Raw genomic sequence first — 1,124,583 nt, 5'->3', positions numbered from 1 at the left:
CTTCGCTACCAGATTGTAGCAGTCCGAAAGTTACGTCGAATGAGCCCAACGGCGTATTCAGGGCTATTGTATTTTAGGAGATATTGGCAGATTTAGCAATTTTGGGGGGTATGAAAATTTATGAAAAGTTCAATTATACCAAGATTTCTTTATGTTCCCGAGGGCCTATAGCTACAACTCCGCTACCAGATTGTAGCAGTCCGAAAGTTACGTCGAATGAGCCCAACGGCGTATTCAGGGCTATTGTAGTTTAGGAGATATTGGCAGATTTAGCCATTTTGGGGGGTATGGAAATTTATGAAAAGTTCAAATATACCAAGATTTTTCGATGTTCCCGAGGGCCTATAGCTACAACTCCGCTACCAGATTGTAGCAGTCCGAAAGTTACGTCGAATGAGCCCAACGGCGTATTCAGAGCTATTGTAGTTTAGCAGATATTGGCAGATTTAGCCATTTTAAGGGGTATGAAAATTTATGAAAAGTTCAATTATACCAAGATTTCTCTATGCTCCCGAGGGCCTATAGCTATAACTCCGCTACCAGATTGTAGCAGTCCGAAAGTTACGTCGAATGAGCCCAACGGCGTATTCAGGGCCATTGTAGTTTAGGAGATATTGGCAGATTTAGCCATTTTGGGGGTATGAAAATTTATGAAAAGTTTAATTATACCAAGATTTCTCTATGTTCCCGACGGCCTATAGCTACAACTCCGCTACCAGATTGTAGCAGTCCGAAAGTTACGTCGAATGAGCCCAACGGCGTATTCCGGGCTATTGTAGTTTAGGAGATATTGGCAGATTTAGCCAATTTGGGGGGTACGAAAATTTATGAAAAGTTCAATTATACCAAGATTTCTCTATGATTCCGAGGACCTATAGCTACAACTCCGCTACCAGATTGTAGCAGTCCGAAAGTTACGTCGAATGAGCCCAACGGCGTATTCAGGGCTATTGTAGTTTAGGAGATATTGGCAGATTTAGCCATTTTGAGGGGTATGAAAATTTATGAAAAGTTCAATTATACCAAGATTTCTCTATGTTCCCGAGGGCCTATAGCTACAATTCTGCTACCAGATTGTAGAAGTCCGAAAGTTACGTCGAATGAGCCCAACGGCGGATTCAGGGCTATTGTAGTTTAGGAGATATTGGCAGATTTAGCCATTTTGGGGGGTATGAAAATTTATGAAAAGTTCAATTATACCAAGATTTCTCTATGTTCCCGAGGGCCTATAGCTACAATTCTGCTACCAGATGTGGAAGTCCGAAAGTTACGTCGAATGAGCCCAACGGCGGATTCAGGGCTATTGTAGTTTAGGAGATATTGGCAGATTTAGCCATTTTGGGGGGTATGAAAATTTATGAAAAGTTCAATTATACCAAGATTTCTCTATGTTCCCGAGGACCTATAGCTACAACTCCGTTACCAGATTGTAGCAGTCCAAAAGTTACGTCGAATGAGCCCAACAGCGTATTCAGGGCTATTGTAGTTTAGGAGATATTGGCAGATTTAGCCATTTTGGGGGGTATGAAAATTTATGAAAAGTTCAATTATACCAAGATTTCTCTATGTTCCCGAGGGCCTATAGCTACAACTCCGCTACCAGATTGTAGCAGTCCGAAAGTTACGTCGAATGAGCCCAAAGGCGTATTCCGGGCTATTGTAGTTTAGGAGATATTGGCAGATTTAGCCAATTTGGGGGGTACGAAAATTTATGAAAAGTTGAATTATACCAAGATTTCTCTATGTTCCCGAGGGCCTATAGCTACAATTCTGCTACCAGATTGTAGAAGTCCGAAAGTTACGTCGAATGAGCCCAACGGCGGATTCAGGGCTATTGTAGTTTAGGAGATATTGGCAGATTCAGCTATTTTGGGGGGTATGAAAATTTATGAAAAGTTCAATTATACCAAGATTTCTCTATGTTCCCGAGGACCTATAGCTACACCTTCGCTACCAGATTGTAGCAGTCCGAATGTTACGTCGAATGAGCCCAACGGCGTATTCAGGGCTATTGTATTTTAGGAGATATTGGCAGATTTAGCAATTTTGGGGGGTATGAAAATTTATGAAAAGTTCAATTATACCAAGATTTCTTTATGTTCCCGAGGGCCTATAGCTACAACTCCGCTACCAGATTGTAGCAGTCCGAAAGTTACGTCGAATGAGCCCAACGGCGTATTCAGGGCTATTGTAGTTTAGGAGATATTGGCAGATTTAGCCATTTTGGGGGGTATGGAAATTTATGAAAAGTTCAATATACCAAGATTTCGATGTTCGAGGGCCTATAGTCAATCGTTTTGGCTTGAGAAGTTAATTGTGAGTTCGATGTAGCAAATGGGGTATTCAGAGCTATTGTAGTTAGGAGTATTGGCAGATTAGCCATTTTAGGGTCGAAATTTATGAAAAGTTCAATTATACCAAGATTTTTCTATGCTCCCGAGGGCCTATAGCTATAACTCCGCTATCAGATTGTAGCAGTCCGAAAGTTACGTCGAATGAGCCCAACGGCGTATTCAGGGCCATTGTAGTTTAGGAGATATTGGCAGATTTAGCCATTTTGGGGGGTATGAAAATTTATGAAAAGTTTAATTACACCAAGATTTCTTTATGTTCCCGAGGGCCTATAGCTACAACTCCGCTACCAGATTGTAGCAGTCCGAAAGTTACGTCGAATGAGCCCAACGGCGTATTCTGGGCTATTGTAGTTTAGGAGATATTGGCAGATTTAGCCAATTTGGGGGGTACGAAAATTTATGAAAAGTTCAATTATACCAAGATTTCTCTATGATTCCGAGGACCTGTAGCTACAACTCCGCTACCAGATTGTAGCAGTCCGAAAGTTACGTCGAATGAGCCCAACGGCGTATTCAGGGCTATTGTAGTTTAGGAGATATTGGCAGATTTAGCCATTTTGAGGGGTATGAAAATTTATGAAAAGTTCAATTATACCAAGATTTCTCTATGTTCCCGAGGGCCTATAGCTACAATTCTGCTACCAGATTGTAGAAGTCCGAAAGTTACGTCGAATGAGCCCAACGGCGGATTCAGGGCTATTGTAGTTTAGGAGATATTGGCAGATTTAGCCATTTTGGGGGGTATGAAAATTTATGAAAAGTTCAATTATACCAAGATTTCTCTATGTTCCCGAGGACCTATAGCTACAACTCCGCTACCAGATTGTACCAGTCCGAAAGTTACGTCGAATGAGCCCAACGGCGTATTCAGGGCTATTGTAGTTTAGGAGATATTGGCAGATTTAGCCATTTTGGGGGGTATGAAAATTTATGAAAAGTTCAATTATACCAAGATTTCTCTATGTTCCCGAGGGCCTATAGCTACAACTCCGCTACCAGATTGTAGCAGTCCGAAAGTTACGTCGAATGAGCCCAACGGCGTATTCCGGGCTATTGTAGTTTAGGAGATATTGGCAGATTTAGCCAATTTGGGGGGTACGAAAATTTATGAAAAGTTGAATTATACCAAGATTTCTCTATGTTCCCGAGGGCCTATAGCTACAACTCCGCTACCAGATTGTAGCAGTCCGAAAGTTACGTCGAATGAGCCCAAAGGCGTATTCCGGGCTATTGTAGTTTAGGAGATATTGGCAGATTTAGCCAATTTGGGGGGTACGAAAATTTATGAAAAGTTGAATTATACCAAGATTTCTCTATGTTCCCGAGGGCCTATAGCTAAAATTCTGCTACCAGATTGTAGAAGTCCGAAAGTTACGTCGAATGAGCCCAACGGCGGATTCAGGGCTATTGTAGTTTAGGAGATATTGGCAGATTCAGCTATTTTGGGGGGTATGAAAATTTATGAAAAGTTCAATTATACCAAGATTTCTCTATGTTCCCGAGGACCTATAGCTACACCTTCGCTACCAGATTGTAGCAGTCCGAATGTTACGTCGAATGAGCCCAACGGCGTATTCAGGGCTATTGTATTTTAGGAGATATTGGCAGATTTAGCAATTTTGGGGGGTATGAAAATTTATGAAAAGTTCAATTATACCAAGATTTCTTTATGTTCCCGAGGGCCTATAGCTACAACTCCGCTACCAGATTGTAGCAGTCCGAAAGTTACGTCGAATGAGCCCAACGGCGTATTCAGGGCTATTGTAGTTTAGGAGATATTGGCAGATTTAGCCATTTTGGGGGGTATGGAAATTTATGAAAAGTTCAAATATACCAAGATTTTTCGATGTTCCCGAGGGCCTATAGCTACAACTCCGCTACCAGATTGTAGCAGTCCGAAAGTTACGTCGAATGAGCCCAACGGCGTATTCAGAGCTATTGTAGTTTAGGAGATATTGGCAGATTTAGCCATTTTAAGGGGTATGAAAATTTATGAAAAGTTCAATTATACCAAGATTTTTCTATGCTCCCGAGGGCCTATAGCTATAACTCCGCTATCAGATTGTAGCAGTCCGAAAGTTACGTCGAATGAGCCCAACGGCGTATTCAGGGCCATTGTAGTTTAGGAGATATTGGCAGATTTAGCCATTTTGGGGGGTATGAAAATTTATGAAAAGTTTAATTACACCAAGATTTCTTTATGTTCCCGAGGGCCTATAGCTACAACTCCGCTACCAGATTGTAGCAGTCCGAAAGTTACGTCGAATGAGCCCAACGGCGTATTCTGGGCTATTGTAGTTTAGGAGATATTGGCAGATTTAGCCAATTTGGGGGGTACGAAAATTTATGAAAAGTTCAATTATACCAAGATTTCTCTATGATTCCGAGGACCTGTAGCTACAACTCCGCTACCAGATTGTAGCAGTCCGAAAGTTACGTCGAATGAGCCCAACGGCGTATTCAGGGCTATTGTAGTTTAGGAGATATTGGCAGATTTAGCCATTTTGAGGGGTATGAAAATTTATGAAAAGTTCAATTATACCAAGATTTCTCTATGTTCCCGAGGGCCTATAGCTACAATTCTGCTACCAGATTGTAGAAGTCCGAAAGTTACGTCGAATGAGCCCAACGGCGGATTCAGGGCTATTGTAGTTTAGGAGATATTGGCAGATTTAGCCATTTTGGGGGGTATGAAAATTTATGAAAAGTTCAATTATACCAAGATTTCTCTATGTTCCCGAGGACCTATAGCTACAACTCCGCTACCAGATTGTAGCAGTCCGAAAGTTACGTCGAATGAGCCCAACGGCGTATTCAGGGCTATTGTAGTTTAGGAGATATTGGCAGATTTAGCCATTTTGGGGGGTATGAAAATTTATGAAAAGTTCAATTATACCAAGATTTCTCTATGTTCCCGAGGGCCTATAGCTACAACTCCGCTACCAGATTGTAGCAGTCCGAAAGTTACGTCGAATGAGCCCAACGGCGTATTCCGGGCTATTGTAGTTTAGGAGATATTGGCAGATTTAGCCAATTTGGGGGGTACGAAAATTTATGAAAAGTTGAATTATACCAAGATTTCTCTATGTTCCCGAGGGCCTATAGCTACAACTCCGCTACCAGATTGTAGCAGTCCGAAAGTTACGTCGAATGAGCCCAAAGGCGTATTCCGGGCTATTGTAGTTTAGGAGATATTGGCAGATTTAGCCAATTTGGGGGGTACGAAAATTTATGAAAAGTTGAATTATACCAAGATTTCTCTATGTTCCCGAGGGCCTATAGCTAAAATTCTGCTACCAGATTGTAGAAGTCCGAAAGTTACGTCGAATGAGCCCAACGGCGGATTCAGGGCTATTGTAGTTTAGGAGATATTGGCTGATTCAGCTATTTTGGGGGGTATGAAAATTTATGAAAAGTTCAATTATACCAAGATTTCTCTATGTTCCCGAGGACCTATAGCTACACCTTCGCTACCAGATTGTAGCAGTCCGAAAGTTACGTCGAATGAGCCCAACGGCGTATTCAGGGCTATTGTAGTTTAGGAGATATTGGCAGATTTAGCCATTTTGGGGGGTATGAAAATTTATGAAAAGTTCAATTATACCAAGATTTTTCTATGCTCCAGAGGGCCTATAGCTATAACTCCGCTATCAGATTGTAGCAGTCCGAAAGTTACGTCGAATGAGCCCAACGGCGTATTCAGGGCCATTGTAGTTTAGGAGATATTGGCAGATTTAGCCATTTTGGGGGGTATGAAAATTTATGAAAAGTTTAATTACACCAAGATTTCTTTATGTTCCCGAGGGCCTATAGCTACAACTCCGCTACCAGATTGTAGCAGTCCGAAAGTTACGTCGAATGAGCCCAACGGCGTATTCTGGGCTATTGTAGTTTAGGAGATATTGGCAGATTTAGCCAATTTGGGGGGTACGAAAATTTATGAAAAGTTCAATTATACCAAGATTTCTCTATGATTCCGAGGACCTGTAGCTACAACTCCGCTACCAGATTGTAGCAGTCCGAAAGTTACGTCGAATGAGCCCAACGGCGTATTCAGGGCTACTGTAGTTTAGGAGATATTGGCAGATTTAGCCATTTTGAGGGGTATGAAAATTTATGAAAAGTTCAATTATACCAAGATTTCTCTATGTTCCCGAGGGCCTATAGCTACAATTCTGCTACCAGATTGTAGAAGTCCGAAAGTTACGTCGAATGAGCCCAACGGCGGATTCAGGGCTATTGTAGTTTAGGAGATATTGGCAGATTTAGCCATTTTGGGGGGTATGAAAATTTATGAAAAGTTCAATTATACCAAGATTTCTCTATGTTCCCGAGGACCTATAGCTACAACTCCGCTACCAGATTGTAGCAGTCCGAAAGTTACGTCGAATGAGCCCAACGGCGTATTCAGGGCTATTGTAGTTTAGGAGATATTGGCAGATTTAGCCATTTTGGGGGGTATGAAAATTTATGAAAAGTTCAATTATACCAAGATTTCTCTATGTTCCCGAGGGCCTATAGCTACAACTCCGCTACCAGATTGTAGCAGTCCGAAAGTTACGTCGAATGAGCCCAACGGCGTATTCCGGGCTATTGTAGTTTAGGAGATATTGGCAGATTTAGCCAATTTGGGGGGTACGAAAATTTATGAAAAGTTGAATTATACCAAGATTTCTCTATGTTCCCGAGGGCCTATAGCTACAACTCCGCTACCAGATTGTAGCAGTCCGAAAGTTACGTCGAATGAGCCCAAAGGCGTATTCCGGGCTATTGTAGTTTAGGAGATATTGGCAGATTTAGCCAATTTGGGGGGTACGAAAATTTATGAAAAGTTGAATTATACCAAGATTTCTCTATGTTCCCGAGGGCCTATAGCTAAAATTCTGCTACCAGATTGTAGAAGTCCGAAAGTTACGTCGAATGAGCCCAACGGCGGATTCAGGGCTATTGTAGTTTAGGAGATATTGGCTGATTCAGCTATTTTGGGGGGTATGAAAATTTATGAAAAGTTCAATTATACCAAGATTTCTCTATGTTCCCGAGGACCTATAGCTACACCTTCGCTACCAGATTGTAGCAGTCCGAAAGTTACGTCGAATGAGCCCAACGGCGTATTCAGGGCTATTGTATTTTAGGAGATATTGGCAGATTTAGCAATTTTGGGGGGTATGAAAATTTATGAAAAGTTCAATTATACCAAGATTTCTTTATGTTCCCGAGGGCCTATAGCTACAACTCCGCTACCAGATTGTAGCAGTCCGAAAGTTACGTCGAATGAGCCCAACGGCGTATTCAGGGCTATTGTAGTTTAGGAGATATTGGCAGATTTAGCCATTTTGGGGGGTATGGAAATTTATGAAAAATTCAAATATACCAAGATTTTTCGATGTTCCCGAGGGCCTATAGCTACAACTCCGCTACCAGATTGTAGCAGTCCGAAAGTTACGTCGAATGAGCTCAACGGCGTATTCAGAGCTATTGTAGTTTAGGAGATATTGGCAGATTTAGCCATTTTAAGGGGTATGAAAATTTATGAAAAGTTCAATTATACCAAGATTTCTCTATGCTCCCGAGGGCCTATAGCTATAACTCCGCTACCAGATTGTAGCAGTCCGAAAGTTACGTCGAATGAGCCCAACGGCGTATTCAGGGCCATTGTAGTTTAGGAGATATTGGCAGATTTAGCCATTTTGGGGGGTATGAAAATTTATGAAAAGTTTAATTATACCAAGATTTCTCTATGTTCCCGACGGCCTATAGCTACAACTCCGCTACCAGATTGTAGCAGTCCGAAAGTTACGTCGAATGAGCCCAACGGCGTATTCCGGGCTATTGTAGTTTAGGAGATATTGGCAGATTTAGCCAATTTGGGGGGTACGAAAATTTATGAAAAGTTCAATTATACCAAGATTTCTCTATGATTCCGAGGACCTATAGCTACAACTCCGCTACCAGATTGTAGCAGTCCGAAAGTTACGTCGAATGAGCCCAACGGCGTATTCAGGGCTATTGTAGTTTAGGAGATATTGGCAGATTTAGCCATTTTGAGGGGTATGAAAATTTATGAAAAGTTCAATTATACCAAGATTTCTCTATGTTCCCGAGGGCCTATAGCTACAATTCTGCTACCAGATTGTAGAAGTCCGAAAGTTACGTCGAATGAGCCCAACGGCGGATTCAGGGCTATTGTAGTTTAGGAGATATTGGCAGATTTAGCCATTTTGGGGGGTATGAAAATTTATGAAAAGTTCAATTATACCAAGATTTCTCTATGTTCCCGAGGGCCTATAGCTACAATTCTGCTACCAGATTGTAGAAGTCCGAAAGTTACGTCGAATGAGCCCAACGGCGGATTCAGGGCTATTGTAGTTTAGGAGATATTGGCAGATTTAGCCATTTTGGGGGGTATGAAAATTTATGAAAAGTTGAATTATACCAAGATTTCTCTATGTTCCCGAGGACCTATAGCTACAACTCCGTTACCAGATTGTAGCAGTCCAAAAGTTACGTCGAATGAGCCCAACAGCGTATTCAGGGCTATTGTAGTTTAGGAGATATTGGCAGATTTAGCCATTTTGGGGGGTATGGAAATTTATGAAAAGTTCAAATATACCAAAATTTTTCGATGTTCCCGAGGGCCTATAGCTACAACTCCGCTACCAGATTGTAGCAGTCCGAAAGTTACGTCGAATGAGCCCAACGGCGTATTCAGAGCTATTGTAGTTTAGGAGATATTGGCAGATTTAGCCATTTTAAGGGGTATGAAAATTTATGAAAAGTTCAATTATACCAAGATTTTTCTATGCTCCCGAGGGCCTATAGCTATAACTCCGCTATCAGATTGTAGCAGTCCGAAAGTTACGTCGAATGAGCCCAACGGCGTATTCAGGGCCATTGTAGTTTAGGAGATATTGGCAGATTTAGCAATTTTGGGGGGTATGAAAATTTATGAAAAGTTTAATTATACCAAGATTTCTCTATGTTCCCGAGGGCCTATAGCTACAACTCCGCTACCAGATTGTAGCAGTCCGAAAGTTACGTCGAATGAGCCCAACGGCGTATTCTGGGCTATTGTAGTTTAGGAGATATTGGCAGATTTAGCCAATTTGGGGGGTACGAAAATTTATGAAAAGTTCAATTATACCAAGATTTCTCTATGATTCCGAGGACCTATAGCTACAACTCCGCTACCAGATTGTAGCAGTCCGAAAGTTACGTCGAATGAGCCCAACGGCGTATTCAGGGCTATTGTAGTTTAGGAGATATTGGCAGATTTAGCCATTTTGAGGGGTATGAAAATTTATGAAAAGTTCAATTATACCAAGATTTCTCTATGTTCCCAAGGGCCTATAGCTACAATTCTGCTACCAGATTGTAGAAGTCCGAAAGTTACGTCGAATGAGCCCAACGGCGGATTCAGGGCTATTGTAGTTTAGGAGATATTGGCAGATTTAGCCATTTTGGGGGGTATGAAAATTTATGAAAAGTTCAATTATACCAAGATTTCTCTATGTTCCCGAGGACCTATAGCTACAACTCCGCTACCAGATTGTAGCAGTCCGAAAGTTACGTCGAATGAGCCCAACGGCGTATTCAGGGCTATTGTAGTTTAGGAGATATTGGCAGATTTAGCCATTTTGGGGGGTATGAAAATTTATGAAAAGTTCAATTATACCAAGATTTCTTTATGTTCCCGAGGGCCTATAGCTACAACTCCGTTACCAGATTGTAGCTGTAGCAGTCCGAAAGTTACGTCGAATGAGCCCAACGGCGTATTCAGGGCTATTGTAGTTAAGGAGATATTGGCAGATTTAGCCATTTTGGGGGGTATGAAAATTCATGAAAAGTTCAATTACACCAAGATTTCTCTATGCTCCCGAGGGCCTATAGCTACAACTCCGCTACCAGATTGTAGCAGTCTGAAAGTTACGTCGAATGAGCCCAACGGCGTATTCAGGGCTATTGTAGTTGAGGAGATATTGGCAGATTTAGCCATTTTGGGGGGTATGAAAATTTATGAAAAGTTCAATTACACCAAGATTTCTTTATGTTCCCGAGGACCTATAGCTACAACTCCGCTACCAGATTGTAGCAGTCCGAAAGTTACGTCGAATGAGCCCAACGGCGTATTCAGGGCTATTGTATTTTAGGAGATATTGGCAGATTTAGCAATTTTGGAGGGTATGAAAATTTATGAAAAGTTCAATTATACCAAGATTTCTCTATGTTCCCGAGGGCCTATAGCTACAACTCCGCTACCAGATTGTAGCAGTCCGAAAGTTACGTCGAATGAGCCCAACGGCGTATTCAGGGCTATTGTAGTTTAGGAGATATTGGCAGATTTAGCCATTTTGGGGGGTATGAAAATTTATGAAAAGTTCAATTATACCAAGATTTCTCTATGTTCCCGAGGACCTATAGCTACAACTCCGCTACCAGATTGTAGCAGTCTGAAAGTTACGTCGAATGAGCCCAACGGCGTATTCAGGGCTATTGTAGTTTAGGAGATATTGGCACATTTAGCCAATTTGGGGGGTACGAAAATTTATGAAAAGTTCAATTATACCAAGATTTCTCTATGTTCCCGAGGACCTATAGCTACAACTCCGCTACCAGATTGTAGCAGTCCGGAAGTTACGTCGAATGAGCCCAACGGCGTATTCAGGGCTATTGTAGTTTAGGAGATATTGGCAGATTCAGCCATTTTGGGGGGTATGAAAATTTATGAAAAGTTCAATTATACCAAGATTTCTCTATGTTCCCGAGGGCCTATAGCTACAACTCCGCTACCAGGTTGTAGCAGTCCGACAGTTACGTCGAATGAGCCCAAAGGCGTATTCCGGGCTATTGTAGTTTAGGAGATATTGGCAGATTTAGCCATTTTAGGGGGTTGAAAATTTATGAAAAGTTCAATTATACCAAGATTTCTCTATGTTCCCGAGGGCCTATAGCTACAACTCCGCTACCAGATTGTAGCAGTCCGACAGTTACGTCGAATGAGCCCAAAGGCGTATTCCGGGCTATTGTAGTTTAGGAGATATTGGCAGATTTAGCCATTTTGGGGGGTATGAAAATTTATGAAAAGTTCAATTATACCAAGATTTCTCTATGTTCCCGAGGGCCTATAGCTACAATTCTGCTACCAGATTGTAGAAGTCCGAAAGTTACGTCGAATGAGCCCAACGGCGTATTCCGGGCTATTGTAGTTTAGGAGATATTGGCAGATTTAGCCAATTTGGGGGGTACGAAAATTTATGAAAAGTTCAATTATACCAAGATTTCTCTATGATTCCGAGGACCTATAGCTACAACTCCGCTACCAGATTGTAGCAGTCCGAAAGTTACGTCGAATGAGCCCAACGGCGTATTCAGGGCTATTGTAGTTTAGGAGATATTGGCAGATTTAGCCATTTTGAGGGGTATGAAAATTTATGAAAAGTTCAATTATACCAAGATTTCTCTATGTTCCCGAGGGCCTATAGCTACAATTCTGCTACCAGATTGTAGAAGTCCGAAAGTTACGTCGAATGAGCCCAACGGCGGATTCAGGGCTATTGTAGTTTAGGAGATATTGGCAGATTTAGCCATTTTGGGGGGTATGAAAATTTATGAAAAGTTCAATTATACCAAGATTTCTCTATGTTCCCGAGGGCCTATAGCTACAATTCTGCTACCAGATTGTAGAAGTCCGAAAGTTACGTCGAATGAGCCCAACGGCGGATTCAGGGCTATTGTAGTTTAGGAGATATTGGCAGATTTAGCCATTTTGGGGGGTATGAAAATTTATGAAAAGTTGAATTATACCAAGATTTCTCTATGTTCCCGAGGACCTATAGCTACAACTCCGTTACCAGATTGTAGCAGTCCAAAAGTTACGTCGAATGAGCCCAACAGCGTATTCAGGGCTATTGTAGTTTAGGAGATATTGGCAGATTTAGCCATTTTGGGGGGTATGGAAATTTATGAAAAGTTCAAATATACCAAAATTTTTCGATGTTCCCGAGGGCCTATAGCTACAACTCCGCTACCAGATTGTAGCAGTCCGAAAGTTACGTCGAATGAGCCCAACGGCGTATTCAGAGCTATTGTAGTTTAGGAGATATTGGCAGATTTAGCCATTTTAAGGGGTATGAAAATTTATGAAAAGTTCAATTATACCAAGATTTTTCTATGCTCCCGAGGGCCTATAGCTATAACTCCGCTATCAGATTGTAGCAGTCCGAAAGTTACGTCGAATGAGCCCAACGGCGTATTCAGGGCCATTGTAGTTTAGGAGATATTGGCAGATTTAGCAATTTTGGGGGGTATGAAAATTTATGAAAAGTTTAATTATACCAAGATTTCTCTATGTTCCCGAGGGCCTATAGCTACAACTCCGCTACCAGATTGTAGCAGTCCGAAAGTTACGTCGAATGAGCCCAACGGCGTATTCTGGGCTATTGTAGTTTAGGAGATATTGGCAGATTTAGCCAATTTGGGGGGTACGAAAATTTATGAAAAGTTCAATTATACCAAGATTTCTCTATGATTCCGAGGACCTATAGCTACAACTCCGCTACCAGATTGTAGCAGTCCGAAAGTTACGTCGAATGAGCCCAACGGCGTATTCAGGGCTATTGTAGTTTAGGAGATATTGGCAGATTTAGCCATTTTGAGGGGTATGAAAATTTATGAAAAGTTCAATTATACCAAGATTTCTCTATGTTCCCAAGGGCCTATAGCTACAATTCTGCTACCAGATTGTAGAAGTCCGAAAGTTACGTCGAATGAGCCCAACGGCGGATTCAGGGCTATTGTAGTTTAGGAGATATTGGCAGATTTAGCCATTTTGGGGGGTATGAAAATTTATGAAAAGTTCAATTATACCAAGATTTCTCTATGTTCCCGAGGACCTATAGCTACAACTCCGCTACCAGATTGTAGCAGTCCGAAAGTTACGTCGAATGAGCCCAACGGCGTATTCAGGGCTATTGTAGTTTAGGAGATATTGGCAGATTTAGCCATTTTGGGGGGTATGAAAATTTATGAAAAGTTCAATTATACCAAGATTTCTTTATGTTCCCGAGGGCCTATAGCTACAACTCCGTTACCAGATTGTAGCTGTAGCAGTCCGAAAGTTACGTCGAATGAGCCCAACGGCGTATTCAGGGCTATTGTAGTTAAGGAGATATTGGCAGATTTAGCCATTTTGGGGGGTATGAAAATTCATGAAAAGTTCAATTACACCAAGATTTCTCTATGCTCCCGAGGGCCTATAGCTACAACTCCGCTACCAGATTGTAGCAGTCTGAAAGTTACGTCGAATGAGCCCAACGGCGTATTCAGGGCTATTGTAGTTGAGGAGATATTGGCAGATTTAGCCATTTTGGGGGGTATGAAAATTTATGAAAAGTTCAATTACACCAAGATTTCTTTATGTTCCCGAGGACCTATAGCTACAACTCCGCTACCAGATTGTAGCAGTCCGAAAGTTACGTCGAATGAGCCCAACGGCGTATTCAGGGCTATTGTATTTTAGGAGATATTGGCAGATTTAGCAATTTTGGAGGGTATGAAAATTTATGAAAAGTTCAATTATACCAAGATTTCTCTATGTTCCCGAGGGCCTATAGCTACAACTCCGCTACCAGATTGTAGCAGTCCGAAAGTTACGTCGAATGAGCCCAACGGCGTATTCAGGGCTATTGTAGTTTAGGAGATATTGGCAGATTTAGCCATTTTGGGGGGTATGAAAATTTATGAAAAGTTCAATTATACCAAGATTTCTCTATGTTCCCGAGGACCTATAGCTACAACTCCGCTACCAGATTGTAGCAGTCTGAAAGTTACGTCGAATGAGCCCAACGGCGTATTCAGGGCTATTGTAGTTTAGGAGATATTGGCACATTTAGCCAATTTGGGGGGTACGAAAATTTATGAAAAGTTCAATTATACCAAGATTTCTCTATGTTCCCGAGGACCTATAGCTACAACTCCGCTACCAGATTGTAGCAGTCCGAAAGTTACGTCGAATGAGCCCAACGGCGTATTCAGGGCTATTGTAGTTTAGGAGATATTGGCAGATTCAGCCATTTTGGGGGGTATGAAAATTTATGAAAAGTTCAATTATACCAAGATTTCTCTATGTTCCCGAGGGCCTATAGCTACAACTCCGCTACCAGGTTGTAGCAGTCCGACAGTTACGTCGAATGAGCCCAAAGGCGTATTCCGGGCTATTGTAGTTTAGGAGATATTGGCAGATTTAGCCATTTTAGGGGGTTGAAAATTTATGAAAAGTTCAATTATACCAAGATTTCTCTATGTTCCCGAGGGCCTATAGCTACAACTCCGCTACCAGATTGTAGCAGTCCGACAGTTACGTCGAATGAGCCCAAAGGCGTATTCCGGGCTATTGTAGTTTAGGAGATATTGGCAGATTTAGCCATTTTGGGGGGTATGAAAATTTATGAAAAGTTCAATTATACCAAGATTTCTCTATGTTCCCGAGGGCCTATAGCTACAATTCTGCTACCAGATTGTAGAAGTCCGAAAGTTACGTCGAATGAGCCCAACGGCGGATTCAGGGCTATTGTAGTTTAGGAGATATTGGCAGATTTAGCCATTTTGGGGGGTATGAAAATTTATGAAAAGTTGAATTATACCAAGATTTCTCTATGTTCCCGAGGGCCTATAGCTACAATTCTGCTACCAGATTGTAGAAGTCCGGAAGTTACGTCGAATGAGCCCAACGGCGGATTCAGGGCTATTGTAGTTTAGGAGATATTGGCAGATTCAGCTATTTTGGGGGGTATGAAAATTTATGAAAAGTTCAATTATACCAAGATTTCTCTATGTTCCCGAGGACCTATAGCTACACCTTCGCTACCAGATTGTAGCAGTCCGAAAGTTACGTCGAATGAGCCCAACGGCGTATTCAGGGCTATTGTATTTTAGGAGATATTGGCAGATTTAGCCATTTTGGGGGGTATGAAAATTTATGAAAAGTTCAATTATACCAAGATTTCCCTATGCTCCCGAGGGCCTATAGCTATAACTCCGCTAACAGATTGTAGCAGTCCGAAAGTTACGTCGAATGAGCCCAACGGCGTATTCAGGGCCATTGTAGTTTAGGAGATATTGGCAGATTTACCCATTTTGGGGGGTATGAAAATTTATGAAAAGTTTAATTATACCAAGATTTCTCTATGTTCCCGAGGGCCTATAGCTACAACTTCGCTACCAGATTGTAGCAGTCCGAAAGTTACGTCGAATGAGCCCAACGGCGTATTCCGGGCTATTGTAGTTTAGGAGATATTGGCAGATTTAGCCAATTTGGGGGGTACGAAAATTTATGAAAAGTTCAATTATACCAAGATTTCTCTATGTTCCCGAGGACCTATAGCTACAACTCCGCTACCAGATTGTAGCAGTCCGAAAGTTACGTCGAATGAGCCCAACGGCGTATTCAGGGCTATTGTAGTTTAGGAGATATTGGCAGATTTAGCCATTTTGGGAGGTATGAAAATTTATGAAAAGTTCAATTATACCAAGATTTCTCTATGTTCCCGAGGACCTATAACTACAACTCCACTATCAGATTGTAGCAGTACGAAAGTTACGTCGAATGAGCCCAACGGCGTATTCCGGGCTATTGTAGTTTAGGAGATATTGGCAGATTTAGCCAATTTGGGGGGTACGAAAATTTATGAAAAGTTCAATTATACCAAGATTTCTCTATGTTCCCGAGGACCTATAGCTACAACTCCGCTACCAGATTGTAGCAGTCCGAAAGTTACGTCGAATGAGCCCAACGGCGTATTCAGGGCTATTGTAGTTTAGGAGATATTGGCAGATTTAGCCATTTTAGGGGGTTGAAAATTTATGAAAAGTTCAATTATACCAAGATTTTTCTATGTTCCCGAGGGCCTATAGCTACAATTCTGCTACCAGATTGTAGAAGTCCGAAAGTTACGTCGAATGAGCCCAACGGCGGATTCAGGGCTATTGTAGTTTAGGAGATATTGGCAGATTTAGCCATTTTGGGGGGTATGAAAATTTATGAAAAGTTCAATTATACCAAGATTTCTCTATGTTCCCGAGGACCTATAGCTACAACTCCGTTACCAGATTGTAGCAGTCCAAAAGTTACGTCGAATGAGCCCAACGGCGTATTCAGGGCTATTGTAGTTTAGGAGATATTGGCAGATTTAGCCATTTTGGGGGGTATGAAAATTTATGAAAAGTTCAATTATACCAAGATTTCTCTATGTTCCCGAGGGCCTATAGCTACAACTCCGCTACCAGATTGTAGCAGTCCGAAAGTTACGTCGAATGAGCCCAAAGGCGTATTCCGGGCTATTGTAGTTTAGGAGATATTGGCAGATTTAGCCAATTTGGGGGGTACGAAAATTTATGAAAAGTTGAATTATACCAAGATTTCTCTATGTTCCCGAGGGCCTATAGCTACAATTCTGCTACCAGATTGTAGAAGTCCGAAAGTTACGTCGAATGAGCCCAACGGCGGATTCAGGGCTATTGTAGTTTAGGAGATATTGGCAGATTCAGCTATTTTGGGGGGTATGAAAATTTATGAGAAGTTCAATTATACCAAGATTTCTCTATGTTCCCGAGGACCTATAGCTACACCTTCGCTACCAGATTGTAGCAGTCCGAAAGTTACGTCGAATGAGCCCAACGGCGTATTCAGGGCTATTGTATTTTAGAAGATATTGGCAGATTTAGCAATTTTGGGGGGTATGAAAATTTATGAAAAGTTCAATTATACCAAGATTTCTTTATGTTCCCGAGGGCCTATAGCTACAACTCCGCTACCAGATTGTAGCAGTCCGAAAGTTACGTCGAATGAGCCCAACGGCGTATTCAGGGCTATTGTAGTTTAGGAGATATTGGCAGATTTAGCCATTTTGGGGGGTATTGAAATTTATGAAAAGTTCAAATATACCAAGATTTTTCGATGTTCCCGAGGGCATATAGCTACAACTCCGCTACCAGATTGTAGCAGTCCGAAAGTTACGTCGAATGAGCCCAACGGCGTATTCAGAGCTATTGTAGTTTAGGAGATATTGGCAGATTTAGCCATTTTAAGGGGTATGAAAATTTATGAAAAGTTCAATTATACCAAGATTTCTCTATGCTCCCGAGGGCCTATAGCTATACCTCCGCTACCAGATTGTAGCAGTCCGAAAGTTACGTCGAATGAGCCCAACGGCGTATTCAGGGCCATTGTAGTTTAGGAGATATTGGCAGATTTAGCCAATTTGGGGGGTACGAATATTTATGAAAAGTTCAATTATACCAAGATTTCTCTATGATTCCGAGGACCTATAGCTACAACTCCGCTACCAGATTGTAGCAGTCCGAAAGTTACGTCGAATGAGCCCAACGGCGTATTCAGGGCTATTGTAGTTTAGGAGATATTGGCAGATTTAGCCATTTTGAGGGGTATGAAAATTTATGAAAAGTTCAATTATACCAAGATTTCTCTATGTTCCCGAGGGCCTATAGCTACAATTCTGCTACCAGATTGTAGAAGTCCGAAGTTACGTCGAATGAGCCCAACGGCGGATTCAGGGCTATTGTAGTTTAGGAGATATTGGCAGATTTAGCCATTTTGGGGGGTATGAAAATTTATGAAAAGTTCAATTATACCAAGATTTCTCTATGTTCCCGAGGACCTATAGCTATAACTCCGCTACCAGATTGTAGCAGTCCGAAAGTTACGTCGAATGAGCCCAACGGCGTATTCAGGGCTATTGTAGTTTAGGAGATATTGGCAGATTTAGCCATTTTGGGGGGTATGAAAATTTATGAAAAGTTCAATTATACCAAGATTTCTCTATGTTCCCGAGGGCCTATAGCTACAACTCCGCTACCAGATTGTAGCAGTCCGAAAGTTACGTCGAATGAGCCCAACGGCGTATTCCGGGCTATTGTAGTTTAGGAGATATTGGCAGATTTAGCCAATTTGGGGGGTACGAAAATTTATGAAAAGTTGAATTATACCAAGATTTCTCTATGTTCCCGCGGGCCTATAGCTACAACTCCGTTACCAGATTGCAGCAGTCCGAAAGTTACGTCGAATGAGCCCAGCGGCGTATTCAGGGCTATTGTAGTTTAGGAGATATTTGCAGATTTAGCCATTTTAAGGGGTATGAAAATATATGAAAAGTTCAATTATACCAAGAAATCTCTATGTTCCCGAGGGCCTATAGCTACAATTCTGCTACCAGATTGTAGAAGTCCGAAAGTTACGTCGAATGAGCCCAACGGCGTATTCCGGGCTATTGTAATTTAGGAGATATTGGCAGATTTAGCCATTATGGGGGGTATGAAAATTTATGAAAAGTTCAATTATACCAAGATTTCTCTATGTTCCCGAGGACCTATAGCTACAACTCCGCTACCAGATTGTAGCAGTCCGAAAGTTACGTCGAATGAGCCCAACGGCGTATTCAGGGCTATTGTAGTTTAGGAGATATTGGCACATTTAGCCAATTTGGGGGGTACGAAAATTTATGAAAAGTTCAATTATACCAAGATTTCTCTATGTTCCCGAGGACCTATAGCTACAACTCCGCTACCAGATTGTAGCAGTCCGAAAGTTACGTCGAATGAGCCCAACGGCGTATTCAGGGCTATTGTAGTTTAGGAGATATTGGCAAATTTAGCCTTTTTGAGGGGTATGAAAATTTATGAAAAGTTCAATTATACCAAGATTTCTCTATGTTCCCGAGGGTCTATAGCTACAACTCCGCTACCAGATTGTAGCAGTCCGAAAGTTACGTCGAATGAGCCCAACGGCGTATTCCGGGCTATTGTAGTTTAGGAGATATTGGCAGATTTAGCCAATTTGGGGGGTACGAAAATTTATGAAAAGTTGAATTATACCAAGATTTCTCTATGTTCCCGAGGGCCTATAGCTACAACTCCGCTACCAGATTGTAGCAGTCCGAAAGTTACGTCGAATGAGCCCAAAGGCGTATTCCGGGCTATTGTAGTTTAGGAGATATTGGCAGATTTAGCCAATTTGGGGGGTACGAAAATTTATGAAAAGTTGAAATATACCAAGATTTCTCTATGTTCCCGAGGGCCTATAGTTACAATTCTGCTACCAGATTGTAGAAGTCCGAAAGTTACGTCGAATGAGCCCAACGGCGGATTCAGGGCTATTGTAGTTTAGGAGATATTGGCTGATTCAGCTATTTTGGGGGGTATGAAAATTTATGAAAAGTTCAATTATACCAAGATTTCTCTATGTTCCCGAGGACCTATAGCTACACCTTCGCTACCAGATTGTAGCAGTCCGAAAGTTACGTCGAATGAGCCCAACGGCGTATTCAGGGCTATTGTATTTTAGGAGATATTGGCAGATTTAGCAATTTTGGGGGGTATGAAAATTTATGAAAAGTTCAATTATACCAAGATTTCTTTATGTTCCCGAGGGCCTATAGCTACAACTCCGCTACCAGATTGTAGCAGTCCGAAAGTTACGTCGAATGAGCCCAACGGCGTATTCAGGGCTATTGTAGTTTAGGAGATATTGGCAGATTTAGCCATTTTGGGGGGTATGGAAATTTATGAAAAGTTCAAATATACCAAGATTTTTCGATGTTCCCGAGGGCCTATAGCTACAACTCCGCTACCAGATTGTAGCAGTCCGAAAGTTACGTCGAATGAGCCCAACGGCGTATTCAGAGCTATTGTAGTTTAGCAGATATTGGCAGATTTAGCCATTTTAAGGGGTATGAAAATTTATGAAAAGTTCAATTATACCAAGATTTCTCTATGCTCCCGAGGGCCTATAGCTATAACTCCGCTACCAGATTGTAGCAGTCCGAAAGTTACGTCGAATGAGCCCAACGGCGTATTCAGGGCCATTGTAGTTTAGGAGATATTGGCAGATTTAGCCATTTTGGGGGTATGAAAATTTATGAAAAGTTTAATTATACCAAGATTTCTCTATGTTCCCGACGGCCTATAGCTACAACTCCGCTACCAGATTGTAGCAGTCCGAAAGTTACGTCGAATGAGCCCAACGGCGTATTCCGGGCTATTGTAGTTTAGGAGATATTGGCAGATTTAGCCAATTTGGGGGGTACGAAAATTTATGAAAAGTTCAATTATACCAAGATTTCTCTATGATTCCGAGGACCTATAGCTACAACTCCGCTACCAGATTGTAGCAGTCCGAAAGTTACGTCGAATGAGCCCAACGGCGTATTCAGGGCTATTGTAGTTTAGGAGATATTGGCAGATTTAGCCATTTTGAGGGGTATGAAAATTTATGAAAAGTTCAATTATACCAAGATTTCTCTATGTTCCCGAGGGCCTATAGCTACAATTCTGCTACCAGATTGTAGAAGTCCGAAAGTTACGTCGAATGAGCCCAACGGCGGATTCAGGGCTATTGTAGTTTAGGAGATATTGGCAGATTTAGCCATTTTGGGGGGTATGAAAATTTATGAAAAGTTCAATTATACCAAGATTTCTCTATGTTCCCGAGGGCCTATAGCTACAATTCTGCTACCAGATGTGGAAGTCCGAAAGTTACGTCGAATGAGCCCAACGGCGGATTCAGGGCTATTGTAGTTTAGGAGATATTGGCAGATTTAGCCATTTTGGGGGGTATGAAAATTTATGAAAAGTTCAATTATACCAAGATTTCTCTATGTTCCCGAGGACGTATAGCTACAACTCCGTTACCAGATTGTAGCAGTCCAAAAGTTACGTCGAATGAGCCCAACAGCGTATTCAGGGCTATTGTAGTTTAGGAGATATTGGCAGATTTAGCCATTTTGGGGGGTATGAAAATTTATGAAAAGTTCAATTATACCAAGATTTCTCTATGTTCCCGAGGGCCTATAGCTACAACTCCGCTACCAGATTGTAGCAGTCCGAAAGTTACGTCGAATGAGCCCAAAGGCGTATTCCGGGCTATTGTAGTTTAGGAGATATTGGCAGATTTAGCCAATTTGGGGGGTACGAAAATTTATGAAAAGTTGAATTATACCAAGATTTCTCTATGTTCCCGAGGGCCTATAGCTACAATTCTGCTACCAGATTGTAGAAGTCCGAAAGTTACGTCGAATGAGCCCAACGGCGGATTCAGGGCTATTGTAGTTTAGGAGATATTGGCAGATTCAGCTATTTTGGGGGGTATGAAAATTTATGAAAAGTTCAATTATACCAAGATTTCTCTATGTTCCCGAGGACCTATAGCTACACCTTCGCTACCAGATTGTAGCAGTCCGAAAGTTACGTCGAATGAGCCCAACGGCGTATTCAGGGCTATTGTATTTTAGGAGATATTGGCAGATTTAGCAATTTTGGGGGGTATGAAAATTTATGAAAAGTTCAATTATACCAAGATTTCTTTATGTTCCCGAGGGCCTATAGCTACAACTCCGCTACCAGATTGTAGCAGTCCGAAAGTTACGTCGAATGAGCCCAACGGCGTATTCAGGGCTATTGTAGTTTAGGAGATATTGGCAGATTTAGCCATTTTGGGGGGTATGGAAATTTATGAAAAGTTCAAATATACCAAGATTTTTCGATGTTCCCGAGGGCCTATAGCTACAACTCCGCTACCAGATTGTAGCAGTCCGAAAGTTACGTCGAATGAGCCCAACGGCGTATTCAGAGCTATTGTAGTTTAGGAGATATTGGCAGATTTAGCCATTTTAAGGGGTATGAAAATTTATGAAAAGTTCAATTATACCAAGATTTTTCTATGCTCCCGAGGGCCTATAGCTATAACTCCGCTATCAGATTGTAGCAGTCCGAAAGTTACGTCGAATGAGCCCAACGGCGTATTCAGGGCCATTGTAGTTTAGGAGATATTGGCAGATTTAGCCATTTTGGGGGGTATGAAAATTTATGAAAAGTTTAATTACACCAAGATTTCTCTATGTTCCCGAGGGCCTATAGCTACAACTCCGCTACCAGATTGTAGCAGTCCGAAAGTTACGTCGAATGAGCCCAACGGCGTATTCTGGGCTATTGTAGTTTAGGAGATATTGGCAGATTTAGCCAATTTGGGGGGTACGAAAATTTATGAAAAGTTCAATTATACCAAGATTTCTCTATGATTCCGAGGACCTGTAGCTACAACTCCGCTACCAGATTGTAGCAGTCCGAAAGTTACGTCGAATGAGCCCAACGGCGTATTCAGGGCTATTGTAGTTTAGGAGATATTGGCAGATTTAGCCATTTTGAGGGGTATGAAAATTTATGAAAAGTTCAATTATACCAAGATTTCTCTATGTTCCCGAGGGCCTATAGCTACAATTCTGCTACCAGATTGTAGAAGTCCGAAAGTTACGTCGAATGAGCCCAACGGCGGATTCAGGGCTATTGTAGTTTAGGAGATATTGGCAGATTTAGCCATTTTGGGGGGTATGAAAATTTATGAAAAGTTCAATTATACCAAGATTTCTCTATGTTCCCGAGGACCTATAGCTACAACTCCGCTACCAGATTGTAGCAGTCCGAAAGTTACGTCGAATGAGCCCAACGGCGTATTCAGGGCTATTGTAGTTTAGGAGATATTGGCAGATTTAGCCATTTTGGGGGGTATGAAAATTTATGAAAAGTTCAATTATACCAAGATTTCTCTATGTTCCCGAGGGCCTATAGCTACAACTCCGCTACCAGATTGTAGCAGTCCGAAAGTTACGTCGAATGAGCCCAACGGCGTATTCCGGGCTATTGTAGTTTAGGAGATATTGGCAGATTTAGCCAATTTGGGGGGTACGAAAATTTATGAAAAGTTGAATTATACCAAGATTTCTCTATGTTCCCGAGGGCCTATAGCTACAACTCCGCTACCAGATTGTAGCAGTCCGAAAGTTACGTCGAATGAGCCCAAAGGCGTATTCCGGGCTATTGTAGTTTAGGAGATATTGGCAGATTTAGCCAATTTGGGGGGTACGAAAATTTATGAAAAGTTGAATTATACCAAGATTTCTCTATGTTCCCGAGGGCCTATAGCTAAAATTCTGCTACCAGATTGTAGAAGTCCGAAAGTTACGTCGAATGAGCCCAACGGCGGATTCAGGGCTATTGTAGTTTAGGAGATATTGGCTGATTCAGCTATTTTGGGGGGTATGAAAATTTATGAAAAGTTCAATTATACCAAGATTTCTCTATGTTCCCGAGGACCTATAGCTACACCTTCGCTACCAGATTGTAGCAGTCCGAAAGTTACGTCGAATGAGCCCAACGGCGTATTCAGGGCTATTGTATTTTAGGAGATATTGGCAGATTTAGCAATTTTGGGGGGTATGAAAATTTATGAAAAGTTCAAATATACCAAGATTTCTTTATGTTCCCGAGGGCCTATAGCTACAACTCCGCTACCAGATTGTAGCAGTCCGAAAGTTACGTCGAATGAGCCCAACGGCGTATTCAGGGCTATTGTAGTTTAGGAGATATTGGCAGATTTAGCCATTTTGGGGGGTATGGAAATTTATGAAAAATTCAAATATACCAAGATTTTTCGATGTTCCCGAGGGCCTATAGCTACAACTCCGCTACCAGATTGTAGCAGTCCGAAAGTTACGTCGAATGAGCCCAACGGCGTATTCGGAGCTATTGTAGTTTAGGAGATATTGGCAGATTTAGCCATTTTAAGGGGTATGAAAATTTATGAAAAGTTCAATTATACCAAGATTTCTCTATGCTCCCGAGGGCCTATAGCTATAACTCCGCTACCAGATTGTAGCAGTCCGAAAGTTACGTCGAATGAGCCCAACGGCGTATTCAGGGCCATTGTAGTTTAGGAGATATTGGCAGATTTAGCCATTTTGGGGGGTATGAAAATTTATGAAAAGTTTAATTATACCAAGATTTCTCTATGTTCCCGACGGCCTATAGCTACAACTCCGCTACCAGATTGTAGCAGTCCGAAAGTTACGTCGAATGAGCCCAACGGCGTATTCCGGGCTATTGTAGTTTAGGAGATATTGGCAGATTTAGCCAATTTGGGGGGTACGAAAATTTATGAAAAGTTCAATTATACCAAGATTTCTCTATGATTCCGAGGACCTATAGCTACAACTCCGCTACCAGATTGTAGCAGTCCGAAAGTTACGTCGAATGAGCCCAACGGCGTATTCAGGGCTATTGTAGTTTAGGAGATATTGGCAGATTTAGCCATTTTGAGGGGTATGAAAATTTATGAAAAGTTCAATTATACCAAGATTTCTCTATGTTCCCGAGGGCATATAGCTACAATTCTGCTACCAGATTGTAGAAGTCCGAAAGTTACGTCGAATGAGCCCAACGGCGGATTCAGGGCTATTGTAGTTTAGGAGATATTGGCAGATTTAGCCATTTTGGGGGGTATGAAAATTTATGAAAAGTTCAATTATACCAAGATTTCTCTATGTTCCCGAGGGCCTATAGCTACAATTCTGCTACCAGATTGTAGAAGTCCGAAAGTTACGTCGAATGAGCCCAACGGCGGATTCAGGGCTATTGTAGTTTAGGAGATATTGGCAGATTTAGCCATTTTGGGGGGTATGAAAATTTATGAAAAGTTGAATTATACCAAGATTTCTCTATGTTCCCGAGGACCTATAGCTACAACTCCGTTACCAGATTGTAGCAGTCCAAAAGTTACGTCGAATGAGCCCAACAGCGTATTCAGGGCTATTGTAGTTTAGGAGATATTGGCAGATTTAGCCATTTTGGGGGGTATGAAAATTTATGAAAAGTTCAATTATACCAAGATTTCTCTATGTTCCCGAGGGCCTATAGCTACAACTCCGCTACCAGATTGTAGCAGTCCGAAAGTTACGTCGAATGAGCCCAAAGGCGTATTCCGGGCTATTGTAGTTTAGGAGATATTGGCAGATTTAGCCAATTTGGGGGGTACGAAAATTTATGAAAAGTTGAATTATACCAAGATTTCTCTATGTTCCCGAGGGCCTATAGCTACAATTCTGCTACCAGATTGTAGAAGTCCGAAAGTTACGTCGAATGAGCCCAACGGCGGATTCAGGGCTATTGTAGTTTAGGAGATATTGACAGATTCAGCTATTTTGGGGGGTATGAAAATTTATGAAAAGTTCAATTATACCAAGATTTCTCTATGTTCCCGAGGACCTATAGCTACACCTTCGCTACCAGATTGTAGAAGTCCGAAAGTTACGTCGAATGAGCCCAACGGCGTATTCAGGGCTATTGTATTTTAGGAGATATTGGCAGATTTAGCAATTTTGGGGGGTATGAAAATTTATGAAAAGTTCAATTATACCAAGATTTCTTTATGTTCCCGAGGGCCTATAGCTACAACTCCGCTACCAGATTGTAGCAGTCCGAAAGTTACGTCGAATGAGCCCAACGGCGTATTCAGGGCTATTGTAGTTTAGGAGATATTGGCAGATTTAGCCATTTTGGGGGGTATGGAAATTTATGAAAAGTTCAAATATACCAAAATTTTTCGATGTTCCCGAGGGCCTATAGCTACAACTCCGCTACCAGATTGTAGCAGTCCGAAAGTTACGTCGAATGAGCCCAACGGCGTATTCAGAGCTATTGTAGTTTAGGAGATATTGGCAGATTTAGCCATTTTAAGGGGTATGAAAATTTATGAAAAGTTCAATTATACCAAGATTTTTCTATGCTCCCGAGGGCCTATAGCTATAACTCCGCTATCAGATTGTAGCAGTCCGAAAGTTACGTCGAATGAGCCCAACGGCGTATTCAGGGCCATTGTAGTTTAGGAGATATTGGCAGATTTAGCCATTTTGGGGGGTATGAAAATTTATGAAAAGTTTAATTATACCAAGATTTCTCTATGTTCCCGAGGGCCTATAGCTACAACTCCGCTACCAGATTGTAGCAGTCCGAAAGTTACGTCGAATGAGCCCAACGGCGTATTCTGGGCTATTGTAGTTTAGGAGATATTGGCAGATTTAGCCAATTTGGGGGGTACGAAAATTTATGAAAAGTTCAATTATACCAAGATTTCTCTATGATTCCGAGGACCTATACCTACAACTCCGCTACCAGATTGTAGCAGTCCGAAAGTTACGTCGAATGAGCCCAACGGCGTATTCAGGGCTATTGTAGTTTAGGAGATATTGGCAGATTTAGCCATTTTGAGGGGTATGAAAATTTATGAAAAGTTCAATTATACCAAGATTTCTCTATGTTCCCAAGGGCCTATAGCTACAATTCTGCTACCAGATTGTAGAAGTCCGAAAGTTACGTCGAATGAGCCCAACGGCGGATTCAGGGCTATTGTAGTTTAGGAGATATTGGCAGATTTAGCCATTTTGGGGGGTATGAAAATTTATGAAAAGTTCAATTATACCAAGATTTCTCTATGTTCCCGAGGACCTATAGCTACAACTCCGCTACCAGATTGTAGCAGTCCGAAAGTTACGTCGAATGAGCCCAACGGCGTATTCAGGGCTATTGTAGTTTAGGAGATATTGGCAGATTTAGCCATTTTGGGGGGTATGAAAATTTATGAAAAGTTCAATTATACCAAGATTTCTCTATGTTCCCGAGGGCCTATAGCTACAACTCCGTTACCAGATTGTACCTGTAGCAGTCCGAAAGTTACGTCGAATGAGCCCAACGGCGTATTCAGGGCTATTGTAGTTAAGGAGATATTGGCAGATTTAGCCATTTTGGGGGGTATGAAAATTCATGAAAAGTTCAATTACACCAAGATTTCTCTATGCTCCCGAGGGCCTATAGCTACAACTCCGCTACCAGATTGTAGCAGTCTGAAAGTTACGTCGAATGAGCCCAACGGCGTATTCAGGGCTATTGTAGTTGAGGAGATATTGGCAGATTTAGCCATTTTGGGGGGTATGAAAATTTATGAAAAGTTCAATTACACCAAGATTTCTTTATGTTCCCGAGGACCTATAGCTACAACTCCGCTACCAGATTGTAGCAGTCCGAAAGTTACGTCGAATGAGCCCAACGGCGTATTCCGGGCTATTGTAGTTTAGGAGATATTGGCAGATTTAGCCAATTTGGGGGGTACGAAAATTTATGAAAAGTTGAATTATACCAAGATTTCTCTATGTTTCCGAGGGCCTATAGCTACAACTCCGTTACCAGATTGTAGCAGTCCGAAAGTTACGTCGAATGAGCCCAACGGCGTATTCAGGGCTATTGTATTTTAGGAGATATTGGCAGATTTAGCAATTTTGGAGGGTATGAAAATTTATGAAAAGTTCAATTATACCAAGATTTCTCTATGTTCCCGAGGGCCTATAGCTACAACTCCGCTACCAGATTGTAGCAGTCCGAAAGTTACGTCGAATGAGCCCAACGGCGTATTCAGGGCTATTGTAGTTTAGGAGATATTGGCAGATTTAGCCATTTTGGGGGGTATGAAAATTTATGAAAAGTTCAATTATACCAGTGGTTCCCAACCGGGGAGGAATTCCCCCCTTGGGGGGAATTTTGCAATTTTTAGGGAGGAATTCCACTTTAGAATTATAAAGGATTTCCCAAATTGTTCATGTCCGAACTGTCATGTAGTCAACCTGCTATATCCGAATGTATGCTCCTTATGGCTTTTTTTTGCTTTAAGTATGTTCAAATGCTATTTGAAATCTCTTTTTCACATACAAATTCCTCCTTGTTTTTTTTTAAATTAGTTCAGATGTGCTGCAGCTCGCAAGGCAATTTTGTAGGCCAGCGACGTCCTCTCAATCAAATATATCCTAAGCGAGCAAATGTCGTGCCGAATCTATCGCAACCAGGCCTCTAGTGAAGGTATTTATCTTATATTTTCAAGTCAACATTTTCAGACAGTGACAAAATATTCCAACATCATCGATTCAAGTCAAACAGATTGCTAGACTTGCTTTATTTTTATTGAACAGCTCCCCGATCGAAAAAAGACATGTTAAACTTGGTGCGACGTTGCAGAAACGTAATGGGTTTCCTAAATATCAATGAGCTCCAGCAGGAAATCTCATCGCGTGTATGTTATATATCAGGGCTGTAACCTAGTCACGATGCTCCGAGTCACAAGTCAATCTCACTTCCATAGTTTTGACTCGAGAGTCAAGTCGAGTCATTTTCAATTCAGCATTGAGTCAAGTCCGACTCCAAATCATCGAGCAGAGGGATCGACTCCGAGTCATTGTAATGGTATTATGACTCGAGCCCGAGTCCAAGTCATTGTGTTGACTGCTCAGTTTCCAGTTGAAGTCTTGTTAAACCCACTTTTTATAATTGTTTGGTGATATTGAATAATTTGGATTTATATTATACTAATTTCCCTCACTTTGGGCAGTTTCTTGTCGCATTTTCAAGTATCAAGACCAATAGACGAAATTGCAATCGGGTGGTCACTTTACTGTTCTTCGAAATTACAATGAAATGTCGGTTTTTGCCGTCTATAGTCTCGAGTCATATGGCTTGGTTCGAGTCATGCGCAAATGCGCAATGACTCGAGTCCAAGTCGAGTCAATACAAAGATTGTCTTGATTCGAGTCGTTTCCGTATTTTTGAGAAAATGACTCGAGTCAGGTCGAGTCATCAGAAAATGGTGGCTCGAGTCGGGTCAACCCTGCTATATATGAAAGTAACAATATTATTGATCAAATGCATAGGCAAACTTGGAGAAAAAAATCGCGAGACCAGTAAATTTATGCATACTGATTTTTCACAGCAGTTGTATTAGCGATTGGTGCATCGTAAGCCGAAAACACAAATGGAAGTTTGGCGGTCTGTTGAGACAAGTCTACCAGAATTTGTTTGATTGGGACCGAGACCATTGTTTTTGGAGGTCTACAAAGTGAGTGTTGTGTCAGCCCTGCTAGAAACAAACACTCGGTACCCGCCCGTCTTATTCTCTTGGTCAATAGGTGTTTGCGCGGTAAAAATTACCTTTTTTAATCATCGGGCAGATTTCTCCTAAGGGGGGAATTTTGGCTCAAATTTCGGCCAAGGGAGGCACGAGACGAAAAAGGTTGGGAACCACTGAATTATACCAAGATTTCTCTATGTTCCCGAGGGCCTATAGCTACAATTCTGCTTCCAAATTGTAGAAGTCCGAAAGTTACGTCGAATGAGCCCAACGGCGTATTCCGGGCTATTGTAGTTTAGGAGATATTGGCAGATTTAGCCATTATGGGGGGTATGAAAATTTATGAAAAGTTCAATTATACCAAGATTTCTCTATGTTCCCGAGGACCTATAGCTACAACTCCGCTACCAGATTGTAGCAGTCCGAAAGTTACGTCGAATGAGCCCAACGGCGTATTCAGGGCTATTGTAGTTTAGGAGATATTGGCACATTTAGCCAATTTGGGGGGTACGAAAATTTATGAAAAGTTCAATTATACCAAGATTTCTCTATGTTCCCGAGGACTTATAGCTACAACTCCGCTACCAGATTGTAGCAGTCCGAAAGTTACGTCGAATGAGCCCAACGGCGTATTCAGGGCTATTGTAGTTTAGGAGATATTGGCAAATTTAGCCATTTTGAGGGGTATGAAAATTTATGAAAAGTTCAATTATACCAAGATTTCTCTATGTTCCCGAGGGTCTATAGCTACAACTCCGCTACCAGATTGTAGCAGTCCGAAAGTTACGTCGAATGAGCCCAACGGCGTATTCCGGGCTATTGTAGTTTAGGAGATATTTGCAGATTTAGCCAATTTGGGGGGTACGAAAATTTATGAAAAGTTGAATTATACCAAGATTTCTCTATGTTTCCGAGGGCCTATAGCTACAACTCCGTTACCAGATTGTAGCAGTCCGAAAGTTACGTCGAATGAGCCCAACGGCGTATTCAGGGCTATTGTAGTTTAGGAGATATTTGCAGATTTAGCGATTTTGAGGGGTATGAAAATATATGAAAAGTTCAATTATACCAAGATTTTTCTATGTTCCCGAGGGCCTATAGCTACAATTCTGCTACCAGATTGTAGAAGTCCGAAAGTTACGTCGAATGAGCCCAACGGCGTATTCCGGGCTATTGTAGTTTAGGAGATATTGGCAGATTTAGCCATTTTGGGGGGTATGAAAATTTATGAAAAGTACAATTATACCAAGATTTCTCTATGTTCCCGAGGACCTATAGCTACAACTCCGCTACCAGATTGTAGCACTCCGAAAGTTACGTCGAATGAGCCCAACGGCGTATTCAGGGCTATTGTAGTTTAGGAGATATTGGCAGATTTAGCCATTTTGGGGGGTATGAAAATTTATGAAAAGTTCAATTATACCAAGATTTCTCTATGTTCCCGAGGGCCTATAGCTACAACTCCGCTACCAGATTGTAGCAGTCCGAAAGTTACGTCGAATGAGCCCAACGGCGTATTCCGGGCTATTGTAGTTTAGGAGATATTGGCAGATTTAGCCAATTTGGGGGGTACGAAAATTTATGAAAAGTTGAATTATACCAAGATTTCTCTATGTTCCCGAGGGCCTATAGCTACAACTCCGCTACCAGATTGTAGCAGTCCGAAAGTTACGTCGAATGAGCCCAACGGCGTATTCAGGGCTATTGTAGTTTAGGAGATATTGGCAGATTTAGCCATTTTGGGGGGTATGAAAATTTATGAAAAGTTCAATTATACCAAGATTTCTCTATGTTCCAGAGGGCCTAAAGCTACAACTCCGCTACCAGATTGTAGCAGTCCGAAAGTTTCGTCGAATGAGCCAAACGGCGTATTCAGGGCTATTGTAGTTTAGGAGATATTGGCAGATTTAGCCATTTTGTGGGGTATGAAAATTTATGAAAAGTTTAATTATACCCAGATTTCTCTATGTTCCCGAGGGCCTATAGCTACAACTCCGCTACCAGATTGTAGCAGTCCGAAAGTTACGTCGAATGAGCCCAACGGCGTATTCAGGGCTATTGTAGTTTAGGAGATATTGGCAGATTTAGCCATTTTGGGGGGTATGAAAATTTATGAAAAGTTCAAATATACCAAGATTTTCCGATGTTCCCGAGGGCCTATAGCTACAACTCCGCTACCAGATTGTAGCAGTCCGAAAGTTACGTCGAATGAGCCCAACGGCGTATTCAGGGCTATTGTAGTTTAGGAGATATTGGCAGATTTAGCCATTTTGGGGGGTATGAAAATTTATGAAAAGTTCAAATATACCAAGATTTTCCGATGTTCCCGAGGGCCTATAGCTACAACTCCGCTACCAAATTGTAGCAGTCCGAAAGTTACGTAGAATGAGCCCAAAGGCGTATTCAGAGCTATTGTAGTTTAGGAGATATTGGCAGATTTAGCCATTTTAGGGGGTATGAAAATTTATGAAAAGTTCAATTATACCAAGATTTCTCTATGCTCCCGAGGGCCTATAGCTACAACTCCGCTACCAGATTGTAGCAGTCCGAAAGTTACGTCGAATGAGCCCAACGGCGTATTCAGGGCTATTGTAGTTAAGGAGATATTGGCAGATTTAGCCATTTTGGGGGGTATGAAAATTTATGAAAAGTTCAATTATACCAAGATTTCTCTATGTTCCCGAGGACCTATAGCTACAACTCCGTTACCAGATTGTAGCAGTCCGAAAGTTACGTCGAATGAGCCCAACGGCGTATTCAGGGCTATTGTAGTTAAGGAGATATTGGCAGATTTAGCCATTTTGGGGGGTATGAAAATTTATGAAAAGTTCAATTACACCAAGATTTCTCTATGCTCCCGAGGGCCTATAGCTACAACTCCGCTACCAGAATGTAGCAGTCCGAAAGTTACGTCGAATGAGCCCAACGGCGTATTCAGGGCTATTGTAGTTGAGGAGATATTGGCAGATTTAGCCATTTTGGGGGGTATGAAAATTTATGAAAAGTTCAATTACACCAAGATTTCTTTATGTTCCCGAGGACCTATAGCTACAACTCCGCTACCAGATTGTAGCAGTCCGAAAGTTACGTCGAATGAGCCCAACGGCGTATTCAGGGCTATTGTATTTTAGGAGATATTGGCAGATTTAGTAATTTTGGAGGGTATGAAAATTTATGAAAAGTTCAATTATACCAAGATTTCTCTATGTTCCCGAGGGCCTATAGCTACAACTCCGCTACCAGATTGTAGCAGTCCGAAAGTTACGTCGAATGAGCCCAACGGCGTATTCAGGGCTATTGTAGTTTAGGAGATATTGGCAGATTTAGCCATTTTGGGGGGTATGAAAATTTATGAAAAGTTCAATTATACCAAGATTTCTCTATGTTCCAGAGGGCCTAAAGCTTTAACTCCGCTACCAGATTGTAGCAGTCCGAAAGTTTCGTCGAATGAGCCAAACGGCGTATTCAGGGCTATTGTAGTTTAGGAGATATTGGCAGATTTAGCCATTTTGTGGGGTATGAAAATTTATGAAAAGTTTAATTATACCCAGATTTCTCTATGTTTCCGAGGGCCTATAGCTACAACTCCGCTACCAGATTGTAGCAGTCCGAAAGTTACGTCGAATGAGCCCAACGGCGTATTCAGGGCTATTGTAGTTTAGGAGATATTGGCAGATTTAGCCATTTTGGGGGGTATGAAAATTTATGAAAAGTTCAAATATACCAAGATTTTCCGATGTTCCCGAGGGCCTATAGCTACAACTCCGCTACCAGATTGTAGCAGTCCGAAAGTTACGTCGAATGAGCCCAACGGCGTATTCAGGGCTATTGTAGTTTAGGAGATATTGGCAGATTTAGCCATTTTGGGGGGTATGAAAATTTATGAAAAGTTCAAATATACCAAGATTTTCCGATGTTCCCGAGGGCCTATAGCTACAACTCCGCTACCAGATTGTAGCAGTCCGAAAGTTACGTGGAATGAGCCCAAAGGCGTATTCAGAGCTATTGTAGTTTAGGAGATATTGGCAGATTTAGCCATTTTAGGGGGTATGAAAATTTATGAAAAGTTCAATTATACCAAGATTTCTCTATGCTCCCGAGGGCCTATAGCTACAACTCCGCTACCAGATTGTAGCAGTCCGAAAGTTACGTCGAATGAGCCCAACGGCGTATTCAGGGCTATTGTAGTTAAGGAGATATTGGCAGATTTAGCCATTTTGGGGGGTATGAAAATTTATGAAAAGTTCAATTATACCAAGATTTCTCTATGTTCCCGAGGACCTATAGCTACAACTGCGTTACCAGATTGTAGCAGTCCGTAAGTTACGTCGAATGAGCCCAACGGCGTATTCAGGGCTATTGTAGTTAAGGAGATATTGGCAGATTTAGCCATTTTGGGGGGTATGAAAATTTATGAAAAGTTCAATTACACCAAGATTTCTCTATGCTCCCGAGGGCCTATAGCTACAACTCCGCTACCAGATTGTAGCAGTCCGAAAGTTACGTCGAATGAGCCCAACGGCGTATTCAGGGCTATTGTAGTTGAGGAGATATTGGCAGATTTAGCCATTTTGGGGGAATGAAAATTTATGAAAAGTTCAATTACACCAAGATTTCTTTATGTTCCCGAGGACCTATAGCTACAACTCCGCTACCAGATTGTAGCAGTCCGAAAGTTACGTCGAATAAGCCCAACGGCGTATTCAGGGCTATTGTATTTTAGGAGATATTGGCAGATTTAGCAATTTTGGAGGGTATGAAAATTTATGAAAAGTTCAATTATACCAAGATTTCTCTATGTTCCCGAGGGCCTATAGCTACAACTCCGCTACCAGATTGTAGCAGTCCGAAAGTTACGTCGAATGAGCCCAACGGCGTATTCAGGGCTATTGTAGTTTAGGAGATATTGGCAGATTTAGCCATTTTGGGGGGTATGAAAATTTATGAAAAGTTCAATTATACCAAGATTTCTCTATGTTCCGGAGGGCCTATAGCTACAACTCCGCTACCAGATTGTAGCAGTCCGAAAGTTTCGTCGAATGAGCCAAACGGCGTATTCAGGGCTATTGTAGTTTAGGAGATATTTGCAGATTTAGCCATTTTGGGGGGGTATAAAAATTTATGAAAAGTTTAATTATACCCAGATTTCTCTATGTTCCCGAGGGCCTATAGCTACAACTCCGCTACCAGATAGTAGCAGTCCGAAAGTTACGTCGAATGAGCCCAACGGCGTATTCAGGGCTATTGTAGTTAAGGAGATATTGGCAGATTTAGCCATGTTGGGGGGTATGAAAATTTATGAAAAGTTCAAATATACCAAGATTTTCCGATGTTCCCGAGGGCCTATAACTACAACTCCGCTACCAGATTGTAGCAGTCCGAAAGTTACGTCGAATGAGCCCAAAGGCGTATTCAGAGCTATTGTAGTTAAGGAGATATTGGCAGATTTAGCCATTTTGGGGGGTATGAAAATTTATGAAAAGTTCAATTATACCAAGATTTCTCTATGTTCCCGAGGACCTATAGCTACAACTGCGTTACCAGATTGTAGCAGTCCGTAAGTTACGTCGAATGAGCCCAACGGCGTATTCAGGGCTATTGTAGTTAAGGAGATATTGGCAGATTTAGCCATTTTGGGGGGTATGAAAATTTATGAAAAGTTCAATTACACCAAGATTTCTCTATGCTCCCGAGGGCCTATAGCTACAACTCCGCTACCAGATTGTAGCAGTCCGAAAGTTACGTCGAATGAGCCCAACGGCGTATTCAGGGCTATTGTAGTTGAGGAGATATTGGCAGATTTAGCCATTTTGGGGGAATGAAAATTTATGAAAAGTTCAATTACACCAAGATTTCTTTATGTTCCCGAGGACCTATAGCTACAACTCCGCTACCAGATTGTAGCAGTCCGAAAGTTACGTCGAATAAGCCCAACGGCGTATTCAGGGCTATTGTATTTTAGGAGATATTGGCAGATTTAGCAATTTTGGAGGGTATGAAAATTTATGAAAAGTTCAATTATACCAAGATTTCTCTATGTTCCCGAGGGCCTATAGCTACAACTCCGCTACCAGATTGTAGCAGTCCGAAAGTTACGTCGAATGAGCCCAACGGCGTATTCAGGGCTATTGTAGTTTAGGAGATATTGGCAGATTTAGCCATTTTGGGGGGTATGAAAATTTATGAAAAGTTCAATTATACCAAGATTTCTCTATGTTCCGGAGGGCCTATAGCTACAACTCCGCTACCAGATTGTAGCAGTCCGAAAGTTTCGTCGAATGAGCCAAACGGCGTATTCAGGGCTATTGTAGTTTAGGAGATATTTGCAGATTTAGCCATTTTGGGGGGGTATAAAAATTTATGAAAAGTTTAATTATACCCAGATTTCTCTATGTTCCCGAGGGCCTATAGCTACAACTCCGCTACCAGATAGTAGCAGTCCGAAAGTTACGTCGAATGAGCCCAACGGCGTATTCAGGGCTATTGTAGTTAAGGAGATATTGGCAGATTTAGCCATGTTGGGGGGTATGAAAATTTATGAAAAGTTCAAATATACCAAGATTTTCCGATGTTCCCGAGGGCCTATAACTACAACTCCGCTACCAGATTGTAGCAGTCCGAAAGTTACGTCGAATGAGCCCAAAGGCGTATTCAGAGCTATTGTAGTTTAGGAGATATTGGCAGATTTAGCCATTTTAGGGGGTATGAAAATTTATGAAAAGTTCAATTATACCAAGATTTCTCTATGCTCCCGAGGGCCTATAGCTACAACTCCGCTACCAGATTGTAGCAGTCCGAAAGTTACGTCGAATGAGCCCGACGGCGTATTCAGGGCTATTGTAGTTAAGGAGATATTGGCAGATTTAGCCATTTTGGGGGGTATGAAAATTTATGAAAAGTTCAATTATACCAAGATTTCTCTATGTTCCCGAGGACCTATAGCTACAACTCCGTTACCAGATTGTAGCAGTCCGAAAGTTACGTTGAATGAGCCCAACGGCGTATTCAGGGCTATTGTAGTTTAGGAGATATTGGCAGATTTAGCCATTTTGGGGGGTATGAAAATTTATGAAAAGTTCAATTATACCAAGATTTCTCTATGTTCCCGAGGGCCTATAGCTACAACTCCGCTACCAGATTGTAGCAGTCCGAAAGTTACGTCGAATGAGCCCAACGGCGTATTCCGGGCTATTGTCGTTTAGGAGATATTTGCAGATTTAGCCAATTTGGGGGGTACGAAAATTTATGAAAAGTTGAATTATACCAAGATTTCTCTATGTTCCCGAGGGCCTATAGCTACAATTCTGCTACCAGATTGTAGAAGTCCGAAAGTTACGTCGAATGAGCCCAACGGCGTATTCAGGGCTATTGTAGTTTAGGAGATATTGGCAGATTTAGCCATTTTGGGGGGTATGAAAATTTATTAAAAGTTCAATTATACCAAGATTTCTCTATGTTCCCGAGGACCTATAGCGCTACCTCCGCTACCAGATTGTAGCAGTCCGAAAGTTACGTCGAATGAGCCCAACGGCGTCTTCAGGGCTATTGTATTTTAGGAGATATTGGCAGATTTAGCAAATTTGGGGGGTATGAAAATTTATGAAAAGTCCAATTATACCAAGATTTCTCTATGTTCCCGAGGGCCTATAGCTACAACTCCGCTACCAGATTGTAGCAGTCCGAATGTTACGTCGAATGAGCCCAACGGCGTATTCAGGGCTATTGTAGTTTAGGAGATATTGGCAGATTTAGCCATTTTGGGTGGTATGAAAATTTATGAAAAGTTCAATTATACCAAGATTTCTCTATGTTCCAGAGGGCCTATAGCTACAACTCCGCTACCAGATTGTAGCAGTCCGAAAGTTTCGTCGAATGAGCCAAACGGCGTATTCAGGGCTATTGTAGTTTAGGAGATATTTGCAGATTTAGCCATTTTGGGGGGGTATAAAAATTTATGAAAAGTTTAATTATACCCAGATTTCTCTATGTTCCCGAGGGCCTATAGCTACAACTCCGCTACCAGATAGTAGCAGTCCGAAAGTTACGTCGAATGAGCCCAACGGCGTATTCAGGGCTATTGTAGTTAAGGAGATATTGGCAGATTTAGCCATTTTGGGGGGTATGAAAATTTATGAAAAGTTCAATTACACCAAGATTTCTCTATGCTCCCGAGGGCCTATAGCTACAACTCCGCTACCAGATTGTAGCAGTCCGAAAGTTACGTCGAATGAGCCCAACGGCGTATTCAGGGCTATTGTAGTTGAGGAGATATTGGCAGATTTAGCCATTTTGGGGGTATGAAAATTTATGAAAAGTTCAATTACACCAAGATTTCTTTATGTTCCCGAGGACCTATAGCTACAACTCCGCTACCAGATTGTAGCAGTCCGAAAGTTACGTCGAATAAGCCCAACGGCGTATTCAGGGCTATTGTATTTTAGGAGATATTGGCAGATTTAGCAATTTTGGAGGGTATGAAAATTTATGAAAAGTTCAATTATACCAAGATTTCTCTATGTTCCCGAGGGCCTATAGCTACAACTCCGCTACCAGATTGTAGCAGTCCGAAAGTTACGTCGAATGAGCCCAACGGCGTATTCAGGGCTATTGTAGTTTAGGAGATATTGGCAGATTTAGCCATTTTGGGGGGTATGAAAATTTATGAAAAGTTCAATTATACCAAGATTTCTCTATGTTCCAGAGGGCCTATAGCTACAACTCCGCTACCAGATTGTAGCAGTCCGAAAGTTTCGTCGAATGAGCCAAACGGCGTATTCAGGGCTATTGTAGTTTAGGAGATATTTGCAGATTTAGCCATTTTGGGGGGGTATAAAAATTTATGAAAAGTTTAATTATACCCAGATTTCTCTATGTTCCCGAGGGCCTATAGCTACAACTCCGCTACCAGATAGTAGCAGTCCGAAAGTTACGTCGAATGAGCCCAACGGCGTATTCAGGGCTATTGTAGTTAAGGAGATATTGGCAGATTTAGCCATGTTGGGGGGTATGAAAATTTATGAAAAGTTCAAATATACCAAGATTTTCCGATGTTCCCGAGGGCCTATAACTACAACTCCGCTACCAGATTGTAGCAGTCCGAAAGTTACGTCGAATGAGCCCAAAGGCGTATTCAGAGCTATTGTAGTTTAGGAGATATTGGCAGATTTAGCCATTTTAGGGGGTATGAAAATTTATGAAAAGTTCAATTATACCAAGATTTCTCTATGCTCCCGAGGGCCTATAGCTACAACTCCGCTACCAGATTGTAGCAGTCCGAAAGTTACGTCGAATGAGCCCAACGGCGTATTCAGGGCTATTGTAGTTAAGGAGATATTGGCAGATTTAGCCATTTTGGGGGGTATGAAAATTTATGAAAAGTTCAATTATACCAAGATTTCTCTATGTTCCCGAGGACCTATAGCTACAACTCCGTTACCAGATTGTAGCAGTCCGAAAGTTACGTTGAATGAGCCCAACGGCGTATTCAGGGCTATTGTAGTTTAGGAGATATTGGCAGATTTAGCCATTTTGGGGGGTATGAAAATTTATGAAAAGTTCAATTATACCAAGATTTCTCTATGTTCCCGAGGGCCTATAGCTACAACTCCGCTACCAGATTGTAGCAGTCCGAAAGTTACGTCGAATGAGCCCAACGGCGTATTCCGGGCTATTGTAGTTTAGGAGATATTGGCAGATTTAGCCAATTTGGGGGGTACGAAAATTTATGAAAAGTTGAATTATACCAAGATTTCTCTATGTTCCCGAGGGCCTATAGCTACAATTCTGCTACCAGATTGTAGAAGTCCGAAAGTTACGTCGAATGAGCCCAACGGCGGATTCAGGGCTATTGTAGTTTAGGAGATATTGGCAGATTTAGCCATTTTGGGGGGTATGAAAATTTATGAAAAGTTCAATTATACCAAGATTTCTCTATGTTCCCGAGGACCTATAGCGCTACCTCCGCTACCAGATTGTAGCAGTCCGAAAGTTACGTCGAATGAGCCCAACGGCGTCTTCAGGGCTATTGTATTTTAGGAGATATTGGCAGATTTAGCAATTTTGGGGGGTATGAAAATTTATGAAAAGTTCAATTATACCAAGATTTCTCTATGTTCCCGAGGGCCTATAGCTACAACTCCGCTACCAGATTGTAGCAGTCCGAATGTTACGTCGAATGAGCCCAACGGCGTATTCAGGGCTATTGTAGTTTAGGAGATATTGGCAGATTTAGCCATTTTGGGGGGTATGAAAATTTATGAAAAGTTCAATTATACCAAGATTTCTCTATGTTCCAGAGGGCCTATAGCTACAACTCCGCTACCAGATTGTAGCAGTCCGAAAGTTTCGTCGAATGAGCCAAACGGCGTATTCAGGGCTATTGTAGTTTAGGAGATATTTGCAGATTTAGCCATTTTGGGGGGGTATAAAAATTTATGAAAAGTTTAATTATACCCAGATTTCTCTATGTTCCCGAGGGCCTATAGCTACAACTCCGCTACCAGATAGTAGCAGTCCGAAAGTTACGTCGAATGAGCCCAACGGCGTATTCAGTGCTATTGTAGTTAAGGAGATATTGGCAGATTTAGCCATTTTGGGGGGTATGAAAATTTATGAAAAGTTCAAATATACCAAGATTTTCCGATGTTCCCGAGGTCCTATAGCTACAACTCCGCTACCAGATTGTAGCAGTCCGAAAGTTACGTCGAATGAGCCCAAAGGCGTATTCAGAGCTATTGTAGTTTAGGAGATATTGGCAGATTTAGCCATTTTAGGGGGTATGAAAATTTATGAAAAGTTCAATTATACCAAGATTTCTCTATGCTCCCGAGGGCCTATAGCTACAACTCCGCTACCAGATTGTAGCAGTCCGAAAGTTACGTCGAATGAGCCCAACGGCGTATTCAGGGCTATTGTAGTTAAGGAGATATTGGCAGATTTAGCCATTTTGGGGGGTATGAAAATTTATGAAAAGTTCAATTATACCAAGATTTCTCTATGTTCCCGAGGACCTATAGCTACAACTCCGTTACCAGATTGTAGCAGTCCGAAAGTTACGTTGAATGAGCCCAACGGCGTATTCAGGGCTATTGTAGTTTAGGAGATATTGGCAGATTTAGCCATTTTGGGGGGTATGAAAATTTATGAAAAGTTCAATTATACCAAGATTTCTCTATGTTCCCGAGGGCCTATAGCTACAACTCCGCTACCAGATTGTAGCAGTCCGAAAGTTACGTCGAATGAGCCCAACGGCGTATTCCGGGCTATTGTAGTTTAGGAGATATTGGCAGATTTAGCCAATTTGGGGGGTACGAAAATTTATGAAAAGTTGAATTATACCAAGATTTCTCTATGTTCCCGAGGGCCTATAGCTACAATTCTGCTACCAGATTGTAGAAGTCCGAAAGTTACGTCGAATGAGCCCAACGGCGGATTCAGGGCTATTGTAGTTTAGGAGATATTGGCAGATTTAGCCATTTTGCGGGGTATGAAAATTTATGAAAAGTTCAATTATACCAAGATTTCTCTATGTTCCCGAGGACCTATAGCGCTACCTCCGCTACCAGATTGTAGCAGTCCGAAAGTTACGTCGAATGAGCCCAACGGCGTCTTCAGGGCTATTGTATTTTAGGAGATATTGGCAGATTTAGCAATTTTGGGGGGTATGAAAATTTATGAAAAGTTCAATTATACCAAGATTTCTCTATGTTCCCGAGGGCCTATAGCTACAACTCCGCTACCAGATTGTAGCAGTCCGAATGTTACGTCGAATGAGCCCAACGGCGTATTCAGGGCTATTGTAGTTTAGGAGATATTGGCAGATTTAGCCATTTTGGGGGGTATGAAAATTTATGAAAAGTTCAAATATACCAAGATTATTCGATGTTCCCGAGGGCCTATAGCTACAACTCCGCTACCAGATTGTAGCAGTCCGAAAGTTACGTCGAATGAGCTCAACGGCGTATTCAGAGCTATTGTAGTTTAGGAGATATTGGCAGATTCAGCTATTTTGGGGGGTATGAAAATTTATGAAAAGTTCAATTATACCAAGATTTCTCTATGTTCCCGAGGGCCTATAGCTACAACTCCGCTACCAGATTGTAGCAGTCCGAAAGTTACGTCGAATGAGCCCAACGGCGTATTCAGGGCTATTGTAGTTTAGGAGATATTGGCAGATTTAGCCATTTTGGGGGGTATGGAAATTTATGAAAAGTTCAAATATACCAAGATTTTTCGATGTTCCCGAGGGCCTATAGCTACAACTCCGCTACCAGATTGTAGCAGTCCGAAAGTTACGTCGAATGAGCCCAACGGCGGATTCAGGGCTATTGTAGTTTAGGAGATATTGGCAGATTTAGCCATTTTGGGGGGTATGAAAATTTATGAAAAGTTCAATTATACCAAGATTTCTCTATGCTCCCGAGGACCTATAGCGCTACCTCCGCTACCAGATTGTAGCAGTCCGAAAGTTACGTCGAATGAGCCCAACGGCGTCTTCAGGGTTATTGTATTTTAGGAGATATTGGCAGATTTAGCAATTTTGGGGGGTATGAAAATTTATGAAAAGTTCAATTATACCAAGATTTCTCTATGTTCCCGAGGGCCTATAGCTACAACTCCGCTACCAGATTGTAGCAGTCCGAATGTTACGTCGAATGAGCCCAACGGCGTATTCAGGGCTATTGTAGTTTAGGAGATATTGGCAGATTTAGCCATTTTGGGGGGTATGAAAATTTATGAAAAGTTCAAATATACCAAGATTTTTCGATGTTCCCGAGGGCCTATAGCTACAACTCCGCTACCAGATTGTAGCAGTCCGAAAGTTACGTCGAATGAGCCAAACGGCGTATTCAGAGCTATTGTAGTTTAGGAGATATTGGCAGATTCAGCTATTTTGGGGGGTATGAAAATTTATGAAAAGTTCAATTATACCAAGATTTCTCTATGTTCCCGAGGGCCTATAGCTACAACTCCGCTACCAGATTGTAGCAGTCCGAAAGTTACGTCGAATGAGCCCAACGTCGTATTCAGGGCTATTGTAGTTTAGGAGATATTGGCAGATTTAGCCATTTTGGGGGGTATGGAAATTTATGAAAAGTTCAAATATACCAAGATTTTTCGATGTTCCCGAGGGCCTATAGCTACAACTCCGCTACCAGATTGTAGCAGTCCGAAAGTTACGTCGAATGAGCCCAACGGCGTATTCAGAGCTATTGTAGTTTAGGAGATATTGGCAGATTTAGCCATTTTAAGGGGTATGAAAATTTATGAAAAGTTCAATTATACCAAGATTTCTCTATGCTCCCGAGGGCCTATAGCTATAACTCCACTACCAGATTGTAGCAGTCCGAAAGTTACGTCGAATGAGCCCAACGGCGTATTCAGGGCCATTGTAGTTTAGGAGATATTGGCAGATTTAGCCATTTTGGGGGGTATGAAAATTTATGAAAAGTTGAATTATACCAAGATTTCTCTATGCTCCCGAGGGCCTATAGCTACAACTCCGCTACCAGATTGTAGCAGTCCGAAAGTTACGTCGAATGAGCCCAACGGCGTATTCAGGGCTATTGTAGTTAAGGAGATATTGGCAGATTTAGCCATTTTGGGGGGTATGAAAATTTATGAAAAGTTCAATTATACCAAGATTTCTCTATGTTCCCGAGGACCTATAGCTACAACTCCGTTACCAGATTGTAGCAGTCCGAAAGTTACGTCGAATGAGCCCAACGGCGTATTCAGGGCAGACATGGGGTAATCGCGATTAGTAATCGTAATCGATTACGACGATTACAGCATTTTCAAGTAATCGTAATCGCAATCGATTACATTCGAGAAAATTACGAAGTAATCGTATTCGTAATCGACTACTTCCCATATTTAATCGATTTCTTTGTGAAAGAACGATTACTTTTTATTTGCACAAGACTATGAAATAAACTGAACATTGGTGAACAAGGAAGAGGGATTATACCAGTTAGTGATAGCGCAAACGTCAGATTTTCAAATGCCACTGCTCATTATTACGTCAGAAATGGCCAATGAGCTTTGCTTGTCATTGCGTAAGAAGTATACAGCCATCCACACATAGTGAATAAAGATATTCGATGTACATTGTACATTAGTGTGAGTGTAAAAACACTCACTGTGCTGTATATAAGATTATCAATACATTCCAGGCGCCACTACCTCGCAGCAGAATCACCACTCCGCCTAGTCTAATATAGTAACTTTTGTATTGATGTTTCGTTATGCTTAGTTAAACGCAGTTTGACAGATGCTGCTTGGCGAGCAATAGGCCTATGTAGTACGAACGTACAGCGGACAAAGGTTTGAAATTTTGTGGCCCACTCGTCAAATAAAATATTACGGTTTCCACGACGAAGCATTAAAAATCAACAGCGGCTGATATATATCATAACCGAGCCGTTTCTCGTAATGGCCGCTTGCATCACATTATCTGTACTAAGTTGAAGGCTATTTTTTGTTCACTTTCTCTCATTCTCATATGATTCTGCTTGAAACGGGCGCCAATCGTTATTACACAATTCTTTACCCAACATTTGGACCTGCCGTCATAGCCATCGGCTCATATACGATGTTATCGGGGCTTGTAGCTAGAATCAGGACAAAAACATCAAATCGTCCCCCACTACAAACGTTGGTCTTGGGCCCCCATAGGGTAGTTAATTTTCCAGTTGAAGATTTAATTCCGTCAATAATATTGGTAATTGCATTATATCACTATTCATTTTTAATCCTATCTCAGCCCCCGATGGTCAGATTTACCTGAAGAGCTTGGAGCACGTAATTCATATTTATAACATCTGGTATGTTAATAATTACTTTAGGGTATGTCGTTAATTCGTGACCACCGGTCTTTTATATAATCAAAAGATATTGTGGTGGCTAAAACGTTGCAGACTAAAAGAAATACTTGCGTGAGACGCACCTAAACGCCTGCTACTATAAATTATGCATGCTTTTTTTCTTAAAGAGGAGACGTAGGCTGTGTATTTCAAAATTAAGCTATCTAGAGACATTTAAATCGCGATGCTCGTAGACAATTTTCAAGTTCATGAAATCCCTCGAAAATAGTCTATAATTTGTTTCCTTATACGAAATACTTTTGAGTGACTTTCGAGCTCGCTCCCCACTCCATTAGGAAATTTGGGGTGTGGCAGTTGTGGACCTGGCAAGAATGCAAATCGTTGGGTGCGATAAATCGTTCAATATAAAATGGGTCATGGGTACTTTATGACGTAACAAGCAAATGTCGCATCTTTTTTAAAGAAAGTTGTTATCTCATTAGGCCTTTTCAGCGCGATCCATATATTGTCATTCAATATAACTTCTAATATGCAAAATAAATGTAATCGTGAGTAATCGTGATTACTTTTCCAATGTAATCGTAATCGTAATCGACTACTTCCTGATTTTGCTGTAATCGTAATCGTAATCGTAATCGCGTCATTCAGAAGTAATCGTAATCGCAATCGATTACATTCACGAAGTAATCACCCCATGTCTGATTCAGGGCTATTGTAGTTTGGGAGATATTAATAGATTTAGCCATTTTGGGGGGTATGAAAATTTATGAAAAGTACAATTATACCAAGATTTCTCTATGTTCCCGAGGACCTATAGCTACAACTCTGCTACCAGATTGTAGCAGTCCGAAAGTTATGTCGAATGAGCCCAACGGCGTATTCAGGGCTATTGTAGTTTAGGAGATATTGGCAGATTTAGCCATTTTGGGGGGTATGAAAATTTATGAAAAGTTCAATTATACCAAGATTTCTCTATGTTCCCGAGGGCCTATAGCTACAACTCTGCTACCAGATTGTAGCAGTTCGAAAGTTACGTCTAATGAGCCCAACGGCGTATTCAGGGCTATTGTAGTTTAGGAGATATTGGCAGATTTAGCCATTTTGGGGGGGGTATGAAAATTTATGGAAAGTTCAATTATACCAAGATTTCTCTATGCTCCCGAGGGCCTATAGCTACAACTCTGCTACCAGATTGTAGCAGTCCGAAAGTTACGTCGAATGAGCCCAACGGCGTATTCAGGGCTATTGTAGTTTAGGTGATATTGGCAGATTTAGCCATTTTGGGGGGTATGAAAATTTATGAAAAGTTCAATTACACCAAGATTTCTCTATGTTCCCGAGGGTCTATAGCTACAACTCTGCTACCAGATCGTAGCAGTTCGAAAGTTACGTCGAATGAGCCCAACGGCGTATTCAGGGCTATTGTAGTTTAGGGGATATTGGCAGATTTAGCCATTTTGGGGGGGGGGGTATGAAAATTTATGGAAAGTTCAATTATACCAAGATTTCTCTATGCTCCCGAGGGCCTATAGCTACAACTCCGCTACCAGATTGTAGCAGTCCGAAAGTTACGTCGAATGAGCCCAACGGCGTATTCAGGGCTATTGTAGTTTAGGAGATATTGGCAGATTTAGCCATTTTGGGGGGTATGAAAATTTATGAAAAGTTCAATTATACCAAGATTTCTCTATGTTCCCGAGGACCTATAGCTACAACTCCGCTACCAGATTGTAGCAGTTCGAAAGTTACGTCGAATGAGCCCAACGGCGTATTCAGGGCTATTGTAGTTTAGGAGATATTGGCAGATTTAGCCATTTTGGGGGTATGAAAATTTATGAAAAGTTCAATTATACCAAGATTTCTCTATGTTCCCGAAGGTCTATAGCTACAACTCCGCTACCAGATTGTAGCAGTTCGAAAGGTACGTCGAATGAGCCCAACGGCGTATTCAGGGCTATTGTAGTTTAGGAGATATTGGCAGATTTAGCCATTTTGGGGGGTATGAAAATTTATGAAAAGTTCAATTATACCAAGATTTCTTTATGTTCCCGAGGGCCTATAGCTACAATTCCGCTACCAGATTGTAGCAGTCCGGAAGTTACGTCGAATGAGCCCAACGGCGTATTCAGGGCTATTGTAGTTTAGGAGATATTGGCAGATTTAGCAATTTTGGGGGGTATGAAAATTTATGAAAAGTTCAATTATACCAAGATTTCTCTATGTTCCTGAGGGCCTATAGCTACAACTCCGCTACCAGATTGTAGAAGTCCGAAAGTTACGTCGAATGAGCCCAACGGCGTATTCTGGGCTATTGTAGTTTAGGAGATATTGGCAGATTTAGCCATTTTGGGGGGTATGAAAATTTACGAAAAGTTCAATTATACCAAGATTTCTCTATGTTCCCGGGGTCCTATAGCTACAACTCTGCTACCAGATTGTATCAGTTCGAAAGTTACGTCTAATGAGCCCAACGGCGTATTCAGGGCTATTGTAGTTTAGGAGATATTGGCAGATTTAGCCATTTTGAAGGGGGGGTATGAAAATTTATGGAAAGTTCAATTATACCAAGATTTCTCTATGCTGCCGAGGGCCTATAGCTACAACTCTGCTACCAGATTGTAGCAGTCCGAAAGTTACGTCGAATGAGCCCAACGGCGTATTCAGGGCTATTGTAGTTTAGGTGATATTGGCAGATTTAGCAATTTGGGGGGTATGAAAATTTATGAAAAGTTCAATTACACCAAGATTTCTCTATGTTCCCGAGGGTCTATAGCTACAACTCTGCTACCAGATTGTAGCAGTTCGAAAGTTACGTCGAATGAGCCCAACGGCGTATTCAGGGCTATTGTAGTTTAGGGGATATTGACAGATTTAGCCATTTTGGGGGGGGGTATGAAAATTTATGGAAAGTTCAATTATACCAAGATTTCTCTATGCTCCCGAGGGCCTATAGCTACAACTCCGCTACCAGATTGTAGCAGTCCGAAAGTTACGTCGAATGAGCCCAACGGCGTATTCAGGGCTATTGTAGTTTAGGAGATATTGGCAGATTTAGCCATTTTGGGGGGTATGAAAATTTATGAAAAGTTCAATTATACCAAGATTTCTCTATGTTCCCGAGGACCTATAGCTACAACTCCGCTACCAGATTGTAGCAGTCCGAAAGTTACGTCGAATGAGCCCACCGGCGTGTTCCGGGCTATTGTGGTTTAGGAGATATTGGCAGATTTAGCCATTTTGGGGAGTATGAAAATTTATGAAAAGTTCAATTATACCAAGATTTCTCTATGTTCCCGAGGGCCTATAGCTACAACTCCGCTACCAGATTGTAGCAGTCCAAAAGTTACGTCGAATGAGCCCAACGGCGGATTCAGGGCTATTGTAGTTTAAGAGATATTGGCAGATTTAGCCATTTTGGGGGCTATGAAAATTTATGAAAAGTTCAATTATACCAAGATTTCTCTATGTTCCCGAGGACCTATAGCTACAACTCCGCTACCAGATTGTAGCAGTCCGAAAGTTACGTCGAATGAGCCCAACGGCGTATTCAGAGCTATTGTAGTTTAGGAGATGTTGGCAGATTTAGCCATTTTGGGGGGTATGAAAATTTATGAAAAGTTCAATTATACCAAGATTTCTCTATGTTCCCGAGGGCCTATAGATACAACTCCGCTGCCAGATTGTAGCAGTCCGAAAGTTACGTCGAATGAGCCCAACGGCGTATTCAGGGCTACTGTAGTTTAGGATATATTGGCAGATTTAGCCATTTTAGGGGTATGAAAATTTATGAAAAGTTCAATTATACCAAGATTTCTCTATGTTCCCGAGGGTCTATAGCTACAACTCCGCTAGCAGATTGTAGCAGACCGAAAGTTACGTCGAATGAGCCCAACGGCGTATTCAGGGCTATTGTAGTTTAGGAGATATTGGCAGATTTAGCCATTTTGGGGGGTATGAAAATTTATGGAAAGTTCAATTATACCAAGATTTCTCTATGCTCCCGAGGGCCTATAGCTACAACTCCGCTACCAGATTGTAGCAGTTCGAAAGTTACGTCGAATGAGCCCAACGGCGTATTCAGGGCTACTGTAGTTTAGGAGATATTGGCAGATTTAGCCATTTAGGGGTATGAAAATTTATGAAAAGTTCAATTATACCAAGATTTCTCTATGTTCCCGAGGGTCTATAGCTACAACTCCGCTAGCAGATTGTAGCAGACCGAAAGTTACGTGGAATGAGCCCAACGGCGTATTCAGGGCTATTGTAGTTTAGGAGATATTGGCAGATTTAGCCATTTTGGGGGGTATGAAAATTTATGGAAAGTTCAATTATACCAAGATTTCTCTATGCTCCCGAGAGCCTATAGCTACAACTCCGCTACCAGATTGTAGCAGTTCGAAAGTTACGTCGAATGAGCCCAACGGCGTATTCGAGGCTATTGTAGTTTAGGAGATATTGGCAGATTTAGCCATTTTTGGGGGTATGAAAATTCATGAAAAGTTCAATTATACCAAGATTTCTTTATGTTCCCGAGGGCCTATAGCTACAACTCCGCTACCAGATTGTAGCAGTCCGGAAGTTACGTCGAATGAGCCCAACGGCGTATTCAGGGCTATTGTAGTTTAGGAGATATTGGCAGATTTAGCCATTTTGGGGGGTATGAAAATTTATGAAAAGTTCAATTATACCAAGATTTCTCTATGTTCCCGAGGGCCTATAGCTACAACTCCGCTACCAGATTGTAGAAGTCCGAAAGTTACGTCGAATGAGCCCAACGGCGTATTCAGGGCTATTGTAGTTTAGGAGATATTGGCAGATTTAGCCATTTTGGGGGGTATGAAAATTTATGAAAAGTTCAATTATACCAAGATTTCTCTATGTTCCCGAGGACCCATAGCTACAACTCCGCTACCAGATTGTAGCAGTCCGAAAGTTACGTCGAATGAGCCCAACGGCGTATTCAGGGCTATTGTAGTTTAGGAGATATTGGCAGATTTAGCCATTTTGGGGGGTATGGAAATTTATGAAAAGTTCAATTATACCAAGATTTCTCTATGTTCCCGAGGGCCTATAGCTACAACTCCGCTACCAGATTGTAGCAGTCCGAAAGTTACGTCGAATGAGCCCAACGGCGTATTCAGGGCAGACATGGGGTAATCGCGATTAGTAATCGTAATCGATTACGACGATTACAGCATTTTCAAGTAATCGTAATCGCAATCGATTACATTCGAGAAAATTACGAAGTAATCGTATTCGTAATCGACTACTTCCCATATTTAATCGATTTCTTTGTGAAAGAACGATTACTTTTTATTTGCACAAGACTATGAAATAAACTGAACATTGGTGAACAAGGAAGAGGGATTATAACAGTTAGTGATGGGGCAAACGTCAGATTTTCAAATGCCACTGCTCATTATTACGTCAGAAATGGCCAATGAGCTTTGCTTGTCATTGCGTAAGAAGTATACAGCTATCCACACATAGTGAATAAAGATATTCGATGTACATTGTACATTAGTGTGAGTGTAAAAACACTCACCGTGCTGTATATAAGATTATCAATACATTCCAGGCGCCAGTAGTATAGTAGATCGCTCGTGACTTGGTGTTTTTTGCATGGGGTAGTATAGGCGGGGTCGCATGCTAACGCGAAAACCGGGGGTGGCATGCTAACGTTTTCGTCTTATGGCGGGGGTGGCATGCTAACGTTTTCGTCTTATGGCGGGGGTGGCATGCTAACGTTTTCGTCTTATGGCGGGGGTGGCATGCTAACGTTTTCGTCTTATGGGTGCGGTCGCATGATAACGCGAAACTCGTGGTGGCATACTAACGTTTTCGGGTATAGGCTCCGGTCGCATGATAGCGTTACAGAGATAGGGATCGGCCGCATGCTAACGTTTTCGGGTATAGGCGGCGGCGGCATGCTAACGTTTTCGTCTTATGGCGGGGGTGGCATGCTAACGTTTTCGTCTTATGGTGGGGGTGGCATGCTAACGTTTTCGTCTTATGGCGGGGGTGTCATGCTAACGTTTTCGTCTTATGGGTGCGGTCGCATGATAACGCGAAACTCGTGGTGACATGCTAACGTTTTCGTCTTATGGGTGCAGTCGCATGATAACGCGAAACTCGTGGTGACATGCTAATGTTTTTGGTATACGTGCGGCGACATGCTAACGACGATAAATGTGTCTGTCGTGTATTCTTACGGTATCTGTGGTGATTCACCATGTGTTCTTATGGGTGCGGTCGTGATTCGCACTTTCAGGCATCTCTCGCGTGGTGTTGAATATGCACGAGTCACCAACAATAACCGCACAGACGGAAACGTGGCTTGTTGTGAGGATTAAGCAGTGCGACCTATATTTCGAATGACCTGCGCGCTGAATTGTTTCCGTGCAGCCGCTACTATCGATTATTACACTAGACCGGTCAGTGTGAAATAGTTTGATCGTAAATTATGATATATGATGTCGTAGTTTAGTCGTGTCAAATGACCGATCGTGTTCCTCTCTATTGATTGCCACCTGAATAATACTTTCGGCTTATTCGCTGTTTCGCGCCTACAAAATAATCTGCTGTTCACCGTCGCAACTTCATCGCGATAGCACAATTTTCACACCTCGATCAGTAGAACAACACCGCGCTAACCCAGTTGTCGAAACACATAGGTCATACATTTTACGTGAAAATGAAATATTGTATTGTGGTATACAAATATGCAAACTATTCTTTCAATTCATCAAGTCTAGTTAACGGATCGATTTTCAAGCTGCCGACACAGTTTTTAACACGAGTGAGTTGATATTTCTTCCCGGGTACGAGCGAGGCTTTGCTCCATTGATCCAAAACCACCTCACCAGTATCATCCTTCAATGTAAAACTGTATAATTTCAACTCCTTTCCGGCACCAGAATTGACCGTCTTCTCCTCTCGAGAAACACAAGTAGCGGCAATCGAGACGTATTCATCTTTATTTCCGTATACCGATTCACAGGTCAATAATGGGTATTCTTCAGTCGTATGTCTCGATTTTCCATGTAGAGTTACTGACGAAGCCCGACCAAGTAATACAGCGGGTTTTCCAGTAAATTTATCAATTTGAACCCAACCGGATTTGACCATGAGTTTTTTTCGTTTGGTGAATGCTTTCTCAATGTTCCCGAACAAATCACGATTGAAACACGTGAAAGATATCTCTTCGTTATTGCCATCGATGAATATACCTTTGAGATATTGGCTAACGCCACCTCTTTTGGGCGATGAGACGAATTTGACGCCGACGTGAAAATTTGAAGTTGCTCCGACTTGCATAGTGTTGACGCTGTTCGATGTCATATCGTTTGATAAAGTGTCAACTTGAAATGTAACTCACTACACAAATCGAGTTGAATCGTATTTGAATGTATTGATTCGACCCAACTCAAATCCTATTAACGCGATCTGTTGAATCGAACGTAACCTGAATATTACTGACGCCAACATTCACCCGCATCGGATCATTCACACATTCCACGCCGCTGTTTTAACACTTATAGAATCAATACCAACTATCTCTAACCCGATAATATTCAATCATTTTGGTAATTTGCCAACTTTAAATCCATTCGCGGGATGTACTAAAGGTAAATCCAAATAATCCAGAATGAAATATTTGGACTTTGACATTGCGTGAATTGAAATAGGTTTGACAAACATGACTACCAACTTTGATCCAGCCACATTTCAAACTCAAAAGAATTATTCACAACATTAACAATTGTTAAAACTCTAGTTTCACTTACTTGATTATATCATTACAACTCACAAATTTGAATTAATTCATCCTGGTTGTATTCGTATGCTCTATCTTTTTATTCAATTGTAAAGGTTGTTACTATTCTGAAGACAAAGTATTTACTAATCGGCGCATATACGATTTGACTTGGACATATTATATTTTGAGTATACGAGATTTGAATGTCTGAACAATAACTGAGAATTAATTTATCACAAATAAATCCGTATATTACAGCATAAAAGATATTGGGGTGTCAGCAACTCTGTACGGTCGTAGTTACAACCACATTAACTAATCTACCCAGGCAACTCGTCATGATCATTCCTGAAATCAACACAAACACGACCACTGACTTGAGTTAACCGCGAAACACCATCAAGTTTTAAATCCGCTTGCAGCTGACGGATTATTCGAATGCATCGATGGGGAATATTATTGAACTCGTCGGTATTGTTACTTCAACAAATTACACCGACTGCGAAAGTTAATATCGAATGGTAAGACTTGATCACATATTTGTTGATCACAGACATGACGAAAAAAAAACATTACCGAGATTTTATAAACTAGTCATATTACTCTACACATCTATCAATATCAAAATGCGAGTCATCCAATTTTTCTACTAAAGTAACATTGCACTTTCGGATTCGAATTCGGTATAGTCATACAAATTGTATTAAATCCAACATCAAAACAAAAGGAATTTTTTTTTAGTTTATTGAAATCAAATCATTCGTCTTCGACTTGTGCTTTTCTAGATTACCCGCGACAATTCGTTTCGAGTGAGTTGTAACCAAAGTCAAGATATCTTTGTGTCCACAGATATGGAAGATGAATATAGCTAACACAATCACGAATCGACGTTTCAGAGTATTTCACGGGTGTATTAAACTTGTTAGTGTCACCTATCTAAAAGTACGCACGCGTTCGATTTCCATACCGACTGTTGCGATGTTTAGGATTCACTTACAATAACCACGGGTGAGGATTTAACATCAATGTCGTTACTGTCGGAATTTGCGACAGAGAATTGAAACATATGCACTTTACAGAGTGTGAAAATATCACTTTGAGTATCGAGTACCGTTCGAAGCTAGCGATCAATTCTTCATCATTTCAGTAACTCCCCATTGTGCGTGCTAAATGTAAAATATCGCGAGGTTATACACTCTAAGACTTTGATTATTGTAAAAGTAAATTGTGATATGTTTGTTAGATGCATCCAATTCAACTAGAAGTGTCTAGTATCCAACACTCGTAATATCAAAAAAGTACTTGCTACACTGTTATTTGCTAAACGTGTTTTGCATTGTTGTTCATTTCTAGTATTTATTGAAATTGTTTTTGAACCCTCAAATAATAATTCCCGACATGAAACTAAGCCGCCGAAAGTCGTTACCATCACAAAGAAACAATTTGCACGATGTTTACTAAATGTATCCTATAGTTAGGTGTACTGGAATTATTTGTAAAACACACACACACACACACACGATCAGAGAAATTGGAAATTTTTCCGTTGTCATTCGCTAAAGTAAATGTCATCACAATACTCTGTCACTAAAAGACGTTACTTGGACGTGCTTGCATTCTAGACATAGTTCTGATTTACCCAACACAAGACCCAAGGACAACCCTAGTTTCAGCCGAACACAGATATCCAAAATATCACACACTTCGCTATTCCTAAAGCACAAACACACGATACAAAATAATACTTGTTGTGTTGTTGCGGCATCATCTTCACAATATCACCATTTTGTTTGTGTCAATTAGTTACTTTGTATGTTATCCCACAACTCTTACAAAAGTACGAAGGATATTAACATCGCACTAAGTAATTAACTTTACTCGATATTCTCACATTACGAAACTAAAGAATGGTTGGTTAGACTCTACAAACTGTTTCGATATCACAAGACCTTTATTGTCTGAATGGGTGTTCATGTATCTTAATAATCAAATAGTTCAACACAGAACTAGTACTAACAGAAACATCAGAGTTGTTTACACAAAAGTTTGTATGTGTACAGTATGCGAATACCATGTGTAAGTCCAGCACAATTGCAGTATCCATTCGAGTTTAGTCAACACAAATTTATTACAACGGAGCCAAGTAAACTTTCGTGAAAGAAAAGCATACTCACTTCCAGAGGGTTATGTCAACACCATAGCAGTTCCCCAACAACAAAGTACATATGTTTCTAGCCACGGTCCTTACATCTTTCACATAGATCAATCTACTTTGCTAACGAAAAGTGCTGAGTCATCACATGATCGCTCTCACAACAAAACAGCTAGTAGATATTATCATTCAAAATATTCCTAACCCTTTACACACCAGTGACAAATCATACAACGAATATGCTTTGCGGGTCGAATTGTTGTTCAGTGTCAAGTCTACCTGTTGAAACGTACATTAAACAGCGCAATCCAATTAAAACCACGAATCTATTTTCATTTCGTCACATACAGAAAAATAAATTTTCTTTCTCCAACACATACTTGTAACCAATCGCTTTCATTAAACACACAACACCATAAAAGTATTTACTTTCTACAACATAGACATTCCGATGTAGTCAAGAAATATTTTTATTAATCAAAATCATCGATTTCTGTTCACGGCGTTAGTGTGTGCATGTCATACCTGTGGGCCGCGTATTAAAATGGACACGACACGCTTGACTGTAAGGAGATAGAAGTCTATCACATCGATTTACATGTGGTCTTCGCTACGGTTTCAAAAAACGAATCATCTCTTTTGCATTGATCTAGACCGAGCAAGTTAGTTAATGGTCATGATTGTGTTTGTCATATGCGAATGATAGGGTTACTGTCAAATCTACATACAACAATCTTCTGACGATCATAATAGCAATTTCATTTTCCGCCCCTTCATAATTGTACAACTCGGTAACTACGTTTAACAAGACCAATCACACTACCGGCGTTGAACACAAGATACCTACCCAAGTAAAAATATCATTCTGGTTTGGACAACTGACGTTTACCTGTGTAAAATTATCATTTTCACTTGGAGATCCACCGTTACCTAACTAAAATACCATTGTCCTTTGGAGATTTATCGTTTACCCAGTGTAACAATCCCCTTTTCACTTGGAAATCTATTTTTGGCCTGAATAACAAACCCCTTTTCATTTGGAAATATATTTTTTCTCTTGGTAACAAACCTTTTTTTACTTGGAAATATATTTTTTCTCTTGGTAATAAACCTTTTTTCACTTGGAAATATATTTTTTCTCTGAGTAACAAACCTTTTTCACTTGGAAATATATTTTTTCTCTTGGTAATAAACCTTTTTCACTTGGAAATATATTTTTTCTCTGAGTAACAAACCTTTTTCACTTGGAAATATATTTTTTCTCTTGGTAATAAACCTTTTTCACTTGGAAATATATTTTTTCTCTGAGTAACAAACCTTTTTCACTTGGGAATATATTTTTTCTCTGGTTAACAAACCTTTTTCACTTGGAAATATATTTTTTCTCTGGGTAACAAACCTTTTTCACTTGGAAATATATTTTTTTCCCTGGGTAACAAACCTTTTTCGCTTGGAAATATATTTTTCCCTGGGTTACAAACCTTTTTCACTTGGTGATCCGTCGTTTACCTGAGTAAAAATATCATTTTCCTTTGGGGATCTGGCGTTTACCCAGTGTAACAATACATTTTCTCTTGGTCATCTAGCTTTTCCTAGAGTAACAAAACCATTTTCATTTTGAAATCTGACAACCACACCGACAATTTGATATTTTTGTATTTTCTTACAGCGAACAGCGACAAAATATACACCAACAACGACTCCGATACATTTGTCTAATCAAATATTCACTTGTGTTGGTGCATCCCATCAAAATCGTCGGTTACCCACATGCAATGCGCTCCTGTACACAGAAATGCATGTTTTGGAAAATTGGACAATAGGCTTCGATAGTTCTGTGATGTCCGGGTTCGTGCTTTGGATTTTCCAGAGTCAAAATGTCTGAATAAAACACCTCCTTGACGATGGTTGGTATGTGGATAACGGTGTTCGGAAAACGGTTGGATTTATGTCACCCATCGCGATAACAATTCCAGGTCGAGTTTTCCCCCGCGTGTTTACTATATTGTGTCTTTATTGGTCATGTATGTCTCGACATTCAGTTTGAAATCGGAAACCCTGATAAAGTATGTAACCGGATCCGGATATCAACTCTGAATCGATAAACCAATGAACAATATTCAAAGTAAACATGTTACACCCTGTGTTTCCACGAAAAAATACCATCCAGACATACGTCGCGCTTGTTTGCCCACATCAGTATACGCGTAAATGGAGGTGTGTGACATTGCATGCAATGTGTTGGTATACAAACATCGATCCACAGACATTATCATAGCCGGTAGTTTTGATGTAGATCGAATGTCATCACACCCGATAACAATGTCATACCAATAAGCCACATTGCAATGACTCTGAGTCCGCGCTATTACATCGATATTTCGACACCGTTCACTGATTTACTCGATGGTGTTATCGCAAGATAGTCATGGCCCTATCTCCGGACAGACCACCCAGACCAATTGGATACATCGATCAATGTGTTGTCCACACCGAAGTTTTCTGCTGCAGCGTTTGACCATGGTGAACAATCGAAGTGGTGCTCGAAATGATTGCGATCAGTCTTTCAGTCACGATGCATGGATGTCGCTACTCCCACATAACGACTCCAGACAAATATCGTGAACAGTGATTATGCAAATCTCGGACTGATACTGTGATCCAATAAGGTGTGTTTCTGAGGAATGAAGACTGCAATCGTACACCACAATAGAACACTACCTCGCGATTTCACACGCAATCATAAAACACATCATCGTAAGGATTCAGTTCGTCCGGTGACATTTCGAAACGGTCATCGCCACAAGAGATCGGTATCATTTTGAAAAGACATCGTCACAAGGCTATTGACGTCGATTCTGTTGGTCATGTCAATCCGTTTCACAATCCGCCGTTTTTCAACTTCCCGCACCATAGTGTTACGACACAGACAAGAAGCGTCGGTGGAAATAATAAAACACGGAAAGCACACTTTGGTGTTATTTGACATGGATTTTACACCCGACGAACCTTACATTCGAGCGATGCATTGGAATGACGCTTGTATTATTGACGTAGAAGGAACAGAAATGTATCGATTTATTGGTTTCGTACATATCCAACAAAAACCAGGGTATGTGATTGTGCGTGGTTCGCATATTCGACTGTGAACGCTCTATTGGTATATGCTGTATAGTTCACTTTCACCGTCGTGCGAATAACCCATGTTACGGTTCGGTTCGATGTTTGTGTGTCTATATGTCACGCTTCAGATTGACTCAGAGTCATTGCAATGTGGCTTATTGGTATGACATTGTTATCGGGTGTGATGACATTCGATCTACATCAAAACTACCGGCTATGATAATGTCTGTGGATCGATGTTTGTATACCAACACATTGCATGCAATGTCACACACCTCCATTTACGCGTATACTGATGTGGGCAAACAAGCGCGACGTATGTCTGGATGGTATTTTTTCGTGGAAACACAGGGTGTAACATGTTTACTTTGAATATTGTTCATTGGTTTATCGATTCAGAGTTGATATCCGGATCCGGTTACATACTTTATCAGGGTTTCCGATTTCAAACTGAATGTCGAGACATACATGACCAATAAAGACACAATATAGTAAACACGCGGGGGAAAACTCGACCTGGAATTGTTATCGCGATGGGTGACATAAATCCAACCGTTTTCCGAACACCGTTATCCACATACCAACCATCGTCAAGGAGGTGTTTTATTCAGACATTTTGACTCTGGAAAATCCAAAGCACGAACCCGGACATCACAGAACTATCGAAGCCTATTGTCCAATTTTCCAAAACATGCATTTCTGTGTACAGGAGCGCATTGCATGTGGGTAACCGACGATTTTGATGGGATGCACCAACACAAGTGAATATTTGATTAGACAAATGTATCGGAGTCGTTGTTGGTGTATATTTTGTCGCTGTTCGCTGTAAGAAAATACAAAAATATCAAATTGTCGGTGTGGTTGTCAGATTTCAAAATGAAAATGGTTTTGTTACTCTAGGAAAAGCTAGATGACCAAGAGAAAATGTATTGTTACACTGGGTAAACGCCAGATCCCCAAAGGAAAATGATATTTTTACTCAGGTAAACGACGGATCACCAAGTGAAAAAGGTTTGTAACCCAGGGAAAAATATATTTCCAAGCGAAAAAGGTTTGTTACCCAGGGAAAAAAATATATTTCCAAGTGAAAAAGGTTTGTTACCCAGAGAAAAAATATATTTCCAAGTGAAAAAGGTTTGTTAACCAGAGAAAAAATATATTCCCAAGTGAAAAAGGTTTGTTACTCAGAGAAAAAATATATTTCCAAGTGAAAAAGGTTTATTACCAAGAGAAAAAATATATTTCCAAGTGAAAAAGGTTTGTTACTCAGAGAAAAAATATATTTCCAAGTGAAAAAAGGTTTATTACCAAGAGAAAAAATATATTTCCAAGTAAAAAAAGGTTTGTTACCAAGAGAAAAAATATATTTCCAAATGAAAAGGGGTTTGTTATTCAGGCCAAAAATAGATTTCCAAGTGAAAAGGGGATTGTTACACTGGGTAAACGATAAATCTCCAAAGGACAATGGTATTTTAGTTAGGTAACGGTGGATCTCCAAGTGAAAATGATAATTTTACACAGGTAAACGTCAGTTGTCCAAACCAGAATGATATTTTTACTTGGGTAGGTATCTTGTGTTCAACGCCGGTAGTGTGATTGGTCTTGTTAAACGTAGTTACCGAGTTGTACAATTATGAAGGGGCGGAAAATGAAATTGCTATTATGATCGTCAGAAGATTGTTGTATGTAGATTTGACAGTAACCCTATCATTCGCATATGACAAACACAATCATGACCATTAACTAACTTGCTCGGTCTAGATCAATGCAAAAGAGATGATTCGTTTTTTGAAACCGTAGCGAAGACCACATGTAAATCGATGTGATAGACTTCTATCTCCTTACAGTCAAGCGTGTCGTGTCCATTTTAATACGCGGCCCACAGGTATGACATGCACACACTAACGCCGTGAACAGAAATCGATGATTTTGATTAATAAAAATATTTCTTGACTACATCGGAATGTCTATGTTGTAGAAAGTAAATACTTTTATGGTGTTGTGTGTTTAATGAAAGCGATTGGTTACAAGTATGTGTTGGAGAAAGAAAATTTATTTTTCTGTATGTGACGAAATGAAAATAGATTCGTGGTTTTAATTGGATTGCGCTGTTTAATGTACGTTTCAACAGGTAGACTTGACACTGAACAACAATTCGACCCGCAAAGCATATTCGTTGTATGATTTGTCACTGGTGTGTAAAGGGTTAGGAATATTTTGAATGATAATATCTACTAGCTGTTTTGTTGTGAGAGCGATCATGTGATGACTCAGCACTTTTCGTTAGCAAAGTAGATTGATCTATGTGAAAGATGTAAGGACCGTGGCTAGAAACATATGTACTTTGTTGTTGGGGAACTGCTATGGTGTTGACATAACCCTCTGGAAGTGAGTATGCTTTTCTTTCACGAAAGTTTACTTGGCTCCGTTGTAATAAATTTGTGTTGACTAAACTCGAATGGATACTGCAATTGTGCTGGACTTACACATGGTATTCGCATACTGTACACATACAAACTTTTGTGTAAACAACTCTGATGTTTCTGTTAGTACTAGTTCTGTGTTGAACTATTTGATTATTAAGATACATGAACACCCATTCAGACAATAAAGGTCTTGTGATATCGAAACAGTTTGTAGAGTCTAACCAACCATTCTTTAGTTTCGTAATGTGAGAATATCGAGTAAAGTTAATTACTTAGTGCGATGTTAATATCCTTCGTACTTTTGTAAGAGTTGTGGGATAACATACAAAGTAACTAATTGACACAAACAAAATGGTGATATTGTGAAGATGATGCCGCAACAACACAACAAGTATTATTTTGTATCGTGTGTTTGTGCTTTAGGAATAGCGAAGTGTGTGATATTTTGGATATCTGTGTTCGGCTGAAACTAGGGTTGTCCTTGGGTCTTGTGTTGGGTAAATCAGAACTATGTCTAGAATGCAAGCACGTCCAAGTAACGTCTTTTAGTGACAGAGTATTGTGATGACATTTACTTTAGCGAATGACAACGGAAAAATTTCCAATTTCTCTGATCGTGTGTGTGTGTGTGTGTGTTTTACAAATAATTCCAGTACACCTAACTATAGGATACATTTAGTAAACATCGTGCAAATTGTTTCTTTGTGATGGTAACGACTTTCGGCGGCTTAGTTTCATGTCGGGAATTATTATTTGAGGGTTCAAAAACAATTTCAATAAATACTAGAAATGAACAACAATGCAAAACACGTTTAGCAAATAACAGTGTAGCAAGTACTTTTTTGATATTACGAGTGTTGGATACTAGACACTTCTAGTTGAATTGGATGCATCTAACAAACATATCACAATTTACTTTTACAATAATCAAAGTCTTAGAGTGTATAACCTCGCGATATTTTACATTTAGCACGCACAATGGGGAGTTACTGAAATGATGAAGAATTGATCGCTAGCTTCGAACGGTACTCGATACTCAAAGTGATATTTTCACACTCTGTAAAGTGCATATGTTTCAATTCTCTGTCGCAAATTCCGACAGTAACGACATTGATGTTAAATCCTCACCCGTGGTTATTGTAAGTGAATCCTAAACATCGCAACAGTCGGTATGGAAATCGAACGCGTGCGTACTTTTAGATAGGTGACACTAACAAGTTTAATACACCCGTGAAATACTCTGAAACGTCGATTCGTGATTGTGTTAGCTATATTCATCTTCCATATCTGTGGACACAAAGATATCTTGACTTTGGTTACAACTCACTCGAAACGAATTGTCGCGGGTAATCTAGAAAAGCACAAGTCGAAGACGAATGATTTGATTTCAATAAACTAAAAAAAAATTCCTTTTGTTTTGATGTTGGATTTAATACAATTTGTATGACTATACCGAATTCGAATCCGAAAGTGCAATGTTACTTTAGTAGAAAAATTGGATGACTCGCATTTTGATATTGATAGATGTGTAGAGTAATATGACTAGTTTATAAAATCTCGGTAATGTTTTTTTTTCGTCATGTCTGTGATCAACAAATATGTGATCAAGTCTTACCATTCGATATTAACTTTCGCAGTCGGTGTAATTTGTTGAAGTAACAATACCGACGAGTTCAATAATATTCCCCATCGATGCATTCGAATAATCCGTCAGCTGCAAGCGGATTTAAAACTTGATGGTGTTTCGCGGTTAACTCAAGTCAGTGGTCGTGTTTGTGTTGATTTCAGGAATGATCATGACGAGTTGCCTGGGTAGATTAGTTAATGTGGTTGTAACTACGACCGTACAGAGTTGCTGACACCCCAATATCTTTTATGCTGTAATATACGGATTTATTTGTGATAAATTAATTCTCAGTTATTGTTCAGACATTCAAATCTCGTATACTCAAAATATAATATGTCCAAGTCAAATCGTATATGCGCCGATTAGTAAATACTTTGTCTTCAGAATAGTAACAACCTTTACAATTGAATAAAAAGATAGAGCATACGAATACAACCAGGATGAATTAATTCAAATTTGTGAGTTGTAATGATATAATCAAGTAAGTGAAACTAGAGTTTTAACAATTGTTAATGTTGTGAATAATTCTTTTGAGTTTGAAATGTGGCTGGATCAAAGTTGGTAGTCATGTTTGTCAAACCTATTTCAATTCACGCAATGTCAAAGTCCAAATATTTCATTCTGGATTATTTGGATTTACCTTTAGTACATCCCGCGAATGGATTTAAAGTTGGCAAATTACCAAAATGATTGAATATTATCGGGTTAGAGATAGTTGGTATTGATTCTATAAGTGTTAAAACAGCGGCGTGGAATGTGTGAATGATCCGATGCGGGTGAATGTTGGCGTCAGTAATATTCAGGTTACGTTCGATTCAACAGATCGCGTTAATAGGATTTGAGTTGGGTCGAATCAATACATTCAAATACGATTCAACTCGATTTGTGTAGTGAGTTACATTTCAAGTTGACACTTTATCAAACGATATGACATCGAACAGCGTCAACACTATGCAAGTCGGAGCAACTTCAAATTTTCACGTCGGCGTCAAATTCGTCTCATCGCCCAAAAGAGGTGGCGTTAGCCAATATCTCAAAGGTATATTCATCGATGGCAATAACGAAGAGATATCTTTCACGTGTTTCAATCGTGATTTGTTCGGGAACATTGAGAAAGCATTCACCAAACGAAAAAAACTCATGGTCAAATCCGGTTGGGTTCAAATTGATAAATTTACTGGAAAACCCGCTGTATTACTTGGTCGGGCTTCGTCAGTAACTCTACATGGAAAATCGAGACATACGACTGAAGAATACCCATTATTGACCTGTGAATCGGTATACGGAAATAAAGATGAATACGTCTCGATCGCCTCTGCTTGTGTTTCTCGAGAGGAGAAGACGGTCAATTCTGGTGCCGGAAAGGAGTTGAAATTATACAGTTTTACATTGAAGGATGATACTGGTGAGGTGGTTTTGGATCAATGGAACAAAGCCTCGCTCGTACCCGGGAAGAAATATCAACTCACTCGTGTTAAAAACTGTGTCGGTAGATTGAAAATCGATCCGTTAACTAGACTTGTTGAATTGAAAGTATAGTTTGCATATTTGTATACCACAATACAATATTTCATTACGCGTAAAATGTATGACCTATGTGATTCGACAACTGGGTTAGTGCGGTGTTGTTCTACTGATCGAGGTGTGAAAATTGTGCTATCGCGATGAAGTTGCGACGGTGAACAGCAGATTATTTTGTAGGCGCGAAACAGCGAATAAGCCGAAAGTATTATTCAGGTGGCAATCAATAGAGAGGAACACGATCGGTCATTTGACACGACTAAACTACGACATCATATATCATAATTTACGATCAAACTATTTCACACTGACCGGTCTAGTGTAATAATCGATAGTAGCGGCTGCACGGAAACAATTCAGCGCGCAGGTCATTCGAAATATAGGTCGCACTGCTTAATCCTCACAACAAGCCACGTTTCCGTCTGTGCGGTTATTGTTGGTGACTCGTGCATATTCAACACCACGCGAGAGATGCCTGAAAGTGCGAATCACGACCGCACCCATAAGAACACATGGTGAATCACCACAGATACCGTAAGAATACACGACAGACACATTTATCGTCGTTAGCATGTCGCCGCACGTATACCAAAAACATTAGCATGTCACCACGAGTTTCGCGTTATCATGCGACTGCACCCATAAGACGAAAACGTTAGCATGTCACCACGAGTTTCGCGTTATCATGCGACCGCACCCATAAGACGAAAACGTTAGCATGACACCCCCGCCATAAGACGAAAACGTTAGCATGCCACCCCCACCATAAGACGAAAACGTTAGCATGCCACCCCCGCCATAAGACGAAAACGTTAGCATGCCGCCGCCGCCTATACCCGAAAACGTTAGCATGCGGCCGATCCCTATCTCTGTAACGCTATCATGCGACCGGAGCCTATACCCGAAAACGTTAGTATGCCACCACGAGTTTCGCGTTATCATGCGACCGCACCCATAAGACGAAAACGTTAGCATGCCACCCCCGCCATAAGACGAAAACGTTAGCATGCCACCCCCGCCATAAGACGAAAACGTTAGCATGCCACCCCCGCCATAAGACGAAAACGTTAGCATGCCACCCCCGGTTTTCGCGTTAGCATGCGACCCCGCCTATACTACCCCATGCAAAAAACACCAAGTCACGAGCGATCTACTATACTACTGGCGCCACTACCTCGCAGCAGAATCACCACTCTGCCTAGTCTAATATAGTAACTTTTGTATTGATGTTTCGTTATGCTTAGTTAAACGCAGTTTGACAGATGCTGCTTGGCGAGCAATAGGCCTATGTAGTACGAACGTACAGCGGACAAAGGTTTGAAATTTTGTGGCCCACTCGTCAAATAAAATATTACGGTTTCCACGACGAAGCATTAAAAATCAACAGCGGCTGATCGGGGCCTACGATATTTACGGCCTTATCTGGTACATTACACTTGCAAGAGCTAACAGGCCTATGCTCACAAAACAGAAATTCGCGATTACTCTTGACGTAATAATGGGCGAAAGTTTTGATAGGACTATTACTCTCAACGTGACAATCGGCGATTGTCTCGATTTCGCTTCCCATACCGGACTCTTCGCATTTTGAAGCGAGTTTTCGAGTTTAAGGTTGACAGCTATGTTTTAAGCTGCCGTTTTTACCGTCTTATACTATCAGGCAGGCTACAGTAATGCGATTGAAATACTCTGTAGCAGACCCCTCAAGTTTGAGTTGAAGTTTTTGAGCTCGTCGCCGCGTTAGAAATGATACAGGATGATGCCGTGATTAGCTAAATGCTCCAGGGACGATATTCCGTATATAGTGTAGTGGAAAACGTTTAGCTTTCGTTTTGACCGGATTACAGCGTGACGTAGGATACCGCTATGCAGTGGTTTAATAATTCTTTATGGTGCGTATTATGTATGTGGTGAAGAATTTGTGGCGAGCTTCATGTGGCGTTTCTTCCAGTTAATTTTGACTGATTGTATATACTTGGTGACTCAGGTTTAGCTTACGGTAAAATAATTGTAATGGTCAATAAATGCTGTGCTTATGGTTTTATGGCTGGATATTTGACAACTAAACAAAAAGTTTCAATTTCTATTTGAGGATTTGGAGTTACAAAAAATGTATATCTTTCGTGAATGGACGTGATTGGAAGCCAACGAAGAATTCTGTAATTTGTGCGTTGCACTTCGAAGAAGCAAAGTACATTAAAGACTGATGATTTCGAAAAAAAACTGCTCTTGGATAGAAAACCAGTTCCTACCATCCGATCGGAGCCTGAGCTGCAACGGCCTTCATTGATCCCGACTATGACCCCTTGCAGAAAACCATCGAAGAGAAGGATATTTCAGAATGATCAGTTGAAAGATTTTGAGCTGTCTGATAAAATGAGCAGTTTCTAAGATTTGACCGAGTCCCACACTCCAGAAAGCTATATACCATGTACAGAAGAGGGTAATCAATATGTAATTTTCTACCGTATGGAATTCAATGATGACTAGGTGTGGCGTGGCGCATTATTCAACTTCCTGAAATATCTCAAAAATGTATGAGACAAATCCGAGCACAATTTACTGGAAGAACTTTTCTAGCCAAGAAATTTGTCTTTCCTCCATTCTCATTCGCCGTTGATTCTTCAGGTGTATCATTACCCGTCAGATTTATTGCATGGAGCGATCTTCACAAAATCAGGGAATCTCATGATAATGATTCGAATTTGCGCAAAGTGCCAAAAGTGATATATGCCTCGTTACATCCAAGCAATAACAAGCAGAATGTCAACTTAGCTCTTGCTCCATTCTATGAGTCGACTATTGCAGCTTGCAAAAGTTACTTGCCTCTCACGGAAGATATGGCTTCATTCTTGAACCTGATTAATGCTTGGTTGACGATTCTCACGGTATAGGCAAATGTGTGGGGGGGGGGAGGTTTCTGGTTGGTTCAACAGAAGTTACCAATTCTGAAAAGATAATACTGCTCTGTTCCATCCTAAAAATTGACATCAAGCTCAAGTCATTTTTACCATTTCAAAAAAGTAATTGAAGAAGTGGCTATTGAAATTACCGAATCATTTCTATCTCCTTACAGTGAGACGGTGTCGTGCGTAGTTGCTGGGTAAATTGTAAAGCAAGTTCACGCTATTCCGACTTACTCGATCGTGAGGGACTGCTTATACTCCCTCAGAACCACTTTCCGAGTTTGTTTCATCCAGTTTTTTAATCCTAGATTGTTCTGATAAAATCATCTGCCCTCACCCCAAGTCGCAGTGAATAAGTTTTGCATCGTTTTTTATATGGGGGGGGGGGGTGCTTTGCACTTTGCATGTTATGATAATTGAGATCAAGCTTTGAAATTGGCGACAAAATCATTGTGAATATATATTACAATAACAAGCAGAAGCTAGTTAATGCCTCTGAGAAAATGCTTTAAAAACGGACTTTAAGACAACGACAGTTGAGCAAGACGTAGCCTGCATTCTTCGGTGATGCATTTCATTCTCATTACAGGTACTTATGGCCGTAGCTTGTGTGCTGCAAGTTTGTTTTTGATACAAGTCGGTTATTGCAAGTAGTTTCTAATATGACATGTGTACCAATTCTTCTTCACGTGCTTGAATTGATTTTACCATGCAATAAAATGGTTTACATGAGCATGTCGGTGTTTTCTCACTACTTAGCCTAATCGGTGGATAACTGCATCTACGAGGTTGTCTCTTGTCACTTTCTGACGGTAAGGTACTGATTTGACCTGTTGTACGAATATATACAGCTTATCTGAGGCGATGCGTCTGGTAGCGAGAAGCGAAATCGCGAATTTCTGTTTTGTGAGCATCGGCCTGTTAGCTCTTGCAAGCAAAATGTACCAGATAAGGCCGTGAATATCGTAGGCCCCGGGCTGATATATATCATAACCGAGCCGTTTCTCGTAATGGCCGCTTGCATCACATTATCTGTACTGAGTTGAAGGCTATTTTTTGTTCACTTTCTCTCATTCTCATATGATTCTGCTTGAAACGGGCGCCAATCGTTATTACACAATTCTTTACCCAACATTTGGACCTGCCGTCATAGCCATCGGCTCATATACGATGTTATCGGGGCTTGTAGCTAGAATCAGGACAAAAACATCAAATCGTCCCCCACTACAAACGTTGGTCTTGGGCCCCCATAGGGTAGTTAATTTTCCAGTTGAAGATTTAATTCCGTCAATAATATTGGTAATTGCATTATATCACTATTCATTTTTAATCCTATCTCAGCCCCCGATGGTCAGATTTACCTGAAGAGCTTGGAGCACGTAATTCATATTTATAACATCTGGTATGTTAATAATTACTTTAGGGTATGTCGTTAATTCGTGACCACCGGTCTTTTATATAATCAAAAGATATTGTGGTGGCTAAAACGTTGCAGACTAAAAGAAATACTTGCGTGAGACGCACCTAAACGCCTGCTACTATAAATTATGCATGCTTTTTTTCTTAAAGAGGAGACGTAGGCTGTGTATTTCAAAATTAAGCTATCTAGAGACATTTAAATCGCGATGCTCGTAGACAATTTTCAAGTTCATGAAATCTCTCGAAAATAGTCTATAATTTGTTTCCTTATACGAAATACTTTTGAGTGACTTTCGAGCTCGCTCCCCACTCCATTAGGAAATTTGGGGTGTGGCAGTTGTGGACCTGGCAAGAATGCAAATCGTTGGGTGCGATAAATCGTTCAATATAAAATGGGTCATGGGTACTTTATGACGTAACAAGCAAATGTCGCATCTTTTTTAAAGAAAGTTGTTATCTCATTAGGCCTTTTCAGCGCGATCCATATATTGTCATTCAATATAACTTCTAATATGCAAAATAAATGTAATCGTGAGTAATCGTGATTACTTTTCCAATGTAATCGTAATCGTAATCGACTACTTCCTGATTTTGCTGTAATCGTAATCGTAATCGTAATCGCGTCATTCAGAAGTAATCGTAATCGCAATCGATTACATTCACGAAGTAATCACCCCATGTCTGATTCAGGGCTATTGTAGTTTGGGAGATATTAATAGATTTAGCCATTTTGGGGGGTATGAAAATTTATGAAAAGTACAATTATACCAAGATTTCTCTATGTTCCCGAGGACCTATAGCTACAACTCTGCTACCAGATTGTAGCAGTCCGAAAGTTATGTCGAATGAGCCCAACGGCGTATTCAGGGCTATTGTAGTTTAGGAGATATTGGCAGATTTAGCCATTTTGGGGGGTATGAAAATTTATGAAAAGTTCAATTATACCAAGATTTCTCTATGTTCCCGAGGGCCTATAGCTACAACTCTGCTACCAGATTGTAGCAGTTCGAAAGTTACGTCTAATGAGCCCAACGGCGTATTCAGGGCTATTGTAGTTTAGGAGATATTGGCAGATTTAGCCATTTTGGGGGGGGTATGAAAATTTATGGAAAGTTCAATTATACCAAGATTTCTCTATGCTCCCGAGGGCCTATAGCTACAACTCTGCTACCAGATTGTAGCAGTCCGAAAGTTACGTCGAATGAGCCCAACGGCGTATTCAGGGCTATTGTAGTTTAGGTGATATTGGCAGATTTAGCCATTTTGGGGGGTATGAAAATTTATGAAAAGTTCAATTACACCAAGATTTCTCTATGTTCCCGAGGGTCTATAGCTACAACTCTGCTACCAGATTGTAGCAGTCCGAAAGTTACGTCGAATGAGCCCAACGGCGTATTCAGGGCTATTGTAGTTTAGGAGATATTGGCAGATTTAGCCATTTTGGGGGGTATGAAAATTTATGGAAAGTTCAATTATACCAAGATTTCTCTATGTTCCCGAGGGCCTATAGCTACAACTCCGCTACCAGATTGTAGAAGTCCGAAAGTTACGTCGAATGAGCCCAACGGCGTATTCAGGGCTATTGTAGTTTAGGAGATATTGGCAGATTTAGCCATTTTGGGGGGTATGGAAATTTATGAAAAGTTCAATTATACCAAGATTTCTCTATGTTCCCGAGGGCCTATAGCTACAACTCCGCTACCAGATTGTAGCAGTCCGAAAGTTACGTCGAATGAGCCCAACGGCGTATTCAGGGCTATTGTAGTCTAGGAGATATTAATAGATTTAGCCATTTTAGGAGGTATGAAAATTTATGAAAAGTACAATTATACCAAGATTTCTCTATGTTTCCGAGGGCCTATAGCTACAAATCCGCTACCAGATTGTAGCAGTCCGAAAGTTACGTCGAATGAGCCCAACGGCGTATTCAGGGCTATTGTAGTTTAGGAGATATATTGGCAGATTTAGCCATTTTGGGGGGAATGAAAATTTATGAAAAGTTCAATTATACCAAGATTTCTCTATGTTCCCGAGGGCCTATAGCTACAACTCCGCTACCAGATTGTAGCAATCCGAAAGTTACGTCGAATGAGCCCAACGGCGTATTCAGCGCTATTGTAGTTTAGGAGATATTAATAGATTTAGCCATTTTGGGGGGTATGAAAATTTATGAAAAGTACAATTATACCAAGATTTCTCTATGTTCCCGAGGGCCTATAGCTACAACTCCGCTACCAGATTGTGCCAGTCCGAAAGTTACGTAGAATGAGCCCAACGGCGTATTCAGGGCTATTGTAGTTTAGGAGATATTGACAGATTTAGCCATTTTGGGGGGTATGAAAATTTATCAAAAGTTCAATTTTACTAAGATTTCTCTATGTTCCCGAGAGCTTATAGCTACAACTCCACTACCAGATTGTAGCAGTCCGAAAGTTACGTCAAATGAGCCCAATGGCGTATTCAGGGCTATTGTAGTTTAGGAGATATTGGCAGATTTAGCCATTTTGGGGGGTATGAAAATTTATGGAAAGTTCAATTATACCAAGATTTCTCTATGCTCCCGAGGGCCTATAGCTACAACTCCGCTACCAGATTGTAGCAGTTCGAAAGTTACGTCGAATGAGCCCAACGGCGTATTCAGGGCTATTGTAGTTTAGGAGATATTGACAGATTTAGCCATTTTGGGGGGTATGAAAATTTATGAAAAGTTCAATTTTACTAAGATTTCTCTATGTTCCCGAGGGCTTATAGCTACAACTCCACTACCAGATTGTAGCAGTCCGAAAGTTACGTCAAATGAGCCCAATGGCGTATTCAGGGCTATTGTAGTTTAGGAGATATTGGCAGATTTAGCCATTTTGGGGGGTATGAAAATTTATGGAAAGTTCAATTATACCAAGATTTCTCTATGCTCCCGAGGGCCTATAGCTACAACTCCGCTACCAGATTGTAGCAGTTCGAAAGTTACGTCGAATGAGCCCAACGGCGTATTCAGGGCTATTGTAGTTTAGGAGATATTGGCAGAATTAGCCATTTTGGGGGGTATGAAAATTTATGAAAAGTTCAATTATACCAAGATTTCTTTATGTTCCCGAGGGCCTATAGCTACAACTCCGCTACCAGATTGTAGCAGTCCGGAATTTACGTCGAATGAGCCCAACGGCGTATTCAGGGCTATTGTAGTTTAGGAGATATTGGCAGATTTAGCCATTTGGGGGGTATGAAAATTTATGAAAAGTTCAATTATACCAAGATTTCTCTATGTTCCCGAGGGCCTATAGCTACAACTGCGCTACCAGATTGTAGAAGTCCGAAAGTTACGTCGAATGAGCCCAACGGCGTATTCAGGGCTATTGTAGTTTAGGAGATATTGGCAGATTTAGCCATTTTGGGGGGTATGAAAATTTATGAAAAGTTCAATTATACCAAGATTTCTCTATGTTCCCGATGGCCTATAGCTACAACTCCGCTACCAGATTGTAGCAGTCCGAAAGTTACGTCGAATGAGCCCAACGGCATATTCAGGGCTATTGTAGTTTAGGAGATATTGGCAGATTTAGCCATTTTGGGGGGTATGAAAATTTATGAAAAGTTCAATTTTACTAAGATTTCTCTATGTTCCCGAGGGCTTATAGCTACAACTCCACTACCAGATTGTAGCAGTCCGAAAGTTACGTCAAATGAGCCCAACGGCGTATTCAGGGCTATTGTAGTTTAAAAAATATTGGCAGATTTAGCCATTTTGGGGGGTATGAAAATTTATGAAAAGTTCAATTATACCAAGATTTCTCTATGTTCCCGAGGGCCTATAGCTACAACTCCGCTACCAGATTGTACCAGTCCGAAAGTTACGTCGAATGAGCCCAACGGCGTATTCAGGGCTATTGTAGTTTAGGAGATATTGGCAGATTTAGCCATTTTGAGGGGTATGAAAATTTATGAAAAGTTCAATTATACCAAGATTTCTCTATGTTCCCGAGGGCCTATAGCTACAACTCCGCTACCAGATTGTAGCAGTCCGAAAGTTACGTCGAATGAGCCCAACGGCGTATTCAGGGCTATTGTAGTTTAGGAGATATTGGCAGATTTAGCCATTTTGGGGGGGTATGAAAATTTATGAAAAGTTCAATTATACCAAGATTTCTCTATGTTCCCGAGGGCCTATAGCTACAACTCCGCTACCAGATTGTAGCAGTCCGACAGTTACGTCGAATGAGCCCAACGGCGTATTCAGGGCTATTGTAGTTTAGGAGATATTGGCAGATTTAGCCATTTTGGGGGGTATGAAAATTTATGAAAAGTTTAATTATACCAAGATTTCTCTATGTTCCCGAGGGTCTATAGCTACAACTCCGCTACCAGATTGTAGCAGTCCGAAAGTTACGTCGAATGAGCCCAACGGCGTATTCAGGGCTATTGTCGTTTAGGAGATATTGGCAGATTTAGCCAATTTGGGGGGTATGAAAATTTATGAAAAGTTCAATTATACCAAGGTTTCTCTATGTTCCCGAGGGCCTATAGCTACAACTCCGCTACCAGATTGTAGCAGTCCGAAAGTTACGTCGAATGAGCCCAACGGCGTATTCAGGGCTATTGTAGTTTAGGAGATATTGACAGATTTAGCCATTTTGGGGGGTATGAAAATTTATGAAAAGTTCAATTATACCAAGATTTCTCTATGTTCCCGAGGGCCTATAGCAGGCCTGGGCAAAGTGCTGCCCGCGTGCCAAATGCGGCCCGCCGAGCGATTCTGTGCGGCCCGCGAAACGCTGCTTGAAATTTAAAATATCAAACCTAGCCTAATTTTTATTGATGCTGCGTGGACTAAAACCATACGATGTCTAAACTGGACCAGAAATTCGTTTACTATCAAGCCTGTTAATTAATATACCGTGATTACGCAGCCTACGTACCTCACATGCCTAATCCAGACTAAAACTAAAGTCAATGTAGCAAGTTATGCCGTTAGAGTTAAAGTCACAAAAAAATCACCTAACCTTCTTTGGTGCCATTGTCACATTACGCATTACACGGTCTGTGTTTCAAATTATTACGTGATGCGTTTCCAAATCCATAATTCATGAAACAAGTGAATCAATGCCCATGATTTCTATGAATATATCACCACCCATAAAGGATGTCAAGAAAAAGAAAGCCGAAAGTTGAAATTCAAAGATATTTAATAACTGCAACCTTCGCTAATCAACAAGGCCATTTTGGCATGCTGCACACTTCTCAGAAACCAGCTACCGAGACAATAAGCTATATATTATCCTTAGGACCGTAACTACCGCACCTCAAGCCCCCAATTGCGTGGCGAGCTCGACGGGCGCCCAAAATTATTTCATGAGTGAACATAAAGTATGGGGTATTTTTTTGAAAATTTATGCAAATTTATTCAATGGTTTTTAGAATTGGCATTTCGGCGTTAGCCATTACCGTGCCACGACGCACCAAGATAAATAAACTTTAGGCCAACACGGGATTCCGAGAAGGCACTGCAATTGCAACTGCTCATCAAATTATCTAAGTAAAGGGAATAAAGCTCGCAGCGACAAAACCTTGGCCGAAAATGGCTGCCCTTATGTTGACCGAAAACCACAAAGTCCAATTGTCCATGGGTAATATTTGCCAGTGAATAAATACCAATCGGGAATCGGGGTCGTCTTTTTAGATTGGTACGCTTCGGCGATTTCAATAACTTTTTGCATAGCAGACGGGAGGTCACGAAATAACAACATGTAACGAAGTAATTATACCAACGGGCCCTCCCGAATATTTCCAAGACTGTACCTCACTCAGCTCAAGCGGTAAAAACTGAGTAGGCCACTACGTGGCCTGGGCTGAAAGAGGTGAAAAAATATAGCAATATATTTGAAATCACCAATATTATTGACCGGTTGAATCATGAATCATGAAAAAATTCCACGCTTAACGCGTACGTCTCCTCCATCATGCATCTCAATGGGGGCTGGTATTGATAGAAAAACGCGGATAGCGGTTTAAAAAGAGTTCAAAATGTATCATGTTTAACATTGTTTCAAAATATGACGACAAATAGATATTTTATCGGGTGATTAACCGTCACTTTGTCATTCCTCAATATCAACACATATACTGAGCACCAATTCGTGTAATACACTGCTTCCAATTTAGAAATAAAATCAATACGCTGGATATTCTATATTTTTGACTCGGCCCGCCAACATATTTCTGCTTCTCATTAGACCCGCGGAGAAAAATAATTGCCCACCCCTGGCCTATAGCTACAACTCCGCTACCAGATTGTCGCAGTCCGAAAGTTACGTCGAATGAGCCCAACGGCGTATTCAGGGCTATTGTAGTTTAGGAGATATTGGCAGATTTAGCCATTTTGGGGGTATGAAAATTTATGAAAAGTTCAAATATACCAAGATTTCTCTATGTTCCCGAGGGCCTATAGCTACAACTCCGCTACCAGATTGTAGCAGTCCGAAAGTTACGTCGAATGAGCCCAACGGCGTATTCAGGGCTATTGTAGTTTAGGAGATATTGGCAGATTTAGCCATTTTGGGGGGTATGAAAATTTATGAAAAGTTCAATTTTACTAAGATTTCTCTATGTTCCCGAGGGCTTATAGCTACAACTCCACTACCAGATTGTAGCAGTCCGAAAGTTACGTCAAATGAGCCCAACGGCGTATTCAGGGCTATTGTAGTTTAAAAAATATTGGCAGATTTAGCCATTTTGGGGGGTATGAAAATTTATGAAAAGTTCAATTATACCAAGATTTCTCTATGTTCCCGAGGGCCTATAGCTACAACTCCGCTACCAGATTGTACCAGTCCGAAAGTTACGTCGAATGAGCCCAACGGCGTATTCAGGGCTATTGTAGTTTAGGAGATATTGGCAGATTTAGCCATTTTGAGGGGTATGAAAATTTATGAAAAGTTCAATTATACCAAGATTTCTCTATGTTCCCGAGGGCCTATAGCTACAACTCCGCTACCAGATTGTAGCAGTCCGAAAGTTACGTCGAATGAGCCCAACGGCGTATTCAGGGCTATTGTAGTTTAGGAGATATTGGCAGATTTAGCCATTTTGGGGGGGTATGAAAATTTATGAAAAGTTCAATTATACCAAGATTTCTCTATGTTCCCGAGGGCCTATAGCTACAACTCCGCTACCAGATTGTAGCAGTCCGACAGTTACGTCGAATGAGCCCAACGGCGTATTCAGGGCTATTGTAGTTTAGGAGATATTGGCAGATTTAGCCATTTTGGGGGGTATGAAAATTTATGAAAAGTTTAATTATACCAAGATTTCTCTATGTTCCCGAGGGTCTATAGCTACAACTCCGCTACCAGATTGTAGCAGTCCGAAAGTTACGTCGAATGAGCCCAACGGCGTATTCAGGGCTATTGTCGTTTAGGAGATATTGGCAGATTTAGCCAATTTGGGGGGTATGAAAATTTATGAAAAGTTCAATTATACCAAGGTTTCTCTATGTTCCCGAGGGCCTATAGCTACAACTCCGCTACCAGATTGTAGCAGTCCGAAAGTTACGTCGAATGAGCCCAACGGCGTATTCAGGGCTATTGTAGTTTAGGAGATATTGACAGATTTAGCCATTTTGGGGGGTATGAAAATTTATGAAAAGTTCAATTATACCAAGATTTCTCTATGTTCCCGAGGGCCTATAGCAGGCCTGGGCAAAGTGCGGCCCGCGTGCCAAATGCGGCCCGCCGAGCGATTCTGTGCGGCCCGCGAAACGCTGCTTGAAATTTAAAATATCAAACCTAGCCTAATTTTTATTGATGCTGCGTGGACTAAAACCATACGATGTCTAAACTGGACCAGAAATTCGTTTACTATCAAGCCTGTTAATTAATATACCGTGATTACGCAGCCTACGTACCTCACATGCCTAATCCAGACTAAAACTAAAGTCAATGTAGCAAGTTATGCCGTTAGAGTTAAAGTCACAAAAAAATCACCTAACCTTCTTTGGTGCCATTGTCACATTACGCATTACACGGTCTGTGTTTCAAATTATTACGTGATGCGTTTCCAAATCCATAATTCATGAAACAAGTGAATCAATGCCCATGATTTCTATGAATATATCACCACCCATAAAGGATGTCAAGAAAAAGAAAGCCGAAAGTTGAAATTCAAAGATATTTAATAACTGCAACCTTCGCTAATCAACAAGGCCATTTTGGCATGCTGCACACTTCTCAGAAACCAGCTACCGAGACAATAAGCTATATATTATCCTTAGGACCGTAACTACCGCACCTCAAGCCCCCAATTGCGTGGCGAGCTCGACGGGCGCCCAAAATTATTTCATGAGTGAACATAAAGTATGGGGTATTTTTTTGAAAATTTATGCAAATTTATTCAATGGTTTTTAGAATTGGCATTTCGGCGTTAGCCATTACCGTGCCACGACGCACCAAGATAAATAAACTTTAGGCCAACACGGGATTCCGAGAAGGCACTGCAATTGCAACTGCTCATCAAATTATCTAAGTAAAGGGAATAAAGCTCGCAGCGACAAAACCTTGGCCGAAAATGGCTGCCCTTATGTTGACCGAAAACCACAAAGTCCAATTGTCCATGGGTAATATTTGCCAGTGAATAAATACCAATCGGGAATCGGGGTCGTCTTTTTAGATTGGTACGCTTCGGCGATTTCAATAACTTTTTGCATAGCAGACGGGAGGTCACGAAATAACAACATGTAACGAAGTAATTATACCAACGGGCCCTCCCGAATATTTCCAAGACTGTACCTCACTCAGCTCAAGCGGTAAAAACTGAGTAGGCCACTACGTGGCCTGGGCTGAAAGAGGTGAAAAAATATAGCAATATATTTGAAATCACCAATATTATTGACCGGTTGAATCATGAATCATGAAAAAATTCCACGCTTAACGCGTACGTCTCCTCCATCATGCATCTCAATGGGGGCTGGTATTGATAGAAAAACGCGGATAGCGGTTTAAAAAGAGTTCAAAATGTATCATGTTTAACATTGTTTCAAAATATGACGACAAATAGATATTTTATCGGGTGATTAACCGTCACTTTGTCATTCCTCAATATCAACACATATACTGAGCACCAATTCGTGTAATACACTGCTTCCAATTTAGAAATAAAATCAATACGCTGGATATTCTATATTTTTGACTCGGCCCGCCAACATATTTCTGCTTCTCATTAGACCCGCGGAGAAAAATAATTGCCCACCCCTGGCCTATAGCTACAACTCCGCTACCAGATTGTCGCAGTCCGAAAGTTACGTCGAATGAGCCCAACGGCGTATTCAGGGCTATTGTAGTTTAGGAGATATTGGCAGATTTAGCCATTTTGGGGGTATGAAAATTTATGAAAAGTTCAAATATACCAAGATTTCTCTATGTTCCCGAGGGCCTATAGCTACAACTCCGCTACCAGATTGTAGCAGTCCGAAAGTTACGTCGAATGAGCCCAACGGCGTATTCAGGGCTATTGTAGTTTAGGAGATATTGGCAGATTTAGCCATTTTGGGGGGTATGAAAATTTATGAAAAGTTCAATTATACCAAGATTTCTCTATGTTCCCGAGGACCTATAGCTACAACTCCGCTACCAGATTGTAGCAGTCCGAAAGTTACGTCGAATGAGCCCAACGGCGTATTCAGGGCTATTGTAGTTTAGGAGATATTGGCAGATTTAGCCATTTTGGGGGGTATGGAAATTTATGAAAAGTTCAATTATACCAAGATTTCTCTATGTTCCCGAGGGCCTATAGCTACAACTCCGCTACCAGATTGTAGCAGTCCGAAAGTTACGTCGAATGAGCCCAACGGCGTATTCAGGGCAGACATGGGGTAATCGCGATTAGTAATCGGTATCGATTACGACGATTACAGCATTTTCATTTTCTGCCTAGTCTAATATAGTAACTTTTGTATTGATGTTTCGTTATGCTTAGTTAAACGCAGTTTGACAGATGCTGCTTGGCGAGCAATAGGCCTATGTAGTACGAACGTACAGCGGACAAAGGTTTGAAATTTTGTGGCCCACTCGTCAAATAAAATATTACGGTTTCCACGACGAAGCATTAAAAATCAACAGCGGCTGATCGGGGCCTACGATATTTACGGCCTTATCTGGTACATTACACTTGCAAGAGCTAACAGGCCTATGCTCACAAAACAGAAATTCGCGATTACTCTTGACGTAATAATGGGCGAAAGTTTTGATAGGACTATTACTCTCAACGTGACAATCGGCGATTGTCTCGATTTCGCTTCTCATACCGGACTCTTCGCATTTTGAAGCGAGTTTTCGAGTTTAAGGTTGACAGCTATGTTTTAAGCTGCCGTTTTTACCGTCTTATACTATCAGGCAGGCTACAGTAATGCGATTGAAATACTCTGTAGCAGACCCCTCAAGTTTGAGTTGAAGTTTTTGAGCTCGTCGCCGCGTTAGAAATGATACAGGATGATGCCGTGATTAGCTAAATGCTCCAGGGACGATATTCCGTATATAGTGTAGTGGAAAACGTTTAGCTTTCGTTTTGACCGGATTACAGCGTGACGTAGGATACCGCTATGCAGTGGTTTAATAATTCTTTATGGTGCGTATTATGTATGTGGTGAAGAATTTGTGGCGAGCTTCATGTGGCGTTTCTTCCAGTTAATTTTGACTGATTGTATATACTTGGTGACTCAGGTTTAGCTTACGGTAAAATAATTGTAATGGTCAATAAATGCTGTGCTTATGGTTTTATGGCTGGATATTTGACAACTAAACAAAAAGTTTCAATTTCTATTTGAGGATTTGGAGTTACAAAAAATGTATATCTTTCGTGAATGGACGTGATTGGAAGCCAACGAAGAATTCTGTAATTTGTGCGTTGCACTTCGAAGAAGCAAAGTACATTAAAGACTGATGATTTCGAAAAAAAAAACTGCTCTTGGATAGAAAACCAGTTCCTACCATCCGATCGGAGCCTGAGCTGCAACGGCCTTCATTGATCCCGACTATGACCCCTTGCAGAAAACCATCGAAGAGAAGGATATTTCAGAATGATCAGTTGAAAGATTTTGAGCTGTCTGATAAAATGAGCAGTTTCTAAGATTTGACCGAGTCCCACACTCCAGAAAGCTATATACCATGTACAGAAGAGGGTAATCAATATGTAATTTTCTACCGTATGGAATTCAATGATGACTAGGTGTGGCGTGGCGCATTATTCAACTTCCTGAAATATCTCAAAAATGTATGAGACAAATCCGAGCACAATTTACTGGAAGAACTTTTCTAGCCAAGAAATTTGTCTTTCCTCCATTCTCATTCGCCGTTGATTCTTCAGGTGTATCATTACCCGTCAGATTTATTGCATGGAGCGATCTTCACAAAATCAGGGAATCTCATGATAATGATTCGAATTTGCGCAAAGTGCCAAAAGTGATATATGCCTCGTTACATCCAAGCAATAACAAGCAGAATGTCAACTTAGCTCTTGCTCCATTCTATGAGTCGACTATTGCAGCTTGCAAAAGTTACTTGCCTCTCACGGAAGATATGGCTTCATTCTTGAACCTGATTAATGCTTGGTTGACGATTCTCACGGTATAGGCAAATGTGTGGGGGGGGGGAGGTTTCTGGTTGGTTCAACAGAAGTTACCAATTCTGAAAAGATAATACTGCTCTGTTCCATCCTAAAAATTGACATCAAGCTCAAGTCATTTTTACCATTTCAAAAAAGTAATTGAAGAAGTGGCTATTGAAATTACCGAATCATTTCTATCTCCTTACAGTGAGACGGTGTCGTGCGTAGTTGCTGGGTAAATTGTAAAGCAAGTTCACGCTATTCCGACTTACTCGATCGTGAGGGACTGCTTATACTCCCTCAGAACCACTTTCCGAGTTTGTTTCATCCAGTTTTTTAATCCTAGATTGTTCTGATAAAATCATCTGCCCTCACCCCAAGTCGCAGTGAATAAGTTTTGCATCGTTTTTTATATGGGGGGGGGGGTGCTTTGCACTTTGCATGTTATGATAATTGAGATCAAGCTTTGAAATTGGCCACAAAATCATTGTGAATATATATTACAATAACAAGCAGAAGCTAGTTAATGCCTCTGAGAAAATGCTTTAAAAACGGACTTTAAAACAACGACAGTTGAGCAAGACGTAGCCTGCATTCTTCGGTGATGCATTTCATTCTCATTACAGGTACTTATGGCCGTAGCTTGTGTGCTGCAAGTTTGTTTTTGATACAAGTCGGTTATTGCAAGTAGTTTCTAATATGACATGTGTACCAATTCTTCTTCACGTGCTTGAATTGATTTTACCATGCAATAAAATGGTTTACATGAGCATGTCGGTGTTTTCTCACTACTTAGCCTAATCGGTGGATAACTGCATCTACGAGGTTGTCTCTTGTCACTTTCTGACGGTAAGGTACTGATTTGACCTGTTGTACGAATATATACAGCTTATCTGAGGCGATGCGTCTGGTAGCGAGAAGCGAAATCGCGAATTTCTGTTTTGTGAGCATCGGCCTGTTAGCTCTTGCAAGCAAAATGTACCAGATAAGGCCGTGAATATCGTAGGCCCCGGGCTGATATATATCATAACCGAGCCGTTTCTCGTAATGGCCGCTTGCATCACATTATCTGTACTGAGTTGAAGGCTATTTTTTGTTCACTTTCTCTCATTCTCATATGATTCTGCTTGAAACGGGCGCCAATCGTTATTACACAATTCTTTACCCAACATTTGGACCTGCCGTCATAGCCATCGGCTCATATACGATGTTATCGGGGCTTGTAGCTAGAATCAGGACAAAAACATCAAATCGTCCCCCACTACAAACGTTGGTCTTGGGCCCCCATAGGGTAGTTAATTTTCCAGTTGAAGATTTAATTCCGTCAATAATATTGGTAATTGCATTATATCACTATTCATTTTTAATCCTATCTCAGCCCCCGATGGTCAGATTTACCTGAAGAGCTTGGAGCACGTAATTCATATTTATAACATCTGGTATGTTAATAATTACTTTAGGGTATGTCGTTAATTCGTGACCACCGGTCTTTTATATAATCAAAAGATATTGTGGTGGCTAAAACGTTGCAGACTAAAAGAAATACTTGCGTGAGACGCACCTAAACGCCTGCTACTATAAATTATGCATGCTTTTTTTCTTAAAGAGGAGACGTAGGCTGTGTATTTCAAAATTAAGCTATCTAGAGACATTTAAATCGCGATGCTCGTAGACAATTTTCAAGTTCATGAAATCTCTCGAAAATAGTCTATAATTTGTTTCCTTATACGAAATACTTTTGAGTGACTTTCGAGCTCGCTCCCCACTCCATTAGGAAATTTGGGGTGTGGCAGTTGTGGACCTGGCAAGAATGCAAATCGTTGGGTGCGATAAATCGTTCAATATAAAATGGGTCATGGGTACTTTATGACGTAACAAGCAAATGTCGCATCTTTTTTAAAGAAAGTTGTTATCTCATTAGGCCTTTTCAGCGCGATCCATATATTGTCATTCAATATAACTTCTAATATGCAAAATAAATGTAATCGTGAGTAATCGTGATTACTTTTCCAATGTAATCGTAATCGTAATCGACTACTTCCTGATTTTGCTGTAATCGTAATCGTAATCGTAATCGCGTCATTCAGAAGTAATCGTAATCGCAATCGATTACATTCACGAAGTAATCACCCCATGTCTGATTCAGGGCTATTGTAGTTTGGGAGATATTAATAGATTTAGCCATTTTGGGGGGTATGAAAATTTATGAAAAGTACAATTATACCAAGATTTCTCTATGTTCCCGAGGACCTATAGCTACAACTCTGCTACCAGATTGTAGCAGTCCGAAAGTTATGTCGAATGAGCCCAACGGCGTATTCAGGGCTATTGTAGTTTAGGAGATATTGGCAGATTTAGCCATTTTGGGGGGTATGAAAATTTATGAAAAGTTCAATTATACCAAGATTTCTCTATGTTCCCGAGGGCCTATAGCTACAACTCTGCTACCAGATTGTAGCAGTTCGAAAGTTACGTCTAATGAGCCCAACGGCGTATTCAGGGCTATTGTAGTTTAGGAGATATTGGCAGATTTAGCCATTTTGGGGGGGGTATGAAAATTTATGGAAAGTTCAATTATACCAAGATTTCTCTATGCTCCCGAGGGCCTATAGCTACAACTCTGCTACCAGATTGTAGCAGTCCGAAAGTTACGTCGAATGAGCCCAACGGCGTATTCAGGGCTATTGTAGTTTAGGTGATATTGGCAGATTTAGCCATTTTGGGGGGTATGAAAATTTATGAAAAGTTCAATTACACCAAGATTTCTCTATGTTCCCGAGGGTCTATAGCTACAACTCTGCTACCAGATTGTAGCAGTCCGAAAGTTACGTCGAATGAGCCCAACGGCGTATTCAGGGCTATTGTAGTTTAGGTGATATTGGCAGATTTAGCCATTTTGGGGGGTATGAAAATTTATGAAAAGTTCAATTACACCAAGATTTCTCTATGTTCCCGAGGGTCTATAGCTACAACTCTGCTACCAGATTATAGCAGTCCGAAAGTTACGTCGAATGAGCCCAACGGCGTATTCAGGGCTATTGTAGTTTAGGAGATATTGGCAGATTTAGCCATTTTGGGGGGTATGAAAATTTATGGAAAGTTCAATTATACCAAGATTTCTCTATGTTCCCGAGGGCCTATAGCTACAACTCCGCTACCAGATTGTAGAAGTCCGAAAGTTACGTCGAATGAGCCCAACGGCGTATTCAGGGCTATTGTAGTTTAGGAGATATTGGCAGATTTAGCCATTTTGGGGGGTATGGAAATTTATGAAAAGTTCAATTATACCAAGATTTCTCTATGTTCCCGAGGGCCTATAGCTACAACTCCGCTACCAGATTGTAGCAGTCCGAAAGTTACGTCGAATGAGCCCAACGGCGTATTCAGGGCTATTGTAGTCTAGGAGATATTAATAGATTTAGCCATTTTAGGAGGTATGAAAATTTATGAAAAGTACAATTATACCAAGATTTCTCTATGTTTCCGAGGGCCTATAGCTACAAATCCGCTACCAGATTGTAGCAGTCCGAAAGTTACGTCGAATGAGCCCAACGGCGTATTCAGGGCTATTGTAGTTTAGGAGATATATTGGCAGATTTAGCCATTTTGGGGGAATGAAAATTTATGAAAAGTTCAATTATACCAAGATTTCTCTATGTTCCCGAGGGCCTATAGCTACAACTCCGCTACCAGATTGTAGCAATCCGAAAGTTACGTCGAATGAGCCCAACGGCGTATTCAGCGCTATTGTAGTTTAGGAGATATTAATAGATTTAGCCATTTTGGGGGGTATGAAAATTTATGAAAAGTACAATTATACCAAGATTTCTCTATGTTTCCGAGGGCCTATAGCTACAACTCCGCTACCAGATTGTAGCAGTCCGAAAGTTACGTCGAATGAGCCCAACGGCATTTTCAGGGCTATTGTAGTTTAGGAGATATTGGCAGATTTAGCCATTTTGGGTGGTATGAAAATTTATGAAAAGTTCAATTATACCAAGATTTCTCTATGTTCCCGAGGGCCTATAGCTACAACTCCGCTACCAGATTGTGCCAGTCCGAAAGTTACGTAGAATGAGCCCAACGGCGTATTCAGGGCTATTGTAGTTTAGGAGATATTGACAGATTTAGCCATTTTGGGGGGTATGAAAATTTATGAAAAGTTCAATTTTACTAAGATTTCTCTATGTTCCCGAGGGCTTATAGCTACAACTCCACTACCAGATTGTAGCAGTCCGAAAGTTACGTCAAATGAGCCCAATGGCGTATTCAGGGCTATTGTAGTTTAGGAGATATTGGCAGATTTAGCCATTTTGGGGGGTATGAAAATTTATGGAAAGTTCAATTATACCAAGATTTCTCTATGCTCCCGAGGGCCTATAGCTACAACTCCGCTACCAGATTGTAGCAGTTCGAAAGTTACGTCGAATGAGCCCAACGGCGTATTCAGGGCTATTGTAGTTTAGGAGATATTGACAGATTTAGCCATTTTGGGGGGTATGAAAATTTATGAAAAGTTCAATTTTACTAAGATTTCTCTATGTTCCCGAGGGCTTATAGCTACAACTCCACTACCAAATTGTAGCAGTCCGAAAGTTACGTCAAATGAGCCCAATGGCGTATTCAGGGCTATTGTAGTTTAGGAGATATTGGCAGATTTAGCCATTTTGGGGGGTATGAAAATTTATGGAAAGTTCAATTATACCAAGATTTCTCTATGCTCCCGAGGGCCTATAGCTACAAATCCGCTACCAGATTGTAGCAGTTCGAAAGTTACGTCGAATGAGCCCCACGGCGTATTCAGGACTATTGTAGTTTAGGAGATATTGACAAATTTAGCCATTTTGGGGGGTATGGAAATTTATGAAAAGTTCAATTGTACCAAGATTTTTCTATGTTCCCGAGGGCCTATAGCTACAACTCCGCTACCAGATTGTAGCAGTCCGAAAGTTACGTCGAATGAGCCCAACGGCGTATTCAGGGCTATTGTAGTTTAGGAGATATTGGCAGAATTAGCCATTTTGGGGGGTATGAAAATTTATGAAAAGTTCAATTATACCAAGATTTCTCTATGTTCCCGAGGGCCTATAGCTACAACTCCGCTACCAGATTGTAGCAGTCCGAAAGTTACGTCAAATGAGCCCAACGGCGTATTCAGGGCTATTGTAGTTTAAAAAATATTGGCAGATTTAGCCATTTTGGGGGGTATGAAAATTTATGAAAAGTTCAATTATACCAAGATTTCTCTATGTTCCCGAGGGCCTATAGCTACAACTCCGCTACCAGATTGTAGCAGTCCGAAAGTTACGTCGAATGAGCCCAACGGCGTATTCAGGGCTATTGTAGTTTAGGAGATATTGGCAGATTTAGCCATTTTGAGGGGTATGAAAATTTATGAAAAGTTCAATTATACCAAGATTTCTCTATGTTCCCGAGGGCCTATAGCTACAACTCCGCTACCAGATTGTAGCAGTCCGAAAGTTACGTCGAATGAGCCCAACGGCGTATTCAGGGCTATTGTAGTTTAGGAGATATTGGCAGATTTAGCCATTTTGGGGGGTATGAAAATTTATGAAAAGTTCAATTATACCAAGATTTCTCTATGTTCCCGAGGGCCTATAGCTACAACTCCGCTACCAGATTGTAGCAGTCCGACAGTTACGTCGAATGAGCCCAACGGCGTATTCAGGGCTATTGTAGTTTAGGAGATATTGGCAGATTTAGCCATTTTGGGGGGTATGAAAATTTATGAAAAGTTTAATTATACCAAGATTTCTCTATGTTCCCGAGGGTCTATAGCTACAACTCCGCTACCAGATTGTAGCAGTCCGAAAGTTACGTCGAATGAGCCCAACGGCGTATTCAGGGCTATTGTCGTTTAGGAGATATTGGCAGATTTAGCCCATTTGGGGGGTATGAAAATTTATGAAAAGTTCAATTATACCAAGATTTCTCTATGTTCCCGAGGGCCTATAGCTACAACTCCGCTACCAGATTGTAGCAGTCCGAAAGTTACGTCGAATGAGCCCAACGGCGTATTCAGGGCTATTGTAGTTTAGGAGATATTGGCAGATTTAGCCAATTTGGGGGGTATGAAAATTTATGAAAAGTTCAATTATACCAAGATTTCTCTATGTTCCCGAGGGCCTATAGCTACAACTCCGCTACCAGATTGTAGCAGTCCGAAAGTTACGTCGAATGAGCCCAACGGCGTATTCAGGGCTATTGTAGTTTAGGAGATATTGACAGATTTAGCCATTTTGGGGGGTATGAAAATTTATGAAAAGTTCAATTATACCAAGATTTCTCTATGTTCCCGAGGGCCTATAGCAGGCCTGGGCAAAGTGCGGCCCGCGTGCCAAATGCGGCCCGCCGAGCGATTCTGTGCGGCCCGCGAAACGCTGCTTGAAATTTAAAATATCAAACCTAGCCTAATTTTTATTGATGCTGCGTGGACTAAAACCATACGATGTCTAAACTGGACCAGAAATTCGTTTACTATCAAGCCTGTTAATTAATATACCGTGATTACGCAGCCTACGTACCTCACATGCCTAATCCAGACTAAAACTAAAGTCAATGTAGCAAGTTATGCCGTTAGAGTTAAAGTCACAAAAAAATCACCTAACCTTCTTTGGTGCCATTGTCACATTACGCATTACACGGTCTGTGTTTCAAATTATTACGTGATGCGTTTCCAAATCCATAATTCATGAAACAAGTGAATCAATGCCCATGATTTCTATGAATATATCACCACCCATAAAGGATGTCAAGAAAAAGAAAGCCGAAAGTTGAAATTCAAAGATATTTAATAACTGCAACCTTCGCTAATCAACAAGGCCATTTTGGCATGCTGCACACTTCTCAGAAACCAGCTACCGAGACAATAAGCTATATATTATCCTTAGGACCGTAACTACCGCACCTCAAGCCCCCAATTGCGTGGCGAGCTCGACGGGCGCCCAAAATTATTTCATGAGTGAACATAAAGTATGGGGTATTTTTTTGAAAATTTATGCAAATTTATTCAATGGTTTTTAGAATTGGCATTTCGGCGTTAGCCATTACCGTGCCACGACGCACCAAGATAAATAAACTTTAGGCCAACACGGGATTCCGAGAAGGCACTGCAATTGCAACTGCTCATCAAATTATCTAAGTAAAGGGAATAAAGCTCGCAGCGACAAAACCTTGGCCGAAAATGGCTGCCCTTATGTTGACCGAAAACCACAAAGTCCAATTGTCCATGGGTAATATTTGCCAGTGAATAAATACCAATCGGGAATCGGGGTCGTCTTTTTAGATTGGTACGCTTCGGCGATTTCAATAACTTTTTGCATAGCAGACGGGAGGTCACGAAATAACAACATGTAACGAAGTAATTATACCAACGGGCCCTCCCGAATATTTCCAAGACTGTACCTCATTCAGCTCAAGCGGTAAAAACTGAGTAGGCCACTACGTGGCCTGGGCTGAAAGAGGTGAAAAAATATAGCAATATATTTGAAATCACCAATATTATTGACCGGTTGAATCATGAATCATGAAAAAATTCCACGCTTAACGCGTACGTCTCCTCCATCATGCATCTCAATGGGGGCTGGTATTGATAGAAAAACGCGGATAGCGGTTTAAAAAGAGTTCAAAATGTATCACGTTTAACATTGTTTCAAAATATGACGACAAATAGATATTTTATCGGGTGATTAACCGTCACTTTGTCATTCCTCAATATCAACACATATACTGAGCACCAATTCGTGTAATACACTGCTTCCAATTTAGAAATAAAATCAATACGCTGGATATTCTATATTTTTGACTCGGCCCGCCAACATATTTCTGCTTCTCATTAGACCCGCGGAGAAAAATAATTGCCCACCCCTGGCCTATAGCTACAACTCCGCTACCAGATTGTCGCAGTCCGAAAGTTACGTCGAATGAGCCCAACGGCGTATTCAGGGCTATTGTAGTTTAGGAGATATTGGCAGATTTAGCCATTTTGGGGGTATGAAAATTTATGAAAAGTTCAAATATACCAAGATTTCTCTATGTTCCCGAGGGCCTATAGCTACAACTCCGCTACCAGATTGTAGCAGTCCGAAAGTTACGTCGAATGAGCCCAACGGCGTATTCAGGGCTATTGTAGTTTAGGAGATATTGGCAGATTTAGCCATTTTGGGGGGTATGAAAATTTATGAAAAGTTCAAATATACCAAGATTTCTCTATGTTCCCGAGGGCCTATAGCTACAACTCCGCTACCAGATTGTAGCAGTCCGAAAGTTACGTCGAATGAGCCCAACGGCGTATTCAGGGCTATTGTAGTTTAGGAGATATTGGCAGATTTAGCCATTTTGGGGGGTATGAAAATTTATGAAAAGTTCAATTATACCAAGATTTCTCTGTGTTCCCGAGGGCCTATAGCTACAACTCCGCTACCAGATTGTAGCAGTCCGAAAGTTACGTCGAATGAGCCCAACGGCGTATTCAGGGCTATTGTAGCTTAGGAGATATTGGCAGATTTGGCCATTTTGGGGGGTATGAAAATTTATGAAAAGTTCAATTATACCAAGATTTCTCTATGTTCCCGAGGGCCTATAGCTACAACTATGCTACCAGATCGTAGCAGTCCGAAAGTTACGTCGAATGAGCCCAACGGCGTATTCAGGGCTATTGTAGTTTAGGAGATACTGGCAGATTAAGCCATTTTGGGGGGGTATGAAAATTTATGAAAAGTTCAATTATACCAAGATTTCTCTATGTTCCCGAGGGCCTATAGCTACAACTCCGCTACCAGATTGTAGCAGTCTGAAAGTTACGTCGAATGAGCCCCACGGCGTATTCAGGACTATTGTAGTTTAGGAGATATTGACAAATTTAGCCATTTTGGGAAGTATGGAAATTTATGAAAAGTTCAATTGTACCAAGATTTTTCTATGTTCCCGAGGGCCTATAGCTACAACTCCGCTACCAGATTGTAGCAGTCCGAAAGTTACGTCGAATGAGCCCAACGGCGTATTCAGGGCTATTGTAGTTTAGGAGATATTGGCAGAATTAGCCATTTTGGGGGGTATGAAAATTTATGAAAAGTTCAATTATACCAAGATTTCTCTATGTTCCCGAGGGCCTATAGCTACAACTCCGCTACCAGATTGTAGCAGTCCGAAAGTTACGTCAAATGAGCCCAACGGCGTATTCAGGGCTATTGTAGTTTAAAAAATATTGGCAGATTTAGCCATTTTGGGGGGTATGAAAATTTATGAAAAGTTCAATTATACCAAGATTTCTCTATGTTCCCGAGGGCCTATAGCTACAACTCCGCTACCAGATTGTAGCAGTCCGAAAGTTACTTCGAATGAGCCCAACGGCGTATTCAGGGCTATTGTAGTTTAGGAGATATTGGCAGATTTAGCCATTTTGAGGGGTATGAAAATTTATGAAAAGTTCAATTATGCCAAGATTTCTCTATGTTCCCGAGGGCCTATAGCTACAACTCCGCTACCAGATTGTAGCAGTCCGAAAGTTACGTCGAATGAGCCCAACGGCGTATTCAGGGCTATTGTAGTTTAGGAGATATTGGCAGATTTAGCCATTTTGGGGGGTATGAAAATTTATGAAAAGTTCAATTATACCAAGATTTCTCTATGTTCCCGAGGGCCTATAGCTACAACTCCGCTACCAGATTGTAGCAGTCCGACAGTTACGTCGAATGAGCCCAACGGCGTATTCAGGGCTATTGTAGTTTAGGAGATATTGGCAGATTTAGCCATTTTGGGGGATATGAAAATTTATGAAAAGTTTAATTATACCAAGATTTCTCTATGTTCCCGAGGGTCTATAGCTACAACTCCGCTACCAGATTGTAGCAGTCCGAAAGTTACGTCGAATGAGCCCAACGGCGTATTCAGGGCTATTGTCGTTTAGGAGATATTGGCAGATTTAGCCAATTTGGGGGGTATGAAAATTTATGAAAAGTTCAATTATACCAAGATTTCTCTATGTTCCCGAGGGCCTATAGCTACAACTCCGCTACCAGATTGTAGCAGTCCGAAAGTTACGTCGAATGAGCCCAACGGCGTATTCAGGGCTATTGTAGTTTAGGAGATATTGACAGATTTAGCCATTTTGGGGGGTATGAAAATTTATGAAAAGTTCAATTATACCAAGATTTCTCTATGTTCCCGAGGGCCTATAGCAGGCCTGGGCAAAGTGCGGCCCGCGTGCCAAATGCGGCCCGCCGAGCGATTCTGTGCGGCCCGCGAAACGCTGCTTGAAATTTAAAATATCAAACCTAGCCTAATTTTTATTGATGCTGCGTGGACTAAAACCATACGATGTCTAAACTGGACCAGAAATTCGTTTACTATCAAGCCTGTTAATTAATATACCGTGATTACGCAGCCTACGTACCTCACATGCCTAATCCAGACTAAAACTAAAGTCAATGTAGCAAGTTATGCCGTTAGAGTTAAAGTCACAAAAAAATCACCTAACCTTCTTTGGTGCCATTGTCACATTACGCATTACACGGTCTGTGTTTCAAATTATTACGTGATGCGTTTCCAAATCCATAATTCATGAAACAAGTGAATCAATGCCCATGATTTCTATGAATATATCACCACCCATAAAGGATGTCAAGAAAAAGAAAGCCGAAAGTTGAAATTCAAAGATATTTAATAACTGCAACCTTCGCTAATCAACAAGGCCATTTTGGCATGCTGCACACTTCTCAGAAACCAGCTACCGAGACAATAAGCTATATATTATCCTTAGGACCGTAACTACCGCACCTCAAGCCCCCAATTGCGTGGCGAGCTCGACGGGCGCCCAAAATTATTTCATGAGTGAACATAAAGTATGGGGTATTTTTTTGAAAATTTATGCAAATTTATTCAATGGTTTTTAGAATTGGCATTTCGGCGTTAGCCATTACCGTGCCACGACGCACCAAGATAAATAAACTTTAGGCCAACACGGGATTCCGAGAAGGCACTGCAATTGCAACTGCTCATCAAATTATCTAAGTAAAGGGAATAAAGCTCGCAGCGACAAAACCTTGGCCGAAAATGGCTGCCCTTATGTTGACCGAAAACCACAAAGTCCAATTGTCCATGGGTAATATTTGCCAGTGAATAAATACCAATCGGGAATCGGGGTCGTCTTTTTAGATTGGTACGCTTCGGCGATTTCAATAACTTTTTGCATAGCAGACGGGAGGTCACGAAATAACAACATGTAACGAAGTAATTATACCAACGGGCCCTCCCGAATATTTCCAAGACTGTACCTCACTCAGCTCAAGCGGTAAAAACTGAGTAGGCCACTACGTGGCCTGGGCTGAAAGAGGTGAAAAAATATAGCAATATATTTGAAATCGCCAATATTATTGACCGGTTGAATCATGAATCATGAAAAAATTCCACGCTTAACGCGTACGTCTCCTCCATCATGCATCTCAATGGGGGCTGGTATTGATAGAAAAACGCGGATAGCGGTTTAAAAAGAGTTCAAAATGTATCATGTTTAACATTGTTTCAAAATATGACGACAAATAGATATTTTATCGGGTGAATAACCGTCACTTTGTCATTCCTCAATATCAACACATATACTGAGCACCAATTCGTGTAATACACTGCTTCCAATTTAGAAATAAAATCAATACGCTGGATATTCTATATTTTTGACTCGGCCCGCCAACATATTTCTGCTTCTCATTAGACCCGCGGAGAAAAATAATTGCCCACCCCTGGCCTATAGCTACAACTCCGCTACCAGATTGTCGCAGTCCGAAAGTTACGTCGAATGAGCCCAACGGCGTATTCAGGGCTATTGTAGTTTAGGAGATATTGGCAGATTTAGCCATTTTGGGGGGTATGAAAATTTATGAAAAGTTCAAATATACCAAGATTTCTCTATGTTCCCGAGGGCCTATAGCTACAACTCCGCTACCAGATTGTAGCAGTCCGAAAGTTACGTCGAATGAGCCCAACGGCGTATTCAGGGCTATTGTAGTTTAGGAGATATTGGCAGATTTAGCCATTTTGGGGGGTATGAAAATTTATGAAAAGTTCAATTATACCAAGATTTCTCTGTGTTCCCGAGGGCCTATAGCTACAACTCCGCTACCAGATTGTAGCAGTCCGAAAGTTACGTCGAATGAGCCCAACGGCGTATTCAGGGCTATTGTAGTTTAGGAGATATTGGCAGATTTGGCCATTTTGGGGGGTATGAAAATTTATGAAAAGTTCAATTATACCAAGATTTCTCTATGTTCCCGAGGGCCTATAGCTACAACTCCGCTACCAGATCGTAGCAGTCCGAAAGTTACGTCGAATGAGCCCAACGGCGTATTCAGGGCTATTGTAGTTTAGGAGATACTGGCAGATTTAGCCATTTTGGGGGGGTATGAAAATTTATGAAAAGTTCAATTATACCAAGATTTCTCTATGTTCCCGAGGGCCTATAGCTACAACTCCGCTACCAGATTGTAGCAGTCTGAAAGTTACGTCGAATGAGCCCCACGGCGTATTCAGGACTATTGTAGTTTAGGAGATATTGACAAATTTAGCCATTTTGGGGGGTATGGAAATTTATGAAAAGTTCAATTGTACCAAGATTTTTCTATGTTCCCGAGGGCCTATAGCTACAACTCCGCTACCAGATTGTAGCAGTCCGAAAGTTACGTCGAATGAGCCCAACGGCGTATTCAGGGCTATTGTAGTTTAGGAGATATTGGCAGAATTAGCCATTTTGGGGGGTATGAAAATTTATGAAAAGTTCAATTATACCAAGATTTCTCTATGTTCCCGAGGGCCTATAGCTACAACTCCGCTACCAGATTGTAGCAGTCCGAAAGTTACGTCGAATGAGCCCAACGGCGTATTCAGGGCTATTGTAGTTTAGGAGATATTGGCAGATTTAGCCATTTTGGGGGGATATGAAAATTTATGAAAAGTTCAATTATACCAAGATTTCTCTATGTTCCCGAGGGCCTATAGCTACAACTCCGCTACCAGATTGTAGCAGTTCGAAAGTTACGTCGAATGAGCCCAACGGCGTATTCATGGCTATTGTAGTTTAGGAGATATTGGCAGATTTAGCCATTTTGGGGGGTATGAAAATTTATGAAAAGTTCAATTATACCAAGATTTCTCTATGTTCCCGAGTTCCTATAGCGACATCTCCGCTACCAGATTGTAGCAGTCCGAAAGTTACGTCGAATGAGCCCAACGGCGTATTCAGGGCTATTGTAGTTTAGGAGATATTGGCAGATTTAGCCATTTTGGGGGGTATGAAAATTCATGAAAAGTTCAATTATACCAAGATTTCTCTATGTTTCCGAGGGCCTATAGCAGTGGTTCCCAACCTGTGGTACGCGTACCACTAGTGGTACGCGAAGGTCGTCCGGGTGGTACGCGAGTAGATTCTGTTTTTTTAGACCGAAGGGAGTAATTAGTTCAGGTGAGGTTGATTTTAAGTTTATTGAAGCCGTCGTCTCACGCTATTTCCCATCTGCTAATTTTCCCTGATACGTGAGAATGCGAGCAACGATTTTCATTCCTGATGACTATCAAGTCGAAGAAACGAAACCGACTTGTTGCGCCTATACATGACTTTCGATGCGCTGTAAGCAAACGTATGCCACGTATCGACAAGCTAGGGGAAAATAAACACATGCAGCCATCGCAGTAAATAAATTAAGTTTTGTTGTGTGTTTTTATTGTGGTGAAAAAACCCACTCCATACATCCAGGGCCGTAACAGCACTTCGTCAGCCCCCCCCCCCAAACTTTGGTCTTAGGCCCCCCATAGGATTATTGACCGAACTTCTGGGGGCATCGCCCCCCAGACCCCCTCCGCCGATACACTCTTTACTGCTATTCATCTTATTCATTGGGAGTTTGTTTAGTGAATCAGCTTTTGCCGCCTAAGCGCGCGGAGCGCGGAAAATTACTAGAATTCATGATTTCATCGGTCAGTATGATCGGGAATTGCATATATTGTTATCAATTTTTATCTTCTCTCTGCTCACGTAATCAGATTTGCCGGTAGAGCTGATTGAGGTGTGTTTGAAAAGGTAGGACCACTCAATAATAATTAAACATCTCCGGGCGTATACCCGTTGGCAGGAACGAAACAGCACCTCGTCAGGCCCCCAAAACATGGGTCTTGGGCTCCCATAGGGTGATAAAACGACCCCCCATCACGTTGTTCGCTTTTGTCACGAAATTATCTGTACTGTATTGTGAGCCAGCGCGAAGCGCGAAAATTTTCGATGATTTATGATAAAATCGGTCAATCAGATCGGCGATTGTATATATAATATGCTATCAATTTATTGTCCTCTCTACTCACGTAATTCGATTTACCGGTAGAGCTGAGTGAAGTGTCTTGAAAACGGGAGGGCCCGTAAATAATGATTAAACATCTTCCGGCGGGCGGACCCGTTGATATGACTTCGTTACGTGATGTTATTTCGTGACTTCCAGTCTGCTATATCAAAAAATATAGAATCGCCCAAACGTAGGCTTCTAAACTAAGAGACGCACACGATTTCAAATTGGTATTTCTTCACTGGCATAAAATTTTTCCCAGCGGGATGGTATTTGTCTTGTGAGGTTCAGATTGCAAAGACAGGAACATTCGGCGCCAGTCATTTAGGCGCCTATGGACAATTAAACCTATATGTGTTTTGTATATATAACGAAGTCTTCGGTCTGCATAAGGACATAGACCTTTTCGGCCAAACTTTTCTCGCTGCCGATCGTTCTGGCACACTTCTTGGAGTTGCATGTTATATGGCCTAAAACTTTATTGTATGTCTTGGTGGGTCGTGGCACGGTAATGGCCCAATACCCAATAATACAGATAAATGGCTACCTGAATTCGCGCGCAGCGCGAAAAAAATTTGAACAAATTGCATAAATTTTCAAAAAATACTCTATGATTTATGCTAATTCACGAAATAATTTTGGGCCCCCTTTGAGCTCGCCCCCCCCAATTGGGGGGTTTGGGGTGCGGCAGTTACGGTGCTGCATGATTCGAGCAAGAGCAAGCAAAGATGGACAAACATCTAAACAAGGCAAATTTCACCAAGAGTGGATGCGATATGGCATCATTCGGGTCGTAATTGGCCATTTTTGAGCCAACGAAAGCGAGTGTAATGCTGCAATTTTGAAGGACATCATCCAAATACTTTTCCCAAGTTGAAGATGACAAAAATTGATATCTAGCACTGTTATTGCCTAAAAAATCACGCATAAACTGTTTTTGTTGTCCATATGGTAGGCTTACCATACGTCCTCTTTTAAGAGGATTTGTCCTCTTTTTTGACTTTTTTGAAAGTGTCCTCGGAGGACGCCCTTTTGTCCTCTTTTTTGAGATTTTGTCCTCTTTTTTGAAAAGTTAGGTCAGATTTAGATGAAATTGCGAGCGATATGCCGCAAATTAGCCGAGAAGTGACGCTCTGGCGGGTATTTCGGAGGGAAAAGCGGTGATTTTAGCTCTGAGCGAAAAGAAGACTTTTTTTTTTTTAGTCAACCGATCACGTAGTGGGAAAAATTTACCGGTTTTTGAGAATTCTTCTCCAGTTTTGCATGTCTGAAATTTCTGAAAAAGTGTCCTCTTTTCACATTTCCAAAATATGGTAAGCCTACCACATGGCTATTTTTTCATCGATCTAGTTCTGTACAGTTGCATATTAATGTTACTTTTTTCAAATGCATGCATCATTATTTCGGTCATATACACATGAATTAGGGATTTGAGGATTAAATTATGTATTCGTAAATGTTCCATCTGTGAAGTGTATGTATCTTGTTTCATCATTCCTCATTTCTTTACATAACATGATGGAATCCTGAAAATTCAATTCTGTATTGTAAGGCATCGAGATTTTGTGGAATGATCATGGATGGGTGACTTTTTTCAGAGGTGGGTGATGTCTGCAGCGTTGCTACTGAAGTAGTGGAAGTATTGCTACAATGATTTACTCAGGTTCAAATAGAAGTAGCGAAAATATAAATATGTAGAGTACGTACTTTTAAAAAGTTCTAAAATTAGATTTGGTTGTTCCTTGTTCGCTCGGAGTCAGTTGGAAATAGTAACTTTTGAAATTGCAGGGTGAAGCTTAGTGACTACCGCAAAATGACCATTGCATGTGTGGGTGCTATTTTCAAAAACCTTCAAAACCCAGAAATATCTAGATATCCCTGGCAAAAACCAAGTTGTGATGTTTTTGTTTGGTAAGTAGTATGAAAACACAATCAGTCGAGGAAGTAGGCAAACCTACTCGAGTAGCCTACTTAAAATGACTAAAATTACTTCTCTAAAACTACGTCTGCTTGATATTTAATTATATATGATGTTATAGATTTAGCAGATGGAAAAGCGACACCTCAAGTTGGAGTGAAGGTTGTGTCACTTGCATCAATGGTTGAACGTCCGCGACTGTGTGAACATAAGCCTCGTTGGTCGTCACAAGGCTACTTCACGGGGATTGCGTATAATTGCGAGTCGTCAATGTGTGAATTGGATTTGCGATACGCGCAAGACACGTGAAATTTATCTTGTGAACTAGGTGTACGACTGTACGAAGTATGTGTACGTGAATCAACGTTTATATGGCAGCGGTCCGCTAGCATATTCAGAAAAAAAATCCCAGACGCGAGAAAGAAATGCGCTTTTAAAGCTATTCAACACGTTAACGCTAATCGACACTGATAAATATACCCAATGAATTATATATCATCGCTAGTTCCTCAAGGAAGTATTGCTGAGGAAGCCTTTGTTGACTGCACAACTGTGTATGTGATGAAGCGTGACCAGGAACACGCTGAAACCAGAGCTCACGGTAGTTTCCAATCATTGTATATATATCATTGGTTTTAACTAACTCGCGGAATATACCGTTAGCTTATAAAATTGCGATTACAATTAGACTTACTTCAGTAAATGATGTATATTTAAATTTATTTTTGATTGCATCTTTGCGAGGGTGGTGCCTGGTCCCCATATAATAACATCAATATACGTTGCATTACCTCGCGCGCAGCGCGAACAAAAATTTCGAATAGCATAAATCTGCTTGAAAATAATAATGTTTATGTTGATTTACAAAAAACCTTTGAGTCTACTTCAAGCCTTCAAAATTCCGGACATTTAGGCATATTTTAGAAATTCCTACCGGACGCAGTTTTTACAGTGAAATTCAGGACATGTCCGGGAAATTCAGGACGTATGGCTGGCAACCCTAGAGTAAACCACAGAGAGATAGTCTTTATTTTCATCAAACCAAAATACATAACACGCGGCAGTGGTGGTGGTACAGAAAATATGCATGCACAGTATTCGGTATTAGATAGGAATGATCGATAAGACCGTGAGGGTCATCTACTCTGATCACACCAGCATCAAACAGGTACACTTGACTCTAAGCAGGCTGGCTGTAAAAAAAGTTACAGTAGTTAAAAAAATAAAATCGAAGAAAAATTAAACGATGGTAGCAAATGATCAATGAAGCAATGTCTGGGCGAGGTAGGGCAACAGTGTTAGTGTAACGATAAGAGGTGATCAAGTAGGGCTTTTTTGAATCTATTATAGGGCAATTCACGGATATGTGGTGGTAATGCATTCCAGATTATAGGTCCCGAGTAGTCGATGGACCTCTTAGTTAAGTTGCTATTGGGTGGGGGTAAGTAGATATTTCCTTTAGACGAGGATCTCGTGTGATGGGAGTGGACATTTTTAGCAGGCATGAAAAAGTCATCAAACACAGGAGGCAAACTATTGGAAAAAGATTTGTGAATGACTTTTGATACTTCGAAGCGATATAGGTCGTCAACTTGCAAAATTCGGTGCTTACGGTAATAAGGCGATAGTTCGGTACGTAAAGGTACAGATGAGATAAGCCGTATCGCACGGTTTTGCAGGGTTCGAATTCTGCACAGAAATGTTTTGCATGCACTTCCCCATACTACGATTCCATATTGCAGGTGAGAGTGGAAAAGAGAAAAATATATGGTTCGTAGTATTGATCTGGAAACCAAAGATTGCAGACGGGTCATTATTCCCACACACCGAGCTAGTTTTGATATTGTGCATTCAATATGCTGCTTCCAAGACATTTTAGCATCAATAGTGACACCGAGATATTTTGCTGAGTCACATATGGAGATTTGTTTATGATTGATGTTCACAGTGAAACTATGATTGGCATTATTTAAAAGGAGGATCTCGGTCTTATTTGCATTCAAGCTTAGTTTGTTTGCTTGCAGCCATCTCGACACTTTTGGGAGTTCCCTATTCACGGATGCATGCAAATCATTGACAGTGTTGGAGGTTATGAAGAGGTGAGTATCATCAGCAAATAGGGTTGTGCGGAATAAAGATGCATTAACAATGTCGTTAATATAAATGAGGAAAAAAGTCGGTCCAAGGACTGAGCCTTGTGGGACTCCACAAGTTATATCTCTGGTAGTCGATCTTAATGTCCCCAGTTTAACAAATTGTTTGCGATTTGCCAGGTAGCTTTCAAGTAGAGTTGCTGCAATACCCCTGATTCCATAGTGTTCTAGCTTGTATCTTAAGATTCTGTGGTTAACTGTGTCGAAAGCTTTGCGGAGGTCGATAAAAATGCTGCAGCCACTTTTTTTTTTTGCTTGATGGCTTTGTAATAGTCCGTTACAATTGATAGTATTGCATGGTTGGTGTTGTGGTTTGATCTGAATCCATGCTGAGTCGGAGACAGTACTGCATTCAATTCAAAAAAAAATTTGAGTCGGCAGTCAATCAGTTTTTCAAAAACCGTGGCAAGATTTGGCAGAACAGATATTGGTCGGTAGTTAGAAATTAGCTTTTTACTGCCTTTCTTAAACAATGGCATTACTCTGGCAGTTTTCAGTGCATCTGGGAAAATGCCCAGAGGTATCGACTCATTAAAGAAAATGCATATAACATCACCAATAATATTGAAGACTAGCTTCAGAAAGTGCGTTGGGATGAGATCGGGTCCTACTGCTTTGCTACTTTTCATTTCAGATAGTATGATGGCAACTTCTCCTTCACTTGTCGGCTCAAGAAAAATGGATTTCTGAGGGCCAGGACTCAAGTACGAGAGAAAGTCATCGGAGGAGTTTGGTATTGAAGCTGCAAGATGCGGACCAATGTTGCAAAAATACTGATTGAAACTTTTCTGCTACTGCAAGCTGGTCTTTGATCATGCTGCTATAGCGTGCTCTATCGTGGGCGCGCGTTCTTCTTGGTCCGCGGCTCGATAAGTCAAAGTAGACAAGTCAGCATTGCTCTTTTAATAAAACGACTAAAACATGACGATGCTCATCCGACGGATACTAAAAGACGACTGGCTCGGACGGTGACTAAAAGCGACTCGTTCGTAAAATAGTACAACACAAGACGTAGCCTAGCAGTAACATAATCTGTGATCAGCGGGGATAATTACAGGTTAATCGTGGAGCGGTACGCTACAAGGGCCTCCCTGGTTGGTAAAAGCTTTAGGATATAATATGGACATTACATCAGTCGGCGATTCAAGTATATACGAATGAAGGACACTACCAGCATGACAAGGTAGTGATTACAGTTTAGGTTTCGAATACGAGTTCAATTCTAAATGTTCTAACGACTAATGAAAGTGAGATGGGCGTGGTGGTAAAGCTATAAACGACACAATTATTCGTTTAGCGATAATGATGCACTTTACAATGTGAAAGGCTCAAGACACGATTTATAGAACATACAGGAGATGAAGGAGCCTATTGCGAAAAAATACAAGTGATGGCGGAAAAGTGAATGAGTAACACACTAAATATCCATATTAAATACTGGTGACAACACAAAATCATTCAAGTGATGTGGAGTACGAATAATACGGCCACTGGCCGACACAGAGTTTGTTCGCGAAGTGTCAACTTGCGGTGGCGTCAATTCGTCGAGACGCTCGATGGGAAGTCTGCCAGGTATAAGCCTGTCGGTTGAGGCGTCATACGGACCCTTATTCGTTTGAATTGTGAAATATTTATGAGTGCGTTTTAAAACTTGGTGTGGACCAGAATAAACCGGATCGAGTGATCTACGATGACCATCTATCCGCAAGAAAACGTGCGTGCAATTATTCAAATCGTTCGGGACATAAGATTTTTGATTCGAATGAAACCTAGTCGGCATCTCACCCAAGGCAGAGAAAAAGCGCTTCAATTCACCGACGTAGTTACACTCATTAACGTTATTACCACTGGAAGAGGGATTGACTAATTGACCGGGTAATCGAAGGGAAGTGCCATACACAAGCTCTGCTGGTGAATAACCGAGATCTTCCTTGACAGAACATCGCAGCCCTAAAACAATTAAGCCTAAATGATGATACCAATTATGAGGACTTTCTAATGCGCGGAGGGAGGCTTTCAAAGTTCTGTTATAGCGTTCGACAGGAGAATTTTGTTCCGGCTTATACGCCAAGGTTGTGATATGGAAAATACCCAAGAATTGCATATACTGAGTCCATTCCAGCGAGGTAAACTGACTTCCTCGGTCGGTTATGACTTTACGGGGTGAGCCGAAATTCGACACCCAGCCAAAACTAAACGCATCAATAACAGTTTGGGCACGAATGTCCAACATTGGAACACATACAGGCCAGCGAGTATAGCGATCAACAAACACACATCAAAATATACGAGTAGCCGCAACTATTCGGGAGTGACAAAATGTCCACGTTAATCGTATGAAAGCGCTCGGAAGGGACGGGAAGATTATTAATTGCAGTTCGAGTATGCCTATGAATCTTCGATCGTTGACGCTGCTGACAATGACGGACGAAATCGTTCACATGTCGTTTCATGCCGGGCCATACATAACGTTCAGCTATTAATTAAGTGGTCGCGCGTATACCGGGGTGCGAAATATCATGCATATCATGCATTACAGCAGTGATTCCCAACCGCGGCCCTGAGGGCCGCATGCGGCCCCCAGCTAGCCTTCTTGCGGCCCCCACAAAAATATTGAGAAATCGATTTATGAAAAAAATTATATTTATAAAATACTCTTGCTTGGCTTGGAGTCTGGAGTTTTCCATTAGGATTGCAGGAAAGTTGTGAGTAGAATGCTAAGATGACGTCACTGCTGTTCCAATACAATATGCCCTAACTTTCCAGTTGAACGGGTAGTACCTATAATGATGATCGGCAGCGAGAAAACCTTGGCCGAAAAGGACTGCCCTTACGCTGACCGAAAACTTGGTTATGTATATTCAAAATACATATAGGTAGGCTATAATTGACCATAGGCGCCTAAATGACTGGCGCTGAATGTTCCTGTCTTCGAAATCTGAACGTCACGAAACAAATAGGCCACCATCTCGCAGGGAAGAATTACATGCCAGTGAAGAAATACCAATTTGAAATCGTGTGCATCTTTTAGTTTAGTATGTTTGGGTGATTCTATATTTCTTGATATAGCAGACTGGAGGTCACGAAATAACAAATAACATCATGTAACGAAGTCGTACCAACGGGTCCACCCGTCCGAATATGCTTAATTATTATATACGGGCCCTACAGTTTACGTGAGCAGAGAGGACAAGTAATGGATAGCAATATATATGCAATTTCCGATCTTATTGACCTATTTTATTTTGAATTATCAAAAATTTTCGCGCTCCACGCTGGCTCACTAATCGGGGTCCTGATTTCGTGGCAGAAGCGAACAACGGCACGGGGGGTCGGTTTATCACCCTATGGGAGCTCAAGACCTAAGTGTTTTGGGCGGCCTGACGAAGTGCTGTTTCGTTCCTGCCAACGGGTATACGCCCGAAGATGTTTAATTTTTATTGAGTGGTCCTACCTCATCAGACACAACTCACTCGGCTGAACCGGTCAATCTGATTACGAGAGCAGAGAGAGGATAAAAATTGATACCAATATATATGCAATTCCCGATTATATTGACCGATTCAATCATGAATTATAGAAATTTTTCGCGCTTCGCGCGATTAGTCGCCCGATTTAGATGACAAATAGCCTTAAACAGCCATCTAGCTTGAGGGGGTCTGGGGGCTTCAAAGTTCTGTTTATCACCCTATGGGGGGCCCAAGAGAAACGTTTTTGGGGGGGGGCTGACGCAGTGCTGTTACGGCCGTTGGTATTGATGACTAATTTACGGATAGATGTGCAACAAGTGACTTACGATTGAATACGCCGAGATGCGTACTCCTTAGCCTAAAAAAAACAGCATAGTTGGCAGTCCTATAGCTCGCGACCCAAGCGTCCGAATAATTTGATATGTCGGTGTTCATCGAAAGCAAGTGTCGGACTGACTCCAAAAATACGAAACGGCAATAAAACTACTCCGAAATAGCTATCAAAGGTTGATTGTTCTGAACAACGGGAGCGCGGCAACGCAATGACCAATGCCGTCAAGCGAATGATCGGAACAATGCCAATTTTCATATTTTGGTGACTATTTTGGGTTCCTTACATTGCCTTGATATTCGTGCGGCCCCGGCCGTACTCTGAAATTCTAAATTTGGCCCTGCCACCGAAAAAGGTTGGGAACCCCTGCATTACAGTCTCTCGAAGCGCTGCAGGAACGTAGGGACGTTCTCTACCAGGTAACGACTATGGCGGATAGGTGTACCGCACATACCCTCTCGACGTCGGATGAACAATTAACAATCATTGCTGATCATTGTGCGCGACGGTGTCTGCATTCCGACTATATAAAGAAGACCTTCGTTAGATGCATGCCGGCTTTTTATCTGACGATCGACCGACGCTGCACGACCAACGCTGTTTATTTTATCCAATGTTTTATCCTTAGTCTGTTCGAGTTTATGTTGTACAATATAGTGCTGGCCAACGTATTCGCCGACTCTCTGTTGCGGACCCTAGAGGGAACGCGGCGTATAGTCCATACTCAGGTAGCGCGTGCCATAGCCGCGCCATACTTTTGGTGACCCCGACGTGATCAGAGCCCGACGTGATCAAAGCCAGACGTGATTAAAGCCCGACGTGATCTACCGCCTGACGTGATCCAAGCTTATTCTTGAAGACAACGTGATTACAGCTTAACGTGATGTCTACAAGAAGTCGCCGACGACGAGCCGTGCACGATGAACGAGGGGAGCTTGCTGCCCAACCTTCCAACGCCCATCTGCGGGGAGCTATGCCTGTGGTGCAATTCTGGTCGCATGCACCGGAGTCCTGGTTTGTGTCTGCAGAAGCTGGATTCCAGTCTTATGGCGTCGACGATGATGTTGCTCGGTACAACTACGTTTTGCGCTGCCTTGACGGAAACCAACTTGAATCTATCCGAATACGGCTTCCTGGCATCGAGAACCCCGATTGCTTTGTAATTTTACGCCAAATCCTGCTAGATGAATACACTGTCCCGCTACGAGATCGTGTTCAAGAGCTATATAGTGGACGCTGCCGTGGTTTGAAACCGTCAGAGATACTCAAGAAGCTGAGGAGTGCGACGGGAATGCTCCATGGAGGGCCTGGTGTCGATTGTTACCTCCGGGAAGCCTTCCTGCACCACTTGCCTGATTCCTTGGCCAATATTTTATCATCACACGTAACTGATACCGCGGATGAATTGGCTGTACGAGCTGACAATATCTACGCCCGTGGGTCTCATACTAATCACCAAGCGCCCGGTAACGTTGACTTGTATCAGATGCGAAGAGAAATTTCAAGCCTGAATCGTGAAGTTAGACAGCTTCAACCTCGACCGCCTGTACGGGATACACTTCCTGTCCATGAGCCTCCACGACCGACCTATGCCGCTGGTGCGACGACTCGTCACCACCCTCGATTTGAAGACGTGCATACTGACTCTGGGCATCGATATCCCGTTTCTCGTAATGACTGGCGTACCGACGTCCCTCCGCGAAGCCGGGAATGCGGTCTCTGCTATTATCACGAACGGTTTGGTGATCGTGCACGAAATTGTCGCCCTGGTTGTGTTCACTACGAATCTGCCCGTCCTTTTTTAGACAGAGGTACGGCGTAGGATTTCGTCCGCGCCGTACAGATCCATTGGTTGTTTCGCACAACTCTCGTGATGTCTCTCTATTACATGTACAGGATGAAATTTCAGGAACTCATTTCTTAGTAGATACAGGCGCATCCGTTTCACTCATGCCCAGCGCATGGCACGATCGTCGTAACAAAGACCGTGGACCAAACCTGTATGCAACGAACGGCACCGCTATCCCGACTCGTGGTACGAAATCTCGCAAGATCCGATCTCAAACGGGCACACGTATGATTTTGTATTCTACGTAGCTGATACAAAAATTGCGATAATAGGAGCTGATTTCCTGGAGGAGTTCTCTTTTGTAGTCGATATTAGAAATAACGTAATGTTGGACCCAAATTCGAACACTCTCGTGAGAGGTAGGAAGAAACCTGCGTCTGTTTTCGGCCTCAACTTGGTCTCACCCCACCATAAGCAACCATATGCCGATATCTTGAAGGAATTCAAAGATTTGACCACACCAAAGATTGCGTCCCTACGTGGTAAGCATGACACTGTACACCGGATATTAACTACTGGTGGTCCTGTTCGTTCGCGTTGTCGCCCATTACAACCGCATTTGAGACGCAAGGTAAGGGATCGATTGGACGAGCTTTTAGCGTCCGGAGACATTGTCCGTTCAAAATCGCCGTATGCGTCCCCTATTACCGTTGTTCCTAAAGGTGAAGACGATATTAGGATTTGCGTCGATTACCGTAAGTTAAACAATCAAACAATCAAAGATCGATGGCCAGTCCCCTTTTTACGAGACTTCACTAACGAATTGCACGGTTGCAGCATATTCAGCAAGATTGATTTACAGAAAGCGTACCGTCAGATTCCTCTCCATCCACAGGACCAAGAGAAGGCCGCGTTTATTTGCCCTGAAGGACTGTTTCAACCAACTACCATGCCGTTCGGCTTGACGAATGCATGCAGCACTTTCAGCCGTTTTATCTCCGAGGTTACATCCGGAATCGAACATATTTTCGTGTTTTTGGATGACATTTTAATCGCCTCCTGCACTGAACAGGAACATTTGACGACGCTCAGAACACTGTTTTCGAAGCTACGTGAGTTTAGTCTCGTTATTAACGTTGACAAGTGCGAATTTGGTAAAAAGGAGATAGAATTCCTTGGACATTTAGTTGGTCTCGAAGGAATCCGTCCCCTGCCTGCAAAGGTTGATGTGATAACAAATTACCCTCGCCCAGATAACGTAAAGCAACTACGATCCTTTCTTGGACTTGTGTGTTACTATCATCGATTTGTGAAAGACTGCGCAACTATATTGAAGCCGCTCTACGATATAGCAAATCAATCATCCAGCAAACGCAGACGTATTGTATGGTCGGACTCCGTATTGTCAGCATTCGACCGCATCAAATCTGATCTATCGGGTAATGCATTACTTGTCCATCCTATTCATGACTCGGACCTCTCTCTAGTCGTGGATGCAAGTGAAGTTGGAATGGGTGCAGTTCTGCAACAGCAACACAAAGGTATATGGTCACCTCTTGGGTTTTATTCGAAGACCCTTAATCGTACCCAACGAACGTATTCAGCATTCGATCGCGAGCTCTTAGGAGCGTATTCTGCTATCAAACATTTTCACGTACAATTGAAGGGCAGGAAATTTCAACTAGTCACAGATAATGATGGTCTTGTCAAAGCGTTGCAGAACCCTACTGAAAGACTCATTGCGCGCCAATCAAGACAATTAAGGTTCATCACGGAGTTTACGAGCGACGTCCGCCACATCAAGGGGTCGCTGAACACTGCCGCCGACACTCTTTCAAGATTAGAAGTCAATGTGGTTTTCCCGGATACCGTACCGATTTCTCCACAGATGCTGTTTGACGCCCAGAAAGACGACGACGAATTGCGAGATCTACTGTCTAACTCCGACGAACATTCTTTGGATCTTGTGGAGGTAACAGTTGAAGGGTTGCATGACCCCGTTCTTTTCGACAGGTCGCTGCCTGGCAAACATCGCCCGTTCGTACCGCATTCTTTGCGCGACGCAGTGCTCAACGGACTTCACAACATTTCTCATCCTAGCATTAGAGCGACTACGAAGCTGATAACGGACCGGTACGTATGGCCTCATATGAAGCGGCATATAACCGAGTTTGTTCGACAGTGTCTCCCGTGTCAACGCTCGAAGATAACCCGACATACTCGAACGCCAATAACCAACCTTCCAGTGCCCTCTGAACGTTTTCATACCGTAAATGTTGATATCCTTTCTTTGCCTAACAGTTGCGGTTTTTCATATTTATTGATGTGCATTGATAGATTTTCTCGTTGGCCGGAGTGTATCCCTATGTGTGATATGCGCACCCAGACAGTCATTGACGCTTTTAACCTCGGTTATATATCTAGATTCGGCCCACCCAGGAAACTTATAACTGATCGAGGTAGCCAATTTACGTCTAGCGAATGGTCCCAACTTATGCAATTGCTTGGAATTCATCATATTACTACCCTAGCCCGTAAACCTGAGCAAAATTCAATGGTCGAAAGATTTAATCGCACGTTAAAAGACGCGTTGCGTACAAAGGAGAGCCCGTCCGATTGGTATCATAATTTAGGCTTAGTACTCTTGGGGTTGCGTTGTGCAATAAAAGAGGATTTAGGGTACTCGTCTTCCGAATTGACTTATGGTACTTCATTACGCTTGCCTGGTCAATTAGTTGATCCCATTCCGTGTAGGAATAGCACCGACAATCCCACCTTCGTGAGCAATATGAGACGATTCTTTTCGACCATTGGTCAAACCTCCACTAATTTCCACTGTAACCCAAAGTCACACGTTCCGAATAATTTAACCACTTGCACCCACGTTTTTCTAAGGATCGACGGCTCACGCCGATCACTTGACCCCGTTTATACTGGTCCGCACGAAGTGTTGAAGCGCACTCCGAAGTGTTTTACTATCGAGACTAGTAAAGGTCCTTATGACGCCTCAACTGATCGTTTGATTCCGGGTCGGTTGCCCTTGCAATGTTTTGAAAACTGCCAATCTAATGATACCGCTCAAAACGCAACCCTTCCCGAATCTCAAACTACAACGATTACGAATAGTGGTCGTGTTGTCAGAACACCCAGTCACTTGCAGAATTTCGTACTCGCACCAGTGTTTGAAATGCAGATTTGAATTTTTTTTTTATCGCTTTGTGGTGTCTCACTGTTATCACCCTTCGGTTCGTACTGAACATGTATTGTTTATTCGATGTGTGTATTACATGCCAGATTGCTATGCTATTTCACTCCGTTCTAATGATTTTTTATTGTCGATCTGAATCGCTCTCGTCCTGTACCTAAAGCTTTTCCAAGCGGGGGGACCCTTATGGCGGATAGGTGTACCGCACATACCCTCTCGACGTCGGATGAACAATTAACAATCATTGCTGATCATTGTGCGCGACGGTGTCTGCATTCCGACTATATAAAGAAGACCTTCGTTAGATGCATGCCGGCTTTTTATCTGACGATCGACCGACGCTGCACGACCAACGCTGTTTATTTTATCCAATGTTTTATCCTTAGTCTGTTCGAGTTTATGTTGTACAATATAGTGCTGGCCAACGTATTCGCCGACTCTCTGTTGCGGACCCTAGAGGGAACGCGGCGTATAGTCCATACTCAGGTAGCGCGTGCCATAGCCGCGCCATACGACTTGTCGAAAATGATAGGATCGTTCAACTCTACGAAGTGTACTTCCGCGAGATGCAACGAATGGTCACCAGCGTTAGCGAGGAGTTCTTTGAGCTCATCATCGTCTTTCTGGGCTTCTAGTAATGCTTCCGCTGTGATGGGAAAAGTGTTCGGAAAAATCGCGTTCACCTCGAGTCTGGAGAGAGTATCCGCAGCCGTGTTCAGAGTCCCTTTGATGTGTCTAACGTCGTCGGTGTATTCCGTGATGAATTCCAACTGTCTTGCTTGACGATCCAGAAGTCTGTCGGTCGGATTCCTCAACGATTTTACAAGGCCGTCATTATCGGTAATCAGTTGAAATTTCCTACCCTTTAGCTGGACATGAAAATGCTTTATTGCTGAATAAGCCGCTAAAAGCTCGCAATATCTTCCATCGATTGTTGTCGTCGTCGTCGTCGAGAAGACATTTCAAATACAGCAGAGAGTGAGCAAGGGATTCGAGTCGGCTAGTGCACGTTGGGTTCGAGTCGGCTGGCGAATCACGTCGGCTAGGATGGCTAGCGAAATCACGTCAGGGTCACCAAAATATAGCGTGCTCTATCGTGGGCGCGCGTTCTTCTTGGTCCGCGGCTCGATAAGTCAAAGTAGACAAGTCAGCATTGCTCTTTTAATAAAACGATTAAAACATGACGATGCTCATCCGACGGATACTAAAAGACGACTGGCTCGGACGGTGACTAAAAGCGACTCGTTCGTAAAATAGTACAACACAAGACGTAGCCTAGCAGTAACATAATCTGTGATCAGCGGGGATAATTACAGGTTAATCGTGGAGCGGTACGCTACACTGCCATTTTCGAGTAGCTCGATGTCAGCAGCACTCTTGGGAGCATTACCTTTAGTTAGGTTGATAATTTCTCCAATTGTTTTCCATGTGTTCTTGGGATCCTTGGAGCACTCTTCGAATCTTTTTTGGAAGTATGCTTTTTTGGCATTTTCTTTCATATGCGTCACTTGGTTTGCATATTTTTTGTACACTTTTTTGCCTTCGCTTGTGCCTTGCAAATAGTAGTGCTTATGCATCCAATCCCTTGTTTTGATCGCAACTAGTATGTCATGACCAATCCAGGGTTTTGATTTCAAGCGCCTTGCATTGCGGTTGACTTTCCTAATTGGGAAAGATGTGTCGAGGGCTGCCCGCAGTTCCTCAATAAATTTTTCAAAGTGGCGATTGTAGTTCTCAATTGTGAGTGGAGGAATTTTGTAGTTGTTGAAGTTATTGCTGACAATTTCAATATACTCCTCAATACCGCGTGGGTTCAAGGGCGTTCGAGATTCAAATTCTTTAGCACATTGAGGCAGGGCCAATTTCATGTGGCAGATGATGGGATAGTGATCAGTCATACTGTGTTGGAGCACAAAAGGGGACAGCTGATATTGATGAGTGTTGCAGTAGAAGTGATCTAGTAGAGTTTTGGATTGGGCAGCTATTCTTGTGGGTTCAGTAATTATCTGAGCTACTCCATAAGAATCAAGCATTTCACGGTACCTTGTGTTGAAGTTGGTGGTCTTCAGCAAATCAATATTTATGTCTCCCATAATAAATATTTGTTCGTTAGCTGCCGTTAGCGTTTCCAGTATATTTGAGAATTCGTCAAGAAAAGTCTCTTGCTTTGTTCCTGGGTGTTTGTAGATGACTGCCACTGTGAGAGCTTTTTGTACATGCACTCTGACAAATATATATTCTACGCCTTCGGTTTCAAATTTTACGTCGGGCATCATGTCATATCTCACACCTTCGTTGATGTATAGTCCAACACCTCCAGCGTTCGTTTTAGATGGCGAGTGTAAAAAGTTGAAACCTGTCAGGTTGACATTACTTGTTGGATGTTCTTTCAACTTGGTCTCAGAGATTCCGATGATGGTTGGTGAGCAATTAAACATCTCAAACAGGGGGGGAATTTCATCTAGATGAGCTTGGAGGGATCTTGTGTTTAAGTATAGAAATTAAACATGGAACGGCAACGACCGATTTTGCAGCTTCGTTCCGCTTCGCCGAGGCTGGAGTGGAGAGTGGTTTTGCGTAAAGGCCTCTGCACACTGAGCTCGCGACCCGATAAAACGAGAGAATCGCGCCTGTCTGCGACTGGACCATGCAGACCGGAGTCGCCGGCAACTCGCAACATGCCGTCTGCGACAGGGTTGCGCAACTCCGCGACAAAGTTGAAAATTTTCAACTTTGTCGCGAGTTGCGAGCGACTGGTCAGCAGTTACTGATCGTTAGCTCTATGTCACCGCAATAGTTTGTCCGGGTATTGCGTGTTTTGGCATCTATAATTGTTTCCTCAATGAATTTAGACTGATTTGAGGCCATCTTAACTGCAAGAGCGCATTCTACTGTAAGCAGTACCGGTACTTGGTAATTACCAAAGGCCAACCAGCTCCGGCAGTACCGATACCGCGAAACTCTCAGTCATTGTATGTCTACAGGTGGATTTATTATATATATATACCTTGTCTGGTTCATTTTAACCTGTACAGTGTACAATGTACATTGGTTGGAAACTGGGATAAGCAGGCACATATAATCGTGGTATGTCATGGGTTCACTGATGTATATTTCAGAAACCGGTACATCTCAGAACACGACGTCTGAAAATCTTTTTGATGACTAGGTAGCAGCAGTGTAACTCTTGATGTTAGATTTCGTCTATTCTCCTCCTTATGAGACTTCGGTACGAATTGTAGTGGCTAATATTATAAGTCAGAAATGGACTACGCATCATTATGGAGAATGAATCAACCAGGCCTACGGATCAGTTTCCATGCTTGATACCTGAGGGCGAATCGAAGATTGAAAAGGAAAGAATCCCAGAGTTATATTTGAATATTGTTAAGACTCAATTCATTTACAATAAAATTATAATGCATTTGAATGTTGTTCTCTATCATATCGAGAAATTAATGTATGAGTGCTTGACAGTTGATGCAGTCACTGAGGCAGTGGAATACAGAAAGGCTTGGTGTTTGTAGCATAATAGGCTACAGCTAGAACACCAGAAATTTGGATCGGCAACCGGAAATAGCGCCTTTAACTGGGTCACCCAGATTATGCGTTATCAGCATTGAAATATGATATTGGTTCGTTAATAGAAAAGTGTGTGCATATAAGACGTCATCTTAATCATTGACAAACCCATGTATACCCATCGAAATATTCATTTTGCGATCTATCGGGAGCTGTGCAATGTGTATCCATTGCGAGACTTCGGACAGAACGCGCAAGAGCTGTAGTTGCCGCTTGTGGGCACTGCCGGGACCAGTGTGCATTGCTTCGCGACTTACGACTCGCAACTCGCAACGCGCAACTCGCGATGTTGCGTCGCGAGGTCAGTGTGCAGAGGCCTTAAGCGACTGTAGGATTTCTGGCAATCCAAAAGCTATCTTCCCAAGCACAGAAATTATTGAATATGGTCTTGATCGAAAGCCACTGCTGCATCGATTACGAAAATATGAAGTAAAATAATGATCAGGCACTGATCCACCTAGAACCCGTCCTCCAAGTCGAAATATCGGCATTGTTCGAACAATCGGAGAGTCGCAACGGGTCATTGTTATGGTCATTGTGTTGCGGTTATCTGATTGTTCTGAACAATGCCGATATTTCAGACTTGGAGGACAGATTCTAGGTGGATCAGTGCCTGATCATTATTTAAATTTCTATTTTCCGAATCAGTGCAACAGTAGCTTTCGATCAAGACCAGATTCAATAATTTCTGCGCTCGGGAAGATAGCTTTTGGATTGCCAGAAATCCTACAGTCGCTTACGCAAAACAATTCTCCTCTCCAGCCTCTGCGAAGCGGAACGAAGCTGCAAAATCGGTCGTTGCCGTTCCATGTTTAATTTCTATAGTTTAAGTATAGATAACTAACCTACGGATAGATGGGCAACACGTGATTCACGCTCGAGAGACCGGATGCTCGTCAGATTTGTTGTCGCTTCCTAGCATGAATCGGGCAAAGCGGCAGGTTGTCGGCCAGATTGACTGTTAAAAATGCAGGTATGTTTGATGCGAATAGGATATAGGGCAATCAGAACAGGTTATTTAGTGATACAGTACATAGCCACTGGCGCGGCTATCAAAGCATTAATATCAGGAGTATATTTAAGGAGCAAAAGAAGTCATGATATTCACTCTTATTCAGGTTATCAATTGGTTTCAATATTGAATCCAGCTGAGGTTTCCTTGAAATAGTTAGGTTTGTATATTCATAGATAGGTTGTATTATATATTGGTAAATGAAGACAAGACGTTTTCATAACCAGGCATAATTAAGATGGGAAAATTAGATTTCGAATTACTGACTAAGGCCGGTAATCAGAGACGCCTCAAACTCAAGTCTTGCACAACGGAGTAAAGGCTTCGTTGAACTCCATTGGAGTAGAGGCTTCATATTCAAAGACATTTTCGACATGTCTGGCATTATTCGCTACTGTGCGTTCGCTCGATATGAAATGTTAAGATACCCTCCAGGGTGGTATGTTTAGCGTAATATATTTGGTGTGCAGTATCACACCGCGTGTACAATTAGTAGGATCTTTGGTGTGCACGAGGCACCGATTCCATATCGGCAGACAGGCATACGGTACGTGTTTCATTCCTTTCAGATAAAATGGATATTGACATAGATATGTTGGAATATTACATGCAAGTGGATGGAAACAGGCTGCAGCAAGTACAGAAGTAACTTACAGATTTTGATAATCCCTTGGAATACCTCACTGAGGAACTATGTTCTGATCGCTATAGGCTTAACGAAAGCCGGTGTTAGTGGATTTATGGAGGTCCTACAGTGTGACCTTACCAACCCATCCAACAAAGGTCTACCCCTGCCCCCGTTGTTGAAGTTCCCTGTTGTTTTGCACTGTTCGCCACAGGAAGCTTTCAAGTTGTTGCTGGGGAGCTGGAACATGAACCTGGACAGTATTGCCATAGCTCATAAAAGCTCAACATACATCAAATTCCCACAAGGTGAAGTTGCAGCCAATGGGGCCTCACGATTTTATGACAAATAGCTGCTGAACGTCGATATAACAAGGTTCAAATATCCTGCAGAATAACTATAGAACGGATTTTTTGGAGTGTGGAAGAACGTGTTTCCCTGCTTATCACTGGGTCTACGGATAAATGTCGACACAGCAATGGCTTTAATTGTTGCAACAGCAGTGTTATACAACTATGCCAGAAAACACAGGTAATATATTTCTTGATTTTCTTGAAATCAAGCGCTTAACTCCCTTCAAATTTAGGTGCATTATCAACAATGAAACTGATGTCCCTGTCATCCCGCAAGAAGTTGTAGAGGCACCAAGTTATGTACGAGGATCCCTGAGAGGCCTACCTAGCTCAGAGACGCCGGATCGTAGAAACCCACTTTAGGAATACAATTTAATTTATCATAAATAAAGAAACTGCAGTGAAACTTGTATAAAACCGAACGAAATGGAACAGCGTAGAAAGGAAGTGGAACAGTACCTATCAATAATGCACAGTTACATGGCCATGGCCAAAGCAAAAAAAAAGCATTAATATCGCGGTGCGGTGTTGCAAGTCGAGGCTTATGCAGTTAAATGGTCATAGCAAAAGAAACGTATTCATGTCTTGATACTGCAATTAGAGGCATAGTAACTATCAATAATGGGAATACCACAAAAATATTTGCATCTCGGTGGTGTAAGCAGAAGCAATGAATCTTAAATTGAAAGCTTTTATAAAGTAGGTAGACTAGTTTCAACTAGGTCTGGTGAAGGCGAGCCTTCAAGCTTTTGCCTTACATCTGCTATCAACAGGTGCTTGGTCACAAGTACCAACTGCAGATCAGCAAGGGACTGCTGCTCCTCCACTAAGAGCCTTTGCTGTTGCAAGCAGTCAATTTCTAATTCAATCTTTTCCACTTTCAGCTCATGCTCCAAGAACATGGTATCCGATATGAAGTTATTAACTTCAGCTCTTTTTGGTTTCTTTCTTGGCAACCCTGTCTTTTCCGTTTCTTTTACCACCGGAGTTGCAGTCGTGAAAGTCACATCTGAAATAGGGACATATGATATAGAAAGCCCACATTGCATAGCAAATGTGTATAAATTCTAATAACTTCTATACGGTATGCTTATGAAGCTATGCTCATGTTAGTCATGTATCTATATATATTTACACAGATTTTAGTTAACGCTCATTAATAATAAACAATATCGATGACCACACCACATCGAGGATATGTCCTAGACCCTGATCACCATTGACTGGCTATGGTCCTCAAGACTATCAATCACTGTGCTTTGCTAATTCTGGTCAGTGTTAGCTTTCGGGTTTGCGAACCTATCGTTTTACAGTTATTTAGATGGAGCGATTTTGGAGGTTTTACAGCTAAGCGGTAACCCAACACGCAACAAAACCTACATAACCAGAGTCAGCGATGCTCACATATCAACAGCGAATACCGTTGACTATACTAATTTGTGGGGATCACTGCTTGATAGGTGCTTTTATCCATGAAGTGTCCATTGTTATGGCATACCGTACCCGAAGATGTTGATGAAGATGTGGCTCGAATTGTTCTGGTATCATGCTATGGATCATCTGTGACATATATGGTAGGCTACTGCCTTGGTTGGAGGGCCTCCAGTTGCCGCCATGTGGGTCCGTTCCTCTGTAATATCTTCTTTCGATCTGATGAAATGCATACGCATTAGAACTGGCCTGGCACATTCCTAGAATTCCATCAAAAAGCTTACCTCGTCTTCATGTTAGTCCAACATTTTTTAAGCTGCTTGGATGATACCTTTCGAGCATCTGGGAAGGAATTGTATTGAATGGCAAGATCTTCCCATGCACCATTTTTCCTTTGGATAGAACTTCATCATTTCTTTTATTTAAGTACATCCAGCTTTGCACTTACAAGAGTCATAAGACGGCTCTAGTCAGCCAAACTAAACCTTTTTTGACATACTGTAACTGAAAAAATGATCCTGTTGATATCCAACAAGTTTGTCACATGATAATGTTCAGGTAAAGCAGACACATCGAGTAACTTTTTCTCTTTATCTATGATTATACAAACCAAACTATTTCAAGGAAACCTCATGCAGCTGGATTCAATATTGAAACCAATTGATAACCTGAATAATAAGAGTGAATATCATGACTTCTTTGGCTCCTTAAATATACTCCTGATATTAATGCTTTGATAGCCGCGCTAGTGGCTATGTACTGTATCACTAAATAACCTGTTCTGATTGCCTTATATCCTATCCGCACCAAACATACCTGCATTTGTAACAGTCAATCTGGCCGACAACCTGCCGCTTTGCCCGCTTCATGCTATGAAGCGACAACAAATCTGACGAGCATCCGGTCTCTCGACCGTGAATCACGTGTTGCCCATCTATCCGTAGGTTAGTTATCTATAGTTTAAGTGTGCAAGTAAAATTCCTTGAGATGATGGGATGTCACTACTATTCGTTGAATTGATAGATCTGCAGTTGCTCATGTTGAAAAAGTTTTGAGCCATTTTTTTAGTGTGGGTTGCGTTTGCAGTGAGAGAGCAGTATAGCAGCTTCTATTTGAGTTTATTGAGGTCATCCTTTGACTCAATGTGGATTCTGGGTGCGCCATCATTCTTTTTCATGTAGATATTCCCATTTGCAGTCCAGAGGTATTTGAAGCTTTTTTCTTTTTTCGCAGCTCGCGCTTCAAAGAAGACATCTCTTCTGTAATTTGTTCAATTTTCGTTTAGGAAGAGTTGTTCCATTCCTTCAACACCGAAGTCCTTGATATCCTTTTTGCCCTTTCTCACTTTGAGGAATTCTTTTTTTGGTTGGTCCGAAGAGAATTTAGCTACAATGGGTCCTGTTTTGTCTGGATTTTTGAAGCGCACTCTATAGCAGTGCACAATCTGTGGCGCAGTGATGTCAGCTTCCAGGGCGTTAGCTATTTTCATGATGGTCTCCGGCAGATCTTCTTTTTTGGAGTAGGGGACACCATAAAATTCCAGGTTGTTGTTTCGAGATTGCTGCTCCAGGTTGTCATTGGTGCGTACTAGGCCAGATATTTTTTTGTTCAGGATACTCATAGTTGATTCAAATTTGTCGTGTTCCTTGAGCATGGTTTCTTGCGAGGCTAGTTTTAGATTTTCTTTGTTGCTCTCAAATTCTGCATTCATGAATTCCATTCCAGTCTTGCAATTTCTATCTCTTTCCGGAGTTCCTTGTTCTCTTCCTTTAGTTTCCTAACCTCTAGGTTGGTCTTATCAAGCTCAGATTGCAATATTTCATATTGCTTTTGCAGTGTTATATTCAGCTGTGTCAAACCTTTGACTTCACTGAGCGTATCTTCCAGTTTACTGTCCATCTTCTTCAGTCTCGCCAAGATGGCATCTTCATGTGTTCCAGACTTTGTCATTTTGTTTCTTGGATGGATCTATACTACTATAGCGTAGGTTATAGCCTAGATTACTTAATACAACCAAATACTCCTTTACTCCAGGACACAGTAGACTCGGAAATTCATTTCATGGGGAAGAACCATAGCCTTTATAAGATAGTCATTACACTCCATTGTTTTCTGTGGCAACTATCGGCGGGGTAGCGACTCCTGGTGGTGATTGGTAATAACTTTATTTTGAGTACAGTGTTTCATTATAGTTTCAGTTATATATGTTGCACAGCAAGTTATTTCTACACATTTCAAGCCTCGAGAAGTAAAATTACTGCGAAATCGGGAACTAGTAAGTTAGCGAATGGGAAGTATTGCTGTATTCCGCAATGTTGTAGTTCTACTGCAATCGGACTTCGTCTGTACCTTGTTCCAACTGGTGACAAACGTCCCAGAGAAGACAAAAAAAGCTATCCGTTATGAAAGCATCGATGATATCTTTTCAACGTACCTGTTTAATCAGACCAGTTGACATCCAAGCTCGTAGCGATCATTCATATGATATCTGTTCCTGGATGCATATTTTATGTACCACCATTATTGCTGTATCCTGTTATGTACAGAGGTGGTCAAAGTAGTCAAGAAATCTACTCAAGTAGAAGTAGAAGTAGCGACGAAAATATCTACTCAAGTACGAGTAGAAGTACTTCTTTCATAAGCAACCTAAAACTACTTGAAGTAGAAGTAGAATTGACTTACTTTAAAAGTACTCAAGTAAGTAAGTAGTTATGAAAACGATCCTAATTCGTTCACATGGATTGTAAAAAGGTGCAAATTGAACTATGCGATAGGTGACGACTGACGAGTTTGATTCATATTGATGCATACTAGCAGGTATCCAATTTTCGATAGCATAAGTATTCGTCCACATCATGGGATGAAAATGATTGTATTGATATGGAAATGCGATGCTAATCCTCTGTTTTCTCGAACAGTACGTTTTAGAAAATAGCATGGTATGGCCCCATTCCCCATATTATAAGGCCCGTAGTTTAGTCGAAGAGCAATACGGAGAAGTTGTATAGGATACGGTGTAAACACTTTGCGTGAATAGTAAACGTTAATAAAAAATATGGTGGACCGTAAAAATGCCATATTGTGTAGCTTTATTTCCAAAAATTAAAGGCATTACTACACTTGCTTTTATACTTCAACATGTATGTTATCCAGACAAAAGAACTGATAATAATTATAACTCAAAGTATATGATACTGGGAATTGAAAGTGAAATATAAATACTACTTCTAAAAGCAGAACATGTATTTCATGTTTTTAGTCCAGAAAGTCTCAAAGGTGGTATGCTAAAACTTCTCTAAAACTAAAACAAAGTCAGAGTCCACTTCTCCAGATTTGGACACGCCATGGACATGCTAGATTACGATATGACCAGTAAATGCTAGATTGCGAAACATCAGTTTCAAACGTTGTGATGAGCCATATATACTGAGATGAATTATTTGATATGGACGAAGGGCGAAAATGTGGTGTGAACGGAACCACGTCAACCCTCCACCTAAATTATATTCACCGATACTTTCGTGAAAGCAAACTGGTCACTCCGCATCCAGTACTGCGCGCGAAGCGCGACGAAAATTCTGGGATTTACTAAACTTTTATGAAAATTTAATGTTGATACTCCGTGAAAACAGCCCCGAAATTCCTCGGCTTATCTTCCTGATTGGAAGATTGAACTACTTCTACTTGACAAACTGAAAATAGCGAAAAGTAAGTAAGTAGATCACAAAATATTACGAAGTAGAAGTAGAAGTAGCGAAAATCAGATCTACTTGAGTAAGTACCAGAAGTAGAGGAAAACTACTTGAGTACTTCAAAAACGTAAAAGTACTTCGTTACTGACCACCTCTGGTTATGTAACGATAATAAAGACTCTCTCTCACCGGATCTAATACTATTTTGAACATAATGTAGTCCAAGGAGTTAAATCACAACAAGATTGTGATATAACGGAAAGACAGGGCGGTGCAGAAACGACTTGGAGTGGTATTTTAATTAGACACCCACCTTTGGACTAAAGCATGTAAATAAGAGGCATGCACACTGGTATTAATATAGGATAACATGAAAATAAGCAGTAAAGCATGTAAATAAGAGGCATGCACACTGGTATTAATATAGGATAACATGAAAATAAGCAGTCAAGTCAAGACTCGAGTAATCTCAACACTGCTTATTATTAGGTAGAACATTTCTTCAGCCTTTCGCGAAGACTTGCCAATGATGAAAACGGTGTTATCGTACGTGTACGACAGTGAATATACGCTCTGGCTCTAATAGCCTATATTTCCGAATCATAGCTTTCACCACATTCCGGTCTCTATCATTATAATAGTGATGCCAGTCCGTTCCACACAAAATAGTGCGCATATCAATGAATTTGGCAGGTAACTGTTTTCGGAAATTGCGTTCTACTTGTTTAAACATGTGGAAGTACTCATCCTTTGCGACTATCAAACTTCCCCTGTTTCTTGACTCGTACTCATCTGGTAGCCAACCTTTTTTGAGATTTGATTTCGGCACCATTGGTTGTCTTCCCCCTGAAATTTCTTTAAACCCCATCGAAGAGTTGCCCCCGGGAGATATTTCATAACTTTTTCATCATCGGCGGTCACACCAATCTATCGAAGGCCCTTGCCTTTTTTCCAGGAAAGTTGTTGTTGAATAATAATCGGGCAGCATTCCTTCAATACACGTTTAACGGCCGTTTCTTCAGCCAAGTCATTTGGACAATATTGCTTTTGCAGTTTACTTGAGTACTCAAGCATCATCATTTGCTTTGTATGGCACTCAGCAACATGACACACGTCTTTTAGAACTTCATCATGAAGAACAGATGTTAATTAAATATTCAAATTTTTTAGAACTTCATCCACGGTTTTTTGACAGTAAGTCTTATCGCAGCCCATCAAAACCTCAACAACGTCACAAAATGGATTGGCTGTATCTTCTGCAGAAACCGAAAGTCCTGGGTCCCCTATGCAAACATCTTCTTCTTCTTGGTCCTAAAATCGAAAATGTTCAGTGAATGTAGATACATTCCGCGGTATGCAAGGGAAATGAGAGAGTTGAAGTAAATAGGAACAGATAACTTCAGACTTGGACAACTAGAAAATTGCAATTGATTTTCCTGCACAAGAGGCATTTTCTTGTTAACTTGTGCAAAATGCATCGGACTAAGAGACAATTCGAGGAAAACCACAAATTAGATTGGAATTAAAATAAGAGCATATTAACATTTCACAAATAAGACTGGAATTAGAGCATAGAAACATTTCACAAATTAGGTTAAAATTACACTACTGGCATTTTGCTCTAATTTAGTCTTTAGTCAAATTAGACTAGAATTATCTAGTTGTTCAAGTCTGCATTAGACGGCGCTAAAAAGAATGGCCAGCAATAGCAACAACAAAAGAGTTCATAGCAAGTGATAAAGTGATTTCGTTTTTATTGGTACTGGCATAGCCGTTATGTAGGCTATACTACAGGTATACGAATATACCGGTATACAGTATCGATACCTGTACCTGTAAGGCAACAATTTTACAGTTTTTGGTGATCAACATTATTGTCAGGTAACGCATATACTCAGTACTCACGTCATCAAACAACTGCATAAGCTCTTCATCTGACATATCCATCGTTAACAGTAAATCAATATCCGGCAATATAGGAAAATAACACTGCGTCGCATGTAACTATAGTTATCTTTCAGGTAACAGCTGTCAGGTACAAATCCACCGCTAAGTGTCGCCGTCCCGCCCTAGTTGACAATGGAGTGTAACGACTATCTTATAAAGGCTATGGAAGAACTATCCAATACCGATTTTGTGATGGCTTATTTTTTGTATTTGAAGTCACGCAAGACTTTTAAATATGAGGTTGAAAGTTAGGTATATTCCTAAGGCGCGTGTCGACATCGAATAAGTGTATATACCAGAGATGAGCGGATTGGGAATTTCTATGTCCTAATCCAATCCAAATCCGAAACCACAAATCCTAATCCATAGCTTTTGTATACCCAAATCCATGTCCAATCCTAATCCGATTCTAACTTGAAATTCAGTAGAAATGCTAATTTATGCTAGGGAGGAATAGGAACTTTTTTTTCGCAACCAACAATTCTCTTGATTTAAGAGAACTTAGCATAGCGCTGCACCTCTCAAGTACATTAATAACGGATCTGAATAAAGTTGGTCACCATTCACCACACGGCATATCAATCCCCCAGAAAATCGGTAAATCCAATCCAAATCCTAATCCATTCTAAAATAAATCTCTAATCCTAATCCAATCCAAATCCGATTCACAAATCCGGTTTTTTCAAATCATAATCCTTATCCATGCTCATCTCTGGTATATAACGGCATACTTTCGCCTCAAATTGTAGGTAAACCCGGACTCAGTAGACTCTGAAATTCGTTTAATTTTGAAGAACTATCTAATACCGATTCCGTGATGGCCTAATTGGTGTATTTAAAATCGCGCAATACTTTTAGATATGAGGTTGAAAGTTTGTATTCCTATAGACGCGTGTCGGCATCAAATAAGTGTCTATACGCGCAGACTTTGGTTTCGAATTGTGAGTAGACCAGGACTTAGTAGACGCTGAAATTCATTTCATGTGGAAGAACTATTCACTACCGATTTTGTTATGGCTTATTTTTTGTATTTGAAGTCGCGCAAGACTTTTAAATATGAGGTTGAAAGTTAGGTATACGCGCACGCTTTCGTTTCGAATTGTTTGTAAACCTGGACTCAGTAAGGTCTGAAAATATTTGATGGTGAAGAATTATGCAATCCCGTGATCTTGATGGATTTGTTGTGATATCTGAAAGCGCCCAACACTGAAATAGAATCAATCAATCAGTCAGTTATATTAGTATTCATCGAATATATGAACGTATATATATGAACGTATATTGCTCAATATAGTTGTGAAAATAATGTGCCAAATAACGATATTGTATCACATTCGGTCCTAAAGTTCAGATATTCAGAGGTAGACTCATTCCCAAATCCCACCCTCGAAGTCGAAAGTCTGTTGACACGCACAGTTCGTTACAATTCGCTCTCAACAATGTTTCACTTGGTCGTTCGCGGTGTTTAACGTGTGTGCAAAGATTCCGCCAGGATGACTGCAGTACCTGGATGATACAGCTGATACAGCTTTATATCCACAGGGCCTTATAATTGTTTGTGTGTTTGCAGTTCATGGTCTATATGTGTTGAAATCAAAAGTAGTGTGGGGTGGATTGGCCATTGGCCTTAGAGTAACGATTACTTTAATCAGGCTGACTCTAATTCTATGAAACCGAATGTAACTCAATTCATGATCATGCACTTGCAAGTTGCAAGCTGTGTTGCTGCATGCGAAATTTGGCATAGGCTGATACGAACGACCCTTATGCGTCTGGGGCACGCTAATCAAGCCATGGACTTGGCCACCGATTCCATACTGGCCTCAGTGGCCTGTATGGATTTGGTGTCCTGTGGTCACACTTTGTTGTATTTTTTTATTAAATTACATCAACTTGGAAAATCATCACTGCTCAGTAAACGGCCAGCGATTCTAGTCAGGCATACTGGCAGCCGGCAGGTGGGATGTGTCGGCTATCTCATAATACCCTATGATCCATGATGATATCAATGATCATATTGATGTCCATGTCAATTTGTTTCAATGTTTAGAAGTTCCATATTCTAACCGAGTAGTTTGGATAAAAATTATCGACTTAAGGCTTGAGTTAGTCATGTAGATTCACATTTATACTATTCTTCTTAGTTTGAGTGATTCAGCGTCCTTCCACATTCGCAACTCAATTCAAGATAAATACATGACTGGGCATATGGTTTGACTCGGACTTGTTTCCAATACTTATATATCCTTCTTTATCCTGCAAAGGTACCCAATATCCCAAAGTCTCTTCTCACTTGGGTTACCTTTACTGGTAAGATGCGTTTAGACGGGCCCTGTGGATATAAAGCTGTATCAGCTGTATCACCCTGTGGATATAAAGATGTATCAGCTGTATCACCCTGTGGATATAAAGCTGTATCATGAATTAGTGAAAATTTTTGATCTTAACGCTGGCTCACTAAACAGTACAACAATAATTTCGTGGCAAAAGCGAACAAGGTGATGGGGGACTGTTTATCATAGGGTTACCATACGTCTTCTTTTGAGAAGATTTGTCCCATTTTTTGACTTTTTCGAAAGTGTCCTCGGAGGACGCCCTTTTGTCCTCTTTTTTGAAAATTTAGGTCACATTTAGAGCAAAATGCGAGTAATATGCCGTAAATTAGCACAGAAGTGACGCTCCGGCGGGTATTTCGGAGTGAAAAACGGTGATTTCAGCTATGAACGAAAAGTTGGCCTTTTTTTTTAGTCAACCGATCACAAAGTGGGAAAAATGCACTGATTTTTGAGAATTCTTCTCCGGTTTTGCAAGTCTCAAATTTCTGAAAAAGTGTCCCCTTTTTAGATTTCCAAAATATGGTAAGCCTAGTTTATCACCCTATAGGAGCCTGACGAAGTGCTGTTTCGTCCCTGCCAACGGGTATATACACCCGGAGATGTATAATTAATTATTATTCGAGGGGTCCTACCTTTTCGAACACACCTCATTCAGCTCTACCGGTCAGTAGCCTAAGTTAGATTGCGTGAGCATATAGACGTTAAAAAAATTGATAGCAATCTATATGCAATTCCCGATCATATATTGACCGACTCAATCATGATACAGCTTTATATCCACAGGGTGATACAGCTGATACAGCTTTATATGCACAGGGCCGTTTAGACGGGTGCGGGGTTTGTCCTCAAGGAAATTGAAATTGTTTTTAGAACGCCCAAATATCCTCCTTTTTTGCAATTCATTCTACTTTACAGCTTTCACAGTTAGGATAATCGATAGGGTCAATTGAAAATCGGCATAAATGACCTGAAATAGGTTATATGGATGTTCGATCGGGTCATTCGGAAGTCTAGGGCCTAAGGGAAGCCCTGGATTACATTTTTGAGTAATGGTGTATGCTTTCTGGATTCCCAAATATGGTAACCCTATACTTAACAACTCAGTTAACACCAAATGCTTTTTTTCTCAGAGATGTTTGATTCATAGCAATAATCGCAGTAGTCGGCAAGCATGACAACGTCAAGTCAAGTCATACGATGTTACTTCACCAAAACTGTGATTTCCTATCTGTTTTTTGAGTATGTTTTCCAACATGTGAGCGTCCAAGTCTTGCAGAGTTTTCCAGCAACGAAAAATTTTACATCCCAGCAAAAGTTGGATTTCCGCTCAAGGTCGGTCAATATTTTTGCTGATTTCATCATATTTAGATGAAAATTTGGCACTTTTTCGATACTAGGTAGAGATCGAAAAGTGTTTACCATGATCACCAATAAATGTTTCCCATGAACACAGACTGGGTAGGGTATTCAAAGATTAGGATTGTGGGAGGGGGGATATTAGGGTTGGGCGAAAGGGAGGTTGGAGGTGGGTTGGGGTCAAAGTTGGGGTTAGGGTAGGCTATCCCGAGACTAGGGCTGGGGGATATTAAGGCTAGGGCAGGGGGAATATTAGGATTGGGGGAAAGAGGGATATTAGGGTTGGGTGAAAGGGGTATTGGAGGTGAGTTGGGGTTAGGGTATCAAAAGATTACGGTTGGAGGATATTAGGGTTGGGGTGACGGACATATCTTGGGATACCCTAACCCCAACTTTGACCTTAACCCACCTACAATCCACCTTTTCCCAAACCTTAATATCCCCCTCCCATAACCCTAATATATCCCAAGCCTAATCTTGAGATACCCGAAACCCAAATTTGACCCTAACCCACCTCCAATCTCCCTTTCCCCCAACCCTAATATCCCCTCCCATTACCCTAATTTCCCCCAAGCCTAACATCCCCCTCCCCAACCCTAATATCCCCTTTTCCCACCCCTAATACCGCACCCGGCCACCCTAACCCTAATATCCGTCTCTCCAAAGGCACAAAAAAAAACAGTTTATTTCGACGTTTATAAATTTTTGTTCGTGTTCATGGGAAACATATATTGGTGATCATGGTGAACACTTTCGATCTCTACCTACTATCAAAGTATCGAAAATTTTTAGGACATAATTTACTGCCCGCTGATGATTATTGCTATACTTTTTCAAGACAGTGGTTCTCAGACTGGGGGTCTTGAAAGCATCTGAAGTGGGGTGCGAAGCTTCGGTAAACTTGGAATGAGTTCTCCCACTCTTTACAATTTATCCCGATTCATATCTGCGTTGCTCTCTGTGTATATATAGTCCGAATTTCATATTCGAGAATTGTCTCGTCAACAGTCATAGCCTTCCATGTCATCAAACTATCCGTTGGGATTGCTAGCATACTGGTTGCATTTTGTGATATGATGACAAGGGGCGCGCAAATTTTTTTACTATCATGAAGGGGGCATGTCTAGAAAAATTTGAGAACGTCTGGTTTAAAAGTTTTACAACAATATCCCATTGCAAGACATCGTTTATTCAGGTATTGTTTTCACAATCTTGAAGTCCTGTACCTTAAATCAAATCTTTTCAACAGAATCTTTCGCACACCGCAGGGTCTACCAATATTTCTGAAGGGCGTACCACGTTTCATAGGGTGCACTGCACAGGGATGTAACAGATACAATAGCTGCTGTTACAAAGAATACGCATCGTTATGTGTAGGCTATGCTTGAGACCAGTTTGACACAATATTTGCTACATAACCGACTATTCCTCACAATAATTTAAACATTGTTAGTGGTTGGTTTAGCAGTAGTACAGGGCTCATCTACTCAGTTCCTGTCTGGCTGTAGGCCTATATCAATACTGTTAATGCAGTTGCAGTGTAAATGCAGTGCCGTTGCCAGTGAGGTTCAAACTTTTAACTGTAATTTGGAGTTGTAGCAGAGGTTGACAAGTATTGACTTTAATAGCTTGGTTCTCTGACAAGAAATATATTGACACGGTTGATGCCTAACCGAATTTTTAATACTTTTATAAAAATGAAGAATTGAACCACAGTAATAAAAGCAATTGATAAATAAATTTGATGAAGACTTGAAGTGCTTCCTGTTCACGAATTTTCTTACCTTGAGTATAATATCTCAATATACAGAGTATTCATTGCTGAGGAGATCAGCTCCGTAATTTTGTAGAAATTTTCCATTAGGCTAACTTGATACTATTGTGTTTATATGTTCTAATTCTAGCGTCAGTGTGTATACTGCTTTTATCATGTTGTAATTAAATATGAAAATCTTGTAAGGTCAATATATCCATTAGATATGTAAAAATTTGGTGCTTTCGACTATTCTGAATTTTCCTGGTAGGCCTACGGGGTTTTCCAAGAAGCATGCAGTAAGGATTTGTTGACACCATAATTTATATGTTATGCATTATTTTGCAAACCTTGAGACCTTTTGATACTCACGCGAGTCTGGATAGACACATTCAGCAATACCAGCCTACACAAGATGACAGTATCTCGTGCATTCATTTCCTAGGGTCACTTCAAATATTCATGCACTATTGATGACAGCTTCAAGTATGTATGCTCTTCTATCTGAAGGAAATGCAAATGAAAATAAGCTATGGTGAGATATTTTGACTTCATTCATAAATAGTATTTATCTTGTCTGTTTTCGTGCCTGCTCATGCTGAATCAAAATGCAGTTACTGGCATTATATTCCTTTGGGTAAGGGGTCACCAACTAAAAATGGGTCATGTGCCACTTTTCGAATACTGTAGAGGCCGCGGGAAGCATTAATTCCATATCGAGATGAAATGAGCCACACAGTTAAACTGCCCGTTTTAAAAACTTCGCATCAGTACAACGCTACGCTCTCTAAGATGGGCGAGGGGGTTACCACAAAAGAAGTAATATCTTATTAAAGAAGTACAAATGCAAAAAAATATTGTCATGATCATCACTTTCATTCTATTTTGAACTATTAGCTGAGCACATTACCTGAAAACACTTTTCAGCGACTAGAGAATCGATGTTTGGGTTCTCTGGACTGGACATGGTAGGCCCTACTTGCTGGAAAACTAACTCCTTGTAAATCTTGATCTTGTGGAGAAGCTTTGAATCGTTTTCTGAGCACCCAGTCTTGACCGGTAACCTGCACGTCGAGACAAGATGCCCGTTCCCGTTCGTATCACCCAATTCTTCCTCCATGGAAAGCTATTACCATGGCCGTAGTCGTGTCAGCTAGTGGGGTATACTGATGTTGGTCAGAGGAGAATACAGGAGCTTCTTTTCAACTCAACGTCAATATTCTTGAAGTGAATCATGTATCAGCATTTCAAAATCTGGTCATGTGCCGCAAAATATGGGCCCTGTGTTGGTAACCTCTGCTTTAAGAGGTGTAAAAGGTACACATTTGAAGTTTAAGCATCTTTCACACTGTACCCGGGCCGGAGATGCTGGTGTGCATGCCGGAAAATGAGAATTTTCTGTTCTTGGTAAGGGACAGAAACCCTGCCGAGTGCTTTCAATGTCCAAGTGAAGAAATTCACCTTTGCACGGATAAACGGTGGGAGTAGCTGCTAGTCCGTCGTATTAATTAGTAGGCTACCCAAGAAGTTGCTCAAATGGTTTCAAAAAGGTTGGTGACCCTTGATGTGCAGTGTGTAAGCCCTTCTTGTTAGTTCCCCTGTGCTTACATTGTGATTGTGCAATAAACAGCCAAATTTTGATCTAGCGGCGCAGCTCCTTTGGGCCATGGGTGTGAGTGGTGTTTTATCGAAGAACCGTATCATAATGGTTCCTACTAGGCTACTATCTGGGGTAATCGTATAGAATAACATAGTCTCTGTTACAATTTAGAACTTCTTTCATTTTTAGTACGGTAGTGGATGTAATGAATTAGCCTACTTTCAAAATGCACAAGGGGATTGCACTGGTAACACGAAAGGGAAACTCAGCACTAAACGAGCATGCACCTTGCCAATTTCGAGCATTATTTGCTCAAAAGTTTGCTTGAAATATTCGGCTTCTGTGTGTCAATTTTTAGTGAGTCTCTGAGTGTGAGCGTTGCCCGCATTCACACAGCAATAGCAGGAACGAAATACTCTGTACGTGTAGGAATTCAGCGAATTGTGCTTGGTCAACGAAATTGATATAAAAATGTATCAATGTCTTGTGTAAAAAATCTATCATTTGAAATTCGTCTGATGGGGGTGTTGCTACTGTGAGCTACAACTTGCTTTGGAGATATCTGACGAAAGTATAGAAACCCGTGTTTTACTCTTGAAAATAGAGCTGTCCGGCCTAGCTGAGTCTTCGTACAAATTTGCATTAGATCGTTCCAGTTAATTAATTAGGGGTGGAGGCCAAAAATATAGATCAAGGAACAGATCTGTGGATTTTGCACATCTCTGGATTTTCTGCGGACCAGAAAGGTAGATTAGTAAGATTTTGCCAGAACTGACCGAGTATAGGCTACTGCTTCTTGATCCTGCTCGCCACCAGGATTAAAGTCTGGATTAAGGGACACACACAAGCATTGAAATTTGGCGAGGTTTGTAATGTTAGGACATTGTAGGTTTGATTTGCTTGTCTGAGTTTCGTTGTAAAGATAGCGAATATTACTAGTCGGCGATATTTTGTTACCGCTACTCTATTGTGCTTCACTTTATTGATTGATGAGATTATCAGGTTATTACAGATTGTTTAATGATAGTTGCACAAACTATGGGATAAATGAGTTTAGCCGTTCTCTTGCATTGGCAACAATTAACCAAGCCGTGAAATGCTTTCTCACCAATCATGGCAATAGAACAACAATTGAAGGTTGCTTCAAAAACAAGAGAAGTGCCAAAACTGAAAGTGCCAAATGGCCTTCAGAACATTCGACTGGAAGGGTGACTGCAGATATGGTAAATGACCTAGTGATCGTGTTATTTGAAGGTAAGCATGTCAATAACAATCATATCCATAATATGGCGCATATCAGTAGAATAATGGCTATAGCTGTCATACCAGCACAGACTCATCAACATGAACAACATTTTGAAAGTGATTCCCCCGTGTTGTCTGTAGTTACTGCATAAAATCAATCATGTAGGTTATATTGCGAGAGAGTAATGAGAACTTGTACGATACATGGTCCACATCGAGCAGTGATCTCCATCATCATGATCGGTTCGTCTCAGATGCAATTCTTCACGTTGTGTTCATCAATGCTTTTTGCTAACATCTCAATTGTACAAGAGTAGATGTATATTATATCGAAGTCCTACCCAGTGGTGTATTAAAGAAAATGCATTCACGCTACCGGTATCAAATGTTCTAGTCATATTTACAGGAATTTTGTAATGAGATTTTTGCTAGTCATCGAATGATCGGTTCCAGTATTTTCCAACATCACTAGCAAATATGCGTGTGCATTGTAGCCTACATGTGTAAACAATAAACATGCATATAGCCTCGAATATTTCTGAATCATTCACATTTTTCAGAAACAAGCTACATGGAATCACAGTCAACATGTGTGACAAAGACGAGCAATCTACCATCTGGTATGTAGCTTATATTCATTGGAATTTCAAGTCGAGTTGATATTTTAAAATGTACAATCTTGCAGTAAGAGTATGGCAAACTTTCACTCCACTGCCACAACCATTGTTAGATGAATAATTCCCACTTTTTTGTGAAGTGTATCTTGCAGAAGATAGAGGGGAAATGGTGTTTTACTGCTCCAAAGATTGCTAATTACCAGTGCAGTGTGCATAGTTTAAACCCTGTAACAATTCATATGAGATGGTATACAATAGAGCCCGACCGATAATCAGTTTGACACCGATAATATCACCACTGGAGGTGAATAAATATCGGCAATTTTGGTGATGGGAAGTCCAAAAACTCATATGAGAATATTGATATATTTCACATTATTATACTTTACAGGTGTCCAGACGCAGCCATTCTAGTTTATTTCCTATCCAAGTACAGCAATGGCTGTAAAGCTGTTCTGAAGTTTTTTCGTTTTTCAAGGTAGATTCCACATCTTTTGAATATCGGCTGAATGTATATGGGTTATCGGTGAAGAAGTCAGATATCGGTATCGGCCCAAAAATCCAATATTAGTCGGGCTCTATTATACAATACAATGAAGACTACCAATTCTGCACCTTGTGATCAGCTGGTTACACAATATAAGTTTTTAGTGAATTGCAGGTAGCTCATAGAATTATCATGAACTTCTATCATTTCAGACAGAAAATCTCAACCGGTTGTAAAAGGAGCTGCGACAACATAGGATCTCAGCTGATGCAGGCCCAGATTTAGGATGAAGAAACATTCTTGAGAAAGCAAGAATTCCAAACTCCTATGTAAGAGCATGAGATCAAAATGGAAAAAAATTGATTGGAACTTGAAAAAGAGTGTTATACCGCCTCACTGCCAAGTTACAATAGTAACATTTCATTTCACATTTCGGTCAATTTGAGTAAATAGGGAACCTTTTCTTTCCTTATTATTTATCTGCAGTGTAATTTGTGAGGTAATTCTTTTATTCTGCCTTTGATATGTAATGCAAAATAATTTCTTCATTTTATATTTTCACACATGCAGATAATTACCGTCTTCTAATTTTCCAATAAACATTATCAGAAAAATGTATTGATTGGATTATCAGAATAAGTTCTTGCGTAAGCGGATCCAACTTCACATGCGAACCTCTGTCAATACTAGGAACTGGCAGATTGGTTTTAGGTAGCGAAACTGTAATGATTGCTGAAATGGTGTTCTCATTTCGCATATGATCTAGCTATTCTAGCAGCATCTGGAAGCACTGTTCAAGAATGTCGAAACATTGCTCCATTGGCGTACAAGTCTTCCAATAATAGTTGTTCTTCTTTAGTAGATGGTGGTTTGTTAATGAAGTCATCGGGTGTAGCCTCTGTCTTCCAACATGATATACCATTGTATTTCTTCTGACCGATTTCGTAATTGTTACATGAAAGTATTCGCGATTCACACCATCATTAGTCATGTCATCGGGATATGGGTAACCTGATGACATGGGGGAGCGTCAGTTCAGTGTATGCTTTGGCGTGAAGTTGTCTGATTGATAATTCCTCATCATGGGTTTGGTGCCAATAACTAGTTGCAAAAAATCGCAGCACACAGATTAATTGCATCATGGATGCAAAGCATGGCACCGGACGTTCAACCGTGGATTGTCTTCGATCATATTGAATAAAATCAACGTAGTTCTCGTCGAAAATCTGTTTCGATGACCGAATTCCTTATCTGAGCAATGGATCCAATATGTCTACCAAGTGATGCCTTGTCACAGCCATTGTACTCTTGTCGTCGGAATTGTCATTAAGCATATCCAAAATATCCATACTGCAGTCGTACCGTACCATTTCGTGATGCCGTGATGCTTATAGAACTATGTATGTATGTTATAGCTGCAATAGGGTAATGAATTACAGTAGTTTTACCAGGAAACAACGGCATAGAAAGAACACAGCTGAAGTCGTCTATATCAAGTAGGCTACCCACAAGCAATATAAGCAGACAGTAATAATTACAGGACCAGTTTGCAATGCCGTCCTTGGAACTTATAACTTTGAATAAACTACAGAGTAATATGCATTAAAGCTGCAAAGTAGCTTAATATCAATTGCAAAAGTCTACCTAGGAAACGACGGCATCCATAGCACATGACCAAAGTAGACGCCATTTGCAATCAGCATTGCCAAAGCAATATTTACTACGAAGTCGATGGGTTGACATGGCAGCCTTCCACGGATCACTACATTTTGTGTCTTTTCGATGCAAAAGCGTCCTACATCCTGGATTTGTAGATCCACTAATTTTGCACGAGGATCCAATGTTTTGACGTACGGATCATCTACTGCTAAATCGGGAAATCTTGGAACTCGCAGGTTAAGAAAAAATCCAGGATGTTTTTACTCAGCTTTTCGGCCTCTACCCTAAGTGACGCTCAAAAAGTTACTATGAAACACATCTCAAAAATCTCCATTTGCCTTGAGTGATTAATTATTTTCCATTGCCAGGGGAGACTCGCCCTTGATCCGATCAACTTTAGCCATTTCGATTGGATATTTTCTATCAGGTGGGCATGTTGCAAATGTGTATAACGGTGGTGATTTTTAAAAGGCGCTTCTCATTGATATCTTTGCAGATCTGATGTACATACTAAAAGATGTCAAAAACAGCGGTGGATGGGGTTACGTCTGCCATCACGTTTGCGCCATTTGGCCCTATGCCGTAGTAGTGGTAAGGAAGTTCGACCGATTTTGAAAACCCTGTGACATCGCTATGTATTTTCTGTTTGTAGCATTTGGGCTGCCTACAATTCTACGCGAATTTCAGGCTATTGGCAGAGGCATCGACTCCTTTTGTTAACGCCAGGTATTTATATTGTCGTGTCAAATGATTTTTGGTATATCTATGTTAATGAAAATTTTTTTTAGGGAATTTATTGTTTTATTTAATTATTGGCGGTTACTGTGGTTTTCAGTGCTCAATTTAGCCAGTTTACATTTGTGTCTGAAGGAATAGGCACCAAACCTGAGTATTATAAGAAGGGTTAGGCTACCAACCATATTTTGGCATCCGGAAAGAGGGAACTTTACAGATCACAAAAGATAGATTACCAGATTCAAAAACTGCTAATTCTTACAGGAAATCCTCTTTTGTTGACTAAAATAGTAGTTTGTCCGGTGCTGCTTCCGTTCATGCTTCCGGTCCATGCATGAACATGAACATTCACATCATTTTTAGGAGCTTTTAGTGACCTGGCTACCATAGCTTTAAAGGAAGACGATTTCTCAAAAGGGAGGACATTTAAAAGAGTAGGCCTATATATCAGACTTGGACAACTAGATATTTCTGCATGTAATCTAATTTTAATCCAATTTGCGAAATGTTTCCATGTTCTAATTCTAATCTAATTTGTGAAATGCTCTAATTCTAATCTAATTTATTTTTTCCTGAAAATGCCCTTTTGTCATTTATGTCATTTTGCAGCGAGATAACAAGTATATCCCTCTCGCGCAGGAAATCCAGTGTCAAGCCGCCATCGCCATACTAACACCGAACAGTCATAGTAGTTATTGTGATGAATAATAGCCTGCTAGCAATAGTAGCTTGTAGTCTGCGAACAACATTCAAGTTTTTTAAACTTTACGTTAGTACAACGCCATGCTGACTAACATGGGTGATGCTTATGGTTACCACAAAAGAAGTAATACGTCAAGAAATATCACGATCATAAACGTAGGGTTACCATATTTTGAGAATCTGAAAAGAGGACACTTTTTCAAAGTTTTCAGACTTGCAATACCGAAGGACAATCCTGAAAAAATATCAAATTTTTGTACTTCGTGGTCGGTTGACAAAAAAGGTAAACTTTCCGGCTCAGCTCCCGAAATAGTCGCCGGAGCGTTAATTCAGTGCTGATTTACAGTATCTCAACCAATTTTGCCATTTATTTGACCAAAATTATAAAAAAGAGGACAAAATCTCTAAAAAAAGACACTTTCAAAAAAGAGGACATATCCTTTTAAAAGAGGTCGTATATGGTAACCCTACATACACGTCATTTTATTTTGAACTATGAGCTGCGTGCGATTCCCGACAGCTCTTTCCAACGACTAATGAATCGATATTAGGGTTAGCCAGACATTTTACTAGCTGAAAGACTATCTCATCCTATACAGATTGATCTTGTGGGTACGTCCTATGACGTTTTCGAAGCGGCTTCATCTTGGCAGTGTCAGGGGCACTGCACGCCAAGGCAATATGCTTATTGATATCAGCTGACTGTCCATCGAGGGAATGCTGTCGCCGAAGCGGTTTAAATCTAACTCCAATTCGGAAAAGCTGAAAATTTTCTTGTCGTCCAAGTTTACTATATATAGTTACCCTAATAATAGGGTATGCCCATGCTGTGTATATCTTTCGAATATCGTGGCTATGTGGCATAGGCCTATACACAGTGTGGGGGAAGTGAAAATGACGTGTTTTTTTTTCAAATATAAAAAAGGGGTTCCTAAATCCGGACAAATGACCTGAAACTTCGATAAAAATTGGTTTTAGGGGATTGCCCTCATTTTCTAGTCAACAACCCCCCAATTTCTCTGCGGGAGGGGGTAAAATTGCCAAAACATGTTTCTATATGTCTTAAGAATGAAGTTTTCTCTATTGTGAACACACAACGAGTTATAGCCAAAAACACTAAAATTTTTGTTATGTGAATAAAGACACAACAATAATCAAATGCAATAATGCTATGCGGCCTTTAGTCGCCCGGAAAATGTAGCATCTCAGCACGTAGCCCTATTGCAATCAGCTAACAATTGCTGTGCTGTAAAAGCAACTTAATATGAAGTCAGAACCAACTGTGTTGGCCTAACAGAGGAATTACATGGGTCTTTTCTCAGAATAGTATTTGTAATCTTTTGTTTTGTCTCAATTCTTGTCTGCTGGATAAGGTGCGTACTCCCATATTGTCACACAATGTTACTTGTTGGTGTGTGGTTGGCTCTCACAGTACATTGTGCAAGTGAACAACCTTAGATTAAGCATAATTTGTCAAATAATGATCCACCTCCATCAACCTAGGTGAACCTGGCTCTGTTCTAGTCAGTAACATGATTCTAAGCATGAATGGTTGAACTGTGTTGTACAATCGCTGTGTCACACGTTTTCTCGCCATGAAAAGCGACTAGTTGATAGATTTGACATCCTGTGTATCGTATTGCACATTGTGTGTCTCGAGTAGATGAAAATATAAATGCCTATCATTATTTCCAGATTCTCGGTGGCCCAAATTCTGCACATTTTCCAATTGTTCCAGATTGAATGTTAAATATAACTTCATCATCAATGCTGGTATAACACCTAGGAAACTGAATGCTTCTAGTTGTGTTAAAGTGGTTCGATGGCATAATGTTGCATCGCGAAATTCAGGTATTGTCGACATAACAGCACATGGCCTGAACAAACCTTTGTTTTGCAGATGGTATTACGACATCACTGGTCAAAAGTGTGGGAAAAAATATTTATACAACGGAGTTATTCTGGCGTTTACCTTTTTCATTACACGGATAGCTACAATTCCATACTATTATAAACTTGTCTATATTGCATCATTTTCTCCTGAATTTGACAGGTAAGATTTCGAACTTGGGTCTTGTTTTTCTAATCTATTCTGAAACTAGCGTATCCGAGTGTGATCCGGGATTTTGGACTTTGTCCTTGTTTGGCTAGGACCAATGTGTAAATACAATATTTGTAGAACCTAATCTCGATCAGGGTTTAAAGTCCATGCAGTAGTAACATCAAAATACAAAAACATGTTTGCTGATGCTGAGTTTATATTTACATGTGGTAGATCTTCTAACTTGGATGAACCTGAGCCTCAATTAACTCTCTTCATTTCTCTTACTATTGATCAAATATTGTGTGAAAAATGTCGCCAATGGTACCAATGTACAACTAGAACAAATAATTCACATATTGTTTAGATTACTTCAGCAATATCCCTCCTAGCAGTCCTAGCCATGGACAACTGTTGAATATATTTGTCGAATGTGCTGATTCAGGGGTAATGAATATCTTGAGAAGTATTTCGTTTCACAGATACGTAGTTGAATTAATAGCATGTGTCTCCATTCAAATTCAATAATATAAAATCCCCCGTAGGTAGCCATATGCCGCATTACGATGTCAGGTGCCGAGATTTAAGTTGAGATTGGAAAGTATAATTTGGTGTCCCACTGGTATATACGGATCGATATCTCTCCATTTATAAACTGCTGGATGCTGCAGTTGGTTTTGTTGCAAACCTGCAAATATTGATACATCAACAGTAAGTATCCGAGTTTTAGATGCTCAATTGATGATAATTTTCAGCGGAAAACTTATGATTGTTGATCCATGATATATTCTGTGAGACTATGTGGCTCTTCAGGCCCACATATTACACATCCCGTGCCTGGTGGTTATTGGAGTAGTGGCATGATATAACATGTGGAGAAGGTGCGGTTGGTAGTTGTATTTCTCCATTTAAAGAGTGTTGTCAGCTTGAAATTAGGGTCATAAATACTCCATCCCAAGAAACATTTCTTCATTTCTTGGTTGCTAATGGATTACGATCATGTTTGGACAACCGAAGCCCTGATTCAGCATTGCTTGTGTAAGAGTCGCAAGTCGATTCTAATCATCATTTTCGAGCGTAAACCTTCATATGACACATTCAGGTATCGCTGCACTCGAAAGCATTGCATAATAACATTGAGTTGCTGTCAAATTTAGCCTAATCTGGCACAGTTATTGTTCAAAGTTCATGGAATTTTTGAAATTTCGTTTACATTTCATTAACAGGCAGTTCTATACCACAAATAGGCTATATGTCTTGTCAAACCATATCTCATCCTTAAAAGTCCAAATTAAAATATGAGCTTTTATCCTACTTGAAAATTGTTGCAAAATTACGCTTCAAAGCTCAAGTCCTTCTCATGGAGGTTCAATTAAGGCAAAACCAAATCAATTTTGCTGGAAAGTGACTCGCTTGGTCCGCATTTCTGCCATTGAGTTATTCCCATTCATCAACTCAATCATCTTAATTTTTTTTTCCGACAGGCTCACGCTGTGGGTTCAAATCTCGTGGATATTGCCCTGCATCATTCTCGATGTACTGAATGTAATCTGGTGTTGGAAGATATTCAAGGGAGCAAGAAAAGTGCTGTTGCAGCAACAAAATGCGCGTAAACACGATCCGCGGGCCATTGGGAAATCGAGCGCTCTTGCCCAAGAAGTGTCTGATAATAAAGTGAAGGAAGAGTAATGAAAGAGAAGTCATCAACTTCACTGTTCAGTGACGCTGTATCAACTATCCTGTGACATTCACTGCTTCCTGTGACCCGTAAAGAAGCAATAATCCTGTCTGAGATTATCTTCTCTGTCTAGTAGGGTTGTTCAAAAATAACTTTTTTTCAAATTTTTGAGACTATTAGCTTAAAGGTTGGCTAAAAAATGTTGCACACCACATCCGGCTCCATTCCAACGAGTAGAAGTGAGGCTATTAGAGTCTGAAAACTTGCAATTATTATCAAAAATTGAAACTTTTGTTTGCATATCATACTGGCTAACCCATGAAATTGTCAGGTTGTCTTGAAAAAATTATGCACGACAATGTGAAGTTATTGCAGTTGAGAGTTTTGGATTTGAATGGCATCCCAGAATTAGATAACTTTGTTTCTATGGGCTGGAATTAAGTCAAATTGTTTTGCATCGTTTTTTGTACACAACATAACAATTTCGTGGGGTACCCAGTAAAATTCGAAAACAATTTAATTCAAAGTTTTTATTGAATTCAAAATCTTCTCATGTGGCATCATTTCTGCTGGTTGGAATAGATTCGAATTTGGTGAATGGTGCGCATCGTTTTTTTTCGGCGACCTGACAATTTAATCACCTAGCAAGCTAGTTTTAGGAAACAAAGATTTTTTTTGAACAGTCCTATATTGTCTATTTTACTTCACTGTCTAAAATCACGCCCTCCTAGTTCTGAAACCGATTCATGTTCTTTTGTGCTATTAGTGTGCCACGAATTGTGCGTTGCAAATTATAACACTACCTTTTTCGGACGGTCTGCGGCGTTTCGGCTCAGTTCCGTTTTGTAAACTCGTTGTTATTGATGTTGCCATAAATCATTGCTTAAAGTTCTGCCATTCGAAAAATGAGAGATTTAAATATATAATAATTTATTTGAGATGTAGCAGTGGTAGGGTTACCGTATTTTTGGATCCGGGATGTAGGACACTTTTTAATAATGATAGAAGTTAGATTACCGGACTAGAAAACACCATTGACTGAAAAAAGGTTATTTTTCCGGCCCGACTCCGAATGACCGCTCAAAAGGTCCTTATTACAGATTTTGCGTCATGTAGGGTGTTTTTAAGTTGTCCAGTGGCCTGCTTTCAAAGCTATAATGTAGGACTAGGTTATTTAGGGGTCCTAAGAGGTCATTTTCGATGTCCTGAAAAAGGAGGGTAGGATAGGGTTACCATACGTCCAGTCATGTCCGGAATTTCACTGTTAAAACTGCGTCCGGGAGGAATTTCTAAAATATGCCTAAATGTCCAGAATTTTGAAGGCTTGAAGTGAGCTCACAATTTTTTCGTAAATCAGCATAAACAACATTATTTTTGGGCAGATTTATGCTACATGAAATTTTTCTTCGCGCTGCGCGCGATTTAGTATCATGTATGTTGGTTTTAATATGGGGACTAAACACCCTCGCAAAACCTGCGATCAAAAATAAATAAAAATAACATTCATTTACAAAAATAAGTCTAATTGTAATCGCAATTAAAAGATAACGGTATATTCATACAGTCGGTTAAGGCCATTTGGATGCTTTATACAAATATAGACGTTCTAAACCTGGGGTAGTTTGCCTTTATTATGGGGTAATCAGCTTCCGAAACAGACCATGAGTAAGTCTGGAGAAATATGCCAACCTTTAATTATTAATCAGCTCATCAAATTTTGAACTGGACCACGGAACATTTTCGAATTGGAAATGAAATCGCGACCATAAAAGGTCGGAAACCACCGGATGTGCGGCGTTTATATAGCTCGGTGGTAGGGAATAGGGATGGTGTGAACCTCTGAAAGGTTCAGGTTCGTGTGAACGCGAACGTGAACCTCATGACGTCACGTGACGTCATATTGCTAATTCCAACCCTACATTTCAGTAAAGTGATATACTATATTGATGTACAGTGTACACGATACCTAACGACGACTCAGGCCACATAATGCCACAATGCTGAATTCCATTTTGACGTTGAAAACTTCGTCAAATGTATCAACCAGGGCAATCAAATGATATAATGATCCCATAAAACCAATATCTTCCGTCGCTTTGCGAACAATTTCGACGAGGACTTGCAAGGGAATACAAGCTTACGCCTTAACGGTCAATGTATTCGGCGTCTGAGTATTGCTACGTTGATATTGAGCAGAGTGTAAAACGGGTTTCTATACTTGCTACCCCAGTCGCACGGATTTGGTTTTTATGATACTATGAACATATAAAGAATGACACCGTGCGCCTGCTGGATTTATTTTTATATCGAATAACGGTATCAAGTTTCTTGATTGGTAGAATAAGCATCATTCGCTGACTATAGTGTATTTGGTCTTGATGTTGTGTGATTTCGGGTCAAGCTAACAGCAGAGAGTCACTAAATATTCACAAACGGAAAGCTGGACATTTCGAGCAAACTTTTGAACAAAGCAAGTAAGATTTTTAAGATTGCCAAGGTGTATATGGTCGTTTAATGTTGATCTTTTTATGCTGCCAACGCCATGCATAGAGTGGCCCGCGCAGTTGAAATGCAATAAATTTCAACCAAAAATGTTATAATGAAGTCAAAATTGTAATATATAAAAAAGAAGGTTCACAGTGCAGAACCTACCAAGGTTCGTTTGTGAACGTGAACCTCTAAATTTCTGAGGTTCACACACAGAACGCGAACGTGAACCTAGCGTTCACAGCATCCCTACTCGGTGGTGCAGTGCGCATAATCTTATCGGTGTGACATGAACATGAATTAGCGATGTACATTGTACAATTACGCTCCTTACATTTTCGAAGACATCCTCCTCCACCAGGTCCACCGCTAACTCGCTGATCATGTAGTATATGGAAGAACCAATAATATTGATATAATTCATTCAAATAATTTAACGGCCAAATGCATTTAGTAAGCCCCCAGAAGTTGCATCGATTAACTGACGGTGGACCCAAGATCAGTGTTTATTTTGTCGGGAAGGGGGCTGAAAAAAGTGTGGCTTCGGCCCTAGTTACAACTTAGCCTACAACATACAACCACATACTCCTGAACTGGATCATGACCACTGACCACCTCTAGTTGATAGACAAAGCTTTGCTTGTGTGACGTCATCTTGATCGACAATGTGCTCATACCTCATTTTGACATCCGCTAGGGGGCGCTAAAGAGCGTCCGGAATTTGTTAAACCAATATATGGCAACCCTAGGGTAGGATGTCTGATTTATTTTCGCAGCAATGGATGCTGAGCGCCCAGCGAGATAGCCGCGGATAGCAGCTTTCGAGCCCTTGATGTGAGTTTGTGACCCAGCCCGAGATACATGTCGCATCAACTCGCTCGGCTCGACGAGTACTTAAGTAGGACATGTCGTCAGACTCGTAACTCTATCTAGATCAGGGGTGTGCATTGTGCAAGCTACGGCCCGCAAAACCGTTTAGTGCGGTGTGGAAAAGCCTCAAGAACCGTTGTAAAAATATTGATAAAATGCATACTAAGATCTAAATTACTGTAGATATTTGGTTAAACTTTTTCCCAGCAAACACAGAATATATTGCATATATATTGTGTATATGTCTCAACTACTTCAAAATATATCTAGTCATATGTATTGTTTATATAAATCTGTCGACACATTTGCACATATATAGGATATCTTCAAAGATACCTGTATGACATTGTCATGATATCTTGCCTGACCCCAGATGACCCCTGACCCTAGGTGACCCCTGACCCTAGTTAGGTACCTGGACCTGCCACATCCTGCACTGCCCTTATCAAGGAAGACTGACTGATAATTTTACAAATCATGCATGGCTTTGTTCGTGTATTAAATCAGCACAGAACTGCGCAATCACTTCAGCAAATATTGCTGCCTAAGCATAAGTTCGAAATCGTTGTCGGAATTGTCAGACTCAGTGATGACAGCCTTGTTCCTGTTATCTTCTTCATCGCCTCCCTATAACATAAACGAGTAGATTAGTACAATTGATTATTATCACTGTAGAATAAAAGTTGTTCTGTGTTTGGTTGTGAGTAAAGTGGGATGGTGGTCTAAGTCACATTCACCAAAAGACGTGAAGTCCTCTTTCAAAAGCGACATGACCTTTACTTTTACACTGAAAATATAATCAACGCAGTTACGCTGTCAAGATGAGACACCAGAACCTGTTCAATAATGCCTGTCATTATAGAGATGATTTTCATGCTATTGGCGTCATGAAGTGACTGCTGCTGGAAACGGATTTCAAAACCTATAGTTTGGGCACGGGGTGAAGATTGTTCTCCACATTATTATTTTAATATTAATATGGTAATAGTTGCCTGTGAGAGGCTGATGTGATATTGATCGCTCCTTCCATGCACGACACAGCAAATATATGCAGTGGTTCCCAAACTGTGGTCAGCGAGACAATTTTTATGACTGCGTAGTACCTTCCAGAAATTCACACGATCCAGAAATTTTCAGAGATTTTAATTCCTTGAGTATAAAAATCTTTAGACAGGTTATTGTCTAAACCAAAATCGAAGTTGCTTAAAATTATTTTGTAAATCAACACAAAGTAGAGTTATTCAAATTAAATTTTAATCTCCCCGTGCGAGACAAATGCGACCCGCGGAGGGAAATTGTAAAGGTCTGTCTCGTAAATTTTCTCGTAAAGTTTGGGGACCACTGATATACAATGTTCTGAAGATGAGCGGTAACAACAATTCACTTACAGTTCAATAATATCATCAAAGACACAACTGTCACACCACACAGGCTTAACTTAACAACAAAATTACCTTGCAAGATGCAGCAACAGTTAGAGATCTTGCAACCTGATCTTTAGTTCTTTTATCTGGGATCTCGAGGTCAGGATGAGCCGATCTGCATGCTCCTAAAAAGAGATATAACTAGATGAAGATGTCCACTGTCCAGTCATGGTATATTATACATCAGACAACGAACAAGTTTCATTGATATAAGAGACTGTTGGAGGTATAGAATTCCAATATACTATTGAATAATATATTCATATTGCAGTAATATATTCAATTGCAGCTGAATATTTTCTGCTAAAACTCATTAGCAACTAGAGTACTGAAGTAGGTAACTTAGCACATCACGACATCAGTATTCTTATTACCAAATATGACGTCAAACGATTAAAATGTTGAAAAATCGAGGCTAGGGCTCAACTTTTTTTACGTTGATTACGTTTAATTTCCGTCAATGACCGTTGATAACTTACGTCTAATAGTCTTTTCAAGTGTCACTCTTGTTGTTTTGACCCTTAAGACTAGGATTTTCATACTTTCTTTACAGCTATGCTGGTCATCATATTTCCGGCAATTGTACACCCCGGATTCCCATTAGAGCGGCTACCTGTAAAACATTATATTAGTGGTACACAATACAGATGGTACTGCCTTGCATTAATGGTTTGCACCAGAATTAACAATAACATTTATGGGCATTCTAGATAAAACCATCCACACCATAAATTTCATGGTCACGCTAATCAAAGGCTTGGTTGACTTTGCGATTTCGCAATAAATCACATTGGCAATTCAATTTTTGATAATAGAACTAATTTCGAAAAGGACCCCTGCTGTGTCTGAAAATGATTCCTTGGTGTCGGCGGACACCCCTGATTCAGACTGTCAATCGCTTTGTTTGAATGAGAAACAAAAACATACCAGCGCAGACTTTGCCGTTGTTCAAAGGTGTTCCAGCTGTGACCAGGTTTCACAGGGATCTTCAATTATATCTTCCAGCAAAATTTGGGCACTCGATTGAGGTCTTCTAGAGTCATTGTCGATATGATGTCTGAGGAAATCCATCATCTGGTTTTTCTGCAACTTTATGTCTTTGATGCACAAGCTAAAAAGGATTCGATTACAAGAAAGTCAGATTGACCATCATATGTGATATACTTACCATTACTTTATGACAGGCCACATTGTTGATGGTCAAAATTTTGTAGTTCAACGATGATTTTAAATGAAGGAGCATCTGAAAAACAGAGAGACTTTATTCTCAAATTCGAGAACGCATCAAAGTGCTAGGAACTTACTGCAGGACTTAGATCTCTGGCCGTTACATTCAATGTTGGGATCATAGATCATGCCATTCTTTAACACTCTTTTCGCTAAATGATGGCAAACTTGCATTGCGAGCATCATTGATATCACTCCTGCTTGCCACACTTTCATTGCCAGAATCATAAGATGACCGCATTCTTGAAATTGGCATGTCTTGTATCTGAATACTTGGATTACGTTTCTTCCTTGCAGTGCAGGAAAAACATCATCTACAAATTATAAACGTTTTACATATATGTACCATATTTCACGGAATAAAAGGGTATACCTTGAGTCCTTGACCATCAGTTGACGCCGAATTATTCAAAAATTGTTTGTTCAGCTGACGTTTTCGTTTTGGCCGCTGCGCTTCATTTTCAGTCCAGACAATGACGTGAGCAAGCCACTACTCTCCGCAGCGTTTATTATATCACTAAAAGCTACCTTCAATACATCTAAAACAGATGGATAATGTAGATGGCAAAGGTAGGCCCACTTGGAAAACAGTACGCTAATTCTGAGTTTATAACTTACTGGATGAGCATTTCACCTGTATCTTTTATACAGAGACCGATTGCGATTATCATATTATGGTTGCTTTTTATTCTTAGCCTTACCGTGCTATTTGCATTCTTACGCAACCACCAGACATGCAATACTATTATAGATACAAACAATTTCACACAATTCACAATTCATAAGATATAAGCTAGTCTGAATCAATGAGATCACTTCTACATCGGTTTTCCAGCTTTTATGTATTACAGCAACAGCAACCGATTGTTCTTGTTCAACAAAAAGCACAACAGCAAATGATTGCTCGATTTATTGATCGACTAATACCCACCTATATTCATTTACAGCAAATCCTTAAAGTAAGGTTGGAGTAAGTTGATATCCAGAAAATGTGCTCATGATTAGCCGCACAAGTTCTATAGTTTATTAGTTGGTTTGATATGAATCAAAGAATTATATTCAGACATAGCCGCCCAGTTATGATATGGACACCATATTACCAGAAAGACTAGACTAGTTCTATGAAGTTATATCGTATTACCTCAAGTCAAGTCCTTAACTATGATTATATAAGAAGCATAGCCTATACAGTGCAGTTTTCGGTATTCTTCTATAGAAATATGCTTGGATTAGCCTCAATTAACTGCGATTTCCCTGAACGCAACTAAAACCAAAACGACAACGATATCTGCACTGCAAGCCGCCATTATCAGAGCGCTTCTGTCTTTTGTCTGACGATTTGAAACCTGCGCGCCGAAACGGGTGTTCGCGTGGGAGAAAATGCCTCAAGCCATTGAGTCACTCGGCTCCGACGGCTAGACGGCTAGATGGTTTTCAGCGTAGCCGGAGTGGATCCGGATTCTGAATTTGGTCTGACCATAGTGTCCTATATGGTGTCGACACAAGCAAATCGCACGGTTCAATGAAATTGTATCACGTCACAGTTTCCATTTGGCTACAGGCAATTTGACGGTGATTTTGACCGACTTGCCTAGCATTAAATTTGATGAATCGGGTATCAATCGAAAGCTGACGCTGTACTTCTTGCGAAAATATAAATTTTATTCCACTCATGGCCCTGGAACCCCCACAATCTGCCCCAAATTATTCATTGTCGAGTAGATTGGCAGTGTGACGCAACAATGATGTCTGGCGGAACGAGAGACTAGCTCAAGAGCAAGGATGCGGCCGAGCGGCGAGAGTGGGATCAGCTGACGTCGCGGCAATAGCAATGTGCAACCGCGCCACAGAGAAACGCTGCGCTGTTGATACTTTTTCTATGCGTTTCGGTACAAGCGAGCACACACCTGCCTTTCCTTGACTTGTAAGGGTAGAACTGGGTCCACGGAATGTATTAGGGCCCTACCAATTTTCGCGCAATATCCTTCAGCTGATAGAGATATGTAGGCTACATTGGATATGTCAGATTATTATGATATCGATTGCCTTAGCCCCCTTGTTGCGTAGGGCTCCAGAGATGCGTGGCGCTGTTGATACTTTTTCTATGCGCTTCGCTAAAAGCGAGCACAAACCAGCCTTTCCTTGACTTGTAATGGTAGAACTGGGTCCACAGAATGTATTTGCGGTCCCTACCAATTTTCGCGCAATCCTTCAGCTGTTAGAGATATTTCTAGTAAGAAAAATATACTTTCAAGTAATAAGATTCACTCAAGACAGCAAATTTAGATAATGTAAATATATCATATTGTAGTAATACAACTACAGTGTTGAGTTTTCACCACGTCGGTGACCTTGCCAAATTCCGAGAAGGCGAAAAAGTGCAAACTCTGTTGGGCCGAATGGACAATGGACATTCAGTTATTCACAGATGCGAAAAAAATACTGCAAATCCGTTTTACGTAAGTTACATTAGGAATATATATACAGGCTACAGGATGAATATAATTCAAATATCTGCGATACCACTGTATTACTTTTGACGCTAAAGGTCCCCGGCATTCAAAAACGCTATTTGGTGATTGAAAAATGCTAAACCAAATTCCAACGTCAACGTTTATAGTGATATCAGATATATTCCAGTGAAAAACAAAGGTATGAATTTGGTGGTAACATTTTGGAATCATTTGGCAGGTATGGCCCGCAAGCTTTCTAGTAACGGATTGAATCGCGACTAGGGCTGGGCACAATGATTCGAGTACTCGAATCTGAATCGAGTATTAATTTCAATGATTCGAGTCGAGTAGTAAAAGACGATTTTTTCGAGTACTGAAAGTATACGCCCCACACAGCTGAAAATTATTTTTACTAACGAGAATTATAGTTTTGATACTATTGATCCACTGAGGAAGTCCTGAAACCTTGATCGGCCGTGTCGCAACATACCAGGCATGGTACAAAGCTGCGAACGTTACTGGAAATAACACATTTCTGAAGTCATGATTATCCAACAACATTGTCAAAAAGTGCAATGAAATCGGTATGGTCGAAAAAAATACCGAAGTATATTTAATGTGATGGATAACAGGCATTATGTTCTTTGTGGTGACATAAAAGGTACATATTTGAACTTTGACATGGTACATTCTCTTGTGACGTCATAAGGAGTGATACTCGATTACTCGACTCGACTCGAAGCATATTACGTGATTCAGAATCGAATCACTCAGGTACTCGATTTTGCCCAGCCCTAATCGCGACAGCGATACCAGTTTAATTCGACACTCCTGCTGTTAAACTTTATTCAACAATCAACATTTTACCTGCTGCATTCGCGGACCAAGTCCTACCCATACGGATCAAATAAAAGCTTGTAATGTATGCTCATGGTCAATGATCCTTGCTCACACTTAACCATAAAAGCGACTATAGAAAGTATCGACACCCGCCATCAACAGCGCGACGTGTCTCTGGAGCCCTACGCAACAAGCGGGCTAAGGCAATCGATATCATAATAATCTGACATATCCAATGTAGACTACTTAGACGTAGCCTACATATCTTTATCAGCTGAAGGATATTGCGCGAAAATTGGTAGGGCCCTAATACATTCTGTGGACCCAGTTCTACCCTTACAAGTCAAGGAAAGGCTGGTGTGTGCTCGGTTGTACCGAAACGCATAGAAAAAGTATCAACAGCGCAGCGTTTCTCTGTGGCGCGTTTGCACATCGCTATTGCCGTCACGTCAGCTGATCCCACTCTCGCCGCTCGGCCGCATCCTTGCTCTTGAGCTAGTCTCTCGTTTCGCCAGACAGCTTTGTTGCGTCACACTGCCAATCTACTCGACAATGAATAATTGGGGGCAGATTGTGGGGGTTCCAGGGCCGCGAGCGGAATAAAATTTATATTTTCGTAATCAATGCAGAGTCAGCTTTCGATTGATACCCGATTCATCAAATTTAATGCTCGGCAAGCCGGTCAAAAATCACCGTCAAATTGCCTGTAGCCAAATGGAAACTGTGACGTGATACAATTTCATTGAACCGTGCGATTTGCTTGTGTCGACACCATATAGGACACTATGGTCTGACAGTCGGATTGTAGCAGGATTTTTCTATTGAACTTTCAAATAGTATAGCATTATTTTGGCAGCAGTTTTTCGGATTACCCAGAATTGGAAATTCATAAGACTTTCAAATTGCCGCCTGGAGCCGTAATGGATTCGGATTCCAAAATTTGGGATGGCCAAGAATCAAAATATCTGCAAAATCACGCGAAAGCGGCGTGTGACAAAAGGAAAAACATTCGATCATAGCAATTTACAACGACGTAAATTGCTATGATTCGATAGTGGCAATAATTACGGTGACATATCACCCCATAAGAGTAAGACATCAATAAAATTGATAGTAGATAAATTATACCATAAAATGAAACAATAATCGAATTTGATTCCTCACAAATATATTTTCGGCATTTTGACGAAAGTTGTTGGATAAAAAAAAGATGTATTCAAGATACGTTTCCGCACAAGATATGCATAAACACAATTTTGAGATAATTAGGATAACAAAAAGATATCCGAACATGTCCTGAATATATCTCGTGTTTGCTGGGTTCTTGATATATTTCAGCACGATGAAGTTACAGCTCAAAATCTGCCGACACATCATGTTTCTACCTGTCCTAAAAAATGTCTTCTCCATTGTGAACACAAAACGAGTTATAGCCAGAAAAACAAAAGTGGTAGTGGAGTAAATTATCACAGAAGTGCGGCCTGTTCTACAGCCCTGGACCCCTCATGCCAGCCTGGGTTCTCTGATACTCTTTAAATCCTTAATCCAATCGAAGTTACAATATGGCAACATTTGTTGGGGTAGAACTTCACTCGAGCCACTGCAAAAACTACAACATAAGCTGCTCCGTATCACAGCCAGACTTGGACAACCAGAAAATTTTCAGCTTTTCTAAATTAAAATAGAATTAGAGCTACATAGTTTTTTCCAAATTAGATTAGAATTAGAGCTACAAAATTTTTCCAAATTAGATTAGAATTAGAATTAGAGCTTCGCATCTTTTTCCAAATTAGATTAGAATTGGAATTAGAGCTACACAGCTTTTTCCAAATTAGATTATAGAATTAGAATTGGAATTTCTGAATTCGCAAAACGTTGAAAATTGAATGAAATTATGACTTATAAATAAATACAGCGAAAATCAAGATCAGTTCATATCAAATCACATTGCGCATTCTCATAAACATGAGAATGGTTAACGTCTGTAAATCAAGCTTTTCTCGTTTTGCACTATACCAGGGGTCACCAACACGTGGCCAACGATCTGATTTGTGATTTTGGAAGAACGCGATAAACAATTTGAAATGCTGAAATTGATTTCAAGTAACAAATTATTGTATTTGTTTCAAAGTAATTCATTCGCCTGTGCCAAACACCACTATTCCTCACTAGCCGAAATGGCTTCGGCTTCGGCCAAAAACATCAAGCACAAAAACAAACTACGTACTTTCCTTTCATGGAAACGTCGTTGGAGAGTATAAGCTGATATGAGCATATTGCCTTGACGTAAAATCGCCCAGACACTGCCAAGACCGAGACACTTAGAAAATGGCATATAGGGCTTTCCCACAAGATCAGTCTTTGGGATGAGATAGTCTTTCGGCTAGTAAAACATGTCCGCATATCCCCAATATGGATTCATAGTCGCTGAAAAGCCTGGTCAGGTATCGTGCGCAGCTTTTAGTTCAAAATAAAATGAAGTTTATGATCATGATATTTCTTGTTTTATATGTACCTCCTTAATAGAATATTACTTCTTTTGTCGTTACCACGCCTATCGCCCATGTTAGTAAGCACGGCGTTGTAATAACGTAAAGCTTTAAAACATGATTGCACGACTGTGTGTGGGCTATTTCGTCACGATATTGCATTATTGCATGGCTCTCTTGCATGGCTGCAAAAAAGATAATATTGCCGTCATGCCTACGAGTTCTCGAGCAGCCGCCTTGAGATGAGGAAAATGATTTTCTCCTTTCCAGTAACTCCAAACATCGCAGTCCATGATCATGCTCTTCTTCAAAATCCCGTTCCACTTCATTCTCTAATATATTTTCTTTGGTTAGATCTAATGCAATCATCATCATTTTACTAGATGTAGTTATGGGCATGAAGGTGAACAAGCCGGTGTTAACTGTCTTTTTTTTCTTCGCTGCTGTACTCTTTGTGATCGAAACTATAATGTTGTTCGGAGACTACACGCTTCTATGCCATCATTGCTATTATTCGTCACGATAAATACTATATGATGGTACGGTGTATGCAAGTAATGCGATGATTGCGATGCGCCTTGACACTGGATTTCCCTGCGGGAGAGGGATATTCTTATTCACTCGGTGAAAAATGCCGCGAACAAAGAGGCATTTTCAGAAAAACAATAAATTAGATTAGAACTAAAATTAGAGCATAGAAACATTTGACAAATTAGAGTAGAATTAGAATTAGAGCATAGTAACATTTCACAAATTAGATTAGAATTAGAGCATAGCAACATTTCACAAATTAGATTAGAATTAGATTACTGGCATTTCGCTCTGATTTAGTTAAATTAGACAACTAGAATTATCTAGTTGTCCAAGTCTGATCGCAGCGAGAGTCCCGTAGGGGCCAGGTTACCCAATGTCCATCCAAGAAGTCGCTGCTTAAGAGATTCGGTGTCCTAAACATAGATGATGTGCGGAAACTAGGTATCAGTTCCACTGCGGTCGTTTCCCCGAATATTTCAATGACTTTTTTACCTCGGAATCAAAAGCGCACCAAGTACAACACACGCGCGTTCACGTCGTCTAATTATCATATGATCAACCGAAAAGATCATCGCTCCATCAAATATGCCGTACCTGATGTGTGTACCAGTATCCCGCCGGCTATCCGACAGTCGACGAGCATGTCCACATCATTCAAGTCGAAATACAAGCAATTACTACTAAATGAATACTCACTCGTGCATCCTCAAGATAACCGGACCACGACTGACCTATCGATCTCGCCTTCCATGCCACCCCATTTTGTCGCTTGCTGTTTTCTATACTATCTTCTTTACTTTTCATTCAGTGTGCAATGTGCATGCCTCCTCTTTACATCGCCTAGGGCAGAGGTTTCAAACTCAAATGTGCTCGCGGGCCAATTTCCTAGTTTTGATGACGCCGCGGGCCGCACCATCAATAATAGGGGTTTTCAATACAATATCCATTGTATAATAATATTTATTAACTCGAAGACTTTTCGGGTGCCTCTTTTCAAGAGTTAACGGCACACTAAAGGGATTTAAACAGATTTAAAAGCAAAACCAAAAAGGCAAAGTATGACGCAACAATCAAAATCACAGACCATGAAATTCGCATTGTACCAATGGCAACAATAACAAACTATATGAAGTATACGGACATACGGTACCAGTGATGAGCGGATGTTGGATTTTGAGAATCCGAATCCGTCCGACAGTTTTGGTGTCTGCGGAACTATCCGTCCGACTCCGGATAATCTCATCCAACTATCCGAATTTATCCGGAAATCTCCTACAAGAATCCGAAAAATCCTTATCGAATAATGATATCGCAGAATATCAATTGTACAGCTGAGCTTAGTTACAGTTCTGCACTAGAAGATCACTAATTGTATCTATGGAATGAACAAAAATTGGAATTTCATTTATAGGAAAGTTAACGCAAAGAAACAACGCTACTAATTTGAAGTAAGTGTGCGAATGAAAGTGGTATCTCGATCAAAAGCAAATGTAAAATGACAAAGATTATTAGGCCATGGCCATATGTAACAATCAGTAGGCATTTAACCATATCACCCAATATATATCAAGAAGTAATAGTAGCAAGTTGTGACCATGGAATTTCACTATCGGGAGATGGTCAATGTTAGATGCAGATAAGCCACATTTTGCCCACAAGTGCTGGAAGGCGTGAAGGCCTGTTTAGTAGCAACTTGCTGATGCTTATAATACCTTTGGTCAATCAGTTCAAAGCTTCGAGCATGACGCTTATAGTCGTGTCACACAAGATGTGAATAATAGCACCATCCTGATTCCTGAATGTCCCACAATCTGTCCAAATTTCCTCTCCAGTAGCTGGTTAGTAGTTGTCTTGCCGACTTGTTTATTGGACGAGAAGAAACTCATCTTCAACTGTGCTGTATCCTTGGCCTTTTGGATATGGTTTGTAAGGTTCATTGTACCACTTGATAACGTGTGGTGTTTCAATTGAACATAGAAATTATAGCATTCAGCAGAGCCAGTGGGCCCCGTGGATATACTCAGCTATCGCAGCTATCACTTGTGGATACACTCAGCTATCACAGCTATCGCAGCTATCACCAAAAATCGCAGACATACAGGTCATTTAAAGGTCACGTATCGTTTAGGACGCAGCTATCAATCAGCTCCGGAGCACGTCTGGGTTCAAATAGTGCGCAGCTATCAGCTTCGGAGCACGTCCGGGATGAAATAGTGCGCAGCTATCAGCTCTGGAGCACGTCTGGGTTCAAATAGTGCGCATCGGATCATCCGTATCATTGCCAAAGCCCCACGGGGGCCTGGATGTGCAACTGATAAATCGCTTCTCAAAAGATTTGGTGTTCTAAACTTAGAAGATATGAGGAAGCTAGAAATTGCCAAGTTTATGTATCAGTTCCATTGCGGTCAATGTCCCTCAAATTTCAAGGACTACTTCACCTCGGAGACAAAAGCGCACAAGTACAGCACACGCGCGTCAACGAAGAACAACTACCATATGATCAGGACTGAATACAAGAAAACGCATTGCTCTATCAGGTATGCCGGACCTCAATTGTGGAACAGCATCTCGCCGGCTATCCGACAGTCGTCGAGCATGTCCGCATTCAAGTCGAAATACAAGCAATTTCTTCTAAATCAATACTAGCCAGTCTTCAGGTTTACCGGACCACGACCTAACATCGACCTCGCCCTCCGCCACATGCCACCCCATTTCGTCGCTTGCGTCTTATATTCTCTGCATTACTTTTCATTCAGTGTGCATGCCTCTTATTTACTTCGCCTAGGCTAAGGTGGGTGTCTGATCCTAATGGCTACTCCAAGTTGTTTCGACACCTTCCTATCTTTTCATTGTATCGCAATCTTGTGATGTTTTGAAACGATGAAAATATTAATAAACCTGACTGACTGACTGACCGGAGCACGCCCAGATGCAAATACTGCGCAGCTATCAGCTCAAAAGCACGTCTGGGTTCAAATAGTGCGCAGCTATCAGCTCAAAAGCACGTCTGGGTTCAAATAGTGCGCAGCTATCAGTTCCGGAGCAAGTCTGAGTTGAAATAGTGCGCAGCTATCAGCTCCGGAGCAAGTCCGGATGCAAATAGTGCGCAGCCATCAGCTCCGGAGCACATGTGGACTCGAATTATGCGCAGCTATCGGCTCCAGAGGTAGTCCGGGTTGAAATAGTGCGCAGCTATCAGATCCGGAGCACGTCCGGGATGAAATAGTGCGCAGCTATCAGCTTTGGAGCACGTCTGGGTTCAAATAGTGCGCAGCTATCAGCTCAGAATCACGTCTGGGTTCAAATAGTGAGCAGCTATCAGCGCTGGAGCTTGTCTGGGTTGAAATAGTGCGCAGCTATCAGCTCTACGAGAATACCGTACTGATGATAACCATGTCAGGCGAGCTCATGTCCAATCATACCATCTTTTATCAGTTCACATATTATATATCGTTAGACTGGCAATAAGTATGGTATTATTATTATTATTATTATTATTGGAATAGTGGCGCTTATAACCGATTAGGTCTTTTGCGCCACGTACGAGATGATTAGCGTAAACAATATTTCAAAGATATTTCGCACACGACAGAAGTAAGTATGGTATACTTTGTGTTTTAGCTAATAAATCTGATAACATGGCTGATCTTATAGTATTGTCTATTCTTGAATGGTTAGAATGGTAGTGGCAATAGTTGATCTATATTATCTTGGACTCTTGACAAACATTTTTAGACTGCTACCAGTCATATCGCAAGGTGTCAGCTGTATGTAATTGGTTATTGAATTGATGACTTCTTTCTATAGGCCTGTAATCAAATCTCACATTAGGTTACAACTATCCGGAAATATCCTATCAAAAGTTACAACTATCCGACAATATCCGAAAAAATATTTGTGATAATATCCGAGTCCTATCCGACTGCCACAAAATCGTCTAATATCCGGTCCGAATGCCATCCGAGTCCGTCCGATGCTCATCACTGTACGGTACTAAAATAGCAACGCAATTCGTAAATAAACAGTTACACACACAAAACAAGCACTAATGGGAAATTTGTAGGTTATTGAGGAAATCTTTCTGTCTACATAAAATAGGTTTGTTCAACTGAATAATAGTAGACTCCAACACTTTTAGATGAAACAAAGACCTACTACGCGCAATGACAGTGAACATATTGTCATCATAGTGCTGTGCACAGGCGAGGTTTTCACTCAAATGCTGACCGATTGACGAAGCATAAGCTTGATAATCGTCATAGCAGTCTGTTTTGGCAGCCAATTTGCACTGACGTGTGAGCTCCGTGCGAGTATTTGCGCATGTTTTTGACCGAATCAATTTTGGGATATGCTGCTTAATACGCTCAAACAATCTTTGAGATGTACGTCCTACACACCTACTATCACAGTGGCACTTGTATTGGTAAACAATATTACTTGCATTAAAGGCAGGAAGTACATCTTTTCGAGAGTTGGGCAACATGGGTTTCGTTGTGTACACCACATGCGTGTTTACGCTGTAATAACAACGGTGAACAGCCGATTTAATGAGTTTTTCAAAACGGTTGGACGTAGTACGGGGAAGAATATCATAGTGAATCTATCGAGTTATAAACTCAATGATATCGAAGATTTCGTCTTGTCACATGGATTGAATTTCTGTTTGCCTCCCAACAACGTAAAGAGAGAAGAAATATTCGCCGATTTCGAGGTATTAATTGGTCAATTACAACACCATAAACCAGTATCTCCGGAATGTTTTTCCGCAATGAAAGCAAAAATCAGTGATCTTGCACATGCGTATATTGTGGCACCCCAGTGGACGCCGGTGATTTTCTGATGAACAAGGATTGTCTTAAAACCATCAAATCTTTACGTTCAAATGAAAAGATTGTCATCACAAAACCTGACAAAGGCTCTGGAGTTGTGACTTTGAACCGGGCAGATTACAACATGAAAATGGAATCCGTTCTCCATGATTCGTCCAAGTTCACCAACCTGGGTCCTGCCGATGTGAACGACAACACGCGCAAGTTAGAAATGAAGCTGCAACGTCGCCTTCTGAAACTAAAAAAGGATGGAGTCCTTTCCTCTAATTTGTACGAGTCTCTACGTCCGTCGGGATCGCAGCGGCCGCGTATGTACGGTTTACCGAAAACACATAAAGATAACGTACCTCTTCGCCCCATACTGTCTATGTGTGGATCGGCACAACATAATTTAGCTAAATGGCTTAACACCGTCATTGAACCAGTTCGATCCTTGTATACGCACCACTGTCTTCGCGACTCGTTCACGTTTGTAGAAGAACTAAAGCGCGCTAAATTAAATCCGTCCAATCTATTTCTTAGCCCATTTGATGTGAAAAGTCTTTTTACCAACGTACCACTGTCGGAAACTTTTGAAATCTGCGCAGACGCACTTTATGATGGCACGCTTGAACCTCCGAAATTACCACGTGATATATTTCTTGAATTGTTCCAAACTGCTACTAGCTGCGTTGAATTCAGCTTCAATGACACGATAGTAGTAGGATAAAGCAATTTTGTTGCCGGCCAATCCCAGAAGGCCACGTCGCCTTAATTGCCACGCCTACATTGCCACATCATCCTAATTGCCACGCCCCTTTTCATGCCCAACCCTAATCACCACGCCTATATGACGCCCATTGCCAGGCCTAGATATTCTAATGTTTTGTGAATTTCAATACCGATTTTCCATGTGTATTTAGCAATATGTATTGAATAACTTGCTTCCGAGAAATAAATATCATTCATTATACGTTAGAATTCAGCGCTTTTCATATCTTCTAACACTTTACTCAGTCTCCTTGAAATAGCATTGTATAGTGTACGAGTTCATTTTATTTCGTAAAAAGAGCATATCAATGATATCGTTGATCGTTATTGCGTCGATTCACTAGCTGAAATCCTCCAGATCGGTTGATGTTTCGAGGTACACCGCTTTGCTGCCGTCCGACACTGCGATCCGAGTTCCTGCGTTCGATCTGTCCGTTTTGTTTGATGTAGCGATCACTGGCTTGTAGTATATACGATACGAGCGGAAGGTTGGGATTAGCAACAACTACGCTGGGCGAATAGATGACGAATTCATCAGCTCGCAGTATAACCGCTACCTGTATAATGTTTGCATGTCGAGTATAAGGGTATTTAACTCAGCACTAAAATGCCAACGGCTAGCCGCAGGGGTCCGGTTCTCGTTGCTATAATTAAACGAACACCTTCGCCGCAGGTACGCGATCACCGACGTTATAATGATAAGGACAAATTAGCCGCATGAAAGCGAGTCTAATGAATATAACGACAGACAACAAGTTAGTTGAAAAGTAAAACTAATCGTGACCGATGCAAGACGACGTGAAACAGCGCTTTCGCTCGATTCTTGTAGTGACCACATTTCATACGATTCAGTCCTTTTCATGTCACTAGAATAAGGGTGATTAAACCGACAGTGAAACGCCGCCGACGTCTTATAACGTAATAATGTAAGCTGCGTCGGGTGCTGCTATAATGTTCGGAGCGAATATAGTAGAAAGTCCACGTCTGGACACCTATATGCAGATGCGCATACTACCGTAGTAAAACACATAACAGAATGCAGGCAAAATTCGATATTGCTTTGTGATGATTTTGATGTTGTTCCATACCGATTAGGAAGATAGGACTCCTAATTTCCTAACTAACTACAAAATCCCTAGTAACATAGTCGGACGCATAACGGAATTTACGCAAAATCGGTATTGCTCTGCGATAATTTTGACCACTATGTTTTGATAATAACTTGCTTCCGAGAAATAAATAACATTCATTATACGTTAGATGATACCTTTCCTTGATATTCTATTATGTGTATTTAGGGCTTATGCGACATCACTATGTTGGCGACAGGCCTGATTTGAACACACTAATTTTGCGAATTAAACTTATCGCTCAACACGGACACTCAATGAAGAGCACCCTGGAGACCCACATAAATGCTCCACAATTCTTGACATATAATATACTGAGCATATAATAAGATGACAAAACCTATACTTGAGTACTCCGAAATGTACAAGTACTTTACCTTTTCACGACGTTTTTGTAAGATGAATACTAATTTTATTGAAAAAATGAAATTTATGTTCTCAAGTAGGTTTTTTGTCTACACGCACCAACAACTCAAGTATTTATGACACAGGAGTGATTCATTAAGTATAGCGCAAGCAGGCCAAACCTATAATTGAGTGCTCCAAAATGTACAAGTACTTCGCTATGTACTCCCTCCACGTAAAAAGTGACAGATTTAGGCAAAAGTTGCTATAGAACTGCGTTAGTTTTAAAGTTGTTCCATCATGCAATGTGTGATGAAATTTGGTATGCTGCATAATCACAATGCCCTGGAGCTCATTTAGATACGTTTTTTTAATGTAGTTACACATTCTAGTTGTTTCGATGTAAGGAAAAAATCATTCGATAACTCGATAGTTAACACGCGTTGATGTAACTTTCCTCATTTGTATGCATAGCCTACGCGAAATTATTATTAGCATCTTCGAAACTTTTGGTCTAGTTCATCCGCTTGCATTTCGAAACGGACCATCACGACAAGACTCTAACCCACCACATCCGAGGTTTCAGTTGATCATATCGAAGAATATCATGTCCATTCGTGTTACCACCCACAGATTTCGCCATCCTCACACGGTAGTGCTAAGACACAGACAAGATGCGGTGCTGGAAATATTGAAAATGAGAAAGCAGACCTTGGTGTCATTTGATTTGGATTTTACACCCGATGAACCCACCATTCGTACTGCGCATTGGGATGAGGATTCTATCATTGATGTCGAGGGAAAGGAGATATACAGATTTGTTGGTGTCGTGAATATTCAACGAAAGTCGGGGTATATGCTTGTGCATGGTTCGCGTATTTGACTGTGAAGATATCGCTATACATAACGTGCTGTTCACCGTATCGATAGCACCAACGAATATCCGTGAAAGGGTTGTAATCTCGGTGAAATAGTGTGCGACACATTTTTCATGATTATTCGCTGCGCACTATAGATCGAATATGTCCAAGATTACTGCTAGTGATATATACGTCATAATGGATCGGATTGACCCGATGAACTGGTATAGGTTTGCACGAGAAAAACTTGAGCTATCTGACAATGAAATTGCCGAATGCCAATACATGGATTGCTATAACTTAACTGAGCAACGATATCAAATGATACAGTTATGGATTCGTAAAAATGGTCGTTACGCTACGATGAACAAACTTAAAGAATTAGTTTACAGTTGTCTGTATCAGATACCTTCGAATGGATTGAGAGACATAACGTACTAAGAGGAAAATAATATTGTGTAGACTGGAGAATAATGAAGATGCTCTCAGAAGACTTCAATATCGGTTTATACGCAATCATATGCTCATGTATGCGAAGCTGGTATTGCTTTTACATCGCAAATCAAAAAAAGGATTCTGATATCAAGAAAGTATGCCAAGATCTGAAAGAAGCTCTACACCTTGTTCTGGACGAATAGTTAATGTGCTTGCCCGTTATTACCTCAAATAAACTGAACATGTGTATTTAATTGTGTAAAATGTGTTATAAAAGTCGGTCTACGGAAGTGAATAGACAAGTCTGGACCTGTCTATATTACAGCATATTGGAGATAGATTGTGAATGCGTGAGCTGGACTAACTTTTTACGTAGTTCGAAATCGCCACTTCTATACATTAATTCAAAGTATTTGTCAGTCATCGCAGCACCGCTCATATTGCGCACCATCTATTTATTTCACGGATAACAAATTACTCTTGCTTTTATCAGAGGATACTTTCCTAGGGTTTGCTTACTAACAGTACTTAGTTTTGATTAATGAAAAAATATAGTGATTGAAAATAGATCACTGGATTATAGTTTACAGAAAACTCCACAATTCTATGTGACGTCCTTGCATGCCAACAACCTTCGAACTATTCGCCACCTCATAAACACGCAATTTTTACAGGCTCACACACTTTGCGGCGTCTGAAGTAGAATTTCAGCGTCGTTGTTTGCTATAAGCCGGGAAATTAGAGTCGCTGCTTCGCGCAATTTTACAGGCAGTCTCACACACTTTGCTGCATCTGAGCTTCATACTAATACATGCATAATTTTTTGCATGACGAGAAAACGGGTAATTAAATCATCAATAAACGCCTCACCACAATTCTTGACATATAATATACTGAGCATATAATAAGCTGACAAAACCTATACTTGAGTACTCCGAAATGTACAAGTACTTTACCTTCACACGTCGTTTTTGTAAAATGAATACTAATTTTAATGAAAAAAGTAAAAATTATGTATATATAATTTATGAGCTATTCTAAAATTCGCTACGCCTGATCGTATCAAAGTCGCTCAACTATAGCATAGATTGTGCCAGCAAAATGCAAATTCGTATTAAGGGTAGCCTGCCTGGTCCCGCTTATTACTCGTAGATAGAATCGAAAAAACTAATCGAAAATATTTACGGAGTTTGGATGCGGCATATTCGGGCTTTTAAAACTTATTCATACTCATGATTCGAAATACTTTAACTAACTTATGTTTTCGACATAAGATAAGCGCGAAGTGTACAAATTTCGAAGTTGCGCAAATACCACAAACTTTGCTTGCTTTCAGAGCCGGCACTAAATGCAAGACAGACTTTACGCAAAACTTGCTATTCTGAAAATTTTGTCAAGGTAATGCTTTAAAAACTTATACTTGAGCACTACGAAATGTACAAGTACTTTATCTTTACACGACGTTTTTTGTAAAATGAATACTAATTTTATTGAAAAAATAAAAAATAAAAAAGAGCGAAAAATTACATTTTATCCCGGAACGCAACAATAAAAATCGTATGAATTTGTAAACTACTTATTCATGACATGATAATAATTCTACTTGTACACTTTTTTCCCATTTTATAACACTTTAAGTAGTACTTAACAGTTTCAGTTTAAATAAATTACGGAATATAAACTAATCGAAAAATTCGGTAACCAATTTCACGTAGGGTATGCATACAAATGAGGAAAATTACATCAACGCGTGTTAAACTAGTTGTATCGAGATATCGAATGATTTTTTCCTTCATCAAAACAACTAGAATGTGTAACTACATTAAAAAACGTATCTAAATGAGCTCCAGCGAAGGATTGCCCCATATGGAAACCTTCTTTATACTTTTAATTTTTCAAATTTCTACAGCTACGTAAGGAAATTGTTAGGGTTACCCACAATACATTACAGGTCAAATTTGATTCGATTACGGGCATTATACCGACAGAGATTTACGATAGTGTAAAATGACCTACCTTATGACATCAAATTTCGTCTTCTCTCCAAGTGGAAATCTCATGTTCTATAATATTGTCCATACCGAACAAATATAAATTTGCCTGCGCTGCTGCTTTGCATGAATACTTCGCTCACATAGTAACCAATTTCTGGTGGATTCCGAATCGATATAGACAGAAATGCGGAAAGTTACATTGGCATGTCTTAACTTCTACCAATATGTAGGCCTACCTACCTATAATCTTATCGGCCGTAGCGCTCACGCAAAGCATTATCAAGTAAAGGAAAATCTCCTAATTCTCATCTAGATACATATTTATTCGGACAATATCTCCTTACAGGGTGAGAACAGTTGTTTTCTCAAGGTCTTCATATCTTCCTCACTCAAGCGCGGTAAGACTAGTTTGACTTTGCGGCATTCAGGATTATATCTCACGAAGCTCTGAATGGAATTCACGTATTTCTCATCGATTCTCGTTCTATCGCTATCACTGAGGTCGATTGCCTTTAGCTGTTAATTGAATAATAGGAGATTTATATCAATTTAAAAATGCAGAAACGAACTACATCGCTATATCGAGATCTATGATTGAGCAGAAAGATCTTACCGTATCGCATCGTTTTCCCATCTCTTCGCTCAGATTCCTGATTTGCATGGAAAGCATCTTGCAATTACACAGATTAAATTCTTCCACACGGGAATTGCACAAGACTTTAGTTACTGTTTTGTAGCAGGATGAAATGCCAGGATTTCTACTTAAATCCAGCGAATGCAGCTAAAACGTGGTGTGATGTTCAGATAGTTTACGAGACTACAAACGGCTCGAAGGCCGTAATAGATTAGTCATAATATTATTTACCGACGGTTGAGCAATTTTTTGCGATTTCTACTCCTAATAGCAAAAACTTATTCAACACCGAAGAAGATAATGAAGCTCGTGACCAGAAACACTTTATTGATGATGAAAATTCTATCGAACAATGAAATGTCATGCTTCAATATGACTAAAACTCACATAAGGCTAATTCCATTATAATTTAGCAAATTTTTTGAGATTTGTAATGCATACTCTCAGAATTGTCCAATATTTATATATGTTGTTCTTTTTTGAATTCCAAGTTTATTAAAAAAAAAAAAATTGAAAAATGTTCAGCGGTTCAAAAGATATTGCGATTTAAAATCCTCTCGTCACTAGGTGGCGCTACTTTCAAAAATCTTTGAAATCGATATTTTTCGCTTAAATGATGGTAGAGAACCAATTAAAATGTCCAATTAACCAATTCTGGGGCCAAGGAATTCAATAAAACCAACTGTTTCGCCCTAAACTCAATGAAAAAAAAGTTACGGATGAAAAAAAAAATGGGGGGGACGGGCTTGAAAATGTCTGTGGGATACGGCCTACACAAAAAAAAATTATTGTGAAATGTGCTTTCAAGGAGTATGGTTGATAAAAAGCTTGATTTTAAATTCCCCAGTTATTCCACCGTGAAATATGCATTACATAAAAATTTCATGGTCCCAACCCATATCCCTGCTCACCGTAAATACTATTATCACCAGTCAAATATATGAATAAATTTATTAGTTTTGGTTTTTGAAATTTTTCAAGTAGAATCCGTGCTGAACCACCGCATCAACAATAATAGAAGCAAGTAACAAAAGACATATTTACAATTGATCTTGAAATGTGGCAAGTCGACGATCCAAAATGCATGCCAAACACGAAACAATAAATATGTTCGGATTTTTGACTTTTGACTATACTAAGAGACAAAATGCAATTTCAACATATTTATTGTTTCGTGTTTGGCATGCATTTTGGATCGTCGACTTGCCACATTTCAAGATCAATTGTAAATATGTCTTTTGTTACTTGCTTCTATTATTGTTGATGCGGTGGTTCAGCACGGATTCTACTTGAAAAATTTCAAAAGCCAGAACTAATAAATTTATTCATATATTTGACTGGTGATAATAGTATTTACGGTGAGCAGGGATATGGGTTGGGACCATGAAATTTTTATGTAATGCATATTTCACGGTGGAATAACTGGGGAATTTAAAATCAAGCTTTTTATCAACCATACTCCTTGAAAGCACATTTCACAATAATTTTTTTTTGTGTAGGCCGTATCCCACAGACATTTTCAAGCCCGTCCCCCCCATTTTTTTTTTCATCCGTAACTTTTTTTTCATTGAGTTTAGGGCGAAACAGTTGGTTTTATTGAATTCCTTGGCCCCAGAATTGGTTAATTGGACATTTTAATTGGTTCTCTACCATCATTTAAGCGAAAAATATCGATTTCAAAGATTTTTGAAAGTAGCGCCACCTAGTGACGAGAGGATTTTAAATCGCAATATCTTTTGAACTGCTGAACATTTTTCAATTTTTTTTTTTTTTAATAAACTTGGAATTCAAAAAAGAATAACATTTGTAAATTTTGGACAATTCTGAGGGTATGCATTACAGCCCCTGTTAAATTATAATGGAATTAGCCATAAGCATTACACTGTGATTGAATATTTCAGTTAGAAAACAAAACAGATCTAGTTCAAATGATCACCTCATAAATTCCGAGACCATTATTTAACGAGATTAGTGAGTCTTCATCCAATTCGCAAGCTGAAAGTCGAACTGTTTTCGTGTAATGCTTTCTTACGAAGCATCCAATTTCTTTCAAGCCCTCCGGTTCCAATTCGGTATTGTAACTCAGATCAAGGCTTTCAACCTATAAATCCATCAATTTATATCAAAATGATCCACAAAACTATAGAAACGAGCGAGTACCCCGATATCAGCAAAACTTTCAAAAGCGCGAATTTCCTCAGGTGTAAGGTCACATCCTTTCATGATAAGAGTAACCGCCTTGTCTTTACAAAGTAAGGCAGGCAGCGCGATCATACACTCTTCATCCAGCTGATTGTAACTAATGTCAAGATATTGGAGCTAAAAAATATTGGAAACTGTAAATTTACGATCAGCAATGATCAGCCATAAAAATTCAAACTTATAACAGAAAAAAATGTTGTTTGGTCACTCACGTCATATTATAGGCTAAATGTGCTAAGATTAAACTAGAATTTCCCTCATTCATCTCTACACAGCCGCTCATACAGAATGTGATCATTAACAACTGTACCCAGCAATAATCGCACAGACCTTAATGTTTTTGAGCTGCATAGCAATGAAATCTGTTGACTGCAAGCGCGAGTTCACAACTGACAAATATGTTAGATCGCTCGAAATAGTCCCGAGTTGCGTAAAGTTAATGTTCTCCCTGTAGCTGAGATCGAGGTTTTTCAATTTCACCTACGGAAATGAGGTATTAGGAAATATCACTTCGAGAGGCTCTATACTAGATTAGCGCCTAGCTTTTTCCATCACCAATACCTGATGGTGCTGGATAAGTTTACTCAAAATAATCAGAAAATCTTCGGATCCACCACTTTCTTGCAGATTGAGCTCTGTCGAAGCACACTGCTTCATCAGCTCGCAGATTAATGGAATGAGTTTCTCAATGTCGTTGTGTGCTGTAACGCTGAGTTTTCTTATTTCGACCTGAACGAGCGCAAAACTTAACGCATAAAACGCTAAATGACCTATGAACAACCTAACACTGATCAACTCTGACTATAGTCTATCTAGTAAGGCTATCGAGACTAATGCCTATACCAGTAGCAAATGAGCATTATTCGCTGCGATACCAACAATTCGCGCCTTAACACATTAGTAATACAGAACAATGCGATAACGATAAAGCTGTATCTCAATATTTTACGGATAACATATACTGAAATAGAACGTGAATTTATAATGATCAATGACTACGAGTGGGATGTGCGAAGGCGTATACCCCAGATTCAAATCCGCGAATTTTATCCAATAGAATCTTGAGGAGGTTTTCATTGAGATGACATTGACGAAATTCTAACTCATACACGTGAGATTGGCGAATAAGAGAATTCGCGATATTATTTATGTCCAATTCAGTCATAGTTTGGTGATAGAGCCCATAAGGAATTTTCACTTCATCATGATCCGTAAGTACTAATTCATGGTACATCCTCTTTTCAGCTTGATGATGTAGATTATCCTACAATTATTTACTTTAATAACTCTATATTCTATGATGTAAAAGTAGTATCATAAACGCTATCGGATGATATTCAACGTCGAGCAATTCTTCTCGAATATAAGTACAAGTAGCGATTTGAAGGTGCGTAAGTAAATGTTTGTAGACTCAGACATTCAAATTATATTATCACCTAATACAGAAGTTAACACACGTCAATGTGCTTCGGAATTCACGAGAAATAAGAGAAGTATATTCATGTGTACACAATAGCGGAGAGAATATTTAAAATGTAGTAAGCAGGCCGATGGATATTCATTGAGTTGTATAAGCATAAAAAAACATTCCCGCGCGCTCCTAAACTCAACCCTGCCTAACCCTACCACCTAATCCTAAGACGCGCGCGGGAATGTTTTTTATGCTTATACAACTCAATAAATATCCATCGGCCTGCTTACTACATTTTAAATATTCTCTCCGCTATTGTGTACACATGAATATACTTCTCTTATTTCTCGTGAATTCCGAAGCACATTGACGTGTGTTAACTTCTGTATTAGGTGATAATATAATTTGAATGTCTGAGTCTACAAACATTTACTTACGCACCTTCAAATCGCTACTTGTACTTATATTCGAGAAGAATTGCTCGACGTTGAATATCATCCGATAGCGTTTATGATACTACTTTTACATCATAGAATATAGAGTTATTAAAGTAAATAATTTTAGGATAATCTACATCATCAAGCTGAAAAGAGGATGTACCATGAATTAGTACTTACGGATCATGATGAAGTGAAAATTCCTTATGGGCTCTATCACCAAACTATGACTGAATTGGACATAAATAATATCGCGAATTCTCTTATTCGCCAATCTCACGTGTATGAGTTAGAACAGGGGTGGGCAAACTTTTGAGCTCGCGGGCCGCATTCAACTTCTGAATCCATTCGCGGGCCGCACCAAAACGCAACATTGGTATTTGATCACATAGCGAGGACATGGAGATAATATATAGGCTTAAAACCAAACATTGCTTTGATGATATCGTACACGCGTCAGAAACAGTGGCGAGATTTCATAGGCTGGTCGAACTCAATAACCAATGTGTCAAAACTGTAGAGATGAAAGTCGATTGTCCCTATTCTTAGAACAGGATTGAAATTTGAATATGTGAGCACCTAACTGCTCATAGATTTACTAATTCCACTTTGGTTTAATGCCAGAACACACAATGCTGACAGCATCATAACCATGTTAGCATCAAACACGCTTGCACTATGTGTGATAAAATATAAACACCCTAATTCTACGCATACAAAGAACGAATCGGATAGTTAGATGGCATGAAAGATGACGACTGTGAATGAGAGATTTTTGAATATGAAATTGATACTAAACACAGAGCCATAACTGAGATTGGATGTAAATCGCGCGAAGCGCGAAAACATTTTTCATTTGAGATCAGCTACGCGGCCCCTTTTAGATGCTTTCACGCCCCCAAGGGGGCGAGCTGCTCAGTTTGAGAACCGCTGCCTTAGAATTATCATGTTGCAATATACTAAGAAAAAGTTGCATTAATTCGATTTTTAGTAAGCATTTTATCAATATTTTTAATAAGTTTCTTCAGACTCTCGCGGGCCGCACAGAACGGTGTTGCGGGCCGCATGCGGCCCGCGGGCCGTAGTTTGCCCACCCCTGAGTTAGAATTTCGTCAATGTCATCTCAATGAAAACCTCCTCAAGATTCTATTGGATAAAATTCGCGGATTTGAATCTGGGGTATACGCCTTCGCACATCCCACTCGTAGTCATTGATCATTATAAATTCACGTTCTATTTCAGTATATGTTATCCGTAAAATATTGAGATACAGCTTTATCGTTATCGCATTGTTCTGTATTACTAATGTGTTAAGGCGCGAATTGTTGGTATCGCAGCGAATAATGCTCATTTGCTACTGGTATAGGCATTAGTCTCGATAGCCTTACTAGATAGACTATAGTCAGAGTTGATCAGTGTTAGGTTGTTCATAGGTCATTTAGCGTTTTATGCGTTAAGTTTTGCGCTCGTTCAGGTCGAAATAAGAAAACTCAGCGTTACAGCACACAACGACATTGAGAAACTCATTCCATTAATCTGCGAGCTGATGAAGCAGTGTGCTTCGACAGAGCTCAATCTGCAAGAAAGTGGTGGATCCGAAGATTTTCTGATTATTTTGAGTAAACTTATCCAGCACCATCAGGTATTGGTGATGGAAAAAGCTAGGCGCTAATCTAGTATAGAGCCTCTCGAAGTGATATTTCCTAATACCTCATTTCCGTAGGTGAAATTGAAAAACCTCGATCTCAGCTACAGGGAGAACATTAACTTTACGCAACTCGGGACTATTTCGAGCGATCTAACATATTTGTCAGTTGTGAACTCGCGCTTGCAGTCAACAGATTTCATTGCTATGCAGCTCAAAAACATTAAGGTCTGTGCGATTATTGCTGGGTACAGTTGTTAATGATCACATTCTGTATGAGCGGCTGTGTAGAGATGAATGAGGGAAATTCTAGTTTAATCTTAGCACATTTAGCCTATAATATGACGTGAGTGACCAAACAACATTTTTTTCTGTTATAAGTTTGAATTTTTATGGCTGATCATTGCTGATCGTAAATTTACAGTTTCCAATATTTTTTAGCTCCAATATCTTGACATTAGTTACAATCAGCTGGATGAAGAGTGTATGATCGCGCTGCCTGCCTTACTTTGTAAAGACAAGGCGGTTACTCTTATCATGAAAGGATGTGACCTTACACCTGAGGAAATTCGCGCTTTTGAAAGTTTTGCTGATATCGGGGTACTCGCTCGTTTCTATAGTTTTGTGGATCATTTTGATATAAATTGATGGATTTATAGGTTGAAAGCCTTGATCTGAGTTACAATACCGAATTGGAACCGGAGGGCTTGAAAGAAATTGGATGCTTCGTAAGAAAGCATTACACGAAAACAGTTCGACTTTCAGCTTGCGAATTGGATGAAGACTCACTAATCTCGTTAAATAATGGTCTCGGAATTTATGAGGTGATCATTTGAACTAGATCTGTTTTGTTTTCTAACTGAAATATTCAATCACAGTGTAATGCTTATGTGAGTTTTAGTCATATTGAAGCATGACATTTCATTGTTCGATAGAATTTTCATCATCAATAAAGTGTTTCTGGTCACGAGCTTCATTATCTTCTTCGGTGTTGAATAAGTTTTTGCTATTAGGAGTAGAAATCGCAAAAAATTGCTCAACCGTCGGTAAATAATATTATGACTAATCTATTACGGCCTTCGAGCCGTTTGTAGTCTCGTAAACTATCTGAACATCACACCACGTTTTAGCTGCATTCGCTGGATTTAAGTAGAAATCCTGGCATTTCATCCTGCTACAAAACAGTAACTAAAGTCTTGTGCAATTCCCGTGTGGAAGAATTTAATCTGTGTAATTGCAAGATGCTTTCCATGCAAATCAGGAATCTGAGCGAAGAGATGGGAAAACGATGCGATACGGTAAGATCTTTCTGCTCAATCATAGATCTCGATATAGCGATGTAGTTCGTTTCTGCATTTTTAAATTGATATAAATCTCCTATTATTCAATTAACAGCTAAAGGCAATCGACCTCAGTGATAGCGATAGAACGAGAATCGATGAGAAATACGTGAATTCCATTCAGAGCTTCGTGAGATATAATCCTGAATGCCGCAAAGTCAAACTAGTCTTACCGCGCTTGAGTGAGGAAGATATGAAGACCTTGAGAAAACAACTGTTCTCACCCTGTAAGGAGATATTGTCCGAATAAATATGTATCTAGATGAGAATTAGGAGATTTTCCTTTACTTGATAATGCTTTGCGTGAGCGCTACGGCCGATAAGATTATAGGTAGGTAGGCCTACATATTGGTAGAAGTTAAGACATGCCAATGTAACTTTCCGCATTTCTGTCTATATCGATTCGGAATCCACCAGAAATTGGTTACTATGTGAGCGAAGTATTCATGCAAAGCAGCAGCGCAGGCAAATTTATATTTGTTCGGTATGGACAATATTATAGAACATGAGATTTCCACTTGGAGAGAAGACGAAATTTGATGTCATAAGGTAGGTCATTTTACACTATCGTAAATCTCTGTCGGTATAATGCCCGTAATCGAATCAAATTTGACCTGTAATGTATTGTGGGTAACCCTAACAATTTCCTTACGTAGCTGTAGAAATTTGAAAAATTAAAAGTATAAAGAAGGTTTCCATATGGGGCAATCCTTCGCTGGAGCTCATTTAGATACGTTTTTTAATGTAGTTACACATTCTAGTTGTTTTGATGAAGGAAAAAATCATTCGATATCTCGATACAACTAGTTTAACACGCGTTGATGTAATTTTCCTCATTTGTATGCATACCCTACGTGAAATTGGTTACCGAATTTTTCGATTAGTTTATATTCCGTAATTTATTTAAACTGAAACTGTTAAGTACTACTTAAAGTGTTATAAAATGGGAAAAAAGTGTACAAGTAGAATTATTATCATGTCATGAATAAGTAGTTTACAAATTCATACGATTTTTATTGTTGCGTTCCGGGATAAAATGTAATTTTTCGCTCTTTTTTATTTTTTATTTTTTCAATAAAATTAGTATTCATTTTACAAAAAACGTCGTGTAAAGATAAAGTACTTGTACATTTCGTAGTGCTCAAGTATAAGTTTTTAAAGCATTACCTTGACAAAATTTTCAGAATAGCAAGTTTTGCGTAAAGTCTGTCTTGCATTTAGTGCCGGCTCTGAAAGCAAGCAAAGTTTGTGGTATTTGCGCAACTTCGAAATTTGTACACTTCGCGCTTATCTTATGTCGAAAACATAAGTTAGTTAAAGTATTTCGAATCATGAGTATGAATAAGTTTTAAAAGCCCGAATATGCCGCATCCAAACTCCGTAAATATTTTCGATTAGTTTTTTCGATTCTATCTACGAGTAATAAGCGGGACCAGGCAGGCTACCCTTAATACGAATTTGCATTTTGCTGGCACAATCTATGCTATAGTTGAGCGACTTTGATACGATCAGGCGTAGCGAATTTTAGAATAGCTCATAAATTATATATACATAATTTTTACTTTTTTCATTAAAATTAGTATTCATTTTACAAAAACGACGTGTGAAGGTAAAGTACTTGTACATTTCGGAGTACTCAAGTATAGGTTTTGTCAGCTTATTATATGCTCAGTATATTATATGTCAAGAATTGTGGTGAGGCGTTTATTGATGATTTAATTACCCGTTTTCTCGTCATGCAAAAAATTATGCATGTATTAGTATGAAGCTCAGATGCAGCAAAGTGTGTGAGACTGCCTGTAAAATTGCGCGAAGCAGCGACTCTAATTTCCCGGCTTATAGCAAACAACGACGCTGAAATTCTACTTCAGACGCCGCAAAGTGTGTGAGCCTGTAAAAATTGCGTGTTTATGAGGTGGCGAATAGTTCGAAGGTTGTTGGCATGCAAGGACGTCACATAGAATTGTGGAGTTTTCTGTAAACTATAATCCAGTGATCTATTTTCAATCACTATATTTTTTCATTAATCAAAACTAAGTACTGTTAGTAAGCAAACCCTAGGAAAGTATCCTCTGATAAAAGCAAGAGTAATTTGTTATCCGTGAAATAAATAGATGGTGCGCAATATGAGCGGTGCTGCGATGACTGACAAATACTTTGAATTAATGTATAGAAGTGGCGATTTCGAACTACGTAAAAAGTTAGTCCAGCTCACGCATTCACAATCTATCTCCAATATGCTGTAATATAGACAGGTCCAGACTTGTCTATTCACTTCCGTAGACCGACTTTTATAACACATTTTACACAATTAAATACACATGTTCAGTTTATTTGAGGTAATAACGGGCAAGCACATTAACTATTCGTCCAGAACAAGGTGTAGAGCTTCTTTCAGATCTTGGCATACTTTCTTGATATCAGAATCCTTTTTTTGATTTGCGATGTAAAAGCAATACCAGCTTCGCATACATGAGCATATGATTGCGTATAAACCGATATTGAAGTCTTCTGAGAGCATCTTCATTATTCTCCAGTCTACACAATATTATTTTCCTCTTAGTACGTTATGTCTCTCAATCCATTCGAAGGTATCTGATACAGACAACTGTAAACTAATTCTTTAAGTTTGTTCATCGTAGCGTAACGACCATTTTTACGAATCCATAACTGTATCATTTGATATCGTTGCTCAGTTAAGTTATAGCAATCCATGTATTGGCATTCGGCAATTTCATTGTCAGATAGCTCAAGTTTTTCTCGTGCAAACCTATACCAGTTCATCGGGTCAATCCGATCCATTATGACGTATATATCACTAGCAGTAATCTTGGACATATTCGATCTATAGTGCGCAGCGAATAATCATGAAAAATGTGTCGCACACTATTTCACCGAGATTACAACCCTTTCACGGATATTCGTTGGTGCTATCGATACGGTGAACAGCACGTTATGTATAGCGATATCTTCACAGTCAAATACGCGAACCATGCACAAGCATATACCCCGACTTTCGTTGAATATTCACGACACCAACAAATCTGTATATCTCCTTTCCCTCGACATCAATGATAGAATCCTCATCCCAATGCGCAGTACGAATGGTGGGTTCATCGGGTGTAAAATCCAAATCAAATGACACCAAGGTCTGCTTTCTCATTTTCAATATTTCCAGCACCGCATCTTGTCTGTGTCTTAGCACTACCGTGTGAGGATGGCGAAATCTGTGGGTGGTAACACGAATGGACATGATATTCTTCGATATGATCAACTGAAACCTCGGATGTGGTGGGTTAGAGTCTTGTCGTGATGGTCCGTTTCGAAATGCAAGCGGATGAACTAGACCAAAAGTTTCGAAGATGCTAATAATAATTTCGCGTAGGCTATGCATACAAATGAGGAAAGTTACATCAACGCGTGTTAACTATCGAGTTATCGAATGATTTTTTCCTTACATCGAAACAACTAGAATGTGTAACTACATTAAAAAAACGTATCTAAATGAGCTCCAGGGCATTGTGATTATGCAGCATACCAAATTTCATCACACATTGCATGATGGAACAACTTTAAAACTAACGCAGTTCTATAGCAACTTTTGCCTAAATCTGTCACTTTTTACGTGGAGGGAGTACATAGCGAAGTACTTGTACATTTTGGAGCACTCAATTATAGGTTTGGCCTGCTTGCGCTATACTTAATGAATCACTCCTGTGTCATAAATACTTGAGTTGTTGGTGCGTGTAGACAAAAAACCTACTTGAGAACATAAATTTCATTTTTTCAATAAAATTAGTATTCATCTTACAAAAACGTCGTGAAAAGGTAAAGTACTTGTACATTTCGGAGTACTCAAGTATAGGTTTTGTCATCTTATTATATGCTCAGTATATTATATGTCAAGAATTGTGGAGCATTTATGTGGGTCTCCAGGGTGCTCTTCATTGAGTGTCCGTGTTGAGCGATAAGTTTAATTCGCAAAATTAGTGTGTTCAAATCAGGCCTGTCGCCAACATAGTGATGTCGCATAAGCCCTAAATACACATAATAGAATATCAAGGAAAGGTATCATCTAACGTATAATGAATGTTATTTATTTCTCGGAAGCAAGTTATTATCAAAACATAGTGGTCAAAATTATCGCAGAGCAATACCGATTTTGCGTAAATTCCGTTATGCGTCCGACTATGTTACTAGGGATTTTGTAGTTAGTTAGGAAATTAGGAGTCCTATCTTCCTAATCGGTATGGAACAACATCAAAATCATCACAAAGCAATATCGAATTTTGCCTGCATTCTGTTATGTGTTTTACTACGGCAGTATGCGCATCTGCATATAGGTGTCCAGACGTGGACTTTCTACTATATTCGCTCCGAACATTATAGCAGCACCCGACGCAGCTTACATTATTACGTTATAAGACGTCGGCGGCGTTTCACTGTCGGTTTAATCACCCTTATTCTAGTGACATGAAAAGGACTGAATCGTATGAAATGTGGTCACTACAAGAATCGAGCGAAAGCGCTGTTTCACGTCGTCTTGCATCGGTCACGATTAGTTTTACTTTTCAACTAACTTGTTGTCTGTCGTTATATTCATTAGACTCGCTTTCATGCGGCTAATTTGTCCTTACCATTATAACGTCGGTGATCGCGTACCTGCGGCGAAGGTGTTCGTTTAATTATAGCAACGAGAACCGGACCCCTGCGGCTAGCCGTTGGCATTTTAGTGCTGAGTTAAATACCCTTATACTCGACATGCAAACATTATACAGGTAGCGGTTATACTGCGAGCTGATGAATTCGTCATCTATTCGCCCAGCGTAGTTGTTGCTAATCCCAACCTTCCGCTCGTATCGTATATACTACAAGCCAGTGATCGCTACATCAAACAAAACGGACAGATCGAACGCAGGAACTCGGATCGCAGTGTCGGACGGCAGCAAAGCGGTGTACCTCGAAACATCAACCGATCTGGAGGATTTCAGCTAGTGAATCGACGCAATAACGATCAACGATATCATTGATATGCTCTTTTTACGAAATAAAATGAACTCGTACACTATACAATGCTATTTCAAGGAGACTGAGTAAAGTGTTAGAAGATATGAAAAGCGCTGAATTCTAACGTATAATGAATGATATTTATTTCTCGGAAGCAAGTTATTCAATACATATTGCTAAATACACATGGAAAATCGGTATTGAAATTCACAAAACATTAGAATATCTAGGCCTGGCAATGGGCGTCATATAGGCGTGGTGATTAGGGTTGGGCATGAAAAGGGGCGTGGCAATTAGGATGATGTGGCAATGTAGGCGTGGCAATTAAGGCGACGTGGCCTTCTGGGATTGGCCGGCAACAAAATTGCTTTATCCTACTACTCACGATGTTCCGTCAATGCAATGGTATTGCTATGGGATCGCCGTTGGGACCTAGTTTGGCCGATATATTCGTGGGATACCATGAAAAGAAATTGTTTGAAAACGTCGCAAAACCTCTCCTCTATTTTAGATATGTCGATGACACCTTTGTTGCCTTTAAAAATGAGCGAGAGTGTAATAATTTCTTCGAAAAATTGAACTGTCTCCATCCAGCTCTACAATTTACCGTGGAAAATGAAACTGATGCTGCCCTTCCCTTTTTAGACGTCTTAGTAGAGAGATCAGGACAAACGTTTTTAACGTCGGTGTACAGAAAACCGACCTTCACTGGTCATTATATCCGTTGGGATTCATTTTGCCCGAAGCGGCGTAAATTAAACCTTATTTCATCTCTTGTCAATCGGGCCTTGCGCATTTGTTCACCGGAAAAACTGTCACGCGAATTGGATGATATCCACTTGATTCTGTCCAAAAATGGCTATCCAGACCAAATATTAAAATGCTCCATCTCCAGGGTTTTGAAAAAATCGGATACAGCTCCCAAATACGGACCAGAAAAATGCCCGGCATTTTTACACTTACCTTGGATAGGTAACGTGTTTAACCGTTTTGAAAAACTCATTAAATCGGCTGTTCACCGTTGTTATTACAGCGTAAACACGCATGTGGTGTACACAACGAAACCCATGTTGCCCAACTCTCGAAAAGATGTACTTCCTGCCTTTAATGCAAGTAATATTGTTTACCAATACAAGTGCCACTGTGATAGTAGGTATGTAGGACGTACATCTCAAAGATTGTTTGAGCGTATTAAGCAGCATATCCCAAAATTGATTCGGTCAAAAACATGCGCAAATACTCGCACGGAGCTCACACGTCAGTGCAAATTGGCTGCCAAAACAGACTGCTATGACGATTACCAAGCATATGCTTCGTCAATCGGTCAGCATTTGAGTGAAAACCTCGCCTGTGCACAGCACTATGATGACAATATGTTCACTGTCATTGCGCGTGGTAGGTCTTTGTTTCATCTAAAAGTGTTGGAGTCTACTATTATTCAGTTGAACAAACCTATTTTATGTAGACCGAAAGATTTCCTCTATAACCTTCAAATTTCCCATTAGTGCATGTTTTGTGTGTGTAACTGTTTATTTACGAATTGCGTTGCTATTTTAGTTGATTGGAGTATTTGGTTGTATTAAGTTTACAGGAATATCGAGTACCGGTAGCCTATATTAGAATATCTTGATATATCTAATAGTTGCAACAGCATTGAGAGGAAACCGACGCCCCGTCAATCACCTGATTGTTGATCTGCCAAAGACAATGTCGTGCACCAGGAGAATGAGTACCGGTAATTTCACAAGAACAGGCATCACATCAGCCTTAAAGAATACACTAAAGAGTTTGAACATCTATAAATACCCCAATCCAGCTAAGCGGGGACCAACAATATCTCTTAACCATATACTCCACAGGATGGGATGCAGTGATTCAGCACCATCCGGAAATGTTCTGAATCGAAAATCCATCAGAGACCAAGACAAAAGATACTGGAAATTTGGAACTATAAATGTCAGAACCATGAGAGAGGACGAGAAAGCATACGAAGTCGTCAAAGCAATAGGCGATGCAGGCCTAGACATCGTCGGTTTACAAGAAATCAAACGACTTGACAGCGGAGAAAAAGTTATTGAGACGAATGGATGTAAATACAAATTTTACTGGCAAGGGCACAAATCCATTCGAAAACATGGCGTCGGCATATTAATTCGACAATGCAGCTTCATAAAGATTCGAGACGTAATTAACATATCACCCAGATTGATTGTGGCAAAAATTAACGTACACAACCTTGACATAAAATTTATTATCACCTATGCCCCGACGGAAGATAAAGCGTCATCAACCAAGGCCGATTTTTACAATAGTCTCTCCAAAGTCTGCCAAGCAGATGACGGTGAAAAGCATCGAAAAATTATTGTAATGGGAGATATGAATGCAACGACGAACCAATGCGAAACACACAGCTCTTTCAATGGCAAGAATGGCATAATGAACTGCACATACAATGATAACGGTGATCGCCTGATCAACTTCTGCAGAGAGAAAGACCTATGCGTTTCTAGCACGTTCTATATACATCACGAACGGAAGAAAACAACATGGACAAGCCCAGATGGCAAAACGCGAAAAAAATTGGACTACATTCTTTGTGAATCCTGGATGAGGCAATATATGGCCGACTGCAGTGCAAAAAGATCTGTTCAAATAAATTCAGATCATACAATTCTAGTGGCAAAAATGAATACACCATTTACTAGACAAGAACGTTTCAGACCACGGAAACTTAATAGAGAAAAAGAGAGCGGGGCCCCGGACCTCGGCTACCTAAATAATACCGACTACAAAAACAGGCTAATCGAAGATGTAGAACAATCTCTTTCAACTGACTGCCAGCAAAATGACGTGGACGCACTATACGAAAAGCTAGCAGTATCGATGCAAATGTCCACGGAGAATATACTTCCGAAATATAATAAGGAAAAATTCGGAAACATATGGGAAAGTGATCGCAAGCCCTGAACGATTTGCTACAGAAACTGAAAGACGTGGGACGGAACAATCCAGACTCTCAAAGTGCCATAACACTCCTCAGAAAGAAAATTAGAAAAAGGAAAAACTTTTTGATGAACAGGCACTGGAAAACTGAAGCAGAAAAAATAAATCTAAATGCGATAAACAGGGAAACCGCAACTCTGTTCAAAAACGCTAAAGCACACGGTTGTACTCTGGGTAAAGGCAATACCACAATTTCCTGCCAAGCCAGTAAACTGGCTGAATTCTTCAAAAAACATTTTGACGCTCAAGGAAATGAGAAATCGGTTGGGATGCCAAATGATCTGGAAAACATTCCAAATGCTTTAAAATTGATGCGAGAAAATAGCTCTACTATCGATGAAGACCCACCAACACTCGAGGAAATTAGACGAACTATTGAAAAACTGAAGCGTAAGAAATCCAGTTCAGACGTTCCACCGGAGATTTTGAGAGCAATGGCGTCATCAAAATTGATCATGGATAAAATTACAGAATTGTTCCAAACAATATGGGAGATTGGCTATAGCAAGCTAACTGCCATATGGAAAAACAAAGGAAGCAGAACCGATCCATCAACATATCGCGCTATTCAAGTTGGAAGCGTATTCTGTAAACTGTTAATACAAATAATCATATCAAGAATAGAGGAATGGTATAACCAGCAAATTCTCGAATTCCAATGTGGCTTTAGAAAAGGGAAGGGAACCACCGACTGTATATATGTCACGAAGCAGTCTCAAATCATTGCTGAAAAAACTGATATCCAAACATATGCCTTGTTTGTCGATCTCTCCTCTGCATTCGACCACGTCAACAGAACCTGGCTAATTCAGTCGCTACGAAATCGAATCGGTGAGGATAAGGGAACCAAAATCGTGAACTTACTTGCCTCTCTATATCGATCCACAACAACCGAACTGAAAAGCCACCCTAACCAAACTTTTTCCCCAAAATCTGGAGTTCGACAGGGCGGTCCCGAATCCCCTATCCTCTTCAATCTTTACATGGACTATGCCGTGAGAGTTTTCCTACACAGATCGGTACTAACTGATATCGCTTTCAGCCAGTATCATTTTCGCACACCGGACTATGCACGAGAAAATAAAAGGGACAAAAACTACCAAGGAACAGCTGTCAACACGGGCTCAGGCTATGCGGACGATCTTGAATTCTTTTTCAAAGACCAATCTTCTCTCCAGGAAGGCCTGAAACTGCTATCAGAAGTTCTTACTGATTTTGGATTACAAATTATTGAGTCGAAAACAAAAACTATGATATTTAACCACACTGAAGAACTGGCTTACCCGACTTCAATCTGCTCTCTGCATAATCATCATATTGAAAACGTGAAAACTTTCAAATACCTTGGGTGTATCATTCACTATAAGGAAACGAATGTGGGAATATCCGAAATCAGCAACAGGATCAGTTCGGCTCATGCAGCTTTCCAATCCTATAAATACCTGCTTCGAAACTTCAGAATTTGGATTGGTACAAGAATAAAATTTTTAAATGCTTTTGTGCGAAGTCGACTCACATATGGCTGCAGCGTATGGTCTCTTTCAGAAAATCAAAGAAACGTCCTGGATGTCTGCTACAGACAATTTTTGCGAAAAATGATACATGTGGGGAGGCTACACTCGAAAGGGAACCGACCACGCCTTCAAAATTAGCAATAAAAATCTTCATAAAATCTGTCGCACCGAAGATCTCTCATCATTTATTGATCACCAACAAGCTAAATTTCTTGCCCATATAATTCGAAAACCTAATGATAGTGTCGTGAAGTCAATAACCTTTGAAGATGAAAGGAGAACCAAAAAAGGAAGACCCTCTGCAACGCTGATGAACAATGTCCTTAATCGGAACGATACCGACATCAGGACATTATCGAAAGCAGCATTTTCACGCGAAATTTAATTTATATTTGAAATCTTTAATGCTGTGTCTTTTTTCGATGGATACTTCCATCACCTCGGTGATGGTGCTCTTAGTCTGAATGCAGACAGAGCTAGACCTATATATATATGTCCGTATACTTCATAGTTTGTTATTGTTGCCATTGGTACAATGCGAATTTCATGGTCTGTGATTTTGATTGTTGCGTCATACTTTGCCTTTTTGGTTTTGCTTTTAAATCTGTTTAAATCCCTTTAGTGTGCCGTTAACTCTTGAAAAGAGGCACCCGAAAAGTCTTCGAGTTAATAAATATTATTATACAATGGATATTGTATTGAAAGCTATATTCAAGTTCTGTACCACAAACCAGCTATTTAAATAATAGGGGTATTCAATGTATAATTACCAAGTAGGTTTTAATATATGGGACGGGATCAAGAAGCCTATTCTCGTAAAATCGTGCATAGTGCGAAGAATATATTTATCAGTTGAATAAATTAGCCCTGAAAAGATTCGACTTTTGGTTGGTTTGCAACATAACTTCAAGTTCTAGATAGCATATAGGCTAGGGTTAACATATTTCTGTTAGCCAAATTCCGGACACTCTTTATCGCCAACTAGTGGATTTCGAAATGAGTACCGAGCACATTGTCATTCAATATGACGACACACTAGCGAAACTTTGGTTATAAACCAGAGGTGGTCACGACACGATGCGGCTTAGGACTACTTTGGCGGTAGAGCTGGTGGAGGATAATGACTTCAAAATTTCAGGGAGCGTGATAAACACCCCACAGCCAGTGGTGTCCAACCTTTTATGGTCGCGACTCTATCTCCAATTTGAAAATGTTCTTGGGTCCAGATCAAAATTTGATGAGCTGGTTACTAAAAGAAGTCAGCACCTTTGTCTATTTTGGAAGTTGATTATACGTTCAACATCTTTGCAATCCCAGAATAAAGGTAAACGACCCCAACGTTTGGAATAAAGCATTTAAACGGTCTTAACCATTTCTAGGAATATACCGTTATCCTATAATTGCGATTACAATTAGGCTTATTTCAGTAAATGAAGGTAATTTTTATTTATGTTTTATTGCAGTTTTTGCGAGGGTGATAGTCCCCATATTACAATAAACGAGTGTTGGGATGACTCGAGTCATGACTTGACTCGAGTCGGACTCGAGTCACCTTTTTGGTATGACTTGACTTGACTCGAGTCACTTTGCTAAAATGACTTGACTTGACTCGGCGTATCAGAAATGTGGATTGACTCGTGACTCGGAGCAAAATTCACGAGTCAATTTCAAGTCATTAAGTCATCGGTGTCGATCAAAATCACTGTATTTTGCATATATTCGGATTGTTCGCAAAACGCTAGTGTAACCCGTGAGAGCGACCAATCATTTATTGATCGTGCGTTTTACTGAACCTCCATTGTTCTCTCACAAATAAATTGACCGCAAACGAAGTGATCGAAGCTAACAGCTTACGTTGTCGTAAACTAGTATAGTAAAGTAATTTCTGTTCTCTGTTTTACCTTAACAAAACCTCCTGTTTTATTGAAACTGAATTCGAATATAGTTGATACAGTCCTCAACCATTGGCGCAGGCTCGAATTGTATCATATCGATTTGTAAATGCGTAATATATTGCATCTTATCAATTCGTATCTATTCTCTGTCATGGCTGGTAACTATTAACTGAGGTTTAGCAGTTCTACGTATATGTGAGCGATACTGTGCCTTCTTGCGTGTATATTTACCTCTATATTCGTTCATTGGTTGAAAATCAATGATCACCCAATCTGTATTTCAGACAGATAGCAAAATGCAATCACGTTATCATGCCTCATAGTTCGAAAAGACAACTTGACTTGAATTGTGACTTGACTCGTGACTTGACTTGACTTGACTCGACTTGACTCGAGTCACCTCCAAAAATCGAGTGACTTGACTTGACTCGAGTCATCTTTGAAAATCGATTGACTTGACTTGACTCGAGTCAAAATATGTAATGACTCGAAATGACTCGTGACTCGAAGGTAGTGACTTGATCCCATCACTGCAATAAACAAATGTGATGATAAATCGCGCGCGGCGTGAAGAAAAATATAATGTAGCATAAATATTCCCCAAAATAATGTTATTATATTGATTTACGAAAAAATTATGAGCCTACGTCAAGCCTTCAAAATTCCGGACATTTAGGTAGGGGAGACCGGGGACAAATGTAACTAGGGGCAAATGTAACAATCGACCTCACCGCTAGTAGGATGGAGAAATCAGCTTGATATTTTAAGTGCGCACTGCGCATGAAGTAGTTATCTCTCCTATTATACCGGGAGCTACGTTGAGCTACGATGCGAAACCCCGGAATAATTTGCAAAAAACGAAATTTTTGACCCTTGACTAAAGTTTTTCTGGTCTGTAATAATTTGTCTAGACGAATAGTACCTCAAGTAGTTACAACGTTATATATGTAGCTGGAACAATGTTACTATAGTCTACCGTGATGATAGAAAGAATAGGACTTGCATCGCCGGGAAGGTACTATACTGAGACACTAATCATGGTCGAGCGTGTCAGGGGCAATCGTAACACTCTGTTACTTTTGCCCCGTTACAATATGTTATCAATTCTGAATGTCTTTGTTCATATGTTGGTATTATCATTCATCTACTGCAGAATAATCTTGCAACAGCCAGAAGTTCACCAGAACAGATACTACCTTGCGATACCAATTCTAACAAGATCATCTGTCGAAACGGCCATACAATAGTGGTGATGTGAATCTGACGGTTCGGTTATTTTCGTGATTCAACCACCCTTTCTCATGTTGATCGACTTTTGGTGTGTCGAACTTCAATGGTCATGACTGAATTCTCGTCCTCTGACTTTGATCATGGCCCAATTACATTTTGATATTTGATGTGAACAATTTATTTTAATTTTGTACAGCACAGAAGAATGCCATTATAGCTTTGACGCCACACAATGTTGCGTCCTCGTTTTGCTATACTATCACCGGCCCATTCAACCAAGATATGTTAGCCAGGTCGGTTTCGCACCTTCGCAGGTGACCGAATGACCAACCCATTATGCACGCTGAACAACAGAACCTTGGTAGAAGAGGCCGAATATGTGTAGGGAGATGATGGAATGAATGTGTCTCCTTGTACACTTTAAGCTAGAACAAGACACGAAGGGTGATATTGATATTGCATTTAGATGCCACAAATGCGATGGGGCGTAGCCTGGAAGCGTTCAAACGTCTCTTCCTTTAGTTTCATGCAATATTACAATTTGTGCTTCCGTTTTCGTTATTCATTTCGTTTGCGTTTAGTTATAAATAACACTGTTACAATTGCCCCGCAGGGGTGGTACAATTGCCCCTGGGTACGGGGCGATTGTAACATTTGAGCAGCGATTTTGGCGACCCAAAATTTCCATGATTGATTGTTGATTGAGTTCCAATTTAGTTTTTGTATCCACTATCGAGTTGTTGGCTTCTTTGGATAAAACTCTGGAAGTGAAATTTCTACGAGTAAAACGCGTAATGTTGGAAAATACAAAAAGTGTTACAATTGTCCCCGGTCTTCCCTATATTTTAGAAATTCCGCCCAGATGCAGGTTTGAACAGTGAAATTCGGGACATGTCCGGGAAATTCCGGACGTATGGCAACCAGAGTTGGATCAATTGTAATTTGTAATTGACCTGAATGTAATTAAATACATTTTTTCATGTAATTGTAATTGTAATTGAAGCATTTCCATTTTGTGTAATTATAATTGCAATCTCAATTACATTTTAATGGAAACCGGACAATCACAACATAAAATAATCATTTAATCAATCATTTATTCGTTGCACCAGTGAAAATCCGGTACGAACCAGGATGACGATGATGGGCCTTATAAGACCTTAGTAAACAGTCACCACATGTAATAATTAGCCTATTTACATCGGTGTTTTATGCGTGCTGCGTTATAACTATTAGATAATTCAGTCACGCTAAACTGTTTCCCATATTTCAGTAGCAACAGAAAACCTTGGGAATTACAATATAGGCTAAACCAGTGGTTCTCAAACTGGGGGCGTGTCCCCTTGGGCGGCGTGAAAGCATCTGAACGGGGCGCGACGCTCCAGTGAACTAAAATCTTTTCCGCACTTGGCCCGATTCACCTCCGTTTTATGGTTGTTGCTCGGTGTATACTATAGTCTGAATTTCATATTGGAGAATTCTCTCATCAACAGTCATAACCTTCCATACCATCAAACTATATGTAGGGACTGCTAACTTTCTGGTTTCATTGTGTGCTATGACGATAAGGGGGGCACGAGATATTCACTGTCATAAAGGGGGCGTGTCTAAATAAGTTAGAAAACCAGCGGGCCAAATTAAATATTAATATTTCAAAAATGGATGAACAGCAAATAAACTCTTCTGAAACCTGTGCTGAACCCTTTCCTACACCACGGTCAAAGTTTTTTTAAATCTCTAACCAGTACCGAGGCTTATTGCAACAATAGCAAAAAAAAATCAAGTTTCCAACCAAGGCTTCATCAAACTTGATCACGCATTTGCAGAGATGTTATCCCAATATTACCTCCAATCTTGGCCAAATTTACTGGGGCCAGAAACTTTTCGCACCCTAATGTTTATCAAATGCAATCTAACAGTTTCCGAGCAAGGGAAAATGTAAATGCGAACCAAAATATTTTACTTCTTAGTTATCAGGGGGTTCTTTCCTTTTGCATTCATTTTAATTTTGCGCACCTAATCGGTATCATCCTTATCTCTGACGCCTTACCAATTACATTTCATTATCCTGGCTCAGCTCTGAGTAGCCTAATCATTTGATTACATTTCATTGACTGTCATGTAGCCTATTCGCTGTTAGTCGCTCAAACCTTTGGTTCTTAACAGTTGCTTGAAACATTTTTCTGTGCTTGTAGTTTTCAGTACTTAGGATAGGAATAGTTCGAATACGGACGAGGTTTTTAAATTAAAGGGTATTCTACATATCAGGAATGAAACATGAATAGCTTGAGATTGTTGCTAATTACGTCGCTACGGTTGTCAAAGAACACCTCTTTTCAGAATCAATCACCTGTTTAAAAGTAATTGTAATTGTAATTAATTACATGTTTAACAGTAATTGTAATTTGATATTTTTAGCATTGAGTAATTGTAATTGTAATGTAATTGAAGCATGCAAGGAAGTAATTGTAATTGAATTAAAATCTTGTAATTGAGCCAACTCTAATCGCAACCCTAATATAGGCCTATAATTCCACACTGCATCTCGCACCCCCTGATGCGGTGCTTCGTACCCCGAAGGGGTTCACAGACCCCTGGTTAAGAACCCCTAGAATAGAAATATCCAATCACTGAATAATCCATTGATGGTACAGCTGTGAAGCGTACAACTACCTTACCCGCCACCGGCGATAATAATATAGATGAAGAAACCAAAGATCGCCGAGGATGTATAACTATAACTATACAATGGATTCCATGTTGACTTGATTAAATAGCTATATACGCTACGTAACGCAAGTAACGACATCTTGAAATATCAGGCTACTATTTACCATGACAGTTTAATAGTTTGTTACATAAGTGGTCGTACCAATTAGTCACGACGTTCCGAGTCACAATTCCTTCTGTGATTTTACCGTTTAACTAGACTCGAGTCATTTATATTTTATAATCCAGTCAGTCCGAATTCGAGTCATTTTACAAAATGTTGGGCCTAAGTCCCAATCACAATTTTCAGTCACGAATCATCAACAAGTCCTGTTTTATCATCATGGTCTAGAAATGTGACCTAATAGCTGATCTTCCAGCGCATAATAGAATGATGTGATAGTGGTGATGGTGAGATTTCCGGTTTTTGGAGTAGTTTTAGAGTGAGCTCTAAGTTCTTAAATCGATCAAAGATCTGTGGCAGTTTAATAAATTGTCGAATACTTAAAAATCCAAAATGACGCCGCGGGCCGCGTGTTAGAGACCTCTGGCCTAGGCCCTAGGCCAAGATGGGTACCTGATTCCATAGACTACTCCAGGTCGCTTTGACACCTTCCTATCTTTTCATTGTATCGCATTTTTGTGGTGTTGAACTGATAATATTGCTAATATAAACCAATGATGATGATGATGAGGATGAACACATTTTTGTTAAAATTCACCATTTATTCTGACCAATTGTGATCCGTCATAAGTTTTTTGAAAAGAAAACGGATATGTTATAGTAAGTTATAGTAACACAATGACGATACCGAAGATTGGGCTCATAATACAAATATATTCACACTGTCCCTTTAAATCGGTTCAAAACATCATAATGAAGCATTCACATTGCACGACTTATATATATGTCTTTTTGTGGCAATTTTTTTCATCAGTTTACTAGACTTAATTATTTGGCGAATGAGGCCATCTAGTCTTTCAAGTCCAGGAACTTGTGCTGATGCTTCTCTTATGAGCTTCACACGTCGTTCCACTGTTTGATTGTGGCCCTGATAAATCAAAACCCGAGGCTTCTCGTGGCATTGTTCCAGTTCAGAATTGCAGAAAATGGCCGAATCTCGCCAGAATGTGTGAAAGGTATCAATCATCGGACCGAGCTGCAGCTGCTAACAGTAGGGTTGCCATACGTCATCTTTTAAGAGGCTTTGTCCTCTTTCTTGAAAGTGTCCTCGGAGGATGCCCAAATGTCCTCTTTTTAAAGATTATCCTATTTTTGAGGAATTTTGGTTAAATACCGGTCAAAATTAGACTGAGATACAGTAAATCTGCACTGAAGTAGCGCTCCGGCGGCTATTTCTGGAGCTTAGCCGGAAAGTGGACTTTTTTTTTAATCAACGAATTGATAATGTGAGAGAAGAACTGTATTTTGGGAGCTGAGCAAGAAAGTTGCCAGCAGACATGGGGTGATTACTTCATGAATGTAATCGATTGCGATTACGATTACTTCGGAATCACGCATTTACGATTACGATTACGATTACAGCAAAATCAGGAAGTAGTCGATTACGATTACGATTACATTGGAAAAGTAATCACAATTACTCACGATTACATTTGTTTTGCTTCTTAAATGATATATTGGTAGACAATACAAGGATTGCGATGAAAAGGCCTAATGAGATATCAACTCTCTTCATACATCATGCGTCATTTGCTTATTACGTCATAATATACCAATTGCCCAACTTTATAGTGGATGATTTATTGCACCCAACGATTTGCATTATTGCCAGGTCTTTACCTGCCGCATCCCAAATTCCTTAATAGGGTGGGGAGCGTGCTCGAAGGGGACTCAAAAGTTTTTCGTAGACCAACATAAATTATAGAGTATTTTCAAGAATTTAATTAATTTTTGAAAATGTTCTTCGAACTTTGCGATTCAAATGTCTCTAGTACAGGGGTCACCAACGCGGACCAAATGAGTCGCCCGCGGTCGCTGTAGCGAATATCCAAATAAGATATTTGAAAGTTGAAGCTGGTTTCATATGAGCAGCAGTTGAACATGGGTCGGCCGATCCCAAGGAACATACGATCGCAGTCACTCGGGGCATTGCTTGTCTTCGCCCACGCGGCGGCTCAACGGGAATCTATAGTTAATATTCCCGAGTCTCGACGCGGAGATTGGCGCTTCGGCGCGCACTGCAGCAACGCAACTGAACCCGGAGGAGCTGGTGTGAGTCCCGGCGAGTGAGCTTTTTTGTTCTTGGTAAGGGGCGGAAGCCCGGCCCAGTGCTCTGATTGTCTTACTCTAAGTGAAGAAATCCAACTGAACCCGGATAAACGGCGGGACTAAGTGGTAACCCATCGGTCGTCGCAATAATAAGTAGGCCTACACACTACACAATAAGTAGCTTTTCGTTTCAAAACGGTTGGTGACCCCTGCTCCAGTAGATAGCTGGGTTTGAAATTCATACCTCGTCCCCTCAAGAAAAACATGCATGGGCTATTTTATGGGAACAGGCATTTCGGATCTGGTTATTACCGCGCCACGATCCCACAACACACCAAAAGACATACGCAGCAGTTTCGGCCAACACGCAACTCCACGGGATGTGATACCAAAGAAATACCATGGCCGAAACTTGAGGTATTCGTCCATTGGCAATAGTCGCGCTGGGTGGGCGTAACTAATAACTCCTGTCCTTCCAATCTGGGCCCAAAATGCAAATGCCACCCGGCGCACCCACATAGGAATAAAGTCATGACAATTTTTGTGTGCGTCTCACGAGAGATATTCTTTTAGTCTGCTACGTTTGGGCGAGTACAATATCTTTTGATTATACAACAGACTGGAGGTCGCGAATTAGCAACATACAATAAAGTAATCATAACAACATACCAGATGCTATGATTATGAATTACGTGCCACAGCTCTACAGGTAAATCTGACACTCGGGGCTGAGAGAGGTTATAAATGAATATTAATATAATGCAATTACCAATATTATTGACGAAATTCAGTTTTGAAAATTGACCAACGGTTGGACAGGGGGACGAATTGCTGTTGTGGCTGAATTGGCAGAATTGCTGATTCTAGCTAAAACCCACGCTAACATGTCAAGCTATATAAGCGGATGGTTATGGCGGCAGGTCCAAATGCTGAGTAATGAACTGTGAAATAACGATTTACGCCCGTTTCAAGTAATTATATGAGAATAAGACAGTGGTCGGGAACCTATGGCTCGCGAGCCATATATGGCTCTTTTGGGCACAAGATATGGCTCTTTGCGAAATTTTTATTTTTGTGCTTAATTTATCTATATTGCAGCAACTTGTTTTTAAATCTTCAGCACGACCAGTATAATTATTCTTGTGGCAGTATAAGCATATCTTTGAGAGGTTAATACAGTGGCGTATTTGGGGTTAGGGGCTCGGACCCCATTTCAAAAGGATACGCGGCAGCACCTGTATCACAATGCAGTTTTCAAACACACATTGCCTTCCTGATCTACGGCGAGATATGAACCCCGTGGAAGTGACACTCTTAATTACAAATTCAAATTACAAACAGCGCCATTGCTATCCACGTTCTTGATTGACAACGTAGCTTTGTAGTCGCTGTTAAAATTTAGGCGTGTGACGCTACGTTATGTCACCGCCGAATACTTTGTGAATTGAGAAGCCGAATCGGAATCAGTGCTACAGCCACAGTCCTTGTACAAACAAAAAGTAATCGTTCTTTCACAAAAAATCGATTAGATATGGGAAGTAGTCGATTACGATGACGATTACTTCGGATTTTTTTCGAATGTAATCGATTGCGATTACGATTACTTCAAAATGCTGTAATCGTCGTAATCGATTACGATTACTAATCGCGATTACCCCAAGTCTGGTTGCCAGGCGACCACAAAGTGCAGAAATTTACCATTTTCAGGATTGTCCTCCGGTATTGCAAGTTTGAAAATTTTGAAAAACGCGTCCTCTTTTCAGATTTCCAAAATATGGTAGCCCTATAGCTAACAGCGGATCATAATTGTGAGATTGACCGATGAAAGTTACAAAAAAAAACGTTACAGATGCAGGGATGCACTATCATCTCGCAAGATGCAAGGACTTATTGGACCATTCCTCGTACTGCGGAAATTCATCAACACTTATAGTGACTTGACTCGAGTTATCTCCAAAACAGAGTGACTTGACTTCAAATGTTCAATGACTCGAATGGACTTGTGACTCGCAAGTATAGGCATAGTGACTGGATGCCAACACCGCACTGGTACAAGTCAAAAAAGTTGAAGTAGAATTCAATAACACGGAAAATTTGGAAATTGTATGGCTAACATTGACGGGTTGAATAATAAAGCAATTTTCCGACTCGACGCCCGAAAGACCGGTCCCCACCAGACATGGGGTGATTACTTCGTGAATGTAATCGATTGCGATTACGATTACTTCTGATTTACGCGATTACGATTACAGCAAAATCAGGAAGTAGTCGATTACGATTACGATTACATTGGAAAAGTAATCATGATTACTCACGATTACATTTATTGTGCATCTTAGAAGTTATATTGGAATACAATACATGGATTGCGCTGAAAAGGCCTAATGAGATAAAAACTTTCTTTAAAAAAGATGCGACATTTGCTTGTTACGTCATAATGTACCCATTGCCCATTTTAGAGGACGATTTATCGCACCCAACGATTTGGATTCTTGCCAGGTTCATAACTGCCGCACCGCAAATTCCTAAATAGGTTGGGGAGCGTGCTCGGAGGAGACTCAAAATGATTTCGTAAACCAACATAAATTATAGAGTATTTTTGAGAGATTTCATTAACTTGAAAATTATCTTTGAGATTTTCGATATAAATGTCTCTAGATAGTTTGTTTTTTAATTGCATATGTCTCCCCCTCAAGAAATAAAGCATGCATAATTCATAGTAATAGACATTTAGGTGCCAGTCAATGCCGCGCCCCAACACAAAAGACATATGCAGTTTCGGCCAACATGCGACTCCACAAAGTGTGCTACTAAAGAAAGACATTGGCCGAGACTTAGGGTATGCGTCCATTGTCGATATTCGCGCTGGGTGGGCGTGACTAACTGTCCGGTCCTTCAAATCTGAGCTCACGATGCAAATGCCACCCGGGCACCCTCAGAGCATTAGACATGACAATTTGTGTGTGCGTCTCACGCAAGTTTTTCTTTTAGTCTGCTACGTTTGGGCCACTACAATATCTTTTGACTATATAACAGACCGGAGGTCACGAATTAACAACATACACTAAAACTAAAGTAATTATTGCAAGATTCCAGACATTATAATTATGAATTACGAGCCCCCTGCTCTTCAGGTAAATTTGGTCTGAGATAGGCTTAAAAATGCAATATAATGCAATTACTAATATTATTAACGAAATTAAATCGGAGGCTGAGATAGGATTAAAAATGCAATACAATGCAATTACCAATATTATTAACAAAATTAAATCTTCAACTTGAAAATTGACTACCCTATGGGGCCCAAGACCAACGTTTGGAGTGGGGACGATTTTGCTGTTTTGATCCTGATTCTAAAGCTACAACCCACGCTAACATGGTATATAAGCCAATGGCTATGACGGCAGGTCCAAATGTTCAGTAAAGAATTGTGAAATAGCGATTGGCGCCTGTTTAGAGTAGAATCATATGAGAATAAAAGAAGGTGGACATAAAATTCTGCCTTCAACTTAATACAGATAATGTAATGCAAGCTGTCATTACGAGAAACGGCAAAAAAACGGCTCGGTTATGATAGGCCTATATATCAGCAGCTGTTGATTTTTAATGCTTCGTTGTGGAAACCGTGATGTTTTATTTGACGAGTGCAAAATTTCAAACCTTCGTCTGGTGTGCGTTCGTACCACATAGGCTTACTGCTCGCCAAGCAGCAACAGTCAAACTGCGTTTCACTAAGCATAACCAAACATCAATACAAAAGTTGCTATATTAAAAAAGGTAGAAAGGTGATTAATTATCCTGGTGCGAGGTATTGGCGTCTGAAATGTATTGATAACCCGATATACAGCACGGTGGGTCTTCTTACAATCACACGAATGTACATCGAATATCTATTCACTATGAGTGGATACTTCTTAAGCAAAGATCAGCAAAGCTAATCGGCTACTTCTGACGTAATAATGAGCAGTGGCATTTGAAAATCAAACGTTTGTGCTCTCAATAACTGGTTTAATATCTCTTCCTTGTACCATAGCAATTTACAGCGTAGCTGCAGCGTACGCTGTAAATTGCTATGCTTGTACAGTGTTCACGAATGTTCAATTTATGTCACAGTCCTAGCTTTTACAAATAAAAAGTAATCGTTCTTTCACAAAGAAATCGATTAAATATGGGAAGTAGTCGATTACGATTACTTTGGATTTTTTTCGAATGTAATCGATTGCGATTACGATTACTTGAAAATGCTGTAATCGTCGTAATCGATTACGATTACTAATCGCGATTACCCCATGTCTGGTCCCCACATGCATAATCGGTTAGAGTTGACCTTTTTGTAGTAAACCTTGCCGCCGAAATCCGGATTTCACGTCTATTTTGGCATTTTTATCTGTGTATGACACTCAAAGTTCTAGAGGACGAATTGCGAGAAAGGAAGACATTTTGGATATATTGAAAAAGTAGGACATATGGTAACCCTACCTAGTAGCTACACTGACTGTTTTGACCGCCCTTACTATTCCACAAAACTCTTGCTCCCAATAAAAATGAACTAGGGTAGTAGTACCAAAGGTATATTATGCTTCATAAATCTAATTTCATGACTTGACCCTGGCACGTAAATGACCAAAAATGGTCCGAATCCAACTCTTCAATCATGATGCCTGCATCACACGACACGGCCATTTCATATCAGACACACAACATCTCATCTTATAACATTGTTTACTCAAAAACAATAATAGTATACAAGACACTATGAAACAGTGTACTTGATGAAGGGGCATCACGCTGTTGCCTCTACCAGAATGGACACCTGTCAAAACAGAAGGGGCGTGTCAAGGGAATTCAGGACTAGACAATGCATCAAGCAATCACCATCCAATGTAGCATTGACAAAGGTTCTCGTGAGATGTGGCCTGCTGGATAAGATATTCGACTTGAGCAGGAATGTCGATTCCTACGGTTTCATTCGGGAGATCACGACCTGCAAATGTGAGACGTGTCATTATAGGTATTTCACAGATTTTGTATGCATTAGCGACAGGCTTGTGATGACTCGTGTCGCAAATGTTCATTGATTCGACTCGAATTGAGTCAATTTGCGTATTGACTAGACTTGGACTCGAGTCACTCACTCGGTGATCTTTGAACTCAGATCTCAACACTATGAATCGGGACTCGACCCATTGCTCCGTGACTTGGACTTGAGCTACAACTATTCAAGTAAAATTGACTTGTGACTCGGAACCTTGTGACTTAGTTACTTACTGAAGTAATGGACCTACTTTTTGCATTTTGAAATTGAGATAAAATTCAGATATTTTGACCATTTGACCAAACGCAATGTAGCGCAATATGACTTACCGAGCACGAAATTTGAAAAATCCGCTAGGAATCAAAATGTACTGCGGTGATCATAGGCGCCGACTTACGCGGTTAAGAGGTGGCGCAGCCACCTCGTGACCATATTTACGAGGTGGCGGCCACCTCATACAAAATGCCCAAACGTCCAAGTGATTTGTGACCAATAATTAATAATCAGGCAAACCGACGCAACCTCGATAGCGACGTCGTCGAGTTCGACACGCGCGTGTGCCAGGCGCGAAGCCAGGGGGCTTTCGGGGACCGAAATCTTTTGAAACGCCAAACCACGTCATTTTGAAACGACCATTCTCACTCTAATATTCAGTTGCAATTCAATAATTGTATTTTCATTGTTCCACGGGGCCGATTTACGAGAAGCATGTTGTCAATTAGTGAGAAAATTCTGTGATGATATCCCACTGAGATGGTTGCGAGATTAGGTCATTCATTCCCGTGCGCGTGGCAATCGTCGATAGCCCGATTTATCGCGTCTCCAACAAGCCTGCATCTGCAATAGGCCCAGTTCACACTATACCATCGCTTGCCTGCGCAATCGCATCTGTATTGGCGGCTTCGGCCTGACATGATATCATCGCTGGCATATACATGAGCATGAGCAATGAGCATCTGAGACAGGCCCGGTGCGAAAGATACCATTGCTGGCTTACCTATCGCGTCTCGGGCCTAGCATGCTTTGGCTTCCTATCGCGTCTCGGGCCTAGCATGCTTTGGCTTCTATCTCTCGCTGGTTTGGAGACAATGCGGTCTAGTTTACGCTAATTGGTGATTGATTTATGTTTCATTGATTGAAGAGCGACATCGCAAAACTGAATAACATCGAATCGCTGCAAAGAGACTTCAACGTGCGTAATTGATTCCCGCTAATACTTGAACGCAACGATCAGAAGAAGTGTATCATGGCTTGAGTTCTAAAAGACTACACAGGTCTGAACCACCCGAAATCAGTGCCGTCAAGTTCGGACATTTTGATTTGCCAAAACTGTCATTGAGGCTGCGTAATACGCGCGCATATTTAATTGTTCACCAGAGATCAGGGACTCTCTAATTGACAGCACTTCCGGACTCTTCGGCAAGCTTATCATACGCGTAAAATCGTCAACATGAACACCATCCTAGATCTCCTCTCCCGACCATCCGCCCAAATATATGATCTGCTTTTCTAAAATCTAAATGATGTGCGCCCACATTCATCTACAAAACCATTCTTAAGCTAGCTAGCTGTGATAGTCTTCGTAATCAGAGCGTGAAATTGGAGGGTGTGTTGGTGTGTGCCTCCAAATTGGAATTCATTTCTGTCCATATTCGTTTCTCTTAAGAAGGCTTTGCCAGTGAGATTAATCGGGAAATGCAGCAATATAATGAGAAAACAATTGACGCGACGGAAGCTACTCAATACTATGTCAAACTCAAGATCCATTCGTAGTGATACTGATTAGAATACACGCTTTCTCGTTTGCAACCATCCATATGTTTTGTTTTCTACTTGATACATTCGTACTCCGGAATTGTCGCACGAAGTCATTTTTCAGTGTTCCTTTCGTTATTATCGTGCAGTAGGCGATGCCATGCCATTGTCAAATATTGACGCATAATGAGATTCTGGGTGGCATAAATTCTGATTTTATTCGATCATTTGAACAGGGAACCTTCTATATTCCGATCGACTTGATTGCTGGATGTACTCGTATCGAGAACAACAATATCGAATAATAAACTATTGGGCATTTGGTAGCCGGTGAATTTCGATTGACAAGATCGCGGCATGCGCACGGAAGTGGAATTAGTTCTAGCCCAGGGGTAGCCAACCAGCGGCCATAGAAGGAAATTTGTGCAGCCGTCAACACGTAAGTCAATTAGTATGTATTGGCGGCCATCGACATGCAAATTGAATTTACGAATTGACCGATGTACTCCCAAAATGCTTCGCGAACGTAAATCGGGAATGTACCAATGCCGCCAAAATCGCTGTTTTGATCTGCAAACAATTGCCGCGATGCGAGCTAATCAACGCAAAGCTAGAAATCGCAAGAGTCAACTAAATTGATTGGCTGCGCGATTTCGCGTTTGTCTGCTTGAAACCTCATGTTCGAGAGTTGTCATGTGTTGATTGCGAACTTGCCAGGCCAGTGCGTAGCGTATTTAGTTACTCACACCACAGGGCATTGCGCATGAATAACATTGATACAACTCCAAATTCTCAGTGACGTAAATTCTGATTTCTGTTCGGTGCATTCCGTCAGACAGACTAGTAGCGCAGTTATATATTCGTACGATCGTACTCGTACCGTTTTAAGATTCCATTTAATAACTCGACTGCATGGTTTGATATTAATGATCACAGGGCCGGTATTAAAACGCCACGCGGCATGTAGTAAAGTGCGTTTTAGTGCAACGATGACGTCATCGATATGGAACAATTATGACGTCACAAGACTTCGCCACCTCGTACAAAAATAAAAGTCGGCGCCTATGGCGGTGATAATTACAAAAAATAAATTTTGTGCTGCTTATGGCACAGGAAAAAAACATTCTCGCTTTACGAATCCTGATGAAATAGTCGGCACTAAAGAGTGTCCGAGTTTGAGGCCATGAAAATATGGAAACCCCTGCAAGACTCCAAAATCCTGATATACATCATTATTACCACCACATTTTCAATCATAGAAATGAAGTTATCCAAAACTTACCAGTGAGTTTGTCTCGCACTCTGTTTATGATAGAGATCGCCTTTTTATTCATGACTTCCGGCCTCGTTTCGCTGTCATTGACAGCAGGGTTGCTCAAAATGCTTGGTCGGTCTGTGACGCTATTTTCACCACTTGCCACAACCAAGCCGTTTCCGCCGACGATGTCAGACGGTGTGGAGTCTGCCCGCATTGAATTTCTCTCTTCCGTGCCTGAACCAATGAACATTTGCAATCAAAAGATGGCCGAAAACTAGCTAAACCCGCAGATCTACGAGAGCAGCATGCATACCGGGGGTCTCAAACACGCGGCCCATTATGTTTGTACTGCCTGTGTCAATTTGTGTATTCGCACAACTTGTGCTTGAGTCATTATGCAAGACTCGAATAAAGTCATATGACTCGAGACGAGGCTGGCCAAGACAGACATTTCATGGTAACTTTGAAGAATAGTAATGTCACCACATGATTGGCGTTTCGTCTTTCAGTTTGGAATAGGGCAAGAAACTGTTAGGGTTGAGGAAAATTAAGATATTATGAATGCGAGTCATTCTCCATCACTACAGCACAGTTGAATAAAGTGGCTTGAACTGGATTGAACTCAAACCTGAACAGTGAACACATTTACTGCGTTTCCATGCACGGCCGATGGGCCCATTTTCGAGAGATTCGGCCGACGACCGAGAGAATTTTGTTGCACATGCACAGATTGCACACCCACGTCGAGTGAATCCTTCGGCTTAGCCCTTCGGCCATGCTTGCGCTGTGTCTTGGATTAGCGAATTGGTATTCGATACTTACAATACACTTTTCGTATCAAATTAACTATGGCTGCACTCCGGACGGATCTTGGACGCCTTGAAAAACCCGGAATTTAATTACGATTGCAATGGAATTTAGTAGTACCGGTACTGCTACGAATTACCCGTATCTTCGCGATCTGATCACATACGCTGCTGCCACAATTCGAGGGTTTGTGTTCTGGTGCATGGGTACAATACAAACTATAGCGTTTGACCACAAACTAGGTGAACTTATTCACATTCCCCATGTAACAGGGCACTGGAAGTTCATGTCTGAATCATGACGACGAAACAGTAGTACCGGTAGAGTACTGGACAAGTTACTATTCTGCGCCCGAAATTATTGGACCACGATATCCCATATCTATATCCCCACATACTAAGATATGCCACCTAATTTTCATCTTTTTTCCATTTTATTTTATCTTCTGTTAGTTTTAAGGAATTGGTTCATCATGACCATTTTACATGTTGGATGGATTTAGGCCTACGTGTTCAAGGTCAAAGCGTGTTGTTTGACTGAATGACCGCTACAAGTCATCTCGGCTCATTCCTACCGAGTCATTTATCGCAATCTTGTGATTATTATGAAATTATTACATAAAGTAAGCCAAAAACGTCATTGCGATCGCTTCGCCCACCAAGTTCGGCCAAGTCACGGTCGGATTACGCCTGGTCATGGAAACACGGCCGACATGTACAACGCATGCGTCATGGCCTTTCGGCCGACCGTCGGCCGAGCATGGAAACGAAGTAATTGACTTGGACTCGTGTCACAACAATATGACTTGGAATCGACAATCTACTATCTGACTCGGACTTGAACTCGGTGGTGAATTGAAAATGAATCGACTTGACTCGAGTCAAAACAGCAGAAGTGAGATTGACATGTGACTCGGAATCTTGTGATTTGGTTACAAATCTGCGCGTCGGACATAAGTCATAAAACCATTTTAATCAAATGTTTGAAAATGCGTTTTTTTCGTGCAAGGCGTGAAATCCTACTCAGTAAATCACATTTTCGCATTGAACTGTCATTCTGCAAGGTCCCTTCCAACAACACCTACTTGCCTACTTGAAAAGACATGGAATTATCCTGATATTGATGCTGCGGCCTATGGAGTCATTATATACTAGGAAATTAACCAATGAGCACATTTGAGTTTGAGACCCTGCATGTATACAAAATTGAATAATATATTGATGTTGAAATAAGCCCGAATATTTTGTATTTCTCAAACCAAACTGTTGAATTAGAAGTAGCAGCCTATGCGATCAAAACTAAACGAGTAAGCACTACCAGCAGATAAAACTATTTCAAGAGACTGTAAGAGGTCTAATTAAACTAATTCAAGCAAAATGCAATCTAATCATAATCGAATTTGTGAAATGTGTCTGTGCTCTCAATCTTATTCTAATCTGATTTCAGGTTGACTAGAAAACGCGCGCAAGAGAACCGTATATCGCAAAAGGAGACAAGTTTACTGCACAGACATTCCCCATTCTCTTGTCTAAGCGAACGAACTCGAATTTGATAGGAACTGATTTTGATGAAATTTATGTTTTTTAGCGAATTCAGTAATTCTAATTCTGATCTAATTTGGAAAAGCAGAAAATTTTAAAGTTGTCCTACTCTGGTCAGACAGGAGTCATCGTCAGCAACTAGTAGAGAATGAAACAGAACACTGCGTGTCACTTACTTTCCATCAACCTCCAATTGAGCAAGGGATCATAGACGAAAGCTTCGAGCACGGTCAATACGCTCTCCGCGTGCTCGCGTAGCACCGACATGACGACGTGGCAAGTATTCCGGAAGTTGCCTTCAATACCGGTGACCTGAAAGAGAAATTGCTAGCAACTCGCACAGAGGGATGTTCAAAAATAACTTTTTTCCCGGATGCCGGGGATTCACTGATTATTTTGCCAGTATTTTTACCTAAAAAGCGGTAGATTTTGACCTTAAACACTTCATTTTGACAGAATTTTCCCCTCATGTATGTAAATTAGGTGTTTTCGCACATAATGTAAGAATTGTACTACTTATGTTCATTTCTCGTTGGAACTGACTGTCCTTACGAGGTAGTTAGACCTGAAAAACTTTTTCGACTTAAAACTGACAAATATATTACAATTAAAAGCTTTACTTCACGAAATCGGGCCCCATGAAGAATTCCATCACATATTACGCCAGCAATAATTAGGATTTGATGTAGTACAACGAAACATACTTTCCTACATTCTTGGGTAGAAAGTGTCTGTCCTCACTAAGAAGCGCTGTAAAATGTCAAATGATAAGTTCACCGACATCTACAATACAAACGAAACGCAGGCTGCCAGAAATTTGTGGCCTTCTAAACAATTTTTTGTCCTAACCCTAAAAATTTGACATGCAAAAAAAATCGCTCTAGCGATTAATATTGTTTGGTTGCCTAAAAAAACGCCGCACACCAAATTTGGCTCAATTCCAACTGGTGGATGTGAAGGCACAGGTTGAAAGTAAGCATCGTTCCTTTTAGAGAGACAATTCATCAATTTCAAAGGACAGTCAAATTTGAAATTCTTTTATGGCTTTTATTTTTAATAAATTCAAAATTCTCAAACTCCCGTTTGTTCACATCGACGAGTTGAAATCGAGCCAAATTTGGTGTGCACCATTTTCTTAGGTCACCTGACAATATAAATTAGTGAATCCCCAGAATCTGGAAACAATTTTTTGGAACAAATCTAATATCCATTTTAAGAACATCTACTGAATATGCAATAGGCAAGCGTTGCATTGGAGTTAAAAACCCTTACCTCCATCGCATTTATCAGCATCCTAGTCAAACGGAACGGAATTTTCTCCGGAAATTTTTCACGAGCCATCGCGACCTGACAAGGAACGATTTCATGACAATCTCGACAGGTGATAAGACGCAGAAACGTTACCTCGAAACAATCGCCGAAATCGATATGAAGAACCTTCCCGCTGATCCGGTCCAGCATGAGATTGCTCGGGTGCCGATCCCCCAGTCCCAGTATGTGACCGACCATGGACATTGTCGCCAGCGACCGCGTGTAGTTGGTCCTTCGGTCAAACCAAATCTGTGATTCGCAGATTTGGAAGTTTGGTTGTAAAGCTTGGTGGGACCAAGAGTTGAACAGATTGGAAATTGTCATCTTTTCCAGAGTAGATTAGAATTAGAATTATTGAATTCACAAGCAACCTGTTTTCTATATCTAGATGACACAGATCATATCAGATTGCATTATGAGTAGTAGCTCTGGGCATAATCATTAGAGTAATTGAATGTGCCTTGGCTTCGTCAACGAATATATTTAAAGTATATACAAAGTGTGGCAGGCCACTCTACGTAATTAGAGTTCGATTTCGAAGGATTCATGATACTTATGGCGACATATTGAGTGCCACTCGACTCGAAGCCTAATTTGGAAAATGACTCGACACGACTTGAGTCAATTTGTGTATTGACTCGACTTGTACTAGAGTAATTATGCAAGATTCGATCAAGTCACATGACTCGATATTGGGATTGCCATTTCATTGAACCTTCGAAGAATAAGAAGGTTACCACATTATTGGTATGTCGTCTACTAGTACTGGTATCTGTAAAATAAGGCCAGAAACTGTGAAGAGTGAGAAAATTAAAAAGGTAGCGCGTTAACGTGAATTTAATTTCAAACTGAACAATGAAAACAATGACTAGGACTCGTACTTGAGTCACAGCACCATTCTTTGGAATTGACTTAAGTCAAAACTACAAATTAAGATTGACCCGTAACTCGGGACCTTGTGACATGGTTACAATCCTGGTTTCTAGAAGCTCCCACGGTGTGAAGAATGTGTCAAAACTATTATTTATTGTTGACAATAAAACTCGTAACGGAAAGCTGCGTATAGTTTCAGAACCCAAAAAATCCTCATGTATCGTTTGTATATTTCTCGTCGATGAAATAGATCGCCGGACCCATGGATCGTTAGCCAAATTCCTTAACACAATCTCGCTAATCAAGTCGCGTTTGATGTGTACTTGCCAGGCTTAGAAATAACATCACGAATTTGTTCTGCTCCGGGATAGGAAAACGTAACAACTTACCTCTGACGTTGGACTCTTGAGCCATAAGAGTTTCGCCAAATCATCACCGGCAGTATTGTTAACGGCATGCTCGAAAACTTCCACTTTTTGCATAGGAGTCAAGTGCTCATAATCAGGAGCCATCTGCGGGAGCGACAAAATATTGGATTAATCATTATGTTACATTCATTATTAACAGCACAACTGGGAAATACACACATAATCTGGGTACCAGCCTGCCCCCTGGAGAAAATGACGAGATGGAAGTAAGCTTTAAACATATCAATAACACAGACAAATTGTGATTCCTATGCAATGCATGAAGAGGTCAGATTACAGAATTGTGGCAGATGAAGAATTGGCAAGGGTTGCAGAGGTAAAGATGATTAAAATGAAGAAAACAAAATTAAAGAAATGATGCTGCGATTTACGAGAACAAATGTTATTTAATCCAGCAGTGCATTTAAGGCAGTGATTCCCAAGCGCGGCCCCCAGATAGCCTTCTTGCGGCCCCAAAAATATATTAAGAAATCGATTTATGACAAAAAATAAAATTTATATTAATAAAATACTCTTGCTTGGCTTGGCCTCTGTAGTTTTTAATTATAGAATTGCAGGAAAGTTGTGAGACTACTAACGTTACGTCACTGCTGCTTCAATGCAATGTGCCCTAACTTTCCAGTTGAACGAGCAGTGTCTATAGATTTAAATAGGTATTGATAACTTTCAAAACCGGAGGAAAATCCTGAAAAAATGGTAAATAATTTCGAAATAACAAAAACTTCGTCATATATACAAAATACATATACGTTTAATTGTCCATATAGGCGCCTAAATGACTGGCGCCGAATGTTCTTGTCTTGGCAATCTGAACCTCACAAGACAAATGATTACCAGTGAACCCAGCCCTCGGTAAACCCAGCCTTACAAACCCAGCCCTCGGTAAACCCAGCCCTCGGTGAACTCGGCCCTCGGGAACTTTTGTAATTAAGTGTATTAATAAGTATTATTATGAATTATTAAACTAATAATGTTATTACCAACTGATTTGTCGATCTTGTAAGGAGGTCAGGGCATGCGTAGATCACGCAGTCACGGCGTGATCAGATCACGTGATCACGATTGCACAAGCGCCAAGCGCGGCCTTACAAACTCGACCCTCGGTGAACCCGGCCCTCGGGAAATTTTGTATTCACCGGCAACTCTAATATCCCCCTCCCCCAACCCTAATATCCCACCCCCGGCAACCCTAATATCCCACCTCCGGCAACCCTAATATCCCACCTCCGGCAACCCTAATACCCCCCTCCCCCAACCCTAATATCCCACCCCCGGCAACCCTAATATCCCACCTCCGGCAACCCTAATATCCCACCTCCGGCAACCCTAATATCCCACCTCCCCCAACCCTAATATCCCACCTCCACCAACCCTAATATACCCCCTCCCCCAACCCTAATATCCCCCCTCCCCCAACCCTAATACCCCACCTCCCCCAACCCTAATATCCCCCCTCCCCCAACTCTAATATCCCACCTCCCCCAACCCTAATATCCCCCCTCCCCCAACCCTAATATCCCACCCCCGGCAACCCTAATATCCCACCTCCCCCAACCCTAATATCCCACCTCCACCAACCCTAATATCCCACCTCCACCAACCCTAATATCCTACCTCCGCCAACCCTAATATCCCAGCCCCCAGCTTTAATTCAGAATTGTTCGGGGGCGGAATTCACCGAGGTCCATAGCATTCGAGAAACACCATGAATACCACAAAACAAACAAGTAGAGTATGTGAGCGTCGCGTTATCTCCCCCGCTTACTCAATCCGTGAATACAAAATTTCCCGAGGGCCGAGTTCACCGAGGGCTGGGTTTACCGAGGGCTGGGTTTGTAAGGCTGGGTTTACCGAGGGCTGGGTTCACCGGCAACCAAGACAAATACCATCCCGCAGGAAAGAAAATTATATGCCAGTGAAGAAATACCAATCAGAAATCGTGTGATCTTTCAGTTTAGTAGGTTTGGGCAATTCTACATTTTTTTGATATAGCAGACAGGAGGTCACGAAATAACATCATGTAAAGAAGTGATACCTAGGGGTCCACCCCCGGAGATGTTCAATTTTACGGGGTCTGCAGTTTCAAAGACATCCTCTCACTCAGCTCTACCGGTAAATCAGATTACGTGGGCAAAGAGGACAACCATACAATTCCCGATCTTATTCACCGATTTTATCATGAATTATCGAAATATTCGCGCGTCGCGCTGTCTCACTAAACCAGAGGTCTCAAACACGCGGGCCGCATGCGGCCCGCCAGAGCATTTCGTGCGGCCCGCGACGACATTTTAGATTTTTATTAATTTGACAATATATAAGTGTCACATATATCTTTTCAGGTTATAAAGTGAAAATTCCCTCTTAAATTGCTCCGAAAGCCTCTAACTATTCATCAAACTTCACTATCACATCAATTGCAAACGCTACCATGCAGTGGAAGATTCACTAATTCGCCACATTTCCAATTCGTGATGACAAATCGCGACCCTTAGACGATTCGTGACTGAAATTTGTAAGTTGGACTTGGACGCGAACTTTACTACATTACTCAGACTCGGGCTAACTCGATGGCAAAATGAAAATGACTCGAGTGGACTTGGAGTGACTTGGAATGCCGTGAATTTGTTAGAACCATGGACGCAACAAACTTCGCGTATCAGGGGAATAATAGATCAGAAAGTCGCAGCTTGGTATTTCGCTAACTAAGCAAGTTGTTATGGCAACCATAGGCAATCTGTTAGTTACATCTTTGGTCGCTAAACAATGTTATTAAGGCCACTTAAAGGTATCGAGTACCGTAGTGGGACGCTCCAACGATGTAACAGCAATGGGCCATTCGGCGTTCCGACATTTCAATCACTGGGACACATTCATTAATATATTTATATTATATTTATATTTTTTCTGCTCCTATATTTGAAGATATATGGCCATGAGATTAATAGCCTATATATCAGAAGTATACCCGAATCATGGATTGGAATTACAATGCTCAACTATTGTTTGATATCAGATCAATCTCTATTATCAATCTGTTAAATTCGAAATATTCATAGTAGCTAAAAATAATAATGATAATAATTATGATGGTATCATACATTTGTCCGCCATATGGTGTGTATATCTTATAATTATTATATATCTAGTAGCACAACAATTAGATTCAAATAGTTATAAATCTGATGATTCTATTCGTGCCAGGCCTAAATTGACATTAGAGTAAATCATATTTTGACATGTGTGTTCACTGTCAGTCTGTTGGATCGGCTCACTTTCAATAGGAAAATTCATTCCCGCCAAATAAGGCCTACTTGGAAAGACATAGAATAACCCTATAAATGCTGCGGCCCGCGGCGTCGTCAAAACTGGAAAACTGGCCCGCGAGCACATTTGAGTTTGAGACCTCTGCACTAAACAGTACAACTTGAATTTCGTGGCAAAAGCGGACAACGTGATGCGGGGTCAGTTTATCACCCTATGGGAGCCCGGGGTCCTGCTGAAGTGCCGTTACGTTCCTGCCAACGGGTATACCCCCGGAGATGTTAATTACTATTGAGGGGGGCTATACCTTTTCAAACACACCTCACTCAGCTCTACCGGTAAATCATATTACGTGAACATAGACAGGATGAAAATTGATAGCAATACATGCAATTCTCGATCATATTGACCGATTCAGTCATGAAACTGAAGAAATTTGTCGCGTATCGCGCGTTTAGGCGAAAAAAGCTGATTCACTCAACGGACATACCCAATGCAGCAGAGAAGTAGCGGTAAACAGTGTACAGTTTTGAAATCTCGCCAGGGCAATAAAACTACTCCGAAATAGCCATGATGACTGTTTGGGTCCGTTTCATAGCCGTATAGTATTCGTGCGGTCCCGACCATACTCTGAAATTCTAAATTTGGCCCTCACACCGAAAAAGTTTGGGAACCACTGATTTAAGGTCTTGCAAAGAATATGCACAGTTTCCAATAAAGTGAACTTCAGAATCATGACAAATGGAAAGTTTCCCGGAAAATTTTCTATATTTCTAAAGAGTTTTGGTTCTGTACATCTTCCATTCGCATTGCCACATTTTTTACATTCCGTTTCGAGGTCTGCGTATTTTGATTGTTTTTCTGATTCCTTTTGTTGTACGTTTTGATCATCAGAGACGAAAAATTGATTGCATTACCTTTTCTGTCTTAGTATTTTTTACTGACAGCATGATAGTAATTATATTTCTAATGTTGCATTCACCGAATGCCGAGTAGTAGGTTACAATTACGACTTATATTCATCACTTATACATTCATGTAGTGATTTATTAATACAATATCAATGCACATATTAGCAGTTATTGCATTACTAAATGCCAAATTCACACGTTCCGCATACACTGTACCACAATTCTCTCTCATATTCGGTGAAATATTCATTTCCGTATTTATTATTACAATATTGATGCATCATCTTCATAATAGTCATAGTTATTACATTTCTAATCCCGCATTCATTAGTAACCATTTCACTCACCCGCAACATAATCCGGTGTTCTATGTTGAGCAGAATCTTTTTCTTGTCACGGTAGTCCCTGATAAGCGCATGCAGCGTGTCTGAATGCGGGACCCAGCCGATCAGCCCCGAGTTGGTTGATAACGGGATAACAACGTATCTTTGAATGCTGAAAATGGATCTCGGTAATGTGAAATGATGTCGACGCACCTTCACAAGTAGTGAGAGATGCTTACTGCTCCTAGCAAGTAAGATTTTATTAATAAATGCCAATTCTAGTCTCAAGACTATTTTCCAGGGTTGTAACCAAGCCTCAAGGTTCCGAGACAAGTCAAGCTCACTTTTATAGTTTTGACTCAAGTCAAGTCAAGTCGAGTCATTTTCAATTCACTGTCGAGTCAAGTCCCAGTCCAAGTCAGTGAGAAGAAGGTCTAGTCTGAGTCAAGTCATTGTGTTCACTGCTACAGTTTCAGTTCAGGTTTTTTTAACCGATTGGCACCCGCTGCCATTTTCGAAAAATTTTACTTCATTTTTCAAAACCGAAAAATGGTACCTTCCTGGGATCCGAACACTGTAACCAAGGTGTCTTTCGATTCAAAATATCAACGCGCAACCGATTGCGCCATCCAAATCGCTACCGACGCCGTGTCTGATTACTTATATGAAGAGCAAGCCGAGGAAACGTTGGTTGTGAACAGACATGCTAAATTGCGTACTTTATGAACCTTAGTATAGGTATTTGGCGACGATAGAGTCTGGTGTATTGTATAGGCTCAGAATCCATCGTTCTAGAGAGCCCTGAGTCGACGGTCTACGTCTAGCAGGCGCTAATTTCTAATCAAAACAATACCGACAGTTGTAGTCAGCTCGCGGCAGGCCGCCGAGAGAGTGCGTCATGGCGAGTGATGCGTGCGCGTATGGTAACTTCTAAGGCTTATAACTCAAACTGTTGTGACCCTATATTAGTCATTTTAGTATTCGTAGACGGATATTTACAGTCCTTAGCATAATGATTTACTGCAAATGCTTATCATTACTACAACGTAAGATATATATCGATGTACGACAGCTCTTTGTATACCCAGACGCACGCTTTTGCGTAGGTATAATCGCTGAGTAATATTGTATGTATTCCGAATTATACTTTACCATTAGCCGTTATTTTGAATCATATAGGCAACAACAATTCACAGACACAATCTATGAAAGTTTATTATTAGGCAACAACAATTCACAGACACAATCTATGAAGGTTTATGGCTATTAGAACACGATATATTTCACGTTATGTGACGGGTATTCAGCCTTGTGCTTGAAGCTGGTACGGTAGTCGGATGGAAATCGCTGGCCGGTTTTCAAATGAAACCTTGAGCGATATATAACTAACTAGTATAGTTGCTTTAGCAAAATATAAACAGAAACTGACAATCGCTATTCATAGCAACAAACTACAGCTGGTTATGACGAATAAAACCAACTGAACGACAGTGTACATGGCGGGTATGAGGAACGCGCGTGTCTGCGAAATGCTTCGGCGGATATTTTTGTCACGCGGCCTATCACATGGCTTTTGATCAGCTTAGATGTAACTAATATCAGATATGAAGATACGTGTGGACTTGTATGCACACTAGCTATTCACATAATGAAACAACTATGCCCGAAGACGGCTAGAACGAAACATACAGAACGTTATCTGAGAGTGGTCAATGACGCGCGAATTGCCGACACAGTGTATTTTGCAACATATTTATCTACGGTGTTTGATGTATGATTTTGACGTCTTCTATATAATAAATATCAAATAACAAGGTATCAATGAACTTGTACGAACAATATCTATTCACAGAAATGAACAGCAACGACCTAGCACGATTAATATGTAATATATCGTGGTTTCAATTACGGTACTCTTCTCTCGTACCGGCATGTCGAAAAATACGACACGCCGGTGCCAAACGGTTAAACACACTTTTTACAACTCTGTTTGGTGATATCGAATGTTTCGTATTCATATTATACTCATTTTCTTCACTTTTCACCGTTTTTAATCGCATTTTCAAGCGCCAGTACTAATTGACGAAATACCAAGTGTGGTTGCTTTACGTATTTCCGAAATTACCATGAAATTTTGGTCATGCCAGTACTAGTCTCGTGTCATATGACTTGGTTCAAGTCATGCGCAATAACTAAGTCCAGTCAATACAGAAAGTGACTCGAGTCGAGTCATTTTATGCACCTGAAAAAATGACTCGAGTCAAGTCGAGTCACCAAAAACCGTGACTCGAGTTATTGTAACCCTGCTTTCACCGTACCTCAAGTTCTTGCGACTTGACGTTTGATCATTAGCAAGCAGAGTGTTGACGAGACCAAAGAGCTGCATCACCCGCTCGTCTTGACGCAAGTCCTCATGTCCCTTCAGTAGGAACGTATATTCCTTTCCGTTGCTGCCTGCAAAATTCACTTAGTGTCAGTACACGACTCGTTAGAATAAGTAGATTCAGAAATTCCATACCTTGAATTCTCAATTTTCTAGGACGTTGTTTGGACGTGATCACTTGAAGTGTGGAGTTCACCGACTGAATTTTAATAATATTCTGATGCGGATTGTACGTCCCCGGTACGGCCAGCTCCAAGTCGTGACAGCTCATCAGCTTAGGCGAGACGTATTGCATTTCCAATGACGTGAGCTGAAAGACACAGCTTAAGTAGCAAGCGAGAATGTAGGCACCTACAACACAAACCTGCGGAAGCTGCTTCGTGATTCTACGGAAAACGTGATAGTACAAATCCCACGCTTGGTTCAATTCCTTCACGTTATTCGACAGCGCGTATTTTCGGCACCATTCTTGCGCCTCCTGGAGGTCCCTACCGTATGCCTGCAATTGTGAGCATGCGTGTAACTATCATTTCGGACCTATAATGGACATAGTCAGATAGACTCTAGTTCTGGGGTGTCAAACTCAACTACATCGTATCAGCCAAATTATTCCAAAATGTTACCTCGAAATCCATGCCTTTGTTTGTCACTTTATTACTTTATTAATTATCAAGCATATACACATGACGGTATATTAGATCATATCACAGATTATAAGTTGAACAAGATTTTGTTGCAGTCAAATCCGTGGCAAGTTGCACTTATTTTTCACAAAAGTTGACCTAAAAAGTTGCATTTATGGACAAGTCCCTTGAAATTATTGGGGTATGAGATACTCGAATCGATCCGTATCCAAGGCACTGTAGAAAAACTCAGTGTTGGCAACTTGAACAAAATCAATAGCCTGAAAAAATTGACCCAGTGAAAATATAATTTTCGGCAGTCTAGCCTGAACTTAGATCAAATCAGAAAGGACCTCAAATTTAAATGACAGTGAAATAATCAAGCGAATTATTTACAAATAGTGCCAAATATTTCCAGTTGGTTTCATGAAAAATAGAAAAGACCTGCAAAAAGTTTCATGAAAATCGAAAACAGTTGCAAAACGTTTCATGAAAAATCGAAAAAGCTACATGAGAAGATAGAGAAAAGTTGCTATATAAGATTCCTCCAAACGGCTTAAAACATTATACTACATAGCTCCCAAGTTTCTAGGAAGCTGCTGGAAGCTGTAAAAAAAAGTTGCTAAGGCTGCAAAAACTTGCCTTAATTATAAAGATACTATTCCCGTAACACTTTATTAAAAACAATTGAATCGCCAGAAGTACTATGATTGGTCGCATCAAGATATAAACAGCTAAAACAGTGGCTCAAAAGACAATATAATTTGGCATATATGGGTTCTTCTTTTGGCCGTGCTCTGGCACTAGACATGGGTATGTGTTATGAGGAATACAGGAGATTCAACTCCAAACGCGTAGATTGGAATTGAGTTCCTCAGTATTAAAATCATGATTCGGGTTTCTTTGAAGGTCGGTATAACGGAATATATCTCTTTAGTATCTTGAAACGTTATCCAGGAAGGGAATTGTCCATACGAAGGAATACAAGTAAGATACATTGTGTGCGACCTCGTATTTGTACGATACATATGTGTGTGAGACAATATATAATAGGGTATTCAACATTAAATTTTGGAAACGATTCTTATATCGTTGGTAGGATTGGCAAATTACTAGAACAGAAACAAAGAAAGCTGTCCGTGTGATCTTGAAATACGTGTGTACTGTTCAAGACAGAGTCTGTGGTACGTCAGCAAACAAGGCGTTCGCTGCCACTGGCCGCCGATCCGTCGAAAGAGAGACACACGCAGCGAATAGTACAAGTATTAGATTCAGTATCAGAGTCAGATTACCAAACATCACGAAGACATTTGCCCTGCGTTATAGCCTAGGACCTCATACGAAACATGTAGTGCGAGGCTACACAAGTCACACATTAGTGGAAAGGAAATATCGTTAAGGTCGTAATCAGCCTTCAGCGCTGCCATTAAGTGCATTGTAGGAAGCATGCTAGGAAATATTCCAAGTTATTTCAAATGTGATGAAAAACTGGATTACAGTCTGTGTTATCACATAAAAGGTATATATTTGAACTTTGCCAATCTGTCATTCTGTCATGCTGTCATGATGCCATAATGAGCGATATTAGATTTTGCCCAGCCCTAATCCACAGCCACACCACTAGCAAGAGCCATTCAAAAGCGGGTTTCGCACCTGATTGAAGCTGATTTCTTTCAAAGTCTGCGGGCCGCGTTCCAGTTGCGCGTGTAACGGCTCCAACGTAGCGAGCATACCCACGACGTCCCTCTCCCCGAAATATAACCTGGACGCTTCCTCCAGGCCTTCGTGCCAGTGCTCGTGCCAGAGAATGGCGACACGGATCAATTCATCAGATACCTGAGCAAACGATAAGAACAAGGTGAACTGGTGTGGAACTACACTGGTCAACCAAAAGGAAAAAAAAAATTTGGCAGAATATCTTATTGTGTTTACTGAGGCCTTTAGGGTCACTGATTTTCAATTTGATAATACTTTTGCAAGATTGACTCTAGTTTTCGAGATATGTATGCTTCTAAATAATCCTAACTAACTGTATTTACCTCCTTTTTCATTTAGTAGGAAGTAATTCTGAGCTTTTTTACTTTTATACTGCCCACTAATAGATAATTAACTTTGCAGAACCAGTATGTGGTGCTCAGTTATTCAACCTGGACCGACCTGGTGCAATATCTTTGTTTGTCAAAAGAGCAGTCTGTCAAGCCTAAAAATTAATTTAGGTTTGCAGAGTTTTTCAGGCCACCCAACGATGTCAGACCTGGCCATTTTAGGACTCACGGACCGAATAAAGCCAGAAACCCTATTCTAATCGTTCAAAAGAAGTTGCTTGGAATCACGAAAATATAATGTGTCATCATTATTCAGAACAATATCATATAATAAATTTTCTTTTTAATTACCTAATATTCCCACATACACTTAGCAGCTTGTGTACACTGATTTCAATGTAGAAATAAAATTAATACTACACAGGATACAGTTCATTCTTTTTGCTTGGCACAGCACAATATTTCTGCTTCTCATTTGGCCCCCCTCGGTAAAAAATATTAGTCTGTTCTAGGCCAAGGTGAGTGTATGATTGAAATACTACTGTAAGTGGTTTCGACTCCTCTACACGTAGCTTTTTGTAATTTATAGACATCATGAGGTGTTTTAAAATGAGGAAATTATCATTGAAACTGAATTGAATAGGCAGAGAATAGCGCACCGACTGTCAAACAAGATCTCACCATAACGGCTTGGTTTACTAACGCGCTCGAGTGCTCACACATTTTTGAAAGGATCGCGTTAGCAGCTTTTTGACGCGGTACAGCCGTCGACTTTGAAGCTACCGTCAGCGGATAGATCAGCGCCTGAGAAAGAAGAAAATGTCACGAAACACTGGAAACCGGTTTCAATAATCATGAAATTAACTTTTGAATAGTATATTGTTATTGAAATAACCCCGAATATTTTCGGTTGACACTCGCTAGGGGTAGTCGTCAGCAACTCGTGGAGAATGAAGAGAACAATCGTATAATTTTAGATAATATATTGATCTCTTCGCCCCGATGATTCGAATTTTCATGCTGATGACGTCATATTTGGTGATACAATTGTTGATAACCAATGTTTTTTCCAATTCTCCATTAGTTGCTAACGATTACGCAAATATTCGGGTGCATTTCAATATCAATATACTATTTAATTTATAAACGCAAACAACAGTTAGCCTACTACTTTATAAAAAACAATACAGCCAAATATTATATGGTACCGTGATATTGTAGATGGTAATTATCTGTGTAACATATACAAAATGGCGCCTTGGACTTACCTGAGGATGGTATTTTCCAATATCGTTCAATAGCTGGTGGATAGGCCGCGCCACCAATTGCCGAGGCGTGTCGATTCGAGCTATCAGTTGTGGAATCACCTGCAAATAAAAAAAAATGTTGTTTGCAGGGTTGCAATAACTCAAGCAATTCCTATGATTTGAGACAAAAGAATCTGTTACTAGCAGTAGTCATCCTTGGCACTGAAGCCGGCTTTTAACCACGCCATAAGTCAATCTCACTTCTATGATTTTGACTAAAGTCTTCGAGTCATTTTCAATTCACCACCGAGTCAAGTCTGAGTACAAGTCAGGGAGCAGAGGGCCGAGTCCAACTCATAGTGTTGAGACTCGAGTCCGAGTCCAAGTAATTATGTTCAGCTGTTCAGTTATGAGTTCAAGTCATGTTTACCTTAACCTTTTAACAACTCTGCTTTGGTGATATCAACTGCCTCATATTCATAATATACTTAGTGACAATATAGTATGTAAACTGTCCTACCTAATAGCCCTTTCACTGTAACGCCTATCAGAGAATTCGCACTCCTGCAGAATCGAATAATTTATAAGTCTTGTTCTAATCAAACTTTCGATCTGGTGCACATGGCCATAGTAGTCGACCACCCTTAAAAAACCTTACCAACCAACCAACCAACCAACAACGATTTCAAAGTAAGTAAGAAGTATTTAAGCCTTGGCTATGCCTAAAAAACATAACATTGTGAAGTAATAGTTGTCCAAAACCTAGGGCTATAATGACTCGAGTCGCAAGTTTTGGATGACTTGTCTAGACTTGAGTCATTTTTGAATTATGGAAAATAACTCCACTCGACGGAATTTGTGTATTGACTCGACTTGCACTCGAGTCATTGCGCATGACTCGAGATTTGGACAGCAAAGACAGGCATCTTGTTGTAATTTCGAAGAATAGTAAGCTACCGCATCATTGGTATTTCGTCAATCAGTACTGGCGTTTGTAAAATAGGGCCAGAAACTGTGGAAAGTGAGAAAAATTGTTATAACATGAATGCGAGGAATTTAATATCACCCAAAAAGAGTTGTAAAAACGCGAGTTGAACAGGATCGAATTCGAAAATGAACAGTGACTCGGACTCGAACCTTGACTCGATGGTGAATTGAAAATGACTAGACTTGACTCGAGTCAAAACTATAAAAGTGACTTGTGACTCGAAACACTGCGACTCGGTTACAAAACCTCGGTTGGCTGGTCACTTTTGTACGGAAAAACTTGATCATTACCTGCAGCCAGTTTTCGATCTGAATCATTTTCAGCCCTTCGATCACAGATTCCGCGATTCTCTGCTTGTCACCGTAATCAAACCACACGGACAGGACCCTGAACAATTAGCAAAACCAAATTTAATTACGAGCTTAGCAATTCATGACCACTATCGACACATACTTTACAAACTAACCAATGTTTTTAGGAGTTCTAGTTCTAGTTGGGGATTTTCAAAAGGGAGTAGTTGTACTTCTCGTTGAGCATTAAAAAAATTAGTTGCTGTACAACTAGAAATCAGGTGCCGTCGTTTAGTGTGATTCGTGAGACCGGTGCTCTGTTGTGTGATGTTCTTGCTGCCATTGCCACCTCAGAGTCAGCAATCCTACTGATGCCGTAGCCAGAGTGGGTATTGGGGGTTAAAATACAGTTCCTTTTAAACCAGAAACCACGATATTTTCGAATACCGAATCCATTTCTAATATTCCTTAGCTCATTTGCAAGAAAGCCAATCAGATTCCGATAACATATAGATCCCTGCATCATTACGAGAGTGGTTGTTGATATCTTAAGAGTGAAATTCTAAATTTTAGGACTAGCGGCGACAAACAGTTGAATTGATGACATCCCACACACACCTCAAAGTATCCTGCAATGAGTTTCCTTGTGAGAGAGCGATAGAGCGGAAAAATCCACGAACAGCTTGCACTGCGTGTTGATGAAGACGACCCCAACAATCCTGAAACAAAACAGCAGCGTTTCAGAAAAATATTGAAAAAAATTTGACACCTCTTTTTTCAATGTCAATCTCTGATTAAAATTTTGCTAATATCATACATCACACAGAGCAAAGCACACACCGACACTCTCGGAATCAAAAGTTTAAACGATGACTGAAAGAAAACTGGCAGGGTAAAGGTATACCAGTACTCGCCTTAATCAGGGTCATTCTCTTGAGCTCGGTGTCGTGCGTTTCAGAAGAATGGCCACCTTCATGCTCGGAACTCTTTCCAGACACTAAAAGAAACGCATTCGACTTTCGAGCGATGAAGATTGAAGAAAACAATCTGGCAATTCAAGCCTTGTGAGTATGTGATCAAAGTCCAACCTATTATAATATTGTTTCCAAAGTAAAGATTTTTTTGCAACCTTCATTTGGAGTGTATTGTAGATTTTGCACTGTCGGTGAACTGACATTTTACAGCTTTTAGCCTACTTTACAGGCCTACCGGTGTACACGGCCCATTGTGTGCTCATTGTGAATCATAAACAGTGAAATGAAACAAATAGGTTGACATGGTGTTATGCTCAACGTACCGCAGTATCCTAACTGAAGCAAGACTGCGTGGGCATTGCGTGGTTCTTATATCAAGAAGCGCATGATGAAAAATTGTGATGTAGACACCATTGTGATGTAGACATCACAAGACTGCAATACAATGAATAATAGGAAAATAGGAAGATGCCGAAACGACTAGGAGTAGTCTTAAGATCAGACACCCATCTGGGCCTTGGCTATGTAAAGAGGAGGCATGCACACTGAATGAAAGTAAAAGAAGATGATATAAAGTGGCAAGTTTGTGAGTCAAAAAAGTTTTTTCAGGTCAAACTACTTCGAAAGGACAGACCAGGGCCAGCCAACCCGTGGCCCGCGAGGTAATTTTCGAAATTAGTAATATTATCAAAAATGGATTGCACAGATTGTGAACTTGCAAGGCCAACCAAAAATTTGATTAGTCTGGCCGCCACACTTGAGATGTGATGACTAAAATATCAGTTCCGACGCATTAGCAGGTCCATGAGCCAGTCACATTTTGGTAGATCTTCGTACACCACAATATAGCAGAATAATTTGCGATAGATTTATCAGAAGTAAGAAACTTCTACACGCTTCGCGTAACATGTTGCCACTCGATTTCTTGCTTTTAATATTGTTACCCCTATGTGAAAATGAAAGAACGCCTAATGTATCAGATTGAGTCGAACTATATTCGCGATTACGAGACAAAGTGTCGTTCAACATATGCGACCTTGCATTTGCGCTCGCAGAAAGACCATCGACTATGAAACCTAGGCGCAAAATGATTGACGCATGTTTGGTCGAAGCTTTCGATATCGTTATGTCCGGGCGCCTTATAGCCCATTCCTTGCAAACTGAGCCCAGCGATATAGCCTACAGCAGGCCCGCAATATAGTCAAGTGACAATATTTTTGAACTATGAACTTCGAAAAATTTTCGCGCTTGGCGCGGCTAGAGGCCCGCGCAATAGTTCGTCAATCAAATGTGGCCCTTTGGCTGAAAAGGTTGGCCAGCCCTGGGACAGACAGTTCCAACCAGAAATGAAGATAGGTACCGTAATACAATTCTAACATTATGTGGAAAAACACCTAATTTGCATAGGTTAGGTCAAAATGTTGTCAAAATTAGATTTTTTAGGTCAAAATCTTCTGTTTTAGGTAAAAAAAAATCGCCCTACTCATAAGCCTCTTTGATCATCCACTTGATTAAGAAATTATGTCCATCAGTGACATTTCATGTTGTTTTATCAGTACAGGTAAGTTAAGCGTTGGGAACCTCATGCTACGTATAATATGCATGACATGGTTCCCAACCTCAATGACAAAATCCGAACGGCGAAAGACTTGCCAAAAATTGTGGAATTACACATCAAAAATCGACGTTTCATAAATCTGAAACAAACCTTTGTGATGCAACTTCTTCTTCCCGCTCTTGTAGGCTTCGATTTTTCCCTTGTAGAATTGCACGCATTCAAAATTCATCACGGCCCAGCAATGCCAGCCCTTGGGAAGAATTGAGATATACATTGTTGTCGAAACAATCGTGGATCAGAAACGATTACCTTGTACCATCCTTTGTCGTGCTCTGTAGCCAACTTGAAATATGCCGATATCTCGTGAGCACGCTCCTCCGTGATTCCGTAAATTTCTTGCTGCCACTCACCAAGTTTACGGTAACATCTGAAGGTACATTTGGAAAACTAGAAAATTTTCAGCTTCCCAAATTATCTTAGAATTAAAATTATCATCGATAAATTTTTTCCTTAACTAGATTTTGATCAGAATTACTGAAATTGCATAAACTTGAAATTGAATCAAGTTGCGAATTAGAACGAATTACAACAAAAGCAAGTCCAGTTTATATAAAATCTGAGGTCATTTCATGAGCACAGCAATGGCAAATGTCTGTTCACCAAGCCTGGCCTGTTTCGCATTATACATTACTCCTGTAGCATTTTCAGCAAAAGCAGAAATCAGACTAGAATTAATCACAAATTAGATTAGAGTTAGTTTATGGGCATTTCGCCGTAATGAGTCTAATTACCAAACCAGAATTATCTATTGTTACAAGTCTGATCTGTAGGTGGATTTGCGGATGGATGATTTGTTACAATAACTGACATTGTTATTCGCCATTCGAATTATCCCGATATATTCGAATGTTAGCCATGAATGGTGAAAACTTGAAACAAAATTTGAAATATCGCAACAGGCATCAATTATTTTACACTATTAGCAGATAACGGATTGAAATTCTGCCGTGGAAGAATTTTTCAGCAATTGAGTTTACACCATTGAATAGTGTATTGATATTGAATTGGCCCGAATATTATCGGCTAACACTCTTCAGGGGCCATCGTCAGCAACTAGTAGAGAATTAAAAAGAACAATGTCTACCGACAATCGTATCACAAAATATGACATCATACTACCGAGTGTAAGCCGGGTTTCAATATCAATGAACTATGCAATTGGATACTGACGTTTTGCATCTCCAAGATTCTCTAGCTAGTTTCTTCAAATATGAGCATATTGTTAGTTGTGATATTGAAGTTTTGTCCTAAAAGCCAATTCAAATCTTGATATCTACTACTCCCATGTCCAAGACATAGCGAAAATATCACAAGTCATAGTTGCCGGAAAATGCGAGTCTTCCACTGCACCGGGCCATACCTTGACATCAAGTGATTCAATTCGGCTTTACGAGCTTCCGTCAACGTTTGAGGCATGACTTGCATTTCGGTGACAAACTGTTGCAGGTTGCGAACCGCGTCATTCTGTTGGCATTATGAGAAAAGCCGAGTTAAAATATATTTCATTCGGCAGGAATAATGGAAAGAAGTTTAAATATGTCAGGGGCTAGGCTACGCATCAAAATAAAAAATCAGTCATACACCTAAGGCCCATATCTTTAAAACTGATGGAGTAATCTTTCTGGAATTTGGACACAAGGTGCTTTGGTGAACATCCTAACTTTGGTGAAAAATTGGTAGGGATTGGTCGACATTTTTCCGACTTTCATTCGATTATATGATTTTTGAAACTAATTTTTGGCAAAAGTTTTCAGTGATTCTAGTCAATTACCGGTTGAAATGTATACCATATGCCCCGTAATTTGTAGTTCGCACACACTTACATGTTGTCCTTGCCTCCACATATATTTCATGTAGTTGTAGGACACAAAAGGGTAGGTGGTTGGCAATGGCGCTTTGGGGTCCACACTCGGATCGACCTCTAGTAGATTGATGAGAACTTTCTTCGCTAATCCCTGCAGACAAAAGCATATCGTTATCATCTGGCATTCTAGAAGTTACCTATGATAAGTATCCTGTTTCAGTAACAATGATGGAGATGCAACGCTAAAACAGGTTTTTTAGAAGTACAGAACTTCGATATTGCAACAAATAATATGTTGATATTGCCAAATTTATCCCACTTTTCGACTGACTCACCAGAAGGGAAAGTCAGCATAAGCAATGTAGCTAAGTCGATCACATTCCCACAGCATAACATTACAATCCAATCCAGACTGACCTGTCCCGTAGGGTTGTTCAAAATTAACTTTTTTTTTTCAGATTGCGGGGAACCACTGATTTGGCTAAATTCCAACTGTACGATGTGAACGCACAGGAGTTTGAAAATTTTGAATTTATTCTTATAAAATAATTTTAAAAGAAATTTAAAATTTACTATCAACCCCATGAAATTGTGAAGTTGTCGTCTAAAATAACGATGCTCAACAATTGCTGTTCATTCGCAATTGCTGGATTCGCAAAAAATAACTTGGACAGCAGGTAAAACCAGAATTATTACTGAAAAACTCAAATAACTTCGCTTCTACGGGCAGGAATTGCGCCAAATTTGTTTTGCATCGTTTTTGTGGACAACTCAACAATTTCATGAGGTTGACAGTCAATTTGAAAAAAAAAATTCGAAAATTTTGATTAGCTCTGCGTCGGCTCCTACTTGTTGGAATTGAGTCAGATTTGGTGGGCAGCGGTGTTTCATGCAACTCAACAATGGAAACAGAGAATCCCAAGGAATCCAGAAAAAAAGTTATTTTTGAACAACCCTTCCAATCCAGCCACTAATGCTACCGACAGATTGTAGGATAACCTATTTCGGAAGGCAGTATTTTGTTTAATTTTTCACTACAATCTTAACATGACACAGTTGAATAATTGACGATCGAGTAATGTATTCATATTGGAATAAAAACTTTACGTTGACATTACTCAGGGGTAATCATCAGCAACTAGTAGAGAATAGGAAAGAACATCGTCAACAATCGTATCAGCAAATATGACATCACCGGAATGAAATTTTGAATAATTGTGGCAAAGAAAACGCTTAAGCTCAATGCACTATTTTTAGATCGTACACAATCACCCTGTGTTGGCACAAACTTGGTTGGTGCAATTTGATAAAAGTCGACTCCAAGGCACACAAATGAAAGCGTCTGTCACGAAATCTGTCGTTTCGATAATTTTTCGCACACACAGAATTATGAAACAAATGTTCTCTACTAGTTGCTTAAGATTACCCCTGACATGTATCAACCAAACGTTTTTGGGGTGTATTCCAATATCAGTAAATTAAATTCTATTCTTCATACCATCCGTCCATTCTTCTTACAAAGGCTGACGAACTTTAACCACGAGCGAATGTCATCATGAGGCGACAAAACAAGAGAACGAACTTGAATGATGCGTTGCCAATCCTCAAGCTTCTTCTCGCAACCCTGTAAATTTAGACCACAATGTACACCAGGCTTTCGTTATTCGAGAGAGTGAAAGAAATATGGCAACACAAGAATGCAATTTTACATTAAATTGAATGTTAACTTCAAGAAATTGTTGAGTTGTCTAAAAATGAAGTAAAAGATTGTGGGTTTCAGACTATACGAATGGTACATGATTGCAGTTGAACAATCGTTGGCTAATAAAATTCTTCGATCAAAATATACAAATGGGATCTACCTGAAGCCTATCCCACCAAGACTGTCTGATGAGCTGTCTGCGTTCCGGCACTAATTTATAGCAAACCACTTCTTCCAATTCCGCCAGCATCTGGCAATTTACGAGGGCAGAGTACGCGCGGTTGTAGGACTCTCCCGCCAGGGCCGTCAATTCGCTGTCCAGTATGACTCTTGCTTCTTCGATGCACTGAGAAATAAAACAAGGAAGTCTTGTCAAGCAAAGTGATTTCGTTACCACAACACATTGTACTCGTCATTCACTGAGAACGCACAACTTCAGTGTTACCAGCCAACAACCGCTGCTGTTGAACGGTCATTCTACATTCTTGGCAAGCTACTTAGTAAGAACAGACACTTTCTTCCCGATAATGTAGGAAAGTATCTTTCGTTGTACTACAACAAATCTGAATTATTTCTACCATAATGCATGATGTGACTACTGGTATTCTTCATATGCCCAGATTTTATTAAAATAACGTTTTTTCATGTAAAACTTTGTCAGTTTTCAAGTCAAACAGTTTTTTCAGGCTAAACTACCTCGTAATGACAGACAGTTCCAACAAGAAATGATGATAAGTAGTAGGCCTACATTTCTAGCACGAAAACACGTCATTTACATACATGAGGGCGAAATTTTGTCAAAATTAAGTTTTTAATTTGAAAAAAAAAAGTCAAAATTTCATTTTTTTAGGTCAAAATCCTCTGTTTTTAGGTCAAATGTGTTTTATCTATATGTCCATAAAGAATGTAACATCAGTTCTGCATCACATTAAATATTTTTTGATATTTTTCGACCAAATCTAATTCATTGCACTGCCTTCAACAGTGAAAACAGCGTCAAAAACTATATTTCTTGTTGATAAATTCACTGTTAGCACTCAAAACAATCATCTCTCAGCACTCGACCAAAATCATTAGAATTAACTGTTATGTTCTTGATCTTGTTTGAACAAGAACTCAATACGACGAGGTTGCAATACGAAATCAGTATATATTAACAGCAGAATAACTTCAAGGCAGGCGACACGATCCAGAGTTCAGTTAAATGAAAAGACCACGAGACAACAGAACACAGGGTATAAATACAAAGCACGACACACGAGGAAATAATGATTGGCGGTAATTACTAATCCTAGACAAATAAGAGTGAAACGATACCAACGTAAATACACGAACATAACATTACCAATCGATTTAAATTTGAATATTCAAATCATTGTGCTCAGCCCTAGTCACAGACCCCTACATAGAACTATTTATGAAGTCATTTGGGGAGTTTGATGACTACAAACTTAAAAATATAATATTAACTTAACAAGTCACCTCTTTTGCCTGAACGAAATGATTCTGATGAATGGCCATCACGGCTCTGTAAAACGGACCGTCGTATTGCTCTCTCGGTATCATGCAAGTGTATTCGTCCATGCAGTCCCACTTTCCGAGGCCCCACGACGCGGCAACGGCGAGGCGGGCCATTTTTCTCTGGTATGGCTCGTCTGGGTTAAGCGACCATTCTTGCTCCACAAAAGTGTGCAGATCATCCCTATGTAAATAAACTACTTCAAGAAATGGCAAAATCCAGTGCTGTGAAAAGATCAGACGGCCAAAACCAACATTTCATGGTCATTTCGAATAATAGTGAAGAAACCAAAATATTGAAATTTCCTCTATTGGTACTGGTACTTGAAAATGCTACCAGAAACTGCTAAAAGTGAGGAAAATTAGTTCATCATGAATGCGAACCATTCGATATCACCCAACAGAGTTATAAAATGTGGGTGTAACAAGACTTTAACTGGAAACTGATCAATCAACACAATGGACTCGAGTCATAATACCATGACTCGGACTCGAGCCTCTGCTCACTGACTTTGAACTATGACTTGACTGAGTGGTTAATTGAAAATGACTCGACTTGACACTGAGTTTATAAAAGTGAGATTGACTTGTGACTTGGAGCCTAGTGACCTGGTTACAACCCTGGTACAGCCCTGGTCAACGCACAGAAGTTTGAAAATTTGGAATTTATTATAGATTTTTTTTTTTAATTTCATTGTCATTGAGTTGTCTACAAAAACAATGCAAAACAAATTTGACGCAATTTCAACCCGTAGAAGCAAAGTTAGTTGCGTTGCTCCGGTTTAAATGAAGTGAAGCATCGTTCTTTTAGACAATTTAACAATTTCATGAGGTTGAGTGTAACAATTCCATTTCATTTTCTATTCTGTTATAATAAAATCAAACTTTTTAAACTCAAGTGTCTTTACATCTAGCAGTTGGAATAGAGTCAAATTTGGTGTGCAGTTCCTCTTCTATTCTATAGTAATGTATTTGTGACGTATAATGCTGTGTTTTCGAGCCTAGGCGAAAATCTTGGATGGTTATTTAGCCAGGTTAGTTAAGGTTCTTCCCGAGGCCTAGTTTTCTGGGAACCAATATTAAAGTTTATCGAGACATTGGCTGGGCCAGAGTGCTACGTTCAGAGTAAAAAAAAAATCAAGGTTCCATCGAGACGCAAGATACAGCCTAAATGATCAACTTACCATTGTCCGAGTGCCTCGAGACAACGCATGTAGCCGAGCTTAGTTTCATGGGAGGTGGAATCTTCCGAAGCCTTCGGATTGGTCGAAGCCGCATATTGCAGGCTGTACCAATAATTGTCCTTGGCCTCTTCCCACTTGTGAAGTCGTTCGTACCAGGCCATTTCAACACGCTTGGGAATCGCAGAAAATCTCTAAAAATTATATCACGACCATGTACGCTGCTTTTTTCATGTCATTACAGTATGCGGACTTGGATATACGTACTGAGTATGTGATATACTCAGGGTTTGGCTTATAGGATATAAGCTAGTGGTTCTTGAACTGGAGACTAAAAAGTGCAAGAGCAGTAAGTTGACAACATTGTCGTATAAAGCAACAGGTCTGTTACTCGCGGTCCAGCAGTACACACCAAACTTCAATGTCGCCGTTGGACGTCTTTTCTCTATTCTTGCCAAGCTACTTCCTAACGACACACAGTTCCAACCACAAATGTAGAAAAGTATCACAATTTAAATAGTTCGGGCAAAATTTTATCAAATTAAATTCGTTAATGTCAGAAAATATCAAGATTTTCATTCTTTAGAAGAATACAAATGCAACGAGACAAATACCACTTCAGCCGAGTCCCTGCCACTGTAAGAATCATCACCGACAGTTGAGATATTCGAAATCGGAGCTGTCTTCTCATGATACACAAGAACGCCTTCGGCTGCGTCCGTCTGCCCGAGCTTGCTATTGATACTGAAAAAGAAAGATGTGATTTACAGAGTGAGAGTTTTTTATTTCATCCAACCAAAATACATAAACTGAAAGCACCAATGATGGCACCAAAAAATGAGCATGCAGTATTCGGTATCAGATAGGTATTATCGGTACGACCTCGAAGGTCAACTAGTCTGATCACACCCCTATCAAACAGGTACTTGTCTCTACAGTCTGGCGGTAACAAATGTTAGTCGAAAAATTAAAAGAAGAAAAAGGAAAGGATAGTATCAAGTGACAAAGCCATTTGTCGGCATGGTAGGGCAACAGCGGTAATATGTTAGTTCTAGTATCCCGTGATGCTTTTTTAAATCTATCATACAACAATCCATATGTATGATGTTGTGTTAATGCATTCTAGATGATAAGTCGTGAGAGGTCAATATATCTTATAGTTAGGTTATTTCTCTTCAACCCGCTGGTGGGTTTTTCCGAAATATTCTGCTTCCCTTATGAAAGCAGTAAAACACGACCTCAATGGGATGTGATACCAACAATTAATATATCGTTGGATTCCGAATTTCAACACCTTCAGACTGCGTATTCATGGTGAAACGCTCTACCGTGTAATGATAGTATTGATCGAATTAGTTAAGCAAAAGTGGTCAATCATGGCTTGTTTGAAAGTAGACATCTCTGTCACAGGGAATAGCACATAGTTATTTACACTAGGTAGGCCTATACGTTGTGGACTATATAAGGAAGTCACCAAAACATGTACATTTTTATAACAAGGTTATCTCCTATTCCTGATTTTATACACGCTCGGCTGCCCTGCTCTCGTCAGGCTTTGTAGCGTAGTTGGATAGGTGTACAAATTTTGTATTCACCGAAATAATACTTGTTGGTTTCGAATCCAATTGAGGTCCGTGTTTTGCAGTTTTGAAAAGTGAAGTAAATTTTTTTGAAAAACCCGCCGGTGCCGGCCGGTTAACGAGGACATATTATTATGAAAGTGAGTACGATTATCAGGTATGAAAAAGTCGTCAAACATATGACGCAAACTATTGGAAAAATATTTTTTTTTATATAACTTTTAATACAATACAGTCCGTCAACTTGCAAATTTAATGTGCTGTGTGGGGATGTAGAGACGAAATCAACCATATTGCACAAATGTTGCAGCGTTTGAATTCTGCACAAAAATGATTTGCATTCATTTCCCTACACAACGGTGCCATATTGCAAGTGAGAGTGTAACAGTGAGGGGGGAGATGTCCGTAGTGCTAATCTCAGCACAAAGATTCGATGCGAGTCATGATTCCTGCACAGGGAGCCAGTTTTTGATGCTGTGCGTTTAATATGCCGCTTCCAAGATACGCAGTGAACAGAGTGCGGGACAGTTTAACTTACTTGATCAGGTCGCCGATGACTTGGGAATTGATGCCCTTGTAAAATTCAAGCTCCTTATAGTGCAGGGCTTTGGCAAAAGCTCGACACTTGGCAGCTGTTTCACCGAGCAGCTTCACGCCGTTATTGTCTCTTAAGGGCAATGGTCCCTGTTGAGTAGTAAGCAGTGGTTAGTGATTGGGTAACAGATTCAAATCACAGTACATGAGGATATACGGCATTTTTGATGGCCACATTAAAAATTTAAAGACTTAACATAACGTACCAAAATACCAATAAGAAAATAACAATCCACCTTATCTGTGTGTTCCATGAATTCAGCCAAGTTCAGCAAGGTATGCGTCACTTCCGCGGGCACGTCGGGCGATTGCAAAGCGGTCTCGACAACGAGAACCAATTCGTCTTGTTGAGATTCGTTTAGCTCCGACCAGCAAGACAGGAACGCGGCGTTGAAGAGAGCTCTGACAATTAAAACCATACGATACATATGGTCAAAGATTAAGAATCAAAGAAAAAAAGACAAAGCTCTAGGTTGGAAGCAAATCCTCTGAAAGAAATGAGAGCTTGTCATCTTGGGTCTACTTAATTTTACTTTTTAAATAATACCCACAGGTGATCACTAAGAATGTAACCCTACTTTTTACAGAATCCAAGTAGACTCAGCCTACTTTCACTACTTACTGAAGTTGCTATGTTTTGGACTGCTTCCATTTACACTAGAACTAGATTTTGAGGGAAAAACATTTGATTTTAACAATTTCGATTACAAAAAGTAGACGGTAGTTTTGAGATCACTTTACATCATTTTCATGAATGAAATGAATTGTCACGAGAATCGCATGAAATAGCCTAAACTGCCTAATCATCATTTATCACTAAAACTGGATCTATTCTGTAAAACTACAGCGATTTCAAACTTCATCAGTAATTTTTCATTTGTCGCGAGGACACTTCTTAGAGTTTCACATCCGATTAACTGCTCAAAGTAAGCGACCAAGCTCGATGTTACAATATGTGATCACTACAAAACTTCAAGTAACTTGAAGAAATGACGATCACTATGTATGCAAACTTTCACAATAACCCAACATAGAACGAACTTACCTTGCTAATGGAGGATACGAATTGGCCAGTGCACCGCACGCTTTCATTGCATAGGAAGGAGATTCCTTCAATAGTTCCACACTCAGTCGTCTCAACCATTCCAGCCAGTCGTCTTTGGATACGCGTCTGATGATTTTCCAGGCCTGTGCACAGATAAGGGAACTTACTTAAAGCCATATAATTAATACCTGCTAAAATGTAGTGTGTAAATGCGATGGTGCATTTTGCCATTTCAAATTTGAGCATTTCCGATTTACTTCTAAACTACGAGCCCGCTGACCAAACTTTTTATAACTACAGACCTGATTACTTTTCAAACCATTCCTTTTTTAGTCGTAATTGAATTAGCTTTGGCATGTCTTGAAAATAGTCCCTGTAATGGTATCCTAATGAGCAGAGTCAGAAATAGAAAAAAGTTTGTTTTCCATATCTTGCTTGATAGGCGATTGAATCGTCAGGTTCAGGTTGCATTTCGAATCCGTCCCTACCCATAATCGGAAGTTATCACAGTTCAAATTTTGAATTTAATATAGAAATTTAAAAATATTGCAGTTGGAAATTTTGGATTTGAAAAAGTAGCATTGACGGTGGGTAATCCCAGAATTATCAACGAAATACTCAGAAAACTTCGCTTCTATGGGTTTGAATGGAGTCACATTCGTTTTGCATCGTTTTTGTAGACAACTTCATGGGGTTGCCAGTAAAATTTGAAAAAAAAATTCAAATATTGTATATTAGATTAAAAATTTCACGATTACCGCTTGGACTGGATTGAAATTTGGCGTGCATCATTCTTTCAGGCAACCTGACAATTTAATTGCCTAGGACGTAAGATTTAAAAAAAAGTTTTTTTAACATCCCTTATGGACATGAAAAGGATTGAATTACACAGTACTAAATCGTAGATCACAATATTACAATATTGTCAGCACCAGAATACAGACCATCATTCACAATGGTGACTACACACACAGTTACTCACCCTTTGCAGATTTTGGGTGCTAACATGCTGCCTGCTGCTAGCAATGGCGTCCGTCGACCCCTGATTCGAGTTTTCATGAGCTTGGTTTTGCCTGGACCACGAAAAGAACCCCTTGCCCAATCCGTCTTCAGCCTGTAAACAACAAAGGCCGTTGCAATGTTGCAAAACAGAAGTCGTTATTTTTCTAGTATTTGAATAGTATATTCAATTTAAATATACTATTCAATTGTATATTGAAGTTGTGTACCTCCAAGAAGCTTTTCTAGTATTTGCAGAGCCGATTAAACTGAATTCATATAAGTATGTCCTTCATCAAGAGATCTTTTGAGGTACGGAACTTCATCATACAAATTGAATAATATACTCATATTGAAATCGTCATCCGAATATTTTCGGCTGACACTCGCCAGGGGTAATCGTCAGCAATTAATTAGGAATTGGAAAGCACATAGTATGTCAACAATCCTTCTTCAATCCAGTGCATTGGAGTTGGCTTTATTCAAAATATGTCAACCTATTTTGTGCCAACAAAAGGAGTTAGTGTATTATTCAGAAATAGTACACTGAGCTTAAGAGCTCTCTTAGCGCCAATTATTCAAAATTTCATGCCTGTGAAGTAATATTTTGTGATACGATTGTTGTTCTTTCTAATTCTCTACTAGTTGCTGAAGATTACCCCTGACGAATGTCCCGCTGAAAATATTCGGGTTCATTTATTATCAATATGTATGTATGATGTAAAAATGTTGTTCTGGGCAATAATAGGCATATTATTTGAGATATCACATAACAGATAACAGTAATCGTTACAACATCAGAACCACTTCCATATTCCACGTCAAACTATGTTTTGTGCTGATACAACTTGAGAAAACAGTCCTTACCAGCATGACTTTGGAAACCATCATGTCATAGTTTGGATGCAGGATCTTGTGCTTTTCGATCAAACCACTCAGCATCGGCACATAGACGGAGTACCTGATAGAAGTATCCTCAATAAAATCAATTGCTCAAAATTTGAAATCTGTACAAAAATAACTTCATTTTCCAAATCTTACTTGGCTACTTGATAAAATTGCCGGGTTGGTTAAACAAAAAAACGCTGTAGGGTAAATCAATGTTGACTCAATACCAACCTGTAGAAGCAATGCTATACTGGTGGACAATTTCAGATTCATTACAAAAACATACAGAATATTTGGTGTCAAATTGTTACCGGTGGGTATAAAAAAATGATACATAACAAATTTGACCCAGTACTAACCCGTAAAAGCGAAGTTAGTAGGATAGATTATTTTACGTTTCCCAAAAAAATGGTGTGTATAGTAGGAAATTTCATGTTTATTAATTGTAGAATTAAAATTATTAACCATAAATACTATTTTTTATCAAATCCAAAATTTTCAACACGAATAACTTGGTTTCTACAAGTTGGAATCGCACCTAATTCTTTTTATAATAAATCAGAAATTTTCTACTTTTATAGCCACACTTCTGCATGACGGGATTAGAGCATATTTGAAGTACAGCGTGGTGTTTAGCCAGCATAACAATTCTATCAAGTAGATCCAGTACAATTTGAAAAAATACCCATTTATGCACAAGCCTACAGTATAGAAATACCTTTTACCAAACTGTCGTATTAACGACGTCAGTATATCCATGCACGTGCCTCGCAAGTCTGGATACATCATGATGACGCGGGTCAGTGGCAAGACAATCTGCGACATGTGCTCACGAAGATCCACGCATTCTGACCATTTCTCCACTGTGGTCAAAGCCATTCTGTAATAAGGACATAGATCAGGTCACAATTAGTATCAAGGAGACAATCGAGATCTTGGAATTCGCAACACTATATATTTGAATATCGCTTTTAGGATTATGTTCAATGCAGTATAATTTTTAGAACATCAAAACTTTCCCTGTGTCTGAAAACAATGCTCAAGTTTATTACTGTCGGTAGGGTTATGCACGGTGATTCCAAGTATTTGTATCAGAGTATTATTTGTAATGATTTGAGACTTATTTTTTTCTAGGTATCACACCTATCAGGTCGCTAACGCACTCACATTGTAAGTCACTAAGGCTAAATGGACCCAATTGAAACTGTGGAAAACCTATGCCAAATTTATGTAACACTGATCAGCAGTTCAATTCCTGCGACATGACTTACAGAAGGACAAGACGCAATAAAACAGAAACACTCACTTCCGAATATTGGCCGGCACATCCGAAGAATCCACCAGCTTCATCACAGGCGGCAAAAACAAGTGAATATACGAATCCAGATTGCTACCAAACACTTGTAGCGCTTTGAGCATCTGAAAACCAACAAGTAACGATAATCTGGCTTATCAAAAACAGGCACTCGATAAAAACCTTCAAAGTAACGGCTCGATCCGAAGTGTCGTCGTAAATGAACACCTTGAGTGCGAAAGGCAAAATTTGCGGCAAGTAAGCTTTGAAATCACTGGCAAGGGCGAGAGCGATTTGCTCGCACAACGATATCAGAGTTTCTTGAAAGGGTGTCACCCAATACTCCTGTAGAAAGGAAATAAAATTCAAAAAACACTGTGGTAACAAAACTTTTGATGTGACTACCCACGATGCTCGCGAGTCACGTCAGACGTCAGTACAAATTCCGACTCGTAAATAAATACCTTGATCAGCTCAAAAATATCATCCATGAAACCTCTGGCGTGTTGCTTCACGGTCAGCAGAATAGAACCCAAGTTTTTGAAAAGGAACTGAAACAAAATAGATATGTGAAATTTTCAAAATATATAAAATAACTAGAAGCAGGGGTTACACTCCCCTCGGACAGTGTTGAAGATTTTGGAGGTCAACACTCTGATTAGGAGTAGAGTTTCTGACTCAAATATCAGTCATTGACTTCGGCACCAGCCAATTCTTGCTAGGCATGATTCTCAACAATGTCATAATTAGAAGATTCCGCTTACGCTGGCCAACCGCCTTCAGCGAATCGATTTGAAAATCTGATTAATTTTAATCACAAGCCACAATTGAGCAATGAGCATACCATAATGTTTGTGCCATAAGGTCATTACTTCAATACACAATTGAATAATATATTCATATTGACATAAGCCCGAATGTTTTTGGCTGACACTCGTCAGGGCTCATCATCATCAGGTGCTCTACTACTTGCTGAAATGAGCATAGTCAATTGAAATATAAATCTATTTATCATTTAATTGTATAATGAGGTTCTGTGCCTCCAGGTCATTACTCGTTAAAATAATTTTTGTAGCTATGAACATAAAACATTACTGTTTCACTTGTACAACATAGTTTTCAATCTTGATTTATTCCTCTAATTAGATTATCAAATCTTCTGATATATTTACAGGTACACTAAACATATTCGTGGTTCCACATGAGAGGATAACGCATACCACCAAAGATTGGTAAGCACTGCTGTAAATGTTACTATCGAAACGGCTGCTCGGTTTCGACACCATAGGCGGTGATAACTTGGAGATTTCAAACGTACGTACGTCCTTTTCAAATTCTAAATATATTCCAATGGATTTCTTTTCCAGATCATTACTTGATCTCAAAATTTACAAAAACAATTCCACAAAGAGCTTTCCTTACCTCCCGAATATTAGAATCGCAAGATCGTATCGTCGCGAGGTACGTCGGTATGATTTGCGACAGGTACGGAACGCACTTCAAATTCAACGTGTTGATCATATACTCGATTGCCTGTCAAGTGACAACCCGACAGTATGAGTTGAAATATGTATTGTTTGCGCGACTAAAATGAATATAACGCCGGTTCGACATCACATTAAAGATAACATGGTCGATCTATTTCGTTGCACTATTTGAGAAGCGTTGATAAAAAAAACGATTTTTCCAAATCTTGCTTGCTAGGTGATTAAATTGTCAGGTTGCCTAAAAAAACAATGCGCACCACATTTCAATCCATTCCAACGGGCAATCGCAAAGCTCTGATAGTTTGAAATTTATTTTAATATGCATTTTAAAAAAAAATCATATTTTACTCATCACCCCATGAAATTGATACAGTGTCTACAAAAACGATGCCAGACAAATTTGACGCAATTCCAATCAGTTAAACACTCGACACAGATTTAAGTGCTATTGCGGCCAACACTACAAAACCAAATCATTCCACCTGAATGACATCCATATGATGCCCCGACAACAAGGGATCTTTCAACACTTTCATCAACGTTGAGACGGCGACAGCCAGATAAAAATCTTCCGATGAGTTTCCGAGTGAAATCAGAACGTCGCTGGTTCCTGATCCAAACGCTGCAAATAGTTTCCAGTTACCATAAATCATAGTCAGACTGTAAGTACCAGTGGTAGTCAGTAATGGAGTACTTGTACTTATTTGGAGTATGAATTAGGTTTCTGCCTCCTTGCAATACTTACTGAGGCACACAAACTTTCTTATCTGTTGAACAAACATGCTTAGTGTAAAAAAATGAGTATATTACGAATCCCAGGCTTCCGATATCACCCAAGAGTTTCACAGAAGTGAGTAGAGCCTGACTTGAATCCCACAATGTCTTGGACTGCTTATGTTAACAGACTTTGGCAGATTTGTAGTCCTGTAATGCTTCTACTTTGTATATTTCAGACCGAAATGAATATCGCAAATAGTTACTTGGTGATTCTCTTAGAGATACAGAACTTCAATATACCACTGAATGAAATATTTGTTTGAAATAACGCCGAATATTTTCAGCTGACACTCGTCAGGAGTAATTGTCAGCAACTAGTAGAGAATTCATAAGGACTTCGACTTTGTATTACCCCGGATAAGTGTCAGCCGAAAATATTCGGGTTCACGTCAATAAGATTGTATTATTCAACCGCACAAATAGTTCCGAGATTGAAAAAAGCTAACCAGAGTCTCCCATCTCCTTGCGTTCCGGCACGGACATTCCGTCGGCGGGCTGATTCCCGCTCTTGTATACCTTGTGCTTGAAAGGATCCAACGCGCCGATGAGTCCAAGAACTTTTATCACCTGAACGAACGGTAGGAGTGAGCACAATGATTCGGGTACTCAAATCTGACTCGAGTATTTTTTCTTATGATTTGAGTCAAATAGCAAGAGATTATTAGTTTGCGTGCTAAAATCAGGGCATGGTATGGTATGGTATGGTATGGAAGTATGGTATGGTATGGATCGATATTTTGGTATGGAATATGGAATAATGCAAGTATGGTATGGAATGGAAGATTTTAATCTATGGTATGGAACAACATTTCCATACTTCCATACTTTGATGTTTCATACATTTTATCGTGATCTGTGCAAGCTTCATGAAGCGTACGTTGTTCACTGTTCACGGAATACGATCGCTTTTGTTATGTGTGAACGTGAACTATTGAACGCTGTGTAGGAACAAATAGGCCTACACGCTTGTGCAACGGTTTTAGGAGCATTTGGAATGACATGATTTAGTGATGTAATAATGACAACAGTAATGTTGATCCTATATTCTATTGAGACTAGACACGACGTCTCCGAGCATAGTCTATCATGTGACGCAATAATTGTAACGTAGGCTACTCCAACTACAGTACCTCATTCCTTGAGTGACGACAGCTTACAAGCAATCATGATGCAACGTACTAAATGCTCAATGTGATTGATAATTACATTTCTTCTGAAACATTGTCCGCACATTTATACTATTTACATACCGAGATAACTTATTGGTCATATTTCAAACGCTCTCGCATTAGGATTATAGATCAGGAAGTGGGGTAGATATATAGTTTGAAATTCTCGCCACGCTAACCCCGACCAAATACTGTACTAATAATCACGCAGATCGCTGCAGTATTGATCGCTTGCAGCTGGGATATTTTATGGGTGCGCCTATATTATACATTATTGTGCGAGTAGTTACTTCAAACTTGCATGTGCCTCATGCCAATGTACCGGAAATGCGATGATATTCTTGTGGAGCAGGGGCGGGTAACTTCTTCAGTTGGCGGGCCGGATATAGGAAAATTAAGGAACTTGGCGGGCCGGATTGCTGAATGGTTAAATTATTCGCCCATATACAAGGAATAAATGATATTTAATGGATGTATTTTATCGACTGCAATGTCACATCAAAGCCATTTCTCGCCGATAATGACAATACAATATGGATTTGAGAACAGCATTGTCGTACAGGCGCCGCAATGTCTGCTTCTCTCTGATCAACTAACTCACGGTGCAATCCTTAATTAAGATTTCAAACGTTTGATAAGACCGGCACCCAAAATTTACCAAGATATCAATTCATTAGGGTTGAGTGCATCGTAAATGCCGATAATGCAAGTCTTCTCGCTTCGACGAACTTACGCGTAAGCTCCACTCTCGCACGCTGCGCAGTGCGCACACCTGCCACACCTATATAATAACATACAGTCACTAAAATTTGACGTTTAGGCAAGTAGTGGGGAATCTCGGCAGACTGGGGCCGCGGGCCACATTATCATGTAAGACGGGAAAGTGTCTGCGGGCCGGACAAAATCTTGTTGGGGGGCGCATCCGGCCCGCGGGTCGTATTTTGCCACTCTTTTTTATGGACGGTCCTAGATAACAGTCAGCTGACTATCTCATTTTTCTCGTGGAAGCTGTAGAGTAGACGTACACGGCACCTCACCATCGTTAACTAAACCTCACCAAAACAGACTCTGTAAAACTATTACCAGGAATTAGATTCGCATCATGGCTAGTTTAAGCAATAGTGACATCCGAAATATCAATAATACAGGTGCTATAAAAGGTACTATACTTATGATATTGAAGTATTTGAAAGTATGGAATATGTATCAAGTATGGTATGGAACAATGTTGGTATGGTATGGAAAATTGCAAGTATGGTATGGAGAGAGTAAGGCAAGTATGGAGTATGGAAAATTCTCGTTCCATACCATACCATACCATGACCTGGCTAAAATTACATGCTAGTTACAACACGTCTCTCTATCCCTGTCTGTCTACCTCTTTCCGAAAGTGCAGGGATTTTTCCGTTTTCAGGAAGCTCAGAAGCGTGTCCAGCAGCGTCGGGTATTTCTCGTAAGGCTCCACCACGTACCCGGTACTCTGGACCAGTTTGCCAAGACAAATCAAAGCCACCTGAAAGCAGAGTTGAAAAATTGGAAAAAAATGCTTCCCCGAAGTAGATTACGATTATAGCGACACATCTATTGAAATTAGACTATACCTAGAATTACTAAAATCGCTGAAACTTAGAATTGAACTCAATTTGGGATCTGAAAGAAATACCACGAAAATATAGCTCAGTCCATATCAAAGCAGATTTCATCCTCATAAACACTCTAGAATGACATTAGATTAGACAAGTAAATTACTTTTAGTTCGAATTAGTCTACTTACAAAGCCAGTTCGACTAACGGAAGGATAAACGGATATCACTCAAAACGTCACCTCGCGCTTCGCAAAACTCGAATGAGCTTGGAGCATCTCCAGAATGATTGGCATCAGCTCGTCGATCACCGATTCCACCCCGATTTCAGATCCTCCCACTTCCGCGTACTCTCCGATAGTTTGCATGATGCTGACGGCGACCGGGGAATTGGATTTGTTTTCTTTGAGTTGCCAGATCAACGCCTGCACGGGAGAAACGTTTATTAGAATCTGTCTCGCGGCTAACTATATACCCAAAAGTATCCAAAAATCACAATCAGTGATTCACATCCACAAGGCTCACTAAGCCAGCCTAAGGGCTTTGTAACCAAGTCACAAAGTCCCGAGTCACAAGTCAAATCTACTTTTATAGCATTTATTCGAGTCAAGTCGAGTCATTATCAATTCACAATCAAATCAAGCCAGGGTTCAAAGGTTCGAGTCCGCATCACAGTGTTGAGATTCGAGTCAAGAGTCCAACCCATATATCATAGTTGAACTAAAAACTAAATAATGCAGACCTAAATCCTCATTCATTATACAATAGTATTAAATTTCTACTGATAAATTCAGATAGCATGCTACAACATAGCCTGCATGCCGGGATCCTATCTCTATACAGGCCACAATCTCATCACAACACGTTACCTGCATAATCGTATGAACGTAAGGCCGAATTAGCAGAGGTGCTGTAGATGCCAACTGTCCCAACAATCTCGTCGACTGCATCTTATTCTTCCCGATACCGCTGTGCTGAAGCTCGGCTAGAAGCTGAGAGAGATTCACAGGTTACTAGACTTGTACAAACTATTAATCTACTTAGCAGACGGTAAACTGACAAGTATTTCTAGTTCTAGTTGCGGATTTTGAAAAGTGGCTAGTTCTGATTCTAGTTGAGAATTAAAGAAAAAAAGTAGGTGTGCCAATTCTTCAGAAATAAATCTAGTTATTTGTGTTTTAGTTTGTTAGTTACGGAATTTTGAAGGTCAATAGTTCTAGTTCTAGTTGCAAGTTTTGAAAAGTGAGTAGTTCTAGTTCTAGTTGAGACTTTTGTTAAGTGTCAACTTGTAGTTCTAGTTGCGAGTTTTGAAAAGCGGGTAGTTCTAGTTGTAGAGGAAAGTTTTGAATAGTGACCTGTTCTAGTTCTAGTTGTGCATTTTCAAAATCAAGTTATTGATAAGTGTGCAGGCTACCAAGGCATCAGTCACCACCGATTCTCAATCCGGCCCACCTCAATTAGAATCTTTCTCAACGACGGCATTACATAGGCAGGGTTATGTTCCGCTAAACGACCCATCGTAGAAATGGCGGCCTCCCGAACTTCGAATACTTCATCGTGATTGGCCGTAAACAGAATACAAAGATTTTCGTGCTGCAAAGCAATGGAAACATGAGATAGATTTCAGGAATGTCGCGACAGGACGCTCACCTGCGCCAAGTAGCAGTCAAATCGATCACCTAGCAAGTACAGAATTTCCACTCTGACATCGGAATCTAGAGAAAACAAAATGAAAATCCAAGTCTCAAAAGGTAGACAAGACATACTAGACAAGGCCTATCAAGTGATGTCATCCTGAATATAATGTTATCTTGTATCCGTATGATGATACTAAAAAAACTTGTATACAAATGAATAGTATATTCATTTTGAAATAAGCCAGAATATTTTCGGCTGATACTCGTCATGGGTAATTGTCAGCAACTAGTAGAGAATTGGAGAGAACGTTGGATATCAACAATCATATCACCGAATATCATGTCACCGGCAGGATATTTGGAATAATCGAGGAGAACAAAATTTATCTCCGTTGCAACTGGTTCGAAACTGGCCACAAAAACATCCGTATTAACATCGACACTGAGGGCCGAGACCAATTTCTCTGCTGAGTACCGATTCTCTACTCAGCAGCGAATTTTTTACTCAACTCGCGCCAAAAAGTATACTCACACTCGAATGCGTTTGAATCGGCACTCAAATCTAAGTCAGCGGACCACCAGACTTAAGTGTCAATTTTTGCGGTCGAGCAGCCAACTGTAGGCATTTTAGGCAACAGTCGCTGCGGGGTTCGCCAATTACCGGAGTACCGTACACTGGTACGGTATAGTATTCGATAATGAAATACTCTATTGCTTTCTGCTGAACGGAGTGGTGCCTGTGTGGCTGTGCGCCCGTCAGTGGCGCCTGCTGTACCATTTCGGCTTCTTGTACGGTATCTTGATTTACGGGAATGGTAACTTCTGCTGTATGAATTCGTTATAGGCAAGTTTCGTTGAGTGAATGAGTGCACTGAGCTGGCGCTTGGGTGGATTTTGTTCCATAAAATTTTATTATACATACCGTAAGTCATGTCAACTGCCATTTGAAATTTATAGATACAGAAATGGCGACAAAGGTTGATCGTCAAGCAAAACCGACAAGTTTTGGGCTGCTGCTAGCGATTGAATTTAACGCTGCCGGCACTTTACGAATGCTTATCTCACAATTAGGAAGATGCAGCATTTTGAACCTGAACTGATAGAGTTCTTGGTGATATCCGTGTTGGGATGGAGTCACTATACCTTCAGGCCTTTCAATATTCAGACGAGACTCCCCGTCATTGGCCGTCAACAGACCAGCAATAAGCTTTTGGAAACAAGAAATGCTGAATATATCAGGGAGAAAATGTAAGAGTGTATATGGCAAAGTATGGTAGAGGAGCTAAGTGATTCGTGCATGGACGAGCTACGATTGGAAAGAAATCCTGAAGAAATGTCAACTTTCAATTTATTTACACGATATCGACGCATTCATTTGTTCTTAGAGGCCTGCACTTACGTTATTGTGGCCTGTTGTGAAACTTTATAAATTTCGAATGGGTTTGTGGCGTCTTGCGAATATACTTCTGTGGGGCAATGAAACGTTGTGGGTATCTTCAAGGACTTCTAATATTTCTAATGGGTCATCTTCAAAGGGTATGGATAAGGTAAATCAGTGAGATCGACATATACGTAAGTGAGTTTTGTGACGAAATAACGAGGAAAGCGTCTCGTTGTCATGACAAAATCGTTCACGCGTGTCTGGTTCAAGGCTAAAAAAATCTGGCAACACAACTTCGGAAAATGACGCCTGGAAATCGATAATCAACTGAGTTGAGAGAATTGGCGCGCACTCAACGCTGAGTGTCGATCGATACTTAGTTAGAGTGGAGATACGCATTTAAGCACTACTTAGTTGAGGAGAAGAATTGGGTTCCACCCTGAGAACAGTTGTTCTCAACCTATTTAGCTCGGGAAAATTAAAATCACAACATAAATTTTCCAGACATGTGAACCTTTGATAAATGTATGCAGGTCAAGAACAATATAGCAACATTGAAAACTTCAATTTTATGAGATATTTGCTGCTGCTTTTTTGACAGTAAATGTGGTTCTATAAAAGTTTGCGCAAGGCAAACTCCTGTTAAAAATATCGATTTAATTTTAATTTCGGGAGGCTTTTTCAAAGAACTGCGACTTTGCTGTTTGCTACCCTCAACTACACTGCCAGATTCTACCAAATTGTGCTGTCAAAATGTAACGAAATTTGTTTAAAATGTCAACTTGACTTTTACATATACCGTGTTATATGCTACAGTACTTTTGAATAGTTCCGTACAGCACTTGTGGTATTGCGGTAGGTAAAGTAGACCAGGAACTGCATATTACGACACGATGTAGAAATACATGTTCCAATTGCTATATTAACTTAATATTCGATGTTCCAATCCTTTAATTAATGCACACGCGTCCGATTCCCTTCAGTTTGCAATTGATATATAAAATCGCAATATATTTGTCCGACCAACAGAAATGTTGACACAGAACGACACAGCTCCACAGAACGAGGGTTTAGAACCACTGTTCTAGAGCAGGCTAATTCATGGCGTTGGTTGGTACGACCGTAACCAGATAAAAATTTGATGAATCCTTTTGTTAAACTAACCCATGCAATTGCCTTGACATAAAATTCAATTCCTTAATTCAATACCCATATCATACCTCTTTCCGTGATGACGAGATTCAAAATGTCCTTCAGAACCTTTGCGATATCAGGAGAAAGGTTGGGATAAATCTGAACGTAAGCAGTTAATGAGCAATTCATTTCCACAGAGCAGCTAACAGATAGGGACGAGCGGCATGATACGAGTATTCAATCACGAATCTGGCATTAATTGTAATGATTCGTGTAGAGTAGCGAGACAATCAAAATTTGTAAACGGAAAAATAAATTCTTTTTCGTGTTGGGATTAGCATGGAATTGGAGTTGTGGGTGCTGGATATTAGGGTTGGAAGTGGGTTATGCCGATCAAGATAGCGTAATGGTTAAGCGTCCGGCTTCTTGATCGGTAGGTCGTGGGTTCGATTCCCGGCCGGGTCAGACCAAAGACCTGATTAGTAACACTGGTATCCATGGCTTCCCTGCTTGGCGCTCATGCATTACTGGGATAGCATGGAGGGGTGGTGCACGACTTAGAAAGTCGTAAAGGCTATATCTGCACTTCCTTGTCCAGCGGCATATGCACATCATGCACTCACGGTATGCATATGCGCAGATCGTGTGTATGTATATCATGAGTCGGTGTATATGCCGCAAAAACATCAAGGACAAAAATAAACTACGTCCTTTCCTTACGTCCTTATGGTTATTGTATCCCAATATTAGGGTTTTGGGTGGGAGATATTAGGGTGGTGGGGGAGGGATATTAGGGTTGTGAGTGGGAGATATTAGGGTTGGAGCCTGACGAATGTTAGGGTTGGGGGATAAACTATAGTTGGGTTGGGGGTTCCGGACGCTAGTTCGTGGATTTTACCACCCCTAACCCTAATATACGTCATTCACACAACCCTAATATCTGTCATCCCCTAACTCTAATATCTCTCACCCACAATCCTAATATCTCTCACCCAAAACCTTAATATTGAGATACCCCAACCCTAACCCACTTTCAACCTTAATATTCCGTACCCAACATGAAATAATAATTCATTTTTCCGTTATAAATTGTGATATGTTCGATCTCGGGGGTATATCGAAGAAGCGCCAGAAAATAACTATATTATGAATGCGAGCCATTTTATATTACTCAAGCAGAGTTGAAAAAAGTAGGGGTTGAACCGGATTGAGCTCAATACTGAACACAATATAATGACTTGGACTCGGACTCGAGTAAAAACACTAAGACTCGGTGAATAGAAAACGACGCGACTTAACTCGAGTAAAAACTAGAAGAGCGAGATTGACTTGTGACTCGGAACCTTGCGACTTGGTTAAAACTCAGCATTGAGCTAACAATTCCAATACTCGATTCAGATTTGCGGATTCGCATCATAGTGTGCCGCAAACCTGCCAATCAACTCACTCGTATATTATTGGCTGTAGTAACATGAGGCGGAATAGACGGGCGCAACAATATCACGACCGTACGGACGGCTTCGATTCTGACTTCGGCGGCGTCGTGTCGCAAAAATTTCGCAGATGAACATTCCTTCACAAACGACAAGACCAGTCGCGAAGGGGTCTTTTCCCATATATTATTGTGATCGCCCGAATCCGCAGAATGGAACATGGCCAAGGAACGCAGCGCGATCACCAAATTCGTCGCGTTGTTTGAATCCACAGTCTGCGTTAGCACTGTAAAATGATAACAACACTGTAAATCGCGGATAGAAGCGAGATTTGTACGAAACAGACCTTGACAACTAGATAATTGTAATTGTCTATACAGTGAAATGTTTCTTTGGAATATAATGTTGTGTTGCATTCATATGATTATAATGACTCAAGTCATGACTCTCGAAAAAAGAAAATGACTCGACTAGAGCCAATTTGTGTATCAACTCGACCTGTGCTCGAGTCATCACGGAAGACTGAACGAATCATACCACTCGAACCATCATAGTGACTTATTCAAGTCCAGTACATCAGGACCGATACTTGAAATATAAGCCCAGAAACTGCTTTTCATCCGTTAGAACAAACATGTCTTTGTGAGATAAACATTTGAACAGCTTCTTGGAGGTACAGAACTTCAATATACAATTGAATAGTATGTTCATATTGAAATGAACCCGAATATTTTCGGCCGACACTCGTCAGGGGTAATCGTCAGCAACTAGTACAGAATTCAAAAGAAGAGCGTACATCAACAATCGTAACACAAAATATGACGTCACCAGCACGAAATGTCGAATACGAGAACGTTCAATGTACCATCTTCAGATGATACACAAATTCTTTTTGTTGACTCAGCCTTGGCTGGTGTATTTTGATAAAGTCGACTCCAAGGCACACAAATGAAAGTGTGAGCGACCCTTTCCGAGTATGCGAAATCTGTCGTCTCGATAATTTTTCGCACAGTCGGGATTATCCAACAAGTGTTTATTCCCTTTGATTGTTCCGCATCAATCTTGAGCGGATGAGTTAAGGGTGAGCTTTTCACCGACCGTGTTCTAATGAATCTAGGGACATGTTGATTTATGCGTTCCTGTAAGCGCTTTGACGCTCTTCCCACGTAGCCACAATCACAGTGACACTTAAGGGAATTACCAATGATCTAATTCTAATCTAATTTGTGACATATTTGTATGCTATAAGTCTAATTCTAATCTAATTTATGAAATGTTTCTGTGAAACGAGCCTAGCTTGCTGTAGAGACATTTGCCATCCTCATGCTTGATTTGATATGAATTGAAATTGTGAAGTAATTCTAATTCTAGTCCAATTTGGAGAAAATCTGTGAAGCTGTATTTCCAATTATAATATAACTTGGAAAAGTTGACAATATCCTAGTTGTCGAAATCTGATAGGGACCCCAGCTTTAAATCACGAATTGAGGCAAAATATTACTGGATACCTACCCACTGTGGTGCTGGAATCGTGATTACTCTGTGTGTGAGCATGGTTGAAGAGCACAAGAGACAGGACTTCAACAACGCCGTTATAAATTGTCTTTCTCAACGAAGGGATCATCAAGCTGAGGTCGTGTAGCGCGACCATCAGTGCAGGACTGAAATAAACGCAAGATGATTTGAAGACCTTCTTGGAGGTACAGAACTTCACTATAAAATTGTAAGTTATATTGATACTGAAATGAACCCGAGTATTTTCGGCTGACACTCGTCAGGGGTAATCGTCAGCAACTGGTAGAGAATTGGAAACAACATGGTATATCAACAATCGTACCACCAAATAGGATGTCATTGACAAGAAATTTCGAATAATCGGGGTGAAGAGATCGCAGTGTACCATTTCTAGATAGTATACGAGCTTCTTCTGTTAGCACAAACTAGCTTGGCGACTGTTTGCCGATGGCAGAATTCATGGCCATCTACACATGCACCATAAAACGATCTACTCAATATTAGAGAAGGATGGAAGAACGATACTCACAACAAACCGATACAAATCATGGACTGCACGAATCTTGAATCCACATAGGACGTGACGGCATCCACATCGGCCGCCACCATCATGGAGATGCAGGCAAACATGGCAGGTTCGAAGGTGTAATTTTTCTGTTTCCTAAAAGTTGAAACGGTGAGGGAGAGCCAGACTCGTACAAACTACCAACGTAGTTTGTTGACGCTCAACTAACAAACGTTTTGTTTTAGTAGTTCTAGTTTAACAGAAATGTGATTAGTTCTAGTTCTAGTTGCGAGATTTGTTAAGTTAGTATCAGTAGTTTCACTTCTCCTTTGAGTTGCGGAATTTGAAAAGTTAGTAGTTCTAGTTGCGAACTTTTAAAACTTGAAGCTCTAGTTATAGTGTATGAATTTAAAAAGTGAATAGTTCTAGTTTTAGTTCGGCAATTCGAAAAGCGAGTAGTTCTAGTTCTCGTGTTGACTTGTGGAATTTGAAATGTCTGCAGTTCTAGTTCTAGTTGTTCGATTTGAAATGTGAGTAGTTCTAACTCTAGTTATAGCTGCAGAATTTGATAACAAAGGAGTTATAGTTCTCATTGCACATTTTGAAAAGTGATTAGCTCCAGTTCTCGTTCTAGTTGCGGAATTCGAAGCGAGTAGTTCTAGTTGCGCACTTTGAAAACTTCAGTAGCTTTAGTTCTAGTTTCTGAATTTAAAAAAGTGAGCACACGTAGTTCTACTTGCACATTTTGAAAAGCGAGTAATTCTAGTTCTAGTTGGAGAATTTGAAAACTATAGTTCTATAGTTCTAGTGTCTGAATTTGAAAAGTGAGTAGTTCCAGTTCTATTTGCCGAATTTGAAAAGTGAGTAGTTCTAGTTGGTGCATTTCAAAGCGTGAGTAGTCCTAGTTCTAGTTCTGCTTCCAAAAAAAGATTGAGTTTCCAAACATCTAGACAACATGTGTCGTCCTTGGCCGTGAATCAGGGTTGTAACCAAGTCACATAGCTCCGAGTCACAAGTCAATCTCACTTTTACAGTTTGACTCGAGTCAAGACGAGTCATTTTCACTTCACCACCGAGTCAAGTCCGAGTCAGAGTCATGGTGTTAACCGTTCAGTTTCCAGTTAAAAGTCTTGTTAAACCCAATTTTTATAACTATGTTTGGCGATATCGAATACTTCGCATTTATAATATGCTAATTTTCCTTAATTTTAGCAGTTGCATTTCAAGTACCTGTGCCAATAGACAAAATCCCAAGAGTGTGGTCACTTTACTTCTCTTCGAAATTACTATGAAATGTCGGTCTTGGCCGTCTGAGTCTCGAGACATATGACTATGTTCGAGGCATGCACAATGACTCGAGTCCAAGTCGAGTCAGTACACGGATTGACTCGAGTCGTGTCGAGTCATTTCCGTATCTTCAGAAAATGACTCGAGTCATCAGAAAATCGCGACTCGAGTCCGACTCGGGGCGAGTCATTACAACCCTGGTGTGAATCCTGACACGGATGCAGACGTTGGGATTTTTAAGGTCGTCACTTCTAGTTCTAGTTATATATATTGAAAATCCAGTAGTTTGTAAAAGACTGTAGAGAATCTATATATTTGAAATCGATTACCTGCTCGGAAGCTCTTGACTTGGAAGACCGGCCTTGATCACGTCCAAAATGAGCGGAATGTATTTTGACATGGACTTTTTCAGAGAAAGCAGCAGAAGGCCGAGAGTGTAGTAACCGTACGAACGCTCTCGGTCCTGAACAAGAAATTGACTTCAAATCGAAGCAAAATATACAGTTTGCAAATAATAACAGTCCCGAATATTTCGAGTCGTGACCCAGGCGGTATGCTGGAAAAATATCGTTCATTGTCACTGAGTCTCATGTAAACAATCTGAATAGACAAAAATGGAAATAGATTGCACCAGCAGCCAATCTCATGGGTCCCAGAGTGTCTAGTTCAGCATGATCTTTCCCCCACGACAATGGCATTTTGAAAAGTTTACGCGAAAAAAAATGCTCACCTTTTTGAGTATATTCATAACATGCGTGATTGTGTCGTCCAAAAACTGGGCTGCAAATCGGTCTGGGTTAGCAGCGGCAAGACGTGGGATCAGTGACAGGAACGTGAGTTGTACATGCGGACTCTTTGTGGCTCGGCAATTCAATACTTCTTCGCAAATCTGAAAAGTGACGACGGCTGAATAACAGCTACCTGTCAGAAAACTTGGACGGCTAGATAGTTTTAGTAGTCCTATCAGAATAAATAGAGCAAAATGCCACTCATTTAATTTGTGAAAGATTCTAATTTTAATCTTATTTGTTAACTTTTTCTTTATTTTTATGTTAATTCTAATCTAATTTTTACATGTTGCAAGTAGCCATCTTCGATCACCCTGGACATCTAGATAATTCTAGTTCTAAATCTGTCTGATTGTAGGCTACTAATTTAAGCGAGTAATACAAATCTAATCTAACTTTGGAAATGCAGTTATTTTAATCATAATCAAAATTCTGGTTTTCTTCTTATAAGGACGAACTCTGATTTGATATAAAATGAAATTGATTTTTTTGTCAACTCCTCCTAATCCAGTATAGGCCTCAGTTTTACAAAGCCAGTAATTATAATTATAATCTAGTTTGGAGAAATAGACATTTCCAATTCGCTTTTTAACTCTGATTGGATATGAATGGAACTTATTATATTTCTTCCTAATTTGAGATTTAATTCAATTTCACGTAGATTGCCGTTCAGAAATTCTACACCAAACCTAATTTAGATAAAAATGTGTACCTATAATTCAATTCTTATAGGACTTATTGCATTTCATTCGAATTTGAGATGTTATTCAATTTCATGTTTTTGTTTTTTGCGAATTCAGTAATGCTACGTCTCATCTAATTTGGAAAAACTGAAAATATTCTATTTTTCCAACTCTTGACTGCTGGTTCTAGTATAAAATAAGCAAAATGCTTGTTTCTAATAACTGAAAAACCTCTGACACCACTGCTGGACTTACAAAATTTCATATGGAAATCAGTACAAGTAATTTCACAATGTTTGTTTCATTAAAACAAACAACCTACAATCTCTACATAAAGTATCATCATATCATACCGTGTCAAATCGGTTCAAAATCAGGTGCCTACAATAGGCACTCTCCATGATTGCGGCATTGCTGTTCGATTGTTTGGCTGACCTGGGTATGGAGGAGCTTGACGTCGGTCCAGTCCAATACTCGGTGTAAGTATCGGCCAGTTTGGCGACGCTGTGGGATCCTACAATACATTGTTATGCTTGAAAGTAGACATTATCTTAAAAAGTATTGAAGTAAATAGGCTTTTAGAATATCTTCATATTCAAATGAACCCAAATATTTTCGGCTGACACTTGTCAGGGGTGATCGCCAGAAACTAGTTGAGAATTGAAGAGAACATTGTACATCAACAATCTTATCACGAAATATGACTTTACCGGCATGAAATTTCGAATAATCCAGACAAAGAGAGAGTATAAGCTTAATTTGGGCTGTTATATAAATGCCGGTGAAGTCATATTTTGTGATACGATTGTTGATATACAATGTTCTTTCCAATTCTCTACTAGTTGCTGAGGATTACACCTGACGAGTGTCAGCCGAAAATACTCGGGTTCATTTCAATATGACAATTTGGTTTTCATTTGAATCTCTTTCTGTATGCTTGTTCTTGTGCTATCAACTCTTGATAATGGGCACACGAAAAGTCTTTGAGTTATTAAATTCTTTACTGCAATGAATGTAGTTGTGAAAGCAATACTCAATTGTATAAATATAGTAGTATTTGGAAATGCTGGCAACCAGGAAAGATATTCAAGGCCTGAGTTCATGTGACTAATAACAACAATACAATGCCGTGCTGCTAAAAAATTTTCAGGAATAAGCTATCTAGCAATTTAACATGCTGTTTTCAGATATTATGTTAAAATACATGCACCGAAGGAGCACTCAAAACACACAGATGTGGAGAATTCATGCCTCAATATTGAGTTCAGACCAGGTTCTATCAATGGGAACACCCAAATACTATTTGGGGTGCCATTACAAGTTAACATACCGGTAATATGAGTTGAGACCGTGAAAACTAGAGACAACGATCCTTAAGACCTTACATGTTGTATCCCTACAAATTTATCAAGTCGAGATAACCCTAGTGACCTAACAGCAAAATACGCCATTTTAAATGAACGATGTGAAATATAAGTGATCTTGCAATAATGTTTAAAGAATCTCTCGGAGGTACAGATCTTCAGAATACGATTGTATACTATACTGATTTTGAAGTAAACCCGAATATTATCGGCTCACACCCATCAGGGGTGATCGTCAGCAACTAGCACAGAATTTAAAAAACATTGTATATTCAAGATCGTAAGATCTAATATGACATCACCAACACGAAAATTCAAATATTCCAAGCAAACAGATGGCTTCAGCTCAATGTAGACTACTATTATTATATTAGACATAAACTCCGTCTGTTGGCGCAAACTAGCTAAATGTCGACTCCAAGGCACACATACAATTTTTGATTTACATATAGTTCTTTTCAATTCTAAAGCAGTTGCTGACGATGACCCATGACAACTGACAAGCGACTGGGGTTGTAATCACGTCACAAGATTCCGCGTCACAGGTCGATCTCACTTTTATAGTTTTGACTTGAGTCAGGTCGAGTCACTTTCAGTACACCATCGAGTTGAGTCCAAGCCCAAGTCAATCAGTTGAGGGGCGATTCTGAGCTATAGTGTTTTGACTCGAGTCCGAATGTTCACTGTTCAGTTTTCCGTTCAATTCAGTTCAACTCACTTTTTTCCAACTCTGCTTGAGTGATATAGAATGGCTCGAATTCATAATATAGCAATTTTCCCAAGTATTACAGTTTCTGGCCTTATTTTTCAAGTATCAGGACTGATAGAGGAAATACCAATCATGTGGTGACTTTACTCTTCTTCGAAGTTACAATGAAATGTCTGTCTTGGCCGGCTTAGTCTTGAGTCAAGCATAATGACTCGGGTACAAGTCGAATCAATATAAAAATTGACTCGAGTCGAGTCATTTTACGTATTTGAAAAAATGACCAAAAAATCGCGACTCGAGTCATTACAACCCTGCGAGCGTCAGTCAAAAATATTCGGGTTCATTTCAAGTTATCAAAATACGCCAACCAAGTCTGTGCCTGCAGAAGGAGTTCATGTAGATGTAGGTTACCAATGTAACCATATAAAAATAGTGCATTAAGCTTAAGCTCTCTCTTTGCCCCCATTATTCAAAAATCCATGCTTATGATGTCATATTTGGTTATATAATTGTTGATATACAATGTTCTCTCCAATTCTCTACTAGTTGCTGACAATTACCCCTGACGAGTGTCAGCCGCAAATATTTTAGTTCCTTTCAATATGAATTCACTATTTTAATTTCAATATAGTATATTCAGGAATTGAAATATGGCATTATATGATTTAGAAATACCTGGAGTTGGCTTTGAAGATGGCAAGAGTAATGTAGACTGACGTTGGTAGTTTCGCTTGGACGAATGCATGGAAGACGACAGTTTGGAGAAAAACTAAATATATATTAAAACGGTTCAACATCGAACAACGAAATTTTAAACATCCAGCTTACCTTTCCGGACTTCCGTGGACAATAGCGCATCCTCGTGACCTTCACCATCGCCTCCTCCAATACTATCTGGCCTGAACGAAGACATTGCTTGTAAGTAACATTACAAAACGCCAGAAACTGGAAATCATTAGTGCACAGCTGAAGGAAGCATCGTCACAAATGCTGAAAATATGGTTATATAAGGTTGCTCATCACACAAACTTTTTCACCACAATACAGAAATTGAACAAGCCGTTCGAGTACAACACAAAAGAATAGGCCTACATTAATTTGGTCATTTATTAGAAACTTAGGGAAATTTAGAAATATGAAGGCAAAATGTCAGTCAAAAAGCTTTTGGCGAATAAAATAAATCTAAACATATTGTTTTGTGTTGATAAAAATCTTATAAAACACTTGCGGCATACATGCAAGAGAACAAAGTTTTTAAAAAAATACTAATTATTTTCACGTGTTGTAATTAGAGTAAGGAGCATATTGGTGCATCGATAATATTGAGCCAAGCATTAAAAAAATCATGTCTCACTATTCAAGTCTTTAGAATTGTTACTCTATTCAGATATGAGTAGTTGAATAATTGTGCCTAGCCTTAATCGCACCACAGCCAAAGGATAAGCCTACTTTGCTTTGTTCCAATCCTCACGAGTTCGTTAAGTATCAGGAGGGAAGCGTGGATACGATCATCTTTACTGGAGCCCAACAACTTGTCTTTCGTTTCCCTGAAACCGTTCATGGCTTCGTCGAATGTTTGCTGAAAGAGAATAACGTGATAACAATTGCAACATGAATTCATAAACTTCCGGACAAGATTACAATTTGCATTTTCGGAATCACTGCAACACTTTCTTTCGATTAAGACCAATTATACAAAATTCCAGCGCCCGGGTCACCACCTATAGCACTACCAATTGCACCACTTTTAGATTGTTCAGCAAATGGGAGTTGTGTTTTTATTGGTAGGTTAGTAATCTATACCTAAACCTTATTTTACCTGTTAAAATAAAGGTGCGTAGGGTGAGAAAAAGGAGTATATTATGACATATTATAACTTGGACTCGGGCTTGAGTCTCAACACTAGGCTATGACTCGGACTTGACTCGGTGGTGAATTGAAAAAGACTTGAGCGGAACCTCGTGACTTGGTTACAACCATTCTCTGAACACTGGTCCAAATTTTGCAACATACCCGATACCAATGCGGCTTTTGCTCGGAGTCTTTGGTCTCCCTGTGTACTGTTAGCTGCAGTGCAGCACTCAACGCCATGACGGCCGCCTCCCTGATAGACAGCTGCAAAGCAATGGTCTGTTCGTGTTGTACGGCACATCTCGCTATCACAGACAGTCTTTACCTTCGGGTCTCTAGCCGCGTTGAAAATTTCGTCAAAAAAATACTGAATGTGGAGATAGAAGATAGTAGGCGCATTCACGGCGAGTTCGCGCAGTATTAGGACCTGAAGATAAAATAAAAGTTTTGTGTTCAAAGTGAAGCTTATCAGTGAATGCATCTTGACTAGTAAGGTTTAGAGAAATCGAGTACCGTAAAGCGTAGTTACTTTGAACAAATTTTCACAATTTCGGTTTATATGTTTGAAATCTTTAAGTGCAGGGAAAGTAAGTTTCGTATTTCAGGGCTATGGAACAAATATTAAAATCACCTAAATGACCTAATCACCAATCGTCAATGTCATGAATGAGTAGGCTACCACACTTTTTGAATTAACTGTGTCCAATGTCTGCACGTCTATTATTCATAACTTGTTTAAAATACCGGGTACCTCTCAAATGAGGCAACAAAATAGTATAGGTCTGGACTGTTGTACGTTTTACCTAATTTCGGGGGGCATGGCTCGGCTCCCGTAACAGTTAATTGAAATAATTGTATTTCTCTTTTTGAATTACAATTTGAAACATAGGGTCAATATGGCTCTTTTTACGAAAAAGGTACCCGACCCCTGACATACAAGGATGAAAGAGCAAACCCACCGCATTCTGTCTTTTCATTTCATTCCTCGGAACGCCGAGCCATTCTATCCCTCTGCGGACGTGAAATTCCAGATGTTCCGTCCTCTGATTGCCACCAGCTGCAGCAAGACGCCCTAACGCCTGAGCGGCCATCTCCATGGTAACTATCAATGCAGAAAAGAAAGGTTGAATTAACATCCCGGTCAGAGCTTCTCTCATCAAACATACAGGAATACAGTCAATACCTATCAGGTTGCTAGTTGCTAGTTGGAATATTCTATCAACATCTTTGAGGAGTTGTTTGAGATTGTTTTTGGACAAATAATAAATTAACGGTAATATAATATATCGATAAAATATGTAAGATAATACACATTAAATATAAAAATATTCGAAATAAAATGATACCGTACATACATACCTACATCATTAGTTGGGATCAAGGTTCTCAGGTAATTCACGACACGCCCCAGCGGGAAGTGAGTTCCTTCATCCATGCTTATTTGACTCACTAAATAGAAAAATATGAATCAATCATTTACATCATTTTAAGTAACAAAGTAGAATATATTGCTCTAGGAACCCAGGATTCTGCAGCTATTCCTACACGATCAGAGCAGAAATCAAAATGGAAAACAACATTGCCTTTGATAGCATCATCGTTTCCATTATATTAATGCAACACACCAATCGCGAGAATGCCGCCTTTCTTTTCATTGTTGTCGGAACTTGACACCATTTCAAATATATGAGAGTTCAACTGGTCGATGAATTTTGCAGAGTGATCGCTGGAAAGCTCTCTCATTTCTGAAAAAAAGTGATGGTTAATCCGGATATGGCAAAATTAGCTATTTTCAGCTCGTTTGGTGAAATTACTCGGTCACTAGAGGGCACACGAGCCTGAAATCATGATAGCAGTTATTCATTTTATATTTGGGACCAAATATCAAATGCATTTTTTGAAATTAAAATTTTTCTTTTTATTCACTCCACCCTAAGGCTATATCCATCATCCAATGCGGCACACTTCAATAGTTTGATGATAAGCCCAGGAGCAAACTAATTTATTCTAGTTAACTACCGTAAACCGGGGTAACTTTGGACAATTTTTGCGAACTTTGCTTGATAACTTTTTTATACCAGTCTCCAGGGGGAATATTTTTTTTGTACTTTTTGGGTCATGAATTGAAGATTCGAATTAGCTTCACTCAAAACTTTATTTTCACAAATAAGTACCTTTTTTTCTTGTTTTTCCTCTGTCCAAAGTTACCCCTGCATGTGGGGTAACTTTGGACAGGGTTAGAATCTTACTTTATTTCGTCGTGTCTAAATTGCTGTGCCTTCGTGTAGCTCCTGCTTAGTGTTGTCTCGGCTTCTGAGTATCACACGTGAGATTGACTGATTGCTTACGTGTTGATTTGAGTTTAGGCAGACGGAAGTGTACAATTATTCGGCACATCACATGCGATGGTGGAGAGAGAGGTCGACTTTTCATGTTGCGTTGCAGTTGTGCCAATTCCTGTTTTAATCTTTATAATAAACTTCAATCATTATCCCACCAATTAAGGCTTTTTTGGAAGAGTTCAGGTTTCAAAACCCATCATTTATTAAAGAAAGTTGCAAAGAAAAGTGTCTGAAAATGGAACGAAATATTCTAGGCCTTTCCTGCAGGTGGATCCCTCATAAATTATCCCAAAAGTCTTCAAGGTGATCGGAGAAGGTTAATGCACCCTGTTGACGCAGCAAATTACCCCGAATTACATCTGTGGGTACACCCAGCGTTTTTACAACTTGTTGTAAGTCGATGTTTGCTACATCTTTAATAGCTGGCCAGCAAAATTCGTAAGTTTTACCCCGCCTTTCCAGAAAGGAAACAATCAGATCACCATCTTCCGGCTCGCCATCCAAAACCGCAATTACTTCTCCAATGAAATACTTGGTCTTTTTCCTTGCAGAAAAAGAGGTCAAAACCCACGCTCCTCTTCTAATCTGTTCTTTGTCTTCTCTAGCAGATCTCTCGTCATCATCACCAGTCATGATCATATCTTCTTGTTCGCTATGATCATTAAGTTCAATCACCAAGGCACTGTCCGCTTCCTGGGGCGATAATCTCGTTGTCATTCTCAATCCGCTCGGTCCTGGCTGATCATCGGAATCTAAAATTTCTGGAGTAACACCCTTTCCAGGAGTAACACTGATTCTTGATTTCCGCTTCTTCTTGGTAGTGTCCTGATTGAACCTTGCAGCTGATAGAATGTCAATTACAGTGCTAGAAACCAGTTGTGCTGTCTCATGAAGGTCACCCTGATCTCCTGTGGCATCTGGAATCCTTTTTATTACTTCCTGAGGATGAAATGGGAAAATTCCTGTCTTTTTGAAGCCACTTTGCAATGTGGCTTTTGAAGAGGCTTTCATTGCATTGACCAATTTTTTTAAAAGTACAGGGAAGCAATCTTTAGGCAGTATGGTGAATTTACGTCCGGATCCTGATTTCCACTCCAATATGATTTTTCGCCAGTTTTGCTTCAGAGATCTGAAGTATGACACATCAAGTGGCTGGCAAAGGTGTGTACTATTGGGGGGTAGACAAACAAATGCAATGTTATTATCTTCACATTTTTTTTATCACATCGGCAGAAATGTGGCTAGACAAGTTGTCACCAATGAGAACTTTTTTCCCAGGTAATTTTCTGCAATACGGCAATACTAAACTCATAAACCAATCTTCAAAACAACAGCCATCAAACCACCCACTTCTTGATCTGTTGTAACGAGTCCCTTTTGGCCCACCTTGCATCCATGTTGTCCATAAATGTTCAGACTTGTATACAACATATGGTGGCAAGATTACCCCACTGGCGGTCCCAGCAAACATCAAACTTGTCGCAGATTTTGAGTGATTTATCACTCTTTCAGGATACTTTACTCCTCTTCTAAATACACACTTCTTCTTTCCTGGATCATCAGATAAATTTGTTTCATCGTAATTTATTATATTTTCAGGTGGCACGTCTTTCAAGGTTGTTGTTAAATTTTCAAAATATTTGGTTATAATCTCTCTGCTTATGGCAGCCCTGTTCCTCTTTATATTTTGGCAAACTCTCAGTCCAATTACTCTTTCATTTCTCCTTAAAAATCCCTTCAGCCACTCTTCGCCAGGAAGGTTGTTTTTGAACAGTGCAAGTTTTCTACCGGTTTTGTCGAGATAGAGTTTTACTAACCTCCGCACCTCATACATGTCAAAAGGAAACCCCCAACTGTTCATGACCAACAAGTGATTGATAATAGCTCTCTCTTCTACATCTGAAAGGGCTCTAGGTCGACCTTGCGACAGTCCATGAAGACTTCTGAGTCTATTGTTCAATGTTCCTCTCCTTACTCCATACTTCTCACAGGCCCTTCTTATTGATGAACCTGCCTTGCATGCATCAATTGCCTTCTCCAATTGACTTTTGGAATAATTCTGATAAGGTCTAGCACCTACACTAGCCTTGTACTTGCGCACCATTGCTAAGATCTGAAAATAGTTGAGAATGCACCTAAATGAAGCTAAAACAACAGAGTTTGAACACTTATTGTAAACTGTCCAAAGTTGCCCCCTTTTCATTAAAATTCATGGGGCAACTTTGGACATGACCATATCAGATATCGATCCAAGGCAGATCCCACTGAGCTTTGTTGTGTGGCTTTGGAGAGCTAACAGCTCTCTGCTGCCAACTTTTGAATCTATGGCTCACATGTCTTCAATGTTTGGTGGTAAGAAGTTTGGTGACCATCAATTTTGCAGAAATTGACCCCTGTCGTTAATTCATCAACGACGGGTCAAGTTTATCCAGTAGGGATATTAATCCACCTTTTCTTGAAATTACTTGTGGTACCTTCTCCCCCTGAAAAAGAATTAGACTTCCAGCAGCAACACGTTTCCATCAATAACCAATTAAATCTTTTACTGCTTACTGTCCAAAGTTACCCCGGTTTACGGTAGTTAATTCTAGTTGTCTTGTTAGAGCAAGGGTTCCGAAATATTGTTGTTGTTGTTCTAAGTTAGCTATTCCCCACCCCCAGCGCCCAACATCACTTTTCCTCACTAGCTTAAACTGCGACAGTGAACAGCGATGGCAACAGAATTGCATCGAGAGAGAATCATCTGACATGAATGGGCATTCTGGCATATTGCCTTGACTTGCAATGGCCCAAACACTGCCAAGACCGAGACGCTTGGAAAACGGCTTAAGTGGCTTCCACACAGGATCAATCATTGTGAGGTGATAGTTATTCAGATAGTTTGATGTCTCACTAGCCACAATATCCATTCTGTAGTCGGTGAAACACGTTGACAGTGTGTTTCTCACAGTTCAAAAGTGAAGTGATGATCATGATACTGTTTGTTATGTTTTCAATTTTTCATAAACATTATTTCTTTAGAGGTAACAATGTCCGTCGTCCATGTTAGAGAGCAAAGTGTTGTACTCAACGTAATGATTTTAAAATAGGCCTATGGTTGCTAAGCAGTGTCACATAGTTTCTCTGGTATCCCATTCTTGCGACCGTGAACTCTAAGAAAAATAAATCTAATTGTCATCTAATTTGTGATGTGTTTCACTCTAATTTTAATTCTAATCTAATCTCTGGTTTTCCTGAATATGCAACAGGAGAAATGGACAGTGACAAACAAGCCGAGTTTAGTGTGATTTCTTATGAACTTGACTTCATTTTTATTCTATTGATCATAACTACTCCGTAATTTAGTTCAAATTCTGGATTTTGCGAATTCAGCAATTTGAATACTATAATCTAATAAGGAAAAACTGTATAGTTAAAAATTGTAATCTAACTTGGAAAAGCTCTGTCAACTATAGTACCGTAATGAAAACTGAAATTCTGCTTGTTCGAATTACCATAATAGGCTAAGTCTTGTTCAGGCGAAGGCAGACCTGACTAAAATTTCTGAAATATTTTCATCACCATGAGTACTGTAGCCTTCAAAGTGGTATTTCATTATCATTATATAATTTCAATATTTGAACGGTTGGCTTACAAAATACTGACCTGTATTTATGTAACGCTGCAGCTGTATTGCAGCATCGAGGCGTGTCTCCTCATTTCTGCTCCTCAAGCCTTGCAGAAACTGCGGCAGCGAATTCATTTGTACGTTAGTGCTTTACAATCAAGCATTAATATTCAGAGCAATTGTATATAGACCGAAAGAACTGTATAATCATAAATATTGATACAATAAATTTTGCTTAAAATCAGAGGCTCAGAAAACTGATCAATGTGACCAAAAAACCAAAGCATTAAAAATTGTCTCAACGAGCTAGATATGTCTAATGTCCGATCTCAATTTTAAGACCACATGCTATGTTTTTTTCTTGATTAGCAAAATTCGTCATAAACACTAGACCAGTGGTTCCCAACCTTTTTCGACCCATCGCCCCCTTTTCAAGGTCAACACCTATCATTGCCCCCCAAATTTTGTGTACCGAAAATTGGGCATACAAACTGTAATCACCGGCTACTGCTAGAGATGGACCAAAGGGGATCACAGCCTCGGAAATCCAGCCTCGGAAAATGACGGGGAATCCGAGCCTCGAATCAGTAAATAAACGCGGGCACACTACTCCCGCGCAGGCTAGATGCCAGTTCGCCGCGTCATTATTATATACTCGATTTTGATAACGAATTACTACTCCGTTAATTGAGACCCAATCACGAAGCTCATAAGAGTGTTAGCTAACATCATTAAGGTGTAGCATACCAAATTTCGTCAACCATTTTAAGATGAAACGCCTCCAAAACCAACGCCGTCCAACATCGACTTTTCCGTTAAATCTGTTTGCGGTAGCATAGCACGCACCTATACATAGACATAGTCAACTTCAGAAGCGGAATTACCATGCTAAACATTGATTCCCCAACTCGAAACTTGGTACGCAGTTGTAGGACATTATGACAATGCAACATACCAAATTACACTACACTACACTATGGAGTCACAAACACGAATGAAGCAAGAAGCTTGGTCTCTTTTGCTATCTGCTATCTCCACTCCGAGTTGTGCCTAATCCGAGTCCGAAAATAACACAATATACATAACTACTACCGGTACCGGTAAACCATGATATAAGTTCAAAAACAACAAACACACTGGCTGCCTCACTCAACACAACACTGGTACTATAGAGTCATACTATAGAAATTAAACTGTTTAATTTACTAATTAACTAGTTTAATTTCTATAGTCATACTCTATACTGGTACACTATGCGAGGCGGGTTGGTTCGATTTGTTTGAAATACGGTCAGATTTGTTTGAAATGAGGTCAGTCTCATGTTTGAAATGAGGATAGTCATGTCAGAAATAAGGATAGTCATGTTTGAAATAAGGATAGTCGCTGTATTCACTATAAAGTCAGTTGCAGTACCAGGCACGACTTCCCAGTGGTAACCCAGTCCGAACACATCCCAGACATGATGTCCGAACACGCCCCAGACACGATGTCCTAGCGTCAACACAGTCGTAACACACCCCAGACATGATGTCCGAACACGCCCCAGACACGATGTCCGATTGGCAGCACAGGCCGAACACACCCCAGACATGATGTTCAAACACGCGCCAGACACGATGTACGAGTGTCAATACAGGCCTAACACGCCCAAGACACCATGTATTAATGGTGCGGGGATGAAGAGCGGTCTGTCAGTCTGCGATTGTATACGGGAAGTCCGTGGTCTACGGATAGCAGCTTATAGTATATACTTAACTGGCAGTAGCTGACACGAACGTCCTGTGTAGTTCTTGACTGTAGTTCAATACACACAAACAATTGCCTTTTCCAGATATATTGCACGGACGGTATATCAATTCGGGTACAAGCAGTAGGTTAGCGTACATGAGTCTCTGAGTAAACTTGGATATGCACTGGGTTATAACTATGCGATAAGTCACGTGATGTAGTATTATACCATAACAGATATAGGAGAGAGAAGGAGCCAGGGCTCCACACTGTCCCATCAAAGACGGAGTGATAACGATATTCAAATCATACAGGTAACTGAATAGGACAGAGGCACGAATGTTAAGGGCAATAACTACAAAACAGTAACTGTACAATGAGCGGATTGAAGGCAGCACGTGTTCACCATGAGAGGTCGAATCCCGTGTCCAAGAAACCATTAGATAGCGGCATGGGTGGAAAAGGCAAAAGGTTTTTTGTATTATTATAAGAAACAAAGAGCAATAAAGTAAAGGGCGAGTAGCGTCATAACCACCGCGCCATGCGTGCGTAATGTTAATGGGTACGGCGTGGCAGATTGGAAAGACGGTTTTAAGGAGTCATCGGAAATCCCGTATCGGCGAGTCTGGGACGATTTGAAGTTAGAAAAGCCGAATTACTCAAGTCGTTAATCGACGATTACTGGGGAATAATTTTCGGAGATCTGAGTGTGGAATGATACATGGTGAAGTCATATTATGCGAATTTTATGCCAGAGTTGTGAGAACTCGTTAACAGTAAAATCCGGGGGCTTGAGAACGCGGCGTGAACAAAGCCGTGTCAGAGTCTAGTCATAACTAAAAAAAAAACCGAAACCAAATCCAATTAATGACGCGGGGTTGCCGACAAAAGAGCGGTGGTTATGGTCGCCAAGCAAAATACATGCAAGCATAAAAAGGAATAATAAAACACATTAAAATTGGTCCTCTGAGGGATAAATCAATGTCCAGCCATCCGGCATCCATTAGGGGATGTGACGATCACATGTGCCGCTAATGGCGCGAACGGGAAAGTCAGTCCGTCATGTTAAGCGAAAGAACGAAGTTATTTAACAATTAGCCGTGTGGGAAAAAAACCGCCAAATTGCCGAAATATTTACAGAAGTCTATGCTCATTTCATGTATTGATAACCCTGCCAATGTAATGACCATATATAATCGCGATATGGCATTAAAGACCAACCAGGTTTGTAGATTTCGATGCGCGAGACACGAGCGCGAAGCGTAAATGGTGCGGTAAGATTCCGGTTGAAACAGCATCCTTAGAACTGGACGTTGTAATCGTGAATGCGATTCATTCAGGCAGGTCCCTCTCGAGATAAGCGATTCAGCGCAGCTTTTTGGGCATCGCGGGCAGGTAATGTCTCTCGTGAGCATTCGGTGATCGGCAATTTGGTGCGGTTACGGGGCGTGAATACGATTTCTAGAAAGAAAGTCGGCAGCAGTATCAATGAAACCAATACATGCTCGCGCAGTAAACACGAGTAACAATAAGCACATAATAATAACAAAAGCATGGAAACAATAATAAGGCAACAATTAAGAAACGTGTGGCAGGCAGCGAAACAGATGATGATTGGCTCCTTCCTTTGGGTAGGAAATAAGTAATTCTATCCGCGGCAATCAACTCAAGTGGTGGGGGTGACGTCATCTATGTGACGTAGGCAACCACTCGTAAAAATAATGAAAAAGAAAGGTAGAAATCAAACTGGTCAGCTAAGTACATTGAAACATGGGTATTGTGGTAGCAAGTCAAGTCTAGTGTCGATATAAAATCAACGGGATTAGCAATGTTGACGTGATTTAATCAAGAATTTGGTCTACTAACGGATCGAAAGAAAGGGATAACAATTGCAATCAAACATCACTGCACGCCACTTAACATATCGCAAGTGAAAAACGTGCGCCCGCTACTTCAATAATTTGCTTCGAAGACTTACACAAGGCTATGCCTTACATAAAAATGATGTATCGACCGGTAGATACATCGTACACAGTAAGTGTTGGATTAAATTTTCTCCAACACTGGATAATACTTTATCCAAAAACTGTATTAAATATTATATACACTATATCAGTGTCCGGTCGTGGATCATTTCGATAAAAAGGCGTACGGGTGAGACAGGGTAAGCGGAACTCTACTTCTGCTTCGTTATGCAATAGCGTGAAAGTAAATAGAATGAGTTTTAAACTGGAGGGTTGCAAATCATAAATTCCATGCGCATTAGAATTGCCGAATTGCGCACCAACAATCCCCATATCTAAAAACGGTTTGGCGAGATGTCAAAACCAACACAAGAACAATTACTTGGACACGTAATTTCCCTGCTCACAGCATTACACACGACCCGCGGGCAGAAAGCGAAGACCTATACAGACCCCGTACTCCAACCGTATACCTAATTAACGAGTTCCCCAAGTAGCTCTAAAATGGGCAACGTGGTATTTAATATTAACAGATTCGTGACTATACAAACGTTTCACGAATCTAGGTAAGTAATAGTAAGTAATAGGTAAGTAAGTAAGTAAATACGTAAGTAAGAAAGTAAGTAAGTAATATAAGTAATGAATAACTAGGATATTCCTCGCTACGTCATCTGCGTAAGCGGTGTATTACAAAAAGCTCAGAAGTGGGCCGCGCTCGAAGCTGGCAGCCACGGGATAAAAACGAAGAATATCGGCCAGGTGTAAATGACTATAGTAGCCGACAAACATCATGAAAACCTCAAAACAAACAAACAAATAATGACTAATGAGTGAGAACAACGAAATGAAAGAAACCAAGGCCACGCGACGTAATCAAGACGATCATCGCGGGGTTAACGAAGCAAAAATGAGATGAAAAATAAGCTAGTTTTATGCAAAAATGAATGAAGACATACAAATGCGGTATGCTCAGTTCGGAGTCAAAAAGCGCTTATTGGTAGCTTGATATAGGACGCCGCCGTACGGTAATTAATACAATCTGAAGTTACGTTAGATAGCAAATCGAATTATGGGCGTCTGAAAGAGCTGAGATCGTTATCTGATTGTATTCATCTCTAATCGTACGCTCGCGAACGTTTAAAACAACAAAGGGAGTCGGAGGCAATTATTCAATAGGGTAGCGATGCGATCTCAAAAATGAAGTTATATACAAGCGAAGAACTAATAAATTGCATCGTCAATTCCGATTTACCGTTACCGAGAAGTATTGTACAATTTTGGCAGCAGAACACAACGGTGTAATTAACAAACGAATTAGTCAAAGCTTTTATGAAGCACGTGTCAATTCCCGAATCAATTAGGAATACTCGGTTAGTTCCATAGTCAAAAACAAATATCAAGTAAAATGCAGTAGAATAGTGTAATGTAGAGCGTGCAAACTGTGATGTAATATTGAAATTTTCGAAAAACCTATTCAAATTAATGAAGCATAAAGTGGACGATTTTCGATCAAAAGTTGCGTCTTTAAAATAACTAAAAACGAGTCAAATAATCAAATTAGTAGGTTACGGATGGGATCACGGGTATATGCTGTGCATTCCGGGGAATTCCATCGTTCACTCGGCGGGAAACGACATCATTATGGCCGGCGTCTGCCAGATGAGCGGACTGATCAACAATTTGATTTTCATGATGTAAGCCTATATCGGTTTGAAGATTATCATTGGATATGCCGAAGCCAATAGAAGGTTCATCACCGCGGTATCTAAGATCGAAGTTATGCGCTATTTTATAAGCTACACCCGCATCTGATTCGCTGTTGGTTGCCATAATCACAAAAACCGCAATAAATTTACGAATATAATTGAAATATTAAAAAGCGAAATTTTGTAACACGGAAAATTACGGTCAAATGTATATACGAACTGCCAGCCGACAAACAAATCCAGAAATCGTATAAAAGGGGTAAATACCGGATGTGTCTTGCAGTCCTGGTGTTTTCGTGAATATTCGTATCGTTGCAAGCGAATGCTAATAGTCCGATGATGGAGCGGCAAAGAGTCTTTTCGTTTGAACTAAGTCACGAACGTCGGGGCGCCATGCGGGGATGAAGAGCGGTCTGTCAGTCTGCGATTGTATACGGGAAGTCCGTGGTCTACGGATAGCAGCTTATAGTATATACTTAACTGGCAGTAGCTGACACGAACGTCCTGTGTAGTTCTTGACTGTAGTTCAATACACACAAACAATTGCCTTTTCCAGATATATTGCACGGACGGTATATCAATTCGGGTACAAGCAGTAGGTTAGCGTACATGAGTCTCTGAGTAAACTTGGATATGCACTGGGTTATAACTATGCGATAAGTCACGTGATGTAGTATTATACCATAACAGATATAGGAGAGAGAAGGAGCCAGGGCTCCACAATGGCAACACAACCCGAACACGCCCCAGACACGATGTCCGATTGGCAGCACAGGCCGAACACACCCCAGACATGATGTCCAAACACGCCCCAGACACGATGTCCGATTGGCAGACCAGGCCGAACACACCCCAGACATGATGTCCGAAAACGCCCCAGACACGATGTCTGAATGACAACACAGGCGTGTTAGGACATCATGTCTGGGGTGTATTCGGCCTGTGATGCCAATCGGACATCATGTCTGGGATGTGTTCGGACTGGATCTGGGATGTGTTCGGACTGGGTTACCACTGGGAAATCGCGCCTGGTACTACAACTGACCTCATAGTGAATATATAGCGACTATCCTTATTTCAAACATGAGTATCCTCATTTCTAACATGACTATCCTCATTTCAAACATGAGATTAACATTATTTCAAACATGACTATCCTTATATCAAACATGACTATCCTTATTTCTAACATGACTATCCTTATTTCAAACACGAGACTGACCTTATTTCAAACATGACTAACCTTATTAACATCGTGTCTGGGGCAGTGTTGCCAATTTAGCGATTTTCGCGCTAGATCTAGCGATTTTTCATCCGGTTTAGCGCCAAAAAATATGGATCTAGCGCCTAGCGATAAATCTAGCGATTTTTGTAAAAGAATTTAGCGATTATTTGGCGCTTTTTTACCGAAAATATCCAATAAATATCAGTTCTGGTCGACGACTGCATCGGCTATACCGGTCACCAGAGTGCGGACTCCGATGATATATAATTATAGATTACTAACCTACCTACGGATACATCATAGTGTCCTATATGGTGTCGACACAAGCAAATCGCACGGTTCAATGAAATTGTATCACGTCACAGTTTCCATTTGGCTACAGGCAATTTGACGGTGATTTTTGACCGACTTGCCTTGCATTAAATTTGATGAATCGGGTATCAATCGAAAGCTGACGCTGTACTGCTTGCGAAAATATAAATTTTATTCCACTCATGGCCCTGGAACCCCCACAATCTGCCCCAAATTATTCATTGTCGAGTAGATTGGCAGTGTGACGCAACAATGATGTCTGGCGAAACGAGAGACTAGCTCAAGAGCAAGGATGCGGCCGAGCGGCGAGAGTGGGATCAGCTGACGTCGCGGCAATAGCAATGTGCAACCGCGCCACAGAGAAACGCTGCGCTGTTGATACTTTTTCTATGCGTTTCGGTACAAGCGAGCACACACCAGCCTTTCCTTGACTTGTAAGGGTAGAACTGGGTCCACGGAATGTATAAGGGCCCTACCAATTTTCGCGCAATATCCTTCAGCTGATAGAGATATGTAGGCTACGTCTAAGTAGTCTACATTGGATATGTCAGATTATTATGATATCGATTGCCTTAGCCCGCTTGTTGCGTAGGGCTCCAGAGATGCGTGGCGCTGTTGATACTTTTTCTATGCGCTTCGCTAAAAGCGAGCACAAACCAGCCTTTCCTTGACTTGTAATGGTAGAACTGGGTCCACAGAATGTATTTGGTCCCTACCAATTTTCGCGCAATCCTTCAGCTGTTAGAGATATTTCTAGTAAGAAAAATATACCTTCAAGTAATAAGATTCACTCAAGACAGCAAATTTAGATAATGTAAATATATCATATTGTAGTAATACAACTACAGTGTTGAGTTTTCACTCTAGTCCCCATAAGCACCACGTCGGTGACCTTGCCAAATTCCGAGAAGGCGAAAAAGTGCAAACTATGTTGGGCCGAATGGACAATGGACATTCAGTTATTCACAGATGCGAAAAAAAAATACTGCAAATCCGTTTTACGTAAGTTACATTAGGAATATATATACAGGCTACAGAATGAATATAATTCAAATATCTGTGATACCACTGTATTACTTTTGACGCAAAAGGTCCCCGGCATTCAAAAAAACTATTTGGTGATTGAAAAATGCTAAACCAAATTCCAACGTCAACGTTTATAGTGATATCAGATATATCCCAGTGAAAAACAAAGGGATGAATTTGGTGGTAACATTTTGGAATCATTTGGCAGGTATGGCCCGCAAGCTTTCTAGTAACGGATTGAATCCAGACAGCGATACCAGTTTAATTCGACACTCCTGCTGTTAAACTTTATTCAACAATCAACATTTTACCTGTTGCATTCGCGGACCAAGTCCTACCCATACGGATCAAATAAACGCTTGAAATGTATGCTCATGCTCAATGCTCCTTGCTCACACTTAACCATAAAAGCGACTATAGTAAGTATCGACACCCGCCATCAACAGCGCGACGTGTCTCTGGAGCCCTACGCAACAAGCGGGCTAAGGCAATGGAGATCATAATAATCTGACATATCCAATGTAGACTACTTAGACGTAGCCTACATATCTTTATCAGCTGAAGGATATTGCGCGAAAATTGGTAGGGCCCTTATACATTCTGTGGACCCAGTTCTACCCTTACAAGTCAAGGATAGGCTGGTGTGTGCTAGCTTGTACCGAAACGCATACAAAAAGTATCGACAGCGCAGCGTTCCTCTGGGGCGCGTTTGCACATCGCCATTGCCGCGACGTCAGCTGATCCCACTCTCGCCGCTCGGCCGCATCCTTGCTCTTGAGCTAGTCTCTCGTTTCGCCAGACAGCATTGTTGCGTCACACTGCCAATCTACTCGACAATGGATAATTGGGGGCAGATTGTGGGGGTTCCAGGGCCGCGACCGGAATAAAATTTATATTTTCGTAATCAGTGCAGAGTCAGCTTTCGATTGATACCCGATTCATCAAATTTAATGCTCGTCAAGCCGGTCAAAAATCACCGTCAAATTGCCTGTAGCCAAATGGAAACTGTGACGTGATACAATTTCATTGAACCGTGCGATTTGCTTGTGTCGACACCATATAGGACACTATGGATACATAGTAGATATGCAACTCCTAGCGGTTACGCATGGGCAGACAGTGTCTCTTCTTGCTGAGTAATCTAAAAGTAGCATAATTGGCAGTGCTACATCTGGCGACCTGAGCGCTGAAATTCAATATGATTGGCCACGATCGAAAGCCAATGTCGCAGTGATTCCGAAAACAAAACACACAAAACAAAATCTCGTCAGGACAACGACACCATGCACCCCGAAACAGCCCCAAAGTCTGAAAACCGGCATTGCTCCAACAATGGCACCGCTGCAACTCAATGAACATAATAATGACCAATTTCGTCCAGCTATTGTTCTGATCAATGCCGATTTTTATACTTTGGGGGCGTTTCGAGGTCGTTCCACTGTCTTGACAAGAACTTAATTCGCATTGTCGGAATCAGTGCGACACCAGCTCCGTCCACGACCAGATTAATAAAATTTCATACCCCGGGTTGGTCCTCGGATTATTTTCTTAAGGTCTCTACTTATAGTGGCTGGCGAACCCGGTTCAAGTCGGGTCAAGTCGCATGTCGTGTTGAAGTACTCCAACACAGTTTAGAGAAGTCAAGCGCATTTCCACAGTAGATCGCATCACGTATTCACGGACTATCGAGCAAGGCACGCACCCACGCTTATATAGTGAGCGGGTATGCCTGGTTGCCTGCAAACCTGGTTAGTGGTCACGTCTAGCGATCATTGCGCAAAGTGATCTGCTTTATCGAAATGCATCGAACGTTTTGTCCCGCTTAGAGATGACTATTACGTATTATGAGCTAGAAATATGATAAGTGACTTTGGCCCCAGACGAGTAAAATATAGCTGAGAAGAATGTATCGATATTATGGTTCAATTAACATCTTTAGCAATTAATGCAGATTTAGCGCTATTTTTTAGCGCTTTTTTCTCAATATTTAGCGACATCTAGCGATTTTTGACACCAGTTTTAGCGATTTTCTTCCATCCGGAGTTGGCAACACTAGTCTGGGGGTGTTAGGACTGTGTTGCCAATCGCACATCGTGTCTGGGGCGTGTTCCGACATCATGTCTGGGTTGTGTTCGGCCTGTGCTGCCATTCAGTCATTATGTCTGGGGCGTGTCGGCCTGTGTTGACACTCGGACATCGTGTCTGCGGCGAGTTCGCATAGAACAGGGGTGGGCAACATACGGCCCGCGGGCCGGATACGGCCCGCGAAGGGATTTTGTCCGGCCCGCGGATAGTTTTCCGTCTTACATGATAATGTGGGCCGCGACCCCAGTCTGCCGAGATTCCGCACTACTTGCTTACTACTTCAAATTTTAGAGACTGTATGTCATTATACACGTGTATGCGCAGCGTTGCGAGGGTGCAGCTTATGCGTAAGTTCGTCGAAGCGAGAAGACTTGCATTATCGGCATTTACGATGCACTCAACAATAATGCCGTCTGAGGTTATCATGATTTTTGTCGACTACAATGGCCATTTGCACCAGGCTGATATTTCTTCACGGCGCACTTCTAGGTAAGGCACCGCTTATGCCAGGGGTCGCCAACTCAAAACGGATCGCAGGCCACTTTTCAAATTTCGCAGAGGACGCGGGCCGCATGAATTCAATATCGAGATTAATTGGCCACACGCAGTTGAACAACGACGCTATCCCGTCGCCTACTCAACCTTAATGAATCTTGGATAATTAATGTAACCGGGCCTATCGAACGCCTTGAAATCTTACTTAGGGATTGCACCGTGTGTTGATTGATCATGATCAGTGAGATGCAGACATGGCGGTGCAATGGGTGCATGTATGACAATGTTATTCTCAAATCCACATTCTCTTCGCCATTATCGTTGTCGTTAAAATACATTCATTAAAGACGATTTATTCCTTGTATATGTGGATATATGGGCGAATAATGTATCGATTCAGCAATCCGGCCCGCCAAGTACTAAATTTTCCTATATCCGGCCCGCCGACTGAGGAAGTTGCCCGCCCCTGGCATAGAACTTGGCACAATGATTTGAGTGCTTGAATCTGAATTGAGTATATATTCTAATAATTCGGGTCGGCGAATGACAGATGATTTTTATACCAGCAGTGAAATGATCTACTACTTGCCACGAAGAGGTAATTTATCAATGAGAATTATAGTTGTGGTTGTATTTTCCACTGTGGAAGCCTGTAAACATCGATTGCTCGTTTCACATTCTACAGAACATGGAGCACACAAAGGTACTCGCATTGGTAGAAATGGCATATTTGTGAAATCATGGCTAAGACACCAGGGTTGCAACCAAGTCACAAGGCTCCGAGTCACAAGTCAATCTCATTGTCATAGTTTTGACTCGAGTCATTTTCAATTCACGACCGAGTCAAGTCCGAGTCCAAGTCATCGAGCAGAGGGTCGAGTCCGAGTCATGGTATTACGACTCGAGTCCCAGTCATTGTGTCCACTGCTCAAGTTTCCAGTTAAACTCTTGTTAAACCCACTTTTCATCGAATGGTTTGGACTTATAATATACAAATTTTCCTTACTTTTAGCAGCTTCTGGTCACATTTTCAAGTATCAAGACCAATAGAAAAAAAAACAGTAGTGTGATTACTCTACTATTCTTCGAAATTAGGCTACAATGAAATTTCGGTCTTTCTATGTCTGAGTCTCGAGTCGTATGACTTGGTTCGAGTCCAAATCGAGTCAACACACAGATTGACTCGAATCGAGTCATTTCCGTATTTAGAGAAAATGACTCGAGTCAAGTCGAGTCATCAGAAAATCGTGACTCGAGTCATTACAACCCTGTAAGACACATCATGCGGGCATCATGTCTGGGGCGTGTTCGGCCTGTGCTATTGCCATTCAAACATGGTGTCTGGGGCGTGTTCGGTCCGTGTTGCCATTCGGACATGGTGTCTTGGGCGTGTTCGGCCTGCGTTGATACTCGGACGTAGTGTCTGAGGCGTGTTTGGACATCATGTCTGGGGTGTGTTCGGCCTGTGCTGCCAATCGGACATCGTGTTTGGGGCGTGTTCGGCCATTTAAAAATGGTATCTGGGTTGTGTTCGGACTGACTTGACACTCGGACATTGTGTCTGGGGCGTGCTCGGTCTGTGTTGCCATTCAAACATGGTGTCTGGGTTGTGTTCGGACTGAGTTGACACTCGGATATCGTGTCTGGGGCGTGTTCGGTCTGTGTTGCCATTCGGACATGGTGTCTTGGGCATGTTCGGTCTGTGTTGCCATTCGGACATGGTGTCTTGGGCGTGTTCGGCCTGCGTTGATACTCGGACATAGTGTCTGAGGCGTGTTTGGACATCATGTCTGGGGTGTGTTCGGCCTGTGCTGCCAATAGGACATCGTGTTTGGGGCGTGTTCGGCCATTTAAAAATGGTATCTGGGTTGTGTTCGGACTGACTTGACACTCGGACATTGTGTCTGGGGCGTGCTCGGTCTGTGTTGCCATTCAGACATGGTTTCTGGGGCGTGTTAGGCCTGTATTGACACTCGGACATCGTGTCTGGCGCGTGTTCGGACATCATGTCTGGGGTGTGTTCGGCCTGTGCTGCCAATCGGACATCGTGTCTGGGGCATGTTCGGCCATTCAAACATGGTGTCTGGGTTGTGTTCGGACTGAGTTGACACTCGGATATCGTGTCTGGGGCGTGTTCGGTCTGTGTTGCCATTCGGACATGGTGTCTTGGGCATGTTAGGCCTGTAGTGACACTCGGACATCGTGTCTGGCGCGTGTTCGGACATCATGTCTGGGGTGTTTCGGCCTGTGCTGCCAATCGGACATCGTGTCTTGGGCGTGTTCGGCCTGCATTGACACTCGGACATCGTGCATGGGGGTGTTCGGACCGTGGTGCCAATCGGAAATCGCGTGTCTGGGGGTGTTCCGACATCATGTCTGGAGTGAGTTCGGACTATTTTTCCACTCGGACATCGTGTCTGTGGCGTGTTTGGACATCATGTCTGGGGTGTGTTCGGCCTGAGCTGCCAATCGGACATCGTTCTGGGCATGTTCGGCCATTCAAACATGGTGTCTGGGTTGTGTTCGGATCTGAGTTGACACTCGGACATCGTGTCTGGGGCGCGTTCGGTCTGTGTTGCCATTCAGACATGGTGTGTTAGGCGTGTTAGGCCTATTGACACTTGGACATCGTGTCTGGCGCGTGTTCGGACGTCATGCCTGAGGTGTGTTCGGCCTGTGCTGCCAATCGGACATCGTGTCTGGGGCGTGTTTAGACATCATGTCTGAGGTGTGTTCGGCATGTGCTGCCGACCGAAAACTTTCTTTTTTATTGTTTCCTTCATGAGATCGATTATTTCTTCGGCCGTTGCGTATTGATTGATAATATCCATGTGTCTTTTGAACCTCCATATTTCGCATTTTGCGCTCGTATATGCCACTGTGGTGGATTTCCAGTGTCGACCGGAGTATCTGTTTTTGTATGTTTGCTCTTTGGTTATATCGATGTCTGCTCTGATTCTTTCCTGATAAAATAAAAGATTTCTTTGTATGTTTGGCATTCTACATATATGTGCTTTATCGTGTCATTCTCTATTCTAGTTTGCATTGGCTTATATTTTTCCTGTGGGTCCATTTTGCCTTTTTCATTCTAAATCCTGTAAACATAGCTTCGGTTACTATTCGGTATGATATTTCTCTTTCTTGGTTATATTAATATATATTTAGTTATGACCGAGGATCTTAGCCTTATATTTCCTCCCAGTGTTTCATTTCTTGGTTGGTCTCTGTTACGGTATTTAGCAATATTTCATAAACTTCTTTCTTCGTGATTCTTTCAGGATCCTCGCACTCGGCTATTAATGTTGCTGGTTGTGATTTCTTCCGTATAGCTCTTCGTTAGCTTGTACCTGTGTGGCATATTATTAATACGATATACCGCTGGGTTTATTTTTTATACTAGTGCCCATGTTATATATTGCTTCTTGATGCATATTTGCTCTGGTTCGGTTATTATACTTAGAATTTTGGCTCGTTTGAATCTTTTTGCCTTGATAAGGGTCACTTTATCAATTCCTATACCTCCGTGTTTTCTTTCTTTTATAAGAGTACTCCGGCTTTTTGCTTCGATCTTTTCCGGCGCCCAGAGCATTCGGAATAGTTCTCCTTGTATCTTTCATACTTGCTATCGGCAGTTAACGACGATGCATAAGCTGTGTATATATTATCTTTGGTGCAATCATCGCTTTCGTTGCTTTTATTTTCCCGATCCAGCTTAATCGTTGCCCTTTACTTTGGTTTACGTTTCTTCGGATTCTGTTGATTAAATTTTCGTAGTTTAGGTTTTGTGCATTCTCTCGATACCTTATTCCTAGTATCGTTATGTTAGTACGAGCTTTGTCGTTGTGCCTTGTTTTCTCTATTATCCTCCTCGATTTCGGATTCAGCGGGAGAACTTACGTTTCGTCGGGTTGATTTCTTTCCCCGTTGCCTCTTGTAATCTGTTGTGCTCGTTGAGAATATTGTTGATAAATTCTAGCGTTGGTTACGTAACACGTGGTGTCGTCGGCGAATTGATCTATTTTTTTGCTCAAAACTCCCGATTTAACACGTCGCGACTTGACACATTTTTACACGACATGCGACTTGACGCGACACAGCACGACTTGAACCGGGTTTGCCAGCCACTATAAGTAGAGACCTTAAGAAAATATTCCGCGGAGCAACCCGGGGTATGAAATTAAATAAAGCTGGTCTTAAACGAAATCTAGTGTCACACTGATTCCGACAATACGAATAAAATTCTTGTCAAGACAATGGAACGACCTCAAAACAACCTCCAAAGTCTGAAATTCGGCATTGATCCGAAGATTCGCTGGACGAAATTGGTCATTGTTATGTTCATTGTGTTGCGGCGGTGCCATTGTAGGAGCAATGTCGTTTTTCAGACATCGAGGGCTGTTTCGGGGTGATTCCATTGTCCTGACGAGATTTTAATTTGCATTTTCGAAATCACTGCGACACTACCTTTCGATCAAGACCAATTATATTAAATTTCAGGAATCAGATCGCCAGATATAGCTCCGCTAATTGTGCTACTTTTAGATTACTCAGCAAGATGAGACACTGTTTACCCATGCGTAACCACCGCGAGTTGCGTATATCCGTAGGTTAGTAATCTATAATTTATCATTGGAGTCCGCACTATGGTGGCCGGTATAGGCAATGCCGTCGTCGGCCAGAACTGGTCTTTATTGGTTATTTTCGGTAAAAAAAGCGCTAAATAATCACTAAACACTTTTTAATCATCGCTAGATTTCTCGCTACGCGCTAGATCCGTATTTTTTGGCGCTAAACCGATTGAAAAATTGCCAGATCTAGCGCGAAAATCGCTAAATTGGCAACACTGCTGCAGATGCCTCTTTTGCGATATCGTATTTTTATTTGAATTCAAGGTTTTTGCAATGATACCCGGTTTAAATAGTACTAAAATATAATAACTAGGGCAAGTTCTTGTTGCAGTCAAATCAGTGCAATGTTACATTTATTTTTTACAAATGTTGCAGTAAAAAGTTGCATTTAATTTTCAAGAAAGCTGCACTAAAAATTTGCATTTATGGACATGTTCCTTGAAATTATTAGGGTATGAGATACTCGAATCGAATTGGATCCACTGTAGCAAAACGACTTGAACAAAATCAATAGCCTGAAAAAATTGAACCAGTGAAAATATAATTATCGGCAGTCTAGCCTGAATGTACTTCAAATCAGAACGGACCTGAAATTTAAACGACAGTGAAGAAATCTATTTACATATAGTGCCAAATGCTTCCAGGAAAAGTTAGTTGCATGGAAAACATTTGAAGTAGCAAACATTTGCATGAAAAATTGAAAAAGGTTTCATGAAAAATCGAAAAAGTTACTAGGAAAGGAAAGGACGGAGTTTATTTTTGTCCTTGATGTTTTTAGCGGCATATATACCGACTCATGATACACATACACACGATTCATGCATATGCATACCATGAGTGCATGATGTGCATATATGCCGCTGGACAAGGAAGTGCAGATATAGCCTTTACGGCTTTCTAAGTCATGCACCACCCGTCCCATGCTATCCCAGCAATGCATGAGCGCCAAGCCACTGTTAGGCCTACTTATCAGGTCTTTGATCTGACCCGGCCGGGGATCGAACCAACGACCTACCGATCAAGAAGCCGGACGCTTCACAATTACGCTGTCGATAATTACGCTATATTGTAGGCCTGCCACTAGAAGTTGCACGAAAAAATGGAGAAAAGTTGCAATATAAGAATCCTCAAAACAGCTTAAAACACCATTCTACATAACTTCTGAGTATTTAGGTAACTGTCGGAAGCTGTAAAAAAATTGCAAAAGTTGCAAAAAGTAGCCCTAATAATAACACTGTTGAAATAAAGCACTTACAACTAACCAAGAAATCATAATTTTGTTAAATGGCGCTCAGCCCAACAAAAGAAGGTAGAAGTTAATATGTTACACTATAGATACGCAAACAATATAAGATAGAAATGATCTATGCTGACAACATAAATGCCCCTTTAAAGATTCTCTCCTCCGTGTTTGGAGTTATGTGCGGATGTCTCTTCAAGCCCCAACGGCAGTCTGCAAACATGATCACGTACGTGTATCCTTGATACATATCTTCCATGTGGCGAACGTCTTGATGGAATCTATCTCCTTATTCTTCACTGTAATCACCAGAGTTGACTGGAAAGTAATCCTAATGAGAACTCAGAAAGTGCATCGTAATCAGGGCTTTTATGCTTTCCATGAAAGTTTAAATCACTCCTCGAAAAGCTATCCCTGGTCCTAATTTTACTATTCTGCACACATGTGTGCAGTGAAAAGTTCTTCTTCAATCAGTTCACCTATCTGTGGCCTATCAAAGACATCTTTTGATCAAGACATCCTTTGATCGTGTAGCTTCGCTTCAAAGATACGGGAATTTTAATTTGTAAGAACTCAAAGGTTGGGCCATCTTTATCAAGTATCCAGGTATAGTTTTTATGATACCAAGTTTAGTGTGGAGAGGTGCTAAAAGAATATTTTGTGGATTAACCAAGTAAGAAGATTTGACATTTTTAAAACCAAGTGTACAGCTTGTTCTGTGTGGCCAGCTAATCTGTGTGTAGATGAGGTGGTCAGTAACGAAGTACTTCTACATTTTCAAGTACTTGAAGTAGATTTTGCCTACTCACACTACTTTTTAAGTAGGTATGATTTTAGACTACTTCTACTTCTACCTGACAGTTTTCAGTTTTGCAGTCAAAAATAAGCGTGGAATACCTACTTACGTACCTGTGAACCACCACTGCTACTTCCACTTGAGTAGAAATTCCGGCGTTACTTCTACTTCTACTTGAGTAGCAATTGTTACTACTTTAACCACCTCTGTGTAGCCTATGTGTAGTGGTGATCATCAAGGGTTGTAACCAATGTTCCCTCTAAGCTGCGCACGTGCGCAAATGCGCAGTGCTGAAGCGGTCTCTGCGCACAGAAAATCTAAGTTGCGCACAAAAAATCCGAAGTGATGCTTATTTTAAAGTCATTGCGCACTGTTGTCCAAGGGACCACGCAGGCGCGCAAACTCGTGAAAAATTAGAGGTAACATTGCCAGGGGCAAATAGTGTTATCGCTGAAGTCTGACACCGAGGTACAAGTGCGGCCCGCAAAGGTAAATATTGCGCTCCGCGAAGAAATGAGACTTTGCAATCACGTGCGCCTATCGAAAAATCATTTCTTTTAGTATGGTCTCGTACGCGTGAGCGATACTGATATCATTTCAATAGCGCATTATTTTCTGGGAATGGCGAAATAACATGGTTTAACAAAGTTATAAATAACAATGGGGTAGCTCGAAGTTAATCTGCGAGAAACTAGCCGTAGTCTTCTCCGCGTGGCATGAACATTGCGCAAGATTTTCTCAGGACCGTAACTGCCGCACCCCAAACCGCCAATTAGGGGGCCGAGATCGAAGGGGGCCCAAAATTATATCGTGAAATAACATAAATTATGGTGTATTTTTTGGGAATTTTTCAAAATATTTTTCGCGCCATGCGCGAAATAATTTTGTCGAATGTCTTGATTATTGGGTACCCTTCCCACAACAAAAAATACCCGTGATAAAGAGAAATGGGCACTTGGGCGTCGGCCATTACCTTGCCACGACGCACCAAGACATATGAAGTTATAGGCTATGTGACATGCGACTCCGAGAAGTGCGCCAAAACGATAAACAGCGAGAAAACCTTGGAGAAAAGGACTGCCCTATATGCTGACCGAAAACTTCGATTTTTACATATAAGTGTAATTGTCCATAGGCGCGTAAATGGCTGGAACTGGATGTTCATGTGCTGGCGATCCGAGTCCCACAACAAGGCAAATGGCATGACGAGGGGACATTATTTGCCAGTAGAGAAATACCAATTTTAAATCGTGAGTAGTATATAGGATCGGTCTGGGGGTGGCAGGGGTTCTTATGGGCGGGGTGGCGAGCTAACGAGAAACCGGGGGTGGCGAGCTAACGTTTTCGTCTTATGGCGGGGGTGGCGAGCTAACGTTTTCGTCTTATGGCGGGGGTGGCGAGCTAACGTTTTCGTCTTATGGCGGGGGTGGCGAGCTAACGTTTTCGTCTTATGGCGAGGGTGGCGAGCTAACGTTTTCGTCTTATGGCGGGGGTGGCATGCTAACGTTTTCGTCTTATGGCGGGGGTGGTGAGCGGCTGTTATGTCTTATGGCGGGGGTGGCATGGTGCCATTGTGTCTTATGGCGGGGGTCGCATGGTTACCTTTTCTGATATAGGCGGCGGCGGCATGGTGCCGTGAAACCGGGGTGGCATGGTCACCCTTATGTCTTATGGCGGGGGGTGGCATGGTGTCATTGTGTCTTATGGCTGCGGTGGCATGGTTACCTTTTCGGGTATAGGCGGCGGTGGCATGGTGCCGAGAAACCGGGGGTGGCATGGTGACCCTTATGTCTTATGGCGGGGGTGGCATGGTGCCATTGTGTCTTATGGCGGGGGTCGCATGGTTACCTTTTCTGGTATAGGCGGCGGCGGCATGGTGCCGTGAAACCGGGGGTGGCATGGTGACCCTTATGTCTTATGGCGGGGGCGGCATGGTGTCATTGTGTCTTATGGCTGCGGTGGCATGGTTACCTTTTCGGGTATAGACGGCGGCGGCATGCTAACGTGAAAACTCGTGGTGGCATGCTAATGTTTTTTGGTATACGTGCGGCGACATGCTAACGACGATAATGTGTCTGTCATGTATTCTTACGGGATCTCTGGTGATGTGTCATTGTTTCTTATGGGTGCGGTCGTGAATCGTACTTTCTGGTATAGGCATCTCTCACCAGACATGGGGTGATTACTTTATGAATGTAATCGATTGCGATTACGATTACTTCGGAATCATGCGATTACGATTACGATTACGATTACGATTACAGCAAAATCAGGAAGTAGTCGATTACGATTACGATTACATTGAAAAAGTAATCACGATTACTCACGATTACATTTGTTTTGATTAGGACTATAATCTTAAATGATATATGGGAAGACAATACAAGGATTGCGATGAAAAGGCTTAATGAGATATCAACTTTCTTCATACATCTTGCGTCATTTGCTTATTACGTCATAATATATCAATTGCCAACTTTATAGTGGATGATTTATCGCATCCAACGATTTGCATTATTGCCAGGTCTTTACCTGCCGCACCCCAAATTCCTTAATAGAGTGGGGAGCGTGCTCGAAGGGGACTCAAAAGTATTTCGTAAACCAACATATATTATAGAGTATTTTCGAGAATTTAATTAATTCTTGAAAATGTTTTTCGAGCTTTGCGATTCAAATGTCTCTAGTACAGGGGTCACCAACGCGGATCAAATGAGTCGCCCGCGGTCGCTGTAGTAGTGGTGGCTTTTGGGGAGGGTGAGTTGGGCGGTCGCCGGGGGAGGCGGCTGGTCGAAGGGCTCCCCATTTTGGATTATACGCTTTTTCCAAGGATAATAACGAGTATACATGGAAATCCGTGTAAAGCAAGAATCGGATGCCGTACAGATGTGTCAATCATCATCAAATCTCTGCATTTGTTAGAAAAGTACCATATCCCGATAATCATCACGTCTCTGCATGCGGTAGGGTTACTTAGTTTTAATGCAGTCTATCCTTGCACACATGAAAAAATAGACATGACCGAATTCAGCACCTCGCCAAACCTTGATAGATAGATAATAATAACAGATGCGAAAGGGGGGTCTGGGGGGCGAAGCCCCCCATAAGTTACGGATAGATACTTATAGGGGCCCCCTGGTAAGTCTCGCCCAGTCCCCCCCCCCCCCGTTCGTATGGCCACCACTGCGTTGTTGCAAATATCCAAATGAGAGATTTGAAAGTTGAAGCTCGTTTCATATGAGCAGCAGTTGAACATGGGTCGGCTGACGCCAAGGAACATACGAACGCAGTCGCTCGGGGCATTGCTTGTCTTCGCCCACGCGGCGGCTCAACGGGAATCTATAGTTAATATTCCCGAGTCTAGACGCGGAGATTGGCGCTTCTGCGCGCACTGCAGCAACGCAACTGAGATTGGAGGAGCTGGTGTCAGTCCCTGCGAGTGAGCGTTTTTTTTTTCTTGGGAAGAGGCGGAAACCCGGCCCAGTGCTCTGATTGTCTTACTCTAAGTGAAGAAATCCAACTGAACATGGATAGACGACGGGAGTACGTGGTAACCCGTCGGTCGTCGCAATAATCAGTACACACTACACAAGAAGTAACTTTTTGTTTCAAAACAGTTGGTGACCCCTGCTCCAGTAGATAGCTGGGTTTGAAATGCATACCTCTTCCCTTCAAAAAAACCATACATAGGCTATATTTTATGGGAACAGGCATTTCGGAGCCGGTCATTACCGCGCCACGATCCCACAACACACCAAAAGACATATGCAGTTTCGGCCAACACGCAACTCCACGGGATGTGATACCAAAGAAATACCTTGGCCGAAACTTAGGGTATTCGACCATTGTCAATAGCCGCGCTGGGTGGGCGTGACTAATAACTCCTGTCCTTCCAATCTGGACCCACAATGCAAATGTCACCCGGCGCATCCACAAAGGAATAAAGCCATGACAATTTGTGTGTGCGTCTCACAAAAGATATTCTTTTAGTCTGCTACGTTTGGGCGAGTACAATATCTTTTGATTATACAACGGACTGGAGGTCGCGAATTAACAACATAAAGTCATTATAACAACATACCAGATGCTATGAATATGAATTACGTGCCCCAGCTTTACAGGTAAATCTGACACTCGGGGCTCAGAGAGGTTATAAATGAATAGTAATATAATGCAATTACCAATATTATTGACGAAATTCAGTTTTGAAAATTGACCAACGATTGGACAGGGGAATTGCTGTTTTGGCTGAATTGCTGATTCTAGCCACAACCCACGCTAACATGTCAGGCTCTATAAGCGGATGGTTATGGCGCAGGTCCAAATGCTAAGTAACGAACTGTGAAATAACGATTGGCGCCCGTTTCAAGTAGTTATATGAGAATAAGATATAGTTAACATAAAAATTCTGCCTTCAACTTAATACATAACAGCGAGCTGCTGTTTATTTGTAATGCATCGTTGTGGAAACTGCAATGTTTTATTCGACGAGTACAAAATTCCGAATCTTCGTCAGGTGCACGTGCGTACGTAGGCCTCCTGCTCGCCAAGCAGCAATGGTAAACTGCGTTTAACTAAGCACAACCAAACATTAATACATAAATTACTATTTGAAACTATAGGCAGAGTGGTGATCAATATCCTGCTGCGAGGTAGCGACTTCTGTAGTGTATTGATAACCTGATATACACCACGGGAGGTGTTCTTACAATCACACTACAATGTCCATCGCATGTCTGTTTACTATGTGTGGATACTTGTTACGCAATGACGAGCGGAGCTAATACTTCTGACGTAATAATGAGTCAGTGGCGTTTGAAAACAGACTTTGTGCTATCGCTAACGTGGTATATTATCTCATTCTTGTTCACGAATATTCAGTTTATGTCATAGTCCTAGTACAAACAAAAAGTAATCGTTCTTTCACAAAAAAATCGATTAGATATGGGAAGTAGTCGATTACGATTACGATTACTTCGGATTTTTTTCGAATGTAATCGATTGCGATTACGATTACTTCAAAATGCTGTAATCGTCGTAATCGATTACGATTACTAATCGCGATTACCCCATGTCTGTCTCTCACACGGTGTTGAATATGTATCAAGTAAAGAGTCACGAGTATCGCTAAACAGGAAATTCACTAAACCGCAGTGCAATGCGCGATTTTGAAAAGGATTATCGCGACCGCGTTTTGATATGTGTGAACCACTAAATACATCCGTTTTGGAAACGCGACCTGATGTGAGGATTTCGAGCGCGCACTATCGTATCGATTATTACACTAATCCGGTCAGTACTATCACATTCAGGAGTATTCAATATTCAGCAGTGACACAAAAAGCAACCAACAAATAACCACGCTCGTAAATTAACACTTCAAAAAGTGTAAAATAGATTGCAAATCCCGCGATCGCTAACAAGATAATGTCTCGGGCATAACCATTTTAGTGACTTGGTGTTAAAGACATACCGATCGCTCACAAGGTAATATTTCGGTACTTAGTTTGTCACAGAGCCGTCGCAGACGGTGATTCGAAAACCAACAATTTGACGCTTTCTGGTGCTTGCTATATGTTTTTACACTTCGAACGTGGTGGACTTTAGTTGCGTGATAAGAATATTCAAGCAATGTATCAATTTGTCAACTCGAAATGAAACTTACTACACAGCTCAAGTTGATTCGTATCTGAATGTATTGATTCGACCCAACTCAAATCCTTTGACAAATCCTATTAACGCGATCTGTTGAATCGAACGTAACCTGAATATTACTGACACTAACATTCACCCGCATCGGATCATTCGCACATTCCACGCCGCTGTTTTCACACTTATAGAATCAATACCAACTATAATTCTACATGAATCAAGAATCACAAGTATGTGCATTATACAGTTATTGTCTTTATCAACACGAAATCAAACTCTTAACAAAAACACGCATCTTATCACTCGTCAACTCTATCATGAAAAGCCTCGAGTCCTTATTATCAAAAATGTTATAGCGCGGTGTCGGAATCCATTCGCGGGATGTACTAAAGGTAAATCCAGATAATCCAAAATGAAATATTTGGACTTTGACATAATCTGAATTGAAATATATTGACAAACATAACTACCAACTTTGATCCAGTCACATTTCAAGATCATACTTTGAAACAATCCTTGAAACCTACAACTCTATTCACGATCCTGCTTTCCGTTTGTCAAAGAGATATTTCAACATCGTACCATACTCAAAAGAATTATTCACAACATTAACAATTGTTAAAAATCTAGTTTCACTTACTTGATTATATCACTACAACTCATAAATTTGAAATAATTCATCCTGGTTGTACTCGTATGATCGGTCTTTTTTTATTCGATTGTAAAGGTCGTTACTATTCTGAAGACAAAGTATTTACTAATCGGTGCATATACGATTTGACTTGAACATATTATATTTTGAGTATACGAGATTTGAATGTCTGAACAATAACTGACTAATAATTTATCACAATTAAATCCGTATATTACAGCGTAAAAGATATTTGAATGTCAGCAACTCGGTAAGGTCATAGTTACTACCGCTAATTTACCCGACCAACTCGTCATGATCATTCCTGAAATCAACACAAACATGACTACTGACTTGAGTTAACCACAAAACAGCATCAAGTTTTAAATCCACTTGTAGCTTACGGCTTATTTGAATGCGGGTTATGTTTTGTTGTAATTGAGTGTACGGAAATAGTATTACGTCTCGACATCTCACCATCTTACCATATTCAAAGAGTCAACCACGAAAACATTGTCAAGTAAATCCGTTTGTAACTTACCCTACCAACTCAAACAGTATCAGTATGAAAAACAGCCAAACATACACGAATCCATACAATCACTAAAACCTAAAGTTCATAACAAGCTTGGTTGTATTCATATCCATACACATCTTTTTTTATTCAACTTGAAAAGTCGTTACTATTCTGTAAGATAGAGGAATTACTACGCGGTATGTTCTGCAAGACAAACTAATTACTACTCGGTATATTTTGTAAGACAAAAGTAATTACTTCTCAGTGTCGGCGACTTGAGATTAACATAATATGTTTGAGTATACGAGATTTGAAAGTCCGACCAACGTAGTTGAGAATTCATTTCTTACAATCGAACGATGGTGTTATATTCAAAGTTATCATGCTGTGAACATAAGGATTGACACATTGATTTGACATATGAGATTTTGTAATAGTTGATCATTACTTTATTATTAAATTATTTGCGTTAATTAGACCCGGCGTTGTGGTAAATGTTATGACAGCAACAAACTTTTCAGTACCAATGTTATTAACATATTAAGCTGTAAAACTATGTGTGTCTGAAATGTTCTTGATAGGAAAATTACTCCACCTTGGTAAAAATCACTCTGCGTATCGCGGATATCAGAAAATATTTCCAGTAACCAAGACTAAAGATGAAACGACAATATCGGTATTATTACATTCAACAATCAGTACAATTATTAAAATCTATCGTTTGCGATAAACAGCACTAAAGATGTAATAATTCCAGTATTCATACATTAAACCTCCGATACAAAATGCTTTATTATCCCGATTCCCAACGGGTAATTGAAACGACTAAGTGTAGAATCAGTATATCACAGTATCGTTACTATTGAATCCAACGATTTATTGTCGGAATTTGTGACAGAGAATTGAAACATATGCACTTTACAGAGTGTGAAAATATCACTTTGAGTATCGAGTACCGTTCGAAGCTAGCGATCAATTCTTAATCATTTCAGTAACTCCCCATTGTGCGTGCTAAATGTAAAATATCGCGAGGTTATACACTCTAAGACTTTGATCATTACAAAAGTAAATTGTGATATGTTTGTTAGATGCATCCAATTCAGTTAGAAATGTCTGGTGCACAACAATCGTAATATCAAAAAAGTACTTGCTACACTGTTATTTGCTAAACGTGTTTTGCATTGTTGTTCATTTGTAGTATTGATTGAAATTGTTCTTGAACCCTCAAATAATAATTCCTGACATGAAACCAAGCCGCTGAAAGTCGTTACCATCACGAAGATACAATGTGTACGATGTTTGTCAAATGTGTCCTACCTGGCCAACAGAAAACAATTTTCACTCACTTGAAATGAAACCAATGTGATGGTCTCCATTCGATATTTTGTTTGTGTCAAATACTTTGCAATGAACACATTTGCGTGGTTGAGCTTTACATCATCAAGCTGTTATTTGTAAATCAAGATTTCGGTAAACTTGTAAATGTATCGTTTAACTAACCGACATTTAGTGATTGGGGAACATACCAGACGATAGACATCCATCTCCGAAATACTGCGTTGATCTTAATTTCCATCGTCGTGATAATCGAAGTACATTTCTTTCGAATTCGTAACAACCGACTATGACATGATAAATTTTTGACAAGTTATGCTTAGAAGATTGGTTGCATATCGCGAAAAAAATAATATACCACTCATATTGATACTGTTACTCCATTGATCGATATTTTCAAACGAGTAAAATTTATTACTTGAGTTTCCCCGCTTAATGTAAATGAAAACTCAACCGTCTTTTAACATCACAAAGACATTGATAAAAAGTAGGCAATCAAACACAACACTTTGTACGACACTAATTATTGTTCCACACATCTCATTTCATACTAAGTGTATACGAAAGATATTCATGACACATGAAAATATTCCCATGCTACAAACCTGTACAATGATTGGTGGTGCTTTCAAACTGTTTCGATATCACAAGACCTTTATTGTCTGAATGGGTGTTCACTGTTCATGTATCTTAATAATCAAATAGTTCAACACAGAACTAGTACGAACAGAAACATCAGAGTTGTTTACACAAAAGTTTGTATGCGTGCAGTATGCGAATACCATGTGTAAGTCCAGCACAATTGTGGTATCCATCCGGGTTTAGTTAACACAATTTACGACACCGAGGTCACCTCATCTTTCGTAAGACAACAAACCAACCAAGGTTTCAGGATATGTCCATGTCATAGCAATAAATCAGCTACTCCAACAACAGAGTACATATGTTTTCTAGTTACGGTGCTTACATCTTACACACAAATCAATCTACTTTGCTAACAAAACGTGCTGGGTCATCAAGTGATTGCCCTAGCAACAAAACAGCTAAACGTACTGTCATACAAAATGGCCGTTATAGTCACCAACGGTACATGGTACAAGTAACAAGTCTCGAGAATCCAGTTATTGAAAAAACATGAAAGTGTTTCTCCTGCGCCAAGTCGTTATGTTGACGAAAGCGTATATTGTAGTATCATGATCGATTTGCATTCGTTGGTCACAAAATGTCACTACTCTAAATAATTATTTTTCACTCAAACACAAACGCATACTTGTCACCAATCGTTTTCATCAAGCACGAGTTCAAGAAACTTACTGCGACATGAATTGTTATTTTTATGTAGTGTAAATACATAATAATTAATTTTAGTAACACTATATCAACATCATCGAGTTGTGCGAATATATTTACATGTAGTCTTGTGGTTTTAATCGAAGCACACAGCGTGCTCTAATGTAGAGTCATCTCTATTGTACAACAACTCGGTAATCGAAATGTATGCATTAACATTTAAACAGCGATCTTGTTTCGTCACGCGAAAAATATGTTCACTATCGCGATACTCTGCACAGGGAGTGCAAATCCTTTTCACACTCGTAATAGTATACCAACGGCTACTGGCGACAACGTTTAACAATACCAACGACACTAAACATACGATACCTACCCAAGTAAAATTACCATTTTCACCTGGAGGTCAGGCGATACCAGAGTAAAAAATATCATTGTCCTTTGGGGATTTATCGTTTACTCAGAGTAGCAATACATTTTCACTTGAGGGTCTATCGTTTCCTAGAGTAACAAACCCCTTTTCCTTTGGAAATATATTTTTTCTCTGGGTAACAAACCTTTTTAACTTGGAAATATATCTTTTTCCCTGAACAACAAACCTTTTTCACTTGGAAATATATTTTTTCTCTGGGTAACAAACCTTTTTAACTTGGAAATATATCTTTTTCCCTGAACAACAAACCTTTTTCACTTGGAAATATATTTTTTCTTTGGGTAACAAACCTTTTTAACTTGGAAATATATTTTTTCCCTGAGCAACAAACCTTTTTCACTTGGAAGTATATTTTTTCTCTGGGTAACAAACCTTTTTAACTTGGAAATATATTTTTTCCCTGAGCAACAAACCTTTTTCGCTTGGTGATCCGTCGTTTACCTGAGTAAAAATATCATTTTCCTTTGGAGATCTGGCGTTTACCCAGTGTAACAATACATTTTCTCTTGGCCATCTAGCTTTTCCTAGAGTAACAAAACCATTTTCATTTTGAAATCTGACAAACACACCTGACAATTTGGTATTTGTTGTATTGACGATAGTTTGAAATAGATTACAACGAACAGTGACGGAAATATACACGGACCACCGGTTTCAGAGTATGCCCCCATCAGTCGTATCACATCAATATCATCGGTTAACTACATACAATATGCTCTTGTACACCGAAATGCATGTTTTTGGAAAATTGGACAATAGGCTTCGATAGTTCTGTGATGTCCGGGTTCGTGCTTTGGATTTTCCAGAGTCAAAATGTCTGAATAAAACACCTCCTTGACGATGGTTGGTATGTGGATAACGGTGTTCGGAAAACGGTTGGATTTATGTCACCCATCGCGATAACAATTCCAGGTCGAGATTTCCCCCGCGTGTTTACTATATTGTGTCTTTATTGGTCATGTATGTCTCGACATTCAGTTTGAAATCGGAAACCCTGATAAAGTATGTAACCGGATCCGGATATCAACTCTGAATTGATAAACCAATGAACAATATTCAAAGTAAACATGTTACACCCTGTGTTTCCACGAAAAAATACCATCCAGACATACGTCGCGCTTGTTTGCCCACATCAGTATACGCGTAAATGGAGGTGTGTGACATTGCATGCAATGTGTTGGTATACAAACATCGATCCACAGACATTATCATAGCCGGTAGTTTTGATGTAGATCGAATGTCATCACACCCGATAACAATACCAATAAGCCACATTGCAATGACTCTGAGTCAATACAAAAAATATTTATGGACGTTCAAAATTTGTTGCTCGAACGTGTCATCGGTCCCCACCCGGTGGGTCCAATGACACACGACCCGGGGACCTATGACACATATACCCTAAAAAACTCAAATGTGACTACTTTTCTTGCTCAGTATTATAATCTAAGCTGCAGCAAGCCAAAGAAGAATATTTGGTCGCAACTGTCAAAAAATAGAATTAATATTAACTCAAATGTTGTCATAAAATCACGTTTCGATTTAGGCTCGAACTTATAAATTTGTGGGTACATACAAATTGCCCGAAAATCGACAGTGTGACTTCCAAATACCTCGTTATAGCGATAAAACATCATATGCAATTATTAGATAAAGATTTTCTGTACGTAGGCATGTTTCATTGATTTCATGATTAGTATGCTTGATTATTTTGCTTGATTTGGCTATTGTATCATTGGTCCCCACCCTACGAATTTTATACATGAATCCAAAAAAAGTCCACTCAAGGAAAGTACTGCAAAAATAATAGGTGCCATTATATAGCCTGATACAAGCCCTACACTTCACAATAAAAATTATTGCTGGTTTGTTCGTGTTGAAGGTTACAAAGAAAAATGTATATGTCGATCTAAATTTAGTTCAGACCCCCCAAAACAAAAATCATCTGTGAGAGACCCCATAGCTCGCCCACGTCGAATTTTTTTGTATGTGAGGAAAGATTTTGCCAGCATGCATTTGTAGGCAAGTTCACGGAGTGTAATCATGGAATTATCATGGAGAATTTTCAAAGTATTTTCGGTCCCAGTGATCTATCGGTACCACATCTCCCCTACCGAAATATTACCTTGTGAGCGATCGGTATGTCTTTAACACCAAGTCACTAAAATGGTTATGCCCGAGACATTATCTTGTTAGCGATCGCGGGATTTGCAATCTATTTTACACTTTTTGAAGTGTTAATTTACGAGCGTGGTTATTTGTTGGTTGCTTTTTGTGTCACTGCTGAATATTGAATACTCCTGAATGTGATAGTACTGACCGGATTAGTGTAATAATCGATACGATAGTGCGCGCTCGAAATCCTCACATCAGGTCGCGTTTCCAAAACGAATGTATTTAGTGGTTCACACATATCAAAACGCGGTCGCGATAATCCTTTTCAAAATCGCGCATTGCACTGCGGTTTAGTGAATTTCCTGTTTAGCGATACTCGTGACTCTTTACTTGATACATATTCAACACCGTGTGAGAGATGCCTATACCAGAAAGTACGATTCACGACCGCACCCATAAGAAACAATGACACATCACCAGAGATCCCGTAAGAATACATGACAGACACATTATCGTCGTTAGCATGTCGCCGCACGTATACCAAAAAACATTAGCATGCCACCACGAGTTTTCACGTTAGCATGCCGCCGCCGTCTATACCCGAAAAGGTAACCATGTCGCCGCAGCCTATACCCGAAAAGGTAACCATACCACCGCAGCCATAAGACACAATGACACCATGCCGCCCCCGCCATAAGACATAAGGGTCACCATGCCACCCCCGCCATAAGACATAAGGGTCACCATGCCACCCCCAGTTTCACGGCACCATGCCGCCGCCGCCTATACCAGAAAAGGTAACCATGCGACCCCCGCCATAAGACACAATGGCACCATGCCACCCCCGCCATAAGACATAAGGGTCACCATGCCACCCCCGGTTTCTCGGCACCATGCCACCGCCGCCTATACCCGAAAAGGTAACCATGCCACCGCAGCCATAAGACACAATGACACTATGCCACCCCCCGCCATAAGACATAAGGGTCACCATGCCATCCCGGTTTCACGGCACCATGCCGCCGCCGCCTATACCAGAAAAGGTAACCATGCGACCCCCGCCATAAGACACAATGGCACCATGCCACCCCCGCCATAAGACATAACAGCCGCTCACCACCCCCGCCATAAGACGAAAACGTTAGCATGCCACCCCCGCCATAAGACGAAAACGTTAGCTCGCCACCCCCGCCATAAGACGAAAACGTTAGCTCGCCACCCCCGCCATAAGACGAAAACGTTAGCTCGCCACCCCCGCCATAAGACACAATGGCACCATGCCACCCCCGCCATAAGACATAAGGGTCACCATGCCACCCCCGCCATAAGACATAAGGGTCACCATGCCACCCCCGGATTCTCGGCACCATGCCACCCCGCCCATAAGAACCCCTGCCACTCCCAGACCGATCCTATATACTACTATCGTGTTCGTCTTTTAGTTTAGTACGTGTGAGCGATTTCAATGTCTTTTGACATAGCAGATAGGAGGTCACGAAATAACATCATTTAACGAAGTCATTATACCAACGGGTGCGCCCGAATATGTTTAATTATTATTTAGAGGACCTACCTTTTCTAACACACCTCACTCGATCAGCTTTACCGGTAAATCTGATTATGTGAGCAGAGAGAGGATAAAAATGGATAGCAATAGATATATGCAATATCCGATGATATTGACCGATTTAATCCTGGATCATATAAAATTTTCGCGCTTCGCGCGTTCAGGCGACACAAATCGAAGTAGATGATAAGTATCGGCAAAAAGCGCAGAGCCCGAGGGGGTTCGGTTTATCACCTTATTGGGGGGCTGGTTGCGCACTATTGTCCAAGGGCCTGCGCAGTGAGTTGAAGTGTTTGCGCAGACTCGTGAAAAATTAGAGGGAACATTGGTTGTAACCAAGTCACATGGTTCCGAGTCACGAGTCAATCATACTTTTGTGGTTTTTACTCGAGTCGAGTCGAGTCATTTTCAATTCATCACAGACTCGAGTCCGAGTCCAAGTCATCGTTTAAAGGGTCAAGTCCGAGTCATGGTGTTATGACTCGAGTCGAGTCCAAGTCACAGTATTGAAGTCATATTCAACTCATGTTTTCAATCCTGTTTGGGTGATATCGAATTCCCTGTTTGCGAAACATGCTCATTTTGTCCCCATGATCAGAGTCTTGGCACGTGTTTATTTAGGCAGATAACGGACAGGTCCTGACCTCATTTACCGATGCTAAAGATAACTTTACTAATCTTAGAATTTAAAATCAAATATCTCTCTTGTCAGTCTGATACATCACCAATACAAGAATTCAGTTTTTATTATGAACACATCGACGATAGCTCACGAATAGCTGATAGAGAACCAACGAATTCACGTCTACATATAGAGAACCAACAAATTCACGTCAAGATACTAGTTGATAGAGAATCAATAGATGCATGTTTATGGAGAGGTATTTACAACAGGCCAGCATGCTGTAAAAGCGTGCATGCAACTATGTGCATAGTGCAGTGATAACAGAACAGATACCTTCTGATTATACTAAAGGTTTTCCCAATTGCATTACAGACTACATCGCAGTTACAGCATTGGAGAAATAATTGTACAATGGGGCTGTTCAAAAACATTTTTTCAAATTTTCCGGCTACTTCTTAAAATTGCTAGATTGCCTAAAAAATCAAATTTGGCTCAATTCCAACCAGTAGAAAGCAATGCTATGAAAGAAAATTTTAGGCTAATTACAAATAGAGATTTTCGAATTTTACCGGCTATCTCATGATATTGTTACATTGTGTAAAATATGATTCATAGCAAATTTGACTCAATTCCAACTAGAAAACGTGAAGTTATTAGAGTAGAATGGTTTGGATATGAAAAAATAGTCGGCTTACTACTATGTAATTATATTATATGAAAGAATTTCTCACTAAAATACTACATTTATTTTCAAATCCAAAATATTCTCCTCTCACATCATTGATTCCACTTTTTCAAATTAAGTCAGATTCAGTGTTCCTTTTATGCAACATAACAATTTTATCAAGTAACCACCCAATAAAATAAAAAAGAATTTATTTTAGAACAGCCATATTGTACAAACATCACACAACATTAGCCATTCATTATTACTCACGTGCACAAGGCACATAGGGGAGATGTGGTACCGATGGATCAAAAATTGCAAAATGATCTCTGGCCCATAAATCTTAAGCCAAGAAAAGCAGATCTTTTGCTGTCTTAACACTTCGATACAAGCTCTACCTATCGCGGACATTTACATGAATATCCGCCTTTTCAAAAAATATTTATAAACGTTTAAAATTTGTTGCTCGAACGTGTCATCGGTCCCCACCCGGTGGGTCCAAAGGCACACGACCATGGGACCTATGAGACATACGTTCAAAAACTCAAATTTGTTAACTTGTTTTGTTGTGTACTATAAGCTAAGCTACAGCAAGCCAACGAAGAATGTTTCGTCGCAACCTTCAAGAATAAAATAGGTTATATCAACTCAAATGTTGGCATAAAATCATGTTTTGATTTACCCCTAAACTTACAAAATTAATGCCACATACATATTACCCGAAAATCGACATTTTGACTTTCAAATACCTTGTAATAGCAATAAAACACCTCAGGTACCTATGATATACAGCCTAAATATATGTAGGCGACTTTCTGTTGTTAAGTGATTAGTTGGTCCATATATTTTGCTTGACTTGGCTATGGTGCCATAGGTCCCCCACCCCATAAATAATGTAATTGACTTGAAAATAGTCCACTCGGGGATGGTATTGATTCAAAAAATATGTGCCATTATATACCCTGATACAAGCCCTATACTTCACATCAAAAATTATGGCGGGTTTGTTACTCTGAAAGGTGATATAGAAAAATGCAAATGTCGATCCAAATTTACTTTACACCCCCTAAAACGTAAATCATTCGTCGCAGACCCAATAGCTCACGCAGGTCGAATTTTTTTGCATGTGAGGAAAGTTTCTGTCAGCATGTAATTGTAGACAAAATCACGGAGTGTAATCATGGAATTATCACGGAGAATTTTTCAAGTATTTTCGGTCCCAGTGATCCATCGGTACCACATCTCCCCTACCTAACAAAACGTCAAATGGACGAGGGGCATTGTGTGTTTTCACAGACAGCAGATCAAATCAATGAGTTACACCTCAAAAATGCTAATGTGAAAAGGAGATCCTCAAATATGTTAAAGCGGCATGGCCGTAGAATGACTACACATCTACTGAATACACGTTCCACTAGTGCACTAGATTAGGGTTGCCATACGTCCGGAATTTCCCGGACATGTCCGGAATTTCACTGTTAAAACTGCGTCCGGGAGGAATTTCTAAAATATGCCCAAATGTCCGGAGTTTTGAAGGCTTGAAGTAAGGTCATATTTTGTTATGTAAATCAACCTAAACAAAACTATTTTTGGGCAGATTTTTGCTACATGAGATTTTTCTTCGCATTGTGCGCGATTTAGTATCATATATATTGGTTTTAATACCGCCCTAGCAAAAACTGCGATCAAAAAAAAATAACATTCATTTACAAAAAGAAGTCTAATTGTAATCGCAATTACAAGATAACGGTATTCATAGAGTCGTCGTTTTAGGTCGTTTGGATGCTTTATTCAAAGATAGTGGTTCTAAACCGGGGGGTAGTTTGCCTTTACTATGGCGGTTCGCGAAATGTTGAACGTAATTAACTTCCAAAATAGGCTGTGAGTAAGTCTGGGCAAATGTGCCGATCTTTAATTAGTATTCAGCTCATCAAATTTTGAGCTGGGCCACGGCACATTTTCAAATTGGAAATGGATTCGCGACCATAAAAGGTTGGAAACTACCGGATGCGCGGTGTTTATATAGCTCAGTAGTGAAGTGCACACCCGCAGTAGGCTGATAAATAATCTTATCGGCGTGACATGAGCATGACCTAACGATGTACAATAACGCCTCTTGCATTTTCGAAGTCATCATCCTACACCAGCTCTATTCTATTGCTGACTCTGATTATGTGGGCGGAGAGAGGATTAAAATTATACAGTAATATATGGAAGAACCAATATCATTGACACAATTCATTCAGATCATTCAACGACCAGATGCATACAGTAAACCCCCAGAAATTGCATCGAATACCCTACGATGGGCCCAAAATCAGTGTATATTTGGGCGGGACGGGGCTGAAAAGATGTGGCTTGGGCCCAGGTTACAACATACAATACACAACCACATACTCCTGAACGGGATCACGACCACCTCTAGTCGATAGACAAAGCGTTGCTGGTGTGACGTCATATTGATCGACAATGTGCTCATACCTCATTTTGAAATCCGCTAGTGGGCGCTGAAGAGCGTCCGGAATTTGTGAAACAAAAATATGATAACCCTACACTAGATGCAGGAATTGACAAGCATTTTTGATCGAACCACACTGAAGAGCATTGAATACTCATTCTTTCTAGTCGCCCAAAAATGCAAAGAATCATCGCCGTCAAGTCTACACATGAGCTTATCAATCTCTTCACCGTCTGAGTCATTTCATTGGCTCTAATTGAACTTTGATTCAATTGTTTGCTTGTATAATTGAAAAGTCTTGAGTACACCACTGGACGATTTTGTACAATGCATTGCTACTATGTATCATTTTCTGTTGTTTTTACGGCGGCATATCTGATATCAGACAAGTGCAACGAAAGCAGTGGTGACAAATAGCGATGTCGGCAGAATTCGTCGGATGCGTTGATCTAGCCATTATGATTCGCCAATTTCTTCATCTTCAAGTCATATAAAATAAGCCGAGTCAATGACTTGGGTCGAGTCATGCGTAATGACTCGAGTACAAGTCGAGTCAATCCAAATATTGACTCGACTCGAGTCGAGTCATTTTCCCATTTCAAGAAAATGACTCGAGTCAAGTCGAGTCATGAAAATATCCTGACTCGAGTCGAGTCATGACTCGAGTCATTACAACCCTGTCATCAGCTATCGAGTTCCATAGAAATGGATGTTTAGCGTTACAGGCCTGTGACCATGTGAAGAAGTATAAAGCAGTACGTGATAACACACCGCAGACATGATGTCCGAACACGCCAAAAACACTATTTCCGATTGGAAACCCAGTCCGAACACACCCCAGACACGATGTTCGAATGGCAACATAGTTCGAACACACCCCAGACTTGATGTCCGACCACCACCAGACACGATTTCTGATTGGCAACACAGTCCGAACACCCCCATACACGATGTCCGAGTGCCAATGCAGTCCGAAGACGCCTCAGACATGATATGTCCGATGTATAATCGGACTGCATTGCCAGTTCGCAATAAGGTCAGTCATATTTAAAATAAGAACAGTCTCATGCTCACAATAACAGCAGTCTCGTGTTCACAATAAAAACAACCATGTTCATAATAAGAATATTCTCATGTTCACAATAAGAACAGTCATGTTCACAATAAGAACAGTCTCATGTTCGCAATAAGAAATGTCATTATATTCGCAATAACGTCAGTCGCAGCACCAACATATCCCAGACACGATGTCCGAGTAGCAACACAGTCCAAACACACCCCAGACAGGATGTCCGAACACTCCCCAGACACAATGTCTGAGTACCAAAGCAGCCCGAACACTCCCCAGACACAATGTCTGAGTACCAAAGCAGCCCGAACACACCCCACACATGATGTCGGAACACGCCCCAAACACGATTTCGAATAGTAAATACACTCCGAACACAGCAACCAAGACACGATGTCCGAGTTGCAACTGTCCGAACACACCCAAGACATGATGTCAGAACTCACCCCAGGCACGATGTCCGAATGACAACAGTCCGTAAGACACCCAGTCAGACATGGGGCAATCGTGATTAGTAATCGCAATCGTTTACAGGATTTTAAAGTGATCGTAAAGGCAATCGATTATTTCACGTAATCGCGATTTCTTTGTAAAAAACGTTTTTGCTTTTTACTTCTACGAGGACTATATGACAACACTGAGCAAGTTAGCATTCGTGAACAAGGACTAGTGCGACATTAAGTATCAGATTTTTGATCGCAGAAACATCGGATTTTCAAACTTCACTGTCGATTTATTACATCACAAGTATCAGCTTTGCCAGTCATTGAGTACCGAATCATCTACACGAAGTAAATAGATCAGAGGTGCTTCGCTGGTGTTCAGCGGTGGTCAGTAACGAAGTACTTCTACTTTTTCGATGTAATCAAGTATTTTCCCTCTACTTCTGGTACTTACTCAAGTAGATATAGTTTCCCTACTTCTACTTCGTAATATTTTTCGATCTACTTACTCAATTAATTTTCGCTTTTTCCTGTTGGTCAAGTAGTAAAGAGAAACTGTGGAATTCTCGGGCTGTTTTCACGGAGTTCTAACTTTCAGTTTTAAGAAAATTTAAGTCTAACCCGTAATTTCCGTCGCGCTTCACACGGAGTTACAAATATGTTTTCACAAAACTGAATATTATTTAGGTAGCAGGTTGGGTGGTCCGCTTCGCACCGCATTGTCACCCATATGACATATTTCATCACAGTAAATATGGCCCATCATAACGTTTGAAACTACCGTTTCGCAATCTAGCATTTACCCATCATGTCTTAATTATTCTAGCAGCCCATGGCGTGTCATAATCTGGGAAGACATGAAATAGATTTTCTTCTTTTCTGAACTAGTATTGGTATTTCTCGATCAATTCGCAGTATCATTACTTAAACTATTAATTAATTTACGTTCTTTTGTCTGGAGAACCATACATACTGAAGTGTAAAAGCAAGTGTAGTAATGTCCTAAATTTTCGGAAATAAAGCTACACAATATGGCATTTTTACGATCCACCATAATTTTTATTAACGTTTACTAACCGCGCAAATGTTTACACCGAATCCGATACAGCTTCGCCGTATTGCTCTTCGACTAAACTAAGGGCGTTACAATATGGGGGAGTGCACCATACCATCATATATTCATCCCATCATGCGGACGAATGGTTATGCTGTCGAAAATTGGTTAGGCGTACATCCTGGTAAGCATCAATATGAATCAAGCTTAGCAACTTTCGCATAACTCGATTTTCAGCTTATGACAATCGATGCGAACGAATGACGATCGTCTTCGACTACTTTCTCACTTGAGTAGATTTAAAGACAGTCAATTCTACTTCTACTTCAAGTAGTTTTAAGTTGCTTAGGGAAGAAGTACTTCTACTCGTACTAGAGTATATTTTGTCTCTACTTCTACTTGAGTAGCTTTTTTGACTACTTTTGTCGCTCTGCTAATATTCAGCCAGACTGTTTAGAGTCAAGTGTACCTGTTTGATGCTGGTGTGATCAGACTAGATGACCTTCACGGTCTTATCGATCATTCCTATCTAATACCGAATACTGCGCAAGCATATTTTCTGTACCACCACCACTGCCGTGTGGTATATGTATTTTGGTTAGATGAAAATAAAGACTCTCTCTCTCTCTCTCTCTCTCGGCTTTTATAAGACACCTATTTCAGTACTCAAATCAATGTGCCCGCAGCCCTAAACATGATACTGACCTTATTGTCAATGCGACCGACCAAGACGAATAACAACTACCATGATCAGGACGGAATAAAAGAAAACGAATTACTCTATCAAGTATGCCGGACCCTAATTGTCGAACAGCATCTCGTCAGCTATTCGACAGTCGTCGAGCATGTCCGCATTCAAGTCGAAATGCAAGCAATTTCTTCTAAATTAATACTAATCTGCCTTCAGGATTACCGGGCCGCGACCTAACATCGATCCCGTCTTCCGCCGCATACCACATCATTTTGTCGCTTGCCTTTTACATTTTCTGCTTCAATTTTCATTCAGTGTGCATGCCTCTTCTTTACTTCGCCTAGACCAGGGTGCCTGTCTGATCTCAAAGACTACTTCAGGACGTTCCGACACCTTCCTATCTGTTCATTGTATCGCAGTTTTGTGGTGAAATGATGAAAATATTAATAAAACCTGATTGATTGATTGATTGATTGCAAGGGGTTCCGATTTCGAACCCAGTCACTGCACACGATGTACCACCACACGTAACGCGTGTCGTGACGAATTATTTGTATGAGTGGTGAGTTAACAACAGAGATGGTCAAAGTAGTCATCGTCGCTACTCAAGTAGAAGTAGAAGTAACGCCGAAATTTCTACTCAAGTAGAAGTAGGAGTGGTGGTTCACAAGTAAGTAAGTAAGTAGGTATTCTACGCCTATTTTTGCCCACAAAACTGAAAACTGTCAAGTAGAAGTCGAAGTAGTGTAAAATCATAACTACTTAAAAAGTAGTGTGAGAAGGCAAAATCTACTTCAAGTACTTCAAAAAGTAGAAGTACTTCGTTACTGACCACCTCTGGTTAACAACCTCTGATCTATACACTTACGGTAGATAATTATACTCAATGAAAGCAAAGCTAATACTTCTAATGAAATAAATCGAGCAGTGGAGTTTGAAAATCCGACGTTTCTGCGATCAATAACCTGATTGTTAATCGCACTAGTCCTTGTTCACGAATGTTCAGTGTGTGTCATGGTCCTGGTCGAAGTAAAAAGCATAATCGTTATTTTACAAAGAAATCGATCAGATATGTTATCGATTGCGATTACGATCACTTGAATATCCAGTAATCGTTTATGATTACTAATCACTAGGGCAAGTTTTTGTTGCACAAAAAACCTGAGAAAGTTGCATTTATTTTTCAAATTTTAAGAAAAGTTGCAGAAGTTGCTGCATTTATACAATTTTTTGAAATCATGAAGGTATGAGATACTTGAAAGGCTCCAGCAGTTTAAAATTTGCATGGTGTCTGCTTGTTCCGTTTCTTCCTTCGCTATTCAATCGATCATGGTTACATTTTTATTTACATAGGGTTCGCACAATTTACCAGTTAATTCAGGGAGTTTCATGACTAACGGAATAGTGGGTAGCCTATGCCGCATACCCGAAAAAATTGCTAGGTAAACACGGCATACCCAGTATACCTGCGTCCGGCGCCTATGGTGGGCCGCATTGTCACTTGAAATCCAATAATTTAGTCTTTATTATAGTTTTATAGCATATTTTGCGCAATATTTGATAAAAGCTGCAGAAAAAAGTTGCATGAAAAATATAGACTAAAGCTGCAAAACGTTGCAACATAACTCCGCCAAACAGATTAAAACACCATAACCTACTATACATACATTATGAGTATTTACGAAGCTTCCAGAAGCTGTAAAAAAAGTTGCAAGAACTTGCCTTACTAATCACGATTACCCCATGCCTGCCTGGGTGCGTTACGGACTGTGTTGTCATTCGAATATCGTGTCTGGGGTGAGTTCTGGCATCATGTCTTGGGTGTGTTCGTACAGTTGCCACTCGGACATGGTGTCTCGAGTGTGTTCGGACTGTGTTTCCAATCGGAAATCGTGTCCGACATTATGTCTGGGGTGTGTTCGGACCAGAGGTGGTCAGTAATCAAGAACTTCTACTATTTGGAAGTAGGCTACTCAAGTAGTCTTCCTCTACTTCTGGTACTTACTCAAGTAGATCTACATTTCTCTACTTCTACTTCGTAATATTTTGTGATCTGCTTACATATTTTCGCTAGTAACAGTTTGTCAAGTACAAGTAGTTTGACCCCCTAATTCGAAAGATACCCTGAGGAATGTCGGGGCTGTTTTCACGAAGTACCAATATTTATTATTCATAAAAGTTAAATAAAGCCCATAGCAAGCATTGTCGCCCATATCAAACATTTCATCACAGTAAAATATGGCCCATATAACGTTTGAAGCTATACCGTTTCGCAATCTAGCTAATCTAGCGGCCAATGACGTGACCTGCTAATCTGGTAAATCCGGATTTTTTTAACGTTACACCTGTTTTTGCTGATCACTTTTGTAGCTGTATGAACAAAAGACTTGAAATACATTTTCCGCTTTTTAGAAGTGGTATTTGTATTTCACTTTTTTCTAAATCGTGCTTGGGCGTGTTCGGAGTTCGGACATCATGTCCGGGTTGTGTTCGGACTGCTTGGCACTCGGACATCGTATCTGGGGTGTGCTTGGACTATGTTGACACTTGGACATCGTGTCTGGGGTGTGTTCGGACTGAGTTTCCAATCAGCAGTCGTATTTGGGGCGTGGTCGGACATCATGTCTGGGGTGTGTTCGGACTGCGTTGACACCCGGACATCGTGTCTGGGGGTGTTTGGACATCATGTCTGGGGTGTGTTCGGACTATGTTGCCACTCGGACATCGTGTCTGGGGTATATGTTCGTGCTGCGACTGACGTTATTGTGAATATAACGACTGTTCTTATTGTGAACATGAGACTGTTCTTATTGTGAACATGACTGTTCTTATTTTGAACATGAGACTGTTCTTATTATGAACAAAACTGTTCTTATTGTGAACATAATCGAACCAACCCTCCTCACCGGGCAGTGCCGGCGGGCACTCTAGGCCGAGGTGCATCTTAGACAAAGTCACTCAACTAGTTGAGTGACTTTGATCTTAGATTGAAGAGTAGCTACTGATGCGTGTCGTTCGACATCCTCCTATCTGTTCATGACATCGCATTGCGTCTTATCGCATTGTACCTTGTGTATGACTTGCTCAGATGAAAAATAGAACGCAACGATAATAATATTAATATAATTATATTATAAAGAGTGGAGACTCTCTCTGTCTCTCTCTTATTTATTGGCCGGGGAACTCCCAAATCCGATATCACCACATTTAACTGCTCTGGCTCCGTCACGTCGCGGCAACCTCTATGTTCCGTACCACACCACAAGGAAGACAGGCCATGAGTTCCGTCGTTCGAACCAAGCGCTTCGATCCAAACCTGGAATCGACGAAGCTTAACAGATTGAACGACAAGTATTCCACAATTTTAGCGAAAATAAGTGCGTTGGAAGTGAAGAAAGCAGCCGTGCTAATTGCCATTTTTGAGTATCACGAAATACCTCATGTGATATTAACGGAGCGATCGCGAAATCTCCGCACGCACGCTGGTGATGTTTCACTTCCCGGGGGTAAAGTGGATGACACAGATAGCAGCGTTTCGGACGCCGCCCTGAGAGAAGCAGAGGAAGAAATTGGATTGCCTAGAAGTTGCGTCAAAGTACTCGGAACATCTTTTCCCGTTTACAGCAAGATCGCTAAAGTACTTGTTGTGCCGGTAATAGGATTTATTAGTAACATGTCTGATGTAAGACTATATTTAAACCGTTGTGAAGTTGAAAGTGTTTTTGCTGTACCTCTGACTGTATTTAGTGAAACTACCCACTATACATCTTATCGCAATACACGTTTTCCAAAGGTTGAATGGGATTGTTATAATTATTTCACTAATAACAAATTCGTCATGGATGAATCTACAACTATCCAAAAGCTGCTTGGTAATAAAAACACGTATAAGATATGGGGTATCACAGCTGTGATTCTAGATGTTTATTCTGCGATTGTCTTCAACCGCCAAGCGAGGATTACGATGCAGGATTTTGACACCAGTGCCTTGTTGCGCAAAATCCCTAAGCTGATCTCATCAGCAAAACTTCCTTCTGCAAAACTGTGAATGTAGCAGTTAGTTAATTGATTGATGATTTGGTTGTTGAATGCTGGCTATATGCTATACTTCTGTTAGCTATGTGCAATAAATCTTGAAACGCAAATCTAATACTGCACAATGCTCAGTAGGGTTTTTCAAAATAATTTTATTTCCAAATTCCAGGGATTCACTGGTTAAATTGTTAGGTTGCTTAAAACACACTGCTCAGAAAATTTGAATCAATTTCAACCAATGTACATCAATCCGTAGAAGCGAAGTCATTGGAGTTTTTAATAAAAATTCTGGGATTTCCCTCCATCAATGCTGTTATTGCAAATTTATCCAAAACTTTCAACTGCAATAAATTTGCTTTAACCTGTTGGAAGTGAGCTAAAATTGTTTTGCATTGTTGTTTCTGGCAACTTAACGATTTCATGGAGTTGACAGTCAAATTTGAGAGAGAGAGAGAGAGAGAGAATTTATTCGGTCCATGAACATTGATAATACACAGATAGATAAATACATAGCAAAGTATATATAATTCAGAACCAGGCTGTAGCGAAGGGATCGGGAGATCATCAAGTCAGCTACAGCCTGAAAGGCTGGTTGTAATATGAAACTTATCACATAATATAACACATTTGCAAGCAAAAAATATAACATATTCGCAATGTATCAGAAAGAATTTAAAAAAAAATTTATATAATAAATTAAAATAATTTATATAATAAATCAAAATATTTCAATTGGCTCTGCATCAGCTTCGACTGGTTGCAATTGAGCCAAATTTGGTGTGCAGCGTTTTTTTTAGACAACCTAACAATTTAATCACTGAATCCCCGGAATCCAGAAACAAAATGATATTTTTGAACAACCCTACTGCACAGTGCACAGTGATCGTAATGATTGCAGACAACTGGTCAATGCTTTCAAGTTAGAAATTAATGACGTCACATGATGCAGTTTATCTAATTTCCAGCATGTGTTAGTGTTGCCATCGAACATCATTTGGTATTGTGATATGTACTCAAATCTTTTGTTGAGATAATAAACACTTGCTTAGGGTGCGCTAGTGAATGATAAAGATATATCATGCTTGATGATATTTTGAGATGATGTACCAAGATGTTCTGATTTGATGATTTGTGACGTCATTGGAGATTGATCATTGTTGCGTTTGAAAGTGTTGGAATCAACAATTATTCAACTGACCAGTTTATGTAGACAGGTACAAAAGATTTTCTGTGTAATTAGTGTTCTTTTTGTGTGACATCTGTGCTTAGCGTTGCTTTTAGCGTTTCTATTATTATAATAATTTTTATACCATATTCTTCGAAGTTTGTTGTTGCCATTGTTACAATGCTAGGATCATATTTTGGCATCAGGAAAGGAGGACATTTTTTCAAAATTTTTAAACTTGAAATAACGGAAACAAATCTGAAAAATGGTTAATTTTCCCCATTTTGTGGTCGGTTGACTAAAAAAAAGGGTCAAGTTTCTCGCTCAGCTCCCGAAATACAATTTTTCTTTCACGTTTATCAGTTGGTTGACTAGCCTAATAAATAAATAAAGGTTAAGTTTTTGACTCAGCTCCCGAAATAGCCGTTGGAGCTTTACTTCAGTGCTGATTTACTGTATCTCAGTCGAATTTTGCCCTATATCTAACCAAAATCCTTGAAAAAGAGGACAAAATCTCAAAAAGGAGGACATTTTGGCATCCTCGGAGGACATTTTCAAAAACCTGAAAATTAGGACGTATGGTAACCCTATGCAATGCCAGTTTCATGGTCTGTGTTCCTGATTGTTACATGGTATTACTTTCTGTTATGAATCTGTTTGAATCCTTTTAGTGCGCTTATAACTCTTGATAAGAGACACCCGACAATTCTTCTAAGTAATAATGAATATATTATCGCAATGGATGTTGTGATTAATGCAATCTTGAAGTTCTTTACTGCGGACAGCTATTTAAATTTAAGACTCTATTGTTTTTAAGACAAGCGTTGTCGAAACTTAATTGCTCTACTAGGACCATGGCATATTTTATCTCCGGATAACTTGTGCTTGATGACATGTTGAACTCTTGGCCCATTGAAATGTGACGTTTTTGGATGACATGACTCATCTTCATTAGAAAGTTGTGTTGCACTACTTGAAGTGTAGTAATGTAGTGTATTATGATACTTCAGTACTCGTTTACAGTTCATGTAGGCCTACAGGAAATGCAATTCGGTTTTTCTGTGGAATGGTGACCAAAGTGCTGACTGAATCGTCGTTCCTATTCAGAACCGACAAACATCAGATTTGTGTTTGTGACTAATGAAAACATTGTTTCATGAAATTTCCAGGCTTTCTATTATTATAATTGCCAAACTAATTCGGCACATTGTTTGTATAGCCTACTTTAGCAACAACTTTCGTCCTTATAATGAATGATTAAACGATACCGTACCTAGCAAAGATGAAAAAGCAATTTAATCAGCGACTATTTTATTTTCTGTTCTCACAAATAGGCTCGTAGAAAACTTATTGACCGGAATGTCGGCAGCCAAAGCCAATTCTCTCATGAAAGTGAAGAGAAGGAAAGTACAAGTTTTGGATGAAGTCACTCCGTATGCAAAGTGGGAACGAGTGTTTGCCTCGAGAAAGCAGACGCTGATGCTGAAAGCGTGCGAATTGGAAATTTCGACCGGATCAGAAGTATGCAATAATATTTCTTAAAATGATGCGAATTAGGTCCTACCACACCCTGACTTGCCCGGCTTCCCCCAACGTTCGACACCCGAAGAACTCTAGATCAGTGGTTCTCAACCTTTCTGACCTCGCGGACTGGTAAAACTTCAAACAAATCTCACGTACCGCTGAACCTTCAAAAACTAAAATTTACCATAAATTTAATTAAGGCAACTCCATTTAACGATGTTTTCTGATGAACCTACTAGATATTCATTTATACGTGATTCTAATAAAGTTTCTGCAAAGCGAAGCTCTCGAAGTCTTGTTGAAGACCACTAAATTGATTAATTGTTCAGTGTCCATTGAGAGAAATGTAACTGAAGTTTGTTTAAAAGTTTAGAAGCGGAAGTTTGATAAAATTTCCGTGGTTTTCACAAATAAATTGTAGACTACTTTTTGACAGTTTCTTATAACACTTGCACCATTGTGACAAACGCCTGAAGTAGACCATGAACTCTCTATTACGACACTATGCAATAAATACGTTTTACACTTCAATATATTTAGAATAAATGTTTATTTCACCAATTGATGGACAAGCACACAACTTCTTGCATTTTGAAATTTCGTTATAACATTCTGATCGGCCGGCACCGGTTGAGAACTCCTGCACTAGAAGGTAGTTGCCTGAATGACGTCTTGACGCTGGCAACCACGTCGACGCACTGACAGACTCTGCTAACTAGATAATCCTAGTTGTATAATTAGGCGGGAGTGAAATGCCAGTACCGTAACCTAATTATAATCTAATATAAACCGGCAAACTGTCTCTGTGATCGATTTTTAATTCTAATTTCTGACATTCCATAAAATGCTACAGACAAACTGTATAGTACGGAACAGGGCAAACGTAGGGTGTACATCACCATCAATGCCGTGTGTTATGTATTTTGGTTGGATGAAAATGAAAACTCTCTCTCTACAAACATTTTCCATTCTCATGCTTATGCAAATGAACTCTGATTTGATGTGAACTGAACTTGATTTTATTTAAATTTTTTCTAATTCGAGAGTTAATTCAGCTTCTATGTTTTTGTGATTTCACTAATTCTACTTCTTCAGAATCTAGTTTGGAAAAGCCGATATGTTTCTAGTTGTCCAACTTTACACACTGATGCATTGATTTTGACTATCTGATGCCATCTTGGGCGTCAGCCATAAAGAAATCTGGGAGATTTCGATTTTCTGAAAAGAAATTTGAAAAATGTCGGTTTATAATACACCCAAGACATCCACTCGTTTTGTGAACCGTCGGAGAAATCGGTTAAATCAACCTTATGGCTCACTAGCAAGGCTGACGTCAAATTAGTTGTCAAATTTTATAAAAAGTTGTCCTCTAAACACCTTGGACAATTAGGCCTGCATCTTAGGTTATTTTGAAATTTTGACGGTCCACAAGATATCTTTTGTAATTTTACCGTTCCGTAAGCTAAAAAGTAGGGATGGTGCGAACCCCAAAAAGGTTGAGGTTTGTGTGAGCGTGAGCCTTTTTAAAGATTCTGTGTGAATGCGAACGTGAACCTTATGACTTCACGTGACGTTATATTGCCCATTCAAACCCTACTTTCCGGTCACAGAAGCCCCAGTGCCTAATTAAGTACTTGCTGACGTTTTAAATGTCACAAAAATGTATCAACTCGAGCAATCAAATGCTATAATTGGATGTTGTGTTATTGCGGGTCAAGCTCACAGCAGAGTCACTAAATATCCACAAACGGGAAGCTGAATATTTCGAGCGAACTTTTGTATCAAAGCCAATAAAATTTTCGAGATTGGCAAGGTCCATGTTCGTTTAGTGTTGATTTATTTATGCTGCCAGCGCCATGCATAAAGTGGTCCAAAGTTGAAATGCAAATAATTTCAATCAAAGATGTTATAATTAGAGCCCGACCGATATTGGATTTCTGAGCCGATACCGATAAGACCGATATCCAGTACCTCCACCGATAACCCCGATATATTCAGCCGATATTCAAAAGATATGGAATCTAGCTCAAGGCCCATATTTAACACCTCAGAGCATTTCTTTCAACAACTTTACAGCCATTGATATGCTTGAACATGAAATAAATGATCAAGGAACTATAAAAATGTATCAAAAGCACCAATCCAGCAGTTGCAGATTACAGTTCACGAAGCACAATTTCTCGGCCCTTTCTCCAAGGAGTGAACTTGTGTGGTCTTCCATAGATGATGTATATAGTACTTAACACAGTGAGCAGTCTTTCACTTGGTAGCATAGTTAGTGGCACAGCAGGAAATCTTTCTTCATTTCGGTTCCACCGCTCCCTTGCAGGGGATCTTTTCTTCAATGGTTTAACCAAATATTGATATTGATATTCTTCTGACAATGCACCTGGAGCCTTCAGCACATCATTAACAAATAGCTGATGAGAATGTGCAAAACAACTCAAATTGTCCACGTCTGCAACTGCTCCACCCATCCCCCATGGGCCTTTGACCAGCATTTCAACAATCAATTGATCAATATTTTACAGTCTTTTGTCAGAATTGGCCAATGTCATCATGGAATCAAAAATTTTCGTACCAATTACTGGCTTTATTCCACGTTTGCTTGATTTTCTTGCCCTCTATGCTCGCATATTTCCTATCATGGTGGCTCCGCAGCCGCAGGCCTCAGTCAGACGACTTCATACATTACTGGTATAATTAGCTCTGTTGGTACCGAACCGGGAAATATTTCGACGCGACGCTTTTCTCTATCATTACGAGGGTCAGTCCAGCATGATTGAAGTTCTCATTTCTCTTACTGATTGAAATCTTCTGCAGACAACTATCCATCCAGCTGCTCTCTGTCTTTGGTGATCGATTACTGCAGGGGGATTCCCACGAAGTCAGTGGGGCATAACGGTGGTTGGTTATCTATTAATTAGTTATTATTTATTTATTAGTTAGTTATTATCTATTAGTTAGTTAGTTATTAATATTCAGATAGACACGCCTACTGCCCTGTATGCAGTATGCACTATATGCAGCTTGGCCATTTATTTTTATAATTGACCGTCCTCACGTCTTTCACCGACTTCTCTTGACTCCCTGCCACCATGTTGTGACGTCACGAAAATGGCCGATATTTTTTTACCTTCAATGGCCGATACCGATATTTCTCTCCAAGCGTGATATCGACTCGATATTATCGGCGAGCCGATAATCGGTCGGGCTCTAGTTATAATGACATGTAATGACAAATGTAATATATGAAAAAGGTTCACAGTGCAGAACCTACCAAGGTTTGTTTGTGAACGTGAACCTCTAAATTTCTGAGGTTCACACACAGAACATAAACGTGAACCTCGCGTTCACTCCATCCCTACTAAAAAGGCGACTATTGATGTCCTGATATCTTTGTACGCCATGGTTTTGCCTCGTTGCAGTCTATTGTTTTATGTATCTATAAAATAGTGTACCACAGAACGAAAATACTGGCTATGATTCTATTAGGAAATGTTGATTCATAATAATGTCTGATATTATTCCTTGCAGGTTACAATTATAATTCGGAATAAATACGGGGATTCCTGTTGTTACACGGCTTCGGATGATCTCTACAAGAAACTTATGAAAACTCAAGTTATACTGCAAACCTGCTCCAGAGTCAATAATGAGGTTCTGTACAAGAATTATTACCGCATGGTGAGTATCTTCTTCACACGTTGAACGTTGTTGCGGGTGATGTGCTAGTATTATTCATGAATGTCCTGTCTATTCAAATCTGCTATAACTGGATGGAGCACAGTACTGAGCACAATAAAAGTAACCAAGTCAATTAGAACAATTATTTTTGCAAAGTGGTATGAGAAATGTTGAAACATGATTACTTCTTTAAAAAGCTGGATAGACTGATGAAAACTGATAGTTGCCAGCTTAACATTTGAAATTTAAGCACTTTCTAAAACAAAGACCAGTAATATCTGCGGTGTATTTCTGTCTGTTATTTTTGTAGTAATGTGAGCAATGTTCCTGCCATTGGATCAATAGGCCTATACCTGTAACAAATTAACCGTCACAACACCTTCTATTGAAATGATATTATTTGAAACTTGAAAAACTTTTTGTTCGCCATCATTTAAAGCAGGGGTCGCCTACTCAAAACAGAGCGCATTCCGCTTTTTAGATCGTGGGCAAGGTCCAAGTCGTTTTTAAGGCTCTCGGTCTTGACAATGTCTGGACCTTTACACATCAAGGCAATATGCCGAATAGGGCTATGACTTGAAAAAAAATTGACTGTAGCAGGAATTATTGAACATTTTGGTATAAAATAATAAAATTATAATTACCATATTTTGTTTAAATCGTAAAAAATGTCCTGCACAAACTGACTTCGATTTTCGACATTGGTCCATATATAGAAAAAATTTACAATTCAAAGGCTACTCTTTGCTACAAATTTAATCTTCCAATATTTGTCCTTTTGCGCTTCAGGTAAAGTTCTTCCGTCAATTCGACTTCCCTTTCTGCAATTATGTTAGTGCCAGGGACACGTACGGACTCATCCGACTTACAATGGGGTTTTAACCCTTTTAAAGGGGGGGGGGGGGGGTCACTGGTGACCCAAGTTCAAGTTCATCTCTCAATTTATCCAAAGATATATGTCGTAGCGGGTACTTTTGGTTTCTATGGAAAGCCAGCTATCTTCTGATTTATAGAATACCTAATTTTAAGGTATTAGGCATCACAATTTTCTAGCACCGACTTTCAACATGAGGAGTTCGGTCGAATATACGCATGCAGAAAAGAGTGGTTATTTCCAGATATTTTCCAATTGGGAAATATAGTCATAAATTCTGGCAGAACATCAGAAGTCGACTTGTACGGTATTCTGCGTAATTTTTCACCGTTTCGAATATCAAACCTTGTTCTGGGGAGTTTTCTGAGGGCGTTTGTAAATTATGGTCACGCTTCGGTGATTTTCAAGAACACAGTCAAGTTAAAGTCCAAGTTCGTGACGGAATATGAGGCATAAACTGGTTAACTATGCCTGCAAATGGTTGGATATGACAAGAGAAAGTATACCACATTGTTTCATGCCATTAACTGGACGGTAGAGGTTCGATTTGATATTGATCGTGAACTTGACCATTATGACCACTCACTGATCACGCCCATCTGGCGAGCCGCGCGGTTTACGGCTACGGTTGACGGCTTGTTCGAAACCAGGCAACGATGCCTACGCACTGAGGCATGATTGTTGACTCTCTGACGCCATCCTGGGGGTCAGTCTTGAAAAATGAGAGAGAGAAAGAGATTTTTCAGAAAAAGTTTGGTTATTTAGACTTATAAAAAACCTTAGACATGTCATGGGGTGTCGATCGACGCCGGAAACGGTAGAAGGCGATACTCGCCCACTTCTAAACTGAAACAGCTCCGATTCAATATTGGTGAGGCCACGGTATGAATTTGAAAAGTGATGGTCAGTTCTGCAAAAATTGACCCCCCGTTAAAAGGGTTAAGGCACTTTATCGCTACAGGACATTCGAGCTCAAAGATAGCAGCAAATAATCTTTGGTATATTCTAGATCCCGACCGATATTGGATTTTTGGGTCGATACCAATAAAACCGATATCTCACACCTTGGCCGATAACTCCAATGCATTCAGCCGATATTCCAAAGAAGTGAAGCATACCATAATAGGCACATTTTCAAATCTTCAGAGCATTTATCTGAACAGCTTTAGAGCCATTGTTATACTTGAACAATGAACATGAAATAAATTAGAAAGGCTGCATCTGGTCACCTGTGAAGTGTAAGCTTTTTGAAATATATCAATCTCAGTCTAGAGCAGTGGTTCCCAACATGGGCGATTTGTCGGTCTAGGGGGCGAAAATAACGAAGGGGGCAATCGCGCAATAAAACGGCTATTTTGGAGGCAAGTCGAAGAAATTACCTTTTTTTAGTCAACTCATGAAAATTTAGCTGTAAAAGTGTAATTTCGAGGTCAAGCCTTTTTTTATTCAACTTGCCGGTGATTACAGTTTGTATGCCCATTTTTCGGTTTGGGGGCGATGATCGGTGTGGAGCTTGAAAAGGGGGCGATGAGTCAAAAAAGGTTGGGAACCACTGGTCTAGAGGTCAAAGATTATAGTTTTCTTGCTTCCTACCGCCATGTTATGACGTCACCAAATTGCCGATAATGTTTCACCTCCAATGGCTGATACTTAAAATTCTTACAAAGTGTGATATCGTCTCGATATTATCAGCGAACCGATAATCGGTCAGGCTTAGTATATTCCACCTTTAGACATCTGGTTAGAATACCAGGCTTCCTGACACACGTTTGCGATGAATAAGCATGATATCTCCAGAGTTACTCTTGATCTGGGGATTTGGAAGTCCGCAATCATGACCTTTAAGCTCAATCTCACATTGTGTAGAGATGTAGGATTATGCCATTTGAATAGAGGTAATCTACTATTTTCTTTCAAATAGCGGCATGCTCCGCACAGCTCAAAGATGAACTTAATATCATCCCACCAACCTCAGTTTTCTAATATTTCCATCCGAATTTCTGGATTGTTGGATTGTACCAAGTTTTTGTAATGTTAGGCCACATCATCTTCAAATTTGTAGCTGAGAGTTGGATTTGTTGAAGACGTTGGATTGAAGAACTCTGACATAGCCTATGCTTTAAGACTCGATAATATGATGTTGACAACCAATATATTGTGGTTTACGAAAACCCTTGCTCATCATTGCGTTTTGCAATTTCACAACAACGCCGTCCGGTATCAACAGATGCTGCGTCACATATGATATGACATTTTGAAATTTTCCCCTGCATCATACCTTGAATCGCTTTTCCAGACCGATCAAAATATCCTTCATACAGAGAAAACTCAAAAATTTTTGAGCGGGAGGTTTTTGTTTAAACAGTCTCAACTTTTGTGAACTTTCAAATCAGGACACAAAAGTTCATCAATTGCGACTACAGGACATAAAAAATTTTGATTTTTCTTTCAAGTCATACCGGTGACCCTAATGCTAAATCATATCAGCTGATTCTCCATAGCCGATGCCGTTTCAGCTAGTGAGGAATAGTGAAGTGATGTTGGGCACAGGAGAATAGCGTATTCTGAACAATAACGCCAATATTTCAGCATTTCAAAATGATTTACTAAGCTTTGTTCTTAAATAATCAGATCGCTATCCCCCTACATTTTGTCATGAGTGTTGGCATTATTGTGAATAATTATTACTTGAAAGGCTTGGCTGCTGCTCTCAGTCCCATCTAATTTTATTGTGCGCATTTATAGTTGTTCATGTTGATGTTTCTTCGCAGACTGGTATTCATCATAAATCACTGGACATCAATTCATCTCCTACTTTGTCTGTAACACAGTCCGACTCATCTCCGATATTAATTCCCGACGAAGAGGAAAGTTGTGAAGCTTCAAGCACATCCGCAGAAGCTTCTCCAAAGCCAAATGTTGAGGCTGCGTGTAGGAGCAAAACCATAAATGGCAGTGTGGGGACTCTAAAAAGAACTGATGAAACTATGAACAAAGCTAAACAGCCAGATAAGGAAAAAAGGACTCTCCGATCAAGCAATGTGGTCGAAGTCCCACAAAAAGAAGCAGTGATCTGTAGTGGGACAAAAAACATTCTGAAGCAGTATAGATCTCCAACTGTGGTGCTGGAAAGAATGACAGTTCGACCTGTGAACACATGGGAAAACACAACCGTAAAGTTGTCTGGACATGACACAGCAAAACCGGAACCAAGGCGTTTAACGTCATGCGGCGGATGCAAAGACCTTAATACTTCCGGTTCAAAAATCCCACCCAAAACTCCATCTGTAATCGGCTTTGCGACAATATTGAAAAATGCAACCGAAAAGCACTCACGCCACGACGCACCAAAACCAGAACCTAGTCGTTCAGCATCATGTGATGACAGCTCTGTTACTAGTACTGCCAGTACAAAATCTCTAATCAAATCTCCGTCTACAATCGACAAAATGTTGGAAGCTACAGTCCAAAAGTACTCTCAACACGACACAGCAAAATTGGAGCCGACTATTACAACGTCATGTGATAGCAGCGCTGTACCTACTACTGCCAGTAAAAAATCTCTAACCAAATCTCCTTCTACAATCGACAAAATGTTAGAAGCTACAGTCAAAAAGTACTCTCAACACGACACAGCAAAATTGGAGCCGACTATCACAACGTCATGTGATAGCAGCATCGTTACTAGTACTACCAGTACAAAATCTCTAACCAAATCTCCTTCTACAATCGACAAAATAATTGAAGCTACAGTCAAAAAGTACTCTCAACACGACACAGCCAAACCGGAGCCGACTATTTCAATGTTATATGATAGCAGCTCTGCAACTACTACTGCCAATACAAAATCTCCAATAAAATCTCTGAACAAGCATGTCATACAGACTAAGACAAGAAATTATGAAACTCCATCGTCTGAAATCATGGATGATACCGATAAAAGTAACAAATCTTCCTTTAAAAGAATGGCAATCAAAGTTTCCACACCAAAACAAACACTGGAAAATCGTTCATTATCTTTGAAAAACAATGCTAACATTAGAACGGCAAGTGTGGCAGCGCCACAGAAAGACACCAGTCACACAAAATCAAACAGTAACTACTCTTCCAAAATTCAACAGCAAGTTTCAAGATATCTGAAAAAGAGCGAAATGATTGCGGCGGAAAGTGTGAAAAAACCTGTACATATTATATTTGACGACAGTGACGATGAGCCTATTGTCGCCGCTAAGGAAGATTCGAGTGAAAACAATGTTCTCAAAGTTAGCTCTGACTCTGATTCCGGTACCAGCTCTAGTTCGTCATCTGGTTCTGATTATGATATTTCTAACTCGACCAACGGTAATCGCACGATCCTCACAACAACAGTAGAAACTCTAACGAGTATCATTGCCGAGAATAAAATACCGAAATCTCGAAAGAGAGTCGTCGAAACTGTACCAAACTCTTCTGATTTACAATTGTCGAAAAAGACCAAGACCGACGGTAATGACTCGTCTTCCAAGATGAGTCAAAAGCAGCCCAAGTCACCGCTCGTCAAATTGTCAAAGCAAAAGAGCCCTTCCCAGTTAAAATCAGAGTCTGCTGACTCTGAATCTTTGCGTGGCGAAGCAGTCAGCAAAAATGCTCTGTCGAAAATAGAACTTTGCTCTAACTCTGGTGCTTATGATCGACCGAAAACGAGCGAGTCTTCAAACCTGAAAAAACATGGAAAACAGACGACCAGAAAGTCATCAAAGATGAAGTCTGAAAAGACTAAAAAATTTAAGTGCGCGAAAACAGATACCGGGGAAAAACACAATGTTATTTCCAAAAAAAGCAACAAAATACCCAAAAAACGCTTGAGTGGTTGTCGAAAAGTTCCAGAAAATCAAGAACAGGTAAATGAAAAACAAAAAAGTACCAAGATCGAAGACGCTGATAGAGATCTCTCCGACAAGTCAAAAAATCAAGAACAGCCGACAGAAAATTGCAAGAATCCGATCCGAGCGAAGGAGAAAAATGTTATGACAACTGGTGCTGATCATACTGACGAAGCCCACGCTTCCAAAACACAATCTGTGAACCAGCAACATGTCCGCCCTTCTTCACCGAGAAACGCGGATAATAGCTTCCGCCCTACAGGCCCGGTAGCTTTTGACAGCGAAACGTCCACTGTAAAGATTGAAAATATAAAGATTGAGCCCCAATTTGACAGAAATATATATTGGAACGATTGGAAGTCTAACTGCGGAGAGTACTATCGTGATCGAGGTGTCAGGACGACTGCCGTCCATGAGGTACATGACTCGAAATCACATCCGAATCGAATAGGCTCTTACCATCCGACCCACGGACCAAACACACCGATGGAAAGAGAGCGAAAGTTTTTTTTTGAAATGTTTTTATGCTCTAATGTTGATTCTGATCTGATTTCTGAATAGTGCAAAACGTGCCAAGCTTGCTGTACAGACATTTGCCATTATCTTGTTGATGAGAATGAACTGTAATTTGCTATGAACTTAAGTTGATCCAATTTCGAAGTTTTCGCGAATCTAGTAAGTCTAATCTAATTTGAAAAAGCTGCCTAGCCATAGTTCTAATTGTAATGTAATTTGGAAAGCTGAATATTTTCTAGTTTTCCAACTTTGCCTGGGCTGTGTCTGTTTAAATTTAGATAATTCTGAAGACCAATAGGATATTTTCAACTCCAGATACCTTGAGTGCGGTTTTTCTTTGCCCTAAAAAACAGAAGAATTGGTACTGAAAAATGATAATTTTGACAAAATTTTGCCCTCGAGTATTGAAATTAGGCATTGCTGCAAATCATGTTGGAACTGAGTGCTTTTCTATGTTGTTTTTCGTTAGAACTTATGTACTGAATGTCCTCGCGCTGTAACTTGGCAAGAATAAAGAAAAACGTTCAACAGAAGCAGTTGTTTGCTGGCAGCGTTGAAGTTCGAGTTATGCTGCTGGCGTGTCAGTGACAAACCTGTTGCTTTATACCGACAATTGTCTGCATCGCCCAACGTCGAGAACCACTGTCATATAAGGAAGGAAAGGAAAGGACGTAGTTTATTTTTGTCCTTTTTGCGGCATATACACCGACTCATGATATACATACACACGATCTGCGCATATGCATACCATGAGTGCATGATGTGCATATAAGGACCAACCAATGCCGACCACACTGCTAAGATTCCATGAGATATCGGCGTGAACTTGGAAAAACTTCGCAACTCGGTGTTGGGATGACTCGAGTCGACTTTTTGGTATGACTTGACTCATCGCTTCAGAAATGTGAATTGACTCGTGACCCGGAGCAAATTTCACGAGTCAATTTCAAGTCATCAGGTGTCGATTAAATCTCTGTATCTTGTACACACCAGAGTTGGATCAATTGTAATTTGTAATTGAGCTGAATGTAATTAATTACATTTTTCAATGTAATTGTAATTGAAGCATTTTTATTTTGTGTAATTGTAATTTGACAAAAATTTTGCTCAATTACAATTTCAATTACATTAAATTGCTATTGAGACCTGACAAGCACAACATAAAATAATTGACTCATAATGCATTCTCTTTAAATGTCGACAAGGAAGTTGGTGGATCCATTCGCGGAACCCCTTGACTGCGCCCTTGCGGGCGAAGTTTTTTATTTTTACCTCGGCTGCCATTGTATACAATTATTAGATTACTAACCAATGGATGGATTCGCAACACGTGACTCATGATTGAATACGCCGAGAAGCGAACTGCTGAGTCGGCTAAAAGCAGCAGAATTGATAGTCCCATAGCTGGCGATCTAAGCGTCGAAATTTGATATGTATGGTCCGAATCGAAAGCTATAGTGTCGAACTGATTCCGCAATAAAAGTATATTTCCAGGCAATGGTACCATCCCAAAATAGTCGTGAAAGTCTGGGAATCAGCATTGTTCTGAACAATCGCTGGGCGTAATTGGTCATTGTTGTGGTCATGCTGCTGCGGCGCTCTCACTTTTCAGAACAGTCGGCCTTAAACGGCTATTTTGGAGCAGTTGCATTGCCCTGACGAGATTTTAATTTGTATTTTCGGAATTAGTGCATCAATAGCTTACAATAAAGACCATATGCATCAAATTTGGACGCTTGGATCGCCAGCTCTAGGACGACAAAGTTTGCTGCTTTTAGCCGGCTCTGCAGTACGTTTGTCGGTGCATTCATCCGTGACTCACATCTTGCGCATCTATCCGTGGGTTGGCAATCTACAATACGATTTCAGATCACGATGCTGCATCGTTACTGTTGTAATGTGAATGATTGATGATTAATTGATTGTGCTAGACAGCAACCTTTAGTGTTGCACCTATTCGTTACTGTGCACTAGGGCTGTTCAAAAATAACTTTTTGCTTTGGATTCCAGCCATTCACTGATTAAATTGTCAGGTTACCCTATGAAACGCTGCACACCAAATTTGGTTCGATTCTATCAAGTATAGGACTCCGCAGATCCAATTAAAATTTTTAATTTATTATGGAAAATTTAAAAAAAAAATTCTCAATTTTCCTGCCAATCCCGTGAAATTGTTGAGCTGTCTTCAAAGACGTTGCAAAACAAATTTGAGTCAATTCCGACCAGTAGAAGCGGAGGTATGTAAGTTTTTCGTTGATAAATCGCGGATTATCCACCAATCAAGGATAATCCGAGAAATTTCAACGAAAAACTCCAATAACTCCGCTTCTACTGGTCGGAATTGACTCAAATTTGTTTTGCAACTTCTTTGAAGACAGCTCAACAATTTCATGGGGTTGGCAGGAAAATTTGGAAATTTTCTTTTTTGAATTTCCCATAATAAATTAAAAATTTTAATTGGATCTGCGGAGGCCTTTACTGGTTGGAATCGAGTGAAATTTGGTGAGCAAGGTTTTCTACTGCAACCTGACGATTTAAGAGGTGACCGGCTTGAATCGGGAAAAAAAAGTTATTTTTGAACAGCCCTACTGTGCACGTGCTACTATGTAGTCTGGATTATTCCTTGTATTCTGCTGCTGTGTGAGGAACTCGCGTTCCTGCCTTGACAATAAACCGGCTCACACTTGGTAGTTGTGGCGTGTCTGCTGTTAGAATTCAACAGGTTATGGGCCCAGCACGCTTCCGCTGCGGCAAGTAACGAGTTCGGGATTCCGAAGAAGAAGAGATATTGAGAATATAGGATCGTACGGAGAGCTTACAGTTTCTAAAATTTGCGTTGGAGCCTAATGACTACTATGGCGTCCGGTGAAGTACAGAAATTCACGGCGGACAAACTGCATAGTGATAACTGACTAACGTGGAAATACCAGATAACTTGTTTGCTGAAGGCGAAGGAATTATTCCAATATGTTGATGGATCGGAAGTGTTGCCAGGAGGCGCTAATCAGCAGCAGACAAGGGAACATCAGAAGAAGTTAGATAAGGCGTTAGCCATCATAACTTTGGCTGTCTCTACGTCGCAACTGTATTTAATAACGTCCTGCGATACGCCTGCGGATGCTTGGAATGCCCTGAAGGAACACTTTGATGGTGACTCCGCAGGTAATAGACTTTTGCTAATGAAGTCGTATTTTCGATGTGAAATGAATCAGTCTGACTCAGTCGAGAGTCATTTGAAATATATGAAGAAATTGACTGATCAAATGGCTGCTCTTGGCTCGCCAGTTGAAGAAACACTGCAAGTTGTAACGTTGCTGGGAAGTTTACCTAAGCCTTACGCAACCTTGGTCACTGCCCTGGAAACTCATAGCGAACCAGGTCTCAAGTTGAAATTTGTTCAAAGAGCAATTTTGAATGAAGAAGATAAGCTGTATGGCAAGCAAAAAAGGCGTAAACAAAATCGCTATGAACTGGAAGAATCGGCAATGGTGTCGATAAAGAAATTACGATGCTATAACTGCGACAAATTTGGTCACCTGTATCACGAATGTCAAGAGTCTGATGACAGTGATGAAGAATACACATTTTCTGTTGGTGGTCAAGAAGAATACACATTTTCTGTTGGTGGTCAAGAAGTTTGTGATGATGCTGATCCAAGCTGGAATGTAGACAGTGGTGCATCAAAGCACATGTCGAAAGTGAGAGAATCAATCTCGGACTACAAAGAATTTGAGGTTCCTTGACCCATTCACTTAGCCGATGGTAGCACCGTTTCAGCCTTTGGAATTGGAAAAGTAAACCTTGAAATGTTTCTTGAAAATGAAGAAAATGTAACTGTGACACTGGAAAAGGTTTTATATGTTCCGAAGCTGGCAAGCAACCTTTTTTCTGTGCGAGCAGCAAGTAAATTTGGTGGCAAAGTTGCATTTATTGGAGATGAATGCAGAATCTACAATAAACATGGAAGGCTTTGTGGAACTGGCTCAGTGGCAGGAAGACTGTACAGATTGTGTTGCCGTCATGTTATATCTGACACCAGTGGCGTATCCAGGGGGGGGGTTTTCGGGGGTCGGAACCCCCCCCCTTTTCAAAATCCTAAAAATTGATGTAAAATATAGCCTCTAATATTTGCTAATTTACTAAGTTAACATATTCGTTTTTACGTATGAGAAGGCGAATATGACGTGTTAATGTTATTTAAGGGGACTAAAACCCCTACCAAATCTTGGAATCATGCGCCGAATTAGTCGAAAGGATAAAATAGGTCATTATATTTCGCTAATTCCATACGAATTCTGCGCTTGTTCAGCTACATTTCAGCGGTAGTTGCTGACGTTATCAACTTTCTTCCCTCGATTTCTCTCTCGCCTTGCTAAAACGAGAGACGCATTTTAGGAAAATCTAATCTAATTGGCCGACGCGATACGTAATTGCAAAGACGAAGTTGTCGGCAATCAACATCGCCCGCGAATTCGCTGCACCTGCTCGCCTTGAAATCCTAATTAAGAATTGCACGGCGTGTTGATTGATCAGCGAGACGCAGACACGGCGGCACCAGTACGACAATGCTATTCTCAAATCCACATTGTCTTCGCGATTATTGGCGAGAAATGGTCTACGATTGACATTCACATTTCAAAATACAAGCCTAGCAATCCACGTTCCCGATTGTTAGGTGGCTTGCTGGCGTCCAAATACAGGCCTGTGTTGTCGCTGAACGGGAGAATTGAGTTGGCCTAGTAGTAAAGTTAACCTAATTATATCGGCTGACAAGTTTCTCTGCCGATCAAGTTATTATCCCAGTGTGTACTCTGTATTAATTGACTGACTTGCGTACTTGCAATTAAGGTCTAATTACCTTCGCGCGTACTACACATTCAGCCGTACGGCTAGTAAAGCCATCGAAAAGCACACATTCGTGTACGACGTACACTGTTCACACCACACCTCTCTGTGGCGATTGCGATCGCCCTCGTTTATGCTACCGCCTTATTGCGCGCTTGTTCGTCCGCTGCGATACTACCGACCGTGCGCATAATATCGTCAAAACCCAACAAAATCGCTTATCTCTGGCCGGAACTAGGCGCTTGGAGACGGGCGGCGTTTGCTGGCTCATGACTAAATGTGAGCAATTACGAATTTCTTTCAATCATACCGTGAAAGAAACGCGATTTTCGGGCAATGTCTGTATCGTATTCGTACATCTCCCACTCACCGCAAATCTCTTTTTATTATTAAACTATACAATATCGTAAATATTCGCCATGGCGTGGAGACGAGTGATCCTAATGATGACGTCATAATAGCCAATTTCGTAATGCAAAACCCCCCCTTTTTTGCGCTCTGGATACGCCCCTGTCTGACACAGAAAATATTGCCAATGGACATGTTGAACCAGTGGGAGAAATGATATCTGAAAACCACCCTACTGGAAATGGATATAACCAATTATGATGATGTGCCTGATGAATCAACTGATGGGAGGACTGGTACTGAACACACTGCATTTGCAGCTGCTGGAATATGTGAACCTATAATCTTTGATGAGGGTATGAAATCACCACATTCAAGTGAGTGCAAAAAAGCTGCTGACAGGGAATACGCTTCTCTGTTGAAGAATGAAACCTGGAGTGTTGTGGAGCAACCACAAGAAACTGCACCAGCTGAATGCCCCTCGGTATTCGAAATAAAATGCGGCATAAATGATAATGAGACATATTCACCAGTTGTCAGATTTGTCTCGAGTCGAGCTGTGCTATCTGTAGCACCTGAAAACGATATGTTACATCAGATGGATGTTGATACTGCATTCATGAATTGTCTGCTTGAAGAAGACATCTATATTAATCGAACACCTGGTTATATTGCATTTGGTTCTGAACATTTGGTGTGTAATCAGTCTTTGTATGTATTGAAACAGCCGCAAAGCTGTTGGAACATTGTGCTTAATCAGTACTTTGAGTCGATCGGGTTCAAACACTGTTATTCTGACTCATGCGTTACATGCACTGATAAGAATCTGTTCATTGTTGATGATGTCATTTTGGCTTCGCCGTCTTATGATCGACTAACTGAAGTGAAGTATAACTTCGGCCCTGAATTTTGCATGGCGGGTATCAGTGAATCGCATTACTGCCTTGATGTTTGCATTAAGCAAGAGCACACTGAGAAGTGTATCTATTTGCATCAAAAACGATACATTTGCAATTTGATTGATAGATATGGTTAGTCTGATACCAAAATGTGTTTCCACTATCTGTGACACTTTCTGTAACTAGAAAGGGATAATGGCTCTCGAAATGCTTTAGCATTGAAATATCAATCAAGTGGGAGTGTTGTAATGTGAATGATTGATGATTAATTGATTGTGCTAGACAGCAACCTTTAGTGTTGCCCCTATTCGTTACTGTGCACGTGCTACTATGTAGTCTGGATTATTCCTTGTATTCTGCTGCTGTGTGAGGAACTCGCGTTCCTGCCTTGACAATAAACCGGCTCACACTTGGTAGTTGTGGCGTGTCTGCTGTTAGAATTCAACAGTTACTTGGTCTGGCTAACTAACCAGACCACTGGATATTATATAACGTCTTATTCTTATCTGACAAAGCACGGTTTTTTTTTTACTCATCCTAATTCCTACGTTCCTCGATAAAATGATATTATTTCTTTAATTATATACTATATACGCAAATCCAACACGTGCATATATTATAATACTTTTTTCAACGACATACTGCATACTGGAATAGTTCGAAAACGTTTTTCTTTTTATTAATTAACGGGTCAAGGAGCACGGTTGAATTTATGATTATTCAATTACATGTTCAACAGCAGCAATTGTAATTGTAATGTAATTGAAGCATGCAAGGAGTAATTGTAATTTGATATTTTTAGCATGGAGTAACTGTAATGTAATTGAAACATGCATGAAAGTAATAGTAATTGAACTGAAATAATGTAATTGATCCAACTCTGGTACACACCCGGATTGATACGCCGGTGTCACTGGTGAGAGCAACCTGTCATTCGATGATTGTACGTATCACTGATCCGCCAAATCTAAATTGACCGCAAACGAAAAGATCACAGCTTGCTTGTCGTAGTAGTAGTAGAATAATCTAATAGCAAACGTATGTCTGTTTCCTAGACGGCTAAGTAATTACATTGCACAGCGCTCCCCTTTGCCAACTCTCTTGTATGATTTAAATCGAACAAATATAGTTCATGTGCTTATACTCTCACGGATGTGCAGATGGGTCTGAGTACAGGTAGGATCCTGTATTGTACGACATCAATTTGTGTCAACTTCTCGAGGATTCGTATTCGATTCTCAATTTTGGATGATAATAACGGACTGCATCATATAGCTATACAGTAACTCGCATATTTTATTAGCAGTTCTACGTGAACGCCGTTTTGTATTCATTGACCTTTATATTCGTTATTTGATTCAAGATAAATGGCCAATTAATCTGTCCTTCACACAGCGAGAAAAATGTAATGAGAATGACTTTGAATCATCATATAGGCTACTTCATACTTGAATCATCACTCATATACTTCGAAAATTCAATTTAACTTGAATGGTGACTTGACTCGAGTCACCTTCGAAAATCGACTGACTTGACTTGACTCTAGTCAAAATGTGCAAGGAGTCGAGATTACTCGTGACTCGAAGATAGTGACTTGATCCCAACACTGTTGCAACTCAGGGATATATAGAACTATGTATCCCTGTTGCAACTACTAAAATTTTTACTCGTTTTAGGTGTAGCGAGGGAGATAGCGTAGTGGTGACGATAAGCGCGTAACCGCCTTACGCCCGGGCGGCCCGGGTTCTACCCCGCGTCGGAGATTATTTTGTGCTCATTCTCCCCCGCGTTCGCTGTTCTCACGGCGACAAAAAAGACCCGATGAAAGATCGCACTCACAAAGAATGGAAAGAGCCTCGAAATAGAGACTGCAACCCCAACTGGTCGTTCGGCATCCTTAGACATTTGGGGGCACTTTCTCCTTGCCCGTCGCCTACTATGCCAAGATTTTTCGGCAAATTATTTAGATATTTTAGCTTTTTTGAATCACTGCTGTCCGACATGAACACATGGCAATGATACATGTGTATCAGGGTTAGATATGCAATGTGCGTCCTTATATTGTCTGATGCAGAATTCTGCAAACATTCAGCAAACTCACTATATATCAAGCAAGACACGTAATGGGCTCCTATAGATTACGATATGATAGGTAATTGCTAGATTGGGAAACGGTAGTTTCAAACGTGGTGGGCCATATTTACTGTGATGAAATATTTGACATGGGTGACAATGCGGTGAGTGAGGATTGGGGAACAAAGCAATCCGGTGCCTAAAGTATATATTCACTGATACTTTCGTGAAAATACTACTATGCGCGAAGCGCAACAGAATTTGTGGGCTTTACTTGACTATTATGAATATTAAATGTTGGTACTCCGTGAAAACAGCCATGAAATTCCTCAGGCTATTTTTCGTATTGGGGATTAAACTACTTCTACTTGACAAACTGAAAATAGCGAAATGAACTGAGTAGATCGATGCAGTACAACCAGTTCAAGATCAAATACCGCAATTTTCTTGTTGAAAAATACTGAACTAGTTATAATTTGTAATGGCTGTGATGTAATACTGTTCCACTTGCTACACCTTCCTCTATTGTTGTTGTTGTTGTTGTTGAAATATACTGTCATTGTTCATGATTTGCAATGACTGTGATGTAATACTGTTCCACTTGGTATGTCTTCATTGTTCTTGCTATGATGCATATTTTGCTGTGCACACTGTGTACAGTAGTACACTGTGTATTGTATACCCGTACTATGCTTGGATGTTTACTGCTGATTTTCCATGATTTTTATCTTTTGTTATTTTTATGACCACTGGTTAGTGGTTAACCGCCATAATTGTTAGTTTTGATAGACTTACATCTTGCCATATTTACTCATCATTTATAACTCCGCTGGGTGGCGACTGAATCTAAGACCTTCCGGTCCCCCGTCGTCTCCCAATCCATACCAATTTACATGTTGTGTTTGTTGGTGAGATGAATAAAAGCATATACTGACTGACTGAGATCAAAAAATAATACGACGTAGAAGTAGATCGAAAAAATATCAGATCTACTTGAGTAGGTACCAGAACTAAAGGAAAACTACTTGAGCACTTCCAAAAAGTAGAAGTAGGCCTACTTCTTTACTGGCCACCTCTGGTTTTTCATGTATTTTAGTTGGATGAAAATAAAGACTCTCTCTCTCTCTATGGCATCCTCTGTTGTGGGGCTGCTAGTAAAACTGCACTCGAGCCTCTGCAAAAACTACAACATAACGTACTCGATCCGTATCACAGCTAGGGTCCAAAGGGGCCATGGTTGTCCATCCAACAAGTCGCTGCTGAAGAGATTCTGTGTCCTAAACATAGAAAATATGCTGAAACTAGAAATCGCCAAGTTCATGTATCAGTTCCACTGCCGTTATTGCCCCGAATATGTCAATGACTTCATTACCTCGGAATCAAAAGCACACAAGTACAACACATACGCGCGTCCACGTCGTCCAAATATCATATGATCGACCGAAAATATCATCTCTCTATCAAATATGCCGGACCTGATGTGTGGAACAGTATCCTGCCGGTCATCCGACAGTCGACGAGCATGTCCAATTGTCCATGCTTGCATGTCCATTGTCCATATATGCTTGTATGACCATGCTTGTATTGTTCTATCCTTACTAACTTGCTAAGGATACAGACAAGTGAATACACGCGTCTTTTACATCCAAGATATTGCTATTTACAGAATACCGTGCATACTTCAGTATCGCATCAGCTCGACTCCCAGACAGTCCCATGTGCACTGCCCAGGTGACACACTAACTAGATATGTCATGCAATGAACGTAAGTAGAGTCAGTACACAACAACTCCTCCTCCCCTTAATGGATGAGAGACACACAACAACAACAACAGAGAGAATAATAAAACAAAACACACAAGCAAGCATTTACAAGGCAAAAAACGCTCACTGGTGACAAACTAATCCGACAAGAAAAAGTCCAACACGAGATTTAGTCACCAGACAAAAATCAGAGATTCAGTCTTTCAGGAGGTTTACAGATCCTGCCCGATCTGGTAACTGTGGAACTCCCACCAGTAGATGAAGGAGGTCCTCGTACATCGTCATTCATCATTTCAATCTCACGATCAGAGGTAGGAACAGGAACTTGTCTCTCCTCGCTCGAACCGCTGGACTCCAATGGAGTAGACTCGTAACTTCTCTCTGCATTTTCCACTACCGGTTCTGGAATGTCGTCCATTTCAATTTCGTCACGAACAACCTGTTCTTCTTCGACTGTATAGCGAGGTCGAATATGATCCAAATGTCGTCTGAAAAATCTTCCATCTTTCAGTTTAATCCTGCAACATTGACCTTCACATGCCATAACTGTACCAGGCAGCCATTTGTACTGAGAGCCAACAATCTCAGTAAGGTAAACAGGATCTCCAACTTTGAAAACCCGACTTTCTCTCGGTTTAAATATTGTACTTGGTTTCGAGAACCGAGATGAGGAGACCGCCAAGTCCAGGTGAGTCCTGATTTTTCGGCGATACATCATTTCCGACGGCGTTTGACCAGTAAAACTGTGAGGTGTATTCCGATAACGGAAAAGCCAACGGTGCAAGCGCACTTGCAACGGCGCTGCTTTTTGCTTCTTCAAACCAAGTTTACACTGTTTTACCATGGACTCTGCCTGACCGTTAGAAGCAGGGTGCCTGGGAGGTGAAAACAGATGCTTTACCCCATTCAGCTTCATGAACTCCGCAAATTCGGATCCAGCAAAACAGCCTGCGTTATCCGTAACGCATACTTTAGGTAGACCAAATGCCGCAAAACCACCTCGCAGACTGTTAATAGTCTCTTCTGCGGTAACACCATTGGTTATATAAACTTCCGGCCATTTGCTGTATGCATCCACTGCTATCAACAGCATTTTCCCATCTACAGGACCACAATAATCCAAATGAATTCTTTCCCAAACAGCATCAGGGTATGACCATGAGCTCATAGGAACCTTGGAAGCTTGCGGTTTCAGCTGTTGACACTGGTTGCAGCTTTTCACAAAATCTTCAATATCTGCATCTAATCCAGGCCACCACACGTAACTGCGTGCAATCTTCTTCATAGCACAAATTCCAGGATGACCATCATGCATCAGAATCAACATCTCATTTCTGCATCGAGAAGGAACAACGACTCTGCCTCCCCAAAACAGACATCCCTCATGAACACTGAGTTCTGCTTCCTTATTTCTGTACGGATGCAACTCAAATTCCAAGTCTGACGCTTTTGGCCAGCCTCTCTGGCTGTAAGACACAGCTGCTGACAACACTGGATCCTTCATCGTACAGGATCGCAAGGTTTCCGCCTTGATCAACTGAGCATCCATAGTTGACAACAACTTCACGACTTCTCCACATGGCTCTATCTTCCCATTCACCGGCAGCGGCAGTCTACTCAACGCATCGCTGTTGGCTTGCTGGAGTCCTGGCTTATAAACCAACTTGTACTCGTGCCCATCAAGTAGAACTTTCCATCGTATCAAACGAGGAGATGCGTTATCAGGAAGAGGTTTTTCCTTGCCCAGCAAACCCAAAAGAGGTTTGTGATCAGTCACGAGGGCAAACGATCTTCCGTAAAGGAATGAATGAAACTTTTTCACGGCAAAAACCAATGCCAACGCTTCCCGGTCCAACTGACTATAATTGCGTTCCGCCTTTGTCAAAGAACGTGAGCCATACGCAACGGGCCTTTCTTCTGCACCATCAGTAACGATCGACAAAACCGCGCCAACCCCATACGGCGAAGCATCTGCGGAAACGATAACTGCGGCACTCATATCAAAATGAGCGAGGACTGGCGCTCGACACAAGCACTTCTTTGTAGAAGCAAAAGCGTCTCTTTCTTCCTTGCCCCAAGTCCATTTAACATCACCACGTAACAGCTTGTATAATGGTGCGGCAATCGTCGAAAGGTTGTTGATGAACTTTCCATAATAATTCAGCATTCCCAGATAGGATCGTACTTGTGCAACATTTTCAGGTTCTGGCGCCTGAAGTACTGCTTTCAAGTTATCCTCGGTCGGACTAACTCCATCTTTGCTAATGCTGTAGCCCAGATACTTGATCTCTGGAGCCATCCATTTACACTTCTCTGTGTTGATCTTCAAGCCTTCATCTTCCAATCGTCTAAATACTTCTTCCAAATTCGCCATGTGCTCAGCATCGTCTTTTCCTGTGACTCCAATATCATCCAGAAAAACTCCCACATGGGGTAATCCACTCAGCAGTGTTTCCAAATACCGCTGAAATATCGCTGGAGCACTGGATATTCCGTATACCAGACGATTTGTTGAAAACAACCCCTTAGCAGTATTGATCACGGTGTACTTCTGACTCTCTTCTGCCAAGGGTAACTGAAGATAAGCTTCCTTCAAGTCAATAACAGAGAATTTCTGTCCACCAGCAAATGTCGTAAGCAGTTCATCCACTTTCGGTAGCGGATACTGTTCCAGTTTACTTGCTTTGTTCACTGTAAGATCATAACTCCCACACAAGCGCACTGACTTTCCATCAGACTTCACAACTGTAACCACTGGCGCAGCCCAATCTGCAGTTTTCACTGGTTTCAGTACTCCCATCTTGACCTGTCGGTCAATCTCCGCATCATATGCAGCCTTCAAAGCCAACGGTACTGGACGAGCTTTGAAAAACTTCGGAGATACTGATTCATTAATCTCCAGCTTAGCTGTCGTCTTAGCACAGCCTAAAACAGGAGTTGATATGCCAGGGTATTTCTTCAGCAGCTGCTGTACATCCATATCAGACTTTCCAGCCTGTACATCGACTTTGTCAATCGATATCCAACTCGGTTTGATGCTTCTTATCCAATTCCTACCCAACAACGGTCGTTCGGACAAATTGGGCATGTCGACAACGATCAATGGCAAATATCCAGCAAAGTTTCCATATCTTACAAACACATCCATATATCCAGCGACCTTCAGTGGTTGCCGCGTGTAAGTATACAGCTTCCTTGGTAACGCCTTCAGTTGGGCATCGGGCCACAACTCTCTGAAGACATGCTGTGGATACACTGTGAGAGCAGCACCACAATCCAATTCAAGCTCTTGCTGTTTATTGTCAACTTCCAGATAAATGAAGTAGGGCTTTGTATCTCCCAAGTCCAAATCAGCAGAATCTGCATTTTCTTCTTTGCCAATAGAATTCAGGAAGCCACCGTCATCGTACTCTTCCAAGGCTTCACTCCTCGTTTCTTCCGCGCTAAGCGTTTTCACTTTATTCTGGCTGCTTGAGCCAGCCGTTTCTCGATAAGATTGATTCGAATCTTTCGAACGACAAGCCTTCTCACTGTGCCCTCGTCTTCCGCAAAACGAACAGTCTTTTTCTTTGAACGGGCACGCCCGAGCAAAATGTTTTGTACTGCGACATCGGAAACAGGCGTGAGCGTAATTTCTCTGCTTGTTCATACTTTCGCCATCGGATGGCACTGCTTGACGTTGTGCATTTACCTGCATCTGTGCGTCAGGCACTTCTTGGTGGTGGTTTTCAATCTGCCTCGATTGATGCCTTGATTGTTCCAGACTTTGTGCATAGTCGTACAATTGCTGCAAAGACATGTCACGTCGCAGTGCCTTCTCTCTAACACGGGAATCGCAACCACAAGAGACTATCTGCTGCACAATCTCTTCATCGGTATTGTGAAACTGACATGTTGCAGCTAATTTCCTCAGTCTCGTAATGTACGATTGAATGGGCTCACCAGCATTTTGTCTTGTTTGCCGGAAGAGGTCTCTTTCAAAGATTTTATTCCGCTTCGGGATAAAATAGTTCGTAAGCTGCTTCTTAGTCTTCACATACGCATCCTCATCCCCCTCAATGTCAGGCAAGGTCTTAAGAATGTCATACACGTCTTCGCCGGCCTCATGTAGCAGTTTTGCACGTTTCTTGCCAGGGTCTGTAATACCCTCTGCCACCATCCAAATCTCAAATCTATCAATCCAGCTCGGCCATCCAGCAGCTTTATTCGTATTGAAGTAAGACAAACCTTTACCCGTTGAAGCCATTGTTCCTCTGTTCTTCAGCAATTCTTCTTCGGCCAAAATCGTAATCCAACTAACTTGGCAAGTTTAATCCTCGTCGCCAATTGTTCTATCCTTACTAACTTGCTAAGGATACAGACAAGTGAATACACGCGTCTTTTACATCCAAGATATTGCTATTTACAGAATACCGTGCATACTTCAGTATCGCATCACCACTGTGATGCTAATAGCACATCAGCAGAAATATCATGACCGGGTGAATCATTGTAAATGTACATGGAAATAACGTATTTTTTCCGCATATAAAATTTAGGAATAACTGGAATATGGGTTGCCAGATCTCAAAATTCTCTGGAAAACCAGTTGCCAGTTCTTGATGCTAAGAAACGTGAAATTTCAAAAATCAGATTTACCCCCTTGCAGTCTCAAAGGAAGAACTATACCGTGCTGCAAGTCGAGATGACTATCCCAACATTACCAAAAATAATATTTAAATCTTCGGAACACAATAGATTACCCACCAAAGTCCAATGAAAATGGATCATTTATCAGGAAATAGAAATTCCCGCACTGATATTATAACGGAAATTTGAAAAATCATATTCACTACCCTGCGGCGTCAAAGGCGTGACTACATATTGCTACAAGTCAAGAGGAGTATCCAAACATTACTTTAAAAAATATTTCAACCTTCGGAACACAATAGGGGACCCACCAGAATCCAATGAAATTAGCTGGATCATTGTTCAGGATATAAACATGCTCGCATTGATAATATAACGGAAATTTGAAAAATCATTTTCACTACCCTGCGATAAACATACCAGTATTGATATTATAATGGAATTCCAAACCTAATTTTCACTACCCTGCGGCGTCAAAGGCGTAACTACATTATGCTACAAGTCGAGAGGAGTATCCCAACATTACCCCCAAAAATATTTAAGCCTTCGGAACACAATAGGGGACCCACCAGAATCCAATGAAAATGGATCATTTTCAGGAAATAGACATACCAGTATTGATATTATAATGGAATTCCAAACCTAATTTTCACTACCCTGCGGCGTCAAAGGCGTAACTACATATTGCTACAAGTCGAGAGGAGTATCCCAACATTACCCCTAAAAATATTTCAGCCTTCGGAACACAATAGGGGACCCACCAGAATCCAATGAAAATGGATCATTTTCAGGAAATAGACATACCAGTATTGATATTATAATGGAATTCCAAACCTAATTTTCACTACCCTGCGGCGTCAAAGGCGTAACTACATTATGCTACAAGTCGAGAGGAGTATCCCAACATTACCCCTAAAAATATTTCAGCCTTCGGAACACAATAGGGGACCCACCAGAATCCGATAAAAATGGATCATTTTTCAGGAAATAGACATACCAGTATTGGTATTATAACGGAATTCCAAAAATCATTTTCACTACCCTGCGGCGTCAAAGGCGTAACTACATATTGTTACAAGTCGAGAGGAGTATCCCAACATTACCCCCAAAAATATTTCAGCCTTCGGAACACAATAGGGGACCCACCAGAATCCAATGAAAATGGATCATTTTCAGGAAATAGACATACCAGTATTGATATTATAATGGAATTCCAAACCTAATTTTCACTACCCTGCGGCCTCAAAGGCGTAACTACATATTGCTACAAGTCGAGAAGAGTATCCCAACATTACCCCTAAAAATATTTCAGCCTTCGGAACACAATAGGGGACCCACCAGCATCCAATGAAATTGCCTGGATCATTGTTCAGGATATAGACATGCCCGCATTGATATTATAACGGAAATTTGAAAAATCATTTTCACTACCCTGCGGCGTCAAAGGCGTAACTACATATTGCTACAAGTCGAGAGGAGTATCCCAACATTACCCCTAAAAATATTTCAGCCTTCGGAACACAATAGGGGACCCACCAGAATCCAATGAAAATGGATCATTTTCAGGAAATAGACATACCAGTATTGATATTATAACGGAATTACAAACATAATTTTCGCTACCCTGCGGCGTCAAAGGCGTAACTACATATTGCTACAAGTCGAGAAGAGTATCCCAACATTACCCCTAAAAATATTTCAGCCTTCGGAACACAATAGGGGACCCACCAGCATCCAATGAAATTGGCTGGATCATTGTTCAGGATATAGACATGCTCGCATTGATATTATAACGGAAATTTGAAAAATCATTTTCACTACCCTGCGGCGTCAAAGGCGTAACTACATATTGCTACAAGTCGAGAGGAGTATCCCAAAATTACCCCTAAAAATATTTCAGCCTTCGGAACACAATAGGGGACCCACCAGAATCCAATGAAAATGGATCATTTTCAGGAAATAGACATACCAGTATTGATATTATAATGGAATTCCAAACCTAATTTTCACTACCCTGCGGCGTCAAAGGCGTAACTACATATTGCTACAAGTCGAGAAGAGTATCCCAACATTACCCCTAAAAATATTTCAGCCTTCGGAACACAATAGGGGACCCACCAGCATCCAATGAAATTGGCTGGATCATTGTTCAGGATATAGACATGCCCGCATTGATATTATAACGGAAATTTGAAAAATCATTTTCACTACCCTGCGGCGTCAAAGGCGTAACTACATATTGCTACAAGTCGAGAGGAGTATCCCAACATTACCCCTAAAAATATTTCAGCCTTCGGAACACAATAGGGGACCCACCAGAATCCAATGAAAATGGATCATTTTCAGGAAATAGACATACCAGTATTGATATTATAATGGAATTCCAAACCTAATTTTCACTACCCTGCGGCGTCAAAGGCGTAACTACATTATGCTACAAGTCGAGAGGAGTATCCCAACATTACCCCTAAAAATATTTCAGCCTTCGGAACACAATAGGGGACCCACCAGAATCCGATAAAAATGGATCATTTTTCAGGAAATAGACATACCAGTATTGGTATTATAACGGAATTCCAAAAATCATTTTCACTACCCTGCGGCGTCAAAGGCGTAACTACATATTGTTACAAGTCGAGAGGAGTATCCCAAAATTACCCCTAAAAATATTTCAGCCTTCGGAACACAATAGGGGACCCACCAGAATCCAATGAAAATGGATCATTTTCAGGAAATAGACATACCAGTATTGATATTATAATGGAATTCCAAACCTAATTTTCACAACCCTGCGGCGTCAAAGGCGTAACTACATATTGCTACAAGTCGAGAGGAGTATCCCAACATTACCCCTAAAAATATTTCAGCTTTCGGAACACAATAGGGGACCCACCAGCATCCAATGAAATTGGCTGGATCATTGTTCAGGATATAGACATGCTCGCATTGATATTATAACGGAAATTTGAAAAATCATTTTCGCTACCCTGCGGCGTCAAAGGCGTAACTACATATTGCTACAAGTCGAGAGGAGTATCCCAACATTACCCCTAAAAATATTTCAGCCTTCGGAACACAATAGGGGACCCACCAGAATCCAATGAAAATGGATCATTTTCAGGAAATAGACATACCAGTATTGATATTATAATGGAATTCCAAACCTAATTTTCACTACCCTGCGGCGTCAAAGGCGTAACTACATATTGCTACCATCATATTCACCCCCTTCTCCTGCGGCCTCACAGGCAGAACTACACTGTGCTACAGGTCGAAATGACTATATATCCCAATCATAAACTTTTCCGAAAAAAAACACAGGAATAATGTCGAGCCTTGTCATGTTCGTTGATGTTCGACTAAAGTCAAACATTCACGTTAGATCGTAAATGCGAATGCAAACCAGGGTTATATAGAGTTCGTCGCAAATATATAGGATACAAGTAAAAATCGGCGATCAATTATAAATATGAAAGCAATATCATTCGAAATCAGTATTCGTTCATAGTATAAATACAAAAATATCATATTACGAGTCCATCATCGCTTTAGCTGCAATGTAGTTGAGGTTGCGTGTGTGCATTGCATATTTAATGCAGACCTCTTTGAGTATAACGTGTCGGAAGTATTCATCTGCACGAAAATCGGGCTCCAACACTTTCATCAGTTCACAATCTTTTTTGATGACCGATGGATTGAACACATTCGTGATACGTGGTGCTGAGTACGCGTGCACACTGCACAGTGACAGTCGAATTGACACATTTTCTGAAGAGTTTCTTATGCAGGCATAACTTCGACATCAAATCTAGGGATGGTGTGAACGTGAGGTTCACGTTCGCGTTCTGTGTGTGAACCTCGGAAATTTAGAGGTTCACGTTCACAAACGAACATTGGTAGGTTCTGCACTGTGAACCTTTTTCTTATTAATATTCACTTCAATATAATATCTTTGGTTGAAATTTATTGCATTTCAATTGCGAGCCACTCTATGCGTGGCGCTGGCAGCATAACAAAATAAACTCTAAACGACCATTCATCTTGACAATCTCAAAAAATTTACTTGCTTTCTTACAAAAGTTTGCTCAAAATATCCAGCTTTCCGTTTGTGAATATTTATTGACTCTCTGCTTTGAGCTTGATCCGGAATCACACAACGTCAAGACCAAATACACTATACAGTAGGGATGGTGTGAACTTGAGGTTCACGTTCGCGTTCTGTGTGTGAACCTCAGAAATTTAGAGGTTCACGTTCACAAACGAACCTTGGTAGGTTCTGCACTGTGAACCTTTTTCATATATTACAATTTTCACTTCATTAGAACATTTTTGGTTGAAATTTATTGCATTTCAACTGCGGGCCACTCGATGCACGGCGCTTTGCAGCATGAAAAAATCAACACTAAACTGGCTTGCACCTTGCCAATCTCAAAGATTTTACTTGCTTTGTTACAAAAGTTTGCTCGAAATATCCAGCTTTCCGTAGTGAATATTTAGTGACTCTCTGCTGTAAGCTTGACCCGCAATCACACATCAAGAGCGAAATACACTACATGTAGGTAGTCAGCGAATGATGCTTATTCAACCAATCAATGAAATTGATATCGTTGCCTGATGTAAAAAATCTAGCAGGCGTACGGAGTCAATCTTGACTTCATATGTTTAATGTATCATAAAAACCAAATCCGTGCGATTTGGGTGTTGGCTACTGCTGTATAACTTGTTAATGGGGTAATATTAGTAGCAAGTATAGAAACCCGTTTTACACTCTGCTCAATATCAACGTAGCAATACTCAGAGGCCGAATACATTCGCCCGGTCTGGCCTAGACCGTTAAGGTGTAAGCTTATATTCCCTTGCAAGTCCTCGTCGAAGCGACGAAAGATATTGATTTTATGGGATTATTATATCATTTGATGGGCCCAGTTGATACATTTGGCGACGTTTAAAACCACTTCATTGTACTTCAGCATTGTGGCATAATGTGGCCCGATCGTCGTTGGGTATCGTGTACATTATAGGCTATCACTTCGCTGAAATGAAGGGTTGGAATTAGCAATATGACGTCACGTGACGTCATGAGGTTCACGTTCGCGTTCACACAGAACCTTTCAAAAAGGTTCGCGTTCACACGAACCTGAACCTTTTAGAGGTTCACACCATCCCTACTATACAGTAGTCAGTGAATGATGCTTATTCAACCAATCAATAAGATTGATATCGTTTTATGATGTAAAAATTCGAGAAGGCATACCGGGTCAATCATGACTCAATATCTTTACTACATCATTAAAACCAAATCCGTGCGATTGAGGGGTTGAATACTGCAGTATAACTTCTTAATGGGGTGATATTGGTAGCAAGTATAGAAACCCATTATACACTCTGCTCAATATCAATGTAGCAATACCCAGACGCCGAATTCATTGTCCGGTCTGGCCTAGACCGTTAAGGGGTAAGTGTATATTCCCTGATAAGTCCTTGTCGAAATTGTTGGCAAAGCGACGGAAGATATTGATTTTATGGGAGTATTATATCAATTGATTGCCCCAGTTGATACATTTAGCGACGTTTAAAACGCATCAGCATTGTTGCATTATGTGACCCGAGTCGTCGCTAGGTATCCTGTACAACTGTACATTAATATAGGCTATCACTTCATTGAAAGAGAGGGTTGGAATTAGCAGTATGAAGTCACGTGACGTCATGAGGTTCACGTTCGCGTTCACACAGAACCTTTCAAAAAGGTTCACGTTCACACGAACCTGAACCTTTCAGAGGTTCACACCATCCCTATCAAATACCAATACAAGTTTCCAATTTGATCTTCTGGTAATAAGTCTGCCGGCGCTTTGGACGGAGTACGCTGAGCCAATCTGGATTGCATCATCATCAATTTCTTGTTGATAAGAAAAGATCTGTGAGTTTGATGATTTGGCTCCTGGCACGCGTTTCGAGGCCTTTCACACAAAGCTGTGAAGTACGAAACTAAACCGTCAGCAAAGATTTCGTCAAATTCTTGTGGTATTTTAAACATTATCATTTGGAACTCCGTCACATTTTCCATCCTGATTTCCAGATTTTCAATTGGTCTCATTCTTTTCCTCTTCACAATTTTTGGTTTTGGAGTCTCATCTTCGTCGGCGGTAGAATCATCGTCGCTTATAATCAGACGCTTATCTGGGCGTCTTACATAAAAAAATATGTTTCCATTCTGAGTCTTCACAGTAGATGAAACGTGACGGCCGTCTGCCGTCACATGGAAGGTGATATAGAAAAATGTACACGTCGATCCAAATTTATTTTACACCCCTAAAACATAAACCATCTGTCACAGACCCGATAACTCACGCAGGTCGAAGTTTTTTTGCATGTGACGAAAGCTTCTACCAGCATGTACCAGCAATTGTAAACGAATTCGCGTACCGTAGTTAATGGATGCAGTTGGGTTCCCTGATGTAATCCGAAGACTGAAATATTTAGGGGGGTAATGTTAGGATACTTATCTCGACTTATAGCAATATGTAGTTACGCCTTTGACGCCGCAGGTTAGTGGAAATTATGTTTGTAATTCCGTTATAATATCAGTACTGGCATATCTATTTCCTGAAAATGACCCATTTTCATTGGATTCTGGTGGGCACCCTATTGTGTTCCGAAGGCTGAAATATTTTTGGGGGTAATGTTGGGATACTCCTCTCGACTTGTAGCAATATGTAGTTACGCCTTTGACGCCGCAGGTTAGTGGAAATTATGTTTGTAATTCCGTTATACTATCCGTACTGGCATATCTATTTCCTGAAAATGATCCATTTTCATTGGATTCTGGTGGGCCCCCTATTGTGTTCCGAAGGCTGAAATATTTTTGGGGGTAATGTTGGGATACTCCTCTCGACTTGTAGCAATATGTAGTTACGCCTTTGACGCCGCAGGTTAGTGGAAATTATGTTTGTAATTCCGTTATACTATCCGTACTGGCATATCTATTTCCTGAAAATGACGCATTTTCATTGGATTCTGGTGGGCCCCCTATTGTGTTCCGAAGGCTGAAATATTTTTGGGGGTAATGTTGGGATACTCCCCTCGACTTATAGCAATATGTAGTTACGCCTTTGACGCCGCAGGGTAGTGAAAATGATTTTTGGAATTCCGTTTTAATATCCGAACTGGCATGTCTATTTACTGAACATGATCCATTTTCATTGGATTCTGGTGGGTCCCCTATTGTGTTCCGAAGGCTGAAATATTTTTTGGGGTAATGTTTGGATAGTCATTTCGAATTGTAGTAATATTTAGTTCTGCCTTTGGGCACGCAAGGGGGTGAATCTGATTTTTCGGTTTTATTGGTAAAATGTAGGCATTTGCATGTCTACTTGCCGGAATAGGAGCCTTTTTGTTGACTACCTCTAAATATTAAGAGCTGGCAACCGGTTTTTCTGGGAATTTTGAAATCTGCAACACATATTCCAGTTATTCCTAAATTTTATAGACCGAAAAAAATCATGTTGTCCATGTACATTCACAATGATTCACGCGGTCATGATATTTCTGCTGATGTGCTATTAGCATCACAGTGGTATCGCATCAGCTCGACTCCCAGACAGTCCCATGTGCACTGCCCAGGTGACACACTAACTAGATATGTCATGCAATGAACGTAAGTAGAGTCAGTACACAACAGTATTACGACTTGAATGCTACTAGTCCATCCTCAAGATTGCCGGACCACGACCTGAGCTATCGATCTCGCCTTCCATGACATGTCACCCAATTTTGTGTCGTTTGCTTTTACTTTTCGATCATTCAGTGTGCATGCCTCTCCTTTACATCGCCTAGGCCAAGATGGGTGTCTGATTCCATAGATTACTCCAAGTCGCTTCGACACCTTCCTATCTTTTCATTGTATCGCATTTTTGTGGGGTATTAAACCGATAAAATTTGCTAATAAACCAATGGCGATGATGATAAACATAGAGCAGTTGGGGCATTGGACTATACGTTTTCAAGGCTATATATACTTGTGAGCGACATTAGTTTTGTGATACTCATTATCGACACCCAATCGTGCGAAGCGCGAAAATTTTCTATAATCATGATTGAATCTGTCAATAATATCGGTAATTCAATATTTATTGCTATAATTTTTTTGTTCTTCTCTGCCCACGTAATCAGATTTACCGATGGAGCTATAAGTGAGGTGTGTTCTCTTGGAAACTATAGGGTCAGTAAATAATAAATAAATATCTTCGGGCGGGCCCGCGTTGGCATAATAATGACATCGTTGCATGCAGGGCTTTGGAGCCGGAGCCGCGGAGCCGTGCATTTTCACCGGAGCTGGAGCCGGAGCCGGAGCTCTACATAAAATTTAGCCGGAGCCGGAGCTGGAGCCCGTTGTTTGAGGAGTAGCTCCGGCTCCGACCTATTTCATAAGATGCTATTATATATGCAACAACCACATCTGCTGATTTATCATAATTGAACACCAGGCCTGAATTTTAATGCTGTGCACAGCAATGGCATGGAGTAAATTGCGTTCTAGTACAACTATGATGTTGTGGACAATTGACAAATATTCAGTATGAAGTCACAAGCCGGCACGGCGGCACCTATATGTCTTTGTTGCTACATCGGATGTGACTGACGGCTGACGGACTCAAGATTACTATTGATAACTAACCTATTATTAGAATAGCAATCTATATAGACCAGGAATGGCTACCCTTTTCGGCTAAAGGGGTACATGCAATTGACGAACGAGTGCGCGGTACACTAGCCACGCCAAGCGGGTAAAATTTTCTAAGTTAATAAATAAACTAGGTGAGTATTGCGGGTCTATTGTATACCACCCGCTAGGCTCAGTTTGCAAGGACACAACTATTCGGCGTCTGGACACATCGATATCGAAGGTCTCCGATAATATGCGACAATCATTTTGTGCCAACATTTCACCGTCGACGATTTTATGCGAGCGCAAACGCGAAAAGATTTCCTTCCGAAATTGCGAATACAGTTAGACGCAATCGGGTAAATTAGGCGTTTTTTTCATTTTCAGTAGGGGGTAGGCTACCAAGCAAGAAATCGTGTAACAATTAAACACGCGAAGCGTGAAGAACAATTTCGCTACTATTTTAGTTTATTGTGATGTCCGACGATTTACAGAAAATGTGACTGGACCCTGGATCTGCCAATGCGTCGGAACTGATATTTTAGTCATCAACATCCCAAGTGTCGCAGCCAGAATTGTAATTTTTGGTTGGCATTGCAAGTTCACAATCTGAGCCATTCATTTTTGATAATAAAATAGGACATTACCTCGCGGGCCACGCAAAACCCTCTCGCGGGCCACCCCTGATATAGACAGGACCATTCGATAATTTCAGAGCCGGAACCGGAGCTGGAGCCGGAGCAGTGGTTATAATGCGGCTCCGGAGCTGGAGCCCGAGCTAATGTATGATAGAAGAGAGCTCCGGAGCCGGAGCTGGAGCAGTTTAAATTTACGGCTGCTCCAAAGCCCTGGTTGCATGTTATTTCATGACCTCCAGTCTGCTATGTTGAAAGACATTGAATATATATATCGCCCAATAACGTACTAAACTAAAAGACGCACACGATTTCAAATTGTTATTTCTTCACTGGCAAATTATTTTTCTCTGCGAGATGGCATTTGTCTTGTGGGGTTTGGATTGCCAGGACACGAACATTCGGTACCAGTCATTTAGGAGCCTATTGCTCATACCCAAAAGTGCCATTATGGCTCGCGAACCATAGGTTCCCGACCACTGGTGTAGGCCAAAGTATTCAAATGAAAAACAATGACATTGATTTTGAGGTAATATTTTGGAATCCTTCAAATAGTGTGGCCCCGCCGCGAGCTATCTGAAGGTTTCAATCCGGCCTGCGACGTCATTTGAGTTTGTCACACTTGTACTAAGCTAAAAGACGCATAAGACGTATTTTTTCTTGGGTGAAGAGCAATGTTCCCTCTAAGCTGCGCACGTGCGCAAATACGCAGTGCTGACACGGTCTCTGCGCACAGAAATTCTAAGTTGCGCACAAAAAATCCAAAGTGACGACCTTTTTTTCAGTCGTTACGCACTGCTGTCCAAGGGTCTGCGCAGTAAGTTGGTGAGTGTGCGCAGACTCGTCAAAAATTAGAGAGAACATTGGTGAAGAGTACCCATACCCAATAATGAAGATATTTGGCTGCATAAATTTTCAAATAAATAGGCCTACTCTATAATTTATGCCCATACACGAAATAATTTAGGGCCCCCTTCGAGCTCGGGTGACCCCAATTTGAGGGTTTGGGGTGCGGCAGATACGTATAATGCCCGCGTGCGTTTATGCGTATATACTATATAGGCCTCCTATTATAATATACCTACAGACTATACAATCACACAAGTCCCGGGTCCCGTAGGCCCTGGAGTTCACACACGAAATTCGTGCAGGTACAAACAACGCGTGACCTTTATATTACCTCTACGTCAGTCGTTTTTGTGATATCTGCGATATCTGAGTATATAGATGAGTAGCTCAGTGGTATATATCCACAAGGCATCCGGACATGCTCCGGAGCTGATATTTGGGCACCCCCAGACACGGCTCGGACCTGATATCTGAGCACTAAATGAACGCAGGTATAGTCCAGACCGGGTGTCTGTGCACTCGTTATAGCGCCAGATATGCCCGGGAACTGATATTTGCGCAACAAAAGCTGATATATATTAGGGTTGTTCATATTTGAAAAATTGTCAGGAAACTTCGATGCTTGTGACCCAAATGAAGGTTTAGTACATAAAAACACTTTTATGAACAATTTTGGTCATCTTCGTCGTGGTCTTCTATCCCCGAAACCCCCTCAAATATCCACGGGGCAATTCTCCTTACTACTGGACAATATATGCGCTCTGTTTGACGCCCGACATGCTACGGAGCTGATATCTGCACACGAAACAGCGCCAAACATGCCTCAGACCTAATATATGCGCACTATTTTTATGTGGACATGCTCCAGAGCTGATATCTGCGCAGCAAATACCCCAGAGATGGTCCGAACCTGATATCTTCGCACTGAATGGACCCAGTCATGCTTCAGACGTGATTTCTGTGCCCTAGATCACGTTGCACACAACGTGTGACCTGTATATGACCTCTATGTCTGCTGTTTTTGTGATATCTGCGATATCTGAGTATATCCACAGTGATATCGGCGATATCTGTGATATCTGAGTATATCCATAGTAGTGATATCTGCGATACCTGCGATATCTGCGTATCTGAGCATAGTGTCCTATCGGACAAGATCTGAGCATAAAGGAAAGGACGTAGTTTATTTTTGTCCTTGATGTTTTTGCGGCATATACACCGACTCATGATATACATACACACGATCAGCGCATATGCATACCATGAGTGCATGATGTGCATATGCCGCTGGACAAGGAAGTGCAGATATAGCCTTTACGACTTTCTAAGTCATGCACCACCCCTCCATGCTATCCCAGTAATGCGTGAGCGCCAAGCAGGGAAGCCATGGATACCAGTGTTACTAATCAGGTCTGGCCCCGTGGATATACTCAGATATCGCAGATATCGCAGGTATCGCAGATATCGCAGATATCACTACTGTGGATATACTCAGATATCGCAGATATCGCAGATATCATTGTGGATATACTCAGATATCGCAGATATCACCAAAATCCGCAGACATCGAGGTCATATAAAGGTCACGCTTCGTTTAGAGCGCAGATATCACGTCTTAAGCATGTCTAGGTCGATTCAGTGCGCAGATATCAGGTCCGGACCATGCCTGGGGGAATTTTGTGCGCAGATATCAGCTCCGGAGCATGTCCGAATACAAATAGTGCGCAGATATCAGGTCTGGACCATACCTGGATTCTTTTGGTGCGCAGATATCAGGTCCGGACCATGCCTGGGGGAATTTTGTGCGCAGATATCAGCTCTGGAGCATGTCCGGATACAAATAGTGCGCAGATATCAGGTCCGGACCATGCCTGGGGGAATTTTGTGCGCAGATATCAGCTCTGGAGCATGTCCGAATACAAATAGTGCGCAGATATCAGGTCTAGACCATACCTGGCGCTGTTTCCTGCATTGATATCAGGTCATCATCATTGGTTTATTAGCAATTTTATCAGTTCAATACACCACAAAATGCGATACAATGAAAAGACAGGAAGATGTCGAAGCGACAAGGAGTAGTCTATGGAATCTGACACCCACCTTGGCCTAGGCGATGTAAAGAGGAGGCATGCACACTGAATGAAAGTAAAGAAGATAGTATAGAAAAAGAATGCGACAAGAAATAGGGCGGCATATGTCATGGGTCCGCAGCATGTCTGACGCCAAGCGATACGCAGATATCAGACCCGGAGTATGTATGGATACAAATATTGCGCAGATGTCAGGTTTGGACCATGCCTGAGCGTATTTCTTTGGTCGATATCAACTCCACATCATGTCTGGATGGAAATGGTCAGGCCTGGTCACTGGTCAGAGCTGACCAGTAACAAACCACTTACAGTTATTTTGGAGTCCTCTGGCAGATTTTGCCTGCTTGCATCACTTAGGCTACTCTAGTGCAGGGTTGTCAAACTCAAGTTGTTTCGCGGGCCGCATTCAAACCTTCAGAACATAGGGGATTAGGGGTTCTATTCAAGCGACACGTTTATTCGCAAACAATGGAATTTGCAAAAATACAAATATTGACTGGTTGAATATAGTTACAAACCGCTAAAACAGGGGCTCTTACGACGACATCAGCATATTTCTATGATCGCCTTGTTTCAGTCGTAATCTGGCGTTAACTCTGCGTATGCGTTGGGAGGAATACAAGAGATTTAACTGTAGACGTGGCCGTTGGAATTCGGTTCATTTAAATCGCGATTCGTTTTCCTCTGGTGGTCGGGAACCTTTTCAGTCAGAAGTGATACAGTAGTGCGAACGCAGGTATTTGAATTACATTTTTGTAACTACTATATTCTCCATATATTCATGCATGCAACGATTTCACATTGGCGTTTTCGCTTCTTCTAGGTCAATTCTAGGTCAATTTTTCCATAAAACTCTGAACTCAGTGTTCTCCATTTTGGCTTCCCGGAATTGCGTGTCAATGTCACCGAATTTTTGCTAATACTGCTAGAGTGAAACCACAAAATAATAGGTAAAATGTGGCCTATGCACATATTTTACCTTTGCTGCATTGAGGGATTATTTAATAGAAGTTTCACGGACTAAAAATCTCAACATTTGTCAGAAATATGCAGGATAATACAAGCTTTTTTCCATCAAATCGAAATTTTTTCGCGGGTCGGATAAAATCGTCCGGTCGTATGTTTCACACCCCTGCTCTAGTGGTTATATATCTTTGTACTACATCCAATTCTACTTGAAAAAATTTTAAGGAAATAATAATACTTTTTTACACTTTGTATTTTGTAAAGTAGAGAGTAGCATTGGCACATGTTTCTATCACGTTTATAAGAATAATTGCCATGATAAATGTTCAAATAGCCTCACACTCCTTGCGAAAAGAGTGTGTATTCACACCCGAAGGGCGGAGAAGAGTGGTACAAGAAAACATAACCTAACTAAGAATTATATAGCGGTCATAAATCCTACGTGCCTATACGTGCATACCATTCTACGTTACTATGAGCATGCAGAATTTAGATTAAAATGTTATAGGCTAGGCTACTGTATTTATACCGCGGTTTAAATCTGAGGTACTTTCAGGTTTTGTGTGTCATGAGTACAGTGTCGTTCAAAAATAACTTTTTTTCCGGATTCCAGCCATTCACTGATTAAATTGTCAGGTTACCCTAAAAACCGTTGCACGCCAAATTTGGTTCAATTCTAACAAGTATATAAGCCACCGCAGAGCCAATTTAAATTTTTAATTTATTAGAAAATATGTTTTAAAAATTTCAAATTTTCCTGTCAACCCCCCGAAATTGTTGAATTTTCTTCAAAGACGATGCAAAACAAATTTGAATCAATTCCAACTAGTAGAAGCGGAGTTATTTGAGTTTTTCGTTGATAATTCTCGGATTAACTACCAATATACACAATTCCCGAAGAATCCGACACGGCTCGGATTTCGTGCTAATGCGTGAGCCGAACAAAGCGCAGATGGTCGGAGTTTCTCATTTAGCTGTTTAAACAGTATTTACCATGTTTGTCGACTAGCCCTACCTGCGTATTCGATTAAGTTGACCGTCGCAACGCTCTATTTGTATCCGGACATGCTCCGAAGCTAACATCTGCGCATGAAAAAGACGCCAAACCTGATATCTGCGCACTGGTTAGGGCATTATATGTTCAATGCTCATATAGGTGCTGATATCTGCGCACCATTTGTATCCGGACATGCTCTGGAGCTGATATCTGCGCACCAAAAGTACTCAGGCATGGTCCAGACCTGATATCTGCACCCTATTTGTATTCGGACATGCTCCGGAGCTGATATTTGCGCACCAAAAGAGCCCAGGTATGGTCCAGACCTGATATCTGCGCACTATTTGTATTCGGACATGCTCCGGAGCTGATATCTGCGCACCAAAAGAGCCCAGGTATGGTCCAGACCTGATATCTGCGCACTATTTGTATTCGGACATGCTCCGGAGCTGATATCTGCGCACCAAAAGAGCCCAGGTATGGTCCAGACCTGATATCTGCGCACTATTTGTATTCAGACATGCTCCGGAGCTGATATCTGCGCACCAAAAGAGCCCAGGTATGGTCCAGACCTGATATCTGCGCACTATTTGTATTCGGACATGCTCCGGAGCTGATATCTGCGCACCAAAAGAGCCCAGGTATGGTCCAGACCTGATATCTGCGCACTATTTGTATCCGCACATGCTCCAGAGCTGATATCTGCGCACAAAATTCCCCCAGGCATGGTCCGGACCTGATATCGCGCACTCAATCGACCTAGACATGCTTAAGACGTGATATCTGCGCTCTAAACGAAGCGTGACCTTTATATGACCTCGATGTCTGCGGTTTTTGGTGATATCTGCGATATCTGAGTATATCCACAATGATATCTGCGATATCTGCGATATCTGAGTATATCCACAGTAGTGATATCTGCGATACCTGCGATATCTGCGATATCTGAGTATATCCACGGGGCCTCAGGTCTTTGGTCTGACCCGGCCGGGAATCGAACCCACGACCTACCGATCAAGAAGCCGGACGCTTAACCATTACGCTATCTTGATCAACGTTGTAAATTGCTATGATCTGAGTATATCCACGGGTTGAACTTCCCCGGTGGCCAAGTCCTTGCCTGTTGTATCAAAATTGCCAAACTAATCCGACACACAGTCCTATCTGCTTTGGCAACTAGTATAGACTAGAGTCCTTACGATGCATGATCGAACGATGTACGTCAATTACCTAGCCTAGCAAGGGTTATAAGAGATGGAAAAGCAATTTTACTCAACGACTCTTTTATTTTCTCTTCTCACAAATAAGACTCGTAGAAAACTGACTGACCGGAATGGATGCAGTGTTTATGCCGAGACCTTTTGGAATGTCGGCAGCTAAAGCCAATTCTCTCATGAAAGTGAAGAGAAGGAAAGTACAAGTTTTGGATGAAGTCACTCCGTATGCAACGTGGGAACGAGCGTTTACCTCGAGAAAGCAGACGCTGATGGTGAAAGCATGCGAATTGGAAATTTCGACCGGATCAGAAGTATGCAATAATTGTTGGTAAAATGATGTCAAGTATGGCCTACCACACCCCAGTGTTGGGATGACTCGAGTCATGACTTGACTCGTGTCAGACTCGAGTCAAACTTTTTCGTATGACTTTTCATCATCATCATTGGTTTATTAGCAATTTTATCAGTTCAATACACCACAAAAAATGCGATACAATGAAAAGAAAGGAAGATGTCGAAGCGACTAGGAGTTGTGACTTGACTCGAGTCACTTTGCAAAAATGACTTGACTTGACATAACTCGGCGCTTCATAAATGTCAATTGACTCGTGACTCGAAGCAGAATTTGCGAGTCAATTTTGAGTCATCAAGTAAACGGTGTCGATTAAATCACCCTATCTTATGTATGTTCGGATTGTTTGCGGTACGCCGCTGTCTTCTGAGGGCTGAGGCCAACCATGTCATTCACTGATTGTAAATTGACCGCAAACGAAGCGATCACAGCTTACGTTGTCATAGTAATAGTAGATTAATCTCATAGCAACGTATCCTTGTTTCTTAGACGGCTCAGTGCTCACATTACGCAGTGCTCACCTTTAATCAAACCTCTTGTACGAACATAGTTCATGCATTTATATATTCTCACGGATGTGTAGATGGGTAGTGTATTGTACCATATCAATTTGTTTCAACTTCTTGAGGCTTCGTATTAGATCTTCTATTTTGGTGTAACACACAGTAGCATGTAGCTTTACGCAGTTATAATCGGCCCTGTGGATATAAAGCTGTATCAGCTGTACCAGCTGTATCAGCTGTATCACTCTGTGGATATAAAGCTGTATCACGCTGTGGATATAAAGCTGTATCAGCTGTATCACCCTGTGGATATAAAGCTGTATCAGCTGTATCACCCTGTGGATATAAAGCTGTACCAGCTGTATCACCCTGTGGATATAAAGCTGTATCAGCTGTATCACCCTGTGGATATAAAGCTGTATCAGCTATCAGCTGTTACACGGCTCTATCAGGTGTATCACTCTACCTGTATGCTGTATGGAATCGGTGTCTTGTGTTCAAACAATTCTTGATTTTCAATTTTCAAAAATGTTCAATAATTCATGATAAAATCGGCCTATAAGATCGGGATACAGCTGGAACAGTGGTTCTCTACCTTTCTGACCTCACGGACTGGTAAAACTTCAAAAACTGAAATTAACCCTAAATTTAATTACGATTACGACAACTCCATGATTTTGTAGATATTTATTTATACGTGATTCTATTGAAGTTTCTGCAATGTGAAGCTCCACTAACTTGATTGTGATTGTTTGGGGTCCTTTAGAAGAAATGTAACTGAAGTTTGTTAAAACGTCTCCGGGGTTTTCACAAATGACTTGCAGACTACTTTTTGACAGTTACCATTGTGACAGACGCCTCAAGGAAACCACAAACTCTCTATATATTGCGACAGCATGCAAAAATACGTTCCTTCTAAATAAATTTAAAATTGGATATTTATTTCTCTAATCAACAAGCACCCAATCATTTTGGAATTGAGATATAACATTCTAATATATCTGGCGGGCCGGCAGAAGACTTGTGATGGACTGGCACCGGTTGAGAACCCCTGCACAGCTGCACTAGAAGGTAGTTGCCTGGTTGACATCCTGACCCTGGGTCCCTGGTAACCACGCTGACGCACTGACAGACTTTGACAATTAGATAATCCTAGTTGAATAATTAGACTGGAGTGAAATGCCAGTGATCTAATCATATTCTGATATATACCGGTAAACTGTTTCTATGATCGAATTTTAATTCTAATTTCTGATTTTCCAGAAAATGCTACACAAGAACTGTATAGTGCAAAACAAGGCAAACTTCGTATACAAACATTTGCCATTCTCATGATTATGCAAATGAACTTGAATTTAGTTAAATTTTTTTTATCATTCGAGACTTGATTCAACTGCCATGTTTTTGTGAATTCACTAATTCTACTTCTAATCTAGTTCGGAAAAGCTGAAATGTTTCTAGTTGATCGACTTGACGCACTGATGCATCGATTTCGACTATCTGATGCCATCTTGGGCATCAGGCGTAAAGAAATCTAGAAGATTTAGATTTTCTGAAATGAAATTTGAAAAATGTCGGTTTATAATAGACTCAAGACATCTCCTGTTGTGAACTGTTGGAAAAATCGGTTAAATCAGCCTCCTGGCTCACTAGCAAGGCCGACATTAAATTAGTTGTCAATTTTAGAAAGAGTCGTCCTCTAAACACGTTGCACAATTGGCGTACATCTTCGACTGATCTGAAATTTTTTACATCAACCGATCTGCAAATTATTTTTTGTAATTTTGCCGTTCCGTAAGCTGAAAAGGCGACTATTGATGTCCTGATATCTTTGTACGCCATGGTTTTGCCTCATTGCGGTCCATTGTTTTATGTATCCATATAATTGAATTAGTATACTCATATTGAAATGAACCCGAATATCTTCGGCTGACACTCGTCAGGGGTAATCGTCAGCAGCTAGTAAAGAATGGAAAAGAACATCGTATATCAACAATCGTATCACAGAATATGACTTCACCAGCATGAAATTTCGAAAACGAGAGCGTTCAATGTTGGTCTATTTTTTAGATGGTGCACGAACTATCTGCTGACGGCTACCCCTGATGAGGGTCAGCCGAAAATATTCGGGCTCATTTCAATATGAATTTACTATTCAATTGTGTATTGAAGTTCTGTATCTCAAGAAGCTCTTCAAGTATTCATATAATAGTGTGCTGCAGAACAGAAATAATGGCTATGCTTCTATTAGGAAATTTATGTTGATTCACCATAATGTCTCAAATTGTTCCTTGCAGGTTACAATTTTGATTCAAAATAAATACGGGGATTCCTGGTGTTACACAGCTTCAGATGATCTCTACAAGAAACTTATGAATACTCAAGTTATACGACAAACCTGCTCCAGAGTCAATAATGAGGTTCTGTACAAGAATTATTACCGCATGGTGAGTATCTTCTGCACACGTTGAATTTTTGTTGGAGTGATGTGCTTGTGTTATTCATGAATGTCCAATCCATATAATTCTGCTTTAACTGCTTGGGTATAGTTAGAATGGAGCGTCCAAACTGTAGCACTGTACTGAGCACAATAAAAGTAACCAAGTGAATCGGTGCAAAGTGGTACGAGAAATGTTAAAACATGATTAATTAACTTGGACAGCTAGAAAATTTTCAGCTTTTTTGTATTAGATTAGAATTAGAGCTACTGTACGCAGTTTTTTCTAAATTAGATTAGAATTAGAATTATGGTACTGAATTCACAAAAACTTGGTAATTGGGACTATTGGGAGAAATTGTGGATGGGAAATGAATACAGCAAAATTCAGTCCACATCAAATTACAGTGCATTCCCATAACCATGAGAATGGATAGCGTCTGTACACCAAGCTTGGCTCGTTTTTTACTATACCTGGGGTCACCGCAATCGTGGCCGGCGATCTGATTTGAGATTTTAGAAATAGGTGAAATGAAGCATTTTAAAATGCTAAAATTGATTTCAGTTTCAAATTATTGTTGTTCCTTCAAAATAAGCTATTAGCCTGTGCCCAACAACACTATTCCACACTAGCTGAAACAGCTTCCGTGATGGCAAATGCATTCCATCGATAAAGAGTCAGCTGATATCAATAAGCAGTTATGAACATTGCCTTGACGTGAAATGGCCCAGACACTGCCAAGACAGAGACGCTTAGAAAACGACATAGGATGTTCCCCATAAGATCAAACTTTAGGATGAGATAGTCTTTCAGTGAATAATATGTCTGGCTAGCCCCAATATCGATTCATTAGTCGATGTAGAGCGTTGTCTGGTATCGTGCGCAGCTCATAAAAATAGCTTAAAATGAAATGTTTACGATCATGCTATTTTTTGTTGTAATTGTACTACTTCAATAAAATATTACTTCTTTTGTGGTGACCATGAGTATCGCCCATGTTAGTCAGAACGCTGTTGTACTAAGGTAAAGTTTTAAAAAGTAGAACATTGCTCGTGGACTACAAATTAGATTAGAATTAGAATTCGCGCATGAAACCATATCAAATATCAATTAGAATTAGATTACCGCAATTTCGCTCTAGTTTAGTGAAATTAGACAACCAGAATTATCTAGTTGTCAAAGTCTGATAATTCTTTGAAAAGATGAATAGGCTGATAAAAACCGCTAGCGAGTTCAACCTTTGAAATATGAGTATTTAGTGCGTATTAGTATAGATAAATAACCTACGGATAGATACCCAACACCCGTCGTCACGCTTGCTTGCCCGGAGGAAATTACTGCTCAGCAATCTGAACGCAGCATAATTGCTAATCCCATAGCTGACGACCCGCGTGCCTAAATTCAATAAAGTTGGTCTTATTTGAAAGCTACCGTTGCACTAATTCCGAAAATATACATTAAAATCTGATCAGGGCAATGAAACCCCCTTGAAATACACCTCAAAGTCTGAAAATCGGCATTGTTCTGAACAATCGCAGCGACGCATCACAATGACCAGTTCGGTTTAAAACAATGACTCTTGGATCCCGATAATCCAGCGCTGTTTATCAGTAGCACCAGTACCGTGAACCGGGGCCTACGATAAATTATCGTAGGCCCCACGAGAACTATTCTCGGGAAGAGTGTATTGAAAATCCTCCAAGCATAAATATAGACGAATTGTCATCACTACGGTACCATTTTATCATGAGCGCTGCAGTTATTGGGAATAATTATTAATGTAGAGGCTAGATTCCTACCTTTAGTGCCATCAAAATTTTAAGCTGCCAATTTATAGCTGTTCATTAGGGTTGTCCAAAATTTGGAAAATCTTACAAATCCTCCGTTGTAATGTCTTATTCTATAGATTATTGATAAAAAACGACATTAGACCTAAAAGAAGCTCACAAGGAGGCCGTTAAGATTTCGTGCAAAGCGTTTGAAAGTAGCTGCTGAAGAATGGGCGTGCCACCGACCATAGAACGGCGAGAAGACAAGTAATCACGAAACCACGGCTCTTGATTGGCTAATTTGCTATGCTTCAATGACCACGACAGCAGCAGCTTGCTGATTAGGTGATCAAGTAGTCTGCTACCGGCGGCGATTCTGAAAGCGCATTGTATGTAGGTTGACAGATTATGATTTAGGATTGATTCAGGGTATGTTGAGGTACGAAATGCATGATGAACAAACCAAATACATGATGAACAAACCACAGCTGCTTCACAAAAACGTCTAAAGCATGACCGCTTTACTGTGAAGGAAACCGCCGTAGCCTATATGCCTTGTTTTCAACGAGGGAAAGCATAGGTGCTTATGGAAGTGGCGATGGATTCCTAGTTTCAGAACGGATATATCATTATTGAATACAAATATAAAGAATAACAACGACACTATAATTTGTGTGATCTTATTGGGCTCAGGTTGTAGTACATAGTTGAAGTTGTGAATGCTCTAGGGATCCGCTGAATCAGACGGTTAGGCCTGGCACTTATCAGATGTTTACAGCAAATTGAATTCACTTGTAAGTGTTTTCAAAGTCCCAAATGATGCCGCAGAAACGAGGTGTAAATGTAAGTACACACATACTGTGCTTGATATGATATACAAACTATGCTGGATACTATGCACTATGCAGTATTTTCTGTGCTTACCTTTACATTCCTTTTCTGCGCGTTTATTAAGGACTTTGCCATATCATTGACATATCATATCCAGCATAGTATGTACTTACTATTACACCGCTTTCCTGCGTCATCATTAAGGACTTTGACAACACTTGCAAGTGAATACAATTTGATGTAAGCATCTGATAAGTGCCAAGCATAACCCGCCGATTCTTAGAGCATTCAAAACTTCAACTATGTACTACAACCTGAGCCCAATAAGATCACACAACTAATAGTGTCGTTGTTAAGCTTTATATTTGTATTCAATAATGATATATCCTTTCTAAAACTAGGAATCCATCGCCACTTGCATAAGCGCCTATGCTTTCCCTCGTTGAAAACAAGGCATATAGGCTGCGGCGGATTCCTTCACAATAAAGCGGTCATGCTTTGGACGTTTTTGTGAAGCAGCTGTTGTTTGTTCTTCATGTATTACGTACCTCAACATACCCTGAATCAATCCTAAACCATTATCTGCCAACCTACATGCAATGCGCTTCCACAATCGCCGCCGGTAGCAGACTTCTTGATCACCTAATCAACAAGCTGCTGCTCTCGTGGCCATTGAAGCATAGCCGATTAGCAAATCAAGAGCCGTGATTTCGTGATTACTAGTCTTCACGCCGTTCTATGGTCGGTGGCACGCCCATTCTTAGGCAGCTACTTTCAAACGCTTTGCACGAAATCTTAACGGCCTTCCTGTGAGTTTCTTTTAGGCCCGTTGTCGTTTTTTATCAATAATCTTTAGAATAAGACATTACAACGGAGGATTTGTAAGATTTTCCAAATTTTGGACAACCCTACTGTTCATGTTGATGTTTCTTTGCAGACTGGTATTCCTCATAAATCAATGGGCATCAATCCATCTCCCACTCCGTCTGTAATACAGTCCGACTCATCTTCGATGTTAATTCCTGGCGAAGGGGAAAGTAGTGAAGCTTCAAGCACTTCCGCAAAAGCTCGTCCAACGCCTAATGATGAAGATGCATTTCGGAGCGAAAACACAAATGTCAGTGTGAGGATGCAGACTCCGAAAAGAACTGAGGAAAATATAAACAAAGCCAAACAGCCAGATAAGGAAAAAAGGACTGACCGTTCGAGAAACGTGGTCGAAGTTCCACAAAAAGAAGAAACGATCTGTAGTGCGACAAAAAACATTCAAAAGGAGTATAGGTCTCCGACTGTGGTGCTGGAAAGAATGACAGTTAGGCCTACTACACACGGGCAGGTGAAAACATTGGAAAACACAACCGTAAAGCTGTCTGAACATGACACACCAAAACCAAGACGTCCAGTCGCTAATACTTCCAGTTCAAAAACCCCAACGAAAACTCCATCTGTAATCGGCTTTGCGACAATATTGAAAAATCAAACTGAAAAGCACTCTACGCACGACGCACCGAAACCGGAAAAGAGTCACTTAAAGCCACGTGGTGACAACTCCGATATTACTGGCGGTACAAGAAATCGGACCAAGTCTACGAGCAAAGATGACGTGCCGACGAAGAAAATGAAATTTAACGCACCATCCACTAACTTCTTAACAGATACTCATAAAGGTGTCAAATCTTTTAAAAAAACGCCGGCCAAATTTTCCACTCTGAAAAAGGAAGCTAACACGATCGCGCCAATTTTGCTAGTGCCACCAAAACACGCCGCTTGCACGAAATCAAACGGTAACTGCTCTTCCAAGATCCAACAGCAAGTTTCTAGATATCTGAAGAAGAGGGAAATGATTGCGGCGGGAAGTGTGAAAAAATCTAGTCTAGTTATATTTGAAGACAGTGACGACGAGCCTATTGTCGCAACTAAGAAAGATTCGAGTAAAAACAGAGTTATCGATGTAAGCTCTGACTCCGATTCCAGTAGCAGCTCCAGTTCGTCTTCTTCGTCATCTGATTCAGATTCCGATATTCCAAACTCGATCGCCAGTAATCGCACTCACCTTACAAAAACCAAAACAACAGCAGAAACTCTAACAACGAGTATCATTGCTGAGGATGCGTCTATTGTCGCCGCTAAGGAAGATTCTAGTAAAGACAGAGTTATCGATGCAAGTTCTGACTCCAGCTCGTCCAGTAGCAGCTCTAGTTCGTCTTCTTCGTCATCAGATTCGGATATTCCTAACTCGACCACCAGTAATCGCACTCGCCTTACAACAACCAAAACAACCGTGGAAACTCTGAAAACGAGTATCATTGCCGAGGATAAAATACCAAACTCTCGAAAGACACCACAAAAACGAGCTGCCACAACAGGATCAAACTCTTTCGATTTACAATTGTCGAAAAAGACCAGCACTGACGCTAATGACTCGTCTTCCATGATGAGTCGAAAGCATAGTACCACGGCCAAGGGCAAGTCTGAAAGGCAACCCAAGGCGCAATCCGACAAATTGTCAAATCAAAAGACCCGCCGCCGGTCAAAATCAGAGTCTGCTGACTCTGAATCTTTGCGTGGCGAAGCCGTCAGCAGAAAAGCTCAGACGAAAACAAAACTTTGTTCTAAATCTGGTGCTTCTGATCTGCTGAAAACGAGCGAGTCACTGGCACCAAAGGCTTCAAACTTGAAAAAACATGGGAAACAGACTACTGCAAAGTCGTCAAAGATGAAGTCTCAAAAGACTAAGAAATTGAAAAATTGCACGAAAACAGACACCGGCAAACAACCCGATGTTATTTCGAAAAAAGTCAAGAAAACACCCAAAAAAGACTCGAGTGATTGTCGAAAAGTTCCGGTAACGGAACAGAAAAGTGCCAAGATCGAAAACACAAACACATATCTGTCCGACGAGTCAAAAAATCAGGAACGGCCCACGAAAAATCGTAAGAATTCGATCAAAGTTGTGGAGAAAAACGTTACAACTAATGCTAATCGTACTGGCAAAGAGCAATCTGTGAACCAGCAAGATGTCCGCCCTTGTTCACCGAGAAACCGGGATATTAGATTCCGCCCTACAAGCCCGGTAGCTTTTGGCGGTGAAACGTCTACCGTAGGGAATGAAAATATGAATACAGAACCCAAATTCGACAGAAATATGTACTTGAACGATTGGAACGCAAACTGTGGAGAGTACTATCGTGATCGAGGTAGCAGGAGCACTGCCGTCCATGAGGTACATGACCTGAATTCACATCCGAGTCAGACACGTTCTTACCATCCAACCCATGGACCGCCGATGGAAAGGAAGCGAAAGTTGTCAGAACCGCCAGATCCAACAGTTCAAAAAAGGGCTCGCAACAACAGTTTATCCGGCGAAGGTTATCCCGTAAATGAGCGCCCACCTCAATCCGATTATGATCAGCAACACCGACATCACCATTTGAGCATGCAGCGCCGTGATTATCATCTGCCTGCAAGGTATGACCGTGTGCCGGCTCACAGGCCTGCAAGTTTCCTTGACAGCAGAGGCCGAAGATGGTATAAAACAGATGTAAACGTGATAGCACAAAGACCATTCCCTCGAAATGCAAAACATGATCTTCACCGCCGTTCTCACCATGAGAATCGTCCGCCACCATTATTGCCTATTCCTGACGTGGTCCCGCCACTGCTGGCGTTAAATTGCGAGCCTCCTCGTCCTGATGTCAAGAACGGGGAGAGATATTTCGGCGCTATGCCTCCGGCACCAATTATTGCTACCAATCCTGTCCCAGAGGTGAGGGATCTTACTGGGTTCATATTTTTAAAATTGGGGAATGATCGTCCTAATCACATTATCTTAAACGATTCATAATTTTTGGATAAAAACCGCAAACTGGACGGTTAGAACAGGTGTTCTGGAACCCAGTTGGGCAACTTATTTTTCTGGCACTGTGACAATATTCTGCAGCAGTCACTTTAACGTGTATGTGACTTGATGCAAATTCTTATGGCTAAAATTTCTAATGTCACTGACCTTACTATTCGCAAGGTAATTAGCTTGCCATCCTGGCCTGTATAGCTAATCACTTAGCAAGCAATGTACTTGTTAGAATTCGGTATTCGTTGACTTGGAATGTAGTTCAAGTATCACATAAACCTTGTCCTATCTAGGTCCTTGGTTCCCAAACGTTTCATACATCAATGAGCTATTGTCCTGCATAAAGATTGCTTGATTCCCTGCTGTCAAATGGACTAACTATCCATCTAAAACTCTGAGCAACAAATCGTGAGAAGTAATATTGCAATGCCAGCTGAGGTGCTGGCAGTGTGCTCAAGTTTTGTGGAGTAATTTATTTGATTAATAATTGATTTACCCGAGGGTGGAACGAAGTAAACACTATCTTCGACACATAGCAGCAGTTGCAGCACATTTATGATATGAGACTTACCCCTGCTAATGTGCCACTGCACACAGTTTGGGAATAACTGCTCTTGGAGCTCGTTAACCAAAAGCATTCTCTGAAACTGTTTTGAGAACCATTTACCCGGATAATGGTCAACATTTATGGGGGAATACACAGCAAGATATTCGAATGGTATGGTCACGATGTAAGAAACACGAATATTTTCGGCTGACACTCATCAGGGGTTAACTTCAGCAACCAGCAGAGAATCGGGAAGAACATCGTATATCTTTCCAATTCTCTACTAGTGGCTAACGATTACCATTGACGAGTTTCAGCCAAAAATATTCAGGCTTATCTCAATAATATATACCAGGGGCGGGCAACTTCTGCAGTCGGCGGGCCGTATATGGGAAATGAAGTACTTGGCGGGCTGGGTTCCTAAATCGCCACATTAAACGGGTATTTATCCACCTAGGAATATTCGTATGTGATGTAAGTTTGGAGCATCAAGACTAAAACAGTATTCAATGTATTTATTAACGTAATGTACTTCAATAGCCATTGAAGTCAATAATGCAAGCCTTCCCGTGTTGACGAACATGCGCGTAAAATCCATTCTTGCACGATATACACACACGCATGCCATTTAGAATAACCTACAGCCACAAAAATTTGACGTCCCGTAGTAACCTTGTAGTGGGGATTGCGTCATACTGTGGCCGCGTGACACAATATAATGTACGACCGTAAGGAAACTGTTCTGCGGGCGGCTTAAAATCACGCCGCGGGCCGTATGTAGCCCGTCCCTGATATTTACTATTCAATTGATGTATGCTACCTCCAAGAAGCTCTTCAAACAAGATATTTTTATGTAAAAATGTTAATGCTTTGCTGTGGAGCTTCTTCACTGATATTACTCAACACTATTGTGTTGGCATTTCATGTAGACGAAAGAATCCAAGCCTACTGCAACCAGCGAAAGGCCACCTTACCGAGCATCACATACACATGGGCCGGAAGATGCCAACACGCATTCAACCAACAGAAGGCAGGTTTATCGTGGTCCGTGCACACGTGATCGCCAACAATTTAGAGAAAGACCGGTACTAAAGTTTTTGCTTCACTCGCTTCCAATGCTAATATTTTCCTCGTTACAGGGATGGAGGCATGTGCCATAGACCGACGGTGTTATTCTGTTCAACCTACCTAGGTCGGATCGGTTCAAGATGGGAACTGGTTATGTTATTGTCCACGCTGATGAGACGGTGTGTAGGCGAGAGTGTTGCTCTGCTCTCCTGTGCAATGGTGCTGATCCATGCCGTTATCACACTCCATCAACCACTGAGGCCATTATGTTGCCATGAACAACTCACCTTGTGAGATTTTCCTTTTGCTGTATGTCTAGTGATTTGAGACACTGTACATTGTACAATCATGTTATCAATCATACCTTGGTTGCTGTTACCTTGTTACTGGTGCAAAATTGTGACTTCTGCCTTTTAACATGAAATCATCAAGATTGAACATTCATGTCCAACGATAGTTTTGGATTGACATGTGCTCTTGGTAATAACATGGGAGAATACTTGAGTTGTAGCTTGCAAGGTTTCTCTTAACTAATGCAGCGTTTGCTCCTTACTAATTCTACGCATCTGCGGTGTAGACAATACCAGATGTGTGTAGGTTCTGTAGGTGATCTTGGCTTATGCGCAGGATATTTGCAGAATTGCAGTAGCTCCTAGTTTTCAGATGGGAAATTGGTAGCTAGTTCAAGCTCTGTGGCAAGAATAGCTACAGATCAGCATTCTGCTTCCAGCCATGCTCAACATTATGTGACGTGATCCAACCAGTTGTGAAATGAGGTAGGCTCTTTGTTGCAACAACTTTTTCTCTTAGAAATCCTTGGGATTTTTGTAATGGCTTTCATTTCAAATTTAATATTTATGAACTGTAATTCACTGCAGCAATACACTTTCCACATATCAAGGTTAAATCAGCCTGTATTTGGTAGCTACGAACGGGCTGGACTGCAATTCGAAGTAGGAAATTTAATTAAACTGCTTTTAGTAGCACTTGATGAATGCACTGTTAACCGCGGGCTGTCAAAGTAGTCATTGTCGGTACTCAAGTAGATTCTGAGGGGACATTGCTTCTCAATCACAAGAGACAGTTCCCAAAATTCAAAGATGTGCCTTCAAGATCAACACAGAATGGATTATAGCACCACTAATGAGTATAATATTATAAAATATATTATACTACTGTGATACTGTCCACGCCGCTTCATTTTAATGATATGTGCACTCGTATGATTGCTACAAATCCATCCAAACAATACTTAAAAAAACGTAGAAGTAGTTTGAGCTTGCCCCCAATTTACAAGTTGCTATCTAGGGATAGCTTTGCCTGGTCTCTCAACCTGGGGGCACTGAGCCCTTTTCAGAAAGCCATGGAAATATTTGATTAAGTAGTAATATTTGTCAACTTAACATCTCCGAATCTTCGCCACCTGTACTGTACAAGTGTACATAACACTTTTTTCAATTAAAGTGATGTTGGCTGGCTGCGTAGTGATGAGCTTCCGCACCATCTACGTAGGCGGCGAAGTCACGCTGCCGGAGGTTGTTCTGGGCTCCTCATCCCCGTGTCGCTGTTCTTACAGCAACAAAAAAGACCTGATAAAAGAAGAAAACAGCAAGAAATAGCCGATGTACTGGTCGTCCGGCATCCTATCCCCCTTGGGGATCGTATCACAAACACAGCAGGAGATGTCTATCACTCAAGATTGAAGAAAAAATTCGCATTTTATAGAGACGGGGTTTGCCCCTTAAAAACCCCCCTCTGACTAAGCATCGCCATTGTCATTCCCTGAATCATATCAGGCACATCACAATTCACTATAAATCACATTAAAACTATGTAATTCAGCTAGTGTCATTGATAAGCAAACATACAATTCATGAAAGATGATATCTGCAACTGAAATAGGGCAAGGCAGAATGCGTAAATGAATTTCAGTTGAAATATTTAAAATAACTTTACTAGACGGCCAGGCAAGGTAGGTCAACATCTTCATGCAAACAGTTTGAGTCGGAAACAGGATCTTGATGAATTCTTTTCCAGAAAAATGATAGCATGCACACCGGTACTTTCCATCTCCATTTGCAACATGTTCAACTCTACAGAAGTTGGATATGTTTTGTGTATATTCAAACACTGTAGGTAGACATGGCCTGGTGCATTCCCATCATGTGATGCAAAAAGCAGTACTCCATGGTCATCCACTCAATTTCTTCATTTGAATCGTCCAACGAGATTCAGGCGTTTCCAAACAGCATTGCATTTTGTAGCATTACTTTGGCACTGAGGTAAATATTCGTAAACCATGCAGTTTTTTAACTTCATCTTTGAGGGCTTTCGTCACAAGCTTATGTTGAGCTATTGTTCTCATGTTGTGGAAGTCTTCCGATTCCACGTGTATTTGAAACATGCTCCCGCATCCGCCCGAAATATCTTCCACTTCAATCATTTTTGCTTTAGGAAATGAAGTCTCGAGTATGGTTTTGACTTGCTTTTCATCAACAGAGTAATATGGTGATGTGGATATACGTCTGACCAGTGCAGTTTCGACCAGTTGCTTGGTCAAGTCACCATACCCCGGGCGATATAGGAGAGATGCCACAGGTATCGATAATCTCCCAATCCAAGACATAACAGTATACACGTAATATTGATAGGCCTCTAATCTTTTGCTTGCTACTAGATTTCCAGAAATACATTACCACAATCAGTCAGATTCCAAAAAAGAACATATTTCTATTGTGTGGTAACACAATTGTATTTGTGGCGGTATAAAGCAATTCAATTTGTTTTACTATAATTTCATATTCTGATTCTAATCGAAGCTCAGTCTTTGAACTAGTCCAACAAAAAGTATAAGTACCGGGTACTGCGTTAAAAATGATCTGTGGCTTTTATAGGAGGGCATTAACAAGATATGTAGAGCGTGGAAGGGGAAAATGAGACTTCAAAAAAGACTTCAAATCAAACGAAAAGTGCCAGAAATCAGTGTGAGAGAAACAGACATTGCCCTTGACCCGATATATCTATTTGGTGTATTGGCCTCAAGCTTTTGCATGTCGTTCATTTTGATCATAACTTGAACAACTGTGTAGCGACGATATATCTGAAAATATACTAGCTTCCACGATGTCTTGCAGCCTGCATGCAAGTATAAGGGCAGATTCATGGTCTTTACCGACCGAAGCTTGGATAAAAGTGCCTCTTCCGCTTCTATAACACTATATCTATATCCGATTATAAACCACAAAGATGTTGGTGTTGGGTCACTAGTGGATGCTTTTGTGATCCCCCTAAGGAGGTCATCGTACTGCAATTTGGTAAGCCGTTCCCAATTTTCCCCGCCTGTACCCCCTGCAGTCATTGTTTACATTCGTATCTAGACAGATGTCACGACCTAATGAAGCCTGAAGCGTGACGGCAATAAGGCGAAAAACTATAGAATTCTATATAAAAACCAAAACATGCACGTTGTCTTCTATTGTGTACGGGATTTGCTGACGATCTTGCGCAATCATCAAACTTCCACATGTGTTCGAATTCTTTTTACTGAAAGCACTGCCTACTCAAACGGAGCAAGGTAGGGGAGGGGAGCAAGGTCGTGACGATAGGTAAAATCCACTGAGCAGTTGAAACAATCATATTTATATATTGTACAATTTGTATATGTCATATGCAATGATTAAATCATGAATTAGAGGCAAAGATACTTTTGAGCTTATCAATGACCGTTTTTGAGGGGATAAAATACTCAAACTGATGATTATGACCGGTGCACAGGTCAGAATGTGAACATATCATTGGCGTGCTCTCAAGCACGCTGATATTATCCAATGTAAACATTTTGACACATGTTTACATTCGATACTGATATTACTATAGTACTACAGTCTCTATAATATTACGACCTTCATACATACCATAGATAAGGTGCTGGCTAACAAAGGCCATCTACTTTTTCTACTTGAAGTAGTTTAGTAGGGTTACCATACGTCCTCCCTTAAGAGGATTTGTCCTCTTTTTTTGACTTTTTTTAAAGTGTCCTCGGAGGACGCCCTTTTGTCCTCTTTTTTGAGATTTTCTCCTCTTTTTTGAAAACTTAGGTCAGATTTAGAGGAAATTGCGAGTGAATGCCGTAAATTAGCACAGAAGTGACGCTCCGGCGGGTATTTCCGAATGAAAAACGGTGAATGTAGCTCTGAGCGAAAAGATGACCTTTTTTTTATTTCAGTCATCCACGTAGCAATGTGTAGAGAAAAACGGTATTTTGAGCTCTGAGCGGAAAATATGATCCTTTTTTTAGTCAACCGATCACAAAGTGGGAAAAATTCACCGGTTTTTGAGAATTCTTCTCCGGTTTTGCAAGTCTCAAATTTCTGAAAAAGTGTCCTCTTTTTAGATTTCCAAAATATGGTAAGCCTAAGTTCAGGCCGTTTCTAAAAGCGCCATTTGTTCTGATACTTTGGTAGAATTTCCCGTACGTCGCTACTTCTACTTAAGTAACTTTCTTGTCTACTTTTACCACCTCATAGTCGATTGCTGCTCGGAATGCAGCATGCTCAATACATATTTTCGAGATCCAAACCCCATATTCCTCTTGTTGAAGCTTGCCGTTCAAGTCTGCTCAGTCTATCATGATTTAAAAGCCGTAGCAGCCAGTCATTCAGTATTAACGTACTGACGGTAGGAATCAAGTAACAAAGTACTCCTACCTTTGAATTAGGCTACTAAAGTAGGTTTTGCCTACCTTCATCTCTGCTTGAAGAGTTTCTACGCAAAAAATACGTTTTTTTTACACACAGGACTTTAAAAAGTAGAAAGCATTTGAGTGAAATAACCACCAGAGCAAATGATAAATATATTAGTGAAGATTGTGCCTATTTCCGGCATCAATTATCTATTTTGCTATAAACGCTAAGATGCAATGTCGCAATATCAAGTAGCCACCTCAAATTAACTATAAAGGGCATGCTAACCTGCAAACCAAATTCAGTCCTCTAAATTACCAGATACATTTCATTTACTACTTCTACTCTTAAGTTTTCATTACTCTCCCACCAAGTAGCTAGCACAAATTAATTGGCAAAAGTATTCTAAACATTCTTTTACATAACTACCAACATAAGTACATTTCGTTCCACTTAAAGCAGTTTTGATGTCTGTGAAAAAATCACTTCTACTCGAGTAACTACACTGCCTACTATGACACCCTTGTCACGAATACAGGGCCGTAACAGCACTTCGTCAGCCCCCCCAAAAAACGTTGGTCCTGGGCCCCCCATAGGGTGATAAACCCAGACCCCCTCAGTCCGTCCGTTCTTCACCGCTGCTTATCATCTATACTGGGTGTCCGTTTCGTGAGTCAGTTTTTATGGCATAAACGCGCGAAGCGCGAAGAATTTCTATAATTCATGACTGAATCGGGCAATATGATCGGGAATTGCATATATATTGCTATCAATTTTTATCCTTTCTCTGCTCACGTAATCAAATTTACCGGTAGAACAGAGTGAGGTGTGTTTGAAAGGGTAGGACCCCTCAATAATAAATAAACATCTCCGGGTGTATTGTATACCCGTTGGTAGGAAAGAAAAAGCACTTCGTCCGGCCCCAAAAACTGGAGTCTTGGGCTCCCATAGGGTGACAAACCGACCCGCCAGACCGCCACCACGTTGTTCACGAAATCACAGATGTACTGCTTAGCGCGAAAATTTTTGATAATTCATGATAAAATCGGTCAATAAGATCGGGAATTGCATATATATTGCTATCAATTTCTTGTCCTCTATGCTCAGTTGCTCACGTAATCAGATTTACCGGTAGAGCTGAGTCAGGTGTTGTCTTGGAAAATGTAGAGCCCGTAAATAATAATTAAACATCTTCGGGCAGGTGGACCCATTGGTATGACTTCGTTACATGTTATTTTGTGACCTCCTGTCTGCTATATCAAAAATATACAAACGTACTAAACTAAAAGATCACACGATTTCAAATTGGTATTTCTTCACTGACATATAATTTTTCCCTGCGGGGTGGTATTTGTCTCGTGAGGTTCAGATTGCCAATACAGGAACATTTAGGTGCCAGTCATTTAGACGCCTATGGACTATTAAACCCACATGCATTTTGTATATATAACGAAGTTTTCGGTCAGCATAACTTTCGGCCAAGGTTTTCTCGCTGCCGATCGTTCTGGCACACTTTTTGCAGTCGCATGTTACATGGCCTAAAACTTCACAAGTCTTGGTGCGTCGTGGCGAGGTAATGGCCAACGCTGATATGCCCATTTCTATAAATCTTGCGTATTTTTTCTTGTGGGAAGAGTACCCAATATTCAAGATACTTGGCAACTTGACATCGCGCGCAGCGCGAATAATTTTTGATAAAGTTGCTTAAATTTTCAAAAAAATACTCTATAATTTATGCTAATTCACGAAATAATTTTGGGCCCCCTTCGAGCTCGGGCCCATAATTGGGGGGTTTGGGGTGCGGCAGTTATGGCCCTGCACGAATACATAACCTGTTTCGACTAGTTCCTTGCTTTACGGTTCTATCCAATGAAATGATCAAAACATGACCGGTGGCAAAGCTGGCTGAAAGTCAACAACATATTCCTTTTTGCAAATTATTTAATTTCAAGTCAACTAGGATGCAAGATTGGGTGCATCCTCCAAAATGAGCGTGCGATGGAAAAATCCGGATCAAACAAACTCCAATAACTGCATGATCTCAAAAACCCACAGACCAATGTGTACGGCTTGCCGAAAAGAGAAAAACGTCTCAGGTCTGCAACGATCACGACTCCAAGACACGGTGGCGATCTAGTTTCAAACACCTTCGTCTTTAGAAGCCTCGTCAAAGTTCTCATCCAGATCTGGGACTTCCTCGTCGACCTCTTCGGGAATAGTAGCCGGGGTTTCGTCGGATTTGGGGCTCGCGAATTTCTGCAGACTGTTGATGCTCTCGGATCCAAGCTGATTCAAAATATTGGGCAACATGTCGGCCAATTTTTTGTTCTCCCCATGTCCGGTGACGGAAAATAAATTCGAGGACGGCGCGGCCTGTACTTTGGGATTGACGAAATGCAAAACGGTTCCGTCATCTTTGATCATGTTGACTTCTTCGATGCCGGGTATGTTGTTGGCGTACAGTTTTTTCAACTGTCCCTGGAGTTTCTTGTCGTCGGTTTGTGCGGTTTTGTGAATGACCTTCTTCTTTCTTCTGGCTGTGCCTTTCCCTCCGATACGGACATCTTTTTGCATTTGTGCCAACTTATCCGGATGCATATTGATATGTGTAATGGACCAAGGCAATTTAAATTCTGTGGAATAAATGTGTATGTTTGAATATAGAACAAGGCTTTTAGAAGTACAGAACTTCAATATTGCAATATACAAAATGAACATGGAACAGGAATGGACTCTTGGAGGTACAGAACTCAAATATTTTCGGTTGATGTCACATTTGCTGATACGATTATTGATATAAAATCGTCTTTCCAATCCTCTACTACTGACAATTACCCTTGACGAGTGTCAGTCGAAAATGTTCGGGCTCATTTCAATGTGAATATACTAATATATTGTAAATTCTGCACCGCCAAGAGTCACTTCAGATTCCACTATTCGTTCATTTTTTTTATAAACTGTGGTGGTGTGAACATCAGAGTCAAAGTTTTGGAATGGCCCTCTGATGCCAAATCCCATGCCAACATCAGGCAAGATACCATTCTCTAATTTCTATGGATCGTTTTTCCGGGCAGTAGAGGACCACTCTCGCGTCACAGGTAATAATCAGGACCAAGCAATGGTGAGTTCTGTTTTTTGGTTAAGCAGCCTATTTATCGGTAATGGCAGTATTGATCACTCACAGAAAAACGTCTGTGCATGACAGACATTATCGCTGCTCCCTCTTATATTAGGCAAAGTTTACCGAGATTCCGGTAGGGCAATTTATTAATTGTCTATATCGCACATTCAAGTTCGTGTAAGACCAGTACTTGGAAAAAAATTAACCGCAAAACCGGTCTGGTTGCCTGTCCTAAAACACAGGAACAGCTGAAAAGCCGACGCTTCTTCGTTTCATGATCATGACAAGACAGTGTTCCCCCTTGACACCAACCAATGTTTCCCATGAGCTCTAACAAAAATATATAAACGGCAAAATAAATTGTTTTTTTGTGCCTTTGCAGAGACGGATATTAGGGTTGGAGGCCTGACTGGAATCGCTGGTCGTTTTGCCCGATATATCAGGTGAGCAGCGATGATTTTCCAAGTTCAAGTAAATTAATAAAAAATAATTGAAAAATAAAACATAGTGAGCACAGGACACCGATTCCATACAGGGTTGGAGGTGGGTTAGGCTCAAAGTTTGGGGGACATTAGGGTTGGGGTGATGGATATGATGTCCAACCCTATCCCAACCCCAACTTTGACCCTAACCACCTATAACTGTAATATCCCCCTCCTCCAACCCTAATATTCCCCCTTCCCCAACCCTAATATCCCTCCTCCCCAACCCTAATATCCCCTAACAAAAATATTTCCATTCCGCCAACCCTAATCCGTATCTTCGAAGGCAACAAAGAAAATTAATAATTATTTTTTTTTGTTCGTGTTCATAGGAAACATTCGTTGGTGTCTTGGGGGAGCACTGGCTTGTCATGATCGAAGCGCTGAAAAGCCAACCTTGCGAGCTCAACACCGATTAAGCGGTAGTTCAGCGAACAAGATCTGAATTTCACCGGATAGTCCCTTGTCCGTAATAACTATGCAAGTTGAAGACGAATTTGACAGAAAATTAGCTATATATATATCATGGCAAACTTCAATAAAGACGAATTTGACGGAAAATTAGCTATATATATATCATGGCAAACTTCACCAAGACGGCAAGATGGAGCCCCGGGTGTATCCATTTTGATAATATCGCCAATTATTCTACTTGAGTAGAATTATTTAATCAGAATTAGCTACACAATGTTTGATAAATTACGTTCACCAAAGAAATTAGAATTATATTAACGTTAGATTTGAATAAGATTACAGGGATTATCGGACAACTATGGCCTTGTCATAGTTACCCAAGTCTGATTCCAATGCTATGAAGCCAGAGTGGAATCGGTAGCAGCGGCACGTACAATGTCACGCGAGCATTTATATCTGATCACGCCGATTAATGAATTATGCTGACGTCACAAAGCGATACCAGATTCTAGATCCAGAATAAGGCGCTTGTGCTTTGCAAGGAATGCAAGCAAGCGTGGCATTTGCGCAACAGCGAATATACGGCGTAACTGTATAAAGTTTAATTTATAAGCGTAACCCTAGTCCGACGTATACCAGCCTACCAGGTCTGTTTTAGCACATTGTGTCGTTCAATAAGCAATTCAGTATCGAATCAGAGCGAAAAATATTTCCGTCACCCGGATGAAATTTTCCAATCACGCGAGAAATCCGTCTGTCACGCACAACATGTTGTCGAAAACAGCCACCGATTCCAGTCTGGCTATTAAGTAGAATAGTTACAGACATTGACATAATAGATCACTCGATGAAGCCCCTCAATCGGAGACCGGTACATTGATAGGTGCATCATCCATCAGGGCTCCTCATGAACATGTCAAAATTAATGAACGGTGTGTTTCAGCAAATTTGGCTACACAGGGCTGGACAAGATATAGGCCTACCAAACCAATGTACTTTTACAGGATAATATCGGTGACCGGTGAACTCGGCCCATGACGAACTCGGCCCACGGTGAATTTGTTAATAAATATTATTATAAATGTCGTGAATTGTATTATTTGTGTGGAGACAATGGTGAATTGGTGGTGATGGACATGTCGTATGAATGTTATTACCAATGGGGGCAGTATCGTCAAGGAATAGGGCCTAGACCAGTGGTTCCCAACGTGGGCGATATCGCCCCCAGGGGGCGATTTGGCGGTCTAGGGGGGCGAAAATGACGAAGGGGGCGACAGGGGGCGATGACGCGTCAAATCGGCTGACCTTATTTTTTTTTTTTTGTCAACCCACGGAAATTTCGTTCCAAAAGTGTGTCAAATTAGACATCGATCCGAAAATTTGACCTTTTTTTTTTCTCGTCAACCCGCCGGTGTTGACCTTGAAAAGGGGGCGATGGGTCGAAAAAGGTTGGGAACCACTGGCATAGACAGAAAAAAAAACCTCTTCGGACCAACTCAACTATTAATGTGAATTATATTATATAATTATATTATTATCAAGTGATTAGGCTAGGGTTATGATTAGGGTTATGATTAGGGTTAGGTTAGGGTTATGATTAGGGTTAGGATTAGGGTTAGGTCAGGGTTATGATTAGGTTAGGTTAGGGTTAGGCTAGGGTTAGGATTAGGGTTAGGATTAGGGGTTAGGGTCCAACACTCCCAAATTAACCATTTTCTCCGACAAATAATACAATTTACGACGTTTATAATCATTAATACTAAGAAATTCCCCACGGGCCGAGTTGGTCATAGGCCGAGTTTGTCATGGGCCGAGTTCGTCATAGGCTGCGTTCGTCATGGGCCAAGTTCCTCATGGGCCGAGTTCGTCATGGGCCGAGTTCACTGGCAATCCCCACGTGTTATGACGGCGGCAAGTAAAACTTCCAATTCCGAGAACTGCAATGCTGCCCCCTCCCCCCCAGCATTCGTACGACATGTCCATCACTCCCTAATCAACCATTTTCTCCAACAAATACTACAATTTACGACGTTTATAATCATTAATACTAAGAAATTCTCCACGGGCCGAGTTGGTCATGGGCCGAGTTCAATAGGCCGAATTCGTCATGGGCCGAGTTCACTGGCAATCATAATATCACCCCTTATTTTAGAAATATGCTGGCCATGTTATCGAAATCTGAATGAATATAGATAGAAAGCATAAAATAGTGGATAGCACAGTGGATCAACCCCAAATTTCGTGAAAATTGGTTATAGGTAGGTATTCAATATCAGAACGAGTTTGACCGAGTGGAGGTTTCTTATCGGACATAGCATTAAAAGCAGCAAATTTATATGTGGCAAAGTGGAAAGGTTCATTCAATGAGACTGTGATGAAGATAATATATATATAAGATGAAACCGTTTTCAATTTCATTCAATTTTCAACTCGATTGGCCAGCTACCAAGCTAACCCTTTTCCCAAACACGTGAGTTTAAATTCTCCACGTTCTAGAGCTGCGATGCAATGCTTACATAAAGTTCAATAAATGAATGCTCTGCTACCGGCAATTTTAGCGTTTCAAGAATGAAGATTTCACGCTTTCGGCTTCCTCCTGCCCCGTCGTCGTTTCAGACGTTGTCAATCTTTAGTACTAGGTAAGTATTTGGCGACATCATACATCCCTGAATACTTGGGTTATCTTATCTAAATATTTCTGTATATATGAATTGCAACATAACATATTACGAAACGACGCCCAATATCTCTAATGCAGTGCAACAAGACAACAAGAAATCATCAAGCCAATCACCATCACGTGTAGTGCAAAGAAGAAAGTCGTTTGAAGAGCTTATTCGTGCATGACGGTTTAGCTCTTTATCACCGGATGTGGATTTGATTAGACAATGCTTCATGACTTGTGGAAGTGGGCAGACAGTATAGCAATATTCATTTATTACCTCATCTAGTATTTTTTATCATTCTTAAACACCGGAGGGGGGATGGGCTCACTGAAAGGGGGCTCTCTGGACTTGAACATGTCCTGGAAAAGTCACATCCCGTCTCTAAACACAAATTTATCACGGAAGTAGCTGTGGTGTGGGGGTCTGTTTTGCAGCTTCTACGCTTCATGCCGCGCTGGATCCTTCTCTTCATATACTTATTCCAATCGAAATTACAATATGGCATCGTCTGCTGGGGAGCTGCTCAAGCCACGAGAGCGAGAGCTATGTTATTCTTTTTCGCCTGCACCATTGAGCTGCCTTGAAGACGAGATGTGATACGAACGTAAGGCCACCTAGTCTGCGCCCCCGTTTTTTCTCCTCTATGCTGTTCGTGGGCACTTTGCGATTATAGCAAGATAGCTGCAGATTCCAGTTTTCGAGTATTTGGTCTGACCGGGCCGGGGAGCGAACTCACGACCTACGATCAAGAAACAGGACGCATCACCATCACACTATCTCAAAAGATTCAGTGTCCTATACATAAAAGATATACGAAAACTAGAAATTGCCAAGCTTATGTATCAGTTACACGGTGGTCACTGCCTAGGCTTACCATATTTTGGAAATCTAAAAAGAGGACGCTTTTTCAGAAAGTTCAGACATGCAAAACCGGAGAAGAATTCTCAAAAACCGGTAAATTTTTCCCACTTCGTGGTCAGTTGACTAAAAAAGAAAAAAAAAAAGGTCATCACTTCCGCTCAGAGCTCAAAATACCGTTTTCCTCTCAACATTGCCAGGTGGATGACTAAAAAAAAAGGTCATCTTTTCGCTCAGAGCTCAAAATACCGTTTTTCTCTCCACATTGTCAGGTGGATGACTAAAAAACAAAACAAAAAAGGGCATCTTTTCGCTCAGAGCTAAGATCACCGTTTTTCACTCCGAAATACCCGCCGGGAGCTTAACTTCTGTGCTAATTTGCGGCATATCACTCGCAATTTCCTCTAAATCTGACCTAAATTTTCAAAAAAGAGGACAAAATCTCAAAAAAGAGGACAAAAGGGCGTCCTCCGAGGACACTTTCAAAAAAGTCAAAAAAGAGGACAAATCCTCTTAAAAGAGGACGTATGGTACGCCTAATCACTGCCCCGAAAACTTCAATGACTTTTTTACCTCGGTATCAAAAGTGCATAAGTGGGCTCAGGGCAATAACAGCACTTCGTTAGCGCCCCCCCCCCAAAAAAACGTTGGTCTTGGGCCCCCCATATCATGATAAACTGGACTTATGGGGCTTCGCCCCCCAGACCCCCCTAAGGCTATTAGCCGTTTACCGCTACTTATCTTCTACATTGGGGTCTTTTACTGAGTCAGCTTTTCTGGTCTAAACGCTGTAGGGCTCTGGCCCCTTCTCTCTCATGTCTGTATATCACGTGTCTGATATCTTTCTTCTCGCTACTACGTGACTTACCATTTATTAGCTCGTGCATTTCAATTACAAGCAGACTCATCTGCGATATCCTACTGTATATTCCATGCATATCCGACCAATATATCTATCTGAGGCAATCCTGTCGTTGCATTCGCGTTGAAGTTGTCAGATCAAGGACTTAACGCAGGAACGTGCGTCTTACTACCCACGAGCTAAGTATATCCACCCAGCCACACAGCACGTGGGACTCAGGTTACAACTCTAGCAGGTATCAGACGACACATCTTCCTATAACGCGCGAAGTGCGAAGAATTTATATGCTTATGATTGAATCGGTCAATATTATCGGGAATTGCAATGCATGCATATTGCCATCAATTTTTATCCTCTCTCCGCTCACGTCATCAGATTTACAGGTAGAGCTGAGTGAGTTGTGTTTGAAAAGGTGCAACCCCTCGATACTAATTAAACATCTTCGGGCGTATGGGTACCCGTTGGCAGGAACGAAACAGCACTTCGTCAGGCCCTCCCAAAAACTTGGGTGTTGGGCTCCCATAGGGTGATGAAGCTACCCCAATAACATTATTGGTGAGCCAGCACCAAGCGCGAAAATTTTCGATAATCATGATAAAATCGATCAATAAGGATCGGGAATAGCATACATATTGCTATCAATTTCTTGTCCTCTCTGCTCACGTAATCAAATTTACCGGTAGGCCTAGAGCTGAGTGAGGTGTCTTAGCAACTGTATGGCGCGTTGGTATGACTCCGTAACCTGATGCTATTTCATGACATCCTGTCTGCAATACCAAAAAATATAGAATCGCTCAAACCTAGGCTACTACACTAAAAAACACACGATTTCAAATTGGTATTTCTTGACTGGCATATAATTTTTCCCTGCGGCATGGTGAGGTTCAGATTGCCAATACAACAACATTCGGCGCCAGTCATTTAGGTGGCTATGGACAATTAAACCTATGCGTATTTTGTATATATAACGAAGTTTTCGGTCAGTATAAGGGCATAGTCCTTTTCGGCCAAGGTTTTCTCGCTGCCGATCGTTGGCAAACTTCTTGGAGTCGCATGTTACATGGCCTAAAACTTTATGTGTTGGTGCATCGTGGCGTCTGACGGACCGGGTTCGAATCCCGTCAGAGGTTTATCTGGGCTCCTCTTCCCCCGCCTTTGCCGTTCTTACGGCGACATAAATCCCAGAAAAAGACCCGACGAAAAAAAGAACTCACAAGGAATGGAAAGAACTAGTAGAAAGGGCCGCGGCTTCAATAAGATCAACATCGAAAAGAACTGTGACATCGGGCACTCAAGGCCGAGGAGGATGTTACCGTAAAAGGATCTCTACTGATGCGTGTAGTTTGACTTCCTCCTATCTGTTCATGACATCGCATTGTGTCTTATCGCATTGTACATTGAGTGTGACTTGTTTAGATGAAAAATATAACTCAACGATTATTATTATATTATTCCGACGTTGAGCGTGATTTTTCGTCAAAGTCCGGAGCCTGACCATATTTTCATTTATATTTTTGGAATCAGTGCGACGAAAATGGTATTGTTACTCTAGGAAAAGATAGATTTCCAAACGAAAATGGTTTTGTTACTCTAGGACAGGGGTTCTCAACTTCCCTCGTATAACGGGCCGCATTGTAACAACAAAAGACGCCGCGGGCCGCAGAACATTATCGCCTTGTATATTGGGCTACTATTAAATTTAGGCTACTGTAGCCTATTTAACAGTGTTATACGGAAATTTAGTACATTTTAATGCATTCTAAAGCAATAATGGACAGCGTTCGAAAGTTTGCAGTTGCTGTTTTTTTGTGACAATATCCATCTTTCAGCCGCGCAAGTAAATCCCTTCACGGAGAGTGTGCATAGCATTCGTTGCAAGTCGGTATATGCACCTTCAAACCTTTCCACCATAGAACTCTCTGTTTCAATGCGTGAGCGAGCGAGTATAAAATGACGTTCAGATTACGTTATTCGTTACAGAGGCCATAATAACTTCGAGCTCTCAGTGATACGAGAAGAAGTCTGGTGTGTGACAGTGTTGGGATGACTCGAGTCATGACTTGACTCGAGTCAGACTCGAGTCACTTTTTCGTATGACTTGACTTGACTCGAGTCACTTTGCTAAAATGACTTGACTTGACTTGACTCGGCGTATCAGAAATGTGGATTGACTCGTGACTCGGAGCAAAATTCACGAGTCAATTTCAAGTCATCAAGTAATTGGTGTCGATAAAAATCACTCTATCTTACATATGTTCGGATTGTTCGCGCAACGCTGGTGTAACCCGTGAGAGCGACCAATCATTCAATGATCGTGCGTTTTACTGAGCCCCCATTGTTCTCTCACATTGATCGCAAACAAAGTGATCGAAGCTGACAGCCTACGTTGTCATAAACTATAGTATAGTAAAGTAATTTAATAGCAAAATGTCTATTTCTGTTCTGTGTTCTTAACTTAACCAAACCTCTTGTTTTATTGAAATTGAATTCGAAAATAGTTCATATAGTCCTCAACCATTGGCGCAGGCTCGCATTGTATCATATCAATTTGCAAAAGGGTAATGTATTGCATCTTATCAATTCGTTTCTGTGTTCTCTATTTTGGCTGGTAACTATAAACTGAGGCTGTTCAATTACTTACGTAGTTTATTAGTTTATATGTGAGCGATACAGCGCTTTACTTGCGTGTATATTTAACTCTATGTTCGTTCATCGGTTCAAAATCAGTGACCACATAATGAGTATTTCAGACAGCTATGAAAATACAATGACGTAATCACGCCTCATACCTCGAAAAGGCAATTTGACTTGAATTGTGACTTGACTCGTGACTTGACTTGACTTGACTCGACTTGACTCGAGTCACCTCCGAAAATCGACTGACTTGACTTGACTCGAGTCACCTTCGAAAATCAATTGACTTGACTTGACTCGAGTCATAATGTGCAATGACTCGAAATGACTCGTGACTCGAAGGTAGTGACTTGATCCCAACACTGTGTGTGGGGTTATTTCTGAGCAAAGCAATCAACCCATCATATTTTTTCCATGACTGGAGCGCAACACCAATAGTTACAGAAGTCAGCTTTGTCAAGTTGATGTTATTCACTGGTCCCCTTCGCACGTTTTCCCCGTCAGCATTTCCTCTGGAAATATGTCCATGTCCAATCTGATAAAACGGACCTGGATAATTAGCTATGCAATGTGTGTGAGTCGGTGGATTCGTCCAACGCTAGAGGCTGAACTAATCTACGTGGCAACGTGTTTAAGAGCACGCGATTAAACTTCGACTTATACTGCGCTGTTACTCTTCTGGTGACGGTTGAATCAGACAACTGTAGTTTCGAAATTTGTCAGGTGAAGTTGTGTTCACCGTGCTGCTAAAAGTTGCAGAAACAGCGAATATTCGCACAGTACGTTGAAGTTTTATTGCAGTCACACCTTCTCTCGCAGATTCTTGGGTTTAGCGATATTCTAAGAATTTTGAACAATGCGTCGGTAACGTCGTCGGCAATTTTAACAATGCCTCGAAATATGGATTGCTGGGCTTGATATCTAGCTAGCAAATTTTTATGTCTAAGATCAGGCGATATGTATAACTCCAGAAGAAACTATCGTGGTATCATTTTAAGCTTCTACGCTTCGTTACAACAACTGCTCTTCGACAAATATGACACATTGGTCTTCCATAACAATACTGTGCCAGTAGCAATTGCGTTCATAATGGAAGATGCCGCGGGCCGCAAAATAATCGTCTGCGGGCCGCGGGTTGAGAACCCCTGCTCTAGGATAAAATATATTTCCAAACGAAAATGGTTTGTTACTCTAGGAAACGATGGATTTCCAAACGAAAATGATATTTTTACCAGGGTGAGCGTCGTGTGTTCAGTGTTACCAGTGTCATTGACCTTGTAAAACGTTGTCACCGGTACTCGTTGGCTAGGCTTACCATATTTCGGAAATGAAAAAAGAGGACACTTTTTCAGAAATTTCAGACATGCAAAACTGGAGATGAATTCTCAAAAACAGGTAAATTTCACCCGCTTCATGATCGGTTGACTAAAAAAAAAAAAAAAAAAAAAAAGGTCATCACTTCCGCTCAGAGCTCAAAAACACGTTTTTCACTCCACATTGCTGGGAGGATGACTAAAAAAAAAAGGTCTTCATTTCGCTCAGAGCTGAAATCACCGCTTTTTCCTCCGAAATACCCGCCGGAGCTTCACTTCTGCGCCAATTTGCGGCATATCACTCGCAATTTCCTCTATATCTGACCTAAATTTTCAAAAAAGAGGACAAAATCTCAAAAAAGGGGACAAAAGGGCGTCCTCCGAGGACACTTTCAAAAAAGTCAAAAAAGAGGACAAATCCTCTTAAAAGAGGACGTATGGTAAGCCTACCGTTGGCATACTATTATGAGTGTGAAAAGGATTTGTACGTCTTGTGCAGAGTATCGCGACAGTGAAGATATTTTTTTCACGTGGCGAAACAAGATCGTTGTTCAAACGTGAATGCATGTATTTCGACCACCGAGTTGCAATACATGAGAAAGAGCCTACAGTAAGACCATTCTGTATGCTTCTATTAATACCACAACGAAGACTTGACGCTGAACAACAATTCGATTCACAAAACATATCCATTGCACAATTTGTCAGTGGCGTGTAAAGGGTTAGGGACATTTTTAATACAGTTCCATCTGCTGGTCGTTTTGTTATGAGGACAACCATGTGAGGACTAAGCACTTTTCTTTAGCAAAGTAGATTGTTTTGTGTGTAAGATTTAAGGGTCGTGTCGAGAAGCATATATGTACTCTTCTGTTGGAGCAACTCGATTATCGCTATGACATTGGCATATCCTTCAATCGTAGTTGTTTTTTTACGAAAGATGAGGCGATCCCGGTGTAATAAATTGTGCTAATCAAACTTTGATAGATGCCGCGGCTGTGTAGGACTCACGCATGGTAATTACATACTGTACACATACAAACTTTTGTGTAAAGAACTTTGATGTTTGTGTAAGTGTTATAAAGTTATGTTTTAAAACTATTGGAATATTAAGATACACGAACATCCATTCAGACAATAAAGTTCTTGACATATCGAAACAGTTTGAAAACGTCACCAATCATTGCACATGTTCGTAGGATGAGAATATCGAGTATTTTCGTGTGCCATGAATATCTTTCATATACCTTTAGTATATGAAAGATAAAATGAGTTGCGTGGAATAATAATTAGTATCCTACAAAAGTAAAACTTGTTGTGTTTGATTGCATACTTTTTATCATTGTTCATTGTGATTTTGAAAGACGGATCAGTTTACATCTAAATGTAGTAAGCCTAGTAGCCTCAGGTAATAAATTTTCCTCGTTTGAAAATCGAGACGTACAAATAAAATACCTACCGGTAGAGTAGCAGTATCAATATGAGTGGTATATTATTTTTCGCGATATGCAACTTTTCAAAAATTCATCATGTCATAGAAAATTCGGTTGTCACGAATTCGAAACAATTGTACTTCGATTATCACGACGAAGGAAATTAAGATCAACGTAGCATTGCGAAGTGGTATGTTCACCAATCACTAAATGACGAAGATATCAAATTGCGCATGCAACTCGGGAAGTTAAACGATACAGTTACAAGTTGGATGTAATCTTGATTTACGGATGACCGCTTAATGTTGTAATGCTCAACCACTCCAGTGTGTTTATTGCAAAGTATTTGACACAAATAAAAATATTGAATGAAAAATCACACATTGGTTTCATTACCGAGCGAGTGAAAATTGTTTTGTGCTGAACAGATAAGATTTACATTTAGAAAAAACTATCTACACCGATTAAGCGACACTGTTTAATATCTGATGACTATGATGAGTGAGTGAAATTTCCTTAGGGTTTGATTTAGCGAGTTAATTGCCGGTGACTCAATCACCTACAAGTAAGGTCTTTTAGTTACTGAGTATTGTGATGACATTTACTTTGACGAATGACAAAGCGAAAATTTCCAATTTCTTTGATCGTGTGCGTTCTACAAATAGGCCTAGTTCTAGTATGCATTCATCGAACATCATACAACTTGACAACGACTTTCAGTACATTGGTTAGATGATCACAATTATTCTAGAAGGTTCAAATCGGTGATGTATTATCACTACTATGAACAACAATTCAAACACATTTTTGCAGATTTCATTGTAGCGTGTAATTCGATATCGTTGATATTATGGGTTTTGTGTAATAGACAAGTCTAGTTCAATCGGAGGTGTCTAGCCAACATATAGCAATTAGTTTTTGTAATGATCAAAGTCTTAGAGTGTGAACAGAGTTTAACACGGTTTAAATGATGCCTCGAATTCCAAAGTGATATTTTCGTACTGTGTAATCTACGTATGTTTCAATTCGCTGTCGCGGATTCTGAAAATAAAGTATTGTACCGGTTGTTGATCAGCAAACGAAATTGTTGTTTCATCTTTAGTCTTGGTTACGGGAAACGATTGCATATATAAAATATTTTCTCATATCCGCAATACGTAGAGTGATTTGTACCAACGTGGAATAATTTTCCAATCAAAAACATTTCAGACACGCTAATCTAGTTTTACAACTCAATATGTTAATAACAATGGTACTGAAAAGTTTGTTGCTGTCATAATACCCTTTACCACAGCACCGGGTCTAATTAACGCGAATAATTTAATAATCAAGTAATGATCAACTATTACAAAATCTCATATGCCAAATCAATGTGAAGGATGCTTACAACACGATAACTTTCAATATGACGCCAGCGTTCGATTGTAAGAAATGAATTCTGAGCTGCATTAGACAGACTATACCAAAAACGTAATACGTTAATCTCAAGTCGCGCGCTAAGTAGTAATTACTTTTGTCTTGCAGAATATACCGCGTAGTAGGCTAATTACTTTATCTTACAGAATAGTAACGACTTTTAAATTGAATAAAAAAGACGCGCCGTCGGAATATGAATATAACCGAACTTCTTATGGATTTTAGGTTGTAGTGATTGTATGAGAGAGAGAGAGAGAATCTTTATTCGTATACATTACATATCAACATAACACTACACAAATGTAACAGTGAAATGTGACATGCAAGGTAGACGGGAGGCTCGATATGACATAGTCTTCAGAGCCGAGCCACCCGGGACAGGAGCAATTTTCACAGTCGATAACTAAAAAATAAAAAATGAAATTGAAATAAACTAACGAACGAAAGGAAAAATAAGACACAGTATCATGGACCAATTTGAAATACAATGCAAATACAATTCAGTGGTAGTTAGAGATAAGAGAATGAAAACATTGTTTTTTAAAAGCACAAGAGTCTAAATAGCGGAGATTAGGTGGCAGCTTATTCCAAACATCGACACCAATAAAACTGATCGAATTTTGTACTAGACTGGTAGAGTGGTGTTGCACAGACAGAGACAAGTTAGAAGAAAATCTGGTATGATGTTGGTGGGTATCTGAAGGTATCTTGAACAGATTATCAAAATATAGTGGCAGTTCACCCTCATGATAGCCATGCATAAATTTCATTACCTCAAATTTGAAAATGTCTTCCACTTTCAATATTCTAACGCTACGATACATGCTATTACAATTTTCATATCTAGATTTCCGACAGAGAATTCGTATGGCTCGGTTTTGCAAGACTTGCAATTTCTGCAGATGTTTTTTCGTAGCAGGTCCCCAAACTAGGATCCCATAAATGAGATAGCAGTGAATTAAGGCATAGTAGACTGATCTGAGTGTTTGATGAGGAATTAAATTTTTAAGGCGATAGAGAGCCCCGACACCACGCATGTATGTACTCGCGTAATTTTGTTGACTTTTCATACGGATCCTGTTGAGTTGGTCTGGTACGTTGCGAACGGAATTACTTGACAAGGTTTTCGTATTTGACTCTTTTGAGTATGATAAGATGTTAAAATGTCGAGATGCCATAGTGATAGTATTTCTGAAACTCTCTTTGACAAACGGAAAGCCGGATCGCGAATAGAGTTGTAATGTTTCATTACTTGTTTCAAATAAATGTGCGTATAATATCGAAATGGGACTGGGTGAAAGTTGGTATAGCCAAAATTTGATTAGTCTGACCGCGAAATTTTGAATGTTGATGACTAAAATATCAGTTCCGACGCATTGGTGAAGCCAGGGGCCAGCCACATTTTTCGTAGATCGTCGTATATGACCATAAAGTACAATATTTCGCCTTTTAGCACAATTCCTCGATATTTATAAGTCCAAGCGCCGGATAATCCTGTCCTTGTCAAATGAGACCAGTGGCAGTGGCAGTGGTGGCCCGTAACATATGCAAGTAACATTATTATCGACCAAATTCTTTCATTAACTTTAAGCATTTTCGCGCTGCGTGCTGCTAGCTCGTGGATACACACTCAGTCATCATGTCATACGACATTATAGATTTGTTATTGATTTTGAAGCGTCTTATTATAAGTATTGTTTTCATCGTTACCTAATCCGGTTCGCTACTATCCGAAGACTAGAAAAGGTCATCAACATTCAAGTGGCCCGCACCATGGTTTGTAAATCTTATGTGACCATTTGACCGAAAAGGTTGGCCCCCCTGCTAAAGGGTTGGTATATCATTTGGTCTGCGACAGACTTCTTCTCAGACCTGATGAAATCGATTGACTGGCCTTCTGTTTGACATATCTGATTAAAGACAGTTAAATGCTTCAAGTACTGTGCAATATCAGCTCCTTCCCGCCCAAAAAAACGCTGATCTGGGGCCCACCAAAGGATGGTCGACGAAACTTCTGGAGGCTTACCATGTGCACCTGGTTTAGTATAGTGCCAGGCGAGAAAATTGTTTAATTTTGTGAACGAATTCTGTCAATAATAATATATATTATAAATTGTATCCTCTCTACACCCACGCAACAATCTTTATTCACCCGTACACTAGAAATAAAACGGCAAACGGAGAGAGGGATACCGCCAACACTATACTATTTCTGCATCCCTAAATGCTGACTAGATTAGAAATAGAATCATACTGGCAATAGTTTATAGCATGGTTTTAGAATTATTCCTACACATTTGGCGCAATACTTCATAAAAGTTGCTGTAAAAGTTGCATGAAAATAGAAAGAGTTGCAAAAATTTGCCACATCAAATTCCTATAAACAGCTTAAAACATCATAACACATCAGGGGTGTCAAACTCAACTTGCGTCGCGGGCCAGATTCAAACCTTCAGATCGCTCGCGAGCCGCATCACTCGAATGATTCCAAAATATTACCTCAAAACTCCTGCCATTGTTTATAATTTGAATACTATCAAGTCTCTATACATACCATAGTTCGCGCCTATATTACATCATATGACGGATCATAGGGGTTCTATTCTAGCTACACTTTTATTCACAAATTATGGTAATAATACACAACACCGCTGTCGGATGGTTATGGCCTATGAACATGAATATAAACATACTGTACATTTGCTGTTGGGAGGGATTATTTAACGGAAGTATTTCTTACTAAAATTACCAACATTTGCTGTTAATAATATGCTCGATCGTATACACACATTTTTCAATCAACTCAAAATTGCTTCATATTCGTTAGTCTTAATAGACCTGCATCTTGTCATATTTAGTCGTTTATAACTCCGATAGGTGGCGACTGAATTCCAAACCTTCCGGTTCCCTGTCGCCCCTTATTCCATACCAATTTGCCTTTTGTGTAAATTGGTGGGACGAATAAAATCATACTGACTGAAGACTAACTGACTGTTGTTCCAATCTCGATCGTAATAGTGCGTTTAGGTTAGTGTCGCAAAAATCGCTACTTTCAAGCTATACTTTCTCCGTTCACGGGTTCAATACACTACAGTAGATGATTATAATAGCAGAGTTCCCTTCATATTTAGTGTGATAACTTTTCATAGCTGAATTGATTTAACTTTTCGACATGGAAATTGCACTTGGTAATAGACCAGTGGTTCCCAACGTGGGCGATTTGGCGGCCTAGTGTGGCGAAAATGACGAAGGGTGCGATAGGGGCAGAGGTGGTCAGTATCGAAGTACTTCTACTTTTTCGAAGTACTCAAGTAGTTTTCCTCTACTTCTGGTACTTACTCAAGTAGATCTGATTTTCGCTACTTCTACTTCTACTTCGTAATATTTTGTGATCTACTTACTTACTTTTCGCTATTTTGAGTTTGTCAAGTAGCAGTAGTTCAATCTTCCAATCAGGAAGATAGCCTGAGGAATTTCGGGGCCGTTTTCACGGAGTATCAACATATAATTTTCATAAAAGTTTGTAAAGCCCAGAATTTTCGTCGCACTTCGCGTGCAGTGCTGGATACGGAGTAACCAGTAACATTTCTCGAAGTATCGGTGAATATAATTTAGGTAGAGGGTTGGCGTTGCTCCGTTCACACCACATTGTCGCCATTCGTCCATATCAAATAATTCATCACAGTATATATGGCTCACCATAACGTTTGAAACTGATGTTTCGCAATCTAGCATTTACTTGTCATATCGTAATCTAGCATGTCCATTGTCCATGGCGTGTCCAAATCTCGGAAAGTGGACTCTGATATTTTTTTAGTTTCAGAGCTATTTAGCATACCACCTTTAAAACTTTCTGGACTAAAAACATGAAATACATGTTCTGCTTTCAGAAGTAATATTTATTTTTCACTTTCAATTCCCAGTATCATATATTTTGAGTTATAATTATTATCAGTTCTTTTGTCCGGATAACATACATGTTGAAGTATAAAAGCAAGTGTAGTTATGCCTTTAATTTCTGGAAATAAAGCTACACAATATGGCATTTTTACGGTCCACCATATTTTTTATTTACGTTTACTAATCGCGCAAAGTGTTTACACCGTATCCAATACAACTTCTCCGTATTGCTCCTCGACTAAACTACAGGCCTTGTAATATGGTGAATGGCGTCATACCATGCTATTTTCTAAAACGTGCTGTTCGAGAAAACAGTGGATTAGCATCACATTTTCATATCAATACTATCATTTTCCTCCCATGATGTGGACGAATACTTATGCTATCGAAAATTGGATACCTGTTGGTATGCATCAATATGAATCAAGCTCGTCACCTATCGCATAGCTCAATTTGCACCTTTTTACAATCCATGTGAACAAATTAGGATCGTTTTCATAACTACTTACTTACTTGAGTACTTTTAAAGTCAGTAAATTCTACTTCTACTTCAAGTAGTTTTAGGTTGCTCATGGAAGAAGTACTTCTACTTGTACTTGAGTAGATTTTTTCTTCGCTACTTCTACTTCTACTTGAGTAGATTTCTTGACTACTTTGACCACCTCTGGATAGGGTGGGGGGGGGGGGCGAAAATGGACAAAGGGGGCGACAGGGGGCGAAAATAGCGAAGGGGCGATAGAGGGGCGATGACGCGTTAAAACGGCTATATTGGAGTCAAGACGGAGAAATGAAAAGTGTAAAATTCGACAACGAGCCGAAAAGTTGACCATTTTTTTATTCAACCCGCCGAGGATTACAGATTGTATATCAATGTTTCTCTGCACAAAATCTGGGGGCGATGATCGGCGTTGAGCTTGAAAAATGAGCGATGAGTCAAAAAAGGTTGGGAACCACTGTAATAGACAATGCAAAATTCTCCAGGTTTATATTGCAATGTTTATAGATATTGCGTTCTCGCCACGCAATCAATATTCTCCTATAATATAACCACTAAATAACTTCAAGATGCGATGCTAGATAGAAATGACTAGGCGGGTCGTGATATGCTCATTAAAAACTCACACCAAAAGCTGTCGTCGGGAACGTTACGCGTTAATACTACATTCTCCACCAAGATATCTTTGTGGAAATGGATTTTCGATCAGAAGTTGTTCATATCAAATCGAGGACGTGGATTTTCAAGACAATAAATACAGCTGCGAAGTTCGCTTCGAAATAATAAAAGTCTACCCAATTTCTATGCATATAGGTCGATGTTATTTTCCAGAAAAGTCATTTTGTGGCTGTTTAATTATCACTAGCCTACAATTAATATTTGCACAAGACATATGACGGTTGCACGATGATTAAGCTAATTTTGTTCGAAAACCTGAGGGGGTCCGCGGGGATCCGTGACGGTCCAAAAGGGGTCCGCAAACACAAAAAGATTGAGAACAACTGCCCTAAGCCGTTTCCTGAGCGTCTATCGGTCTTGGCAGCGTTTGGACCATTGCACGTCAAGGCAATATGCGCATGCCCAATGCTCATTCATATCTGCTGAGTCTACCTCGGCGGAATGCAGTTGCTATCGCCAAAGCCGTTTTAGTTAGTGAGGAATTGTGATGTTGGGCTCGAAAGAATAGTTTACTTTCAAGCAGGGCTGCGGAGTCGGTAAATTTTACCACCGACTCCGGCTCCGACTCCGACTCCACACATTTTCAATATGTCGACTCCGACTCCGACTCCGACTCCTGAGTCTTTAAATGTACCGACTCCGACTCCGACTCCGACTCCTGGGTCTTTAAACGTACCGACTCCGACTCCCGACTCCGACTCCGACTCCAGCATTATTACCAATTTACTTCGAAAATTATATGCCACATTGTCGGTTGAATGACTATCATACAACCATTGAACACATGTAAACATATGATTAACTGTGGCATGCTAAATTGTTTCATCGTGGCACAGCTCGAATTATCCACTATGCAATTAACATGAAATAAAGATTTGCTAAATATGAATATACTATTTAATACTATTTAATTGTATATTGAAGTTCTGTACCTCCAAGAAGCTCTTTAAATATCCTTCCTTATTCAAGTTTTTATAACATGGACTCTCTAATATCCTGAAATGTATGAATCATTCAAATATGGCAGATATCCAATCCTGTATAATAGAAATGTAGATAAAAAATCCCAAGTGTAGCTCTTGTGTATGACTCAGCAACTAATAAAGAAATTGAACTTACTAATTTTGTCATTGCACACTATCCTGATTACAAGCACTAACATTCTTACTACTAATAAAAGACATTGGTCATAAATGGAATTTAGTTAAGTAGTCAAAGACCATAGTCTATGTCTAGTCTACATGTACTTAATCAATTATTCAAGGATTGAGACTTGCAGTCTTTCCTAATCATTTGTTCGACCCAAACAGCTCAGCTACACCACAAATATTTTAAATTTTGTCAAGTGGGAAGCATCGTTTGGTCATGTTTACATCATTTTTACAATTTTACAAATCCAGCCGAAGCATTTTCTCTGTCACAGTATCATGGTATAATTCCAAAAATTACATCAATTTTGAGTGCATTACGAAAACGCACCTTGTGATTTTCTTTCCCTCTGCAACTGAGTTGTAATTTGCAAGCAATGTCCAATTTTATCTATATCAGGGGTGGGCAACTTTTTCGGCGAAAGGGACGCCTGAGATTTACGAACCATTGCGCGGGCAACTGGAATGTTGATAACCTTTTTTTAGTCGTCGATAGGAGCGAACCGAATTAGGTAACATTGCAAACAAGACTTATATTAATACGCTCTAAAATTGATAACAATATGTCATGCAACTGTGCAGTTCGCAATCAAGCCCTGGTCGCGCGAAGCGCGAAATTTTTTGGACGACTGAATTAGGCTATAGCTATATTAATAAATATGTCACTAACATACATTGGGGGTCGCATCTGTATACCACTGGGCTCATTTGGCAAGGACAGGATTATTCGACGTTTAGACATAGCAAAATCGACGGTATCAGTGAACATGCCTCTATCATTTTGTGCAATTGTTTTGTCGACGATCTCGCTGCGAGTGCACATCACAAGCAAAGCCGTATCTCCTAATTGCGAATATAGTTAGACTCAATTCTGTGAATAATATGTATTTATAATTCTCAGAAGGGGGCTCGAATACTGAATGCAAGAAATCTAGTGACAATGAATCATGCGAAGTATACCAAGAAAAATTTCAAGTCAAATAAATCTGCTATGAAATATTCTACTTCATGGTCATATACGAAGATCTGGGATAAATGTGGCTGACCCCTGGAAACGTCAATGCGTCAGAACTGTTGTTTTAGTCATCATCAAATTTCGCGGTCATGCTAATCAAATTTTGGTTGGCCTTGCAATTGTACCTGATGTCATAAAGAATTTCGAGAATTACCTCGCAGGCCACACCTAACCTTCTCGTGTGCCAAATTTGGCCTGCGTGCCACGGGCTGGCCGCACCCGACCTGTATGGTTAATAATAAAAGTGATTGGTGGTACATAAAAATTCTATTGAATTCTTTGAAAGCAAATGTTTTCATGATAGAGAAGTTGGAGTCGGAGTCGGAGTCGAAGTCATAGTCATTCTCACAAACTCCGACTCCGACTCCAGTCAGTATTTTCCCACCGACTCCGACTCCGACTCCGACTCCAGCTACTATAGTTTTCACGACTCCGACTCCGACTCCGACTCCATCAAGCGAAAATTACCCCGACTCCGACTCCGACTCCACCGACTCCGACTCCGACTCCACAGCCCTGCTTTCAAGCAACAACAACAATATGTTGAAACTGAAACAATTTCAGTATTTCATAATGCTTTTCTTAGCATTCTTACGAAATCTGAAATCAAGTCGCGGGCCGCAAATTATGAATCGCGTGTTGGTGACCCCGCCTGCCGTAAAGTATAACAACATGTAATAAAGTAATTATAACAACATACACAGATGTTATGATTATCAATTACGTCCCCCAGCTCTACATGTTAATGTGACCGTCGGGGAGCGAAGAGAGGATCACAAATGAATAGTAATATAACGCAATTATCCATATTACGGACGGAATTCGCAGGGCTCAGGAGCTAGAGCAATTCAACATTCCGGCCTGCTTCAAAGCCGTGTTATAGTGTCATAAAGGCCTACACATCACGTAATCCCGTTCCATATGGTGCACTAATATTAAGTTGGTAACAATAGATGCAAAAGGGGGGTGTGAGGGAGGTGGAGCCCCCCACAAGCTGTGATTACATACTTATAAGTAGTCTCCCGGAAGTCTCGTCCATGTCGCCCCAATCGTAAGGCCATACTACTGGGACTACTAGCTTATAAATCCTCGCCAATGTTTCGGACTTGAGTTCGTTATCATCAAATCAATGTTTGGGTATAGTTTTAAATATACAATTAGATATATATTATTTCCATGCCGTCGGTCACTATATGATCAAATAACGACATTGAATTTTGCCGCCGGCCATCCGACAGTCGACGAGCATGTCCACATTCAGGTCGAAATACAAGCAATTACGACTAAATGAATACTAGTCGATCCTCAAGATTACCGGACCACGACTGACCCATCCACCTCGCCTTACATGACATGCCACCCCATTTTGTCGCTTGCTTTTTTATATACTATCGTCTTTACTTTTCATTCAGTGTGTATGCCTCCTCTTTACAACGCCTAGGCCAAGGTGGGTGTCTGATTCCATAAACTAATCCAAGTAGCTTCGACACCATCCTATCTTTTCATTGTATCGCATTTTGTGGTATATTGAACTGATAAAAATTGCTAATAAACCAATGATGATAAATTATCTCTTCACTCTAGTTCAAAGGTCTCAAACTCAAATGTGCCCGCGGGCCAGTTTCCCAGTTTTGACGACGCCGCGGGCCGCAGCATTTACTATTCAGGCTTGGCACGAAAAGAATCATCACATTTATAACTATTTGAATAGAATTGTTGTTGTACTTGATATAGATTAATTATAAGATATAGACACCATATGGGCGGACAAATGTATGATGCCATCATAAAAGCTATCGGGTTATAATTTTGCAGCTACTATGAATATTTTGAATTTGACAGATTGATAATAGAGACTGATCTGATATCAAAACATTTTTAGGTTGAGCATTGTAATTCCAATCCAGGATTCGGGTATACTTCTGATAAGTAGGCTAATAATCTCATGGCCAAATATCTTCAAATATAGGAGCAGAAACAAATATAAATATAATATAAATTTAATGAATGTGTCCTAGTGATTATTGAAATGTCGGGACGCCGAACGGGCCATTGTTGCTACATCGTTGGAGCGTACCACTACGGTAACCGGTACTTGTAAGTGCCCTTAATAACATGGTTTACCGACCAAAGATGTAAGTGACAGATTGCCAATGGTTGCCAAAACTACTTGCTTAGTTCGCGAAAAACCAAGCTGCGACCTTCTGATCTATTACTATTCCCCTGGTACGCGATTACTTTGTTGCGTCCATGGTTCTAACAAATTCACGGCATTCCGAGTCACTCCGAGTCCACTCGAGTCATTTTCATTTTGCCATCGAGTTAGCCCGAGTCTGAGTAATTCTAAGAAAGGTCGCGTCCAAGTCCAACTCACAAATTTCAGTCACGAATCGTCTAAAGGTCAGGTTTTGTCATCATGAATTGGAAATGTGGCGAAATAGTGAATCTTCCACTGCATGGTAGCGTTTGCAATTGATGTGATAGTGAGGTTTGATGAATAGTTTCCGTCTTTCGGGGCAATTTAAGAGGGAATTTTGACTTTAAAACGTGAAAGATATATGTGACACTTATACATTGTCAAAGTATTAAAAATCTAAAATGTCACTGCGGGCCGCACAAAATGCTCTGGCGGGCCGCGTGTTTGAGACCTCTGCTCTAGTTGAAACTGGCTATTGCAAAGACGGGAATGGTTTGTTCACATGTGATGCCAAGTGAAATGCCAAGTGACATCCACGCCCCACTGGGTGTCAGCATTTTGATGTTTATTTGATGAATGCATCACAATTAGGTTCGTCAAAATTGAAGCTCCGACCGCCAAATTATTGCATATTTTGTTCTCCCCCAACCATGAAACACACTTTACATAGCATGCGACAGCAACGGCAATGAAACATAGCAGCATTGTTATTAAAATAGATTTATAGTGTCTAATTACAGAATAGAAGAATTGAAAATTGTTTCTCCAACTAAATCCGGTCATTGGTCAAAACCAGCTTTAGCAATAGTTTAGCAACAGCAATAGTTTTCAAATCCAGTCATGCATAATAATTCTAGCGCAATTTGTCATAAGGCTACCCGAAAATTGAAATGTAACATATCAAACGAAAGTTGATCTTCAAGAGGGATCTACCTGACGTATCCTAGTCATTGATGTTTGATTTCTAGTTGGTCTCAATTACCTTGCATAAATACCTTTGAATCTAAGTATTTTCAGAAAATATAAGGTGTACGATCAATTGAAAGGTACCGAATAGTGACGGATATTTAGATTTTCGAAATTATCATCCTATAAAACATGAAGGTACATAAAAAAAACGAATAACAAAACAAAAATACTGCTATTAGGGTATTGAGACGCACTCATTTCTTGACCTAGAACCGTGGTTCGCAACCTTTTTTTACTCATATCCGCCTTCTCAATCTTGACACAAATTTTCGCCCCCCCCATATATTTACGGAACCGTAAATGAGGACTTATAATATGGAATTTTCACTTTACTCTGATCGCTAATGAATTAACTAAAAAAGGCGGTTTTTCCGAGGTGGTAGGTTTGCGCGTATACCTTCCGTCGAGTTGACCTTTTATCGCTTAATGTACAGAATAAGCCGTCTTCACTTGCATTTTTTGGCAGTGTTAATTAAATATATCTCACAGGACGTTCTAATATCTTCCCTCCCCTATCGCCCTAAATCACCACCTTTGATATTTCACCCCCCCTTTCTCAAAATCGCCCACGTTAGGTTGTGAACCACTGACCTAGAAGAACACGTAGGGGTAGGTAGGACCAGATCACCACTATGTCAATCCCGAAACCGTTGCTTTCATGTTAACGTTTGACAGTTGGACAGTTGCACAAAATAGATCTGATGGAGGGTCGCATATTCTTGGCGCTCAGCAATCACGGATAGCATGGAGGAGAAAAATGGGCATGCTGACCAGGTGACTAGATGATACAGGCGGTATCGCATCTCCGCCGTCAAAAGCATCTCGATGGTGCAGGCGAAAAAGAATATCATCTCTCTCTCTCTCTACAAATAGGTGCAATTTTCGGAAATATACCCGGGCTATTGAACCCACCCAATTGGAGCTGTATTATACCAGGGAGAAAGCCTACATCATCACCCAGAGGTGCCAGAAATTATTGGCTTCATCTTAACCTTAACGCTACTTGCTCAGCAATAAATTAACGCCGCATATACAATTTACAGCTTAACGAAACGATATGGTAATATCTCTCACTGCATTCCAAGTTGCACCCAGAGAGCTGAAAATCACCTCTAAAAGACTAACATCAGCAAGAGTTGATAATATGATCGTCTTACTCTATATCTAGACCAGAGGTCTCAAACACGCGGCCCGCCAGAGCATTTTGTGCGGCCCGCGGCGACATTTTAGATTTTTAATACTTTGACAATGTATAAGTGTCACATATATCTTTCAGGTTTTAAAGTCAAAATTCCCTCTTAAATTGCCCCGAAAGACTGAAACTATTCATCAAACCTCACTATCACATCAATTGCAAACGCTACCATGCAGTGGAAGATTCACTATTTCGCCACATCTCCAATTCATAATGACAAAACCTGACCTTTAGACGATTCGTGACTGAAATTTGTGAGTTGGACTTGGACGCCACCTTTCTTAAAATTACTCAGACTCGGGCTAACTCGATGGCAAAATGAAAATGACTCGAGTGGACTCGGAGTGACTCGGAATGCCGTGAATTTGTTAGAACCATGGACGCAACAAAGTAATCGCGTACCAGGGGAATAGTAATAGATCAGAAGGTCGCAGCTTGGTTTTTCGCGAACTAAGCAAGTAGTTTTGGCAACCATTGGCAATCTGTCACTTACATCTTTGGTCGCTAAACCATGTTATTAAGGGCACTTACAAGTACCGAGTACCGTAGTGGTACGCTCCAACGATGTAGCAACAATGGCACGTTCGGCGTCCCGACATTTCAATAATCACTAGGACACATTCATTAAATTTATATTATATTTATATTTGTTTCTGCTCCTATATTTGAAGATATTTGGCCATGAGATTATTAGCCTACTTATCAGAAGTATACCCGAATCCTGGATTGGAATTACAATGCTCAACCTAAAAATGTTTTGATATCAGATCAGTCTCTATTATCAATCTGTCAAATTCAAAATATTCATAGTAGCTGCAAAATTATAACCCGATAGCTTTTATGATGGCATCATACATTTGTCCGCCCATATGGTGTCTATATCTTATAATTAATATATATCAAGTACAACAACAATTCTATTCAAATAGTTATAAATGTGATGATTCTTTTCGTGCCAAGCCTGAATAGTAAATGCTGCGGCCCGCGGCGTTGTCAAAACTGGGAAACTGGCCCGCGAGCACATTTGAGTTTGAGACCTCTGATCTAGACCATGTTGGATCGCCATTGCAGTACTCGGTTAGACAATTGGAACGGAATTATTGTATTTAACTCCAAAGACACCGAGCACACCTTCAAATCAATAGTCAAAATAATTTCAGAATTTATGCTACATGTTTAATTCACTGCTGTGTCTTGTGCGACGGTTTTTCATTGTGCTTTGAATATCGTCATAATCGCGGGATTCACGCCTGTATTTCGCATACACCTCCCAAAAGTGTGTAAGATGACCACGTATCGAAATATCCTTGACCATCACTTTTGTTGTCAAGGTTTACATGCATTCCTATGTATGGCCTTGGCGAGGAATAAGGCCGGTTCGGAATCCATTTGGTAAACGGGGCCCATTGTCCGTTGGAGAGTTTCACCCGCCTGGTCTAAAGATATAAAACAGATTCGTAATACTGCATCAGTTGCCAAGATCAGTAAATGAAGATCAGGATAAGGTGAATAGGGATGGTGCGAACCCTTTAAAAGTTTCTGGTCCATGTGAACGAAAACATTTTTGAAAGGTTCAATCAGGGTTGTAATGATTCGACTCGATTCCGACTCGAGTCACGGTTTTTGGTGACTCGACTTGACTCGAATCATTTTTTCCAAATGCGTGAAATGATTCGACTCGAATTAATTTGTGCATTAACTCGACTTGTGCATGACTCGAACCAAGTCATATGACTCGAGACTAGGACGGCAAGACATACATTTCATTGTAACTTCGAAGAATAGTGAAGCCATAACGTTAGTGGTATTTCGTCTATCAGTCCTGATACTGGGGAAATAGGGCCAGAAACCGTTAGAATAATTGAGGAAAATTACAACATTATGAATGTGAGCTATTCTATATCACTCGAGCAGAGTTGAAAAAGTGGGTTGAACCGGATTGAACTAAAAAATGAACAATGAACACAATGACTTGGACTCGGACTAGAGTCACAACTATCCCTAGCACTCGATCTTCTACTCACTGACTTGGACTCGGACTTGACTCGATGGTGAATTGAAAACTATAAAAGTGAGATTGACTTGTGACTTGGTTACAACCCTGGGTTCTATTACTTCTGTGTGCGCGCTAATTTCAATCCTACTTTCCGTAATGTCATATAGTAATGTACGTACACTATAGGCCACAGTGTGAATAAAGTGTACACGATATTTATCGAAGATTCACGCCACATTATACCACGATGAACAAGTAAAATGTTGACTTTTTAAGCATCACCAATTGTACTAACTGGAACAATCAAATGCTACAATAATTCAATAAAATCACTCTATATCTACCGTCACTTTGCAAACAATTTCCACGTGGACTTGCAAGGTAATATAAGCTTAACGGTCTAGGCTAGACCGAGCCATGTATTCAAGGCGTCAGACTATTGGGAGAGAGAGAGAGAGAGAGAGAGAGAGAGAGAGAGAGAGAGAGCGATTGGGGTGTTGGCCACTGCTGTATAACTTGTTAATGGGGTATAGTACAGCAACCCGTTTTACACTGCAAACAATATCAACGTAGCAATACTCAGACGACGAATACACTGTCGGGCGTATATAAGCTTATATTCACTTGCACGTCCTCGTCGAAAGTTTGGGCAAACCAACGGAAGATATTGATTTTATGGGATCATTATATGATTTGAGAGAACCAGTTGATACATTTGGTGACGCTTAAAGCGTCAGTATGTACTCCAGCATTCTGGCATGACATGGTCCGAGTCGTTGCTAGGTATCGTGTACATTAATATAGGCCAGTGGCAGTAGCGGCTCGTGACAATATCTGGTGGTGGGGCAAGGGGTACATGCGATGTTAATAATCTAAATGACGTCACAATAATGTACTCCGAAGTGAAAATGTGACTTCGTGGTCGTCACACACAGTTTGTATGGTGTATAGATATTAGGCATGGTTAACTAGGCTTACGCATTTCAAATTTTAATAATATATTCATGACAGAAATATATTAAAACCCGAAGCTTTTCGAGCAGACACTCTTCAAATTATTCAGAAGAAAATATGAAGTACAGTAGTTCATACCTGTAACGTACTTTTGATCGTAGCCTAGTTACGATAGTACGTTATATTTGGCTCGATTAGAGACTTGGCTGTATCAACTTAGACTGATCGAGTAGCTTGCTAACTCGATTCCAACCACTACCTAGTTTCTATGCGTCCTATTATCCGAGCCTACCCCTGAGACACGGTCAAAGTAATTCAAGCAATTACAGAAATAGGATCACAAATTTATCAAATGAAAGTCCACGTCAACTTCAAGGCAGCGATTACAAATCGGTTAACAACAGTTAACTCTCTAGGCTAAACTTATAATCTAAATGAATAATCACAATTATCTCAATGATGCACCAAACAATACAATAATCGAATCCCTTATACCCCTAATCTTGGCTAATTTGAATCACTGACAAAAAACTTATTATTACCAGCACCAAGCGACTAATCTTCAACAAGTGTCTATAAAGACACGAGGGTGAACATCTCCCCAGAGAGGGCACTATTGAGCTGTGACAATTGACAATTTCTCGTGTTACAATACCTGCATATTTTAACGTTTGTATCAGTAGACGTATTGCGCGCGGCGTGATTTCATAGTTTCAAGATGTTCAATGACGAATTCATTGAAATCTGGAATACCCATAATGACAGCGCCGATAATCCTGAGCACATCTACTATAACTCATCGAGCTTATATCTTTACACATCCCGATTCTAAGAGAAGTCTCGATGCGTTTTAATGTGCTGAAACCACGCTTGGATTGTTCGGATGAAATCGGAGTGGCCAATATGATATCAAAAAAGCCAGTTACTACAGCAAAGTTGATAGAAAGCGATTTTTCAACTGTGGGAATTTTGAAAGTTCCCCACTGGTTACTACTTCGAAAAAAAAAATGCATTGGGATATAAGCCAGTCAACTCTAACCGAGTAATGTCGACGATCGGGTAATATCGAGAGACCGTTTGCAGTAGAGACCACATGATTCAGATCACGATACCCAATTTTGTTCCAACTAGATAAACTGCCTCTGACACCAGCAGTGTAAAAGTGTATAACAAGGCGTCCTTATCCTCGCTTATACCTCAGCCCTTCATTTTCATCGAAATATGTCGGGTAAAAGGTAAGAGTGCGCTTTCCTCCCGCGTACAATAGATCAATGGACAATTTTTAGGCTGAGGCGTAGAAATTCAACACGATTCATGTTTGCAATTGACCGCTGGCTAACAATCTGCAGACATAAGACTATAACCTATATAGCAGTGGTTCCCAACCTGTGGTACGCGTACCACTAGTGGTACGCGAAGGTCTTTCAGGTGGTACGCGAGTAGATTTTGTTTTTTATCGACCGAAGGTAGTTGAAAGTTTTTGACTAGTGGTGAAAAAACAATTCCATGCATCCCATCAACCCTAACTGATAATGCCTAGTTTAATAGAATTTGTTATTACTTGGGCAATTTTTTGACATGTCATTCTCTGCTCATCGTGAATCATAAACGGTCAAACTGGGTGGCGAGATAGCGCAGTGGTATAATCCGCGGCTGCAACACCAATGGGTGCGGGTTCGAGTCCGACCGAGGTCGACTTCCGAATTCCGATACCTAAGTGTTGGAGGTTTACCTAGGCTCCTCCTCCTCGCCACCTCATCCGCGTCAGCGGTGTCTTACAAAAGCCTAGAGGTGGGCCGTGCTATAAGTCGGCAGTTACGGAAAATTAGAAGAATATCGGCCTGGTGTAAATGACCATAGTAGTCGACAAACACCATGAATACCCCAAAAACAAAACAAACAATAAACGGTCGAACGAAATAAATACGTTGACATTTGAAATGGTGTTATGGTCAGCGTACCGCAATATCCTAACTGAAGCAAGACTGCTTTGGGCATTGCACGGTTCTTATATCAAGATGCGCATGATGAAAAATTGTGATGTAGACAGCATTGTCTTAACGAAACATTTTTTTTACAGCCAGACTGGTGAGAGTCAAGTGTACCTGTTTGATGCTGGTGTGATCAGACTAGATGACCTTCACGGTCTTATCGATCATTCCTATCTAATACCGAATACTGTGCACGCATATTTTCTGTACCACCATCACTGCCGTTTGTTATGTATTTTGGTTCGATGAAAATAAAGACTCTCTCTCTCTCTCTCTCAGAATTAAGCAGCAGTCCGGTGTGTCACCAGCAGTGTACGCACAACTTCAGTGTTGTCAGCCAATAACTGCTGCTGTTGAACGTTCTTTCTCCATTCTTGGCAAGCTACTTTGTAAGGACAGACACTTTCTACTCTAGAATGTAGGAAGGTATCTTTCGTTATACTACAGCAAGTTTTAATTACCTCTACCATAATACGTGGTGTAACTACTGAAATTCTTCATAGGGCCAGATCTCATTTAAATAAAGTTTTAACATGTAAATACTTGTCAGTTTTCAAGTCAGAAACGCTTTCTCAGGCCACACTACTTCGTAAGGACATAGACTCCCATCAAGAAATGAATATAAGTAGTAGCCTACAATTTTAACATCATGTGCGATAACACCTAATTTGCAAACGTGAGGTCAAAATTTGGTCCAAATTAAGTCTTTTTTGGTAAAAATCCTCCATTTATTAGGTAAAAAAATCGCCATAGTTAACATACCCACCCAGGTCAAATACGTGGTTATGACGTAATAAATGGTGGGAACATTTTTGACTGCTTATGGCGCGCGTAAATTATGTAGGTGGTACGCGAGCACTGCATAAAACCTCGAAGTGGTACGTGGGTGAAAAAAGGTTGGGAAACACTGCTATATAGCCTAACCGCAAAGGTCAACGAGTTCAGACACAAACGCCATTGTTATCTCATAGATTGGACCTGCCATATTGAATCCAACACATCATTTTAAATTTGAAGAAGTAAGACGAAAGCAGCCTCGGAATTTCGATCTCTGAACAACATAGGAGATTTTGGCCTTGAAACTGAAGACTGTGACATAGGCTAACACAGTGGTTCCCAACCTTTTTCGACCCATCGCCCCCTTTTCAAGGTCAACACCGATCATCGCCCCCCAAATTTTGTGCACCGATAATTGGGCATACAGGCTGTAATCACCGGCGGGTTGACTAAAAAAAAAAAAAAAAAGGTCATCTTTCTCTGCTCAGAGCTGAAAATTAACGTTTTTTCTCTCCGAATTGCTAGGTGGATGACTAAAAAAAAAAAAAAAAAAAAAAAAGGTCAGCCGTTTTCACGCGACATCGCCCCCCTATCGCCCCCTTCGCTATTTTCGCCCCCCGTCGCCCCCTTTGTACATTTTCGCCCCCCTATCGCCCCCTTCGTCATTTTCGCCCCCCTAGATCGCCAAATCGCCCCCTGGGGGGCGATATCGCCCACGTTGGGAACCACTGGGCTAACACAAATGGCTTACTGTCTAGAAGCCTGCTGCTAAATCGGCATTGGAAAATATATTACCGAATAAAAATACGTGAATGAAAGCTGTAAACTTAGTACACTGTTACATCATCGAGAAGTAGCCTCATGAGTATGACCCTTCTCGGTATGGTACTGTCAAAATTAATACGAACAGCCTGTTCGGAACAGACCAACACCTAATTTTGCGTAAAATTTACTGAAGAAAAGGCTGATCAAGTGATCAGATCAGCTGTTAGCCGTCATCGAAAACGAAATAGCTTTCGCGCATGACAGGGGTTGTAAGTAAATGGCTTGAAGACCACAATTTCACGGTGAAATTGACATTGGAGACATTGAGACTTGGCACAGCGTTCGATACTAAAATCAAGACATACCGTGCAAAAGCTAATGACGGATCTAGGTAAGGAGCATCGTTTAAATCAATAGAGACCAATACCGGCTTTGCGTAAAATCTTTTAGCGATAAATGACGAGTCAGCTCTCACTCGAATTAGGAAACGAAATTACCACTAACACAGTTCAGTGACAAACTTAAAACTTGGTACAGCGTTCGATACTAACATTAGGACTTACCGTGCCAGATGTCATTAGCTCATTACCGATCTCGGTATGGAACGTCGTTAAAATCAATGGACACCAATACCGGCTTATGAGTAAAATCTGTTTGCGATACATGACGGATCAGCACACACTCAATTTCGGAAACGGGATTACTGCCCTAATCTTTAAGTACCAACTCTGAAACGTGGGGCGGTGTTAAATACCACCATCACGACAGAACACACCAAGTTTCAAGAATTATCATGGTGTGAAACACCGTCAAAATGGACCTATATCAGCAAAGACCGACTCCACGCATATGACGGTAACCGAGTTCAGATATAGATACGATTGTTACATCACACGTTAGGGGCAACGAGGCTATGATGCCCTACCTGCTCGGTAATTTTATGAATAGGAGAGAGTAAATCACTGTTTCTTTATTGTGCGCGGCTTTGAGATAATAGACAGTGAAAGCTTGTTTTGAGCGCTACCGGGGCATGCCCCGGCTAGCCATTCGCAAAGCGAAATCGCGGAAGAAAATTCGATTTTCGCAAAGACTTCGTTGTATATGGGCATTTACAATCGAAAGCACAATGCGATTGCGTTGGGATGTCGGTATATATTGATTGCTGTGCGTCTATAAATGATAAATTATTGTTATTGAACCGAATTTTAGGTGGGGTAATGCCCCAGTTGCCCTATAGGACGAGCCGCCTCTGGCCAGTGGTTCCCAACCTTATTCTACCCACGTACCATTTCGAGGTTTTATGCAGTGCTCGCGTACCACCTACAAGTTACGAGCGCCGAAGGCGGTCAAAAAGTTTTCCATCATCTATGACATCATAGGCACGTATTTGATCTATGCGAGTTGTAATAACAAATTCTATTCAATTAGGCATTATCAGTCAGGGCTGATGGGATGCATGGAATTCTTTTTTCACCACCAGTCACAAGAAGAACAACATAATGAATTAATAAAAAAAGGCCAATTTATTTGTTGCGATGGCTGTATTTGCTTATTTTCCACCAGCTCAGGGTCGGCCAACATTTTCGACTAAAAAATGGACAAATGAGATTGCGCGGGCCACTTGAATGTTGATGAACTTTTTTGTAGCCACCCGATATAGGAGCGAACCGGATTAGGTAATGATGAAAACAAGACTTATATTACTACGCATCAAAATCGAAAATAATTATGTCACGAAAAGTCAGTGTGCATAGTGGACTCATGAAGTAATCGCGCGAAGCGTGAAAATTTTTCAAAGTTAGTGAACGAGTTCGGCCAATACTAATGTCACTTACATATATTGCGGGTCACCTCTGTATAACTGGTATCACTTGGCAAACATATGATCATTCGGACATATAAATATCGACGATTTCGGTGAACATGCGGCTATCATTTTGTGCAGAAATTTCATCGCCGATCATCTTCATCTTTATCATCATCTCTGCGAGTGCAGACGCAAAGTCGGATGTTGGACGGCACGTTCTCTCATAATTGCCAATATAGCCAATTAAGTAGATTGGGCCTATTTTTATATTCAGGAAGGGCTGGAAAAAGCTAGAAATTGAGTGACAACAAATCGCGCTAAGTGCCAAGAAAAAGATCAATTCAAATAAATGTACCACGAAATATTCTAATTTATGGTCATACAGGGAGATCTACGGAAAATGTTGCTGGTCCCTGGCTACGCCAATGCGTCCGAACTGGTATTTAAGTCATCTAGATCCCAAATTTCGGGGTCAGACTTATCAAGTTTTTGGTTGGTCTTGGAAGTTGACAGTAAATGTCTTGAGTAATTTATTATTTATTATTATAAGTAATTTCGAGAAATATCTCCCGGGCCACTCATAATCTTCTCGCGGGCCACATTTGACTCGCGAGCCACGGGTTGGCCGACCCTGCACTAGCTGGTCGATGTGTGGTATACCTCTGCTCACAGCGCATCGAAAGTCATGCATGGGCGCAACAAGTCAGTTTCGTTTCTTCGACTTTATAGTCATCAGGGATGGAAATACTTGCTCGCACTCCCACGTAAAAGGGAAAATTACCAGCTGGGGAATAGGGTGAGAATAGGAGGAGGCGATGCTACAAAAAACTCAAAATCAACCCCGCCTGAACTAATAACTTTCTTTGGTCGAAAAAAACAGAATGGACTCGCGTACCATCTGGAAGACCTTCGCGTACCACTAGTGGTACGCGTACCACAGGTTGGGAACCACTGATATAGGCTATCACTTCACTGAAATGTAGGGTTGGAATCCGCAATATGACGTGACGTGACGTCATGAGGTTCACGTTCGCGTTCACACAGAACCTTTCAAAAAGGTTCGCGTTCACGCGAACCTGAACCTTTCAGAGGTTCACACCATCCCTAGTATAGCATTCCATATGACAGGACCGGCTTAGTCGATCGATTTCTTTGTAAGGTTACTGGTGGTTCGATGAAAATAGCTGTTGTCCTGGGAAGAAAATCTGGTATTGTGTGAGTGAACAGTTTGAGCAAGGACGAAGAAATCATTAAACACAGGAGGCAATTCATTTGAAAAATATTGATGTATAAATTTAGCTACTTCAAATATAAAAAATTATTCATATTGATCAGAATAAAAAAACATGTTTATATACTTGCTCCGGATAATACATATGAACAAGATATAGCGTACAGCAGGTGTGGGCAACATACGGCCCGCGAGGGGATTTTGTCCGGCCCGCGGACAGTTTCCCGCCTTAGTTGATAATGTGGCCAGCCGGCCCGTGTCCGGTAAATGCCGATACTGTAAGTCTTCCCGCTTCGACGTACTTACGCGTAAGCTTCACTCGCTCACGCTGCGCACACACGCGGATTGTATTGTATTGATAAAACAGAGGTGCTTATAGCCTTATAAGGCTTTGTGCTCCACGACAACGGTACTATGGCAATTTTAAGAGTTCAATGCATTTTCTTTTATTGGCGACTTTTCTTGCTCTCTTTCTTTCACGAGTCAGTTTCTCTCTCTTCCATACGCATTCATTCATCGGTTCTTTGCTGCCGACTTTCAAGTTCGGCTCACTGTACTTTCTTGGCTTTTTAAGTCACTGAAATCGCAGTGAGGTCGGCGAAGAGGAGCCAGATAAACCTCCCACACATAGAAACTTGGTAGAGCCGAGACTCGAATCAACAACCATTCGTGTCGTGACGGTGTCGCTTATAGCACACTACGCCACTCGCTTCCCCACACACGCAGATAATAACATACAGTCACTAAAATTTGACGTAGTAATCAAGTAGTGGGGAATCTCGGCAGACTAGGGCCGCTGGGGTTCTATACCAATACCGAGAAAATCATTGCCGAGAATGCGTGCGAGAGTGGAACTTACGCGTAAGTTCGTAGAAGCGAGAAGACTTTCATTATCGGCATTTACGATGTACTCAACCCTAATGAATTCATATCTTGGTAAATTTTGGGTACGGGGCTTATCGAACGCCTTGAAATCTTAATTAAGGATTGCACCATAGTGTCCTATATGGTGTTTACACATCGAGAGTGAACGGCTCACTGCATTTAGGATACGTCATACTTTCCATTTGACCAAAGGCAAATTTACGGCTATTTTTTACCGCCTTGCCCAGCGCAAAATTCGATAAAACGGGTATCAATGGAAAGCTGCTGCTGTACTGACTACGAATATATAAATTTTATTCTGTTAATGGTCCTGGAACCCCCCAAAATCAGCCTTGTAATTTCATTGTGATCGAGTTTTGGCATTGTGACGCAACAATTCTGTATGGCAAAACGAGAGTGAAGCTGAGAAAAAAGAGCCAGGCAGTCCAGTTGCGTGACAAAACTCAATACCAATGAAAATTTCTAGGCTTATTTTAGGGGTTCCAGGGCCATGATCAGAATAAAATTTACATTTTCGCGATCAATACATCAGCAGCTTTCCATTGATACTCGTTTTATCGGATTTTGCGTTCGGCAAGCCGTTCAAAAATGGCCGTAAAGTCACCTTTGATCAAATGGAAATTATGACGTAATGCAAATGCAGTAAGCCGTTCACTGTCGCTGTGTCCACCAGTGTTGGGATGACTCGAGTCGTGACTTGACTCGAGTCAGACTCGAGTCACCTTTTTCGTATGACTTGACTTGACTCGAGTCACTTTGCTAAAATTACTTGACTTGACTCGACTCGGCGTATCAAAAATGTGGATTGACTCGTGACTCGGAGCAAAATTCACGAGTCAATTTCAAGTCATCAAGTCATCGTGTCGATAAAAATCACTGTATCTCTCGTATGTTCGGATTGTTCACGAAACGATGGTGTAAGCCGCGAGAGCAACCAATCATTCAATGATCGTGCGTTTTACTAAGTCTCCATTGCTCTCTCACTCTAACAACTATATTGACCGCAAACGAAGTCGAAGCTTACTGCTAGCTTTGTCGTAAACTAGTATTATAAAGTAATATAATAGCAAAATTATATTTGTCTTCTCTGTTCTTAAATTAACCAAACCTGTTGTTTTATTGAAATTGAATTCGAATATAGTTTACATATAGTCCTCACCAATTGACGCAGGCTCGAATTGTATCATATCAATTTGTAAATGGGTATTGTATTGCATCCTATCAATCCGTTTCTCTATTCTCTATTCTCTATTTTGGATGGTAATTATCAACTGAGGCTATGCAATTACTTACTTAGTTTAGCAGTTCTATGTAGCCTATATGTGAACGATACAGCGCCTTCTTGCGTGTATATTTAACTCTATATTCGTTCATCGGTTCGAAATCAATGACCACTCAACGTGTCAGACAGCTAGCAAAATGCAATGACGTTATCATGCTTCATACTTGGAAAAGGCAACTTGACTTGAATCTTGACTTGACTCGTGGCTTGACTTGACTTGACTCGACTTGACTCGAGTCACCTCCGAAAATCGAGTGACTTGACTTGACTCGAGTCACCTTCGAAAATCGATTGACTTGACTTGACTCGAGTCAAAATGTGTAATGACTCGAAATGACTCGTGACTCGAAGGTAGTGACTTGATCCCAACACTGGTGTCCACACGATATAGGACAGTATGATTGTATCATGTGTTTATTGATCAGAGAGAAGCAGACATGCCTGCTCTTGTATGACAATGGTGTTCTCAAATCCACATTGTCTACGTCATTATCGGGGAGAAATGGCTTTGAAATGACATTGCTGTCGTTACAATACATCCATTAAATGCGATTTATTCCTTGTATATGAGGACAAATGGGCGAATAATAAATCGATTCAGCTATCCGGCCCGCCAAGTACATAATTTTCGTATATCCGGCCCGCCGACCGGAGAAGTTGTTTTTCCCAGGCATACAGTATTCAACACCCCAATCGAACGGATTTGATTTTCATGATACAATACACATAACAAATCAAAACAGATCGCGCAGGTTTACTAGATTTTTTACATTAGACCAGGGGTGGGCAAACTACGGCCCTCCACACCGTTCTGTGCGGCCCGCGAGAGTCTAAAGAAGCTTATTAAAAATATTGATCAAATGCGTATTAAAAATCGCATTATTGCAGGGACTTGATTAAACTTTTTCTTGGTGTACTTCACCATGATAATTTTAGGGCAGTGATCTCAAACTGGCGGCGCACCTCTTTGGGGGCGTGAAAGCATCTGAAGGGAGGCGCGAAGCTGAGCTCAACTGAAATTATTTTTCGCGCTCCGCGCGATTAACATCTCGTTCATAGTTATTGCTCTGTATTTAGTCTAAATTTCATATTCAAAAATTTCTCATCCACAGTCGTAACCTTCCTTACCATCAAACTACCAGTTAGGATCGCTAGCATCTTGGTTTCGTTTTGTGATATGACGAGGGGGGCGCGGAATCTTTTACCATCATAAGAGGGGGGTCTTAAAAAGTTTGAGAACCACTGTTTTGTTGTAAATACTTCCTATATTATTTTTTATGTTTAATTCCTGGCGGTACAGCCCGATCTCAAGTCCCACGCAGTTTAAAAGGTTGCAGCTTCTAAACATCACAGAAATCCTAATAGAGATTGACATAATTCGGATTACGAGTGTGATTTCAGATTGACCACTCTATCAGTTTTAATTATTTCAGTGATGTGCTTATAAAAAATGATTCGCGCGTGTCTTTGGTAGATTCGTTCTCTGTATGCGTAAAATTATGGTATTCATGTTTTATCCACACATATGGTAGAAGCGTGTTTGAAGCTAACATGGTTATGAATGCTGTCAGCATTGTATGTCCTCGAACTGAACCCAAAGTGGAATTAGTCAATCTATGAACAGATCGCTGCTCACAGATATAAATTTCAATCCTGATCTAAGAATCAGGACAACCGTCTTCCATCTCTATAGTTTTAACAAATTGGTTATTGAGGTCGACCAGCCTATGAAATCTCGTCACTGTTTCTGACGCGTGTACGATATCATCAAAGCAATGTTTGGATTGTTTTAAAAAAACATATATATTATCCCCATGTCCTCACTATATAATCAAATACCAATACTGCACTTTGTTTTATAATCCTAATTTTATATAGTGCGGCCCGCGAATGGATTAAAATGTTGAATGCGGCCCGCGAGCTCAAAAGTTTGCCCACCCCTGCATTAGACTATGATGCATTTCGTTGATGTCAATAACTGATTAGTTGAATAAGCACAATTCGGCGACTATACCAACACTACATGTAGTGTTTTTATTGTTGTTTGTGCTATTCATGGTGTTTTTTGACTACAATACTCATCAGTCATCATTTATATCAAGCCGAAATTCTTTATAATGATTTCGTATCCGCCGGCTTGTGGCACGGCTCATTTTTAGAATTTTTTGTGACCACGATTACGCGGATTCGATGACGAGAACACTCAATAATTGCAATGAGATTCTGTAGTCGACTTTGGTCAGACTCGAAACCGCAACCTTTTCGTTATTCGTGTTGGCGCTGCCGCTGATACCACTGTGTATATTGCAGAGTCAAATGCACCTGTTCGATGCGGGTGTAATCAGACTAGTTGTCCCGTAAGATCGTACCGATAATTTCTATCAGATACCGAATACTGCATGCGTATTTTCAGTGCCACCATCATTGCTGTCTGTTTGATATGAGTTTCGATTGGATGAAAAATAAATAAATAATCTCTCTCTCTCTCTCTCTCTCCATCTCTCTCTCTCTCTCTCTCTCTCTCTCTCTCTCTCTCTCTCTCTCTCTCTCTACGCTATCTCATCACATATTGTGTATTTCGCTTTAGATGTTACGTGGCTGCGGGCCACAGCAGAGAGTCACTAAATATTCACGACAGGAAAGCTGATTATTTCGATCAAACTTTCCTGACAGCGCAAATAAAATTGTTGGAATTGGGAAGGTGCATGCTCGTTTAGTGCAGGATTTATTTTCATGTTGCAAGCGCCATGCAGAGAGTGGTCCGAAGACAGCAACGCGAAGGTCAGCCTCACGTTCACACCAACCACAAGGTGAAACTCACAACTGGTAATGACACGTACTGACGAGTCAATGTGCATTTTAGTTATAGATGATACTGCTATTGTATCAATCCTCATGTATTTGCCAACATCAAACCCCTCCAGGCTCCAGTTCTGAATTTTATGACAATAAACGATCAAAACGCATATCCAGAGTTACAAATACAGCTGTGATTTTTCTCATTTCCACGAAGTGGATTATCTTTACTCCTGCTTCGCGCTGTCAAACTAGAGAAACAGAAACAGTGTCCAAACTACGGAGCTCGAGCCATAACCATGTCCAGTTGCATATTTCGATAATAAAACTGAAAATAGTCAAGCAAGTTCACATTTTGGCTAACATTCCGTGTTGTATATTGGATTCAAAATGAGATTAACACATGCCGTAGAAAATTAGTGCCACGCACTCACAAGAATGCTGTAAATCAGGACATTTTCCTCCAATTCAACGGAAATATATACCAAATGAAAACATATTAGGGATGGTGTGATCGTTCGTTCCCTACATTTCCGTACCATGATAACTATAGCGACATCATCGTCATCTGTAGTGTGCAAATGATGACTGTATAGGCTAGTGATAAACAGCAACCAAATTATTTTTCTTGAAAATAACAGCATTCTATGTATGCAGAAACTGGGTTGACTTTTATTATTTCAAAGCTAATTATTTAACTGCATTTTTTGAAATACGTGGTCGTGTCTTTAAAATCTACGCCTTCGATTTCATATCAACGAGTGCTGAAAATCCATTTAGACAAAGAAAGGTGGTGGCGAATGTAATAATATGGCATGAAGCTTCCGACGACACATTTGGGTATGATCGCAACAATGATGACACCAAAATTGACAAACATTTTTTATTTATTGAACATATAACGTCAAGCCTGTTAATTTATATCTAGCAGCTCACCTTAGAGATATTAGAGAAAATGGTTATGTACGCCTATATCACAGGTGAAAACGGATTTTCGCGAACATTTCGAAATCTTGGTGATTGACTTTACTAATACAACCATTTTATTTTTACACAATGCCCAACAAAACACGTTTATACAGCCAAATAGTTGTATCAGTGGGCTATTGGCAATTTAGCAACTAAAATGAGTCCACACAGTAGGATATTCCATCTCAGACGGCCATCCTGTTGATGTGAGTTCTACTGTAATGAAGCAAAACTGCAGCCTCGTGATTTTACTAATTTGTAAAATATAAATAAGGTTTTCAACTAATTTGTACATTTAGAGGCTTCGCGGACCCCCGGAAAACGAGGACCCCCGGTAGAGAACCACTGAACTAGAGTTTGTAGAAGTGATTGGTGTTGCTACTCAAGTAGCACAAGTAACGACCTATATTTTCTACTCAATTAACAGTTTAAGTAGTAATTTCTAAGACACGTGAAAATGACTTCAAGTGGCAGAAATATCTAAGTATACTTGGTCGGGGGGAGGGTGGTCGCATACTTTCAAAAGTTAGTCGGAGGTGGCTACATACGAAATCGCAACATGTATCTTCTCGGCTAACGCAAAATGTTTATAATGACACAATACCCATGCATTGGTAGAATATTCGAAAATATATTCAGTTACCGTGCTTTAGGGGCTGGTAAAGTAGGCTTACCATACGTCCTCTTTTACGAGGATTCGTCCTCTTTTTTGACTTTTTTGAAAGTGTCCTCGGAGGACGCCCTTTTGTCCTCTTTTTTGAAAATTTAGGTCAGATTTAGAGCAAATTGCCAGTGATATGCCGCAAATTATCACAGAAGTGACGCTCCGGTGGGTATTTCGGAGTGAAAAACGGTGGTTTTAGCTCCGAGCGAAAAGATGACTTTTTTTTTTTTTTAGTCATCCACCTGGCAATGTGGAGAGAAAAACGGTATTTTGAGCTCTGAGCGGAAAAGATGACATTTTTTTTAGTCAACCGCTCGCAAAGTGGGAAAAATTCACCGGTTTTTGAGAATTCTACTCCGGTTTTGCAACTTGCAAATTTCTGAAAAAGTGTCCTCTTTTTAGATTTCCAAAATATGGTAAGCCTATGTTAAGGCTACCACATTTAGGAAATCACATGCAGTCAACATCGTCGCGGAGCGGAGCTTTGTTTGGAATACATTCGTGTTAAAATTAATAACTGGGTGCAGTACCAAATTCAATGTGGTCAGATATCTCTATGACATTCCCAGTTGATTTACTATAGTCACACAAAGCACTAAAACAGAGCCCAATATAGCCTACATTTAATTTCCCGTATTGCCAATCACAGATGGGAATTCGGATTGCGTACATCTGATTCAAAGCACATGGTATGAGCCCGACCCCGATGGCTGTTTTAACAACCTTGATGTGACCCCGAATATACCACATACAAATAATATATATATATATATTATATATATATATATGCGATTGAAGCGCAAAATATTTCCAATAGTCAAATCTCAACCAAAAAACAGCGACCGGACTTTGACCTCTTACCAGGACCGTAACTGCCGCACCCCAAATCGTCCAATTGGGGGTCCCGAGATCGAAGGGATCCAGAAATTATGTCGGGGAATGAACATAAATTATTTATACATCACTTATTGACTATTTATAAAACTCGTTTCAATTTTTTCCGCGCTGTACGCGATTTCATGTTGCCAAATTTTTGATTATTGAGTACCCTACCCCCACGAAAAAAGCATGATCTATTGAACATAAAAACATGCATTTCGACGTCGACCATTACCATGCCGCGATGCACGAAAACATACGAAGTATTCGCCAATATAGTAATCCGAAAAGTGTGCCAATAGATCGCCTGCGAGAAAACCTTAGCCAAAAAGGATTGCCCTTATGTTGACCGTGAACTTCAAAATAAATATAAGCCTATCTAATTGTCCATAGCTGCCTAAATGGCTCGTGTCTAATTATTCTATCGTGACAATCTGAACCCCGCAGTTCAAATAACATTTCTCAGAGAAAAATTATTTGCAAGTGAAGAAATACCAATTTTCGATAAAGCCACCACAAACGTTTCTTCGATCTCGCATGGTTTCCCAATAAATTACGGCATGGTGTGTGGATGTACGTAATATGGCCATTTTCTTAATTTTTCTGAAAAGTTGCGATCAGCGTTTCACAATCCAGTTTCAAAGAATAACCAATTATAGTGTCCAAAGTAGGGTTGCATTTAAAAGAAACGCTGTTTAAAAACAATTTGTTTAAAAATTATTTTAAACAAATGCCTTATTAAAAAAATAAAATTGTATTTTTTAAAGTTATAAAATTATGCCATAATTGTGTGAATACTTTCCAAAACCTGTTGTATGAGCACACGGACAATTACCACCCAATTTAGCTTACGTATATCGTTATGGGATGGTTGGAAGTTGGAACCCTCAAAATAGTCGGTTCAACAGTTGTAGCTCATATATTTCGTCAAAGAGGCTATATTTACCCAATATTTTCAATGGTCAATTTCAATCCATGACGTCACAATTGAATATTCGTGACGTCATGTTTTAAAATAAAAAAAAACATGTTTTAAATTAGGGCCTTGTCTTAAACATGTTTGTTTTTAATTCATTTTAGCTTTAATGCAACCGTAGTGTAAAGGGTGTGTGGTACTATCACTCTCGCAAAAATAAGCTCCCACGTGACACAGGGAATCTCCAGTCCGATATCCTTTTCTACACTTAACACAAATTGCTGTTTCTTTTTGACTAAGCACTATTTAAAAAAACAAGCAAGGTAAATGAGACGGACCATAGTAAGTAAACAATAACATAATGAAGTTATACGAACAACGACAGCTCTACTTTCGCCCACCCCCATACCCACTCTGTCTTGCTCACTCTTACTCCCTGAAACAGATATATAATTCAATTTTTGTTTTCATTTACTCCTTTTGCATCTGTATCCAGCTTTCCTGTTGATAATGCATTAGTTTCTAGCCTTTTGTTCATATTTTTATGTTATTTTCTCCCTAATTTCAATTTTTAACCCTTGGAACGTTTTTGGTCATAACTTTTCTTCCCCAAGGTAAAAAAAGTGACAAAACCTATCATTGAAAAGCTGGTAAAATGATCTTTCCAACGGTATATAATACGTCTTTATAAGAATTTTTTCTAGGTTGACCCATTTTTTGACCAAATTCTACGGGACTATACCTAGCTTGAAACCGCCAAAGAAACATACAATTGTAAAGAACTGATTTACAGTATATCGCGCCGAGCGCGAATTTTTTTCAGTTGACCGCAGCTTCGCGCCCCCCCTCAGATGCTTTCACGCTCCCCAGTTTGAGTATCCCTGTCTAGAGGGTGGGCGCCGGGCGGGAGAGTTAATTGTCATTTATTGCTGTTACTTCATGACTTACGGAGAAAGCTGTCGCAGTATAAAATTAGAAAAAAATACGATTTTCTTCCTACAAAGTGAAATATTTAAGGGTAATAAATACAGTAATTTTTAGGGGTATAAATATCTTCTGACAAAGAGCCAATCTGACAAAACTAAGGTGATATTCGTAATCAGCAACCTCAAAAACCCCAGAAACTCTTCTCAGATGTTCTGCCTATTTTTTTTCCATTTTTTTGACCAGTGTTATACGAGCGTCGTATCTGATATTAATGCAATGAAGAGTTCCTACCTCGACATCAAGCAGTAGTCCAAGCCATACGTGATTGTAATCATGTTTAATCGGTGTCCTTGAACGAATAAGGGCTCTTATTAGATGAAAATGCTCTTCACTGTATATATTAGCCAATCTCCCTTTTGCACTTTTGCAAGCAGATTGAGCTTGCGACAGAACCATTCGCGCCATTGACATGATCAGTATGTAGCACTTGCCTCCATATAGAACCTCACATCGTCCTGGACAGAATATGCCTTAATTCTGTCTTCCTCACAAAGCATGACTAGCGAATATACGCACCCACATTTTCGTGTGCAAAGGTGGTGTGCCGGCTCTTAAAGCCGAAAGACGTTTCGTTGCGATTGGCTATGTAGTTCTCTGAAAATGTAGAATTTAGGGAGGGTGCAACTTATGACATGTTACAGCACTTGTAAACACCAAAAAGAATATACAACGTTGCAATGATAATTTCGATACCATTCATCCAAATTCATCTGCACAAGGATGCGGTCCAGTCAGAAGAACGTCGCGCAAACACCGTTCAAGCAAGATAAAGGTATATATCTGGAAACAGGCTTGTACAAACTACGGTATTTTGAAAATGCTCAACTAGAACAAGAATTAACTATCTTTAAAAAATACCACTGACTACCGTAAAAACCCACAACTAACTAACTAGAACACAGCTAGCCAATACCTGATATTACAAATTACTGAGCTGCTAATGAAATAAAGATGTTGGAGATATCGGTAGGCTATTTCAAAAGGACTCGGTCTCGAGTTTCGATACGCCACTATTAGTCGTGGTGAGTGGCGACTCTGAGCTAGCAATCGCTGCTTGAACATCACACCGCGTGAATATCGATATCACAATCCACGCCAAACGACGTGTTCTACAACCAAAATTGCTTAAAATGCCCAACTAGAACTAGAAATATAGAGCGAATCAAAAAGTCAGTAGATTATTTAGTTGACCGTAAACTAACTAGATTGGTAGCTTGTACAAGTCTGTCTGAAAACCCTCTATGGGGAAATCCTAAACTGGGAAGCAAGAGTTTTTCTCTCACCCAGGCTACGGAGTATATTAACTTTAATATTATATAAAATCAGGTTATTTGTCGGCAGGGCTTATAATGAAGGCCAGCGCCATGCTGGTTTATTATTTGGACTTATTAGCTTAAAAATTGTCGAATTCCCACGTCGATACAAACGTGGCCCTAAGCTCGCATCATCCCAGTCTGAAGGCATTTTGTGAAAACACTCCCAGTGATCAATCCCGATTCCTGTCCCACATATATTACCTATATCGCCCATTTTGGGTTCCCCATCCGAGTAAATCAGTGGTTCTTAACCAGTGGCGATTTGGATTTTGAAGCGAACGGAAACGCTCGGGGGCGAAATGGGGGGGGGGGCGCTGGTCTCAGAGGGACGATATCGGGGCGCTGAAGAAAAATGGCATCGCATTAGATCGTGTAGTATGGGCATATGATTATATGGTAGAACAATAGTTCTCTGTAGCCCCAAGATCTCGTTGCAAACTAACATTCGGCAAAATCCGTCAAATCACAACGCTTTGCGTTGCGCTCATCACAAAATATCTACCGACCCTGTTTTCGTGAATGCAATGACTCATTTTAATTCTTGTAAAATGAATTTGGCGTGCTGTTGGATTGCCAATGCCCCGTCATAACACTCCCGTCACGCTAGCTACTCCAAGTCGTTTCGACACCATCCTACCCTTTCCTTAATGTATCGCAGTTTTGCGGCGTTTTGAAATGATGAAAATATTAATAAATTGATAATATTGATAACTGGGGTTATTTTCCACAAAATTTTTTGAACTAGGTATTGTATCCTGTAGCGCACTGCGTGTTGAAATCGAAAAGCCACTGCAGGCTACTGTACAACTTTTGAGAGTGATGCCCTTTGTACTCTTTTTTTGAAGCTTTTTGGGCAAAATGATTAACTAAATATACTTGTATTTGAGAGTTACGAAATTATATCGTCAGAGTATTTCTTCATCGTATCATAAAGGATGACACTGCTTAGTGTTGTTACCGATTCATGTTAAAGTTTATAGCTTGGTGCAGTACTAAATGTAATTTGAGCAAATCTCTGCCACATTCAAAGTTGATTTAGTAGTCACACAAAACAATAAAACAAAAATTTATACAATTAACTTCCCGGCCCGTATTGCCAGCCGCAGAGGAGAATTCGGGATGTGTACATCGATTTGGAACCAAATGCTATGAGCGCATGAGCTCGTAGGCCTTACCCGATGGTCGTTATGACAACCTGGATTTGATCTCGAAAATAGCATATACAATTATACCGTTAATTAATCGAGTGGTCTAATAGTGAAGGCCCAACCCGAAACCAGACTTCGACCACATGCCTATGTTTTTTTTACTACAGTTCTTAAAAGAGGTGGTCGCCAGATCAAGGCAATTTCTGAAAGGGGGCTCTGGAGAAAAAAGAGGTTAAGAGCCACTGGAGCAATTGATAGGCCAACAGCTCTCCAAATCTCGAAGCTTTTATGGAATGGTTTACTCGTTTTGAATAAACAATCTTGCAAAATTCAATTAAAGAATGCGACTATAAAGCATAGACATAACCGATTCAAACTGCATAATGAATTATTCTAATTCAATTTCGACTCACTCCACTATTATAACTGACCTAGATTCGTCGATGCAGTTGATTCGATTCTTGCGATAATACTGCAGGTCATCAGAATCATAGCAACACTTAGGTTGCTCATCGCCATTGTATTTAGTAGCTCCTATTTTACAGATGATAAATATCGAACCTTAGAAATGATTGAGTATAATACATTATTATCCAAAGATCGAATATCCACCAGATATTAGAACAGCGATTCTGATTTCATGTATCGGAACCATTCTCGGTCGTAAACAGCCGTTAAATACGCTCGGGTATAAGATATTCATAGCAGGTACTCAACTATAGACAGACGAGACTAGGTCAATCAATAGGGATGTATTCGAATTCGAAGTTATGCGGGATAATATTAGATGTTAATGTAAATAATATTGACAACTTATGTCAAGAGTTCATTGCACTATCAACTATCAAGGCACTATCAAGTACATTGCCCAATGTTCATCGATACTCGACCTAACTTGCATGTAATGACGAATATGTTGGAGGCTAAACCGGTGTCCTGGTGACCACGACCATGGTCAGTTTAGTTAGATGCTAAAACTAACCAGGAATCCTTCCGTCAATGTCGTTTCATTTATTGCACTATTTTGAGGGTTCCAACCATCCCATATCGATATGCGTCTGCTATATCGTATGGTAATTGTCCGTAGGATCGTACATGTTTTTTTGGAAAGTATTTTCACAATTATGGCATGATTTTTACACAATGTTTTTATAGGCCTTTTTTTAAAAACAACGTTTAAAACATGTTTAAACCAAGTGTTTAAAACAACGTTTGTTTCAAATGCAACCCTATCTGGGAGGCTACGAACTAAAAACTACCAAATTATATTTTATGTATTATGTAAAATTGGCATTATTTACTTTAAAATTTTATTTGGCCGATAACAGACGGTAGGGTTTTAATTAGTATATTGGTATATGCATGTCTTATTTAACGGCCACTCACAAAGTAATAAGCTTATTTGTTGCACGAACTCCTTCATCACGTATAAAAGCGAAAATTACTTTGCAAGTGGACGTTACATAAGGTGCGAAAGCTTACAATATTTAAATTATTATCTTTGTATTAGCATAAAGAAATACATATTGCTTTTTTCACGTAATTCATACTCATATTACGTCATATACCGAGTTCTATCAATGCCTACTGGCCTACTTCCCATGTTGATACTCGAATATTAATCGATTGAACTGAAAGTCCTTTACTCAATTCACAATCGAATTAGCCAGGTACTCGATTTTTCTCTGCCCAAATAGACCGGTCACCTATATCACCAATATTGTGCCCTTAGTTAGTGGGATCTCACCCTAAGCACATTCACGTTGATTGTATTAATCGCCCATGCCCCGATTGTATAGGCCGATATAGCCTACCCAAGGCCATAATAATACTTTGTCAGCCCCCACCCCCAACATAGAATTAAAAACCGCGGTTTCATGATCTCCATAGAGTGTTCGACCGACCACGAGCCGTCCCTTCCTCTACGGGAAATTTCAACACCTATTAGCATCTAATTCACAAACACGCACATCCTCTCCGCAGCAAACTGAAACAGGTGGTATCCTATTCACGAACGAGCCGGAACTATAAGCAACGAATAACCCCGGACTTTCGGCTTACTGCACACCACAATCGCGAGTATTATCGGTCAAAAATTAGTCTTGATGTGTGTTCTTGCCACGCGAAATGAGTACTATACTTCGGGAATATCTCTTACAGACAGGGTTTGGACAGAAAGGATAGGATCTTTCCGCTGTAACTCCAATCAAATGAAAACAAGTGTTACAGGACTTTTGGTAATTCCGATAAGCGACGCCAAAATTACAATATTAATCAATTCTAAATAAACATATCTGGATAATGGAGATAAACGTATAGCCTATACTTGGAATTACCGTTTTTACGACCTTGTTCACAGAGAACCTTTGATAAAAGTTCATCTCCACCGTGACCAAATCCTTTCAGGGATTCACAAAATCCCAATTACTCACTTAGTTGAAGCATAAGTTAATATTACCCAAAACTTTCTACTTGATGTTGATTTACGAAATGATTTGGAAGCAACCATGCAAGCCCATTAGGGGTTTGGGCTGTGATAGTTACGGGCTCGAAAACAACTAATTGCCGACCATGCCTACCAAACCATTAGTGGCATTGCCAAATGAGCTACTTTCTGATGCTGTCTTCAAATGAGGACTGCGTAACAGGTTTTTAGTTTATATAATAGCTACCGCACTATTGGTTTTGTTAAATATAGGCGAAATGGCCGATATCATCCGCTTGGTAGTTGAAGTTCACAGGTGTAGCTAAGGTATACAGGACACGTTATTGCCTGCTGCGTTATTGCCTATGCGTGACATGATAATAATCAGTGTAGTATATCATTGCTCGTAATAAATAAATTTATTTTTCAGAAACTATAAAACATTTATATGGTCGCACGTCAAGTAATTTTGATGAACACTGGTTTAATAATATTGCTTAGAAGTCGTATTCGCTCAAATGTCACTAACGAACTCCACGAAATGAAAGTAGATCTATTTTTGGACGGTGATATCTCTGCTATTGATATTTTCGGCGGTTTTCAATATTTGCGGTCACCTCCACTCACCAGTTACGCTTTAGTGTTTTAAGCGACAAAGCACGTTTGGTATACGGCCGCCATTCAACCTTAATTAGGCGAAGAGATGTTGCCGGGAATCATATACATCTCAAATAGTTCGGATCAGCCGCATTGTTTAAGTACGTGATTGATGACTAGGCCTTTACCGCAACGAATCAACACTTTGTAAGCCTCCTGCAGAACGCTGATCACGTGTTCACGATGGTCACACGTCTCAGGTGAATTGGTGCACCAAAACAAGCAAATAAATGGTCCGTGACATCGGTCATCTCAATCTGGTTAACTGGAAGTTTGAGAAAAAGTATTAACTGTATGTTCGTATTTTCTTTTCTCTTTTGTTAACGCGACCTTGGATTCACGCGTTTGTTCACAAAAATTTATGAGCAACTGCCACGATCATTGGTTGTCTTCACGCGGGTCGTCACTATCAATCCTGTGACGTCTTAACTTTCATCAATAGACAGTGCTTACATAAAAACTTATACCGAATTTTATCGGAAGGATCACTTTTAAGGGTAGGATAGGAGGGATTAAGGTTAGGGGGAATGAAGAAACGGAAATAAAATCAGTAGTGGGTAATTAAGGGAAAAGGTTGGAAAGGGAAATAAGTTATCTCTATGTGTAATGTGGTAGATCTTTATTTTTATGATAGCGCGAAAATTTGAGTTTCCCAGAATACTTGCAGATTAGCGCAATCGTTCCGCAACTTCGAAAACATTAAGAACCGCTGGCCAATACGGTAAAGTATTGGATATCCGACGAAAATGTCAAACTCAATTATAGACACCCGTACTATTGCAACGAAGATCGTAATCGACCAGCTCTTCATACAGAAGACGCTGAAATTGATGCCGTCCTACGAACGTAATCAGTAAAGGGACACTGGTTCCAGTATGCCTAATGCGAAAGCAGATACAGTTCTCAAAGAAAATCGAAAGCCTTACATGAATATAACTAGGGTGCTATTAACATGGCCGCTACATATTAAATTAAACAACATGTTTCCCCATCTCTCGAAGATGCTACCATTGTGACTCATTTCTGCAAAAATGCGCTTTGCATATGTTTCCAAGGCAAGGTCAGTCTTAATTGATGTGTAACCAATCCCCTTTGATGCAACATCTCCCATTTCTATGCGCATACATTGTTTGCTATTTGACAATATTTTTATTTGGCAAGACAATAAATCTGTGTATCTCCCTGTAATATATGTGAAACAGTCTCCCTCAAGTTGATTTGATGATCATTGAAGAGTCACGCGTCTTTGCAAGCAGACGTGTGGTGTCGCAGCATTCTTAAATATTTCTGTCATAATATTCATACATTCTAACAATCAGACACAATATATAATGCGGAACAGAAGACACAAAGAGATAAAATGGTCCGTGACATCGGTCATCTCTATCTGGTTAACTGGAAGTTTGAGAAAAAGTATTAACTGTATGTTCGTATTTTCTTTTCTCTTTTGTTAACGCGACCTTGGATTCACGCGTTTGTTCACAAAAATTTATGAGCAACTGCCACGATCATTGGTTGTCTTCACGCGGGTCGTCACTATCAATCCTGTGACGTCTTAACTTTCATCAATAGACAGTGCTTACATAAAAACTTATACCGAATTTTATCGGAAGGATCACTTTTAAGGGTAGGATAGGAGGGATTAAGGTTAGGGGGAATGAAGAAACGGAAATAAAATCAGTAGTGGGTAATTAAGGGAAAAGGTTGGAAAGGGAAAAAAGTTATCTCTATATGTAATGTGGTAGATCTTTATTTTTATGATAGCGCGAAAATTTGAGTTTCCCAGAATACTTGCAGATTAGCGCAATCGTTCCGCAACTTCGAAAACATTAAGAACCGCTGGCCAATACGGTAAAGTATTGGATATCCGACGAAAATGTCAAACTCAATTATAGACACCCCTACTATTGCAACGAAGATCGTAATCGACCAGCTCTTAATACAGAAGACGCTGAAATTGATGCCGTCCTACGAACGTAATCAGTAAAGGGACACTGGTTCCAGTATGCATAATGCGAAAGCAGATACAGTTCTCAAAGAAAATCGAAAGCCTTACATGAATATAACCAGGGTCATATTAACATGGCCGCTACATATTGAATTAAACAACATGTTTCCCCATCTCTCAAGGATGCTACCATTGTGACTCACTTCTGCAAAAATGCGCTTTGCATATGTTTCCAAGGCAAGGTCAGTCTTAATTGATGTGTAACCAATCCCCTTTGATGCAACATCTCCCATTTCTGTGCGCATACATTGTTTGCTATTTGACAATATTTTTATTTGGCAAGACAATAAATCTGTGTATCTCCCTGTAATATATGTGAAACAGTCTCCCTCAAGTTGATTTGATGATCATTGAAGAGTCACGCGTCTTTGCAAGCAGACGTGTGGGGTCGCAGCATTCTTAAATATTTCTGTCATAATATTCATACATTCTAACAATCAGACACAATATATAATGCGGAACAGAAGACACAAAGAGATAGAATGAACATATAGAAGGATGTAGAAACGATCCAGTGCGACCAATCAATCTATTATTCCCGTGATTCTACTGGACGTTTTGCATAGTTGCTCTCTTTCTAAATGGTGCTTGAATCAACCATTATAAAGTGACAAAACAGATTCTCTGCCGGCAGAAAGAACATCTATACACTCTGGGAAAACTTCATTAGTGTTGTAATGTCATCCGGTTAATTTATTGCCAAATTTATTTATGTTATAGCCTACCCATTACCCATGGATATCTAGACTAGATCTAGTCTAGATATCCCTGGTTATACCGTATTTGCAGCGAGTCCGTATACTGCATTTGTCATTATTTCGTCCTAGAACGACAATATTCCATCCATATTTCGAATCGAATTTACTGACGTTCGCTCCTGATTATAATCAGTTTAAAAGCTTTCAGTGGAATAAATCTGGCAATATGACGTTGTTGTGATATAATGAAGCTTTGTCCGTGGAGAAATATTTGCAGTATGATATATTATTGTGACGTTATGCTATGCCTAGATGGCACCCTAGAGCTTCGAAAGACATTGATTGCGGTCGGTCTACATAGTCTAAAAACTCTAAGAGATCTCCAAATTTCTTCACAAGGACAACATGAGTTTCGCTGTCAAGGTTGATCGATATTCACTCATGCATTTCGCCCCCACGATACCCGGATCTCTCGGGGCCAACTCAACCTCTTTCTCGGAGATCCGCTTATTGACGATAGTCAACATGCTGGTAACGTCTTCATCATGGTGATACTTCCGGAACACATTCATCAATTCCTTAACTTTTTGCGTCGCGAACATAATCAACGTATCGCTTACTTCGGGCAGAGTTTCTGCTTGGTGAATGCCAGCCGACGCAGCCACTGATGCCTGTACTCCCTTATCGACGAGGTCACCACGACAGCATTGAAAGAAAAATAGCTTTGGAATCCCATGCAGTTTGATATTGTTGTTATCAAAATGTGACAGTATCTCATCGAACGAAACATCCTCTTCGTCCGTGCCTAATATTCGATCGCCACATATCCCGTGGGATAATATAAAAACGGCACAATATTGTTCTTCTCCAGTCAGTAGCTCTGAGAAGCCTTCGCACTCATTAAGGATACCTTCGGCGGTCAAATTCTTATTACTGAAAAAGTGTGTTTTGAAATATGATTTCCACATTTCTTCCAGGCTTTTGAGGTCTTTCTTGTGGCCCATCAACTTCCCAGATCGATCAAACTTATAGTTTGATATGACAAGGGTTTTAGGCTTTCCTGTTTTATCCGTATAGTATAGACTTGGATCTTTGTAACAGTCCGCGCCGTCACTTTCTGTTCTTGTTTCTGTCCGAGATTCATCATTGTCAGGGGAATCCTCAGCTCCTGTTCCCACCATAATTTGCCCGATAGTATTATTTTCCATGTTAATGGTAATTCCAGCCATTTTAGTCGAACGTTGGCAGAATTGTTTTGAGATTTAGTACCGATTTAGAAATTATTCGTACAACTCTAAAGCTAAAGTTGCAAATTGCAACTCCTAGACCGAAAAGACGCCCTGATAAACATTTTCAGAGTCAATAAATCGATTGCGTCGACACAATGAGTAAGTGAGTGAGATATATGACGATGCAAACCTCTGCAAGGTTCTAGAGATCGTGTGAATACGGACGTTTTTGAAAGGTTACATCTGAACTAGTGCGGGACGGATTGGCAAATTCTCTGGACCGAGTCCGATCCTGTTGCTTGTGTTCCCCGGCCCGACTCCGGTCCGACTCCGAGGCGGGATTCTTGAAATGGCCATCATCTGATAAAAAAAACTCCTATATCATCTAGCTAGCATTTCCTATTCCTATAGTAAACTATAGATTATACGACACGGGTTCAGGTTCTGTATTGAATATTGCAACAACAACAAACATAAATGATAATAAAAACTCAGTTTTGTATTAGTCACACAGATTTGTGTTGGCGGTTACTGGCGCTTAATTGTTAACAATCATGCTCATCAATAGCCTCAATAGCGATTATGGACATGTCAAAAAATTTCGATCTGACTCCGGCCGCATCAGAAAAAAATATGAATCCGGCTCCGGTCAAAAATTAAAAAGTCCGGCCGGATATCCAGTCCGGTTCCGGTCCATGCCCCGTTCGCTCAAATGTGAACGCGAACGTGGACACGAGCCTATGGCGTCACGTGACGTCATATAAATAATTCCATCCCTATACATTACCACACAGTACAAAATAGCCTACCTAGCGACAATTTGGGGCTCGTTACGCCGCAGTGCTGAAGTATGTTTAGTCTTTAAGAATCACCAAAGGTATTCTACTGGAACAATCAAATGTTATAATAATTCCATTAAAATCAATATATTCCGTCGCTTTGCCAACAATTTTGGAGACGGACTTTCAGCATTCCCGTGGCCACTTACTGGCCACGGATAATTTCGTGGCCGGCCACAGATATTCCGTGGCCGGCCATGAAAAGTGCTATTTTATGGCCGGCCATGGTGATTTTCATGGCCGGCCATGAAATTTCGGTATGGCCGGCCATGAAATTTCCATGGCCGGCCATGTCAAAATCATTCTCATGGCCGGCCATGGCTGAATTTCATGGCCGGCCATACCGATATTTCATGGCCGGCTGCAATATATCAAGTTAGTATTGATTGATAAGTACTGTACGTGACCCAATCGTGGTCAAATGTACGATCAATTATGTTCTGTTATGGGCGTACTGTAACTAGAGCTAGGCGTGGGCGAGAGTTTAGCTCAGTTTATAAGCATTTTCACCCGAAATACCAGAGGAATAGCGATACAATGAAACGATAGGAAGAAGTCGAAACGATCTGGCATAGTCTCTATATCAATTAGAAGCACACAAAATGATGTGAAGAATGCATTAAAAAGGGAGATATCCGTCAAATGAAACAGGAAATAATGACATAGAAAGCTAGAAGCAATGAAGACATATCAAACTGGTAACTGGTAAGTGTTGATTTGGATGCTTTTTTGTAGAAATAGCCCAAAATATGCGGCTGAGACTCGTCACAGCTAATCGTAAGCAACTGTATAGAATTGGAAAAAAACAATGTGTACCAAATATATGTCAGAAAATCTGTATAAGTTCTCCAAAAGCTGTGAAATTCACATGACATTGTGTGGCCGGCCACAGAACAGCTCGGAGCTCGCTGTGGCCGGTGCTTCCCCCGATCTGATATTGATTTTCTGCCATAAGATGTGCGCATTGTGCAGTTGCAATCGTATGTATGGTTGGTTATATTTTGTAAATATGCAAATGATCGATTAAACAATATGATCTTGATAATGTCCTTCATTTTTCAACCATGTTTATCGTTTATGATAAGTCTGCGATGAGAAGTTATACGTATATATTGGATCAGATGTAGTTCAAGGATGTAGGAGCAGTTTAAAATCTTTCGTGAATTGCCCTCGTGAATTTATGAATAATACAATACTGCACTGGAAAATTGTGTTACTTCACTGCAGATTTGTTTGATTTACGCTCAAGTGGACTCGACTATATACCACCTTGAATCAGGGCTTCGGAGCAGCCGTAAATTTGCATTGCTCCAGCTCCGGCTCCGGAGCTTTCTTCTATCATACATCAGCTCCGGCTCCAGCTCCGGAGCAGCATTATTATGGCTGCTCCGGCTCCAGCTCCGGCTCCGGCTCTGAAAACTATCGAAGGTGTCTGTCTATATCAGGGGTGAGCAACCCGCGGCCTGCGGGCCATATGTGGCCCGCGAGAAGGCTTTGAGTAGTCCGCGAGCTAATTTCCCATTATATTATCGAAATTATGTTATATTATCTTATCGAAATTGAATTGCTCAGATTGTGAACTCGCTAGGCCAACCAAAAATATGATTAGTCTGGCTGCGGCACTTGGGATGTTGATGATGGGACTAAGATATCAGTTTCGACGCATTGGCAGATCCAGGGTCCAGTCACATTTTTGGTAAATCGTCGTCTATTACAATAAACTAAAAAAGCACTCTACTCCGTGCCACAGCATTAAAATTCTGATGCGACGTTTAAACACTGGCCCTGTACTCATTGCCATTAGGCCATACAGCTCAATTCAATCTTCAAATGTGCGATTATTATTGAACTGTAACTGTAGTAAGGGCAAAATGGGCGGATATAACGACGTGATAAATAGAAATTCGATTTGTACCAAATGGCCTATGGTTTGACGCTCGATATTGGTGCGCTCGTTACCAGTCCATCCGGTGTTGATCAAGTTTATCGGAATAATATTTTCCCGTTGAAATGAATCGAATAATCGAAATAAACACTGTTTGTACATTTACAAGTTTACGAAACAGATGATTACAAATTGGAAATCGCGTATCAAATCTGTAGTTTGTCTCCAACATAGAATACCAACGGGTTTTGGCCTATACTCTTCTGTCATTGTCATCCCCTATTTAAGCTCGAAAATCCTTACTGGAGTGAATAACAATGATGCGCAGTAATGAATTGTACTCGCAATAACACTGTCCACTTTCGCGGCCCGACTAAGGGACCATCACGAAAAAACGAGTATTTGCTTATCCGATTCATAATAGCAACGATGAGATGGAATTTCTCGGCTCGTGCTCGTCATATCGAAATGTGCAACGAAATCACGTTTTTATAATCTCTCCCTTTTCGCGTAATACATAGTGATCATTATTTTCGAACCGTATACAATTGGCTAACATGGTTGTGCTGCGATGAAATTGCGGGTATGCCGAATACCCACAATATTGACAGGCATATGTCGCATACCGAGGTTCGGCTCTCATGTATGAAAATTGAACATTGAACATACGACTGCTCTACTATGAAATCCCCAGGAACATGGTTAGCGCCAAAGAGGAAAAGATTCTTGATTTGGCGAAGGTTTGCTGTTGAATTCGGTGAACTCGGCAGATATGGTTGAAGCATATATAATAGCATCTTATGAAATACGTCGGAGCCGGAGCTACCGCTCAAATAACTGGCTCCAGCTCCGGCTCCGGCTCCGGCTGAATTTTATATAGAGCTCCGGCTCCGGCTCCAGCTCCGGTAAAAATGCACGGCTCCGGGGCTCCGGCTCCGGGCTCCGGCTCCGGCTCCAAAGCCCTGCCTTGAATACATAATAATCTATATGTTTCATCGAGATACGGGAACGGTCAATATGCGGGCATTTAACCTGTTTCTCGTTTTCAGTACTAAATATCGTAATCACAGTACCCGAACGAAACAATTAGGGAATCAAAGAACAACGAATATGTGGAGATAACTCTTTTAAGTTCCAGAAAATCTGTGAAATCTACATCACATTCTGTGGCCGGCCACAGAACAGCTCGCGGCTCGCTGTGGCCGGTGCTTCCCCCGATCTGATATCTCTTTTCCAACAGTATGGGATATGTAGTTGCAAACAACTACGTAGTTTGTTATCGTTCGTATAGCTCAGGGGTTCTCAGCCCTTTCTTGGCCGTGGCCCATTTTCCAGTTTAAAAATGTGCTGTGGCCCACCTGATATCTTAGAGTCATAATCCTGTTTAATGCGTGATCATGGACAGCGCAGATATGCCTATTTCTCTAAAATATGTACTTTTTTCTCTAACTGATGATATTTAAATCTGGATCTCCCGGGTTATGAAATCGCGCGAAGCGCGAAAAAAAATTCAAGTGGAATAAATATCCTCCAACAAACGACCAACGAAATAATCTTGGGCCCCTTCGAGCTCCCCCAATTGGGGGTGAGGGTGCGGCAGTTACGGCGCTGGTAGATCTTAAGCTAAAACTCATAAGTAGATTATTTTCGTCAGCTGCTCCATTCGCGTCGCGAAACACAATAATCAGATCCCCGCACTGTGTGATTGGGACTTTAGTGATACTATTGTGGGGAATATTATAATCATTCTGGGCCAGCATCGAACAATTCATTGGTGAATGGGGTACTACAGAGAAGTGAAGAAAGATTTTTCAATCTGCATGATGTACTTCGTATGTCTTGTACCAAAACATCTGAAGTTCCGATGTCAGAATATTCAATCCAATGATAGGCCTACAATCAATTCCTATGACTCTTTCATTCTGTACAATGATTTGCAGGCCGGACATTTTAAACCGACTTCAAAGATTAATGCGCTCCGATAAATCCTTAATCCATCAAGATTCGTTGCGGTGGTGCAGTATACCTCCGCCAGAAGTTGCTAATAATTTGCAATTATGTATATTTTTAGCTTACAATAATACGGCCTGCCGCTGTACATCAATTGCACTTCATTGCATACCCCTTTCAACGGCATACGACATATGACCCTGCTGGAATACTTGGTCACTTCAGCATTATCTTCCAGTTATTATACGCTTGAAATTATTTTAGTTGCTGTCAGCCGTAGGTTGTCATGGCCAGTAGAAAAAGCCACCGTTTCTCCCTAACGTAACTTTTGATTTGTATATGCTGACTTCATACGTGCCACTACGTCTAATCAGAGTCGGATGAAAAGCATTATGCAGCCTACGTATAATTTGAAAATACGAATATATTTTTAGCGAATAACATAAGAAATATACCTAAACTTACATTAATTCTGAAATTTTCTAAATAGCTCTGTGGCCCACCTCAAAATGCTCTGTGGCCCACCAGTGGGCCATGGCCCATACCCTTTGAGAACCCCTGGTATAGCTGAATAGCTGTGTATTGCGTAATGCCGGGCTGATACAATCCTTCTTTTCTGTACCAGGTCTACGATAAGTGTGCGATATGAGGTTATATGCATGTCTATATCGGATGATCATCATCCTGCTGTATATACCATGTTCGCCACCATCAACCTCGACGGACCTGGCGTTAAAATTGTTGGAAGATGCGGGGGTAATCTAAAGTGCCCTGTGAATTGCGCTGACGAATTCATATGTAGTACATTACTGTACCGACACCTGGACTTAATTCATTGCAGATTTGCTGTATATGTAAGAGAGGACAAGGATTGTGATGCAGGTACGTAGCACTGGTTTATATTGGCAGGGTTCAAGCACATCTTTTGTTGTTTCCAGAAGTTTGCTTTCGATCTTTTTGTCCGATACCGTTGAGTTTCATTTTATTTTCAAATTCCAAGTTGAATATTGAAATCCAAATTATTGTTGGACATAATGTTGATGGATGAGCAGGGTAATTTGAATATTTCCCTCTTTGAATTCTTCTATTTAGGTGCTGTCCTTCCATGTCGTAATGAGTCGTGTACGAATGAAAGGGGTAAAAGTAAATGCCGAAAGTTTATCTAGATATATTCATTTCAGACAGGTAGCAGCGAGATGTACTTGGATTGCCAGTACTCCACGTTGTGGTGGTGTGATGGTAGATACCGTGGAACCCGTCACAAGAAATTGGAACGTAATTAACAATTTTGATAGAAACAATTTTTCTTCTCCGAATTAATCGATACAGAATATTTCCAGATTCATCAATCGTTGACTTGCTCCTTCATCACAGCGTTGCATGTCGTCAATGATTTTACTGGTTGGACTTATTTATGATAACAATACTAGAACGATACTTGCATCTACCTCGACTTCAAGTAACTGATGAATTGGATACAAAGATGGATAGGCCGATAATAGCTCGGTTTATAGATTCATCGGTCACACCAAGGAAAAGGGAAATATGATGAATGCCCTACAAGGAAGTGACTAGGGGCCTTACGGCTTATTGGTGTGTTCATAATTAAATCAAATGTATTTTTGGCAGGCGACTAACCGAAATTCAAAAACACTCTACTTATACGACCCCGTGGGCAATGGGGAACACTACCGAAGACGCTTGGAGCGTAATTGGAAGTAAGTAACTGAGATATTACTTATTGTTGAGACTCTGCATATCTCTATGCTCCCTGGGGATTCTGGAAGTACCATACAAATAGTTCTGCCACTGGGTGGGAAATCGTATCCAGGACTCATAGTCAACAGAATGACTCTTATGACTGCGGGGTCTTGGTATTGAAGGTAACTCAAAATTTCAAAAGACTCTTCATCTGTAATCGCAATTGCTGTTTCAGTTTGCCGAGCACTTTCTGAATGGTGACGAGGAATTCGACTTTTCTGCGAGCACTGAGGGTTGCCTTCAATATCGTCAGGCATTCGGGAACATGCTTTTAGATTTTACTGGTAAATTTGGGTATTATTTGGTTGGAAATTTAGCTTATTTATAGTTTCTTTTACCACAGAAAAGGACGTATTGCAGAGGAGACGCGTCGGGTAACGCCTCGAAATACATTCTACTGGTTTTCTTGATTCGTTAATCTGTGTATCAGACTAATAAAAGCAATTCGTTTGTATAATAATTGATTCCTTGTGTACAATACGTCAGTGCGGTGATAATCCGAAAGAGTTCATCTAACCGCCGTTTTAGCGATGGGGCGGCGTGGCTGGCAGTTCGCAATTATGATTTTATTTACTCTCCTTTATATGAAACTGGAATAGGAACGAACTTTCCGATGTAGAGCAGAATGATTTCAAGACAAGTGGACAAGTAGGTTTAAGGAACTTCTGTTTGGGTAGTAGCACTAGTAGAGTTTACATCGCTCCTCGCCGTAAATTTGTGATAGTCAGAGAGGATAAAATACATTTCTACAACGCATGCAGGAAAAGGGTAAATATGCGCCGAGCCAATGAAATTTTAGGCCCTTCCCGACGACATTGAGTAGTAGGTTTAGTGATATAATTTGATAACTGACGATATTCGTGTAATTATACTTCACAAACCAATCCGACGCAGTGCAAATAGAGATGATCTGCTTCAGATAGTCACAGTGGTTGAAAGACGATAGTTTCAATCAATCTAGACGAGCAAAGATCATTAAAGAGCTTCTTAGAAGTACAGAACTTCAATATGATATTCAAAAATCATAAACTGGCCACGAACCTGTGGCCGGCCACGATGAATCATTATGGCCGGCCATGAAATTCGCTGTGGCCGGCCACGAAATACCGCTTTTCCATGGCCAACCACAAAAATTTCGTGGCCGGCCACAGAAAAATCTGTGGCCTGTAAGTGGCCACGGGAAAGCTGAGACCCCTACTGCAATTTTGACGACGGCTTGGAAGGGAATATAAGATTACGCCTTGAAGGTATAGGCTAGACTGGACAGTGGACATGGTATAGGGCTAGGCATTATCAGACTATTGCTACGTTGACCTTGATAAGAGTGAAAATCCGGTTTCTATAGTAGCTACTCGTTGCCTTTTAAACAAAAGGTATTTTACAACACCGTGTTTAAACATGCTTTAGATTTAGACAGTGTTTTAAAAAATGCCTTTAAAAACTAATTATTTTCAGACGCTATATAATTATGCCATAATTGTGTAATTACTTCGGAAAAAAACACGTGGTATGAGCCTACGGAAGATTTTCGCCCGACATATTCGACGTATACGCGATATGGAATGGTTGGAACCCACGACATCGTCGTCGGTTCAACAGTTATTGCACGTAGATATAGATGTTAATTGGGGCGGAGTGGGTGTTCTGATGATGATGATCGCCCACTGTTAAAATGCTGCATAACGATGTAGTCCTGATTAAAGATATTTTTGGTCCGTTTATGAAAGGGTGGGAAGCCTTTTTCGTCAAGGGAGTCATATTCACGCTATATTTCCAATTGACAATGTCAACCCACTGTGATGTCACAATTAAAGATTCGTGACGTCACGGTCAAACAACGGCACTTTTTAAACACGTTTGTTTTAAATTGACATTTGTTTCAAATACAAATCTACGGTAGCCAACCCCCAATCGGATGAATTTGGTTATATGATACAATAAAGATATCAAATCAAGATAAGATCCCGTACGCCTGCTACATTTTTTACATTAGACAGCGATGCATTCTTTATATGTTTGATTGGTTGTATATAGCGTATTTAGTTCTTGCTATGGTATGATTGCTGGCAAAGCTCACAGAAAAGAGTCACTAAACATTCACAAACGGAAAACTGAATATTTCGAACTCTCTAACAAAGGAAATAATTTGTGAAATTGACAAGGTCCATGCTCGTTTAGTGCTGAATTTCTTTTTCATGATGCCAACGCCATGCGGAGGGGACCCGACGTTGAAATGCGAATAATTACAAGCAGATTTTATATAAACATGAAACATTTTAGTATATGAAAACGGTTCACTGTGCAGAACCTATCAAGGCTCCTTTGCGACCGCGAACCTTCAAATTTCTGAGGTTCGCACACCGAACGATAGCCTCACGTCCACATCATCTTCAATAGCTGTCACATAAACTCGTGGATAAGATCAATGTTGAAATTGCGATCCAGCAAACGCATTGCAAGATATAAACAGTCGTGCACGATTGCTGAACAATGAACATATCCGACAACACAGCCATGGATCTTGAATGACGAGTCTTAGGCTATTAATTTGGAAGTTGTAAAAAGGTTAAATTAATTTATGTGATTAGTACGGCCATTTTTATATGACCTTAAAAAATCAAATATATGACTTTATTTTTTGGAAAATATGACTTTATATGACTTTATGTGAAAATCGTGTATTTTTACATGTAACCAACTCATGGAACTGACGAGTAAAGCATTCACAACATCACAGTTGCAGAAAATGCTTGTTGGAGAACAGAGGAACGGGTCGTTCTTGTTTCAATCCATTTCTTATGCTTGACTGTTGCAAGATCCTGATCAACAAATAAACATTTCTCATGCTTCACAACGGGGCATGGGGCAACAGGGCAGTTTCTCTGTAGGGGAGATTTTGAAGTCCTTAAATTCAGTTACAATAGCTTTGACTTTCGCTGCATTCGATTCTCTCACTTTTGGCATGCTGAACCAGATATTTTCGCTATGTCTAAGCATCTTATGTATAAACTTGAGGTGAACCGTATATATAGAATTGTTATGTTCATCAGTTTGTTACTAGTTGTACAGTATTTGCACATTAGTAGACCATGACTGAGCTTTTTAGCTTGCCTACCCAGTAGCCTACCCATTGATTGAACTTCAAATGACGTCCCACAGAAGTAAAACAAATTTTGTAGCAACATGATGCAATATGTGACCACATAATGCACTGTGTGACCTCACAGGTCTGTGACTGTAATGTTATGTATGCTAACCTTATAGTTTGACTTCGTTCAATCAGAAATTGCCTTACTTACTTAGTGCTTAATTGGTTCACTGCTTAAATTGGCCCTTATTATTTAAATTAAAGCATACAACAATATGACTTTATAACTCAAATATGACCTAACCAGGAAAATATGACTTTATATGACTTTATAAGTTTCTTAATATACCCCATAGGGATGCGGTTTTTACGTTAAAATCGATTGCACGACTTACTGATGCATAGAAAAAAATATGACTTTAATGACTTTAAATGGCCCTAGTGATTAGGATATAGATGATGTAGCGGCGCTTGTATAGATCGATATACCTTCTAAACCTGGTGAGAAACGCGCTACATGTCAGTCGAGTGAAATTTACTTATACAGTTTTTATCAATGTTTTCTACAAATGACGGGGCTGATACGATGAAACTTCTTAATCTCCGGTTCGCCAAATATATTATTGTTGGGGTTCGGCGGTCCGCAGCACTTATTTTGATATTTTGCCCATCCGCAAGGTCTAAAAGGCTGAGACCCACTGGTCTGGAGTTCAAATTCAAGAACTTATTAAAAGGCTATTTTCGAAGCATAAAGTTTCCAAACATTACCAAATAAATTACAGCTAGGAATATATCGTAACTGAAAGCTCAAATTTCTACGTAATATTTTATTGGCACCTCTGGGACTCGAGAGATCGCATTGCATTGATGTAGTTGTTGTTTGTGATATTCATGGTGTTTACTACTACAATGGTCATTTAGACCAGGCCGATATTCTTCATTGTGATTCCTTATGCTGTTCCTTCCGATTTGTAGATCGGCCCACTTCTAGGCCTTTCAAGACACTGCTTATACACACGGAACGGATAACGAAGAGGAACCTAGATAAACCGCAAGCAGGGAACCGTAGGGATTCTGCTGTCGGTAAGAAGTTAAGTTTTGTTCGTCTGATTATTCTAGCAATCAAATATTCATGTTTCGAAATTTGTATAGTAATCGATGTAATATCAAACGATAAACATCATTGAAATAAAATCTTCCACCCGAGTTTACTTTCCATGCACCTTCAACGCTTGCTTACTTGCCAGTACGACACTTGGCGCATGCTGCAGTCGAGACTAGAACTCACGACCAGTAGTGCCGCAGCGGTGGCTTTAACCAACTGATGTGTTAACTCGGCTTGCACTTCATTCTTGTTATTGTCGGGAACCCTTCTGAACTAAAATACTGACTCACGCGATCCATCGGCTATTCCCGCTGATTTGGCCTTTAATAAGCTGATTTGATGGCGTGGGAATGGTTTTTACTCTATTCCAGGGGTGGGCAAACTACGGGCCGCCAGAGTCTAAAGAAACTTATTAAAATATTGATTAGATGACACTAATAATCGAATCATCGCAGGGACTTGAGTAAACTTAAACCAGGAAAATTCTAGGACATTGGATCTAAAACTGGGATGCGCACCCCCTAGGGGGCGTGAAAGCATCTACAGCGGGCGCGAAACTGCGTTTTGGTCTATAATCCCAATTTTATATAGTGCGGCCCGCGAGTGGATTCAGATGTTGAATGCGGGTCGCGAGATAAAAAGTTTTCTCACCCATGCTCTATTCAAATCGAATCAGCCAACATTACACACATTTTTTAATCACAGATTTCCATTGACCGTATCTGATTGCGAGTGTTGTTAACAGTCAACTGCATGCACAGCAAAACTAAATTCATCTAAATTCATTCTCATTTACTGTAAATTATAGACCAAAGCCCTTAATCGTAAGCATAAAACAATCAATTAGTTCAGGGGTCGTCAAATCAAAACGGGTCCCAGGCCACTTTTCAAATTTAGTAGCCGCCGCGGGCCGAGATAAAATTGGCCACAACGTTAACAACAACGTTATACCGCTGTGCTCTATAACATGAGCGACGAGCATAGTTGCCCAAAAGAAATAATATTTTATTAAAGAAATACGAATACAACAAAAACATCATGATCATCACTTTCATTCCATTTTGAACTATTAGCTGCGCACGATGCCTGACAACACTTTTCAGCCAATAAACCAGTGGTTCCCAACCTTTTTCGACCTATCGCCCCCTTATCAAGCTCATCACAAACTTTCGCCCCCCAATATTTACGGATTCGAAAAAGAGGACATATATATATATATACGGGAAATATATTCAATTATTTCTGATCGCTGGTGAATTGACTAAAAAGGTCATTTATCCCAGTAGGTGCGAGGAAACCGGGTTTCCCGTCTACTTTCCGTTGGGTTGACCTTTTGGAGTCAACTTTCTCGTCATATGCAGAACAAGCAGTTTTCACGTGCATTTTTGGCCGTGGTACCGTAATTAAATAGGAGGAGATGAGGTACAGATGAAACCCTGAGACTGAAAATACTTGAAAAATTCTCTATGAGAGTCCTTTGATTACACTCCGCAAATTTTTCTACGATTTCATGCTGGCAGTATATTTCCTCACATGCAAAAAACGTCGACCGGCATGAGTTATGGCGTCTGTGACAAATGTTTTCTGTTTATATAGGGTGTAAAATAAATTTCGATTGACCCATTCATTTTTCTTTGTAACATTCAACACGAACAAACCTACAATAATTTTATTGTGATTGTAGGGCTTGTACCGGGCTATATAACGGGACGTATTTTTATTCAATACCATCCTTGGTTGGATTTGTTTTGAATTAAAATACATAATTTATACAGTCGAGGGCAATACCAGAGCCAATTCAACCACAATATTTGGACTAACTAGTCATGCAACAACAGAAACACGCCTACACACATAGACGCTGTATTTAATAATTACCTGTGATGTTTTATCGCTATAATGTGCTATTTTGAAGTCAAAATCTCGATTTACGGGCAATGCGTATGTACCCTCAAATTTTTAAGCTTGTGTTTATATCGAAACGTGATTTCATGGCAACATTTGAGGTATTATTTATTCTATTTTCTCGACGGTGACGACCAAACAGTGTTTTGGCTTGCTGTAGCTTAGATTATTCTACACACCAAGAAAAGTTGGGACATTTAATTGTATGAGCGAATGTCTCACAGGCTCCCAGGTTGCTATTCCTTCCGACCCACCGGGTGGGGACCGATTATACGTTCAAGCAATAAATTTTGAACGTCTATAATTATTTTTGCAATTGGTGGAAATTCATTATTCATACATACATATCCGGTGAGTAGAGCTGTGTTGAGCCAGCAAAAGATCTTCTCTTAGCGGCTGATGATCTGGCGGTCATGCAGAGATCATTTTGCAATTCTTGATCCATCGGTACCACATCTCCCCTATCTCACAGGACGTTCTAACATTTTCGCCTCAATCGCGCCCCCTCCAATCGCCCCTTTCGGTGTTTTAGCCCCCTTGTTTCTCAAACCCCCCCTGGAGGCGATATCGCCAATGTTGGGAACCACTGGACTAAACCATTAATTTGGCGTCAGCTAGACACCGTATCTGCTGGAAACCTATCTCTTCGTGAAGCTTGATCTTGTGGCGAATCTCAAAGTCATTGGCTAAGTGTCTCGGTCTTGGCAGTGTCATTTAGGGATGGTGTGAACGTGAGGTTCCCGTTCGCGTTCTGTGTGTGAACCTCGGAAATTTAGGTTCTGCACTATGAACCTTTTTCATATATTACAATTTTCACGTCATTATAACATTTTTGGTCGAAATTTATTGCATTTCAACTGCGGGCCACTCTATGCATGGCGCTGGCAGCATAGAAAATCAACACTAAACGAGCATGCACCTTGAAAATCTCAAAAATTTGCTTTGTTACAATTGCTCGAGATGTCCAGATCTCCGTTTGTGAATATTTAGTGATTCTCTGCTGTGAACTTGACCCGAAATCACACAACCTCAAGAGCGAAATACGCCATGTAGTTAGTCAGGAACTGATGCTTATTCGACCAATCAATGAAATTGATATCGTTGTCTAAAGTAAAGAACTAGTAGGGTACTGCTGCATAACTTGTTTGAAGTAATATCGGTAGCAAGTATGGAAACCCGTTTTACACTCTGCTCAATATCAACGTAGCAATACTTAGATGCCTTATGTACTGTCTGATCTGGCCTAGACAGTCGAAATCGTTGACACGGCGACGGAAGATATTGAGTTGATGGGATTCCTATATCATGTGATTGCCCCAGTTGATACATTTGGCGAAAAATGGCTTCGCAGTAGATGATGTGGTGGTAGGACATCTCCCTAATGAGTATTAAGAGCAAATTAACACCGAAAACTTCGACATATTGGTTTAATTGTCCATTGGCGCCTGAATGACTGGCACCGAATGTTCCTGTCTTGGCAATCTGAACCGCAGAAGACGAATTCCATCTGGCAGGGAAAAATTACATGCCAGTGAAGAAATCCCAATTTGAAATCGTGTGCGTCTTTTAGTTTAGTACGATTGGGCGACAGGGATATCTAAAGCTAGATATTCCTGTTGGACGATATCCCTGTTGGGCGATTCTATATTTTTTGATATAGCAGACAGGAGGTCACGAAATAACATCATGCAACGAAGTCATACCACCGGGTTCGCCCGCCCGAATATGTTTAATTATTAGTTACGGGTCCTACAGTTTCCAAGACACCTCACAATCTTCGCTCTACGTTTTGACGAGTCTGCGCACACTCAACAACTCACTGCGCAGACCCTTGGACAACAGTGCGTAACGACTAAAAAAGGTCATAACTTCGGATTTGTTATGCGCAACGTAAATTTTCTGTGCGCAGAGACCGTGTCAGCACTGCGCACGTGCGCAGCTTAGAGGGAACATTGCACCTCACTCAGCTTTAACGGTAAATCTGGTAACGTGAGCAGAGAGGACAATAAATTGATTGCAATATATATGCAATTCCCGATCTTACTGACCGATTTTATCATGAATTATCGAAAGTTTTCGCGCTTCGCACTGGCTCGCTAAACAGTACAGCTGATTTCGGGGCTAAAGCAAACAACGTGATGGGGGCGGTTGGTTTATCACCCTATGGGAGCCCAAGACCCAAGTTTTTTTCGAGGGGCCTGACGAAGTGCCTTTTCGTTCCTGCCAACGGGTATACGCCAGAAGATGTATAATTATTATTGAGGGATCCTACCTATATATATGTGAAATCCTACTCATAATGTCCGTTAACTAGAACTCGACGATTATCGGTTCGCAGATTAAATCGAGTCAATATCACACTTTGAAAGAAATCTAGTAATCAGCCATTTAGAGGCACACAATTATCGGCCAAAATCCCCGGAATGAAACGTTTCATAATTACCGTCGTTAGGTTTTGACACAATGAACATTACTTCGTCCATTCTAACACAAGACGGGTGGTCAGCTCAACACTGATTGTCGTGAGACAAAGACGATCCATGCATGTGCAATGTGGATCAACAATCGACAATGAACTCATATTAGGCCGTGTCAGCTTCATAGTCGCTTTCATATGGGTACAACTCGTTGCATCTAGTAGCCTACAACAGATTGGTACTGAAAAGTTCAGCAGAAAAAGTGAAATTACTCACTAAAGTAAACGAAGAAACAACAGCTGTCGTCTTGCCATATTTAGATGTCAATAGAAGCCGCAAGAGCCGTATGCGACTCTGAGAGCCGTGGTTGGGAATCACTGCTGAAATCTATATTCATTTAATCGAGAGGGTTGTTTAAGGGGAGCTGTGACCACGGAACAATGTGAGCGGTCTATAGAGCAGATATACATGGCTACTAGATTACAACTAGTTAATTACGACAACGTAAGTTCTGATCACTTCGATTACGGTAAATTTATTTCTGATAGCAATGAAGGCTCAGTATAACGCCCCATCGAGAAATCTACTCAAGTAGAAGTAAAAGTAGCGACGAAAAAATCTACTGAAGTACGAGTAGAAGTGCTTTTTCCATAAGCAAGCTAAAACTACTTGAAGTAGAAGTAGAAGTGAATGACTTTAGAACTACTCAAGTAAGTAAGTGAAAAAAAACGTAATTCGTTCGCATGCACTGTAAAAAGATGCAAATGGAGCTATGCGAAAGGTGCAAAGCTTAATTCACATTGATGCATACCAGGAGGTATCCAATTTTCGACAGCATAAGCATTAGGGTTGTCCAAAATTTGGAAAATCTTACAAATCCCCCGTTGTAATGTCTTATTCTATAGATTATTGATAAAAAACGACAATGGGCCTAAAAGAAGCTCACAGGAAGGCCGTTAAGATTTCGTGCAAAGCGTTTGAAAGTAGCTGCCAAAGAATGGGCGTACCACCGACCATCGAACGGCAAGAAGACTAGTAATCACAAAACCACGGCTCTTGATTGGCTGATCGGCTATGCTTCAATGACCACTGCCGCAGCAGCTTGCTGATTATGTGATCAAGGAGTCTGCTACCGGTGGCGATTCTGCAAGCGCATTGTATGTAAGCTGACAGTTAATGATTTAGGATTGATTCAGGGTATGTTGAGGTACGAAATACATGATGGACAAACAACAGCTGCTTCACAAAAACGTCTAAAGCATGACCGCTTAATGTGAAGGACACCGCCGTAGCCTATATGCCTTGTTTTCAACGAGGGAAAGCATAGGCGCTTATGCAAGTGGCGACGGATTCCAAGTTTCAGAAAGGATCTATCATTATTGAATACAAATATAAAGCTCAACAATGACACTACTTTGTCTGTGTGATCTTATTGGGCTCAGGTTGTAGTACATAGTTGAAGTTTTGAACGCATTAATCGTCAGCCTACATACAATGCGCTTTCAGAATCGCCGCCGGTAGCAGACTCCTTGATCACATAATCAGCAAGTAGCTGCTGCCGTGTTCATTGAAGCATAGCCGATCAGCCAATCAAGAGCCGTGGTTTCGTGATTACTAGTCTTCTCGCCGTTCGATGGTCGGTGACACGCCCATTCTTTGGCCGCTACTTTCAAACGCTTTGCCCGAAATCTTAACGGCCTTCATGTAAGCTTCTTTTAGGCTCAGTGTCGTTTTTTATCAATAATCTATAGAATAAGACATTACAACGGAGGATTTGTAAGATTTTCCAAATTTTGAACAACCCTAATAAGCATTCTTCCGCATAATGGGATGAAAATGATACTATATTGATACGGAAATACGATACTGATCCTCTGTTTACTCGAATAGCCCGTTTAAAAAAATGTCATGGTATAGGGCCCGTCCCTATATTATAAGGCCGGCAGTTTAGTCGAAGAGCAATACAGAGAGGTTGCATCGGATACGATGTAAACACTTCGTGCGATTAGTAAACGTTAATAAAAAATATGGTGGATCGTAAAAATGCTATATTGTGTAGCTTTATTTCCGGAAATTATAGTCATTACTACACTTGCTTTTATTCTTCAACATGAATGTTCTCCAGACAAAAGAACTGATACTAATTAGAACGCAAAGTATGATATTGGGAATTGAAAGATACAGATAAGTACTACTTTTAAATGCGGAAAATGTATTGGATGTCTTTAGTCCAGAAAGTTTCAAAGGTGGTAAACTAAAACAGGTCTACAGCTAAAAAAAAAGTTGGAGTCCACTTTTCCATATTAGGACACGCCATGGACTGGTAGATTACGATATGATAAGTAAATGCTAAATTAAGAAACATCAGTTTCAAACTTTATGATGGGCCATATAGGCTATACCAGTGGTTCCCAACGTGGGCGATATCGCCCCCCAGGGGGCGATTTGGCGGTCCAGGGGGGCGAAAATGACGAAGGGGGCGATAGGGGGCGAAAATGGACAAAGGGGGCGACAGGGGGCGAAATTAGCCAAGGGGGCGATAGGGGGGCGATGACGCGCCAAAACGGCTGACCTTTTTTTTTTTTTAGTCATCCACACCTAGCAATGCGGAGAGAAAAACATTATTTTGAAGACCTTTTTTTTTTAGTCAACGCGCCGGTGATTACAGTTTGTATGCCCATTTTTCGGTACACAAAATCTGGAGGGCGATGATCGGTGTTAAGCTTGCAAAGGGGGCGATGGTTCGAAAAAGGTTGGGAACCACTAGGCTATACTGTCCTGAAATATTTCATATGGGCGACAATGCGGTGTGAACGGAACCATGCTAACCGCTACCTAAATTATATTCGCCATTACTTTCGTAAAATCATATTGGTCACTCCATATCCAATGTGGGCGAAGCGCGACGAATATTCTGGGCTTTACTCAACTCATATGAGAATTACATATTGATACTTCGTGAAAACAGCCCCGAAATTCATAACTGGAGGAATAAACTACTTCTACTTGACAAACTGAAAATAGCGAAAAGTATGTTAGTAAATCACAAAATATTACGAAGTAGAAGTAGCGGGAAATTATATCTCCTTGAGTAAGTACCCAAGTAGCCGAAAACTGCTTGAGTACTTTGAAGAAGCACTTCGTTACTGACCACCTCTTCCCCTGACCCCAGTAAAAAATATTTAGTGCTCGAAACCATCTTTGAATTTCAGCTTTGGCTTTCTTCTTTTGACATGCCCGTTCATCATTCATCGGTTATGATGACACATAGCAATCACGGGTACTGAGCCACTGATTGACTTGTTTTACGAAATAAGGATTTGGAAACGTATCCCGTATCAATTTGAAGCATGGACAAACCCGTGTAATCTGTAATACGTAGCCTAATGCGAGGGAGTTAGCGTAGTGGTGGCGATACGCCAGGGCGACCCGGGTTCGATTGAAGAAAGAACTGTGACATCGGGCACTAGGCTGAGGCGGATGCCAGTTTAAGACACCGCAACTGCTACCGCAACTGGTCGTTCAGCATCCTCCTATCTGTTCATTACATCTTGTTCAGATACAATGTAATCAGGCGATTATTATCATTATCATGCATTGAATGAAAACAAAGAAGAGATGCCGACTTCTTGAGATTTAAATTGTTACGACATAATTTGCTACATTGACTTTGTTTGGAATCTCGATTACACATGCGTAATCGCCTCATAATAATGAACAGGCTTGAACGTCGAATTTTCGGTACAGTTTACAGCCTATGGTTTACTCCACGCAGCAACATTAAAAAGCAGGTTTTATGATTTGTCCACGGTTCACGGTAAAATCGACATTGGTAAACATAAAATTAAATAAACCGAGAAACTCAGTAAACTGTTCCATGAGATCATCGACATATGCCATTCGAAATACCAACACCTATGTCGGTATGGAACACAGCTAAAATTAGCACATGCCAACACCAGTTTTCGCGGTATATAAGTGTCAGATCAGCGCACATCTCTACCATACTCGACCTTGATAACGTAATTACTGCCCTAATCATTGAGTGTCAACGTTGAAACTTGTCACAGCGTTCGATACTAAAATCAAGCCAAACCGTGCAAAAGCTCGTGACAGATATAGGTATGGAGCATCGTTAAATCAATAGAGACCAATAGAGGCTTTTGCGTAAAATCTGTTAGCGATAAATGACGAGTCAGCTCTCCCTCGACTTGGGAAACGAAATTACCACCCGCATAGTTCAATGACAAACATAAAACTTGGCACAGCGTTCGATCCAGGGCCGTAACAGCACTTCGCCAGCCCCCCTCAAAAAAAAAACTTTGGTCGTGGGCCCCCCATAGGGGTATAGACCGAAATTCTGGGGGGCCTAGCCCCCCAGACCCCCCTACGGCGATACCATGTTTACCGCTATTTATGATTCGCGTTGGGAGTTTGTTTGGTGAATCAGCTTTTGTCGCCTAAGCGCGCGAAGCGCGGGAAATTTCTAGAATTCATGACTGAATCGGTCAGTATGATCGGGAATTGCATATTGTTATCAATTTTTATCTTCTCTCTGCTCACGTAATCAGATTTGCCGGTAGAGCTGAGTGAGGTGTGTTTGAAAAGGTAGGGCCACTTAATAATAATTAAACATCTTCGGGCGTATACCCGTAGGTAGGAACGAAACAGCACCTCGTTAGACCCCCAAAAACGTGGGTTTGGGGCTCCCATAGGGTGATGAAACGACCCCTCCATCACGCTGTTCGCGTTTGTCACGAAATCATCTGTACAATTAAATAGTATATTCATATTGAAATGAACCCGAATATTTTCGGCTGACACTCGTCAGAGGTAATCGTCAGCAACTAGTAGAGAATTGGAAAGAACATTGTATATCAACAATCGTATCACAAAATATGACGTCACCAGCATGAAATTTCGAATGAGAGAGCGTTCAATGTACTATTTTTAGGTGGTACACGAACTCCTTTTGTTGACAGAGTTTTGGTTGGTGTATTTTGATAAAAGTTGATTCCAAGGCACACAAATGGAATTGTGAACGGCCTCGACCTACGATTCGAAATCGGTCGTCTCGATAATTATTCGCACAAATCGGATTATCCAACAGATGTTTGCCGATGGCAGAATTAATGGCCTTTGATCGATCAGCATCAATCTTAAGTGGATGAGTTAAGGGTGAGCTTTTGACATCGCGTGACGCACGTGTTCTGATAAATCTGGGGACATGTTGGTTTATGCGGTCCTGCAGACGTCTTGACGTTCTTCCCACGTAGCCACAATCACAGTGGCACCTATATTGGTACACTACATTACTTTGTTGAAGTGCAGGAAGCACGTCTTTGCGTGTTGAAGGGAGCAGTTGTGTTGTTGTAAAAATCACATTGGTTTTGACTGTGTCGTAACATTTACCGACAGCAGAAATCAATTGTTTTTCAAAGCGGGTGGAAATGGGGCCAATCCACGGTAGATGGATATAAACATCTTTTATTGTTCGTGCAGTGGGCTCTGTTCGTTTTTCTGCGTTGAATTGCGTTAATTTCCTCTCCATGCCGCGGCTGATGACGTGTTCAGGGTAACCGTTATCAAGTAAGATTTTCCGGATGTAGTCAAGTTCTAAACTCAGTTTGTTACCCGAACATATCATCAACGCTCTATGCACGAGTGTGCCTATGAGGTTAATTTTTCTGCGTCGAGGACTGAATGAATTCCAGCGAAGGTATTGGCCTGTGAATGTCGGTTTCCTGAAAACAGTCGTTTCAAATTTGTTGGTATTGCGCTTTTTAACTAATACGTCCAGAAATGATAATGAGTTATTGCGTTCTTTTTCTATTGTGAATTGCAAGGCCGGGTGAAGCGAGTTTAAGCGAATGAGAAATTGGTCACACTCCGATTCATTCCTGAATATGACAAATGTATCATCTACGTATCGGCGGTACAATAGTGGTTTGGCGGACTCACGCTGGGAGAGAAGCTCGCCCTCGTAATACCCTACGAAAATGTTGGCCAAAATAGGTCCCAGGGGACTACCCATGGCTAAGCCGTCTATTTGGCGAAACATGACCTCGTTAAAGCTAAATTCCACGGAGCAAGTTGCGGCTTGTAAAAGTTCAACAAAGACGTTACGCGGGATTGATGGTGGTGGTAACTTACCACCGTACAGCGCGTTGGCACAAATATCAATAGTCTCATGCAGCGGAACGTTCGTAAAAAGACTAGAGATATCGAATGAGCTCAGAAACACGTCTGGATTCGGCAAATCCAGGTTTCGTATTTCACCAGCGAACGTGAACGAATCGCGAACACATTCCGTGCCGTACAATTCCCGAACCGGTTCCAAAATGTCAATAAGCCATTTTGCCAGCTGATGGTGAGCAGACCCGATCATGGAAAGTATAGGTCTCACTGGGACATTGTCTTTGTGAGTTTTTGGCAGTCCGTACATGCGTGGTCTTTGCGATCCCGTCGGTCTGATGGCGCTGTATGTTTCTGCCGTTAGGACACCGTTTTTCTTCAATGTCAGCAAACGGTTTGTCAGTCGTCTTTCAATTTTAGGTGTATTATCAAATTCCGAAACCGAACCAAGCGAGATAAATTTGGTTTTGTCATGCAATATTGATTCCATTTTCGAAATGTAGTCAGCTTTGTTCAGAATGACAACACCGGATCCTTTGTCTGGTTTGGTGATGTGGATTTCAGGGTTGGATCATCTGTACTATATTGTGAGCCAGCGCCAAGCGCGAAAATTTTCGATAATTTACGATAAAATCGGTCAATCAGATCGGCGATTGCATATATATAATGCTATCAATTTATCGTCCTCTATACTCACATAATTAGATATACCGGTAGAGCTGAGTTAAGTATATTGAAAACGGGAGGGCCCGTAAATAATAATTAAACATATTGGGCGGGCGGACCCTTTGATATCACTTCGTTACATGATGTTATTTCGTGACTTCTAGTCTGCTATATCAAAAAATATAGAATCGCCAAAACGTAGGCTTCTAAACTAAGAGACGCACACGATTTCAAATTGGTATTTCTTCACTAGCATAAAATTTTTCCCAGCGGGATGGTATTTTTCTTGTGAGGTTCAGATTGCAAAGACAGGAACATTCGGCGCCAGTCATTTAGGCGCCTATGGACAATTAAACCTATATGTATTTTGTATATATAACGAAGTCTGCCGATCGTTCTGGCACACTTTTTGGAGTCGCATGTTATATGGCCTAAAACTTGATTGTCTGTCTTGGTGGGTCGTGGCGCGGTAATGGCCCAATACCCAATAATATTAATATATGGCTACTTGAATTGAATATATATTATGTCATTAAACCCACGGCCTTGTGAAAGACTGTAAACGACTCTCGGCGATAGCACGTTTATCTGGACAAGGCAATTTTACCTCGAGTCGGCAGACTCACTACCATAAAATCACATGGATGCCATCATGAATATAATTAAATACGATCAAAACCCTCGAAATGTCACTCTCTAGCATCATATAATTGCAAAAAAAATGGTTGCATACTTTACATTTTGGCTTCATTTCAATTTTGACAGTTCACCGGTCCGCCAGACATTTTTGGAAATTTTACCGGTCCGCGAGGCGAAAAAGGTTGAGAACCACTGGTATATACGATACAATGTATGTTGGCCACACATGATAGTCCTAATAATACTCTAAAGTTCAATTCACGTTGACAGAGTCAACTATAGTGTGCAAAGAAAATGCTCTCTATACCCGTTGCTATTGTTACGTGCGTGCGTGCGTGTTTGTGTGTGTGTTTATGTGGGGATGGGGGGGGGGGGCGTGCGTCACCAGCCATGAACCTCACCGCACGTCACTGGGCCCGAGAGCTCAAAAGTTTGCCCACCCCTGGTCTGCACATTTACGAAGACACACGCGCGATTACCGTTACCAGTTAATTGCTCCGGAATGGATGTATCGAAAAGTATTTGTTCACACAAACTAATTATTGAACTCTGGATAACAAATCATGGCGTTACAAACACATGCATCACGCTTAATATGACGTGATGAAACGCTTTTGCAAAATTTTGAGAGTTACCGGTATCAGTTCACAATACGTTTTATGTTGAAGTTATAGGCGATTGTCTTGCGTACTGGTGTGATTTTCCAATAGCAAGTCCTCATGCTATAAACTTCTGGCCAAATGTTATGGAGGCGCATTTTTAAAGGAGATTCAAGAGTTTGGGGTAGTGGGGAATTAAGACTCAGAATAAATCTGAATTGGGGAATGAAGCCAAAAAGGTCGGAAACCACAGCTGCAGACGCTTCGGTAGAAGCGAGCACACATTACCAGCCTTTTCTTGACTTGAGGGTAGAGAAGTGGGTCCATAGAATGCATTAGGGCCCTACGAATTATCGCGCATTATCCCTTAACCTGTTGTAGTTACATTGTTACATCACACTGGCGGAACGAATCGCAAAGTTGCCTCGCTTGCTAGGTAATTTGATGAATAGAGAGAGTAAATCACCGTTTCTTAATTGTGGGCGGCTTTGAGAGAACAGACAGGAAAGCTGGTTATGAGTGCTATCGGGGCAAGCCCGGCTATGTTCTCAAAATCACCGAAGCGTGACCACAATTAACAAACCCCCTCAGAATACATCCCACAACAAGGTTGATGTTTGAAACGGTGAAAAATTGGCACTTCTTCGATAGTAGGTAGACATCGAAAAGTGTTCACCATGATCAACAATGAATGTTTTCCATGAACACGAATAAAAATTTATAAACGTCAAAATATATTGTTTTTGCGTTTGGAGAGGGTTAGGGTCAAATTTGGGTTTAGGGTATCCTAAGATTAGGATTGGAGCATTAGGGTGGGAGGGGGATATTAGGGTTGGGGTTAGGTGGATATTGGGGTTGGCTTGGGGATATTAGGGTTGTGGGAGGGGGATATTAGGGTTGGGTTAGGGCGATATTAGGGTTGCGGGAGGGAGATATTAGGGTTGTGGGAGGGGGATATTAGGGTTGCGGGAGGGAGATATTAGGGTTTTGGGAGGGGGATATTAGGGTTGTGGGAGGGGGATATTAGGGTTGGGGTTAGGGGTATATTAGGGTTGCGGGAGGTGGGATATTAGGGTTGCGGGAGGGAGATATTAGGGTTGTGGGAGGGGGATATTAGGGTTGTGGGAGGGGGATATTAGGGTTAGGTTCAACGTTGGGGTTAGGTTACCCCTAACCGGGGTCTAACCCACCTCTGCCACAGCCCGAATATAGCCTAACCCAACATCCCACAACCCTAATATCCCCCCTTCCACAACCCTAATATCCCCCTCCCGCAACCCTAATATCCCCCCTCCTGCAACCCTAATACCCCCCCTCCCGCAACCCTAATATCCCTCTTCCTAATCTTGGGATACCTAACCCCAACTTTGAGCCTAACCCACCTCAAATCCCCCTTTCTTCAAACCTTAATATCCCTCTTTCTCAAACCCTAATGTCCCCCTCCCATAAGCCTAACATCCCCTCCCAAGCCCTAATATCTCTCTTTCCCCAATCCTAATACCCCCGAACCCGACCCTAATATCCGTCTCTCCAAAGTCACAAAAACACAATTCATTTTGACGTTTATAAATTTTTATTCATGTTCATGAGAAGCATTTATTGGTGATCATGGTGAACACTTTTCGATGTCTACCTACTATCGAAGAAGTACCGAAAAATTACACAGAATACCGTACAAGTATACTTCTGATGTTCTAGCAGAATTTCTGACTATATTTCCCACTCCGAAAATATCTGGAAATTTGAGGTGATAACCACTTTTTAGGCATGCGTATTTTCGGCCGAACTCCTCATGTAAGATCGACGGTACTTGAAAATTGTCATGCCTTATACCTTCAAATTAGGTATCATATAAATTGATTGCTAGCTTTTTGCACAGACCAATATGAGGCCTGGACGTATACGAGCCAAGATAAGACCAGATGAAGTTAGACGAAGCCATCAGAGGCTGCAGATTTCAAAAGGGTTGAGACGGAAAACTGTCCGCGGGCCCGACAAAATCCCTTCGCGGGCTGCATCCAGCCCGCGGGCCGTATGTTGCCCGCCCCTGTCCTAAACTGATATTTTAACTTATCAGTACTATCCTGGTAACCAACGAGACCAGCCGTATAGCCATATCCTTACAATATAATATAATGGCTATGAGTGTTGCTTTCACAACTACATTCATTGCAGTAAAGAATTTATTAACTCGAAGACTTCGTGTGCCCCTTATCGAGAGTTAACGGCACAATAATAAGCATACAGAGAGAGATTAAAACGAAAACCAAAAAGGCAAAGTATGACGTAATAATACAATAATAAAAAATTGACGCTAGGCAAAGTCAGCTGTACCGGTAGTCATAAAGAGACGAGAGAAAATCAAATTATACTATAATACACGGAAGACAACACACAGACAAATAGCGGTATATATTAATGGGAAATTTTGAGATTATATAGAAACTCTTTCTGCCGACATAAATCCGGATTGGTCAATTTTATTATAGTTGACTCCAAGACAGACAGATGGAAGGCAGATCTGCATTTAGCAATCACAGTGAACATACTGTCATTGTAATGACTGCGGCACACACCGGGTAGTTCATTAAATGTTGACCAATTGCGGAGTTGAACGCTGAGACCTGGTTATAGGAAGTAGAGTCAACCGCTTCCTTACACCGACGAACAAGTGCAGATCGATCGATAGGTTTGTTTACTGACCTAATCGATTTAGGCACATGTTGGTTCACTCGTTCAGACAACCGCAAAGATGTGCGACCCACATACCGACTATCACAGTGGCTATGGTGGCTGGCTATGGTGGCTATGATGGCTATGGTGTACCACATTAGCTACGATTGTCAGTTGTTTCTTTTACGATAGTATGTACTTTACTGAAATTGGTACTAGGGCCAACAATTTCCGTATGATAGACCCCAGTCTCGCGAACGTGGTTGAATCAGGTCAAATCACCACAAAAATGATATCAGGTACATTCAGTTTCACGTATAACATTGGCCGCAGCGATTTTCAAGCTAATCAATTTTGCCAATAGCCTGATAAACTGCAGGAACGAGTAACTGCCAGTAATTTTGCGAAGAAATTCTGGTAACTTGACTTTACAGCTAAATTGAGGTAATATTACATATCGAAATGTAAAATTACAAGCTACTCACAGTTATTGGCTGCGACAGGTAATTCGTTGCAAAATTTACAGAGATTTTCCAGTAAATGTACCAGATTTTTTTTCAGTGTGAATGGAGAATTTACCTGTCCCTGTGTTAGATGATCCCGTGTCAGAATCGACCGACCCCTCCATAAGCGCCGAGCAAAAAAGACAGGAATAGCGAAGACTGTTTCAGAGCGTGAAATCACGTTCCGGTTTAGAGTGTCGTATCATGGCATCTACGGTTTACCTTATTTGTGAAGGGACTGACATATGTCTTCCCTTAGAGATACCATTTCTCCCTATAATCGCTCGAGGAGATCCAGCCCAAACGGAGATAAGTGACCCAGAGATGAAAATGGATTTGGATTTGGACTTGGATATAAAATTTCTGATACGTACAATTTTTGTGCCACAGTTTTGAATACATTTCAGCCATTATCGGATTTAGAGAGCTTCTTGGAGATACAGAACTTCAATATACAATTGAATATATTTAGCAATTGCCGGAGTTGCACTTAGATTTAGTCATTTAGACAGGGACGAAATGAATTCGGGATTTGGAATTGAATATACAAATCAGCTCATCAAAAATTACTCCTAAAACATTACACAGTATCAATCGAATGCAAATAGTAATAATTACAGGGAAACAGGAAAACTCTCAAAACCGTCAATGAATGTGGAAATCGGCTTTATTGCGTGCAATGGCGGCGCAGTGACGCATCGTTGCAGAGCGAGGCGCAAATAATTCTGTCGCGCCAATTGTTGGACTGATATTCCGACAATCGCAGCGCAGTATAAAAAATGCGCTATATCGGTTATCTAATTCGCAAAGCAACGGTGTGGTATGAATTGTGAAGATGCGACGAAAAAACTGTAGAGCAGTGCGAATCTTCCTAATGATATCTATTTTATGGATTTTCTATGCCTACTTCCGCTGACGTGCGGTTAGGCTCATGGTTGGTGAAGCACTGAACCACTTGCAGTCTGATTTACAAATTTACAAACCCGAAACGGTAACTTATCAATTGGCTACTGGATGTGTCAGATCTCATCAGCATTCTTTACACACAAACACGCACATACATGTACGTAGGGGTGTTCAAAAATTACTTTCTTTCTCAAATTGTACTGGCTACCTGATAAAATTGTTTGGTTACCTAATTAAAGCCTTCACGCCAATTTTGGTGTAATTATAGCCAACAGTTGCATTGCTACGGCGATTTAAAAACCCGGAAGTTATTCCTAAAAATACCATCATTCACTAGCATCAGTGTTGCTGAAATAACTGTGAATTTGGATTTGAATAAAATATATTTCCGGTGACTAACTCTTTAATTATTTATTACAAAATCATGGAATTAGAAATTTTTCTACTGCAATAACGTCGCTTTTAGTGGTTGGAATTGAGCCAAATTCGGTGTGAATCATCTCTACTGATAGCCAAACAATTTTATGGGGTTGAATGAAGTTGACTGATTTCCAGCAAATCCAGCGTTATCTCAAATAATTTTTCATTAATTAACAATGTTTTTATCAAAACTCAATCACATGACCTTCTGAAGATATAAGCATGTGAAAAAGCATCATTTGTCCGTTTAGGCATGCATGGAACACGATAGCGAAGTGCAATCTATTGATGTGATCACATATGCAAGTGCGAAAGAAGTTTTATCGAACAGCCTTATAGTACAGGGTATAGATAGGTGATTTGGTATTTTATAATTCCGAGAACTCTAATGATGCCCATTGTATATTTTTATAGGATCTGTTTACGGAGATCCTACTTTATTTCTGATGAACCAATAATTAAAGATAATCAATGTATGTGAGCGATTAAACTCAGCTGTTGAATAGAAGAACAAGGGTAGATGACGGTTACAGTTGCAATGAAATAGAGATGATATCAGGAAAAAAGCTCAACCCCACATCATCGCATTATCACCATGCACTGTAATATAATTCTCTTGCGAAACGCGAAAGACAGTTAGCAGGAAGGATTTCCGTACATATCCACCCTTTCACTTTCTATTCTTATGAAGTGTATACTATTCAACTAATGGACTGACGATGTAACTGCTATCAATACCTTGGTAATTTGAAGTTAACGTTATTTACGAAACATTCGGGAGAGAAGGTTTCCTTCATTTGTGTAGTCGTCGTGTAACCGAGATAACAATAAACGCATTGTTACCTGTATATATTGTATACTAACCTACTGTTCACAATCGACTTTTTTATCGTAGAATAGGCTACTCTTGCTGATTGGTGCACTATTGCATGCAAGGGCGTGAGAGATACCGTATCTCGTCGATGCTGGACAGATGGCATTGGATCTAAATATGTCATCGACCGCAAGGGATATTGGTGCTTATTGCCAAAATGCCTTAGTAGAAGAAAGACAGTTTAATTTGGAACAGATATTGACAAGTGCAGATGAATATATCGAATCGATTATGGAAGGAAATGCAGCGAAACGTTCATCAACGTTATGTCAAGTGAAAGACGAGCCGCTACCGCAAATATCAGGCAGTTACGTCGCCGAAATATTAGAAACTTCAGGAGACGATATTTGTATGGAGAGTCGTGACGTTTCGTCTGCGGAAAATAGTAGTAATTACACATATTATCCAGCTGACTACAGTGAAGACCTCGGATACCAAACCTGTAAGCGAAATTGGGAAATATCTTATCACAAGGCGCAAGTGACTACCATAATGACCACCAGTATACAACGAGGAAGCTATTCACCATATTCAGACTTACAGTTTTCGCAGAGATGCACGCGCGGTAAGTGTGGTTTATATTTCTTGGTCTAGTTCTACAAATCTACTATACCTTCGAATGTTCTGGACCTGCAGATTTGCGACCAAAACTGATATCTCTTACATGACTTACAGCAACACTTGGCCTATCGCAGTGATAGCCTATATATAGTCTTTGACAATTATTTGGCGATATATATGCAATATGCCTATAGAGCTGACAACAAAGTCGAAATATTACAATATCACAGCATACGTATATTTTGATGGAATTTCAAGTCGAAAGTAACGAATACGAAATTCCCTCATTAATTTATTACACAGTCGGAATATTAATTTGACCGCAATCCAAGTACATGATACGTCGCGTGCTCTTCTCTATATACGAGCTAAACTTTTAAAGGTGACTTCAAAACTGAACTGTGGGAATCTTTGCGAAAAATTGACTGCAGGAGTTTGAAGCAGTCCGACGACAGCAAACTTGATTGTACCCGTTTCGAGCAGCGACAACCTAGCAATCCACGACCTATGTGTATATCTTACCAGCGAGGTCGGAGAGACAGTATGAAAGACCTGCGTGAAGATGACTACAGAGTAAGTTCAATCAATCCGCGTGGTGCCAGTACTAGAACTAAATTAAACAATACCCGCTTATAGGATTTTACACAAACGCACAACGTTCGGTCTAACGGCTATGGAAACATGCGAATTCTTTTTTATGTACGCTGTACACAAAAATCGTTCTTTCGACCGATTTCCGCCATGTTGCAGGGAGCAATCGGATGAACAGTCCTTTCTGGTACAAAATTCTGCATTATAACCCATTTTCGTCGCTTAGTATGAACCAGATATACCAATTCATAGGATATACGTACTGCCCATTGGTGGAGTATGTTCTAATTGCGTGTAGGCTACTGCTAGACCATGGCTACATTGCTGATACACAAAAAAAGCTTTATGTTAAGTAGCATTGTCCCATGAACAGGATTACAGATTGTACGTACATTTTGTACAATTATAGCCTACACCTACTGGTCAATATCTAGCAAATATTTGTTGTTGATGAAATCACGGAATGTTTTTGTTTACGCTATCAATTTGGATTGATTGTGATTTCCAAATTTTTAGTATAAATTCTGAACTCGGCGTTTCCGATAGCAATCGCCAATTTCATACTGTTTGCAATCCTTGAATTTGGATTGCGATATCAATAAAAAATCTGTACGGTGTATGCAATGAGGATTGATTCCGCATGCTATCGACAAACACAAGCGTTCGATATTGCGGCACGCAAATCCTAATTGGGGAAAGAACCTAGAAATGGATATTAGTTTGCGCTCGAGATTTACCAAACCACGATCTGAGATATCTATTTCACCTACTGACATAGGTCATTTCAATTTCATCACATTTTTACGGGTCTGGTAGGACCGCAGCCAAACTGCTCTCCCTGTGGAATTAAGTGTGCCTAAACTGTGGTATTTCACACAGTGTCGCCACACCCCCGATAATAGGGCTACTATATGTGGGCACATAGCACCCTTTTTGAAGGTATTTCTCTCGTGGTATAGTTTCACTCGTGGTGCGTCCAGTCAGGTTGTTCGGAAACACCGAGTAAATCCTACATGACTACGTGCATACCTTGCTACGTTACTACGTACATGCGTAATTTGGATTAAAATGTCGTGCTCGATTTATACCGCGGTATAAGTCTCAGATGTTCTGGTTTCGTGTGTTATGGTCGTATATTCACACCCGTATATCAGGGTGGTACATGGGCGAGGAATGAGGATAACAAACACTTTCGCTAAGAGTGTATTCCAAGTCGTTTCGACTCTTTCATATCGTTTCGCTTTCTCACAATCTTACGCTGTTTTGACATAAATATTATCCAAAAACACAACTCCACTGGGCCTGGAGTAAAATTATATTATTGCTATAATCAATTATGGATCGCATACTTAGGCGCGATACAGCTAATAACAATTAATTCACAATAAATGCCATAAGACTGTATGTCGTTCAATCACCAAGCCGCATGCGTAGCCGCTTGAGAATGTCATATATGAGAGTTTTCCGTTTCTCGAAATTGGAGTTGCGTCGTTCGACTACCGAGTCAGAATATCCACAATAAATACCCAATACGGAAACTATGAACTCATGTACTGAGTTTCGGACCCCTATCCGGTAAAAACCACAGCGATATCTCCGGGACGTTTGCGAAATTCATGTCGATTCAATGACCAGCAGACGAGATCAGAAAATTTAAAGAACTGAAGACTAATCAATCCTGTATTACGTATAGATTATTTTTACTGTCGTGTTTACTTGTATTGTGTATTTGGAGACAACGCGTCTCCCAGTAATAACTCATTTTGCGGGAACGACGACGAGGTGACTTAACGAGGAATTTAACCCCGTGTTAAATCCGACTGATAGAGCGATAATTATTTCAGTATAGAACTATGCGGCTCTCATCAAAATCCCAATGTGATGGAAGTGCTGTTAATACATCTTATTCGAAGTAGCAGGGAATTAGGTGTACGTCACGAGTAATTAGACGATTTACGTCGGAGGTAAACGACTGCAATGCAGGTGACTGTGGTTAATGCGTTACGCGCAATTAAATACGGGTTCGGACACAATCGTTCCAAACAAGTTGATAGGAGCAAGTCTGGCACGCGACATTCGCACGTTTGAACCCTTTCATCTTATTATCGAGTACGACGCATAGCGATATAGGCCTATCGGCCATGAGACATAGCAAATTGATGCCTTCCGCAGTATCAAGTTTCAACAAATGTCACGAGGAAGTGAAAGCTCCTAATTTGATAAACGATGGAGCTTAGCGGCTTTTTGTCCACTCACCGTAAGCCTTTTGGCGAAGCTGCAATAATTCTAGGTTGAATGCAGTCTAATATCGCGAAATTCGAGGTACACTACAATGGCTGCATACAATATTCCCTTTAATTTTTCACGAGTGTGCGCAAACTCACCTACTCACTGCGCGGTTCCTTCGACAAAAGTGCGTAACATAGGGTTGTCACAGCTGGACTCCCGATTACCCGCATATTTACCGTAAAAAAGGTCATGACTTTGACTACAAAGATGATCTTGGTCGCTGCCTCATGGTAGTGTGGAGCTTGGTGAATTAGCCTTGTTGTTGACGGAAGCTAGCAGTGCTCCGCAAATTCACCCTCCAAATTCACCGAATGTCTATCGATCATCGTGTATTTTTAATCATAATTCCTAATTAAATTATACTCCGCGGCGACCTACTCGCCACAAACCAACTAAAGAGACGGCTCCACCACTGACTCTAGTAAACAAATAGTGATCTGAATCTTCTTGACATTTCGGTCATAGGCCCTCAGCACCTTTTTTACGTGCGTCTCATTCGTACTCATGCGGCGCTCGTAGCCTACGTTATCGCAATACTTAAATGAACAGGCTTCATAGCGAACGAATGTCCGGTTCAGTTTATAAGACTGTGATTATATAGTCCACGGCTTAACATTCAAAGTAGGTTTTATGTTCCGAATTCCAGGTAACTGTTCGCGGGCCGCTCAGAATCGCATCGCGGGCCGCACAGGTCTGGATTATAAGGTATAGAAATGATGACATAATTAGTAAATGCCGCTAGAAATTTTTCCATCGTAATAGATATTGTCTGAGTTTATGACATCAATGAATTGAAGAGCGAAAAGGTTTCATTCTCGCCCACCGCGCATCTTTTACAGCTGTTACTACATCGAATCCCCAATGTCGAAAGAATTTTCCCTATGGTCACAATTATTATATTCGTATCACTAGGAGCCAAGCCAAATACAACCGTCTGCGGATGTCCCCGGAATTATACAGACAAACACCGGCAAACCGATCAATAGCAAACGGAAAACGACAATCCACGTCTGCCAACATGATGGATGCGGCAAAACATACACTAAAAGCTCTCATCTCAAGGCACACGCGAGGACACATACCGGTGTGAAACATGTTATAATTTATTGCGTGGAGTGTTTGCATTGCATTTTATAGCTTTCCGTACACAACACATGTATAGTAGGCCGTGGCTGTTGCATTGGAAATAAGTTTAGACTAATAAAAGAGCGATGTAATTTGATTAGGTCCCGACCGATTATAGCGGCAATTTCCTTTAGGTCACAACACGGTTGCCGGTGGCATGGATTCGGAGAATTTTATAATCTGTGACTTATATGCCGGAAATACAATGATAGATTACTCAATTATATATTAGGCCGACAGGTATCCAGATGCAGCTTTTCTAGTGGGTCCATCTCTAAGCATAGCAATGGCTGTCTGGATGTTCAAATAAATGCTCTGAAGTTTCGCAGATGCGCCTAAGGCTAGATGCCATATTTTGTGAACATCGGCCGAATATATCGAGGTTATCAGTGTGGTTTCAAGTTATCGGTAAAAATCCGACATATGTCGGGCTCTAAATATGATAGCAAAAACATAATCGCAATCGTGCCTCTATCATATCAAATATGTGGCGCGACCAAGTAAAATCCCGGATGAGTTTGAACTATTTTGAGAATAAATGCTTCCCTTTAATACAGTGGATATCATTCGGTAGGTAGTGTTTGCAGGACAATAATAGGTTTCGGGACAATAATATGTTTCGAATATTATGAAATTTGTGTGCAATTTCGGTTCGCTCGTCATACTATTTCACTATTTATTTACTTCAAGGTTTTCGAATATATCTCATTCTAATTAGAGGTGGGCAGGATGATTTGAGTACTCGAATCTGAATAAATATTAATGCTATTGATGTGAGTCTAGTAGTGACATATGCTTTTTCCGAGTACTGAATGTATACGCACCTTGTCACTTAGAGATTATTTATCAACGAGGATTCTAGTTTTGATACTGTTTTCCACTGTGTAAGGCTGTGAATCTCAATTGGTCGTATCGCGGCATCCGAACCATGTTGTTATTCTTGTGGCTGCTTGTGATATTCATGGTGTTTGTCGACTACAATGATCATTCACCCCAGGCCAATACTCGTTATTTGTGATTCCGTAACTGCCGATATGTAGCACGACCGACTGGTAGCGAGGAGGAGCCTATATAAACCTCCAACAATTAGGTGGGGAGGAAATACCATGGGTTACTGACATCATAACATGCATTCAGGTGAAAAACCATACAGCTGCACTTGGCCGGAATGCGAATGGAGGTTTGCTCGTTCCGACGAACTGACCCGTCACTTCAGGAAGCACACGGGATATCGTCCATTCAAATGTGTTCTTTGCGATAGATCGTTCAGTAGATCGGACCACCTCTCTTTGCACATGAAGCGTCATAACTGAAACGCGCGTCGGGAGGATCTCCTCAGGCATTATATTGTACCATGAGGAAAAAACCGTGGCGCGAGTAATATTCGACGTAATATGCTCAAACATCGCATGATGCGCCATCGCTTGTGTCTCGATTGCCCTGTTAGCCATAGAGATGGAAGATGCTGCAAACGTGTCGGACATATCCATGCAATATCGCGAAGATATATGTCTACGCAGTGTTATATATTTCCACATCATAGGTTATCGACGTTTCCTATCGAATCGAAAAAAATTGTCACATATGTTACTCAAGTTTTACAGCTGGATGTGCAGTGCAGTCAAATTGGGTTAATCGGCGTATGCAGGATTGATATTGGGTATTAATATTGGTGTAAGTACTGGATGTTGGTATTTGATATAGGCATATACTACTATTTGAAGAGATGCAATTGAGAACCTCCAAATGGGTGTGAAAAACTACCATGGGTTACATTCAATGAAGTGGCAGAGACGTGAAATCGTTACCATGAAATGAACACGAATATATTACAATATCGCTATTCGTCTCGCACACCAAGCTGCAATTTTCTCGTTGTCCGACTCTGTCGCATACCTTCAATTTAATACAGTACAGTTACAAGCGTCATTATTTTGCATGTGTGAATCCTTGTTGCCTAGAGATGATGCATTGTGATACTTCACGGCAAGGATTTCCATAACTGGGTACCGCAGCACAGCTGTGTGCTGCCACAGATTCTTAGGTGTGCCGCGAGTCTTTCGGAAAAATACTGCATATTATTTAAGATGAGGCATGCAGACAAGTATATGCGTCCAACTTCTTCAGCAGGCTGATAGATAAGAACATGTGGCCATTCCACGAAACCAGTCATGGTATTGACGATGAGTAGTAGTTGACATCATAATTCGGCTGCTAAGTCTCGAAGAAGATATCTGTTTCGTTTCAAATCAACCCATCCGTGCCGCAAATCATGAGCACAGTGTTTGTACTTCTTCAACTTACACTTCAACAATACTTCTCATGTATTGCTGTAACAAATATAGGTGGGTAGTTCATTCGGACGCCATGCATAAATCAAACAATCGTTTTGTATAAGAAGGCAGCTCATTGATTTACGAAACGACCGTATTGGAAAATGCCGTTTTCACAAAACGTTATCGGTTTTGGAAGTTTTCTTTTCAAATCCTATTCCATTACCGCAATCGATATTTATTGTCTTCTGCACCGTAATGGATATGGATATATGTGAACAATGAACATGTTTATTCTTCGTTTTGACTAAAATTTAAAGCTGTAACCTAGAGCTGAGTACTGCTTAGAAAACGACAAAATGCGGATATAGGCTATTTGTCAACAGTTAAACCTTGTTTCAGTCTAATATATGTTCGTATAAACAAGCATATCTGTCACATTACCGCGTGAATAGATTTCAAGTAACTTTTTTGTAAGTGTACCGCGATCGTTTTATAATTCTTCTACCCGTGTGCCACAAGCCAAAAATGTTTGGGAACCACTGCTTTACGGTATTAATCAAGCAATATGTAGGCTACCTTCGAAATGAATACTTCCACGTAAATCTGACACTCGGGGCTCAGAGAGGTTATAAATGAATAGTAATATAATGCAATTACCAATATTATTGACGAAATTCAGTTTTGCAAATTGACCAACGGTTGGACAGGGGAATTGCTGTTTTGGCTGAATTGCTGATTGTAGCTACAACCCACACTAACATGTCAGGCTATATAAGCGGATGGTTATGGCGGCAGGTCCAAATGCTCAGTAACGAACTGTGAAATAACGATTGACGCCCGTTTCAAGTAGTTATATGAGAATAAGATATAGTTAACATAAAAATTCTGCCTCCAACTTAATATATATACAGCGAGCTGCTGTTACGAGAAACGGCTAAGCACGGCTCGGTTATGATATATATCTGTAGCTGTTTATTTGTAATGCTTCGTTGTGGAAACTGCAGTGTTTTATTCGACGAGTACAAAATTCCGAATCTTCGTCAGGTGCACGTGCGTATGTAGGCCGCCTGCTCGCCAAGCAGCAATGGTAAACTGCGTTTAACTAAGCACAACCAAACATCAATACATAAGTTACTATTTGAAACTATAGGCAGAGTGGTGATCAATATCCTGCTGCGAGGTAGCGGCTTCTGTAGTGTTTTGATAACCTGATATACACCACGATAGGTGTTCTTACACTCACACTACAATATCCATCGCATGTCTGTTTGCTATGTGTGGATACTGGATACTTCTTACGCAATGACGAGCGGAGCTAATACTTCTGAAGTAATAATGAGTCAGTGGCGTTTGAAAACAGACGTTTGTGCTATCGCTAAAGTGGTATATTATCTCATTCTTGTTCACGAATATTCAGTTTATGTCATAGTCCTTGTACAAACAAAAAGCAATCGTTCTTTCACAAAAAAATCGATTAGATATGGGAAGTAGTCGATTACGATTACTTCGGATTTTTTCGAATGTAATCGATTGCGATTACGATTACTTCAAAATGCTGTAATCGTCGTAATCGATTACGATTACTAATCGCGATTACCCTATGTCTGGTTATAAGTGCTAAGAAACATGTCCCCAACTGAATCAGCTAACCTTTTGAGTTTCTATATTTGTAAATCCGCCTCACCAACCAAGAAGCTCACCTCACATTACTGGTGTCCGCACGCAAAAGATAGATATATCCAAAGGAATTTTCTGGATAGTATCCGCTGTGAACATAGATCATACGCATACACAAACGTACTTCCTTCCATGCTTGTGAGCTTTCGGTCGCGACGTAGACCACGCGTTGAGCTTTGTGGCCCAGCACTTCTCGACTTCGATAAAATATATCTACCAAGTCCATGTATTATGTCACTTCATGCTTCGCAGCCTCTCGGCCTATCTTGTCACCCCAACGAATATGAATTCTAGAATGCGACTTACAGTAAAACTCGATGTCTATATGAATTTCAGTAACGGATGAAAGTTTACATTGCCACAAACGTGTTCGAATTTACAATGTAACTTTGACCGTACGTACGACTTGGCCGATTCATTCTCAAAGACTTAGGTATACACGTTGGGTGAATACACAAATTGGCCAAGTCGAGTCGAGTCATTTTTCCGTATCTTAGGAACCCTGGCTGGGACTTACCCAACCACGTTCCCATTATGGCCGATACGGTTCCCAATAGATTGAACCTGCTGCTCGAACCAGGGCTGTAATCGAAAGGCGTAAGCGATGAACTGTGCAATTCACCAAGCGAAGGGATCAGGTACTGACCAATCGACATCCGATATATTACGTCCCGATCGGACGATTCGCTCGTTTTGTGTCTTTTCTGGATGAAAATTGAGAAAGGTTTTTCACGTTCGGAACAGAATTATGGCTTTATCTCTCCTTATATAGTGTACGAAACTCTTCACGCAAAATTGGAAATTTTACCAGCTGATGGTGAATTCTAATCTGTAGCAGAGAGATAGATAGAGAGAGAGAGATTTGATATTCTTTTCGCCTGCATCACCGAGATGCTATAAAACTGTAAGGTCACCTAGTCTGCAACAGCGTTGGGATGACTCGAGTCAACTTTTACGGATGACTTGACTTGACTCTCGAGTCATTTTGCAAAAATGACTTTACTTTACTCGGCGCTTCAGAAATGTAGATTGACTCGTGAGTAGGAGCAAAATTCACAGGTCAATGTCAAGTCATCAAGTAAATGGTGTCGATTAAATCACTGTATCTTGTGTACGTTCGGATTGTTCGCGATACGCCGGTGTCACTTGTGAGCAACCAGTTATTCACTGGTTGTACGTTTCACTGATCCGCCATTGCTACATCATAAATAAATTGACCGCAAACGAAATGATCACAGTTTACGTTGTCGTAGTAGATTAATCTAGTAACAAGGTATATCTGTTTCTTATAATGCTCAGTGCTTTCATTGCGTAGTGCTAACCTTTACCAACCCTCATGTATGATTTAAATCAGTGTTTCCTGAACTTTTTCACACAACGTCCCTGTGAGTCGCAAACCAGATATCGAATGCCCCTTAACCTCCTACTTCCGACAAAGAATTGATTGCATAATGCACAGTCACAACCTTATCGTGTAGACTAAGTGTGTTGATCAAATTGGTTGGCAGTCCCATATACGCTATGTGCGCTATGTCAGCATCACATTTGTAGGACTGGCACAATCTGTGTAAACAATCGTACAAGCCAATTTCTCATCCAAATCGTTGCACTTCGCTTTGTGCGATATGCGCTTAAAACTATATCGTCCTCGTTGTACATGCCTTTGAATGTTTGCTCATGATCAGTAAGGGTCACTTAGTACTTAGTCTATTCGTTGTTTGATTGATTTTTTTATACTCTAATTCAGTGATTTTCAACCTGTGTGACAATATGCACTAGTGTAGTGGTTCTCAACCTGGGGGCGCGGGAGGCTCTCAGGGGGGCGCGAGAAATTGACAAAGTAAGTATGAATTCTGACTAAACATTTGTTTCACAACTATTCTGAGAAGACGATTGTTGAAGATGAAACTTATTTCGTATTTAAGAAAGCTCGCCAAATTCGAACTCCAGCAGTAGCAGTCAACGTAGTACAGGCTGATTTCAACTTCATTCGAGAAAACTTTTGATATTCATTGAAGATTTAGAGCAGTGGTTCCCAACCTTTTTCAACCCATCGCCCCCTTTTCAAGGTCAACACCAATCATCGCCCCCCAAAATTTTGTGCACCGATAATTGGGCATACAGACTGTAATCACCGGCGGGTTGACTAAAAAAAAAAAAAAAAAGGTCATCTTTCTCCGCTCAGAGCTGCAAATAACGTTTTTTCTCTCCGAATTGCTAGATGGATGACTAAAAAAAAAAAAAAAAAAAAAAAAAAAAGGTCAGCCGCTTTGACGCGTCATCGCCCCCCTATCGCCCCCTTCGCTATTTTCGCCCCCCTTCGCCCCCTTTGTCCATTTTCGCCCCCCCTATCGCCCCCTTCGTCATTTTCGCCCCCCTAGATCGCCAAATCGCCCCCTGGGGGGCGATATCGCCCACGTTGGGAACCACTGATTTAGAGCAATTCCCACGTGTAAGTAAGTCATAACTTCAAAGCTTTGGCAGTAGCCTAAAGCTCGGTGCGCTGGATAGCTGTTGTTAATAGCTGGAGTTAGTAGCTGGAGTTAGTAGCTGGACCGTTTTTGAAGCAAAGGAAGAACACCTTTATTGTCACACCCCGTTAGAGTGGTAAACCCTTTAAAAAAAGTATGGAACACCTTCGGTTGCGAGATACACCCGATTGATAAGCACTGATCCAGTCTATAGTATATCTCCATCTCCTACTTCAACCACCTTCGTTTTATTGAAAAAAATCCTGCGAAGGTCTTTACATATCCAAGGTCACTGTGTTGGGTACTTTAGCCAATAAGCGAGACACGCAGAAAATACGGCTTTATCATGACAATTCATGATAATATTTGTCCGACTGGTGTTTCTGGAAAACATGGTCGAAGCGCGTTAAGAGGAACTAGTGTAGGGGCGTGCAACGGGCGAGTTCAGGCCTATGAGACGCATTAATTTCGAAGCCAACCCCTTCTGCGTCGGGGCACATGAAGACGTAAAGTTTTGGCCAATAAACCGCTAAAAAATGCGGTGGCAAAAACATAAGCGGTGACAAAACCGTGGCCCAAAAATTACCGATGCTGGATAGCAGAGGTGGTCAGTAACGAAGTACTTCTACTTTTTGAAGTACTTGAAGTAAATTTTGCCTACTCAAACTACTTTTTAAGTAGTTATGATTTTTGACTACTTCTACTTCTACTTGACAGTTTTTAGTTTTGTAGGCAAAAATAAGCGTAGAATGCCTACTTACTTACTTACTTGTGAAACACCACTCCTACTTCTACTGGAGTAGAAATTCCGGCGCTACTTCTACTTCTACTTGAGTAGCGACGGTGACTACTTTGACCATCTCTGCTGGATAGCCAAACCTTTCGATATGGATATGCTCCGTTGTCGGCACGGAATAGTCCCGTTCTTGCTATTCGAGTACACAGTAGTACAACCGCGACACGCAGAGGAATTTAATTCACCCTAATTTCAAATTGCGTGCGTCAGACATGTTTTGTAGAGCTTTGTTGGGTAGTGCGTTCTGTATGTCATATATGCCCGTGAAATTGTAGTATTCTGCTGTAATAGTAGAAATGAATTCCTTTTCTGTGGTGAGGCTCGGGTCGCGAGTTGTCGCAAAAACTCAGATTTTGGAAGTAGTCTAAAAAGCAGCTTTATCGTTATTCAACTGCTATGAATTGTCATGTTAAATTGAGCTATTGGGCAGAACACACAGTATCGTGAGTTTATTTGCTCTTTTTCATATACTCGCGAAACATAAAATGTGGAATCGAAAAAAAAACAGAACACGAGTTGGAGCAACGTATCATGGCCTACTCTCCTTGATCGTGTTGGACCTTATTTTCCACGACGTAAGGCAAAATCCTCAACACAAACATGTGGGGTTTTCACCCTTTCGACAAACGATTGTGTCAGCTTTAAAAAACGATTTCTGCCAGCAAGCATTTTTCACTCGCGAAATATACGCTGTAATTTTTATAGGAATGCAGAGCAGATTTTAAAACCTGGCCATCCAAGCACTAGTAGACGTTCTGGTACAAAACACTAAAACTTGTTTGGCGGAGAAGGGTTTTAGTAAAAAATTTGAAATCAAAACGAGCGAAAAAAGTAGCCTTTTTAATGAGACACTTGATAGCTTGAGCTACATAGTAGCCAATTTGTTGCACATCTGAACAAAACGTTTTTAAGTATCTTCACCTTCTATTTGTATAACAATTTTCGGTTAGTTTGTGCGAATGAAATTTATTTTACAAAATTAGTGCGAATGAAGCTCAAAACGGTTGAAAAGCACTGCCTAATTGATTAGAAAACTCAATATTGTATAGCAATGAACATCTGCCGAGGACATTGGTGACGATCTTCGATTGAATGCATCTGCTACGACCGCAAACGACGTGATTACATATTCATAAATCTGACTTTGATGCACGGGGAGAGCTTATTAATTTTCCCAATAAGTTCCCCGTAACCATAGCGCCCAGGTTTACCCCCCACCCCCACCCCATCACCCAATTTGTAGTTAGCGCCCCCATCGAGGTGGAAAACGCCCACTTCGGGAACCGCTGATTTAAATCGAACGCCCCTTTATATTCTCACGGATGTGCAGATGCGCCGGGTATTGTACCTTACATATTGTAGCTTATAGCTATACAGTTAAGTATTCTATTAGCGATACAACCCCTTTTCGCATTTATATTTAACTTTATATTCGTTATTTTAATCAAGGCAAATGGCCAGTTAATATATTTTTCACACAGCTAGCAAAATGCAATGGCTTTGACTCATCCCTCATACTTAGAAAATTCATTTTGACTTGAATTGTGATTTGACTCGCGACTTGACTTCAAAACGATTGACTTGACTTGACCCGAGTCACCTTCGAAAATCGACTGACTTGACTTGACTCAAGTCAAAATGTCAAATAAATCGAGATGACTCGTGACTCGAAGTTAGTGACTTGATCCCAACACCAGTCTGAACCATCTGCACTCTAATAATAAGGATATGTGAATTTTTCCCATAGCCACACCACATCCGAGTTGTAACGAATTCACAAGGTTCTGAGTCCAATGTCAATTTTAAGTTTTGTCGAGTCATTTGAAATTCACAATCTAGTCTAAAAATGGACGAGTCCGAATCATAGTGTTGAGAGTAAAGTCCGAGCCCAATTAATTGTGTCTATTGCTCAGTTTCTATAGTTCAAGCCATTTTCCACCCACTTTTATAAAACTCTGCCTGGCTGATATCGAATTCCTCGCACCCATAATAGTAATTTTCCACGTTCTTTAGACCAGGGAGGGCGCAATTTTTCGGCCAAAGGGTCACATGATATTTACCAACCATTGCGAGGGCCACTTGAATGTTGATGACATTTGTTTTAGTCGTCGGATAGGAGTGAACCGGACTTTTAGCAGTTCCTGGTCGCATGTTCAAGTACCAGTACCAATAGCCGGGGTCCCAATAGTGTGATTACTTTACTATTATTCGGAATTACAATGAAATGTCGGTCTTGGCCGTCTAAGTCTCGAGTCATATGACTTGGTTCGAGTCATGCGCAATGTCTTGAGTCCAAGTCGAGTCAATACACAAATTGACTCGAGTCAAGTCGAGTCGAGTCATCAGAAAATCGAGTCTGTCTTAAGTCGAGTCAATGCAACCCTGTCTATACCGCTCTTAAAAATGCTGTGACTTCACAATGTTTATCCATTGATCAGGCAGTTGTGAACTATTTTTTTATTTGACAGAGTGCCGCGAGGTCAGAACGGTTGAAAACCGTTGAATTATACGCTGACAGGGAAAGGTACTCATGCGACTAGTTTTGGATTTTGACAACGTGATGATATCTCAGTTCCAATGTCACATGAGCTGACACGTCATTGGGTCATTCGTAATGCATGTTCTTCAAAAAGTGGACTGAATGCTACCGGACCTGAACAACTATATACACTTGTTTGATTAGATTAATTAGAGCAAAATGCCGCTAATCTAATTATAATCTAATTTATGAAATATTTCTATGCTTTAATTGTAATTCTAATATAACTTCTAATTTACCTGAAAATGTTGCAGGAGAACTGTATAGTGCGAGACGAGCCAAGCATGGTGCATATGTACATACATTTGCAATGCTCCTTATGGGATGTAGTCCGATTTCATTAATATGAACCGAACATGATTTTTGTTGTATTTTTTCGCATTCAGAATTTAATTTACTTTCCAAGTGTTTGCGAAATCAGCAATCCTAATACTAATTTAAATTGGGAGAAATTGTCTAGCGATAATTCTAATGCTAATCTAATTTGGAAAATTGAAAAATAAGGTCTACTTGCCAAACTCTGTATGCTGCATTACTTTAATGTGATCGCGACACACGTATAACAATATCCAAACACATACTCGCTGGTTCTTCGCATGCGGTCCTTTATATTTGCAAAGTCAGAATGGAAATTCATATACCCGACAAACGCGGAAGCGCGTTCATTCTTTTTTCGTATTTACACTTTCCAAACGGCTGCAAATAATATTCCCAATCCTCTTCCTCGTATTCCCAACCGTTGGACTTCAGCACAAATGTCCGGTTGGAGTATATGGAGCGAATGAACTCCATGACAATCATCATGCATCTTGCTTCCGAATCCGGATCGTCGGCTATATATGTCGAAGACAAGCATCTTCGCCGTATCGCAATCAGGTGGATTCTAAATGAAGCCAATAGGGGTAGGCTACAATTGAGTCTGATCATCGAATTGTGAATGAATGAAAAGTACTATTTTATTCGCTTAAGTGTCATATCATTCGAGTGGGAGGATAGTGTTTCAGGGAGTGTATGAATAAGACATTGAAAAGTGCACTGAAATTGTTTCGACTGACACACATTGGCTCGATCTATTTGAATCAATCGAGTTCAATCCGTAACTCAACGCCTAACCCTAACCGGTGTCACTCAAATGAACAGTGAGTAAGCCCATCTACATGGTGAAGTCGTCTTGTAGTGATGTCACGAGACGGCTTACCTAAGTACTGAAAATTCGATTTAGTTTACATGGGCAAATGTTTGCCACAATTAAAGTGATACAGTCGTCTGAGATTGAGCTCTGGGACTATGCTATACGCCAGTTGCGATAACCATAAGTCCATGACGCGGAGCAAATAGGACCACCGAGGGAGTGATTTGCCGGTCTAGGGGGCGAAAATAACGAAGGGGGCGTCAGGGGGGAGAAAATGGACAAAGGGGGCGACGGGGGGAGAAAATAGCGAAGGGGGCGATGACGCGCCAAAGCGGCTGACCTTTTTTTTTTTTTTCTCAGTCAACCCACGGAAATTTAGTTACAAAAGTGTGTAAAATTAGACATCGTGCCGAAAATTTGACCTTTTTTTTTATTTTTTTTTCAGTCAACCCTCCGGTGATTACAGTTTTGTATGCGCAATTTTCGGTATACAAAATTTGGGGGGCGATGATCGGTGTTGACCTTGAAAAGGGGGCGATGGAGCGAAAAAGGTTGGGAACCACTGTTCTAAATGTTGGTAGAAGTAATAGAGTCTGGATTCATTTTTAAGTACCGGTACCGCTCAAGCCGTCTCCCAGCGACTCTGCGGAACGAAGTTAACCGAAGACGGTTGAACAGTTTGCCTTTTTCTCTTTTTCAAATATGAGAGAGTCGGATTGACAAGTGAGTTTTGAAGCTGTAAATCAGAGGTCTCAAACTCAAATGTGCGCGCGGGCCAGTTTTCCAGTTTTGACGACGCCGCGGGCCGCAGCATTTATAGTGGTATTCTATGTATTTCCAAGTAGGCCATATTTGGCGGGAATGAATTGTCCTGTTGAAAGTGAGCCGATCCAGCAGACTGACTATAAACTCACATCGTCAAAATGTGATTTACTCTTGTATCAATTTCAGACTGGCACGAAAAGAATCATCACATTTATAACTATTTGAATAGAATTGTTGTTGTACTTGATATATATTAATTTATAAGATATAGACACCATATGGGGGGACAAATGTATGATGCCATCATAAAAGCTATCGGGTTATAACTTTTCAGCTACTATGAATATTTTGAATTTACCAGATTGATAATAGAGACTGATCTGATATCAAAACATATTAAGATGAGTATTGTAATTCCAATCCAGTATTCGAGTATACTTATGATAAGTTATAGGCTATTAATCTCATGGCCAAATATTTTCAAATATAGGATCAGAAAACAGTATAAATATAATATAAATATATTAATGAACGTGTCCCAGTGATTGAAATGTCGGAACGCCGAACGGCCGGCCAATTGCTGTTACATCGTTGGAGTGTACCACTACGGTACTCGGCACCTTTAAGTGGCCTTAATAACATGGTTTAGCGACCGAAGATGTAACTAACAGATTGCCAATGGTCGCCATAACTACTTGCTTAGTTAGCGAAATACCAAGCTGCGACCTTCTGATCTATTACTATTCCCCTGACACGCGATTAGTTTTTCGCGTCCATGGTTTTTACAAATTCACGGCATTCCGAGTCACTCCAAGTCCACTCTAGTCATTTTCATTTTGCCATTGAGTTAGCCGAGTCTGAGTAATCCTAAGAAAGGTCGCGTCCAAGTCCAACCCGCAAATTTCAGTCACGAATCGTCTAGCTAGGGTCAGGTGTTGTCATCACGAATTGGAAATGTGGCGAAATAGTGAATCTTCCACTGCATGGTAGCGTTTGCAATTGATGTAATAGTGAAGTTTGATGAATAATAGTATAAGGCTTTCGGGGCAATTTAAGGGGGGATTTTCACTTTATAACCTGAAAAGATATATGTGACAGTGTGACACTTTGGCCTATATATTGTCAAATTAATAAAAATCTAAAATGTCATCGCGGGCCGCACAAAATGCTCTGGCGGGCCGCGTGTTTGAGACCTCTGCTGTAAATTGACTTACTGGAACCAACTTGAACCCAACATAGGGTTACCATACGTCCTCTTTCAACAGGATTTGTCCTCCTTTTTCACAAAATTGAAAGTGTCTTCGGAGTTGTCCTCTTTTTTCAGAAAAAGTAATAATATGCTATGAAAAAGTCGACTTCGAGGCAGAAGTTGTGAGCAGAATGGCAGAAAAGCGGGTAACGCGGGAGACGATCAAACTGACGACCTTTTTCTAGTCACCACCACAAAAATATCGCAAACAAGTGGGTTTTTCGGGAGTCCAGACAATGTGATGACTTTTGTCATTTTAGTCGACAGAGAAGTTTTGGTACACAAATTTCCAAATTCACCAGTTTTCTTAGCCGGTACTAGAACTTCCAGAATTTTTCAAAAGTGTCCTCTTTTCGGGTCTCAAAATGAGGTAACTCTACCCAACACAACTCATATTATTTGTCAATCAAATGAACTGTGTCTTAAGTGAAATTGATCATACTTGGACTAGAATTATTTATCGCTCAAATCAATGCCATAATCATTTTCCATCCACATTGGCTGTCATTTAGTGCAGCGTCCACGAAAACATAGTCCATAACACATATCGACGTCCATTACTAGCAAATAGCAATATGCCAGTAATAGAACGAGATAGCACACAAATAGGAAAAATAGTATGGACACTTATAACGAAACAAAATTAGGATGATAAAAAAACACAACCGCTGTTCGTGTTCTATCGGTATTTTGAAGAATTCTACCTGTATTTTGACTATGCGCTCGCGCACAGCTTTTGAGAGTTCATTTAATCGTGACCAACGTTGGCTTTCGGACCAGCGAAACATTTTTCGTGCTTGATTACTGAGGTATCTGAAAAGATAACACTGGATGAATTGCAGGGATGTTCATCCCAAGCAGAATGAATGCAATGATTTTTGCCACACATAAAACCGTAGTTCATTCGGTTACGGCGATGGTTCTCTATTTTCTCCTCGCGGCCCTCTAGCGATTGGAGTGCCACGATTGCAAGATTTGAGAGCCTGATGTCATTGTTTTTTAGTCATGAGCTTCTCAGGTGATACTCAGATTTTGTAGGCCCGTAATTTTTGGTATATGTCGAAGGAAATCTTCATTGCCTAATTTTCAGACGGCACCCCTGAGTAGTTCAATCGGCACCCCGCTGAGCCGCACCGTGTTAAGATACCATCTTCACGTCAGATACTGGCATTCCGATTAGTTTACCGAAGCCAGGAACTCTGATCACGAGCACACCTCTAACAATATATTTATCTGCCTTTAAATAATGTTAATTTAAGAGTTGGTCGGAGACTACACGATATGGAACTTATTGTTAATCACGTTTCACACTGATATATAGGCTACCTACCGTCGGTTGGTGGCGTGGACATCAACTACGGTTACACTGACTTGAATGGCATTTATATATAGTCCACGCCGGGACAAAGTCCGAAGCAGGTGTGTTCACGCAAGGGAATGTTGTGACTGGTCTTCGCGGTATTTTCGTAATGACTGATGTCTTCTATTGTTGAGTAAATGGTCTACGTAATTTATGGCGAAATTACATTTCGAGGACTTGGTATTTATTGTTTGCTTTCCTTTTCTATCCATCGATTGTTTTTTTGAAATGATTTCTGCGCTCAGTAGGTTATATGTTATGAAACAGTGAAGATAGACGTGATTTTTACGACAACCCAACAGCTCGCTGCAACACGTCAAGTCGTTTTTCATGCACTTCAATAACGTAATATAGTATTGCGATTGTTGCTACGTGAGAAGAACAGCACGGCGCGTGCAGGATCGCAAAAAGCTGCATTTCCCTCAATCAGACCTGGGCAAAGTTCGGCCCGCGGGCCAAATGCGGCCCATGAAGCTATTTTGTGCGGCCCGCGAATGGTTGCGTGGAATTCAAGACATAAAACTTGCTGTTTGATTGACAAAAACCATAGGCTGTATCAAATGAACAGGAAATTCGTTTACTTTGAAGCCAGTTGAATGCCACGATTGTGTTGCCTACGAACCTCGCATGCGTAATTCAGATTCAAAATTAAGGCAATGTGGCAAAGTATGAGTAGCAAATGACACAAGAAATCACTTTTTCCATATAGTTTAGTTCAAACCTTCTTTGTTGCCATTGTTACTGCGACAATGTCACATTACGCATTATACGGCATGTGTTTCAAATTGCCACGTGATACGTTTCCAAATCCCCAATTCGTAAAACAAGTAAATCAGCGCTCGCGATTACTATATTACTCGGCATGTCTATCATCCATAACGGATTAACGGGCATGCCCAAAAAAAGCCGAATAAGGTTTAGGTTCAGACTAGAGCACAAAATATTTGTTTACTGGTTTCAGGAGTAAACTCGTCCTTTTAGTTGTTGCCGAGCATGTCGCCGAGATTAAGGATATTAATTAAAGTTGGTCTTATAACAAAAACACGAAACACCTGGTCAAGGGCGGGCGAAGTTCAGAAAAACTGCAAGCTTCGCGCAACATAAAGGCTTTCAAGCTGCACACTGCTCGGAAGGTAGCGACCATGGAAACGAATATTGTACTATCACATATACATTTCAGCGCAGTGGTTCTCGAACTGGGGGCGTTATAAAGTATCAGAAGGGTGGTGCGAAGCCGGATGTCAACGAAAACAATTTTGGCGCTCCGCGCCATTCTCTCCAAACATATCATTTATGCTCTGTGAATTCTCCAGCTTCTATATTTCAGATTTCTCTCATCAACAGCCAGATGCTTCCATGCCATCAGACTATCCGGTGGGATTGCTAGCATCCCGGTTAAACTTTTTAATATTTGGTAATGAGATGATAAGGCGGGCGCGAAATTTTTCACTATAATAAAGGAAGGCGTGCTTCAGTACCACTGTTTTAGAGTCTTAATATGGAGAACGTGGTTAGGGGCTTGAAGAGAGTTGGAATGTATCATGTTTAACATCGTTTCCAATTATGACGGCAAATGGATATTTTTTAATTAGGTAAATTTCTCATTACCTAATATCAATACATCCACTGAGCAGCAATTACTAACAATGTAATTTAAAACTAAAATTAAAATACGCTGGAGAATATAGCTAAAAAAATCACTCGGCCCGCCAACGTATTTTCTACTTCTCATTTGGCCCGCGGAGGAAAGTAATTGCCCACCCCTGCCCTGGATGTATTAGAACCATGGGCTGTGGAGTCGGAATCGTAGTTTTGCTCATTTTATCTTGATGTAGTCGGAGTCTCTTTTCTTTTTAGCACGTCTTGGAGTCGGAGTCGGATTTGAGAAAAAACTGACTGGAGTCAGAGTCGGAGTTTGTGAAAATGCTCTCGACTGCGACTCCAACTTCCTTAATATGAAAACAAGTGCTTTCAGAGTTCTCGTAAAATTGCTAATAATAAATAAAATAGGGTTTGTATGTATAAACAATCACATTTATTAATAACTATATTGATAAAACTGGATATTTATTGCAAATTGTAATTCAATTGGTTGGAGGAGGACATTTCAACCAAATCGCGACCGTCACAAAATTACAGATGCGGTCACAAATTAGTTCAATTTTTGCAATTACACGATGACATTATGAAACCTTAAATACATCGTCCGGTTTTGTAAGTTATATCATCACATTGATGAAAATATAACGAAACACTGCTTCCCACTAGACCAGAGGTCTCAAACACGCGGCCCGCGAGACCATTTTGTGAGGCCCGTGACGGCATTTTGGATTTCGAAGTATTCGACAATATTTCACTACTTTTTTAAAATTTCACCTATAATTGCGGCACGTCAAGTGTCCGCTAGCTGCAAAATCACAACGTTGATAGCTTTTACGATGTCCTGATGCATTTGTACTCTCGCATAGTATCTACAACTAATAATTTTTACAAACTATGCCAAGTACAGCAACAATTTTATTCCAATATCTAAAAATGTTATTTTTTCCGTGCCAGGCGTGAATTCACAATAGTAAATCACATTGTTACGATGCGTGTGGAATGTCAGTCTGCAAGGTCCCATCAAATAAGGCCTACTTGGAAATTCATTGAATTCCTCTATTATTGGTGCTGCGGCCCGCGGTGCCATCAAAAAGTAGGAAATTGGCCTGCGAGCACATTTGAGTTTGAGACCTCTGCACTAGACAAAATCTGAAGTATATGTCAGCTAAATAACTCAGCCACATGGGTCGAACAAATGTTGAAGAAGGGATGCAGTTGTCCTAGTCCATGAATACTGGACTAAGTCCATGTAGAACAGTGATTTCCAACAGTGCTTCTCAGAGCCGCATGCGGCTTCATGGTAGCCTTCTTGAGGCTCTGATTGCCCTCTAGATATGCTACAAAAAATAATGTAAGCCCTACGACAGTTGTTGTTTGTTTCTATGAATAGGTATAGTCAATTTCTGTATAGTCTATGACTGCTAAAATGAGGGATATTAGTTATGTTTAAAGTCGTCAAAGGCCGCTTCTGAAAACCGGGAAAGAGAATGCTTGCGGACTATCATCAAACGCATGGATGAATACCCGTCAGACAATGATATATATCTCGACTTTTTTGGTCATAGACCTTTATATATCGTCTTTGTGAAGAATAAATTTCGACATAATTTTAGTAACATCAAAGTAACGGCTCATAGTCAAGTATAACTTGCAATAAGTCCAATATTACTTGACGTATAATCCCCCGCAAACTCGTGCATCAAGTGCTGGAATGTATGAAGACTGAAGGGCTATCACAGGGGTGGGCAAACTTTTTAGTTCGCGGGCCGCATTCAACATCTGAATCCATTCGCGGGCCGCACTATATAAAATTGGGATTTTAAACCAAAACACAATATTGGTATTTGATTATATAGCGATGACATGGAGATAATCTATATGCTTATTTAAAACCAACCAAACATTGCTTTGACGAAATCGTACACGCGTCAGAAACAGTGGCGAGATTTCATAGGCTGGCCGACCTCAGAAACCAATTTGTCTAAACTATAGGGAAAAAGTCGGTTGTCCCGATTCTTGGAAAAAGGGATTGAAATTTAAATCGGTGAGCAGCTATATGTTCTTAGATTTGCTAATTCCACTTTTGGGGTCAGTTCCAGGACACACAATGTTGACAGCATCACAACCATGTTAGCTTCAAACACGCTTCTACTGTGTGTAGATAAAATATAAATAGCCTACTTTGACGCCAGGTGTGGCCAACCTTTTGGCCATTCACGGCCGCATTTCGACTACTCATGTAGCCTAAGGCCGCGTTCAAAGGCATATTCGTAAAGAACGAGCGGGGCGCCTATAATACCCATGTTACAGTGTCTAGGCCTATGTCTATTTACGGTGAACTCCGGACTCGTCTATTTAATGATATAGGCTGATATAGGCTTATTATATACGAACCTAAATCGCGAGTGGGCACTGGAAATGGCAAGGTACTGTTTGTATTCGCGCCAAGCGCGAAAATGTTTTCAGATTTACTAATGAATTTCGTCAATAATGTTGGTAGTTTTACATATTACTATAAAACTTTAACCTTTCTCAGCCCACGTGATCAGATTCACCGATCGAGTTGATGGAAGGGGTGTTTTCGAGAATTTAGGACAAGTTATATAAATCATGATGGGTGGGCCAATTGCTGTTAGACACTTTGTTGCATGCTGTTATTGCTTTACCTGGCGTCGGGATTGCCGGTATAGTGAGGAGCACACGATTCCGAGTTGGTATTTCGATATCAGACGCGTCATTTTCCTCTGCTTTTCGCATCTTTGTGGGGCTCTGATGGCAAAGAGCGCTACTATATTAAAATCTAAAGTGAAATTGAATCGCGTGGAGCGCGAAGAAAAATTCACGACCAATTGAAATCTTTCAGGAAATCGGGAGTCAATTCGTAAATTCAAATTGCATGTCGACGGCCGGCAACACATACTAATTGAATTGCGTGTCGACGGCCGCACAAATTACCTTCTACGGCCGCGGGTTGGCCACCCCTGTTTTACGCATACAGAGAACGAATCTACCTAATACACCCGCGAATCGTTTTCTTCAAGCACAGCACTAAAATTATTAAACGTTGCTGGAGTGGTCAATCTGAAATCACACTCGTGATCCGAACTATATCAATCCCGTTTAGGATTTCTGTGATGTTTAACAGTTCGAACCTTTCAAAATGCGTGGGCCTTGAGGTCGGGCTGTCGCGCAAGAAATTATACATGAGGTCGGGCTGTCGCGCGAGAAATTATACATAAAAATAATATAGGAAGTATTTATCCAGGAATTAACATGATAGAAGTAATATGGTAAAATGTATTAGGAAAATATTTAATTAAGTCCCTGTAGATTTTTATTGAGACTTTCGCGGGCCGCACCAAACGGTGTTGTGGGCCGCATGCGACCCGCGGGCCGTAGTTTGCCCACCCCTGAGCTATCACATAACGATATAATAATACGTTGTACTAATGATATGTATGATCAGTTTATTACCATGTATAGCACTTGCCAATCAGCGCCTATCAATGCTAAAATAACCAATATAGAATCTATAGAAGTATATTGCGCATGCATTTGAATTAGCTGAATGGTACGATCCAGAGATAGGCAAGCTACCTTTCGATTTTTGTTGTAAGTCGCTTACGTGTTTTCACGCGGTCCCATGCTGCTCCGACATCCAAAAAGGTTCGGAACCACTGATTTAGGCACATGTTATTGGACTACTCCCTAGATTTCGATTCTGACCATCGTTTATTGGTAGTGAGAGAGTGTGTACTTGCCATCATGCAGTATAGTGCTTAGTGATAAAATTTGTAGATCTCTGTATTAGTTGCTGAGTCATACACACGAGCTACACTGCTATTGGTTATATCCACATTCTAATTATACTAGGGTTACCATATTTTTATGGATCAAATTCCAGACACTCGTCAGCGCCCACTAGCGGTTAATACAATGAGGAATGAATACATTGTCAGTCAATATGACGTCGCAGTAGCAAAGCTTCGCCTATCGAATGTATACAGGAGTGGCCAGCCACATAGGTTTTGCATTGGGGTACCTCTAATGTGAGCTCTGGTGATTGCTTCTGGTGGACCTTATCTGTTCTGTCGGTTGTGTGTCTGACAGCAAGGCTGTAGAGTCGGTAAATTTTACTACTGACTCCAACTCCGACTCCGACTCCACACATTTTCAATGGACCGACTCCGACTACGACTCCGACTCTGGAGTCTTTAAATGCAACGACTCCGACTCCGCATCCAACTCCGACGCCCGAGTCTTCAAATCTACCAACTCCGGATCCGACTCTGACTCCAACCCTGACTCCAACAGTATTACCAATGTACTTTGAAAACTATATGCCACAGTGACGGTTAGATGACTATCATATAACCATTAAACATATGCAAACATATGATGAACGATGGCATGCAAAATTGTTTGATTGTGGCACAGCTCAGATTATTCACTATGCATGAAAGATTGCCTCTTAACTATCCCTCCCTTTTTTCATATTTTATCAGTTTTTATAATATGGACTCTCTAATAACCTAATATGTATGTATCATCCAAACACGACGTATAGCCCATCCTGTATAATTAAAATGTAGATAAAACATTCGAAGTGTTGCTCTTATGTATGAGTCAACAACTATTACAGAGATGCTTTTGTGGTCCATCAGCTCAAAAATGATAGGCTAATTAACAAAAAAGTCAGCTTGCCCAGACTTAAGGCCTATTTTGGAATCTGATGACGTTCAACATCTTCGCGATCCCCAGAATGAAGGCAAATGACCTCTAGGTTTAGAACAACTGTCTTTTGACTAAGCTAAAGCATCCAAACGGCCATAACCAACTCTAGGGATATTCCGTTATCTTATAATTGCGATTACATTTACACTCATTTCAGTAAAGTATGGTTATTTTTATTTATTTCTATTGTATTTTTGCGAGGGCGGTGTGTGATCCCTATATTAATATCAATATACGTCGTATTAAATCGCCCGCAGCGTGCAGAAAAATATCAAATAGCATAAATCTGCTTAAAACTAATATTATTTATGTTGTAAAAATTTTGAGCCTACTTCAAGCCTTGAAAATTGCGGACATTTGGGGATATTTTAGAATTTCCCAACGGACGCAGTTTTTGCGGTGAAATTCCAGACATCTCCAGGAAATTCCGAACGCATGGAAACCCTAAATTATACATGATGGGATATATCATGTTTGATTGATTCATGCATTTTAAAGTATCCGTGGCTTGTCCATGTTATAAAAACTTGTAGCATATGAATAAGGGGAAAATGAATACTTTGAAATGAAATCAAATCTTCCATGTAAATTTATCAATGAATATTTCGAGATGTGCATACTACAATGAAGCAATTTGCGTGCCATTGAGAATAACATGTTTGCATATGTTGAAAGGTTATGTGAAAGTCATTTCACAGTCACCGTGGCATATAATTTTCGAAGTAAATTTGTAGTACTATTTGAGTCGGAGTCGGAGCTCTGTGAGGAAAATAGTCGGAGTCGGAGTCGGTTCGTTTAAAGACTCTGGAGTCGGATTCGGAGTCGCTCTATTGAAAATGTCTGGAGCAGAGTTGGATCAATTACAATAACTCAGTTCAATTACAATTACAATTACAATTACAATTACTCCCTTGCATGTTTCAATTACATTACAATTACAATTACTCAATGGTAAAAATATCGAATTAAAATTACAATTGCTGTTAAACATGTAATTTATTACAATTAAAATTACAATTACAATTACAATTACTGGTAGACATGTAATTGATTCGGTAGAGAGGTGTTCTTTGACAACCGTAGCGACGTGATTAGCAGCTATCCCAAGCTATTCAGTATTCCTGTTTCATTCATGATACGTAGAATTCCATTGTAATTTAAAAAAATACTCGAACGTATTCGAACTATTCCTAATCATGAGTACTGAAAACTACAACACAGAAAAATGTTTGAAGCGACCGTTAACAACCAAATGTTTGAGCGACTAACAAAGAATAAGCTGCAGGACAGTCAATGAAATGCAATCAAACGATTAGGTGGCTCAGAGCTGAGTGAGGACAATGAAATGTAATTGGTAAGGCGTCAGCGATAAGGATGATACCGATAAGATGTGTAAAATTAAAGTAAATGCAAAAGGAAAGAACCTCCTGATAACTACGAAATACAACACTTTGGTTCTCATTTACATTTTCATTTGCTCGGAAACTGTTAGATTGCATTTGATGAACATTAGGGTGCGCAAATTTCTGGCCCCAGTAAATTTGGCCAAGATTGGAGGTAAAAGATTGGGATAACATTTCAACAAATGTGTCTTATCCTTACTTAACCTTAAGCGATCGCACCTCTTGTGCTTTCAATGCAATTTCTGATGGTAGCTATATAAAATTCAAAAATCAAAATCACAAAAAATCGCGCGTTACGCGAATAATATTTTTCAGTTGAATCAATTAGTTCAGAAAATATTCCACTTTCTGTTGGTTTGCAAAACAATTTTAAGCTCTAGATAGCATATAAGCCTAATTCCACAACATGGGTATCGTACTTCTGATTAAGAACCCCTGGAATATAAATGTCCGATTGTCGAAGAATCCATTGTTGTTACAGCTGTGGAGCGTACCACACTACCTTGCTTGCGACAGGCGATGATAGCATGGATAAAGAGAGCAAAGATCAAGCAAGTAGTATAACTAACTATACATCATGGGGCAACAGAATGCCAATGATTTTCATACGGACCTGATTAGATAGCTATTTACGCTACGCAACGCAAGCGGCTGCATTTTTATATATTACTATCCCCAATGACAGTTTGCTAGTTTTTTTGCCTCCGTGACCAATGCTTCGTCTAATTTTTGATGAGTCTGCGCACACTCACAAACTCACTGCGCGAACCCTTGGACAACAGTGCGTAACAACTAAAAACTGTCATCGCATCGTATTTTTGTGCACAACTTAGATTTTCTGTGCGCAGAGACCGTGACCGTACCAAAGTCATGGCGTTCCGAGTCACAAGTCCTTCTCTGATTTTAAAGTTTTGCCTGAATCAACTCGAGTCATTTTTTATTTTATCACCCATGCAGTCGGTGAGGATTCGAGTAATTTTACGAATGGGCCCAAGTTCAAATCATCAACGGGTCCTGTTTTATCATCATGAAGTATATATGTGACATATAGCTGATATTCCACCGCATGGTAGCTATTGAAAGTGATGTGATAGCGAAGTTTGATGAGATTTCAGGTTTTTGGAGTAAAGTTTTAGAGTGAATCTGTAAAAGATAAGTGGCAGTTGAAAATATTGTAGAATACTTGAAAATGTAAAATACGGTCGTGGGCCGCCCAAATGTTCTCGCGGGTCACGTGTTTAAGACCCCTGAACCAGGGCATGATATGGTATGGTAAATTTCCATACTCCATACCAGTGTTGGGATCAAATCACTACCTTCGAGTCACGAGTCATTTCGAGTCATTGCACATGTTGACTCGAGTCAAGTCAAGTCAATCGATTTTCGAAGGTGACTCGAGTCAAGTCAAGTCACTCGATTTTTGGAGGTGACTCGAGTCAAGTCGAGTCAAGTCAAGTCAAGTCACGATCCAAGTCACAATTCCAGTCAAAAGTTGCCTTTTCGAAGTATGAGGCATGGTTATACGCAGGGTTGCCATCGACATGGACCCAAAAATAAGGACAGTCGGAAAATTAGGTTAGCATGTAAAAGCGTTTTTGTACATAGGCTACTTTGTATTTATGCGAGCCGTGGCATATCACATTCCATACTTTTCACCAGAAACAGTCAGCACCAGCAACCCCTTGTTATTAGAAAGTGCTTTATGGATCTCACGACAGCTCAGGTGTAGGTTTACCTTTACTCAGGGCCGAAACAGCACTTTGTCATCCCCCCAAAAACCGTTGGTCTTGCCCCCCACCCCCTAGGGTGATAAACCAAACTGGATGGAAACCAAGATCGAAAAAGTCTGAACACCAAGTTCTGACAAAATCATTTTTGAGCGTATGGAGCAAAAACTCCAGTAACAATGCTTGTATACTTGGTCCTGGCCGAAGAAAACTTATTTGCAATGTTTGAATCGGGGAATATTGCTTCGAACAATTGCGATGTGCAATCGTTGGTGAAGAATAATTGCTGGTGTTTGACAGTATGGAATGCCCAGGTACCCTCTGCAGCAGCTGCCTTGTAGTCTGTGGTCGTTGGTGCTAATCTACTTGTGGAAAAATTATTCATCGACTGGCTCAAACTAATCATCATGGCACACTTGTTGTGTTTTGGGGTATCAATGTGAGTTAAAAGAGCGGTCTTTCATATGGTTATTGTCAAAATTGCAGATATTGCTATGTGCGAGACACTCGCCCTTCAAACTTCGTTAGATACCCTTGAATTCTCTCTCATAATCGTCACGGAAAACGTTTTTACGCCTGTTCATTTAAACTAATCAGATTTAGCCTTTTTTGTAGCTAAGGGTGGATTGCACAGATGCCGATTGAAAAGTAATCACCGATTGCCTTAATCGGCGATAATTTAATCAGCGAGCAAGGTCACCTGGCGACTCTGTGGTACAGATACGGATTCGCCTGTGAGTTATCTTATCGCGGATTACTGACGCAAATCGACGCAAATGACGTACGTTAGCAATCAGCTGTTTTCGTTCGGTGGCGATATGAACTGTGTCGTCATAACGGAGAGATGAGCTCTTCATAGATATGTATGTTTAGTTGATGTCATGTGCGTATAGCAGCTAACTAAGCTGTTGCTACTGCACAGTGTAAGGTTATGAACGTCAGAACCCGTCAGAACAAACGTTTTGAGGTTATGAAAAGAGGTATTGTAGGAATAGCGTACCGAAATCTTCGTCTTATACCGGTATTGCTGTGCCAGAAACTCTACTACAAATTTCGTATATTGCAGGACATTTATCTCATTACTCAGGGATCTAGATCTAGATAGATACTTTTCAGATAGAACTATATTTTCCGTTTATTGGTGCATTAGTCATGATAGCCGCTTTACCAATGTGAAGATATACAAATTGAGCTCATACACACACATTTGCATACCGTACCATTTTGATTTCTCCATACCAATGACAATTGGCTCTGCGGGAGTGTAGAAGTAAATTTCAGCCATTGCAAGGATCTAACTGTTGTGCAATGTGACGATGTTATCATATAATAAGTCATATGCATACATGTGTTCAAGTGCTGTACCAACAGTAATGCATTTATGTTACAATTTTGCAATGCAAAGTTATCTGCTGTTACCCAGTTGAGTAATCTTGTTTGTTGACAGCCAAACCCCACTTCAGTTTATCAAGAATTTGGTCAACCATAAAATTCAATACAACCTGTTTTATAGAGAGCTACATTAATATAGTGCAATATCGACTGAGAATAGCAATGGATCCATACCTCAATGTTCTTGCTACCCTCCAGATGTTAGAGAGCCTAGCAGAAGAGAGAGTGCCAAGAAGATTGGTCAAAGACCGAGCAAATCCATCGGAATATACCCTGGAGGTTAGCGACACGATAACGTGAAGGCACAACCGAGCACGACTTCAGCGCAGATAGATTGTTCAAAATCACTTCTCTACAATGTCTTGAGTATTTCATCTCGTGTTTGAACACCAATAACCACACATTCAATTCCTCTTCAATTATTTTTATTACGAGATCCAGTAACCTATGCTGTAGTCAGAATTGGACAACTAGAAAATCAGATTTTCAAAATTATTAGACTATGATGATAATTATGGCTGCATATTTTTCCAAATTAGAATAGAATTATAGACACAGTAGTCATTTTTCAATTAAATCAAAATAGGGATTACTGAATATGTGAAAATTTGGAAATCTGCACAACTCTACTAAGTATTGTAGAGTTCTACTGTAGAATTTTCAGCAAAACCATAAATTAAGTTAGAAATATATTACTGGCATTTTGCACTTACTATTCTAATTATACAGCCAATTAACTAGTTGTCCAAGTCTGGTTTTTGTGCTATTTCGATTTGTTGCTGTATTTTCTCAATTTTGCAGTTCTTTTTCCATTTCCAGTTTCTGGTACTTGATATGCATCTGTAATTCAAAATATTTCATTCTGATATCATGCTGCTTCTTTGCCATTTCCAGGACGCTCATTTCTGAACACCACATTTTGATCACCAACATTATAGTTAAAATATGATTTTTCAGCAACACACCTGGCTCTCTTTTTCAAGACAATTGCCGTTGAGCTTTTTGTGTTCTCTGTTTCATCTTGCATATCTGAATGTAGTAATGAATAAACTGTGGGTTGCATCACCATCTTTGTATGCTAACACTTACCGGTCTGGTGTTCCATCCTGAAGTCTGTCGAGGGAACTGAAGGAAGCGTCACATCGCCATCAGCAACGAAAAGGCAGCAATTTCATTTGCTGCAAGAAAACTATGGTTAACAACAGTTGTATTGATTCAATAGAGTTCAAATTCAATAGAGCAATGTTAATGTCAATCAAAACAACCCGCAATGTTCTATTTGAAGTATTCGTGTGGCTATGTTAGTACCAACACTATTCATATGGATTTCAAATTAGTACCTCAACTTACCATCGCTGTTGTGACATAAAGAACCAGCCTCTGTGTTCACATCCTCGTCGATGATGAAGGTGCAAACTGAATCTTCGGAATATGCATCTGAATAAACATTTTATTTAAAAATGTTAGTTAGAAATACATTAGATAAGTTACTTTCAAATGATTTTTTCACGGTTTATCTTAACCCCGCGAAACATAGGAAGCATGGAGGACTAAAATCATGACTTGACTCGAGTTGTAATAGGATGAATGGATTTGACTCGAGTCACTGCTTCAATATGACATACGGTATGAGAAATCCTGACTCGAAGTCAAATCTTCAAGTCAAGTTGCAAGCCTAACAATAATAATGGCCAACGATACTGCTCAGGCACCTGCACACGCACAGTAACAAAGCCAGACTGTTGCAAGTTAAAATTGGATGCAAGTTCCTCTGCCGTTGGTTGTAACATATTAAAAAAGTTGATGTCCTAAATGCACTCACCATCATGTGACTATCGAATACGCAATCGTAGTCATACCGATGTTTCAAACATTCAATTTGAGATGGAAGAAGGTCTGAAAAGTGATAATAAATATACCAGTGCTATAAAAATCAATTTCAGATTAGGAATTTGCCGAGCAGTGTTCCCCATGTGTCGTTTTCGTATAGCTGATGACGTGCAGCAGTCTCTGGCTATGGTTAGTTTGTTGGGAATTACAAAAATACAATAAATCCATGTTTTCATGATCATCAAAATTTGTCTATTCAGTTCAAAACGAGCGTTAAAACGTGAGTATGAAGCACGCAGAGAGTCACGATACACACGGATGGAAACAATACATCTCCTACTGCGAATTTTAAAGAATTGCCAGTAAAATTTCCTATCAAAAACCTTTTCCAAGGAGTTCGTCAACTGGAGGTGGGCCAGTTTTGGCCCGTTCGACGCGTTGTGATGCATATGTCTTTTTTGCTTTTCGTTTCAAATTTTTCAATACATTCTGGATTTGGCCAGTTGTACGGCTGCACGCGCAGGACTAGTATTCATAGCTGCATATTTCTTACTCATTACATCTCAGGCCGCATCTTTTGTTTTGCCATCAGTCTTTTTGTCTTCCTTGGTTTCAATATATTCTTCTATCAATTCAATTATTCTAAACTCTTCTTGTCTGTTGCAATTTTCCGTCCTCGTATTTTATTACCAAAGTATACTATCGAATTCTGTACAGTGTACAGTCTGTAAAAAATGTCATACCGGTAATCATAGCATAAGGTACTATCGGCTGTGGTAGGCCCACGCCCATAATATGCGCCAACAGTTGTAGTAGTGTCTGAGTACAATATTTTCAAGTAATACCGCAACTGCACGTCAGAGCATCCAGTTAACACCATCTCAATACCAAATACTAGTGTACCTATAGCCTGCCCGGACCGCAGTCAACGCGAAGCACACAGCCGATTAACTTTCTAGACACCTCTCTCGGCGGATAACATTTGGCCGATTAAAATTCACCGATTAGTTGCAGATCGGCATCTGTGCCACGGAAGCCAGCCGATTACTGACGTTTAATCGGCGATTAGGGATTAATCGACATCTGTGCAATCCACCCTAAAACTACATGCGCAAGTGCAATATAATTTGGAAAAATTTATCAATGATTTATAGCATTACTACTTTTTAACTAATGTGTCGACTGCACTCCGCCTTTTTTCACTACGCAATAAATGCCGCCTTCCCCACAGGTTGAGCTTATTCTGCTGTAGACCAAACAGCAGGAACCTGGTACTGCTGTTTACTGCTACAATAACGTCCGCTGTGGTAGCTTAATACCAGGGTTGTAATGACTCGAGTCATGACTCGACTCGAGTCCGACTCGAGTCACGATTTTCTGATGACCCGACTTGACTCGAGTCATTTTTTCAAAATACGGAAATGACTCGACTCGACTCGAGTCAATCTGTGTATTGACTCGACTTGGACTCGAGTCATTACGCATGACTCGATTCAAGTCATTGACTCGAGACTCAGACGGCCAAGACCGACATTTCATTGTAATTCCGAAGCCAACACACTATTGGGATTTCGTCTGTGGGTACTGGTACTTGAATATGCGACCAGAAACTGCTAAAAGTGAGGAAAATTGGTATATTATAAATGCGAAACATTCGATATCACCAAACAGAGTTATAAAAAGTGGGTTTACCAATACTTTAACTGGAAACTGAGAAGTCTATACAATGACTTGGACTCGGACTCGAGTCATAATTCCATGACTCGGACTCGACCCTCTGCTCGCTGACTTGGACTCGGACTTGACTCGGTGGTGAATTGAAATGACTCGACTTGACTCGAGTCAAAACTATAAAAGTGAGATTGACTTGTGACTCGGAGCCTTGTGACTTGGTTACAACCCTGCTTAATACAGACGAAATTGCTATTACCACCACTCACTGCCCTAGCTATCTCACCACATAAAAGTCAAATCTTGTGGTGTGTACGTCACGACAGTTTCTTTCATTTATGATGTCATAAAATCTCGACGAAAAAGCATAATTTTAGAATATTATGCAACACAGATACCAGAGGAAAACAATCGAAGTTCTGTAGCGGTTGAAAATAAGACAAAATAAGGACTCAAGTCGAAAATAAGGACATTTCTTAGAAATAAGGACAGTCGAATTTTCTAAGACGTGGCTCTTCAAAATAAGGACAAATCTTAGAAATAAGTACGGTATGGCAACCCTGGTTATACGTCATTGCATTTTGCTCGCTGTCTAAAATACAGATTGAGTGGTCATTGATTTTGATCCGATGAACGAATATAGAGTTAAATATACACGCAAGAAGCCGCTATATCGCTCACACATACGTAGAACTACTAAACTACGTAATTGCATAGCCTCAGTTTATAATCACCAGTCAAAATAGGGAATAGAGAAACGGATTGATAAGATGCAATACGTTATACCCATTTACAAATTGATATGATAAAATTCGAGCCTGCGCCAATGGCCGAGGACTATATAGACCAGTGGTTCCCAACGTGGGCGATTTGGCGGTCTAGGGGGGCGAAAATGACGAAGGGGGCGACAGGGGGCGAAAATAGCGAAGGGGCGATAGGGGGGCGATGACGCGTCAAAACGGCTGATCTTTTTTTTAGTCAACCCACGGAAATTTAGTTCTAAAAGTGTGTCAACTTAGCCATCGAGCCGAAAGTATGACTTTTTTTAGTCAACCCGCCGTTGATTACAGTTTGTATGCCCAATTTTCGGTACACAAAATTTGAGGGGCGATGATCGGTGTTGACCTTGAAAAGGGGGCGATAGGTCGAAAAAGGTTGGGAACCACTGATATAGACTATATTCGAATTCAATTTCAATAAAACAATAGGTTTGGTTAAGGTAAGAACAGAGAACAGAAATATACATTTTGCTATTAAATTACTTTTCTAACCTAGTTTACGACAACGTATAAAGCTGTAAGCTTCGATCACTTCGTTTGCCGTCAATTTATTTGTGAGAGAACAATGGAGGCTCAGTAAAACACACGATCATTGAATGATTGGTCGCTTTCACGGGTTACACCAGTGTTTTGCGAACAATCCGAATGAATGCCAGATACAATGATTTTTATCGACACCGATTGACTCGAAATTGACTCGTGAATTTTGCTCCAAGTCATGAGTCAATCCTCATTTCTAATACGCCGAGTCAAGTCAAGTCAAGTCATTTTAGCAAAGTGACTCGAGTCAAGTCAAGTCATACGAAAAAGGTGACTCGAGTCATCCCAACACAGCTCCATACTCGCCCTATTCGTCCCTCCATACCATACTTCACAATTTTCCACACCATAGCAACATTCTTCCATTCCATATTTGATACTTTTTCCGTACTCTCACAGCTTGCCCAACCTCTCAAGCAATATTCTATTTTTGATGTGTGGAAATATCCCGGCGTTTATATTCTAATATGGATGAAATATTCATTTGAACAGCCCTGATTCACCAGTGATATCACCAGTATCTTTATATGATATATCGTCAGCGGTGCAGGTTGTCTAATCATGGAGGACGGAACGTAAAATATATAGACGGTATACACACGGGATTATTTTGAAATCACAACAGAATCTCATGGCATGTAAATCAAGTGTGGTAACGCACCGCTAGCAGTAACATCATCTATAAAATTACAATTTCAAATTAGAATAGTGGTTCCAAATCTTTTTTTTTTGCATTCCCAATAGCCTGAAATCCCTATATTTCCATCCTTTAGAATTGCCCTCGTCCAGTAATATTTGAGAAGACTTGGTTTTGTGAAGACTTGCTATTGGCGAAAGTTAAGACCCCAGAATTACGACTCCGTAAAATGTAGGCTAGTTGTAAGCCGACAGAAAAAGAATAGGAAAGATTTGGAATTTTTTCAAATGTAGCGAGGTAGCATCAATTTACATCGGTAAATGCCGAAGAATGCATAGGTCATATAAACTTCCTGGTGTTGACGAGCTTACGCGTATGGTACATATAAGCCGCCATAAGCTACAATTTCGCACGCTATACTATATAGCTCGAAAATAAATAAATGTGTTATTTCATCTCTAACGAGTCCAGCTATGATGTCAAGTAGCGAGTTGTTCACGATCGCCCATAAATACATATGAATGTACATATGAGCTCTTATTATAACAAACCAGGAAATTTCAATCACACTATTTCGCATACAGATGAATAACAACCTATATGCGCAAGATCCCGCCTCGCTGTCACTTCCAGTCGGTTTTCGCTATTTGGAGGCACTGATAATACGAATTGCTGAATTGCAAATGAGCCTAGAAACATTAGAGATACGAAAGGCATTTCATAAAGACATTTAAAAAACGAGGTTAACAATGTAAAGAATTTTTCTCAAATGTGTCTATTCCCAATCAGAAACCCCTAAATTCCCCACCGTTTGGAAACCACTGAATTAGAATATATCTTAGAATATAATTTTACATCGCTACAATCATTTAGCGACAGCGTATCAAATGTTCAATTTCCCCACCAATCTCTGGGTCAAACACTCAATCATAATAGCTTCATTAGCCAACAGCAGGGTGTTACTTCTTTTATTATGATGACCAGACCAGCTACATATTTTTGAATTACAATGATGCTGGTTATGTGAAATAGATATTGCGTGATGATGATCCGACCAAAGGGCCGACCAATGCTGCAAGTGTAGAACAAATTGATATAATTATTTATATAACTGGTAATTACATTCTTCGAGTCTACGAAAACTCCCTTGCTGGTTTACGGAGTGGAAGCTACGATAACCGAAATTCAAGTTGTGACGTGACAGCGGATAAATATCATTCGTTTTTTATTTAGATTGAAATAATTATCTGCGCGTTGCGCAACTTTTTCTTGTCGACCGGGGGGAGGGGGGAATCATGAATCGCAATTTGAGGTATGAACAATGAACATAGACAGAGAGCCCTTATCTGAGGTTTGCAATCAATTCAACAAATCGAAAGTAAGGTCATTGTCATGGTTTTGACAAATTGTCAAAGTATGGAAAAACAATTCCATACCGTACTTGGGAAATCTCCATACCATACCATACTTGCACATTTCCATACTCCATACCGAAATTTCGTTCCGTACCATACCATACTTCCATACCATACCAAACTATGTCCTGCCCTGTACTAGATCAGCGAAGTCCGACCCATGGCCCACAGACCTAACTGCATGCGGTGTTATATTCTTCTAAAGGGGTGTGGGACCGATATAACCACGCTCGTCTCTAAGATACAGGTAGACATATGTTGATTGGTGGTGAAAACTTCTACGTTACAAGCAATTCCCCTCTAATTTTTGATGAGTCTGCCCGCACTCGGCAACTCACTGCACGGTCCCTTGGACAACAGTGCGTAACGACTAAAAAAAGCCATCACTTCGAGTTGTTTGTGCGCAGCTTAGATGGAGCATTGGCTGTAAACATCTTCGCAAATAACGCAGCATGACTAATGGTAGGATCTCACGACCAAGCTGCGAACTCCTTTCTAATTGATAGTAGGCTACATTTTACGAGCGAGATGCGGTAGTTTTTCGATCCGTACAGTATACCATAATAATATGCTACGGCCGACGTACACTTACAACGAATACGCGCAGAGAGTACAGTATTAATTACCCATGAAAATGCATATATCATGTGGCTGTACGACGGGGTTTTATTCCCCGGAAACGTCTCCTGCTACAAACTTTACTGTAGATAGGTATGAATCCACGTTCCGTAACATATAGCAAACTTTCTGATGAACTCGTATACTACTGTTTTAACTCAAAAACGTCCGAATGAAGCGTATGTGCTCTGTACACAAACGCCAGCCAGTCACCACACCATATTAGTTGTCCCAGCACGACTACCGACCGTGATCACACCGGTCGTCAATGTATAGTCATATCACAATTAAAGGCTTGGAAGATCGTGCCAACACTGCCACGAATGTATGTTTCTCTCCAAACCTCATACAGAAGATTACAATGGATTTTAAATCGTGATAGTCATGCTGCTTGCTATTGGCAACTTCTAATTCTGTGGGGGCCATATGTTCACGACGCCTGTTCTACACTGTGAACATTTTTGTCAAGTATAGCTGAATTTTACAGTAATTTTGTCATCTTTGATCGTAGGTCATTGAATTGTAACTTTCTATTACTCTCCGCATGACGGTGGCTGCAAGAAGGTATGCATGAACCTGAACAGTACACGTTCACTGCTACGGATTACCGGGCCACGACCTAACATATTGATCTCGCCTTCCGCCACATGCCACCTCATTTTGTCGCTTGCTTTTTATATTTTCTGCTTTATAAAAAAAAGAGTACTCTTCATTCAGTGTGCATGAACATGAACACGAAGCTAAAATATACCTAAATGATATAGCATAGTCCGAAACTTTCATCCAGAATATCCCTAGCGATATCACACCACAACCGGTGTGAATAATATAATGACACAACCCAGTCGTAGCAAAGTGCTAGCTTCCGAAAACAGGCTATAGAATGAGAGCATGACATTTTGGATGAAAGTGCAAATGATATTTGGTCTCACGATGCCAAATTGTACCTGGGCGCAACATATTGAACAGTTAAACCATTGCTTTCTGACCTGAGCACCATACCGATTTTTTTTTTAAAGAAAAACTCATCCCAACAAACCTACGAGTAGCCTATAGGGGTCACCAACGCGAAGATTGGCGCTCAGCGCACAGTGCGGCAATTCAACTGAGCTCGGAGACACTGGTGCCAGACCTGTTGAGTGAGAGCTGTCATTTCTTGCTAAGGGCGCAAACCCTACCCTACTGCTCTGAATGTCTACCTCATGACGTCACGTGACATCATTTTGCTAATTCCAGCCTTATCTTTCTATGAAGTATCAGCCTATGTTAGTGTTCAATTGTACACGATACCTAGCGACGACTCGGGCCACATAATGCCACAATGCTGAAGTACATATTGGCGTTGTAAATGTCGCCGAATGCATAAACTGCGATGCAATCAAATGATATAATACTTCCATAAAATCAATATCTTCCGTAGCTTCGCTGACAATTTCGGCGAGGACTTGCCAGGGAATATAAGCTTACGCCATAACGGTCTAGGCCAGACCGTGCAACGTAGTCGGCGTCTGAGTATTGTTACATTGATATTGAGCAGAGTGTAAAACAGGTTTCTATACTTGCCCGCGATATTACCCCATTAACAAGTTATACGGCAGTAGCCAACACCTGGATCGCACGGATTTGGTTTTAATGACACATTACCATATGAAGTCAAGATTGACCCCGTGCGCCTGCTTGCTTTTCTACATCAGAAAACGATATTAATCTCATTGATTGGTCGAATAAGCATCATTCGCTGACTACATGTAGTGTATTTCGCTCGTGATGTTGTGGGATTGCGGGTCAGGCTCACGGAATAGAGAAAGCTGGATATTTCGAGCAAACTTTTGTAACAAAGCAAGTAAAATTTTTGAGATTGCCAAGGTGCATGCTCGTTTATTGTTGATTTGTTATGCTGCCAGCGCCGGGCATAGAGGGGCCCGCAGTTGAAATGCAATGAATTTGAACCAAAGATGTTATAATGAACTGAAAATTGTAATATATGAAAAAGGTTCACAGTGCAGAACCTACTAAGGTTCTGTTGTGAACGCGAACCTATAAATTTCCGAGGCTCACACACAGAACGCGAACGTGAACCTCACGTTCACACCATCCCTAGTATTAAACCTTATCACTTCGTTTCTTCATTCTGTATTTTGGTTGGTGACTATTAACTGAGGCCATGCAACAGTTCTACGTATACGTGAGCGATACAACGTCTTCTAGCGTGTATATTTACCTCTATATTCGTTCATCGGCTCGGAATCAATGACCACTCAATCTGTATTTCAGACAGCTAGCAACTTACAATGACGTAATCATGCCTCACACTTCGAAAATGCAATTTGACTTGAAATGTGACTTGACTCGTGACTTGACTCGTGACTTGACTTGACTTGACTCGACTTGACTCGAGTCACCTTTGAAAATCGATTGACTTGACTTGACTCGAGTCAAAATTTCCAATGACTCGGAATGACTCGTGACTCGAAGGTAGTGACTTGATCCCAACACTGATGTCCGGTGACCAAGAAGTAGCCCGCCATTGATTTCAAAAAGGTTGGCGACCCCTGCGGTAATAATAAATGCTTATTTACTCAGTTTAGCGGCAGATCGCAGAGTAACCTATATTACTCGCCGGTATACAGCAAACTGATTGATCAAACAGGAAGGTAGGCTGAGGCCTTAGAAAACAAACGGAAAAATCAAATATTACAACATCTTCCTTCCATTAGTTTAGCAGGGGTGGGCAACATGTGGCCGTAGAAGGGAATTTGTGCGGCCGTCGACCCATAATTCCAGTAGTACGTGTTGCCGAGTTGAGCGGATTTGAAATGTTTATGGTCAAATCCAATCCCAAATCCGGAGCTTCAAATCATAATCCTAATCCTAATCCGATAAAACTTGGAATTCCGTTTAGAAAGCCTACATTTTATGCCCATAATTCTGGTAAAGACACAAAACGCATAATACGTAAAATCACATCATCGCATAATCAGTGCCAAAGTACATGAAGTAACTTTTGTAGGACGAAGAACCTTATGCCATTCACCTCTCTCCGAACATAAATCTCTCCGAAAATCGGCAGCTATAATCCTAAATTCTGAAATCCTAATCCAGTCCAAATCCGACAAAATTTCCCAAATCCGGTTTTCCTAAATCCTAATCCATGCTCATCTCTGATGTGTTGGCGGCCGTTGATAAGCAAATTGTAATTAAGAATTAACTTAACAATAGAGGATCAGTGTAACGCACAATCAGTGAATGACTGGTTGCTCTCACAATAACACCGGCGTATCGTGAACAATCCGAACATACACAAGATAAAGTAATTTTATCCACATCGTTTAGTTGATGAATTGAAATTGACTCGTAAATTTTGCTCCGAGTCACGAGTCAATCAGCATTTCTGAAGCGCCGAGTCAAGCCAAGTCAAGTTATATTTGCAAACTGACTCGAGTCAAGTCAAGTCATACGAAATAGCTGGCTCGAGTCAACTTCGAGTTATCCCAACAGGCCAACACTGCCATTTAGTTCATTACGGTTGCGCCCTGGAATCCAGCCGTAGGCTACACAAGTAATCGAAATGAGGCCGTGATTACCAAAAAGGTTGCCCACCTCAGGTTTAGAAGTAAGAATGCCACAGTGACTGCAATACTACACGAAGAAAAGTCAGTCAGTTAGTCGGCCTTGATAAGCCTGCCAGATCTTGTGGTAATTGCTCGAATGTTGTCAAAGTACTGATTGTTGCGGCATCACCAATATCCATATCGTTTGGCTTGGATCGAATCGGAGTCTTGATATACCTTGTGGACGTGTGGTAATGGCTGGACTTCCAACATTTATAAAAATATTTCACGAACTCGTATCTCAACTGGATGAAAAGGAGAGCCTTATCCTTACATGATAATGCTTTTCCACGTGGTCTTTTTTGTTCAGCGTCACGAATTGTGAAGCGCGTATAGCCAACAATATACCTTGCACAACTCAACAACACAAAAATACGTTAGGCGTGATTGCCCTTTCTGGAAATGCTTAAACGTATTTCTGGTTATTATTGCAACTAGCGTAGCATACTCCCAGAGTTCAATCTCAAACTGGTGCATCACTTAAGCTGTGACAAACATAGGCCCATGTAAACTCAATCGGAATTTCATCACTTCGGCAAGCTGCCTCATGACGTAACTCCGAGACAGCTTATCTCCGAGACGACTTCGCCATGTAAATATAGGTCTAGTAATTTGTTCTGATGATCAACAAGTAGGCTACCGGTTCCCATTTTCTGTGTCGGGAGTAAATGAGTAGAGCAAAGAAAGTCACGTGTGTTTGGCTCTTTAGCTCAATCTAACTTGAAAGTTCATAGCAGTACAATAACCTCATAGCAGTTGTTCTTCCACTTTTTCGACCACGACCGGAATGTGAATTTTAGTGGCATGGCGCGATTCAAGTCTCACACATAAAAAAGGATGCATTTTTAATATTATAACAGTAGGCTACTATTTTGCGGGCAATAGGGAGAACGCGCAGACAACACAACGAAACATGTCTGACGCACGCGATATCATATTCGGGTGAATTACTTCCCCCTGGGCGTCGCATTTTTACTACTGTCTATACTCAGATTGCGAGGACGGGACTATTCGCTGACGACGGCCGACCATTTCGAAGACCGAGCATACAGGATTGTAATCCGAGTCATGACTCGACTGAGTCCGACTCGAGTCACGATTTCTTGGTGACTTGACTTGACTCGAGTCATTTTTTCAAATGTGTAAAATGACTGGACTCGAGTAAATTTCTATATTGACTCGACTTGTACTCGTCCAAGTCATATGACTCGAGACTAGGCGGGACAAGATAGACATTTCATTGTAACTTCGAACAGTAGTAAAGTCACCACATTATTAGTATTTCGTCTATCAGTCCTGATACATGGAAAACAGGGTCGGAAACTGTTAGGACTGAGGAAAAGTACGATATTATAAATGCGGATTAGACTAAATCACTCGACCTGAGTTGAAAAACTTGGATTGAACCGGATCCAAATATAACTCAAAACTGAACAGTGTAAACAATGACGTGGACTCAGACTCGAGTCACAACACTACGACTCGGACTCGACTTGTACTCGGACATGACTCGGGGTGAATTGAAAATGACTCGATTTGATTCGAGTCAAAACTATATTAGTGAGATTGACTTGTGACTCGAAAACTTGTGACTTGTTTACAACCCTGCCAGCATATATTAAGGTCGAAAGTTTTCGCCAACCAGTGACTGTCATTTTCGTCCCGACGCAGAAGGGGTCGATCTCGAAATGGATGCAGTGTCTCATATGCACACTCCCGCTCGTTGCCCAGCGCTTTAGACTAAACTTCTCAACGGTGTTCGACGGTGTATGTTTTCTTGAAGAAAAAATACCAGTCAAACAAATCTTGCCATGAAATCAAGCCAATTTGTGTAATACAAAGGTCGGCGCATTTTCATGATTAAGGTATATTTTGTGCGTGTCTCGCTTGTTGTCTACTGTACCAACACGGCGCTCCTGGATATGTAAAAGCAATTGACATGAAATCGCGCGAAGCGCGGATAATTTTTTTGCAAGTGATTCAACAAATATTGCACCATAATGAACAGATCTACCCAAGATTGTACCCTTGGCGACCAATACTTTCGGTAGCCTTAAAAGGTAAAATTCACATCATTGCACTTTGTGACAATGATGTAGATCAGGGGTTCTCAACCCGCGGCCCGCGGGCCGCATGCGGCCCGCAGACGATTATTTTGCGGCCCGCGACATCTTTCATTATGAACGCAATTACTAATGGTACGGTATTGTTATGGAAGACCGGTGTGTCATATTTGTCGAAGAACAGTTGTTGTAACGAAGCGTAGAAGCTTAAAATGATACCACGATAGTTTCTTCTGGAGTTATACAAATCGCCCGATCTTAAAGAAAACGTTACTAGCTACGTAGCTAGGTGTCAAGCCCAGAAATCTACATTTCGAAGCATTGTTAAAATTGCCGACAACGTTACGGACGCATTGTTCAAAATTGCTTGGAATATCGCTAAACCAAAGAATCTGCTAGAGAAGATGTGACTTCAAGGAAATTTTAACATACTGTGCGTATATTCCCGGTTTCCGGTGTTTAGCAGCAAGGCCAACATCACCTGACAAATCTCGAAGCTACAGTTGTCTGATGCAACCGTCACCAGAAGTGTAACAGCGATGTCAGTCGATGTTTTGTCGCATGTTCCTAAACATATGGCAACGTAGACTAGTTTAGCCTAGCATTGGACGAATCCACCGACTTCACACACATTGCATTGCTAATCATTCAGGTGCATTTTATTAGACTAGACATATTTCCGGAGGAAATGCTGGTGGGGTAAACGTGGATGGGGACCAGTGAAAAACATCAACTTGACAAAGCTGACTTCTATAACTATTGGTGCAGGGCTCCAGCCATGGAAAAAAAAGGAGAAGGGTTGATTGGTTTGCTCAGAAATGAGCCCGAACGCCTGACTTCTGATATTACTGAGAGCTCAAAGTGAAAATGGTTTCTGTAACGAAGAAGTTACCGTAATTTTAGTCTTGCTCGCTCACGCATTGAGACAGAGAGTTCGGTTCTCTGGTGGAAGGGTTTGGAGGTGCAAATACCAACTTGGCAACGAATGCAATGCACGCTCCATGAAGGGATTTGCTTGCGCCGCTGGGGAGATAGATATTCTCACACACAAAAAAAAACAGCAACTGCTAACTTACGAACGCTGTCCATTAATGCTTTAGAATGCATAAAAATGTACTAAATAGCCTACCCGTATAAGACAGTAGCTAAAATTTAATAGTTGCCAACAAATAGCATTATAATGTTAATGTGATAATGTTCTGCGGCCCGCAGCATCTTTTGCTGCTGAAATGCGGCCCGTTATACGAGGGAAGTTGAGAACCCCTGATGTAGATTGATCACTTTACATGTAGCCTATATGTCACGTCCATTAGCGTGTGCAATAGCTTTGTACTACATGCTACGTATTCCGCGACATGACCAATTCAGTATTACGGACTTCCACAGTAGTAAAGAGTATTGAAACTATAATTCGTGCTGATATATTAATTCTTATTAAAAAGCACATAATAGGCCTATACTACTCGAAAAAATTGCCTCTTACTAAACTCGAATCATAGAATTATTTGATATTCTAGTACTATGTCCAGCCTTCTGTATAGCCTACAATGCTATACACAAGACACAATGCGACGTAATGGACAAATCGGCTCTCTTCTCTCCTGAACATTATGCTATACGCTGTTTCAACATCTCCACCAAATACTTTTGCAGATACACCGCAGCATGTATAGATGCCGATGGTCGCCCTCGCTATAGTGGACGCAACATTGATCCCAAGTGGAAGGGACTCTTACTTGTCACCCATCATCGACCGACAAGGGTCTCTAGATTACAGCCATTGACATATTTGTCTGAATTATGATTTCGACATTTGCAATAACTCCGCATATGCATATCTTCCAAGTTCTCCAGGTGTGAATGATAGTACAATGTGTGCTGGTTTAAGGGGGGGGGGACATCTACAGTCACAGAAGCAGTAGACCTATTGAAATGTTGACTACTAAGGAGATATGTGTGTTGCACTCATTGTCGGCGGGTTATGCAATGCTCTATGGTAGCATGCTGCAAGCTGCACCCATGTACTCCATATATCTAATTAGCCAGAGGAAACTGTGCAATCAATAGCAATACGGAGGTACACATTCTGCACCATAGAAAGTAACTTACGGGGTTGTTATGTTGTATTATGGACTATCGGTGGCAACATTAACAATGACAATACAATCTTTCTGCAGTGCTACTAAAACCAACAGAACAGGCTTCAAACTAGCACGACAGCAAACTATCATTCGCTGCAATTATCGCTAATTCATTCTGTCAGTCAATCAAGAGCTTTTTATTACCAGCTGCTACCAATCAGAACTCTTCATCGATTCCCCGTTCAACCAATCGCCGACGGCTTTCCTTTCAGTTTATTGCAGGCTCATTGATACTATTTAATAATGTTCTACAGCAGGGGTGTCAAACATACGGCCCGCGGGTCGTATCCGACCCGCGAGACCATTTCTGGATAATTGAAAAAGACGCATGCTCAGATTGCTCAATTTTAGCAATGCTTTGTATTTGTCATATAACATTACGAAAGCAATCAGTCAAACGTGCCGTAGCTAGGGCTGGGCACAATGATTCGAGTACTCGAATCTGAATCGAGTATTAATTTTAATGATTCGAGTCGAGTAGTAAAAGACGATTTTTTCGAGTACCGAAATTATACGCTGCTCGCCGCTGAAAGTTAATTTATCAACGAGAATTATAGTTTCGATATTAATTTTCGCTGCTGAAGCCTTGAAACCTTGATTGGCCGTATCGTAGCATACGAAACATAAAATTCAAAGCTGCGAACGTTACTGAAAGTCATGATCATCCGACAGCATTGTCACTAAGTGCAATGAAATCGGTATGGTCAAAAAAATACCAAAGTATCTTTAATGTGATGGATAACAGGCATTATATTCGTTGTGGTCCCATAAAAGGTACATATTTGAACTATGACATAATTAATTATGTTATGACGTCATAATGAGTAATACTCGATTACTCGACTCGACTCGAAGCATATTACGTGATTCAGAATCGAATCACTCAGGTACTCGATTTTGCCCAGCCCTAGGCCCGTAGCGCGTTGCTCTCAATTGTTACGTATGAATGCTGCTAATCAGCAGGAATGAACAGTACACAGTTGTACGCAAATTCGAGTGACTGGCATCAGCCGGATGGTAATATGATACGCTTGTTGTTGACATCGCATCTCGCTGGTAATAGACACAAGTGACGACCGAACGAAATTACACTTTGCTAGTTGGCAAGCTCTTATCTCAGCGTGGGTCACTGGAGATCGTTACGACTTAACGACAGTCATATTCTTAACCGACCCTGTTACTATTATATCACGATATTCGTGGCAAGGAAATCCACATTCCGAAAATGGGAAAAGTTAGAAGAGTGGATACCGAGTGCCGAATATTCAAACAAAAATGGACTGAGAGTTTTTTATTCGTAGAGGGGGACGCGAAGCCAGTATGCTTGGTTTGTAATCAGCAAGTGTCTGTCCTCAAAGAATATAATATTCGACGCCACTACGACATTCACCATAAAAAGAAGTACGGAGAAGTACGCTAGCAAGCGAATTACGAATTGTAACTTATTTTCAATATTCATTCATTATATTTTCAACACTCATTGGAGACACATTATCCTCTATGCCAGTGGCACACTATATAGAAAAATTATTATTAAATCCTCGTCGTGGCACAATTACAAGAAAATTGCCTAAAAATCTATTCACGTGACAATGCGATGGCTATTTTTGTTTAAACGAACATATATCCGACTGAAACGAGGTTCAATTGTTGACAGTCATACCCGAAGTTCGTCATTTTCCAAGCTGTGCCGCTCGGTAACAGATTTAAATTGCAATCAAAACCAACAAAACAAACATATTCACATACCCAACTAGATTCAAATCACAAAAAAATTTGAATTGAAGTTATCATGAAATAGTATTTGGATGAAGGAGACATACAAAACTCATCACTTTGTTTGTGAAAACAGCGTTTTAAAAAGTGGGGCGTTTCGTTAATCCATTAGCTGTTCTTCTTCTGCAAAACGAATGCTGGATTAAATGGCTCTCAATGAACTGCCCACTATGAAACTACCACATATCCTGAGAAGTATTGCTGAAGTGAAGACGATTAGCTCATGCTTTGGTGTTTCTTGTTTGTGAGTTGATTTGATAGGAATCAAAGAATTTCATCGAGTCATAGCAGCTTGATTACGATGTGGACAATACCTTTCTACTCATCGGCAATTTCATGATTGGATTGATGGTCATAGTCCCGCGTGCTTATTTATCAGCTATTGAAGAGGTTAGTTAGACCACTCCGAAGTCGGATATGATTATCTGCGTGCCTTATCGTCAATATTATGCTGTTCTTTTTCAACATTCCAGTAAGACTAGCGGCACACCCGACAACCTGTGGCGGCACACAGTTTAGGAATCGCCCACTCAATGTAGTTAACTGGGTCATCGAATGATAGGATGTTCGAGAAATCACGTGTCATCCGAAGGTTGAGAATCACAGACATATGCCTATCTTTTCCTGTGAATATTCAAGGAAGCGTGCCATAAATCGGTTCCCTGTATTTCAAAAGCGGGTGGCAAAAATAATATTGAGTAATTTAATACCTGTTCCGCAAAGACCGTTACCAACCATTGAAATGACGTCACGACTTCCGTGAAGTAATTTCCGCGCTAAACCGATGTATAGTTGGTTTCGTGAAAAAGCTCAATTGTCCAAAATGAAGTCTGTCGATTTCTTCGTCATTTTAATTTCAGCATTTAACAAAAATCATATTTTACCTTCCCGTTGGAGGTATAAAACATCAATACCGCAACAAACAATATGTTTATATAGCCTATTGGCAATTTTGCTACATGCGATTAATGAGAGTAACAAAATTTTCGAATATCCTTGTCGATGTGACAGTCGGTATATTGGTCGTACATCTGAGCGAGCGTTTGCAACAAATAATTTGACAATTCTATCCCAGTATCACATATATGATTAGACATAACGACTTGAAATTATGCCTTCAGAAAACAACTCCTAAAACGCCCTGAATGTGTCATATACTATAGTAGCAATCAGTGTACCATAGTTGCTCGTATTGTCACTCTCCTTTTCATATTGAGGTCGTTGATTAAGTCATTAGAAAGTTGCTGTAGCAAATCCTCTGCCGCCAGGAAGTATATCCCAATGCTCTGGGAATATTTCATCCATTTTGTGTTGGTATTGGGTTATTTTTATGTCCAAGTTGGTCTCTGTCTGTGTGACTGTGATTGCCCCTGTGTCAGCTCAAAAAGATTTGGGTTTAAATATATTTACGTTATGGATGTATTATTAAAATATATTTTAAGGTTCTGTACCCCCAAAAAGTATCTTTTAACTGTGATTTGTTATATGCTGTTCCAGACTCTGTATATAGGCTACCTTTCACTATTACGTCGCACTGACAAAATTTGATCTATGTAGCCTATATGTAGTCATCCGCAATTACTGACTTTCACTCAGGATGAGAGTCATTTGAAATGATTCGAGTGGACTAAACTTGGAAATAGGAATATATTGTTTTCTGCGAAATCCATACTTTCTTCTTTGATCCGTCATGTTTCCTCGTGTCGAAATATCAAACCTGATGTCTCCTCGGGAGCGAGCTTCCTATCAAATACGGTTCCACGTATTTCATAAATGGTTATCATCGAACTGACTTCCTCAAAATTACTGCGAAAGCAGAAATATGTCATTTAGGGATAGCAAACATGTTGCAATTCATGGAAAGGTCGATTCTGTAAATAAAATTATTATTCGTAATAAATTAGTCAACACGGAACTAAAAGACATTTGCTTATGTGGCTCAGTTGACGTTGGTGGCTATATCTCCTGCACCTATACAATACATCCACTTACCTACCTACCTGTATCAGTCTATCCTATTAAGGTCAGTAGGATACGCATCGTCACGTCAGCTGAAAATGTCCATCAATATTTGGATACTTCTGATATTTGGATGGGTGAATTACTCGCATTCGTCAGGTAGGGCCTATATATACGAAGGATACGAGATCAAATTTCAATCGGATTGTATATAATTTCTCTTTTCTAGCGAAATTTTGCATGAGAAAATACGCTGGTGGTAAATGGGTAACGACTGGAGATTGTGGGGTTGGTATACAAGTAATTTGACGTCACGACTGAAGATTCTATTATGTGTATTTTCATGAAGGGCCCAGAGAGAAAGTTGGAGATAAAGAAGGAAAATCGAGCAGAGAATGAGAATAAATGGACCGTGAGTAGAAATCGTATACTATTGGAGTAATCCAATGATGGAGTTTTGCAACGAGCATTCTTCATAAGCAAGATCGGTTAAGACGAACAAGGTATAGGATTAAGGTGGCGTACAAAACCTCGACCTCGAGATCAGACAAGAGTATGAGATTTCTGCAACTTTGATTGTTTCCTAAATTGCGTTTCAGGTGTTCCAGCGAAGAATGAACAAGGACGTGGATTTCGATAGAGATTGGGATGATTACGTAAAAGGATTCGGCAATCCCGAAAGAGATTTCTGGCTCGGTAAGGGGTATTTGAATCAAATGTGATTACTTCAAGTTTGTAGGATTTGGCCGATCACTCGAGCTTGACTTGGTTATTATGTGAGTAATAAAGCTCATTCTGTAACGTAGAATCCTTTCTACATCTTATAGAGTAGAGGTTTACGGTTTAAGGCATTTTTGTCTGGCGTGGTAGTTTGATTCATGAACCACCGACTTCTACAATTTCACATCGCATATCTTCAGGACTAGAGGAATTGCATTACATGACAAAGGAAGGATATATGGAATTGGAAATCAACATGATCGGGAAAGAGCACGGAACTCATTGGGTTGCTAAATACAGGCAAGCATAGAAAAATGGACGTTAGTAGTTATGTAGATCGGTCGTGAGCGGCTATTGTGGCTTATGGGCCCGCTGGTGAGGTGCCGCGAAACTCGTGTTGGTGATGGCACCCTTTTGACCCCCCCTTCCGCTGGTGAGGTGCCATGTGTTCTTATGGGATCTCTGGTGATGGTACCCTTTCGGGTATAGGCTTCGTCGGTGATGTGCCGTGAAAACTCGTGTTGGTGATGGAACCCTTTCACACCCCCTATCGCTCGTGATGTGCCATTGTTTCTTACGGAATCTCTGGTGGTGTACCATTGGTTCTTATGGGATCTCTGGTGAGGTGTCATGTGTTCTTATGGGTGCGGTCGTGATTCGCCTTTTCGGGTATAGGGCGTGGTCGTGATTCGCCGTGAAAACTCGGGGTCGTGACTCGCCTTTTTTTTCTATAGGCGGTGGCGGCGATTCGCCTGTCGTGTATTCTTACGGGATCTCTGGTGATTTACCATGTGTTCTTACGGGAGTGGCGGTGATTCGCACTTTCGAGTATAGCCATCTCTCGCGCGGTGTTGAATATGTACGAGTCACCAACAATAACCGCACAAACGGAAACGTGGCTTGTTGTGAGGATTAAGCAGTGCGTGCGACAGACGGCGATTCGAATATCAACAATAGTCGCGTTCGCAAACTAACACTTCAAAAAGATGTGAAATATTTGTAAAATCCTACGATCGCTCACAAGATACCACTTCCGGCATATCAATCTATCACTCAATACACAACCGAAGTTGAATTGTAATTGAATGCATAAATTTATCACCTCGACATCAAAATTCGAAAACAACAACTTGATGCTTTATGTTCTCACTCTAATTTCATGATAAGTGTAATAAGTGCCGAATAACAGATACACCACCGGCGAGACTTGAATACCAACAAATTGTCACTTATTTCTATTCTAGCCGTAATCCTTTGTGAAGTTAACGCTTATTCAAAAAGGTGTGAAATATTTGCAAAACCCCGCGATCACTGACAAGATAATGTCTCGGACATAACCATCTTTCACGACTTGGTGTCATAACCATACCGATCGCTCACGCGATGAAATTTTAGTAATCAGTTTGTCACAGAACTTGATTTCGCTGGTAAGATTTAACAAGTAACGAATAATAGACCGCCAGTGTCGGTAACTTGAATAGCGACAAATTGTCACTTATTTCCGCTCTAACCCTAATCCTTTGTGAAGTGAACGCTTATTCAAAAGGGTGTGATATCATTTTAAAATCCAACGACCACTCACCGGATAATGCTTCAGACATAGCAATCCCTCATACCCGCTCACAAGGTAATATTTCGGTAATTAGTTTGTCCCAGAGCCGTCGCAGACGGTGATTCGAAAACCAACAATTTGTCACTTTCCCGCGATCGCTATACGTTTCACGCCTCCCGAATAGTGGCTGACTTTAGTTGCGTGATAAGATCCATGAAAATATTCAATCAATGTGTTAGTTTGTCAACTTGAAATGTAACTCACTACACAAATCAAGTTGAATCGTATTTGAAAGTATTGATTCGACCCTACTCAAATCCTTTGACAAATCCTATTAACGCGATCTGTTGAATCGAACGTAACCTGAATATTACTGACGCCAACATTCACCCGCATCGGATCATTCACACATTCCACGCCGCTGTTTTAACACTTATAGAATCAATACCAACTATCTCTAACCCGATAATATTCAATCATTTTGGTAATTTACCAACTTTAAATCCATTCGCGGGATGTACTAAAGGTAAATCCAAATAATCCAGAATGAAATATTTGGACTTTGACATTGCGTGAATTGAAATAGGTTTGACAAACATGACTACCAACTTTCACCCAGTCACATTTCAAGATTATACTTTGAAACAATCCTTGAAACTGACAACTCTATTCACGACTCCGCGTTTCCGTTTGTAAAATAGAGTTTCAGAAATACTATCACTATGACAACTCAACATTTTAACATCTCGCCATGCACAAACGAGTAAAATACAAAAACCTTGGTAAGTCAATCCGTTTGTAGTAACTCACCAAACCAAAACAAAAAGTGTCCGTATGAAAAGTAGACAAGACTACGCGAGTAATCACTACAACCCACAAACATACCAACTCAGTTGTATCCATATCCCATATTTTTTATTCAACTGTAAGATGAAGTAATTACTACTTGGCGCGCGGTTTGAGATTAACACATTACATTTGAGTATACGAGATTTGAATGTCTGACCAACGTAGTTGAGAATTCTTACAATCGAACGCAGGTGTTATATTGAAAATTTTCACGAATTGACACATTGATTTTGACATATGAGATTTTGTAATAGTCGATCATGAATTGATTATTAAATTATGACATTATTAGACCAGGGTTGTGTTGAAGGTTATTACGATACCAACAAACTTTTCAGAAACATTGTTATTGACATATCGATTTGTAAAACTAGATTAACATGTCTGAAATGTTTTGATTGGGAAGATTAAGCCGTGTTCGTAAAAACCACGCAGCGTATTGTGGAAATCAGGAAATAATTTACAAATGTAATTGTCTCCAGTAACCAAGACTAAAGATGAAACAACAATTTTCTTTGTTGAACAATAACCGGTACAATACTTTATCGTCGTAATCTGCAGTGGGAATTGAAACACTTTCGCACATTTCCCGGTGTCAAGATATCACACTAGGTGAATTGACATATCGCCGCTTGATTAATGCTTAATCCGTTCGCACCATTTCACATACTTTGATCATTACAAAAGTAAATTGGAATATGTTTGCTAGATGCATTCAATTCAGTTAGAAATGTCTGGTGCACAACAATCGTAATATCAAAAAAGTACTTGCTACACTGTTATTTGCTACAAAAAAGTACTTGCTACACTGTTATTTGCTAAACGTGTTTTGCATTGTTGTTCATTTGTAGTATTGATTGTTCTTGAACCCTCAAATAATAATTCCCGACATGAAACCAAGCCGCTGAAAGTCGTTACCATCACGAAGATACAATGTGTACGATGTTTATCAAATGTGTCCTACCTGGCCAACAGAAAACAATTTTCACTCACCTTGTAATGAAACCAAGCGGTGGGCCTTCGTTCAATATTTTGTTTGTGTCAAATACTTTGCAATAAACACACACACTGGAGTGGTTGAGCTTTACATCATCAAGCTGTCATCTGTAAATCGAGATCACATCCGACTTGTAACTGTATCGTTTACCTAACCGAGTTGTATGCGCAGTTTCATATTTTTATCATTTAGTGATTGCTGAACATACCAAACGATACACATTCACTTCCGAAATACTGCGTTGATCTCAATTCCCTTTGTCGTGATAACCGAAGTACATTTGTTTCGAATTCGTAACAACCGACTACGACATGATAAATTTTGACAAGTTATGCTTAGAAGATTGGTTGCATATCGCGAAAAAATAATATACAACTCATATTGATACTGTTAATCGGTATTTTCACGCGAGTCGATTTTCAAATGAGTAAAATTTATTACATGAGTTTCTCCGCTTAATGTAAATGAAAACTCAGTCGTCTTTTAACATCACAAAGACATTGATAAAAACTAAGCAATCAAACACAACACTTTGTACGACACTAATTATTGTTCCACACATCTCATTTCATACTAAGTGTATACGAAAGATATTCATGTTACACGAAAATATTCGCTCATGCTACAAACCTGTACAATGATTGGTGGTGTAAGGCTAGCACAATTGTGGTATCCATACGAGTTTAGTTAACACAATTTACGACACCGAGGTCGCCCCATCTTTCGTAAGACAACAAACCAAGGCTTCAGGATATGTCCATGTCATAACAATAAATCAGCTACTCCAACAACAGAGTACATATGTTTTCTAGCACGGCGCTTACATCTTACACACAAATCAACCCACTTTGCTAACGAAAAGTGCTGAGTCATCACAACAATACAACTAAAATATACTATCATACAAAATGGCCGTTATAGTTTGCACACCAACGATACATCGTACAAGTAGCAAGTCTCGAGAATCCAGTTATTCAAAAAACGTGAAAGTGTTTCTATGCCAAGTCGGTATGTTGACGAAAGCATATATTGTAATATCATGATCGATTTACATTCGTTGGTCACAAAATGTCACTACTCTAAATAATTATTTTTCACTCAAAACCTACTTGTCACCATTCGTTTCATCAAGCACGAGTTCAAGAAACCTGCTACGACATGAATTGTTATTTTTATGTTGTGTAAATAGGTAATAATTAATTTTAGTAACACTATAATCAACATCATCGAGTTGCGCGAATAGATTTACATGTGGTCTTGTGGTTTTAATCGAAGTATACAGCACGGTCTAATGTAGAGTCATCTCTACTGTACAGCAACTCGGTAATCGAAATGCATTAAAATTTAAACAACGATCTTGTTTCATCACGTGAAAAATATGTTCACTATCGCGATACTCTGCACTGGGCGTGCAAATCCTTTTCACACTCGTAATAGTATACCAACGGCTACCGGCGACAACGTTTAAAAACACCAACGACACTAAACATACGATACCTACCCAAATAAAATTACCATTTTCACCTGGAGGTCGGTCGTTACCCGAGTAGAAATACCATTGTCCTTTGGAGATTTATCGTTTACCCATTGTAACAAACCCCTTATCCTTTGGAAATCTATTTTTTCTCTGGGTAACAAACCTTTTTCACTTGGAAATCTATTTTTTCTCTGGATAACAAACCTTTTTCACTTGGAAATATATTTTTTCTCTGGATAACAAACCTTTTTCACTTGGAAATATATTTTTTCTCTTGGTAACAAACCTTTTTCACTTGGAAATATATTTTTCCCCCAGTAACAAACCTTTTTCCCTGAGCAACAAACCATTTTCACTTGGTGGTCCATCGTTTACCCGAGTAAAAATATAATTTTCTTTTGGAGATCCGGCGTTTACCCAGTGTAACAATACATTTTCACTTGGAAAAATACTTTTACCTAGAGTAACTAATCATTTTCTCCCTGGGTAACAAACCCTTTTCGTTTGGAAAACTATCATTTACCTGAGTACCAATACCGTTTTAACTTGGCAGTCCGTCGTTTACCTGGCTAAACATATCATTTTCACTTGGAAATCTATTTTTTCCCAGAGTAAGAAACCTTTTTTCACTTGGAAATCTATTTTTTCCCTGGGTAACAAACCTTTTTCACTTGGAAATATATTTTTTCTCCAGGTAACAAACCTTTTGCACTTGGAAATATATTTTTTCCCTGGGTTACAAACCTTTTTCACTTGGTGGTCCGTCGTTTACCTGAGTAAAAATATCATTTTCCTTTGGGGGATCTGGCGTTTACCCAGTGTAACAATACATTTTCTCTTGGTCATCTAGCTTTTCCTAGAGTAACAAAACCATTTTCATTTTGAAATCTGACAAACACACCTGACAATTTGATATTTTTGTATATTGTTACAACGGATAGCGACAAAATATACACCAACAACAACTCCAATACATTTGTGTAATCGCATATTCACTTGTGCTGATCCAACCCATCAAAATCATCGGTTACCCACATGCAATGTGCTGTTGTACATCGACGTTTATGTTTTTGGAAAATTGGACAATAGGCTTCGATAGTTCTGTGATGTCCGGGCTCATGCTTTGGATTTTCCAGAGTCAAAATGTCTGAATAAAACACCTCCTCGACGATGGTTGGTATGTGGATAACGGGGTTCGGAAGACGGTTGGATTTATGTCACCCATCGCGATAACAATTCCAGGTCGAGTTTTCCCCCGCATGTTTACTATATTGTGTCTTTATTGGTCAATGTATGTCTCGACATTCAGTTTGAAATCGGAAACCCTGATAAAGTATGTAACCGGATCCGGATATCAACTCTGAATCGATAAACCAATGAACAATATTCAAAGTAAACATGTTACATTCCACGGAAAAAATACCATCCAGACATACGTCGCGCTTGTTTGTCCACAACAGTATACGCGTAAATGGAGGTGTGTGACATTGCATGCAATGTGTTGGTATACAAACATCGATCCACAGACATTATCATAGCCGGTAGTTTTGATGTAGATCGAATGTCACCCGATAACAATACCAATAAGCCACATTGCAATGACTCTGAGTCAATCTGAAGCATGACATACAGACACACAAACATGGAACCGTAACATGGGTTATTCGCACGACGGTGAAAGTGAACTATACAGCATATACCAATAGAGCGTTCACAGTCGAATATGCGAATCACGCACAATCACATACCCTGGTTTTTGTTGGATATGTACGAAACCAATAAATCGATACATTTCTGTTCCTTCTACGTCAATAATACAAGCGTTATTCCAATGCATTGCTCGAATGTAAGGTTCGTCGGGTGTAAAATCCATGTCAAATAACACCAAAGTGTGCTTTCCGTGTTTTATTATTCCCACCGACGCTTCTTGTCTGTGTCGTAACACTATGGTGCGGGGAGTTGAAAAACGATGGATTGTGAAACGGATTGACATGACCAACAGAATCGACGTTAATAGACTTGTGACGATGTCGTTTCAAAATGATACCGATCTCTTGTGGCGACGACCGTTTCGAAATGTCACCGGACGAACTGGACCGTTACGATGATGTGTTTTATGATTGCGTGTGAAATCGCGAGGTAGTGTTCTATTGTGGTGTACGATTGCAGTCTTCATTCCACAGAAACACACCTTATTGGATCACAGTATCAGTCCGAGATTTGCAGAATCACTGTTCACGATATTTATCTGGAGTCGTTATGTGGGAGTAGTGACATCCATGCATCGTGACTGAAAGACTGATCGAAATCATTTCGAGCACCCGTAATTCGATAGTTCACCTTGGTCAAACGCTGCAGCAGAAAACTTCGGTGTCGACAACACGATGGATATTGACCGATGTATCCAATTGGTCTGGGTGGTCTGTCCGGAGATAGGGCCATGACTATCTTGTAATGTTACAACACGATAACACCATCGAGTAAATCAGTGAACGGTGCCGAAATATCGATGTAATAGCGCGGACTCAGAGTCATTGCAATGTGGCTTATTGGTATTGTTATCGGGTGACATTCGATCTACATCAAAACTACCGGCTATGATAATGTCTGTGGATCGATGTTTGTATACCAACACATTGCATGCAATGTCACACACCTCCATTTACGCGTATACTGTTGTGGACAAACAAGCGCGACGTATGTCTGGATGGTATTTTTTCCGTGGAATGTAACATGTTTACTTTGAATATTGTTCATTGGTTTATCGATTCAGAGTTGATATCCGGATCCGGTTACATACTTTATCAGGGTTTCCGATTTCAAACTGAATGTCGAGACATACATTGACCAATAAAGACACAATATAGTAAACATGCGGGGGAAAACTCGACCTGGAATTGTTATCGCGATGGGTGACATAAATCCAACCGTCTTCCGAACCCCGTTATCCACATACCAACCATCGTCGAGGAGGTGTTTTATTCAGACATTTTGACTCTGGAAAATCCAAAGCATGAGCCCGGACATCACAGAACTATCGAAGCCTATTGTCCAATTTTCCAAAAACATAAACGTCGATGTACAACAGCACATTGCATGTGGGTAACCGATGATTTTGATGGGTTGGATCAGCACAAGTGAATATGCGATTACACAAATGTATTGGAGTTGTTGTTGGTGTATATTTTGTCGCTATCCGTTGTAACAATATACAAAAATATCAAATTGTCAGGTGTGTTTGTCAGATTTCAAAATGAAAATGGTTTTGTTACTCTAGGAAAAGCTAGATGACCAAGAGAAAATGTATTGTTACACTGGGTAAACGCCAGATCCCCCAAAGGAAAATGATATTTTTACTCAGGTAAACGACGGACCACCAAGTGAAAAAGGTTTGTAACCCAGGGAAAAAATATATTTCCAAGTGCAAAAGGTTTGTTACCTGGAGAAAAAATATATTTCCAAGTGAAAAAGGTTTGTTACCCAGGGAAAAAATAGATTTCCAAGTGAAAAAAGGTTTCTTACTCTGGGAAAAAATAGATTTCCAAGTGAAAATGATATGTTTAGCCAGGTAAACGACGGACTGCCAAGTTAAAACGGTATTGGTACTCAGGTAAATGATAGTTTTCCAAACGAAAAGGGTTTGTTACCCAGGGAGAAAATGATTAGTTACTCTAGGTAAAAGTATTTTTCCAAGTGAAAATGTATTGTTACACTGGGTAAACGCCGGATCTCCAAAAGAAAATTATATTTTTACTCGGGTAAACGATGGACCACCAAGTGAAAATGGTTTGTTGCTCAGGGAAAAAGGTTTGTTACCGGGGAAAAAATATATTTCCAAGTGAAAAAGGTTTGTTACCAAGAGAAAAAATATATTTCCAAGTGAAAAAGGTTTGTTATCCAGAGAAAAAATATATTTCCAAGTGAAAAAGGTTTGTTATCCAGAGAAAAAATAGATTTCCAAGTGAAAAAGGTTTGTTACCCAGAGAAAAAATAGATTTCCAAAGGATAAGGGGTTTGTTACAATGGGTAAACGATAAATCTCCAAAGGACAATGGTATTTCTACTCGGGTAACGACCGACCTCCAGGTGAAAATGGTAATTTTATTTGGGTAGGTATCGTATGTTTAGTGTCGTTGGTGTTTTTAAACGTTGTCGCCGGTAGCCGTTGGTATACTATTACGAGTGTGAAAAGGATTTGCACGCCCAGTGCAGAGTATCGCGATAGTGAACATATTTTTCACGTGATGAAACAAGATCGTTGTTTAAATTTTAATGCATTTCGATTACCGAGTTGCTGTACAGTAGAGATGACTCTACATTAGACCGTGCTGTATACTTCGATTAAAACCACAAGACCACATGTAAATCTATTCGCGCAACTCGATGATGTTGATTATAGTGTTACTAAAATTAATTATTACCTATTTACACAACATAAAAATAACAATTCATGTCGTAGCAGGTTTCTTGAACTCGTGCTTGATGAAACGAATGGTGACAAGTAGGTTTTGAGTGAAAAATAATTATTTAGAGTAGTGACATTTTGTGACCAACGAATGTAAATCGATCATGATATTACAATATATGCTTTCGTCAACATACCGACTTGGCATAGAAACACTTTCACGTTTTTTGAATAACTGGATTCTCGAGACTTGCTACTTGTACGATGTATCGTTGGTGTGCAAACTATAACGGCCATTTTGTATGATAGTATATTTTAGTTGTATTGTTGTGATGACTCAGCACTTTTCGTTAGCAAAGTGGGTTGATTTGTGTGTAAGATGTAAGCGCCGTGCTAGAAAACATATGTACTCTGTTGTTGGAGTAGCTGATTTATTGTTATGACATGGACATATCCTGAAGCCTTGGTTTGTTGTCTTACGAAAGATGGGGCGACCTCGGTGTCGTAAATTGTGTTAACTAAACTCGTATGGATACCACAATTGTGCTAGCCTTACACCACCAATCATTGTACAGGTTTGTAGCATGAGCGAATATTTTCGTGTAACATGAATATCTTTCGTATACACTTAGTATGAAATGAGATGTGTGGAACAATAATTAGTGTCGTACAAAGTGTTGTGTTTGATTGCTTAGTTTTTATCAATGTCTTTGTGATGTTAAAAGACGACTGAGTTTTCATTTACATTAAGCGGAGAAACTCATGTAATAAATTTTACTCATTTGAAAATCGACTCGCGTGAAAATACCGATTAACAGTATCAATATGAGTTGTATATTATTTTTTTCGCGATATGCAACCAATCTTCTAAGCATAACTTGTCAAAATTTATCATGTCGTAGTCGGTTGTTACGAATTCGAAACAAATGTACTTCGGTTATCACGACAAAGGGAATTGAGATCAACGCAGTATTTCGGAAGTGAATGTGTATCGTTTGGTATGTTCAGCAATCACTAAATGATAAAAATATGAAACTGCGCATACAACTCGGTTAGGTAAACGATACAGTTACAAGTCGGATGTGATCTCGATTTACAGATGACAGCTTGATGATGTAAAGCTCAACCACTCCAGTGTGTGTGTTTATTGCAAAGTATTTGACACAAACAAAATATTGAACGAAGGCCCACCGCTTGGTTTCATTACAAGGTGAGTGAAAATTGTTTTCTGTTGGCCAGGTAGGACACATTTGATAAACATCGTACACATTGTATCTTCGTGATGGTAACGACTTTCAGCGGCTTGGTTTCATGTCGGGAATTATTATTTGAGGGTTCAAGAACAATCAATACTACAAATGAACAACAATGCAAAACACGTTTAGCAAATAACAGTGTAGCAAGTACTTTTTTGTAGCAAATAACAGTGTAGCAAGTACTTTTTTGATATTACGATTGTTGTGCACCAGACATTTCTAACTGAATTGAATGCATCTAGCAAACATATTCCAATTTACTTTTGTAATGATCAAAGTATGTGAAATGGTGCGAACGGATTAAGCATTAATCAAGCGGCGATATGTCAATTCACCTAGTGTGATATCTTGACACCGGGAAATGTGCGAAAGTGTTTCAATTCCCACTGCAGATTACGACGATAAAGTATTGTACCGGTTATTGTTCAACAAAGAAAATTGTTGTTTCATCTTTAGTCTTGGTTACTGGAGACAATTACATTTGTAAATTATTTCCTGATTTCCACAATACGCTGCGTGGTTTTTACGAACACGGCTTAATCTTCCCAATCAAAACATTTCAGACATGTTAATCTAGTTTTACAAATCGATATGTCAATAACAATGTTTCTGAAAAGTTTGTTGGTATCGTAATAACCTTCAACACAACCCTGGTCTAATAATGTCATAATTTAATAATCAATTCATGATCGACTATTACAAAATCTCATATGTCAAAATCAATGTGTCAATTCGTGAAAATTTTCAATATAACACCTGCGTTCGATTGTAAGAATTCTCAACTACGTTGGTCAGACATTCAAATCTCGTATACTCAAATGTAATGTGTTAATCTCAAACCGCGCGCCAAGTAGTAATTACTTCATCTTACAGTTGAATAAAAAATATGGGATATGGATACAACTGAGTTGGTATGTTTGTGGGTTGTAGTGATTACTCGCGTAGTCTTGTCTACTTTTCATACGGACACTTTTTGTTTTGGTTTGGTGAGTTACTACAAACGGATTGACTTACCAAGGTTTTTGTATTTTACTCGTTTGTGCATGGCGAGATGTTAAAATGTTGAGTTGTCATAGTGATAGTATTTCTGAAACTCTATTTTACAAACGGAAACGCGGAGTCGTGAATAGAGTTGTCAGTTTCAAGGATTGTTTCAAAGTATAATCTTGAAATGTGACTGGGTGAAAGTTGGTAGTCATGTTTGTCAAACCTATTTCAATTCACGCAATGTCAAAGTCCAAATATTTCATTCTGGATTATTTGGATTTACCTTTAGTACATCCCGCGAATGGATTTAAAGTTGGTAAATTACCAAAATGATTGAATATTATCGGGTTAGAGATAGTTGGTATTGATTCTATAAGTGTTAAAACAGCGGCGTGGAATGTGTGAATGATCCGATGCGGGTGAATGTTGGCGTCAGTAATATTCAGGTTACGTTCGATTCAACAGATCGCGTTAATAGGATTTGTCAAAGGATTTGAGTAGGGTCGAATCAATACTTTCAAATACGATTCAACTTGATTTGTGTAGTGAGTTACATTTCAAGTTGACAAACTAACACATTGATTGAATATTTTCATGGATCTTATCACGCAACTAAAGTCAGCCACTATTCGGGAGGCGTGAAACGTATAGCGATCGCGGGAAAGTGACAAATTGTTGGTTTTCGAATCACCGTCTGCGACGGCTCTGGGACAAACTAATTACCGGAATATTACCTTGTGAGCGGGTATGAGGGATTGCTATGTCTGAAGCATTATCCGGTGAGTGGTCGTTGGATTTTAAAATGATATCACACCCTTTTGAATAAGCGTTCACTTCACAAAGGATTAGGGTTAGAGCGGAAATAAGTGACAATTTGTCGCTATTCAAGTTACCGACACTGGCGGTCTATTATTCGTTACTTGTTAAATCTTACCAGCGAAATCAAGTTCTGTGACAAACTGATTACTAAAATTTCATCGCGTGAGCGATCGGTATGGTTATGACACCAAGTCGTGAAAGATGGTTATGTCCGAGACATTATCTTGTCAGTGATCGCGGGGTTTTGCAAATATTTCACACCTTTTTGAATAAGCGTTAACTTCACAAAGGATTACGGCTAGAATAGAAATAAGTGACAATTTGTTGGTATTCAAGTCTCGCCGGTGGTGTATCTGTTATTCGGCACTTATTACACTTATCATGAAATTAGAGTGAGAACATAAAGCATCAAGTTGTTGTTTTCGAATTTTGATGTCGAGGTGATAAATTTATGCATTCAATTACAATTCAACTTCGGTTGTGTATTGAGTGATAGATTGATATGCCGGAAGTGGTATCTTGTGAGCGATCGTAGGATTTTACAAATATTTCACATCTTTTTGAAGTGTTAGTTTGCGAACGCGACTATTGTTGATATTCGAATCGCCGTCTGTCGCACGCACTGCTTAATCCTCACAACAAGCCACGTTTCCGTTTGTGCGGTTATTGTTGGTGACTCGTACATATTCAACACCGCGCGAGAGATGGCTATACTCGAAAGTGCGAATCACCGCCACTCCCGTAAGAACACATGGTAAATCACCAGAGATCCCGTAAGAATACACGACAGGCGAATCGCCGCCACCGCCTATAGAAAAAAAAAGGCGAGTCACGACCCCGAGTTTTCACGGCGAATCACGACCACGCCCTATACCCGAAAAGGCGAATCACGACCGCACCCATAAGAACACATGACACCTCACCAGAGATCCCATAAGAACCAATGGTACACCACCAGAGATTCCGTAAGAAACAATGGCACATCACGAGCGATAGGGGGTGTGAAAGGGTTCCATCACCAACACGAGTTTTCACGGCACATCACCGACGAAGCCTATACCCGAAAGGGTACCATCACCAGAGATCCCATAAGAACACATGGCACCTCACCAGCGGAAGGGGGGGTCAAAAGGGTGCCATCACCAACACGAGTTTCGCGGCACCTCACCAGCGGGCCCATAAGCCACAATAGCCGCTCACGACCGATCTACATAACTACTGACGTTTACGTCTTCATGGTAGCGGCCAACACAGTTTTGAAATACACAAGTATTCTGGTTCTAACTTTAGAAATACAGCTCACTATGCTAGTACTGTGAATTACCATTGGCACGTAGTCTACGCATTTATATCTGCGCGAGGTCAGGTCATTATTACAAGTAAACGGACATCGAATATGGAGAGCGAACTGGGGATTGACAATCTTTATATCGATGTGTCAATCAATATAATATAATGTTCATTTGAAAAAATTAATTCTACCAATTAAATGACAAACAAAACAAAGCAAACTACTCAAACGTTACGAACTATATTGACTAGGAGTGGATTAATATGAAAGAATATTAGCCTAGTCCTAAGTTTTCAACTCAATTGAATTTGTATTGAGAGCATTAACGAAATACCCAAGCGATTGGACGACGTAACGATGAGAGTAATGTAATGCAAAAATTTAAAATATTTTCACGAAAAGGATTTTGAAAAGGAAGATGATCTCGGAATTGGTTCTGAAAATAAGATCTCATTGTGAGGTTTGGCAGATAAATTTGCACACTTATTTTTCTGCAATCATAACACTCGTGACAATTCTTATGCAGCAAATTCCAAATCGGACCCAGTTCCGACAAGTACAGGCTGACCGTATCCGGATACTCTGGGAACGTAACCCACGATCGTCTCGCATATAACAACATCCAGCAATTCTCAACAAGAGATGATGATAACGACCGCTGGCCAGCAGTGAATTGTGCTGCTCGTTTCGAAGGAGGCTGGTGGTATAAGAGCTGTGGCAGCAATTTGAATGGAAACAGAACCAAGCCAGGCAAGAATGGGATTTGGTGGGATGGTTCACCCGCCAACAACAGCTTCCTGCGCTACTCGGAGATGAAATTTCGCAAAACATTCTGAATGATGGATGGACTTCAAAGTGCTCTACTAAAAAACTAGATGTAATGGACTTTTGTCGATAAATCCATAGTCGTTTACAGCTGTAAACGACTATGATAAATCTGTACACGTCATTAGAACCGTGGCACTCCCCCACCGCGTTGCATTTTATTTTTAGAAATGTTAAAATCAAGGGTGGAGATCATAAAGTTAGCTAATCTGCGAAAATGAAAATCATTTGATTATGAACTCTTATTAGAGGCAACATATTCGCTGGATTAAAAGTTTTACCAGACGACTCACGATCAGGGCTGGGAACAATTATTAGAGTAGGCCTACTCGAATCCGAATCGAGTATTAATTTTATTGGTTCAAATCGAGTATTAAAATACGATTTTTTTGAGTACTGAAATTACACGCTACTCGCAACTGAAAGTTAATTTACTAACAAGAATTATAGTTTTGATAGAATTTTCCACTGAGGAAGCCTTGAAACCTTAATATTTGCCGTCATACGAGACATAGTACAAAGCTACGAACGTTACTTGATATAACATATGTTCGAAGTCATAGTCATCCCACGACAATGTCAAGAAGTGTAATGATATCAAAATGGTCGAAAAAATACCAAAGTATGTTTTTCTACTTTGACATAGTACATTCTGTTGTGACGTCATAATGTCCTCGAATACTCGACTCGACTCGAAGCGTAATAATCACTCAGTTATTCGATTTTGCCAAGCTCTATTCACGATAATCCTTGCGTGAACTCTTGTCCAACTTCATGAGCGAGCACAATTAACAGATAGGCCTAAGTTTACTGCCAAATAAGCTAACTTTATAATCAAACGAAGCCCTAAATTGCGAATGCCATCAAATTCAGTTTCAGATTTCTTTTCGTTCGAACATAACATCGTTTGGGTGCATGCTATTGGTACTTTTATGTGGATTCTGAAAGTAGTAACTTAGGCACCGCGGAGCACTCAGTGGCTCGCCGCTCCCGGTTTAAACGACCCACCAGAACATCCCTGAGAGAGAGAGAGAGATATGGTATTCTTTTTCGCCTGCACCATCAAGATGCTTTGACGACGGAGATGCGATACGGCCGTTATAGTAAGGTCATCTAGTCTGCACCCCCGTTTTTTTTCTCCTCCATGCTATCCGTGATTGCTGAGCGCCTAGCAGGATAGCCGCGGATACCAGTTTTTCGAGTCTTTGGTCTGACCCGACCGGGGATCGAACGCACGACCTACCGATCGAGAAGCCGGACCATCTCGAGTTTGGCAGACTTACTTTATTTTAATTTAACTGAATCATCAGTTGTTTAACTTACAAGAAATTCCCAATTATTGAATAAACAAGTGACGTCACACTACCTTGCTGGTCCTATAATTCAGTTGCTTTTGTGGTAGGGAAATGAAGGACACATACCGGTGTAAAAGTGAAATATGATATTATTTATTGTGTAGAGTGTTTACATTGCCTTGAATCTCGCACCTCTTCAGTCCAGCACTGTACAAGTGTATATAGTGTAAAACTGTCATTATATTGCATGCTTGAACCAGGATTGTAACGAAAGCACATGGCTCCGAGTCACAAGTCATTGCATTTATCGCAATCTCGTGGTCTATTGACCTGATTAAATTAAACTGCTACTAGGTGGCTCGGCTCTGAAGACTTTGTCCTATCGAGCCTCCCGTTTACCTAGCATGTCGCATTTCACAGTTACATTTTATCTCTCTCTCATTCTCTCTCTCTCTCTAATCATAGCAATTTACAACGTACGAGATACAACGTACGTTGTAAATTGCTATGCTCTAATGCAGGGGTTCTCAACTTTCCTTGCGTTGCGGGCCGCATTTTAACAGCAAAAAGCGCTGCGGGCCGCAGAACATTATTACCGTATATTTGTGGACTATACTATTATATTTAGGCTAATAGCCTATTTACCAGTCGTGTATTGGCATTTAGTTTGTATGCATTCTACAGCATAATGGACAGCGTTCGTAAGCTTTCAGTTGCTGTTTCTAGTGAGATTGTGTCATCTTCCGACAGAACAAGTAAATCCCTTCATGACGCGTGCATTGCATTCGTTCCCAAGTCGGCATGTGCACCTTCAAACCCTTGCACCAGAGAACTGAACTCTCTGTTTCAATGCGTGAGCGAGCAAGTATAAAACTACGGTAACTTTTTCTTTACAGACGCCATTGTCACTTTGGGCTCTCAGTGATATGAGAAGAAGTCTCATGTCCGGGGTAATTTCTGAGCAAACCAATCAACCATTCTCATTTCCTTCCATGGCTGATGCCGGCACCAATAGTTACAGAACAGCTTTGTTAAGTTGATATTGTTTGCTAGTCCCCTCTCCCCACGTTTGCCCAGTCAGCATTACGTCTACAAATATATCCACTCTGATAGAATACCCCAATACAATTAGCGTTGTAATGTCCGTAGATTTTGTCCAATGCTAGGTTAAAGTAGTCTACGGGGCAACGTGTTTCAAAACATGCGACAAAAGATTAACTGACATTGCTGTTACTCTTCTTGTCACGGTTGAATCAGACAACCGCAGCTTCGAAATTTGTTAGGTGAAGTTGTCCTTGCTGCTAAATTCCAGAAACAGCGGAGATTCGCACAGTATAGTGACGTTTGGTTGGAGAAACACATTTTCTAAGATTTCATGGGTTTAGCGATATACCAAGCAATTTTGAACCATGCGTTTTAACGTCGCCGGCAATCTCAACAATGCCTCAAATACGGATTGCTGAGCCTAAGACCTAGCTAGCAACGCTTTTTTCTAAGATCAGGTGATATGTGTAACTCGAGATGGAACTGTCCGAAGACCTATTCAGAACAATAAGAATCTAAACTCGATCATATATCAAGAAACCAGAAAACATTGAAGAATGAGGATAAATCAAACGAAACAGAGACGGAGCGATAAGAGAGCTTTAGTAGCAAAATTGATACCGTATGCAACAATACTGTGACGGTAGTAATTGCGATCATATTGAAAGATCTCGCGGGCCACAGAAAAAGCGTCTGCGGGCCGCATGCGCCCCGCGGGCCGCGGGTTGAGAACCCCTGCTCTAATGTTAGGCAAATTCTGTAATCTGAGATGATCCATACGTTTCAATGCGTACGTTACAAAATGGAAATAGCGCGCAGATATCTTTCAGTTTTCCTTGTCGCTGTTTAGAGTTAGACCAGTGGTTGTTAATCTGGGGCCGCTGGGGGTAATAATTTACCGATTTTCGGGGATAATTCAAATTGACGTTTTTTGTATACTTATAACGCTGCACTAAAGAATTTTCGGCGCTTCTTCGTTTTACGATCAGAGAGAACCAGTGCTCCCCATGATACCGATCAACAATGTTCCCATTGAACATGTCACTATGTAACGTGTTTCACATGATATCGAGCTGTGCTTCCCCTAAACCTGATATTTTTTCTGCGCAGGAGACCCTGGTTCGATTCTCGCCAGTACCCTCTTTCTGTGAGTCGCTGTCGGGATATCCGGTGATGGGCAACGAGATTTAAGCGAACGTAAAGCAGCATGGATGAGTCTGAATGACGATAGCCAAGAGAATTTGTTTTATATTCACTGAACACTGTGTGAAAGTGGTTTTTACCCGTATTTTGCATAGTTATTATATGCTGTAACGATTTTATACATTAGGGTCATATTGGAAGTACTGTACCTCGTATCAGTTATTGGTTCTCAGAAGACCTAGAACGTGACAGTTCGTTCTTGCTCACATTATCGCTAGTCAGGTAGAGGTAGATGACAGGGCTATAATGACTCGAGTCAGACTTGAGTCGCGATTTTCTTGTGAATTTTTCGGAGATTTAAGCGAATGAAGAGCAGCAAGGATTAGAGTCTGAATGAAGATTGAAGAAATATGATAACAACATTAATTGATGCAGCATCTTCTGCGGAGATTTTAGTAAAGCATCGTGGCTAGACCAAAGAATGGGTTAACAAAATAAGAAATCGTTTGGCATTGCTAGCATTCTGGTTGTAGGCTACTTAGTACTTATTAATAATTTGTGATATCATGATAGAGGGAGGGGGCGAAATTTGTCACTATCATAAAGAAAGGCGTGCCTAAAAAAGTTTGAGAACCACTGTTTTAAAGTCTCAATAGAAAAGCGTATTTCCTACTTCTCATTTGGCCCGCAATAGCCGAATGCAACGACAAGCCTTAGAGAAATAGACATGCTTTGAAATGGTAAAAGTATCGTTACAGTCTTAGAACCCAACAGGATAATCTGGCTAATGATATACTCGAAAGCAATCGGGAAGAAACATACAGTTTACTAAGCCAGTGCTTCTCAACCTCTTTTTCAGTTCACGACCCATTTCATACAAATTCCATTGCGCGATCCACCTGACGCCCTTTCGCGACTAACGTTTAAACCAGTTTTTATGTTTCCGTGCGTTACAGTTATCTGGTCGCGCCTAGCGTGTATATTTTCTCGAATTCATGATGACATTCGGTCAATGATATTGACAATTGCACATACTAAGCTACTATGAATTATTGGCGGCAGCAATATTCGGAGACAGACATTGGACAATTTTAACAGCAAATGTGGATCTTTCCTTGTGCCACTCAATACGTAAAATACATCCACCCTCCAACCGATATCAGAAAATCAATCTCATTAAATGATATATATATTCTCTACATAACATAGCTGTACTCCGAATTTCACAGATGGATCTAAAGACTTCCTATTTTTAGTATTCTTATCTGAACTAATAGCTACTTCAGATGCTTTATCTTTGATGCTGAATAATACCATCAGAAGATGGCAATACTCAGTGGTTGTTTGAGCGCATTAACATGTCTAGCGAATTTCAATTTCGCAGCTCCTCTTCTCATTACCGAGATGACCGAGAAAATGTCCTAAACATAGAAGATATGCGGAAACTAGAAATCGCCAAGTTTATGTATCAGTTTCACTGCGGTCGTTGCCCCGAATACTTCAATGACTTCTTTACCTCTGAATCAAAAGCGCACAAGTACAACACACGCGCGTCCACGTCGTCCAAATATCATATGATCGACCGAAAAGATCATCCCTTTATCAAATATGCCGGACCTGATGTGCGGAACAGTATCCCGCCGGCCATCCGGCAGTCGACGAGCATGTCCACATTCAAGTCGAAATACAAGCAATTACTACTAAATAAATACAGTCCATCCTCAGGATTACCGGACCACGACTGACTTATCGATCTCGCTTCCCATGACATGCCGCCCTATTTCTTGTCGCTTCTTTTTTTCTATACTATCTTCTTTACTTTCATTCAGTGTGCACGCCTCCTCTTTACATCGCCTAGGCCAAGGTGGGTGTCCGATTCCATAGACAACTCCTAGTCGCTTCGACATCTTCCTTTCTTTTCATTGTATCGCATTTTTTGTGGTGCATTGAACTGATAAAATTGCTAATAAACCAATGATGATGTACCAATTGAAACAACACGAGGTCACACTATCTCACGTGTGCGGATTCTAGCGCACCGTGGCATTCAACTCAATGCAATCGCCGAGCAATTTAGCAAGAAATGCTGCATCATCAGAAACACCGCCTCGCTCACAGTTGGACTTCGTTTCCATAGGGGATGCGAAGGGGATGACATCATCACTAACTAATTAATATAAAATGTGATTTCGGGCGTAGAGAGATATCGCGGTTTCGATTTCTGTATAAAAAAGTCGCAAAAGTTGGAAAACTTGCCCTAGTAATGAGCGATTTCGTAAATGCGATTTCGAGTGTAGAGAGGTATCGCAGTTTCAATTCTGAGGGTATACACGTTTAGATACTTTCCTCAGATATTCTATTATGTCTATTTAGGACTAATGCGGATGGTACTAAAAATAACTGTGCACCGTTTTTTATGGCCACATATTGCAGTGTTGCGATATAAGCCTGATACGTTTGTCCAAGCTCTGAAAGCTAGAAAAGACACTCTCATATTATTTGATTGCGATTTTAATCCCACGTAATCTCAAGTTATTCGTAGTCAGACATGGGGTGATTAATTCATGAATGTAATCGATTCCGATTGCGATTACGATTACAGTAAAATCAGGAAGTAGTCGATAACGATTACATTTCAAAAGTAATCACGATTACATTGGTTTTGCTTCTTTAGAACTAATTTTAGCGTTTCGTGTGCACATTGGTCAATTCGTAAATTCAATCTGCATGTCGACGGCCGCCAACACATGCTAATTGAATTACGAATTACGTTACGAAATTTCGTTGTACGGCCGCGGGTTGGCCACCCTTGGGCTAGAATTAATTCCACTTCCGGACGCATGCCGCGATCCTACCAATAGAAATCCACTGTCTGTGTAATGCCTAATAGTTTAATTTTCGATAATGTTGTTATCGATCCGAGAACATCCAGCAATCAAGTTTATCGGAATGTAGAAGCTTCGAACGAATCGAATAAAATCAGAATTTGTGCCACCCATAATCTTGTGATGCATCACGTAAATAATGATAGGAAGACTGAGAAATGACATCGTGCGATAATTTCGGAGTACGAATATATCAAGTAGATAACAAGAAATATGGATGATCTCAAATGAGAAAGCGTGTTAGTCTGTAATCTAATCAGTATCGCCACTAATCGGTTTTGAGTGTAACACCGTATTGAGTAACTTTCGTCGCGACAATTGTTTTCTCATTATGTCGGTGTTTAAGCTGTATTTCTGCATTTTCCGATTAATGTCAATGGCCTTGTTAGAGAAACGAATCTGCGCAGAAATGAATGGTTTTGTAAACGAATATGGGTGCACATAATTTAGATTTCAGAAAATCAGAACGTATATCTGGGCGCCTGGTCTTTTTTCTTATTTACCAATATAGCATCAATTCAATTAGGGTCACACGACACGTTTCCAGCGCTCCCGTAAATGTAGCCGTAAATGTAGCTATGATAATTGGCGAAAATCCAGGACTCTAGAAGACAAGAAGTCGATTTATCTAGTTAGATAGACAGAATTTTCACCAACCAAATTGATACACCAACGATACAGCAAGAAATCGGTTGAAGACGCAAAAAGTTTGATGAACTGGATATATCATTTGGAGATAGGATATCAAGACTGAACAGAACTGTGGTTGCTACATCGGGAAATTTGCCATTGGCTGCAATACTTCACCAACCGTCAGACCGTCAATACCGATTTGGACCCAGCTTCGCCAACCGTTGGACAAAATACATAGCAATTTTGAACCGAAACTCTACTTGATATTATTCATCCAAAGGTTTGGTGCCAATATATTTCGATATATGCTACTGTAAAATCGCTATTTGTAGCGCTCTTCGCCCTCATAATTGGATTAAGCCAGCGTTGCGTGACGCGAATCGAACTGCGCGACCGCATAAGTATCTCCATTCACTGACAAGCTAACATGGGAATTTGGGTCAACTCGGAATCATGACGAATAAGAATAGTTTCCCACTGATCAGAAAGTGTAACTCAATATCGATCAACGAGACGGCATCAATTCGGCAAGCCCCGAAGGGTAAACAAATTAGTTTGATTCATACAAATATCAGAGGATTGCAATCTAATTCCCACCATGATGAGTTAAAAGACCTTATCGTTGACCTGAAGTCACTTACCTTCGTAGCAATTTCAGAAATAAACTTTTCAACCAAACCCACGCAAAACGTTGATATATCGGGCTACAACTTCGAGTATACTCCGGCACCGAAGTCAAAGAAATCTTACGGAGGTGTTGGTCTTTACATTGAAGAAAAAATTCCTTACGAAATTTGCACGGACTACGATCTGAATGTCAAAGATTGCGAAGAGCTATGGCTGGAAGTTGATCACCCAATTGGAATTCACAAATCTTTTCTTGTGGCCGTATTATACCGACATCCCACGAAAAACATGAACCAATTCGCAAAAGCGTTGGAGCGCTCACTGGACAAAGTCAACAGCGACAAAAAGATGTGTTTTATTGCGGGAGATATTAACATAAACCTTCTAAAACACAAAGGCAACGCATACTTCAACGCCGTCAAATCCGCCGGTCTCTACCAAATGATCACCGAGCCTACACGCATAACCGAAAAGTCAAGGACTTTAATCGACCACATATATACCAACTCGCGCGACATGGAAATCATTCCATTTGTCATTTCGGCAAAAATCAGTGACCACAACCATATTGGTTTTCTATCACAACAACAACAAAGGACACCCCCCGAAACATATCACCTCTGCAGACGACGAGAGTTAGTGGACGAAGAAGCGCTCGATGATGCCGCATTCAATCAATTTAAAACATCAGCCATCCCCCACATCTCGGTAAACAACTTTGACGAAAAATTTGTTGAGTTTATGTCTGCTATCAAATCACTGCTGGGACAATTTGCACCTCTACAGCGCCTTTCGAGAAGTCAAAGAAAAATGAAGCGAAATCCGTGGATGACCACAAAGCTGATTCAACTTATCCGTAAACGAAACCGGTGGCATAACCGAATAGAAACCAAGAACTGCCCAGAACATGAACGAGAAAGATTTCGACGTTTCAGGAATCGCACCGTGCATCTTATTTCCAAGGCAAAAGCAAAATACAATGAGAGATTTTTCAACAGACACATAAAGGACACTCGAAAAACATGGTCAGGACTTAACTCTCTCCTACATCGAAAAAAAGGCCATAAGTCTGTTTCGGAAATTGTGAATTCGGATACCGGAAACAAACTTTCAGACCCGGCGGCGATCGCGAATCACTTCAATGAGTATTTTTGTAACGTAGGCCCAAATATTGCTTCTTCTATTACAAAACCTGTGTCGGCCAGGTCAGAGGTGAGATCGATATCCCAGTCAATTGTGCTTGAACCTACGACCAAATACGAAGTAGAAGTAGCCATCCACAAACTGAAATCGCACAAGGCCGACGGCTATGACCAAATCCCATCATGGTTTTTAAAAATGATAAGCCTGCATATCGGTCAATATATGGCCCATTTTTTCAACTTCATGATAGAAAATGGAGTCTACCCATGGAGTCTAGCTATCTAAAAAAAGCCAGAGTAGTCCCTGTACACAAAGCTGGGGATAGAACTAATGTCACCAACTACCGTCCGATATCCGTTCTCCCATGCATCGGGATTGTATTCGAAAAGTTGCTCCTCTCCCGCCTGTCCTCATTCCTCGCCAAAATGTCTGTCATTTCCCCTCAACAATTTGGCTTCCGAAACAAACACCAAACCGCTCATGCCCTCCTAACAGTGGCCGAACAGTACTATGATATCTCAGAGAAGCGAAATGTGGGATGTAGCATTTTTCTCGACCTAAAAAAAGCGTTTGACTGCGTAGATCATAAAATTCTCATCTCGAAATTGGCGCGTTACGGACTTCGGGGCCCACAACTTGAGCTCATGAAAAGTTACCTCACTGGACGCCAACAAATGGTTGCGATCTCAGACACCTTGTCTTCTCCTCACCCGGTGACCTGTGGTGTGCCCCAGGGCTCAGTACTTGGACCGGTCCTTTTCACCTTATATGTCAACGACATTTTTGAAACCTCCTCATTGAACACCACACTGTTCGCTGATGATACTCACCTCCTCTCTTCCGCATCTTCGACGGCAGAGCTGGATGCCCTGACTGGTGACCAAATGCCCAAAGTCCATGAGTGGACGGCCCAGAACAACCTTTGCATAAACGCCTCGAAATCGCAATTGCTGACAGTAAATTCAAAAAATAACCTAACCGTTAATATCGCTGGTCAGCCCGTTTCCAACACAGATAATGCCAAATATCTCGGAGTTTTACTGGACTCGAACATGTCCTGGAAGAGTCATATTCAGTCCCTAGAAACTAAATTATCACCGAAGTGCGGCCTGTTCTACAGCCTTAAGCGCTTCATGCCAGCATGGGTTCTTCTGATACTCTTCAAATCCTTAATCCAATCGAAGTTACATTATGGCATCCTCTGTTGGGGGGCTGCCAGTAAAACTGCACTCAAGCCACTGCAGAAACTACAGCACAAAGTACTCCGAATCATAGCTAGGGCCCCAAAGGGACCTGGCTGCCCATCCAATAAGTCGCTGCTGAAGAGATTCGGCGTCCTAAACATAGAAGATATGCGGAAACTAGAAATCGCCAAGTTCATGTATCAGTTTCACTGCGGTCGTTGCCCCGAATATTTCAATGACTTCTTTACCTCTGAATCAAAAGCGCACAAGTACAACACACGCGCGTCCACGTCGTCCAAATATCATATGATCGACCGAAAAGATCATCGCTCCATCAAATATGCCGGACCTGATGTATGGAACAGTATCCCGCCGGCCATCCGACAGTCGACGAGCATGTCCACATTCAAGTCGAAATACAAGCAATTACTACTAAATAAATACAGTCCATCCTCAAGATTACCGGACCACGACTGACCTATCGATCTCGCTTCCCATGACATGCCGCCCTATTTCTTGTCGCATTCTTTTTCTATACTATCTTCTTTACCTTCATTCAGTGTGCATGCCTCCCCTTTACATCGCCTAGGCCAAGGTGGGTGTCAGATTCCATAGACAACCTAGTCGCTTCGACATCTTCCTTTCTTTCATTGTATCGCATTTTTGTGGTGTATTGAACTGATAAAATTGCTAATAAACCAATGATGAAGTACATGTGTAAATGGGGAAATGGCGATTATATAATATCTTCGTATCGACGGTTTTAGGCGTATGATAAGCTTGCCAAAGAGTCCGGAAGTGCTGTCAATTAGCGAGTCTCGGCAACAGTTTTCGCGGCTAAGAACGGCTCGGTTTTGAGATATATCAGCAGCTGTTTATTTTAACCATCGTAATGTTTTATTTATCGAGTACAAAATTTCAAATCTCTGTCCGTACGTACACTACTACTACACACGCCTACTGCTCGCTAAGAAGCAGCGACAAAACTGCGTTTAACTAAGCATAAGCAAACATCAATACATAAGTTACTATTTGAAGCTACACAGAGTGGTGATTATTATCTTGCTGCAAGTTAATAGCGTCTGGAGTGTAACCTGGTATAGCATGTTCTTACAATCACACAACAATGTACATCGAATATCGATATTACAACGTGTAGGTAGATGCTTCTTGCGCAATGACGAGCACAGCTAATAATTCTGACGTAAGCAGAGGCGTTTGAAAATCAGACGTTTGCGCTATCAATAACCTGGTATAATATCTCTTCCTTGTTCACGAATGTTCGGTTATGGGTCGGCAACCTTTTGCTAGTCACGGGCCATATTTCGAATGCACAACATTTTGGCGGGGGAATTTTTCTTAATACAATATTTATCGCTTACGTCGGTCGGTATATTATCCTACAATGCCGCGATCTCAATCATACAAATCACAAAAAGAGCAAAACACATGTTTTTATTTACACTTCAACAACGCAGGATAAATGTGACACTTGGTGCAGCTTGCTTTGTGAAAGGTTTTCAACTTCTGGTTACAAGTCAGATAAAGCAAGAATCAGACCATATTCTAAATGGGCGTTGGAATACGTGATCTTAGCTTGCTCTTCGTGAATTTCATTGTTGAAAACAAAAGTCGATGCTATTTCTTTTGCATTGCTGGTCAAGCTGGGATGAAGACCCATTTCAAGAACGTAGCCTACTCTGTGTCAAATCATTCAGCGATATGCTCTTTGTATGAAATTTGTCATTCAATTCAACTGCGTCGCATTTCAAATGGGCCCATTTGAAATTTTCTGGCAATGGTTTTGGCGTCCACATTAAAAAGAGTACTGAGTATAGTCAGAATTTATTTTGTACATAACGAATGTCGGAAAACCGGGGGGAATTTCAGTAAATAAATTTCGTATATCACAGTTACTAATGTATAGTGCTGCTACTATAGGCTTACTCTCCTGCAGTATAGGAAAGTGAGCATAATTTTCTTTGTACTGTTGACATTCCCATAGTCGCAGTTTTGTTTCGAATGCGTTTCAACATCTCATGTATTTAGTTGTTTCCCCCTGAAGTTGCAAATTCAATTTGTTTAGATGTGACGTTAAATGTACCAGGAAAGCTAGATTAGATACCCATTTTCGATAGCAAGATTATGAGCCGGCGGTGTTTGTATATTCAAGGAAAGTTGCTATTTCATTTCTCAGTTCATACACTGCAAGTGCAAGCATAGCTTCTCGACTTAATGTGCAAACATGGCAGATATACAAGACATCGCCATATTGATGCTCTGCTTCTAGTGATATCTGAGGTAGGCTAACTGTCCGTGATACAGTTTGTGAGACAAAATCAGCTTTCATCATTGTGTCCAAAACACTATTCAGGTTTGTTGTCTTGGCGTAAAATGTCTTCTGGTGAATTAAACTACAGATGACTAACCTACGGATGCTAGTTATCTATAATGCAACTAGTCGACTGCATTCGCACCAGTTTTATGGCGTAGGATACGACGTAGGATACTTTATATCGGAGCATTCTTTACAAGCAGTGCTGCACTGCAGATTGGAACTCATTACGAAACGGCGGGCCGTATTCTCGGGGTAACTAAATACTGTTGATTTCTGGTTGTAAACGTTTCGGAAATTTGTTGTAGAAGTCATCAGAGATTCACCTATGCTAGATGTCAATGCTGTACAGAGCATTTAGAATGATATCGTCAGAATTACGCAGAAATCCATCGGTAACGTAGCCGTATTACGGTACTCAACTCTGATCATATGTACTTAAATTTATGCATTTGAAGTAAAGCGATTGGTTTATATTCTGGTAAGAGTATTTGTTAGTTTAAGCAGTACTATTTGTCTGTTGTAGAGCCTGATTTTGGATGAAGATATGACTGAAGCAGCCGGGGCCCGCAAGGATCAGGATATACTGTCTGCTGGCGTGCTGCTATAAAACAAATGTCGTTGAACACATCGGAAGTATCTTTTGGGAGAACCTGCCATCAAGACTAAGCAAAGCAGTGCACTTTATTGTTGCCTTATACAATGCCGATTTTATTAGCACTACTTCGCAACTGCGATTGAACTGGATTTGACAAATCACACGCGATTTTGATAAATAGTTGATATCACATATATGCGCTATTTAGAATCTTCATTCAGACTCTAATCCTTGCTGCTCTTCATTCGCTTAAATCTCCAGAAAAATTCACAAGAAAATCGCGACTCAAGTCTGACTCGAGTCATGATAGCCCTGTCATCTACCTCTACCTCACTAGCGATGATGTGAGCAAGACCGAACTGTCACGTTTTAGGTCTTCTGAGAACCAATAACTGATACGAGGTACAGTACTTCCAATATGACCCTAATGTATAATATCTTTACCGCATATAATAACTATGCAAAATACGGGTAAAAACCACTTTCACACAGTGTTCAGTGAATATAAAACAAATTCTCTTGGCTATCGTCATTCAGACTCATCCATGCTGCTTTACGTTCGCTTAAATCTCGTTGCCCATCACCGGATATCCCGACAGCGACTCACAGAAAGAGGGTACTGGCGAGAATCGAACCAGGGTCTCCTGCGCAGAAAAAATATCAGGTTTAGGGGAAGCACAGCTCGATATCATGTGAAACACGTTACATAGTCACATGTTCAATAGGAACATTGTTGATCGGTATCATGGGGAGCACTGGCTCTCTCTGATCGTAAAACGAAGAAGCGCCGAATTTTCAAAAGTATGAATGTAGGCTAACATGTATTTTCGGGAGCTTGTATATATTTCGTTTCACTCAACAGTCAACATCATGCCTGCTGCGATATCTTAGTAACCATTGCCATTGGTGTGATTACGAATAAAAGTGTTGAATGTATAGTGCTGGGTAAGTCATATTTATTTTGCGGTAGTGTGGATCATATATTGTTGCACATGCAGGCATGTTGACAAATTGAAAGACAACAAGGGGCGTCAAAGTTTAGCTTAACACCTAATGCAATAACAATATCTTGTAGACATATAGTTGTTAGTATTGAAAAGTGTAGTGGTGGTCTATTCTAGTCAGACAAATTAAGTCTGAAATCATCAAAATGACTTCGAAGAAACGAGGCAAAGATTTTGGAACCTTTTGGGTTCGCTTTCACAAAATGAACAACCAATCTTTATCATAATGGCATTGAACGAAGTACTTTGCAATGATGGTAGGTGGACTTTCTGGCGTAACGTTTGCAGATTCTGAAGTTTTACAGTTCAGTTTATTATTAATAATTTCATCAGATTAACGCTGATACTGATTGATATTTGATTACAGTACAGCACGTATAGTGACTGCTGATTTGGTATTAGTAAACAGCTACAAGTAAGGTGTTATCAGATAGCCTAAGTCAACATCACAACATCAAGCGCTCTGAATCAATCATGGCTACTGGAGTTCCCGTGGTCTACTATAAAGAAGCAATGGAGCAATGCCACTCCTTCAATTCCCGTCTCATGGCCGAGAGAAGGGTCCGACTTCCCTACCTTGACTCTCAAACTGGAGTGGCTCAAAACAACTGCAATTTGATGTTCGAAAGGTGGCAAAGAAGCCCCGGACTCGAAGACGGCCAGGTGTACTCGTATCCGAACAAGCGCTGGAAAAAAAGACCCAGAACTTCCGGAACTGCGGCTACACTTTTGGAAACACCGTTCTGTCCATCTGGTGGGAATAAAACTACCGGAAATGTAGTGCCTGTCGTAGAAAATATCCCACACGCTCTGTTAAATGAGAATTCGAACAGTTCTTCGAGTCTGCCTGTGGAATATGACGTAATCGGCGATTTTCACGATTCCGCCTCTGTTGAATACTTTGACGAAGATGATGATTATTACGACGATGATTCTAGAAAACGTAAAACAGGACGTAGAGCTCGTGGCCGCGTCAGAGGTCTTAGACGGCTCGATAAAGAAGACGAGAAAGACAAACCGTACCAATGCACATACTGCGGAAAGAGATACAAAAATAAACCAGGATTAAATCACCACGTGCAACGCTCTCACCAAGATGAAGAGGATATTGACGAGGATTATAATCCAAGGATATCAGCGCCCGCGTCTGGAATCTTGGATCAAGATTCAAATGCTGTAATCGCGTCTAAATCAGGAGGGGCTGCGTCTACGTCTGGTAGTGTAGCGGGATCTAATGCCGGTGAAGATTTTGAAGAAGATGAGAGACCGTCCAGGAGTCGTAGAAAAAAGCAGACTGTGAGTAGCGCTTATTGCGATTTCTGTCTAGGAGACGCGGATGAAAATAAGAAAACGGGCGGACCAGAGGAATTGGTATCGTGCGCTGATTGTGGAAGATCGGGCCACCCCACTTGCCTTCAATTCACGGATATCATGACCATGAACGTGAAGAAGTACAAATGGCAATGCATCGAGTGTAAGTCGTGCCATTTGTGTGGTACGTCGGATAATGATGATCAGCTGCTGTTTTGTGATGATTGCGACCGCGGATATCACATGTATTGCCTCACCCCGCCCATGTCTGAACCGCCTGAAGGCAGCTGGATATGCTCTCTGTGCGAGGCTGATAAGAAAGAGAGAGAAGCGGCCGAGTAGATGGATGTAATGGACACGTTGACAACTTTAATTCAATTGATCGTTTTTAACGCTACGGTGCCCAATGAGATAAAATTAGGGCTGGGCACAATTATTTGAGTATTCGAATCCTAATCGATATTATTTGTGGTGATTTGAGTCGAGTAATGAGAGATGATATTTTACGCTTTACGCTTCTATCCATTGAGGGGTAATTCTTCAACGAGAATTACATAGTTCAAGATATCTCTATTGGTTGCATTACAGCATCCAAAACACAGTACCAAGCTACACAGGAGGGCTGTTCAAAAATAGCTTTTTTGTCCGGATTCCAGGGATTCACTGATCAAATTGTTAGGTTGCCTAGAAGAACGCTGCACAATTCCAACCAGTAGAATTTACATTTTTGAATTTGATATAATTTTTTTTTCAGTTTCACTGTCAACCCCATGAAATTGTTGAGTTATCTACAAAAACGATGCAAAACAAACTTGAGACAATTCCAACCCGTAGAAGCGAAGTTCTTTGAGTTTATCATCAATTTTAGCTGGGATTTTCCACAGCAATGCTATTTTTGGATATCCACTAGTTTCGACTCCAATAACTTCACTGCCACCGGTTGGAAGTAAGCAGAAATTGTTATGCATCATTGTTCTTTTAGGCAAGTTAACAATTTCATGGGGTTAACAGTCAAATTTTAAAAAAATTCCAATTTATGATGTATTCAAAATTTCAATTGGCTCTGCGGCCTCTCCTACCTCTTGCTGTGCAGCATTTTCCGAGGCAACCTAACAATTCAATCAGTGAATCCGGACGATGAAAGTTATTTTTCAACAATCGTACTACGCACGTTAGTGGAAATGACTTTGTAGCTATTGATCAATCTACGGAAATGGTTCTCAATCAGGGGTCTGCGAAACCTCCAAATTTGCAAAATGGTTGGCATTATTTTTAATTGGAGAAATCACAAACCAGTTTCGCTTCATAACTGCTAAAAACTCAGGACTCGCATCGACAGAATGGCCGTCTGAGATGAGAAATTCTACTGTTCAAACTCATTTCAATTGCCAATAACATACTGATTCATACATATTGCTGATTTCCGAGACATAACCGTGGATTTCAAGAAATGCAACTACAGAATTCGCTTGAAAATAATGAGACTGCCCAATTTCTATATTAATAGTGTGATGTTATTTTCATAAAAAGTCATGTTGTTGCTGTTTATGACTAGCCTACAGTTAATATTTACGCAAGACATATGGTAATTGAGCTAAATTTGGACTGAAACGGGGGATCCATGAAGACCAAAATGTTGAGCACCACTGATCTTCAGCATTGTCACAAAGTGCAATTGATTAGTTGTGGTCGGAAAATACGGAATAATCTGTAATGTAATGTAGAACTGGTATTATTTTTGTGTGGTCGCAAAAAGGATATGTTTTTCACCTTTAAAGGACATTGCTGTTATGACTTATATACTCGACGCAAAGCTTGATGCTCAATTTGTAATCGAATCAGTCTGACACTCGATCACGCCCAGCCCTGATAATAATGCACCATTTCATCTTTTTCTTAATCTCATGAGCGTTTTGTTGTAATAGCAACCAACTGGTAAAATTGATGTTGACTGTCTGCATATTAACTTGAAGTTGGATCCATGATCCATGGATAACGTAGATTACTGGTTTACAAACTGGTGATCAACTGCAAATTTATGCGGCTATGTATTTTGTGAAGTAATGAGATGCTACTGTCTACAAAGTTTTGAATTGCAATTATTCATTTTTTTCTTGTGCTTTTAAAAAACTCTGAACATCATCTCAGACAAAGTTGTGCTGATATTGCAATGAGGTTATCCCATCTACTCCAGATAGATTGATTTCCTGCTGCTATATCAGATTCACATTCTACATGAGGGTCTGCCATTCCATGCCTGGCATGTCACCCTTGATTTTCAATCATAAGTCAGTGAATTTATTTATGTTGAAGTGTCACAATGAAATGTCATTATGCGTTTACAGTGCATGTAATATGAAAACAGACTCAAACTGTTGTGTAATGGTTTAATGCTTGACGTATGGTCCTCCCGAATTTGGTCAATGAAAAACAAATACATTTTCTTACAAATATCATTGCACATTGAACACTAGTCGATATAATGAGCTTTAAGAGTCTGTCAATTGGAGCGCTTTTTCATATTTGCTTGTGAAGTAACCTAGCTACTTTCAGTGTCTCCTCGAAAGGGCTTGGCTAATAATTTCTACTTATTTTATTGATATGGGTGAAGTAACAGCTTACAGCTACAGTCACTCACTTCTTTTAATATACTATGTAACATTAGGGTTACCATATGTTCTCCTTGAAGCGGATTTGTCCTCTTTTTTGACATTTTTGGAAGTGTCCTCGGAGGACGGCCAAATGTAACCGTAAGTCCTCATTTTTTAAGAAATCGAAAATATCGTCCGAGGACCCCCAAATGTCATCCTTTTGGTAATTCGTAATCCTTGATAGCATTGAGAGCCAGGCGATTGTATACAGACAACTAAAAAATGCCACAAATGACCCTAAATCTGAATTCAACAGCAGTGACGGAAAGGTTCATTAAAAAAATGATGAATGAGCCGAGTCGAGTTGGGAAAACAACCTTTTTTGTTAATCAATCCAATAATATTTCTGTGAAAAATTTTGAACTACCCTTTTTCTGGTCCGCTACTATATCCTTTGTGACTTGTAAGAAGTGTGCTCTTTCACGGATCTCAAAAAATATGGTAACACTCTGTAACATGTTGAGGATTGAGAGGCAATAATTATTATAATATGCCGGATTTGTGAAACACGTATGAATTAATGAAATCTATATGGTTTTTTGAATGTGGAAGAATTTACAAAAATCCACACCTTGTGATGCGTTTAGGGACTGTAAAACTCGGGATTAGGATTGATTTTTCAGATATTTTACACCCAACTATACCCAGCTGACCCAAGTGCCTCTTTTGAGAACGCGTTGTGTTGGATGCAGTGATATTATGGTACTGAATATTTTGTTGCGAGATTGATTGAATGACAGCAATACTTCACTATTTAATCATGTTAACTCTCTTTCAATCAGATTCATATTATGAAATGTGGATTTTGGAGGATTTGAGTAAAGGGACCGTGTATGTGTTGCCATGCAATAAGGCGATTTCCGTTGGAAGAAAAAGTGTAGACGTCGTTATATCTGGAGATTCCTCAGTTAGCCGGAACCACGCCACTATTCGTATAGTTCATTCAGCGGAAGACGTTAAGAAAGCAAATGGTGTTGGTGAAGTCAAACTTGAAGATTCGTCAAAGTTTGGAACTACGGTGAAAAAAGGTTCTAATCGACCTGCCGACATCAAAGTAAAGCAATGCTGTGAGCTAAAACCAAACGATCGGATTGAATTTGGCGTGCAAGGCAGTGTTTTCAAACTCAGTAAAAGAAACTTCAACGTCGCTTCTTCCATGTTAGATAGCGCGACGAAGGCAGATTTGCAAGAAGCACTGAAGTGTATTGGTGGGAATTTCATAAATAACTGGCACTGTGATGTAACCCATCTTGTCGTGCAAGGTTTCAAGTTGAACGTGAAAGCGGTCAGGGCGTTAGTGAACCAATGTCACATCGTCACCCCTGCTTTTTTGCTGAATCTGAAACAAGAAATCGCGGCCAATTTGGACAAAGTGGTAATTGAACCCGGTAAATATCTCCCCGCATTTGACGAGCCTTCGTTGTCTGTGGCGAATAGCTGTTTACTCCTCAATGTTGGTAGAAAGAGTGTTTTCAGTGGTAAAAAATTCGTATTCTTGGATGAAAAACAATTCAAACGAATGGGCCCTGTTGTGTCGTCAGGCGGGGGTGATGTTCTGCAAACGGTTGATGTTGACAAGTTGGTTTCAGCAAGCAACACATGTTTCGTCAAGCCTAGCAAATCTACTGAAGTAAAATTGATCGTGTCTACTGCTGAGGTAGCGGGGATTCAAAATCAGTTGTCACGTGCAGGAAGGAGAATGATCGAAGAATATGAGATTGGACTTGCAGTGCTATACTGCGATTCTTCCGTGTACTGTAATTCCATGTTTGATCTCAACTCGCAAAACGCATACACGCAGGCAACCGTGGCGGAATCGGAAAATGAAAGTCTGGCCACGCAGACTCTCGGTCATGGTGATGTGCCTGCGATCAAAAAAGAATCGAATCGACAGGATCAGAAATATCCAGAGGTGCTGCAGCCTAGTGGCTCGTTAAAATTGCCGCAATATTCAGAGTGCGAAACTCTCGAGAAAGAAGAAATGGAGGTTGATAGTAAAGATGAGGTCAAGACTGCCTTCGCAGGGCATGCTGTGGTAAGCAACAGTTTGCGTCAAGAAACTTTCGATTTGAAAGAACCTTCACTGCCAATAACCGCACGTGTGTCTACAGAAATACACTCTGTCTCTTCAATTCCCCAAAGAAATAAGTTACCTGGTTCTGACGTTCAAAAAACTTCCGATATTAAAGAATATTCACTGCCAACAACGAGACTGTTGTCTACAGTAATGGACTCCGTCACCTCTATTCCGCAAAATAATAAGTCACCTCGTACTGATATTAAAGTGTCATCCAGTAGCGTTCCAAGTTGTACTGCTAAAGAAGACACATCTGCCCAAACATCGGATAGCCATGATCTTTTCGAGAAGCACGAACGTAGTTCATCTACAACAAAGGTTTCCGAAGAACAAGTGCAACCCTTTGTTACATTCGCAACCCGACAAGCGTCTCCCTCTTTAGTAGTCGAAAAAGGACTGCTAGCGAGACGGAAAAGGCCGCACGAGCCGGACATTGTCATCGGTGTGAAAAATTTCAAAAGATTCCGTAAAGTCTGGCCCACTTATATGTCGGTTCATATGTCATGTTCGACTGTGCCGTCGTGTCCAATGGTCCCGCGGATCATCGGTGGCAGTGATTTGTTTGTGAATGGGGAAGTGGAAGATACCCAATTTTCATCTCAAACGCGACATTTCGCCGAGTCCCAAGATTCTAACCCGTTTCTGTGCAGTTAGTTTCATTTTCTTGCTTGTTTAATAAAAATATTTCGTTCTTTTTTGGACCTATCAATGGTTAAGAATTCTGTGTATATAATGAATAGTGAGTAGTGCCTAGCACCATGATGTACTCGAATCTGATTTGAGTCAATAAGTGAGGGAAGAATTTTTCAAGTACTGAAATCATACCCTCATTTCCACCAACAAGGATTTTAGTTTCAATACAATTTTCCACTGTGGATGTCCTGAAACCTCGGTAGGTTGTATCGCAGTACACGGAACATGATCGTGTTGCAAATCTATGCGCAGCACATTAATGGAAATGACAAATCAGTTGAGTCGTGATCAACCCACAGCAACGTCTCAAAGTGCAAACCACACTACTGTGATTTCGTCAAATGGTACGGGTACTTGAAAATGCGAACAGAAACTGCTAAAAGTGAGGAAAATTAGTATATTATAAACGCGAACCATTCGATGTCACCGAACAGAGTTATAAAAAGTGGGTTTAACAAGACTTCAACTGGAAACTCAGCAGTCAACACATTGACTTGGACTCGACCCTCTGCTCGCTGACTTGGACTTGACTCAATGGTGAATTGAAAATGACTCGACCTGCCTCGAATCAAAACTATAAAAGTGAGATTAACTTGTGACTCGGAGCCTTCTGAATTGGTTACAACCCTGGTGAGGCTAGCCAATTATATTATATGCGTGTAATACAACGTATACATTATTCATTCACTTCAATTCATGATCGGGAAGCTATTACGTAGTCGTACGTTGATTCAATAAATTTGCAAGTCGTGGAGACAGAAACAAAAAGAGTTCTCCGTGTGATCTTCGAATACGCCTGAACTAGACAGGCATCGTAGTACGTCAGCCAACGAGCCGTCCAGGCGTGGACGCCGGTCCATCAAGGGAAAGATATACGCAACGAATGCTACAAGTAGCCTTCTGGAGTCAGATTACACAAGTATAACATCAACAAACATTCGCTCTGCGTTAAACCAATATTCATTTATCTACATTCGCACATTAAATCGAAAGACTTAATATTGAATCGAAAAATTTAGGATGAGATGACTCGAAGGTATTTAACTGATTCCACCACTGGTTCGGTCGGCAGACACCTCATTAGTTGTTAGGCTCCATCTGCTTGTGTACATAAACTTTCATCTGCTTTTGTCAGTCAGTCTCATTGATATGATCTACGCCAGTCATGGTGGCGCTGCGTATGTATCCTATACGAGTTACGAGTAGGTTTTGAACTACTTAACGAATCCTTGGCAACGTCTGTTATGCAACCATAGTAAACCAAGGAAGACAGGGCATAAGTATTATTGTCCATTAACGTATTATAAAGTCATCTTCAAATCAATTCCTTTGGATCGAAAACTCAGGGACTAAAAAGAAGTTTCATATCCACTCTACCAAGGAATAGCTACCTTTTGTGGCCCACTTGCCCTGTACCAGTGATGAGCGGATAGTGCTTTTCGAGACTCCGAATCCCTCCGACAACTTTAGTATCTGAGGAAAACTCCCTCCGACTGCGAAGAGCGCAATCCCAGACTCCGAGATACTCCAAAGAATCTCCTCAAGTATCCGAAACATCAGACACTGTTCAACGCTAGATCACTAGGTTATAATCATCATCATCATTGGTTTATTAGCAATTTCATCAGTTCAATACACCACAAAAATGCGATACAATGAAAAGACAGGAAGATGTCGAAGCGACAAGGAGTAGTCTATGGAATCTGACACCCACCTTGGCCTAGGCCAGAGATCTCAAACTGAGATCTGCTCGCGGGCCAGATTTCCAGTTTTGACGACGCCGCGGGCCGCAGCATTTATAGGGGTATTCTATGTCTTATTTTGCGGGAATGAATTCCTATTGAAAGTGAGCCGATCCAGCAGACTGACAGTAAACACCCATCGTCAAAATGTAATTTTACTCTTGTATCAATTTAGGCCTGGCACGAATAGAATCATCACATTTATAACTATTTGAATAGAATTGTTGTTGCACTTGATATATATTAATTATAAGTAGGGCGATTTTTTTTTGACATGTCAAAAAAAGTCAAAATAAGGTCAAAATTTTAGCGTTAGGTCAAAAAATGTCAAAATTGACAAAATTTTTCGCAACCTGCATTTTATTTGTATCGTAGATTTTGCGAAATCGGTGATCTTATCGCTTGACATTTTACAGTTTGTAGCCTACTTTATAAGCCTACCGTGGCAGACGGCGCATTGTCTGCTCATTGTGAATCATAAACAGTCAAATGAAACAAATAGGTTGACACGGTGTTATGCTCAGCGTACCGCAATAATCTAAGTGAAGCAAGACTGCGTGGTATTGCATGGTTCTTACAAAAGTTGAGATGTACATCATTGTCAGAATGAAGCAACACGGTGTGTCACCAGCAGTGTACGCACGCACAACTTCAGTGCCAGCCAATAGCTGCTACAGTTCAACGTTCTTTCTCCATTCTTCTTGCTGTTGTTGTTTGTATATTCATGGTGTTGTCGACTACAATGGTCATTTACACCAGGCCGATATTCCTTATTTTCGATTCCGTATCCGCCGAGTATTTGCCGACTTGTAGCACGGCCCACTTCTATGCTTTTTGTAAGACACCGCTTACGTGGATGAGATGGTGAGGAGGAGCCTAGATAAACCTTCAACACTTGGATAGAAATACTGGAGTCGACCTCGGTCGGACTATAACCTAAAACCCATTGGAGTTGTAGCTGTGGATTATTCCACTACGCTATCTCGCCTTCGCCAAATCTTCATCCTTGGCAAGCTAGTTAGTAAAGACAGACACTTTTTACCCGAGAATCAGGGATATCTAGAACTAGATATCCCTGCCGAGAATGCAGGAAAGTATCTTTCGTTGTACTACAACAAATGTTAATTATTTTCACCATAGTACATCATGTACTGGAATTCATGATAGGGCCAAATTTTGTTAAAATAATATTTCTTCATGTAAAAATTTGTCAGTTTTTGAGTCAAACAAGTTTTTCAGGGAAAACTACTTCGTAAGGACAGACAATTCAAACCAGAAATGAGGATAAGTAGCAAAATTCTAACATTTTTTGGGAAAACACCTAATTTGCATACGTTAGGTCAAAATTTGGTCAAAATTTAGTTTTTTAAGGTCAAAAAATGTCAAAATTTAGATTTTTTAGGTCAAAATCTTTCGTTTTTTAGGTCAAAAAAAAATCGCCCTAATTATAAGATATAGACACCATATGGCGGAAAAATGTATGATACCATCATAAAAGCTATCGGGTTATTATTTTTCAGCTACTATGAATATTTTGAATTTAACAAATTGATAATAGAGAGTGATCTGATATCAAAACATTTTTAAGTTGAGCATTGTAATTCCAATCCATGTTTCGGGTATACTTCTGATAAGTAGGCTATTACTCTCATCGCCAAATATAAATATAAAAATATAAATATAATATAAATATATTAATGAATATGTTCTAGTGATTGAAATGTCGGAACGCCGAACGGCCCATTACTGTTACATCGTTGGAGAGGCCCACTACGGCACTCGATACCTTTAAGTGGCCTTGATAACATGGTTTAGTGACTAAAGATGTAACTAACAGATCGCTAATGGTTGCCATAACAACTTGCTTAGTTAGCGAAATACGAAGCTGCGACCTTCTGATCTATTACTACTCCCCTGATACTCGATTAGTTTGTTGCGTCCATGGTTCTAACAAATTCACGGCATTCCGAGTCACTCCAAGTTCACTCGAGTCATTTTCATTTTGCCATCGAGTTAGCCCGAGTCTGAGTAATTTAGGAAAGGTCACGTTTAAGTTCAACTCACAAATTTCAGTCTAAGGGTCAGAATTTGTCATCATGAATTGGAAATGTGGCGAAATAGTGAATCTTCCACTGCATGGTAGCGTTTGCAATTGATGTGATAGTGAAGTTTGATGAATAGTTTGAGGCTTTCGGAGCAATTTAAGAGGGAATTTTCACTTTATAACCCGAAAAGATATATGTGACACTTATATATTGTCAAATTAATAAAAATCTAAAATGCCGTCGCGGGCCGCACAAAATACTCTGGCGGGCCGCATGCGGCCCGCGTGTTTGAGACCTCTGGCCTAGGCGATGTAAAGAGGAGGCATGCACACTGAATGAAAGTAAAGAAGATAGTATAGAAAAAGAATGCGACAAGAAATAGGGCGGCATGTCATGGGAAGCGAGATCGATAGGTCAGTCGCGGTCCGGTAATCTTGAGGATGTAATAGCTCATGGGCAATCATACCATTTTAACCATATCATTAGAGTAACAAGGATCATGGTACACTTAATAATGTGTTTTACTAAATAAATGTGGTCATATGGCTGGCCTTATAGTATTGTCTACTCTCCAGTCCCCAATTGCAGTGCAGATGGCTGATTTTTATGCACCTGGCAATCATTTTTTCATGTTACACGTCATAATACAACTTTACAAGGTGTTAACTGTCTGTGTTTTGGTTTGTAATCAATAGTGTCTCCTGGTCAGAGCTATCCAAATATATCGGGGACAAAAGTTGCAACACTGCGAAAATCTCTGAAAAAAAATATCCGTAGTAGCCTAAACTCCAACTCAGCTCCGACTTCCACAAAATCGGCAAAACTCCACTCCGAATAGACTCCGATGCTCAACACTGCCCTGTACTGCACCTAATGGCTCGAGTGTTAGCAAGCCGCGAGCATCCTTGCTACCATAGGGTTTATGCCTCAAGATTCATAAAAGGATGCACAAGAACTTTTTCACACCAATTTAAACGAAAACTCTATCCCAACCTTCAAATGAACCGCAAATCGCAAAGAAACAGACACAACTTCAACCAGAAGATTTCTTGCACTTAAAACAAGTCCAGATGCTTACATAGACTCAAAATCATAGGGCAGGCAAGCTACAAGATCTACCATCTACTACATCCCTGTTGACATAAACGTACGTCCGTGCGAATCCAAAATTGCTTCATAACGATGACAAGGGTACGTACACTTTTCAGCCTTCTACTGCATTCGTGAAGGGTGCGGGAAGTAAAATTAACAACCAAAACGTGTAAAAAGAGAACTGACAGGACCTGGATCGGAGCGCAATTTCAAATGAAGATTGGGTCGTAGAAAGAATGCTCATGATGATAACAAAAAGCTTTGGGGCGATGATGTCGCATAAATAACTAGCAATCAACCAGTACAGGAAACAGTGTGCCGTGATGTTGAGAAATCTGCATCATCGTCGCCAGTACGGGAAAGTGGATTTACAATTCATCTTTGCCTTGCTTCTCTTCTTCGTCTTCCTCCTCGTCTGGTGTTTCCTCTTCTTCCTCTTCAGGCTCCTCCTGCGTTAAAAAAAAATCATTTGTAAGCTTCAAGTTTGGTTCTATAACGAATCTTAATATACATTATATTCATTATGTAAATGGATTATACAATTAATTTTTTAGAGCTGCCGGTACAGAGGAGGATCCAGAAAAGGCACCAATTTAAGGCTTGGTTGGACTTGACAAACATGAAACGGGATTTCTAGTTTAGTTAGATTAGGATTTTGATTTCAGCAGAACCGGATTAAGGATTTGTAAGAGTTTTTACCTGTACCACAAGGCAATGTGAAGTGAGGGTCACGAATCGAAGAAGATATAAAAACTGTGAACTACCGATCCATATGACTTCATGAACACGAGAAGATTGATGTTGCATGAAATTGGTTGTAACCAGAGGAGGTAAGGTTGTGTCTGCTTGTTATGCTTCCAAGACTATTCATATTTTACCAGCAAAACCGACTTTGAAGACTTTGGATTTTTAAAATTGGAAAGTAGTTTCGGGTTTAAGTGGTTGGCATCGCATCCGAGTGAAATTGCCACAAGAACCGAAATAAAATATCATACGTCACCAGGGTTGACTCGAGTCATTTTATCAAAATACGGAAATGACTCGAGTCAATCCGTGTACTCGACTTGGACTCGAGTCATTGTGCATGACTCGAACAAGTCAAATGACTCGATAGTCAGATGGCCAGGACCGACATTTCATTGTAATTTCAAAGAATAGTAGAGTAACCACACTATCGGGATTTCGTCTATTGGTACTGGTACTTGAAAATGCGACCAGAAAGTGCTAAAATGAGGAAAATTAGAATATTATAAATGCAAACCATTCGATAACACCAAACATAGTTATAAAAAGTGGATTTAACAAGACTTGAACTGGAAACTGGTCAGTCAACACAATGACTTCGACTCGACTCGAGTCATAATACCGCGACTCGGACTCGACCCTCAGCTCATCGACTTGGACTCGGTGGTGAATTGAAAATGACTCGACTTGGCTCGAGTCAAAACTATAAAAGTGAGATCGACTTGCGACTCGGAGCCTTGTGACTTGGTTACAACCCTGCACGGAACTCAGCTGAAAAGATTTTAAAAGATTGCACTTATCCGTACTCATTTTGCATTGGTTGTGAAAATGCACCGTGCAACCTGATTAACTGCTAAAATACAATCCCTCGGCCTAATCTACTTTTTGTAACTACTTACTTTATAGACCTTCATATTTCTACTTGAAACATAAGTAGCTTGACCATTATCTGACCAAAGATATAACCGGTTTGAATCGATCAAGAAATTTGTCATCAACAGAAAAAATCATTATCAACATACAATTTCATCCTCTTCTTCATCCTCTTCTTCTTCGTCATCCTCAGCTTCTGCATCGGCCGCTTTCCGTTCCTCTTCTTCCTTTGCTTCCTTCATCTTCTTCTCGCCAGCCACGGTCTCCTTCATGATCTTGTCGCACTCTTCCTTGGCCAGGGCCACGTCGTCCGTCATCAGGAAGTTGTCAAAGACGGTGCCGGATTTTACCTGGAAAATTTAGACGTTCTCAAAAATAGGATTTCTAAAAATGTGGATAAGGACCTAAAACTAGAAAATTACAACGAATATTTTTCGCAAATCAATGCGACTTCTGGTGACATATTGCAAAACAAATCAGGATTATCGTATAACCCAGTAAGATGATAAAATCCAACAAGAGTCGCATTTCAGAGACCACAAAATCTAGCCTCCATGATTCGATACCTGATGAGATTCAGGCGTAGAGTATTACACATTGTGAGTTATTTTCAGAGGATGGATACAATATACAGTATAAATATGTACCTTCACAAGACTACGTACGAAGTAATAATTCTGGTTCTAAATTACATTCAAGAGCTGGTTCTACATGACAATCAAGAAGATTCAGTAGTTTTTCAACCATACTTTATGCACATTGTGGCAATGCTATGGGTTTATCACGAATTCAAACGTGTAGTGGTGGCATTTTCTTACATAATTTGTGTGATGTGACAAGGCCAATCTAGAGTTGCAAGGCATCCACCATGAAAAATAAAACAATAATAATCGTTGAGTTGAAACAACAGATTATCATACAGTACTCAAAATAACGGACTCGCTACTCTAGTCATTCTGATTAGCCCTAATAACGAGGTAACGATACTCTTGAATCCATTATAAGGTTTCACATTACTAATACACTACATGCATTTCCGACATGCGCCCAAATCGCGTGGGAAACAGCAAGACGCCTTCAGCAAATATCAAATTACGGCGCTGGCTCAGGAATCAGTAAGAATCAGAGCGGGGCTTCAGGCCTAGATACAATGGCAGATGTATTTCCGCCAACCATCAACCGATACATAGAATCTACAACAACTGCTTCCCTCACACTAAGCCTTTATGCAGAGGATGTGACACACGACAGGAAGTACCACACAACATGGCAGCAGAAAAAGCAGTGAACTCGCACTGACTTGCCACAGATCGAGACCGATCGCTCCAAAGTCTTGGTACATGTACAGTTGATCGTCGGCGACGTAATCCGGATTGGGAATCATGGGATGAACCCACTTGCCCTTGTAGTCAGGGTTGTCGACCATCGGAGCGGACCATTCGCCTTTGTATTCGGGGTTATCAATCATCGGCGGCTCCCATTCACCTAAACAAATATTTTGTATCAAGTCAAGTCTGCCAACTCCAATTTCACAAACGGTAAACCAACTATGCCAATCCGATACTTGATTATGAGACACTGGGACAGGAGGCAATGTTCTTACACTTGATAGTAAATGGTTAGTCAAAAGCCAAGTAATATTCTTCATGTGAATGCTAAGAAACTGTTAACCTATAACACTGACGAATTGATCTTAGATATCAACCCACAAAGGAAACAACACACAATGTATAAATCTCTTTAAACTTGAATAGGCTTTTGGATGCACAAAACTTCAGCATCATAAAGAATGAAGATCACTACTTTTGATAGTGTTTTGTTGTTATTCGTAACTATTTATAGCAATATTTGTCCGTTATACCATGTCTGAAAGTTGCAGCATGCCGTAATCATTTCTTCGCAAAAATCATCTTTATTCAGAATTTGGTTAACCACATTTACCGATAAAAGCTTCGAGTGAATAAATTTAGCACGATCCACATATTGTTTCTTGCATTATTTTCAAACTCACCGTCCATGTCTTCGTCCCAATCTTCTGGCATCTTGGCGTCAGGGTCAACGATGTGTTCGGGCTGATCCCAATCCTGTACACAACACAGCAATGCAGATTGGTGGCTTGACAATTCTACTTTAAATGAGTGGCCGCACCCAAACTTTCCAAATCACAAAGCATGCCAAGCACAGCAAGAATATGTACCTTCGATTTCAAAACCCAACACTTTTGACAGAAGGTTATCACCTAATTGACACAGCACAAATGAGAATGCCAATGAGCATGTTAATCAGACCCGTGCAAACCCCCAATTTAGTTGGTTGATGGTCAACTAACGAACATTCTCAAGAGTATTTCAAGTTCTAGTTGTGTATTTTAGAATGCGAGTAATTCTGGTCGAGCATTTTATACATAATTTAGTTGTAGAACAACAAAAAAAACATGTGTCGCCGTCTGTCATGATAATGGTATTCTGTTGTGTGATGTTTTAGCAATTACTAGCTCAGAGGGGCTCAGAGTAACCACTACTAACAGTGGCGTAGCGAGCAGGTGGGTTTCGGAAATCTGCACCTCACCCATTTCAAAGGAGAAATCCTGTATTTTTGAAATGACAATTCTATATGCAATATTTCTTAGGCAATTGCGATTCAGTAGTTTGTATTAGGAGTTCATAGTTACATTTCTATTTCAAGTTGTGCATTTTGAAAATACAATAGTTAGTGCAATTCTGCTAGTAATCAGTCGCACATATTCAAATTTGATTTCGAGCGTACATATTCCTCACCTCTGGTTTCTCAGCTTTGGGGTCGGGGATCTTCTCCCGTTCATCCCATTCTTCCTGGGGAGGTTTCTTCTGGTCTGGGTCTTTGATTTCTTTCGCCTCAAGGAAGTCCCAATCCTCTTCCAAACTGCCCGACTGCGCTTTGCTGTTATCGATCAATACTTCGTAGGTGTTGTCGGGTTTCACGATGAGTGTGTATACGTGAGTTGTTTCATCATCTTTGCATCGAATGTCTTTCTTTATTAAAAGATTCTTTCCCTTGTATTGAAAAATAACGTGCACTTTCTTGGTCCCGGGACCACAAATGTCAGGTCCTGTAAATGTGTAACGAGACTTGTTAGTAAATATGACATATTAGAGATCAGACTTGTGCAAACCACCAACCTAGTTGTTTGAGGGTCAACAAACTTTTGTAGTAGTTCTAGTTGCAGATTTCAAAGTGTCAGAAGTTCTAGTTCCAGTTGTGCATTGTAAAAACAATTCAGTTGCCGAACAACTGGAAAAAATTTGTTGGTAGTTCGGCTATAATTGTAATACAGCTGATTTATTGTGTGATGTTAGCGTGACCATGGTGTCGGGTTACCAATTTTTGAAATTCGAGAGAGAGAACACTTTTTACGAGATTAACATACATTAGACATTATAATGGTATATCTTTAAAAGAATAGGTGATCATTCGTAGGCTGGCTAAAAAAGCACATTTCACTCCTAAAAACAGGATTCCGAGTCCAATTTTGGTTAGGTTCATTTTTTCAGCCGAACTTCCCATTAATAACTATACAAACCGTGCTCTTTTTTGTGTGAAATGACATTCTTGGGTTGTGCCGGTGTACTCGTTCAACAATCAACATAGTAGAATAGGATGAATCGCGAAAAAAAGAGGATATTTGGGTGTTTTCGAAGGAGGATTCCTCTTGAAAGAGGAAATATGGTATCGCTACATTACGAGCTCAGAGTCATCACTACTAACAGTGGAGTAGCCATTAGTGAATTTGGGGGTCGGAACCCCATCCTTTTGAAATGATGATTCAATCTCAATATTTGTTAGCTCAGTCTCAAATTTAGTTTGTCGTGTTTTAGTCGAGTTAATATTTTAAGGATCGTTGGTTCTAGTTCTTGTTGCTAGTTGTAAAAGAGTGAGTAGCTTCAGCTCCAGTTGCGCAATTTGAAAATCCAGTAATTTCTAGGAGTCTGTAGCACACTGCTTACCGAACATGATGTTATATTGAGAATCTCCGTGCATTTCTTTTCCTTTGAGATCCGACGGGAATACTTTTACGTAACCACCACCACAGTCGATATTTTGCTCGTGTTTGACAGAGAATTGAATAACAAGGTCTTTTCCCTCATTTGTGAATTTATCGAAGGACGACGAAATTGCATAGAATCTGAAAAATAGAGCGAGAATTTATAATGCATGTAGGCTATTTTGTACAGATGGATAGCCTATACACTAGAGATTTTGATATAAAATAGGATCCATGCAAACAATACCACCAAGGTCTGCGGCACACTGTTCACTATCACCAACCCAACCAAGCTAGGCCAATATCCAATTCTTATTATCATAACATGCGACTAGTCCAAAACATTTAGGCACGGCTTCCAAAGGATTTAGGAATTATGAACAAAATTATACTTACTATAATCCATTTGCCACAAGAACTTTTCAGGATTATATGATACTTTCACATCCAGTCCACAGTTACAGAACTATTGAGTCTAGTTAACAAACAGAGCTTTTCTAACAACCATAGGCCTACCGCAATAGTCTTCAGTAATTGCTAGCAATCCAGAGTTATATTGGTGGCCCTGTATGGAATCGGTGTCCTGTGCTCACACTATATTTTATTTTTTAATTATTTTTTATTAAATTACTTCAAGTTGGAAAATCATCGCTGCTCACCTGATATATCAGGCAAAAAGGCCAGCGATCCCAATCGGGTTGGTGGCAACGTCACGCAGAAATTTGTTCAATTACTTGATTATTCTATGCAGAAAAGCTCTCATCACGCAGAATTTATATCAAAAATGAACCGAGATCCCATAGGGGCTAGCAATCACAACCTAGGACTATTTTTTCGAATGAATAGCTATTGGTTAAGTACGCAAATTGCACAATGGAACATCACTTTTAGGAGCATATAATTTACAAGTAAAGGCAGTTCAAATTGATTCGTGTTTGCAGAGGAGACGTCTGGTAAGGGTTCAATGATTTCTTCTACAGACGATATCATAACAGCATCCCTACTGGAATCTCGGTACGTTTTGCCTATAACATGTGAGCAGCGATGATTCTCCAAGTTGAAATAATTTATTAAATAATAATAAAAAATAAAACATAGTGTGAACACAGGACAACGATTCTATACAGCAGGGGTTCTCAACTTCCCTTGTATAACGGGCCGCATTTTAACAGCAAAAGACGCTGCGGGCCGCAGAACCATGTTACCTTGCATTCATGGGCTACTATTAAATTTAGGCTATTTTAGCCGATTTACCAGTCGTATACCGGCATTTAGTACATTTCTATGCATTATAAAGTAATAATGAACAGCGTTCGTAAGTTTGCAGCTGCTGCTTGTGAGAATGTGTATCTTCTAGCGGCGCATGTAAATCCCTTCACGGAGCGTGCATGACATTCGTTGTCAAGTCGGTATATGCAACTTCAAATCCTTCCACCAGAGAGCCGAACTCTTTGTTCCAATGCGTGGGCGAGCAAGTATAAAATTACTATAACTTTTGCGTTACAGAGACCATTATCACATTGAGCTCTGAGTGATATGAGAAGAAGTCTGTTGTTTGGGGGCATTTCTAAGCAAAACAATCAACATTTCTCCTTTCCGTTCATGCCTAGGGCACTGTACCAATAGTTACAGAAGTCAGCTTTGTCAAGTTGATATTTTTCGCTGGTCCCCTCCCCACGTTTGCCCAGCCAGTATTTCTCTGCATATATGTCCACTCCGATGAAATTCAACCAGATAATTAGTTATACAATGTCGGTGGATTCATCCAAGGCTGCGTAAAAGTAGTCTACGCGGCAACGTGTTTCAGAACAGGCGATAAAAGATTGACTGATATTGATGTTACTCGTCTGGTCAGGATTGAATCAGACGATTGCATCTTCGAAATTTGTCTGGTGATGTTGTCCTTGCTGCTAAGTTCCGGAAACAGCAAATATTCGCAAAGTATGTTACGATTTTATTGAAATCACACCTTCTATATCAGATTTCTTGGGTTTATCCATATTCGAAGCAATTGTAAACGATGCGTCTGTAACGTCGTCGGCAATCTCAACAACCGTTCGCAGTGAGTCAAACACTCTTTAAAAGTGTAGGCCTACTAAGTAGCGGGATTCTCTTGAACCAGAGTCCAGCCGAATAATGATTCAAAACAATAACAATCTGAATTCGAGCATATATCAAGAAACGAGAGCACATTGAAGCAGTGGTTCTCAAACATTTTTTAGTCACGCGCCCCCCCCCCCTTTTTGATGGGGAAAAATTTCGTGCCCCCTTATCGTCATATAACAAAATGCAACCAGAATGCTAGCAATACAAACGGCTAGTTTGATGGCACGGAAGGTTATAGCCGTTGATCAGAGATTTCTCAAATATGATATTCGGACTATACACAGAGAAATAACAGTGAATTAGGGATAAATTGCGCGCAGCGCGAAATTTTTTTCAGTTGACCGCACCTTCGCGCCCCTTCAGATGCTTCACGCACCAAAGAGGGCGCGTGCCCCCAGTTTGAGAACCACTGTTTTCAAGAATGAGTAATCAAACGAAACAGAGACGGTGAGATAATAGAGCTAAGTATCTAAATAAATTTGTAACAATACCGTGTCATTAGTAATTGCGTTTATAATGAAATATGTCGCGGGCCACAAAATATACGTCTGCGGGCCGCATGCGGCCCGCGGGTTGAGAACCCCTGCTATACAGGAACAGCATTAAAATTGATGCGGCGTGAAATTTTCTATCAGTTTTATCGCATTAAAATCAATTGTCCGAGATAATACAACAAACATAAGACTGAGCCTTTCCTAAAAAATTGCACACGTCTGCATGCACATACTGGAGTAGGCCTATAGCCTACTTCCAATACTCACTTTGCATCTTCACTAGTTTGCAGACCTTTGTCCTGTTCTTCGTCATTATAATATTTACCCGCCGTCAAAACCCATTTTCCATAATCTGATTTATGTTCGGATTGTGTCCACCTAGATTCCCAATCTCCTAAATAAAATATGACATGGATTGAATATTGAAATACAATATTTCACTAAATACCTAGGCTAGCAATCTAGCATTTAAAATGCATGAAAAATTTTTGCTACATATACACCACACCACACATAGCTAACGAATTCAATGTGTGAAATAGCTTGGAAAGGAAGGGTCGCTGTCCCATCCCCATTGCTATAAACGGTACCACCGTACCCGCAGACCAGTGCCGGTGGCAAATGAAGCATAGCCTACATCCACTCTTACCATAAATATACCATAAGCTGATAACATGTATAAAATCGCACTCTCAACATTAGTAAAAGTTACCCGAAAATCGTAAACTGCTTGGGGACAATGGTAGTAGCTCAATTCTTACCGTCGGTGAAATAATCCTTGAAGTAGACTTCTGCATTCACAGCAACCACTCCCAGTATTAATACCGCAAATAGCTTCATTATATATATGATTCAAAAATGACTAAACAATCTGCGAAGCATCAAGGAAATCTCGTATAAGACAATGCTACACAGAGTAAAAAAACAACTCTCTGAGCAGCACAAGCACAGTCTATATGAGTATCGGCACACTGCTGCACAAGCATTTCCGTACTGATTGCCACACGACACGTACAGATGTGGCACACGTCACGAATCGATATCTATCTGGCTTGCTATCATTGGTAGAAGCACCGGGTTTTCAGCCAATCAGCGTCTGCCACAGTTATACAACTTCGTCGCGGGGAGGCCTGCCTGCAAACCGTCATGTTTGCTTTGGTTCACTCTGTAGCGATTTTAAAGAGATTGGAATACGAGGCATTTCGTTCCCATTCGTGAGACAGGACATACTTATTGTGATATGTCACAGCATTTATGATGTCATTTCTATTTCACAGCATATTATATACGTCTTTGCGGACAGCTGAGTCGGATCATGGATCCGTTCGGTTGTACCATTTCATTCAGTCAGTAACATGCCGTCATTTGTTGAATATTTGTTAGATACAAAACAACAGAAGATTACGATATAATAAAAAAATACGGGTGTGTGAAAACGACTTAAAGAATAGGCTAGGACCTTATAACAGCAGTTTGTCAGCCCAGTCTTGTGCAAATATTATTAGGCTAACTGTAGGTTAGCGTTAGGGTATAATCTGCAAAAACTGCCCCTTTTCATGAAAACGCGCGAAATTGGTGGCCGACTTTTATTTTTTCAGGGCGAAATTGCTTGATGGGATTTCTGCAGCCATGTCAGACTTCGGGTTCGATTTTATATGGACGCGAAGTGCCGAAAATTCACTTTCCCAAATATGTAGCAGGCGAGCAGAGTAAAGACGAGTATAATATATCGCTTTTGACAATAGCGCCTTTGGGTATGAGAAAGATTTCTCAATGAAGATATTATATTTCCAGCCTATATTCCTTCATATTCAACATCTCTTTCTTAAAGTTTTTCTTAAATGGTGATATATTTATAGGATGCATTGCATAGCCTTCGCGGAAGACCAAATATTCGTTCAGTTATAAAAAAAAATACTACAAATACACACATCAAACTATATCCAACAGCAGAGAATAGGCTACTCTATACATTGAATGAACTACATGCATTCAACATAGTGTTAAAAGAATAAAACAATTAAAAACATTTAGAGTTCGGTTCGGTTCAGCTCATTATATATAGCAATTTTTATCAGTTCAATACCGCAAAAAAATGCGATACAATGAAAACATAGGAGGTGTCGAAATGACTTGTAGTAGTCTTTGGAATCAGACACCTACCTTGGCCTAGGCTGTAAAGCAGGATAGGCATGTACATTGAAAGGTAATTAAATGCAGTAATGCATTTTCAGTTTATTTCAGTATAGCACTATCGCCATCATCGTCTATCAATGCTATAATAAGCGATAGAATCTATATAAGTTCGTGGGCAATTTGTGCATGCTTTTGAGTTAGCTGGGAAATGAGATCCAAAGGTAAGCTTGATACCTTTAAATTCGTTATAAGTATAGCCTTACTCCAGTGTTTTCATCCGGCTCCACACGTACTCTGAAGTTTGAAATGCGCGCGGCTCCGACATCCAAAAAGGTTGGGAACCACTGGTCTTGACCGTGTAGCATGAACATGACTTAAGATGTCTAATTATTAATTTCCTTCCCTTAATCTACGAAGAAACCGCTTCCATCATCCCCACCGCTAAATCGTAAATCGTATAACGTGGATTAGGAGAAGATCCCAATTGGATATTGATATATGCAAGTTCCAATAATATTTACAACATTCATTCGTGAATTTCAAAACGTCCCCGACATTCACGTGACTATATGAGTCAACGAATTCGCATTGAAAACTTACTTTTCACAACATGAATACTCGCGATTTCGGTGCATGGAAAAGGTGATCGATGAGTCTCGGGTGCAAATGGTTCGCACGCTCACACTATATGTTTTTCGAAAGTAGTTACACAATTACGTAATAACTATTCAACGCTTGAAATAAAAATATTTTGTTTTTAAGGCATTTTTTTAAACCCTATAGTTGCAGGTAACGAGGCCAGATCAAAAGTCGAATTGTGACGGTTGTGGCAGCACGTCGTGTGCAATGGCGTACAGGGTTCTAAATCGAAACCCCGTCTTTCTGAATTGCCAATTCAATTCTGAGAGGTATCATGCAGTTGTGATTCGACTGGACATCAATACGATGACAACTTTCAAAGTGTTTGAACCGGTTTCTGAAATGGAACAGCAGACGTAACATTACTGATATGCAACACATATTCATTATAATATTTTCGTTTTGTATGAAAATTATATTTTAATAGTTTGTTTACCAGTTTAACACTTAAAGTTCAATATGTACACCAACAGTGGCCAGGGTTTTGGAGCCGAAGCCGGAGCCAGGAGCCGGAGCCCCGGAGCCGTGCATTTTCAGCGGATCCGGAGCTGGAGCCGGTTCTATGACCAAGCTCCGGCTCCGATGTATTTCATAAGATGCTATGCTTTTACTGCTGACTAAATTCACATAATTTTACGATAATCGTTAAAAAAATTGAGAATTGTTGACTCGTTGGCACCACCTTTTCTAGCTAACCAGTAACCATGTTTAATTGTTTATACACATGCGCCAAACCTGGATAGGCTGGATTTACCGCGCTTACTTAATTACTGTATTATAGATTACCCTCAAATTCGTAATCAGCAAAACATTGCTGGCCAATTGTGTTGTTCGAAAAATAATGAAAACTCTGCATGTCACAAAACGAGATTGATGCTTATATTATGTGAGACAAGCAATATTGGCCTACCTAATTAGTTTTGAGACGAATATATAAGCGACGTCATAGGATATTACCAGAAGTGGTCAAAGTAGTCAAGAAAGCTACTCAAGTAGAAGTAGAAGTAGCGACGAAAAATCTACTCAAGTACGATTAGAATTAATTCTTCCATAAGCCACGGCATTGCTGCACATGTTGATTTGGAGGCGCTTGGGGTTCCGCGAAGGCTTGCAAATTAGCTTAAGTGTTTTGCAGAATAAGAACCACTGTCTTGGTTACAACAACGTAAGCCCTATTTAGTAGGGCGGCACACTGTCCTGGCGACCAGGCGGCCTGAAAATGTGCACATCAACTACATAGCACGGCCGTTACAAAGAATATATTGACCGCTCGTGGAAACGTAGGCTATTACTGGTCACTGGTCACTCTTTACACATATATCACGCGATGCACGTTGCAAAATTCTGGAAAATGATACTTATGGGTTCGCATGTCAAACGACGAGCAGCCCAAAAGATGGATAAGAGATTTCGAAAAAAATGAATACGTGGTGCCGAGTGCCTTGGCGTGATTAGTGCTAACATTTTCAACCACAAAAAAGATATAATATATTCATTTGTTCATGTTTTCCTATGATCCTACTATGAATTCGAATATACCGCCATGCAACCATTGGCCAGCACTAACATAGGTCACGGGTTTTTAAACTTCAGGTTTTGTCGGCGGTATCGCGTACCAACAAAATTTCAGAAGTCGATCAGTAAAAGGAAATAAGGTTATTACGCCAATCTCTACTTTATTTCGGCTACTCTATGCATAAAATAAGCCAACTGACGATTAGAGAAAGTTACAGTTCCACTTACGACGGCATTGCCGAAGGAAAATAATCTGGTTGTGTAATAGCTTCTCGTGAAGTGGTAGCTCAACTTTGCCATTCGCGGATATCCTAAATCTATAGTTTACGGACTTCGGTTAAGAGCCCCACGCATCGAAAATATAACGAATATTGTCTGGGGCGAGAAACCGTTATCGACAATGTCATGCAATATAGATATATGGTGACGTTACATGCTTATAACATCACACTTTCAAAAAATTTGTTCTCTCATGATGCAGTCTAATCGCAATCATTGTATTATTTTCGATATGTAGGCTATTCAAGGCCCGTAATTCTCGACTCCTATAGTTACTTTTCCATATATTCGAAATGACCGCGCGACTACATACAGAGAGATGTAGTAGGCTAACCGTTTTTTAATCGTAATCGATCACATTGATACAGTGTAATCTAGGGTTGCCATATTTTTGTGAAGCAAATTCCGGACACTCTTAAGCGCCCACTAGCGAATTTTAAAATGAGATGTAACACATTGACCGTCAATATGACGTCACACTAGCAAAGCATTGCCCATCGACAGTATACACCGGAATGAAGTAGAACATAGGTCGTGAATTGGGCCATCTGTAATGTGAGCTCTGGTGATTGCTACTTGCTAGGGTTTGCAATAGATTCCTCCACGGGCCGGATGAAATCATCTATGGCGGGCCGTGTCTGGCCTGTAAGGATTGTGTTTGACAGCCCTGTTATACAGTTAGGTCGGTGCGGCTATCTGTTTATGTGTTTTAATCAGGTCCGAAACAGCATTTTTCTCCCCCCCCCCCTTCCGCCCAAAAAGCACTGATCTTGGGCCCGCCGTAACTTGTTGGGCACTTACTATATGCATTTGGCTGTTGAATTTTATGTATGAATTCTGTCAATAATGTTGATTCTTCGGTATATTAGGCAGTGTTGGGATCAAGTCACTACCTTCGAGTCACGAGTCATTTCGAGTCAATGCACATTTTGACTCGAGTCAAGTCAAGTCAATCGATTTTCCAAGGTGACTCGAGTCAAGTAAAGTCACTCAATTTTTGGAGGTGACTCGAGTCAAGTCGAGTCAAGTCAAGTCAAGTCACGAGTCAAGTCACAATTCAAGTCGAATTGCCTTTTGAGGTATGAAGCATGATTACGTCATTGTATTTTGCTAGTAGTCTGAAATACAGATTAAGTGGTCATTGATTTTGAACCGATGAAGGGATATAGAGTTAAATATACACGCAAGTGAGGCGCTGTATCGCTCACATATATATGTAGAACTAATAAACTACGTAAGTAATTGCACAGCCTCAGTTTATAGTTACCAGCCAAAATAGAGAATAGAGAAAGAATTGATAAGATGTAATAAGACAACGTCGGCTGTAAGCTTCGATCACGTCGTTTGCGATCCATGTATTTGTGAGAGAACAATGGAGGCTCATTAAAACGCACGACCTTTGAATGATTGGTCGCTCTCACGGGTTACACCATCGTTGCGCGAGCAATCCGAACATATGCATTGTTTTTATCGACACCGATTACTTGATGACTTGAAATTGACTCGTGAATTTTGCTCCGAGTCACGAGTCAATCCACATTTCTGATACGCCGAGTCAAGTCAAGTCAAGTCATTTTAGCAAAGTGACTCGAGTCAAGTCAAGTCATACGAAAAAGTGACTCGAGTCTGACTCGAGTCTGACTCGAGTCAAGTCATGACTCGAGTCATCCCAACACTGATATTAGGCTACTATAAAATGCACCAGCAAGTTGCACATCCGGTGATTTCCAACCTTTTATGCTCGCCACCTCATTTCCTACTTGAAAATGTTCCGTGGCAAAGCTCAAAACTTGATAAATAATGCTGTTTTTGTTGATTTACGAAAAACGTTTGAGCCTTCAAAATTCCGGACATTCAGGCATATTTCAGAAATTCCTCCCGGACGCAGATTTTTCAGTGAAATTCCGGACATGTCCGGGAAATTCCGGACGTATGGCAACCCTAGTGTAATCGCCCCGTGCTTATGGTTGAATTCGGTCAATGGGATTGGAATTGCATATAGGCCTATTACTGTCGAATTTTAAGCTACTAGCCCACGTGCTCAAATTTACCGTTAGTACTGACGGAATTGGTGTATTTGAAAATTTAGGGTTCATCCTATACGTCTGCGGGAGGGGCCGTTCCTATCAATTACTTTGTTGTGTGGTTATCCGTGACCTTCCGCCGGCTATATAGGGAAGGTGGGGCACAATGGGCCAAATCACATGTGTTGCAATAAATATACTTCGAATTCAGAATTAGGCCTACCAATGAACTGAATTAGGCCTACCAATGAACTTTAGCAAAACGATGGATGGACATAAAACGCATATTTTCAAATCAGAAAGATTTGAAAATACGAAGAAACAACCAAAGGACAGAGCCGTTTCAAAAACATACCTTTTTGCCAAGATTTTTGGCATACACTTCGCAGAGTCGCATGTTAGCCGAAACGTCAGTCGGCGCGGGAATGGCCGACGCCGAAATGTTTATCTCTATAAAATATTTTTTTCTCATGGAGGGCACCCGAGACACATGTTAATATCAAGACAGCTAGCGACAATGAATCGCACGGAGAAATTTGAAAAAAAGTTATATAACTATTCAAAAAAATACTCTATAATTTATGAATTAATTTTGGCCCTCTCGAATTCGGAGGTTTGGGGGCGGCAACTACGGCCCTGACTAGACCTAATTAAAAATCCGAAAACCATATATTTTGTTCGCTTGCCAGTCAAATCCATCACACAAAAGCTGATATGTAGGGTGTAGAGCTGAAAGCCTGCAATCGGATTTTGTCGAGTCTGTATATGGCGATGGACATAGGCGCCAACTTTTTTTTTTACGAGGTGGCGAAGTCTTTGTGACGTCATAACTGTTCCATATAGATGGCGTCATCGTCCCACTAAAACGCACTTTTATTACTACATGCCGCTGGTGTACGTGCAGCGTTAAACCATTCGCGTGACGTTTTAATATCGGCCCTGCAGGCTGGAGCCTGCACTCAATAATATCAAACCATACAGTCGAGTTATTAAATGCGGAATCGTAAAACGGTACGATCATTCGAAAGTGTAACTCCGGCCTGCGCTATCAGTCCGTCCGAATGCATCGAACAAAAATAAGAATTTAGGCTACGTCACTGAGAATCTGGAATTGCATCAATTGATGTCATTCACGCCCAACGCGCCTCGCGAGTAATGAAATACACTACGCACTGGCCTGCCAAGTAGCATACGACAACTCTCGAATATCTCAAGCAGACAATAATGATGATTACCGGCGCGAATTCGCGCAGCCAATCAGTAATTGTCTCCTGCGGTTTCTTGCTTCGCGTTGACCAACTCGCATCGCGGCAATTATTTGCAGAATAAAAGAGCTCCGCGGCATTAATGCATTTCCCGATTTACGTTCGCGGAGCATTTCGGGAGTAGGCCTACATCGGTCAATTCGTAAATTTAATTTGCATGTCGACGTCGACGACCGCTAACACACGATAATTGAATTACGTGCAGACGGCCGCACAAATTTCCTTCTACGGCCGCAGGTTGGCCATCCCTGGGCTAGAATTAATTCCACTTCCGGGCGCATACCGAGATCTCGTCAATAGAAATCCACTTTCTACCTAATGCCTAATAGTTTAATATTCGATATTGTTGTTCTCGATACGAGTACATCCTGCAATCAAGTTTACCGTAATGTAGAAGGTTCCATGTTTAAACGAATCGAATAAAATCAGAATTTGTGCCACCCAGAATCTTGTGATGTACCAATATTTGATAATGGCATGGCCTACTGCACGTTAATAATGAAAAGAAGACTGAAAAATGACTTCTGTTCGACAATTGTGGAGTACGAATGTATCAGGTAGATAACAAGAAATATGGATGATGGCAAATGAGAAAGCGTGTATTCTAATCAGTATCGCCACGAATGGGTTTTGAGTCTGACACCATATTGAGTAGCTTTCGTCGCGACAATTGTTTTCTCATTATATCGGTATTGAAGCTGTATTGATGCGTTTCCAGAATAATGTCACTGGCAAAACCATGTTAGAGAAACGAATCTGCGCAGAATTGAATTCCAATTTGCCGACACACACCCTCATATTTCGGGCTCCGATTACCAAGACTATCACGAAGCTAGCTAGCTCACGAATGGTTCTGTAAACGAATATGGGCGCACATAATTTAGATTTCAGAAAAGCAGAACGTCTATTTGGGCGCCTTATCGGGAGAGGAGATCTAGGATGTAGGGATGGTGTGAACGTGAGGTTCACGTTCGCGTTCTGTGTGTGAACCTCGGAAATTTAGAGGTTCGCGTTCCCAACAGAACCTTGGCAGGTTCTGCACTGCAAACCCTTTTCATATATTACAATTTTCACTTCATTATAACATCTTTCTTTGGTTCAAATTTATTGCATTTCAATTGTGGGCCACTCTATGCATGGCGCTGGCAGCATTATAAATCAACACTAAACGAGCATGCACCTTGACAATCTCAAAAATTTTACTTACTTTGTTACAAACGTTTGCTCGGAATATCCAGCTTTCCATTTGTAAATATTTAGTGACTCTCTGCTGTGAGTTTGACCCGCAATCACCCAACATCACGAGCGAAATACGTAGTCAGTGAATGATCTTGTTCAATGTTCAACCAATCAATGAGATGATATCGTTTTCTGATGCAAAAAATCTAGCAGGTGTTATGGGGTCAATCTTTACTTCATCATAACCTAATCCGTGCGATTGAGGTGTTGACTACTGCTATAACTCGTTAATGGGGTCGAAATTGTTGGCAAAGCGACGAAAGATATTGATTTTAAAGGGAGTATTATGTCCTTTGATTGCTCAGTTGATACATTTAGCGACGTTTAAGACGCCAATATGTATTTCGGCATCGTGGCATTATGTGGCCCGAGTCGTCGCTACGTATCGCGAGCATTAATATAGGCTATCACTTCATTGAAAAATAGGATTTGAATTAGCAGTATGACGTAACGTGACGTCATGAGGTTCACGTTCGTGTTCATACAGAACCTTTGAAAAAGGTTCGCGTTCACACGAACCTGAACCTTTCAGAGGAACCTGAACCTTTCAAACCAGCGAGGGTTTGGAGCCAAAGCACGCTATGCCCGAGACGCGATAGTTAGGCCAGCAATGATATCGTGCACACCAGGCCGAAGCCGCCAATGCAGATGCGATTGCGCATGCGCAGGCAAGCGATGATATCGTGTGAACTGGGCCTATTGCAGATGCGATTGTTCGAGACGCGAATAATCAGGCTGTGATTGCCACGCGCACGGGAACGAATGACCTAATTTCGCGGCCATCTCAGCGGGATATCATCACAGACTCTACTCGCTAATTGACAACACGTTTCTCCAGGGTTGTAATGACTCGAGTCATGACTCGACTCGAGTCAGACTCGAGTCACGATTTTTTTAAGACTCGACTTGACTCGAGTCATTTTCTTGAAATGGGAAAATGACTCGACTCGACTCGAGTCAATATTTGGATTGACTCGACTTGTACTCGAGTCATTACGCATGACTCGACCCAAGTCATTGACTCGGCTAATTTTATATGACTTGAAGATGAAGAAATTTGCGAATCGTAATGGCTAGATCAACGCATCCGACGAATTCTGCCGACATCGCTATTTGTCACCACTGCTTTCGTTGCACTTGTCTGATATCAGACATGCCACCGTAAAAACAACAGAAAATGATACATAGTAGCAATAATGCATTGTACAAAATCGTCCAGTGATGAAGAGGTAATAGATCCTCCGCAATTAAAGTACTCAAGACTTTTCAATTATACAAGCAAACAATTGAAGCAAAGTTCAATTAGAGCCAATGAAATGACTCAGATGGTCAAGAGACTGATAAGCTCATGTGTAGATTTGAAGGCGATGATTCTTTGCATTTTTGGGCGACTAGAAAGAATGAGTATTCAATGCTCTTCAGTGTGGTTCCAAAATGCTTGTCAATTCCTGCATCTAGTGCACTATAGTGGAACGTGTATTCAGTAGATGTGGATTCATTCTACGGCCATGCCGCTTTGACATATCTGAGGATCTCCTTTCCACATTAGTATTTTTGAGGTGTAACTCATTGATTTGATCTGCTGTCTGTGAAAACACACAATGCCCCTCGTCCATTTGACGTTTTGTTAGGTATGTGCATTGTGCACGTGAGTATAATAATGAATGGCTAATGTTGTGTGATGTTTGTACAATATGGCTGCTCTAAAATAACTTATTTTTTATTTTACTGGGTGGTTACTTGATAAAATTGTTATGTTGCATAAAAGGAACACTGAATCTGGCTTAATTTGAAAAAAGTGGAATCAATGATGTGAGAGGAGAATATTTTGGATTTGAAAATAAATGGAGTATTTTAGTGAGAAATTCTTTCTTATAATATAATTACATAGTAGTAAGCCGACTATTTTTTCATATCCAAAACATTCTACTCTAATAACTTCACTTTTTCTAGTTGGAATTGAGTCAAATTTGCTATGAATCATATTTTTACACAATGTAACAATATCATGAGATAGCCGGTAAAATTCTAAAATCTCTATTTGTAATTGGTCTAAAATTTTCTTTCATAGCATTGCTTTCTATACTGGTTGGAATTGAGCCAAATTTGATTTTTAGGCAATCTAGCAATTTTAAGAAGTAGCCAGAAAATTTGAAAAAATGTTTTTGAACAGCCCCATTGTACAATTATTTATCCAATGCTATAACTGCGATGTAGTCTGTAATGCAATTGGGAAAACCTTTAGTATAATCAAAAGGTATCTGTTCTGTTGTCACTGCACAATGCACATAGTTGCATGCACGCTTTTACAGCATGCTGGCCTGTTGTAAATACCTCTACATAAACATGCATCTATATTGATTCTCTATCAACTAGTATCTTGACGTGAATTTGTTGGTTCTGTATCAGATAGTATGTAGACGTGAATTCGTTGGTTCTCTATCAGCTATTCGTGAGCTATCGTCGATGTGCTCATAACAAAAACTGAATGCTTGTATTGGTGATGTATCAGACTGACAAGAGAGATATTTGATTTTAAGTTCTAAGATTAGTAAAGTTATATTTACCATCGGTAAATGAAGCAAGGACCTGTCCGTTATCTGCCTAAATAAACACGTGCCAAGACTCTGATAGGGACAAAATGAGCATGTTTCGCGAACAAGGAATTCGATAGCACCCAAGCAGGATTGAAAACATGAGTTGAACATGACTTCAATACTGTGACTTGGACTCGACTCGAGTCATAACACCATGACTCGGACTTGACCCTTTAAACGGTGACTTGGACTCGGACTCGAGTCTGTGATGAATTGAAAATGACTCGACTCGACTCGAGTCAAAACCACAAAAGTATGATTGACTCGTGACTCGGAACCATGTGACTTGGTTACAACCCTGCGTTTCTCGCAAATCGGCCGCGTGGAAAACTGATGACACAATTATTGAATTGCAACTGAATATTAGAGTTAGAATGATCATTTCAAAATGACAGGGTTTCGCGTTTCAAATAGGGAAGTTCGACCCCCGAAACCACCGTGGCTACGAGCCTGGCACACGCGTGTATCGGAATCGAAGACGTCTCTAACGAGGTCGCATCGATTCGCCTGATTACTAAGTAGTAAGTACTGGTCAAAAATCCCTTGGGCGTTTGAGCATTTTCTACGAGGTGGCAGCCACGTCGGGGCCTATGGCGATGGACATTGCACATTTAATGCATCTTTATACCGACGAATGTCATATCAGTTAGCTAAATTCTATATTGGAACGCAAGGCCGAAGACTCGACGAGATACACGCAAAAAGAAACCATTATTTTCCCCATCTCATTAGGACGATAATTCGATAGGCCTACCAGATGTGGTCCTTACAAGTAACACGTCTTAAATTTATACTCGCGATTACAAGTAACAATTTCCATAACTATATTCAAGCAAATTACGAAAGTATTAACGTAGCCTACGTAGGGTTGCATTTAAAACAAATGGTTGTTAAAAACACTTTGTTTAAACATGTTTTATACAGTGTTAAACAAGAGCCTTTAAAATGGGTCCTTTTCAAGTTGTAAAATCATGCCAAAATCGTGTAAATACTTTCCAAAAAACATGTTGTATGAGCCTACGAACGACGATTACCACCCGATCTCTAGCCGACGTATACGATTTGGGATGGCTGGAACCAGGGTTAATGACTCGAGTCATGACTCGACTCGAGTCACGATTTTCTGATGACTCGACTTGCCTCGAGTCATTTTCTCAAAATACCGAAATGACTCGACTCGAGTCAATCTGTGTATTGACTCGACTTGGACTCGAGTCATTGCGCATGACTCGAACCAAGTCATATGACTCGAGACTCAGCCGGCCAAGACCCACATTTCATTGTAGATTCGAAGAGAAATAAAGTAAGTAAAGTAACCACACTCTTGGGATTTCGTCTATTGGTACTGGTACTTGAAAATGCGACCAAAAACTGAGGAAAATTAGTGTATTATATATTCGAACCATTCGATATCACCAAACAGAGCTATAAAAAGTGGGTTTAACAAAACTTTAACTGGAAACTGAGCAGTCAACACAATGACTTGAACACGGACTCGAGTCATAATACCATGACTTGCACTCGACCCTCTGCTCGATGACTTGGACTCGGACTTGACTCGGTGGTGAAGTAAAAATGACTAGAGTCAAACTATAAAAGTGAGATTGACTTGTGACTCGGAGCCATGTGACTTGGTTACAACCCTGGCTGGAACCCTCAAAATAGTAGGTTCAACAGCTATAGTACGTAGATATTTCGTGAAAGGAGCTATATGTACCCTATATTTTCAATTGTTAATCCACAATGACGTCACAACTGGATATTCGTGACGTCATGGCTTAAAAACAAAGCCTTGTTTTAAACATGTTAGTGTTAAGTTGATTTTTTATATGCAACCCTACAAGTAAGTAGTTTTTGACAAGGCGTTGCATACCTTCGGTAGCAAATCGACGATGTGGGCTATTTTCGAAATCGCGAGATGTATCTTCGAGACGAACGCAAAAACTGACTATTTGGAGCCTATCCGAAAATTTATTACATTACCAACTTACCAATATCTACCGGAGCTCTTTCACAAGTGCTCCCCAGAGAATTCCGCTCTTAGAAGTGATGCAAACATATCCTATAACTACTTCATACTTTTCGAAATCCAATTCGTCAAAATTGAGTAGTTCCGCCTCAAAACTGTTTTCGCGGCGACATGATAATAATCACAATTTGCAGCGTCCTGTACTTATTATTGTAGATGTTTCGTAATGTCTTGGGAATTGCTACAATTATTATTTGAGTAAATTACAGTTGTTTTGGGATATATATTTCGGTTGAGAGAAATTAAGATTTGTCTTTAAGACAAATTGTTTAGCACCGATACTTGAAGAACATAACCATAAACTCCATTTGTCCTGTTTTAATCAACACGTTAAGAGTGAGAAAAATGAGGCCTGCCGTATATCATGAATGCGGGAGTTTCGATATCATCCAAGAGTTCCAGAGAAGTGAATTGAACCTTCTTTGATCTCAATAATTATGTGAACTCTATCATTTGGACGCTTTATGTCAGACCGACCCGTTGAACCCTGACTTCGGACCATACTTGACTCGGTGGTGAAGTGAAAATGACTCGAGTCAAAACTATAGTAGTAAAATTGGCTTGTGACTTGGTCACAACCCTGGCTACACCCCTGCAGAGTGTACACTGTATAGTACACCCTTGAAAAAATTTTGGTAGAGCCGGTTGAGCACTGATATAGAATGTCACGACTCGAGTCAATACACAAATGGACTCAAGTTGAGACGAGTTTTTTTATATTGATAAGAAAACGACTCAAGTCACTGAAAAATTGCGACTCGAGTCGAGACAATCTTGGCTTTGCCATGGTTGGCCAGTACACATGTACCTAACTAAAATAAAATAAAGTAGTTCACACCTTGAAGCTGGTGTAATTTAGCAGATGTTCTCAAAGTTACTACATTGTAAAATCGGAACTTTCTAAGCGTAAGCCTACTTTGTCTTGCTGTATTACTATGGACAGGATAAACAGCAGGTCTGATTCTATACTGATTTACCGCAATATATGCTTGAATTTAGAAACACATTTTATTATGGAAAAGAGTGACAAGACCAATCCTGCTAATTAATGTTCGTGGTGTGACAAACTAGAATAAGCTCCAATATGCAAGAAACTGGATTTTAGTAAACTGAAAATTGGGCTTGACTGTGCGTCTCAAGGAAGGTTCTTTGGCATCAACAATCTGCTTCAAACCGCCTCATGATATCGATGTTTCTTCACCCTCATTGACATCTTCACAAAGGGCTATATTGTCGCTCGTCAGTGCGGTATGAGTTACGATAAATCCGGGCCTTCACCCCCAGGAACCAACATAGTAATGTTATTCCCATTCAGTAGAATTTGTTCGAGTCTTGTAATTTTTCTTCCTTCGGCAGTTGTTTCGTATTCTGTGACATCCTCCAAGACCATATTCACAAAATCGTCAAATCCCAGTAACGTGCCAACGATCTCTTTTTCACTTTTCATTATGATGTGAATCTTCGACCCAATACATTTGTCCACTAATTCGAGCGGTAACAGTTGGGAAGTCATTGTTAGGATTATGGAATATTGAAGAACTCTGTGAATACAAATCGAAAAGATATCGTAGTAATTATTATTGAAAATACAAAAAACAACAACGCCGGGTTGGAATAATGATACGTTTTGTGCAATATATTTGGTGTGACAACACGGACACGGTTATCAGTATCAAACATTGTGTGCGGTGAGTAGAAATTCTGGTGTGCACGAGACATCGATTCAATACTGGGAAAAGTGAAATGACTCGGAATTTCAAATTGGCAGTCGGAGCAAGATGCATTCCGATTCCAAAATATGGGAATGCTGATAAGAGCAGTGTTAGTGTTGGGTATTTGTCCATTTCGGCAACTATACAGAATAATATTTGTGACCTCTGTTAACAATACTTTATGTGGACTGGCGGAGAGCTGCAAACAAAACAGCATGTTCGATCAGTCAGCATAGCACTGACGGCAGTGTTGTGATTGTGACAATATGATCATTTTGTAACAACAATCATTAATCGCAATATACATGATACAGTATGGAAGATTCACTGTATTTGAACTATAACAGCCAGTTAAAAATCAGTCATACAACCAACAGGTATTCCATTCCAGTTTTATCAGAAGAAATGATGGCCGATGGGCTTCCCTCTGCGATTCTTAACAAAAAATCGTTGGCTATATAGGATAAGTTTTCAAGTCACATGAGATATAGCTAACTAGATAATTCTCAGCTTTTCCAAATTACAGTACAGAATTAGAATTATTCAATTATATTTTTCCGAATCAGAACAGAATTAGAATGATTGAATTCACACACACAAACTACCACCGTGATTCTATCAAGCGGTGCGCATCTCGTATTCCCAATGTTGTCTCCAGCGGAGACAATTGAAGCGTAGCCATTTTGTCTCCTTGGCTACCTAGTCGTCGGAAATTTTACCTGGGCGCTTATGGGTTTACGCATTGTACCTTCATAAAACGGACTAATAATCAGGTACTGTTAGTTATCAGCCGTCCATCTTTTGATATTGCGTTTATACTAAACCATTTATTACTATAACTTACAGATTATAACATCGGGAATTCTGGGAATAGAATAAGAAGTACGATAGAAACAGGAGATAACTCAGATGGCAGAACAGCAGTTAGCTATAGAAGTAAGATTCACAACTCTGAACTAATATCACTGATCACTGGGTGATCCTTTTAAATTTTTTATCCATATGCATTTTCACATCCATGTACAGTTGATTCCAAGATAATGTCGATGGTGGGGGGGGGGGGGGGGGATCAGTCGGTCAGGTGTGCTGTGCTTATAAGTTATAAGCCTATGGCTGTACAAAACGTTTGAAGGCAGTATCGAGTTTGTGAGGAGTTATAGCGAGGATGAGGAAATGCAGTGTAAGCGGCGATATCCACTTTTTATCTGTGAAATTTTAGCATTTATAAGGGAGAAAATTTTTCATCTAACACTTTGCTTGAAGCCAGCTTGACACTTTGAAAAATTTTATATTTACAGATACATGAACAGACGATTGTATTATGCATTAGTTTGCAGCTGAAGGAATGCTTAAGAACACCTGATTATTACTATGGTATGTGTTCAGTTTCCCTTGGAAGCAATGATGCTCTAAAGAACGAATGGATTAGAGACATCAAGAGAGAAAATTGGAAGCCCTCAAATATTAAAGGATCTGCTCCAAAGTCCAAAGAATGGAAAGAGCTGTGAAACAATGGAATGAGCAAGAAAGAGCCGCGGAATAGAGACTAACACCGAAAGGAACTGTGACATCGAGCAGACGAGCACTAGGCCAAGGTGGATGCCAGTTTGAGAAACTGCAACTGGTCGTTCGGCATGCTCCTATCTGTGTGTGTCTTGTTCAGATGAAAATATAATCTGACGATTTTTGATTTATTTTCACCAGCGGCCTGACTTTTCCGTGCTTAGTAGCAATTTGGTCGAAAAGCTGTCACAGACCCAATGAAATCGTCTCGAGACCGTCACTTAAATAGGGGGTGGAATTTCTACGGAAATCATTAATGTATAATTATTAGGGCGTGTTTTGACATGTCAAAATTGTAGCGTTAGGTCAAAATTTGTCAAAATTTTTTCGACGTCTGCATTTCGTTTGTATCGTCGATTTTGCACTGTCGGTGTACTCATCATTTGATATTTTACAGCTTGCAGCCTATTTTATAGGCCTAGCGTTGTAAACGTCTAATTGTCTGCTCATTGTGAATCGTAAACGGTCAAATAAAACAAATAGGTAGACATGGTGTTATGGTCAACGTACCGCAATATCCTAACTGAAGAAAGACTTCTTGGACATTGCATCATTCTTACATTAAGAAGCGCACGATGAAAAATTGTGATGTAGACAACATTGTCAGAATAAAGCAACACTGTGAGTCACCAGCAGTGTACGCACAACTTGAGTGTTGTCAGCCAACAACTGCTGCTGTTAAACGTCTTTGGCAAGCTTCTTAGTAAGGACATGCACTTTCTACCCAAGAATGTAGGGAAGTATCTCTCGTTGTACTACAACATCTTTTAATTATTTCTACCATAATACATATTGTAACCACTGGAATTCTTCATAGGGCCAGATTTCGTTAAAATATTGTTTTTTTTTCATGTAAAAAGTTGCCTGTTTCTAAGCCAAAAACGGTTTTTTCAGGCCAAACTGCGTCGTTAGGACAGTCAGTTCCAGCCGGAAATGAAGATTGAGTGGTACAATTTTAACATTATGTGGGAAAACACCTAATTTGCATACGTTAGGTCAAAATTTGGTCAAGTTTCAATTTGGTCAGCCCTATTAATTATACATACATACATCTAGCCAAAAATCGCCAAAAGAAAATACTATTGTACAGAACTAGTTCCATATATTTCAACAGTTCTACCATAAAAATCTTAAAACCTCGTATACCCAGTGTGTCTTCCGATACAACCCTAAAGCCAGATTTCACCCAAAAGATTTCAATGTTGACAATCGGCAACTATATCAGCTCCACCAGGAATTATTTCAGTAGCATCAATGTCAACATGTTTCTTTCTTGGCTAGTTCTGTTTTACATGCAAGTGTTCAGCATTCCTGACACTCAAGCAATTACATGAATTAGTTTTGTTGTTCTGTTCCTGATATTTTGGTTTTACAGTGTACCGTATTCAATGACAAGCCTATTTGGTCATCTCAATCGGCAAGAAACTAATTATCCTTCTTTATTTCGGTGTCACAAAAGACTGGCATATTTCCGGCAACGTTGAAAACTATTTATGAATTGCCCAGTTGAACCATACTCTTTCTATACTATGTGGATCGCTAAAATAAAAATACCGTACATCACAATGATCTCGTTGATATATTTCTGGTGCATAGAACCGTATAGTCATAGTGCAATTACAGTTTAATAACCATGGCAAAATCATGGACAGGGCAGAAGCAGTTTAGGTTTCGATAACTTCTTTGAGACATCGAGAGCAAACTTGATGTGTTCCTGCACTCGCAAGCAAACATCACCGAAGTCGATTAACATCACTGCTACTCAAGACTGCTTCACGTTGAGTTTGATGTAGTCAGAAGCTAATCGTTGAAATATTCACGTCGGAATGTCGTCGCAATGCAGTATCCCTTGAAGTTACACACGAGTCTTCGCCGTTTTAGATCCATCTATGGATACAGAAGTCGCAAATGCAATCCATGGCGTCATTCCAGGCTGACATACCTATTAGAAAGGGTAAACTATAGTTCATTAATATGGTCTGTGTTAGTTTTGTGATAAAACATACTTATTCCAGACGAAAACCCCTCGAAAAGCGTAAAAACACGGAAAATCCCAGTAGTTCACCATAAGCACCAGTGCGCAAGTAGGTAGCCAGAGCTGTTTTTCAATTTTCTCCGCCGTCACGGTAAGTTGCGCACTCCAGTGTTTATATAGCTCAGTGGATTCTATTAGAAAAAGTACGCCATATGGGAAGCACTGATTATTACGATGGGAGCATTATATATTTCAGATTGGAAAATTTTCGAATATTATGAAAAGCGGTTGCCAGATAATTTTAACCTGCATTTATGTCGTGTTTAATACATTATAGCCAGAGTTGGAATGGCTTTGTATCCTTTGACGAATACTAGGTATCCTAAACAACATATTAACAGCCGTTTCAAACTTCGGAAGATGCTTGGAGCTGAGAACCATCGAAATATATCGCGGAGGACATAGCGTAGTGGTGACGATAAGCGCCTACCAATCTGGGGACCCGTCGGAGGTTTATCTGGGCCCCTCTTCCCCGCTGTCGCCGTTATTACGGCGAAAAAAGCCTCGACGAAAGAAGTCACTCACAAGGAATGCGCAAGAACTTGTAGAATGCGCCACGACTTCAAAAAAAAGATCAACATCAAAGAGAACTGTGACATCGGGCACTCTAGGCCGAGGTGGATGAGAAATTGAAAGGATCACAACCGCGTGTCGTTCGACATCCTCCTATCTGTTCATTACATGGCATTGTGTCTTATCGCATTGTACATTGTGTGTGGCTTGTTCAGTTGAAAAATATAAGTCAATGATTATATATATAGCCGCATATAACGTCGGAAATTCCCTAATGCACGAATTCAGATTTGTCGGACTTGATGTCGTTTTTAACATATCAGAGTCAAAGAAAGAAGAACTTCTTACCTTGCTATGAATAGAAATGTACTTAAATATCACTTACAAAGTCATATTAATCTTCGGAAACCCTTCCGTAGATGAGAAATATCAAGATATATGTAGCTGCAAATTATATCTGAAATTGCTTAGTACCCGAATCCAGATGTGGTAGGGGGGACTTTTCACCCTTATATGAATAGAAGGGGTCCCTAATAACATTTAAAAATCACTTTCAAACTTCGGAACCATCTTGGAGATCAGAACCATCGAAATATATCCAGGCGCAAGTTATGTCGGAAATTGCGCCTAATACGCGAACTGACATGTGATGTCGTTTTTCACCTATAATAGCATTGGTAGGAAGAACTTTTCACCCATATATCAATAGAAGGGGTCCCAAAGAACATTTGAAAAGCAATTTCATCCTTCGGAACCTGCGTGGAGACGAGAACCATCGAAATATATCCAAGCGATAATTATGTAGGAAATTGCCTAATATGGGAATTCAGATGTGCCAGACGCGATGTAGTTATTAACCTTTAATAGAACTGGTAGGAAGAACTTATCACCCTATTACGAATAGAGGGGGTCCCAAAGAACATTTAAAAAGCAGTTTCATGCTTCGGAACCTGCGTGGAGACAAGAACCATCGGAATATATCCAAGCGTAAATTATGTAGGAAATTGCCTAATACGGGAATTCAGATGTGCCAGACGCGATGTCGATTTTCACCTTTAATAGAATTGGTAGGAAGAACGTTTTCGCCATATATGAATAAAAGGGGTCCCAAAGAACATTTAAAAAGCAGTTTCATCCTTCGGAACCTACGTGGAGACAAGAACCATCGAAATATATCCAAGCGTTAATTATGTAGGAAATTGCCTAATACAGGAATTCAGATGTGCGACACGCGATGGCGATTTTCACCTTCAATAGAACTGGTAGGAAGAACTTTTTCCCCATATATGAATAGAAGGGGTCCCAAAGAACATTTAAAAAGCAGTTTCATCCTTCGGAACCTGCGTGGAGACAAGAACCATCGAAATATATCCAAGCGTAAATTATGTAGGAAATTGCCTAATACGGGAATTCAGATGTGCCATACGTGATGTCGATTTTCACCTTTAATAGAACTGGTAGGAAGAAATTATCACCCTATTATGATTAGAAGGGGTCCCAAAGAACATTTAAAAAGCAGTTTCATCCTTCGGAACCTACGTGGAGACAAGAACCATCGAAATATATCCAAGCGTTAATATGTAGGAAATTGCCAAATATGGGAATTCAGATGTGCCATACGTGATGTCGATTTTCACCTTTAATAGAACTGGTAAGAAGAACTTTTTGCCCATATATGAATAGAAGGGGTCCCAAAGAACATTTAAAAAGCAGTTTCATCCTTCGGAACCTACGTGGAGACAAGAACCATCGAAATATATCCAAGCGTTAATATGTAGAAAATTGCCTAATATGGGAATTCAGATGTGCCATACGTGATGTAGATTTTAACCTTTAATAGAACTGGTAGGAAGAAATTATCACCCTATTATGATTAGAAGGGGTCCCAAAGAACATTTAAAAAGCAGTTTCATCCTTCGGAACCTACGTGGAGACAAGAACCATCAAAATATATCCAAGCGTTAATATGTCGGAAATTGCCTAATATGGGAATTCAGATGTGCCGTACGTGATGTCGATTTTCACCTTTAATAGAACTGGTAGGAAGAACTTTTTCCCCATATATGAATAGAAGGAGTTCCAAGGAACATTTAAAAAGCAGTTTCATTCTTCGGAACCTGCGTGGAGACAAGAACCATCGAAATATATCCAAGCGTTAATTATGTAGGAAATTGCCCAATACGGGAATTCAGATGTGTCATACCTGATGTAGTTTTAAACCTTTAATAGAACTGGTAGGAAAAAATTATCACCCTATTACGAATAGAAGGGGTCCCAAAGAACATTTAAAAAGCAGTTTCATGCTTCGGCACCTGCGTGGAGACGAGAACCATCGAAATATATCCAAGCGTAAATTATGTAGGAAATTGCCTAATACGGGAATTCAGATGTGCCAGACGCGATGTCGATTTTCACCTTTAATAGAATTGGTGGGAAGAACTTTTTCCCCATAAATGAATAGAAGGGCTCCCAAAGAACACTTATAAAGCAGATTCAAGCTTCGGAACCTACGTGGAGACGAGAACCATCGAAATATATCCAAGCGTAAATTATGTAGGAAATTGCCTAATACGGGAATTCAGATGTGCCAGACGCGAAGTCGATTTTCACCTTTAATAGAATTGGTAGGAAGAACGTTTTTGCCATATATGAATAAAAGGGGTCCCAAAGAACATTTAAAAACAGTTTTAAACGTCGCAACCTTTCCGGAGGACCACTCCCCATTTATTGATCGAGGTAGTATACTAAGTCTAAAACTGGTTTCAAACGTCGGACCTTATTTCTGGATCTGGTAACTATCAGCAATCATCTTGATAACGTCCGTGGTGCACAAGGCCGGAAACGGCGGCACGCGCCACTTAAAACTCCTCATTAATATTAATAATAATAATAATAATAATAATTCTCAGCAATCATCATACATATCGATACAGCAGGTATAAGTCACCAGTTAAAGATGCAACGAATTTAATATGTACATTGTAGCAAAAGAAACATGAATTATTTTTAAAATCCTCATGAGATTTCCAGTCGTCACTCATGGCTGACAAATAGGACAGAATATATTTCCATTAACTGTGTCCCTTGCGCATGTCGCGTGATATTTCCGGTTGCATCCTTGGCACATCTCCTGTCAAACATTTTATGGTATATAGAAATGGTCATTGTATCGTAGAGGTATATTTCAGATATATTGATGATATGTTTTTAAATAATATTGTCATAATTGGAGTAAATAATGGAAGACTCATACCCAGGATGAATCAAGCGTTGATGCGTCAGCACAAAAGCTGCAGATATCGGCGATCGGATCTGAATGTGGAATGCATAAGATTCGTTAGCATAGATATATTACTCGCAAAACAAAACAAGAAAATATGACCCTGTAACAATCGAAGAAACCGATTAACTACGTATGATGTTGATCGATATAGAACTACTGTTTCCATCTATCTAATTCGATATAGATGTCCTTACCTGATTCGTCTAATATTTGCCTTGCGATTTCGTGCCGAAATCTCCGAAGGTCAGTCTCTTCATTCGGAATACTTGCCAATGATAAAGCTGTGCTTCCCAAAACTTGTTCTGCAAACTTTTGAAAATCTGATCTATGACGGGCACTTCGTAAAATGAAATCTTAACTTTTTTACCTTCAAGACATACACGCCACAGTTGTAACCATCTTGCTGAATGGAATGATCGTACATTCTGATACTCCATTGCTTGGACGTCATGGATTGGCAATCGACCGATTCGCTCCTGATTTGCAGATACCTCCTAAAAATGAATGTGGTATTCTTATGTACAATTGATATGATAGGCATGACTAAGTAAAATAATCTTACTTGAATTTCTCTGCCGCAGCTACGGTGCTTTTTTTCGTACTTCCGAGTGGATTTAGTAATGAAATTTCGGCATCTGATATATTAATTACCTGTACATACATAAATGCGCTTTATTGGAATTGCCGAACGATCATATGCAATTCGAAATTCGTGACCAACCAGCAGCATCCAGTGTTGGAACTTATTCACTGCAGCAATGATCTTTTCGTAGTGATCGAATTTCACCTATTAATATATGTAGATGATTGCAAAGTGCTTTCAGTGTACAATGCTCCGTGTATTTCAATAGCATCGTTATCGTGCGCACAAGATCACAACGATTTCATTGTATATTGGCGTACTGATAATCATCGTCATAGATTTATTTATTTAAATAATAGGGATGTGTGTGTATTGTGTACCTTTCGCAATGATTGCCTTCGGATTAGCTCTTCATCCGAGCTGAAAATGATATGAGTCGCTACATTGCAATCCAGCACATATGTTTTCGAGTCAGCCAGCATATGCAGATAGTAATCAATGACCTGCGTTGTAAATAATCACCATACGAGTTCGAACTGAAGTAATAACTGCTCTTAGTTCTAGGTACATTCAATAGTCAATTACTTTAATACGACTTACTTCACCGCTCAACCATTTGTCTGGACGCAAGGTTCCCAAATCTCCCGTGAAGAGCGTAGTTGAGGAAATATATGCAGCTACCATTTCAACTTCATTTCCTTTCGTCCAAAGTAATTCTAGTTCCTAGGGTTATAAAGTATATTGTACAAAAGTTAACTAAAATACCACGACGAACTTACTTCATTTTTTCCTTTGCCGATCTTTCTACAAGGCTCGTTGTCGAATTTCAATGTTTTTGATAGTTCTCCGGAGGTAAAGCAGCCAGTCTGCCTTCTTTTCCTTTTTTTGAAAGTCGACTTCACCAATTGTTGTGTTTCCTTCGACAGTTTTGTTTTCCTTCTTCTTTTGAAACCGCGATGTAATAAACTATCCGCGAATATTTTAGATGACGTGACGATTTCTTTGTGGTATTTCAAAATGAATTTGTCAATTTTGCTACATCTTGTATTGTCCAAATATATGTTTTTCAGTTCATAAAAATGCTGCTCTATAATACCCTGTGTGCGGTTACAATCACAAATTGATTGCAAATTATTTTTCATACTTGCAGAGCGAATTTTTTCAAATTCCCTGCCGAATCTTTGATAAACAGCATTTGGGCAATCAGTTCCTGTGGCGTGGCGATCAAGATTGCCGAGTAAAAGTCCAGATGTAGCACCAAGTCTTGGAAATATTACGTTTTCAATTTTGGTAAAAAATGACTCTGAAAAATATTTGTTGGTTGTTGGCCATAGTCCGGGGTCATTTCCTTCTTGATAAGTTATAGATTTTTTAAATAATTCAAGTTTGTTTTTGTACCTCAGATAAAACGGGGATTTGTATTCTTGACTCTTGTCGTGTATAATAAAATTCGCGAATACGTCATCGTCCTTTTGATACTCATAAAACTGATCCGGTAAATTTTTGAGGCTTTCATTTTTGGTCATATGAGATTGTAGCGCTCGGAAACTTTTTTCAACCCCGGGGGAATTTTGTCGCAGTAAAAGCACAACAAATAAGTGGTTAATAATGGCATCCATTTCGTGAATAGTTGAGGCTAGAAATATCATTGCCATCCAATGCATAGCATCGCGGTAGTACTTCTTAATGTAATATCTTTTGCACATAGTGGACGCGGCCTTCATGCAGTGGCTCAGGCAGTTGACAATTAGGGTTAAACACAAGTCATTACCCGACGCTTCACCCGTTACTATCCGGTACACACGATGATAATATTGGAGTCTGGTCTCACTGCAAAAGACTGAGAGAAAAGCGTTCCATAGGGCGACTGCGCCATCAAGTATTACCAATCTCGGTACCAACTTCGTCGAGCATGCATCTCTAAAACACCCGAGGAAATGTTTTATACTCTCAGTCGTATGGCACGTTGTAACGTAGCTTGCTACCGGTATCCCTGGCAGATCTTTGTAAGGGCTTCGGACCAAAATCGAATATATTTGAAAAGCTTTTCCTCCATCCGACCGAATAATTGTCCCAGTGGCATCAAAATACAAAATGTCTTTCTGGCACAAATCTTTGAATAATTCCAATTGAAAGGTTGAGAATAATGTGACGCTTAAAGGACAGCCTTGCCAGCCTCTAATGAATTGTGTTCCATCTTCCTCGTACATCTTCCTCAACAACTCAATGTTTCGGAAGACATCGGAAGTCCAGCCACAAGGCACACCAAACTTTGATTTTATTTTTCTTAAAACGTCCAATGACGGAGCGTATGTATGAGCTCCCGAAATCCGTTCCCTTTCGGTTTGGGCAACCCGGAGCTCTCTATGCAGCTTGGAAGGTTTTTTGCAGCTCAAATCTTTGCCAAGACCTTCACTGTCCGACCCTCTCACCGGTCTCGATCGTTTGCACCCTATATGCTTTCGGCGTCCAGCAAGTTCCAGGTTACATTTTATTCCAGTTCCTTGGCGCACAAACAAGATTTTGCCTTCCACAGTGCAATTACAGCATGTGTGGTGAGCACAGCGAAAGAGAACGTATCCTTCGTTGTAATTTTCAGGGGGGTTCAGCATTTGATTTTTCAAGTATTGATTCTTCACCACGGGTACGCAACGGTCATAATATTGTGTCAATTTTTTGAAAATTGGAATGTAATAATACGATTTTTTATTAAATCTGTTTTTCAATCTGTTCTTTGTCAATTTCGCCCAATCATTAAATTCGATGGTCCAAGTTCCGGATATTGCAACTTCATCTTCGTTAGTATTAAAAACATCCTCTCCAAAGCAGCCCAACCCAACAATCGTCTCCTGCCGTATCCAATCCTCGGATTCGCAAGTAGCGGAGAGGAGCTCAATACCGGTCTCAGCAGTGGAAGTAGCAACGCTGGCATGATCCCTAAGGAGATTACTATCGGCTAAATTTAGCGGAGTTATCGAAGGATTGGTGTATTCGGCTTCCACGCGATGGTGGAACAGATCAACGCCGAATCGAAAATCCGGCAAAAGATTAATATCCAATGGATTTGATTGAGTTTCAGAAGGATTGGTGTCATCTCCTCCTTCCACTGGTGGATGGTAAAATGAATGATCGAAGGTCGCATGAAAATCCTTCGCACCTTCGCACACGAAATGACATCGTTCCCATTGAGTCACACCAAAGCTCATCTCTAAACTTTGACGGTGAAATATGCATCTAGGATGAAACCACTCGGAACATATGTCGCAGCCTACCATAAATTCACTTGCGTTATACGGTGTCTTACAAATGCAATAGCGATTTCCCAACGCGTCGGACGATTGGTAAGGACAAGTTGACTTCCCAGCGCTCGTGCCATTATTATCGGACATAACGATTGCCGGATCTAGGTGCGCAGAACTATGATAGGGAACAGAAGGAGCTTCTACATCGACTTCCTCAGCCACTTCACACGTTTTTTCTATCTGGAAGAATCTCGTTGGGTCTTTATCAAACAACCAACAAATTTTTTTCATTTGTCCAATTGATGTGCTTAAATGATGGGCCTTTGCATATTTGAGTATAAGTTCCCACTTTCCTATTGTAGGCAAGCAATTACGCAATTTTGAATTCAAATATTCCTTATGGCGATTAAGGAAGCCTGTCAGTTTCGATTTCCTATCCTTGACTTTTTCCCACCTTTTTGTTTTAGCCAAAAAACCATCCATGTCCCATTCACTAAAATCGCATTCCTTCAGTCCCCTTTCTTTACAATACTTGAGCAATTCATTACAAATTCCATCCAGAGCTCCTCTGCGCGGTGGCTTGGTACCAAGAGGCATTTTCAAATCAGAGTCTTCCATTCCTGAAAAATGTATAATTTATTGATAATATATATATATATTTATATGTCCTCATTTACAGTACACTTCTTTGATTTTTCAGCAGGGGCGGAAAATTATGGGACGAACGTTTTTGACTTACAGCACAAGAGTTGATAGATAAAAAATCAGATAAACTATGTTAGGGCAAGGTAGCTTATGCGCACAACAATCGACTCAAAATTATTGCTCAAAAATAGGCAAGTACATTCTGAAGTTAGGCGAAAAGAGAGACATAGACGCGCCAAGCGGTATATGTGATTGCACAATGCGTAATTCACCTTAAACATGGCTGTTGAGACATGGCAATGCGTCTGTTTGCAGACTACAGATGCGTTTATACGTTGCATGACGAAATTGGTTTCAGTAATGGAATATGAAACGGCAATAAAACAGCACAGTCGAGGCACAAAGTCATCTCCCGCACAAAATACACCACAGTGGTTCAAACTTCGTGAAATTACGACGGACCCTTATTTTAATAGAGCAATGCTCTCCAACCGACTGTATCGCACACTCCGGGGTGTACCAATATTTTCACAGGGTGTACCACTTTAATGGGGTGTATTACAAAAGATCAATGACCGAGTGTCACAATAAATATGCAGGTTTATGTTTCAGACCTGTTTAGCTGATGTACAATTCATGGCACCACGGTTATCTCAATGTATGAAGCTTGTAACTTGTAAGTTATTATATTTGCGATGTCACAATCAAAATATCTCTCTTGAAACCATTTGCAAATGTTACTTTTGCACTAGAACAGGGGTCACCAACACGCGGCCCGCGAGGTTATTTTGCGGCCCGCGACCTGACTTGAAAAAAATCGGAAGAACGCTTAGTAAATCATTTTGAAATGCTGAAATTGATTTCAGTTTAAACATATTGTTGGTGTTGTTAAAAGTAAGCCATTCTACTGTGGCCAATATCACTATTACTCATGAGTTGATACGGCTTTGGCATGGTAATAGGAATATCATTCCATGGATGAAGAATTTGCTGGTATGAATGGGCATATCGCCTTGACGTGCAATGGCCCACCACTGCCAATACCGAGCTGCTTGAAAAACGACTTCGCACTCTCTAAAAGACCATGCTTTACGAGGAGATAGTTGTCCAGCAAGTAGGCTAACCACAATATTGATTCTTTATTCCAGGGGTGGCCAATCTGCGGCAGTAGAAGGGAAATTATGCGGCTGTCGACACTTTTAATTCAATTAGGACGTGTTGGCGGCCGTCAATATGCAAATTGAATTTACGAATTGACTCTTTAATTAATTATAGGCTTGAATTATTCTTGAAATTTTCTTCGCCTTATCCGCGGTTCCATGCGAGTTGATTTTCGATTTTAATATACTAGTGTCTTTGTAATCTGAGTTCGACAGTACAGATGCGAACAGCAGCGGAATTTGATGCATGCGCCCCATAAAGAAATACAAATTTGTAATCGTGTTCTCCTCATCACGAATAAATTGTATTCTGGTAGGCCTGCGTTTCCTGCGAATCCAATATATTTCCACTACCGACAAATCCGATGGGAGGTCAAGAAATAACTGCATGCAACGAAGTGGACTAATAAGAATTGGCTTAACCAAAGATAGATGCAGCACAGCATTAATAACTACCCTAATTTTTCGAAGACACCCCCTGCATCAGCTCTATCGGTTAATCTGATCACATTTGCCGAGAAAGGATAAATATTTTATTTTAATATGTGAAACTATACTAATATTTAATGACGAAATTTACACATGAACATGAAAATTTTTTCGCGCTTCGCGCGACTACAGAACGTCGTACTGTAGTCGCGCGACTACAGAACGAGTGTACCGGCAGGTTACATGAGTAATTGAAATGCAGCTGTGAATAGCAAAAAAGTTGGCCACCCCTATTTTAGCGGCTACCGAGTGTTGTCAGGTATCGTGTACATCTCATAGTTCAAAATATAATGAAATTCACGATCATGATATTTATTGTGGTATTTGTGTTTATTCAATAAAATATTATTTCATTTGTGGTGACTATGCCCGTCGCCCATGTTAGAGGGCACATCATTGTAATAACGTAGAGTTATCAGACGAGGTTGTTAAACTGCATTGCCTACTTTTATCTCTCATGCGGCCCACGGCCTCTAGGAATCTGGAAAAGTGGCCCACGACCCATTTTGAGTTGGTGACCCCTGCACTAGAACATGAGTTTCGCTTGCGATTTCTGTCTTCGATTCTCGAAGGAGCCACCGCGATAGCTCTGACTTCTTGAATGGATACTGGATAGCCTACATTCTGCCTGGCGTTTATAAATAGTGCAATATACATCAATGCGATTCAAGTTCATGTTACAGTCATCACTTAGTTGTTTGCCGGCACGTAAGAATAATCTACATACACTATTCGCGAAAATAGTGTGCATACGGGTGTGTATAATGAATATACACAACACATCCATGGCGCATGATACCGGAACCTACCTCAGATTTATACTACGAGTACATCTTAGGGTTACCATACGTCCTCTTTTAAGAGGATCTGTCCTCTTTTTTGACTTTTTTGAAAGTGTCCTCGGAGGACGCCCTTTTGTCCTCTTCTTTGAAAATTCAGGTCAGATTTAGAGCAAATTGCGAGTGATATGCCGTAAATGAGCACAGAAATGACGCTCCGCCAGGTATTTCGGAGAGAAAACCGATGATTTTAGCTCCCTTTTTTTTAGTCAACCGATGACAAAGTGGGAAAAATTGACCGGTTTTTGAGAATTCTTCTCCGGTTTTGCAAGTCTCAAATTTCTGAAAAAGTGTCCTCTTTTTAGATTTCCAAAATATGGTAAGCCCATCTTAACCCAAATTATGCGTGCGCGTAAGAACGTAGTAAGGTATCCAAATACACGTAGGATTTATGGCCGCGATATAGTTCTGAGATAGGCTCTGTTCTTATGTAGGCCTACCACCCGTTTAATCCCTTTGGGTGTGGACTGTGCATACACAGTACACAATTACACACGCTTTTTGCTAAGAGTATACGTATGTTTGTCAAGAAATACAGTGTTGGCATAGAAAATGTGAATTAGAGACGTAGACACTTATTAAAAGTAACCGAAGATAACTTGAAAAGTTCGAGCGATGGAAATGAAGTAGCATGTATATCGTATAATTAGGTGAGGTCTATATTTCTACACCTTTCAGCCTTGCCTATTCCGATTAGTATTATAATGGATTTGTAATATTTTGTGGACTGGAGTGTACCAGTGAGTAAACGTTAATAGGCTGTACCATTTCGGAGAAGGTGAAGAGCACTTTAATAATGTAAAATAGAAGCTATTTTAAAACGCAACACCCCATTCCTTTCAACGCATATCAAACAATCACAATCAAGTAAATCAGGGATGTCAAACATACGGCCGATTTCATCCGGCCCGCGAAGCAATTCTGAGTAGGTTGAAAAATTCATCGCTCATATAGGTCACATTATAACCACCCGACTACTGGGTTTTAGTTCCACTCAAGTTACCACACCAGATACAAGCCGGTGAAATTGACGCCCAATTTCGAGACGGCAAAAAGTGCACACCTAGCTCGAAGGTTTATGGGAAATTGGTCCTACAAGTAGCTAGGCTATTCACAGAAGTGAAAACGCCAATGCGAAATCGTTATATGCAGTTCACACAAACGTATAATTCAAATATCTATGGTCGCACTGATGTGTCAATATCCGACCCAATAGGTCCCCGGATCGCTATTTAAAAAGAATAAACCATTCTCCGTCGTCCGCGTTTACAGTTAAATATCTTGTATTCCTCACGACGCATACCGCCAGATTACGACTTAAGCAAAGGGTGCATATAAATACGCCAACTTATATCATCGTTAGAGACACTGTTCAATCGGTTCTTAACTGCATGTATTCAACCGGACAAGCATCACATTTTTGCCAGTTCCATCGCTCGAGAATGAAGGTGTTACGAATTGCTAGAATGCAACCCCTACGGCCAGTGCATATGCTTGTCAATAAACATTAAAGTGAAAAGCATGAGCACGAGGTAACATTTTCTTCTAACAATTCTTGAATCCGGCCTGCGACTTAATTTGAGTTTGACACTTCTGAAGTAAATGGTATTTTACATGACTTCGAGAGTTTCGACATGCTGAAACCGTGACATGGTAGCGCAGTACCAATGGGTTGCGGGTTCGAGTCCGACTTAGTTCGAGTCCGACCTAGGTCGACTCCGGAATTACTACCTAAGTGTTGGTGGTTTATCTAGGCTCCTCCTCGCCATCTCATCCGTGTGAGTGGTGTCTTATAAAAGCCTACAAGTGGACCCTGCTGTACAAGTCAGCAGCTACGGAGTAGCCTACAAATGAAAAAAATTGGCGTGGTGTAAATCACCATAGTATTCGACAAACACCACGGATAGGCTACCACACACAATAACAACACCAACTCGATGAAACTTCAACAGATTCACGTACAAATTTACAATACAAAAAGACAGCATTAAGTGAGGTTCCGATGTTACAATTGAGTTTCATGCATTCGTCGTGATTATATTTCAGGGCAATTTTGATTTTTGAAGTTTACCTATGGTCCACAAGGTCAAAGAGGCCGAGACACCCTGGTACAGATACATTTAAACAGTACTCACCTTCGTCAGAAACATTCGTTCCGTTGTGTTTTGTCGCCGCAATGATATATATACATAATATATAAATGTATAAGGTCGCCATCACCATAATTAGCCTTTCGTAGTATTCACGATGAGAGATCCTTTGCAAGACAAACGCGGAAGGCCGAATGGCGTTGCGAGATATGTGATATGTTCAATCAAATGTAGTGTGGACACGTGCTTTATGCTTGAATATAGTTGGCTTATTTTATTATCTCGCGGTGTAAAAAGAATTGTATCATTTTCGTTCTGATGTCTGATTCTCTAAGATTAATCAACACACGGTGCAGTCCTTAATTAAGATTTCAAGAAGTGCGATATGCCAGGCGCAACGAATTCGCGGGTGATTGTTGATCGCTGGCAACTTCGTTTTTGCAATCAACTGTAGGCTATACGAATATCGCGTCCACTAATCAGATTTTAATACCACGCGTCTCTCGTTTTTGCAATGCGAGGGGAAAATCGAGGGAAGAATGTTGATGTGTTGGCAGCAACTGTCATACTGATAGCTGATGTGTCGATTAATAGCGAAGGGTTTATACAGAACTAGCCACTTTTTTATCGTTTCGACTCATTCCGCACATAATTTAACCATTTCAAACGGGTTTTCGCCCCCTTAAATATCATAAAGGCACCATATTTTCCTCACTATGCAAAAAAATACTATATTTGAACAGACAGCAAATATAAGAGGCTATATTTGTCATATATTTTAGGGATTTAAAAAGGGCGCCCTGCATTAGCGTCGACAATATCAGCCGGACTGTATAGGCTGAGATCGTGGAAATTTGAAAGTGTTTTTTGTTCTTCCACCAGAGTCACAACGGTTTCACAGCTGAGATGTCGGATCGACATCGCTTTGAGAATCATTGCTCTATTCCAGGGGTTCTCAACTTTCCTTGCATAACGGGCCGCATCTAAACAGCTAAAACCGCTGCGTGCCGCAGAACATTACTACCGTAACATATATTTGTGGACTACTCTTATATTTAGGCTAATATAGCCTATTTACCAGTCGTATATGGGCATTGACATCACGTATGGCACATCTGAATTCCCGTATTAGGCAATTTCCTACATAATTTACGCTTGGATATATTTCGATGGTTCTTGTCTCCACGCAGGTTCCGAAGGATGAAACTGCTTTTTAAATGTTCTTTGGCACCCCTTCTATTCATATATGGGGAAAAATTTCTTCCTACCAGTTCTATTAAAGGTGGAAATCACCATCGCGTCTGGCACATCTGAATTCCTGTATTAGGCAATTTCCTACATAATTAACGCTTGGATATATTTCGATGGTTCTTGTCTCCACGCAGGTTCCGAAGGATGAAACTGCTTTTTAAATGTTCTTTGGGACCCCTTCTATTCATATATGGGGAAAAAGTTCTTCCTACCAGTTCTATTGAAGGTGAAAATCGCCATCGCGTGTCGCACATATGAATTCCCGTATTAGGCAATTACCTACATAATTTACGCTTGGATATATTTCGATGGTTCTTGTCTCCACGCAGGTTCCGAAGGATGAAACTGCTTTTTAAATGTTCTTTGGCACCCCTTCTATTCATATATGGGGAAAAAGTTCTTCCTACCAGTTCTATTAAAGGTGGAAATCACCATCGCGTCTGGCACATCTGAATTCCTGTATTAGGCAATTTCCTACATAATTAACGCTTGGATATATTTCGATGGTTCTTGTCTCCACGCAGGTTCCGAAGGATGAAACTGCTTTTTAAATGTTCTTTGGGACCCCTTTTATTCATATATGGCGAAAACGTTCTTCCTACCAATTCTATTAAAGGTGAAAATCGACATCGCGTCTGGCACATCTGAATTCCCGTATTAGGCAATTTCCTACATAATTTACGCTTGGATATATTCCGATGGTTCTCGTCTCCACGTAGGTTCCGAATCTTGAATCTGCTTTTTAAATGTTCTTTGGGACCCCTTCTATTCATATATGGGGGAAAAGTTCTTCCTACCAGTTCTATTAAAGGTGAAAATCGCCGTCGCGTGTGGCACATCTGAATTCCCGTATTAGGCAATTTCCGACATATTAACGCTTGGATATATTTTGATGGTTCTTGTCTCCACGTAGGTTCCGAAGGATGAAACTGCTTTTTAAATGTTCTTTGGGACCCCTTCTAATCATAATAGGGTGATAATTTCTTCCTACCAGTTCTATTAAAGGTTAAAATCTACATCACGTATGGCATATCTGAATTCCCATATTAGGCAATTTTCTACATATTAACGCTTGGATATATTTCGATGGTTCTTGTCTCCACGTAGGTTCCGAAGGATGAAACTGCTTTTTAAATGTTCTTTGGGACCCCTTCTATTCATATATGGGCAAAAAGTTCTTCTTACCAGTTCTATTAAAGGTGAAAATCGACATCACGTATGGCACATCTGAATTCCCATATTTGGCAATTTCCTACATATTAACGCTTGGATATATTTCGATGGTTCTTGTCTCCACGTAGGTTCCGAAGGATGAAACTGCTTTTTAAATGTTCTTTGGGACCCCTTCTAATCATAATAGGGTGATAATTTCTTCCTACCAGTTCTATTAAAGGTGAAAATCGACATCACGTATGGCACATCTGAATTCCCGTATTAGGCAATTTCCTACATAATTTACGCTTGGATATATTTCGATGGTTCTTGTCTCCACGCAGGTTCCGAAGGATGAAACTGCTTTTTAAATGTTCTTTGGCACCCCTTCTATTCATATATGGGGAAAAATTTCTTCCTACCAGTTCTATTAAAGGTGGAAATCACCATCGCGTCTGGCACATCTGAATTCCTGTATTAGGCAATTACCTACATAATTTACGCTTGGATATATTTCGATGGTTCTTGTCTCCACGCAGGTTCCGAAGGATGAAACTGCTTTTTAAATGTTCTTTGGCACCCCTTCTATTCATATATGGGGAAAAAGTTCTTCCTACCAGTTCTATTAAAGGTGGAAATCACCATCGCGTCTGGCACATCTGAATTCCTGTATTAGGCAATTTCCTACATAATTAACGCTTGGATATATTTCGATGGTTCTTGTCTCCACGCAGGTTCCGAAGGATGAAACTGCTTTTTAAATGTTCTTTGGGACCCCTTTTATTCATATATGGCGAAAACGTTCTTCCTACCAATTCTATTAAAGGTGAAAATCGACATCGCGTCTGGCACATCTGAATTCCCGTATTAGGCAATTTCCTACATAATTTACGCTTGGATATATTCCGATGGTTCTCGTCTCCACGTAGGTTCCGAATCTTGAATCTGCTTTTTAAATGTTCTTTGGGACCCCTTCTATTCATATATGGGGGAAAAGTTCTTCCTACCAGTTCTATTAAAGGTGAAAATCGCCATCGCGTGTGGCACATCTGAATTCCCGTATTAGGCAATTTCCGACATATTAACGCTTGGATATATTTTGATGGTTCTTGTCTCCACGTAGGTTCCGAAGGATGAAACTGCTTTTTAAATGTTCTTTGGGACCCCTTCTAATCATAATAGGGTGATAATTTCTTCCTACCAGTTCTATTAAAGGTTAAAATCTACATCACGTATGGCACATCTGAATTCCCATATTAGGCAATTTTCTACATATTAACGCTTGGATATATTTCGATGGTTCTTGTCTCCACGTAGGTTCCGAAGGATGAAACTGCTTTTTAAATGTTCTTTGGGACCCCTTCTATTCATATATGGGCAAAAAGTTCTTCTTACCAGTTCTATTAAAGGTGAAAATCGACATCACGTATGGCACATCTGAATTCCCATATTTGGCAATTTCCTACATATTAACGCTTGGATATATTTCGATGGTTCTTGTCTCCACGTAGGTTCCGAAGGATGAAACTGCTTTTTAAATGTTCTTTGGGACCCCTTCTAATCATAATAGGGTGATAATTTCTTCCTACCAGTTCTATTAAAGGTGAAAATCGACATCACGTATGGCACATCTGAATTCCCGTATTAGGCAATTTCCTACATAATTTACGCTTGGATATATTTCGATGGTTCTTGTCTCCACGCAGGTTCCGAAGGATGAAACTGCTTTTTAAATGTTCTTTGGCACCCCTTCTATTCATATATGGGGAAAAATTTCTTCCTACCAGTTCTATTAAAGGTGGAAATCACCATCGCGTCTGGCACATCTGAATTCCTGTATTAGGCAATTTCCTACATAATTAACGCTTGGATATATTTCGATGGTTCTTGTCTCCACGCAGGTTCCGAAGGATGAAACTGCTTTTTAAATGTTCTTTGGGACCCCTTTTATTCATATATGGCGAAAACGTTCTTCCTACCAATTCTATTAAAGGTGAAAATCGACATCGCGTCTGGCACATCTGAATTCCCGTATTAGGCAATTTCCTACATAATTTACGCTTGGATATATTCCGATGGTTCTCGTCTCCACTTAGGTTCCGAATCTTGAATCTGCTTTTTAAATGTTCTTTGGGACCCCTTCTATTCATATATGGGGGAAAAGTTCTTCCTACCAGTTCTATTAAAGGTGAAAATCGCCATCGCGTGTGGCACATCTGAATTCCCGTATTAGGCAATTTCCGACATATTAACGCTTGGATATATTTCGATGGTTCTTGTCTCCACGTAGGTTCCGAAGGATGAAACTGCTTTTTAAATGTTCTTTGGGACCCCTTCTAATCATAATAGGGTGATAATTTCTTCCTACCAGTTCTATTAAAGGTTAAAATCTACATCACGTATGGCACATCTGAATTCCCATATTAGGCAATTTTCTACATATTAACGCTTGGATATATTTCGATGGTTCTTGTCTCCACGTAGGTTCCGAAGGATGAAACTGCTTTTTAAATGTTCTTTGGGACCCCTTCTATTCATAATAGGGTGATAATTTCTTCCTACCAGTTCTATTAAAGGTGAAAATCGACATCACGTATGGCACATCTGAATTCCCGTATTAGGCAATTTCCTACATAATTTACGCTTGGATATATTTCGATGGTTCTTGTCTCCACGCAGGTTCCGAAGGATGAAACTGCTTTTTAAATGTTCTTTGGGACCCCTTCTAATCATAATAGGGTGATAATTTCTTCCTACCAGTTCTATTAAAGGTGAAAATCGACATCACGTATGGCACATCTGAATTCCCGTATTAGGCAATTTCCTACATAATTTACGCTTGGATATATTTCGATGGTTCTTGTCTCCACGCAGGTTCCGAAGGATGAAACTGCTTTTTAAATGTTCTTTGGGACCCCTTCTATTCATATATGGGGAAAAAGTTCTTCCTACCAGTTCTATTGAAGGTGAAAATCGCCATCGCGTGTCGCACATCTGAATTCCCGTATTAGGCAATTTCCTACATAATTAACGCTTGGATATATTTCGATGGTTCTTGTCTCCACGCAGGTTCCGAAGGATGAAACTGCTTTTTAAATGTTCTTTGGCACCCCTTCTATTCATATATGGGGAAAAAGTTCTTCCTACCAGTTCTATTAAAGGTGGAAATCACCATCGCGTCTGGCACATCTGAATTCCTGTATTAGGCAATTTCCTACATAATTAACGCTTGGATATATTTCGATGGTTCTTGTCTCCACGTAGGTTCCGAAGGATGAAACTGCTTTTTAAATGTTCTTTGGGACCCCTTTTATTCATATATGGCGAAAACGTTCTTCCTACCAATTCTATTAAAGGTGAAAATCGACATCGCGTCTGGCACATCTGAATTCCCGTATTAGGCAATTTCCTACATAATTTACGCTTGGATATATTCCGATGGTTCTTGTCTCCACGCAGGTTCCGAAGCATGAAACTGCTTTTTAAATGTTCTTTGGGACCCCCTCTATTCGTAATAGGGTGATAAGTTCTTCCTACCAGTTCTATTAAAGGTTAAAAACTACATCGCGTCTGGCACATCTGAATTCCCATATTAGGCAATTTCCTACATAATTATCGCTTGGATATATTTCGATGGTTCTCGTCTCCACGCAGGTTCCGAAGGATGAAATTGCTTTTCAAATGTTCTTTGGGACCCCTTCTATTGATATATGGGTGAAAAGTTCTTCCTACCAATGCTATTATAGGTGAAAAACGACATCACATGTCAGTTCGCGTATTAGGCGCAATTTCCGACATAACTTGCGCCTGGATATATTTCGATGGTTCTGATCTCCAAGATGGTTCCGAAGTTTGAAAGTGATTTTTAAATGTTATTAGGGACCCCTTCTATTCATATAAGGGTGAAAAGTCCCCCCTACCACATCTGGATTCGGGTACTAAGCAATTTCAGATATAATTTGCAGCTACATATATCTTGATATTTCTCATCTACGGAAGGGTTTCCGAAGATTAATATGACTTTGTAAGTGATATTTAAGTACATTTCTATTCATAGCAAGGTAAGAAGTTCTTCTTTCTTTGACTCTGATATGTTAAAAACGACATCAAGTCCGACAAATCTGAATTCGTGCATTAGGGAATTTCCGACGTTATATGCGGCTATATATATAATCATTGACTTATATTTTTCAACTGAACAAGCCACACACAATGTACAATGCGATAAGACACAATGCCATGTAATGAACAGATAGGAGGATGTCGAACGACACGCGGTTGTGATCCTTTCAATTTCTCATCCACCTCGGCCTAGAGTGCCCGATGTCACAGTTCTCTTTGATGTTGATCTTTTTTTTGAAGTCGTGGCGCATTCTACAAGTTCTTGCGCATTCCTTGTGAGTGACTTCTTTCGTCGAGGCTTTTTTCGCCGTAATAACGGCGACAGCGGGGAAGAGGGGCCCAGATAAACCTCCGACGGGTCCCCAGATTGGTAGGCGCTTATCGTCACCACTACGCTATGTCCCCCGCGATATATTTCGATGGTTCTCAGCTCCAAGCATCTTCCGAAGTTTGAAACGGCTGTTAATATGTTGTTTAGGATACCTAGTATTCGTCAAAGGATACAAAGCCATTCCAACTCTGGCTATAATGTATTAAACACGACATAAATGCAGGTTAAAATTATCTGGCAACCGCTTTTCATAATATTCGAAAATTTTCCAATCTGAAATATATAATGCTCCCATCGTAATAATCAGTGCTTCCCATATGGCGTACTTTTTCTAATAGAATCACGGTGGTCACAAACTTGGTATTTTGATTGAATTCAGAATTACAAGAAATACTACAAAATCAAGTTCCGTTCAGATCAAATCAGAGTATATTCTCATGATGAGGGTGAGAATGGCAAATGTCTTGAACATCAAGCATGCTTAGCTCGTTTTGCACTCATGACTCATACAGTTCTGTAGCATTTCCATGAGCAGATTATTTAGACTAGAAGAAAATTTTAGCATAGATACATCTCACAAACTGCATTAAAATTAGATTACCCGCATTAGTATTAACAAATTAACTAGTCTAATTATACAATTATTCATCTATAGGTGCCCAAGCTTGACTGCTTCCCATTCCCATGTTCCAGTCCCAGACCCACGAGTAGTTTTCGAATACATAAACAATGGGGAGCCACTACAGTATCGGTGGTAGCGACGGGACATTGCACAAACGACGAGGGTGACGACGGATGAGGCGTGATAAGTTGGGGAGACGCAATTGCCAAAACCGAGATCTCACTGATAAGCGGTAACAGCGCCTATAATTTTGATGGTGGTGCTGTACGATACGATCAGTGTCCCAATGTTTTGAAGATGCGGTTCGGGCATCATCAGAATCAAGATTTGTGAAGAAAGATGAATTTTGCAGTGATGCACATTCAAAATCATCAGCTACAAATTAGTCTCGCACAACTGAAATTAGAGTCTTTTTATGCAATATTTTTCTGCTAACTTATTGCAATATATTCAAAATGTTTGATCATATATTCGAACATTTTCAGAAAATTGATTTTTTAGCATTAACATCTGTTTTTTCTTCCTCACAATATCGCAGTGATTTATGGTAATGGATCTGCGACTCTCGAGTATCATGTCTGTGATACTCTTTAACCATAGTAAAATAATTTACCGCAGGGGTTTTTCCTTTTATTATTTTGGAATCCCTGATTCCTGCTCCGTTCGACAAGAAACAAAAAACACAAGATCGAAACTGGTTATTTCAAAATATGTTTATCAATTTTCATGACCGCTCTGTCCAAATTTTACTCCTTTTTTCTTGTTTCTAAATCTAGATTCTAGACTCTGGGAAAAACGATATTATTAGCCACGTAAAAGTTTCTTAATCTACTGAATGAACCCGCGGACAGTGTTCGGTCTTCATCATTTTATAGCCGCTTTTTTTAAAACTTTTCCTTGTCATTGGCAACTTTGTACGTCGTAATAGGATATGGTTTGTATATGTTTTGGACTTTTGGAAGAGAGCATAACCTTAGGGTTACCATATTTTAGAATCGGGTCAATTTTCCGGCTCAACTGCCGAAATACAGTTTGTTTTCACATTTTCCGTTGGCTTTGACTAAAAGAAAAAAAAATTGTCATCGCCTACGCTCGAGTCACGAATTTCCTATTTAGCGTCATTTATACCAATTTTCACTCGAATCTATTAATCATATCAGCTCTAAAAGCTGTAAAGGAGGACGAATTGCCAAAAAGGAGGACATTTAGGCGTCCTCGGAGCTTAGATTAAGAAAAACCGAGGACATTTTCAAAAACCTGAAAAATGAGGAAGTATGGTAACCCTACATAACCTGGAAGTTCAAAATGCTACTTTCTCCATGTTTATTATATACATTGATCATATATTTATATCTTTGCTAGCTTCATAATCTTAACTTCGAAGTAGAGCACGTATAAATGTCAGTCGGCAGTAATCGTGTCATCACAGGTCCGCGGTATCATATCTACATCGGCGATATTGATGATACATTAGGTCAAAATTTTTATGTCGGTCGGGGTTCAAAGTAGTCAAGGTTGCCGTAGAAGTAACGCCGTAAATTTCTACAAGTTCCAGCGATTTCCTAAACATTTCAAAACTACCACGTAAACATAAAAGTTGAAGACCTGAAAAGAATTGGCCTAATGGCCTATAGGCTACTCAAGTACTTTAAAAAAGTAAATTTGGCCAAGGAGTCGCATAATCGCAATACATGCAATCGGGCTTTATCAGTGAATTTAGCATTAGAAAAGTAATCACAATTATTATGACTGTGATGCATCAGTATTGTATTAATTCGAAAATGAAAAAATGGAGTTATTTGAGTTTTTCGTTGATAATTATCGGATTATCCACCAATCAAGAATAGCTTCTTTGAGGTACAGAACTTCAATATACAATTGAATAGTATATTCATATTGAAATGAACCCGAATATTTTCGGCTGACACTCGTCAGGGGTAATCGTCAGCAACTAGTAGAGAATTCGGAAGAACAGCGTATATCAACAATCGTAACACAATCAAGAATAATCCGAAAATTATCAACGAAAACTCAAACAACTCCACTTCTACGGGTTGGAATTGAGTGAAATTTGTTTTGCATCGTTTTAAAAGACAACTCAACAATTTCAAGGAGTTGACATGACAATTTGAGATTTTTTTTTTGAATTTTTCGAAATAAATTAAAAAACTTAAATTGGCTCAGCGGCGGCTCATACTTGTTACAATTCAACCAAATTCGGTGTGCAGTGTGTTTTTAGTAACCTGACAACCTAATCAGTGGATGGCTGGAATCAGGAAAAAAGGTTATTTTTGAATAACCCTACTGCACACGCACAGCAAGCTTGGCTCGCTTCCCACTATACAGTCCTCCCGCACCATTCACAGGAATACCAGAAATTAGATAAGAATTAAAATCAGATTGCACAAATTAGATTAGAATTAGATTGCTTCAATTATTCTAATTTGACAACTGGTGTGCTGTAGCATAACACTATCTTGAAATTACTCTCAAGTTTCCCTGTTCGGCGACGCTAGCGAAGTAAGCAACGTGCTTGTCAAATTACAATTTTGTTCACTTTCACATAACAAATTCGCACATCTGCCCACAGATGTGCTGAACTTTTATATTGTGTCCACTGTTAACGGAATTGTGACAAAATCTGTCTATAGCTATAATTCAATGGCGCGTTGAGCAAGCACGACCACTTGAGCAGCGTCGATGCATCTTCTCCGCTTGCAATGTGCCCGACAGACGACATCTCCAAATAATATTCGACGAATTAATGGAGAGGGTTCATTCACTGTTGCTTGTCACGGGCAATCACTTTCTCCTCGAATTTTATCATGAGCGTCGTTCCTTTATGCCAGTGTGTTGTAACCTGAATCAAAGTATACACATGAGTATACCAAACGATGCTGCTACGGAATTATAATGATTTCGCAACAGGTTCTTAGGTCGGTCGATATCAGCGGTTCTCAACTGCAGGTCAGCAATAACCTTCCTAATATATTTCAATTCTATTATCAATTGCAAAATCGAAGAGCTTGTGCATTAAGTAGAGAAATAAAACATTGAATGTAAAACTGATTTAAAAATTTATGATCATTAATTTAGCTTATCCGGGAGAATACTAATCGTCTGATTAAAACCCTAATTTCGTGGATTAAAAGTTTCACCAGACGACTCTGGATAACATAATCGTCACATGACATCATATCCAACTTTATGCGTCACGGATATCAGTTTTAACCTAGCGATTAGCATTATCCGGGATAAGCTAACTTTAAGATCTCAGCCTTTAGAAAGTAGGTTAGAATGCTCTGTAGCGTGATATAGTTTCCATGTTCTACTTTTCACCTATACTAAGTCAAAATGATGCAACTACTGTATCAAACTGTTTAAAAGTAGCCTACAAGTAGTTTAGGACCAGTAATATGTGAAAACTAATCTGATTACTCCATTTAGTAGGATTTGTTCTCCTTTTTAATTGAATTGAAGTGAAAGTGAATTGAAAATGACTTAACTTGACTCGAGTCAAAACCATAAAAGTGAGATTGACTTGTGACTCGGAGCTTTCTGACTTGGTTACAACCCTGTAACAGAGTTGCATCGTTTTAAAAATAAACCCAATAAACAGTCAAAATAGAGTTGGTGGTTAAACATGACTTTGCCTTGCCAAACTTCAATTGAACCACACATATCAGGACCAAAAAAAACTTCAGCATACTTTGGACGACATTACATTGTCTTGACTTCGACTTTGAAATTCCTGCCGATGCCCAAGCTTGATAGGTTGAGATTTGCTGGTCTACACTATTCCAGCATAGTGTTATACACCACGTTACAATTACGGTATACGGTGAGGTGATTATTTCTTGGAACTGAGTTCAGGTTTAGGCTACTCATTGCTGCCGTGACAGTTTGAATCGACATACTAAATCACAAACCTTTGCAGGAAATCCAGTGTCATTCAAAACTGCCTCGACAATCCCCGCAGCAAAAGCGGCGCAATTCAGAGAACTCTGAAAACAAAAAAAATGAAATGCAATTTATTGGATTAAGATACGAAATAGCGTTCACACATGGAACATGGGTATGTGAACAAAGGTGTGGTCAAAGTAGTCAGCGATCCTATGTTTTAGGTTGTTCGGAGCAATTTTATCAAGTACAGCGAAAAAGGTAAAGGAGTGATTTCAAAAACATACTACAAAACTATTTCTAGTATGGTTCAATTCTCTTTGATTTGCATAATGAAATGCTACGTGATGAATTAGCTGCATCTCAATGTTATCTATGAGGCAACAGTTGGCTTGCAAGTTACAAGTCCAACAACCCCAGTTAATCACGACATTGCCCATACTAAATCAGAAGTATGACTTGTCTTCGAGGTCAAGGCTTGTTGAGATTGATTAGTTAGCTAAACTGTGCGTTTATCAAAGTAAATTAGTTATTTTGCCAAGTAACAAGCGATAAACTGTTAGGATTACAGTCTATAGAGGGGATGTCCTATCTGCGGCCCGCCAGATATTCTCACTCCAAGTAGTACTTTGAACTTTCAACCTTACCCTAATGAAAATGTAACTGTCAGCATTTAGGGTTGCAGTAATGGTGTATAGTATGGGAGCTGTTGGGTTATACACCAGAGACTTTCCAGTATCTCATACCTTAACTTGTGCATGAATGCAACTGCTTATTGCAAATTTTGTTAAAATGAAGCGCAAGTTTCTGACGAGTTAACGGCAACACAACTCTGCTGTGTCCTGCTATGAGACACTAAAAATAGACAGAATGTTCTGAAATATATTCAGTCACTGCGACACCGGTGATGTCAAACGATTCTGATTATGAATTTCACTCATTAAAAGTGATACAAAAATATACCAAAAGTACTTTCAACTTTTTAAAATCTAAATTTGAAAACGAGTTGCAGAAAAAATTGTACGAATTGAAAGTAGTCAAAAATACCCACTGAGTGAATAAAACCTACCTCGTCACTGACCACTAACCTATAACCACCTCCAAGCGTGATATAGTTTTAGTTCGATTATCAAGATGATACAGAAGAGTAAAGACTGTACCATTTTGAGGTTGAATTTATTATTATTTATCTAAAACTAAGACTCTGGAAAACTGTGGCAAAATACAGAAAAGAAGATTGGAATTAGAATGAATGTGCCACAAACATGAAACAGATGCTACAATATCAAACAACTGTTAGGAGTAATGCTATGCATTGGAGGGAATTACGTCCAGTTCCGGTTCAGATTTTATCACTTCAGCGAATATCGGAAAAGACTCTTGGAGACACAAAGCTTCAGTATCAATTAAATAATATATTCATATCGAAATATATCCGAACATATTTGGCCGACAACCGTCAGGGGTAACAGTCAGTAGAGAACTGAATAGATATACAATGTTCTTTTCAATTTACAACTAGTTGCTGACAATTATCCCTGACAACTCAGCCAAATACATTTGGTTTGTATTTCAATATCGATACATTATCCAATGAAAGCGGGTACAAATCATAATATTGTAACATACCTTATCCTTTGGCGCTGAGATATATTTAGTGATTATCGGCCCCTTTTCAATGATGTAGTAGGTCTTATCATCGTCACTGGCTTGTTCTAGCTTGTCAGCCTCTTTGCCGAAAAACGCTTTCCACAAAGGCCCCTATAACGCAACAGGGTGATGTTAGGGTGTATATCGTATTATTACTAGGGCTGGGCAAAATCGAGTACCTGAGTGATTCGATTCTGAATCATGTAAAATGCTTCGAGTCGAGTCGAGTATTCGAGTATCACCCATTTTGACGTCACAACAGAATGTACTATGTCAAAGTACAAATATGTACATTTTATGCCACCACAAAGAACATAATGCCTGTTACCCGTCACATTAATGATAATTCGGTGTTTTTTCGACCTTACCGATTTCATTGCACTTCTTGACAATGTTGTGGAACGATCATGACTTCGGAAATGTGTTATTTTCAATGACGTTCGTAGCTTTGTACTATGTCTATTATGCTGCGACACGGCCAATCAAGGCTTCAAGGCTTCCTCAGTCGAAAATAGTATCAAAACTATAATTCTCGTTTGTAAATTAACTTTCAGTTGCGAGGAGCGTATAATTTCAGTACTCGAAAAAATCGTCTTTTACTACTCGACTCGAATCATTAAAATTAATACTCGATTCAGATTCGAGTACTCGAATCATTGTGCCCAGCCCTAATTATTACCGACCGAAACGCACTGATAGCGCATAGATTACCAGAAACAGTAGCTTGAAGTACTTATTGCCTTGTGAAAATATATCAGGGTCAGGACGCAGGACACTTCATTAAAGTTTGATCCGGGAGGGTCGAGCAGTCATGGTATAAAATATTGAGTACAAGTAATGGTTCTCCAACATGAGTCGTCCTCGAGTCATTTCTTATAATAATGTTCCAACTACGTTACATCACATTTTAGTCTGCACTAGGTGATGAGGCAATGAAATACTTGAAATATTCTGTTGCCATGTGATTCAGCTTTTACATTATGATGACACTTGTACTAGATAAATGAAGACATCATTATTTATGTTATTATCATAGAATTTTTAAAATGGACATCTTCGTGGTATGTCACACCATGTTTAACGTCAACTTTCGTGAGAATCATGAGCATAATAGGACAAAGAAGACACCGAGATCTCAACAATCTATTACACATCATCTCCGTCAAGTCATGCCCTATCTTGTTCAGTTTGAGTTCAATTAAAAAACTCAATTGACCTTAGTCATTACAGCCCTGCATCAATACCGAACCTTTAATGTGTCAACGCTGCTTAGATATTCGGGATATTGATTTTTCCAGTTGAAATTGTATGTGTGTTACACTCACTTTTGCAAATAGCAGAATATTCAGCACTTTGATTTCTCTCTTGCTCCCTTTCTCTCTCACGAACAGTAGGTCAACCATCTTTGATCCGACAACATGGCCGAAGTCTGACAATTTTGTCTGAAGAAATCAGCAATAAATAACCCTTTTCAGGAACACTAGAGTTACACAGAATGTTTTTCAGTCACGATTCACTGCTTGCGCTACATACTCAAGTGTTGTTTTTAGACTACTTCGATTTCCTATTTAAGTTTTTAATGGAAGCTACTTACTACACAATTTGGATTATATAATTTAGGAGTAGTTTTGGGACCGGTATTTATATCTTTTACAAGTGAAATCGTTTAAGCAACCGGATGGAATAGCTCATGTGTCAAGTGTCATGAATTTAATGTAACTGAATATATTCTCAAAAATACACATACTTGTAGTATCATTAATAATATTGTTTAGTTGCGAAAACTAGGGTTACCATATATGCTTCTTTAGGATTTGACCTCCTTTTTGGCAATCCGTCATCCTTTACGGCTTATACAGCTAGGATAATGAACTGAGTCAACTTAAAATCGGCATAAATGACGCGAAATAGGTTATGCGAACGTTCGGGGGGGGGGGGGGGGGGGTCACTTGGGACTCGAATCAAAGTGATGACTATTTTCAAGTACACACAAGATTTCCAGTAAATCAAATTTCTGGAAGTACCCTCCTTTTCGGATTTCAAAATATGGCCACCATAGAATCTTCCATCTTCACTTGAAGTAGGCTAGTTTTGTATTTTAGTGAAGATTTAAGACATCACATGTACTCCTATTCAAATACGACGGCCAATAATGACCACTTCGAGCACCCGTATCACTTGCTACTCCAGTTTTCTGTCATTATGACTGCATTTACTCCACAGAGAGCCAGTATTACATACTTTCATTAGAGTTTCGTGGATTTTTTTTACAGAACTACGGCTGCACGAGAATTACACTGGAAGCACACACTGTTGGAAAAATGGTGTAGCTGCCAATTCATCTTGAGGTAAATCAAATAAATACAGTGCCGTACTAGAACTGAAATTCTGTACCTGGAGTTCAGCCACTGAGCGGACTCGATCTTGAGAGTACTGCACCATTTCGCTGAAGAGCAAGGCAAACACGCTGAGACACACTTCTTGCCTTCCTTTGCTCAGGGGTCGATCAATGATGAGTGATCGAGATCTTTTACCGGAATCCATTTCGTCAAATTCCTACCGAATACGCATAATATTTGGTCAGAAACTCACATCTTACATCGTAAAGATTGGAGCTCGGGCTGATTAGAGTACTCGGATCTGAATTTAGTTGAGTAGTGTGATATGATTTTGTAGGGTCCTGAAATTACCTGCCGCTTGCCACTATGAGTAAAATTATAAATGAAAACTATATTTTCCATACTATTTTCCACTGTGGAAGCCTCAAGACCCGGATTGGTCGTATCGCAAATCTAGTAGGCCTACCAGTAGCACAAATCTACGGAAGTTAGTGGAAATGACATATCTGTCGCGATCAAACCACAGCATTGTCACAAAGTGAAGAAACAAAAAATTTTGTTCTCAAAAATTGAAATTTCAAAACTAGAAAACAAAATTTTGACAAAATTCCGCCCTTGTGTATTTAAATTAGGCATTGCTGCACATAACGTTACAATTTTGGTGCTTTTCCAGATTTCTGGTTGGAATTTCATGCCCATAAGAAGCAGCTTGGCAAGAATATATAAAACAAAGTTCGACAGCAGCAGCTGTTGGCAGCATTGAAGTTCAGTTTATACTTCTGGGGTGGTTGTTACACACTTTTGTCGCTTCATACACTGTTGTCCACATCAAACTTTTTATACTGCAACCAAAATCTGAGTTTTGTTAACATCTCGCGATCTACCTATAAATTGATAACCACTGTGCTATAAGAACCAATGCCCGCCACACAGTCAAGTATCACATCAAGATTAAGATTAAGATTTTGTGAACACTTTGGATTTACTAAAAAATTCACTCGTTTTCAAGTGTGTTGATCATCACGCCATGTCAGCTTATTTGTTCCATTCCGTGGTTTATGATTCATAATGAGTAGACAATGGGCCATGTACAACAGCAGACTAGCAGACTACAATGTGTAAATGTAAAACAATAAGTTCACAGACAGTGCAACCTTTACGACACCAACGAAGTGCAGTGCGCAGAAAATTATTACCTTTGTAAACAATTTTGACAATGTTTGAATTCGACTCTACACTTTTGACTCATTTTTTGCAATGTTAAAAACTAATCGGCCTAGTTATCACGTCATGATTGATACCCGAATATTGATGCTCGATTTTGCTTAGCACTAAATGGAACACGAAATTGTAGCAAATAAATCATTTCTTACCTGTTACAATAGTGCAATGTTTGTAGTTTACTCCAGTAGTCTCGTTACCATAAAATTAACTGAGTATTGTCTACTTAATAATAGTAAAGGCAGAACATACTGTTAAATTCTATCGATCCATTGTAATCAAACTTACGGCGCCATTTAAACTTAAACACATTGATACTATTTGCAACAGTACACAATGATAGCGGACAACAACGCGCTCAGGCCGATCACAGCATAACCAGATTTTTTCAAGTCGTTCATCTGAAATCCCCTGCCAGTGTCCCAGGCTAAGTGCCGGAGCCCGTTCATAGTATGAAACATAATACACCACACAATCAAAAATTTCGCGTCCATCAGAACAAAGTATCCCAGCCAAGTGTCCGTGAAAGCTTGAAGACCGAGTACAGCTTGATCCAGATTGGCCGGAAGAAACGGTGTCGCAAAAGCGAAAGCTGATGTCGCGCCGGCAAGTGTTATCCCCGTGGCACGATGGGTGAGAGACAATGCAGACGTGATGTCGGTTAGGTTGTAAACAGTCATATGCGGCGACATAGGTCGATTCAATTGCTTGTTCTTATCCCAGAAGCTGTCCATTTGTTCTTGAGCTGTCCCCGTGGATTTAAGAGCCGAGTTTCCTCCAACCACACCGAATATGCTCGGTCGCAGTCCGGTTGCAATCCTGGCGTTATAGCGACTCAGTAAAGAAAGGAGTGCCATGACTGAAATATTTTTACACTAATCGGTGAACTCTACCAACTAAGAGACAAACAGAACATGTTTGAAACAGTGCGTTAACCATTCATCAATATCAAATGAGACTACAAGCCATGGTTTTACACGCATTTCGTGTCGCGATACGGCATGTGAAATAATGAAGCAGATAGGAAGGATTGAGAACTTTCGCAGAAGACATATATTTCAAAATCGTTCACGGTGACTTATTACCAGTAGGCTAATAGATAGCGATTCAAACCAGTGTCAGATGAAGAACTGAAATCCAACATGATATTAGCCAGGAGTCAATAACACGAATTAATTAAATCATCGATATATTTCTGACAAATAGTGGATTGTACAAGCACAGTACATGCATATCAAGTTCTGCTTCGACAAACTCCAAGTTGAAAACAAAAACTAATTAAATTAAGATTTTCATTTTATATCCTTAATATATTTCTGATAAATCATGTATTGTTTCCGTACAGTACATACATATGCACATGAAATCACAATTTCAGAAAATAGACTAGCAAATTCAGTCATGAGACGCCCGGTTGAGTATCCATAAAAATCAAAGTTGCTTTCCAAAACTAGTGGACTTCAGATTCCCTACAACAGCGCTCAATAATTGTTTCAAATCTTCCATCTGCCAATTGGACAACAAAGCATCAAGCTGCAAAAACGTCCCTTGCAAAATTTCCACCACACGTTCTTAAGCTCATTTTCTGCTTTGTGGAGGCATTAAATTAATGATCTACATCAAGTATCAAGTAACATTAGTAATTGGCTTGGCACGGTTATAAATTTGTTGTTAATATACCTAAGAGTTGTGAAGAATCTAAATACTATACCATGCAACTCATCCCTAGTTGGGTTCCTATATTTCAAGACAGACATAATTGAGCACTACAAAGCTTTCACAATAGCTGCTTCCAGCTTGCCTATACCGCCGACATTATCATGCAAGGTCCAAGTGTTATTATCCAGGTTCATCATCTCAACAGATATCATCTCGGCGTTGCTCTCATCCCTAGAACCGCCGACCGCAAACAGCTTGTCGTTGAATATAGCAGCATCGAAACGAGATCGCGAAGAAACCATCCTCGCGATTATAGTCCACGTGCCGACCAGTGGCACATAATATTCCACGGAATTGGTGATCTTCCCAAGTGAAATCTCCCCGCCAAGGACATAAATGCGCCCGCAATGCGACACGGCAGTCGCATCCGCCCGAGGCCGATTCATAGGATGATTTTCACATTTCCACACGCCCATATTCGGTTCAAATTTTTCCATCGTATCCAGAATAGCGTCGTCAAACCCACGGCCACCGATGCAGTATAAAAATTCACCGCATCCAATCACCACATGGCTATAACGGGGTGTCTTCATGTCTCTCATTGCTATCCACGCGTTCTTTGAACTGTGATAATATTCGCCATGACAGCTTGCGACTGGCACTGTGCCATCTTTGATATTCATACGACCGCCGACAACGTACAGGTAATGATCGAGCACACCACATTTGATCTGTCCATGTCTTTCGTGAGGCATATTCGCGACTTTTACCCATTTAGAAATCCTACTGGTGGTATTCAGTCTGTGCACGACGTCGCCTTTCAAAACGTAGATATATTCCTCCATACATATCGCGGCACAATTTTCGTAGATATCAGGATCCAGCGGGCGCATGCGGCATTTTCTTTTCGTTTCGATATTGTACGCCTTCAAGCACGCGTGGGCGCTATCGAAAAACACAATCGTCGGGGACAGCTCCGTTTTTGAGAGCCGCGAAAACAATTCGCGTTCGATCAGCCGCCTGGACTCGTCGAAGATGCTGAATATCGGCTCGTTGCGAATGGTATGCAAGAAGAACTTGTTGGAGAACTGATTCAACTTGATGTATTTTAGGAGATACGGAAATTCCCCGGATCTGTCTTTGAAGTCGTGATTTATCCACTTGATGACTGCATCGTACAAAACAGTCGCGGGCAGGTTTTCATTGCGAGGCGAATCCATGAAAAACGACAAATCAACCCGGTCAAGTTCCAGATACTCGTCATACTGTATTATTTCCTCCAAATGATCCAAACCATATTCGTCAGCGGCTTTCTTCAATCTTTCGTGATCAAATTTTATCGCGAGGTTTCGAGCCATTAAGCACCTCGGCCCGTCCATCGACGTCAGAAGATATTCCGCACACTGATCTGCAATATCAGGTAGTTGAAGTTTAGCGCAAGCTTCCCATAACGGCTTCACATCTTCATCGTTAACGTCGGTCACTCCAGTGTAAATATATTCGATGCATTGCCTTATAATTTCCGGCCTGGTGTCGGTGATTTCGACGACTTCTTCTTTCTTATCTTCCGAGAATAAGTTTCTAAAGTATTCCGACGATACGGCCAGCACATATCGGTGCGCGAGATAGGTTTCTCCGCCGACGAGAATCGTGACGTCACACAGCAAGCCTTCTTTCCGACAACGATTCAGTGATTGTAGCGTTGCAGAAGCATGGCGAATTACTCTTATCTCATTTTCCGTCATAATAGAGCGGCTAATTATCTAGTGATGAAAAGGAACACGTCAATCAGACATATTTAGCAAAGGAGCACACATCAATGTAGGGTATACTTAAAGAGCAATTGTAGCTAATATTGATGTCGTATGGGTATAAACTGATCTCCATTGAACAAGGCATGAATCTAAACCAGTACTTCACAAGGTCCCAGTCCTGATAAATCTTAATTCGACTATCAACAGTATGTTTATGGGGATTATAAGCCTTTATATAAAAACGACAACAACAAAATACACAACTTACATTTCAACGAATGCAATCACGCAATATATTACAGGTAGCAGTGAATGGCACATATTGTAATGAAATGAAAGAAGACCATCACCATATTATTTTCATAATTGACCCTTGAAGTTTTTGTATATGAAATCGGTTCTGGGACTGAAAACGGGTAGAGGTATAGGTTCAAACATCTCAACGCGAAGCAGCATCATGTCTAATGCCACGATTCTAACCAAATGCTTGTAGCGAGCTATAATTAATCTGTCCTCCTGCAGAAACGCACGTACACCAGGCACATATCTTGTGGTGCTTGACCTATAAATGACTTTATGTGCACAAGAAAGCAACCCCAGCAGCATATTCTTCTTTTAATTGACATGTCCTATAGAAGTTCAAAAACACATGCATTCAAAGAAATTAATTTGCAGATACACCGATCCCTCAGTGTTATAAACATTAAACAGGGTTGCCATCGACATGGATCAAAAGCTAAGGACAGTTAAACGCTTCAAGTAGCTAATCATTAAATTCCTGACACCGATTGAGCCTGTGAAATGAGTAAATTGAAGGCATTGCAGCAGCTGATACAATGAGAGGCGCCCCGAAATAAAGTTGGAATAAGTGTCAACAATTCTGATATACACGCATAACGTTGTCTTCTATCGATCAACATATGATTGTGCTGTTACACATAAAACAACATTATATGACAAGGAATCAATGAATTATCAAAAACTTTCGCGATCCATACTATGATAGCCTATGGCATCGAATTCAGATAATAATCTGGGATTCATATGTGAAGCATTGTATTGATAGTGAAGTAACTTGAACCAAATTATTATTCTCTAAATTGGTTCCCTTCTTTTCCAAAAAACAAACATAATATTATTGCACAAACACAAAATGCTAAGGCATTGAATCATCAAGTTACATACCCATAAACCAAGTTGACTGAACTGAATTTGGCAGACTTGATTCACATAGCCAACAAGTATCAACAATGAATATAGGCCTAGATCATAAAGCTTATCCACAGTAGCAGTGGATCCACAATCGAATATTGAGTTTCCCCCAGTTAACATGGAGCATGTGAATCAAACCATGAACGGACTCAGAAAAAAACAACTCAGGTAATCAGTCCCCAGACAGGGACAGATGTGTTTAATATCAATCCTTACTGGGTTACTGCTATCATAGTAATATGGATCCTTACTTCTACTCGGATGGCGCAAGTTGCATATTTATTTAAATCTGGCCATCAATGGATTCAGTGTTATCCAAAATAATGTTACAGCTGAGCAGACACAGCTTTTGTCAATTATTGTTAGCGCGTATCACAGATCACAATATAACTATGAAGAGCATCAGTCAGTTCAAAATCCTTTTACACGTTAATCAACTTCTGATTGATGTAATACATTCATTTGTTCTATTACAGGAGGTTTCGATATATATCAGATTTGCAAATTGAAATCACGGCCACATAAAATCTGGCAACCATATGAAACCGCTCAAGAGAGATGGGACAGTAGATACACTGCTGTTTAGCTTCAGCCCGTAAATCTCTGTGTAGAATCTTCAATTCTCCGCGATTGATTCAAGTGTTGGGCATCGCCTTTTCGCCACAGAGTGATTTCTTGTTGCTTGAAATATCTTCGTTCCTCTTCGTCGATGAGCACAAGATTTAGTAGATAATGCACAGAGAATTTCTTGTAGATATCTCTCATCGTTGGGGTTAAGCTATAACCAGCGAGAAAAAGACGGATAGGTATCGATTCACCTTTTACAGGAGCTCCATCCATAATCTCATACTTGGCAATGGTTTCTTCATCATGGAAAACAGTCGGACCATTACCCATCGTTTCGCGTTTGATGACATGAATTTCCATGTGTTTGATCTTCACTCTAACAAGTAGATAATAGATTTTACCGATGATCGCATCTTTCAAGTGATATTTCTGTTTGTTGTATTCGAATTCGATGTGTAAGCAATCTTCAATGCCGACCTCCATTTTGATGCTGTTGTTTTGCTCTGGATAAGAGCTCAGCATGTGAACAACAAACTCTTGCTCTTTGGTTTGGTCTGTCAATCGACGGCCGATTGTGACACGGAGAAAATATCGCAGTCGTACATTGGCGCTGAGATAAGACTCATACGGCTTTTCGACGTGAGGAAACTCAAAACTGAAGGTCTTATTTTGAGTCAAAACGCCGGCAGGAGACAACTGTTTAACCAGGTTGATGAAGTCATGTCGGCTGGACCGATCGTACAGAATCTCAATCTGACCGACTAGTTCCACCTTTATTCCCTTGTGCTCTAGTTTCCCGCTCTTTATAGAAATATCGACAGTTCCAGATACTGTTTCTCCATCATAATACACAATCAAAGGCTCTTTATGGTCACCGTGAGGTACTTTTTCTCTGCTTTCCACGCCACATAGATTGATTTTGATGTCAGCGCTTTGGCCCAGACCAAAGAAACTCATATTCACTATGATTACCGTCTGACAAGAAGGAATCAAGGTTGAATATCAATAAAGAACAATTTTGTTCTATAAGACACATAAAAATTACAAACAGATGGTTCTGTATAGGTACAGGAATATCAAAAACTCTACACTTCATAGAATCAGTGACATTTTGATTTTGACCCGGCAAAACTACAAGATAACATGGAAATGGTAGGCCTATTCTACCGTTTTACAGGGAAATGTTTGTAAATAGTTGTCTATTCTTCCTTGCGTACCGTACAGGTACATTGAACAGTAATGACCAGATTAGACTATACTGGTTGATAATATTTAGGTATCAAAGTTACAATACGGCATGCTTTGCTAAGGTGACGCTAGTAAGAATGCACATGATCGACTGAAATCACTACGACATTAATATGTACTCTTTGTCATTGCCAGGGTTATCAAACGGAGCTATAGATGCGTAACCAGCAATTCACTGCTAAACAGATTTTGTTTTAGACATAAAAGATTTGAGTAAGCTAGAAATTGCCAGGTGGTCACTGTCCTAGGCCCTAGGCAAAATTTAAAAAACTTCTTCACCTACGACTCTAAAACGCAGCACATGTATGTCATCGCCATCCAGCTACCATCATGTCCAGCACAGCACTACAAGAATCGTTCTATCCCATACGCTCTCTATATGCAAGACCTTTACTGTAGAACATTAACGTGTAACATATATCTACGGCTATCGGACCGTCGCGGCGTCACATGTCCAGTGTCCACTTTCAAATCGAAATACAAGCACTTTCTGCGGAATAAATACTGGACATCACCAGAAATTGGCCCTGTGGATATAAAGCTGTATCAGCTGTATCACCCTGAGGATATAAAGCTGTATCAGCTATCAGCTGTATCACGGCTCTATCAGCTGTATCACTCTACCTGTATGGAGTCTGTGTCTTGTGTTCAAACAATTCTTGATTTTTTTTAATTACTTTCAACTTTGAGAATCATCGCTGCTCCCATATTATAGACCAGGGGTTCTCAACCTGGGGGGCGCGCCCCCTTTGGGGGGTGTGAAACATCTGAAGGGGGGCTCGAAGAAGCGGTCACCTGAAAAATGGAGCGCAATTTGCCTCCAATGCAGGCGTGTTTCTCTCTATATAGACCCAATTTCATATTTTTTATTCTCTCATCAACATTCATAACCGACCATACCATCAAACAATCTGTTGGGGTTGCTAGCATCCCAGTTGGATTTTGTGATATGACGATAAGGGGGGCGCGAATGACGATAATGGGGGGGGCCCGAAATTTTTCACTATCAAAAAGGGGGGAGCGTCAAAAAAAAGGTTGTGAACCACTGTTATAGACAAACCGTACCGAGATTCACCCAGGTATCACTCTGCAATTAGTATCAGGTCTATACTATGTCTGCGATGCGCGAAATAGTCTAGTAGGCTGTCACACATTTAGTGAGTCAGCTCTACTCGCGTACACGCGCGAAATTTCTATATTTGATGATTGAGTCGGTCAATATATGATCGGGAATTGCATATAGATTGCTATCAATTTTTATAACGTCTCTCTGCTCACGTAATCTAATTTAGGCTACCGGCTGATGCTGGTAGAGCTGAGTGAGGTGTGCTTGAAAAGTTAGGAGCCCTCGAATAATAATTAATCAAACATCTCCGGGTGTGTATACCCGTTGGCAGAACGAAACAGCACTTTGTCAGGCTCCCCAAAAACCTGGAATCTTGGGCTCTTATACGGTGATAAAATGTCCCCCATCACGTTGTTCACTTTATGGCCACGAAATTATTGTTGTAATGTTTAGTAAGCCAGCGTGAAGCGCAAAAATTTTCAATAATTCATGATAAAATCGGCCTATAAGATCAAGATACAGCTGTGATACAGCTGATACAGCTTTATATCCACAGGGAGATACAGCTTTATATCCACAGACAGAGTGATACAGCTGATACAGCTTTATATCCACAGGGTGATACAGCTTTATATCCACAGGGCCCCAGAAATTATAGCATTTCGACTTCGCCTATCTATACGGACACATGGATGCCGCTTCATTTCTATATCGCTTGTCTTTTCTCATCTTGATTTAGCTTACTTTTCATGCATCTCTCCATTTATATACTGAAGGTGGGTGTCTGATTAAAAATACCACTTTCGGTCGTTTTCGAACAGATGAAAATTCTAAGCATATACGATTACGAGCAAATGTATAAATACACCGGTATATTATGTTCAGACTTCAGACATAAAACTAGACTTACCGCTTACCGGTATAGGCGTTCGTTATATATATCATTAACCCGGGAATTCTCAGTACTAGAATGATTCCATTGATCACACTAAAAACTATATAAATAGTGGTGTACTAATCCTTAAAATTCTCGCTGTGTATACGGGTTACTGCGCAAGTAACCTTATCGGACATACCGGCAGTCAGTCACCTGACAAACCGACTTCTAGGGATTTGCAGGATCGGTTTTAGTTAAAACCGGACACGAACCGGAAGACTTCAAGGGTGCGTTCACGCCTAATATCATTTCATGAACATATATTTTCAGTAAAAGTCACAGAATTTAACCTGATCCAAGACAGGTCAGTGACGCCTGTCAATCGTAACATTTAAACGAGTCATGTCAAATTGAATTTGGGTCGGTAGCCGGATTCGAACATTTTAATCAGAGCCGCTACTACCGCACCCAAAACGCCCCAAATTAGAGAGGAAGGGAGCGAGGGCCCGTAGGGGGAATCAATATAGATTGATTGTGTGACTTAATGTTGGTAGATGTTTTGATTTTATTATTATTGGTACGTCTCGCTATCCCCCCCCCCCAAAGCCTGCGCGAGCTGCAAAAAAGTCGGCGGCGAGAAAACCTTGGCCGAAAATCATCATCATCGTCATCATCATCATTAGTTTATTAGCATTTCCAAGACCGGAATCGATCTTATGCCGCCTGGGTGAAAGCCATAGGATCACGCGGCAATATCGAATTCATAATTCCATATTGGTTTAAAATACATTACAAAATATTGACAGGATTCACAGTATGTTTATGATTCGGTTATGTGCCATCGTACATTGTTTGAAAAGAATTTTAGTCAATGGCGTTGTTTCGCGATAACGCAAAATAGCTCTTCCCAGACCGGGAATCGAAACCGGGCCGCCAGGGTGAAAGCATAAAGCCCATTCACATGAGTCTCGACATTATCACGACAAAGTCAAATGAAGCGAAGCGGCTGACCTACTCTCACGCTTCAGTAGTAAAAGTCCCGGGATCTGCCGAGTGATTTGCAACTTGGGTTTTCACATGACGCATTGGCAGCCGCTATCATCATAGCACGATTTTCATATAAACGGAAGTAAAAATTGATCCACCATGAACATAACAATGCAAAATGTGATGAATATAGAATAGAAGTACTAAATATAAGTGTTTCTCTACTAGGATATAGCTTACAAAATTAGCAGTCTGTCGTTTTAAGTCAATAGAAACCACATTCACCTCGAAAAAGTCGTGTATGAATTGCGCTGAGGACTGGCGCGTTTACACCTTTTTCAAATTTCAACTAATGTCGTCCAGGGCCCTTTTCATACCGGATTTACGAAACTCTTTCGGGAACAAGTTCCGAAACAGGCGATGTTCACATAGAGAAAAAATTACCGAAACAGTTCCGGGAAAAGAGCGCGTTCATACCTATTTAGAGTTACCGCGAACTACTGCTATCATCGTAGCACGATTTTCATATAAACGGAAATAAAAAATGAGTCACCATGAACATGAAAATACAAAATGTGCTAAATCTACAATAGTAGGACTATTATAAGTAGTTTCTCGATTAAGATATAGCTTAATAAATTAGCACTGTCGTTTTAAGTCAACAGGAATCAAATACACATCGATAAAAAAGTCATGTATGAATTGCGCTGATGAGTAGCGCGTCTGCATATTTATCCAATTTCAGATAAAATCATCCAGGAACGTTTTCCAAGGACCGCTCTGATTCTAATATACTCATCTAATTATATACTTTAAGATAAGGGTAAATTTGTACATTTTTAGGTACGACACGATGTCCAACTATCACTTTGAATATGCCCTATCAATACGCGTAAATTGCGATTACCAGCCGCGCCTATGTGCCTTTTTCAAAGTTCATTTAGCAATACCCTGGACAGTTTCCCGAGGACCAATCTGGTTTTAATATACTCCAATGATCATAAACGTTGATATAAAAGTAAATTCAAACAATTCCAAGTCCGACACGATGTCCAACTATCACTTTGAATATGCCCTATCAATACGCGTAAATTGCGATTACCAGCCGCGCCTATGTGCCATTTTCAAAGTTCATTTAGCAATACCCTGGACAGTTTCCCGAGGACCAATCTGGTTTTAATATACTCCAATGATCATAAACGTTGATATAAAAGTAAATTCAAACAATTCCAAGTCCGACACGATGTCCAACTATCACTTTGAATATGCCCTATCAATACGCGTAAATTGCGATTACCAGCCGCGCCTATGTGCCTTATTCAAAGTTCATTTAGCAATACCCTGGACAGTTTCCCGAGGACCAATCTGGTTTTAATATACTCCAATGATGATAAACGTTGATATAAAAGTAAATTCAAACAATTCCAGGTCCGACACGATGTCCAACTATCACTTTAAATATGCCCTATCAATACGCGTAAATTGCGATTACCAGCCGCGCCTATGTGCCTTTTTCAAAGTTCATTTAGCAATACCCTGGACAGTTTCCCGAGGACCAATCTGGTTTTAATATACTCCAATGATCATCAACGTTGATATAAAAGTAAATTCAAACAATTCCAGGTCCGACACGATGTCCAACTATCACTTTGAATATGCCCTATCAATACGCGTAAATTGCGATTACCAGCCGCGCCTATGTGCCTTATTCAAAGTTCATTTAGCAATACCCTGGACAGTTTCCCGAGGACCAATCTGGTTTTAATATACTCCAATGATCATAAACGTTGATATAAAAGTAAAATCAAACAATTCCAGGTCCGACACGATGTCCATCTATCACTTTGAATATGCCCTATCAATACGCGTAAATTGCGATTACCAGCCGCGCCTATGTGCCTTTTTCAAAGTTCATTTAGCAATACCCTGGACAGTTTCCCGAGGACCAATCTGGTTTTAATATACTCCAATGATCATAAACGTTGATATAAAAGTAAATTCAAACAATTCCAAGTCCGACACGATGTCCAACTATCACTTTGAATATGCCCTATCAATACGCGTAAATTGCGATTACCAGCCGCGCCTATGTGCCATTTTCAAAGTTCATTTAGCAATACCCTGGACAGTTTCCCGAGGACCAATCTGGTTTTAATATACTCCAATGATCATAAACGTTGATATAAAAGTAAATTCAAACAATTCCAAGTCCGACACGATGTCCAACTATCACTTTGAATATGCCCTATCAATACGCGTAAATTGCGATTACCAGCCGCGCCTATGTGCCTTATTCAAAGTTCATTTAGCAATACCCTGGACAGTTTCCCGAGGACCAATCTGGTTTTAATATACTCCAATGATGATAAACGTTGATATAAAAGTAAATTCAAACAATTCCAGGTCCGACACGATGTCCAACTATCACTTTAAATATGCCCTATCAATACGCGTAAATTGCGATTACCAGCCGCGCCTATGTGCCTTTTTCAAAGTTCATTTAGCAATACCCTGGACAGTTTCCCGAGGACCAATCTGGTTTTAATATACTCCAATGATCATCAACGTTGATATAAAAGTAAATTCAAACAATTCCAGGTCCGACACGATGTCCAACTATCACTTTGAATATGCCCTATCAATACGCGTAAATTGCGATTACCAGCCGCGCCTATGTGCCTTATTCAAAGTTCATTTAGCAATACCCTGGACAGTTTCCCGAGGACCAATCTGGTTTTAATATACTCCAATGATCATAAACGTTGATATAAAAGTAAAATCAAACAATTCCAGGTCCGACACGATGTCCATCTATCACTTTGAATATGCCCTATCAATACGCGTAAATTGCGATTACCAGCCGCGCCTATGTGCCATTTTCAAAGTTCATTTAGCAATACCCTGGACAGTTTCCCGAGGACCAATCTGGTTTTAATATACTCCAATGATCATCAACGTTGATATAAAAGTAAATTCAAACAATTCCAGGTCCGACACGATGTCCATCTATCACTTTGAATATGCCCTATCAATACGCGTAAATTGCGATTACCAGCCGCGCCTATGTGCCATTTTCAAAGTTCATTTAGCAATACCCTGGACAGTTTCCCGAGGACCAATCTGGTTTTAATATACTCCAATGATCATCAACGTTGATATAAAAGTAAAATCAAACAATTCCAGGTCCGACACGATGTCCATCTATCACTTTGAATATTCCCTATCAATACGCGTAAATTGCGATTACCAGCCGCGCCTATGTGCCTTTTTCAGAGTTCATTTAGCAATACCCTGGACAGTTTCCCGAGGACCAATCTGGTTTTAATATACTCCAATGATCATCAACGTTGATATAAAAGTAAAATCAAACAATTCCAGGTCCGACACGATGTCCATCTATCACTTTGAATATGCCCTATCAATACGCGTAAATTGCGATTACCAGCCGCGCCTACGTGCCATTTTCAAAGTTCATTTAGCAATACCCTGGACAGTTTCCCGAGGACCAATCTGGTTTTAATATACTCCAATGATCATCAACGTTGATATAAAAGTAAATTCAAACAATTCCAGGTCCGACACGATGTCCATCTATCACTTTGAATATTCCCTATCAATACGCGTAAATTGCGATTACCAGCCGCGCCTATGTGCCTTTTTCAGAGTTCATTTAGCAATACCCTGGACAGTTTCCCGAGGACCAATCTGGTTTTAATATACTCCAATGATCATCAACGTTGATATAAAAGTAAAATCAAACAATTCCAGGTCCGACACGATGTCCATCTATCACTTTGAATATGCCCTATCAATACGCGTAAATTGCGATTACCAGCCGCGCCTACGTGCCATTTTCAAAGTTCATTTAGCAATACCCTGGACAGTTTCCCGAGGACCAATCTGGTTTTAATATACTCCAATGATCATAAACGTTGATATAAAAGTAAAATCAAACAATTCCAGGTCCGACACGATGTCCATCTATCACTTTAAATATTCCCTATCAATACGCGTAAATTGCGATTACCAGCCGCGCCTATGTGCCTTTTTCAAAGTTCATTAAGCAACACCCCGGACAATTCACAATCCTTCGATCATATACAAACAGTAGAATTCAGGCAAAGCAAAACAAAATGGTTTTAATAAAGAAAACACAAAATTTAAAGAACCGATTCCGACGCAAATCAGTTCTCGGAAGCAGGTGCTTGACATTCCTCATGCCTAAATGGAATTATATAGATGAACCACAGTTTGATTGAATATAATACATGTGACTTCACATTACCTCTCGTAGTTCAGAATTATGTTACCAAAGTGTTCCCTATATTGGTCGCAGCTCTTTTCGTCATGGGGGAAGTCAATTGGGAGACCTCTCAAAAGACGCTCCGCAAACTGTGTAATATTGAGATAGTGAGGAAATTAATTTCGTTGTACACTTCATATCATTAGATTACTTTTAACACCAATACTCCACAATTGAATCCATCCTGTTGTTGCTCGTGGTGATAAATGTTCTTTTGCAAAGAATGGCGATGTGCAGTGTAGAGGTTGAGAAAGTTCCTGATAAAAAAATAGTTTAAATGGTAAATTTATATTGTATAATAAATGTACACCAAATGACCATATTTCATGATTATCGTTATTTTATACGTCAACTAACCTGCAGTTTTTCGTAATATTTTCTTCATAATTGTCTTCATGGCCCATGGGATCGTAAATTGTTATTTTACCGCAATCAAAATCAATTCCCTATTAAATGCAATAACATATTGTTCGATGTAGGCCTAAACTATGCAGGTCACAAGACAAATTCAATGCACAATGCTCATACCAAGAATATCCAATGGTTTCCATGGACCATAGGTGTATGGGAGGAAAAACTTTTGGGGATGCGAAATATTTTTTGCCCAAATAGACGGTGAGCGACAAAAGTAGTTATAAAGCACCTAATAGTGTAAATGACGCACTGGGAAGAACTTTACCCATATTTAGGACAAACTGCAATACAGTCAAAGCAAAGATAACCCATCACTGAAGCGAAATCCGAAATTATTTCAAGGCTCGGATATTTATGAGCAGTCAGTATCACCAATTCAAAAAAAGTATTTGTCTCTGCCATGATGCATACCAAATAGGCCTACATCAATGATGTGCTCAATATTGAAGATAGGTAAAATAACGCCATATTGGTAAGTCGTGCCTGACCCATAGTCTATCTGAGATATGTTTTTAGTCTTTTCAACTTCGAAAGTGCACTTTCAGAACTGTGGTCAAGAATTTTTCCATCGCTGTAAGATGAGTCTTGTACTTTGCATGATTAACAAATTTATGAGGCATTCTCCATTGTGAATACTTGAATCCAGCATTTGATTTGTTGAATTTCAGGCATAGACAGCATTTCATAGTCTTGTCATTTTTATTACAAGTTAACCAGAGATGTGTTTTGAAGACTTGAGATTTCGTTTTGAGGAGCTGGATTGAAATCTCTTGTTCCTCATTGCCGTGGGCTATTTCTTTGGATTGTAGCATTGTAAAATTTGTCGATGAGGCTCAATGTTGTCGCCAGCAGATCTTTTGAAATCATTGCTCATTGCCGGATCAATATTTGATAGTAATTGTGTCAAGATTTGCTATCACACATGTTTCTGGCACTGACTGAAGAAAGAGACACTTGCACAACAATCGCTGCAACAGTAGTTATATCGTGAGCAGGAGTTTCCATGGGCTTGTGCACTGTCAATTGGTATCATCAGTACTAACGGCTATGAATGTTCCATTCTAATTGGCCGAGAAATGGGTGCAAATGTTAACTTTCTTCGTTCAAGCTGATCTTCAGCACTAAATTCAATTGAACAGTTAGCAGACTTTATATTCTCTTCTTTGTAGGATGCAGCATGCAGATAGGGATTGGCGGCAGTTTTTGCATGTCGGTTGATGTCCGAAAACTTTCTCTTTTGATGCTTATCCATTGATTACCTGGGTAAAATTCAAAAACTTTACTGACTTTTTAGTAGTTACACTATTTTTTGCTATTTCTCAAGTTAGCAAGCAACTGATCTCCACTTACATGGTAGACAATAACTGTATACCTGATAGACGAAAACTACAAGAACTAGTTTGGATACTGCTTATCATCAAAGCGAACATAATTTCATGCAAAATCCAATTAAAAGAAATATACAGCTCACCTGATTTCTGTATAAATTTCGAATCCAACAAATTCCCGACATCGCGACACATCTTATTCTCCCTAAACCAACACACCCTCAGGCTCAGCTTAGAGCTTATACAAAACACAATGACATTTTTCATTGCAATTCGACATGACTAAAGTGGCAGGAGCCAACAAACCAAACATATATTCTGCAGGATTAGTGTGCGATGAACCATAGCTGCAATAATAATGCCTGTGATATTAGATTGCTTTTTCCAATATATGATTTAACGATATGATATCATTTTTACTATATGCAGAAATTATCCCTTGTTTTATGCGACCATTATCTCTGTCTATTAGTCGTGTTCATCTCATATCCGGATTGATAGACTGAATATGTTGGTTCACCTATGACCTCAAATGTTTTGTTCCAATCCAGTGACCACAAATGACGAGTCTACTACGTTCAGGTACCACTGTGATGCTAATAGCACATCAGCAGAAATATGATGACCGCGTGAATCATTGTGAATGTACATGGATAACATGTTTTTTTTCGGTCTATAAAATTTGGTAATAACTGGAATATGTGTTGCCAGATTTCAAAATTCTCAGAAAAACCGGTTGCCAGCTCATAATATTTGGAGCTGGTCAACAAAAAGGATCCTGTTCCGGCAAATAGACATCCAAATGCCTACATTCTAACGATAAACCCAAAATTCATATTCACCCCTCTGCGACCCCAAGGGCAGATCCACTCCTTGCTACAAGTCGAAATGACTATCCCAACATTACCCCAATAAATATTTCAGCCTTCGGAACACAATAGGGGACCCAGCAGAATCTTTTGAAAATGAATATTTTTCTAAGAAATAGATATGAACATGATGATATTATAACGGATATTTAAATATTCATTTTCACCCCTCTGCGGCCCCAAGGGCAGATCCACTTCTTGCTACACGTCGAAAAGACTATCCCAACATTACTCCAAAAATATTTCAGCCTTCGGAACACAATAGGGGACCCAGCAGAATCTTTTGAAAATGGATATTTTTTCAAGTAAGAGAGATGTACATATTGATATCATAACGGATATTTAAAATATCATATTCACCCCTCTGCGACCCCAAGGGCAGATCCACTTCTTGCTACACGTCGAAAAGACTATCCCAACATTACTCCAAAAATATTTCAGCCTTCGGAACACAATAGGGGACCCAGCAGAATCTTTTGAAAATGGATATTTTTTCAAGTAAGAGAGATGTACATATTGATATCATAACGGATATTTAAAATATCATATTCACCCCTCTGCGACCCCAAGGGCAGATCCACTTCTTGCTACACGTCGAAAAGACTATCCCAACATTACTCCAAAAATATTTCAGCCTTCGGAACACAATAGGGGACCCAGCAGAATCTTTTGAAAATTGATATTTTTTCAAGTAAGAGAGATGTACATATTGATATCATAACGGATATTTAAAATATCATATTCACCCCTCTGCGACCCCAAGGGCAGATCCACTTCTTGCTACACGTCGAAAAGACTATCCCAACATTACTCCAAAAATATTTCAGCCTTCGGAACACAATAGGGGACCCAGCAGAATCTTTTGAAAATGAATATTTTTCTAAGAAATAGATATGAACATGATGATATTATAACGGATATTTAAATAATCATTTTCACCCCTCTGCGGCCCCAAGGGCAGATCCACTTCTTGCTACACGTCGAAAAGACTATCCCAACATTACTCCAAAAATATTTCAGCCTTCGGAACACAATAGGGGACCCAGCAGAATCTTTTGGAAATGAATATTTTTCTAAGAAATAGATATGAACATGATGATATTATAACGGATATTTAAATAATCATTTTCACCCCTCTGCGGCCCCAACGGCAGATCGACTTCTTGCTACACGTCGAAAAGACTATCCCAACATTACTCCAAAAATATTTCAGCCTTCGGAACACAATAGGGGACCCAGCAGAATCTTTTGAAAATGAATATTTTTCTAAGAAATAGATATGAACATGATGATATTATAACGGATATTTAAATAATCATTTTCACCCCTCTGCGGCCCCAAGGGCAGATCCACTTCTTGCTACACGTCGAAAAGACTATCCCAACATTACTCCAAAAATACTTCAGCCTTCGGAACACAATAGGGGACCCAGCAGAATCTTTTGAAAATGGATATTTTTCGAAGAAATAGGGATGCCCGTAATGATATTATAACGGATATTTAAAAATTCATATTCACCCCTCTGCGACTCCAAGGGCAGATCCCCTCCTTGCTACTAGTCCAAATGACTATCCCAACATTACCCCAAAAGATAATTCAGTCTTCGGAACGCAATAGGGGACCCAGCAGAACCTTTTCAAAATGAATATTTTTTAAGAAATAGATGAACATGATGATATTATAACGGATATTTTAAAAATCATTTTCACCCCTCTGCGGCCCCAAGGGCAGAACTACTCTTTGCTACAAGTCGGAATGACTATCCCAACATTACCCCAAAAATATTTCAGCCTTCGGAACACAATAGGGGACCCAGCAGAATCTTTTGAAAATGAATATTTTTCTAAGAAATAGATATGAACATGATAATATTATAACGGATATTTAAATAATCATTTTCACCCCTCTGCGGCCCCAAAGGCAGATCCACTTCTTGCTACACGTCGAAAAGACTATCCCAACATTACTCCAAAAATATTTCAGCCTTCGGAACACAATAGGGGACCCAGCAGAATCTTTTGAAAATGGATATTTTTTTAAGTAAGAGAGATGTACATATTGATATCATAACGGATATTTAAAATATCATATTCACCCCTCTGCGACCCCAAGGGCAGATCCCCTTCTTGCTACTAGTCCAAATGACTAACCCAACATTACCCCAAAAGATATTTCAGTCTTCGGAACACAATAAGGGACCCAGCAGAACCTTTTGAAAATGAATAGTTTTCTAAGAAATAGATGAACATGATGATATTATAACGGATATTTTAAAAATCATTTTCACCCCTCTGCGGCCCCAAGGGCAGAACTACTCTTTGCTACAAGTCGGAATGACTATCCCAACATTACCCCAAAAATATTTCAGCCTTCGGAACACAATAGGGGACCCAGCAGAATCTTTTGAAAATGGATATTTTTCGAAGAAATAGGGATGCCCGTAATGATATTATAACGGATATTTAAAAATTCATATTCACCCCTCTGCGACCCCAAGGGCAGATCCCCTCCTTGCTACTAGTCCAAATGACTATCCCAACATTACGCCAAAAGATAATTCAGTCTTCCGAACGCAATAGGGGACCCAGCAGAATCTTTTGAAAATGAATATTTTTCTAAGAAATCGATATGAACATGATGATATTATAACGGATATTTGAATAATCATTTTCACCCCTCTGCGGCCTCAAGGGCAGAACTACTCCTTGCTACAAGTCGAAATGACTATGCCAATCTTACCTCAAAAGATATTTCAATCTTCGGAACACAATAGGGGACCCAGCAGAATCTTTTGAAAATGGATATTTTTTCAAGTAAGAGAGATGTACATATTGATATCATAACGGATATTTAAAATATCATATCGGATATTTAAAATATCATATTCACCCCTCTGCGATCCCAAGGGCAGATCCCCTCCTTGCTACACGTCGAAAAGACTATCCCAACATTACTCCAAAAATATTTCAGCCTTCGGAACACAATAGGGGACCCAGCAGAATCTTTTGAAAATGGATATTTTTTAAAGTAAAAGAGATGTACATATTGATATCATAACGGATATTTAAAATATCATATTCACCCCTCTGCGACCCCAAGGGCAGATCCCCTCCTTGCTACACGTCGAAAAGACTATCCCAACATTACTCCAAAAATATTTCAGCCTTCGGAACACAATAGGGGACCCAGCAGAATCTTTTGAAAATGAATATTTTTTCAAGTAAGAGGGATGCACATATTGATATCATAACGGATATTCAAAATATCATATTCACCCCTATGCGGCCACAAGGGCAGAACTATTCCTTGTTACAAGTCGAAATGACTATCCTAATATTACCCCAAAAATATTTCAGCCTTCGGAACACAAATGGGGACCCGGCAGAATCTTTTGGAAATGGATATATTTTCAAGAAATAGGGATGCACGTAATGATGTTATAACGGATATTTAAAAAAGAATCCAATAGTGGAAATGTGTTTGGTCCAATGGGTATTTGACGGTTCCTGCGGAGCATATCACCCGGCGACAAGGCAAATGCAAACCCCGCAGCTGCTGTTGTCTACCTGCTGCAACACTTTCCCTATCTTGTTTCGTTTCTTGAATACTTATTTGATGAGTTGGTGATTTGGATCGGAAGTTTTAGCTTCCGATGAAGACGATCCCTGAAACTTTTTTTGCGTTTTGTTTGATTTACCGTTTATACTTTTTATGGAAAACTGTATCGCAACATCTCTCACAAGACCTTGACACTTCGTTGCGACATGTTAGAATAAATTTATCCAATGAGCATTTCGATGTGGTATGTTCAAAGTAAATATTTTTCAATTGGAAAAAATGTTCCTCAATTATTCCTTGGGTTCGATTGTTTTTACATATACACTGTATTACCTTATCATTACTTTGCTTTTCGAGATTGTTGTAGAAATTGGAATATTTTGCATAAAAAGCAGTGACAGAATTTTCAAAGACATGTCGCGATAAATCACCAAGTAAAAGGCGGGATGTTTCTGCGAGTTTCGACATCAATTTTCCATAACAATGTCGGAGAAGTATGCATTTTCCTCGGATAATTTTTCTTTGCAATTTCCGTTTCTGTATGATTTACTGTGCTTGAGTTCGTTGATCATTTTCTCATATCGTAAATAAAAGGCGACTTGAGCTCCTGTTTTCTTTCCAGCGACGCAACATTGTAGAAAAAATCTCCATAATTGCCGAAATCGTCAGATTATTATTCTTCAGACGTCAAGTCGCGTGATCTGTCAATACTTTTGTGTTCTTGTAGACGTCGATAGCACGATAACCACTTCTGGAATGTTTTGTCTTGATAGGAGGATACCGATCAAGAAGCCGGACACATCGCCATTACACTATCTCGCTCGGTATATGGTAACCTGGTTTCCCTGCAATACAGCCATACCACTGAATTCCACAGAGTAAGAGCCCCATCGATCAAAAATAGTCCAGGATTCGCTTTTGAGGGAGCAGCATCCTTGAAACGCAGTAAAAATGTTACAATACTTATAGTCGCGTGTGGTGCTGTTACAAAAGTAGCAACATGCAATCCAGGATAACCCTCATATGGATATCGCACAAGCAATGGATAAATTTGGCATGCAGGGTGGCCGCAGCGAGAGCGAATTACACTTGATGTGCCGTCAAAATAAACTCCGCCCTTCCGACATAAGTCTGCGAATAGTTCCAACTGCGCTTCGCTGAATAGCGTTGCCCCTGGTTCGGGAAATCCTTCCCAGTGACGCAAAAAGTTAGAACCGTCGTTTTTATAATCCTCGGCCGGAATATTAAGATTTTGGAAGACAACATGTGTCTAGTTCTGAGGCAGTCCAATACTACTCTCTACCTGTTTGAGAACAGATGCAGATGTGATATATGTATGCGAGCCACAAATTCTCTCAGTTTCTGACAATTGACCCCTTGAATCAGAGGTCTCATACACGCGGCCCGCGAGACCATTTTGTGCGGCCCGCGACGGCATTTCGAATTTTCAAGTATTCGACAATATTTAACTGCAAAATATATATTTTTTTTATTTGAGAACTGGAAATTTGTTCTATAACTACTCCAGAAGCCTGAAACTACTCATCAAACTTAACTATTACATCATTTTCAAAAGTTACCACGCAGTAGAAGAGCAATTACTACGTTACACTACTTGTTTATGATGGTAAAACATGACCCGCTGATGAATCGTGACTGAAAATTGAGATTTGGACTTCGGCGCGAATGTTTGTAGAATTACTCGATCCCGGACGCAATGTGTGATAAAATAAAAATGACTTGAGTTGAGTCGGGTCAAACGTTATAATCAGAGAAGGAATTATTGTGACTCAGAACCCCTGGACTTAGTACAACCACCGACGCACCAAACTATCAAACTGGTATGGGGAATGGTTATCAAAAGGTCTTAGCTTGAGTTGCGTATTTAGATATCTAAGCAGCTCGGTATGGCAAACATTGGCATTATGTTGTCCTCTTACTGTATAGTTAGTTACATCCTGTGTCATCTTGGGTATCTTTATCCTTGTTATCGTCGCCATTTAAATGTGGCAAGTATGGAGTAGTCGTAGCCTTCACGGATGTAAGCCTGTAACACCAATGGATTGTTCGCCAATTTGACATTTCTATTGCTATGGCACAGTAATCATTATATTCAAGTTTGTATAGATCTGTTCCAATATTGGAAGGTAAATCTAACGCTGATTTAATTTGACTTTGGTAATGGATTGATCAATAGCCTAGTTATCAGGAGTATGCAATATGCATGCCCGAAACCCCGATTAGGCTGTAGGCCTACTGCTACAATGCTCTGATATCAGATCAATCTTTGTAAAATTCTAAAAATATTCTACCTATAATTGTGACACGTGAGATTTCCGCTAGCTGCAAAATTTTAACGCGACAGCTTTACGATGTCCTGATTCATTTGTAGCCTACTGTGTTTGGTGTCTACGACTAAATATACAGCAAATATGCCAAGTACACCAACAATTTTATTCAAATATATTAAAATGTGATTTTTTTTCGTGCCAGGCGTGAATTCACAACAGTAAATCACATTGTCACAATATTTGTGGAATGCCGGTCTGCAAGGTCCCGTCAAATAAGGCCTACTTGGAAATACATCGAATTTCCCTATGATCGATGCTGCGGCCCGCGACGCCATCAAAAAATAGGAAATTGGCCCGCGAGAACATTTGAGTTTAAGACCTCTGCCTTAAATCCCTATGAAGTTTTTTGGCGATCTATCCTCAAGGCGTTCTCTTAGTAATTCGATTTGCGGCCCTCGAACGGGCCGCGAACGAATGCATGTTGTTTTGTGGTCGCGTGTACCACTCAAACCAAGTTCGCAAACTCCATTTTCCAGTTTAATAAAGTTGTCGATGGTTCCATGGAACCCACATCCACAGCAAGAAAGATGTACGCATTTTAGCCTGATATAACTTTCGTGGTAAAGATCTGTGATTTCGAGGCTGAATCCACTGCGTCGTGCTTTAGGATGGTGGTAGTGGACTACTGACGCACATTTGTCATAAACCCATCTAACGACATCAAACAGGGGCGAATAGTAATGTGAATCTTTATGGAATCTATGTGGCGAGCGATCTTTGCAATTTTTAAGCCACTCCACTATTGTCATGCACCATGTGTGTGAAAGTTGAACATCGTGTTTTCCAATTGTGACGTCATTTAATTCAAGAGTTCCTAATCGTTGTAGAACGCTCATTGTCACACATGGACTACTGCTTCCGTCGTTTTCTGTTTCGTCGTGTCCCGAAACCACTGATGCACTGACGAACAGTATGCGATTGACTCAGTACGGCCCCTAAACATGTGATCGTAGATTCAGGAATGGTCGGCAGGTTGAGGAGACAACAAAGAACTTATAAGTTTCTTCAAATTTATTGCTTCATCATATTCATTTTCAAAACGTTCTGCTCGGTCCCCTATTGTGTTCCGAAGGCTGAAATATTTTTGGAGTAATGTTGGGATAGTCTTTTCGACGTGTAGCAAGAAGTGGATCTGCCCTTGGGGTCGCAGAGGGGTGAAAATGATTATTTAAATATCCGTTGTAATATCATCACGGGCATCCTTATTTCTTGAAAAAATATCCATTTTCAAAACATTCTGCTGGGTCCCCTATTGTGTTCCGAAGGCTGAAATATTTTTGGGGTAATGTTGGGATAGTCATTTCGACTTGTAGCAAAGAGTAGTTCTGCCCTTGGGGCCGCAGAGGGGTGAAAATGATTTTTTAAATATCCGTTATAATATCATCATGTTCATCTATTTCTTAGAAAACTATTCATTTTCAAAAGGTTCTGCTGGGTCCCCTATTGTGTTCCGAAGACTGAAATATTTTTTGGGGTAATGTTGGGATAGTCATTTCGACTTGTAGCAAGGAGTGGATCTGCCCTTGGGGTCGCAGAGGGGTGAATATGAATTTTGGGTTTATCGTTAGAATGTAGGCATTTGGATGTCTATTTGCCGGAACAGGATCCTTTTTGTTGACCAGCTCCAAATATTATGAGCTGGCAACCGGTTTTTCTGAGAATTTTGAAATCTGGCAACACATATTCCAGTTATTACCAAATTTTATAGACTGAAAAAAATCATGTTATCCATGTACATTCACAATGATTCACGCGGTCATCATATTTCTGCAGATGTGCTATTAGCATCACAGTGGTGTTCAGGTTGTGTTATTTTTGGCGATGACCAAAAATCTTTGATGAGCAATAAGAAATTTAGCAACCTAAATGCTGCATACTTAGGAAATCCATGAAGTAAACTTCCTTTACGTTTTTAAACTTATTGCTTTGCAAGAAAATGTAGGTACAGTAATTGTTTCAAAGAAAAATGCAGGTACACGTACCGTACCGGTAACGTTTTCTATTACTACGTGGGGCTGAACAAATCTAGAATTGATTCTATTCAAGATTGCAAGTCTGGTGTCAATCATTATTATCTCATAACAGTTTGTATGAATTAGAAATATGAATATCTTATGCCATAGAAGAAGAAGTGGAAAATATTGACTTTACGGCCATAAGAAGATGGAGAATTTGGTGCAGATGGTCCATCGATGACATAGCGGACTTTGATACGGCCATAATATGCTGAAACTAGGATCTAAGTGGAAAAGGTGTCTGAAGAGGGAAACGCCATCCTAAGTGGAAAAGATGTCTGAAGAGGGGAACGCCATCCATTCGAGTTCCGGGCTAATCTGATAGAGGATTGCCGAATGTCCATCGGTTCGGTGACATAGCGGACAGTGATACGGTCATAATATGCTGAAACCAGGATCATAAAGATGTAGAAAACAATTCTAAGGAGAGGAAAGGCCAACCATGCATGTTCCAGGCTAATTTGACAGAAGATTGCCCAATGTCCATCGATGACATAGCGGACAGTGATACGGTCATAATATCCGGTATGCAGAAACCAGGATCATGAATATGTGGAAAACATTTCTAAAGAGAGGAAAGGCCAACTATGCGCGTTCCAGGCTAATTTGACAGAAGATTGGCCAATCTCGATCGATGACATAGCGGACAGTGATACGGTCATAATATGCAGAAACCAAGATCATAAATATGTGGAAACCATTTCTGAAGATCTGGGAAAGCCAACTATGCGAGTTCCAAGCTAATCTGGGGGAAGATTGCCCAATGTCCATCCATTACATAGCGGATATGGTCATAATAGAAATTTTGATGCTCGGCTCATACGCTTGTCATGGTGCCGTTGGCGTATAACTCGATAAAGGGCATACGAAGAGTCCTTGAATTAATGACATATACTGCAATGAATGTATTGCCTTGAAAAAATATACCTGTTACTATAAATATATACCTACTCCACTTATATTGTACAATTTTCTGTGAATGCTAATGTAATATAGTAAGAAAGCAGATTAGAGTATTCTTTTGAAGTTATAGTGAAACTATATTTGCAAAAAATTCCAAACATTTGGGGATGCGGCCGCATCCGTCGCATACCCCTCCCATACACCACTGCCATGGACATGGAGTGACGTGATCAATGGACGTGGACGTTTCAACATGCGATCGATCTGCAGCATACAGACAGAATCGCATTATGTCATTTACAGCATTTTATACGTGATACTCCAATCACCACATACCAAAGACTTGTGATGACATGCTTGAAATTGGCCTCTGAACCACCATTCAGTTGCGTATTGACACGACACAGATTGGTAGCAACCCTGCGGAACAAATGTGCATATGCACTTATGCAGTTTTGAACTTGCTAGGTATAATATAATTGTACTCACATTTGCGAGGGTGGATGTAAAAATCGACATGGTGGAGTCCATGATCTGTGAGAAATGTGCAAATAACATGTCAATGAGTATCCGATGACAACAGCTACTAATTAGCTTGCTGTCAGCATTTAAAACCTGATCATCCAGCCATCCGTGACTCTTTAGTGTGAGCATGGACTTCGTGTTGATGGTTTGACCATTTACTACCGACTCGGGTCTGCTTTTATGAGTCGAACGCCAGAGCTCATTGATATCTACAATTTGTACAATTAATGCTTAACTCGGTGATGTAAACGTGGTGTGTAACTCGCTTCCTAAAGTAAATATGACTGACCTGTAAATTTGAACGCGCCAGGTAAACCATTTTCAGAAGAAGTGTGAGCAGAGTCAGGAGTTCCATCCATTTGCTTGCTTTGGCCACGAAATTTGACTTCAGTTTTTGTACTCATTTTTCCGTATATAGATTTTCGGTTTTGGGTTCTCTTTTTGAATTTGCCCTCCAGAAACATATTTTTCGACTTCGAAGCAGCCATGTGGTGCGAATCGTTTTGCTTTCGTTTGCGAGATGGTCGTCCATTGTGATGGATATAGTCCGCAAATATCTCCTCCGAGCGGTGAACCTCTCTTTGATAAATTTCAACAAATTTATCCAGCCTTGCACTTTTGCAATTCAAATACGTATTTTTGAGCATTTTGAAATGTTGTTCGATCACTCCCTGTGTTGTATTGTTTTTGTACATTGTATTAATACCCTCTCGCGACGACAATTTGATGTAGCGAGCAGTAGCCGCAATGTACGGGCCTGACTTATTTCCGATCTCCTCCCCATGGCGGCCCAAATCCCCGATCATCAGATTTGATGTTGCGGCGATTCTGCTGAGTACCGTTTTTACAATCGTCTCACAAAAACTAGGCGAGAAGTATGGGTTTTTGCCTGAAGAAGTGAAAGCATTTTGGTCCTGTAACGACTTTTGGTGTGCGGAATGCTTTTTCATTAGGGTATGATATCTTATGAAAAACGGCGATCTGCTTTCTTGCCTGTAATCAATGGTTTTCAGACCGAGTTGAAATATTGTGTCATCTACATCCGATGCGCATTCTGCCTCATTAGGTGGACCTACTTGCAAGCACGAGCTGGAGCAGATAGCTCCATGGTGTTTGTGCAGGATGTTAAAATGATTTTGAACAGAATCCTCCAAATATGGGCAGAGCAACACCTCAAAAATGCTATGAACCATGTTATCCAACTCGCTGAGTGTCTTGCAGACAAAGAGACTATGAATCCAGCACATCGCCGTGAAGCACAGTTTTGCGTCATAATGCTTACGACAGAGGATTTTTGCTGCTTTCATGGAATGACTAAAGCAGTTGTGTACAATTGTCTTCCTGAAATCCTCTGCCGATGCAACTCCGGTAACGATGCGGAAACACCGTTCGTAATATTGCCATCTTGTTTCGGAGCAGAACTGAGATAATGCAGCATTCCACAATACTTTACTCCCGTCAATTATCAACATGGCCGGAAAGACTGGTAATGAATTTTTACACGTATATTGAATAAATCGATTGAGAAATCGACTAATTGTCCCTGTATCATGCAAGGGAGTTATGTGCGATACGATCGGCATCGTTGGCCCTCCTGGATAGGGATTCCTTACCAGCATGGTATAAATCTAGAATTTACCCTCATCGTCTTCCTTATTTTGAGTAATGCCGCCGGTTGCATCAAGATATAATGAATCGTAAGGTGCAATGTCTTGGTATATTTTTATTTGATTTTCACTAAGGAGTGTCGCTTGTCGAGGCTTTCCGGACCAAAATCGAATGAAATGAGATCCTTCGTTGCGATAACGAATTTGTAAAAGGTCCATGTTCACCATCCAGTTTTTGCAGAAAGTCTCTGTTAAGTTTAATTTGTATTTCATATTGCGCAACACTCCTTGCGTTGGGACAAAAGAATGAGATCCATGAATCCTCTCAGTGTCACTCAAAGATCCGTAGAGATTCCTAAAAACCTTCGATGCCGAATTTGATGCCAAGTCATAAGCCAATTTTTCGCCGAGTTGTTTGCCGACTCGTCGACTCCGAACGCACGATTTATCATGATTCCTATTACCACTCATGATTAGCCGACAATCTACGTCATTCAATGACGAATAAATTAGTATCTCCCCGACAACTTCACAGCCACAGCAGGTTTTGTGAGCGCAGTATATAGCTACATGTCCTTCATAGTAATTAGCAGACCAATTATTTAATTCCATAACATCTTCCGGTCGCCGAAGATAGTTTTTTCGGATGCACGGAACGCAACAATCGTAAATTTCGGTAACTCTTTGAGAGAAATAAGTTACATATCCAGATTCCTTGGCGAATTGATGATCATGCCTGTTCTTGATAAGCATTTGCCAATCTCCGACAGGGATGTGGAACCTCTCCTGGATTTCTACTGCACTCGATCGCTGTGGTGTAATTTCGGTTTGGAAATGGCCTGCTGCCTGGAGAGTGCTGGTACGAATCCACGGAACTTCCAGGCACGGTGAGCCAGGGTCCTTCCTTTCATTGTCTTCGGTTCGTGGCGAAAATCGCACGTCCGAATGTGTTGACTGTTGGCTATTGGGTGGTACTTCGTCGGTGTTGAGCGTGTTGATCCTTCGCGACGGCGTGTCCGTTTTTTGTTCAGGTTTATTGGTGCCTTGGTAGCTACAATCGTACGTGCTACTGTTTTCGGTTGTGTTGCGAGTCCACGGAACTGTCGGATTTAGTGAGGCAGAGCCCTTTTCCGCGACGCTATCAGTAACGTCATTGGCTGGTTTCGAAAATTGTACTTCGAAATTCGTGGTCGACTTGGGACTAGTACATGGTAACTCTGCGATGTTGCACGTGTCATTCCTTCTCGGCGCCGTGTCCGTTTTTTGCGCGAGTACATTTGGACCTTGGAAACTACTATCGTACGAGCTATTGCTTTTGATGTTGCCGCGATTCTGGTGACGCGCAATTTCCCAATCATCATTAAATTTCAGATCGTTCTCTGTACATATTAGGTGACATCTGTTCCACTGTTTCTTAACTGATAAATTTGCTATCTTTCGGTAGAACGCAAGCAGGATGCAACCACTCATCACAATTCTCACATTGTACAATCAGTTCGCCATTATACGGAGAATCGCAGTGACAATAAGGATAAGCCTTCGTTACGGAATCACGGAAAATGGCGTCGATTGACCATTCGCGGCTAAGCTTCAGTCTCAAAGCATCAGTATATTTAGAGTGCAGCTTAAAGCAATCCCTGAATACTCTGGCATGTTTTGTTAGGAAACCATATTTATCTGGTACATCAAGGCCTTCCTTTCGTAAAGCTTGAGCAAAACGACTAGGAGACCTGCTGGATGTTTTGTCGGATTTTGTGAGACTGAAATGAAAATAGAATTGCCTTAACCAACCCCCATACGGGGACACTAGATTAAAATTACGACCAACCTGAATGACTTTTCAGATCTTTTGGGATTCGTCTTCATATGGACAATTTTTTATATCCAGACCATCACTTTAATATCGAATATAATTGGAATGGAACAATATTCGTCCTGATCAAACAACCCACGATTGACAGATCCCGTCAAAAACATAACAGATGTAAAGCGTTCCATTGTTGGAGCGTTATGTCGTCAGAGTGATCCAGAATACTCACTGAAACTTGAATTAATCCATACTTCCTTCCGAATGCATATTGTGCCATCATAAGTGATAAGTAGATCTCTGGAAAGGTCTTGGATGCCGGCACTGATTGACCTTTTAAAATGATGAATTGCCAGTACTCATTAACGCAACTCACGCGTAACGATAGGTTTATTTCAAATTATTATTTAAACATCGTGTCGGGCCTCGAATTGTATAAATCAACTTCTTTCTCCAATTGTGATCCTATAGGCAGGTTTGAGCAAACTACGACCCGCCGACCGCATGCGCGCACATCAAAGTTCAATAGCTCTTACTATCAATCGTTCTGGATACACAATTGAATCATGTATAAATACTCTCCCTAAAGTCGGGTTAAATTTTTCCTGATTGCCCCTCCTGGCTTATATTTATTAGAACGTACTTACAGTGCCTTGACAAAACTTTTGACTCACAGCAGATACCTACTTAACATAGCCGGACGTGGAGATTTCAGATTGTTCTTATATATAAAACATCTAACCAAATATATTGATGAGGATGATAACATATGCGACATCTTCATATGTCTTATTGTTTATTATTGTAATATGTGCAGAACAACTTTCGCCTAATGATTTAGATGTGCGGTGGCGGTGGGTGGGTCGGGACACGCTGGTACTTTATTCGTTGCCCAGGGGGGCGGTAGCTCAAAAAAGTTTGGGAACCACTGCCCAAAATAAGAGCTATTTTGCGCATAAATATAAAAGTGGGAGTGGTTAGGGAGGGGGGTTCCCACAAGACTTGAACTTCAAGATTTTAACACTTGTTACTACACGGTACACACCTTAACAAACATATTGGTGAGGAAATTTATTGGTAACAATATAGTTCACAGATTTCCATAAGTTTCCCTTACTAATAGTATTTTTTTATTGATGTCGCGATAGCCCGACCTCGCTAGTCGCGACCCATGCATATTGAAAGGTTTCAAATGCTGAACAGCACAGAAAGTGAAACATAAATGACTTCACTCGAACCACGAGTGTGATTTTAGATTGGCAACACGAGCAGGTATATTACTTTTAGTGCTGTACTTGGAAAAGCCTATTCGCTAGTGTATTAGAAAGAATCATTTTTGTATGTGTAATATTTGAAGAGCTTCTTGGCGGTACAGAACTTCAATATACGATAAAATAAGTAGGATTGATATTAAAATGAAAATATTCGGGTTCATTTCAATATGAATATATACTATTCAATTATATGTGTATAATGGTATTTATATTTATAAAATTTGTATATTGAAGTAGCGTAAAGGTAACATGGTTAATATGCATAGAGATGTGCGGAAACTAGAAATCTCCAAGTTTATGTATCAGTTTCACTGCGGTCGTTGCCCCGAATACTTCAATGACTTCTTTACCTCTGAATCAAAAGCGCACAAGTACAACACACGCGCGTCCACGTCGTCCAAATATCATATGATCGACCGAAAAGATCATCGCTCTATCAAATATGCCGGACCTGATGTGTGGAACAGTATCCCGCCGGCCATCCGGCAGTCGACGAACAAGTCCACATTCAAGTCGAAATACAAGCAATTACTACTATAACGCCCTATTTCTTGTCGCTTCCTTTTTCTATACTATCTTCTTTACTTTCATTCAGTGTGCAAGCCTCCTCTTTACATCGCTTAGGCCTTGGTGGGTGTCCGATTCCATAGACAACTCCTAGTCCTGTCGGACCTAGAATTGTTTGAATTTACTTTATATCAACGTTTATGATCATAGGAGTATATTAAAACCAGATTGGTCCTCGGGAAACTGTCCAGGGTATTGCTAAATGAACTTTGAAAAAGGCACATAGGCGCGGCTGGTAATCGCAATTTACGCGTATTGATAGGGAATATTCAAAGTGATAGTTGGACATCGTGTCGGACCTGGAATTGTTTGAATTTACTTTTATATCAACGTTGATGATCATTGGAGTATATTAAAACCAGATTGGTCCTCGGGAAACTGTCCAGGGTATTGCTAAATGAACTTTGAATAAGGCACATAGGCGCGGCTGATAATCGCAATTTACGCGTATTGATAGGGAATATTCAAAGTGATAGTTGGACATCGTGTCGGACTTGGAATTGTTTGAATTTACTTTTATATCAACGTTGATGATCATTGGAGTATATTAAAACCAGATTGGTCCTCGGGAAACTGTCCAGGGTATTGCTAAATGAACTTTGAAAAAGGCACATAGGCGCGGCTGGTAATCGCAATTTACGCGTATTGATAGGGAATATTCAAAGTGATAGTTGGACATCGTGTCGGACCTGGAATTGTTTGAATTTACTTTTATATCAACGTTGATGATCATTGGAGTATATTAAAACCAGATTGGTCCTCGGGAAACTGTCCAGGGTATTGCTAAATGAACTTTGAATAAGGCACATAGGCGCGGCTGGTAATCGCAATTTACGCGTATTGATAGGGAATATTCAAAGTGATAGTTGGACATCGTGTCGGACTTGGAATTGTTTGAATTTACTTTTATATCAACGTTGATGATCATTGGAGTATATTAAAACCAGATTGGTCCTCGGGAAACTGTCCAGGGTATTGCTAAATGAACTTTGAAAAAGGCACATAGGCGCGGCTGGTAATCGCAATTTACGCGTATTGATAGGGAATATTCAAAGTGATAGTTGGACATCGTGTCGGACCTGGAATTGTTTGAATTTACTTTTATATCAACGTTGATGATCATTGGAGTATATTAAAACCAGATTGGTCCTCGGGAAACTGTCCAGGGTATTGCTAAATGAACTTTGAATAAGGCACATAGGCGCGGCTGGTAATCGCAATTTACGCGTATTGATAGGGAATATTCAAAGTGATAGTTGGACATCGTGTCGGACCTGGAATTGTTTGAATTTACTTTTATATCAACGTTGATGATCATTGGAGTATATTAAAACCAGATTGGTCCTCGGGAAACTGTCCAGGGTATTGCTAAATGAACTTTGAAAATGGCACATAGGCGCGGCTGGTAATCGCAATTTACGCGTATTGATAGGGCATATTCAAAGTGATAGTTGGACATCGTGTCGGACCTGGCATTGTTTGAATTTACTTTTATATCAACGTTTATGATCATTGGAGTATATTAAAACCAGATTGGTCCTCGGGAAACTGTCCAGGGTATTGCTAAATGAACTTTGAAAATGGCACATAGGCGCGGCTGGTAATCGCAATTTACGCGTATTGATAGGGCATATTCAAAGTGATAGTTGGACATCGTGTCGGACTTGGAATTGTTTGAATTTACTTTTATATCAACGTTTATGATCATTGGAGTATATTAAAACCAGATTGGTCCTCGGGAAACTGTCCAGGGTATTGCTAAATGAACTTTGAAAAAGGCACATAGGCGCGGCTGGTAATCGCAATTTACGCGTATTGATAGGGCATATTCAAAGTGATAGTTGGACATCGTGTCGTACCTAAAAATGTACAAATTTACCCTTATCTTAAAGTATATAATTAGATGAGTATATTAGAATCAGAGCGGTCCTTGGAAAACGTTCCTGGATGATTTTATCTGAAATTGGAAAAATATGCAGACGCGCTACTCATCAGCGCAATTCATACATGACTTTTTTATCGATGTGTATTTGATTCCTGTTGACTTAAAACGACAGTGCTAATTTATTAAGCTATATCTTAATCGAGAAACTACTTATAATAGTCCTACTATTGTAGATTTAGCACATTTTGTATTTTCATGTTCATGGTGACTCATTTTTTATTTCCGTTTATATGAAAATCGTGCTACGATGATAGCAGTCGCGAACTTATGTTCACACAGGTCGTTTTTTCGGTAAATTCGCCGGAAATTATGGCCAGTTTGAACGCGATTCTCCGTAAGTCTTGATAGTTACGAAACCATGTCTGTGGGGTGTTCCAGTTGTAATATGCTTGTGGGAAACGATGTGGGAGAGGCATATTCGTGAGATGCGGAGAAGTTGGCTCCAACTTTTAGCTATGGGATGTTGCGGATATGCCTTCTCGATGTGTATGGGGCTCTATACTCAATATACCTGTATCAGTAATAGAGCCCGAGCATGTTCCTGGCTTGTATATTATCAACCGAAGCTGAGAGCAGAAACTGAAAGCCAGCAAAGAGGATAAAGTCCTGGAATGAAAAGAACCACTGATCACATCTGCGTACGACAAAGTCAGTTTATCTTTGTGATTGCTTGTATAATGGTTTGGGTAAATCTAATCTTATGTACACTGTACAGAGAAACCAAGGAATTCTAGAAATCCGTGAAAGAAACATTTGGTATACTCTGCGACGAGCTTCGAGACCATAACGAAAAGCAGCCAGCAAATTATACGAACTCAATTTCTCTTGATTGCTGAGTAGCTGTCGCTCTTTGGAGGCTAGCCAATGAAGCCAATCGTTTATAGATCCAGGTAAACATCAGATGTATTTTAAGAAGGCAACTGTCACAAGTTGATTTTAATAAAAATAATTGCTGGTGCCTAGCAGGGCTAGCCACAATGATTCGAGTACTCGAATCTGAATCGAGTATTAACTTTAATGATTCGAGTCGAGTAGTAAAATACTTTTTTCGAGTACTGAAATTATACTGAAAGTTGATTTACTGACGAGAATTATACCGTAGTTTTGATACTATTTTCTACTGAGGAAGCCTTGATTGGCCGTGTCGCAACATACGAGATATAGTACAAAGCTATGAACGTTGCTGGAAATAACACATTTCCGAAGTCATGACCATCCCATAACACTATCATGCAGTGCAATGAAAACGGTATGGTCGAAAAAATACCAAAATATCTTTAATGTGACGGACAATAGGCGTTATGTTCTTTGTGGTGGCATAAAAGGTAGCCTACACATTTGGATTTTGGCATAGTACATTGTGTTGTGATGTCATCATGATGATACTTGACTCGAAGCGTAATAAGTGATTCAGAATCGAATCACTCAGGTACTCGATTTTGCCCAGCCCTAGTGCATAGTAATATTTCTATATTTGTCATGGCGGAATGTCAGCCAGTTTTTGCGTAGCATACCACTAAAAAGGTCAGACAAATTTGGTCATGAATCATTATGTTCGAAAAAGAAGTCTGGAAGACCAATTGTTCTTGCCAAGTAGGCTACTTTCTGTCTCAGAAATAAGACCCAAATTGATGGAAAATAGACTTCTGGAAACTGAGCAGTCAACACAATGACTTGGAATCGGACTCGAGTCATAAAACCATGACTCGAACTCGACGCTCTGCTCGATGAGTTGGACTCGGTGGTGAATTGAAAATGACTCGACTTGAATCTAGTCAAAACTTTTGAAGTGGGATCGACCTGTGACTTGGTTACGACCCTGCTTACTTATTAAGACTGAAATTGCTGAAAATGAGACCAAATTTGTACATTTTTTGTAGTGTAGTCAGGCATGTACAATGTACATCAACCTACTCATTTAGTTAGTTTTAGTTACTAAAACTAAGTAGTTCTAGTTGTGGATTTAAAAAAGTGAATAGTTTCTGGTTCTAGTTGGGGATATTTGAAAGTGAGTAGTTCTAGTTCTAATTGCAGATTTTGAAAAGTTGACAGTTCTAGTTCAGGGCCGGCCAACCCGTGGCCCACATGTGGCCCGAGAGTTAATTTCCGAAATTAGTAGTATTATCAAAAATGGATTGCACAGATTGTGAACTTGCAAGGCCAAGCAAAAATTTGATTAGTCTGGCCGTAACACTTGAGATGTGATGACTGAAATGTCAGTTCCGACGCATTGGTAGATATATGGGCCAGTCACATTTTGGTAGATCTTCGTACACTACAATAAAGCAGAATACTTTGCGATAGATTTATCAAAAGTAAAAATTTTCTACACGCTTATCGCAACATCTTGTCACTCGATTTCTTGCTTTTAATATTGTTACCCCTTTGTGAAAATGAAAGAACGCCTAATGTATCAGATTGAGTCTAACTATATATATTTGCGACCTCCCGTTTGTGCTCGCAGAAAGACCCTCGACTATGAAACCTAGGCACAAAATGATTGACGCATGTTGGACGAAGCTTTCGATACCGATATGTCCAGGTGCCGAATAGTCCAGTCCTTGCAAACTGAGCCTAGCGATATACAGCAGGCTTGCAATATAGTCAAGTGACAATATTATTAATTTATCAACTTCCAAAATTTTTCACACTTGGCGCGGCTAGTGGCCCGCAGAATAGTTCGTCAATCGAATGTGGCCCTTGGCTGAAAAGTTTGGCCACCCCTGTTCTAGTTGCTAGTTTGAAAAATTGAGTAGTTCTAGTTGAAGTTGCGCATTTTGAAATTCCAGTACTTTGCACAAGTCTGAGTGTTGTGGAGGGATAAAAAATTACCACAGCAACATTTGTACCAAACATGCATTTGCTGCATTCAAGTTTTCAGATTGGGAGCCAGAGGGTTCCGTACTAGCCTACATAACTGATGAGGCAGCCTATCCCTTTCAGCCCCGGCTCATGAAGCCTTTTCCCTGAAAAACAAACAGAGCAGGAGCTAAAGCTAATTTCAAATATGTAATATAAATTTCCTTTCTGCTGCCCTTAAAATTCACAATTGCTTTTTCAGAAACTTAGCAAAGCACACATGAAGGTTGAAAGATTTTGGTCGACTGAAGGCGCGGTGTTCGGCTTTGCTCAGAAACTGCAATCCGCTAAGGCCAGAATGATACAGAGGATGGTATACGCAATGAAGACAAGACGTGGTGGTGATCCAAGTATCGCTGGCCCAGACGTCGGAAATGCCTTGTGTGACTTTCTCAATAAACAATGCTCTTGCTTAACCAGATGTGTTTGTGCTGTTTCATTTTATTCATGAGAGAAACTATAACTTCATGCACACTTGCACAGTTCCACCTTTTTCATCAGTATCCTCCATCTAGACCTGCGAAAAGATCAGATTAAGTGACACTTGCATAACAAAGGAATTACTTGGTTGTAACAAGAAAATGAAGGCATAGGTGAAAACCAAATTATGGCTTGGATGATGTACGATGGTTTACCAGCCCGTTGGTTCAATTTTGGTTAGTGATTCAGAGCTAAGGACATCATTCTCTGCTGTGCTGACAACTATCAAAGCAGATGTTACTAAATCCCCTTTTCAGTAGGCGTATATGACGGTGACTAACCTACGCACAACATATGGTAAGGGTCAAGATCACCTATCAAATTAGTGTTGAAGTCCTTAAGTTTTCAGGCAACTCACCCAATGCTGCATCATTTGGAGATGGTGTTCTACCTTTTTAGCCGTGCTCTGTTTACAAAACCACAGAAAAAAGAAGCTGAATAGTAGTCAGTGACTACGTATTGTGAGCATACAGAATATAAATCCAAGAATAATGCATTCCCAACACCATTACACAAGAAGATCAAAATGCCGCAAGTAGCTGACCTCGAAATACAAGCAGCCTGAATGAACAGCGCGTTACCGTAACTAAAAGTTTGATTGACAGCGTTCCGGGAACCCAGCTGCGCCATTCGTGTTCATACTCAATCGGTCCCGTAAAAATCTCCGAAAATAAGCGCGTTCATACCGCCCCGAAAAACCAGTGTTATGTTCACATAGAGGGGTTCCGGTAAACATTTTTGGGAAATGTTATTCCCGGAACCCCGGTATGAAAAGGGCCCAGGACCGTTTCCCGAGGACCACTCTGATTTTAATAAACTCATCTAAGATTCTATACCGTGAGATAAATAAAATTTAAATCTTTCTAGGTCCGACACGATGTCCAACTATCACTTTGAAATTGGCCATCAATACGCTTATATTGCTATTATCAGCCGCGCGTATGTACCGTTTTCAAAGGTAATTTAACGTCACCCAGAACAGTTTCCCGATGACCACTCTGATTTTATACACTCATCTGATTCCATACCGTGAAATAAAAGTAAATTAAAATCTTGCTAGGTTAGACACGATGTCCAACAGAGTTGGATCAATTGTAATTTGTAATTGTAATTGAATGTAATTACATTTTTCAATGTAATTGTAATGTAATTGTAATTGAAGCATTTTTATTTTGTGTAATTGTAATTGTAATTTGACAAATATTTTGCTCAATTACAATTTCAATTACATTAAATTGCTATTGAGACCTGACAAGCACAACATAAAATAATTGACTTAAATGCATTCTCTTTAAATGTCGACAAGGAATTTGATGGATCCATTTGCGGAAGCCCTTGACTGCGCCCTTGCGGGCGAAGTTTTTTTTTAATTTTTACCGCTATGCTGGCCTCGGCTGCCATTGTATACAATGCACGATTTTCATTTTTGCTCACGAGCGCCGCCATTATGGTCAACGGATGGCGGCCGGTGAATAGTGCTTCATGCGCGCAGATGGCAGTTTTGGAGTTGGTTTCGTTATTTATCTCCGTGGATTGTCGATTTGATGCTGTTCAGAGTATCGATGCTAAATTAAGATAAATAACACGTTCAGTATTAGCATGGAATCTTTTTGAGCGAAAAACTGCCTATTTTCAGTCGTTTTACGAAGTCATTAGGTACTGGTTTGTGTTGTGACAACTCGTTACTCACGAGAACGAGAAGCCGAGAACGTGGCATATTAACTTAACCTCTCCTAAGATATAGTGCACATATATTTGTAAATAGATGGTCGTGTATTTACGTAATTAGAATTAGTTAATTTAATTTATTCGTGTAATACAGTTTATGTTTGATACCGTATGGACATGTTGGTTTCTTGCTAAGAACTTTTACAGTAAACAACCTATTATATTGCCTGTGACTGTGAGATACCAGACATGAATGGAGATGCGGGATCGTGGACTGTGACAGGAAGATCACACTATCATTGTTGTTGTTCTGAAATGCAACAACGACTCAAGAAAGACCATGAATCTATCTTTTCACCGGAAGAAATGGATATAAAAAATTTGACGTGAAGTCGGGCCGAATTTTAAAGTGAGTCAATTACCATAAGTGTTTCAATCAGATTATACTATTTCATTTTCTTTTGTGATAACGCAGGGTTGTAACCAAGGCACAAGGCTCTGAGTCACAAGTCAATCTCCATTTTATAGTTTTGACTCGAGTCAATTCGAGTCATTTTTAATTCACCGAGTCAAGTCCCAGTCCAAGTCATAGAGCAGAGGGTCGAGTCCGAGTCATGGTATTATGACTCGAGTCCGAGTTCAAGTCATTATTTTGACTGTTCAGTTTCCAGTTTAAGTCTCGTTCAACCCACTTTTTAACTATGTTTAGTGATATCTAATGGTTTGCATTTATAATATACTAATTTTCCTCACATTTAGCAATTTCTGGTCGCATTTTCAAGTATCAGAACCAAATCCCAATGGTGTGGTTACTTTACTATTCTTCGAAATTAACATGAACTGTTGGCCTTGGCCGTCCGAGTCTCGAGTCATATGAGTTGGTTCGAGTAATGCGCAATGACTCGAGTCCAAGTCGAGTCAATACACAAATTGACTCTAGTCGAGTCGAATCATTTCCGTATTTTCAGAAAATGACTCGAGTCAAGTCGAGTCATCAGAAAGTCATGACTCGGGTCTGACTCTAGTCGAGTCATTACAACCCTGTGATAACATTGCTATTGACTTTTGTCTAGATAACTGGAAATACACGTGTTTGAAGGGAACATTTTAATGACGAGGATTTTGTCTTGCAGACGTCACTATTCGAAAATTGGAGCAGTTCCTGGGATATTCAAGTGGATGAAGTCGGCACCATCAAGAAGGGTGTTGCACATGCATCAGAGGTGAGATCAATGTAAACTGACATGATATGATGCTACAAATTACTTTCAATTCTTAAAAATGACTGGTACATTTTGCGAACTCGGCACATATATCAATTGGGTGGAAGGGAGAGTCCAATCACTACATGATACTGCCTTTCCAACAATATGTAGACTAGAGTGCATTGCAGCCAAAAATATAACTTGCACAACTCATTGAAAAATGTCCAAGGAGTGCTTGGCCATTCTAGAATCTTGTAAAAGTATTACTGGTTATTATGATTAGTGCAGCAAAATCCAGAGCTCAATCCCAATCTGTTGTATCACTTGAACTGCGACAAACATTATGACCGAACATTATTAGTGATATTAGTGTGCGGCAAGCTAACAGACATTTTATCCAATTCGGCTCATTTGTGATTGTTTACTTTTAATTATTTTCTGCACTTGGTTATGCCACCAACATTAATTATTTAGTAAAAGGTACTCTATTACTTGAAAAACGTAGATGTACTTGAATAACTGCCATTTTTAGTTGATCGTAAATATACCGTAACTATGAATGTTTTCATTTCTGTCGGCATGTTATTAATGCATCTAACTGTATTTGTAGTGGACATCATACTCCAGAAGAAATTCCTGGTCCAAGTAGCAACAATCAGATTTCATATCTACAACAGCCATTGCTGGATCACACGTATTGTGAAGAAGATTTTTCCCCTCTTCGAAAAGTCATCTAAAGCAAAGGGAATAATTCGGGATTCAAGTAGCGAGCTGGAGAAGCTGATTTTGTGCACGATTCAAGGCATCTGATGATATATGTTTCTGTATTACTCTGGATTTTCAAGTTATGGATTGGTTTTGAAGTTTTTTGATATAGTCTCATCAACAGCTGCAACTGTTCCACTTTGATCAGCTGTTAAAAATGATGTCAGAAGTGGTATATTGAAGAATTTCAATGTAAAGGCAAATTCAAAAACTTTGCCATTGCAAGACGAACTGTTTTTATTTCTTTTGTCGGATTCACCAAGGCTTTGGAGTGAAAGACCTTTGGTGTTCGATTCAACTTGTCCACTGCATCCGTTAGGTTATCGATAACTTGTGCAAATTTTTCAGATTTTACTCTTGGGAAATCGGTAATTTGGGTGAGTAGAGAGAAAATTAGAGAACATATGCCCGATCCTTCAGATGAGGAAATTATAGTAGCACACATGTTAATAATAGACTGACACTGTGAATAACGAGTGCAGATACCATCATGCTTGTTTCTTCAGAGTGAACTTTTTTATTACTATAAGAACTATGTAACTTGTAAATGCTTGATTGGTATCACGCCACATGGCCATAGTGGCTACATACACACAAGTCAAGTCTGCTTTATATTGCTAACCCATTCATTTTTTATCTGCTCAATAAACAAAGAAATAACATTCAACTGTTCTGTTGGGTATTATATATTGACAAATTATCAGATATATTGACAATTTGTCCGCTATTTGCTAGGAGCTAGCCAGCCAAAGCTATCCGGGACACAACTGGGAGTTAGCTAGCGGCTTGGTGGATGTGTCCACCGTGGAGAACTACGTTTAAACCCAGTTTAAATGAATGATCTCCGGGTCGCCATGACGCTTTCATATCCCGCAAATGAGCAAGGTGTCCATGACAGTTCTAGCTTTTTCATCAGATTTCGAAATATCCTTGTCGATCATCGATGGTCCGTGGCGTTGTGGCTGGTCGATGAGGCACATCTGCACCTGGAACATGAAAAACTGCAGCAGTGTATGGTGCACTCGACAATCATCGGACTGGGGCAGTGCAACTGGAAACATTGCAAGGACAGCAATTTGTAGTCATATTGTAAAGCTTCGTATTTGTTTATTACTAAAAAATTTGTTGACAAGTTATTTGATTTTAGTTTCTAGCACAATATTTTGTTTTGACAATATGCAATATCAAGCATTGACCCCAACAACACTGTTCTGATACTGACATGCTCAAACTCATCAGGATCTCTGATGATACTTGCGAAGTCACGAAGTCTACTTCTCAAAGCCAGTTAGGAGCCTATAATTTGAGTGCTTGAATAAATCTACCAAGGACCTCTGCTAGTATAAATTACAACTTGCCTCTAAAATCTCTTATGTAAGATTCAGCGGATAATTTATAGCCTTTGCTATTTCCATTACCTCCCGATTCACTGGCAATCCTGTCTACGTCGGCAAAACTGAACTCTGGTAGACCCGTCAACAACTCAGAAAATACAAGCTCCATACATTGCTGTGAAAATTGTTACTGTTACTAGTGACATCAGAAGACTAAGTCAGCAGCAGTTCAGTTAAAGCAAAAATACAGTCACACGCTAAGGCTTCTCAAACAGCTATAATGAAGAAGTAGGGTCAGGATTTCGCTAGCAACGACATGAAATCAGGCATTAGTAGTGTTGCAATAACCAACAACTCATGCATTCGCAGTAACGAGTCGCCATAAAGGAAAAACAACTGCAATATTTCTGCACACAATGGTAGCCTTATGGAGGCAAAATTATGACCGCCATCCGTCCACAGGGGGCGCTAAAGCGGTGAGAATCGTCCATTATTAGCTTACTAACCAACGGATGGATTCTCAACACGTGACTCACGATTGAATACGCCGAGAAGCGAACTGCTGAGCCGGCTAAAAGCAGCAGAATTGATAGTCCCATAGCTGGCGATCCAAGCGTCGAAATTTGATATGTATGGTCCTAATCGGAAGCTAGTGTCGCACTGATTCCGCAATAAAAGTATATTTCCAGGCAATGGTACCATCCCAAAATAGTCGTGAAAGTCTGGGAATCGGCATTGTTCTGAACAATCGCTGGGCGTAATTGGTCATTGTTGTGGTCATGCTGCTGCGGCGCTCTCACTTTTCAAAACAGTCGGCCTTAAACGGCTATTTTGGAGCAGTTACATTGCCCTGACGAGATTTTAATTTGTATTTTCGGAATTAGTGCATCGATAGCGTACGATAAAGACCAGATGCATCAAATTTAGACGCTTGGATCGCTAGCTCTAGGACTACAAGGTTTGCTCCTTTTAGCCGGCTCTGCAGTACGTTTGTTGGTGCATTCATCCGTGACTCACATCTTGCGCATCTATCCGTGGGTTGGCAATCTACAATACGATTTCAGATCACGATGCTGCATCGTTACTTCGTCGGGATAACTAACCAGATCACTGGATATTATTTAACGTCTTATCTGACAAAGCACGGTTTTGTTTTTACTCCTCATCCTAATTCCTACGTCCCTCGATAAAAATAATATTATTTCTTTAATTATATACTATATACGCAAATCCAACACGTGCATATATTATAATACTTTTTTCAACGACATACTGCATATAGTTCGAAAACGTTTTTACTTTTTAATAATTAACGGGTATTTGCGCATCATGAATGAAACATCAATACTTGAATTGTTGTTAATTACGACGCTACGGTTGTCAAGGAGCACGGTTGAATTTATGATTATTCAATTACATGTTCAATAGCAGCAATTGTAATTGTAATTGTAATGTAATTGAAGCATGCAAGGAGTAATTGTAATTGTAATTTGATATTTTTAGCGTGGAGTAATTGTAATTGTAATGTAATTGAAACATGCATGAAAGTAATTGTAATTGTAATTGTAATATTGAACTGAAATAATGTAATTGATCCAACTCTGGTACATACCCGCTGCTGGTATTCGTAATTTACGCGTAGGCAGCAGACAGGCAAAACGTTTACTTATGTAGCCTACTTTGAAAATGTAGAAATACTTCGTTCCTGACCACCACTAACTAAATGTTATGAGTAGAGCGATTTTTTAACCTTAAAAACGGAAGATTTTGACCTAAAAAAATCATAATTTTCACATTTTGACTCTAAAAACCTTGATCTTGACCGAATTTGACCTAGCGTATGCAAATTAGGTGTTTACCAGGGTTGTAACCAAGTCACATGGTTCCGAGTCACGAGTCAATCTTACTATTGTGGTATTGACTCGAGTCAAGTCGAGTCATTTTCAATTCATCACCGAGTCGAGTCCGAGTCCAAGTCACCGTTTAAAGGGTCAAGTCCGAGTCAAAGTGTTATGACTCGAGTCCGAGTCCAAGTCACTGCATTAAAGTCATGTTCAACTCATGTTTTCAATCCTGAATTAGCTTATAGAGAATCAACGAATTCACGTCTACATAATATCTGATATAGAACCAACGAATTCCCGTCTAGATACCAGCTGATAGAGAATCAACAGATGCATGTTTATGTAGAGGTACAGTTTTTCTTTCACATTATCAGGTGGTTGACTAAAAAAAGGTCAGCTTTCCTGCTCAGCTCCCGAAATAGCCGCCGGAGCGTTACTACTATGAATGAAAATTTTGGATTAATTACAAATAGAGATTTTCGAATTTTACCGACTACCTCATGATAATGTTATTGTGTAAAAATATGATTCATAGCAAAATTGGCTCGATTCCAACTAGAAAAAGCGAATTTATTAGAGTAGAATATTTTGGATGTGACAAAATAGTCGGCTTACTACTAGTATGTAATTATATTATATGAAAGAATTTCTCACTAAAAACACTCCATTTATTTTCGAAAATAAAATTTTCTCCTCTCATATCATTGATTCAACTTTTAAAAATTAACCCAGATTCAGAGTTCTTTTTATGCAACATAACAATTTTATCAAGTAGCCACCCAGTAAAATAAAAAAAGAAGTTATTTTTGAACAGCCCTGTTGTACAAACATCACACAACATTAGCCATTCGTTATTACTCACGTGCACAATGCACATACCTAACAATCGTCAAATGGACGGAGGGGATTGTGTGTTTTCACAGACAGCAGATCAAATCATTGAGTTACACTTCAAAAATACACTACAAAAACACTATATGTTATAGCGGCATGGCCTTGGAATAAATCCACATCTACCGAATTCACGTTCCACTGGTGCACTAGATACAGGAATTGACAAGCATTTTGAACCACATTGAAGAGCATCGGATACTCATTCTTTCTAGTCGCCCAAAAATGCAAAGAATCATCGCCTTCAAATCTACACATGAGCATATCAGTCTCTTCCAAGTACTTGACCATCTGAGTCATTTCATTGGCTCTAAGTGAACTTTGCTTCGATTGTTTGTATAATTGAAAAGTCTTGAGTTCTTTGATTGCGGAGGATCTATTACGGTCTTCATCATAGGATGATTTTGTACAATGCATTGCTACTATATGTACCATTGTCTGTTGTTTTTACGGCGGCATATCTGATATCAGACGAGTGCAACGAAAGCAGTGGCGAGAAATATCGATGTCGGTAGAATTCGTCAGATGCGTTGATCTATAGCCATTACGATTCGCAAATTTCTTCATCTTCAAGTCATATACAATAAGCCGAGTCAATGACTTGGGTCGAGTCACGCGTAATGACTCGAGTACAAGTCGAGTCAATCCAGATATTGACTCGAGTCGAGTCGAGTCATTTTCCAATTTCAAGAAAATGACTCGAGTCAAGTCGAGTCACAAAAAAATCGTGACTCGAGTCTGACTCGAGTCGAGTCATGACTAGAGTCATTACAACCCTGGTGTTTACCCACATGATGTTAGAATTGTAATACTCATCTTCATTTCTGGTCGGAACTGTCTGTCCTTACGAAGTAGTTTGGCCTGAAACATAACTTTTTTGCCACAAAAACTGACAAATTTTTACATGAGAAAAACTTCATTTTAATGAAAACTGGCCTTATGAGGAATTCCAATAGTTACATTCTTACATTACGCATTATGTTTGAAATAATTAAAAAAAATTTGTAGCATTAAAAAAAATTTGTAGTTCGGTACAACGAAAGATACTTTCCTACATTCACGTGTAGAAAGAGTCTGTCCCCTTACTAAATAGCTTGCCAAGAATGAAGTAAGAACGTTCAACAGCAGTAGTTTTTGGCTGACAACACTGAAGTTGTGCGTACACTGCTGGTAACAAAGCGTGTTGCTTCAGTCTGGCAATGGTGTCTACATCACAATTTTCATCATGCGCTTCTTGATATAAGAACCATACTTGCCTCAGTTGAGATATTGCGGTACGTTGAGCATAACACCATGTTTCATTTGAATGTTTATGATTCACAACGAGCAGACAATGGGCCATCTAAAACGGTAAGCCTATGCTACAAGTTGCCAAATGTCAAATGATAATTCCCCCGACAGTGCAAAATCTACGATACAAACGAAATGCAGGTTGCAAAAAAGTTTTGACACTTTTTGACCTAACGCTACAACTTTTTTTGACATGTAAAAAAAATCGCCATAGTTATGAGATACAAGATACGAAGAATATAAACAAGAAGGTGTCTAATCGTGGATACGCCCCAACATACTCCATCAATCAGATATCTTAATAATACATGGGCCTACTCTTCTTGGCCTACCGGTACTTTCGTAATGTCAAGCATGTCAGTGGTATTGGCGGGCTAGCGGTCATGTTCTCTATTATTCATCTTGTATTGTGAACATATCGTAATTTAATTATCAAATATATCTTCATTTCGTTCATCCATCTTCAAGTTATCAACTTGAGGTTGAATCATTCTTTTTCTGGGCTTGTTGGATATCATACAGCGCCCTGAGTCAATCCCAAGAGAAATTACGCATCTGGTACACGAGTATGTTAAATTAGGAAGTTGAACGATTAGAAAAGATTGCAACAGCACCGTCGAAATAAGAGTGCGTGCTTATTTTCTACGGCGGCTGAGCCCGCAACTCGCGACAAAGTTGGATTTTTTCAACTTTGTCGGCGAGTTGCGTAGCCCGCTCGCCGACGCTTTGTTGCGTAGTCTGGCGACGCGGTGTGCATGGTTTTGTCACAGACAGGCGCGATTCTCTCGTTTTGTCGTGTCGCGAGAGCCAGTGTGCAGCAGCCTTTACCATACGTCCTCTATTAAGAGGATTTGTCCTCTTTTTAGACTTTTTTGAAAGTGTCCTCGGAGGACGCCCTTTTGTCCTCTTTTTTGAGATTTTGTCCTCTTTTTTGAAAATTTAGGTCAGATTTAGAGCAAATTGCGAGTGATATGCCGTAAATAAGGACAGAAGTGACGCTCCGGCGGGTATTTCGGAGTGAAAAACGGTGATTTTAGCTCTGGCCGGAAAGATGACCTTTTTTTTTTTTTTTAGTCAACCACCTAGCAATGCGGAAAGAAAACGGTATTAGTCAACCGATGCGGGATGAAGATAGGTCTGTCAGTCTGCGATTGTATACGGCAAGTCCGTGGTCTACGGATATCAGCTTACAGTATATACTTAACTGGCAGTAGCTGACACTAACGTCCTGTGTAGTTCTTGACTGTAGTTCAATAGACACAAACAATTGCCTTTTCCAGATATATTGTACGGACGGTTATATCAATTCGGGTATAAGCAGTAAGTTAGCGTACATGAGTCTCGCTGAGTCAATCTTTGATATGCACTGGGTTATAACTATGCGATAAGTCACGTGATGTAGTATTATACCATGACAGATATAGGAGAGACAAGGGGCCAGAGCTCCACACCGATCACAAAGTGGGAAAAATTCACCGGTTTTGGAGAATTCTTCTCCTGTTTTCCAAGTCTCAAATTTCTGAAAAAGTGTCCTCTTTTTAGATTTCCAAAATATGGTAAGCCTAGATATGAGCCTTAATCGAAGCGCCAAAGTATGATGGTTAGTCAGAGACCCAAGGTAGTTTTGGTATGGTTGCTCGCTTACATCTTATTCATTTTCAGAAATTCCTCAATCTTCTGTCTGTGTCAACTGATCTCTGCATATGAACGCCGAAAACCACGCATCTTTGTCATCCATCAGTCGGTTCTTGTGAAATATATGTGCTTAAGATAACTTGCATAATCAGATGGATATGTTTAAGTTACAATTCATACTTCCGGATTGAGTAAACTATAGCACTTGTACTTGAATAATTGTTTCTGCATAAATGGCATTAGGTGACTCCATTTACGCATTTATATAGCATAAATGTTTTGTCCAAAACTGTGCAGCACAGAGCATTAATTTGGTCAGATTAGTTCAAAAAAGTATTGCAATTTGATCATTATGATTGTATCATACAATTTATAGATATGCTTATTGAAATATCCTCATACAACTTGCAACTCTGAGTATGCCTCTAGTCTCACTCAACTATTTTGCTGACTAGTTGCAATATCTCTTGAATAGGCTATATTTAATAAAGCCAATACAAACCCTGACTGGTGCTTGATCCAGTGCTATCACAATATAGTGCAGGTAACTATAAGTGGTTCTAGTTGGAAGCTTTTCACTTGGAAGTCTTGTTCGTATGACTATGGAAAATGTCAAGAAGATCTACCGCTGGACCTGCAATTAGAGATCCCCTCTCATTTCTCAAGTGATGCGAATGAAAAGATTGACAGGATTCGCAACTTGTTTCTGATTCGTATATGTGTCATTGTACAATATTCGAAAAGAATTTCAGTCATTGGCGTTGTTTTGCGATAACGCAATATGGCATTTCCCAGACCGGGAATCAAACCCGGGCCGCCTGCGTGAGAGCCAGGAATCCTGACCCCTAGACCATATTGGATTACAATGAACACGTGACAAGATGGAATTCGTAATTAAATAGGTTTAAAATACACTAAAAACTATTGACAGGATTCGCAGCTTGTTTCTGATTCGGATACGTGTCATTGTACAATATTCGGAAATAATTTCAGTCATTGGCGTTGTTTCGCAATAAAGCAAAATGGCTTTTCCCAGACCGGGAATCGAGCCCGGACCGCCTATGTGAAAGCCAGGAACCCCTAGACCATCTCGGATAACGATAAACACGTGGCAATGCCGAATTGATAATTGTATTGGTTTAAAATACACTACAGAATATTAACAGGATTCGCAGTATATTGCTGATTCGAATACGTGTCATCAAACATTGTTCGGAAAGAATTTTAGTCATTGATGTTGATGGCGATAACGCAAAATGGCATTTCCAAGACCGGGAATCGAACCTGGGCCATCTGGGTGAGAGCCAGGATCACGTGGTAATATCGAATTCATTATTGCATATTTGTTTGAATATATTACAAAATATGGACATGATTTACAGTTTGTTTCTGAATCGGACATGTATATGCGCCATTGTACATTGTTCGAAAATAATTTTAGTCATTGGCGTTGCTTCGTTATAAAGCAAAATGGCATTTCCAAGACCGGGAATTGAACCTGGGCCACCTGGATGAAAGCTAGGATCGCGTGGCAATATTGAATTCATTATTGCATATTTGTTTGAAATACATTACAAAATATTGACAGGATTCACAGTATGTTTCTGATTTGGATATGTGCCATCGTACACTGTTCGAAAATAATTTTAGTCATTGGCGATGTTTCGCGATAACGCAAAGTGGCATTTCCCAAACCGGGAATCAAACCCGGGCCGCCTGGGTGAAAGCCAGGAAACCTGACCCCTAGACCAGCTAGGATTACAATAAACACGTGACAATATGGAATTCGTAATTATATTGGTTTGAAATAAACTAAAAAATATTTACAGGATTCGCAGCTAGTTTCTGATTCGTATATGTGTCATTGTACAATATTCGAAAATAATTTTAGTCATTGGCGTTCTTTAGCGATAACGCAATATTGCTTTTCCCAGACCGGGAATCGAACCCGGGCCGCCTGGGTGAAAGCCAGGAATCCCGACCCCTAGACCATCTGGGATTACAATAAACACGTGACAAGATGGAATTTGTAATTATATAGGTTAAAAATACACTATAAATATTGACAGGATTCGCAGCTTCTTTCTGATTCGGATACGTGTCATTGTACAATATTCGGAAAGAAATTCAGTCATTGGCGTGTTTTCGCGATAACGCAAAATGGCTTTTACCAGACCGGGAATCGAGCCCGGGCCGCCTTGGAGAAAGCCAGGAAACCCTAGACCAGTGCTTTTCAACCTTTTTGTGCTCCGTTCGCACTTTTTTGTGAAATAAATTTCATTCGCACAAACTAATCGAAAATCGTCGTAGACGAAGATAGGCCTACTTAACAAGATTTTGTTCAAATGGGCAACCAATTGGCTAATATGTAGCTTAAGCTACCAAGTGCCTCAATAAAAAGTCAACTTTTTTCGCTCGTTTTGCTTCCAATTATTTCACTAAAACCCTTCTCGGCCAGACAATGTTGTTAGGAATTTGTACAAAAACGTCTACTAGCGCTTGGATGGCCAGGTCTTAAAAATCTGTTCTGCACTCCTATCCAAAATACACACCCAAAATACAGCGTATTTTTCGCCAGTGAAAAATGCTTGCTGGCAGAAATCGTATTTGAGAACTGACGCAAAGGTCCCGCGAGGCTCCAGTTTGACGAAACGATAAAATCCCACATGATTGTGTTGAGGATTTTGCTTTATTTCTTTGGAACATAAGGTGCAAAACGATCAAGAGAGTAGGCACATTAGAGCTCGCTACCCGATGATACGTTGCCCCAACTTCAGTCTCGCGAGTTTATGAGAAGAGCAAATAACTCACGATAGGCCTAATGTGTAATCTACTCTTCAGCTCAATCTAACTTGAGAATTCATGACAGTTTAAAGGGGCACTGCACTCTAAAAATGATGTGGTCTCAAATTGAAGGGCAATACGAAAGTAAAATTTTGGCCGCAGCCGTTTCTTCAGAACGCCACCGTAATGGAGCTGTAATGTAATGAAATTTCAACAGATGCATCACGCTCCAGCATTCACGCAGATATCGAACTTTACATAGTTGTCAGCCGCTGTTATGAAGGAAATAGAATACACTAGGCCCGATCTTGACATAAATCTCCTGACTGGACATCTTCCGTTGAGCGCGGTATCTAAACCACCTTGGCGTGTACGACATATTTCCTTCATAACATCGGCTGACAACTATATACAGTTCGTTCTTCGCGTGACTGCTGGAGCTTGATGCATCTGTGGAAATTTCAAAACATTACAGCTCCATTACGATGGCATTCTGAAGAAACGGCTGGGGCCAAAATTTTTCTTTCGTTTTGCCCTTCAATTTGAGACCCCATCATTTTTAGAGTGCATTGCCCCTTTAATAACGGTAAAGCAGCTTTTAGACTGCCACCAAAATCTGCGTTTTTGTGACATCTCGCGACCCGAGCCCCCCCCCCATGAGAAGGAATTTATTTTTAATATTACAGTTGTATGCTACGAACAGTTATTACGAAAATATGATGATTGTTTAGCGAAAGAAAGCAGAAAGTCAATTTGCAGTCATTTTTCCAGCCTGTCACACGCTCAGACGGGCTGATATACTGTATGTCTGCCACTATAGAGATTGTAGAGATCTCTGTATTGCCACTACACCAACTTCAAACCAGGCTTTCGGGTACGTAATAATTAGAGTGCGCGAATATTAATTCACTACTGCTTGTGAGAGCTACGATGAGTGGTGCGTCGTATCAAGTTTTTACTGCGTCGCAATTACAAAAGTTACACTGATCTTATATTTCCTATTAGGTATATTTTATTTATTCCACGTCAAAAAAGCTAACAATTAATCACGATTCTCATTCGCACTTGATCCGGATTTTCATTCGCACCATTCGCACTACCTTCGTCATTCGCACTTGATCCGGATTTTCTTTCGCACTATTCGCACCACCTTCGTCATTCGCACTGCAATTTTTTTCATTCGCACAAGTGCGAACCGTCACACAGGTTGAAAAACACTGCCCTAGACCATCTGGGATAACGATAGACACGTGGCAATATCGAATTGATAATTCTATTGGTTTGAAATACACTACAGAATATTGACAGGATTCGCAGTATAGCCTATTGCTGATTCGAATACGTGTCATCATACACTGTTCGAAAAGAATTTTAGTCATTGGCGTTGTTTAGCCATAACGCAAAATGGCATTTCCCAGACCGGGAATCGAACCCGGGCCGCCTGGGAGATAGCCAGGAAACCCTAGACCATCTCGGATAACGATAAACACGTGGCAATGCCGAATTGATAATTTTATCGGTTTAAAATACACTACAGAATATTAACAGGATTCGCAGTATATTGCTGATTCGAATACGTGTCATCAAACATTGTTCGAAAAGAATTTTAGTCATTGATGTTGATGGCGATAACGCAAAATGGCATTTCCAAGACCGGGAATCGAACCTGGGCCATCTGGGTGAGAGCCAGGATCACGTGGTAATATCGAATTCATTATTGCATATTTGTTTGAATATATTACAAAATACGGACATGATTTACAGTTTGTTTCTGATTCGGATATGTATATGCGCCATTGTACATTGTTCGAAAAGAATTTTAGTCATTGGCGTTGCTTCGTTATAAAGCAATATGGAATTTCCAAGACGGGGAATTGAACCTGGGCCACCTGGATGAAAGCCAGGATCACGTGGCAATATTGAATTCATTATTGCATATTTGTTTGAAATACATTACAAAATATCGACAGGATTCACAGTATGTTTCTGATTTGGATATGTGCCATCGTACACTGTTCGAAAAGAATTTTAGTCATTGGCGATGTTTCGCGATAACGCAAAGTGGCATTTCCCAAACCGGGAATCGAACCCGGGCCGCTTGGGTGAAAGCCAGGAAACCTGACCCCTAGACCAGCTGGGATTACAATAAACACGTGACAATATGGAATTCGTAATTACATTGGTTTGAAATAAACTAAAAAATATTTACAGGATTCGCAGCTAGTTTCTGATTCGTATATGTGTCATTGTCAGGGGTCTATAAATTGTACTGAAGTACAATTTAGCAAAAATAGCTTATTTTATACTCAACCAGAATTTTAAATTATACTAAATTATACTTTTATGAAAAATGGCTTTCCTGGGGTAGGAGGGTACCATACTGAGACTTTTATGTGAAAACAAGCTCGTGTTTTGCATTACTCCACCTGCGGATGTTTCAAGTTTATTGATCTAACCAAAAATCACACAAGTTTCTGCAGCTCTTGAAACTGTTTTGCATGAAGGCAGCCTTCGAGCGAGAAATCGGTCAGGCTCTCCCGGTAGTCATTCTTTACAATTTCGATGGCGGAAAAATCCGCCTCCACTGGTGCCGTTGTTGAAACACGGTCGAAAGCGTTCCGCAGAAGTCCTTTAGGGTGGGCAGGTGGATGTTCATACCCTCGAGGACACCCCAAGCGTCCTTGAAGCTGCTGTCCGGGCCCTCCTCCTCCAACGTAATGCGGAATTTGTCATGGTCTCTGTAATAGTCCCGCAGTTGAGCGTGCTCCGTCTCGACATCCTCGAGTTTTTCTTCGGCCCACCCAGCTGCTCGAAGCCGTCCTGACTGTTCGCGAAGCAAGTCAGAGACACATGAACGACGCAACTTGACCAGTTCCTTCGGGAGCGTCGGTGGTATCTTGTTGTTTTTGATGTCCGCGTTGTTTGCCAGGAGATCACAGACGCCATGAAGTAGGGTGCAAACCAGAAGGCCGACTCCCCTTTGAACAGTTTTCCTTGTAGCAGCCGAGATTTCATCAAGTTTGGCCTGCACAAAAAGTTCATCAGCTTGGCGTGCTGCTCGGTGACCAGAGTTTTCTTGCCTTGCAGGGACTTGACCACTTTCAGGACCTCTCCGGCGACAACGTCAAGAGCGACAACGTAAATTCACCACTCTGGCGATGGGCGTGCAGGAGGATTTTTTTCATCGAGATACTGAAGCACGCGTATCTTGTTCGCAACAAACCATCCAGTCACTCTCTTCATTGAAGCCCACCGAGTGTCGACAAAGCGTGGGCATGCTGTTTGCATTTCAGTCTGGAGCTTCTGCTGTCGGCGCAGAAATCCGATCAAGCTGTTCATTTGAGTAATGAAAGTTTCATTGGCAAGCTTCGAGTAGGCCTTTTGCACAACCAAGTCGAGTTGGTGTAGTCCGCACCAGAAGTGGAAAATCTCTTGTGAAGCTTCCTTTTGAAGCAGGGTTCCAACACCACCGACGTGGCCTGTCATTGTCGGTTCACCGTCGCTAGTAAACCCTAACAACTTGGTCCTCCAATCCGAACACAAAATCTCAAGAACAGAGGTCAACAGTGGACAAATTTGTTTGGCAGTTTTCGCTCCAAACACAGGAACAGCAATCACGTGAAAGTTGTGAATATCACCATCCATGGTTGTGAATAATTCACTCACTCATTAGAGTTTAGATTATAGCGAGCGAGAAAGATGAAATTTGGAAGCCTACTATGGCAATTTAATTCGAGCTGCGATACATCACAAGACAGAAAAAAATGAAAAAGGAAGAGGAAGATGAGCTGAGCGTGGAATGGAATGAAGCGGAAATCAATCCCGCCGTGCGAGCAAAGCCACACACACAGCGCTGCGCAGGAAGAACCCCAGTGCGGTGCGGCATCTGCACCCCCGCCGCTGCCGGTCTCCCCACCCAACCGCCAGGCAGCACCTGTGGGAGCCAGCAGGGCCCAAACGGAAGCGATAAACCCGCCAATGCGTTTCTTAGGAACTCCGGTGAACTGACAAACACCGAAAAACGGTAAACAAAAAAACAAAAAAAATCCCTATTTTATACTCGACAGAAATTTTATTTTATACTAAATTGTACATTTGAGACCCAAAAGTACAATTTAAAGTGGCCTGGTCATTGTACAATATTCGAAAATAATTTTAGTGATTGGCGTCCTTTAGCGATAACGCAATATTGCTTTTCCCAGACCGGGGATCGAAACCGGGCCGCCTGGGTGAGAGCCAGGAATCCTGACCCCTAGACCATCTGGGATTACAATAAACACGTGACAAGGTGGAATTTGTAATTATATAGGTTAAAAATACACTATAAATATTGACAGGATTCGCAGCTTCTTTCTGATTCGGATACGTGTCATTGTACAACATTCGGAAAGAAATTCAGTCATTGGCGTGTTTTCGCGATAACGCAAAATGGCCTTTACCAGACCGGGAATCGAACCCGGGCCGCCTGGGAGAAAGCCAGGAAACCCTAGACCATCTGGGATAACGATAGACACGTGGCAATATCGAATTGATAATTCTATTGGTTTGAAATACACTACAGAATATTGTCAGGATTCGCAGTATAGCCTATTGCTGATTCGAATACGTGTCATCATACATTGTTCGAAAAGAATTTTAGTCATTGGCGTTGTTTAGCCATAACGCAAAATGGCATTTCCCAGACCGGGAATTGAACCCGGGCCGCCTGGGAGAAAGCCAAGAAACCCTAGACCAGGGGTGGGCAAACTACGGCCCGCGGGCCGCATGCGGCCCGCAACACCGTTCTTTGCGGCCCGCGAGGGTCTAAAGAAAGTTAATAAAAATATTTATAAAATGCGCACTAAAAATCGAATTGTTGCAGGGACTTGATTAAACTTTTTCTAAATATATTTCACCATGATAATTGTAAGGCAGTGGGTCTCAACCTGGGGGACGCGTGCCCCTTGAGGTCATGAAAGCATGTGAAGGGGAACGCGAAGCTGAGCTCAAATGAAAATTTTTTCGCGCTTCGCGCGATTTACTTCCAATTCATAATTATTGCTCTGTATTTAGTATGAATTTCATATTTCAAAATCTCTCATCAGTAGTAGTAACCTCCCATGCCACCAAACTATCGGTTAGGTTTGCTACAGCATCCTGGTTGCGTTTTGGGATATGACGATAAGGGGGCGCGAAATCTACACAAATAGTAGAAGCGTGTTTGAAGCTAACATGGTTATGATGCTGTTAGCATTGTGTGCCCTGGAACTGAACCCAAAGCGGAATTAGTAAATCTATGAACAGATCATTGCTCACAGATTTAAATTTCAATCCTGTTCTAAGAATCGGGACAGCAGACTTTCATCTCTATAGTTTGATAAATTGGTTATTGAGGTCGACCAGCCTATGAAATCTCGCCATTGTTTCTGGCGCGTGTATGATATCATCATAGCAATGTTTGGTTTGTTTCAAATAAGCATATATATTATCTCCATATCCTCACTATAATCAAATACCAGCAATATTGCGTTTTGGTTTATGATCCCAATTTTATATAGTGCGGCCCGCGAATGGATTCAGATGTTGAATGCGGCCCGCGAGCTCAAAAGTTTGCCCACCCCTGCCCTAGACCATCTCGGATAACGATAAACACGTGGCAATGCCGAATTGATAATTGTATTGGTTTAAAATACACTACAGAATATTAACAGGATTCGCAGTATATTGCTGATTCGAATACATGTCATCAAACATTGTTCGAAGAGAATTTTAGTCATTGATGTTGTTTGGCGATAACGAAAAATGGCATTTCCAAGACCGGGAATCGAACCTGGGCCATCTGGGTGAGAGCCAGGATCACGTGGTAATATCGAATTCATTATTGCATATTTGTTTGAATATATTACAAAATATGGACATGATTTACAGTTTGTTTCTGATTCGGATATGTATATGCGCCATTGTACATTGTTGGAAAAGAATTTTAGTCATTGGCGTTTCTTCGTTATAAAGCAAAATGACATTTCCAAGACCAGGAATTGAACCTGGGCCACCTGGATGAAAGCCAGGATCACGTGGCAATATTGAATTCATTATTGCATATTTGTTTGAAATACATTACAAAATATTGACAGGATTCACAGTATGTTTCTGATTTGGATATGTGCCATCGTACATTGTTCTAAAAGAATTTTTGTCATTGGCGTTGTTTAGCGATAACGCAAAATGGCATTTCCCAGACCGGGAATTGAACCTGGGCCACCTGGATGAAAGCCAGGATCACGTGGCAATGTCGAATTCATTATTGCATATTTGTTTGAAATACACAAAAAAATATTGACGGGATTCGCAACTTGTTTCTGATTCGTATATGTGTCATTGTACAATATTCGAAAAGAATTTCAGTCATTGGCGTTGATTTGCGATAACGCATTACGGCATTTCCAAGACCGGGAATTGAACCTGGGCCACCTGGATGAAAGCCAGGATCACGTGGCAATGTCGAATTCATTATTGCATATTTGTTTGAAATAGGCCTACATACCAAATATTGAGAGGATTCACAGTATGTTTCAGATTTGGATATGTGCCATCGTATACTGTTCGAAAAGAATTTTAGTCATTGGCGTTGTTTCGCGATAACGCAAAATGGCATTTCCCAGACCGGGAATCGAGCCCGGGGCGTCTGGATGAAGCCAGGAATCCTGACCCCTAGACTATCTAGGATTACGACAAACACGTGGCAATATGGAATTCGTAATTATATAAGTTTGAAATACGGTAAAATATATTGACAGGATTCGCAGCTTGTTTCTCATTCGGATACGTGTCATTGTATAATATTCGAAAAGAATTTCAGTCATTGGCGTTGTTTTGCGATAACGCAAAATGACTTTTTCCAGACCGGGAATCGAGGCCCGGCCGCCTGGGTGAAAGCCAGGAACCCCTAGACCATCTGGGATAACGATAAACACGTGGCAATATGGAATTGATAATTGTATTGGCTTCAAATACACTACAGAATATTGACAGGATTCGCAATATATTTCTGATTCGAATACGTGTCATCATACATTGTTCGAAAAGAATTTCAGTCATTGGCGTTGTTTCTCAATAATACAAAATGGCTTTTCCCAGACCGGGAATCGAACCCGGGCCGCATTATTCGAAAATAATTTTAGTCATTGGCGTTGTTTGGCGATAACGCAAAATGGCATTTCCAAGACCGGAAATCGAACCTGGGCCACCTGGGTGAAAGCCAGGCACCCCTAGACCATCTGGGATAACGATAGACACGTGGCAATACCGAATTGATAATTGTATTGGTTTGAAATACACTACAGAATATTAACAGGATTCGCAGTATATTGCTGATTCGAATACGTGTCATCATACATTGTTCGAAAATAATTTTAGTCATTTGTGTTGTTTGGCGATAACGCAAAATTGCATTTCCAAGACCGGGAATCGAACCTGGGCCACCTGAGAGAGAGCCAGGATCACGTAGTAATATCGAATTCATTATTGCATATTTGTTGGAATATATTACAAAATATGGACATGATTTACAGTTTGTTTCTGATTAGGATATGTATACGTGCCATTGTACATTGTTCGAAAAGAATTTTAGCCATTGACGTTGCTTCGTTATAAAGCAAAATGGCATTTCCCAGACCGGGAATCGAACCCGGGCCGCCTGGGTGAAAGCCAGGAATCCTGACCCCTAGACCATCTGGGATTCCGATAAACAGATGGCAATATGGAATTCGTAATTATATAGGTTTGAAATACATTAAAAAATATTGACAGGATTCGCAGCTTGTTTCTGATTCGGATATGTGCCATTGTACAATATTTGGAAAGAATTTCAGTCATTGGCGTTGTTTCTCGATAACGCAAAAGGGCTTTTCCCAGACCGGGAATCGAACCTGGGCCACCTGGGTGGGAGCCAGGATCACGTGGTAATATCGAATTCATTATTGCATATTTGTTTGAATATATTACAAAATATGGACATGATTTACAGTTTGTTTCTGATTCGGATATATGCAACTGTACATTGTTCGAAAAGAATTTTAGTCATTTGCTTTGTTTCGTGATAACGCGAAATGGCTTTTCCAAGACCGGAAATCGAACCTGGGCCACCTGGATGGAAGACAGGATCACGTGGCAATATCGAATTCATTATTGCATATTTGTTTGAAATACACTAAAACATATTGACAGGATTCGCAACTTGTTTCTGATTCGTTTATGTGTCATTGTACAATATTCGAAAATAATTTCAGTCATTGGCGTTGTTTCGCGATAACGCAAAATGGCTTTTCCCAGAGCGGGAATCGAACCCTTTCCGCCTGGGATTACGATAAACACGTGGATCACGTATCAAATTTATAATTGTATTGGTTTGAAATCAGAGGTGGTCAGTAACGAAGTACTACTTTTTCGAATTACTCAAGTAGTTTTCCTCTACTTCTGTTACTTACTAAAGTAGATCTGATTTTTGCTACTTCTACTTCTACTTCGTAATATTATGTGATCTACTTACTCAAATTTCGCTATTTTCAGTTTGTCAAGTAGAAGTAGTTCAATCTTCCAATAAGGAAGATAACCTGAGAAATTTCAGGACTTTTTTCACGGACTATCAACATCAAATTTTTATAAAAGTCGGGTGAAGCCAAGAATTTTCGTCGCGCTTAGCGCGCAGTGGATACGGAGTGACCAGTATGATTTCACGAAAGTATCGGTGAAAATAATTTAGGTAGCGGATTGGCGTGGCTCCGTTCGCACCCCATTGTCGCCCTTCGCCCATATGAAATAATTCATCACGGTATATATGACTCATCATAACGTTTGAAACTGACGTTTCGCAATCTAGCATTTTCTTGTCATATCGTAATCTAGCATGTCCATGGCGTGTCCTAATCTGGAAAATTGGACTCTGACTTTTTTTTAGTTTTAGAGCTGTTTTAGCATATCACCTTTGAAACTTTCTGGAATAAAGGCATGAAATACATGTTCCACTTTTAGAGGAAGTATTTATATTTCACTTTTAATTCCCAGTATCATATACTTTGAGTTATAATTAACATCAGTTCTTTTATCTGGATAACATACATGTTGAAGTGTACAAGAAAATGTAGTAATGCCTTTAATTTCCGGAAATAAAGCTACATAATATGGCATTTTTACGGTCCACCATATCTTTATTAACGTTAACTAATCGCTCAAAATCTTTACACCGTATCCTATACAACTTCTCCGTATTGCTCTTCGACTAAACTACTGGCCTTATAATATGGGGGATGGCGCCGTACCATCAGGGGGATGGCGTTCCAGTTCCAGGGCAGATTTTGTCTTTCAGTCGGGTACTCCCTCAGAGTGAGGCACATTTCGCCGAGAATATTCTAAATCTGCGTAATTCCAAGTATTCTACTTACGACGATAAAATAAAATGAATGAATAATCAACACATAAAAAATATCGATTACTCAAAAAGTAGAGTCAATTCGGAAAAACGGATGTCATTTTGGGAATCAGCAGCCCAAATATACCCAGAAACCAATAAAATATCTTTGGCACTAAAAAAAAATATTTTTTGTTGGCCGGTGTAATGATTAATCCTGCCCATCAATGGAGGACTGATTAAGCGGTCGCCAGAATATCTACCACGGGTGGTTCATAGTAGAGATTGTGTGAACGTGAGGTTCACGTTCGCGTTCTGTGTGTGAACCTAAGAAATTTAGAGGTTCACGTTCACAAAGGAAACTTGGTGGGTTCTGGACTGTGAAACATTTTTCATATATTACAATTTTCACGTCGTTATACCATCTTTGGTTGAAATTCTTTGCATTTCAACTTGGGGCCATTCTATGAATGGCAATGGCAACATACAAAATCAACACTAAACGAGCATGCACCTTGCCAATCGCAAAAATTTCACTTGCTTTGTTATAAAAGTTTGCTCGAAATATCCAGCTTTTCGTTTGTGAATATTTATTGACTCTCTGCTGCATCTGAGCTTGACCCGCAGTCAAACCACATCACGAGCGAAATAGGCCTATGCTGCATGTATAGGTAGTCAGCGAATGGTGCTTATTCCACCAGTCAATAAAATTGATATTATTGTCTTAAGTAAAAAATGTAGCAGGCGTGAGGGGTCAATCTTGATTTCATATATTTATTGTATCCTATAAACCAGGGGTCGCCAACTCAAAATAGGTCGCGGGCCACTTTTCCAAATTCCTGGAGGCCGCGGGCCGCATGACATCAATATCGATATAAAAGTAGGCAACGCAGTTCAACAACCACGTCTGATAACTCTACGTTATTACAACGCTGTGCTTTCTAACATAGGCGACGGTTATAGTCACCACAAAAGAACTAATATTTTCTTGAACAAGCACAAATACAACAAAAAGTATCATGATCATCAATGTCATTATATTTTGGACTATGAGCTGTACACGATACCTGACAATGACAACACTCTTTAGCCGCTAAAACAGGGGTGGCCAACATTTTTGTAATTCACGGCCGCATTTCGCGTACTCATGTAGCCTGCGGCCGCATACCGGTGGTTAGTCGTGATAAACTAGCTGGGGCCAAATACCCACGTTATCATGTCCATTGCCGGTACACTCCGAACTAATCTATATGCACATATCGGCTTACTGTGCGCACCAAATCGTTAGTAGTTATGTTGTAAAGAGCCACAGAGAACCAATCTGTAGTCGCGCGAAGCGCGAAAAATTTTTCATGTTCATGAGTGAATTCCGTCAATAAATATTAGTATGGTTTCACATATTACTATAAAATATTTATCCTTTCTCGGCCAATGTGATCAGATTCCCAGATACAGCTGATGCAGGGGGTATCTGCGAAAACTTAGGGTTGTTATTACAAGTGTCGACAGCCGCATAATTTTCCTTCTACTGCTGCAGATTGGCCACCCATGGATTGAAGAATCAATATTGGGGTTAGCTATACACGGTAGGCCTACTTGCTAGACAACTATCTCCTCGTAAAGCATGGTCTTTTGGAGCGCCCGAAGTCGTTTTGCAGGCGTCTCGGTCTTGGCAGTGGTGGGCCATTGCACGTCAAGGCAATATGCCCATTCGTACCAGCAAATTCTTCATCCACGGAATGATATTACCATGCCGAAGCCGTATCAACTAGTGAGTAATAGTGATAGTGGGCACATAGAATGGCTCACTTTGAAAAACAACAACATTATGTTTCAACTGAAATCAATTTTAGCGTTTCAACATGATTTACTAAGCGTTTTTCTGAATTTTTTTCAAATCAGGTCGCGGGCCGCAAAATAGGACCTCGCGGGCCGCATGCGGCCCGCGGGCCGCGTGTTGGAGACCCCTGCTATAAACCAAATCCGTGCGATTTGGTGATTGGCTACTGCTGTATAACTTTGTTAATGGGATAATATCGGTATCAAGTATAGAAACCCGTTTTACACTCTGCTCAGTATCAATGTAGCAATAGTCAGACACCGATACATCGTCCGGTCTGGCCTAGACCGTTGAGTCGTAAGCAGAGGTGGGCAGTAACGAAGTACTTCTACTTTTTCGAAGTACTCAAGTAGTTTTCCTCTACTTCTGGTACTTACTCAAGTAGATCTGATTTTTGCTACTTCTACTTCTACTTCGTAATATTTTGTTATCTACTTAATTACTTTTCGCTATTTTCAGTTTGTCAAGTAGAAGTAGTTCAATCTTCCAATAAGGAAGATAACCTGAGAAATTTCAGGGCTGTTTTCACGGAGTATCAACATCAAATTTTTATAAAAGTTGAGTAAAGCCAAAAATTTTCGTCGTGCTTCGCGCGCACTGGATACGGTGTGAACAGTATGATTTCACGAAAGTATCGGTGAAAATAATTTAGTTAGCGGATTGGCGTGGCTCCGTTCGCACTACATTGTCGCCAGGGCTTTGGAGCAGCCGTAAATTTACATTGCTCCAGCTCCGGCTCCGGAGCTTTCTTCTGTCATACATTAGCTCCGGCTCCAGCTCCGGAGCCGCATTATTACCACTGCTCCGGCTCCGGCTCTGAAAACTATCGAATGTGTTTGTATATATCAGGGGTGGGCAACCCGCGGCCTGCGGGCTTCCCATGACATGCCGCCCTATTTCTTGTCGCATTCTTTTTTTATACTATCTTCTTTACTTTCATTCAGTGTGCATGCCTCCTCTTTACATCGCCTAGGCCAAGGTGGGTGTCAGATTCCATAGACTACTCCTTGTCGCTTCGACATCTTCCTGTCTTTTCATTGTATCGCATTTTTGTGGTGTATTGAACTGATAAAATTGCTAATAAGCCAATGATGATGATGTGGCCCGCGGGAAGGTTTTGAGTAGCCCGCGAGCTAATTTCCCATTATATTATCGAAATTCTGTAATATTATCGAAATTGAATTGCTCAGATTGTGAACCTGCAAGGCCAACCAAAAATATGATTAGTCCGCCAGCAACACTTGGGATGTTGATGACTAAAATATCAGTTTCGACCCATTGGCAGATCCAGGGTCCAGTCACATTTTTAGTAAATCGTCGTACATTACAATAAACTAAAATAGTAGTAAAATTGTTCTTCACGCTTCGCGTGTTCAATTGTCACACGATTTCTTTCTTTGTAGCCTACCCCTACCTGAAAATGAAAAAACGCCTGATTTAGCCGATTGAGTCTAACTATATTCGTAATTACGAGAGAAAGTATTTTCGCGTTTGCGCTCGCAGAAAGATCGTCGGCGATGAAATGTAGGCACAAAATGATGGTCGTATATTCGCGGAAATCTTCGATATCAATATGTCCAGATGCCGAATGGTCCTGTCCTTGCAAACTGTGTCGAGCGGGCGGTATACAGTCGACCCGCAATATACCCAAGTAATAATAATATTAACTTTGAAAATTTTGCGCGTCTGGCGCGGCTAGTGGGCAGCGCACTCGTTCGTCAATTTCATGTGGCCCTTTAGCCGAAAAGGTGGACCACTCCTGGTCTATATAGATTACTAATTTACCCGTAGGTTGGTTATCTATAGTAATATAGAGTCTGTCAGCCGTCAGTAACATCGGATGCAGCAACGAAGACATAGGTGTCGCCGTACCGGCTTGTGACGACATAATGAATACTTGTCAATTGTCGATAACATCATAGTTGCACTAGAACTCACTTTACTCCGTGCCATTGCTGTGTACAGCATTAAAATTCTGATGCGGCGATTTAACACTGGCACTGTACTCGTTAACATTAAGCCATACAGCTCAATTCAATTTTTAAATGTGCGATTAATATTCATGTGTAACTGTAGTAATAGCAATATGGGGGGATATCACGACGTGATCAATAGAAATTCGATTTGAACCAACTTGCCAATGGTTTGACGATCGATATTGGTGCACTCGTTACCAGTCCATCCGGTGTCGATCAAGTTTATCTGAATATAATATTTTCCGGTCGAAACAAATCGAATAATCGAATTTAACACTGTGCCATGCACATTGCGCCATGCCCATAACGAATTAAACTATGCCGTATGCACATTGCACATTTACAAGTCAAAGTGCGCGATAATCCGGGAATACTAGAGTATCAAGCAGACATCAAGAATGAATTAACGGAACAGATGATTACAAATTGGAAATCGCGTATCAAATCATCAGTAATTTATCTCCAACATAAAATATCATGGGGTTTTGGGCTACTCTTCTGCCATCCCCTATTTACGCTCGAAAATCCTTACTGGAGTGAATGACGATGATGCGCAGTAATGAATGCCAATGAGCATGCATAATTGCATACTCAATAACACTGTCCAATTTCGCGGCCCGATTAAAGAACTATCACGAAAGAACGAGTATCTGCTCATCCGATTCATAGCCACGATAAGATAGAATTTCTCGGCTCGTGCTCGTCATATCGACATGTGCAACGAAATCACGTTTTATCCTCTCTCCCATTTCGCGTAATACATAGTGATCATTATTTTCGAACCATATACAATTGGCCAACAACGTTGTGCTGATGATGAAATTGCGGGTATGTCGAATACCCGCAATATTCACAGGCATATTTCGCATACCGAGGTTCGGCACTCATGTATGAAAATTGAACATATGACTGCTCTGCTGTTAAAATCCCCAGGAACATGGTTAGTCGGAAAAGGTAGAGCCAAAGAGGAAAAGATTCCTAATTTCGCGAAGGCCTGATATTGTATTGAATTATGTGAACACAGCAGATATGGTTGTTACATATATAATAGCATCTTATGAAATACGTCGGAGCCGGAGCTATCCCTCAAATAACTGGCTCTAGCTCCGGCTCCAGCTGAATTTTATGTAGAGCTCCGGCTCCAGCTCCGGTAAAAATGTACGGCTCCGGGGATCCGGCTCCGGCTCCAAAGCCCTGATTGTCGCCCTTCGCCCATATGAAATAATTCATCACGGTATATATGACTCATCATAACGTTTGAAACTGACGTTTCGCAATCTAGCATTTTCTTGTCATATCGTAATCTAGCATGTCCATGGCGTGTCCGAATCTGGAAAAGTGGACTCTGACTTTTTGTTTTAGTTTTAGAGCTGTTTTAGCATACCACCTTTGAAACTTTCTGGACTAAAGGCATGAAATACATGTTCCACTTTTAGAAGAAGCATTTATATTTCACTTTTAATTCCCAGTATCATATACTTTGAGTTATAATTAATATCAGTTCTTTTATCTGGATAACATACATATTGAAGTATACAAGCAAATGTAGTAATGCCTTTAATTTCCGGAAATAAAGCTACACAATATGGCATTTTTACGGTCCACCATATTTTTATTAACGTTAACTCATCGCTTAAAGTCTTTACACCGTATCCTATACAACTTCTTCGTATTGCTCTTCGACTAAACTACGGGCCTTATAATATGGGGGATGGCGCCGTACCATGCTATTTTCTAAAACATGCTGTTCGAGAAAACAGAGGATTAGTATCGCATTTCCATATCAATACTATCATAATGTGGATGAATGCTTATGCTATCGATATTGGATACCTGTTGGTATGCATCAATATGAATCAAGCTCGCCACCTTTCGCATAGCTCCAATTGCACCTTTTTACAATCCATGTGAACGAATTACGATCGTTTTCACGACTACTTACTTACTTGAGTACTTTTAAAGTCAGTCGATTCTACTTCTACTTCAAGTAGTTTTAGGTTTCTGATGGGAGAAGTACTTCTACTCGTAGGCTACTTGAGTAGATTTTTTCGTCGCTACTTCTACTTCTACTTGAGTAGCTTTCTTGACTACTTTGACCACCTCTGTTTGAAATACACTACAGAATACTGAACAGGATTCACAGTTTTTTTCTGATTCGGATATGTGCCACCATACATTCTTCGAAAATAATTTTAGTCATGGGCGTTGAATCGCGATAACGTAAAGTGGCATTTCCCAGACCGGGAATCGAGCCTGGGCCGCCTGGGTTAAAGCAAGGATCAAGTGGCAATATCAAATTCATAATTGCATATTTGTTTGAAATATATTACAAAATATTGACAGGATTCACCAGTTGTTTCTGATTCGGATATGTGCCATTGTAAACTGTTCGAAAAGAATTTCATCATTGGTGTTACTTCGCGATAACGCAAAATGGCATTTCCCAGACCGGGATTACGCCAGAATGATAGTGGTGGTGGGTAGGGGTTAGGGTATCCCAAGGTTAGGGCGTGCTGGCGCATGCTGAACTGTCGTTTTCCATTGTGTCGCATGCTCACATGTCGGCCAACCGTCTCGCTTATTGGCTGTAGTAGCCAACACAGTGATCTTGGATTAGTACAAATTATCGACAGGAGATTGCGCGAAGACTTTTGTGGCAAGAAATTCAGCAATATATTACACATGTTGCTACTCAAACGGATGTGGAATTCATGTCGTCCTACCATATCAGTGGCGGGCAACTTCTCCTGCAGGCGGGCCTGAATTGGAAAAATGAAGTAGCCTACTTGTCGGGCCATATTACAGAAGCGATACATTAGTCGCGTATCAATCCACCTATGCAAGGAATATATGGTATTTAATGTAGGGTTGCCATACGTCCGGAATTTCCCGGACATGTCCGGAATTTCACTGAAAAATCTGCGTCCGGGAGGAATTTCTAAAAATATGCCTTAATGTCCGGAATTTTGAGGGCTTGAAGTAGGTTCAAAAGTTTTTTCGTAAATCCACATAAACAATATTATTTTCAAGCAGATTTATGCTATTCAAAATCTTTTTCGCGCCACGGGCGAGTTAATGCAACGTATATTGATATTAGTATGGGCACCAGTCACCACCCTGGCCTAAAATACAATAAAAATAAAAATGAATAACTATCATTTACTTAAATAAGTCTGATTGTAATCGCAGTTAAAAGCTAACGGTGTATTCCTATAGTTGGTCGATTCAAGGATATCTAGATATCCCTGGGTCGATTAGATGCTTATCAAGTTTTGAGCTGGGTCAAACATTTTCAAGTTGGAAATGAGGTCGAAAGCATAAAAGGCCGAAAATCATCGGATGTGCAACCTGCAGGTGCATTTTATAGTAGCCTAATATATAGAAGAATCAATATTATTGACAGAATTATTTCATAAATTTTAACAGCCAAATGCATATAGTAAGTGCTCAATAAGCTACATCGACTACCCTATGGTGGGCCCAAGATCAGTTCTTTTTTGGGCGGAAGGGGGCAGAAAAATGTTGTTCCGGACCTGATTAAAACACATAATCAGACCTAACAGTATAGCAGGGCTGTCAAACACAATCCCGACAGGCCAGACACTGCCCGCCAGACGATTACATTCGGCCCGTGGAGAAATCTATTGTAGATCCTACCAAGTAGCAATCACCAGAGCTCACGTTACAAATGGCCCAATTCATGATCTATGTTCCACTCCATTCCTGTATACCAGTGGTTCTCAACCTTTTTCACCCACGTACCATTTCGAGGTTTTATGCAGTGCTCGCGTATTACCTACATAAGATAAGCACGTCAAATGCGGTCAAAATGCTTCTACCGTGTTGTGTTGGCGAAGGCAGCGAAACAAAAAAATAAACTGCCCATTTGAAGGCGTGGATCCATTTGGAATTCTAGTGGTCAAATATATTAAAACAGAATTTGGTTACGTAAGAATCCCAATGCTTTACGACTAAATCTCTTCTCCGTAGGCCGTCATTGGTGGGATTTCCCCTACTCACGACGACGACGTTACCACGACGACGGCGAATTCTCCAAACTGAAAATCGTGACCCCACCCTGAACTAATAACTACCCACGGTCGAAAAGAAAAACAGAATCTAATCGAGTATCACCTGGAAGACCTTCGCGTACCAATGCTGTATGCAGTCGGTGGGCATTGGGCAATGCTTTGCTAGTGTGACGTCATATTGACAGACAATGTGTTATACCTCATTTTTAAATCCGCTAGTTAGCGCTAAGGAGTGTACGGAATTTGCTTCACAAAAGTATGGTAACCCTAATTTAATGTAAACTTTAATGTAAACGCCCAGGGAAAGCAATCATCACACCACAGAAAGCGGATTACCAATTACCGTGAGCGTTTTGCAATGATAATAGCAGGGACAGTCAGAAATTCAGTGGGGGAATTGCAGCTGGTAACTCAACATCGACGCAATTCGAGACTTTTAAACGACGAATGGATAGATGACAATTTCCATTGTTTTGTGGCAAGCGAGCTAGACACACACTTGCCACAAATGGACTGAAAGAATCGTCAAGTATTTAATGAATTTAATAACCTAATGTTCTTCAAAGGCTGTTGAAGTCAATTTGACATCTGTGGTCGATCAAAGTTTTCAACAAGTTCTCTGAACTCTGGCTGCATCTCGGATGTAGAAAACCCCAGTAAAGACTGCACATGAACATCAGTTATATTGGAACGCAGCCTTGTCTTGTTAATGTTCAAGGTCGATTTACTGACAATATGTATGCATCCTCAAACGTCATTTCATGTCAACATTTGAGTTATTATTATTAATTCAATTTTTTAAGTGGCGATCAAAAATATTTCTTTTGTTTGCTGTGGCCTTAGATTTTAGTACACAGCAAGATAATTTGATATATTCAAGTTTCAGAGCGTATGTCTTACCGGTCCTTAGGTGGTGTGCCTTTGAACCAGCCAGGTAGGTACCGAAGATACTTTTGACTTGAGCACCAAATTTATGAACGTTCATAACGTTCATAAATATTTTTAGAAGTCGTATTAACACGTATATATATACGCAATATGTAGTACTTGAATCAAAGTGTTTTGCCAGCAAAAGATGTGCGCTTCTCCGCTGGACATTTGGGGGCCAGAGAAAGCATTTTTCAATTTTTGATTCATCGGTGGGCCTACAACATCTTCCCCACCCCTGGATTGTCCCTTACAGACAGACTGCTTGGCGAGTAGTTGAAATGTAATGGGTTCGTTAATGAGTGCGATGCCTATTTTGAGAATATAGTTTTCTAACAGCATTGCAGTTACTCACATTTGCCATCAATGTCGCACAAGCGTTTATCAGCATCAATGAAAATATAAATTATGTTCGTTATCCTGAAAGATTGTGGTGTGGCTGTTGCGATTGCGAGGAACAGTTTATGGTAGCGGCAACGTCACACCGGCCCTGTTCCTTATATTCAGGACGTGGTATGGTATGCAATGGGGAACTGTCTACACCTCAAACCAAGATATGGTCAAAGTAGTCAAGAAAGCTGTTCAAGTAAAGCACAGCTGAACGCAAAGGCTGCGAGGTCTGGGTCGAGACTAGGGCTGGGCACAATGATTCGAGTACTCGAATCTGAATCGAGTATTAATTTTAATGATTCGAGTCGAGTAGTAAAAGACGATTCCTGAAAAGACGAGTCCTGAAGTTATACGCTGCTTGCCACAAGTTAATTATCAACGAGAATTATAGTTTTGATACTAATTTTCACTGTTGAAGCCTTGAAACCTTGCTTGGCGGTATCGTAGCATACGAAACATATAGTACAAAGCTACGAAGGTTACTGGACCTAGCACATTTCCGAAGTCATGATTATCCCACAACTTTGTCACCAAGTGGAATGAACTCGGTATGGACGAAAAATACCAATGTATCTTTTATGTGATGGATAACAGGCATTATATTCTTTGCGGTGGCAGAAACGGTCCAATGGTACATATTTGAACTTTGACGTTGAACCTTTTGTTATGACGTCAGAATGAGTGATACTCGATTACTCGACTCGACTCGAAGCATATTGCGTGATTCAGAATCGAATCACTCAGATACTCGATTTTGCCCAGCCCTAGTCGAGACCACAATCAAGACATCAGAGACACGGAGGAGACCTGATCTAATAGTTGTGGACCGGAATGCAAAAGTGGCAACGATAATGGATGTCACCATTGTGTCTGACAGCGCCGACCTGGATAAAGAGCGGAAAGGCAAAGTGGAGAAATACCATACTCCACACATCGTGCAATGGGTAAAATCACGAACAAAGATGGAGGAGATACGTGTCGCCGGTATAGTGCTGGACTGGAGAGGATCCTGGGACGTGAGAAGCGCGGAAGAACTGATCAAATCTGTGGACATGACAGTCCCAGACCTCCGGAAAATCGCAGCTATTGTATGCGAGAGAGGTTTCCATGAATGGATCATGTGGAGCAAGTCGACTTACCGCATTGCTCGAAGGCCGCGTTATAGACGATGAATTGCCCGAAAGGGTGATGAAGCCCCGAAGGCTCCGACGCGAATTATGGGTTAAGCTTTTTCCATGCTCTTGCAGAACGAAAGCGAATAAGGCATGCATTGGACTATAGTCATTTACATGTGTGTTAGGAGGGCCTGTGACCGAGCTAGCACAGTACTGTATACTGCACTAGGCCTTTATAAGCAATAAACCTTCGAAATAGTAACGGCGAGAAAACCTACTCGAATACAGGTAAAATTAGTACTATTAAAAGAGATTTAAAACTACTTTAAGTAGAAGTATAATTGGCTAGCTATAAGTAAGTAGTTGTTAAATCAGTCATAATAAGTTTGCAGGAACTATCAAAAGCTTCAAATAGAGCTATACGGAAGGTGTTATAAAGCCTGATTCATAATAATACCTCTCATGTGATTTCTATATTCGACATCATATGAAATCGACCGCATCATGGGATGCAAATCATAGTTTTGCTATGGAAAAGCGATTCTGATCTTTTGTTTACTCGAACACCCCGTTCCAGAAAATGACAATGACATGGCATGGCATGACATTGCATCGGTAACGGTGGTAACACTTTGCGCGATTAGTATACGAAAGTAAAACTATGGCGGATCTCAAAAATACAATATACCGTAATTCTATTTCCGGAACAGCTCTTAATCTAAAAAAAGTCAGAGGTAAGTTTTCCGGATTAGGACTCGCCATTAGGGCTGGGCACAATGATTCGAGTACTCGAATCTGAATCGAGTATTATTTTTAATGATTCGAGTCGAGTAGTAAAAGACAAATTTTTCGAGTATTGAAATTATACGCTCCTCGCCACTGAAAGTTAATTTATCAACGAGAATTATAGTTTCGATACTGATTTTCACTGCTGAAGCCTTGAAACCTGATTTTTCATATTGTAGCATACGAAACATATAGCACAAAGCTAGGAACATTACTGTAAATAGCACATTTCTGAAGTCATGATCATTCCACAGCATTGTCACCAAGTCCTATGAAATCGGTATGGTCGAAAAAATACCAAACTATGTTTAATGTGATGGATAACAGGCATTATATTCTTTGTAGTAGCATAAAAGGTACATATTTGAACTTTGACATATTACATTCTGTTATGACGTCATAATGACTGATACTCGATTACTCGACTCGACTCGAAGCATATTACGTGATTCAGAATCGAATCACTCATGCAGGTACTCGATTTTGCCCAGTCCTACTCGCCATATGCTGCTAGATTACGATGCGATAGGTAGATGCTAGGATGCGAAACGGTAGTTCGAAACGTTTTTATAAGCCATATTTACTGTGATGAAACGTATCATATGGGCGACAATGCGATGTGAACGGAACCGCGCCACCCACTACATAACTTTTAATGATCGACGTAAATTCTGAGCTTTACGTAACTTTTGTGAAAATTGAATTACTGATTACCAACCAAATTCCTCTCTCTCTCCCTCTCTCTCTCTCTCTCTCTCTCAATAATTAGAGGAATATGTTACTTCTACTTGACAAAATGAAAACAGCGAAATGTAAGTAAGTAAGTCACAAAATGTTACGAAGGAGAAGTAGCGGGAAATTATATTTATTTGGGTAAGTAGGCCTACTGGAAGTAGTAGAAAACTACTTGAGTATATCGAAAAAGTATACGTACTTAAGTACTGACCACCTCTGCCCATATATACATCACTCGTTCCATACCACACTTACGATTTTCCTTGCCATATCAACATTCTTCTATACCATATTTGATATTTTCCATACTTTCGCAGTTGCCCAATCTCTCAGATAAAATTATAATTTTGGTTTGTGGAAATTTTGTGGCGTTACTATTCTGATTGTTTTTGATGAAATTATCCATTTAAACAAGCCTGATGCGTAATTCCATACCCATTTTTGTGTCATGTGGCTGTGATGTAGGTCGTCTAATCATCGATGAAGAACCGTGAAATATCTACGGAATTATTTAGGAATCACAACAGAAGCTCATGACTAGGGCGATTTTTTTGACCTAAAAAACGGAAGATTTTGACCTAAAAAATCTAAATTTTGACTTTTTTTGACCTAAAAAAACTGAAATTTGACCAAATTTTGACCTCACGTATGCAAATTAGGTGTTTTCCCACATAATGTTAAAATTGGACTACTTATCTTCATTTCTGGTTGGAACTGTCTGTCCTTACAAAGTAGATTGGCCTGAAAGAACGTTTTTGGCTCAAAAACGGACAAATTTTTACACGAAAAAAATAGCATTTTAACGAAATCTGGCCCTATGAAGAATTGCAGTAGTTACATTACGTATTATGGTGGAATAATTAAAATTTGTTGTAGTACAACGAAAGATACTTTCCTACATTCTCGGGCAGAAAGTATTTGTTTTGTGGTATTCATGGTGTTTGTCGACTACTGTGGTCATTTACACCAGGCCGATATTCTTCATTATTTTCCGTAACTGCCAACATATAGCACGGCCCACCTCTAGGCTTTTTTGTAAGACACCGCTTACGCGGATGAGGTGGCGAGGAGGAGCCTAGGTAAACCTCCAACACTTAGCTATCCGAATTATGAAGTCGACCTTGGTCGGAATCGAACCCACACCCATTGGTGTTGCAGCCGCGGATTATACCACTGTGCTATGTCGGGTGGAAAGTGTCTGTTCTTACTAAGTAGCTTGCCAAGAATGGAGAAAGAACGTTCAACAGCAGCAGTTGTTAGCTGACAACACTGAAGTTGTGTGCACACTGCTTGCTGGTGATGCACCGTGTTGCTTCATTCTGACAATGTTGTCTATATCACAATTTTTCAGCTTGCGCTTCTGGATGTAAGAACCATGCAATGCCCAAGCAGTCTTGCTTCAGTTAGGATATTGCGGTACGTTGACCATAAAACCATGTCACTATTTGTTTCATTTGACCGTTTATGATTCACAATGAGCAGACGATGGGCCGTTTACAACGGTAGGCCTATAAAGTAGGCTACAAGCTGTAAATTATCAAATGATAAGTTCACAGACAGCGCAAAATCTACGATACAAACGAAATGTAGAGGTAAAAAAATGTTTGATTTTGTAAACAATTTTGACAAATTTTGGCCTAACGCTACAATTTTGACCTAATTTTGACTTTTTTTTGACATGTCAAAAAAAAAAATCGCCCTACTCATGACATTTAAAACTAGTGTAGTAACGCACTGTTAGTAATAATATGGAAATACCATTAACAACATTGTATGAAACAAAGGTATTGTCGCATTGGAATATATCTTAGGATACAATTTTACATCGCTGCAATCATGAGGGGTTTTGAGACAGCAGCTCAAATGTCCGATTCCCTCGCCAATGTATGGGTTGTTTCCTACTCATTAGCTTCATTAACCAACATCAGGGGGACCATTCTTTCATAAGGGATACTCAGATTTAAAGTAGTTACAGTGGGTGTTGTTGGAGGCCGGCATGGCAAAACATCCCACCGAGACAAGCTACATATTTTTAAATTATGATCATGCTTATGTCAAATAGATATTGCGTGATGATCATCCAAGCATAGCACATAAAATGATTTCCAAGTTCAATAAATTGATATAAATAATCTTGTTACTGCTACATTCTCAGAGTCCGCGATTTTAAAGGCAAGTTCTCTTGTTAGTTTGAGGAGTGGAAGTTACGATAAGTGAAATGTAAGCTGTATAACGCGACGGCGGTCTAATATCTTTCGGTTTTATGATATATAGATTGGAATAATTGTCATTAATATTATTTTCCTTCATATGCACCTTGTACAACTTTGTTTTATTACCTTCAATAGATGTTGATCAGGTTGGGTGAGTCTAAGGCCCTTTTCATACCGGATTTACGAAAGCCTTTCGGGAACAAGTTCCGAAACAGGCGATGTTCACATAGAGAAAAAATTACCGAAACAGTTCCGGGAAAAGAGCGCGTTCATACCTATTTAGAGTTACCGCGAACTTATGTTCACACAGGTCGTTTTTTCGGTAAATTCGCGGGAAATTATGGCCAGTATGAACGCGATTCTCCGTAAGTGTTGATAGTTACGAAACCATGTCTGTGGGGTGTTCCAGTTGTAATATGCTTGTGGAAAACAAATGTGGGAGAGGCATATTCGTGAGATGCGGAGAAGTTGGCTCCAACTTTTAGCTATGGGATGTTGCGGATATGCCTTCTCGGACGATGTGTATGGGGCTCTATACTCAATATACCTGTATCAGTAAATGAGCCCGAGCAGGCGAGCATGTAACTGGCTTGTATATTATCAACCGAAGCTGAGAGCAGAAACTGAAAGCCAGCAAAGAGGATAGAGTTCTGGAATGAAAAGAACCACCGATCACATCTGCGTACGACAAAGTCAGTTCATCTTTGTGATTGCTTTATAATGGTTTGGGTAAATCCAGTGTTGGGATGACTCGAGTCATGACTTGACTCGAGTCAGACTCGAGTCACCTTTTTCGTATGACTTGACTTGACTCGAGTCACTTAGCTAAAATGACTTGACTTGACTTGACTCGGCGTATCAGAAATGTGGATTGACTCGTGACTCGGAGCAAAATGAACGAGTCAATTTCAAGTCATCAACTAATCGGTGTCGATAAAAATCTCTCTCTTTTGCATATGGTCAGATTGTTCGCAAAACGCTGGTGTAGCCCGTGAGAGCGACCAATCATTCAATGATCGTGCGTTTTACTGAGCCTCCATTGTTCTCTCACAAATAAATTTATGCTAACGAAGTTATTGAAGCTTACAGCTTATGTTGTCGTAAACTAGTATGGTGAAGTAATTTAATAGCAAAATGTTTGTTTCTGTTCTCTGTGATTACCTTAGCCAAACCTCTTGTCTTATTGAAATTGAATTCGAATTTAGTTTATGTAGTCCTCAACCATTGGCGTAGGCTCGAATTGTATCATATCAATTCCTAAATGGGTAGTGTATTGCATCTTATCAATTCGTTCTCTACTCTCTATTTTGGCTAGGAACTATAAACTGAGGCTATGCAATTAGTTACGTAGTTTTACAGTTCTACGCATTTGTGAGCGATACAGCGCCTTCTTGTGTATATATTTACCTCTATATCCGTTCATCGGTTCACAATCAATGACCACTCAATCTGTATTTCAGACAGCTAGTAAAATGCAATGACGTAATCATGCCTCATACATTGAAAGGGCAACTTGACTTGAATTGTGACTTGACTCGTGACTTGACTTGACTCGACTTGACTCGAGTCACCTCCAAAAATCGAGTGACTTGACTTGACTCGAGTCACCTTCGAAAATCGATTGACTTGACTTGACTCGAGTCAAAATGTGTAATGACTCGAAATGACTCGTGACTCGAAGGTAGTGACTTGATCCCAACACTGGGTAAATCTAATCTTATGTACACTGTACAGAGAAACCTGGGAATTCTCGATATCCGTGAAAGAAACATTTGGTATACTCTGCGACGAGCTTCGAGACCATAACGAAAAGCAGCCAGCAAATTATACGGACTCAATTTCTCTTGATTGCTGACTAGCTGTCGCTCTTTGGAGGCTAGCCAATGAAGCCAATCGTTTATAGATCCAGGTAAATATCAGATGTATTTTAAGAAGGCAACTGTCACAAGTTGATTTTAATAAAAATAATTGCTGGTGCCTAGTAGGGCTAGCCACAATGATTCGAGTACTCGAATCTGAATCGAGTATTAACTTTAAATATTGATTCGAGTCGAGTAGTAAAATACTTTTTTCGAGTACTGAAATTATACTGAAAGTTGATTTACTAACGAGAATTAGACCGTAGTTTTGATACTATTTTCCACTGAGTAAGCCTTGAAGCCTTGATTGGCCGTGTCGCAACATACGAGATATAGTATAAAGCTACGAACGTTGCTGGAAATAACACATTTCCGAAGTCATGACCATCCCATAACACTGTCAAGCAGTGCAATGAAAACGATATGGTCGAAAAAACACAAAAATATCTTTAATGTGACGGACAATAGGCGTTATGTTCTTTGTGGTGGCATAAAAGGTAGCCTACACATTTGAATTTTGGCATAGTACATTGTGTTGTGATGTCATCATGATGATACTCGACTCGAAGCGTAATAAGTGATTCAGAATCGAATCACTCAGGTACTCGATTTTGCCTAGCCCTAGTGTATAGTAATATTTCTATATTTGTCATGGCGGAATGTCAGCCAGTTTTTGCGTAGCATACCGTAGCATACCACTACTAAAAGGTCAGACAAATTTGGTCTTGAATCATTATGTCAGAAAAAGAAGTCTGAAAGACCAATTGTTCTTGCCAAGTAGGCTACTTTCTGTCTCAGAAATATGACCCAAATTGATGGAAAATAGACTTGAACTGGAAACTGAGGAGTCAACACAATCACTTGGACTCGGACTCGAGTCATAAAACCATGACTCGAACTCGACGCTCTGCTCGATGAGTTGGACTCGGATTTGACTCGGTGGTGAATTGAAAATGACTCGACTTGAATCTAGTCAAAACTTTTAAAGTGGGATCGACTTGTGACTTGGTTACGACCCTGCTCACTTATTAAGACTGAAATTGCTGAAAATGAAACCAAATTTGTATATTTTTTGTAGTGTAGTCAGGCATGTACATAAACCTAATCATTTAGTTAGTTTCAGTTAGAAACCAAGTAGTTCTAGTTGTGGATTTAAAAAAGTGAATAGTTTCTGGTTCTAGTTGGGGATATTTGAAAGTGAGTAGTTCTAGTTCTAATTGCAGATTTTGAAAAGTTGACAGTTCTAGTTCAGGGCCGGCCAACCTGTGGCCCACATGTGATCTGCGAGTTAATTTCCGAAATTAGTAGTATTATCAAAAATGGATTGCACAGATATTGTGAACTTGCAAGGCCAATCAAAAATTTGACTAGTCTTGCCGCAACACTTGAGATGTGATGACTGAAATGTCAGTTCTGACGCATTGGTAAATATATGAGCCAGTCACATTTTGTTAGATCTTCGTACACTACAATAAAGCAGAAAACTTAGCGATAGATTTATCAAAAGTAAAAGTTTTCTACACGCTTAGCGCAACATCTTGTCACTCGATTTCTTGCTTTTAATATTGTTACCCCTTTGTGAAAATGAAAATGAAAGAACGCCTAATGTATCAGATTGAGTCTAACTATATATATTCGCGACCTTCCGTTTGCGCTCGCAGAAAGACCGTTGACTATGAAAGCTAGGCACAAAATGATTGACGCATGTTGGATGAAGCTTTCGATATCGATATGTCCAGGTGCCGAATAGTCCAGTCCTTGCAAACTGAGCCCAGCGATATAGAGCAGGCTTGCAATATAGCCAAGTGACAATATTATTAATTTATTAACTTCAAAAATTTTTCACGCTTGGCGCGGCTAGTGGCCCGCAGAATAGTTCGTCGATCGAATGTGGCCCTTTGGCTGAAAAGGTTGACCACCCCTGTTCTAGTTGCTAGTTTGAAAAATTGAGTAGTTCTAGATAAAGTTGCGCATTTTGAAATTCCAGTACTTTGCACAAGTCTGAGTGTTGTGGAGGGATAAAAAATTACCATGGCAACATTTGTACCAAACATGCATTTGCTGTATTCAAGTTTTTCAGGATGACTTTCATGATTGGGAGCCAGAGGGTTCCGTACTAGCCTACATAACTGATGAGGCAGCCTATCCCTTTCAGCCCCGGCTCGTGAAGCCTTTTCCCTGAAACACAAACAGCAGGAGCCAAAGCTAATTTCAAATATGTAATAAAAATCTCCTTTCTGCTGCCCTTAAAATTCACAATTGCTTTTTCAGAAACTTAGCAAAGTACACATGAAGGTTTGGTCGACTGAAGGCGCGATGTTCGGCTTTGCTCGGAAACTGTAATCCGCTAAGGCCAGAATGATACAGAGGATGGTATACACAATGAAGACAAGACCTGGTGGTGATCCAAGTATCGCTGGCGCAGACGTCGGAAATGCCCTATGTGACTTTCCAAATAAACAATGCTCTTGCTTAACCAGATGTGCTGTTTCATTTTATTCACGAGGGAAATTATAACTTTATGCACACTTGCACCGTTCCACCTTTTTCATCAGTATCTTCCATCTAGACCTGCGAAAAGATCAGATTAAGTTATATTTGCATAACAAAGGAATGAAGGCATAGGTGAAAACGAAATTATGGCTTGGATGATGTACGATGGTTTACCAGCCCGTTGGTTCAATTTTGGTTAGTGATTCAGAGCTATAAGGACATCATTCTCCGCTGTGCTGACAACTATCAAAGCAGATGTTACTAAATCCCCTTTTCAGTAGGCGTATATGACGGTGACTAACCTACGCACAACATATCCGTGGTTAGAAACTTGCCTTTGATGTAAGATCACCTATCAAATTAGTGTTGAAGTCTTAAAGTTTTCAGGCAACTCACCCAATGCTGCATCATTTGGAGATGGTGTTCTACCCTTTTAGTCGTGCTCTGTTTACAAAACCACAAAAAAAAGAAGCTGACTGGTAGTCTGTGACTACGTATTATGAGCATACAGAATACAAATCCAAGAATAATGCATTCCCAACACCATTACACAAGAAGATCAAAATGCCGCAGGTAGGTGACCTCGAAATACAAGCAGCCTGAATGAACAGCGCGTTACCGTAACTAAAAGTTTGATTGACAGCGTTCCGGGAACCCAGCTGCGCCATTCGTGTTCATACTCAGTCGGTCCCGTAAAAATCTCCGAAAATAAGCGCGTTCATACCGCCCCGAAAAACCAGTGTTATGTTCACATAGAGGGGTTCCGGTAAACATTTTCGAGAAATGTTATTCCCGGAACTCCGGTATGAAAAGGGCCTAAGTCGCAATTTGAGACCTGCCAGTGAACAATATTCTGAGGTAGGCAATCGACTTAACAAACCAAAGCAGGATCGTTGTCATAGTTCCGAAAATATGCCAAAGTATGAGAGAGAGAGAGAGAGTATTTATTTTTCATCAAACCAAAATACATAACACTCGGCAGTGGTGGTGTTACAGAAAATATGCATGCACAGTATTCGTTATTAGATAGGAATGATCGATAAGACCGTGAGGGTCATCTAGTCTGACCACACCAGCATCAAACAGGTACACTTGACTCTAAACAGTCTGGCTGTAAAAAAAGTTACAGTAGTTAAAAAAATAAAATAGAAGAAAAATTAAACGATGGTAGCAAATGATCAATGAAGCAATGTCTGGGCGAGGTAGGGCAACAGTGTTAGTGTAACGATAAGAGGTGATCAAGTAGGGCTTTTTTGAATCTATCATAAGGCAATTCACGGATATGTGGTGGTAATGCATTCCAAATGATAGGTCCCGAGTAGTCGATAGATCTCTTAGTTAGGTTGCTATTGGGTGGGGGTAAGTAGATATTTCCCTTTGACGAGGATCTCGTGTAATGGGAATGGACATTTTTAGCAGGTATGAAAAAGTCATCAAACACAGGAGGCAGACTATTGGAAAAATATTTGTGAACAACTTTTGATACTTCGAAGCGATATAGCTCATCAACTCGCAAAATTCGATGCTTACGGTAGTAAGGCGATAAATTGGTACGTAAAGGTACAGATGAGATCAGCCGTATCGCACGGTTTTGCAGGGTTCGAATTCTGCACAGAAATGTTTTGCATGCACTTCCCCATACTACGATTCCATATTGCAGGTGAGAGTGGAAAAAAGAAAAATATATGGTTCGTAGTATTGATCTGGAAACCAAAGATTGCAGACGGGTCATTATTCCCACATACCGAGCTAGTTTTGATATTGTGCATTCAATATGCTGCTTCCCTATTTCCCTACCATACTTGGAAATATTCACACCATACCATACTTGCAAAATTCTATATTCCATACCGCAGTTTCATTCCATACCATAGGGCTGGGAAAAGTCGAGTACCTGAGTGATTTGATTCTAATAACAGTATACGGCCGTAAACCAAACTTTTCACTGATTGCTCGAGAGAAATGGCCATAGAAACGGCGCAACAACGGATGACGCTCTATCTACCTATAAGCCTAGTTCGCACTACGATGTTTTCCTTTAGCAGTGTAGACTGTATAAAAACGACGAGATTACAATTATATGTTTACTTGCTCATCAATAATAGAATTAGGAAACGAAATAAAATATTTAGTACCATATACTAAAATATAATGCCGAAATACTGCTGTGTTTATAAATGCAGTGCCAGCAATGGCAATGAACTGGCGAAGAACAGATCTTTCCATTCATTTCCTTCCAACGTAAATGATAGAAAGGCTTTGAATGCAGAGTAAGAAGGCAGGACTTCAAGCCTACTCTTACAAGTTTCATTTGCTCCTACCATTTTTACAAGGAAGATTTTGTTGCTAGTGCATCAGATACACCAATACCGTTTCGAAAATCATGTCTGAAGAGAGGTGCGATTCCCAGCTACAATCTCCGTGGTGATGCAGAAGATACCCGCATTGCAAAAAGGCGGACCCTGAACTCCATATCGTGTTAACTGTCTTCCCCCAATGTTGAGGATGCTGCACATGCAAATCCTACATTGTCCTGATCTAGAATCCCCATCGTCTAGCCTTGAAATGGAATTTTTAAAGCCATCACCTGAATCGATTGAAGGACTTGAGAAAAAGAATTGATTGATTGGAGAAAAAACTTTTTAGATTTAAAAATTTAACGGACACGGAGGTACAAAATTACACAGGGATAAATCGTGAAACATTTTTGATCGTGATGAATGTAATGAGTCGCTTCGAACCTCTAAATTATTGGACTGCTAGTATAATATTTACCGACGGTATATAAAGCAGTGAATATATCTGTGTCTCTGTACTGATTGCGGTCAGTTGCTCTACATGCATGCGCATGCTCTTACTGATAGTGCTTATCTCGTGTGTGATATTCGTGTGTGATGTGTGACATGAGACTCCGAATGAGCTCTCAAACCTAGGCCTGGGGCCAGTGATGAGCGGAGTCTGCTTTTCCAGACTCCGAGTCCCTCCGACAACTTTGGTCTGTGAGGCAAAGTCCCTCCGACTCCGGACAGCTCAATCTCAGACTCCGAGATAACCCGAAGAATCTTGTCCAGTCTCCGAAACATCCATAACGGTAGAGGTAGTTATTAAAAAACATTGTCGAAGAATCCCAATGATAGCAACTCTTAGTTCCTCTGTCAGCTTCCGCTTCAAAGATGAAGCCTCCTCATCCAACTCAGGTTTCACCGTAAATCTGGATGGCAAAACGTCGTCTGCACTCACTTTGCCATGCATTGCCCCAATTTCGATCAAGGCATCAGCCATCTGCTTGAGGTCATTCCCCTCAACAGAGCTCAGTGGTCTGATATCATGGGATGCAAAGGAGACAACCACAACACCACGGCAAAACTTCTCCTTTGATTTCTCGCTTACTTTTTTGTTGGAAGAAAGAAAGGAACCTATCTTCATCTGCGATCCCTTCTTCTTACACGCTTCGATATGTCTTCGAAGATGCGACGTTCCACTTGTCAACATGTAATGCTAAACAGCTAAACATTGCAATTTTGACATCTCGCAAACCCAGTATACTGGCCATTATTATCATGCTTCAGAGTGAAATCCTTCCACACGTCACTCTTTCTCTGCCTCTTTGTGGGTAACCCACTTGACGTCGACGGAGGAAAACCAGTCAGTCCGAACTAACTACCGCTTACATCGACGATCACATCACAGGTTTCAGTAAATTAAGTTCCGCATCGCCATGAAACAGTTGAAGGGGCTGAATTAAACAGACTTGATGCATCACTGACGCACCGATCGACGCTCCTTGGAGTTGACTAAATGACTATTGACTTCCAATTTTAAAGCTGCTACATGATATCTGGAATTTGGAGTTTGAGACAGACCAGCAGCAGAATCTTGTTTGCGGTGCTGATTTTTCTTATCACATCAAAGTCAATTCTCAATCAAACCAAACATTACATGACGCAAATTCAGAAGAGTTCTGGATGACTGACTACGTCAATCAATATTGAAGGAAGCGTAGTTGATGCGAGTTGCGAGCAGAGCAAAGCAGACGGTTGTAGTTATTTAGTGTGGCTGTTCAGAAATTCGGAATATTTTGTTTTTACTGGGTAAGATCAGCTTACCTTAGTGATTTATGTATTGTTAAAATCTTTGAAGCAGGCTTAGATGCTGGTATGCCCCTGTAAGCGGATCTTACTAGCGAAAATTCGTCGCAACGTCATTCAATCAATCATTATAGCACATTGTATAAGTTTTTATTGTTTCAATCCAGAAACTTGCTTGTTGTATGTATATTTCTCACAGATATAAAAGTAATCTTGATGTAGCACTTATTATCGATATCTCTCACTGCAGAGTAGTAAAGTAGCGAAAAGTTCTCACAAAAGTGGTATCACATATTATCTTGTTTCAACTGATACCAATGTTGGGAATACATTTTCACAAAATGGACCTATTACTACGTTGAATGTCATCAGAATAATGGGATATATTCCGTTATGATCATGAACTTGCTGGAAGAATCAGGGTAGCTAAAGGTTGTACCATTGGGAAGCCCCGCTGTATGTTGCTGATTGTAAATGTTTCGCACAATTACTGGGGTAGCATGAAAATCAGTCACGAAACAAATACGCAAGGAGGAATGTGACTATAGAAGACTGCAATGACAGCAACGTTGAAGATTCTGGAGATCTTATCTCATGATATGGTGACATTCAGCTGTGGATTCAAAGACTGCATCTCAAGGCAGGGAGCAAATGATGCACTGCAGATGATATTGGGCGCCTTTAATTTTGTGAATTACAGTCACTGCTCAACGAAAATGCCTTGCTAGATCACTAGTTTACTCTCCAGTCCCCAATTACAGTGCAGATGGCTGATTGCTATGCACTTGGCAATCATTTTTGCATGTTACCCGTCATATTATAACTTTACAAGGTGTCAACTGTCTGTGTTTTGGTTTGTAATCAATAGTGTCTTCTGGTCAGAGCTATCGAAAGATACCGGGGGCAAAACTTACAACACTCCGGTAAACTCCGGAAAAATATCTGTAGTAAACTCCGGGTCCACTCCGAGTATCACAAAATTGGCAAAACTCCGCTCCGGATACACTCCGACTCCGCTCCGATGCTCATCACTGCCTGGGGCACATGCAAACTGCGTGATCGTCGCGTATAGCGTCCCATTAGTTTTTTGTATCCGATACATAAATAGCTGGTTCGTGGTACAGAACTTGAATATAGCTTTCAATACAACATCCATTGTAGAATAATATTTAATAACTCGAAGACTTTTCGGGTGCCTCTTTTCAAGAGTTATCGGCACACTAAAGGGATTTAAACAGATTTAAAAGCAAAACCAAAAAGCAAAGTATGACGCAACAATCAAAATCACAAACCATGAAATTCGCATTGTACCAATGGCAACAATAACAAACTATGAAGTATACGGACATACGGTACTATAGTAGCAGCGGTTGCCAGTAAACTCGCCCCAAAGTAAATTCGGCCCAGGCAAATTCGGCCATTACATCAGTAAATTCGGCCCACCGAGAATATTGTATTATAATGTATTACCAACCGTTAACATGAATTAATTACATAATTATACTATTATAAAGTTATTTGGATGTCAGGGTATGCGTAGATCGCGTAATCACGGGAGATATCGCGGATATTCACGGGGACCGAGTTTACCGATGGCCGAATTTTCCGGTCAATTCACTGGTTACTCGGTCCATTCCGCCCTCGGAGAATTTTTTATAAAAATGTATTACCAACTATTACTGTGAATTAATTTCATAATTATATTATTATCAAGTGATTTGGAGAATAGGGTATGCGTATAAACAGGGCATGGTAAGGTATGGTATGGTATGGAAGTATGGTATGGTATGGATCGGTATTTTGGTATGGAATATGGAACAATGCAAGTATGGTATGGAATGGAAGATTTTAATCTATGGTATGGAACGACATTTCCATACTTCCATACATTGGTGCTTTATACATTTTATCGTGATCTGTGCAAGCTTCACGAAGCGTACGTTGTTCGTTGTTCACGGAATACGATCGTCGATCGCTTTTGTTATGTGTGAACGTGAACTATTGAACGCTGTGTAGGAACAAATACACGCTTGTTCAACGGTTTTAGGAGCACATGGAATGACTTGATTTTGTGATGTAATAGTGACAGCAGTAAAGTTGATCCGATATTCTCTCGAGTCGAGAGACTATAGATAACTAAGGTTTACCTTAGTTATCTATAGAGAGACACGACGTCTCCGAGTAGAGTCTGTCATGTGACGCAATAATTGGTAATGTAGGCTACTCCAACTACCTCATTCCTTGAGTGACGACAGCTTGCAAGCAATCATGATGCAACGAACTAAATGCTCAATGTGATTGATAAATACATTTCTTCCGAAACATTGTCCGCACATCTATACTATTTACATACCGAGATATCTTATTGGTCATATGTCAAACCATCTCGCATTAGGATTATAGATCAGGGAGTGGGGTAGATGTAAGTTTGGAATTCTCGCCACGCTAACCCCGACCAAATGCTGTACTAACAATCATGCAGACCGCTGCAGATTGCCTGCAGCTGGGATATTTTATGGGTGCGCCTATACTATAAATTATTTTGCGAGTATTTACTTCAAACTTGCATGTGCCTCATGCCAATGTACCGGAAATGAGACGATATGCATGGAGCAGGGGCAGGCAACTTCTCCAGTCGGCGGGCCGGAAATAGGGAAATTAGGTACTTGGCGGGCCGGAATGCTGAATGGATAAATTATTCGCCCATGTATACAAGGAATAAATCATATTTATTGAATGTATTTTATCGACAGCAATGTCACTTCAAAGCCATTTCTCGCCGATAATGACTACAAGGTTGATTTGAGAATAGCATTGTCATACAGGCACCGCCGTGTGTGGTTCTTTCTGATCAAATAACTCACGGTGCAATCCTTAATTAAGATTTCAAAGCGTTTGATAAGCCCGGTACCCAAAATTTACCAAGAATAAATTCATTAGGGTTCAGCACATCGTAAATGCCGATAATGCAAGTCTTCTCGCTTCGACGAACTTACGCGTAACCTCCACTATCGCACGCTGCACAGTGCGCACACCTATATAATAACATACAGTCACTAAAATTTGACGTTTAGGCAAGTGATTATGTAAGACGGGAAACTGTCTGCGGGTCGGAAAAAATCTTGTTTCGGGCCGCATCCGGCCCGCCAGCCGTAGGTTGCCGGCCCCTTTTATGGACAGTACTAGAACAATCTACTCACAATCTCATTTTGCTCGCGGAAGCTGTAGAGTAGACGTACACGGCACCTCACCACCGTGAACTAAACCTCACCAAAACAGACTCTGTAAAACTATTATCAGTACTTAGATTCGCATGAGATTCGCTAGTTTAAGCAATAATGATATCCGAAATATCAATAATATAGGTGCTATAAAAGGTAATATACTTATGATAGTGAAGTATTTCAAAGTATGGAATGTATGGAAAGTATGGTATGGAACAATGTTGGTATGGTATGGAAAATTGCAAGTATGGTATGGAGAGAGTAAGGCAAGTATGGAGTATGGAAAATTCTCGTTCCATACCATACCATACCATGCCCTGCGTATAAATATATATATGTATATATATATGCCGATGTTTACGGGGCCGAATTTACCGACAGCCGAATTCAATCGGTATATTCGGCCCTCGGAGAACATTGTGTGAAATTATATTACGAACTAATAATGTGTATTATATTACATAATTATAATATTATCAAGTGATTTGGAGGTTAGGGGTTAGGTTTAGGGTTAGGATTAGCGTTAGGGTTAGAATTAGGGTTAGGTTAGGTTAGGATTAGGGTTAGGGTTCAGGTTAGATAATGGTATTGTAACTGTTGTTGTTACTCTGGCCCTGGCCGAATTTACCGAGGGCCGAATTCACTGAGGGCCGAATTCACCGACGGCCAAAGTGACCGAGGGCCGAATTCGACGGGCCGAATTTACTTTGGGGCGAGTTTACTGGCAACCGTAGCAGCACAATTTGTAAATAAACAATTACACGCACGGAACAACACCCACTAATGAGGAATTTGTAGGTTATAGAGGAAATCTTTTTGTCTGCATAAAATAGGTTTGCTCAACTGAATAATAGTAGACTCCAACACTTTTAAATGAAACACAGACCTACCACGCGCAATGACAGTGAACATATTGTCATCATAGTGCTGTGCACAGGCAAGGTTTTCACTCAGATGCTGACCAATTGACGAAGCATATGCTTGGTAATCATCATAGCAGTCTGTTTTTGCAGCCAATTTGCACTGACGTGCGAGCTCCGTGCGATCATTTGCGCAAGTTTTTGACCGAATCAATTTTGGGATATGCTGCTTAATACGCTCAAACAATCTTTGAGATGTACGTCCTACATACCTACTATCACAGTGGCACTTGTATTGGTAAACAACATTACTTGCATCAAAGGCAGGAAGTACATCTTTTCGAGAGTTGGGTAACAAGGGTTTCGTCGTGTACACTACATGCGTGTTAACGCTGTAATAGCAACGGTGAACAGCCGATTTAATCAGCTTTTCAAAACGGCTAGACACGTTACCTAGCCAAGGTAGGTGCAAAAATGCCGGGCATTTTTCTGGGCCATATTTTGGAGCTGTATCCGATTTTTTCAATACCCTAGAGATGGAGCATTTTAATATGTGGTCCGGATAGCCATTTTTGGAGAGAATCAAGTGGATATCATCCAATTCGCGTGACAGTTTTTCTGGTGAGCAGAGGCGCAAGGCGCGATTAACGAGCGATGAAATGAGGTTTAATTTACGCCGCTTCGGGCAAAATGAATCCCAACGATTATAATGACCAGTGAAAGTAGGTTTTCTGTACACCGACGTTAAAAACGTTTGTCCTGATCTCTCTACTAAGACGTCTAAAAAGGGAAGGGCAGCATCAGTTTCCTTTTCCACGGTAAATTGTAGAGCTGGATGGAGACAGTTCAATTTTTCGAAGAAATTATTACACTCTCGCTCATTTTTAAAGGCAACAAAGGTGTCATCGACATATCTAAAATAGAGGAGAGGTTTTGCGACGTTTTCAAACAATTTCTTTTCATGGTATCCCACGAATATATCGGCCAAACTAGGTCCCAACGGTGAACCCATCGCAACACCATTGCATTGACGGAACATCGTGTCATTGAAGCTGAATTCAACGCTACTGGTAGCAGTTTGCAACAATTCAAGAAATATTTTACGCGGTAGTTTCGGAGGTTCAAGCGTGCCATCATAAAGCGCGTCTGCGCAGATTTCGAAAGTTTCCGACAATGGTACGTTGGTAAAAAGACTTTTCACATCAAATGAGCTAACAAATACATTGGACGGATTTAAAGGTCAACTGCATCTTCATGACAACTTTGCGGAATCCTGTTCAGAATTTTTTTTCATAACGAAATTACCGACTTTCCGTGTTTCAACTCAATGGGAAATTGCCGTAATTTTGACTGAAAGTTCCAATATTGGCATGTTTACAGAAAAAGCAGAATGTGCATTGTGACGTCAAGTGAGTGACACATATTATCAACACCGGTCACAGCGGCTGTTTGTGTTCTAGCAGTTTTTATTCTAGTCAGTTACGGCCGAGGTTTCCATTGTAACGGATTTGCCAAGTGATATTGAGACTGAGTCCGAGTACTCGGATGTCGAATGTAAGTATCAGTTTCGCACGTACTTACAAAATACCGTTTAAATGCCTGATTGGTTCAGGTGTTGATGCGCTAGATCCCACGTCAGAGGAACCCCTTGCAGCTTCATATGATGGGTCATGATCAGCCTAGATTGCTCAGCGCAAGCCACTCGTCGAGACTACATGAAATACAGTTATATATATAGTCTGTAGTGTAATAGCTCGTTTCAGTCATGTATCTTGATAAGTTTTTGCTGTAAGGAGGTTCCGAGAGTGACTGACAGAATTAAAGTGTATCACAGAATTGCCAGGATGCAATTCAGTGTGTCTGGACGTTGACGTATTGCAGATGTCCTACTATGGATATCAACAGGAATATGGCCGCAGAACAATAAATCGAGTTCAATGCATGAACGGGATGAGTCTCTGATGCGGTTGCCAAATACTTTTCTCGCACTAATACACTTGTTTTCACTTTTCAGGAAGTTGAAACATACTGCCTACAGAAATTGTGTTCGCTGGGTATGGGGATTCTGTGGCAAAAACCAGCGGAAAATCCTGCCTGCATGCGTTGTTACTGCTGTCCGAACAAAATTTACGTCAAATTCTTACAAAGGATTCCAGTTCAGTAATGCCACATTGTGAATATACAGTTGTATTCCAAATAATAAACGCATATAACTCATCGACCAAAATAACTACTGTGTCAGCCAGAAAAGCATATCGGGTTTTATGTCGGTCGGGCAATAGTTTCCTCTCTGCTAATTTTGATTATGCTGCTAGTCAGAGGAGGTGAAATGGTCTCAGCACAATCGCTCAACTCAACAGATTCTGGTCCAGTTCTGATGAGTGCTTGAACTTCTTCGACAAGCTCATTGCAGTGATCTGGAACAGGCATAACAATATGACGAAATCTTATGATGCAGTCAGATCGACGGCAGTTACCAAATGTTGAATTTTCAAGTATCTTGTGGACCGTACATTCCCCCCATTTTTGTACTTCGGGTATTCGACCGCGGTGCTCCTTTTTTCGACATTTTCTGAGTTTTCGAGCAATTTTCATTGAAATGCAGGATTGCCAACTGCATCCTACAAAAAATGCATAATTGATGAGGCTAGTAATTATGCCAAAATCTGATATAGGTTGTTTTGAATAGCCGAGACACTGCAAGGTACCTACCTGGCTTTTTGACTGAAATATGGTTGTAGTGATATAGCTTTAAGCAGAAATGATTGAGGAGGGCATTGAATGATTCACTTCCAGCAGCTTTTCCATTCGGCGATAGATGGCGTATGTCATTTTTCATTCGCGTGGAGTAGAGAACATCGCAAATCCTTTCATATGCCAATGAATCTGAAAATGGATTGTCATAATGGTAAACAACAGAATCAAAGATGCTATTCATTGTAACTTAAATTTAGGCCTATATGTATCATGTATATATGCTGAATGGAGCAGTTTGTTTCTTTTTGATACAGTCAAGTAGGCTATTTCATCTTTAAAGGATGTAACGGCATCTACACTACCCGTAAATCAAAATCTGGAGTATGAGCAGTTTGTGCAGTCTTGCTTGATTCTCAGTGTGCTACCTAAACCACACTTTTGCACGTCCGACTCTGATTGACACATTGGACAATGTTGAAATATGCTCACCAGCTTATTTCTGTCCACAATCACGAACTGGGTCTTCTTGCTATTCTCCAGACATTCCTCTGAATCTGAATGCCTGCAAATCAATATCTTGGTGAAGACTTGGTACAAATATGATTACACTGTTCAACTACTCACTCTGACTCGCCATCTAACTCTGTTGGGTGGAAGCTATCATCACTTGACAGGGATTGGATATCACTTTCACAGTCTTCATAATCCTCTCCAGCAATAGGGTTTGGACAGCGATGAAAAGACACTTCGGGTACCGAATATCGCGTATTCGAGCAACCATACGCGACACCAGATGTACCTCCGTGCCTCATCTTCTTCATACCTTCCATATTCACAATCAAATCCAGTATCAAAATCAATCCCAACACTAATAACTATCTGTTTACCACACTGAGCTATACCAGGACTTTAGCCGTGTCACTCACATGACGTCATTTCATAGCTGAATGATTTCATATCCGTTTTTCAGCTTTTCGATTTATAATTTAAATTACTTGAAAACTATTATGTAATTTCAATTTTTATTATTTTATTCATATTCCTAACCACATAACGTACGATATAAGGCAAAGTCATTTTTAAGATGCAGTTGACCTTTAATTTGGCGCGTTTTAATTCGTCTACAAACGTGAACGAGTCGCGAACACAGTGGTGCGTATACAAGGATCGAACTGGCTCAATGACGGTGTTAAGCCATTTGGCTAAATTATGTTGTGCCGATCCACACATAGACAATATGGGGCGAAGAGGAACGTTATCTTTATGTGTTTTCGGCAAACCGTACATACGCGGCCGTTGCGATCCTGTTGGGCGTAGAGACTCGCCAAGTACGGGGAAGAATATCATAGTGAATCTATCGTGTTATAAACTCAATGATATCGAAGAATTCGTCTTGTCACATGGATTGGATTTCTGTTTGCCTCCCAACAACGTAAAGAGAGAAGAAATATTCGCCGATTTCGAGGTATTAATTGGTCAATTACAACACCATAAACCAGTATCTCCGGAATGTTTTTCCGCAATGAAAGCAAAAATCAGTGATCTTGCACATGCGTCAGTGATGAGCACCGGAGCGGAGTCGGAGCGGAGTTTTGCCAATTTTGTGATACCCGGAGTGGAGTCGGAGTTTACAACAGATATTTTTCCGGAGTTTTACGGAGTATTGTAAGTTTTGTCCCCGATATCTTCCAATAGCTTTGACCAGAAGACACTATTGATTATAAACCAAAACACAGACAGTTGACATCTTGTAAATTGTAATATGACCGGTAACGTGCAAAATGATTGCCAAGTGCATAAAAATCAGCCATCTTCACTGCAATTGGGGACTGGAGAGTAACCTAGTGATCTAGCAAGGCATTTCCGTTGAGCAGTGTATGTAGTTCACAAACTTGAAGGCACCCAATATCATTCGCAGTGCATCATTTGCTCCCTGCCTTGAGATGCAGTCTTTGAATCCACTGCTGAATGTCACCATATTATGAGATAAGATCTCCAGAATCTTCCACGTTGCTGTCATTGCAGTCTTCTATAGTCTTCTATAGTCTTCTATAGTCTTCTATTCCTCCTTGCGTATTTGTTTCGTGACTAATTTTCATGCTACCCCAGTAATTGTGCGAAACATTTACAATCAGCAACATACAGCGGGGCTTCCCTATGGTACAGTCTTTAGCTACCCTGATTCTTCCAGCAAGTTCATGATCATAACGGAATATATCCCATTATCCTGATGACATTCAACATAGTAATAGGTCCATTTTGTGAAAATGTATTCCCAACGTTCGTATCAGTTGAACAAGATAATATCCGATACCACTTTTGTGATAACTTTTCGCAACTTTCATCGTACTTGCAATTTGCAGTGAGAGATATCGATAATAAGTGTTAAATCAATATTACCTTTATATCTGTGAGAAATATACATACAACAAGCAAGTATCTGGATGGAAACAATAATAACTTATGCAATGTGTTACATGATTTAATGACATTGCGACGAATTTTCGCTAGTAAGATCCGCTCACAGAGGCATACCAGCATCTAAGCCCGCTTTAAAGATTTCAACAATACATAAATCACTAAGGTAAGCTGATCTTACCCTGTAAAAACAGAATATTCCGAATTTCTGAACAGCCACACTAAATAACTACAACCGTCTGCTTTGCTCTGCTCGCATCAACTCAACTACGCTTCCTTCAATATTGATTGGCGTAGTCAGTCATCCAGAACTCTTCTGAATTTTTGTCATGTAATGTTTGGTTTGATTGAGAAATGACGTTGATGTGATAAGAAAAATCAGCACCGCAATCAAGTTTCTGCTGCTGATCTGTCTCAGACTCCAAATTCCAGATATCATGTATCAGCTTCAAAATTGGAAGTCACTACCTCACTAGTCATTTAGTCAACTCCAAGGAGCGTCAATCGGTGCGTCAGTGATGCATCATATATGTTTAGTGCAGTTCCATCAACTGTTTCATGGCGATGCGGAACTTAATTTACTGAAACCTGTGATGTGATCGTCGATTTCAGTGATGTTAGTGGTAGTTAGTTCGAACTGACTGGTCTTCCTTCGTCGTTTTAATATAATGGCTGAAGCACCGTCGACGTCAAGTGGGTTACTCACAAAGATGCAGAAAAAGAGTGACGTGTGGAAGGATTTCACTCTGATGCTGCATGATAATAACGGCCAGTATACTGGGTTTGCGAGATGTCAAAATTGCAATGTTCATCTAAAGCATCACAAGTTGACAAGTGGTACGTCGCATCTTCGAAGACATATCGAAGCTTGTAAGAAGAATTGATCGCAGTTGAAATGCAAGTAAGCGAGTAATCAAAGGAGAAGGTGATCATGGGGAACACTGATCGCCGGGTGGAGAATACCGAAGAAGTGCCGGTTTGCCGTGGTGTTGTGCAGAAGACGTTTTGCCATCCAGATTTACGGTGAAACGTAAGTTGGATGAGGAGGCTTCACCTTTGAAGCAGAAGCTGTCAGAGGAACTAAGAGTTGCTATCAAGTGTTATGGGCTGGCTGGCATCACCACAGATATGTGGACCGATCTAAAGGGTCGCAGTTCTATTAGCTTGACTATCCATGTTGTTGGGGAGAACTTGACTCTCAGAAGTAATGTTGCGACTGTTTGGCAATTCACGGATACTAAAAAAACTGGTATGAATATCAGACAGGCTATCGAAAACACCGATTGGGATTCTTCGACAATGGTTTGAATATATTTCGGAGACTGGACAAGATTCTTCGGGTTATCTCGGAGTCTGGGGTTAAGATCCCCGGAGTCGGAGGGACTTTGCCTCAGAGACCAAAGTTGTCGGAGGGACTCGGAGTCTCGAAAAGCAGACTCCGCTCATCACTGACATGCGTATTGTGGCACCCCAGCTGACGCCGGTGATTTTTTGATGAACAAGGATTGTCTTAAAACCATCAAATCTTTACGTTCAAATGAAAAAATTGTCATCACAAAACCTGACAAAGGCTCTGGAGTTGTGATTTTGAACCGGGCAGATTACAACATGAAAATGGAATCCGTTCTCCATGATTCGTCCAAGTTCACCAACCTGGGTCCTGCCGATGTGTACGACAACACGCGCAAGTTAGAAATGAAGCTGCAGCGTCGCCTTCTCAAACTGAAGAAGGATGGAGTACTTCGTTCAAATCTGTACGAGTCCCTACGCCCAACGGGATCGCAACGGCCGCGTATGTACGGTTTGCCGAAAACACATATAAAGATAACGTTCCTCTTCGCCCCATATTGTCTATGTGTGGATCAGCACAGCATAATTTAGCCAAATGGCTTAACACCGTCATTGAGCCAGTTCGATCCTTGTATACGCACCACTGTGTTCGCGACTCGTTCACGTTTGTAGACGAATTAAAACGCGCCAAATTAAATCCGTCCAATGTATTTGTTAGCTCATTTGATGTGAAAAGTCTTTTTACCAACGTACCATTGTCGGAAACTTTCGAAATCTGCGCAGACGCGCTTTATGATGGCACGCTTGAACCTCCGAAACTACCGCGTAAAATATTTCTTGAATTGTTGCAAACTGCTACCAGTAGCGTTGAATTCAGCTTCAATGACACGATGTTCCGTCAATGCAATGGTGTTGCGATGGGTTCACCGTTGGGACCTAGTTTGGCCGATATATTCGTGGGATACCATGAAAAGAAATTGTTTGAAAACGTCGCAAAACCTCTCCTCTATTTTAGATATGTCGATGACACCTTTGTTGCCTTTAAAAATGAGCGAGAGTGTAATAATTTCTTCGAAAAATTGAACTGTCTCCATACAGCTCTACAATTTACCGTGGAAAAGGAAACTGATGCTGCCCTTCCCTTTTTAGACGTCTTAGTAGAGAGATCAGGACAAACGTTTTTAACGTCGGTGTACAGAAAACCTACTTTCACTGGTCATTATAATCGTTGGGATTCATTTTGCCCGAAGCGGCGTAAATTAAACCTCATTTCATCGCTCGTTAATCGCGCCTTGCGCCTCTGCTCACCAGAAAAACTGTCACGCGAATTGGATGATATCCACTTGATTCTCTCCAAAAATGGCTATCCGGACCACATATTAAAATGCTCCATCTCTAGGGTATTGAAAAAATCGGATACAGCTCCAAAATATGGCCCAGAAAAATGCCCGGCATTTTTGCACCTACCTTGGCTAGGTAACGTGTCTAGCCGTTTTGAAAAGCTGATTAAATCGGCTGTTCACCGTTGCTATTACAGCGTTAACACGCATGTAGTGTACACGACGAAACCCTTGTTACCCAACTCTCGAAAAGATGTACTTCCTGCCTTTGATGCAAGTAATGTTGTTTACCAATACAAGTGCCACTGTGATAGTAGGTATGTAGGACGTACATCTCAAAGATTGTTTGAGCGTATTAAGCAGCATATCCCAAAATTGATTCGGTCAAAAACTTGCGCAAATGATCGCACGGAGCTCGCACGTCAGTGCAAATTGGCTGCAAAAACAGACTGCTATGATGATTACCAAGCATATGCTTCGTCAATTGGTCAGCATCTGAGTGAAAACCTTGCCTGTGCACAGCACTATGATGACAATATGTTCACTGTCATTGCGCGTGGTAGGTCTGTGTTTCATTTAAAAGTGTTGGAGTCTACTATTATTCAGTTGAGCAAACCTATTTTATGCAGACAAAAAGATTTCCTCTATAACCTACAAATTTCTCATTAGTGCGTGTTGTTCCGTGCGTGTAATTGTTTATTTACAAATTGTGCTGCTACTATAGTACCGTATGTCCGTATACTTCATAGTTTAATATACATTTTAATAATATATTCATTTAAATAGTATATTCATATTGAAATGAACCCGAATATTTTCGGCTGACACTCGTCAGGGGTAATCGTCAGCAACTAGTAGAGAATTGGAAAGAACATTGTATATCAACAATCGTATCACAAAATATGACGTCACCAGCATGAAATTTCGAATAAGAGAGCGTTCAATGTACTATTTTTAGGTGATACACGAACTCCTTTTGTTGACAGAGTTTTGGTTGGTGTATTTTGATAAAAGTTGATTCCAAGGCACACAAATGGAATTGTGAACGGCCTCGACCTACGATTCGAAATCGGTCGTCTCGATAATTATTCGCACAAATCGGATTATCCAACAGATGTTTGCCGATGGCAGAATTAATTGCCTTTGATCGATCAGCATCAATCTTAAGTGGATGAGTTAAGGGTGAGCTTTTCACATCGCGTGACAAACGTGTTCTGATAAATCTGGGGACATGTTGGTTTATGCGGTCCTGCAGACGTCTTGACGTTCTTCCCACGTAGCCACAATCACAGTGGCACCTATATTCGTACACTACATTACTTTGTTGAAGTGCAGGAAGCACGTCTTTGCGTGTTGAAGGGAGCAGTTGTGTTGTTGTAAAAATCACATTGGTTTTGACTGTATCGTAACATTTACCGACAGCAGAAATCAATTGTTTTTCAAAGCGGGTGGAAATGGGGCCAATCCAAGGTAGATGGATATAAACATCTTTTATTGTTCGTGCGGTGGGCTCTGTTCGTTTTTCTGCGTTGAATTGCGTTAATTTCCTCTCCATGCCGCGGCTGATGACGTGTTCAGGGTAACCGTTATCAAGTAAGATTTTTCGGATGTAGTCAAGTTCTAAACTCAGTTTGTTACCCGAACATATCATCAACGCTCTATGCACGAGTGTGCCTATGAGGTTAATTTTTCTGCGCCGAGGACTAAATGAATTCCAGCGAAGGTATTGACCAACATTTTGGCCAACATTTTCGTAGGGTATTACGAGGGCGAGCTTCTGTCCCAGCGTGAGTCCGCCAAACCACTATTGTACCGCCGATACGTAGATGATACATTTGTCATTTTCAGGAATGAATCGGAGTGTGACCAATTTCTCATTCGCTTAAACTCGCTTCACCCGGCCTTGCAATTCACAATAGAAAAAGAACGCAATAACTCATTATCATTTCTGGACGTATTAGTTGAAAAGCGCGGTACCAACAAATTTGAAACGTCTGTTTTCAGAAAACCGACATTCACAGGTCAATACCTTCGCTGGAATTCATTTAGTCCTCGGCGCAGAAAAATTAACCTCATAGGCACACTCGTGCATAGAGCGTTGATGATATGTTCGGGTAACAAACTGAGTTTAGAACTTGACTACATCCGAAAAATCTTACTTGATAACGGTTACCCTGAACACGTCATCAGCCGCGGCATGGAGAGGAAATTAACGCAATTCAACGCAGAAAAACGAACAGAGCCCACCGCACGAACAATAAAAGATGTTTATATCCATCTACCTTGGATTGGCCCCATTTCCACCCGCTTTGAAAAACAATTGATTTCTGCTGTCGGTAAATGTTACGATACAGTCAAAACCAATGTGATTTTTACAACAACACAACTGCTCCCTTCAACACGCAAAGACGTGCTTCCTGCACTTCAACAAAGTAATGTAGTGTACGAATATAGGTGCCACTGTGATTGTGGCTACGTGGGAAGAACGTCAAGACGTCTGCAGGACCGCATAAACCAACATGTCCCCAGATTTATCAGAACACGTTTGTCACGCGATGTGAAAAGCTCACCCTTAACTCATCCACTTAAGATTGATGCTGATCGATCAAAGGCAATTAATTCTGCCATCGGCAAACATCTGTTGGATAATCCGATTTGTGCGAATAATTATCGAGACGACCGATTTCGAATCGTAGGTCGAGGCCGTTCACAATTCCATTTGTGTGCCTTGGAATCAACTTTTATCAAAATACACCAACCAAAACTCTGTCAACAAAAGGAGTTCGTGTATCACCTAAAAATAGTACATTGAACGCTCTCTTATTCGAAATTTCATGCTGGTGACGTCATATTTTGTGATACGATTGTTGATATACAATGTTCTTTCCAATTCTCTACTAGTTGCTGACGATTACCCCTGACGAGTGTCAGCCGAAAATATTCGGGTTCATTTCAATATGAATATACTATTTAATTGTATATTGAAGTTCTGTACCTCCAAGAAGCTCTTCTAATATATTCATATTAAAACCCGAAGCTTTTCGAGCTGACACTTTTCAAGGGCAATCGTCAGCAAATGGGGAATTTCAAAAACATGCATCTAGCTACATTGCATACAACCAATTATGACGTCATAGAAACAAACAACATGAAATACAGGCAAACCGCGAGCGCAGCTAGTGGACAATTTTCAGATTCACTAAAAATTCCTTCTGCTGACACAAGCGCGGTCGGTGGATTTTAATATAAGTCGATTCCAGTGCAGACAAATGGAAATTAGTGCGGCCTCTACCTAATATCGAAAATCTTTCATCGCGATAGTTTTTAGCGCAAGTTGCATTCTCAGCCAAATGCTTGCCGATGGCAGAGTTCATAGCCATGGCCTGATTACGTTCTAGTAATCGGAGATCAGTTACGGCTGCGTCTTCGCGATATATTGTTAACTTATCGGACTACAAGCTCACGTCCACTGAAGAGTTCGTACTGTCTCATGGTCTCAATTTTTGTTTACCACCTACTACCATAAAAAGTGAAGAGGTATTCGCAGAATTTGAAGTGTTAATGGCTCAACTATATCATCGCAAGGCCAACTCCGCTGATAATTTGCCAGCCCTCAAAGCAAGATTGAGTGATTTGGCACATGCTTATTGTGGATATCCTATTGATTCGGGAAATTTTTTAATGACGAAGGAATGTTTTCGTGCAATAAAAGCACTGCGACAAAATCCAGACATTCACATTAGCAAACCGGATAAGGGCTCTGGGGTTGTAATCCTAAACAAACGGGACTACATACTCAAAATGGAAGCAATCTTGGGTGACGAATCAAAATTCAAGACACTTGGTCCCGCTGCTGAATTTGATAACATCGCCAAGATCGAAAGACGGATACAGCGCCGACTATTCAGCCTCAAGAAAAACGGCTCCATATCACCTGAGGTCTATGCCTCCATCAGACCGGTCGGGGCACAGAGGCCACGTATGTACGGACTGCCAAAAACTCATAAAACCAATGTGCCCGTTCGACCAATTCTTTCTATGATTGGATCGGCGCAGCACAAGCTCGCGAAGTGGCTTATCGATGTTTTGGAACCAGTGCGTTCCATGTACGATTCGCATTGCGTCGCTGATTCGTTTACATTCGCGCACGAGATGAAAACCACCGACCTTCCAAACCCGAATATGTTTCTCGGTTCGTATGATATCGTTAGCCTCTTCACGAACGTGCCGCTGAAGGAGACCATTGATATATGTGCGGACGCGCTATATGGTGGTGGTGATTTAGCACCACCTTCCTTCTCGCGTAAAGTGTTCGTTGAACTTCTTAATACGGCTACTTGCTCTGTTGAGTTTAGTTTTAACGATACCATCTACATGCAAACCGACGGTGTAGCTATGGGTAGCCCTCTTGGCCCGATTTTAGCCAATATATTTGTGGGATTTCATGAAAACAGACTTTTCGCCGCAGATGAAACCAAGCCTCCATTCATGTACCGTCGCTATGTCGACGACACCTTCGTTATCTGTCAAAATGAGACGGAGTTCGATGATTTCTTTGTTAACTTGAATTCTCTACACTCGTCTTTAAAATTCACATTTGAAAAAGAGCGTGCTAACTCGTTACCATTCTTAGACGTTCTGGTGGAAAAACGGGGTAGTAGCTTTGTCACTTCGGTTTACCGGAAGCCAACGTTTACAGGGCATTACATACGCTGGAATTCTTTTAGCCCGAATCGCCGTAAATTAAATTTGATTGGCACATTGGTGCACAGAGCCTTGATGATTTGTTCGGATATAAAATTAAACGCGGAGCTAGAATATATCCGCAAAATTCTAATCGGTAACGGCTACCCCGAACACATCATCAAGAGTTCTGTGGACAGAAAACTCAGTAATTTCAATCCCAACAAATCACAAAACACGAACACACGGTCTGAGGAAAATGTATATATACATTTGCCGTGGCTGGGCCCCATCTCTTCCCGGTTTGAAAAGCAATTGATTTCTGCTGTAAATCGCTGTTACGATAACGTAAAAACTAATGTTGTGTTTACCACCAAACAATTGCTTCCTGCAACGCGCAAAGATGTTCTTCCTGCTTTTCAACAAAGCAATATAGTCTATGATTTCAAGTGCCACTGTGATTGTAGGTACGTGGGAAGAACAACTCAGCGCTTGCAGGAACGCATCAAACAACATGTCCCCGGCGTTATTAGATCACGCATATTGGACTCTCGCGAAGACGCAGCCGTAACTGATCTCCGATTACTAGAACGTAATCAGGCCATGGCTATGAACTCTGCCATCGGCAAGCATTTGGCTGAGAATGCAACTTGCGCTAAAAACTATCGCGATGAAAGATTTTCGATATTAGGTAGAGGCCGCACTAATTTCCATTTGTCTGCACTGGAATCGACTTATATTAAAATCCACCGACCGCGCTTGTGTCAGCAGAAGGAATTTTTAGTGAATCTGAAAATTGTCCACTAGCTGCGCTCGCGGTTTGCCTGTATTTCATGTTGTTTGTTTCTATGACGTCATAATTGGTTGTATGCAATGTAGCTAGATGCATGTTTTTGAAATTCCCCATTTGCTGACGATTGCCCTTGAAAAGTGTCAGCTCGAAAAGCTTCGGGTTTTAATATGAATATATTATTAAAATGTATATTAAAGTTCTGTACCCCAAAGAGTCTCTTCAAATACTTCCGAAAACGGTACAACAAGCAGCAGCTAAATACCATCAATACGCTGATAAAGAGTCGGGGAAGATTGAGAACAGCTTTATCTACAACAGCCTTTCTGAAGGCTTGCATCGCCAAAAAGACGTTACCGAAGTTCATCAAAGGTAGGATAGAGAGGTCTCGAGCACGCCTCACCCCAAATATTGAGCGTGCATTTATATATGATGAAATCGACAAGAACAACAAGTTGCTTGCTACCTTACATCGTATATGTCGGTCACTACAGAAAGAAATTCGTGGATTTTTGTCATTCTTTGATTTGATTCGGTTCACCCGGTACCTGGCATCTATAGATACCATAAAGGAAAAAGAGAACTTGGCTAAGAATGAACGTAACCTGAGCCGTCTTATTACCCAACGCTTTGGCAACAATGCTAGTCCTGACGGGAAAAATATTGTTAACTTATCGGACTACAAGCTCACGTCCACTGAAGAGTTCGTACTGTCTCATGGTCTCAATTTTTGTTTACCACCTACTACCATAAAAAGTGAAGAGGTATTCGCAGAATTTGAAGTGTTAATGGCTCAACTATATCATCGCAAGGCCAACTCCGCTGATAATTTGCCAGCCCTCAAAGCAAGATTGAGTGATTTGGCACATGCTTATTGTGGATATCCTATTGATTCGGGAAATTTTTTAATGACGAAGGAATGTTTTCGTGCAATAAAAGCACTGCGACAAAATCCAGACATTCACATTAGCAAACCGGATAAGGGCTCTGGGGTTGTAATCCTAAACAAACGGGACTACATACTCAAAATGGAAGCAATCTTGGGTGACGAATCAAAATTCAAGACACTTGGTCCCGCTGCTGAATTTGATAACATCGCCAAGATCGAAAGACGGATACAGCGCCGACTATTCAGCCTCAAGAAAAACGGCTCCATATCACCTGAGGTCTATGCCTCCATCAGACCGGTCGGGGCACAGAGGCCACGTATGTACGGACTGCCAAAAACTCATAAAACCAATGTGCCCGTTCGACCAATTCTTTCTATGATTGGATCGGCGCAGCACAAGCTCGCGAAGTGGCTTATCGATGTTTTGGAACCAGTGCGTTCCATGTACGATTCGCATTGCGTCGCTGATTCGTTTACATTCGCGCACGAGATGAAAACCACCGACCTTCCAAACCCGAATATGTTTCTCGGTTCGTATGATATCGTTAGCCTCTTCACGAACGTGCCGCTGAAGGAGACCATTGATATATGTGCGGACGCGCTATATGGTGGTGGTGATTTAGCACCACCTTCCTTCTCGCGTAAAGTGTTCGTTGAACTTCTTAATACGGCTACTTGCTCTGTTGAGTTTAGTTTTAACGATACCATCTACATGCAAACCGACGGTGTAGCTATGGGTAGCCCTCTTGGCCCGATTTTAGCCAATATATTTGTGGGATTTCATGAAAACAGACTTTTCGCCGCAGATGAAACCAAGCCTCCATTCATGTACCGTCGCTATGTCGACGACACCTTCGTTATCTGTCAAAATGAGACGGAGTTCGATGATTTCTTTGTTAACTTGAATTCTCTACACTCGTCTTTAAAATTCACATTTGAAAAAGAGCGTGCTAACTCGTTACCATTCTTAGACGTTCTGGTGGAAAAACGGGGTAGTAGCTTTGTCACTTCGGTTTACCGGAAGCCAACGTTTACAGGGCATTACATACGCTGGAATTCTTTTAGCCCGAATCGCCGTAAATTAAATTTGATTGGCACATTGGTGCACAGAGCCTTGATGATTTGTTCGGATATAAAATTAAACGCGGAGCTAGAATATATCCGCAAAATTCTAATCGGTAACGGCTACCCCGAACACATCATCAAGAGTTCTGTGGACAGAAAACTCAGTAATTTCAATCCCAACAAATCACAAAACACGAACACACGGTCTGAGGAAAATGTATATATACATTTGCCGTGGCTGGGCCCCATCTCTTCCCGGTTTGAAAAGCAATTGATTTCTGCTGTAAATCGCTGTTACGATAACGTAAAAACTAATGTTGTGTTTACCACCAAACAATTGCTTCCTGCAACGCGCAAAGATGTTCTTCCTGCTTTTCAACAAAGCAATATAGTCTATGATTTCAAGTGCCACTGTGATTGTAGGTACGTGGGAAGAACAACTCAGCGCTTGCAGGAACGCATCAAACAACATGTCCCCGGCGTTATTAGATCACGCATATTGGACTCTCGCGAAGACGCAGCCGTAACTGATCTCCGATTACTAGAACGTAATCAGGCCATGGCTATGAACTCTGCCATCGGCAAGCATTTGGCTGAGAATGCAACTTGCGCTAAAAACTATCGCGATGAAAGATTTTCGATATTAGGTAGAGGCCGCACTAATTTCCATTTGTCTGCACTGGAATCGACTTATATTAAAATCCACCGACCGCGCTTGTGTCAGCAGAAGGAATTTTTAGTGAATCTGAAAATTGTCCACTAGCTGCGCTCGCGGTTTGCCTGTATTTCATGTTGTTTGTTTCTATGACGTCATAATTGGTTGTATGCAATGTAGCTAGATGCATGTTTTTGAAATTCCCCATTTGCTGACGATTGCCCTTGAAAAGTGTCAGCTCGAAAAGCTTCGGGTTTTAATATGAATATATTATTAAAATGTATATTAAAGTTCTGTACCCCAAAGAGTATCTTCAAATACTTCATAGTTTGTTATTGTTGCCATTGGTACAATGCGAATTTCATGGTTTGTGATTTTGATTGTTGCGTCATACTTTGCTTTTTGGTTTTGCTTTTAAATCTGTTTAAATCCCTTTAGTGTGCCGATAACTCTTGAAAAGAGGCACCCGAAAAGTCTTCGAGTTATTAAATATTATTCTACAATGGATATTGTATTGAAAGCTATATCCGATACAATAAAACAGCTAAATTTAATTCAACAGATCTCAGTTGTTTAAGCTATTGATAAATTTACGCAGTCCTAGACATGCGCACAAGGATGAGTGAACCGACTATTCTGCATTGTCAGCTGCGTGTAACGAATAGCAGCGTGGTTTATATCAGTTCCTGCCCAAACAGTGTGCACGTTGCAGCCGATGCCGCGCCGAAACATTCATAGGGACACCAGTACTCGATGGTATACTAAGGTGCATCACAAATTTGGCGCATCAAATCAGAATTACTTTACTGGAGTTGGCTGACTAGATATATGGCCTGTGAAATTTTATAATCAATCAGAGGCAAACAGCCTAGTAGGCTACAACTTGAATAATTCGATCCGATGATGAGGAAGTAGATAACCAGCTCACCCAAACGTTGAGTTTTGAGTACTTTTCGGCTGTAATTGGAATAAGTGTATGAAATCCCCAATCTTTAAATTTGTTGAAGATACTAGGAATTTTCCTGTTATCACCGAGATACGTCTTTGAGATCCGTTCTTTGTACAAAACGTGTTTTTCGCCGTGGTAAGATATACTGTATTTTCATGTTGTATTGAGAATTGAATCCTTATACTCAAATAAATATATTTAACGTACCTGGACAGGGCTCATGCACTTTCGGCCCAAAAAGCAATATTCTCCATGTGTCAGTATAGGCATTTCTGTGAATTTGGTCCGAAAGTTCATGTGCCCCGCAGGTCCGTCGATTATATCTGCGGAACCGTAACTGGAGAAACAGAGCTCATTCGAATCATGTTCCGCAGAATACAATAATGCTAGTTGGTCGAATGCCACTCTTCAGATGTGACAATGGCCATTTAACGTAATGAACCTCGCCGACTATGGTAAACAAGTCGTATGCTCGTATCAATATCTGAAGACGATCAACTTTTACTGTTTCTGATTCGACTAAAATTGAATCTACCTTACTACGATCTCGGGAACCGTTTCAACACCAGTCACACCACAGCTTTGAATATTTTTCTTACGTACCTCCACGCAATGCACAAAATATTCTTCATTGGATGCATGGATCAAATTCCTTCAAAGAAAAAAACAGCAGTACTTTTACATCGTCGTTTGGTGAATTCCCCCATTGCCGTATAATAATTGACTGCACGGAGTTTCGAATTGAAACTCCCAGGCACGATCTCAACGCAGCCATTTCCCTGTATAGCAATTACAAACATTTTTGTCTGCAAAATACCTTCTGGCAGTTGCTCCAAATGGTTCCATTACATTTGTTTCCAATGGTTATCCTGGCAACACATCAGATAAAGTGATAACATAATAAGTCAGCTGAACGTGAGTAGGCTATATAATGCTAGTATCAATTCTATAAGCTAGAAATGGATTTTGAGCTAATGTATTTAATATATAGCTTCCACGGCTGATAATTTAGTGAGTTCATCAGTTTGAATCAAGGAAAAGTATCGCAGCACAAAATAATCGTTAAACCATTTGTTACAGGCTGGGGATCTCATCCTAGCTGATGAAGGATTCCTGTTTCACGATCTTATGCCCAGGGATGTTTAGCTGAACATACACCATCATTCCTGAGAGGAAGATCGCAGTTTACAAAGGCAGAAGCAGTCCATACCAGTCGCATAGCCAAGTGCAGAATCCATGTTGAGCGCGCCATTGAGAGACTGATGAATTACAGAATATTAGGATGTATTAGCGCTCCTCACAGAGCATACATGCTGACAAGATCGTACAGACCTGTGATGCATTGGTAAATCTTCAAAGTCCGATAATTGAGGGAGTTTTTGATCCATATATATATATAGGTATATACCTATTCAGGAACTAGTTCTGTTGAAGATAGAGATATGTTAGTCCAGTTCAATTCCGAATTATAAATTGATTTTCTTTTGGCAATAAAGAATAGAGAAATGCAAGTTCGAATTATGACTTGAGTATAGTTGGCTGAGCATCACACCCAGATAAAATTCCTGGAGTTTTGGAATGTTTTGTTTCCAGGTAGGGTCTCTTGATACTTTAAAAATCCGCATATCCTTTGTAGTCCAAACAGCAAAATGTGCCCAGTCACAATTTGTGCAGGGTTGTAATGACTCGAGTCAGACTCGAGTCACGATTTTTTTGTGACTCGACTTGACTCGAGTCATTTTCTTGAAATTGGAAAATGACTCGACTCGAGTCAATATCTGGATTGACTCGACTTGTACTCGAGTCATTACGCGTGACTCGACCCAAGTCATTGACTCGGCTTATTGTATATGACTTGAAGATGAAGAAATTTGCGAATCGTAATGGCTAGATCAACGCATCTGACGAATTCTACCGACATCGATATTTGTCGCCACTGCTTTCGTTGCACTCGTCTGATATCAGATATGCCGCCGCAAAAACAACAGACAATGGTACATATAGTAGCAATGCATTGTACAAAATCATCCTATGATGAAGACCGTAATAGATCCTCCGCAATCAAAGAACTCAAGACTTTTCAATTATACAAACAATCGAAGCAAAGTTCACTTAGAGCCAATGAAATGACTCAGATGGTCAAGTACTTGGAAGAGACTGATATGCTCATGTGTAGATTTGAAGGCGATGATTCTTTGCATTTTTGGGCGACTAGAAAGAATGAGTATCCGATGCTCTTCAATGTGGTTCAAAATGCTTGTCAATTCCTGTATCTAGTGCACCAGTGGAACGTGAATTCGGTAGATGTGGATTTATTCCAAGGCCATGCCGCTATAACATATAGTGTTTTTGTAGTGTATTTTTGAAGTGTAACTCAATGATTTGATCTGCTGTCTGTGAAAACACACAATACCCTCCGTCCATTTGACGATTGTTAGGTATGTGCATTGTGCACGTGAGTAATAACGAATGGCTAATGTTGTGTGATGTTTGTACAACAGGGCTGTTCAAAAATAACTTCTTTTTTTATTTTACTGGGTGGCTACTTGATAAAATTGTTATGTTGCATAAAAAGAACTCTGAATCTGGGTTAATTTTTAAAAGTTGAATCAATGTTATGAGAGGAGAAAATTTTATTTTCGAAAATAAATGGAGTGTTTTTAGTGAGAAATTCTTTCATATAATATAATTACATACTAGTAGTAAGCCGACTATTTTGTCACATCCAAAATATTCTACTCTAATAAATTCGCTTTTTCTAGTTGGAATCAAGCCAATTTTGCTATGAATCATATTTTTACACAATAACATTATCATGAGGTAGTCGGTAAAATTCGAAAATCTCTATTTGTAATTAATCCAAAATTTTCTTTCATAGTAGTAACGCTCCGGCGGCTATTTGGGGAGCTGAGCAGGAAAGCTGACCTTTTTTTAGTCAACCACCTGATAATGTGAAAGAAAAACTGTACCTCTACATAAACATGCATCTGTTGATTCTCTATCAGCTGGTATCTAGACGGGAATTCGTTGGTTCTATATCAGATATTATGTAGACGTGAATTTGTTGATTCTCTATAAGCTAATTCAGGATTGAAAACATGAGTTGAACATGACTTTAATGCAGTGACTTGGACTCGGACTCGAGTCATAACACTTTGACTCGGACTTGACCCTTTAAACGGTGACTTGGACTCGGACTCGACTCGGTGATGAATTGAAAATGACTCGACTTGACTCGAGTCAATACCACAATAGTAAGATTGACTCGTGACTCGGAACCATGTGACTTGGTTACAACCCTGAATTTGTGGCATGCATTTGGGCCTGAATTTGATGCCAATAAGAGTGATTCACTTGTAATTGTCCAGCAGCAGTCAAACAAAAACTCTTTACTGTAATTTCTGACCAAGTTCAAATTTCATGAGCTCATCGACTGTGTTGTTACGATATATCCAAGACCAAGAGCACTTTACTTCAAGCACACCTACTGCCGATGAGGTCTGCTCAGCTACAATCACTCATCAGGTGAAGCACCTAGATATCCGCAAGGAAAATGAACAAAACCGATATTTGCTACATTCACATGAGTGATGCTACAGTAGTCTTGAATAGCTCTTTCTTCGTGGGATAACCCCCACAATATTGAATCCCTATTCATACTATACTTTCCTTGAAGCGATTTGATAAGAGATGGTGGATACGGAGTACCTGTCGTCTTGTTCCTCTCAAAGCAGTCCAAAACCCTACTAAAATTGCTACTTGTCAGTCGAAGAGCCCTGTATTTCCCCCATTCTGCACATTCTCTCTGTTCTGATGTCCTGTTATATATATATATATATATATATATCGACTTTTCAATTGGATAAAATAAAAAAGGGGCAAAGGAAAACGGGAAACAAAAGAACATCGAGATAATCAGTTTTGGGCTCGTGTTAAGCGTCTCCAACGTAGTCGGTCGTGGGCGTCTACAAGCGACAGCCCGCGTTGCGCTAGATCAGTCTCCATTGTCGAGCGCCATGTTTTCCGATTCCAGCCACCTCTTCGCTATGGCTTCGTGGAAATGTGGTTAATGATGTCTTGTTGGCAAGGTAGCTAATCTGCACATGACTAACTTTGTTGGCTTCTATAAATTTGTCTCTATCTTCCAAATGTAGGGGAATCAAATCTTCAATTAAGAGAGGACTTTTTGAATTAGTCGGTTGTTTTTCTGATCTAGGCTCAGGACCAACAATCAAACGCATTGGGCAATCGGCATGAATGGCTCTGAGGCTCGCCCACAAAAAAATCCTATCTTCGCTTGTCGTCACCGAGCGAGATATCGCGGAAAACTGACTTTTTTCAGGAAAGGTTTCAGAAAACCTTTTTACTTCGGTAAAAGCTTGTTTTGGTTTCTGGAGCCAGGAATTCGGGAGATTTTTTTGGGAAGCACTCTGCCTGTTGCAGTAAATCGCAGTTGCTGCCATATGACTGCACAGATAATTCCCATTCGGGCAGTCACAAATCCCTTTATTGATGTTCCCCTGACCGTCCACAGTTAGCTCAACGTTATAGCTTCGATCCTTCATCGAAGCTCTTACTACCCCTGTCACAACGAGGGAGCGAAGTCTCACTTACAAGACAAAGCCTGACTTATATTTGATTTCTCCCTTACGAAAAGCATTTTCTTTCTCATCGAAGAACTTCATGAGCCCGAAGAGAGAAATTACTTCTGTTATGTTCTTGATCTTGTTTGAACAATAACTCAATGCGACGAGGTTGCAATACAAAATCAGTATATTATCAGCAATATAACTTCAAGACAGCGACACGATCCAGAGTGCAGTTAAATGAAAAAGACCACGAGACAACAGAACACAGGGTATAAATACAAGCATGACACACGAGGAAATAATGATTGGCTGAAATTACTAATCCTACAGAAAGAAAGAGTTCTACGACACCGAACGTAAATGCACGAACATAACAGTCCTCCCCTGTAAGTTAGAGGGTTGCCCACATTTACGGTCTATAGAAATCGGTGGGTTTCCTATTTCTAAGAGGATAACGTCTGCCCGACGATCGAGCAGGACTAGCTGCAGGACGTTGTGCCCTATTCCTAACCAATGGTTGCTCAGCTTGGGACTGTTGAGGCTGAGCAACTTCCTGTGTGGCTGTATCATGACCAGTGGAAATCAAGCGTGGTTGGAGTTGGTTTTTGTGCCTCCTCCAATACCCATGATCTGTTTTTATAATGTACACAACACGCCCCAGTATTTCCGTCACCACGCCAGCAACCCACTTTGGTCCGCTTCGGTAACTGCGAGCGTAAACCGAGGAACCAATCTCGAAATGAGTGACTGATTGTCCAGGCGTAACGGGTTTCGATTTATCAAAGGGCGAGCACAAACTTAGCAAATTGCGCGGCTGTCGACCATGTAAAATTTCGGCAGGCGTTTTCCAGTCTATGCCCGGGTGCGGTGCACATCGGTACGTAGCGAGAAGTGTTTGGAGCGCGAAGTTGAGATCTTTTCCCCCGTCGCAATTTTTTATTAATCCAGCTTTCAAAGTCTGGACGAAACGCTCCGCTTCTCCGTTCGAGGCAGGGTGAAAAGACGGTGATACGATATGGCTGATTGCCGAATTAGAGCCAAACGTATCGAATTCATTCGATGTGAATTGCAGCCCGCCATCCGTAACAATTGTTATGGGCAAGCCTTTGATAGCGAAGACGTCCCTCAAAGCGTTGACCACACACAAGGTTGTGGTAGAACCGACATTCATTACTTTAACGAAAGGATATTTCGAATGCGCATCGACGATGACCAGAAACATTTTATTGTTTATTGGACCTGCGAAGTCCAAGTGAATTCGATCAAAGCTTTCAGACGTTTTAGGCCATTCGCGATACTGACGATCAGGCGCTTTCATTACTTTGCGGCAAGCGTCGCAACTCTTCACGAGATTTTCAATGTCGCGATTAATGGAAGGCCATGCGACGTAACGTCGAGCCATCTGCTTCATTTTCGCGATACCCCAATGTCCTTCGTGCAACAATGATAAGGCTCGCGAGCGAAGTGACTGCGGAATTACTAAGCGTTGAAAACCATCAATATTGAGCATAACTATGTCTTCGTGCAGAGAAAGCGAATGTTTGCGAGTCGAAAACCAAGAAAAATCATCAATGAGCGTCTTTGGATTCCAATTACCATGAGTGACAGATAATTTTACTAGTTTCAAGGTTTTGTCCTTCAGCGTCGCGTCGCGAATTTCATTGCGAGTTAACGGTAAGCCATCGAATGCCATATTAATTGCGTGGACGATCTCCGCGTTTTCACGAATTTCCAGTTCGTCAAACTCAGGGTCTGGACCCTTTGGTAGGCGAGATAAACCGTCGGCGTTTCCGTGCTGATTAGTCGGTTTATAGCGAATATCGTATTGGTAAGCCATGAGCGTTAGTGCCCATCGCTGTAAGCGTTGCGCTGTAATCACGGGAATTTTCTTGTCTGGCGAGAAAATAGCTAAAAGCGGTTTGTGGTCCGTTACGAGCGTAAATTTTCTACCATACAAGAATTGACGAAATTTAGTGACTCCGTAAATGATTGACAGAGCTTCCTTCTCGATTTGAGAGTAGGATTTTTGCGAATCAGAAAGTGTTTTCGATGCGTGCGCGATCGGTCTCTCTTCGCCATTGTGCTCGATTGAGAGGACAGCGCCGATTCCGAATTGAGAAGCATCAGTTGACAAAATGAGCTGCTTGTTTACATCATAATCAGCTAACTGCGTAGCGGCGATTACGTCGTTTTTGAGAATGCGAAAAGCTGCGTCGCGGTCTGCATTCCAAATGAATTTCGCGTCTTTTTGAAGAAGGCGGTACAAAGCAGCGGCTTTATTCGTGAAATTAGGAATAAACGCGCGATAATAATTGACTTTGCCCAGGAATGTCTGTAGCTGGCGAACATCGTGAGGTTTAGGCAACTGTTTGATTGCTTCAACGGATTTGTTAGACGGGCGTTTGCCGTCCTTGTCGATTATGTGACCAAGGTACTCGATACTACTTTTGAAAAATTCACATTTCGCGAAGTTGACGGTGAAACCGTACTCGGTGAGGCGCTCAAAGAGTAGCGATAAGTTGCGAAAATGATCGCGTTCATCAATGCCAGTAACGATTATGTCATCGATAAAACTAGCAACACCGGGTAAGCCGGCGATCATGGCATCAATACAGCGTTGAAAATTCGCGGGACTAGATGCGACTCCGAAACACATGCGTCGATAACGGAATAGACCGAATTGCGTGTTGATGACACACAAATTCATCGCATCATCATCTAATTCTAGCTAAAAAAATGCATCGGCAAGATCAATTTTCGTGAAAATACAACCACCCTGTAACTTGTGAAGGATTTCATCCAAGGAGGGCAGGGGATGTTGATCTATCTGAATTTGTTGATTCAATGCTTTGAAGTCGCCACAAATGCGTACTGATCCATTTGATTTAGTGACGGCAACAATTGGTGCTGCCCAATCACTGTAATTGATTGGTTCGAGGATACCTTGATTTACTAATCTATCCAATTCGGTTTGAACAGCGATTTGCCTTGCGAAAGGCAAAGGGCGTGGCTTGTTAAATACGGGCTTGGCATTAGGTTTCAAGTGAATAGTCACCTTTGTCTTGGTGCATCGTCCTAATACATTAGAGAAAACGGAGGGAAATTTGGACTGAAAAGATACCAATTTGTCGTTCGAATCAGAAATGTCAATAGTATTACATGATTGCGATTTGACCATCTGCGAGGAAATTGCATCCAAAGCAGACGTTCCCTTAGCGGTCATGGAGAAAGCATCGCTCCAATCGAGACCAAAAATGTTTTGCCCACGGTGTTCGTCCAGAACTACCAATTTAAAGCCAACTCGAACTTCAGAACCCACCTGCACGGTTACAGTGCAAATACCTTTCACTTTCAGTGGCTTGTCGCCATACGCTACGAAAGAGCAATGGTATGCTGAGAGTTTCGGAGAGCCCAAAGTTTTGTACCCAGTCAATCCCACCATGGCGGAGGGTGCATCAGTGTCCCACTGTGTTGGCAACGGAATGCCGTTGATGCTGGAGTTGATCCAGAGCTGGTTTCCTACGCGTCGATATAGTTGATCGATGTCGAAGGAGAGGAGTGGCACTGAGCAGAAATTGACGGATGTGACCTGTTCTGTGACACTAGGTTTGGTAGACATATGCACACAGGTTTGATATGACCTTTACGACCACATTTCTGACATATTGCATGTCGATATTGACAGTCTTTTCTCTGGTGATCGATGAAACAGCGGCTGCAGGATTTCAGTCTTTCTGGGAAGTTGCCTTGGTTGGATTTGGAAGGTTTTTTCCCCTTCTGATAACTTCCCGTCATTTTGTTGACGACGGAAGTGTCTTTACCGCTACTCTCGCCTTCGATAACTCTATCAGTTTTCAGCGTTCTCACGTATGTTGCGGCTACTTTAAGAACGTCGTCGAGGGATGGATTGGTTTGTGTTAGACAATGCCGTCTCACATCCGAGTGCGGCGTTTCTTTAATGATGAGATCTCGCATTAGCTCATCAACGTAGCTTTGATCACAGCCATCTTTTGAGCATATGAAGTTGCAATCCTTGGAGATTCCGCGTAGAGTAGCGATCCAATCGGCGTACGATTGTCCCGGTTGCATTTTACAGTTGTAAAATTCGTACCTGGCTGCTTGCACATGAATGGAGTCCTTGAAGTGTGTAGACAACTTCTCGGTCAACGCGTCGAAGGTTTGCGCACTGACATCAGCCGCACCAAACAAATTACGTAGGAGCGAGTACGTTTCAGGTCCAACCCATGAGAGTAGACACGCTCTTTTTTTCTCCATGTTGAAAATGCCGTAAATTGCTAGGTGATGGTTGAATCGTTGCAGATATTGGTCCCACTTTTCTTTTGATTTTGCGAACGAATCAAACTTGGGAGCGGCTGCTTCAAATGTTGATGCACCGGGATTCAACCTCTGCGTCAATTGCGCCATCTCTGTCATGACTTTTGCCATTGCTTCGTCATGCTTTGCTTGTTGTTGCACCATCATCTCTTGCTGCTTCGCTTGTTGTTGCGCCATAATCTCTTGCTGCTTCGCTTGTTGTTTCATCTCTTCTCTGTGTCGAGCATTTTGCTGCTCCAGCTCTTCTTTGCGCTGTGCGCGTTGTTCTGCCATCATTTCCTGCTGCTTCTCCAGAAGCTTCAAAATACCCGATTCCATCATATATACAGTATTCGTCGCAGAAATAACTTTGAATCCGACTTCTGACACCAATTGTTATGTTCTTGATCTTGTTTGAACAATAACTCAATGCGACGAGGTTGCAATACAAAATCAGTATATTATCAGCAATATAACTTCAAGACAGCGACACGATCCAGAGTGCAGTTAAATGAAAAAGACCACGAGACAACAGAACACAGGGTATAAATACAAGCATGACACACGAGGAAATAATGATTGGCTGAAATTACTAATCCTACAGAAAGAAAGAGTTCTACGACACCGAACGTAAATGCACGAACATAACAACTTCATCCAAATTAGCCGTAGCCATACCCTTCAACGCAGCTAGTACTGTCTATATATAACTTCCAACGTATTCATCAAACTAAACAACCCGGTCCTTTGTCGCCAGAAAGAATTTTTGTATAATCTTAAAATTTCACACTAGTTGTCGTTGCTTAGCTGTTCGTCCGTGTTTTTGTTCAATTTTTCCTCTGTGTTGCTGCATTGTCTCATTTTATTTGTATGTTATTCCTCACGCGCTCTACTTTTCAAGTTGCTTGTTGCTATATACGCTGCATTGTTGCTATGGCTGAATTTCCATTCATGTTATTTATAAATTTGCATTATTGCGTCACAATTCGCCATTTTGTTTTGAATCCATCTCTGTTCTGTATCCTTTATCGTGCCGGTTGCTCTTGATAAGAGGCACGCGAAAAGTTCTTCGAGTCAATAAATATAAATTTACTGTTAAAAGCCGTGTTCAAGTTCTGTACCACAAACCAGTTATTAAATGAAATTCGCAAGTAGATGAAGCGTCATCCGTTGTTGCGCAGTTTCTATGGCCATTGTCTCTTGACCAATCAGCGTAAAGTTTGGTTTACGGGCTTCGAGTCGGATCCAGGGATATCTAGATATCTAGATATCCCTGGTCGGATCAAGCATTCGGGTATCACTCGTTATGACGCCATAACAGTATGAAGATAATAAAAGTTCAAATATGTACCGTTTATGCTGCCTCAAAAATAGAATGTAGCTTTGTAATACATGTTTGCTATGTTGTGCGATACCACCAATCAGGTCTTCTAGGCTAACACAGTTGAAAATACTATCGAAATTATAATATTCGTGGCTAAATTAACTCTTAAGGCTGTATCAGACGAGGCGATGTCGGCGGAGCGTTAGTGTTTGTTTTATCATCGCTGCCATCGGCCGAATCGCCGCCGATTTTAATTGACAGTGTCAATTAACTCGGCGACATCGCCGGCGATGAGAGAAGTGAGAGATGCGCTCATGCGTATCCATATATAAACCAGTGTCGAGACTTGAATAGCGTCACTTTTGCTCAAGCCGTTTGGCGGACGGACCTTCTGGCGAGGCATTGCGAAACGAATTACTGCGATGTAGTACTAAATTATTGAGCCGCTCCACTTATCCAGTATAAGCCGTGTTGCAAAATCGGATGCACCCACCACCTTCGAGTAGCATCAGCACGCGCATATTCTTCTACAGCTATCATGGCAGTCAAAACTTGTGCTACCTTCAACTTTTTTGACCTACCCTTACAAATACCATACTACCATGGTTCAGAGAAGGTTTCATTCGACAAGACATTGCAGCATGAACACATTGGACAGACATCATAACCATATTGCAGAATTAGTTTAGAATATTTTCGGCTAGTTGTAACTTTGTTTCCGGATAATTTTGACCAGACGTGACTTTTGACTTCAAGTCGAAAGAAAAAAATCGTCAGCTCGACAACCAAAACGGACAGTGTACCCCTTGTTATAGGACTGGTAGCACTCTAAAGTTGTTTTGTAAAAGGTCCAAGCAAATATAAACCAGCCAACTCTAGGCCCTAAATGTATCTAGCTCCGCTGCACAATTGGGATTCTTCGGAATATTTATTCTGTTCGGATTTTCTGGATTATGGACAAGATTTTTCGGATTTGCATGGGTATTTGGATGTTCGTATTCGGAAGGAGTGCTCATCAGAGCTTTGAGCTGTCGGATGGATTCAGATTCTCAGAAATCACTATCCGCCCATCGCTGATCATAATACGGTAGTATGTACGATTGTACAGTACAGTGTACCTGACCTGTACAACAACAAAAAACCGATTCGCAGATGTCAATCATCCCCGAGCAGGTTTAAATGCAACGGGTCAACGCCTTCTGAAACTAATCAAGTGCAACGATCTCTCACATGATGGTAGAGAAATTATCGACCGACATCGCCTCGTCTGATACAGCCTTTAGTGTCATGGAACGTATAAAAACATTTCTTACTACTTGACCCGAATCATTAAACTTATTACTCGATTCAGATTCCAGTACTCGTATCATTGTGCGCAGCCCGAGTCGCGAATAACCTACATCACATTACTTCGTCGATATACTCAGACATAGGCATATTGAAGCGTTCCTTTACTCTGTGAGAAGTGAGAGTAATGCAGGGGTGGGTGAACTGCGTCCGATGGGTCGCATTCAGTCTGCATGCCTTTTTATTGTGGGCTGCGATACAATGCCGTAACAGTAAATAGGTTCATAGAAATATTCCCGTGAAAAGCCTTCGATTTATACATGATTTATACGCAATGTCGGTTTACTCGTTAAAGCATGCCCGAACCTTGTAAAAGCAACTCTACATTTTCGTGTCAGGCTTATCTACTTTCTACTCTCTGGATTGAAGTCAAGTTGGACTTGGCTCTTTGGTCTCGGCTTTGATTTTGACATGTCATAGACCACAAAACTATAGTCCGACTCCCGTAAAGTAATTCTGGTTTAGTGTGTGATATTTGTGATATACCTTTGTATAATGGTGCATGCTATGAACATGTCGGTGTAGAACAGGGTGCAACGTCCACACTGGTTGAAAAACAGTGGTATGAACTATGAGGCTATCTGTTTGATGAAGTTGAGAATTCAAGGATATATCAGTAAGCTCATGTACAATTGTACAGAACATGCATGCAGAGAAGTGGTTTTTAAATTTTAACCGAAACACCAGGGGCACCGCGAGCCAATCTCCAGGGTTCCGCAGGAGGTCAAGACACACAAAACTCATGCATGAGAAATGTGATGACACGTCATTATCGGTTGCAGGTAATAAGGTGCCAACAGTAGCCGAATTGTGAATGCCGCGATTTCAGGTCGTCTATACATACAGTGCCGTATATACGCCGGCGGCTTAGGTTTGAAATCATGATTCCGTCCGTTGGAGATGCCGCGGGTTATTAAAGGTAAAAAAACCTCTGCTCACTTTCGCTTTCAATTTAACATCATTTATACAGCGCAACCTCCCATTGAAGTGAATTACCAACTATTTCCTTCCTTATTCATCATGTATAAGTAACAAAAAACCTCACTTTTAATTGAGTCAAGTCAGCTTCGTGCCAAACACGTTTACAGGTATTTCATAAACAACAACCGTGAACTACTTCCTCAATACTACAATCAACGCAGTAATGCTGAAAATTGTCCTTGTACACGGTGTTCAACGTTGCGGTGCGGTGCGGTGTTCAACGTTTTTCCTACTCAAGGCCGTGTTTCGATTGCATATATAGCTATAGCATACGCCCATCTGGACGACATATATTCATGTTAAATTGGCTACTGGGAACTATCGCGAAGAGTCGTTGTAGTGGTCTGTGCCATTGCTGATTTCTTGAGATGTAGGCTACCTTGCGCACAAAAGTTTTTAGCTGTATCAGCAAGACACACCCGCAGGATTACCATATGCACCAAATTCGCGAGGCAAACTTTTCTGGATTATTTTTCTAGTCTTGCAGAGCGAATATTTGTTCTACCTGGAAAATTAATTTCGTCAATAATATTGGTTTGGTCATATATACATATTACTATAAAATATTTATCCATTCTTAGTAAACGTGATCAGATTAACCGTTCGGGCTGATGGAGGGGTGTCTTCGAAGATTTTGGGCACTAAGTTAATAATGATGAATCTTCCGGTTTTTACTAATAATAATCCACAGCTGCAACACCAATGGGTTGCGGGTTCGAGTCCGACCGTAGTCGACTCTAGAACTCCTACCTAAGTGTTTATTTAGGCTCCTACTCGCCATCTAATACGTGTAAGCGGTGTTTTGTAAAAAGCCTAGAAGTGGGCCGTGCAACAAGTCGGCATCTATACGGATAAAAAATGAAGAAGATTAGCGTGGTGTAGTTGACGATAGTAGTCGACAAACACCATAAATACCAGAAACAACAACCTAACCCTATGATATTAGAAACGAAAAATCCAAGTCACCGAGAATACAATTTTCAAGTTTAATTAAAATCTCTCATATTTTGGGAACCAATTCGTTAATTCAAATTGCATGTTGACGGCCGCCAACACACGCTAATTTCATTATGTGTAGAGGGCCACATAATTATTGTTTAACGGCTGCATGCGACCGTATGACCCCCTGGCTACGTCCCTGTAATTATGCACACTGCTCTATTTATAAGCATCTCGCGAAGCTTTTCGCTATATGTCTGAACGCCCGCGGCGGTTTTCTCAATAAATCATTATAGACCAGTGGCTCTCAACGGATGGTGAATTCCCCACAGGTGGCGAATTCAATGGTTTCTGGGGGGGAATAGATTAGGGTTGCCATACGTCTGGAATTTCCCGGACATGTCCGGAATTTCACTATTCAAACTAGGGTCCGGGAGGAATTTCTAAAATATGTCAAATGTCCGGAATTTTGAAGACTTGACGTAGGCTCATAATTATTTCGTAAATCAGCATGAAACAATATTTTTTGGGAAAGTTTGTGCTGATGCATGATATTTTTCTTCGCGCTGCGCGCAATTTACTATCACATTTATTGATTTTAATATGGAAACTATACCACCCTTGCAAAAACTGCAATAAAATATAAATGAAAACAACCTTCATTTACTGGAATAAGCCTAATTGTAATCGCAATTATAGGAGAACGGGGGTGGGGGTCGTTTGCCTTTATTCTGGGGTTTGCGATTATGTTCAACGTAATCAACTTCCAAATAGCCCGTGAGTAAGTCTGGGCAAAAGTGCTGACTTCCTTTAGTAATCAGCTCGTCAGATTTTGATCTGGTCCACGGAATATTTTCTAATTGGCGATGGAGTCGCGACCATAAAAGGCTGAAAACCACTGGGTGTGGGGTGTTTATAAAGCTCCGTGGTGCGCACCGGCATAAGGCTGATCAACAATTTTATCGGTAAGACATGAACATGACTTAACGATGTGCAATTACGCTCTCTGTATTTTCGAACTCATCATCCTTCACCAGCTCTACCGCTAACTCTAATTATGCGGGCGGAGAATAGTATCTATATAGTAATATATGGAACGACCAATATTATTGACATAATTCATTCAAATAATTTAACTAGCAGATCCATATAGAAACCAGATTCATATAGCAAGCACCCCCCTATGAAGTTGCATCGATTACTGTATAGTGTGGGATCAAAATTATTGTTTATTTGGGCGGGAGGGGTTTGAAAACATGTGTTTTCGTTTACGGTTGCACAACACACAGCCACATACTCCTAAATTGGATCGTGACCTCCTCTGGTCTGTGAGCTCTGCTTTGCTAGTGTGATGTCACGACTCATTTTGAAATCCACTAGTGGGCGCTAAAGAGTGTCTGGAATTTGGGTTGCTGAAATATGGTAACCCTAGAATAGATGCATTTGTTAAACATCATAGTCTACTTATTTACCAAGACACAAATGGCGATTACCGTTACCAGTTAACTGTGCTGGACTGTATGTATCGAGAATTATTTTGCGTGTTGTTCGCAAAAACAAATTTTTAACTGTGGATTACCAATGATGGCGTCACAAACGCATTCAGTATACGACCAGCATGACATGAAATAACGCTTTCGCTTAATGTTGCGGGTTACCAGTTGTTCTGACCCGGAGATAGGCTTTATTAAATTTATTCTGTAACAAACGGCAAATGAGACAGTAGGAACAGTTCAAATACGATAACGCAAGACCCAACACCTAAAGCAACTAACAACGGATTACCTACTCACAGCACTACGTAAGGAGAGTGAGCGTAATCAACGTGAATCAATGAACTAATGATGGAAAGTGCAGATAAGAAATAGTTCACCGGTATCCGCTCACAATACGTGTTACGTTGCAGTTATAGGGGAATGTTTTTCGTACTGGTGTGGTTGGTTGTCTTGTGTACTAAAACCAGAGGTGGTCAGTAACGAAGTACTTCTCCTTTTTCGAAGTACTCAAGTAGTTTTCCTCTACGTCTGGTACGTACTCAAGTAGATCTGATTTTCGCTACTTCCACTTCTACTTCGTTATATTTTGTTATCTACTAACTTACTTTTCGCTATTTGCAGTTTGTCAAGTAGAAGTAGTTCAATCGTCCTATCAGGTTGATAGCCTGAGGAATTTCGCGGCTGTTTTCACGGAGTATCAATATTTAATTTTCATAAAAGTTGAGTAAAGCGCAGAATCTTCGTCGTGCTTCGCGCGCAGTGGCTACGGTATAACCAGTATGATTTCACGAAAGTATATCGGTGTATATAATTTAGGTAGCGGGTTGGCGCGGTTTCGTTCACACCACATTGTCGCCCTTCGCCCATATGAAATATTTCATCACAGTATATATGGCCCATCATAACGTTTGAAACTGATGTTTCGCAATCTAGCATTTACTTATCATATCGTAATCTAGCATGTCCATGGCGTGTCCTAATCTGAAAAAGTGGACTCTAACTTTTTTTTTTAGTTTTAGAGCTGTTTTAGCACACCACCTTTGAAACTCTCTGGACTGAAGACGCGAAATACATGTTCCGCTTTTAGAAGTAGTATTTATAATTCACTTTCAATTCCCAGTATCATATACTTTGAGTTCTAATTAATATCAGTTCTTTTGTCTAGATAGCATACATGTTGAAGTATATAAAAGCAAGTGTGGTAATGCCTTTACTTTCCGGAAATAAAGCTACTCGATATGGCATTTTTACCGTCCACCATATTTTTTATTAACGTTTACTAGTCGCGCAAAGTGTTTACACCGTATCCAGTACAACTTCTCCGTATTGCTCTTCGACAAAACTTACTACGGGCCTTATAATATGGGGGAGGGCGCCATACCATGATATTTTCTAAAACGTGCTGCTCGAGAAAATAAAGGATTATTATAGCATTTCCATATCAATACTATCATTTTCATCCCATGATGCGGACGAATGCTTATGCTGTCGAAAATTGGATACCTCCTGGTATGCAGCAATATGAATCAAGCTCGGCAACTTTCGCACAGCTCAATTTGCACCTTTTGGCAATCAGTGTAAACGAATTAGGATCGTTTTCACAACTACTTACTTACTTGAGTAGATTTAAAGTCAGTCAATTCTACTTCTACTTCAAGTAGTTTTAGGTTGCTTTTGGAAGAATTACTTCTACTCGTCCTTGAGTAGATTTTTTTCGTCGCTACTTCTACTTCTACTTGAGTAGTTTTCTTGACTACTTTGACCACCTCTGGCTAAAACAGGCAAATAGCTGTTCCGTAATGACAAAAGTTAAAAGGCAATATGACGATAGCTTTGGGTAGTGGGGAATGAAGACTCGGAATAAATCTGAAGTGTGGAACGGAGACAGCATAGTTGGTAACCAATGTTTTAGACAGATATATAGCTAGCAGAACACATGTCAACTCCATCCATCAGTCCATTATTAAGTTTAAATGATAAGCATTTGCCTACGACAGGGGCGGGCAACTTCTCCAGTCGGCGGGCCTGACACAGGAAAATTAAGTACTTGTCGGGCCGGATTGCTGAATTGATGCATTATTCGTACATTTATTCACATTTGCAAGGAAAAACTCCTATTTACTGTATTTAAACGACAGTAATGTCAATCCAAAGCCATTTCTCGCCGATAATGACGAAGACAATATGGATTTGAGAACAGCATTGTCATACAGGCGGCGCCGTGTCTGCTTCTCTCTGATCAACACACGGTGCAATCCTTAATTAGGTTTTCAAGGCGTTCGATAAGCTCGGTAATCCAAATTTACCATGATTCATTAGGGTTGAGTTCATCGTAAATGCCTATAATGCAAGTCTTCTCGCTTCAACGAACTTATACGTAAGCTTAGGGTTACCATATTTTGGAAATCTGAAAAGAGGGCACTTTTTCAGACTTGCAATACCGGAGGCAAAAAATGTTCAATTGTCACCACTTCGTGGTCGGTTGACTAAAAAAAGTCAACTTTCCGGCACAGCTCCCGCAATAGCCGCCGGAGCGTTACTTCAGTGCTGATTTACTGTATCTTAGTCGAATTTTTCCCCTATATTTAACCAAAATTATCCAAAAAGAGGACAAAATCTTGAAAATGAGGACATTTGAGCGTCATTCGAGGAAACTTTCGTAAAAGTCAAAAAAGAGGACAAATCCTCCTAAAAGAGAACGTATGGTAACCCTACGTAAGCTCCACTCTCGCACGTTGCGCACACACGTATAGAATAACATACAGTCAATAAATTTTGACGTTTACGAAAGTAGTGGGGAATTTCGGCAGACTGAGGCCGCGGGCCACATTGTCATGTAAGACGGGGAACTGTCCGCGGGCCGGACAAAATCCCGTCGCGGGCCGTATGTTGCTCCTCCTGGCCTATGACATCACAAATGCAATGTAATTTGCAAGCTGCGTACGATAAGAACAATATACGGACATTGTACAATATTGCACACCAGGTCGACATGTTCTGAATCATAAACTTGTCTGTTCATTGTGATAGCTAGTCATTGTTTCATTTTAGTCCGGATCTGGTACAACCCAGTACACCTCATCTGTGTGGTATAGCCTTTCAAAATGTTGGTGCACTCGTGGGTGTACGATACACCCGGCTGAAGAGCCTCTGCTTAGACAATCAACATGGCCCCGAATCTCATTCGACGACCAATTTTTTTTTTCAATTTCATGACATTCTCACCAATTCTTCATTTTTCAGCAATTTCAAAATCGGACCCGGTTCTGACTATTACAGACTGACGGTATCCGGATTCTCCGGTAACGCAACCGACCATCATTTCGCAGATCACAATAACCAACAATTCTCAACGAAAGACGCCGATCACGACATCCATCCAACACTCAATTGCGCTTCACACCATGAGGGAGGATGGTGGTATCGCGATTGTGCAAACACCAATCTGAATGGAAACTTCTACAAAAGTAATCACAAGGGAGTATATTGGCCTGGGTTTCTGAGCTATTCGGATAAGAAGTTTCGCAGAAGATTGTGAAAAGAAAGGTTATCTTCAATTTGCGCGATGCTTGAATCCAGTCAACAAAATTGGAAGCGATCGCTCTGCCTGATATACGCTTTCGATGTCAAAATGATGCTTCAAAAGATACAATAATCGCACTTCAGCTGCAGATTAAATAACCTTTATTGTCGCCGCATTAATCTTTCCGCTACTACAGCTTACAACCGCTATTAACTTTGTCGCCACTTGAAGCATTGTTGCAGTCTGCCAGATACATTAACCCTTGTGTTGGAAGTCATTACAATGCGGACAATACTTTTTCATTACCAATGCTAGTCTTGTTGCAATTCATTACGAGAAACAAAGCATATAAAGCACAGTCAAAAGTGAGAAAGCCAGTCATAGGAAGTACATAAAACGAATTAATTACAGTGCCTTTAAGCAGTTTTAAAGTTGTCGTTCATATACACCGGAAATGCTATGGCAAACAAGAGCAATTTTCCTCTAAATTTTGGCGATCAGGCATTCCATGTAGAACTAGTTTGATATGCTCTGGAACTTTGTGATTTGTGACGAATGTGAATTATGCATCAATGCGGACCGCTGGATCAACCGCAAGAAGATTATTCACGCAATCAACTGGAATTTACTGCAGTAACACTCACACAAAAGGTAATGTAAAAGCTTTGAGCGTTGCACAGCAATCTCATATCCATCACGAGAAGCGCCCGTCCAAGAGTATTGAGAGGCATGTATCCGAGTAATAAATTACTTGTAACTCGAAGTTTCGGTTTTACCACCTAGATGGAGACCACGGAAGCAATCTGACATATATCCTGAGGTGGTCAAAGTCATCACGAAAGCTACTCAAGTAAGTAACTAATTGTGAAAACGATCGTAATTCGTTCGTATGGATTGTCAAAAGGTGCAAATTGAGCTATTCGAAAGGTGCCAAGAAAGGTATTCAATTTTCGAAGCATAAGCATTCGTTCGCATCATGGGATGAAAATGATGGTACTGATATTTAAATGCGATACTAATTCTCTGTCTAATCGAACAGCACGTCTTAGAAAATATCATGGTACGGTGCACTTCTTCATATTATAAGGCCCGTAGTGTAGTCAAAGAGCAATGCGGAGAAGTTGTATCGGATACGGTGTAAACACTTTGCGCGATTAGTAAACGTTATTAAAAAATATGGTGGATCGTAAAAATGCCATGTTGCATAGCTTTATTTCCGGAAATTAAAGGCATTACTACACTTGCTTTTATAATTCAACATGTATGTTCTCCGTAAAAAGAACTGAAACTAATTAGAGCTCAAAGTATATGATACTGGGAATTGAAAGTGAAATGTAGATACTACTTGTAAAAGCGGAAAATGTATTTCATGTCTTTAGTCTAGAAAGTTTCAAAGGTGGTATGCTAAAACAGCTCTAAAACCAAAAAAAGGTCGGAATCCACTTTCCAGATTAGGACACGCGATGAACTGCTATATTATGATATGATAATAAAATGCTAGAATGCGAAGCATCGGTTTAAAACGTTATGATGAGCCCTATATACTGTGATGACGCATTTCATATAGGCGAAGAGCGACAATGCAGTGTGAACGGAACCTCGTCAACCCTTTAACTAAATTATATTCACCGATACTTTCGTGAAATCACACTGGTTACTCCGTATCAACTGAGAGCGAAGCGCGACGAAAATTCTGGGCTTTACTCAAGTTTTATGAAAATTAAATGTTGATACTTGGTGAAAACAGCCCCGAATTTATTCAGGCTATCTTCCTGATTGGAGCATTAAACTTCTTCTACTTGACAAACTGGAAATAGCGAAAAGTAAGTAAGTACATCACAAAATATTACGAAGTAGAAGTAGCGAAAATCAGATCTACTTGAGTAAGTACCAGAAGTAGAGGAAAACTACTTGAGTACTTCGAAAAAGTAGAAGTACTTCGTTACTAACCACCTCTGCTTACGACTCAACAGTATAGGCCAGACCGGACGATGTATCGGTGTCTGACTATTGCTACATTGATACTGAGCAGAGTGTAAAACGGGTTTCTATACTTGATACCGATATTATCCCATTAACAAAGTTATACAGCAGTAGCCAACCACCAAATCGCACGGATTTGGTTTATAGGATACAATAAACATATGAAATCAAGATTGACCCCTCACCCCTGCTACATTTTTTACTTAAGACAATAATATCAATTTTATTGACTCGTGGAATAAGCACTGACTACCTATACATGTAGCATAGGCCTATTTCGCTCTTGATGTGGTTTGATTGCGGGTCAAGCTCAGATGCAGCATGGAGTCAATAAATATTCACAAACGGAAAGCTGGATATTTCGAGCAAACTTTTATAACAAAGCAAGTGAAATTTTTGCGATTCTGTGTGTGAACCTCTAAATTTCTTAGGTTCACACACAGAACGCGAACGTGAACCTCACGTTCACACCATCTCTACAATGAACCACCCGTGGTAGATATTCTGGCGACTGCTTAATCAGTCCTCCATTGATGGGCAGGATTAATCATTACACCGGCCAACAAAAAATATTTTTTCTGAGTGCCAAAGATATTTTATTGATTTCTGGGTATATTTGGGCTGCTGATACCCAAAATGACATCCGTTTTTCCGAATTGACTCTACTTTTTGAGCGTATCCGGACAATACCGAGAATGCTATTACCGAGAATGCTATTACCGAGAAGGACAATACCGAGAATGGACATTACCGAGAATGGACAATACCGAGAATGGACATTACCGAGAATGGACAATACCGAGAATTGACATTACCGAGAATGGACAATACCGAGAATGGACATCACCGAGAATGGACAATACCGAGAATACTATTACCGAGAATGGCTATTACCGAGAATGGCTATTACCGAGAATGGCTATTACCGAGATTCCTATTACCGAGAATGTCTATTACCGAGAATACTATTCCCGAGAATGACCATTGGTGAGAATGGACATTACCGAGAATGCTATTACCGAGAATGGCTATTACCGAGAATGAATATTACCGAGAACGCTATTACCGAGAACGCTATTACCGAGAATGTCTACTACCGAGAATGCTATTACCGAGATTGACCATTACCGAGAATGGACATTACCGAGAATGCTATTACCGAGAATGACCATTACCGAGAATGGACACTACCGACAATACACTTTGACGCACTAATGCTCGGCGACCTCACGTCCAAGAGACCACCCGAGGGTGTCGACGCGATAAGCGATCTCCCCATTTGCTGTACAGACTAACCGAACCGATCGGGCTCGGAATAGTCGTTTGAAAAATCGCAATTTTCGACTTTTACACCCGTTTTTACGAAACCTTCGAAATTTCCATCATTGTTTTACGTATGTTAAAAAAATGAGTGGTGTAGCTAAACAGACAGTGACGCAATGACCTAGATTTGTTTTGCTACACGTGTTACGAGAACACGTTGAAAATGAAGCGATTTAATATGTGAAATGTCACCAAGTGGACTTACAAGGAGTGTTTATGGTATGACGTTGGGAGATCAAGATAAACGCCGGTCACCAGCATTAGGCTGAAACTTCGCGCTTGTGGACTCAAGGTAAAGTCAATTTTCATGCAACCGTCATCAGTCTTGTGCACACATTACCTGTAGAGTGCTAAACCGGAAAAAACTGTATTTTCCTGAAATATCACCATGATTTTATGTCGTAATTCGATCGGTAGACTTTTAATATTTCAAAACGAATTCTGTAGCTGCATTTCTTGAAATACGTGGCCGTGGCTTGAAAATCCGCGCCTGTGATTTGACATGAACGACTGCCTAAAATATGTTTCCTCAAAGATAGGTGGTCGCGAATATACTATTAACGCGTAAAAGCTTCCGACGATATCTTTGGATATATTTGCAACATATGGCCCCAATATTGAGAAAGTGATTTTCGAAAATCTAGAATAGTGGTTATGTATATTGTGTATCACAGAGGAAAATATACTTCGTGGCGAGGTCTCAATAACTTTGCTGGGACTGATTAGGGATTTATAGTCTGTAATTTCTATCCCAGACTATTGTCTACAATTTTGCGGGTACAAAGAACTTCAAATCCCAACATTTCAAAGTCAGCCTGACTGATCTTTTAGTACTCTAACTTTTCTTCGCACAAACTCCAACATAACATCTCTCAGCAGCAAAATGTTGGTATCAGTGAGCTATTGGCAATTAAAAGGAGTTTGCACAGTACGATATATTTCATATCAAACCCCGTTCTGTTGATGTGAGTACGGAAGCTTTTGCACTTATGAAGCGAAACTGCCTCACAATTTGCCTGATATTAGGTTATAAATCATTTTGCAAATTTAGAGGTTTCGCGTACCCCCTGAAAATGCTTCGCGGAACCTCGGTTGAGAACCACAGGTCTAGATGATGCATATCAGTAGTTATGTAGATCGGTCGCGAACGGCCATTGGTTCTTATGGGCGGGGTGGCGATTCGCCAGGAAACCCGAGGTGGCGATTCGCCTTTTTAGACCCCCCTCTGGGCCGCGATTCGCCATGTGTTCTTATGGGTGCGGTCGTGATTCGCCTTTTCGGGTATAGGCTGCGGCGGTGAGGTGCCTGAAAACCCGGGGTGGTGACTCGCCTTTTTTGCTATAGGCGGTGGTGGTGATTCGCCTGTCGTGTATTCTTACGGGATCTGTGGTGATTCGCCATGTGTTCTTATGGGCGGGGTGGCGAGCTACTGGAAAACCGGGGGTGGCAAGCGGCACTTATTTCTTATGGCGGGGGTGGCGAGCGGCTGGAAAACCGGGGGTGGCAAGCGGCTTTTATGTCTTATGGCGGGGGTGGCGAGCGGCTATTGTGTCTTGTGGTCGCACGGTAACCCTTTTCAGTATAGACAGCGGTCGCACGCGGCTTCGTTGTTGGCATGTCGTACTTCGTGTTGAATATGTATCAAGTAAATAGTCATGTGAATGAACCTTTGTTAATGTGTATATCGTCGTGTATTATTACACGGTCTCTACTGATTCACCATGTGTTCTTATGGGTGCGGTCGTGATTCGTACTTTCAGGCATCTCTCGCGCAGTGTTGAATATGTATCAAGTAAATAGTCATGTGAATGAATCTTTGTTAATGTGTATATCGTTATTCTTATGGATGCGGCGATGATTCGTACTTTCGGGTATAGGCTCCGGTCGCATGATAGCGTTACAGAGATAGGGATCGGTCGCATGCTAATGTTTTTAGGTACACGTGCGGTGACATGCTAACGACGATAATGTGTCTGTCATGTATTCTTACGGATCTCTGGTGATGTGCCATTGTTTCTTATGGGTGCGGTCGTGAATCGTACTTTCGGATATAGGCATCTCTCACACGGTGTTGAATATGTATCAATAAAATAGTCACGAGTATCACTAAACAGGAAATTCACTAAACCGCAGTGCATTGTGCGATTTTGAAAAACAGATGTTTGCGCTTGCGTTTTGATATGTCTGACCTACTAAATACGTCCGTTTTGCGAACACGGTTTGTTGTGAGGATTACGCGCTCGCCCTATATTTCGAATGACCTGTGTGCTGAATTGTTTCACATTCTTGCGTGCGGGTGATGGTGAGACGTCACCTCATCAGCGATCACTATACTTACAAGGCACCGGTTGAGCGATTGGGCATGTTTTTTGGGGTTCCCCTTGTCTCACCCTCACCCGCACGCAAGAATGTGAACCCAAAAAAACATGCCCAATCGCTCAACCGGTGCCTTGCAAGTATAGTGATCGCTGATGAGGTGACGTCTCACCATCACCCGCACGCAAGAATGTGAAGACAAAGAATTGAAACGGTGAGTTATTACTGTTCACATTCTTGCGTGCGGGTGAGGGTGAGACAAGGGGAACCCCAAAAAACATGCCCAATCGCTCAACCGGTGCCTTGTAAGTATAGTGATCGCTGATGAGGTGACGTCTCACCCTCACCCGCACGCAAGAATGTGAATGTTTTAAATCGGTACAACTCTAATCCTTTGACAAATCCCTTAACGCGTTTATGTTGAATCGAACGTAACCCGAATATTACTGACGCCGACTTTCAGCCGCATCGAATTATTCGCACATTCCGCGCCACTGTTTTCACACTTATAGAATCAATACCAACTATAACTCTACAAGAATCAAGAATCACAAGTATGTGCATTACACAGTTATTGTCTTTATTAACTTGAAATCAAACACTTAACAAAAACACGCAACTAATCATTTGGCAACTCTAACATTACCAAAAAATTCCAGTATTGTTGATTGAAAATCCTTGAGTCATTATTATCAAAAATGTTATAGTACCGCATCGGAATCCATTGGCGGGATGTACTAAAGGTAAATCCAGATAATCCAAAATGAAATATTTGGACTTTGACAAACATGACTACCAACTTTGATCCAGTCACATTTCAAGATCATACTTTGAAACAATCCTTGAAACTTACAACTCTATTCACGACTGAGTTTTCCGTTTATCATCATGGAAAACAAATTCATGTGACAGTTTGTGACGAAATGAAAATAGATTTGTGGTTTTAATTGAATTGTGACTGTGTTGTTTTAATGTACGTTTCAACAGGTAGACTTGACAATGAACAACAATTCGACTCACAAAAAATGTTTGTGGTATGATTTGTCACTGGTGCGCAAAGGGTTAGGAATATTTTTGTATGATAATATCTTCTAGCTGTTTTGTTGTGAGGGCAATCATGTGATGACTCAGCACTTTTCGTTAGCAATGTAGATTGATCTATGTGAAAGATGTAAGGACCGTGACTAGAAAACATATGTACTTTCTTGTTGGAGTAGCTGATTTACTGCTATGGCGTTGACATAACCCTCTGGAAGTGAGTATGCTTTTCTTTCACGAAAGTTTACGTGGCTCGTTGTAATAAATCTGTGTTAACTAAACTCGGATGGATACCGCAATTGTGCTGGACTTACACATGGTATTCGCATACTGTGCACATACAAACTTTTGTGTAAACAACTCTGATGTTTCTGTTCGTACTAGTTCTGTGTTGAACTATTTGATTATTAAGATACATGAACACCCATTTAGACAATAAAGTTCTTGTGATATCGAAACAGTTTGAAAGCACCACCAATCATTTTACAGGTTTGTAGTATGGGAATATTTTCATGTGTCATGAATATCTTTCGTATACACTTAGTATGAAATGAGATGTGTGGAACAATAATTAGTGTCGTACAAAGTGTTGTGTTTGATTGCTTACTTTTTATCAATGTCTTTGTGATGTTAAAAGACGACTGAGTTTTCATTTACATTAAGCGGAGAAACTCATGTAATAAATTTTACTCATTTGAAAATCGACTCGCGTGAAAATACCGATTAACAGTATCAATATGAGCAGTATGTTATTTTTCGCGATATGCAACCAATCTTCTAAGCATAACTTGTCAAAATTTATCGTGTCATAGAAAAGTCGGCTGTTACGAATTCGAAACAAATGTACTTCGGTTATCACGACAAAGGGAATTGAGATCAACGCAGTATTTCGGAAGTGAATGTGTATCGTTTGGTATGTTCAGCAATCACTAAATGATAAAAATATGAAACTGCGCATAGGGGAGATGTGGTACCGATGGATCAAAAATTGGAAAATGATCGCTGGCCCCAAAATGTTCAGCCGAAAACAGCAGGTCTTTTGCTGGCTCAGCACTTTGATACAAGCTCTACCTATCGCGCACATATACATGAATACCCGTCTTTTCAAAAAATATTTATGGACGTTCAAAATTTGTTGCTCAAACGTGTCATCGGTCCCCACCCGGTGGGTCCAATGGCACACGACCCGGGGACCTATGACACATATACCCTAAATACCTCAGATGTGACAACTTTTCTTGCTCAGTATTACGATCTAAGCTACAGTAAGCCAAAGAAGAATGTTTATCGCAACTGTCAAAAAAAAGAATAAATATTAACTCAAATGTTGTCATAAAATCACATTTCGATTTAGGCTCGGACTTATAAATTTGAGGGTACATACATATTGCCCGAAAATCGACAGTGTGACTTCCAAATACCTCGTTATAGCGATAGAACATCATATACAATTATTACATAAAGAATTTCTGTACGTAGGCATGTTTCATTTGTTTTATGATTAGTATGCTTGATTATTTTGCTTGATTTGGCTATTGTATCATCGGTCCCCACCCTACGAATTTTATACGTGAATCGAAAAAAATTCCACTCAAGGAAAGTACTGCAAAAATAATAGGTGCCATTATATAGCCTGATACAAGCCCTACACTTCACAATAAAAATGATTGCTGGTTTGTTCGTGTTGAAGGTTACAAAGAAAAATGTATATGTCGATATAAATTTACTTTACACCCCCCAAAACAAAAAACATCTGTGAGAGACCCCATAGCTCGCGCACGTCGAATTTTTTTGTATGTGAGGAAAGATTTTGCCAGCAAGCAGTTGTAGACAAGTTCACGGATTGTAATCATGGAATGATCATAAAGAATTTTCAAAGTATTTTCGGTCCCAGTGATCCATCGGTACCACATCTCCCCTACAACTCGGTTAGGTAAACGATACAGTCACAAGTCGGATGTGATCTCGATTTACAGATGACAGCTTGATGATGTATAGCTCAACCACTCCAGTGTGTGTGTTTATTGCAAAGTATTTGACACAAACAAAATATTGAACGAAGGCCCACCGCTTGGTTTCATTACAAGGTGAGTGAAAATTGTTTTCTGTTGGTCAGGTATGATTTGCATTTAGAAAAACGCTCTACGCCGATTAAGCGACGCTGTTTAATATCATAATCCGATGACTGAGTGAAATTTCCTTATGGTTTGATTTAGCTAGTTAATTACCGGCGATTCAATCACATACAAGTAAGATCTTTTACGGGATGAGTATTGTGACAACATATACTTTGACGAATGACAATGGGGAGAAATTTCCGATTTCTTTGGTCGTGAGAGTTCTACAAATATTTCCGGCATACATTTAGCAAGCAACCTACAATATTCTTTTGTTATGGTAATGACTTTCGCAAGTTTGGTTTTATGATTACAATTACTTATTTAAATGATAATTTATGATCACTACTTTGAGTAACAATACAAACACATTTTGTAGATTTCAGTGTAGCGCCTATTGCGATTTTGTTAATGTTATGAGTTTTGTGTATTACTCAAGTCTAGTAGAATAGGATGCGTCCAGTAAAGATATTCCAAACGAAATTGTTGTGTCATCTTTAGTCTTGGTTACTGGAAACAACTACATTTGTAAAAATATTTTCTGATATCAGTAATACACAGAGTGATTTGTACCAACACGGAATATCTTTCAAACCAAGAACATTTCAGACAAGTATAGTTTTACAAATCAATATGTTGATAACCACGGTGGTGAAAAGTTTGTTGCTGTCATAATAACCTTTACCGCAACACCGGGTCTAATTACCGCGAATAATTTAATAATCAAGTGTTATGAGTTTTGTGTATTACTCAAGTCTAGTAGAATAGGATGCGTCCAGTAAAGATATTCCAAACGAAATTGTTGTGTCATCTTTAGTCTTGGTTACTGGAAACAACTACATTTGTAAAAATATTTTCTGATATCCGTAATACACAGAGTGATTTGTACCAACACGGAATATCTTTCAAACCAAGAACATTTCAGACAAGTATAGTTTTACAAATCAATATGTTGATAACCACGGTGGTGAAAAGTTTGTTGCCGTCATAATAACCTTTACCGCAACACCGAGTCTAATTAACGCGAATAATTTAATAATCAAGTCATGATCAACTATTACATATGTCAAATCCATGTGTCAATCCTTATGTTTACAGCATGATAACTTTCAATGTAATACCGGTGTTCGATCGTAAGAAATGAATTCTTAACTACGTTGGTCAGACATTCAAATATCATATACTCAAAACATATGTTAATCTCAAGTCGCCGACACCGAGAAGTAATTACTTTTGTCTTACAAAATATACCACATAGTAATTTTTTTTGTCTTGCAGAGTAGTAACGACTTTTACAGTTGAATAAAAATACGAGTTGGTGGACTATGAATACAACCGAACTTGCTATGGATTTTGGATTGTGGTGATTACTCGCGTAGTAGTCTTGTCTACTTTTCATAAGGATACTTTTTGCTTTGGTTGGGTAAGTTACAAACGGATTGACTTGACAAGGTTTTTTGTATTTTACTCTTTTGTTTATGGGAAGATGTTAAAATGTTGAGACGTAATACTATTTCCGTTCACTCGATTACAACAAAAAAAAAATAACCTGATAGTTTGTTCAAGGTTTCGACAAATAGATTGAAATATTCCGATTTAACTCATCGCGTTGCAAGTCGATCGCGGTATGCACAAGTGGTTGTCAAGTTACAAATATTTACAACAGGTGCTATTTCATTGATTGATTCTATTGTGTGTAGTAACACATTGAAATATCGCGATAGTATTTACTGAAACTCTATTTGATAAACGGAAAACTCAGTCGTGAATAGAGTTGTAAGTTTCAAGGATTGTTTCAAAGTATGATCTTGAAATGTGACTGGATCAAAGTTGGTAGTCATGTTTGTCAAAGTCCAAATATTTCATTTTGGATTATCTGGATTTACCTTTAGTACATCCCGCGAATGGATTCCGATGCGGTACTATAACATTTTTGATAATAATGACTCAAGGATTTTCAATCAACAATACTGGAATTTTTTGGTAATGTTAGAGTTGCCAAATGATTAGTTGCGTGTTTTTGTTAAGTGTTTGATTTCAAGTTAATAAAGACAATAACTGTGTAATGCACATACTTGTGATTCTTGATTCTTGTAGAGTTATAGTTGGTATTGATTCTATAAGTGTGAAAACAGTGGCGCGGAATGTGCGAATAATTCGATGCGGCTGAAAGTCGGCGTCAGTAATATTCGGGTTACGTTCGATTCAACATAAACGCGTTAAGGGATTTGTCAAAGGATTAGAGTTGTACCGATTTAAAACATTCAGATACGAATCGACTTGATTTGTGTAGTGAGTTTCATTTCAAGTTGATAAACTAACACATTGATTGAATATTTTCATGGATCTTATCACGCAACTAAAGTCAGCCACTATTCTGGAGGCGTGAAACATAGCGATCGCGGGCGAGTGACAAATTGTTGGTTTTCGAATCACCGTCTGCGACGGCTCTGTGACAAACTTATTACCGAAATATTACCTTGTGAGCGGGTATGAGGGATTGGTATATGTCTGAAGCATTATCCGGTGAGTGGTCGTTGGATTTTAAAATTATATCACACCCTTTTGAATAAGCGTTCACTTCACAAAGGATTAGGGTTAGAGCGGAAATAAGTGACAATTTGTCGCTATTCAAGTTACCGACACTGGCGGTCAGTTATTCGTTACTTAATAAATCTTACGAGTGAAATCAAGTTCCGTACCAAACTATCAAAATATTACCTTGTGAGCGATTGGTATGTATGTAACATCAAGTCACGAATGATGGTTATATCTGGGACATTATCTTGTGAGTGATCGTAGCATTTTACAAATATTTCACACCTTTTTTTGAAGTGTTAGTTTGTGTGCACGGTTATTGTTGGTGTTGGAATCGCCGTCTACGCCGGCTCTGTGACAAAATAATTACCAAAATATAATTCTGCGAGTGATGCTCACGAATATTTCACCGCGTGAGCGATCGATATGCCTGTAACACCAAGTCGCGAAAGATGGTTATGTCCGAGGCATTATCTTGTCAGCGATCGCGGGGTTTTGCAAACTATTTCACACATTTTTGAAGTGTTAGTTTGTGAACGCGGTTATTGTTGATATTCGAATCGCCGTCTACGCCGGCTCTGTGGTAAACTAATTACCAAAATATTACCTTGGAAGTGACTCCTAGATTTAGCAAACTATTTCGCACTGAATGGAATAGTGTAATATTCGATAGTAGCACGCGATTGGCCGTGAAACAATTCAGCGCGCAGGTCATTCGAAATATAGGTCGCACGCACTGCTTAATCCTCACAACAAGCCACGTTTCCGTTTGTGCGGTTAATTGTTGGTGACTCGTACTTATTCAACACCGCACGAGAGATGACTGAAAGTACGAATCACGACCGCACCCATAAGAACACATGGTGAATCACCACAGATCCCGTAAGAATACACGACAGGCGAATCACCACCACCGCCTATAGCAAAAAAGGCGAGTCACCACCCCGGGTTTTCAGGCACCTCACCGCTGCAGCCTATACCCGAAAAGGCGAATCACGACCGCACCCATAAGAACACATGGCGAATCGCGGCCCAGAGGGGGGTCTAAAAAGGCGAATCGCCACCCTGGGTTTCCAGGCGAATCGCCACCCCGCCCATAAGAACCAATGGCCGTTCGCGACCGATCTACATAACTACTCATATCAGTATCAGTTTATTATTATTTTCATCATTTCAAAACACCACAAAAACTGCGATACAATGAAAAGATAAGAAGGTGACGAAACGACTTGGAGTAGTATAATTAGCTTTTCATTTAGGCGAGATTGAACAACTTTGTAGCAGACGTATCTAAGTAGTGGAACTATAGGCTACTTATATAGTGAGAGGATATTTTTCTTCAGCTGAATACTCATTTATTCACCAGATACACAGAATGGCACGCTGACGGCACATTTAAAACAGTGCCAAATCTATTCCGCCAGATGTACACGATTCATTTTACAAAAGGCCATGAAACGTTTCCTGGGATTTACGCGCTCTTGACGCATAAAGACGTCAATATGTACAAAGATTTACTGCAGGTAGTGGTTTAACAAAGATTTCTTTTCGATGGGTTTATACAAATCTCTAGGCCAGAGATGCCACTCCTAGTGATTTTACACTACATTTCTTGGATTTTGACTTGACCTAGTGTTCTAGTGTATTTTATTTTATCAAAATTCTGCAAATCTAGTGTTTTTTCATGAAAAAATACATTCAAATAAAGATGTTATTTTGATGTGCTTTACATAATCTACTTTAAGGAATAATAATTATTATCCGTCTACACTTTGTCATTTAGCAAAAGAACAAACCCCATAGTTAAATTGCCTTGCTGCCCATCATTTTTATCAGTAGCAGAGTGAATTGAAAAATGACCTGACGTCATAACGCTAAAGTCTGATTTTGCATGGGATATTCTTGCTTGCCCATAGTGATTTGACTTCAACTGTTTTCATTTAATAAAATGTTCCAGTATTCGCTTTATTTGATCCTTTGACGATGGAAAAGCTAGAAAACCACCCATTATAGTCCTTATTATGTGAGTGTATGACGCTACACCACTTTTTATATATCCTTCACTCGGATTGGATCGAATTTGATGGATATTATGCTCGCGAGAATCTGTTTTAGTATAGAGCCGAAAAAAATTGCTATTGGGAAATAAATAATTATGATCAATATTGTCTGAAGTGAAAAGGATTTCAGAAAACATGCTGAATTTGTCATTTGTTAAGTCTTCTCATAATTTCATTGGTGTTATAATAAAAGCATCCCCTCATATTTTATGTTTTGTGCAATAGATTTGACCTAAATTTCAAAACTTGTTGATCGTAAGAGTCTATTGAAACCTTTTAGTTGAAAACTAGTCGTGTAGAAGATGCCTAAAAGTGACGTGCAATGGGGCAATATTCTATTAGGCCTACGTAACAAAACTCGCGCGCGTACTAAAAGCGTTAAATAAAGCCATATATATTCACATATGATTGCTTTACGCAGTTGCAAATTACACACATAGTTAGATGAGGTCCAGCACTTCAGCAATGATCATTATTACGGAGTTTGGTCTTGCGTAAAGTACCAGGGACTAGTGCTAACACTGCACAGATAGGTATGTGACTCACGGAAGTAATAACTGCGCCCGACCTTGTAATAACAGCTTGTAATAACAAACAGTTGTATCATAAGTTTGGGATGTGATACGAAGTTACTGTTGACTTCAATGAATAGCTGTATCACTTATATGGATTATAAGTCGCGCGGAAGATGTTTCAAATTGATATGAAATGCAGCAATACTATATTACGTAAGAGAACTAGCAGTTTCAAATAGACATAATATATTTACTTGCGATGGCCCTATGCAGCTGGAAATTACACATATAGTTGGTTGTGTACGATCAATATGATCTATAAGACCAATAACATGGAGTTTCGTCTCATGTGAGGCAGAATAAACGTCCGCAGGAAATACCAACTATACTCGAATTACAATGCGCACTGCCTTACGCGATGCCTTTGCCGAAATGGCGTAAATTACGCCAGCCGCTAGTCATGCTTATCACAACAACTTTCCTATATTGGTGAGCTCGACTGCGTACAGCCGTGTAGCTATCAAACCGAGTAAAGTCTTGTTCTAATGCTGAAATTAATGTAGCCAACACCGTAATCGGCCAGATTCGGTTTTCATGATACAATATCAAATCAAGGCAACTCCCGTACGCCTGCTAGATTTGACATTTCACATCGATGCATTCTTTACCTAAATTTCATTGAATTAAAAAAATTGATTAGTTGAATAATCACAATTTGCACATGTGGTATTGTTGCTTTTTCTGGTATTCATACAGTTTTTTTCTGACAACAATGGTCATTTACACTAGGCCGCATACAGAACGCTAACGTGAACCTCGCGTTCACACCATCCGTAGCTTATATAGTGGTAGGCCTACATTTAGAAGTTTGCTCTACTCTACAATCTCTACATAATCAACTATATAAGGCGAATATCAAATAATGATGCATTTAATAACAGGTGCTAAAACAAAAAAGGCCTTCATTGCAGCCCACAACCCTTATGCACGACTTTGAATTGGCAGCCATTCGGGCATTCTCTGATGAATTTCCGAGTGTGAAAATTACGGGGTGCCTGTTTCATCTCAGCCAAAGTGTACAAAGAAAGGTGCAGGAGTTAGGATTGAAAACTCAATATCTATCTGATCGCGACTTCTCCATTCAGGCAAGCCTTTGTATAGCCAATGACGTTATCGCCAAGTGATAATGACTTTAGGTTTTGTTACAGGTAAAGTCCTTGACGGCCCTGGCTTTTGTGCCGGAGTCAGACGTAGAACGTTGCTTTGGTATATTGACTTCCTCTGGCAATGGCTGGCCAAGTATTGCCGACGAATTGGCTAATTATTTTCGAGATACATATATAGGTAGGCTGTAGCACAATTCTATCGATATAGGCCTATTTCAATCATTATCTTTTCTGCGTTAGGTGGCACAAACCATCAACAAGGCAGTGTCAGGCGGGCACTATTCCCACCCAGCGTGTGGAACGTGCGGCGACGTACCATCGATGAGATGCACCGAACGAACAACTCCGTTGAAGGGTGGCATCGTGGCTTCGGCATACTGGTTGGGGGATGCCACGTGAACATTTGGAGTTTTTTAGAATGTATTAAGTAAGTTTTTTATTGCATGCTGCTGTAGATCAGCGGTCCTCAAACTTTTTTAGACACGCCCCCTTGATGATAGTGAAAAATTCCGCGCGCCCCTTATCGTCATATCCGAAAAAAAATATTAAAAAGAGCAATCAGTTTTAATCACATGATTAGCATTCTCCCGGATCAGCTATAACTTTATTACCTCCGCCCTAAGATTCAGGCATATTATACATGGCATACTAATTACAAACATGGCATATTTTTGAAGGAAGGATGTCATACAAAAGCAGGTGGACTTAATTCAAACTTTCTCTGGCCATGGACCGCCTACAAGAAAGAAGAAATACGTTACACTGAGCGAAAATTTGAAGCGACTCTGTGAGGAAACATGGACGAATGACACCATGCCAGAAACTTTTCTGAAGAGAGTGGCACATAATCTTAACTGAGTAAATATATAATGGCGATCAAGACAGATTTAGCGTAACGCCGTGTCTATTGAAACTGAAATCACCAGCTTTCGGAGCCCTGCTCGTACCTGAGGTTTCTGACGACGGAGCAGAGCTCTGCAAGCTTTCGAATTTTAGGTTTCAATAGACCTAAGTGATGCTAAATCTATGGCAATCACTATTACATATTTACGATCTGAATCTCTCGTGTAAAGTCAATTAGAGTGTCTTTCACTTCGTTTGTTTCGTTGTATTTATATGTCAGTCATGCCATATAAATAATAAACTTCAGGTCTACTGAACGAATGATTGTTTTCCAAAGTGTAGACTAGATTTGTTGGGGGATAGTGTACATCCGAAATTCCTCAGTCTCTTATTTCTGCAAGCCCTAGAAGTAACGAGTAGGCAAGGAGAGGCGAGAAAATATAGCACGAATCCTATATCACCTTTGCATACGAGCAGTCAGAGTTGGGGATAGTACATGCAGTGTGATGAGTGTGGAATATAAGATCATAATCTATCTCAGGGCTCGGCAACTGTTCGTATGCTGCAGCGCGCCAAACATTTTTAATTTTGTCATATTTATCGTTTCAACCCAGGAATCCCACCAACCGCCTATCTGCTGCTGACAATGGCATCGGTTACGCCCGTGCTTCTTACAGTAATGGTAGCGAAGGGTAAAAAAGTTGGTCGCTACTGCATTACACGTACGTAATATGGTACGTAATCTGTACGTAATGTGGTTATGGTCTATGGTTACTTTGGTCGTCTCCGAATCCATGGAGACAAAAGCGCACAATAGGCCTTTTGCAGGACTTCGATCACGTGACTAGATACGCATAGCAACAACAAATTGGTTAGCAAGCTACTTTCTCGCGCACCTGCTTCAGTGCTAAATATCGCATAGTGTACTGTTGATTTCTGGTTGTAAACGTTTCGGAAATTTGTTGAAGAAGTCATCAGAGATTCACCTATGCTAGATGTCAATCATGTACAAAGCATTTCGAATGAAATCGTCAGAATTACGCAGAAATCCATCGGTAACGTAGTCGTATCACGGTACTCAACTCTGATCATATGTACTTAAATTTATGCATTTGAAGTGAAGCGATTGGCTTATATTCTGGTAAGAGTATTTGTTAGTTCAAGCAGTACTATTTGTCTGTTGTGGAGCCTGATTTTGGATGGAATATATGGCTGAAGCAGCCGGGACCCTCTAGGATCAGGATATACTGTCTGCTGGTTTGGGTGTGGGGTGCTGCTGTAAAACAAATGTCGCTGAACATATCGGAAGTATCTTTTGGGAGAACCTGCCGTCAAGACTAAGCAAATCAGTGCACTTTATTGTTCCCTTATACAATGCCAATTTTATTACCACTACTTCGCAACTGCGATTGAAGTGGATTTGACAAATCACACTCGATTTTGATAAATAGTTGATGTCACATATGTGCGATATTTAGCGAACTAAGGGAAGTAACTATCATATAACTCTTAGAGCAGCTCAAACGCAGTGACAAGATCGGTCATCCTATACCCAGACGTGGTCAACGTGGTCATTGTTGGGAACCGAGTAGAAGCAATGCCTTAATTTATACTCCAGTACAAGTAGCACTAATTACTTCCAGGACAATACTTCAAGTGGAAGTAGAAATGAATTTCTGAAAAGCGGTCAAGAAATTCGTTACATGAAGTAGATTTGGTTGAGGGTCACTTAGTTTTAGAAATTGATGCCATGTGACAACTGTAAACATTGCATGTTGCATCTTCTTGATCAACGCAAAAGGGTGATGACACCACAAATAAGTGCAATTTTCAGAAATTAATTTAGTTACCGTGGTACTGGGGCTATTTTGCCCAGTTGTTATGACAACCTCACGCTTGAAGGGGATGCAATCATGCGCCAAAGCTACCTTCTAGTTGACAAAATCCCAAACCTGACAAAAAAGTACTACCTAAAAAGTGTCAAGTAGAAGTGGAAGTAGCCTAAACTCATAATGACGCTAGTACTCAGGTAAAATAGTACTTCGTTGCTGACCCCCTCTGTGTATTGGCTCATCCAACTCAGAAACATCCTCTAAAGACGACTAACATTGTTTCTTTCGCATTGACTCCGTAATATTCTGAACTTATGATATTCTTTGATTCATTGAATTTACAAATAAACTTGCAAAGAAGATCGATTTATTAATTTTTGTGCATTCGATACTCAGAGCATAAGAAATAGTTGAAGAAAAATGGATGTTAACCTTATCAAGTTCAATAACTGCCGAGACTGTTATGCCTATGTATTTTCCTCTACCTTCATAGCCACTTGTCTAGACATATTCATAGCATCCACGGAAGCTTGTCTTGCTGTACACGCTTGTCTTGCTGTACACAAATGAAATATCATTTTCAAAGCAGACATCAACATCGGGAAAGAAGTTCAGGACAGTTAGTCAGTGCTCAGATCATCTGCTGACATTTTCTGTTGGCATGAAACCACGCTGCCTTCCACCGCATAACCAAATTTTATGTGGTGATAATAATTGGCTCCAGGTTGAATTCTTGACGAGGGCATCATCAATTTCTTAGTTGCCTATGTTCGGCTCTCTTGGGATAATCCATCAGATCATTATTCCGTATGCATGTGGTATAGCCATATGTCTTGAAACTCAAGATATTTGCACTGTGCCATAGAGTGAAGTAATCCAATCCAGGCAATCAATCAAGTAATCCAGGCCCGGGACAGTTTGTTTCACCCTCAATTGGAGCTGATGATCATTTTCCTTCGGGTAGTGGCACTTGGCAGCATGACAGAATGATCAATAACTTGTAATATAGGTGTAGAGGTCTAAACATTTTGAATTGTTCAACTGAGAAGTCATACAATAGCTTAGGATATTTAATATATATATGGTATGTAGCACATTGCATGAATTCATAACACATCAACGTACTGGCACTGGCAGTCATTGTCTCTTAGGCTTAAAAATAGCAGTATCCTATATTGCAATCGATATCAATCATCAAAATGCTGCAATGATTACCAACTACCGCTACAATACAACTATAGTATACTATCCACACCTAACTTAATGCTGCAATAAATATCACGCAGTCAATGTCCTGCAATGTCGAATTTTGTGTCATAAAATCATAGTTGACTACCAAATAACGGCTACAATGTCGATCATTTTGACGCAAGGAGTTTACATAGTTCATGAATCAAAGACATCCATCATATTTGAATCCTTGCGCATCTCCATGACACTTGCGAACGTTTACAGCCCGAAAACAATAATATACTGTATCCGAAATACGGCTACGTTAACGACGGATTTCTGCGTAATTCTGACGATATCATTCTATGTGCTTTGTACAGGATTGACATCTAGCATACGTAAATCTCTGATGACTTCTTCAACAAATTTCCGAAACGTTTACAACCAGAAATCAACAGTACACTATGCGATATTTAGCACTGAAGCAGGTGCGCGAGAAAGTAGCTTGCTAACCAATTTGTTGTTGCTATGAGTATCTAGTCACCTGATCGAACAACTAGCCTACCATATGATCAGGACTGAATACAAGAAAACGCATTGCTCTATCAAGTATGCCGGACCCCAATTGTGGAACAGCATCTCGCCGGCTATCCGACAGTCGTCGAGCATGTCCGCATTCAAGTCGAAATACAAGCAATTTCTTCTAAATCCATACTAGCCAGTCTTCAGGATGACCGGACCACGACCTAACATCGACCGCGCCCTCCGCCACATGCCACCCCATTTTGTCGCTTGCGTCTTATATTCTCTGCATTACTTTTCATTCAGTGTGCATGCCTCTTATTTACTTCGCCTAGGCTAAGGTGGGTGTCTGATCTTAATGGCTACTCCAAGTTGTTTCGACACCTTCCTATCTTTTCATCGTATCGCAGTCTTGTGATGTTTTGAAACGATGAAAATATTAATAAACCTGACTGGACTGTTCGGTACCATAGTCATACAGTGTCAGTTCCATCAAATATGTTACGATGATATGGTAATATACATTCTCGGTAACGTCCATTCTTGGCAAAGTCCGTTCTCGGTAATGTCCATTTTCGGTAATGTCCATTCTCGGTAATGTCCGTTCTCGGTAATAGCATTCTCGGTAATGTCCATTCTTGGTAATAGCATTCTCGCTAATGTCCATTCTCGGTATTGTCCATTCTCGGTAATGTCCATTCTCGGTATTCTCCGTTCTCGGTAATGTCCATTCTCGGTAATGTCATTCTCGGTAATGCCCGTTCTCGGTAATAGCATTCTCGGTAATGTCATTCTCGGTAATGTCCATTCTCGGTATTGTTCATTCTCGGTAATGTCCATTCTCGGTATTGTCCATTCTCGGTAATGTCAATTCTCGGTATTGTCCATTCTCGGTAATGTCCATTCTCGGTATTGTCCGTTCTCGGTAATGTCCATTCTCGGTAATAGCATTCTCGGTAATGTCCATCTCGGTAATAGCATTCTCGGTAATAGTAGGGAACCCTTTTTGAGAAATCGATATTTTTTATGTATGAATTATTCATTTATTTTATTTTATCGTCGTAAGTAGAATACTTTGAATTACGCAGATTTAGAATATTCTCGGCGAAATGTGCCTCACTCTGAGGGAGTACCCGACTGAAAGACAAAATCTGCTCTGGAACTGGAGCTTGAATAACATTTTACGGTACAAGAGAGAAAGAATTACTTCCGTATTTTAGCCAATAGGATGAACTTTTTTACTGCAAAGACATCGAAGGGCTTTTGATGAAAATGGAAGTCCCACAATATAGACATCAAAAGTGGCGCTTATTCATAGACAGTTCGAAAATAAGTTTGAAATGTGTATTGGTTCGTAATTGTAGCCCATATTCCTCTCCAAATTGGTCACTCAACAAAACTAAAAGAAGAGTACAACTGTATTAAAACGGTATTACAGAAATTGGATCATGACTTTCACCAATCTGTGTTATCTGTGTAGACTTGAAAATGGTAAATTTGTTGCTCGGCCAGCAAAGCGATTATATAAAAGTAGTATATAGGATCGCTCTGGGTGTGCCTGGGGTTCTTATGGGCCCGCTCGCACATCGTATTGAAAACTCGTGTTGGCACATCGTACTTTTAGACCCCCCTATCGCTCGCACATCGTAATGTGTTCTTATGGGTGCGCTCGCACATCGTACTTTCAAGTATAGGCTGCGGCGGTGACTCGTATTGAAAACTCGTGTTGGCATATCGTACTTTCGGGTGTAGGCATCTCTCGCACATCGTACTTTCGCATGTCGTACTTTCGCGTATAGGCTGTGTTGGTGATTCGCTCTGTGTTCTTATGGTTGCGTCGGCATATCGTACTTTCGGGTGTAGGCATCTCTCGCACATCGTACTTTCGCATGCCGTACTTTCGCGTATAGATTGTGTTGGTGATTCGTCATGTGTTCTTATGGGTGCGGTCGTGATTGGTACTTTCAGGCATCTCTCGCGCGGTGTTGAATATGTACGAGTCACCAACAATAACCGCACAAACGGAAACGTGGCTTGCAAGAGGATTAAGCAGTGCGACCTATATTTCGAATGACCTGCGCGCTGAATTGTTTCCGTGCAGTCGTGTGCTATTATCGATTATTACACTAATCCAGTCAGTGCGAAATAGTTTGCTAAATCTTGGAATCACTTCCAAGGTAATATTTTGGTAATTAGTTTACCGCAGAGCCGGCGTAGACGGCGATTCGAATATCAACAATAACCGCGTTCACAAACTAACACTTCAAAAAGGTGTGAAATAGATTGCAAATCCCGCGATCGCCGACAAGATAATGTCTCGAACATAACCATCTTTAGCGACTTGGCGTTACAGACATACCGATCACTCACAAGGTAAAATTCCCGCAGTAAGTTTGTCACAGAGCCGGCGCAGACGGTGATTCGTAAACCAACAATTTGACACTTTCTGGTGGTCGCTATATGTTTGACACTTCGGAACGCGGTTGACTTTAGTTGTATGATAAGAATCATGCGAAAATACAAGTAATGTGTCAATTTGTCAACTTGAAATGAAACTTACTACACAGCTCAAGTTGATTCGTATCTGAATGTGTTAATTCGGTACAATTCTAATTATTTTAGAAATCTTTTCGTGATCTTTTGATTCGACCGTAACCTGAATATTACTGACACCGACTTTTAGCCACATCGAATTATTCGCACATTCCACGCCGCTGTTTTCACACTTATAGAATCAATACCAACTATAATTCTGCAAGAATCAAGAATCACAAGTATGTTCATTATACAGTTATTGTCTTTATTAACTTGAAATCAAACTCTTAACAAAAACACACATCTTATCACTCGTCAACTCTATCATGAAAAGCCTCGAGTCCTTATTATCAAAAAATGTTATAGCGCGGTGTCGGAATCCATTCGCGGGATGTACTAAAGGTAAATCCAGATAATCCAAAATGAAATATTTGGACTTTGACATAATCTGAATTGAAATAGGATTGACAAACATGACTACCAACTTTGATCCAGTCACATTTCAAGATCATACTTTGAAACAATCCTTGAAACTTACAACTCTATTCACGATCCTGCTTTCCGTTTGTCAAAGAGATATTTTAACATCGTACCATACTCAAAAGAATTATTCACAACATTAACAAGTGTTTAAAATCTAGTTCTCACTCACTTGGCTATATCACTACAACTCGCAAACTTGAATTAATTCATCCTTGTGGTATTCGCATGACCGATAATTTTTATTCAACTGTAAAAGTCGTTACTAATCTATAACACAAAGTAATCACTACTCGAGAAATCTAGTTTTCACTTACTTGATTATATCACTACAACTCATAAATTTGAATTAATTCATCCTGGTTGTACTCGTATGATCGGTCTTTTTTTATTCGATTGTAAAGGTCGTTACTATTCTGAAGACAAAGTATTTACTAATCGGTGCATATACGATTTGACTTGAGCATATTATATTTTGAGTATACGAGATTTGAATGTCTGGACAATAACTGAGAAATAATTTATCACAATTAAATCCGTAAAAGATATTTGAATGTCAGCATCTCTTTACGGTTATAGTTACAACCACATTACCTAATTTACTCGACCAACTCGTCATGATCATTCCCGAAATCAACACAAACATGACTACTGACTTGAGTCAACCACAAAACAGCATCAAGTTTTAAATCCGCTTGTATCTTACGGCTTATTTGAATGCGGGTTATGTTTTGTTGTAATTGAGTGTACGGAAATAGTATTACGTCTCGACATCTCACCATCTTACCATACTCAAAGAGTCAACCACGAAAACATTGTCAAGTAAATCCGTTTGTAACTTACCCAACCAACTCAAACAGTATCAGTATGAAAAACAGCCAAACATACACGAATCCATACAATCAGTAAAACCTAAAATCCATAACAAGCTTGGTTGTATTCATATCACTACACATCTATTTTTATTCAGCTTGAAAAGTCGTTACTATTCTGTAAGATAGAGGAATTACTACGCGGTATATTCTGCAAGACAAACTAATTACTACTCGGTATATTTTGTAAGACAAAAGTAATTACTTCTCAGTGTCGGCGACTTGAGATTAACATAATATGTTTGAGTATACAAGATTTGAAAGTCCGACCAACGTAGTTGAGAATTCATTTCTTACAATCGAACGATGGTGTTATATTCAAAGTTATCATGCTGTGAACATAAGGATTGACACATTGATTTGACATATGAGATTTGTAATAGTTGATCATTACTTTATTATTAAATTATTTGCGTTAATTAGACCCGGAGTTGTGGTAAATGTTATGACAGAAACAGACTTTTCAGTACCAATGTTATTAACATATTAAGCTGTAAAACTATGTGTGTCTGAAATGTTCTTGATAGGAAAAATTACTCCACCTCGGTAAAAATCACTCTGCGTATCGCGGATATCAGAAAATATTTCCAGTAACCAAGACTAAAGATGAAACGACAATATCGGTATTATTACATTCAACAATCAGTACAATTATTAAAATCTATCGTTTGCGATAAACAGCACTAAAGATGTAATAATTCCAGTATTCATACATTGAACATCCGACACAAAATGCTTTATTATCCCGATTCCCAACGGGTAATTGAAACGACTAAGTGTAGAATCAGTATATCAAAAAATCGTTACTATTGAATCCAACGATTTATTGTCGGAATTTGTGACAGAGAATTGAAACATATGCACTTTACAGAGTGTGAAAATATAACTTTGAGTATCGAGTACCGTTCGAAGCTAGCGATCAATTCTTAATCATTTCAGTAACTCCCCATTGTGCGTGCTAAATGTAAAATACCGCGAGGTTATACACTCTAAGACTTTGATTATTGCAAAAGTAAATTGTGATATGTTTGTTAGATGCATCCAATTCAACTAGAAGTGTCTAGTGCCCAACACTCGTAATATCGAAAAAAGTACTTGCCACACTGTTATTTGCTGAACGTGTTTTGCATTGTTGTTCATTTCTAGTATTGATTGAAATCATTCTCGAGCCCTCAAATAATAATTCCCGACATGAAACCAAGCCGCTGAAAGTCGTTACCATCACGAAGAAACAATGTGTACGATGTTTGTCAAATGTGTCCTACCTGACCAACAGAAAACAATTTTCACTCACTCGAAATGAAACCAATGTGATGGCCTCCATTCGATATTTTGTTTGTGTCAAATGAACACATTTGCGTGGTTGAGCTTTAGATCCTCAAGCTGTTATTTGTAAATCAATTTTTCAGTAAACTTGTAAATGTATCGTTTAACTAACCGACATTTAGTGATTGGGGAACATACCACTCTGAAATACTGCATTGATCTTAATTTCCATCATCGTGATAATCGAAGTACATTTCGTTCGAATTCGTAACAACCGGTGTTTCTACGACACGATAAATTTTTGACAAGTTATGCTTAGAAGATTGGTTGCATATCGCGAAAAAAATAATATGCCTCTCATATTGATACTGTTACTCCATTGATCGATATTTTCAAACGAGTAAAATTTATTACTTGAGTTTCTCCGCTTAATGTAAATGAAAACTCAGCCGTCTTTTAACATCACAAAGACATTGATAAAAAGTAGGCAATCAAACACAACACTTTGTACGACACTAATTATTGTTCCACACATCTCATTTCATACTAAGTGTATACGAAAGATATTCACGACACATGAAAATATTCCCATGCTACAAACCTGTACACTGATTGGTGGTGCTTTCAAACTGTTTCGATATCACAAGAACTTTATTGTCTGAACGGGTGTTCATGTATCTTAATAATCAACACAGAACTAGTACTAACAGAAACATCAGAGTTGTTTACACAAAAGTTTGTATGTGTACAGTATGCGAATACCATGTGTAAGTCCAGCACGATTGCGGTATCCATCCGAGTTTAGTTAACAAAAATTTATTACAATATTACCACGTAAACTTTCGTGAAAGAAAAGCATACTCACTTCCAGAGGGTTATGTCAATACCATAGCAGTACCCCAACAAGAAAGTACATATGTTTTCTAGTCACGGTCCTTACATCTTTCACATAGATCAATCTACTTTGCTAACGAAAAGTGCTGAGTCATCACATGATTGCCCTCACAACAAAACAGCTAGAAGATATTATCATACAAAAATATTCCTAACCCTTTGAGCACCTGTGACAAATCATACAACGAATATGTTTTGTGGGTCGAATTGTTGTTCAGTGTCAAGTCTACCTGTTGAAACGTGCATTAAAACAACACAGTCACAATTCAATTGAAACCACGAATCTATTTTCATTTCCTCACAAACAGAAAAATAAATTTTATTCCGCCAAAACATGCTTGTAACCAATCGCTTTCAGTAAACACACAACACCATAAAAGTATTTACTTTCTACAACATAGACATTCCGATGTAGTCAAGAAATATTTTTATTAATCAAAATCATCGACTTCTGTTTACGGCGTTAGTGTTTGCATGTCATATATGTGGGATCCGTATTAAATTGGACACGACGCGACTGAATGTAAGGAGATAGAAGTCTATCGCATAGATTTACATGTGGTCTTCGCTACGGTTTCAAAAAACTAATCATCTCTTTTGCATTGATCGAGACCGAGCAAGTTAGTTAATGGCCATGATTGTGTTTGTCATATGCGAATGATAGGGTTACTGTCAAATCTACATACAACAACCTTCTGGCACTCATAATAGCAATTTCATTCTCTCCTTTCGTAATTGTAGACTCACGACAAGTATATTGTACAACTCGACAGCTACGTTTAACAACACCAACGACACTAAACATACGATACCCACCCAAGTAAAATTACCATTTTCATCTGGAGGTCAGTCGTTACCTGAGTAAAAATACCATTATTCTTTGGAGATTTATCGTTTAATCAGAGTAACAAAACATTTTCACTTGGGGGTCTATCGTTTCCAAGAGTAACAATCCCCCTTTCCTTTGGAAATCTATTTTTTCCTGGGTAACAAACCTTTTTCACTTGCAAATATATTTTTCCCCCCAGGTAACAAACCTTTTTCGCTTGGAAATATATTTTTTCCTTGAGCAACAGACCATTTTTACTTGGAAATATAATTTTTCCTTGAGCAACAGACCATTTTCACTTGGAAATATATTTTTTCCCTGAGCAACAAACCATTTCACTCGGCGGGTCGTCGTTTACCTGAGTAAAATATCATTTTTCTTTGGAGATCTGGCGTTTACCCATTGTAACAATACATTTTCACTTGGAAATCTGTCGTTTACCTGAGTACCAATACCGTTTTCACTTGGAAATCTATCTTTTCCCTGGGTAACAATACCCTTTTCGTTTTGAAAACTGACAACCACACCGGTCAATTTGATATTTTTTGTATATTGTTACAACGGACAGTGACAAAATATACACCAACAACGACTCCGATACATTTGTCTAATCAAATATTCACTTGCTCTGATGCACCCCATCAAAATCATTGGTTACTCACATACAATAACAATGTGATGTTGTACATCGACATGTATGTTTTCGGAATTGGTGAATAAAGGGGTTTCCGATATGTCCGTGATGTCCGGGTTTGTGTTTTGGATTTTCCAGAGTCAAAATGTCTGAATAAAACACCTCCTCGACTTTGGTAACTGGTTGATACACGGATAATGGTGTTCGCAAAACGGATGAATTTATGTTCCCCATCGCGCTGACAACATCGGGTTACTTGTGAGTTTCCTCGGGTCAGTTTACTATATTGTGTCTTTACTGGTCAATACATGTCGCTCCAGTCAGCTGAAACCGGATCACCAATATGAGAAAGTGTGGGGGCCGGATCCGGATATTCACTCATGACCCAACGACCGATATTCAAGTAAACATGTTACAGACCGTGTTTTGTCTCCATGAAAAATACCAATGCATACACCATCACATCAAGTACGTCACGATTGTTCACAAGTATTCGCGTAAACCAGGTGTACATACAATGTGTCGGTGTACAAACATCACGGAAAACAAATTCATGTTCTCAAGTCTCATCATGCGACGACTCTGTACATTCAATGTGGGCATAGATGACACACGATATGATACAATGGATAGTGCATTATGCATACCGATATATTCTCAGTCAAATATGCGAACCATACACAACCATATACCCTGATTTTCGCTGAATATCCACAACACCAACAAATCTGTACATTTCTTTTCCCTTGACCTCGATGATAGAGTTGTCATCCCAATGTACCAATCGAGTGTATGGTTCATCAGGTGTAAAATCCAAATCAAATGTCACCAAGGTATCGTTTTTCATTTTCAATATTTCCACCGCTGCATCTTGTCTGTGTCGTAAAACCACGGTGTGGGGCCAGAGGAATCTATGGAACGTTACGCGTAGTCCCATATTCACTCGTGGATATAGTCAGGTAACGACAACGTTTTCTCAATGGTCTGTGTGGGTACACCGTTTCAATACGTAGCTGGATCAACTAGACCAAAAGTTTCCAACCGCGGTTTATGTTGACCTGTAGAATTACGAGACAGCGCCCTCTTGTGGCGTGATTAACACGAAATCAGTCTTCGACTCGCAGAGATTCACCTTGGATTACATTATCAAATCGTAATCGAACTCGAGATTCACACACACACACAGAGTCCATGTTTACGATTTCAAAGCGGAGTCACTGCTCACGATGTTTATCTATAGTCGTTCTGTGGGAGTAGCGACATCTCACATATTGATCGCGTGAAAGATTGATAACGATGGTGATCGCCAAATACATTACGCCAGGTGAAACACTGCGGTCTCAGCAAAAAAGTTCGCAGGTTAGGACGAACAATACGCGGAGGGATTGAGCGAGTTACGCAACCCGATTATGTCGAAGTCTGGATCACGATACAAGTCTACCTGAGAATCCGAACAATCTTGCAAAATCAAGGTGTGAATCCGTGAAAGGGCTGTACTCGTGTGAGATTGATTTTTCACAAGTTGGGTGGAGGTCGGTTCAAACTAAGACCATGTTACGTCCAAATATGGCTGCTTGCCTGTCTCCAAGTCATCTATGCCCACATTGAATGTACAGAGTCGTCGCATGATGAGACTTGAGAACATGAATTTGTTTTCCGTGATGTTTGTACACCGACACATTGTATGTACACCTGGTTTACGCGAATACTTGTGAACAATCGTGACGTACTTGATGTGATGGTGTATGCATTGGTATTTTTCATGGAGACAAAACACGGTTTGTAACATGTTTACTTGAATATCGGTCGTTGGGTCATGAGGGAATATCCGGATCCGGCCCCCACACTTTCTCATATTGGTGATCCGGTTTCAGCTGACTGGAGCGACATGTATTGACCAGTAAAGACACAATATAGTAAACTGACCCGAAGAAACTCACAAGTAACCCGATGTTGTCAGCGCGATGGGGAACATAAATTCATCCGTTTTGCGAACACCATTATCCGTGTATCAACCAGTTACCAAAGTCGAGGAGGTGTTTTATTCAGACATTTTGGCTCTGGAAAATCCAAAGCACAAACCCGGACATCACGGACATATCGGAAACCCCTTTATTCACCAATTCCGAAAACATACATGTCGATGTACAACAGCACATTGTTATTGTATGTGAGTAACCAATGATTTTGATGGGGTGCATCAGAGCAAGTGAATATTTGATTAGACAAATGTATCGGAGTCGTTGTTGGTGTATATTTTGTCGCTGTCTGTTGTAACAATATACAAAAAATATCAAATTGACCGGTGTGGTTGTCAGTTTTCAAAACGAAAAGGGTATTGTTACCCAGGGAAAAGATGAATTTCCAAGTGAAAACGGTATTGGTACTCAGGTAAACGACAGATTTCCAAGTGAAAATGTATTGTTACAATGGGTAAACGCCAGATCTCCAAAGAAAAATGATATTTTACTCAGGTAAACGACGACCCGCCGAGTGAAATGGTTTGTTGCTCAGGGAAAAAAATATATTTCCAAGTGAAAATGGTCTGTTGCTCAAGGAAAAATTATATTTCCAAGTAAAAATGGTCTGTTGCTCAAGGAAAAAATATATTTCCAAGCGAAAAAGGTTTGTTACCTGGGGGGAAAAATATATTTGCAAGTGAAAAAGGTTTGTTACCCAGGAAAAAATAGATTTCCAAAGGAAAGGGGGATCGTTACTCTTGGAAACGATAGACTCCCAAGTGAAAATGTTTTGTTACTCTGATCAAACGATAAATCTCCAAAGAATAATGGTATTTTTACTCAGGTAACGACTGACCTCCAGGTGAAAATGGTAATTTTACTTGGGTAGGTATCGTATGTTTAGTGTCGTTGGTGTTGTTAAACGTAGCTGTCGAGTTGTACAATATACTTGTCGTGAGTCTACAATTACGGAAGGAGAGAATGAAATTGCTATTATGAGTGCCAGAAGGTTGTTGTATGTAGATTTGACAGTAACCCTATCATTCGCATATGACAAACACAATCATGGCCATTAACTAACTTGCTCGGTCTCGATCAATGCAAAAGAGATGATTAGTTTTTTGAAACCGTAGCGAAGACCACATGTAAATCTATGCGATAGACTTCTATCTCCTTACATTCAGTCGCGTCGTGTCCAATTTAATACGGATCCCACATATATGACATGCACACACTAACGCCGTAAACAGAAGTCGATGATTTTGATTAATAAAAATATTTCTTGACTACATCGGAATGTCTATGTTGTAGAAAGTAAATACTTTTATGGTGTTGTGTGTTTAATGAAAGCGATTGGTTACAAGTATGTTTTGGCGGAATAAAATTTATTTTTCTGTTTGTGAGGAAATGAAAATAGATTCGTGGTTTTAATTGAATTGTGACTGTGTTGTTTTAATGCACGTTTCAACAGGTAGACTTGACACTGAACAACAATTCGACCCACAAAACATATTCGTTGTATGATTTGTCACAGGTGCTCAAAGGGTTAGGAATATTTTTGTATGATAATATCTTCTAGCTGTTTTGTTGTGAGGGCAATCATGTGATGACTCAGCACTTTTCGTTAGCAAAGTAGATTGATCTATGTGAAAGATGTAAGGACCGTGACTAGAAAACATATGTACTTTCTTGTTGGGGTACTGCTATGGTATTGACATAACCCTCTGGAAGTGAGTATGCTTTTCTTTCACGAAAGTTTACGTGGTTCCATTGTAATAAATTTTTGTTAACTAAACTCGGATGGATACCGCAATCGTGCTGGACCTACACATGGTATTCGCATACTGTACACATACAAACTTTTGTGTAAACAACTCTGATGTTTCTGTTAGTACTAGTTCTGTGTTGATTATTAAGATACATGAACACCCGTTCAGACAATAAAGTTCTTGTGATATCGAAACAGTTTGAAAGCACCACCAATCAGTGTACAGGTTTGTAGCATGGGAATATTTTCATGTGTCGTGAATATCTTTCGCATACACTTAGTATGAAATGAGATGTGTGGAACAATAATTAGTGTCGTACAAAGTGTTGTGTTTGATTGCCTACTTTTTATCAATGTCTTTGTGATGTTAAAAGACGGCTGAGTTTTCATTTACATTAAGCGGAGAAACTCAAGTAATAAATTTTACTCGTTTGAAAATATCGATCAATGGAGTAACAGTATCAATATGAGAAGCATATTATTTTTTTCGCGATATGCAACCAATCTTCTAAGCATAACTTGTCAAAAATTTATCGTGTCGTAGAAACACCGGTTGTTACGAATTCGAACGAAATGTACTTCGATTATCACGATGATGGAAATTAAGATCAATGCAGTATTTCGGAGTGGTATGTTCCCCAATCACTAAATGTCGGTTAGTTAAACGATACATTTACAAGTTTACTGAAATCTTGATTTACAAATAACAGCTTTAGGATCTAAAGCTCAACCACGCAAATGTGTTCATTTGACACAAACAAAATATCGAATGGAGGCCATCACATCGGTTTCATTTCGAGTGAGTGAAAATTGTTTTCTGTTGGTCAGGTAGGACACATTTGACAAACATCGTACACATTGTTTCTTCGTGATGGTAACGACTTTCAGCGGCTTGGTTTCATGTCGGGAATTATTATTTGAGGGCTCGAGAATGATTTCAATCAATACTAGAAATGAACAACAATGCAAAACACGTTCAGCAAATAACAGTGTGGCAAGTACTTTTTTCGATATTACGAGTGTTGGGCACTAGACACTTCTAGTTGAATTGGATGCATCTAACAAACATATCACAATTTACTTTTGCAATAATCAAAGTCTTAGAGTGTATAACCTCGCGATATTTTACATTTAGCACGCACAATGGGGAGTTACTGAAATGATTAAGAATTGATCGCTAGCTTCGAACGGTACTCGATACTCAAAGTGATATTTTCACACTCTGTAAAGTGCATATGTTTCAATTCTCTGTCACAAATTCCGACAATAAATCGTTGGATTCAATAGTAACGATTTTTTGATATACTGATTCTACACTTAGTCGTTTTAATTACCCGTTGGGAATCGGGATAATAAAGCATTTTGTATCGGATGTTCAATGTATGAATACTGGAATTATTACATCTTTAGTGCTGTTTATCGCAAACGATAGATTTTAATAATTGTACTGATTGTTGAATGCAATAATACCGATATTGTCGTTTCATCTTTAGTCTTGGTTACTGGAAATATTTTCTGATATCCGCGATACGCAGAGTGATTTTTACCGAGGTGGAGTAATTTTTCCTATCAAGAACATTTCAGACACACATAGTTTTACAGCTTAATATGTTAATAACATTGGTACTGAAAAGTCTGTTGCTGTCATAACATTTACCACAACTCCGGGTCTAATTAACGCAAATAATTTAATAATAAAGTAATGATCAACTATTACAAATCTCATATGTCAAATCAATGTGTCAATCCTTATGTTCACAGCATGATAACTTTGAATATAACACCATCGTTCGATTGTAAGAAATGAATTCTCAACTACGTTGGTCGGACTTTCAAATCTCGTATACTCAAACATATTATGTTAATCTCAAGTCGCCGACACTGAGAAGTAATTACTTTTGTCTTACAAAATATACCGAGTAGTAATTAGTTTGTCTTGCAGAATATACCGCGTAGTAATTCCTCTATCTTACAGAATAGTAACGACTTTTCAAGCTGAATAAAAATAGATGTGTAGTGATATGAATACAACCAAGCTTGTTATGGATTTTAGGTTTTAGTGATTGTATGGATTCGTGTATGTTTGGCTGTTTTTCATACTGATACTGTTTGAGTTGGTTGGGTAAGTTACAAACGGATTTACTTGACAATGTTTTCGTGGTTGACTCTTTGAGTATGGTAAGATGGTGAGATGTCGAGACGTAATACTATTTCCGTACACTCAATTACAACAAAACATAACCCGCATTCAAATAAGCCGTAAGCCACAAGCGGATTTAAAACTTGATGCTGTTTTGTGGTTGACTCAAGTCAGTAGTCATGTTTGTGTTGATTTCGGGAATGATCATGACGAGTTGGTCGAGTAAATTAGGTAATGTGGTTGTAACTATAACCGTAAAGAGATGCTGACATTCAAATATCTTTTACGGATTTAATTGTGATAAATTATTTCTCAGTTATTGTTCAGACATTCAAATCTCGTATACTCAAAATATAATATGCTCAAGTCAAATCGTATATGCACCGATTAGTAAATACCTTGTCTTCAGAATAGTAACGACCTTTACAATCGAATAAAAAAGACCGATCATACGAGTACAACCAGGATGAATTAATTCAAATTTATGAGTTGTAGTGATATAATCAAGTAAGTGAAAACTAGATTTCTCGAGTAGTGATTACTTTGTGTTATAGATTAGTAACGACTTTTACAGTTGAATAAAAATTATCGGTCATACGAATACCACAAGGATGAGTTAATTCAAGTTTGCGAGTTGTAGTGATATAGCCAAGTAAGTGAAAACTAGATTTTAAACACTTGTTAATGTTGTGAATAATTCTTTTGAGTATGGTACGATGTTAAAATATCTCTTTGACAAACGGAAAGCAGGATCGTGAATAGAGTTGTAAGTTTCAAGGATTGTTTCAAAGTATGATCTTGAAATGTGACTGGATCAAAGTTGGTAGTCATGTTTGTCAATCCTATTTCAATTCAGATTATGTCAAAGTCCAAATATTTCATTTTGGATTATCTGGATTTACCTTTAGTACATCCCGCGAATGGATTCCGACACCGCGCTATAACAATTTTTGATAATAAGGACTCGAGGCTTTTCATGATAGAGTTGACGAGTGATAAGATGTGTGTTTTTGTTAAGAGTTTGATTTCAAGTTAATAAAGACAATAACTGTATAATGAACATACTTGTGATTCTTGATTCTTGCAGAATTATAGTTGGTATTGATTCTATAAGTGTGAAAACAGCGGCGTGGAATGTGCGAATAATTCGATGTGACTAAAAGTCGGTGTCAGTAATATTCAGGTTACGGTCGAATCAAAAGATCACGAAAAGTTTTCTAAAATAATTAGAATCGTACCGAATTAACACATTCAGATACGAATCAACTTGAGCTGTGTAGTAAGTTTCATTTCAAGTTGACAAATTGACACATTACTTGTATTTTCGCATGATTCTTATCATACAATTAAAGTCAACCGCGTTCCGAAGTGTCAAACATATAGCGACCACCAGAAAGTGTCAAATTGTTGGTTTACGAATCACCGTCTGCGCCGGCTCTGTGACAAACTTACTGCGGGAATTTTACCTTGTGAGTGATCGGTATGTCTGTAACGCCAAGTCGCTAAAGATGGTTATGTTCGAGACATTATCTTGTCGGCGATCGCGGGATTTGCAATCTATTTCACACCTTTTTGAAGTGTTAGTTTGTGAACGCGGTTATTGTTGATATTCGAATCGCCGTCTACGCCGGCTCTGCGGTAAACTAATTACCAAAATATTACCTTGGAAGTGATTCCAAGATTTAGCAAACTATTTCGCACTGACTGGATTAGTGTAATAATCGATAATAGCACACGACTGCACGGAAACAATTCAGCGCGCAGGTCATTCGAAATATAGGTCGCACTGCTTAATCCTCTTGCAAGCCACGTTTCCGTTTGTGCGGTTATTGTTGGTGACTCGTACATATTCAACACCGCGCGAGAGATGCCTGAAAGTACGAATCACGACCGCACCCATAAGAACACATGGCGAATCACCAACACAATCTATACGCGAAAGTACGGCATGCGAAAGTACGATGTGCGAGAGATGCCTACACCCGTAAGTACGATATGCCGACGCAACCATAAGAACACATAGCGAATCACTAACACAGCCTATACGCGAAAGTACGACATGCGAAAGTACGATGTGCGAGAGATGCCTACACCCGAAAGTACGATATGCCAACACGAGTTTTCAATACGAGTCACCGCCGCAGCCTATACTTGAAAGTACGATGTGCGAGCGCACCCATAAGAACACATTACGATGTGCGAGCGATAGGGGGGGGTCTAAAAGTACGATGGGCCAACACGAGTTTTCAATACGATGTGCGAGCGGGCCCATAAGAACCCCAGGCACACCCAGAGCGATCCTATATACTACTTATAAATACCCATATTTCATCGGCTTGTGGGATAACCGAGCGCACACTAATCACTGGGTGAAGAAAGGATGGCCACCTAGTGATTTCATGAGAGTAGGTGAAGCTAACATCACAAATGGACCTTTAGTTGTATAGAGAGAATTTCATCATTCCACCGCTGCACATAAAACTTGGCTTGATGAAGCAATTGTTGAAAGCCTTGCCTGCAATTGGGGATTGCTTCAACTATACTTGCAAAATATTTCCTTTTTGGACCATTGAAAATCAGGCATTTTTGATGGCCCTCAGATCTGCAAATTCATAAACGCTATGCTTTTGTGCAGTCCGTGACTTACATAGAGTCTGCTGCTTGGCAATAGTGCGGAGCGGATCGAAAAACTATCTGGTCCGGCTCCGATCCGGTTTGTCAATTCTCCGGCCCAGCTCCAGTCCGGCTCCGATCCGGCTCCGGCCGTATCAGGAAAAAGTACTGATCCGGCTCCGGCCAAAAATGAAAAATTCCGACCGGAAATCCTGCCCAACACGGTAGGTTGGTTCCCTGAATTTATAAATATGGCTCGTTTATTTTCGCAGTGGCTCGGCGGTTACTTACGTGTGGTTGGCTGGTAGTTATTTAGTTACAAACGTCATGCTTATCCATAAAGATTCTGGCCTTATCACAAAAGTACTGATACGGCTCCGATCCGGCTCCGGCCGTATCAGAAAAAGTACTGATAAGTTCGGATCCGGTCCGGCCAAAATTGAAAAAAATCCTGCCGGATATCCAATCCGGCTCCGGTCCTTGCTCCGCAGTACTTGGCAATCGTTTGTTTTAGTCACACGGAACTTTCTTGGTAACCGAAAAGCTGGAAATTACCAAGAATTCGTCGAATATATGAATTCCGACTTGAAAGATTCAGGTGTGAATATGAGTATCAAGGTTCGCCATCTCTTCAGCCACTTAGATCATTTTACTACAAACCTTCGTGGTTTAAGTGAAAATCAGGGATAAAGGTTCCACCATGACATTAAAGTCATGGAAGAGAGGTATCAGGGCAGGTGGGATGCACATATCATGGCCGACTAATGCCGGAGTCGCCAACGTGACTGCTTGTCTGCGCCACATTCCAGAAAGCTGTACAAAAGAAAAAATTTAAACATCGACTAATTTTTCTTGTATTACGGTTCATCAGGTATATGATTGATTAGCGCGCCTTAATAGTAGTGTATGTTATTTGACGTCACCTGTTTTGTATTTAAAAAATGTGTTGTTTACTGCTAATATCGCTCAATTTTCATAATTCTTTCTTGATTTTCAGATAAAACAGACCTCGCGTATAGAAGGCTCTGTGCGTTAAAAGATTGCGTCTCTAACGCTATCGCATCAGAAATAGAAGAATACCGTATGCACCCACTGGAAAAGATTGATGTGAATTCATCTAAGTTACAGTGTATAAAGAGAATTTTAACTATGTCAGAATTTGCGTATTTTTAGCTTTTTTCCAAACAAAAATATGGAATATCTCATAGAATAGAATCACTTCGGAAAACTAATGTCATTTTTGGACTCAGTGACATAGGAATACCCTGAACTCGCAGTATACATATATCCGTAGTAGACAAAAAGAATTTCCCTTGTGTCAAAATTTGTGTATTTTTGGCACTTTTCGAACCAAAAATATGGAGTATTTTAAAAAATCGAGCTAATTCGGAAAAACCAATGTCATTTTTTGGGTTCAGCGACATAAAATACCCTAAAATCGTTGAAACTTTATTGGCACCAAAATTTGTGTTGACCAGTGTTATCAAGTAACAATGTACTTTTCCGGTACAGCTGATTCAATTGACCGACGACCGTAAATTGACTTGTATTTGGCTTGACGCGTATTTGGCTGCATTATCCATCAATTGTTTCAACAATATGTAGCAGTTGCCTGCTAAACATATACCTATCCCATTCGCTCTCACCGCCCAATTTCATAGCCAGCGCCCCCAATCGCCCATTTCATGGTCAGCGCCCCCTTCACGCTCACGAACACCTCGAGGGGGATTCGGAGTATGTTCAAATTAGGATATGTATCGGAGTCGTAGGCGCCGACTTTTATTTTTGCATGGGGTGGCGGCAGGCGCGTAGCCAGGGGGTGTCGAAACCATGTCCTTTTGAAACGCAAAACCCCGTCCTTTTTTTTGTTTTTGTTTTTGGGGTATTCATGGTGTTTGTCGACTACTATGGTCATTTACACCAAGCCGATATTCTTCTTATTTTTCCGTAACTGCCGACTTATAGCACGGCCCACCTCTAGGCTTTTGTAAGACACCGCTGACGCGGATGAGGTGGCGAGGATGAGGAGCCTAGGTAAACCTCCAATACTTAGGTATCGTAATTCGGAAGTCGACCTCGGTCGGACTCGAACGGTGTTGCAGCCGCGGATCAGACATGGGGTAATCGTGATTAGTAATCGTAATCGATTACGACGATTACAGCACTTCGAAGTAATCGTAATCGCAATCGATTACATTCGAAAAAAATCCGAAATAATCGTAATCGTAATCGACTGCTTCACATATCTAATCGATTTATTTGTGAAAGAACGATTACTTTTCATTTGTGCAATGCCCATGACATAAAGTAAACAATCGTGAACAATGATGAGTGCGATTTAAAACAGGTTTTGGAGAGCAGAAATGTCGGATTGTCGAACGCCTCTGCTCATTATTGCGTCACAACTCCCAAGTATTAGCTTGGTTCTTCATTGCGTAACGAATTATCCGCACATAGTAAATAGATATTCGATATACATCTAGTACTGTAATCGTAAGAACACCCGCTATGCATTATGCCAGGTTATCAATACACTGCAGGCGCCACTACCTCGCAGCAGGATAATAATCACCACTCTGCCTAGTTTCGAATAGTAACGTATGCACTATGTATTGATGTCTTGTTATACTTAGGTAAACGCAGTTCGACCCTTGCTGATTGGCGAGCGGTAGGCCTATTTAGGTATACACCGGGCAAAGATTTGAAATTTTTTACTCGTCAAATTAAACATGACAATTTCTACATCGAAACATTAAAAACCAACGGCTGCTGATAAAAATCATAACCGAGCCGTTATTCTCCGTTACTGGTGTAACGGCAGCTCGGAATATCTGTAATAAGTGGATTGTAGGCAGAAGTCTATGTTTACCTTATCATATTTTCATTCGGCCCTACTTGAAACGGGCAACAATTTCTATTTCGCAATTTTATACTCAACATTTGGATTTGCCACTTTAGACATCCACTTACACACCATGTTAGCGTGGATTGCAGCTAGAATCAGTACCAAAACAGCATTTCGCCACCCCTTTCTATAAAATGGTGATCTTTGGCCCCCCATAAGGCGACCAATAAAACTTCTGGCGGGTGAAGTCCCCAGACCCCCCTTTAACGACCGGGATTTTCACAAGAACTGGAAAACACGATTTGATGCGATATGGATTCGATGTGTATTTGCTGTGCAGTCGCGCCAGGCGCGAATATTTAGGCACGCAATTTACAACTATAACTGTAGGGGAGACCGGGGACAAATGTAACTAGGGGCAAATGTAACAATCGACCTCACCGCTAGTAGGGTGGAGATATCGCCTTGTTATTTTGAGTGCGCATGCGGTAGTTATCTCTCCTAACATACCTGGAGTTACGTTGAGCTACGACGCGCAACCCCGGAATAACTTGAAAAAAAACGAAATTTTGGACCCTTGAGTAAATATTTTCTGGTCTGGAATAATTTGTTCTGACGGATAGTACCTCGAGTAGTTACAACGTAATATATGTAGCTGGAACAATGTTACCATAGTCTACCGTGATGATTGGAACGCTAGGACTTGCGTCGCCGGGAAGGTACCATACTAAGACGCTAATCATGGTCGAGCGTGTCAGGGGCAATCGTAACACTCTGTTACTTTTGCCCCGTTAAAATATCTTTTCAATGCTGAATATCTATATTCGTGAATTGCCTTATAATAGATTCAAAAAAGCCCTACTTTTGCCCCGTTAAAATATCTTTTCAATGCTGAATATCTATATCCGTGAATTGCCTTATAATAGATTCAAAAAAGCCCTACTTGATCACCTCTTGTCGTTACACTAACACTGTTGCCCTACCTCGCCCAGACATTGCTTCATTGATCATTTGCTACCATTGTTTAATTTTTTTTCTATTTTCCTTTCGTAACTAAACATTTTTTTACAGCCAGACTGTTCTGAGTCAAGTGTACCTGTTTGATGCTGGTGTGATCAGACTAGATGACCTTCACGGTCTTATCGATCATTCCTATCTAATACCGAATACTGTGCACGCATATTTTCTGTACCACCATCACTGCCGTTTGTTATGTATTTTGGTTCGATGAAAATAAAGACTCTCTCTCTCTCCATATTCATATTTTAGTATAACCATTTATCTATTGAAGACCAATCTTGCAACATCCATAAGTTCGATACCAAAACATATAATACCTTGCCATACCAATTCTAACATGATCCTCTGTCGGAACGGCCATACAGCAGTGGTGATGTGAATCTCAGGGTTCGGTTATTTCCGTGATTCTACTACCCTATCTCGTGTTGATCGACTTTTGTTGTGTCGACCTTCAAGGGTCATTTAAGAACTTGCTCATGACTGAATCCTCATCCCCTGACTTTGAGCATGGCCCGCTTACATTTTGTCATTTGTTCTGAACAATTTATTTTAATTTTGTACAGAACAGAAGATTGTCATTAGCTTTGACGCCACACAATGTTGTGTTCTCATTTTGCTACACTATCATCGGCCCATTCAACCAAAATATTTTAGCCGAGTCGGTTTCGCACCTTCGCAGGTGACCGAATGCCCAATCCATTGCGCACGCTGAACAAAAGCACCTTGGTAGAAGATGCCTAATATGTGTAGGAAGATGATGGAATGAATGTGGTTCTTGTACACTTTGAGCACATTAAGAAGGCACGAAGAGTGATACTATGTATTCAGATGCCAAAATTCTATGGGGCGTAGCCTGTGAGCGTTCAAACTTCTATTTCTTTAGTTTAATGCAATAATACAAAATGTGCTCCCGTTTTATTTGTTCATTTTGTTTGTTTTAGTTATAAATAACACTGTTATAATTGCCCCGCATAGATGGTACAATTGCCCCTAGGTACTGGGCGATTGTAACATTTGAGCGGCGATTCTCGCGACCCAAAATTTTCATGATTGAGTGTTGATTGAGTTCCATTTTAGTTTTCATATCAACTATCGAGTTGTTGGTGGCTTCTTTATATAAAACTTTGGAAATGAAATTTCCACGAGAACAACACGTAATATTAGAAAATCCAAAAAGTGATTCAATTGTCCCCGGTCTCCGCTATTGTGTATTGGTAATTCTGACCTACTTTCTGCTATATAATAAAAAGATATTGGAGTCGCCCTAACGTAGCATACGATAAAAGTAAATGAAAAACTTTCGTGAATCGCACCCAGAAAATGTCATTTCTACACGGGGTTCATCATTTTCGTCAGTGGGTGAACGGTTGGCATTTGTATTGTGGGGCTGAGATTGAGAAAACTATTCGTCGTGACCATCCAGCGCGGCTATGGACAATGAAAAGATACTCAATGTTTCGGTCAAGATGGCAAGTCTTGGTGTGTCGTGTCGCCCCGAAATGCCTATTTCTGTAAATCGTGCAATGGTATGTCATATATACAGTAAATGATGCCATGACGTCTCACTTAAAAAGCAAGACCTTCTCTCATGAGGCCTTTTCATCGCATTGTTGTCTTCCAAAGATAACTTATAAGAAGCAAAATAAATGTAATCGTGAGTAATCGTGATTACTTCTCCAAAGTAAACGTAATCGTAATCGACTACTTGCGGATTTTGCTGTAATCGTAATCGTAATCGCGTGATTCAGAAGTAATCGTAATCGCAATCGATTACAATCATGAAGTAATCACTAGGGCAATTTTTTTTTGACATGTCAAAAAAAGTCAAAATTAGGTCAAAATTGTAGCGTTAGGTCAAAATTTGTCAAAATTTGTCAAACATTTTTTGACCTCTGCATTTCGTTTGTACCGTAGATTTTGCGCTGTCGGTGAACTTATCATTTGATATTTTACAGCTTGTAGCCTACTTTATAGGCCTACCGTTGTAAACGGACCATCGTCTGCTCATTGTGAATCATATATGGTCAAATGAAACAAATAGAGACATGGTTTTATGGTAGGCTTACCATATTTTGAAAATGCAAAAAGAGGACACTTTTTCAGAAATTTGCAAGATACAAAACCGGAGTAGAATTCCCAAAAACCGGTGAATTTTTCCCACTTTGCGGTCGGTTGACTGAAAAAAAAAAGGTCATTACTTCCGCTCAGAGCTCAAAAACACGTTTTTCACTCCACATTGCCAGGTGGATGACTAAAAAAAAAAGGTCATCACTTCCGCTCAGAGCTCAAAAACACGTTTTTCACTCCACATTGCCAGGTGGATGACTAAAAAAAAAAGGTCATCACTTCCGCTCAGAGCTCGAAAACACGTTTTTCACTCCACATTGCTTGGTGGATGTCTAAAAAAAAAAAAAAAAAAAAAAAAAGGTCTTCATTTCGCTCACAGCTGAAATCACCGCTTTTCCTCCGAAATACCCGCCGGAGCTTCACTTCTGCGCTATTTTACGTCATATCACTCGCAATTTCCACTATATCTGACCTCAATTTTCAAAAAAGAGGACAAAATCTCAAAAAAGACGACAAAAGGGCGTCCTCCGAGGACACTTTCAAAAAAGTCAAAAAAGAGGACAAATCCTCTTAAAAGAGGACGTATGGTAAGCCTATTTCATGGTCAACGTACCGCAATATCCTAGCTGAAGCAAGACTGCTTGGACATTGCATGGCTCTTATATCAAGAAGCGCAAGCTGAAAAATTGTGATATAGACAACATTGTCAGAATGAAGCAACACGGTTTGTCACCAGCAGTGTTGTCAGCTTGAGTGTTGTCAGCCAACAAATGCTGCTGTTGAACGTTCTTTCTCCGTTCTTGGCAAGCTATACGTAGTAAGGACAGAGACTTTCTACCCGAGAATGTAGGAAAGGATCTTTCGTTGTACTACCACAAATTTTAATTATTTCCACCAGAATACGTAATGTAACTACTGGAATTCTTCATAGGGCCAAATTTCGTTAAAATACTAGTTTTTCATGTAGAAATCTGTCAGTTTTTGAGCCAAAAACGTTTTTTCAGGCCAATTTACTTTGTAAGGACAGACAGTTCCAACCAGAAATGAAGATAAGTAGTACAATTTTAACATTATATGCGAAAACACCTAATTTGCATACGTGAGGTCAAAATTTGGTCAAATTTCAGTTTTTTTAGGTCAAAAAAGGTCAAAATTTAGATTTTTTAGGTCAAAATCTTCCGTTTTTTAGGTCAAAAAAAAATTGCCCTAGTAATCACCCCATGTCTGCCGCGGATTACACCACTGCGCTATCTCGCCATTACCCCGTCATTTCGAAATTACCAGTCTGATGCTAATATTCAGTTGAGATTCAACATGTCGTATTATCAGTGTTACGCACGGCCGTGACCAATTAGCGAGATTCGTCTGTGCACGCGACGCGATCTCCCGCAGAGATCATTGCGAAATTAGGTTATTGATTGCCGAACGCTCGGCATTTTGCCGGACTGAGTATTTGGAGTATTTGGTTGTATTTGAAGAACGATAGAACTACATAGAACTATAACTATTAGAAACTAACTGTACTTTGTGATGGAGAACCCTGAACAACGAGATTGGACATCCAGAATAGACTGCATGGAAAAAAGAATAACAAAAAATCTTGAAAGCATGCTGCAATCCATCATCGAAAAGACCTTTCAAAACTCGATGGCAGAATTTCAAAAATCGATCAACGATGGAATTACCAAGCTGTCTACTCGTATCGACAAGCTATTTACCAGATCTGACTTGATGGCAAAAGAGATGAAATCCCTTAATGACTCCATGGTGAATATCTCATCTGAAATGGCAACATTGAAGACGCAAAACTCAATGCTGGATAAGAAAATTGAAGATATTGAGCAAAGTCAAGTTTTTATTTGCAAGGAATATGAAGACCAGAAACAAAACATGAATAAACTTGAAGGATTACTAAAAGATCTCGAAACATGGAAAACATCCGTTGAGGAAGATGTGAGACAACTAAAACAGACCAGTGAAGAAAATACATGTAGTACGGATGAAATTGACTTGCATATGAGGCGAAACAATCTTGAATTCCATGGGATACCTTTCACAAAAGAAGAAAACACTGACAATCTAATCATTCGTGCTGTCGCAGTTCTTGGGATAGATATCACAGCCAACGATATATCCATTTCTCACCGCTTGCCTTCTAAACACCAGAGCCTACCGCCGCCAATACTGGTCCGATTTACTTCATTGAAAATGAGGAATCTCATCCTGAAAGCACGAATCAAACTATCGAAAATTAAAGATTTTGGGATCCCAAAAATGACTTCACTGTTTATCAATGAAAATTTGACCAAGAATGCTCGTGACCTGCTCACCGCTGCCAAAACTTTCAAAAAGAAACACGATTATGATTATTTATGGATAAACAATGGCCGCATATTCCTAAGAAGAGCTCCTGGTGAGGAAAAAAATTCATCTTCGTTGTCAAAATGACCTTGACCAGTTGCAATAATTCCTCGCTATCATCTACTCGCAGTCTTCTCACATCATTGCCAATATGGCGAGACGACGCTGCAAAGCATGCTTTGAATATTGCAAATCTGATGACCCAACCCTTAAATGTGTTATCTGTAACTGCTGGTTACACCAGAGATGTGTGAGTGCTTCTAATTTTCATCCTAATAATACTACTGCCATGCTGCATTATTGTAATGTTTGCCTAAACAATAATCTTGCTCTTGGTCATTCTTATGAAACAATGTGCCAAACCACTACTTCCCCTGCAGAGATCACTGATAGTAACAAATTATCAACTAAACAAGTAGAGCTTAACAACCTAAATGCATGTAAATGTATTGATTTTACAGCTGATTCTATTCAAATACTCAAGACCAACCATTTTGCTATTGGTCATGTAAACATTGTATCTTTGCAGAAAAACTTCGACAAGCTTCATGAATTTCTATGCTCACTGGATATCCCAGTTACATTACTTGCAGTCTCTGAGACCAGACTTCAGAGTGACCCAATTAGTAACATAAATATTGATGGCTATTCTTTTATTCATAGCCCAACCAAATCCAAGGCTGGTGGAGTGGGTTTGTATATACATGATGATATAACTTACCAAGAGAATCAAGAATTTGAAATAAAAGGCTGTCAATGTGAACAGCTATGGATTGAAATTTCTGGTATACCAACCTTCCCAGACTCCATTATTGTTGGATCAATCTATAGACACCCAAGGGATAATGTTTCCAATTTCATGGAACAATTTTCCTCGACCTTAGAGTTATTGAACAGTAAAGATAAAAAATTCATTATCACCGGTCACTTCAACATCAACCTATTAGATGCATCACCCATGGTCAGAGAATATCTAGACATGATATCAAGTCACGGCAGTGCTCAAATTATAACCCATCCGACAAGAGTCACAAGAACATCTAAAACACTCCTGGATCATGCCTATACAAATATTGCTGATCAATCAATATCCCCTTTTGTTGTAGAATGTAACTTGAGTGATCACTATCCAATATTATGTCAATTTGGATCTCGTCCTAAACGCTTGAGACCTAAGTATATGCGCAGAAATCTGCACAAAATTGACCTGACCTCCTTCTACTATGACCTTGACTGCCTGGCAGATAAAACCGATGCTGTGATCCTCCATGATAACAACTTTAATGAAACATTTGATTGCTTCATGAAAGAAATCTCTTGTATTGTAAACAAACATGCACCTTTAAAAACTCTATCAAAGCGTCAACAAAGATTATCAAATAAACCTTGGTTATCTCTTGGCATACTGGTATCCATTAAGCACAGAAACAGACTCTACAGATCACTGAAAAATAAATGGTCAGAATCTAGACAATTGCAATTCAAAAAATATGCCAACTTACTCTCTCAAATCAAAACGAAAGCAAAGGAACTATATTTTAAGAAACACTTTTCTAAACATTAAAATAATCCACGTGAAACATGGAGATCCGTAAATCGTATTATCAACAGAAAATCCAACTCTCAGGCACCTAACAAAATAAAAGATTTTGTTTCTGATCAAATGGTCTCTGATCAGTCCCGGATGACTGAGATCTTTAATAGTTTCTTTTCTACCATCGGCACAAAACTCTCGGAATGTTGCTCGAATGAAGATGTCGATCACCATCGTATTTTTGGAAAACGCCCAAGTTCATCATTCTATCTTCAACCAACGTCACCAAATGAAGTCATAAGTGTTCTATCTACACTGAAAAACAATAAAGCTCAAGGTCACGATCAACTTCCTGTCATTATTGTCAAACACATAGGAATTCACCTAGCAGATACCATCGCTAAATTATTCAACTTCTCATTTTCTTCAGGGATATTTCCTGATGACCTGAAGATTGCACGTGTGATATCTGTATTTAAATGTGGGGACAAAACCAACGCAAGCAACTATCGACCCATTTCGATATTGTCACCGTTTGCCACTCTGCTTGAGAAAATATTATTTGAGAGACTTAACAGTTATCTCAATAAAATGAATCTCTTAAACTCAAATCAATATGGTTTTAGAAATAACCACACAACCTCTCAAGCTATTTTACAGGTTACCTCAAGGATATATGAGCTCATTGACTCTAAAAATGTTGCCACTGGTGTGTTTTTAGATCTGAAAAAGGCATTCGACTGTGTCAATCATTCCAAACTAGTTGATAAACTTGAATTCTATGGTATACGTGGACTTGCAAAAATGTATTTCGAATCTTACTTAAATAATAGGAAACAATTTGTTCATATTGAAACAACGCGTTCACAATTACTACCCATACAGACTGGTGTACCTCAGGGATCAGTTCTCGGGCCCCTGCTGTTCATAATTTACATCAATGATATTGGTCATTTATTTGACAATGACATCACACTGTTTGCTGATGACACCAGCCTAGTTATACCCGGTAAAAATTTATCTGATGCATTTGACAACATTAACACTAAGCTATCGACAGTGTCAAAATGGATGGCATCTAACCAACTTCAGCTCAATGCCTCCAAAACCAAAACTCTCGTGTTTCATACACAAGTCAATCGCAGTGGAATTATAGTAAATAACGCACATCTTGATACTCATAAAACTGTTAGATATCTTGGCATTATCATTGATGATAAACTCGGATGGTCTGATCATATCAACAATATAAAAACTAAAATCTCGCGTGGTGTCGGGGCTCTCTATCGCCTTAAAAATTTAATTCCTCATAAAACTCTCAGATCAGTCTACTATGCCTTAATTCACTGCTATCTTCTTTATGGGATCCTGGTTTGGGGACCTTCTGCGAAAAAACATCTGCAGAAATTGCAAGTCTTGCAAAACCGAGCCATACGAATTCTCTGTCGGAAATCTAGATATGAGAATTGTAATAGCATGTATCGTAGCGTTAGAATATTGAAAGTTGAAGACATTTTCAAATTTGAGGTAATGAAATTCATGCATAGCTATCATCAGGGTGAACTGCCACTATATTTTGATAATCTGTTCAAGATACCTTCAGATACCCACCAACATCATACCAGATTTTCTTCTAACCTGTCTCTGTCTGTGCAACACCGCTCTACCAGTCTAGTACAAAATTCAATCAGTTTTATTGGTGTCAATGTTTGGAATAAGCTGCCACCTAATTTCCGCAATTTAGACTCTTGTGCTTTTAAAAAACAATGTTTTCATTCTCTTATCTCTAACTACCGCTAAATTGTATTTGTGTTGTATTTCAAATTGGTCCATGATACTGTGTCTTATTTTTCCTTTCGTTTGTTAGTTTATTTTAATTTTTTTCTTTTTCATTAGTTATCGACTGTGAAAATTGCTCCTGTCCCGGGTGGCTCGGCTCTGAAGACTTGTCATATCGAGCCTCCCGTCTACCTTGCATGTCGCATTTCACTGTTACATTTTTGTAGTGTTATGTTGATATGTAATGTATACGAATAAAGATTCTCTCTCTCTCTCTCTGAGCAGTAACATGGCTCAACAATTCTGCAACACGAAAGACAGACAAGAAGTATGATTAGAAACGCGTGCGACCAATCAGTAATTATCTCTTGCCGCCAACACAATGGGTTTTTACTTGGTATTGAGTAGCTTGCATCGCGACAATTGGTTGCTGATTAAAACATCGATTTAGACTGCATTGCTGCATTTCCCGATTTACGTTCGCAAATCATAATTGGATTAATATTATGGGCACTGAAATAAGTTCCAACTACCAGGCACACACAATAAAACACTGTTCAACTTTGCGCTCAGAGAATATTTATGACAAAAATGGTTACCAAAATATTTTAAACGCGGCTTGCGGCCCTCATCGATGCAAATATTGCATTTTAATTAGTAGAAGGTGAACGTATATTTGGTCGTCAAATCGGGGTAGAAGATAGTGTTTCTCAGAGCGCGTGATGAAATATACGTTTCTAGCAATGAGGTCGAATTTTGACATTTCACAACGATCGTTAGTTTGCTGAAATCAGTATCAGTACGCTGTGCGAAATACATAGTAGTGAACAATTTTATCGGACTGCACAATCGGCCGGCAAGGGTGCGCTGATACCGAAATTGCAGACATGCCGCAAACCCGCAATATTTACAATTACAGGGTGCGCGAGTCATACTTAAATACCCAGATTCGGCAATGGCATGGAGCACAATTTGTTCAGACGCGGGCATAAGTTTTAATCAAAAAGATACATAAACACAAACAATATTACACTCAGAGATTGTTACTGTTTGGCGAAAGTGTTTCTGAGGACGGTAGCAGGCCTGCATACGGACGCGCTAAATCAAATCACCGACGATAGTGCACATGAGGTATCGATGACCCATTTCGCATACAAATGTTTCTCACTAATTTGAAGTACGCAGCATCGATAATACGCATTGTGAATGGACGTTTCAAAAGGACGGGATTTTTAGTTTCAAATGAGAAACTCACTGCCTACGCACGTAGTGTTTTAATGCCGACAACGCGCTGGTTAATATCAGCCCCGGGCCTACGGCCTACGTAGGTCCCAATCAGCCAGTCGAATTTGATCGTGAAATAGTGTGACTTAATTATCAAGGTGTTATTGCAGCAAGAGCAATATGGGCGCATGCCGCAAACCTTATTAATGGAAATACAAATCCCGATGGTTTGAGATTCGATCCGCGATATGGTTGCGCCCGATAGAGGCCGTCCAGCAATGAAGTTTATTGAACAATGAACATAGAAGGTTCCCGCTCAAACTAATCGAATAAATTCAGAATTTGCGCCACAGAGAATCTCTTGTTGCATCAATATTTGACAACGTAATTCAACGACATGTATTGCACAATGCGCAGTATTAATAACAAATCAAACACTGACAAGTGACATCTAGGGAATACGAACGTATAAAGCAGACAAGAATTAGTAGCCTACAGATGATAGCAAACGAGAATGCGCGCATATATAATCAGTAATTCCTCAGCTTGCGTACAGCACAATGAGGTTCCGAGTCTGACATCGCGACAATTGTTTGCTTATTATAACGACGTTTGAGCTGCATTACTGATTTCCAGATAAAAGTTAGCAAAGCCTTGTTAGAGTAATGAATATGCGCACTTTGCGCAGGACTGACTGTCTCTTCGAAGGCATACACAAACCCACTTTCCTATTTCGCGATCGCGCTCCAATTAAAAAGACCATCACGAAACTAACTCAAGAATTATTTTGTAAACGAATATGCGCGCGAATACAGCTTAATTGAGAGAAGTAGAACGTTGATTCGTTCGTCTGGTCAAGAGAGGAGATGGTATTTCTCGGCGCAAGCGTGTCGAAATCGTCGCCGTCAACGAGGTCGCTTCGATTGTATGATTATTAGTGATTACAAATCACGGATTACACTTTATTGGGCGTTCTAAGCACTAGTTCGTCGTCGCCGAAGAAGCTGAGTATTCAATTATTCACGCGCGCATCGGTTAATGGTAAATGGTTGGCATTTACGCGATATCACGGACTCGCTAATTGACAGATTAGACGGCGGGCGTTTAAACATTTTGCATGGGGTGGCAGCCACCCCATAATTGTGTCATGGGGTGGCTGCGCCACCCCGCCACCCCGTGACTCGGCGCCCATGATCGGAGTATTTGGTGTATGTTAAAATTAGGATATGTAGCATCCTTCATTGCTCGAAAAGAATGTTGATGCTATACGCGATATAAAAAAGAGTAGTCCCCTGACCGCGAACTAGACACAAATAACTTGAACCATTCCTCTTCGAATCACATACCAATCAAGTATGTAACTTGAGCAGATGAAAATAATAATAATACCGCCCAAGTCAACGCAAGAGTGAAGCCAGCGTCACAGTGACTGACTGACTACCTATCAACAACGTCATATGTATCAGTACTACAGAGCACACATCTCGTACTTCGCAGAGTCCAACTTTATTTCGGATTCACCATATATTAAAATCGTCTCCACTATCTCGATCGATATTTTGGCGTTGATGCAGGTATCAACCTCAGGTGTATTTTGAGGCCGCATCTGCATAAAATGCGAGGAATGATGCAATAAAATCTATATATTTCACTGCAAGTTGAAAACAGCGCTCACACTCCCACGTCGATGTTTATGGAAACATCCGTGACTCATCTATTTCAGCTAATGTTTCGTTCAAGAAATTTAATTTCAGGAAATTGTTGATCGCAAACATTCCTTCTTTAGCAGACAGGTAACGAGCGAAGCCGTGTCTTCAATTATCCGCGTAACGACGAAATGTCTTCACAGTATGTGCGTTATCATCGATTCATTAAGAAATGAGTATCTCCAGAAACGCGAACCGTCGGTGAAACTGCGGCTTTTCCAGGATCCTCTCGAACCATCCCATGGTAACATGGACAGCACGTACCCACAGGTGTAGTCCGTTCATCTACGGATCTCGGTTATGGTGACGTGAGATCCGGTGACGGCGACTCTCCTCCTTCTGCTGTTGTTCACGAACGAGATGTTCGGCTCCCACATGCTTCGTTGCGAGGCGAGTTTCGACTGGCCCAATGGATTGGGTTCCAGTGGGGGTAGCGTCCTCCTCTCGTGTCTGGGACCGAAGTTGGGCCTGTACAGGGTCAAAGGTGGGGTACGACTCAGAGGAAACGAGTTGGTCCGTTCTGACGTCGAAGCAGCTCGGATCAAATCCGGGTTCAACAGTGATGACCTGCCGGTTCCTGGTTGCGTCACGCGCATGCGCGGGTATCTCACCACGTAGCTCCACGTAGCTCTCTCTGCCGCGATCTGCGCCTTGCGAGCGTTCGCTTTGGCTTCTTCGCGAGCTTTTCGGATCACGTTATCTCGATCGATAGTTTTCTGCCTTATTTTCTCTGCGAGATTGGTACCCGGTTGGTGTTTTGATGGGGCGCTTTCTAGGTCATTCATGCCATCTGTGACTTCATTGCTCTTTATATCGCCCTCTTCTGTTATTGCGGGCAAGTTCAGATGATTGGCGGGCAACTCTGCCTTGCTGACGTCAATACACGGAACTGACTCTGTTTTATCGCCGCACGGATCGTTTTCCATCTCGGACGTTCTCTGCTCGTTTGTCTCTGCTGATATCTCCGACTTTACTTCTGACTCTGTTGATGATGTTTCGGTTTCACTTCCATTCTCGACTTCGACTCTCGAGTTCGTATCGAGGACCCTCGAAATCTCCTCGTTGCTCTCTGGAATGTCGACTGTCACGTCACCATCGTTCGTGGATTCACCGTTGTTACGCGAATCACGTTCGCTCTCGGTGTCGTCCAGATGCTTTTCGTCTCGCAGAACACTATCTGTGACTTCACGCGTGGGTCTGATTGCGCTGTTTGGCTTGAATTCTTCTACCGTGACGTCATCGCTGAAGGAGACTCTTTTTGTCTTTACCGCGGTGTCCGCGAGCTGTAAAATTCCTGCAACAGATCGGCTGCATTGAGTGGACTTGTACAAACTACTTGATTTTCAAAATGATCAAATATACATAGGCTACACGGAACTACAGCAAGAGCTATAACTAAAAACTAACGACCCTGAAAAATCCGCAGCTAGCTAACTAAAACACAACTACCGGTACCTATAGCTTAATTCGGAAGTAACTCAATAATTTTTATTTTATCGGAATTGGATCGGCTTTCCCTATACACATCAGTATACGCTTGAAGCGGGAGGTTTTTTCACAGCCAACACACCCGTGGCCACACCACTTTAGTAGTGTTGACTATGGTAACCATACGTTCTCTTGAAAGAGGATTTGTCCTCTTGTTTGAGAATTTTGGTTGAGATTTAGGAAATGAACGGCCAAGTAACGGTCCGACGTTGTTTTCGGGACTTGAACAAGAAAAATGACTTTTTTTGTCAACCAACGGAAAATCTCATGGAAAGCCGGCAATTCGGGATTCGAGCTAGAAAGATGTTCATTTTTTTTAGTTATCCGACCACGAATTCGGGAAAAATTTACCATATAGTCAGGAAAGTCTGAAAATTTTGAAAAATGTCCTTTTTACACATTCCCAAACTATGGTAACCCTAGTGTCGACTCTGAGATAGCATTGGCTGCAAAGACATCGCACAATAGACAACCTTTCAAATCGGTTTTCCCCATTCCGATCTCGATAATCTCTCTTTTAATCGTCGGCAAAAGGTTGCGCGTTGACGTCAAATGAGGAATATGACTTATTTTCACTCCTCTCACGTAATCGTTCTGGTCCGATCCTACAACCAGCGCGGGAACAGCGGCGAGTGTCCCGAACTGTCGATGGCGTGACGATAGCTGATTCGACGAAACGCGATGAGGTGATCTGTGGTTCGAGTCCAGGCGATCACGTGACTTGAGCGCTGGCAAAGTGACGACAGAAAGTCCGAGACGGGTTTTGCTAGATTTCGCTCTAGCTAATCTTGTGTCGTCTGGAAATAGAGGCTTGTAAAAAATATTTTGAACCCAAGCCTGAACGGCACAGCGGCATCTGATTTTCAGTGACACCCAACAACAGGAGTTCTCAAATTGGGGTAGGCTACGCGTAACCGCAGGGGACACAAATATAAGCATACCATATGAATTTGGGTATTATTTATTATTCAATGATTGATTAGTATATTCATTTTGAGATCAACCCGAATATTTTCGGCTGACACTCGTCAGGGTCAATGGTCAGCAAAAAGAGAATTGTAAGTAAGAATGTATATTAACAATCGTATCACAAAAGATGAAGTCCCCGGCATGAAATGTCGAATATTATCATCGGACCGAAGAAACACTTGAGCTCAATGTAGTATGTTAGATTGTAGCCTACACGAACTCTTTCTGTTGGCAGAGACATGGTTGGCGTATTTTGATAAATGACAGCCCCAAGGCACACAAATGAAAATATATTTTATGATGCTATTGTAGATATAAAATGTTCTTTTTAATTCTCTACCAGTTGTTGACCATTACCCCTGACGAGTGTTAGCAGAAAATCTTCGGACTCATTTCAATATATTTATACTACTGAATTGTATATTGAAGTTCTGTAGCTCGAAGAAGCTCTTCAAATATTGCTTGATGTTATTTTAATCACCATGCTTTTGCATTGCGTTGTAACGCTACTGGTCTGTACTGAATATCTGTTACTATAGAAGTAGTGTCATCTGCAATTATGAGAGCGACTTGATTAGCGCTTTTGTAATCTACACGGTTTTCTAATGTACAATGATGAAAAGGTTACAGATTATTGGACTGGCCTAGTGTCGTAAAGTCACATCTAACAGTGTCACAAATATGTGGAGAGTCTATTGCTCTTCCCTTCCACTTACAATTGTTAATTGTAAGCACGGTTTTAGGGATGTGCACTGCATATGGAAGACCAGCGGTTCGTGTCAGACTTTCTGTGGAACATAATTTACAAGTGTGCCTTCCCCAAACGCTTCAAAAAGTATATGTAGGCTAGTAGTGGAGTAAAGTCAAGCTCAACCATCGCAGTTAAATGATGTTTGAAAGTGTAAATGCATAGTTTGTTGCATTTTGGCATTCAATTGCGTAGGCCTACAATATGGGCAAAATTATTTTCAGAGGTTTGTTTGTTTGATATTCATGGTGTTTCGACTACATTGATCATTTTACACCAGGCCGATATTCTGTATTTTTGATTCCGTATGTACCGACTTATAGCACGGCCGACCTGTAAGCTTTTATTTCGTCTAGTAACGAGCTCATACGTTCTTGCCACCAAAGAGTTCTTCCAGAAAGAAATAAACTTTCGACATGTTTACCGCGGGAGCCTTGAAACCTAGATTGATCGAATAACTGCTTTCAAAACATTTGAACAATGCTGCGATTATTCACCACAGCATGCTGGTCAGAAAGAGCTGTGAATATTCTTGCCTAGCATTAGAGCGCGACCGATTATTTTCAGCTCGCCGATAATATTCAGTCGATATGAAAGGAAAGAAATATCGGGATCTGTAGTAGGGAGTCAGAAACTATAATCTGCGACTGCTAGTCTCTAAATATTGATCTAATTCTTATCGCTTACAGGTGTCAAGTTGCGTCCCTTCTAGTTTATTTCATGTCCAAGCTTAACAATGGCTGTAAAGCTGCCTAAATAAATGCTATTAAGTTTTAGAGGTATGCCTTAAACTATATGCCAACTCTCGTGAATGTCGGTTGACTATGTTGGAGTTATCGGCTTTAGTCTAGCTTTAGTTCGGATGTAAAAATTATATTTGAGGACGTGAACTTTATTTTTCTTTCGACCGCATATGGGTAAATACTTGAACCTTCAAATACATTCTTATTTCGTATGACCTCGTAATGAGTGGTTCTCGAATCCCGACTGGCTGGACTGGATGTGAAATAATCAAATCACTCTGGTTCTCGATTTTGCCTGCACTAGTTAGTAAACTTTCAATAATTTCTGTCGGCAGTAACATTAAAAACACAATCAACATTCCTCTCTCTATCCCAAGCCTTTTCTACCATCACCTCTGCACGTTTGAAACTAATATCCGATAGTAGGCGATTCGCACCTGTAGACTGTTCATTGCCAACGCCAATATTTAAGCTAGTCGAAGCCTTGTAAGCGATTTCATTGCGATATGATGGATTGAGGCATAAATCATTCAATTATTTGAGCAAATATTATATTTTATCAGCACAAAGACAAATTCAGACTTTTGTTTGAATTATCCGCCGTGAACACCCAAACCTCGCTTTTACTATCGCCGTTCTAGGTGCGTGTCGGATTCAAAAGACTAACTCAAGTCGCCACATTCCTTTTTTTTCCGTACATCGTAATCTTGTGGTGTTTTTGAATGGCTAAATATCAACAAACGCCTGACTCACTGTACGTACATTTCGCTCCAGGGAAATCTGTGATCCACTTCGAAGCGCCACTAGATGGCGTTACCGCGACCCATGTTTGCTTTCGCCTTAAACTACATATCGGTCATCGTTTGTTCATCATACACAATATTCAGACATTTCGCAGTTATAAAGCATGTTGAATATAAGCACATGGACGTCATAATAGAGGTTTAAGGCTCTCGTAACAAAAGGTTCGTGTTGCCCAATAATATGAGAGTAATGCCTTCATGAATCAATATCGCGTTGCTGTCATTTGGGGCCTTCATCTTATGGTTTATCTCATCCCTTTATTTGATTTGATTTCGCAACTCATACATATTGCTTTGAAGGGTTCATCATTGTTTTGATATGCACTTCTCATACTACAACTTATCACAGCACATCAATAGATATACAAACTCTCTGCCGAGTTACATACAATAGCATTAGGCGCTATTACATGGCGGCGGTATTCATATTTAAATGAATTTACGGAAAGTAAGCCTTCTTTAGTATTGCTGCATTTCATGTGATACTCAGGGCACCGTAGAGCACAGTCTGATATATAGCAGAAAGTACTTTTGTGGTGATTATTGATTCTTCCTAATCACCTAATTATTTCAGTTGATTTTGACTCACGATGATTACCTATATCAGTGATTCGCAAACTGTGTGCCGCGGCATACTAACCGCCACACATTCTCAGGTATGTCGCGAATCTTTTTGCAATTTTGAAGGAAGGCTTCATATTTTTTTCAAAAGGCGGCATGCATGCTAGCATATGTGACTTGAAAGCGCACTAACTGATTCATATAGCCGATTAATAAACACATGTGAGTGACCACTACATTCATGGAACCAATCTTGGCCATGAGTTGGGTGAATGTTAAGGCAAAATTGGGCTGCTATATTTAACGGAAAGTCTTCAATTCGTTTCACGCACCTAATGAATCATCTCATAAACAAAAACACTCCACTATCTTAACGTCAACTTGCAAATCAATATTACTTCTTAGGATTCGTTGTTCACAACTTTTGGATGGTGCGAATCCAGCAATTTTTTTTACAAAATCACAGCTCATTAATTTACGAAAACGATGTTTCCACGAAAATGGACGAGTTATGCCTGTCTTCTTCCAAATTTGTTACCATGGGTGCAAATGTAAAAGCAATCAGGATTTATTGCTACGTGCATTGTTGATCCACATGACCATGTGAACCATATATCCACTGCTGCCAAGGATGGTAATTGCACCAATGATGCTGCCGAGGATGGTAATTTTCATTCTCAGAGTTTTTGTAACCGTCTGCAATCTCAAGAAATCTTACGGAGTACATAGAGTGAATCTACGCACATATAAGTTCGGAATAGTTGCAAGAGAGTTCGCTATATTTACAATATAAAAGAAAATTCGAAAAATATCAAAATACACGTAACAATGTCACACATTGAACACTAAATTTTCTTCATCCAATCAACCAATTTGAATCGACGGATAACATGATTGAAAAGCAAATGCTGCTTCGTACCTCGAATAGTTGATACACGAGTCTTATGACTTTTCTTCCTTCGGGTTCTCATGTCAATGCGATCAGATGCCGCTGACAATCTAAGGGTTGTCATAGTAACTTTTCACGTCGAATAAATTCAAAAACAACGTCGTCCTCTGATCCGCAGAGTCGCATCAGACAATTTTTTATACGTTGATTTTCAGAACCCAACCAGATTGACAGAAGTCTGGTTCAATGGGCTATGATTTTCTTAACACTATCAATCCAAATTGCGATTTCCCTGAAAATGCATGAAGTTGTTGCGTGTAACTTAAATAACGATCCTACAGCCATTACATGGCGTCACCCGTTCGTGCGATTTAGCGAAGTGATCGACCGATAATACAATCTCTCTGTATATATAAATATATATTCGCTGAACAGTATAGTGACTTTCAAATTGACCCAACAACCTTATGACATTCGAGCATACAGTATTCATCGCTTATTAGACAAATATTGATCTAACCTTTCTGCGTATCTATATTGTCTTTAATTATGTTGCGCGAACCGAAACAGTGCCTTGACTTGTCAGAATGAACACATCGCTATCTCAAATGACATCAGACAGCGTACGCAATACTAAACGACTAAATAAGGTTCTTTACATTCAAAAGAAAGATAATATAGCTCTAATTAATTGACAACTTGGAATATTTGTCGGTTATGTTGATTTCAGAGTCGATTGTTATAGGCTAGTTGGCCCTGATGATTTGCTTTTGTTTTCTTAAGATATCTACAATGAACTGAAAAGTTGTTAGCATCAGACGCTTCGTTTGTTAATGCTAAGGGTTCCGTGTCCGCTGAGATAAAATTTTAAGATCGCATCAAGAAACGGCATTAGCTCCACTCACATATGGCCATCTGCGCTAATGAATGCATGTTACCCTATAATCGTATACGGCTGTAACCATGAAACGTCCACTTAGCAAAAACAATACAGTTTATAATACAAACATAAGACACAATGAACAGGTACAAGAGGCTGTCAACACAATCATATGTGAGGTCCATCAATCTCACACCCGTCTTATGGACTTATGGTGAAGTATTAGTATCATAACCAGGGCTTTGGAGCAGCCGTAAATTTGCATTGCTCCAGCTACGGCTCCGGAGCTTTCTTTTATCATACATTAGCTCCGGCTCCAGCTCCGTAGTCACATTATTACCACTGCTCCGGCTCTAGCTCCGGCTCCGGCTCTAAAAACTATCGAAGGTATCTGTCTAAAGTGGTGAGCAGTCCGCGGCCTGTGGGTCATATGTGGCCCGCGACAAGGTTTTGAGTAGTCCGCGAGCTAATTTCCCATTATATTATCGAAATTGAATTGCTCAGATTGTGAACTTGCAAGGCCAACCAAAAATATGATTAGTCTGGCCGCGACACTTGGGATGTTGATGACTAAAATTTCAGTTCCGACGCATTATTGGCAGATCCAGGGTCCAGTCACATTTCTAGTAAATCGTCGTACCATAGCCTTTATAAGGCTATGGTCGTACATTACAATAAACTAAAAAGTAGTGAAATTTTTCTTCACTCTCCGCTTGTTTAATTGTCATACGATTTCTTGCTTTGTAGCCTACCCCCACCTGAAAATGAAAAAAACGCCCGATTTAGCCGATTGAGTCTAACTATATTCGCAATTACGAAATAAAGTATTTTCGAGTTTGCGCTCGCAGAAAGATCGTCGACGATGAAATGTAGGCACAAAGTGATTAGCGGAAATCTTCGATATCGATATGTCCAGATGCCGAATAGTCCTATCCTTGCAAACTGAGCCCAGCGGGCGATATACAGTCGACCCGCAATATACCCAATTAATAATAATATTACCTTTGGAAATTTTACGCGCCTGGGGCGGCAAGTGGGCGGCGCACTCGTTCGTCAATTTCATGTGGCCCTTTAGCCGAAAAGGTTGGCAACCCCTGATCTATATAGATTACTAATCTACCCGTAGGTTAGTTACCTAGAGTAATCTAGAGCAGTGGTTCTCAACTTTTTTCACCTCGCGGACCGGTAAAATTTCAAAAAATATCTGCCGGACCGGTGGACTTTCGGAAATTGAAATCGACCCAAAATTTAAGTATGAAGCCGTTTTTTGCAAGTATAGGGTGATAGCGAGTGACATTTTTTAGGGTTTTGATCGTAATTAATTATGTTCATGATGGCATCCACGTGGTTTTACGGTAGTGAGTCTGCTCAGTCGAGGTAAAATAGCCTTTCCCAAATAAACGTGCTACCGCCAACCGTCTTTCGCGCCGTTTGCTGTTGATTTAACCGACCACGCCAACTCGAATAATATTCTTTTCTTCGACAATATCGAGAAAAGAATCGTTTCGGAGTCTAACCAAGCACCTTGTCATTGCCCACTAGCCTACCACCAGGCGTAGGCCTCTGGCTATTACGGATACAATGCGCCTCACGAGAACACCTGACAACAGCCATACCTGGCCCATGGCCATACACAAAACCAGTGCCGAAAAGGCACATCGTCAGTCAATCCCTCGAAAAACGTTGGCCTTGGGCCCCCCACGGTTAAAAGGATGCTTTCGTCAGTACTTTTGAGCACATCAATTCTACTCAGTGCAGGCAGAGAGTTTACGTAGCCCAGTGGTTCCCAACCTTTTTTGTCTCGTGGCCTCCTTGACCGATATTTGAGCTGAAATTCCCCCCTATGAAAAATTTGCCGGTGACTAAAAAAGTTGCTTTTTAACGCACAACCATTGTTGACTGAGCAATTACTGGACAATCATATTCAGATACGTCCGAACTATGTCGAATGCGGACCGCACTACCTACACTATGGTAAAGTACAGCTAAACTTAACTTGTTTTTTTTTTTACCGGTTTGGTAGCCGCTGACGAAACATAAATCACTATGAGCCCGCTTGCTTTGGCGTTGAGTGGAATCGATGAATTTGATATGTTTTTCACATTAGCTCATATGTTGACTTGGAAAGGTAAGGAAAACAATTTCACCAGCGGCCTTGTGCTGAATTCGGCTTGACTTTTTCCTGTTTAGTAGCAATTTCATCGGGAGGCTGTGTAGGGCCAGGCCAATTTCCTGCATTTTTTATATTCCATGGCGGCCGACTTATAGCACGGCCCACTTATAGGCTTTTATAAGACACCGCTAACACGGATGAGATGGCAATGAGGAGCCTAAATAAACTCCTAGCACTTTGGTAGGAATTCTTGAGTCGACCTCGGTCGGACTCTAACCCAGAACCCATTGGTGTTGCAGCTGTGGAGTTTACCACTGCACTATTTCGCCACACATTGTGAACCCTGTGAATCTTCCGATGCAACGCCAAAGCCACTTTTCCCCCTAAAAATTTCAAAATACCTTCCGGTTGTGAACCACTGACGTAGCCTAATCGCGCCATGCGCGGAAATTTTCTATAATTCATGACCGAATCAGTCAATAATATTGTTAATTGCGTACATATTACTATAAGTTATTAGATTACATATTACTATAAATTATCAGATTATCCGTTAGATCTGAGTGAGGTGTCGTCTTGGAAAATTTAGGGCATGTAATCAAATTAAACATATTCGTACTGGAATGTTGCAAATAATTACTTCGTGGCATGCCATTAATTCATTACCTACTGTCTGTTATATAGTGAATCGCGATTGAAATCGCCCAAGCGTACTAAGCTAAAAAGACGCACAGGATTCCAAATTGCTATTTCTTCGTTGGAAAATACCTTTTCACTGCGGGATGGCGTTTTACCTGTGGGGTACAGATTGCCTGGATAGCGAAATTTAGCTCCAGCCATTTAGGGGCCTATGGACAATTTGACATATGCATATCAAGGTTTTCGTTCTACAAAGAGCATACGTTTTAGGCCAAGGTGTCCCCGCTGCCAAATTTTGGCACACTTTTTGCAGTCCTATGTTAGCCTAAACTTCATCAGTTGTTGGTACGTCGTGGCGCGGCAATGGCTGACGCCGAAAATGCCTAATCTTATAAATCATGCGCATTTCTTGGCGGAAGGGCACCCAATAATCAAGGTATTTAGTGACACAAAATCGAACAGAGCGTGAAAAAAAATTTAAAAAAATTGGATGAAGTTTCAACTAAAATACTCCATAATTTATGTTCATTCACGAAATAACTTTAGGCCTCCTTCAAGCTTGGCCCCCATCAATTGGGTCTTTGTGGTGCGGCAGTTACGATAGGGCCTAGGCTACTGCACAAAATGAATGAATGGAAAACGAATCATCGTGCAAACTGAGCATTTTAGCGAGTCAGCTCGTACTGATCGCTTGCATGTCGTCAAATGACACGGCTTGAACTTAAAGTCGAATGTTTCCAGACCTAATGTCACCTCACGAAGTTCTCAATCAGTTTAAATTTTGATGTTTTATTTATTTTATCAATGGACAAGCCGTCAGCATATTGCTTCTTGGAATTAAGGTATAAAATTGCAAAATGCCTGGCGGACCGGCACCGGTCCGCGGACCGGCGGTTGAGAGCCACTGATCTAGAGTCTGTCAGGCGTCAGTAACATCGGATGCAGCAACGAAAACATAAGTGACGCCGTGCCGGCTTGTGACGTCATAATGACTAATTGTCAATTGTCGATAACATCATAGATGCGCTAGATCGCACTTTACTCCATGCCATTGCTGTGTACAGCATTAAAAATCTGATGTGGCGTTTCAGCACTGGCACCGTACTCGTTAACATTAACCCATGCAGCTGAATACAATCTTTGAATGTGCGATTATTATTCCACTGTAACTGCAGTAAAAGCAATATGGGCGCATATCACGACCTGATCAATAGAAATTCGATCTGTACCAAATAGCCAATGGTTTGAAATCCGATATTGATGCACTCGTTACCAGTCCATCCGGTGTCGATCAAGTTTATCGGAATCGCCTGCTGTTGAATTATGTGAACTCAGAAGATATGGTTGTTGCATATATAATAGCATCTTATGAAATACGTCGGAGCCGGAGCTACCCGTCCAATAACTGGCTCCAGCTCCGGCTCCGGCTGAATTTTGTGTGCAGCTCCGACTCCGGCTCCAGCTCCAGGAAAAATGCACGGCTCCGGGGCTCCGGGCTCCGGCTCCGGCTCCAAAGGCCTGGTCATAACACAGTCTTCACTGCCTTTCATCTGAGATTTCCTCGCTCGTATATTGTCTTTCTTGTATGCGTCCTTCGTCGGGCCTTTCTCCGGACTGAAGACGCCGTATGAGCAACGATGCAGGGTATAGGAGGTGTCCAGATAATAGTCCACCTGACATATCTATGCGACGTTGGCGGTGGCTTAACCAACTGCGCCATTTCAACTTGGATGCAAGCCAACTGTTATTCTGATTGTGAAGAACCGAAACTCACTGATCACATCTAAATAGTGGGTGCTAGCGCGTGCGTGCGGCATTTCCTTGTATTTGTTTATTCCGTGTGTGTTCCAATTTAATTTAACACGCGGCTCAATCGAACATTATTCTGCCCGCCAGGCGATTTCATCCGGCCCGCGAAGCAATTCTGAGTGGATAGAAAAAGAATTATATTATCCAGCAACAAATCAGGCATGTCGGTCCCATGGCAACAAATCAGTGATATGGCCACCCTATATCGAGAAGGAAAAAAGACCACACTGACTTCAGAGATATGTGTCAAAATGAACCAAAAAGTATAGTTATTCACAAAGGCGAAAACGCCAATGCGGAACCGTTATATGCAGTTTACATGGAGAATATATTAGTTACATAAATAAATAATTCAAATATCTATGGTCGCACTTCTTACGATTGAGCTTCTGACCCAATACGTCCCGGACTTGAAGAAACCCGACTCGAGATTTCATATTATTTACCAAATTCCTACCTTCGCGTTTACAGTTGAATATCTTGTATTCATCACAACGCATACGCCGGGCTAATACCAGATTACGACTAAAGCAAGTGTAGCATGAAAATATGCCCCCTTATATCGCCGTTAGACCCAATGTTTTAGCGGTTCGTAACTGTATTATCTTTGCCAATTGCATTGCTCGCGAGTAATGGTGTTGCGACTTGCTAGAATAAAACCGCCATGATCGGTGTATTATCTTTTTATGCTTTAAATAACAAAGCAGGGGCGGCCAACCCGCGGCCCGCGGGCCACATGTGGCCCGTGAGAAGGTTTCGAGTGGTCCGCGAGGTAATTTTCGAAATTAGTTACATTATCAAAAATGAATTGCCCAGATTATGAAACTGCAAGGTCAACCAAAAATTTGATTAGTCTGTCCGCAAGCCGCAACACGTGAGATGTTAATGACTAAAATAGCAGTTCCAACGCATTGGAAGATCCATGGGCCAGTCACATTTTGGTAGGTCATTGTACATTACACTAAAGTAGAATGTTTTGCGGGAGATTTATCTCAAGTAATTTTTTTTTCACGCTTCGCGCAATATGTTATCACTCGATTTCTTGCTTTTAATATTGTAACATAGTCTACCCCCTCCTTAAAATTAAAAAACCTATGATGTACCAGATTGGGTATATCTATATTCGCAATTACGAGAGAAAGTGTCGTCCAACATGCGACCTTGCGTTTGCGCTCACAGAAAGGCCGTCGACGTTGAAACCTAGGTACAAAATGTTTGACGCACGTTGGGGAAAGCTTTCGATATCGATATGTGCAGGCGCCGAACAGTCCTGACCTTACAAACCGAGTACAGCTATGAGCAGCAGACCCGCAATATACTCAAGTAACAATATTATTGACCGATAAACTTTCAAAATTTTTCGCGCTTCGCGCGGCTAGTGGTCCGCGCTATATTTCGACAATTGCATCTGGCCCCTTGGCCAGATAGGTGGCCACCCCCGTAATAAAGTATTTAAGTGCGAAGCAATGACATGAGGCAGTATTTTTAAATCAGTTGACTGGTCCGACCTGCGATCGATATCAAGGCTTCTATCCGGCCCGCGACGCCCCTGGTGTACATACTTTTGTAAAAAAAACATGTAGTATGAGACTACGGACGATTTGCATCCGATAGAGTCGACGCATATGATGTGAAGTGGTTGGAATCCTCGCAATGACAGGGGCTATAAGCCCTATTAGTCAAAGGAGCCATACTTACTCTACATTTTCAATTGCCAATATCAATCCACTGTGACGTCACAGTTTAAGATTCGTGAGGTCACCGCTAAAAAAAATAAGAATAAAAAGTTATTTTAAACAAGCGCCATGTTTTAAACATGTTTGTTTTAAATTCATTTTTTTAAATGCAACCCTAATCGTTATACATCTAACTTTGTGCCTTTGCCTATACGTTGTATCTACATTCGCCTACTTTGTGCCATGATATCCAATTAATCGGAGTAAACGGCTGTGTTTGATTGATACCGGCGTCACCGACCGTCATGATTAGACAGGCTTCTGCGCCCATTATAGTCGCAACATGATCATTTCGCGTGTCGCTCAGAAATCATTCATAACAATTGTCTCAATAACAAGCAAAGACGGAAGACGGAAAGCAGGGTTAGAATTAGCAATATGACATCCCGTGACGTCATAGGTTCGTGTTTACGTTCACGTTCGCATAGAACAGATATGGGCATTGTGTAGAACGCGATGCGATTCCGAGTGGCCCGCGAAAAGTTCCCTGGAATTTAGACCATACAATCTATTTATTAATTTTCATGCATGGACAAAAACTAGGGTGTATAAACTGAACTGGAAACGCGTTTGCAGTGAAGTCTGGTTCATTTATGCAGCCTGATTATGAGTATCCAGGTCCGGTCCAATATAGCAAAGTATGACGTGACAATCACAGTTACTGTTTCCATATTCAAGTTCAAATCTTGTTTGTTACCAGGCCTGCGCTTTGTACTGTTACGTCATATGTTTACAAATTCTAATTAGCAATATAATGCAGTCGGTGCACGTGATTAGCGGTCATCCTCCCTCACAAATGATGTAATGTCAAGCAATGAAAGATGCGGCTGAAGGGCGACATTTCAACAAGATCCGGAAAACTAAATATTTGTTTACTGAAGTCAGGCGTGAACCGGTCTTTTTAATTCATGATGAGCACCGAGCATGGTCCCGTGTTTAAGGAATATAATTTGAGTCAGCATTATGAGAAAAAATCATGCTGCGAAATGCATATGCACTCGGATCTGCTGGAGGCAGCAAGGCTATTTTATTTTGCCACACATACCGCAGCCATACCACATCCGCTACAGCATGGGTTAGCAATGTCAATCACTTCTTTCAATTTAGACATAAACTACATGCTGCAGAATATAGTCTAACTCTAAACTTTAATCCTGGCCAGCCAATATATTTTCTGTTTCACATTTGGTCAGCCGGGAAAAATAATTGCTCATTCTTGTCATAAAACCGCTGAAAAAGGCTCGGATCCACACGAGTCAGAACATTTCATTAGTTAGCACAATCCCTAATTGATATACGCTTATAACCGCGGTATCGGGATCTTTATTCTAAGTTGGATAATTTCCCATGTATATCGTATATTTCACTTGACTTGAAATCGTATTCATTGAAACCAGAATCTTGATTCACTATTCACGAACCAAACTCGGAGAATCCTCGTCTACAACTTAGTCAATGTATCGATTATATTTCTCTCAACGCATGTGTTAGGCCCAATTCCGAAATAAAAATGAAAAAGAAGACAAATTGAAATATGCGAATAGGTATTGCTGCATTCAATCGTTTAGCCCAGGGGTTGCCAACCTTTTCGGCCAAAGGGCCACAGTTCATTGACGAAACATCGCACGGGTCACTAGTCGCGCCAAGCGCGAGAATTTTGCAAAGTTTATAGGTCAATATTATTGTTACTTGAGTATATTGCGGGTCTGCTGTATATTTCTGGGCTCAGTTTGCAAGAACTGGAATATTCGGCCACCTGGGCATATCGATATCGAAAGCTTCGGCCTACATGCGTCAATAATTTTATGCCCATGTTTCGTCGTCGACGGTCTTTCTGCGAGCTCAAACGCAAGGTCGCCTGTCGGACGACACATTCCCTCGTAATTGTAATCATAATTAGACTTAATCTGGTACATAGGCGTTCTTTCATTTTCAGGAGGGGGTAGCAATATTAAAAGCAAGAAATCGAGTGACAAAATATTGCGTGAAGCGTGAAGAAAATTTTTACTTTCGATACATCTACCGCAGAATATTCTGCTTTTTGTAATGTACGAAGATCTACCAAGATTTGACTGGTCCATGGATCTGCCAATGCGTCGGAGCTGACATTTTTGTCGTCACATCCCGAATGTTGCGGCCAGATCAATCAAATTTTTGGTTGGCCATGCAAGTTCACAATCTAGGCAATCCATGTTAGATAATATTAATAATTTCTAAAATTATCTCGTGGGCCACTCAAAACTTTCTCGCAGGTCACGGGTTGCCCGGGCCTGGTTTAAATAATGCAATCTTGCCAATTACATTGTTTGTGAACATACGTGTTGCTCGAAAAGAGTAAAAATATTCTGTACTTCTGCATACTATGCACAATGTTTCGAATTCTACTAATACCACAAAACACAAAGGCATTGATGCGGCACTATTGGCAACATCCGAGTGTCATGTTCCTGTTGTGGTGGCCTGAATCCGACCCGCGACCCAAATTGTGTTCGAAATGTTTCAACCGAGCGCGTCTAATGTCCATCGTCCAGCATATCTAGCGGCATCAATTTCTTTCGTTTTCGCGTCACTATTCTACAGCTGTTCTTTCTTATAACGAGAGAGAGAGAGAGAGAGAGAGAGAGAAAGAGAAAGAGAGAGAGAGAGAGAGAGAAAGAGAAAGAGAAAGAGAGAGAGAGAGAGAGAGAGAGAGAGAGAAGAGAAAGAGAAAGAGAGAGAGAGAGAGAGAGAGAGAGAGAGTCTTTATTTTCATCCAATCAAAATACATAACACACGGCAGTGATGGTGCGGTACAGAAAATATGCTTGCACAGTATTCGGTATTAGGAATAATCGATAAGACCGTGAAGGTCATCTAATCTGATCACACCAGCATCAAAAATATACACTTGACTTTAAACAGTCTGGCTGTAAAAAAGGTTACAGTAGTTAAAAAATAAAATAGAAGAAAAATTAAACGATGGTAGCAAATGATCAATGAAGCAATGTCTGGGCGAGGTAGGGCAACAGTGTTAGTGTAACGATAAGAGGTGATCAAGTAGGGCTTTTTTGAATCTATTATTAGGCAATTCACGGATATGTGGTGGTAATGCATTCCAGATGATAGGTCCCGAGTAGTCGATAGATCTCTTAGTTAGGTTGCTATTGAGTGGGGGTAAGTAGATATTTCCTTTAGACGAGGATCTCGTGTAGTGGGAGTGGACATTTTTGGCAGGTATGAAAAAGTCATCAAACAGAGGAGGCAAACTATTGGAAAAATATTTGTGAATGACTTTTGATACGTCAAAGCGATATAGTTTGTCAACTTGCAAAATTCGGTGCTTATGGTAGCAAGGCGATAGTTTGGTACGTAAAGGTACAGATGAGATCAGCCGTATCGCACGGTTTTGCAGGGTTCGAATACTGCACAAAAATATTGTGCACGCACTTCCCTATACTACGATTCCATATTGCAGGTGAGAGTGGAAAAGAGAGAAATATATGGTTCGTAGTATTGATTTGGAAACCAAAGATTGCAGACGGGTCATTATTCCCACACACCGAGCTAGGTTCGTCGGTATTCAATTTCTCTAGCGAAAAATTGTAAAAAATGCTCCCATTCCGTCAGGACAAAGAAAATTGAGCGATGCCGATACATACCGGTCATCTATATTTTACAGTGAGGAAACCGATGAATGATGAGAAATTTGAAATAAGTCATTCGCAGTTCGCTCGGGATATTGTTGTAATCATTGAACCGCATCAAATATTTCTATTCAGGTCAAGACATAGAACTTCAAATGAAAACATGGCGCCTCCATCAATATAAAGGTATAGTTCTCAATGTAGTGTAAGTGCAATATCATAAGTTCGAAATTAAAGGCAAAGTTGACGATTTGCAGAGATTTCTACAGGCTAGACGTTGTCGAATTTACAATTTGCTTCATATACTTTCCAGATTCTATGTTACTGGTTCTAAACGGGAGTTTGAGACCGCAAGTGGGCTATATGATGGGGTATGTACCACCTCTTCGGAGGTCGAGCCCTGGCGTTCTCCTTAACTTTACTTCAGGCTTTATGCAATAGAGTCGCAAGTACTGACCCCCAGGGTTGTAACCAAGTCACATTGTTCCGAGTCACGAGTCAATCTTACTTTTGTGGTTTTGACTCGAGTCAAGTCGAGTCATTTTCAATTCATCACCGAGTCAAGTCCGAGTCCAAGTCACCGTTTAAAGGCTCAAGTCCGAGTCATAGTGTTATGACTCGAGTCGAGTCCAAGTCACAGTATTGAAGTCATGTTCAACTCATGTTTTCAATCCTGAATTAGCTTATAGCTTATAGAGAATCAACGAATTCATTCTACAGGCTATCTGATATAGAACCAACGAATTCACGTCTAGATACCAGCTGATAGAGTATCAGAATCAACAGATGCAGGTTTATGTAGACGTATAGTTTTTCTTTCATATAATCAGGTGGTTGAATAAAAAAAGGTCAGCTTTCCTGCTCAGCTCCCGAAATCGCCGCCGGAGCGTTACTAATATGAGAGGAAATTTTGGATTAACTACAAATAGAGATTTTCGAATTTTACCGGCCCACCTCATGATATTGTTATATTGTGTAAAAATATGATTCATAGCAAATTTGGTTCACTTCCAACTAGAAAAAGCGAATTTATTAGAGTGGAATATTTTGGATATGAAAAAATAGTCGGCTTACTACTAGCATATAATTATATTATATGAAATAATTTCTCAACAAAAACACTCCCTTTATTGTCAAATATAAAATTTTCTCCTCTCATATCATTGATTCTACTTTTTGCCGAGTAGCCACCCAGTAAAATAAATAAGAAGTTATTTTTGAACAACCCTATTGTACAAACATCACACAACATTAGCCATTCATTATTACTCACGTGCACAATGCACATACCTAACAAAACGTCAAATGGACGGAGTGTATTGTGTGTTTTCACTGACAGCAGATCAAATCAATGATGAGTTACAATTCAAAAATACTTAAGTGGAAAGGAGATCCTCATATATGTTATAGCGGCATGGCCTTAGAATAAATCCACATCTACTGAAACACGTTTCACTGGTGCACTAGATACAGGAATTGACAAGCATTTTTGAACCACATTGAAGATTGGATACTCATTATTTCTGGTCGCCCAATAATGCAAAGATTCTTCGCCTTCAAATCTACATATGAGCTTATCAGTCTCTTCCAAGTACTTGACCATCTAATGTATTTCATTGCCTCTAATTGAACTTTGCTTCGATTGTTTGCTTGTATAATTGAAAGTCTCGAGTACTTTGATTGCGGAGGATCTATTACCTCTTCATCACAGGATGATTTTGTACAATGCATTGCTACTATATGTGACATTGTCTGTTGTTTTTACGGCGGTATATCTGATATTAGACGAGTGCAACGAAAGCAGTGGCGACAAATAGCGATATCGGCAGAATTCGTCATATGCGTTGATCTAGCCAGTACAATTCGCTAATTTCTTCATCTTCAAGTAATATAAAATATGCCGAGTCAATGACTTGGGTCGAGTCATGCGTAATGACTCGAGTACAAGTTGAGTCAATTCAAATATTGACTCGAGTCGAGTCGAGTCATTTTCCTTTTTCAAGAAAATGACTCGAGTCATGTCGAGTCACCAATAATTCGTGACTCGAGTCTGACTCGAGTCGAGTCATGACTCGAGTCATTACAACCCTGCTGGCCCCTACATGGAGGATTTATTTCATGGGTTTACAAGAATTCGCATTCATTGACCTAAACCATGACATAATATATTGTTAAACGAAATTCCTTGCTCCAGATGTTAGATCGTATGGTTTTAATTTTAGTTTTTTCTCGTTGTAAGCCTACTAGAACATTGAGAATTTGCAGGTGGCGAATTAATTTTGGGGGATTGGTGCGTTCACTTATTAGAAATCGCATTCTGTAGGTAGGTAGGTAGGTATGAGGGGGCAATGGGGCTTAGCTACTCGGCTTTTTGCCCCAGGACGATATCTGGCGATAACGACTCCTGTACTATCTAAATGATTTATAATTCTTTATATATCCCTGCCACTTGAAATCGTGAATACGATGACTGGCCATATAGTATGTGCATCTGTGAGTAGGGACCCTGGCGTTAGAGGTACTTTGTTTTGGTCGTCGGGCTGAATTAGATTCATCCTGGCACGGTCATATTTAGGGCATTGGAGGAGGAAATGCTCCACGGTTTCATTGATCCCGCATGCATCACAAAGGCCATTTTGGTGACATTTAATTCTGTGTAGATGGCCGTTCAGCCTCGAGTGTCTGCAATCTAATTAGGATTCTACATTCCCTGCGTGACATTCTGAAGGTCTGTAGATTATTTGTAAGATAGTTGTGACCTGAGTTATCAAATATGCACTAAGTATTTGGTAGGATGGAGTGCAGATCGTATTATTATTGCGGGTATACGGCATACCCACAATTTCGTTTGGCACGTTTGAGAATATGATCGTCATATATGTCGCGTAACGTAATGATGCAAGACGATGCAATAACCTTTACTTTACTAAATTTTGATATGATTAATTTACTGTGTTGTTGAAACTCGGAGTTTCTCATTGAACTTTTTTGGACAACTTAGCTAGAAAGCCGACAAAAAGGTTGAAAACCCTTAGACTAAGCGCTTTGAGGATAGGGTATACGTGTCGGAGATAAGTTTTCTTGACACCTTTTTAGAAGAAACTGCTCTCAAGAATCTGTAGTAGGTATAGTTCTAATAACTTATCCAGATCCGTCGTGAATCTCCAAGAATCTCGAAATTCCTATATACCTGTATCACTATTACAATATTTCCACCGCGTATAGTTCCAAAGTTAAATATAATTTCTATGCTTGTATATGTTGTTCATTATGTTAGTGACCCAACAAGAATCTCATTGTTCAGTTTTACATTACTAGACTTTCGCTTCCCAAAACCGTATTTAGCGTTTAATGTAATAGGTTGCGGACCGTGATGCATATAATAGCCAGGTCAGTACCTGCATGATATCAGGTTCAATAGTTATAAAGACGTTTATAGCTAATTCGTTGTTAACGGCTAATGCAACAATTATTTTGCTGCATCCTATGTTCTGTTTTCCAGCCCTCTATGGAATACATTGCTCACAAATAATTGGGAGCTATCAAATGCACGAGATTATTTGATTTGCGATTTATAACGTTGACTAAAACTTATGACTGATTACTAGGGCAATTTTTTTTGACCTAAAAAACGGAAGATTTTGACCTAAAAAATCTAAATTTTGACCTTTTTTGACCTAAAAAAACTGAAATTTGACCAAATTTTGACCTCACGTATGCAAATTAGGTGTTTTCGCATATAATGTTAAAATTGTACTACTTATCTTCATTTCTGGTTGGAACTGTCTGTCCTTACAAAGTAAATTGGCCTGAAAAAACGTTTTTGGCTCAAAAACTGACAGATTTCTACATGAAAAACTAGTATTTTAACGAAATCTGGCCCTATGAAGAATTCCAGTAGTTACATTACGTATTCTGGTGGAAATAATTAAAATTTGTGGTAGTACAACGAAAGATTCTTTCCTACATTCTCGGGTAGAAAGTCTCTGTCCTTACTACGTATAGCTTGCCAAGAACGGAGAAAGAACGTTCAACAGCAGCATTTGTTGGCTGACAACACTCAAGCTGACAACACTGCTGGTGACAAACCGTGTTGCTTCATTCTGACAATGTTGTCTATATCACAATTTTTCAGCTTGCGCTTCTTGATATAAGAGCCATGCAATGTCCAAGCAGTCTTGCTTCAGCTAGGATATTGCGGTACGTTGACCATAAAATAGGCTTACCATACGTCCTCTTTTAAGAGGATTTGTCCTCTTTTTTGACTTTTTTGAAAGTGTCCTCGGAGGACGCCCTTTTGTCGTCTTTTTTGAGATTTTGTCCTCTTTTTTGAAAATTGAGGTCAGATATAGTGGAAATTGCGAGTGATATGACGTAAAATAGCGCAGAAGTGAAGCTCCGGCGGGTATTTCGGAGGAAAAGCGGTGATTTCAGCTGTGAGCGAAATGAAGACCTTTTTTTTTTTTTTTTTTTTTTTTAGACATCCACCAAGCAATGTGGAGTGAAAAACGTGTTTTCGAGCTCTGAGCGGAAGTGATGACCTTTTTTTTTTAGTCATCCACCTGGCAATGTGGAGTGAAAAACGTGTTTTTGAGCTCTGAGCGGAAGTGATGACCTTTTTTTTTTAGTCATCCACCTGGCAATGTGGAGTGAAAAACGTGTTTTTGAGCTCTGAGCGGAAGTAATGACCTTTTTTTTTTCAGTCAACCGACCGCAAAGTGGGAAAAATTCACCGGTTTTTGGGAATTCTACTCCGGTTTTGTATCTTGCAAATTTCTGAAAAAGTGTCCTCTTTTTGCATTTTCAAAATATGGTAAGCCTACCATAAAACCATGTCTCTATTTGTTTCATTTGACCATATATGATTCACAATGAGCAGACGATGGTCCGTTTACAACGGTAGGCCTATAAAGTAGGCTACAAGCTGTAAAATATCAAATGATAAGTTCACCGACAGCGCAAAATCTACGGTACAAACGAAATGCAGAGGTCAAAAAATGTTTGACAAATTTTGACAAATTTTGACCTAACGCTACAATTTTGACCTAATTTTGACTTTTTTTGACATGTCAAAAAAAAATTGCCCTACTGATTACTATATATAATAATATTCTCGGCGACTCGTTTTTGTCACAGCCGTAACAACGCAACTGCTGTCCATTCATGTGCAGATATGAAACCCCCGTTCAAACAAACTCGCTTGGTTGTGACAATGGATCGATGGCTTCAAAATTGAATTTCTAATATATATCCATCAAGTATTTCAACGTGTCTACGGAGGTATTTAATTCATGGTAATATATATTCACAGCATTCCGTAGGCTGTATTGAATCTACTAGTTAACTCTTAATTGAGTGGAATAATTGAGTTTGAGGTGACGGAGGAATGGTACAATTAGTTTTTAGGTTAAAAACTATCTTGTACTTGATGGGAAATCTAAATTTGTGAATAACAGATACTAGATACGACAACCCGAATAGACCACTCGTGTGTTAACATGAGATTATAGAAATTTCGAGACGTGGATATAGCGATGTGCAGTAATTCGTTTGCGCATAGCAACACAATCTATTTTGTGTCTGTGCTTATTATGTCAGCAGGGGTCTATTATATCGTTACTATGGATTGTGACCTGAAAATTTTGAATAATATCGTACGAGATAGAAATAGTTCAAAAAATTCACCAGGGTCAGTGGAATGGCAGCTATACGAAAGGGTGCTTATAATGGATCTTTTAAGGCGAAGATGTCCATCGAAATTCCACTATATATGCAGACTGTTTTACTGCCGTAAATTTCTGGAGCTCATTTGAGGTTAACGAAATCCGTTAATTGAGTAAGAGCATCCATTGCTCTATATAGGCCAGTGGTTCTTAGACCTTTTTGAGTGCGACTCAAATCTGCGTTTTATTAACATCGCGCGACCGAAGCCTCATACATCGAAGGAGATGCATTTCTAATATTAGTATGCCATACGTATTTACAGGGCAGGCATCAAACAGATAAAGTGCAGACACCCAGCTGTACGCAACGCTGTTCTGTGAACCATTATTCACTGAAAATGCCATTGATACAGTGAAGGTTGTTGTCACGTGATATTTATACTTAATAAAAATATTTATGCACGGTGGCCGGTGGGTTGTGGGTCGTGGGACATAGGTCGTGATATATACCTTAACAACTTATCTTATAAACAAACTACTGATAGGTGAACTGAATATATCTTTGTTCAAAGGCAAGTTATTCCGTCTTGTGGCTGAGAAAAACCGATCGAAATTGCTATCTGAAAAATTATATGGTAGAAGCGTGGAACTATGCAAATCAAATGAGGCCGTGATTTTGATTTCTCAATATCAAATCAGACGTCTTTCACTGAGGTATTCTTCAATGCCAGAGTTGTCAAATTCTCGACGCAGCGTTGCATTCAGTTGACAATAGCAACTTAGTGGGTTCCCACCAACTCCTTAATGTTCCAAATAGCTCCATGGCCTACCCCAAAAACTTTCCTGCGGCCCACTCCGTAGCCATGCACTGCCGGTGGAAAACAAGTGATCATTCCCGTCAAGATGTCTCGATAGACTTAAACTGTCATTTTTAGTCAAAGTCAGCAGGTTTGTATCTCGTTAATGGAAAATTAGTTAATCTTAGGCTAATGCAATAAAAACGCACCGCCTCGTATTTTCGATACACTTTACTGCTGCATTTTAACCGCATTTTTCTCAAACGATATTGCGACCTCTAGATTTGTTGACTTCCAAAGTTATTTTAAATTCTTTAATAGTTGCCAACGATTACCCTAACGAGTGTCAGCTAATGGCGTATTTGCGTCGTTGTGCGTGTGATTGTGTACAACTATTAAATCAAAATAATATTATGAAAATATATCATATATAGTAGAGGCGGGAAACACACGCCCCGCGAAGGGATTTTAAGCCGGTCACAGAGAGTTTCCGATTACATGAAAATGCGATCCGAGGCAGGAGAAAAGTGGTCATGAAACTTCTTGTTCTGTTCGGGTCCATTTTCGACCATAAAAATGAACGGACAAAACTGTATTCCAATTTAAATGATGCTCACCTGTAGCATTTACTAAGGGGTTCATGCAACCAGAGTTTAAAGAACTTGTCGACAACTTTGATCGACCACAGATCTCATTGACTTCAACGTCCATTGTAGTAATTACGTTACTAAAACGTTACTAAACACTGTTTTCAACCTCTATGCTTGCAGCTTAAACTTCACATTATGTACGATTTTATGGGTGTGTAAATCTTGTATAGGTGGATAAATACACGCATTATTGTATCGATTTATGAATCCGGCAAGCCAAGTAGTCTACTTCCTTTTCCTATATCCCCTCCGCCGACTGGAGAAGTTGCCCGCCGCTGATATAGGCCTACATCCAATCTCGATTATGGTATAACAAACTGTTTTTTCCTGTTGTAATTAATCATATATTGTAATTGGCAGCCTTATAATTCCACTATTGTCTGGTACTGTTGCCATTTAGTACCATGTGATTATTATCATGGCGGACGGGGAACAAGTTCAATGCTCTGGCGTCGATGATTTCAATTCTTCATCAACAAGCGGTACGAAATGCTTGTAATATTCGAGGTCCTACTGAATATTAATATTATCCATGGGAAGACGGTTAAAAGTTGCTTTAATACAAAATATTATTCCCTATGTATAACGAGATATTCGTAAAAACGACTCGAACTTTTCGAAGACCCTAACACAATCCAGCCTAATTGTTTATTATGCCGTGATTTTAAACGTTCCACGCATTGCAGAAATCACGTTCGTCTTAAGATCCGCAACATTGGCGAATGGGGAAAATGTGAATCTAGAGATCACAAACAGCTCGGTTACCCTTGTGGGAGGAGATCAAATCAACAATATCTACTTTGTTAGTGGCGAGGGTGAAGCAAGTCCTTTAATCTCAGGTGAGTGTAATGATGTTTTATTAAGCTCAGTGTCTGAGTTGGGGAGAACCGTCTGCATCGTGGGACATTCTCACTGACAAAAGAACTATGTGACAAAATTTAATATGGGCCTGACAGCATGCTCACCATCATTTTAACAGTGTGTTGAAAAAACATTCATATAGCTAGGGTTACTATTACTATTCCCTCTAAGCTGCGCGCGTGCGCGGCCACGCACTGCTTCTAAAATCGCCGCGCACACGAAAGCCGAAGTGATAACTTTAAAAAAATAATTTAGTCGTTACGTCCAAGGGACTGCGCAGTGAGTGGGTGAGTGCATGCAGATTCATGAATCCCATCATGCTCGAAGGAGTGAATGAAGCTCTTTCATGGTTGAACGAGCTTAAGTTCCGTCAACACATACATTCGGATAATACACAGAGATAGGCGGCTACGATCGAATTAGTTCTACTTAGTCCCAGTAAATAAGTGGGTTTTACCCACTTGCAGTACGTACTCAGGTACGGTCATATTTGGAGACGACTTCCACTCGTACTGAACAGTTCTTAAGGCAAAGGTATTAATTAGTTGTTTTTGTTGTATGTGGGGAAATTGATGCTTAACTTAGAGTTGCCATACGTCCGGATTTAATCGGGCATGTCCGGAATTTCACTTCACAAACTGCGTCCGGGAGGAAATTTTAAAACATGCCTAAATGTCCTAAATTTATTAAGCTTGAAGTAAGCTCAAAATCTTTTCGTAAATCAATTTGAACAATAATATTTTTAAGCACATATACGCAACTTCGTGTAACGTATATTGATTTCAAAATGGGGACCAACGCCCTCGCAAAAAGTGCAATAAAAACAGATATTCATTTATTGAAAGAAGTCTAATTGGTCGATAGGCAAATCTTCACAAGTCTCACATCATATTGACAGACAATGTTCTCGTACACCACCTTAAACCCCGCTAGTGGGCGCTAAATAGTGTGCGGAATTTGAGCCATAAAAATATGGTAACCATAGCTGCTACTGTGGTATAGTGCAGGGCTCTTAAACCGGGTGTATCGTACACCTTGGGGTGGACCAGAATTTTTGAAGGGTGTACCACTCTGATGGGGTGTACTGCGGTGTACCAGATCCGCACTACAATGGACCGATGACCAGCTCTCACAATAAATACGCAAGGTTATGCTCCAGAGCAGATATCGTACAATGTTCATTTCAATTGTACGCAGCTGGTAAATGGTTATTTTTAAAGTAGAACAGGCTAGAGTTTGCGATATCTGTCTACAATGATTCTCAAGAAAACTGCTGCGACAGCGCATACATTTTGAATCGGTACTTCCGACAGGATGCTTATAAATTTTGCAGTGTAGGGGAGACCGGGGACAATTGTAACACTTTTAGTATTTTCTAACATTACTGGTTTTTCTCGTGGATCTTTTATTTCCAACGTTTTATATAAAGAAGCCAACAACTCGATAGTTGATATAAAAACTAAATTGGAACTCAATCAACAATACACAGGCCTGTTTATTTTTGGATTTCTCCAAAAATAACAAAAATAGCTTAGTTTTGGATGTTTACAAATTTTATTTTTGGAGAATCTCCAAAAATAAGAAATGAAGGTGTTTTTAGCCCTAATACTACATATGAAACTTCACCGAAAGTATGTTATTATCATGTATTCATGTTTTTCAACACATCGACATCATCAATGATCTTGATCTAACTTTCTAATACTTTCGTCACAAAGTCTTTGGCCTGGAGAATGCCCTCCAAATAAATATCAGTGGGTGACGCCCGGTAGAGGCCTTTCTCCCAGTTGATTTTCGAGAAATCAGCTTCGACCGGCGCAGTTGTGGGAAACATCGAGCCATGAGGGTCCAAAGAACTGACGCTCGTAAATAATGCGCTTGAAAGTGACGTCCATTTTGTATCGGACAGACATGAATTGGAATTGGTCTTTGATATTCTGTATCTACTCAGGTGTCCACTTGTTCAACAGCCCACCCCGGTGTTTGTCGATCAATTCACTGAGCTGCAAATAAAGTAGCTTACATATATGTATCACTCTTGTTTATATTATTAGAATCTAAAAGAGCAAGAAGTTTTTGTTCTGTCCTGTCAACGAGGTTGCACCAATTGGTGTGGTAGACAGGGCAGAACCCTTTCATTGTCGGCAACTTCAATTTTCTTTATGCAGTCGATGAGCCCTGCTATAAGGCTCCTGGCTGCCTCGAACGTGGACTGCTTCTCTTCTTCGTCGATATTCTCGAGAAGGTCGAAGACTGCACAGTGCACACTCTGATCCTCCACGAAATTGCGTGACTCAGTGAACTTGATAGCCCGGGCACCCTCTGACCAGAGGACCTTCCTTGCCCCGGGTGTCATTGTCTCTGTCCCCAGCTGGACACCGAGCTCGAAGTCGTTCGACCAGGCGATGGAGGTCGTCCTGATGCTCCGCGATCAGATGGCCAAGTCCTTGAATCTTTGTGACGATGGTGCTCACCTTTGTGGCCATGCGCTCGAGGACGATTAGTTGGATCCACTACTGCAGCGGAGGTGCACAGGCCGGAATTTTATCGTTTATAACCCCGAGGAGTTTGGCACGGTGTCTAGTCAACCAAGTGGTCATCTTCTTAATTGACAACCAACATGTGTCTACAAACTTGGGGCACATACTTTTTTTTCCTGGATCAAGTCCTGTTGCCGTTGGAGGTAGCCATTCAGTCCATCATCGTGTGGATGAAGTTATTTTTGTAGAGGTGGCGTTATTCGGCCTGCGTTACAAGGTCCCGCCCGCACCACACTCGCACGATTTCATACCATGCAGCCTCTTCAACCCTTGTCGTGTCGCCTCTGATCCTTCCAGTGAGTTGAAGTACTTTTAGCGTTTCGGAGACCCCCCTCCCCCCTCTCGCACACACATGCTGTTTTTGTGTGTGTTTGTGAGTTTCCTGGTTGTTTCAACAGTATTTACACTGCTCTGACTCGTGCATTTCACTAAAACACTTGAAAAAACATCATTCAAAAAAAGCTTATTTTTGGATGTTTTCAAATCTTATTTTTGAAGAATCTCCAAAAATAAAACCCAATATCCAAAAATAAACAGGCCTGACAATACATCATGGCAATTTTGGGTCGCGAAAATCGTCGCTCAAATGTTACAATCGCCCCGTACCCACGGGCAATTGTAACGCCCATGCTGGGAAATTATAACGGTGTTATTTATCATTAAAAACAAACGAAATGAACAACAAAAACGTGGCAGGGAGCTAGGCAGCTACATATATTACGTAGTAACCACTTGAGGTATTATTCTTTTGAAAAAATTATTCCAGACCGGAAAATATTTACTCAAGTGTCCAAAATTGTCTTTGTTTTCAAATTATTCCGCGGTCCGCGTCGTAGCTCGACGTAACTTCTGGTATGTTAGGAGAGATAGCTACCGCATTCGCACTAAAAATATGAAGGCGATTTCTCCATCCTACTAGCGGCGAGGTCGATTGTTATATTTGCCCCGTGTTACATTATAGATAACCAACCAACGGATAGATACGCAACACCCGTCGTCACGCTTGCTTGCCCGGAGGTAAGTACCGCTCAGCAATCTGAACGCAACATAATCGCTAATCCTGTAGCTGACGACCCGCGTGCTTTAATTCAATGAAGTTGATCTTATTTGAAAGATACTGTCGCACTGATTCCGAAAATATACATTAAAATCTAATCAGAGCAATGGAACCCCCTTGAAATACACCTCAAAGTCTGAAAATCGGCATTGTTCTAAACAATCGCAGCGACGCAGCACATTGACCATAACAATGGACCTTGCGTGGTTGCGATTGTTCAAAACAATGCAGATTTGATGTTCATTTTTCATATCTTGAGAGCTTGCTTCCTTATGGAAGGTGATCAGAAAGCCGGTGTATTCTGGTTCTTTCCCTTTCACTCAGTGATATCAGTCCACATCTCTGTGGTCAACGCAATTATTCCATATTCGTCGATTGCCCATTTCAAATTGCTGGAATGGAATTTCTTTTCTTCTATACAGCAGCACTCCTCTTCCAACAGCATTATCTGGATGGCATGATGATTGGTATAAAATCCTTCACAATATATGATATGTGGCAGTTTCAAGTAATTTGATCTTGGCATTACTTTGCAACGGAGCAGCATATTTTTTCTCACAAATTATGACATCAAACATTGCCCTGATTCTCTCTTTTTGGATAAAATGCATTTATCATTAATATGGAGGCATAATTGTGATGTGCCACTGAGCTTCTCTTGCTGACTCCTGAAACAAATCACATCCAGATTAGTTACTCTCACAGGTTCGAGTGAGCAAGGAGACATTGTTCCATATTCCACTTTCATTTCCATTGATATCACGACTTTCGGCTTCTCTTCTGCATAGGGAGCTTTATTTGCTTTCTTGGATAATACAAGCCATTTCACTGCACAACGAGACTAGAATATTGGAGGTAAAATGCCCAGTCAGAAATGACTGTTGCGATGACCGTGCAAAAATTCGGTATGGTACGGTGGTTGAGTGAATTTACAAATATGGTAGTTATTCTGTAACAAAAGTCATGCTTAGTACTAAAGATTCCGGCCGTATTAAAAAAGTACTGATCCGGCTCCGATCCGGTCCGGCCAAAATTGAAAAAAATCCAGCCGGATATCCAATCCGGCTCTGGTTCCTGCCTTGCACTAGTAGACACCAGACTGCATACTCTCATTCGTTCTGAAAGCTTATAATATACCGCAGGGGTGGGTAAAACTTTTCATGTCAAGGGCCGAATTCAATATCTGAATCCCTTCGCGGGTGGCAGTATAGTATAGTCGCAGTTAGAAGCCACGATGCAAGCTTTCATTTGATTAAATAATCATCATTTAGTAACCGAAGACATTGAGACAATATGCTAATATTTTAAACCTTGATTCGATGAACGCACATGCCATGCGTCAGACACGTTAACCAGATTTTATAAGGTGCTCAATCAATTCGTCAAAATGAGGAACGGAAGTAGGTTGCGTCGATTCTTCAGAAAGGATGGAAATTTGAATATGGGAGCAGCAATCGGCTCATAGATATATACTGATACTGCGTTTGGTCGACTTCAGAATGCACAATGCTGACAGCGTCTTAATAACCAGCATAACACCTTTAAATACATTCCAGTAAAAGACCTACCATGTTAAACGTGCATCTCCACTTAGCTTTGTGATGACTAGGGCAAGTTATTGCAACTTTTGAAACTTTTTTACAGCTTCCGGCAGCTTCCTAAATACTCCGAAGTTATGTAGCATGGTGTTAAGCTGTTTGGAGGATTTTTATAAGCCATAAGGCAACTATTTGCAACTTTTCTCCATTTTTTCTGTTATGTTCGTGCATTTACGTTTTAGTGTCGTACAACTCTTTCTTTCTATAGGATTAGTAATTACAGCCAATCATTATTTCCTCGTGTGCCGTGCTAGTATTTATACCCTGTGTTCTGTTGTCTCGTGGTCTTTCGTTTAACTGCACTCTGGATCGTGTCGCATGCATTAAAGTTATTCTGCTGTATAATATACTGGATTTCCATGATATATAGGCCTACTCGTCGCAGAAATAACTATGAATCCGACTTCTGACACCAATTGTTATGTTCTTGATCTTGTTTGAACAATAACTCATACGACGAGGTTGCAATATGAAATCAAGTATGAAATCAAATGACTTTAATGCATGCGACACGATCAACATCTGAAGCTACCGCTCCCAAGTTTAATTCGTTTGTAAAATCAAAGGAGAAATGGCACCAATATCTGCAACGATTCAACCATCACCTTGCAATTTACGGCATTTCCAACATGGAGAAGAAAAGGGCATGTCTACTCGCATGGGTTGGACCTGAAACGTACTCGCTCCTACGTAATTTGTTTGGTGCTGCTGATGTCAGTGCGCAAACTTTCGACGCGTTGACTGAGAAGTTGTCTACACACTTCAAGGACTCAATTCATGTGGAAGCAGCCAGGTACGAATTTTACAATTGCAAAATGCAACCGGGGCAATCGTACGCCGATTGGATTGCAACTCTACGCGGAATCTTCAAGGATTGCAACTTCACATGCTCAAGAGAAGGCTGTGATCAGAGTTACGTTGATGAGCCAATGCGCGATCTCATCATCAAAGAAACGCCGCACGCGGATGTGAGACGGCATTGTCTAACACAAACCAATTCATCCCTCGACGACGTTCTCAAAGTAGCCGCAACATACGTGAGAACGCTGGAAACTGATGGGGTTATCCAGGGCGAGAGTAACAGTAAAGATACTTCCATCGTCAACAAAATGACGGGAAGTTATCAGAAGGGGAAAAAACCTTCCAAATCCATTCAAGGCAACTTCCCGGAAAAACTGTTTTATCGATCACCAGAGAAAAGACTGTCAATATCGACATGCAGTATGTCAGAAATGTGGTCGTAAAGGTCATATCAAACCTGTGTGCATGTCTACCAAACCTAGTGTCACGCAACAGGTCACATCCGTCAATTTCTGCTCAGTGCCACTCCTCACCTTCGACATCGATCAACTATAGCGACGCGTAGGAAACCAGCTCTGGATCAACTCCAGCATCAACGGCATTCCGTTGCCGACACAGTGGGACACTGGTGCACCCTCCGTCATGGTGGGATTGACTGGGTACAAAACTTTGGGCTCTCCGAAACTCTCAGCATACCATTGCTCTTTCGTAGCGTACGGCGACAAGCCACTGAAAGTGAAAGGTATTTGCACTGTAACCGTGCAGGTGGGTTCTGAAGTTCGAGTTGGCTTAAAATTGGTAGTTCTTGACGAACACCGCCGGCAAAACATTTTTGGTCTTGATTGGAGCGATGCTTTCTCCATGACCACTAGGGGAACGTCTGCCTTGGATGCAATTTCCTCACAGATGGTCAAATCGCAATCATGTAATACTGTTGACATTTTTGATTCGAACGACATATTGGTAGCTTTTCAGTCCAAATTTCCCTCCGTTTTCTCTAATGTATTAGGACGATTCACCAAGACAAAGGTGACAATTCACTTGAAACCTAATGCCAAGCCCGTATTTAACAAGCCACGTCCTTTGCCGTTTGCAAGGCAAATCGCTGTTCAAACCGAATTGGATAGATTAGTCAATCAAGGTATTCTCGAACCAATCAACTACAGTGATTGGGCAGCACCAATTGTTGCCGTCACTAAGTTTAATGGATCAGTACGCATTTGTGATGCCTTTAAAGCATTGAATCAACAAATTCAGATAGATCAACATCCCCTGCCCTCCTTGGATGAAATCCTTATCAAGTTACAGGGTGGTTGTATTTTCTCGAAAATTGATCTTGCCGATGCTTATTTTCAGCTAGAATTAGATGATGATGCGAAGAATTTGTGTGTCATAAACACGCAATTCGGTATATTCCGTTATCGACACATGTGTTTCGGAGTCGCATCTAGTCCCGCAAATCTTCAACGCTGTATTGATGCCATGATCGCCGGCTTACCCGGTGTTGCTAGTTTTATCGATGACATAATCGTTACTGGCATTGATGAACGCGATCATTTTCGCAACTTATCGCTACTCTTTGAGCGCCTCACCGAATACGGTTTCACCGTCAACTTCGCTAAATGTGAATTTTTCAAAAGTAGTTTCGAGTACCTTGGTCATATAATCGACAAGGACGGCAAACGCCCGTCTAACAAATCCGTTGAAGCAATCAAACTGTTGCCTAAACCTCAGGATGTTCGCCAGCTACAGGCATTCCTGGGCAAAGTCAATTATTATCGCGCGTTTATTCCTAATTTCACGAATAAAGCCGCTGCCTTGTACTGTCTTCTTCAAAATGACGCAAAATTCATTTGGAATACGGACTGTGACGCAGCTTTTCGCATCCTCAAAAACGACGTAATCGACGCTACGCAGTTAGCTCATTATGATGTAAACAAGAAGCTCATTTTGTCAACGGATGCTTCTCAATTCGGAATCGGCGCTGTCCTTTCAATCGAGCACGATGGCGAAGAGAGACCGATCGCGCACGCTTCGAAAACGCTTTCCGATTCGCAGAAATCCTAATCTCAAATAGAGAAGGAAGCTCTGTCAATCATTTACGGAGTCACTAAATTTCGTCAATTCTTGTATGGTAGAAAATTTACGCTCGTGACGGACCACAAACCGCTTTTAGCTATTTTCTCGCCGGACAAGAAAATTCCCGTGACTACAGCGCAACCGTTACAGCGGGCACTAATGGGCACTAACGCTCATGGCTTACCAATACGATATTCGCTATAAACCGACCAATCAGCACGGAAACGCCGACGGTTTATCTCGCCTACCAAAGGGTCCAGACCCTGAGTTTGACGAACTGGAAATTCGTGAAAACGCGGAGATCGTTCACGCTATTAATATGGCATTCGATGGCTTGCCGTTAACTCGCAATGAAATTCGCGACGCGACGCTGAAGGACAAAACCATGAAACTAGTAAAATTATCTGTTACTTATGGTAATTGGAATCCAAAGACGCACATTGATGATTTTTCTTGTTTGTTTTTTTTAGTGATTTTATTTCAAAGTGCATGATAAAGCATAATAAGAAAAGCAAGAAAAGAAATATAGTGCGTGCCTATATGAATCTCTGATGGCTGGACTTAAGATCTCAAGTCCTATATGCCTGCACCGTTCTTTTACATATAAATGGTCCTTGGGTCCTTACGGTGATTGTGAGCGGTGTTATTGGAGCGTGACGAAATTGTACTTATAATTTCAGTCTTATTTATATGTCGGTAATTTTCTATATTCTGGGTTTTCCATTTCTAGAAATTTGCCAATCATCGTAATTATGATGTTTTGAATATTTATGTTCTCAATTACCTACCGTACATATAGTTTATGGTGACTTGGGTAATATTCTCATTTCCAGGATGGCGATATCTCCTATTGGGTGGTTTTGGTAGGGTGTGGTGTTGGTGGGAATGTAGACTGTACAACAGCCGCTGCTGGGGTATGGGATGTGCTATTGGGTGGTTTTGGTAGGGCGTGGTGTTGGGTGGGGATGTAGGCTGTACAACAGCCGCTGCTGGGGTATGGGATGTGCTATTTTCGTGGAGGGGTAGTAAAAAAGCACACGAAATGGCAGTTTTATTAATATATGGAAAGAGAAAAAACACGATGCATTATTTACGTAAAAAAATGAATAAATAATCATATTGGTACATGGAATGACTATGCCATATGCATTGCATGTACACGCGGGTAAATTTTAGATATCAGAATCATGCATGGAGTCATATTTCAGCATATTAACTACATTTCGCGATCGTGTGTAAAAAACGGCTATTTTCGTCGACTACAGGCCTATCGCGTGTTGTTTGATAGTTCGCGTAATGCTTTGCCCACTTTCTTCGATATGCTGGTGGTTATGGCCCGTATTCGGTCCTTCGTCGCATACATTCGCTTTCTCTGCACGAAGACATAGTCATGCTCAATATTGATGGTTTTCAGCGCGTAGTAATTCCGCAGTCACTTCGCTCGCGAGTCTTATCATTGTTGCACGAAGGACATTGGGGTATCGCGTAAATGAAGCAGATGGCTCGACGTTACATCGCATGGCCTTCCATTAATCGCGACATTAAAAATCTCGTTAAGAGTTGCGACGCATGCCGTAAGGTAATGAAAGCGCCTGATCGTCAGTATCGCGAATGGCCAAAAACTTCTGAAAGCTTTGAACGAATTCACTTGGATTTCGCAGGTCCAATAAACAACAAAATGTTTCTTGTCATCGTCGATGCGCACTCGAAATATCCTTTCGTTAAAGTAATGAATGTCGGATCTACCACAACCTTGTGTGTAGTCAACGCTTTGCGGGAAGTCTTCTCTATTGAAGGCTTGCCCGTAACAATTGTTACGGATGGCGGGCCGCAATTCACATCGAATGAATTCGATACATTTTGTTCGAATTTGGCAATCAGCCATATCGTATCACCGTCATTTCACCCTGCCTCAAACGGGGAAGCGGAGCGTTTCGTCCAGACTCTAAAAGCTGGATTGATTAAAAATTGCGACGGGGGAAAAGATCTCAACTTCGCGCTCCAAACACTTCTCGCTACTTACCGATGTGCACCGCACCCCGGGCATAGACTGGAAAACGCCTGCTGATATTTTACATGGTCGGCAGCCGCGCAATTTGTTAAGTTTGTGCTCGCCCTTCGTTAAATCGAAACCCGTTACGCCTAGACAATCAGTCCCTCATTTCGAGATTGGTTCCTGGGTTTACGCTCGCAGTTACCGACGCGGACCAAAGTGGGTTGCTGGCGTGGTGACGGAAATACTGGGACGTGTTGTGTACATAATAAAAACGGATCATGGGTATTGGAGGAGGCACAAAAACCAACTCCAACCACGCTTGATTTCAGCTGGCGATAATACAGCCACACATGAAGTTGCTCAGCCTTGGCAACCATAAGTTGAGCAACCATTGGTTAGCAATAGGGCACAACGTTCTAGATCTAGTCCTGTTCCTACGTCGGGTAGACGTTATCCGCGTAGACATAGAAAGCCAACCGATTTCTACAGACCTACGTAAATGTGGGCAACCCTCTCAGCTTATAGGGGAGGACTGTTATGTTCGTGCATTTACGTTTTAGTGTCGTACAACTCTTTCTTTCTATAGGATTAGTAATTACAGACAATCATTATTTCCTCGTGTATCGTGCTTGTATTAATACCCTGTGTTCTGTTGTCTCGTGGTCTTTCGTTTAACTGCACTCTGGATCGTGTCGCATGCATTAAAGTTAATCTGCTGTATAATATACTTGATTTCATATTGCAACCTCGTCGTATGAGTTATTGTTCAAACAAGATCAAGAACATAACATTTTCATGCAACTTATTTCAACTTTTCATGCAAATTTTTGCAAGTTTTTTGATTCTTCATGCAACTAACTTTTTGATTGAAGTATTTGGTACGATGTGCAAATAGATCTTGATTACTTCACTGTCGTTTAAATTTGAGGTCCTTTCTGATTCGACCGCCACTACTGGGTCGATTTTTCCAGGCAATTCATTTTACTGAAGTCGCTAACACTGAGTTTTGCTATAGTGCCTTGGATACGGATCGATTCGAGAATCTTATACCCCAATAGTTTCGAGGAACTTGTCCATAAATGCAACTTTGTAGTGCAACTTCGTGAAAACTAAATGCAACTTTTTACTGCAACTTTTGTGAAACATTAATGCAACTTTTCACTGATTTGACTGCAACAAAAACTTGCCCTAGTGACACCTAAGACACACGCACAATATAATAACCGGATGCCTCCAACATTTGATTATTTCGGTAGATTTATTTGGCACCTAATAATTTGATAAATTGTGCCTGTAATTCGGATGGTCGGAGTCTAATGATGTTTCAAATTGCATCAACAAAACTTTTCGCTCGTTGTATTGATTTGGACATCTCATTATAAATGAGTTGAGACCGAAGTTATGAACGATTTGCATCTAGCTGCGCAAAGATGACGAATATGAAACACACTAATGATTCATGAAATGTTTTTTCAGGTACAGCACTGAAAGTTGGAGTTCTAATCTAAAACCACAATTGTCATCCAAAATAAGTCATTTCCGTTTTGATTTTCTTGGATGTTTAGCGACCAAAACATTTCAAAATACGTTGGCCTCAAGGACGGGCTTTTGCGTCAACAATAAAATATTTATCAATATTGTTATCACGTTCTCGACGTCTTCGCGGGCCGCACAATATGTAGCCACGGGCCGTAGTTTTCTCTTCTCTGATCCACCAGTATGATTTGAAACTTGCACTCGTTGCCGTATTAGCTCCACTATTATCAAGAATATTCTAAATAATGTTGCTCCAGTGTTGATACGGCAACGAATCCTAGCAAACCAATCTCCACTCGTCCTCTATGTCAGAGCAGGTAAATAATGCAATAGCCTTCTACATTTGGCCAACTTGCAGCGACTCATGCAATGATATTTTAGGGCTACTTCCTTGTATACTAACCATTTTCAGGCAACAATAATAAGTTTTCAAAATCCGCAGGTTCCGATGGAACAACAACTGTCCCTAATGAGGATTGTCCGCCCCGCAATTCTGATGCTTCCACTGGACAGCACACACCTGGAGACAGTCCGTCATCGGTAGGAGTGTTCGCCTGGCGTTCCCAAAGAGAAATAATGATGAGTAATTAATTTTACAGTCAGACAGTACGAATCTAGTTCCAGACCCTGTCAATTCTCTAGGAGGAAGGGGTAAGTCACCTATATATGTACATTTGTTCGGTTTATGTTTTAATTATAGATGTAGTTCTTGTTCATTATATTTGTTTATCGAGTACAACGCGAGTGGTTTGTTGTCCCCAATCCAAGCATTCTGTTGCATCCTTGACCTAAGTATCTATAAGGAGGTCAACAATACGATTCCATATAAACTGAAACATAAGATTACAGCGGGAGTGATACTCATGACAACTCCTCTCTGTTTCCAATTGTAATAATGTCAATAAATATTGACTATGATGCTCTCTTCGTTTAGGCATGTTACAATATTTGCTTAGTTTGGTATTCTGAAGATTCCGTAGGTCAATGCAATGTCTTTTCGTATTGAATACCATGTGATTATTTTGAATTTACCATATGTGTCAGTATTGTTTATATCACATAGAACTCATTGAATTAATGCAATGTTACTTGAGTATTTTATGTGGATACATATTGTATATATTAGTAGGGTTTATGTACTGTACTTGATATCCGCAAAATTGATCAACTAGTAGCCTACCCCTAAATTTTATGATGTTGCAGTAGTATGATATAAAACTATCAATTGTTTCAAAATACCAAAAAAGCTGAAAAAAAAAAAGAAAAAAAAAAAAAGTTATAGAATTCAACTGGGCTGTTCTTATATCGAGTTCCAGCACATAATGCCATAATATGAGATTGAGTAATCATAGCCCCGTGGATTATCTCCAAAACTAGAGCCAATTAAAAAAAGCTATATATTTGGAATCAGTGCCCTTCGGAACCTCAAAAACTAGCTTCTTTTATCTGCCTAAAATATGTGTTGACCAGTGTAATGTATGATCTTTATTCCGGATATTAAGAGCCATGTAGGTCACACAATATTTACTAGGATTTCTGTCGCTGGGATGTTGCAGAATGGAGTTTACTTATTGCACTACGGATTAACTTTGTTTGCATTCCAGATTTGGTAAAGCAATTCGTCTCCGCCAACAAAATCACACTGGCTGTGTCAGCTCTTGTAATATTGGCGTCTATCGGCACCATCACTGTCGCTGTACCATTAATTCATAACAGGAGCCTGTCAAGTAGGTTATATTTGATTTATTTGTAATTGATTTCCATAATAATGTTGATGTCGCTTAAGTTCACAAGGCAAAATGAAACTTTTCAATATTCAGTGTGTGATAAAGTCGCGTCGCTCAAGCACGGAATGACAACATGCACCGACAAAACTTTTAGGGGTTCGAATTGTTCTTTTGCCTGCATCAACAATCACGTCATCAAGGTAAGTATTTCCACGTGGTCAGATTTTCTTCTTAATAACAAATACTGCAATCGAAGGTCAATACGCATGTACACTAAATGTACAACTGATACTGGGGATCTCCCCATTATTATTAAGTTCTGTTCTCAAGTATGATACCGTGCAAGTTTGTGATCATTAGGGCGTTTTTTTTGACATGTCAAAATTTGTCAAAATTTTGTCAAAATTGTAGCGCTAGGTCAAAATTTGTCAAAATTTTTCATAAAGTCAAAAATTTTTTGACGTCTGCATTTTGTTTGTATCGTAGATTTTGCATTGTCGGTAAACTTATCATTTGATATTTTACAGCTTGTAGTCTATTTTATAGGCCTACCGTTACAAACGGCTAATTTTCTGCTCATTGTGAATCATAAACGGTCAAATAAAACAAATAGATAGACACGGTGTTATGGTCAATGTACCGCAATATCCTAACTGAAGAAAGACTTCTTGTGCATTGCATCATTGTGATATTAAGAAGCGCATGGTGAAAAATTGTGATGTAGACAACATTGCCAGACTGAAGCAACACGGTGTGTCACCAGCACCAGCAGTGTACGCACAACTTGAGTGTTTTCAGCCAACAACTGCTGCGGTTGAACGACCTTGGCAAGCTTCTTAGTAAGGAAATGCACTTTCTTCTACCCAAGAATGTAGGAAAGTATCTCTCGCTGCACTATTAATTTTTAAATTATTTTTACCATAATACATATTGTAACCACTGGAATTATTTATAGCGCCAGATGTCGTCAAAATATTGTTTTTTCATATAAAAAGTTGCTTGATTCTAAGCCAAAACGTTTTTTCAGATAAAACTACTTCGTTCGGACAGTCAGTTCCAACCAGAAATGAAGATAAGTGGTACAATTTTAACATTATGTGGGAAAACACCTAATTTGCGTACGTTAGGTCAAAATTTGGTCAAAATTTAGTTTGTTTAGGTCGAAAAAAGTCAATATTTCGATTTTTTGGTCAAAATTTTCTTATTTTTAGGTAAAAATAAACCGCCCTAGTGATCACATGAATCCCTGAGAAACCACCCATCTGGGATTTTTGAATGCTCGTTTTAAACGCAATCGCGGCGTGATCATATATTCACACATAGTAATTTATGCGCATGTGGATTATGCGGTTACTTAATTATGATACTTATTACAATTAATGAGCCAGGTAATATCCTAACACAGTGTTCCTAAATCTTTTTGTCGCTCGTACGCCGTGAGCTTCCAATGATAGTTGTCGTGCCCCCTGTCCATTATTATCAAGCCGCCACCAAACCCTGATCAGAGTTTCTGACGTGGGTCATTGCATCAGTACGCTTTATAAACACAGCTCAAATGCAAGTACAGTCTTTCCGTAGCGAAGAAAGCCCGGGATTATGATAGTCATGAACGAAGACTTATATATCTCTTTCTATCGGCGTTACACGCATTTGTTGTCTTGTTGAAGTTGAAGGTAATTGTTATGTTCGTGCATTTACGTTCGGTGTCGTACAACTCTTTCTTTCTATAGGATTAGTAATTACCGCCAATCATTATTTCCTCGTGTGTCGTGCTTGTATTTATATCCTGTGTTCTGTTGTCTCGTGGTCTTTCAGTTAACTGAACTCTGGATCGTGTCGCCTGTCTAAAAGCTATTCTGCTGTTAATATATACTGATTTCATATTGCAACCTCGTCGTATTGAGTTATTGTTCGAACAAGATCAAGAACATAACAATTGGTGTCAGAAGTCGGATTCAAAGTTATTTCTGCGACGAATACTGTATATATGATGGAATCGGGTGTTTTGAAAATTCTTGAGAAGCAGCAGGAAATGATGGCGGAGCAACGCGCGCAGCACAAAGAAGAGATGGCACAGCACAAAGAAGATTTGAAGCAACAAGCGAAGCAGCAAGAGATGATGATGCAGCAACAAGCAAAGCATGACGAAGCAATGGCGAAAGTCATGACAGAGATGGCGCAGTTATCACAGAGGTCGAGTCCCGGTGCTTCAACATCTGAAGCTACCGCTCCCAAGTTTGATTCGTTTGTAAAATCAAAGGAGAAATGGGACCAATATCTGCAACGATTCAACCATCACCTAGCAATTTACGGCATTTCCAGCATGTAGAAAAAAAGAGCGTGTCTACTGTCATGGGTCGGACCTGAAACGTACTCGCTCCTACGTAATTTGTTTGGTGCGGCTGATGTCAGTGCGCAAACCTTCGATGCGTTGACTGAGAAGTTGTCTACACAATTCAAGGACTCCATTCATGTGCAAGCAGCCAGGTACGAATTTTACAATTGCAAAATGCAGCCGGGACAATCGTACGCCGATTGGATCGCAACTCTACGCGGAATCTCCAAGGATTGCAACTTCACATGCTCAAGAGATGGCTGTGATCAGAGCTACGTTGATGAGCTGATGCGCGATCTCATCATTAAAGAAACGCCGCACGCGGATGTGAGACGGCATTGTCTAACACAAACCAATCCATCCCTCGACGACGTTCTCAAAGTAGCCGCAACATACGTGAGAACGCTGGAAACTGATAGGGTTATCCAAGGCGAGAGTAGCGGTAAAGACACTTCCGTCGTCAACAAAATGACGGGAAGTTATCAGAAGGGGAAAAAACCTTCCAAATCCAACCAAGGCAGCTTCCCAGAAAGACTAAAATCCTGCAGCCGCTGTTTCATCGATCACCAGAGAAAAGACTGTCAATATCGACATGTAAGAAATGTGGTCGTAAAGGTCATATCAAACCTGTGTGCATGTCTACCAAACCTAGTATCACGCAACAGGTCACATCCGTCAATTTCTGCTCAGTGCCACTCCTCTCCTTCGACATCGATCAACTATATCGACGCGTGGGAAACCAGCTCTGGATCAACTCCAGCATCAACGGCATTCCGTTGCCGACACAGTGGGACACTGGTGCACCCTCCGCCATGGTGGGATTGACTGGGTACAAAACTTTGGGCTCTCCGAAACTCTCAGCATACCATTGCTCTTTCGTAGCGTATGGCGACAAGCCACTGGAAGTGAAAGGTATTTGCACTGTAACTGTGCAGGTGGGTTCGGAAGTTCGAGTAGGCTTAAAATTGGTGGTTCTCGACGAACACCGTGGGCAAAACATTTTTGGTCTCGATTGGAGCGATGCCTTCACCATGACCGCTAAGGGAACGTCTGCTTTGGATGCAATTTCCTCGCAGATGGTCAAATCGCAATCATGTAATACTATTGACATTTCTGATTCGAACGACAAATTGCTATCTTTTCAGTCCAAATTTCCCTCCGTTTTCTCTAATGTATTAGGACGATGCACCAAGACAAAGGTGACAATTCACTTGAAACCTAATGCCAAGCCCGTATTCAACAAGCCACGCCCTTTGCCTTTCGCAAGGCAAATCCTTGTTCAAACCGAATTGGATAGATTAGTCAATCAAGGTATCCTCGAACCAATCAATTACAGTGATTGGGCAGCACCAATTGTTGCCGTCACTAAATCAAATGGATCAGTACGCATTTGTGGTGACTTCAAAGCATTGAATCAACAAATTCAGATAGATGAACATCCCCTGCCCTCCTTGGATGATATCCTTCACAAGTTACAGGGTGGTTGTATATTCACGAAAATTGATCTTGCCGATGCTTACTTTCAGCTAGAATTAGATGATGATGCGATGAATTTGTGTGTCATCAACACGCAATTCGGTCTATTCCGTTATCGACGCATGTGTTTCGGAGTCGCATCTAGTCCCGCAAATTTTCAACGCTGTATTGATGCCATGATCGCCGGCTTACCCGGTGTTGCTAGTTTTATCGATGACATAATCGTTACTGGCATTGATGAACGCGATCATTTTCGCAACTTATCGCTACTCTTTGAGCGCCTCACCGAGTACGGTTTCACCGTCAACTTCGCTAAATGTGAATTTTTCAAAAGTAGTATCGAGTACCTTGGTCACATAATCGACAAGGACGGCAAACGCCCGTCTCACAAATCCGTTGAAGCAATCAAACAGTTGCCTAAACCTCAGGATGTTCGCCAGCTACAGGCATTCCTGGGCAAAGTAAATTATTATCGCGCGTTTATTCCTAATTTCACGAATAAAGCCGCTGCCTTGTACCGTCTACTTAAAAAAGACGCGAAATTCATTTGGAATACGGACTGTGACGCAGCTTTTCGCATTCTCAAAAACGACGTAATCGACGCTACGCAGTTAGCTCATTATGATGTAAACAAGCAGCTCATTTTGTCAACTGATGCTTCTCAATTCGGAATTGGCGCTGTCCTCTCAATCGAGCACAATGGCGAAGAGAGACCGATCGCGCACGCATCCAAAACACTTTCCGATTTGCAAAAATCCTACTCTCAAATCGAGAAGGAAGCTCTGTCAATCATTTACGGAGTCACGAAATTTCGTCAATTCTTGTATGGTAGAAAATTTACGCTCGTAACGGACCACAAACCGCTTTTAGCTATTTTCTCGCCGGACAAGAAAATTCCCGTGATTACAGCGCAACGCTTACAGCGATGGGCACTAACGCTCATGGCTTACCAATACGATATTCGCTATAAACCGACCAATCAGCACGGAAACGCCGACGGTTTATCTCGCCTACCAAAGGGTCCAGACCCTGAGTTTGACGAAATGGAAATTCGTGAAAACGCGGAGATCGTTCACGCTATTAATATGGCATTCGATGGCTTGCCGTTAACTCGCAATGAAATTCGCGACGCGACGCTGAAGGACAAAACTATGAAACTAGTAAAATTATCTGTCACTCATGGTAATTGGAATACAAAGGTGCACATTGATGATTTTTCTTGGTTTTCGACTCGCAAACATTCGCTCTCTCTGCACGAAGACATAGCCATGCTCAATATTGATGGTTTTCAGCGCGTAGTAATTCCGCAGTCACTTCGCTCGCGAGCCTTATCATTGTTGCACGAAGGACATTGGGGTATCGCGAAAATGAAGCAGATGGCTCGACGTTACATCGCATGGCCTTCCATTGATCGCGACATTGAAAATCTCGTTAAGAGTTGCGACGCTTGCCGTAAGGTAATGAAAGCGCCTGATCGTCAGTATCACGAATGGCCAAAAACTTTTGAAAGCTTTGAACGAATTCACTTGGATTTCGCAGGTCCAATAAACAACAAAATGTTTCTTGTCATCGTCGATGCGCACTCGAAATATCCTTTCGTTAAAGTAATGAATGTCGGATCTACCACAACCTTGTGTGTAGTCAACGCTTTGCGGGAAGTCTTCTCTATTGAAGGCTTGCCCGTAACAATTGTCACGGATGGCGGGCCGCAATTCACATCGAATGAATTCGATACGTTTTGTTCTAATTTGGCAATCAGCCATATCGTATCACCGTCTTTTCACCCTGCCTCGAACGGGGAAGCGGAGCGTTTCGTCCATACTTTGAAAGCTGGATTAATAAAAAATTGCGACGGGGGAAAAGATCCCAACTTCGCGCTCCAAACACTTCTCGCTACGTACCGATGAGCACCGCACCCGGGCGTAGACTGGAAAACGCCTGCCGAGATTTTACATGGTCGACAGCCGCGCAATTTGTTAAGTTTGTGCTCGCCCTTCGACAAATCGAAACCCGTTACGCCTGGACAATCAGTCACTCATTTCGAGATTGGTTCCGCGGTTTACGCTCGCAGTTACCGAAGCGGACCAAAGTGGGTTGCTGGCGTGGTGACGGAAATACTGGGGCGTGTTGTGTACATTATAAAAACGGATCATGGGTATTGGAGGAGGCACAAAAACCAACTCCAACCACGCTTGATTTCAGCTGGCCATAATAATACAGCCACACAGGAAGTTGCTCAGCCTCCGCAGTCGCAAGCTGGGCAACCATTGGTTAGGAATAGGGCACAACGTCCTGCAGCTAGTCCTGCTTGATCGTCGGGCAGACGTTATCCTCTTAAAAATAGGAAACCCACCGATTTCTATAGACCGTAAATGTGGGCAACCCTCTAACTTACAGGGTAGGACTGTTATGTTCGTGCCTTTACGTTCGGTGTCGTACAACTCTTTCTTTCTATAGGATTAGTAATTACCGCCAATCATTATTTCCTCGTGTGTCGTGCTTGTATTTATATCCTGTGTTCTGTTGTCTCGTGGTCTTTCAGTTAACTGAACTCTGGATCGTGTCGCCTGTCTAAAAGTTATTCTGCTGTTAATATATACTGAATTCATATTGCAACCGCGTCGTATTGAGTTATTGTTCGAACAAGATCAAGAACATAACAGTAATGAATGAATATTCGAGTTCATTTCAATATGAATATCCTATTCAATTCAATAAAATATGTAGGCTCACTTGCATACTACTATTCTCTCGCTCTTATGGCACCGTTGGGACGGCACGAGTTAACTTCTTCAAATGACTTAGACTCGAGTAACTTATCAGAAATGGCTTAAGTTGACTTGACTGGACGTTTCAGAAATCTGGATTTACTCGTGACTCAGAGTGAAATTTTAAGTCATCATGTGATCGTTGTCGACTTAATTGCGGTACTGCTTACGACAGGCTATCCGGCGTGTGTGAGCATCCAGCTATTTAACGATTGCACAGACTTGTTTTCCTCAGTCACTACTGTTATGTTATCACAAACCAGATAGCTTACTTTGGCTATACTTGTAACCTATGTTATTAAATCGCAAGCAACGTCTTTCTTTTCTATAGATTGCTCATTGGCCACCTCAAAGAACCTCTTGTATGATTTAACTCGAAAGATAGAGTTGATATTTCTATATATTTTTATGGTTTATGTTACTTCTAAACATTTGGTTAAGCCTAAATTGTATCTTATGGATATGTAGATTAGCTGTGTTGCCGATGAGTGTTGATAATATAAATTTGGCAATACTTCCAACAATTATAGTTCTTGAAAATATGGTTGGCGGTACTGAACTTGAGTATTGCTTTCACAACTACATTCATTGCAGTAAAGAATTTATTAACTCGAAGACTTTTCGTGTGCCCCGTTATCGAGAGTTAACGGCATAATAATAAGCATACAGAGAGAGATTGAGAGATTCAAACGAAAACCAAAATGGCAAAGTGTGACGTAATAAAACAACAATAAAAAAATTAACGCTAGGCAAAGTCAGCTGCACCGGTAGTCATAACAAGAGACGAGAGAAAATCAAATTATACTATAATACACGGAAGACAACACACAGACAAATAGCGGTATATATTAATGGGAAATTTTGAGATTATATAGAAACTCTTTCTGCCGACATAAATCCGGATTGGTCAATTTTATTATGGTTGACTCCAAGACAGACAGATGGAAGGCAGATTTGCATTTAGCAATCACAGTGAACATACTGTCATTGTAATGACTGGCACACACCGGGTAGTTCATTAAATGTTGACCAATTGCAGAGTTGAACGCTGAGACCTGGTTATAGGAAGCAGAGTCAACCGCTTCCTTACTCCGACGAACAAGTGCAGATCGATCGATAGGCTTGTTTACTGACCTAATCGATTTAGGCACATGTTGGTTCACTCGTTCAGCCAACCGCAAAGATGTGCGACCCACATACCGACTATCACAGTGGCATTGGAATTTATATACAATATTACTTGTTTGTAAAGCAGGGAGCACATCCTTGCGAGTTTGAGGCATGAGCGGCCTAGTCATGAACACCACTCGGGTATTTAGCATAAAATAGCACGATTACACTGATGACCGGATTTGATTAGAAAAGTCGACTGACACTGACCCAAGCCAAGGGAGATGTATGTATATACAGGGCATTTGTCTGGTCCATGAATTCGCGGCAGTTTGAATTGCGACATGTCCTTTGTGATGGCAGATTCAATTACGTAGTCTGGATATCCAATTTCCGACACGAGCCGAACATCAGAGCATATCATTAGCGCACGGTGAACTAATGACGAAATCAAATTTAATTTCCGTTGTTTAGGGCAAAATGAGTCCCAGCGAATATAGTGACCGGTAAACGTTGGTTTCCTATATACTGAAGTAATGAAACCGAGGTTGCTCTTTTCCACCAATACGTCGAGAAAGGCGAGTGAGCCGTCAGACTCTTTTTCGATGGTGAAGTTTAGCGACTCGTGCAAGTTGTTTAGAGAAGCTAAGAAAACATTGCAATCGTCTTCACTGTCGAAAATTGCGAATGTGTCATCAACATATCTAACATTCATGCGCGGTTTGATTGCATTTAAGAAAAGTTTCCTTTCTTGGAAACCAACAAATATATTTGCCAAGCTAGGCCCAAGGGGTGACCGCATTGCCAAACCATCTATTTGGAGATACATGTTGTTGTTGAAGCTAAATTCAACCGAACGGGTGGCAGTTTCAAGTAGCTCAATGAAGACATTACGCGGAAAAGGAGGTGGATGTAATGAACTATTATTATACAGCGCATCGGCACAGATATTGAATGTTTCACTCAAGGGGACATTAGTAAAGAGACTGGTGATATCAAAGGAGCTAAGGAATGAGTTCGAGGTATTTATATCGAAGTTTCTGATGTTGTCAACGAAGGTGAATGAATCAATAACGCAATTTGAAGAGTAGAGTTTACGCACAGGTTCTATTACCGTATTCAGCCATTTGGCCAAACAATGTTGCGCAGAGCCGACCATCGATAATATCGGGCGAAGCGGTGTGCGAAGCAGTATGTTCACTGTGATTGCTAAATGCAGATCTGCCATCCATCTGTCTGTCTTGGAGTCAACCATAATAAAATTGACCAATCCGGATTTATGTCGGCAGAAAGAGTTTCTATATAATCTCGAAATTTCCCATTAATATATACCGCTATTTGTCTGTGTGTTGTCTTCCGTGTATTATAGTATAATTTGATTTTCTCTCGTCTCTTGTCATGACTAGGGCTGGGCACAATGATTCGAGCACTTGAATCTGAATCGAGTATTAATTTTTATGATTCGAGTCGAGTAGTAAAAGACGATTTTTTCGAGTACCGAAATTATACGCTTCTCGTCACTAAAAGTTAATATATCAACGAGAATTGTAGTTTCGATACTAATTTTCACTGTTGAAGCCTTGCAACCTTGATTGGCGGTATACCGATATATCGTAGCAATACCAAACATATAGTACAAAGGCACGAAGGTTACTGGACGTAGCACATTTCCGAAGTCATGGTTATCCCACAACATTGTCACCAGGTGGAATGAATGGTCGAAAAAATACCAAAGTATCTTTTATGAGATGGATAACAGGCATTATAATCTTTGTGGTGGCATTTACGGTACGTATTTGAACTTTGACATGTTACAATCTGTTATGACGTCATAATGGCTGATACTCGATTACTCGACTCGACTCGAAGCATATCACGTGATTCAGAATCGAATCACTCAGGTACTCGATTTTGCCCAGCCCTAGTTATGACTACCGGTACAGCTGACTTTGCCTAGCGTTAATTTTTTATTATTGTATTATTACGTCATACTCGGCCATGTTGGTTTTCGTTTGAAACTCTCTCTGTATGCTCATTATTGTGCCGTTAACTCTCGATAAGGGGCACACGAAAAGTCTTCGAGGTAATAAATTCTTTACTGCAATGAATGTAGTTGTGAAAGCAATACTCAATTATAGTTCTATCCCCCATTTTGGCCGATGATTAAGAACTAAGGCTATTCAGTTACCTACGTAGTTTAGCAGTTACGTCTGTGTGAGCGATACATTTCCCGTTGCATGCGTATAGCTATCTGTATAGTCGTAACTGGCTTCAGAATATAAAGCGACTTGATACGTGGGCCTACTCTACTTCACACATCTTGTAAAACCCAATGACTTGAATCATTGCTTGGCTTGACTGGAGTCATCTTCAAAATTCGAGTGACTTGACTGGACTCAGGTCAATATGTGTAATGACTAGATATAACTTGTGAATCTAATGTAGTGACTTGTTCAAAACCGAACCTTTGCCCCTGACTTGGACTTTACCCGCTGGTGACTTGAAAATGACTTGACTTAACTCGAGTCAAAGCTATAAATGGGAGATTGACTTGTCCCTCGAGACCGTTTAACTTGGTTACATTCCTGCCCTGCACTAGATGTTGAAATTTTATGTTTGCTGTGTTGGGCGATATATGTGTAATTGTGTCTTTTTACCTTTTTTCAACCCTGACTTCTATTTGAATCAAAATAGTAACGCGCCGGATTGAAATATGTATTACATCTTCAAGGTCGCTGGGTCATCAATGATATCCCATAGTCCAGAACTTACTAAGTGTCTATTGCATTATTCTGCAGAAAGATGAGAACATTTGTCTATATAGATATTTCACAAGCACTGAAGATCTAGTATTAAGAGAATTTTGATGGGTAGCCAGGAAAAATTACAGCGCAAAATGCGTGCGTTGTCCACAGGGAAACCCCGCTATCACATGTTTACAAGATGGAAATTGGTCCGACCCAGTTCCGTCGTGCGTCTGTCACCATTGCAAAGTCGGAGACAACTGCGAATACTCCGCCAGCTGGCAGATAATAGCGGGAGCCCTAAACAATATGCAAGTAACAGGATCGATAGTCGTAAGGAATTGCTACGCTACTCACATATTTGCATCTCGAGTTATTTACTTCTGTATAAACAGGTTAACTACGGCGGGAAATCATTTTCTTGTAAAATCGAAGTGGGGTCTCTTTTACCGAAACTACTGTGGACTGGGATATGCCTTGATAGCGAAACCGAAACGAAGCAGGATTGCAGAGACGTACACACGTCGAAATCGGATTCCGCAAAGGCTGCAGCGGCGGAGCTGATTCGACGACTTGTAGCCCAAAGACAATATATCGAACCGTGCGATGCGGATCAAATGCCAACTGTATGCTAACAGCGTTTTGTTTTAGCGAAATTTCTGTGAAGTAATGGAAACCACAAACCGAAAGTTACTAGTATAGCGCATATCGTTCTGAATAGCCATCCCGCTGGATTTGTGCCAGAAGTTTTCTGTTCGATTGCGTCTTTATACAAGACTTACAGTTCTCAAAAACATGTTTAAATGAAGTAAATTCCAAGCGCATATGATTGAATGAATAAAGGGAATGGCGATGGTCCTACGACATAATATCATTCAGGATCTTTTCTAATCTGCTACCGATTCGGAATAACGATTTAGCCTAGTAAAGCTGAGTTTTACCAACTCTTTCGAAGCGTGTGTTGCATATTTGCATCAGGTCAATGTGAAGGTTACGATACCAATTTCTTCGCAAGAATATGTCTTTAGACAACCGATTGTATTTGATATGAAAACCAGGGAATTTTCCGCTTCCTGTGACATATTATTCATATTTTAAGTGTAATTTTTTTGCTGAGAAAATTTGAAAAACATGGTGTTCTATAGTTCACGATGGAAAATTATCCCATAACCGGTTTAGTAGGTTTGCAGAGGGCTGGATACATGACAAGATAAAGCACACTACGCTGCTTTATGCTTTGTACGTGGGAGTAGGTGCTCGAATGTGTATAGACCAGAGGTCTCAAACACGCGGCCAGCGGGCCGCATGCGGCCCGCAAGAGCGTTTTGTGCGGCCCGCGACGACATTTTAGATTTTTATTAATTTGACAATATATAAGTGTCACATATATCTTTTCAGGTTATAAAGTCAAAATTCCCTCTTAAATTTCTCCGAAATCCTGAAACTATTCATCAAACTTCACTATCGCATCAGTTGCAAACGCTACCATGCAGTGGAAGATTCACTATTTCGACACATTTACAATTCACGATGACAGAACCTGACCTTTAGACGATTCGTGACTGAAATTTGTGAGTTGGACTTGGACGCGACCTTTCTTAAAATTACTCAGACTCGGGCTAACTCGATGGCAAAATGAAAATCACTCGAGTGGACTCGGAGTGACACGGAATGCCGTGAATTTGTTAGAACCATGGACGCAACAAACTAATCGCGTATCAGAGGAATAATAATATATCCGAAGGCCGCCGCTTGGTATTTCGCTAACTAAGCAAGTAGTTATGGCAACCATTGGTAATCTGCTAACATCTTTGGTCGCTACATCATGTTATTAGGGTCACTTAAAGGTACCTAGTACCGTAGTGGTACGCTCCAACGATGTAACAACAATAATGGGCCGTTCGGCGTTCCGACATTTCAATCACTAGGACACATTCATTCATATATTTATATTATTTTTTTTTCTGCTCTTATATTTGAAGATGATTGTCCATCAGATTAATAGCCTACTTATCAGAGGTATACCCGAATCCTGGATTTGAATTACAATGCTCAACCATAAAATGTATTGATGTCAGATCAGTCTCTACTATCAATTTGTTAAATTCAAAATATTCATAGTAGCTGCAAAATCATAACCCGATAGCTTTTATGATGGCATCATACATTTGTCCGCCCATATGGTGTCTATATCTTATAATTAATACATATCATGAACAACAACAATTCTATTCAAATAGTTATAAATGTGATGATTCTTCTCGTGCCAGGCATAAATTGATACAAGAGTAAAACACATTTTGAGGATGTGTGTTTTGGCCTACTGTCACTCTGCTGGATCGGCTCACTTTCAATAGGACAATTCATTCCCGCCAAATAAGGCCTACTTGGAAAGACATAGAATACCGCTATAAATGCTGCGGCCCGCGGCGTCGTCAAAAATGGAAAACTGGCCCGCGAGCACATTTGAGTTTGAGACCATTGGTATAGACCTAATTGCCACGCCTTGACCACACCCGTACGGAAATTAGTCATACTATTTTTCATATTTCGATATCTTACGAACCGTATGGACTACGATCATGGTTGACGGCTTATTGGAAACCTGGCAAGTGGCAACGGAAGCTACGCGCTGAAGCATCGTATACCACTCTCGAACTCCACCTTGAGGGTCAGCTGCGACGATATCCGAATGTGGGTTTGTTTGTTTTATTCACAACATTGGCGCTTATCGCCTATATGGTTATTTGCGCCCAGCACATGAATTGCATTAACACAAGGTCTTTTGCGTTCTTGCTTCGTTTTTCTGGTCTTTAGCTGCCATCTTTCCAGAGTTCGGCTCTCTCTTCTTCTGGGCTTTTCGAGGCGCTGTATTTACAGCGGGATCGGCGATGAGGAGCCCAGATAAACCTCCGACACATAGAATCATGGCAGAGCCGAGGCTCCTACCATCAACCATCGATGTCGTGACTGCAGTGTTTAACCAACTGCGCCACTCGCTTCCCTCCGAAAGTGGGTGATTGTTTAGAGATTTTTTAAAAAGCTTATATAACACGCTAGACTTGTTGTGGCGCGTTGATCGGCAGCCAGGCGTAATCCGACCGTGACTTGGCCGAAGGGCGAGCGAAGCGTTTGCGACGACGTTATTGGCTTACGAATTCAGTAATAATTCCACCACATTACAAGATTGCCATAAAATGTCTCGATAGGAAGGAGCCGAGAAGACTTGTAACGATGTATAACGGCCATTCAATCAAATGACCCGCTTTTACCTGGTACTTGTAGGCCTAAATTGAACCTGTCAAAATTGTCATGAACCATTTGTTTAAAACTAACAGAAGATAGAGTAATACTACAAAAATATGAAAATGAAGAGGCATATCGTAGTAGGTTGGCGACACAGATATGGGATATCATGGTCCGATAATTTCGAGCGCAGGCTATAGAAGCTTGTTTTCTAGTCTAGTCATGATTGAGAGATGGGCTCCGAGTGTCTTATTGTTGACGACTTGCTTATCAGAGGACTGTGAATAAGTTTATCGAGCTTGTGTTCAAGTGATGTACCCATACAACAGAGAATAAACGCTCGAATTGCTGCTGCAGCGTATGAGTGTAGATCACGAAGAAGATTTTGGAAGCATAAGGATAATTTGGAGCAGTAACGGTATTCAGGACAAGCCATTGTTGGGATAACATATTAGCAAGCAATTGCATCTGATTTCAATTGTAATAATTCAATATAAAAAAAACTGCATATCTTTAATTAAACTATTAACACCACGAAGTCTTAGCTGCTTTGTTGCTCTGCAACCCGCTAAATTCTGTTGCAATCATAATTAAATTGCTGTTTTAGTAATGCGTCCAAGATCTGTCCGACGAGTGCCAGTCACGGTTAATTTGATACGAAAAGTGTATTGTAACAATCAAATAGCTGATTAGCTGATACAAGATATCGCGCAAGCATGGCCGAACGGCTAACCCAGAGTTATTCAGTAAATGCCCGACAAGTCTTGATAATCGATTTTTCTACTTGTAATTGAGCAAATATTGGCAGCCTTACTTCTATTTCCAATCGAGTGGTGCAGTTGACCTCTTGAAATCGCCTCTGAAATATCAGCTTCAGCGATGGCAACCATCGTTTTGCGTGAAATTCGGTTCCCATTTTGGATTCAGTGGCCAACCATATGTGTCGTCCAGAAACGCAACCGTTGACCAGATGTTTTAGGTTGCCGTAATCTTAGACGTTTTCTAGGAAGGTGCACTAGAAGGCGAAGTGAACTAGCATGCTGCGATCCGGGGGTTCGGGAGCGACGAGTCTGTTGGCGTTCTGCTGGGGATCGTCGTCGGCGGCGCAAGTATACGATACCGGTTGTGGTTATATCATGGTGATCGGCAGCTGTGGCCTTTTGTACCAGGTTGTATAAATTTTCATCGTTCAATAAATGTCCCTTGCAGTGAGCGAGACCAATTCAATTACCAGGTAAATTGTGGAGGGATGGGTCAGGATGTCTCCTTTAGGAAATGGCAAGCCTTGTCTTATAACTTGTTAGATTTTCTAGCTCATATGGGATCACAATCTGCACGCACTGTTATGTTGCCTAAAAAAGGCAATTTTCCCAATTTCACTCCCGAAAGACACGCCCTAACGTAATACTGTTGTGTTGACGAAATAAAAACGGTCACTTCTCAAACTCGACCACCAACAGACCCGCTCGGACGTCCAGATTCAAGATTTTGGTTCAGGTATGGAGTTTTCTGGGTGTGCCACTACAATCACCTCGCTATCAAAGCTATAAAGGGGGATGAATTTCCAAAAAGGAGTACATTTGGGTGTCCTCGGAGGACATGATCGATTTCCTGAAAAAGGAGGACAAATCCTCCTCAGGGAGGACGTATGGTAACCAATGTTCCCCGTAATTCTTAACGAGTCTGCGCAAACTCACGATCTCACTGCACGGTCCCTTGGACAACAGTGCGTAACACGAGACGTGCGTGCATCCATTCAAGCCATATGATATTGTCACACAATCAAATTACAGCATTTATATTTAGTTTTATTACGTGACACTGAACTACGCCCTACATATGATGTGGTCTCAACTTGAAGTTGAGCAATTGAAGCCATATTGTACAGAAAGTCACCGTATTCACACTATGACGGGAAGATTTTGCAAATATGAACTATAGCACACGTGCGATTTCGAGGTTGCTCGACATCGCGCGTCATTGCTTCGTGCTGTTGCCTGTGGAAGCAAAGTTAGTGCCGTGTCATATGCTTTGCAAGAAAAATCTAAAGAAATGGGACTATAACATTGCGGTCGCGTTGAGAAACTGCATCAGTGATGAACAAGTGTTCATGGCTGGGAAAATATCGTCGATGAGAACTTTAAATTTGTCGAGGTTAGATTTCTTTCCCATCTCGCCTCTTCTTGCAATTCCCACCGGTTTCACAAGACTTTTGTGCTTAATGTGATGCTTGAGGTCACCTAGCTTTCATTCCGTTCACATTTTAGCCTCGGAAAATTATCGCGCTAATTTGACGTCGCAACATATTTTGCAGATAAGACCTTTCTCACTAAAAAAAATAATAAAATCTCAGTCTTATTGCTGTGCTTGTTACCAGTCTGTCAAGCGGCGACCATGCTACTAACCCAACTTTTTATTCGATATACGATCCCCAACAAAACATCTCCAAGGAGCCAAATCTTTGTATCAGTATGCTATTGGCAATTTAGCAATTGAAAGTGAGTCTTCACAGTAGAATATTCCATCTCAGACGGCCATTCTGTTGATGCGAGTTCTTGAGTTCTACCAGTAATGAAGCGAAACTGCCTCGTGATTTCCCTAATTTGAAAAAAATACAACTTAGGTTATCAACTATTTTGTATATTCAGAGGCTTCGCGGATAACCCGAAAATACTCCCGAACCCCCCGTTGAGAACCACTACCCGATGTGCATATTAAATCTAGTTTATGAACTCTAGGATTTGTCCTACTTTTAGGGTTTTTGTATGAACTCCATTGTAGCTATCAGTTCCTATGGGCATTCCATGTTAAAGACATAAATGCGGCAAAGAGAAGCCGAAGCTCTCGATGTAAAATATTGCGGTTCTTTCTGCAATTAACACAAACTCCATCTCCTTATTTATCTCTATCTATATCTAGGTAAAAAAACATGGCTTGATATCTCTGCGCACTAGCAGCCTGTCTAAATACGAGATTGCAACTGCGACGGACAGACTATCAGACATTTCTGCGCGTAATGCCTGTTGCATGAGAGCGATTCGAGACGAGAGTATCAAACCATGCAGCGTACACACGCCCATGGGGGGTTATTACATCATAGTGTCATATATAGTATGGACACAAACTATTCTCACGGCTCACAGCGATTAATCTTCGTCAACAATGTTGTCTGGCTAAACGAGACAAATGAGCGGCTGCGCGGCGAGACTGAGAGTGCTCTCAGCTGGCGTAGCGGCAATGATACCGCTGTATTACGTCTGATGCAAAAGGTCCACGGCATTCAGAGAAATCCGAATGATGATTGAAACATGATAAACCAAATTCCAATGTCATCGTATACAGTTGAATCTCCTATATTCCTGACAAGTAGCTACTATATAGGCCTAGGCTTGGTAACAGAGCATTCCAGTGAAAAACAAAGTTTTTTCTAAATCATACCGGATTTTGAGGGCTAAACATGGCCACAAATGCCTCTACTGCAAGAGTCAGATAAGCTCACACTTGATGTTACAACTCTATACACATATACATAGCCAACGATGGTATAATACAACGGTTCTCAACCGGGGGTCCGCGAAGCATTTTCACGGGGTCCGCGAAGCCTCAAAATAGTAGATAACCTATTTGTATTTTTTTTAAGTCGGAAAATCACGAGGCTGTTCTGCTTCATTACTAGTAAAACTCCAGAGCTGCCATCGACAGAATGGCCGTCTATGATGAAATATCCTACTGTAAAGACTAATTTTGTCAATGCTAAATGGCCAATAGCCTACTGATCCAAACATTTTGTTGTTTAGAGATGCTTTGTTGGGGATTGTGGAAAAGAAGTTGGATGAGTAAGGTCAATCACGGTGACTTCGAAATCCATTTTCTTCTGTGATACATACAACCATTTTTCCATATTAACTGCAGCTAGATAAAAGTGACCAGGCTTGACGTTATATGTTCATTAAAAAATGTTTGTCAATTTGGGTGCCATACCTGTTGCGATCATACCCAAATGTGTCTTCGGAAGCGTTACGCGTTATCATTACATTCGCCACCACCTATATTTGTGGAAATGGATTTTCGGCACTCGTTCATATCAAATAGAAGGCGCGGATTTTCAAGACACGACCACGTATTTCAAGAAATGCAGTTGTAGAATTCGCTTCGAAACAATGGAAGTCAACCCAATTTCTACATGAATAGTATGATCTTTTTTTCAAGAAAAGTCATTTTGTTGCTGTTTATGACTAAGCCTACAGTTATCACTTGCACAAGACAGATGGCGATAACTCGATAATTGAGCAAAATTTGATCAAAAATTTCGTGGGGGTCCACGGGGGTCCGTGACGGTCCAAAAGGGGTCCGCGAAGACAAAAAGGTTGAGAACCACTGGTATAGTACGTACCGGGTCTGTTGCTGTCGCTACCTACCTCGCCTATACGCCAACAGCCACCACCTGTTGCAATGTAATCTCAAATAATTAATTTCTGTCGCTGACAGAATTATGAAGACTACGAATCAACTCAACAATCATCATCGTCTTCTCACCCATCTGGCGTTGCTGAGATAATGTTGAAAACGTGTGATTGACTTATACGAGCGCCATCTGACGTTCCCAACTTAACATCCGTCTTCTTTAACAGTAGTTTTACCAGAAACGTCTGATAATCATCGCTACGAATGAGTTGGTATAGCCTACTTAATTACCAGTTAAAAAGGTGTAAAATTTACCCATTTTTCTAACAGTAGGCTCCTCCTCGCCATCTTATCCGCGTAAGCGTGGTCTTACAAAAAGCCTAGAGGTGGGACGTGCTACAGGTCAGCATGCAGATACGGAATCAAAAATGAGGAATGGTGTAAAATGGTGTAAATGATCATAGTAGTCGACAAACAGCATGAATACCACAAACAACAACAGCAACATCCGTGAATGCGATTATGAATAGGTGACTTGTTCACTAGTCGGGCCCGTATGAAGCTGCATAGTCTAGTGGTCAGCTGGCCTGTCTCATTATAGCTAAAAGTCCTGGACTAGAGCCTCATCGGAGCTGATATAGGGTTACCATTTGTCCTCTTTTTTTAGAGGAATTGTCCTCTTTTTTGACTTTTTTTAAAGTGTCGTCGGACGACGCCCTTTTGTCCTCTTTTTTGAGATTTTGTCCACTTTTTTGAGAATTTTTGTATTATTTAGAGCAAAATCCGACTGAGATGCCATAAATTAGCACCGAAGTGACGCTCCGGCGGGTATTGCGGGAGCTGAGCGGAAAGATGACCTTTTTTTTTAGTCAACCGACCACCAAGTGGGTAAAATTTACCATTTCTTGAGAATTCTGCTACGGTTTTGCAAGTCTGAAAATTCTGAAAAAGTCTCCTCTTTATAGATTTCTAAAATATGGTAACCCTAGCTGATACCTATAAATTAATGTCATACTGCGAGTTTGCGATTCGAGCTCAAATGCGCGAATTGGTATTGCAATTAATGATTTGATAACAGGACTTAAGCTAACATAGGTTTTTAACGACAACGAAAAGTTAATATGTCGTTTCGTTATACTCTATTTGATTTTTGACATGAAACATATAGCACGTCGTATCTAAAGTTCAAGGGTTTTGAAACAAATCGATTATGACGTTTTAAAGGGTATTTCGGAAAGAGAGAGAGAGAGAGGGAGAGAAAGAGATCAGTTTTATTCGGTCGAATTGCATTCGATAAGAAAATACAAGCGGCAGTGTTACGATGCTTAGGGGCTCCTGCGGGTCATCCAGTCAGCTGCATCGATGGGAATATAACAGCGTCTTTCAGGTCGAGTCTCTCGTCAAGTATAAAATGAAAACAGGTCGAACAGAAAGTTATGCGTGATATCTACTAAGGATTAATTAACGAATTAGTGGCGTGTAACAGAGCCGTTTCACAGGCACTCTTGATCAAATCTACTTTAAAATGACGTTAATACCATGAAATCGCATTTATGATAGTCTTTTTAAAATATATTTCTTTTTTGTTTAACAATTATTTTGTATGTATGGACTTCGATGGAGTACATCTTATAACAGCACATAATCCAAATCAGTCAAATGAAGTACAATACAGGTCAATCTAAATTACATGCTGATCTGTGTATGCGGTTTCGATAGAAGCCCAGACGGAAAGTGGATCGTAATAAAACTCGACAACTCCGGAATACAACAGAAACTCAGTTTCTTGTGTGTTACAGAGCACGAATAGTTTCAAGTCAGGATATATCAGGATTTAGGATTGCATTTAAAACAAAAATCCATTTAAAACAAACATGTATAAAACAAGACCCTAATTTAAAACATGTTTTTTTATTGTTTTCTTTGTTTTTTTTAAGCCATTACGTCACGAATTTCCAATTGTGACGTCATGGTGGATTGACATTGACGATTGAAAATATAGGGAAGATATAGTTCATTTGACGAAATATCTGTACTATTAATGTTGAACCGACTATTTTGAGGTTTCCAACCATCCCAGCATATCGATATACGTCGGCTATATCGGGTGGGAATTGTCGGTAGGCTCATGCAACATGTTTTTTGAAAAGTATTTTAACACAATTATGGCATAATTTTACAACTAAAAAAAACAAAATTAAAAAAAAGGCTTTTGTTTAAAACACTGTTCAAAACATGTTTTAAACTAAGTGTTTAAATGCATGCAACCCTATCAGGATTCAAGATGTGCTCTATATGTTCAAGAGGCTTTTTTTGTATCGAACAAATAAACCTCCTCGAATGGTACGCATGTACAGTTGTACACTATGTAATGCATATTCGCATCGCCAGTTTAACACTGCCTGTCTAGTCCAGCTAAACGAAGTCGACTCAGCAGTAGAGTATGGCATGCTGTGGTCGTAGACGCGTTCTCTTAGCTCCGCGGAAGCCGTACTGATCACGCTAAGAGGTTCGCTTAGCTCTTTTATTGAAACAACTAAAACCACAGCGATGGTAATCAAATCAATGAGTCAACTGTTCACGTGAGCGGTATGCTAAAAGGGTGTCCTGGCAAGCGTATTCTAGATAACGGATATGAGCCCCCAAAGTTTCATTTTAAGTCATTCATTTTCATACGCTAAAGCTTGTAACGAAATATTTAGGGGATTCATGATATCAATATAATGTACGATCTAATATGTTGATCATCACCGCTAAAAATTTTCAAGGGGATATGGTTGCTTGTGATTGTGACGCTTCGGATCAATAAAACTGATAAAAGTTGACTTTAATTATCGATATTCCTATATCAGGGACGGGCAACATACGGCCCGTGACGGCCTTTTGTGCGGACCGCAGGCAGTTTCGCGTCTTACATGATAATCTGGCCCCGCGTGTTCGAGGAAACATTTTCGACCATGAACATGAGTTCAGAGTTCAAAGAATTTGTTTATAACTTTGATCGACCACAGATGTCTCATTATTGACTTTAACAGATCTTGAAGTAGGCTACATTACGGTAATAAATTCACTGACTTCTGTTTTTGGTCTCTATGCTTTAAACCTGATGTTTACATTATATATGAGTTATTCCTTGTGAAGCTGGATAAATACGCCGTTACTTTACCGCTTCAGGAATCCGTCTTCGTGTTCAATAAATAATATATTACAATGGATGTTGTATTGAAAGCTATATTCAAGTCCTGTACCACGGACCAGCGAATCCGTCCCTCTAATTAGGCTACTTTTTTGCCCTATCCGGCCCGCCGATTGGAGAAGTTGCCCGCCCCTGCCCTATAGGGATTTCTGCGAATTTTGGTTGATTACAATGCAGATCGATGCAATAGACGAATTATGAAAAGATGCTATGGTAATACGTTCCAGGGGAAATACACACGGGAAACTGAGTGGACACAAAGATTTCTTCGTTTTTCTTGTTGATGTGATTCCGCACCGATCAAGAATATATGCGTACAATCATGAAACGAAATAATTCATCATAATCCCAATAGGTAAGGTCGGCGGTAATGCAATAAATCGACGGCTAAAGATGAGGAAAAGCTTCTCGTTCATATACTATGTTCAAAGTCAAAAACCTGCAAATGTGCTATGGTCTTAATTTTGCTTCGCCTCGATTTTTTGCATGGGCAGTCTCTCAGGCTTTACCGCGCCTTCGCTCGTTTTCGTTGTGCAAGACGTATTGACGACGACATTCCGCATCTTTCCCCAAATTATATCAGGAAGGTCAGAGTAAAGAAACGGATTCAGAGCGCTGTTTATCGGGACGATGATGAGAGCGGATGGTATATACACATCGTTGCTGATCGGTATTCCTGCAAATCACGGGTGATCACAGTTTACCATTGTAATTTTTGCTACTCATGTGGAAATTATATTAAATTTTATTGGTATAGGTATGACAATATGCAAAGTGTACCAAACCACTTCGAGTATAATACCTTCAAAATACACGGTATGTTGGCTATCATTAGCGTGATTAAAGTAAGTCTTGGGATATTGAGTCTAAAGTCATCTCTCAAGACTCGAGGCAAGTCAAATCACTCGGATTTTGAAGGTGGGCTCGAGCCAAGTCAGGTCACAAACCAGGTGAAGTTTAAATTTCCAAAGTACGAGGTGTGATTCAAATTCATTGCACTTTGCGAGATATTTGAAGTACGCATTGAATTCTGAATCTATTAACGAATCTATAGAGTAAATTATGAATGGAAAGGTCTTTGAATCGCTTACGTAAGGTCATTATATGTCCTCCTATAGGAGGATTTCTCCTTCTTTAAGGAAATCAAAAATGTCCTTCGAGGACGTCTAAATATCCTCCTTTATTGGATTTCATCCTCCTTAATAACTTTGACATTCAGGCCACTGAACAGGTACAACTGTTTGTTTATTTGTTTTTTGCATTCATGGTGTTTGTCGAATAACGTGGTCATTTACACCAGACCGATAATCTTCATTTCTATTTCTTAGCTGCCAACTTGTCTCTCGGCCCACTTTTAGGCTTTCGTAAGGTATCGCTTGCATAGATGAGATGGTGAGGAGGAGCCTAGATGAACCTCCAACCCTTAAGTAATAATTCTCGAATCGACATCGGACGGACTTAAACCCAGCTGTGGATCATATCGCTACGCTATCTCGCCACGGACAGGCAACTGAAAACGGCCATAAATGACGCAAAATCTGTAATGTGGATGTTCGAGCGGGTTTTTCGGGAGTGTCGGATGGGAACATGACGTTTATTTTAATCAGCACAAGAGTATCTCCAAAAACCTTTTCAAATCACCAGTGTTCTAGTCGGGTATTTGATTTGTAAGAAGCGTTCTCCTTTCCGTATCCCAAAATATGGTAACCCCCGCTTACACAGAAGCTATGTGGAATTACTAAACAACATGGGTAACTGTATATACCTTCAGTCAGTCTAGTATAGGATACAAAACCTCATAAAGTTTATAGAAACTAGTATGATGCTGTACACCAGTGGTTCTCAACCGCCGGTCCGCGACGACTTTTCTGCCGGTCCGCGATGTATATTGAGATCTTATCCCTTAATTTCAAACTGCAAGATATTGAAGGCTTGCCCATTGGTAAAATAAATAAAAACGCCCGGAAACATGTTCAATTTGACTAAAAGTTCAAGTTGTTTCCGGTGACGACATACGGGCGACTCACTAAGTACGAGTTGATTCGCTAAACCGCGCAATTCGTACGATCATTGGTTTTTGATTCATTAATTTTGTGGATGGTCACTGACTGGCCAAGTATCGCTGTTGTCAGGTGTTTTCGAGCGCCGCAGCGTAGGGCTACTCGTAGTAGGCTACGGCTAGTACAAAAGTACAAAACGCTTCATCTCTGGATATTGTAGAAGATAAGAACATTATTCGAGTTGGCGCGGCCGGTTAATCCCCGGCCTTCGACGCGAAATTAGCCTATGTTTATCTGGACAATTTATTTTACCTCGACTAAGCAATCAGCGGATACTACCGTAAAATCACATGAATATCATCATAAACATATTTAAATACGAACAAACTTTCGACATATAACTTTCTAGTACAGGGGTGACCAACCTGCGGCCGTAGAACGAATTTGTGCGGACGTGGACACCAGAGATGAGCATGGATTAGGATTAGGTTTTGAAAAAACAGGATTTGTGAAATTTTGTCGGATTTGGATTGGATTTGGATTAGACATTTTTTTCAGAACGGATTAGGATTTGGATTGGATTGAACTATTTTCTGGGAGATTGAAATGTCGTGTGGTGAATGGCGACAAACTTCATTCAGATCAGTTATTAATGTACTTATGGTTACTAAGTTATCTTGAATCAAGTGAATCGTTGGTTGAGAAAGAAAATTTTCGAATCCCTCCATTGCATGAATTAGTATTTTTTCTGAATTTCCAGTTGGAATAGGATTAGGATTGGACATGGACTTGAAAATGAAAAAGTTATGGATTAGGATTTGGATTTGGATTTGACGGTTCGGATTTGGATTGGATTAGGACATAGAAATTTCAAATCCGCTCATCTCTGGTGGACACGTAATGCAATTAATATGCGTTGGTGGCCATCGACATGAAAATCGAGTTTACGAATTGAATCCCGAATTTATGAGAGATGTTAATTAATCTTGAAGTTTTCTTCGCGCTAGGTGCGATTCAATGCGACTTCATTTTTCGACTTTAATATAGTAGAGCCCTTAGCAATCAGAGCACATATTACAGATTCGAATAGCAGAGTAAAATGATGCACCCCCTATATAAAAATACCAACTCATAATCGTGTATGACTCCCTATATTGACAATCCTAATGGAAGGTTACGAAATAACAGCAAGCAACAAAGTGACTAATAACAGTTGGCCCAACCGAAGATGCATCATCATTTATAACTTGCCCTAAATTTTCGAAAACACCCCCTTCATCAACTCTACCTGTGAATCTGATCACACGGACAGAGAAAAAATAAATGTTTGATATTAATATGTAAAACTACTAATATTAATGACGAAATCCTTTAGTAAATCTGAAATCTGATTCCGTCACATGAACAGTGACCATTGGTGATTTCGGTGCGTATAGCAAGCCTATATGATTAAATATATTAGTCCAGAGTTCACCAGAAATGAACAAAATCCTTTCGTGAACCTGAAAAAATATTCTCGCCTACACTGTAAAAAATCTGGTAAATTTACTGGGAAATCTCTGTAAATTTTGCAACGAATTACCGGTCGCCGCCAATAACTGTGCGTAGCTTGTAATTTTACATTTTGATATGTAATATTACCTCAATTTAGCTGAAAAGTCAGGTTGCCAGAATTTCTTCGCAAAATTACTGACAGTTATTCGTTACTGAAGTTTACCAGGCTATTGGCAACATTGATTAGCTTGAAAATCTATGCAGCCAATGTATACGTGTAACTGAATGTTACTGATATCATTCTCGTGGTGATTATTTGACCTGATTCAACCTCGTTCGCGAGATTGGCGTCTGTCATACGGAAATTGTTGGCCCTAGTACCGATCCCAGTATAGTAAATAGTAGGGTAAAAGAAACAACCGACAATCGTAGCTAATGTGATACACCATAGCCACTATATTATATTATAAGGCTATGGCTATAATGCCGGTCTCGCTGGTTACATTCGTTGTCACGGATAGGACTGATGAGTTAGAATATCAGTTAAGGATGCATAATATTGTTCGGGAAACTAGAAATATCAGCAACGCAAGCTCTGTTGACCATTTGTTAAAGGCGAGCAAGGCGACCTGTAATAGGTTACATTAGGTTAACCGTTAACGTTACGCGTTACTGATTGTTCTGAGATTCGGAGTAAACAACCAACGCACCACTGTGACATCACAAGCTGCGTCTGGTTTAGTAGGTACGGTAAGTAGTGCACAACATATCGAAGAAATATCAATTTATACGCAATAAGATGGAAAAGAGAGGGACTATATGTAATGATGAATGTTTTTGTATGCAAAAAACGACCTAAATCAAACATTATAACGAAGTGGCCAATAGATATGATTGGTGGCATGTCAGCGGATGAATACTGCTTATTTCAAAATCGTTCGAGTGTCGTATCGTCGTCTGGCCATTATTGAGATTTGAGCAAAGGGTGGAGAGAAGCTTGTTGTGCGTGAAGAAAGTGGACACGATCGTTGAAGATTCCTAGGAATGCTGAATGGGATACGCATCGTAAAAGGTATAGTACTACATAGTATTCGTTACCGTGAATATATACGACTGTGCACACCACCGGGATGACTTAGATTCCATGATTGAAATATTTCATTCGCCGCATTATTTGTTCTATTTTGGGATATTAGTCGACTTATATAGTGACCTGTGACACCACATACTCCGCCGCGGAGGAGTTGAAACTGTTGGTATGTTTATGTCATTTTCGGGCTATAGCATAGAGATGTTTTCATCCACTGCTGGAGTGCTGGATTTGTTTGGCACACATGTCACCTCAAATGAGGAACCTTTTGCTTCAATACATAAGATCAGTGGTTCTCAACCTGGTGAACGCGAGAAATTGACCAATTCTGTATGAATTCTGACTAAACGTGTTTTGCAACCATTTTCAGAAGACGATTGTTGAAGATGAAACTTATTCCGTATTCAAGAAAGCTCGCCAAATGCAAACTCCAGCAGTCGCGCTCAACTTCAACGGTACGTTTAGCGTAATATCTTTGGTGTGCCAAGACCGTTCTCAGCGTCACACATGTGTGTAGTCAGTAGAATATTTGGAATCAGAAACGTGTGCTCCTCACGGATAAAATTTTTTTATGGTACATTTGGGCGATTTCAATATATTTCCACTACCGATACGATGGACAATCCTGATCGGGGGACAAGAAATAACAGCATGCAACAAAGTGCATGATTAATAACAATTGGCCCACACGAAGATGTATTATCATGTCTAACTTGCCCTAAATTTTTAAAGCACTCCCTCCATGAACCCTACCGGTGAATCTGATCACATGGGCTGAAAAAAGATAAATATTTGACAGTAATATGTGATACTGCTACTATTACTTACGGTAGTGATTCGTGAATCTAAAAAAATTTCGCGTTCCGCTCTGCGTGAAAATATGAAATCCCAGCAACTACTCATAACATTGCCACTCGCAATTTCGGTGCGTACAATAGGTCTTTGTGGAAAGTATAATAGTCCGGACCTCCGGAGTTCACCGGGAATTGATATGGACAGATTAACATGGCCTATCCCTATATTAGATGATGTGCTCTTTTTGACATGACGATAAGTGCAGGGGGCGCACTTTTTTTGGCCATCGCCAAGGGGGGCGCATGTCAAAAAAGGTTGAAAACCACTGCATTAGATCAGGTAAGTCATTAATCTCTGCTATATCATGTAAAAGGCAGAGGCGTCATCACACAATGTACCGGTAGCGGTACTTCAAAAATTGTTATATTTTTGTTCGCCTATTTGTCTTAGTAGTCTTTATAATGTCATGTCTAGGTTAGGAACTTTGCTTAATATAGCGTCTCACGCATGAATTCTTTTTAGGGGAACTACAAGATACTAGTTACACAGAAGGAATGAGGACGAGAAAAAGAAACCATTGGAAGTTTGGCCGATGGTGGGAGACCACTCGTGTTACTGCATGTCTCCTAAAGAAGAATTAGACTTCAAACAGCAATACGTTTCCATCGATAACCTTCTCATCGTGAATCATGAATGAATATACAGTTTGTTCTAAAGTCGTTTTGGGGTGTGAAGAAGCTTTTGCGATATTTTAGCATTGGGTTGCTTTGCGATAGGTATGGGATGTACGTGGATTTACAAGCTGGTATGTAATCCTGATTAACACAGACAGCATGTATGTAGGTAGGCCGTAAAATTACAGTCTCAGTGGCAAATATACGGGAGAAAATGTAGATTGGATACACCGGAGGTGACTGTAACATTACAGTCTGGCGTGTAAAGTGAGATTACCTGAAGGGTGTAAGTTAAATTTACATTGACTAACGGTAATGTTACATTACCACGAAATGTCTGGCTACCGTGCTTCCAAACATTTCGCGGTAAATCGAGTTTTTTTTTACAGTGTAGCGCGACCATAACCGATCCCAGGAACTATTCACAACATGAGCACTACATAGCGATTTCGTTGCATATGGTATGATGATATCAAAAAGTAGATTAGTTCGGAGTTCACCAGCAATCGACATGGACATTTGCACCTTAAGCCGAAATCGACGGCCGTCCGAATCGTGAACTTCATGTCGCCCCCTCTATTGAGTGGGCGCGGGTATTACCGGAAGACAATCACCCACTCTATTGAGGGGGCTGGGTCTGAAAGAGTTAACATGGGTATTTCCGTCCAGTTAGCTCATTATACGACTATGTACTGGAATGCGGCCGTAGACCATATAAGTAATCGAAATGCGACCGTTAATAGAAAATGAGGTTGGCCATCATTGCTCTAGTAAAATACTTGCAGAAAAGCGGCTGCATACAATACATTTTGGGTTGATTTCAATTTTCAAGATCGACCGGTCCGCCAAATATATTTTGAAATTTTGCCGGTCCGCGAGGTGAAAAAGGTTGAGAACCACTGCTGTACACAACCCACATACACATCGATAAGATACAGTTTAACCCTGCACCAATTGTTGACTAGTAGGCCTAATGTAAACAAATAAATTATATCCGTTCAGTTTTAATCATACAAGAGGTTCGTTAAAGTGAGTACTGTGAGCAGTCTATAGACCTACATAATTACTCTGAAAATGTAGAGGTACCTCGTTACGGACCATACATCTTCTAAGAAATAAAACTTACCGGCCACTTTCATTATTCCCATAAGACAGATCGGCATCCAGCACAGGAAGTCAGAAAACACAATTCTTGTCAGTTTACGCTGCATCGTTTTGTTCTCTCGTGCTTGCTTTTCCTGCAGTGCGCTCTGTGGTTCCACAACTACCCGTAGATTGACAGCGTGACTGAAAAACGTATTGTGGTGAAACTGTAGCATAATTTTTATGATAGAGGTCAAAGTCGCTATACAAAACAGCTTGAATTCTATATAAGCGTGTACCTAACAAATTCCAACTGTTCGGCTAATATCAGGTTATGTGATGTGTCATAATTCTGTAACAAACTATGAAGCCTACAACGCAGGAAAGTGGGAAATAAGATGGCTCTGATTATCAAAACCAGTCCTTTTGGGTTGACAATTTTTAGGCGACTTCGTAGTGGCTGCGCTTTTTTCATTTTTGCTATTGCCAGAGGTGGTCAATACCGACGTAGCGTATGTCTGTTCTTTTAGAGAACTCAAATAGGTTAAGCAAATTTTTGCATGACTCACTCAATTCGTTTTGATTTTAGGCTACTTCCCTTTTTACTTTAGAGTTTTCTGTGTCACACTACTTTAGGGTTACCATACGTCCTCTTTTAAGTGGATTTGTCCTCTTTTTTGACTTTTTTGAAAGTGTCCTCGGAGGACGACCTTTTGTCCTCTTTTTTGAGATTTTGTCCTCTTTTTCAATAATTTAGGTCACATTTAGAGCAAAATGCGAGTGATATGCCTAAAATTAGCACAGAAGTGACGCTCCGGCGGGTATTTCGGATTGAAAAACGGCGATTTGAACTCTGAGCGAAAAGTTGACCTTTTTTAGTCATCCACCTAGCAATGTGGAGAGAAAAACGGTATTTTGAGCTCTGAGCGGTAAGATGACCTTTTTTTTTTAGTCAACCGATCACAAAGTGGGAAAAATTCACCGATTTTTGAGAATTCTTCTCCGGTTTTGCAAGTCCTCTTTTTAGATTTCAAAAATATGGTAAGCCTACACTACTTACTCTTGGCACTTCAAATGTAGTGTGAAGTATACATAGCCTCTTTCGGATAAGTTTCCATCACCGTTATCGGTGTCTTTGTCATGACAGGCGAGAAAATAGCCCGTGTGTCACGATAACTGAGGATATATTCGAAATCCCCGCTAATTTTACGGAAATTACTCATTTTGCATTTCTCACAAAAAACTTGATGCAATTTCGTAAGTCACCACGCCTATTTACTGATAATTTAACAAATGGACTTTTTGAATCTACTTACGTCAATAAATTCAAGACCGTGTATTTTATAGTTTCACTTGAAGTAGTTTGGTACATCTACATCTACTGGTAATTGAGTACAAAATCCACGGGAATACTTCTACGTATACCCGTGTAGTACAGTGATGATAATATAATACCGTCGAATCCGGAGGCAAGAAAGTTTCCCGGTTGCAACAACCGACGTAAACTTCTCCCATGCTGTTTGTGGTAGCCTATTCATGGCGTTTGTCGACTACCATGGTCATTTACATTTTCTTCATTTTTATTCCGTAGCTGTCGACCTGTAGCACGGCCCACTTCTAGGCTTTCATAAGACACCGCTTACACCAGTGGTTCTTAACCTCCTATTCTCCAGCGCCCCCTTTCAAAAATTGCCTGGGTCTGGCGCCCCCTATTTTAAGGACTGTAGTAAAAACCATGGACAAGTGGTCGGAGTCCGGTTTTGGATTGAGACTTCACTATTAGACCACTCGACTAATTAACGGTATAATAGTATGTGCTATTTTCGGGATCAAATCCAGGTTGTTATAACAGCCATCGGGTAAGGCCTACGGGCTCGTAGCATTTGGTTCGAGATCGACATTCACATCCCAAATTCTCCTCTGCAATTGGCGATACGGGGAAGTTAATAGTATTGGGATTTGTTTTATTGCTTTGTGTTTTGAGTAAATCAACTGAGAATGTGGTAGAGATTTGCTCATATTAAATTTAGTACCGCACCAAGCTCTTATCTTCAACATGAATGGGGGTAACAGCCGTAAGCAGTATTATCCTTTATCATACAATGAAGAAATATTCTGACGATTTAATTTTGCAGCTCTCAAATACAAGTATATGTACTTATGTAGTCAATCATTTTTGCCAAAAAGCTTCAAAACATCTTTAACGTGCAAAGGGCATCTCTCTCAAAAGTTGTACAGTACAGTGCCCTTTCGATTTCGACACGCAGTGCGCTGCAGGATACAATACCTAGTTGCCATACGTCCGGAATTTCCAGGACATGTCCGGAATTTCACTGTTCAAACTGCGTCCGGGAGGAAATTCTAAAATATGCCTAAATGTCCGGAATTTGGAAGGCTTGAGATAGGATCAATTTTTTTTTCGTAAATCAACATAAACAATATTATTTTTGGGCAGATTTATGCCGCTTGAAATTTTTCTTCGCGTCGCGCGCGATTCATTGATTTTAATGTGTGGAACACCGCCCTCGCAAAAAATGCTCTCAAAATGAATAAAAATAACCGTCATTTACGGAAATAAGTCTGATTACAACATGTAACACGATTTTTGTTTCTGGGTTCAAATTGATATTTCTTGATCTCTTTCACCGAGAAACTTTGAGAAATCAGTATAGTTCATTCCAAACATTGATTTTGGGGTTAGCAGAGTAATTATTTGAATTTGCTAGTTTGTGCAATATTGTGCATGGTTATACTGATTTACCCAGAGGTGGTCAAAGTAGTCAAAAAAGCTACTCAAGTAGAAGTAAAAGTAGCGACGAAAAATTCTACTCAAGTACGAGTAGAAGTACTTTTTCCGTAAACAGCCTAAAACTACTTCATGTAGAAGTAGAATTGACTGACTTTAAATCTAGTCAAGTAAGTAAGTAGCTGTGAAAACGATCGTAATTCTTCCGCATGGATTGTCAAAATGTGCAAATTGAGCTACGCGAAAGGTGCCTAATTTGATTCATATTGATGCATACCAGGAGGTATTCGATTTTCGACAGCATAAGCATTCGTCCGCATCCTAGGATGAAAATGATAGCATTGATATGGAAATGCGATACTAATCCTCTGTTAATCGAACAGCACGTTTTAAAAAATATCATTGTATGGAGCACTCCTCCAAATTGTAAGGCCCGCAGTTTAGTCGAAGAGCAATACGGAGAAATTTTATAGGATACGGTGTAAACACTTTGCGCGATTAGTAAACGTTAATAAAAAATATGATGGATCGTAAAAATGCCATATTGTTTAACTTTATTTCCGGAAATTAAAACATTACTACACTTGCTTTTATTCTTCAACATGCATCTTATCCATAGAAAAGAATTCATATCAATTAGAACTCAAAGTATATGATACTAGGAAAGGAAACTGAAATATAAATACTACTTCTAAAAGCGGAAAATGTATTTCATGTCTTTAGTCCAGAGATTTTCAAAGGGGGTATGCTAAAACAGCCCTGAAACTAAAAACAAGTCAGAGTCCACTTTTACAGATTATGACACGCCATGGACGTTTAGATTAGGATGATAAGTAAATGCTAGATTGCGAAACTTCAGTTTCAAACGTTATGCTGAGGCATATTGTGATAAAGTATTTCATATGGGCGAAGGGCGAGAATGCAGTGTGAACGGAACCACGTAAACCCGCTAACTAAATTATATTCACCGATACTTCCGTGAAATCATACTGGTTACTCCGTAACCACTGAGCGCAAAGCGCGACAGAAATTCTGGGCTTTACTCAACTTTTCTAAAAATTAAATGTTGATACTCCGTGAAAACAGCCCCGAAAATTCCTCAGGCTAACTTCCTGATTGGAGGATTAAACTACTATTACCTAACAAACTTAAAAAGTCGAAAAGTAAGTAAGTAGATCACAAAATATTGCAAAGTAGAAGTACAAGTAGCGAAAATCAGATCTACTTGAGTAAGTACCAGAAGTAGAGGAAAACTACATGAGTACTTCGAAAAAGTAGAAGTGCTTCGTTTCTGACCACTCTGTATTTACCCAATAGGAATTAGATATTTACCAAACAGTCTTTGATTGCTGTAAGTCCATTTTTATTCGCTTGACATCGACTAAGAACTCTCGATTGCTTTTTCGCAAACCAAATTACAGTCAAATTTTGGCTATTTTACTGTCTGGCAAAGGGTTGATTCTGAGTTTGCATAATAATAGGAAACGAATTAGAATTTTTGTTATTAAAATAAAATCACTTAGAAAAGGCATTTGGGATATGGAAATTTGCACATAAATGTATTAACTGTATCCGAATCATTACCGTCGTTAAGTCGTTGAATGATAAATGCAAAACCAAATAAATATTTCAGGCTAAAACAGTTCAAGTGTAAAGTCAGTTTAAAATGGGATGTTTTGTGGAATTTTTTTGTGTACTCTACAATCTCATCAACACTTTCTCGCAACAAGGCCCAGACATAATCTCCCATCATGCTTTCATTATATTCCCCGTGGTATCTCCTTTAAAACTATTTTATGTCTTGATGGAATTGTTCCCCTTGTTCTTTTGAATAAGCTCCCATATTGTCTTTAAACTCGTCCGAGTGAGAATCAAGCATTTGTAATTTTATGGACATTCTGCACCTCATGTTTCCTAGGGTTACCATATTTTGGAATCTGGAAAGGCGGACACTTTTTCAAAATTTTCAAACCCAGAATTCCGGAGAAAAATCTGAAGAAAATGGTAAATTTATCTCACTTCGTGGTCGGTTGACTAAAAAATAAAAAATCATTTTTCCGGCTCCGCTCCGAAATGTCCGCCGGAGCTTTACCTCGGTGCTGATTTACTGTATCTCACTTCAATTTGACAGTAAATTTGACCGAAATTCTCAAAAAAGATGACAAAATCTGAAAAAGGAGAACATTTGGGCGTCCTCGGCGGACGTTCATTTTCAAAAACCTGAAAAAGGAGGACCAATCCTCCTGAAAGAGGACTTATGATAACCCCAATGTTTCCATACGACTTATCAAATTGGCAACGAGTTCCGCATAATCATCTACCTTGTTATTGCCCAAGAACCCATTTACCACATCTGCAAAGATATCGCAAGCCTTTTTTTCAACATCATTAAGCATTTGGTTAAAATCATTCGACTTGAGACTCTTTTTAATTTGTGGGCCAATAAATACGCCAGCCTTTACTTTAGCTTCTCTTAGTTCAGGAAGCAAGTTCTGGAGAAACAGGAATGCGTCACCACCTTTATCTAATGCTTTCACAAATTGCTTTATAAGGCCAAGTTTTATGTGAAGGAGAGGCATAAGCACTTCGTTTGGGTTAATCCACCGAGTTTGCCTTACGTTTTTCTCTCCAACAACAAATTATTTTCGCTTTGGCCACATTTGCTTTTTGCAGTGTTCTATGGTAGCCCGACTATCCCAAAGGCAACGTGGGCAAGGATACTTGGTGGGCTCTTAAATAGTATTATCCGTGTGAGATGGCATGACTTTACTATGTACAATGACGTTTCCTGCAGTTTCGAAGTCGCATCATCCTCCACCAGCTCCACCGCTAACCATGATCATGTGGGCAGAGAGACGATCAAAATTTTATAGTAATATGTGGAATATTCAATATTATAGACAGCTTTAATTCGCAAAATTTAACGACCAGATGAGCATAGAAACCAGACGCATATAGTAAGCTATCCAGAATTTGTATCGATTACCGTATGGTGGGCTAAAGATCACTGTTTATTTGGAGGGAGTGAGCTGAAGAAATGTTATTTCGGTCTGGTTTCAACACACTAACACATACTCCGGCTTCTGATCCGGATCGTGACCACCTCTGATCAATAGGCAAAGCTTAGCTATTGTGACGCCAAATTTACAGACGATGTGCTATTACCTCATTTCAAAATCCGCTAGTTGGCGCTAAAGAGTGTCCGGAATTTGAGCCGGACTATGGACGATGCATTTTCGATCTACAATACTAAAAGTAGGGCCTATATGCGGTATTGAGACAATCTCCACCTTTGAATCAATAACGTCATTGAGTACCAACAATGACTACGATTAACAGCTCTGAGTATTTATACTTACTGGTACAATATAATGTAAGAGAAAAGGATGAAGAGGAAGGCGATGAAGTTTACAATCAGAAGGAAGATTGTGTATCCCCACGCCGTATCGACTTGCGGGTCGGGAAAGAAAGTCGGAAGGCAGACGGCGTGACTTGAGTAGTATCCAAACTTGTAAGTGATGGATATGTTCGGGTTTACTTCGTTGACCAGATTTGCCAATTTTCCCCAGTTAGTCGTTCCGCTGAAAAGCGTTGCAGAGGCGTGGTCATGACATGCAAACATGGAATTATAGCAAGATACATACGCTAGTCGGCTTGTGGCATACATATTCCCACGCTGGTGTATTAACCCGAGAATAGTAACCATATATTCAGTTTCATCATTATTAATTGCTTTGAAGATCCGATTCTCGGTGAACCTGAAAATATGCGACTTACTAAATCACGATGATACTAGAATGCCAGCGATTTCGAAAACCATTATGCTATTATTATTCGTTTTAGACTGCTTAATGGTCGTTTAGCTGCAAAGAATGCTTATTGCTCGTTGCTCATATCCCGATTTTGAACTCTTCAGTTATAGTTACGGTACGAGGTACCTTCAGTATTGTTAAATTTTCTTTTCACTTCGATTACATCACCATAGAGGTTCTCAAGCGCATTTTGGTTATGATTTTGTGTTGGCTGGTTGGAACTTCTGTGACAACATGAAGAGGTAGTTCGTTGAATACTACTACAAAGTTGGAGGTCTGATCATGTCATGATTGTTAAAAGTGTTTGAAATAAGTACGTTGCAGTGATTTGCGAAATAGGCATTTTTGTGGAAACATGTGTTGCGGAACTGCATGATAACAATATGACACGAAGAGAATTTTGAATCCGGGTCGTCCAGTTTCAAGAATATAATTAAGCAGGGAACAAAGCTGTTACTAGTGCGTACTATTTATATGTAATCAGAGGTGGTCAGTAACAAAGTACTTCTACTTTTTGGAAGTACTCAAGTAGTTTTCCTGTACGTCTGGTACTTACTCAAGGAGATCTGATTTTCTCTACTTCTACTTCTACTTTGTAATATTTTGCGATACACTTACTTACTTCGCGTTATTTTCAGTTTGTCAAGTAGCAGTAGTTTAATCCCCCAATACGAGAGATAGCCTGTGGAATTCTTGGGAGTACCAACATTTAATGTTCAAAAAAGTCAAGTACAGCCCAGAAATGTTGTTGCACTTCGCGCACAGTAGTTATGGAGTGACAAATATGTTTTCACGAAAGTATCAGTGAATATAATTTAGGTATCAGATTTCTTGGTTCCGCTTACACCGCATTGTCACCCATATCAAATATTTCATCACAGTAAATATGGCTCACCATATCGTTAGAAACTACCGTTTCGCAATCTAGCAATTACCTCGCATATTGTAATCTAGCAGCTCATGACTTGTTGTGCCAATCCGGAAAATCCGGCTTTTTTTAACGTTATACCTGTTTTAGCAGATCACCCTTGAAGCTTTATGGACAAAAGACATGAAATATATTTTCCGCTTTTTAGAAGTGGTATTTGTATTTTACTTTCAATTTCTAGTATCATACATTGCGTTTTAATTACTTTCAGTCCTTTTGTCTGCATAACATACATGTTGAAGCATGCAAGCAAGTGCGGTAATGCCTCTATTTTCCGAAAATAAAGCTACGCTAAATATAAATTTTACGATCCACAATATTTGTTATTAACGTTTAGGTCTACTAATCGCGCAAAGTGTTGAAACCGTATCCGATGCAACTTCTCCGTATTGCGCTTCGCCCAAACTTCGGCCCTTACAATATGGGGTAGGGTGCCATGCCATGATATTCTCAAAAACGAGGTCTTCTAGTGAACAAAGGGTTAGTATCGCATTTTCATATCAATACTATAATTTACATCGCATGATGCGGACGAAAGCTTATTCTGTCGAAAATTGATACCTCATGGGATGCATCAATACGAATCAAGCTCTCTGCACCTTCCGCATAGCTCAATTTGCAACTTTTGACAGTCCATGCGAACGAATTAGAACTGTTTTCAAAACTACTTACTTACTTGAGTAGATATAAAGCCAATCAATTCTACTTCTACTTCAAGTAGTTTTAGGTGGCTTATGGAAGAAGTACTTATACTCGTACTTGAGTAGATTTTTTCGTCGCTACTTCTACTTCTACTTGAGTAGCTTTCTTGACTACTTTGACCACCTCTGTATGTAGTAGGCCTACATACTATTTAAGGTATCGATGACTTATTCATTAAATATGCATCAAAGTGTCTTATATGGTGTGGATTCTGCACACAAGCAAATCTTATGGCTCACAGCGATTGGTCGACGTCACACTTTCCATTTGGCTGAAGGCAATATGACGGTAATTTTTGACCGGCTTGCTGTTCATTAAATTGGAACAGAACAGGCTGTTTTTAGCACTGAAATGCAAACTTTTTAAATCACAGATTATGAAAAATCTTGACGTGATAGGAAAAAACCGACTTCATATTCGTAAACAGCGTACGAACATTGACTTAGTAGTCATCATTTCGGCCAAAAAACAAAAATCATGTCGACCAGTGTTATCGGATGTAATGTTTAAATTCGATAGTTAAAGGATGAGGACAAACATGTCCTTATGACATCACAAATGGAATGGAATTTACAAGATGCATACAGTTGATTTGATATGAACGTTGCACGATATTGCACGTCCGTTCAGCCTGTTTTGAAGAGTAAACATGCCTATTTATTGTGATTACAATGCCGATCGGAGCGGTACAGCCTTTAAATATTTATGGTACACCCTCGGGCGTACGATACACCCAGTTGAAGAGCCCTGGAACAGGTTACGTAGCATTGTCTCTAAACAATATCGGAACTGTTAAATCTCCATTCGGATGCATTTTATCATAGGGTACCGGAGATGTTAAATGTATATCCATTAGGAGTTAACGTTGGTATGCATTCTTGACACATAGACGACACGTAGGTGCTGATGATGAAGGTAAACGTTGGCACAATGGAAAAGCGCAAGGACTTACTCGATTCTTGTAACGAAATAATCTCCAAACCAGGGTAGCAGTGGAATCAGCCCGATCATTATAGCTATGAACCATACCATGAGTAAGGCGTCCGTTTGTCGATTAATATTTGGCTGCGAGAAGGGTCTGTAAATACGTAATGGACGCAAGAAGTCAACACGTTTAGATTCTTTTATTTGGCGCCAAATGGAGGCAGAATGGGTGACGCCTTGCATGCTTTCACCTGATTAATAGAGAAATGGGCATAATGCGGAGATCCAGTCAAAAGAGAAAAATGAGTGCCAAAATTTTCGCAAAGAATTAAGGAAGGATCACGCGTGATTCTTGTCCCAATTTGATCTTTATTTTGAGACCATATCGTATTTAGATCGCAGATGCCTTATCAAGCCAACAATAAGCAGAATCGCGGACCAATTTTCGATATGGCCTAGATTTTTGCTGTTGCTTACAACAGATGTGCTACGGTAGAGAAATCCGTCAATGGTTTCAGGGCCTGTGGACTTTGGCCATTCAATAAAGATATTTCCTCGGACGAAGACTTCATCGCGTCCGAAATGACCGATGAGCCAGACCCACATGCCGGAAATGCTGACAACTGCCAAGATAATTCCTCCACTACCGACCCAAGTATAGTTGAAGTGGGGGGAACCACCAATAACACGGATTGTGAGGCAGTTAAATCAACTACCATGGCTTCAACTTCAAAACATTCAGAGGCAAGGGAAGCTATAGACGAGTTATGTTCGCCGGTTAAATCAGCCACAAAACGAAAAAGATCCAGGAAAGCAGAAAACTCAGAAGTGCTTACGTCATCACCTTATAAAAAATTAAATCACCGAAGCCGGTTACAAAGAGATCGAAAAAGGAGAAGCTGCCTAAGGATAAATGTCCACCCAAAAACAAAAGAGATGACGAAGAATGGCCTTGCTTGATTTGCGTTGAGCCGTTCCGTAATAGTAGGCCCAGGGAAAAATGGATTCAGTGTCTGATTTGCCATTTATGGGCACATCAAGAATGTACGCTTGGAGATCGCCATTTCCTTTGTCAAAATTGTGATTCTGAGGACGACGACCTTTCTGACTGACTTCAGCACAATATTTGCCTTGGCACGTCTGATTTTAGATTTTCGTTCATTAGCTTGTTTTTTGTTCATTACATGTTTGGGTCGCAACATTTGTACAGGATCCAATTTATAGTGGGCCAGTAAGCATGTATAACTGTATACGAATGAAAAAGAAATCTTCAACAGAGTATCAGTGGGTAAATTGTAAGACCTAGTAGGGCAAAACGCCTTCGTGTGCGTTTTGCCCCACCCATGCGGCAAAACGGCATTTTGACGAACATGGATGAATCATGATTTTACTGCTGATAAACGATACATAAGCTTTCCATACATTCATATTGGATAAGGTACGACATCTCGCGTTGATACTATGAAATTTAGACCAACTCGAATAGCACGGATGATTTTATGGCGTTTCTCCCTTACGATAGGCGTTTTGCCCCACTCTACCCTACAGAAACAACCGATGCAAATAGGGCCGACATTACCAATGCTGAATATCTTACCTAACCACAGCGCGAACCCTCTGAATTGCAATCAAGACCATGGTAAAGACAGATTGTTCTGATCCGGTTACCAAAATGAACCCGAGTGCTGAGCACGAATAGCTGCCTCTCCATATCCGGCTTTGCACAGTGTAGCAATCATCCAGCATCTGAGCTTCTATGCAGATCGACAATGTGTAGATCTGTAACAAATGGTCATATTATGCGAACGAAACACAACTAACGAGTATCGCTTGTACCCCACCGAGAAAATCAGATAACGACAAACTCAATATTTGCCGTCTAACGAGTATCGTGTAATCCGATACACTATTTGGACCAGATGTCGGTCGCGCCCTCGACAAACTCCAAATCGTCATCCCGATTACAGTCGAACATCCGATGATTGCGAAGATACCTGCATTAAAAATATACAATAACAGACTGCAGGGAAAACTAATACGTAGAGTACAGTGACGAAAGAGTTGAAAGTTGAAAAAGTGACCTACTGTCGCTTTACTTTCTCTTCGATTAACAATAAGGATTTATCGTAGATTTTCTTACTAATGATCCACACGAGAGCGAACATCGCTGTGTTTGCTATCATTTCCTTTCCGTCTGAAAAAGTACTATTGAAGCACTCCTTATGGCATTCGTCCCGACCAGATAGGCAATCTTGAATCCCATCGCATTTCTGAAATAAGACAACACATATATATATATAAATATTATAAATAGTGTTTTTAAGTGATACCATACTTGATCTTAGCCAATCGAGAGCCGTGATTTCGTGATTACTAGTCTTGTTGCCGTTCTATGGTCGCTGGTACGCCCACTCGTCGGCAGCTACTTTCAAACGCTTTGCGACAAATCTTAACGACGTTCCTGTGAGCTTAATCCAGGCTCATTGCGGTTTTTTATCAATAATTTATAGAATGAGACATTGATACCCATCATTCTTGAGATTTTCCAAATTTTGGACAACCCTAATGCATAATTACCAGAGGTGGTCAAAGTAGTCAAGAAAGCTACTCAAGTAGAAGTAGGAGTAGCGACGAAAAAATTTACTCAAGTACGAGTAGAAGTACTTCTTCCATAGGCCACCTGAAACTACTTGAAGTAAAAGTAGAATTGAATGACTTTAAATCTACTCAAGTAAGTAAGTAGTTTTGAAAACAGTCCTAATTCGTTCGCATGGACTGTAAAAAAGCTGCAAATTGAGCTATGCGCAAGGTGCAGAGAGCTGGATTCGTATTGATGCATCCCAAGAGGTATCGATTTTCGACAGAAGAAGCATTCTTTCGCGTCATGGGATACAAATTATAGCATTGATATGAAAATGCGATAATAACCCTTTGTTTACTAGAAGACCCGGTTTTAGAGAATATCATGGCATGGCGCTACCCCATAATATAAGGCCCCAAGTTTAGGCGAAGAGCAATACGGAAAAGTTGTATCGGATACGGTTTCAACACTTTTCGCGATTAGTAAACGTTAATAACAAATATTGTGGATCGTAAAATTTATATTTAGTGTAGCTCTATTTTCGGACAATAGAGGCATTACTACAGTTGCTTTTATGCTCCAACATGTATGTTCTGCAGACAAAAGAACTGAGAGTAATTGGAACTCAAAGTATGATACTCCGAGCAGACATAAGGTAATCGCATTTAGTAATCGTAATCGATTACGACGATTATAGCATTTTCAAGTAATCGTAATCGCAATCGATTACATTCGAAAAAATTCCGAAGTAATCGTAATCGTAATCGACTACTTCCCATATCGAAACGATTTCTTTGTGAAAGAACGATTACTTTTTATTTGTACAAGGACTATGACATAAACTGAACATTCGTGAACAAAGAAGAGATATTATACCGGCTCGTGATAGCACAAATATCTAATTTTCAAATGCCATTGCTCATTATTACGTCAGAAGTAGCCCATTAGCTTTGCTAGTCATTGCGTAAGAAGTATCCACAGCAAATAGATATTCGATGTACGTACATGAGTCTGATTGCAAGAACACCCGCCGTGCTGTATACAGGGCATGGTATAGTATGGTATGGTATGGAAGTATGGTATGGTATGGATCGATATTTTGGTATGGAATATGGAAGAATGCAAGTATGGTATGGAATGGAAGATTTTAATCTATGGTATGGAACGACATTTCCATACTTCCATACTTTGGTATTTTATACATTTTATCGTGATCTGTGCAAGCTTCATGAATCGTACGTTGATCGCCGCTCACTGAATACGATCGCTTTTTTATGTGTGAACGTGAACTATTGAACGATGTGTTGGTACAAATACGCGCTTGTGCAACGGTTTTAGGAGCACTTGAAATGACATGATTTTGTGATATAATAATGACAACAGTAATGTTGATATGATATTCTATTCAGTCTAGACAGGACGTCTCCGAGCATAGTCTATCATGTGACGCAATAATTGGCAATGTAGGCAACTCCAACTATACCTCATTCCTTGAGTGACGACAGCTCACAAGCAATCACGATGCAACGTACTAATTGCTGAATGCGATTGATGATAACATTTCTTCTGAAACATTGTCCGCTCCGCACATTTATCTATTTGCATACCGAGATATCTTATTGGTCATATTTCAAACACTCTCGCATTAGGATTATAAATTAGGGAGTGGGGTAGACATAGTTTGAAATTCTCGCCACTCTAACCCCAACCACATGCTGTACTAATAATCACGCAAATCGCTGCAGTATTGATCGCCTGTAGCTGGGATATTTTATGGGTGCGCCTATAATATAAATTATTTTGCGAGTATTTACTTCAAACTTGCATGTGCATCATGCCAATGTAGCGGAAATGCGATGATATTCTTATGGAGCAGAGACGGGCAAGCTCGCCAGACGGTGGGCCGGATATAGGAAAATTAGGTACTTGGCAAGCCGGATTGCTGAATGGATACATTATTCGCGCATATATGCAAGGAATAAATCGTATTTGATGAATGTATTTTATCGACAGCAATGTCGCTTCAAAACCTTTTCTCGCCGATAATGATAATACAATGTGGATTTGAGAACAGCATTGTCATACAGGGGTAGCCATGTCTGCTTCACTCTGATCAACTAACTCACGGTGCAATCCTTAATTAAGATTTCAAAGCGTTTCATAAGTCCGGTTCCCAAAATTTACCACGATATATCAATTCATTAGGGTTGAGTACATCATAAATGCCGATAATGCAAGTCTTCTCGCTTCGACGAACTTATGCGTAAGCTCCACTCTCGCACCTATATAATTACATGTTACGCATTCACTAAAATTTTACGTTTGAGCAAGTGGTGCGGAATTTCGGCTGACTGGGGCCGCGGGTCACATTATCATGTAAGACGGGAAACTGTCGCGGGCCGGCCAAAATCTCGTCGCGGGCCGTATGATACCTGTCCCTTTATGGACGGTCCTAGATAAGAATCTGCTGACTATCTCATTTTGCTCGCGGAAGCTGTAGAGTAGACTTACACGGCACCACACCACCGTGGACTAAACCTCACCAAAACAGACGCTGTAAAACTATTACCAGGAGTTAGATTCGCACCATGGCTAGTTTAAGCAATAATGACATCCGAAATATCAATAAGATAGGTGCTAGAAAAGGAAATATACTTCTAATATTTTAGTATTTGAAAGTATGGAATATGTATCAAGTATGGTATGGAAAATTGCAAGTATGGTATAGAGCGAGTAAGGCAAGTATGGAGTATGGATAATTCACGTTCCATACCATGCCCTGGCTGTATATCAGGTTATCAAAACGTTTCACACGCCGGTATCTCGCAGCAGGATAATTAAGCACCACTTAGCCTAGTTTAAAATAGTAACTGGTGTAGGCTATTGATGTTTGGTTAATGGTTATGCTTAGTTGAACGCAGTTTGACCGTTGCTGCTTGGCGAGCAGTAGGCCTATGTAGGCCTAGTACGTATACGTACGTTAGGGTTGTTCAGAATTGATCGACTTTCAAAATGTCGTGGTTTTCAGTCCGATTCCCATGCCTTATACCATAAAAACATATTCTAGGTACTTTTTTTCGTAATTCATCCCTTGCATCCGTGTGCACATTGAGCTGGAAGAATATCGGTTAAAAATAGGGGATTCCCCTAAAATTTGAGTGTCGCTATTCGAACTAGGCTAGTAAAACGTCATATATAAGCTGGTTTTATGTAGCTATTGCGGTTGGAGTGCTACATAACCTGACTATAGAAAGTATTGTCAGTTCAGGACACCATTTTCATGTCCCACACTCCCTTAGAACTCCTCAAAACTGCCTAAGACTGATAGTCATTTTGTTGAATCACCTATCCTACACTCCTCAACCCTACCCGAGATTGTTCATCAATTGCCGGGATCACCACGTGCAAGAATACAACTGTAAATGTATCATTCACTCACAGCCACATTATAAACATCACATTGTTCAAATGAAAACGAAACAAAAAGGCGAAGAAACAGATCAACTTGGCACATTGCATTGCACTGGGATGCAAAGCTCACTAGAAGTCGTTTCGGAGGGAAATTTGAGGCCTTGGCAGTGCTGGCATAGTCTGCGTATTCCAACGCATTTGAGAAAGGCAAACTTCTTGGCAATCGAACTCTGGAGAGTGCTACAGGAAAAGCACAGGCTGATCTGTCATTAGAACTGCTGGAACTTTATAATTTAACAAATAATGTCAGAGCTCTTGTGTTTGACACAACACCCTCAAACAATGGAAAAAATAAAGGTGCGGTTCTGTTACTTGAAGAATTGATAAACAGGAAAGTTTTCTACTTTCTACTTCTGCTTGTCGCCATCATATTTATGAACTAGTCATCCGGGGAGGTCTGGAAGTGAAGTGTGTTTGTATCTGCGACCACAGGCCCTGAAAACACAGATTTTAATACCTTCCAAGAAGAGGAAAGATATTGATCAATTAAGAAGCTCTAAAACACTTCAGTTTGATGAATGCAGCTGGTTGGCGATCAAATCTGATGAAGCTAAGCAAGAAATAATTCCACTGATGAAGCCATATAATGGAAAACAGAAAGAAGTCTTGATAATAAATGACTACAGAGAATGTGCAACAGGCACCTTGGCGATTGTAGCTGCCCAATATATTGATAATCGTTTTCGCAAGCCTGGTGCTACTAATAGCACTGGATGGATGAGTCAAGTGCTGTACTGTCAAAAATGTTCATGTGGAGAGAGCAAATGGGCTATTCTGAAGAGTTCATTAGAAAGTTGCCCTGTTTTATGTCCGAGCTTGGTTGAAAACTGGTAATGCATGTGACGCACAGTATATTGATCTCAAATTCCTTCATGGCATGACAGACTTTTCATTGTGCGATTTGACATTGCTGATGTGGCATGTAAAAAGATGCGAGAACATCATTGGCATCTCACCGAGGAAACGGTGGTATCAACAATGTTCTCGGCTAAACCAAAGATTCCTGACAAAGTGAAGGAAGCGATGGCTGCTAAATTGCTGCAAATGCCAATCCTTGAACAATTTCGCAGAGGTAGGCTATACCTCTGAGTCTAATCTCTGACTCTGTCTCTGAGTCAATGAGTATGGTTGCTTTGATTGAACCGGAATCATGGTTTCTATTCAATGCTATACATGTCGAACATGATTGGTTTAGTCTTCCAGTTTCGGAATGGCATACTGATTCGCATTTCGTGACTGCTCAAGAATTTGTGAGTAGCGTTGAAATAGTTAACGGCGCAGCAGAGCGTTTGATGAAATTGAATACCGACTTTGATGCTTTCAAAACAGATGACAAAGAACAGCGAGCGAGCCTCTTACAAGCCGTGGAAGATAACGGGAACAGATATGACGATTTCTCTGAAGCAACCATTTCATCCGGACCTGATTTAAGTAGTATTTGCCAAGTTGATCTGTTTCTTTGCCTTTTTGTTTCGTTTCCTTTGAACAATGTGATGTTTATAATGTGGCTGTGAGTGAATGAAACATTTACAGTTGTATTCTTGCACGTGGTGATCCCGGCAATTGATGAACAACCTCGGGTAGGGTTGAGGAGTGTAGGATAGGTGATCCAACAAAATGACTATCAGTCTTAGGCAGTTTTGAGGAGTTCTAAGGCAGTGTGGGACATGAAAATGGTGTCCTGAACTGACAATACTTTCTATAGTGAGGTTATGTAGCACTCCAACCGCAATAGCTACATAAAACCAGCTTATATATGACGTTTTACTAGCCTAGTTCGAATAGTGACACTATAGAATGTAAACGTGGAATGGCAGCGACCGATTTTGCAACTTCGTTCCGCTTCACTGAAGCTTTACTCAGACTTATTTTACGGCAGCTACAGTAGGATTTATGGCAATCCAAAAGTTGTCTTCCAGAGCTCAGAACTTACTGAATCTGGTCTTGATCGAAAGCTACTGTCGCACTGATTCCGAAAATATCAATCAAAATACGATCAGGCTCCGTACTTAGATGATAAATCACCCTCAACATTTAAAATCTGCATTGTTCAGATCAATCGGATGAACGCAAAACAATGACCACAACAATGACCCATTGCGGCTCTTCGATTGTTCGGACAATGCCGATAATTCAGACTTGAAGGGCGAATTCTTAGCGGCCCAGTGCCTGATCATATTTTCATTTACATTTTCGGAGTCAGTGTGACAGTAGCTTTCGATCAATACCAGATTCAGGTAATTCTGCGCTCTGGAAGACGACTTTTGGATTACCATAAATCCTACAGTAGCTGCCGTAAAATATGTCTGAGTAAAGCCTCAGTGAAGCGGAACGAAGCTGCAAAATCGGTCGCTGCCATTCCACGTTTACATTCTATAGTGACACTCAAATTTTAGGGGAATCCCCTATTTTTAGCCGATATTCTTCCAGCTCAATGTGCACACGGATGCAAGGGATGAATTACGAAAAAAAGTACCTAGAATATGTTTTTATGGTATAAGGCATGGGAATCGGACTGAAAACCACGACATTTTGAAAGTCGATCAATTCTGAACAACCCTAACGTACGTCCACCGGACAAAGATTTGAAATTTTGTACTCGTCAAATAAAACATTACACAACGAAGCATTGAAAATCAACAGCTGCTGATATATATCACAACCGAGCCGTTTTGCCGTTTCTCGTAACGGCAGCTTGCAGTACATTATCTGTATGAAGTTGAAGGTAGAATTTTATGTTCGCTTCATCTTATTCTCATATGACCCTACTTGAAACGGCGCCAATCGTCATTTCGCAATTCTTTACTCAGCATTGGGGCCTGACGCCATAGCCACGGGCTTATATATCATGTTAGCGTGGTAGCGTGCAACTAGAATCAGGACCAGAACAACAATTCGTCCCCAGTCCAAACGTTGGTCTTTGGCCCCCATAGGGTGATATTTTCAAGTTGAAGATTGAATTTCGTCAATAATATTGGTAATCGCATTTTATTATTATTAATTTTTATTCCTCTCTCTGCCCCCGATGTTCAGATTTACCTGGAGAGTTGGGGGCACGTAATTTATAATTATAACGTCTGGTATCCTGTTCTAATTACTTTAGTGTATGTTGTTAAATTCGTGACCTCCGGTCTGTTATATAATCAAAAGATATTGTTGCATCCCAAACGTAGCAGACTAAAAGAAAAACTTTCGTGAGACGCAAACGCAAATTGTCATGTCTTTAATGCTCTGTGGGTACCCGGGTGGCATTTTCATTCTGGGCTCAAATTGGAAGGACCGGACCACTAGTCACGCCCACACAGCGCGGCTATTGACAATGGACACATACCCAAAGTTTCGGCCAAGGTCTTTCTTTAGTAGCACACTTCTTGAAGCCGCGTATTGGGTCGAAACTGCATATGTCTTTTGGTGTGTCGTGGCACGGTATTGACTGGAACCTACATGCCCATTACTATAAATTAGGGTTGCATTTAAAACAAAAATCAATTTAAAGCAAACATGCTTAAAACAAGGCCCTTGTTTAAAGCATATTTTTATTTTGCTTTTTGTTTTTTTAAGCCACGACGTCAATTGAAAATATACGGTAAATATAGCTCCTTTGACGAAATATCTGTACTATAACTGTTGAACCGACTATTTTGAGGGTTCCAACCATCCCATATTGATGTACGTCAGCTAAATCGGGTGGTTATTGTCCGTAGGCTCATGCAACATGTTTTTTGGAAAGTATTTACACAATTATGGCATAATTTTACAACTTGAAAAAACACGATTTAGTTTTTTTTTAACGTTTTTTTAAACAACCATTTGTTTTAAATGCAGCCCTACTACAAATTATGTATGCTTTTTGTTGAGGGAAAGACGTATGCATTTCAAAATCAAGCTTATCTAGAGAGAATTTTCAAGTCAATTTAATCTCTCGAAAATACTCTATAATTTATGTTGGTCTGCGAAATACTTTTCAGTCCCCTTCGAGCTCGCTCCTCACGCTATTGGGAAATTTGGGGTGCGGCAGTCAGGGACCTGGCAAGAATGCAAATCGTTAGGTGCGATAAATCGTCCTCTATAAAAATGGCAATAAGTACATTATGACGTAACAAGCAAATGACGCATCTATTTTAAAGGAAGTTTGTTATCTCATTAGGCCTTTTCAGCGCAATCCATATATTGTCTTCCGATATAACTTCTAAAATGCAAAATAAATGTAATCGTGAGTAATCGTGATTACTTTTCCAGTGTTATCGTAATCGTAATCGACTACTTCCTGATTTTGCTGTAATCGTAATCGTAATCGTAATAGGGTCATTCAGAAGTAATCGTAATCGCAATCGATTACATTCATGAAGTAATAACCCATGTCTGACTCCGAGTATCATAATCGGAATTGAAAGTGAAATACAAATACCACTTCTAAAAAGCGGAAATATATATTTCATATCTTTTGTCCATAAAACTTCAAAGACGATCCACTAAAACAGGTGTAACGTTCCAAAAAGCCGGATTTTCCAGATTAGCAGGACACGTCATGGGCTGCTAGATAACGATAGGATAGGTAATTGCTAAATTGCGAAACGGTGTAGTTTCAAATGTTATGGTGGGCCATATTTACTGTGATAAAATATTGGATATGGGCGACAATGCGGTGTGAGCGGAACCATTATCAACCCGGTACCTAAATTATGTTCACTAATTCGTTCGTGAAAACATAGTTGTCACTCTATAACTACTGTGCGCAAAGCGAATCAAAATTTATGGGATTTACTTGGCTTTTATGAATATTAAATGTTAGTACTCCGTGAAAACAGCCCCGAAATTCCTCAGGCTATCTTTCGTATTGGGGGATTAAACTACTTCTACTTGACAAAGTTAAAATAGCGAAAAGTAAGTAAGTAGACCACAACATATTACGAAGTAGAAGCAAAAGTAGAGAAAATCAGATCTACTTGAGTAAGTACCAGAAGTAGAGGGAAACTACTTGAGTACTTCCAAAAAGTAGAAGTACTTCGTTACTGACCACCTCTGTAAATGACACACTGGTGTACCTAACATAGGTACTTAACGACAACGAAAAGTTAATATTTCCTTTCGGGATACTATATTTGAGTTTTGACATGAAACATATAGCACGCCGTATCTAAAGTTCAGGGGTTTTAAAACAAATCGATTATGACGTTTTAAAGGGTATTTTGGAGAGAGAGAGGGAAAGGAGTTTTATTCGGTGGAATTGCATTAAAAAAAGATACAAGCTGCAGAGGTACGATGCTTAGGGGCTCCTGCGAGTCATCCAGTCAGCTGCATCGATGTAGTATAACAACGTCTTTCAGGTCGAGTCTCGCGTCAAGTATAAAATAAAAACAGGTAGAACAGAAAGTTATTCGTAAAATCTATTACGGATTAATTAACGAATTAGTTGCGTGTAACAGAGCCGTTTCACAGGCACTCTTGATCAAATCTACGTTGAAATGACAATAGCATGAAATCGCATTTCTGATAGTTTTTTTTTAAATATACTTCTTTTTTATTTAACAATTATTTTGTATATATGTACTTCGATGGAGTGCGTCGTATAAACAGTACATGTTTCAAATCAGTCAAATGAAGTAAAATAGAGGTCAATCTAGACTACATGCTCATCTGTGTATGCGGTTTCTGATAACAGCCCAGACCGAAAGTCGATCATAATAAAATTCGACAACTCCGGAATAAAACAGAAACTCAGTTTCTTGTATGTCACAGAGCACAAATAATTTCCATTCGGAATATATCAGGATTTAGGGTTGCACTTGAAACAAACATCCAGTTAAAACAAGTATGTTTAAAACAAGGCCCTAACTAAAAACATGTTTTTATTGTTTTTTGTTTTTGTTTTCCAAGCCATAACGTCACGAATATTCAATTGTGACGTCAAAGTTAATTGACATTGACAATTGAAAATATAGGGAAAATATAGCTCATTTGACGAAATATCGGTAGGCCTACTAATAATGTTGAACCGGCTATTTTGAGGGTTCCAACCATCCCATATCGATATACGTCGGCTATATCGGGTGGTAATTATCCGTAGGCTCATACAACATGATTTTTGAAAAGTATTTACACAATTATGGCTTAATTTTACAACTTAAAAAAAAATTTAAAAAAGGCATTCGTTTAAAACACTGTTTAGAACATGTTCTAAACAAAGTGTTTTAAAACACCATTCGTTTTAAATGCAACCCTATCAGGATTCAAGATGTGCCCTATATGTTAAAGTGGCTTTTTTTATCGAGCAAATAAACCTCCTCGAGTGGTACGCATGAACACTACGTAATGTATGCTTGCACCGCTCGTTTAACACTGCCTGTCTAGTCCAGCTAAACGAAGTCGACTCAGCAGTAGAGAATGGCATGCTGTGGTCGTAGACGCGTTCTCCTAGGTCCGCGAAAGCCGTACTGATCACTCTAAGAGGTTCGCTTAGCTCTTTTATTGAAACAACTAAACCACAGCGATGGTAATCAACTCAATGATTCAACGGTTCACGTGAGCGGTATGCTAAAAGGGTGTCCTGGCGAACGCATTCTAGAGAACGGGTATGAACCCACAGAGCTTCATTTTAAAACATTCATTTTGATGCGTTACAGCTTGTAACGAAATATTTAGGGGATTCATGATATCAATGCAATGTACGATCCAATATCTTGATCATCGCCGCTGAAAATTTTCAATTGGATATGGTTGCTTGTGGTTGTGACGCATTGGATCAAGAAAACTGATTAAAGCTGAATTTTATTATCGATGTTCCTATATCAGGGACAGGCAACATACGGTCCGTGACGGCATTCTGTGCGGAACGAAGACAATTTCCGGTCTTACATGATAATCTGGCCCCTCGTGTCTACATACCTTTTCAACAAAACATTTTCGACCATGAACATGAGTGTAGAGTTCAAAGAAGTTGTCAATAACTTTGATCGACCACATATGTCTCATTGACACTCTACAGATCTTGAAGTACATTACGTTAATAAATTCACTGACTTTTGTTTTTGGTCTCTATGCTTTAAACCTAAAGTTAACATTTTATACGATTTATTCATTGTGTAGTTGGATTAATACGCGGTTACTTTACCGATTGTGGAATCCATCTTCGAGTTCAATGAATATTCTATTACAATGGATGTTGTATTCAAAGCTATATTCAAGTTCTGTACCACGAACCAGAGAATTTGTCGCTCCAATTAGGCTACTTTTTTGCCCTATCCGGCCCGACGATTAAAGAAGTTGCCCGCCCTACCCTATAAGGATTTCTGCGAATTTTGGTAGATTACAATGCAGATTGATGCAATAGATAAATTATGAAAAGATGCTATAGTAATACGTTTCAGGCGAAATACACACGGGAAAATGAGTGGACACAAATATTTCTTTGTTTTTCTTGTTGATGTGATTCCGCACAGATCAAGAATATATGCGTACAATCATGAAACAAAATGATTCATCATAATCCCAATGAGTAAGGTCGGCCGTAATGCAATATATCGACGGCTAAAGCTGAAGGAAAGCTTCTCGTTCATATACTATGTTCAAAGTCAAAAACCTGCAAATGTGCTATGGTCTTAATTTTGTTTCGCCTCGATTTTTTGCATGGGCAGTCTCTCAGGCTTAACCGCGTCTTCGCTCGTTTTCGTTGTGCAAGACGTGTTGACGACGGCATTCCGCATCTTTCCCAGAATTATATCAGGAAGGTCAGAGTAAAGAAACGGATTCAGAGCGCTGTTTATGGGGACGATGATGAGAGCGGATGGTATGTACACATCGTTGCTGATCGATATTCCTGAAATACACAAGTGATCACAGTTTACCATTAAGGGTTGCTAATTGTTAACTGTCGCTTTTGTGAGTCTTGTATATGTAGGCCTAAATATAAACTTCTAATGGTGGAGTGGTTAAATTATGCGAAGTATACTAAACCATTTCGAGTATACGATGATTATGCACGGGATGACGATTGTAATTAGAGGATCAGGTCATTACATTCGAGTCAATATTCAGTTCTCTTGGCACATTTGGACTCGATTAAAGTCAAGTCTCTCGGATTTTGAAGGTGGATCCGAGTCAAGTGAAGTCACATGCCAGGTAAAGTTAAACTTTCAACGTACTAGGTACGATTCAAAGTCATTTATCTTTGCGAGATATTTGGACTACACATTGAATTCTGAATCGAGTAGCGAATAAAAAGTGAACTATAGCCAAAAAGAGGCCTTGTATCGACTAGACATATGTAGATCTTTTAAACAACGTGGGCAACTGTATAGCGCAAATATCCTCAGTCTAGCATGGGATAATAAAGCTCATGAGGTTGATAGAAACTGGTACGCCGTACACAACCCACATCTAAATCGGTAAGATAAAATATAACCTTGCACCAATTGTTCACCAGTAGGCCTAATATGAATTATATTCGTTCGATTCGAATCATACAAGTGGTTCGTAAAATTAGGAACTGTGAGCAGTCTCAGGAACAGATGCAGATTACTTCTAGTTCACGACTCAGTAAATTCTGATCACTTTGCTCGCTACGCTTTGTGGGATCGCATACTCTTAGCAGTTTGACAACATGAGGAATTACGTTATCTATCTTCGCGACGAATGCAAAATGACAATGGACAATGTATTTTCCAAAAATATATGCAAGTGACCTCGTACTAATTCGACCATTCGTTATGACAGTTCCGAACATACACGTTATGAAAGGATATCTTCAAACCAATTTCCACATTACAAAAGTCTACAAAGTAGGTAGTTTTGTGTGAAATCCGTTACGTATAACTGGCAGTAAAATCAACAAACTTGACACGTGAGTAGGCAGTGATAGTGGTAACCTCGATTACTCCTCAAAAGTTACTTTACGTTACCACTTCTTCCCAGAGCAAAATCTCACCGGCCACTTTCATCATTCCCATGATACAGATCGGCATCCAGCACAGGAAGTCAGAAAACACAATTCTTGTCAGTTTCCGCTGCATCGTTTTGTTCTGGCGTGCTCGCTTTTCCTGTAGTGCGCTCTGTGGTTCCACAACTACCCGCAAATTGACAGCATGGCTGAAAAATGTAATGTGGTGAAACCACAGAATACTTTTATGATGGGGGCCGAAGTCGGTATACAACTTGTAGCCCATAGGCGTATACATAACACATGCCAACTGTTCGGCTAACATCAGGATATGTGATGTATCATAATTTTTTACCAAACTATAGCCTTCAACGCCGGAAAGTGGGAAATAAAATGTCTCTGATTATAAAAAAAAAGCAGTCATTATTGGTCGATATCAGAGTGACCGCGCTTTCATTTATTTTACCTATTACCTTTTTTCCGAGAACTCAAGGAGATTTAACTTATTTTTGCATGACTTACTCAGTAGTTTTCTGTGTCAAACTACTCACTCTTTTCACTTCGAATTAAGTGAACTGCGTAGCCTCTTACGAATAAGTTTCCACCACCGTTATCGTTGTCTTTGTCACGAAAGGCGGGTAAAATGACGCATGTGTCACGATAAGTCGGGATATATTCGAAATATCTGCTATTTGTAAGGTTAATAATGAGTCATTTTGCGTTGATCGCAATAATGCGTGTTGTAATTTCGTAAATCAACACGCATATTTATTGATAATCTAGCAAATCGACTTTTTGAACCTACTTGCGTGAATAAACTCCAGAGCCTTCATGCATTTTATACTTTCAATTAAATTAGTTTTGTTACATCTTGGAGCGTGCTACCTCTACTTGTAATTGATGACAAAACTACACTACTTCTACGTCTGCCCTTGTAGCACACTGCTACTTATATCACACCGTCGAATCCGAAGGCAAGGAAGTCTCCCGACTGAAAGAACCGACGTCAACTTTTTTCATGTTGTGTGTGGTATTCACGGTCATACACACCAGGCCAATTTTCTTCATTTCAATCCGTAGCTGCTGACTTGCAGCACTGTCCACTTCTAGGCTATTACAAGACCCCGCCTACACATATGAGATGACGAGGAGGAGCCAAAATTACCCTCCAACACTCAGGTAGAAATTCTGGATTAGACAACGGTCAGACGAATTGGCGACGTCATTTATGTATATGATATAGTTATTTTGCGTTAGTCGCGACTATGGACGATGCATTTTCGATGGAACATACTAAAAGATAGCGGTATTGTGACAATGTCCGCTTTTGAAACAACTTCTTGGAGAGCTTTTATAATTTCCATTTTCTAAATACACTCGAATTAATTTTGGCATGTCTTGGAAATTGTTAGTTCTACTTGTTATGGAGTAGAAATTAACAGTTCTATACTTCTGCATATACTTGAGTACCAACAATGACTAGTATTACCACCTCTGAGCATGCATACTTACTTGTACAAGATAATATAAGAGAAAAGCATGAAGAGGAAGGCGATGAAGTTGACAAGCAGAAGGAAGACTGTGTATCCCCACGCCGTATCGACTTCCGGGTCGGGAAAGAAAGTTGGAAGGCAGACGGCGTGACTTGAGTAGTATCCAAACTTGTAAGTGATCGATATGTTCGGGTTTACTTCCTTGACCAGATTTTCCAATTTTCCCCAGTTAGTCATTCCGCTGAAAGGTGTTGCAGCGACGCAGTTATTGCATGCAAACAAGGAATTATAGTAAAAGATTTATACGCTGTTTGGCTGGTGTCAGACTTAACCCCATGCTGGTGCATTAACCCGAGAATAGTAACCATGTAGTCAGTTTCATTGTTATCAATTGCTTTGAAGATCCGATTCTGGGAGAACCTGAAAAAACATGCGACCTAAAATATCACCATTATATTTTAATGATGCATTTGAATAATATATTCATATTTGTTCCCGAAGCTTTTCAAATGAATTGAAAATTGACTTGTGTCTCTTCAGTTAGTTACTGCACAATGTACCGTCGGTATTTTTGAAATTTTCTTTCACCACGATTACTCAACTAAAGGTACATTTTGTGTCGACTGGTGGAACTTCTGTGGCAACAAGAAGAGGTAGTCCGTTGAAGACTACTACAGAGTGGAAGGTGCGATCATGTCATGGAAACTGTTTCAAATAAGTGCGTTGCAGCGTTTTGTCAACTAGGCATTTTTGTGGAGAGATGTGTTACGGAACTGCATGATAACAATATGACACAAAGGGAATTTTGAATCGGGAGAGTCAAGTTTCAAGAATATAGCTGAGCAGGGAACATAGCTGTTACTAATGCGTACTATTCATATGTACTAGATACTATTTAAGGTATCGATGACGTATTCATTGAATATGCAATCATAGTGTCCTATATGGTGTGGAATGTGGACAGAAGCAAATGTCACGGCTCACTGCGATTGGTCCACGTCACACTTTCAATTATGCTGAAGGCAATTTGACGGTGATTTGTGACCGGCTTGCCGAGTATTAAATTTGATAAAACGGGTATCAATCGAAAGCTGCCACTGTACTGATTACGAAAATATAAATTTTATTCCGCTCATGGCTCTGGAACCGCCACAATTAACCGCTAATTTTTCATTGTTATGGAGATTGGCATTGTGACGCAACAATGCTGTCAGGCCAAACGCGACCACAGCTCAGGAGCAAATGAGCGGCTGTGAGACGATAGTGAGAGTGCTCACTCTGCTCAGCCGGCGTCGCGGCAATGGGCAATGAGCTTGTGTTTCGAAGCGCGATTATGTCGCAGAGAAATGTTGCGCTGCTGATGGCGGGTGTCGGTACTTTCTATCGTCGCTTTGGTTAAGTATGAGCAGTAGGGTTATGACTGAAAAAAAAAATCGTCTATAGCAGGAATTGATGAGCATTTTGGTATAAATTAGAAAAATTATAATCATTCTGTTCAAATCGAAAAAAATGTCCCGCACAAACCAACTTCAATTGGTCCAAATATAGAAATAATTTACAATTCAAGGGTAATCTTTGCTACAAATTTAATATTCATATATATGTCCTTTTGTGCTTCTGGTAAAGTTCATCCTACAATTTGACTTCTCTTTGTGTTATCATGTTAGTGTCAAGGACATCTACAACGGAAATATGCGACTTCCAATGGGATTTTAAGGCACTTTATCGCTGCAGGACATTCGATCGCAAAAATAGCAGCAAATAATCTTCGGTATACTCTAGAGCAGTGGTTCTCAACCTTTTTTGCTTCGCGGACCCCTTTTTGACAGCCACGAACCTCGCGGACACCCCAAAGTTTTAGTTCAAATTCAGCTCAATTATGGTGCCACCGTCATCTGTCTTGCGCAAATATGAACTGTTGGCTTGTGATAAACAGCAACGAAATGACTTTTATTGAAAATAACATAATACTATTCATGTAGAAATTGGGTAGACCTTTATCATTCCATAGCTTATTTTATATATGTGGGCCATTTCTTGAAGTAGGCCTACGTGGTATTGTCTTGAAAATCCGCGTCTTCGATTTGATATGAACGAGTGCCAAAATCCATGCCCGCAAATATAGATGGAGGCTAGGGTTGTTCAGAATTGACCGACTTTCAAAAAGTCCAGGTTTTCAGTCTGATTCCCATGCCTTATACCTTAAAAACATATTCTGGCTACTTTTTTTTGTAACTCGTCCCTTGCATCCGTGTGCACATTGAGCTGGAAGAATAGCAGCTAAAAATAGGGGGTTCCCCTAAAATCTTAGTGTCGCGATTTTACCTAGCCTAGTTAAAGTGACATATAACATGGATTTATGCAGCTCTTGTGGTTTGGAGTGCTACAAAACCCCACTATATAGGGCATTCCTAGTTCAGGATATCATTTCCATGTCCCACACTGCCTTGGAACTGCTCAAAACTACCTAAAACTGATAGTCATTTTGTTGGATCACATATCCCACACCCCTCAAACCTACCCAGCACTGTTCATCAATTTCCTGGATCCCCATGTGCAAGAATACAACTGTAAATGTAGCATCCACTCACAGCCACATAATAAACACCACAGGAAACAAAAAAATAAGGAAAAGAAAGAGATCAACTTGACAAAATATTACATAAATCAGCTGGATGAAATGGTTGATTTCGAGAAATCTGCATATCTGTTCCGGTGATCTTCCACAGCTTGTAGGAGGCTCGCTCGCTGTTTTTTGTCATCCGTTATGAACGCAGCATAGTCGGTATTCAATTTTACCATACGCTCTGCTGCATCATTAAAGTGCTACAGGAAAAGCACAGGCTGAGGCATCACTTGAACTGCTGGAACTTTGGAATTCAACAAAATCTGTTAGAGCTCTTTGTGTTTGACACAATATCCTCAAACACTGGTAAAAACAAAGGTGCGGTTCCGTTACTTGAAGAATTGATTAACAGGAAAGTTTTCTACAATGCCTGTCGCCATCATATTTATGAACTGGTCATTCGAGAGGTTTGGAAGTGTTTGTTTGGATCGACATCCACAGGCCCTGAAAACACGGATTTTAATACCTTCAAGAAGAAGTGGAAACATATTGATAAATCAAGAAGCTATAAAACGCTGAAGTTTATTGAAGGCAGCTGGTTGGCGATGAAAGCTGATGAAGCAAAGCAAGAAATAATTCCACTGATGAAACCCAATGATGGAAAGCTGAAAGAAGTCTTGATAAGAGATGACTACAGAGAATGTGCAACAGGCACCTTGGCGATTTTGGATGACAAATATGTTGATCATCGTTTTCGCAAGCCTGGTGCTACTCATAGCGCTACATGGATGAGTCAAGTCCTGTACCGTCAAAAAATGTTCATGTGGAGTGAGCAAATGGACTTTTCTGAAGAGTTCATTGAAAAGTTGGAACGAATCAATACATTCATTCCTTTGTTTTATGTTCCAGCTTGGTTGAAAACTGTTATTGCATGTGAAGCACCTTGGAATGATCTCAAATTCCTTCATGACATGAAAAACTTTTCATTATGCGATCTCACTGTTGCTGATGTGGCATACAAGAAATTGCGAAAACATCATTAGTATCTAACTGAGGAAATGGTGGTATTTACCACGTTCTCGGCTAATCCAAAGATTCCTGACAAACTGAAGGAAGCGATGGCTGCTAAATTGCTGAAAATGCCAATCCCTGAAAAATTTCGCAGAGGTAGCCTATGCCTCTCAGTCTGATCTCTGACTCTGTCTCTGAGTCAATGAGTATGATCGATTTGATTGGGCCAGAATCGTGGTTTCTATTTGATGCTATACATGTGGAATATGATTGGTTGAGTCTTCCAGTTGCGGAACGGCATGACTGATCCGGATTTCGTGACTGCTCAAGAGTTTGTGAATACTGTTGAAGTAGTTAATGATACAGCAGAGCGTATGGTAAAATTGAATACCGACTATGCTGCGTTCATAACGGATGACAAAAATCAGCGAGCGAGCCTCCTACAAGCTGTGGAAGATCACCGGAACAGATATGCAGATTTCTCGAAATCAACCATTTCATCCACCTGATTTATGTAATATTTTGTCAAGTTGATCTCTGTCTTTTCCTTATCTTTTTTGTTTCCTGTGGTGTTTATTATGTGGCTGTGAGTGGATGCTACATTTACAGTTGTATTCTTGCACATGGGGATCCAGGAAATTGATGAACAGTGCCGGGTAGGTTTGAGGGGTGTAGGATATGTGATCCAACAAAATGACTATCAGTTTTAGGTAGTTTTGAGCAGTTCTAAGGCTGAGTGGGACATGGAAATGATATCCTGAACTAGGAATGCCTTATATAGTGGGGTTTTGTAGCACTCCAAACCGCAACAGCTGCATAAATCCATGTTATATGTCACTTTACCTAGGCTAGGTAAAATCGTGACACTCAGATTTTAGGGGAATCCCCTATTTTCAGCTGCTACTCTTCCAGCGCAATGTGCACACGGATGCAGGGAACGAGTTACAAAAAAAGTAGCCAGAATATGTTTTTAAGGTATAAGGCATGGGAATCGGACTGAAAACCTGGACTTTTTGAAAGTCGGTCAATTCTGAACAACCCTAATGGAGGCTATTAATAAGATATTCACGCGCAACGCTTCCTACAACATTTGTGATGTGATTGCAAGATTTATGGCACCATAATGAAGAAACATATTGTTAATGAACATATCACGTCCAGCCTGGTAATTTTTATCTAGCATTTAGTTATTCTGGAATAATATTGGTTATGTGCATGATAGGATAAAATGAATTTCTTCAATCCCTTCATTGTGACAAATTAGTGAAAATACATGAAAATACAGCAATTTTCATTTCAATCGACTGTTCCCGAATTTGATGCAGTGTTGGGATCAAGTCACTACCTTCGAGTCACGAGTCATCTCGAGTCATTGCAGATTTTGACTCGAGTCAAGTCAAGTCAATCGATTTTCAAAGGTGACTCGAGTCAAGTCAAGTCACTCATTTTTTTGAGGTGACTCGAGTCAAGTCGAGTCAAGTCAAGTCAAGTCACGAGTCAAGTCACAATTCAAGTCAAATTGAATTTTCGAAGTATGAGTGATGATTCAAAGTCATTACATTTTGCTGGCTGTGTGAAAGACAGATTAATTAATCATTTACCTTAATAAAATAACGAATATCTAACGAATATCACCCAATATATTCGTTCGATTTAAACCAGTGGTTCTTAACCTTTTTTCCTCCAGCGCCCCCTTTTTAAACATTATCGTGCTACAGCGCCCCCCCACCTCATATTGTCCCAGCTAGCACGCCCACTTGGTATCCAGGTGGAATTTAAGTGGTTAGGTGGGATGGATGATCGGAATGGGTTAGTAACATGTAACCCACATCGAAACCAAGCGGGATTTCCATCCATAAAGATGCGTGGTTATACCATACCAATCCCAGGTAGATTATTGCAATAAGTCTCTTCTAATTGTACCTATCAATTTGAACTCGGGGGAGTTTTACTTGTTGAGTTTTTGATATCAAATCATCTTGAAACATGAGAAATCCACTTATGGAGGAGCTCAGATTTCCCATATATCACCCACATAGGAATCAACCTTATTTTCCATCAATGTTATTTGGTTTATTTCATCGAATAATAAAGGTGGTTCCGTATGTAGTAAAGTTTTCTAGCTATTATGCTATCCCTGTTGGTTGCTCGAACCTCGAACATTAAAACCCCTACCATGCTTCACCTCGTCAATGTGATTTGAACTATTTAAAATTGAAAGTTTGTCACACTGAAGTGAACTTAAATTTCCGTTGCTAGAGTACTCAATTCCTCACAGCGTGCGTTATAGTTTTCTTGCGTAGATCCCATTACCTTTATCCCTTATCTGTATCTATTATTTTTAACTCAGGATTAATTTTACTCGTAAAATTTCTGTGATCAAATAATTGGAACTTGTTATTTTCGTCAATGAAGAATGGTCGACTTTTCATACGGCTCCCACATGTGACCGAGTAGTTTTCCCAAAATAGATGCTTCTTTTATATTTTCCTACAGCAGGATTTGTTCATCTATATAGGAAAGTCATAATCGGTTTCCGATTTATTCATTTGCGATGCTGGTCGCTGCTGGTACATTTCCAAATTGAATTCCACCTCCATGTGAATTGAATTCGGGTACTGGTGACGATAAGCGCCTAAGAATCGGGCGGCCTCGGTTCGACTCCCGTCGGAGGTTTGTCCGGGCTCCTCTTCTTGCGACATAAGACCCGAGAATGACTCGACGAAAGAATGCACTCGCACACAAGTTATGGAAATCGCTAGCAAGGGCCCTGGCCTCGAAAATGATCAACATCGAGAGTAACTGTGACGGCGGGCACTCTAAGCCGAGGTAGATGTCAGTCTAAAAGACGGCAACTGCGCGTCGGTCGGCATCCTCCTATCTGTTCATTACATCGCTTTCTATCTTATCGTATTGTACATTGTGTGTGTCTTGTTCAGTTGAAAATATAACTCAACGATTACACTTAAACATTGATGACGGCCTCACTCACCCACCGTAAAGGTTATTATATACTCAGATTACCGTATATATTGGTTTGCGTGATTGGAGGTAGTAGGTTCCAGGTATGTACTGTACAGTATACAATGATAAGTTAACTAACGTGTAGGGGTTACCAAACATCGCCTAGCACATCTCTACGTCGACTTCTCGGGCCACTTACACTGCTACAAGGACCGGGGTCGTAATATTGTCTTCGCTGCCAGCTAAGTGGGTTACCCACATGGTTCCCCAGAAAATACCTCTGTAATATGGGGCCAAAAATGTACGGTTCCCGCTTGGTTTCCCCAGCTGGTTACCACAATTCATCTCACCTTGATACCTTGTGGTACCCAAGTAGGCGTGCTACCTGGGGTAAGGACTGTAATAAAGACAATGGGTGAGAGGGAGGGCCGTAACAGCACTTCGTCAGCCCCCCCCCTAAAAATAATTGTGTTGGGCACCCATAGCGTGATAAACCAAAGTCATGAAGGGTTGGCCCCCAAGAACCCCGTCGCGTGATTTCGATGGTCAGCAAAGTTTATGTGGCCTGGTCCCAATAGGAGCTAAAATTTTCTATAATGCATGAATGAAATAGGCTTTAATTGCATACATATGTAACTATAAACTTTTTATCCTCTCAGCCCACGTAATCAGATTTACCAGTAGCGCTGAATGAGCTGTTGTATTGAAAAATAAAGGCCACGTAATTAGTAATTGAACATATTTGGGGGTGCCCGCAGAGAACGAATTGTAGATAGTTGTCAGCCGATGTTATGAAGGAAATGTGTCTAAGTTTCGTTCTCTGCGTGACTGCCTTATCGCGTCGAGCAAGTGCGACGATGCAGACATCGTGCCATGTAACGGGTTAAGCCGCCGCGGCAGCTGGTCTTGTAAAAATTTCAATAAATTGCAGCTCCATTACGGTGGCGTTCTGAAGGAAATGGCCGCGGCCAAAAATTTTTGTTAGTTCTTACCTTCAATCTGAGACCACATCATTTTTAGAGCGCAGTGCCCCTTTAATTAGTTCTGAATACACATTAAGGATATGTCCTACTACCACATCATCTACGGCGGAGCCATTTTTCTTCAGCGCCCCCTTATCGCCCCCCTGATCCCAGCGCCCCCTGAGCGTTTCCACCCCCTTGAAAATCGCCAGCGCCCCTTGGGGGGCGCTGGAGGCAAGGTTAAGAACCACTGATTTAAACCATACAAGAGGATTGGTAAATGTGAGCACTGGGCAACGTGAGGATTGAGCCGTCTAAGAAACAGAGACACATTGCTATTTACATTAATTTTCTACATTGCGGTCAATTTATTTGTGATCGAACAATGGAGGAACCTTGTAACGTACAATCAGTGAATGACTGGTTGTTCTCACAAGTGACACCGGCGTATCTCGAACAATCCGAACATACACAAGATACCGTGATTTATTCGACACCGCTTACTTAATGACTTGAAATTGACTCGTAAATTTTGCTCCGAGTCACGAGTCAATGCACATTTTTGAAGCTCCGAGTCAAGTCGAGTCAAGTCATTTTTTCAAAGTGACTCGAGTCAAGTCAAGTCATACAAAAATTGACTCGAGTCTGCCTCGAGTCATCCCAACACTGATTTGATGACATTGAAAACTTCAAATCGATGAGGTTTCGCAGGCATTATGAAGTCACCCTGATCTTCATATTATTATTTTTTCCACAAACCCCAACAAAACGCCCTTAAACAGCAATATATTTGTATTAATAGGTTATTGGCGCTTTGGCAATTAAAATTAATTTGAATTATAAGATATTACATGTCAGACGATTATTCTGATGAGGTAGTAGCAGTTGTGTAGGGAAACTGCCTCATGGTTTCCCTAATTTAAAAAAAAATTAGATTATCAATCAATTTGCATATTTAGAGGTCTCGCGGACCCCCTGAAATTGCTTCACGGACCCCCGGTTGAGAACCACTGCTCTAGAGCAGTGGTTCTCAACCGCCAGTTCGCGACGACATTCCTGCCGGTCCGCGAGGTATATTACAATTTAATACCTTAATTTCAAGATGCAAAGTTGAAGGCGACAAGTACAGAACATAAACGAGCTGACTCATCGCTAAACAGCACAGTTTGAGCGATCATTCGTTTTCGATTCATTCATTTCGGGCAGGACCGTAACTGGGGCCCCCAAACCACCCAATTGGAGAGCGGCCGAGCTTGAAAAGGCCCAAAATTATTGTGCAAATGAACAAAAATCATAGTGTAATTTTTTTGAAACATTTTTCAAGTTCTTTTCGCGCTTTGCGCGATTTAGTGTCACTAAATGCCATGCTTATAGGTGTCCTTTTCCGAGAAATACGCATGATGTACATAAATAGGCATTTCGGCGTCAGCCATTACCGCGCCGCGGCGTACCAACACAAGTTCAGGCTAACATGGGACTCCGAAGGTTGTGCCAAAAATTCGGCAGCGAGAATACCGATTCAGTCATGAATGATCGAAAATTTTCGCTATTGGCGCGATTAAGCTGCATAAACTTTCTGCTTACACTGAGTAGATTGAATGTGCTCACAAGTACAGGTGAAAACATCCACCCAAATGTAGGGTCTGGGGCGAGCCCCCGCAAGTTTGGCTTATCGCCCTGTGTCGGCCCAAGACCAACGTTTTTGGGGTGAGCTGACGAAATAATTTTTCGGCCGGGTTTGGGCATGGCTGGTACAGCTGCTTTGAGGTGTTGTCTTGCGGCACGCATTGTATTCGTATAGTTGTCAGAGTAGCCTGCGTCTGGTGGCAGTGTGCAATGAGCAAGGTAGCACGACAAGGTGCTTGGTTCTACTCCGAAACGCTTCTTCTCTCGATATTTTCAAAGAGAAGAATATTATTCATGTTGGCGTGGTCAGTTAAACCGACGGCCTTCGGCGCGAAAGACTGTAAACGACTCTCGGCAGTAGCACGTTTATCTGGACAAGGCAATTTTACCTCGACTCAGCAGACTCACTACCATAAAATCACATGGATGCCATCATGAAGATAATTAATTACGATCAAACCTCTCTAAATGTCGCACTCTAGCACCATATAATTGCAAAAAACGGTTGCATACTCTACATTTTGGCTTCATTTCAATTTTGAAAGTTCACCGGTCCGCGAGACATTTTTGGAAATTTTACCGGTCCGCGAGGAGAAAAAGGTTGAGAACCACTGCTCTAGAGCCCGATCGATATTGGATTTTTGGGTTGATACCGATAAAACCGATATCTCACACCTTGACCGAGAACCCCATTACATTCAGCCGATATTCAGAAGAAGTTGGATATACATAAGCACATTTTCAAAGCTTCAGAGCATTTATTGGAACATATTTACAGCCATTGTTATATTTGAACATGAAATAAACTAGAATCGCTACATCTGGACATCTGTTAAGTGTAAGCTTGTGATATATATCAATATTCTCAAACTAGCGGTCAAAGATTATAATTTTCTGACTTCCTACGGCCATGTTGTGACGTCACGAGAATTGCCGATAATTCTTCAGCTTGAATGGCTGATACCGATAATTCTGTCGAAGTGTGAATCGTCCCGATATTATCGGCGAACCGATAAACGGTCGGGCTCCAGTATCTTCCATCTATAGACATCTGGTTAGAATACCAGGCTTCCTGGCACGCATTTGCGAGGAATAAGCATGATATCTCAAGAGATACTCTCCATCTGGGAACTTGGAAGTACGGAATTATAGCCCTTGAGCTCCATCTCGCATTGCGTAGAGATGGAAGTTTATGCCATTTGCTTAGTGGTAATCTACTATTTTCTCTGAAAGAGCGGCATGCTCTCCACAACACATAGATAAACTTAAAATCACCCCTTCATCCTCGGTTTTCAAATATTTTCATTTGAAATCCTGGCTTGATGGATTGTACCAAGTTTTCGTAGTATTTAACCATATCATCTCCAAATTTGTAGCTGAGAGTTGGATTTGTTGAGGATTTTGGATTGAGGAACTCTGTTATATGCTTTAAGGATCGATAATATTATGTTGGCAACCAATGTATTGTGTTGTTTATGAAAACCCTTGCTCATCACTGCAATTTGCAGTTTCACAACAACGCCATTCCGCCGCTCAGTATCAACAGATGCTGAGTCACATATGATATGACATTTTCAAATTTTCATCACATTCCTCTAATCGGTTTTCTAGACCGCTGAAAATATGTTGAGTTGTTCTACTTTTGCCTTTTCGAACACCCAGTTCGATTTGTGTCAGACAAGTTGAAATTTTACGATCCATACAGTCTACATCTAAAATCGAAATTAATAATTATTTATTATTTATGTAATTTTGACTGTAAGCAAGAAAATGATAGAAATAATTCAATATGAGCGATCAAAATTTACCAAAATACTATTTTAAATCCTCGCAATTGGAATTGTGTCAATTAAATTCAAATCAGTCGGTATATTTATTATATAGTCTGTATCTACAAAAAAAAGCCTATCCTTCATACCGTGACAACTGGAAAATTTTTGTGCGGGAGGTTTTTGTTTAACCAGTCTTAACTTTTGGTGATTTTGCAATCAGGACACAAAAGTTCATCGTTTGTGACTACGGGACAAATAAAATTTTGAATTTTTTTTTCTAGTCATTACCCTAGTGAGCACGCATTACCAGCATTTCCCTGACATGTAAGGGAAGGACTTGGTCCGCGAATGCAGTAGGTAAAATGTTGAATAAAGGTTTACAGAAGGGGTGTCGAACTGAGCTGGGGTCATGGTTCGTATTCAATCCTTTAAAAAGCTTGCGGGCCGTAACAGTCAAATTATTCCAAAATGTTACTACCAAATCCATACCTATTTACCTAATTTCACTGGAATGTTCTATTATCAAGCCTAGGCCTATATGGCCCTCGTCAGGAATATAGGAGATTTAACTGTAAACGGTGACGTTTGAATTTGGATTATCATTTTTAATCACCATTCAAATTTCTCTAAATGCGCACTCTCCCTCTCACCGCGCAGCGGCAGCTGTCGTTTGATACCCATTTTATCAAATTTAATGGTCGGCAAGCCGGTCAAATATTACCGTCAAATTGCCTTCAGCCAAATGGAAACTATGACGTAGCCAATCGCAGCGAATCATGAGATTTGCTTGTGTCCACATCCTATAGGACACTATGACGCAATAGAATAAGTAGCACTGTCGCTAAACAATATCAAAAATATTAAATCCCCATTCGGATGCATGCGGATTGCGGAGATAACGCTGGTATGCATTCTTTATACATAGGCGATACGTAGGTGCTGGTGGTGAAGGTAAAAGTTCGCACAATGAAAAACGCAAGGACTTACTCGATTCTTGTAACGAAATAATCTTCAAACCAGGAAAGCAGTGGAATCAGTCCGATCATTGAAGCTATGAACCAAGCCATGAGTAGGGCGGCCGTCTCTCGATTAATATTTGGTTGCGAGAAGGGTCTGTAAATACGTAATGAACGCAATAATTCATCAAGATAGATTTTTTATTTTGCATCAAATGGAGGCAGAATGGATGACGCATCACATTTCTACACTTAACCCTTTGAATGGGAGAACACTGGTGACCCAAGTCCAGGTTCATCTCTCAATATCCCCAAAGATATATGTCGTAGCGGACTGCTTTTTGTTTCTATGAAAAGCCTGCTATCTTCTGATTTATATCATACTTAAAGGTATAGGACATGACAATTTTCAAATATCGACGATCTTACATGAAGAGTTCGGCTGAAAATACCCATGCCAAAAATTTCCAGATATTTTTCGAGTGGGAAATACAGTCTGAAATTCTGCCAGAACATAAGACGTCGACTTGTACGGTATTCTGTGTAATTTATCACCGCTTCGAACATCAAACCTTGTTCTGGGGAGTTTTCTGAAAGGGTTCGTTAATTGTGGTCATCCTTCGGTGAATTTCAAGAACATAGCCAAGTTCAAGTCCAAGTTCGTGACGGAATATGAGTCGTAAACTGGTTTACTATGCCTGCAAATGGTTGGATATGACAAGAGAAAGTATACCACGTTGTTTCATGCCACTAACTGGGCGGTAGGGGTTCGATTCGGTATTGATCTTGAACTTGACCATTATGACCACTCACTGACCACGCCCATATGTAAATTTTTCGTGTATTTTTGATTTTTCGATATCTGTCGAGCCTCGCGTTTTACGGTCATGGTTGACGGCTTGTTTAAAACCAGGCAACGGTGGCTACGCAATGAGGCATAATTTTGACTCTCTGACGCTATCCTGGGGGTAAGCTCGGAAAAATGAGAGAGAGAAAGAGAGTTTTCAGAGAAAAAGTTTGTTTATTTAGTCTCATAAAAACCCTAGACATGGCATGGGGTGACGATCGAGGGCGGAAACGGTAGAAGGCTATACTCCGGCCACTTTTAAACCGGAACAGCTCAGATTAAAGTGTTGGTGAGGTCACGGTATGAATTTGAAAAGTGATGGTCAGTTCTGCAAAATCCGACCCCCCATTAAAAGGGTTGATTATTAGACAAATGGGCCTAATGTGGAGATCGTGTCAAAAGAGAAAATGAGTGCCAGAACTTGCGCAAAGGTTTAAGGAACAATCACGCGTGATGCATGTCCCAATTTGATCTTTAATTTGAGACCAGATCATATTTACATCGCAGTGCCGTTTCAAGCCTACAGTAAGCTGAATCGCGGACACTACACAAACAACTGATGCAAATAGGGTCGACATTACCAATGCTGAATATCTTACCGAACCACAGCGCGAACCCTCTGAATTGCAATCAATACCATCGTAAAGACAGATTGTTCTGAACCGGTTACCAAAATGAACCCGAGTGCTGAGCATGAATAGCTGCCTCTCCATATCCGACTTTGCACAGCGTAGCAATCATCCAACATTTGAGCTTCTATGCAGATCGACAATGTGTAGATCTGTAACGAATGGTCATATTTTGCGAACGAAACACAACTAACAAGTATCGCTTGTACCCCAACGACAAAATCAGATAACGACAAACTCAAGATTTGCCGTCTGACGAGTCTCGTGTGATCCGATACACTATTCGGACCAGACGTCGGTCGCGTCCTTGACAAACTCCAAATCGTCATCCCGATTACAGTTGAACATCCGACGATTGCGAATATACCTGCATTACAGTAACAGACTGCAGGGAAAATATATACGTACAGTACAGTGACGAAAGAGTTGAAAGTTGAAAAAGTTTCCAGCTGTGGCTTTACTATCTCTTCGATTGACAATATGGATTTATCGAGGATTTCCTTACTAATGATCCACACGAGAGCGAACATCGCTGTGTTTGCTATCATTTCCTTTCCGTCTGAAAAAGTACTATTGAAGCACTCCGTATGGCATTCGTCCTTACCAGATCGGCAATCTTGAATCCCGTCGCATTTCTGGAATAAGAAAAAACTTTTTAAAATAGTGTTTTTGGGTGATACCGTACTGGCGTACTTGATCAGCATGGAATTCTTGAGCTCGTATTTGTGACCACACAAAATCGGGCCATTTCAGGTTAAGATCTATATCGACATCGCTAGCGTGTTAGTGCGCTTGCTATTTGAATGGTATCGTTAGCTTGTTGACGTTCTACCCATATCATCTATCATCGTAATCGGCACCTGAATGGTAGGGTGCCAGGCTTGTAACTCTAGTTTGATTTTATTTGAACTCTTATCATTGACACTACATTATTAGATTTCAACTAATTGGTCTCATGTTCTCGGAGCGAAAACTGGGTTAGAGATCACACATTGCCCCATTCAGCACACTTTCATGATCGGTCATGGCGTGTGGAGTCGGATCTGAATATTCCTAAAATCTATAAACCGATGGTGCAGAAATTAATCGCGCATAAGAACCGTGCGCAAAATTGAGATCCGGTGGGAAAACAGCATATATACGATTCGCTGATTGAATTAGAAACCAGAATGACTGCAACAAGTTGTTTCACTTATCCCATTATATCCTTGTGTAGCCTTCATAAGATGGCAAATGAGACAGTTTGCAATCGCACGTTGTCTATCCGTAAGACTACTTATTGGTGTTGGGATGAAGTCACCACCGTCGAGTCAGTATATGCTTTGTCAATTGCGATTGAATTACAACAGTACTTTTCAGCCAGCACCAACCGAACTGTTTTTGCAAATATAAATATATATGCACAAACCTACCGAAGATGGTTATAAAAAAGACAATGAAGATACGTAGCATTATTATGTTCAGATAAACAAACAGATGGCTAATGCTTTCGGCCAGAGGTCTCAAACTCAAATGTACTCGCGGGCCAATTTCTTACTTTTGATGGCGCCGCGGGCCGCACCACAAATAATAGGGGAATTCAATGTATTTCAAAGTAGGCCTTATTTCCGGGTTTCGCGCATAGGTCTACTCCTTATAACTAGGCTATATTGACATGTCATTACCGAAGTCAAATAGAATCAGCGTTTGATTTTACCTTCAAATGTTGGAACAGATCAATAACAACTTGAACATAATGGATCTGTGCAATACCAATATAAATGTGCAATCGCCGAAGAATCCGGTGGTGTTACAGCTGTGAAGCGTAGGCTACGACTAGTTAATACTCGCCACATTAAATTGGCGACAATAAAATATATAAAGATACCCAAGATGACACGGGATATAACCAACTATACATCAAAGGGGCAACATAATGCCAATGTCGGTTGCCATACCTACATGCTTAGATATCTAAATAAGCTACGCAACGCAAGCTACGACCTTTTGATATTTTACTATTTTTCCTACCAGTTTGATAGTTTGTTCATAGTGTCCTATATGGTGTGGACACAAGCAAATCTCACGGCTCAGTGAAATTGGTCTTTGTCACACTTTTCATTTGGTCAAAGACAATTTGACGGTAATTTTTATCCGGCTTGTCCTGCATTAGCCTAAATTTGATAAAACGGGTATCAATGGAAAGCTACCACGGTACTGATCAGGGCTGTGGAGTCGGTAAATTTTACGACCGACTCCGGCTCCGACTCCGACTCCACACATTTCCAATATACCGACTCCGACTCCGACTCCTGAGTCTTTAAACGTACCGACTCCGACTCCGACTCCGACTCCTGGGTCTTTAAACGTACCGACTCCGACTCCCGACTCCGACTCCGACTCCAGCATTATTACCAATTTACCTCGAAAATTAATGCCACATTGTCGGTTGAATGACTATCATACAACCATTAAACATATGCAAACATATGATTAACTGTGGCATGCTGAATTGTTTCATTGTGGCACAGCTCGAATTATCCACTATGCAATTAACATGAAATAAAGATTTGCTAAATATCCTTCCTTATTCAAGTTTTTATAACATGGACTCTCTAATATCCTGAAATGTATGAATCATTCAAATATGGCAGATATCCAATCCTGTATAATAAAAATGTAGATAAAAAATCCAAGTGTAGCTCTTGTGTATGACTCAGCAACTAATTAAGAAATTGAACTTACTAATTTTGTCATTACACACTATCCTGATTACAAGCACAAACACTCTTACTACTAGTAATAGACATTGTTCATAAATGGAATTTAGTCAAGTAGTCAAATACCATAGCCTATGTCTAGTCTACATGTACTTAATCAAGTATTCAAGGATTCGGACTTGCAGTCTTTCTTAATCATTTGTTCGACCAAAACAGCTAAGCTACACTATAAATATTTTTAATTTTGTCAAATGGGAAGCATCGTTTGGTCATATTTACATATTTTCAGGGTTGTAATGACTCGAGTCCGACTCGAGTCACGATTTTCGGATGACTCGACTCGAGTCATTTTCTCAAAATACGGAAATGACTCGACTCGACTCGAGTCAATCTGTGAATTGACTCGACTTGGACTCGAGTCATTGCGCATGACTCGAAGCAAGTCATTGACTCGAGATTCAGACGGCCAAGACCGACATTTCATTGTAATTTCGAAGCCAACACACTATTGCGATTTCGTTTGTTGGTACTGGTGCTTGAAAATAGGACCAGAAACTGCTAGAAGTGAGGAAAATTGATATATTATAAATGCGAACCATTCAATATCACCATACAGAGTTATAAAAAGTGGGTTTAGGATGACTTTAACTGGAAACTGAGCAGTCAACACAATGACGTGGACTCGGACTCGAGTCATAATACCATGACTCGGACTCGATCCTCTGTTCGCTGACTTGGACTCGGACTTGACTCGGTGGGAATTGAAACTGACTCGACTTGACTCGAGTCAAAAATATAAAAGTGAGATTGACTTGTGACTCGGAGCTTTGTGACTTGGTTACAACCCTGCATATTTTGACAATTTTACAAAACCAGCCGATGCATTTTCTTTGTCACAGTATCATGGTAGAATTCCAAAAATTGCATCAATTTTGACTGCATCGCGAAAACGCATCTCGCGATTTTCTTCCCCTCTGCAACTGAGTTGTAATTTGCAAGTAATGCCTTTTATCTATATCAGGGGTGGGCAACTTTTTCGGCGAAAGGGACACCTGAGATTTACGAACCATTTCGCGGGCAACGGGAATGTTGATAACCTTTTTTTAGTCGTCGATAGGAGCGAACCGAATTATGAAACATTGCAAACAAGACTTATATTACTACGCTCTAAAATTGTTAACATTATGTCATCCAACTGTGCAGTGCGCAATCAGGCCCTGGTCGCGCGAAGCGCGAATTTTTTTTGCAAGATAACGACTGAATTAGGCTATAGCTATATCAATAAATATGTCGCTAACATACATTGGGGGTAGCATCTGTATACCACTGGGCTCATTTGGCAAGGACAGGATTATTCGACGTTTAGACATAGCAAAATCGACGGTATCAGTGAACATGCCTCTATCATTTTGTGCAAATGTTTTGTCGACGATCTCGCTGCGAATGCACAAGCGAAGCCGTATATCTCCTAATTGCGAATATAGTTAAACTCAATTCTGTGAAGAATATGTATTTATAATTTTCAAAAGGGGGCTCAAATACTGAATGCAAGAAATCTAGTGACAATGAATCATGCGAAGTACCGAGAAAAAATTCAAGTCAAAAAAATCTGCTATGAAATATTCTCCTTCATGGTCATATACGAAGATCTGGGATAAATGTGGCTGACCCCTGGATACGTCAATGCCTCAGAACTGTTGTTTTAGTCATCATCAAATTTCTCGGTCATGCTAACCAAATTTTGGTTGGCCTTGCAATTGTACCTGATGTCATAAATAATTTCGAGAATTACCTCGCAGGCCACACCTAACCTTCTCGTGTGCCAAATTTGGCCTGCGTGCCGCGGGCTGGCCGCAGCTGATCTGTATGGTTAATATTAACAGTGATTGGTGGTACATAAAAATTATATTGAAAACTCTTTGAAAGCAAAGGTGTTCATGATAGAGAAGTTGGAGTCGGAGTCGGAGTCGAAAGCATAGTTATTCTCACAAACTCCGACTCCGACTCCAGTCAGTATATTCCCACCGACTCCGACTCCGACTCCGACTCCGACTCCATCAAGCGAAAATTACCCCGACCCCGACTCCACCGACTCCGACTCCGACTCCACAGCCCTGGTACTGATTGCGAAAATATAAATTTTATTCTATTCGTAGCCCCGGAACTCGCCAGAATAAGCCTCAAATGTTGCATTGTAAGTGAGTTTGGTATTGTGACTCAGCCATGCCGTCTGAGCAGCTCAGGAGCAAATGCGCACGAGAGTGAGAGTGCTCAACTGATCAATCGCTTGCGTAACGATGGCCGATACGCTTGCAGCTTGCAGTGCTCCTCGCCTGCTCCCAGACGTCATTGCCTCATCACAATGCCAAACTCACATACAATGCAACATTCGAGGCTTATTTTGGGGAGTTCCAGGACCACGAACAGAATAAATTTATATTTTCGCAATCAGTACCGCGGTAACTTTCGATTGATACCCGTTTTATAAAATTTAGGCTGATGCAGGACAAGCCGGACAAAAATTAGCGTCAAATGGCCTTCGACCAAATGGAAAGTGTGACGTACACCAATTTCACTGAGCCGTGAGATTTGCCTGTGTCCACACCATATAGGCAGGGCCGTAACAGCACTTCGTCAGCCCCCCCCTAAAAAACCTTGGTCTTCGGCCCCCATAGGCTGATAAACCTAACTTCTGGGGGCTTCGCCCCCCAGACTCCCCTCAGCCTGTGCGCTGTTTCCCGCTACTTATCCTCTACATTGGCTGTCCATTCTGTGTGACAGTTTTTCTCGCCTGAACGCGCAAAGCGCGAGAAATTTTTATAATTCGATGACTGAATCGGTCAATATGATCGGGAATTGCATATATATTGCTGTGAGTTTTTACCCTCTCTCTGCTCACGTAATCGGATTTACCGGTAGAGCTGAGTGAGGGGTGTTTGAAAAGGTAGAAACCCTCAATAATAATTAAACATCTCCGGGTGTATACCCGTTGCCAAGAACGAAACAACACTTCGTCACGCCCCCACCCCCCAAAAAATAACTTGAGTCATGGGCTTCCATAAGGTGATAACCCGGCCCCCATCACGTTGTTCGCTTTTTCAACGAAATTATAGTGGTACCGTTTCGTGAGCCAGCGAGCCAGATGCGCACATTTTTGATAAGTCATGATAAATCGGTCAATAAGGTCGGTAATTGCATATATATTGTTATGAATTTATTGTCCTATCTACTCAAATTTACCTGAATAGCTAGGTGAGGTGTCTTCGAAACTGTAGAGTCCGTAAATAATAATTAAACATATTCGGGTGGGCGGACCCGTTGGTATAACTTCGTTACATGATGTTATTTCGTGACCTGTCTATCAAAAAATATAGAATCGGCCAAACGTACTATACTAAAAGTTCACACGATTTCAAATTGGTATTTCTTCGCTGCCATATAATTAGTCCCTGCGGGATGGTATTTGTCTTGTGAGGTTCAGATTGCCAAGACAGAAACATTCGGCGCCAGTTAATTAAACCTATGTGTATTTTGTATGCCTATATATAACGAAGTTTTCGGTCATTGTAAGGGCAGTTCCTTTCGGCCAAGGTTTTCTCGCCGGCGATCGTTCTGGCACACTTCTTGGAGTCGCATATTACATGGCCTAAAACTTTATATCTTGGTGCGTCGTGGCGCGGCAATAGCCAACGCCGATATGCCCATTTCTATAAATGTTGCGTATTTTTTCTTCGGGGAAGAGTACCCAATAATCAAGATATTTGGCAACCTGAAATCGCACCCAGCGTTTTTTGATAAAGTTCCATAAATTTCCAAAAAATACTCTATAATTTATGCTAATTCACGAAATAATTTTGGGCCCCCTTCGAGCTCGCCCCCCCCCAATTGGCGGGTTTTTGGTGTGGCAGTTACGGCCCTGCATATAGGACACCATGGTTTGTTGCGTGCGGGGTTTTACCAAGACACGGCATTCAGAGTCACAAAAGTCTTTCTCTGATTGTAACGTTTGACGTGACGAGTACGAGTACGAGTAATTCTACAGAGGGTCGCGCCCAAGTCCAAAGGACAATTTTCAGCCACGAATCATCAACGGTTCGTGTTTTACCATAATAAACAAGTAATGTCACGTAATAGTTGATCTTCCACTTAGTGGTAACGTTTGAAAGTGATGTATTAGTGAAGTTTGATGAGTAGTTTCAGGCTTCTGGAGTAGTTTTAGAGCGAATTTTAAGTACTCAAAAATTGGTAGTAAAATATTGTCGAATACTTCGAAATCCAAAATGCCGTCGCGGGCCGCACAAAATGGTCTCGCGGGCCGCGTGTTTGAGACCTCTGCTTTAGGCCATCAAGTGTCTCATTAAAAAGGCAACTCTCTTCCCTCGTTTTGGTTTCAACTACAGCGCATTAAAACTCTTTTCGGCCAAATTAATGTCGGATTTTGTACAGGAATTTCTAGTGCTTCGTCTTGGAATGTCAGGTCTTAATAAGAACCATACAGCACTCCTACCCAAAATACAGCGTATTTTACACAAGTGAAAAGTGCTTGCCGGCAGCGATCGCGACGTGGTGCAAAATTCACATATTTCTTTTATTGCCTCTGTCTGATGGCTTGGAAAACAAGCTCAAAACTATTAAGGATAGTATACTCACATTGGAGTTCACTACGTTATGATACGCTTCTCTAATTTGTGTTCTGTTTTATTATTTTTCAATTTCCCATTTCTTATCTTGCAAGTCGATGAGAAGATCAACGGAAATCACGATACCGTGTTTTTGGCTCTTTAGCTCAATTTAACTCGAAGCTTCATGCATATCGGCTAAACTAGTGGTTCCAAAACTTTTTAGATTGAAACCAAAATCTGAGTTTTAGTGGCATCTCATGGCCCAAGCCTCACACTTAAAAAAAGCATTTATATTAATATAATAGTATGCTACGAAGTTATTGGCATGTATGACATAAAGAACGCGCAGACAGCGTTTGTATTCAACAAAACTTTACGGAACATGTCTAACACACGCTACTACTACTATACTCGGGCCTTGTGCCATTCGAACCTTTAATATGACAATTTGATGATTGTTTAGAGCAGTGGTCGGGGACCTTTTGTGACCGAAGAGCCATATATTTTCAATTGTAACTCTTAAAGAGCCATACATGTAAATCAACTGTTACATCACAATTTAAAATTTGTGACTTATTGTTAGTAGCAATAACTGGGATTCGTAGTATGCGCCATATTTTTTTCGCGCATGCGTACTGCGTAGGTGCTACGTGGATACGAACATGGTCATTACAGCAGTGCATACCCACTGCAGGGTGTGATACGTCAGTTACGCGGGGTTATGGGAGGCAAGTGAGGCAGTGTCGCACATGTAGTCAGGGATGAATGAAGAAAAATTGTGAAACCTTCAATGATTTTATTGGTATTTTCCATCGATGCTCATGAATGACTAGATTTTGAACATTTTTACTCCTAAAATTACGGAATTTTCATATTTGTTGTTCGAAAATAAACCGCGAAAGGAGAGGTAAGGCACAGGTGAGGGACAGTCAGGCCAAGCATCACCAGTGACAGCTTCTACAGTATATTTTGCATAGCATAACGTTGCGCTACACACTTACATTTTATGGCGGTATTAGAAAGATACTTGCCAATCACGAACATGAATACCTATGTGGTTTTTTTAAAATTCATTTTAAATTTTTGAATGTTACTCCCCAGGTAGTTATTTTGTCGGCGTAGATCAGAAAGGCAATGTGTATTTGAAAACAGCATTGTCCTACAAGCGTACCTGCTTGTCTGTCTGCTATGCTCTTTGCTCAATAAAGGTATCGTGCAATTCAAGATTTTGATGTGCCCGGTTAGTCTCCGGTGCGACACCAATTCAAATTTCGGGATTTTGAAGTGGGGGGAGAGGGGGGTACGAGCCCCTAACCCTGTACACCTCACTATCTTGACCTCTCAAAGACATGTTCATGCTCCGACGAGAATAAATATTCTGTCCGTCATGAAAATTTACCAACAAGTTGCTGCAATATTATTAAATTAAGTACAAAATTAAAAATTTGTCAAAGATCCATATCTTATACCCTAAAGAGCCAAAGGTTCCCGACCACTGGTTTAGAGAGAGAGAGAGAGAGCAGAAAGTCAATTTTACGTCATTTTCCTCACACGTCGCAGACTCAGACGGGCTGAATATTAATTCACTACGGCTGGTATGAGCCAATGTTTTTGTTAAAGATACAATGAATGGTGCGTTGTAAGCCAAACAAGTTTTTACAATTGCGTCGTAGCGGCAAAAGTTAGGTAGCCACTGCACATGAATTTCGCAGTAGGTTTATTTGAATTATTCCACGTCTAAAAAAGTCATAATTATTTTCGATTTGCATCCAAATCCATCCGGATTTTCATCCGCACTACAATTTGTTCCATTCGCAGAATTGCGTACCATCCCACCGGTTGAAAAGTTTTAAATTACAATATGCTTTTCGGTCGACTGTAGCCATATTACTTACAGTTTTAAAATGGCGACACGTCGTCCTGCATTGCAATAGGCGGGCGAAAATGCTGATTTCGATATATATTCTATCTTAGGGTTACCATATTTTGGAAATCTTAAAAGAGGGCATTTTTTCAAAATTTTCAGATTTGCATTACCGGAGGAAAATCTTAAAATATGGTAAATTTTTCCCACTTTGTGGTCGGTTGACTACAAAATAGGTCAGCTTTCCGGCTCAGCTCCCGAAATAGCCTCCGGAGCGTTACTTCAGTGTTGATTTACTGTATCTCAGTCGAATTTTGCCATATATTTGACCAATATCCTCAAGAAGGATCACCAAATATCAAAAAAAGGGGACATTTGAGCGTCCTCCGAGGAAACTTTCAAAAAAGAAAAAAAAAGAGGAAAATCCTCTTAAAAAAGGACGTATGGTAACCCTATTCTATCGTTGCCTGGTAATTTTGGTGTAGGCCTACCATCCGTGGATGTTTTTATTCAACCTCGCGTGTTTTAGCTTGTTCTCAAACCGAGTTGAACCAAAATTATATTATGAAGATTGAGCTATGTTTGATAAGCGCCCACATTATGAAATGATGAAAAAGTCTTACAGAATTCATATCAAGATACTTCAACGTTCCATTGTCATCGCAGCGGTAGTGCTTACATTTGTCCTCGTCTTCTCCGTCGTCGCAATCCTATATAAAATATTGGAAATATGGCTGACTATCGTAGTCGCCGACTATCACGTTTTTAAAAATCATACATCTTCTTTGTCGCACGTTCTCCATATCGGTATATTTGGTAGCGCGCGGTCAGTGCAGTAGAATCTACAAATCCAACAAGATATGCTTAGTGTAAAATCCTGCGAAAGCGACTAGTTAAACAAAACTGCTCTTTGAAAATAATCAATATCGATTACACCATGTAACAAACATTTTGTTGAACCGATGTTTTGATATTTCCTATACCATTTTTCTTGACAAAACATGTTTCTGGCATTTTTGCCACAAGTGTCGTTTACAAATGTCGTTTAAGCTTTTTAAACTTCCCGCACCATGTTTTTTAAGCTCCTGTTTTTTAATTTCCTATCAACTGTGACGTCACATAGATCCATCATTCAATTCAGAATAGTTGGTTGTTGACGATCATCTTCTCAGTCTCAGTTAGTCAGTATTGGATACAGAAAGCAATCTCCAATTCATTTTCGTTTTGTTCTGTTGATGCACTCATTGTGGACCTAGTGAGTATAATCTAATTATTAATGTTAACATCATAGGCGCCGACTTACGAGGTTACGAGGCGCAGCCACCTCGTACAAAATGCTCAAACGCCCACGTCATTTTTAACGAGTAATGAGTAATCAGGCGAATTGATGCGACCTCGTTAGACACGTCTTCGATTTTGATACGCACGTGTGCCAAGCGCGTAGCCAGGGGGTTTCGGAGATCGAACTTCCCTATTTGAAACGCGAAACCCAGTCATTTTGAAATGATCATTCTAACTCTAATATGCAGTTGCCATTCAATAATTGTGTTATCAGTGTTCCGCGCGGCTGATTTGCGAGAAACGTGTTGCCAACGAGAAGAGTATGTGATGATCTCGTGCTGAGATGGTCGCGAAATTAGGTCAGTCATTCCCGTGCGCGTGACAATCGTCACTAGCAAAGCTTAACGGGTCTCGACCAAGCCTGGTTCCGCAGTCTTGAACAATCGCATCTGCAATAGGCCCAGTTCACACTATATCATAGCTTGCCTTCGCAATTGCATCTTCATTGCCGGTTTCGGCCTGGTGTGCACGATGTCGCGCTGGCCTACACAATAGCATCTGCAATAGGCCTGGTGTGAAAGATATGATTGCTGGCCTAACTATCGCGTCTCGGGCCTAGCATGCTTTGGCTCCTGTCTCTCGCTGGTTTTAAGACCATGCGGTCGAGTTTACGCTAATTAGTAGGGCGATTTTTTTTGACATGTCAAAAAAAGTCAAAATTAGGTCAAAATTGTAGCGTTAGGTCAAAATTTGTCAAAATTGTTTACAAAATCAAACATTTTTTGACCTCTACATTTCGTTTGTATCGTAGATTTTGCGCTGTCTGTGAACTTAGCATTTGATAATTTACAGCTTGTATAGCCTACTTTATAGGCCTACCGTTGTAAACGGCCCATCGTCTGCTCATTGTGAATCATAAACGGACAAATGAAACAAATAGTGACATGGTTTTATGGTCAACGTACCGCAATATCCTAACTGAAGCAAGACTGCTTGGGCATTGCATGGTTCTACATCAAGAAGCGCAAGCTGAAAAATTGTGATATAGACAACATTGTCAGAATGAAGCAACACGGTGCATCACCAGCAAGCAGTGTGAACACAACTTCAGTGCTGTCAGCTAACAACTGCTGCTGTTGAACGTTCTTTCTCCATTCTTGGCACGCTACTAAGTAAGAACAGACACTTTCTACCCGAGATAGCGCAGTGGTATAATCCGCGGCTGCAACAGCAATGGGTGTGGGTTCGATTCCGACCGAGGTCAACTTCATAATTCCGATATCTAAGTGTTGGAGGTTTACCTAGGCTCCTCCTCGCCACCTCATCCGCGTAAGCGGTGTCTAAAAGCCTATAGTTGGGCCGTGCTATAAGTTGGCAGTTACGGAAAATAATAAAGAATATCGGCCTGGTGTAAATGACCATAGTAGTTGACAAACACCATGAATACCACAAACAAACACTTTCTACCCGAGAATGTAGGAAAGTATCTTTCGTTGTAGGCTACTACAACAAATTTTATTTAATCCGCCGTAATACGTAATGTAACTACTGCAATTCTTCATAGGGCCAGATTTCGTTAAAATGCTATTTTTTTCATGTAAAAATTTGTCCGTTTTTGAGCCAAAAACGTTCTTTCAGGCCAATCTACTTTGTAAGGACAGACAGTTCCAACCAGAAATGAAGATAAGTAGTCCAATTTTAACATTATGTGCGAAAACACCTAATTTGCATACGTGAGGTCAAAATTTGATCAAATTTCAGTTTTTTAGGTCAGAAAAAGTCAAAATTTAAATTTTTTAGGTCGAAATCTTCCGTTTTTTAGGTCAAAAAAAATCGCCCTACTAATTAGTGATTGTTTTATGTCATATTGGTTAAAGAGCTACATCGCTAAACTGGATAACATTGAATCGCTGCTAACAGATTTTAACGTGCGTAATTAATTCCAGCTATTACTTGAACATAAAGATCAGAAGATGTCTATCATGGCTCGAGTTCTGAAAGACGACAAAGGTTTGAAATAGGTGTCATCAAGTTCGGAAATTCCGATTTGCGAAAACTGTCGCCGAGACAGCGTAATACGCGCGCTTATTTCATTGTTCACCTGAGATCAGCGCTCGCTAATTGGCAGCGCTCCCGGACTCTTTGGGAAGCTTATCATACGCCTAAAATCATCAATACGAAGAGATTACATGATCACAATTTACACATGTACTTGACCCGAATTGAATTGACGCTATATTGGTAAATTAAAAAAAATCCAAATCCCTCTAATTTTTGGACTGCCTACACGCCGAGCGTTTGCTTTGTTTTTGTGGTATGCATGGTGTTTCTCGACTACTATGGTCATTTACACCAGGCCGAGATTCTTTATTATGTTCCGTAACTGCCGACCTATAGCACGGCCCACCTCTGGGCTTTTTGTAAGACACCGCTGACGCGGATGAAGTGATGAGGAGGAGCCTAGGTAAACCCCCAACACTTAGGTATCGGAATTATGAAGTCGACACACGCCTAGCGTGTGCTGGAAAGCACCATCCTAGATCTTCTCTCCCGACCAGGCGCCCACATAGACGTTCTGCTTTTCTGAAATCTAAATTATGTGAGCCCATATTCGTTTTAAATACCATTCATGAGCTAGCTAGCTTCACAATAGTCTTGGTAATCGGAGTGCGAAATTGGAGGGTGTGAAGGTGTGTGCCTGCAAATTGGAATTCATTTCTGCGCAGATTCGTATCTGTAACAAGGCTTTGCCAGTGACATTGATCAGAAAATGTTTTGCAATACAGCTTAAACACCGATATAATGAGAAAACAATTGTCGCGAGGAAAAATACTCGTTACGGTGTCAGACTCAAAACCCATTCGTGGCGACACTGACTAGAATACACGCTTTCTCATTTGCCATCATCCATATTTCTTGTTATCTACTTGATACCTTAGTAGTTATGTAGATCGGTCGCGAATCACCATTGGTTCTTATGGGCGGGGTGGCGAGCGGCTGGAAAACCGGGGGTGGCGAGCGGCTCTTATTTCTTATGGCGGGGGTGGCGAGCGGCTATTGCGTCTTATGGCGGGGGTGGCGAGCGGCTCTTATTTCTTATAGGCGGGGTGGCGAGCGGCTGGAAAACCGGGGGTGGCAAGCGGCTTTTATGTCTTATGGCGGGGGTGGCGAGCGGCTATTGTGTCTTGTGGTCGCACTGGCGAGCGGCTCTTATTTCTTATGGGCGCGGCGGCGAGCGGCTATTGCGTCTTATGGCGGGGGTGACAAGCGGCTATTGTGTCTTATGGATGCGGTGATGATGGTACCCTTTCTGGTATAGGCTGTGGTGATGATATACCTCGAAAACTTGTGTTGGTGACTCGTACTTTCAGGTATAGGCTGCGGCGCTGATGTGCCTGTCATGTATTCTTACGCGATCTCTGGTGATTCACCATGTGTTCTTATGGGTGCGGTCGTGATTCGTACTTTCAGGCATCTCTCGCGCGGTGTTGAATATGTACGAGTCACCAACAATAACCGCACAAACGGAAACGTGGCTTGCAAGAGGATTAAGCAGTGCGTGCGACCTATATTTCGAATGATCTGCGCGCTGAATTGTTTCCGTGCAGTCGTGTGCTACTATCGATTATTACGCTAATCCAGTCAGTGCGAAATAGTTTACCAAATCTAGGAATCAGTCGCATGGTGTTACTTTAGTAATTAGTTTACCACAGAGCCGGCGTAGACGGCGATTCAAATACCAACAATAGCCGCGTTCACATACTATCACTTCGAAAAAAGGTGTGAAATATTTGTAAAATCCTACGATCGCCCACAAGATAACACCTAAGACATAACCATTTTTGTGTCTTGTCATTACTTACATACCAATCGCTACAGTTTAATATGTCGATGGTTTTTACTATCAAGTAATAAGTAATGAATAACAGAACCGGCGCAGACTGTGATTCGAAAACCAACAATTTGGCACTTGCACGCGATCGCTATATGTTTTGACACTTCGGAAGAGTGGTTGACTTTAGTTGCGTGATACAAATCATGAGAATATTCAATCAATGGGTCAATTTGTCAACTTGAAATGAAACTCACTATATATAAATCAAGTTGATTCGTATTTGAATGTGTTGATTCGACACAACTCAAATCCTTTGAGAAATCCTTTTAACACGATCTATCGAATCAAACGTAACCTGAATATTACTGACGCTAACATTCGGCCGCGTCGGATTATTCGCACATTCCGCGCTGCTGTTTTCACGTCTATAGAATCAATACCAACTATAACTCTACAAGAATCAAGAATCACAAGTATGTGCATTATACAGTTATTGTCTTTATCAACTTGAAATCAATCCCTTAACAAAAACACACATCTTATCACTTGTCAACTCTATCATGAAAATACTCGAACCCGTATTATTAAGAATGTTATAGTACGGCGTCGGAAATCCACTCGCGAGATGTACTAAAGGTAAATCCAAATAATCCAGAATGAAATATTTGGACTTGACATTGTGTGAATTGAAATATGTTTGAAAAACATGACTACCAACTTTCAACCCAGTCATAGTTAGAGATTATACGCATATTGATTTGAAACAAGTAATGAAACCTTACAACTCTATTCACAGTTTTCCGTTTGTCAAATAGAGTTTCAGTAAATAATTTCACAATGCTATCGCGATATTTTAATGTGTTACTACACACAATCAAGTCAATCAATGAAATCGCACCTGTTGTAAATATTTCACACTTGGGGCAACCGCTTGCACATAACACGATCGAGTTGCAATGCGATGAGTTGAATCGGAATATTTCAACCTACTTTGTCAAATCGCGATTCGAAGTAGGATCGCCAGACAGACTGGGTAAACTTTCACTCCAATGCGTTTCAGATTAATTTATTCACACGATCACCATCTCGCTGTCTTCACACTTACACGATCGCGTACTGTTTCCACTCGCAACTTCGGTACGATATTTCAACTTGTCACAATAACTGATTATTCACATGTTGATTTGAAACAAAAGAAGCCTTGAACAAGTTATCTGGGTATTTTTTTTTGTCGCAATTGAGTTAATGGAAATAGTATTACGCCTCGAAATTTTAACATCTTACCATACTCAAAAGAGTCAATCATGAAAACCTTGTCAAGTAAATCCGTAAACCTTGTCAAGTAAATCCGTTTGTAACTCGGCCAACCAACTATACAGTACCCGTACAGAAAGAAGACAAGATTATGCGAGTACATACAATCGCTACAATCTAAGCAAGTTCGGTTGTAGTCATATACCACCAAATCGTCTTTTTTGTTCAACTGTAAAAGTCGTTACTATTCTGTAAGATAAAGTAATTACTACTCGGTATATTTTATAAACCAAAGTAAATGCTACTCGGTGGGTGGTTTGAGATTAACATATTACATTTGAGTATACGAGATTTGAATGTCTGACCAACGTAGTTGAGAATTCATTTCTTACAATCGAACGCAGGCGTTATATTGAAAATTTTCACGATGTAAACATTCTTATTAACACATTGATTTTGACATATGAGATTTTGTAATAGTCGATCATGACTTGATTATTAAATTATGACATTATTAGACCGGGGTTGTGTTGAAGGTTATTACGATACAAACAAACTTTACAGAAACATTGTAATTAGCATATCGATTTGTGGAACTAGATTACCATGTCTGAAATGTTTTGATTAGGAAGATTAAGCCGTGTTCGTAAAAACCACGCAGCGTATCGCGGATATCAGAAAATATTTTACAAATGTTATTGTCTCCACTAACCAAGACTAAAGATGAAACAACAATTTCCTTTGTTAAACAATAACTGGTACAATACTTTATCATCGTAATCAGCAGTGAGAATTGAAACACTTTCGCACATTATCCGGTGTCAAGATATCACACTAGGTGAATTGACATACCGCCGCTTGATTAATGCTTAATCCGTTCACACCATTTCACATACTTTGATCATTACAAAAGTAAATTGGAATATGTTTGCTAGATGCATTCAATTCAGTTAGAAATGTCTGGTACACAACAATCGTAATATCAAGGAAGTACTTGCTACACTGTAATTCACTTAACGTGTTTTGCATTGTTGTTCATTTGTAGTATTGATTGTTTTTGAACCTCCAAATAATAATTCCCGACATGAAACCAAACCGCTGAAAGTCGTTACCATCACAACGAAACAATTTGTACGATGTTTGCCAAATGTATCCTATAGTTAGGTGTACTAGAATCACTGGTCCAACGCATACACCGACAATGCAATCGAAATTTTCCCCATTGTCATTCGTCAAAGTAAAGGTCGTCACAATACTCAACCCATAAAAGATCTTACTTGTATGTGATTGAATCGCAGGTAATTAACCCACTAAATCAAACCATAAGGAAATTTCACTCACTCATCGGATATGAAACAGCGTCACTTAATCGGCGTAGATCGTTTTACTAAATGCAAATCATACCTGACCAACAGAAAACAATTTTCACTCACCTTGTAATGAAACCAAGTGGTGGGCCTTCGTTCAATATTTTATCTGTGTCAAATACTTTGTAATAAACACAATGGAGTGGTTGAGCTTTACATCATCAAGCTGTCATTAATAAATCAAGATTTCGGTAAACTTGTAAATGTATCGTTTAACTAACCGAGTTGTATGCACAGTTTGATATTTTTGTCATTTAGTGATTGCTGAACATACCACTTCGAAATACTGCGTTGATCTCAATTCCCTTTGACCTGATAATCGAAGTACTTTTGTTTTGAATTCATAACAATCGGCTTTTCTATGACATGATAAATTAGAAGATTTAGAAGATTGGTTGCATATCACTAAAAATAAGATACCACACATATTATTACTGTTACTCCATTCATCGGTATTTTTTCCGTTGTCGATTTTCAAACGAGTAAAATTTATTACTTGAGTTGCTCTGCTTACTACATTTAAATGTAAACTCACCCGTCTTTCAACAACAAACAATGTTAAAAAAGTATGCAATCAAACACAACAAGTTTTACGATACTAATTATTATCCCACATAACCCATTTCTTACCGAAGACATATGAAATATATTCATGTTACACGAAAATATTCGCTCATGCTAAAAACCTGTACAATGATTGGTGGTGCTTTCAAACTGTTTCGATACCTCAAGAACTTTATTGTCTGAATGGTTGTTCATGTATCGTTATAATCAAGTAGTTCAACACAGAACTAGTATTAACAGAAACACCAGAGTTGTTTACACAAAAGTTTGTATGTGTACAGTATGCGAATACCATGTGTAAGTCCAGCACAATTGTGGTATCCATACGAGTTTAGTTAACACAATTTACGACACCGAGGTCGCCTCATCTTTCGTAAGACAACAAACCAAGGCTTCAGGATATGTCCATGTCATAACAATAAATCAGCTACTCCAACAACAGAGTACATATGTTTTCTAGTTACGGTGCTTACATCTTACACACAAATCGACCTACTTTGCTAACGAAAAGCGCTGAGTCATCACATGGTTATCCTCACAACAATACAACTAAAACATACTATCATACAAATTGGTCGTTATAGTTTGCCCACCAACGATACATCGTTCAAGTAGCAAGTCTCGAGAATCCAGTTATTCAAAAAACGTGAAAGTGTTTCTACACCAAGTCGGTATGTTGACGAAAGCATATATTGTAATATCATGATCGATTTACATTCGTTGGTCACAAAATGTCGCTACTCTAAATAATTATTTTTCACTCAAAGCCTACTTGTCACCATTCGTTTCATCAAGCACGAGTTCAAGAAACCTGCTACGACATGAATTGTTATTTTTATGTTGTGTAAATAGGTAATAATTAGGGCGATTTTTTTTTGACATGTCAAAAAAAGTCAAAATTAGGTCAAAATTGTTGTGTTAGGTCAAAATTTGTCAAAATTGTTTACAAAATCAAACATTTTTTTACCTCTACATTTCGTTTGTATCGTAGATTTTGCGCTGTCTGTGAACTTATCATTTGAGAATTTACAGCTTGTAGCCTACTTTATAGGCCTACTGTTGTAAACGGCCCATCGTCTGCTCATTGTGAATCATAAACGGTCAAATGAAACAAATAGTGACATGGTTTTATGGTCAACGTACCGCAATATCCTAACTGAAGCAAGACTGCTTGGGCATTGCATGGTTCTTACATCCAGAGGCGCAAGCTGAAAAATTGTGATATAGACAACATTGTCAGAATGAAGCAACACGGTGCATCACCAGCAAGCAGTGTGCACACAACTTCAGTGTTGTCAGCTAACAACTGCTGCTGTTGAACGTTCTTTCTCCATTCTTGGCAAGCTACTTAGTAAGAACAGACACTTTCCACCCGACATAGCACAGTGGTATAATCCGCGGCTGCAACACCAATGGGTGTGGGTTCGATTCCGACCAAGGTCGACTTCATAATTCGGATAGCTAAGTGTTGGAGGTTTACCTAGGCTCCTCCTCGCCACCTCATCCGCGTAAGCGGTGTCTTACAAAAAAGCCTAGAGTTGGGCCGTGCTATATGTTGGCAGTTACGGAAAATAATGAAGAATATCGGCCTGGTGTAAATGACCACAGTAGTCGACAAACACCATGAATACCACAAAACAAATACTTTCTGCCCGAGAATGAAGGAAAGTATCTTTCGTTGTACTACAACAAATTTTAATTATTCCACCATAATACGTAATGTAACTACTGCAATTCTTCATAGGGCCAGATTTCGTTAAAATGCTATTTTTTTCATGTAAAAATTTGTCCGTTTTTGAGCCAAAAACGTTCTTTCAGGCCAATCTACTTTGTAAGGACAGACAGTTCCAACCAGAAATGAAGATAAGTAGTCCAATTTTAACATTATGTGGGAAAACACCTAATTTGCATACGTGAGGTCAAAATTTGGTCAAATTTCAGTTTTTTTAGGTCAAAAAAAGTCAAAATTTAGATTTTTTAGGTCAAAATCTTCCGTTTTTTAGGTCAAAAAAAAATCGCCCTAGTAATAATTAATTTTAGTAACACTATATCAACATCATCGAGTTGTGCGAATAGATTTACATGTGGTCTTGTGGTTTTAATCGAAGTATACACCACGGTCTAATGTAGACTCATCTCTATTGTACAACAACTCGGTAATCGAAATGCATTAAAATTTAAACAACGATTTTGGTTCGTCGCACCAAAAATATGTTTACTATCACGATACTCTACACAGGCCGTGTAAATCCTTTTCACACTCGTAATAGTATACCAACAGCTACCGGCGACAACGTTTAACAATACCAACGACACTAAACATACGATACCTACCCAAGTAAAATTACCATTTTCACCTGGAGGTCGGTCGTAACCCGAGTAGAAATACCATTATCCTTTGGAGATTTATCGTTTACCCAGTGTAACAAACCCCTTTTCCTTTGGTAATCTATTTTTCTCTGGGTAACAAACCTTTTTCAGTTGGAAATATATTTTTTCTCTGGTTAACAAACCTTTTTCACTTGGAAATATATTTTTTCTCTGGGTAACAAACCTTTTTCACTTGGAAATATATTTTTTCCCCGGGTAATAAACCTTTTTCCCTGAGCAACAAACCATTTTCACTTGCAAATATATTTTTTCCTGGGTAACAAACCTTTTTTACTTGGAAATATATTTTTTTCCCTGGGTAACAAACCATTTTCACTTGGTGGGTCGTCGTTTACCTGACTAAAAATATCATTTTCCTTTGGAGATCTGGCGTTTACCCAGTGTAACAATACATTTTCTCTTGGTCATCTAGCTTTTCTTAGAGTAACAAAACCATTTTCATTTTGAAATCTGACAAACACACCTGACAATTTGGTATTTGTTGTATTGACGATAGTTTGAAATAGATTACAACGAACAGTGACGGAAATATACACGGACTACCGGTTTCAGAGTATACCCCCTTCAGTCGTATCACATCAATATCATCGGTTACCCACATACAATATCCTCTTGAACACCGAAATGCATGTTTTGGAAAATTAGACAATAGACTTCGATAGTTCTGTGATGTCCGGGTTCGTGCTTTGGATTTTCCAGAGTCAAAATGTCTGAATAAAACACCTCCTCGACGATGGTTGGTATGTGGATAACGGGGTTCGGAAGACGGTTGGATTTATGTCACCCATCGCGATAACAATTCCAGGTCGAGTTTTCCCCCGCATGTTTACTATATTGTGTCTTTATTGGTCAATGTCTGTCTCGACATCCAGTTTGAAATCGGAAACCCTGATAAAGTATGTAACCGGATCCGGATATCAACTCTGAATCGATAAACCAATGAACAATATTCAAAGTAAACATGTTACATTCCACGAAAAAATACCATCCAGACATACGTCGCGCTTGTTTGCCCACAACAGTATACGCGTAAATGGAGGTGTGTGACATTGCATGCAATGTGTGGTATACAAACATCGGGGAGTAAGCCTTCGATCCACAGACATTATCATAGCCGGTAATTTTGATGCAGATCGAATGTCATCACACCCGATAACAATACCAATAAGCCACATTGCAATCGCCGTCTACGCCGGCTCTGTAGTAAACTAATTACTAAAGTAACACCATGCGACTGATTCCTAGATTTGGTAAACTATTTCGCACTGACTGGATTAGCGTAATAATCGATAGTAGCACACGACTGCACGGAAACAATTCAGCGCGCAGATCATTCGAAATATAGGTCGCACGCACTGCTTAATCCTCTTGCAAGCCACGTTTCCGTTTGTGCGGTTATTGTTGGTGACTCGTACATATTCAACACCGCGCGAGAGATGCCTGAAAGTACGAATCACGACCGCACCCATAAGAACACATGGTGAATCACCAGAGATCGCGTAAGAATACATGACAGGCACATCAGCGCCGCAGCCTATACCTGAAAGTACGAGTCACCAACACAAGTTTTCGAGGTATATCATCACCACAGCCTATACCAGAAAGGGTACCATCATCACCGCATCCATAAGACACAATAGCCGCTTGTCACCCCCGCCATAAGACGCAATAGCCGCTCGCCGCCGCGCCCATAAGAAATAAGAGCCGCTCGCCAGTGCGACCACAAGACACAATAGCCGCTCGCCACCCCCGCCATAAGACATAAAAGCCGCTTGCCACCCCCGCCATAAGACGCAATAGCCGCTCGCCACCCCCGCCATAAGAAATAAGAGCCGCTCGCCACCCCCGGTTTTCCAGCCGCTCGCCACCCCGCCCATAAGAACCAATGGCGATTCGCGACCGATCTACATAACTACTTACCTTCATACTCCGAAATTGTCGCACAAAGTCATTTTTCAGTGTTCCTTTCATTATTGACGTGCAGTAGGCCATGCCATGCCATTGTCAAATATTGATGCATCACAAGATTATGAGTGGCACAAATTCTGATTTTATTCGATTCGTTTGAACAGGGAACCTTCTACATTCCGATAAACCTGATTGCTAGATGTACTCGTATCGAGAATATCGAGAATATTAAACTATTAGGCATTAGATAGACGTTGGATTTCTATTGATAAGAGCGCGGCATGCGCCCGGAAGTGAAATTAATTCTAACCCAGGGGTGGCCAACCTGCGGCCGTAGAAGGAAATTTGTGCGGCCTTCAACACGTAATTCAATCGTATGTGTTGCTAGTAAGGCTTTTTATGCTTGTTAATTTTACTTTGGCATGAAAATTTGAGACAAAGATAGAAACTGGGCATTCCATGTAATCTGCGAAACATGCGGATGAAATATGAATGGAGTGCTAAGGGGAGATCGGCATTCAATGTCATAGGCTATTAATGAATGAAAAAGTGTTATTACTAGGGCTGGGCAAAATCGAGTACCTGAGTGATTCGATTCTGAATCACGCATTATGCTTCGAGTCGAGTCGAGTATTCCAGTATCACTTATGACGTCACAACATAATGCACTATGTCGAAGTTCAAATATGTACCTTTTATGCCACCAGAAAGGACAAAATGAGTGTTATCCCTCACAATAAAGTTACTTCGGTGTTTTTTCGACCATACCGATTTCATTGCATTTCTTGACAGTGTTGTGGGATGATCATGACTTCGGAAATGTGTTATTTCCAGTAACTTTCGTAGCTTTTTACCATATCTCGTATGCTGCGACACCGCTAAACAAACAAACAATGCTTCCTCAGTGAAAAATAGTATCAAAACTAAAATCCACGTTGATAAATTAATTTTCAGTTGCGAGGAGCGTATAATTTCAGTACTCGAAAAAATCCTGTTTTACTACTCGACTCGAATCATCAAAATTAATACTCGATTCAGATTCGAGTAATCGAATCATTGTGCCCAGCCCTAGGTATTTCTCAAAGACTAGGGACACTTCGCAAGAACCTTTTGTATTTTAGTGACTGGTTTGGAATATCAAAACACAATACTTAAATTTTTTCACCTAACTAAAACTTTGCAGAATTTTGTTACATGTTGTTATTTGTGGTCCGTCGTAAGAGATTATTTTTCATTTCACAGACGTAATTCGCGCAAACAAAACTACTTCTAACGATTTTGTAAGTGTTTGCATTGTTACTTGATGCATGAGTAAGCAATATTTGTTGAATAATAGAAAAGAGCAAGAAAGAGCGTCTAAGTTCTAAGAGGACCTCCAAATAAAGGCTAACATAGAAAAGACTGTGACATCGCACAATAGGTCGAGGTGGATGCCAGATTAGGAGACAGAAACTGGTCGTTTCGGCATCCGTTCATTTCATCGCATTGTGTCTTGTGTATCACAATGTACATAGTGCGATCCTTGATCGTATAAAAGTATAACTGACGATTATTAATGATTAATGTTTAACAATAGTTCTAATGAATTGTTATCTTCTATGTCACTTGCCGGCGATTCTCGCATCCCTTTTCATCTTCATCAGCGTCACAAAATTTTCTTCCATCGCAAATCTCGCTCGGACTAACAGTGACATTTCTTCCATCCTTTATGCATCTGTATAGGGGAAAGAATTTATCATATTGCGTTACAGTTTCGATTGAAAGAGCCTGCGTTAACTGTAATACCTTGACCAATTAAAGAAGCTCGCTTCCTAACTTCTAGTAGGCATATCTGCCAGTAGCTACGATACGTCGATCGCGACTTCACTGCCGGTCAAACACGTCGATAATAATATCACTGTTATATTTCTGAATGTGCGTTCTTAAAGCAGGTAAGCATTGGCCCACGGTACCATCGCAGACGTTAGTATCTACTGTCTATATTCAAACGAATGCATGTACCACCAAGGCCGCATATTTATTACTGATTTAATTTCAAAAGCAAGACATCATATTGGTTCAAATAATAATAATTCGCAGCGTTTAATGTTACATTTTAAGGTGGTGGGAGTGCTTTCCGTTAAATGGACTATTATAAACATGTTGGAAGATTTTTAGTATGACATATTTCAATATGGGAAACACACCCCTTCATGTTATGGTTCAATATTTGTGTGAATCGCTTTATTACTACGACCTGCATCAAATCATGACATGATAAACTGACTGACAGATGCACATCTGACTACGGAAAACTGGTAAACAATATCATGATTCAATCACCTCAATGATTCATTTGATAAAATAATAAGAAAATCGTGGACCATTATTTCCACTTTCATATTAGTTGGACACACAAATCTTTATGAAACTGTCGCTCCTGTTTTTTATCAATTGGAAATATGAATTAATTTGTGGTACAAGTCTGAGAATGATTTGTACAGTGACGTTTGTTGGTGCGACTAATTGTTCAATCACGAAGAGTAATAATTATTATCAGTAGATCGCAATCAGAAAGAAGTAGGCCACCTTTGGTCAATACGAGGGTATCTATTTTTTCAACGTCGCTAATGTCGCCAATGCCAACAATATCACCAATATCGTCAAGGTTCGAATGAAAATTATTGACTCTAAATAGCTGACACGGACGTTCGAGCGAGTCATTCGGGAAAAGTAGCAAAATCGGCTGTTTTCGGTCTTGGTCAACTAACTTTTCTGATTTGGTAAAGCGTCCTCCGTTCCCGATTCCAAAATATGGTAACCCTATTATATAGTGACCGACAACATGGAAATAATATATATATATGTATATATGTGTGTTTGTATATTTGAAACAAACCAAACATTGATTTGGTGATAATGTACACGCGACGGTAACATTGACCTGAATTTATAAGCTGGTCGTCCTCATTGTCAAAATTAAAGATGAAAGTCGGATGTCCCGATTCTTAGAACTGGGTGCAACGATCCGTTCATAGATTTGCATATTGTACTTATGGTTTATAACTCCAGCGCAAACAATCCTGACAGCATAATAACCATGTTACCTTTACGCTACTACAATATATTAATTTTATAAATATAAATATTATCACACATACAATTAAATAGTATATATTCATATTGAAATGAACCCGAATATTTTCATTTCAATATGAATATACTTTTTCTATTGTATATTGAAGTTCTGTACCGCCATGAAGCTCTTCAAATATTACACATACAAAAATGAATCTTTCTAACACACTAGCTAATCGGTTTTTCCAAGTACAGCACTAAAAGTAATATACCTGCTCGTGTTGCCAATCAATAATCACCCTCGTGGTTCGAACTGAGTCATTTACGTTTTACTTTTTGTATGTTCAGCAATTGAAACCTTTCAATGTGCATGGGTCGCGACTAGCGAGGTCGGGCTATCGCGACATCAATAAAATTAAAAAAATACTTTGGTAAGAATATAACTAATCATTGTCATGTTGAAATATAAGAAGAAAAAGTTAAATCAAGTACCCACAGTAATTTGATTTTTAGTAAGCATTTTACAACGTTTTTATGTTTTTTTCGCGGGCCGCACACAACAGTGTTGCGGGGCGCATGCGGCCCGGGGGCCGTAGTTTGCCCACCCCCGCTTTAGTGCCTCGTGCCACAAAGGCATCCATGGACTCTTAGTTAAGAACGGCTGGTATAATGCTACTCAAGTATAATAGTTGTAGAGACATTGGCGACATTGGTGATTCGATTGTAGGGTTACTGCAAACAATTACTTTTACAATGCAATAAAGATACTCTATTCTATTCCGCTTACTTGGGCAATCCCCGATCAAATGTAAGCAGACCACAGAAAGCTGGTTGGGGATGACATTTCTCCACGCATTCTTCTGTTTGGAATTTGATACACTCAGGTATTCCATCACATTGTGTTGCATCTCGAGGAAACATAGAACCTTAGAAACTGATTGACGTAGTTTTGCACTGCTTTCATTAAAGCAAGTGCCTTTTCACTTCATTTCACTACAATAAATAATAATCAGTTGGGAGACATGAACGTCTTTTTCGAGACTGCTGAGAAAGTTGAGCTGCAGTAATATAATGTCAGAAGCTGCGTTCTGTGAAGGAAAGGCGTATGCTGATGTCCATTGAGGATACTATACCACTATGTACTATATACTACTATGGTAAGTTCGCGGTGGAAAAATCATTGGTAGCCGGTTATTTGCTGAGGTGGTCAGTAACGAAGTACTTCTAGTTTTTCGAAGTACTCAAGTAGTTTTCCTCTACTTCTGGTACTTACTCAAGTATATCTTATTTTCGCTACTTCTACTTCTACTTCGTAATATTTTGTGATCTACTTACTTACTTTTCGCTATTTTCAGTTTGTCAAGTAGTAGAATTAATTTATTCCCCCAATCAGGAAGATAGCTGAGGAATTTCGGGGCTGTTTTCACGGAGTATCAACATTTAATTTCAATAAATGTTGACTAAAGCACAGAAATTTCGTCGCGCTTCGCGCGCAGTGGTTACGGAGTTATCAGTATGATTTCACGAAAGTATCGGTGAATTTGATTTCGGTAGCGGGTTGCCGTGGTTCCGTTCACACCGCATTGTCGCCCTTCGCCCGTATGAAATATTTCAGCATAGTATATATGGCTCATCATAACGTCTAAAACCGATGTTTTGCGATCTAGAATTTACTTATAACATCGTTATCTAACAGTCCATGGCCTGTCCTAATCCGGAAAAGTGGACTATGACTTTTAGTTTCAGAGCTGTTTTAGCATACCAACTTCCGAAACTTTCTGGACTAAAGACATGAAATACATGTTCTGCTTTAAGAAATAGTAATTATATTTAACTGCAATTCCCAGTATCATATACTTTGAGTTCTAATTAATATCAGTTCTTTTGTCTGGATAACATACGTTGAAACATAAAAGCAAGTGAAGAAATGCCTTCAATTTCCGGAAATAAAGCTACACAATATTGCATTTTTACGATCCACCACATTTTTTACCAATATTTACTAATCGCGCAAAGTGTTTACACTGTATCCTAAACAACTTCTTCGTATTGCTCTTCGACTAAAGTAAGGGCCTTTAAATCTAGGGGAGGGCGCCAATACCATGATATTTTTTAGAACGTGCTGTTGGAGTAAACAGAGGATTAGTATCGCGTTTCCATTTCAATACTTTCATTTTCAACGCATGATGCCGACGAATGCTTATGCTGTCGAAAATTGGATACCTGCTGGTATGCATCAATATATAACAAGCTCGACACCTTTCGCATAGCTCAATTTGCACCTTTTGACAATCCATGTGAACGAATTACGATCGTTTTCAGAACTATTTACTTACTTGAGTAGATTTAAAGTCAGTCAATTCTACTTCTACTTCAAGTGGTTTTGGGATGCTTAGGGAATAAGTACTTCTACTCGTACTCGAGTAGATAGTTTCGTCGCTACTTCTACTTCTACTTGCGTAGCTTTCTTGACTACTTTAACCACCTCTGGTTATTTGTGAACTAACACGAGAAAAAGGATCGGGTGACAAGGCAAATTTGATTCAATACCGTTGTATAGTAACAAATCGTCGAGACTAGCGGTATTTTATTGCTTCTGCTGGTACGGAGTATACCGACCCAAGCCGACAATAGGCCTGCTACTGCACAAGCAATAAAGTATGGCTAGATTCAGGATCGTAAATCGGTAAAGACAATATACGGCAGTGGTTCTCAGCCGCCTGTTCGTGACAAGTTTTCCGTCGGTCTGCCTGATATATCGGAATGTTATATCTTGGTTTACCATATTTTGGAAATCTAAAAAGAGGACACTTTTTCAGAAATCTGAGACTTGCAAAACCGGAGAAGAATTCTCAAAAACCGGTGAATTTTTTCCACTTTGTGACCGGTTGACTAAAAAAAAGGTCATCTTTCCGCTCAGAGCTAAAATCACCGTTTTCCACTCCGAAATACCCGCCGGAGCGTCACTTCTGTTCTAATTTACGGCATATCACTCGCACTTGGCTCTAAATCTGATCTAAATTTTCAAGAAAGAGGACAAAATCTCAAAAAAGAGGACAAAAGGACGTCCTCCGAGGACACTTTCAAAAAAGTCAAAAAAGAGGACAAATCCTCTTAAAAGAGGACGTATCGTAATCCTAGTTAAATCTTAATTTTGCTTTTTCATTGACTGGAGAAATAAACATCAAATTTGTTCACTTATTTAGAATGGTGGAACCTATTTTTTTGCATGGCGTCGTTATATAGACTTCATGGTATACTTTAGGCGTTCGTCACAATGGTACAAATGTTATACGAAACTGTCAATAAGTAGCCTATAACTCTTTTCGGATAAGTTATATATAAAAATGGAGATTTTTAACAAGCTTCAATTAAGCATGTCTTGGCAGTATAATAGAGCATATTCACGTTTCTTTCAAAGGGCACCGAACAATCATAATGAAGTTACTGATATTTAACAAGACTTCACCTTGCAATATCTTCAATAAAGCCACGTATAAATATCTAGTACCAAAAAGGCATCAATAAATGGAGTTTCCAACATTATATTTAAGTTCTCGTAATTAAATTTTGGGTGAATTTCAATTTTTAAAGTTTCACTAGTTCGCGAGATTGGTTTTGAAGTTTTACCGATCAGCGAGGTAAACAAACTTGAAAACCAGTGAATAGGGATTATCAGAAGTACGTTGTATGTGTGCATTGTACACTTCTATCGCACTGGGTAGAATTACTATTGTCAAACGACGTATACAACTTTTAAGGCTGCTGCACACCGGCTCTCGCGACACGACAAAACGACAGAATCGCGCCTGTCTGTGACAAAACCATGCACACCGCGTCGCCAGACTACGCAACAAACCATCGGCGAGTGGGCTGCGTTTCAACTTTGTCGCGACTTGCGGGCTCAGTCGCAGTACAAAATAAGCACACGCTCTTATCTCGACGTTGCTGTTGCAATCTTTTCTAATCGTTCAACTTCCTAATTTAACGTAGTCGTAGTCGTGTACCAGATGCGTAATTTATCTAGGGTTACACATAGTGAAGGCTGTGCGGGATTGAAACAGTGCGCTGTATGATATCCAACAAGCCCAGAAAAAGAATAATTCAACCTCAAGTTGATAACTTAAAGATGGAAGAATGAAATTAAGATATATTTGATAATTAGATTACTATATGTTCAGAATACAAGATGAATAACAGAGAACATGACCGCTAGCCCCCCAATGCCACTGACATGCTTGATATTACGAAAGAACCGGTAGGCCAAGAAGAGTAGGCCCATATATTTTAAAGATATCTGATTAATGGACTATGTCAGGGCGTTTCACCTTCTTGTTTATATTCCTTGTATCTTGGGTACTGTACATTGTGCATCTGCGTCTTGAGTTGAAATATTTAACTGAGTTTTCGAATTTGAGAATATCTTACTGGCATTATGGTGTATTCCTTCGAAGCATCAGCAAAATGCTGTTAGTACACATAGAAAACACATATGTGTAGGAAGTATCATGATGTGTTCTTCAACAGTAATAACCAAGAACCTATACAGTCACGAAATCATTAGGATGGTACAGAACAGATAGGCCTACGTTACGACTCGGTGTCCCAGTGTGCAGCAGAACGCAAGCGCAACTACCACGATCGTGAGCGCGACATGATCGGGGAATTACCTGTTTTAGTCGTGTCGCAAAGACAGTGTGCAGCAGCCTTTAAAATGTTTAGATGTACTCATTTTCGTATATAACTCGCAACTCCCTGTTCTATTGTATAGTAATATATCACATGATCCGCCATAACGCCATAATGAGTCTACGATAACTGAATACAACAAAGAGAAACTTACATAGGACCATATTATACATAACCAAGACGACAAACACTGCTCGATCGACCGTAAAAGCTTCAACTCACATATTCTGCATTGATCTGGACACCAAAATTCCTTTTTCTTTTTACGCTGAACAGCTCCAGGATTTGAGACTTCCTCCTCTGGTGAAAATGATTAATCGGTAATTAAATTAACGTAACAATTCGCATGCTTGGCACTGCGAAATGTGATCTGGTGCGTAGGCCTACTCGCAGTGAATTAAAACTATATCTCATCCATTTGTTTGCTGCAGAGCTGCACTACCGTAGCTTTCAATTGCTATGAATAAAATATCCAAGAGATAAATATTGGTTGTTTTCCGCATTTAGGTTTGAATTTAGAACAAACATGTTTAAAACATAGCCCATATTCAAAACATGTTTTTTATTTATTTTTCAGCCATGACATCTTCAACGGTTATTGTGACGTCACATTTGATTGCCATTGGCAATGGAAAATATAGGTAAATATCGCTCTTTCGACCACAGTCATAAACCGACCAAAATATCTTTAACAAGGACTATGCAGTGTTTTTACGGTCAGCGGTCGTCATCATCAGAACACCCGTTCCGTACCAATGATCTATATCTACTTTCTATAGGCTACCTGTTGATCCGACGACGATTTCGAGCCAATCCATATGGTGTAAGTCGACTGTAAACCGTCCGACCGTAAACCGAGCAAACCGTCCGTAGGCTCATACTACATGTCTTTCGAAAGTATTTAAACAATCATGGCCTAATCGTACAACGTTGGAAAAAAAGGATATTTTTTAAATGCATTTGTTTAAAACACTGTTGGCTTGTTTGTGGTATTCATGGTATTTGCCGACTACTATGGTCAATTGGACATTTACACCAGACCTATTTTCTTCATATTTAGTCCGTAGCTGCCGACTTGGAGCACAGCCACTTCTAGGCTTTTACTTGACAACAAAACCGCTTACACGGATAAGATGACGAGGAGGACCCTAGATAAACCTTCAGGGAGTCGACCTCGGTTGGACTCGAACCCGCAACCCATTGGTGTTGCAGCGGTGGATTATACCACTACGCTAAACTTACATTAAAACACTGTTTAAAATAGCCTATGTCTTAAACAAAGTGCTTTAAAACATTGTTTTTAATGCAACGCTATCCGCGTTGCCATTTTTCATTTCTCCGTGAACATGCTGATAGAGCAGTATAAATTACAATGAAACGTGAAATTACTGACGCTGATTTCACGATTATTAGGCTCGCTTCACATTGACATCTTCATACATTTTAATCAATATGTTATGAAGACCTTAACACGAGGTAAAACTGCTTTAGTCACAGTGTCCCCGAGTTAGGATTAGTTGTATTTACGACAGTATGAGACAGTTTGGTCAGTCTAGTTATAGAGTTTAAATGCGCTTGTATACCATTGTATACCATTGTCCAAGTGCCCATTCATACTCAGTGAGGGAAAGATATTACCGTTACATAAAATGAAAAGGGTGAAATTAATTCTCGTCTGCAACATCTCGATGCTTTGGTGATTGAGATGACAAGCATTCATAACGTTCAAGAGTGAGCACAATTATTATTCAGCTTAAGGCAATCCCGGAGCGCTCGGTGCCTATAGTGGTGAAGTCGTGAATATCAGTTTCACAAACCAGCCTTTGAGTCTGACGCGACCACAGTTTGAACCCATGATATACCGATCGAGAAAGCAGTGATGTATTTTGTAAATAGCAGTGGCGGCTCGTCCTATAGGGAAATTGGGGCATTGCCCCACCTAAAATTCTGTTCAATAACAATTCGTTACCATTTATAGACGCACCGCAATCTATATATACCGAAATCACAGCGAAAATCGTATTCTTCTTGTCCTTTCGCTTGTAAATGCCCAATTGCCCATACATAGCGTAGTCTCTGCGAAAATCGAATTCTCTTCCATGTTTCCGCTTTGCGAATGCCTAGCCGGGGCATGCCCCGGTAGCGCTCATAACAAGCTTTCACTGTCTATTCTCTTAAAGCCGCGCACAATAAAGAAACAGTGATTTACTCTCTCCTATTCATAAAATTACCGAGCAGGTAGGGCAACATAGCCTGGTTGCCCCTAAGGTGTGATGTAACAATCGTATCTATATCTGAACTCGGTTACCCTCATATGCGTTTAGTCGACCTTTGCTGGTATAGGTCGATTTTGATGGTGTTGCACACCATGATAATTCTTGAAACTTGGTTTGTCATGTCGTGATGGTAGTATTTAACACTGTCCTAAGTTTCAGGGTTTCTACTCAAAGTTTAGGGTAGTAATTCCGTTTCCGAAGTTGAGTGTGTGCTGATCCGTTATGTATCGCAAACAGATTTTACTCAAAAGCCGGTATTGGTATCCATTGATTTTGACGGTGTTCCATACCGAGATCGGTCATGACATTTGGTACGGTAAGTCTTAATTTTAGTATCGAACGCTGTACCAAGTTTCAAGTTTGTCACTGAACTAGGTTAGTGGTAATTGCGTTTCCTAAGTCGAGTGAGAGCTGACACGTCATTTAACGATGCTCCTCAGCTAGATCCGCCATGAGCTTTTGCATCGTATGTCTTGATTTTAGTATCGGACGCTGTGCCAAATCTCAAGGTTGGTACTCAATGATTAGGGCAGTAATTTCGTTATCAAGGTCGAGTATGGTATAGATGTGCGCTGATCTGACACTTAGCCTACCTAACGCATTGCGGATTTCACGCAAAAGTCGGTGTATATGTGTAAACGCTAACTGTGTTCCATACTGAGATAGGTGATGAGATGATGATTTCATGAAACAGTTTACTAACATCCTCGGTTTGTATTCAAATATTTAGTTTTATTTTATATCTCCAATGTCAATTTCACCGTGAAATTGTGGCCTTCAGGCCATTTGCTTACAATTACAACCCATGTCAAGCGCGATAGCTGTTTCGTTTTCGATGGCGGCTAACAGCTGATCGCTTGATCAGCCTATTCCTCAGTAAATTTTACGCAAAATTCGGTGTTGGTCTGCTCGTATTAATCTTGACAGTGTACCATACCGAAAACGGTCATGAGGCTACTTCTCGATGATTTCATGTAACAGTGTACCAAGTTTTCGGCTTTCATCCACGTATTTATTCGGTGATATATTTTCCAAAGGCGATTTTGCAGCAGACATATAGACACTATAGACCGTAAGCCGTATGTGTCGTGTGACAGTCACCAGCCTCAAGGTCAAAATCTCCTATGCTGTACCGGGACCGAATTTCCAAGGCTGCTATCCGTAGTTCTTCAGAATGATGTTTTGTATTCAATATGACAGGCCAAATCTATGAGATAACAATTACGTATGTGTCCGAACTCGTTGACCTTTCCAGTTAGGATTACGCAATCCCTCGAGTTATAGTCATTTCCATTTCTGCAGTTAATTAGTCAGGTATAGTGCGAACATGAACCTTGTCGAATCTTTGTCCCGTACGCCGTTTACGCAGTTACCACACTTCAAGTCACAGCTCACCAGCAGACCTCTCGCGGCACATACGTTAAAATCACTGTTGTCGGGAAGTTCGTGTTACCGTACCACCAAGTTACTTGCTTACGTTGGAAAACGCCATTGTGACGTCATCTTGATGAAAAGTCGCTTGCAGCCCTTGCCCCACCACCCGATATTCTCACGAGCCGCCACTGGTATATACCATTAGTCGGCCCTAATCAGTGGGCTGCCTCGACTGAAAACAATATTGGGTCTTTCTTATTTACATATAGATTAGTAGGTAATTATCCTACCCTTTACCCCTGTCGCTGAATTCGTGATATCATGTCGTAGAATCCTTTAATTTCTGATCCGTATATAGCCGAGGTTGAATTACATTGCAAAGCTAATTATACCAGGAGGTGGTTACGGACCGTGGTGCGCCAGACCCTTACGGGAGATAAGCGTCACTACCACTTTTTACCTTATATATAATATAATAATAATAATATTAATCTTACCCTTTCGATGACAATCTCGTTCGTCAATACCGTCGTCGCAGTCTTCACTGAAAAACATAATTCTGTGGTAAACACGGGTTATCACAGGGAAGTATTGACATGTAAAAAACAACTTGAGTCATCAAAGCCAACTGATGGAAGACTGTGGTGTTGTCACGTTTGTTCCAGAATCTAGATTACGTGAATAGTAGCACCTGTTGTGATATTCGGCCCGCTCAAGATAGTTAATGAAGACTTGTGCGGTTGGCGGTTATGAGTTTGGTGCTCATGAGTCTTACATCAACCGCGCAGGTGGCTAGTCTGTGACAGTCAAACTGGCTGGCCAACGATGTAAGTAAACTATCTTGAAATAACGATGATTCTGAATTACGTTTGGCAGAATATTTTAGTTTTAGTATGTTGTTAACTCATATGAGGTATATTGAATATTTCCTGAGGACTTTCTGCGAGACCTACTCAGAAAAAATCTCATCAAACTCGTATCAAAAACGGTAACGTTATAAATATTATTGTCATGCTGCTTCTATACCGGAGACGATAGGCATTTTGGCATTATAGAATTTCCTGGCGTAAACAACAGAGCGTTGGCGGAAACGAAGTGATCAACCCATTTTGCCATCTTAAGTTGCGCATTGATGCTGTCATAACTTATAATGGTCATGGACATTGCTGATTTTACAAAACATGACCCAGTTTCAATTAAATCATCATTTTTATTAAGCTTTATGAGGAAAAATATCATTCTTAAATGTAGTCTGTCATTGATTTTGATGACGAGCTTTTCCGAATCATGTACAATTCTACCGGAAATATTTGTTTCATCATTTGGGCGATTATTATTTAACAAAAAATGTAATATTTTGCACCAAAATTTTGACATTTTTTGACATCAAAAAAGTAAGAGAGAAACGTCGACTACGTGTTATTGGAACTGGAAACCTTGTTTCGAGTATACTCGCATCTGAATCGACAATCAACTCTAATGATTTGGGTCAGCAGTGCGACATCATTTCTTTGAGTCTTGTCTTGTCTTCCTAAGAGTGAATCCACCAACGAGAATTATGATTTGGATACTACGTTCCAATGTTGGAGCCTTGAAACCTCCATAGGTGATATCGCAGCATACGAAACGTGTGGTGCAAAGCTACGCAAGTCTGTGAGCATGATATGTCTGTGAAGTCACGATCATCCCACTACATTTACATGGTGCAACGAAATATGTATGATTGAAACAATACCAGATTATCTTAAAGGTGATGTAGTATTATTTGTTGTCAAATAGAAAGTAGTCCTACACACGTGAACTCCCAACATCATTCATAACGTTTTGCCGGGATAGTGAGTCATACTCGAATACCCGACTCGACGCCTAATACTCGATTCAGAATCGATTCACTTAGGTCAGTGATTCCCAATCGCAGCTTCAAGCTACTCATCTTGCGGCTCTGATTGACCGCTGAATAGGCAACAAAATATAATAGACATGTTTGGAGTGAGAACATGAATATTGGGGATGGTGTGAACGTGAGGTTCACGTTCGCGTTCTGTGTGTGAAACTCAGATATTTAGAGGTTCAGGTTCACAAACGAGCCTTGTTAGGTTCTGCACTGTGAACCTTTTCATATATTACAATTTTCACTTCAATATAACATTGACAAGAATTGAAAAGAATTATTGCTTAATTGTGCACATTCGATGAAATTTGGGATAACCCAAAAAGCAAAATATGATACAGAATTGCAGGTCAGTCCAGAAAAGGTAAATTGTAATTCAGGAAGCATAGTTTCTCTGCATGCTCACCCAGTTAAACTCGTCCTGCAAGGGTAAATCAGTCATATATCGCCCTTTGCGTCGTCGATTTCATGAGATTGAGAACACGGAGCATTGAATTTCCGAAATTTTTGAATTTTTTTCAAATATATAATATCGGCCGCGATATCGGCCTTCATGGGCCGATATCGATAATCGGGAAAGCTCTAAATATCGGCCTCGATAACCGGCCATGTCGATAATCGGTCGACCTCTAGTGCTGACTAATGCTGGATAACTTGATAATGGGGTAATATCGGTAGCAAGTATAGAAACCTGTTTTACATTCTGCTCAACATCAACGTAGCAATACTCAGACGCCGAATGCATTGTCCGGTCTGGCCTAGACCGTTAAGGCGTAAGCTTATATTCCCTTGCAAATCCTCGTCGTAATTGTTGGCAAAGCGAAGAAAGATATTGAATTTATCGGAATAATATATAATTTGATTGCCCCAGTTGATACATTTGGCGACGTTTAAAACATCAATATGTACTTCAGCAATGTGGCATTATGTAGCACGAGTCCTCGCTATATCGTGTACATTAATATAGGCTATCACTTCACTGAAATATAGGGCTGGAATTAGCAATATGACGTCACGTGACGTCATGGGGGTTCACGTTTGCGTTCACACAGAACCTTTGAAAAAGGTTCGCGTTCACACGAACCTGAACCTTTCAGAGGTTTAGACCACCCCTAACGAGGCCTTCGATGCTGCTCATTAAGTCTACATTACATTACATTAGTTTTACAGAAGTGAGTTGTACCTGACTTGAACTCAATATTTAACAGTAAACTCTATGACTTGGACTAGGTGTCGAGTCATAACACTACGACTAGGACTCGACCTGTGACTACCAGACTTGGACTCGGACGTAACTCGGTGGTAAATTTGAAATACCTCGACTTGACTGGAGTTAAAACTATAACAGCTAAATTCAATTGTGACTCGGAATCGTGCAGCTTGGTCACAACCCTGATGTTGAGCAATAATTGGTAAAAGATATGGATGCTCGGTGAACTCCCCTGGAAGGGGTTGGGGCTATCAGATGTGCCCACTGCTCATGGTATTGGATTCTTCTACAATGATGGCCGGCTACATCAGCGACTCTCGTTGAAAGAATCAACCATTGTCGCTATCGGCTCTGCGTTCAATAATCCCACCTGCTGTCACAAATCATCCGTCTTTGGAGTGTAATTGGTTGACCATCTTGGTTTTTACACGATGGTTGTAAAGTATCATTTTCACCTGAAAGCATTTGTGTATAAATTTGTGAATACGATTGCACATTGGCTCTATTTGTAATGAGTATGCAATACCGTAAACGAGATTTTTACATATCTGTGGACGAATTTTCGGCTCACAGATGCACTCGTCAGAGAAATCGGGACAATCGAACACTTGATCGCACATCTTCGAAATGGGTATCACGTAGCCCCGATTTGACAAACATCGGAAACACGATTTGTCCATGAAATCTGAAAACAATCCATTATTCGTTGTTCCCTAGATGATGACTGCTTTACCACCACATTCGGAATATAATTGATAGGGATGGTGTGAACGTGAGGTTGAGGTTCACGTTCGCGTTCTGTGTGTGAACCTCGGAAATGTTGAGGTTCGCGTTCACAACAGAACCTTGGAAGGTTCTGCACTGTGAACCTTTTTCATATATTAATATTTTCACTTCATTATTATATTTAGTACATTTCAACTACAGGCCACTCTATGCATCGCGATGGCAGCATAAACGATCAAGAGCATGCACCTTGACAATCTCATAAATTTTACTTGATTTGTTACGAAAGTTTGCTCGAAATATCCAGCTTTCCGTTTGTGACTCTCTGATGTGAGATTGACCCGCAATCACACAACATCAAGAGCGAAATTCACTACATGAGATATGAGAGAGAGATATGATATTCTTTCTCGCCTGCACCATCGAGATGCTTTGGCGACGGAGTTGCGATACGGCCCCATGAGGTCATCTAGTCTGCGCCCCCGTTTTTTTTCTCCTCCATGCTATCCGTGATTGCTGAGCGCCTAGCAGGATAGCTGCGGATACCATTTTTCGAGTCTTTGGTATGACCCGGCCGGGGATCGAACCCACGACCTACCGCTCGAGAAGCCGGACGCATAACCATTACACTATCTCGCATGTAGTCAGCGAATGATGCTTATTCAACCAATCAATGAAATTGATATCGTTTTCTGATGTAAAAAACTAGCAGGCGCACTGGGTCAATCTTCACTTCATACGTTTACTGTATCATAAAAACCAAATCCGTGCGATTGGGGTGTTGGCTTTTGCTGTATAACTTGTTAATGGAGTAATATCGGTAGCAAGAATAGAAACCCGTTTTACACTTTGCTCAATATCCATGTAGCAACACTCAGACGCCGAATACATTGTCCGGTCTGGCCTAGACTGTTAAGGCGTAAGCTTATATTCCCTGGCAAGTACTCGTCCAAATTGTTATCAAAGCGACGGAAGATATTGAGTTTATGGGATTATTATATCATTTGATTGCCTCAGTTGATACATTTAGCGACTTTTAAAACGTCAATATGTACTTCAGCATTGTGGCATTATGTGGCCCGAGTCGTCGCCAGGTATCGTGTATATTAATATAGGCTGTCACTTCATTAAAATATAGGGTTGAAATTAGCAGTGTGACGTCACTTGACGTCATGAGGTTCACGTTCGCGTTCACACAGAACCTTTCAAAAAGGTTCGCGTTCACACAAACCTGAACCTTTCAGAGGTTCACGCCATCCCTAATAATTGGTTCTTTCAAAAGTGCGACGCCTATTGTCACAATGGAGTGTTCTAATCGGAATACATTTACTTACATTTTTCATCATCACCACACAAGCATTCATCCGTATCTGTAAAAATATGAATTACGTTCGTTATCTTGAAATATTGGGACGTGGCTGTAGCCATCGCGAGGAAGATTTGTTGGTAGAGGACAGGTCACAGCGTTATTGTTCGTTCTATTTAGTCCCGATCAGACATGGGGTGATTACTTCATGAATGTAATCGATTGCGATTACGATTACTTCTGAATGACGCGATTACGATTACGATTACGATTACAGCAAAATCAGGAAGTAGTCGATTACGATTACATTGGAAAAGTAATCACGATTACTCACGATTACATTTATTTTGCATCTTAGAAGTTATATTGGAAGACAATATATGGATTGCGCTGAAAAGGCCTACATTCCTTTGAAAAGGATGCTTCATTTGCTTGTTACGTCATGATATACCCATTGCCCATTTTTATAGAGGACGATTTATCGCACACATCGATTTGTATTCTTGCCAGGTCCATGACTGCCGCACCCCAAATTTCCCAATATGGTGGGGAGCGAGCTCGAAGGGGACTCAAAAGTATTTCTCAAACCAACATAACTTATGAAGTATTTTCGAGAGATTTAATTAACTTGAAAATTCTTTCTAGATAAGCTTGATTTTGAAATGCATACGTCTCCCCCACAACAAAAGAAGCATACATACTTTATAGTAGGGCTGCATTTAAAACAAGTGGTTGTTTAAACACTTTGTGTAAAACATGTTTAAAACAGTGTTTTAAACAAAGGCTTTAAAAAAAACTAAATAGAGAGAGAGAGAGAGAGAATTCTTTTATTCGTCAACCATGAAATATAGTAAAGGCAATGTCCACAAACAATTCACGTCCAATAGTATACATTTTTCCCTACTATATTTTACATGGTATAGACTGGGAGACCCGATATGACCGAAGTCTTCTAGGCCGGAGTCACCCAAGCATATTGGCAGTATTAATATTATTATGAATCAATTTCTTCTCTCAGTCGAGTAGCACCGCAACGAGTAACGAAATAAACAAAAGTAAATAAAAGACAGCATCACTAGTGAAGGACGGTTATCATAGTTAACAGTGTGATCAGACAATTTGACCCATGTACACAGTGGTAATATTATTGTAACATATAAAATGAAACAAAACAACAAACAACATCACTGTGGTCATGAGATATGTTCTTCTTAGTACTTGGATAATATAAATTTGCAATAGCGAGCTTTAAACGTATGATAAGGAAGAGTACGGTAGATAGTTGGTACGTTGTTCCAAAATTTCACACCTATATGAGATAGGGAATTTCTTGACAGTCTTGATGAATTCAATTTAACAAATAGGGACTGATTTTGTGAGAATCTTGTGTAATAATGGTGAATTGAATTGGGGCATTGAAGAAAGTTGTCGAAATAGTCAGGTAATGTTCTTTCATTATATTGTTTCATGATTTTTACAATTCCAAATCCATACAAATCTGAGACCTTGAGAATGCCCAATTATCTAAATTCAGGACTGACACTGCTACGTGCAGGTATATTAGATATAATCCGAATGGCTTTGTTTTGTAATACCTGGAGCTTGTTGATATGCTTCTTGTAAGAGCAGCCCCACACTGATATTCCATACGTAAGATGGCAGTGGACGAGCGCATGATAAACAGGTAGGAGAAGTGATATCGGAACCAGCTTCTTCAGGCGATAGAGTGCACCAATGCCACGAGATATTTTGCTTACTATGAAGTTGATGTGATGGTCCCATACTAGATTATCATCAATAATAATACCTAGATACTTGACAGATTGACTGGTTCTAATCAAAGAGTCCTTTAGTTTGAATTCTGCGATCGCATTGTTTAGAGATCCTTTAGAGTCAAATACTAGAATTTTGGTTTTGAGAGGATTGATATGTAATTTATTCGAAGACACCCAATTGCTAACGGAGGCTAGTTCAGAGTTAGTATTGTCAATGGCAGATGCATAGTCAAATCCAGAAGTGACAATACTAGTATCATCTGCAAAGAGTGTGATATTTCCTGGGGAGGAGTAGACAATATCATTTATAAATATGATGAATAATAGTGGCCCTAACACAGAGCCTTGTGGAACACCTGTAGTTACTGGTAGTTCCAATGACTTGATTGAATAGTGTCTTTTTAGGTTGTAAAATTATGCCATAATTGTGTATATGATTTCCAAAAACATGTTGTATGAGCCTACGGACAATTACCACCCGATTTAGCCGACGTACATCGATATGGGATGGTTGGAACCCCTCAAAATAATCTGTTGAACAGTTATAGTACAGATATTTCGTCAAAGGAGCTTTATTTGCCCTATATTTTGAACTGTCAATGTCAATCCACATTGGTGACGTCATGGCTTAAAATACAAAAACGAAAACAAATATGTTTTAAACACGGCGGGCCTTGTTTTAAATATGTTTGCTTTAAATTGATTTTTGTTTTAAATGCAACCCTAATTTATAGTAATGGGCATTTAGGTTCCAGTCAATACCGTACCACGACACACCAAAAGACATATGCAGTTTCGACCAAAACGCGACTTCACGAAGTGTGCTACTTTAGAAAGAGCGTGGCCGAAACTTGTGTCCATTGTCAATAGCCGCGCTGGGTGCGCATGACTAAAAGTCTGGTCCTTCCAATCTGAGCCCACAATGCAAATGCCACCCGGGCACCTACCGATCATTAAAGACAACACAATCTGTGTGTTCGTCTCACGAAAGTTTTTCAGTTAGTCTGCTACGTTTGGGATACAACAATATCTTTTGATTATATAACAGACCGGAGGTCACGAATTAACAACATACACTAAACTAATTATAACAAGATACCAGACGTTATAATTATGAATTACGTGCCCCCAGCTCTATAGGTAAGTCTGACCATCGGGGGCAGAGAGAGGATAAAAAATTATTAATAATATAATGCAATTACCAATATTATTGACGAAATTCAGTCTTCAACATGAAAATATTACCCCATGGGTGCCAAAGACCAACGTTTGGACTGGGGGACGAATTGCTGTTTTGCTCCTGATTCTAGCTACAACCCACGCTAGCATGATATATATGGCTTTGACGGCAGGTCCCAATGTCGAGTAAAGATTTGTGAAATAACGATTGGCGCCCGTTTCAAGTAGAGTCATATGAGAATAAGATGAAGAGAAGATAAAATTCTGCCCCCATAATGTACTGCAAGCTGCCATTACGAGAAACGGCAAAAACGGCTCGGTTATGATATATATCAGCAGCTATTGACTTTTAATGCTTCGTTGTGGAAACCGTAATGTTTTATTTGATGAGTACAAAATTTCAAATCTTTGTCTGGTGTACGTACGTACTATATGGGCCAACTGCTCGCCAAGCAGCAACGGTCAAACTGCATTTAACTAAGCATAACCAAACATCAATACACAAGTTACTATTTTAAACTAGGCAGAGTGGTGATTAATTATCCTGCTGCGAGGTACTGGCGTGTGGAACGTGTTGATAACCGGATATACAGCATGGCGGGTGTTCTTTCAATATATATTTACTGTGGATATTTCTTACGCAATGACTAGCAAAGCTAATAGGCTACTTCTGACGTAATAATGAGCAATGGCAATTGAAAATTAGACGTTTGTGCTATCACGAACCTGGTATAATATCTCTTCCTTGCTCACGAATGTTCAGTTTATGTCATAGTCCTTGTACAAATAAAAAGTAATCGTTCTTTCACAAAGAAATCGATTAGATATGTGAAGTAGTCGATTGCGATTACGATTACTTCGGAATTTTTTCGAATGTAATCAATTGCGACTACGATTACTTGGAAATGCTGTAATCGTCGTAATCGATTACGATTACTAATAGCGATTACCCCCATGTCCGGTCCCGACTATCCAACATCACAATTCCATGCACTCAGAGGTGGGCTTTTCTACGCCATGCGTCTACTCTGTCAGGGTAATGAATGGGGGGATAAACTATCCCGAAGGGTCGCATTCAGACCACAGGCCTTCGTATTATGGCCAGCGACACAGTAATGTAAAGTATGCAGCAGAGAATGAATTGTTATCATCGTTGGAATTATGTCGTGAATTGAGCTAAACTTGCTGGTGATTCCTGAGCAATGCCGTTTAATCACATTAACCGTAGTCTCGGATTCGTAAACATCGGTACTAATGGTAATAAATACCTGAGGCAAGTTTTGGCAACTTTTGCAAGTTTTTTTTACAGCTTCCGACAGCTTCGTAGATACTTGGAATGTATGTGCTATGATGTTTTAAGCTGTTTGAAGGGATTTTATAGTGCAACTTTTTGCAACTTTTCTCAATTTTTCATACCCAATTTTTCGCATCTTTTATCAAATATTGCGTAAAAATGTACAGGAATGATATGGATGATATTAGTTGGTACGTAACTATAAAGGTGTAGCCAGAGAAGTGTGTATATCTTGACTCTTCCCACGTGCTTTTATTTAAAATCAATTCATTGGTTCCGCATGGGCTAAGGTTGTATAGCAACTAGGCATAAGTGCTATTTACGCGCGTGGAAGTTGATTAATTAAGCTACGTCGTCGACTTGACCGCATTTACATCGTTTGTACTCACCATCAAAACAAAGCGAGATGCCGTCACATATATACGACTTCGGTAGTTCACACCGATGACCTGTAGCCTCTACACCGGAGCAAAATCTTCCCTCTATGAGGTCGTCGTTTGGATCTTCCTTAATTTCATCACTTTTGTCACTGGAAGGACGAAATCCTGGTTGTCCCGCGTGTAATCACGATTACTATTTTCACGCACAAATATATACTGATTTGGCCCCAAGAAGATTGGAACTTTCGAAAAGTAACTACCATCCAAGGCGAAATTATACTTACTCTAATTCAGCATATAGTGGACATATTGCTAGTAGTATCGAGAATACCATATTACAGGTTGACTTCTATTAGCATATAAACCAGATGGGGTTTTTCAAGGTACGTGCTGACCCGTTACTGTCCACTTACCGCGTATACGACTACACGACAGTGGTCGGCAGCCGTTCGTATACAGCAGGGTCGGCCAACGCACTACCACAGGATTTTAGGGACCCGCAGACAGATTCCGGTCTTACATTAGAACGTATGGCCCGATGTCACAGTCAACGAACAATAATAACTCGTCAAATGATAGTGACTGATCGCGTCATATTTTTGAAAGCAAACTTTTCGCCATTGGTCAGCCTTACAGGCGTTGCATACAGACCTTAAACAATAATTATGCGACCCTCAACACAAAACAAATAAGCGTGTGTTGGCGACCGTCAATATGCAATTTGAATTAACGAATTGGTCCCCAAATCGTTAACAGATTATAAACTTAAATATTTTATTCACGCTTGGCGCGATTCAGGGTGACTTGGAGTAATCTAAATCCCAACGTACAAATGTGAACCGCAGAGGAAAATGATCCACATCATAACAAATACCAAGTCGGAATCGTGTGCGACTTACGATTGAGTGTTTTTCTCGAACGTTTGGCTGATTCCAAGATATAAATCGTAAATGCCTAAAATCATGATGGTAGGTCGAAAAATAACAACATGGAACAAAGTGATTGATAGAAAGCGGAAGAAGATGTGTCATCATCAAGCCTGTGGGGTGTTCTGCTGCTACAATTTCATGCTTTTATACGCAAGGTATATCTCAAGAAATCAGTGATGGTACAGAACACCACAAGGGCTCTTGGCGGTCCGAAGTTCACAGTAGCCAATTTAACATGAGTTTATGACGTCCAAATGGGCTATGATGACTATTCGCCGGAAAAAGGCCGTGTGCTCTATATGGAATCGAAGCACGGCCGTGAATAGCAAGGTTGAACACCCCTCGATTGGGCTTGCAATACGGAATCAGTGAGTTATGTGGTCAGGGGTGTACGAGTTTCTAGTAAATGTTAAAAGGGTGTAGCACGACGAAAAAGTTTGAACAACACTGCTATAACGTATCATTGGGGTGATCATATAGCAGTACCGCGCAATGCGCACGTAGCGATTTGTGAAAAGGCTCACAGACAGTCCGGGTTGTTATTGCAAAATGAAGTTTTCTTCAAACACCTCGCTCCGTCGTTGCAAGAGAACTCGTTGTACGGACATGAAGAATCTGAATACGGTAGACTCAATGATAAACATCGAACATGCAACAATAATGAACGCTTTTCAACTGTTTCTGCTAATGGTAATTACATTTACAACAGAATAACCGGTATTCAGGCACTCCAGTATACACTTGCGAAGTTGTCGCGTAATTTGGAAGTACCATTACACTGTCTCTGTTAGCCTACGTGAGTCTCGGTTATATGAGCGCATGACCTCAAATTAGGGATACTCTGGATAAAATATTTTTCAAATATCAGATAAAAATGTTCATTTTGAACTATATGTCATGTAGTTATTACACTTCGGAACTTCTCCAGAACTTATGACTATCGTGGAGATGATCGAAAAGGAGTACTTCTACATTTTCGCGAGGAAACTTTATTTGCAAGAAATTCAGCAAATATACTTCATGCTATAAACCAGTGGAGTTAGGTTTATTTCTGCTGAAACTTCCAAGTTTCAACAATGACAGTAATCTTAAGTATGTTTCAATTTAAATGCCATGATTGCGTCGTACCATACATAGTCCACACACTGAGGCTATATTTTGACTGACACCAATCAGAAGATGTCCCGGAATGAAGCGTAAATGGTGGTTGCGTGTGGCTATGCAAGTGGTTTTTGATTTGGCTTACGGTCGCGTACGCTACAGCTTAACGCAAATGGGGTATTAGAAAAAACCAGGCACCAAAATCGCTAAAATATCCATGTGCCAACTGCCAAGTGCCACCATAACACAATATAATGTTTCACAAAACGTTCAGCGGGATTTTTTTTCGCGTCCTGCGTGATTTATCTTCATCTATTGATTGCTCTGTGTATAGTCAGAATTCCATATTCTTGAAGTTTCCCATGATCCATAACACCTTCCATGCCATCAACTAATGCGTTGGGATTACAAACATTCTGGTTCCTCTTTTTAATAATTTTTGATGTGACGATACTGGGGAGCAAAATTTTTCATTTTCATCAAGGGGGACGTGTCGGTAAATTTTCAGAACCACTGTAATAAACGGAAAGGACCTACACTCTATTTACTGCCATACATAGTAATTCCGAAGTAATTCAAATCAAACGAACTAATAATGCGCACACCAGCAGGATATGGAATGCGAGGAAGGAAACGTTTAAAATGAAATATACATGATAATAACTGTATTAGTTCGACCTGACCAGCCGAGCACACTTAAAGTTTTTTTTATATATCCGTGTAAGCGGTTTCCTATAAAAGCCTAGAAGTGGGCCGTGCTGCAAGTCGGCAGCTACGGAATAAAAATCAAGTAAACTGACCTGGTGTAAATGACCATAATGGTCGACAAACACCATCAATTCCATAAACAACAACACATTTAGCTTAAGTAAAAACTCATTTACCAGGGTTGTAGCCAAGTAACAAGATATCTTGTGACTTGGCTTCATAGTTTTGACTCGAGTCAGGTAAAGTCATTTTAAATCCCTTCGAGTCAAGTCCGATTAAATGTAAGGGGGTAAAGGGTCAAGTCCAAGTTATGGTATTGAGACTCGAGACTGAGTCCAAGTCATAATGTCATAATGTTAACTGTTCATTACCGAGTTGCAGTCAGATTCTGCTTATTTTGGGGGAACTCTTGGGTGATATTGAAGTCCTCGCATTCATAATACACAGAGTACTCACTCTTAACTTGTTTTGTAAACAGATCAAGAGTTTGTCAGCTTAGTTTAAAGTATCGGTCCTGATACACGAGATTTACATCCGGTCATATGGCTTGGTCAAGTCATGCGCAAAGATTCTAGTACAAGTCGGGTCAATACACAAAGTGAGTCAAGTCTAGTCGAGTCAACATCTATTTTTATGAAAATGACTCGAGACAAGTCGAGGCAGCGAAAAATTGCGACTCGAGTCATTACAACCCTGTCATTTCATACATTGAAGCCGAGTTGGAAGCGGGGTCAGAGTGCATGCTTTTCTGGTTTTGATAAACTTTGGAAAATATTAGATCGGTTGTCCTAACCTAACGTAATACAAACGACCTATAATTTGGACTATTTTGGGCACGAATTTCTGTCGGGTTCTAGTGCGATGTATACGAACCGATTCCACCTCTGCTTTGAGATGTCCTACGTTAGCTCACGACTTGACTCGGATATGAAATCAATTATAGAATATCGGCCTTACTGTCGTGACAGAGATCTTTCTTTCGCGGCATGAGAGATTCACGTAGTATACATTTATACCCGTTTTCACTGTTCGAACGACATAGTGCGTGCTCTTCGTAGCCGCTGCTCTTGTTGTAGTATGGCTCGTCTGTTCCATTTCTACATTGAAATAGAGACTATAGTCGTTATTTTATGCCTGGATTGGGAGGACGGATATTCCAGGTTATGCAACAAATGTGGATATATGAGCTGAAGAAATCATTTCTATGCATTGTATAGAGGATGTCACACATCTTGTTAACACACCCTGAAGCTTGATGGACATGTTTTGCAATCCGACAACAAAATATAATGTCTTGTTCCAGTGTGATCTTGATCGTTGCGAGCTGAAGAGACTTATCGTGGTCAGGAATCATTACGCATGAGTATGTTTTCCCTCACACGTGACGTGATGGGCCATTACATATTCGTAATTCCCACTATTATCAATATTGCAGTATGTTACGGGGTTATGTTGATAGTATATTATGTATATATGTGTATTTCAAGGAAAATCAATTTACAAGGGGCATGGGGTCACTTGTCGACTTGATAGCAATATTGTGTTATTAAAACAAATACATAATAGTTTATACGATTTCGCGTATATTCTACGTATTGCATCACTAAACGCATTACTCTTCAACTATTGCTATACATATCTACTTATTACGTTAAATAATCGTGACTAAAATCCTAAAAATCAGATATTGTGGTGAGCAGTGAGTATTCGATATCATTTTGTATTGTGGATCACGCCCTGTGTTTGGCAATGTTTAGCAAGGATCAACATGTCCACTTTGGGTACAATTTGTCGTGGGGCATTCTAAGACCGTTTGTGAATTGAATCAGCATAGCAAGCGATAGACAGAATTATATAAATTAATTTTCTGATTGCATTTATGTTTAGGATGAAATGGCGTTGGGTTATTAAACACAAAACTACTATGACGTTTTGATCCTGCGTATTTTGCAATGTCTCCTTGGGCAATGCTGACGAACACTGTATTTCTTTCTGAAAGCAATAGTTTCAAAGTAGATGCAACATTGGAGTGGTGCCGTTTGGTCATTGTACTAGGAAACCAAACAGCACCCTTATCTTCCCTAAAATACAATATTTTCATTTGTACACACGCTTTCCCTGGATGTTATAATAGGCTTGCGCAAAATAATAAGGACTATGCTAGCATTAAAGATCAATCTACAATATCTATTCAATAACAAATAGCCACCAAATAAGTGAAATTCACGCGAGGTTGTTTAGGCGGCTTGATCATTGTCGGTGTCTGGCTTATTACTACGTTAACTCCAGATCGCTGCTGTTACAGACAGGGCCCTACTGATCGTATTTCAGATGATATCATTGTGATCTTATTTACCCGTTACGAAACTAAATTAATTTCGGCATTCAAATATAAGTTTTGATGTGTCTGGAATCTTGAACCAAACGCGGGCTGCAGAATATGACGCGGCTGGCAAGATGTGGCCCCGAGTTCGTGAGCCTCAATCTATTTCAATATCCTTAGTTATTTTGCGCAACTGCATGTATTGAATCAGCCGTATATTATGTGTGCTGTGTCAAAAAGAGATTGTCAGTGACGAAATACTTCTACGGTTTCGGAATACTCAAGTATGCATTGCATTGTTGCGTCACCTACTCAGGCGATTGGTGTTTTATACATCTACTTCTACTTAACAGCTTTTTACGCAAGACTACTTACTTACATATTACACTTTGAATTTGGAAAGGAAAGAGTAGTTCTATCATAGTTAATATCAATCTTACGACTGAAATTCTCACATAAAAACTCACGAAATAAACACAATATCACCGTATTTGAACATGTCATCGAACATTTTTAGTGTCAATAGTCATTTTGAATTAGTAACGAATATACATCATTTCAAAATTAGCATGAATCCAGCTAAGTTTATTGAAATATGAAACAACTGTCTACATGCCGTATTCAGTGGCATCTTTTTCGATTCAGATGTACATAATCATGGTAATGGGACACGAGGTTACCGGATATTCAATCACAAGAAATACTTACGGACATTGTGTAAATCCATCGCAAAAGTTCTTCGTGGCTATACAAGTATCGTCGTTGGTTCCGCAAGGTATGCCTTTGTCCTCACACGTATCACCTAAGATGCGTGTGTCCGTAAATAGAGTGTTGGTCAGAGTAGCCTATATAAAAGTGGTACTCAAATGGAGGTGAAAGTATAATTAGCGATCTAAATGACACGTGCATAATTACGTGGACCAAAGGTGGAAAATAGAAACGTATAAAATGATTTAACTCTAATTTTCAATCGACATGACAGGTTTCCCTTTAGGATGATCTTTGATCTATCAATACTAATATATACAGACTGAAGTGATGACGCCGATAGTGAATGAATATTGTTGATCGCATGAATACTCGTTCCTATTTTCCTTGAAAATTCTGAAATACGTTGGCACGTTTGAGCTTTCTCGGAATTTGAAGTCAGTGTCAGAGACTTGTCACTAATTGTGACTTTGCCGTCGAGCAGTTATAATGCGTCATATGAATGTGCTCGTTGTTTATGTTCCTCGACTGTTGATGGAAATGTGTTGAGTAATAAAAGCACGTTTTCATTTTTAAGCATTGATTCACGGGCCACGGATCAGCCTCATGTGCCGCATATTTGCGATATCTTCAATTTGGAGATTGTTCCACTACACATTTATGACACTGCTCTTAAGTTCCCTCACATCTTATCCAAACATTCACGACACGATGTCCATACGATGCGACAAAATCGGCACATAATTATTCAGAAAGAAATTGATTACGTGTGGGGAGTGGATGCGACAAATCTGTAACACACATGGATGTATCGTGTGTCTTGCACGACACCCCAGAAGGTCGAAGCCATGTATCGATTGATACTCACCTATTCCTTTTGTGCCTGCTATTATAGTTGAGATCAATAAAACTTCAAACAATTTCATCGCGATGAAATCACTGTAGTCTACACTGCAAATTATGCCACTACAAAATATTTATGCGTAATCCAGTCATCTGTGATTAGGGTTGGGACTTCGGGATCGAATTTGAAATCCCGGGATCGGGATTTCCCGGGATTTTCGCTTCTCAATCCCGGGATTTCCCGGGATTAGCAAAATAGTAAAATACGCATAATACAAGCTACATAAACAACATTTATTCCTTGTAATACTGACTCAAAACATGAGAGCATCAAGAGCAGTGATTCCCAACCGCGGCTCCAAGGTAGCCTTCTTGCGGCTCTGAGTGACCTCTAAATATGCCATAAAAATATAATGAACAACAGTTGTTGTTTGTTTCTATAAATAGTTATGGGCAATTTTTGTATATGAATGCTGAAATGAGGAATATTAGATATCTCTAAAGCCGTCCAAGGCCGCTTCTGAAAACAGAGAAACAGAATTCTTGCAGACTAGCGTCAAACGCACGGAGGAATACCCGTCAGACAACGACATATATTGAGTTCTGCTGCTCGTAGACCTTTATATATCGTCTTTTTGAAGAGTAAATTACGACACAATTTCACTAACATTAAAATAACGGCTCATAGTCAAATATAAATTGCAATAAGTCCAATATTTTTCATAGAATAATCCTCCGCAAACTTGTGTATCAAGTGCTGGAATGTATGACGACTTGAAGAGTTATCACATAACAACAAAATAGTAGGTTAAGTAATGATATGCATTTTAAGTTTATTTCAATGTATATCACTTGCCAATCTGCGCCTACCAATACTAAAATACCAGATATACAATCTGTAGAAGTCTATGTGCATGTGCATGTGTTTGCTTTTGAGTTTGTTAGATGGTGGGATTTAGATTTAGGTTAGTAGCTACCTTTAGAATTTTCGTTATCAGTATATAGTCTAATCGGGTGTTTTATTCATCGTATAGACGGTTTCGTAATTTGTTGGCGAAATATCCTTAAAATATGGGTGGGGGCGCCAGACGTAGGCCATTTTCGAAAAGGGGCGCTGCACGGAGGTAAGGTTAAGAAACAATGTTTTAGACAACCTGTCTAGTTTTTGACACTGCATTATTACCAAAAAATGACACATGACGCTACGCAAGCCTTGGTAGATGCTGTTCACAAATCCCGGGATTTCATTGGAGTTAATCCCGGGATCGGGATTGCTTCAAATACCGGGATCCCGGGATCGGGATTTCCCGGGGTCATAACGCTATCTGTGATAGATAAAGTCATCCAATTTATACGTCCAAACACTCGATGGGGGCAGCGATAAAGGACAATCAATACAAAACTGTTTCTACAGAAATTACACTCATTCCTAAAGGGTATTTGAAGCATGACATCATTCTAGTTGTGAATAATAAAGAGAAGTTCTTCCTTCACAGCTATAGGCGTACGTGTTTTGCACGAGAGCAGGGTATAGCGAGATTGTAGTTCACTTCATGCAAAGTGACAGGGCTAGCTATTCAAAGCCATTTTGAGGTGACACAAATGTACCCGTCGGGGTTAACAGGAGTCCTTCATAGAGGTTATTTTGATATAGGTATATTTTTCAACATTGCATGAATCTGTGATGTTATTGCGTTTCTGAAATCTGTCCTCAGAAAAGTGTCCCTCAAGTATGGCATGCAATATTTTCAATTGGAACAGATCCATTGGAAAGTCCGTTGTGACCGATATCTCGGTCAGCGTACACGCCTTTATTCATAGTAAGTTTTATATGAACCTTTTAGAATCTTGCACCATTCCTAATATCTGCGCATTCGAATTCATGTAGTTCAATACTGAATACAGCTCTAGCAAATCGCAGTTCACCGTTTAACTAAGCTGTTCTGATAACTTCATGTAAATTAGTACATGTTGTTCGCCACGAAAGTATGCGTCGTTCGTCAGCGTCATTTGTTGGATGGAAGACAGTGTTTTGAAGCGGTAATGCATGTTTCCGAGTGACTCGCGCTATTACCTCAAACAGAGGGGGTGCAGCGGTGAATAATATCATTCGGAAACTGAAAGGATTCAGACTCAATGATGCATCATTTTCTGTCAATTAGATTGGATATGTAATCCGTTTAGGATTTTGAGTAGGATATTTTCGGATGTCGTCGGATAGATATAAAACCACAAGTTAGTTCTGACTACACGCAATGATAAAAAAAATCATCAATTATAGTCAAGCAAACACGGACATGGTGTCACTTTGTGATACGGCTGGTAAGGACTCTAAAGTTGGTCTGTAGAGGGTCCAGCTCAATATAAAACGCTAGTTTTCACAAAGGCTATCTCCTAACTGTATCACAGCTCAGTCTACAAATAGGGTTCTTATTATCAAATAATGATTTTCTGGATTCTTGGGTGCGATTCGTCGGAGTCACGTAGATTTTCGGACGAGACCTTCGGATTAGCACTGATTGTTCCTCAGATACTCAAGCAGTCGGACGGAGTCGGATCTAAAAACATCTTCATCAGCTCATCACTTTCGAGGAAAGCATATACGAGGGTACCATATTATCTATCGATTGTATAGAGCAGGGACGGACAACATGCGGATGAAAGTGAAAATCTATTCTGCAAGCATTGACAAATTTTATGCGTCACAGAATGAATCCATGTTTGCCAACCTGAGAAAGATGGTCATGAAACTACCGTCTCTGTTCGGTTCTACATGCAGTTTCGACCATGAACATTAGACAAGGCTGCGTTCCAATATAACTAGTGTTCACGTGCAGTCTTTACTAAGGGTTTCTACATACGACATGCAGCCAGAGTTCTAAGAACTTGTTGACAAATTTGACCGGCCACGCATTTTTAATTGACTTCAACAGCTTTTGTTATTAAATTTATTAGATACAGTTTTTGGTGCTTTAAACTTAACGTTTACAATAAATAAGATTTGAACCTCATATAGGTGGAAAAATACGCGATTAATGTATATATTTTGCAATCCGGCCCGCCAAGTACTTCATTTTCCCATATCCGGCCCGACGACCGGAGAAGTTGCCCGCCCCCGTTATAGAGGACAGGATTGTTTAAACGTAGGTCGCGGATCAACTATACGACACTATTGAGCCATCTCGAAGTTGAGCTCTATTGATTGCTAGGGTCGGTATTCCTATTTGTTCTGCACCAGACTTCTTCACGGACCATGCAGTTGAAATGGTCTTGTCCGCCGGCCGTGTGTTTGACAGCGCTGCTATTAGGTCGGTCCATATATGTGGCTGTGTGTTGTAGCCAGGACCGAAACAACACTTCTAAGCCAACTCCCGCCGCAAAAAACACTGATCCACCATAAAGTGATCGATGCAACTATTGGTGGGCTTATACTACAGGCATCTGGTTTCAATGTGCATACACTTTGCCAATGAATTATGTCAATAATATTGGTTCTTCCATAGATCATTATAATTTTTTTGTCGTCCTCGTACTTGTACATCGCTAGGTGATGTTGATGTCCCACGTTTAACACTATTCATGTACCGAAATGCCGACCCCACGAGCAGGCTGCACATCCGGTGCTTTCCAAACTTTCATGGTCGCGACTCCAGTTCCAATATGAAAATATTCCTTGGCCCACCTCAAAATGTGGTAAGCTGATTACTTAAAAATTGTCAGCACCTTTGCTCAGACTTGCTCACCGGCTATGTTAGAAGCTGATTGAGCTCAACATCTTCGCGATCCCCGTAAAAGGGAACCCCCCTAGCTTGAGATCCGCTATCTTTGACTAAAGGATCAAAACGGCCTTACCGACACTAGGAATATACGGTTGTCTTAAAATTGCGATTACAGTTAATTTTAATACAGTAGCCTAAATGATAGTTATTCTAATTTATTTTTATTGTAGTTTTTACTAAGCATCGACACCAATACTCATATCTATATAGGCGATACTAAATCTCAAGTAGCATACATTTTCCCAAAAATAAAATATTGTGTAAATTGATTTAATAAAAAATATTCAGCGCCCTTCATGCCTTCAATATCCCTGACATTTAGGCATACTTCCACATTTTCTTCCTGCCGCGGTTTAAACAGTGAATCTCCAGACATGTCAGGCAAATTCCCGACGTAGAGCAACCCTAGGATATACAAATCTGCTTGATAGATTGCTATGTTTTTATTAGGTGAAATCCGACTTCAATCAATTACCTGGGAAATAGGACATTTACTTCAAAACGCAGACATAAGTAACTGAGGTGCGAACAGAATCAACAAATCGAAGTAAAATAATTGCAATAGTCAGCGCCTTGAGCTCGACACCAATAAGTATCTCAAGCAATCACCAAATTCACCCTGATCAAGAAATATAGGGACTCGCTTTCACGAGGTCCCTTGCCGTGACGTTCCGGAGCACGCCTGATTGGCGAGGATCTGCGTAGCCGACGTTCTTCTACAGTAGTCTGAATTGTGAAGTTACGACGTACAGTATGCAGTACAGAGCAATTACCTTCTGGTATTGCATATTTTCCATGTTAAACTTCGATAGTGGAATCGTAGTACGTTCTTACGAATTTGGCGTGTGAAGGGTGTTGATGAGATAAGAAAGACTTCGTCAAGTGGATCAGCACACCTTCATGCTTTGATATATCTGCGATGCTATGAGAATCTGCCTCCCAAATCATCAACTGCACTCACGTCAGTGCGTTGAATAAAAACAAGTCAGTCTCAAGCAGCATTGTGAATGCTTTTGTTAAAAAAACGTGTCCTTTACAATCGTAAAGTATTTCACCTTGTCACAATTCGGTGTTTGATTATTGTAACATCATTGTTTATTTGTGACACGACGTGGAAAGCTAGTCGGTAGCCTTCTCCAAAATACAGGCAAAGGTTGTGAACTAGACCCGAGGTGGTCAGTAACGAAATACTTCTACTTTTTCGAAGTACTCAAGTAGTGCTCCTCTAATTCTGGTACTTACTCAAGTAGATATGATTTTCGCTACTTCTACTTCTACTTCATAATATTTTGTGATCTACTTACTTCCTTTTCGCTATTTCCCGTTTGCCAAGTAGAGGTAGTTTGATCCTCTTACCAGGAAGATATCCTGAGGAATATCAGGACTGTTTTTACGGAGTATCAACAATTAATTTTCATAAAAGTTGAGTAAAGCCTAGAATATTCGTCGCGCTTCGCGCTCAGTGGATACGGAGTAACCAGTATGATTTCACGAAAACATCGGTGAATATAATCTAAGTAGCGGGTTGGCGTGGTTCCGTTCACACCGCCCTTCGCCCATATGAAATATTTCATCACAGTATATACGGCTCATCATAACGTTTGAAACTGATGTTTCGCAATCTAGCATTTACTTATCATATCGTAATCTAGCACTCCATGGCGTGTCCTAATCTGGAAAAGGGGAGTCCGACTTTCTTTTTAGTTTATGAGCTGTTTCAGCATACCACCTTTGAAACTTTCAGGACAAACGACATGAAATACTTTTTCCTCTTCTAGAAGTAGTATTTATATTTCACTTTCAATTCCCTGTATCATATACTTTTAGTTCTAATTATTATCAGTTCTTTTGTCTGGATAACATACATGTATAAATGCAAGTGTAGTAATACCTTTAATTTCTGGAAATATTGCTACACAATATGGCATTTTTACCATCCACCATATTTTTTATTAACGTTTACTAATCGCGCAAAGAGTTTACCCCGTATCCTATATACAACTTCTCTGCATTGCTCTTCGACTAAACTACGGGCCTTATAATATGGGGAAGTGCGCCATACGATGATATTTTCTAAAACGTGCTGTTCGAGTAAACAGAGGATTAGTATCGAATATCCATATTAATACTATCATTTTCATCCCACGATGCGGACGATTGCTTATGCTCTCGAAAATTGGATACCTCATGTATGCATCAATATAAATCAAGCTCGGCACCTTTCGCATAGCTCAATTTGCACCTTCTGACAAGCCATGCGAGCGAATTACGATCGTTTTCACAACTACTTACTTACTTGAGTAGATTTACAGTCAGTGAATTCTACTTCTACTTCAAGTAGTTTTAGGTTGCTTATAGAAAACGTACTTCTATCCGTACGTAAGTAGTAGATTTTGTCGTCGCTACTTCTACTTCTACATCAGTAGTTTCCTTGACTACTTTGACCACCTTTGACTAGACCAAACAAGTATCTGTCCTTTTGCAGTATCAAATTGAAATGGTAATAAATTGAATATGGTGAGTTGTCAACCTAGGAAAGGTTAATGCGACAAGTGCCATTTTTTTCACAAGTATAAACTTGGATATTCTTAACGACAAAATCTCTGATGCCTGCCTGCAACTCAAAAGGATGTCTTACCTGCTGTCACAAACCAAAGGAATATAATCTATCAATACACGACAAGTGAAAGATGTTGACAACTGTAACAAAGTTATACCGTATCTGGTTAGGCTTAGCCAATGGTGTCCGTTAGGGTTGTTCAATGTTCAGAAAATATCAAAAATTATGCGTATCCAATTCATATCCATTAGTCATTCTATAATGCACATCGGTCAACACATATTTTTAAGCAGACAAAGTAAGATTGGTTTGGGGGCATGAAGCTCGGTGATTTGTCAAATTGGCTATGGTTTTGCAGATAATCCATGGGGTTATTTTGACTAAATCCTCATATTTCCGCTGTATGGGTGGTTAAAACAGCGCAATCGTATTATAAAGTTCATAAATTCTATCTTCTTTTTATTTTACACACTGAATACAGTTTTAAATCAAAATACATCAACATCAATATATTTAGGAGTGTTAGATTTGTCTCAGTTGAAGATTGTCACGGAAATTATGTACATAATAAACTCTACTAATATATAAAGTATCTACTATAATACCAAAAAAAAAGTTTGCATTAATTCAATCAGTTTTATGTCAGCCACCTAAAGTAAATTCAAAATAACCAGTTAAATTATAATAATATTATTTCATCTTTAACAAAATTGTTTTTAAGATTTTCGCTTTTATGCAATTTAGTGAAGTCTCTCGAAAGGTTCCAGCATTAGTCTGCCATAATATATTCATCGTACATGTTACATTGATATTGAGCAGAGTGTAAAGCGGTTTTCTATACTTGCTACCGATATTACCCCATAAACAAGTTATACAGTAGTTGACATCCCATTTTCATGGATTTGGTTCTTATGATAGGCCTACAATAAACACATCAAATCAAGATGGAACCCGTACGCATGCAACATTTTTTACATTTCACAACGATGAATTCATTATATAAATTTCATTGATGGGTCGAATAAGCATCATTCGCTTACTACCAGCAAGTAGTGATCGTTCTTATTGTTATGCAGGGTACCTATATTTCGGAAATCTGAAAAGAGGACACTTTTTCAAAATTTTCAGACGTACAAATGCCAGAGAAAAATCCTGAAAATTTGGTAAATTTACTAATAGTTTGTAGTTGGTTGACTAACAAAAAGTCATCACTTTCACTCACGTCCCGATTTACGCACTTTTGACTTAAATGTAGTGTTGTGGACTAAAAAAACGACTTTCTGGCTCAACTCTCGAAAGTCACGCCGGACCATTATTTGAGTGCTGTTTTCCTGGATCTCAGTCCAATTTCCACATACATTCAACCCAGATTTTCAATAAAAGACGACAAATCCTCTTATAAGAGGACGTATGGTAACCCTAATGTTATGTGATTGCGTGTCAAGCTCACAGAAGAGAGTTACTAGATATTGCAAAATGGAAAGTTGGTTATTTCTAGCAAACTTCTGAAAAAAGCAAGTAAAGATTTTGAGATTGGCACGGTACATGCTCGTTTAATGTTCATTTTTTTATGCAGCCAGCGTTATGCATAGAGTGAACCGAAGTTGAAAAGCTAAGAATTTCAACCAATGATGTTATAATGGGCACGTGGACAGATAGGCATGTGACATTATAGCATACGACCCCTCGGCATACGACAATTGGCCCATGCGACACATGATCATTTGGTTTAAATTACGGGCTAGGGATGCGTTAATGTTGCATTTAGGGCTGGGTCAGGGCAAGGCTCGAGGTTAGGATATATATAACGGATAATTTCAGGGATATCTTTCAGGTTAGGTTAGGATTATAGTTTTTGGGTTATAAGTTACATGAAGTGACGCATGTTGAAGTGTTTCATGTTCAAATGTCGTTTACGTTGTGTGGCATGCTCATATATTGGGTAACCGTTATAATGACGTAAAAAAATGTTATATATGAAAAAAGGTTCACAGTGCAGATGCTACCAAGATTCGTTTGTGAAAGCGAACCTCTAAATTTGTGAGGTTCACACACAGAACGCGAACCTCACGTGTACACCATCCCTAATAACTATTTCATCATGATATTAGTCATAATATCAAAAAGTTGGGAAATTGCGTACTTTTTTAAGATTAAAATTCACGATTTTGCGTTAAACACGACTTTTCGTAGAATTTGACTTTTTGTCAATTTCAATAGACGAATAGGACACCCAAAACGTAATGGAGCCCCCTCTGCTTCGGATAACTTCTATATTCTGATAAGTATTTCGTCATTTTGTTAATGAAAATATCAAAATGTCGAGAAATGGCTTACTTTTGATGCATCATAATTATTATGGTTTCAAAGATTGGATGCTTAGAGGAAATAGCAATAGAGTGTCTCCAATATTCACACATTCCTCCTTCGACGTCGATAAATTGCACATATGACCGAGATCTAGAAATGAAAATCAGAGAACGCGATCATCCCGAAGCTATGAATATTGAATGGAGGGAAGTTATATTCGTGCTGTTCAAAAACCATGTTGCTAATTATACAGACGGCTCGAAAACTGGCACCGGGTGAAGAAATCATTGAGCAGATTAGTTAGTATCTTTACGGTTGAGCTGACGGCTATCAAAGACATCTTAATCTTGGCGTGCAGCCATTGGGAACCTAACATACAATTGGTAATTTTCGCAGACAGTATAGTAGCGCGAATAAAGCAGTCTAATCAGGATATGGATTCGCTGCAAACAATCTTTCATGAACAAACTCGTTGGAGCCGAATTGCGAGTTCCATCTTGATCCGGTTTTATAGCGGTCATTGAAGACTAAAACACCACTTGCATAGACTCGGCTTACACGAAAGTGGACGCTGTGCCGAATGCAGTGGACCATTTCGTTCTTTCCTGTAACAAATATTCCAGAGAACGGACCCATCTGAGCGGAGCCTCACAACAGTATCCAACTCCCTACAAATTGTTGTTCGCCTAACCTTTGTTGCATTGACTCTATGGAAGGGACATGTGGCATGTGATTTCAAGGCTAAGCAATAAACATGTTTTTGTCGCCCAAAGCCAGCAGCTAAGCATCACTCCTCAAACCATATTCTGAGATCCGAAAAAGAGGAAACGTTTTTACAAGTCCCAAAGGATGAAGTAGCATTCATTGATACGGGTAATTTTGAAAATTTACAGCTTATATTGAAGGGTTTACTAAGAAAGAAAATATGGTTATTTTGCGACTGGAGTCCCGAAAGACTCGTCTCCACGTATAATCGCTTAGTGTTGACCTTTTATATTTTCTTTGTCAAACGTGCTGTCGAAATCCAGAATTCTCGTCTTATGGCATTTTTTAGTTGTCTTTGAATGATCGACTGACTTTCAAGGCTGTAAATGACGACGAATTACCAAAAAGATGCTCGGAGGACATATGGCAACTTTACAAATACCCACCCATTTATACATATACTATATAATATGCGACTTACACATTGTATACAGCCTATTATACAATATATCAAGCTTGTAATTATTGCTATTAAAGGAACGTTGAAGAAATAATTTGATCCTTAGAAATCGGTGTACAGTATCAATAAAATAATGTACAGACATAATACATTGGTGAGTATGGGCCAATCAGTATAGGGGCCAAATGTATATTTTCCTGGAGACGGCGTCAGTTTATGTATCACTGATGTAGATCTCCATAAGCTCTTTAAGTGTTTGAAGGTTTGAACATGGTAGATCTTCAACGATGAGAGGTTAAAAGCTACTTTGAGTGACGCAGCGGGCAATTATCATACAAGAAATAAATAACATTGCCAGGTAAGTTTGTACACATTCCAAACCAGTATCGACTATGTCTGGTATGTCTCCTCAATAAGTCATGGAATCCGTCGCCAGTGATAATAATTATTACACAGAATGAATGACATAGTTCCTTACAGAAGTTTCAAATAAACGTTTTGGTATCGGGCCTGCCCGTACATTTGTTGAAGAAAGACTGACAGTGGAGTGTCATTTCATAGCAACGCGATTATTACTTTCGCTTCCACGAGGAAATTTAGTCATAACAGGAATACATTTCTTCGCAGAGATTAATCCATATTGTATGCAAATAGGACGCGTAAAATTTTACTACGATACGATATTGAAATTTCCTTAATATATCGAAATTAAACGTGCATATATTATCTGATATTTGAACTTAGTATGTATGAATCCCAATTAAACACAATCGATAAGCATAAGCATTATTTCAATACTGACACTCCTCTTAAAAAATAAGCGTAAAGCAAAAGGGTGAAAGTAGTTCCTGATAATTATAAAGTAGAAGTCGCGCTGGAATATCAGAATTTTCCTGTATAACCGCTCTAACTCGAATATAAATTTCAAAAGCAAATGAATTAACACAGGCGGTCAAGTAGAAATATTATCGTAAATGCGATTATTGTACACTCGATTACAGTAGACGTCATAATTTCAAATTCAGCTGAAAACTACTTCAAGAATAAGTAGTCAATGTTGTAGTCAAATGGTACATCCAGTCGACGCGTCGCACTTAATTAGCAGTAACAGACGGGTGCATCTTCATGACGAAGCCCAAATGAGCAATATGTGCAATTTTTGAAAGTATATTTAGTTACCGTGGTACATAGGCTCTTTCGCCCGGTTATCAAGATATTTTCATTCCAAAAAGTGATGCGAGCATATCCCAAACATACGTCCTACTTCATAGAATCAAAATTGACATAAGTAAGTAGCTTTGGATTAAAATGTGTGAGCTATCAGTGGAAGTAGTCCGAAAAAAGAACGATTCGAATAAGTATTACAACAATAAAAACCGACTTCAGTACTTCGCAACTATTAAATGTAGCCTACTTCTCTACTGAGCACATCTGTTAATCAATGAATGATTGTTCTGAGAATGTATTTAAGGAAATTGCTTTAAAATACTTGTGTACTATATTGATAGTCGCGATAACTCCCGGAGTTGATCGTGACATCGTCTCACCTACCGGAGCTCTTTATAATCATCGGCGTAAGGTGAATTTCGAAGCCATATTGCGTGGTTGCTAATCATCTAATCTTTCCCTAATTGTGTAAGTAGTCTAAAAATAAACCACGTCAGGAGGTGGCATTGGGGAGCTTGGTGTAAATAAACCTGGAACCTGTGCGTTTTGATTGCCTAGACATAAGGAAAAAAATTGAGGATAGATACATGGGTTTTCAGTGTAATTTCAGAACCAGAGCAGCAAGGTAACAAACTTTCAATGGAGTCAAAAATTTGCTCTAGCCTGCTGTCGCACATAGTGAGGAGAGACGACTATCGAATTCAGTCACGGCTCGATGTAACACCATTCTTATTTTCACATAAGATTTCAAACCATTTCAATTCTCTAGCGAATGTCCGGCGAACTCCAACAATACCGATTATTGAGTGGATGCGATACGGTATTCGGAGGTAGGGTTGGCTAGTGATTCGATTCTGAACCGAGTATTAGACGTCGAATCGAGTGTCACTCGTTATTGAGTCACATGTGCATGGATGACGTGGAAAGTTTCACCGTTTTTACGACCAACAATGCTGTGAGTTGATCACGACTCAAAATATATATCATTTCCATTAACATGTGTGACTTCGTACTGCGTGCTTCCTGGGCTGTGATATGACAAATTGAAGCTGTAAGGCTTCCATCATGGAAAAATAACATTGGAACTATAATTCACGTTGATAAATGAACTCTTAGTGTCGAGGAGCGCATCATTTCAGCACGCAGAAAATCATATTTCACTACTCGACTAGAATCATTAAAATGAATATTCGATTTAGATTCGAGTACTCAAACCCCTTCGCATAACCCTACGATAAATAGCAATGTCACGAGTCTGCAGATGTTTTGTTGGCAGCCGCTTTAAATTTGTTCCTCTTCATCTCTTCTTCTGCTTCAGTCAAGAGTTCTGTGTCTTGATTTTCTTTCCCCGCTTTCTTCCGAGCCACGAACATGCTGGTCGGTCGCTGCCCAATGAAATCCCAAACCTTTTTCGCCACTTCCTCGTTTTCCTGCTTTTGATTTTGAATGCGGAGTCGCAGCAAGAAAGCTTTCTCGTTCGATTCGATGCGGGACTTGACCACGGACAATCGCGAACGGCTTCCCATCCCGGCTATCTTGCTGATATTGTGAGACTGAGATTCTTCCCGTTCGCCGAATATGTCTTGGGCTGTCTCGATCGACTTTCGGTGGCGGGAGAATTGTACTGACTTTTTGCGGGTGGGTTGCTTGTCCGCGAACATCTCGTTGCCCTTGCGTGATCTACGCAATAAAATACAGCACTCTTATAAGTAGTAGTTTTAAGACTCCTGGCGACACATAACCCCAATATACAATTGAATATACTATTCATTTTTTACTAGTTGCTGATGATTACCACTGACAAGTGTCAGCCGAAAATAACCTGGTGTATTTCAATATTAATATACTATTCAATTGTACAAGTAACAGTAAATATTTAATTTTAAGGAATATTATAATAACATTCCAACTAAAGAGTCTCGAGCTATCATTAATCGTTCACTGGTTTGTAACATTCTTTCAGCATGTCAGTCTTTTTCTGCCTGTTTTGATCCATTGCTGTGGCATTGGCATAAGACGCAGTAGGTTAATAATATCGATGACGCTTTATATCAGGGGTCGTGAAACTTTTTCGTCCGAAGAGCCATATTCGCCCATTTTTTCATTTTTACTCCCAAAGAGTCATACATTACAATCAACAGCTACGTCATAATTGAACATGCGTGACGTCATGATATCACTTATTCAGACTCACTAGATGGGATTTGTCGTGTGCGCGTCATTTTCTCTGTAAAAACTCGTACAATTATTATGCTGGTAACCTTATTCGAGCCTGCGATAGTTGGGTTACGAGAACGTAGCTTCATCGAGATGCTCCTTTTAAATGCGAGAACCCGTGATCACATGCGTAAGTGGAGCCAAACATGGTCACTACAGCAGTATATGCCCAATGCAGAGTGTGATACATAAGTGACGTTGGGCCAGAGGGGGTGCAGGTGAACATTTTCCTCCCAAAATTAGCCGATTTGCATATTTATTATTCGGAAATGAAGCCCGGAGCGAGAGGTAAGGCACATACGGGTCAAGCCTCACCATTGATACCGCAATATATCGTAAATAGCACAGAATCTATAATCACTGATGTTAATCGAATGTAACTGTCACAATGATTCCAAAAATCTAAATACTGACCGACTCCTAAATTATCAAAGTATTCGGCGGAAAATATAACGCTGCGCTACACGCCTACATTTTGTCGCCGGAACTACAAAGGTACTTACAAATTAAGAACGTGGATAGCTATATGGTGTAGTTTGCAATTCGTGTTTGTAATTATGAATGCCACTTTCACAGCTGTTAACTCCGCGCCGTAGATCACGAAGTCAATGTGTATTTGATAACTGCATTGTCATGTATGGTCATCGCCATGTCTGCTATTCACTTTGATCAATCAACGTGCAATCCAAGATTACGAGTCGGGTACATCGAATCCGCGAGTGATATTGGTCGTCAGCGAGACAGTAACCTAAATTTCGGGGATTTTGAAAAGGAGGGCCCGAGCCGCTAGACCTGAAGACGGCATTATCTTTACCTCTCAAAGGCATGTTTATACGGTCATGAGAATGATTATTCTGGTCGAGATGAAAATTTACTAACAAGTTGCTGCAATACTGATCAATTCAGTACAAGAATAATTGTTAGGTAAATAGCCATATCTTATACGCAAAAGAGCCATATATGGCTCGCAAGCCATAGGTTCCCGATCGCTACTTTCTATTGACACCACGGAGTTAAGCTAGAGCAGTGGTTCCCAACCTTTTTTGTTGTCAAGGACCCCTTTAGACAAATTATTATTTCTGCGGACCCATTTATAAATTTTGCCTGAAATTCAATTAAAATAATATTGACCATTGCAATATTTACTCTACTCAACTACTGTAGGCTACTGTGTCAAATTGTTGCCGCGGTTGCTTAAGGAAGTAAGAAAGAACAACAGAACGAACGAACGAACGAACAAAAAGAAAAAAACTGAATGAACCATTGACATAAAATTAAAAAATATACTGAATGAACCATTGACATAAAATTAAAAAATATATATTTGAAAATATAGAGACTAGAAAGGAGTGCGATTTTAATTGGTGGCATGGTAGATGCAATATTGCAGTGTTGGGTCAATGTACGTAGGCCTACGCATTGTATGTAGCAGTATAGTTATGCATACCGGTACAGTTTATTTTGGCATGCTTGAGCTTGACACGTGTACATTTAAAGAGATAAATCAAAGTAAAATAATAACTTTTCGTTTACTTTTTTTCAAAATTCAGTAAGGTAATCACGGACCCACAAAGGGTCAGTGGACGCCAGGTTGGGAACCACCGAGTGTAAAGTACCACTGGTGTAAATCTTTTACCTGCAGTTGAATACAGTGGACTTACGTTCAAGATGATTAGGCCTACTACAATTTTTTTACCCTTTTACCACATCATATTTACATCTCAGTACACCTTTCAATCGAGGGGTCGAAAAATTTATTGCTATTTAACCGGTGCGCCAAAGCGAAAAGCTCAGCAGCCAGGACTGTGAATTATTGCCATGATCAATTCGTTGACTAATGTACTTACGTTTTGGATTGAGACGTAATCTGTTCGTTGTTGAAGCCAGGCCTCATCTGTGAATGAATGCTGAAACCCGTGATTGGAAGAGTCAACGTCTCTGGTTGTTTGGGACTATAAGCAGCTGTGTCATCAGGTTTGGCGACTTGCTTAAAGCCGGCATGTTCATCTAGGAAGGTGACTACTCCAGATGTCATGAGCACCGCAGCCTCTGATTCGTCACTGAGACGTCGCGTACGCTTTATTACGCTGGGTACGGGTTTGCGGATGATTGAGTCAGGAACCGACTGGGGTCGAATGGACGGATTTTCAGTCACGGTCAATTCATAGGAGACATCTTCTGGATTCGCATTGCTGTTTATGTCGTGAGAGTCTGATATGGTCGACCCGTCCTCTTCGTCTGACTCGAAATCCGGAAGAATCCGGCGCCTTTGCGATAGTCTGTTCATCCGAGAATTAACTCCGGGGGCGTTGATGAGACCGTTGGTGAACAGTTCACCTTCGATATCGTTCGCGAATGTATTCTCCGGGTGTTGTGGCGGACTCTTCTTTGCTTTACCTGCAGGATTAGCATCAGTAAGTAAGGATCAGTAAGGTAATACCGAGTGCGTGAGTGATCCGGTTGTGAATAGAGCATCTGACTATCGCATATGATGACGTCGCCAGTCCGAATGATGCGGAAAGTTCAAGTTTCTACCTTTTATGCGACCACAAATAACACACTGACAGTCTTGCATCATATTAAATATGATTTGGTATATGACAAACGTATTTTGAAATCGGTGGATAAAATAATACATCCAATATCTGCAACGGTGACAGAAGTGGACAGGCGTCGTGCGTAATCTGAAGGTCAGAGATATCGTTTTGCTATCGAAAGAAAATCTTTTGAGAAATCGACGGAAACTGGGCGGATTCGATTCCGATTATCCTTCAGAAGATAGGTTGGTCTGAAAAGCCAGGATACTCGTGGGATGAACAGACTCTAACCAACGGAGAGCCCACATATCTGAAAAGGCCAATACACAAACTCATCTCAGTAGTTGGAGCAGACTCTCAGTCGGTTAAAACAGAACGGTAGTCGTTCTATTGAAATGTATTATGGGTTGCGTTTAGTTGGTATGGTGATAGTGGTTTAATATTTTGTCAATTCTGTATGCTTATCGTACGTATACGTGTGCATAGTTGCTGTTGTTGTTGTTGTTGTTGTTGTTGTTGTTTGTGGTATTCATGGTGTTTGTCGACTACTATGGTCGTATATACCAGGACAATATTCATTATTTTTCTTCCGTAGCTGCCGACTTGTAGCACGGCCCACGTTTAGGCTTTAATAAGACACCGCTTACACGGATGTCCATAGTTCTTAATATCTATGTATTTGTGGGCCGATCCCCGACGCTGGGAGCATTTGTTATGTTCATTCGCTTGCAAAACGACAATTGTTTCGAATTGCATTTTCGTGGAAGCCATGCAACTGCAGGAGTCAGGAGTCAACAGGAATAATTATATTGCAATTATGGGCGTCGCGCGATTCGTCTTTTATGTATGTCGATTGAGCGTCCCCTTCAATGCATTCTGGTTTGATTCTGCCGAGATGTCAGTTGCGATGTGACGGCAGTCGGCAACAGCGACCACTTTCGGGTCACATAGGAGTGAGAGCGACTGAAGAATGATTGCGAGAGAGGTTTGTTTGTTTTTTTGTTTGATATCCATGTTCTCTCGACTACATTGGTCATTTTCACCAGGCCGATACTCTTTATTCTTGATTCCGTATTAACCGACTTGTAGCACGGCGCAGACTACTAAGATGGTCTCGAGACTACAAGATATCAAAGCAGGATGAACATTATGAAATTTGTGAGGTGGAACACAAGACCTTAACCCTTTGTGGACTGAATATATTCTCTATGGTTGGAAAAATTATTTCTATGCGTAACTTTAATTGTTTTGCCTCAACTTAGACATTGGTCAACATAATTTAAATTTTTCTTTCAATTTTTATTATTTCAAATGTTTGTCGCAAATTTGCGACATCAGGCTTTCGCGACAAAAATCGAAACAAAACAGGTCAATTTTAAAAATTGAAATTATTCTTCAAAATTAGCAAAACAATTATAGTTTTTGTTCAGGCACAGCTGTACATGACATTTGACACATTTTATAACAGGTTGTTCTTCATAGGTATGTCTCTTGCATCTCTGCCTGGTGTCCATGGAAGGCGTGTGACCCACTTGGTCACGTTGGGGTGGTCTTTGTTGGTTCTCTTATGATACTCCTGCTGGATACAGAGAGATGCCCTCCGTCTTTTCCCCCTGTCACTAATTTTCCATACTTTACCAGTTTTTTTTTTTTTTTTTTGTGCAAGCAGACATACCAGTTTTTTTTGTTTGTTTTTTGGTGCAAGCAGACATTTTTGCATCTGTTTCGGAAATTGCACAAAAACAGTCTCGTCTGTACAGCAATTAACTATTGACGACAGCAAAATCAACCAAATTTCAATTTTACCAACAGGATTTGCTTTGACAAAGGTACTGGCCAGTATCACATTGTGATTGTCATACCACTTTACTGCCCAAGTACTAACGCCGTCCAGAGAAACCTCCTTTACTTCAAATCTCACTCTCCTTGTCCTGAAGTATGTACCATTACTGAATTGACAGCCACTCAGTATGTTTGATGGCACGTTTGATCCTTACTGCAAGAAATCACATGCGAGATGAACTATGAGCAAGAAAGATTTGATCTGCTTCCATTAATCTCGGGACATGAGATCAGAAACTTAATCATATCTAGTATCATTGGCCCATTACAAATAGGATCTTGGCATTTTCATGAGACATATGCATGCAACTTCTCCATCTTTTTCAATATCGTCTCCAGTCATCTGCATTGCCTTCGTTGGATTAGTTTGAACGGCAAATAAATTGCTCTCATAAACAATCCAGTCCAGGAATTCCGCTCCAACAAAATATTCGAAATATGCGTGCGGAGAATAAATAGAATAGTCACTGTCGAGCAATTCTGCCTTCCATTAGGGAAATAGTAGCCAGGGATCTTTTCTCCTTGAATTGTTTTCCATATAGATTTTCGTTTCGGTTCATGCGGTGTCGCATGCAATAAGACCCGATGTTGTTCCTTTCCCTACTTTTGAAAACACGATTGAGGATTCTCCATCAGATTCATTGGTAGAAGAGGATTCATCCGAACTCATTTATCACATCGCAGCAGAAGTTGCTGCAGTAGAACGTTCTTCATCGTCAGAATCACTGCCACCATCTTTACTGCCTTTCCAGTTTACCGTCACTTGACGATTGATTTTTCCCCATAAAAACATCTGGTATCTATTTCCGCAACAGCAATTTCTGATTGAAATTATTGAGAATATTTGTTACTTTTTAGTACTATTCTAGTAGTTAGTTTACATATTCATTGTCATTATGTGATGTATCAAGGCACTTTCTTGACTCGTGAAGTTGGTGAATCTATTCCCCTCTTTTCTCACGTAAACACCTGTTCCACATGGAAATATTTCAGTAGTAGGAATGTTGTCAGAATTTACCAACAAAGGGCTGATGACGCAAATTCGCATCACTCCTCATTTTCAACTTTGCCAAGAAGAATAACAAATTATTGATCCAAAACACTTCTGGCTATGTGATTTATGGTGTAACGAATCCTATACATATTTTTATAAACGAATATATTCACCAAATCCTTCGACCGCGAAGCAACAAAGAACGTGGGTCCACTGACTTCACTCAGACATGCCAATGCAATAAACAACGTCCGGGACACCCACCTTTCACTCCAAACACTCTATTTTAAAAGGCGCCAAAGGGAAGTTCGGAATGTGTATTTTCTGCGACGGCCGTCGTGGCCGTGTCATGTATGCGTGAAGTCAGTACAGAATGATGTAATTCGGTATGTACCGAATTTGTTACGCTAGTCCACAAAGGGTTAAAAGACGATAATCCCCACTATGTTGTGCCCCATTAACACAATATCCTATGCTAGGATGTGTTGAATCACTATAATCCATAGGCATGGCGTGAAAGCACAATTTTGTACCCAAAAGTGTCGTGTACTACTTTATGGCGGAAATCTAATAATCATACTTATTTACACGCATAAATGTACAGTGTACACTGTATCATCCTGTTAGTTTCAAAATCCTTAGAAATGGTATCCAGAACTCAAAACTAACGCAGATGAGTTTAGTCAGGGCTTTCGATTCGTCAGAGTCTATCCATGCAATTGATGTCAACCAAATACTCGGATAGTATGTATAATCCAATTTTATTGACTGGATTCAATCTGTAGCGATATTACGTTGCTTTCTACCGGACCGACAAGATTTTGATTATGTCATGTATATGTAACATTGAGGTCTTGACATATACAATGATTAGTTAAATCATGTCTCGCGATTTGTACATCATTTCAACATGGAATTTAATGTACGTCGCTTATATTCACCGGATGATGACCTCATAGTTTGTACGAGTGAGGTAAATATTTGTTGAGTACATTTCGTACTTACCGAATCGCGGTGGGCAGCAATATCCAACTGAATTATAATCTTATCATGAAATTAGTCACTTGCTGGACACTCTTCGGGTTGCATGCCGGTACTCGTTTTCCACGACACACAATGGACTTCCAAATCTATGCTATGATAGGTCGTGTGTAAATTTTTGATACTCCTGTCGTGAAAATGACAGTGCACTGTAAACGAAAATCGTGTGTTTCGTCGATACTCACCCTGGCTTCGGGAGTAAAATCAGGTAAATATCAGGCACTTTCAGGTACCAAATGATAATTTCACATCCTTAAATTGGTGAAAGTGAATTGAATAGATCTATTCTTATGAAGACATATCCCAAAGGTGAAGAGGCTTCTATTGCCGTGTACAACCCTAAGAAATCACAAAAAGGTGATACACGTAAACATATACAACACTCTTGGGATATATCTCCACAGGATTGGTGTATTTAGGGTTGCATTTAAAACAAAAATCAATTAAAAAAAAAACATGTTTATAACAGGGCTCTTGTTTGAAACATCTTTTTTATTGTTTTTTCTAAAACCATGACGTCACGAATATTCGATTGTGTCGTCATAGGGGATTGACATTCAAAATATAGGGTAAATATAACTCCTTTGACGACATATCTGTACATAGCTGAATAACCTACTATTTTGAGTTTTCCGACCATCCCATATCGATTTACGTCGACTATATCGGGTGGTAATTGTCCGTAGGCTCAGAGAACATGTTTTCTGGAAACTATTTACGCAATTATGTTATAATTTCACAATTTGAAAAAAAATCTTGCTTTTTTGAAGGCCTTTGTTTAAAACACTGTTTAAAACATGTTTTAAACAACCATTTGTTTTAAGTGCAACCCCATAGGTGTATTGGACTCATGTTCGGCCATTGGATGTTGTGTAAGCACAATTTAGTACTCGAAACTAGCGTTTATTTGATTTTCAGCCCACGCCGTGGTGGAAATCAGATAAATGTATCTATTCCCAACCTTGGATTTACGGTATGTATGTTATGCCACGCACGGACAACCACAATTACGCCAGCAATGTATTCAAGAGACTGTGAATGGAAGCTTGTGACTGGACTTCTGAACGAGAGGGTGATTTTATTATTAGATATAAACATTACAACGGTTGCCCATAATCAGTGCTTAAATACTTTCGATATTAGTGCTTATTTGACATTTATTAACCTAATACCCAGAATACAATATTACAACATTTTTGCTGCATTTTAAACGAAAGCAATGTCCGACACAAGCAAAGACCGCATCCGTTATTAATATATCATTGGCTCATATCACATACTTAAAAATTTGTTCAGTTGTAATTCGTTACCTCGGTGAGCTTATCCTGTTTAGACTTATGATTCAAACTGTTTACTCTAATATTTCGTTGGATATAAAGCGTAGCTTATTTATTCGTTGAGGCGATTGGAATCCAATATCCCAAAAAGATAGTATAAAAACTGGCATCGTGTTAAACACCCATCATCCAATAGCGCGAAATTGGATTTATTATACGATTGCATGTCTCGGGTGGCTCGGCTCTGAAGACTATGTCATATCGAGCCTCCCGTCTACCTTGCATGTCACATTTCACTGTTACATTTTTCTAGTGTTATGTTGATATGTAATGTATACGAATAAAGATTCTCTCTCTCTCTGCATGATGTTAGAATTAGGGCATTACACACATCCTTGTTGTCTAAACAAGACCACCGTCATCAATGATGTCGTTTAGTAGCCCTACTTCGTTTTTAGTAAACTAAATTATAAGTGGGACTTCTCTTGTCTTGACAAATACCCTGAATGATACTGATATATTCAGCACCAGATTAAAATTTCTGGGATTTTTATTCCTTAACAGGATTATCAGGAAACAGTCAGCCCCGCGATACAGCTCTGGAGAAAAATGTACTCTAAGTGCGTGACAATTTACCCCTTCTACATCAACGGTCTTCTCGGGACCACAGTCGAGGCAAATATCAAGATACAACGGGCTTGATGAAACTTGCACGTTAAAATCTTGGCGAAAGTTAGGGACGCTGAATTCCCAACATCCTCATTCCTGCTCACGTAGAATAAATCCTACTATTTTATTTTCAAATTTGTGTAATCTATGTGACTACAAAGAAAATAATGCCCGATATAGACCAAACGATCATAATTTCGTGTTTGCTTGACCATAGTCAATGCACTTCGCGACAATATTGTGAGGTGATTACGACACGAAAATGTCACATCCACGAAAGTGCATGCCTTCGGCTCCGGATGCCGTTATAGGCCTACCACTTGTCCTTATTTCCAGGCTTTCACCTTGGTAAAAAAAAAGTCTCGAAACGTTAATTAATGATGATGACAATATGGATCTCACTCGAAAAACCTTCTCTCGTCACTCGACTCGAGTCGTCGATTGGTTATTCTGTCAGACATGTTGTACACTGTCGAGCAACATATCCTAGCCTATCTCTGTATGGTGATATATTAAATTAGATATATAAACCGCAGCAACATGTGGGAATTTGTTCGTTTTATATCGATAAATGGGTTATATGTCTTTTTATCGACGTGTCGAGATATGCAACTACACACATTATCGTCAGCGACGCGCGTTTAAAAATAGATGTCATGCCGTTGCACAATATCACATATCACGGGCAAGGGGTGGCAATGGATATAGTAGCTCTTACACACCTCAGTGGAACTTATACAATCCAAATATATTCTTTTATTAAGGTGGTGAGTACTTACTGATTGAATGAGTGTGCGGAAAGAGCTAAGCAAACAATGTCGATAGTCTAATAACGGGATAAGTACTCGCTACGATCACGCTTAGTCGGATTTAAACCTGAGACAGCAAGCTTGAAACAATTTTGTACATTGGCAATCCCTTCACATATTACATGATGTGTGACATGCCGCATTGAAGATCCATCGTACATCTAATTCTAGAAGTATTCGTCTCAGTAGTATTAGCTTTTGTGCGGAAGCAGTTGAGTGACGGCTTCGAAATGATATACGTTTGGAGATAGTCAATCCCTCCTTAGGGTCGCATTTGTTTTTACGGCGTATCCAATCTATATTCCATATCACCGTGAAGCGGAGAGTCAATATAATTAAGGCTGGCGGATCTGGTATATAGTGAATGTACTGATCGTCCGGTATGCGGTTGTGTATTGACAGTCTGTTTGTTTGTGTGGTAGGATATTCATGGCTATTTGTAAAGACACCGGTTACGCGGATGAGATGGTGAGGAGAAGCCTTGATAAACCTCCAACACTTAGGTTGGAATTCTGGAGTCGACCTCGGACGGACTCGAACTCGCAACCCATTGGTGTTGCAGCCGTGGTTTATACCACTACGCTATCTCGCAACCCTGAATTGTCAGTATTTCGTATCTCTTCATCGACCACTTCCCACAATGAAAAAGGTCTAGACTCTAGAGTATAGTGGTACAGTGATCTGATTGATCGAATTACAGGAATAACAAAATTATATTCTATGTAGAATGTTTCTATGCAATCATGTTATTATAATCTGATATCTGATTTTTCTGACAACGCCGCAAGAGAACTGTATATCGCAAATCGGTTCAATCTTGATGTGCAGACATTTGTCATCATCATGCTTTCGGGAATAAACTGCGGTTTGACATGAACTTGACTCGAATTTTGTTGCACTTCTTTATAATTTGTAATTAAATTAAATTTCCACCTTCCATGACTTCAGCATAATTTTAGTGTAATTAAAAAAATGTGCAGCTATAATTCTGATTCTAATCTAATTCGGAAACGCTGCAAAAAGTTTAGACGTCCAACTTTGCACATAGAAGTGAGAGGCAACACGGGAAGCGACCATCCATTGCATACTAACCCTTGGGTCCAGATTTGTTCTTCTGGTATTTCAACATGAGGTTGAACTTTTCATCTTTTTTCGCACGCAATTCGGCTTTCACCTCCTTTTGCGATCGCGTTACAGCGGCCAAGGCTCGTTTTCTGTCGACTTCGATCATACTCAATTTCTTTTTCAGCAATATGTTCATATTCCGATTGCTTAAAATAGTCTTTTCCAATTTCGAAGATGTTATCCTACGCTGACTTTCCATATCCATTTTCACAGGCCGCGATATTACAAATTTATATGTCGGCCGATTCCGAATTCCAAATGTCTGTGAAACGCTTCAGAAAATGCTTGTCATTTATCCAACAGCAACGATTATACGATCATACTTTACTCAAATACTAATATATCATCTCTCACAGCTACTGTGAAACGGAAATAGAATTTAAGTCATGTACACTAATTAGTTATCAATAGGAAGTGAAGGGCTTTTGAGTATACCGTCAATTTGATGTGTAGAACGATATACAAGCCTGGGCGATCTGAATGTCGGTCAAGGACTGTAGCAACACTAGCTTTAGTCAGACTACACCACTCCGTGTTGACATGCTAGCACATCTAAGAATTGACACGCATATGTTATTTTCAATTCTCAACTAGTTGCTGACGATGAACGCTGTTGAATTTATTTCGAATATATTATGCAATTGTATACTGGAGTTCCATACCTCCTGGATTATTCAAATCTAAGATTCGCGTTAGGCATTTTGATTCGTGATAAATATTATTGATCATCAACTATATTACCTTCGTCAAATGTAGACTGAGTATTCTCATGATTCGTAGGCTATGAAAAATCTCGATACCTCTCTTCAAACACTTATTAATACGGCCGGGTAAAATCAAATAGACTTGAGTAATTCGATTCTGATTCGAGTATGTCGCATTTTACCTGTTACCACATATAAAACCATGCCATTTCTACGTGCCATCTAAAATATTTTGGAATTTCTTCGACCATAACCTTTTAATTACAATTTGTGAAAATGCGGTGGGTTTGATCACGACCTCATCGAAATGCCATTTCAGCTAACATGCGTAGCTTTGTACGACATGTTACACCAACAATCGTGGTTTCAAGGCATGTACAGTGGGTCAATAGTATCGAGACTATAATTTTTGTTTTAGTAGAAAGGATCGTATGATCTCAGTACTTGAAATTCATCTCTCACTTCCTGTCTCGAATCATTGCAGTTAATCCTCGTTTCAGATCAGAGCACTGGAATCATTGTGCCCAGCCCTACTTATGGAGCGATAAGTGATTTTAGAACCTTTTATATGTGCGTATACCAATCACTCTATCTCTGTGCACGGAGAATCTGCATTTTCGATTTCCGACTTACTTGAAATCCCTGAATAATCTTACCTTGGCACGCGTCAACTCGTCTGGCTTAATCAACCCGCGCGGCACTCAAAAGTAGTCTATCAATGAGGCTAACTTCTCTCGCTATACGGATCACTTTCTAAACCGCTGCATTGAATCGGAACGAGTACCAGACGCATAGTGTATACAGACTATATATAAGTATCTATCTTATCTAAACAGCATGAAATCTACTCCTTTGTAGCTATTTAGAGAGACTTCGGAACGATTTCTATTTGTCACTTCGAACTCTATTTGCTTTCATCTTAACAAAACTTATGGATATATTGGCCGATATCTTGGTGATAAGCTTTTGTCGGTATCTACCGATACGATACATTGTGTCACACAATCCGGTAACCGTACACACTTACGAGTAGATCATGACAGCTATTCATGTTAATCAATCGGTCAACATTGCGAATTCCAACTCATTGTTAACAGAATATGAATACAATAGACCGACTAAACTTGTCTTTATGGGACTTATCATGATCATTAGCCACAGCGTGACATCCGAGAGCAATGTATGTGAAGATGGGGTGAAATACGAAATTTGCGCCAATGTGACTAACATGAGAATTGTTGCGCTGCTATATAAATGCGATCCAATTAATATCATTGTTGATTATGCCCTTACAAAGAGTTGCCAGCACAAAGCGGCCCCCGGACCGCTTTTCAAATTCTGCAGAGGTGGCGGGCCTCAAGACTGAAATATCGAGACCAATAGACCACACCGTTTAGCAACCACGCTTGTAAGAATTTACGTCTGTATACAATGCTCGGCGATGCTCATAGTTACTACAGAAGAAATAATATGTTAATAAAGAAATGTAAATGGACAAGAAGTATCATGATCATCACTTTTTTGAACAATATGAGCGGTGCACGATACCTGAGAACGCCTTTCATCGACTGAGGAATCGATATTGGGGCTAAAGATATGGTGGCAACTGAATGACTATCAACTCACAATTCTTGATCTTTGATTGGTAGATAATCCGAGAATTAGCAACTAAAAACTCAAATAACTCCGCTTCTACTAGTTGGAATTGAGACAAATATTTTTGCATCTTTTATGAAGACAACCCAACAATTTCATGGGGTTAACAGAAAAATTTGAATTTCATTTTTATTTTTCTTGATAAATAAAAAAATTTAATTGGCTCTGCGGCGGCTTATACTTGTTATATTTGAACCAAATTTGGTGTGCAGCGTTTTTAGGGTAACCTGACAATTAAATCAGCCAATGGCTGGAATCCGGAGAAATTAATAATTTTTGAACAACCCTACTGCCCATTCATATCAGCTGATTCTCCCTGGATGGGACGCTGTTGCCATCGCCAAAGCTGTTTCTGCTAGTGCTGGATATAGTGATGTTTATGGCACAGCAGAATAGTTTACTTCGAACAGCAACGACAACAGTTTGAAGCGGAAATAAATACCAGCATCATAATTCACTTTACCAAGCTTTCTTTTGAAATCTCAAATCAGATCGTGTATACAGGCCAGGTCTTGCCTAAACTTTTTGCCTAGTTTCGCCCAAAAAATGAAAATTGTTTTGTAGTATTAGAAATAGTATAAAATCATAACCAGTTGAGTAATGATGCAAGTAGAAAAACCCTACTTGAGTACTCTGAAAGGGTATATGTACTTCGTTGCAGACTACATATGGTTACAGGTTAATCGACTAAAATGTTAATTTACACCAGGCCAATATTCTTTAACAGGATTCCGCATCTGCCGACTAGTAGCACGGTCCACTTTTAGGCTTATTTGAGACACCGCTTATGTAGATTAGATGGCGAGGAGGAGCATGGATAAACCTTCAACAATTGGAATGCGATTCTGGAGTCGACCTAGGTCAAACTGAAATCCACTACCTATATTGGTGATGGAGCGGTGGATCACGCCCACGCTATCTCACCACTGTATGCTTATTGCTTACAAGTATTCTGATGCACCCTTTCCAGATTATTTCGTGTCAGTGTCCAAGTATATTCATGGCTGCAAACAGAGCTTTGGAGCGTTCATAAAGGTTAATTGTTCAGGCTCCAGATCCAGGGCTATATTTTGCCTAGGAGCTCAATGATACCACTGCCCCAACGCCGGCTCCGTTAAATAATTGAGTGAAAACTGTCAAATGGGTCAGTCAGTAGTAGGGCTGGGCACAATGATTCGAGTACTCGAATCTGAATCGAGTATTAATTTTAATGATTCGAGTCGAGTAGTAAAAGACGATATTTTCGAGTACTGAAATTACAAGCTCCTCGCCACTGAAAGTTAATTTATCAACGAGAATTATAGTTTTGGTGCTAGTTTCCAATGTGGAAGGCTTAAAACACTGATTGGCTGCATTGAAGCATACGAAACATAGCACAAAGCTACAAAGCTTACGTGAAATAACACATTTTCGAAGTCATATTCATCCCATAACCTTGTCACGAAGTGCAATGAAATCGGTATGGTCGAAAAAATATCAAAGCATCTTTAATGTGGTGGATAACAGGCATTATATTCTTTGCTGTGGCATAAAAGGTACATATTTGAACTTTGACATATTACATTATGTTATGACGTCATAATGTGTGATACTCGAATACTCGACTCGACTCGAAGCATAATACGTGATTCGGAATCGAATCACTCAGGTACTCGATTTTGCCCAGCCCTAGTCAGTAGTCAGTAGGCTACCATCGGTTGCAACTATGATGTTTCGACTATTCTGCTGTCAAATCCACGAGAACGTGGTTCTTTAAAAAAGGTGGCCCAAAGTGGTAACAATTTTTGATTATGTGAAAGGTTGCTGGTGATTACGTGAATTCAGCAAATTGTAGTACCATCGCATCTTAGAAATATACAAATAGGAGCTTATTGTCAGATAACTGGCTCCAGTTCCGGCCACACCCAAATTTCGCAAAGAGCTCAAGCTCCAACTTTGATGAAAATGCACGGCTCCAGTGCTACGAATCCTAGCTCCGGCTCCAAAGCACTGGCTTCATCGCTATTCAAATAAATGCTCTGACGTTTGGGAAATGCGAGTTTAGCTAGATGACATATTTTCTCTGAGATCGCCTGAATGTGTTAACGGTGAATGTGCGAATTATGGATGAATGTTCTATAATCTATAGTTATCGGTTTAACGGTATCGGCTCAAGAATTCAATATAGGCCGGGCTTTCATTCATATCTCCGAGTCATGATCATCGAGCTTTATTGCGGCATCGGTTCAAGCTGACGCGGATATCTATCATTCACGGGCATCGGACGGACTTGGATGAAATTCGGACCTGGTAGGAGTTTGCACAATTTTGTGATAGTCGGTTCGGATTCGGATTCTATTGCAAATTTTGTTTGGGATATCTTCTACAACTTTTAACTTCTGTTTCGAATACATTTTAATAGTTCTGACCTAGACGTGACTTTTGCTTTCGAGTCAAAGAAAGAAATCGTCAGCTCCAGAATCTAACACGGACAGTGAACACCTTGTATTAGACTGGTAGCACTCTTAAGTTGTTCTGCCAGAGGTTCAAGCAAATATCAATCAACTAACCCTGACCTTAGCTCTTGTAAAGGCTATACCTATAATGAGTATCTTAGTTCGGCCGTACGATCAGGCTTCTTCGGAAAATGTCATTCGATTCTGCTTTTATGGATTCTGGACGAGATTTATCGTATTTGGATGAGCTGTCTCTTATTCGGACGGACTTCTGCTCAGAGACCAAAGTTGTCGGACGCGTCCGGATCCTCGGAAATCAATATCCGCTCATCACTATCATCCGTACGCGAAATCGTCTCGTGCTGGTCAGTTTCTCATATAGTTATTGACATTTGTCCATCAACAACTATACTCTGCCCGATATCAACATTCCCGGTAAAGGAATGGTCAAAGTAGTCATCGTTGATATACTTGAGTAAAAGTAGAAGTAACGATGCAATTTGTAGTCAAGTACAAGAGTAGTTATATAGATCGGTCGTGAGGTGCGTGGGGCTCTTATGGCGGGGTCGCGAGCGGCTGGAAAACCGGGGGTGGCGAGCGGCTCCTTATGCCTTATGGCGGGGTGGCGAGCGGCTATTGCGTCTTATGGCGGGGGTGGCAAGCGGCTCTTATGTCTTATGGCGGCGGTCGCAAGCGGCTGGGAAACCGGGGGTGGCAAGCGGCTCTTTTGTCTTATGGCGGCGGCATGCGGCTATTGTGTCTTGTGGTCGCACGGTAACCCTTTTCAGCATAGGGATAGCTCGCACGCGGCTTCGTTGTTGGCATGTCGTACTTCGTGTTGAATATTATCAAGTAAATAGTCATGTGATTGATCCTTAGGTAATGTGTATATTCCAAATTACGGCGAGTACGACAATGATATATCGTTATTCTTATGGACGCGGCGATGATTCGTACTTTCAGGCATCTCTCGCGCGGTGTTGAATATGTACGAGTCACCAACAATAACCGCGCGGACGGAAACGTGGTTTGTTGTGAGGATTAAGCAGTGCGTGCGACCTATATTTCGAATGACCTGTGCGCTGAATTATTTCTCGTCCAGCCGCTACTATCGATTATTACACTATTCCATTCAGTGCGAAATAGTTTGCTAAATCTAGGAATCAGTCGCATGGTGTTACTTTAGTAATTAGTTTACCACAGAGCCGGCGTAGACGGTGATTCGAATATCAGCAATAACCACGCTCACAAACTAACAGTTCGAAAAGGTGTGAAATAGTTTGCTAAATCTGGCACATGGTAATGTTTTGGTAATTAGTTTGTCCCAGAGCCGGCGTAGACGGCGATTCGAATACCAACAATAACCACGCTCACAAACTAACACTTCAAATAGGTGTGAAATCTATAACAAACCCCACGATCGCTCACAAGATAACGCCTAAGACATAGCCATTTTTCGATTCTTACCATTACTTACATCCCAATCGCTACAGTTTAATATGTCGATGGTTTTTACTATCAAGTAATAAGTAATGAATAACCGAACCGGCGCAGACTGTGATTCGAAAACCAACAATTTGTCACTTGCACGCGATCGCTATATGTTTTGACACTTCGCACCGTTTTCACATCTATAGAATCAATACCAACTATAATTCTACAAGAATCAAGAATCACAAGTATGTGCATTATACAGTTATTGTCTTTATTAACTTGAAATCAACCTCTCAACAAAAACACGCATCTTATCACTCGTCAACTCTATCATGAAAATCCTCGAGTCCTTATCATCAAAAATGTTATAGCGCGGCGTCGGAATCCATTCGTGGGATGTACTAAAGGTAAATCCAGATAATCCAAAATGAAATATTTGGACTTTGACATAGTCTGAATCGAAATATATTGACAAACATGACTACCAACTTTGATCCAGTCACATTTCAAGATCATACTTTGAAACAATCCTTGAAACTTACAACTCCATTCACGACTGAGTTTTCCGTTTATCTAATAGAGTTTCAGTAAATACTATCGCGATATTTTAATGTGTTACTACACACAATAGAATCAATCAATGAAATAGCACCTGTTGTAAATATTTCTAACTTGACAACCACTTGTGCATACAGCGATCGACTTGTGACGCGATGAGTTAAATCGGAATATTTCAATCTATTTGTCGAAACCTTGAACAAACTAGCAGGTTATTTTTTGTTGCAATCGAGTGAACGGAAATAGTATTACGTCTCAACATTTTAACATCTTCCCATACACAAAAGAGTAAAATACAAAAAAACCTTGTCAAGTCAATCCGTTTGTAACTTACCCAACCAAAGCAAAAAGTATCCTTATGAAAAGTAGACAAGACTACGCGAGTAATCACCACAATCCAAAATCCATAGCAAGTTCGGTTGTAGTCATATACCGCCAAATCATCTTTTTATTTGTTCAACTGTAAAAGTCGTTACTATTCTGTAAGATAAAGTAATTACTACTCGGTATATTTTATAAACCAAGGTAAATACTACTCGGTGTGTGGTTTGAGATTAACATATTACATTTGAGTATACCGGATTTGAATATCTGACCAACGTAGTTGAGAATTCTTACAATCGAACGCAGGCGTTATATTGAAAATTTTCACGAATTGACACATTGATTTCGACATATGAGATTTTGTAATAGTCGATCATGACTCGATTATTAAATTATGAGATTATTAGACCCGGTTGTGTTGAAGGTTATTACGATACCAACAAACTTTTCAGAAACATTGTTATTAACATATCGATTTGTGAAACTAGATTAACATGTCTGAAATGTTTTGATTAGGAAGATTAACCCGTGTTCGTAAAAAACCACGCAGCGTATTGTGGATATCAGAAAATATTTTACAAATGTAATTGCCTCCAGTAACCAAGACTAAAGATGAAACAACAATTTCCTTTATTGAACAATAACCGGTACAATACTTTATTATCGTAATCTGCGGTGAGAATTGAAACACTTTCGCACATTACCCGGTGTCAAGATATCACACTAGGTGAATTGACATACCACCGCTTGATTAATACCTAATCCGTTCGCACCATTTTACATACTTTGATCATTACAAAAGTAAATTGGAATATGTTTGCTAGATGCATTCAATTCAGTTAGAAATATCTGATGCACAACAATCGTAATACCAAGGAAGTACTTGCTACACTGTAATTCACTTAACGTGTTTTAAATAGTATATTCATATTGAAATGAACCCGAATATTTTCGGCTGACACTCGTCAGGGGTAATCGTCAGCAACTAGTAGAGAATTGGAAAGAACATTGTATATCAACAATCGTATCACAAAATATGACGTCACCAGCATGAAATTTCGAATGAGAGAGCGTTCAATGTACTATTTTTAGGTGATACACGAACTCCTTTTGTTGACAGAGTTTTGGTTGGTGTATTTTGATAAAAGTTGATTCCAAGGCACACAAATGGAATTGTGAACGGCCTCGACCTACGATTCGAAATCGGTCGTCTCGATAATTATTCGCACAAATCGGATTATCCAACAGATGTTTGCCGATGGCAGAATTAATTGCCTTTGATCGATCAGCATCAATCTTAAGTGGATGAGTTAAGGGTGAGCTTTTCACATCGCGTGACGCACGTGTTCTGATAAATCTGGGGACATGTTGGTTTATGCGGTCCTGCAGACGTCTTGACGTTCTTCCCACGTAGCCACAATCACAGTGGCACCTATATTCGTACACTACATTACTTTGTTGAAGTGCAGGAAGCACGTCTTTGCGTGTTGAAGGGAGCAGTTGTGTTGTTGTAAAAATCACATTGGTTTTGACTGTATCGTAACATTTACCGACAGCAGAAATCAATTGTTTTTCAAAGCGGGTGGAAATGGGGCCAATCCAAGGTAGATGGATATAAACATCTTTTATTGTTCGTGCGGTGGGCTCTGTTCGTTTTTCTGCGTTGAATTGCGTTAATTTCCTCTCCATGCCGCGGCTGATGACGTGTTCAGGGTAACCGTTATCAAGTAAGATTTTTCGGATGTGGTCAAGTTCTAAACTCAGTTTGTTACCCGAACATATCATCAACGCTCTATGCACGAGTGTGCCTATGAGGTTAATTTTTCTGCGCCGAGGACTAAATGAATTCCAGCGAAGGTATTGGCCTGTGAATGTCGGTTTTCTGAAAACAGACGTTTCAAATTTGTTGGTATTGCGCTTTTCAACTAATACGTCCAGAAATGATAATGAGTTATTGCGTTCTTTTTCTATTGTGAATTGCAAGGCCGGGTGAAGCGAGTTTAAGCGAATGAGAAATTGGTCACACTCCGATTCATTCCTGAAAATGACAAATGTATCATCTACGTATCGGCGGTACAATAGTGGTTTGGCGGACTCACGCTGGGACAGAAGCTCGCCCTCGTAATACCCTACGAAAATGTTGGCCAAAATAGGTCCCAGGGGACTTCCCATGGCTAAGCCGTCTATTTGGCGAAACATGACCTCGTTAAAGCTAAATTCCACGCAGCAAGTTGCCGCTTGTAAAAGTTCAACAAAGACGTTACGCGGGATTGATGGTGGCGGTAACTTACCACCGTACAGCGCGTTGGCACAAATATCAATAGTCTCATGCAGCGGAACGTTCGTAAAAAGACTAGAGATATCAAATGAGCTCAGAAACACGTCTGGATTCGGCAAATCCAGGTTTCGTATTTCACCAGCGAACGTGAACGAATCGCGAACACATTCCGTGCCGTACAATTCCCGAACCGGTTCCAAAATGTCAATAAGCCATTTTGCCAGCTGATGGTGAGCAGACCCGATCATGGAAAGTATAGGTCTCACTGGGACATTGTCTTTGTGAGTTTTTGGCAGTCCGTACATGCGTGGTCTTTGCGATCCCGTCGGTCTGATGGCGCTGTATGTTTCTGCCGTTAGGACACCGTTTTTCTTCAATGTCAGCAAACGGTTGGTCAGTCGTCTTTCAATTTTAGGTGTATTATCAAATTCCGAAACCGAACCAAGCGAGATAAATTTGGTTTTGTCATGCAATATTGATTCCATTTTCGAAATGTAGTCAGCTTTGTTCAGAATGACAACACCGGATCCTTTGTCTGGTTTGGTGATGTGAATTTCAGGGTTGGATCGCAATGCTTTGATGGCTAGGAAACACTCTTTGTTCATCAGGAAGTCCGCCTTGTCGACCGGGCATCCACAATACGAATGCGCCAAATCTGATAACCGAGCTTTGAGAGCAGGTATACCCTCGTCTGATTTAGGTTCGTGGTGTTTTAATTGGCCGAGGAGAACTTCAAGTTCCGCAAATACCTCCTCATTCTTGACGGTGGTAGGCGGCAGGCAAAAATTGAGCCCATGGGATAAAACAAATTCTTCAGTCGGGCTTAGCTTATGATCTGATAAGTTGAGTATATTCTTCTTGCTTGGACTTGCATTGCTACCGAATCGCTGGCTAACTAAGCGGTTAATGCCACGTTCGTTCCTTGTTGTATTCTGCTTTTCTTTGATAGTATCTATCGATGCCAAATAACGGCAGAAGCGAAATAAGTCGAAAAACGACAGGATTGAACGTACTTCCTTCTGCAGCGATCGACAAACACGGCGGAGAGTAGTAACCAACTTCTCATTCTTCCCAATCTCGTCATATAAAAACGCTTGTTCCATTCTAGGATTGAGGCGGGCGCGTGATTTTTTCTATCCTGCTTTTGATAAATGCTGGTAACGTCTTTTTTGCGATACAAGCCTTCAAAAAGGCTGTTGTTGATACCGCAGTTCTCAATCTTCCCCTAGTCTTTATCAGCTGGTTTAGGATACGCAACTGACTTTCACTGTACCGCTTTCGGAAATATTTGAAGAGCTTCTTTGAGGTACAGAACTTCAATATACAATTAAATAGTATATTCATATTGAAATGAACCCGAATATTTTCGGCTGACACTCGTCAGGGGAAATCGTCAGCAACTAGTAGAGAATTGGAAAGAACATTGTATATCAACAATCGTATCACAAAATATGACGTCACCAGCATGAAATTTCGAATGAGAGAGCGTTCAATGTACTATTTTTAGGTGATACACGAACTCCTTTTGTTGACAGAGTTTTGGTTGGTGTATTTTGATAAAAGTTGATTCCAAGGCACACAAATGGAATTGTGAACGGCCTCGACCTACGATTCGAAATCGGTCGTCTCGATAATTATTCGCACAAATCGGATTATCCAACAGATGTTTGCCGATGGCAGAATTAATTGCCTTTGATCGATCAGCATCAATCTTAAGTGGATGAGTTAAGGGTGAGCTTTTCACATCGCGTGACGCACGTGTTCTGATAAATCTGGGGACATGTTGGTTTATGCGGTCCTGCAGACGTCTTGACGTTCTTCCCACGTAGCCACAATCACAGTGGCACCTATATTCGTACACTACATTACTTTGTTGAAGTGCAGGAAGCACGTCTTTGCGTGTTGAAGGGAGCAGTTGTGTTGTTGTAAAAATCACATTGGTTTTGACTGTATCGTAACATTTACCGACAGCAGAAATCAATTGTTTTTCAAAGCGGGTGGAAATGGGGCCAATCCAAGGTAGATGGATATAAACATCTTTTATTGTTCGTGCGGTGGGCTCTGTTCGTTTTTCTGCGTTGAATTGCGTTAATTTCCTCTCCATGCCGCGGCTGATGACGTGTTCAGGGTAACCGTTATCAAGTAAGATTTTTCGGATGTGGTCAAGTTCTAAACTCAGTTTGTTACCCGAACATATCATCAACGCTCTATGCACGAGTGTGCCTATGAGGTTAATTTTTCTGCGCCGAGGACTAAATGAATTCCAGCGAAGGTATTGGCCTGTGAATGTCGGTTTTCTGAAAACAGACGTTTCAAATTTGTTGGTATTGCGCTTTTCAACTAATACGTCCAGAAATGATAATGAGTTATTGCGTTCTTTTTCTATTGTGAATTGCAAGGCCGGGTGAAGCGAGTTTAAGCGAATGAGAAATTGGTCACACTCCGATTCATTCCTGAAAATGACAAATGTATCATCTACGTATCGGCGGTACAATAGTGGTTTGGCGGACTCACGCTGGGACAGAAGCTCGCCCTCGTAATACCCTACGAAAATGTTGGCCAAAATAGGTCCCAGGGGACTTCCCATGGCTAAGCCGTCTATTTGGCGAAACATGACCTCGTTAAAGCTAAATTCCACGCAGCAAGTTGCCGCTTGTAAAAGTTCAACAAAGACGTTACGCGGGATTGATGGTGGCGGTAACTTACCACCGTACAGCGCGTTGGCACAAATATCAATAGTCTCATGCAGCGGAACGTTCGTAAAAAGACTAGAGATATCAAATGAGCTCAGAAACACGTCTGGATTCGGCAAATCCAGGTTTCGTATTTCACCAGCGAACGTGAACGAATCGCGAACACATTCCGTGCCGTACAATTCCCGAACCGGTTCCAAAATGTCAATAAGCCATTTTGCCAGCTGATGGTGAGCAGACCCGATCATGGAAAGTATAGGTCTCACTGGGACATTGTCTTTGTGAGTTTTTGGCAGTCCGTACATGCGTGGTCTTTGCGATCCCGTCGGTCTGATGGCGCTGTATGTTTCTGCCGTTAGGACACCGTTTTTCTTCAATGTCAGCAAACGGTTGGTCAGTCGTCTTTCAATTTTAGGTGTATTATCAAATTCCGAAACCGAACCAAGCGAGATAAATTTGGTTTTGTCATGCAATATTGATTCCATTTTCGAAATGTAGTCAGCTTTGTTCAGAATGACAACACCGGATCCTTTGTCTGGTTTGGTGATGTGAATTTCAGGGTTGGATCGCAATGCTTTGATGGCTAGGAAACACTCTTTGTTCATCAGGAAGTCCGCCTTGTCGACCGGGCATCCACAATACGAATGCGCCAAATCTGATAACCGAGCTTTGAGAGCAGGTATACCCTCGTCTGATTTAGGTTCGTGGTGTTTTAATTGGCCGAGGAGAACTTCAAATTCCGCAAATACCTCCTCATTCTTGACGGTGGTAGGCGGCAGGCAAAAATTGAGCCCATGGGATAAAACAAATTCTTCAGTCGGGCTTAGCTTATGATCTGATAAGTTGAGTATATTCTTCTTGCTTGGACTTGCATTGCTACCGAATCGCTGGCTAACTAAGCGGTTAATGCCACGTTCGTTCCTTGTTGTATTCTGCTTTTCTTTGATAGTATCTATCGATGCCAAATAACGGCAGAAGCGAAATAAGTCGAAAAACGACAGGATTGAACGTACTTCCTTCTGCAGCGATCGACAAACACGGCGGAGAGTAGTAACCAACTTCTCATTCTTCCCAATCTCGTCATATAAAAACGCTTGTTCCATTCTAGGATTGAGGCGGGCGCGTGATTTTTCTATCCTGCTTTTGATAAATGCTGGTAACGTCTTTTTTGCGATACAAGCCTTCAAAAAGGCTGTTGTTGATACCGCAGTTCTCAATCTTCCCCTAGTCTTTATCAGCTGGTTTAGGATACGCAACTGACTTTCACTGTACCGCTTTCGGAAATATTTGAAGAGCTTCTTGGAGGTACAGAACTTCAATATACAATTAAATAGTATATTCATATTGAAATGAACCCGAATATTTTCGGCTGACACTCGTCAGGGGTAATCGTCAGCAACTAGTAGAGAATTGGAAAGAACATTGTATATCAACAATCGTATCACAAAATATGACGTCACCAGCATGAAATTTCGAATGAGAGAGCGTTCAATGTACTATTTTTAGGTGATACACGAACTCCTTTTGTTGACAGAGTTTTGGTTGGTGTATTTTGATAAAAGTTGATTCCAAGGCACACAAATGGAATTGTGAACGGCCTCGACCTACGATTCGAAATCGGTCGTCTCGATAATTATTCGCACAAATCGGATTATCCAACAGATGTTTGCCGATGGCAGAATTAATTGCCTTTGATCGATCAGCATCAATCTTAAGTGGATGAGTTAAGGGTGAGCTTTTCACATCGCGTGACGCACGTGTTCTGATAAATCTGGGGACATGTTGGTTTATGCGGTCCTGCAGACGTCTTGACGTTCTTCCCACGTAGCCACAATCACAGTGGCACCTATATTCGTACACTACATTACTTTGTTGAAGTGCAGGAAGCACGTCTTTGCGTGTTGAAGGGAGCAGTTGTGTTGTTGTAAAAATCACATTGGTTTTGACTGTATCGTAACATTTACCGACAGCAGAAATCAATTGTTTTTCAAAGCGGGTGGAAATGGGGCCAATCCAAGGTAGATGGATATAAACATCTTTTATTGTTCGTGCGGTGGGCTCTGTTCGTTTTTCTGCGTTGAATTGCGTTAATTTCCTCTCCATGCCGCGGCTGATGACGTGTTCAGGGTAACCGTTATCAAGTAAGATTTTTCGGATGTGGTCAAGTTCTAAACTCAGTTTGTTACCCGAACATATCATCAACGCTCTATGCACGAGTGTGCCTATGAGGTTAATTTTTCTGCGCCGAGGACTAAATGAATTCCAGCGAAGGTATTGGCCTGTGAATGTCGGTTTTCTGAAAACAGACGTTTCAAATTTGTTGGTATTGCGCTTTTCAACTAATACGTCCAGAAATGATAATGAGTTATTGCGTTCTTTTTCTATTGTGAATTGCAAGGCCGGGTGAAGCGAGTTTAAGCGAATGAGAAATTGGTCACACTCCGATTCATTCCTGAAAATGACAAATGTATCATCTACGTATCGGCGGTACAATAGTGGTTTGGCGGACTCACGCTGGGACAGAAGCTCGCCCTCGTAATACCCTACGAAAATGTTGGCCAAAATAGGTCCCAGGGGACTTCCCATGGCTAAGCCGTCTATTTGGCGAAACATGACCTCGTTAAAGCTAAATTCCACGCAGCAAGTTGCCGCTTGTAAAAGTTCAACAAAGACGTTACGCGGGATTGATGGTGGCGGTAACTTACCACCGTACAGCGCGTTGGCACAAATATCAATAGTCTCATGCAGCGGAACGTTCGTAAAAAGACTAGAGATATCAAATGAGCTCAGAAACACGTCTGGATTCGGCAAATCCAGGTTTCGTATTTCACCAGCGAACGTGAACGAATCGCGAACACATTCCGTGCCGTACAATTCCCGAACCGGTTCCAAAATGTCAATAAGCCATTTTGCCAGCTGATGGTGAGCAGACCCGATCATGGAAAGTATAGGTCTCACTGGGACATTGTCTTTGTGAGTTTTTGGCAGTCCGTACATGCGTGGTCTTTGCGATCCCGTCGGTCTGATGGCGCTGTATGTTTCTGCCGTTAGGACACCGTTTTTCTTCAATGTCAGCAAACGGTTGGTCAGTCGTCTTTCAATTTTAGGTGTATTATCAAATTCCGAAACCGAACCAAGCGAGATAAATTTGGTTTTGTCATGCAATATTGATTCCATTTTCGAAATGTAGTCAGCTTTGTTCAGAATGACAACACCGGATCCTTTGTCTGGTTTGGTGATGTGAATTTCAGGGTTGGATCGCAATGCTTTGATGGCTAGGAAACACTCTTTGTTCATCAGGAAGTCCGCCTTGTCGACCGGGCATCCACAATACGAATGCGCCAAATCTGATAACCGAGCTTTGAGAGCAGGTATACCCTCGTCTGATTTAGGTTCGTGGTGTTTTAATTGGCCGAGGAGAACTTCAAATTCCGCAAATACCTCCTCATTCTTGACGGTGGTAGGCGGCAGGCAAAAATTGAGCCCATGGGATAAAACAAATTCTTCAGTCGGGCTTAGCTTATGATCTGATAAGTTGAGTATATTCTTCTTGCTTGGACTTGCATTGCTACCGAATCGCTGGCTAACTAAGCGGTTAATGCCACGTTCGTTCCTTGTTGTATTCTGCTTTTCTTTGATAGTATCTATCGATGCCAAATAACGGCAGAAGCGAAATAAGTCGAAAAACGACAGGATTGAACGTACTTCCTTCTGCAGCGATCGACAAACACGGCGGAGAGTAGTAACCAACTTCTCATTCTTCCCAATCTCGTCATATAAAAACGCTTGTTCCATTCTAGGATTGAGGCGGGCGCGTGATTTTTCTATCCTGCTTTTGATAAATGCTGGTAACGTCTTTTTTGCGATACAAGCCTTCAAAAAGGCTGTTGTTGATACCGCAGTTCTCAATCTTCCCCTAGTCTTTATCAGCTGGTTTAGGATACGCAACTGACTTTCACTGTACCGCTTTCGGAAATATTTGAAGAGCTTCTTGGAGGTACAGAACTTCAATATACAATTAAATAGTATATTCATATTGAAATGAACCCGAATATTTTCGGCTGACACTCGTCAGGGGTAATCGTCAGCAACTAGTAGAGAATTGGAAAGAACATTGTATATCAACAATCGTATCACAAAATATGACGTCACCAGCATGAAATTTCGAATGAGAGAGCGTTCAATGTACTATTTTTAGGTGATACACGAACTCCTTTTGTTGACAGAGTTTTGGTTGGTGTATTTTGATAAAAGTTGATTCCAAGGCACACAAATGGAATTGTGAACGGCCTCGACCTACGATTCGAAATCGGTCGTCTCGATAATTATTCGCACAAATCGGATTATCCAACAGATGTTTGCCGATGGCAGAATTAATTGCCTTTGATCGATCAGCATCAATCTTAAGTGGATGAGTTAAGGGTGAGCTTTTCACATCGCGTGACGCACGTGTTCTGATAAATCTGGGGACATGTTGGTTTATGCGGTCCTGCAGACGTCTTGACGTTCTTCCCACGTAGCCACAATCACAGTGGCACCTATATTCGTACACTACATTACTTTGTTGAAGTGCAGGAAGCACGTCTTTGCGTGTTGAAGGGAGCAGTTGTGTTGTTGTAAAAATCACATTGGTTTTGACTGTATCGTAACATTTACCGACAGCAGAAATCAATTGTTTTTCAAAGCGGGTGGAAATGGGGCCAATCCAAGGTAGATGGATATAAACATCTTTTATTGTTCGTGCGGTGGGCTCTGTTCGTTTTTCTGCGTTGAATTGCGTTAATTTCCTCTCCATGCCGCGGCTGATGACGTGTTCAGGGTAACCGTTATCAAGTAAGATTTTTCGGATGTGGTCAAGTTCTAAACTCAGTTTGTTACCCGAACATATCATCAACGCTCTATGCACGAGTGTGCCTATGAGGTTAATTTTTCTGCGCCGAGGACTAAATGAATTCCAGCGAAGGTATTGGCCTGTGAATGTCGGTTTTCTGAAAACAGACGTTTCAAATTTGTTGGTATTGCGCTTTTCAACTAATACGTCCAGAAATGATAATGAGTTATTGCGTTCTTTTTCTATTGTGAATTGCAAGGCCGGGTGAAGCGAGTTTAAGCGAATGAGAAATTGGTCACACTCCGATTCATTCCTGAAAATGACAAATGTATCATCTACGTATCGGCGGTACAATAGTGGTTTGGCGGACTCACGCTGGGACAGAAGCTCGCCCTCGTAATACCCTACGAAAATGTTGGCCAAAATAGGTCCCAGGGGACTTCCCATGGCTAAGCCGTCTATTTGGCGAAACATGACCTCGTTAAAGCTAAATTCCACGCAGCAAGTTGCCGCTTGTAAAAGTTCAACAAAGACGTTACGCGGGATTGATGGTGGCGGTAACTTACCACCGTACAGCGCGTTGGCACAAATATCAATAGTCTCATGCAGCGGAACGTTCGTAAAAAGACTAGAGATATCAAATGAGCTCAGAAACACGTCTGGATTCGGCAAATCCAGGTTTCGTATTTCACCAGCGAACGTGAACGAATCGCAAGCGGCAACTTGCTGCGTGGAATTTAGCTTTAACGAGGTCATGTTTCGCCAAATAGACGGCTTAGCCATGGGAAGTCCCCTGGGACCTATTTTGGCCAACATTTTCGTAGGGTATTACGAGGGCGAGCTTCTGTCCCAGCGTGAGTCCGCCAAACCACTATTGTACCGCCGATACGTAGATGATACATTTGTCATTTTCAGGAATGAATCGGAGTGTGACCAATTTCTCATTCGCTTAAACTCGCTTCACCCGGCCTTGCAATTCACAATAGAAAAAGAACGCAATAACTCATTATCATTTCTGGACGTATTAGTTGAAAAGCGCAATACCAACAAATTTGAAACGTCTGTTTTCAGAAAACCGACATTCACAGGCCAATACCTTCGCTGGAATTCATTTAGTCCTCGGCGCAGAAAAATTAACCTCATAGGCACACTCGTGCATAGAGCGTTGATGATATGTTCGGGTAACAAACTGAGTTTAGAACTTGACCACATCCGAAAAATCTTACTTGATAACGGTTACCCTGAACACGTCATCAGCCGCGGCATGGAGAGGAAATTAACGCAATTCAACGCAGAAAAACGAACAGAGCCCACCGCACGAACAATAAAAGATGTTTATATCCATCTACCTTGGATTGGCCCCATTTCCACCCGCTTTGAAAAACAATTGATTTCTGCTGTCGGTAAATGTTACGATACAGTCAAAACCAATGTGATTTTTACAACAACACAACTGCTCCCTTCAACACGCAAAGACGTGCTTCCTGCACTTCAACAAAGTAATGTAGTGTACGAATATAGGTGCCACTGTGATTGTGGCTACGTGGGAAGAACGTCAAGACGTCTGCAGGACCGCATAAACCAGTGGTTCCCAACCGGGGAGGAATTCCCCCCTTGGGAGGAATTTTGCAATTTTTAGGGAGGAATTCCACTTTCGAATTGTAACGGATTTCCCAAATTGTTCATGTCCGAACCAGTTATATCCGAAAGTATGCACCATGGCTGTTTTTATTTGATGAAGGTATGCTCAAATGCTATTTGAAATCTCTTTTCCACATACAAATTCCCCCTTTTAAAAAAAAACTAGTTCAGATGTGCTGTAGTTCGCAAGACAATTTTGTAGGCCAGCGACGGCCTCTCAATCAAATATATCCTAAGCGAGCAAATGTCGTGCCGAATCTATCACAACAAGGCCTCTGGTGAAAGTATATATCTTATATTTTCAAGTCAACATTTTCAGACAGTGACAAAATTTTCCAACGTCATCGATTCAAGTCGAAGAGATCGCTAGCCTTGCTTTATTTTTAGTGAACAGTTGCCCGATCAAAAAGGCATGTTAAGCCTGGTGCAATGTTGCCGAAACGTAATGGGTGTCCTAAATTTCAACGAGCTCCAGCAGGAAATCTGATCACGTGTATGTTATATCTCAGGGCTGTAACCAAGTCACGAGGTTCCGAGTCACAAGACATGCAATCTCACTTTCATAGTTTTGACTCGAGTCAAGTCGAGTCATTTTCAATTCACCATTGAGTCCGAGTCCAAGTCCCCGAGCAGAGGGTCGGGTAGGTGATATTGAATGATTTGACTTTATAATATACTAATTTTCCTCACTTTGAGCAGTTTCCTGTAGCGTTTTCAAGTACTAGGATCCATAGACAAAATTCCAATAGGGTGGTCACTTTATTGTTCTTCGAAATTACAATGAAATGTCGGTCATGGCCGTCTTATAGTCTCGAGTCCTATGACTTGGTTAGAGTCATGTACAATGACTCGAGTCCGAGTCGAGTCAATACACAAATTGTCTCGAGTCGAGTCGATTCCGTATTTTGAGTCACGTCGAGTCATCAGAAAATGGTCAAATAACCCTCTATATATTAAAGTACCAATATTATTGGCCAGATGCATACGCAAACTTGAGAAAAAAATCGCGAGACTAGTAAATTTATGCATAGCCTACTGATTTTTCACAGCAGTTATATATTAGCGATTGGTGCATGGTAAGCCGAAAACACAAATGGAAGTATGGGGGTCTGTTGAGTCAAGCCATCCAGAATTTGTTTGATTGGGACCAAGACCATTGTTTTTGGAGGTCTCCAAAGTTTACAGGCCCACTAGAAACAAACACTCGGTACCACCGGTCTTATTCTCTCAGTCGACAGGTGTTTGCGCGGTAAAAATGACCTTTTTTAATCATCGGGCAGATTTCTCCTAAGGGGGGAATTTTGGCTTAAATTTCGGCCAAGGGAGGCACGAGGTGAAAAAGGTTGGGAACCACTGGCATAAACCAACATGTCCCCAGATTTATCAGAACACGTGCGTCACGCGATGTGAAAAGCTCACCCTTAACTCATCCACTTAAGATTGATGCTGATCGATCAAAGGCAATTAATTCTGCCATCGGCAAACATCTGTTGGATAATCCGATTTGTGCGAATAATTATCGAGACGACCGATTTCGAATCGTAGGTCGAGGCCGTTCACAATTCCATTTGTGTGCCTTGGAATCAACTTTTATCAAAATACACCAACCAAAACTCTGTCAACAAAAGGAGTTCGTGTATCACCTAAAAATAGTACATTGAACGCTCTCTCATTCGAAATTTCATGCTGGTGACGTCATATTTTGTGATACGATTGTTGATATACAATGTTCTTTCCAATTCTCTACTAGTTGCTGACGATTACCCCTGACGAGTGTCAGCCGAAAATATTCGGGTTCATTTCAATATGAATATACTATTTAATTGTATATTGAAGTTCTGTACCTCCAAGAAGCTCTTTAACGTGTTTTGTATTGTTGTTCGTTTGTAGTATTGATTGAAATTGTTTTTGAACCCCCCAAATAATAATTCCGACATGAAACCAAGCCGCTGAAAGTCGTTACCATCACAACGAAACAATTTGTACGATGTTCGCCAAATATATCCTATAGTTAGGTGTACTAGAATTATTTGTCTAACACATACACCGACAATGCAATCGAAAATTTTTCCGTTGTCATTCGCTAAAGCAAATGTCATCACAATACTCTGTCACTAAAAGACGTTATTGTATGTGATTGAATCCCTAACAATTAACACACTAAACCGAACTCCAAAGAAATTTTACTCACTCGATGGATATGAAACAGCGTCGCTTAATCGGTCTATATCGTTTTTCTAAAGGTAAACCATATCCATCCAATAGAAAACAATTTTCACTAGCTTGGTAATGAAACCGAAGTCTTCATTCAATATTTTGTTAGTGTCAAATACTTTGCAATAAACACAATGGAGTGGTTGAGCTTTACATCAACAGACTGTAATCTGTAAATCAAGCTTACATCCGATTTGTAACTGTATTGTTTACCTAATCGAGTTGTATACACAGTTTGATATTTTTTGTCATTTAGTGATTGTTGAACATACCACTTCGAAATACTGCGTTGATCTCAATTCCCTTTGTCCTGATAATCAAAGTACTTTTGTTTTGAATTCATAACAATCGGTTTTTCTATGCCATGATAAATTAGAAGATTTAGAAGATTGGTTGCATATCACTAAAAATAATATACCACACATATTATTACTGTTACTCCATTCATCGGTATTTTTTCCGTTGTCGATTTTCAAACGAGTAAAATTTGTTACTTGAGTTTCTCCGCTTAATGTAAATGTAAAATCGCCCGTCTTTCAACAACAAACAATGTTAAAAAAGTATGCAATCAAACACAACAAGTTTTACGATACTAATTATTGTTCCACACATCTCATTTCATACTAAGTGTATACGAAAGATATTCACGACACATGAAAATATTCACTCATGCTACAAACCTGTAGAATGATTGGTGGTGCTTTCAAACTGTTTCGATACCTATATACAAAAATATACAAAAATATCAAATTGTCAGGTGTGTTTGTCAGATTTCAAAATGAAAATGGTTTTGTTACTCTAGGAAAAACTAGATGACCAAGAGAAAATGTATTGTTACACTGGGTAAACGCCAGATCCCCAAAGGAAAATAATATTTTTACTCAGGTAAACGACGGACCACCAAGTGAAAAAGGTTTTTAACCCAGGGAAAAAATATATTTCCAAGTGAAAATGGTTTGTTGCTGAGGGAAAAAAATATATTTCCAAGTGAAAAAGGTATGTTGCTCAGGGATAAAATATATTTCCAAGTGAAAAAGGTTTGTTACCCAGAGAAAAAATATATTTCCAAGTGAAAAAGGTTTGTTACCCAGGAAAAAAATAGATTTCCGAGTGAAAACGGTATTGGTACTCAGGTAAATGATATTTTTCCAAACGAAAAGGATTTGTTACCCAGGGAGAAAATATGTATTCAAAAGAAAATGATTAGTTACTCTAGGTAAAAGTATTTTTCCAAGTGAAAATAGTTTTTTGCTGTAGGAAAAAAGTAGATTTGTATACGACAAGGGTTTGTTACTCTAGGAAAGGATAGATCACCAAGTGAAAATGATAATTTTACACAGGTACACGTCAGTTGTCCAAACCAGTATGATATTTTTGACTTGGGTAGGTATCTTGTGTTCAACGCTGGTAGTGTGATTGCTCTTGTTAAACGTAGTTGCCGAGTTGTACAATATACTTTTCGTGCGTATACAATTACGAAGGGGCGGAAAATGAAATTGCTATTATGATCGTCAGAAGATTGTTGTATGTCGATTTGATTTGTCGGAGTAGCAAACCTATCATTCGCATATGGCAAGCAAAATCATTACTGCGAATACATGTAACTGACTCGCTCGGTCGCGACCAATGCAAAATAGATGATTCGTTTTTGAAACCGTAGCGAAGACCACATGTAAATCGATGCGATAGAATTCTATCCCCTAACATTCAGTCGTGTCGTGTCCATTTTAATACAGAGGGGCCCATAGGTATGACATGCACACACTAACACCGTGAACAGAAATCGATGATTTTGATTAATAAAAATATTTCTCAACTACATGTACAACTAAATCGGGGTTTTGATGTTGTAGAAAGTAAACAATTTTATTGAGTTGTGTGTTTCACGAAAGTGATTGGATACAAGTATGTGTTGAGGAAAGAAAATTATTTTACTGTACAGTTTGTGTCAAAATGAAAATAGATTCGTGGTTACAATTGGATCGTGGTTGTGCTGTTCAAATGTACGGTTCAACACGAAGACTTGACGCTCAACAACAACTCGACAAAACATATCCATTGCACGATTTGTCACTGGTGTGCTAAGGGTTAGGAACATTTTTATTACGGCTCTATCTACTAGTCGTTTTGTTGTGCCGGCAATCATGTGATGACTCAGCACTTTTCGTTTGCAAAGTTGGTTGTTTTGTGTGTAAGATTTAAGCACCGTAACTAAAAACATATGTACTCTGTTGTTGGAGTAGCTGATTTATTGCTATGACATGGACATATCCTGAAGGCTTGGTTTGTTGTCTTACTAAAGATGACGCGACCTCGGTATCGTAAATTGTGTTAACTAAACTCGGATGGATACCACAATTGTGCTGGACTTACACATGGTATTCGCATACTGTACACATACAAACTTTTGTGTAAACAACTCTGGTGTTTCTGTTAATACTAGTTCTGTGTTGAACAATTTGATTATTACGATACATGAACAACCATTCAGACAATAAAGTTCTTGAGGTATCGAAACAGTTTGAAAGCACCACCAATCATTCTACAGGTTTGTAGCATGAGTGAATATTTTCATGTGTCGTGAATATCTTTCGTATACACTTAGTATGAAATGAGATGTGTGGAACAATAATTAGTATCGTAAAACTTGTTGTGTTTGATGGCATACTTTTTTAACATTGTTTGTTGTTGAAAGACGGGCGATTTTACATTTACATTAAGCGGAGAAACTCAAGTAACAAATTTTACTCGTTTGAAAATCGACAACGGAAAAAATACCGATGAATGGAGTAACAGTAATAATATGTGTGGTATATTATTTTTAGTGATATGCAACCAATCTTCTAAATCTTCTAATTTATCATGGCATAGAAAAGCCGATTGTTATGAATTCAAAACAAAAGTACTTCGATTATCAGGACAAAGGGAATTGAGATCAACGCAGTATTTCGAAGTGGTATGTTCAACAATCACTAAATGACAAAAATATCAAACTGTGTATACAACTCGATTAGGTAAACAATACAGTTACAAATCGGATGTAAGCTTGATTTACAGATTACAGTCTGTTGATGTAAAGCTCAACCACTCCATTGTGTTTATTGCAAAGTATTTGACACTAACAAAATATTGAATGAAGACTTCGGTTTCATTACCAAGCTAGTGAAAATTGTTTTCTATTGGATGGATATGATTTGCCTTTAGAAAAACGATATAGACCGATTAAGCGACGCTGTTTCATATCCATCGAGTGAGTAAAATTTCTTTGGAGTTCGGTTTAGTGTGTTAATTGTTAGGGATTCAATCACATACAATAACGTCTTTTAGTGACAGAGTATTGTGATGACATTTGCTTTAGCGAATGACAACGGAAAAATTTTCGATTGCATTGTCGGTGTATGTGTTAGACAAATAATTCTAGTACACCTAACTATAGGATACATTTGGCGAACATCGTACAAATTGTTTCGTTGTGATGGTAACGACTTTCAGCGGCTTGGTTTCATGTCGGAATTATTATTTGGGGGGTTCAAAAACAATTTCAATCAATACTACAAACGAACAACAATACAAAACACGTTAAGTGAATTACAGTGTAGCAAGTACTTCCTTGGTATTACGATTGTTGTGCATCAGATATTTCTAACTGAATTGAATGCATCTAGCAAACATATTCCAATTTACTTTTGTAATGATCAAAGTATGTAAAATGGTGCGAACGGATTAGGTATTAATCAAGCGGTGGTATGTCAATTCACCTAGTGTGATATCTTGACACCGGGTAATGTGCGAAAGTGTTTCAATTCTCACCGCAGATTACGATGATAAAGTATTGTACCGGTTATTGTTCAATAAAGGAAATTGTTGTTTCATCTTTAGTCTTGGTTACTGGAGGCAATTACATTTGTAAAATATTTTCTGATATCCACAATACGCTGCGTGGTTTTTTACGAACACGGGTTAATCTTCCTAATCAAAACATTTCAGACATGTTAATCTAGTTTCACAAATCGATATGTTAATAACAATGTTTCTGAAAAGTTTGTTGGTATCGTAATAACCTTCAACACAACCGGGTCTAATAATCTCATAATTTAATAATCGAGTCATGATCGACTATTACAAAATCTCATATGTCGAAATCAATGTGTCAATTCGTGAAAATTTTCAATATAACGCCTGCGTTCGATTGTAAGAATTCTCAACTACGTTGGTCAGATATTCAAATCCGGTATACTCAAATGTAATATGTTAATCTCAAACCACACACCGAGTAGTATTTACCTTGGTTTATAAAATATACCGAGTAGTAATTACTTTATCTTACAGAATAGTAACGACTTTTACAGTTGAACAAATAAAAAGATGATTTGGCGGTATATGACTACAACCGAACTTGCTATGGATTTTGGATTGTGGTGATTACTCGCGTAGTCTTGTCTACTTTTCATAAGGATACTTTTTGCTTTGGTTGGGTAAGTTACAAACGGATTGACTTGACAAGGTTTTTTTGTATTTTACTCTTTTGTGTATGGGAAGATGTTAAAATGTTGAGACGTAATACTATTTCCGTTCACTCGATTGCAACAAAAAATAACCTGCTAGTTTGTTCAAGGTTTCGACAAATAGATTGAAATATTCCGATTTAACTCATCGCGTCACAAGTCGATCGCTGTATGCACAAGTGGTTGTCAAGTTAGAAATATTTACAACAGGTGCTATTTCATTGATTGATTCTATTGTGTGTAGTAACACATTAAAATATCGCGATAGTATTTACTGAAACTCTATTAGATAAACGGAAAACTCAGTCGTGAATGGAGTTGTAAGTTTCAAGGATTGTTTCAAAGTATGATCTTGAAATGTGACTGGATCAAAGTTGGTAGTCATGTTTGTCAATATATTTCGATTCAGACTATGTCAAAGTCCAAATATTTCATTTTGGATTATCTGGATTTACCTTTAGTACATCCCACGAATGGATTCCGACGCCGCGCTATAACATTTTTGATGATAAGGACTCGAGGATTTTCATGATAGAGTTGACGAGTGATAAGATGCGTGTTTTTGTTGAGAGGTTGATTTCAAGTTAATAAAGACAATAACTGTATAATGCACATACTTGTGATTCTTGATTCTTGTAGAATTATAGTTGGTATTGATTCTATAGATGTGAAAACGGTGCGAAGTGTCAAAACATATAGCGATCGCGTGCAAGTGACAAATTGTTGGTTTTCGAATCACAGTCTGCGCCGGTTCGGTTATTCATTACTTATTACTTGATAGTAAAAACCATCGACATATTAAACTGTAGCGATTGGGATGTAAGTAATGGTAAGAATCGAAAAATGGCTATGTCTTAGGCGTTATCTTGTGAGCGATCGTGGGGTTTGTTATAGATTTCACACCTATTTGAAGTGTTAGTTTGTGAGCGTGGTTATTGTTGGTATTCGAATCGCCGTCTACGCCGGCTCTGGGACAAACTAATTACCAAAACATTACCATGTGCCAGATTTAGCAAACTATTTCACACCTTTTCGAACTGTTAGTTTGTGAGCGTGGTTATTGCTGATATTCGAATCACCGTCTACGCCGGCTCTGTGGTAAACTAATTACTAAAGTAACACCATGCGACTGATTCCTAGATTTAGCAAACTATTTCGCACTGAATGGAATAGTGTAATAATCGATAGTAGCGGCTGGACGAGAAATAATTCAGCGCACAGGTCATTCGAAATATAGGTCGCACGCACAGCTTAATCCTCACAACAAACCACGTTTCCGTCCGCGCGGTTATTGTTGGTGACTCGTACATATTCAACACCGCGCGAGAGATGCCTGAAAGTACGAATCATCGCCGCGTCCATAAGAATAACGATATATCATTGTCGTACTCGCCGTAATTTGGAATATACACATTACCTAAGGATCAATCACATGACTATTTACTTGATACATATTCAACACGAAGTACGACATGCCAACAACGAAGCCGCGTGCGAGCTATCCCTATGCTGAAAAGGGTTACCGTGCGACCACAAGACACAATAGCCGCATGCCGCCGCCGCCGCCATAAGACAAAAGAGCCGCTTGCCACCCCCGGTTTCCCAGCCGCTTGCGACCGCCGCCATAAGACATAAGAGCCGCTTGCCACCCCCGCCATAAGACGCAATAGCCGCTCGCCACCCCGCCATAAGGCATAAGGAGCCGCTCGCCACCCCCGGTTTTCCAGCCGCTCGCGACCCCGCCATAAGAGCCCCACGCACCTCACGACCGATCTATATAACTACTTACAAGTAGATGTAACGATCTCAAACTAAGTAAAAAGTGTGTAGCCCAGTTTAGACTGAAAACTTGAAACTAAAAATAAAAGTAGTTGAAAACCGTAATCAGTCGAGAAAGTAATGCAAGTATATAGACAGACATACTGAATACTTCAGAAAAGTGGAAGTACTTTATTACTGACCACCTCTGCTCACAGATATTCAGATGTACCCTTTTGTAGTTCATTTCATGCCATTGTCAATGTATAGCTACGGTTTCACCGCTAATCAATTTAATGCTCTGAAGTTTCGGAGGGAAGGTATCCACAATTCCTGTTGATTCGCTGAAATTCATTTCAAACGCTATTCGAAAGATTTCATTCGAATTAAATCATTTGGCATAACTAATAATTCGAATCGATTTCGAATCAATGATCCGCTACGCCAAGGCTACTCCTAATCCGGAGTCATTGACGAATTCTACAAATACGTCAACTCTCCTTGCAACTAATTTGATCATTGAAAAATGCGGTAATCTTGAGCATATCATTAGCGTGACATATCCGAAGCTTTGGCATGGGAGCTGTCTCGCGACCTTTGCTGATTTCAAGGGTCATTTAGTGAACGAACAGATTACCTTGAAGAGCAATAGCACGTGTCTGAGTGCGTGGCCAATATATTCTGTATTGCACTTGAGAAAACAAGAGTCAGGTACTTATAGGCTTACCGGTGTTATTATTAGAATTCATTCATGCACTTTGGGAGCAATCTATTCCAGTGGCTCTCAGCCTTTGCAGTTTGCAAACAGCTGAAATATTCAAACATATATTTCGCGGACCAGCAAATTTAAATCTGTTCATTGATTTGCTGATTCTACTTCTGGTTCAACTTCGAGTCGCACAATATGCTGACATCATGATATAAAGAGTGGTAGCCTCTACTATCTACCGAACATAATCATGTACCGATATGAATGACGACTATCTTTTCGTTGTGTGTACAAATTGAAGTTTAAGAAAGAAACTAAATTTTTCAAGTTGTCAAAACCCATTGACTCTGTATAACTTGACAAGAACTGGTATGTGTACAGCATACGTGTACACTGTACACATCTCTGACTATCTGCATGCAGTAAGTCTTTCCTCTCTCAATAGAAGAGAATAAATTCAAATGCTGGTCAAAAGGACTGTCAAAAAGATGCATGATAGGAATGTGGGCATGTTTGGAAACAAGGCTTACGAGGAGATAAGTATGACTTTAAAAAATTACCCACACTAGAAACAGTAGATGTCTTGTTGATTTGCATTACATTTTTGTAATGTTGCTGTTAAATCCTGCCTTTGTAATTCATATGGATCGAGATGTGATTGTTGAAATTGCTGGATGTCTTGAATCGCTGCAATATCCTGAATCTTGAATTTTTGTCCAACCTATTATGATTTTAATTTCTTGCTGGGAAATGAAGCCAATCAGACTAAGACAGGACTGCTGGAACTGCAGAAGGTTTTACGGAAAGGAATATCAAGTCAAAGCATGATTTGTCAGGTGAGCTGTGTGACCTTCTGCTTGTCTGTTATGTAACAGTTTAAGCATACATTGAATATACCGATTGTCATTTTATGGCTGGCCCACTAGCTACATGCCGCTTGGAACCTTACCATGACTGCAGAGTTGCACAAGCTACTGGATTTTCAAGATACGCAACTAGAACTATAACTATGAACACTGACCAGTCCTTTTTCAAAACTCGCAACTATTCAGTTTACAAAATCCGTGACAATAACTGGATCTACTCATTTTTCAAAACTCGTAACTCGTAACTAACGAGAACTATTAACTTTTTAAAATAAGCAACTAGAACTAGAACTACTCAAAAAACTGTTAGTTAGTTCATCCTCAACTAACTAAATGGGTAGTTTGTACAAGTCTGTATAACTGCCCCACGAAAGAATGTTGAGAATTTATAATATAAAACCAACATTGGAAGGTTGATGATTGGACTAAACGCGAATGCGTTTCCTTTGCAGTCTGTTTATTTATGAACCGTTTATAACCGGCCAAAGTCGTATTTGCAATCAAAATATATGATGAAACCAATATAGTAAAGTATGCCGTAACCATTTTAGTCGCAGACCGTTTAAGTTGTAATGTAACAGTATAAACCATATTCTACAAAATATATATAACGCTGCTGTGTAACATGACAAATGCACAGAGTTGGTGAATGAGGTCGTCGTTGCCACTGCAGTAGAAGTATAGTCATGGTTGCCACTCCGGCAGAAGTAGAAGTAACGCAATAAATTTCTCATTAACTACAAGCAGTATATTAGCAACTTCCAAGACATCTCAAAATCATTCAATTGGACTAGGACAATGAACGCGGTTAAAACGTATATATTTGGTCAACGGGTTCCATACTTCAAGCACTAAATTGGAACGTTTGAAATCGCAAGATCTGTTTTGTGGACTGGCGCAAATTGTTACAAAGCATAGTTAAAATAGTCGAAAATATATTTTGTTACCAATGTTACTGTGACAAAAGGGCTACTCCACGTAGTTTTCGAGACACTTTCTACATATATTGCTGCAAACCTTTGTCAAAGTACCTCATAATTTTCAAATCTCAATCGAGTAAGGGAGTAGGTTTTCTTAAAACTGTAGCGTGTAAGTAGAAGTATTCTAGCAACATAACCACTTGAGTAAATAGTGCAAGATAAAAGTAGTGCAAAAAACTCCCAGAAGTGAAAGCACTTGGTTACTGACCATATCTGTAAATAGATACATGAAATCATAAGAATGAATCTGGCATCTGGATTTGCAAGTTATAAAGAAATTCCTCGATCGACATAAACTTGACTTAGTAAACTTGCGCATTACAGTTTTCGTATATTATGGTTCAAACCTTGTTTGATTGTATATTCAAATATTCTTGTAAATGAACCCGCCCTTTCTTAGCACTTAATATTATTAGCCTGTACAAATTATGTCATTTACACTGCTTGCGTTTTGAAAGATAATTATTTCGCCACAAAATATATTTGCAACTTTGGGCTCGGGCTGCAACAATTTTTCTAGGGATGGTGTGAACCTCTGAAAGGTTCAGGTTCGTGTGAACGCGAACGTGAACCTCATGACGTCACGTGACGTCATATTGCAAATTCCAACCCTACATTGCAGTGAAGTGATACCCTATACATACACGATACCTTGCGACGACTCGGGCCACATAATGCCACAGTGCTGAAGTACATATTGACGTATTAAACGTCGCCAAATGTATCGACTGGGGCAATCAAATGATATAATAATCCCATGAAATCAATATCTTCCGTCGCTTTTCCAACAATTTCGGCGAGGACTTGCAAGGGAATATAAGCTTACGCCTTAACGGTCTTGGCCAGACCGGAATATGTAGCCTATTCTGCGTCTGAGTATGATTGTTACGTTAATATAGTGCGGAGTGTAAAACGGGTTTCTGTACTTGCTACCGATAATACCCCTTTAACAAGTTAGTTATACATAAGTAGCCAACACCACGATCGCACGGATTTGGTTTTCATGATACAATAAACATATGAAATCAAGGTTGACCCCGTACGACTGCTAGATTTTATTACATCAGACAACGATATCAATTTCATTGATTGGTTGAATAAGCATCGTTAGCTGAATAGCCATGTAGTGAATTTCGCTCTTGATGCTGTGTGATTACGAATTGTGAAGCTCAAAGCAGAGAGTCACTAAGTATTCACAAACGGAACATTCAATACTTCGACTATATACTACAACTTGGGTCCAATAAGATCACACAAAGTATAGTGTCATTGTTAAGCTTTATATATTTGTATTCACTAATGGTGGATCCGTACTGAAACGGTGAATTCGCTCAACACTTGCACAAGCGCCTTTGCTTTCTCTCGATGAAAACACGACATGTAGGCTTCAGCTGTTTCCTTCACAATAAAGCAGTCACGCTGTAAAAGCTTCTGTAAAGCAGGTGTTGTTTGTTCATCATGTATTTCGTACCGCAACATGTCCTGAATTAATCTTAAATCATCACCTGCCAAACTACTAACAATGCGCACTCAAAATCCCCGCCGGTAGCAGACTTCTTGAACACCTAATCAGCAAGCGGCTGCTGCCGTGGTCATTGAAGCATAGCCAATTAGCCAATCAAGAGCCGTGGTTATTTGATTACTAGTCTTCCCGCCGTTCTATGGTCAGTGGCACGCCCATTCTTGAGCAGCTACTTTCAAACGCTTTGTCCGAAATCTTAACGGCTTTCCTGTAAGCTTCTTTCAGGCTAATTGTTTTTTTTTATCAATAATCTATAGAATGAGACACAATCACGGAGACTTTTTGTGATTTTCCAAATTTTGGACAACCCTAGGCTGGATATTTCGAGCAAACTTTTGTAACAAAGCAAGCAAAACGTTTGAGATTGTCAAGGTGTATGCTCGTTTAATGTTGATTTTTATATGCTATCAACGTCATGCAATAAATTGCAACCAAACATGTTATAATGAAATTATAATCGTATTATATGAAAAAGTTCACAGTGCAGAACCTACCAAGGTTCGCTTGTGAACGTGAACCTCTAAATTTCCGAGGTTCACACACAGAACGCGAACGTGAACCTCACGTTCACACCATCCCTAATATTTTCCGCTTTGCAAATTGGTCAGAACCCTATACAAATATTCAAGCGAGTAGGGTATCATATGAAAGATGGTTTCAAGGACAATTGTTTATAACTTTTTCATTTTCGATTTTCGACTGTAAGGTGGTGAAATTGCAGTCTCAAGAGTACACTGCATTTGTACATGGAAATGAGTAAGTTTGAAAGATGGTAGACCGATGGTTCCCAGACTTTTTTGACTCAGCACACCTTGTTAAGCTCAACTTATATTCAACACTACCATTGAAGACAACATATCAAGTTTCTACAACCTATTTGTAACCAAGAGCTGTTCCTTGGGTAGATACCAATGAGAACATAGCTACCCATTGCTCCTGCCGTTTATCCGTCCGCTGCTAAATTTTTAAACTTTGACATTCAGAGCTATATTTCTTTTGATAAGGATCAGAAACTCTACCGATAGTTCTCTGAATGTCAAAGTGAGCAAATTCAACACCGGTACGGGTAAACGACGGGAGTAACGGGTAGCACAGCGGGGTCGCCAACTCAAAACGGGTCGCGGGCCACTTCTCAAAATTCGTAGAAGCTGCGGGTCGCATGACTTCAATATCGAGATAAAAATAGGCAACGCAGCTTAACAACCGCGTTTTGATAAATCTACGTTAGTACAATGCTGTTCTAACATTGGTGACGGGTACAGTTACCACAAAATAAATAATATGTTATTGAAAAAACTCAAATACAACTAAAAATATCGTGATCATCATTTTCAATGTATTTTGAACTATGAGCTGCACGCGATACCTGACAACACTCTTCAGCAAATAAAGCAGGGGTGGCCAACTTTTTTGCTGTTCACGGTCGCATTTCGATTACTTATGTAGCCTGACCGCATTCCAGTGCGTAGTCATAATGAACTAACTGGAGGCCAAATACCCTCGTTTAACTGTCCATGTCAATAATTGTCCAAATGTTCATTGCCAGTGAACTCCGGACTAATCTAATGAATTTCCAAACTTTGTCATTCAGAGCTCTATCGGTTTCTGCTCATTATCAAAAAATATAACTTTGATTGTCAAAGTTGAGAAATTCAGCAACGGACGGGTAAACGGCGGGAGCAATGGGTAGCTATTTTCATTGTTATATACCCGCTTCAAACAGGTTGTTGAAACTTGACATATTGTCTTCAGGGGATGAATATAAGTTGAGCTTAACAAGGTGTGATGAGTAAAAAAAGTATGGGAACCACCGGTCTACCATATTCCGAACTTACGCATTTCCATGCACAAATGCAGTTTACTCATCAGACTGCAATTTCACCACCGTACATACAAAAACCTCAAAGATAAATCTATGAAACATTGTCCTTGAAAGCAGCTTTCATATGATACCCTACTACCCTACCCTATTTTTATATGGTTTTGAACAATTCGCATTTTAAATTGTGTAACGCTTGAGCGATTTCAGAGCATCGATTTAGTTTCGCCTCAATTTAACTACACTAACTACATTAACTAACTAACTACATTCCACTACACTGCATGGCATTTAATACTACACGGGAATACAGAGCAATAGACTAGCTACTCAGAAAACCGAGTGGCAAATCTCAACTGTAATCCAACATCTGTTTACACCTTTTCGAATTTTACATTGATAAAACCTGAATGCTGCAGAGCTGCAATGAGCAAAAAATCGTCAATTGTCAAAATGACGTAACGTTTGATCACGGAATTCAATTTTCCTCAAAAAAAATTTATTGTGTTCGAAATTAGATCATCTAGACATGTACCAAATTTCAGAAGATTTGAGAATGTGGTGGTTCCAACTGTTGTTGTCCAGATTGAGAATGGCCCTATTTCTAGATTACTTCTCGATAATTTTGATATCTGCACGAATCGGAAGGAAGAGAACACTCCAAAACATAGAACATTCAGGCGCGTATACTGACATATTATGTGGCAGTTGAAAAAATTGATTTGTGGTGCTCACCACGCATTAGAATTTAGAGTGTACTTCAACGTCTTAATTGCATAACAAAGTTTATTACTTTGACCGCCACCAATTGAAATTTAGCAACTCATGTTGAATTCAGAATGGGGAGCGTAGGCTACTCTCGTCCGCTACTGAGTTTTCTCATTCGTCATTGGCCAGCGGAACGTTTTCTTTTCTGAGCGAAAGCGACGATTCCGTATCGACAATTTATCCCAGAACGCCGTACGATCTCTCACCCTCTCCCATGTCGAGCTAGACCGGATCCACGGTGAGCAGAAATTTCCATCGAAGCTTCAAGATCGACGTGTCGTACTACTTAATCACTTCACACGAACCCGAATCAGGCAGGCGTGATGCTAGCTAGATTACGAATATAGAATTCACCGTCGAAAAACTTATATTTTAACAGGATTTCGATGAAATGATCAGTTTTGTTTCCGCGTTACTTACATAACCTATAGTATGATAATTCCAGAGCTGTTCAGAGTAGTCAGCATCAGTAGTACTCAAGTTGAATTGGAAGTATCCTCGTAAATGTCTACTCAAAAACAAGTGGAAATAGTGATTTACAAGTAAGTTAAAAAGTAAAATTCTAAGCCTAGGTTTGCCTTTAAAACTGAAGATTGAAGTGGAGATAGTGTAAAATCCTAACCATTCGTTGAAATATTATGAGTAAGCGAAATCTACTAGTGGTACTTCGATAACCAGAAGTGCTTCGTTACTGATCACATCTGGATAATACTCTAATTCTGAAGCTCGCCACCTTTTATTCGCAACTAATCTCATTCACAACTTTGTTGAACCTACTGAGTTCTACGTTTCCACGCCGAACGTAGTACATTACACACATTTATGCACACAAATACATACATAACCTTACTCAGATTGATTCATTTTTCATTTCGCAACAGTTTGCAGCAGACAATCCTATTGGAGTCACTCAATGAGAGAAACGCCGATATCCTACCTTTACCAACTGGCAGAAGATGCTCTGAGCGACGTGTCTGTGATCAGCCGCTGAGTGAACAGATAATACGCTATTTACCAACCTCCGAAATATGTGATATCGCTTCGAATCTTTTCAATGTTGTAGATGGAGTTTGTGGTGAGTGGGAGTGCGTTGTATATTGAATAGAGGGTAGAAGACTGACAAAATATAATTTTATCGCACTGTGTGTCCGTCAGGAGTCGGACTCGAGTCGCAATTTTTCGTTGACTCAACTAGACTCTAATAGTCATTTTGTATTTTTGAGTCAATTTGTATATTGGCCTGGACTCGTACTAGAGTCATTGCGCATGACTCGACCAAGTCATATGACTGGGTACATTCTATATGACTAGATTCAAGTCATGTATATCAGAACTGATACTTAGAAAATAGGCCCAGAAACTTGCGCTTTTTTGTTTAATGATTATATCAGTAATTATAGCAATTATTAAAATATGAATACGAGGGGTTTGATATCATCAAAAGTTTTCACAGAAGTGAGTAAAGCCGGATTTGAACTCGATAATAAACGGTGAACACGAAGACTCGTACTAGACCCATTACACCGCGGTTTGGACTCGGACTTGGCTCGGTGGTGAATCGAAAATGATTAATCCGGTTTTTAGCATGATACCTCGGAGACAGGACACATTGCAATGTATACAGTCGAGCACAGATGGATAATTACAACCATTTCGTATAAACCATCGATATTTGTCTTTTCCTCAGATCAAGACACAACACCAAGCAATGGATATCTAGCTCAGTGTGCAATAGATATCAAAATTTTGAGCCGATATTAATATAAGCAATAGACACATTTAAACTGGACTTTTCAATCGACATGCCAGTAGGTTGTTAGAGTCTTATCATATGTCACCTCGCAACCTCGGTCACTGCATAATTTCAAAGGAAATATTGTATATAAATGAGACGGCAACGATGTTTATTATATTTATTTCGAACTTTCATCGCATAGTATATATAAATCCGAATTAATGCACGACAAAACGTTAGGGTTTCTTCAAAACAAACCTTTTTTTCTAATTTTACTGGGTAATTGAAAAATTCGTTAAGTTTCCTAAAAAATACGGTACACGTGAAATTTGGCTTCCTTACAACCTATAAAAGCGTAGCTATTAGAGTAACAAATTTTGGATTTATTGAAAAAACTGAAATTCAAATTTATTGTCCATCTAATGAAATTCCTACGCTGTGCAAAATGATGCATGACAAATTTGGCTGAATTCCAAACCTGTAGAGACGATGTTGGTCGAGTACAAAAACTTGTATTTGAAAAAGTTATGTTTTGAACAACCCTACAGCACGTACACCACGGATTTCAGCAATCTCTTGAAATAATAACATAACTTATAATAAATAATCGCATGACTTATTTTGACATGTCAAACAAAAATCACCCTAGTAATAGTTCATTATTTAATTAGGTCATGCTTGTCAAGTATGTTCCAGTTTCTTGTATCATTTCCGGTTTTTCAGATGCTTTGCAGAATAAGTCTTTCATCTTTCCTTGAATTTTCTCTGGTAAATCGGAGTAAAGAAACGGATTTAAAGCGCTATTTATCGGAACGAGGATGAGAGCGGATGGGATGTAGGCATCGACGCTGATATAGATTCCTGGAATACAATATTTAAGATTTTAAAACATAGCCAAATAATAGGTTATTATTTTTACTATTAATTAAGGAAATCATGTTATGGTCTTATAACTACGAAGGTCATTTCTACAACCAACTAACTACTTTCCTTTAACAACCCAATTAATTAATTTCGTAGGATTGTAAGATGTTCACAATGTTAAGGTAATTGTCAATAATTAAATATATGTCCTCTTGATGCAACAACAAAAGCGATTACATGTTCTAAAATATTGATGGCAGTGAGCCTACTAGCATTTTCATGATATGGTTGCACATTACGATTCAACTGATAAATCAGGCAAGTAACCCTGGGTATTCTTGTGAAACTGACGTTGCCAGTTTACGAACCATAGATCTACCTACATATATAATATAATGCAAACAAATGTGTGGTCTAAAATAAATAGTCAAGCCTCCAAAATTATTTATACAGCAACTGGAATATTAGCAATGACGAATACATGACGGATGAAAAAGGGAATAATTTCGAATTACGTCAACACTTTCTTACTGACTTCACTGCGATTGTCCCTGTGCTCACAAAATAACTACTCGATAGATATCGCGAATTGCGCAGATATTACATTTGCAAATGTTTGAGATGAAGGCTTGAATCCACTTTTCATGTTACATAACTATATAGATACTATTGGGAATATGTGCGGATTGCAGGTCTAATGTGCTTTCTTATTCACAGCAACATGACCATCACCAAAAGTTTTCACCGTGAACATGTCAAAATGTATGGCGTTTATATTGGGTTTAGGGTTAGGTTTGGTGCATCGGGAAATTAGGGTTGTGGGTTCGGGTAAGCGTTGGGTATCGTCAAATTAGAATTGGGGTATCGTTAAATTATTGTTGTGATATCGTAGGATCAGGTTGGATTTAAGGGCTAGGTTATAGTTAGGGTTACGGTTAGGTTGGGGCATCATAGGATTAGGGTCGGGAGTACGGGCAATGAATGCTCCTACGATACCCTAGACCAGTGGTTCCCAACCTTTTTCGACTCATCGCCCCCTTTTCAAGCTCGACGCCGATCATCCCCCCCCCCCCCCAGATTTTGTGGACCGAAAAATCGGTATACAATCTGTAATCATCGGCGGGTTGACTAAAATAAAAAATAAAAAAAAAGGTCACCTTTTCGGCTCGATGTCGAATTTTACACTTTTGCAACTAAATTTCCGTGGGTTGACTAAAAAAAAGGTCATTTCTCCGACTTGACTCCAATATAGCCGTTTTAACGCGTCATCGCCCCCTTCGTCATTTTCGCCCCCCTAGGCCGCCAAATCGCCCCCTGGGGGGCAATATCGCCCATGTTGGGAACCACTGCCCTAGACCTAAACTAGGGGTTGTTACAATTTTTTGATCGCTGACTCCTTCAAGTTTAGTGTGCGGTTGCGAGTAACCCCATAATTTAATCGACCGATGATTGGAAGATCAGCCCATCAAGCTCAATTCTATTTTTACGCTATTCCATGCCAGAAATAAGATAAATATTGATTAGACAAAATAGTCACAGTCCCACTCCCGACGGACAATCTGGTCTTGTAGTTTCTCGATCACGTATCAGCCTTCTACGTAAACGCAAAACTAGTTCGCGGATCCCTAAGCGGTCGATGGACCCCAGTTTTAAAAATCTACCCCCAACCAATTACGAACGTCATAAATCAGCGGTTCTCAACCTTTTTGAACATGCGCCCCTCTTGGCCATGGTCAAAACATTTGCGCCCCCCGACCCCCCCCCCCCGCACTTATCGTCATTTCAAAAAGAGCACATCATCTAATACAGTGGTGAGCAACCTTTTTTGCTAATCACGGCCGCATTCCGATTACTTATGCAGCCTACGGCCGCATTCCTGAGCATAGCCGTTATGAACTAACTGGTCGCAAAATACTCATGTTAATCTGTTCATATACATTCCCGGTGGACTATTCTACTTTTTACAACGGCCAATTGTACGTACCGAAATGTTATGAATTGTTGCTGGGATTGCATATTGTCGAGCGGAGCGACAAGTGTTTTCAGATCCACGAATAAATTCCGTAATTTATAGTGTCAGTATCACATATTACTATCAAATATTTATCCTTTCTCTGCCCATGTGATCAGATTCACCGGTAGAGTTTATGTAGGTCGTGCTTTCGAAAATTTAGGGCAAGTTATAAATGATAATGCATCTTCGGGTGGGCCAATTGTTATTAGTCCTTTTGTTGCATGCTGTTATTTCTTGACCCCCATCAGGATTTTCGAATGTATCGGTAGGGAAATACATTGAAATCGCCGAAATTTACCATACACAAATTTCTTTCGTGAGGAGTACACGATTCCGATTCCGGCTCAGATAGAAAAGGACGCTACTATATTAAAATCGAAAAAATGAAGTAACGTTAAATTGCGCGGAGCGCGAAAAAAGTTTTAAGATTATTTAAAATCTCTCCAAAATTCAGGAGGGAATTCGTAATTTCAATTTGCATGTTGACGGCGCCAATACATACTAATTGAATCAGGTGTCGATGGCCGCACAAATTCCCTTCCTACGGCCGCAGGTTTCCCATCCCTGATCTAATAGTATGCATATGGTATATCTGACGCCAAGTTTGAATCCGCATTCCAGTTTTTTAACATTTCTCACGAATTTCCCCAAACTTGTTTGAAAATAACAAAAAAACATTGAACAGGACATCAATTTAGTTCAAGGTAGGTTGTACTAAGGCTAATCCTAATGCTAGTAGTGACTAAAGATAGCACGGCATCGTTCTGTACTGCCATGCTCAATTTGATCGGATTTGGAATTAAATTGTGTTGATTTAGGGTAGCCTAATCGAGGGCGAAACCGGGTAACCCAGTGCTCTTCAACCTTTTTCGACGTGGTACACCCCTTTAACGTTTGCTCAAAACTCGTACACCCCTGTTCATCAGGGGTCTTCAAAAATGACTTTTTTTCTCAGATCGTACTGGCTACTTGATAAAATTGTTAGTTTACCTAACTTAAGCCTACACACCCAATTTGGTTCAATTCCAACCAGTAGTCGCCTTGCTACGGGAGAAGAAAGTTTCTATTTATTATATAAAAATAAATAACGAAAAATTAGAAATTTTTCTGTTCACCCCATGAAAGTATTAAGCTGTCTATAAAAACGATGTTCATCAAATTTGGTTCAATTCTGACCACTAGAAGCGGAGTTATTGCCGTCAAAAAATTTGGATTTGAATAAAATAGTATTCGGTCACAGAGTCTATTCGCAGCCAGTTAGGCCCCTGCCACGCAAATTGGAATTTATTTCATGTCAGAGCAAAAACAGCATGACATTACGAACGATAATCAACCTAAATGTAACAGTATTGGGGAGAGAGTAGGTAAAGCTACTGCTGCAGAAGCGGTAATTCAGATCAGCGATGATAGCAGGCGCACCAGCCAACTGCGTATCAGGCCTGCCCCACACACAGTCGATAGTAGCACATGGGCTGCAAGAGATGCCAGTAACCTCAGATCGTATGCCGCTATACACAGTCTATTGTCGCTAATTTACATCACTAATAACAAAATACTAAATTGCAAATGTATGGCGAAATATTGGACATACAATCGGCATTTTAAAACAAAAGGGTTTCGATTTCAACATGGAAGCTGTTTCGATTCTGGCTGGCTACGTCACTTCATTTATGTGCATTGCGGTATTTATTAACGTCGGGTAGGAAGTACAGATTCAAAAAGTCTGAGCTATCGCGGCGGTTTCCTCAAAAATCACTGAAAGACAAATGACTAGCTGAACAGTAACTGCATACTATCCAACACCAAACGGAACCATTAGTCTATTGCCGACGGCTAAATGAATAGAAGAAATATTTGCTTATGACATCACAATCAAGCGGTGTACAGTATTACACTTGAGATAACATCGTACCATATTGCTCATTAACCTGTGCGTCAACCTGTACTGACCCATAAACCTGCCTTTGTGATAGCTAGCCATCGGCTCATTGTAATTCGGATCTGGTACACCCCTGTACACCCCATCCGAGTGGTACACCCTTTGCAAATTCTGGTACACCCCAGGGTGTACGACAACCCCGGTTGAAGAGCACTGGGGTAACCTATATTGCAACCAAGTCAGTCTTAAGGGTAGGTCACACGGTACCGAAATTCGCTAGGGACTTCGTTTCTTTCTTTGCTCCACTCCTTCGCTAGCGAGCGCTAACGGGGTCGCTAGCAAGGTCGCTAGTCAAGACGCTACCGATGCGTTTCACTCGCGAGCTCGCTAGTGAATCTTGTTGTGACAGTATTACGTCACAGCGGAGAAAACGTTACTGTGAAATAGGGATCAGTTGTTCGGAAACCTCCGCCGTGTACGGACCTAGCCTAGTAAGTGATACATCGTAGCATACAGACCTGTGTGGCATTTGTAATAACAAAAACAAATCTTAGGACATTCAAATAGGTGAAAATGTTGGCTCTTGCAACAACAAGAATTCAAATGTTTAAATTAGAACACAAGGTATGTAAATCGATAACGACAAGGGCCATGCAATGATGGACGAGGAGATTACAAAATCTGACCCAACTCATGCTTGATATGAAGGGATCAGGGCTTCTACTGGATATTTTATTACGCCGATTTCTGATTTGATCATCGTGGTCACTTCGTTCATCAAGCAGCCGTAGTGCCCTACAAAGCTATCCACAACTGACCAACACCAAGCCAATCGCAGTTGAATAAATCACTATGATACCGCATTTCACTGCTGAAATATGTGTTCATTTATTGAATGCCACTACCAATGAAAGTATTGCCTCTGCAAATAGCTGTCAGTAATGCCTTGGACTGTGCGTGCAATGTGCATACAGCATTTTTTGTTTTGTTTTCAACTTCTACCATATCACCCGGTCGGCTAACATATCTTGGTTGTACGGCGGAATACCTTTTCGAATGATGCCCAATGTTGAAGCTTTGTAATAAGTACCGTACTGGCGCAGTTTCTCGCTCCGAGAAAGACGTACTGTACTCGCTTAACCTTTCCCCACCCCATCATGACGTAACACTCGCCTTAGCGAAAAAGTGAGATTATCGCGAGTGATGTCGCTAGTGAATATTGTACGTGTGGCCTACGCTTAAAGCAGTGGCGGCTCGTGACAATATCGGGTGGTGGGGTAAGGGCTGCAAGCGACTTTTTATCAAGATGGCGTCACAATGGCGTTTTCCAACGTAAACACTTAACTTAATGATGGTACGGTAACATGAATTTCCCGGCAACAGTGATTTTAACGTATGTGCCACGAGAGGTGCGCCGGTGAGCTGTGTGGTAACTGCGTAAACGGCGTACGGAACAAAGATTCAACACGGTTCATGTTCGCACTCGACCTGACTAATTATCTGCAGAAATGGAAATGACTATAACTCGAGAGATTGGAAAGGTCAACGAGTTCGGATAGATACGCAATTGTTATCTCATAGATTGGGCCTGTCATATTGAATCCAAAACATCATTCTGAAGAACTAAGAATAGCAGCCTCGGAAATTCGGTCTCGGTACAGCATAGGAGATTTTGGCCTTGAAACTGGAGACTGTAACACGACACATACGGCTTTATTACTGTCTATAGGTCTGCTGTGAAATCGCCCTTGGAAAATATATTACCGAATAAATACGTGGATGAAAGCCGTAAACTTAGTACACTGTTACATGACATCATCGAGAAGTGGCCTCATGGCGCTTTTCGGTATGGGACACTGTCAAAATTAATGCGAACAGACCAACACCGAATTTTGCGTAAAATTTACTGAGGAATAGGCTGATCAAGTGATCAGCTGTTAGCCGTCATCGAAAACGAAATAGCTATCGCGCTTGACAGGGGGTTGTAAGCAAATGGCTTGAAGGCCACAATTTCACGGTGAAATTGAGAATGGAGAATTTAATATCAAAGTAAATATTATGATGCAAACTGAGAATGATATCATCATCTCAGTTAACGTTGCCGCAGATACGCAGGCTTTTGCGTGAAATCCGCAATGCCGCGTTGTAGGCTAAAGTGTCAGATCGGAGCACATCTCCACCATACTCGACCTTGATAACGAAATTACTGCCCTAATCATTGAGTGTCAACCTTGAGACTTGGCACAGCGTTCGATACTAAAATCAAGACATACCGTGCAAAAGCGTATGACGGATCTAGGTAAGGAGCATCGTTAAAATCAATAGAGACCAATACCGGCTTTGCGTATAATCCGTTGGCGATAAATGACGAGTCAGCTCTCACTCGAATTAGGAAACGAAATTACCACTAACACAGTTCAGTGACAAACTTAAAAACTTGGTACAGCGTTCGATACTAACATCAAGACTTACCGTGCCAAATGTCATAACTGATCTCAGTATTGAACATCGTCAAAATCAATGGATACCAATACCGGCTTTTGAGTAAAATCTGTTTGCGATACATGACGGATCAGCACACACTCAACTTCGGAAACGGAATTACTACCCTAAACTTTAAGTAGAAACTCTGAAACTTGGGGCAGTGTTAAATACCACCATCACGACATGACATACCAAGTTTCAAGAGTTTTCATGGTGTGAAACACCATCAAAATCAACCTATACCAGCAAAGGTCGACTAAACGCATATGACGGTAACCGAGTTCAGCTATAGATACGATTGTTACATCACACCTTAGGGGCACAGAGCTATTGTGCCCCGGTTGCTCGGTAATTTTATGAATAGGAGACAGTAAATCACCGTTTCTTTATTGTGCGCGGCTTTGAGAAAATAGACAGTGAAAGCTTGTTATGAGCGCTACCGGGGCATGCCCCAGCTAGGCATTCGCAAAGCGAAAACACAGAAGAGAATTCGATTTTCGCAGAGACTTCGCTATATATGGGCATTTACAAGCGAAAGGACAAGAAGATTACGATTTTCGCTGTGATTTCGGTATATATAGATTGGTGTGCGTCTATAAATGGTAAAGAATTGTTATTGAACAGGATTTTAGGTGGGGCAATGCCCCAGTTGCCCTATAGGACGAGCCGCCACTGGTCTTAAGCAGTGCAATTCGCCAGCTATTAACAACAGCTACCCACCGAACCGATCTTTAGGCCACTGCCAAAGATATGAAGTAATTAAATCTTCAAAGAACATCAAAAATATCCTCAAATGAAGTTGAAATCAGCCTACACTCCGTTGAGCGCGATTGCTGGAGTTTCAATTTGGCGAGCTTTCTCACATACGAAATAACTTTCATCTTCAACAATCGTCTTCTCAGAATGGTTGTGGAACATATGTTTAGTCAAAATTCATACAGACTTTGACAATTTTTCGCGCCCCCCTGAGAGCCTCCTGCGCCCCCCAGGTTGAGAACCACTGCCATAAATCGTTACATGCGTAAGACTGATTGATGATGAACAAGGGTTATTTTGTCGTGAATAAGAATGCACACTAGTAGTAATATAGATGTGCGGAATGTGCCAAAACACGATTTAACTTAAACAAACAAGAATTATCAATATAAAAGATACTGAAAGAATTAGCTCATTTTCAATTTTGCAGCAATACTTTTATGACCTTGTGTGCGGCAATAAAAAAAGGGGGAATAATTAACGATAGAGAGAAAACGAACAAAGAATCTGGATTGACCTTTGTACTCAGACATGAGACTGGAGTACTTCTACTTGTACTTTTCCACTCGCCTCCTGATTATAATACATTGTAATTTTACTGTATTTTTCCACGATTCACAGCTGACTTCGGTCGTACACGACGGTGATCATAGTTGCCTGCCCTGACCTGTTGTTCCGTGGTCCAATTTCGTGGCTTGGGAACAATAACCCGTAAAACTGGTTGACTTGTTGTTCCGCGGTTGATTCATTTTCGTGTACGGTGGGTCATAGGAATAATTGCCGGTCGTGACGTCAGTATAGTTTTCTTCTGATCCATGAGATCCTGGTGCGTGTTTTAGGTGTCTATACGTTCGGCTGTGCATAGTGACGCTTGTAGTCTGTTCCATACCGTCGTATTTGCTCTTGCTTTGTTGTCGACTTAAATAGTAAGGAGAAATGTTCTGGTTATAAATATGTGTGTCATTTTGAGTCATATCGAGAACCAGAATGTCGTGTATTAGAAATAGGTATTAGGCGCCCCCGACATAGATTAACTTGAATAAAGTAACATTTAGAGTATAATAAGTAATTAAAGAAATAGCTCATTCTCAATTTGACTCGCATCAACGTGTTAATTTCCGATATTGTAGTAATTGGTGCAAGCAAAAACTGCTGTTCCACACCTTTACCGCTTTCTAGCGTCTTAGGACAGACAGTCCCAACCAAACAATGTGATGGGTTCTTTTACTGCTTCACGTCTGGTCAAGCGTAATCATGCCGGTGTCTGTAAATGATATACAATTTACCGCGGGCATATTATTTTTGTATGCTTGAATCGATCAGTTGTCGAACTCATGCTTTACCGGTATGTACGATCGATCGCGAGCTCACCACGCACTTGTCGTTCGAGAGCGACTCATTTCGCTATAGGCAATCAGTTGTGTTCGCGTGTACCGTAACATATCCTCAACACTTGTTATGACAACACCTCCAAGCATATTTACAATATCATGCTAAGGAACTATTGCTTCGGCAGCCACGCACTGTCGTTCGAATTCGACTAATTTCGCTGCAGACAATCAGTTGTGCTCGTGTGTGCCGTAACATATCCTCAACACATGTTATGCCAACACCGCCGAGCATATTTGCAGCATCATACTACGGATATATTGACTCGACAGAGTGTTACTATAGAAATTAAACATGGCAACGATCAATTTTGCAGCTTCGCTCCGCTTCGCCGGGGCTCGAATGAAAAATTGTTTTGCGTAAGCGACTGTAGGATTTCTGGCAACCCAAAAGCTATCTTCCCGAGCGCAGAAATTATTGAATCTGGTCTTGATCGAAAGCTACTGTTGCCCCGATTCCGAAAATATAAATTAAAATATTGATCGTGTGCTGATCCACCTAGAATATGTCCTCCAAGTCTGAAATATCGGCATTGTTTAGAACAATCGGGTAACCGCAACACAATTGCCATAACAATGACCCGTTGGGATCAGTGGGCTGACCTTATTTGGCTGAAACGCGCTCGGTGGTGCAATAATGGCAATGAATTGTGGTAGATCATACGTTATGCGATCTATAGCCTGAGGTGAGGTGTAAAGTAGAGTGGGAGATTTCGAAATCGGAATCCACTGCGACTATAGGATTGCAAAATCAAAGTCCAAAAAATCCGACTGGCACGTAAAGTACTGGTTTCTCCATATATTAGGCTGAGTAAAATGTAACATAAATCCAACTCTCAAAGACACTGCTGTAAGGGGAGTGTCGTTGTACATTAATTTGTGTACAGCGAAACTTTGTATGCGGTGGTGCAATAATGAGGATGAATTGTGCCAGATCACGTGAGGCAATCTAGCCTTCTTTCGGTGAGGTGTAAAGATGAGCGGGGAGATTTCGAAATCTGACTCCACCCCGACTCGGGTTGCTAAATAAAAGTCCAAAAAATCCGGCTGGCTCGTAAAGTCCTGTTATTTCCACATGTTGTGAGGGTAAAATACAGCATAAATCCGACTCTCAAGGCCATTTGGCCGCATCCAGAGATGTTTCGTGACCTCCTCCGTCCAGACAAGATTGTTCTGCTGTAATATAGGTGTCGTTGTATAATAATTTACGTACAAGGAGACTTGGTATCGACCCTTTGGCGGAATTCTGTTTGGTTCGTCTGTACAGGTGTTATTAGTGCGATCAGATTTGGCACCTCAAGGAGTATATTGGTAAAAATCACACAACGATGACAATAACTTTACCGGTAAACATGCGGTCAACGGTCAACGATGCGGTGTGATGTACGTAAATCAGCTGTGATCAATCGAGCGTGACACAATCGCTGTCAGTCATCAATCTGCGACCTGACAAAACTCGCGTTTTCGGGTTGACAGCAACACAGTGCGATATATTTGATGTCCCCGTCGACCCTCCTAATAGGGTTACCATGCGGCCTCATTTAGGGGAGCATATGTCCTCCATTTCCCAGATATGTCACCCAATTCACCTAAATGTACTCTCTTTCTGTCAGTTTGTCCTCCTTGTTAGCTCAACATTTCCAAAAAAACACCACGAGTAACGCAAAATGTGGGCCTAGATTACGAAAAGTCGGGTACGTAGCCAAATCGGAAAAATGACCCTATGATGGTATTGTGCAGGCTATTACGTGGATACGTGGGCGTGTGTAAACATGTGAATAGTAAAAGCGCCCCAAACTACCATGAAAAAAGATCGAGCGCACTCGACCATGACGGGCCCACCTTAGTACAGCCAAATGATCCCATGTCGTACCGGGAATAGCCGAGGTGGTGGTACATCATTCTCAAAAAATGTACTTTGGAACGCGTGTGAAATCGACATCGTCCGCTACTCGACTGACGCAAGTCGCCACTGCAGTCCCTCTCTGTGTATACACAATGTGCTGAGCACTGCAGATCCAGACGAGACTACGCATTCTGGCGAGGTTATCGAGATAGCTGGAGCGATTTACAACACATGCTACATTTACTTCAAACGGAATGACAAAATATGGTTTTGGAGTACTCAAGTAGTTTTAAGGGAATGTCAGTATCGTGATATCGCTTTCTATCCTAATTATAAAAGAGTAGGTCCCCATAAAACTGTCTAGCTCAAGCACGTTGGTAACTGTGATAGTAGACAAAACTGACTCGAGTACCTCAGAAATAGTGACTGTATTTCGTTGCTGACCACGCGCCTGCTTATTCACACCGACTGACTCTCCTAGTAAGCAACTGCGCCCCCGTCATCTTCTTATTGCTCAAATAATTTTACAATTCACGAAATCCAATCTCATTTGTCGATAGTTTTATCAGCACAAAAGTCACAGTTACACAAGTCTCGTAAATAGGTGTCGATACACTACAATCGTTTTATCGCCACTATTCAACTCATAGCCCGATCACGCGACTGACGTTTCCGCAGATCAATTTTTGACGTTTGATCAACTCTTGCCTGGTTATGGGGTTTCTAATCACAGGGCGATTGAGATTAGGGTGTGTCTTTTCGATACGTTGCGCAAACTCGATACCTTTCGTTCGGAGTACGTATTCACACTGCGGAAACCATTTTGCATGTTCTGTCCAAACCTCGTCTTCACGGTCCCAACGAAGCCCGCCGTCACAGTAAAAGCATTTGGTTCTGTCCGAATCAACGTAGTAAAACCCCGCTTTTGCTAACTGTTCAACACTAGCTCTAATTTTATTCGGTTCCCAGCCCTTGTCGAACGTTGCGATTCTTTTTGACAACGACGACATGAGAGGGTTCACGGGTTTAAGACAAGGAAATAGTTGCTCAAGACATCGCTTTTCGTCCTCGGAGGGTTCCTCTGGTTCTTGCAGATGTAAAGTGAGACGTCGTATTTTGTCGTCAAGCAACTTATCCAAATTGTCTCGTTCGTACTCGGTTAACGCCACATTCCCCGAATCGTCGCCACGTGCGAAACAACAATCCGAGCGATACGTCAAGTGTATTTCAGATATATCGTCTGTAGGCCTCCAATTGCGTAGAACGCCGGAGCAGTTGAAGCACTGCGTTCTGTCCAGGTCACCGAGGTAGAATAAACCTTGTTTTGCCAACTCGCCGACCGCCCGTGGTATGGGATAGCTGGGCCATTTCTCAAAGGTTTCGCGACGCTCCGACTCCTTTCGCAAGTCGAGATTCCTAACCCGATACTCGTGCTCTTGATCAACGATATTCGCAAAGTTGATGTTGTCGTTTCCAGCGGCTTTAAACTGTCTCAGTAAACTTTTGAAATTCGATTTCACAATAGGTATGTTCAACGCGTCTCGTACACAATTCGCGTCATGACGCCGTGCACTCGACCCGGTCCATCTTTCGAGGTACGCACTGCACCCAAAGCATTTGATTTTGTCTTCAAATCCTAGCCAGTAGTATCCCTCAGACGCTAAATCGGTGCGTGTTGCGTATGATACTTTAGAGAATTTGGCGAACGTGGCGAGTCTGTATAATTCAGTGCGGTGTGAACCGGAAGCGATATACACTCGTTTCTGTCCGGGCGGATCAGAGTATCTCTCCATTGACGTTATGCCAAGCTCTTTCATAAACATGGGGTACTAAGACAGAGCTTTTTGTGTCTAAACCTGTACCATAGCTCACACATATATATTCCTAGTTTATCCTTGCGAGCTCTATCGATTACTGGTTGGTTGTACTTTTATGTGTGATTGACAACCGTTAGCTGTCGCTATTGCACCATTTATATATGTGTTATACCAGGAGCGGTCAACTTCTGCAATCCGCGGGGTGTGTATAGCAGAGTACCTTGGCGGTGCGTATTGCTAAATCGATGCATTTTTCGACCACCGATCAACATATACAAGGAATAAATCGTATTCAATCAATGTATTTTAGCAACAGCAATGTCACTACAAAGTCATATCTCGCCGATAATAACGAGGACAATGTGGATTTGAGAACCGTATTTTTATACAGGCACCGCCATGTCTGCTTCTCCCTAATCAATTAACACACGGTGCAATACTTAAATAAGATTTCATAGTGGTCTATAAGCCTGATACCCTAAATTGACAGAGATATCAATTCATTACAGTTGTTTTCTAACGACGCTACAGACAAGTATCAGTAAACACAAAACGAATTGTCACACTGTTGCGTCAATTCACCGACGACTCAGTATGAGACACGCTCGACCAACGAATGTCCATGGGACAACCGAAACAGGTGACCTTGCGTGGTGGGTATTTTCGATAACACCGATACGGCAACTTTATTCTCTCTACTGGCAATGTGATGGAGAGCGGCTTAATTCATCAGACAAAGGCTGGAAGCAACAACTAGCAAAGACAAATCTAATGGCCAAACCGACATTCACAGGTATTCGATAGACCCGATCATACCGAGGTCATCCCACTTCTGTAATGGCACGGGTACGAAGCATTTTGAACGGTGTTGCTCGGTCGTGGTTTTTGGCCTTCCAAGACCTCTGTTAGCATCAGTCTATCTCACTGTTGGAGTGCCAATGTCAAACGTCGTAATAGTGATCACTCGCTCATGTGTAGAATATAGAAATTGACGCCTGTCCTATTTGCACGACCCCATGTCTTTTGGTAAACCCGCTAAAGCGGAAAGTCACTGCCAAGCTGGACAGTGGACATTGATTGATCGTTCTCTTGTTTGCGTCGATATTCGCTCGTGCGTGCTTTCATGTCTTTGAATGTATGTTATCATCGAGTGGGGTCATAAATAGACAGGGGGACAAATTTGGTGCGTTTCAACACAATATGCGTTTACCACATCTCATTCCGGCCCGTAACCGATCGTTTACCGCACTTTCTATACGATAAACGTCGCTTTTTACACATAGGTAAGCCGATGATCTGTGAAAACACAGGCGCTAACGTGTCATTTCATTATTCCTTCAACGTCACATGACCACCTATGTAGGCTTTTTGGGTGCCCACCAATACAGTGTTGAAACGTGATCCATAGGGCCCCCACTGCGTGCTATACGCCTAAATAAATATGTTTTGTCGAGTTTACACCTGGTGTGGAGCAGTGAAGTGGGGGCAAGAAGTAAATTAGACAACACAAACCAGTTGATTACATCGATTAATATACGGGGGGTTGATAAATTTTGTCAAGTGACTTTTGAATGGATGTTATTTTTGCCACATAAACCCCCACTCTGTATGTAGTTTCAAATAGTAACGTAATTATTGGTGTTTCGTTGGGTTAAAGGCACTTTGAACGCTGCTGCTTGGTCGGTGGTATGTAGAGTGTATACTTTGTACAGCGTACATCAAGTTGAAATTTTACACTCGTCGGACAAAACACGGCAAACGTCATCGATTGCGACAGTCGATCACAGCTTCTTCTGGTGGAATTTTCCAACTGTAAATCCAAGGCTAGGTCGACGGGGTCAAATAGCATTTCTCTTACGGTAGCACTCCGCCTAGTCAATACGTCCATAGTATGATATTTGTCGCAACTATGTTTTGTTGGGTGGTGTTGAGGATATTTTGCGGTACACGTTTTTCTCAGGTTGCAAGTTACGAGAGGGGAAGACGTATTTTTATATTTATACCGCTAATTTCATTAGATTGACTAGAAAACAATGTCATTTCTTCTGACTCGACTACCGAAATACCTGTTAATTACTGGTGTTGTGTGAGTTAGCTAAATGAAAGGTCACTCACCGAAATCGACCAGACCTATATTTCGCGTTATTCGTGGTGTTTTTTGTTATTATAGGCTGAAAATAAGGACAAATTTACAAAAAATGAAGACATTTTGGCGAAGGTTGTATATATCTGGGAAAAGGAGGAGGACTTTAGTAACCCTATAAATATAGGGATGTGGACATCAAATGTATCGCATTGCTGTCAGCCCACTCGAATATGCGTGTTTAGTCAAACAGGAGATTGACGACTGACACCGTTTGTGTCACACTCGATTGATCACAGCTTGTTTGTGTACATCACACCGCATCAAAATTACAAGCATTCGAACGATGAGTGATGTCCGTTGGGTTTGCTGACAGGTAAAGTTGTTATCGTTGTGAGATGGATAAGATTTTGTCAATATACTTCTTGTGGTGCTGAACCCTATGGCAATAACAACACATGTACAGACAAACCAAACAGAATTCCGCCAAAGGTTCGATACAAAGTTTCGCTGTTTGCTAATGAATATGCAACGAAACCCCGCATATCGCGTAAAGACAGCAGAAACATTTTGCCTGGACGGGGGTGGTCACGAATCGTTTCCGGACCCCGAATTTCATCGGTTTTGAGCGAAGTCGGACTGGACTGCATGCGGCTACGTGTCTTTGAGAGTCAGATTTATTCTAGATTTTACCCTCACAATATGTCGGAATAACGGGACTTGGCGTACTAGCCGAATTTACAGTACACCCGATAATGCACGTCCACCCCTCCAAACACATAGTTACGGGTATGACGGGGACCCGGAAACTCGGGTCATAGGTTATTAGTAATTTCACCGGATGAATTATTTTAGCACCGGTTGATCTTAATGCTTGACGTTTGCCGTGTTTTGTCCGACGAGTGTAAAATTTCAACTTGATGTACGCTGTACAAAGTATACACTCTACATACCACCGACCAAGCAGCAGCGTTCAAAGTGCCTTTAACCCAACGAAACACCAATAATTACGTTACTATTTGAAACTACATACAGAGTGGGGGTTTATGTGGCAAAAATAACATCCATTCAAAAGTCACTTGACAAAATTTATCAACCCCCCGTATATTAATCGATGTAATCAACTGGTTTGCGTTGTCTAATTTACTTCTTGCCCCCACTTCACTGCTCCACACCAGGTGTAAACTCGACAAAACATATTTATTTAGGCGTATAGCACGCAGTGGGGGCCCTATGGATCACGTTTCAACACTGTATTGGTGGGCACCCAAAAAGCCTACATAGGTGGTCATGTGACGTTGAAGGAATAATGAAATGACACGTTAGCGCCTGTGTTTTCACAGATCATCGGCTTACCTATGTGTAAAAAGCGACGTTTATCGTATAGAAAGTGCGGTAAACGATCGGTTACGGGCCGGAATGAGATGTGGTAAACGCATATTGTGTTGAAACGCACCAAATTTGTCCCCCTGTCTATTTATGACCCCACTCGATGATAACATACATTCAAAGACATGAAAGCACGCACGAGCGAATATCGACGCAAACAAGAGAACGATCAATCAATGTCCACTGTCCAGCTTGGCAGTGACTTTCCGCTTTAGCGGGTTTACCAAAAGACATGGGGTCGTGCAAATAGGACAGGCGTCAATTTCTATATTCTACACATGAGCGAGTGATCACTATTACGACGTTTGACATTGGCACTCCAACAGTGAGATAGACTGATGCTAACAGAGGTCTTGGAAGGCCAAAAACCACGACCGAGCAACACCGTTCAAAATGCTTCGTACCCGTGCCATTACAGAAGTGGGATGACCTCGGTATGATCGGGTCTATCGAATACCTGTGAATGTCGGTGTGGCCATTAGATTTGTCTTTGCTAGTTGTTGCTTCCAGCCTTTGTCTGATGAATTAAGCCGCTCTCCATCACATTGCCAGTAGAGAGAATAAAGTTGCCGTATCGGTGTTATCGAAAATACCCACCACGCAAGGTCACCTGTTTCGGTTGTCCCATGGACATTCGTTGGTCGAGCGTGTCTCATACTGAGTCGTCGGTGAATTGACGCAACAGTGTGACAATTCGTTTTGTGTTTACTGATACTTGTCTGTAGCGTCGTTAGAAAACAACTGTAATGAATTGATATCTCTGTCAATTTAGGGTATCAGGCTTATAGACCACTATGAAATCTTATTTAAGTATTGCACCGTGTGTTAATTGATTAGGGAGAAGCAGACATGGCGGTGCCTGTATAAAAATACGGTTCTCAAATCCACATTGTCCTCGTTATTATCGGCGAGATATGACTTTGTAGTGACATTGCTGTTGCTAAAATACATTGATTGAATACGATTTATTCCTTGTATATGTTGATCGGTGGTCGAAAAATGCATCGATTCAGCAATACGCACCGCCAAGGTACTCTGCTATACACACCCAGCGGATTGCAGAAGTTGCCCGCTCCTGGTAAACACATATATAAATGGTGCAATAGCGACAGCTAACGGTTGTCAATCAGCCATAAAAGTACAGCTACCGGTAATCTATACAGCTCTCAAGGATAAACTAGGAATATATGTGTGAGCCGACTCGGTTGACCTATGGGGCACGTTTAGACACAAAAAGCTCTGTCTTAGTACTCCATGTTTATGAAAGAGCTTGGCATAACGTCAATGGAGAGATACTCTGATCCGCCCGGACAGAAACGAGTGTATATCGCTTCCGGTTCACACCGCACTGAATTATACAGACTCGCCACGTTCGCCAAATTCTCTAAAGTATCATACGCAACACGCACCGATTTAGCGTCTGAGGGATACTACTGGCTAGGATTTGAAGACAAAATCAAATGCTTTGGGTGCAGTGCGTACCTCGAAAGATGGACCGGGTCGAGTGCACGGCGTCATGACGCGAATTGTGTACGAGACGCGTTGAACATACCTATTGTGAAATCGAATTTCAAAAGTTTACTGAGACAGTTTAAAGCCGCTGGAAACGCCAACATCAACTTTGCGAATATCGTTGATCGAGAGCACGAGTATCGGGTTAGGAATCTCGACTTGCGAAAGGAGTCGGAGCGTCGCGAAACCTTTGAGAAATGGCCCAGCTATCCCATACCACGGGCGGTCGGCGAGTTGGCAAAACAAGGTTTATTCTACCTCGGTGACCTGGACAGAACGCAGTGCTTCAACTGCTCCGGCGTTCTACGCAATTGGAGGCCTACAGACGATATATCTGAAATACACTTGACGTATCGCTCGGATTGTTGTTTCGCACGTGGCGACGATTCGGGGAATGTGGCGTTAACCGAGTACGAACGAGACAATTTGGATAAGTTGCTTGACGACAAAATACGACGTCTCACTTTACATCTGCAAGAACCAGAGGAACCCTCCGAGGACGAAAAGCGATGTCTTGAGCAACTATTTCCTTGTCTTAAACCCGTGAACCCTCTCATGTCGTCGTTGTCAAAAAGAATCGCAACGTTCCACAAGGGCTGGGAACCGAATAAAATTAGAGCTAGTGTTGAACAGTTAGCAAAAGCGGGGTTTTACTACGTTGATTCGGACAGAACCAAATGCTTTTACTGTGACGGCGGGCTTCGTTGGGACCGTGAAGACGAGGTTTGGACAGAACATGCAAAATGGTTTCCGCAGTGTGAATACGTACTCCGAACGAAAGGTATCGAGTTTGCGCAACGTATCGAAAAGACACACCCTAATCTCAATCGCCCTGTGATTAGAAACCCCATAACCAGGCAAGAGTTGATCAAACGTCAAAAATTGATCTGCGGAAACGTCAGTCGCGTGATCGGGCTATGAGTTGAATAGTGGCGATAAAACGATTGTAGTGTATCGACACCTATTTACGAGACTTGTGTAACTGTGACTTTTGTGCTGATAAAACTATCGACAAATGAGATTGGATTTCGTGAATTGTAAAATTATTTGAGCAATAAGAAGATGACGGGGGCGCAGTTGCTTACTAGGAGAGTCAGTCGGTGTGAATAAGCAGGCGCGTGGTCAGCAACGAAATACAGTCACTATTTCTGAGGTACTCGAGTCAGTTTTGTCTACTATCACAGTTACCAACGTGCTTGAGCTAGACAGTTTTATGGGGACCTACTCTTTTATAATTAGGATAGAAAGCGATATCACGATACTGACATTCCCTTAAAACTACTTGAGTACTCCAAAACCATATTTTGTCATTCCGTTTGAAGTAAATGTAGCATGTGTTGTAAATCGCTCCAGCTATCTCGATAACCTCGCCAGAATGCGTAGTCTCGTCTGGATCTGCAGTGCTCAGCACATTGTGTATACACAGAGAGGGACTGCAGTGGCGACTTGCGTCAGTCGAGTAGCGGACGATGTCGATTTCACACGCGTTCCAAAGTACATTTTTTGAGAATGATGTACCACCACCTCGGCTATTCCCGGTACGACATGGGATCATTTGGCTGTACTAAGGTGGGCCCGTCATGGTCGAGTGCGCTCGATCTTTTTTCATGGTAGTTTGGGGCGCTTTTACTATTCACATGTTTACACACGCCCACGTATCCACGTAATAGCCTGCACAATACCATCATAGGGTCATTTTTCCGATTTGGCTACGTACCCGACTTTTCGTAATCTAGGCCCACATTTTGCGTTACTCGTGGTGTTTTTTTGGAAATGTTGAGCTAACAAGGAGGACAAACTGACAGAAAGAGAGTACATTTAGGTGAATTGGGTGACATATCTGGGAAATGGAGGACATATGCTCCCCTAAATGAGGCCGCATGGTAACCCTATTAGGAGGGTCGACGGGGACATCAAATATATCGCACTGTGTTGCTGTCAACCCGAAAACGCGAGTTTTGTCAGGTCGCAGATTGATGACTGACAGCGATTGTGTCACGCTCGATTGATCACAGCTGATTTACGTACATCACACCGCATCGTTGACCGTTGACCGCATGTTTACCGGTAAAGTTATTGTCATCGTTGTGTGATTTTTACCAATATACTCCTTGAGGTGCCAAATCTGATCGCACTAATAACACCTGTACAGACGAACCAAACAGAATTCCGCCAAAGGGTCGATACCAAGTCTCCTTGTACGTAAATTATTATACAACGACACCTATATTACAGCAGAACAATCTTGTCTGGACGGAGGAGGTCACGAAACATCTCTGGATGCGGCCAAATGGCCTTGAGAGTCGGATTTATGCTGTATTTTACCCTCACAACATGTGGAAATAACAGGACTTTACGAGCCAGCCGGATTTTTTGGACTTTTATTTAGCAACCCGAGTCGGGGTGGAGTCAGATTTCGAAATCTCCCCGCTCATCTTTACACCTCACCGAAAGAAGGCTAGATTGCCTCACGTGATCTGGCACAATTCATCCTCATTATTGCACCACCGCATACAAAGTTTCGCTGTACACAAATTAATGTACAACGACACTCCCCTTACAGCAGTGTCTTTGAGAGTTGGATTTATGTTACATTTTACTCAGCCTAATATATGGAGAAACCAGTACTTTACGTGCCAGTCGGATTTTTTGGACTTTGATTTTGCAATCCTATAGTCGCAGTGGATTCCGATTTCGAAATCTCCCACTCTACTTTACACCTCACCTCAGGCTATAGATCGCATAACGTATGATCTACCACAATTCATTGCCATTATTGCACCACCGAGCGCGTTTCAGCCAAATAAGGTCAGCCCACTGATCCCAACGGGTCATTGTTATGGCAATTGTGTTGCGGTTACCCGATTGTTCTAAACAATGCCGATATTTCAGACTTGGAGGACATATTCTAGGTGGATCAGCACACGATCAATATTTTAATTTATATTTTCGGAATCGGGGCAACAGTAGCTTTCGATCAAGACCAGATTCAATAATTTCTGCGCTCGGGAAGATAGCTTTTGGGTTGCCAGAAATCCTACAGTCGCTTACGCAAAACAATTTTTCATTCGAGCCCCGGCGAAGCGGAGCGAAGCTGCAAAATTGATCGTTGCCATGTTTAATTTCTATAGTAACACTCTGTCGAGTCAATATATCCGTAGTATGATGCTGCAAATATGCTCGGCGGTGTTGGCATAACATGTGTTGAGGATATGTTACGGCACACACGTCAACACAACTGACTGTCTGTAGCGAAATTAGTCGAATTCGAACGACAGTGCGTGGCTGCCGAAGCAATAGTTCCTTAGCATGATATTGTAAATATGCTTGGAGGTGTTGTCATAACAAGTGTTGAGGATATGTTACGGTACACGCGAACACAACTGATTGCCTATAGCGAAATGAGTCGCTCTCGAACGACAAGTGCGTGGTGAGCTCGCGATCGATCGTACATACCGGTAAAGCATGAGTTCGACAACTGATCGATTCAAGCATACAAAAATAATATGCCCGCGGTAAATTGTATATCATTTACAGACACCGGCATGATTACGCTTGACCAGACGTGAAGCAGTAAAAGAACCCATCACATTGTTTGGTTGGGACTGTCTGTCCTAAGACGCTAGAAAGCGGTAAAGGTGTGGAACAGCAGTTTTTGCTTGCACCAATTACTACAATATCGGAAATTAACACGTTGATGCGAGTCAAATTGAGAATGAGCTATTTCTTTAATTACTTATTATACTCTAAATGTTACTTTATTCAAGTTAATCTATGTCGGGGGCGCCTAATACCTATTTCTAATACACGACATTCTGGTTCTCGATATGACTCAAAATGACACACATATTTATAACCAGAACATTTCTCCTTACTATTTAAGTCGACAACAAAGCAAGAGCAAATACGACGGTATGGAACAGACTACAAGCGTCACTATGCACAGCCGAACGTATAGACACCTAAAACACGCACCAGGATCTCATGGATCAGAAGAAAACTATACTGACGTCACGACCGGCAATTATTCCTATGACCCACCGTACACGAAAATGAATCAACCGCGGAACAACAAGTCAACCAGTTTTACGGGTTATTGTTCCCAAGCCACGAAATTGGACCACGGAACAACAGGTCAGGGCAGGCAACTATGATCACCGTCGTGTACGACCGAAGTCAGCTGTGAATCGTGGAAAAATACAGTAAAATTACAATGTATTATAATCAGGAGGCGAGTGGAAAAGTACAAGTAGAAGTACTCCAGTCTCATGTCTGAGTACAAAGGTCAATCCAGATTCTTTGTTCGTTTTCTCTCTATCGTTAATTATTCCCCCTTTTTTTATTGCCGCACACAAGGTCATAAAAGTATTGCTGCAAAATTGAAAATGAGCTAATTCTTTCAGTATCTTTTATATTGATAATTCTTGTTTGTTTAAGTTAAATCGTGTTTTGGCACATTCCGCACATCTATATTACTACTCACACTAGTCCCCGAATTGGGAATAACACCTGTATATTGACGAAACTGTCTGCAAAGAGTGAATCTCACCGGATATTTTGATAAAGCCCATGATACATATTGGCATCCAGCAGAGAAAGTCGGATAGTAGAATTCTCGTGAGTTTCCGCTGCATCATTTTGTTTTGCTTATCCCGTTTTTCTTGTAGGGCACTTCTTCGTTGCACGACAGCTTGAGAGTCGGTAGCTTTTCTGGAATGTATGGGATTATGTAACAATTTTTTGTCTAAAATTGCGGTGCTTGCGGTGTTCCAGAAAACGCTTTAAGTACCGTAAGCCAGTCTCAGGGTTCCCGGAGGTCCAGACAATAACTACAGCCATGGACATGATTTGTGATGATACGTCCGTCTTGGCCGTTGCAGGCAATTAGCCGCCATCAGCAATAGAATTATTACTGTTGTGGTGGTACCAGGTGAGTATCGGACGGACTCGGATAGGTTTAGGACCTCGTTTCGCACAATTGTGATATAGTCGGATCGGATTCGGATCCTTTTGCAGATTTTGTTTCGGATATTTTCGGATTGTTGTAACTTCTGCTTCGGATATTTTTGGATAGTTCTGACCAGACGTGATTTTTCATGTCAAGTCAAAAGTGAGCCGTAACGAGCAAGTCACCGTTTCCGTAGTATATTCCATATTATTGTTGTGATTGTTACATTACGAATCACACGGCCGTTGTTTTAAATTGTTACGTAATACTTCCATTAGTGCTCATGTTTAGAAGTCATCGTCACGCATAAACCAATGGAGGAAAATGTCAAAAAAGAAAGATCATGGTTGAAATTTCAAGATGATTTGAAGCATTATTTGTTTACTTAAGTCCTTAGTTTGTAGTGTTTAAGTAATAGAACTTGAGTCGACATTATAGAAAAACACAAGGTGAAATACAAACACTCGGATGAGACATACACAGTGCAATTTCAAGAATACCTGCTAGCGAAGCTCTGTGATATCCCCAGAGGTGGTCAGTAACGAAGTATTTCTACTTTTTGGAAGTACTCAAGTAGTTTACCTCTACTTCTGATACTTAATCAAGTAGATCTGATTTTCTCTACTTCTACTCCTACTTCGTAATATTTTGAGATCTACTTACTTACTTATCGCTATTTTCAGTTTGTCAAGTAGAAGTAGTTGAATACCCCAATACGAAAGATAACCTGAGGAATTTCGGGCCTGTTTTCACGGAGTACCAACATTCAATATCTATAAAATTCAAGTAAACCAAGAAATTTTGTTGCGCTTCGCGCACGGTAGTTATGGACTGACAAATATGTTTTCACAAAAATATCAGTGAATATAATTAAGGTACCAGATTGCTTGGTTCCGCTCACACCACATTGTCGCCAATGTCAAATATTTCGCCACAGTAAATATGGCCCACCATAACGTTTGAAACTACCGTTTCGCAATCTAGCGATTATCTATCATATCGTAATCTAGCAACCCATGACGTGTCCTGCTAATCTGGAAAATCCGACTTTTTTGAAAGTTACACCTGTTTTAGCAGAACTCACTTGAAGCTTTATGAACAAAAGACATAAAATATATTTTCCGCTTTTTAGAAGTGGTAGTGGTATTTGTATTTCACTTTCAATTCCGAGTATCATACTTTGAGTTCTAATTACTTTCAGTTCTTTTGTCTGCAGAACATACATGTTGAAGCATAAAAGCAAGTGTAGTAATGCCTTTATTTTCCGAAAATAAAGCTACACTAAATATAAAGTTTACGATCCACAATATTTATTATTAACGTATAATAATCGCGCAAAGTGTTGAAACCGTATCCGATACAACTTCTCCATATTGCTTCTTGAAAAAACACGTGAAATATATTTTCAGCTTTTCAGAAGTAGCATTTATATTTCTCTCTCAATTTCCAGTATCATTCTTTGAGCTCTAATTAGTTCCAGTTCTTTTGTCTGGGAAGATACATGTTGAAGTTTAAAATCAAGTGTAGTGATGCCTCTATTTTCCGAAAATTTAGCAACAGTATATGGCATTTTACCGATCCGCCATATTTTGTATTAACGTATACTAATCGCCTAAAGCAGTGGTTCTCAACCTTTTTCACCTCGCGGACCGGTGAAATTTCCAAAAATGTCTGGCGGACCGGTGGACTTTCAAAAATTGAAATGAAGCCAAAATGTAAAGTATGCAACCGTTATTTGCAATTATATGGTGCTAGAGAGTGACATTTAGAGGGTTTTGATCGTAATTTTAATTATCTCCATGATGGTATCCATGTGATTTTATGGTACTGAGTCTGCTGTGTCGAGGTAAAATTCCCTTGTCCAGATAAACGTGCTAATGCCCAGAGTCGTTTACGGTCTTTCGCGCCGACGGCCATGGATTTAACGGACCACGCCAACTCGATTCTTCTGTCTGACAATATCAAGAGAAGAAGCGTTTCGGAGTCGAACCAAGCACATTACCGCGCTATCTTGCTCATTGCCCACAACCAGCACCGTAACTGCCGCACCCCAAACCCCCCAATTGGGGGGATCCGAGCTCAAAGGGGGCCCAAAATTATTTCGTGAATTATCATAAATCATAAAGTATTTTTTGAAAATTTATGACAATTTTTCAAAATTTTCTCGCGCTGCGCGCGAATTCAATAAAGCCATTTATCTTTATTATTGGGTATTGGGCCATTACCGCGCCACGACCCACCAAGACATACAATCAAGTTTTAGGCCATATAACATGCGACTCCAAGAAGTGTGCCAGAACGATCGGCAGCGAGAAAACCTTGGCCGAAAAGGTCTATGCCCTTATGCTGACCGAAGACTGCGTTCTATATATAAAATACACATAGGTTTAATTGTCCATATAGGCGCCTAAATGACTGACGCCGAGTGTTCCTGTCTTTGCAATCTGAACCTCACAAGACAAATACCATCCCGCTGGGAAGAAATTTATGCCAGTGAAAAAATACCAATTTGAAATCGTGTTCGTCTCTTAGTTTAGGAGCCTACGTTAGGGCGATTCTATATGTTTTGATATAGCAGACTGGAAGTCACGAAATAACATATGTAACGAAGTCATATCAACGGGTCCGCCCGCCAGAAGATGTTTAATTATTATTCACGGGCCCTCCCGTTTTCAAGACACTTCACTCAGCTCTACAGGTAAATCTAATTACGTGAGTAGAGAGGAAAATAAATTGATAGCATAATATATATGCAATCGCTGATCTGATTGACCGATTTTATCATAAATTATCGAAAATTTTCGCGCTCCGCGCTCGTTCACAATACAGTACAGATGATTTCGTGACAAACGCGAACAACGTGATGGGGGGGGGGTCGTTTTATCACCCTATGGGAGCCCAAGACTCACGTTTTGGGGGCCTGACGAGGTACTGTTTCGTTCCTGCCAACGGGTATACGCCTGAAGATGTTTAATTATTATTGAGTGGTCCTACCGTTTCAAACACACCTCACTCAGCTCTACCGGTAAATCTGATTACGTGAGCAGAGAGAAGATAAAAATTGACAACAATATAGGCAATTCCCGATCATACTGACCGATTTAATCATGAATTCTCGAAATTTTTTCGCGCTTGACGCGCTTAGGCGACAAAAGCTGATTCACTAAAAAACTCCCAAAGAACATGATAAATAGCGGTAAAGAGTGTATCGCCGGAGGGGGGTCTGGGGGGCGAAGCCCCCCAGAAGTTAGGTCTATAACCCTATGGGGGGCCCAAGACCAAAGTTTTTTGGGGGGGCCTGACGAAGTGCTGTTACGGCCCTGCCCACAACCACCAGACGCGGCTACTCTGGAAACTACGAACAGAACGCGCCGCACGAATACACCTTACAACAGCTATACTGGTCATCCGCAAATCCGAGCCAAAAAATCTCTTGGTCATCCCACCCCAAAAACGTCGGTCTTGGGCCCCACACTGCGATAAGTCAAACTACCGGGGGCTTCGCCCCCAAACCCCACAGTTGGGTGGATATTTTCACCTGTACTTGTGAGCACGCATTCATCCTACTCTGTGTAAGCCAGTGGTTCTTAACCTTGTCTCCAGCGCGCCCAGGGGCGATTTGGATTCTAAAGGGGTCGGAAACGCCAAGCGGGCGATATGGGGGGCGCTGGGCTCAGGGGTCGGTACGGGGGCGCTGACGAAAATGGCGTCGCAGTAGATGGTGTAGTGGGGGCGTATGATTATATAGTAGAAGAGTTCTATATATCCCCGAGTTCTCATTACAAATTAACACTCGACAAAATCTGTCAAATCTTGAAATTCTTCGTCGCGTCTCGCGCGAAATTTACACTTACGCTGCTTCCATGAATGCACTGGTTTAGTATAATTCATGTAAAATAAATTGCGCGTACTTTTGGATATCCAATTCCCCATTAAAACACTCCCGTCACGCTAGCTCGGGATATTTCCCTAAAAATGTTTCGAACTATACTTATTGTATCCTGCAGCGCATATTGTGTCGAAACAGTTCAGATGGTACTGCTGTACGCTACCACTTTTGAGAGTGATGCCCTTTGTACATTAAAGATGATTTGAAGCTTTCCGGCCAAAATGATTATCGAAATATAATTGTATTTAAGAGCTACAAAATTATTTCGCAATAATATTTCTTCATCGTATCATAAATGATATTACTGTTTAGTTTTGTCACCCACAACGCGCATGAGCGTTATATAATATGGTTTACTTTGTTTGGAATACATTCATCTTAAAGCTAAGAGCTGGGTGCAGTACTAATTCAATGTAAGAAAAGATCTCTGTTGCATTCTCAGTTGATTTACTAGTAACACAAAACAATGAAATTAAAACCAATACAATCAACTTCCCCGTATATTGCCAATCGCGGAAGTAAAATCGGGATGTGTATATCGGGCTCGAACCAGATGGTATGAGCCGGTAGACCTACCCGAAGAACGTTATGAATAACAACCTTGATTTGATCTCGAATATAGCACATATATAAGTTCGTTAATTACTCGAGTGGTCCTCAGGAGCAATTCAAGCCCGAAATATTTCAAATAATAAAGTCCCTACCCGAAAAGACCTACCGGACTTCGACCACTTTCCCATTGTTTTTTACTACAGTATTTAAAATAGGGGGCGCCAGACACCCAGGCAATTTTTGAAAGGGGGCGCTGGAGGAAAAAAGGTTAAGAACCACTGGTGCAAGCAGAGAGTTTATGTAGCTTAATCGCAGCAATAGCAAAAATTTTCGATCATTCATGACTGAATCGGTTTTCTCGCTGCCGAATATTGGCACACCTTTCTGAGTCCTATGTTAGCCTAAACGTCATTATGTGTTGGTACGACGTGGCGCGTTAATGCCTGACGCCGAAATGCCTATTTCTATTAATCATGCGTAGCCCATTTCTTCGAGACTGGCACCAAGACATTTACCCAGCAAACACTCGATTTCCAGTTGACTTCCTGTGGAATAGCCGCAGGGCGCCCAGCGTTACTTCCCTGGAGTGGATTTGTCGACTACTAGAAGCGTCCTAAACACTTCCTGAGTTGGTCTACTATGGACGTGAAGTGACTCCATATGGACTCATTGGATCTGCTGTGAACGTGACGTGACTCCCTATGGATGCGTCAGACCTACTGTGGACGTGACGTGACTCCCTATGGATATGTCATTTACCACCTGTTCTATTCCTCAGGATTACCATATCAGGACTCCCCTTCACACCTGGTGCAATTACATGGAATTCAACATCATATAAACTAACGAACTTTTTATATTGGGTTACTGAAAAACGTCAATTGTAAAATACAAGTACAACATTAACTAATGAACTATTTCTTGTTAACAAAGTTCAGGCTTACGTGAAAAATCGATCAGGAAATCACTACGAATAAATGTGTCAGTGGGATTTTGTATATAACAGCAAGTTCTAAGTCAATTTTAAAATACCATTACAAACATTTCAATTGAAGTGCATCATGAAATTAGAAATGAACGTGTCACATGACTTTGAAAAAGTACAAATGCTAATACAACTAAAACAGGGAAAAGCATGGAGCAATCATAAGTAATAATTTACATTGCATATTATAAAACGATGGATCATTTGCACCGCATCATGTTAAGAGCGCGAGCGCGTATTCGCAATAAACTTGGTTGCAACAACAGTTTTCTTCTTGGTCTTTGTTTTGCCTGAAACATATACAACAATGTCAGCAAATCATTTGTAGAGCAACTCTGCTGACATAGCACATGAAATTTCTATTTCCTCATGCATTAATTGTGATATGTCTTGTGATCCGCTACTTCTACTTGTGCTTAGTGATAATTTATGACAATACTACCATGTCTACTCGAGTGCGGGGAGCTTCTGACGTTGTGATACGTAGTATGCAACCCGTCAATCAAATTAAATTGTGGAAACACCCCAAGTACATACTTCAGTACTTTCCAGAACTTCTACTTTACCTAAAATAGTTTTGATAAGCCGTGTATATCGCTGCTTGAGTGCTTGAACCCGAGTAGAAATACATTGCGTTACTCTTACTTGTACTAAAATACTGACGCTACAAATATTTCTAATTGAGTGCTGAAAATGATTACTTTCCCTATCTCTGGTTAAAAGCATACAACTACGACATTCCTCAAGTCTCCATATTTTGACCGTGTCGACACTTGAAAGTAGTTTGATGTCTTGTAAATCGCAATTTATACTATTTAGTACGGGTACTAACGATGAATACTTTGACCACCTTCATTTGGAACTTACCACCTACTATAACTAGGGCTTGCCACGAATCTGAATAGAGTAACGATAAGTCGAAACAGATGATCTTTTTGGGTACATAAATTGTACTCAACAAGAATTAGAATTCCGATTCCATGTACCACTGCGAGGCCTAAAAACATCGATTGGTCATATCGCAGAACACGGCACATGTAGGACGTAGCTACGCACGATCGTGTGAATGACAAATGTATTGTCTCAAAGTACAATAAAATAGGAATTATTTTAAATCTAAAAAACATTCTTTGATATGATGTAGAGTCGGTATTCATTTTCTTTGAAGTCGCATACGAGATCGATATTTCAACTTTTCCTTGTTCATAATGTTGTCACATCATATAGAGCAGAGGCTTCAAATTCAAATGGGGTCGCAGGTCAATTTCAGGATTTTTGACGACGCAGCAAGATAGGGATATTCAATGTATAATTTCCATGTAGGCGGGAGCTTGCAGACAGGCATTCCACAAACATTTCGAGAATGTAATTTACTATTGTATTATTCACGTTTGACACGAAAAAAATCACAGTTTTGAATATTTCAATAAAATTATTTTTGTGCTGGGCATAATTTGTTAAAATAATGAGTTATAGAGATAATGCAATAGGATGCATCATGACATCGTCAAACTCTGGGTTATAATATTGCAGTTGGTGGACCTTTGACGCGTCACAGTTTTATGTCGAGTATTTTAAAATCTACTGAAATTTGATCTGGTATCAGAGCATTTGAGCGGTGTAGCCTAAGCCGGGTTTTGATATAGTCGTGATAAGTAGGCTGTTGCTACTGTCATTACCGAAGTCAAATTAATTCAGAATTAGCTGTTGCCTTCGATTATTATTGAAACATATCAATAACAACTTTAGCCATAGTAATAGCATTGTGTCTTAGCCTTAGCGATCGCACCCTTCATGCTACCAATAAGATTTCTAGCAGCCCAAAATTTATCTTCAACACAATTTCTGATGGTACCTATATTAAAATCAGATAGTCAATTCACATAAAATTGCGCATAGCAAAAGAACCACAGCATATAGGTCTAATCCCACGATGCATATCATACCCTCTGATGTGGTGCTTCGTACCACGAGAGGGTCTACGGGCCCTGGTTAAGAACCCCTGGGATAGAATAGAGCACAAAATCTTATTTTAGAACTTTTTACTTCATTTTCAAGTGAATTTTACAAGCCTGGTAAATGGCTAATTGTACAGCAGTTGAAATTCAAGGCGTTGCAACTATTTCAACTCCAGTGCAAACAATAATTACTTTGACCATCAACTATGATTAAACGCTAAGAAGGCCTACGCAACACCTCAACCAAATCTACTTTTTAAAACTTATTATTTGTATACTTTCCAGAACTGCATTATCTACTTCCATTTCGAGTAGATCTAACGCAACTTCAAAGTTGTTACCTCTAGGTGTGTATAAATCCATAATATTACATCTACTTCAGTTCAAAAGATGATTACTTTCACAGCCTCTAGTTTCCATGAAGTGTATTCAATGTTTTATACCTTCTGACTTTTTCCTGAGGATGACGCAGCAACGCTTGTTCCATGTGGATGTAGTTCTTGCGAACGTTTTAGGTTCCAGTCATTAAGACATTCTTCATACAGTGTTGTCGTTGTTGTTGAACACTATCAATTGAAGACATTGCCGATCTAAATAATCAAAATTATTATAATGTTTGTAGTGAAGCCATTTGTCAAGAAGCCAAGCCAGGAATCTAGAATATCCTTAAAAAAAACAAAGACAATGAAGTTCAAGCTGGACCATTCCCACATTCTACTCACTGAAATGACTAATCAGTAGGGCTGAGCACATTGGTATGGTTACTCAAATCTCGAATGAGCATCAATTCTTATGATTCGAGCCAAGTATGTGACTATTTTCAAGACAGCCTACTGAAATTACACGCTCTATGCCACTATAAGAATGCAGTTTATATTAAAATTTTAGTTCCACTCAGCACGTTTTAGCAGCCCGATTGCGAACCAACGTCAATAGTATATTTCCACATCATCGATGGCATTTTTTTCAGGGTAATAAATTGCTAATTAATGAACAATCATAAATCATCATATATAGTTCGTAACTTCAACTTACATAATTCAACATCTTGATCCATGAACAATGCACCACTGCGGCGCCTTCCTCTGAAGTTTAGAACTATACATAACATTGCCTGTTCAATATCTAGTCTCCTGGTAGAAATGAAGTAACTTTGTATACACAAACACAGATATGTCCCATCCATATATAGTAAGAATCCATTGATAATAAGGTTGTGTTTTCTTATCGACGGCAAGATGACCATGAGCAATCAGCCTTCCTTAGGGCCCATCCATAGCCTACTTTTTCAATACTGCTGCAATGTAGGCAATGTTTCCGTGTATATATACTAATATCGAAAGTTATAATCAAGCAATAAAAGTATGCACGGAGGCCGTGCCAACATTGCGGTAACATTGCCAACAACCCGTCTGCACCAGGCCATGAACATGTTAAGTTTATAGAGTTTATAATTGGTTTAGTGTTGGAGTATCCTTTGATTAGAGCGAGGTTAAAGATGGGCTAACAAACTAATATAATGTTGTTCCTAAAATACCCTAAATATAAACCAATATTGCCATAAATTCTTACATGTTCACTGAAAGCCTCAATTATTTTACTAACGCTATTATAGATGGTTATATACTGTTGTGGACACAAAAATACGAAAATGGATGGTAATGTGATGCTACATCTTCATGCATCCACAAATTCAGCAATCTCACATTCCATAAAAGAACATTCCACATTTCTATTAGCCTACATAACATTTCAAAATTCAGCATATACCGATATGTTATTAAATACCGGTACATTACTTTATGCGGCATCTGGTTTGCTGATTGGGTCCTGCAGTCCTAGGAAATCCTTGTAAAACTTTTCACAGGATGCACATGAAATGTCAAGTTATTGCTTGTGAGACATTATGCAACAGAGCACAATAAATCAGACTTCTATGATCAATACATTAGCCTATCATATAGTATCAAATTAACTACAAGTATTATCGGCTTGCATGAGTTACCGATTAGCAGCGGGTCGATCAATTTCGTCTTTAGGTGATATTACAGCCGTGTCACTATAATCATATAGTCGAATTCATTATATCGCATCAGCAGTTCATGATGATCGAGACTGTTGCTGTTTATTAAATATAGCACTCAAATACCAAGCTTCCTGCCCTTCCGGTACTCATGATAGAGACATCTCACAATCCACGCTGTTAACGTTTCCCATTATGAACTAAACCATTACTGTGATAAATTCGTCCCTCCGCCATTGCTACATACGCTGATCAAATTGAATTACAACGCGCATGCGCGATGCTCGCCAAATAGAAGAAGGCAGGCTTCTGGTTTTATGGTTGGATGAATTTGAAGCAACAGGCGTGTTCGACTCCATTATCGAAATAGCCGAGAGGATTGCTTACTGCGTTGTTCCGTGATTGGAATAGTCATGACAATCCCATCATGACGATTATCAAGTTCTGATGTCGGAAGATTTCACATGCATTACGAGTATTTGCCCCTGATGTGGGCATTTTCGACCCAGTAATGTCACAATATAATAAGCTACTGTGTCTCTGTATCGCACATTATATCGAGCCTCTTTAGCACTGTGCGACCGCAATGATCGATAGCCGGGCATGTGAAGTTCCACGCGATGGGAAAGTCATCACCATATCACCATTCACGGCTTCACTCCACTAGATTTCACTTATATCATGAGTGCATTCAACACGACTTATTTAGCATTGACTGCAGAATAATGCACATTTGAGTTCATAGAAACTATTTCCCAGTATAAGGACATCCAAATCAACTCCGGTGTAGGTGGCATCCAGGTATCACACTATTATGACATCCACTGGAATGGTCATTGGTGACTGGCATAGGAGAGCTCCAAAAGTTACTTCCTCTGGGGGTCACTTGGAGTTACATAATCGGACGTCAATTTGTGACTTACTGAGCAAGTCCTCAGTCACTAAAAGTGGGACGTGGGACGATTGGGCACAATTGTGGACGTACCCGTAAGTCTGTGGGAGATCGGGTGTTTGCTGGGTAGTGACAATAAGTCACGCAAAGCCCGAAAAGAATTTAAAAAATGTTGGAGACGTTAAAAAAGAATTCGCTATGATTTATGTTCATTTTCAAAATGATTTTGGGCCGTTTTAAGCTCGGCCATCCTCTAATTGGAAGGTTTGGGGTGTCCCAGTTAGGGTTCTCCACGATCGAATGAATCGAAAACGAATGATCGCGCAAACTGCGCTGTTTAGCGATGAGTCAGCTGGTATCATAGTTCTGTACTTGCCGCTCGCATGTCGTAAAATGACACGTCTTGAACTTCAAGTCAAATCGAAAATTTTGCCAGCCCTAATGTTACCTCACGAAGTTCTGGATCAGTTTAAAATTTGACGTTTTCTTTATTTTATCAATGGACAAGCCTTCAACATTGCATCTAGAAATTACGGTATGAAATTGTAATTTACCTGGCGGACCGGCAGGAATATCGTCGCGGACCGGCGGTTGAGAACCACTGGCCTAAAGTCTTAGCACCGTATCCGATATTCCTTACAACTCCTCCGTATTGCTCTTTGAATTAACTATGTGCCTTATAATCAGGACTGTGGAGTCGGTAAATTTTACCACCGACTCCAACTCCGACTCCGACTACATACATTTTCAATGGACCGACTCCGACTCTTGGGTCTTTAAAAATACCGACTCCGACTCCTACTCCAACCCCGACTCCAACGGTATTACCAATTTACCAAAATTATATGCCACACTGACGGTAAAATGACTATCATATAACCATGAAACACATGCAAACATATGATTAACGACAGCATGCAAAATTGTTTCACTGTGGCACGGCTCGAATTATTCACTATGCATGAAAGGTGCCAATCTAAATTTCCTTCTTTTTTCATATTTTATCAGTTTTCACAACATGGACTCTCTAATAATCATGTATGAATCATTCGAACACGACATACATCCATCCAGCATAATTAAAATGTACACTGTAAAAAATCTGGTAGATTTACTGGGAAATCTCTGTAAATTTTGCAACGAATTACCGGTCGCAGCCAATTACTGTGCGTAGCTTCCCAGCAAACACCCGACATCCCATGGATTTACTGGTATGTCCACAATTGTTCCAACTCGTCCCACCTCCCAAGCTTAGTTACTGAGGACTTGCTCAGTTTGTCACAAATTGGACGTCCAGTTATGTAACTCCAGGTGACTTCCAGTGGAAGAAATTGTTAGAATCTTCCTATTCCCGTCACCAATGAATATTCCAGAGGATGTCATGGTAGTCAGTCACCTGGATGCCACGTACATGGGAGTTCATCAGGATGCCCCTACTTGGATATCGTTTTCATGGAGTCCAGCTGGCTTGTTCAAAATAAAGACTCTCTCTCTCTCTCTGTTCAAAATGGCATATTATCATTATTCATCCCCACGTGGGATGCACAATTGCACATGCACATCTCGCGGACGAAATCGTAAGACATATAGGCAATATAGCCATTTATTGGTGTACTGTTTTTTTTTAAATAGAGTATATCGCAATCCTGCTTTGTATTGATTTAATGAAATTGTTAATAAGCTGAACTATAGGCCTAAAGAGGCATATAGCAGGACCCAGGCGTGCACCTGCACAACTGCACAGTGCACATCATGGCGAAATGCGTGTTCTGAATATGTATACTATCCCAATATGGTGAAATACAAGAACAAATGTGAGCATCAAGGTGAAATTGTGATGCATGTGGCGGCATCACAACGTGATTCAGTAAGCATGATACGCCACGACCAATCAATGATATATATTATCATTGGACCAATTGACCATTCGTAGCACACAACACGTCAAGTCTGGTATCTCAACAATCGCGGCCCAGACAGCCTTCTTCTTTCTCTGTCACGTGATACCTGCTCAGTGCAGCGCGACGGCGCGTGCTTCTGGCATTTGAATCTGAGTTGATGTCTGTGTGACTGATGCGACGAGTTTCTTAATTCTTAGAGATAATGGACGCAGACAAAACAGTCATTAGTCATTGATTAGATTGAGAAGCTGTACGAAGCGAAAGCTGAAGACTTGCTGTCTGTTGTTAGTGTTGTTGATACAGAAACTCTACCCGAACCGCTCCAAAAGTGAAACAGTTTGAAATGGTAAGAGTTCTAATTAATAATGATATAGAATGATGCGTAAATAGACTTAACCACCGTATACACTTCTTGTGAGCGTAATTTAGCTTCTCCTTTTTCGTTGATAGTTTGTGTTCAATATCGATATATGGTAGAACACTCATTGTTTGTTACGCCTCGTTATTTCTTGGAATGCAGATACGCCATACTGCATGTGAAGTGTGAACACGCTGCAGTATGATTGAAACGCCATAAACACCTATTTGCTGATTCATTCCAATAGCAATGTTTTGCTGGTCGGTAGACTGAATTTTCCTCAAGATAGTGATAAAAATATCTCGTGTATTTGCGCGGTCATGCTATAGTAATTTATGTAATAAGGCATTTATATATTGCTTGATCACTGGCTAACTCTATATGGATTGTACTAGTTTGGTTGCGCCTGAGACTGATTGCCGCCATTGTGGATTATTCCCAATTAACAACTCTTGCTAAAAGTATTCTGCTGACTTTTCCTTCAAAAACCGGATAAAATGAGCACATTTGCTGAAAAGTATGTCCCATATACAACCTATATGAGTAATTGATTATGAACAAGTGCAAGTTATACTTTGATAGGATACCATGATTGATTATTATGTAGTTCATTATTAATGACTATGCCCCTTTGTAGTACATGATATGCTCTTGCCGTGGCTAAATTCACCCTGTATATATAGCAGCACCCCAGACTGGAATCGGTGGTTGTTTTCGACAACATGTTGTGCGTGACAGACACATTTCTCGCGTGATTGAAAAATTTCATTCGCGTGGCGGAAATATTTTTCGCTCTGATTCGATACTGAATTACTTTTGAACGACAATATGTGCTGAAATAGACCTGGTATACACCGGACTAAAGTTACACCGTATATTCGCTGTTGCGCGAATGCCACGGTTGCTTGCGTTCATTGTAAAGCGCAAGCGCCTTATTCTGCATCTGAACTATGATATCGCTTTGTGACGTCAGCAGAATTCATTAATCGGCGTGATCAGATATAAATGCTCGCGTGACAACTGATGTTAATATACAAGCACATTGTCTAAACGTGAAAGAAGGCATTATTTAAGATTATGTTGACTCCCTCTTCAAGTTGAGGAAATGCATGTGCCGCAATCAAACCCTCAACTAAGAGCCGCGGTTTGGCCTTTATCGCCCAGCGAATCTCGGCAATCAAAATGAATTATCGAATTACCATTGATGACGTAATCATATTCTGGGTGATTCACAGTAGCCAATATTCTCGCCAACAGTAACCTGATAACTGATTAGTGTGTAAATGTACTATAGGCAGCATGCTTGCACCCGCATCGGTTTGTTTTTGTTTCGCGTACTGTCAGATGACTTGAATACAACCATTCTGATTTTTTACCTAGATATCAGCAATGTCCGCCGTTGGTGATGACCACGTCAAGCAGACTGCACGAAGAATGCATTATAAAGTGTGTAGTGTACCGTCAACATAATGAAGTACTTAAATACATCATGGGCTTCAACTTGACAAAAAAGAGCACGGAACAAGTGGTGCCTGTATAATATCATTTTCTGTAAGTTGAATGGTAGGCCTACCTATCATATGCGAAAATCAATGTTCAGAATCTATTCTCAGGCACCGGATGCGAAATCCATTCATCAACAATGCGAAGTGTGGCGCCAGGCCCAGGCAAGAAAGTTGGAGAGCAAACGATGGTAAAATGAATAGCTTCGATACAATTTGCAAAAACCGAAGGTGGTTAAAGAATTTAGTGTTGGTACTCAATCAGTCGTAGCATCATATCATACATTTCTGCTCAAGTTCAAGTAGCAGTAGTGAGCGATTGCTCAAGTGGAAATAGAAAATTAAGAAAATTGCACGAGCATCAAGAAGTGGATTAGCCTGAATTGTGGAATTCTTTAGAGTGTAATCGTAAGTGGCCATTTCCGAATATAGGTATAGTCAAGGTGAAAGTAATATCCTAAATTTCTGTTGAAACTACAAGCGGTAATAAAAAATTGCGCTGATAAGTCTTCAAGAAATTTTGAGAAGTAAATTTGGTCAAGGTTTTACCATCATCTTGCCACGAAATCGTGACTATTTCTGAATATAGGCAGTCAACGTATATCCATGTTGACTAGCGCGTATCTTTATGTTGAAGATGATCAGCATTGGAACCCAAGCAAAGCATCAAATTTCTAATCGAGTGTATGTAGAGATCTATAAGGCATGTAAAAGCTGCTTCCAGTACACGCAGAAAATTGAGTTAGAAAGAAATCTTATAATTTGTTTCATAGAGTAGATTTGATCTCGGTCAGGAGTAGCCAGCCCGTGGCTCGCGAGAAGGTTTTCAGTGGCCCGCGAGTTGATTATCGAAATAAATTGCAATATCAAAAATAAATTAGGCAGGTAATTTATTGTGAGCTTGCAAGACCAACGAAAATTTGATTGTCCTGACCGCAAACTTTGAGATGTTGATGACGAAAATATCAGTTCCGACGCATTGGCGTAGCCAGGGGCCATCCACATTTTCGTATATGAACATAAAGTAGAATATTTTGTCGCAGATTTATTTGACTTGATATTTTTCTTAGCTCTTCGCGCGATTTATTGTCACTCGATTTCTAGCTTTTATAGTATTGTTTCCCTCTCATGAAAATTAAATATGCGCCCAATCTACGGAATTGAGCTCAACTATATTCGCAATTATGTAAGAACTTGTTGTCCCACATGCGACTTCGCGCCTGCACTCGCTGAAAAATAGTCGTTGATGAAACCTTTGCGCAAAATGATAGACACATGTTCACTGAAATCTTCGATTATACGTGTCTTGGTCAATTAAGCCCTGTGGTACACAGATCTGGTCAATCGAGCCCAGCGGTATACAGAGGTGACCCACAATATATGCAACATTATTATTTCCAGAATTCATTCATTAACTTTGATTAAATTTCGCGATTTCGGATCATATAGGTTCTATTCTAGCTGCACCTATATTCGCAAACAATGGAATTGTCAATAATATGGTGATTTGGCGGAAAAATACAGTTGAAATCAATAAAACAGTAGCTCTTCTAACAATGATGTAAGTCGGCATTTTTCTATGCTACCTATAATTTACTCGAACACAGCGGCAAACCTGGGTATGCGATGAGGTAGACAAAGTATGTTACTGTAAACGCGGACGTTGAAATTTTCTTCATCGTCTTAAATAGTGATTCAGGTTTCCCTCAAGGCCAGGGATCATTTGAGTCTTCTGTGATGCACTAGTGCAGGGCCGGCCAACCCGTGGCCCGCGAGAAGGTTTTGAGTGGCCCGCGAGGTAATTTTCGAACTTGGTAATGTTATGAAAAAAATGAATTGCACAGATTGTGAACTTGCAAGGCCAACCAAATATTTGATTAGTCTGGCCGCAACACTTGAGATGTGATGACTAAAATATCAGTTCCGACGCATTGGCAGATCAATGAGCCAGTCACATTTTGGTAGATCTTCGTACACTACAAAGCAGAATAATTTGCGATAAATTTATGAAAAGTAAATATTTTCTACACGCTTCGCGCAACATGTAGTCATTCGATTTCTTGCTTTTAATATTGTTACCCCTTTTTGAAAATGAATGAACGCCTAATGTATCAGATTGAGTCTAACTATATTCTCGATTACGAGACAAAGTGTCTTTCAACATATGCGACCTAGCGTTTGCGCTCGCAGAAAGACCGTCGACTATGAAACCTAGGCACAAAATGATTGATGCATGTTGGTCGAAGCTTTCGAAATTGATATGTCCAGGCGCTGAATAGTCCAGTCCTGGCAAACTGAGCCCAGCGATATACTGCAGGCCCGCAATATAGTCAAGTGACGATATTATTGAGCTATGAACTTCGAAAACTTTTCGCGCTTCGCGCGGCTAGTAGCCCACGCAATATTTCGGCGTTCGAATGTGGCCCTTTAGCTGAAAAGGTTGGCCAGCCCTGCACTGGTGCGACAACAGATATTGTAATTATATTTTTGTGAAACTATTGTCTTCACCATGTAACTTGCATGTATCAGTTCCGTTTTGGTGTTTGTGCTTCTGTTTTTGGTAATTTTTTCATAGAACTCGGAACGCAATATGCATTTTTTCCGCAATCAATATTTGCAGTGTTGAGGGATTATTTAATGGAAGTATTTCTTACGGAAATTTCAAACGTTGCATTGCATCAAACAAGCATTGTTCAATCTATGCAGAATTGCTGGGCGGTCTGTATGTTTGACAGCCCTGATGTAATGGAATTTGGCTTCTTGCCAACATGGGTAGTCGAAGTAAAAGTAGTCAGTACTGCTCAAGTAATACATAATTTCTAGTGAAGTATATGTAGCGGTTTACAAGACATGTTAAACCTACCTCAAGGAAGCCGTTAGTGTGATGTAGTAAATTTGGTCGAGGTGTCGCTTGATTTTTGCACATAACCGTAAGTGGCATTTAACAAATTAAAGTATTCAACGTTGGGACTCTAGTGGAAGTACAAGAAACAGGATTTTATACTGGAGTATGTAATGATTTACGAAGTATGTTAAAACTACTCCAAGTTGAAATTGAAGTTGAAAGGTACTCGAGTTGTTTGAAAATGGTAGATTGGGTTGTAATGTTTCATTCTTTTACCATGTAATGGTCCGAACATGGGTAGCCGAAGTAAAAGTAGTCGTTTTTGGTACTTGAGCTGAAGTAGAAATAACATCATAAATTTCAACTGAAGTAGAAGTAGCAATTTTCAAGGTATGTCAAGATTATTTCAAGTGGAAGTAGGAATATAGGTTGATAAGTACTCGAGAAGTGGTCTTCGTCGAACAGGAGTTAGTTCTCAAGCAGACATGTACCGGTAAGTAACGTAAATCTGTAGTGAAGCATATGTAGCACTTTCCAAGGCGTTGTATAACTACTTCGAGCAGAAATAGGCAACATACGGAATTCACTGACATTGCTGTATATATTTCAGCCACAAGCGCCGAGAAAAAACGTTTTGGTGCAGCCACTTGTGATTGACGAAGAAAAAGAATAGGCACTCGACATCTGCAAACGGTGCATTGATTTAATTCTTGCAGAGTGAATTTTTACTGAACGCTTTTTGTAATGCTCGTTTTAAATTGTTGCGGTTACTTTATTCCTGCGATACCATTCTTTCATTTCATCAATCTTTTGCACATGGACTGTTCCATTAGCTTCGAGTTGTCCCAACAGTTGCAGTGTCTTATATTCCTGTGACACCTTTTTTTATGCAATTAATGCTTTTTTACTTTGACTATTTGTGATTAGTTTGAGTGGTATTAGCAGTTGCTGTAAGATAAACTCATGTGACACATTTTCTGTGATTGCTTGTCGCAATATGATTTTTTACTTCAGCCTTGACTGTGTTAAGTGGTAGCAGTTGTCGCCTTATTTCACATTTTGTGTTTCGTAAATTAGATAGTTGTAGTTTCGTTGATAATAACCAATATCGTATTTGTATTTTGCCAGTTTCATTCCCCACTCACCCAATATACGGTGTGTGTGAGCTGATATGATGTTGTTAGTCGTGAGGCGTTGAACCAGGTATGGAGTGGAGATGATAAAGGAGGCGAATGCCACTTCCATAGGGAGTGGCGTCATGTCCACAGTACGTCAGGCGTGTCATAGGGAATGGCGTCAGTACGCCAGGTGTGTCCACAGGGAGTGACGTCATGTCCAGAGGACGTCAGGCGTGTCCATGAGGAGTCGCTTCAGGTCCACAGTATGTCAGACGCGTCCACAGGGAACCACGTGACGTCCAGGCTAGGTCAGCCGCGTCCATGACGAGTCTCTCCAAGTCCACAGCACGTCATTGCGGACGTACTCAGCGAGTGGACAGGACGTCTCTAGTTGTCGACAAACCCACTCCAGGGAGGTAACGGCCGGAAGTAACCGGATGTCCTGCCAGCTATTCCACCGGAAGTCAACTGGACATCGAGTGTTTGCTGGGTTGTAGCTTTACATTTTGATATGTAATATTACCTTAATTTAGCTGTAAAGTAAGTTAACAGAATTTCTTCGCAAAATTACTGACAGTTACTCGTTACTGCAGTTTACCGGCTATTGGCAAAATTGATTAGCTTCAAAATCGCTGCAGCCAATGTATACGAATAACTGAATGTTACTGATATATCATTCTAGAGGTGATTTGACCTGATTAAACCTCGTTTGAGAGACTGGGGTCTGTCATACGGAAATTGTTGGCCCTAGTACCAATCTAAGTATGGTACATAGTAGGGTACAAGAAACAACTGACAATCGTAGCAAATGTGGTACACCATAGCCATATTATATTATAAGGCTATGGCTATACGGCAGGTCTCGCTGGTTACATTCGTTGTCACGGTTAAGGCTGATAATTCAGAAAATTAGTTTAGGATGTATAATATTGCTCGGGGAAACTAGAAATATCAGCACCGCATGCTCAGCTGACCATTTGTTAATGGCGGACAAGGCGACCTGTAATAGGTTACATTAGGTAACTGCATTTTCTGAGATTCGTAGTAAACAACCGACGCACAACTGTGACATCACAAGCAGCGTCTGGTTAAGTAAGTACAGTAAGTAGTGAACAACACATGGAATAAATATCCATTTATACGAAATTAGATGAAAAAAGGGACTATATGTCATGATGAATGTTTCTGTATGGAAAAACGACCTAGATCAAACATTATGACGTGGCCAGTAAATATTATTGGTGGCATGTGTCAGCTGTCAGCGGATGAATACCATTTATTTCGAAATCGTTCGAATGTCGTCTGGCCAGTGGTCATTAGTGAGATTTGAGCAAAGGGTGGAGCGAAGCTTGTGATTGAAGAAAGTTGACACGATCGTTGAAGATTCCTAGGAATGCTGAATGGGATGCGCATCTTAAAAGGTACAGCACTAGATAGTATTTGTTGCCGTGAATATCTGACTCTGCACGCCAGCCTTTGATGACTTTTTTTTCATTCGCCGCATTCTCTGTTATATTTTCGGATATCAGTCGACTTATATAGCAACCACATACTCCGCCGCGAAGGAGTTGAAACTGTTGGTTTGGTAATGTCGTTTTCGGGCCATAGTATAGAGATGTTTTCATTCACTGCTGGATTTGTTTGCCACACATGCTACCTTAAAAGATGAACCTTTTGCTTCAATACAGAGATGAAGTAAGTAATGAATCTCTGCTATGTCATGTAAAAGGCGGAGCCGTCATCACACAGTGTGCCAGTACCGGTACTTCAAAACATGTTATATTTTTGTTAGCCTATTTGTCTTAGTCTTTATGATGTCATATCCGATGTCCAGGTTAGGAACTTTGCTTAATATAGCGACTTACGCATGAATTCTTTTTAGTGGAACTGCAAGATACTCGTTACAGAGAAGGAATGAGGACGAAAAAAGAAACAATTGGAAGTTTGGCCGGTGGTGGAATTAATTCACTTTTCTTGAGACCACTCGTGTTACTGCATGTCTCCTAAAGAAGAATTAAACCTCCAGCAGCAATACTTTCCATCGATAACCATTTCATCGTGAATCATGAATGAATATACATACACATACAGTTTGTTCCAATGTCGTTTTGGGAGTGTGAAGAAACTTGCGATATTTTAGCATCGCGTTGCTTTGCGATAGGTATTGTATGTAATCCTGATTTACACGGACAGCATGTATGTAGGTAGGCGGTAAAATTACAGTCTCGGTCGCAAATGTACAGGAGAACATGTAGATTGGATATAGAAGAGGTGACTGTAACATTACAGTCTGGCGTGTAAAGTGAGATTACCGGACGAGTGTAAGTTAAATTTACATTGACTAACGGTCATGTTACTTTACCACGAAGTGTCTGGCTACCGTTCTTCCAAACATTTCGCGGTAAATCGAGGTTATTTTTTTACAGTGTAGATCAGTGGCTCCCAAACTTTTTCGGTGTCAGGGCCAAATTTAGAATTTCAGAGCACGGTCGGGGCCGCACGTATACCAGGGCTATTAAACGGACCCAAATGTCATCAAAATATGAAAATTGGCATTGTTCCGATCAATCATTTGACGCCATTGGCCATTGTTATGATCATTGTGTTGCTGCACTCCCATTGGTCAGAACAGTCGACCTTGGGAGGCTATTTCGGAGTAGTTTTATTGCCCTGGCGAGATTCCAATTTGCATTTTTGGAATCAGTGCGAAACTAGCTTTCGATAAAGACCGGACCTTTCAAATTATGCGGACGCTTCGGTCGTGAGTTATAGGACTACCAATTATGCTGCTTTCGGGGCGATTTAGTGAGTCAGGTTGTACCGCATAGACGCGCCAATCTCGAAAATTTTATGTAATTCTTGATTGAATCGGTCAATATGATCGGAAATTGCATAATGCATATATATTTCCATAAATTTTTATCCTCTCTCTGCTCTCGTAATCAGTTTTACAGGTAGAGCCGAGGGAAGTGTGTTTGAAAAGGTAGGACCCCTCAATAATAATAATTAAACATCTTCGGACGTATATACCCGTTGGCAGGAACGAAACAACACTTCGTCAGCCCCCCCCCCAAAAAAAAGTAAACTTGGGTCTTGGGCTCTCATTGGGTGATAAACCTATCCCTATCACTTTGTTCGCTTTTGCCACGAAACTAGTTGTACTGTTAAGTGCGCCAGCGCTAAGCGCGAAAATTTTCGATAATTCATGATAAAATAGGTCAACATGACCGGGAATTGCATATATACTGCTATCAATTTCTTGTCCTCGTTGCTCATGTAATCAGATTTACCGGTAGAGCTGAGTGAGGTGTCTTGGAAACTGTAAGACCCATTAGTATGATTCCGTAACAGGTTATTTCGTGACCTCCTGCTATATCCAAAAAATATAGAATCACCCAAACAGGCTTCTAAACTAAGAGACGCATACGATTTCAATATGGTATTTCTTCACTGGAATATAATTTTTCCCTGCGGGATGGTATTTGTCTCGTGAGGTTAAGATTGCCAAGACAGTATTTTGTATATATAACGACGTTTTCGGTCAGCATAAGGGCAGTCCTGTTCGACCAAGGTTTTCTCGCTTGGTGCGTCGTGGCGAGGCTAACGCCGATATGCCCAATGCCCATTTCTATAAATCTTGTGCATTTTTTCTTGGAGGTGAGTACCCAAAATTCAAGATATCTGGCAGCATGAAATCACGTCTACAGCAAAAAAATTGAAAAAGATGCATAAATTTTCCAAAAAATACTCTATAATTTCTGCTAATTCTGCTAATAATAAAGTAATTTTGAGCCCCGTTCGAGCTCGACCCCCCCCCCCTTCATTGGGGGTTTGGCGTGCGGCAGTTACAGTCCTGTATTTACCTATATCTGTAGCTACTGCTCGTTCAACTACGTAGCGATAGCAGTCCACTCACGACTTTCCTCCAATCTTAATTAAAAACTCCAGACTCCCAGCCAAGCTCCAAGCATTTTTTAAATATAAATTTAATTTTTTTGTCATAACTCGATTTCTTAATATTTTGGGGGGGCCACAAGAAGGCTAGTTGGGGGCCGCATGCGGCCCTCAGGGCTGCGCTTGGGAATCACAGGTGTAGATAAAACAATCGAAGTTTTGCTCTTGTGTATGAGTTAGCAACTAATACAGAGATGCAACTTACTAATTTTCCCATTACACACTGTACTGATTAGAAGCACACACACTCTCGCACTACTATTAGACATTGGTCATAAACGAAATTCATGAAGTAGTCAAATAGCATATGTCTAGTCTACATGCACTTAGTCAAGTATTAATGGACTTGCAGTCTTTCCTAATCACTTGTTCGACCCAAGCAGCTAAGCTACACCGCGAATATTTTTAATTTTGTCAAGTGGGAAGGAGCGTTTGGTTATATTTACAACAATTTTACAACCAGGCGATATATTTGCTTTGTCACAATATCATGGTATAATTTCAAAAATTGCATCAATTTGTGACTGCATCGCGAAGATGCATATTGCTTATTTCTTCCTTTATCTAACTCAGTGTCTCCCAAACTTTTTTGAGCCACGGGCCCCCTGGACAACGAAAAAGGTGCCAGCGCCCCCCGACCCCCTAAATCAAATGAATGTTGTTTTGGATTTATTTCAGCTAATAACGAGGCGGATCAAGATGGTTTGTTATTATTATAAACATCCTCGTCATACTGGGTTAGAAATTTGATAAGAGCAATCTCAATCTGAAACCTCGAGTCTCCACGTACCGTACTGTCAAGTCGGTTTCTGCCGTGAGTCAGAAACCTTGTCACGGTATTGAAGACGCGTTCTATCAAATATGAACGGGGAAGGACAACGACAAAAAATGTCACCCGACTCCAGTGAGAGTATTTTTATTTGATATAATTGTGTGTCCAGGACGATTGATTCGAGATATTGAACTTCAGTTCGAAATCAAAATTGTTCTACCTATAAGCCTATAACTACATAACAATGTAATCAGCTCCTCAATCATTTCATGCTCGGAAACTTTACAGAATGAATTGATAATCCGGTAAGGAATTTTTAATTGGAATGTATCCCCGAATCAGCCCACCCTATCCTTGTGCAGTTTTTTAAGATGATTGATTTATGCTTCTCTGTCAAAATCGGGTATTCGAGCTGGGCCAGTAGCTCATGCGAGCTTGATAGTAATGGGAACAGTTCAGGTCTTGCAAACTTTCGGTTAAATATCACGGGCTTATCACTGAATCCGGACAGGGCCATTTACGTCTTTAGCAGGTTTCATTATTAGTAAGAACGGAAATATTCTACTCGATAATTTTAGAGAATATGCCCGTCAAGCAGGCCTAGAAATGATGACGCTTCTCGCAACCAGAACGTCGTGTCGAAGGCCTCGGTCGCAGCACTGTGTATAATTCACAATCGTTTGAATCAGAGATTAAAATCACACAAGGCAGTTTCTATCAAAAAGTCATCACACCTTGTAGTGAGCAACAACTGCTCAAGTAGCTCTCATAGCATACAATGAACCACGCTTTCTAGGGATTCTGACGACTGCTAAATTAGTCCATTGATGGCCGGATCAACATTGTCAGGTAACAATGGACTTTTCCGGTAAAGCTGACAGAGCCGGACGACCCTAAATTGCCTTGAGTGAGTCGATTTTGCATGTTTACTGCATATTTAGCTGCTTTATTCATCAACCGTTTCATCACTACGGAGCAATTGCCTTCTAAGCCTACAACGCGGTCATTTGCTCTCAGCGCCCCCCTGCCGCCCAATTTTATAGCCAGCGCCCCCCAATCGCCCATTTCACTGCCAGCGCCCCCAGGGGGGCGCTGGCGCCCTCTTTGGGAACCACTGATCTAACTGAATTGTATTTTGCAATAATGTTCAATTCTATCTATGTCCGGGGAGGCCAACCTTTTCAGCAAAAGGGCCACATGAGATTTACGAACCATTGCGCGGGCAACTTGAATGTTGATAACCTTTTTTTAACCGCCCGATAGGAACGAACCGAATTCGGTAACATTGAAAACAAGACTTAAATGACTACGGTTGATAACAATTATGTCATGAAAACTCAGTGTGAGTATCTGTACAGTGTGCACTGAGCAGTCATGCCCTGGTCACGCGAAATACTAAATTTTTTTAAAGATAATGAATGAATTCGATCAATAAATATATTACTTGCATATAGTGGGGGTTGCCTATGTATAGCAATGGGCTCATTTGGCAAAGACAGGATTGTTTGTCGTTTTAGACATAGCAATATCGACGGTTTCGGTGAACATGCCTCTGTCGACGACACGTTATCTCCTAATTGCAAGTTATGTTGGACTCAATTCTGTAAATTACGCGTATTTATAATTTCTATGAGGGTTTCCAATACTAAATGCAAGAAATGTGACGTTAAATCATGCGAAGTGCTAAGAACAATTTCAAGTCAAATAAATCTGTTACGGAGAATTCTACTTTATGGTCATATACGAAGAACTTCGATGAATGTGGCTGGCCCCTGGTTACGCCAATGCGTCGGTCAGGCTAATCAAATTTTGGTTGGCCTTGCAATTTAACCTGATGATATATGTGATTTCGAGAATTACCTCGCAGGCCACACAAAACATTCTCACAGGCCACATTTGGCCTGCGCGGCACAGTCTGGCCTCCCATGATATGTATCGTTACTAATAACGGTGATTGATAGTACGTAAAAATCCTATTATTAGTTAACTATTATAGTTATTATTAGTAATTTAAAAGGTATCTCTGAAAGCAATTGTTTACATGATAGAGAAGTTGGAGTCGGAGTCGAAGTCAGGGTCATTTTCACTAACTCCGACTCCGACTCCAGTCGGTATTTTTCCACGACTCCGACTCCAGCTACCACAGTTTTCACGACTCCGACTCCATCAAGCGAAAATTAGCCAAACTCCGACTCCGACTCCACCGACTTCGACTCCACAGCCCTGCTTATAATATAGGGTAGGGCGCCAAACATTTTCTTATCAATACATTATTTTGCATCCTGTGATGCGAAAGAATGATTATTTTGTCGAAAATTGATACCTCCTAGGATGCATCAATACGAATCAAGCTCTCTGCACCTTCCGCATAGCTCAATATGCAGCCTTTGAAAGTACATGCGAACGAATTAGGACTGTTTTCAAAACTACCTACTCACACGAGTAGATTCAAAGTCAGTCAATTCTAATTCTACTTCAAGTAGTTTTAGGTTGGGTATGGAAGAAGTACTTCTACTCGTAATTCAGTAGATTTTTTCGACGCTACTCCTACTTCTAGTTGAGTAGCTTTCTTGACTACTTTGACCACCTCTGGATATCCCTAACACATTTTGGTGTCCAAATAGAAAAAAAGAGACTAAGGGTTAATGTGAATAAAAAGACTTTAAAAAATGGTTTGTGCTGGCCACTGTATTGAATATTAACACTGAATAATTATGATTCTTTATAAATCATTCCCTAACATTATCACATGCAATTACAGAAGCTTGTGTTGACAATGTAATTCACTATGCTTTCTACTTGAAAAAAATATGCCGCAGAATATTGATTAAATTTTGGCTCCGTCCGCTTACATACTTTCGGCTTCTCATCTGTCCCGTCGGGAGAAATAATGGCCCGCCCCTGAGATAGATGGTAATATGGTAGTAGAATCGCATTTCTGAACTGGTATTTCGAAGGAAACAGTACAAATTCCACTGATTTGCAATGCATATTCATTATGTTTTCTTATTGTGTCAAAATCATATTTAATTGTTTGTTTTTTATTATAAGACTCTGTTGATACTCAGTTCATTTTGTGCACTAGTAGTCTATAGTACTGTATTTGGGGTTCCTGAAGGCTTGCAGATTGGCGTGTGCCCAGCAAGAGTTAACATGCACTGCTCTAGAGTAACCCATGTTGATCATTTTGGATGTTCTATTTAAGAAATATTCTCTTACTTGTACAAGACAATGTAGGAGGACAGCATGAAGAGGAATGCTGCGAAATTGACGATTAGTAGAAAGACGGAGTATGCCCAAGATCTGCCCAATTTAGGATCTGGAAAGAACGCCGGAAGACACACGCTGTGACTTGAGTAATATCCAAATTTGCGAGTGATCGATATGTTCGGGTTGAAACCCCTGATCAAGCTCTCCAGTTTTCTCCAATTTGTAGTTCTGCATCGAATCTGATTTCGTTGCCGTATTAAATACAGGCACAACATTAGATACGTACGCTGGCTGGGTCCCAATAGATATGTTCTCGTTCTTGGGCATCAAACCGAGGATTGTAATCATGTAATCATGCGAGACATTATTTTGAAGATTGGATTTTCATTGAACCTGTTGAAATAACGAACCTTTTATAGTCATGCTCCTTAACGGCTGTAGACTGTCTCACCCGTGCTATATCCATATTCGACAATCCATACATAGTAATGATCTCGTAAGAAGCCATTTATGCTCATAGGTCACCCAGTTTTAGAAATTAGGTAAAACAATAAAAATAGAATGCATATAGAACCAATTGACTACGATTATTTTCTGCGATGTATTCATATGCCTCGCCAGTTACCAGTTACGAGTTAGCCGATATAAGCCATATGTGGTATTACCAATATTAAAAATATATATTTTATTCCAGACATTGAACTGTACCGAATTCTAAAGTTTACAATACAATCGTCTTTTATTCATTATGGATTTCTTTTTCCAACTGTTGTAGTCTCCCATGGATTCAAATTGCACATCAGCCATGCACGGGCTAGCCCCAGACAACTAGTTAAATATTGTCGTCTATTTAGGTTAAATGGCGGTAAGCCGATTCTAATCTAATGCGTGAAATGTTTCTATAATCTCATATTAGTTTTATTCTCATAATTGGTTTTCCTGAAATTCTACAGGAGAACTGTACAGTGCGAAGCGAGCCAAGCTTGGTGTCAAGACAATTGCTATTCCGATGCTTAAGAGAATGAACGCTGATTTGATATGAACGTAATTTGATTTTGGTTTTCTTTCTTTATAATATAATTCAATTCAATTTTCAAGTTTTTTCAAATTCAGTAATTTCAATTATAAGATATTTTGGAAAAACGTTGTAGCTATAACTATAATTCTAATGTAAGTTGGAAAGGCTGAAAATTTTCGATCCAAATCTGGCATGAACTATATAGCTTGAAATAAAGATTTACTCAGTACACTAGTACAAGAAATTCGACTTACTCGACTTTGGTCACGAAGTAATCTTCAAACTGAGATACAAGTGGAATACATCCAATCGCGATAGATATCAACCACGAAATGACCATCGCGACGGTTTGACAATGGATATTCGGGTGAGAGAATGGACTGTCAATAAATAAATGATTAAACGAACGAAAGTTGAACCAAGAAGCATTCAAATTTGTTAGACGGGCTAACAAAGTGTACCAATACCTCAGCATTGGTGGAGGGCGCAATCGCCAACGTACTATAGCACATGTCTGTGTATCACTGAATGGCGATGATAGTCATTCAACTGGTCTGACAAATATAGATATATACAATTTTGTTGCAGAGTAAAGTGCTCGCTCCTTAGCCAGCGTGTACTGTCCTACACATTTATTCTACTGTTGCCAGAACTGCGCTAGCTTCCAATTGATACCAGTTTTAGCAAATTGCGCGCTCGGCAAACCAGTTTCAATATTGCCGTGAATTCCTAATTGTGATCAAATGAAGAGAATCGCGTAAGCCTACCAGAAATGCAGTTAGCCATTCACGTGAGTTGTATCTACACTACGCTATACACCACTGTAGGAGACCGTGGTCGAACAATGCGCAATATTCTGGAAACAATATATCTATATATATATAAGACTGTGTTGAGATATGTTAACTGGAAATGATGGCGTATATTCGAATGATACACAAGTTTTTTATTTCTTGTTCGCAGCAACAATAATACATTTTCGGAAAAATTAGTACCAGAACCACATATTATTATCGGCTGGTACAGTTGGAGAAATTGTTAATTCCACCACAGCGTCAACTATGATCATTCGCTTCGTTGACCCAACCCAAGCAAATAATGAATGAACTGCCTCCGACCTAGATATGACCATGTAGCATACTTAGGATTAGGCTCGGCGGTCTCGACTGTACTAGCTCATCGATCATCATCCAGTAACATGATTCAATGACTAGTCCATTTATCAAAATTTGTCATACCCAAAACTACTCTATATCTTCAAACAGCCAATATGACGATTGGCGAAATACGAACTTAATAATCTATCTAACGTAATAATCCTTGAAACATCAGAACACCTATAGCTCCAGAATAACGCGACACGATTACTTCATGTTGCTAATTTCATCGTTCATTCGTTAATTTATCGTTACTGGCGTTTGTTTTTGTTATTATTACGTCATACAGTGAAAATAGTTCCTAAATTTCAAATTTGATTCGCCGTTTTACTGACGTTCGCTACTGATGAAAGTCAGTCGAAAAGCTTTTAGGGAAGAAATTAACAATATGAAGATATTGTTCCTCGTAAACAATATTCTTACGCGTTATTCTGAAGTTCTGTAGACCAAATGGCTTACTTAAAACTCCGAAGAAACTTGGTTTATAATTTATTGGTACATGTAGGAGTGATTGATGAGTCACGAAGTACTGCTTTTTCATAGTACTTAAGTTGGTTTTGCATACTTGCACTGCTTACTCAAGTGGTTTGTTTTGAGACTACTTTAACTTTGACTTTACAGTTTCCGGGCAGACCAACTGGGCCTCTGAGTCACGTTAGCCGAATATACATTCGAAAAGTCCAATATTTGTAGGGATATTCGGCATTTAGCGTTACTCACGAAGATGTATCTGGCAATTTCGAAAGGAGCGTCTTCCAGGCCTACGATGCTTACTTTTTACTTTCTTGCAAATCATTTCTTCTACTTTTATTGAGCTGAAATTCACGGCGTTCTTTCTACTTCTACTTCAGTATATACGATGACTAATTTGACCACCTCCGGTAATAGCTAAGTCACCATATAGCAATATTTTCATCGCTGGGGCATCCCTCTACAAAAAGAAATATATATCAGCAGTAGAAACATTTCACCTAACCACAGCCCGGACTCTTTGTACCGCAATCAAAACCATGGTGAATACGGATTGCTGCGATCCAGTTAAAACGATGAGCCCAAGCGTAGAACAAGTAACGCTACTCCTCCACTCTCGATTTCTCACTGCGTAGCAGCCGTCGAATAGTCGATCTTGTAAGCATATCGCAAACGTGTATATCTAAAAATAATTGTCGATTGGAATGAAGAGTCATAGTATCAATCATACTGCTAGAATAAGAGATTAAACTTACCGCAACAAGAAAATCTGATATGGACAAACTTAGGATTTGGCGTTGAGTTAGTTTTGTATGTGCAGATACATTGCTTGAGCTCGATGGATCGTTCCCTACCTGTCCCCAAGTCGTTATCACCATCACAGTTAGACACCCAATGATTGCTGTCAAACCTGCGAATGCAATCAACATAGTAAAATTACGACTAGGCTTCGAAAAATTTACCAATTTTTGCATTCAAAGTTTTATTTAAACATATCTGAGAGACTTATAGAGATGAACGGACTACGGGTTTTCCAAACTAAGTTTATCCTGGATTCGAATTTCTGGCCCTGTATTAAATTATTAATTAACGTGTAATACATGATATCAGTTTAAGTTACAATAGGATTTGGATGTGGACTAGGATTTGACACTAGAAGCCGGAACAGGATTTGAATATAGAGATCTTAATCAGATCATCTCTGATTAAAAATTCCGAGCTCATTTGTAATGACACATTGTACTTCCAAAGTAGGGCCAGAAACTCAAGAGTATATTATCAGTAGGGCCTATATTAATTATGCGGGGCATTCGATATCTCCCAAGCAGAGTTGTAAAAAGTTGATTAACCACGATCTGAACTGGAAAGCGAACAGTTGACACAAAGACTTGGACCCAACCCTCCGCTCTCCAACTTGGACTCGGACTTGACTCGTTGGTCAACTAAAAATGAGTCGCCTCGAAGTCATGAAAGTAATGTTGACTTCTGACTCGGAACCTTTAGACTTGTTTACAAACTTGGTGATCCCAATGCAGTCATGGAAAATTATTTAATTTAAGTTGAATAGTTGTACGTATTGGACGGAGAAGCTGGTAATCCAATTATATTCTAATTTTTTTCTAACTCGAAATGCAGTTCCATTTCCAAGTTGTTGCGAATTTAGTAATTTTAATTCCAATGTATCTCGCAATAGCTGAGAATATTATAATTGTCTAACTCTGCATAAAACTCGGTTTTATTACATTTGAATAGAGCAGTTCTTTTCATCCCTTCTGAGGTTAATTCGCACTTGAAAAAAATCAATCGCACAAGCCAGCCGGAATTTATTACACAAAAAGAAAATGAAGAAACTTATCACTTTTGTATTCGAAGAGCTTCTTGGAGGTACAGAGCTTAGCGTATCGTATTATTGATTAATCAAGTACTAAAATCACTGCAGTTGAAAGGTGTAGAAAAATCACTGTTATCGCACTCCCGTTGTTCTCAAGGTGTTCGTTGTATTTTCCGGGGGTATCGTGCAGTGAGTTTCTTCGAAGCGAACCCAAGAACAATATTCACTCGCAGCAATATCACTTTTCCACTAAATCGACATGTTACGTCATCGTGATGTGAATGTGTTCGTATTTAGAACCTACAAACGAGTGAAACTGCACTTGAATCGTGGCGTCAATGTTGCGACTAGCACCTTTGGCTCGTTTTCTGACAACATTCACCGTACTACGGTATGTTAGCCGATTGTGTGGTACGGTGGACATTAAAAACAGGAATGGATTGTAATACAAACTAGTGCGGAGCGGATCGACAAATTCTCTGGTCTAACTCCGATCGTATCAGGAAAACTACTAATCCGGCTCCGGCTAAAAATGAAAAAGTCCGGCCGGATATCCGATTCGGCTCCGGTCCATGTTCCGGCCTACACGGTACATGGGTCCGTGAATTTATAAATATGGCCCGTGTATTTTCGCACTCGCTTGGCGGTAACTTGCGTCAGAGATGAGCATGAATTAGGATTACAATTTGGGAAAACTGGATTTGTGAAATTTTGTCGGATTAGGATTGGATTTCGACGTGACACTTTTTTTCAATTGATTAGGATTAGGATTGGATCTACCGATTTTCGGAGATATTGATGTCCTGCGGCGAATAACGACAATGTTTTTCGTGCTGCTAAAATAGGGCTACCATATTTTGGAAATCTGAAAAGAGGAAACTTTTTCAAATTTTCAGACTTGCTATACTGGAGAAAAATCCTGAAAAAAAGGTAAATTTTTTACACTTCGTGGCCGGTTGACTAAAAAAAAGGTCAACTTGTCGGCTCAGCTCTGGAAATAGTCGCCGGAGCGTTACTTCAGTGCTGATTTACTATATTTCAGTTGAATTTAGCCCTATATTTAACCAAAATTCTCGAAAAAGAGGACAAAATCTCAAAAAAGTGAACATTGGGGCGTCCTTCGAGGACACTTTAAAAAATATCAAAAAAGAGGACGTGTAGTAACCCTAGCTAAAGTTACTTCATGTACTTTGGCACTCATTAAGCGTTTTATTCCGTTTTACAGAATTATATAGGCATATGATATCGGCTTTCCAAGTGAAATTCTAAGTTTGTATCGGAGTAGGATTGGAATATACAAAATGTCCGGATTAGGATTAGGATTTGAAGCTTCGGATTTGGATTGGATTATATAGCTGGTTCGTGGTACAAAACTTGAATATACCTCTCAATACAACATCCATTGTAGCAGTATATTTATTATACTCGAAGACTTTTCGGGTGCATCTTTTCAAGAGTTATCGGCACACTGAAGGGATTTAAACAGATTTAAAAGCAAAACCAAAAAGGCAAAGTATGACGCAACAATCAAAATCACAGACCATGAAATTCGCATTGTATCAATGGCAACAATAACAAACTACGAAGTATACGGACATACGGTATTATAGTAGCAGCACAATTTGTAAATAAACAATTACACGTACGGAACAACACGCACTAATGAGAAATTTGTAGGTTATAGAGGAAATCTTTCTGTCTGCATAAAATAGGTTTGCTCAACTGAATAATAGTAGACTCCAACACTTTTAAATGAAACACAGACCTACCACGCGCAATGACAGTGAACATATTGTCATCATAGTGCTGTGCACAGGCAAGGTTTTCGCTCAGATGCTGACCGATTGACGAAGCATATGCTTGGTAATCATCATAGCAGTCTGTTTTTGCTGCCAATTTGCACTGACGTGCAAGCTCCGTGCAATCATTTGCGCATGTTTTTGACCGAATTAATTTTGGGATATGCTGCTTAATACGCTCAAACAATCTTTGAGATGTACGTCCCACATACCTACTATCACAGTGGCACTTGTATTGGTAAACAAAATTACTTGCATCAAAGGCAGGAAGTACATCTTTTCGAGAGTTGGGTAACAAGCAGGGCTTCGGAGCAGCCGTAAATTTGCATTGCTCCAGCTCCGGCTCCGGAGCTTTCTTCTATCATACATCAGCTCCGGCTCCAGCTCCGGAGCAGCATTATTACCACTGCTCCGGCTCCAGCTCCGGCTCCGGCTCTGAAAACCATCGAAGGTGTCTGTCTGTATCAGGGGTGAGCAACCCGCGGCCTGCGGGCCATATGTGGTCAGCGAGAAGGCTTTGAGTAGCCCGCGAGCTAATTTCACATTATATTATCGAAATTCTGTTATATTATCGAAATTGAATTGCTCAGATTGTGAACTCGCTAGGCCAACCAGAAATATGATTAGTCTAGTCGCGGCACTTGGGATGTTATTGATGACTGGACTAAAATATCAGTCTCGACGCATTGGCAGATCCAGGGTCCAGTCACATCTGAGTAAATCGTCGTATATTACAATAAACTAAAAAAGCACTTTACTCCGTGCCACAGCATTAAAATTCTGATGCGATATTTTAACACTGGCACTGTACTCATTACCATTAGGCCATTACCATTACCATACAGCTTAATTCAATCTTTAAATGTGCGATTATTATTCAACTTTAACTGTAGTAAGGGCAAAATGGGCGGATATAACGACATGATCAATAGAAATTCGATTTGTACCAAATGGCCAATGGTTTGACGTTCGATATTGGTGCACTCGTTACCAGTCCATCCGGTGTCGGTCAAGTTTATCGGAATAATATTTTCCCGTTGAAATGAATCGAATAATCGAAATAAACACTGTGCCGTGCACATTGCGCCATGCCCATAACGAATTAAACTATGCAGTATGCACATTGCACATTGCACATTTACAAGTTTACGAAACAGATGATTACAAATTGGAAATCGCGTATCAAATCAGTAGTTTGTCTCCAACATAGAATTTTTCGCCTACTCTTCTGCCATCCCCTATTAAGCTCGAAAATCCTTACTGGAGATGACAATGATGCGCAGTAATGAATTGCAATTAGCATGCATAATTGCATACTCGCAATACTGTCCACTTTCGCGGCCCGACTAAAGAACTAACACGAAAAAACGAGTATTTGCTTATTCGATTCATAGCAATGATGAGACGGAATTTCTCGGCTCGTGCTCGTCATATCGGCATGTGCAACGAAATCACGTTTTTAACATCTCTCACATTTCGCGTAATACATAGTGATCATTATTTTCGAACCGTACAATTGGCCAACAAGGTTATACTGATGATGAAATTGCGGGTATGCCGAATACCCACAATATTCACAGGCATATGTCGCATACCGAGATTCGGCACTCATGTATGAAAATTGAACATTGAACATACGACTGCTCTGCTGTTGAACCCCAAGGAACATGGTTAGTCGGAAAATGTAGCGCCAAAGAGGAAAAGATTCTTAATATCGCGAAGGCCTGCTGTTGAATTCGGTGAACTCAGCAGATATGGTTGTTGCATATATAATAGCATCTTATGAAATACGTCGGAGCCGGAGCTACCCCTCAAATAACTGGCTCCAGCTCCGGCTCCGGCTCCGGCTGAATTTTATAGAGCTCCGGCTCCGGCTCCAGCTCCGGTAAAAATGCACGGCTCCGGGGCTCCGGCTCCGGGCTCCGGCTCCGGCTCCAAAGCCCTGGTAACAAGGGTTTCGTCGTGTACACTACATGCGTGTTAACGCTGTAATAGCAACGGTGAACAGCCGATTTAATAACCTTTTCAAATCGGCTAGACACGTTACCTAGCCAAGGTAGGTGTAAAATGCCGGGCATTTTTCTGGGCCATATTTTGGAGCTGTATCCGATTTTTTCAATACCCTAGAGATGGAGCATTTTAATATGTGGTCCGGATAGCCATTTTTGGAGAGAATCAAGTGGATATCATCCAATTCGCGTGACAGCTTTTCCGGTGAGCAGAGGCGCAAGGTGCGATTAACGAGAGATGAAATGAGGTTTAATTTACGCCGCTTCGGGCAGAATGAATCCCAACGAATGTAATGACCAGTGAAAGTAGGTTTTCTGTACACCGACGTTAAAAACGTTTGTCCTGATCTCTCTACTAAGACGTCTAAAAAGGGAAGGGCAGACGACAGACGCAACAATACTGTCTGGCTCCCTTTTTCTCGAGCACCTGTCTCGTTTCGCTAGACAGCATTGTTGCGTCCCAATGCCAATCTCCATAACAATGAAAAATTAGAGGCTGATTGTGGGGATTCCAGGGCCGCGAGCGGAATAAAATTTATATTTTCGTAATCAGTACGGCGGCAGCTTTCGATTGATACCCGTTTTATCAAATTTGATGCTCGGCAAGTCGGTCAAAAATCACCGTCAAATTGCCTGTAGCCAAATGGAAACTGTGACGTGATACAATTTCATTGAACCGTGCGATTTGCTTGTGTCGACACCATATAGGACACTATGATTGAACGCTCTCTCATTCGAAATTTCATGCTGGTGACGTCATATTTTGTGATACGATTGTTGATATACAATGTTCTTTCCAATTCTCTACTAGTTGCTGACGATTACCCCTGACGAGTGTCAGCCGAAAATATTCGGGTTCATTTCAATATGAATATACTATTTAATTGTATATTGAAGTTCTGTACCTCCAAGAAGCTCTTTAAAGTATATATATATATCGACTTTCAATTAAATAATTAAATAAAAGGGCAAAAGAAAACAGGAAACAAAAGAACACCAAGATAATCCGTTTTGGACCCTTGTAAATCGCCTTCAGCGTGGGCGGTCGTGGGCGTATTCGAGCGAAAGCCCTCGTGGCGCTAGCTCGGTCTCTATTGTCGAGCGCCAAGTGGTTCTATTCCAGCCACCTCTGCGCCATGGCTCCGTCGGAATGTGGTTGATGATGGCGGCGGCTGGTTGATCGTCTTGATGCCGCACTAGATGACCGATTAGGCGGAAGGTGAATATGTGCTCCGGATGGTGGATGCCGAGTGCGTAGCGGAGGAGTGCATCGTAGTTGGCGTTGAGTGTCTTAGCCAGCTTTTCTGTCAACGTGAGTGCTTCTACTCCGTAGAGAAGAACCTGCTCGACAGTGGTACGGAAAATGCGGGTCTTGAGCTGGGGTGAGGCACTTGAGTGGAAGAGGCAATGTAGCCGTCTTGCCGCGCCCCAGGCCTTTGCTCGCCTCGCCTTCAGTGCTTTTCCAGAGTCCGCGACGTCAATACCGAGGTATATAAAACTCTTGACATTCTTGAGCCTGACTTCTCCCAGTTGAATTGGTGTCGCGCTCTCCGACAGAGCTGGTATGGCCAGAACCTCAGTCTTCTTGGCATTGAACTGGAGGCCAATAAGAGCGGCGGCGGCCACTAGTTGGTTGATGAGGCGCTGTGCCGAGGCGGTATTCGGGGCAAGCAAGGCGAGGCCGTTTGCGTAGGCAAGAATACCTACGTGGATAGCCTCGCGAGTCGTACGCGTACGCGTTCCTTGCCATGGCCGCCATTCAAAGAAGTCCGAGTTGTCCGGGAAAGCCGTTCGTAGCACGAAGTCAAGGATTATCACGAACAAGAATGGTGCCAAGGTGTCACCTTGAAGCACGCCAGCCGAAGTGGTAAAATCTCCGCTTGGACCGTCATCTGTTTGAACTCGCGCTCGTGTGTCAATGTAGAGGGTCATAATGGCGTTCCTTATCACCTCAGGAATTCCATAGAATCTGAGGATCTTCGCCATGGCTGGGCGCGAGACCGAGTCGAAGGCTTTTGCAAAGTCAACAAAGACAGCCATAACATTCTTTTTGTGTGAGCAGCAGGTGTCAATGACTGTGCGCAGTGCCAAGATATGCTCTGTTGTACCGCGGGATGGTCGAAATCCATTCTGGACATTCAGGAGCTTGGTAGATACTTGCTCACGTATGCGAATGAGCAGTACTCGGTCGAACAGCTTGGCCGCGGTCTGCATGAGGGAGATGCCTCTGTAATTCGCTGGGTCAGTCGCAGCGCCTTTCTTGTATATAGGCACGATTTCGCTCTCGTGCCACTCTGGCGGCACCGGGCCTGTTCACCACCACTGTTCATGACGTCGAGGAGCAAAGGTGCAACGCCCGAGGTGTACGCAGCCGTTGGGATGCCGTCCGTACCGGTGGCCTTGAATTATGGTACATCACGCATGGCTATCCCGAGCTCAGCTAGCGTGATCAGGTTTGTATCGATGGCGAGAGGAATTGCTGCTAATGAAGGCGGTGCAACGAGCACATCGATGTCCGGTGCTGGTGTAGATAAGAGGGTCTCGAAGTGTGATGCGATGTCTTGCGTACAGGCCTTCACGCGGGTCCTCTTGAAGCCAACTAGTTCACCGATGGCTTTCCAGGCTGCTCTTGACCGGCCTGCTTCCAACTCGTTTTCCACGGAAAGAGCAATAGCTTCGACTCGATCCTTGCGAGCAGCGTTGTAAACGTTAGCTAGATGCGGAGCGGCCTTGTTAGCATCGCTATGTGCGTCCAGTGTTCCAGAGGTGTACGCGGCACTTTTGAGAGTCTTGAGGTTCTGGCATGCACTGAGCACCGCTGGGTCGGATTCCCAGGCTAATTTTGGCCGCGGCTTGCTATGTGCCTCACCGAGAGTTTCACGGGCTGCATTCTTGACTGCTGCCACAAGTGGCGCAAAGGCGGTCGGTATAGTATTTTGGATCTCGTGGGCGGGTATAGTATTTTGGATCTCGTATGGGCGTCGAGTGTGTGCATGGTAAAGTCTTTCATCTCATTTGCGTCCTTGAGATCAAGCCAATTTGGTAGGGGCTCTTTCGGTGTACGCTTCGGGACGAACGGTAGGCGTTCACGAAGCGTGGCCAACACCATCTGAAGTACCTTTTAGCAAGTCGTGTTCAGTGGTGCTTAATGTCAAAAATGCCACAAAGCATCCCTATAAAATACAATATAGTTGGTAATAAAAACACAATTTAAAAATTCTTACAGAATTATTAGGAATGTACTTTAGAGTTCCGGTATCGTTACAGTAAAAATGTGAGCAGTTCATCTCGTCAGCTCCATTTTTGCAATCCTAAACGAGCTAAAGTCAAGCGAGTTTTTGAATTAAATCCCGATCAGCTAACCGCTCATACATCCGTTTTGTCGCAAACTTTCCAAGTTGGTATGCTTGGCACTGGCAGACTCGTGCAGTTGAATCTATAAAAGAATAACTTGCGCACTTTTATGGCGCACGCTAAAGGCTGGTCAGCAATGACGTGCGGTCAGTGTAGGCAAGTGAAACGGTGCCTCACCTGTCGCCAGGATGAATAAAGGAAAATTGTGAAAACCTTCAACGATTATCGATTTTACCGTCGATGTTTTCATAATTATTGTTCAAAAATACGGCGTAAAAAGAGAGGTGAGCCAGAGGCGGGTCGTGCCTCGCCCGCGACAATGCAATTCATCGTAAACAGATCAGAATTCTTAATAACTGCGGTATCAGTCGAATGTTATTGCCGTACCGATTCTTAAAATTCGAATATTAAAGGGGCACTGCACTCAAAAAATGATGTGGTCTCAAATTGAAGGGCAGAACGAAAAAAAAATCGGCTGTGGCCATTTTCTTCAGAACGCCACCGTAATGGAGCTGCAATTTCTTGAAATTTCCACAGTGCCGCGGCTGCGCGTCATTCTCAGCCCGTTACATGGCACGATGTCTTTACCGTCGCACTTGCTCGACACGACATAATAAGGGAGTCACGCAGAAAACGAACTTTAGATAGTTGTCAGCCGATGTTATTAAGGAAATATGTCTAAAGTTCGTTCTCTGCGTGACTGCCTAATCGCGTCGAGCAAGTGCGACGATTAAGACATTGGAGCGTGAAGGTCCTGTGGAATTTCAATGAATTGCAGCTCCATTACGGTGGCTTTTGAGGAAAATGGCCGCGGCCAATTTTTTTTCGTTTTGCCCTTTATTTCGAGACCACATCATTTTCGGGTGCAGTGCCCCTTTAACAATCTCGGAGTACTGAAACCCCCTCAACAACGCCAGGAATATGAAATTCGGCTTTAATACTAACATAAGCTCAGACAAACGATAGCCAGGTGAGGTCCAGATGAATTTGCCTCACTCACTATTCGCTAACAATCGGGCGATCTCAACACATTGAAAGGCTCTATCGATTTCAGTGTTGTATAAATCGTGGAGTTGCGACGACCAGTAGGCTACGTAATGCGGAGCAAATACACCCCTTACTGATGTCGCTTCTGTGTATTTTCCATCCATACAATATGTAATGTTGATACGTACATATAGCGTGCGTTGTTGTTGTTGTTTGTGACAGTTATGATGTTTTTCGACTGCAATGGTCATTTAAACAAGGCTTATGTTAGGCTTACCATATTTCGGAAATGAAAAAAGAGGACACTTTTTCAGAAATTTCAGTCAAGCATAACTGGAGAAGAATTCTCAAAAACAGGTAAATTTCACCCGCTTCATGATCGGTTGACTAAAAAAAAAAAAAAAAAAAAAAAGGTCATCACTTCCACTCAGAGCTCAAAAACACGTTTTTCACTCCACATTACCAGGTGGATGACTAAAAAAAAAAAAAAAAAAGAAGGTCTTCACTTCCACTCAGAGCTCAAAAACACGTTTTTCACTCCACATTACCAGGTGGATGACTAAGAAAAAAAAAAAAAAAAAAAAAAAAAGGTCTTCTTTTCGCTCTGAGCTGAAATCACCACTTTTCCCTCCGAAATACCCGCCGGAGCTTCACTTCTGCGCTAATTTGCGGCATATCACTCGCAATTTCCTCTAAATCTGACCTAAATTTTCAAAAAAGAGGACAAAATCTCAAAAAAGAGGACAAAAGGGCGTCCTCCGAGGACACTTTCAAAAAAGTCAAAAAAGAGGACAAATCCTCTTAAAAGAGGACGTATGGTAAGCCTAGCTTATGTACTACGCTACATTATCATTACATATATGCCGACTTGTAGCACGACGCACTTGCTAGCTTTTGTAAGACATCGCTGAAGCGAATTAGATGGCGAGAGGGGCTTAGATAGACAGCGTGTGAACATGGATATTGTTATAAGAAACGGGTCGCCAACTCTATGAGCTACACAAAAAATAAATCAGGTAGATTTACAAAGAAATTTCTGTAAATTTTACAACGCATTACCGGTCGCAGTCAATAGCAGCGTGTAGTTTGTCATTTTACATTTTGATATGTAATATTAAATTAATTTAGCTGCTAAGTCAAGGTGCCAGAATTTCTTCGCAAGGTTACTGGCAGTTACTCGCTACGGCATTTTACCAAGCTATTGGCAAAATTGATTAGCATCCAAGCCCCAGAAGCCAATGTATACGTGGAAGTGCATGTCACTGTGATATCATTCTCGTTGCGATCTGACCTGATTCAACCTCGTTCGCGAGACAGAGTTAGGTCACACGGAACTGGTTGACCCTAGTACCAATTTCGGTATAGTGCATAGTTGGGTGCAAGAAACAGCTGACAATGTGGTCACACCATAGACATTATATTATCAGGCTGTGGCTACACGGTCGGTCTCGGCGGTTAGATTTGTTGTCACATATAGGCAGGCCGTGTTATTTTTGGCATTTCAGAAGCCAGATGCCAAAACTGCCAAAAATAAAAATTTGAAAATGCCAAACATAAGCTATTTTTGGCATAATGCCAAAAATAACACAATAGTATATTTCGTTTATGGCAGGGGTCGCCAACTCAAAACGGGTCGCGGGCCACTTTTCAAATTTCGTAGCGGCCGCGGGCCGCATGAATTCAATATCGATATAAAGTAGGCAAACACGTTTTAAAACTCTATGTCAGTACAACGCTGTGCTACCTAACATAGGCGAATGTCATAATGATCACAAAAGAAGTAACATTTTATTAAAGGAATAAAAATAGAACAGAATATCATCGTCATCAATTTCATTTTATTTTGAACTCTGAGCTGTGCACGATACCTTGAAACGCTTTTTGGGGCTAGCGAGATACGTTACTAGATGAAAGACCATCTCCACGTAAAGCTTGATCTTGTGAAGAAGCCCTAAGCCAGTGGTTCTCAAACCTTTTTAGACATGCCCCGCTTTATGGTACTGAAAATTGTCGTCCCCCTTATTGTCGCATCACAAAATGCATCCATAAAGCTAGCAATCCGAACGGATAGTTTAATGGCATGGATGGTTATGAATGTTGATGAGAGAATTCTATAATATAAAGTCGGGTCTGTACACAGAGCAATAACTATTAGTATGAACTGGAGGTAAATCGCGCATAGCGCGAAAATTTTTTCAGTTGACTGCAGCTCCGTGCCCCCTTCAGATACGTTCACGCCCCCACAAGGGGACGCGCCCCACAGTTTAAGAACCACTGCCCTAAGCCGTTATCTAAACGTCTCGGTCTTGGCAGTATTTCGGCCATTGCAGGTCAATTTCAGCATTTGCAAAATGTTTTCTTAGCTTTCTTCAGAAATCTCAAATCAAGTCGCGGGCCGCAAAATATGACCTCGTGGGCCGCATGCGGCCCGCGGGCCGCGTGTTGGTGACCCCTGGTTTATGGTGTTGTCTTAACAGGACCGCGTTGCAAGCGAGAAAAGCGTGTGTACCGGGCAGGTTTCTTAATCTGGGGTCCAGTCCACCCGTTAGGGGTGGAAGCTTAGTGTTCTAAATGGTGTGGACACAGCGAGATGAAACGGCTCACTGCATTCGGTTTACGTCATGCTCTCCATTTGTCCAAAGGCAATTTTATGACCGGCTTGCCGAGCGCTTAATTTGATAAAACGGGTATCAATGGAAAGCTGCTGCTGTACTGAATACGAAAATATAAATTGTATTCTGCTCATGGATCTGGAGCCCCAAAAATCAACCACAAATTTCGCATTGCGACCGAGTTTAACATTGTGACGCAACAAACTGTATGGCTCTTTCTCCTGAGCTGCAGTCTCGTTTTGCCAGACAGTTTTGTTGCGTCACAATGCCAAATTCGATCAAAATGCAAAATTCGAGGCTGATTTTGCGGGGTTCCAAATCCATGAGCATTGAGCATCATACAATTTATATTTTCGCAATCAGTACAGCAGCAGCTTCCGATTGATACCCATTTTTATCATATTTAGCGCTCGGCAAACCGGTCAAAAACGGTCTTTAGATAAATAGAAGCCATGACGTGAGGCAAATGCAGTGAGCCGTTCAATCTCGCCGCGTCCACACCATGAGGACACTATTGTGAAAGCATATGAAGTTTTGGGCAGTAAGAGGGCATAAAGAAAGCATGTCAGCTCTCACCTGAAAGCCTTGAAGTCCAGAGTCTAACGAGCTACCGGTACTCAGATATTAAAGAATGCGCTGTACTGTTAGTTTATTGATGAATGGCCGTGAATAATGGCTTTACTACATATTAGCAACCGGTTGAGTTTCTTTAAGGAACGGCAGATTAAGCTCACACGTGTTTTCATTCAAGCAAGCGGTGGAATAGTGTAAGGGGGAGAAGTGTGTGAGAAATACTGTTTGTGCAAAACTATGTAGGGAGCTTTATTTAGATTGATATAAATTTTTTAATCATGGAATTGTGATTTTCCCCCCTACAGTTACTCAGCTAAGATTGCAGGTTTTGTGTTCTCAATGCCGCGAGGGACTCCCTTTCAACCCAAACATGAAATTGAGTTTGGTCTGAAAGTTTGTGAACGTCGATCAGATTCTGGAGCAGTGCAGTCAGTCAAATGTCAGTTCTGTGTATTCATGGGAAAGGAAGAGAGCGTACCAGGACTCAGCAGCCGAAATACTTTAGACCGCCTTTTCGTCCAGAACTTTTTAGATCTGACTTGACTGGACAGCATCCAAAACAATGGGTTAAATATTCTCAGCTTAGTGACGAGAAGAAAAAAAGATTTTTCGGTGGTACTGTTGATATCAACAACACAATGAGAGGGTATTCCAACACTGAAGCAGCATTCACGGTAAAACTTAAGAAGTCCATCGTTCAAACGTTAATCGGAGATCTTTTCTTTGACGAGGATGACGATGATGAAGCGAAGGAGAGATCTCTTGATATGTTTAAAGAAATAGAAGGAGATAATGAAAATCTTATTGTGTACGTGAACTCAACGAAGTTGCTTCGGCTTGTAACTGAATTCCTTGCGCACGGCGCTTCGTTTCGCATGACAGCAAATCTGGTGGCATCAACGAGAATGAAACTGGGTTAGGGTGTTATTCTGGGTGTACCGCTTATAAATGTATTAACATTTCACGTGTAATATGTGCTGCGAATTTTCAGCGACTTTTCGATGATCTTACCAAGGTTTGGGCTTTCTCAGTTGCAATGGACTGCGGAAACAAGAGCGGAACAAACTATTTGGATCTTCGTGTGCGATTCTATTGGAAGGGAAATTTGCAAAATTTCCATGTTGCGGCTGTGCCCATCCCGGGTGTAAAAGGAGCACAGCAACTATTCAACTTATCTGTGCAAGTTCTTGATGTCCTTGTTCCAAATTGGAGAAACTCATTGATTGCTTTCTCCAGCGATCGTGAGCCAACAATGACCGGTAACGTTTCAGGCGTCGGTAGGAGGTTTGAACAAGCTGCTAATCACGAAATCATCAGTGTTTGGTGTGGCTTGCACCAAGTCGATCTGGTGATGCAATGTCAATATAAAAAGCTTCTCAACGAAGCATTCATCAACGATCTGTGTGCCTTGATTGGATACCTCAGACGTCAACAAAATCTTATCAAGGAAATGAAGATCACATGCCCCCGTTTTGTTGATACAAGGTGGGCCTCGATGAAGCGAGTTAGCAGTTGGTTTGAAGAGAATCGTGTACGGGTGTTGGAATTTTTGGCAGAAAAAAATCCCGCCTGTTGTCCATCAAAGGTCTGGTGGGTCGTTCTTCTATCTCTTGATCCTGTTGCAGGAATTGTTCAAAACACGGTGACAAAGCTACAAGGAAAATTTATCCTGGCTGAACAACAGCACTTCTACATCAAGGATCTCATTGGAAAGCTACAGCAATTGTGTCCAGTTCTGCCAGTCACAGATGAGACTCTTCCACTGAAGAGGAGAGGGTGAATGAGGGGTTCAAGGTCTCTTTTGAAAACATCAGAAGCTTCCTGGAAGATTTAGGCCTTAATGTTCAGGAATTGGATGAACAACTTTCGGAAGAGCAGAAATTCGATGTTGAATTAACCCTGACGGACTTGTTCATTGGTTTGATTGGCGGATTGGAAAAAAACACTTCATAATGTTGAGCTGGAAGGAAAATCCAATCTTCTTAAACAAGCTAACCTCCCCCGGACACTTCCACGTGAGTTGGTAAAATTAAAGCCATCTGAAGTGACAAAAGTCCTCCGAAATTATATCGGTAGACTGAAGGAGATGGGGTGGTCGGGCTACAAAATAGAATGCGTTGAAAGGCAACACAGGAACCTCCTGGAAAAGTATCGGGAAGAAAATTCTTTCCGCGATGAGATCGATGGCACTAGCGAAGTGACCTCTTTTCATGATACTTGGATGCCGGTTCAGCCCTCCGAATATTTTGAAGCTCTGAAAACCTTTTGTGGAGGACTGGCAACAGCGGCTACTGTTGAAGCCGATTTTGCCCAGGGAGAAAAATGAATTCAGGAGAAACTTGACTGACCTGAGTTTGGAAGCACTGTTACAGTGCCAACAATTCAAGAGTATTCAACAGCTATAATATTCAGGTGTTGAGTGTGTTCATTGGACTTTTTTTCCTTTATGCTTATTGGTAGCGATACCGAGTTGATACTGCACATTTTGTGGTTTCGTTTGATATTATTAACCTATGAAATCGCTAGTTTTTTTCTTAGTGTAAACAATTTAAGTCTATTCAGCGGATATAACAATCAGGTGTTGAGCGTGTTCGTTAGGCTTTCTTTCTTTTTGCTGATTACTACCAATTCCGAGTTGATACTGCACATTTTGTGGTTTCGTTTGATATTATTAAACTATGAAATCGCTAATTTTTTTATTTTTCTTATTGTTTTTTGGTACTGATTATAAGTGGATGCCTCACATTTTGTGGTCTCTTTTGATAAACTGGCCCAAATAAAGCGTGTTTATGACTAATTCGAGTCTGAAACGATCTATTTAGGACGATGCCAAAACTGCCAAAAATAAAAACTGAAAAATGCCAAAAATAAGTTATTTTTGACAGTTTTGGCATATGCCCCAAATAACACGGCCTGCATATAGGGCTGATGAGTTACAAAAATCAGTTTAGGATATATCATCTTATTCCTGAAACTGCAAATATCAGCACAGCAGGCTCAGTTGACCATTTGTTAATGCGGACATGGCGACCTATAATAGGTTACCTTAGGTTACGCGTTGCGGGTTTTTCTGAGATTCGTAGTAAACAACCAACGTGCTACTGTGACATCACAAGCAGCTTCCGGTTAGGTAAGTAAGTAGGGAACCACACATGGAGGAATAAATATCAATATATACGAAATTAGATGCGAACGAAAGGGACTATATGTGTTGATAGATTTTTCAGTATGAAACACCAACCTAGATTAAACATTATAACGTGGACATTAAATATTATTGGTTGCATATGTAAGCGGATGAATATCACTTATTTCAAAGTCGTCTGCGTGTCGAGCCGACTGGTCGGTCATTAATATTGAGCTTCGATCATGCAAAGGCTGACGGTGCGAAGCTTGTGACTTGTTATTGAAGAAAGTAGAGACTTTCGTTGAAGATTCCCAAGACTGATGAATGGGATGCGCATCGTAAAAGGTACAGTACTGTATAGTATTAGTTACCCTGAATATCTACGACTGTGGACACCACCCAGATGACTTTGGTTTCATGATTTAAATATTTCAGTCGCCCCATTCTCTGTTCTATTTTGGGATATTAGTCGACTTGTATAATGACCTGCGACACCACATACTCTGTCGCGGAGTAGTCGAAACTGTTAGCTTGTTATTGACATTTATCGGGTCATAGCTTAGATATGTTTTCATCCGCTGCTCGATATGTTTGGCTCACATGCCGCATCAAATGAGGCACCTTTTCTTTCAATACATTGGTCATTCCAATCATGAATCTCTGCCATATCATGTCAAATGAGGAGTCGTCAACTCACAATGTACCAGTACCGGTACTTCAAAACTTGTTCTATTTTTGTTAGCCTATTTGTCTTAGTCTTTATAAGTCATGTCTAGGTTAGCAACTTAGCTTAGTATAGCGACTTACGCATGAATTATTTTTAGTGGAACTGCAAGATACTAGTCACACAGAAGGAATGAAGACGAGAAAAAGAAACAATTGGAAGTTTATCCGGCGGTGGAATTAATTCACCTTTTCTTGCGACCACTCGTTCTATATTTGCATGCCTCCTAAAGAAGAATTAGACCTCCAGCAGCAATACTTTTTCATCGTGAATCATGAATGAATATACAGTTGTCCCAATGTCGTCTTGAGAGCGTGAAGAAACTTTTGCGGTATTTTGGCATCGCGTTGCTTTGGGATAGGTATGGATGTAGGCTACGTGAATTTACAAGCTGGCATGTAATAAGATTTACAAGGACAGCATGTAGGTAGGTAGGTAGCAGAGATGAGCGGATTTGAAATTTCTATGTCCTAATCCAATCCAAATCCGAACCTTCAAATCCAAATCCTAATCCATAACTTTTTCATATTCAAGTCCATGTCCAATCCTAATCCGATTCCAACTGGAAATTCAGAAAAAATACCAATTTATGCAATGGAGGGATTCGAAAATTTTCTTTCACAACCAACGATTCACTTGATTCAAGATAACTTAGTAACCATAAGTACATTAATAACTGATCTGAATAAAGTTTGTCGCCATTCGCCACACAACATTTCAATCTCCCAGAAAATAGGTAAATCCAATCCTAATCCGTTCAGAAAAAAATGTCCAATCCAAATCCGAGAAAATTTCACAAATCCTGTTTTTTCAAAACCTAATCCTAATCCATGCTCATCTCTGGTAGGTAGGTAGGTAGGTAGGTAAGGCGGTAAAATTACAGTCTCGGTCGTAAATGTACAGAAGAAAATGTAGATTGAATATGCCAGAGGTGACTAACATTACAGTCTGGCGTGTAAAGTTAGATTACCGGACCGCTGTAAGTTAAATTTACATTCAGTGACGGTAATTACTGCCAAGTGGCTGGCCACCCTGCTTCCCGACATTTCGCGATAAATCGAGGTAAAAAATTTTTTCAGTGTAACCTTTTTGTTTTTATATCTTTACAAATCTCATTTCAAGGGAATCTGCATCTCCAATCAAGAAACTAACCCTGATTTCCACAGTCTGAATGATGTTAGTGAATGACATATTTAGTTTTGCTGAGTGTCCATTTAAATCTTGTAAGAAAATAAATTCTACGAGTAAAGGACAATAGAAAATATGAAACCGAAATCAGAACCTTAAATAAGATTTCTTTGTTTTTTCGTTCAATCTCTTCGTTGAGCAATCCGTAATAAATCGATTACAATAACTGAATGTTACTGACAAAGTTAATGTAGAATTGCAACGGCAAACAGGGCGCAGAACAAAGGCTCTCGCCAAAATGATTTCTCTTGCTGGCTGCTGTTGTTATTCACATTGTTGTGTATCTTTATCAGGTACGTTACGTGTGTGTATTGGGGGGAGGTCAGTGCCTCACCAGCCATGAACCTCGCTGCACGTCATTGCTGGTCAGTGACCACGGTACGTGGCTATTCATGAATATATAACTGCGCGTACTCTTTCAACTAGGTATATAGCAACTGGTGTCCGATCAATACCGAGAAAACCATTACCGATAATGCCACTCACCGAGAGTGAGCACCACCGAGAAAGGGTTTCACCGAGAATGAACACCACCGAGATTGGACATTACCGAAAAGGGGCACCACCGAGAATGGACATTACCGAGAATGTACGTTATCGAGAATGGACACCACCAAGATTGTATATTACCGAGTATGGAAAATGACGAAAACGTAACGTACTAAGACGGACGATGTCGCGAAATCTAAACCTTAGAATACCGAATACCACGACGTCGTGATACACATACACAAGATATGTGCAGTACATATACATACCATGCGTGCATGCATGATAGGCATGGTTCATATGCCGCTGAACAGAAATATGGTAATCTAACCCCTTTACAGGCAAATGTCTTGTACTAATTTCTGCCGTGGCGCAGCAGACCGATAAGGTGATAAGGTCCACATTGTTTCCTTTCCAACAATTAACAATTATTATTGACACTACGCCGCTGGACAAGGAAGGTGCAGCAATAGCCGTATAGTACATTCTAAGTCGAGCACGTAGATATTATTATTGAGAGGACAGTAAAGTATATCTTATGACCATAACCAATGGTGGTCAGTAACGAATTACTTCTACTTTTTTCGAAGTACTCAAGTAGTTTTCCGCTACTCGCGGTACTTACTCAAGTAAATGTAATTTCCTGCTACTTCGACTTCGTAATATTGTGTGATCTACTTACTTTTCGCTATTTTCAGTTTGACAAGTAGAAGTAGTTCAATCCTTCAATCAGAAAGATAGCCTGAGCAATTTCGGAGCTGTTTTCACGGAGTGCCAACATTTAATTTTCATAAAAGTTAGGTAAAGCCCAGAATTTTCGTCGCGCTTCGCGCACAGTAGATATGGACTGACAAATATGTTTTCACGAAAGTATAAAAAACTATAATTTAGGTAGCGAGATGTGTGGTTCCGTTCACCCCGCATTGTCGCCTATAGAAACTATTTCATTAGAGTAAATATGGCCCATCATAACGTTTGAAATTACCGTTTCGCAGTCTAACAATTACTTATCATATCCTAATCTAGCAGCCCATGGCGTGCGCTAATCTGAAAAGTGGACTTCGACTTCTACTAGCGTTAAACCTGTTTTAGCAGACCACCGCTGGCACTTTCGGAACAAAAGACATGAAATATATTCCGCTTTTAGAAGTAGTATATGTATTTCTCTTTTAATATCCAGTATCATATTTTGACTTTAAATTAGTCTCAGTTCTTTTGTCTGGAAAACTTACATGTTGAGGTATGAAAGCAAGTGTAGTAATGCCTCTATTGTCCGAAAATAAAGCTACACTATATGGCATTTTTACGATCCGCCATATTTTTATAAACGAATACTAATCGCGCAAAGTGTTTACACCGTATCCGATACAACTTCCCGTATTGCTCTTCGAGTATACTACGGGTCTTATAATATGGGGGAGGGCACCATACCATGATATTTTCGAAAACTGAGTTTTCGAGTAAAAAAAGGACTAGTATCGCATTTCCATATCAATTCTGTCATGTGCATCCCATGATGTAGACGGATACTTGATATGTCGAAATTTAATACCTCCTGGATGCATCAATATGAATCAAACTCTCTGCACTTTCGGCATATATCAATTTGCAGCTTTTGAAAGTCTTTGCGGACGAATTACGACGGTTTTCAAAACTATTCACTTACTTGAGTAGATTTCAGTGTTGGGATAAAGTCACTACCTTCGAGTCACAAGTCATTTCGAGTCATTGTACATTTTGACTCGAGTCAAGTCAAGTCAATCGATTTTCGAATATGACTCGAGTCAATTCAATTCACCCGATTTTTGGAGGTGACTCGAGTCAAGTCTAGTCAAGTCAAGTCAAGTCACGAGTCAAGTCACAATTCAAGTCAAGTTGCCTTTTCGAAGTATGAGGCATGATTACGTCATTGCATTTTGCTAGCTGTCTGAAAGACAGATTGAGTGGCCATTGATTCTGAACCGATGAACGAAAATAGAGTTAAATATACATGCAATAAGGCGCCGTATAGCTCACATATACGTAGAACTGTTAAACTACGTAAGTAATTGCATAGCCCCAGTTTATATTTACCAGTCGAATGGAGAATAGAGAAACTAATGGATAAGTTGCAATACCATACCCATTTATACATATTGATATGATACAATTCGCGCCTGCGCCAATGGTTGAGGAGTATATAAACTACATTCGAACTCTACAATTTCAATTTAACAAGAGGTTTGGTTAAGGTAAGAACAGAAACAGAACTAAATATTTTGCCATTGAATTACTTTGCCACTAGTTTAGGGCAACGTAAACTGTAGGCTTCGATCACTTCATTTGTGGTAACTTTATTTGTGAGGGAACAATGGAGGCTCAGTAAAACGCACGATCATTGAATGATTGGTCGTTCTCACGGGTTACACCGGCGTTTCGCGAACAATCCGAACATATGCAAGATACACCGATTACTTGATGACTTGAAATTGACTCGTCAATTTTTCTCCGAGTCACGAGTCAATCCACACTTGTCTGATACGTCAAGTCAATTTAGCAAAGTGACTCGAGTCAAGTCAAGTCATACGAAAAAGGTGACTCGAGTCATCCCAACACTGGTAGATTTAAAGTCAGTCAATTCTACGTCTACTTGAAGTAGTTTTAGGTTGATTTCAACAGTGCTACTTCTACTCGTACTTGAGTCGATTTTTGCGTCGCTTTTTCTACTACCACTTCAATAGCTTTCTTGAGTACTTTCGCCCCCTCCGACCATAACCGTCTACTGAATATGAGTAAGCTGCATCAACTGAAAATGTAGGCCATGATTCGCCTGGATATTTGTCTATCCCTTTTCGATCTTTGAACGAATTGATGCGTTCCCGCTTCCAACAAAACTTTAGGCCTACTCTTTTGAGATACCAATCACTGCTGCTCGATGCATTATTTTTATTACAGATATCCGTTTCCGTGAATGAGGGAATTCACAATTATGCCATAATATGCTATTTTGGAATACGAATCACATCCGGTTGTCACGGATTTTCGCGCCGGTGAAGCGAAGTTATTAATTGTTACGCTATAGTTGATAACATCATCACACGAATGTGGAGTGTTCGAGAGAATGAGCTGATATTGTTAAGCTGCTTTAAAGCCACGTTATGCATATGTACAGATTGTGTGTATGTGCATCACGGCCTTGCCACATTCGGTGTGGATTCTCAGGTACAAATTTCTCGACAACGTTAGTCTCAGTAAAGCGTCTCGGTATTCGCCATTCTGGGCAATGTCCATTCTCGGTAATGTCCATTCTAGTTGGTGTCTATTTTCGGTAATGTTCAGTCTCGGTATTATTCATTATCGGTGGTGTTCATTCTCGGTGGTCTCCATTCTCGGTAATGTTTATTCTCGATGATGGCATTCTCGGTAATGTCCATTTTCGTTGATGGTATCAATATAGAACCATTTGAACTACAATTACTGTAGTCATCGACCTAAAACCAAATTCGTTACCACGGCATTCCCTATCCAAATAAGTACTCCATAATCTAAGGGTGGAGAAATGAAATTCGTCCGTTGAGAGAGTATAAAAATTTTACAAAAAGTATTGCGCTTTATATAAACGAACTGTTGAACTGTTGAGATAGGCCTACTTCAAATACGCGGATTTGTTTGGTGGAAAACGGATATTGGCGTTGATGGTATATTTCTGGTATTTGTCTGTAAACTTGCTCTCCACGATTGGTCTTGAATTATCATTGCATCACTGCAAAATGTTGTACTTGGCATCCTCGGGAGATGTCTTAGGACAATGCCGGTAGCAAGCATAAATGGGCATACAACTCGGTCCAAAGAGCTTGTAATTTATTCCGTAGAAGTCGACTATTTAGAAAGGTAAGATTCTCCGTATATAGGCTATATGAATAGTTGGTGAAACAAATCGAGCAGTAACTGTCGGCAGTAAGTATGTCAAACAGTGTTACATAAAAGAATGAAGACATTTTACAATTGCAACAATTATTAGATACAGTGGTATCTCACAACCGAAATGTTGGTGACCTATATTATGACTGAAATAGATTGTCGTCTGCTTACCTGTACTTGCAGTCAATCTCATCTTCAAAGTTGTCGCATGTTTTCACACCGTCACATACCACGTTTGGACTTACTGTCACTTTGACTCCGTCCTTTTCGCAACTGTACAAAATAAGCTTTTCTTATACGAACGTCATCAAGTACTTCTACTTTTTTGAAGTACTCAAGTAGATCTGATTTTCACTACTTCTACTTTAACTTCGTAATATTTTGTGATCTACTTACTTACTTTTCGTTATTTTCAGTTTGTCGAGTAAAGGTAGTTTAATCCCCCAATACGAAAAATTTCCGGGCTGTTTTCACGGAGTACCAACATTGAATATTCATAAAAGTCAAGTAAAGCCCAGAAATTTTGTTGCGCTTCTCGCACAGTATAGTTATTGAGTGACAAATATGTTTTCACGACAGTATAAGTGAATATAATTTAGGTACGGATTGCTTAGTTCCGCTCACACCGCATCACAGTAAATATGGCCCACCATAACGTTTGAAACTATCGTTTCGCAATCTAGCAATAACCTATCATATCGTAGTCTAGCAGCCCATGACGTGTCCTGCTAATCGGGAAAATCCGGCTTTTTTTAACGTCACGCCTGTTTTAGCAGATCACCTTTGTAGCGTTATAGACAAGAGACATGAAATATATTTTCCAATTTTTAGAAGTGGTATTTGTATTTCACTTTCAAATCCGAGTATCATACTTTGAGTTCTAATTACTTTCAGTTCTTTTGTCTGCAGAACATACATGTGGAAGCATAAAAGGAGTATAGTAAAAGTCGTCCTCTATTTTCCGAAAATAAAGCTACACTTAATATAAATTTTACGATCCGCAATATTTGTTATTAACGTATACTAATGGCCCAGCTTGTTGAAACCGTATCCAATACAATTGTCCGTATTGCTCTTCGCCTAAACTCGGGGCCTTCATAATATTGGGTAGGGCGCCATGCCATGATATTCTCTAAAATGGGATCTTCCAGTATCAAATGTTCATATCAATACTATTATTTGTATCCCATGATGCGAAAGAATGCCTATTTCGTCGAAAATTATTACCTCCTGGGATGCATCAATACGAATCAAGCTGTCTGCACCTTTTGCATAGCTCAATTTACAGCTTTTTGACAGTCCATGAGAACGAATTAAGACTGTTTTCAAAACTACTCACTTACTTGAGTAGATTTAAAGTCAGTCAATTCTACTTCTACTAGTTTTAAGTGGCTTATAGAAGAAGTACTTCTACTCATACTCGAGCAGATTTTTTCGTCGCTATTTCTACTTCTACTTGAGTAACTTTCTTGACTACTTTAACAACCTCTGCTGAGAATGCATTGCTCTATTCCATCGAATGTAATATCACGTCTTAATCCCATGATCTAATCTTAGTAAAGTTAAGGTATCTTGAATAGAGGGTATCATCTTCCACAGTCAGGACATGCATTTGCGTAGCATAAATCTTGAAAACTGCATAATTTGTGATATGATGGCAGTCAATTAAATGGCAATGTGAATAGGTAATTTCATATTTGAACAAGTCCGTTTCACGTTTATAAATTATACAATTGAATAGTATATTGATATTTAAATGAAATATATATAGATTGAATGATCCTAAAATGTCGAATCTAAGCAATATGCGACTCATATGGTCACCACAGATTTTAAACATATACATTTATGACAACTCATATAGGTATATGATCAGTAGCCTACCCAGGTTAATTCCGTGCTATGAGAGTGAATATGCGATTACAGCAGGGGCGGGCAACTTCTGCTGTCGAAGGGCCGGATATGGGAGAAAAAGTTCTTGGTGGGAGGGATTCCTAAATCGATTCATTAAACGCGCATATATCCACAAATACGATTCATCATATTTAATGTAAACTTCAAGTTTGAAGCATATCGACCAAAACATTATTATTCAATTAATTTATTAACCTAATGCACTTCAATATCTATTGAAGTCAATGAGACATCTGTGGTAATCTTTGAACTCTGGCTGCAAGTAGGACACACAAAAACAAAGAACTAAAGAATAATAACAATCACTATTATTTGTGTTCGAAAAAACAAAGAATAAACTACTGTCACTATAATTTGACATAGTAAGCAAGTAGTGGTGGGTTGCCGCAGATTGTGACTGTGGGCCATACTATCATGCAAGACAAAAAACTGTCTGCGGGCCGCTCAAAATCCCTTCTTGGACCGCATGCTGCGCGACTCTGTCAAAATGTATTGAATACGAACGAGATGTTCGGATTTTTTCATATCTACAATGATATCAATTCAATAGGGTTGAGTTCATGCGTAAATGCCGGTAATGCAAGCCTTGTTATGTTGACGAACTTTTGCGTAAGATCCACTCTCGCACGTTCTACACACAGGCTGGAGACTGTGGCCACGGGCCACGCTATCATGTACGACCGGAAACTGTCTCCGGGTGGCTGCGGGCCACAGAAAATCACGTCGCGGGCCAGATCCAGCCCGCAGGTTGTATGTTGCCCGTTCTTAAATAACACGAAGGCACTACCGTAACTCATCCGTACAACCCTACCGAATATTATTGGTTGGTTGCAGGGTTGTAACCAAGTCACAAGGTTCCGAGTCACAAGTCAATCTCACTTGACTTGACTCGAGTCATTTTCAATTCACCACCGAGTCAAGTCCGAGTCCAAGTCACGGAGTAGAGTGTCGAGTCCGAGTCATAGTGTTTGGACTCGAGTCCGAGTCCAAGTCATTGTGTTGATTGTTCAGTTCCGAGTAAATGTCGTGTGGAACCCACTTTTTACATCTCTGCTCGGTGATATCGAATGCTTCACATTCTTATTATAAATTCTCCTCACTTTTAGCAGTTTCTGGTAGCATTTTCAAGTAGCAGCACTGATAGACGAAATAATACTAAGGTGATAACTTTACTATTCTTCGAAATTACAATGAAATGCCTGTCATGGTAGACCAGGTTTCGAGTCATATGACTTGGTCCGAGTCATGCGCAATGACTCGAGTACAAGTCGAGTCAATACACAAATTGACTCGAGTCGAGTCATTTTTCACATTTAACAAATCGACTCCAGTCAAGTCGAGTCATGAAAAAATCACGACTCTAGTCTGACTCGAGTCATTAGAACCCTGGTTGGTTGATGCTATCGATATCACAGGTTGAAAGAGAAATCGGTATCGGTCACTGGAGGTAAAATATACTGGCAATATCCATGACGATATAGTATGGCAGTAGGGAGCCAGAGAGCTATTATCTTCGACTGCTGGATTGGGAATATTGATCTCCTTCTTAAAGTGTACAGCTGTCCTGATGCAGCCATTCCATAGTTTATTTCATGTACAAACATAGCAATGCTTGTAAAGCCGTTCAAATAAATGCTCTGAAATTTCGCCGCATTATTTGAATTTCGGCTGAATATATCTTTGTGATCATCGGTGAATGCACTAGTTGCCGGCATTATTGGTACCGGCTCAAATATCCATGTTGGCTCTACTCATCAGTATCAGCAGATAGATAGACCTACCTTGCCCTTCCCGCAACAAATGTGAGTCTGTCGCAAAATGCAGGACGGTCGCCGCATTCGCATTCTTCTTCCTCAAATCGGGCACAATCCGGAATTCCGTCGCATCGCGTTCCGTCTTGAAGTGAATTCATAATTTGCAGCGATGTATGGAAACCGAATAAATGGGGATAATGACTGACTAGAGTCGGACATGAGTCGCAATCTGTCGTTAACTTGACCCGACATGAGTGTATTTGACTATTGAATCGTCTTGAACAAGTCATAAGACTCAACAACATTCTGTAACAGTGGTTCTTAAACTTTTAATACCGCGACACAAATCTAAGTTTTAATGGCATCTCGTGACTGAAATCTCACACATCAAAAAGAATTCATTTTCACTATTAGTATTCTACCTCTTTATGGGCATGTATGATATAGAGAACACGCAGACATTATAGTTGTAGGCAACACAGCTCTATGAAAATGTTTGACGCCGCGATTTCAAATTGGGGCGCTTTATTTCATGGTGGCCACACACGTACTGCGTTTGTACCCCTGTACTCAGATCGCAAGGATAGGAATATTCGGTGTCAACCATTTCAACGACCGGACATATAAACATCGAAGCTTTAGCCAACCTGCGACGGTCAATTTTGGTCAAGTTTTTATCGTCGCCTAACGTTTTGGCACCGCACTTTTCCAACCGTATGTTGGCCCAAACTCCATGCCTTCACGTGTCCCGGCGCGGAAGGGGTTGGCCTCGATATACCTGTTTACCATATTTTGACAGCCACTCGTTGCACACCCTTACACTAACGCATCCCCACGGTCTCCGACGATGTTTTCCTGAGAAGTCGATGTCGGACAAAGCTTATCATGAATTCAAACCAATTTGTGAACTACAAGAGTCGCCACATGTTCATTATTAAGCCATATTGTAGTATCGACTTTTCTACATGTCTCGCTTATTGGCTATTATAGTAACCCACATATCGACCTGGTATATGCATAAACCAACCGCAAGATATCGCCGCGAAGCGCGGCGAGTTTTTTTTGTTGCAAAAATTCAACAAATAGTACATACATATTAAAATGTCGCTGTGGTGCCATCCCGACCCAAATTTATGCCCTTTCCGACCAATTTTGAGTCGCGACCCAGACTTTAGGAACCTCTGTTCTATAATATATGATATGATCCAAGTCTCACATCCCAGGACCGATACTTGTAAATTTGTAAAAGAATCTGTCGTTTATCTGTTTTATTAAACATGTTAAGAGTGAGCAAAATGAATATAGTATGAATGCGAGGCCTCCGATTGCATCTCAGAGTTTCAAAAACGTGAGTTGAACCTGAATTGAACTCGATTATGAGCAGTGAACACGATAACTCGGACTCGAACTAGAGTCTCAACACAAAACTCGGATTCGATCCTTTTCTCGATGACCTGAACTCGGACTTGACTCGGTGGGAATTGAAAATGACTCAACTTGACTTGAATCAAAACTATAAAAGTAGAATTGGCTTTTGAGTCGAGACCTTGTGACTTGGTTACGACCGTTGTCTATACTGCGTAGGCCGTAGGGCTTGCACTTCACCTACTATTACCCATGTGGGCAAGTTCGGGTCTACCTCTAATTCAATGATTCTTAGTCGAGGCTCGCTGAGTCAGTCTCAGAGTTCTCAGGAGGTCAAACACACAGCCGGCTCGTAAAGCAGAAGTCATACCGATTCGCAGTAAATATTCATTATATATTTTTTGTTTGTGTTAAAATCGTGTTTTAATGGTTACGGCCCACATTGGAAACCACATTGTTACCTTTTGAGAAGCATCATCATCACTGACAGATTAAAATGAAAACAACCTGTCGCAAAATTGCGCTGTTCCAGTCTCTTTGATTCCGTTAATTATCTACTCACATTTTCTCCATTCGTCTGAACATCGATATTCTTGGGTGGTTTTAATCCTCGGCCATGATATTCCAGAGTCTGTAACATTCAGGTAATTTCTGCTTTCCAAAGTTGGAATAGGCCTACATAATAGCCCCCAAGCCTATGCTGCCTTGTGGTTAAATTCCTTACCTGATCGGTTACAGTGTTGATCGTCTATACCGCCTGTAAATTCAATGCTGAAAAGGTATATTGAAGGTGCGATTATGAATTATTCGTGCAACCGAAAAGGTTGGGCGTTTGCTATCTACCCGGGAGCACATATTTCTCGCCAATAGAGGTTTAATGATTTGCATAGATGCAATGAAAGTGGCATAGTCGGTAAAATACAGAAGTATATTTAGTGTGACGTGGAACAGGCATTATATCGTTTGTGGCCGCAAAAATGTACAGTACATATTTGAATTTTCCACAACACTCACCATGTCGATGTCATAACAATCGATACTTGAATACTCAACTCGAATCACTCAGTTACTCGATTTTGCCCTTCCCTACTTATAGCACGCTTATGACACAGGCATCTCAAGAACTTACACATCCTACCCCATGTTGCAGAGCATTTCCACCGTGACTGGTACAAGTTCCTCATCTCTAGATTTATAAAAAGGACGAACTTGACCACCGTATTCACCTGATGGAAATGGTATGCAATTACCGAAACATCGAACTATGTGCTCACTGCTTGGTACTCATTCATGACTTACCAAAAAGCAGTTCGTGACATATTTTCGGTCGGCTTTGCACTGGACACAAACACTCGTCGGTGAAATCGGCACAGTCGAATGACCCGTCGCATACCTTTGAAAGTGGAAGGACATAGGATGGATTTGACAAACATCTAAAACACGCCTCGTCCATGAAATCTGAAACAAATGACGAGATTGCAGCGTTAGCCAAGCATAGACGATGAAATACCGTTGATATCCCTATTTTAGTTGGCCCCATATATATCTAGTAGAGTAGACCTGAATTATCGTTTAAATTGTATGAATACCTCCTTATTCAGAGAATTTAATAGGGATGGTGTGAACCTCTGAAAGCTTCACGTTCGTGTGAACGCGAACCTCTTTAAAAGGTTGTGTGTGAACGCAAACGTGAACCTCATGACGTCATATTGCTATTTCCAGACCTACATTTCAGTGAAGTGATAGCCTATATTAATGTGCACGATACCTAGTGACCACTCGGGCCACATAATGTCACAATACAGAAGTACATATTGACGTTTTGAACGTCGCCAAATGTATCAACTGGGACAATCAAATGACATAATAATCCCATAAAATCAATATCTTCCGTCGCTTTGCCAACAATTTCGACGAGGACTTGCAAGGGAATATAACCTTACGCCTTAACGGTCTAGGCGATACCAGACAATGTATTCGTCGTCTGAGTATAGCTACGTTGACGTTGTGCAGAGTGTAAAACGGGTTTTGCTTGCTACCGATATTACCCCATTAACAAGTTATACAGCAGTAGCAAACACCACAATCGCACGGATTTGGTTGTTATGATTAAATAAACATATGAAATCAAGATTGACCTCGTACGCCTGCTAGATTTTTTACATCAGACATCAATTTCATTGATTTGTTGAGTATGAATAAGCATCATTCGCTGACTACCTACATGTGGTGTATTTCGTTCTTGATGTTGTGTGATTGCGGTTCAAGCTCGTAGCAGAAAGTCACTAAATATTCGAACACATTTTTGTAACTAAGCAAGTAAAATTTTTGAGATTGTGAAGGTGCATGATCGTTTACTGTTGATTTGTTTCTGCGGCCAGCGTCATGCATAAAGCGGTCCGCAGTTGAAATGCAATAAATGTCAACCAAAGATGTTATGATGAAGTGAAAATTGTGATATATGAAAAGGGTTGACAGTGCCGTTCGTTTGTGAACATGAACATTTAAATTTATGAGGTTCACACACAAAACGCGAACGTGAACCTCACGTTAACACCATCCCTAGAATTTAATAATATATTCACATTAAATCGAACCCGAATATTTTCGGCCGACATTCGTTATCTGTCAACAACTGGCAGAGAATTAAAAAAATAATATATTGTATATGTAATGAAATGAAATAAAATATTATAAAATAAAATAAAATATTGTATATCGATAATGGCATCTACGAATATAACGTAACCGGCATGAAATTTCGAATAATCGGGGCGAAGATATCGCTCAAGTTCAATGTACTCTTTTGGATCGTATACGAACTCCCTCTGTTGGCACAGACTTTAGAGCTATTGTTCTCAAACTTCTTTACGCGCCCCCTTCATGACAGTGAAAAATTTCGCGGCCTCCTTATCATCATATCAAAAAATGTTAAAAAGGAGCAACCAGAATGTTTGCAATCCCAAAGCATAGTTTGACGTTGAGATACCTTTGACATATGAAAGTATAGGACTATGCACAGATCAATAATTTTGAGCAGGAAGGGAATCGTGCATAGCGCGAAAATATTCTTAGTTAAATACTTTGTTAAAATAGTCATGTGCAATGGTAGCACGTAGCATATAAATGTATGTTTGCGATTTTGGTGTCATTGGTGCCATTTATTTCTTGTTCATTTAAATCATTTCCCCGCCACTGTAAATGGCGGGTTTTGTTCCATTTATAGACGTTGTATATTTGTGAGGTGACCCAATTAGCGACCTGTGTGTTATTCTTGATTTTCACGTATTTGGAATCGAATAACCAACCTTGAAAGCAAAAATGTTTTATTTCCCGACTTGGGCTTGGCTTAAACGTACCTGACCATAAGGTAAATCAAAAACCAATGACGCGGATTGCACGTACACCATTCAAACTTCTACACAAGACAAACAATTTTCTCAACTGGTAGCAATTGTTCGACACAAGAATAACACTGGTCTACACGATTTTTGCGCCAGGACTTCTTTGGGTCATTTATACCTAATTTTGGGGCGCCGAATGCAAATCTGACGTTGTTTTTGCTCCATCACGTCACGATTTTGAGACATTATGTATGCTGAATATGTTTAGTTTTCCTACGTACTCAAGTAGATTTTGGCTACTCACAGTACTTACTGAAGTGGTAATGTTTTACAACGACTTCAAGATCTACCTGAACAGTATTCTGGATGAACTAATTACTTCGGCAATTTGGTTTTTGTAAAGTAGAAAGTAGTTCAGGGATAATATTGCACCACTATCATGAATTAAATTGTCATAAGAAACGCGTAAAATAACCTCTGAATCACGGTAACTGACTATCTTTTTCGAAGATTCTACCCATGGGTGGTGTCATTATAGTCATTTTGCGTTACATGCGGCGATCCATCTTGCGATTTCGTATGTAACCACCTCTGACTAACTGTTAAAAATTTGCGACCGCCCCCCCCCCCCCCCCGACCAACTATACTTAGATATTTACTGACTTTTAGTAGTTGTCAGACCTCTCATCTTGTCTTCCACTTGAAGTAGTTTTGACATGTCTTAGAAATGACTACTTCTACTTGTAATTGAGTAGCAATGTAAGACGCTACTTGTGCTACTTGAGTAGCAATGCTATTCACTTCGACCGACTCTAGTTCATAGTAAAATATTACGGCAAATCAGAAACTACCAAAAATGTAAAGCTTTTGGTATTTGGAACTGGCGTTTAATCATGCAAAACACTAACAAAAAGCCTCGAAATCAGCCAATGCGAATCTCTAGTTCTATTCAAGCATAAAACACGTGGTATTTGGTGTAGGCCACAGAATGTCCTATGTCGAGAGTATCGACTGTTCTAGAACCGTGCATATTTACCGAAGCCCTTTATATCATGGCAATAAGCCAAAAGAAAATCAGTTCAGAAACAGCTTTCCTCGATTCCGATAAAATGTGGAATATATGGAAACTGGAGAAGAAGAATTAGCATGATAAGCACAGGTGAAGATTATTGATGATATATTCTTTCAAGTTATCATGATAAGCAGTTTTTTTCTTTGGAAATGCAGACATCGTTTTTCTTTTAATGTTTCGAAACGAGCGCAAAGCGCCACATATTAGGGTCATGTACCAGAGTGAACAATTCTCTTCTGCATATATACCAACAATACAATGTTTATTGTTTTCAAACTTTCACGTTTTACGAAAGAGCAGTGTGCTGTCACAAAATGCATTGACCTATTAAGTCTGCAGGAAGGATGCATAAACATAGATAAGGTATGGAACTAAATTAGGTACGGAGCTACATATCACAATCTTTTAACGAAGAGTGGTATAGAAATATGATAACTGCTGCCGACTAAAAATAGTTGCATCCCCGTATAAATTTATGGGCCGAGAATAGGTCCTGATCGAAAGAAGATAGAGAACCCCCGGCTTCAAGTTAACCGAAAACTCTGTTATTTTGTTCCACAACAACCCAGGTTCCATCATTATAGATGATCTCAATACCAATGTTTGATCTGTTGCTTTTGTACGCTGACCGTAATGTCAGTAACCAAAGCCGAAATTTGATCAATTTATGAAAATGAGAAAAATCCAAACCGAAAAAATCTGACGTGTTAGAGAAAATCTGACGACAGAATGGAATTCAGCAACCTAAAATTAACCTACATCAACCATTAACATTTTTGGCGCAAATTTTTTTTCGAAATTTGTACACCAGTATAATCTAATTGATTGGTTTGGAGCTGCCAGAAAATACACTTCGTAAATGTGGCATTCTGCAGAATGTGTCCTAATTGAGTATACTCAGTCTGGTCACTTCGACGTTGCCTACCATGTCGATTTAAATCCTTGTTTTTTTACATTCAAATGGCATTTATGCATGGCATATGACAGTACTTTTTAAGGAAATAACTTCTTTATTCATAACTTTGTCTCTTTTCACGTACTCGGCACAAATGCTTGCCCGCCAGACCATAAAAGCATCAGAGACATTTTCTGATTGGCGCAATGATCGGTATTAGTCATAATCTAGCATCGTTGTATGGGTGGTACGACGCAAGTATATGACATTTGAAATCGCATAATGAGGATTATTGCCGTCGTTAAAACTACTAAGTTTCAGCAAAGATTAAACTCGCTCCGAGTACAAGAAACTTCATTTCTCCCGGGCGACTTCGCCCCCCCCCCACAGATTAAGAACGACTGCTTTACAGAGCCATTCACGAACACAGGCAATTCATGAGATCAAGTGAATTTGAACATTTGTTGAAATTCCACAAATTTTGCCGTGTGGGTTGACATTAGTTAATGAAAACATGTGTAATTACAGTAAAACGAATACTCACATTTGGCGTCGTCCTGACAAAAGCATTCGTCAACCTCTGTAGAATCGAAAGCATAATAAATAACGCCGTATTTCTAAGAATCGCTGACAGCTTTTGGCAAATAACATGAGAGATGGAGAGATGCAATAACCCGAAATTTTAAATATTGAGAAATACATTCCGATAGGTCATCATTCCGGTCCTAACTAGCTATCGCGGGGTATAATATAAATCATCTCATCTTCACTAAATTATAACATCATACAATTATCCAAATATGGATCAATGCCATGTTAATCGTTCTTTCTATGTCTACATTAGAGATGAACATCATCAGAATTATGATTGTATCCGGACAGTAATCCTGCAAGTCTTAGCCGAAACATGACTGGATCCGGATTCGCATTTTTGTCTGAATGCCGCACCAGCATTAGGACAGGAAAATAAATTTCTAGCGCATAGAAGAAGTGAATTTGTATTTCTTTATCTTGATGTTTAGTATCAACTTGAACTCGGCTAGAGTCTGTATTACACCGCGCTTTCAAATACCTTATAGCAAATTTGAATGCATTGCCGTTGGTATGATTAGAAAAATACTTAAGACCAGAGGACGTATCACTATTGAATCATATTTTGAGCGTCAAAATGTGTGACAAATAAAAAAATAATATTTTTTCGTAGTTGTGTTCGAGTTGTGTTCCTTCTTAAACACTTGTTGGTATTGAAATGTCGGACATGATCCTCCTACCGTCATAGCACAATGCCGTGCCGTCACACACGTATGACTTCGGTAGTTCGCAACGATGGTCTATAGGTTTTCTACCAGAACACACTCTTCCATCGAAGTGGTTATCAGAATGTTCCACTATTTCGTCACTACCATCGCTGAAATAGAGCAATTTTAGGTGAAATATCGGATTTGGCAAGGCAAAAAGGATAGACTTCATTTTCACCAGGTGTATGATCAAGTCCTATGTATGGACTGTTTTAGTCGCGTATCAGCTTATTGCTGGTTCATTCACTTCGTGCCCGCGTAGATTTTTCAGATAAATACATTTTTTTAAATCTTTTCTATCGATTTCGTTACTTTCATAAATCGCAATCGTGATATAGATTGTAAAGCCGGACTAATTCAGCTACAATTCACCGAATGCTTTAGACCCAAAAGAACAATGTGCCCTATATAAAAAAAAATGGGGGATATATGCTATTCACGGAATACCATCAATAATAAGTTTAGCCAGACTATTTATATATATATCTTTATAAGGGACCTCCCGAATGCTATGTAGTTTGAAAGATAATAGCCGGCGACGAAATGCCTATTTCCATGAATTAAGTTGGATTCAATTTTATTTTGGGCGAAGTACCCATGCCAAAATCAAGACACGTCGGGACATTAAATCGCGATACGGCGTTGTTCTTACCGACATGTGGTATATCCATCGCAAAACCACGTGTTCGGAATGCACCGCGACCCGTCGTAGCATGAAAATTCGTCGGTCGAACAGTGAACATCTAAGAATAGCAAGTGATTAGTTAGTAGCTATGCGTCTGCATGCTTTTCAAAACAATGACAATCTAATGGCCATATCGTCGATTTGGCGGTAATCGGTATTGAACTCAATTCAATAGACGCATCTAGGTCACAAGAACTCCAAGTAAACTTCTTTCGGAGCAGTGAAGGCTCGTCACAAGATTAACTAGTGGTACCCATTATGTTACTTCTAATCGTGGCCACGGAGATGGGGCGATACATTACACCCAATGATTAGAAATGCGCTAATTAGCCTACCCGAGAGATAACATGTCAGGCTCGAGTGGAGTCGAGTATTCCAGTATTACTCATGATGACGTCAGAATAGAATGAATGATGTGGAAAGTTCAAATATGTATACCTTTCATGCCACCGCAAAAATACAATGTCCGTCATACGTGGCATTGAAGCAGGGTTCCCAAACTTTTTATGGTCGCGAGCCCAAATTTCGATTCGACTATGCGACCCCAACTCTCCATTTGGCGTGCTGCTTACTAAAAAAAATGGTCAGCAACTTCGCCCAAACTTACTCACGGCATATGTCGTCACTTGTAGTTTTCCTTGAAGGAAAAATTACCGTCTTATTGTTTTGTATATTGCTTCCGACAGTTTAATTTTCATGGTGATGGTCAGATACCAACGTTAAGGTATATACGGTTGCGCTTAAAAATGACGCTTCGACTTATCTGATACCTTTTTAACCAGGTTCGTATTCCTTAGAGGTCGTGTTATCTTCTTTTTTGAATACGAACTAAACTATTCAGAAAGGAGCCACCGATAGCATCCTTGGTGTTTAATTTTTGTCTTCGCGACCCCAGAGAATATGCAAACGACCCCATTGGGGTCGCGACCCCTAGTTTGGGAACTCCTGCATTGAAGAATACTTGGTATTTTTCGACCATACCTAATTCACTGCACTCTATGCGGTATTTGATTTTTGTCCCCACGACCCCATTGCGGTCGCGACCCCTAGTTTGGGAACTCCTGCATTAAAGAATACTTGGTATTTTTCGACCATACCCAATTCACTGCACTCTATGTGGTATTTAATTTTTGTCTTCGCGACCCCAGAGAATATGCAAACGACCCCTAGTTAAATACTTCTTCGTGCAAAAGTAGAAAACGAAAGGCCATAATGTAAAATTTCAACAAATTATTTTATGTAATGTAGATACTTTATAAAATAACATGGCGATAACGTGTAGAAATCACGCTGGTCACATGTGGCGTGCATACATCCGCATTGCATGTAAAGTTTTGCAACAATAAAATGCATTATTAACTGGTCCTAGGGACTGCTAAAGAGGACATGAAAAACTAACTACAAGTAAGGACTACTGAATAAAACATCAATGATCTGCATGCAATGTTTCGTTGCGATGTGTCTATTGGTATTTCCACCCCTCACTACGCCACTGTAGAGTAATTATAACTCTGAGCTAACAATGGCAATGGCAAAAACATGACACAACGGAACACCGGTATCACGATTAACGAATAGCGATGCGCGTGCCAAATGTCGTTTTTGGTCATCACAACGGGGTTAACTAACTAAATTGGCAGTTAGTATCAATCTGTCGGTCGGCGACGGCAATTCGTATGCTAGAAACTGACCAAGCGAAAAGGAGAGGTAAACAGACGACTCAGCAATCTCATCTCACCATTCGAATCAGAGATTCTAAACGGCCCAGGATACTTGAAGTGCTAGTATCCTTATGAATAATACCGTTGATTATTTGCCACCTCCTTCGGATTTGTTTTTACTCAATGAAAAAGTTTTGAAAAAGTAGTTACCCTAGACTTTCTTATGATACGAGGCGTATAAATATTAATAAACAGTGCAACTGTGAGTTTTTGGAGATATATGTCCAATGCATCAATCATATTCAACGTGTGTTGGCAGGACCGCTTTCAATATAAAGCTGCACTAACGGTCCCATTGATGGTTTACCTGAGTCTATGCCTCTATTTTATTTGTATCCATATTACGGTTCGCCTTAAATTAACCCTTGACAGCTTCTTTACACTTACTATCTCTGCACAATCTCTGCTTGTGTTTGTGTAGTTCTGGTGGAAGAATATATAGCAACGAAAACGGTGACAGTCCTCTGCATAACATCACATTATTGTCAGCGTACGTCGCATACGCCTCGTCGGATTCGTCTCTAGCAAAAAACATTTATCAATATGTTAAAAGTGCATATCACTGTTATGTAAAATGCAGCATTGCGAAAAATGTATAAGATGAAATATTTCAAATTCTAATAAAATATATGAAATGGCCACTACTGAAACCGATCCAGTAGGCCTACACCATGAAAACGGCTGTTTTCACGTGTTCGTCACAGCTTCACACATTGTACCATTGCTACCAGACTTGGGTAACTGAATAAATAGATTATAAGTAGTAGGCTACTGATTAGTGATTACTCATGAACTTGCTATGACTGGGGCTGACTGTTCGGTTTTCTAATACAGCTGGATTTTGAAGCCTGATCGTTTCGTCAGCAAAACGCTTCTTTCATATCTTATAAAATCAGGTCAATTGAACAGTATATTCATATTGAAATGAACCCGAATATTTTCGGCTGACACTCGTCAGGGGTAATCGTCAGCAACTAGTAGAGAATTGGAAAGAACACTGTACGTCCAATATGAATATACTGTTCAATTGTATATTGAAGTTCTGTACCTCCAAGACGCTCTTCAGAAATCAGGTCAGTAAAATCAATATTTCGCTATTTCAGGAATGATATTTGCGCGCTATTTCCTATGCGAGAATAGATGAGTGGTGACCAGCCTGTGGTCCGCGAGTAAGCTTCGAGTGATAGACGCGGTAATATTATGTTATCAAAAATGAATTGACCACGTAAATTAATGTGAACTTGCAAGCTGAGATGACACTTTAAATAACCCGACCGCAAAATTGGTATATTGATGACTACAGTAATACACTTCCAAATAAGGCGGGAGCAGTCATGCCTTCCACGTTCTATCGTTAATCTTTGTAAATTTGCATATAGTTGATTATTCTGCGGCAAATTAAACAGAATATTCCTGGTAATAGTCTGAGGCCGTTGTGATGCGCCAGTCTAGTTGTGCGCAGTACCGGGGCCGCCATTTCGGTGGCTGTCATTTCCTTGACAGCACACACGACCATGTATGAAATCTCAGCCAACATGCGTTGAGCTAAGAAATTTTGGCCCAAAATGATCGACGCATGTTCGCCGAATCCTTCGATGTTGATATAATCAATCACCGAATGCTCCTTCCTCGCAATCTTAACACCCAAAGCAATTGCGACCCGCAATGCATGCAGGTCGCAATATTATTGACCAAGTCCAGTCGGTATCTTTAAAATATTTCCCGCCTCACGTGTTAGAACATGTAGAGTGGGCGGACCACCGACCAGACAACGGCAATGAGACTAGTAATCACGAAATCACGGCACTTGATTGGCTAATCGGCTATGAATCAATGATCATGACCGCGGCGGCTTGCTGATTAGGTGCTTCTATTTGTTCACGGGTTCTGCTAACGGCGGTTATTCTGTAAGCACATTGTCGGTTGGCAACAGATGATGACTTAATATTAACTTGGGACAAGGTGAGTTAAGTTATACATGAATAACAAGTTTAAACAGCTGCTTCACAAAAAAATATTTCTAATTACACTGGTGCATGGTGAAGGAAAACGCAATAACCAACATGCCTTGTTGTTATTGAGGGAAAACAAAGAAACACGGATAAATATTTTAAATGTGTTTATGCAAGTCGCGAACGAAATTCTCGTTTTAGAAGGGGACCAGCATAATCGAATAAAAATATAAAGCTTAACAAGAATACTACTTCGTCTGGTTCTATTGGGCTCCAGTTAGGGTATATATTTGACGTTTCGAATGTTTAACCGTATCGCGAATCATTGAATTTTGCACACGTGAATTTTATGTGTGTCCCTTTAGTACCGTATGGAAAGCTTCTGCAGGACTTGATATTGCATATGGATACCATGTATGCTCTTTAGAAGGATTTACTATGGGTCCACTTTTTATTACACTCTTTAGAGTTCGCTGCATGCGTTGCTATGCGATCCCGTATATTAAGGTTGCTAGAAGCTAAAGATTTAGGCGGTATTTTTCATCCGTATAGCAAACAAGTCTGTATCATAGTTTAATGAATCCCGCAGTCTTTCTACAGAAGATGCTGTAAGCTGCTATCCAACAATTCATGGCAAAGCCAGCATGGATACGGCTGATTTGTAACATTATATGACCGGAGAAACTTTACAGGTCTTCATTGTTTACTATAATTATTGTTGGGCATATACGGTGTGACTTACAATAGTGGTTTCTGGAAACGCCGCAATTCAAGTAATCATGTCGGAAATTACATAAGAATAATACAAAGGCGCAGACTGCTCTAGCGGGAAAAATTCTTAAAATTCTTACGAGCATTCTGTACTGCCATTGCAGAATACATCTAATGGGAAACATTGTGATCCGTCGTGGCATTCAAACATATCTTCTTGGCAGCTTCTTCCTATTACGAGAAAGGACATGGTTAATTTAAAACATGCAAGTCGTTTATAAAGCAGGCAAATTCAAATTGGGATCAGAGGTGTTTTATAGTGTGGGAACCAGGGTTGTAACCAGGTCTAAACGTCTGGAATCACACTTCCATATTACTTTCACAGTTTTGACTCGAGTAAAGTCGAGTCATATTCAACTCACCACCGAGTTAAGTCCGAGTCCAAGTCAAAAATGAAACTTTCGAGTCCCTGTCCAAGTCATAGTGTTCACTGTTCAAGTTCAGTTCAACTAATTTTTTTAAAGCTCGTCGATGATGTCGAAGGTCCCGCATTCATGATATACGCATTTTCCTAACTCTTCATATTTTTATTTAAACAGATCAAATACATTTTATATGCTCATTTTTCGAGATGACTCGAGTGCAAGTCAAGAAAATTCACGAAGTGACTCAAGACGTGTCGGGTCATTTTCCCTTCTCATGAAAATGATTAGAGTCAAGTCAATTCAACGGAAATTGCGATTCGAATCCTTACAAACTTGGCAGGAACATGCAGACAGCAGTCGCAGTGATTCAGTAAAGTCTGTTATTTATATTGAAATATTGTCACATCGTAGATGCTGAACACCATCATGTCACGGGTCAAACTGATTCCGAGCTCGTAATTCATATTTAAAATCATTACTCCAGATAACTTGCGCTCCCTTGGAATCTTTCACAACCCTGATTGAGCACCACCGCACTAAGACATGCGACTCGGTATTTACTAATAGATGGAAAATGGCGTGTTTGGTCAGTGCTGTTTAGTTAAATAGTGACCAGACTTGTACAAACAAGTGGAGTTTCAAAATAGGGAGCTAGAACTAGAACTGGTACTACTCCCTTATCAAAACTCGCAACTAGAACTACAATGACAGCTACCCACTTTTTTAAACTCGCCGTTTGGACTCGAACTAGATCTAACGAATTTTACCAATCCGCAACAAACTAATTAAAACACAATTCATTCAAATCATTCAAATTAAATTTCTAGTTTAAATCAGGAGGGGTTTCAAACCTCAATACCCACCCCTGGGTATTCCGCTGTTAGTAGTGATTACTTTGAGCTTGCAATGGCTCCAAGAAGTCATGCAACATAACAACGGTATAATTATTAACGCCAAACAACGAGATGTGCTTTCTAGTTGTGCGGAATGTCATATTTTGAACGCGTAGTTCGAACTATAGAACTACTCACTTTTCAATGTCAGCAACTAGAACTACAACTATGAGGAAATACAGAAGGGTCTAGACCAGTGTTTCCCAACGTTTTTCGGCAAATCGCCCCTTTTTAAGCTCCACACCAATCATCGTCCCCCAAAAAATTGGGATCCTAAAAATGCGCATATAAATTGTAATCACCGGCGAACTGACTTAAAAAAGGTCATTTATCTGACTTGACTCCAATAAAGCCGTTTTACCGCGCCATCACCCCCGTTGGTATTTTCGCCCCCAGACTGCCAAATCGCCCCCTGGTCTATAGACTCTAGAGTTAGTTGACCGCAGAGATGGTCAAAGTAGTCAATGAAGCTAATCAAGTAGAAGTAGAAGTAGCGACGCAAAAAACTACTCAAGTACGAGTAGAAGTAGTCCTTTTAAAATCATCCTAAAACTACTTTAAGTAGAAGTAGAATTGAGTGACTTTAAATCTACTCATATAAGTAAGTAGTTCTGAAAACGATCGTAATTCGTCCGCATAAACATTCAAAAGCTGCATATTGAGCTATTTGAAAGGTGCAGAGCTTGACTCGTATTGATGCATCCCGTGGTATAAATTTTCAACATCATAAGCATTAGCCCGCATCATGGGATGCAAATGATAGCAGTGGTTTGGGAATGCGATACTAATCATCTATTTACTCGAACACGCCGATTTAGAAAACATCATGGCATGGAGCCCTTCCCCAAGTTATAAGGTCCGTAGTTTGGTCGAGAACCATGAGAAGTGGTGTCGGATATAGAGTTAACACTTTGCACGATTAGTAAACGATAATAAACAAATATGGCTGATCGTAAAAATGCCATATAGTGTAGTTTCATTTTCGGAAAATAGCGGCATTACTACACTTGCTTTTATACATCAGCATGTATGTTCTCCGGACAAAGGAACTGAATCTAATTAGAACTATGATACTGGAAATTGAAAGAGAAATATAAATACTACTTCTAAAAAGCGGAAAATATATTTCATGTCTTTTGTCCAGAAAGTTCCAACAGTGGTCTGCTAAAACATGTGTGACGATATGAAAAAGTCACTGTCATCTTTTCCAGATTAGGGCCCGTCATGGGCTGCTAGCTCACGATATGATAGGTAAATTCTATATTGCGAAATGGTAGTTTCAAACGCTATGATGGGCCATATTTACTGTGATGAAATATTTCTTCTGGGCGACTATGCGTTGTGAACGGAACCACGCAACCCACGAAATAAATTATATTCACCGATACGTTCGTGAAACCATATTAGTCTACTGTGCGCAAAGCGCAACGAAAATTTTATGAATATTTATGTTGATACTCCGTGAAAACAGCCCCAAAATTCCTTAATCTATCTTTCTGATTTGAGGATTAGGCTACTTCTACTTGACAAACTGAAAATAGTGGAAAGTTAGTAAGTAGATCACAAAATATTACAAAGTAGAAGTAGAAGTAGCGGAAAATTAGATCCACATGAGTAAATACCCAAGTAGCGGAAAATTACTTGAGTGCTTCAAAAAAGTAGAAGTACTTCGTTACTGACTACCTCTGGTTGACCGACAACAAACTGAGATTGGTAGTTTGTACAAGTCTGCAAGCGACCCCATCGTATTTCTAAGTGATAAAATCAACTACGAAGCAATGTAATTGAAGTGGCTCACCTGGTATGCTTGCAATGACCATGGTAAATCCGATGACCAATAAGCTTATTACGCTAATCATTGTGTCTGAAAACAAGAATGATCAGTTAAAATATCGACTAGTAATACCAAACTATGACAGATATATTTGGTAACAAGACAAAACTGTAGATGCGGTCCAATGTTTTCATTCGCAATCCATAATATAAACTACAATATATTACAACAAAGCATTTCGAGCTAATTACAGTCAATTGTCATCAAATGACGAATTTTGAAAATAATAGCATAAATGAAATTGGAATAGTATCCCATATCACATTCACAGATACAATAGTAGGATGTCCTGGCTCATTAGTACCTTACGATATTCTTGAACACAATAATTGAAGGAGGGAATGCTAACTTGGGGATATTCGGCGACTATTGATAATCTACAAGTGCCAAGTGTCTTCCCTGAGGTCGAATTTAGCAGCACTTGATTGACGAACTGCACAATATCCTCGGGAAGACACTAACGCTCGTACTAATACATCTGTATGTGTGTCTCGTCTCCAAACACCGGAAATGGTGTGAATATGGCATGGCGTAAATATTCTTGTGACAGTAAGCGATACCTTAATAATGATGACTAATCCGGTAATGTGTCTCATAGACAGGGGCTAGATAGAAAATCGAGAATCCGATTTATGCTGCCATTAGCATTGTCAGTTCACATGAAGTCATAGGCTTCACACAGTGTTTGACAGTTTTCAAAGCAATACTAGGTACTTTTCAGACGTGTGACTTTGTTTAATGGAAAGCAGTTTTGTAATATGTTTACATCGCGTTAATGGGCGAAATTGCCATAACGACCCGATGTAATAGTTCCTGTATCACAGTAACTGAATATATTTTCCTAAATTACACCAATTTGTACCGTCACGAGAACATTTTGCGTTATGGTGGCGAAGACGCATGTTGCAATTTTGAAAGTAGCCACCTCCGATCAACTGCTAGTAGAATGTACCATCTCCACCAAGTCCACCTTGTTACAATGTTTACTTGAGTAATTTTCCTATCATTATTTTCTACTCTCATAGGAAGAAGTTTTGACGCGTTTTACAAATGCCCACCTGCCAATATTGCGTATAAACTTACAGCGATAATTCTACATCTATCTACTCTATAGTGCTCAACTTATAGTTCCAACTCGACTTTTATTTTCACTTGTGTAGTAATGTACGACATTACTTAGACGTGTACTTGAGCACCGACGATGAATAGTTTACCTATCTCCGGTATCCAACCACTTTGGACCTTGGAATGCCTGACTACCTGAACACTAGTTTTCTCGGTTTAAGACCAGTAGTTCCTGTGGCGAGACAGTAGTTCCTGTTTCACTGCTACAACACCAAAAGGTTGTGGGTTCGCGAAAAATTTTCAAACTTCACAGGTCAATAGTCTAATATTGTTTCTAGAGTGTCTTACGGGTCTGCTGTATATCGCTGGGCTCAGCGTGCAAGGACAGGACTATTTGGCGCATACACATACCGATATCGAAAGCTTCGGCCAATATGTTTCAATCATTTCGTGCCTAGGTTTCATCGTAGGTCTTTCTGCGAGCGCAAACGCAAGGTCGCATGTTTGTTGAACGACACTTTCTCTCGTAATCGCGAATATAGTAAGACTCAATGTGGTACATTAGGCGTTTTATTTTAATTTTAGGGAGGGGTAGGAATATTAAAAGCAAGAAATCGAGTGACAACATATTTCGTGAAGCGTGAACAAAATTTATACTTTAGATCAGGGGTTCTCAACCTGGGGGCGCCCCCCTTGGGGGGCGCGGGAGGCTCTCAGGGGGGGGGGTGAGGAATGTTTGTCAATTTTGTCAATGTCTGCATAAATTGTGACTAAACATGTGTTTCACAACCATTCTGAAGATACGATTATTGGAGATTAAACTTAATTCGTATTTTAGAAAGCTTGACAAACTCAAACTCCAGCAGTCGCGCTCATCGGAGAATAGGCTGAATTCAACATCAATTGTGCAAATTTTTGATATTATTTGAAGTTTTGAAGAAATTCCTACGTGCAAGTCATTCATTACTTAATAGCTTCGGCAGTAGCCTAAATCTCTGTGCGCTGGGTAGCTGTTGTTGATAGCTGGCTAACTGCACTGCCTAAGACAGACTTTGATGCAATATAGGTTGCCAGGTTTCGCCCTCAATTTGGCTATAAATCAACACAATTCAATTCATTTCCAAAACTGATCAAATTTAGCATGGCAGGACAGAACGACGACCGTGCTCTCTGTTGTCACTACCAGCATCAGGATTAGTTTCAGTGCAACCTACCTTGGAATTAATTGATGTGCTTTTCAATGTTTTGTTTTTATTTTCAAACAAGTTTGGGGAAGTTTGTCAGCGATGTTAGAGACTAAATAACTCTAATGCGGAGTCAAAATTGGCGTAAGATATACCTTATGTATACTATTATATCAGGGGTGGGCAGCCCGTACGGCCGCATGCGGCCGTAGAAGAGAATTTGTGCGGCCGTCGACGCCTAATTCAATTAGTATGTGTTGGCATCCGTAGACATGCATATTGCAATTACGAATTGACTCCCGAATGTTCGAGAGATTTTATTTAATCTTGAAATTTTCTTCGCGCTCCGCGCAATTCAACAAGACTTCATTTTTCGATTTTAATGCAGTAGCGCCCCTCTTAATTGGAGCAGAAATGGGAATCCTCAAGAAATAACAATTCATTCGCGGCTCTGAAAAATTTTCGCGATCCGCGCGACAATATGCACTCCCAGCAACTACTCAGAACATTGCCACTCGCGATTTCGTTGCGTACAATAGGCCGTTGTGAAAAATAGAATAGTCCGGAGTTCACCGGGAATGGATATGGACAGTTTAGCAGAGGTATTTTGCGTCCAGATTGTTCATTGCGGCTATGCCCTGGAATGCGGCCTTAGGCTACATAAGTAATCGATATGGGCCATGATTAGCAGAAAGGTTGCCCACCTCTGTATTAGATGATGTGCTCTTTTTGACATGACGATAAATGTAAAGAGGGTCAGGGGGCGCGATTTTTTTGGCCATCGCCAAGAGGGGGCGTGTCAAAAAAGGTTGAGAACCGCTGCATTAGATAAATATACAACAAAAGATTCTACGTTATTGTAATGTACGCAGATCCACCAAAAATGTGACTAGCCCATTGGTCTGCCAATGCGTCGGAGCTGATATTTTAGTCATCAACGTCCCAAGTGTTGCGGCCAGACTAATTAGTGACAATCTGGACACATGTGGCCCGCGGGCCGCGGGTTTATGTCTCATGAAAAACAATTCCATGCATACCATCAACCCTGGCTGATAATAGCTAGTTTAATAGTATTTGCTATTACGCCTTGCGCAGGTCAAATACGTCATTATGACGTCATAAATCACAGTAACATTTTTGACGGCCTTCAGCGCGCGTAACTCGTGTAGGTGGTACGCGAGCACTGCATAAAACCTCGAAATGGTACGTGGGTGTGAAAAGGTTGGGAACCACTGCATTAAGTCCTTAATATAGATCGAGGGGGCAAGTCCACATTACACCATGCGAAGCAGCAGTTAAGAAATTCAGAGCATATGCATTTAATCCCTGTATAGGGTTTATACGCTATCAAACCTCATTTTCAGTGCCACAACTTGCTGTGGTCATTTCTAATTACAATTTCGATTTTAATTTCTATGACGTCATAAAGCTACTCGCTTTTGGGACCTGAAAGTTATCTTCTCTGTGATGTCACAATATGAAATTGAAAATAGTACAATCGTGGATGCTATTGATTAAAGAAATATATGTCAGTATCTACCATGAAACTATCCCTATACTTCACATTAAAAATTATGGCGGGTTTGTTGGTCCGAAAGGTGATATGGAAAAATGCAAATGTCGATCCCAATTTACTTTACACCCCCTAAAACGTAAATCATTCGTCACAGACCCTTTAACTCACGCCGGTCGAAGTTTTTTGCATGTGAGGAAAGATCCTGCCAGCATGCCATTGTAGACAAATTCGCGTACTGTATTTATGGGATTATCAGAGATAATTTTTCAAGTATTTTCTGTCCCAGTGTCTTATCGGTACCACATTTCCCCTACATGTTGAGAATTTATGTAAAAATAATTTTAATAAATAATCCCACATGACAACAAATGTCGAGCGTACTCAATTGTCCGTCCATACGGCAGATGTTGTGGTTTCACTCTCTTATCGCTATTAGGAACAAGTCGAAAAGAATAGCGTCGTGCAGAAAAATCCAACTAATAATGAACCAAATTCAAACATTCGTGTTTATCGTAAAATATCTTGTTCTGGCGCCAGATTACGATTAAGGCAAAGGAAGCATAGAAATATGTAAATCTGTATCGTCGTTAGCGGCACTGTATATAATTGTATTTAACACGTCAATCAGCGTATTTTTGCCAATTTCTATATTTGCGAATAACGGTGCTGCTCGAATAGAACACCTATGATCCGAGATATAATGTAATCTAGTATGATGTATATAGACTTGATATTAATGATGCACTAACGTGAAAAACAAGAGCATGAATTTTATTGAAGAGCAATGTACCAAAATGGGATATTCCAGATTCTGAATATTTGAATATCCTCATCAAGAATAGAATGCCGGGAACCGAAAACCTTAGCATGAAAGTAGGAATATAATCGACGGTGTGTTAGCATTTCGGAATTACACGGTGAATGATAGAGCTTATTTTCTAGGGAACGATTATTTCCATCTTAATATATTGTAAATCGTGCTGCCAGTATTAATTCTATGTGGAGAACGATTAGGTTTGATTTAAAAGTCAGAGTTTAAATATTATACCGAATTTCGAAATATATTCTCAACATTCCTGACTGCCGATATCTAAAAAAGCAATTTACATCCTTGTTCAAATGCTGCCAATTTACCTGAGATGAGCGTATTTGGAATTTTCATGTCCTAATCCACTCCAAATCCTAAGCTTCAAATCCTAATTCAAATCGTAATCCATAACTTTTGTATATTGAAATCCACGTCCAATCCTAATCCGCTCTAACTTGAAATTCAGAAAAATGCTAATTTATGCAAGGGAGGAATTAGAATTTTTTCTTTCACAACCAACAATTATCTTGATAACTTTGCATAGGTCTGCCCCTTTCATGTTTATTGACATCAAGGGTACCATAGTGTAGTGTACCTTAAGTACATTATTAACTGATCTGAATAGAGTTTGTCGCCATTCGCCAAACGACATATCAATCTCCCAGAAAATCGGCAAATCCAGTCCAAATCCTAATCTCCGAAATCCGTTTTTTTTTACCCAATCCTAATCCTAATCCATGCTCATCTTTGCAATTTACGGATCTTGTAATATTTGAATAATAAAAAAAGAATATGAAAGATGTTGATACGCTTGTGGGAAGACCACCCGTAACATATTGACAAAATTTACTATTTAACCCTAGATGACTCGGGAAATATTATTCAGAACAAAAGGAAATAGACGAAATTCGAAACCTTCCTACCGAGCCAGAAATCTCCTTCATGATCCCCGAATCTGTTCACGTAATCACCCCGATCTCGGTAGAAATCCACGTTTCCGTTCACTCTTCGCTGGAAAACCTGCAACGGAATTCGCCAAACAGTACAGATATCACGAATCTCACGAATTCTTCGAGTTTGAGGGCTCAAAATTATTGACCTCGGCCTATTTTAAAATGTTGTTCATCTTGAACTGAGTTTTCTCATCGCGGTAAAAACTATGCATCTTTGAAGGACTGCAAAACAGACTCACAGTCGGCTTTTCATTCGGTTTTGCAGTCAGCTTCTCATTCGGTTTTGTAGTCGGCTATTTAGTCGGTTTTGCTGTCGGCTTATCATTCGGTTTTGCAATCGGCGTTGCTGTCGGTTTCGCAATCGGCTTTTCAGTCGCTTTTGCAGTCGGCTTTTTATACGGTTGTGCACTCGGGTTTTCACTCCGATTTTCAGTCGTTTTTTCAGGCGATATAACAGTCGGTTTTGCATTTGGTTTGTAGTCGGGTTTTTAGTCTGTTCGGTTCGCTCATTGTCTGCCATCAAGTTCCCTCATTATTTCATCCACCATTTCCGGGCCCGTACACAGAGTCTGGAACAGGGGTGTCGAAATCCAATTGCGTCACGCGTCGGATGCCAACCGGGCCAGTCAACCGATTAGACAATGTTGCCTCGTGTCCTTGCTTTTCCCTTGAACACTTTATTATTTTATTTACCTACTAGTACATTGTAATATTTCATCACGGATATTCCGGGTTTAATTGTAGCAGATATACTGTAGCAACACCTTTATTCACGAACAATGGAATTGGCTGAAATACACTAGTTGGCTGGTTGAATACAGTTACGATGGGCCAAAACAGTGGCGCTAATGACTATGTAACTTTACATAAGTAGTGTATGTGATCGGTCAACCGGTCGCAGAGGTTCTTATGGGCCCGCTCGCACATCGTATGGAAACTCGTGTTGGCACATCGTACATTTGGACCCCCCCTATCGCTCGCACATCGTAATGTGTTCGTTGTGACGTCATGGATTGAAATTGACCATTTAAAATATAGGGTAAATATTGCCTCTTTGACGAAATATCTGTACTACAACTGTTGAACCGACTATTTTGAGGGTTCCAACCTCCAACCATCTCATAACGATATACGTCGGCAAAATTGGGTGGTAATTGTCCGTGTGCTCATACAAAATGTTTTTGGAAAGTATTTAGACAATTATGGCGTAATTTCATAACTTAAAAAATCCAATTTTGTTTTTTTAATAAGGCTTTTGTTTAAAATATTTTTTAAACAAATTGTTCTAGAACAGCGTTTGTTTTAAATGCAACCCTACTTTGGACACTATAATTGGTCATTCTTTGAAACTGGATTGTGAAACGCTGATCGCAACTTTTCAGAAAAATAAAGAAAATGGCCATATTACGTACATCCACACATCATGCCGTGATTTATTGGGAAACCATGCGAGATCCAAGAAACGTTTGTGGAGACTTTATCGAAAATGGGTATTTCTTCACTTGCAAATAATTTTTCTCTGAGAAATGTTATTTGACCTGTGGGGTTCAGATTGTCACGATAGAATAATTAGACACGAGCCATTTAGGAAGCTATGGACAATTAGATAGGCGTATATTTATTTCGAAGTTCACGGTCAACATAAAGGCAATCCTTTTCGGCTAAGGTTTTTTCGCAGGCGATCTATCAGCACACTTTTCGGATTGCTATATTGGCAAATACTTCATATGTTTTCGTGCATCGCGGCGTGGTATTGGGCGACCTCGAAATGCCTATTTTAATTTTCTATAAATCATGCCTTTTTCGTGGGGGAAGGGTACTCAATAATCAAAAATTTGGCAACATGAAATCGCGACCATTGCGAAAAAAATTGAAAAGAGTTACATAAATTGTCAATAAGTGATGGATAAATAATTTATGTTCATTCACGGACATAATTTCGGGCCCCCTTCGAGCCCGGGACCCCCAATTGGACGATTTGGGGTGCGGGAGCTACGGACCTGGTAAGAGGTCAAAGTCCGGTCGCTGTTTTCTGGTTGAGATTTTACTATTGGAAATATTTTGCGCTTCAATCGCATATATATTATTTGCATGTGGTATATTCGGGGTCAAATCAAGGTTGTTATAATAGCCGTGGGGGTTGGGCTCATGCCATGTACTTCGAATCAGATGTACGCCATCCGAATTCCCATGTGATTGCAAATACGGGACATTAATTGTATTAGGTTTTGTTTGAGTGCTTTGTGTATCACGATAGTAAATCAAGTGGGAATGTCATGGTGACATCTGCCCACATTGAATTTGGTACCGCACCAGTTACTAATTTTTACACGAATTTATTCCAAACAAAGCTCCGCTCCGCAACGATGTTGACTTCATATGATTTCTTAAATGTAGTAGCCGTAACAGCCCCTAAAGCAGGGCTTTGGAGCAGCCGTAAATTTGCATTGCTCCAGCTCCGGAGCTTTTTTCTATCATACACTAGCTCCGGCGCCGCATTATTACCACTGCTCCGGCTCCAGCTCCGGCTGCGAAAACTATCGAAGGTGTCTGTCTATATCAGGGGTGGGCAACCCGCGGCCTGCGGGCCATATGTGACCCGCGAGAAGGTTTTTAATAATAATAATATTAATAATACAACTTAATACAATAATACAATACAATACAATACAATTCAATAATACAATAATATTATATTCCAGTTTTACTGTGAATAAAGAATATAATATTATTGTATTATTGAATTGTATTGTATTGTATTGTATTATTGTATTAAGTTGTATTAAGAAATTAATTAATAATTAATTATTTACTTTAAATTAACCTAACTTCTGAACTGACGCATCACTGCTGTGGATGCCTGCGAAACGATCTGGATATATCGCACCTGGACGTACCCGCCGTGGGACCAAGCGGATGACCCCAGAGGACTCGTCAACTCCGACCACACAGGAACACCAAGAGAAATTATTTCTCAACATGGCGCCTGTGCAACACCGAACTGTGGCTCACAAAATAGCTCTGCTGCAAAAGAAGAAAAGAAGAGACACAAATGGAGTAAAGAAGAGTATAAAGAAATAATGAGATGTTACTTCTTAGCCAAATTTGAAAACTCGGCAGGAGTAACCGAAGGAACTTTTCAAAAATGGAAAGAGAGAACGAACAACTCTCCAACCATGACTGCCAATACCCTGGCAACAATGAGACGTTGTGTAATAAAAGATAAAAAATTATCTGAACAATAACTCGCAGAAATCGAGGGAGAAATGTGTAACAAAAACATAGAAAACTCTGAGGCACTGGAACTGCAATTCGGCCAAGATGACCTGAAGCCACAACAAAAAATTGATGACCCGAACATCGCAGAAGTAGAATTACAAAATACCACAACACCTAACGATGGCGACATAGACACGGAATTAGAATTGGAGATCAAAAATCAAATCATCGACCGAATGAAATCCACATTGAATGTAAATGACAGAGTGCAGTTACCTGACTTACAAATTACAAAGAAACTGAAAACTGATATTGCAGTAGCGAACAAAATTTTGACAGAAACCATCCTACCTGCAACTCTAAATGACAAACAAGGAGAAAGATCACAATTCCCTTGACAACAATCAACAACCTCATTTACAGCACTGCGGCAGTTATCTCAGAAAGGCACAGCAAAATACCAAGAACTGTCAACAAAAAAAGGGGAAGACATACGCCAGCTTGGCAACGAAGAATTGAAAACAAAATCGCAAAACTAAGATGTGACGTTGCAATACTCTCAGAACTAAAAAAAGGAAATGTTTCCCGCAAAGTAAAAAATAAAGTAAAAAGAATAGAACTGGAGCACCAAACCAAACTGCAGTCAACAGAAAAAGTGACAATGTTGCAAGAAGAATTAAAAATGGGAATATGCGCCAAAGCACAACGATTGAAACGATATAAAAAACGAGAAACACAATATCGCCAAAATTTGTTATTTGCTCCCAAACCTGGACAATTTTTTCGAATGGTGAAACAAAAGTCAAATCAAAAAATTACCAGCAGCAAAATACCAGCCACTGCAGATATGGAATCATTTTGGAAGAAAATATGGGAAACCAAAAAATTGCCCAACTCAAATGCAAATTGGATACAAGACCTCCACACTGACCATCTACAAACACCAGAACAACAATAGTCAGAAATCACAAAACAAGAATCAAGGAGGCCCTAAAAAGTTCACCGAACTGGAAAGCAGCTGGTCCTGACCAGATCAAACACTTTGGGCTAAAAAAACTTACTGCAACGCATAATTACCTAGCGGTGACCTACAATGAGCTTTTATCCACAACCAGCTCGCACAAGATCCCAGCCTGGTTCACACAAGGGATCACTTATCTTATTCCAAAAAATGAACACTAGGGACCCCAAGAACTACAGGCCAATAACATGCCTGATTTCTATGTACAAAACACTGACCAAAATCCTGGCAAAACGAAGCTACAAACACCTAGAACAGTGGTTCTCAACCTTTTTGGCTTCGCGGACCCCTTTTTACCGTCACGGACTCTCGCGGACCCCCTCAAGTTTTAGTTCAATTTTAGCTCTATTATGGTGCAGCCTTCATCTGTTTTGTGCAAATATGAACTGTAGGCTTGTGATAAACAGCAAAATAATAATTATTCTTGAAAATAACATGATGCTATTTATGTAGAAATTGGTAGCCTTTTATTATTTTATTAATCTTGCTGCTGTATTTCTTGAAGTACGTGGTCGTATCTTGAAAATTCGCGTCTTCGTTTCGATATGAACGAGGAGTGCCGGAAACCATTTCCGCAAAGATAGATGGAAGCTAGTGCAATATTAACGCATAACGCTTCCTAAGATACTTTTGGTGTGATCGCAACATTTATGGCGCCAAAATGAGGAAACATATATTTTATGAACATATCACGCCCAGCATCTAGCGCAGCGACGGGCAACAAACGGGCCCCGGGTCGGATTCGGCCCGCGACGGCATTTTGATCGACCCGCAGAGAGTTTCTACCGTCAAAGTGAAATCCTAATCTAAAATTATAGACAAATTTTATGCGCCAAAGAATGGATCCAAGTTTTCCAACTTGAGAAAGACTGTCATGATACGACTTGTTCTGTTCGGGTTTACATATATATATATTTACGAGGAAACATTTTCGACCATGAACAATGAAACATTAACAAGACAAGGTTGCATACCAATATAACTGGTGATATGAATGACAGGGTTGGGGCGTAATGCTTTGATAGCAACGAAACACTCCTTGTTCATCAAAAAACCAGCCTTGTCGATAGGGCATCCGCAATAAGAATGCACCAAATCTGATAGCCAAGCTTTAGGAGCTGGTATATCATTGTCCAATTTATGACGAATGTCAGCCGAAAATATTCGGGTTCATTTCAATATGAATATACTATTCCATAGTGTATTGAAGTTCTGTACCTACAAGAAGCTGTTCAAATAGTGGTTATGTATATTACAGGATATAATGGGTTAGCTGGCGAGGTTTCAATTCCGGCAACGGGACAAATTAGGGAAATGCTTCGGAAATTTTTATTTCGAGCCACTGTTCACTAATTTGATGAGACTGACAACTTCAAATCGAGAAGGTTTCGCAGACATTACGAAGTCACCCTGATTGACGTTACTATCTCCATATTTTTATTTTTTCCACAAACCCCAACAAATCGTCTCTAAACAGCAATATGATTCTATTAGCAGGTTATTGGAAAATTGGCAATGGAAATGAATTTCGACACTACGATAGTTCATGTCAGACGATTATTATGATGATATGAGTCATGAGGTTTTAGCAGTTGTGGTGCGAAACTGCCTCATGCTTTGTCAAATTTAAAAAATTAAATAAAAAATAGGTTATCAACCATTCTAGAAATTTAGAGGTCTCGCGGACCCCCTGAAATTGCTTCGCGGACCCCTAGGGGTCCGCGGACCCCCGGTTGAGAACCGCTGACCTAGAAAATCTTCTACCGCCTGAGCAGAAAGGATGCAAGGAAGGCGCCCTTGGCTGTAAGGACCAGTGTTGGGATCAAGTCACTACCTTCGAGTCACGAGTCATTTCGAGTTATTGCACATTTTGACTCGAGTCAAGTCAAGTCAATCGATTTTCGAAAGTGACTCGAGTCAAGTCAAGTCACATGATTTTTGGAAGTGACTCGAGTCAAGTCAAGTCAAGTCAAGTCAAGTCACGAGTCAAGTCAAAATTCAAGTCAAGTTGCCTTGTCGTAGTATAATGCATGATTACGTCATTGCATTTTGCGAGCTGTCTGAAATACAGATTTGTTGGTCATTGATTTCGAACCGATGAACGAATAATGAGTTAAATGTATACGCAATAAGGCGCTGTATCACTCACATATACGTAGAACTGCTTAACTTGTAGTAATTGCATAGCCTCATTTTATAGTTACCAGCCAAAATATAGAATGGAGAATGGAGAAACGAATTTATAAGATGCAATACATTTACAAATTGATATGATACATTTCGAGCCTGTGCTAGTGGTTGACGACTTCGAATTCAATTTCAATAAAATGAGAGGTTTGGTTGAGGTAAGAACAGAGAAAAAAATAGACATTTTGCTACTCTACTAATAGTTTACGACAACGTAAGCTGTAAGCTTCGATCACTTTGTTTGCGGTCAATTTATTTGTGAGAGAACAATGGAGGCTCAGTAATACGTACGATCATTGACTGATTGGTCGCTCTCACGGGGGTACACCAGCGTTTCGCGAAAAATCCCAACGAGATGCAGTGATTTTTATCGACACCGATTACTTGATGACTTGAAATTGACTCGTGAATTTATCTCCGAGTCACGAGTCAATCCACATTTCTGATACGCCGAGTCAAGTCAAGTCAAGTCATTTTAGCAAAGTGACTCGAGTCAAGTCAAGTCATACGAAAAATATGACTCGAGTCTGACTCGAGAGTCAAGTCTTGACTCCAGTCATCCCAACACTGGTAAGGACCACCTGCTCCTTGACAAAACCATTCTTGAAAACTGCATGAGGAGACACACTAACCTCAGCATGGCATGGATAGATTACAAAAAAGCTTTCGATTCAGTCCCTCACACGTGGATACTGAAAACAATGCGTTTGTACAAAATAAATCCGATCATCATCAGATTTATTGAAAATTCAATGAAAAATTGGCATACTTAACTGTTGATCAAACATGACCAAGGTGAAACAGAAACCTGTACAATTCAGATATGCAATGGTATCTTCCAAGGCGACTCACTCTCACCACTTCTATTCTGCCTCAGCTTAGCTCCACTCAGTGAGTTGCTGAGAAAAAATGAAACAGGATACGTGATGAAAAAAGCAGCAAATTCTGAAGGTCAAAAGATTCATCACCTTTTGTTCATGGATGATCTGAAACTGTATGCGAAATCCGATACAGACCTGAATAACCAAATGAAAATTGTTCATGAGTTTTCGGAAGATATAAAAATGAAATTTGGCTTGGATAAATTCTCAAAACTTACCATACGACGTAAAAGAGCCACCAGCACTGGCGACATGAACTTCAAAATGAACGAAACCATAACAGAACTGAATGCTGAAGATCACTATAAATATCTCGGGATCTGTGAAAGCGACAACATTAAACATGCTGCAATGAAATCAAGTCTAAAAAAAGAATACATTAACAGGCTCAAATCAATTCTAAGAACTGAGCTCAATTCCAAAAACAAAATCAATGCCATAAACAGTCTTGCAGTGCCTGTCTTGAGATATAGCTTTGGTGTGGTGAACTGGCACAAAGATGAAATTAAAAAATTGGACACAAAGACGAGAAAACTGATGACAATGCACCACATGCATCACCCCCAAATCTGATACACAAAGACTGTATATCCCTAGAAAAAAAGGTGGTCGAGGACAGTAGTGTAATGGGCATCGTTATACGCCGGCCCTCAGGCTATTTAGAATGTAAACACTCTCATAATATAAATAACGTTGGACTATGCCCGGTCCATGCTTCCGAGAAATAAAGAACATTCATTATACGTTAGATGATACTTTCCTTAGATATTCTATTATATGTATTTAGGAGTAATATTCTAATATGATTGTGTATTTAGGACTAATGCGACTACTTCGAAAACGCGAGTAGTTAGTATGATCGGTCGTGACCTGCCATTGTGGCTTATGGGCCCCGCTCGCACGGTGCCTCGAAACTCGTGTTGGCACGGTGACCCTTTTGACCCCCCCTATCTCTCGCACGGTGCCATTGTGTCTTATGGAGCCTCTCACACGGTAACCCTTTTCGGTATAGGGATCGCTCACACGGTGCCGCGAAAACTCGTGGTGGCATGGTTACCTTTTCGGGTATAGGCTGCGGCGGCACGGTGCCGTGAAAACTCGTGGTGGCATGGTTACCTTTTCAGGTATAGACTGTTGACGATTTGACTAACGTTGTTGGTGTAGGCATCTCTCGCACGGTGTTGAAAACGTGTGGTGTCTTATGGCTGCGGTCGTGATTCGCCCTTTCAGGTATAGTCATCTCTCGCACGATGTAGAATGTGTATCAGGTATGGTAAATAGTCACGTGATTGGTACTTAATTAATGTGTATATCGCAAATTATTATATATGACCAATTTGAAGTAATCCCAACGTTTACGGTGAGCGCGACTTCGATATATCGTTATTCTTATGGATGCGGCGATGATTCGTACTTCCGTTGATAGAATGCTAGCGGCATGTCGTACTTTCACCAAAAAGGGTGTGAAATAGTTTGCTAAATCTAGGAATCAGTCGCTTGGTAATTAGTTTACCACAGAGCCGGCGTAGACGGTGACTCGAATACCAACAATAGCCGCGTTCACAAACTAACACTCCAAAAAGGTGTGAAATATTCTCTACAAGCGCTCACAAGATAACACATAAGAATAGCCATCTCTCGTGGTTTGATGTTACAAAGGTAGGAATTACGCACAAGTAATATTTTGATAATTAGTTTACCACAGAGCCGGCGTAGACGGCGATTCGAATATCAACAATAGCCGCGTTCACAAACCAACACTTCAAAAAACGTGTGAAATAGGTTACAAATCCCACGATCGCTCACAAAATAACACCAAAGACATAGCCATTTCTCGCGTCTTGTCATTACATACATCCCAATCGCTACAGTGTAATATGTCGGTGGTTGTTACTATCAAGTAATAAGTAATGAATAACAGTACCAGCGCAGACCGTGATTCGAAAACCAACAATTTGACACTTGCACGCGATCGCTATATGTTTTGACACTTTGGAACAGTCGTTGACTTTGCGTGATAAGAATCATGCGAATATTCAAGCAATGCATCAATTTGACAACTTGAAATGAAACTTGCTACACAGCTCAAGTTGATTCGTATCTGAATGTGTTAATTCGGTACAATTCTAATTAATTTGAGAAATCTTTTTAACGTGATCTTTTGATTCGACCGTAACCTGAATATTACTGACGCCGACTTTCAGTCACATTGAATTATTCACACAGTCGCGCCGCTGTTTTCACACCTATAGAATCAATACCAACTATAACTCTACAAGAATCAAGAATCACAAGTATGTGCATTATACAGTTATTGTCTTTGTCAACTTGAAATCCAACTCTTAATACAAACACGCATCTTATCACTTGTCAACTCTATCATGAAAATCCTCGAACCTGTATTATTAAGAATGTTATAGTACAGCGTCGGAATCCGTTCGCGGGATGTACTAAACGTAAATTCAGATAATCCAAAATGAAATATTAGGACTTTGACATATTCTGAATTGAAATAGATTGACAAACATAACTACCAACTTTCACCCAGTCACATTTCGAAATTATACGCATATTGATTTGAAACAAGTAATGAAATATTACAACTATATTCGCGATCGGACTTTCCGTTTGGCAAAGATAGTTTCAGAAATACTATTACTAAGACATCTCAACATTTTAACATCTTGCCATACACAAAAGAGTAAAATACAAAAACCTTGTCAAGTCAATCCGTTTGTAGATGTACTAAAGGTAAATCCAGATAATCCAAAATGAAATATTTGGACTTTGACATAGTCTGAATTGAAATAGATTGACAAACATGACTAACAACTTTCAACCCAGTCATATTTAGAGATTACACACACATTGATTCGAAACAAGTAATGAAACATTACAACTCTATTCGCGACCTGTCTTTACGTTTGTCAAAGAGAGTTTCAAAAATATTTTCACTATGACATCTCAACATTTTAACATCTTGCCATCAACAAAAGAGTAAAATACAAAAACCTTGTCAAGTCAATCCGTTTGTAACTCACCGAACCAAAGCAAAAAGTGTCTATACGAAAAGTAGACAAGACTATCCAAGTAATCACTACAACCCACAAACATATCAAGTTCGGTTTTAGGCATATACCACCAACTCGTCTTTTTTGTTCAACTGTAAAAGTCGTTACTATGCCGCAAGACAAAGAAATTACTATGCGGTATATTTTGTAAGACAAAAGTAATTACTTCTCGGTGTCGGCGACTTGAGATTAACATAATATATTTGAGTATACGACATTTGAAAGTATGACCATCGTAGTTTCTTACAATCGAACGCAGGTGTTATATCGAAAATTATCGTGATGTAAACATAAGGATTGTCACATCGATTTAACATATGAGATTTTGTAATGGTCTATCATGACTTGATTATTAAATTATTCGCGTTAATTAGACCCGGCGTTGTGGTAAAGGTTATTATGACAGCAACAAACTTTTCAGTACCGTTGTTATTAACATATTGAGTTGTAAAACTATGCGTGTCTGAAATGTTCTTGAATGGAAAATTATTCCACCTTGGTACATATCACCCTGCTTATCGCGGATATCAGAAAATATTTTACAAATGCAATTGTCTCCACTAACCAAGACTAAAGATGAAACAACAATTTCCTTTGTTAAACAACAACCAGTACAATACTTTATCATCGTAATCAGCAGTGAGAATTGAAACACTTTCGCACATTATCCGGTGTCAAGATATCACACTAGGTGAATTGACATACCGCCGATTGATTAATACCTAATCCATTCGCACCATTTCACATACTTTGATCATTACAAAAGTAAATTGGAATATGTTTGCTAGATGCATTCAATTCAGTTAGAAATGTCTGGTACACAACAATCGTAATATCAAGGAAGTACTTGCTACGCTGTAATTCACTTAACGTGTTTTGTATTCATTTGTAGTATTGATTGTTTTTGAACCCCCAAGTAATAATTCCCGACATGAAACCAAACCGCTGAAAGTCGTTACCATCACAGCGAAACAATTTGTACGATGTTTGCCAAATGTATCCTATAGTTAGGTGTACTAGAATTATTTGTCTAACACATACACCGACAATGCAACCGAAAATTTTTCCGTTATCATTCGCTAAAGTAAATGTCATCACAATACTCATCAAGCTGTCATCTGTAAATCAAGATTACATCCAACTTGTAACTGTATCGTTTAACTACCGGGTTGCATCAGTTTGCTATTTTTGTCATTTAGTGACTGCTGAACATACCAAACGATACACATTCACTTACGAAATACTGTGTTGATCGTAATTTCCATCATCGTGATAATCGAAGTACATTTGTTTCGAGTTCATGACAACCGACTACTTCTCTATGACATGACGAATTTTTGAAAAGTTATGCTTAGAAGATTGGTACATCTCGCGAAAAATAATATACCACTCATATTGATACTGGTACTCCATTGACCGGTATTTTCAAACGAGTCGATTTTCAACCGAGCTAAATTTATTACTTGAGTTGTCCCGCTTACTATATTTAAATGTAAACTCACCCGTCTTTCAAAACCACAACAAACAATGATAAAAAGTACATAAGCAAACACAACAAGTTTTACTTTTGTTGGACACTAATTATTATTCCACACATCTCATTTCATACTAAGTGTATATGAAAGATATTCACGGCACTCGAAAATATTCGATATTCCATGCTACGAACATACGCAATGATTGGTGACGCTTTCGCACCATTTCGATTTGGTGTAACAAAAACAACAACAACAATTTTCACTCTCTTGACTTATGAAAACAACAGACGAACCTTCATTCAACTTTTTGTTTTTTGTCAACTAGTTACTTTTCCATGAGACCCCAACAACTCTTACAAAAGTACGAAAGATATTTACATCACACAAAGTAATCAACTTTACTCGATATTCTCACATTACGAAACTAAAGAATGGTTGGTTTGACTCTACAAACTGTTTCGTTACCTCAAGAACTTTATTGTCTGAATGGTTGTTCATGTGTCTTGAGAACCAAATAGTTCAACACAGCACTAGTACCAACAGAAACACCAGAGTTGTTAACACAAAAGTTTGCATGTGCGCAGTATGCGAATACCGCGTGTAAGTCCAGCACAATTGCAGTATCCAACCGAGATTAGTTAACACCAATTTATTACAACGGAGCCACGTAAACTTCCGTGAATGTAAGGCATACTCACTTCTCGAGATTCTGTCAATGTCATAGCAATAAACCAGCTACTCCAACAACAGAGTACATACATTTTCTAGTGACGACTCTCGAATCTTACACACAGATCAATCTACTTTGCTAACGAAAAGTGCTGAGTCATCACATGACTATCCTCACAACAACCAGTAGATGGAGCTGTATTAAAATGTTCCTAACCCTCTGCACACCAGTGACAAATTGTTTTGTGAATCGAGTTGTTGTTCCACGTCAAGTCTCCGTGTTGAAGCGTACATTAAACAGCACAATCCAATTAAAACCATGAATCTATTTTCATTTCCTCACAAACTGTCACAAACAGAAAAATAAATTTCATTCCGCCAAAAACATACTTGTAGCCGATCGCTTTCATTAAACACACAACACCATAAAAGTATTTACTTTCTACAACATAGACATTCCGATGTAGTCAAGATATATTTTTATTAATCAAAATCATCGACTTCTGTTTACGGTGTTGGTGTGTGCATGGCATACATGTGGGGCCCGTATTGAAATGGACACGACACGACTGAATGTAAGGAGATAGAAGTCTATCGCATAGATTTACATGTGGTCTTCGCTACGGTTTCAAAAACGAATCATCTCTTTTGCATTGATCGAGACCGAACAAGTTAGTTACATGTATTCGCGGTCATGATTGTGTTTGTCATATGCGAATGATAGGGTTACCGTCAAATCTACATACAGCAACCTTCTGACACTCATAATAGTGTTTTCATTCTCTCCCTTCTTAATTGTAGACTCACGACAAGTATATTGTACAACTGGACAACTACGTTTAACAAGACCAACGACACTGAGCACACGCCTCTTACCCTAGTAACAATATCGTTTTCGTTTGGAAATATATTTTTTCCTAGAGTAGCAAACTATTTTCGTTTAGAAATATATTTTTCCCTTGAGTAACAAACCCTTTTTCACTTGGAAATATATTTTTTCTCTGGGTAACAAACCTTTTTCACTTGGAAATATATTTTTTGCCCTGAACAACAAACAATTTTCACTTGACGATCCACCGTTTACCTGAGTAAAAATATAATTTTTTTTTGGAGATCCGGCGTTTACCCAGTGTAACAATACATTTTCACTTGGAAAAATACTTTTACCTAGAGTAACTAATCATTTTCTTTTGGAAATATATTTTCTCCTGGGTAACAAACCCTTTTCGTCTGGAAAACTATCATTTACCTGAGTACCAATGCCGTTTTCACTTGGAAATCTATCTTTTCCCTAGGTAATAATACCATTTTCGTTTTGAAAACTGACACACACACCGGACAATTTGATATTTTTGTATATTGTTACAACAGACATTGACAAAATATACACCAACAACGACTCCATACATTTGTGTAATCAAATATTCAGTTGCTCTGATGCATCCCATCAAAATCACTGGTTACTCACATACAATAACAATGTGCTGTTGTACATCGACATGTATGTTTTCGGAATTGGCGAATAAAGGGGTTTCCGATATGTCTGTGATGTCCGGGTTCGTGCTTTGGATTTTCCAGAGTCAAAATGTCTGAATAAAACACCTCCTCGACTTTGGTAACTGGTTGGTACACGGATAATGGCGTTCGGAAAGCGGATGAATTTATGTTCCCCATCGCGCTAACAACTCCGGGTTATTTGCGAGTTTCCTCAGGTCTGTTTACTATATTGTGTCTTTACTGGTCAATACATGTCGCTCCAGTCAACTGAAACCGGATCACTAATATGAGAAAGTATGTGGGGCGGATCCGGATATTCACTCATGAACCAACGACCAATATTCAAGTAAACATGTTACAGACCGTGTTTTGTCTCCATGAAAAATACCAATGCATACACCATCACATCAAGTACGTCACGATTGTTTCGAGTTTAATTACGATTTGATAATGTAATCCAGGTGTGTCGCTGCGAGCTGAAGGCTGATTTCGTGTTAATCACACCGCAAGAGGGTGCTATCTCGTAACTCTACAGGTCAACATAAACCGCGGTTGGAAACTTTTGGTCTAGTTGATCCAGTTACCAATTGAAACGGTGCACCAACGCAGACCATTGAGAAAACGTTGTCGTAACCTGACCATATCCACGAGTAAATATGGGACTACGCGTAACTGTCCATAGATTCCTCTGGCCCCACACCGTGGTCTTACGACACAGACAAGACGCAGCGGTGGAAATATTGAAAATGAAAAACGATACCTTGGTGACATTTGATTTGGATTTTACACCTGATGAACCATACACTCGATTGGTACAATGGGACGACAACTCTATCGTCGAGGTCGAGGGAAAAGAAATGTACAGATTTGTTGGGGTTGTGGATATTCAGCGAAAATCAGGGTACAAGGTTGTGTATGGTTCGCATATTTGACTGAGAATATATCGGTATGCATAATGCACTGTCCATTGTATCATGCCGTGTGTCATCTATGCCCACATTGAATGTACAGAGTCGTCGCATGATGAGACGTGAGAACATGAATTTGGTTTCCATGTTTGTACACCGACACATTGTATGTACACCTCTTTCACGCGAATACTTGGTATGTATGAACAATCGTGACGTACTTGATGTGATGGTGTATGCATTGGTATTTTTCATGGAGACAAAACACGGTCTGTAACATGTTTACTTGAATATTGGTCGCTGGTTCATGGGTGAATATCCGGATCCGCCCCACATACTTTCTCATATTAGTGATCCGGTTTCAGTTGACTGGAGCGACATGTATTGACCAGTAAAGACACAATATAGTAAACAGACCTGAGGAAACTCGCAAATAACCCGGAGTTGTTAGCGCGATGGGGAACATAAATTCATCCGCTTTCCGAACGCCATTATCCGTGTACCAACCAGTTACCAAAGTCGAGGAGGTGTTTTATTCAGACATTTTGACTCTGGAAAATCCAAAGCACGAACCCGGACATCACAGACATATCGGAAACCCCTTTATTCGCCAATTCCGAAAACATACATATCGATGTACAACAGCACATTGTTATTGTATGTGAGTAACCAGTGATTTTGATGGGATGCAACAGAGCAACTGAATATTTGATTACACAAATGTATGGAGTCGTTGTTGGTGTATATTTTGTCAATGTCTGTTGTAACAATATACAAAAATATCAAATTGTCCGGTGTGTGTGTCAGTTTTCAAAACGAAAATGGTATTATTACCTAGGGAAAAGATAGATTTCCAAGTGAAAACGGCATTGGTACTCAGGTAAATGATAGTTTTCCAGACGAAAAGGGTTTGTTACCCAGGAGAAAATATATTTCCAAAAGAAAATGATTAGTTACTCTAGGTAAAAGTATTTTTCCAAGTGAAAATGTATTGTTACACTGAGTAAACGCCGGATCTCCAAAAAAAAATTATATTTTTACTCAGGTAAACGGTGGATCGTCAAGTGAAAATTGTTTGTTGTTCAGGGAAAAAATATATTTCCAAGTGAAAAAGGTTTGTTACCCAGAGAAAAAATATATTTCCAAGTGAAAAAGGGTTTGTTACTCAAGGGAAAAATATATTTCTAAACGAAAATAGTTTGCTACTCTAGGAAAAAATATATTTCCAAACGAAAACGATATTGTTACTAGGGTAAGAGGCGTGTGCTCAGTGTCGTTGGTCTTGTTAAACGTAGTTGTCCAGTTGTACAATATACTTGTCGTGAGTCTACAATTAAGAAGGGAGAGAATGAAAACACTATTATGAGTGTCAGAAGGTTGCTGTATGTAGATTTGACGGTAACCCTATCATTCGCATATGACAAACACAATCATGACCGCGAATACATGTAACTAACTTGTTCGGTCTCGATCAATGCAAAAGAGATGATTCGTTTTTGAAACCGTAGCGAAGACCACATGTAAATCTATGCGATAGACTTCTATCTCCTTACATTCAGTCGTGTCGTGTCCATTTCAATACGGGCCCCACATGTATGCCATGCACACACCAACACCGTAAACAGAAGTCGATGATTTTGATTAATAAAAATATATCTTGACTACATCGGAATGTCTATGTTGTAGAAAGTAAATACTTTTATGGTGTTGTGTGTTTAATGAAAGCGATCGGCTACAAGTATGTTTTTGGCGGAATGAAATTTATTTTTCTGTTTGTGACAGTTTGTGAGGAAATGAAAATAGATTCATGGTTTTAATTGGATTGTGCTGTTTAATGTACGCTTCAACACGGAGACTTGACGTGGAACAACAACTCGATTCACAAAACAATTTGTCCCTGGTGTGCAGAGGGTTAGGAACATTTTAATACAGCTCCATCTACTGGTTGTTGTGAGGATAGTCATGTGATGACTCAGCACTTTTCGTTAGCAAAGTAGATTGATCTGTGTGTAAGATTCGAGAGTCGTCACTAGAAAATGTATGTACTCTGTTGTTGGAGTAGCTGGTTTATTGCTATGACATTGACAGAATCTCGAGAAGTGAGTATGCCTTACATTCACGGAAGTTTACGTGGCTCCGTTGTAATAAATTGGTGTTAACTAATCTCGGTTGGATACTGCAATTGTGCTGGACTTACACGCGGTATTCGCATACTGCGCACATGCAAACTTTTGTGTTAACAACTCTGGTGTTTCTGTTGGTACTAGTGCTGTGTTGAACTATTTGGTTCTCAAGACACATGAACAACCATTCAGACAATAAAGTTCTTGAGGTAACGAAACAGTTTGTAGAGTCAAACCAACCATTCTTTAGTTTCGTAATGTGAGAATATCGAGTAAAGTTGATTACTTTGTGTGATGTAAATATCTTTCGTACTTTTGTAAGAGTTGTTGGGGTCTCATGGAAAAGTAACTAGTTGACAAAAAACAAAAAGTTGAATGAAGGTTCGTCTGTTGTTTTCATAAGTCAAGAGAGTGAAAATTGTTGTTGTTGTTTTTGTTACACCAAATCGAAATGGTGCGAAAGCGTCACCAATCATTGCGTATGTTCGTAGCATGGAATATCGAATATTTTCGAGTGCCGTGAATATCTTTCATATACACTTAGTATGAAATGAGATGTGTGGAATAATAATTAGTGTCCAACAAAAGTAAAACTTGTTGTGTTTGCTTATGTACTTTTTATCATTGTTTGTTGTGGTTTTGAAAGACGGGTGAGTTTACATTTAAATATAGTAAGCGGGACAACTCAAGTAATAAATTTAGCTCGGTTGAAAATCGACTCGTTTGAAAATACCGGTCAATGGAGTACCAGTATCAATATGAGTGGTATATTATTTTTCGCGAGATGTACCAATCTTCTAAGCATAACTTTTCAAAAATTCGTCATGTCATAGAGAAGTAGTCGGTTGTCATGAACTCGAAACAAATGTACTTCGATTATCACGATGATGGAAATTACGATCAACACAGTATTTCGTAAGTGAATGTGTATCGTTTGGTATGTTCAGCAGTCACTAAATGACAAAAATAGCAAACTGATGCAACCCGGTAGTTAAACGATACAGTTACAAGTTGGATGTAATCTTGATTTACAGATGACAGCTTGATGAGTATTGTGATGACATTTACTTTAGCGAATGATAACGGAAAAATTTTCGGTTGCATTGTCGGTGTATGTGTTAGACAAATAATTCTAGTACACCTAACTATAGGATACATTTGGCAAACATCGTACAAATTGTTTCGCTGTGATGGTAACGACTTTCAGCGGTTTGGTTTCATGTCGGGAATTATTACTTGGGGGTTCAAAAACAATCAATACTACAAATGAATACAAAACACGTTAAGTGAATTACAGCGTAGCAAGTACTTCCTTGATATTACGATTGTTGTGTACCAGACATTTCTAACTGAATTGAATGCATCTAGCAAACATATTCCAATTTACTTTTGTAATGATCAAAGTATGTGAAATGGTGCGAATGGATTAGGTATTAATCAATCGGCGGTATGTCAATTCACCTAGTGTGATATCTTGACACCGGATAATGTGCGAAAGTGTTTCAATTCTCACTGCTGATTACGATGATAAAGTATTGTACTGGTTGTTGTTTAACAAAGGAAATTGTTGTTTCATCTTTAGTCTTGGTTAGTGGAGACAATTGCATTTGTAAAATATTTTCTGATATCCGCGATAAGCAGGGTGATATGTACCAAGGTGGAATAATTTTCCATTCAAGAACATTTCAGACACGCATAGTTTTACAACTCAATATGTTAATAACAACGGTACTGAAAAGTTTGTTGCTGTCATAATAACCTTTACCACAACGCCGGGTCTAATTAACGCGAATAATTTAATAATCAAGTCATGATAGACCATTACAAAATCTCATATGTTAAATCGATGTGACAATCCTTATGTTTACATCACGATAATTTTCGATATAACACCTGCGTTCGATTGTAAGAAACTACGATGGTCATACTTTCAAATGTCGTATACTCAAATATATTATGTTAATCTCAAGTCGCCGACACCGAGAAGTAATTACTTTTGTCTTACAAAATATACCGCATAGTAATTTCTTTGTCTTGCGGCATAGTAACGACTTTTACAGTTGAACAAAAAAGACGAGTTGGTGGTATATGCCTAAAACCGAACTTGATATGTTTGTGGGTTGTAGTGATTACTTGGATAGTCTTGTCTACTTTTCGTATAGACACTTTTTGCTTTGGTTCGGTGAGTTACAAACGGATTGACTTGACAAGGTTTTTGTATTTTACTCTTTTGTTGATGGCAAGATGTTAAAATGTTGAGATGTCATAGTGAAAATATTTTTGAAACTCTCTTTGACAAACGTAAAGACAGGTCGCGAATAGAGTTGTAATGTTTCATTACTTGTTTCGAATCAATGTGTGTGTAATCTCTAAATATGACTGGGTTGAAAGTTGTTAGTCATGTTTGTCAATCTATTTCAATTCAGACTATGTCAAAGTCCAAATATTTCATTTTGGATTATCTGGATTTACCTTTAGTACATCTACAAACGGATTGACTTGACAAGGTTTTTGTATTTTACTCTTTTGTGTATGGCAAGATGTTAAAATGTTGAGATGTCTTAGTAATAGTATTTCTGAAACTATCTTTGCCAAACGGAAAGTCCGATCGCGAATATAGTTGTAATATTTCATTACTTGTTTCAAATCAATATGCGTATAATTTCGAAATGTGACTGGGTGAAAGTTGGTAGTTATGTTTGTCAATCTATTTCAATTCAGAATATGTCAAAGTCCTAATATTTCATTTTGGATTATCTGAATTTACGTTTAGTACATCCCGCGAACGGATTCCGACGCTGTACTATAACATTCTTAATAATACAGGTTCGAGGATTTTCATGATAGAGTTGACAAGTGATAAGATGCGTGTTTGTATTAAGAGTTGGATTTCAAGTTGACAAAGACAATAACTGTATAATGCACATACTTGTGATTCTTGATTCTTGTAGAGTTATAGTTGGTATTGATTCTATAGGTGTGAAAACAGCGGCGCGACTGTGTGAATAATTCAATGTGACTGAAAGTCGGCGTCAGTAATATTCAGGTTACGGTCGAATCAAAAGATCACGTTAAAAAGATTTCTCAAATTAATTAGAATTGTACCGAATTAACACATTCAGATACGAATCAACTTGAGCTGTGTAGCAAGTTTCATTTCAAGTTGTCAAATTGATGCATTGCTTGAATATTCGCATGATTCTTATCACGCAAAGTCAACGACTGTTCCAAAGTGTCAAAACATATAGCGATCGCGTGCAAGTGTCAAATTGTTGGTTTTCGAATCACGGTCTGCGCTGGTACTGTTATTCATTACTTATTACTTGATAGTAACAACCACCGACATATTACACTGTAGCGATTGGGATGTATGTAATGACAAGACGCGAGAAATGGCTATGTCTTTGGTGTTATTTTGTGAGCGATCGTGGGATTTGTAACCTATTTCACACGTTTTTTGAAGTGTTGGTTTGTGAACGCGGCTATTGTTGATATTCGAATCGCCGTCTACGCCGGCTCTGTGGTAAACTAATTATCAAAATATTACTTGTGCGTAATTCCTACCTTTGTAACATCAAACCACGAGAGATGGCTATTCTTATGTGTTATCTTGTGAGCGCTTGTAGAGAATATTTCACACCTTTTTGGAGTGTTAGTTTGTGAACGCGGCTATTGTTGGTATTCGAGTCACCGTCTACGCCGGCTCTGTGGTAAACTAATTACCAAGCGACTGATTCCTAGATTTAGCAAACTATTTCACACCCTTTTTGGTGAAAGTACGACATGCCGCTAGCATTCTATCAACGGAAGTACGAATCATCGCCGCATCCATAAGAATAACGATATATCGAAGTCGCGCTCACCGTAAACGTTGGGATTACTTCAAATTGGTCATATATAATAATTTGCGATATACACATTAATTAAGTACCAATCACGTGACTATTTACCATACCTGATACACATTCTACATCGTGCGAGAGATGACTATACCTGAAAGGGCGAATCACGACCGCAGCCATAAGACACCACACGTTTTCAACACCGTGCGAGAGATGCCTACACCAACAACGTTAGTCAAATCGTCAACAGTCTATACCTGAAAAGGTAACCATGCCACCACGAGTTTTCACGGCACCGTGCCGCCGCAGCCTATACCCGAAAAGGTAACCATGCCACCACGAGTTTTCGCGGCACCGTGTGAGCGATCCCTATACCGAAAAGGGTTACCGTGTGAGAGGCTCCATAAGACACAATGGCACCGTGCGAGAGATAGGGGGGGTCAAAAGGGTCACCGTGCCAACACGAGTTTCGAGGCACCGTGCGAGCGGGGCCGATAAGCCACAATGGCAGGTCACGACCGATCATACTAACTACTAACGCGTACTGAGCTGTTTTAGGAATATGAATTCTCGCTTATTCTTATGTGAATTTAGAACTTTGTATTTTCGCGGATCAATAATTAATTAATGTTCATTTATTTCAGATTTCACGCAAAAGTCGATATTGCTTCGTGATGATTTTGATGTTGTTAGAGTATGTATGTTCACGAAGACTGCGATATCGCACGGATAAATGCATCATCACTAATTAATTACTTAAATGCGACTTGATAATAGTAATCCCTAGAATAAAATAAAATGCGATTTTGAGACAGACAGATCGCGGTTTCGATTTCCGAGGTCTCCGCATTTTAAGCCTTATTATCAGCTCGTAGTACAACCGCTACCTGTATAATGTTTGCAAGTCGAGTATAAGGGTATTTAACTCAGCACTAAAATGCCTACGGACTAGCCGCAGGGGTCTGGATCTCGTCGCTATAATTAAACGAACACCTTCGCCGCAGGTACGCGATCCCCGACGTTATAATGATAGGGAAAAATTAGCCGCATGAAAGCGAGTCTTATGAATATATCGACAGACAACAAGTTAGTTGAAAAGTAAAACTAATCGTGACCGATGCAAGACGGCGTGAAACAGCGCTTTCGCTCGATTCTTGTAGTGACCACATTTCATACGATTCAGTCCTTTTCATGTCACTAGAATAAGGGTTGAAGAGCTTCTTGGAGGTACAGAACTTCAGTATACAATTAAATAGTATATTCATATTGAAATGAACCCGAATATTTTCGGCTGACACTCGTCAGGGGTAATCGTCAGCAACTAGTAGAGAATTGGAAAGAACATTGTATATCAACAATCGTATCACAAAATAATAGAATAAGGGTTATTAAACCGACAGTGAAACGCCGCCGGCGTCTTATAACGTAATAATGTAAGCTGCGTCGGGTGCTGCTATAATGTTAGGAGCGAATATAGTAGAAAGTCCACGTCTGGACACCTGTAAGCAGGTGCGCATACTACCGTAGTAAACGCATAACAGAATTCATGCAAAAGTCTATATTGCTTTGTGATGATTTTGATGTTGTTCCATACCGATTGGGAAGATAGGACTCCTAATTTCCTAACTAACTACATAATCCCTGGCAACGTAGTCAGACGCATAACAGTATTTACGCAAAATCGGTATTGCTATGCGATAATTTTGACCACTATGTTTTGATAATAACTTGCTTCCGAGAAGTAAGTAACATTCATTATACGTTAGATGATACTTTTCCTTGATATTCTATCATGTGTATTTAGGGCTAATGCGACATCACTATGTTGACGACAGGCCTGATTTGAACACACTAATTTTGCGAAATAAAATTATCACCCAACGCGGACACTCAACATGGAGTTAACACCGCTACTACCTTCGCTCACTGATGAAAAAAATGAAAGTCATTAAAGAAAGCAGATTTGTATGAAAACTCGTTAAATAGAAGTAAAAGTAGCCTAGAAACATGACTACTTACTGAAAAATCGTTACGTAGAAGTGGGGTTAGTCTACGAACATAACCACTTACTTACTTTGAAATCTCTACTTGTACTTGTATTCGTACTTTACCTTTACACGTCGTTTTTGTATAATGGATACTAATTTTATTAAAAATAAAAAAAGCGCGAAAAATTACATTTTTATCCCGGAACGTAGCAAGAAAAATCGCATAAATTTTGTAAAGTAGATAGAAAACTACACTATTCCGATGCAGTAAAGACTCTTACACTCTGGATTTTGTGCAGTATATACTGATTTTACATTGCGGAGTATTCCATAAACGTTAATCCAGTGATCCTCCTTCTATTTTCAATCACGATCCGCTTATTATTCTAGGCTTCGAACCCCACACCCAGTACGTTTTATGGGGATTAATATTTTTAGATTAAATATAGCGTATCGAGACTTCGTGAAACTTACTTGGAAATAGTTATTTCTACCCTAATTTATTAGATTTCTCAGATATCGTAGCAACGGAACTGGGTTGAGCGAGCGGTTAAGGCGTTGGACTTAAGTTTCAATGAACAAGTGTTCTAAGTTACTCATGTTTTCAACACAACCTAAACGCAAATTGCACGAATTTCCATATTGATCAAATACCACAAACTTTGCCGGCTTTCAGAGTTAGTAACTAAGCGCGTAACAGAATTTACCTAAAAAAGTCAGTACTCCAAAAATTTTGTAAAGTATAGCTTTTTGGCGTTGGACTTAAGTTCCAATGAACAAGTGTTCACATAGGTTCGAATCCCACACCCACTACGTTTTACGAGAATTAATATTTTTAGATTCAAATTTAGCGTATTGAGTACTTTTTCTGCATTTTTCAGCGCATTAGAGACGTTTACACTATCGATTTCGTGAGCTTTACTTGAGTTTTATAAATTAACGTAAAAGTAGTCATTTCCGAGTAAGTAAAACGTTCGTATTGTAGTTTTATTTCTGCTTAATACTATAATTATCATGGAGTTGAAGCAGTCCAATATCAAAAACACCCGAAAGTATTTGTTGTACTCTGAAGAAGTACAAGTAGCACAGTTTGTGGTATTTCTATGACATCGAAATTTAGCTAACCAGAACTTATACTTGAGTACTCCGAAATGTACAAGTACTTTACCTTTACACGACGTTTCTGTAAAATGAATACTGATTTTATTAAAAAATAAAAAAGCACGAAAAATTACATTTTATCCCAAAACATCAGAATACTAAAGTAGCTTATCGCGTATATGGACCTAATACTAAAGTGTTTATGATTTCAGTTCGCTTCAACTTCATTACATTTTCAGTATTAAACAGAAGTATAGGCCTAGAATGCTAACTTTCTTCGTAAATTGCTACTTCTGCCTTAATTTAACGGATTTATGTGAGATCATTGCTTTACTTAATCTCTCCAAAATGTGCATTATACTAGTACGTCACCATCGAATCCCTCTGGCTATAACTACCCGATAGTATAATTGAGGCAAATACTCGAGTACTAATTTTAAAGTAGCTTAAGTATCTAAATGAACCGACGGTCAGTTAACCATTTCGAAGTGCAAGTACTGGAATATCATAGTTCTTGACTCGTCCTCAATGCTCAATAGACCATTTTTGCTATTTTTCATCGCCATAAGTCATTCTGGACCGCGTAAACGCATTGTACGATATAGATGTAACTTATGCAAATCCCCGGAACGCAACAAGAAAAATCGTATGAATTTGTAAACTACTTATTCATGACATAATAATAATTCTACTTGTACACATTTTCACATTTTATAACACTTTAAGTAGTACTTGAAAGTTTTGTAAAGTTAACAGGTTAAAAACTTATACTTGAGCACTACGAAATGTACAAGTACTTTACCTTTACACGACGTTTTTGTAAAATGAATACTAATTAAAAAATTAAAAATTAAAAAGAGCGAAAAATTACATTTTATCCCGGAACACAACAAGAAAAATCGTAGGAATTTGTAAACTACTTATTTGGTAAACTACTCTTTACTTCACAAAACAAAGTTACAAAAGTAAGCAGATTTATATGAAAACCCGTTAAATAGAAGCAAAAAGTAATAACAACGCAGCACACCAAATTTGATCACAATTTCATGATGCAATACCTTTAAAACTAACGCAGTTCTCTACACACTTTTGCGTAAATCTGTGTTTCGCTAGCGCAGCACGTACCTATACATAATAAGCTTCAATAACGGAATTACCATGCTAATAATCGAATCCCCACCCTGAAACTTGGTACGCGGTTGTAGGACATTATGAAAATACAACATACCAAATTTCGTCGGACATTTCATCATGTAACACCTTTAAAACCAACGCAGTTCTATACCGACTTTTGGCTAAATCTGTTATCCATAGCGCAGCACGTACCTATACATAGTCAACTTTAAAACGGAATTACCATGTTAATAATCGGCTCCCCACCTTGAAACTCGGTACGCAATTGTAAGACATTATGACAATGTACCATATCAAATTTTGTTACGCATTTCATGATTGAACAACTTGAAAACTAACGCAGTTTTATACCGACATTTGCGTGAAACTGTTTTGCGGGAGCTTAGCACATACCTATGCGTAGTCAACTTTAATGACGGAATTACAGATGTAATTAGGTTTCAACACTTTTACAACGATTCTTCTCGCTTCCTATAACATCCCATTCGAAGCCCTCGTTATTAGGCTATGATCTCAGCCTGAGCTATGTCTTGAAGCCTACGGGACTTTGCAAATTGTTTCGATTTATTCTACCCGTTTTAATTTAAGGAAGCCCATTTCACTCAATGTATCGATGCCTACAGTATAGAGTATACTCTACAAAATTTTCTGATTAATTCTTCCTATGTTAATTTACCATAAGAAAGACAATTTGACTCCTAAAGTCCGAAATGCTTGTTCGCTTGAGCTAAGCCGCAGCGCCTGGAGTGGAATTTTATAGTTCTTGTAAAAAGTTGTTTGTACACAATGTATGTTTAAGGCAGAGGTCTCAAACACACGGCCCGCGGGCCGCATGCGGCCCGCTAGACCCTTTTGTGCGGCCCACGACGGCATTTTGGATTTCAAAGTATTCGACAATATTTTACTACTAATTTTTGAGAACTTAAAATTCGCTCTAAAACTACTCCAGAAGCCTGGAACTACTCATCAAACTTCACTAATACTTACCACTCAGTGGAAGATCAACTATAATACGTGACATTACTTGTTTAATATGGTAAAACATGACCTGTTGATGATTCGTGACTGGAAATTGTGATTTGGACTTGAGCGCGACCGTCTGTAGAATTTCTCGTAGCCCACTCGTCACTTAAAACGTTACAATCAGAGAAGGAATTTTCTGACTCGGAATGCCGTGACTTGGTAGAACCACGCACGCAACAAACCATGGTGTCCTATATGGTGTGGACACAAAACAATCTTACGGCTCAGTGAAATTGGTGTACGTCACACTTTCCATTTGGTCAAAGGCAATTTGACGGTCATTTTTGACCGGCTTGTCCTGCATTAGCCTAAATTTGATAAAACGGGTCTCAATCGAAAGCTACCGCGGTAGTGATTGCGAGAATATAAATATATTCTATTCGTGGTCTGGTCCTGTATCTCCCCAAAATAAGCCCCGAATGTTGCATTGTATGTGAGTTTGGTATTGTGATGCAGCAATGACGTCTGGGAGCAGGCGAGGAGCACCACAAGCTGCAAACGTATTGGCCATTGTCACGCAAGCGATTGAGCCCTCTCGCTCTCGTGCGCATTTGCTCCTGAGCTGCTCAGACGGCATGGTTGCGTCACAATACCAAACTCACTTACAATGCAACATTTGAGGCTTATTTTGGCGAGTTCCAGGGCCACGAACAGAATAAAATTTATATTTTCGCAATCAGTACCGCGGTAGCTTTCCATTGATACCCGTTTTATCAAATTTAGGCTAATGCAGGACAAGCCGGTCAAAAATTACCGTCAAATTGCCTTTGACCAAATGGAAAGTGTGACAAAAACCAATTTCACTGAGCTGTGAGATTTGCTTGTGTCCACACCATATAGCACACTATGAATAAACTATTAAACTGGTAGGAGAAATAGTAAAATATCAAAAGGTCGTAGCTTGCGTTGCGTAGCTTATTTAGATATCCAAGCATTTAGGTATGGCAAACGACATTGGCATTATGTTGCCCCTTTGATGTATATAGTTGGTTACATCCTGTGTCATCTTGGGTATCTTTCTATATGTTATTTTCGCCAATTTAATGTGGCGAGTATTAACTAGTCGTAGCCTACGCTTCACAGCTGTAACACCAACGGATTCTTCGGCGATTGCACATTTCTATTGTTATTGCACAGATCCATTATGTTCAAGTTCTTATTGATCTGTTCCAACATTCGAAGGTAAAATCAAACGCTGATTCTATTTGACTTCCGTAATGACATATAATGTCAATATAGGCTAGTTATCAGGAGTAGACCTATGCTCGAAACCCGGAAATAAGGCCTACTTTGAAGTACATTGAATTCCCCTATTATTGGTGCTGCGGCCCGCGGCGCCATCAAAAATAGGAAATTGGCCCGCGAGCACATCTGAGTTTGAGACCTCTGGTTTAAGGTAAAACCTACGCATTCATGATTTAGTCCGAGTTTGTATTTTAGTAACATATACTAATTTACGATTCCGCGTTTGTAACTTGTGCAAGTAGGCCTACAGGAATATCATAGTTCTTGAACCGTGCTCAATGCTCAATAGACCATTTTTGCCATTTTTCATCGCCAAAAGTCATTCTGGACCGCGTAAACGCATCGTACGATATAGATGAAAGTTATGCAAATCCTAGGATCCTCATTTTCAAAGTAGCTTAGATCTCGAAATAAGCTCTGACTCGCTATTTTCCTCAAAGCATGGAATTATCACGAGTATCACCTTCGATCGCTGAAGAAAAGATGAGCTTATATCCGAAGCATATTCCTTGACAAGGAATTTTATCATGTACGAACTCGATGGCTCATGCGTTAAGGTAAATACGAAAGCAGAGAGAACCTTACGTCAAGTTGGGGATGAAATGTTCGAGCGACATCGAACTGTCCTAAACGCAGTCTCCAAACGTCTCCGCTATAACGATGTCGAAGTCAATGAAAAATATAAAGAATACTTACCCGATGAGCGAATGTTCCTGATGATAGCTGATGAAATTTGCAAAGATACCAAAGAAAATTGGGGTAGGATTGTCTCCCTCTTTGTGCTCGGTAGCATTCATGCTCGCAAGAACGAGGATGAACATCATGGGGAGCATATAGAAGCTATCATACAGAGAGTCGGAAATTACATTGCTAGCAGAAGACTAAAGTGGATAGCGCGAAATGGAGGATGGGTGGGTGATTTACATGCTTTGCCTAGGATTTATAAATTATCTTTTAGCATGAGATATATAGTGTATCCGCTCCCCAGACCACACATCATCTCTCGATGATGAAACTCAGCTTTACCTTCCAATTCGGTTCCCGATACGATAACTTTCATCCGTATGATCATTAAGGCTTCTATTTTTGTTGTAGGATGGCTTTGTAGAATTCTTTGGTAATACCGCTTTCGACTACAATAAAGTTTGGAAGGGACTCGTGTTTGTCGGGATCGGACTGACATCTATTGCAATGGCATTATCAAGATAATGGATGTTCGCGTGTTTTGTCTCATGTAATATTTTAAGAATAAAATTCTTAATCGTTTAATCGCATCCATTTTACTGTAGGACCTATACAGTTTCTTCTGAGAATACTCGAAGGATTCCCCATATGGAAAACTTCTTTATTCTTTTAATTTTTCAAATTTCTACAGCTACGTAAGGAAATTGTTAGGATTACCCAGAATACATTGCAGGTCAAATTTGATTCGATTACGAGCATTACAGCGACAGAGATTTACGATATTGTAAAATGACCTACCTTACGACATCAAATTTCGTCTTCTCTCCAAGTGGAAATATCATGTTCTATAATATTGTCCATACCGAACAAATATAAATTTGCCTGTGCTGTTGCTTTGCAAGAATACTTCGCTCACATAGTAACCAATTTCTGGTGGATCCCGAATCGATATAGACAGAAATGCGGAAACTTACATTGACATGTCTTAACTACTGCCATGCCAGCCCGTGCGAATGAAAAGTAAGTACAGAAGGTTAGTATATCAACGATATCGTTGCCCGTCATTGCGTCGATTCGCTGCTTGAAATCCTCCAGATCGATTGATGTTTCGAGGTTTCGTGGTTTCGCTATGCTGTCATCCGTACGAGCAGAATGTCCGGATTAGGAACAACTACACCAGGACCATTGAAGCTTTCGGTACAGCGCAATATGAATAGCGCTACGTTGATCGATTCTAATTCAACAATGTCTCCCGCGCACGATTGTGTAGCCGGATTTTCGTTAAATATTGACGACACCCACAAACCGAATGATCTCTTCCCCCTTCACATCTATGATAGAGTTATCACTCCAATGACTACGAATAACTTGAGATTCCGCCGGATTAATATCCGAGTCAAATAATACCAGAGTATCTTTTCCGGCTTTTAAAACCCGCACTGTCGCGTTCAGCCTATGTCGCAACACCACAATATGCGGCCATACAAAACGATGAATAGTTGCTTTTTGTAGTACCATATCTGCGAGATATTTTCAGTTGGGTGTAATTTCACGCTGCTCACCAATTTACAGCTCACAGTGCAACTGAATTGGCGTTCATACTAATTCTACATAGCTTTTGCATGTCAGGCAATTACATCATCAGTAAAACGCCGGCGGCGACTCATTTAAAGCTTGTTAGTATCTGAGATAATTAGCGCTCAAGCGTAGCATAGAATCGCTAATGATGTTTGTCGTACAATGTAAACTGTATATCATTATAATAAAGATCAATGGGACTACGTCTCGAGTAAAAAAATTGACTTAAGTTCACGATTTTCCATGTTGATCAAATACCACAAACTTTGCTTGCTTTCAGAGTTAGTAACTAAGCGCATAACAGAATTTACACAAAAAGTCGGTTCTCCGAAAATTTAGTAAAGTAGTTCTTTTCCAATGTACTAAATAAAATTGTATTAAGCCATGGAACAATTTACGTAACGACAGACACAAATTAGTCGGTTATACAGTTTTATGACATCCGACAGTACTATGGAGCCTATCAAAATGCCGAAAGGAGTTCGTCGTCTTTTCTATTCTGAAATAATCAAGGTTTTATCAGGACTCCCCTTCGTAGAAACTTTAACAGAATTACTAATATCACCTCAAGTTTACTCAAGTAACTCTAATTTGATACTCGAGTACTAAATCCTTCTTTTCCCAAGGAGTATGTTGGAGGCTATTGCTCGATATTCAAACAATTTGCAATTTGCTGGAATATCACAATTAGGGATCTAAAAGTAACTAATATGGGTATGTTTGTAGATTATTTACCCTTCTACTCAGAGGTTTTTCAGGCGAAACTACCTACTTTTAGGACTATATATTTTAAAGTAGTTTGAGCTTACGTTTGTATCACCTTGACGAGAGGCATTATCAGACATGAAAATGATTTTATCACCTAATATCAGAAGTTAACACACGTCAATGTGGTTCGGAATTCACGAGAAATTGATTACTAAGAGAAGTATATTCTTGTATACACAATAGCGGAGAAAATATTTAACATGTAGCAAGCAGGCCGATATGAAGATGTACACTATAAAATTTTGTATGCCGCGCTGATGAGATTAATTATAATATACTTCTCATGTTAGTGATTTTTCAATAACGAAACTCTTTTTCGGCATAAGCTAATTAATTTCATATTAAACATAAAATACCTGCTAAAAATATGAAATGTTAAAGCAATGAGTTATTCCACGAGAATCACCTCACGGAGGGTTGCTGTGTAAAACATATTGATGGGTCAGGCTGTAATCATTGAACGCAGTGCTGACTTTTACTCGAAAAGGAATGGATACAGTTCGCAGGTTTCGTGCAGTAGATCTGACTAATTAATGTTGATACTACTCTGCGGCGAGACTGTTTAGTACGGCCAATCAATTCTTGACGTCTATCGTGTCCTAACCAAGTTCTGCAAATCGAATTTGCAGTGGATGATCTGCCTTCTGATTTCGGCATGCTCGCCTCTATGTGCGAGTGTGTGCCATTGGTATTGTGGATATTTGCCTAACATTGCAAGTGGATGTGAGAGAAGTACTTACTCGAGTATAGTTGAAAGGAGGTGCCTAGCAAACATATTCCAATTTGGTTTTGTAATGATCGAAATGTGTGTAAGTGGTGCGGCGCCTTCGTGTGTGTATATTTACCTCTATTCGGTCATCCGTTCGGAATCAATATACACTCAAACTGCATTTCTGACGGCTGGCAAATTGCGATGACGTAGTCATGCCTCATACATGCTTCGAAAAGGCAACTTGACTCGTTACTTGACTTGACTCGAGTCAAAATGTGCAATGACTCGAAATGACTCGAAGGTAGTGACTTGATCTCAATACTGACTTGAGGTGACTCGGAATGCCGTAAATTTGTTGGAACCATGGACGCAACAAACTAATAGCGTATCAGGGGAATAGTAAATGGATCAGGAGGTCGCAGCTTGGTGTTTCGCTAACTAAGTATAGATATGGCAACCGTTGGCAATCTGTTAGTTGCATCCTTGGTCGCTAAACCATGTTATTAAGGCCGCTTAAAGGTACCGAGTACCGTAGTGGTACCTTCCAGTGATGCACCCCCAATGGGCCGTTCGGCGTTCCAACATTTTAATCACTTGGACACATTCATTAATATATTTGCGTAATATTTTCTTTTTCTTTTTCTGCTCCTATATTTGAAGATATTTGGCCATGATATTAATGGCCTACTTATCAGAAGTACACACGAATCCTGGATTGGAATTTCAATGCTCAACTTAAATATGTTTTGATATCAGATCAGTCTCTACTATACCAGTCTGTTGGATTCAGAATATTCATAGTAGCTGAAAATTATAACCTTATAGCTTTTATGATGGCATCATACATCTGTCCGCCCATATTGTGTCTATATCTTATAGTTAATGTATACCAAGTACAACAACAATTCAATTCAAATAGTTATAAATGTGATGATTCTTTTCGTGCCAGGCCTAAATTGGCCCACCATAGGGTAATCGATGTAACTGCTGGGGCCTTATAAGATACCTTGGGTTTCCGTACACATCTGGTCGGTGAATTTTGTGAGTGAAAACGGTCTGTAATGTTACTTCTTCCATGCATTACTGTAGAAATTTTGATCAATAGTTTTTGCATGTTTTGCTGGGATGGTGGATCAATGAATGGGACACTGGATCACGCGCAGCGCGAAGCGGAATCCCAAATGGCATAAGTCCGCCCAAAGATATGATCGGTTCCGTTGACTTGCGAAAACATTTTGATCCTAGTTCAAACCTTCAAAATTCCAAGCATTGGGGCAAATTTTGGAAATTCCTCCCGGACGCAGTTTGAACAGGAAAATTCCGGACGTATGGCAATCCTAACATGACCTGCATATATGGTACACGACCGGGATAATTCGGGGTTGAAAGCTGCTTACCTGTTAAAATGTTATCTGTTTTACGCAAATATATGAGCACAAGTTATGGGGCCTGCCACATCAAAAACCATAGAGTGATCGGCTTCCCTTCAATATCTAAGCCAATGTCGTACCACGAGCGAGGAATCCTGTATTAAATGTATAGGGGGTCTGCTCGGTTGTGAAATTATCGATTGAAGTTTCAAACCACTCTTGCGTCTACGCCATAGGCTTTCAGAATCAACAGGGTGTGTGCGTTAGAGCCGTACGCGATGAAGTAGTTGATATACGTCTGAATTAATGGGGATAGCAGCAGATGTGTTGCTTATAGACTGGAGTTGCGCAATCGGTCGGCATGAGCCAGCCGTGATCAACGTGGCGGTGCGCGATCGAGACCCTGCGGAGGATGTATTTATTTGCTCGGTGTTCACTTCTTGGTCCAGAATGGTATACTACGCCTTTTACATTGCGGGGGGCGAGTAGAATGCAATCACGTTGATGAATGCAACTAAAGGCGGCATATAGTTCCCGACACTGGTTATGATATCAAGTAGATTACCCAGGCAATTTGCAGTTAACTTGCAAAGCTAATAAAAACTTGGATTAGCTTGACCGCTAATTTGGGAACTTGGTGGTTTAAATATCAGTTCCAAGGTATTGCCGTATCCCGAGGCCAGCCACATTTTCGTGCATTCGGATATGACCATAAGGTAGTCAATATAAGACACACTTTTATATTGACCAGGGGTGTTTAACCGAGTACCGTTAACTTTTCTGAGTACTCAGCCTTGCCTACTACTCTACTACTACTACTACCACTACTACTACTTGCACTACTCACTCTAGCGGTGATGTTATGCCACTTTCTACTTCATGAGGTATTTAGAAAACGACCTCCTTTTGCATTTCGGATTTTGTAATGTTTGGATGAGTTTTGAGACATGGTTATCAATCTCACGCTGACCGGTCAAAACAGAATCAGTGTAACGATAATGTCAGCCATTGAATTTATATATTCTCGAAAAGTAAGCGAGGCTTAATATCAGTTATAAGCACAAAAACCAGCAATTTCGAGAGTGGCTACCGTTTTACAATTGCTAAAAGAATACGACACCTGTTCAGGTTTCAAAGCTACCTGCTCGAGTACTTTTAGTACCTTCAGGTTGGTTTGGGATGCTTGGGGGACACTTTGCAGTGGGCCGGTGGCGCACAGGAAATGAGAAAACTACGAAGCCTGTGTTAGCATCGTCACAAGTGGAATTGGAAAACTTATTGCGAGTTTGTAGTTATTGTTGACCGTACGGGTGATATCTCCGACTAGAGTTCCAAATTGCAGCACACTTTCCATAAATATTCAGTTCGATGACCGAGACAAGGGGTCGTCTTCCGGGCAGATTCACTTATTTGCAGGTTTCCCAAGTACAAATATAAATTATCACGGGTGGCGGTGATGTCCCTCTGGTTTCGGTGCAGGCAGTTTCACCGGTGCCTATGCGGATGGTGCCGGGATGTCCACTGTTGATCTTATATTGGGGTGGCGATCGGATATAGATGCGATGTGATGTCTTCTGTGAGACTGCTGAGCGTAACTTCCGGGCTCACTAGTCCGCCTCTTTCTCCTGAGATCTAAAAATCACAGTTGGTGATGGTTAGACATGTTGTTGTGGTTGTGGATGAGGAAGTATGTTTGCACACGCCCTGGATTGATACGAAACAAATGAAGGCTGTGATTCCGCGTGTAACCACAACTGATTTTATGACCAGCAGTGGGCGGCGGACTATCAGTAGCCGAATGCCCTAAATATGTTTTTATGTGAAGCCTAATTATAAATTAGCATGCTTAGTCCAGTTTTCGGAACTCAGCTATATGGCTGGATTCTTATTTCCACATCAGTTAATTGCGATTAAATCCCGCCGCCGCGATCCCTACGTCGTGTTATCATGAGGTGAGTTGAACTTCACCTTGTAGCTACACTGTAAAAAATCTGGTAAATTTACTGGGAAACCTCTGTAAATTTTGCAACGAATTACCGGTCGCCGCCAATAACTGTGCGTAGCTTGTAATTTTACATTTTGATATGTAATATTACCTCAATTTAGCTGAAAAGTCAAGTTGCCAGAATTTCTTCGCAAAATTACTGACAGTTACTCGTTACTGAAGTTTACCGGGCTATTGGCAACATTGATTAGCTTGAAAATCTATGCAGCCAATGTATACGTGGAACTGAATGTTACTGATATCATTCTCGTGGTGATTATTTGACCTGATTCAACCTCGTTCGCGAGATTGGCGTCTGTCATACGGAAATTGTTGGCCCTAGTACCGATCCCAGTATAGTAAACAGTAGGGTAAAAGAAACAACCGACAATCGTAGGTAATGTGATACACCATAGCCACTATATTATATTATAAGGCTATGGCTATAATGCCGGTCTCGCTGGTTACATTCGTTGTCACGGATAGGACTGATGAGTTAGAATATCAGTTTAGGATGTATAATATTGTTCGGGAAACTAGAAATATCAGCAACGCAAGCTCTGTTGACCATTTGTTAATGGCGAGCAAGGCGACCTGTAATAGGTTACATTAGGTTAACGTTACGCGTTACTGATTTTTCTGAGATTCGGAGTAAACAACCAACGCACCGCTGTGACATCACAAGCAGCGTCTGGTTTAGTAGGTACGGTAAGTAGTGCACAACACATGGAAGAAATATCAATTTATACGCAATAAGATGGAAAAGAGAGGGACTATATGTAATGATGAATGTTTCTGTATGAAAAACGACCTAAATCAAACATTATAACGAAGTGGCCAATAGATATGATTGGTGGCATGTCAGCGGATGAATACCGCTTATTTCAAAATCGTTCGAGTGTCGTATCGTCGTCTGGCCATTATTGAGATTTGAGCAAAGGTTGGAGCGAAGCTTGTGCGTGAAGAAAGTGGACACGATCGTTGAAGATTCCTAGGAATGCTGAATGGGATACGCATCGTAAAAGGTATAGTACTACTTAGTATTCGTTACCGTGAATATATACGACTGTGCACACCACCGGGATGACTTAGATTTCATTATTGAAATATTTCATTCGCCGCATTATTTGTTCTATTTTGGGATATTAGTCGACTTATATAGTCCCTGTGAGACCACATACTCCGCCGCGGATGAGTTGAAACTGTTGGCATGTTTATGTCATTTTCGGGCCATAGCATAGAGATGTTTTTATCCACTGCTGGAGTGCTGGATTTGTTTAGCACACATGCCACCTCAAATGAACCTTTTGCTTCAATACATAAGATCAGCGGTTCTCAACCTGGTGAACGCGAGAAATTGACCAATTCTGTATGAATTCTGACTAAGCGTGTTTTGCAACCATTTTCAGAGGACGATTGTTAAAGATGAAAGTTATTCCGTATTCAAGAAAGCTCGCCAAATGCAAACTCCAGCAGTCGCGCTCAACTTCACCGGTACGTTTAGCGTAATATCTTTGATATGCCAAGACCGTTCTCAGCGTCACACCTGTGTGTAGTCAGTAGAATATTTGGAATCAGAAACGTGTGCTCCTCACGGAAGAAATTTTTTTATGGTACATTTGGGCGATTTCAATATATTTCCACTACTGATACGATGGACAATCCTGATCTGGGGCCAAGAAATAACAGCATGCAACAAAGTGCATGACTAATAACAATTGGCCCACACGATGATGCATTATCATGTATAACTTGCCCTAAATTTTCGAAAGCACTCCCTCCATGAACCCTACCGGTGAGTCTGATCACATGGGCTGAAAAAGATAAATATTTGACAGTAATATGTGATACTGCTACTATTACTTACGGTAGTCATTCATGAATCTAAAAAATTTTCGCGTTCCGCTCTGCGTGAAAATATGAAATCCCAGCAACTACTCATAACATTGCCACTCGCAATTTCGGTGTGTACAATAGGTCTTTGTGGTAAGTGAAATAGTCCGGACCTCCGGAGTTCACCGGGAATTGATATGGACAGATTAACATAGCCTATCTCTATATTAGATGATGTGCTCTTTTTGACATGACGATAAGTGCAGGGGGGTCAATTTTTTTGGCCATCGCCAAGGGAGGCGCATGTCAAAAAAGGTTGAAAACCAATGCATTAGATGAGGTAAGTCATTAATCTCTGCTATATCATGTAAAAGGCAGAGCCGTCATCACACAATGTACCAGTAGCGGTACTTCAAAAATTGTTTATTTTTGTTCGCCTATTTATTTGTCTTAGTAGTCTTTATAATGTCATGTCTAGGTTAGGAACTTTGCTTAATATAGCGACTCATGCATGAATTCTGAATTCTTTTTAGGGGAACTGCAAGATACTAGTTACACAGAAGGAATGAGGACGAGAAAAAGAAACCATTGGAAGTTTGGCCGATGGTGGGAGACCACTCGTGTTACTGCATGTCTCCTAAAGAAGAATTAGACTTCAAACAGCAATACTTTTCCATCGATAACCTTCTCATCGTGAATCATGAATGAATATACAGTTTGTTCCAAAGTCGTTTGGGTTGTGAAAAGAAGCTTTTGCGATATTTTAGCATTGGGTTGCTTTGCGATAGGTATGGGATGTACGTGGATTTACAAGCTGGTATGTAATCCTGATTTACACGGACAGCATGCATGTAGGTAGGCGGCAAAATTACAGTCTCAGTGGCAAATATACAGGAGAAAATGTAGATTGGATACACCGGAGGTGACTGTAACATTACAGTCTGGCGTGTAAAGTGAGATTACCGGAAGAGTGTAAGTTAATTTTACATTGACTATCGGTAATGCTGCATTACCACGAAATGTCTAGCTACCGTGCTTCCAAACATTTCGCGGTAAATCGAGTTTTTTTTTTTACAGTGTACTAATTCGAGAATGTGTACCCAGGACTTTAACAGAATGTTGGAGAAACTATCTTGCCAGTATCTGAGTGCGAACTGAGCGCACATGACTTATTTTGACCATAAGAGCCTTGGCGGCATTTTGCATAACATTGATATCTTTATTGGTAAATAGTTTGCCGGGTTTTGCTCTGGTGGGGAGTTAGTTGTTTGCAAATAATAAGTAGATATGTGGAGAAAAGTATCGGTGTAATCAGAATCTTACGGGCACTGCTATCCTATATAAGTCTGACACAGTCTGCCAAATGCTGACTGTAAATCAGCAGGTTGTATAATTTTGAATGATGTCTACGAATTTAATCAGTATGACATACTTTATACGGGCTGCTAAACGGGATGCTGATATTTTAGTAATGAGAAGGTGAGGGCTCATTTGCAGGAGGGATTGAATGTACAATCAAACAAGGTTTACTAATCAAGTTTGTGTCGATTGAGTAATTACTCTTTTACTTGCAAATTCCAGAGGCCTTATTCGTTCTTGTGCCTTCATTTGTCTATTCGCAGATTTAAGCAGTAACGTTGCACTGCTTTCTACTTGCTCTATTTACTTTGGGCGTTATGTTGCTGGAATACTCCTACTTATGCCCTGCAGTTTTGGGCAAGCCTGCTTGATTTGCACAGTGGGGAATTTGAGGAACCATGATAAAAATTTGCGTCACTTGATGCGGACATTGTCTCGAAAACTACGTGGGTGGAGTGGCGCATTTGTCACAGTAACGTTGGTAACAGGGTATGCTCTTGAATGATATAACCTGTTTTGTGCCAGTAGTCAATTTGCGTCAATCCCCAATATAAATCTTGCGATTTCAAAGATTCAAAATTCAGTGCTCAAAATATACAACCCGTTAACAAAATAAAATATTTAAACCACTAATCTCTTGCACTTGGCCGTTCATTGTCCGAGTCCACTTTTGGATTTTGACATGACTGGGAAGTCGCTAATACTACTTGTAATCAACTGAAAATTCATTGTGTTATTTCTACTGCAGTGACAGCGACAACAACTTTGACTACCATATCCTATTCAACAGCCGCGTTGTACTATCTTGTATGGGATGTGGGCTATGCTGTTGCATTACAACTAAAATTGTACCACTATTCACATCATGGCAACTGAAAATGTATCACAGGTGAATCAGAAAACCGTATCCATCACATGCAGTATTTCCCGGCATTAGTAATTGATAGAGGTAACCCGACATTTATTGCAGTTGCTGTCATAGGATGGTTTTCAACAGGCTAGAGTAACATGGGCGTTAGAATGTGGTCCACACCACCACAACTAAGCTTGTGAATTATTGGCTTGTAGTCATTAAAATATGACTTATGTGTGGTACACATGAGGTATCCTTCGACATTAGCCGGGACTTGGTGCAGGGGTTGTGTTATTGTCTCTGGTCTGTTTACAGTACCCATATCATGGGTTGGTGGATCCCATTGCTGAAACAGTTTCGCATTGTTTTGACAGCATTAACATGAGATAATTAATACATCTGCACAATATTTTATCAATAAGGTAATTACCTTCTATTAAATGAATGTTCTGTTCCCCGATTTCAATTCGTTGAGACTTCGCTGTTCGCTGGAACAATGGTATGGCTGCAGATTTTATACTGATAATGTTGCGCCGCGCGTTGTTTCAAATTCAAATGCGTCATACAGTCTAGCGTCAAGTCAAGCGTAAAGGGAGCAACGAATAGTGAAAAAGACATGGGCGGGTTCCAGATTTTGGGAATCCTTAACTGTCCCGATCCGAAAGAATCCTGCTATTGCTCTAGTGCTATTTCACATTAAATATAGCCTGCAAAACAGATATGAACATTATAATTAACAAATTAGTATCAATATCAAGTAATGCCTTACAAGGGTATAATTTCATTACATTTCAAATCAATAATCTTAGGTACGGTATATATCTTGAATATAAGTGCAAGTGGTAGAAACTAGGTCGGGAATATGAGCTAGAAAGACTGTGAGAACAGAAATTGCTTTGCGGAGAGGGTAAACATAGTAACCCAGGCATACTATGATGCCAACAACAAAACCAGATATTGGGCATTGTGACTTGGCCAGGACCACTAGTACTACTGAAGAATGGAAGTAAATTTTCGCAAGGAGTGGCATAGTCACATAACGTACAAAATGGATGAATCAATCAGAATGATCACTGGGACACTAGATAGAGCAGAAATGAATAGGAAATATTGTCAGCATGGTGATGTGCATAACTAATCAGAGAGTGGTGATTCAGTTCTAGAGTGTTTCCGAAATAATAAACATGATCAACTGTCCATGCCGACATATATTCATACATTACCACACCACACAATCATTTCAAATAACATCAGAAATCAGAACCACTAGTTACCTCTACAACAACACCTCGCCTTTCTGTCAACTTGACAACTGATATCAACTACCCTAATGGTTGATGAACAGTAAGGATAAAAGCCAATATCTGATGAACAACTGAATTCGGAAACAAACCCTTCTGCAGCTCGCTCGTTGGAAGCTGCGTTCACCTTCATCTCATCCAGCAGTAATCACATCACTGTAGAAATTTTACTTACCGTGTGTTGCTTACGCATTTCAGCGACGTGACCGGTATCAGCGGTTTCAACGTTGTGATTTATTGTCGGAACCAGCCTAGGCTTGATTCATAGCAATGGACGCGATTGGCAAAGGAAATGTTATCGAAGCAGTTTTTTCAGTGAATGTATGATATCTTGAACCTTTATTAACGACATCCGGGTATCCGTATGCAGGTGGCCTCGCATTTAGCGGGCCATATATCGTGGCGATCAACATTGGCACTTATTTAATCGACCCTTGGATGATATGTGACGTTACTAGTAACGTCCTAAATAGTTTACATGCGCCCGTGAATATCAGCTCGACTGCCATTCCTGTTTTAACTTCTAGAGTGTGTTATCATGTATCGTGCACGGCCCACAGTTCAAAATATGGGGGAAATTAATGATCTTGGCAGTTTTGTGGTATTTGTGGTTATTCAGTAAATTATTGTTTATAATGTGGTGATTGTGCCCGTCGCCCATGTTAGAGACCATAACATTGTAATAACGTGTAGATTTGTCGGAGGTGGCTGTTAAACTGCGTTGTCTTCTTTAATCTCGTTGTTGATGTCATACTGCCTAAGGTATAGGCCTTGGTATTTGGTGAGGTGACTCGCGCCCAATTGGAATTGACGAGGCCGCACTGGAGTAATACACCACTGAACAATTCCTTGGTAAATGGGGTACTGCAGATATGCAAGATGTACTTTGTATGCCCGGTATCAAACAACTGAAGTTGCAATGTCAGAATATTCAATCTAATGGTACAATCAATTCATGTGACTCTATCCATTATGTAATAATGATTTCCAGACCGGACATTTCTAAACAGAGTTCAAAGATGAATGTGCTCCGATGAATCTTGCGTCAGAAGTTACTAATGATTTGCTTTTATGGCTAGTTAGCTTACAATAATACGGCCTGCCGCAGTACAATAAATCTGTTCAATAACTAACGACAGCTGGAACTTCAGTATAATCTCCTAATTACGTAGTTGATAGATACCAGAACTAGTGAGAATGCCACATATATATGATCAATTGATCAGCCATATTAGGCCACTGGACCTGTACAGGAATCTACATTATTAAGCAATTTCTTGTTTCTGTAACGGACTGTGGCATCTGGATAATTCTGGTTGTTTGATTGGACAGATTGGAACGGGGTGCTGGTGGTCTGGTTCTGGTCCAGTTTGCGAAATGTTTCCATGCTCTAATTTTTGTTGAATTTACCCATAATCTTACAGAAAAATCTACAGGTTGGCTGTACAGTGCAAAATGAGCAAAGCCTGCCGCGGAGACATTTGCCATACTATTTCTCATGAATTTTTAAATCATAAGAACTGAACATGATTCAATTCCCAACATTTCGCAAATTAAGGAAACCTAATTCTGACCTACCCATGAAACTGTTAAGTAACTACAATTTGAATCTAATTTGGAGCATGTTCTTTAGCGATAATAATGATTGTGGCTGTAATTCTAATTTAGTTTGGAAAATCGAGAATTTTCTGGTTTCCTAACTCTGAATGTGACATAATGCAACTAAGAGTTCTTGACATGTTTTTCAAGGGATGGATAGGATATCTCACGAAATCGTCTGTAAATACCTGAATAGTTGTTTACGCCGAACTTCCAAAATATCTAGCGGATATCCGATTTAATACGGAGGCGGGGTCATCTTCTGTGACTAACTTGAGATCCTCCTCATTGTCGACGACTCTAAGGTCATTCACGTTTGTGGAGGTATAACATTCTGTGATCGCGGGGTAACATTTGGCTTGCAACGCCTGTGCCGAATCATTCAACGTAGGCCTTCTGAAATGAATAATTGCGTTCAGGAGGCATGATGGAACTGGTAAATAAAGAATGACAGGTGCCAGGAGCTGATCACGGCCTGCCGGACGGCTGATTAGTGTATCTCACTTTTCGGAGCTCTGTGTATCTCATTAGGAGATATTGAGCAAATTGTGAAGTATGGAATCGGCCTGGGAATTGATGATCAAACACTTGATAGGGCCTGTCGCGAGGGAAGGTTAAATTACGTGGAACGCTCGTCGCCAACTTGCAATGGCCAGAGAATATGGTTACGCCAGCACCAGTGTTTCGATATGTGGTTGCTTGTTTGTTAGTAATACATCTGGCACGAGCTAAAATGCATTCAATGGGGGCAGACTTGGCGTAGCAGATCATAGCATAAAGTTCACACCTTCTGTAAAACTACGAATATACCAAATTCGAATAAGTGTAGAACATGTTTTGTTTTCAGTGAAAGTCTGCTCTGCATTTATTGTCTGTTGCACCGAGTGTTTATATTAACTCGTAGGGTACAAATGCAATTGGGTACGCATATTGTAGTGAATGATTTGTTTTAACACCACAATCATTTACGAGACTAGTGTGGTCCAATTGCGATCGCTCGTCAACCCGAAAAATCGTCATAAGAAGGAGAAGATAGTAACAAAAAGCGGATGACATTCCCAGACCCCCTGTCCCGTGAAAAATCACCCTATTTTCATTATGAAAAGTTTTGGTAATCTATTAATAGTATTTGAGTTTCCAATTTACTTATGTATTTTTTTCTCTTTTTTTTTTAATCCTCGCTACAGTCGGCTCCGCGAGATATTAGTGACATAACTATGAGACATTAAAGTGTTTTAAATTGCTGCTTATATATTATATGTATATATATTATAAATTTTTTGAAATCGCGATCGTGACGGACGCACAATACATCAAGAATTTCATAAAGATATGAAATTTACTATTATTGACTATATCTAAACCGCAAATATAAATCTATGTAGAAGACATTCTCCCACCCCTGTCTCTCGGCATCCCTCTCACTCGATGGATACCAATGGCACCGCTTGGCACTTACCAAATGGTAAGAGGTGTTTTCTTTTTGAGTTTCTGACGGTTTATATTAATGGGGAAAGTTAAACCTATCAGGTGCTCACGTGATGGAGTAATGTAAATAAATGATGAGCACGTCTCTCGGCGCTTCCTATCCATTATAACAATTTGGTTACCTATGGGAAGACCTCGCCTCCCATTTGACACGTTGTAAGTGTGCTGGAAGGAATGTGACCGTTGACAATCCCTGTAAAAGAGGGGGGAGGAAGGCTGGGGTGGAGAGACATATTAAATTGTGTATATACGCGCATTGCATCATAGGTTAATGCCAACCAAGAAAAAATCCTGAAAATGAAAACCCATTGCGAACAAAATTATAAAATCAATGGATTCCAAAACATGTACATAATATATAAAAAATTACGAAAGCGAAAACCAAAGATAAAAGTTATACGGATTATAAAATCATTAAAAAAATATATAAAACAATAAAAAAAGCCTTGGTGGGGGGCAATAGATTTCCGGTGTTTTCACTCGGTTGTTTCATTTTGAACGCTATCAGTGGCTGTTAATTTGTTCAGTGAGTGTTGCGCTCAACGGTAAGCTGCCGGAAACTCACCGCACATGATACATGTAGCCGGTTAACCACAAGAGTGCTGCTATATGAGTTATACAACGCAAAAACTCAACTCGTGTTGTATGTAATACGAGGAAGTAGTTTAAATGGACACGCGTCATGTGTCGTGTGTACCATGAGGAAGTAGTTGGATTGGACTTGGGCTCGGACCCTAATGAGAATGCTTGACAAACCGAAAGGTGTCAAACTTCCCGGCTATGCGAATTTGATATAGAATAAAGTTCTTTGTGGGCAGGGAAGAGAATTACTGTTACCATTGACAATTGGAAAAATATAATTTAGAATATGCACAATTTCGTCGACAAATAGCCTCTGTTAGTTCATTGATGAAGTGTTTACTTAGCATGATTCATGGTGGGATGATGACACATCTAATGATATTGCATTAAGAATTAGGAAAGTATTATGAATGAGAACTTAAGTTACAATGAGAATGCAATGGTCATACTATACACAAAACTGGATGTATGGTTTGAGCATAATGGAGAAGTGAATCCTGAATGGAATCTGCAAAGACTCGGACAATACGCCGTGAAAATGCTAGACAATATGTGGTACGAGATCAGTCGCATGTCATGGCATGTGATGACTTATTCTGGACGAAATGGGGTCACTTTCTGCACCACGAGTCTTTGGAATATAGAGAAGACTATCGCTGACATACGAGACGAAAACTTATCACAAGCGTTAAAAGTCATATTGTATGAAATCGACTCTCGACAAAAAGTGAATGCTCGTATAATGATGTACGAACTCATAAGAGGACACATGATGCGACAACTGAACGATACAGTCAGTAAAGAGACGTACTTATCATTAACATCATGCCAACGAGCAGATGGGGATGATTTGATATTTGCTAGTTGGTCGGCAAGACGCAATAACAAACTTTACGGGATGGCAAGATTTAAAAGTTCTACAGAAGAACAGAAGGCGCAACTCCAAAGGATGACGGGAGTGGCTACGTTCCAAGTTTCTACGACGCTGGAAGATGACATCATCTCGGATAGACGACATGGCCATACAAGGCCTTGTAAAAGAAAAAAGAATGCTGCTGGAGAAAGTGATCGCCGTGAAGTTAAAAGGACGGCCGACTACAGGAAAATTATCGTTATACGATAGTAATCGTAATGGACGAGAATGGCCACAATTGAAGAAAAACTTGTATAAATATATAATAGTATTGATGTATGTACGGAACAATGGGGTGCGTGTAATGCTACGCCAGATCGGTTGTGGTGTGAAACGTTACTCTTGAAGAATTCATGGAAATGATATTAGAAACGTTACGTCGAACAAGATGGCAACCAAAGTGACTTATGAAACAATGGATGTATATCGGTACCTCGGTGCTAGACCCTGGAGAAGACCGACAAATATTCCAAAACGTTAAGGCTTACTAAAATTGATACATCCGTACCTTGATATTAGATCCTGGATAAGACGGACAGATTTTCCAAATTGTTAAGAACGATATCCACAATGGATACAGCTCCGTACCTTGATTCTAGATCTTGGATAAGACGGACAGATTTTCCAAAATGTCAAGGACCATATCCACAATGGTATAAATCCGTACCTTGATGCTAGATCCTGGATAAGACGGACAGATTTTCCAAAAGTTTAGGGCTACTATTGTAATTATTACAGGTCCGTACCTTGATGCTAGATCCTGGATAAGACGGACAGATTTTCCAAAAGTTTAGGGCTGCTATTGTAATTATTACAGATCCGTACCTTGATTCTAGATCTTGGATAAGACGGACAGATTTTCCAAAATGTTAAGGACCATATCCACAATGGATATAGATCCGTACCTTGATGTTAGATCCTGGATAAGACGGACAGATTTTCCAAAATGTTAAGAACGATATCCACAATGGATACAGCTCCGTACCTTGATTTTAGATCCTGGGTAATACGGACAGATTTTACAAAACGTTTAGGGCACTACCATAGCGATTTACAACGTAGCTACGTCGTGAATTGCTATGGAACTACATAAGTTGAATAAAAATGAATACTATAACCGGAATTATTAGGCCTATACCATTAGGAATACCTCAGGCCAGTAGCGCTAATATAAAGACCTTAGAAAAGTAACCCATGGTTGAACTTGTCCACACATTCGTTTTTCGAAACTGATGTGTCGATGATTGAGTATGACATTAGAATAAGACCCGCCTTGTTTGCACATTCGTTTCACGAAATGGATGTGTCTTACGAGTGCACTTATGACACCATGATCAGAACGTGCATGCGAATTATTGTATTGTGGCAACGTTACGATAGCAAATGACGCGATATTCTGATATGTGTCTGTTTTAATGTCCTCTCTGTGCGCATCGAGTGTATCTAAAACTTGTATGACAAGAAGAGCGTCTGGAAAACATGCCGAGAATTTAATGACTTGCTCTCAATAAGACCATAATAAGACTGGGTGGAGTGATGAAATGGCATGAGAATATCGAGATGAACTGGACATTCTATTGGCATTAAAAACGACTTGGTGGTACCAACTCTAAAATTTCTATTCGACAGTCCCGAAAAACTGCTCCCCTCGATAGAATCTAGGGCTTAATGAAGTGAAATAGAAGAGATAAGAAGAAATCCGGCGCTAAAAATCACTGCTCAGCAAGGACCAGTGAACCAAAGGTTGGAATGTGCCGACAAATGCCCGCCAAAGCTCACGTTAAAGATAACGAAGAAAGGAGACGACCAAGACGGCTGCAAAATCAAGGAAAGATACGCAGAAGAATCGTTTCATTATCAAGGGAGTTGAAGAAATCGGGTTCGAAATAGATGCACGAGACGAAGTACCCAAACGTACGGTTGCCAAATATGTCCTGAACATACCATGATGGAGATCGGAGAAGATGCGTTTGACGAACAACGACATGAATCAATCTGCGGCATGATGAAGAGACGCGCGAGTCATAACAGGACATTGGTATTTTCATGTGAGGGTTACTTTGATGTATTATTGTATAGTGACGCCATTTTGTTCAAGCACTGCCTTTACTGTATCTTTGATCAATACCATCAGGTTGCTTTAAAATGGCGCTAACATTTTATGTCGTAGATATGTGTATGGGTCAGTGAACATTTATTGGGTGAATAATTGGTTGTTACTACAGTAATGTGATAGCGAGTGCCATGCCTGTAGGCTTTACTTAGGCGTTATACACCGACCACGCCCTATATTAGTGTCGGGACCCTTCACCCTAGCGGGATAGAAGCTTAGGATTAGAAATGGTTAGGGATTTCTTCAGAAACCCGTAAAAGGGGCCATGGGTGTCTAACAGTGTTCAAGTAAGCAACACCTTGTTAAGGGTAGTATCGCACGTGCATTTTAATCGGCATATGATCATTTTAATTGGGTCGACGATGCGACGTCCTTAATGTTAGAACCTCCCGGGGTTATGCGTTATAACTAGCTACGCACCCTTAGACTAAGCTTGGAACCTCTACCTTATTGGATCATGTGTAGAGTTAGAGATTCGTGGTAAATCAGATCCATTGTCTGTGAGACACGGTACATACGAATGAATAAAAAGCTTATACACACCGATACTAAAGGAACCCAGAGATATAACAGAAAACATTAGTTCGTGCATGACTATTGTGATTGAATGGTGTACAATGTAGCGATATGTCATAAATGAACTTTACGGCAGGACAGGCCGTCACATGCATTATGTGTGTAAACTAACCTTGGAGCTGCTTTACGGCAGGACAGGCCGTCACATGCATTATATGTGTAAACAAACCTATGAGCTCTTTTTCGGCAGGAAAGGCCGTCACATTAGTTATGTGTTAACAAACCCTGAAAGATACCACTTCGGCAGGAAAGGCCGTCGCATAGTTTATATGCGAAAACAAACCTTGGAGTATTTAAAATACATTTAATCGTGCATGAATATGAATAGGTTTAAGCTTTATCTTGTGTTATAATTGATGGATATTCTATATGCCAATATTAACCGAGTTTTGCTTAGATACCTCATTCTGTCTGCATGATAATGATTGGAGTATTTGGTTGTATTAAGATTTAATTACACGTTATATAAGGCTAGTTTAGAACTCTGGACCTAAAGGTCATTGTCTGATGCTGAAAGATACCACTACTGCAACTACTGCTACTTCAATCAACATCCACGGACGTCGTCTGGACAATACAGTGCAATAAAAGGTCAATTCTTCGCCGTGAAGTGATCCGAACCAAGTGTAGACGACTCGCATAACAATCGTTATGGAGCTGCACTATAAAGACACAAATGGAGGCACCACTGGGATACTTCCGGTGTAAAAACATTGACCTTTTGATGTTCTCAAGGACGACCCTCGTGAGAATTGTGCTCCGTGTGACGGTAGTCACTTCTGTTATATCTCTGCTTATAATATTGGCATCGATCTACGCACACCTTGCGCCGGTATTCTATCCTACGAAGACTCCTGAAGGTCTCTCTGACGACGTCACTACAACGACCGAACTACTACATGTCCCACATAACGGATTTGCTGTGGTAATCACCAACAGAACTGACCCGGTTATCTTCATAAGACATTCCGTACCCACGACGCAAGGACGAGTGATCGGGGACAACACAACCACGTCCGTGAGTAATTTACCTCAGAACGGTACTTACCCTGGCCAGTAAAAGGCACGGAACTAATATACAGACAATCAAAATTTACATAAATTATGCGAAGAATGCTAAAATTTTTTAGGAAGAAGAAAAAGAAGCTGTCAGAGGCGGCTGACGAGCTCGAGCAGGGTATCAAGCTGCTGAAAGCAACGCTAAAACACCATGAAGACGTCAGACAACAAGAAAGACAGCTGGCAAAAGACGTGGCTGATCAAACAAAGGTACTAGAAGAAGTCAAATCAACTCTGCCCGAGACAAAAAAGGGGCTGGAAAAGGCCAAGAAAGAAGTCAGGCGAGCTCAAGCCGACCTCAAAGCAGTATGCGATGCCACTTCGAAGGTCAGCGGGAAAGTCTCCACTGACGTCCTCAGTGAGATCTTGAAATCAGAATTTGAGCTGGGCAAAGCCCATGCACAAGTGGTAGGGGATAAACCACCGCCATCTTCCTCTCTGTCCGTAATGTCTACAGTACCTCCACCGGCGTATGATCCGCCCGATGGGCAATCGTCCAGGGCAACAGCGCCCATGCCCACGCTTACAGTTCAGAAGGGTCTGGATTGCCATACCGTGACGGCAGTCTACCCTGCGTTGCCAGGTTCCAAGCCGAATTCACTATCTGATTCTCGTCCAGGAACGACTCCATGCTTACCGGTTCGGAATGGGGCACGCCCCGAACGCCGAAGGGGGAACCTAGTCGATACACCCAGTCTATTCCGGCTAAGTGAAAACGGGACCGACACCGATTCAGACGACGGCTATGCACACGCTCGAAAGCGGCTCGGGGCATGGACCGACGTTCAACGAACCGCCAAGAGAACCCGGGCCAGGACACAAGGTGAGGCCGGCAGTGCGACGAGGCGCGTTACCTTTCAAGAAGGGAGAACGAACTACCGACAAGACGGAGGCAAAGACCCTGACGACTCGGGGGAAGATACTGATGCCCAATTGGACAGATTGGGTAGGCAAATAGCGGCGGCACGGGAGGCCATTCGGGAGACCACACGGACGCTTCAGCGAGACTATGGTCAGCCCAACCCAACCGAACCCGAAGAGAATATGTCAAACATCTCTGAATACCTCAGATTACCTCGATACGCATCTACCCCAAGAGAAAGCGAAGGAAGGTCGAGACTTCCGCGAGGCCAACCACGGAATGATGCCGTGAACCGGGTGTTGACTACGCCCGAAAGGTTCCAGTCGGAAAAGGAGATGCTACAGCTAATGATGGACCCTGGGGATATGCCCCTTCTAAAGTGGATGGCTAATACGATGAGACGAATACGACACGGCGAGGGCGACACCGATACAGATATAATCCTGGCCAATGCCATGCAGAAGAAGTTGCGGAGTGCAGGTCGCCTCAAACAAGCTAATCAACTGGGGAATTTCTTCAATACCAACTCGGGAAATGCAAAATGGGTCTCGGTCATGAAATCATTGTCGCTATCCAACCCGCAAGGCTTGGTTAACAATGAAAAGGTCATCAACGATTTCCGTAGGAATTATCAGTGGGAAGACGAACCTCTTCCGCTGTTGAATAGTGCCCTAAAACAACTAGAGATAGATATGGAGGCTGAAATCAAAGAGAATCCGGATGGGCTGCGACTCTTCCGCAACCTAAGACAACGATTACCAGAAGCACTTAGGCTGCTGATGCGGGGATGGGATAGCAGGTCTTGGCAAGAGGTGGCGGAGGATTTACAGCTGTACTGGAATTCTGAGTTCTTGGATGAACAAGAGGTACGTCCCACCTCTCGGGAGGTCAGAAAGACAATGTCACCCCTACCACCTGTGCACATATATTATGTTCAGCCTGCAGGACCCATGATGCACAGTTACCCTACTCACGGGAGTGAAGATGGACGACTGAACACCCCTCCCCCACCGACTATAACACCACCTCTGATGGTGCAACCATCCTCACCTAAACCACCTCTACACATGATCGGAGGGACACCACCCGAACCGTCTGGGGAAATGTGGCCACGCCAGCTCGTCGGTGTCGGGCAAGCTTCACAGCCACGACGTAACCCTCCTCGCGGCACCAAGACCAACCGTTTTTTTACCAACGTTATGAGTGGCAATGGGTTCCGCAGACGTGGTCCGACTCCCAGGGCTAAACCTGCCCGACCACAAAACGTGCGCAACGCATCGAATGGACTCAACGTTACACCAACGCGAAACTCCAGATCTTCTCAACCTAGTCAGGGACCAAGTACTTGGAACCGGACACCTCAACTGACGAAGACGCAGGACTCTGGTATCGGCGGGGGTGGCCAGGAAATCACACCATCAAGCAGTCAGGAAGCCCTCCGCATCGCGGAGAGCCAAGGGGAGAGATATAATTTTCTTGGGAAGCCAAACATCTTCGCCCCTCTAGGCTTATATCTGGAACCTCCTCAGGGGCAGTCCTTATCCGTATGTTTTTGCTGTAAGGCCCCGGGACACCAATCCCGAAATTGCGTGGCAAAATTCATACTTCGGCTAAATGAGGAGGTGCTTGCCAAGAATGATACCTTGGGATGGGTAGTTCGCAAGCGAGTACAACCAATACCTACTCGCGTTAAGGAGTCCGGCGAACGTGATTGGGGGCCTTTCCTTGCGAGGAATAACATACTGACGGTCCCGGACCTCGACCGATACCTTGCCACCCAAGGCTCTCCCTCTCTGACACAGAGAACTGCCTTGTGCGAAGCCTATTATGACACTAGGCCAAAAAATAGAGATAGAACCCACTGGCATGATAAGGATCAATGGGGTCCTCAGGGACCATCTGCACAGCCAAATCAAAGCAATAGCCTAGTGGCCTGGACGGAACCGCTGTTTCGACGCCCGCCACGTCACTATGACGCCTCACACTGGACGGATGAGGAACTTGAACAAGGGTTGAGACTCTCAAAAAACGACTGGGGGTGCTGATTGATCCGGTAAATCAGCTCCCAGAAAATTTATTACCCCAACCCGCAAAGATTGTTCATAATGCTTCTCTACCCCTTAATACACCGGATAACCCTCTACAGCCCGACTTCACGGAGTTATTCGGCGGTCGGCTTTTGTACTTGACTGATTCAACAACCGGTACGACATTTTTGGCCGACACGGGAAGCCTACCTAATCTAATTATAAAAAATATCGTAAAAACCATGTACCCAAAGAGCTGGGAGGAACGGCAACCCTTGGATATGAAGTTACGTGGTATAGGGGGCTCCTCCCACGTTGACTCTTTGGTTGTAATTGATTTTGACGAACTACCGGTTCCATTTGCGACCGGGACAGGAGTCCATCTCAATGTTATTGGCCTAAAATGGATTGATCAAGTCCAACAATTACCAAGCATAGCTACGGAATTGAAAACCCCGTCTAACGCAAATGGAGAGCTGTCCTTAGTAACACTACATGATGAGAACCCGTGCGATCAACGGAAGGGAACCGAAGTCGGAAGCAGTATTAGCTACACTGCAACCGACGATGGGTTGATGAATGCTGCAAACCAAGATAGCGTGAAGCGGAAAATTACCGCTGGCGCGAGTACCAAGATGGAAATCGCCACTGGTGCGAACGACGAGTTGAAAATCACAGCTAACGTCACCCAGAACCTATGGAAAACTGTTGGTGTCGAGGCAGGAATGCCTGCTGACACCGTTAATGAAGACGTCGAGCGCGGAATGCCCGCTGGCGTAGATAAGGACCTGCACGAGAAAACTGGTCCCAAAAACTCTCGCGGATGCACTTGTCCGGATAAATGTAAAAATCCGGCCCATAGATGCATGGCGACCACTACAGCTGACGTCGAGCGTGGAATGCCCGCTGGCGTAAATACAGACCTGCACGAGAAAACTGGTCCCAAAAGCTCTCGCGGATGCACTTGTCCGAAGAACTGCAGAACTTCGGCCCATAGATGCATGGCGACAGCTACAGCTGATGTCGAGCGTGGAATGTCCGCTGGCGTAAATAAGGACCTGCACGAGAAAACTGGTCCTAAATGCTCTCGTGGATGCACTTGTCCGAATAACTGTAATGATTCGGCCCATAGATGCACGACGACAGCCACAGTTATGATTACTTTCCCAGAAGGTTCAAACAAAGCAGCTATTGCCGGTCAACCGAATACACGCCCGGCCATGTCCGACAAGGAGTCTGAGGATTTTAAGATGCACGTCTCCCCAGAAATAGGGTCCCCGACGGAAAAGGAGTCCGTCGACGTGACGGTAAGCGCGGGCACGCGCCGAGATCAGAAGCCTACATCGAAGGACATCGCCCTCTCTCCACCAACACCAAAACCCCGATCATCACGAGGCTCACACCAGCCCATGGCTGGACCAGGTACTGCGTATGTTTTGCATAAAGACACTAACTCAAGCGTCATGACGGAACTTGAAGATGTTTGTGTACAATATGTAGCGCTGGCCAAACTCCCGTACAAACCTCCTGACCTGACGACTCCAGAAAATACCATTATTTCTGATGAAGTCTGGAAAGCCTTCTACGCGCCGTTTGCGTCCGAACTCGATGACCTGCGTGGCCACCTCGGCTCCTCACACGCCATGGCATACAGATGCGGCATCGAACTTAAGGACCCTTCGACCAAACCATTTGTAGCTGGACCTTGTAATTTGAAGGGGGAGGGCCAGGCGAAGGCATTGAAAGAAGCCCAAGGAAGAGAAGTACTCTCCCTCTTAGATTTGAAGAAAGAAAAGTGGAAGAGACTACACCGGTTACTGTTGTTAAACCTGTGGACATGCTTTGTAAAACTCAAACTGACGAAAACCTTTAAACGATTGAAATCGATGGTTAAAAAAGGAGGATAAAATGAAAATGTCAAACCAACTGATGCGACTCATGGGAAGCAACAGTTGCAAACTCGTCGCGCGCGAAACCAAACCGACGGAATGACGAAAATCATGGTGGAAACGCCTAGAGAAACGTGAGTGCATCCGGTTACCACTACGGACGCTCTGCAGAACTTCACGGATGACGGCGGGAGCGGCATCGGAACGCACTACCGAACTATGGATGACGGCAATAAGGTAGGTGCCGAAACGTCCATTTTGTATTCATCAGGAGACGACAAGGACGACGTATTCACGAGTACTGCCGAGCTGATGACCATTACCTTGACGTCAACAACGGTTGACGCATTGCCACTGTCTGGGCAGAAAAACCCAGGGGTGGGAACATCCGTACCTGAATGTCCCCGACTATCAAGAACCACCGTGGAGAAGATAGCCACAGAATTCGTTGACTACAACTATACTCAACGGCTGCACGACTGGTGATGATGGAAGGTGAATATAAGGTAAGAGGATTGTCCTTGATCGATAGGATGATTATGGAAGGTGCGAAATTGATACCTACCCTAGAAAACGTGACTGAATTAGTGGCGGTAATAGGGTTGATTGCTCCGTTGATTGTAACATGGGTAAGTTATATAAAGTGTCGTCGACGTAGTACCTTAAGTCGCATGAGGAAAACGAGGAGACGAAACGGAGCAGAGCAATGGATGGCGATAAGAGTAATACGAAACACAACGGAGAATGACAGAGTTTAAAGGTTAGAGATTAGGTTCTTAAAAATTAGTTGTAAATACAGGATATACCTATTTTGTATAGGGAAGTAGTGAAGTGTGATGCTGTAATATTGGTAAATCGTTGAGTGATTTTGTGATATGTATCAGGCGCACTATAATAATCCCGAAGAAGCATTGTTTGTAATAGGTATCTAGTGAAGTATTTTACGCAATGGGCGTAGACGGGAAAAACTCAAACCTCGTAACTAGAAATACGCTGAGTCAGCACTTTTTCAATGACATTCGAGAGAGTGTAAAAAGAAAAAGGCATCTGAAGAAAAGGCTGTACATGGGGGATCATTAATGCACATGGGGATTCATTGTTTTACTCGTGTTCCCTATGTACGGGAAATGACGGCGTATAGTGCATGTGATCCAAAAAGTCCAATGAACACACTCAACACCTGATTATTATAGCTGTTGAATACTCTTGAATTGATGGCACTGTAACAGTGCTTCCAAACTCAGGTCAGTCAAGTTTCTCCTGAATTCATTTTTCTCCCAACGAAGCTGGGCAAAATCGGCTTCAACAGTAGCCGCTGTTGCCAGTCCTCCACAAAAGGTTTTCAGAGCTTCAAAATATTCGGAGGGCTGAACCGGCATCCAAGTATCATGAAAAGAGGTCACTTCGCTAGTGCCATCGATCTCATCGCGGAAAGAATTTTCTTCCCGATACTTTTCCAGGAGGTTTCTGTGTTGCCTTTCAACACATTCTATTTTGTAGCCCGACCACCCCATCTCCTTCAGTCTACCGATATAATTTCGGAGGACTTTTGTCACTTCAGATGGCTTTAATTTTACCAACTCACGTGGAAGTGTCCGGGGGAGGTTAGCTTGTTTAAGAAGATTGGATTTTCCTTCCAGCTCAACATTATGAAGTGTTTTTTTCCGATCCGCCAATCAAACCAATGAACAAGTCCGCCAGGGTTAATTCAACATCGAATTTCTCCTCTTCCGAAAGTTGTTCAACCAATTCCTGAACAGTAGGGCCTAAATCTTCCAGGAAGCTTCTGATGTTTTCAAAAGAGACCTTGAACCCCTCATTCACCCTCTCTTCTTCAGTGGAAGAGTCTCATCTGTGACTGGCAGAACTGGACACAATTGCTGTAGCTTTCCAATGAGATCCTTGATGTAGAAGTGCTGTTGTTCAGCCAGGATCAATTTTCCTTGTGGCTTTGTCACCGTGTTTTGAACAATTCCTGCAACACGATCAAGAGATAGAAGAACGACCCACCAGACCTTTGATGAACAACAGGCGGGATTTTTTTCCGCCAAAAATTCCAACACCCGAACACGATTCTCTTCAAACCAACTGCTAAGTCGCTTCATCGAGGCCCACCTTGTATCAACAAAACGGGGGCGTGTGGTCTTCATTTCCTTGATAAGATTTTGTTGACGTGTGAGGTATCCAATCAAGGCATACAGATCGTTGATGAATGCTTCGTTGACAAGCTTTTTATATTGAGATTGCATCACCAGATCGACTTGGTGCAAGCCACACCAAACCCTGATGATTTCGTGATTAGCAGCTTGTTCAAACCTCCTACCCACGCCTGAAACGTTACCGGTCATTGTTGGCTCACCATCGCTGGAGAAAGCAATCAATGAGTTTCTCCAATTTGGAACAAGGACATCAAGAACTTGCACAGATAAGTTGAATAGTTGCTGTGCTCCTTTTACACCCGGGATGGGCACAGCCGCAACATGGAAATTTTGCAAATTTCCCTTCCAATAGAATCGCACACGAAGATCCAAATAGTTTGTTCCGCTCTTGTTTCCGCAGTCCATTGCAACTGAGAAAGCCCAAACCTTGGTAAGAACTTCGAAAAGTCGCTGAAAATTCGCAGCACATATTACACGTGAAATGTTAATACATTTATAAGAGGTACACCCAGAATAACACCCTAACCCAGTTTCATTCTCGTTGATGCCACCAGATTTGCTGTCATGCGAAACGAAGCGCCGTGCGCAAGGAATTCAGTTACAAGCCGAAGCAACTTCGTTGAGTTCACGCACACAATAAGATTTTCATTATCTCCTTCTATTTCTTTAAACATATCAAGAGATCTCTCCTTCGCTTCATCATCGTCATCCTCGTCAAAGAAAAGATCTCCGATTAACGTTTGAACGATGGACTTCTTAAGTTTTACCGTGAATGCTGCTTCAGTGTTGAAATACCCTCTCATTGTGTTGTTGATATCAACAGTACCACCGAAAAATCTTTTTTTCTTCTCGTCACTATGCTGAGAATATTTTACCCATTGATTGTTTTGGATGCTGTCCAGTCAAGTCAGATCTAAAAAGTTCTGGACGAAAAGGCGGTCTAAAGTATTTCGGCTGCTGAGTCCTGGTACGCTTGGCTCCGATCTTCTCTTCCTTTCCCATGAATACACAGAACTGACATTTGACTGACTGCACTGCTCCAGAATCTGATCGACGTTCACAAACTTTCAGACCAAACTCAATTTCATGTTTGGGTTGAAAGGGAGTCCCTCGCAGCATTGTTAACACAAAACCTGCAATCTTAGCTGAGTAACTGTAGGGGGGAAAATCACAATTCCATGATTAAAAAATTTATATCAATCTAAATAAAGCTCCCTACATAGTTTTGCACAAACAGTATTTCTCACACACTTCTCCCCCCTTACATTATTCCCCCGCTTGCTTGAATGAAAACACGTGTGAACTTAATCTGCCGTTCCTTAAAGAAACTCAACCGGTTGCTAATATGTAGTAAAGCCATTATTCACGGCCATTCATCAATAAACTAACAGTACAGCGCATTCTTTAATATCGGAGTACCGGTAGCTCGTTAGACTCTGGATTTCAAGGCGTTCAGGTGAGAGCTCACATGCTTTCTTTATGCCCTCTTACTGCCCAAAACTTCATATGCTTTCACAATAGTGTCCTAAATGGTGTGGACACGGCGAGATTGAACGGCTCACTGCATTTGCCTCACGTCGTGCCTTCTATTTATCTAAAGACGTTTTTGACCGGCTTGCCGAGCGCTAAATATGATAAAAATGGGTATCAATGGGAAGCTGCTGCTGTACTGATTGCGAAAATATAAATTGTATGATGCTCATGGATTTGGAACCCCGCAAAATCAGCCTCGAATTTTGCATTTTGATCGAAATTGGCATTGTGACGCAACAAAACTGTCTGGCAAAACGAGACTGCAGCTCAGGAGAAACAGCCATACAGTTTGTTGCGTCACAATGTTAAACTCCGTCGCAATGCGAGATTTGTGGTTGATTTTTGGGGCTCCAGATTCATGAGCAGAATACAATTTATATTTTCGTATTCAGTACAGCAGCAGCTTTCCATTGACACCCGTTTTATCCAATTAAGCGCTCGGCAAGCCAGTCATAAAATTGCCTTTGGACAAATGGAGAGCATGACGTAAACCAAATGCAGTGAGCCGTTTAATCTCGCTGTGTCCACACCATTTAGAACACTAAGCTTCCACCCCTAACGGTGGACTGGACCCCAGATTAAGAAACCTGCCCTGTACACACGCTTTTCTCGCTTGTAACGCGGTCCTGTTAAGACAACACCATAAACGAAATATACTATTGTGTTATTATTGGCATTATGCCAAAAATAGCTTATGTTTGGCATTTTCAAATTTTTATTTTTGACAGTTCTGGCATCTGGCTTCTGAAATGCCAAAAATAACACGGCCTGCCTATATGTGACAACAAATCTAACCGCCGAGACCGACCGTGTAGCCATAGCCTGATAATATAATGTCTATGGTGTGACCACATTGTCAGCTGTTTCTTGCACCCAACTATGCACTATACCGAAATTGGTACTAGGGTCAACCAGTTCCGTGTGACCTAACCGTGTCCCGCGAACGAGGTTGAATCAGGTCAGATCGCAACGAGAATGATATCACAGTGACATGCACTTCCACGTATACATTGGCTGCTGGGGCTTGGATGCTAATCAATTTTGCCAATAGCTTGGTAAAATGCCGTAGCGAGTAACTGCCAGTAACCTTGCGAAGAAATTCTGGCACCTTGACTTAGCAGCTAAATTAATTTATTATTACATATCAAAATGTAAAATGACAAACTACACGCGGCTATTGACTGCGACCGGTAATGCGTTGTAAAATTTACAGAAATTTCTTCGTAAATCTACCTGATTTACTTTTTGTGTAGCTCATAGAGTTGGCGACCCGTTTCTTATAACAATAACCATGTTCAAACGCTGTCTATCTAAGCCCCTCTCGCCATCTAATTCGCTTCAGCGATGTCTTACAAAAGCTAGAAAGTGCGTCGTGCTACAAGTCGGCATATATGTAATGATTAGAGCCCGACCGATATTGGATTTCTGAGCCGATACCGATAACACCGATATCCAGTACCTCCACCGTTAACCTCGATATATTCAGCCGATATTCAAAATGTATGGAATCTAGCTCAAGGCCCATATTTAACACCTCAGAGCATTTATTTCAACAACTTTACAGCCATTGATATGCTTGAACATGAAATAAATGATCTAGGGGCTATAAAAATATATCAAAAGCACCAATCCAGCAGTTGCAGATTACAGTTCACGAAGCACAATTTCTCGGCGCTTTCTCCAAGGAGTGAACTTCTGTGGTCTTTCATAAATGATGTCTATAGTACTAAACACAGTGAGCAGTCTTTCACTTGGTACCTAGTGGCACAGCAAGGATTGGAAATCTTTCTTCATTTCGGTTCCACCGCTCCCTTGCAGGGGATCTTTCCTTCAATGGTTTCACCAAATATTGATATTCTTCTGGCAGAGCACCTGGAGCCTTCAGCACATCATCAACAAATAGCTGAAGAGAAAGTTGAAAACAACTCAAATTGTCCATGTCTGCAACTGCTCCACCCATCCCCCTTGGGCCTTGACCATGACCAGCATTTCAACAATCAATTGATCAATATTTTACGCTCTCTTGTCAGAATTGGCCAATGTCATCATGGAATCAAAAATGTTCGGATCTGTTATTGGCTTTACTCCACCTTTGCTTGATTTTCTTGCCCTCTATGCTCGCATATTTCCTATCATGGTGGCCCCGCAGGTCTCATCCCTCAGTCAGAGTGTCAGACGACTTCATACATTACTGGTATAATTAGCTCTGTTGGTACCGAACCAATAGCACTATCTTCAGAGAAACGTTTCGACGCGACGCTTTTCTCTATCATCACGAGGGCCAGTCCAGCATGATTGAAGTTCTCATTTCTCTTACTGATTGAAATCTTCTGCAGACAACTATCCATCCAGGATCCAGCTGCTCTCTGTCTTTGGTGATCGATTGATTACTGCAGGGGGATTCCCACGAAGTCAGCGGGGCATAACGGTGATTAGTTATCTACAATATTTTTCAGATAGGAACGCCTACTGCCCTCTATGCAGCATGCACTATATGCAGCTTGGCCATTTATTTTTATAATTTACCACCCTCACGTCTTCTATCGACTTCTCTGACTCCCTGCCACCATGTTGTGACGTCACGAAAAAGGCCGATATTTTTTTACCTTCAATGGTCGATACCGATATTTCTCTCCAAGCGTGATATCGACTCGATATTATCGGCGAGCCGATAATCGGTCGGGCTCTAGTAATGATAATGTAGCGTAGTACATAAGCCTTGTGTAAATGACCATTGCAGTCGAAAAACATCATAACTGCCACAAACAACAACAACAACGCACGCTATATGTACGTAGCAACATTACATATTGTATGGATGGAAAATACACAGAAGCGACATCAGTAAGGGATGTATTTGCTCCGCATTACGTAGCCTACTGGTCGTCGCAACTCCACGATTTAAGCCTGGAATAGACGCGTGCGGAGCGCATGCGTTTAGTGGGATTGGTGAGATAGTGAGATTACGTCATCGCAAGGGTAGTAAACAACATGCGCTCAGCCGTGACTTTCACGTATCGATGATCATCACCTGCACAGTTGGGATTGTTGGGAATATTCACAAATGTTTATTGAGCCTGACAATATTGTCGCTTTGGTGTTTGAGCTTGGGGGTTCATTCGCTTAGAGAAGTATGCCCCGTTTCAAAAAAAATGGGTGAAATCTCAAGCCTTAGTCATAAAAATGTTGATATTTTAGGTGTTCTGGCTGCTTTTATGTCTTCCCCCGTTGGATTCTGAATGTTGATGTGTACTATGCCGAGCATGCAAAGACTTCACATACTTTACATATCTTCAAGTCCATATCACAGAACAATATCACGCCAAATTGTGTTCCTGGCTACCTTGTTATAGTAGTCTGGATTGGTGTGATTGTACAGCTCTATACACAGCGGCAATCAGATTCTCGTCTTCTATATTATTCATTTTGTTTTACAACTGAAAATAGCATAAAATCGCATGGTTAATCACTGCAACTTCAGAAAGTGCGATGTACGATCACTACAGAGACAGATCTGCTAGCTGAACGGATGGAAAATACGCGTGGAAGCGAACGCGTGCGGGTTTTCACACTTTTGCTCTTTCTGCTCATTTTTTCCTCGTCCCACTTCTCTCTCGCACGCATCCGTTTGAGAAGAGAAATAAGGAGAGAAAGATACGGACGCGTTTACGGATCGTCTATTCCAGGCTTTATACAACACTGAAATCGATAGAGCCTTTCAATGTGTCGAGATCGCCCGATTGTTAGCGAATAGTGAGTGAGGCAAATTCATCTGGACCTCACCTGGCTATCGTTTGTCTGAGCTTATGTTAGTATTAAAGCCGAATTTCATATTCCTGGCGTTGTTGAGGGGGTTTCAGTGCTCCGAGATTGTTAAAGGGGCACTGCACCCGAAAATGATGTGATCTCGAAATAAAGGGCAAAACGAAAAAAAAATTTGGCCGCGGCCATTTTCCTCAAAAGCCACCGTAATGGAGCTGCAATTCATTGAAATTCCACAGGACCTTCACGCTCCAATGTCTTAATCGTCGCACTTGCTCGACGCGATTAGGCAGTCACGCAGAGAACGAACTTTAGGCATATTTCCTTAAAGGGGCACTGCGCTCTAAAAATGATGTGGTCTCAAATTGAAGGTAAAAACGAACAAAAATTTTTGGCCGCGGCCATTTCCTTCAGAACGCCACCGTAATGGAGCTGCAATTAATTGAAATTTCGACAAGACCAGCTGCCGCCGCTGCTTAACCCGTTACATGGCACGATACCTTCACCGTCGCACTTGCTCGACGCGATTAGGCAGTCACGCAGAGAACGAATTTTAGATAGTTGTCAGCCGATGTTATGAAGGAAATGTGTCTAAGTTTCGTTCTCTGCGTGACTGCCTTATCGCGTCGAGCAAGTGCGAAAATGAAGACATCGTGCCATGTAACGGGTTAACCAGCCGCGGCAGCTGGTCTTGTAGAAATTTCAATAAATTGCAGCTCCATTAAGGTGGCGTTCTGAAGGAAATGGCTGCGGCAAAAAATTTTTGTTCGATTTTACCTTCAATTTGAGACCACATCATTTTTAGAGCGCAGTGCCCCTTTAATAACATCGGCTGACAACTATCTAAAGTTCGTTTTCTGCGTGACTCCCTTATTATGTCGTGTCGAGCAAGTGCGATGGTAAAGACATCGTGCCATGTAACGGGTTAAGAAATGACGCGCAGCCGCGGCACTGTGGAAATTTCAAGAAATTGCAGCTCCATTACGGTGGCGTTCTGAAGAAAATGGCCACAGCCAATTTTTTTTCCATTCTGCCCTTCAATTTCTGACCACATCATTTTTTGAGTGCAGTGCCCCTTTAATATTCGAATTTTAAGAATCGGTGCGGCAATAACATTCGACTGATACCGCAGTTATTAAGAATTCTGATCTGTTTACGATGAATTGCATTGTCGCGGGCGAGGCACGACCCGCCTCTGGCTCACCTCTCTTTTTACGTCGTATTTTTGAACAATAATTATGAAAACATCGACGGTAAAATCAATAATCGTTGAAGGTTTTCACAATTTTCCTTTATTCATCCCGGCGATAGGTGAGGCACCGTTTCACTTGCCTACACTGACCGCACGTCATTGCTGACCAACCTTTAGCGTGCGCCATAAAAGCGTGCAAGTTATTCTTTTATAGATTCAACTGCACGAGTCTGCCAGTGCCAAGCATACCAACTTGGAAAGTTTGCGACAGAACGGATGTATGAGCGGTTAGCTGATCGGGATTTAATTCAAAAACTCGCTTGACTTTAGCTCGTTTAGGATTGCAAAAATGGAGCTGACGAGATGAACTGCTCACATTTTTACTGTAACGATACCGGAACTCTAAAGTACATTCCTAATAATTCTGTAAGAATTTTTAAATTGTGTTTTTATTACCAACTATATTGTATTTTATAGGGATGCTTTGTGGCATTTTTGACATTAAGCACCACTGAACACGACTTGCTAAAAGGTA

At 40.3% G+C, this 1,124,583-nt stretch overlaps 33 protein-coding genes, 20 long non-coding RNA genes and 3 other non-coding genes across 61 annotated transcripts; 22 read left to right on the top strand and 34 right to left on the bottom strand.

Annotated features, from left to right (window-relative positions):
- The first annotated feature begins 110,665 nt into the window (after nucleotides 1-110,665).
- LOC145459404 (uncharacterized) lies at nucleotides 110,666-111,675 on the top strand. Its single transcript, XR_013921394.1, has 2 exons — nucleotides 110,666-111,447; nucleotides 111,503-111,675. It is a non-coding gene; the product is annotated as an uncharacterized LOC145459404 (long non-coding RNA).
- Nucleotides 111,676-112,121: 446 nt separating this feature from the next.
- On the bottom strand, nucleotides 112,122-113,214 carry LOC145459403 (uncharacterized). Its single transcript, XR_013921393.1, has 3 exons — nucleotides 112,985-113,214; nucleotides 112,773-112,919; nucleotides 112,122-112,278 (listed from the first exon to the last, which is right to left on the bottom strand). It is a non-coding gene; the product is annotated as an uncharacterized LOC145459403 (long non-coding RNA).
- A 25,171-nt stretch (nucleotides 113,215-138,385) lies between these two features.
- LOC145459388 (uncharacterized) lies at nucleotides 138,386-142,000 on the bottom strand. Of its 3 annotated transcripts, none has more exons than XR_013921359.1 (7): nucleotides 140,930-142,000; nucleotides 140,634-140,870; nucleotides 140,498-140,572; nucleotides 140,257-140,440; nucleotides 139,809-139,942; nucleotides 139,360-139,454; nucleotides 138,386-138,532 (listed from the first exon to the last, which is right to left on the bottom strand). It is a non-coding gene; the product is annotated as an uncharacterized LOC145459388 (long non-coding RNA). The 3 variants fall into 3 exon arrangements; XR_013921361.1 differs by having other exon boundaries at nucleotides 140,944-142,000; XR_013921360.1 differs by lacking the exon at nucleotides 140,930-142,000 and having other exon boundaries at nucleotides 140,634-140,923.
- A 5,814-nt stretch (nucleotides 142,001-147,814) lies between these two features.
- LOC145459412 (uncharacterized) lies at nucleotides 147,815-152,387 on the bottom strand. Its single transcript, XR_013921403.1, has 2 exons — nucleotides 152,259-152,387; nucleotides 147,815-151,939 (listed from the first exon to the last, which is right to left on the bottom strand). It is a non-coding gene; the product is annotated as an uncharacterized LOC145459412 (long non-coding RNA).
- Nucleotides 152,388-157,367: 4,980 nt separating this feature from the next.
- On the bottom strand, nucleotides 157,368-158,235 carry LOC145459393 (uncharacterized). Its single transcript, XR_013921370.1, has 2 exons — nucleotides 157,829-158,235; nucleotides 157,368-157,731 (listed from the first exon to the last, which is right to left on the bottom strand). It is a non-coding gene; the product is annotated as an uncharacterized LOC145459393 (long non-coding RNA).
- Nucleotides 158,236-164,248: 6,013 nt separating this feature from the next.
- On the top strand, nucleotides 164,249-165,303 carry LOC145459392 (uncharacterized). The gene is made up of 2 exons (XR_013921369.1): nucleotides 164,249-164,842; nucleotides 164,940-165,303. It is a non-coding gene; the product is annotated as an uncharacterized LOC145459392 (long non-coding RNA).
- A 21,877-nt stretch (nucleotides 165,304-187,180) lies between these two features.
- On the bottom strand, nucleotides 187,181-248,942 carry LOC145459350 (serine/threonine-protein kinase mTOR-like). Its single transcript, XM_080337996.1, has 59 exons — nucleotides 248,042-248,942; nucleotides 243,680-243,799; nucleotides 243,414-243,503; nucleotides 243,014-243,156; nucleotides 242,380-242,481; nucleotides 242,217-242,318; nucleotides 241,653-241,782; nucleotides 241,032-241,102; nucleotides 240,879-240,972; nucleotides 238,484-238,644; nucleotides 237,390-237,548; nucleotides 236,989-237,122; nucleotides 235,397-235,528; nucleotides 234,865-235,013; nucleotides 233,367-233,638; nucleotides 232,006-232,078; nucleotides 229,418-229,482; nucleotides 229,220-229,360; nucleotides 228,637-228,759; nucleotides 228,010-228,192; nucleotides 227,563-227,697; nucleotides 225,462-225,582; nucleotides 224,721-224,860; nucleotides 224,174-224,284; nucleotides 223,216-223,302; nucleotides 222,935-223,096; nucleotides 222,764-222,876; nucleotides 222,176-222,337; nucleotides 221,437-221,530; nucleotides 220,553-220,684; nucleotides 219,571-219,713; nucleotides 218,762-218,927; nucleotides 218,470-218,615; nucleotides 216,966-217,095; nucleotides 216,355-216,545; nucleotides 215,135-215,354; nucleotides 213,813-213,998; nucleotides 213,449-213,574; nucleotides 211,970-212,101; nucleotides 211,507-211,610; nucleotides 210,396-210,513; nucleotides 210,237-210,336; nucleotides 208,469-208,551; nucleotides 208,173-208,273; nucleotides 207,555-207,651; nucleotides 206,298-206,396; nucleotides 205,711-205,833; nucleotides 204,638-204,820; nucleotides 202,726-202,860; nucleotides 202,497-202,671; nucleotides 202,297-202,432; nucleotides 200,003-200,150; nucleotides 195,445-195,567; nucleotides 194,276-194,431; nucleotides 194,144-194,218; nucleotides 193,048-193,183; nucleotides 190,548-190,757; nucleotides 187,351-187,459; nucleotides 187,181-187,288 (listed from the first exon to the last, which is right to left on the bottom strand). The coding sequence occupies exons 1-59, from the start codon at nucleotides 248,136-248,138 to the stop codon at nucleotides 187,273-187,275; spliced, it is 7,665 nt and encodes a 2,554-aa protein (XP_080194122.1). The 5' UTR covers nucleotides 248,139-248,942; the 3' UTR covers nucleotides 187,181-187,272.
- A 39,992-nt stretch (nucleotides 248,943-288,934) lies between these two features.
- On the top strand, nucleotides 288,935-291,975 carry LOC145458573 (uncharacterized). The gene has a single exon (XM_080336983.1). It carries the CDS (start codon nucleotides 288,997-288,999, stop codon nucleotides 289,798-289,800), a length of 804 nt encoding a protein of 267 aa, XP_080193109.1. The 5' UTR covers nucleotides 288,935-288,996; the 3' UTR covers nucleotides 289,801-291,975.
- Nucleotides 291,976-292,304: 329 nt separating this feature from the next.
- On the top strand, nucleotides 292,305-302,948 carry LOC145458572 (uncharacterized). The gene is made up of 3 exons (XM_080336982.1): nucleotides 292,305-292,473; nucleotides 296,014-296,163; nucleotides 299,809-302,948. The coding sequence occupies exons 1-3, from the start codon at nucleotides 292,312-292,314 to the stop codon at nucleotides 302,458-302,460; spliced, it is 2,964 nt and encodes a 987-aa protein (XP_080193108.1). The 5' UTR covers nucleotides 292,305-292,311; the 3' UTR covers nucleotides 302,461-302,948.
- Nucleotides 302,949-332,394: 29,446 nt separating this feature from the next.
- On the top strand, nucleotides 332,395-344,254 carry LOC145459352 (uncharacterized). Its single transcript, XM_080338003.1, has 5 exons — nucleotides 332,395-332,703; nucleotides 335,545-335,694; nucleotides 339,223-342,051; nucleotides 343,612-343,767; nucleotides 343,822-344,254. Exons 1-5 carry the CDS (start codon nucleotides 332,509-332,511, stop codon nucleotides 343,840-343,842), a joined length of 3,351 nt encoding a protein of 1,116 aa, XP_080194129.1. The 5' UTR covers nucleotides 332,395-332,508; the 3' UTR covers nucleotides 343,843-344,254.
- Nucleotides 344,255-350,355: 6,101 nt separating this feature from the next.
- Nucleotides 350,356-351,069, bottom strand: LOC145459053 (transcription factor BTF3 homolog 4-like). Its single transcript, XM_080337632.1, has one exon. It carries the CDS (start codon nucleotides 351,028-351,030, stop codon nucleotides 350,572-350,574), a length of 459 nt encoding a protein of 152 aa, XP_080193758.1. The 5' UTR covers nucleotides 351,031-351,069; the 3' UTR covers nucleotides 350,356-350,571.
- Nucleotides 351,070-360,776: 9,707 nt separating this feature from the next.
- Nucleotides 360,777-516,513, top strand: LOC145459356 (uncharacterized). Its single transcript, XM_080338006.1, has 2 exons — nucleotides 360,777-361,222; nucleotides 514,514-516,513. Exon 2 carries the CDS (start codon nucleotides 514,528-514,530, stop codon nucleotides 516,460-516,462), a length of 1,935 nt encoding a protein of 644 aa, XP_080194132.1. The 5' UTR covers nucleotides 360,777-361,222; nucleotides 514,514-514,527; the 3' UTR covers nucleotides 516,463-516,513.
- On the bottom strand, nucleotides 375,851-397,190 carry LOC145459378 (uncharacterized). Its single transcript, XM_080338034.1, has 4 exons — nucleotides 397,021-397,190; nucleotides 394,642-394,719; nucleotides 394,357-394,580; nucleotides 375,851-376,662 (listed from the first exon to the last, which is right to left on the bottom strand). The coding sequence occupies exons 1-4, from the start codon at nucleotides 397,106-397,108 to the stop codon at nucleotides 376,471-376,473; spliced, it is 582 nt and encodes a 193-aa protein (XP_080194160.1). The 5' UTR covers nucleotides 397,109-397,190; the 3' UTR covers nucleotides 375,851-376,470.
- Nucleotides 401,962-403,987, bottom strand: LOC145459431 (caspase-2-like). Its single transcript, XM_080338068.1, has one exon. It carries the CDS (start codon nucleotides 403,604-403,606, stop codon nucleotides 402,770-402,772), a length of 837 nt encoding a protein of 278 aa, XP_080194194.1. The 5' UTR covers nucleotides 403,607-403,987; the 3' UTR covers nucleotides 401,962-402,769.
- LOC145458670 (uncharacterized) lies at nucleotides 408,979-410,505 on the top strand. The gene is made up of 4 exons (XM_080337114.1): nucleotides 408,979-409,036; nucleotides 410,030-410,163; nucleotides 410,217-410,325; nucleotides 410,385-410,505. The coding sequence occupies exons 1-4, from the start codon at nucleotides 408,979-408,981 to the stop codon at nucleotides 410,417-410,419; spliced, it is 336 nt and encodes a 111-aa protein (XP_080193240.1). The 3' UTR covers nucleotides 410,420-410,505.
- Nucleotides 431,564-438,466, top strand: LOC145459173 (uncharacterized). The gene is made up of 4 exons (XM_080337806.1): nucleotides 431,564-432,536; nucleotides 432,915-433,105; nucleotides 436,325-436,496; nucleotides 437,675-438,466. Exons 1-4 carry the CDS (start codon nucleotides 432,071-432,073, stop codon nucleotides 437,848-437,850), a joined length of 1,005 nt encoding a protein of 334 aa, XP_080193932.1. The 5' UTR covers nucleotides 431,564-432,070; the 3' UTR covers nucleotides 437,851-438,466.
- Nucleotides 461,142-464,593, bottom strand: LOC145458954 (uncharacterized). The gene is made up of 6 exons (XR_013921241.1): nucleotides 464,044-464,593; nucleotides 463,483-463,556; nucleotides 463,011-463,097; nucleotides 462,750-462,838; nucleotides 462,626-462,689; nucleotides 461,142-462,500 (listed from the first exon to the last, which is right to left on the bottom strand). It is a non-coding gene; the product is annotated as an uncharacterized LOC145458954 (long non-coding RNA).
- Nucleotides 480,738-481,737, top strand: LOC145459385 (ficolin-1-like). Its single transcript, XM_080338042.1, has 5 exons — nucleotides 480,738-480,859; nucleotides 480,930-480,988; nucleotides 481,050-481,112; nucleotides 481,300-481,396; nucleotides 481,621-481,737. The coding sequence occupies exons 1-5, from the start codon at nucleotides 480,799-480,801 to the stop codon at nucleotides 481,728-481,730; spliced, it is 390 nt and encodes a 129-aa protein (XP_080194168.1). The 5' UTR covers nucleotides 480,738-480,798; the 3' UTR covers nucleotides 481,731-481,737.
- Nucleotides 509,547-514,514, top strand: LOC145459363 (zinc finger protein ubi-d4-like). The gene has a single exon (XM_080338016.1). It carries the CDS (start codon nucleotides 510,244-510,246, stop codon nucleotides 511,420-511,422), a length of 1,179 nt encoding a protein of 392 aa, XP_080194142.1. The 5' UTR covers nucleotides 509,547-510,243; the 3' UTR covers nucleotides 511,423-514,514.
- Nucleotides 516,514-521,320: 4,807 nt separating the features above from the next.
- Nucleotides 521,321-804,377, bottom strand: LOC145459361 (calreticulin-like). Its single transcript, XM_080338012.1, has 9 exons — nucleotides 804,367-804,377; nucleotides 530,380-530,491; nucleotides 529,886-530,012; nucleotides 526,981-527,159; nucleotides 525,775-526,085; nucleotides 525,009-525,081; nucleotides 524,298-524,482; nucleotides 523,147-523,347; nucleotides 521,321-521,829 (listed from the first exon to the last, which is right to left on the bottom strand). Exons 2-9 carry the CDS (start codon nucleotides 530,456-530,458, stop codon nucleotides 521,749-521,751), a joined length of 1,236 nt encoding a protein of 411 aa, XP_080194138.1. The 5' UTR covers nucleotides 530,459-530,491; nucleotides 804,367-804,377; the 3' UTR covers nucleotides 521,321-521,748.
- On the bottom strand, nucleotides 552,097-556,890 carry LOC145458669 (uncharacterized). The gene is made up of 9 exons (XM_080337113.1): nucleotides 553,810-556,890; nucleotides 553,631-553,753; nucleotides 553,411-553,533; nucleotides 553,169-553,234; nucleotides 553,010-553,098; nucleotides 552,815-552,941; nucleotides 552,642-552,756; nucleotides 552,418-552,476; nucleotides 552,097-552,294 (listed from the first exon to the last, which is right to left on the bottom strand). Exons 1-9 carry the CDS (start codon nucleotides 556,888-556,890, stop codon nucleotides 552,202-552,204), a joined length of 3,876 nt encoding a protein of 1,291 aa, XP_080193239.1. The 3' UTR covers nucleotides 552,097-552,201.
- On the bottom strand, nucleotides 571,504-578,374 carry LOC145459379 (trafficking protein particle complex subunit 5-like). Its single transcript, XM_080338035.1, has 6 exons — nucleotides 578,236-578,374; nucleotides 576,918-577,079; nucleotides 575,849-575,965; nucleotides 574,503-574,634; nucleotides 572,903-572,977; nucleotides 571,504-571,833 (listed from the first exon to the last, which is right to left on the bottom strand). The coding sequence occupies exons 2-6, from the start codon at nucleotides 577,065-577,067 to the stop codon at nucleotides 571,753-571,755; spliced, it is 555 nt and encodes a 184-aa protein (XP_080194161.1). The 5' UTR covers nucleotides 577,068-577,079; nucleotides 578,236-578,374; the 3' UTR covers nucleotides 571,504-571,752.
- LOC145459380 (succinate dehydrogenase cytochrome b560 subunit, mitochondrial-like) lies at nucleotides 578,302-578,940 on the bottom strand. The gene has a single exon (XM_080338036.1). It carries the CDS (start codon nucleotides 578,938-578,940, stop codon nucleotides 578,401-578,403), a length of 540 nt encoding a protein of 179 aa, XP_080194162.1. The 3' UTR covers nucleotides 578,302-578,400.
- On the bottom strand, nucleotides 578,980-581,493 carry LOC145459358 (kelch-like protein 26). Its single transcript, XM_080338009.1, has one exon. The coding sequence runs from the start codon at nucleotides 581,485-581,487 to the stop codon at nucleotides 579,850-579,852; it is 1,638 nt and encodes a 545-aa protein (XP_080194135.1). The 5' UTR covers nucleotides 581,488-581,493; the 3' UTR covers nucleotides 578,980-579,849.
- On the bottom strand, nucleotides 581,502-585,012 carry LOC145459368 (vacuolar protein sorting-associated protein 26B-like). The gene has a single exon (XM_080338022.1). It carries the CDS (start codon nucleotides 584,230-584,232, stop codon nucleotides 583,297-583,299), a length of 936 nt encoding a protein of 311 aa, XP_080194148.1. The 5' UTR covers nucleotides 584,233-585,012; the 3' UTR covers nucleotides 581,502-583,296.
- LOC145459432 (uncharacterized) lies at nucleotides 591,567-592,285 on the bottom strand. Its single transcript, XR_013921414.1, has 4 exons — nucleotides 592,114-592,285; nucleotides 591,908-592,013; nucleotides 591,739-591,845; nucleotides 591,567-591,674 (listed from the first exon to the last, which is right to left on the bottom strand). It is a non-coding gene; the product is annotated as an uncharacterized LOC145459432 (long non-coding RNA).
- On the bottom strand, nucleotides 592,513-594,076 carry LOC145459433 (uncharacterized). Its single transcript, XR_013921415.1, has 2 exons — nucleotides 593,642-594,076; nucleotides 592,513-593,429 (listed from the first exon to the last, which is right to left on the bottom strand). It is a non-coding gene; the product is annotated as an uncharacterized LOC145459433 (long non-coding RNA).
- Nucleotides 603,450-603,967, bottom strand: LOC145458276 (uncharacterized). Its single transcript, XR_013921102.1, has 3 exons — nucleotides 603,810-603,967; nucleotides 603,684-603,728; nucleotides 603,450-603,614 (listed from the first exon to the last, which is right to left on the bottom strand). It is a non-coding gene; the product is annotated as an uncharacterized LOC145458276 (long non-coding RNA).
- On the top strand, nucleotides 611,264-614,194 carry LOC145459074 (uncharacterized). Its single transcript, XR_013921270.1, has 3 exons — nucleotides 611,264-611,567; nucleotides 611,635-611,809; nucleotides 613,981-614,194. It is a non-coding gene; the product is annotated as an uncharacterized LOC145459074 (long non-coding RNA).
- LOC145459073 (uncharacterized) lies at nucleotides 614,202-615,031 on the bottom strand. Its single transcript, XR_013921269.1, has 2 exons — nucleotides 614,617-615,031; nucleotides 614,202-614,295 (listed from the first exon to the last, which is right to left on the bottom strand). It is a non-coding gene; the product is annotated as an uncharacterized LOC145459073 (long non-coding RNA).
- Trnae-uuc (transfer RNA glutamic acid (anticodon UUC)) lies at nucleotides 626,818-626,889 on the bottom strand. Its single transcript has one exon. It is a non-coding gene; the product is annotated as a tRNA-Glu (tRNA).
- Trnae-cuc (transfer RNA glutamic acid (anticodon CUC)) lies at nucleotides 631,870-631,941 on the bottom strand. Its single transcript has one exon. It is a non-coding gene; the product is annotated as a tRNA-Glu (tRNA).
- On the bottom strand, nucleotides 635,320-635,391 carry Trnae-uuc (transfer RNA glutamic acid (anticodon UUC)). The gene has a single exon. It is a non-coding gene; the product is annotated as a tRNA-Glu (tRNA).
- Nucleotides 650,883-655,753, top strand: LOC145459410 (uncharacterized). The gene is made up of 3 exons (XR_013921401.1): nucleotides 650,883-651,764; nucleotides 652,807-652,981; nucleotides 655,203-655,753. It is a non-coding gene; the product is annotated as an uncharacterized LOC145459410 (long non-coding RNA).
- Nucleotides 663,062-665,813, top strand: LOC145458952 (uncharacterized). Its single transcript, XR_013921240.1, has 2 exons — nucleotides 663,062-665,150; nucleotides 665,611-665,813. It is a non-coding gene; the product is annotated as an uncharacterized LOC145458952 (long non-coding RNA).
- On the bottom strand, nucleotides 666,101-667,836 carry LOC145458951 (uncharacterized). 2 transcript variants are annotated; one of them, XR_013921239.1, is made up of 4 exons: nucleotides 666,918-667,836; nucleotides 666,783-666,855; nucleotides 666,309-666,482; nucleotides 666,101-666,217 (listed from the first exon to the last, which is right to left on the bottom strand). XR_013921239.1 is itself a non-coding variant. In XM_080337465.1 (3 exons), the coding sequence occupies exons 1-3, from the start codon at nucleotides 667,121-667,123 to the stop codon at nucleotides 666,432-666,434; spliced, it is 330 nt and encodes a 109-aa protein (XP_080193591.1). In that variant the 5' UTR covers nucleotides 667,124-667,836; the 3' UTR covers nucleotides 666,122-666,431. The 2 variants fall into 2 exon arrangements, 1 of the variants encoding a protein (XP_080193591.1); XM_080337465.1 differs by having other exon boundaries at nucleotides 666,122-666,482.
- LOC145458778 (uncharacterized) lies at nucleotides 673,077-937,960 on the bottom strand. The gene is made up of 2 exons (XM_080337261.1): nucleotides 936,352-937,960; nucleotides 673,077-673,515 (listed from the first exon to the last, which is right to left on the bottom strand). The coding sequence occupies exons 1-2, from the start codon at nucleotides 937,958-937,960 to the stop codon at nucleotides 673,511-673,513; spliced, it is 1,614 nt and encodes a 537-aa protein (XP_080193387.1). The 3' UTR covers nucleotides 673,077-673,510.
- LOC145459414 (uncharacterized) lies at nucleotides 703,670-933,275 on the top strand. The gene is made up of 2 exons (XR_013921405.1): nucleotides 703,670-704,106; nucleotides 933,063-933,275. It is a non-coding gene; the product is annotated as an uncharacterized LOC145459414 (long non-coding RNA).
- Nucleotides 711,522-715,101, top strand: LOC145459371 (uncharacterized). The gene is made up of 5 exons (XM_080338027.1): nucleotides 711,522-711,723; nucleotides 713,717-713,920; nucleotides 713,984-714,119; nucleotides 714,182-714,368; nucleotides 714,619-715,101. Exons 1-5 carry the CDS (start codon nucleotides 711,625-711,627, stop codon nucleotides 714,797-714,799), a joined length of 807 nt encoding a protein of 268 aa, XP_080194153.1. The 5' UTR covers nucleotides 711,522-711,624; the 3' UTR covers nucleotides 714,800-715,101.
- On the top strand, nucleotides 741,763-742,774 carry LOC145458668 (uncharacterized). The gene has a single exon (XM_080337112.1). It carries the CDS (start codon nucleotides 741,763-741,765, stop codon nucleotides 742,678-742,680), a length of 918 nt encoding a protein of 305 aa, XP_080193238.1. The 3' UTR covers nucleotides 742,681-742,774.
- Nucleotides 748,618-755,360, bottom strand: LOC145459360 (uncharacterized). Of its 2 annotated transcripts, XM_080338011.1 has the most exons (3): nucleotides 755,068-755,360; nucleotides 750,798-751,121; nucleotides 748,618-750,130 (listed from the first exon to the last, which is right to left on the bottom strand). In XM_080338011.1, exons 1-3 carry the CDS (start codon nucleotides 755,159-755,161, stop codon nucleotides 749,118-749,120), a joined length of 1,431 nt encoding a protein of 476 aa, XP_080194137.1. In that variant the 5' UTR covers nucleotides 755,162-755,360; the 3' UTR covers nucleotides 748,618-749,117. The 2 variants fall into 2 exon arrangements, with proteins under 2 accessions (XP_080194137.1, XP_080194136.1); XM_080338010.1 differs by lacking the exon at nucleotides 755,068-755,360 and having other exon boundaries at nucleotides 750,798-754,964.
- On the top strand, nucleotides 771,105-798,843 carry LOC145459381 (uncharacterized). 2 transcript variants are annotated; one of them, XM_080338037.1, is made up of 7 exons: nucleotides 771,105-773,786; nucleotides 785,858-785,955; nucleotides 786,015-786,066; nucleotides 787,020-787,142; nucleotides 787,236-787,342; nucleotides 797,747-797,908; nucleotides 797,971-798,843. In XM_080338037.1, coding segments are annotated over exons 4-7 (510 nt in total). In that variant the 5' UTR covers nucleotides 771,105-773,786; nucleotides 785,858-785,955; nucleotides 786,015-786,066; nucleotides 787,020-787,141; the 3' UTR covers nucleotides 798,211-798,843. The 2 variants fall into 2 exon arrangements, with proteins under 2 accessions (XP_080194163.1, XP_080194164.1); XM_080338038.1 differs by lacking the exon at nucleotides 771,105-773,786 and having other exon boundaries at nucleotides 785,791-785,955.
- Nucleotides 807,912-815,808, bottom strand: LOC145459384 (G-protein coupled receptor GRL101-like). The gene is made up of 2 exons (XM_080338041.1): nucleotides 815,601-815,808; nucleotides 807,912-809,097 (listed from the first exon to the last, which is right to left on the bottom strand). Exons 1-2 carry the CDS (start codon nucleotides 815,791-815,793, stop codon nucleotides 808,880-808,882), a joined length of 411 nt encoding a protein of 136 aa, XP_080194167.1. The 5' UTR covers nucleotides 815,794-815,808; the 3' UTR covers nucleotides 807,912-808,879.
- On the top strand, nucleotides 811,946-814,519 carry LOC145459402 (uncharacterized). The gene is made up of 2 exons (XR_013921392.1): nucleotides 811,946-812,987; nucleotides 813,376-814,519. It is a non-coding gene; the product is annotated as an uncharacterized LOC145459402 (long non-coding RNA).
- LOC145458661 (relaxin receptor 2-like) lies at nucleotides 821,659-828,300 on the bottom strand. The gene is made up of 7 exons (XM_080337097.1): nucleotides 828,256-828,300; nucleotides 826,810-826,939; nucleotides 826,506-826,663; nucleotides 826,267-826,448; nucleotides 824,698-824,823; nucleotides 821,948-822,061; nucleotides 821,659-821,884 (listed from the first exon to the last, which is right to left on the bottom strand). Exons 1-7 carry the CDS (start codon nucleotides 828,298-828,300, stop codon nucleotides 821,659-821,661), a joined length of 981 nt encoding a protein of 326 aa, XP_080193223.1.
- Nucleotides 831,630-832,505, top strand: LOC145459469 (uncharacterized). The gene is made up of 2 exons (XM_080338105.1): nucleotides 831,630-831,793; nucleotides 832,051-832,505. The coding sequence occupies exons 1-2, from the start codon at nucleotides 831,652-831,654 to the stop codon at nucleotides 832,233-832,235; spliced, it is 327 nt and encodes a 108-aa protein (XP_080194231.1). The 5' UTR covers nucleotides 831,630-831,651; the 3' UTR covers nucleotides 832,236-832,505.
- On the bottom strand, nucleotides 841,180-864,477 carry LOC145459321 (lutropin-choriogonadotropic hormone receptor-like). The gene is made up of 7 exons (XM_080337968.1): nucleotides 864,386-864,477; nucleotides 864,231-864,317; nucleotides 854,928-855,057; nucleotides 854,632-854,789; nucleotides 854,393-854,574; nucleotides 852,978-853,103; nucleotides 841,180-841,509 (listed from the first exon to the last, which is right to left on the bottom strand). Exons 2-7 carry the CDS (start codon nucleotides 864,237-864,239, stop codon nucleotides 841,323-841,325), a joined length of 792 nt encoding a protein of 263 aa, XP_080194094.1. The 5' UTR covers nucleotides 864,240-864,317; nucleotides 864,386-864,477; the 3' UTR covers nucleotides 841,180-841,322.
- Nucleotides 877,755-904,991, bottom strand: LOC145459329 (uncharacterized). The gene is made up of 12 exons (XM_080337973.1): nucleotides 904,002-904,991; nucleotides 903,134-903,227; nucleotides 901,060-901,199; nucleotides 898,818-898,908; nucleotides 897,374-897,513; nucleotides 892,765-892,800; nucleotides 891,231-891,389; nucleotides 891,075-891,159; nucleotides 888,101-888,147; nucleotides 884,176-884,253; nucleotides 880,052-880,172; nucleotides 877,755-877,921 (listed from the first exon to the last, which is right to left on the bottom strand). Exons 1-12 carry the CDS (start codon nucleotides 904,057-904,059, stop codon nucleotides 877,804-877,806), a joined length of 1,167 nt encoding a protein of 388 aa, XP_080194099.1. The 5' UTR covers nucleotides 904,060-904,991; the 3' UTR covers nucleotides 877,755-877,803.
- On the bottom strand, nucleotides 915,538-928,098 carry LOC145458940 (uncharacterized). Its single transcript, XM_080337453.1, has 3 exons — nucleotides 927,436-928,098; nucleotides 919,022-919,571; nucleotides 915,538-916,637 (listed from the first exon to the last, which is right to left on the bottom strand). The coding sequence occupies exons 1-3, from the start codon at nucleotides 927,671-927,673 to the stop codon at nucleotides 916,205-916,207; spliced, it is 1,221 nt and encodes a 406-aa protein (XP_080193579.1). The 5' UTR covers nucleotides 927,674-928,098; the 3' UTR covers nucleotides 915,538-916,204.
- Nucleotides 937,961-962,297: 24,337 nt separating the features above from the next.
- On the bottom strand, nucleotides 962,298-1,012,184 carry LOC145459373 (G-protein coupled receptor GRL101-like). The gene is made up of 4 exons (XM_080338029.1): nucleotides 1,012,124-1,012,184; nucleotides 1,011,847-1,012,065; nucleotides 985,480-985,640; nucleotides 962,298-963,759 (listed from the first exon to the last, which is right to left on the bottom strand). Exons 1-4 carry the CDS (start codon nucleotides 1,012,162-1,012,164, stop codon nucleotides 963,566-963,568), a joined length of 615 nt encoding a protein of 204 aa, XP_080194155.1. The 5' UTR covers nucleotides 1,012,165-1,012,184; the 3' UTR covers nucleotides 962,298-963,565.
- Nucleotides 991,208-996,019, bottom strand: LOC145459400 (uncharacterized). Its single transcript, XR_013921391.1, has 3 exons — nucleotides 994,298-996,019; nucleotides 993,706-993,852; nucleotides 991,208-991,594 (listed from the first exon to the last, which is right to left on the bottom strand). It is a non-coding gene; the product is annotated as an uncharacterized LOC145459400 (long non-coding RNA).
- Nucleotides 998,232-1,003,598, top strand: LOC145458930 (uncharacterized). The gene is made up of 4 exons (XR_013921235.1): nucleotides 998,232-998,424; nucleotides 999,817-999,987; nucleotides 1,000,050-1,000,129; nucleotides 1,003,394-1,003,598. It is a non-coding gene; the product is annotated as an uncharacterized LOC145458930 (long non-coding RNA).
- Nucleotides 1,012,185-1,013,105: 921 nt separating the features above from the next.
- LOC145458777 (neuropeptide FF receptor 2-like) lies at nucleotides 1,013,106-1,015,403 on the bottom strand. The gene is made up of 3 exons (XM_080337260.1): nucleotides 1,015,239-1,015,403; nucleotides 1,014,984-1,015,165; nucleotides 1,013,106-1,013,235 (listed from the first exon to the last, which is right to left on the bottom strand). Exons 1-3 carry the CDS (start codon nucleotides 1,015,359-1,015,361, stop codon nucleotides 1,013,106-1,013,108), a joined length of 435 nt encoding a protein of 144 aa, XP_080193386.1. The 5' UTR covers nucleotides 1,015,362-1,015,403.
- Nucleotides 1,015,404-1,023,424: 8,021 nt separating this feature from the next.
- LOC145459364 (uncharacterized) lies at nucleotides 1,023,425-1,054,211 on the bottom strand. The gene is made up of 12 exons (XM_080338017.1): nucleotides 1,053,928-1,054,211; nucleotides 1,051,512-1,051,645; nucleotides 1,049,371-1,049,461; nucleotides 1,048,692-1,048,828; nucleotides 1,047,965-1,048,000; nucleotides 1,043,409-1,043,567; nucleotides 1,043,248-1,043,335; nucleotides 1,042,834-1,042,880; nucleotides 1,042,672-1,042,740; nucleotides 1,040,772-1,040,886; nucleotides 1,037,248-1,037,349; nucleotides 1,023,425-1,023,558 (listed from the first exon to the last, which is right to left on the bottom strand). The coding sequence occupies exons 1-12, from the start codon at nucleotides 1,054,035-1,054,037 to the stop codon at nucleotides 1,023,489-1,023,491; spliced, it is 1,158 nt and encodes a 385-aa protein (XP_080194143.1). The 5' UTR covers nucleotides 1,054,038-1,054,211; the 3' UTR covers nucleotides 1,023,425-1,023,488.
- Nucleotides 1,030,860-1,031,798, top strand: LOC145459407 (uncharacterized). Its single transcript, XR_013921398.1, has 2 exons — nucleotides 1,030,860-1,031,120; nucleotides 1,031,600-1,031,798. It is a non-coding gene; the product is annotated as an uncharacterized LOC145459407 (long non-coding RNA).
- Nucleotides 1,054,212-1,096,945: 42,734 nt separating the features above from the next.
- Nucleotides 1,096,946-1,099,508, top strand: LOC145459399 (uncharacterized). Its single transcript, XR_013921390.1, has 3 exons — nucleotides 1,096,946-1,097,973; nucleotides 1,098,358-1,098,442; nucleotides 1,099,315-1,099,508. It is a non-coding gene; the product is annotated as an uncharacterized LOC145459399 (long non-coding RNA).
- Nucleotides 1,099,509-1,124,583: the final 25,075 nt, after the last annotated feature.

The sequence above is a fragment of the Botryllus schlosseri genome, chromosome 16, assembly GCF_051294905.1.
Source record: "Botryllus schlosseri isolate E-star chromosome 16, Bs_hap1, whole genome shotgun sequence".
Classification (NCBI taxonomy): Eukaryota; Metazoa; Chordata; class Ascidiacea; order Stolidobranchia; family Styelidae; genus Botryllus; species Botryllus schlosseri.
Note: the sequence above shows the minus strand (reverse complement) of the source record. Positions and strands in the feature narration are given on the sequence as shown.

What these genes read in the sequence shown, in the direction of transcription:
- LOC145459360 (XM_080338010.1), bottom strand. Translation starts at nt 751,263, where the DNA reads ATGCTTATATTTGTGTCCCCTGCGGTTACGCGTAGCCTACCCCAATTT. An exon ending in GGGGAAAACCGATTTGAAAG is followed by an intron (nt 750,131 to 750,797) that starts GTTGTCTATTGT and finishes GATCTGTTGCAG; the next exon opens with GAATTTTACAGCTCGCGGAC.
- LOC145459373 (XM_080338029.1), bottom strand. Translation starts at nt 1,012,164, where the DNA reads ATGCCCAAGAACGAGAACATATCTATTGGGACCCAGCCAGC. An exon ending in TCTATTGGGACCCAGCCAGC is followed by an intron (nt 1,012,066 to 1,012,123) that starts GTACGTATCTAA and finishes GATTCGATGCAG; the next exon opens with AACTACAAATTGGAGAAAAC. An exon ending in GGGCTTTATCAAAATATCCG is followed by an intron (nt 963,760 to 985,479) that starts GTGAGATTCACT and finishes ATTGTATTCCAG; the next exon opens with GAATCTATATCAGCGTCGAT.
- LOC145459361 (XM_080338012.1), bottom strand. Translation starts at nt 530,458, where the DNA reads ATGAAGCTATTTGCGGTATTAATACTGGGAGTGGTTGCTGTGAATGCA. An exon ending in CCAAAGCTGAGAAACCAGAG is followed by an intron (nt 525,082 to 525,774) that starts GTGAGGAATATG and finishes TGTTGTGTACAG; the next exon opens with GATTGGGATCAGCCCGAACA. An exon ending in TTGGGACGAAGACATGGACG is followed by an intron (nt 524,483 to 525,008) that starts GTGAGTTTGAAA and finishes ATATTTGTTTAG; the next exon opens with GTGAATGGGAGCCGCCGATG.
- LOC145459380 (XM_080338036.1), bottom strand. Translation starts at nt 578,940, where the DNA reads ATGGCACTCCTTTCTTTACTGAGTCGCTATAACGCCAGGATTGCAACC.
- LOC145459173 (XM_080337806.1), top strand. Translation starts at nt 432,071, where the DNA reads ATGGCATTGGATCTAAATATGTCATCGACCGCAAGGGATATTGGTGCT. An exon ending in TGCGTGAAGATGACTACAGA is followed by an intron (nt 433,106 to 436,324) that starts GTAAGTTCAATC and finishes TCGTATCACTAG; the next exon opens with GAGCCAAGCCAAATACAACC. An exon ending in ACACGCGAGGACACATACCG is followed by an intron (nt 436,497 to 437,674) that starts GTGTGAAACATG and finishes ACATGCATTCAG; the next exon opens with GTGAAAAACCATACAGCTGC.
- LOC145458668 (XM_080337112.1), top strand. Translation starts at nt 741,763, where the DNA reads ATGGAGAACCCTGAACAACGAGATTGGACATCCAGAATAGACTGCATG.
- LOC145458572 (XM_080336982.1), top strand. Translation starts at nt 292,312, where the DNA reads ATGTCGGCAGCCAAAGCCAATTCTCTCATGAAAGTGAAGAGAAGGAAA. An exon ending in AAATTTCGACCGGATCAGAA is followed by an intron (nt 292,474 to 296,013) that starts GTATGCAATAAT and finishes TATTCCTTGCAG; the next exon opens with GTTACAATTATAATTCGGAA. An exon ending in ACAAGAATTATTACCGCATG is followed by an intron (nt 296,164 to 299,808) that starts GTGAGTATCTTC and finishes GTTTCTTCGCAG; the next exon opens with ACTGGTATTCATCATAAATC.
- LOC145459379 (XM_080338035.1), bottom strand. Translation starts at nt 577,067, where the DNA reads ATGGATTCCGGTAAAAGATCTCGATCACTCATCATTGATCGACCCCTG. An exon ending in ATATTCTGCTATTTGCAAAA is followed by an intron (nt 574,635 to 575,848) that starts GTGAGTGTAACA and finishes GTTGCGTTATAG; the next exon opens with GGGCCTTTGTGGAAAGCGTT. An exon ending in ACACTGGATTTCCTGCAAAG is followed by an intron (nt 571,834 to 572,902) that starts GTTTGTGATTTA and finishes ACTTTGATTCAG; the next exon opens with GTTACAACACACTGGCATAA.
- LOC145459358 (XM_080338009.1), bottom strand. Translation starts at nt 581,487, where the DNA reads ATGACGGAAAATGAGATAAGAGTAATTCGCCATGCTTCTGCAACGCTA.
- LOC145459329 (XM_080337973.1), bottom strand. Translation starts at nt 904,059, where the DNA reads ATGAAATTGTTTGAAGTTTTATTGATCTCAACTATAATAGCAGGCACA. An exon ending in AATAACAACCCGGACTGTCT is followed by an intron (nt 897,514 to 898,817) that starts GTGAGCCTTTTC and finishes TCGTCCTTCCAG; the next exon opens with TGACAAAAGTGATGAAATTA. An exon ending in TCCAGATCAATGCAGAATAT is followed by an intron (nt 880,173 to 884,175) that starts GTGAGTTGAAGC and finishes TGTTTCCTCGAG; the next exon opens with ATGCAACACAATGTGATGGA.
- LOC145459321 (XM_080337968.1), bottom strand. An exon ending in CGCTCTCGTGTGGATCATTA is followed by an intron (nt 854,790 to 854,927) that starts GTAAGGAAATCC and finishes ACTGTAATGCAG; the next exon opens with GTATATTCGCAATCGTCGGA. An exon ending in TATCTGATTTTGTCGTTGGG is followed by an intron (nt 854,575 to 854,631) that starts GTACAAGCGATA and finishes CATTCGTTACAG; the next exon opens with ATCTACACATTGTCGATCTG.
- LOC145459378 (XM_080338034.1), bottom strand. Translation starts at nt 397,108, where the DNA reads ATGGCGATGAGCAACCTAAGTGTTGCTATGATTCTGATGACCTGCAGT. An exon ending in AACTGCATCGACGAATCTAG is followed by an intron (nt 394,720 to 397,020) that starts GTCAGTTATAAT and finishes CTACATTTTCAG; the next exon opens with AGAACTACATAGCCAATCGC. An exon ending in GACTACTGCTTGATGTCGAG is followed by an intron (nt 376,663 to 394,356) that starts GTAGGAACTCTT and finishes TTATATCTTTAG; the next exon opens with ACCAGGCGGGTGAAACTCTC.
- LOC145459431 (XM_080338068.1), bottom strand. Translation starts at nt 403,606, where the DNA reads ATGGCTGGAATTACCATTAACATGGAAAATAATACTATCGGGCAAATT.
- LOC145459384 (XM_080338041.1), bottom strand. Translation starts at nt 815,793, where the DNA reads ATGCTACAGTTTCACCACAATACGTTTTTCAGTCACGCTGTCAATCTA. An exon ending in GGGAATAATGAAAGTGGCCG is followed by an intron (nt 809,098 to 815,600) that starts GTAAGTTTTATT and finishes CGTGATTTGCAG; the next exon opens with GAATACCGATCAGCAACGAT.
- LOC145458777 (XM_080337260.1), bottom strand. Translation starts at nt 1,015,361, where the DNA reads ATGGTGATAACGACTTGGGGACAGGTAGGGAACGATCCATCGAGCTCA. An exon ending in TATCAGATTTTCTTGTTGCG is followed by an intron (nt 1,015,166 to 1,015,238) that starts GTAAGTTTAATC and finishes AATTATTTTTAG; the next exon opens with ATATACACGTTTGCGATATG. An exon ending in AGAGTCCGGGCTGTGGTTAG is followed by an intron (nt 1,013,236 to 1,014,983) that starts GTGAAATGTTTC and finishes ATTTATTGACAG; the next exon opens with TCCATTCTCTCACCCGAATA.
- LOC145459469 (XM_080338105.1), top strand. Translation starts at nt 831,652, where the DNA reads ATGCGAGAACATCATTGGCATCTCACCGAGGAAACGGTGGTATCAACA. An exon ending in CCTTGAACAATTTCGCAGAG is followed by an intron (nt 831,794 to 832,050) that starts GTAGGCTATACC and finishes CTTTCAAAACAG; the next exon opens with ATGACAAAGAACAGCGAGCG.
- LOC145458778 (XM_080337261.1), bottom strand. Translation starts at nt 937,960, where the DNA reads ATGGAACAAGCGTTTTTATATGACGAGATTGGGAAGAATGAGAAGTTG.
- LOC145459385 (XM_080338042.1), top strand. Translation starts at nt 480,799, where the DNA reads ATGTCCATCAATATTTGGATACTTCTGATATTTGGATGGGTGAATTAC. An exon ending in TAACGACTGGAGATTGTGGG is followed by an intron (nt 480,989 to 481,049) that starts GTTGGTATACAA and finishes ATTTTCATGAAG; the next exon opens with GGCCCAGAGAGAAAGTTGGA. An exon ending in AGAATGAGAATAAATGGACC is followed by an intron (nt 481,113 to 481,299) that starts GTGAGTAGAAAT and finishes ATTGCGTTTCAG; the next exon opens with GTGTTCCAGCGAAGAATGAA.
- LOC145459356 (XM_080338006.1), top strand. Translation starts at nt 514,528, where the DNA reads ATGTGGATTTTGGAGGATTTGAGTAAAGGGACCGTGTATGTGTTGCCA.
- LOC145458573 (XM_080336983.1), top strand. Translation starts at nt 288,997, where the DNA reads ATGTTCCGTACCACACCACAAGGAAGACAGGCCATGAGTTCCGTCGTT.
- LOC145458670 (XM_080337114.1), top strand. Translation starts at nt 408,979, where the DNA reads ATGTTCGCCACCATCAACCTCGACGGACCTGGCGTTAAAATTGTTGGA. An exon ending in AATTGTTGGAAGATGCGGGG is followed by an intron (nt 409,037 to 410,029) that starts GTAATCTAAAGT and finishes CTTATTGTTGAG; the next exon opens with ACTCTGCATATCTCTATGCT. An exon ending in GCGGGGTCTTGGTATTGAAG is followed by an intron (nt 410,164 to 410,216) that starts GTAACTCAAAAT and finishes TTGCTGTTTCAG; the next exon opens with TTTGCCGAGCACTTTCTGAA.
- LOC145458669 (XM_080337113.1), bottom strand. Translation starts at nt 556,890, where the DNA reads ATGGAAGACTCTGATTTGAAAATGCCTCTTGGTACCAAGCCACCGCGC. An exon ending in TCGGCAAAGGAAAAAATGAA is followed by an intron (nt 553,754 to 553,809) that starts GTAAGTTCGTCG and finishes TTATAACCCTAG; the next exon opens with GAACTAGAATTACTTTGGAC. An exon ending in GAAGGCAATCATTGCGAAAG is followed by an intron (nt 553,235 to 553,410) that starts GTACACAATACA and finishes ATATATTAATAG; the next exon opens with GTGAAATTCGATCACTACGA.
- LOC145459053 (XM_080337632.1), bottom strand. Translation starts at nt 351,030, where the DNA reads ATGCATCCGGATAAGTTGGCACAAATGCAAAAAGATGTCCGTATCGGA.
- LOC145459381 (XM_080338037.1), top strand. An exon ending in TCAACAATCACGTCATCAAG is followed by an intron (nt 787,343 to 797,746) that starts GTAAGTATTTCC and finishes CGTTGTCCACAG; the next exon opens with GGAAACCCCGCTATCACATG. An exon ending in AAGTAACAGGATCGATAGTC is followed by an intron (nt 797,909 to 797,970) that starts GTAAGGAATTGC and finishes CTGTATAAACAG; the next exon opens with GTTAACTACGGCGGGAAATC.
- LOC145459352 (XM_080338003.1), top strand. Translation starts at nt 332,509, where the DNA reads ATGGATGCAGTGTTTATGCCGAGACCTTTTGGAATGTCGGCAGCTAAA. An exon ending in AAATTTCGACCGGATCAGAA is followed by an intron (nt 332,704 to 335,544) that starts GTATGCAATAAT and finishes TGTTCCTTGCAG; the next exon opens with GTTACAATTTTGATTCAAAA. An exon ending in AACAATTTAGAGAAAGACCG is followed by an intron (nt 343,768 to 343,821) that starts GTACTAAAGTTT and finishes TCCTCGTTACAG; the next exon opens with GGATGGAGGCATGTGCCATA.
- LOC145459350 (XM_080337996.1), bottom strand. Translation starts at nt 248,138, where the DNA reads ATGAATTCGCTGCCGCAGTTTCTGCAAGGCTTGAGGAGCAGAAATGAG. An exon ending in CGAGTTTTGCGAAGCGCGAG is followed by an intron (nt 227,698 to 228,009) that starts GTGACGTTTTGA and finishes CTCTGCTTTCAG; the next exon opens with GTGGCTTTGATTTGTCTTGG. An exon ending in TCAAGAGTCCAACGTCAGAG is followed by an intron (nt 194,432 to 195,444) that starts GTAAGTTGTTAC and finishes TGCGAATCACAG; the next exon opens with ATTTGGTTTGACCGAAGGAC.
- LOC145459363 (XM_080338016.1), top strand. Translation starts at nt 510,244, where the DNA reads ATGGCTACTGGAGTTCCCGTGGTCTACTATAAAGAAGCAATGGAGCAA.
- LOC145458940 (XM_080337453.1), bottom strand. Translation starts at nt 927,673, where the DNA reads ATGGATATGGAAAGTCAGCGTAGGATAACATCTTCGAAATTGGAAAAG. An exon ending in GAACAAATCTGGACCCAAGG is followed by an intron (nt 919,572 to 927,435) that starts GTTAGTATGCAA and finishes CTAATCCTGCAG; the next exon opens with GTAAAGCAAAGAAGAGTCCG. An exon ending in ATTACGTCTCAATCCAAAAC is followed by an intron (nt 916,638 to 919,021) that starts GTAAGTACATTA and finishes TTTATTGCGTAG; the next exon opens with ATCACGCAAGGGCAACGAGA.
- LOC145459368 (XM_080338022.1), bottom strand. Translation starts at nt 584,232, where the DNA reads ATGAGTTTCTTTGGTCTGGGCCAAAGCGCTGACATCAAAATCAATCTA.
- LOC145459371 (XM_080338027.1), top strand. Translation starts at nt 711,625, where the DNA reads ATGTACACGATTCATTTTACAAAAGGCCATGAAACGTTTCCTGGGATT. An exon ending in TGTACAAAGATTTACTGCAG is followed by an intron (nt 711,724 to 713,716) that starts GTAGTGGTTTAA and finishes ATTTAATAACAG; the next exon opens with GTGCTAAAACAAAAAAGGCC. An exon ending in AGTTTTTTAGAATGTATTAA is followed by an intron (nt 714,369 to 714,618) that starts GTAAGTTTTTTA and finishes ATATTTTTGAAG; the next exon opens with GAAGGATGTCATACAAAAGC.
- LOC145458661 (XM_080337097.1), bottom strand. Translation starts at nt 828,300, where the DNA reads ATGCCCTGTATACAGCACGGCGGGTGTTCTTGCAATCAGACTCAT. An exon ending in TATCTGATTTTCTCGGTGGG is followed by an intron (nt 826,449 to 826,505) that starts GTACAAGCGATA and finishes CATTTGTTACAG; the next exon opens with ATCTACACATTGTCGATCTG. An exon ending in AGGGTTCGCGCTGTGGTTAG is followed by an intron (nt 824,824 to 826,266) that starts GTAAGATATTCA and finishes ACGTATTTACAG; the next exon opens with ACCCTTCTCGCAGCCAAATA.
- LOC145459364 (XM_080338017.1), bottom strand. Translation starts at nt 1,054,037, where the DNA reads ATGTCCTTTCTCGTAATAGGAAGAAGCTGCCAAGAAGATATGTTTGAA. An exon ending in ATGTCACGAACTGCTTTTTG is followed by an intron (nt 1,043,336 to 1,043,408) that starts GTAAGTCATGAA and finishes CATTTCCATCAG; the next exon opens with GTGAATACGGTGGTCAAGTT. An exon ending in TTTGTTGCGGGAAGGGCAAG is followed by an intron (nt 1,037,350 to 1,040,771) that starts GTAGGTCTATCT and finishes TATTTTGTACAG; the next exon opens with TTGCGAAAAGGACGGAGTCA.
- LOC145458951 (XM_080337465.1), bottom strand. Translation starts at nt 667,123, where the DNA reads ATGGAAGGTATGAAGAAGATGAGGCACGGAGGTACATCTGGTGTCGCG. An exon ending in GAGTTAGATGGCGAGTCAGA is followed by an intron (nt 666,856 to 666,917) that starts GTGAGTAGTTGA and finishes ATTGATTTGCAG; the next exon opens with GCATTCAGATTCAGAGGAAT. An exon ending in TTGTGGACAGAAATAAGCTG is followed by an intron (nt 666,483 to 666,782) that starts GTGAGCATATTT and finishes ATCCATTTTCAG; the next exon opens with ATTCATTGGCATATGAAAGG.